Source organism: Nycticebus coucang, chromosome 1 (assembly GCF_027406575.1).
Source record: "Nycticebus coucang isolate mNycCou1 chromosome 1, mNycCou1.pri, whole genome shotgun sequence".
In the NCBI taxonomy this organism is placed as follows: Eukaryota; Metazoa; Chordata; class Mammalia; order Primates; family Lorisidae; genus Nycticebus; species Nycticebus coucang.
In genome coordinates, this window is record NC_069780.1 from 88,692,962 (window position 1) to 89,846,394 (window position 1,153,433).

A 1,153,433-nucleotide genomic window follows, 5' to 3' on the forward strand; every position below is an offset into this window, starting at 1 on the left:
TGTTGAATTGGACTCCACCTTGTCAATATACTCAATCTTGACAGACATGCTCCTTGTTTGAAGAACAAAAAATTGAGTTTACAAACTTACAATAAATTTTTAATTGGACTAGAAAAAAATAATTAGAATAAAAGCATTGTGACCAAAGTTGTGTGAAGCATATTTGATAATGCTTCAGTGTTTTTAATTGGATTGAATTAATCAATCAAGAGAAAAAACACAAATAGAATTCTGAGACATTTTGAATGATGCTATACTTTTAATTCTTAAAGAGATGGTCTACCAAAATTTGTAGAAAAGGAGCCTGGTAATATTATGTTATCATCAATTTTTATGAAAGTTTTATGTCACCTGACAACAGACACCATATCTTTATTTAACACAGACAACAAGTAAATCTAAGTTTTGAGGTGTACTATTATAGAAAACAAAAATTAAAAACAAACCAAAGTTCTTGTTTGGTTTATCAAATTTAGGGTGTTGTAAGTTGCTGGTTTCATTTCCTGGTTTTCTATTCAATTCCAAATGTCTATGTCCCTATTTTTGTGCCAGTACCATGCTGTCTTGACCACTATGGCTTTGTAGTACAGCCTACAATCTGGTATGGTGGTGCCCCTGGCTTTGTTTTTATTACTAAGAACTGCCTTAGCTATCTGGGGTTTTTTCTGGTTCCATACAAAACACAGAATCATTTTTTCCAAGTCTTGACAGTACAATGTTGGTATTTTAATTCAATGATGGCATTGAATCAGTAGATTGCTTTGGGAAGGATAGACATTTTAACAATGTTGATTCTTCCCAGCCACACAGCAGGTTATGTTCTTCCATTTGTTAAAGAACTTTGCTATTTCCTTTCTTAGGGTTTCATTGTTTTCTTTATAGAGGTCCTTCGCCTCTTTTGTTAAGTATATTCCTAGGTAATTCATTTTATTTGGGGCTATTGTGAAGGGAGTTGTGTCCTTAATTAGCCTCTCATCTTCACTGTTATTGGAGTATATAAAGGCAACTGACTTGTGGAAATTGATTTTATAACCTGAGACATTACTGTATTTTTTGATGACTTCCAGGAGTCTTCTGGTTGAGTCTTTGGGGTTCTCTAAATATAAGATCATATTGTCAGCAAAGAGGGAGAGTTTGACCTCCTCCACCCCCATTTGGATTCCCTTTATTTCTTTGTCTTGCCTAGTTGTATTGGCTAGAACTTCCAGCGGTATGTTGAATAATAAAGGTGACAGAGGACAACCTTGTCTCGTTCCAGTTCTAAGTGGAAAGGCTTTCAGTTTAACTCCATTCAGTAAAGTATCAGCTGTGGGTTTGTCATAGATAGCTTGAATCAGTTTAAGAAACATGCCACCTATACCTAAACTCTTCACTGTTCTAATTAGAAAAGGATGCTGGATTTTATCCTTATCATACATTGGGGAAATCCTTCCTGTTCAAGAAATGGTGCTGGGAGAACTGGATATTCACATACAGGAGAGACCTGCACCTCTCTCCTCTCACAAAAATTGATTCAAGATGGATAAAGGACTTAAATTTAAGGCATGAAACAATAAAAATCCTCCAAGAAAGCATAGGAAAAACACTGGAAGGTATTGGCCTGGGGAAAGACTTCATGAAGAAGACTGCCATGGCAATTGCAACAACAACAAAAATAAACAAATGGGACTTCATTAAACTGAAAAGCTTCTGTACAGCTAAGGAGACAATAACCAAAGCAAATAGACAACCTACGCAATGGGAAAGGATATTTGCATATTTTGAATCAGACAAAAGCTTAATAACTAGTATTAGAGAACTTAAATTAATCCATATGAAAAAAGTCATACATCAATGGGTGAAGAGAGATGAACAGAACCTTCTCTAAAGACGACAGACAAATGGCTAGCAAACATATGAAAAAAATGCTTATTAAAATGAGAAATTAGAGAGATGCAAATTAAAACCACCCTGAGATATCATCTAAACCCAGTGAGGGGCCCACATCACAAAAAATCTCAAAACTGCAGATGCTGGCGTGGATGTGGAGAGAAGGGAACACTTTTACACTGCTGATGGGACTACAAACTAATACAACCTTTTTGGAAGGAAGTATGGAGAAATCTCAAAGCACTCAACCTAAACCTCCTGTTTGATCCTGCAATCCCATTACTGGCCATCTATACAGATGGAAAAAAAAACTTTTTATTATAAAGACACTTGTACTAGACTGTTTATTGCAGCTCAATTTATAATCACCAAAATGTGGAAACAGCGTAAATGCCCCTCAACCCAGGAATGGATTGGCAAGTTGTGGTATATGTATACCATGGAATACTATTAAGCCATTTTAAAAAAGGACAGTTTGTAGCATTTATATTAACATGGATAATTGTTAATACATTTATAAGTGGAATGTAATACATAATAAGTGGAACACATTATTCTTAGTGAAGCATCACAGGAATGTAGAAGCATGAATCCTATGTATTCAACTTTGATATGAGGACAATTAATGACAATTAATGACAATTAATGACAAAGTGGGGGTGGGGGAAGGGGACAGCAGAGAGAGAGAGAAGGAAGGAGGGGGTGGGGAAATAAAAAGAAAAAAGAAAGAAAGAAAATAGTGACTGATTCTCACATAAGTTGGATATAATTTTGACTAAAGTACATTATTTGAACAATAATTTTCAATTCAACTTGTTAATATGTTGTTTAGGATATTGCATCCTTATTTATAAGTGAAATATGTCTGTAATTTCCCTTTATAATAATATATTTTTTCCAATTTAATATCAGGTATATCCAGATGTAGTAGAATGAATTGGAAGGATTTCTTCTTTTTCTATTGTCTATAAGATTTGGCATGATCTTTTTTTAATTATCTTCTATTTTTGTTTATGAATATTAGTTGTATTTTTTGAGACTTTGGGGGAAAATGAGTATTCCTGGAAATAATTCTTCTCACTAATTAGAGGCCTTTGGCAGGGGGTGGGGGCTGGGTTGTTTTTTCTCTCTCACTATCAAAGTTTCCATAATTCCAGTAGCTGGAATTTCATATGGTTTCTTTGTTTTCTTGCTAGAATTATACCTTTTCATAATTTCAAGTTCAATTTTTATCTGGGATTGAGGTAGGACTTTGCTGTAAATTATGAAATATGTATTGTTCTTTTTGATCATCTATGATGCGCTTCCCAGATTCTCACAAATCCCTCAACTCTTTTGAGACTAAAGTACTCCTTCCCTCAGTTACTGGGGCTGTTGGTAGTTGGCTGCTCTCTGGAAATTTCCCCTGGCTAAATAGAGTCATCTCAGGGCAGTGACTGTGGCTCAAAGGAGTAGGGCGCGGGCCCCATATGCTGGAGGTGGCGGGTTCAAACCCAGCCCCAGCCAAAAACTGCAAAAAAAAAAAAAAAGAGAGAGAGAGAGCGAGTCCTTTCATTCAAGGTTCATCTTTGTGGGGTGGCAGATATCCAAAGATTGGCCATTGCCTCAATTCAGATATCTTTGAGGGGCTTTCCCAACTTCAGAGGTTCCTCAAGGGACCAACTGAGACATTTGTCGGGACTTGGATAGAGTTCAGCTTCTTATTCTGTCTGTCCTGCTTCATTCTTCCACTCTCCCTGGTCCTCATCTGGACAGCACTGCCCAATAAATACACTTTCTGCATGTACATTTCTACCACAGAGTCTGCTTCCCAGGAAACATACAATGCATTGTTACCACTGTATGTTATTTAATGTATATAATATTTTGCATGGAAAATATATTTCATTATCCTTGTGCTTGGACATAAAAATTAACTCATGTAAAAAACAAAAGATTGTAGAATAAGGATACAAATTAAAAAAACCAATGTTTTCTTTTCAGAATTGTCTGTTTCGATCCTGTGACCATTTTTAATAGGATTGTTTGTTTGTTTTCTGTTGAGTTGTTTGAGTCCCTTGTATACTCTAGATATTAGTCCCTTGCTCAATGAATACTTTGCAAATTTTTCTCACATTTAATAGGTTGTCTTTTCACTGTGTTGACTGTTTCCTTTACTGTGTAGAAACTTTTCAGTTTAATATAGTCTCATTTGTCTCTCTCTCTCTCTCTCTCTATATATATATATATATATATATGTGTGTGTGTGTGTTTGGAGTCTTAGCCATAAAACCAAAATAATTCATAAAATTTGTCAACAGATGTAAGAAGAAATGCACAACATCACCAATAATCAGGGAAATGCAAATAAAAACAAAATGTTGCAGGAAGATGAGGCCCACAAAGAGAAAGAGCACCCAAACACCACATTTATAAGAGGAACAGCTTTATTCACCAGCTGGGAGCTTATGGCATAGAAGAATTCCAAATGGCCACTCTCCCTGACTGGCTTGGTCCTTACCTTTTTATGGACAGTCAAAATGTTCCACTGCACAGGCACACCCCACCCCCATTGGCCACTTTGAATCAAGCAGGAGATGCTATTCCAGCCCTTACAGAACTATAGGATTTCACAGAACTTGGAAATTTCCAAGTTCCAGGAACTTAAGTCCACAAATTCCTAAGAGCTGAGTCACCATGGAGAGGACCCTGCAGGTGTATCCTTGTGGTCTCCCTGAGAAGACCTGCTCTCCTAGACCTCACCTTTCTCAGGTATCCTCTCTCAAAATGAGATACCATCTTATTCCAGCTAAAATGGCTATCATAAGAAAAAAATTACAGATGCTAATAAGGATGTGGAGAAAAGGGAACTCCCATACACTGTTGATGGAAGTGTAAATTAGTATAACCATCATGAAAAACAATATGGAGATTCCTTAAAAACCTAAAAGTAGAACTATGGTAAAGTCAGCAATTCCACTGCTAGGTATTGATCCAAAGGAAAGGAAATAAGTGTATCAAGGAGATACATATTTATTGCAGAACTGTTCACAGTAGCAAAGACATGGAATCAATTAAATTCTCCACCAACAAATGAATGAATAAAGAATATGTGATATACTTCCACAATGGAATACTATTTGGCCATAAAAAGAATGAGATTGTGTATTTTCACAAAAAAAAAAAAAAAGGAAATGGGGGTCATTTTGTTAAGTGAAATAAGCCAAAACAAAAATATAAGTATCACCTGTTCTCACTCCTATATGGGAGCTAAAAAAAAAAAAAAACTTGATCTTATAGAAATAAAGAACAGAATGGTGATTATCAGAGACTGGACAGTGTAATGGGGAGAGGGCAAAAAGGGGTTGTTTAATGGATACAAAAATACAGTTTACATAGAAAGAATAAGTTCAAACATTTAATAATATAGCAGGGATACTGCAATATAAGGTATATTTCAAAATAGCTAGAAGTAAGGACTTGAAATGATCACAACACATAGAAATAATAAATACTCACGGTGATGGATATTCTAAATTCCATTACTTGATGATTTCACATTCAAAGTGTGTAATAAAATATCACATGTACCCTAAATATATATACATAGTATATATTAATATATATATTTTTAATTTTTAGAAAAAGCAATGCCTTGTTGACACCATACATGCCTTATGAAAATAAAGTAAAAGAACCCTAGGTTGGGGAAGTATGAGAAAGCATTCATTACCATATAATTAAAACTAAAGAATATGTGTCCACCAAATTTGGAATATAGAATTTGTTTCAAACAAGTGAGTTAATATTTTTGCTTACTTGAACCTTCTTTCTTTTCTCTCTCAAAATCAATACACTACATCTCATAGACTAATACAAGGAAAATATTAATAAAGAAATAATAAAAACATCAAAAGATAAAATAATTCCAAAACTAATTTATTTTATGTTTTAATTCATTTGTATTAAGAACATTTAAAAATTGTTATATTTCATTGTAAAATTAAAGTATCTTCACTGTAAAATAATTAGTAAGGTATCAAAAGGAAAACTTAAGGTTTTTTTCTTACAACCTATTTTCATTTTTGCGTTCTTTTTCTAAGGCTTTCTTCTAAGTACGTACACCTTATAGAGTCAAGCATACACACGTAATATAGTTCATCTTGCACACTGGTATTTTGTGTAATATTAAAAAGCATGTTTTTAAGTTATTTAACATTATTAATCTTAATAATAAGAATGTGTATGACTGTATGGTTTTACCATAACACTGTCAAAAATTATAAGAATGAATAATATTCATGCTTCCAATTTGCATATGCATGTCAAGTGCAGTGGCTCACACCTACAATGGTGGCACTCTGGGAGGCCAAGGCAGGTGGATTGCTTGTGCTCAGGAGTTAAAGACCAGCCTGAGCAACAGCAAGACCTCAAATCTAAAAATAGAAAAAATTACCCTGGCATTGCTGCAGGTGCCTGCAGTCCCAGCTATTGGGGAGGCTTGGGCAAGAAGATCACTTGCGCCAAAGTGTTTGAAGTTGCTATGAGCTGTGACACCATAGCACTCTACTGAGGTGAAAAAAGGAGACTCTTTTCCCACCCCCACAAAAATAAATAAATAAATAAATAAATAAATAAATAAAATAAAATATGGAGATAAAAACAGAAATCTTCAATAGTATAGCAATTATTTACCCAATACTATTGTCTCTGAGAGCTGCTTTTATTCTTTAATTCCAAACAAAAGAGAATAAATGACTAAATATGACAATGTAAATGAGACCTAATTCTGTTTGTATGTAAAATAGAGTGGATTTACTAACAGTGCAAAGGGTTAAAAACGATAGTACTTTCAAAATTGAAGAGACCACGCATTTTAGATGTGGTAGTTGGTAAGGAATACATGTATCGAGGAGCCTTCCAGGATGACTTCTGAAAGCTACATCACATTCTATTTTCTCTTGTATGCCACCTGCTTATCAAGGAAGTGACTTGGTTCTAAATTAAAATAAATATTTTCAAGCAAAATGTCAATATATTTAACATAAAAAAATCTCTTCCCTTAAACCTCGTTTTCACTGACTTAGTTAATTAAAAGATAGTTTGAGATATTTCAATAAACAGCACATGGTTAATATTTTCACTCACTAGGCTTATGTATCATTGCACATAAAAATTAAACTACATTGGTTTTTAGTATCTCACAGGGTTAATTATGACCTTTCTCCAAAGACTTTGTGTAGCTTGTGAAAAAAGCAGCAGCAGCTTCACCAATAGCACACACTTGCCACCAGGCCTCTATGATCAATCTCCTCTTTTCTTGCAACAGAAGAAAAGGCATGTAGGACGGTGACCTGGGGGGAGATAAACAGCACTGCAGTTCATACAGCTGACTCGTCTTCATGCCCACAGATAAATCACTGCCAAGGTGAAGTGCGACAGAAATAGGGGAGAAAAGCCAGTAGAGGCCCATTTTTCTTATCAGTTCCATTAACAAAATACAAAGATTCAGAATCCGAAGCCAGTAGACAGTAAATCACTTCCTAGCTAACTTCTTGCTCACAGAAACCCTATGAAAGATTAACATACAAGAATTACTTTTACCGAACATACACAGAGTAGAGATAAGCAGGGAGATTTCCTTCAGCTCCTTGCTGAAACATTAATGAGCATTCAGATGATAAGTCCATTTTCCACACTGCCACCAACCAAATCAGGAAGTTATTTTCTTTCACAATGGAAGTATTAGTATAAAATCAACCTGGAACCAAAAGACTTGAACTGGATGATCACTATCCTTCAGGTGATCCAGTAAGTATTTTATTTATTAATTTCAATTTTGAGGATAAAAAACAACTCTCCTCCAGATAATGCTTTGACAGAACTGTGGAATAATAAATTTCAACTCATGGGTTAACATTGTTGGTCTTTATATGAAATATAACTATTGTTACAAGAAAAGTAGTGATAGTTACCTTTGGCGAGCAAACAGGCTTACATTTCTTAGGAAACAAAATAAATGGGTTCAAGTGACATTTAAATAATTCTGAGTACATTTGAAAATAATTTTATAAGATTGTCTCCATAACAAATTGTAAGAAAGTAGAGAAATTCATTGTTTTGTAAAGGTTCTGAGGTGAAAAATATAATTCAGAATTGCAAATCTGAAACAGATCTGTGTGCCTCTTATATCTTGATTATAAATTAAACTGCATTATATTATAACCTTAATTACTCTTTCTGTAATATCATTTAATTGTTGTGTATTTCCTCCTTGAGATACTCTTCCTTTAGATGTTTTGGACACTGCATTGCTGAAGGTTATGGAGATACTTAACATTTAAGCTTTATGAAAAATAAAATGTCTTTCAAGAAATTATGGTCTAATTTGTCTAACAGAGTGAAGTGTAAGTCTAGATTCTCTGTGGGAGATAACATGCAAATGAGCTCATTCTTCCCCTTGCAACAGAGGTGGGCACATGACCCAGAGAGAACCCTCAGTCAGATGTACTTTACCCTGGGTCACACTGATTGCCTCCAGGGTAGGAATGGAATCAGGTCAAAGAACAAAATAACTTTTGTTCCTTAGATAAGTTCTTTGTAGCATGGTCTTGCTCTCTTTCTCTCTCTTTTACCAAATATGTGAACATAAAGATAAGTCTGACCTAATCCCAAGATTCTGACTACCATTTAGTCATGCTGGAAGCCAGAAGACTCCTAGACTTTTTAGCTTATATAAGTCAATGTATACTCTGTAAAAGGAACACTGCATCAGGGGTTTAACTCTTATGCAGGAAAACCATTGTCTAAGATGAGAGTAAACTTACATGTGGAATTTTAGGAATATCAGCTGAAAAGAGGGAAAATAAAGCTTTTTATTTGTTTTGATTTTAAACATGGTGTTCCTGAGGCATCTTAGGTAAATCATCTCTGAAAGGTGTAAGCAGCAGTTCCCAGAGATGAGGCTAGAGAGGATATGGTCAGGCCAGGTGTATTGAATGGGGAGGGTGACCACCTAGGTGGTGCAAAGATGGCTTCTGTACCAGGGGACACTTAGAGACCCCTTTTATATGGGGCTGTAGGAGTTGGGCAAATTCTATAGCTTGCCCAGAAAGTTAGGGTCCTTAGATACAAACTTCTCGGGGGGGGGGGCGCATGTAGGGACAAGCAGATCTTTTTCTTAGGAAGAGAGTAAAGGGGAGAGTTGTATGGGACTTTTGAGGCTCCTCAACATCCCCAACTTTTGTTAAAAGAGGTGATGAGCATGAATATCTGTCTTCTAAAACTGCTTCTGGCTAGAATGGGCCATCGTTGTCCTCATTGGAATGAGTTGGGTGTTTCTAAGACTGCGTGGGTTTGGGTACGTTGGGAGAAGGTTGGGGGAGTACTAAGAATTGGGTGACAACTGCAGCTGACACCCTTTTTATCCTGTCTTGAATAAATGAGGACAGGAATTGGATGATGCAGATTAATAAGAGGAGGATTGCAGTGAGTGGCCTAGGAGAGTAAGATCCAACATCTCCATGAGTTGTCAAATCAGGGTCTCTCATTTTGAGAGGGTAGATTAGTATCTTGTTCCCAGAGCTGGGTGATGCCCTCGCAGATGAGACCAGACTTGTTGGGGTAGAAACAGCTAGTCTCCTGTAAGAAAGTGCAAAGACCTCCATCCCTTGCCATGAGTAGATCCAAGCCTCTAAGATTTTAGAGATCTACTTCCCTACAAAAGATTCTATTTGCCCATAAAAGACCAGGTGGATAACCTGGTCTTTTGAGTTATAACTGAGCAGAGACTTCCTGGAGGATTTTGACCAGCTCAGTGGACATCAGTCCAAACTGGTGAGTAGCAATCCCTGGGCCAGTGGGAACTCTAGCCATGATGCCCAGCCCTACTAGAGAGAGATTAAGTGTATGGCACACTTAGCTCTAAGTAAGGTGTGGAGGTGGACCTTGTTTGTTGCCTGGGAGGAGGAATATATCAGGGGAAAGCAGAACAAGAGTGCAGTGCCAGTCCCATTTGTTGAGAAGCATAGATAGTAGATGGTCCATACAGGAAAAAGATGCCAATGTCAAGCCAAATGGAAAAGATGAAGGAAAGCAGTGGTATGAACTACCCTCTTCTCCTCCAAAGACAAAGAGACAAAGGGTCTGGTTACCCCACCCGGCCAAGATGTTCTTACCTAAGGACCTTAACTTTCCAGGCAAACTATAGAATTTGCTCACCTCACTGTGGCCTCATATACATGGGGTCTCTAACTGCCCCTGGGTGCAGGCACCACCTTTGCACTGCCCAGGCAGCTCATTCTCCCCTTTCAGTAAACCTGGCCTGAGCTCCTTGGCTCCAGTCTCATCTCATTTACACATTTCAATCTCCATGTCCAATAAGGACTTTTAAACTTTTGGTTACCCAATTATCTATCCTGTTAGCATCCTGTATGTATCTTAATGGAGACAGCCACTGTATCTCATGTATTTTGGTAAGAAAAGCTTGTGACTTACCGCTAAATGCAAAAAATTTGACCCAAAGAGAAAAATAAGTGTCCTTGGATATCTTCATCTTCATGTAAATGTACTTTGTTTAAAAGATATAAACATATAAAAGATAAATTACGTATCTATCTTATTCCTTTGATCACGAATCTTCCAAAGCACTTTTTTCACATGGTGATAAGGATAGATTGTTAACAAATCTATCTTAAACCTCCTGTTAATGTTAACATGCCTTTGCCAAGGCATGTAATATACAGGAGATTTATAGTGTAATAGTAAACATGTGTAAACTACTATCATACTTTTTATTTTTATGTTGGTTGGGAAATTTTGTCATAAAAATATAACAATCCTTTTCTGAATATTTAATAATCACTGAGTTCCAATATGGGCTTGGATGTACGTCATTCCCTAACTTAGAGATCTCTAGGTTGTACTAGATCTCTAGTTTCTATTTCCTTTGAAGAGAGCAAATTACCTGGATCAAACGTATGCTCAGAATAATTGTTCTTAATTTCAGCTGGCAAATACAGCATTAACATACAAGAATTACATTTACTGAACATAAACAGAGCAGAGATAAGCAAGAAGATTTTCTCAGCTCCTTGCTGAAAAATTAATGAGCATTCAGATAATAAGTCCATTTTCCCCACTTCCACCAACCAAATCAAGAAGTTATTTTTTTTTTCACCATAGAAGTATTAGTATAAAATCAATCTGGAACCAAAACATTTGAACTGGATGATCCTCTATCCTTCAGGTATTCCAGTAAGTATTTTATTTATTAATTTCCATTTTGAGGATAAAAAAACAACTCTCTTTCATATAATGCTTTGACATAATTGTGGAATAATAAATTTCAACTCAGGGGTTAACATTGTTGTTCTTTATATGAAATATAACTATTGTTACAAGAAAAGTAGTGATAGTTACCTTTGGAGAATAAACATGCTTACATTTCTTAGGAAACAAAATAAATGGGTTCAAATGACATTTAAATAATTCTGAGTACATTTGAAAATAATCTTATAAGATTATTTTGCACATGGAGATTGTTACCACATGGATTTTTTTTGTATGTATTTTTTTTTTTTTTTTGTAGAGACAGAGTCTCACTATACTGCCCTCGGGTAAAGTGCCGTGGCTCACACGGCTCACAGCAACCTTTAACTCTTGGGCTTATGCGATTCTCTTGCCTCAGCCTCCCAAGCAGCCGGGACCACAGGCGCCCGCCACAACGCCCGGCTATTTTTTGTTGCAGTTTGGCCGGGGCTGGGTTTGAACCTGCCACCCTCGGCATATGGGGCCGGCGCCCTACTCACTGAGCCACAGGCGCCATAGATACTGTAACAATAAGTATGTGACCATAATCCTTAGATGTGTCTTTAAGTGTACCTACGTGTACAATTTTCAGGGAGTGAAGCTACAAAAAAATTAAGTGCTGTTGCTGTTTTAAAGTTAGCGTTGTCAACAACAATTGGAAGTCAAAATAAATATATTTAGAAATAAAATATTTTAAAGAGAGATCAGTATGTGCCAGGTTGTATTTTATCTAGGTACTTTTCCATATAATTTGTATGTCCCATTCTATTACTCTTGGAAAGGGGGATGATATAAGAAAGGATAGTAGAGAGGGGAAAAAGAATGAAAGAAACAAATCACAAAGAAAGTGATCTGATGTTTCCAAAAAGGTCAGTTTTCTTAGAAACATTTCCTATCCGTACCTGAACATTGCATCAGAATGCATTGATTCTCTAAAAATGTTGAGAGAAAAGATGAAACAAGTTAATTGGATGTAAGCACTGCTTTTACAAGAACACTTATTAGTACAATAGAAATGTGAGATCTTTAGATTAAGGCTTGTAGCAGTTGTGAATCTAAACTGGTAAGGATAAGAGCGTACTGGCATATGGTTTGGGGAGAAAATTAGCTGTGTTTCTACAGTCAGATTTTTTTCCAGTCAGGATTTCAGTCAAGGAAGTAAATGGCCTCACAGTTAAGTTTTCCAGTTCAGCCTAGAAAAAGGGCTACATACCTCATTGCTGAATATCGTTATGGTCACCTTTAAAGCAGTCCCCTGAAAAGCTATGCACTGACACCAATGCTTAGTCCAACGTTCAAAGCAATTTTGGAACCCTTTTCTACCAAGATTGGTAGAAAACCAATGGCCATCAGAGGTTTTGTCATATTACTCTTAATTTCCTGAATGTCATCAAAACATCTTCTTTCAATATTCCTTTATCTCTGGGTAAAGAAAAAAGTGACTGGGAGCCAAATCAGGTGAGTAGGAAGGGTGTTCCAACACAGTTATTTGTTGACTGGCTAAAAATTCCCTCTTTGTTCTTCAGTGAAATCATTCAGGACCATTTCCCCCCACTATTTTCATGCCAACATTTTCAGTTAAGATTTTCCTGTTTCTCTATTGATGTTTACTTGGTCTGCTATATTTCTCATAGCCAGCTGACAACTTTGACACACAATTTGACAAATTCCTGCAATGTTCTTGTCAGTTCCGCTTGTTACTGGCTGCCCTGACCTCTCTTCATCATCGACACTTTCTCTCCCATCAGAAAAATGTTTAATACTTTTGTACATTGATGTTTTCTTCATGGCATTATCTCCATAAATTTGGACTATCATGTTCCTGATTTCACTTTCATTCTTGCCAAGGATAATAAGAAATTAATGTTGTTTGTTGCTCTAATTCAAGCTCCAACATTCTAGTGACAGCACACAAAAACACACAACAATAATGAATGCCACTCAGCAAGATACTGTCACAGTTTACACAAAACAACTGTGAGATACTGATATACCAAGGTTATGAAACCTTACCAAACTGTTTGTACAGTGCTACCAAGGAAAAACGAGGTGGCAAGTTTGCAGACTTAATTATCAGACTTTGTAGAGTCACTCTCAGTACTATGGGATGGGAGATTTACTATGCAAATTTGACCTTTCACATTCATGCAAGAACTAGAGCAGCAAAAGTTTAAAAGTGGAATTAGAGAAACAAAGAAGTTACCAACCAATCTAAAAAGACAATCAAGCCTAGGTCCAAAAATAGGTCTGAGAAGGAGAAAGTCATTGTCAGGAGATCTATGAGCAACTGCTGTCCCTGCCCTGTCATCTCTGCTGGTCTCCAGCAAAGCAGATAATTATGAGTGTGAAGTCTCTATGGGTCGGTGGGTGCACCAATTGGAAAGAAGAGCTGAGGGGAGCCAAGAGAAGTTGGAATGCATGGATCTGTGAGGATCTTCAGAGAATAATGACTCTGCTTCAACCTTGTTTCCCAAATCTGGTACACACTTTGCTTTGAGCCAACTCTAACCTTGAACCATGCAGAGAAGGTGATTCGGGTAAAACAGTTCTAGATTAATTAAATCAACAGAGCACAAACATGAGGAAGATTCTGGACCCTTGGAATATTAAATTGTCTAACATCAGCCTTCAAAGATGAAATTAACCAAAGAGCATGTACAGCCTTAATAAATAAATGCATGCAGAATAGCACAGATTCAGTAGAGGAGACATGTAACATTTAAACTTGACTAAGTATAATCAATTTTGAGCAAAATCTTGGTGTTTATATAAGTTCATTTTTTGGCTGTGACTAGGAAAGTGTTGTCTAGAAACACTGACTCCAGTAAAAGTCAATGTCACACACAAAAATAAATCATAAATGATTAGTTTTCCCAATGAGACCAAGAAAAGTGCCTTGCACTTAGTAGTAAAACGTAAAGAATAAATAAACAAATGCAAAGGGACTTAAATAGATAAAAGATACAAAGAACAGTGGTAGCCATAAAAACTAGTACAAAAAAATAGCAGCTATTATTTTTTAGATACATTAGTGCGTAGGGAATTCAAGCGGGTCTGGGACCAATACACTTTTAATATCATTACCCCAGGAGAAAATTACTAGTTTGAGAGGACAACAGAGCTTCCATGGACAAAAGAAGAAAGCAGAAAATTAGACAAGCATAGGACATTCCACCTAGTTAACTGTCTTTTGCTACAACATTTGGACAGTTCTGGATAAAAGGAAATGAGCATTCAAACAAGAAGAGAACTATTACTACAAAAATAATACATATTATTACAGATTATTTTAGAAGTTGCATTTAATTCCTCAGTACAATTTGAATTAATCTGTTTGTTGTTAAAATAGAAAAATTTTCAACTAAGTTTTAATTAACTATTTCAAAATAATTTTGATACACTTATTGGTATTTGCTAAGCAATGGTACATCGACATATAACAGACTTGAACACAACCGGTCACAACAGGATAGAGGAAACTATTCTCTGCAGATTGTCAGTTGAAAACTGGCTGCAGTTCCAGCTCTCGCAGCCCCCTCCTTTATTACAGAGGTGGGAAGATCAAAGCTACATTCCTCATTCATTCTTTCTCACGGGTAGAGTTCTATGCTTATTGATATATTATCCATAAGTAATATTCCCATGAGATTCAAAATAAAGTGATGCTAAGTCCATTTGCTTGCCCTTTTGACATCTAGCAAGTTAGATCTGGAGTATATGAATGTTTATAGCTGATGCCAAAGTTTTGTTTTTTAGCCATCAGTTTCACATATAGAAGTCAAACATAAAGGATGCAGTGGTGACAGCCATATCTAAGGATTTCTTACCATCTACTCATCCTGTCTTTCAACCAAAATTGTAACAAAAAACTTCCTGTATTAAATTCTTCCTTGTTGAAATACTAGAAGTACATTCTCACATTAAACCCTGAAAATAACTTGGTCACATATATATATCAACTGGAATCCTGATCAATAACCATGGGAGAAAACTGAATTATCATGGTTTTAGAATGATATTTGCGTCACTGGGGGAAAATATTCTGTTGGACTGTGAAATAGTGCATTTCCTTTTTTTAACAGAGTCTTACTATGTCACACTTGGTAGAGTACTGTGGCGTCACAGCTCACAGCAATCTCAAACTCTTGGGTTCAAGCAACTCTCTTGCCTCAGCCTCCCAAGTAGCTGGGGCGACAGGCGCCCACCACAACATCTGACTATTTTTTTTTTTGCGGTTGTTTAGCGGGACTGGGGGGGTTCGAACCCGTCACCTTTGGTGTATGTGGCTGGCACCATAACTACGGGAACTGAGCCAGATAGTGCATTTCAAATATCAAAGTAACCTGAGAACATGAAAAGCCTTAAACCTTAAAATCTTATGTTATTTTGCCTCAGTTTCTGTAATTTGTGTGAAATTACAAATATGAGACCTGCACACATAATGGAATGCTCCTAAGCAACAATAATGTTATCTTGACTAATTATGTTTGCATTAATATGAAAAATACTGTAAGAGTACTTCTCACCCTGCCAAAATACATAGTTTTACTCTGCCATTTTATATAAGGAAACAGATTGAGAAAATATACTAAAAATCAATTATCGGTGAATAACTGATCTATTATCTGCACCTTTCTTACCATTATAATACTTTGATATTATTCACTCCATCATTTAATGTGGTTGCTATTTCTACTCAGAATATAACATCCACACTTGCCTTACTCCCTGGCCTTTTTTTTTTTTAATTTATTTTTATTGTTAAATCATAGCTGTGTACATTAGTGCAATCAAGGGGTACAATGTGTGGGTTTCATATACAATCTGAAATATTCTCATCAAACTGTTCAATGTAGCCTTCATGGCATTTTCTTAGTTACTGTATGTAGGCATTTGTATTCTGCATTTAGTAAGTTTTGCCTGTACCCATTCTAAGATGCACCGTAGATGTGGCCCCCTCATTAACCTCCCTCCACCAAAACTTCCGCCTCTCTTCCCCTTCCTTGGCCCTTACTCCCTGGCTTTTCTCATGATAACGTTTATAAGCTAAAGCCCTCACCTGCCCCTACCATAGCAAGGCGGTCAGCACACGGGCATCTCACAGCAGCCGACAGGCTGTGAAATTAGTCCCACTGGTGCCCTGGTATTTAATGCGCAGGAAAGTCCTTGTTACAGTCAGCTCCACCGTCTTTTCCTGTCGTCTCTATCACCACCCCTTCCTCTACCATCTTGCTGCATCTGTGTGACTGGATTTCTACTAGCTTAGATTTCCCAGCTCAGCAATTATAGACTCAAATTCTGGCCCTTCACCAACCAAAAGCAAGCCGGTTGGAGGCCTAACACTCAATCTTCCTTTTGCCAACCCCTCCTCCAAAGTTGTGTTTCTTCAACCGTGGCCCTTTTCTAAGCAGGCTGATCTGCTATCACCTGGCTGATTACAAGAGTGTCTTGTTATCTGTGTTCCCTCTGTATCATAACTCACCTAACTTAATGAGCCTCTTTAGGTCTCCAAGCTGCCCAAACCAACCTAGAGTTAAGCAGGACCTCTTGGAAGCAGAGGTTGCTCTGGTGTGCTATGTATGGCTGCAAACGTGACCTGGCACTGAAGTTGCGTTCATCAGTCTTTTTGCATCTCATTCCCATCTGCTGCAGCCCCTCTCCCTCCCCTTTTGTAACACTGCAGCCTAAATGACCAGCTTTTCTCCGCTGGACACCATGAAAGCATTTCAGATTTCCTCTTCTGTCACCCTCTACAGATCTCATAAATCTTACACTCTTTGAGAGCAAGATAAGCGGCTTTGAAGCATTTAAAAACTTATTTAGGTGTTCTCCTGGATATGTAGCTTTTTATTCTGAACAATTGGAACTTTATAGGGAAGCTAAATAATTACCAACAGATAATATCAGGCTATTTCACAATCTAGGTGTAAAAGAAATATTGATTAAACGGACTTCCAAGATGTTCCACAATACACACTCTCTTTACTGCTGTCGATTTCTCAACAAATCTTCCCAACCTGTTATCTCAATGAAAACCATTATACATAGATCAGAAACACAGAACATTGAAGTGTGAGATGTCTTTGTGGATAATACCTGCTTGCTTCACACACACATTTTTGTTTTGAAAGGAAAATCCCCTTATTAGGTATTAATCGCAAATAATTATTATGCGTGTTTCTTGTATTTAAGTTAAAGCTAATATTTTCTAAACTGGGAATTTATTCTGGTGATGCATCAATAATATGCAAAAACATCAAAATACAAAATACATTGGTTTAAGGAAAATATGCGAAACAAATGAATATTTATGAGTTGCATATGAATGTTCAATGGCCACATTCATATTTTCCACAATTAAAATTTTTCTGTAATTCCATTTTCTTGGAGTTCCTTTCTTATTTTTAAATTTAATAAATTAGAAAAACCGATATATATAGTTATATATAGTCCTGAAATTCTGTAACTTTGTAAGGGCAAGGTAAGTCCAGAGCTCATAAACTTAATTCAGAAAACATATCTCATATAATAGTACCTTATGAAATGATTTGCCCTCATCATTTGCCATCATCATTTAAGTTTAAAACTATTTTATTTAAAAATTAATGTAATCATGAAAAAAATGCTCATCATCTTTGATCATCAGAGAAATGCAAATAAAAACCACTTTGAGATATCACCTAACTCCACTAAGAGTAGCCCACATCACAAAATCCCAAAACTATAGATGTTGGTGTGGATGTGGAGAGAAGGGAACACTTCTACACTGCTGGTGGGAATGCAAGCTAATGTGGCCTTTTTAGAAAGAAGTTTGGAGAATACTTAAGGAACTAAAAGTAGACCTACAATTCGATCCTGCAATTCCTCTACTGGGTATATACCAGAGGATCAAAACTCATTTTACAATGAAGACATTTGCACCAGACTGTTTATTGCAGCCAAATTCATAATTTTCAAGTCATTGAAACAGCCCAAGTGCCCACAGATCCATGAATAGATTAACAAATTGTGGTATATGTACACCATGGAATACTATGCAGCCATAAAAAATATGGAGCCTTTACATCTTTTGTCTACCTGGATGGACCTGGAACATATTCTTCTTAGTAAAGTATCTCAAGAATGGGTGAAAAAGTATCCAAGGTACTCAATACAACTATGAAATCAATATATAATCACCTAAACGTTCATACAAGTGGTAAAACATAACTATAGTCCAGGAAGTAGGAGGGAAGAGGAGGGAGAGAGGAGGGGAGGGGGATGGGGAGGGAGAAATCCAGGAGGAGGAAGGGTATTTGGTGGGACCTCACCTAATGTCATAATGTAATGGTACATTTCAAAGCTATATAAATGTCTGACCACAACATATAAGTGAGATGATGGCTATATTAACTAGTTCGATGTAAACATTTCCCATTGTATATCAAATCAGTACTTTGTACCCCATAAATACATCAATATACACAGTTATGATTTAATCAAGGAAAGAAAAATAAAAGTCAGTGTAAGAAAAAATTCTCATGAAATTTTAAAACAACTAGATAGGGCATCAAATTATCATTAATGAAAATAAATCTGTTGGACATGAAACGTCCTTCCAAAAGGTCATATGCGCATTTGAAAAACACATGGAAAATTTCTAAAAATAATTGATCTAAATATAATTGATGGCATATGATGAAAAATAGACATTCCTGAATGTGAGTCTTTAAATCTAAATTCAAACTTGACATTAAAATTCAGAAAACGTGTTTATTACTTAATCTATTATTTTTACCATTATGACTATGTCACAATAAACATCAAATAAGAAAATAAACTGTTAATATAACACAATTAACTGTAAGTTGGACTCTGAGACAATTTAACAAGGAGTTTGAGTTAGGTGTGGGTGGAGGCCAGGAGATGTGGGATAAGTAGACAAAATCTTGGTTTGGATTCTATCTCTAATTGTCAATATGAACTTGAGTATTCTTTTAAGAAGTCTGACAAATCTTCCATAATATAGGTGAGATAAACTGAAAACTTTACATAGCCCCTTGAACTCTAAAATCTTATATTTCCATATGTCCATGTATAGTTGCATTGCCCTTGCTCTCTAAACCCCAAATGAGGATTTGTGATCTCAGGATGAAATTCTGTATTCTTTCCATTTGTGAGAAGCAGTTTAAATATGGTTGAGATGCCAAAATGATGTATGTGAGAAAAGTGGTTGCACAGCGCCTGGAGCATATTAAGCACTCAGCACATACGAGCTTCTCTCCTTTCTACTCTCAGTCTCTACCTGCTGAGGCTAGAATGATTTCCCAACAGTAAATTTTGATGGAAGGAGAAGTCCCAGGGAGATTCCAGGGAGAACACATTCTGAGAGAAACATCTCCCTACAAACTCGTCTCCACATTGTAGCTGGCCTGAGCCCCCCATCTTCCTGGCTGACATCTCCGTGTCCCAGTCCTTTTGCAGTCTATGCTTGTGACTTATTTCTTAAACGTATACATGTGTCTGCTTTTAAGTACAGCCTGTGCTGAAGGCAGCCTAGGGTGGCTTTATGCCAGGTAAGGATTTAAAGCAAGTTAAGGAATATTGATACGATCTAGATGACAGGAAAGACTTTTTAAAAAATGACCTGAGCACAACATAAACTCATGAAAGTTCTTGTGGTCAAATTTTTTTTGCTCACTTCTGAAGTGTGCCCCTCAGCAAAAACCTATTTTATTTAGGTGCCCATCAAAGTTACCTGTGGGACTTTTTCAAACTACAAGTACCTTTCTTGTACTAGCTGGTGAGTGTATATGACACATTGCAAGTTCTTGTCCTTTCTCTCTTCTGAAAACTACAGCTATTATAGCTTTGAGTGATTGTGACAGTAACCTTCACGTGAAAATAAACGATAGTATAAATGGAAAATGTAGCATACTGCTATATTTCTTGGATATTCCAAGGACCCGTTGCTCTGATGTACCTCTTCCCATTTGCTCACTCTATCACCTTTTCAAACATATATCATAAAGGTAGATGCTATATAATTTCTGACTTTGATGCATTTACCACAGAGGTGGCACTGAAAGTTGAATGTAGTGATTGTTTCTTAAGTCCTACTTTTTCTAACTGGGTAAACTTTGGAAGATAGAATTCAAGGTGCCCGAGGTAAATGTGCAGAACACAATTATTATTCATACCTAAAATTTGGGCCCATATCAGGAGAAATAGTTATTTAGAATTACTTGATTTACTTAAATGCTTTTTTAATTTCCTCGAAGTCAGATTTATTCTAATGTTCAAGAAAGCCTGGCTGAGATAATAAGACAAAAAGCTACGATTTGGGGGAGACATAGATTTATTTTAAAGGGAAGATTTTAATAATATAGATGACAATGAAAGATATTCTAGAAAACAGTGAGTAGAAAAGACATATCAAGATTATACAAGGAAAAGGCAGCAAGCTTTTATAATAAGTCTGATGCAGACTTCAAGGGTCACCCAAACAGCTAGCATCAATGAGTCTCGTTTACTGTGAAAATTAATCACATAAATCATTTACCAAACACTATCAATTTTTACTCACTTCATGTTTGTGAAATGGATGAACAAAATATATTCATAATAGAAGTGTTATGATTAATATTTCTAGCCTCTAAAGTTTAAAGGCCACAAATATAAGGAATGTAAATGCTTCAAAAGGAGGAACTATCGACAACAAATTATCCAACGTTGTTCGGCGTATATTCTAAAAATGATTTAAGGGACAAAATATATTTATTATATGTCTGTCATTGTAAGTCATGGCTGATTAGTAATTTACCATCAGAAAAGAAATTATAAATTATAATTCTGAAAATTACTAACCTCAATGAATTTCCTATGATTTTTGTTCTTGTTGTTCAGATGCTAGGTAACTGGATATTAACAGTGAATCCTAAAACAAATAACGTTCTCATTTCTAGCCTGTCTAATACTTGGACACAGTTGATTATTGGACTATTTATATATATACATACTTTTTTGGAAAATATATTTTAATCACATGATCATTTAAAAGTAGGGATTCCACTATATGAAACGACCAAATAATTCCTGAAATAAATTTTAAATTGTGGACTCTCATATTTAGAATCCATTATGATTGCCTTGTTTGTTTTTTCTTTTCCAACTTTGGGAGACTTAGACAACATGAGGAAAAAAAAACTTTTTAAATTTAATTTTGCCAAATTCTTTACCGTTGAATTAGTTACCTGTAGTATAGACCATTACTCATTCCCTGGCATAATCTGAAGTCAGAAGGCTCTCAACTTTGTATTCTATGCAGAAAGCTGCAAATGCTTAAATCTTGCTCTTAAATCTTCTCTGGGTCAATAGGCTCATGTAAAGTGAGGTGTATATGGATTTTAAATTCTAGCAGTCACATGAACATTTTTTAAAGGGACATTTTAAAAAATATTATTTGCTTTTTAGAAGATATTTAGACTCACAGAAAAATTAAGACTATAATGCAGATACAATGAAATCAGCTGAGACTCTGTTAGCGATGTCATTGAATCTGTAGATCAATTTAGGGCCACCATCTTCAGCATATTAAGTCGATAAAAATGCAAGGATCCATGAATATGCAATGTTGTTCCATTTATTTAAAACTTCTTTTTTTCTTTCAAGAAAGTTTTTTAGTTTTCAGAGACTAAGTTTTGTACATACTTCATTAAATTCAAACCTAAATAGTTTATTTTTGATGCTATTGTAAATTAACTGTTCCTTAATTTCTGTTTTCATGTTCACTGGGAGTGCATAGAAATACAACTGGTTTTTATATACTGATTTGTATTCTACAGCCTTGATGAATCTATTTATTGATTCTATTTTTTTTTTACTGAATTCCTTAGAATTTTCTATGTATAGCACTATATTATCTACAAACAGAGCTAGTTTTACATTTCATTCAAATGTGGAAGCCTTTCGTTTTATTTTATTTTATTTCATTGCCTAATTGCCCTGGCTAGAAAGTACTGATTGTGTCAGTTAGGGCTATCTTGTCATTCAGAAATGAAGAACAAGTCAAAAACAAAATGTATGTATGCATGTGTGTATGTTTGTGTGAAAGAAATTTATTATAAGGAATCGTTTTATGTGATTGTGAAAGTTGACATGTCTGAAATGTGCATGGAGGCCAGGAGGCTGGAAACTTTCTAGCAGTGTTGTGATGCAGTTTTGATACAGAAGTTTTTTTTTTTTTTTTTCCTTGAAAATCCCCAGTTTTGCTCTTAAGTCCTTTCAACTGATTGGATGAGGCCCACCTATGGTAAAGAGAGTGATGTTTACTAAAATTCAGCTGAATATAGATGTTAACTACATCTACAAAATACCTTTACAGCAACACAGAAATTAGTATGGTGATTTGACAAAATCACTGGGTGCTGTGGCCTAGCCAAACTGCCGTATTAAACCAAAGATCATATTCCACAGCTGGTCTACTTGGCACTAAAATACATATCCTATCTCAATTTCCTAATATTTAAAATGGACACAATAATATCTACTAAGATGAATTTTGTAAAAAATTGATTTAATAAGGTATGTAAAGATTAGCAAAACACTAGCATATAGTAGCTACTCAGTAAATACCACTTCCCTCTTTATGTTTATATGTATCTGTATGCATTCATAGAAATTATTCTCTCACTTACATCCCAAGAAACTTTTGCCCAAATCAATGCTTTATTATGTATCTTCAGATCTGTATAACCACATCCATACCTTTTGTTCAGATATATCATCACAAAATCTACTTTTGTTAAAAATTATTCAATATTTATCCAACCCTAGCCAAAATACAAACATTAATTGAATTGAGAAAAAATAATTATAATATTTGGAAATACAGTTCCTATCCAAAGTCTTGTCATTCTTCCATTTATACTAGTTCCAGATTTTAAAAAATAAATATAAAAATAAGAAAAGTTGGCTCGGCACCTGGAGCACAGTGGTTACGGGCCAGCCATGTACACCAAGGCTTGTGGGTTTGAACCCAGCCCAGGCCAGCTAAGCAACAACGACAACTGCAACAAAAAATAGCTGGGCATTGTGGTGAGCACCTATATCCCAGCTACTTGGGAAGCTGAGGCAAGAGAATTGCTTAAGCCCAAGAGTGAGACTCTGTCTCAAAAAAAAATTTTAAAAATGCTGAGGTGGGAGGATCACTTTAGCTCAAGAGCTTGAGGTTGCTGTGAGCTATGATGACACTACAGCACTCTATCTAGGGTAACAGAGCAAGACTCTGTCTCAAAAAAAATCTGTATAGTTTCCAGAGAGATATTGTCTTCCTGCACCAGATCAGCAGGGTGTCTTCTCAAGTGCTAGAAGAAATGAAATACCCTTTCCTTAAAATGAAATACCCTTTCTATTTCAATCTAACTGCTTACTCTCATTCCTAAGGAAGGCTTGTTATGTTTAGATTTGCTCATTATTCCTATTTGTTATACTATGAGTAAAAGTGACGCTCTGGCAAATAATATTCAACTCATTCCCTACTATAAGGATGATAATTTCTCCTGAAATAAACATGACCATTTTCTTCTTGTCAGGCAGAAGATCATCTTTGATTTTCTTCCCCTGTAGAGAACTTGATTGGGTATAGATTATTTCCTTGCATAGTTGGACTAACAGGTTGTATTTACTTGAGCTGGGAATTCTTGGATCAAAGAAATGTATGACTGCGTGAAACTCCCAGAGATATGTAAATTATAAATTTTATATTATAGGACATTAGCAGTATTAAAATAGCACATTAGCACAGACATTAGGTCATGAGCATTAACGGAACAAACCGAGGCTCAATGTGATTTGCACTTTGACTGAATCGGCTGCTATAAAATGCATCTTTATTACATCTTTATTTTAAATGTACAAGTAGTTAAGGAGGCTACAGACAGGAGAGTTTGAAATGTGAATAACACAATGAGGTTGGATACAGCATTTAAGTTTAGTGTATACATAATATTTCTAGTATTGCAGTTTTGCAATTTCAAAAGCTAAAAATTATGACAAAAATTCATTCAAAATGAATTTAAATGACTATCAAGTCTAGATTCCAATACTATAATTAATACATATAATTTACATGTTTCTATATTTTTAATTCTAATGGTTTCAAACAACAATATTAAAAATATTTTGGCTCCGCGCCTGTAGCTCAAGTGGCTAAGGCACCAGCCACATATGCCAGAGCTGGCGGGTTCTTATCTAGCCCGGGCCTACCAAACAACAATAACAACTACAACCAAAAAATAGCCTGCTGCTGTGGCAGGCACCTATAGTCCCAGCTACTTGGGAGGCAGAGGCAAGAGAATTACTTAAGCCCAGGAGTTGGAGGTTGCTGTGAGCCATGATGCCACATCACTCTACCTAGGGCGACAGCTTGAGACTCTGTCTCAAAAAAAAAAAAAAAAAAAATTAAAAAAATTATTCTTGGGTGGTGCCCATAGCTCAGTGCATAGGGCACTGATCACATACACCAAGGCTGGTGGGTTCGAACCCAGGCTGGCCCAGCTAAACAATAGTGACAACGGCAACAAAAAATTAGCCAGGTGTTGTGGCAGGCACCTATAGTCCCAGCTACATGTGAGGCTGAGGCAAGAGAATCACTTAAGTCCAAGGGCAACATAGTGAGACTCTATATCAAAAAAAGAAAATATTCTTGAACTAGAAATTAGCAATTTCACTTCTTCGAGTTTATAAATCATGGCATTGTTTCTCAATTCAATAAAAATCACATACTTTGTATTTCCCTAAATTGACCTACACATGTATACTAACAAATATATGTGCATGCATATTAATAACTTTTATTACATTTACTTTATATATTCTTATTTCATTTATGGCTGAAAGTTTTCTTGATTCAAACTTCCTGAGAACAACTTAGTGTAACAGAAATCTAAAGAATTAAGTAGTAAGCAAGAAATTTAAATGTGTAAGCAGATACACATACTGTTATTGATTCTATAAATGGGGATTTTTATATTCTGAAAACTTGTACTAGAAACAAAACCCTTTTGTCCCCCTCACTCAGAGTCATACCTGTCATTGACCTCAATGGTCCAAATGACAGGTATGACTCTGAGTGAGGGGGACAAAAGGGTTTTGTTTCAAGTACAAGTTTTGCACCTATTAAAGACAGAGTATCAGAGTGAATCAAAAACAAGAGTCAATTACATAGCTATACAAGAAACCCACTTTCAATATAAAGAAATATATAGAAAGACTAAAAGTAAATGGATGGATGAAAACATACAGTGCTAACATGAACAAAGAGAAAGAAGAATAAGCGATATTAATTATAGAAGGGCATACTTCAAATCGAGGAAAGCCATACAGATAAAGAAGGGCATTACATAGTGATAAAGGAGTCAATTCAAAGATATATAGTCCTTAACAGGAAAAGAAAGAAATAAAACTGTTTGCTGATGAAATGATTATGTTGAAAACCCGAAAGAATCAATAAAACCTGCAACAAAGAAGTACTTATAGTAACATGGAAACATACAAGCTTAATACACAGAAGTGAATCACTTTCATTTATACCAGCAACGAGCAAGTAAAATTTTAAATTAAAAACACAATACCATTTACATTAACAGTCCTCAAAATGAAATACTTAGGTATAAATCCAACAAAGTACTCACAATATCTACATGGAAAAAAAAACTTTAAAACTTTGATAAACAAAATCAACTAAATAAAGAGAGATGGTTCATGATCTAGACAGAATAGGAAGACTCCATATTGTCAGTCTGTCACAATTGCTATCCCAAATTGCTCTGTAGATTTAATATAATCCTAATCACCCCTGAAAGTTATTTTGTGGATATTGAGAACTTATTTTAAAATAAATACAGAAAGGCAAAACACCCAGAATAGCCAACACAATATTAAAGAGGATGAACAAATTTGGAAGACTGACACTAACCAACTTCTAAATTTACTATAAAGCTATTGTTATCAAGACAGTATGGTAGCGGTGGAAAAAAAAAAAAAAAACACCCCACAGCAATAGATGAATGAAACAGAATAGAGAACCCAGAAATAAAGATTTATAAATTGAGCCAACAGATCTTTGGCAATGGATTAAAAGGCAATTAAATGGAGAAAGGAGAGTTTGTTCAACAAATGATGCTGAAACAAAAAATATCCAAATGTCAAAAACGAACAAACAAAAAAACAGCTAGAAGAAGCAGACCTGAAACTTTCAAAAAATTAACTTCAAAAGGATCATAGATCTAAATGTAAAACACAAACTATTAATCTCCTAGAATATATTGTATAACATGGGAGAAAATGTAGGCAATTTTCCTTGGATTTGAGATATAACAACAAAACCATAGTTCACAAAAGAAAAAAAAACGGTAAATTGTATTTCATGAAAGTTTAAAATGTCTCCCAAGTGAAAGGTACTGTTGGAAGATTGAAGAGATGAAACCCAGAATGGGAGAAAATATTTGCAGAGGACATATAATAAAGGTCTGTCCAAAATGTATAAGAAACTCTTGATGGTTCACAATAAGAAACAACACCATTAAAAAATGGGGCAAGGACCTAAACAGGCAGACCACCAAAGATATCCAGACAGCAAATAAACATGTAAAAAGATGGTCCACATCATATGGTCATCAGGAAAAATGCAAATTAAAACAATGAGATTCCTTGACACACCCATTAGAAAGGCCAAGTTCTGGAACACTAATAACAGTAAGGCTAGCAAAGATGTGGAGTGACAGAAACTCCTATTCATTGCTGGTGGGAGTGAAAACTGCCATAGCCACTTCAGAGAAACATCTCGTTAGTTTCTCACAGAACTAAACATACTCTAACTGTATAATCTAGCAATCACACTCCTTACTTTTTACCCAAGGGAACTGAAAACTTACATCCATATAAAAAACCCCACATACACATTTATAGCATGTTTATTCAGAATGGCCAAAGCCTGGAAAGAACCAAGATTCCTTCAGTATGTGAATGAATAAAGAAGCTGTGGTTCATCTGCCAGTAGACTAATTTAGTGCTAAAATTAGGTAAAATGTCATGTCACGAAAAGACGTGGAGGAACCTTTCTCACATTACTATGAGAAAGAAGCCAATCTGAAAAGACGTCATACTGTGTGATTTCCACTATATGAAATTCTGGAAAAAGCAAAACTACAATGAAAATAAAAAAATCAGTCATTGCAAGAGTTTAGGGAGGAAAGACGGACAAACAGGAGAGCTTAGCAATACGGTAGTGAGCATGCTCTGTGTGCTACTACGAATAAGGTTGGACATACATCATTACATATTTGTCCAAATTTGTAAAATATACAGCACCTAGAGTAATTCCTAACATAAACTATGGCTTTGGATGATTATGATGTGTCAATATAAGCTCCTCAGTTTTGACAATGTACTGCTTTGGAGGGAGGGTTGAAAATGGGAACAATATGTGTACTATGTATGTTGAAGTAAGGGGCATGTGGGAAATCTCTGTAACTTCCTCTTTTGTTCTGAACCTAAGAGTTCTCTATGAAAAAAAAGTCTTTAAAAACTTAGTGTACAGATCGTAAAAGTAATTACTGATAAATTTGACTGTATTTAAATCAAGAACATCTTTACATCATTTAAAAAATAGTACATACAAAGGGTTGATAATTAGAATCTACAGAAAACTCAAATTAGTCAACAAAAGGGGGCAAGAGACTCAAACAGAAACTTCTCTGAAGATGACAAATGGCCAAAAAAAGATGAAAACATGTTCATCGTCCCTAATTATCAGAGAAATGCAAATCAAAATCTCTCTGAGATATCACCTCACTCCAGTGAGATTAGCCCACATCACAAAGTCCCAAATATGCAGATGCTGACTTGGATATGGAGAGAAGGAAATGCTTTTGCACTACTGGTAGGACTGCAAACTAATACAGTCTCATGGAAAGAAGTATGGAGAATTCTCAAAGAACTAAAAGTCAACCTTCCACTTGATTCCACAATCCCATTACGAAGTATCTACACAGAAGAAGAAAAGTCATTTTACTACAAGGACTTTTCACCAGAATATTTATTGCAGCTCAGTTAACAATTGGTAAGAGATGAAAGCAACCCAAGTACCCATCAACCCATGAATAGATTATCAAACTATGGTGCATGTATACCATGGAGTGTTATTCAGTCATAAGAAAAGATGGAGACTGGGTTTACCCGGATGGAGTTGAAACACATTCTTTATAATAAAGTATCTGAAGAATGGAAAAAGAAAATATCCAATGTACTCAATACTAATAGGAAACCAATAGATGAACAACTAGATGTTCACATGAAAGAAAAAACACAATTGTAGTGTAGAAGCAGGGAAGGGAGAGGAGGATGAAAGGAGCATGATTGGTGGGGTCGGGGACGGCAATTGGCAGGATCTCACCTAAGGTGCACAATGTGAGGGTGTTCAGCACCCTCTGGATGAAGGACTCAACTACAACCTGAACTTTACTGTAGAATTTAAAACAATGTAACCTAAACATTTGTACCCTCACATGAATCTGAAATTTAAAACAAATATAGGACATACACTGGCAGAAAATATTCACTTCACAAATAGCCAAAATGAGTCAGTGATCAAAATGTATCACGGATCCCCATACATTGGTATGAGAAATACATACAGTGCAAAAATACTTAGGTAAAGTCATGTTCATTTTGTATCTCAGAAGACCAAATAAAAATAGATGATAAATATGTTTTAAATTTCAATGTCATTACTAATATAAAAATACATACTAACTACACAATTTAATTCCATTTCATATAGACCAGATTGAAAAAGAAAACAATAGCATAAACAATTTGGAAAAATGCTTAGTATTAGTAAAACATAGAACACATTCTTTAGGTGGAGTATAAATTGAAATAAACACTTTTTAAAACAGGGAATACCAAGTGAAGTTAAAGATATATAATTTTATTCCTTGAAATAGCCTTACACATTTGATTTCTACAACAATGTATATAACAGCATATTTTTAATAAACAAAACAATATAAAGGACTCAAATATTTACTTTATTTGCATTTGAATGTACAAATAAGTGTTTACAGAGTCATATAATTACTATTAAACAGTGAAAATTTATGAACTGTCATCATATTCATCAACATATATTAACTTAAAAATTATTTAATGAAAAATCAAGTCACAAAAGAGTACACATGAATAATTATATCTAAATAATCAACCATATCAAATTTTAAAATTAGTAAAGATACATACACACATTGTAACCCTATGAAACATAAAGAGGTAGATAAAACTTTGGTTAATGATTTTCCTGGGCAAGAGGGAGAATAGTTTTAGAAAAGAGCCCAGGTGGAATTTTGTCATCATAGTAATATGCTATGTATTGGTTGAGATTTGTTCAGGTATTTATTTTACTAAGACTTGAAATATTCTTAAGTAGTTTCTGCATGCTTTTCATATATATGTATATATATATATTCAAAACAAAAATAGGGAGGGGATAGGGACAAACAGAAGAAAAACAAGAATGAGCAGAACTATTGGACCTAGGCAGGCTGGATTCAAGTTCTCTCTTTGGTAACTCTTGGAGAGTTACTGTGTGCCCTTTTTCTTATGTGTAAACGGGCAATGATAATAGCTACCCTGTTTCCCCGAAAATAAGACAGTGCTCCCAAAGATGCGCTAGGTCTTATTTTCAGGGGACGTCTTATCTTTCCTGTAAGTAGGTCTTATTTTCGGATGATGTCTTATTTTCGGGGAAACAGGATATCATGATTTTCTTTTTCATTAGCCATTTTATTTTTTTTTTCTTCTTTTCTTTCTTTCACTTTTTTTGGGGGAGGGCATAGAGTCTTATGTTGCCCTTGGTAGAGTGCCACAGCATGACAGCTCACAGCAACCTCAAACTCTTGAGCTTAAGTTAGTCTCTTGCCTCAGCCTCCCAAGTAGCTGGAACTACAGGCACCTACCACAGTGTCTGGCTATTTTGTTGTTGGTGTTGTTGCAGTTGTCATTTTTGTTTAGCTGGACCAGTCAGGTTTGAACCCGCCAGCTTCGGTGCATGTGGCTGGCACCATAACCACTGTGCTACAGGTGCTGAGCCTCATTACCCATTTTCATGAAGAATAAATAATTAAAATGTGAACAATTTAGAAATGTATCTATGAGCTAGCGTGTACCATTTTAATTATTATTCCTGGGGTAATAAAATGTTATTTCTATATTTGTATTATTTATGTAGAGAAATAGTGATTTGAACATAATAAAAGCACTAAAGTTATAAATATTAGTTGAACTTTGTTGATGACTCACAGGAAGCCACACCAACATAATCTGATTCATCCAAGTAACAAAAAAATGCCAGTACCCCCTAAGTTTTCTAAATAAGTCACATGACATCTTATTGTTTTCAGGCACATCTTCTCCACCTTTTGATGACTTATATCATCTACCTAGAATTCTCTTTACTTACCTCTGTCCATATTTGATTCTCCTTCCTAGGTTAATTCAATGCACAAATGTCCCTTCCTGCGGTAGGACTGAACAATCCCTATTCAAAATACCAATCTCTATTACTTTCCTTATACTCCCTTCCTAGTACTTTTCACTGAAATCTATGAAGAGATGTACTGACTCTTTCTCCCAACACAGAGTCAGGAGCTATTCAGTCTTGTTCACTGTTGTATCCCCACCACGCAGAAGTGTACCTAGTATAGTGCAGGTGTGGGATATGTTAATTCAATAAATAAATGCATAAATTTATACACCCCATTCTTGTATAGTATTAGGTGCATGGTTATTGCTTTACAATTTACTTACATAAATTATTTTTCATTTGGTTACCGAAATTCAAGCCTTGCTTTTTTTTAATGAGCAGAGAATTATTAGTTCACAAAGTATGTTTCAGACATAGTGATGATTGTGTTAGCAAAAGGTTTCTATAAAAGAGATCTCAAAGGCCATGTTAGGTTGCCTTATAAGTCATTGAAGTATGGTATTTCAAGAGGAAATGTGTGGTTGTTTTTCTCCTGTGTTTTTGAAGAATCATTCAGACTGGAATAATTGCAACAGTATATCCTGAGGAGCTGTGCCCTCTCCCAGTTATAAAATTGTTTACAAGAAAGGGTTGCATGATATAAGCAGTACTACAGTTTTTAAAAGTCATGTGGAATACATTTAGGGATAAAAAAAACAACTGGCATTAATAATCTTTTTAAGACACACTTATTTGATACTAAATTTATATCTTTAAACTACTTTTAGGTGATAAGCTATCTTTGGCACTATCAGTGATTTTGAAACAGAATTGATACATTTAAAAGAAAATTATGAACAGTTGTGCTTATTTTAAAATTGGAGTTTTGGGGCTAAAGATGTCAGATTTGCTTGGTGATATGAACCAAAGGAAGAAAGCAGAAAGTATTTACAAGTGGATGCAAATCATATATTACTCACAGGTCACGTTTCCCTGTTTCCACCCCACCACTCCCGTCTCCCTTCCCCTGATGCTCAGCCAAGCTATAACTGCATTTTCCTCCATCAGTTCTGTCCATAAACAATTCCCATGGCAAGAACTACATGTAAATATCTCACGCAAAATTCAGATGATTTAATAAAGTAGTTAAATGTAGTTGGGTGAGTTTTACAAATGAAAACTAACTTTAGCACATCAAAAAGTAAGTAAATAAATAAATAAATAAGGCAACCATTTTCAAATTAAAGATTGCAATACAAAGTTTCTCACTGATCAGTCTGGTTTGTTGTCTGCTTTTTGTTTAAGTTAGGTCTCATGGATTCTAAACAAAAACCTATAGCAAACAAGTGTTTCAAGAGCAAAACTAGGTGATGAAACAAATTCCTCAAAGTTTCAACGATCAATGCAAGAAATCTTTTACAGCAGTGTTGCTGTAGTTTAGTCGGCTGTTTTGAATGGTCTTCAAGAGACTGGCAGCAGGACCCTCAGTGGGAATGTGCATCACGCTCAGACAAATCATTGCAGTTTGCACAGTGGGAGAGACAGTAGGATGAATCCTAGAGTCTAAACTGGTAAACAGTGCAACACAAATTTGGAAGACTGCAGTTTTTAACAGAAATGTTTCAATTAGAAATGTCTCGAAGGGTCTAAAAATCGTGAGATAACTGATTTATAAATTTTACAGTTTGCTGTCACAGCCCTTCTGGCCCTGGTCTCGATCACCGCAGGAAAGAAGCAGGCGCCATGGGGATTAGAAGTATAAGCTTGCAGGAGGACTAAACTTGATTGCAGGGTAGCACCCAGCAACCTCCGCAGTAGCCTTTTATTGAGACAGCACAAGACAGGTGAGGGGAGTATTAGACAATGACTCTGTGCCCAAGGATCGCCATGGGCTCAGGCTCTTTCTCCTCAAGGAGCATCTGCGGATGCATTGCCCGAGGGTCTGCCCCCAGCTGCAAATCATCCTGCTCAGAGGTCATCTGGCTCTGGGTGTCCTCCACATTTCACCCCTCTAGTGTATTAAAGACATTTCTGGATAGGCAAGGGAGAAAATCTATCATTGGTTATTTCAGCTGTTCTCCTCTCTGAGGAGCTTTCCTTCCTGCTAAGTAAAAGAAACAAAAGGCATATAAGTATAACACAGAATTACACCAACGTAACTAATCCTGACATAAGGGAAACTTACGTTAGACTTCGATTTAGCCAAACTAGGAGAGGGGAAAACATGTCCCCTTTGTGCTAATCACCACTCAACTACGTGCTATGGGCTGACCCATAGGGCTCATGACACTTCCATGGGAAGTATTAACCACCACCCGAGGTTATGTTAGGTGGGGAAAGGGCTATGCAGAACTTAGACCCTTTCCAAAGAGGAGTATAACTTTCAGTAAAGATCAGGTGCCTAATTGAAACAGATATAAATCCAATAAGTGAAATTCTCTTACCTTAGGTGATACCAGTATTTACCATTACTTTCAAGACTGCTGTTCGAAGTCTTTGTTGTCTTACCCGTCAAAGGTTTAGAAGATGCATATTAAGCTTACCTGGGGCTTGTTATTCAGCCCAAAATAATGAAATCCTGTATCAATCTTCCCAATCTGCATAGAAGCTCCAACTGCCTCTCAGGGAAATGGGACGCTGACCGCTCTTAACTGCTTCCTGCTGAAGATGGACGGTGATATGGGAGAGTCCACTAGAGTTCCCACAGAGGAGATTGCTCCAGGGTTTCTCTATTATGAAATTACATAGCCTCCAAAAATCCTGTGAATAAAAGAAAAATTAGTGAAAACAAATTTGTTAAGGTGCTGGCAAGGTGTCCTGCTCATGTCGAGGCTTAATCCAGCGGGCCGGTAACCACTGCTTCTCTTGATGTTCTGTATAATATGTTCTGTATAATATGGGCAAAACCTCGACCCCAATGCAGTACATAACCAGGCTTCCACTCTGACACGTCAGGTTTTCTATAAAAAATAGATTGTTGTATTGGAGAGGATGGTGGATGAATGAGAGATGTCCAGTGGCGTTCTGCAGCTGTCTTTCCGTCATTGCTGAGATTCAGAAAGTTGATAGTGAAAAGAGCTCTAATGAGCATATACTTAGGACTATTATTCAAGGGGAGGATATCCTCTCCCCCTGTTTATCTAACATATCTTTCGATGTTTTATGATGTCGCTCAATAATGGCTTGTCCTTGAGAATTGTAAGGAATGCCATGAGATAAGTGAATATTCCAAAAAGATAGGAAGGTATTTAATTTGGGAGTAGAATAAGAAGGTTCATTATCAGTTTTAATAGATTTAGGGAGACCCATAATCATTGTTTTTGCTATAGATCTTCCCTTTCCAACACTCTTTTCTCCCATGTCCCAATTTTCCACAGTTATGACATCTAGGATGGTATGAACTGACCCCTTCTTAAAAAGTGTCAACAAGCAAATTAGCCTTGTGGAATTCCATTCCTATATCAGCACATGCCTGTATATATTCCTCTAAAGGAGTATTTTGTGGTCTCAAAGGTCACAAGGCCTTTTGACACTCAGAGTTAGCATTCTCAAATGCTGAAGTTTGGAATAGCGTGTCTCTGAGCTCCAGCTGGGCAATGGCCTTATCAACTGCAGTTTTTAGTCGGGCTAGAAAGTCAGTATAGGGTTCATTCCCCGACTGCATTATCTTAATAAAAGATTTAGAGATATCTCCAGGAGCCTGAACATTTTCCCAGGCCCTAAGACAACACAGCCTTGTCTGGACTATGGCCATGTCATCGTACTGAAGTTGATTGGAAATCCCCAGCCACTGGCAGAACCTGTGAGCTGTTCTGATGTTACAGGGACTCCTCTCCGCTGGTTTTGGTGACTCAGCAGGTCAGCCTCCTCCTTCCACCATGTTTTGAACTGTAAATACTGTCCAGACTCAAGAACAGTTCTGGCTATCATGTCCCAGTCATAAGGAATGAGCCGCTGCTCTTGTGCAAGCCCCTGTAACAGAACTCTAGAAAACGGGGATTGCATACCATACTGTGCTACGACCTGTTTCAAATCTCTCATAACCACAAAGGTGATCATATGGTGATCAAAACGTTGGCCCCCTTGAGGGTGTTGTGGATCGGGGTGAATATCAGTGATCGTAACCAGAAACAGCCACAAAGTGTCTTCCCACTTAAAGTCACTGGTTTTATGCCTTTCTAACACAGCCTTCATCTACATAGGGAGGTGCTGAGGGCATTATTGGGTGCTCTAAGTCAGCATTTCTGACCGTGAGACTATTTACCGGGTCTTCCAATTGTTTGATCTGAGCAGCCATAATGGCCATAAAGGTAATTCCTTTCTTATTTGTGTCTGTATCATATGCTCTTGATTTCCAGTTCTCCTTAGGTCCAGCTTCCCACCGAACCTCACTATTCTCCTCACTTTTAAATTCTGTTTGAACATCGCCTTCTTCCTCAGTTTCTAATTCTCAAGACTCCCCAAAAAGGAAGTTACCCATTGTTTTCTCTAAATGTCTTTACTTATTTATGAAAGACCTCACTTATTCCGAGTGAGGTTCTCTAGATTCTAGATTGGCCCTGAGAGGAGTTTCCCTTTGGCCTTCCTCCCACTGTCTGCCAAAGGCCTCACTTACTTCCGAGTGTCACTTTCCCCTTTGGTCCATGTCCCTGGTGTCCTGTTGTGTTCTGCTGGATCCTGCCAGATACGCCAGTTTGCATCACATGACTTTTAACATAAACCATGTCTTTACTTATGGGATGCTTATCTTTGTTTACTTTTTTGTTTTAAGTAACAATTTTATGCTTATTTACTTTTACTTTTTTTATTTTACATGGTGTGATATTTTTATATTCACAAACATACTCTGTGGAATGATTAAATTATGCTAATAAGCATCTGCCACCTCATATATTTACCACATTTGTCATGCTTGTTTCTAGAATCTACTCTTAGCTATTTTCAAGTACACAGTACATTTTTATTAGCCATTTGAATAATATGTTGTCTCAGAATGTTCCCTTTGTAAGCCTGAATAGTATTCCATTGTGTATACATACCACATTTTCTTTGTCTACTGATATGCCCTTAGGTTGCTTACCTGTCTTGGCTATTGTGAACAGTGCTGCAATAAACATGGAAATACCAGATATTCCTTCTACGTGTTGATTTCATTTTCTTTGGATCTATGTGGAAGAGAAATTGCTGGATAATATGGTAGTTCTATTTTCAAATTTTTGAGAAATTGCCACACTATTTTTTGTATAACTAGTAATTTATTTTCTGGCCAACTGTGTGGGAAGTTCCTTTTTCTCCACATGCTCACCAACACTTGTTATATTATGTTTTTTTAAATAAAGGCTGTGGTTACAGTTGTGAGGTGATATTGTGATTTTAATTTGCATTTCCCAGTTGATTAGGGTTGGAGAGTGTTTTTTTTTCATCCATTGGCCATTGTAGGTCTTCTTTTGGGAACTGTCTTTTCAAGTCATTTACCCATCTTTTTAAGTTTAATATATTTAGAAAATACAAGTATAATTTTGTCACATAGTTATATTATATAGTGGTAGGGTCTGGGATTTTAGGGTACCCATCACCCAAATAGTATACATTGTACCCAGTGGGTAATTTTTCATCCCTAATCCCCACCCACCCCCACCTACACCCTTTCACCTGTTGTATCTTCAACATCTATTGTTATTCTACTCTCTATTACCATGTGTGCCCAGAGCTTAGCTCTCATTTATATGTGAAAACATGTGGTATTTGACTTTCTATTGCTAAGTTACTTAGGAGAATAACCTCAAGTTATTAAGACATTACTTCATTCTTTTTATGGCTAAACTAATAAGGCATTAAACTATAAGTACTCTATCTTTGTGTTTTGTTTTTTTTTATCTTTTATATTTACTTTTTGAGGTGTTGGTCATAAATTCTTTACCTAAACCAATGTCCAGAAGAGTTTTTCATAGATTTTTCTGCTAGCAGTTTTTACAATTACAGGTCTTACATGTATGTAAATCTTCAATCTAGTGTGAATTAATTTTTATATATGGTGAAAGATAGGGATTCAATTTCATTACTTTTCATACAGTAATTCAATTTTCCCAGTTCCATTTACTGAATAGGGTGGTCTTTCTCCAGTGTAAGTTTTTGACACTTTGTTGAAGATCAGCTAGTTGCAGGCATATTGCTTAATACAACTTATTTCTGGGTTCTCTGTTCTATTGATCTGGATGTATATTTTTAAACCAGTACCATGCTGTTTTGACTATAGCCTTCTAGTATAATTTGAAATCAGAAAATGTGATGCCTCCAAAATCAACATACAAAAATCACTAACATTTCTTTATACCCATAGTGACTACATTGAGAACCAAATCAAGAACTCAATCACATTTATTATAGCTGAAAAGTAAAATAAAAAATAAAATAGAATAAACTTAACTAAGGTGTTAAAAGATCTCTAAAAGGAAAAACAATAAAGCACTGATGAAAGAAATTCTAAATGACACCAAAAAAATGGGAAAGCATCCCATCCTGCCTAAAGCTATATAGATTTAGTGATATTCCTATCAAAACACAAGATTATTTGCTCATTTGTTAATTAGGTTGTTTTTAGCTATAAGATTATTTGATATTTTCTATTGTTCCAAAGGTTGTCTCTTTATACCGTGCTGATCATTTCCATTGCTATTCAGATGCTTTTTAATTTGTTGCAATCACAATTGTTTAGCATTGCTTTGTTTCCTGTACTCTCGAGGTCACGTCCAAAAGAATCTTCGCAATCAGTCTAAAGAAGCTTTTTTTGCTACGTTCTATTCTATTAGTTTTACAGTTTCAGGTCTGATCTTTTCATTCATATTAGATTATTTCTATTAAATAATTTTCCATTTAAAATTCAAAGATAGGCATGTCATGGCATTATTCTTTAATTTAGTGTTAACCTGTCACACAAAATAAATTATGCACATTAAAACTTATAAAATATTTCCAGAAAAATGTCAGTGATTTAAGAATATAAAGGATTTTTTAAAAAACAAATGTAAATTTATTATTTATAGAACAATAAAACTTACTACCTTAACAACTTTGCTAATAGTAATGAAATCAAATTTCAAAATCATATTTGGCTAATGGATCAATCTTATTTACAGAACCTGCTACCTTGGGGTAAAAAATGGTCAATGTTCCTTAAACATGTGTTCTAACATGCGAAAGCTGTCATGAAGTCTTTAGTTTGAAAAAAGCTATTGAAACCAACTGGTTGTCCTTTGGTGTCCTCAGAACATTTCAAGTAATATTGACAAAACATTAGACATGAACGACAATTATTTGCAATTTCACTTTTGTGTTATCTTTTGATTAGAGACAACATTGTGTGGTGTACAAATATTAAAATTTGAAGAACACGGATAGCTTCACCTGAAGATCGGATTCAATATTGATAATCTTTTACCCTGGGGACTCTTATTGAACTTCTTCATGCCATCATTTTTCTCTGCTTAAAAACAATAAAGAAAAGATAACAACATATGATGGGGTCTACCTCAGTGTGTAATTTATATAACCCCACACAACATGCAGAGAATTGAGTGTGTATACATATATTTCCAGATTATTTTAAACTTTCACAATTGTATTTTTAGGACAACTTAATTTCACGAATAAACTAAATATTATAAACTACATAGAAGGTCCATAATTATTTATACTAGATTTTATACAATTTTCTCCACTTAAAGTATCACTTTCTACTGCTCCCACCATTGTCACCATTACCTTCACACACATAAGATTTGTAAGCCTTGTTTTTGTTTTTGTTTGTTGAGACCAAGTCCTGCTTTGCTGTCCAGGCTAGGATACGGTGGAGTCAGCCTAGCTCACAGCAACCTTCAACTCTGAGATTCAAGCAATCCTCCTGCCTCTGGCTCCCAAGTATTTGGGACTTCATGTGCCCACCACCACAATACCTGGTTATGTTTTTCTATTTTTGCTAGAGACAGGGCCTTGCTCTTGCTCAGGCTGGTGTCAAACTCCAGAGCTTAAGCGATACTCCCATCTTGGCCTCCCAGAATGCAAGGATTACAGACATGAGCCATCACCTCCAGCCAAGATTTGCAAGTCTTGATTATTGTGAATATCAGTGCTATTTTGGAATGAACATTATAATTCAGTTAGGAAAACTAAAGTTTGGACAAAATCAATTTGACTATACTCTAGCACTACGTACCCTCTCCACTGCAATTTGTAAAGAATAACATTTGTTCTCATAATATATATAGAGAGAGGGGCAAACAGCTACTCCACTGAGCATTTAAGGATGTCTATCCTAAATCCCACAAGAGTTTACTATGAATAGGGACGCCAACTCTCTCAGAGAATTTTTAGAATAAACAATCAGCAGAGCTTTCAAACGGTCACGTTGAGTGTTTTCCTAAGGGGCCTGTATTTTTGCTCATGACCTAAATGTGTGAAACACCTTTTTTCCGTACATATAATGTCAAATTTAATATCGCTACTCCTGTAAAAAAACCTAGAGGGTGAATTAAAATAAAAAATAGATGGCATGATGCTTAATTTGCAATTTAAGGTAACAAAAAGAACACTCAGATGCTTTCCTGAGTCTTCTAAGCCTGCATGCTTATTAAAACATCACATATAATATAAATAAATGTTAAGTCATCTATTGAGAATATTTACTGAACAGATATCTTATTATCATATCATGGATGGTAAAAATAAATCGTTGAAAAGAACCAAATACAAAATGAAGTAAATGTACAAATCTCAGTAGATAAGGAAATTCAATTTTTATCAGCTCACAACTTTTATTTAGGGGTGAGAGGAGACATGAGCCTGAAGGATTTCTTCTGGCCCAGTGGAGTCATGTAAGAAAAAGATCAATTGCTTCTACCTTATTCCTTTGAGAATTCTAACAATAAAACACTTTAGAGCCTTTATACTCCTTTGAGACTTGCATATCAACAATGTTGGGATTTTTTTTTTTAAGTGTTTATTGTAAAACTCTTTCTTTTGTAAGTTAAACAAAATTTTTTTTTAACTCATTGAACCATACAGAAAAACAAAAAGTCAAAATGATTAATGTGGAAATAGAGTTGACAGGATGGAATATATTATACATTTAATAATTGTTTTCTATCTTTCACTGTCATCTCTGTACCATGTATTATATATATCTGCTTTTTTTTGTTGTTGTTGTTTGTTTTGGTTTTTTTTTGGTCATTTTGGCCTCATAGTAGCTTTCAGTAGAGCTGGAAGAACATATTATGTATCACCACCCATTGACCACATAACTTGCTTGGACAATAAAATGTTAATAGGTGTGGTACACCTATAAACAGAGGCTTTAAAATGTGTTTGTGTTGTTTGGCTCAGTCACCTGAGCTTCTACCACTTTCTCTGGAAAGAACGTACCCTAGATAATTGCTAGCTGCCAGAATGAAGAACTATAAACATGACTCAAACCTGATTCGAAACCTTGAGCCTAAGATCAAATAAGTCTAGTAGAGATGAGCCAATTACAGCCAACCTACAGATTAAATAAGAAGAAAGGTAATGAACATTTGTGGTTGGTTGCCCCTGAGCCTCTGAGTGAGTTGGTTGCACAGCATCATCACCTAATGGCTTGATATATAGTCTGCCTGGCTTTGGAGTCAGTTAGGCTCTGACTCTGACTGCATGGATTTTAATTTTAACTACATGACTTTTTGGTTGCATGACATGGGTTACGTAGTTGACAATGTAGTGCAGGATCTTCTTTAAAGAAACAGAGGTATAAATAAACATAGAACATTGTTGTGAGAACTACATAAATTGAGGTGTGTAATGTAAACAAACAATACCTGAGTGTAAGTGCTTATAAAATATAAGGAGATTTTACATCTTAATAAAGTCTAAGCCTTTGTATAACTTCACCTAGAATTATGACATTATTCTTAGTAAAGCATCACAAGAATGGAGAAGCATGAATCCTATGTACTCAATTTTGATATGAGGACAATTAATGACAATTAAGGTTATGGGGGGGGAAGCAGAAAGAGGGACGGAGGGAGGGGGATGGGGCCTTGGTGTGTGTCACACTTTATGGGGCAAGACACAATTGAAAGAGGGACTTTGCCTAACAATTGCAATCAGTGTAACCTGGCTTATTGTACCCTCAATGAATCCCTAACAATAATAATAATAATAATAATAAATTAGAAATTCAAAAATTAAAAAAAAAAAAGAATTATTCACCCTGAGTGTCTAAAATATAAATAAAAAGGCTAACTAAAAGTTCATGGATAATAAAAGTGCACTGTATGTACATGTTTGTAAATGTCAGATGTAGCTAATAAGTAATTGATTCATTTGCAATGGCTTTAAACTGTTAATGCATTTTATTATTTTTCTGACTTAATATACAGAGAGAAAATCAAATAGGATGGCTTTAAATATTTTGATAGAGTAGGCCTTGGAAATTGCTGAATGAAAATATGGTATCTAAATCTGTATTAGTTTCTTATTTCCCCTGTAATAAATTACCCCAAGCTTAGTAGCTTAATCAAGACAGTTTATGATTTTAAAATGTACAGATCATAAGTCTGAAATGAGTCTCACCAGAATAAAATCAAGGTGTCTTCAGTGCTGAGTTCCTTCTAGACGTTCTAGAATAGCGTCTGATACTTTGCCTAATTCATCACTTACAGATGGCCCATATTCCTTGTTGTGGGCTTATTCTTCCATTTTCAAAGGTAGCAAAAATACCATATCTTGTTTTTTCTTCCAATTTCCAGTAGGGTCTTTGTAATTACTCGAGATGAGTTGAAGGGTGCATGTGGGAAGACCTAAGGAAGGAGTTATATCTTGATGTGCTTGCATTGCTAGTAATAGTGATTGTATAAGTTTGAAACGAATACTCAATTATTGTTAGTAGATTAGAAATATTTTTAGGAATATGGAACAAAGTCTAGACAAAGGGAGACAGTTATAAGGGTTTCAATTCGGACTGATTTTCCAAGCTCTGAGCACAAGTGCGAGATCCTGTAACTTTAATATTTTCACAGCCTGGCATGTTGTATATCCCCTCCCCAAACCCCCTCGCAGCTGCAGCACAGGAGCTGGCTGGAGGCTTTGAAACTGCTTTCTGCCAGGGCAATGCTCTGTGCTCTGAGGGAGTGGTTTTGAGGAGTGAAGAATGTGAATTCTTTAAACTTTGTCCAACTCAGGAAGATTTGCACTGGACCAGATAAGGAGAAGCAAGATCTCTTTTCTTCTGTCACCTTGACTGGGCCAGGTGTCTACCTATTTGGACACAAGGCTGTCAGAGTATTAAAACATCACATTTGTGGTGTGTGACTGTGGGTCAGCTAGGATTTGGTCCTTGAGTTGGCCTCTGATTGGCTTCCTTATCAAGACTTTGTTTAAGGCCATTACACTTTGAAGCAGTAAAAAGTAACAAGTAAATCCTTGCAATTAACGTAATCAGCTGTAGAGTTAGTCTAGTTAGTCTGGTAGGAATGCAAGTTCAGCAAGAACCTTCGCAGGATTGTTTGCCTGGCTTTCATGATGTCTATGACTGTAACACTGGTGTATGAAATAAGTACAGAGCCAGCCTGACACTTGGGCAGCATATTAGAAGCCTCACTAAGAAGTGTGTGCCGCCTCTCCAGCCCAGCTGCTCTTAAAACTACCTCTTTGTCTGTCTATTATTTGTCTATATTAATATTCCATAACTCCTACTAATAATTTCTCGGTCTCTTTGCACCACCAGGCCACCAGGAAGTAAACCTACTGCATGTCATGGCTGGTCCACAAGAATGAGTCAAATAATCCATAATAATCTCTCTTTTTTAAGATCAGCTGATGAGCAAACTTAATTATATCTGCAATTGCAATTTCCCTTTGCCATGTAATCTAACAGGCTTAGGTTTGGAAAAATAGATGTGGACATCTTGGGGAGCTATTATTCTACCACAAATATTCCATTTCTGAGAATGAAATAATAATATCTTCAATACTACTACATTAAAAAAAAAAAAAGGGTGGCAGGTTCAAACCCGGCCCTGGCCACACTGCAACAAGAAATAGCCGGGTGTTGTGGCACGCGCCTGTAGTCCCAGCTACTTGGGAGGCTGAAGCAGGAGACTCGCCTAAGCCCAAGAGCAGCAGGAGGTTGCTGTGAGCTGTGTGATGTCACGGCACTCTACCGAGGGCAGCAAAGTGAAACTCTGTCTCTAAAAAAATAAATAAATAAATAAATAAAACAAAGCTTTTGACACACTAAAGTGTTCATCATGTTACAACATATGCTTTTTGTGTTTTATTCCATATGTAAAGAAATCTTCATTTGGTAACTTTAGGTAACGTAACTTCTTTTTGCATTTTATTTTCCACTTGCGTGCATGTGCACATGTGTCTGAGACTATGTCGGTGTGCAAATATACCAATAAAACATATTTTATATGTTATATTACATTGTATTGTATATTTGTCTATAACCTTTCTCATGGGAGGAGTATTATAAAATTTGCTAACTTGGAATACAAAACCCAGTACATATCTATTCTTTATTATGGCTTTTATTATACATGTTTTATTTTCAATTAACAATTTTTTACCATTATACTTTAAGACTAGCTATGCTACAGTACAAGGATAAAGTACCCTTTTAAGTAAAACTAGATTAAATTCCATAGGGTAAGTTTTGTCCAATTGTGGTATTTAGAGTTATACATATGAACTTCAAATGAAATGTGCATCAATAAACTACATATTTATTCTTTTATTTTCTTAAAATTGGTTTTTTATTCCAATGTTGCTTTGGTTTTTCCTGCTGAATTCCAGAGAACACTCTTATTTTATACAGGTAAAATACTTTATTATTTGTATTTAGAACAGAGTTTAATATGAAAGTATGATAGAATTATCTTTATATAGATGTGATCTACATTCTTTCAATATACAAAGAATCAAGGGAAAATTAAATTTAATGCAAGACATAAATCTTATTATTTTCAATTCCCTAGTCTTCTTGATAGGGATATATTATAGAGGAGAAGTAGCTGGGCAATGTTGGAGAGATCTGGACGTCATTTGATAGTGATCAAGATTGTACAGTTCAAAGGCCTCTTTTTCCACCTTCATTTAGATATTTTCCTATATGGCATACCCTTAGATTTAATATGACATCAACCATGTCATTTCATTTGTAAATTCTGAGAGTACAGCTGACTAAAAATTATCGACAGGACTATTCCAAACAATCAAGGATAAATCCTGCTGACTGAGGGCCTTTGCTAAAGAAAATTAACATCAGCCACGCCACCTTCCAATGTGAGAGACCAAGCCCCAGTGATGTAGATTCTGAAGAAGCCACACAACACCAGTTTTACCCAGCTTCTCAAAGCCTGGGGGCCTGCAAATAGCAAATAGTACATGATTTACAAAGAACAGTAAAATCACTAAGGGGTGGCAGAGAGTAGATTTGAGGTCAATCGTCTTTTAAAGCCTAGGCTGGCAAAAGAGGCACCATCATTGCAAATTTCTAACCTTAAGGTAGTTTCATCTATTTCTGTTTTGTAAAAGATAAAGGCAAAATTTTAGGGATGATGGCTACTGTGTAATATCCATCTCTAAGATGTTTGTCTTCAGGTTGCAAAATGACAGACCCTTTAAAAAAACATCATAGTTTCTCAAATTGTTCTAATATAACAAAATGTTATAATCTTTTATGTGGCCTGGAACACATTATCTTTATCTTGTTTACACATTTGTTTCCTTTCAATTTTAAGACCCTCTGAGGGTGAGTTTCCTTCTACTGTTCTCAGCTAGCTCTGATCTATCGTGTTATTTTCAAGTGTTCTCAACTCTATAGGGCTTTCATTTATGGCTTTAATTTTCAGTGTCATGTTCTTTCCAAATGCCAATAAAAACTAGCTTTAAAAACACAAAAGCAGGAAGCAGTTGGCCATGCTGCTTTATTTGGCCAATCCAAAATAGAAATAAACAAGTTACCAATAGTTACTCATTTTTTAGCATGAAAATAGTAATAGTAGGGCGGCGCCTGTGGCTCAGCGGGTAGGGCGCCGGTCCCATATGCCGGAGGTGGTGGGTTCAAACCCAGCCCCGGCCAAATTAAAAAAAAGAAAATAGTAATAGTAACTGTGCAAATGGCAAGGTGTTTATTCAGTCTCCTAACTAAATTGTTTTAGTTCCAAATGTATCTAAAGGAAATTTAAACTTTAAAAATAATAGTTGCATACTAACTGTATTTATTCTAATGAGAAGTGCCTGGATGAAACAGAATTTAAAATATAGCACATCTGAAAAGGAATTTCACAATATAAACTAATTATCTCTTGCTGTCTTGGGCAACCTGAAGTTAATTATGATTAAAACTATTCTCCTTTATACATTATTTTGAGAACAAGAAAACACAATCACTTGCCATTGCTTTTTTGTTTAATTTAAGAAGTTTTGTTAGATGATATGATTTGAAAATTATAATGATTAATACTAACAGTAAATGAGAAGCTCTGAAGCATAAAAATATTTATGTAAATTGTGAATGTGCACAGACATGACATTATCTAGACATAAAGTTGGAAAATGGATGCATTTCAGGACAAAAAAAAAAAGATGTAATTAAGTATCTTTGTCTGAAAATATCCTTCTTCAATAATTCTTTCCGTGCTATGATCACCTTCAGTTTTTGCGAAGTATATAATAAATAGAAGTTTAAAGTTTTTGCATGATTTATGTCACAGGACTCAACACAGTTAGTTCAGTTCAAGTCCAGAACTACTTATTCCATGTTGGACTTAGCAAATCACATTCATGCTTAATACAGTAGTGGTTTTAAGTAAAATTGAGTTCACTTCATCTAAAAATATGCCTTTGTTTCCCCTGTTTATGCTTTACATTTTTAAATAAAATAACACAAGTCAATGAACATTTTCTAATGTAAAACCCTATTAGAGAACTGTTGATTCTCGTGGAAGCCTTTCTTACCAAGTAATATAATTTATATGTCCATTATCATTTGCCCAAATATATCTAGTTGCCAGTGTTCTCATCAGGGGGCAGCTGTGTAAAATAGTATCCATTCAATATGGCTTTCTAAACTTTCTGGATTTTGTCCCCAGACAAAATGTATTGTTAGGAAGGCAGAAATCTCTCTCTCTACAAAATATTGAAATGTTAAATAAGAGATCGCTGTGAAAATGAACACAAAACCGTATATTCTTCTCTCTGCCTCTACCACCATATTACCCTGATATTAGGTAAATCTTGCACTGTGATAGAGCAAGAGAATGTGAATGGAAATGTTGAGCAAGACTTCTAGGTTTGATCCATGAAACCTCCTCACACAATTCTCCAGGCTTTTTTTCTATTTCTTTGAACATGACTCAGAGTGCATGAAAGCCTAATTACTGAAAAATGCAGAGCCTCAAGACAAAAGAAGCCCAGATTAGTGTACCCCACCTGGAAATACTACACAAACCACTTGAGAATACTTGCTTTGGAATTTACCTGAGTGGTAAACGAACTTTTCTCCTGTTTACTCTTTGCATATTTAGTTATTATAACTGCTAACACTGCTTCTACCAAAATTGGTAACTGGAAATGGCTTGCTGCCTTTGCAAGCACCCACAGTATGTGACGTTGCTTAGTAGTTGAATGACAGGTGGTAAGACAATAGATATTGCAAATTGTAAAGCTAGAGACCTGTGTTATGTAATAGCAAAAACATTCAGTAAAACTCTTATCCCTAAAACTCCTGAAAAATTTGGAAATAGACCATTTGCTTACAGACCTTGACTTTGGGAAAAGGGGATCTAAAGTGAATATACTGTGTACTGGCTATTACATGGTATTAATAACTTTTAGCAAAGAAATGAGTGGTTTTAAAACATAGATAGGGGCTCGGTGCCTGTGGCTCAGTGGCTAAGGCGCCAGCTACATACACCTGAGTTGGCGGGTTCAAATCCAGCCTGGGCCCGCTAAACAATGACGGCTGCAACCAAAAATTAGCCAGGCATTGTGGCAGGCACCTGTAGTCCCAGATACTTGGGAGGTGGAGGCAGGAGAATTGCTTGAGCCCAGGAGTTAGAGGTTGCTGTGAGCTGTGATTTCACAGCACTCTACACATGGCAACAGCTTGAGGCTCTGTCTCAAAAAACAAACAAAACAACAAAAAATATAGATAGGAATGGAAATAAAGTTTGAGTGTTGGAGAAGCCACTAGCTGCTTTTATATTCAAGTAAAAAGTTAGGAGACAGGAAAAGACTTACTGATAAAGACACATTAAGGCTCCTCAGTTGACCAAGTGCCTCAATCTTCAGACGAAGTTCACTGAAGCTGACACTGACCCACCTGAATGTTCTTCAGTCTTCTTCAAGTTAGCCAAAATTAAGTGGTAAGAAAATATTCATGAATCAAATCAACAAAGTAGATCCTGAGGATTGTGTACAGAGAAAACTTTGTGTGATTTTACTGAAACATTGAAATGCCTGCAAGTGAACCCACCAGAAACCTGCCAGATGTTTTGAGGAAATTTTTCTGTCAAAGGAACAACACATCCAGAGTATAAAACCTTCTGACTTTTTTATTTAGAATCAATCCTTGGTGTGAGACTTGCACACGTAGAAAGAACACTATTAAAAAGTCTATACCACCAAATAGGTAATTTTTCTTCAAAATCACACTCACTTCAGTTATACTTATGGAGGGGAACAGCAAAGAATATCTCAGAAAACAAACTATAAAAGGCAAAGAACAATGAAAAAGAAAATTAGGGAGGGTCCCATTAAGTTTTTTTCTTCAGGAGTCAAAGGAGGAATTCCTATAATTCTGGGAGTAGTGCATTTTACTATTGCTTTAGAAAAGTGATTTTGGTGTGTTTCTCATTCTCCACTTCACCAATGGGAATTTTTATTCAGGTTATCCAGCCACTTCCCCTCAGTTATATAGACAGTGATATAGAAAGACAAACAAAATGTCTTTTGGTTTATAAACTATCAAGCAATGAGACATTCACCAAGACCAAATAGATTACCTAAAGATCTTGAATGCTGAGTTGAATACAGTAAATGGCCATGAATTTGGTTTATTGTCTTTGAAAATACTAGATTGATTGGCTGTTGCAAAGACAGGACTAGTGTTTACTAAACCCACTTTCTTTTCTTTGAGATGCAGCTAAAGTATATTTGCCAATCCACTTTGCATTTGGATATAATCATATAATAGTTAATGTTAATTAACTATTTAATAGTTAATTTATATCAATATTCTGTTAATATAAACAGAATTGATGTGAACCATTTCCAGGACTGACACCTAGAATGCCCCATGGGCGTTTTCCATGATTTTTCTCCCCAGTTAGATGAATTCACATAAAGCATAATGACCAAAAAAACCACATGGTGAAGAAGGTGGGTCTAATTTATGGAATCTCCTTGTTTTTGCATCACCACTTAGAGGCACACTTATTTTAGACTCTTCATGAGTTAGAAAAAAAAATAATAAATATAATTTATATTTTTACAAATTCTTACATATGTTCTAATTTATTTACAGTCTTCCAGCTCTAACTTACATAGTACACTAGGTTACTCTCAGACATACAAAACAGAAAAGTATGATAAAACTTGTACAGATTCAAAATTTCCCCTATAATTTGGTTTAATTAATTTGTTATTCCATGAATCATCTCAAATTAATTCACTCAATTAAAAATAGTTTGGAGTAACTACCTATGGGTGACACTGAGGTAGTGTTGGAGACAGAGCAGTGAATAACATAGTGATCTTGCCTTGAAGAAGCACACGGTCTAATAAAATTTGTGTAAATGCAATCATATACCACAATACAATGTTTTGGTGAATAACATATTGCATATACACTGGTGGTTCCACAAGATTATGATACATGTGGAGCTGAAAAATCCCTATCATCCAGTGACACCGTAGTTGTCTTAACATTGTATACAACACAATATTCACATTTGGTGATACAGGTGTAAACATATCTACTGTGCTGTATAAAAAGTATAGCACATATTATTATATACAGTACATAATATTTGGTAATGGTAAATTAAAGATTATGTTATTTTTATATTTAATCTACTATACTTATATTTATATATTTTTGGAGACAAGAGTTTCACTATGTCACCCTCGGAAGTGCGGGGGTGTCACAGCTCACAGCAACCTCAAACTCTTGGGCTTAAGCAATTCTCTTGCCTCAGCCTCCCCAGTACCTGGGACTACAGGCACCTGCCACAACACCTACCTATAAACTACTATACTTTTTATCTTTTTTTTTTACTTACAAAAAAGTTAACTGTAAAACAGCCTCAGGCAGGTTCTTCAGGAGTATCCAGAAGAAGACACTGTGGTCATAGGATATGACAGCTCTACGTACTGAAGACCTTCCAGGGGGACAAGATGTGGAAGACCTTCCAGGGGGACAAGATGTGGAAGTAGAAAAGAGTGATATTGGTGATCCTAACCCAGTGTAGGCCTAGATTGTGTGATTGTCTTTTTTCTAACAAAAGTTTTTAAAAATTAAAAAAAAAAAAAACTGGAAAAAATATTATAAGGATGTAAGGATAAGAAAATATGAGATATAAAGAAAGAAACTATGTCTGTACAATATGTTTGTGTTTAAAGCTAAGTATTATTTAAAAAGAGTCAAACATTGGCAGTTTTAAGACCTTTCATCATTGATGCCCAAATCCCATCAATAAGCATTAACCAAAAGAAAAAAAAAATCATCTTGTAATAAGGACATTCATGTTAAATTGTTTATCACAGCTCAGTTTACAATCACCAAGATGTGGAAACAACCCAAGTGCTCATTAACTTATTAATGGGTTAATGAATTGTAGTATATACACACCATGGAATACTATTCAGTCACCAAAAAAGATAGAGACTTTACATCTTTTGTATTAACCTGGATAGAGTTGGAGAACATTCTTTTTAGTAAAGTAGCACAAGAATGAAAGTCAAGTATCCAATGTGCTCAATACTAATAGAAAGCCAATAGATGGTCTAATACATGCCCACACAAGAGAAAAACCCAATTTAATTCAAGTCGGGAGGAGGGGGCAGGAAGGAGGGCGCAGGAAGGAGGGCGAGATGGGAGTCGGGAAGGGGACTGTTGTGCTCTCACCTACTGGGCACAATGTAAGGGCACATGGCATGCTTCCCGGGTGATAAGCGGAACTGCTACAGGGACATTGCCTAACAAATTCAAACATTGTAACCTAATCATTTGTACCATTATATTACTCTGTAAAAAAAATAATAATAAAATAAACTGACAGTTTCCATATTGTAGTGGTTATCACATTTACCTTACAAAAGCACTAAAAATTTAAAAAAAGAATTTAAATTTATAAAGTAAAAATATTACTGTCAGCTGAGGTTAGTATATTATTGACAAAGAAAAAATTGTTTTAAAAATTTACTTTAACCTATGCGTATAGTGTTTATAAAGTCTGAGGTAGTGCCTGTTAATGTCCTAGGCCTTCACATTCAATCAGCACTCACTCACTGACTAACCCAGAACAACTTCCAGCTCTGCAAGCTCTATTCATGGCAAATACCCTATCTAGGTGTATTTTTTTATATTTTTATTTTTTTGCTGTCATTGTTTTTGTTTAGATATGAAATAACTCCCCATAAAATGTTACAGTTGGCTATAGTATTTAGCACAGTAACATGCTATATAGGTGGGTAGCCTAGGAGCAGCAAGCTGGACTACAGAGCCAGGTGTGCAGTAGATTGTCCCCCCTACGTGTGTGTAAATCACACTGTGATGTTTACACAACGATGACATTGCCTAAGAATGTATTTCTTTAAACATAACTCCATTATTAAGGGATACTTGACTATAAAGAGTAATAACAGAATGTGGCAAATGCTGCTCTGAAGTGAGTCCAAGTTCTAGAGGAGCACAAAGGTGGGACATCGGAACAAGTATCAGAAGGTAGAGAGAGAAATAACAAACCTTTGCATTGAGAATGAGTAGAAGTTATCCAGGCAAGATCAATTCAGAGCATGAAGAAAATAACGATGTAAGAAAACCATAAATATAACAGAAAATTAGATTATGCCATATTTGTGTGTTATATTAAGGAGTTGTAACATTTTCTTAGGACAACAAGACATCATTTATGGGTTCAAATCCCAAGAGTAATGATATTGAATTATTGTAGCACTTGTAGGATAGTTCTGGGGGAGAGAGGTCATTGCCTCCAGATTACAGAAGAGAGAACCTGTAAAGGGTACTATGGTGGGAGGTACAACAAATCAGTCTCAGTACATGACCCTAAAGGGAAAAGAAAAAAGAAAGGTTGCAAACATTGACATTGGGAGTTCACAGACATAGCCCAATGAGGCAGCTGCCTAGAACTCTACCTCCACCAAGCTCAGTGTTTCTCAGCATATGTGGAATTGCTGTGTTTTCTCTTGCATTGGAGTACATATCGCTTTAGTCAGAGAATAGGCATTGCCCTATCAGTGTACTGTCTTGATGTTCTGTCTGCAATTGCTGTGGGAGTCAGATGTTCAACATTCAAAGGCCCTCTGGGGTGGCACCTGTGGGTCAGTGGGTAGAGGGCCAGCCCCATATACTGAGGATGGAGGGTTTGAACATGGCTCTGGCCAAACTGCAACAAAAACGTAGCTGGGTGTTGTGGCAGGTGCCTGTAGTCCCAGCTACTCAGGAAGGTGAGGCAAGAGAATGGCCTAAGCCCAGGAGTTGAAGGTTGCTGTAAGTTGTGACACCATGGCACTCTGCCGAAGGTGATAAAGTGAGATTCTGTCTCTATAAAAAAACAAAAAACAAACAAACAAACAAAAAAAAACAAAAAAACTGGCCTTCTGGCTAGCAGATGACAGGAGTGTCAAAAGTCTATTGTTTTCCCTTAGGGTGCACCCATGATTGTGATGTTTGAGCAGTGTTCCTTGGTCAGAGTGAAGTCACATGTGGTATACAAAAAAAGCCTTAGGGCCATCTACAGTAGTCTTAGCATCCATAGGCGTGGTATATGTTGGTTCCTCTCAGGTAACAAGCTGTTGCCATAATTCTTGTTCCAACACCAGGGATCTTTTAACAGTCCAGCCATTCACTCGTCATTCCTGACCAAATGAATAAGCTATTGGCAAAGGCCCATGAGTTGTGAAAATGTAGCCAAATTTGGTGGTGGGATGGCCATGCAGAATATCTGGCTATTGTATGTAGTTTGGTCCATTGGGCAGAACATCTATGTGCAGTCTCAGCCAAAGATGACCATCCTTATGCCAGATGGTGGCCACAGGCCAATGGGCCCCATGTGCTTGCTGTTTTCCAGAGCCATTTAGCCAACCATACTGTCAGTAGGGACATCTCTGAGTCTTGGATACCAGGTAGCCACAGCAAGAGGCACAGCACCCCCTATGGGTTTCTTGGTCTCTTCTGAGAAGCTAGTCAACCCTTGGGTTGTCTAGCTAGTCAGACTCTGATTGAGCCTGATCATGAATGCTCTACTTCCCTCTGAAACTGAGCTATTTTGAACCAGTCTAATTTTATTGGTAGGGTTTTAAAGTACCAAATAAGAATGTATACTTTATGTCACAGTGTCATATGTGACACCCCACCTACAAAGTATTCAGTTCCCATTAGTGCCAAATATCAGCCAAGGAGTTATCATTCAAAAGGCACATATCTCACAGCCCCTTTGGTTAGTGGGTCCAAAATTGGAAAGGCTGTGCATCCCAGTTGCAGTTTTCTGTTACTACAGACTCCAATCAGCAGATGTGGGGGTTGAAGACACTTGTAATTTTACTAAGCAAGCAGTCTTTTAAGATTCGAAAGGCAATACCTGGACCCTGGCTTGTTGGATGTCTTTCACAGCTTACTACAGCAAAGGGCCCCATTCAAAGCCAGTGGCATTGATGGTCATTTTGCTTAAGGGGGTCAAAAGAACTCCAAAGTGGGGTATGTGCTGTGCCCAATACCCAAAGGGTCCAATGCCCTATTGGACTGTTAACCAGAGATAAACATTTTCATTTAATTGTATCTGAAATATTTTTTGGCTTTTTATCCAAATGGCCTTGGCCTTGAGCCTGCAACTATCCCAATGTTAGTCTCCATGGCCTGCAGGCCTTTTTTAACAGCTAAATTGGGCTCTTACATTTTAACAGGGGAGTTTGTAGCAAGTCCTGAATTAGTAACATCATATCCTTTGCTCCCCTTGGTATGCAGTACTACTTAGGCTTGGGTGACTTAGGTGGCAGACAGGAGTGTGTATGCCCCTACTCTTATGACTCAGATTCACAGTTGTTAGAGGCACAACCCTCATGAGGCAGCAATATCATGGGCCACAAGCAGCCCATGTGCCAATCCCAATGATGCACTCCATGGTAGGAACCATGGTAAATAACACCCACAATGGTCCAAAGGATCCCACCCATTACCAGATGAGCACCACAAGCAGATGAACAGAATGGGTCCCACATTTGTCCCAAAATTTCAGATGTCGTTGGTTCAATTTTTTCTCTAAGAAGACCTGAAAATATTGTCATGTGGTATCCATTATTTAAGAACCACAGACAAAGCTGAATTCCCCTCCTTTTCCCTTTTATCTGGGCAGAAGTATAGAGCCATCAGCCTCTGATGGGAACCCAGAAACCTTGGCCCCATTTCTAACTCTATCATTCAGCCCAAAACGTTGGATCTGTAATTTCTCTTTATCCAACAAATTCACCAGCCAGGTCCATGAGGCTTTCCTGGCCTTTTCTGTGTCTGCTCTTTAAACAGTGAGTCTCCTCCTCTGTAAGGATAGCACTGTGCCTATTGGTTCACCCTTAGATGCCTCAGGGACCATCAGAGGGACCCTTTTCCATTCCCTCTTAGCTGTCTGAGGATCCCTTGGACTACCTACTTCCCCAGCTCTCTGGTCCGCAAAATGAGTGATCACATAGTGCCCAACAACTGGCAGATCTTGAAACAAATTCTTCTGTTTCTGCATTGATTTCTCTCGTCCTCACTCCCTGCAGCCAGCTTACTCAGGTCAGGCTAGGAGAGTCTGGGAGGATGACCTACTTTCTATGTATCAGCCATCCCTCTCTATAAAAAAAATCCAGCTGAATCTCCAGCCCCTGTGGCTCCAGGCTGACGTCTCTACCCTGGGCCATGCCTTGGAGGGTGGACTGCAGGACAGTTTTGTGTATGGCTTTGAATTGAGCCAATTCCACCCCCTTGCTAGTGCTTGCAGTTCTCAAGAATAAATGTAGATTATGCAAATCATACACAGCAAGTTATGTGAAGTAGACTTTTTCTTACAGATAAGAAACAAGGGGGAAAGAAAAAAAAAGCCTAGGATCCACTATGAGCTGCTTCCCCCAGGTTTAAGAAAGTTGGTCTAGATAAACGAAGTTCTGTTGGATGTGCTCCTTTGCACCACAGCTGAGAGATGCTAAAAGGTAGCCTTCCAGGGATTATATAGATTCAGGGAAAAGCTGTGAGGGACATGCTACTACCAGGAAGGAGAGGAACAAACCAGTCTGCCTCAGATGATGCTTCTTTATCTCAACATATTGCATCCTAGCATACACTGCAGTTCATCATGAGAACCACCAGCAAGAAATGAGAGACAATTGGGACAGTCCAAGGCCACCCTGAGAACTCTCCGACAGATACAGTATGAATTCAATATTGTTACTCTTATCATTTTAAAACTATTTAAGCTACTTATTAGATATGCTCATTCCTATTGTTTGAATGTTTAGGTCCCTCTAAAATGAACATTCTATAACTTAAACTTCAAGATGCTGCTGGCATAAAGAGGTAGGCCTCTTAGCAAGCGATTAAGTCATGTATTATGTGGACTTACGTATTAAAACTGTGGAAGTGCTAAAGGGAATTGATCTTGCCTGAAAATAACTGTTTATGAGTAATGGGTATATCAAGGGCTCTACCCTAATTGATGGGATTAATGTCTATATAGGGAAGTTTCAGATTTTCCAGAGATTCCATCTCTTTTGCCATGTAATGACACAGGAAGGAGGTACCATCGTGGAAGTAAAGAGTAGCCTTTAGTACATTCAAATGCTGAATCACTGGCAGCTTGATCTTGGACTTCCAAGCCTCCAGAGCTCTCAGAAGTAAATTTCTATTACTTATAAATTACCTAGTCTGCGACATTTTTTCATAGCATCAGATACAGGTTACTACATAACATGTAGTAAATGTAAGAATGATATGATGGGTATGTTTAGAAAATTCTCATATCAAATGATATTGGGAGAACAGAAAACAGTGAAATTTCAATCGCAGCTAATGCAAATAAATCTATTTTTATTTGAAATCTAGTAATTAAGGGGAAGTAAAAATAGTTCAATATATAGTTAAATTATATATCATGAAAGAAACTATCCATGCACAGCATAGATATTAATTAAAAGAAACTTAATGCATTAATCAATTTTAACATATCATATACAAGTCTAATGACACTGTGAAACATTTAAGATTTTAAATAGGGCAGTGCCTGTGGCTCAGTCGGTAAGGCTCTGGCCCCATATACTGAGGGTGGTGGGTTCAAACCCGGCCCCAGCTGAACTGCAACCAAAAAACAGCCGGGCATTGTGGCGGGCACCTGTAGTCCCAGCTACTTGTTAGGCTGAGGCAAGAGAATCGCTTAAGCCCAGGAGTTGGAGTTGCTGTGAGCTGTGTGAGGCCACGGCCCTCTACCAAGGGCCATAAAGTGAGACTCTGTCTCTACAAAAAAAAAAAAAAAAAAAAAAAAAGATTTTAAATAAAATGCATTCTCTACAATGTAACACAGCTATATTAATATTTTCAGATATTTCAGGCAGAATTGTACTGACTTTCTAATGCCTGATAGCCCTCTTTTCAAATACAGAAGAAAGGCTTACTGTTAAGATTTATTTATTTTATTTATCCCAACACTATTTCCCCATGCATTTATTGCTTTGGAGTGATCATTATATATTTATTATTATTAAAATGTGCTCTGTATTTCTGGGCTTGGGGATACTCCCCATATAATATGTACTTTAACAATGAAATTCCTCAGTACTATGATTCATGGAAATTTCTATGACCTATTCCTTCTGAATAAGAGATCTCTATATAAAAGGTAGAAAATTATTTATTTATAATTCATTAGTAGAGGTGTCTATAAACTAATTTTTTTTACTGACAGTTTCAATTTTTCAAAATAATAATATGTAAATTCACACTATGATTACATATGATTATAGGATTATATAAAATTGAAGAAATAACTATTATACTTGAAATATGAATATTATGAATGCTTACCATATCTTATAGTGAAAAACAAAACTTGAAAAGCTATATGTACACTTTTTTACTTTGTTCATATCTAACTTCAAGGCACAGCAATTTAAACTTATTACTTTGAGAGCTACAATCATCAATATAGTTTTATTATTTTTTACCCCAAAATTTCTTTAAAATTCTGCCTTCAAATGATGCATTCTGGATTTAAATATTTCTATATTATACTTGCAATAATAGTCCATCAATTTTTGTGTGATAAGTTTTTCATTTGTAAGGTATACTGAAGTTGAAATGATGTCTAAATAGTCCGATTTGAAATTATTACATATTCATGCAAAATTTCCTCTACAAAGGTAAATATTCATTATTCTTTTGAGTATCAACTATTATTTGCTACTCAAACTATAGAGTGATAGTTCTTATATGTCTCCTCTCGATCTTGATTCTGAATACCAGAAAGAAAAATCAGTGTGGAATCAAAACACATGTATTGGTTTAGTGTTCTGAAGCTGGGAACTCCAAAATAAAGGGACTGGCCCCTGGAAAGGGTCTTCTTGACGTATCAACCCATGGCAGAAGGCAGCAGGGCAAGAGGGTATAAGAGAAAAAGAGAGGAAAAATGGGGCCAAACTTGTCCTTTTATAAGGAACAAACACTTTCAATAACAGCATTAATTCATTCATTCTGCTCTCACAGCCTAACTATTTAACACCACCCCCCAACACTGTTGCATTTGGAATTAAGTTTTCAACACACACTTTTGGAGGGACAGGTTCAAACCATCGCTGGCAATAACAATATTCAACCTTTATTTGATCTTCCAGCTCCAATATACAGTGACAAACCTCATAAAAACAAAGTTTCTCAGGACTCTGGAATTTTTTACATACATATAGCTCTGATAAGTTTGGAGAATATTTATGAGCTCTGACAAACTACAGCTAAGTACATGAAAGTTGTCAGACAATTTTCAGTGTGGGTGATTGAAATAAATGTGCCTGGGAATGACTAATTCAGAAATGGAACCACAAGTTGTTACAATTATTTAAAAAAAGAGAGAGAGAGAGAGAAATCACCTAATGTAAAACTCTATTCTCTAGAAAAGACTTCTCTACAATATCTCTTATGAGTCATCCTGACACTCTTCCCGTATTTCTGATACAGTGATATAGTTTTCATTTCCTTTTTTTTATTAAACATATATGTATAATGACCAATGGCTATGCAAAGTTGGGCATATAAACAAGAGTAAGATATTGCTTGTGCCATATGCAAACAGAGATGTTAAACAAGTTATTAAAATATCATTTGATATAGGAAAAATAATAAAAATCTTTTTTTTTCTTTTTGTGTTTTTCTGTGTCTAGCCCATGTAAAGTTTGTCACTGAATTTAGCATAGGTATTATAGTTACTGCTGCCTTCTCCTGTAGGGAACAGTCTGTATTTTGGTATTTATTTCTCCAAGATGTAGCACAATGTCTATCACACAGTTGGCAACCCGTAAATATTAGTTGCATGGACAAATCAACCTGTGAGAAAATAAGGTTTTATGAGGATATGATTGGATCTGAATCTTAAAGATGATGAACACACAGCTTGAAGGGAAGGAGCAAAATATAGGATCTGTTCAATCTGTGCTGAAGGAAAGTTTTATCTGAAATAACAGTATCTATAAGGAATATTAACAACTTAAACCCGAAGAGGTACAATCTGTCAAAAACTTAATAGTAATTGTACAGATGGCTAGTATTCAAACTTGGCTAGAATAAATTCAGCCTAACAGAAAATTTCAAAGTAATTTTCCATCTCCATTCTCACAGTGTTTAACACCATTTTCTTAACGTATTCTAGCACATCCAATGGTTCTGTTATGATTCAATTCCTTTTGTTAGTGGCTTAGAAAAATATACTGAAAATAGCACACAAATATCTTTGTTAACGCCAAAAAAACATTGCATTAATGTACACAGCTATGATTTAATAAAAAAAAAGTGTTGAGGGGAGCCAAACTATAGAACCAAGCCATTTAAGGATAGGAAAATCTAGGTTACTAAGTTTTGGTGTAAAGCATGAAGAATGGGTTGTTGGTTTTATAAAACATGAAAAGGCAAAGAAAGAAAAATCTCTTGAACTAAGCCCAAGAAACCTCCCCTACTTTTTGTAAAGGTTTGGCATGATGGGCAACGAGAGCAATTAGGAGGCAACTATAGAAGGTAGCAGCAATTTCTGTGACAAATTTGGTCTACTGGGTGACATTTATGGGCATAGTGTTTACTCTACAGCTAATTAATTTTCCTTATTTTAGTGAGAGCACCTCTACCTCCATGTTACTTTTATATTCAAAGGAGTTGGGTTTTTTGAGAGATGGGATCAGCATGAAATTTTCAGGAAACTGAAGGGTGACCTCAAACCAATTGCTTTTGCTAAAACTTAAAATACACACGGTGAGAAGAGGGACTATATAAGCCTAAAATGTCCAGGGCTGAACCAGTGTGCTATGGATTGGTGTGCTATGTCAAGGAATTTTTGTTTAACTTGATACTTTAACATGGAGTATGAGCTTTCTGGGGACCAAGTGGTATAGAGAAGTGTTCAGGAAGAGAACTAGAGATAAGAGAAATTTGGATTTTTTTTTCCAGGAATTATATGAGTACTTATATAGGCAACAGGTAAAACGTCCAAAGAAGATAAACGTGAGATAATATACCATTACATCTCTGGAGATCCAAATATGATTCAACTAGAAGATAATTTACACTACTTTCACTTTTGAAATTTTATTAATTGGTAATGCAATTAATATTTTGCAGAAAGACCAAGAGCCTCCAATATGTAAGTTCATGTATTGATAGTTTTCTCTTTTGTTGATTTCTATAGAAATACTAAAAATTCAAAAGAAGCTGCAGAATATTTTGTTATGGCTGCAAGCTTTTATATAAAACTGTAAGTCACTGAGAGCACAGACTCAGACTGTGCATAGCAGTTTGCTCTTGGCCTGGCGTATAATAGTACCTACTATTTGCACACAGATTTGTTTAGTAGATAAAATATGGTTCTTACAGGACATTTTACCATGTGGCCTTGGACCATCCCAGTTATTTCTCCTTTCTCACAGTTCTTCAGAACACCTGTAGAGGGTGTTGGAAATGCAACATCCTGAGATAGCAAAGATTTGGCTAGAACAGCCCAGGCTGCTTCATTTCCTCCCAGGATAGAATGTCCTTCATTGCTTTGGCCCAATGGACCCTACTGCTGCCAAGGGAAGACCACTTTCAGAGGTCTCCCCTGAGGTGCAGTGGGGGGGTTCTATATAAGACTTAATCTGACCTGGGAAGATTTCATGAATCTTGCCGACTTTCTCACCCTGAAGCCTAGGCTTTTGTTGTCCTTTGGTGCCAAACTGTGTCAACAACAAGTTGCAACATAACTTGTTGTATGTTTAAGTGTCCTTCCTCACCAGCTTGGGCAAGAAGTAATGGTTACTCAATGGTGAACTACAGAAACCACCCCCCTGCCCCCAAAAAAAGAAGGTTCAGTATGATGACTCCATACTGAACCACAGAGTCAAAGCATTCTATGGTGGACATACTTTTATCTGACAATATGAATGTTACTTTTTTTTGCATTATTTTTATTATTGCTCAGTATTTAATTGCAGCAATCATCTGATTTCTTTTCCAAATGTATTTATCTTCATTTGTTATTTACGAGGTTTTTGTTTCTAGTTCTTATCTTAAACATTGTTATTAAATTTTAAGCCTCTTTAATTTTGTGAAGGCATAAAGTGGAAACCAAATAAACACATGTACATGTATAGAGAAAATTTAAAACAACACAGCAAAGGTAAGTGGTGTCCACATTAGCTTAACTGCAGTACAGAGTTCCACGTATTTAAATTCTCAGACCTAACCACTTGTATTTAGCCCTAACTTGGCTTTTACAATTACTTATTTTAATAGCTTGTTTATTCATTTATTTTCCATGTTAGACTCTGCACTACTTGAAAAAAAAATATTAGTGGTCATTATTGTAGTTTCTAAAGAAGAAAAATGACATTTAGTTTTGAGGTAAATGAATACATTATAGGAAAGCAATGATAGCTGAAACCAAAATTAAGAGACAAAATGAAAATAGTGAAAAGAAAATAGTTTATAAAATACTTTTAAGCTAAACAGACATTTTCATTTTGAAAAGATTGTGCCTCAAAGCCACCCAAAGGAGCCAACACAACCAACACCTTGATTTTAAAATTCTGAGGTCCTGAACCATGAGAGAATAAATTTCTGTTGTTTGAAGCCACCAAATTTATGGTAATTTGTGTCATATATGAACACCCATTGGAGAACACCCTCTATGGAGAAGAATCTTTTGTCTGTAATTGGAGACAAGATGACCCATCATATATGGTACGGATGGAGTCTTTCTCTGAAATCAGTAACAAACTTAGACTATCTTTTGTTTGTTTGTTTGTTTGTTAATAACTACACAATCTTCTAGGAACATATTCTAACACTGAGATCCCAACAGGGACACAGAAGAGAGGACTACCTGTATCAAGGTCGTCACAGTGAACCCCTCTTATCATGGAAGAATGTGCTGTGCTCCCACAGAGATGGAAAAAATTAGAGATAAAAATATGCCTCCCCTTTCCACAGAGGACCCATTGGCATTACGATCATTTACCGTCCGCTGTGTTCTGGAGCAAGAATCCTTTGTGTTCAGGAAGTGTGTTGTGTGGCAGAAGAATATAGCTGTTGCCCTGTGCTCAGGGATTCCACGATTGTAGGTTCCTCACTCAGAAGCAGCAGTCTCATTTTTGTCAATTAAGGTTCCAATTTAATTTTGTGTTACCTAAGAGGCCTTGATGTCTGTAATTTTTGCTTCAATAACATCATGGTAAGTTACCAGATATCTAAGAGTGAGCCCAAAGTGAAGTTTTCAATTGTGTGTCAAGTCTTCATTTTTCTGCAAACTGCAGACTGACATTTTCTATACTTACTAGACATTTTACATTTATTCCTTGTGTCTTGCCAGCAGCCCATATTCAATTTATTCTCATCTGAAACCATGTGACATAGGTAGAGCCACCAAACCTAGACAGCACAAGCATAAACCCTCCTTGCTTTCCGGCTTACCTTTTTCCCATCCCAGCTACCTCACCTCCTCCTCTGCTAGTGCCCCCAATTCAAAATTACACAAACTGAATAGACACATTCTATCTTGAATTACTGGATATTTAGGTTCAAAGGGTCTCTTCCATATGAAGATGTTTTCCAATTCTTTTTTTGAGACAGAGTCTCACTATGTCTCACTGGATAGAGTGCTGTGGCTTCACAGCTCACAGCAACCTCAAACTCTAGGGCTTAAGTGATTCTCTTGCCTCAATCTTCCAAGTAGCTGGGACTACAGGCACTTGTCACAATTCTTGGCTGTTTTTTGGTTGTAGTTGTCATTGTTTGGCGGCCCCGGCTGGATTTGAACCCACCAGCTCTGGTGTATGGGCTGGTGCCCTAGCCGCTGAGATACAGGTGCCAAGCTGATTTCCAATTTTATTAAAACCATTAAACATGTATACTTTGGGGAGACAATGCTGCATGAATATTCTGTGTTTCTACATGGCTTGGTGAAGACAGAAAAGTGGCCTACAAGTTAGAGTCTGAGAAGCTGAGCTGAAGCAATATAGCTGACCTAGTTCACTCAGCTCACATTCTTTCTCACACACCTGCCAAGACTGTGAGGATGTTTATCTCAGGAAAGTTTTGGGGAGGTAGTAACACTTAGTCAGCAGTTCTCAACCTGTGTGTTGTGACCCACAGGGACTGTTTTAAAGGGTCACAGTATCAGGAAGATGGAGAACCACTGACTTAGATGATATGTTGTTACATTATTAGAGTAAAGGTTACTTTTATGTTGTTTTCTTTGACGATTCTTTTAGATCAGGGGTCCTCAAACTACAGCCGCCTGCCAAGGACATTTATCTGGCCCACCAGGTGTTTTTGCCACAGCTGCCTGTCCTGCTTAGCAGCCAACTTGTCCCAGGCCGCAGTGTGCATGTGTGGAATGTGCGCCAACTCTCTGACTCTGCTCCTTCTCTCTGTCTCTCCCTGCTGGGTGTTTTTGCTGTCCTGCTTAGTAGCCCACTCGTCGCACCCACAGTACGCATGTGTGGAATGTGTCCCCCACTCTCCAATTCCCCTCCTACTCTCCAACTCCCCTCCTTCTCTCCATCTCTCAACTCCTCCTCTCAGTGTCTGGTGGAATGAGAGGAGTCACCGGGTTGCCTGTGCAGAGCCTGCTTGCTGCCTAAGGACCAAGGTAAGAACAAGTTAGGATTTTTTTTTTTTTTTTTTGAAGTTAGGAGGTCTATTTTTTTATTTTTTATTTTGCAGTTGCTAGGGCCTTTTTTTTGTGGTTAAGGGAGGCCTTGTTTTTCTGAAGTTAGGAGGTCTTTTTTTTATTTGCAGGTAGGGGGTACCTTTTTTTTGAAGTTAGAAGAGCCTTTTTTTTTTTTTTTTTTGAAGTTAGGAGCGCCTTTTTTTTAAGTTGGTTGGGGGTGGTTTCTGAGGGTGTTGCATCACGGTGATAATGCAAATAGTCAGCACTCAGTGCTAATGCAAATAGTCAGTGCTCAGAGGTAATGCAAATAGTGCTCAGTGGTGATGATAATTGTAAGTGCTCAGTGTTAATGCAAATTGTTAGCAGTCAGTGTTATTGCAAATGGTCAGCAGTCAGTGTTAATGTTCTTTCTGGTCAGTGCTCAGTGTTATCATATGGGGGCCCCAAACTGGTAATCTGCCTAGGGCCCCATGGGAACTTAATCCGGCTTTGCAGACAGCCGAGGAGTAGGAAACCCAATTTAATTGACAGTAAGTGCATTTATATTCTGATTGCTATTCAGTCATGTATGATGTTGTATGTTGTGTGCTGTGTAAACCCCGGTTCATACTGTTGCGATCTCTGAGGAATACGAGTTCAGCCATATGCTTGTATGGCTGAACTCACATTAGATTCGGAAGAAAAAAGGCATACGTGCCTTCTTTTTTCCTGCAGTGAAATCTGGTCACATGGGTCTTCTCACCCATGCAATCAGATTCCTGTGCGAGTTCACAGATAGCAGTGCGGTTCACACAGGTTAGTATGAACTGGAAAGGTGGTGGAGGAACCGGTTCTGTAATCATGCCTGTTCCCACACCACACCAGTGTGAGCCTGAGGTAAAAGTGGAGTTCCACCACTGGAACTGGTGAGCTGAAATGATGTGGACTGGCAAGGCTGCATTGATGGACACTGATCACACTGCATTGATGGACAGTGAAGTCTATATGTCTCTGTGTGGGCAAAGTTATTGCTGGTATATTGTTTTTGGAGCGTTGTATATATATATTGGTATTTTACTAATAGCAATTTGGAATCCCTAGGAAACAATGATATCAAGAAAGAGAAAAATTGACTCAGAGTGTAGGATATTCAAAGAACAGTGGACTTATGATTACTTTTTCATACAGTACAAGAAAAGAGCTGTGTTTGATATGCCAGAATATAGTGTCTGTGTTCAAAGAATACAATTTGTGTCAACACTATAAAGCTCAACATAAAGATAAATATGATTGTTTGGTCGGAGAAGTGAGAAAAGATAAAATATTGAAACTGAAATATACATTGATAACTCATCAAAATACTTTTGTGAAGCAGAAACAGCTAAATATTTCATCACTGTGAGCAAGTTTTCAATTTGCCAGCTGATAGCGTGCACTGGCAGACCATTCATGGAGGGAGAATTTGTAAAAGAATGCCTTCTTTCTGTTGCCAAAGAGATGTGTCCAGAGAAGGCTGGACTCACTGTATTTAGTACAGTGAGTCTTTCAGGACCCTCAATTACATGAAGGATTTAAGAAATGGTAGGCAGTTTGCATCAGCATTTGCAAAACTCAACTTTCCTATTTTTCCTTGGTACTCGACAAAAGTAATGATGTTCGTGATTCTGCACAACTTCTAATTTTTATTTGTGGGATGAATGACTATTTCAAAGTCACAGAAGAACTTGCTGCACTGCAAATCATCAAAGGAACAACTACAGGAGAGAATATTTATGAAAAGTTTTGCCAAACTGAATAGGTTGGACCTGGACTGGGCAAAACCAGCCAGTGTGACAACTGATGGTGCACCTAGCATGGTGGGGTCTAAGAAAGGAGTAATTGCTAGAATTAACAAAGAGATGGACAAACATAACTATTTTCATCCAATAGTCATACACTGCCTCATCCACCAACAAGCGCTGTGTAGTAAATCACTGAAGTGGGACTGCTATGAAAACTGTGGTATCTTGTGTTAATTTCATTAGAGGTAATGTGTGTTAATTTCATTAGAGGTAATGCACTAAACCACAGACAATTTCAGAAATTTCTGTCTGAGCTAAATGTTGCCTGTGAAGATGTCCCTTACCACAAAGAAGTCCGTTGGCTGAGTCAAGGGAGAGTTTTGAAACATTTCTAATAGTTACTTCCACAGATTACAGCTTTTCTGCTTCCAAAAAACAAAGAAGTACCAGAGCTCAATGATGCAGAATGGAAATGGCACCTTGCCTTTCTGACAGATGTAACAGAGCTACTCAGCAGTTTCAATGTGCAACTTCAAGGAAGTTGAAGCTCATCTGTGATATGCAATCACACGTGAAAGCATTTGAAGTAAAATTAGGCCTCCTCATCAAACAAGTGAATGAGGAAAATTTCTGCCATCTCCCCACAACTCAAAATGTATTAGCAGAAAATCCACTGGTTGCATTCCCAAATCAAACATGTGTGGATTCACTGGAAAAGTAGCAAAAAAGAGTTCCAATTTAGATTTAAAGAGCTTCATCTCCATGAACAGGACATACAGCTTTTCTGTAACCCATTTTCTGTTGACATTGAAAATGTGGATACGATTTACTAAATGGAACTGGCTGAACTGAAGAATTGTGACTCTCTGAAAGACACATTCAAGTCAAACAGCCTTCCTAATTTCTGTGCATCTCTCCCCTCTGAGACATACCCTAATCTCAGGAACCATGCGCTCAAAATGGCAAACATCTTTGGCAGCACTTATGTCTGTGAACAGATGTTTTCCAGAATGAAAAATCTGAAATCTCCAACCAGATCTAGACTAACTGATGCACACTTCCATCACTTGTTACGACTAGCAGTGACAAATATGGAACCGGACATTGACCATCTTATTAGCCAAAAGCAGGCCCATAGTTCCCATTGAAATACTGGTAAGTTTGTTGATTTAACTTCACTTGATCTTCATTTTAAAGATTGTATTTGTTCCCGTTTTGTTTTATTACTTAAAAATAAGATATGTGCAGTGAACTAGGAATTTGTTCATAGTTGTTTTTTTTTTTTTTTTTTATTGTTGGGGATTCATTGAGGGTACAATAAGCCAGGTTACACTGATTGCAATTGTTAGGTAAAGTCCCTCTTGCAATCATGTCTTGCCCCCATAAAGTGTGACACACACCGAGGCCCCACCCACCTCCCTCCTTCCCTCTTTCTGTTTTCCCCCCATAACCATAATTGTCATTAATTGTCCTCATATCAAAATTGAGTACATAGGATTCATGCTTCTCCATTCTTGTGATGCTTTACTAAGAATAATGTCTTCCACGTCCATCCAGGTTAATACAAAGGATGTAAAGTCTCCATTTTTTTTAATGGCTGAATAGTATTCCATGGTATACATATACCACAGCTTGTTAATCCATTCTTGGGTTGGTGGGCATTTAGGCTGTTTCCACATTTTGGCGATTGTAAATTGAGCTGCAATAAACAGTCTAGTACAAGTGTCCTTATGATAAAAGGATTTCTTTCCTTCTGGTTAGATGCCCCGTAATGGGATTGCAGGATCAAATGGGAGGTCTAGCTTGAGTGCTTTGAGGTTTCTCCATACTTCCTTCCAGAAAGGTTGTACTAGTTTGCAGTCCCACCAGCAGTGTAAAAGTGTTCCCTTCTCTCCACATCCACGCCAGCATCTGCAGTTTTGAGATTTTGTGATGTGGGCCATTCTCACTGGGGTTAGATGATATCTCAGGGTTGTTTTGACTTGCATTTCTCTAATATATAGAGATGATGAACATTTTTTCATGTGTTTGTTAGCCATTCGTCTGTCGTCTTTAGAGAAAGTTCTATTCATGTCTCTTGCCCATTGATATAAAGGATTGTTGGCTTTTTTCATGTGGATTAATTTGAGTTCTCTATAGATCCTAGTTATCAAGCTTTTGTCTGATTGAAAATATGCAAATATCCTTTCCCATTGTGTAGGTTGTCTCTTTGCTTTGGTTATTGTCTCCTTAGCTGTACAGAAGCTTTTCAGTTTAATGAAGTCCTATTTGTTTATTTTTGTTGTTGTTGCAATTGCCATGGCAGTCTTCTTCATGAAGTCTTTCCCAGGCCAATATCTTCCAGTGTTTTTCCTATGTTTTCTTGGAGGATTTTTATTGTTTCATGCCTTAAATTTAAGTCCTTTATCCATCTTGAATCAATTTTTGTGAGTGGGGAAAGGTGTGGGTCCAGTTTCAGTCTTTTACATGTAGACATCCAGTTCTCCCAACACCATTTATTGAATAGGGAGTCTTTCCCCCAAGGTTAGTCCAGCCTTCCAACAGTCTGAAGGGCAGTGAACTGGCCCCCTGTTTAAAAAGTTTGAGGACCCCTGTTTTAGATAAAGTTAAAATTTTCTAGGTTTGTTTTCTTATTTCCCATTATAAAATCTAGTAGAATTGTAACTGAGTCAGAACACTGTGGCAGTTGCCACTCTCGCTGTTCTCCAGAACTGTCAGCCTTCTGACAATCAAGTTTGGTGGACCTAATCCCTGTCTCTGCATATTGTCTGGACAGCGACCAGTGGCTGGACACTTTTGCACCATAACATTGGGCCCTGTGAACAAAGGTAGTGAAAATCTTTTTTTGGAAGCTAGAATTAGTGTCTCCCTCTACATTAGAGGACTTTTCTTGATCAACAAACACAAAGATAGAGATGTTCTATCCAATGTTATCCATCTCTATCCAAGACAGAGATGTTCTAACCAATTTGGATACTAGTCTTCCTAGAGAAGGGGGGGAAGACTCATCTATCTTTCAGAGTAACAATGAAAAGCCTCTTTCTCACTGAAGGGAAAAAGGAGTAGGTTACTAGCATTTCCTAACTTCTGAAATCCTATCTCACAGTTCATCCTGCTGCACATGTGGGCATCATTCCTTTCTCTCTGTGTGTCACTGTGTGGGAACTGGGGCTAAGGGAACCAGTGTAAAATATTGCCCTGGGTGCTGCTTTTATCTTAAATTATTACTTGTCTTTACCTTTGATCCAGAATTCTTAGGTTTTCTCAGCATATGTATCTCAAACTTTGACAAGCTCACTTGAGAACTTGCAAATGGAGTAAAATCTCAGATCCTTCCTGGTTTTCAACGTAATATCTACCTTCAAAAGGCCTTCCAGATCATTTAAGATGTGATCCTTGGCTTCGAAAGCTCTCTGGGAATTTGTCTCTCTTAATCTTTTAACTGCTCTTTGGTTATTGTCATCAGAGTACTCTTATGGAATGTCTTTCCCAATAGCAAGCTACTTGAACACAGTATCAAACTGATGGTAAGAAATTTTTCCTTTGATTTGCCCGATGTATATTCTCTCAGTATGCAGTTTTTTTGAGGGCCCTCAGATAAATTAGAGTTCCAGTCCCAGGGTATCTAACAACCCTGCCCTAACAGAAATAAAGGGGAGCTGTGCCTGGGTATTCACAGTTTACCTTTCACAGGATACTTCTTCTAACTTGAAGGCAGTCTACTTAATGCCTAGTGATCAGGGACCAAGATGTCCCTCACCAGGAAAGTCATTCATACTGGCAGACTCCTGTGGCAGACCTGCGTCCAGTTTGTGCCTGTCTGGCCAAGCTCTGGCATAGTAAGCCTGACCTTGTGACCTCCCCACTCCCATGTCCAGGGAAGCCCATGGTTCTTTAGATGGAAGGTCCAAATTCAATACAAAACAATAAGAAACAAGTTCAAACATTTTTACTTATAGATCCTGAGCAGGGGGAGCTCCAAGAACGAGGAGGCAGTCCTCTGTTCCTGAGTGAGAGAGGCAGAAATGAGTCAGCCAGAGAGAGAGAGCCTTCTTGTGGGCATGGAAGCTAGCAGTATATGTAAGGGAGTAGAGCAAGGGTTATGGTAAGTTTCTGGGCAAATGTCTAAAAGGTCCATTTAAAAGACATGAGGGGAAGCGGGAAGCAAGAGGCTCAGTTTGTTAGGCAGGAGAGCTGCCTCACTTCTTATGTCTGTCTACTCACTTGTCCTCAGAAAAGAAGCCACACTATATAACATAATTTAAAGAGGTTTTATTCTGAACCCAATTTGTGGACCATGACCCGGAACTGTACCCAAGAAAACCTGAGCGAGTGAACTTGCAGTAGCAGGGTTACAACTCCATTTTCTGCATTTCAGGGAGACAGGAATTACAGGAAAATTCAAAGTCTACACATGGAAGGTATACATTGATTTGGCCCCAAAAGGTGGAACACCTCAAAGCAGGGGCCCACAGGTTATGGGTTCTTTAGCTGAAAGAGTTAGGCTCTGTCTAATAGGCCAGAGGTCAGCATAATGAAAGCCTGAGTTAAAGACAGCGTCTGTTATTCAGAGATACACTGCGGGACATCTGGGACATCTGCCCAGACTCCAGTTCTTTGTCATGTGTATTGAGGACCTGCTTGGTAGGTCTTCCATAGCCTGTTAAAGAGTCACAGAAGACATCTCTAAGAAGGATAATGGGGCACAATGAGGCACTTCTAATCTCCTTTCTCATGGATAGCAACCCAGTTTAACGGATCCCCTTATTCAAAAGAGAGTCCAGTCAGTCAGCCGCTGAGGGGAAGCCTTAAGGTACCATAGACAAGAGACATATCTTTGGTCCTATAGTATGATTGGTAAATGTAAATAACTTTAACAAAGACAAATCATCCTGTTAATGGTTTCTACTTAACTTTGTTAACATATAATAAGTAAAAAGGGAAAGATCACAAGGATTTCTGCATAGTTCCTAAAAATTAACTAAACAAAGAAAGAACTATGTGACTTCTGGCAGAGGGTGCATGAAGAAAGGAATATGGTGGTTGTGGAAAAGGAGGAGAAGCAGTTGGGGGTTCATTCCCTGAATGTTCCCCAGGCTATGGGGGTCCCTGCCACCTCACAGCCCACTCTCCACAACCAGCTATGTATGAAAGTTCCAATGTCTCCATATTCTCACTGATACTTTTTCTTTTCCATTTTTGTTGTTTTAATTATAGCCATACTAGTGGTATAATACAGTATCTCACTCTGTTTTAAATTTCCATTTGCCTAATGACTAATGATGTTGAGCATCTTTTCATGTGCTTATTGGCCATTTGTTTGTTTTCTTTGGAGAAACATCTGTTCAAATCCTATATACCTTTTTATGTTCTACTTTTGGAACTTTCCTTTGAATGTATTGCCTAATTTAAAAGTCAATAAAAATTTTAAAATAAAAGGAAAAGTCATTTAACTATTAAAAAAAAAGATTTTATATCAGTTCACAGGTGTAAGGCCATGCAAATGAGCATTCTATTGCTTCTAAAGCCTAGGTAGGATCCTTCCTGGGACCATTTCCATCACATTAATAAATACTGAGTTTCTTAAAAAATTAAACCAAACTAGATTTAGAAAACTTTTTTTTTAATTTCTGAAATTCTTTTCTACTTTGATATTTACCTTATTTTGACTTTTCTTTTAGTTTGAGCATTCATTTTATTTCTTTAGAACCAGTACTTCCCCCTCACACATTAAAAATTGTCAAAGCAAGGGGATTTGTATTTAGTAACAGTTGTTTCAGTAACAACATGTCGGCCACATCTATTCTGGGTCTAAATCAGAGTAAATATTTTTTCATCCTAATTAATATTTTCTCCTGTAGCTGTAATGTGGAGCTGACTACTTTATCATATTTTTATTATCTAAAACAGGTCATATGTTTTTTCTAATTTTTGTACATTATGCATTGTTTATACAGCTTTTTAAGACATGCTACAAATAAAAATACTCTTATAAACAACTTTCCTTCTATGAAATGAAGAGCCTAAAAGGATTACCACAATATTTATTGATTTTAAATGTTGTAGTAGTAATATTTGACCATAAGCATTTGCTTTATATAAAAGATTATAGTGTTGAACCTGTAATTATTGTCCTTACTTAGAAGTACATTAGGCTGCAAAGCCTCTGAAAAATATCTGTACTTAAAAGGATTACATATAATTCAGTTATTTTTCTTCTCTTTTATTGTAAAAAGAAGTATTCTTTGGATGACATTCTGCTGTTTAGAATAGGCAGGCTGCTTAATGAAAAATTCAGAACATTATGTCAAAAAAAATTCTGTAAGAAATCTCTTTTGAGCTTCATTTCATCCATCTTGTGGCTTTTTCATTCAAAAAGAATGCTAACATTCTTTAAGTATTTTTTAAGAATAATTCAAATTTCTATAAAAAATACTCCATCGTGGCTTATTCAAAGTAGTTCACTGCAAGATGCTCAATGAAAAGAAACAGGCATTTGAGCATATGTGTATTTGACAAGGAAACATGTGTTTGTGAGTATATTATGTTTTGGTAAGTGTGAGTTGTGTGTATGAATATGGTAGAGTGTGTATGTTAATGTGTGTGGGGGATATATCCATGGGTGTGTTTTATCTCTTCAATTAGCAAGAACTAAATTTTGTCTAACTTTGGGATTATTTTGTTGGTTAGCAGGTTGGTTTATATCTGCTTTATTTCTGGCTTATATCTGGTTTATTTCAGTCCAGGAATAAGTCACCAAAATTTTTCATATAATTAAAAAATACTTATTTTTGGTGGTCCAAGAAAAAATGTCACTTTACACTAATAGTATTTTGATAATAATATTCACTGTGTATTTTTTGTTTGTACCCCACTGATACAGGAATTTCTCCTTAAGTAGATCCTTGGTCTTGGGGATTCCAAGAAACCATAGACCACAGATCATTGGTAAAACAGGATTTATTTTACAGAAAACAATATAGAGAAAGCACCAGAGCTTCTGTCAGATGGAAAAACTCAAGTGGGAAGTCATCTCTTCTCTGCCCGGGTTCTTCATCTAGGAGTATAAATAGTGGTGTGGGTCCCTTGTAGTTAACATTGGGTCAGGACTTGGTAACAAATGAATGAGTACAGTCCCTTCCGCTAGGGGCAAGGAGAATGAATGCATTAACGAATGGATACAGTCCATTCATGAAATTGTTCAGGCCCAGAAACTTACATGGAATTGACCAGGCCTGGGAAATGGGGAGTTCCCTGTTCAGCCACAAGTGCAAGGGAAGGGAGACAGAAGTGGGGGTGGGGGTGGGGTGGAGCCACCACTGCAGCTCCCTGAACTGGCAGCCTGGAGGTGTCTCCCCAGCACTTGTACAGCCCCTCCAGCCACTGGAGCCTCCTGCAGCATGCCTTGCCTACCCTCCACACCGCTGGTTCCTCTGTTGGCTGCCACACACCAATACCCTTAGAGTGGAGACGGCAGGTCCTTCCCTCAGCTCTGGCTGCACTGGCTGGAGTGTCACTCACTCTATATCACCCTGACCAAAATAAAAGCACATCTTCTTAATCAGCTCCTTAGCTTCCTTCTGGGTTGCATGAATAAGTGTGCCTGTATCTTCTAGGGTGAGCACATCTTTTACTGATTAAGTTCACTCAAATGCGAATGTCCACTACTTCATTCTAAGAAAGTGAAATATTTTGCTTTTAAAGTACACACTAAAAGCTTGTCATTGCACTAGAGGAGTTTTTATTGATTTAAACCCCAATAAGGTGTGAATTATTAAATTAGAGTAAAATCATAATTATTATACACAATTAATGTGTTTTAACTTATACTTAGCATAATGATTTGCTAAAATGCTTTTGACATGAAAAGATTTTGCCTTACGTTTTCTGCCTTATTCTCCATTCAAGCCCTGTCTGGCCTCTGCATAATGCCTACAGTATCTGGAGACCCAGCATTGATTACAGGCAGCACAAAACTATCCTCCTGCCCTTGGCAATGGCAGTTTATTGCGACTATCATGGGGGGCAATTCCCCACTCTGAGAGAATTTGATATGTAGCAAATGATATCATAAATGCCCTTTCTGGAAGCTATCTGCACTTGAATGATGAGGATCAATTTGCCTCTATGCTTTGCATGGGCTGGGTTTCTATACACCTTTAGATCCATACCTGTTAGATCCACGAAAGGATGGCCCATGTGAATTCTAACAATGTCCTAGACTAGGCCTCAAGCACAGACAGGTACAGTCATCAAAAAATGGTGAACTAGCATGAAAACCTATCCCATATGGAAGCCTCTAGCTAAGGCTATACCTGCAGTGTGGGGACAGATGCCTTAAGCCATGCGCCCAGGGCATTCTTGACAGATACATCATGTTGGGCCTGGAGTACTACCCAGAGGATTTTGCTGTATCCTAATTGAAGTTGACACATGTTCTAGAATTGACGTAGTCATCCCTCTACATCCCCATTGTCCAGGTCCTATAAGACCACATTCCTTTCCTATTCAGGAAATGTCAACTAGCTAAATTCCTAAATGTCATTCCTCTCTAAGTGTCAACTAGCTCCTCTCAAAGACTGAGCATGTCCTCATCTCACAATGGCCCCAGATTTGCATCTTAAGCTACACATCTGTGGGCCCAATCATGGGCCATACCATGAACTATCCATTCTCCATATTACTTCTAAGCCATAGGGATGATTGAGCATTTTAATGGAGAGCTAAAGGACAGGATTTCAGCTGCAGATGACAGGAGACAAGATAACTAGAGCCTGGACTACATATCACAAGCAGCATCTTTGGACCTCAATATAGCAATTCCCTAAAAGATAATTCTTATTTGTGTTGCATGTTTAATCAGTCTGTCTTCCCTTTCTGCCACTAATAAATTATTTCTTTACAATTAGTGACATCTCATTCTCCACTGGGGAACTTACAAGAATTTTTCCATCCCTTTTGACCTCTTCCTAAAAACTCAAATCAATGGGAGATCTGGATGGTCGTTAACAAGCAATTGGTGGGAGATGATAGCCTCCTTCTCTAGTTATCCCCCAGGTGCCATGCATTTTCATCTATGGAGGCCACAAAAGTAATGACCATCCACTCGAGGTTCCTAGTTAAGCATTTTTCTTAAGGAGGTCTGCCACTTTATCCAAGATAGTCCCATGGGATGAACATAAATGTATAAAATGAAAATTTTTATTATAGCATATATAAAAGGATCTAATCCAGATTATCTGGATTTATGGACCTGGAGTTTGGATCAAGATTTCTATCATTGTAAATGGTACAAGATGGACTATCCGTTTCAAAGTCAGTAGGAAGGATTCCCCCAAATAAGCAAGCATGAGTACACCCATGTCCAAGAGCCCACATGTGGGGTGAAGATCAGAATCAAATATTTCCTCTCCCTCTTGCACAGGGTAGGGAGCCTGTGCAGCTCCTGGCTTGTCAATTTGTTGGTGTGCCTATCCTAGGAAGTTATCACTCATCTGAATTTAATGAACTATTGGATGTTACCATGGCCTAATTTTACAAGTAAGCATTTGATTACTGTGCCACTATATATCAGAAATGAACATTTCTCTAACTATGGAACTTTTGATTATCACAGGAGTCCCAACTTTATTATTTTGGATCTCATGAATTGCTGAAAAATGGACACCAGCACCAAACGTCCAAAACATCCCCCTAAATGTCAACTAGCTCCTGTCAAAGATGGGTGACTCACCTGTAGTCCCAGCTACTCAAGAGGCTGAGTCAAGAAAATCTCTTAAGCCCAGGAGTTTGAGGTTGAGGTTGCTGTGAGCTCTAATCTACCCAGGGTGACAAAATGAGATTCTATCTCAAAAATAATAATGAATAAACAAATAAAAATAAAGATGAGGAGGGCTACTGGAACATCTGGAGGACAAAAATAATAATGAATAAACAAATAAAAATAAAGATGAGGAGGGCTACTGGAACATCTGGAGGAGAGGGCATGGGGTCCATCATCAGTGCTATTTTGACCATGAAAATGGCAAACTTGTTTCCTGCCACACTCACCTCCACCCCACATAGACCGTTCAATTCACCCCAACGGCTCTGCCCATGAGAGGGACTTCTATTCTACTGAGCCCCAGGGAGTCAATGATTGGATGTGCTACTTTGGAGTGGTATTTCCTTTGTGGAAATCAGGCCTTCATCTGCCTCTTTTTTTTTTTTTTTTTTGTAGAGACAGAGTCTCACTGTACCGCCCTCGGGTAGAGTGCCGTGGCGTCACACGGCTCACAGCAACCTCTTAACTCTTGGGCTTCCCGATTCTCTTGCCTCAGCCTCCCGAGCAGCTGGGACTACAGGCGCCCGCCACAACGCCCGGCTATTTTTTGGTTGCAGTTTGGCCGGGGCTGGGTTTGAACCCGCCACCCTCGGCATATGGGGCTGGCGCCCTACTCACTGAGCCACAGGCGCCGCCCTGCCTCTTTCTTTCTAATGGACCATTCATATACACGTATAAGGCAATGGTAAGAAACCTCCAAGTATACAAAATGCTGTCTCCATTGAGCAAATAAAACTGTACTGAATTAATTCAGGTCTATGAAGTTAAGCAGCCCTGGATACTTAAGACTAGACAGGTGACATTACTGACTCCACTAATGTGTACACTCCAGGAAGTTAATTCCACTCTGCCATCCTATTAGCAAAGTTTCTGTGTGACCTATTTGTGACCCTTATGAGTTTTGAAGGCACAACAAACCAGTCTCAATTCTTCATCTTGAGTACGAATGGATAACTACATAGTTCTTGGCTTCCTGCTGTCCAAACAAGGAATGGTTTATGAAATTAGCAAGACTTTGTCTTGCACCTGGCCAATAAAACTGGTAAAGTATAACAATACATTCAAAGTTTAGACCAAAAGCCTCTGGGCTTTCTAGAATAGAGACCGGTGAGCCATGGAACATATCTTCCCAGTTTGGTGTTGGGTGGAGCTCATGTTTGTGTACAGTTCTTCAGACAGCCTTGATCATTCTGCTGGGGCGACTTTTATTATGGCCCTGGACCGCTATTGCTTCTAACAGATTGACAGCCTCTCAATGTGTGGCTCATTGGATTCCATATTTGGAATTTATGCTTCTCCCTTGGGTGGAACTGAGGAAACAGAGGCAAAAGTCCTATCTGTGATCTTTTAGATATACTGTAGTCAATTAGAGGGCTCTGTCCAGAAGATTTCATGAAGAGAAGTTGGTACACAGTCAATGAGTTACAGGTTTTCCAGAGAGACTGTAGAAAAGGATAAATCCTTCCTCCCTGTTACCCATTCTCGTATACATATGTGCATTTGGAAACCTCCCTATCAGGTATCTGAGCTCAGGCACTTCCCAGGTGCCACAACTGAACTTCCTTATTGGGGGCCTTGACTGAGACACTTCTCCACTCTTACTTAGTGGTGGTCTACCCTTAAATCCCAATCTTTCATCTGCCCTGATCCACCTGACGCCCATCCAGTAGTATTCCTTAGGGAAAATGGAAAATGGTGGAGCTAGTGCCACTTTATGTGTTTTATTTGAATTGCTGCAGTATGTATATAAAGGTTGGTTGTTATTTTCAGTATGGTTCTTTGTCTTGACTCCTGACTGCTCAACATGAAAAGCCCTATGTATGCACATGAACTTCCAGAGCTTCCAAAATATGTCAAAGTTGTTACAGCCTCTTATAAACATCTCATTCCCTATTTATTTCCTTTAACTGTTGTTGTCAGCTTGTTGTTTCCCTGTTGTTATTCACCACCTTGGGAAGCTACAATAGTCAACAATTGCCCCTGATTGTTTTCAGGGAAAAAAGCGCTAGGAAAAAGCCTGTTACGAAAAGTTTCAGACAGGTTAAATAAAGCCAGTAAGCATTGTGAATTAAGTCTCCAGAGAATACTAGACAGGCCAAATAAATAAAATTCTCTGAAAGTGCTGCTTTGAAGGGACTCCAAACCCTTTTATGACCTCTAGTAGATGCCAGTGTTATTGTGGGCCATTGATTTTCTAAGTAACCGCAGAGAGCTGAGGAGGGGAAGTTGGGAAGAGGACAAAGTTAAAACATCACAAAGCTAGTTATTCTTTTTATGAGTAAATGCTCCCCAGATTGTTGAAAGTCTTTGGCTAATTTCAGAGATCTGAAGAAGTAGATTTTGAATATTTTTTTTGCCAGTGTTTTTCTTGCATTTATGAAGAATATTTGGGAGATCATTACATTGGTATTTTTGCTGATATTACATCCAGGTCTTATGTTTTAGAAGGGTAGTCTCTACCCCTTCTAGTGATCTGTGCTTGTGTAACTAAGTGAATAATTATGCCTAATCTGAGGTTTGGTATTAGGAAGTCCATTATTTTATCTCTATTTTCATAGTTAAAATGATATTGTTATCTTCCTGCGCATGTCTTAGTCTCTAACTCTCAGTTGGTCCAGAATATATTAATAGCTGAGGAACATGGATGTTATCTGCTAACCTCCACATGCTTCAGACATATTAAGGAAAAACACTGCAAAAATGTGCCAGACTAAAGGCAAGGATCCCTGATCATACCTTGGAACATTTGGTTGCAAACAAATCAGCAAGAACTCATTGAGAGCTTCTCCTTTAGCATGTATCAAATGCAATCAACACTTTAAATTGAATTCAATTTTTTTCATAAGCAGAATTATATACTAAGAGATTTTGGTAAACACTAACCTGCAGAGTATCTGATAACACACTATTTTATATTAACAATTAAACAGTTTTATTAAATATTTTCTGATTTTTATGTTAGATGGCATATCTTCCAGGAAGGAAAAAATATCTTCCAGATAAAGAGTGAAGACTAACTTAAAAATGTTTTTCAGCATGTTAATTCATAGAAAATTAATAAATATTCAAGAAACATTTACAGATTGTGGATAGATAAAATACACTAAAGTATGATCTAACATAAATTAACATGGTAAAGTAGAAGATAGCCAACTTTGGGTATAAATATTTTTGTCACTTAAAGAGAATTACATTAACAAGTTTTCTTAAATTATTTTCTCATCTATAAAATGGAATAACACTTGTTTTGTAAAGTTGTGCTTAGTAAACTCAAATATTAATATGAAGTATAAGGTGTAATGAATGTCAGTTGTTTTCCTATTTATTCTAGGGACACTAAAAGAATAGTTTAAAATAAATAATGCCTTAATGTTTGTTTGTTTATTTATTTATAGACAGAGTCTCACTTTGTCACCCTGGGTAGAATACTGTGGTGCCATAGCTCACAGCAACCTCAAACTCTTGAGCTCAAGCAATTCTTGCCTCAGCTTCTGGAGTATGCTACAACACCCTGCTATTTTTAGATACAGGGTCTCACTCTTAGGATGGTCTCATACTCCTAAGCTCAAGCAATCCACTCACCTGAGCCTCCCAGAGTGGTACCTGGCATGCTAGGATTACAGGAGTGAGCCACTGCACCCAGCCCCTTAATATGTTTAATAAAACCACTTGACTAGTTTGCCCATAAATTGTGGCTTATTGATACAGGGTTTCTGCATTCAAGATGGGCAAGGGCCCCCATTTTCCAGGCCTAAGCAAACAGACTTTTTCTCTCCAAACTGCACTCTCTAAATACAAGCAAAACAGGAGAAAAACAGTATTTCCCATATTTTATGTAAGCTGGGCCTCTTTTGAAGAAGATTCCCTGACACTATTGCCCAGAGCTGGAAAGATTGCATTTATGAGTTAATACACTCATTCATTTGCTGATCAACATTGAAGTCTGCCAAGTCCTGGACAAATGTAATTCTCAAGCTCTCCCTATTTACAAAATAGTATATAACCCCTGGGCAAAGGACCCATCCAGAGACTTCCCACTTGGATCTCCCCACTCTGCCAGAGGCTCTGGTGCCTTTTATTTCTTCTGTATATTCCTTTCCTATAAATTCTATCTCATCACTGATCTGTGTGGACCGTGGGTTCATTCTTGGAATCTCCTAGAATCTCCAAGACCAAAGACCTACTGCAGAAAGGAATTCTGTCAACATTAAATTTATAAATCACGTCTTCTGTTTGGTTCTGCTTTTCTATGTGATTCTACACTAGACCATCAATGAAAAATAATGGGAAACATTCTAACAAGAACTTAACAGTATTTGAAAACAATGCTGAGATTAAGTATAAGATTCTTATTCATGATACCTTATTTTTTAAACATAAAGCCCCCTCGACATGCAAACTTTAAGAAACAGGAATATTCAGAGGCACAATTGGTAAGTTATTTCTCAAATGGGAATGTAATATAAGTATTCTTCCTAGAGTTGAACAGAAACTTCAGGAATGAGTAATACCTTGGAAATGTCTGCTCAACAGATCACATACATTTGATTTGTCTACTGGCTTGCCTTTCTACTCACACGCAAGAGGGTGGCTGATTACCACAATATAGGCATTGTCAGGTGAAAGTTACCTTGTGAATTCACTTAGAATTTTAATATCGATCCATTCCTTCTCAACAGTGTTAAAGAAGAAAGAAGAGGGAAAAAAAAGCAGTTTCTGTTTCTTACTTAACTCTCTCGTACCTTAATGTATTTTAGAGAACTCAATGAATAACAATTAATAGGTAACATTTATTGAGCCCTTACTAGATATCATTATTATTTTTTAAGGAATAAAAATGTTTATTAAATATTTATAACACCATTTGAAAGTGGGTACCAGTATAGTGCAAAGTTTGTACATGAGGAAAATGAGTCATAATGAGGTTAGTATCTCCTAGCCTATTTTCCTGGTTTATTAAACTAGTGTCTTGTCTTATTACAAGTCTACCTTGCTAATAATCCCTGTGATTCTGAGTTTTAAATTCTGCAAGTGACATTTCCATTGTTAACTGTCTTCTTGTTATATTCTGACAACAGAAGCAACATAAGAATGTAAAGCAAACAAAGGGAAGAAGACTTGTTCCTTTCTGTTTGTTTGATATTTCCGGAGCAGCATTTCACCCCAGCAGCAGCAGGTGGCTGAAGCTTCCCGGTGGCTCTTGCTCTCCAAGCACAGCATCACAGAGGACGCTCCTGGTCCTAGCAGCAAGAGGCTCACAACACCCTCCCGAGAGGTCTGACATCCAGCTCTGCAGTGACACCCTTTGGACAGTGATACCCTTTGTGTATATGATAATCACAACCTTTTCCCCTTTACTGCCCCAGATTTAAGAGGGATAGACTCTTGCAGTTATTATTTCTGGCTTTCCTTAGTTTTTCCTCCCTTATCTCATTTAGCTCATTTGGCACCTGTATAACCAATTCTCTGTTAAATTTCCTCATTTCAAAAAGCTAGTAGGGTTCTGTTTTTGCCTGCCAGGTCCCTGATTGATAAACTCTTTTGGTTGGTTTCTTTCCAATGTTAGAACTCCTCATTTAAATCTCTTGTGTGATAAAAATGGCATTGCACATTTCGTAACATTTTGAATAATTCTTGGTATAAACAAATAAATGCAAGTGCTTTTCACCTACTGGCTGAGAATAATGATTGACTGAGTAAAGCTATTGGTTAGTGATTGCCCTGAGAGCTTCCAGTGCCAAACCCCATGCCAACTAGCAATTGTACGTAGCACACCCATACGCTCCCATCTGTGTGGTCCTTCATTTCCTGGGTTATGAATCAACATACCTTGTGCTCAGTACCCGCCAGTGTTTTGCAAAAGTACAACTCTCCATCAATAAAAATTATGCAAAAATCTATGTACCCTTCACCAATGCCCTATTTTTCTACGCCATCTCATTTTTTGAATCTGAACAAATATCCACCATTCAAAAGAAAATAAACATTTTCAAGCATATTAAATTTTACAAATATATAGAGAGAGGGATTTTGTGTGTGCTCGTGTGCTTGCGTCTGTGCATCAGGGAGATGAATGCCTGACGGACGAACCTTCAGTTTTAACCCTCGCCCAGCTGAGCCATCTAACTTAACCACATTGACTAGGATTGGCTTTGTTATTTACTAGTTCTGCACTTTTGAATAAATTATTCTAATTCTAAGAGCCTCAGTTTCTTTGCTTCTAAAATGGGGACTCTGAAGGTATCTATCACAAAGATTGTAGCAGGAAAACCAACGCAGACAGAAGACTCCAGGCACCAGTTGATAGAGGAAGCAGCCAGTTTATTCCGGCCGGGGGTCTGGGTAGATTTGTGTCTCAGAAACCGAGCCCGCTGACTTGATCTCTTGCCTTTCTGTTATACATTTTTTAGGGCTAGGGTGCACGTGAGAGTCATAAAAGATGCGAGGAACGTGACAAACGCGAAAGTCTCGGGACTCAAGGGAAGGTCAGATTGGCCCGCGCCCTTGACACCGGGCGGGCTACCTGTCTTCAGAGGCGAGGGAAGGTTAAGGAAGTTACAAGGTTACTATCCAGGCCCAGCACATACCAAGGGAAAGATATACAGGTAAGGACACAGCTGCTACAGTAAGAGCGTTACAGATCAGCTAATGCTTATACAGAGTGGCCAGGACAGATCTTTAGCTCTGCTTTTTTACTCTCTTGCCTCAGATTATTGCAAAGTTAAGTGAGTTAATAAAAAATGCTTCGAGTGGAATTCTCATATGACAATGGTTAATGAATGTCAACTAATTTTATTATCCTTCTTACTCTACCCTAGTCTTAATAGCCTGAGAAAATAAGGATGAGGAAAATAACATTATGTCTCCAAAAGCACATGTGTAGAACTTTTCTACAACTTAGAAATAGATTACTCCAAAGTAGAGAAAGTACAAATTTGTCAGACAACTTTTCCCTTATATGTGGTGTACTCGTGTGGAAATTGCCCATGCATTACTTTTTTTGCACATCTGGGGAAGACACCCCGCTTAGGTAAAAGGAAGTGTGAAAATATTTCCTTCACCTTCCTACTCTTCATTTCCCCACTTCCCATACGCTTTTTGAAAATATAAAGACAGATGCTAACAGACTGTATACACTTGGTTTTAGAAAATAGTTGCAGATTGAGCAAAGATGCTGTATTGCTTGTTTTAGTAAACAAAGTTTTCTTCATCTTGTAAGATTGAATTCAAGTAATTCAGGTTAAAGAAAGCATTCCCTTTTTCTCCCATCTTCCGTGTCGGTCCTGCCTAGCTGAGACTTCTCTGAGGACGAAAGCATTGAATATTTAGTTCAGAGTAAACGTTGTTATAATCTTTGACCGCAATGTTAAGAAGGAGATTGGAGAAAATACATCAAAAACCTCAACTTTGCCAGTCTGACTCTAATGATAGGGTATTGCAGGGTTGTTTTGGTTTGTTTATTTTAATTAAAATATTTTGAACGTGGGGGCAAGATGCAATTATAAGAGGGACTTTACCTAACAAATGCCATCAGTGTAACCTAGTTTCTTGTACCCTCAATGAATCCCCAGCAATAAAATTATATATTTTTTTCAACTAAAATATGGGAAATAGTTATCTGAGTGCGCTACATGTCCCTTGTAGTAACACATGTTACAAAGAAATATAAAACATGTAGTATTAGGTCCATCAATATCTCGTCCTGGCATTCCTTCCTATTTCAGAAGAAAGGTGCTCCCAGGACAGGAGCAGGTAACCAGGATGCATATGGTTTATATAGGCAGTATAGAAAGGGAAAACATCCCACATCGAGTCATCTGAGTCCTACTGTTCATTCTAACAAACAAAAACAAACAAACAAGCAAAACCCAGAATACAAAAAAGTATGGGCAGAGAAATGTGGAACATACTTAGTTAAATAGTATCACAATGTGTTTTGTTCATAACTGCAGTCCCCGCCTTTCTCGCCCTGTGTGAAATGCAATAATCACTGGAGTTGAAATATCTTTCCTTTCTTATATTGAAAGTCAGTTACTGTGGTCTTGAAAGCCTCTTTGCCCTTTTCCTCTTTCTCCAGCCTTCATTTCCTCACTTTCTCTTCTTACCTCTTCTCCATTTTTATATCTCAAGTTTTCTGTATATTTTAAAGTGCTTTGTTTCATAAAATTAGTAATATTTTAATTGACAAAACAACGCTTTTTCCCAAGACATAAAACTCCTTTGTGCTTATTTATTCCATAAGAATAACAACTGACACCTTCGAAAGAAAAACAAATAAATAAAAAACGAATCCAGTGGGCAGAGGAAGTTTCAAGGAAGTTACATTTCCTAAATGATATTTCAATTCTTGCTTGTTACTAAATTTCTCATTTGCCTTAATCCTTCCCAGTTGAATTTCCATTTCTAGTAACGTAATAACAAAAACTTCTGTGCCTATAAAATCTTGTATACATTAAAACTAAGAAGAACCTAAGTGTTAGGTGTATTTGAACAACAAAAAAACAAAACAAACAAATAAGCAACAACAACAACAACTCAGAGAAATTGTCCGGCTTCATTCTGTTGCATTTTCTTGTATTTTTTAAACAAAACTCAATTTATCAATTCAAGAACGGGTAGAACATAAAAGTAAAGGATGTTGCCATAAAAGTTGGAAATATATCCTCTATAATAGCTTCTGGGACTGATCTGCATAGCAAGCTCTTAGTTGTTTATTCAGTGTGAAAGCTAATAAATCTATTGTGAGAACTCCTAAAAGGCAATCATTTTCAGAAAGAGCAAATTGTGGCAAAAGCCATTGTTTCAGCAAATCCAAATGACAAGTGCTTTAATATGACAACATTTGCAGTTCCGAGGGCACAGTACATTTTGGAATCATCAAAGTAGCAGCACATTCTGTGTGGCAAAACACACTGTTGTTTAAATCTGTCTTACTGCAGTGTGCTGCAAAGGGATATGTACAATGTATCAAGAAGGGGAAGAATGACAAATTATAAATGTACACAGACCCAGTCATTTTGCAAAAAAATCTTTATTTCCTTTCTTTATTTGTTAGCTTTTCCTCCATCTGTTTTGGTTACACAGACTCTCCAAATTCAGTTAGAAAATCTCTCTCTGGAGATCTTTCTCACGCTGTGTTTCTACTTTCTTTATAGAGTACACATTAGATTTTCCAATAGTAATAGCTTTGTACTTTGTTGATAGCAACAAATAAAATACAATTAATTTTAAATTAATGAATTAAAATAAACTTAAAAAAATTTTTACCATGAATAAAAAGTAATGATTTGGGATGTCTTGGAAGCTGAAATTCAGTTTTCATTCAGTTTACTTCTTTGGTTTCTATTGACTTTTTGCTACTGGAATACAGTGCACTGAATGTTGTAGAAAATGAAAAGTTGATAGTCTTCGCCCTGAAGCTTACAGTCTAAGAATGAAAACTTGATAGAATAAAAACAGGTAGAGTCAAAATAGCAAAGCTGTAGCGAAGTGAAGTAAACATTGTTAGAGGGAAAGCAATAAGCAGGGAAAACTGTAAACTTGGAAGTAGGAACAAGACATTGCCTTTATATAAGAATTGTCAGTCTCTCAAACTATATGCCGTGAGATGACCACGAACAATCATAATGGGCTTAGATTTTTTTTTCTTATGGACTTATAAGGGTAGATTTATCTGGACTCTGATTCTTGCCTCAATTCATATTGAATTGCATTGCCAGAAAAAACACACCAGGTTTCTGAAGGCATTTCCTCACATGCTAATCTGACCCACTGTGTTCTGTCACATTTAATCCAAGCCTGTCAACTAGGCTTTTAGAATTTTTTGTTATGAGACCCAGCCTCCCTATTGGGTCCACCTTCCCTGGTCAGTATTCAGACGAGATTCCCTGCGACCCACTTCCTTGATTAAAGCGCTCAGCTTTTTGTGCCCTACCATTCAAATCATAAATGCCATTAAAGTTCAGATTAACACCCACCTTTTTCACTATCCCCATGCTTTGCCCTTTTAAAGATCCCAATTAATAAACTACAAAGTGTTTTGCTGTGGAGATTGTCAGCTACTGTTGCTGTTTCTCCCTTAAATGAGAGAATGTGCCGCTTAAGGAAATCTATGATGTGTTACATGCTCACATCTCTTGACATGCTTGACTAGAATGTTTCTGTACTATACACCCAAAAGAAAAAGTCCTGTGCGATTAAATTAGAATTGAATATAACTATGCTTCTTAGACAAATTTTTCATGTGTATTATTGATATACATATTACATTAAGTATATTATATACAAGGGGTAAGTTAATTAAAGTGTGACCTTTACCTACTATAAACCCTCACTTTCTATTCTTAGAAAAAATATTTGGTGGCTGGGCGCAATAGCTCACACCTGTAGTCCTAGTACTTTGGGATGCTGAGGCAGGTGAACTGCTTGAACTCTCGACTTTGAGATAAGCCTGAGCAAGAGCAAGACCCTGTTTCTACTAAAAACAGAAAAACTATCCAGGTGGTGTGACACATCCCTGAAGACTCAGCTACTGGAGAGACTGAAGCAAAAGGATTGCTTGAGTCTAGTGTTAGAAGTTTCTCTGAGCTAGACTGACACCATGGCACTGTAGCCTGGTCAGCAGAGTGAGTGAGACTCTGTCTTTAACAGAAGGAAGGAAGGAAGGGAGGGAGGAAGGGAGGAAAGGAAGGAAGGAAGGAAGGAAGGAAGGAAGGAAGGAAGGAAGGAAGGAAGGAAGGAAGGAAGGAAGGAAGGAAGGAAGGAAGGAAAGAAGGAAGGGAAGGAAGGGAAGGAGAGAGAGAGAAAGAAGGAAAAGAAAGAAAAAAGAACAGGAAGGAAGGAAGGAAGAAAGGAAGGAAGGAAGGAAGGAAGGAAGGAAGGAAGGAAGGAAGGAAGGAAGGAAGGAAGGAAGGAAGGAAAGGCATTTAGGTTGTTTCTACATCTTAGTGATTCTAAATTGAGCTGTAATAAACAATCTAGTGGAAATGTCCTTATGATACAATGATTTTTTTTTCCTTCTGAGTAGATGCCTAGTAATGGGATTGCAGGATCAAATCGGTGGTCTAACTTGAGTTCTTTGATGATTCTCCATACTTCTTTCCAAAGAGGCAGTATAAGTTCACAGTCTCACCTAGTGTAAAAGTGTTCCTATTCCGGCTTGACACCTGTAGCTCAGCGACTAGGGTGCCAACTAATACACTGGAGCTGGTAGTTTCAAACTTAGCCCAGGCCTGCCAAACAATGACAATTACAAAAAAAAAAAAAATAGCTGGGTGCTGTGGCAGGCACCTGTAGTCCCAGCTACTCAGGAGGCTGAGGCAAGAGAATCTCTTAAGCCCAAGAGTTAGAGGTTGCTGTGAGCTGTGACAGCACAGCACTCTACCAAGTGCAACATAGTGAGACTGTCTCACAAAAAAAAAAAAAAAAAAAGAAGTGTTCCCCTCTCTCCATATTCACGCCAGCATCTGCAACTTTGGGACTTTGTGATATGGGTTATTCTCACTGGGGTTAGGTGATATCTCAGGGTGGTTTTGATTGCATTTCTCTAATAGTTAGGGACAATGAGCATTTTTTTATGTGTTTGTTAGCCATTTATCTGTTTTCCTCAGAGAAGATTCCTTTCATAGATCTTGCCCAGTGACAGAAGGGGTTCTTTGCTCTTTTTTATTGATTAATTTGAGTTCTCTGTAGATTCTAGTTGATAAGTACAATCTTTGCCAGATTCATAACATGAAAATCTCTTTCCCCATTCTGAAGGTTGCCTACATGCTTTGATTTTTGTCTCCTTACTAGATGGAGCTTTTTTAGTTTAATTAAGTCTTGTTTGTTTATTTTTGTTGTTGTCGAGATCGTCACTGGTCTTCTACATAAAATCTTTCCCCTGGCTAACATCTTCAAGACTTTCCTCACATTTTCTTCTAGGATTTTAATAGTTTCATGTCTTAGGTTTAAATCTTTTATCCCTCTGGAGTCAATTTTTGCAAGTGGTGAAAGATGCAGGTCCGGTGTCAGTCTTTTCATGTGGTTATCCAGTTTTCCCAGGACCATTTATTGAATAGGGATTCTTTCCCACAGTGTATACTTCTGTTTAGTTTATTAAAGATGAGATGATAATATGAGACTGTTTTCATCTCTTGGTTTTTTATGCTGTTCCATATGTCTATGCCTCCAGTTTTGTGCCAATATCATGACGTTTTGATCACTATGAACTTGTAATATAACTTAAATTCCATCAGAGTGATGCCCCTGACTTTGTTTTTCTTATTAAGAATTGCCTTGGCTATCCAGGGTTTTTCTTGGGTTCCATAGGAAATTAAATACTATTATTTCTAATTGTTCAATGAATGATGTTGGCATTTTAAAGGGGATTGTATTGAAGCTGTAGATTGCTTTGGGTAAGATAGACATTTTAATGATGTTGATTCCTCCTGGCCAAGAGCATGGTATGTTCTTTCATTTGTTAATGTCTTCTGCTATTTCTTTTCTTAGGTTCTCATAATTGTTTTTGTAGAAATCCTTCACCTCTTTTGTTAGGTATATTCCTAGGTATTTTATTTTCTTTGAAGCAACTATGAAGACAATTCTGTCTTTGATTTATTTCTCAACTTCACTGCTATTGGAATGTACAAAGGCTACTGATTTGTGGACATTGATTTTATACCCTGAGATGTTACTGTATTTCTTGATCACTTCCAGGAGTCTTGCAGTTGAGTCTCCAGAGTTTTCTAAGTATAAGATACTATCAGGAGTTTGACCTCCTCTCCCCACTTGGACGTTCTTTATATCTTTCTCTTGCCTGATTGTATTGACTATAGAATTTCTAGCACTGTGTTGAATAGTACTAGCAGTAGAGGACATCCTTGTCTGGTTCCAGTTCTAAGTGGAAAAGCTTTCAGTTCTACTCTTGGTCTGTGGTTATCCTTTTTCGTTGGGTCCTTTCTTGGTTTCAGTATCAGGGTGATGTTGGCTTCATAGAATGTATTGGGGAAGGTTCTTTTTTCTTTCTTTTTTTTTTTTTTTAGGAATAATTACTGCAGTGTACGTGTAAGGTCTTCTTTGAAGGTTTAGTAGAATTCTGGTGTGAAGCCATCTGGTGCAGGGCTTTTTTGTGTTTGAAGCTATTTTATTCTCTCTTCAATTTCAGTGTTTGATATTCTATTCTATTCTCTTCAAGAGATATATTTCTTCCTGATTCTCTAAGGAGATAGTTTGGTGGTGTGGTTCCAGATATTGGTCAATCTCTTCTGGATTGTCAGATTTGGAGGCATAGAGATTTTCAGAGATATTCAGAGATAATCTTTGTGGTATCTGTTGTTATTTCCACTTTTTTGTTTCTGATTGAGGTTATTAGAGATTTTACTTTTCTGTTTCTACATAATCTGGCCAATGGTTTATTGATTTATTTATCTTTTTGAAGAATCAACTTTGTTCATTAATTTTCTGAATGATCTTTTATTTTCAATTTATTTCTGATTTAATTTTGGTTATTTCTTTTCTTCTGCTACATTTGCAATTAGATTTCTCCTTCTTTCCCATTCTCGTATTATGATTCAATAGGTTGTTGAAGTGCTCCTTTTCTGTTTTTTTTTGTTTTGTTTTGTTTTATTTTATTTTTTATGTAAGCATCTAATGTGACAAATTTCCCTCTTAGAATTGCTTCTGCAGTATCCCACAGATTTTGGTAACCTGTAGCTTCAGTGGTGTCATGTTCAAGGAATTCAGCAAATTTTTCCTTTATCTCTTTCTTGACCTAAATGCATAAGGTTGGTTAATATCTGTGCCCTTTTGTTAGAATAAAAATTTTTGTTGGAGTTGAGTTCCACCTTTATTGCCTGAAATTCCAGATCTTTTAATTCTGTTGAGATTTGCTTTGTGTCCTAAGATACAATCTATTTTGGAGTATGTTCCATGGGCTCACAAGAAAAATATATATTCCTTAGCTTTGGAATGGTATGTCCTGTATAAGTCTATTAAGCCCAATTGTTCTAGAGTTGCATTTAGGTTCCTTGTATCTTTGTTTAGTTTCTGTTTAGAGAATAGTTCTGTCAGGGAGGTATTAAAGTCACCTGCTATTCTGGTGTTGGGATATCAGAGTCCTCAGATCAATGAAGGTCTGTTTCATAAATCTGGGAGCATTTTAAGTTGGGCGCATAAATATTTAGAATTGATATGTCTTGTTTTATTGTTCCCTTGACCAATATGAAGTGACCATCTTTGTAGTTCTTCACATTATTTGCCTCAAATACCCTTATATATGAAAGTAGAATTGCAACCCCTCCTTTCTACTGATTTCTATTTGCCTGAAATATTGTTTTACAACCCTTCATCCTGAGTCCTGTTTTGTTCTTTGAAGTTTATGTGTGTTTACTGGAGATAATATAAGAGCATAATTGCTTATGCTTTTTTGTCCACTTGGCCAACCGGTGCCTCTTCAGTGGGAAATTTAATCCATTTACATTTATTGAAAGAATTGAAAAGGATGGTGGAGTTCTATTCATTGTATTTTGTGAAAGTCCACTGATTACTTTTATTTTTGCATTATGTGGAACCTAGGTTTTGTCCTTTTGTTTCTGGGTGTTTACTTTGCTGGTGGCCCATTGTGATGGTCAGTGTGGAGAATAGGTCTAAGTATTTCCTATAGTGCTGGTCTTATTGTGGCAAATTTCCTCAATACTTGCATATCAGAAAAATTTTTGATTTCTCCATCAATTTTGAAGCTTAGTTTAGCAGGATACAGAATTCTGGGCTAAAAATTGTTTTGCTTAAGAAGGTTAAAGGTAGATGATCATTCTCTTCTGATTTGACTTTTCCAGTTGCAAAGTCTGCTGTTAAGTCAAAATACACATAACTTCAAAGGACAAAATTCTGATGGATCTACTCCTGTAGGTCAGTTGGTGCTTATTCCCAGTTGCTTGCAAAATTTTCTCTTTTGTCTTGACTTCAGCCAGGTTCATTATAATCTGTCTTGGTGACACTTTGTTTGTGTTGAGATGATATAGGATTCAATATCCTTCTAAAAGGAGTGTGTTGGAATCCTTGGTGATACTTGGGAAGTTCTCATTTATGATATCCTCCAATAGGGCTTCATTCCTATGGTATATTTTTCTTCCCCTTCAGGGATTGGTATAATTTGTATTTTTGAATGCTTCATGAAGTCCCATAATTCTCTCAGTGAACGTTCTGCTTTCTCGCTCTTCCTTTCTGGCTCTTCAACTGCCTAAGTTAGCTCAGAGCTTTTTACTCTATCTCTGAGATTTTTTTTTTTCTTCATAGTCTGATCTGTTTTTGATACATTCTACTGCATCTTTACATTCCCTGATGACTCCTTCAATACCTGAAGCTCCACTATATCCTTTCTATGTTTTTCTTATCTTTCAACCTTATTTGATTCTCTTTTTGGATTTCCTTTTGATTATTTTCCAGTTTCTCATCAATTACCTTTATTGTTTTTGCCATCCATATTTTAAAATCCCTTTCTGCCATTTCCATTATTTCTTTATAGGTAGAATCCTCTGCACAAGCTATTTCATGATCCCCTTAGGGGATGTTCTGTTCTGTTCTTTCTTTCTTTCTTTCTTTCTTTCTTTCTTTCTTTCTTTCTTTCTTTCTTTCTTTCTTTCTTTCTTTCTTTCTTTCTTTTTTTTTCATGTTTCCAGAATTTTTCTGTTGGTTCTTCCTCATGTGCATTTTCTTCTTGTTCACTTTATTTCCCTACTTCTTATTCTCACTACCTCCTTTACTTTAAATTAGCCTTGTCTCTATGCTTAGATGTTGAAATGGCCTTTTGGTATATGGCCAAAAGGAAAAGAAATATAAAGAGTAAGAAGGGAGGAAAGGCTAAAGAAAAGAACAGATGAAAATTTGAATAATTGGAGAGAAGTAGGACAGCAAGAGAGCAAGAGACAGGAAAAATGGTGGTATTCAGCAAAATGTTTTGACCCACACTTGCAAATTCAGGACTCTGTGCGGCTAGGCTGGGTAGGTCCCTTGAAATGAGGAGTTCCTTGCCAGCCTTGGAAAAAGCAAGATCCCACCTCCACCAAATATAGAAGAAAATCATCAGTATGTTATAGTGGGGAGCTACCAGTACTGTCTTTCAAAGGCGAAACTAGAAGGATATCCTAGATCATGAGCTCAAAGCCCCCTTGAAGCAGATCATTGCTCTGAGCCCACCAGTCCAGGCTTCTCAGTGAGGCTGTGTCCCATAAATAGAATACAAAATGAAATAGAACAAAGCAGCTCAAAGAGAAAAAAAAAGAGTAATAAAAATATACAAGTAAAATTAAAAATTAAATTATATAAGATAAAAAAGGATATGTTAGTTTTTGTTTTATGTGGGAAAGATGAGAAAAGTACAAAAAAACCTCTACCAAAAGAGAGAAAAAAGGAGATAAATAAAAAGGAAGGAAAGACTAAAAGGGAGGTGAAAAACTGTATCAGAAATAGAGGAGCACTTACTATTGAAGAAAGTAAAAATGAAAAATAAAAATGCAACCAAACAAAACAAAACAATACTCAACAACCACAACAAGAATAAAACAAAAGAAAAAAATCTGGGAAAAAATGATTTAAAAAGAACAATATATATATATAGATAGATGCATATACTTATATTGCAGTATAGTGCCTGGACACCAGGAGGCCCTGTGTTGTTAGGAGATGGAGAATACACACAGACTGTCTGGTTTTGCTGTATATGATGGGGGCCAGAAGCCACTATCTACTTTCTGAGGAGACCCAGTCCTATCTTCCTGATTTATTTGCCATTAGTCAGGGCTTTGTTCTTTGCAACCATTCATTTCCTATGGGATTATGATCCTATATGTCTCACCAGATTTTCTAGGAGGCACACCTTGATCTTTCAAACAGTGCCCCCTGATCACTATGTCCTTTCCCTGGGGTGTGGGAACTGTTCAACTTACCCCCAAGCAAGGCTGCTCAAGCTCAGCAGTTGCCAGAGTCAGGGGCACTAGGACCCTCTGGACCCTGCTAATAGCTAAGCTGTTTTGTAATTCAATCCTGGCCTCCAAACACTGTTGTAGTTTGTTTGCTTTCTTAAGCCCTTCCAAGGCAGCTCCAGCTATCAGCTCAGTCCAAGAACAAAACATTGCGTTACAGCCATTTCCTGCCCCCCATCCTTGGCTGGAGGGCTGGCTAGCCAGCTTCTGCCTGTACACAGGCACTTGCCTTCTGTGCTGATCTTCCTCAACTCCAGACCTCCTCATTGGCACCTTCACTGTATCCCTGGAGTAGTGTTTCTGAGTAGGATCCCCCAGCCAGAGATGGCTGAAGTCCTCTCTCCCCTGTCCTACTATAAGTGGCTGGTAAGAAGAAGATGGCTCTAGTCCACCATTTTGTTCCTACCTCAGGAAAATAAATTTTTTTCATAATTTTCAGTTGAAATATTACAAGTTAGAATAGTGTATATTGCCTTGAATACACACAGATATACCTCCGTATATACAATTCGACTCAAATATTTAAATTAATAGGCTCTACTGTATTACAAGTAGTACCTCATGAAACCTTTCTTCTTTATATACACTCTGCTTACTTTAACAGAGAGGGAAAATTTAACTCAATACAACAGACTTCCATAATATTAATGGTAGATAGAAGGAGATAAATGGAACAAGATTTATTAATATTTCCTTTTCTATTTACTCTCTTGTGTCTACACTCACATTACTCTAAACAGTGGATTCTGTTTAATGACCTAAGTAATAACTCTCATATGCAAGCAAAAATAATATTTGTTTTCTCATAAACTTAAAATATATTAGGAAATATTTAACTTGTTTTTGGTCTAAATTCAGTACTATTACTTGGTAAATAATATAGTATATATTCATGGAAGATTTACTAAAGTAATTATACTACTATAGCCAGTGTTGCTCCAGATATTAATACTATTTTCATGATATAAAGGGAAATAATCTTAAGTTTTCTATGTATGTATGTATGTATGTTTTGAATAAAAGATATGAAATAAAGTAAGATTCAAGTCCAAATCTCTCTGCCTCTGATGTCCATAATTTTTCCATTTTCCAATCTACCCTTTGTGTATTTTTGCTCAATGTGGTAGAACAGATATGAGGAAATTCATATGTGCAAATTTACTCATGAAAATTTGTTAGGTAGTTTTTTTCTTGTTTTATTTTGTTATTGCAATTAAGCAATGTTCGATAATATGTAATGTTATTTATCTGTCCCTGTATTATAGACAGTATGTATGTATGCATATCTGCATGCAGACAGACAGATTGATATAGATATATAATTACCACTTGAAATATATTTCTATAATAATCCTCACATTTTCCACAGAATACAATTCAAAATATTAGCTGTCTTTTATCCACACTTTCTGCTGCCATCCTCATAGACCCAGCTCAAGTGTCCTGTGGTTTTAAAAATATAAGGTGATCTTTCTTGTCAATCTGTACTCCTCTTTCTGTCTGAGTTTTTCTCCATTTTCTTCTTAATTGCCATCTTGAAAGGATCATGTGAAAGTAGCCTTAGTCACTCCTGTGAGTCAAATATCAAAGGTAGCGTTTGACAAACAACAGGAGCTCAGCACAATGTTGCAGCTACAGTTCAACATTAAGTCATGTTGAACATTTGAGAAAGCATAGAGTTAAAAAGAAGCAGCTTCAAATTTCAAAACCAAAGAGTATAGGAAACGTCCCTTGGAATAATTATAATGGAGATTTGTGGGAATATGGACGCTTGTATCTTCCCTGGGCTGACACCCACAAAGGCTGCTTCAGATGTCAGAGAGAAAGCCCAGGAGGGTTTGTTATATTTGTGCTGTTCTTCCTCTGCATTTATTTCGAAAAGCACAAAGTCCTATATGTGTACATAGGCCACTGCACTTTTTAAAGAATACTTTTATTACTGTAGTTATAATATTAATGATTAATGATGAAACGTATAAGTGAATATCATTATGATGTTTAAAGATTGAGCACTCAGCACTTGAGAAAGGATTTCTCTAATCTACTTACTTTAACAAAGAGGGAAAATTTAACTCAGTACAACAGACATCCATAATCTTATTGCTGGATAGAAGGAGATAAATGGAACAAGATTTATTAATATTCCCTTTTCTATTTACTATCTTGTATCTCCACTCATATTACACTAAATGGTATAATCTGTTTAAGGATCTAAATACACAAATAATAAATAGCTGTCTAATAAATTGTTGTCTCTACCCAGATTCAACTCCAAATCTCAACTAATTTGCTAAAAACAAAATACTGTGTGTGGCCTATGTGTTTAAAAAACTAATGACTCCTATTTAGAAGGTGAAGTTAGTCTTGAGTCTATATATGTATTTACTACAATGGTCCATACTATTTTTTGAACATTTATTTCATGTTTAAATGAGCAACTTTACCCTCTAGGTTTCATTTCTTTTTTTTTTTTTTTCAGTGTATTTATGCCTTTTATATGGAGGACTTATATTATGGATAATTTTATTTTATATTTATACAAATATCATTGACATGTTAATTATAATTACCTTTTCTTTTTTATTTCAAAATATTGCAGGGTGCATACATTTTGGCTCCATAATTTGCCTTTATATATTTTAAGTCAGAGATATAAATGTGCCCTTCACCCAGAAAATGTGCGATGTAACCTTTAGGTGTGAATTTATGTATCCCCTTCTCCCCCCTCGCACCTACTTGATTTCCATTGACTTTTACTTCAACATGTGCACTTAAGTATTGATCAACTAGTTTCAATTTAGTATTAACTAGATGTGGTGTTTGATTTTCCATTCTTGTGATACTTCATTTAGGAGAACAGTCTCCAATTCTATCTAGGTTGTTACAAAGGATACTAAATCGCCCTTTTTTTAGTAGCAGAGTAGTACTCTATAGTATATATATACCACATTTTATTAACGCATTCAGGTATTGGTGGACACTTGGATTATTTCCACATCTTTGCAATTGTGAATTATGCTGCTATAAATGTTCAAATGCAATTGCCTTTTTTAATAAAATGTCCTTTTTTTCCTTTTGGTAAATATCTAGTAGTGTGATTGTTGGATTAAATGGTAGGTCTACTTTTAGTTCATTGAAGAATCTCTATGCCTCTTTCCATAGAGGTTGTATTCATTTGGGGTCCCACCAACAAGGTAAGAGTGCCCTTTTCTCTGTTTCCATGCCAATATCTATTGCTTTGGGACTTTATATATGGGTCTTTCTCACTGGAATTTGGTGATATTTCACTGTGGTTTTAATTTGCATTTCCCTGATGATTATATGAGACATGGAGCATTTTACATGCATTTGTTTACCATTAGCCTTTCTTCATTTGAAAAGTTTCCTTCATGTTTTTGTTGACTTTTTAATGGGGTTGTTTAATCTTTTCTGGCTGACTTACCTGAGTTCTTCGTAGATTCTGGTTATTAGCCCTATATCAGAGGTAGAACATGAAAATATTTTCTCTCATTCTGTAGGTTGACTCTTTATTCTACAGATTGTGTCCCTGGCTGTGAAGAAACTTTTTAATTTGATCAGGTTCCATTTGTTTATTTTTGTTGTTAATGTGGTTGCTTTTGGAGTCTTCTTCATATATTGTTTGCCTAAGCAGACTGATTACATCTATAGGTGATACCACCAACAGACTATTTCTTATCCTCACATTTTGTTGATTATTTTATTTGCTGCTTTTGCAAAAAAAAAAAAAAAAGTTGAAACATTAGGAAGAGAAATTTAAGACTTTCACTGCACTTTGAGCATTTGCACACTTATTCCATCATTTTCCTAACATTTGGCTCTTTTAGGTGTGTTCTGCAATCCTATCTATTCTCTTGTTCTCAAGAACACACCTGTGACAATTTTTCTTTATCTCTTCTAATTGCAATTTAAAAAAAAAAAAAAACACCTCTCTTAGATCATTCTAATCAATTAATATCTGTGATGCTACGTCTCCTTATTAAAAAAAAAAAAAAGAAAAGAAACTAGCCAGAACTAGCTAGTGGTATGCTACCTGACTTCAGTTGTTCTCATTCTCTCTCAAACACAATTTAATCAGGCTTTCAAATTCACCTCTGCACCAAAACTCTTCTCCTCAAGGTTACCGTACTATTCACATTGATAAACCATACTGTCAGTTCCTAATAAATATCTTACATGACATACAAGCTGTGTTTGGCATATTTAAGACCATTGCCAGCCATGCTTAAAGTGATTTTTAGAGCATGATTTTGCATTATTTTTCATCTAAGTCACTTCTCTTGCCCTAGTTCCTTATATTTTCCCCAAGATCACCTTGTGTTAATTTTTGGCCTCATATTTTCTCTATCTATATATAAACATTTTCTTGGGGATCTTATTCGTTAGTTCCAGGATTTTAAGTATAATAAAGACTGAACAATATTCACATTTTTAATCACTAGCTTCTATATCAAATAAGCATCTCAAACTCTAAAAATCCAAATTTATTCTTTTTTTCCCTTCAGTCCTGTTCCACTGATGATAACCCCAACCATCCCACTGTTTGGTTAGAGAATTCTTAGAGGCATTCCTGTCAACTCTTTCTTTTACCCATCACACCTTCAGGAAATCTCATCACCATCTAGATGACAGCCATTTCTCTCAATGTCTGAACTGCTCATTATCTTACCCCTGGTCTAAGTCATTGTTCTGTCAAGTCTGTATTACTGCAATGACCACTAGGGTTCTACTCATACTCTGCATAGTCTGTCCTTAAGATGATGCCAGAGTGAACATATAAAACGTGGGGCAGCTTTTATCTCTCCTTTAATCTACACCAAGCAATGACACCATTTCTCTCAGAGTAAAAACCTCAGACCTTACCAAGAGTACCTGCTGTGGGCTAAACTGTGTCTCCTTACAATTCAATTGTTGAAGACCTAGCCTCCAATGTGATGGCCTCTGGAGTATATGCCTTTGCTAGATGAGTACTTTTAAATGAGTTCATGGGGTGTGGCTTCTATGATGACATTGTGGGAGTTATTTGACCACACTGCAGTCATCCTAATTCAGTTTTCACAACCTGGGAGTGTAAGTGAAGTTTAAGTGTTGTTTTTTCTAGATATTGTTTTTGCTGACAGTCTGTGCAGGATGGTTATTGTCACTGTAGCTACTGCCCCACAACGTTCAGTTCCCTGAGTCCCAGACAATCTGATTCCCAGTGAACGTGAGGTGGCATAGTGTGGTCTGAGGCACCTGGCCAAGCTGGAATGAAAGGGTAAACAAGAGACCACTTTCAGTTAAACTTTGGTGGGGTAAGAGCCATCTGGAGTTAGTGAATAGAAAGGTGCATAAATATAAGAATAGATTTTTGGGTTTTTTGACCATTTTTTTATCATTAAATCATAGCCGTGTACATTAGTGCAATCAAGGGGTACAACGTGCAGGTTTCATATACAATCTGAAATATTTTCATCAAACTGTTCGACATAGCCTTCATGGCATTTTCTTAGTTACTGTATGTAGGCATTTGTATTCTGCATTTAGTAAGATTCGCCTTTACCCATTCTAAGATGCACTGTAGATGTGGCCCCACCCATTACCCTCCCTCCACCAAAACCTCTCACGTCCCTTCCCCTTCCTTGGCCCTTTCCCCATAGTCTTGTGCTATAGTTGGGTTATAGCCTTCACGTGAAAGCTATAGTTTAGCTTCATAGCAGAGCTGAGTACAAAGGATACTTTTTCTTCCATTCCTGAGATACTTTGCTAAGATTTGCTTTACATTGGCAAGTGGTTTCCACCGCTGCTCCTTGTGCCTGGAGCTTTTTCTTGTCTACCCTTAAACTCTTTGCTTTGTGTGATGTGTTGTCCTAGTCTTTGTGTGATTTTGTCAAAAACCCACTGACATTTCCCTTTCCTTAGTGCCCTTATAAGCAGAGATCTGTAAGTAGAGATATTTTTGTTTGTTTGGTTCACTCACCCAGACTCTGATATTTTGTTATGGTGGCTAGCGGTGACTAATACAGACCTCTATTAACTTTTAAAAATATCGCTCTGTTACCTCCTTCACCCAAGCTGGAGCCTCCTTTTCTTCCTAAAATTACAAGGCAAATCCCCTCCTCAAGATCCACTTCTAGCTATTCCCTCTGCCTGGAGTAATCTTTTGGAAGACATTCACTTGCCAAAAGATTCCACTTCATTCAAGTCATTGTTCAAATCACACTTTTCTCAACAAAGTCAGTCCTGCCTGCCCTGCTTGTCCTGCGTCAGTCCCTCAGGAGTCTCCTGACTCCTTGCTCTATTTTACCTTTTGTTTTATCATAGAACATCTCAATTTCTAACCATAGATTACTGCTGCTTGATCCTAACATCTAAAAATCACATTTGAAGGAATTTTATGTCATTTAGATTATTTTCTCTGAGAACTCAGAGCATTTATTTCTTTTGTTGTTAATTGTTGAGCCTATTTTGTGATCTCTTTTCCTCCTAAAATATTTATAAGTGTGTCATTCATGTTTAGTCTTCAATATTAATATTAAAATCTTTGTATGCAAATGGATTATTATTTTCTAATTTCAAAAACAGCCTCATTAGGTTATTTCCATTTGGCATATTGAATTTGCATTTTCCTAATGTGCCTTGCCTATAACAAAATATTTATTTTAAACATCCAGAGTTCTTATTGTAAAAACCTTTTGAATATATCATAATCCAAGCCATCTGGTAAATATTTATGTTCAAAACAAAAGCATTCCTACCCTCAATTTTATATTGCAGTGATCATATTTTATATATCCAATGGCTAAAAGTCCATCTGTATTGATTTCTAAACACAATTATTCTCATTTTTCCATTTTCATATTCAAAATACATTTTATATCATGAGGCTTGTATCAAAACATTGTCAAATTCACTGACTAAACCATTCACATGCTACTCATAATGTCCTTCCAAATTTGTAAGTTTTGACCTTTAATTTCATTCTCTATGATAAGATGTTTCTCTGACATACATACATATATATGTATGTCTTGTTTAAAATTTTTCCCTCCTTTCTGGCTCAGCGCCTGTAGCTCAAACGACTAAGGTGCCAGCCACATACACCAGAGCTGGCAGGTTGAAATCCAGTCCGGGTTTGCCAAACAACAGTGACAACTACAACCAAAAAACAGCCCGGTGTTGTGGCGGGTGACTATAGTCCCAGCTACTTGGGAGGCTGAGGCTAGAGAATCACTTAAACCCAGGAGTTGGAGGTAGATGTGGCTGTGACACCACAGCACTCTACCCAGGATGACAGCTTGAGGCTCTATCTCAAAAAAATTTAAAAAATAAAGTTTTACTTTCTTTTGATGGATTTTAAATGTATTTCCCTATTATAAGTTAATATCCAGAGGGTGTCAAAAGTGTATACACATTTTAAGAAAGAAAAAATATATTAAAATTATAACATTCAATATGCACTGCTAACAAAAGATGAATACAGGCACACTTGACTTCTGCAGTTACAAGAGTGCTCAAAGTGGTCACCATCAGTGTTCAGACACTTCTGATTACAGCAAACTACTGCCTGAGCAAAGCTGACCAAAGTGTCCACTTCTATTGCTGCCCATGGCCTTTCGGTTTCTTCCTGAAGTACCACGGTATAGCTGGTTTTCTACCATACTCCATACCTTTAAGGTACCTGATAGTGTTAAGACAGGAGACCATGAGGGAAACTCAACCATACCTCTTTATTTTATCCATTCTCCCTGCAAATTCTCATCAAGCTAAGTTCTCATGTCTCAGTGCATGTAATGATCTTCCAATGAAAACTTTCCATTTTACTTTTTTAAAGAATATGTCCCATGCTTGATCTGCTAACTCCTGTTTCAAGTGTGCACTGTGTGGTAAGCTGTGAACTGTTCCAACACCATAGCAGAAGCAGCGGGATTGTTGCTTTGTGAGGCCTCCTGGATCATCCCTCGTCTCACACATAAGGGAATGCGCGCAATTGGTTGGTGTGTTGGAGGTCCTGTCGTGTACTCACGCCTCCGTGGTTGTTGTACTTCCACGACATTCTCACATTTCAAAAATCACTTCAAAATGCTCTTACACTACTGGAACAACACTGTTGCTGCCATTTTTGTTGACTGTCCTGCCTGTTGCATGTTGCATGGTGACACTTGCATTCATTTGATTAATGCCATTTTTTGAGTGAATGTCACATTACACATTGCTACCATGATTCAGTTCGACTTGGAAAAATAATAAATAGGGCTTAGTGTGGTGTCTCATACCTATAATATTAGCACTCTGAGAGGCCCAGGCAAGTAAATTCCAGGGAAAAGGAATAACAAGTCTAACATCTGGTAGGATGACATTCTTTCTGGAAGTTCTAGGGGAAAATCTGGCCCTTGTCTGGTGTCATCCACCATTCTTGGATTTTTAGCTATGTCAGTTCAGTCTCTGCCTCCATCCTCATATCACCCTCTTGTTTGTGTTTCCTTGTATGAAACTTCCTCTAACTCCACTTCTGAGAGCGTTTATGGCCTATGCAGATAATGCCGAGTAGCTAGAATGAGCTAGAAAGAATCCTGGGACATTAGGCGCTCTAGTTCCCTGGCTTTAGGCGTGAGAGTGTTGAAAAGATCCACATGTTCTTATTATCGTTCTGAAGAGCCAACATTCAGTTTTTTATCTCTTTAAACTTCCACAAGGTGGTTGTCACAATGCTATATAGCTGGTGCTTCCTGACACTTCCCAGATATTTACCTTGCATCACATTTTTGATACTTATAAATATTCGCATGGAAAAAATTAATGTATTTCACTACTCACCATTTTAAATTGAAAATTAAAATAACATTAATATTCTACTGATTTAAATTTTTATATTAAAGATAAACTAAGATCGGTAACATAAAAATATAAACAAATAGTTTATGAGAAGTTGGAAGAGATTTGATATGATTTTTGCCACGGGAGCCATGCTATTTTAAATATTTAACATTTCTTCACTTATAAAGTGTTAAAAACAATATTTAAATTGACCACCGTGTTTGGGTGTCATAAGGATACATCTGCTACTTAATTGTAAGTATTCTTGTAACTGGAATCTCTTTTTCTCTGCAAAGTCCTTTGTCTCAGAGATTCCAGGAATGAACCCACGGACCATGAGAGTAAGCAAAAGGACAGACTTTACTGATAGACAGAAAGCTAAGATAGATAAGGAAGCCTCCACTGCCAAGAAGTGGGTGGCCTATTTGGGCCTTCTGTCTAGGGGCTTCGATGCTGATTTTCCTATCCTGCAAGCAGGGAAAGACTTTGGGAAGATGGAGTTGGCACTAGGAGTTTGAGAGCAGAGGTTAATTTCAAAACTGTCCTGTGTAGGAATGCAGTCTGGTTAGGGTGTATTCTCTGCTGCAAGAGAGGTAGCCCCTTCTTAGGGTGCATTCCCTGCTCCAGGAGAGGTGCTTTAGGCAGAATGGTGTACAGGTTGAGAGGCTGGTTTTTACAAGCCTGTTTGTGCCTAGAGATGAGGCTGATGATGAGTTGATTTCTGAGCTCACCCAGGTCTAGAAAATGGAAAATCCCTGTCCAGCCCTGAGAGGGCAAATCTGATATGATTATGAAGTATCTCTGCTTTGTAACCATCTCATTTCGTTGTTTCAAAATTTTCTTCAATCCTGCTTTAAATATTGCTTGAATCAGCAATTTAAAAAATTAGAGGTAGACAACATTCAATAACAGAGATTCTGATATAACTAAAATAAAAATTGTAGTATGCAATAGATTAAAAAGAAAACTATTAATAATTATAAGGCATGGTCCACTTACATAGAAGTAGATGTTTTTAACATGAAATAAAGTTCTTAGAGTTTAGCTGAAATTAAGAGGGATATCCAAATATTTAAATCAAAGTAACTTGTTTCTGATTAGTGTGTTTACATTAAAATTCTGAAAGAGGATACCACAATCAATGAGATCATTACATCAACAAATAATAAAAAGATGCTAAGAATGACTTTTGTTTTCTTTCCCATTTATAATAAAAAATGTGGTTTTCTTCACCCAACCAAAAGGTCAAAATAGAACAAAAACATAAAGTCAAGGAGTCAATTCTTAACCACATTCTTGTCTATTTCTCTTGAAAATTTGGGGTAATTCCAATTGGCTAAAAGAGTACTAATGTTGAAGAAAAGGAAATGAACATAAAGTAAAAGCTGGTTCACAAATGTAGGGATGGCTAACTTACTGTTTGACCCTTAACAATAGCTTTTATTCAATATGATCTATCAACTGTCTCTTTCAGTGGCAAATTTATGGCATTTTATAAACATTTATGTTTGCTTGTTAAAATATTTGCAAAGATTTAGTAATATGACCCATTGATAAAAATTCACAAGAAGTTTGTATGTTCTCCGGGAATGGTTTCTATATGTTCGTCAGGGAAGAAAATTCTGCTTCTGCAGCATGGGAGTGGTGGAGATGAAGTGCCATATATTGGAAAAAGCCTTGGACAGCCAAAGGAAGCACCAACACAAATGGAAGTAATAAAGAAAATAAACATTTGAAAGACTGCTATCTAAAAGCTCATGAGAGAAATAGTAACAGGTGTTATCCAGTTTACATAAGGAATGAAATGAATGTGAGAAGATTAAAGAATCAAAGACTGTTTAGTCTCTCAATGGTACTGTCCACTCTCTCACTTTATAATCTAAAGTTAGGTGACTGGCAAAGTTCACCACCATGATATAATAAAATTATATTTGTACCAGAATGTTTATTGCAGCCCAATTCATAATTGCTAAGTCATGAAAGAAGCCCAAGTGCCCATCAACCAATTAATAGATCAATAAATTGTGGTTATAGGCATACCATGGAATATTATGCAGCCTTAAAGAAAGATGGAGACTTTACCTCTTTCATGTTTACATGGATGGAGCTGGAACATATTCTTCTTAGCAAAGTAACTCAGGAATGGAAGAAAAAGTATCCGATGTACTCAGCCCTACTATGAAACTAATTTATAGCTTTCATATGAAAGCTATAACCCAATTATAGCCCAAGAATATGGGAAAAGGGGAAAGGGAGGGGAGGGAGTGGGGAAGATGGGTGGAGGGAGGGTAATTGGTGGGAACCACACCTACGGTGCATCTTACAAGGGTACATGTGAAACTTATTAAATGTAGAACATAAATGTCTTAACACAATAACTAAGAAAATGCCATGAAGGCCATGTTAACTAGCTTGATGAAAATATTTCAAATTGTATATAAAACCATCACATTGTACCGTATGACTGCATTAATGTACACAGCTATAATTTAATAAATAAAAATTAAAAAATTATCCAATGCATATTCAAAAAATAAAAATAAATAAATTTCCTAATATATAAGGCAAAATTTGTTCCACTGTTTGACTTTGATGGTTAGAAAAGCTGAGCTTGTCCTAGTGGCTTTGTAATGAGACACAGTGTATATGATGTAATGATTGGTATGAAGAGTGTGGGCATCAAAGCAGGACTCTCTTAGTTCAAACCCCATTGAGGCCATTTATCAGTGGTGTAAGTGACTTTGGGCAACTCACATACATCTTGTTTATCTTTGCATCTTCATCTGAAAAAGGATACTAACAATAGCACACACTTCCCAAGGCTTTTGTGAGTTCTTTTTTTAATCCATAAATAATGCACAGGATAATAAGGATACATTTACACATAATAAGGGTATATTTAGTTTCCTGTGACTACTGCATCAAAAAACTTCAAACTTGGTGGCTTAAAACAGATGTGTATTCTCACACAGGGTCTAGAAGTCTAAATTGTGGTAGGAACACATTCTGTCCGGAAGTTCTAGGGAAAACTTGGTCCTTGTCTGATGTTATCCACCATCCAATCTCTGCCTCCATCCTCACATCACCCCCTCTTGTCTGTGTTTCCTTGTATGAAACTTCCTCTGACTCCACTTCTGAGAGCGTTTATGGCCTATGCAGATAATCCAGAGTAATCTTCTCATGTCCAGATTCTTAACTGTGTCTGCAAAGATACTTTTTTCCAGATACATTAATATTTATACATGTTAGAGATTAGGAATTGATCACTTTTAGTCATCAGTATTCAACATATCACATAAAGGTTTTAACTACTACACTGTTTATAACTTGTAGGCATCTACACTGCCCTATTTTCTGACAAAATTCATCAGAATTGTTTATCAGAATAGCCCCTCTGAGACAGAGAATCATAAGGACCCAAACCAAGATCTCTGGTAAAACAGGAGGCAGAGAACAGCTGATCAAAACCAGCGAGGACCAAGATAACCATTAAAAAAAAAGAAGAAGAAGAAAGAAAAAAGAAAAAAAAATGACTTCAGTTACCCTACTGCTCATTATATCTTCCATATAATGTATAGCATACTAAAATAAACTCCTGAAAGTGTCAAGGCAGTTTATTAATGCCATAGCAACTCCTAGAAGTATCCTATGTGATTTTACAGAAGAAGGATCCTCAGTTCCTGGCACTCCTTACCCCTTTTCAGAAATCTTATGAACTATACTCCTGTAGTTAAACATAAAATTAAATAAAAATTATAAAATAAGACCTCAGAAACTCACAAGGTGCTACTGTCTTTTATTCTGAGTGACAGCTTCTGCTCTGCCTAAGGAAAAGTCATTCTTTTTGTTTGTTACTTCTATAAATTTACAAATTGCCCTACCCTGTTTACTTTCTCTTGCATTCTTTCCTACATGAAGCCAAGAACTCACAGTGCCTTCTGGCCTAGACTCCAGTTTGGGGGTCCATTTTCCTAGTATCCCCCATAAAGAATTAAGAATAGGTGCAGCCAGGCATGGTGGCTCACACATGTAATCCTAGCACTTGGGAAGGCTGAGGTGGGTGGATTGCCTGAGCTCGCAGGTTTGAAACCACCCTGAGCAAGAGTGAGATTCCATGTCTAAAATTAGCTGGACATTGTGGTGGGTGTTTGTAGTCCCAGCTACTTGGGAGGCTGAGGTAAGAGAATTGCTTGAGCTCAACAGTTGAGATTGCTGTGAGCTATGGAGCCATGGAACTCTACAAGGGCAAAAGTAAGACTCTGCCTCAAAACAAAAAAGAACTAGGTGCAAAGAAAGTAAAAGATCTGTAATGAAGTAGGAAGGCTGAAGGAGGTAGGCTCAGGATTACCACACATTGTTGATGATGGATGAAGAAAGGAAGGGTCATATTAAAAAAGGAAAAGAAGATATTAAAACTGTAAGAAAATTGCTGTATCGTACCATACAATATAACAAAAAGACTAAATACATTGACTAAAATTAAACTGTCAATCTGATATATCAATATTTAAGTAATATAGTTAAGATGGTAAATACCATAGGATGATTATGATTTGTTTACATGAAGCATCTGTTTTATTTGGTAACTTGCTGAGTAAAACACTTGCTGATAATAATAAAAAAAAAACTATGTTTTTAACATACTATTCAAGAGTTCTCTTTTTCTCTGTTAAGATGAGGAGAATGAACCCAGAATCTCAATTTGGCTTTGTATTCTTAGGCCATTTCTGATTCCATTTGTAATATTAGTCAAGATCTTGATAAGAAAGGGATATTCCTTTGTATAATTTGGGGTAAGTTCGCACTCTTTAAAAAAAAAAGTAGGCAGGCTTTCTAAACAGCTTGAAGGAATGAGGCAGTATGCCAAGCCTACAGACATTAGGGAGCTATCACTACAGCAGTATGTAGGGGAAAAGCAGGGTACATACACCAGAATGTGAGAGAGAGCTGAACAGAGAAGCCTCAAGTTGTCAGAGAAGCCTGACCCAAGTTGTATAGGTCAGGGAAGTGATGCCTCCATGTCACAGTGATACAGGAGCCAGGGAAAGAAATGTCCTGACTTTGCCCTCTTTTTGCCTTCTGTATCATTTTCTGGTTCTTTGCTGTGGATGCCAGAGGATTACAGAGCCCTCCAATTCACTCCATTTGGGTCATCCTCCAAAAACACAACCATCTGGGAAGATAAGGAGCAATCAGGGCCAAGAGCAGGTATCTACCCACACTTTCTTGACACTTTTAGATATTTGTTTCTCTCATTTTATCGTATTATCATGTTTATTCTTTCCATATAAACAGCTCCATTGAATACAAACTGACTTGTTTAAATGCATCTTTTACATCACCAAGTACAGTAATAGAATCTCTTTTTGTAATTTGATATTCTTAAGTAATGAGATGAGTCTCAACCAGTGGGAACCAGCAGCCTAATAATTATCTTTCCAAAAAGAAGTAAACAACTACTATAAATCATTATGTCAAAAACCTGTGGACACTGCAGAGTAACTTGAGATATCTCTGCTTGAGTCTTTGTAATTGACGCTTTAAATATCATTGAGAAAATACAAATTTTTATTAAGCTCTTCAGAAACATTCTTTTTATACTTGGCTACAAATCTTTCCCAAATTATATCCCATTTAAGGATATGATTTTACCAAAATTTACCTAATATTTACCTAAAGGTAGACTTACAAATAGTAATTTTTTTCTTTCACCTTGAACAGTCCACCTCAGTATGTCTTTGTCGTCTCAACTTGACGAATAATTTAAATCACCAGTACAACTTAGCAGAGTACAGTTGATGACTGTCATGATCTTTTATGGCAGACTATACCTCTTCATACAATATTATTATCACTTAAATAGAATTCACCTTTTACTAAAACAACATGCCGGAGGCTTTGAACTTTTTCCCATATAAATGCAAACCCTTTCTGATCGTCCTCTGCAGTAGCATGGGGAAAGCGAGCATTAGTAGAATCCCTAATGATATACATGTGCCCTTCTCTGCCAGTTTCCTGAACTTCTACTTGTTTAATGGTAAAAAGCATGGACTCTGCAGGCAGAGATCCAGATTCACATTTCAGCAACACCTCTTATCAGCTAATTGCCCTGGGCTAAGTTGTTTAATCTCTCTGTGAATATTTTCCTTAATGAGTAAAGTGAGTTTGAGTAGTGTCACCTTCATTGGGGGTGTTGTAAACATTAAAAGAGTTAAAAATACTTTTGTTCTCCACGGTAGAAACCTAGTAATGGGATTGCTAAGTCAAATGGAAGGTCAACTTTTAGTTCTTTGACCAGTCTCCACACATCTTTTCATAAAGGTTGTATTAGTTGGCAATCCCACCAGCAGTGTAGAAGTGTGCCCTTCTCTCCACATCCATACCAGCAACTGCAGTTTTGGGTTTGGACTAATCTTACTGGAGTTAGGTGAAACATTTTCACCAGAATGTTTACTGCAGCCCAATTCATAATTGCCAGGTCATGGAAGCAACTCAGATGCTCATCAATCCCTGAATGGATTAACAAATTGCAGTATGTGTATACCATGGAATACGATTCAACCATAAGAAATGATGGAGATTTTACATCTTTTATGTTTACTTGGATGGAGTTGAAACACATTCTTCTCAGTAAAGTATCTCAAGAATGTAAAAAAAATATTCAATGTACTCAATACTAATATGAAACCAATATATAAAGAATTACATGCTGAGGCTGGCTGGTTCAAAGCCAGCCCGGGCCAGTTAAACAACAATCACAACTGCAACAACAACAACAAAAAAAATAGCTGGGTGTTGTGGCAGGCACCTGTAGTCCCAGCTACTTGGGAGGCTGAGGCAAAAGAATCCCTTAAGCCCAAGAGTTTGAGGTTGCTGTGAACTGTGACGTCACAACGTGACGAAAGGTGACACAAAAGGTGTCATAGTGAGACTCTGTCTCAAAAAAAAAAAAAAAGGAATTACATGGTCATACGAACAATAAAACACAAACAATAGTTTAGCAAGGGGGAGGGGTGAAGAGGGAGAGAGGAGTGGAGTGGGAGGGCAATTGGAGGGAAGACGGAGGGTGTTTGGTGGGATCTCACTTAATGTGCACCATGTGAGGTTATTCATCACCCCCCTGGGGCAAAGGGCTCTTCTACAACTTTCATTTTAACTTGGAAGCGAGAACATTGTAACCTAAAAGTTTATAGCCTCACATTAATTTAAAATTTAAAAATAAATTTTTTTAGTACTAAAAAATACTAATACTAATTTAATACTAATACTAAAAAGTACTAATAATAATTTAATACTAATACTAAAAAAAGTTAAAATACTCAAAACATGTAATACAGTGTCTGGAAATATAAGAGGTTATATTAACATTTGCTATTATTCTTATACTCAAAATATACTGTTCCTTTAATTAGAAGTCAAGAGCCAATACTGTTTAAAATTCTCTACTGCTTTTAGCTTTAGTAAGAAAGATCAGAAATTTCTAGTAAGCCTGCCCTCTTAAACCATAGAGAAGGATAAGCACCCTTATATTAGCAAAATTTTAGCATTAATTCACACCACTTTATTATAATAATAGCCATATTACTCAGAATCGATCTTATGCTAAGCATTGTTTTCCCTTCACCTTTGATCTTTCACCGCTACAGTTCCATAGCTGTCCACAGTTACTTCAAACCTTGTCTCTCAGTTTCACTAATAGCGTGAAACAGAACCCAGATGTCTCTTCCATAGTATTTGTGCAAATTCCATTTTCTCAGTCTTCTCCAGAGCAGTTAACGGTAACCAGGGAAATACAATAATTCTTTCTTTTTAAAAAGGCTAATGTAATCTAATGAGCCAGGCCCCTAACAGGTAAGGGTGTAATCTTCATACTCCACTGGGAATTCTACTGGCCTTGATACATCTTAATATCTGAATCACAGAAAATAACCAGTCCAATCAAGCATTACATTCTTCATTCCCACCTCCATTCCCTTTATCACCCTTGGATTTTTCTACTGAGATTTGCCCTAAATGGTCTACAGTTTTCATAGCAATTCATTCAATCTACATATATATAAGTTAGTGCAGTCAAGATATGTGACAGAAAGAAGCATTATTCTTTATCAGAAATAGTAGTACAAAATTCTGAAACTTTAAAATCCTCATCTGTTTGAAGAAGTAATAGCATGTGAGTCATATGAGATTTCCAGGATGCTCAATTTACCGTCTCAGACCCAGCCTTGCATTTATATACAAAGCTAGAGTCCTTGTAGCACATAGCAAGGTCTAAAGCATGTTGTGCACCTCGTCAGTATGAGTACTGCCGCAGAGCTAAGCAAAGAACCAGAAGGCTCAGGCATGAACACATTCACCATGTGTGTCTCCCCAGGTTAATAAAGACCAGCTCGTGTGTGGTTTTGAACTCAGAGCTGTAATAAAAATGATCATATACCCAAACATCTTTGAGATCTGACAATCTTTTAGCAAACTGCATGGCCTGTGTTTAGTACTCAACAACATTTGTTAGTGAATTTGTTAAGCACAAACTTTTGAACCTGTCACATGCAATCAAATTATTTGTAGACTCAAGTATGCTGTGATTTCAAAAAAAATCCAGTGTTCTACTCGGGAGGCTGAGGCAAGAGAATCGCCTAAGCCCAAGAGTTAGAGGTTGCTGTGAGCTGTGTGATGCCACGGCACTCTACCGAGGGTGATAAAGTGAGACTCTGTCTCTACAAAAAAAAAAAAAAAAAAAAAAAATCCAGTGTCAGGTATAAAGTCATACTGATGTTGAATGATTTTATTGCACTGAGATATGACATTTGCACTTAGAAGTCACTCAATGACTCAAAGTTGAATTAAAGGCAAAGTGACAATCTTGATAAAGAGATTATTGGCAACAATTTTATCCCTCCCCAAACTATGTTTTAACTTAACATCAGTGTATTCATGTACCTATGAGTCTCTCTTCTGTCCCTTTCCCCAGGGAACCCTGTATACTGTAGCTAACAGCTGCAGTGAACATGTAGGAAGGGTGATGGCATCACCTTTAAGGGCTGAATAACAAAGCACAGAAAATAGAAATGGGAATTGGCTGAAGCACAGCTTTTGAAACCACCATGAAAAGCACTGGTGATGAGCGGGGAGTCACAGTGAAAGAGTTAAGAGAGAGGAATAACATAAATTTTATACTCTTGTCTCCCTGCTTTTCCTTTCCCTGGAAGGAAATCTCCCTTAAAGGGAATCTTTGCCCATTTTGTTTGTATAGAACAGAGACTAACTCTAGCTACCTAATCTTTGCCCATTTTGTTTGTATAGAACAGAGACTAACTCTAGCTACCTAATAAATATTTCATAAGTGTATGAATGAGAAGGCATAAGTAGCAGAAAGGAAGCAGAATATGAAAATTAAAAGATCATGTAGCTAAGGAAACAGAACTCTTGCTGAAAGAATCAGGTTACTAAGATAGCCAATGCCCATTTGTTCCTAAAGTAAATATTTATTAACTTGGAGAAAGCTATGCTACTATACAAAGCACAAGAAAATTACATTCATGTAACATCTTATCAGCAGGTATCTAAACTAGCAGTGCTGCAAAACAAGTGCAAGTAATTAAATTGATAAAGTTAAAAAGTCACTGAACAACAGTTTTAAAATATTTGTATTATTCTTTATTACTTGCTTGTTTGGTAAATTTCTACAGACAGCAAGGGTATCTCATAATATCTTTGTTCCTGGTACTACACTGTATCTGATACAGAGCAGGCACAAGCTTACTAATTTAATTGAACCGAATCCCTGGAAACATTCTCAGCAAACCAGACATCCTGCCAGATCAAATAAGGTTTGTCCTAATCTCTGAAAACAAAGGATCCCAGTGTTGCTACTTTGTTAAATCTTCTGTAAAACAGGTAACATTAGGAAATTCTTCCTCTGATTTTAAGGAAGCATGGCACAGACACTAATTTGATTTTTTAAATGTTTTCCTTTATATAATCCCGTCACTTGAAGCATGCTATGAATATCTGTCTTGTCAGACACCTGACTGCCACCCACTGCCTGTCAGCCCTTGGGAAGACAGTGGCTCCCTCAGAGAAAGAACATTTATACCTTTGATGATTCAATCAATTGGCTTAAAAGCACTGTTTCTAAGAGAGCATAGCTTCCACACAATGAGAAAACCGTGTACTCTAGTCCCTTGGGCTGTAATTTGATTTGTGTTGAAAAGTATTATCTATATGATTCAACTGAGACCAGGGGAATAGCACACCAGTAAATATAGCAGACACAGCTGCTTTTAACATAACAGTAACACTGGGAGGTACGGCTGTATGTAGAAACATGGGGCCTTAAAGTGTTCTAATTCCTCCATTTCAAAGATAAGTAGACAATTCAGGAGAGGTACAGCCTTTTCAGGTTTAAGCAGATAGGAAGTGGTAAGAATATGTAACTTAGAAGTCTTTTATCATAGGAGCTATATTTTCAAAAATGGTTTTCACTAGTTAATGGCTTCCGTGTTAGAACCTTGAGAAATCCAGGGATATTTGGTAATCTAGACATTTGCTTCATGCAGCTGAACTAAAAATTAACTAAATAAAATAAAATGTAAAATTCTGTTCCTCAGTTACATTAATCACACTGCAAATGTCCAAAAACCATATGTACGTAGTGTCCTAGACATTGGATAGTAAATATCCAGAACTTTCCCATTAGTGCATAAGTTACTTAGGGGCCTAACAGCTGTAATGAGTCTGTCTGCCAAGGACTGCTGCTCTGGATTTCATAGTCATCTTAAAGTACTAAGTTTTTCTACATTTTCATCCCATTTAGCATGTTAGACTTCCATGAGGAATTTCATATTTAAATTTTTTTTTTTTTTGTGGAAAACCAGCTCATGTTTAATTGTGAAATTTTAAAATTGTACAAGTATTTTGACGTTAGCCCCATATTTAGTCTCTCATGACAGGAATACCAACCAATCACAGGATGCCATGGGTTTAGTAAGTTTACCCCTTCAGTTCTTATTTGCAGCCCCCAATATTCTTCTGCAATACCAGACAGACCCGGCAGTGGCCAACCATAAATTTCTGTTCCCCCAGAGTTTAAAAGTTCAGGTCTCTGAGTATTGTGTTGCAGTGGCACTTGCCAAAATTGGTACCTCCCCAAACTGAGGGGCTATAATGTACCAGTAAAATAAGCTTTTTCCCCTTCATGGGGAAGAAAAAAAATCACTCTAAAACCTAGAGGGTCGGGCTGTGAGGTCTTTCCTCCTGTCCCATCTCTTCATCTCTTCAGGCTCTTTTTTTCTTTTTCTTCTCTCTCTTTTTTTTTTTTTTTTTTGCAGTAGAGCAAGAGAGACCAAATCCTAACCTGAGTTACAAGAAACAAGACAGTGATGGCTAAAACAGGAGTGACCAGGAGCAACTGAGATCCTCCTTTACCTCCCACATCCAATGTATGTGCTTCACAGAAAAACAACAAAAATAACAAATCCACAAAATACAACAGCTAGAATTACAAAACCCATTCATCCAAGGGTGGTGGAAGGCAGGAAAAGAGGAGGGTAAATAGCACAGGGACAAAACAAAATCCAGGCACAGCACAGGGGATGGCAAAGGCTAGAAAATAGCTGCAGAAAAACCTGTGGTCCTTTCAGACTCAGGTGGTGTTAAGAATCCACACATTGATGTCAGGAAGATTCTGCCTCATGTGCACCAGAGACAAACCTTTCAATTCCTCAGAGAGGAGTGAATATGCAGAAAGCCCTTGGCAGCCTCCCTCCCCTCCCACCCACCCCCTTTGGGTGGCAGGGAGCTCAGTGGCCTGCAGCAGCTTTCGGTTTGGCAGGAGATGGATGTGGCCAAGGGAACATCTCTGCAGAGGTTGAGCTGTTTGGGCAGACTGCAGGTACACTGTCTTGTGGAAGAGTCGGTTGCTTAAGAAGACCACCAAGGAGAAGAGTTGCACCTGGAAGAGGTATGCTTTTCCAGGGGTCTTTGCCTCATTGGCGCTGATAATGAATAAAGGAAAGAGGATGGAGAAAAGGCAGCCACTGATAATGTATGAGGACTGCATCGCCGTGAGAAAAGCCAATGGCAAACCAAAGCCAAAGTAGTAAGGCCAGTTCCTTTCTATGTTTGACAACCGTTGGTGCATTTCAATTCCTTTATTGAACCAACGATATTCCAAGCAATACAGTGAGTACAGAAGGGACATATGAAGGAGACTAAACAGCTGACCGACAAGATGGATAGGGAAGAGGCTCAAGAACATTCCCTGGATAAGGAAAAGAGCCTGCAACAAAAGGTTGAAAAGCACGTCAGCAATTATTTTACTGACACTGGGGAATGGATGAGGTCTCCTCCCTGATACCTCAAATGCCAGGTCAACTATATCCTGAAACCAAATGGCATTTACCACTTTGCTCAGCACAAACGGGGAGCACCCAGAGAGCGCTGAAAATTGACGTGAGGAAGAATTCCAGCTAGGACCAAAAAACTCCATGCAGGGATGGATCACCCAGAATACTCCACCATTCCAAGCACAACACTGGAGAATTCTACTAACAATAGGTGGCTCGCTCTCTTGCTTCCGCTCCGTGCTCTGGGCTCTCCTCTGTGCCTGGACACTGCTTGCCCTTCTTCGGCGCTGCTCCTCTCTCTTTCGCTGGATTCGAGCATCTAACTTTGAGATGGTGCAAATACCCCATATGGAGTCTTTGATTCCTCTGGCCAGGTCCTGGAGAAATGTTTTGACACTGTCAGCTATCTCTTCACCACCCAAACTATCCACTACACAGAGGAGAGAGAAGCACCCCCAACTCTCTCATCAGGTAGGACTGGCGGAGCTGCTCCCGCCCGGCCCCTGGCCCTCGGCGGGGCTGCTCGGCTCCTCCGCGCCCGGCCGCCCGCTCCGCCCGGGCGCTCCCACGGCCGGGGCCGCTGCGCCCGCCTAAAAAAATTTTTTAAAGGATGTAAGTATATCAGCAACTTTTTAACTTTGTGTCTTCCAGGATACTCCTGCAATCCTGTTTATACATGATCTATGCTGTATTAGTTGACTTCCTGAATTGGTTTTCTTGGCCTGCTGCAGCAAACTAAGAATCCGAATGGCTCAAAACACCCAACATGTGTAGTCCTGTAGTTCTAGAGGACTGACATCAGAAATCAAGGTGTAGCAGGGCCCTCTGAAACCAGCAGAAGAGAATCTACCCCACCATCATTAATTTTTGGCATTCCTTGGCTTGCAGCTGTGACACTCAGTCTCACCCTCTGTCACTGATGTGGCCTTCCTCCCTCTTATTCTGTGTCTCTGCATCTCTTCTTATGAGGACACCAATCGTATTGTTAGGTCTGTGTGGATGTGTGCTGGTCCCCGTTCCCAGTCTCAGGAATGAGTACTGATACTCAGTCTCACCAATGGCGGAGTGTTCACAGATACAGAGCAACCCCACACGCAGCATTTACTGCAAAGCAAAAGTGCATCTTGGAGGGAGAAATGGGCCTATTCTCTGTGAGTGCAGAAAGACCCTGAAGTTTGAGCACACACTGTCTTTCATATGCTCACTAGTTTTTCCCATCGTCCTCCTGTCAGGATTGATTTCTGTTTTCTGCCTCTGTGTGATTGACAGGTTGGGGTTATATAATAGATTATATAACAGGTTACATAACAGGTTGGTTATATTACAGTTTCCCTTTGCAAGCATGTGTCTTCCTAGACTCCTTCATGAAAGCTTCACCCATGCTATCAACTTTAGATGGTAACTAGCCCAGGCTAGTTAAAGGTCACTTGGAGCTCTATGCTGTGTGTTTTCCCATCAGGGCACCGTTCCTAGCCACAATCTGGCTCCTAGCTATAATCCAGTTCTCACTCTCTGCCCTTTGACACTTTTTTACCACCTGTTTATCCTCCGTCAGATTTAAAAATATTAGATTAAGGCCCCACCTTACTCCAGTATGACCTCATTTTAACTATTAGTGAATTTTTAATGACTGTATTTCCAAATAAAGTCACGTTCTGTGGTACTGGGGATTAGGACTCCAACACATCTTTTTTTGGGGGGGATGAAATTTCAATCCACAACATTTGCTTACAAAATTCCTTGTAGCCATTTATAATATAATAATAATATACTTCTTGTTGTAATGAACATATTTCATAATATAATACATATATGTGTGTATATGTATGTATATTTGCATACTTTACAAAGTTACCTATTCCTAGGGTTAAATCAGAAAATCAGAATTTGAACATCTGGATCAAAACCCAAAGTTTTTTAACTGTCAAATAAATTATTTATTCACCATATTCATAGAAATTGACATTAATATAAATGTAACACTCCTCAATAAAATCATAAATATAAATTTTTTTTTCTCGAGACAAAGTCTCATTTTGTCACCCTTGGTAGAGTACTGTGATATCACAGCTCACAGCAACCTCAAACTCTTGGGCTTAAGTGATTCTCTTGCCTCAGCCTCCCAAGTAGCTGGGACTACAGGCACCTTCCACAATGCCTGGCTACTTTTTTTTTTTTTGTAGTTGTCATTGTTGTTTAGCAGTCCCAGGCCAGGTTCAAACCTGCCAGCCCCAGTACATGTGGCCGGCGCCCTAATCACTGAGCCACGGGCACTGAGCCAGAATTTTAAATGTTTTATTTTGAAATTGTTATAGATTCACAGGAAGTTGTAACTATAATACAGTAAGGTATTACATACTCTTCACTCAACTTCCAGCAGAGTTAACACCTTGCGTATTAACAATATGAAACTAGGAAATTACCGTCGACTCAAAATACAGAATCTATTCAGATTTGAGCCATAATATATGAGCTCCTGTGTGACACATCTGTGTCTCTCTGTGATTTTACTGTGTAAAATCATGGAACCACCATGATTCAGGACCCTTAACTGTGCTGTCCTAGGACTTCATCATGCTACCTCATCACACCCAGCCATGTCCATTACACTCCACCCCTAACCCCAGCAACCATTATTCTGTCCCTCTCTGTAATTCTGTTATTTAGCAAATGTTATACAAATGGAATCATGCATATCCTTCTGTCATTGTTTTTTTTATTCAGCCTAATTTTCTTGAAGTGCATCTAAATTGGGTATATGAATAGGTTGTTCCTTTTCCTTGATAAGAAATATACCATGATATAAATATTCCACTGTTTGTTAACCCTTCACCTATTGAGAAACAATTTAAAAGTTTCCTGGTTTTAGAAATTGTGAAATAAATCTGCTATGAACATTCATATATAAGTTACTGCATATAAAAAGGTTTCAATTTTCTGGGTTATATGCCAAGAGTGCAATTCCTGGACAACATGTTAAGATCATTTTTAGTTTTAAAAGAAACTGTCAAACTCTTTTCTGGAGTTACTGTACCATTTTACCTTCAAAACAGCAATGCATGAGTTATCTAGTTTTGACAAATCCTTGACAGCATTTGTGACGCTATCACCATTTTTTAATTTAGTCATTCTCATAGGTATGCACTCAAAGCTTATTATACTTTTAATGTATTTTTTTAAAGGAAATTGATCTTGAAGAGCTTTTCATGTGTTTATATTTGATATTAGACCATATTTTGACTGTATTATGCATATTTTTTATCCGCACGTCCTTTTCATTGAAACGTCCCTTGATGTTATTTTCTAATTATATAATTGACTATTAATATTAAATTTTAAGAATTTTTTGCACATTCTCTATACAAATCCTCTATCATATCATGGATTTGAAAATTTTTTTTGCAGTCTATAATTTGGATTTCTGGCTTAGGGTTTTTCACATAGAAAATATATTTATTTTGATGAGGTTTAATTTATCACTTTTTCTGTTTATAGATCATGCTTTTGGCATCAGGTCTAAGAATTCCCTGCATAATGCAGGTCCCAGACATTTGTTATAATTTTTTTTGTTTCAGTTTTATAGTATGTATTATCTTTTGTGTTTAACCTATTATTCAGTCCAAGTTAATTTTGCATAAGGTGCCAGATATAGATTGAGGTTCATTTTTGCTTTTATTTGTCCAGTTGTTTCAACTTCGCTTTTTGCAAAGATTATTCTCCTAAATTGAATCTGTTTTGACTTGAATTTTGAAACTAATACTAGTTCCTTTATCCTGTTTCACTGATCTACACGTCTATTCATTCACTTAGCAGTACCATACTGTCTGCACTACTCTAGATCTGAACTATATTGTGTAGAATTGCTCACTTTATTTTTTTTTTAATTTTGGGTCTGTCCTAGTAAATTTCTATATATGTTTTAGAATGCATTTTTCTGTGTCTACAAAAATCTCTCTGAGATTTAAATAAGGCTTGCATTAAATCTACAGATCAGTTTAATAGCATGTATTTTTAATATGTTGAGTCTTCCAGGCAATAAACACAATATGCTCTTCCAAGTATTTTGGACTTTGATTCCTTTCTTAAGTACTTAGCGATTTACAGAATACAGATCTTGCATATGGTCCGTTAGATGTATAGCCAATATTTCACTTTTTTTAGACAATTATAAATAGCTTGCATCTTTAATTTTTCTTCCCCTGGTTTTTTGTCAATATACAGAAATGTACTTGATTTGTGTGTGTTGATCTTGTATTCAGTGACCACACTGAGTTTACTTATTAGTAGTAGAAATTTCTTTGTAGATTTTTTGCATTTTTTAATAACTATAAATAGAATTTTACATCTACAAATAGAATTTTAATCTTTTCCAATGTGTATTCCTCTCATTTATTTTTCTTTTCTATTTGCCCAATCTACAACTTCAGACAATACAGTCACTGAGAAGTAAGAGCAGGCATTTTTGACTTCTTCCCAGCTTTAGAGAGAAGGCATTCAGTTTACCATTTGTAGGATGTTAACTGTAGAATTTTGTAGATGCTCTTCGTGATATTTATAGAGTCTATGTGAGGAATAGATGCTGTAATTTTTCAAATTTATTTTCAGCCTATGTTGATATTACTATTTCTGTTTGTTTTTTAATTTGTTGATGAGATGATTCTTGATTGACTGTCACTTATTGAACTACCCATACCTACCGGAATAGATCCTACTGAGTCATGGTATATTATTCCTTATGTACACTCCCAGGTTCAATAAAAAAGTTGAGATGTAAGTTCATGAAAGATCCATGTCTCTGTTTTTGTACAGATACCATGCTATTTGGTTTATGATAGCCTTGTCATATGTGTGTAGCTTGGAGACTGACAAAGTGATACCTCCCACTTTGTTCTTATTATGTAAGGTTACATCAGCTATTCAGTCTTTTCTGATACCATATGAAGCATCAAACTATTTTTTTCTAGAGCTCCAAAAATGGTGTTGGTATTTTAATGGGAATTATATTGAATGTGTAAATCACTTTAGGTAGTATAGACATTTTAGAAATGTTGATTCCACTGACCCATAAGCATGGTATATTTTTTCATCTGTTTCCATCTTCTGCAATTTCTTTCCTTAGTGTTTCATGATTCTCTTTATAGAGGACTTTCACCTATAGAGGACTTTCACCAGTGTTAGGTATATTCCTAGGTATTTTATTTTCTGTGTTGCTACTGTGAAAAGTATTACATCTTTGTTGTGATTCTCAGGTTGATTATTGATGGCAATTTATGAAAGCTACCGATTTATGTTCATTGATTTTGTAACTTGAGACTTTGCTGAATTTATTTAACCATTATGGGAGTCTCTTAGCACAATCTTTGAAATTTTCTAGATAAAAGATTATATTGTCAGTAAGGAGTGATACTTTTATCTCTTCTTTCCTGATTTGGACCCCCTGGAGTTCCTTCTCTTATCTAATTGGTCTGGTGAGAACTTCCAGCACTATGTTGAATAAAAGTGGTACAAGTGGGCAACCTTCTCTGGTTCTGGTTCTAAGCAGGAAAGCTCTCAATTTTTGCCTATGCAATACGATGATGGCTGTAGGATCGCTGAATGTAGCCTTTGTAATTTTGAGGAATGTCCCATCTATACTGATCACGTTGACTATTCTTACATGAAAGGGTGCTGAATTTTGTCAAATTCATTTTTTTGCATAAATTAAAAAGGTCATATGATCTGTGGGGTTTTTTTTTGTTTGTTTTGTTTTGTTTTTTTCTTCTATGATTAAATTTATTGTCATTACAAATTTCACTTTTGGTCAGAGTTTTTAAAATTACAAAACCATTTCCAGTCTATAATTTGGCCAACTTTTAATCGCCAGGTGCTTAAAGCTTTTGAATAAAAAAAATCCAAAATTAAGTTGTGTCCTGAATAGGATGTATACTAAGCAGAGTTGTATGCTATTGTATTTTCTTTTTTTTTTTTTATTGTTAAATCATAGCTGTGTACATTAATGCGATCATGGGGCAGCATACATTGGTTTTATAGACCGTTTGACACATTTTCATCACAGTGGTTAACATAGGCTTCCTGGCATTTTCTTAGTTATTGTGTTAAGACATTTATAGTCTACATTTAACTAAGTTTCACATGTACCTTTATAAGATGCACCGCAGGTGTAGTCCCACCAATCACCCTCTCTCTGCCCATCCTCCCCCCTCCCTCCCCTCCCTCTCCCCCTTCCCCCTATTCTTAGGTTATAACTGGGTTATAGCTTTCATGTGAAAGCCATAAATTAGTTTCATAGTAGGGCTGAGTACATTGGATACTTTTTCTTCCATTCTTGAGATACTTTGCTAAGAAGAATGTGTTCCAGCTTGTTTGTGTGGTGATTTGTGTATGTTGAACCATCATAAAATGTCTGGAATAAAGCCTATTTGGTTGTGGTGAATTCTTATTTAGTATACTGCTGAATTCAATTTGATAATTTATTTTTTTTTGAGACAGAGTCTCATTTTGTCACCCTCAGTATAGTGCCATGGTGTCATAGCTCACACCAACCTCAAACTCTTGGGCTCAAGCGATTCTCTTGCCTCAGCCTCCCAAGTAGCTGGGACTACAGGTGCCTGCTAAAATGCCTGGCTATTTTTAGAGACAGGGTCTCTCTGTGACTCAGGCTGGTCTGAAACTTGTGAGCTCTGGCAATCCACCTGCCATGGCCTCACAAATGCTAGGATTACAAACGTAAGCCACCATGCCCTATTGAATTTGATAAAATTTAATTGAGTTTTTTTGCACTTTTATTCATAAGGGATATTGGTTTATAGTATCTTTTTTAGTTGTGTCATTTTCTGGCTTTGGTAGCAAGGTAATATTGGCTTCATGGAATGTATTGGACAGAAATTCCTTCTTTCTCAAGTTATAGGATAATTTCTTTAGTATAGGTACAAGTTCTTCCTTGTAGGTTTGGTAAAATTCAGGTGTAAAACTATCTGGTCTGGGACTTTTTTAGATGGAGGATATTTTATTGCTACTTCATTTTCTACATTTAATATTTGTCTGATGAGGAGTTCTATTTTTTCCTGACTGAGCCTAGGGAGGTTACATGTTTCTAAGAATTTGTCCATTTCCCCCACATTTCAACATTTATAAGCATAGAAATTTTTATAGTATTTTGAGATAATTTTTTCTATTTCCATGAATTGGTTGTGACTTCTCCTTTTTCATTTTCGTTTTTGATTGAGCTTGTAAGCATCCTTTCTTTTCTGTTTCTTGATAATCTGGCAAAAGGATTGTTAATTTTGTTTATTTTTTCAAAGAACCAACTTTTTTTTTTCATTAATCTTCAGGATGGTTCTTTTACTCTCAATTTCATTTAGTTCTGCTGTGATCTTAGTTATTTCTTTTCTTCTGCTTGGGGTGGGTTTTGTATTCCTTTCCCAAATCCTTGAGATGATTCATTATATTATAGATTTGTGATCTTTCTGTCTTTAGAAGTGGGCATATAAAGCTATGAGTTTCACTCTCTTTGCTGAGAGCCAGCAGATGAAATCATCCTCATATTCTCATCTGATTTTTGACAAAACAGATAAAACACACACTGGGGAAAAGAATCACTCTTCAATAAATGGTTTTGGGAAAACTGGATAGCCATGTATAAAAGACTGAATAAGGATCTGAACCTTTCACCACTCATAAAAGTAAACTCATAAGGTACAAAAGACTTAAACCTTCGGTGGGAAGCTATAAGAATTTTAGAAGAAACTGTTGAAAAAAACTCTTATAGATATTGAGCTAGGCAAAGAATTCATGAAGAAGCTACCAAAAGCAATCACAGTAACAACAAAAATAAACTAATCAAATTAAAAAGCTTCTGCACAGCAAGGACACAATCAAAAAGAGCAAATAGACAACCCACAGAATGTGAGAAAATATTTTCATCTGCTGAAAGACTGATAACCAGAATCTAGAAATAACTTAAGCAAATCAGGAAGAAACAAAACTAATCCTATTTAAAAAATAGGAGGAAGTCATAAACAGAATTTTTTCAAATTAAAGTATACTAATGAAAAAATTCTCAATGTTTTTAATCACTGGGAAAAAGCACATCAAACTCACAATGAGATTGGCTACTATTAAAAAGTCCCAGGCAGTGCCTGTGGCTCAGTGGGTAGCGCACCAGCCCTATATAGAAGGGTAGCGAGTTCGAACCTGGCCCCAGGCAAATTGCAACAAACAATAGCCAGGCGTTGTGGCAGGTGCCTGTAGTCCCAGCTACTTGGGAGGCTGAGGCAAGAGAATCACCTAAGCCCAGGAGTTGGAGGTTGCTGTGAGCTGTGATGCCACCGCACTCTACCGAGGGGAGGGCAATAAAGTGAGACTGTCTCTAAAAAAAAAAAGTTCCAAAACAACAGATGCTTTCAAGAACCCTGGCCAACTATTTGCAAGCTAATACAAATTCTATGTAAAACTATATGAAGATATCTCAAATAATTTAAAGTAGACCTTCCATCTGATTCATTAATCTGACTGCTGAGTAAATGCTCATAGGAAGAAAAAGGTCATTTTATAAAAAGGATACCTACAGTTGAATATTTTTAGCAGCACAATTCACAATTTTAAAGATGTGCAACAACCTAGGTGCCCACCAATTCGTGAATGGATTAATAAAAGTAGTATAAACATATTATGGAGTAATACTGTGTCATTTAAAAAAAAAAAAAATGGTGACCTAACATTTTTTGTGACAATTTAGATGGAGGTAGAAACTATTCTTCTAAGTGAAACATTGCAAGAAAGGAGAAATACCATGAAGACTGCGTTGAACAGTTTGATGGGAATGTTTCAGATTGTATATGAAACTAGCACATTGTACCCCTTGATTGCACTAATGTACACAGCTATAATTTAACAATAAAAAAGGTAAAAAAGAAAGGAGAAACAAAGACATGTACTCAATACCAAGTTGGAATGAATTGATCGATACTTAACTGCACATATGGAAGTAAATATCACTGAAAATCAAACTTAGGCAGAGGGAAGCAAGAGATGGATGAATTCACACCTGTTTAGGACACTGTATGACGTTATGTATTTAATTTAATTTAATTACTCTGAATTTACTATTTTCTTTAGTCTCAAGATAGGTTCTGAGACTTTTGACTTGAGAATTTTTCTTTTTGTCAATGTATGCATTAGTGCTATAATTTTCACTTTGTGCATAGCTTTACCTATTTGCACAAAATTTTGATATGTTTTATTTAATTTTGTTTATATTTTTTTATATAATTTTCCTGAGATCTTCACATTAATGCACAGTTCACTTAATAGTGCTATTTAATTTCCAAGTATTTGAATATTTCACTTTTGTCTTTATATTGTTGACTTCCAGTTTAATATTTTTACCATCAAAAAACTTTCTCTGTAATTTTTTAAAAATTTGTTCATGATTATTTTATCACACACAAGATGGCCTTTCAAAAGCATGCATTCTCTGTTGTTGTTAGGTTGAGTGTTCCATGTCAATGAGAATCTGTTTTATAGTTTTGTTCAGTGCTTTTCTGCTCTTGTGTGTAGTAAATATTTATAAGTTGCTGAGAATGAACTAGTGAATTTCCCATATTTAACTATGTATTTAATGATTATCATTTTATCTATTTTAATTTTTTTTTTTTTTTGTAGAGACAGAGTCTAACTGTACCGCCCTCGGGTAGAGTGCCATGGCGTTACACGGCTCACAGCAACCTCTGACTCTTGGGCTTACGCGATTCTCTTGCCTCAGCCTCCTAAGCAGCTGGGACCACAGGCGCCCGCCACAACACCCGGCTATTTTTTTGTTGCAGTTTGGCCAGGGCTGGGTTTGAACCCACCACCCTCGGCATATGGGGCCGGCGCCCTACTCACTGAGCCACAGTACAGCAGTCTTTTATCTAAGAGTAGAATAAGGAACTTTCAGTCTGTTTTTCAAAGTGACTCTAGCATTTTAAAGTCTCATCAATAGTGTGAAATATTTTCAATTTTCCCACCTCCACCTTAACACTTGTTATTTTCTCTCTTTTCTATTATATTAGTAGGTGTGAAGTGGAATCTCTATCTGATTATTCTTTTTATTTCCTTTATAGCTAATGATGTTCAGCAAGTTTTCATGGTCTTACTGGCCATTTGTTTATCTTCTTTGAAGAAATGTCTATTCAGATGCTTTGTTCTTTAGATTGGCATTTTATAACTAAATTATAAGAGATTTCTATATTAAACATTCATCAGATACATGGTTTGCAAATACTTTCTCTGATCTTGTTGATTGTTTTAGTATTTTATTTATTTTATCCTTTGAAGAATAATTAGTTTTTTGTTATTTAATTGAAGTAATTTTTTTTTTTATTTCTTCTTTTGTTGATCTTGTTTTTGGTTTCATACATAAAAAATGCTGCTTAATTCATGGTCATCAAGATTTACTGAACTATTTTCTTCTAAGAGTTCCATAGTTGCAATTTTTACATTTAGTTTTATAAGGCAGTTAGTGTTAATTTTTCATATGATATGAATAAAAAGTTTAGTCTCTGGCACTATTTGTTAAAAAAACTTTTTCCTTGTTAAATTATCTAGGAGCGTTTGCCAGAATCAATTCATCACACATTTATGGATATATTTCAAGGCTTGCAGTTACAGGTAATTCCAGGTTATGAACAAGATAGGTTCTGTAGGTTTATTCTTAAGTTAAATTTGTATGTAATTTGGAAAAAATATGTTTACCTATGACCTGCAATAGCCTGTTTGTAAGTGTGAGTCATGTATCAGTTAGATGTTTGTAACTTGCAGACTTACTGTAATAGCCTCTGTTTATTAAGTGCAACTTGGATGTAAGTTGGAAGTTTGTAATTCAGGGACTGTCTGCATATTCATCAATCTGCATATCTATTGTAATATATAACTCACACAGTGTCTTGATTAGTGTAGCTTTGAAGTAAATTTAAAATCAAAAAGTGCGAGTCTTCTGAATTTTGTCATGTTTTTTACATAATTTTGGCTATTCTGAGTCACTTAAATTCCAATTCAAAGTTTAGTACAGATTGCTAATTTCTGCAAAACGCCAACGGTCATTTTGATAGACATAGTATTGAATATGTATGTAGATTGATTCCTGAGTATTTTCATCTTCACAATGTTAAAATTTCTGATCTATGAACATAGACTTTCCATTCATGTAAGTCTTTTGTTTCATTTAACAAAGCTTTGTAGTTTTCAAAGCATAAGTTTTATACTCTTGTTAAATTAATTTCTAAGTATTTTGTTGATTTTATTGTTTAAAACTATATTTATTGAAATTGTTACTCAATGTTATTGAAATTATTTAATTAATTTCCTTTTCCATTGCTCATGGCTAGTGCAGAGAAATATAATTGACACTTATACTGGTCATATAACCTGAAAAGTAGCTGAACTTCATCATTAATTCTAATAGTTTCAGTGGATTTTTAAATATTTCTATATGTAAGATTATGTTATCTGCACATAGAGATAATTTTAGTTTTTCCTTTAAATATTAATGTGTTTAATATGGATGTATAAAATGTAATCTGTTTTCATTTCTTTGCATAGTTTTCTTGACTAGAGCATTCACTACAATATTGAATAGAAGTGGCAAGAATGGTGGGTGGCTCAGGCCCATAGTCCCAGTGCTTTGAGTGGTTGAGACAGGCAAATCCCTTGAGGACAGAATTTGAGATCAGCCTAGGCAATACAGTGATACCCTCTCTCAGAAAAAAAATAATAATAATAAATAAAAATTAACTGAGCATAGTGGCATATGCCTGTAGTCTCAGGTGACTAAGGTGAGAGAATCGTTTGTGCTCAGGAGTTTGAGATCAGAATGAGCTATGATTTGGCCACTCTACCCTCAGTCTTGGTTGATAGAGGAAAAACCTGCTGTCTCTTTTTTTCTTTTTAATTTTAAAAAAGAGGTGTCAAGAGTGGACATCTTTGTATTGCTCTAAGTCATTTACCATCATATGTGATATTAGCAATGGGTTTTTCAAGCATGTACTTCCAGATATTGAAGAATTTGAATTTTTTATTATGAAATAGTTAATATTTACCATCATAATAATGTTATCATTTCTTTATTCTAACACTATTTACATAACTTCTTTTCTACTACATTAAATATATTATACTTATTTATGTTATAGAACCAAAAATACAATTACATAAACATTAGTTATAAAATTGCTTTTTAAATCAGTTAAAAGAAGGTAGAAGGCATGTACATTTATACTGTCTTTTGTGATTACATAATCATTATACCTGTTCCTTTATTTTTCTCGCATAGATCCAACTTAGTGTAAGGACCCATATACTTTTAGATATAAAGCATCCTTTAAAAATTCTTTTAAGTCTGAAAGGAATACACCGTGTGCTACTTCTACAAGAATATCTCATTTTGCTTTACTGTTTGAAAGTTAATTTTGCTGGACGCTTTCACAAGCAGTTCTGTTGCTTGCTTTTTTTCTTTGTATGAGCCACATTTTTCTTTTTCTTTGAATTCCCATTTTTTTTACTGTTGTATTGTTTAAAAAACAGTATACAAAGGCTGACAATTAATTTCACAAATTCATCCTAGAAAAAGAGTTACATACTCCATTGCTGAAATTCACTTCAAATTCAAAGTACTTCCTTTGGGGAACTATGCACTGATACCATCACCTAGTCTACCACCAAAGCAATTTTGGAAGTCTTTCTGGAATGGCCATCAATGTTGTTGTCATGCTACCTTTGATGTCCTTTCAGTATTTCCTTTATTCTCAGGTAAGAAAAAAAATCAGTGGGAGCCAGATCTGGGAAGTGGGGTGGGGGGTTCCAATTAGAGTTATTTGTTTACTGGCTAAAAATTCCCTCCCAGACAATGTTGTGTGATCTGGTGCATTGTGGTGATGCAAGTGCCCTGAGTTGTTAGCCAATATTTTCAGTTAAGATTTTCCTGTTTTTCTATTGATGTTTACTTGGTCTTCTATGCTTCTCACAGTCAACTAAAACTTTTACACAATTCAATGAATTTTTCCAAAATTTTTTCAGGTCTGCTGGCTATTAGCCACCTTAATCTCTATTCATCAGTGAAATTTTCTCTCCCCTTAGAAAAAATGTTTAATCCATTTGTTCACTGCCTTTTTTTTTTTTTCATGGAATTATCCTCATAAGCTCAGATTAACATGTCCATGATTTCATTTTCACTCTTGCCATGGTTTAACAAGAAATTTAATGTTTGTTCAGTGTTCTCGTTCAAGGTCCAAACTTCTCATGACAGCATACAAAAACATGCAATAACAATAATAAAGGCCACTCAGCAAGACACCACCACACGTTGACACAAACATTGATATGTCAAGGTTATGAAACTTTGCCAAGTTGTTTGTACAGTGTTGTTTATGTAACTAGCTGGTAGCAAACTTGCAAACATAATTGTCAGCCCTTATATGTTTAATGATGTCTGTTACAAAATTTGAATACCCCTAAAACATGTTTCTTGTTGGTGGCTTCTTTATCAATTTAGCTAGAATATTGCCATGAAATATTACTAAGGCTTACTGCTAAGCCTTTAATATTACTGCTCAGTGGGTGTGACCTTTGGCATTTTTACAGTAAACAAGGTATGATATTGGTTTAAGCAGGGCTCCATATTTATTTGAATGAATTCTCTGTTTAGCTGTTTCTCTTTGTTGTCATGAGGACCAGCTGTTAGGCTCCATTGATTGTTGGCTAAATTTGCTATTATTTTCAACAATGCCTTAAGGATAAATTGCTCCACGATCTGCTTAAATTCAATGCAGGTTCCTTTGAAAGGACAGTTTTTGATGAATGTCTCAGTGGTTTATTCTTTTTTGTAGAGACAGAGTCTCACTGTACCACCCTCGGGTAGAGTGCCATGGCATCACGCAGCTCACAGCAACCTCCAGCTCTTGGGCTTAGGCGATTCTCTTGCCTCAGCCTCCCGAGCAGCTGGGACTACAGGCGCCCACCACAACGCCCGGCTATTTTTTTTTTTTTTTTTGGTAGAGACAGAGTCTCACTTTATGGCCCTCGGTAGAGTGCCGTGGCATCACACAGCTCACAGCAACCTCCAACTCCTGGGCCTAAGCAATTCTCTTGCCTCAGCCTCCCGAGTAGCTGGGACCATAGGCGCCCGCCACAACGCCCAGCTATTTTTTGGTTGCAATTCAGCCGGGGCTGGGTTTGAACCCACCACCCTCGGTATATGGGGCCGGCGCCTTACCGTCTGAGCCACAGGCGCCGCCCCACTCAGTGGTTTATTCTGATACTGCAAGGGCCATTGCTAGCTTTCTCTCTGGTTCTCTCTGGTATACTAGTTGTCCTGTAAAATTAACTTATTTTCATCAAGCTACTGGCCTTTACTTACTTGCTTACAACCAAAATCTTCGTTGCTTTTATGAGTGCTATTAGGTTTGAATTTCTTCACACTCTGTTCCAAAAAGTCTTTTCTTCTGAGCAGATTTTGGAGTTCTTTAATCATATGGTCTGCTTCCCCTTCTGGGTAAAATATCTGACCACTGCTCTGGAATTAGCAATGGATAAAGTGACCCACTTTTCTCTGGTGACACTGAAGCTTTAAGGAGAGTAGCCATGGGTTTTATACACTGGTATTATAGTGATTTTTTTTCTCTTTTTCTGAGTCTCCACCTCTCAAGTAAGCTAGAACAAAGTTGATCACAGTCCTAGGATTTTCAGTTTGTCCTTACTCAGGAAGATTCTTTGCTCTAATGAGCAGTTGCTAAGGACATACAATTTAATTGTTCAACATATCAGGAAATACTGATTTCATGATGTACAATTTAAGTCAAATAGTAACTTTCTTTTTTTTTTTTTTTTTTTGCAGTTTTTGGCCAGGGCCAGGTTTGAACCTGCCACCTCTGGTATATGGGGCTGGCGCCCTACTCCTTTGAGCCACAGGCACTGCCTGAAATAGTAACTTTCTTTAACGTGGTCAAGTGTTTAGTCTCTACTAACACCCAGTAACAAACAAGAATCTACTTTTTATTTGAAAAATTCTTCCTGGCAGAAGGAGACATGGATGTACTCCAAAATTGAGGAGGACTTCCTAGAGGTTTTTTCAATACCACCAGGGTTTTTGGTTTAATAAGAACCAAGTGGCAAGACTCCTAATGTTGCAACCTATACCTTTTATTAATCAAATGTACTATTTTATTCTATTATCACCAATGCTTATTTTAAATTTTTGTAATATTATAAAGGTTGAACATTAAATTACTTTACCTTAAGGTCTATAGGTGACATTTTCTTTTTACTGAGTAGATAAACTCTCTCATAATATCACTTCTCCCATAATTGCCTGTGTTATGTATATTTCTTCTAGACATAAACTAATAAACATATCTGGATTTGGTTTTTACAAATGAAAGGAATGGATAACAATAGTGCATATTACAAAGAAAAATTGTAGGAGTAATGTAAAATAGTAAATATTTTAAAGAACCAAAATTTAATTAAAAAATTTCTGATAGTATTAAAAAAATTGAAATTATGTAACATATCCATAGCATTACAACAATAATAAATACATTTATTTATTTTCCTATTATAGTTTTCCTTAAACAAATAAATTATTCCCAGTCCAAATAAGTAGAGGAAATATTTATCAGCAAAAGTAGAAAATAAGCTAATAAAGGATGGAGAGATTGATTACAATTGGACAAAACACTATACAATTTTAGATCTGATAAGTAAGAGTAATAGAATTTTTTGAAAGCTATATTATGTTACATGTTTTGGGAAGCAGAAATTTTTGAATTAAAAGGAGTTAAAATAAAATTGTAGTTACTCTTATCATTGAATGGAATATTTTTTTATTTAAGGAATTAATTTCAAGACAAAACTATAAATTATTGCCCCCAAATACACTGATATTGCTATAGGATACCAAAAATGCAACAGTCTTTATCTGTTTCATGTAAGCATCCTTCCTATGGTAAGGCTAATATGTAAAGAACAGATGCAACTATAAATAACTAAAAAAGGATGTATATTAACCTGAAGTTTAATAATGTGTGAAAGAGATTAATCTTTAACAAAACAAACATTACATTCTCATAAGAAACAGAATTTAAATAGAAATGGCAAACATTTTAGAAAAACATTACCTATTGAAATGTTCATTATGTGCCTATTACTCTAATTCATTAGGGAATTAGAGAATATTAAATTGAAAACACCTGCTGGATAGTTCCACTTTTAATTATCACAGGTTAATAACTTTCAAGGTATATATGTGTATTTTGCACTAATGATTTTAGATTCTAAAAGAAGTTAAAATACATTCTCTATACAGACAAAAGAGACAGAGAGAGAGAGAGAGCAAGAGCAGACCAAAGTAACAATTCAGTGACCTCACATACGTCCCCTGGCTCCCTGACCTGTGTCTCCACATTCCAACCTTGTTCTGGATGTGGTATAAACAAAACAGACAAAAATCTTTTCTCATTTAATTGTGTTACTTGTATTGTTGAATGAAGTGTGAGAGGTAATAACAAATAGAATGAATCATATGCCATGTTAGACGCCTGTGAAATTATGTAAATAAATAAGCAGCACAATTGGGTAGACAAAGTTTGGATTGCAGAGGTTGATCTCTAATTTTAATAAAATAAATTAAGAATTCTCACTGGTCGTTTGAAGAAGACCATGGACCATTCATGAGGCTATCTGAGGAAAGTATACGTGGATCATTATGAAAGTTTTAAAACAGACTGTGTCATGGTCCACCATTTCATTTCCAAGAAATACAGGTGGCAGTGTCCTTTCTCAATCACTGATGGAAGCGTCAACTTGCACAGTTTATTGGTGCTGGGAAGGTGTCATTTGTTTCCATCTGGATGGCTTTTCCATTTCTTGACTTTTGTGTGTCTCAAGTCGTTCGCAATGAGCTATATTAGAGGTGGTAGAAAAACAGCAAGTAGAAAGGCCAAAGTCGGGAATAGATATGGTCTTTCCCAAGAAGAGAAAGGAAACTATCTGCCCAGAAAGGAATGAATGGAGAAGGCGAAGGGTGACTGGAGAACTAATGATAGGTACATCATGCAGTTCCATGTAGACAAGAAAGTGCCAGAATCAGGGCGGCGCCTGTGGCTCAGCGGGTAGGGCGCCAGCCCCATATGCCGGAGGTGGCGGGTTCAAACCCAGCCCCGGCCAAAAAAAAAAAAAAAAAAAACTATAAAAAAAAAAAAAAAAGTGCCAGAATCAGAGAAGTGAGGCTTGGAAGAACAGAGCCCACTATCTCACTATCTCCCACCCACTGCCTGCTTACAAGTCTGTGGAATCGCTTTGAAGATAGAAGACAGATAGCTCCACTACCAGCTCCAGAGTAATAGCTCAGGTACTTTTCAGGTGATAAGAAGGTAGAGAGAATCAGGTCATAAAAACACAGAGCAACAAAGTATTCTTTTTTTTTTTTTTTTTTGTCATTTTATAGCACCTCTATTTTACTTGAAGCAGAGTGTGAAGAAATTCAAGCCTAAGTGATCTCTTAAAAACAATAGAGATTCTTGTGATAATCAGTTCAGAAGAACCTGGTAGCTTGTAGGCAAAAAGCTAAATCTTAGAACAACTAATTTACCAGAAATAACCAGATAAAGAAACAACAAAGCAAACCTTTAAGGAAGACTTCAAAACAATCCCTGCCTGAGAATCTGAATTTAACTGGGACAGACTTACCTGTGGAGCAACTTGTCTTCCAGGATATTCTTGAAAAGAATGGACAATTCAGTCAGCTGTTGGTGGATCCTAACAGCTGGAAGTAGTGCCCGCAGAGACAGGCATTAACAGGAAGACCAAGCAAACAAATGGTCAATGAAAGCCCTGCCGAAACCAGTGTCATCCCAGGATCACTGTGCACATGCTCAGTGCTGTGCTCTTTGACAAGTGACATCAAAGTCTTCACATTTGGGGGGATCTCTATTTCACCACAATAATCCAGGTAAGTCATTGAACAACTAAACAAGGAAGAAGTGACAACCAGGAGACCAGGAGGGGGTGACTATCCAGAGTTGCTACAGTATCTTACACAAAATGTCCTGTTGTTAATAAATAGTAATATGCAAAGAAACATAAAAGTATGTCTCATACAAAGGAAAAGAAAACAAAACAATAAACATCACACACCAGAAACTGCCATTAGAGAATCCAGCTGTCATGTTTAACAGGCAAAGACTTCAAAGTAGCCATTACAAATGTGATCAAGGAACTAATGGGAAATTGGTTAAAGACTAAAGGAAGGTATAACAGCAATGTCTTATAAAAAGAGAATATCACTAAAAAGATAAAACTGATGGAAACAAATCAAAATTTTTGGAGTTGAAATTACAATAAAGTAAAATAAAAATTCACTTGAGTGGTTCAACAGTAGGTTTTAATTGGGAGAAGATACAATCAGTGAACTTTGGAGATAGGTGTATAGAGAACATGGAATCCAAAGGAAAGTGAGAAGAAAATTGTTAAAAATGCACTAAGCCTCAGAGAAATATGAGACATTGCAATTATGCCAAGTTACATATAATTATTAATAGAGCAGAAGAGGAAGTGATAAAAAATAGAACAGAAAGATTATTAAAAATGATTATGGTGACCACTTCCCCAACTTGATGAAAAACAACACTCTAAACATTGACAAAGCTTCATTACCTACAAGTTGTATAAACAAGAAGAGAACAAAACCTTGATCTAACATAGTGAAAATGTTGAAAGACAAAACAAATAGACAACCTTATAAGCAGCAAAAGAATAACAGGTCACATTTATGAGAATCCTGGCTAGAATTTCAGCATATTATCATCAAATCAATAAAGGTTAGAGAGTAATAGGATGAAAAATTCAAATTGCTAAAAGAAAAAAGCAATCAATCCATAATCTAAAGTTTGGAAAAATCATCTACCAAATGAAGATGAAAATGAAGACATTGCCAAAAGAAATTGAGAGACTTTTTTTTTTAGCAAATCCACCTTATAAGAATATCAAACAAATTTTTCCAGGCTGAAAGCAAATGAGTACACACAGTAATTTGAATATACACACACATACACACACCCAAACATACGCTCCTCACACTTGCACACCCACACCACACCAATAATTATCATCATGCAACTAACTGCTTCTTTTTTCTCCTTTTTAACTGATATAAAATAATTTGTCTCAAAAGTCTATGTATTTTATTTTGGATTCTGTCCCATGCACAAAGGAGGTGAGTGGGAATAAACCCGTATTGAAATGAAGAAATGGTGTCCTTTAATCCACCAGAAACTATAAAGAACACCAGAAATGGTAAATAAGAACATTTTCGTAACCACACAAATATATACTTAGGCTAATTTTTCTTGTATTTAGAAGACATAAAATTATATAAGGTAATAATTAGTACCATGCATGTTTGGACTACATGTATAACAAAAATAGCCCAAAAGGTGGAAAGACCAGGTATATAGAAGTAATATTTCTGTATCTCATTAGAATTAAGTTAGTGTAAATCTGATGTTGACTGTAATAAATAAAGTTTTATAGAATTAGCCCTAGAGGAACAGGTACAAAAACAATTTTTAAAAGGTGAAAATTTCATTAAAAAAAATTGAAAGGTGGCTCGGCACCTGTAGCACAGTGGTTATAGCACCGGCCACCGAGGCTGGTGGGTTCAAACCCGGCCTGGGCCAGCTAAACAACAGTGACAACTGCATCAAAAATTAGCTGGGCATTGTGGTGGGTGCCCATAGTCCCAGCTACTTGGGGGCTGAGGCAAGATAATCACTTAAGCCCAAGAGTGTGAGGTTGCTGTGAGCCATGACACCTCAGCACTCTACTGAGGGCAACATAGTGAAACTCTGTCTCAAAAAAAAAAAAAAAAATTGAAATGTTACCCTAGAAAATATTCACTGAACTCAAAAGAACAGAGAAACAGGAAGTACATGAGACCCGTAAAGATAACATGGTAGATGTAATCCAGCTGCAGTGATAATACCTTTCATGTGAATTCATTAAGCAATCTAATAAGAATTCAGATATTGTCTGATGAGACTAAAAAAAGAGATATTCAAATATATGCTGTTTGAAGGGGACATATTTCAGATTGAAAGATTCAAATAGAAAAAGAAAGATGGAGCAAGACATTATATAAAAAGCATCGATAAGAAAATTGGAGAAGCTCTACTAATGTCAGGCAAATTAGACTTAATACAAAAGCTTTACCAGAGTATCTGTCTCTTTAAATACAAGTACTATACTTTTTCTCTGTACACCTTCCCTTAGAAAAGATTCCTTGTATTTTCTTAAAACACTCTTTATGTAGCAATAGATGGACCAGTGTCTTGCTGTGAGGATGGCAGTGTTTGCTGCCTCTGCTGCAGAGGCAACAGGTTTGATCTTCCTTGCCTCTTTCCAGGAGTGAAACGGGTAACTGCCCCTCCCTTAGCTCCCTAGCTCTTTTGCTTCCTTGGGCAGAAAAGTCAGGGCAAGGGACAAGGCCTGTGTCCCAGAGGTGGCTGACATTTGTGCCACCAAGGAAACTATACATATCTGGCCTCCTGTCCTATCTCTGAATTTCTTTGTGAACACATGGTGAAAGTCTGAGGACAAGGGTTTAAAGGGGTGGAGAATCTGTAGCCACAAGGCCCGTGTGGCCCTCCAGATCCCCAGTGAAGCCCTTCAACTAGATCCAAACTTCATAGAACAAAAATTCAGTGGAGGGGCCACGCTTGGAGATCTGGAGGGTCACATGTGGTCTTGAAGTCATATGTTCCCTGCCACTTCCAGCTTATTCTCCATACTAGAGTCGGGTGACTTTTTTGCAGCTTTCTACTTTCTAAACAATGTAAGAATTTCTATATTATTTTTGCCACATATTGATTTCATGTTCATTAGTAAGCAGAGGATCTGCGGATTGTGCGTTTCTCAGTTCAATTTCCTTTTTAAAGTACACTTGTGAATATTTGTTTTAATGTGTAAGCATATTTAAAATAGTCAACTATTTTAAATCACACACACAAACACAGACACACGCCTGTGTATATATATTTATCGAAGTTTAGTATTACATTATTCATATCCTGTAAATAATTATACATCCTTAATTTACTTAATCTATTAATAGAGTATCTAGGGTCAAGATCTACTATCATCGTGTTTCTTTGATTTCTCTTTACATCTTTTCTTTTGTATAGAGGGTGGCAAAAATACACATATATATTTTAAGAAGGGAAAAACTGTCTTAAATTATAATATTTAATATATACCAAGAACAAAAGATGAATACAAGTTACACTGAGTAACTCTTGTAATTGCAGAAGTCAAAGTGACATGATTATTTAATATCAATAAAAATCAATAAAATTTAATATAGTTTTTTCTTTTCTTAAGATGTTTATAAATTTTTTAGTACTCGGTATATTCATACATTTGAATGCTATAAGAGATGTGATATTCTGCAAACTTACACAGAATCTTATATTTTAATATACTTTGCTGTAAATCCATATCATGATTCTAGATTGAATAAACATTCCAAAATACTAATGGGATATGTAAAAATATTAAAACTTAATATCCAATATTTCTAGTATGTTTCCATTTTTGTATATGTCCAAATTAAAATACACAGACACAGAAAAAATCCCAATGTGGTGCTTAGTTGTTGTAAAATAGACAACTGCATGTTATATGGCAGATTTATACAAAATGGATAAAATAAAATGATGTGATACTTCTACAGCAATCTACTTTTTAAAATAATATAAAATTGGGCTGGCGCCTGTGGCTCCAGGAGTAGAGCGCCGGTCCCTATATGCCGGAGGTGGTGGGTTCAAACCTAACCCCGGCCAAAAACCACAAAAAAAAAAAAAAAGATAGTAAAATAATATAAAATTAACGCGCTATATGTTACTATCCTTAACTTGATTTATTTATTCACTTTTGCTCAACTTGTAAAAATTATTACCGTAAAGGACAACTAATGTTTCAAAATAATGTTTAGTAATCTACGGAAAGTGATGGGTAATTCTTTATTCAACATTGACTGTTTTGCTATTTCTTTTTTCCTTTGCTAATGGTTGTGGACAAAGGACAGAAACTGCATTAAGAGCAAAACTGGCTTAAGAGAAAATAGGCGAGCAGAGACGGAGCAGTAATTTAATGTTTGACCATACTTACCCCCTTTCCCCGAAAATAAGACATCCTCCAAAAATAAGATCTACTTACAGGAAAGATAAGATATCCCCTGAAAATAAGACCTAGCGCATCTTTGGGAGCACACCTTAAAATAAGACACTGGGGAAACAGGGTAACAGCTATATATTTTTGTGTATCTGCCTTGAATATCGTGAGACTTTTCACTTGGACTTTGTAACACTGAACAAGTTTATAGATACAGTTTTAAGGTAAAATTGTACTTTTTCATGGAAATGAAAAAAGATATACCCATGAATGTGAATATTTTTCCCAATTAAAATATCAATGTATCCTTTTAACACTGAGATGGTTTTGGGGGGGTTTTATTTTTTTGTTTGTTTGTTTTTTATTGTTGGGGATTCATTGAGGGCACAGAGAACCAGCTTACACTGGTTAAATTTGTTAGGTAAGGTCCCTCTTATAATTGTGTTTTGCCTCTGAGAGGTGTGTCACATACTGTGACCCCCCCACTCTCCTCTCTCTTTTCCTCCCTCCACTTCCCCATTCCCCACCCCCCACCATGTACTAGCATCGACTGTCCTCATATCAGATTTGAGTACATTGGATTCTTGCTTCTCCATTCTTGTGATGCTTTACTAAGAAGAATGTGTTTCAACTCCTTGCAGGTTAATACAAAAGATGTAAAGTCTCCATCTTTTTTAGTGACTGAATAGTATTCCATGGTGTACATATACCACAGTTTGTTAATCCATTCCTGAGTTGATGGGCATGCAGGTTGTTTTTACAGTGTGGTAATTGAAAATTGAGCTGCAATAAACAGTCTAGTACAAATGTCCTTATGATAAAATGATTTTTTTTTTCTTTTGGGTAGATGTCCAGTAATGGGATTGCAAGTTCAAATGGGAGGTCTAGTATGAGTTCTTTGAAGATTCTCCATACTTCCAAAAAGGTTGTATTAGTTTACAATCACATCAGCTGTGTAAAGTGTTCCCCTCTCTCCACATCCATGGCAGTATCTGCAGCTTTGAGATTTTGTGATGTGAGCCATTCTCACTGGGGTTAGGTGATAACTTAGGGTGCTTTTGATTTGTATTCTTCTGATAAATATGGATTATAAGCATTTTTTCATATGTTTGTTAGCCATTTGATGCAAAGTGATTTTGAGACTTTTTTGAAAAAGTAGAAAAAATGGTTAGGACAGTCTTTCAAAACATTTACCAAGATGAAAACAGAATGGGTTTGGGGTTTCGTATTTTAGTGTGTTCTTTCAGCCAAATTATACCATGTGCAAAAATTAATTATGAACTTGAATACAAGCCCAAAAATGTTGAGAATTTTATCATTGCTAAACTCTAGTATAAGAAAACAACTGTTAAAACTCCCCCCTTCACCAACTGTATTTGTAAATTCCTGGAAAATGGCTGTGCAATAACCATTAGATACCGCAGAGACAGCTTCTTTTGCTGCTGAATGTTACTGAAACACTAAGTGCTTACTCATTCACCAAGAGGACTATGCAAATTTTTTAATGGAGACAAACAAAAAACTATGCTTATAAGATTAAGACTGTTTTCTAGGCAATTGGGAGAAATTTGCCATGACTTCAGAAACCAGATAAGAATTTCTATAACGTGACTTTGAAATTTCCTATGAATTTTCTTATGAGTGGGAAATAACAGAGTATGCATAGCAGAAAAGGGAAAATAGACTTTTGGTAGGTGTTTTTTTTTTTTTTGTTTTTTTTTTTCTTGCTCATCCTTGCCCATAAAGGAACATGCTAAATTGTGGGGACTGGGCTGTGGTTGGCACCGCAGCCTGGGAAACTCTCAGGGAGCAACACCCAACCACTTCTTCTCCTTTAACAAAATTCCACCTGCCTGAAGTCACGTAGCCCGTGCATACTTTTCCTATTATTGGCAAACACACAGTTTTCCCTCTTTAAGGATGATCTCTACCCTATGCACTAAGATTTACGTGACCTTGTAAGATACAGTACAAATATAGCTGTTTCCAAGGTTCAGGCACTGGCTACAGCCATCAGCTGTCCTCCTGATGCCATTCTAAGTCTCGTCTCTTGTCTTCTGTCTTTCTTTGTCTCTCAGTCTGCCTTTCCTGGCTTTGTTTCTTCATTTCCCACTATTTCCACTCAGGTCAACTCTCCATCCTCATGCTGGGTCCTAAGACTAAATGAGTTGTTAAGGCCTTAACATTGGGTACTACATTTTCATCCTATTTTATTGGTTTCCATGAATGGAAATGTTACTCTTAAAATTTATCTCACTTTAAAATTTTATATCAATTGTCAAATATGATTAAACATGTTGTTTTATCCTGTAACATCGTAACTAGAATATATAAAATTCAATTAAATGAATTTATTTTATAAAAGAAAACACTGAAGAATTTTGAGTAGGAATCATAAAAGTGATACAGGTCTAAAATGCATTTTTTAAAAAAGAGCACTTTAATTTTACATGGGTGTAATCAAACAGAAGGTAGAATGACTCCGAAATTACACTGGATTTCTGTACATGACGCTTCTCTGGTGATGTTTCCACTGTTCTATATTTCTACTTAATTTGCCTTTTTTCTAAGTCCTCATCCTCTCACCTGAATCTGCTTCTCCATCATGGATTTCTTATTTCTGTCAAAGATGTCATATTTGATTCATATAATTTTTGTTTCTTATATGATCCACCTTTATTCAGTTACCATTTTGGTAGGATTTCTTAAACACATCTTATTTTTTAACATATACTTTCAATTTAATTCTCATGTATTAAAAACCAGAAACTGACATTTTTGCAATTAGCGACCTGATACCTTTTACTCTAATTTCATTTTCACTAAGATTGCTCCTTTGAAAGACTATTGTTCCGTCTCTGTTATCTAAATTTTTAAAATTGCTTTCAATCTTTTCCTCGTTCACTTAAAAACTGATCATAACCTACATTCTCATCTGTGTCAACGTGTCTCCTGAAATCATTTACTCGGTCTAGTTCTGCACAATAATCTCCCCACATCCTATTTTTACTCCTGCCTTTATACTTTTACTCTTTTTATGTCCTTCATGGGTATCTCTTCACTTTGTTTTTCTTCCTATAAAAAAAAAAAAATCTATGCATTGATGCTACACAAATTTCTAAATGAGTTGAATCATCATTTTATCCTGTTTTTTCTTCACTTTCACTCTTTACACATACCCACAGGATTGATGAGATGATTCCTTGGAACACATTAATGGAGATCTGTAAAGCATTGAGCTGATGCCCTGTATACTAAGTGTGTCTTTTACCCTATCTTTGGAGAAAGAAATATCTACTTTAGAAATAATTGTAACATAAATGTGCATTTTCTAAGTTCACAAATATCAGATTCTATTTTTTTTTTTGAGACACAGTCTCATTTTGTCACCCTCGGTAGAGTGTCATGGTGTCACACGTTAAACTCCTGGGCTCAAGTGATTCTCTTGCCTCAGCCTCCTTAGTAGTGGGGACTACAGGCACCCACCACAATACCCTGCTACGTTTTATTGTTGTTGTTGTTGTTTGTTTGTCTAGCAGGCCCGGACCAGAATCTAACCCACCAGGCCTCCACCAGCCCTGAAGCTTGTGACCAACACCCTAACCAAGCTATGGGTGCCCAGACCAAATGCCAGCATTCTAAGAATTAAAATGTTTTTTCTTTTTATTTATGTAGCCTAACATTTGAGTGGTTAATAGTATAAGGATGTGAGAAGAAAAGTGTATTCTTTTGAGTATATTCTTGATATTCCATTCTGATATTCTTTCCTTTAATTTACGGTAATGGATTCTAAAGAAATAGATGTCATGGAAAGGGTATATGCTTTGCTGGCAATAATGAAGGGATATGGAAATTTAGATGTGGTACAAAGGAAAATACATTTCTTTGATTGATCTCACTTTACCTCCCCTCTACCTCCACTCATCCAATGACTTACAACATAATGTGGGCACCAAACTAAGTTTGAACCATTGGGAGAAAGAGAAAGAAGGACGTGCACATAAAATCATGGACTGAAGTCTCAAGGGTTAAAATGTAAGCGGTTTATTCTCCTTTTATCAAGCAGTGTCTACAGACAGAGCATCCACATGGTGAAAACTACCAAAGTAGGAGGTATGCAACAGACTTACAGGAAATCATAGACTCACAGACTTTCTATGTGGTTCATGTTCACAAGAGAGAAAATTGCCAAAAAGTAAAGCTGATTGAGTAAGTAGAAACATAAGCTGATTTTTTGCTGTTTATTAAATCTCACATAATGTTTCCTTAAGCAAAGTAGGAAGAAATCTACTGTATCACACAGCTCAGGATGCTATATACACATAAGATATTACACACTATAAAATTTCAGGTTTCTAAGCAGTTTTACACAATTTAAACTTGAGTAAAATTTGTATTTAAAAAAGACCTTATTGGAGTCCCTTCAGTAAATGGAGGTCATTTCAACAGCATTGCTAGTAACGATAAAATCAAAAATAAGGAAAAAAGATTCTCAGAACATGTAAGCCATTACTTTAAGCCTGGATAATTATCTGCTTATTTCAATAAACCAACTCTCTAGTTTTAATCTATTTCTACTGGCCTTCTCTGTTTCCCTTAAAAAAAAAAAAAAAAAAAAGAAGCAATCATTTTTATTTCTCTGCAGTGTCTCAAATAAGAGGATTACTTAGGTTTCAAACTATAGCACACAGTGAGTGCGAAGGTGATTTTAGTATTATGTAGGAGTTGAATAAAAGAGGTCATTTAGAAAAATTCTTAGGAATGAAGTTTTTCGATGGGTTATATTTAAATACTAAAACCAATGGAGAAGTACTTCTATACTCACCACTATGGGGCTTTCCCTTTTCTCAACTTCTATTACTAATTTTTCTAAGCCATTCCTATTTCATCAGTTGTCTTGCCAACTTTTTGTTTTTCCTGGGTGTTCATTTCCCTATGTGTATTTTACCTTAAGCAGACATCGTAATGCTTTTTCCCCCTTTTCTTTCTTTTAAGAAATGAAAGTTCCTGATGATGAAACAACCAGCTATTCAAAAAGAAACAATCTATTCTGCTAATAATAAAGTAAACATTTGCAGGCGGTGAACATCCCAGAAATCTTGCATTAAAAATATAATGCACTCATGTGATTGAAAACAGTATGAATAGACAGTGCATTGCAAACATTTTTACTATACTTATTTTTCCTGCCTTCCTCTACATTTTTCTACAGCATGCTGTGGGTAATGCAGAATATGTCAAATAGAGCTTGTCACCAGGGTACAACCTAAGGCCAACTTAGGCTTTCAAATGATATTTCATTGAAGGTTAAATAAATGACTGAGGGCAGGATTTGGTGCAAGAGATGTTAAACTTTTTTTTAATGACAAGAGATTTATAGTTATGAGGGTGTTCAGCATGCAGCTTTTAGCTCTCCTTTTCCTCCTGTGACATTCCCTTCAAGGCACAAAAGATTACAAACAGTGGACAGGACAGAATATTTTGAATTAAGAATATTAAGGTTCCATGACACCTTTTATTTCCAGTTTAAGCACAGAAAAAGGACAAAGGCAGGGGAAGAAGATTATCCTTCAAATGAAAAAATGCTTGAGTCATCTGAAATTCCCTGGATTTAGTTGTTTGTTAAGAATTTAAAATCCAATTGTATTGGTTTCAACACATAGATTTGATTCTTGTGATTGACACAACTGATCATTAAATATTGTGTTAAATGTTTCTAATCACCCATTATTATTAATTGTGTATGTGTTTGTCAAAAATAATCTATTTTATTTGGGCCATCAAGAAAATGACGTGTGACTAGGATATAGCAATATAAACTTTGAAAGTTAAGCTGTAAATTTAAACAATGGATCAAGTGCAATGTACTGTAAAACTCTGCATTCAGTGATTACGTAACAGGGTTCCTAGGCATCTCCAACCCAAACGACTGTATTTCCTTTCTCCACTTCAGTGATCTCACAGTTTAACTTATTGAGCCGTCCATCCAGGATAAAGAGAGAGTCCTTGGAAGGCGTCATCAGGTATTGACCAAATAAGCCACTGTCCTGGATGTGCCTGTTCTTCTGGCTCCAAGGCCATTCTTCTGCTTTGAGTGGCTCCTTGAGGCTCTTTATCATCTTGACCTTCCCAGAGGAGAGCTCAGCAAAGAGCACGTCAGTCTGGGTGCTGGAGCTGCCGTAGATGTTGTATTGGTGCGCTTCGGTAAAGGACGGCTGAAATGCCAGGTCCGACAGGTGCAGGTTTGTGTGAATGTCAAAAGTGTCCTGTATCTCTCCTCTGACGGTGATGTACTGAACCCTCAGGAGGCCTTTCACGTCGTTGATGCTGACGAGATAGTGGCCGTCTGGAGAGACGTATGGAGTGCCGGTCACATCGCTGTTGAACCCAATGACTGAGTCTGTCACACTGTCCACCACGAGCTGTGGTGGGATGGCTCCAGTGCTGTCAGGCTGGCAGCCGAGGAAGTAGTAGCCGCCCAGGTGTGTGTAGGCCAGCGAGCGAGGCACGCACTTATAGTCCATCAGGTTGATTGTCTTGATGTACGACATGGTTTCAAGATCGATTTTGTGCAGTGCAGCTTCATCTTTGTGAAGAATAAATCCAAACCTAAAAAGATGAAAACCAAAGTTAGAGAAGAAACTGTAGAGGTTTTACTACAAAAAAATGCGTTATAGCTCACAGGTCCATTACAAGGCCAGGCGGGAGCTGTCTAGGCTTCGCAGCAACTGACAGTATGTGGGATTCAGTCGGGGGTCCTCAAACTGCAGCCCGCGGGCCACATGAGGCGCTGTGATTGTATTTGTTCCCATTTTGTTTTTTTACTTCAAAATAAGATATGTGCAGTGTGCATTGGAATTTGTTCAAAGTTTTTTTTTTACACTACAGTCTGACCCTCCAACGGTGAGGGACAGTGAACTGGCCCCCTGTATAAAAAGTTTGAGGACCCCTGAATGCGCCACTCTCCTCCTTTCTCTAGGTCACTCTTTCCTTGCATCTAAGTAATTATAACTCATGCCGAGGAAAGAAAAATAATTAAAATCCAGATGTAGATAACTGGAGCAACACATTTTTCTTTCCACGGAGAGGGAAAAAAGTAAACATTATTTTGCCTGTCTCTAAATCTCTGATATGAAATAAGCTTGGTTAACTGTTATTAATTCCATTAAGAATAAAAAGCTTGAATATATCTATCCATTTCATGCACTTTTATTTCTTATATCATTTCTTATCTTATATTAAACCTGACACTTAATGCTATTTAGATAATCATTAACATCTTCCTCATTTTAATTTACATCAATGGACCACCTTAATAGTTATATAAAACATATAAAACAATAGTTATATAAAACATAAATATTTTATGCTTTAGTATAGAACTATTAGCCTTCCATTTCTTACACTTTAGGATAACCTTGATTACCTTTATGATTTTAATATAATACATTTTAAATAGTTTACACTTGTTAATCTTGCTGTGTTTATGTTATTATTGTTTTTAATGAAGTATATACATCACAATGTCATGTATTGAACAATGATGAACTTTTGATTTTATTGTACTTTTCCATTAAAATTAATTTAAAAAATTTTGTTTTGTTTTATTGGTCTCCATGATTAGTTCAGAGTTTTTCAAAGCATTTGATCTGAATATTAGTTGAAATTCATCAGAAATATCTGTATAAATATAAATATACCTTGAAACTTTGATATATAACACAAGCAGCTTCCCAGAAAAAATAAATTAGAGATAATGAAATAGGAGCCTTTAAACAAAATTATATCCAAAGTGGATATTGCCTAACAGAATTGTTTAAGATTTTTCTATTTTGATTACATTGATAATATTGATTAAATCACTCCTAATATTTCTAAAAGCTCATAAACAAAGGATCAGAGAAATATTGGTCCATTTACTATGCTCCTAAATGAAAAAAAAATATGACGACATTATTGTATTAAGATAAAGTAAAAGAAAACAAAAAGCCACCTATGTTATTATTACCTGTGTAATGAACATTCTATATACTAATTATCACACATAGTTTTGTTTGTATAGAAAAATGATCACTTCCTCATGTACTATTTACATAAAATATGCTTTCAAGGTAATATTGCCATAAATTTCAAATACAGGGTGTCCATAAAGTTTGTGTGCAAATTAAAAATAAATTCCGTATGTCATATCATTGAATAACTAAGGTACACATTCCCCCAAAATCAGTCTTATGTTGTAATTGTGAAATGCAAGAAATGCTTAAGAACAGATATTTACCAAAATACACACAAAATTGTAACTGCTTTCATTTGTATAACATTACTTACAGTTGGAAAACCATACCATTTTAATTATAATTGAGCAATTGATATATGATTATTTATTATCCTTGAAGACAGTACAAATTCTTCTATCAGAAAGAAAAACCTCAATGCATAGCTTCTCCTTTAAAAAACTTTCTTACATATCTGTTAAACAAGTACTAAATTCTGTGAGAATATTTTGGAGATCAACACAGCTATCTGCCTTCAACGAGTCTAGAAAGTTTGAATGATAAAAGAGCTGAAAAATTGTTAGTAGTTAATGCTTAACTATAGCATTTTGCTGTACCATTACCTAATTCAGTAATGTTTCTGGTGTTACTTGTTCAACATGTTTGAAAGGGCAGGAAGTAATATATTTGGAAATAGTCTATCTAGTGCATCTCTGAATGATGTCCACTGTTTCTGGCTTATTTTCCTGGCTCTTCATCTTTTCTGGGTCCTTAAAACACGCATTTGTGTCCTTGTAATAAGCACAGCTCATGCCACGTCTATACAGGATAAAATCTGAGGCCTAATATTGATGGTGTTAGAAAACATTCATATTGTTAACAATTACTTCTAAATATTTTTGTTAAAATATTCACAATGTGGTAAATATAGTATACACAATGTAATATTATTCAGCCATAAAAATAATGGAATCCTGTCATCTTCACCAACATGGGTGGAACTGGAGAATATTATGCTAAGTGAAATAAGACAATCAGAGAAAGTCAAAGCTCTCATGTTCTCACTCATATGTCAAAGCCAAATATTAAAAGAATTGCTTTCATGGAGATAGTAGAATGATGTTAACCACAGGCTATAAAAGATAGCAGGGAGAAGGGCATAGAGTGAGGATGGTTAACAGTGTAAAAGAATAGTTCCATCAGGGCGGTGCCTGTGGCTCAGTCGGTAAGGCGCCAGCCCCATATACTGAGGGTGGCGGGTTCAAACCCGGCCCCGGCCAAACTGCAACCAAAAAATAGCCGGGCGTTGTGGCGGGCGCCTGTAGTCCCAGCTACTTGGGAGGCTGAGGCAAGAGAATCGCTTAAGCCCAGGAGTTGGAGGTTGCTGTGAGCTGTGTGAGGCCATGGCACTCTACCAAGGGCCATAAAGTGAAACTCTGTCTCTACAAAAAAAAAAAAAAATATATATATATATAAAAAGAATAGTTCCATCAAATGAACAATATGATAGCACAACGACGTGACTGTAGTCAGCAGTAAGTTATGTTAGACTTTAAAATAACTAAAAAGGTGGAGTCAGAATGTTCTTAACACAAAGAAATAATAAATGCTTGAGGTATTGTATACCCCAATTACCCTGATTTATTACACTTTGTGCACCTGTATGAAAATAACACATGTACGGTATAAATATCTGCAACTACTATTTACCCATAATAATTTATAATTAAAAAAATTAATGCCCGATACAAAAACATAGTGTAAACTTGAAATCTTACCCGAATACTAAAAAATAATATTTTAAAAACTCTCTAACAAATTCCATATTTTTGTGTCTCAGCATCAAAAATATCACAAAATCATAAATGTCATTATCCACTCACAGATTTGTCTTTAATTATCATTAAGTCCAGCTACTATAAACACAAAAAAAGTTTTTCTTTCATTAGCAGACAACCATTAAGCATATGGAATTATGTAGAAGAATTTGTATTATTATCAAATTTTGTTAGAAGATTTTTTTTTCCTGTTCTAAACTGTACATGAGTTTAGGGAAAAAACAGTAACAAGCTCACTGAGTAAAAGCAATATGCCAATCAGGTTTTAGCATTCAGCTCTCCTTTTAACTTTGAATTCTCTAGTCCCTTTGGGCTCTGTTTCTGAAGGCTAATGAGGAAGAATGAAACAAGCTCTCTTTACTCATGGACTAATCTAACTTTGATAAGATGTCATGTACTCACGTTTTCTGTGATACAATCTAGCCTCTTTTTAAAATAATTAAAATTTTTTTAGAAAATGGTCCAGTTAAAAATGCAGAAGGTCCGCGTGGAGTGATAAAATCACATCTATTTGGCATCTGCACTCTCTACTCCTTTAGGACTAAAGATTGAGCTACATAAGCAGATGCATGAGAATGCCTTCAATTTTTCACTGCTGCTTTATTGGTTAGGCAGTGGTGTCTCTAATTCAAAATTTCCCCTAGTACAGATTGATATTCAGAAGTCTCCCACTGTTCATTAGTCTTGATTAATATTTATGAGGCTCTCAACTTTCATGCCTGCTTAACAGAATAAAATCCCGCACAGTTCTGGGCCTAACACAGTTTGTCTAATATTTGTCAGAGTGTGTATAGAAAGTTGCAGACTGAGAGCTGAGAGCATTGAAACTTACTCTCAAAATCACTTCTTATTCTAGGAAATCAGTATCAGTAGAATAGCGTGGGCTCTCAGCATGTTACCATGTGGATTTCTCAAATTTAGTGAGAGTTACAATTTTTTCTCCATAATTATTTTCTTTTTCTGAATGTCTAATCCATGTAATTCATTGTAAAGTGTGTAAAAAGGTTCAAGCTTAATGACAGCTTTTATTTATAAAACAGTTCATATGCTTAGAGTTGTCACTTTGATTGGGAAAGGCTTTCATTACGGGCTGACTTACTTTCATAATTCAGTTTTCAAAATAATAAGCCTTATGTGTGTATGACTTCATGCAAAGCCCTCGATTCCCACAAGTTTCAATTCCTTCACCAGCAGGTAGAGAAGTCCTTCCTCCTTTTGAGGAGAGTAAATGCATGTCTCTTACCAGGCAAGCAATAGATCCTCAATAAATAGAAACTTTCAGTCCTTAACACTTTGGAAAGCATTATTTTCCTATTGTGAATGATGTAAAGTATTTCTTCTGGGACGACAAATTATTATAACCATGTGTGGCAAAAACAAAGTTATTATTACATTTTTCTTTATAGCCAGTATTCCCACAGTGTTAAAAATAAATATAGACAGGTATCCAAGCATGGTTATATTTTTCTAAGTATCCTAGAGGTATCACCTTGACAATAAAAAACATTTTTCTCTTGTCTTCATTTGCACCGATGGAATCTATGTCTCATCCGCAATTTAGCTTGCTCTACCTTGCTGAGAACTCAGAGCAGCAGACCTGTGGTGTACTGGGTCAATGGGACGCCTGCAAAGATGTTGGAATTTGAAATAGCTTACTAAATAGTTTACTTACTTACTTCAGCTTACTAAAGAATTTTTGACAAAAGACACAGAAAATTTTGTTCCTGACGTTAAGTCATAGATATATAAGGACCTGGTGGTTTTTAGTCAGTGTTTATGGTATGACAATACAGGAGCCTTGCAAAGGAGCTTGTTTGTTAGAAAAAAGAATAGATATTTAGAGAGAGGCAAGGTTAAAACACCATGAAGCGTGATAAAGAGTAAATGCTTGAAGATCATCACATCCCACAATGCCAGGCTGTCTTTCTTGCAAAGGATTAATGAATGCTTTCCCATGTCCATCACCCAGACAGTCCCTGAAGGAGTCTGGTCATATAAAGTCTCACAAAGTAGGTTCTGCTTTCAAATTCATCACCTAAGATGTTATCAAAGGAATCTCAAGATTTCAGTAACTCCTCATATACATTTTCCATGGTAAGTGTCAAGAGCAATGTCCTCATATGGCACCAGATATCCTAAAGCTTGAAGTGAATTTATTCCATAAGATGTAGAAAATAAAAATTATTTTATTCCATAGGTCTTGACATAGCACTGCCCGTCTCCAGAGTCCTCACAGCTTCTCCACTAAACAGTTCTCCTTACTGCTGATTTTTAATGTCAAACCACCAAGGTTCAATTTCCATAGGGGAAGCTGGGAAGAGACCATACACTTCTTCAGCATTCCTACACGATCTTTTTCTTCAAAGCCCTTCATGTACACCTCCCCAGATTTGAAAACAAGTCTCTGCATGCATATCAATGGAAGCAGATGAAAAGTGGTGAGGTGTGCCACAAACATGAACATTGCTGCAATTCGCATCGAAAACAAAAGCATTTGAAAGCCGATGTCCCAATTATTGAAACCAGAATCTTTGAAAAAAATTCCAGAATTTAAAATTTGAATTAAAAATTTGAACATCCTTACAAATTAGTCACACAATAACTTGTGAAACCGATACCCAAAACACATGATCATAAATAAGAGTGGGTAGGATTAACATTATCTTGTTTTTCTAACTGGAATATAAATATCATGTTTTTCCAATTGGAAGAGAAAAAATGCTAAGCTCATAAGATACTAAAACCATAATCCTCCCCCCACATACACACGTAATACTGTGAACCAATGTACACAATACGCTGTTACAGTGACATTTTCCATTGTGCTACAGCTGACACAGGACTTTTATGAACACAAACCATAAATCTTACATGAGCCATTATTCACTAGTTATGAATTCTTTTATATTTGGTTGTTTTCTATTATCCCACACTGACCCTTGTAAGAAAAGATTGAAAACTGTTCCTACTCAAGTACCAGAGGATTTAGTTTTTATCTGAACATCACATAAATAGCTTAGTAAAACATACCTGTTCACAAAGAATGGTCACATTCGTATTTGGGAAAGAGGAAGCAGAGAGAATTGGAATTGCTACATTTAGTAAAGATTTATAACTAGAGCAAGGACAATTTCTGAATAGTACTAATGCTGAGAAGCCAGGGACAAATGAATGTACTTGGAAGTTTCCTGTTTGCAAAACATAGGCTGAAATAGCTAAAATAAACCACAAGATGCCCTCCTACCTGACTTTCATAAGTAGATTATAGATAGATTATGATAAATACTGTGGCTGCATTACTTCTTACCCAACTTTTATTTAAACTTTTTTTTTTTTGAGACAGAGCCTCAAGCTGTTGCCCTGGGTAGAGCTCTGTGGCATCACAGCTCACAGCAACCTCGAACTCCTGGGCTCAAGCGATTCTCCTGCCTCTGCCTCCCAAGTAGCTGGGACTACAGGTGCCCACCACAACGCCTGGCTATTTTTTGGTTGCAGACGTCATTGTTGTTTGGCTGGCCCGGGCTGGATTCCAACACGCCAGCTCAGGTGTATGTGGCTGGCGCTTGAGCCATAGGCACCGAGCCTTATTTTAAATTCTTTTCTTAAAAAAGGAAAATGCATCTCTGAATACTAAAATTCTTATTTTATTTCTTCTCTGGTACCTAATTTCCTCTGATATGTAAAGACTCTGTTTGCTCTAAAAAATCAAAAAGTAAATGCATAATTTACTCATGAGATAGAGTGTGTAATTGCTTGACAGAGTTAATACTGTAGCCTACTGTCTCTCATTTCCAGTGAGTAACTAGGTCATATGGCAAAATCAGATTTTTAAAACAATTATGTATATACCATATATATAGACTATAATTATAGACTATAATTCTAATGCTAAAGAGTTTAAGGGTTTTTTGAAGAGTTTAAGGGATTAGGACACAAAACTAATGACATTAAGATGGCATTTAAAAAAATTAGTTGGTCTTCCTAACTTGGGACTGAAAAAAATGACATGAAAATCTGAAAAGAGCCCAGCCTCCATAATTGTACCCATTTTTCTGATTAGGGTGTGTTTTACCCAGGAGCTGATAAGCAGCTCAGAGTTAACATGACAGGAATAGAATAAGTGATTAAAAGAAAAAAGAAATTATTGGTGAGGACAGAGATGGAAATAGAAAAGGAAGGCAAATCAAAGGCCAGAGCAAATTAAAATATACACATTAATTGAACAAAAAGTACTAACAAAGTGTTCGTTTTATACTCGTAAGACAGAAATAACAGATGGGAAAAAAGTGTTGTGAGGAGCCAGGATTGGCATGAGTTGGGTTGTGGATACGTGTACCGTGTGACCAAATTCAATAAGAATTCAGTCTACTACGTGATTGTCCACTGTGTAAAACCTTAGGAAGGAAACAGAAAATAAAGGGTGTCTGTTCTTAAGGTAAGTTACAGGCGAGCAGCAGGGTGCTTGTCATTGCATGCCTGGATTGCCACAGTTTCAGGAACTTCTTCAAAAATGGGAGAAGTGATGGATACTAAATTACATTTCTGTTACACTAGGCTTTCATTTAAAGAGAGAGTTCATATTAGTAGTCTAGATCCCAGAAGCAAAGAGACATACTCTACAATATGTACAATACAATATGTATTGTTTTATTACAATAAATCAAGGCGGGCACAGGAAAAAGACTGTTTTCCTAGAAGGGTAAATTGACCACAAGGGACAGTGCAGTATTACAGAGCCAGGAACAACAAAGCTTTTAGCCTGGCTGGCCTGGGAAGAGAGGAGCTATGTGGAGACAGGTGTTCCGTGAGGGAGGAATGCCTGTCTGTGTCTCTGGAAGCAGCTGGCCTTCTGCAAGTCAGCAGGCGGGGAGCAGGTGGAGGGAGCTAGTCCTCCTGGCCATCTCAGGTCAGGATTCTCATTCTCCAAACCATTCCCAATGGGGGGCAAGATGGGGCGGGCAAAGACTGCACACCAGGGAGTGGAAATGCAAAAAAGCAGGAACACACTTCCCTGGCAGAGAGTCTGGAAACCTCGTTTTGTGAGCGTATAGAACTATAGAACTAAGTGAGATGAGGACTGTTGCATATATATTTAGTTTCTAACTGGGATCACTTGACAACTGATTAAAAAATAGTATTAACTTTGTAAGTAGGGAAATGGAAAAATACTTGATTTTTTTTTAACCGGGAATGAATATTAATGTAAATAGCATTTTCCTATTTCTGCTAAAGTTTCATAAAAGGCCTCCTAACTTTGAAGTCCTAGTAAAATACACATTTTTCAATAACTATGTAACCTACGTTACATGTACGATTAACTCGAGTTATTGTTTTGCTATTTTCTCCTTACCTTCTACATTTTCTTCACATACTACAGTTGCCTAAGTAATTACTACTTAATAGACTGAAACACATAATAGGCTTATAATACATGTTTAGAAATTATCTAGATTTATTATTTTTTGATATTTTTTCTTTTGTGTTTGTGTGTTTAGGAATGTAAAAATGGTGGGAAAGGAAGTCAAAGTGATGTTTTGCTTTAGCATTTTCTAAAATTATCTCTAATCATTCAGAAGTATTTTAGCCTTTGCCTCCCACGCTTTACTTGGGCTATTCAATTATGGTTAGATTTATTTTTATTACTGACTTAGAAAGAAACACCCTGTTGATAGGTATTAAGTTTTAAGGCAGAGACAAGAAGTGGACACTGAGGGGATTTAAATAGGTAACAGCACGATTGTAAAAGCAGGTATTTTGAAAACTTCAAAGTGAACAAATTATTTGGGTCAAGGCCCATTATCAAAATTATATTTCAAAACTAAAGTACTAGCCAGTATAATAATACAAGATGAAGATTTTAGCACATTGGAAGTTATAAAGAAAAGGTAACAATGATATAATAGAATATTTGTAACAGAAGACAAATCATCTGTAAACATATTAAAATACATTCAAAATGGGGCAGCACCGGTGGCTATGTGGGTAGGGCGCCAGCCCCCTATACTGAGGGTGGTGGGTTCGAACCCAGCTCCAGCCGAACTGCAACAAAAAAATAGCTGGGTGTTCTGGCAGGTGCCTCTATTCCCAGCTACTCGGGAGGCTGAGGCAAGAGAATCACCTAAGCCCAGGAGTTGGAGGTTGCTGTGAGTTGTGATGCCATGGCACTCTACCGAGGGCAATAAAGTGAGACTCTGTCTCTAAAAAAATAGAAAAATAAAAATAAAAATAAATAAACAAATGAATTCAAAATGTTAAAGGATGCATAAATAATATTGAAAAATTAATATATTTTAAATATACTAATAAAAACTAATAAGGAGATAAAGTGGAGAAAAAGACTGAACAATATTAGCAACAAAAAGACAAAATATCTATTAATAAACCTAAAATATAAAATAAATTTTTATATAAGAACTAAAAGTGACTCATACAAATAGAAATTTGTTGGTCACATACCTTTTTAAAATGTTAAAAGTCAGTTAATCTATAAATTTAATATATCCCTTAAAATATCATAATCTTATTATTAGATAGGCCGATTCTAAAATCTGAGATAAAAGTATTAATAGTGTTTTAACTTGATAAACTGATTGTAAAGTTTATGAAAAGACCATGAAAAAAGGAGAGCAAATAAATTTTGAGAAAAATGATTGTGGTAAATTGATTCTCCTAGATATTTATACATAGTTTGCAGGTGCAGTAAAGAAAACAGTGAAGAACTTCTATGTGAAGAAGAAAAAGACTAACCACATAAGTGCAGCATTCATGCACGGATAATACATATGCACTACAAATGGGATTCCAAATGAATGGAAAGCAATGGTCTAGTCAATAAAATGTGGGCTCAGACATGACTGTCTCAGGACACAAGCAGTACAATTAAGATTTTATAAGGTAGATTATTGTAATAATGTTCTTCAATGAATCCTGTCTTCCTGTAACAATGCCTTTGGGTAGTCCTCTTGCACACTGATGTAGGCTTGACCTTGTGATTTGGTTAGGACAGTGGAACATAAGCTAACAGGATGCTAGCAGAGGCTTGATCAGGTAGGGTTTTCTCTCTTAGGATACTGCAGTCACTATTTTAAAAAGTCTTGTACAGCATCCTTGAGGATAAAGACACACTTTGAGAAAGAGCATGGCCACCAATGAATCCACAAATGAGTAAGTCACATGAATGAAGCTAAATGAATCCAACATTATCAAGTCAGTGGTTAAGTAAAATACAATGGGTGCACAGTATAGATTTGGAAGGATAGTTTTAAAGCACTAGACTAAATCTACACACACACACACACACACACACACACACACACACACACACACACACACACATATATATATATTTTTTTTTTTTGCAGTTTTTGCAGTTTTTGGCCAGGGTCGGGTTTGAACTCACCACCCAGTATAAGGGGCCGACACCCTACTCCTTTGAGCCACAGGCACTGCCCTCAACACAAGTATTTTTTAACATGCACTGGCTAAAATTAATCAGTAAAGCACAGTATGAGGTCTATTGTCATGTATATGAATGAAGATGCAAACAAATAGACTAAAAAGCAATATCCATTTTATAAGATCAATACAAAGCCAAAGATTCATTAAACACATAAGAAGTGTTGACTCTAGGGTTGAAAGGGAAGTACAGTGGAGAACAGGGATAAAGGCAATTATTAAATTAATGAAAGAAAAGAAGGACTTTGTACATAGTTGTAATTACGATATTCTGTGAACTAGGGAGTATGACCAATTAACTCAACCCCATTATGTTCTTCCACTCAAAATCAAAAGAGCAGTAATTACCCCAAGGACGTGCACAGCACTCTAAGAGCAAAGGAACTGTGCAGATAGAAAAAAGATGGGACAGGCTTTTTTTTCAAAATACATACGTTTTGTTATGAATGCTTTTAACCCCATTAACAATATTCAACAAATGTTTTAGAGAATGAGATGATATTTTCCCTAATGTAAGGTAAATTTTATAATTTTATGCAATAATTATATATGTACGTGTATACATATATACACACATATAAAGCAATCTATACACATATTTATATTATACTCCACTGGTATAAATTTAAACAAGGAAAGGTATTTTAACAAAACAGAGAAGTGTTCATCATATAGAATAAAGATTCCAAAAGCAGACTTACATCATATGTGAAAAATGAACAATATACTACCGGTAGTATTTTGTATCATGAGAGAAGATACAGATTGTATTATATAATGTGCTGAGGTAATCAGTTATCTAGTATAAAAGTATGTATATCTCATTTTCACATAAAATATCTCAATAAATGAAATAACTGAAGTTAAAAATAAAGTTTTTGTAATATGTAGGTATCAGTTATAAGGAATAGTATTGCAGTGCTATTAGAAGCAACAAACATATGTATCAGAGAAGATGAAACTTTTTACAGCAAGATACAAAAATCTGTAAGTTAATAAACTGTGGTATGTGTACCCCATGTAATACTATTCACACATAAAAGAAGATGGCGACTTTACATCTTTTGTATTAACCTGGATGGAGTTGAAACACATTCTTCTTAGTAAAACATCACAAGAATGGAAATGTAAGTATCCAATGTAACTCAATACTAATATGAAGCCAATAAATAACCAACTACACGCCTACAGGAGGGAAAAACACAATTAAATTGAAGAGGGGCAAAGTGGGAGGAGGGAGACTGGCAAACTGTCACCCAATGAGCACAAACGTAAGGGCCTAAGAGTATACAGCACACGCCCTGGGTGAAGGGCTCACCTACAACTTGCACCTTACCTAACAAACACAGACGATGTAACCTAACCATTTGTACCTTCGTATTAATCTAAAATTTAAAAAAGGTTAACTTACTTTAATATAATGACTATATTAAAAGGTAAACAACGCTTAATGCTTTCTAGAAAATAAGAGAAAATATGACAGAAAACAGAATAATATTGTATGTAATGAATCACTAACAGAAAAAAGTGAAAAGAAGTGAAAACAAAAATTAGCAAATAAAAAATGGCCATTATTAATGGCCTATAATCATCAAAAGGTTTACAATCTTGTAAATAATTAGGTGAATGTAAATTAAAACCAAAAATATGATATGTATTTTCACCAATTTACAAGCAACAATAATAGTGTGCCAAGTTCTAAGACTGGTGAGGATGTGGATAAATATGTTCTCACATACTCTTTGTAGAAGCAATATTGTTTTAGATTGTTCAGAGAATAATTTGGCATTATCTCATAAAATTTAAATTGTGACTCTGCTTTAATGAAGCAATGATTTCTTTCAGTACTTCCCCTTAATAAATGTTCACAGGTGACCACAAAGTAATATGTACAAAGTATTTATCACAGCACTGGTTGCAATAAGACAATTTAGAAATATTTAAATGTCAAACCATAGAGGAATACTTAAATAAAATATGAAGCATCCACCAAATGTATTCCTACACTGCAGTTATAAAAATGATATTGTGTTAGTATTAATATGAACACAGAGCTATCTCCCAAATTGCTCATTTGTAAGTGAGTACATACCCGAGTATAGAGAGTGCTGTAGGTATACATTTCAATACACTTGTATGCAATTACTTTAGTAAATGACCTCAAAGATTACTTAAAAACCTGTTCTATTTCCTAATGAGAAAAGTGCTATAGGCCTTAAAACAGGAGGTTTTTACTTATTATTTAATACTATGGATATTTCTACACGGTGTGATTATTATTTGCATGTGGGCATCAAAATATATAAAGAAAATATTCAACTTCATTATTTTTCAGATAAACAAAATTGTATAACTGAGACACACTCCTAATTCCACAAATTGGTAATACATAATTTTAAAGAGTCTTCAGTGAAATTGGTACTTTCTAATGTTTCTAATGACAGTGCAACTTGCATGTAGAAAATAATCCATAATAGGTGTAAAAGATCTTTCACATACTTCTGCCCCTTGGGATACTGACTCACTTCTTGTTAACCATTCTGAGGAACTAATAATAAAAATGCATAAACTTTTATGCACAAATATATTATTCATTTATTTATTTATTTATTTAGAGGCAGGGTCTTGCTCTGTTACCCAGGGTAGACCGTGGTGGCGGTGCTGTTAACACAGCTCACTGCACCCTGGCTCACATGGTCCTGCTGCCTCAGCCTCTGCAGTAACATATATATTCTTAACATTATTATCTGTAACCTAAAATTGAATAATCAATTCAAGAGCCCAGATGTAAGTAAATATTTATGTAAATGATGATACAGCCTCTCAGTGCAATAGATTGTACATTTTACAAAGATGTTTATAAAATACTACTTTAGGATTAATAAAATTAGTATAAAATATCACAAAATTACATAAATGACATTATTAAACCATTAAAAATAAAATAAGCAAAGACTAGATGTGGACTAAAGAGTTAGATTATAAATGTCGACCGTGGTTATGTTGGAAGATTGCATTAGCTTGTTCTGTGAGGTTTTACAGTTGACCCTGGAATAACACAGAGGTTAGTGGCTCTGATCTCTTTCACAGTTGAAAATCTGTGTCTAACTTTTGGCTCCCCCAAAACTTAACTACTAATAGCCTACAGTTGACTAGAATCCTTACTAATAATATGAACAATTGATTAAAAGGTATTTTATAAGCTGTATATATTATATTACATACTTTATTCCTATACTAATGTAAGCTAGTGAAAAGAAGTTACTAAGGAAATCATGAGAGAAGAGACACTTGTGGTACCGTACTGTATTTACTGATACAAAGAATCTACACTGTCTGTGTATAAGATGAACCTCCTGTCCAAAGCAGTTACCGCAGCCAGTCGTATCAAGCAATTCAACTTTTCTTGCAACATTGTGACTTTTCTTTGCTTTTGGGAGCACTTTCAGTGTCACTAGCAGCGCTTTGTATGGGCTCAATAATGTGATTCAAGGTTTACATTATGGAACTTAACATAATAAAAAAAAAGTACAGTAGAACCTTGAGAGATCACTTTTTACTGTGATACAAAGTTTACTGGAGAGATGAAATGCTTAATATGGAGATGATTAGTGTCCAAGGTCACTGCAATTTTAAGCAAATCCTCAAAACACTTGAGCTCACCACTATAACAACCAAGGAGATGCGATGTTATTAGAGTAGTGTTGGAACACACTCCAGTAAATTTTATGCATTTACAGTTTAATACTGCATCTTTATGTTTGTGTACATTTCTCTCAACCACAAATTGTGCCATCTGTAGTCTGTGTTTGTATATCTCAGTTATAACAAATTGTATCTTTTTTCTATTAGAAAGATTTGTGTATATTTTATGATAGTGAATAATAGAACAGACAAGCAACTACATATCTTTTGAGAATTCCATCCATACTTTTTCTAAATTTTTTTGATATGTCTAAGCTATGAGTTCCTTTGCAATTTTTTTTAAACTGTTGTAAATTGCCAAAAGATTTTCCAGTACATATACTGAAAAAAATCTACATACAAGTGGACCTGGGCAACTCAAGCCTGGGTTGTTCAAGTGCCAACTGTACTTTTTTTGGTTTATGTTTGGAGTTCAATGAGTATAATTTACTTTTGTAATTAGAAACATAGAGATAGGTACAAAGCTAGATAAATACAAAGATATATAGATGCAATAGATAGTTATATAAAAATATATAGAATCTTTAAAATCTCAAACAGTTCTCATAATTGCTTGTAATTATTTTAATCTTGAATATACATGTCTAAGGGTCAATATATATGTTCAGATGCCTCAGTAAAAAGATTCATCCATGTAAAGACTCCAGAGAAATATAAGTCAAAGACAGACATAATGGATTTTTTTAAGTACCATCATATATTTTGGATGCCAAATTAAATGGAAAAGACTTATAAATACAAATATTTCTCTTATAAATAAATCAACCAAGAAGATAATAAAATTATAAATTAATAGCATAAGTAAATAAAGATAAAGTAACTATTCAATATAGATCAATGAGAAGTATTATGATCTGTAATATCAATTTTTGTAGTAGAGTTAAACTGAAAGTTCTAGGAGATATTGCTTGCACTGATGATTTTAGTAAACAACTCCTTTTAAATAAAGGTAAATTGTAACTGGAGTAAGATGGTATCTCATTGTGGCTTTAATTTGCATTTCTCTGATAATTAGTGATTCTGAACATTCCTTCATATTGGTGCAGATGTGGTGAAAGGGAATGTTCATATGCTTTTGGTTGGAATATGAATCAATACAATCTCTGCGGAAAACAGTATGGAGATTTCTCAAAGAACTAAAAGTAAATCTACTAGTTGATTCAGCAATCCCACTACTGAGTAGATCAACTCAAAAAAGGATAAGAAATCATATAAAAATGATACCTGCTCTTGTATGTTTATCATAGCATAATTCAAAATAGCAAAGGCATGAAATCAACAACAGTGTCCATAAATTGATGAATGGATAAAAAAATAGAATATATATGATGCGCGCACACACACATACACATACCCCATGGAATACTACACAGATACAAACAGGAATGAAACAATGTCTTTTGCAGCAACTGGATGGAAGGTGAGGCTATTAAGTGTAGTAACTCAGCAACGCACAACCCAATGCCACATACTCTCACTTGTAAGTGGGAGCTACGCTACGGGTACAAATGGTCATACAGAGTGGAATACTAGTGGTGGAGAGTGAGGGATGAAAAATTACCTAGTAGGTACAATGTAAAATATCCAGGCAATGGGTACAATAAAAGCCTAAATGTATCTATGTAATAAAACTACACTTGTGCCACCTAAATATATGGAAATTAAAAAATTTCAATGACAAAATTAGAAACAGAAATTTATGTCTGGTTTCAAGACATCATTCCCCAATGTTAATCAGAGATTGTTTTTATATTCTTTCTTAAACCTGTTTGAATTCCAGCCCAGCAGTAACTAATTATTTTTCATAATTTCTTTACTCAAAATGGCACCTTTAATAATTGTTTTTGTCACGTTTTCAATAATATTTGGAGATTTTCCATTTTTTTTAAATCATAGCTGTGTACATTAATGTGATCATGGGGCATCATACACTAGTTTCACAGACCGTTCGACACATTTTCATCACTCTGGTTAACATAGCCTACCTGGCATTTTCTTAGTTATTGTGCTAAGACATTTACATTCCACATTTACTAAGTTTCCAATATACCCTTGTAAGATGCACTGCAGGTGTAATCTCACTAATCCCCTTAATTTTATTGCAAATCTGAAAAGGTCTATTTATTTCAGATATTAAATGCAGCACAACTTCAGAAATGAGGAAAAACAGGGCTTAAGCAGTTGAATTATGTAACTATGTCCTCAATTCTGCTTGAAAACTTAATCTTACAAAATTAGTCACTTTCCCTTATGAATTCTTTTTTAATTGACACAATGATGCTTTAGAGAAACATGTTGAGAAATTTTATGAGGATTAAAGTAGACATTAAAAAACCGAAGTGTTTTTGATACATGTATTATAAGTCTACTTAAATACCATAATGTTGTTGGTTTAATTTTTGTTTGTATAATGGTGATTATGATAGCTAATTCCCAGAATACTCTGAGAATAAATTAGTTCTGAGAATCTCAGTGTGTTAAATCACAAAATTTCTACGAAGGACAAACTACATATAATTGGATTGTTCATAATAATGAACTGAAAATTGGTTGTAGTTCACTTAGATGGAAATTACAATGCTGCTAAGGTTTTAAAATACATAATTAATGCTAATTAAGTTATAAATCAATAATGATAGATTTTTCTTATTTTGCTACATTGATTTAAAATTTCTTAGAAATATTTAATTTGATCTTATTTTTAATTTAGTCAAAGGTTTTTGTAGAGTGATTTTCTTTTCTCAATACTTCCATCAGTAATTAAGAGTAGATGAAAGCAACAAAGGAACGGTTACTGGAAGGATCTGGCTGAAGGTGTCTTCCCAACATTTGTGATGAGGGTCTGCTAGAACAGGAAATGAAACACACACACACTTCAGAAAATGCAATGTTTGCAACAAAATAGATAGTTTAATAAATGAAGTACAGAATATATTTTTAGAATTATTTAAAATAAAAACTATTCGTTTACATATAAAATATCACAAATCTTTTGAATTATTAATAATATAAAATGTTTGACTTCCCTTGAGGGCTCTACATAACTGGACTTTACTGTAAAATATTAGGAACTCTCCAGTGCATTTGTAAACAACACCATGCTGTGTTTTGTTTTCATCATGTGTTCTTATCATCTATAGATGATACAATATCTTTTGCTTTGAGCAATAGTAGAATTTAGTAAGATGTGTTTCCCTGAGGCAAGCACTCACACTCTACTTGTATTTTCACTCTAGTCCTCTGTCTCACATTAGCTTTATGAACTCCACATACTCCCTGTGCTGTCCTAGATCCTTCCACTGAACCTGATTTCTGGCAGTTGCCACCTCCTTTTAGAGAGCTTTGAAGATATAGACACAAATTCTACCTCTCCTATCTACTACCCAACTTTAGTCAAAGTATTTAGCTATTCTTTGAACTCAGTATGTTTTTCTGAAATATCAAAATAGTAATTAGTACTTAAGAAGATCACTCATATTTAATGAATGTAAATCACAGTAAAAATACTTAAACAATGTGACCATAGCTTTATACGCTTAGATACTACAAAAGGTAGTATCATTTTTCTGTATTCTTCCTATGGAATTTTTCCATTTTCATACTTCCTAGACACAAGTAGAATTTCTTGCTGGAAGACAATAGAAAATTTTTTAATGTTAGCAGATGAGAAAATTTTAAAAATTAGAAAACTAATTATTCTAGTAGTTATGACTTAGGTCATTGATATTTAAATGTATCCAAAGTAAACTAATTCCTTGCACTTCCTTTCTGAAATGTTCTCCAGAATTTATTTTTTTTATTTGCTTTTATTCTATTGCTGTTCTATTTTAAGGATGGAATTCCTCTCGCCTTCTTCTCTTCTTATAAGTAATTTAGGATTTATAATAAGAAATTATGTACCTATCTTTTTTAGATATAGGGATATGGATAACTTATTTTGAACTGAAATATTTTTATGGTCTAGTTATTAGAAAATCATATGCCAAACATATTGCTATAGAAAAATCACATCACCACACATTCCATTTTTAAAAATTAATTTGCAGATTTTACTAAATGACATCAGCTAAAAACAATGCTGTAGGGAATCTAAGGTCCTATCTCTCCCCACAGATAGAATTAAGACTGCCAGAACCAACTTTGTCAAAACCTTGGAAAACCATCAAAGGTTTACAGCAACCAAGGCTATATTGAATTAAGAAAAAAAGGCTAATTGGGTGTATTTGGCAGGCTCTATTTTAATTTATTACAGCCTTGTCCCATTCTTTTTCCATGAGTGCTGGCAGTCTTGAAAATGGCAGCCACATTCTCAGTATAATGTCTGATTCGAGAGGTAGCCCAAGGGATTATGTTGGTGCATTTTGACTTGTCTTAGGGCTCACTAAAGGATGAATGCACAGGCCTTATTCTTGTTTCAACTACCAAAAAAGAACTCTCTCAATGAAGGATATTGAGAGAGAAAGGGAAAAGCTGTTGTAGCCTGTATCAAAAGATTAGAATCAGGCCAAGGTCAGACACATGGAAAGACCTGTCATAAAATTCTTATATGGGACTACTTTGAAAAACATAAGTTTTAGAAAGAGCTACTACTTAATGGGGATTCAAGAAAGCCATGCCTATTAACAGGCAGGATGTATGCGCAAAAAGATATGAAAAGGTCCTAAACTTTTATGTACCACTGACCTTTAGATGTAAACAGAAAGTGGAGGCTAAGGATACACGGCCTGGCTAACAGTTGAAGGAGTAACTCAACACAGGGTCAACACAGGCCCAATCTATGGCAAAGTCCAGAAGATTTTTTGTTTGTTTGTTTGTTTTTTGATTATCCATATTTGTTCACTTTAGGCACTTAGAAAACCTCTGCTAAACCACAAGCTCACCACAAGTTAAAGAAACCAAGATTTAAGTGGCAGTATTTAATAAAAAATAAATCATTTACAAAGGTAGTTTATAAAAGTGACTAAAAAGAATACACTATACCCCACAGAAAACAACACCTACTAACTCTGAGGAGGGGGAAGGATCTGATATCTACTGTTTCTGATACACGGTTCAGAAATCAGGCTTATCACAGACCCCATCTCAAGGCACAAACAGGCCACATTCAAGCATGATCCTGAAAAAGCAGCCTGGTCAATTCTGGTGGTTCCTCCTGTAGTAGGGAGCATGCACCCTAATTTTTTACGTGAGGCAAAAACTGCGAGGACCACATTATTGAGCTAATTTTAGGATCATTTTTTGCCTGCAGACCTCTGGCCAATTGTGACATACTTCCTCAAACCCCCCTGCCCCCAGGATAGGATTTAACCCCCTAGACTGAAGACATGGGGTCTTCCCACTTGGGGTCCCCCCTCTGTGGCCAGAGGAGTTTCTGTTCTCCCCATTTTTGCTGATCAATCTTTCCATCAGTAAACTCTGTTCTGTCACTTATCTCTGTGCTCTGTGGATTCATTCTTTAAATTTCCCAGGCCAAGGACTCAGCAGAGAGTGACATTTCCACATTATAGGTTTCAATTTTTACTATTTAAATTAAAAGTTATGGTTTTATCTTGTAAAGAAAGAAGATAGCATGGATGGGGGCAGAGAGAAATAAACAGAAACAATTCATGAATAAAAATAGAGTTTGAATTTATTAGGCAAAGACTTTAAATCAACTGTCTGAAATTTGCTCATTGTGTGAAAGGAAAACATGGTTAGAGAAAAAAGAACTAGAGGAAACTAGAGTTGAATAACATGTGAACAATAAATCACAAGAAAGACATCAAAGTTAAAAAGGAAAAAACAAAACTTCTAGATTGGAAAATTATAATAATGGAAATACAGAGGTGCCAATAACACGTATACATATTTTAAGAAAGTAAAAATCTATTAAAATTATAATACTCAAGTCACATTTGATGTGCAATTATAAGAGATATAAGATATACAATATATAAGATAACAAATGTTATCAGTATATACTGAGTATTAGAATTTTAGTATAGTCTTTTCCTTTCGTAGAGTGTCTATACATTTTTTGGCACCCACAGTCTATAATATTTTCACTGGAAAGTTCAGTGGCAGATTTGAGCAGGGTGAAGGAAGAATCAGCAAATTTATAAAGAGGCAAATAAAATTATTGTAAAGATTAGAAGAAAAGCGAATAAAAAAAAAAACAGTTGAATGACATGTAGTATACTATCAAGTGGTTTTAAAATGCCAGTTATGGGATTTTCCAAAAAGAGAAGAGAGAGATAAAGAAGAGGAAAATGTATTTGAAGAAATATTGGCCCAAACTTCCCAAATTCAGTAAAAAATATATGAATCTGCACATCCAAGAACTTCAAAGAATTCCAAGAAGAATAAATACAAAGAGATCTGCATCAAGACCTAGTCAAACTACCAAAAGGCAAAGAGGTTCAACCAGTATAAATGTACATGCACAAAACAACAGAGACCCCAAATACACGGAGTGCCCAAAGCACATATGCACATTTTAAGCAAGGAAAACAGTGTATTAAAATTGTATATACTCAGTAATACTGATAACCAAAAGATGAATACAAGTTAAGTTGAACACCCATATAATTTCAGAGGTCAAATGTGATGTGAGTACTACAATTTTAATACCGTTTTTTTCTTTGCTTAAAAGGTGCATACATTTGGTGGGCACCATCTATATATGAATTAAATATTGCCAAAATTAAAAAGAGAAATAAACAAATCTACAAGAATAGTTAGATACCTCAATACTCCATGTTCAATAATGGATCAAAAAAGCAGTCTGCTTTCAAAAAGGTAACAGGGGACTAGAAAAAGACTGTAAATTAATAAGATCTAACAGACATATTTAGCAAACTCCACCCTTGAGACAACAGAATACAAATTCTTCTCAAGAACATTAGGAAAATTCTTCAGAACGGACCATTTGTTCAGTCACAGAACAAGTCTTAGTAAATGCTAAAAGATTGTAATTACATTAAGTATCTTCTCCAACAACTGTGGCACAAAACTAGAAATCGATGCCAGAAGGAAAGCTGGAACGTTCACAAAGATGAAAATTAAAAAACACACTCTAAGAAACCAATGAATCAAGGAAAAAATAAAGCAATGGAGTTAGGAAATACTTTAAGACAAATGTAAATAAAAACACTCCATACTAAGACTTATCACATGCAATGAAATTAGTGATCAGATAGTTCATTGATGTAAATAGAACATCTCAAATTAATAACCTGGCAACAACCTAGAAAGAGAAGAACCAACTTTATAAACCCAAAGGCAATGGAAGTTAATAATGAAGATTAGAGTGGGAATAGATGAAGCAAAGTATAAAAAACAATAGAATCAACCCCCCAAAATTGGTTCAGTGAAAAGAACAACAAAATAGGCAAATAGATAACTAATCTAATTAGGACAAAAAGAGAGAAGACTCAAGTTACTAAAATCAGTAATGAAAGTGAACATTATTGCCAACCTTTAGGGAAACAAAAGGTTAAAGAGAATGCTTTTGAACAACTGTATGCTAAGAAATTAGATAACATAGCTGAAATGGATAAATTTCTGGATAAACATTGCTTCCAAAACTCACTGAAGAAAAAAAAATAGATCCTGACAGACTTATAGAAGGTGAAGAGATTGAATCAGTATTCCAAAATCTTCTAGCACAGTCAATATAAGATCAAATGGGTTTACTGGTAAATTATACTAGGTATTAAGGTAAAATTAACGTCAGAGCTCCTGAAACTCTCCACAAATTACAGTAAAGAAGATAACCCTTCCAAACTCATGTTAGAAGGATATCATTACCCAGCTACCAAAGCCAAAAAAGAAAACTACAAAGTAATATTCCTGTAAATATAGATAAAAAATCCTCAACAAAGTACTAGATAGCTGAACTGGCAAGTATAGTTAACGGATTATACATCATAGCCAAGTGGGGATTAATAAAATACAACACACGTGATCCTCATGGTTGATACAGAAAAGCCCTTCATAAAATCCCTTTCATGATTATAATCCTCAGCAAACTAAGAAAAGAAGAAAACCTCATTAATATGGGGAACGCATTTATGAAAACCCACAATTAATGTCTATTTGGTATGACTGAGTGAAAATGACAAAGACACAAAAGAATTGAGAAAAAAATTAAAGATGAGAACAAGACCAAACCAGCAATCCCAGAACCACGAAAACTGGCAATTAATTTCTTTGTACATTGGCAAAGAAATGAACAGACTTACTATTTTCCTCCTATATTGATATGAATTCTAATAGTGAAAGAGAATATACTAATCCAAATTTCTAAAGATTGCTCCTTTAGTGAAAAGGTGTGGTTTGCAGTTTGTCTGGCTTTGAGTCCCAGTTTCCTACACCGTAGTTCACAGCATCTTGAAGAAGTTACTTTCTTTGAACTTGGGTGCTTTACTTTCTTTCTTAACAAGGTTTCTTTGCTTCTTTCCTAATAATGCATAACTAGTGATCAGAAAATATGTGTCTGAAATCTGGTATATTATTAGTGCTTTGTAAATCACAGCTAGTCTCACTAAAGAGAATTGAGAAATGTCAAGAAAATACATTAAAATTATAAGGAATGCAAATATCATTCACTTGCTTATTCTTTTCATGAATTTAGATCATTTCCCTGAGAAAAGAAGGTACGTAAATAGATTGAATAGGTACAATTTTTCCCTTTGGGCCAGGTTTTTTGTCTGTTCACTTTTGAGGCTTACTTAGTTACTTTGGGTTTAAAATAATTTCCCATCTTTTACCTACTCAAAGAGAGCTGTGTTGTATTATGAGGACTATATATATGACATTTCGATACACCAGCTGCTATTTGACATTGTTCTTAAATTTATGGCTATAACTGTTAAGTGAGTGATGATGGCCCACACAGATCTCTTTATTCACAGAAATTAATACTCACATTTTTTAAATGCCATATGGAGAAGTATTTCTGTTCAGAACATTCAATATATGAGACCACGTACAAGTCTGATTCTACGTCTTTATTTGTTGAGATTTTTTTATGCCAATCCATCACCATTAATAGATGGATTAGCAACTGTTTTCCCTGAAGCACATAATCTAGTGCCATACATGATTTTATCATTATTATGCCAAAGGTAAATTAAAACACTTCAGCTGGTGGAGGAGTCATCAAATGCTGCTCATTTCTTATGATGACTATGACATGTGAAATGTACTGTCAGATTGCCATGGCTCATCAGAATGAACAATTCAGACAATTAACAGACTAAGCAGCCTTTCATTTGATTCCTTTAATTTCTTTGTGCCATTTATATTTTATTTTACTTTGCTTTAGTTTATTATTTTATTCATTTATTTATTTTGAGAGTCTCACTCTGTTGTCCTGACTAGAGTGCAGTGGCCTTATCATAGCTCATTAGAACCTCAATTTCCTGGACGCCAGTGATCCTTCAACTCATCCTCCCAGAATATGCTAGAATCACAGGCACAAGCCACTGTACCTGTATCTTTATGCCATTAACAACTTTTCAATTGTCATTTTATATTTCTCCCAAGCTTTTCCTGCTAATTTTGTTCGTTTCTTCTCAAGATTTTATTCCTCTCTTATTTGGCCATTTTATTTAAAGACGATTGAAATCATTACTTGTTTTCATATCACATGATACCTTCGGGTACGTAGAATAAGTCAGTTGGAAAAGGAATGCATGAATACAAATCATTGTCAAATGAAAATTTGTAAAGTAGATGATAATCATACAAGAGCACAGCCCTCAACAAAGCAGTATAAAGCACTTGGCCTCTGTGCGGGTAGGAGGCGCTGCTCACAAATTTGCTCTACAAACACGTATGCCCCGACTTTACCCAGCACCATTAGGATTGCCTATACTCACTGATTCACCACAACTTGAGTAAATCATTATCTTGTTTTTTCAAATCATTCTTCCATCAATGTGTGGATAGCTCACATTTATTTCAGCATCTAATATGAGAGTTGTTTTGTGTTTTTATCAGAAGCTTGCTGATATTTTTATGACCAGAAATAATGCTGCAGGAACTTAAATCTTGTCTATATCTACTAGCCTATGGTAAAATTGGTTTCATGATACATCATTTAGCTTAAAGTCACAGTTTCCAAGAACCTATCCATGAATGTAAGTGAGAACTCACTGTCTCAGAAGCATTATTTGGATGAAGAAGGAGCAAAACGCATTCCAAATGTAAGGAACAACATAGGCAACGTAGTCTAATCACAAATACAAGCTGTCTAGCATTACACAAGTGAAATACCTACAGCAGAAATTTATTTCATTCTTGTTTCTAAGCGCCTGTGAGGTAAATCTTGGGCTGGCATAAGTGCAGTGCTTATACTCTTTGACACGGAGCTTCAACATAAGGGACATTCACCATCTCATGGATTATTCCGGCCCACACTTCCCAGACATCTCTTAAGCACTCTTCTCAATCACATTTCAACCTGTTTAGGGAGAGCTCCCAAGATCACCTGTAATATACACATAATCCCTCAAAAGAAGGGTAGGCTGAAGAACTTCTGTAGCTGCTCATTACCCATGGCGCTGAAGACATATTTCTCCCTGGCACCTCTCATATTTGTTCATTCTTTATGGCCTCTTTACTATTTGCTCAGCCTTTTGTGCTGTTTTACCTAAACCATATATGTTAATATATTTGTCTACATAGATAGCACAAATATAATTTTTTAACAATGACATGTATTTCTGCATACCTTTTTTTTGTTTGTTTGCTTGTTTTTGTAGAGACAGAGCCTCACTTTACCGCCCTCCGTAGAGTGCCACGATGTCACAGGACCCACAGCAACCTCCAGCTCTTGGGCTTCCATGATTCTCCTGCCTCAGCCTTCAGAGCAGCTGGGACTACAGGCGCCCACCACAACGCCCAGCCATTTTTTGGTTGCAGTTTGGCCGGGGCTGGGTTTGAACCCGCCACCCTTGGCATATGGGGCCGGCGCCCTACTCACTGAGCCACAGGCGCCGCCCTGCATAGCCGTTTTTAAATATGGAGTTTTAAAAATTGTGCAGAAAAATCAAGAAGAGTACCAGCAAATCAAAAAGAAACTATCCAGGCGTGGTGGATCATGTCTATGATCCTGGCACTTGGGGAGGCCAAGCTCAAGGGGAAGCTCAAGACTAGGCTGAATAAGAGAGAGACTCTGTTTCTAAAAGTGTTCAGGCATTGTGGTGAGCACTACTTGGCAGGCTGACACAAGAGGATTGCTTGAGCCCAAGAATTTGAAATCGGAGGTTGCTGTGAGCCATGGCACTCTGCTAAGGGCAATAAAGTGAGACTCTGTCTGGAAAAAAAAACAAACAAAAAAACACCCCCAAACAGAAAAGACTTCTAAGAAAAAGATTACCTTTTTTTATTACTAACATATTCTGACTACCCTGTCCTTGAAAAATCACTGTCCTGAGGTCCTATCTTTGAATTCTGCATTACCTTAGTAACCATTTGCCACTCCTGTACTCTTTTTTTTTTTTTTTTTTCAAAATATTAAGGAGATACAAAATGTTTTGCTACATGGATAACATTTACAATGCTTAAGACAGGGCTATGACTGCTCTGATCACCCAAATAGTGTTCTTTGTGCCTGACAGGTATGGCTCTACCCTCCCTTCCTCCCTCTTCTTCTCAATTTCCAGTGGCTTTTAGCTTCTCTCTGTGCTCATGTGTGCCCATCAATTAGTTCCAAATTATTAAAGAATACATGTGGTGTTTCTTTTTCCATTCTTGCAATACTTCACACAGGATAATGGTCTCAAATTCCATCCAAATTGTCTCAAAAGACATTAATTCATTTCTTTTTGTGGCTGAGTGATACTCCATGGTATCTGTATGTCACATTTTGTTAATTCACTCATGGATTGATGGACACTCAGAGGTGGATTGATTCCACATCTTTGCAATCATGAATTGTGTTGTAATAAAAATTCAGGTGCAGATGTCACTACCTTTTTGATAAAGTGACTTCTTTTCCTTTGGGCAGATACCCAGTAGTGGGAAGACTGAACTGAGTGGTAGGTCTGCGTTTATTCCTTTGAAGAATTGTCCACACTGCTTCCGAGGGACACGGTGCTAATTTGCAATCCCACCATGTTAGGTGTTCCCTTCTCTTTGCATCTGTACCAGCATTGATTGCTTTTTGATTTTTTAATAATAGCCATTCTGATGGGGTAAGGTAATATCTCACTGTGACTTTAATTTGCATTTCCCTGATGATTAGTGATGTTGAATCCACACTCTCAAGGTCTAATCTAATCTCCACAACGAGTAGTGACATTTTCCTAATGAAAATCAGGACGTATTAGACCTTCGATCAGTATCTGCAATGGCTTTCACTTCACTCAGAATAAAATGCAGCCAACCCCACCTACACATCTCCTCCCCTGACTCTCGAGCTGGAATTCACAAGTCCAGGATTCAGAAGGTGAAAACAAGAGTGGTGCCACTCACTGTTAGGATCAGAGACCCACTAGCCAAATGTCCTGTCCCTGCAACTTTAAGCACTGCTGACCTAGAGGTCTTAATTCCATGGGGAGGAAAGCTTCCAGGAGGAGACACAGCAATGATTCCACTGAACAGAAAGTTAATACAGCCACTTGGTAACTTTGGGATTCTCATCCCACTGAATCAACAGGCTAAGAAGAGAGTTACAGTGCTTCTGGGGTGATTGATTTTTATTCCCAATGGGAAACCGGGATGGTACTATGCAACGTAGCATCTCCTGGAAGACAGGAGAACCTTGGTCTCTTTTTCTCTTTTTTTTTTTTTTTTGTAGAGACAGAGTCTCACTTTATGGTCCTCGATAGAGTGCCATGGCATCACACAGCTCACAGCAACCTCCAACTCCTGGGCTTAAGCGATTCTCCTGCCTCAGCCTCCCAAGCAGCTGGGACTACAGGCGCCCGCCACAATGCCCAGCTATTTTTTGGTTGCAGGTCAGCCAGGGCCGGGTTTGAACCCGCCACCCTTGGTATATGGGGCCGGCGCCTTACCAACTGAGACACAGGCGCTGTCTGGAGAGCATCTCTGAATATGATACTGTGCTATGGTTAAGGTCAGTAGAAAACTATAACGACTTACCCAGGCAGCACTACTTATAATCCAGGCTATTCAGGAATGGAGATTTGAGTCCTCCAAACCAGGTAAAAATCCATGGCCTGCTAAGGTGCTTGTGGAAGGCAAAGGGAATACAGAGTGGGTAGTGGAAGAAGGCAGGTATAAACACCAGCTACAACCAGGTGCCTAGATACAGAAACGGTCATAGTATTTCCTCCTCAGTTCTTGATGAATATGTGTGATTGAGTGTGAGGATGTGTACATATTAAGCACCTATTTTGAATATATTATTTGATTTGAAGAGGGAGTTTTCTTTCCCCTCTTATTTCCTCATCATGTAACATATGATACATAACATACAATATTCTTTAATACAAAGAAATATATAAATATTTATTTCTTTGTTTTAAAACATTCTTTTTTCACTCTTTTAGTTATTTTGAAGTATACCTTAACTTATCATTGATTATAGACACTTTGTGGTACTATCAAATATTGTTTATTCCATCTAACTCTATTTTTGCACCCATTAACCATTCCCACCTTATCTCCCCCTCCCCACGACCATTCCTGTCCTCTGGTAACTGCCTTTCTACTCTCTGTCTCCAGGACTTTATATGTTATTAGTATTTATTGTTAATTTTATGCATGGACTGGAAACACATTATAGCACACTATTTACATTATAGAATATCGAGCAAAAGAGTGAATATCATTCAAGGACATTCCCTCCTCTTTAAGGAAGGGTAGAGACTAGAAGGGTAGAAACTAGTACGTTTTCAGTGGTATACCAGATAAGTATATCACGTTAGGTGGAATTATGGCCTTGTTATTGTCTTTATTTACAGATTTGATACAGTTCAAGGAGGTGAGCACTGACGACCAATTGACAAGGAGTGGACGTGTCACAGTTAATTTTATGTGTCCACTCAACTGGGCACAAGGAGCCCAGATATCCCATTGAACGTTACTCCCGGCAATGTCTGTGAGGGTGTTTCTGAAAGAGACCATAGCATTTGGATTGGTGAGCTGAGTAAAGCTGATGGGTCTTCCTAATGTGGGTGGGCATCCTCCAATCTGTTGAGGATCTGAACGGAACAATAAGGAGGAAGAAATTTGAATTTGCTTTCCTTGGGACTGATGAGCTGAGACATGATCTTCTACTGCCCTCCCTGCTCCTGGCTCTCAAACCTCCAGAACTGGATCTGCATCTATGCCATCAACTCATAGGCCTTCAAAGTATACCACTAGCTTTTCTGGGTCTCCAGCTTGCAGACAGCAGACTGTGAGACTTTTCAGCCATCCTAGATGTGGGAACCATAATTATTATGTGTGCCTTATAATAAAGCTCTGCCTATATTTAAATACATATATATACTACTGGTTCTGTTTCTCTGGAGGACCCAGACTAAAGTAATTGGCATTACATAATTTCCATAGTCATCCTCTCTTAATGTCCATACATTTCTATTTTAAAGAATTACTGAGAATACTGTAAATGTTATACGTAAAGCACAGAGTAGATTGCCTAGCACAAAATAGTAAATAGAACCTACTCTTATTATTATTGATATCTTAATGAGGTTCATGAGATTTATGAACAGATGAATAATTTTTCCTTCTGAGCTAATGAGAATCATGTTAAGAATCCAAAACCAATTTTCTTATTTAGATTGCCTTAGAATATTTATGAGGATGTTTTGAAATTACCACAGAAAAAGTGAAGCTAGGAGCCCAAGGAGTCCAAGGTAAAACATTGGATGTACCTGACCATCTAGTTGGGGCCTTCGGGCTGCCTGTATTGCTCGCCTTTGCTTTCCTGTAGCAGACTGCATAACAGCCACAAGAAAAATAGCAAGCGATTTGAGCATTCCCTGCAGGATACCTAACTGCTACTCTTCAAAGTACCCTGGGGAGTCTGTTTTATTTTTCTGAAATAAATCAAACTACAATGCATCACATTTCTTTCTTAGAAAAACAGAGTATGAAAGAAGCCACAGTGCTACCTTGGAACGGACGCGTGGCCTGGAAACACATTATAGCACATTACAATCCCATCACAGCTTCACTTATCTATTTGGAAAGGCATTTATATTGCACTTATTACCCAGTCCCTGCTAAAGCTGTTTATGGAGACCACAAGGAAGAAATAATTTTTATGCTCCTTTTAGTTTGCTATAAATTCAGAAACAATTTTGCTTGAACAGCTGATCTGTGAATTAATAATGAGAGACTATAACTTTTTTTCACTACAGTATGTCAAGTACTTCCTTTGTGTTTAAAAATTGATGAGGCTCAAAACTCTTTCTGTACATGAAGCTGATTTCAAAGGCATATGGGGCAACCACCATTTCCCTCAGATGGAAAGTTCTTTCCAAACTCAAGTCTTGGCTAGTAAAAAATAAATAATAACGGTGTTGAGTTTAGGGCAGAATAATATAATCCTAAAATTTTTAGGATTTCCTGAAAATAGTCTCCTGAAAAATGATGTGAATTTTTAGTAAACTCTATCATTCTTTCTCTCCGAAATGTTGGCTACCTAAAGAAATAACCGTGTCTTTGAAAATTCTTCTCAGTTACTTTCCATAATTTCTGTCATTTGATTTTATATTTTCTGATTTTCTTTATGTTTTTGAAATGGGATGCTTCTCTCATGCATTCCATTCCCTCCGTGTCTTTTTGTGGCATGATATTTCATTTCTTTCTTTTATTTAAATTAACAGCTTTATTATTATTTTTTTTTTAGATCTACTATACATTCATTCAAAATTAGCTTGAATCTTTTAAGACTAAGACATAGTGAAATACGGCATTGAGCATTCTGTCACTGAGATAAGTGGACAGTTATAGGTTACGATGAAAGTAAATTCTTCTTCCAGGATGATGTGTTAGACGCACCAATTGAATCCCAGAGGCTGATCTAAAGTCATCTTGAGAGTAGCCTGAGGTAGTGCCCAGGGCTTGAACTTTTCCCATAAGATGCGGAGGGAAATAAACCCTGCTGTTGTGTTTGAAAGGTGCACAGATTACCTATGTAGAAAGAGCAATTCTAAAAGTAGTTTTAATATAATTAAATTTTGTCATTCTTAATTGAGTGCCCTTTTCACCAAAATATTTATTTACTATTTGGTAGGAACATAGGACATAGTGTTAAATAATATGGTGTCTTGAACACAACTAGTTACCCTACTTAAGGTTTTATTTTATGAGGACAAGGATGTGAATTTACTAAGTGGTTCCTATAGAAGACTTGCATATCCATTCATTTAAAGAAAGGCTTATCTCTTCTTTTTCCTTCCCTAAATTAAAAAGAAATGCATTTCTTTTTTATGATTTCCACATCCTATCTTCTTTTATATTTTTTTCTTAAATACAGGGCATAGTGCTTCTTTATTATCTTTCTCCAGGTCTCAGCACGCAGATAAGATTTTGCAAATAACCAACCAGTGTCTAAGTGTAGAGACCTGTAGCATTAAACAAAAATTATGGGAAGACATTAATTGAGCTCTTGCAATAGGTCCCAACAGACCAGTCCAAACCAAAAACAAAATGTCACATGATCTAATCAAAGCTTTAAGGAAACTGAAAGGTTTTCAATAAGCAGATCAAGTTTTCCTAAAAAGCGGGAGATTATGTTCTATCTGGGTTAACATTATAAGGAAGTCTCTCTACTTTAACCCTTGTAAAAAAAAGCAACCTGAACTATCCTAAGTTAACACACATTAACTAGCTGATGTTAACCAATCAGCCTTTCTGTTCCCACATTGCCACTTTACAAAAGCCACCATTCTTCCACCACCTTAGTGAGAGCTCTCATTCTATTTTGCAGAACAGAGGCAACTAAAAACAAGCCAATGAACTTAAAATAAATTTGTGGTAATTTTGCCTTTAGCAGAAATTAAGTCAAGAAGGGGTGTAACATTACTTTGTATGTTTGTCATAACACCCTGTGTAAAACAAGCTTCAATTTTCAGAAACTAAAAAAATAGAATAAAATAAAATGTTATGGGATGTTGGAAATTTTTAAAGGCAAACACTCAAGTAAGAGAGAAACTGGGAACTAGGAAAGAAAAACCATTGTATCAGAAAAAATCAGTAACTTAATTTAATGTCCAATTTTCCACATTTAGATATTAGCCATATCAAACTATGTTATGCACCAGTTCCAAAAAATCTGGAGGTATATATCTCTGGCAGAATGCTAATCAAACTTGTTGAGCCTAGAATTTATTTGTAAGGAAAGGGTATAATTGTCTGGGTGGTGAATTGAGTTATGTTACAGATATAGTTGATCTTTGAATGATTATGTATTGGATTTTTGTAGCTAGTCATTGTCTGGGAAGTTTGCTTTCTTTAAGAGAATAATCAACACTTGATAGTTCTTATATTTTACCACAGTGCGTTAGAGAGCAGATCAGCACAGAGAGACAGGTGCACTGGTGTGAGACAGTCCTAAGATCTTAGGGTTTGCTTTGAAGCTGGAGTAACTTTGGAGATGATCTGTTTCAATCCCTTCACTTTACAGATGAAAATCTTGAAACCCAGTGAGATTAAAGGATATACCTGAAATCACTCAGCTCACTTACTGAAGAGCTCAGATTAGATCCTATGTTCCTAAATCCCATATTCTTTCTCTCTCAGGAGTAAGGTGGTCAAGAATAGAGCCAAAGCTTCCTTGGGAATGCTTCTTTTTTAACACTGGTACACAGGAAAGAAGAAAGGTTAACTATTTAGGAGTTGCATCAAAGGCTGTAAACCTAGAAAAGGACTGGAAAAAATGTTTAAAGAAAAAATGCACCATCTTCTAGCTAATATTTTAATCCATGCTATTTGCTTAATATGATTTGTTTTATATAGCTTGGAAACATTTTTTGCTGTACGTATTCTTCATTGTATGTAGTGACTAGATTCACTATAATTAACTCCATACAGCAATTCTATTCAAATAACACGTATTAATAATAAATGTCTTTTGGTTATTGCACTGAGTGAATATTTTTACAAATTCTAATACTTTACCTCCAGAAAATTAATAGCTAGACAAGTGCAAAGATAAACAAAATCCTCTGATATAAGATATAATGTAATAAATGCTGCAATAGCTGTAATTTATAATAAGTTGCGAGAATACAGGACACACAGTAATACAGATGCAGGCAAGCCACGATATTGAAAAAAATCTGTGAAGTTTCTTTAGAACCAATAGACATGATTTGAGGTCGTCCTTAAACAAAAGACAGAACTTGTGGGCATATTTGAAGGTGAGAATTTTAAAACAGGAGTTATTCTGACTCCATTTCTACGACATTCCCTTCCTCCTCGCCAAGCTTGAGGGAGCAAATAGTCTAATGGAAGAAGGTAAACTTTTATCATAATTATGAAGAAGAGTAAAACAACCTTGCCTTGTCTGATACCTTTCTATGAGTGACCTTAAAATAATTTTATATTATATATATATTTTCCAGCTGCCTCAGAGAAATCACCAAAATACAGTTTTCCAAAAGACTTACATTTCTTACCAAAAATCATGTTAAATAAATATAAATTATATCAATATCCCAACAACAGAGTCTAATGGTCTACATTAATTTGACATAAAAGTGTAAAGAAAATGTCATCTAACATAGAAAACCAAGTGTCACCAATATCACAATCATGTGCAGTGAAGTTCAGCTGGAATTAGACAACTCCCTAATGAGATCCTAAATGTTCAACAGTAGAAGTTAACTTTCAAATTTTGCACAGATTTCTAATATATATCCTTGGAAAGTATTACCCTCCTTTTTAGAGTTACTTTTAATTTAAAATAATTAAATTAATTTCCTTAAGCTCTTGGTGAGTATTGATTCCTATAGGATCCATGTTTTCTGCTATGACAGCCATAGAGATGAGCCTAGCAGGTCTTCTGCTGTGCGAGCTTAACTGACCAAGGGTCCCAGCTCTGGTGCTCTGAAATCCATAGCTGCATTTGTGACATGGCTATGGTTTCTGCAGGCTGCTCTGAGCCCATAATTGAATGTAGTACTCAGAGTAAGAAGCTCCATTTTTGGTAAGGCGTCTTGGGATGAAGGCTTTGGCTCTGGGATTTCCAACAGCATTGCTAAATCTTTTTTAGACTTTACAGCAGTCCAAGTTTCTTCTATTCCAAATAACTTCCTTTTTGCCATCTTTACCCAACGTCGGACATGGAAGGTAATGTTTTCTTAAGTAGTCTCAAGATAACAGAAGAAAGATTATAAAGATGTGTGCAGGGGATCGCTTCTCGGCCTTTTGGCTAAGATCAAGTGAAGATGTGTGCAGGAAACTTCTACCAAGTATATTCAATCATTCCCTCATTTAACATGTGCCAGTAGTGAGTTATATTTTGGGAATAATAATACAATGTTTATGATTCTGCTATTAAGGAACTTATTCTCATGAGGATGAAAATATGTGAACAAATAATATTTGAAAACATTAGTTATCATAGAAGCTTGCACAGAATTCCATGAAGATACAAATTTGAAGGATTGAAATAGATGAACCAGAGGTAGTCGTAATAGGAAATAGAGATGTTAAAGCACAAGAGAGCTTGGCACAGCAGCGGCATTGTGAGCAGTTAGACAGAAGCAAGAGATAAATATTGGAAGAAGCAGCTAATGCGTGGTAAAAAAAAATAAATAAATAAAAAATAACTAGGGCATAAATGGGCTTAATTATATGAAAATATGTTGGGATTTATTTTAAAGACCATGGGTACTATTGTCCGTATTTGAAGCCACAACTTAATTTTAAATACAATATAGCAATAGGCTCAATCAGCAAATTAAAAATGTATTTTGATGATAGAATCCTTGGCATTTGGTGGTTTTGTGGATATGGGAAGTGAGATGGCAGATGGATTGTCCACCTGGGAGCAGAGGTCACCTGCAGGTCATGGCATGGAGAAAAAATAAGTACACGAAATTTTCAGTAGGTAGTTTTGAAAGTGGTAGCTTAAATGCTGTTAGATAGCAATAAGTAAGAAGAGTGGAGAGTGATGCAGGGCGGATGGAGGGCTACATACATCTAAAGAGGTTGCTTTTATCTTGATCGTGTTGGTGGGTTCTGGGTTGCAAATGACAGTGTAAACAAACATGAGCAAGGCAAAAAATTCCTTCCCTCATTTCCACACACATTGGGCTGTTTAGAAAGAGAGTACCAAGAGTATGTACAAAAGTACCTTCAAGAAGCAGAAGGAATTTGATTAAAGGCAAGAAGAGTGAAGAAAAATACTGGTAAAAGGCTGTGGAATTAACAAAATTTAACTTAAATAGCTGTCTATAAAAGTAAGATAATGTTTAGGCTTCTGAAGTGATTCTCTGCCTATGAGCCCATCTGGCTATTTGAGGTTTTGAAGTTTTTCCCATTTATCTATAACTGGGACAAAACTTATACTTACTGTTTTTTTTTTTTTCTTGCAACATGCATAATGTACCAGAGAGAAAACAACTGCTACTTAGAAATAAGTGAGCAGCTCATTGCAACTAGATGCATTGATAGTGAAAATGAATATCCCACTCAACGAAAGCACTTTATCTAAAATCTTTTTATATGTTCCTTTTAATTTCCCCTTTTATCTCTTGCTGATGATAAAAACATAGGCTGCCTGATTATCAGCTTCTTATATGACTACAGAATAATGTTTTCACAATCCCTATGATAAAAGTACTTATAAAAATCTAAAGAACACCCGGGATTATTTTTCAATTCCACAATTCATAAATATAAATGAACAAAATATGATTGAATTAGATTCAAGTTTATCACTACTGTACAAGGATTCAAAAGCAAAATTAAATCAATGAATCTAATGTAATGCATTAACTAGTACATACCAGATGCTTGGATTTTTTTGCAGTCTATTTAATTACCATATATGAAGTAAAATTTTGAAAGAGATAAGCAATCTACTCTTCCATAAAAATCAGAAATTAAAATATACTTCATAGTTATTCTTTACTTGGATAGTTAAAATGTAAGTATAAATTGTATCACTTCTGAAGTATATGCTGGTATTATTTAATAGTGAGTACAAATATTGGTGATTACAGTGTTTTTCATACATTGGCAACTGTTAGATGATGGTGAAAACAATGAATGAGTGTGCTTCTTTTCTCCGGGACATAATATAAGCCTTGAAAATACTAGAACGTAGCAACTACCCAATTTTTATGAAATGCACCTTATAATCAATATAATGTAATTGATTCAATGTCTTTTTATACGACATTAATAACAGATATACCTCAAAAGACTGCCAATAAAACAAGTTTCAGAAAGATACCTGACTAGGCCAGGCATGGAGGTTGAAACCTATTATCCTAGCACCCTGGGAAGTTGAGGCAGGTGGATCCTTTAAGCTTGGCAGTTCCAGACCAGCCTAAGCAAGAGTGAGACCCCGTCTCTACTAAAAACAGAACAATTCGGGCATTGAGGTAGGTGGCTGTAATCCCAGCTACGTGGGAGGCTGAGGTAAGAGGAACACTTGAGCCCAGGAGTTTGAGGTTGTTATGAGTTAGGCTAAGGCCATGGCACTCTAACCTGGGCAACAGAGTGAGACTCTTTAAAAAAAAAAAAAGAACGAGAGAGAGAGAGAGAGAGAGAGAGAAATCTGAATGAATAATAATTCAACATGCCTCCACAAAGCAAATAAACAGTTACTATGTAAACCAAGCGAAGGCCAACTTTGAATGGAGATAAGGGATTAAGTCTGATTTGTGCAGGGGAGTGAGCTGGCAGGTGGTAGTGCACAACAAACAGCAGAGCAAAGTGGTTGAGAGACTGACGTGCCCCAACCACACAGTGGAGGCTCCTTCACCAGCACCGCGGTGTACATGACCGGGTAGTGCCCGGTAAGCCATTTAATTTCTCTCTGAATCTCTTTTGCAGTTTGCGAAACAGGAGTATACAGTTATTATGATCAATCAAGGGTAAAAATATGCAAAGGATAAAACATCACCTTGTAAAGATTAAGTAAGGTTTAAGTAAGGTCAGTTAAATGTGAAGTCATATTAGAAATATCTGAAAATGGTAGGTCACACGCATGAACCCGTAAGAATCAATGACAACTTGGTGTGAACCTGCTTAATACAAGTCCTGCTTATTTGATACACACAGGCATGTACATAAGTACAAACATACGTATATACAAGGTGATTTGAAATCAGTTGACATTTTCAAATTTTTATTACTCAAAAATTAAGTTATATATGCACCTAGTTACGAAGACACACTTTTGCTGATCTAAGGGTTGCTTCAGAGATTTTCCCAAGGAATGGCCAAAGTGAACTGGCTCTGCGTTAACCATGTTCTCATGCTCTGGTCAAGTACATTTTCTATAAATGATTGAAAATAGATTATTGCTGTTTCCAGAAGCTTTGGGGTCTGAAAGAGCAGATAATGGCCAACAATATAATACCTGATCACATTATTAGACCCATAGAGAAGAAAAAGGTGACTTTGTAGGTCACTTCATAATGACAAGGCTACTATTTATTTTTCCCTTTTGATCAGAAAAGAACCTTAATATTCCACAGAAGGCAATAAAAATGAAGGCACTAAAAACGAACATGTCTCCATTGAGCATGGAAGGGTTAACTAACATACAGAGCTTTGTTTCATTTCGTTTTGTAGAGAGCACAATGAAAGTCATCACATATTTGGACTTGGAAAACTCTTTCTCTACACCTATAGAAATTCTCTGACAACCTCATTTTCCAGTAGAATGAGGTCCTATCTCACTTTCCCCGTGTTGTTCTGACTTTCCTAATGAATATCTACCACCCTGCTGACTTGGTCATTCCACTAACAATACTGACCTGCCTCTGGACCTGCCAGGAATCACATCTCAATGACTTCTTACTTTACACATTCTTGTTTTAAGCACTTTCCTTTCAGCCTTGAGGAAATGAAGGTCTCCATCATAGCTGTGATTTCAACCACTAGAGATGTTTTACCTCAAAGGGTCTGTGATAAATTACATGATAAAATTGATGTTTACAGTTTTAGACCAGTGGTACATATTGAGCACAGAAATAATTGTGAAAGCTATTTTACTAATTTGTTTTGAGTAGATGCTGATATCCCTATTACACTAATACATTTTGAGAGTGTTTAAATTAAGCATTTACCTGCCTGATACTTATCAGTTAATGAGCATACACATTTATTATTTGATTACTTTGATATTGACATTTTGAAATAATCCCCTAGTATTCCATTTGGCATGTATTTATTTAGAAATCTTCCATGTCATCTTTCTTACAGAGTATTTTTTCTCTAAATATTTCTGGTCAGTCATGAGGCAATGGAGCTAACCCCAGGAATTGTGTGAATCATTAGTGTTCATGAATGATAAACAGACAAATAAATAAATATCCTAGGTTTTGAACATCTTCCATATCCTGTTTGTTAAAGAATATAATTGTGTTCTCTTTGACACCATTATTAAACTCAAAATTAAAATGAACAAATAAGCGAGGATTCCTGAGCTTTATAACTTATTTGTTATAAGTTTATAACAAATATATTTAATGTCAACTGCAGATGATATTGCTTCTCATTGTGTTACAATGTAATAAATTTCATTTTATAAAAAATATATACTTTTTTTTAGAAATAGTAGTAAAGTGGTTGAGGTTCCCAACTTACTTAAAAACTACCAATTAATACTATTTTCCAAAAACTAGGTTGATACTAAATATAAAGTGAGAAGCTTAATGAAATATTTCCCTGCAACATACATTGCTTTGAACTGGAAAAAATTTCATTGAGTAAATGCCTCCAGGGTATCTTCCGATTTCGAAATGAAATAAAAAGTTTCCATTTGAAGAAATTCCTAGTAAGTCTTCTCTTCTCCTCATCATGGTCAAAATAAAATAAAATGGAGACTGACATGATAATCCCCTGAGTAGACATAGCCAGTTAAGACATGGTGGCAACCTTGACCTTACTAGATTTGAAAACATCAGCAAATCTTGACTTAACTTGAGTGAAACTTAACTTGAGCTATTTCTTGTGAAAATGCTATATTAAAGAAAAATGAAATGTCAGCTCACCCAGTCAGCTGTCAACTAATTTATAGTTACACAATGAGGGATGTTCCACAGGGATAGACCAAATGTGCCTTCCAATACACCAAATATGCTTTCAACTTATAAAAGCCTTCCCCTGTGTGTCTTCAACAAAGCCCCAATCCAGTTTGATGTCTCCTAATTCATTACTGTTTGTACAAATAATTTTTAAAAAACGTTTATTGTGACTCAGCTTACCTTTTAAACACTTAAAAAAATTGTGGATATGTATAAGCCATAGGGATAGCTGCCTAGATTGAATAAACCTATGGCTTTATCTATAACTGTTGCAATTTAAAAGACACTGGGAAACTTACAGATGGCACTCCTAAAGCTTTGGTGTTACTCTTGGGGGTCTAAGTCAAGTAACCCAAATATCTTCAAAATAAACTGTGATCATATGGTGCTGTTCAGGTAGCTGATAACTGGCAATTCCTTGTTTCCACAGCTTCTAGAGGCATAGAGAAGTTTTCAGTGAGCTATAGACTGGGACTTAGCTCACTGTAATTTTTTTCTTTTATGAAGAATAATCATGCTAGCCAAATATTTAGAGAATCTTTCCTAAGTGCACGAATTTTTAACAAAAATATACTGAGTTTTAATTGTTATAACCACTATAAGAGATACTATGACAAACAATCTATCATCCCAAGGAAAAGGAAAATAGCATTGTTAAACTACTATTATGTACCAGAAACTGTACAAGATGCTGCAATCAATCTCTAAAAGTGAGAACTGGGGGAATTGTGGGAAGATGGCTGGTTAGAAGCAGCTTTCACCAAGGATCATGCCCAAAGGGAGAATATTGGACTGAAGTGGGTGGAAGCCAAATGTGAAGAGCTCTGCACTGAGAGGACTGTGTGAAGTACACATCACCCAGGCTGAATCAAGCAGCAGAGATAAGAAAGTGGACAAAAAATAACCACTCAGCCCAGCCCTCAGAGGAAGTGAGACCCCTGCCCCTAAATGGAAGCTCTGCAGTGGGCTTCCAGCCTGCCAGACAACAGGGTTCAAAAGCCTTCTCACCTTCTCACCTTATCCCATAGGAAAGCAGTCATTAACTCCCACTCCTCCATCATTACTGAGGTCCCACCACTGAGGCTAGGCCCCATTCTGTCTGGCAAAAAGAACCAAATATTTTTTCTGCAATCCTGAGCACCCAGATCACCCTTCTCCTACCTTAGTTGCTGGAAGGACCACCCACTGTAGAATCAGAGTGTTTGAAGAGCTCACTGAGAAGCTTGGGAAGTCTGCCAGCTACTAACCTGCAGCATGAGAACAGTAGCACGGCAGTCCAAACTTTGACAGGGAGAGGGTGAACTATCTATCCATCTCCAGCTCCTCAGGAATTCACAGGCAGCTCTGTTTTCTGCCCTCCAGGACAACATCTGATCTCCACTGGGTGGGCGGGTCCAGTGCATAAATGACTTTGACTTTTGGCTGAATTTTGGACTTTGTCTCTCCACCAGGCACAGCTTTCTGATCCTGATTGGATGGGCAGCTAGTGTCTCAGTGACTTTGGACTGAAGCTTGGACCTCTTGCCTCTATCAGTGAAGGCTCTCTGAGCTCGACTGGGCAGGCGGGGCTGGGGTTTAAGTGACTTTGGATCTCAAGCCTCCACCAGGCAGGGCTCTCTGAGCTAAATTGAATGGAGGTTGGTGAGGTTTAAATGACTTTGCACTGAAGTGTAGATTAGTACTCTCCACCTGGTGGAAACTTTCTGAGCTCAATTGGGTGAGGGGGCCTGGAGCCTGAGTGACTTTGAGCATTGGGCCTACACTGTCTACAGAGCTGTGGCCCTCAGCACTCAATTGGCTGGATGGTGCCCCGTGCATAAGCATTTTTCCTGAACTCTGGGCCAGTGCTGTCAGCTGAGCAGCCCTGCAAGCTTGATTTGGTGGGCAGAGTCAGAGCTGGCAGAGTGATTTTGACTGAAACTCTGGGCCAGGATTGTCTACTGATTCTAGTCCCCCTGGAAACACTGTCTGGGGCTATAGATTCACAACTTGTCTGCCTTTGTTAGTGTCACAGTGGCACTGCAAAAATGAGGAGGGGACTCATCAGGGATAACATCAATTCAACTAAAAAAGTGATGAGGAGGAATCAGCAGAAGAACTCTGGTAACATGAAAAATCAGAACAAACCATTGCCTCCTGGGGATGTCAAAGAATATACATTAGAAAATTCCATCCACGGAGAAACTACTGAAATCTCAGAAATAGAATTTAGAATATGGATGGCAAATAAGATAATTGGAATGGAGGAAAAGATGGAAACAGAGAACCAAAAAATAGTTCAGAAATTGTCTCAAGAAATTAGTGAATTCAAAGACAAAGTCACCAAGGATAAGCCCTTAATGGAGAAAGATATACCAGAGCTTAAGGAATTGAAAAAGGTATTTGAGGGACTTAAAAATAAGTAGAGTCCCTGAAGAATAGAGTTGATTAGTGTGAATAAAGAATCTCAGATAAAGAAAACAAGACTATTGAACTATCTCAAGCATTCAAAGAGGCAGAAAAATGGAGAAAAATAACAGATTACTCCCTGAGACAGTAATGGGATCATTCCAAGAAATCAAACATCTGAATTATAGAGATTTCTAAAGGAGAAGAAGATGCTCCCGAAGGCATAAATTCTCTGCTCCAAGACATTATGGCAGAGAATTTCCCAAGTATTGCAAAAGCCACAGAAATTCATATAGTCGATGGTTTCAGAACCCCAGCATGACTCAATCCAAACAAAGCATCTCCTAGACATATTGTAATTAATTTTGCCATGAAGGAGAAACTTCTGCAAGCAGCTAGGCATAAGAAAAGTATTACTTACAAAGGGAAAAGTATAAGGATGACTGCAGACCTTTTAGTCAAAACTTTTCAAGCCAGAAAAAGATGGTCATCGAGCTTCAACCTTCTTTAACAAAACAATTTCCAGCCCAGGATCACATACCCTGCTAAACTGAGTTTCATTTGTGATGGGGAAATCAAATGCTAAGGAAATTTGCCATGACTAGACCAGTTCTACAGGAAATACTCAGACCCATTCTTCATAACAATCAATAGGAAGGGTAGACCGCAAAAGGAAACCTATCCAGAAATTAAAGAACAAAACCTAGCTTCCATAATCATGAAAAGCATAAAATTAAGTTCTGATCTAGTCTACTTAAAAACAAACTGACCCAAACTCTGTCACATCTATCAATTCTCTCAATTAATGTGAATGCTTGAACTCCCCTTTAAAAAGGCATATGTTGGCCGACTAGATACAAAATCTCAGGCCAGATATTTGTTGCCTGCAAGAAACTCACCTGACCGCAAAAGATAAGACTCAGGGGGAAGGGATGGGCAATGGTAATGCAGGCAAATGGAGAGCAGAATAAAGATGAGATTGCAATCTTGTATGCAGCTACAAAGGGATTCAAACCAACAAAAATAAATGAAAGACAAAGATGGACACTACATACTGGTCAAGGGAAACACATAATACAAAGAGATTTCAATAGTTAACACCTATGCACCCTATCTGAATGCTCCTCGATATACAAAACAAAGCCTAACTGTTCTGAACAATATGATACCTTCCTACATTATAATAGTTGGAGATTTTAACATCCCATTGTCAGTACTGGACAATGTACTGACCCAAGCAGAAACTAAACAAAAATGGACTTAAACAAGACCCTAGAACAAATGGACTTTACAGACATTTATAGAACACTTTATCCTAACAAAATCAAATATATGTCCTTCTCATCAGGCCATGGATCATCTTCCCAAATTGACCATATTTTAGGTCTATTCTTCTATTCAAAAGAATAGAAATTATCCTCTGCATCTTTTCAGACAATCATGAAAGCTGAACTCAACAGCAACAGAAATCTTCATACTAAAATAAAATCAAGGAAATTAAATAAACTTATCCTGAATGATAGCTAGGTCATAGATGAGATCAAGAACAGGATCATTAGATTTCTGGAACAAAACAATAATGAAGCCGCAAACTATCAAAACTTGTGGGATACTGCAAAAGCAGTCCCTAGAGGGAAATCTATAGCATTAGATATCTTCATCAAGAAAATAGAAAAAGAGCAAGTCAGCAACCTAATAGGCCATATCAAGCAACTAGAAAAGGGAGAAACATGTAATCCCAAACCAAGTAAAAGAAAAGAAATAACCAAAATTAGAGCAGAATTGAATCAAATTGAAAACAAAATAATTGTTCAGAAGATCAGCAAAACAAAAAGTTGATTCTTTGAAAAGATTAATTAAATTGATAAACGCTTGTCTAGACTAACCAGAAACAGAAAAATAAGATCTCTAATAACCACAGTCAGAAACAATAAAGAGGAAAGAACAACAGATGCAGCAGAAATACAAAAGATTCTCAACAATTATTGCCAAAAGCTCTATTCCCAGAAATACGAACTTGTAGAGGAGATGGACCAGTACCTGAAGCACAATACCTTCCAAAACTCAGCCGGAAAGATTTAGAAATCTTGAATAGACCAATATCAAGTACTAAAATACTATCAATTATACAAAATATCCCCCAAAAGAAAAACCCTGGACCAGATGTTTTCACAACATAATTCTATCAAACCTTCAAAGAGGAACTAGTTCCTATAATGCATAAAGTTTTCCAAAATATAAAGAAAGAAGGAATACTCCCCAACACATTCTATGAAGCAAATATCACCCCAATCCCCAAACCAGGAAGGATCCAGCAAAAAAAGAAAACTATATAACAATATCATTAACGAACACTGATACAAAAATATTCAAAAGGATATTAACAAACAGAATACAATAATATACTAAAAAGATTATATACCATGATCAAGTGGGTTTTATCCCAGAAACACAAGGTTGGTTGAACATATGCAAATCTATAAATATAATACACCACATAAATAAAATTAAAAACAAAGCCCATATGATTCTTTCAATTGATGCAGAAAAGACTTCTGTCAATATGTAGCATTCTTTTGTGATAAAAACTCTCAAGAAAATAGGCTTAGATGGAACATTCCATAAGCTGGCAGTCTATCTATAGCAAACCCACAGTCAATATCATGTTGAATTGAATAAAACTCAAAGTATTTCCACTTAAAGCTAGAAACATACAAGGATGCCCACTGTCTCCACTGCTATTTAACATAGTTATTGCAATCCCAGCCATAGCAATCAAGCAAGAAAAGGAGTTCAAAGGAATCCAAATGGAGACCGGGAGGTTAAACTCTCCCTCTTTGAAGATGACATGATTTTTTTTTTTTTTAGACAGTCTCACTATGTTGCTCTCAGTAGAGTGCTGTGTCATCATAGCTCACAGCAACCTCAAACTCTTGAGCTTAAGTGAGTCTCTTGCCTCAGCCTCCCAAGCAGCTGGAACTACAGGCACCCACCACAATGCCCAGCTTTTTGTTGTTGTTGTCATTGTTTACCAGGCCTTGGCTGGGTTTGAACCCACCAGCCCCAATGTATGGGGCCAGCACCCTAACCACCGAGCTATGATCACTGAGCCAAAATTACATGGTCTTATACATGGAAAACCCCAGGGACTCAACAACAAAGCTCTTAGAATTCATCAAGGAATATAGCAGCATCTCAGGATACAAAATCAATACCCACAAATCAGCAGCCTTCATATATGCTGACATTTGCCAAACTGAGGATAAAGTCAAGGACTCTATTCCTTTTACAATAGCACCAAAGTAGATGAAATACCTGGGAGTATATCTAACAAAAGACATGAAAGATCTCTATAAAGAGAATTATGAAACTTTGAAAAAGGAAATAGCAGAAGATGACAACAAATAGAAGAACATACCATGTTCATGGCTGGGAAGAATCAACATTGTTAAAATGTCCATACTATCCAAAGCGATCTATAGATTTAATGAAATTCCCATCAAAGCACTAATGTCATACTTTAAAGAACTTGAAAAAATAGTACTTCGATTCATATGGAACCAGAAAAACCCTGAAAAGCAAATGTAGTTCTTATAAATACAAACAAATCTGGAGGCACCACATTGTTACATTAAAAGGCTATAGTGATCAAAACAGCATGGTACTGGCACAAAAATAGAGACACATATCTATGGAATATGATAGGGAATCTAGAGATGAATTCAGACACATATCATCATTTGATCTTTGATAAGCCTAACACAAACATGCAATGGGGAAAAGAATCCTGATTTAACAAATGGTGCTGGGAGAACTGGGTATTCACTTTAGAAGATTGAAACTGGACTTGCACCTGTCACCATTGTCAAAAATTGATTCCCATGAAACCATAAAAATTCTAGAAGAAAGTTTGGGGAAAACACTTGAGAATATTGGCCTAGGAAAAAACTTTATGAGGAAGACCACCCCCTAGCAATCATAGCAACACCAAAAATAAATAACTAGGATTTAATCAAGCTAAATAGTACCACAAACAAAGCAAACAGACAATCTTTGGAATAGGAGAAGATTTTAGCATGTTACAAATTTGACAAAGGCTTGATAACTAGAGTCTACAGAGATTACACAGTAAGAAAAGTGCTAACAACCCTCTTAATAGGTGGGCAAGAGATTTGAACAGAAACTTCTCTGAGGATGACAGAAACATGTGAAATAATGCTCATAGTCTTTAATCATCAGAGAAATGCAAATCAAAAGCACTCTAAGATATTATCTAACTTGAGCAAGAGTAGCCCACATCACAAAGTCCCAAAACACCAGCTGCTGGAATGGATGTGAAAGGAAGGAAACACTTCTACACTGCTGGTGGGATTGCAAACTAATACAGTCTTTTTGGAGAGAAGTATGGAGAATTCTCTAAGATCTAAAAGTAGACCTTCCATTTGATTCTGCAATCCCATTACTAGGTATCTATCCAGAAGAACAAAAATCATTTTACCACAAAGACATTTGCACTACAATGTTAATTATAGCTCAATTCTTAGTTGCCAAGTCGTGGAAGCAACCTAAGTGCCCAAAAAACCATGAATGGACCAACAAACTGTGGTATATGTGTATCATGGAATGTCATTCAGCCATTAAAAAGATGGAGACTTTGCATCTTTTACATTTACCTTGATAGAGTTCAAATATATTCTTCTTAGTAAAGTATCACAAGAATGGAAAAAATAAATATCCAAAGTACTCCATACTAATATTAAATCAATATATAAACAATTACATGCTCATAAGAATAATAAAACACTAATGTAGTCCAGTTTGGGGATAGAAGGAAGCAGTAGGGGGGCGGGGGAGGACGTTTGGCAGAAGAAAGGAGAGCAGGTCCTGGATCTCACCTAATGTGCACACTGTGAAGGTGTATAACACGTCCCTGGGCTTGTCTACAAATGGAACTTTACCCTGGAAGTGAGAACAATATAACTCAAAAATTGTACTGTCGGGAGGCGGAGCAAGATGGCAGCCGAGTAACAGCTTCCTTGCATCTGGGCACCGTGAGTCTAGGAATATAGGACTCCAGGCATCTCTGGCTGGTGGGATATGCCTATCATCACCCCTGAGAGGATACAGGGAGTCAGCGAGAGACTTCTGGACCACAAGAGGAGGACTAAAACAGTGCAAAACCGGCAAGTGGTCGCGTGTGTTCAATCCGTCTAAACCCACCCGCAACTGTAAGTTCAGTAGCAGCGAGACTGCAAACCAGAAAGGCCTTACCTGTGAACTGTTTTGGTGTCTTTGGACTTGGCACTCAGCTGAACTGCCTTGGGGAGAGCCTGAGCGGGAGTGTGGAGAACTTTGGCCTTTGTCTAGGGCCCCAGTCTGAGCCGCTGAGCCAGACGGAGCTAATAGTGTTTGGCTCTGGGTCACAGGCAGACATTGTGAGTGATCTGACCCGGCAAGCTCTGCTCTCAGGGTCGCAGAGCTGGAATTGGGTGGGAGCTGGTAACCCAGCGACCAAGTAGCCTAAGGGCGGTGTCTGAGCCGCCTTGCAGCCCTAACCCTTGCAGCCCTAACCCTCAGGGGCAGAGGGAGACCAGTTTTGACACACAGGGTAAGTGGATAGCCACTTCAGCAGTGATTCCAGCGACAAGCACTTCCCTGAGAAGCTTCTGCTCAGTAAGTGAACAAGTTCAAAGTGCCTTTTAAGTGGGCTGAAGAGAGATTTAGGGTGTCTACCTGCTGGGGTTTGAGAAACTAGCAGCCTCCAGTCGTATTAGAAGTGTGATTAACATCTCATACCCCAGAAGACCACGTGTTGCCCAGACAATATTCAATAACATATACATACTGCTTTGTTTTTGGTTGTGGTTTTTGGTTTTTTTTTTTGGTTTGGTTGTTTTTTCTTGTTTATTTCGATGTTGTGGATTGTTGTTTTGTTTTTTAAGTTCAACCTTTTCCATACAGATCCTTTTTCTTTCTCAATTTTTCTAGTTTAATTATAATTTCCCATTGCTGCCTATTTCAATAATTAGAACTTCATTTTTGTTAGTGTTTCTACCGCTATTATTTGGTTGTTCCAGCCAATTTTATCCCGTAAAGTTTTCTGTTTCCTTGTTTTGGTTTGATTTATAGCATTTTTGTCTTTCCTCTCTATTGGTGGAGGTGGGGTACTGTGTCTGATCAGGTTAGCAAAGAGCTGCTGACCTCAAGGAAACCACCCTACTGGGCACCCCCAGAAGGTGTTTTGTTTTTTTTTTTAAGGTTGTATCAAAGTACCCCACTGTACACCTATATTGCTCTGTCTCCCTCTTCCTGTGCCTCTCTTCTTTTTGTCAATATTCCTTTTATCCACCCCCTCTCCTTTCTCTATTTTTCTTTTTTCTTATCACTCGGTCCTCCTTTCTTTCATCCCTCTTTTGCTCTTAAACCTTCTCACCCTTCTGGTCCTGTAACCCTTAGTCCACAGGCACAAGAACTTAAAGAGCAAGAGGAAGTGAAAGGAAAATTAGGGCAAGGAAACAGATAAAAGAAATCACCCATGAGGAAGAATCAGCAGAAAACTCCAGGCAACATGAAGAACCAGTCCAGAACAACCCAGCCAAGGGACCATGAGGTAGCTACTACAGAGGATTCCACCTATACAGAAATGTTAGGAATGACAGAAAGGGAATTTAGAATACACATGTTGAAAACAATGAAAGAAATGATGGAAACAATGAAGGAAACTGCTAATAAAGTGGAAAATAACCAAAAGGAAATCCAAAAACAGAATCAAATAAGAGATGAACGATATGAAGAATATAAAAAGGATATAGCAGAGCTGAAGGAAATGAAACAGTCAATCAGGGAACTTAAAGATGCAATGGAAAGTATCAGCAACAGGTTAGACCATGCAGAAGAAAGAATTTCAGAGGTAGAAGACAAAGTTTTTGAGATAACTCAGATAGTAAAAGAGGCAGAAAAGAAGAGAGAGAAAGCAGAACGTTCACTGTCAGAATTATGGGACTTTATGAAGCGTTCCAACATACGAGTTACAGGAATTCCAGAAGGGGAAGAAGAATGCCCCAGAGGAATGGAAGTCATACTAGAGAATATTATAAAAGAAAATTTCCCAAACATCACCAAAGATTCTGACACACTGCTTTCAGAGGGATATCGGACCCCAGGTCGCCTCAACTCTAACCAAGCTTTTCCAAGACACATTGTGATGAACCTGTCCAAAGTCAAGACAAAAGAAAAGATTCTGCAAGCTGCCAGGAGTAAGCGCCAGTTGACCTATAGGGGCAAATCCATCAGAGTGACCGCAGACTTCTCTAATGAAACTTTCCAAGCAAGAAGACAATGGTCATCTAACTTTAATCTACTTAAACAGAACAATTTTCAGCCCAGAATTCTGTACCCTGCTAAGCTAAGCTTCAAAATTGACGGAGAAATCAAATCATTTACGGATATACAAACATTAAGGAAATTCGCCACAACAAGACCAGCTCTACAGGAAATACTTCAACCTGTTCTGCACACTGACTACCACAATGGATCAGCAGCAAAGTAAGAACTCAGAAATCAAAGGACAGAACCTAACCTCCACACTGAAGCAAAAGATAAAACTAAGCAATGGACTCTCACCAAATAAGACGAATAGAATACTACCATACTTATCAATTATCTCCATAAATGTTAATGGCTTGAATTCCCCACTGAAGAGACATAGATTGGTTGACTGGATTAAAAAACACAAGCCATCCATTTGCTGTCTGCAAGAAACACACCTGGCTTCAAAAGACAAATTAAAGCTCCGAGTCAAGGGTTGGAAGACAATTTTTCAGGCAAATGGAATTCAGAAGAAAAGAGGAATTGCAATTTTATTTTCAGATACATGTGGATTTAAAGCAACTAAAGTCAAAAAAGACAAAGATGGTCACTTTATACTGGTCAAGGGAAAAATACAACAAGAAGACATTTCAATTCTACATATCTATGCACCCAATTTAAATGCTCCCAGATTCTTGAAACAGACCTTACTCAGTCTGAGCAATATGATGTCTGATAATACCATAATAACAGGGGACCTTAACACTCCTCTTACAGAGCTGGACAGATCCTCTAAACAGAAATTAAACAAGGATATAAGAGACTTAAATGAGACCCTAGAACAACTGTGCTTGATAGACGCATATAGAACACACCATCCCAAAGATAAAGAATATAAATTCTTCTCATCACCCCATGGAACATTCTCCAAAATTGATCATATCCTGGGACACAAAACAAATATCAACAGAATCAAAAGAATTGAAATTTTACCTTGTATCTTCTCAGACCATAAGGCATTAAAGGTGGAACTCAACTCTAACAAAAATGCTCGACCCCACACAAAGGCATGGAAACTAAACAATCTTCTGTTGAATAACAGATGGGTGAAGGAAGAAATAAAACAGGAAATCATTAACTTCCTTGAGCATAACAACAATGAAGACACAAGCTACCAAAACCTGTGAGATACTGCAAAAGCAGTTTTGAGAGGAAAATTCATTGCTTTAGATGCCTACATTCAAAAAACAGAAAGAGAGCACATCAACAATCTCACAAGAGATCTTATGGAATTGGAAAAAGAAGAACAATCTAAGCCTAAACTCAGTAGAAGAAAAGAAATATCCAAAATCAAATTAGAGATCAATGAAATTGAAAACAAAAGAATCATCCAGAAAATTAATGAAACAAGGAGTTGGTTTTTTGAAAAAATAAATAAAATAGATAAACCATTGGCCAGACTAATGAGGAATAGAAAAGTAAAATCTCTAGTAACCTCAATCAGAAACGATAAAGGGGAAATAACAACTGATCCCACAGAGATACAAGAGATCATCTCTGAATACTACCAGAAAATCTATGCCCAGAAATTTGACAATGTGAAAGAAATGGATCAATATTTGGTATCACACCCTCTCCCTAGACTCAGCCAGGAAGAAATAGAGCTCCTGAACAGACCAATTTCAAGCACTGAGATCAAAGAAACAATAAAAAATCTTCCAACCAAAAAATGCCCTGGTCCAGATGGCTTCACTCCAGAATTCTATCAAACCTTCAAGGAAGAGCTTATTCCGGTACTGCAGAATTTATTCCAAAAAAACGAGGAAGAAGGAATCTTCCCCAACACATACTATGAAGCAAACATCACCCTGATATCAAAACCAGGAAAAGACCCAAACAAAAAGGAGAATTTCAGGCCAATCTCACTCATGAACATAGACGCAAAAATTCTCAACATCATGATCAAATAGGCTTCATCCCAGGGATGCAAGGCTGGTTTAACATACGCAAGTCTATAAACATTATCCACCATATTAACAGAGGCAAAAATAAAGATCACATGATCCTCTCAATAGATGCAGAAAAAGCATTTGATAAAATCCAGCATCCTTTTCTAATTAGAACACTGAAGAATATAGGCATAGGTGGCACATTTCTAAAACTGATTGAAGCTATCTATGACAAACCCACAGCCAATATTTTACTGAATGGAGTAAAACTGAAAGCTTTTCCTCTTAGAACTGGAACCAGACAAGGTTGTCCTCTGTCACCTTTACTATTCAATGTAGTACTGGAAGTTCTAGCCAATACAATTAGGCAAGACAAGGAAATAAAGGGAATTCAAATGGGAGCAGAGGAGGTCAAACTCTCCCTCTTTGCTGACAACATGATCTTATACTTAGAGAACCCCAAAGACTCAACCACAAGACTCCTAGAAGTCATCAAAAAATACAGTAATGTTTCAGGATATAAAATCAATGTCCACAAGTCAGTAGCCTTTGTGTACACCAATAACAGTCAAGATGAGAAGCTAATTAAGGACACAACTCCCTTCACCATAGTCTCAAAGAAAATGAAATACCTAGGAATATACCTAACAAAGGAGGTGAAGGACCTCTATAAAGAAAACCATGAAATCCTCAGAAAGGAAATAGCAGAGGATATTAACAAATGGAAGAACATACCATGCTCATGGATGGGAAGAATCAACATTGTTAAAATGTCTATACTTCCCAAAGCAATCTACCTATCCAATGCCATTCCTATCAAAATACCAACATCGTACTTTCAAGATTTGGAAAAAATGATTCTGTGTTTTGTATGGAACCGGAAAAAAACCCGTATAGCTAAGGCAGTTCTTAGTAACAAAAATAAAGCTGGGGGCATCAGCATACCAGATTTTAGTCTGTACTACAAAGCCATAGTGGTCAAGACAGCATGGTACTGGCACAAAAACAGAGACATAGACACTTGGAATCGAATTGAAAACCAAGAAATGAAACTAACATTTTACAACCACCTAATCTTTGATAAACCAAACAAGAACATACCTTGGGGGAAAGACTCCCTATTCAATAAATGGTGTTGGGAGAACTGGATGTCTACATGTAAAAGACTGAAACTGGACCCACAACTTTCCCCACTCACAAAAATTGATTCCAGATGGATAAAGGACTTAAACTTAAGGCATGAAACAATAAAAATCCTCCAAGAAAGTGTAGGAAAAACACTGGAAGATATTGGCCTGGGGAAAGACTACATGAAGAAGACTGCCATGGCAATTGCAACAACAACAAAAATAAACAAATGGGACTTCATTAAACTGAAAAGCTTCTGTACAGCTAAGGAGACAATAACCAAAGCAAAGAGACAACCCACACAATGGGAAAGGATATTTGCATATTTTCAATCGGACAAAAGCTTGATAACCAGGATCTATAGAGAACTCAAATTAATCCACATGAAAAAAGCCAACAATCCCTTATATCAATGGGCAAGAGACATGAATAGAACTTTCTCTAAAGACGACAGACGAATGGCTAACAAACACATGAAAAAATGTTCATCATCTCTTTATATTAGAGAAATGCAAATCAAAACAACCCTGAGATATCATCTAACCCCAGTGAGAATGGCCCACATGACAAAATCTCAAAACAGCAGATGCTGGCGTGGATGTGGAGAGAAGGGAACACTTTTACACTGCTGGTGGGACTGCAAACTAGTACAAGCTTTCTGGAAGGAAATATGGAGAAACCTCAAAGCACTCAAGCTAGACCTCCCATTTGATCCTGCAATCCCATTACTGGGCATCTACCCAGAAGGAAAGAAATCCTTTTATCATAAGGACACTTGTACTAGACTGTTTATTGCAGCTCAATTGACAATCGCCAAAATGTGGAAACAGCCTAAATGCCCACCAACCCAGGAATGGATTAACAAGCTGTGGTATATGTATACCATGGAATACTATTCAGCCATTAAAAAAAATGGAGACTTTACATCCTTCGTATTAACCTGGATGGAAGTGGAAGACATTATTCTTAGTAAAGCATCACAAGAATGGAGAAGCATGAATCCTATGTACTCAATTTTGATATGAGGACCATTAATGACAATTATGGTTATGGGGGGGAAACAGAAAGAGGGAAGGAGGGAGGTGGGTGGGGCCTTGGTGTGTGTCACACTTTATGGGGGCAATACATGATTGCAGGAGGGACTTTACCTAACAATTGCAATCAGTGTAACCTGGCTTATTGTACCCTCAATGAATCCCCAACAATAAAAAAAAAAAAATTGTACTGTCATATTAATTTGAAAAATAAAAAAAAATACTCAAACAAATGTACAAGTGGATAACTTGCAAGCTTTAGATAAGAAAAACTAGTCTTAGCCTAATCTTAGATTTTCATTGTAGATAATAAGAAATCCAGTCCAAACTTTATAAAACCAAATGGAATTTGAGCCCTTGCAGGTAAAAATTCTGAACTTAGGATTAGCTCAAGCATCACTGAATTTTGGTTTACAATAATCGAGTCATTATTTTCTTTATCTGAAGAAACTATGGCTTCGCCATTTTCTTTCTTGGCTTTAAATCCAGGCTGCTGTGAAAACACCTGCTGATCTCTAGATTCACGTTCTCTGAAGGTCTAGAGCAGCAGCCACACAAAGAAAGACTCCCTCTGAAAGTCCCAGAAAAAGTCTTTTTGCCAAATGGCCTCTGAGAAGGTTCCATGCTCCTGCTGAAACTAATCACTCTGGCCAAGAGTATTTGAAGACCAGTCTCCCCATGTCTCTGTGAAGTGCTCTATGCCTTCCATTAGTAAGTGAAGAAAACTGATGCAAAAGACACAGACCTACACAGAGGAAGGGTGACTCCTTAGCAGATTAACTTTTCTTAAGGTTAATCCACAGTTTAATTTACTTGTAACCATAATAGTAGGTGGTAAACATGAATTTGGAGGTATATCCTTATTGTTCCAAAGTATGAGAGATATTTTTCAAAAAAATCTTCCATTTTTAAATTTGATTATACCATAATAATATTTATGTAGCACCATAGCAAAATAAAAAAAAATCTATTAAACTTTCTATTGAAACCTGGAATTACATCTGGCATGTGAATAGTTGATGTTTAATGAAAGCTTATTGAGTAAATAAATGAAGTGTGCTCACAACTGATGGAAGGTAGAATATGCCTTCAACAGAAAGCAAGTACTGAAGAGAGTGTGATCATAAGTGACTAGAGGAATAAGAAAAGTTGTACAAGTTACAGTACTTTTGAATTTGGTCAGATGATTGATATAAATTAAGAGGATCTAAATAGAATCAGAAAGAACACTTTAGATCTAAGTAAGTAAGCAGAAGCAGAAAGCATGGAGCTAAACAGATTCACCTTGGCTGGACTGTGGGCTGTATGCAGATTCATATTAGGAGACAGGGCTGCTAAAGGAGGGGGGTTCAATGCAGTTTGGACATAATCTATAATCAATATGAAGTTTATTAGTTTTTTTCCACCTTTTTATGGGACAGTGACATCAACTTAGAGAAATCCAGTGGTTCTCTCTTTGATGAAATTAAATATAATGAATTTGAGAAATATGAAAAAACACGAAAGGGTTAAGTACACTTATAAAGTGAGAGGTAAAGAAGCTCACCTTAGGGATCTGTCTGTAAGGCTGAAGAGAAACAGATTAATGAACAGACCTTATGAAGTTAGACATGAACACAAAGCAAAAATTACTGCAGGGTCTGCAGGGACTGCAGACACCGCACTATATTTTTTTCACTCTCCCTTCTGAAATCATTTACCTTTGGAGAAGGAAAATCAAACTGATCTAAGAGATATTAAATACCATGTTAAAGTTCTCAAAGGAGCTGAAAATCTAGTTTCCAACCTAGGTCTGCCATGGTCTCACATTCTCGCTTCCGCCTTCATCTCATACAAATGAGAAATAATGAAAATTCAAAATGCCAAGAGGATTCCAATTAGGAAAATTGTAACAAATTTCACAAAAGGTGGGCTTTCAGATAGGGCCTAAGAAGGATTTATTAGGCAAATAATGAAGAAACAAGGTTTTCTGCAAATACAGATAGGTAAGAAAATACCATGTAGGTCTCTTATGAGGAGTTGAGTTTTGTTGTGACAAAACTACTTAAAGTAAGAGAAGGGACTGTCTCAAGGGCATGCTAAGGATAATCTGTAGAGTGCAGCAGTCATTATGTTTCTTCCTGAAAATGGAGAAAGAACTTAAACACTATAATAAATTGAGTGGTAAGACTGAATTTGGGCAGAACTGTGTTTATATCTGGTACTAACACTGATTAAGTAATATACCATAAGTAGAATAGTGATAAAAATTGATGTTGGTGCTAGTATTAGATGAGGCAAAGCATAAATTAAATTGGTTAGCTCAGTGTTTGGCAGAGAGTAAGTGCTCAATGGTTTTTAATTACTATTAACATATAATGATAGCAAAAGAACAAAAGGTATGTCAGAGTATTACAATCTGAAGGCACGTATGTGGTAACCTCAGACTTGATTTATAAATACAACCTTTAAACTCTATGTTAAAATAAGAAAATTCAAGAGAAAGACTTTAAATGATTATTGTGTATAGGATAAGAAGAAGGTCAAAAATTATCAATGAAACTCTGTTAGGCAATATGAATAAATGGTAGTATATTGCCTCCATTTCCAGTAAATTTCTCATGTACTTTTTTACTTTACTTTCTCATTGCTCTCATTACTTTCTCATTACTCCAGTAAATTTCTCATATACCTCATCTACTTTTCTTAGAAATTGACATTCATTTCCTATTAAGTCTTGATTTATTTCTGTTCATGATGTCTAAAATTACTTTAAATTTAGTATAATTTCTGTAAATTATTTACAATGTAAACTTAGAATAAAAATTGAACTTTATGTTTTTTGCTTGCATAAAAACAGCCAGGAAGAATGTTTTCCTAATGAATTTGAAATTTTATTAATGAATTTTCAAATCAGAAGAATAAATAGCATTTATTTCACTTCTGCAAATATTGTGGTAGTCCAAAAACTGTTTTTGAGTATTTTAAAATAATAAAAGATGGTGAAACAGATCAATTTATTATTATATTTGTGGTACAAGTATCAGAAGGACTGTTGCAGGTCAGATTCAGGAAATTAAAAATATAATACATTAATGTAGCATCTATTTTTACAAAGTCTCTAATGATGATTATACATTTAAAGATATTTCTTTTTTTTTTTTTAATGTTGGGGATTCATTGAGGGTACAAATAAGCCAGGTTACACTGATTGCATTAGTTAGGTAACGTCCCTCTTGCAATCATGTCTTCCCCCAGAAGGTGTTGCACGCACCAAGGCCCGGCCCCCTCCCTCCTTCCCTCTTTCCGCTTTTCCTCCCCCCATAACCGTAATTGTCACTAATTGTCCTCATATCAAAATTGAGTACATAGGATTCATGCTTCTCCATTCTTGTGATGCTTTACTAAGAATAATGTCTTCCACATCCATCCAGGTTAATATGAAGGATGTAAAGTCTCCATTATTTTTTTAATAGCTGAATAGTATGAGCAATATGATATCCAATAATACCATAATAACAGGGGACTTTAACACTCCTCTTACAGAGCTGGACAGATCCTCTAAACAGAAATTAAACAAAGATATAAGAGATTTAAATGAGACCCGAGAACAACTGTGCTTGATAGACGCATATAGAACACTCCATCCCAAAGATAAAGAATATACATTCTTCTCATCACCCCATGGAACATTCTCCAAAATTGATCATATCCTGGGACACAAAACAATTATCAACAGAATCAAAAGAATTGAAATTTTACCTTGTATCTTCTCAGACCATAAGGCACTAAAGGTGGACCTCAACTCTAACAAAAACATTCGACCCCACACAAAGGCATGGAAATTAAACAATCTTCTGTTGAATAACAGATGGGTGAAGGAAGAAATGAAACAGGAAATCATTAACTTTCTTAAGCATAACAACAATGAAGACACAAGCTACCAAAACCCGTGGGATACTGCAAAAGCAGTTTTGAGAGGAAAATTCATCGCTTTAGATGCCTACATTCGAAAAACAGAAAGAGAGCACATCAACAAACTCACAAGCCATCAAATGGAGTTGGAAAAAGAAGAAGATAAGCCTAACGTCAGTAGAAGAAAAGAAATCTCCAAAATCAAATCAGACATCAATGAAATTGAAAACAAAAGAATCATTCAGAAAATTAATGAAACAAGGAGTTGGTTATTTGAAAAAATATGTAAAATAGATAAACCATTGGCCAGACTAACTAGAAATAGAAAAGAAATATCTCTAGTAACCTCAATCAGAAATGATAAAGGGGAAATAACAACTGATCCCACAGAGATACAAGAGATCATCTCTGAATACTACCAGAAACTCTATGCCCAGAAATTTGACAATGTGAAGGAAATGGATCAATATTTGGAATCACAACCTCTCCCTAGACTTAGCCAGGAAGAAATAGACCTCCTGAACAGACCAATTTCAAGCACTGAGATTAAAGAAACAATAAAAAAGCTCCCAACAAAAAAATGCCCTGAACACAGTAAGCAGAACAAACAGACAGCCCTCAGAATGGGAGAAGATATTTGCAGGGTATATCTCTGACAAAGGTTTAATAACCAGAATCCACAGAGAACTCAAATGCATCAGCAAGAAAAAAACAAGGGATCCCATCGCAGGCTGGGCAAGGGATTTGAAGAGAAACTTCTCTGAAGAAGACAGGCGCACGGCCTTCAGACATATGAAAAAATGCTCATCATCTTTAATCATCAGAGAAATGCAAATCAAAACTACTTTGAGATATCATCTAACTCCAATGAGACTAGCCTATATCACAAAATCTCAAGACCAGAGATGTTGGCGTGGATGCGGAGAAAAGGGAACACTTCTGTACTGCTGGTGGGAATGCAAATTAATACATTCCTTTTGGAAAGATATATGGAGAACACTCAGAGATCTAAAAATAGATCTGCCATTCAATCCTGTAATTCCTCTGCTGGGCGTATACCCAGAAGACCAAAAATCACAACATAACAAAGATATTTGTACCAGAATGTTTATTGCAGCCCAATTCATAATAGCTAAGTCATGGAAAAAGCCCAAGTGCCCATCGATCCACGAATGGATTAATAAATTGTGGTATATGTATACCATGGAATACTATGCAGCCTTAAAGAAAGATGGAGACTTTACCTCTTTCATGTTTACATGGATGGAGCTGGAACATATTCTTCTTAGTAAAGTATCCCAAGAATGGAAGAAAAAGTACCCAATGTACACAGCCCTACTATGAAACTAATTTGGGACTCTCACATGAAAGCTATAACCCAGCTACAACTTAACAATAGGGGGAAGTGAGAAAGGGGGGGGTGGGTAGAGGGAGGGGGATCAGTGGGATCACACCTGTGGTGCATCTTACAGGGGTATTTGCGAAACTTGGTAAATGTAGAATGTAAATGTTTTGAGTCTACAGTAAGTGAGATAACGCCGGAAAGGCTATGTTAACCACTGTTATAAAAATGTGTCAAATGGTTTATGAAGCGAGTGTATGATGCCCCATGATCATATCAATGTATACAGTTATGATTTAATAAAAAAAAAAGGAAAGATAGGGGCGGAGCAAGATGGCAGCCGAGTAACAGCTTCCTTGCATCTGGGCACCGTGAGTCTGGGGAGATAGGACTCCAGGCATCTCTGGCTGGTGGGAACTGCCTATCATCACTCCTATGAGGATACAGGGAGTCAGCGAGAGACTTCTGGACCCCAAGAGGAGGACTAAAACAGTGGAAAACCGGCAAGTGGTCGCGTGTGTTCAACCCGTCTAAACCCGCCCACAACTGTAAGTTCAGTAGCAGCGAGACTGCAAACCAGAAAGGCCTTACCTGTGAACTCTTTTGATGTCCTTGGACTTGGCACTGACTTGAACTGCCTTGGGGAAGGCCTGAGTGGGAGTGCGGAGAACTTTGGCCGTTGTCTAGGGCCCCAGTCTGAGCCGCTGAGCCAGACGGAGCTAATAGTGTTTGGCGGTGGGTCACACGGATCCATTGTCAGTGATCTGCCCCGGCAAGCTCCGCCCTCAGGGTAGCAGAGCTAGAAACGGGTGGGAGCTGGTAACCCAGCAACCAAGTAGCCTAATGGTGGGGTCTGAGCCGCCTTGCAGCCCTAACCCTCAGGGGCAGAGTGAGACCGGTTTTGGCACACTGAGTAAGTGGATAGCCACTTCAGCAGTGATTCCAGCGAGAAAGCTGGGAAAGCTTCTGCTCAGCAAGTTTACAAGTTCAAAGTGCCTTTTAAGTGGGCTGAAGAGAGATTTAGGGTGTCTACCTGCTGGGGTTTGAGAAATCAGCAGCCTCCAGTCGTATCAGAACTGTGACTAACATCTCATACCCCAAAAGACCACGTGTTGCCCAGACAATATTCAACAACATATACAAACTGCTTTGTTTTTGGTTGTGTATTTTTTTTTCTTTTTTTTTTTTGTTTGGTTGGGTTTTTTTGTTTGTTTATTTTGACGTTGTTGATGTTCTTTTGTTTCTTAATTTCAATCTTTTCCATACAGATCCCTTTTTCTTTCTCAATTTTTCTAGTTTAATTATAATTTCCCATTGCTGCCTTTTTTAATAACTACAACTTCATTTTTGCTAGTGTTTCTACCGCTATCACTTGGTTTTTCACCCAATTTTATCGCCATAAAGTTTTCTGTTTGCTTGTTTTAGTTTGATTTATAGCATTTTTGTCTTTCCTCTCTACTTGGTGGAGGTGGGGTACTGTGTCTGACCAGGTTAGCAAAGAGCTGCTGACCTCAAGGGAACCACCCAACTGGGCACCCAACCCCCAGAAGGTGGGGTTTTTTAAGGTTGTGTCAAAGTACCCTACTGTACACCTATATTGCCCTGTCTCCCTCTTTCTGTGCCTCTCTTCTTTTTGTCAATATTCCTTACCCCTACCCCCTCTCCTTTCTCTATCTTTCTTTTTTTTCTTATCACTCGGTCCTCCTTTCTTTCATCCCTTTTTTGCTCTTCAACCTTCTCACCTTTCTGGTCCTGTAACCCTTAGTCCACAGACACAAGAACTTAAAGAGCAAGAGGAAGTGAAAGGAAAATTAGGGCAAGGAAACAGATAAAAGAAATCACTCATGAGGAAGAATCAGCAGAAAACTCCAGGCAACATGAAGAACCAGTCCAGAACAACCCCGCCAAGGGACCATGAGGTAGCTACTGCAGAGGATTCCACCTATACAGAAATGTTAGGAATGACAGAAAGGGAATTTAGAATACACATGTTGAAAACAATGAAAGAAATGATGGAAACAATGAAGGAAACTGCTAATAAAGTGGAAAATAACCAAAAGGAAATCCAAAAACAGAATCAAATCAGAGATGAACGATATGAAGAATATAAAAAGGATATAGCAGAGCTGAAGGAAATGAAACAGTCAATCAGGGAACTTAAAGATGCAATGGAAAGTATCAGCAACAGGTTAGACCATGCAGAAGAAAGAATTTCAGAGGTAGAAGACAAAGTTTTTGAGATAACTCAGATAGTAAAAGAGGCAGAAAAGAAGAGAGAGAAAGCAGAACGTTCACTGTCAGAATTATGGGACTTTATGAAACGTTCCAACATACGAGTTATAGGAATTCCAGAAGGGGAAGAAGAATGCCCCAGAGGAATGGAAGTCATACTAGAGAATATTATAAAAGAAAATTTCCCAAACATCACCAAAGATTCTGACACACTGCTTTCAGAGGGCTATCGGACCCCAGGTCGCCTCAACTCTAACCGAGCTTCTCCAAGACACATTGTGATGAACCTGTCCAAAGTCAAGACAAAAGAAAAGATTCTGCAAGCTGCCAGGAGTAAGCGCCAGTTGACCTACAGGGGCAAATCCATCAGAGTGACCTCAGAACTCTCTAATGAAACTTTCCAAGCAAGAAGACAATGGTCATCTACCTTTAATCTACTTAAACAGAACAATTTTCAGCCCAGAATTCTGTACCCTGCTAAGCTAAGCTTCAAAATTGATGGAGAAATCAAATCATTTACGGATATACAAACATTGAGGAAATTCACCACAACAAGACCAGCTCTACAGGAAATACTTCAACCTGTTCTGCACACTGACCACCACAATGGATCAGCAGCAAAGTAAGAACTCAGAAATCAAAGGACAGAACCTAACCTCCACACTGATGCAAAAGATAAAACTAAGCAATGGACTCTCACCAAATAAGACGAATAGAATACTACCACACTTATCAATTATCTCCATAAATGTTAATGGCTTGAATTCCCCACTGAAGAGACATAGATTGGCTGACTGGATTAAAAAACACAAGCCATCCATTTGCTGTCTGCAAGAAACACACCTGGCTTCAAAAGACAAATTAAAGCTCCGAGTCAAGGGTTGGAAGACAATTTTTCAGGCAAATGGAATTCAGAAGAAAAGAGGAGTTGCAATCTTATTTTCAGATACATGTGGATTTAAAGCAACTAAAGTCAAAAAAGACAAAGATGGTCACTTTATATTGGTCAAGGGAAAACTACAACAAGAAGACATTTCAATTCTAAATATCTATGCACCCAATTTAAATGCTCCCAGATTCTTGAAACAGACCTTACTCAGTCTGAGCAATATGATATCTGATAATACCATCATAACAGGGGACTTTAACACACCTTTTACAGAGCTGGACAGATCCTCTAAACAGAAATTAAACAAAGATATAAGAGATTTAAATGAGACCCTAGAACAATTATGCTTGATAGACGCATATAGAACACTCCACCCCAAAGATAAAGAATATACATTCTTCTCATCACCCCATGGAACATTCTCCAAAATTGATCATATCCTGGGACACAAAACAAATATCAACAGAATCAAAAGAATTGAAATTTTACCTTGTATCTTTTCAGACCATAAGGCACTAAAGGTGGAACTCAACTCTAACAAAAATGCTCGACCCCATCCAAAGGCATGGAAATTAAACAATCTTCTGTTGAATAACAGATGGGTGCAGGAAGAAATCAAACAGGAAATCACTAACTTCCTTAAGCATAACAACAATGAAGACACAAGCTACCAAAACCTGTGGGATACTGCAAAAGCAGTTTTGAGAGGAAAATTCATCGCTTTAGATGCCTACATTCGAAAAACAGACAGAGAGCACATCAACAATCTCACAAGAGACCTTATGGAATTGGAAAAAGAAGAACAATCTAAGCCTAAACTCAGCAGAAGAAAAGAAATCTCCAAAATCAAATCAGAGATCAATGAAATTGAAAACAAAAGAATCATTCAGAAAATTAATGAAACAAGGAGTTGGTTTTTTGAAAAAATAAATAAAATAGATAAACCATTGGCCAGACTAACTAGAAATAGAAAAGTAAAATCTCTAGTAACCTCAATCAGAAATGATAAAGGGGAAATAACAACTGATCCCACAGAGATACAAGAGATCATCTCTGAATACTACCAGAAACTGTATGCCCAGAAATTTGACAATGTGAAGGAAATGGATCAATATTTGGAATCACACCCTCTCCCTAGACTTGGCCAGGAAGAAATAGACCTCCTGAACAGACCAATTTCAAGCACTGAGATCAAAGAAACAATAAAAAAGCTTCCAACTAAAAAATGCCCTGGTCCAGATGGCTTCACTCCAGAATTCTATCAAACCTTCAAGGAAGAGCTTATTCCTGTACTGCAGAAATTATTCCAAAAAATTGAGGAAGAAGGAATCTTCCCCAACACATTCTATGAAGCAAACATCACCCTGATACCAAAACCAGGAAAAGACCCAAACAAAAAGGAGAATTTCAGACCAATCTCACTCATGAATATAGATGGAAAAATTCTCAACAAAATCCTAGCCAATAGATTACAGCTTATCATCAAAAAAGTCATTCATCATGATCAAGCAGGCTTCATCCCAGGGATGCAAGGCTGGTTCAACATACGCAAGTCCATAAACGTTATCCACCATATTAACAGAGGCAAAAATAAAGATCACATGATCCTCTCAATAGATGCAGAAAAAGCATTTGATAAAATCCAGCATCCTTTTCTAATTAGAACACTTAAGAGTATAGGCATAGGTGGCACATTTCTAAAACTGATTGAAGCTATCTATGACAAACCCACAGCCAATATTTTACTGAATGGAGTAAAACTGAAAGCTTTTCCTCTTAGAACTGGAACCAGACAAGGTTGTCCTCTGTCACCTTTACTATTCAACATAGTGCTGGAAGTTCTAGCCAATACAATTAGGCAAGACAAGGAAATAAAGGGAATCCAAATGGGAGCAGAGGAGGTCAAACTCTCCCTCTTTGCTGACGACATGATCTTATACTTAGAGAACCCCAAAGACTCAACCACAAGACTCCTAGAAGTCATCAAAAAATACAGAAATGTTTCAGGATATAAAATCAATGTCCACAAGTCAGTAGCCTTTGTATACACCAATAACAGTCAAGAGGAGAAGCTAATTAAGGACACAACTCCCTTCACCATAGTTTCAAAGAAAATGAAATACCTAGGAATATACCTAACGAAGGAGGTGAAGGACCTCTATAAAGAAAACTATGAACTCCTCAGAAAGGAAATAGCAGAGGATATTAACAAATGGAAGAACATACCATGCTCATGGATGGGAAGAATCAACATTGTTAAAATGTCTATACTTCCCAAAGCAATCTACCTATTCAATGCCATTCCTATCAAAGTACCTACATCGTACTTTCAAGATTTGGAAAAAATGATTCTGCGTTTTGTATGGAACCGGAAAAAACCCCGTATAGCTAAGGCAGTTCTCTGTAACAAAAATAAAGCTGGGGGCATCAGCATACCAGATTTTAGTCTGTACTACAAAGCCATAGTGCTCAAGACAGCATGGTACTGGCACAAAAACAGAGACATAGACACTTGGAATCGAATTGAACACCAAGAAATGAAACTAACATCTTACAACCACCTAATCTTCGATAAACCAAACAAGAACTTACCTTGGGGGAAAGACTCCCTATTCAATAAATGGTGTTGGGAGAATTGGATGTCTGCATGTAAAAGACTGAAACTGGACCCACACCTTTCCCCACTCACAAAAATTGATTCAAGATGGATAAAGGACTTAAATTTAAGGCAGGAAACAATAAAAATCCTCAAAGAAAGCATAGGAAAAACACTGGAAGATATTGGCCTGGGGGAAGACTTCATGAAGAAGACTGCCATGGCAATTGCAACAACAACAAAAATAAACAAATGGGACTTCATTAAACTGAAAAGCTTCTGTACAGCTAAGGTGACGATAACCAAAGCAAAGAGACAACCCACACAATGGGAAAGGATATTTGCATATTTTCAATCAGACAAAAGCTTGATAACCAGGATCTATAGAGAACTCAAATTAATCCACATGAAAAAAGCCAACAATCCCTTATATCAATGGGCAAGAGACATGAATAGAACTTTCTCTAAAGACGACAGACGAATGGCTAACAAACACATGAAAAAATGTTCATCATCTCTATATATTAGAGAAATGCAAATCAAAACATCCCTGAGATATCATCTAACCCCAGAGAGAATGGCCCACATCACAAAATCTCAAAACTGCAGATGCTGGCGTGGATGTGGAGAGAAGGGAACACTTTTACACTGCTGGTGGGACTGCAAACTAGTACAACCTTTCTGGAAGGAAGTATGGAGAAACCTCAAAGCACTCAACCTAGACCTCCCATTCGATCCTGCAATCCCATTACTGGGCATCTACCCAGAAGGAAAAAAATCCTTTTATCATAAGGACACTTGTACTAGACTGTTTATTGCAGCTCAATTTACAATCGCCAAAATGTGGAAACAGCCTAAATGCCCACCAACCCAGGAATGGATTAACAAGCTGTGGTATATGTATACCATGGAATACTATTCAGCCATTAAAAAAAATGGAGACTTTACATCCTTCGTATTAACCTGGATGGAAGTGGAAGACATTATTCTTAGTAAAGCATCACAAGAATGGAGAAGCATGAATCCTATGTACTCAATCTTGATATGAGGACAATGAATGACAATTAAGGTTACGGGGGGGGGGAAGCAGAAAGAGAGATGGAGGGAGTGGGGTGGGGCCTTAGTGTGTGTCACACTTTATGGGGGCAAGACATGATTGCAAGAGGGACTTTACCTAACAATTGCAATCAGTGTAACTGGCTTATTGTACCCTCAATGAATCCCCAACAATAAAAAAAAAAAAAAAAAAAAGGAAAGATAAAAAAATAAATAAATAAAATAAACATGCAAATATGAAAAAAAAAAATGCCCTGGTCCAGGTGGCTTCATACTAGAATTCTATCAAACCTTCAAGGAAGACCTTATTCCTGCAGAAATTATTCCAAAATTCGAGGAAGAAGGAATCTTCCCCAACACATTCTATGAAGCAAACATCACCCTGATACCAAAACCAGGAAAAGACCCAAACAAAAAGGAGAATTTCAGACCAATCTCACTCATGAATATAGATGCAAAAATTCTCAACAAAATCCCAGCCAATAGATTACAGATTATCATCAAAAAAGTCATACATCATGATCAAGTAGGATTCATCCCAGGGATGCAAGGCTGGTTTAACATACGCAAGTCCATAAACATTTTCCACCATATTAACAGAGGCAAAAATAAAGATCACATGATCCTCTCAATAAATGCAGAAAAAGCATTTGATAAAATCCAGCATCCTTTTCTAATTAGAACACTGAAGAGTATAGGCATAGGTGGCACATTTCTAAAACTGATTGCGGTTATCTATGACAAACTCACAGCTAATATTTTACTAAATGGAGTAAAACTGAAAGCTTTTCCTCTTAGAACTGGAACCAGACAAGGTTGTCCTCTGTCACCTTTACTATTCAACATAGTGCTGGAAGTTCTAGCCAATACAATTAGGCAAGACAAGGAAATAAAGGGAATCCAAATGGGAGCAGAGGAGGTCAAACTCTCCCTCTTTGCTGATGACATAATCTTATACTTAGAGAACCCCGAAGACTCAACCATAAGACTCCTAGAAGTCATAAAATACAGTAATGTTTCAGGATATTAAATCAATGTCCACAAGTCAGTAGCCTTTGTATATGCCAATAATAGTGAAGATGAGATGCTAATTAAGGACACAACTCCCTTCACCATAGTTTCAAAGAAAATGAAATACCTAGGAATATACGTAATGAAGGAGGTGAAGGACATCTATAAAGAAAACTATGAAATCCTCAGAAAGGAAATAGCAGAGGATATTAACAAATGGAAGAACATACCATGCTCATGGCTGGGAAGAATGAACATTGTTAAAATGTCTGTACTTCCCAAAGCAATCTTACCTATTCAATGCCATTCCTATCCAAGATATTTCTTGAAAATTCACAAAGCACAAAATATTAAGTTATCAAAATAATATACATCCTAAATGACTATATTTTGCCAAATTGGTTCTATTTGTTCTTTTTCTATTTTTTAAAAAGTCATTTATGTCCAGTAAAATCTTTTAAATTATATTACACTGTTTCCTCTTATGAAAAATAATTTAAGTAGAGATAAAAGTTTTTTAATGTAAAAATTTTTCAAAAAATTAAGATTATATGCAAGAAATGAAGACATGCTTAACCAATGTGTATGTAAATATTTATGATCAACCAAAAAAGTTTCTTATCATCTTAATATATAAACTAGTAATCTATTTTCAAATTATTTTCCTATATGTGAGTGTCGAGTTTCTTAATAAAAATTATTCAAAAGTTCAACATTTATTTGATATTAATACAACTTTTAAAGCATAATTAAATAATATATGCTTTAATAAAAATATAAACAGTGTATCCCATCACTCAAAATGGAAAAATATTTGTGATTTACCTTTTTTAGGAAAAATATCTAGATTATTTTAGAGTTTCCTTGGTTTTAACTATATAAACTATCACTACTTTCCTAGCATTTCCAATTCCTGTTTTAAATTGCTATATTTAAACCAGAAAAGTAAAAGCTGTGTTTATGTATCTAAAATTGCATAAACATAAAAATAAGCTTCAAAATCATAGCATAGAAAGAGTTACAGGAATTTTTATACTGTCTTCCTTGAAAATCAGTTGTTAATACATTATGAAAATGTAAAAGTATTTTGTCATCCACTCCCCCACTAAAAAAGAAAACAAGGCTTTGGTAAGAAAAATGATAAAAACAGAGAACAGTAGAAAGACATAATAAAATAGAGAAAGGTTTCTAAACAAATACAGAGGAAACTTTAAGCATAATTAACCCAAGTAAACAGTTTTAAGGGTAACTTAAGAGCAAGGTTTGTTTTTATTTTCCCTGAAGCTATCATTCTGAGATACACCAAAGCATAATATGGCATTTGATGTTGCCTAATGTTATTAATACATGCATGTGGTTGTATTAGTACTTTTGTGACAAAGACAGTTTAGATCTAATAGGAATTGTGTCCGCATATTTAATAATTTAGTGGATTTCTCTGTTACAATTCCTTTTAAAGGCCCCCTGGCAATCTTTTCATGTACTTCATGCTTGTTTGAATCATGTCTTAAAGAACTCTAAAATCTGACATTTTACCATATAGAAAAAAAAACACTGTAAATACCAAGTAAATGTTAATAAATGAACATACTTAGATAAAATAAAATATAATTTAATTAAAATTAAAAAAGAAATGTGTCTAAATATTCTTGGATTGACTCATGATTACTAATTCTTTTTTATAGATAGGTAGCTCTGGTGAACTTACATCTACAGATTTACAACTAAATTAAAATGATACAAGATAATAACTCATTTGGATCATTACAAGATAATTCTCATCAAAGAATTGTTTTTACAGCCTTGAATCATTATGAAAACGAGTATCAGTGACGCCTCTGTTAAATATCCAAAGATAGCACACACAACTGCCCCCACTAATTTTACATTTAAATTAACCTTGCTTTTGTGGTCAAACAATATTGAAAAAAATATATGGAATAATCATCTAGTTGCATTCAGAAAAATTTGCTAAAGTGTTTTATGAATTAATTAATGGATGCATATGTTCTCAAAAAGGTAAAAATATTTGCTTAAAGTTTCTCTGTTGAGCCACAGTAGTACTCTTTAATTCAAAAGAGAATTAGTCTGATGTTATATACTTCCTATATCTAAAAATTTAACATTTAAATATAAATCACATCAAAAAAAATGTTATGAAATGATCAAGTAACCTACTACGGTAGAATATATACTGTATTCTTTACCTTCAACAGAAAAATAGTATATCCTCTTAACAATATGAAGAGTTAGAAACCTCAATATATGTTATCTTTCCATAAATTTTATGAAAACTAGTTGATGTCTTATATGCTTGGTTCAAAATATTATACTCAATTAAATATATGTATGAAATAGGCCTCATGACATTCACTTTAAATTCATACAATTGCTTAAGTTCTTACAATGAGTTCTGCCCCCTACTTGTGGAGTATTAATAACATTGTATCTTAACTTCTGATATATTTTTCTATGTTCCTTAATTATTATCTGAGAGTGTTTTTATTACTGAGCAAATACAGTCAAATAATCTCTATAACCATATAATTTTCTTGCTTAGGATTAAATAATTTTGATTTTCCATTTACAGTAAATCCAAAATTACACATGAAACAGAAATGTACAAGTACCTAGAAATTTGCTATATAGGCATACTACAATTCTTAGGTAAGGACAATACTAGGTCCTGTCAATGGACAACACACCATGTTTGAACATTTTAAGGACCTTTGAGTGAAGAAGCAAGAGCTATTTAACTCTGCATAACAAAACTCAAGAGTCGGATCTGCAATGTGGAATGTTTCTAAATTGTATGTTATTAGTGCTCCATTGATTTCCTCAGTAAAACTTATTTCAGAATAAGTCTACTTGGAGGCTTTATTAAATCTTGGAGCTTGGGATCCACTATTAAAACCTACATAAAACTCTTCCTTTTTTTTACTTCTTATTTTTAATTAATTTGTTTATGTTTAAACAAGGTTCAGATGGAACAGAGCACAGTGAATAGAGTAAGAAGGGGAACAGACAGGAATTTCTAACTCAAGAAATAATGAAGATATCAAACTAAATAGCACTCTATGTCTTTCTGTTTTAGCATTTTATACTCAATGTGTGGGCTGTATGAACAGGTGAGTATTGCTTAAAATAAAAGGAAGTGTTCTAACCATAAATAAAAAGGGAAGAATGCATTATAGATTAAAACTTGAAGGGCAGTGGGTTTGCTTCTGCAGAAATAAGATGAAGAAAGTTATCCAGTGTTTATGTAGACAAAGTTTTGCATCCACGTAAGAATTCTGGACGGTTTGCTAAGAATGGCTGGCATGCGTATGGACATGCACATACCCACAACTTTATGAGTATACTTCGTCTAATAAACAGTTTATGAATGTCTTTTTCTACCCAGTGCACTAGACTCTTGGGATGTAAGGATCCCATGTGATAACAGGTTGTGACAATCTCTAGAGTTTGTGTTTGTGTGGAGCGGAAGGGGTGGTCTGAAGAAGTAAAGAGAAGTTGGAGAAAGAAGAGGCCAGAATTTCAGATATCAGAAATGTTGCAGATATTCACTCTTTGAGACAGAATTTTTGTTACTGGGATATTTGGAATCCTTTTGTTTATTTTTCTTTGTGACAAGAGTAGCATATAAGGATAAATGGCTTCTTAAAAAAAAAAAATCTCACCAAAATGCGACTTTGGTGAGACAGTCAACAAAACATGGTTTGAAACAGTTTAATTGCTGCTTCTCATCCTGACATCTTACTTTTTAAAAAATTCCATTGAACAAACTGATCTTGGCAATTTCTGATGTACTAGGAGTTCAATGTAACCAGACAATTTTAGTACTAAATCGGATATCCATATACCTGGTCTGTCCATGAATCAAGTCACAAGATTAGAGTTGTCTTGATAGATGGTTTGCCATATATACAATTTTTGCTTTAACAGATTTGATAAAATACGGGGAGAATGATATACTTTCACTTTCACAGAATGTTTATTTTTCCCTTAGAGGAGGTTTAAGGAAACATATATCAAACCCAAAGTCTTCTTAATCATTTCCCTGCTGTAATTTATAACAGAAAAGGAATGCTACAGACCACTCTCCAGACTGCCAGAGTGGTGTCCCGACTTATTATTTCAGCTTTACTTCATCACTTGCAGTGGAGCCATAGCCACTGGCTGTGCGGAATTATGATTGATGGGAAACAAAGTAAATCCTTAGTCCCTTCCTACCCCATTTACCTATAAGCACTTTTAAAACACCTGGCAATTTTACTTGGCTTTTGAGGATTCTAAAGAAATGTGCACCAGCCCAAATTGAAGAGTAACACGAAGGTCCACTTGTGTGAAATTCCTACCCAATTTAAGATGCTTTTTTGAAACCAACATCATTTTGGGTTACGGTACTGAAAAAGGGAGGAGCTATGTGGAAACTGTTTGAACACTAGTCATTCATTTACCTTTCTGTTTATCAGGTTAAATCTAGCGGAGGAAAAATCTGTGGGAACTGGTATTTTCAGGATTTTATATAAATGCCTGTTGCTTAAGTGTTCCCTATTACTATTATTTATAGCTATATTCTACTCATTTTACAGCTTATCATGTAATCAGTGCTTAAAATAAATACACATGCATATGCACAGACATGCCTACCAAGAACAAACAGTAAGACACTGCATCACCAACCAATCAGCCTGTAAAGAAAAATGGCAATAATAAATATATTGATTTCCTAGCCACTCCATTTCTTCAATAAATAGGAACAATTGGAAGATGAGTTTTTTAAAAAAATGTAACCTCAAGAAATGGCAGAAGTGACTTGAAATTCCAAGCAATAGGATCAAATGGCGGTGGTGGAGGGGTAGTTTCAAGAGTAGCTAAGTCTTTCAAGACATCTCAAATATTAATAGCATCACCTAGGTTACTGCTTACTACTTTCAGAACTAGTCCTGGAGTAGATATATAAATTATAAATCATCTCCTTGTGCTTATTCTAAGTGCTCTCTGTGACATGTTTCTGCTAGATTGGATTAAATTTATTTCTACTTGAACTCTAACTGGGAGAGATAGGAGAAGAGATAGGAAAGAAATGATTTGCAGGTGCTACAAAGGACAGGCTATAAATACATCCTTTTCCATCAAATGGCACCTATTTTAAATTGTATCAAAGATATTATTTGAGTCAGCGTGAACTTTAAAGGATGTCTACTTATAACACCAAATAACCCAAATGTTACCTGTTCCCTTGCAATTGAGGCGAAAATATCTTGCTGTTAGCCTCCTTCCAACACTTTGTATTCCTCTCAGGTCAAAAGCTCTAAGAAAGACTCCTGGTAACTCTTTCTCTTGTGCATTCTACTTTCTGGCCTTCCTGGTATCCTGCACTCAGGTTTAACACATTCCCTTGCCCTGTGTCACACTGGCCTCCAAGTGTTTCTCAGTTTCTCACCGTTTTATGGAAAATAAACCATTCTCAGGAAGGATTATCTCAGAGCTGCTGAGGGAGGTTCCATGGGAAAGCTTCATCACTCATTATTGATAAATGCCACTTCCTTAGTTTCTCCTCATCTTTTCCCAGTTGTCTGAACTCCTCTCCAATCTTTATATACACATTAAAACAACTATAGTATGACACATGGCTGCCAAACCTGCTGGGCTTCATGTCTTGTATGCAAACTCTCTTAGCACCTGCTCAGGAAGCTTCAGTGTTCACACATAAGAAAACTGATATTCAAAGTTTGCCCTCTTCACAATGCTACCAAAAATGAAACAATCAATTAGGTAATGTCCAGGCTTTACAAGATGTACTTGCAATGAGGTTTAACACAGCACTGTTTTTGAACAATAATAAACTTATTTTTTAAGCATTTCTAATTTCTTGGCTAATTTCAAAAGGTCAATAACAAATCACTAAATTCCCATGCATTAGTCATATCATTAAAAATTAAGATTAGTAAAAAAAATTAAGATGAGTAGAATTATAATATTATTAAAATGTATCCATTAGCATATAATGATATTTCGATTTAATTTTGATAATTGGGTTTTAATAACTTACTTCTTTGGATATTCAGTTATAAGTAGAATAATGAAACATTTTGCATTCCATTTGTACAGCACTTTTTATTTACAGAGGTAATGAATTATTTCAAATTTTATTAAATCAAATATATACAATTAATTCTTGTGAGAATTACTTTCTTTCTAACAGTCTATCTTTTAATTATACCTGTCTGTATAATTGCATCGAAAGCCTTTCCATAACAAATTTACATTTCTTATGTCTTGCAAAATATACTCCTTTTATACTGCATGATCTCTTCAACTTTAGTACTATAATTCATCATTGATTAATGTCTTGCTAAAGTTTGAAGTTTAAAAAAATTATTTCATTAATTCCAAGTCTAGAAACGAGCATCTAGTATAATGCACATTGCCAGTTAACTGAAATGCGGCATGAATTACTAATATGAAAAATACCTCAGTTAAAAAATATTAAATGGAGCTGGTTTTATGTAAATTAACAATTCATAACATACTAAAAACAATTATTCTTACTTGAAACAGAAGGCAAAAACGTAAGAGTGATTTAATTCAACATATTGTCAATAAGCATCAGAAAATTATCTCTGTTTTATTAATTAAATTTCAGGTTACTTAAATTTTCCAACAACGATAGGGGCTTGGGGAAATTAAACAAGTCACACTCTGGTATATTGAAAATATGTATTACAGGGATTTATTATCCTTTTAAAAATAAACTTTTAGTCAGCATTTAGTCAGTCTTTTTCAAAAGCTCAGCAAACAGCGGAGCTATTTGGCAGAGTACAGCATAGCCCCTCTCACCTTTCAGAAGTTTCGTTTGGTTAAACTTCTTCAACAAAGAAGGCTGGGAGTGAGCTTGTTCCAGTGAAGTGACAGAATCTTGTTGCCAGTTTATGGAATATATATATATATTTTTGCAGTTTTTGGCTGGGGCTGGGTTTAAACCCCCCACCTCTGGCTTATGGGGCCGGCGTCCTACTCCTTTGAGCCACAGGTACCACCCCAGTTCAAGGAATATTTTGATGTGGATGGAATGTAATACAGCATTGGTGTATCTGCTCATTCCCAGCCTGGACTCTCATTTCTAAAGAGAAGCAAGCTATAAATAAAACCGTAATAGGAATATTTTCTCTAATAAGCACTTAGTCTAAGGATGAAAGAGGAATGGCTGCCTGTGGCTTAAGTTGTACATACATGTGTCCCTCAGGGAATGTGGCACATTTTAGGTGAGGAGCTGAATGAGTGGATGGTTCCAAGCCCTCATTTTTAGATAACTGGAACATGAAAACCAGTTGCCCAAAACTCAAACTAAGATGATTCAAAAATAAGCTAATTTACGTTTTAAAAAATGTTTAAAGTGCTGAGAGTTCCAAACGTTCTCAAAAAGTGAATTTCCAAATTTTGTGAAAATGGATTAGTTTGTTAAAGTATAAGTTTATTTTTTAAATAGATTTAAAATGTTATGTTGGTATTTTTATTGCATATATTTAAGGTGTAGGGCAAGATATTTTGTTATGCTTACCTTAATATACAAATAGGGAGTGAACTTACATACTATTGTCAAGCAAAATAGAAATTCCTCAGTCCTGATTTACCTTACAGAGTAAAGACTAAAGATTATTACATAAATGCAGAAATAGCAATAACAATAACAAAATAACTGTAGAAAAAAATGGGAAGAAATCAGGCAGGGAAAAATAGACTTTTAGTAAAACTGAGTCTCAGTGTACATTATGACTAGTCTGGACAACTAGTACTGGGGAACTGAACAACCAAACATTACTTATTCCAGTCTTCATAAAGAAATAAAGTATGTTGGCTAAGGTCGCCGTAGACAATGGAGAATGAGGTGGCTGGGACTTTCAGGCTTACATTTGTCTGACAGGAAATATAAATTTGGTTACTGCTGCTTACCAGTTCCACACAATCCTGTGTTCTAGACACAGCCCTGCTGGATCCTGGCAATGGTTTAGACACTGCTGGATCCTGGCAATGGTTTAGACACTGAGAAGTCCATAGGAAACAGAATCCTTCCCTTAACACTACACTACCCGGTTTAGGACATAGAGGAGCATTTTCTTTCTTCTACTTCAGTTTCTACGAGAAATATAAATTGCTAACTGATATTTAGACACAAAGACCATAAAATCCTGACCCTTGTCCAGGAGCTTCTCAGACACTGGTGGTATAAATTATTTGAAATGAAGATGTAGCAATCTCAGAGAACAGTAGATTCATGAGATGCAGGGGCAGAGGAAGAAAAATAATATTAAATAAACACATAGCATGCGTCAAACCCTCAGTCTGGCTTGGAAAATATCTACTCAGCACAGCAGGCGGAAAGGAACGTCAGGTTCTAAAAAAGCACAGTTCTTAAAGATTCAATGTCAACAACACATATTTAAAAATGAACTATCTTTTGTTAGAAACATATCACATGAAAATTGTAGGAGGAAGACCATATCAAAACACTCAGGTGCTCCTCATTATACTAAAAATACTTTACAAATTTAACAGCGTAGTTTTGGAAATGCATGCTAAGTTTCCCTCCTACCAACCATTCACTGTAGTAATAGCAAAAATTATTAAACTGCAATAGAAATTTGATGATCATTCATGTGCACTAAAATAGGTTTTTCTATACAGACAAAATTGCTATGATTTAATTTTTTATTCTTGCTAAATTAAATAGATATAAATAAAGTGATGGCATTTCACTACTGACCCTTAAAAGTTATAAAGATGTCCTTTATAAAGTTATAAAGTATTCTCACACATAATTTTCAGTCTTTTTTATAATATACAAAAATAGCTAAAATGAAATTATGTCTTATGTTTGAATATTTTGCTCCAACTCCAGATATTTAATAATCCTTTAGAGCCTAACGAGATGCCAAGTTCTGACTATATATCAATTACATCTGTGCACATAGAATTACACTTAACACTTACTGCATGAAGCCAGAGTCCAGGTTCTCATCTCTGGTAGCTATTTTTACATAATGATATAATTTACATGTTATGGGGGAAAATAATCCCAAAATAGACACAGTTAAGCCCCTTACTGTCATAGATACTAGAAATTTGCCCCAAGGAATTACATGATGAATAGTACATGTTTAAAAAAATAAGCAAATTTTATAATACTATATTAAAAACTGTCATAGGGAATAGGTAAATGAGATAAAGAAAAGCAAGTGTTACTTATTTAACTATTGCTAACTAACAATTTATCAATAACCGGAGAATAACAAAGGAATATTTATTAATCATAACATCCACTCCTAACTAAATGAAATTTTATTCCCATTGTATAAATATAAAAAGGTATATTCTTTTTATTTATTTATTTTTATTTTCACATATATATGTTTTCATTAGGCTTCCATTTTTTGCCTTCACAAAATTAAAAAGGCTCAAAATTTAACAACAATAACAATGTGTAAGATGTATCTTTAAGGACCATTTCAAGTGGTATCATTTCAGCTCAATGCTGATTTTTTTTTAATTTTGATCTAATATACTTAAAACTCAAAAATTATTAATTAGATATAAATATTTTTCAAATATTGTGGCGTTCCCATAACTTATTTTCCATAAATGTATAATAATTGTGACGAAATAATGTGTTTTAATGACTTTATTGCTGAGCACATAATATAATAGGCATTCTAAAATAATGGTCAGTTGCTTGACAAATACATCTGACTCTTTGAAAACGTACTTGGCTGTGCAAGGAATAATTTATTATATCTCTGGCTATGAGTCACAAGTCTGATTTATTAATTCCCCTTTTTATTATTGCAAAGTTAAATTTTGTCCTCTTTCATAATTCTTACAACTCCATTTCTTAGATGATATTAGTTTAAAGTTAACACAAAGCAAAGAAACATACACAAGAATCAGACGCAAATAATGGCTCATCTAATGTAATTGGAGCAGTTCCCACATTGGAGTTCACTTGACAAAAGAACAAATCTTTGTTTGTTTCAGATTCATTATTAACATTGCTAAACAAGTAATTTTAAGTTATTTAAATAAATTATCAAAAACATAATGCTGAAATCATGATATACCAAAATACTCCCTGTTAGCATTTAAAGCACTTCTATGAGGCTTGGAGTGATATACCTAGAAGTTAACATTACTTTTTCACCTCTTAAAAATGCATGGGAAAATAGAAAAACCCCAACATATTTTTTCAAACAAAATGAACAGCTCAAACATTTCATTTCAACTTACAAGTACAATTTTATATTAAAGTTGTAAGGTATATTTTATATTCTACTTCCTAGTGCAATTTCATATTAATTTCAATATGACTAAAATGATAAAGAGTATTGTAAACATTTATTAAATATATTTCTGTGGCTATGGCTGTTTCACTGTGCTCAGTTCAAATGAACATGCTCTCCATTTGAGAAATGATTCTGTCTTGTAAGTTATTTATTTTTCCTGGAAATGCCAGCAATTTGAAAAAGCCTAGTAAGTAGAATCCTAACGATAATTTAAGGAAAACATATTACATGTTAAACTGATTTGAAAAAAAAAAAAAAAACTACATCTTTATAAATTCCCTTCTTTGCATAGGCATAAAAAGAAGGATTTAAGGAGAAATTCATCACTAACATTGATAAATAGAGGTCCATCAAGCAGGTGGGACAAAGCTAAATCTCGTACAATTGCATGGGTGTATTTGCTTTATATCTACATTTTTTTATGGTTTCACATGGCTCTCTATTAAAATTAGAGAGGAAGCTAGTTTTTAAAAAAATTTCATAATATTTCAGGGGCACGACTGTTTTGGTCACATGAATTTCTTTTGTATAGTTTGAGTCAAAGTTAGAAGGGTGCCCCTCACCTGGATAATGCGCACTGTGCCTGTTAAGGGTCACCTCTCCTCTCCTGCACCCTCGGCTTCCACTTACCTCATGTGCGTGATGATGAGCGTCGTGGTGGGGATGAAAAAATCATCCACTCTGTCAAACTGCTTTCCCACTGGCTGGGTGTGGATTGTGTGATGTGGTACATTCCCACTGGCCAGGGTTATTACCTAAGCAGAACACAGCCTGATTAGACCTCAGTAAGGTACTTACCAAAGAGCACAAGCTTTCATTTCATTTAGAGATGAAATGAATCTTTCTTCCTGGCACTTGTTTGCGTAAACTCTTTATTGCTCCCTACAATTATTAAGCAGGTTGCAATTCTGAAATTATTTTTCTTATTTCTAATACAAAAACTTTTATTTCTCTAAAGAAACAAAATAAGGAAAAATGTAAGTCTTGAACACCATCAGCTTGAATATAAAATACACATAGAATCATCTTCTTCCTTATAAAAAACCTTCTGATGAGAAAAATAAAAGCAAGTATTCAGGACAAAATCCTTCCTATACAGCATAGCTGGCAACATATTTTGGATGAAAACTCCAAAATAAATCATCTAAAATATTTTGGATTAAAAAATACCTTAGAACATACAAAATCACATTTTAAAGTATATTATTCCTAACATTTATTAAAATAATTGATTTAATAAAGTTTTAATCAAAGAAGTTTCTTCTTTCATCATGGATTTTTAAACTTTTGTAACCCATTAAAAAAGACTACATTTGAACTTTCTTACTCTTCTTATCCTTTTGTCTACTAAATTCTATCAGTTCATTCCTCACATTTCTTAAATTTCCATGCTTTTTTTGTTTCTGCTGCACAACCATTGTCCTGTGCTGACATTTTAAAGGACTTTCTTTCCTTCCTTCAATTCTCCCCCTTCTAAATACTTTCTATATATGGCCACCAAATTAACTTCTTAAACTTTTGACTGACTTCCTAAGTAAAATACTGAGCCTTCTTTAAGACAAAATCCTTTCCTTTGTTTTTTATGGCAGAAATAAACCACATTTTTATTTTAAGGGCCTGTTTTACTGAAAGCGTGGTTTTCTTCATTCCAATGAATAGTTTCATTGAATTCCACTGGAAATTGCCATATTCATTTAAAATTAATAATCATAATAGTCAGGGCAGGTTGTTATGAAATAGTTAAAAAATGAAATAGAAAATAAACCTTAAAGTCTTAGTGGCATAGACATTAAAGACTTAGTTTCTCACACTACTTCCCCAGAGGGTTTTGGCAGGTTTTCTACTGTATTCACAGCCTTCCAAGCTCAGAGAAGGGACTCGTATTTTGAGTTTTTTGATTCATACTACATTTTGTTTGTCGGAACTAATTACATGGTTCCACCTAACCAAAAAAGTCCTAATATGTGTCATGAGGTGAGAAACACCAAGGAATTTGATAAAAACCTTTAAAAACACTATGCCACTTTTATTAATAAACAATACAACTGCGAAGGTTGTCCTTAGATTTTAGCTGTTCATAATAATGGATAGAAGAATTGATTTAAAATCAAGAAGAGTCCCAGGGAGGGAATTCTCCAAATTTTCTTCCTTTTAAAGGGTATGATAGAAATTAAGACAAAGTAAGTTTACAAGTATTTAAAACTGATAATACTAGACTAAAGGTAGCATCGACAAAACTGAGAGCTTGCTATGTGCTGATATGTGTTCTAAGTATTGCACAGGGATCACAAAATTTAATATTCAAACAACATTGTAATGTATGTGTTATAATCCCAACCCTACTGACAGAGGCAAAAATACTTCATTACATGTGACCATCTCTTTTGTGGTTTGGCATAATCCTAAATTGTAATAAATACAATGCCACTTCCCCTAGATCGCCTCATACTGGTCATTATTTCCTGTTAGTTCTAGATTCTTTATGCTGCTGGAGTCAAAGGGTCACTTGGGGCCAGATTCAGGAGTGAAATGACCAACTGCGAGAACACATGAGTAAATCTACGATGGGCCTTAACCAAGACATGCAATTCTGCAGCACCCCCGGCTCACTCCTGGCACCATCCAGCCTCTGGGCCTGAATGTGTGACGCCTTTCACAAACTCTCACAAACAGACAGCCTCCACCTCCCATTGTCAGCCCACCTCACTGGGGCCCACTTCCTGACCAACAGCAAATTGGGTGCACTTTATTAAAAGTTGTTTCCTGGGGATATTTTCTTTCAGATCATTATGCATTTGCTAAGACATTACATACCACTTATAAAACTATCTACTGTAGACTCATTTTAGAACAGCATTACTTAAATTATATAAGACATAGATGACTTCTAAAAACGAAAAACAATTGTTACAAATCTTTGAAACTCTATCTGAGGACACTAATTGGAAAATCATTGTCTTAGACAGTTTCGGAATTCTTATTAATTAGTTATACATGTCTCAGAAAATACATACTTTGCTTTCATAATTGACAAAGATGTGTAGAGTTAATTATAATCAAAATAAAACCATAAAACAGGAGGATAAGTAGAGCTTTCTGATCCTTGATGCTTTACACTTACAAGGGTCAGTAGGCACCATAATAAGATACACTATATTACGGCAGAAACGGTACTTCCTAGCCTTCACAAACTAGCATCCATCTCTCTGTCCAAGCTAATCTTTCAACATGATGGCACAAGTGTGCTCCAGATAAAGCCAAAAGCTAGCTCCTACTTTTGCAAATTCAGTTTCTCCAAAGATAGATTTGCTCCCTTTTCAAAGGTATCTTAAATCCCATTTCCTTGTGGCTGTTTCCTAATAATCTTGTTGGTAAACAAATACCCATGAATATTTTGACATTTCTGAAAATCAGGTCTTTTTGAGCAGAGAGCATAGGAAGATTTGGTTAACCAATAAAAGCATAATGCCTTAGAGACCACAGGTGATGTATGCACTTGAGAGATTTGGAGAATTATCCCTTTTAAGCCAATTACTGATCTTCCAGGAATTTGACCTACTTCTTCTCTTCCAGAAGATTTTCATACATTGCAGACAATCATGGCCTGACACACCAGAAACTGAAAAATAACTTCTGGACTTATAATTCTGTGGTTTCTCTCTTATAGCACCAGTGTGCTGCCCATGCAGGGTGACTTGAGTCCCTCACCACATGACCTAATATTAATTATGGTTGAAAAATAAACCCTTGTGTCCTCCACAAGCAGAGACCCTATGCTTCCTATAGGTCTGTCTATTAATCTATGACTAACCATATATATTTACATATACATATATACATGCACATTATCATTATGTAAATAACTTCTCATATATAATTTTAAGGGACACTTCTCAATTTCTGCAATTTATTTTCTATTATTAAGGTGTGACACTTATCTTTTTACTTCCATTCATCAAATTTTTATTCAGTTGACCCACTGAGATATCTAAAAGTTTGAAGAGCATCATCTTCTAGAATACACAGAGACGTACTGACCTGCAGTGTTGGGGACGTCTTCTCCACCGTCCCCCAGCTTAACACCCACACCTGGTCATGTGATTTGTCATAGTGTAATTTAACTGGGACAGGGTCCGTGCTCACTGCCTGAAATAAGTAAGAGTTGGAGGAAAAAGAAAATGTTTTCAGCCTACAATATTAGTTTAAAACCAGGCCAGAAATTATGGAAAATTCTAAGAATTTAGATGTCAGATCAAATGTTTATGTTGCCTTTTATCTAGTTTTTAAAGCCCTTATTTGAACAATTTAGAAATAACATTCTTTATTCAAATACATTTTTGTTCATTACCTGCAAATTTTATATAGCCTTATGTTTGTTTATTATATATGCAAATTTTGAGTCAAGGAGATGCTATTTAGAAAATCAAAATATAAAAGATTAATATGTTCATTTTAATCAAGTGTTGAATGCAGATGAGAGCTATGTTTACACTGCAGTCTCCAATTCCCAGCCATGGACCAGTTCTGGTCTTGTGGCCTATTAGGAAAAGGACCGCACAGCAAGAGGTGAGTGATGGGGGAGGGAGCCACACTTCATCTAGATTTACAGCCACCCCTCATTACTCACTGATTCTGAATTATGGTGAGTTGTATAATTATTTCATGATGTGTTATAATTTTATAATAATAGAAATAAAGTACACAATAAATTTAATGTGTTCAAATCATCCTGAAACCATCCTCCCCTCCCCCCATCCATGAAAAAATTTTCTTCCATGAAACCATGCCTTGGTGCCAAAAAAGTTGGGGACTGCTGGTTTATGCTATTAGTATTTTTTTAATCTCAATGCTGGTCATGAGATTTTACCAACTACAGTGTTAAAATGCCAACCATCCAAATCATGGTGTGACTCTAATTACTGATTAGCTAAGTCAGTTCCCTTAGTGAGAAATCCAAAATCACAGAGGAAAAAAAAAGGAGCATTTTTTCTCACCATGCTTGCTATGGTAGCTATGTTTTGTACTAATATTTATAATATTTAACGTGTACTTAAAGCCTGGTTCCCAGACAAAAAATTGCTGCCAGGAAGTTATTTCATTCACCTGAATTTCAAGCTATTTATATTAAAAGCTGAAACTATTTAAAAGTAATTTCCTGAAGTAGGTACTTATATATATGTTCTAGTTCTATGACATAAAACAAATTGTATTCAATAAAACAACCTTTATCCAATATTGAAAGCATTTCTTTCTAAAGCTCTGCTAAATATCCTTAGAGAATTTTCTAAGTGCTAATTCATAATGAAATGTTCCAAGTGTATTAATAGAAGGTAAACTAAAGTTGTGGTTGGACATATGGAAATTCACATTTTAAATTAAATGTTGGCAATGTAGCCTTACTAAGGCACCTCTTTTCTAAAACCTTCGTTTTGCCTGTTTAAAATTCTCAATCTTCTTGGATTACTGAAGTAAGTATTGGTTTTCCTAGGAGACATATTTAAACATGTTTTTAATAATGTTTTCACCCTTCTCTTCCTGGCTAACCTGGTCAGGATATGGTTTGGGGATCAGATGGGCAGCAGTGTCCTCAGGGAAGGCCGCCCATTTGGAGAACGCCAGCCATTTAAGGCAAAGAATCATCTCATTGCCCTTTGATGGGTACTAATTTTCCCAGCCTCTTCAGAGGCTAAGAGTAGTCGCATGGCTTGTTCTAGTTTTTGTATTGTTAAAATTAATATGATGACTGAATTCCGAGGATGATACTGCATTTCATCAACACAGGCGATTAGAGGAGAAGCCTTCCTTCCCTCACACTCTCCCTTTCTTCCTGTCTTTAATGCTGTCATCTGAGGATATTAAGCCTCGATTTTTCAAAGGCATTTTGAGGCCAAGAAGCTGTCAACTGAAAGGGGAAAAGCCAACACTTAGAGGATGCACTTGGAGAAGAATCAAAGTTGACTGACATGGTAATAACAACCTTCAGTTATTATTGATACAACCTAGAACAACATCTCTAGGCTTAATGTTATTTAGGTAATTAAATAGCTTTATTGCTTAAGTAACGGTTAGTGGTGGTATTTTGTTAATTATGTGCCAATACCAGATGTTTCATTTACATTTGTTCATGTCCTAATCAATAATTTCAACACATGTGTAACAAAAGAGCCATCATTAATCTCCACACTAACGACAAAGAAGTCAGATTCCTTTGATTATTCATATTTTCCCCTTTATATGCGAAACTTGATCTATGTGTGAATACTATGGACAGCCTATTTTGCATGCAGCTTAAAATAATCTCTAGGTCATTAAAAATGTTAAAGATAAAATAGCACAATACAAACAACCAAAGCAACAATAACAACGACTTCGTTGTCATTCAATTGTAAGAATACCTAAGTGAGTAAAGGTCTGTAAGTAAATTTAAATACCAGGAAGCAATGTGAATGAAATTTTCCAGTTTGCCAGTGTTCACTGGTTGCTTTTCTTTTCCCCAGGCATTTCATAAGTATTACGAACCTTTTATGGAAGGCACACTACAATTCATGGATGCTAATACCCACATTTATTGGGATGACAAAACTAAGACTCAGTCTTATCAGGGGTTCTCTGACCAGTGACGGGCACAGCTGGGATGTAACAGCCTTGCCCTTCCCACATTGGGAAACACACTCCCCCTTAGTTGAGTGATAGCTTAACTCCTAAGAATGTCTGGATGTCTTGTCCTCTTAAGTATTTATATCTTACGAATAAGAAACTATCTTTGGAGTCTTCTTTCTGTCTTGGGAGATGAAAAAAAAAAGAACCAAAAAACTAAGAAGCTCAGATATGTACAGTATCATCTCCAGATCAGTACGAGGCTGGGGGAGAATCACTGAGAGTACCTTTACATCATGTTTGATGAGTATATATTCTGAAGCCAGCTTCAAATGTAAGCTCCTTCACATACATTATAACAATACTTCTCCTATTACTACTCATAATAATACCTTACGGAAGTTATCAAACTTTTCTGTGGCTCGCTTTCCTTTCCCAAATCGGAGAATGTAATCTATCTACTTTCAAGGTTGCTGTGAGCATGAGGTGAGATAGTAAACACAAAGGGCTTAGCGTGTGCTTGCCGAGCAGTAAGCACCAGAGAATTACGACTCAGACTCCAGCTAGTCCTGTTAAAAACAAGAAGTAATTTAACAAGAAGTATTCTCATGATTACTAGTATCGTAATGTTTTAATACTAGATACTAGGGCGTGTTTAATGCAATACTCTTACTAAACGAAAAAACTGAGACCTAGGAGAGAACATAAATAAACACTGTCATTGTCCTTGGGAGATTTTACAAGGTGGATGGTGAAAGAAGCACTTAGAATGAGTTCATCTGTGTCACAAAACAAAAATAAGGACCAAGTTTTATGAACGCACAGAGGAAGAAGTGAAGTGCATGATGGGAGATGAGGAAAGGAGGGAATGCTTAACGTGGGCCCTAAATTATGGATATTTTTATGAATGGGAAGACAGACACTTGGTTTGAAAGTTAATTTATGGAAATACTTCCCACACAGTATCAGAAGGCAGTTCATGTTTAATTACCTTCAAATAAATGTAGTTGGAGGAAAAACATACCAAGCAATTTTCAAAATAAATTCACACAATGAAAAACAGTCTGCTCAACAATCTCCAGAAATTTAGAATCTTGTTTTCAGCATTTCTAGAGCTTAGTACTAAATTTAGTTATTTTAGCATTTGATTATAAAAATTCATCAGAACTGCAAAAGGCACGCAGAACAAAATGGTGAAAAATAATGTGGCATGCTTTACTTGGAAAAAAAAATTTATTCTTAGCAAAAATCTCTTTATAAGGTTTCATATGTAAAATGTCACATTTTACAGAGGGAACAGTTATAAGCTTTTCATCAACAAAATTATACAATAATGATAGAAACATTTCAAAAGACCATCTTTAGAATAATCTTTTCACAACCCAATTTCAGTCAAAAAGTAGATATGTTTGTACTGATATCATCAGCTTTTGGAAAGGATAAATTAAGTTCTGAATTTTATAAAGTAACTGCTAATATACTCTTAAAATTTACTTGGAAGAATAAATAGATTTATTTATTTTCCTTTTTGTAAAACAGAAAGATTTGGGGCAGTTTTTAAAATGCCCAAGAAAACCTGTGGGCTTCTGTGTCATAAAATTGTTTGAATGTTTCTCCACATGTTATGGAAAGAATTGCAAGAATAATTCCATTATCCTGAATTCCCTCCTTCTCCTCAGGGAAGTGCATTGGATCCACCCTCTGCTGCTGATCTCTGCAACATTTCTGCCATCAGCAGGAATAGAGTCACTGTCGTGTCTAACTCCATCACATGATGTCTGACTTTTACCCTTATGCTCCTGAATCACTAACTAGAATCATCAGAGTGCTGTTTCTTCTTCTTCGTCTTTCTTTCTTCTTTCTTCTTCTTCTTCTTCCTTCTTCCTGTTCTTCTTCTCCTTTTTTTTTAAATCCATTAAACAAATGTGACACTAACCAGCTAAAAATCCCATAGGACCTTCTCTTAAGGTAAAAGCCAAATGGCTTTAAAATGACTTCCAGGACTTCTCTGATGTGACCCACCGCTCCTTCCCAGACCCCCTCACCTACTACTTTTCTCTTGGTGTCTCTAATACAGCACAGAAGCTCTCCGCCTCATTTGCTGTTGCTTCGACCTGTCAGTCATATTTGTACCTTCTGAGAGGGACGTTGCCTGGAAAGGTCTGACCCTGTGTATCCCCATGTCTGCTTCCTTGACATCTTTGCTCAGAACTCTTCTCAGCAAAGCCAGTTTGACCACCCTTTTTAATAATATAATCACCTTCATATTGTGAATGTTCTTTTTCCCCGAGCTTTCCCAAGCCTGCTCGTCTTACTCTACTCTTATTACCTTTACCGATAACACTTACCACCATATTGAACAATGTGAGTTTTAGCATATTTATTTTGTACTGTGGATCTCCAGCCAATAGGTTCTAGGCTCAACAACAGTGGGGGTCTTCTGTTTGTTTAGGTTGATGATATAACCCACGCATGTAGACTGCTACTTTGTAAATAGCAGTGCTCAATTTATAATTATATTAATGAATATAATTCATTATATTCAATATAAATCTGTTTAACTGTGAAAAAGTAAGTGGCAAAGTTGTTCAGCATGTCAACTAAGTACCGTTATTAAGATCATCAATATTATTTTATTTAGGAAAAACAATGATACTCCTGCACTGGTCTTTGTACACACTCAGCTTTTTTCTGATTATTTTATAAATATAATTTAAAAAAATTTGAATCTTCATTACAATCTTTTCGTGAAAGTATGCACTGTTATTGTCTTCTTTTGGGAGATAAAGTAAACAAAAAACTAAGGGTGTCAATGTGGACCCCTCTCAAGGACAAAAGTTCCACTTTCCTCTCAAGATTGTCCATTCAGTATATGTTACCTGACCATGTAACATGGAGATGAATTTAGGCCTTCAGTAATGGCATATATATAATTTTAAAAATTATAAAAATTATTAATCATGCTATTACATGATTCTCTGAGATTTTATTTAAATAAAGTCCCATTATATATAAAATTATATATATATTTTAAATTATAACATATAATTTATGTTATACTTCTTTTAAAGATAAAAAAGAAATATAAATAGATTCTATAGGATTGTCTTCCCATAACTAGTTGCCTTTTATCTCTCTTGGATTGTGCATGCTCCACTTTGGAGATTACTGGTGGACATATCTTTTGTTTGTGCAATCACCATTTATTTAATTCAAGAAAAATTATATAAGTTAAATATAATATGTAATTAAGAAAAAGCATTGCTTATGTGCTCATCTTTCACCTCAAAATTAGTAAACATAGAATCCTCATTTATTGTTAAGCATAATTGACATTTGATCACCAATGCTATTTTGCTAAAAAAGAAAGAAAGAAAGAAAGAAAAACTGCTTCCAAACTCTGCCTTGAGGAGTCTATTGAAATGAGACTTCATTGTAGCTGGTTATTCAAAACCTATCAAAATGGAACAAAGAAGATCAGTATCCCTTTTGTTTTCTTTTTTTCTTTTCTTTTTTTGAGACAGAGCCTTATGTGGCATCATCATAGCTCACAGCAACCTCAAACTCATGGGTTCAAGTGATCCTCTGACTCAGCCTCCCAACTAGCTTGAACTACAGGCACCAACTGATACAGGACAGGTGGCCCAGTGGTGCCCCAGCTAGCTCAGCCAGGCTGAGATAGAGGACCTGCTGCCTCTGCCTTGGCCGCTTTGGTGCCGGCAGAGGAAACAGCAGGCTGGAGGGTAGGCAAGGGGAGGCTCCCACTCCCACCTTCACCGGAGGCTCCAATAGCCAAAGGAGCGGAACAACTGCGGGGGAGACACTGGCGCCTCGGTGTCTCCTTCCCTTTACTCTTGTGACTGAAAACAGAACCCTCATTTCCTACGCCTAGGTCAATTTCAAGTTTCCTAGGCCTCAATTCTCTGAATGGACTGTGTCCATTCATTAATACATTCATTCACCTCTCCCCAGCGGAAGACTGTGTACATGCATTTCCTGGCCAAGGAACCCGGGCACCTATATATACCGCTAGAGAGAGAGAGACAGAGAGAGCTTTTCTCCCTGACTTGGGTTTCTCTCAGAGAGCTTCAGTGTTTTCGTATTCTTTTCTGTAAATAAATTCTGTCTTACCACTGATTTGTGGTCCATGGATTTATTCTTCAAATCACTGCGACCAAGAACCTGAAATTCCGGTATCACCACTATCACACCTGGCTAGTTTTGGTATTTCTAGTAGAGATGGGGTCTTGCTATTACATGATTCTGTGAGATTTTATTTAAATAAAGTCCCTTTACTATAGGTCGTAATTTTCTCTCTTAGACAATAAACACTACTAGATGTTGTGCACACAGTAGCTGTTGCTTATCCTGGTGATATTCAGATTATTAAACCACAGTCTTTTCTTAAGTTTTATTGAATTATTAAACATTTTAAGAAATAACTTTTAAATAACAGTAATTTGTCATTTTACTAAATGATAGTAGTGATATATTGGTATATATTCAGATTTTAAAATCCACATTTCCTAATCTTATGCAAATAACTGTTTTGAGAATCTTATTTAAAGGAACCCGTTCCTTTATTAAAATGTGTGTTATATAATGGGTGTCACCTGTGGTTCAAAGGAGTAGGGTGCTGGCCCCACATACCGGAGGTGGTGGGTTCAAACCCACCCTCGGCCAAAAACTTCAAAAAAAAAAAAAAAAGTATGTTATAGAATAAAAATTTAAGTTTGTTAAAAATGTGTGTTATATAATAAAAATTTGTTTGTATTGGTTGTAGCTTTATAAAGACATTGATGAAGTATTTTATCTTTAATGTTTTCAAAACATGAAGAATGAAGTTTTCTAATCTTCCATTAATCCCTAAACCTTAACTCCTCCCTAATCACATTATATATACAATGTTAACAAATTCATAGAGTTTCCTAAGGGGTGCACCAAATACAAAAATTTAAAAGCCATGATAGCCTGTTCATGGGCCAGTTGTATCAACTTCAAAGATGAAATAACAGCAAGAAAGAGCACAGAACTCAGGGTTTGGTCTTGACATGAAGGAACAGTGAAGCATGGCTTGTTTATCAGTCTGACAAGGAGGGTACCAGCTGGCTAATTAAGTGAACTTAATTTAAACTAATGATGTGGTTCTCAAGATAATGTGCTAATGGCCTGAGGAGACTGCTGATGATACTTAAGAATACTCCCAAGGTGTTATAATAAGCCCCTCTGTATCCAAGCAGAACCAGATCTCACTTCGTGAAAGACAAAATGAGGTCAGTTGTTTACCAGTTAATCTTTTATGCTACAAAATACCACCTGTATGCTATTCTTAATGAAAGCATTAATGTTAAGAAAAGCCATAACTGAAACTATTTGACATTTAAGCCAATATCTAGTTTATAGATTCCATTAACAAAATGTGACCTTTAAGTTTTGGCTGAAGAGAAAAATGATATTGACATCTCCACTGAAAACAAGTTTACCAATGATCCCAAAATGCTAAGAATTAATAATCAGGAAGTTTGTTAAATCTTCTTAAGAAGATATTTGTTATTTAATAATAAAAATATAACATGCAGTTTACAATTTAAAAAATATTTTGTCCCAAAATACACATTTAATACCAGTATAGAAAAACACAGACAAAAGCCAGAAATGTGAGAGATTTAGTTTAAAACACTAGGGACCGACTTTAATAAGATTGAATAGGAAAGCTTCAAAGAACAAATTCAAGTAAGGCTTGAATTACTAACTTTCTTTTATATTATTATTTTCTTTTGTTCTTTCTTTTTTTTTTTTTTTTTTTGGCAGTTTTTGGCTGGGGCTGGGTTTGAACCCACTACCTCCGGAATATGGGGCCGGCACCCTATTCCTTTGAGCCACAGGCACCACCCTATTATTATTTTCAACAAGAGTTAAGACATTTTGCTTTGGGACTTCATTATTCTATTTCCATGCCCATATTACAGAATTACCTATAGTATTTTCTATAATCTTTGACAGAAATTTAACTAAATTTTGATTATAATTATTACTCTTAGTTGCCTTTGTATAATATACTTAGATTATGTAAAAAATAAGTAAACAGAAATGCAGCATACTGTATGGAAGTCAAACATTATTTCACAAAAAGGGCTAAATTCTAATCTGGGCTCTCTTGACAAAAGTGGTCAAATCAAGAAAGGGTATTTTACACTTGACAAAATTAACTTCATACTTTGCAGTTCATTGTAACTTTTAAGAGGGTGTGATGTCCTTGGATATAAATAAAACCTTAAATCACAAGTAAAGGATCTTTTGATCATTTAGTGTTTTAGAAATAGTCTTTCTGTGGGTAGTTTTCAAACTTAAATAGGATTATAAATTAATAATACAGGGAGTCCAATAAATATATCTGTAAAATCTGTCATTTTACATGTTTTTAAATTAGGAAACACTTTGAAAGAATTTAAAATTCTAACAGATGAGGTATTTCTAAGTATAAAAATAGAGTCATTAGCATATTAATAATTCACCTTTAACATGTTCTTTTGAGGATTAAAATTCATGGGCTACTAAGGTAATAACAATGCAAAGATCACAGGACTCATTATCTAGGGAGCTGCACAGGCCAGAGTTTTATATGGTTGCAGAAAGGAGAGCTTAGATAAGTTCAAAACTAGCAAAATTGAATTTTCTTTACACAGGTTGATATGTATTTTAGTGGCATATAATCTAAAATTGGAGGTTGATATTTACCATCGACAAGTCTCAAAAAGGGATTTCCCTATCAGAAAGAATAATACTACACTGAAAGAACCCTGTAAGGAAAACTTTATTTCATGTTAAGGTGATGTCTCACTTTCTGTAGACTAGTGTGTTGCAGAATGGCTCAATAGCTATCACTTTTATTTCACTCTTCTTTCTTCTAGAAAGATATTTAATAGGCCTCATACGTCAGTATCTTGTTTTTTAATTTATAGAAGGGCAGCAATCAACATCATTGTCCACCATGTCTGAGTGAGCCACCTCCACTCCACACTGCTGCCTGTCTTGTTTTGCTCCAAGGATTATGTTCCGTATTTTTCCTAGAAAAGGAACATGTTTGATATGTGGCTTTTGGTTCCTCCTATTCTCCAATGGAAGGTAGCTACAAAGAGTGAGGCAGTAAGGCACAGAAATAGTGGCAGAAGGCAGAATGTACTGAGAGAAGGTTAAGATTTGTCTTTGGTAGGAGGATGTCTGAGGATAAACAGTGACTCTGGGAAAAAAAAATCTAAATTATTGTTTTCAATACACTGGTTTTTTAGGTTGCTGTCAGCAAGCCATTCCCTCAGGATATTTGGGAAATCTTGTTCTTGCTATAGTAGGGAGAGAGAATGAGAGGAAGTCAATCCCATGATCAGTTGCAAATCACACATTTTTAGATGACTAAATCTCATCTAACTGCCTGATAAAAAGTTGCTTTTAATGTTTGGGCAGAAATTTTACACCCCCCTGCAACACCCAATCGCCTGCTTGTCTCTCTTCTTGTTTACTTGTATCTGGTGGATTGTTTGTGCGGTGATCTGTTTAGATTTCTTTCTCATTTTCTTCTGTGTATATTCTAGAGGTATCTTTGTGGTTACTGGGGATTACAATTAATATCCTAAAACCATAGCACTCTAATTTATGCCTGCTAAACTTCAAGAACATACACAAACTCTGCTGCTTTAACTGATAGGAGAGGGACAGTCCTTATTCCTTTCAGTTGTTCATGTCACAGAATTATACTTTTGTGTCTCCAAACATAAACAAATGATTCTTTTAAATGCCTTATTTCTTTAAATTATGTAGAAAACAAAATGTAGAGTTACGAATCAAACTTACAATAATACAAGCTTTTAGATTAATAATATTTTTAAATGAATAAATTTTTTAAATGTATTAATCTCAAATCAGGAAAGAAACAAATGTGGAGCTACAAATTAAAGTTACAATAATGCTAGCTTTTAAATGAATAATTTTGAAAAACATGTTTTTTTAAAAGTGTATGAGTCTCAAATCAGGTAAAAAAATGTGGAGTCATGAAAATTTATTACTATATTATGCTTTTTTTTTGCATTTGCCTTTATTGATTTTTTTTTTAAATATGGCTTTAGATTATTATCTAGTTATTATGTTTGTTTGATTCGTTTATTTTACTCCATAGGATTTTCTTCCGCATTTCTGAGCATTTCTTGGACAGTAGCTCCAACAATAACAAAATCAACTTTTGTTTACCTGGAAATTTCCTAATTTCTCCCTCACATTTTAAGGATGGTTTTGCTGGATACAGGCTTCTTAACTTCCTTTTGTTGTTGTCTTTTAGCATTTTGAACACATCAACCCATTGCTTCTCACCTCCATAATTTCTGATGAGAAATCTGTTAATGTGTCCTTCAGGATACATTGTTACATGTTGAGTCTCTTTTCTTTTCCTGCTTTCAAGTTTCTTTCCTTGTCTTTGTCTGTTGAAAGTTTTATTGTAATGTATCTTTGCATTCATCCAATTTGGACCTTGTTAATAGTCATGGGTATTTATATTCATATCTTTCATCAAGTCTGGAAAGTTTTCGGCCATTGTGTCTTCAAATATTCTCTCTGCCCTTTTTTCCTTCTCCCTCCTGTGACTGCCACATATATTTATTGCTCCACTTGACTGTATTGCACAAGCCCTTTAAGCTTGGTTCACTTTTCTTAAATCATTTTTCTTTCTGTTCCTCAGACTCAGTAAATTGCACTGTCCTATCTTCAAGTCTGCTGATATTCTAAGTTTTTTATTCTTTATCAATATGTCCATATTGTTTCTACATTCCTTTCTTGACTTCCTTCACATCTTTAAGTATCTTTAAGACAGTTGTTTTAATGTCTCTGCTGATTCATCTTGTTTTCCTTTAAATGCGCCATGCCTTCCCATCCCTTTGCGTGCCTTGTGACTTTTTGTTGAAGACTGAACACACCCATCGGACAAGAAGGTTACTCTAGAAATCAGATTCTGCCTCTTCCCTGGATTCACTGTTTTTTAATTATTCTTTTTATTTACTGTTATCACTTAAAAAAATATTATAGGCTGCCTCTATAGGAAGAGTCAATCTGAGATGTAAACTTAAGATCTTCTCAGTTCAAGTGTGAGTCTTTTCCTGGCATGCATGGTAATGGTCTAGTTTTCCCTATATATGCAGATGCCCTTGAAATGATACTGGAATTTCATCTTCAAGGGTTCTTGGTCTCAAAGAATGAATCCATGAACCACGGATCAGTGGTAAGACTGGATTTATTTACAAAAAAGGAAAAAAAATGCAAAAACACCAAAGCTCCTAGCAGAGAGACTCTAGGTGGGGGAAAGAGCTCTCTGGCTCTCTCTGTCTGTCACTCCCTGGGCTCTCTGCTCAGGGGTATATATAGTTGCATGGGGTTATTTAGTTGGAACTCAATTGTTACATTTAGGGGGCATGGCTTCTCTAAAGTGACATTCAGCCTTACATTTAATGGCAGGGGGCCTGAAATTCAGTTGTTACATTTAGCAGCATGGGGCAGGAATTTAGTTAATGAATGGCTATAATCCCTTTCATTCAGGCCTAAGAAACTTACATGAAATTGACCAGCCTTAGAAAAGGTGGGGTTCCCTATTCAGCTGGAAGGGCAAGGGGAAGGAGACACCAAGGCCTGGTGTCTCCCCAGGAGTTGTCTGGCCCCTCCCGCTACTGGAGCCTCCTAGGGCCCCCACTCTACCCTCCAGCCCACTGGTTTCTCTGCTGGCTGCCACTGCACCAACACCACCAGGGCTAAGGTGGCAGGTTCTGGTGCTACCTGTCCTATATCAGAAGGACCTCTAATATGTCATTAATATGTTGTTTCCAGAAGGGGAACAAAAGAAAAATGAAAGGCGAGTAGAAAAGGTCAACAGACTCTTAAATCCCTTAGAAGTCCCTTTGATACAGGGTGTGTGGTGCCCCAGTTTGTCCAGGAGGCCCTGCTGTGTCATCAGCATCAACTCCCCAGGGTTGGGTGTTGGTCCAGCAGGATGCGGGTGGCGAGAGCTGAAGAACCAAGTGCGGCAGAGAGGGCAAGCTGCGGAAGTCCTTGGATCCCTAGTTAGTTGCAGGAGACCACCCCACAGCCTGCACTGCTGCGGGTGCCAACCCTAGAACCACAGGAGGACCCCCTCTGGCTGCACTTCTCCCCTGTGAGCATTTCACGTGCCTGGAGGTGATAACACCATTCGCCCATTCAGGGATAAACAGGAACCCGTTTCCTAGGCCTGGGAAATTTCACAAAAGGAAGGTGCTGACATTTTGCCCCTGGAGGAAGGCACTGTATGAATTCATTTGTTAGGCTATATATTCACCCCTAGTCAAAGGACCCAGGCAGAGGGGAGATTTTTTTCAGAATCGGGTTTTTCCCTCTGCCAGAAGCTGTAGTGCTTTTTCTGTATACTTTTCTGTAAAATAAATCTTGTCTTACCACTGATCTGTGGTCAGTGAATTCATTCTTCTAATCCCCCAGACCAAGGACCTACTAAAGATGAAATTCTGGTAACACCCTGCGGGCGGGGGTGGGGAGGTAGGGGGCGAGCGTGCAACAATATCCAATCATCTCTGTTTATATTTCTGTAATCGTAAACATCAATCAGCAAAGCACAGATTTCCGAAATTTAAAAGACAGGGTCATTTTTCCTCACTCTGGTTTCTGAATACTGTGGAAGCTGCTCCAGAGTATATTCTTGTATTGTTGACAGTTAATATTTTTATGGATCATATGTTTACCAATTCCTTGTTCATTATGAGATCAAATTTACCACTCAGTTAATTTTCTTCATTCTGAAGGAAACAATTCCAGTTTCTGTTCTGTTTTAGTTCATTGGTAGTAAAATCTATGTTCTTGTCTATCTGATACAAAGTTTGCTCTGGTTTTAGAGTTATTATTTATTTATTTATTTATTTTTGCTTGACACATAATGTTGGAATATATTTTATTTTCACTTAGTCCTTTAAGAATATTTCATTTTCTTTTAGTGTCCATTATCTCTATTGAGAAATTTGCTGATAACTAGCCCAATAATAATTTTGGGGCATTTCAAGCCTCAGAAATAGGTCTCGGGACATAGACTCTCTCTCTCTGAGCTTCTCCTCCCCTCCTTTCATCTGCCTAAGGCAGGACTCTAATCTGATTGTTGGTTCATAAGACCCTCATTCCAGAAAGAGTCCTGTCCCAACCCTGTAGTAACAAATGCTGCAGAGAGAGGCCAGAAGAATTTGAAGGGATGGCTTCGTGGGTTTCCTCCATCTATTACTATAGCCCGATATCCTTTTTATTCAATTACATTTGTACAGGGATGTCAATTATGCCCATGTAATGAAACCCTCATTAAAAAAAAATCTGGGTTCAGAGAGTGTCCAGAGATAACAGACCACGTAATGGTTCCTGGAGGGTGACACATGCAGGGAGGGTGTGGCACTTTGTACCCCTTCTGTCATACCTTGCCCAGTGAATAATCTTAGCCTGGGTCCTTTGCATTACCCTATACTAAGCCCATGAGCTTAATCATTTCCCGAGTTCTGTGAGCCACTCTAGCAAATTAATTGAACTCAAGGACGATGTCATGGGATCCCCAACTCAAAGCTGGTTTTCAGTAATTCTGGAGGCCCAAAGTTGCTACTGATGTCAGAAGTGGGGGGCAGGCCTGTGAGACTGATTCCTCAACCCATGGGATCTGACTGGCCGTATCTCTAGGTATATAGTTCTGAAATTGGGTCTGTGGCAGAACTGAGGGCCTGCTTGCTTGTAGGGAGAAACTCACACATATTTTGAAATTACAGAAGTCTTCTGTGTTGATTATGGTTGTGGTGTGAAAGCAGAGAAAAACTGTTAGAGTTATTTTAAAACATATTCCCATTTAACAAATTGTGCACATCTCACAAAGCTATTGCAGTTTATTTCCTCTGAGTTGAGAGCAATAGATAAAATAATTGAAGGTCCAAAATCTTGGGGCAGATGGCCTGGCAGGGGTGGGGGGGTCCTGCACCCCTCCTTGGTTGCTGTGCAACTTAGTCCAAGTAAAGAGCAAGAGCTGAAATAGTTGGTGGCTCAAATTTGAAATAGGAAGTAAGAGCATTATGAAAAGACAACCACAGCAATGTTTCTTAGAGATTGTTATCTTTATCATTAACCCCTATTACATTACTTATTTTGCTACTATGTAGTAAATTCTACTAAGGTACATTTATCTAGAGAAGCCTACTATTGTCTTGGCTTTCACTAATCACCAAATTAAAAAAAAATTAATTCTAATTATTTTATGATGATTAGGAATACCTTAGGCCCTCTGACTAGGCCTCCCTAGCTCTAAACAGAATAAAAAACTATGACAGTGGGCGGCGCCTGTGGCTCAGCGGGTAGGGCGCCGGTCCCATATGCCGGAGGTGGCGGGTTCAAACCCAGCCCCGGCCAAATTAAAAAAAAAAAAAAAAACTATGACAGTGATTTGTGTCACGTTAATATGATGATGTTAATATGAAATTTTTTGAAAACAAAAGATATTGAAATTATGAATAACATTTTTGAAACCAAAAGATATTTATATTACTGCCTTAATTCATTTGGCTCAATAGCAGAGAGGAGTGTTTTAAAAGAAGAGAGTCATTTTCTAGTTATTCCACTAATGAAACATATTGTCAATGACAGTCAAATGCAATGTACAAATCCCCCAGTAAATACTCTTGCATTAACATAAACTTTTTAAGGATCTACTTTCAAAACTGTAATAGTTCATACCTGAATGACTTTTTGGGATTGCACATCAACAATAAGGACTCTGTCCAAGGTTGGCTGTGCAACATAAATGAACTTGTCTTTGACATTAACAGCAGATGCCCACACACACCTCTGAACTTCATCTCCCTCAGCTTTGGGACAGACTTCATCCTGTAATGTAGAAAATAATAAATGAGATTTATTTCTTAAAGAATAACCTGGCACAACAGTATCATAGGTAAAATTAATGTTTGATGCTTTACTAGTTTCAGCATCAAATGCTAAATATGTGCACATTTACAAATAAACTAGTAGATATCGATAGCAAATTCATGTTCATTAAACATGTATAGAAATCAATAATAAATGAAATCTCTTTAAAATAATTTTTTGCCCTTAATTACTTCTTTTTCTAGTGAAAGGCAGTTCTTTCATTTTTTATTACTTGTTTTTGACTCAGCAACTTCAGAAAGTCCGTTTTTCCCTAAGTTATCCTCGTCTCTTATCTTTTTAACAAATGTCACACTGAAGTATATTCAGAGCTTATCAAATACAGCTGTCCCCATAGTACATCTGTGACCTTGTCAAAAGTCACAGAATCCTCTGGAAATGATAGCAGGAATCTTCTAATTTGTGGTGAATCAGAAGCTTAGAGAAACTATAATAAGGTATTTATTCACAATGATTATTTACGTTTGTAATTTAATGTCAAAATCAAATTAAACAATATCTCTCCATCTTCCCAAGGCTTTTTATCCTGTTTTTTTACTTTAGAGTTGCCTCTAGTTGTTTAGTTTTCATATTGTTTTGTATAGTTTTTGTTAGATGGTTATAAATGAGGCCAAAATAATATCCTCTATTTCTTCCTTCCCTTCATCTTGTCAATACCATAAACAATTGTTGAATGGATACTTAAGCTTCTGTGATTCAGGCTGACAGATGCATCACAAGGAACAAAGTATAATTTAGTTCATGATTTAAGATTGTATGTTTTTCTTGTATTCAATAGAATATTACTTACTGTTAAAAACCAAAAACCAGATTTGTTAAATTGTACATAAAATGTATGTGTGATGATAAGCACACGATATAATGATAAACAATTATACAAGCGTTTCATTTGACATATTATTTTGATAAACAATTATTCAAGCGTTTCATTTGACATTATTTGGAAATTATCATTAATAACTAATGTCTAATTTCATTGATCTGTGTACTGGAGTTATTATCTTCTAAGCTAAATTAGAACAATACATAATTTCTTCTCTACCTCATATAACAACAGTCTCTCATCAGAGCTCTCTTTCAGCACATGTACTTACTACGTGAAACAAAATCAATACTGCTTTTATCATACTATTTATTTTTACTTAAAAGTAATAACTGACATGTCAGTTCTGCTTTTAGTTTTAGAACGTGACAGACATGTCACGTTCTGCTTTTAGTAACTCTACAGAACACTCTCCTCTGGCGGCACAATGATTACAGGTGGGTTTTCTGTTTACATAAAGTATGGAAAATAATGTCACTATCAGAGAGCACTTTGCAATGAGATATTCAGTGTGTGGTTTGCTGCTTGTGTTCTCCAAACTTCAGATCTAATTCGGGAAGGCTCTAGAGTGTGCACTAATTTTTAATCTCCAATCAGTATTAGGAGATTTAGGAAGAGAACAACAGTGTTACCTTCTAAATAGAAATTCAGGCTTCCAATATGGGAGAAAAAAAACAAACAAAACAAAACTTCCCTCAAAACTAAGCACTCAATGTATGGTAGCTCTGGAGTTATGAAATGAATTTCATTTCGTAGAATGTGCCATAACCACTATAGGTGACTTCCTGTGGCCTCAACCTGAGTAACATTCATGACACCCTTGACGAGATAGCACAGACCTGGAGACAGGAGTCCACCCTCAGCTCACAGTACAGTACAGGACTGTGGTTCATTCATTAATCCCTACTGAAACACTGTTTTCTATGTCAATTACCATGATTTGATTAATTCACTTTGAATGTCAAACTTTTCTTCAGAAGCCTACAAATGACCTTGGCAAGAAGCCTATTTTATGAGAAATAAACACTACATAAAATATGTACTTCAGAGGCTCGAAGAGGTGGGAAAAATGGGACCTCGGGATAGTGAAAGGCTAAGAACACAGGGAAGTTGTTCACAAATTCTGGGATGTTTGTAAAAGCTCCCCACGAATCCTGCCAAGATAATGAGACATGTGAGTGACCTGACACATAACTGTCAGCCAAACAATTGCTGAACCAGGAGCAAAATCCACCCCTTTGTTTGCTACAAAACTATTCAACAGTAAAATAAACTGCTCTGCTGGGAATTATTTTCCATTTGTATGCTCTTCCCATAAGACATCCCTGACTAGACTTCTAATCATTTTTACAAAGCCATTAAAAGTTTCCTGACAGTGACCCTGAGGTTTTTTTCTTTGTTTTATTCCCCTTATTTCTAATTGTAGTCTATTATGTCCTATTTTACAATAGCCCTCTGATTTTTTTTTAGATTCCATATATTAATATTTATTTCTATGAATGGGAATACTGGAAGATTGTTTTTCACATGAATTAAGAATTTAATGGGGATAAAAAGACAACAGAAATACCAGAGATGAAAAATAAGATTAAAACATGCTGATGAGGAAATTCGTCAGGAATTACATAAAAGTCTATCATTCAATCACTTTTTATAGAAATGTGTACTACCATTAGAACAAAATGAACTAATAAGATATTAGGACTAAAAAAATGAGAGTCAATAAGAAAAAGAAAATACTAGTTCATAACTTATTCCCTTTGATCATTTCCATATTTCATGACAACAAACTTTATGACAACATTGATTGGAATCATCTGCCTACTCTTCCAACTATCTATTATAATTCTCCTCAGATATGGAACAACCTTTCTGGAATGTTACTTTCATTTCCAGTCCTCTCACTCTAAATTGATCATATTCCAAAACTGGCTTTCACGATATTATCTCTTTCAAAGGAGATAGTTTCAAAGTCACCTGTAAGATCAGAATCCCAACGGTTTGTCTTTATTTAGTTCTTGTTGCCAAGCATTTATTGAGCACTTGCAAGGTAAACAATATTGTCCAAAGCAATGATTGAAAATAAAAACGTGAATATGACAGAATCCCTGGTCTCAAATTGCTTACAAATTCTGCAGTATTTGGCTGCTTCACACACTCATTCCTCATGAAATGTTCTTTCGTTCTTGTAAGGCAAGGGTCAGCAAACAGGTCAACCAACGGCCTATGTATGGTTCAGGAGCTAAGAATATTTTCTGCATCTTTCAATGGTGAAAAAAATTTTAAAAAATGCAATTTGGTGACTTATAAACATTAAATGAAATTCAAATTTTCATACACAAAGGTGTGTCAAAACACAACTATACCCATTTATTTAAATAATGTTTTTGGTTGTTTTTATGCTAGGAGAAAAAGACCATTTGAACTGTAAAGTCAGAGACATTTACCATATGTACATTTGCAGAAAAAATTGGTGTTAATGCTGTTCTAGTATCCCTCCCTGCCTTAGCTATCATTTTAGTCCTGTTAGCTACATTCTTTCTGACTGTGTGGCTGCTTTATCTTCTGTTTGTTAATTATTGCTTCAGGAAAGGTTCAGACTTCAGTTTTCTGCTTTGTTTACTTTACATTAAATTCCTCTGAAAACTCAACTGTTCTGGTCCCCTAATTGCTATTATGGTCCAGTGACACCCAGAGATTAATCTATGGCTTCACCATTCACCAAGCTATCTTCCTTCTATCCCCTTTCAGGAAAAAAAAAAAAAAATGATTGAAGGAGCATTTCAGATGGAGATACTATGTAGAACAAGAAAGTATAATTACGCAGAGAAATACACCAAAGAAAGGGTGAAAAACTTGCGCTCACATACACAGACAGATGAAGAGAGATCGATTATAAGGTCCACATACATTAGGGAAGTCTCAAAAAAATGAAGCAATGTCATAAAATAATATACTATTGAACAGTAAAGTAATAAAGAATAAAGTTGGCAATGAAAACCCTTTCTCTACCTATACATGGAACAAAAGTGCAGTTGAGATGTAAAATACCCTGTCTTTTGAGAACAAAAAAGTAAACATATAAACGTAATTATGTGAGGAATGACAGGCCTAGGAGGATGAGTGGATGAAACATGGAATAAGCAGGATAAGGAAGCACAAGGAGTCAGGGTTCTCTCGGATAAAAAGAAAAGCTGTTCTCTGAATCTCTGCGTAATCTGGATGACCAACGCAGAGTGTAATATAAACAGGTGTGAATGGAACCAAATGGGCATTAGTACTATGAAGAATACAGAAATTTATATGCAGAAAAGAAAATGACCTAAAATCTATACACCCGACTTAAGCACTGAATTACTGTTCTTTCACTGATTTTTTTTTGGAAAGAAGATGGAAGGAAGAAAGCCTGGTGAACGGCACAGATAGATTAATCTTTGCATGTCATCTAACCCTATTAGCAAGTAAGCAATCAGGTTGCAGAGAAATTTAATGTAAAGGAAATAGAGCAGAAAACTAAAGTCTGAACCTTGGCTTTTCTGAAGCCATAATTAGCACTGAATTAGGCTGCACCGGGGAGCCACCCGGGAGTGTTAACCTGGACCCTCCTGGAGAGGTACCCCATAGGGGTTAAGAAAAGGAGGTGAGAGATTTGGTGTTTTAACAAACAATTGAATCTGAGCCTTGAAGTCTGAAAACTTGCAGAGACACTGAAGATTTGGTTCCCTCACTGATAGGCGCTGTGCCACCTTTATGCCTCTCTCCCCAACAGGTTCCTAAGACAGCGGAAAAGCCCCCTCCCACTTGTTAGTAATTGAAAATTGGTTTGACATGTGGTTCCCTTGATGGCCAGTTTCTCAAGGTCTACTCTCCCTGTTTTTTAATGCCACAAACAATGCATAAAGATTGTGTCAGAGGAAACAGGAAAGGCAATCAACACAACCCTTTCTGCTTTCTATAGAATTTCCTTCCAATTATTCTTTCCAAGAGCTCCCCTTTTGTACAAAGTAATTGTCATTCATTTTTAAAAATTCTTACTACAAATATATATTACCTTCATTGTTTTTCAATTAATATCTTCTCTTTTAGCTAGAATTCTCTCCTTAACATGTTATATAAAATCTATGACTATCCACAGGTAATGGTAAGCACTTCCCACATTTATTAATCAAATTCTCTTTAACCTACATTGGCAGCTACATTTCTAACACTTACATAATGCGTCTCTAACTGCTGTGTGTTTTACTGATTTTCCTCTTGTCTGAACTTTCACAGAATTGAAACTTTCACAGTATTTTATGTCAAAAAACTTGGCATTGAATCATACACTATCCTTCCCAATTACAATGTTAGCTTTTGCTATCCTTATAATTCTACATGTTCTAAACACAATGACCAAATTACAGTAATTGCTCGGTAAACACATGTTCAAATCTAACTCATTTTAGTAAAAATAAGAATCAAAAAGTGATGTGAATGAAACACTATGCCGTGTCATCCAGAGTCGCTGAGAAACGGAATTGTGGAGTAGCACTAATGGAACTGTGAGCTGCAAGGTGTTACTCCCCTGTCACCAAGCTGAAGATAGCATAGAAATTGAAAATAACCATAGAGAACCTTTCATAGTAGTTCGACATCGCCACAATATCCATGTGTGTGATCAGTGGACCTTTCTGGTTAAAGTGCTGTCAAATTTGCCTGGAGGATTTCATGTAGTGAAAACTACCTACTGTTTTTAAAAAAGAAAAATAAATTGTGCAACAATCAAAGTAATCCTTTCCCACAGAGAGTTTAAGAAGCACTGATTTCACGCTCTTTTCTTTTCTAGCTTTCCTTCTCGCTCCTTTCAATTTTTCTTTCTTTTATGTTTATTTTTAACAAAAGCTTTAACTCTCTCAAACTTATTAAATCCAAAAGCAAATAATGAAATAATGGAATAAATAGTGTTCACTTTATCAAATGTAATAGAACATAAATACTCTTCAATTTGTCACAGATCTAGGAGAATAATACAAGGGTTCCTTTGGACCATAGCTGTATAATTTTTATGTTGTGTCAAAATATATATACTATTCTTAAGTGTACTAAAATAATAGTGTGTATATGCATAGGTGTGTATTATAAACACAAATACACACATATTTGCATATAAAATTAAGGCTGAGCTAATTGTGAGCATGCTAGATATATTGTTTTTTAAATCTCGTTTTGCAATCTTAAAAAATAAGTCTTACAGGGTGGCGCCTGTGGCTCAAAGGGGTAGGGTGCCAGCCCTGTATGCCGGAGGTGGAGGGTTCAAATGCAGCCCTGGCCAAAAACTAAAAAAAAAAAAAAAGAAAGAAAGAAAAAAAAGTCTTATAATAGTGGATCAACAAGTTAATGGCAATGAATATTTTCTTCATTTGTCCTTTTTAAAAGGCACTGAGATTAAAGTATTTTCATACTTTTTAATTGAGATCACTTCTTATAACCCAAGCAATACATTTTTTTCTGAAAATGAGGTATATTCAATTTTTCACATGCTATTTGCTATTTCATTTATAAATATCACAAATAGTCTTTCATATATTAGTCAAAGCATAGGTAGTCATGGCAATTTAGAGGCTGTGTGTGCCTTAACTTATGTTATCATGGAACACTGTCCTGTAGAATGATTTTGATTTTGGAATATAAAAGGTGCAAAGGATACATTAAATTTTTGTCTGTACTTTTAATAAATTGCCAATATATTTAGATCATTCCTTGACACAATAAAAACAGAGCTGATGACGCTGGGCTATTATAAACTAATGAGGATGGCTTTCTTCTTATTTAGAGATGGTGTATTAGGTTAAACAAAGTTGACTCGTAGGTCAACCAGACCTTGATGTAATGTCCGACTGTACATTTATATTAGCCATGTAAATATTCCTTTTAAGCCTTGATTACCCCATCGCAAAATGAATATAGTAATATTATCTATCTCTTAGAATTATTGTGAGGATTAAATACAACCACATTTGAAAAGGTCAAGTAGTTGATACATGCACCAGTTATTTTCATATAGAAAATTCTGTATGAACTACATTTTAAGAAAGCTATAATAACTTACTTGTTTTTGATACAAATTTTTTTTCCTAATTTACAAATAGCTTGTGCAGAAGTTGGTTGTGCATGTTTAAGAGCTTTGGAGAGTTACTTTAAATGTGACATGATTGTTTCATACAGAGTAAGGAGATTTTTTTTCCCCCTTTCTATTTGTCCTTTAGTAGTTTTGTGACTGAGCAAATCTTCTGACTTTTTATCATTTCCTCATATGGAAATGGCAGAAATTACATTAGAATTTTGTCCATTGTTTATGAGAAAACAAAGTTATCTGAATTATTTCAGCTCTGTTTAAATTTAAAATGTTATACTGGCTTATAAAAATATTGATTCGGGTAAGAACAGCTGGTTAAAAAAAAGAAAACTGTAGAGTGTTAAATTTGAAACTCCTAGTGAACATAAGAGAAGAACATTCTTACAAGTGTAAGACCAGACAGTCACTGTCCTGGTCTTCTGCTTCTTGTAAAAAAAAGTTGAAATCCGGGCGGCGCCTGTGGCTCAGTGAGTAGAGCGCCGGCCCCATATGCCGAGGGTGGCGGGTTCAAACTCAGCCCTGGCCAAACTGCAACAACAACAAAAAAAATAGCCGGGCGTTGTGGTGGGCGCCTGTAGTCCCAGCTGCTCAGGAGGCTGAGGCAAGAGAATCGCATAAGCCCAAGAGTTAGAGGTTGCTGTGAGCCGTGTGACGCCCCGGCACTCTACCTGAGGGTGGTACAGTGAGACTCTGTCTTTATTTAAAAAAAAAAAAAAAAAAGTTGAAATCCTGGCTAGGGTCTGGTCCAGGGGCCAGAATTGGAGGGGCAGGCATGTCATATGTGTTGGGAAAGGCATACATCAGAACATTGGGGAGAACAAATTAAATACAAAAACCTCAGAGCTAACAGTAGGTCAAAGAACCAGTAAATGGAGGTTGACAAAAAGGCTTTGAATTGAAACTAACATAGTACTAAAGGAAATAATACAACTATGGCATATAAGTAAACATAAATTACATGGAACTTGAAGGTTCATAATGGGTCAACCTGATTAAAACCTAATGTGGAGGAGGGGCACAGTGGCTCATGCCTGTAAACCTAGCACTCTAGGAGAGTGAGGAGAGAAGATACATTGAGCTTCAGGAGTTTGAGACCAGGCTGAGCAAGAGTGAGACCCCATCTCTACTAAAAACAGAAAAATTAGCAGGGCAATGTGATAGGTCCCTGCTATTCAGGAGGCTGAAGTAGGAGGATTGCTTGAACCCAAGATTTTAAGGTTGCTGTCAGCTAAGCTAATGCCATGGCACTCTACCCAGGGAAACGAGGGAGAATCTGTCACAAAAGAAAAAAAAATCTATTGGGGATAGATGGAATTAACAAATTAAGCGTGCTTAATATTGTTCCTTAACACAATGATGTTATTTCCATAGGAGAAATTGTACTCTTTTAAAATTGATTTACAAAGCAATATTACTAAGCTAGTTTTCCAAGAAAAGAAATAAGAGTAAGAAAGTCATTACCACATAACCTGTAGAGTTAACTGACCCCATGCATACGCACATACAGGTTGTACTTATGGGAAGCTTTCTTAAAATAAGGAGAAACTCCTTATAATCATGGCATCGCCATGAATATTATTAAGTATCACAATCAGGACATTCAATCATGCTTTGATGCCCCAAATACACATCTCCCTGTACAATTCTTCTGACAGCTGGATAGTCAGCTTTTTTCTTATTTTGAAAAGTGGGATAGTTTGTTAATGTAGCCTTTAAACCTTGGACCCAAGAACTAACACTCATGTATATATACTGATTTGTTACTTCAGTGGAAATATCCATCTTCTGGAATGTATTCCTTTGCTGGACTAATTATCAAAGGCATGGCTATTGATTATTTAAAAAACCTATATTTTCTTTAATAATATAAGAAAACACAGAAGTGAGGTCTGTGAAAAATTTTCATTTTCAAAAGACATTTTAAATGGAAGTAGTTGTATTTAGTTTACTTTGATGCTTTGTATTTATCATCTTTACAATTATAGTAAAAGAAAACAAACTTTCAAGGAAAAGATCGAACCATGAAATAAGATGGAAAAACAGATAAAAGTTCCCTACTCCTTTTACATGTTTATTTCTATGTTTAGTGATGACATATGAGTTCCAGTAACATACATTCTACTCATTTCCCTTTTGGGAAACCTTAGTTGAAGAACGAAACAGGTTTTTTATTGCTTTTATATACGGTAGGACTTCTCTGTGACTATCACGCTCTGCCTCATAACTAGGAAAAGTTGAATAGAATAATAAATTGAGTTGTGCTTATGAGTTCTGGATGATTTACGTTTAGTTCAGTACAGTATAATCACTTAAAAACTGAACTTTTTTCTGTAGCACATCATCTCCCTAAGCAGATGGTGCCATGTCATTTTGACCGAGTTCTTCCATTTCCCATATTGGCCAGCACAAAAGTGCCTTATGTTGAAGATGTAAGTTTTAGGCTTAATATATTTTGCAAGACTTTTACTGATTGAAAAAAATTAAAGTGCAATGGATTTATCTTTAAAAAATCAAAAGTCTGTTTCCAGAGTAATTATATATATTTCTATATTTAAATTTTATTGTAATTCACACATAAATTGGTTCCATACGGAGTAACTCTTTAGGCCAATGTTCTTTAAAACTAATTTCAATATAATTTATATTTTTCTTGGTTGATTATAATTACAAAGAAGCTTACATTTGAGATCTTACAATTATGTGGTGAAAGGGAACTAGCTAAATAATTTGTAGTTAGATAGTTTTTGTTGTTTTTAACTAATTAACACAAAGTGAAAAAAGATCTATTTTTAAAAGCATCTTTAAAAATTTTAGAAGAAAATTTTTTAAAGGAAAAAAAATTAGAAGTTGTATAAGTGAAACTATTATCTTTTATAGATGAAAACCAGCAGAAAATATTTAATCATTATTCAAGAAATATCACTCCTGAGAAGATTATTTAAAGTAATTAAAGTAATTAAATGTAGTAATTGATTGTATAGGTGGGAAGGTATACAGGGAGGTATAAAGAAAGAAACAAATATATTAATCATATGCTCTTTTAAATTATTTTATTTTTATCATGCAAATATATAACTTTGGGGAAAAAAGCACAGATAGGTACTATTTTGTGAATAAAAGTAAATATTTGACCAGAAGACTTGGTGTAACTTTTTTTCTTTAAGCATAATAAAGTATCAAGTCACAGCTATAATAAGATAGATTTGAGTAATTTTATAAATCTCAAGTAAAACTTTTTTGATGTTTAAAGATATCTATATCAACATTTTTTTCCATCAGGTAAACTCTTCAATTATACCCTTAAACAATTTCTATTGAAAAATCCAAATAATCTTAAGCAGATTTCTTTCTAAGGTGCATGGAATGCATTTTTGAATGTGTGTAAATGGGTCCCTATTACTCACATAAAAATGTTGGCAATGGATTGAGCAAGTTATTTACATGAATGGTCACAGTTTCTTTTTCTATTTACATGAATGGAACTGCTTCCATTATTCTTATCAATAATTTCATAAAGAAGACTTAATATTCTTCTTTGGATAAAGTTACCTGACTCAATTAATAATGTTGTACACATCTCCATTACAGCGCTGTTGCACAAATCGTAAACTTTCTCATTGTTGTCCCTCCATTGGGCTCACCTACTGAGGTTTAATGGAGACACAATATGAGAACTGTAAAACAGTGTGACATTTAAAAAAACATTGGCGATCTGTTTAAATCCAGGATATCAAAGACCAAGCTCACAGATTTCCTTCCTTTGAAATCTGTAGAGTCATCTTCTAAAGAATATTTAGAAAGAGTTTACGTTACTCTCTTTAGGAAGCTCTTTGCAGGATATCATTGTAACCACTAAGAAGCAAAAGCTGAAATTTTTATCATTCTATAACTCATTGTAAGGTAAGCCATGTTTTAATAGAGACCCACTGAGAAAAGAATGAGTGGGGAAACATTTCTATTACTTTTCTGAAATACACAACGGGGTTGAATTCAAAAGGTCTTTCGCTGGTTACATAATGAAATCAATCTCCTGTATCATGTAAAGGGGATAGGGTTTAATAACTATTTTTATGGACCATGTTTGGAGAAGTAATAATTAGATAAAAGACAGAGTGAAATGCTGAAAAGAGAGAGTGGAGGCAACTCTAAGGGAATTGATGAACATCCTGCAGTCTGCCTTGTTTGATTAAAGGAGATCACCAGCAGAGACAGGAATGGAAACCCTTGACTTTCCCCATTTCTAACCTCAGTTTCAATTTCTCAGTACTTAAATATTCTGAACGCTACAGACAGCCTGCATCTACGTGCAAGTAGCGTTTTAATAGAATACTAATAGCGGTTATTTATAAATGTAAAATTCTTTTGGTATGCAGAAACTCTAAATGCAGAAAGCATCTTTTTTATGTTCTTCTATTGATTATTTTATTGAATATTGATGATGGATTTGCTGGGAGACAATCTAAACCTAAAGATCAACATGAAAACAAGCATAAAACATTTTAAAGGAGATTGACATCAGACTTCCTGCAAAAAAGTACATAGTGTATTCAGTTATATAGTTCATTATCATTTAAGTTAATGTTAAAACCAGGATTAGAAACGTCACATTCCACACTATAAGACCTAATAAAACCCAGTCGATTTTCTTTAGAGTTCTTTAACTTGTAGCATCCAGTAAAGAATAATACCATTGTACGTGTGAAGGAAAGTAGCTAGGATCTACAAAAAATAAAGATAGTCACTGAGTTAGAAGTGTTAAAGATTTAAAAGAGTGATAGATAAGGGTACTGGAAAACCACAAGAGTAAAAAAGTTGATACGGTAATTTTAGAAAAGCTTCTCATTCTTGAGCCTGTATTTTAAACAGTTTTTTAAACTCATTTCAGTTTGAACCTCAAACCCATAAGTCTGGAATAGAATTCTATTTGCTTAAAGTTCATACTCTAGGTGAGAAGATGAAATCATGTATGCAAGTAGGATAAATGTAGCGAGAATCCCACTTAGTAGAGCTACTTGACAGGAAGAAAAAAAAGAAGGAATGAAACCTGACATATTGTTGTATAAAGTCTCCCCAACTCACTATAGAAAGCTGAAACCTAATGTAATCTGACATTGCACCAAAACTGAATTTTTATTTAGAACAAGCAAATAGCTCCTTCTGAGAGGTCTGATGGACTAGTTTGTATTCTAAATATATCAGTTTTATCTAAATATTACTGATCAATATTTTGGGAATTGTGCTACTATTTACTCTCTTGAGTATGAATCTAAAAAATGTGGTATTCATGTTTAGTTTGATTTAATGAGAAAAAATGATTGCAAAAGATTCATTTGTTCACTTGTGCTCAAGAGATCTCTCTTCTAAACTAATAAACTAGAAACCCAAACTACTGTACACAGTGTGTCTGCAAAGGACCTTTTGATCTTATGATCCTGAATTAATAGACCCATGAAGTTTTATTTACCTTGAACCCATTCAATGATAAATTATTCTATAAAACATGTTTCACAAACACCCTGAAAGAAGAATGTGGTTTAGTGGGAACTGTAAAGCAAGGAGAACAGTGGGAGAGAATTAGATGTATGTGTGTGCATTTTTAAACTTCGAGAACGCACCAATGAATCAACAGCCAAGGCTCCCAGCATTGAAATGTTTGTAAAAGTCCTAATAAATAAGAATGTTTTTGACCATCTGTCATGTGTAAGGCACTATACTGGGATTCTAGGGACTAGAAACACCAATTAAACCTAGTCCTCGGTTACAAGAAATAAGAAGATGTGATGGTTGATTTCACATGTCAGCTTGGCTAGCCTGTGGTAAACAGTTGTTTGGTTAAACATAAGTGTGGATGTTGCTGTGAAGGTGCTTGTGGAGGTGATTAACGTTTGTAATCAGGGACTTTAAGTAAAACAGATTACCATCCTTACGTGTACGGGCCTCTTCCGGTCAACTGAAAGCCATTAGAGCAAAGACAGGTTTCCTAAAAAATAAGGTATTTTGTCTTAAGGCTTCACCATGGAAATCCTGCTTGTGTGTCTACCCTGCCCTGCAAGTTTAAGACTGAAGACTACAATATCTCCTTTCTGAGTTTCCAACCCATTGGTCGGATCTGTGGATTTTGGACTCAAGACGATGGCATCAACTCTTACCCTGAATTTCCTGTTGGCAGCCCAGCTCAATAGACTTTGGACTTGACAGTCCACCCATGATTGTCTGTGCCACTCCCTTAAAACAAATCTTCCTCTAGATAGAGATAGAGACAGAGATGGACAGAAACAGAGACAGAACCAGAGGTGACAGAGAGTCCCGTGGAAACTGAGATGATGGACACACCATTCAGTCTGTTTCTCTGGAGAAATACTTTCTCCTTGCATAATACTGAAAATTTTCTCACGAAATCATTTCATAAATACTGATTTAAATCGAGTGGAATGTAGCAACAAATACCTTGTGAAATTGTCATCTTTCTCCTGTTTAAACAGAAAAGAACTTCATGCAAGAAACAATTATTTCATTTAATATTTACTCTGAAAGAATAGCATGATCAGCCTCCTTCTTATTCTATTCCTATACGCCTATGTATGCATAAAAGTATCTGTGTAAACATATTCCAATTATTCAAGCTTACCTTACATCAAGGAATGGAAAATAAAAATGCAATGTAAAATAAAAGGTTTTTACTGTGGCCTTTCTTTCATATGTCGCATATAATAATTAAATGAGAAATATGTCCCTGTTGGTATAAGTGAGTGCCTATATATTCTGTATTTAGAAATCACAAGTGGGAATTTGTGCGAACAATTCCCCTTTCTCTATATTCATTTTGGTGCTTTCTAAAATATGCTGAGCAACTGAAAATATATATTTTAATTTCAACATCTAATGAAGTGAAAATGTAAAATAAAATGGTCATCATTTGATATTTTTTCTCTTTAAAAAATGTATACTTTTTTCTTACTCATTTTCTTTATCCTTCCATAAAAATACAGAAATATTTATAAACTTTTAAGAATACAAACATTCTACCATTGCATTTATTTCATTTTTAATGATTTACTTCTAGAATAATGCCACATTAATAATTATAGCCCTGGTTATAAGACTACTATAGGTTTCCAGGGGCTGTGAGTTGTAAAATCTGATAAATCGGTTCTTTTTTTTGTTTGTTTTGTTTTTTAGAGACAGAGTCTACTTCATCACCCTTGGTAGAGTGCAGTGGCATCACAGCTCACAGCAACTTCCAACTCCTGGTCTTAGGCGATTCTCCTGCCTCAGCCTCCTGAGTAGCTGGGACTACAGGTGCCCGCCACAACGCCCGGCTATTTTTTTATTGTGGTTTGGCCTGGGCTGGGTTTGAACCCACCACCCTCGGTATGTAGGACCAGCGTGCTTCTCACTGAGCCACAGGTGCTGCCCAAGATAAATTAGTTCTTAAAAACTAGTTACGTTTACTTTATTACTGTTGTCATACCCTCGTGAATAAGGGTTCTTTGAAGAAAATGAGTTAAAATTGTCACCATTCATGTTTGGTTTTCATGTCTTTTTCAATATTTAATTTCATCTAGACAATTATATATAATTTACCTATAAAAATTCTCTCTATGTATATTTTGTATATTCATTTATTTCCCTCTCAAGATAGAGAAATTTTACACAGTTTTTACTTTAGTTGTTTTAGAAGCATGCCTAATTAAATATTCTTGAAATGATAAATAAAAAGAATATTTTAAATAAAATATTATTTAAAAATTAAATATTCTTTAATATGCTTTAAAGAGTGAAAAGTTCAGGTAAGTGAAATTCACATCTCTGTTGCCCAGGAATGTCACAAAATTTCCACATCAAATTTGTGCTTGTTCTTTTAGCGTTTGCTTGCAAGTGGTTTAGTTAATGCATCCAAAGCTATCAAAAAATGTTCTGGAAAATAACTTCTCCAAGTTTTGGGTCACATGCTGTTGAGTCCTTTATTGACACTCTGGAATAGCACACGTGCAGGAAGAACATTCTTTTTCTCCAAATTTGCAAATCAAATTCCTGAGGTGACAGTTTTGTGATGAAGAGTATGGATTTCACAGGTTATCTTACTAGCATTAGCAAATCAAGTTTCAAATTCTACGGAAAATCAAGAGATACATGGCAGTTGGCTACAAAACTGATGGCCCTGTAGAAATCAGAGAGAAACATTTTCCTGGAAAATGATTTTGGTCTGATGTAGGTGTTATTTTGCTTCATACCACACTTCCTATATGTGCTTTTAGCCTAGATTTCTCATCTAAAATGTTTTTGTAAAAATATGAATGTGGTATAAAATTAAAGGATTGGCTTTATCAGAGGCAAGAATTTGTTTTTATTCATGTGTTATTTATTATAACACATTTATATTGTACAATTATATTCATAATCATACCTTATTCAAAAATAGTGTTATTAATAATGTAAGATTAAATTAGAAAATAAAATTATATGTTAAATTTAAGGTGTCTTTGTACTTACAGTTAAATTATAACAATGAAAATGGTAGTAATAGTATCTAAAAATTTAGCCTATGGCTGAATTTTTTTTTTTTTTTTTGTTTTGAGATTGTCTCCCTATGTCACCCTTGGTAGAGTATGAGCATCACAGCTCACAGCAACCTTAGACTCTGGGCTTAAGTGATTCTCTTGCCTCAACCTCGCAGGTAGCTGAGACTTAATTGCAAACAAGTACATGAGCATTGCAACAATGCCCAGCTACTTTTTGTTGCAGTTGTCATTGTCGGTTCGTTGGCCTGTGCCAGGTTTGAACCCAGCTCCCTTCCTATATGTGGCTGGTGCCATAATCACTGTGCTATGGGCAATGAACTGGCTAAAACATTTTTAAAAATAAAATTGGTTTCATTTGTTTCAGGAACATGCTCAACTAAATCAGTTCCTCCACTTAAGAAACAAGACATTAAATTGCTTTGTCCTACAGAATGTCTAGGAGAAGTTGGCCTATCTTATCTCACGCTCATTTTCTCCTTCTTTTCACTCCCCAGCATGGCTATAAGGTGTAAATTGTTGTCTCTGTATATGGGTACATGACAGCAACATTGGCTACTGGTAGGATAGAGTGAAGAAATGAAAATAAAGGAACTGATATTTTCCCTTAAATCTAAATTGTTCATTTCATTGAGACCTCATGAAAAATTAAGAATAAAGGCAATCGACTTTTCTAAAGTATCTAATGTGTACCCCAAATTTACTCCAGATTACTTACTCAATTTTTTGCTTTATTTGTGAAAGTAACCACTGCCTACACAAATCAGAGGCATTGTAAATTAAGGAACAGGGTAAGTTATTGCATGCTTTGTTGATCCCTGGTATTTTACTTCTATCACCTTATTTTCATTGCAAACAAGTACATGAGAATATATAATACATTATTTTGTCTTTTTCCTCAAATATAAAGCCTATATAGAGTAACAGCCAATATCATAGGTTTATTTTTCTTTCTAAAATAAGTCTTATATATGTATAGTTTTCATTGCATTTCCAAAATAGAACAGATACATATAATGACAAAAGAATTTTTTGATACTCGCCTGAAATCCAAGGAGCTTTTCACTGGGCTTAATATGCCTCTGAAATTCACATTCTATAGGTTGTATCACTTTGATTCCATCTTCATAAAAAACATAGAACATGTTCCCAATTCCCAGACCTTAGGAGCAAAAACACATTTAAAAGTTCAAAAAAAATTATCATAAATTGGTACAACCCAAACTCAGTGCCCCTCACAGGGAGCAAGAGATCAATTTGCGGAGTCGTGTAATGTTAATAAAGCAAACCACATGGGACCTAAGTCACGTTGTGATATTCTGCAGAAAGTCTACTTTATCCTCCCAGAGCTGCAATTCAGTGGTTTATTTTAATATGTTTTAAATAATGTAAATGGAAAACTTATACTCTGTGAGATTACGTTGGATAATTTGCTCCTTAAAAATAGGCGTTGACTAAGGAATAAATGCTTTTTGAAGAATCAAATGTAATCTAATGTTTTTATTACTGTTCACTAGGGAAAATTAGGTGTCTATGAATATCTTAAGTGCCCTAGATTTTGAAGAATGTATATTTTCTTAAACTAATTTTTGTCCAGATAATGTTACATAGAGATTTTACATATTGTTTGTACACTAGTAGGGGCAGGGGTCAATTTTGTACTTTGAAACAAATTAAAGGTCTTAGAAAGATCGGTTGCATCATGTAAATCCTACTTTGAATTCTGCTGACACTACAGACCTGGGTAGGTGACGTCTCGGAGATTAGTCTCCTTTACTTGTATGGGAGGCTACATGTTGACGCCTGGAACGCCGGGCAGATTAGCCGAGGTCTGAGCCCGAGCAGCTCGTGCAGATTCACGTACACCTGTTCTCTGTGTAGCTTCTGCTTCTGTCCCGTGCCACTGTGAACAGCCCCAGGCCTCTGTCCTCCTTCTCTTCTTATCCTCATCTACATAGCTCCTTTGTCTGATTGTACTGATTTGCATACTCAAATTTATTCATTCTAGTCATATCTTACATAAATCAGTGATAGCGCATGGTCTTCGAAAGATAAGCAATCATATTAAACGCTTAATAGTTTAGAAGTCAAACCCTTGTTGCTAAAAGTGTTCAAATTCTAAGACATCTATAAAGAGATAACTTATTTAAATACCAAAGTATTCCTTGAGGTTTTTTTTTTTTTTTTAATTAGTTGAGAACTCCTGTAAGGTTGATTTAGTCTAGCGGGGGCTTTGCATCCACTGAAGATTACAATAAAAGTTTATTGATTTGTAAAATTATTTGTGCATTAAATTAACTCATATTTAATCTTATAAATGTGTTTCTAGTAAAAAAAAAAAAGTCCCAATTTTGCTTATTTAGCCCTGTATTCATATACTCTTTAGAGGAAAATGTATTTATGTATTCAAACTTATTTAGGACTTTACTGGTGTTTATATATAATGTGTATACATTTTTCTTTTAGTACATAGAATTATTTCTAACCATATATATTGTAAATGACTCCAGCTTGTTTGACATATCTTACTATTTCACAAATGATTCCTAGTAGTTCATATATTAATAGATGTAATATTTATCAGTTAATTTTGCATTTTAATTCCAGAGAGCGCTGTGTTAAAATTGGATATTCCTGAAGAGTAGCGGAAGTGAAAAGAACTAACTTCTTTAGGCCTTTCATAAAATAAAATTTAGTTAGCTGTTATTTATAGATACAGTCGTGTATAAATGAATACAAAATCCATGACCAAAGGATACATTTTTTTTAAAAAAGCACATTAGCACTTTGATTAATATCACAAAAGCCTCCTGTAAACATTAACATAAAGTTGATAATACAATATATCCGTAACCATCAATTTAATATTATTGTTCCTGAATATCATAGCTGCAACTTAACACAGCCAAGCAGCAATGTGGTGTCTGATCTTCCCCTGCATCAGGTATATACTATGTTTGATATTTACTACGAAGTTCTTAACATTTTTGATTGAACATGACTTCCCTCCTGTAACTCCTCCAAAATACTGCTCCACAATCATGAATTTGAATGTGTTTAAACCTCATAACTCTCGGAGTCTGGGTTGTTTGTAGTGGTTCTTGAAATCGTTTCAGCTCTTACTCCTATGAATCCTTTCATTATGTCATTTTACCATTTTCTGCAGACAAATGAATCAATGAGACTCTACTGTGATTTATTGCACGGATACAATTTCTGAGCTGTATCTTCCTCTAAAAAAACCACTTAATCCAGCCAAAGCACTCTTTCAAATCTGAGAGCTACTTTCTTGATTTTTACAATATGAATTCCATATCAACATTTTTACAAAGCCTAAATTACTTTCAAGGTTAGAAGTTATAGAAAAAATACAGACACATTTCATTATGTAAAATGTAGTTTTTTTTCTTTTTTACATTTAACTGATTTTAGTGGGCGATATACCTCTCCTCAGTGCTAATGAAATAGTAATGCCCAGAAAATGCTATCTATCACTGTATTTGAAACAGTAATTATAAAGTAAACACCTAAGTATTGATCCTTCTGCTTATGAAATAAAACTCTAAACCTTGAAAGCTTTTTGGGAGCTCCACCCCTATTTACTCACAAAGGTAATATTTTGCTATTTTTTTACAAGATATATTTTGTTCCTCAAAAGCTTTATTTAGAGTTTAGAAGCAGAATTTATGGTTTGGACATATGACTTAGATGTGCTTCTCTTAAAATTTTCTGCTATAATGTTGCACATACATAGATGTATTAAGATTATACCCAACAAAAGTCATATAGATAACCTCATGATGAAGGTGTGGGGAACTGAAGAGGCATGCACATTTTCATTGGGGCTTTCATTAGCCTTATGTGCAATAATGAATTTGGGGGTATTCATTCTAGCTATTACGTTTCTATGTCGTATATGTTAGGGGGCAGAGGATGAAGGATTATGACAGAAGGAGAGAGTAAACTTCATCCTCTGGATTCTGACATATCAGAGGCAAATCATTATAGCAAAATGCTATAGGCTATCACATTTACTCTTTACCATGGGAATTTTCATTAGTCTGTGTGATAATTTCTCCATAATAAATTAGGAGATAGTAATTATACTTACATCATGCAGCTGTTGTAAGAATTCAGTTAAGTAGAGTAGGGTAAAATAGTCAGCAGAGTGACTGGCGCACAGTAAGATTTTAAGAAAGGGTAACTTGGGTGGCGCCTGTGGCTCAAGGAGTAGGGCGCCAGTCCCATATGCTGGAGGTGGTGGGTTCAAACCCAGCCCCGGCCAAAAACCACAAAAAAAAAAAAGAAAGGGTAACTTATAATTTGTTTAGTTGACCGCTCTCCTTTGAAACACTCTGTTGAGAAAGCAAACAGTAGAATGGCCTACAACCACAACGCGGCTCCTGGCCTCATTTTTCCTCAAATTTATGCTTGAGGTACACTGCTAAGTTTAGACTTCTGTGACCTTCAATTTTAGGTCCTGTTTTTCTAGAATCTGTGATGTAATCTAAGAAGATCAACTTCATTTTCTAGTACATTATTTCTCAGACTTGATCCTTTCAGGGAATCTGCCAAGTCAAAAACTATTTTCAAAATAATATGTCATTCTTATTTCCTCTCTGAATTCTCATACAAACGTGGAGTGTAGTTTTCAACAGGCTACAAGAAGTGTGATGTTCCATGTATGATATCACAACAATTCAATATAGAGGCAGACATGGGAATCTATAAGCCAAAATTAAAAGGGTTTGCAAAATCTAAAACAATGTGACTCTCTCTTTTTTTTTTTTTTTTTTTTTGGTGGAAAAGAAGATGTAGCTTTTTAAAAATAATGTGCTATTTATGTCCATAGCTAATAGGCTAATTATGGCTATTTTCAAAATGTTAATGAATGAATATTTTAAAATTATCTGTTTTAATCTGATTATCTGAATAATAGTACACAAAACTAATTTGTGCACACACACACAAAACCTCTTTAAGTTCTTAATTGTATTTGAGAATATAAAGGGGTCCTGAGTCTCAAAAATTTTGATAATCATGGTAACTTTTAATTAAAATTCTTTCTTTATTAGTACATTTTGTTAAAGTACATTACAAACATTTTTGACATCAGTGAAAGATTCCGCCATATCACTAACAGAAAAGATTGGAAATATGTGCAGGTTATATTTTGTTTTTTATCCCCTGGTGAAGACAGACACATGAAGTCTGTCTTTCCAGGTTGTTAATCTAATGGAGCATAATGGCATTAGAAGGTGATTTATAATTTGTTTGCTTTTTGTGCACTTTCTTTTTGCTTTCCTGTTTTGTTTTGTTTTGTTTTTTCCATCCACAGGGAAGACATAAGAAAGAATTACTTGCAGTCTCCTGGGAAAGCAGTATTCCCCACAGGATTTTCTAATCAATACTGCACTTTTAACTACATAAAATTGAGTGAGGAAAAAAAATGGATGCCATGCAGATTCCTGCCTCAATATGTTGAGAATGAAAGGCTTTTCAAGAACAGGAACGTATCATGTTAACATGATTATATATACTATTATTTATATAGTATATAATTTGTATAAGCAATAAAATTTGGTAAATTTCTGATCATTGAAAGCATATTTAAGTCAGTTATAAAAGATATTTTGTGGTGATGAGTTTCCTCTTGTAACTTTAATTGACGTTCCTTTCACATTTATGTTATAGTAAATGACAAGTTATAATTCCATGATGTAATGACTAGGTAACCAATCAAATGTGCTTTGGTAAGATTTGGTGTAATATGAAATTATTTGTTGCTATTTTCCATTTCACTTTAAAGTGACACTAAATTTATATATGTATATATATATATATATATATATATATATATTTTTTTTTTTTTTGTAGAGACAGAGTCTCACTGTACTGCACTGGGTAGAGTGCCATGGCGTCACACGTCTCACAGCAACCTCTAACTCTTGGGCTTACGCGATTCTCTTGCCTCAGCCTCCCGAGTAGCTGGGACTACAGGTGCCCGCCACAATGCCCGGCTATTTTTTTGTTGTTGTTGTTGCAGTTTGGCCAGGGCTGGGTTTGAACCTGCCACCCTCGGCATATGGAGCCAGCGCCCTACTCACTGAGCCACAGGCGCCACACTATATATATATATTTTGGAAATATAAAAGAAATCTACCATTTTTAGCTACTGAATAATATACGTAAGAATAGATGACCCACATTGTAGTTCTCACCTTGTATAACTCAACAGAGATAGAATTTTAGTATGGTCATTTTAAAAGCTTAGGTTGATGTAAGTTTTTAACAGAGAAGTTAGTGGAGTGCCCAATGCAAACACTAATGGTTTAATTATAATTTAATCGGCACAATGTATTAGCCATCAGAAAGCATATCTTCACCTCCCCAGTGCTACTTCTAAATTTTATGAATTTAGAAGCCTTATTCTCTGAAAATTATTTTTAATTTTATGCATTAGCTCAATATTATTGTGAGGGAATAATCTGAGAATTTTTAATCTGAGAATAATTATAAAAGCTCACTAGATTGACATACGTTATTCTATGGTTGTCAGCCTTTCTCACGTGGTACCTTAGTCGTGGCTGTTACCACTTTAAATAATTTTAGGCTAAGGAAGTTAAGTTTTCCTGCTTCTTATATGCATTTTCCCCTACTTTAGTGACACTGGAAATCTCATATTACAGATAAAAAAGTTAATCTCATTATGATGTTATATTATAGAAACTTTGTTGTATAATTTCACTGCATTTCTACTTGTATTTTTAATTTGTTGGCGTTAATCAACCCAACTAATAGAGTGATTTATTTTAAATGTTTTGGTAACACATTTTGTATAAAAAGACACATAAATATTTACAAAGAATAATTAGGCAATTTTAATAAATACGGATTTATTGTTACTTTCAAATTATTTATATGTCATAGGAAGCCAATATTTTTCAATATGTGTTCTATTGAATATTGATAGTACAGATATTCATCAAAATAACACCATGTTCTAATAAATTTAGAAAATGTTGTGTTATGTCCTGATCCATTCCATAAGAGTAATAGACATCACTTCTTGAACTTAATGTTCATCTTCTTGAACATTAAAATTAGGATATGTGCGGTTCAGACAGAACTTCCATGACTATAATTGTTTACATTCCTGTAATTTATTGCCTAAGAAATGTAAATACTTATTATTAACTTAGACCTGAAGGCACCTGAAGTCATTTTTCACTAAATGAACATTAAGAATTACTGTATTCAATTATATTTATTAGTTCTTTCACCTTTTGAAAAAGAAAACCAATCATGCTGAACATTTTCACATGAATTTTAAAAATAATATAGTAAAATTATTCCAATGAGAAAAATTTGGACTTGAACCTAGCAGACTGAAAGTTTCTTTAGATTGAAAATTTAGGCCAGTATTAAATCTTATTCACATATGAATTTCTAATCCTTTTAAAATGTTTGATATTTACTAGGCCCTTTAAAATATTTGTCCACACATGAGTGAGGTATGTGCTCCCCAGAACATTGTCTTGTTAGAGCTCTGTAAACTAAAATAATCAGTAAAAAGAACTGAAAGTTGACCTACAGAAGTAGAGGGCACTGTCTCCTAGGTGTAGATATTAACATGCCTGGCAAAATATGTATTATTAAATTCCATTAAATTTATTTAAACTATAAACTCTGTCCAAAGCTAGATTCTAATATTCATGTTTTTCAAAATGATTTTATAAATAATAGCATAAAATAATACACTTTTAACACGTAGGAATAAGCAAAATGACAGTATGAAATGTATTATCATTTTCAACTCTATTTCTAATACTAACATGCCTAAAATTTTACCACTGATTCTCTTTTGGATAAATTCTTCTTGGCTAGAGACAAACATGCAAACATAAGACACAGCTAGAATAAAAAGAGAAGTGGTTCTCACAAACATGTAATTTATACCTGTTATTCTAATTTTTCTAATAGCATTAGAAATTTGCTTTTGCATCTTTAGTTTGGTATTATTCTAATTATTATTCATGAAATAATCATACATATGTTGGAGTTAAGTGCTTTCTTAAGCTGGTCTATTATCTCTGGTCACCATTACAATTATTTGTATATATAATCATTTTTTAATTCTAATGCCTTGCCAATATTTGCAGCATTATAAATATGAGTTTACAAATGTCTATGAATCTGAATCAAGTATGTTGTCTTCAGATATCAGTTTTTTAAATATTTTTTACTCTAAGAAGCAATAAAATACTCTGATGATAACTGCATATAGACTAAAAGATTTTAAGAATTTACCCAAATGCACTTACATATGCCTTAAAATTATCTACAAAATGTACTAAGTATATATTTTTTGTTGTTAAGCATATAGTACATGTCAAAAAAAATCATGGAGAGTAAGAACATAATTGGTAGAGAACAATTACTGAAGATTAACATTTCCAAAAACAAAGAGAAGAAATTTTTAAATAGATAAGAATATTTCATATAATAATCTCAGCCTGATTTTAATTAATCTGATTAATTAAAATTAATCCCCACTTTTGATGGTGGCCTGAAGAGTATCATGTGATTTTACTATTGTTCAGTAAAGATTCTTATAAACTGATAATGTTCGTGGTAGTGATCAAAATATAAGAAAGAGTTTCTTCCCTACTTTAAATTGATTTACATATCACAGGTTTGTGAGGAGACTTCAAACTCTATTTCAAGCATTGTACTAAAAGCATCTGACTCAGTGAAGAAAAATAACTCACCCAGTTTTTTACCAGCAATTATCTATCAGAGTCAGGTCTGTGGTACTTGATCTCTGACTTCTTTTATCATTATAATGGATCTTTCCATTATAATGGAAAATCAGGTTTTAAAATGGCCAAATACTCATTTGACCTCCAGAGCAAAGACAGTATTAAGAGATGCCATCTAACAGATCTGTCAATGCTGGCTACAATAGTAGTTGAATCGTGCACATCAAATGTGTAATAGCAAAGTAGAATAAAAAGAGAGAGTATAGTTATACCAGAATAAAAACATATGTTAAAAAAACTTGAACAAAAGATTTTAAAGTGGCAAATACAAGGCAGAAAAAACAAGCTGATGCCTCATTCTTGCACACAGAATTGAGATGGCTAAATTCCAAGATTACTTGAGAATTTCTCGCACAGGGGATCAGGGACTCACGTTTCTACAGGAAGCTAAAATTGGAAAAGAGAAGCTTTGTCTAAGAGGAGGTGTGGGGGCAATTTTGGCAATTGCTTACCAGGAGTATAATGATGGCTTACAGACATTTTTCTCCTATGAATTTAAATAGAGCACAATTGTTGGAGTATTTGAGACCTGGTCAAACACATTCTTCCCAGCCTATGTGATTAACTGAGGAAAAACTAATGGCAATTGCATAAGGAATAACAGTGAATGCCATTTTTTAAGTGCTGATTATATCTAAGGAACAGACAACAACTCTATGAGTGTTGGCTACTATATTCCTTTTTGAGATAAGAAGACTATTGCATAAAACAGCCCTGTCATTCACCCCATATTCCATAATGGTAGAGACCACATTTGAATCCAGATCCTCTAAATATGTAACTCATTTTTTAAAATAATTTATTGATTCCCTTCATAAGACAATGGCTTTTATAATTATTCTCATTACAAATTAATCAGAGTTTATTATGTAAATAATATTTGTGTTTAAAAGATTGCTTGTATTTCTTTGGCCTAATCTTATATTCTTGAAACATTTTAATATATTGCAATGAAATTTCCAGGTTATATATCAATTATGAATCAAGCTGATGAGAAGTAATAAACATTTGTAATGTTAGCAGGTTCAAACAAGAATACTGAAATATAATCAATTAACATTATTGAATCAAAATAAAGAAGAATAAGGCAATTATTGTACAAATGATAGTCAACAAATGTAACACAAATCAAACCAAGATTGTCACAATGTTAAAAATATTTGAGTTTAGTACCTTCTTCTCTCCACAATATGTTAGCTACTGAAGCATGTTGAAAAGAAAAAGAGAAAGAAAAATGAGTGAAGAAATCATTAACTGAATAGCAACATACTGGTAAATAACTATTGAAGAGGTCAAATCTCTGGGGTAGAACATGTACACAAAAGTAGTGACATTGAATTCAATAAGGCATTTTAAATTTATAAAACAATAAAATGTTGGGATCGGCTAATAATTTTGTGGGCATTTCTTGAAATAGTCAATTTCTCTATTAATGAAGAGTTTGTTAATAAACAAAACATTTTATATATCATTGAAAAGAATAGGATATTTAAGACAATTTTATCAAAAAATGTTTTTAGAATAAGTATTGATTGTCAAATTATTTATTTAGTTGACAGTTTACTTAAAAGTTACCCCCCAAATTTATGCTTTTTATAATTTGTAGTAATATTCCACCATAATATGAAATACTCCTGAACAAGAAGAGTTCTTGTAAACACAAGATATTGAACACAAAAGTAGCCTAGTTTTAACTAGTAGACATTGTCTCTGTTTCAAACCAGATAGAAAGAAAATATATCTAGAAATAATTATGTATTTCAGCACATACTGAATTGTACAGTATCAAAACTAAGTCAGTAGAGAGTTATAATATTAAAACAGAAAGAGAAAAAAAGAACAATGGAAAATATTGTTGAGGAAATGTCCCCCTCTTTATAATTAAAGGGCACACTAACTTTATATATTTTCAAAGTTAAACAACATAAGTAAAATGAAAGCAAAACATAGAAAATCCCATACACGGTTAATTACTTCCTGGTTATTTTGACCATATTAAGGAATAATCACCGTTTTCTTTAACTGAACACGTATGTACATGTAATAAGGCCAAGAATGGAGTTTAGCACTCCTTTTTTGATGCTTAAGGCCAAAGTTATACACCTTTCAGCACCTGCCGTATTTCCTTTAAATATGAATTGTTAAAGGTAGGCATTTTTGTGGGTTATTTTTAGTGTTTTTAATTCCTTAACACTATTCATTCAAATATAAATACATGATGCATACATTCCTTCAGCACATATTTTGCTGTTATTTACGTTCCTTCAGCACATATTTTGCTGTTATTCTCATGTGTACAATGCCTTCTGAATAAGGATGAAAAAGTACAAACTTTCAGTTATAAGATAAACAAGTAATGGAGATGTAATGTACGGTTTGGCTGGTGATAGATGTGTTAATTAACTTGATCATGATAACCATCTTACAATGCATAAGTACAGTATTTTCAAATCATCATCTTGTATACCTTGAACATATACAATCTTTATTTGTCAGTTAAATATTTTAAAATTATAAAATGGAAAGACAAAACTTAGTATCAAGGAGAGGCTGTAGACAGGAGGGGAAAGAAAACCATAGAAACAAAATAATTACAACAATGTGATAGGTGAGACAGGAGAGGCAAAACAAGAGTCAGCAAATATGAACAAGCCAGAATGATCATTGCTGTGGGGAAGATGTGGAGTGAAGGCTCCACTGGGTGATGCTCAGTAGGCAAAGTGAGCTCACCCAAGCTGACAGGAGAGCTGTGAGGTGTAGGAGGTCCAGAGAGGTTATTCCACATGCATTACAAAATCATGTTCAAGGCATGCCAACCAAAAATTTAACACTTCCAGAGATTATCAAGAAAATACACACACACATACACATTCAGATAATTTCAAGTAATCTGGCAAGTTGGGATAATAAAACATATAGAGAATGAAGCAGGACCATTCATGATAAGATCTTTATTTCATACTTAAGGCCAAAGTTTTTGTATACAATGCAAAAGAAATTTAATTTTCTTTTACAGGTTTAGGAAAGTTGAGTCATGTTTAGAAAGCATTATTACTCTGTCTTATAGAAAAAGATAGCTAAGTATATGTTCCCTTCTATTGCCATTAGTCCACCTAATTGTTACTGACTGAGTGCCTAGCTAGTGTTAGGCATTGTATTCAGCACTACAGAGAGACCCCAATCTTTGTTCTAACAACACAGACTATATTCTTGATGAGTAAACAAAAAGTCTCTAAATGATGACAGAAAAAAATTCAAAATTACAAGTTTAATGTGTTAGGAGAGAGTGAAATGAAGTAATATGAGTGCTTTTATTGAGTAGATTAGACATATTCACTGAACCTAAGGGAAACCTTCCTAATTATAATGATTAAAGTGAAGTCTGAAAGATGAGTAAATTAAGCGGCAATTATAGGGATTAGACTTCTAGAAATAAAAAAAAAAAGCATGCACAAAATTATAGCTGGATGTCAAAACACTCCTATTTTAAAGGACTAAGGACATTGCAAGTATGGACAGAGACATTTTAGGGTAGGCAATCATCTACAAAGAAAACCCCTCAAATACAAAAGAACCCATAATACAATACAAGGTAAAGTCCAAGGACTCACATACTGAACTTAAAATTACAAAAGTAAAGGCTAGGTCAGGGGCAGTAGCTCATGTTTGTAATCCTAGGACTCTGGGAGGCTGAGGAGGGTGGATTGCCTGAGCTCACGGGTTCAGACCACACTAAGCTAGAGCAAGACACTGTCTCTAAAAAATAGCTGTGCATTGTGGTGGGCACCTGTAGTCCCAGCTACTCAGGAGGCTGAGGCAAGAGAATTGTTTGAGCCCAGTGTTTGGAGGTTGCTGTGAGCTGTGAGGCCATGAAACTCTGCCAAGGGCAACAATGTAAGACTCTGTCTCAAAAAAAAAAAAAAAAGAAAGAAAGAAAGAAAGAAAGAAAGAAAGAAAAAGAAAAGAAGAAAGAAAAATCACAAAAGTGAAAAAACGTTATAGTCAAATTTGAGTAAAAAATAATTTTATTTTTATTTATTTATTTTTTTTTAAATAATTTTAAACACAATGAAAAAGAGAATTTATTATATGGGCCCTAAGGGCTTTAGCCAAAGCATAATGCATAGACTTAATTGATGGTTTACTGGAAAAAGCATCAAAGAAGAGAGAGAAGGAAGAATGGAGGAGAGAAGGATGGGGGAGAGGGAGGGAGAAAAATGACTATAGCTATAATGGTTTTAAGTTAATGTAATTGTAAAATCTAAATATCATAAAATATCAAGGGAATACAAATTTCTAAACAAGACTTTTAAAAACTGAGTAAATATTACTCATATTGATAGAAATATTGTAAAAAATTATTTCTTTCTGAGATCCTTTTAAAGTACTTGTCATGAATATTTATTAATTTTTAAGAATCATATAATTTCAATTGTAATCAATAGTGTTATAATATAATTCCAGATAAAAACATTACTGTTCATTTTGTAATGTCAACAAAAGTGATACACATACCTGATAAGAGTGGAAGAAAAGGAATTAAAGGATAATCTTACTAATGATCAAATGTATACAAATAACAGCATTTTTAAATCATTAAAAAAATTTTAAAATATAATAATAAGTGGAGACTTAAAATAATGGATTGTGATTATTATTTGAAATTAATTTGTGAGGAATTAATCAATTAATCAAATCAAGAAATAAATATAAATTGTATAAACAATATAAATTAAAAGATAATCAAAATTTGAAGATAAAAATGAATCACAAAAGATAAAAGTAAAAGTAGAAATAAAATTAGAAAATTCAGTTAAGTTGCAAGATATAAGGTAAATATTCACATTTCCACATTCTTCTTATGTAAAAATCATAAGATAAAACATAGGATTATGCATATTAATATATTGATAGTAGAAATTATAGAAAACCAAGTATAAAATTCCCTAAACATACACTAGATGGAAAGTTAAGTTAGTCTTAGATCAAGAGAATGAATAAATTTAGATAAAATTTGTTCTGTAATTGATGAATTTAGAAAGTGCATGTACTGATGTCTTTTTAGGACATATTTTATTTTATTGTAAAAAGTTATAATGTGCATTAAATTTAAAAAATATTTGGAATGTAATTATCTTAGTATAACAACAAATTATTATTTTTCATATATATATTTTCATTATTTTTCTGATTTTCATATAACTTCCTACATATATGGAGATGATTATAATAGAATATATGAACACATAATTCATTAATATAATTTTGCATTCTGCTTATTCATTTGTTGTAACATTTCTAATCTAATCTTTAAATCATAAGTTTAATCACCGTTCCATCACAGGGATTTCTGCTGTTTGGCTTTATCCTATGGATGCAAGGGTGGTTCAACGTATGCAAATACATAAACATTGTTCACCACATAAACAAAAGCAAAAAACAAAGACCATATGATTCTCTTAATAAATGTAGAAAAAGCACTTGACAAAATACAGCATCCTTTTCTGATAAGAACACTTACGAAAATAGGCATAGATTCTTAAACTAATAGAAGCTATCTATAACAAACTGATAAACACAATATCATAGTAAATGGAGAAAAACTGCAACATTTAAAACAGGAACCAGACAAGGATGCCCACTATTGTCATGACTGTTTAACATAGTGCTGGAAGTCCTGGCCAATGTGATCAGGCAAAAGAAGGATATCAAGGGTATGCTTGTGGGCGCCTGTGGTCCCAGCTACTTGGGAGGCTGAGGCAAGAGAATCTCTTGAGCCCAGGAGTTGGAGGTTGCTGTGAGCTGTGTGAGGCCACAGTACTCTACCGAGGGCCATAAGGTGAGACTCTGTCTCAACAAAAAAAAAAAAAAAAAAAAGGGTATGCCCATGGGAAAAGAGGAGGTCAAACTTTCGCTCTTTGCTGATGATATAATCTTATACTTAGAAAACTCCAGGGACTGAAACACAAGCTCCTGAAGTGATCAAATAACACAGTAAGTAGTGTTTGGGTATACAAAATAAATGTTCACAAATCATTAGCCTCCACATATGCCAAGACAAGTCAAGCTGAGAATCAAACAAAGACACTATACCCTTCATAGCAAACTCAGAGAAGATGAAATACCTTGGAATATACTTAACAAAGAATGTGAAGGATCTCTACAGAGAACTATGAAACTTTGAGAAAAGAACTATCACAAGCCATTAACAAATGGAACAACATAACTGTGCTTAAGGCCAGAAAGAACTGACATTGTTAAAATGTCTATCATACCCAAAGTGATCTACAGATTCAATGCAATTCCCACGAAACTATCAACACTATAGTTAAAGAACTTGAGAAAATAGTTCTTCATTTCTTAGGGAACCAGAAAAAAGACAAAACCTGAATAACCAATGCAATTCTATAAAATAAAAACAAACCTGGAGGCATCATGTTGTCAGACTTCAGATTATACTACAAGTCTAAGGTAATGAAAACAGCATGATATTGACATAAAATAGAGAAATAGATCTATGGAGTAGAATTGAGAACCTGAGGTGAAACTAGTCTCATTTAAACATCTGATCTTCAATAAGCCAAACAAAAGCATACACTGAGGAAAAGAATCCTATTCAATAAATGGTACTGGGAGAACTGGCTAGCCACATGTAAAAGACTAAAACTGGACTCAACTATCTCACCACTTAGAAAAATTATTTTATGGTGGATAAAAGATTTAAATCTAAGACACAAATGATAAAAATTCTAGAAGAAAGTGTGAGAAAATTCTTAAAGATGTTGACCTGGGGAAAGATTTTATGAAGAAGACAACATTGGCAATTGTAGCAACATCAAAAATAAATAAATGAGACCTGATCAGACTTAAACTTTTCTGCATAGTTAAAAATGCAATCAACAAATCAAATAGACAACCTCAGAATGGGAAAAGAATATTGGTGTATTGGTGTCTGACAAAGGGCTGATAACCAGTATCTACAAAGAACTCAAGCAAATCAACAAGAAAAGTGAAAACAACCCCATTTATCATTGGGCAAGAGACATAAACTGAATCTTTTCTCAAGAGGACAGATGAATGGCTAACACATGCATAGAAAATGCTCATTATCACTGATCATCAGAGAAATAGAACACTTTGAGATATCACCAAATCCCAGTGAGAATAGCCCACATTACAAGATCTCAAAGCAACAGGTGCTGGCATAGGTACACAGAGAGGGGAACACTTATGACCTGTTGGTGGGATTGCAAACTAATGCAGCCCTTTGGAAAGAAGTATGGAGAATTCTCCAAAAGCTAAAAGTAGACCTTCCATATCTGCTCAGAAGAAAAAAATCATTTCATCATAAGGACATTTGCACAGAAATATTTATAGTAGCTCAATTTACAATCACAACAATGTAGAAACAACCCAAGTGTGAATTGACACATGGATGGATGCCTAGACTGGTATATGTACATCATGGAATACAATTCAGGAATAAAAAGATGCAGACTTTACATCTTTTGTTTTTACCTGGATGATTTGGAAAACATTCTCCTAAATAAAGTATCTCAAGAATGGAAAAGCAAGCATCACACATACTCGATACTATGTTGAAGCTAGTAAATCAACAATTATACACATACACGAAAGAAAAACACAGTTAAATCCAGAAGGGGGAGAAGCAGGAAGGAAGTTTGATAAGTTCTCACCTAAAAGGTACAATACAGGGGTATATAACACACTTCCTGGGTGAAGGACTCAACTGCAACCCGGACTTGACCTTACAAGTGCAAACAATGTAACCTAATCATATGCACTTGCATATTAATCAAAAATAAAAAATACTGTTTTTAAATTATCTATTCCAATGTAGTACCTAGATCACAGGCTAGTGTAAGTACAAGGAGCTAAAAAATATTGGTGACTTTTACCACTTACATAAATGCATGTGTATTATGTATGTATGTGTATACATGTGTGTATGTTTACTATGATGTCTATTTTTCTACATAGTTATTTACATTAATATACATTCCTGTAACTGGTATGGGAATCTTTATAACTTTTAAAAAATGTTGTCAGATTGACATATAAAAGTTGTTACCAGCACCACTGGCAGTCTGTGAAATTATTCATCTCTCCACATTCAAGGATAACTATTACTGTTTATGTGCATAAGCTTACTAAATATGAACATATATGTAATATACACAAATTAGTTTCATTATTAGTGATATTTAATATGTTTATAAATATTTAGGGAAAGATTTTATTTTCTACTCCTGTGATTAATTCATAATTTCTATTTGGTCCTAGGGTGTTATAATTTTCATATTGTACCTCATAAAAAGCTACTTATATATTAGAATGGATTTATTTCATATTAATTTATACATCATACAACATAAATAGTTACCAATAATAAATGCATGCTTGATTGCACCACTCATTTGCTATATATATTTATTCTCAAAGTCCTTAGTGTAGCAGATATGGGCTTCCATAATGTGCCTTGTGTCATCTGAAATTCATTTTCCAAACTTTAATTCTTTCTGAATCTCCTTATTTTTGCTTATGTGTTAAATCTGAATGGAGTGTCCTTTCCAGAATTCTCCACCTAGTAATCATCCTAGTAATCCTTTGCAACCCAGCTTAGATTTTTAATCTGTAGGCATCCTGCCTAGAACCAAAACTTTGAATTAAATAGCTTTTTTCTTCACACACAGAAAATCTTGTGAAACACCTAACTTACTCCTCAATAAATGATAAAAATATCTATTTTGACATCTTTTATTCATAAATGAATAAAAATCATAAAGTTATAGACCCTAGAGTTCAATATTTATTCACTATCTAATGGAAATGTAAAATTCTTTCTGACAATAAAATACATTTTATAATGAAAATGTGATTCAATGAAATAGATGCTGAAAATAGTAACTGAGTCTTTTATTAATGCCATTTAATAACTTACCTTATTTTATATATTAGAAACTTAGAATTATACTCAAAGTGATGGATCTCATGTTAAATTTACTATCCCTATGAGTAAATTAATTTGGAAAGTGGAATAGTATCATATAAGCAACAGCAATAAGATAGTTAACTATATAACTCATGCACTGAGCAGATGTTTTCCTGGGCTACTGATGTATAAACTGCCTGGCTTTTCACTGAAAATCTTTTTCCTTATCCTTCCCCTTGTCTAAAAGTTTAAGGTGTTCGCCACTTAAACTCATTTGTGATAAACTTTATTTAGGTAAGGATAACATTTAGACTAGTTGTATTATTGGGCGCTTTCCTTTTGCATTTAAAGAATTGACTTCATCAGGCAAATGAAAAAAAAGCAACCTTAAAAGAAAATACAGATAAAATTTAATGTATCTGAAAGAATGCATGGCTAATGTTGTAGCAATTGAAATGGCTTTGAACGAACATATGAAAAATCAAATGAGACATTTACACCATACTATTTTTTAAGCTAGAAACTACGTAGATATGGCAAGTACGTTGCCTGCCATATGCCAAATTCAAGCCCACTTTCTAATAAACCTGTCACTCTTTTAACACGAAATAAAGGTGAATCTCTCCTGTGACTGTATCAAATCCCAACCCAGTGTGTGACATTGGCTGGATAGCCCATCGTGCTCAGCTTACATTAGGGAATATAGTACAGAAACTAGCCGGGAAACTATGGTCTTAATTCTAAGAAGTGAAAAGATGGAATAATCAAACTTTTTTAGGATAATTGGATAAGAAAACATATTAAAAAATGAATAGCAGAGAGAACAAGAATGGTAAAAATGCATAGCATGAGACGCCATGCGTTATAGTTAGGACTATGACAATTTCTGGTAACACAGAGCAAGACTCAAAAGGTAGGAAAGGAAAACACAGTTGAGGCAACCCAGGAGAGAGGCAAGAAGCAGCAGAAGCTGTCTCTGTAATGCAGGCTTCCGGATTCTGATTGGATCCATCCCTGACTGCTTTAGCTTGCCAATTTAAAGGTCACACCAGTTTTAAAATAATCTTTTATCCAAATACTATAATTCTACACATAGCCAGCAAATAAATCTGATTGAAATCTGGACAAGAAATGCTATGTCAAAAAATAAAAAATAAACAAAACTACATCCACCTTTCCACTCCAATGTCAAACCAAACCAAATATGTGGTACTTAGATCATGATGTGTCACAAATTGGTGGCTCAAACTTAGTGGCCTACAACAACAATAAACATTTCTGGACTTTGGAGGAGTCATTGGGCTGGGAAGAATCTGGCTTGGGGTACCTCAGGAGGCTACAGTCATCCAAATGTTGGCTTGGGCCGGGAGATTGACTTGGCTCACATGTATGTCTGGGTAATTTGGTGCTGGTTGTTAGCAGGAGGCCTCAGTTCTTTACTGAAGGGCCTCTCCTAAAGCTGCTTAACTGTCCTCAAGTTGCAGCAATGGGCTTCCCCTAGAAGGGGTGATCCAAAAAAGCAAGGCAGAGGCAGTAAAGCCCTTCCTGAGCCAGCTTCTGAAGTCTTTCACCTTCACCTCCAGCCTACCTTATATATGATAGACGCTTTCCTCGTTTCAAAATGGAAATTGATTACAAGGGTATATATAGCAGAAGATGATGGTCCTTAGTTAATTCTGGACACCACACAGTCTTAGTATAAGAAACTGCTGCTAAGAAAATATAACTTTAAGAAAAGTTTTCTACCTAAATCCTCCTAGACAGATTGCCAACACCTAAGCTTTTCTTTATATAGAAATTCTAAGGCCACTACTGTCAGAAAGTGACATCGTTTTGATAATGTCTCACACGAACAATTGTGATCTTTACATAAAAATAATAGACAATGCTATTAGTAGACAATTGTGGGTAATTAACGAAAGATAAATAGAGGTGAAGCATTGCTCTCTAACTTCCTCAAATACTCTATCATTCTAAGTAGGTGGCAAGCAAAGTGACTTCTTCTTTTGTTTAAGAAATATGCCTCAGAGATAATAAGAAAATTGAAAAATAAAATATATTTTACACATCTTGCACTCAATCAGTTGCTCAATAGATGTTAACTATGAGGTCAGACAGTTAAGTTCAGAAACTCGTCCTAGAAAAAGTGCTTGGAAGGGTGGACAAGGGGAGGACTTTGAAGGTGACTGTAGTGATATTCAACAATGGGATATGCAGCACTTTTTCTAGGATAAGTTTGCATAATTAATTGTCTGACCTTGTATGTAGTTATGTGCATGTTATGCAGAATTCAGGATGATCATACACATAAAATTAAGGAGAAATGTATCCAAAACAAAATGTTGCAAAAAAAATTTTCTCAGTTAAATCTATCTGAGAACTCTCATTATTATTCAAGAAAACAAAATCATTAGAGAAATAGAAAAGTACTTGAATGTTAACTGATAACATGTGCAAAAAAATAAAGATGGTAAATCTTTAAAGCTTTCTTTAAAGCTGATCCAATGTACTGGACAATTTTTATAATAGAACACTATTTCTAACAAATTTTATTACTATGCACATATTCTGATCTTTTCACTCCTTAGTATTTATTTAAATATAAATTTAATATATTTTATGTGTAATGTTAACATATAAATAAAATAATATTTAACTATAAGGTAAAAGAAAAGAATCCAGTCTTTGAAGGCCTATTTCATTAAGGTAAATCAAGAATGCCAGATATTTTGTGAGGGAAATTACAAATTATAATTTAAAACCTCAAATCATTAAATATCTTGATATTTAATCATTCTGGATAAATACGTACCTTGTAATTCAATAAAATTGGCTTATTTTTTAAAATATGAGAGGCAGGGGATTATAAAAGCATCAGGAACCTACACAGAATAATCACCGAAGTGGGATGTAAACATTGCTTCTGAAATTCTTAGTAGAAATAAGGTAAAGAGAAAAAAAGATTGGCATCTTACTATCTGAAAGCTGTTTATGTAGAGAATGACATGATCCTTCATAAAATAAGCTAATTATAAAGTAAAAGAGATGAACTTCTTCCAAGCACGATGTCTTAAGAAAATTGACTGCATGAACCATAATAGATAATGTGAGAACTTTATGAGCACTGAATGAGTTAAAAATTTTCAAGTTCTTAGAACAGTGCTAGGCATACACACTTGTATATATATATTTATATATACACACAAATGTGTACATAAAACATATGTGCACGTATATATTTTAAAAACAAAAACTTATTTTGCTAAACATACAGAGAAATATATCTTCAAATATAACTTTATATTGTGACTCATATATAAAGCAAGTTGCAATAATAACATATATTCTATTTATTATTTTGGTGTGATGAGAAATAGTATAATTTTTGTGTGTATACAATATTGAGGAAGAGGTACTTAAAATGTCCCGTCAGGCATTCTTTCTTAACTATTACCTGCGTTAGCAAGCCAGTACCAAGCTCTGCTGTAAATTCAATTTGTATTCTCTCACAACTACTTCCGGTCACACTATGTTGATGAAAAAGAGGTCTGCATCCTGTCGACTTGCTTTCAGACACAATAGCATCAGAATTGGCACTCTGATGCAAGGACGTAACACCTGACTTCCTCAATCTGTTGAATTTCATCCTTTCCTACACTTAGGACTATTTCCTACAAATAATCATAAGTAATTGGGCCTAGAACTGAAGTTTTCTTTTTCAAAGCACTTTAAACACGTCTTAGTTCTTTTTCTAGCTTGGTAGAGAACTAGGTAATCTGTGTCATGCAGTAAGAATATTAATCAGAAAATTGCAAATCGATAATCTCTTTTATAAGGACTTTCAGTTTAATCGTGGCAGATTAAATCAATCGTGGGATCTTGATTTAGATGAATTGATTTTAGAAGGCATGGCCAACTTTTTCATTGAGTCAATGCTGTTGAAACGAATGAGTCTGCTTAGCCAGTTCAGCTTTAGCCTGAGGTCTCTCCTACTCTCATTACTTGGATATGTTTTCCTTCTTTCTGATTTATTTTTTTCCCTCTTTTTCAATTGATAATTTGTCTGGATACAGAATAGTTGCACATCTTTATAGGGCACATGTGGTATTTTCATATAGGCATACTCTGTGTAATTGGGGTATCCATAACCACAAGCATTTATCATTTCTTTATGTTGGGAGTATTTGGATTCCATTCTTTTAGTTATTTTAAAATATACAATAATTTGTTAACTATGGTTGCCTTATTGTGCTACCAAGTTCTGGGGCTTATTCATCCTATCTAATGGTATTTTGTACCATTAACCATCCCCTCTGTGACTTAATTTTGAAAGTAGAACTTACTGATAAACATTAGCCTCTTTTCTTTGCTTACGTTACTGGAGAGGGAATGGCAGTTTCTGCCTAAGATGATATAATAAGCTCCAGGGCCCCTGCTCCCAACATTTCAATCTCATCTCTTCACAGTTACCATTTGACTAGCCTGAGTTCTAAAGTTCTTGATGAACTGCTCTAGTTAGAATAATTTAATTATCTGTGAAAAACTAGATGAAGTAAGGTAGACTCATGGTGTTTTGAATATTAAAAGTTAAGAATTAGTTGAAATATTAAAAGTTTGAATATTAGTTTGAATATTAAAAGTTAAGAATTAATATATTTAAAGGAATATATGATAATAAAACTAGAATGATGTCCTGTCACCATAGTCTTTTTCCTTGTAATGAAAATGCACCTTACATTCATGCATTAAAACCCTGGTCAGGGCGGCACCTATGGCTCAAAGGAGTAGGGTGCCAGCCCCATATGCTGGAGGTGGTGGGTTCAAACCCAGCCCCGGCCAAAAACTTCAAACGAACAAACAAACGAAAAAAACCTGGTCAGATGGCACCTGATCTTAAATTTCTAATTTTTTCAAGAGCCTAGAGGTTTCTGTGTTGAGAAGTTATCATTAATGCTTTTAAGTTCCTGTAAATGAGTTTGAGAAAGACCATTTTTTTCTCATTTGGTAACAAGGGAAAACTAAAGCATTGAAAGGTGATATCAATATTTAAGACTAGGTGAAGGAACAGCGATGCCCTACTTAACTACTACAAACTTGAGGTTATGAATTTGGAGTCCCTGCCCACGTTACGTTATCACTTCCCGGCTTCTTCATTTGAAACATTATTGCTCCTACCAGGAGTTAGATCATTACTTCATATTATTACAGAGGAGAATCAAAGGCCAGAATAAGACAGCATATGCTCTGGTCCCCTCTAGCCCTACCTTCCCCTCTCTCATCCTTTTCCATCCTCAGCCCCATACAATGGAGTCTCTAAATTAATAAGAGGGAGCAATGCCACTGCTCTTCTTCCCATTGTCAACACTGAAAAAAGGCAGCATAAACCACAGATAGCTGTGATCCTCCAGCAGCTGCAGTTACTGGTGCAGAAGAAAAGAGAACGGGGTCAAAGATGCTCAGCAGAGAAGTGACAAGGGACAGTAAGAAAACTAGGCCAACTAGCAGCGGTGGGTGTAGCTGACCGTGGCTGTGGGAACAGTGTCTGCACTGAAGCAGGAGCGCATTTCCTGCTGAAGCCTCCGGAGGGCGCAGTGACTCCACGCCCACTAACCTTTAAAAATAAAATGTGGTCAGTCATGCCTTTAAGAATATGATACAACAAAAACTTTCCCATATAGAATTAATAAATCATATATTTTTATTTATACACACATACAATATAGAGATATTTGCTACCATTTCCTGGAAACATGTCTTTCCTGCACTTACACCACAATGCACGGCAGTAAAAGAAAACTATCATATTTGACTAAAACTATAAATTTCATGTTCTTGAAGCATTTTTTCCAATGTAAAGATGAAATATTTGTGTGAAAATTCAATTCACAAATGGAATTTAGCTTCTTTGAAGAGTAACAGAATACCGATAATGGGAAAGAGTCAAATAGTTAATTGTTATACCTCTTAAATATATTTAAAACAATATATTTTAACATTACATATAAATATAAAACACCTAATTTTTACCCATTTGGGAATAGTCCCATTTCAAGAATATTATGCTATCATTTTTATCTATTTGAATTTTTTTTCCATTGCTTAATACATCTAAGAAAATTTTAAAGCTAATAATTGGCCAGGAGCTGTGGCTCAAGCTTATAATCCTAGCACTCTGAAAGGCCGAGGAGTGAAATTCCATTATACCCTCAAAAGATGGATAAAAGAAGATAATTCAACTTCACATTGAATGCTAGCATTGAATTCCAGCAGCATGGCGTAATGAGCTTCACAACATATATTCTTCCTTGAGATTACAAGTAGAAATGAGGTAATTAAATAAGACAACTTACTTTGCAAAATGTTAACAATTAGATTCAGCTTAATCTACCCTGGTAATAATAATAGTACTCAAATGTCCACTATATGTCAAAAATAAAATCCAGGAAAAAAATGCTTCTTGTGGTATTTCTAGTATAATCACTAGGTAATGAATACATGTACTTAGAAAATGATTTTTCCCTTTCCAAAAATACAGCTTGTATGTCTTTCCCGATTGTCTTTTTTCATTCATGCAGAAAAAGACCTTTCTTAATTTGGTTCCACCCAACAATCCACTTTCATCTAGTATTGCGAATATTTTCATGGTCCAGTATAACACAGAGTTACCAAACCTGCTGGGCACTTCATGACTCTTCCCCAGGTCTGATGTGCCCTAAGTCTCCAGCAATGCAAGCTCCACGATGGCCACCAGAGAGTAGCTCAGATTTTATCACCTGCCTAGAAACTACTTTATTCAACTCAGTTGGAATTTGTTACTGAGTCTACAGTCCTATCACACGTGGCTTATGAATCTATTACAGCCATTATTTTGCTCTTCTCTGTCTTATGGTTGCCCTTCACCTCTACCTGCACTCAGCCTATCTGAAAGTATAGAGTTGATTTGTTCCATACTGGCCACATGCTAGCAACATTTGTTTTTTTCCTGACGTAACATTTAGCAGGTGAAAGCATGAATGAACATATTTATTGCTCCCTGTAACTTTTTATTCTGCTTACAATGAAAGTTCTTTTTTACTTTCTAAATTTTGTAAAAGTCCTTGAAACCTCCCTTTACCAATCAGTGAAGGAGTGCAAGGTGAGAACTATCACAAGGACCTAAAACTCTGCCAACGCACAGGCCTAGCTAAAAGTAAAGAGAATAATCAGCCATTGTCCCTTGTTTGCTTTCCTATAATTGCTACTCAGGAGTCACATAGCTGGTGGTGATAAGGATTATTAACTTTCCTCACAGGAAACATCACCCTTGTGAAACCTAAGCCTACTTGTTGAGACATCTTCCAGGCCTTTATATTACAGTGGAAGAACTTAACCAGCCAGGCCAGTGGCTCATATGGAGGAACTAACTTAACTTGTACTGCAACACGTACCAGGGATAACAATTTTTCTAATAGACCATTAAAAAAAAATAGTCTTGATCACTATTGATTATAGTGTAGTCTGAAGTCTGGAAGCGTGATTCCTCCCAATTTGTTTTCATTCACTTATCGTCATTTGATTTTTGATAAGCTTATTAAAAATATAAATTGGGGGAAAGATTTCCTATTCAACAAATGGTGCTGGGTGAATTGGCTGGTGACCTGTAGAAGACTGAAACTGGACCCACACCTTTCTCCTCTAACAAAAATTGACTCTCACTGGTTAAAGGACTTAAACTTTAGACATGAAACAATAAAAATTATTAGAGAGTGCAGGGGAAACGCTTAAAAAAATTGGCCTTGGAGAATACTTTATGAGGAGGGCACCCCAAGCAATTGAAGCAACATCAAAAACACATTACTGGGATCTGATCAAATTAAAAAGCTTCTGCACTGCCAAGAACATACTAAGTAAAGCAAATAGCCCTCAGAATGGGAGAGGATTTTTGCAAGTTATATTTCCGACAAAGGTCTAATAACCAGAATCCACAGAGAACTCAAACTTATTACTAAAAAGAAAACAAATGATCCCATTTCCTTGTGGGCAAGAGACATAAATAGAAGCTTCTCTGAAGAAGACAGGCACATGGCCTACAGATACATGAAAAAATGCTCATCATTTTAATCATCAGAGAAATGCAAACCAAAACCACTCTGAGATACCATCTAACTCCAGTAAGTGTAGCCTACATCACAAAATCCCAAAACAACAGATGTTGGCATGGATGTGGAGAAAAGGGAACACTTCTGCACTGCCGGTGGGAATGCAAGGTAGTACGTTCCTTCTGGAAGGAAGTTTGGAGAACACTCAGGGATCTAAATGTAGACCTGCTGTTTGATCCTGCAATTCCTCTGCTAGGTGTATATCCAAAGGACCAAAAATCATCTGGCAATAAAGATATTTGCACCAGATTGTTCACTGCAGCTCAGTTCATAATTGCCAAGTCATGGAAGAAGCCCAAGTGCCCATCGACGCATGAATGGATTAACGAATTGTGGTATATGTACACCATGGAATGTTATGCAGCATTAAAAAAATGGAGATTCTACCTCTTTATGTTTACATGGATAGAGCTGGAAAATATTCTTCTTAGTAAAGTATCCCAGGAATGGAAAAAAAAAAAATCTGATGTACTCAGTACTACTGTGAAACCAATTTACAATCACTCACACTGGCATATGAAAAATGAAACACAACTATAGCTCAGGATGAAGAAGAGAAGGGGAGGGGGTGGAAGAGGGGGGAGGGTGGGGCGATAGAGGGAGGGTTAGTAGGGTGACCACACCTATGGAGCACATTGCAAGTACAAGTTGGATCTATCAGGTGTAGAACACAAATGCCTTAATGCTGTAATTGGGTAAATGAGGTGATAAGTATGATGTAAATACTTCAATTTGTACAAATAATCAACACATTGAATCACATAATAGCATAAATGTATTTATAATCTATGTACAAATGACTTAATAAAAATGAATAAATAAATAAAAGACCTAATATACTAATGAAAAAAACAAAAATAAATAAATAAATAGTCAAGTCTAGAGTATTATTGTCATAATATTCACACACTTTGTAAGGTAATGAGCTTTACACACATTTAAATCACATAAGTCCAATTATAGCCATTGTAAAGAGTGTACATTAAACCAAATCAGTTTGAGTCAATGGCAGTATGAAAGGAATTAAAAAGCAAATTAAAAAGAAGTTTTAAAATGATCACAAAATATTCAGTCCATGTAGGTGCTTTCAAAATAATTTCTTAATGTATGACAATTCAATGTTTTTCTAATACATATAATTTCTGGCACCTAGGTTATATGCAAAATCACCACTAAATAGTTAATGTTGGAATGTTTTCCAAAAGGTAGTAAAAATGACACTATTGTTACCTCCTATCCAAGTTCACCGCCCACTGAAGAGGAAGTGGAAGCCTGGAGATAGCAGGTGTTACAGAAGAGAAATGGTTTAATATTGCAACCATCATGCAAGGGATGGGAGGGATCTCTCAAATCCATCTCCCCAAAAATTTGGGAAAGTTTTTATTGTAGTATGTATGTATGTATTATTCTATTTTATTTTGGAGACAGAGTCTCACTCTGTTGTCCAGGCTAGAGTGCCAGGGCATCAGCCTAGCTCACAGCTAACCTCAAACTCTCAGGCTCAAATGATCCTCCTGCCTCAACTTCACAAGTAGCTGAGACTACAGGTGCCCATCATAACGCCTTACTAATTTTTTTCTATTTTTAGTAGAGACAGAGTCTTGCTTTTGCTCAGGCTGGTCTGTAACTCCTGAGCTCAAGAGATCCGCCTGCTGCAGTGTCCCAAGAGGGCTAGGGTTATAGGTGTGAGTTTCTGCCACAGTGACAAAGGATTTTTAAAGGCAATGTGATAGGAAAAAGTTAGGCATGTGGGTGCGTTTGGAGCAGAACCATAGGGGTATAGAAATTATCTTCTTTCCTGAGTCAGTTCTGGGGGTGTGAGGTCACAAACCAGTTGAGTCAGTACCTCAGTGTGGGCCCCTTGTTTGGATGGGTCAGCTGTTCCCCTGGAATGCCTGGCTGGAAAATAGCTGAGAAATTACCTTTAGGTTTGGAAAAGCTGATGTCACTTATGGAGAAACCTAAGAGTCTTTTTCACCATTAGCTATATAACTCTTGAGTAGCAATTATAGGAAACCAAAGCAGGGACCAGTGCCTGGTTATCGTTATTTTTATCCAGGCTGTGCCTTTGCAGAGGGGCCTTACCACAGTTCTCAACTTGCGCCCTATATTAACTTGTAACGCGTAGTCACTACCACTAGCAACTCACACTCACGACTCCTCTGTTTCCGAACCTCATCAACTATTGGTATTATGCTGCTTTCAAAATTGTGGTATTCTAGTGCATGTGAAATAGCATTGCTCAGCATTTGTCTTAATTTTTATGGATGTATAATAGCTATAAGATGTGTTTTCTACATAACTAATGAGAATTAACATCTTTGCATAAAACGTATTGGCGTTTTTCCTTGCCTTCCCTCTGAAATTTCTTTTTAAACCACAGGCCGGATTTTTTTTTTTTTTTGATTGTTTGACCTCTTATTAATTTAAGATAGTAAGTTTCCACTAGACATTTGTGTTCACTCTTTCAGGCAAATGTTTACGATTAGAACTTCTTTTTTTTTTTTTTTTTTTTTTTTTTTTTTTTTTTTTTTTTTTTTTTTTGTAGAGACAGAGTCTCACTGTACTGCCCTCGGGTAGAGTGCCGTGGCGTCACACGGCTCACAGCAACCTCTTAACTTTTGGGCTTACGCGATTCTCTTGCCTCAGCCTCCCGAGCAGCTGGGACTACAGGCGCCCGCCACAACGCCCGGCTATTTTTTGGTTGCAGTTTGGCCGGGGCTGGGTTTGAACCCGCCACCCTCGGCATATGGGGCTGGCGCCCTACTCACTGAGCCACAGGCGCCGCCCCCGATTAGAACTTCTTAATTTTCTGTAGTCCCAGCTGCTCGGGAGGCTGAGGCAAGAGAATCAATCGCGTAAGCCCAAGAGTTAGAGGTTGCTGTGAGCCGTGTGATGCCACGGCACTCTACCCGAGGGCGGTACAGTGAGACTCTGTCTCTACGAAAAAAAGTAAGAAAAAAAGAACTTCTTAATTTTAACTTAATCATAGTTTCCTCTGATTTTTATTCTTCCTTATGAAACATAACACTGAAATTACATTCTGATATTATTAGTAGTACTGTCATAAGTTGCACATTAATGGTTATATCATATATTATGCACCAGTGTCTTCACTTGTATAGCATTATAATGCTGAAAGTAGAAAATAATATATCTCTCTTTTTTTATACTCTGTAGTATAAGCTTTATATCTTCTGAATCTAAACTATATTTAGGAATGCATTTCTATTTTCTATTAGGACATATTTGAGCTAAACATAAAAATATTTGATTCATTAATAATTCATTTTCTATTAAAATTTCACTATTGTAATAACGTTTCCAAAAGGTTTATTATTCTTTTTTATTTATTTATTTATTTATTTTTTTTTTTTTTTTTTATTGTTGGGGAATCATTGAGGGTACAATAAGCCAGTTACACTGATTGCAATTGTTAGGTAAAGTCCCTCTTGCAATCATGTCTTGCCCCATATAAAGTGTGACACACACTAAGGCCCCACCCCCCTCCCTCCATCCCTCTTTCTGCTTCCCCCCCCATAACCTTGATTGTCATTAATTGTCCTCATATCAAGATTGAGTACATAGGATTCATGCTTCTCCATTCTTGTGATGCTTTACTAAGAATAATGTCTTCCACGTCCATCCAGGTTAATACGAAGGATGTAAAGTCTCCACTTTTTTTAATGGCTGAATAGTATTCCATGGTATACATATACCACAGCTTGTTAATCCATTCCTGGGTTGGTGGGCATTTAGGCTGTTTCCACATTTTGGCGACTGTCAATTGAGCTGCAATAAACAGTCTAGTACAAGTGTCCTTATGATAAAAGGATTTTTTTCCTTCTGGGTAGATGCCCAGTAATGGGATTGCAGGATCGAATGGGAGGTCTAGGTTGAGTGCTTTGAGGTTTCTCCATACTTCCTTCCAGAAAGGTTGTACTAGTTTGCAGTCCCACCAGCAGTGTAAAAGGGTTCCCTTCTCTCCGCATCCACGCCAGCATCTGCAGTTTTGAGATTTTGTCATGTGGGCCATTCTCACTGGGGTTAGATGATATCTCAGGGATGTTTTGATTTGCATTTCTCTAATATATAGAGATGATGAACATTTTTTCATGTGTTTGTTAGCCATTCGTCTGTCGTCTTTAGAGAAAGTTCTATTCATGTCTCTTGCCCATTGATATAAGGGATTGCTGGCTTTTTTCATGTGGATTAATTTGAGTTCTCTATAGATCCTGGTTATCAAGCTTTTGTCTGATTGAAAATATGCAAATATCCTTTCCCATTGTGTGGGTTGTCTTTTTGCTTTGGTTATTGTCTCCTTAGCTGTACAGAAGCTTTTCAGTTTAATGAAGTCCCATTTGTTTATTTTTGTTGTTATTGCAATTGCCATGGCAGTCTTCTTCATGAAGTCTTCCCGCAGGCCAATATCTTCCAGTGTTTTTCCTATGCTTTCTTTGAGGATTTTTATTGTTTCATGCCTTAAATTTAAGTCCTTTATCCATCTTGAATCAATTTTTGTGAGTGGGGAAAGGTGTGGGTCCAGTTTCAGTCTTTTACATGTAGACATCCAATTCTCCCAACACCATTTATTGAATAGGGAGTCTTTCCCCCAAGGTAAGTTCTTGTTTGGTTTATCGAAGATTAGGTGGTTGTAAGATGTTAGTTTCATTTCTTGGTGTTCAATTCAATTCCAAGTGTCTATGTCTCTGTTTTTGTTTGGGTCAGCCAGTACCATGCTGTCTTGACCACTATGGCTTTGTAGTACAGACTAAAATCTGGTATGCTGATGCCCCCAGCTTTATTTTTGTTACTAAGAACTGCCTTAGCTATACGGGGTTTTTTCCGGTTCCATACAAAATGCAGAATCATTTTTTCCAAATCTTGAAAGTACGATGTAGGTACTTTGATAGGAATGGCATTGAATAGGTAGATTGCTTTGGGAAGTATAGACATTTTAACAATGTTGATTCTTCCCATCCATGAGCATGGTATGTTCTTTCATTTGTTAATATCCTCTGCTATTTCCTTTCTGAGGAGTTCATAGTTTTCTTTATAGATGTCCTTCACCTCCTTCGTTAGGTATATTCCTAGGTATTTCATTTTCTTTGAAACTATGGTGAAGGGAGTTGTGTCCTTAATTAGCTTCTCATCTTGACTGTTATTGGTGTACACAAAGGCTACTGACTTGTGGACATTGATTTTATATCCTGAAACATTACTGTATTTTTTGATGACTTCTAGGAGTGTTGTGGTTGAGTCTTTGGGGTTCTCTAAGTATAAGATCATGTCGTCAGCAAAGAGGGAGAGTTTAACCTCCTGTGCTCCCATTTGGATTCCCTTTATTTCCTTGTCTTGCCTAATTATATTGGCTAGAACTTACAGCACTATGTTGAATAGTAAAGGTGACAGAGAACAACCTTGTCTGCTTCCAGTTCTAAGAGGAAAAGCTTTCAGTTTTACTCCATTCAGTAAAATATTGGCTGTGGGTTTGTCATAGATAGCTTCAATCAGTTTTAGAAATGTGCCACCTATGCCTATACTCTTCAGTGTTCTAATTAGAAAAGGATGCTGGATTTTATCAAATGCTTTTTCTGCATCTATTGAGAGGATCATGTGATCTTTATTTTTGCCTCTGTTAATATGGTGGATAACGTTTATGGACTTGCGTATGTTAAACCAGCCTTGCATCCCTGGGATGAAGCCTACTTGATCATGATGAATGACTTTTTTGATGATAAGCTGTAATCTATTGGCTAGGATTTTGTTGAGAATTTTTCCATCTATATTCATGAGTGAGATTGGTCTGAAATTCTCCTTTTTGTTTGGGTCTTTTCCTGGTTTTGGTATCAGGGTGATGTTTGCTTCATAGAATGTGTTGGGGAAGATTCCTTCTTCCTCAATTTTTTGGAATAATTTCTGCAGTACAGGAATAAGCTCTTCCTTTAAGGTTTGATAGAATTCTGGAGTGAAGCCATCTGGACCAGGGCACTTTTTAGTTGGAAGCTTTTTTATTGTTTCTTTGATCTCAGTGCTTGAAATTGGTCTGTTCAGGAGCTCTATTTCTTCCTGGCTAAGTCTAGGGAGAGGGTGTGATTCCAAATATTGATCCATTTCCTTCACATTGTCAAATTTCTGGGCATAGAGTTTCTGGTAGTATTCAGAGATGATCTCTTGTATCTCTGTGGGATCAGTTGTTATTTCCCCTTTATCATTTCTGATTGAGGTTACTAGAGATTTTACTTTTCTATTCCTCATTAGTCTGGCCAATGGTTTATCTATTTTATTTAGTTTTTCAAAAAACCAACTCCTTGTTTCATTAATTTTCTGAATGATTCTTTTGTTTTCAATTTCATTGATGTCTGATTTGATTTTGGATATTTCTTTTCTTCTACTGAGTTTAGGCTTAGATTGTTCTTCTTTTTCCAATTCCATAAGATCTCTTGTGAGATTATTGATGTGCTCTCTTTCTGTTTTTCGAATGTAGGCATCTAAAGCAATGAATTTTCCTCTCAAAACTGCTTTTGCAGTATCCCACGGGTTTTGGTAGCTTGTGTCTTCATTGTTGTTATGCTCAAGGAAGTTAATGATTTCCTGTTTTATTTCTTCCTACACCCATCTGTTATTCAACAGAAGATTGTTTAATTTCCATGCCTTTGGGTGGGGTCGAGCATTTTTGTTAGAGTTGAGTTCCACCTTTAGTGCCTTATGGTCTGAAAAGATACAAGGTAAAATTTCAATTCTTTTGATTCTGTTGATATTTGTTTTGTGTCCCAGGATATGATCAATTTTGGAGAATGTTCCATGGGGTGATGAGAAGAATGTATATTCTTTATCTTTGGGGTGGAGTGTTCTATATGCGTCTATCAAGCATAGTTGTTCTAGGGTCTCATTTAAATCTCTTATATCTTTGTTTAATTTCTGTTTAGAGGATCTGTCCAGCTCTGTAAGAGGAGTGTTAAAGTCCCCTGTTATGATGGTATTATCAGATATCATATTGCTCAGACTGAGTAAGGTCTGCTTCAAGAATCTGGGAGCATTTAAATTGGGTGCATAAATATTTAGAATTGAAATGTCTTCTTGTTATAGTTTTCCCTTGACCAATATAAAGTGACCATCTTTGTCTTTTTTTACTTTAGTTGCTTTAAATCCACATGTATCTGAAAATAAGATTGCAACTCCTCTTTTCTTCTGAATTCCATTTGCCTGAAAAATTGTCTTCCAACCCTTGACTCGGAGCTTTAATTTGTCTTTTGAAGCCAGGTGTGTTTCTTGCAGACAGCAAATGGATGGCTTGTGTTTTTTAAACCAGTCAGCCAATCTATGTCTCTTCAGTGGGGAATTCAAGCCATTAACATTTATGGAGATAATTGATAAGTGTGGTAGTATTCTATTCGTCTTATTTGGTGAGAGTCCATTGCTTAGTTTTATCTTTTGCATCAGTGTGGAGGTTAGGTTCTGTCCTTTCATTTCTGAGTTCTTACTTTGCTGCTGAACCATTGTGGTGGTCAGTGTGCAGAACAGGTTGAAGTATTTCCTGTAGAGCTGGTCTTGTTGTGGCAAATTTCCTCAATGTTTGTATATCCGTAAATGATTTGATTTCTCCGTCAATTTTGAAGCTTAGCTTAGCAGGGTACAGAATTCTGGGCTGGAAATTGTTCTGTTTAAGTAGATTAAAGGTAGATGACCATTGTCTTCTTGCTTGGAAAGTTTCATTAGAGAAGTCTGCGGTCACTCTGATGGATTTGTCCCTATAGGTCAACTGGCGCTTACTCCTGGCAGCTTGCAGAATCTTTTCTTTTGTCTTGACTTTGGACAGGTTCATCACAATGTGTCTTGGAGAAGCTCAGTTAGAGTTGAGGCGACCTGGGATCCGATAGCCCTCTGAAAGCAGTGTGTCAGAATCTTTGGTGATGTTTGGGAAATTTTCTTTTATAATATTCTCTAGTATTGCTTCCATTCCTCTGGGGCATTCTTCATCCCCTTCTGGAATTCCTATAACTCGTATGTTGGAACGCTTCATAAAGTCCCATAATTCTGACAGTGAATGTTCTGCTTTCTCTCTCTTCTTTTCTGCCTCTTTTACTATCTGAGTTATCTCAAGAACTTTGTCTTCTACCTCTGAAATTCTTTCTTCTGCATGGTCTAACCTGTTGCTGATACTTTCCATTGCATCTTTAAGTTCCCTGATTGATTGTTTCATTTTCTTCAGCTCTGCTATATCCTTTTTATATTCTTCATATCGTTCATCTCTGATTTGATTCTGTTTTTGGATTTCCTTTTGGTTATTTTCCACTTTATTAGCAGTTTCCTTCATTGTTTCCATCATTTCTTTCATTGTTTTCAACATGTGTATTCTAAATTCCCTTTCTGTCATTCCTAACATTTCTGTATAAGTGGAATCCTCTGCAGTAGCTACCTCATGGTCCCTTGGCGGGGTTGTTCTGGACTGGTTCTTCATGTTGCCTGGAGTTTTCTGCTGATTCTTCCTCATGAGTGATTTCTTTTATCTGTTTCCTTGCCCTAATTTTCCTTTCACTTCCTCTTGCTCTTTAGGTTCTTGTGCCTGTGGACTAAGGGTTACAGGACCAGAAGGGTGAGAAGGTTGAAGAGCAAAAAAGGGATGAAAGAAAGGAGGACCAAGTGATAGGAAAAAAAAGAAAGATAGAGGAAGGAGAGGGGGTGGGGATAAGGAATATTGACAAAAAGAAGAGAGGCACAGAAAGAGGGGGACAGGGCAATACAGGTGTACAGTAGGGTACTTTGACACAACCTTAAAAAACCCCACCTTCTGGGGGTGCCCAGTTGCTTGGTTCCCTTGAGGTCAGCAGCTCTTTGCTAACCTGATCAGACACAGTACCCCACCTCCACCAAGTAGAGAGGAAAGACAAAAATGCTATAAATCAAACCAAAACAAGCAAACAGAAAACTTTATGGGGATAAAATTGGGTGAAAAACCAAATGGTAGCAGTAGAAACACTAGCAAAAATGAAGTTGTAGTTATTAAAAAAGGCAGCAATGGGAAATTATAATTAAACTAGAAAAATTGAGAAAGAAAAAGGGATCTGTATGGAAAAGATTGAAATTAAAAAACAAAAGAACGTCAACAACGTCAAAATAAACAAACAAAAAAAAAGAAAAAAATACACAACCCAAAACAAAGCAGTTTGTATATGTTATTGAATATTGTCTGGGCCACACGTGGTCTTCTGGGGTATGAGATGTTAGTCACAGTTCTGATACGACTGGAGGCTGCTGATTTCTCAAACCTCAGCAGGTAGACACCCTAAATCTCTCTTCAGCCCACCTAAAAGGCACTTTGAACTTGTTCACTTGCTGAGCAGAAGCTTTCCCAGCTTTCTCGCTGGAATCACTGCTGAAGTGGCTATCCACTTACCCATGTGCCAAAACCGGTCTCACTCTGCCCCTGAGGGTTAGGGCTGCAAGGCAGCTCAGACCCCACCCTTAGGCTACTTGGTTGCTGGGTTACCAGCTCCCACCCAGTTTCTAGCTCTGCGACCCTGAGGGCGGAGCTTGCCAGGGCAGATCACTGACAATGGTTCCGTGTGACCCACCGCCAAACACTATTAGCTCTGTCTGGCTCAGCGGCTCAGACTGGGGCCCTAGACAACGGCCAAAGTTCTCCGCACTCCCGCTCAGGCCTTCCCCAAGGCAGTTCAACTCAGTGCCAAGTCCAAGGACATCCAAACAGTTCACAGGTAAGGCCTTTCTGGTTTGCAGTCTCGCTGCTACTGAACTTTCAGTTGTGGGCGGGTTTAGACGGATTGAACACACGTGACCACTTGCTGGTTTTCCACTGTTTTAGTCCTCCTCTTGGGGTCCAGAAGTCTCTCGCTGACTCCCTGTATCCTCATAGGAGTGATGATAGTCAGTTCCCACCAGCCAGAGATGCCTGGAGTCCTATCTTCCCAGACTCACGGTGTCGGTTTATTATTCTTTATACCAGAGTTGAGTGTAACCGTGTTTGGACATGTAGATCTATCTAGCAGGAAGAGAGTCAAATTGGCATGTAATGATACTGCATGAAGTAGAAAGGTGCAGTTTAAGAAATTTTATCTTTGGGTGGCACCTGTGGCTGAAAGGAATAAGGCGCCGGCCTAATATGCCGGAGGTGGCAGGTTCAAACCCAGCCCCGGCCAAAAACCACAAAAAAAAAAAAAAAAAAAATTAGCAACATTTTATAAGTAATATAAATATGAAAATGCATAGAATAGATAGCTCGCGGGGGGAGCCGAATAAGGAAGCAGAATGATAATAAAACTGTCAGACGCTTTCCGGCATATCTACCCACAATCAGCCTTTATGGAATTCAGACATCTGGGCAAGCAGAGGACAAAGGACACTCAGATACACAATCTGGGCTGTTTGCACACAGTTGATAAGTTTGTGTCACAGTTGATAAATATGTGACGCCTAAATTAGAATTCACAAAAGTCTGAGAAAACTCCTCACCCAGAGCCTGGACATGTCAAAGGCACATGGTTTTCTTAACTCTTCACACATTTATACCATCACCTGACTGAATTCCTATATGGAAGATTCTAGAAAATCATAGAGTGATGGTATTTCTGCTGTTTTGTTTTTAAACCTAAGGACGACATTATTTGACAAAGAATTCTGTAAGTTGAAAGCCTGTGGAATTATGGAATCTCAGAGTCCTAACATATTCTCCCGAATATTGCCAACACAATATTAGTATGCAGATTTTTTAAGGTTTCGTAGATTTTATACACACTGTTCATCTGCATGTCTAAATTAATAGAAATAACATTTCATAATCACTTACAAAATAAACCAGCTAAATTGTTGAAAGAGCTCAGTAAATTTTACCCCAACGTATGACTCCTTGATGTAAAGAATATTTTGAATTAAAGGCCATTCAAGACCCAAACACATCAGAGGGTGCTATTCTCTATCTGCAGAAACCTGACTGACAAATCAAAAGATCAAAGGTGCAATTGACTCCCCCACCTATCCTTGTTATCTCAATATACAGGAAAGAAGATCAAGAATATAGCCAGACCTGGCCTAAATCATTTAAATACCGTACCTGCCTCTCAGGTTAATTTAATTTTCAAAGAGAATCATTGGGATATTGAGTAATCACTCTGAGAATTTCCTTGTTCAAGTGGTAAATGGACCTTCCTCTTACTGATCTTCCTTAATTTGAGTTGATTTATCATTGAGTTCAAGGTAAAAGGGACTTTTCCCCTCACCCCTATATTGTATAATTGAGACTGTTCTACAGTCTCCTGAAGGTATATGACACCCTGCAGAGAAAATGTAGACATCAAATCAAAATAGGAAGGCTTTAAGTCTATTTTTGTTGTGGAGGCATAGAGACGCCCTGTTGTTTAGTATTTCTGTAGCCTGTCAATTCAGCGACATTTGGGTCACATAGCATCTTGTCAGATAACAAGGTTCTACAGTTGTGCAAAAATGTTTCTAACATGTAAGAAGCAGATCTACTTAATGATGTTGAAAAGAGTATTATTTTATAAATGTAGTCTTCAGATATGGAAATTACGAGGCAGATAATTTGAGTGTATTTTGGGCCAATGGAGGAAACAATTTACAGAACCAGTGACATCTTAGGATGTGACAAAGTCACTGGCCAAATTGAGAAGAATGAATATTGGCATTTATGGTAAATAATAAATGTTCATAAAGTAATAAATCTTTATCAATCATTGTTAACCTTGACATGACTCTGATTATACAAAGTGCATTTTATTTCATAATAAGCTTATTACTATGTAAATGTCTGTATCAAATATTAAACAGCTTTTGGGCTTTTCAAAAATAAATATTAATTGTTCATTCTGCTTTAAAATTTAACTAATATAGCTCCTCTATTAAATAATATTCAATAAGTGCTAAATAAACATTAACATTGTTAATTTACTGATTTACTTTATTTTTTCTAAAATATTTGGGGTTTTTTGGTTCTGTTTGATTCTGTTTCTTAGCTAATGACTGTCAGGGTTAAAATTCCACCACAGCTGTGATGGCTGAACCTTATTTTTACCTTGGATTATTTCTACTCCTAATTATTCTATTTCCCATTTGTTGAGTGTAAAATATATATATATATATACACACATATTTATATATATTAATCTGATAACTGCTATACCTATCTCACTTAGTTTAGAGTAGAAATAATTTATGACTATACTCTTTAAAGACTACACCATTCACCTATTTATATTATTTTTCTAGCCTCAGTAGACATTAATAAGAGCCTGCCTAAATAATCTCATTAAATCTATACAACTACCTTTTTGAAGTGCGTATTTTCTCCATTCTGTAAAAATAAGAAGCAAATGAAGACTAGAGAGGTTAATTAATCTGCCGATAGAACAGAATCCGAATCTGTTCTATTTCCAGAGTTTACAATGTCATAATCATACTTCTTTTATATGTAAAAAGATCATGCTTAATCTATTTTAAGACCTTTTTTCTACTTCTAAAATAGGCAAATACTTCATAAACTTTCATAAATATTTTAAAACATTTGAAAACAAATTGCTTCATTTAACCATATTTCTAAATTTCAGTACAGTGAATAAAACTTTTGTCTTTTTATAATAATAATTGACTAATACAAGCATTATATAGTTACCTAATTTATATATTCAAATAATCTTGTTTTAGTGTTTAACCCATTCACAAATCTTTCAGGAATCTGAACATTAATTTTTAGTTGATAAAAATATAAAAAGTCGAAATATTAATTTTTGTGAACAATACAGTCAACTACTATTAATGGAATGGAGTAAATTCTAAAGTAAGGATTGTCACAATAACCTAGTATTTCCAACTGTCACACTGCTTGTGACAATGATAAAAAGAACAGATGTATTCTCATTAGTACAGTGGTAAGAAAAATGGAAAAAAAAGAAAACATGTACATGGTGAGAAGGGACAAAAAGTGGGGCTACAAGAGGGGTGGGAGAAAAGCCTGATCTGAATAGGAAAGTCTCTCTCCTCACTCAGAACAGAGACCCACTTCCATCCCTCTGGAGTGCACTAAGCTTTGTTGTTACTTAAATACACTTTCTCTTTGGCAGACTAAAGCCTGTGCTAATGCACTTGGGTTTTCTATTCCTGTTGGAGGCCCTGCTGGTTTTCAGTGTCTAGTGTCACTGAAGTTTCAGTGTCACTTTCACTTTCCATCGGATCTACACCTCACCTCTGTTAAACTTCCGAGTTTCACCCGGTAATGGAACAAGGTCAGCTGGGCTGGGGGAAACCAGACCCCATAACCCATCATATACTATGGTAGCATATTTCTCAGAACATACTTTGACTATCATATGCTCTTACAATATATTTAGAAATTATATTCCAAGATGTACAAACACCTAGATGAATCCCATTCCTCACTAAAATCTTAGCATGGTGTGGTTTAATCTGTGCTCAGTGCTTAATGCATCCAGTAGCTTGAAAGGTTTCTACAGCAGGCAGGCTCAGTGGCTCTCCCCTGTAACCCCAGCACTATGGGAGGCCGAGGCAGGTGAATCACTTGAACTCAAGTTGGAGACCAGCCTGAGGAAGTGCAAAACTCTGTCTCTACTAAAAATAGAAAAATCAGCCAGGCACCGTGGTGGACGCCATAGAGTACCGGTTACTTGGGAGGCGGAGGCAAGAGGATCACCTGAACTGAGGAGTCAGAGGTTGCTGTGAGCTGGACTGACACTACAGCCCTCTAGCCTGGCCAACAGTTGAGACTTTATCTCAAAAACAACACAACAAAATAACAACAACAAACTGTCTACAGCAGCTTCCATTCATTCCACTTTTCATTTACCTCATCTTAAATATGAATTATGATGATCTAGGAATTTACTTCCACTGGGAATGCAAATGAGTCAAGTACTTATGCTGTGTACAGGACGCTTTCCAATAAATAACGTATTACCTCCACCTAAACTCCTCACATACCTCACCTCATCTCCCACAAGTCCCGCTGGCCCATTTCGACTGGTCTTTGCATTTAAATCCTCCCTGTTTATTACTCCATTAAATCTTAGTTATCAAATCCTACTCTTAATGTAACTGTGGAGTATATTATTTTGAAGCACTTTCTTGTAGTTCAATTTGTCACATGAGAAAACTTACAGTGAGGTTTGTTGATAAAGTAGGGCCCTGTAAATCGAAGTTTTCCAACTCAGAGATTAGGATAGAAGTGAAACAAACTCAGCCGCGTGATGCTTCGCATGAATCCTTCTCTCCAAAGTATCATATTGCTGAGAAATGTAGTGTAAAAAAAAATTGACTGATACAACTATGAGTTCTATATTATGTAGACAATAGCTGGATGATTACTCAGAAGCTCTAGCTAAACAAAGTCAGGCTATGTTATGTATCCCCAAAGTTGTAAATCATCTCTCATTGTTATTGCTGTCTACATGAGATTCAATACTTTTTGTATCTTTCATAAATAAAGCAGAAGAAAAGTGCATTGCAGAAGAATTTTCAGATATAATAGGAATATAAATTGACTCAATGTAAAGGGGAACTAAAGGGTAGGCTTTACTCTGTGACAAAAGTGGACTCTGGAAAAAGATTTTGACATTTATTCAATCTATCTTAATAATTACACTAAAGAAAACATGTATATACCAACCATCTGAGTGAATTATTTTTTAAATACAAGAAATATTTCATATTTGAATGCACAGTAATGATGCCTGTCCACCCTCATATCCAGCCGTATTTGTACCTACACCTGTATTATCTATAGCTACATGCATCATTCAAACTGTAAACTCTCTGACAGCTAGCAATTATAGAGTTTCGAGATTTTTTTTTTTTTAAAGAGATGTTTGTCAAAGTTTCTAGCAAGGAATAAGAAATTATTTTCAGAAAACAAATTCTAATCGGAGGAAAAGTTACATTATGCCTAGCAGCATGACAAGTGCTATTTATATAACATCACAATGGAAATACCTTCGTGTGTATTTATTTCATATTACAAATAAAGAAATTAAAGCTCAGAGAGGTCATGTAATAGCCCTAAATCATGAAGCTGTTACATGATTATAACTAACATTGTTTTGCAAAATGTATACTCTTACCAGTCTGCTTTTTAATTATATATTATATCCTATCACTATTAAAAAAAAAAAAACAACTCTCTGTTAGTGAATTGGAACAAATCAATGTATTTTAAAATCTGGGCAAATAGGAGAGCAAAGGCATAAGGGATTGGTTTGTGACTGATTCCTTTGGCTTCTTAGAAAACATCTATCTGTCAAAATACAAACGTGCCAGGTATGATTAATAGTGGCCTCTGTCCAGGGAATTACTAGAAAGGAATGCAGGGCACTTCTTATGATGTGGGTTACAGAAGGTATTCGTTTTTACTGATATGATCTCCACCTTATCGGGGTTTTATATTGTTTGGTGAATTTTGACAACTTACTTAGTACTAGGAATTGTCCCAAAGATAACTATTTTGTACCAAATAGGCATTATTAGATTTTAATCATATACTCTTCAGAAATTACTAATATTTTACTGTTAGTTTCCTGTCTTTTATTGTCTTGATTTTAATTATGTGCATTATTTTCTAAAACTGAGCACTTTCACATCAACAACATGTATATATGATATGTTCTTAATTACCAGTGGAATAAATACGTAGAACATAAAGTTCTCAAAAATTAAGGGCATTTATTTAATCACATGTAAAGTTTATTATTCCAAAAAAAATCCCCAAACCTTGTATTTTCACACCTATAAAAGAGTAGAATATAAATGTAGAGTAGTGTTAACTGAAACTTTTAAGTTACCACTGAAGTCTATTAGTTTTTATTTGTGATCTTTGAACAGGGTGCATAAGTTAAATATACAAGTTAACCTACAAATATACTACCTATAGATTTAGGGAAAAATCTCCAAATAGTTCACTTCTATTGTGTCTTTCTCTTAAGATGATTTTGAAAGTTCCATAAATATAAAAATAGTACAGTTTACATTAGGTATTGAATAACCAGGGAAATATATTTAAAAATACATGACATATTAAAAGAAAATAAGAATGCAGAGTTGTTATCAAAGTGTTTTAAAAATATCATCATGCAAGGAGAAAAAAACTTAAGTTTCCAATTACTTGTTACCTAAAATTAATTTTCAACAGAAAATGAATTGCAAATTGTTATTTGGCAGAAATACCTAAAGGGAATAAAATGAGGAAATGAAGGTTAACCTCATACATGTCATTAAATCTAGATAATTTTTTTCTTTTTCTACTTTGAGGCTTTTATTTTTACGTATTTGCTTTTCCTGATGGTTATCTGAGCCAGACAGAATAGAGATAAAGACGTGTTGGTGGCTGGGACTCAGGTAAGGTCTCAAATCTATCTGTCCTCATTGGTGTAATAGGAAATGGGGATGGCTCTTGGGTTGATGCTTTAACTTTTTCAAAAACTAGGTTCAGAAAAATGAACCTGCTGAATAAGAGGATCCCAAAATATCACATCTTTACAAAACTTATATTAATAGGAGCATAACCAATCAGAATGAAGAACAGAGAACAAAGGGGATAGACATTCCAAGTACCACAGGACCCCAAACAACCGTATCGTGGTAGGCGTAGGCCTGGGGAAGAAAACACCTGTTTGCCTACAGAGTTCCTTTGATCAATGCTATAACATTATTTTGAGTTTCAAACAATTAAGCTGTCCTGAAAAATAATACATCTTTAGCATCCCACTCTATTCATATCACTTTGTCCAGTAATTAAAAAAATTACTTTGTAAAAAATTAAAAGGGCATTTTTCTTCTGCTTTCAGGAGATGATCTGATCTGGACTGAGATGAGAAAAGATTTCTAGTATTAATCCAGGAATAGCCAGCAAGCAGCACTGGTCCTAGGAGCAGCGGGTGCCCTGCGGGGACAATAACCACTGGGCATATGGCCCAGAAGGGCTGCCCCACAGCCATCGTACCAGTGAGCACAATGTAACTGGCAAAAAAAGAAAGATAATTTATTCAACCTGTCTGATACACCTCAGATATATCTGGAGGCCTTGAATTCCCCAACACTGAAGAGAGGAATTTTGCAAGGGATTTAAATTCCTGCACGAATAACAGGAAAATAGAACCTGAAACATAGCACATGCACTTACAAATGAGAAAAACAAAAAAATCATTCTAGGGCTGTAATAACAATTTCACAATTTTTTTTTTAAATATTTCAGTCTACTTTTAGGAATTCAAGAGTCCCATATATGAAAGCTGATTTAGTTGCACATTTCACAGATTTATGGTACCTTTGTTTTTTGAAAAGAGCTATAAAAATGTATACTCCAAACAGCTGTAAAGTGTGGTGTGTACGTGTGTGTGTTCCTGTGTGTGTATATGTTCAATACATACGGGTCTTTCTAGCAGAATCTTCCACAAAAAGAGAAGAGATGTCTTCATCCACTCCTGCTTCATTCCTTGCGATACAAGTGTACGCTCCTGTATCTTCATAGCGCACATTGCTTATGTGAACCTCACTGCCATTTGCTGAAAACAGAAGGCAAATGCAACTTGTAAACTACAATTTTAGTTTTGGTACAGTGCTTTCTGATTACACAGTCAAACAGTTCTCTTAGCTTGTCCTAATTAAACTGTTTTCCTTCCTACTTCCATGTTTTGGAGGCATGCCAAATTATTTCGGAAGCATCCAAGCATTTCCTAAACTTACTGTCATTCTATTATTGAGAGCCCAATACTCTATAGCAAATGCACACCCACTTATATTTCATATCAGTTCCTATTTCCTGCACTGCAAATGAAGTATTTCATACTGATAACTATAATTTTATTTATATATTTACTTATAAAATTCATAACTCTTTTCCTAAGCTTTTACAAAAATGTCAATTATAGCAATATGATTCATTTGTAGGAAAATACACATGAAAGACATTTTCATACAGACATTAGTTGAACGTCATACAAATATATTATTGCCATTTTTCAAGATTATTATTAAGTTTTAATTACATATCTGGAATTATTTTGTAAGGAGGACAGAAAAATAATAACGTATGATTTTTCTAAAAGAGTTTTAATCTTTTGTCAGAACTATACCTAAAATAAATTATACTATAACATGGAAATTGATAATACTCAGTGTATGTCCAAATGGTTAAAGGAGTGAATATCTCCTTATTATCTTACTTTTAAACATTTGTGAGATAATATTTTAAGCTAAACCCTGAATAATGAATTGCATTTCCCACTGTGGAAAGCAGAGTATAATTAATCATTTACTATATATTGGCAATATGCTAGGTATTTCTTAGATATATTATACATTGCCCCTCATAATACTTAATTATCAGATTAGGAATCTGAGATTCATAAAATAAACCTATGCAAGTCACTCAGCTGTAAGGGTGAAGGCTGGATTCTGGTTCTGTCTGACGCTGAAGCTCAGTGTATGTTGTGGTCATTTGTTTAGTTTTCTTTCCTTTTCTTTCTTTTCTTCCTATATGCATGCACGTGTGAGCATTTCCAACTATCCAACTATACAACACCATGTGAAGTGGAAGGAAACAGGACTATTTGTGAAATAATTGGTATGGCTGAATTTGGAGACAGAGGGTAGAAAACCGGGGTTTGGGGGAGCTTGAATGCCACCCCTAGGAGCCAGGAGCTCTCAGAGGATGCAAAGGAGATATAAAGTGGCAGTGGCTGTTTAGAGAGTAGTAACTATTTGAGTCACTTGACCCTCCTCTTCAATTAACAAACACCCTTGTTGTACACCCTTGTATACCCTTGTTGCTCCTCATCCAAAACAAGGGGACTGAGGGTTTTATTTAGCTGCAAAAGGCCAAATATTAAATATTTTAGACTTTGTCATAAAGTCTCTGTGACAAATACTCACCTTTACCATAGCAGCATTAAAACAGCCATACATAATATTTAAAAAGAATGAGTGTGGCTTTATTCTAAAAATAAAAGCAAAAGCAAAACTAAAATTCTTCATTTGCAGAAACAGGCAGCTGTCTAAGTGTGGTCTGTGGGCCTGAGTTTATAGATCCTGCTTTAAAAGACAAGGAGTGAACAATGTATTTAAAACTAATTCAACCTCTTGTTTTACATGAAATATTTCTCCCTACCATTTCATACTTTTTTGTTCCAAAACTCATACTCATAAACAACCTAAATGCTCTAGATTTTTATGAAATATCAAATCAAATTTATTCCTCCTTTACATTCTCTCTTTGGATATACGCACATATTCTCCTAACCCTCATTTTCCCACAACTTTTCCTCCTTTTCTCCTTATTCTAACGTTCCTCTATGTTCTCCACTTTATGGCTAGACCTTTCATCATCCTGATGATATAGGACAGAGGGCTCCAGGAGCTGCTGTCTTAACCTGGCGGCGTTGGTACAGAGGCAGCCAGCAGCGGAGCCAGTGGGCTGAAGGGGGAGGGGAATGGGGCTTAGGAGGCTCCAGTAACCAGAGGGGCCAGACAACTGCTGGGGAGACAGCAGCATCTTAGGTCTCCCTCTCCCTTGCATTTCTGGCTGAACAGGGAACCCTATCTATTCTAGGGCTGGTCAATTTCATGGCCTGGTCAATTTCATGTAAGTTTCCTAGGCCTGAATCAAAGGGATTATAGTGATTCATTAGCTCCAGACCATGCTGCTAAATTTAACAACCGAGTTCCAGGCCCCTGCTAGTAAATGTAACACTGAATGTCACTTTAGAGGACCCATGCCCGCTAAATGTAACAACTGAGTTCCAGCTAAATAACCTCCTGCAACTGTATGTAACCCGGAGCAGAGAGCCCGGGGAGAGACAGACAGAGACAGCTAGAGGTCTTTCCCCCACCTGGGTTCTCTCTGCCAGGACCTTTAGCGTTTTTGTATTTTTTATTTTTTTCCTTTTCTGTAAATAAATCCTGTCTTACTACGGATCTGTGATCTATGGATTCATTCTTTGAATCACGAAGACCAAGAACCCTTGAAGAGGGAATTCCAGCATCACTGACATATCCGCCTTGCTGAGATCCACGAGAGCACGCTGACTCATCCCTGCACCTGGTGTCACCTCTGCACCTCGTTCTCTGAGTAAAGAGTGAGGCTGTTGTACAAGTGTATAATTTTTGAATTCACAGCTTTCAATTCATAGCATATTCACTACAATTTGCTATTCATTTCACTTGACCTTTACAGACTGATGTGTTTCATAGCCTCCACTTTTTCTTCGAATCTTTTATTCTTCATTTCATGCTTCTCATCAGAACGTCCTCACTCTAAGCAAGTGCTCTTGCTCTTTAAACCATGAAGTAAATACAAGTGATCACAATGTAACTCCAAAGCTCTTGCTCCCAGCTTCACCTTGTATTTATTTCTCAAGGGGAATTTTCTCTTATTTCTTAACAAGGCAAACCTCTCCCTATTTCTTGTTGAATTCTATGACTCATTCTACATGAGCTCCTTCTTTTTTTCTCTCAGTACTTACTCAGACAGATATATTGTTGAAGAAGAAAGAAATATCTCCATTAGTCCTAGCCTACCCTCTGGTAGTTACCACCTTCTTTATTTTTTTCCTTTCAAACTCTGGAAAGCACTTTTATAAGTCTTGCCTTCCTTTCATTATTTCCAAACTTACCAAAGACTGGTCGCTACTTATGTTGTTTTTAAATTTCACAAGGACAAGCTGATTGCCTAATTTATAAACACACGTTAATGACCTTTCTCAATCTTTCTGTCCACCGGCCATTATGAACTCTTTCCCCATATGTAACTTTCTTTTCTTTTCTGCAGTAGTATCACCTTGGTAAGTTCTCCTGTCTTTTTATTGACTTTTATCCTTCTTATATTTATTTGCCTGCTAATAAAATATTTGTGTTTTTTCAGGATTTTACTTCCTCTTACTTATGTATTATCCCATCCTTGGCCAGTTACTCAATTAGGGCCAATATGTGGACCTCACACACAAATGCCAAAGAAGCATCTGAGGTTAGCCAGGTGTTGTGGTGGGCACCTGTAGTCCCAGCTACCTGGGAGGCTGAGTCAAGAGAATTGCTTAAGCCCAAGAGTTTGAGGTTCCTGTGAGCTGTGACGCCACAGCACTCTACCGAGGGCAACATAGTAAGACACTGTCTCAAAAAAAAAAAAGCATCTGAAGAGTGAGTGGGTGACCAGGTAACTGCAGTGTTTGGCATTACACATGTATTAGGCCACATGGAATTTTGAACTCTTAGGCTGTTCACTCTACTCTCCATTTATTTTTTTGTCACATTCCCTCAAAACTTTGCCTATTTCCTCCTGTCTTTAAAATTGACAATAACTGATTTTCAAGTGCCCCCACTCTTTCAATGTAGAGTTTGAAGTGTAACTGTTTCTCAAATTTGTTTTCCTGTACAATACTTCTGGAAGCAAAAAATATGATATGCTCGTATAATATCGTTTGCTCCAATTAAATTGGCAAGAGTAGTAAAATAAGTAGCTACTTAGATTTCTTCATTCAATTTCTTTCGAACAGATAAATATTCTTATCTCAGATTATATACACCAAAATGTAATTAGTAGATATAATTATATAAATTTGTCAGTCCTACTCATAGTAATTTACTGATTTCTAGGAGTCAAGTTTCTACAGTTGAAGAATACTTTTACAGACTTGTCACTGTTGACTTGCAAAAATAAGAAAAGGCTTTAAAAAGCTTTATTTACGGAGGGAGGGGGGTAGGGCCTTAGTCTGTGTCAACTTTATGGGGGTAAGACATGATTGCAAGAGGTACTTTACCTAACAATTGCAATCAGTGTAACCTGGCTTATTGTACCCTCAATGAATCCCCAACAATAAAAAAAGAAGTATAATGATTAAACATATTCACTATAATGATTAAATAATGTTCGCATATTATTACTAAATGGAGTAATAATAAAATTCTATGCTCTGCTAAGTAATAAAAAATTAAATATATTACTTTATAGAATTATAGATAAAGAAATTTATAGGTATGGGATGAGAAATATAATGCCTATATAAGAGATACCCCAGTAAAATGACTTTTATGTAACCCCTAAGAATGGAAAAAAAAACTTGTGTATTATTTTACTGCTGGTATAACCAACATATTACATGTATGTAACTGCTTTTTCACTGTTCAAGTTATTTGACTGTACAAAAATTGTTTTTGTTTTCCACTTATGATTGTTATAATATAACAACTCATTAATCATCTCTACACATTAGAATGTTAGAATATGTGGAATATTTCACATGTTAGAACACTAACTTTAATATAATGTAAGAGAAATATTTAGTAACTTTTTTATAGCATTCATTTTATTTAAAAATACGCTGAAAATATGCACTAAAATTTTCTGTATTATTGAAACTCTCTATAATTCATTTTAATGAATTCTTTAAACATTCAAAATTAACCAGAAATGTATTTCTTTGAAGAAAGCCAATTATTCTGTTCAGTGTATCAGCTGCAATTCATAGGACAAATATTTAAAAGATACAAATTTAATATTTCTTTTTTTTTTTTTTTTTGTAGAGACAGAGTTTCACTTTGTGGCCCTTGATAGAGTGCCATGGCATCATACAGCTCACAGCAACCTCTAACTCCTGGGCTTAAGCGATTCTCTTGCCTCAGCCTCCCGAGCAGCTGGGACTACAGGCACCCGCCACAACACCCGGCTATTTTTTGGTTGCAGTTCAGCCGGGGCCGGGTTTGAACCTGCCACCCTCGGTATATGGGGCCAGCGCCTTACGGACTGAGCCACAGGTGCCACCCACAAATTTAATATTTCACTTATCACCAAAATAATGACACATTAAGCATTATGACAAGAATATTTTTAAAACATTAAAAACGTTAAAGGAATCTTTCAAATGCAATCTCTTAGATATGACCACATATTTTCATATTGATGACATTTAGTTGCCACCAAGACTCCTTTTCTCTTTATTTCCCAAATATCATAAGGTGTGTTATAAATTTTAGTATAAATTTTCTACCTGGTCATTTACAAGAAAACAAACATGCAAGTAAGAGGCACCTTGCAGCGTAAGTTGTTTGGACAGCTTTGGTGTAATATCGATTCCATTCTTCAGCCAGCCAAGCTGAGGGTCTGGTATGCCCTCTGCGTGGCACCTGAGGCTTGCAGTTACCCCAGGCTCTCTCGCCTGACTCTCTGGATAGACTCGGATGACTGGAGGAACTTAAAAAGAAAATAAAAGAAATTACATTAGTGATACATTATACCATTTGAATTTTCAAAGGAAAAAAATTACAATAAGGGAAATCATAAATTATACAATTTGACAATGCTATATTTATTTTATAGATCTTAGTTTCCAAATACTATTTTCCATTAAAATATACCTACGTTACTTGATTAAATGCTATTCTGGGACTGTGCCAGGAAATTACAAGGTTTGAACATGGGACATCTTATTTCAGAAGTTAAAGTCCTCAAGGAATGCTGATACATGCCAAAAGGACAGAGAAACCAATTTAAAATGCTACTGTTTGCCAAATATGGGGCAATTTGAGCATTAAACAATTACCAATTATAAAGTAGTATAAAGAATTAAATAAAACTCTATGCATTCATTTATATAAATGAATAAAATAATTTATAATGAGATATACAAGAAAGCTTTTCTTTACTATGCTACATTGAGAAACTAAGATAATCATTATAGTAGTATCCAAAAATAAAATATATAGGAATATATTTAACAAAAGTGGTGAAAGATTTTCATACTGAACAATATAAAACATTGTTGAAAGGATTTTGAAAAACCTAAATAAATAAAAATACATCTTGTATTTTTGTACATGGATTGAAAGAATTGAATTGTAAAATGGTAAGAATTATTGGTAAGATGTCAATATTCCCATATAGACCTACAGGTACAATGTGCTTCTTATCAAAATCCTAACTGCATTTTTTGGTAGAAATGATATATCTGTTCCTCAGGCTGATATGAAATTACAAAAGGCTCCAAATAGTGAAAAAGTTCCTGAAAAAGAAGGAAGTTGAAGGATTCATATCTGTTGGTTTCCAAACATGCAACGAAGCCACAGTAGTGACAGCAGTTCAACAGAGGCAGAAGGATGGACTAGAGCTGAGAACGCAGAAATAAGCGTGTGTGTCTGTAATCGGTTGTTTCTTCACAAGGGTGCCAAGAGGTACATTTTTCAAGAAAGTCTGGGACAATTAGATAGCCATATGCAAGAAAATAGATCTGAACACCTAACTTACACTAAATACGAAGTTGAATTTTAAATTAAAGATATAAATAAAGAGCTAAAACAGTAAAACTTTTAGAAGAAAACATAGCATTGCATTTCTGACCTCAGATTTAAAAATAAAACAGATCCCAAAACAAAATAAATTAAAATTTATCAAAATTAAATTTTTTTGTATATCAAAAGACACTATTGTGAAAATATAAACGCATCTCACAGAGTAGGGAAATGATTTGCTAGTTATCTCTGATAGAAGACTAGTATCTAAGTGTAATATATAAAGAACTGTTACAAATTGGCAACCAAAAAGCTAACAATGCAATACAAATATGGGACAAAAGATTTAAGTAGTCATTTCTTCAAAGAAGACATGCAAATGGTCAATACGCACATGAAAAGATGTCCAAAAAAGTAAAAAAAAAAAAAAGGGGGGGGGATTCAAATCAAAACTACTGTGGGATGTAATTTCATATCCACTAAGGAAATATTGAAACAAACAAACAAGAGCCAGAAAATAACATGTGTTGGTGCGGATGTGAGCAAATTGGAACTCCTGCACATTTCCAGTGGGAATATAAAATCTTACCACCACACAATAAAAGGTAATAAAGTACTATACATGCTGCAGCATGAATAATGAAGGTGTTATGCTAAGGGCGAGAATTCTGACTCAAGAGGCCACATATTATATGAGTCCATTTACATGACATGTCCCGAATGGGCAAATCCATTGATGGGAAGCTAATTCATGGTTGCTGGGGACTGAAGGAAAGGAGAAATAGGAAATGACTGGTTATTAGATGCAAAGTTTATTTTGTGGGCGATATAAATATTCTAAGATTAGACAGTGGTGATGATTGCAACACATTGTAAATGCATTTTGAGCCACAAAAGTGTGCATTATACACTGGTGAAATTCATTTTTAAAAAAGCTAAAGAAAGAGTCTATACAAAATTAAAAGAGACTAAAGAGTCATAATAATAAAATATAATCTGTAAGTCAAAATTGGGTCCTGGACTAAGAAATGATAGCTATAAAGGAATTACTGGGAAAGTAGATAAAGTATGAATATGGACTGTGTACGAGATAATGGAATTCTGTAATGTTACATTTTCTCTTAATAATTGCAGCCTGATTACTTTTCTCTAAAATACTTTTAAAAAACACTGTCTGAATCAGTGATCAAAGGAAAAATTATCTCAAAGTTATTTTCACTTATATATAAAATCATTGACATTAAAAAGGATATGGGTTACACACAATATTTGATATAATGAAAAAAACTAACAGTGAAATCTGATTCAATTGAAAATTTTCTGCTCTTAGTACTGTTGGAAAAGTTATTCTGATTGATTCTGATCAACTATCTTTCTTAAGATAATTAAAATTGAAAAAGTTGACAAAAAGCATATTTAAAATGAGTAAGTAACCTGGGAAGATAAGGAAAAATGGCAAAATGAGTAGAACAGAATAAACCTACAGGCTCATGGCAGTGTGCTAATGCTGTTTCTGCAGCAAGAACATTTCTCAAAGCAGGTAAAGAGTCTGAAAGTTATGTATTTATTTTTGTTGCTACCGTCATTGCTTTTGGGGGGGTCTTCATGAATTCTTTGCCTAGGCCAATACAGGCTCGTCGCCTGTAGCTCAAGCAGGTAGGGTGCCAGCCACATACACCAGAGATGGCGGGTTCAAATCCAGTCCAGGCCCGCCAAACAACAATGACAACTACAACCAAAAAATAGCCGGGCGTTGGGCATTGCCTATAGTCCCAAGTACTTGGGAGGCTGAGGCAAGAGAATCGCGTAAACCCAGGATTCGGAGGCTGCTATGAGCTGTGATGCCACCGCACTCTACCCAGGGTGACAGCTTGAGGTTCTGTCTCAAAAAAAAAAAAAAAAAAAAAGAATTTTCCAACATTTTCTTCTAGGATTCTTATAGGTTCCTGCCTTAAGTTTAGGGCTTTTATCCTTTGTGAGTTAATTAATTTTTGTGAGTGGTGAGAGGTGTGGACCCTATTGTAGTCTTTTGCATATGGCTATTCTGTCTTCCCAACACTGTTTACTGAATAGGGATTCTTTTCTCCAGTGTATGTTTTTACCTGCTTTTTCAAAAATAAGATGAATAATGCAGATGATTTCATTCTCTGTTCTCTGTTCTGATCTATGTCTCAGCTTTTGCTTTTTAAAAAGCCCTGCACCAGCCAAGGACATAACCAAAAGAGCAAACAGGCAACTCATAGAATGAGAAAAAATATGCACATGCCATACATCTGGCAAGGAACTGATAACAAAAATATACAAAAAACTCAAAGCAAATCAGCAAGAAGCAACCAAACAGCCACATTATAAAGTGGGCAAAGACGGGTACAGAAACTTTTCACATGAAGATATGCTAATGACCAAAAAACTCATGAAAAATGCTAATCATTAGGGAAATGCAAATCAAAATCACAATGAGATATCACCTAACTCCATGTTCACTGTCCCAAAACAGTGAATTCGGGCATAGATGCAGAGACAAAGGAGCTTTTATACACTGATGGTGGGACTGCAAACTAGTAAAACATCTGTGGAAAGTCATATGGAGATACCTTAAAGAACTTAAGTAGACCCACCTTTTCACCTAGCAGTCCCACTTCTGGATGTATACCCAAAGGGAAAAAAGGACACCCTCTTGTTTATAACAAGGACCTCTTCACTTAAATGTTTTTAAGAGTGCAAGTCACAATTGCCAAGATATGGAAACAACCTAAGTACCCACCAATACGTGAATGGTTTAATAAAATGTGGTGTATGCATGAGTACTACTCAGCCATAAAGAAAAATGGTTATCTAGTACTTTTTGCGAATGAATTCATATGTGAAAAATGGTGATCTAGTACTTTTTGTGAATGAATTCATATGTGAATGAATCTAGAGATCATTCCTATAAGTGAAATTTCATAGAAATGGAGAAACAAATACATGTACTCAATACCGGGTTGGAACTAACCAATTAACACTCAAGTACACATATGGAAGTAAATCTCAATGAAAATCAAGCTGGGAGAGAGAGGTGGAGAGAGTGGGTAAGTTCACACCTACTGGGTATAGTTCACACTGTCTGGGTGTGGGGCATGATTATAACTTTGATTTAATTTGTGCAAAAAATGATATGTATAAAGAAAATGCATGTACCCCTCATAAACTGAAATAAAAAAGAGAGAAAGAAAGAAAAATAAAGATTCTGAAAGTCAGAATTGATTAGCAAAGATTGAGTGTGGTGCATGTATGCATGAAATTTAAAAATTAATTCAAAGTTTTTTTAACCACTAATTAATTCAGTGTGCATTTATTTAAGGTCTAGTCCTGTTGCTACATTGAATCAGATCACTTATTCATTTCTTCTACCTGCCCAACTGCAAAACTTCTGGGAATTTTGAATTATTTACTTATTAATTTATGGTTTACAAACATAAGTCAACATCAACTGATTCTGGTAGGCTACCTGAATCGAAGGTGATGGACTTAGTATTGTGTTCTCACAGTAATTTAGGCCGGAGACCCCAGCATAGTAACTTTCTCTAGACTGAGTCATGTGGGGCACTACATCAAAATGACCACAAAGTGTGCACAGACTCCGTGCCAGACATCTGGTAGTCTCCAGGGCCTTGCAAAACCAGATGAAATTTCTTTCTTGAGGAACCTGTATATTTCAAAAATAATTTTAAAAGTACATTATAAAATAAAATTTCTCAAGGCTCCCCTCAAGAAAACTCAAATTGAACTAAGGAAAACAACACTCAAGTGTAAGAAAATCATAAAATTTTAGATATTGAAATTATCAGACACTCATCTATGCCTCCTATGTTACAGGAGGGAATAGCTGAATATAAAAAAAAAAATCAGTAATTTGGGAAGCAAAAGCCTGAGTGGCAGAGTAGGACACAGCCTCAAATAAACAAACAAACAAACAAAAAAAAAAAACCCAATTTTGGTGAATTGCAAAATATTTAGATAATTTCTACAAAACCTGAGAAGGAATGGGGATATGAATGAACAAAGAACTTCTGATGGCTAAAATGAATATAATTTTATATTATAAAATTACAGGAAATAATAAGTAAAGGTGCCATAAAAGTGGTTTATGGCACACCCAGAAAAAAATCGTTTGGAAGTGCTAATAATTAGGAAAAAAGCCAATAATAAAAATTATGAACTCAACCTTTGTATTTGCCATCAGATTAGATACAACTGAAAGAAAAAATAACTAGTAATAGAAGATTAAGGCAGATAAAATATTATTCATAATAAAGCACAGAGCAACTAGAAAAAGAAGAAAAGTCAGACGAGACAGTAAGTGAACACAGTATATATTAGATATCTTGTTTTGTATTTAACTCAAGCCAAAGAAGGTAACAATACAGTCTCTGAAGTAATAGCTGCTGTGATGTTCTTAAATCTGTGTAAGGCATAAAACCAGTGTTTCCAAAAGCCCAAAGAAAAACTTTCTTAATTGGCTTGTCAAAGATTAAATAACGGTAAGTAGCTGGATTCATCTCTTGGTTCTCTATTCTGTTCCAGACATCTACTTCTCTGTTTTTGTGCCAGTACCATGCTGTTTTGATCACTATCGATTCGTAGTATAGTCTGAGGTCTGGTAGCGTGATTCCTCCTGCTTTGTTTTTATACCTCTTTCATGTTTACATGGATGGAGCTGGAACATATTCTTCTTAGTAAAGTGTCTCAAGAATGGAAGAAAAAGTACCCGATGTACTCATCCTATTATGAAACTAATGTAGGACCTTCACATGAAAGCTATAACCCAGTTACAACCTAAGAATAGGGAGAAAGGGGAAAGGGAGGGGAGGGAGGGGAGAGGGAGGGGGGAGGGAGGGGGAAGGAGGGGGATTAATGGGATTACACCTGCGGTGCATCTTACAAGGGTATATGTGAATCCTAGTAAACGTGGAATGTTAAGGTCTTAGCAAAATAACTAAGAAAATGCTACAAAAGCTATGTTAACTAATGTGATGAAAATGTGTCAATATGAACCAAGTGTATGGTGCCCCATGATCATACTAATGTACACAGCTATGGTTTAATAAAAATAAATAAATAAATAAATAAATAAATAAAGAAAGAAAGAAAGAAAAACTTTCTTAAAAAAAGTTACATATGCACATGATAGTTAAACTGTATACCAAGAAAAAGAGAAAAGAATAAAAAAGCAACTCCAGAAGAAAAACATGGCACTAAAAGAATGCTGAACTGAAAGCTAAATTCTCACAGAATGGTAAAAAGTCAAGAAGAAAGGTTGTAAACAACTTCATGTCAATACAAAACTTTAAATACAATAAACACATTTCTAGAATCATAAGCATATAGCAGAATCTACACAAGAAGTAATACAAAATCTAAAAGTGTTACAACGTTTAAGTTCTTGGATCTGCTAGTGAAAAATTTTAACCAATGAAGACTTCAGCATTTTCCAAAAATAAGGAATAAATGACACCAATCTTAAACAAACTCTTCTAGAGAATAGAAGATAGGGGAAATATTTCTTTGGCAGTGTCATTTCTCTACAAATTTGTTGACACTCATTTCTGCTGGTGGAGTGAAATTTTTAAAAAAGACCTAAATCAATAGAGTAATAAACCATGTTTATGGCACCTTCACTTGTTATTTCCTATAATTTTATAATGTGAAATTATATTAATTTTAGCCATCAGAAGTTCTCTGTTCATTTGCATCCCCAAGCCTTCTCAGGTTGAGTTAAATCAATTTTGTAGAAACCATCTAAATATTTTGCAATTCACTAAAATGCTTACTTTTGTTTGACTTAATTGCTACATGTTGATTACCCAACATCTATGATGATCTCTAAAATGCTGGGTTGGTGGACAGCATGGACAAGATATGCCTTGTAGTCTCAAAGTGTGTACTGTTCAATCAGAGAAACAAAGGAAAAACAAATGCAGTATCACCTCCGTAGTTGACCACCTCCCTACCCTGACCACCTCCTTAAGCTGACCTAATTTTCATAGACCGAACACTCACCACATGTACCTATCAGTACAGCAGGTCTGCTTTCCTACGTTGACCACCTCCACATGTTGACCAGTATGTTACAGTCCCTTGGGCATCAACTTACAGAGGTTCCACTGTAATCGTAACATAACACATTGTCTCCCACATGAAGCTGATAAAGATGTAATGGTTACAGAAAATAGGAGTTAATCAATACAGATTGCTTTAAGGAAAACTGCGAAAGGAATAGTGCAATGTATTGGGGAGTATAACAGGCACACTAGTGAATGTGCTTGTGGGGGAGGCTTTTATAACAGATGCAAACTGCTTACTATCTTCTATTATTTCAATGAGTTATGCTTCTTGAACTTGAGTTGTGTCATAGGGAGATATATATCATACACAAATGTACAAAGAGTAAATATCTCAATTTGCCACCGAGAACACTATCAGAGAAATCCTACATTTTTTCAATAAATAAATATATATATATATAGATTATTGTTAGTGCCAGACATTTCAAGAACACTATAAATGCCATTATAATGTACTATGCATTTTGGAAAATGGTTCAGGAATTATACAATGACAGGCTATTAATTATAAAATTTTCAAACAATCACGCAACTTGGATTTTTTACTTTAGCTAAGAATTTGAGTATATTAAGGCAAGTGGTTTAGACATTTTAATTCCAATATCCAAAAACATACTGTTCTTTTCAAGGAAAACTAATATGTTATTTCTAATATACATATTAAATCCTTTCACACTGAAAGTAAGTCATTCTAGATAGCTCAGTTTTCTAAATTCCAGAATATGGTTGTTTTATACACTTAGTATTTAAGATTTTTTTTTTTTTTTATGGAAGTCTTTCTCTGGTGAATTCTAGACCTCAGATTTTCAAACTTCTGTAATAATGAAAACACTTTTATTTGTTCTCCTTCAATGATATTTAGATTGAGAAATGATGAGTTGAAATTTTTACTGTGCTACTCAATAGTTATGAGATTTTGAGCCCATTTTCAAACTTTTGTGAACTTTCATTTTTATATGTAAAATAGAGACTGTATCATATTTAAAATTTTTCAAAATCAAATGAAATTATAAAAGTTAAAAAGCTTTGCATATTGTAGAACAATACATTATATATGTATGTATATATAGTATATAATAGGGCAGGCTTCTTGCTAACAGGTGTTTGGCCGTATTTGGTTATTGTGTCCCTGTACACAGCTGAGTGACGGGAGCACTGCAGAGCACAGAGAAGGGCTCCAAGCCATGTGCTGCAGACTCAACACATCTATACATTTTTCACTCCAACGTTAGCACTTGCTGTTTAGAATGATCATGAGAATGTACATACACTGTCTTTGCCTTTGTTCGAATGACTTGGTAAAGAAAGAAAGGGACTCCAATTCTGAAATAAGTTTCTATAGTAGATGTCTCATCAAAAGACAATGAACAGAAAAGATTTGAACACCTAAAAACGTTTTGAACACCATAAAACAAAGGGCCATCCAGTTCTTTGTTCAATGTACATACATACTTTAAATAACCTGAGAACTTGTTCTCAGCCTTCAGAAAGCCAGACAAAGATATAAAGCCAGTAACCCATCTGAGAGGGGTTTTGGGAATTCAAATCCAGCCCAGAGTATCTGAGCGATACAGTCAAACCAGGTTCAGGTTTTTTACTTTGATGACTATTTAAATAGTTTTTTTTTTTTCTTTTTTTTGAGACAAAGCCTCAGGCTGTCGCCCTGGGTAGAATCATAGCTCACAGCAACCTCTAACTCCTAGGCTCAAGCAATTCTCCTGCCTTCGCCTCCCAAGTACTGAGACTACAGGTGCCCGCCACAATGCCAGGCTATTTTTTGTTGCAGCCCTCATTGTTGTTTGGCTGGCCCAGGCTGGATTCGAACGTACCAGCTTAGGTATATGTGGCTGGAGCCTTAGCCACTTGAGCCACAGGCGCAGAGCCATACTTAAATAGTTTTTTAATATTGAATATGCTTTCAAAAATAATTCTGACATTAAATCTGTGCCTGCTTTCTGATGACATAAAGCACATGTTTAGGCTCTCTTGTTAAATATAGAGCTGAGTAGTTTTCATAGCACTTCATTTTATCTGAAATTAAAACAAATACTTTTTAAAGAGATATGTTAATGTCCTTGTAGAAAACACACATGACCATAAAATGTGGAGTACAAAAGACTTTTTAAAATATTTAAACCTAATCTTTAATTTTTTAACAACTAGGAAGTTAGAAGATGAGCTTTTTAAAAAGAAGACCCAGACAACCAGGGTAGATAACAATTCTCAATAAATATTTAATAAGAGAAAGTTTATCTTGCTAAGAGATTTGTGGTCAAAGTAAGGATCAATGGTTTTTGCAACATTTTTGGAGTAGCAAAAATTGAGACAATCTAAATTTAATGAGAATTAGTCACCTCACTGAGAATAATAGATTTCATATAATTAATGTTAAAAAATGTATATGTTATATGAGTAACCTATTCCATTCCTGATACCCCGCAAAGGTAAATTTTTTAAATAACATGTTCTATTTCCCCATTTCCTAGATGTCTCCACATTATTGATATATTTGTGAACAGACAGAAAGAGAATCAGTGAATAATTTTTGCTGTGAAATTGTAAAACTCAAATAGATAATATGTATTTTGGAAAAAAAAATACCCTTACACAATATGTTTCTCATTGAGTTTGTTATTGTTGAGAGATGGTTTGAAAAGTGTCTCTCAACTCACAGAATTGAAGGATAAGTGATTGGCATAACAACTATTTAACCTCGGTGACAAGCTACACATTCAAAAGGAGGTTATTTTCCCAGGATACATATAATGAAATATAAATGAGGATTGATGGCAGCCTGAATTAAAAGTCAATAATCCTTTAGAGAACATTTCAAATCATTTGTTACAATCATTTTTAGTTAGGAAGTGCACTCTATGAACTTGTCTTTCCTTTCTATTGGCAATGCATGAAAAAAGAAACTGATGAAGACCACCAAAGGGTTTTCACAGTGGATTTAGAATCCACTTTGCATGGACTACTATGAAAAGCTTCAAATAGGCACTTGATATTTTATGCAAAAGTTGATACTTAAAGGTAAGTTTGTATGCACTGAATATTTCCTAATGATATTTTATTTGTCACTAAAATAATTCAGGATTTGCCTTCAACTTAAATAGTTTAAATTGGTTGGTTTATTGGATATATCATCAAATAAAATCAAATAATATCAATTAAAAATGACATAATATTGTATCTATGTATACACCACCATGCTGAATAGTTGAGATTGCATATTATTATATTATATGATTATAATTTATTCTATAAAAATGTAAAGCAATATGTTTTTATTACTTAAAATGGAAAGGGATACAAAAATATGTAAATATATACATTTTAATCATGAATAAAATTTCAATATAAAATGTTGTTTATTTTTGAGTGGATTTTTTATATTTTGTTTTTTTCTTTTTGGGAGACAGAATCTCACTCTGTTTAGGGGCATCTAGGTAAAGTCTAGGGGTAAAGTCTAGGGGCATCTTCATAGCTCACTGTACCCTCAAACTCCTGGGCTCGAGTAATCCTCCTCCCTCAGTTTCCAAAGTTCTGAGACTATACCCACATACCACCACATCCGACTATTTTTTCTTCTTCTTTTTTTTTAGATTTTGTAGGACAGGGTCTCTCAATGTTGCATAGCCTAGTATTCAACTCTGGTCCTCAAACAATCCTCCAGCCTGGGCCTCACAAAGTGCTGGGATTAAAGGCATGAGCCACCATACCTGGCCTTTGAGTTTTAAAATAACAATATACAGGTATTTACTGAACAACTTCTGATTGCAGTACATTGTGCTAGTGACTTTCTCTTTCTGTCTGTTACTTAATGTGTCTAGAAAGTGCTTAAAGTTCAAATGAGCCTAATGGAGTACTGAAAAAAATTCATTCCTTGCTTCAATTGTCTCACAAGTCCGATTGTGAACAAATGTCTACATAAATGTATGTACTAGAATCTGACCAAGTGGTATCACATTTAAACTATGGCTTAGACCTTTAGCAGTGGTATATAAGGCATATTAGCACAAAAATATATATATTTAAAAATGTAAAGATCAAATAAATAAGTGCATTTATAATATTTTGGAGCAGTATTAATAATTTATCTCATATATGTATAACTTCTCAAGGATATTAAACTATTTCTTTCAATTGGTCAATTAAAATAAATATTACAGCTCAATTCATTATTGCCAAGATGTGGAATCAACCCAAGTGTCTATCAACAGATGGATGAATTAATAAACTGTGATTTATGTATCACATAGAATAAACTGTGATATATGTATAACAAAGAATACTATTCAGCCACAAAAAGATGGAGACTTTACATCTTTTGTAGTTACATGAATGGAGTTGAAGCACATTCTTCTTAGCAAAGTATCACAAGAATAGAAAAGTAAGTATTCAATGTACTCAATACTAATATGAAACCAACAGGAAAAAACAAAAAAAAAAAAACTACATGGACTACATGCCCACAGAAGAGAACAACACACTATATTCAAGTGGAGGGAGGAGGAAGAAAATGGGAAAGCGTGAAAGCCGGGGAGGAAGTGTGACTGGTGAACCCTCACCTAATGTGCACAGTGTAAGTGCATACAGCACACCCCTGGATGGAGGCCTCAACTACAAGTTGAACTTTACCCAGAAACACAGATAATGTAACTTAATCATTTGTACCCTCATATCAATATGAAAAAATAAATAAATCACCATGTAAATAAACTGAACAAATATAATTTTATTTAGTTTACCTTATAATTCTTAGAGCATAAAGTGTGAATAATCAGATACTCTATATGAATGACCAGTTGTTCTAAAAATACTTAAGATAGTACATTTTAACATGTTATAAAAATTTAAAAGCGGAGTTGGGGTTCTTCTACTTTAAACAAACATAGAAATGAAAAGTAGATTAGCTAAAACGATAATTGGTATAATTACATTTACTTAGGTCTTTCCGTAAATTTTAGTGTCTATGTGAAATCCTTGTAAATGTTTATCAACCCTAAAGCATATTGTATCATATTTTATAATATTCATATATATAAAACAATAGTGGTAGAGAGCTAAATTTCTCACAGGTCCATAGTAACTAAGTTGTATTAAAATATGTCAGTGCTTCTCTCTATATTAGGAAAGATCTAATATAATTCATTTAATGTAATAACTCTTCTAATCTAATATTGGGTAGAATCACGCTACAGTGAAAAAGATCTTTACACGAATACCCCTGATTTTTATCTACTCTTTGTATTTTTTATCCTGTGAGCTTTTCTGAGAATTTCTGAAATTATTGTCAGAAAGTACAAATATCGCACAACCTGCCTGCTTTGGAAAAGCCTAATTCTAGTCAGGAGGCAGAGATCACTGACCCAATAACAGTGATCATTTTCTACCTGAAAATGAAAATGAATTTAAGGTGAGTAGTCAGGTCATTGGTAAGTAAACAACTAAGCTCTGTCTCCTTTTTCCTTTTGCCATTATCTTGTTTTCTTTTGAAGAATTCTATCATGGCTTTTCTACAAATTATTCACACAGCTGCAACTGCTAGAAAAGTTCTAAGAAAGCTTGAGGGTAGGAATATAAATGCCTCTGAAGTAGTGCTGACTCACAGTGGCAGCTGGATTGTTCTGTCTGCATTATGACTTCCTTTGTCATTAAAGCAACTTTCCTATGAAAAATTACACACTGGGTTTAATAAATATTTTAAATGCTACTGAGCTTGTCCAATGCCTTTTGTCTTTGACATTATTAAAGCCATCAATTTCTCTTTAACTTTGTCCCAAAGCAGTCTTTTTATATTCATGACTTTCACATTGCCTCTTGTCAATATTACAAAACTCTCTGATCACATTATTGCTGTCTTCTTGAAAGTGTAACAGATGCAACAAATGTTGGAGGCAAAATATAAATTAAGAACAACACTCTCATGCTCATAAACTTTTGTGAGTTTTTTATTTAGTCTTCCTATTTACCCTATGGTGTTGTAAGGAATCTCAACTTCTTAACCTTCTTTGAAAGAATAGTTCTTCAGTTTAGGAAATTAGATCAATTTTACTAATCCTTACAGTTAGTGGCTTTTTTTTTTTTTTCCTTCAGTTCTGGCCAGGCCGGATTTGAACCTGCCACCCCAGGTATATGAAGCCAGCACCCTACTCCTTCAGCCACAGGTGCCACCCCAGTCAGTGGCCTTTCATGTTCAATTTTAAAACCTCAGAAGCCACCATTTTTAGAAAGGCTATCTGAAACACAATGGAAAACACAACAAACGCAAATAATATTATAATACATAAGATGTTCTCTAAACCTATAAGAGAAAACAAAAGTAAACGAGAAAAAAATGTTACAGCCTGGAGCATGGTGGATGCTGTTTTTGACAGTCTTTATTTAATTTAAATTAACCCACAATTTAAATAATTTGTCAAGTGACCTCAAATTAATTATTCAAGGCAGGGACTACGTAATGGATATGTTATACTACACCCTTCCCAATTAAAAAATCTGAATGCATCTCTAACGCTGACCGTCCACTCCAAGGAATAACATACTCTGAGATTTGATTTCCCCATTTGTAAAACTGAAACCCTTCCTAGGATTAAATAGATGAAGGAAACAATCTATGGTGAATTCTCAGCCCATTGCTAGGCACAAATCAGCGAGAAAATGATAGGTGTTTTACACATTTTGTTTTCCAGAAATTATGTTTTTTTGTTTTTATTTTGCCAGTTATATGCATTATGTTTGAGGCCTAATAAAAGGAATTGAAGATGTATTTGATTTCATTTGTATTTGATTTCATTAGTAGAAATGAACATTTTAGAGATCTGAATTGAAACTGCCTAAGTCCATGAAGGGGTTCGATAGGAAAGAAAACTGTAATTGATCAGCAATATCTATCAAGACCAGAGAGAAGGAAATTGAAGAATGACATTTTCCAAACTAGTTTAATGTTGAAGATGTAAACATAAAACTTACCTCAATACATTAATAGATTATTCAGAGTCTGTAAAAATATTTGAAACAGATCAAATATACCTCCTCAGTTCTTTTTCACTCACATTTCACCTCACTAGTAATGTACATATACTCTGTAATAGGCAATTTTTGTGACTAGAAAGTAATGAAACAATTGCATTAGTTAGGGCTTAAAAGGATAAAGAAAACATTTGTCTTTCAAAAATAAATTGTATTAAAATGTGTAGGAAAATATATATGATTCTTGGAGGTTTTCTTCATAACTTTCTTAGAATTAGTTCTCTAACTAGCCTTATCTTGTACTTCCATTTGTGTAAGAAATGGGAAATCTTTTAACAACATTTTAAGACTACGAAGTATAAAATGCCTTGCATTAATAGGATTACTCAAGGTGCAGAATTTTTATTACAACCTGTAACTGACAGGCTATGTGATTTGGGGAGACTCCCTACAACTTGATCAATGACTATTTAGTCATTTGTAAAATGAACGTTATTATAAAATAATGTTTGATAGTATTTTAAAAGTCCACCCTGAGTAGTTCAAAGACAAACTACGCACATCTCCAGAACCCTAAAATGTTTCTTATGGTGGGTGAGGCACAGTGGCTCACACCTGTAATCCCAGCACTCTGGGAGGCTGAGTGGGTAGGAAACTTTGTGCTCAGGAGTCGGAGACCAGCCAAGCAAGACCCATCTCTACTAAAAATAGGAAAACTAGCCAGGCATTGTGGCGGGCACCTGTAGTCCCAGGTACTCCAGAAGCTGAGGCAGGAGGATGACTTGCACCCAGGAGTTTGAAGTTGCTGTGAGCTATGATGACGCCACTGCACTCTGCACGAGCCATTGCACTGGGCCTCATTACTACTTTTGAATAGTTAATACCTCCACATGATTGAAAAGTCAAAAGATAAACAAAAATATATACTGTGAAAAGTCTTTCTCCCATTTATGTCTTTCAGTTTTCCAGTTATCCTCTATCTTCTTGGGAACAACTAATAAAAAATAGCAGTTTATCACATATTCTTCCAGAGATAAAATACATAAAAATACATAATTATCCTTTATATGGGTGTGTATATATAATACATGTATACAGGGGATTCCAAAAATATATATACACATTTTAAGAGATCTTGTTGGAAGTAAAATCAGTCACTCCCCAAGTGTATGAATTGCAGGAAAAATGGATGTGTGTAGCATATCTTGGTATGCTTGACCAGTAACAGGACCTTCAATTCAACTCTGAAAAGTAATATATAGATAACATTTCTTAAAATGTCTATACTTTTTTACATTATCTTAACCAGATAATGTTACGATTAAACTTAAACATTAAACTTAAAAGCAAACTTATACAAACCTAAATGGTACAGACTACTCCACACCCAGCTAGATGGTTTACCCTATTGTTCCCAGACTACAAACCTGCATAATGTATTACTCTACTGAACAGTGTAAGGAAATAGTAAAACAATGGTAAGTATTTGTGTATCAAAACATATCTAAATATAGCAAAAAAGTAGTAAAATATGCATAAAAGTTGAAAAATGGAGTAGTTCGAGAAAGTGGTATTTACCTAAATGATTATAAGCAGTAATAGATTTTTTTGTTCATACTCCACTCCCACTGCTTCACTAGATTAGCCCTTAAAAGAAAATGGTACAAGATGTTTCCACTTGTACAGGGTACTTTCCATGAATGGAGCCTGAGGAACTAGAAGTAGCTCTGGGTGAGTCAGTGAGTGAGTGGTTGGTGAATGTGAGGGTCAAGGGCATCATCGTACCCTACTGTGGACTTTATACACACTGTACTGTAGGCTATACTAATTTTTCTTTCTCTAATAACAAATTAATCTTAGCTGACTGAAACATTTTTACTTTAAAATCTTTTAATTTTTTTAACTTTTGACTCTTTTGCAATAACACTTAGCTTAAAATACACACCTTGTACAGATAGTTAAAAAAAAATTTCTTTCTTTATATCCTTATTCTATAAGCTTTTTCTGTTTAAATGTTACTTTTTTTGGTAGAAACTAAGACACAGACACACACGTTAGCCCTAGGCCTACATACTATCAACAATATCATTTTCTTCCAACTCTACGTCTGCAGCCCACTAGAAGGTCTTCGGGGGCAATACACACGTGGGCTTCTATCTCCTATAATAACAGCGCCTTCTTCTGGATACCTCCTTAAAGACGTGCCTGAGGCTGTTTGACACTTGATCTTGTTATAATTAGGAGTACATTCTAACATAATGATAACGTGTATATTACAGTATAATAAATACATAATCCAGTAACATAGTCTCTTATCATTATCAAATATTATGCATGTATATAATTATATGTGCTATATTATTATGCAGCTGGTGGCACTAGGTTTGTTTACACCAACCTCACCATAAACAAGTGAGTAATATGGTGTTCTATGACTTTACAAAAGCTACGACATCACTAGGTGATAGGAATTTTTCAGGTTCATTATATTCTTATGAGATCACCATCATGTATGAGGTCCACCACTGACGGAAATGTTTGTTGAACCTAACTTTTTTTTATACACACACACATAAGTAGCGACATAATAACAGGATTTGTTACAAAAAGCTGACCTTAATTCAATTGCAGGGATTGGATAAACGGCCTCTATAAGACTGTTGTTTCCTGTCTGATTCTGGAGCTTGAAGCTCACAGGGTGGACAGTCAAAAAAGGGAAGGTTAGATGGGAAGTGAGGAAACAGGTCCATTCACAGAAACAGAGAGTAGATTAGTGAGTGCCAGGGGCTGGATGGCAGAAGATGAAAACTCAACGAATGCTCATTAGTTCAGGGTTACTTTCTGAAGTGGTGAAAATACTATACTATGAAATTATAGAGTTGAATGGTTGTACAAATCTTGGAATTTTCTCAAAATCACTAAATTGTGCACTTTAAAAGGGATGAATTTTATGAGGTAGAAATTAAAGCTTAAAAAAAAACAAGCCAATAAAGACCAAGTCAACAGAAAGGAAGGGAAGAACCATGTATATAATATGTTATCATTTGTGAAGAAAAAGTTAAAAATAATAACAATGGCTTGTAATATCTCAACGTGGCTAGGTTGAACTCTCTTTGCCAGAAATCCCTTTCTTCTGTGTTTCTAGTTGGTGGGTCATATTTAACGGTGTCCAAGCATTGAAGGGCAGAAGTAAAGCAGAAGCCACTTTTGAAGGTTGAGGCTGAGTCACTCTCTGGCCTCACATAGGTGGCTGCTAATCTGGGGCTCATGTTATTGGTGGGGGGCAGCAGCCAGCCTGACACTACTCCACTTCCCTGAACTTGGCCAATTCTTGGGCATGGTGTATATTTAGTTCTGTAAAAAAGGAGCCAGAACCTTCTCATACCTAGTTATCAGAGTGGGAGGCAGTGGGATTGAATACGCATACAAAGCCCATCTCATGGCTCCTAGTTTGCGCTCACAGATTTATAATTTTCCTTGCTCTCCTCCATGTAACATTCATTTTCTTCTTCTCCAATTTCCTCAGCTGTGTTCTCTTGATCCACATGTCCATTTTCCATCAGTCATTGCTGTGACTACCATAGCTCTGTAGTCAGTTTCGAAATTGACAAGAGTGAGGTATCCGTGTTTGCTCTCTATTTTCAGGGTGGTTTTGGCTGTTGAGAATACCTTGAATTTCCACAAACATTTTTGGATTAGCTTGTCAATTTCCATAAAAAGAGGTCTGAGATTTTCATAGGAATTATGTTTAATGTCTTCATCCTTTGGGGGGATTATTGCCATCTTAATGATATTAAGTATGCTAATTAATGAACATGGGATGTTTTTCTATTTATGTAGTTAATTTTTAATTTTTTTCAATGATGTTTTATAGTTTTCAGTATAAAAGTCTTCTGTTTATTTAATTAAGTCTTAATTACTTTATTTATACATTTTTATAAGGTAATTCTTTTTTTTATTGTTGGGGATTCATTAAGGGTACAGAGAACCAGGTTACTTTATATTTTGGTACTAATATAAATGGGCATTTTCTTTTTTTTTTATTAAATCATAGCTGTGTACATTGATATGATCATGGGGCATCATACACTAGCTTCACAAACCGTTTGACACATTTTCATCACACTGGTTGACATATCTTTCCTGGAGTTTTTTTAGTTATTGTGCTAAGACATTTACATTCTACATTTACTAAGTTTCACATATATCCTTGTAAGATGCACCGCACGTGTGATCCCGCCTGTCCCCCTCCCTCTACCGACCTCCCCCCTCCCTCCCCTCCCTTGCCCCCTATTCTTAGGTTGTAACTGGGTTATAGTTTTCATGTGAAAGCCCTTAATTAGTTTCATAGTAGGGGTGAGTACATTGGGTACTTTCTTTTTTCCATTCTTGAGATACTTTACTAAGAAGAATATTTTCCAGTTCCATCCATGTAAACATATAAGAGGTAAAGTCTCCATCTTTCTTTAAGGCTGCATAATATTCCATGGTGTACATATACCACAATTTATTAATCCATTCGTGGATCAATGGGCACTTGGGCTTTTTCCATGACTTAGCAATTATGAATAGGGCTGCAATAAACATTCTGGTGCAAATATCTTTGTTATGATGTAATTTTTGGTCTTCTGGGTATATGCCCAGTAGAGGAATTACAGGATTGAATGGCAGTTCTATTTTTAGATCTCTAAGTGTTCTCCATATATCTTTCCAAAATGAATGTAATAATTTGCATGGGCATTTTCTTAATTTGTTTCTGTATTATTCATTGCAAGTGTATAAAAATCTAACTGATTTTTTTCAATCTTGTTTATTGTGGTAAGACACACATAGCATAAAATTTACCGTCTTTTCCATTCTTAAGTGTACAGTGTAGTGATATAATGTTCAGCCTCCACCACTATCCATCTTTGTAATTGTTGTAAAATTGGCATTTCATAACCATCAAATAATAACTTCCTATTTCTGTGCCCTGCAACTCCTGACAACCACTGTTTTACTTTTTGTCTCTATGATCTTGACTCCTCTGAGTAAATCATATGAAAATAACACAATATTTATCCTTTTACAACTGCTTATTTCCCTTAGTATAAAGTCCTTCATAATGTTGTAGCATATTGCAGAAAGTACTTCCTCTTTAAGTCTGAGTGATATTCTATTGTATGGTCATGCCAAATTTTACTTACCCATTATCTGTCAACAGACATTTAATTTGTTCCTATCTTTTAATTATTGCGAACAATGGTACTTCAGATGTGGTTGTACACACATTTCTTTGAGATCTTTCAGATGTATGCCCAGATGTGTAATTGCTGGATCATATGCTAGTGTTTTTAATTTTTTGGAGAAACCATTATACTTTTTCCACTGCAGCTCTGAATTTTTATGTTCCCACTGTCAGTGAACAAAGGTTCCCATTTCTGCATGTCTTTGACAGACAAAATTATAAATATTTTGTTAAGAAGCACACTCTGAAATCATGATCATAGTTGCCAGGGTACAGGGAACTCTATTTATCCATTGGCAAAGCTTACTTAAAATAATTTGCATTATCTGGAAATGTGAAGCAAGAAGCAAAGATTCCATAAAAACCTCTCAAGTCTTCTTACTAACAGCAAAATAATCAAAGCTTTCCAATCTACACAGATTTCTTTGGTTCACTTGGTGTAACTTGCCTATCATCATCATTGTCGTCATCATACCCATCATATTCATCATAATTATCCATAAAAAAAACATCTATTTTCACTTGATCAATATAGAGTATTTGGACTTCCAACTCTTAGAAGCATATTTGCATAATAATCTCAAGTACACTAAAAACCACTTATATGTATGTACTACAACCTCAGTAAGTATACTAAAATAAATAAATATGTAGGACACCATACTTTTCTCCCTCACTCTCATCTGTAATTACTTATCTGTATGTGTGACAATCTTGCTTACTAAGAGACAATTTAAGCAAGCAAAGGATGTGGTACCTTCTTAGACAGTTGTCCTTTTGCACTGAAACATAGCTTTATGGACTTGTCTGGTACCTCAAATTTCAGGAAAACTGCGTGGTAGGAACTATATCCTTGCTTGTGCCACTTGAACATTTAATTGATAGCCTTCCTTGTCGTAAGATTAGCCTGAGTGTTGTTTTCCTCCTTGCGAGGATAATATAACTTGAGACATAAATAAATTGCTAACTTCCTTCTATCCAAAAGACATTTAGTTTAGTGTATTTTTAAAAAAAAACACTTCTCATTCAATAAACAAAGTAGAACCTTCAAAACTGATTTACTATCCTCTATTAGGAGAATACAAAATTAAATATATGAGAAAAGAAAGAACTTATTAGATATGGCCATTAGATAGCAAATTACAAGCTTACTTATCCACTAAAATCTTAAAGAAAAAGAAGTACAAATATGGAATTAAATATTATTAATGGAAAATCATCTAGTGATGCAGGACATCTGAAGGGGAAGAGGTTACTGTGAGCTGCAGGGTTCATGGGCATATTCATGTGAAACGTGGAACATGAGTTAGGCCTCAACCATCTGACGTAGGTCACAGACAATGGAACCCTGCACTAGAGCCCTGATAACTTTAAAAATTTATGTGCTACAAGACAAACAACACTGAAAAAACCCTAGATGTGTAATCTTATGTAAGGAGTGGGTAGTAAAACACATGCAAATGAATTGTATTAACTACTCGTAAGTATAAGAAAAGCATGAAGAAGTATCAATCTGGAAAACTCATAAAAACCTATATATAGCATGTGAAAAGGTATTCTACAACATATTTTCCCGGAGCACCAGAAGACAGCATACTACTGACTGAAATAATTAAAAATGATGTCCTGTTTCATTGTTAAATTAATTTTTTAAATATTCCTTTCAACTGATCAAGTTTAAAAACAGGACTTGTATCAATGAATAAAATCAAATTTACTAATATATAAAATGTATAATGAAGTACATTAAATGACATAGACTAATCAGATAATTCTAGTCATAACTCATCATAACCATCAGTTTATATGAAACTTTTTCTTGAACTTTAGAAAGGTCTTTCTACTATTTTAAAGTGAACTATAATTCAAACATAATGTGGAAGAAATGATCACAAATTATACACATTAAATGTAACATTTGAGAATATGGCATCACCAGTAAAGCAACATAGGGCGAGACAGGTAAATTTACATCAGGTAAATTTGTTAATCTAAATGAAGAAGAACTTATTTTTAAAACATATGGATTAACAAGTACACATGCAAATTGCAAAAGTTGTTTAAAATGTAATTAAGCTATCTTAAGAGTGCCCTCATGCTAAATCTTTAAGATCCAATAAACCTCATTATCACATTAACCTTCTTTCAACTCTCTTGTTATACAAGTGTCATTACATTAATTACAAGTGTAATTGCATTACATTAACAGTCATTAGACTGTTTTTAAGTACTGGCCACCTCATGAGTGAGTTGTAACATTACCCAGTACTTTTACACACAGAAGTGACCTACAAAGTATCATTCTTACCAACCAGTATAAACCAGTCTGGTAAGTCATGGCAGGCCAGTTTAAAAATATGTGTGTAGGTGTAGTCATATTATTTTATGAGAGAATAATTTTGTAATATTAGAAACAGGATTTAGTACATTCACTAACCTATTTTTAGCAATCTGGCTATGGTGTGCTGTCACCCAGTGGGCACAATGTCAGGGTATATGACACCCCTCCTATGGGCAGGACACCACTACAACAGGAATCTTAACAAAGAAAAGCACATATTGTAATCTAATCATTCACACCCTCATAATAATCTGAAATAAAAGAATCTGCCTGAATTATTTAAGTCAAATCAATTATAGATGAATACAGAATTATTGTTCCTAAGGATGAGTCATCCACCCGGTATTTGTTACTATTAAAAAAGGACCCCACACACCACTTTGGTTCCTATGGAGGACTATTTATTTCTCTCTTCACTCCTTACTAAGTCTTCAAAGTGGGAGGAGGGAACAGTCATCTGCTTGGTGTGTTTGAGAAAGGCTGAGCTTCTTCAGCTCATCTGTGGAGTCTACAGCAGAGGGTACACTCCACTCTGCTCTGCTGACAACACAAGACCAGCAGCCTGTCTCTGCACCTGTGCTGTCTTTGCTAGTCCAGCAATGCCCACGACTTGCTAAATTTTACATTTGATATTAATCTTGACTATGTTCTCAAAGCAGATTTATTTGTAATGCAAGTGATATTCTGTCTTTATATGACTCACTACTACATATTTTTCTTAGTTGTTTTTAAGTTTCTTAGTTGTTTCATTGGGCGGGCAAGAGAGTGGTGCTTTTTACTGATTTCCTGTGTCCCCAACATCTGACGCTTTGGGAAACCTTGAGAATTTGGTAAAGTGTCATTGACACCATAATGCCAGGGGGAATCAAAGCTTTTGAAATGGCTCCAGTGGATAACTGGAGCAATTATCAATATACCTCATGCCTTGCAGATCATCTTTTTTACAGTAGGGGAGTTAGCTCTTATGTGTTGCTGCTTTAGCAAGTGGTTTTAGACCCTGTGTTTTGATAAAATATGTACTAATTAGTTTTTATCTCATTGGGTGATTTTTTTCCCATAAGTGAGCAGCCATATTTATGTAGGCAAAGCCGTATCCAACAAATATGAACCTCAAGAAGGAGGTCAGCCAGCGTATAGGCTGTCATAGTTCAGGTTTGAGTTCCACAGCTGCAATCTGGTCTGGTATTTTAATAAAAGCAAAAGAAAGGGATAGGGCCTTTTATGTATCAGCAAGTGACTTTTGCTGTTTCTCTACTAGGTCCGTAGGCAGGTTTTTTTTTTTTTTTTAATCTTTCTTTCTTTTTTACCTTTTCCTTTTTTAAAGCATAGGCAGGTAATTTCTACTAGTATTACAAAGCACGAAGTATAGATTATTACTGTAAAATACTAGTAGCATCCCTCAGTAGACAGTCATACTAAACTAACTACCTAAATTCTCCTAACTGTCCATGTTGGTATTTGCAGGGCTAACTGCCTGTAAAGAGACTCTTGTTCAAAGGCTCTTAAGCACCAGCTAACTGCCATATAGTGACAAGTAACCTGATTCCATTATTTATGTAAGTTCTGAGCCTGACTTCAGATTGCATAGGTCTACGGTGTCTCTTCAACCAATCAAAGAACATCTATATTACTAATGAACAAACATAAATAAAAAGCCATGGCTACCATAAACATGTCTTGGTTTCCAAGATTCGGGTCCATGAACAGCCTTTTCTAAATACCAAAATTACATCATGGAAGTTGTGAACGCCATTTTTGAGGATGTGTACCTTCAGCCAAGGAATGTCTGAAACCGATTGCAGTGCAAAAAAAGTATCTTGTTTTAGAGAAATACATTTCAAGGGTTGGATAGAGAAACAAGTCAGTGAATGTGTTGCTGACTTAAAGCCTAAGACAGCGATTAAAGTTCCATTCTGCCACTGTCTCTAAGAATTAGGAAAGTTCAGGAAATCAATAAGAACCGAAGTGGTTTGAACATAGTAGCTTAGTTTTCCACTACAACATGAATAGTAGTAAACAAAACAGAAAATGATTGATCAAGTTCAACCCATACACATGCACACACCTTTAAGGGACTCCAAGGATTAAATTCTCTTAAGGAAGATACCGTCACAAAATGAGGAAATATTTTAGTTGACTATTTAATAAAACTGTAGCCCAGAAATCTGATAGTGGATGAGAGAAAAAATCCCAGGGATAAAATGAATTAATTTACAAAGGTATCTAGAACCTGGAACTGACAAAAAATACATCTTTTTATCCACTCACGTACATTCATTCAGTAAATATGTATTGAGTCAATTATGTGCAATACACTGTACCTAAAAGCAATGAGAAAGAGAGAGAGAGAATCTACAATGAGGGTAAATAATTAAATCTGTGAATTTTTTAATAAATCTGAGATGTTATTATTTGTATACCATTAACAAAAAAAAGTTGCTAGTTTAATAGACATCTTATCTTTTTTTAACAATGCAATGGAATATATACTTATTTCAAAGATGTTAAAAAATGAAGAAAAATAGTTTATGAAGAGTACATTAGAATACGTACAGCTTTTTAGAAAGTAACAGTGTTCACACCTGTAATCCTAGCACTTGGGAGGCCGAGGTGGGTGGACTGCCTGAGCTCACAGGTTTGAGACCCAGCCTGAGCCAGAGCAAGACCTCAATCTAAAAATAGCCGGGTGTTGTGGTGGGCGCCTATAGTCCCAGCTACTCGGGAGGTTGAGGCAAGAGATTCACTTAAGCCCAAGAGTCTGAGGTTGCTGTGAGCTATGATGCCATAGTTCTCTACTGAGGGCAACAAAGTGAGACTCTATCTCAAAAAATTTAAAAAAGAAAGAAAAGAAAGTAACAGTGTTGCAGATATAGAGAGCAGATTGAGTGGGACCACAAATGCAGGAGAAGGGGTGGGGATGGTTATAATTTTACTTTTAATTGTAGAGTCTGGGTAGGCTTTGTTGAGAAAGTGATATGCACAAAAATAGGAATTACTGGGGGGAGGCTCTACTCTATAAAGTATTTAGAAATATTTGATCAACTTAGGGAAGAAAGCCAGTGAAAGGCAGGGTAAAATTCTCAGGGCATCTCTGAATGTATTTTCAAAGTGACATTTATTACAGGTGGGCTTGAAACTCTCCTCTGGGCCTAAGGACACATGACCAGAAAATTTATAGAAGTTACACTCCAAGGGATGACACAGCCAAGATGAAACGTAATAGGAGGAATCTAGGGAAGAAAATAATGGATCGTGTCTGGGCATAGGTTAGATGTTCTAATGGAAGAACAGCCCCTGGGTGAGATTAGCTAAATCACTAAGGAGAAGGCTGAAAATATTTGTTTGAACTGTGAATGTTTTTGGCAGACAGACGTAATATTTTCGTATCTCTCACTGTGACAGATCCCATGAGACAATCCAGAGAAAAATACATGAGAACAAAAAATGTTTAAGCCAAAAAGCAGAGAGAACGTTAAAAAAAAAGAAGAAAGTATGATGTTGGTATTTTGATAGGAATGGCATTGAATAGGTAGATTGCTTTGGGAAGTATGGACATTTTAACAATGTTGATTCTTCCCATCCATGAGCATGGTAAGTTCTTCCATTTGTTAACCTTTCCCCACTCACAAAAATTGATTCAAGATGGATAAAGGACTTAAACTTAAGGCATGAAACAATAAAAACCCTCCAAGAAAGCATAGGAAAAACACTGGAAGATATTGGCCTGGGGAAAGACTTCATGAAGAAGACTGCCATGGCAATTGCAACAACAACAAAAATAAACAAATGGGACTTCATTAAACTGAAAGGCTTCTGTACTGCTAAGGAGACAATAACCAAAGCAAAGAGACAACCTACACAATGGGAAAGGATATTTGCATATTTTCAATCAGACAAAAGCTTGATAACTAGGATCTATAGAGAACTCAAAGTAATCCACATGAAAAAAGCCAACAATCCCTTATATCAATGGGCAAGAGACATGAATAGAACTTTCTCTAAAGACGACAGACGAATGGCTAACAAACACATGAAAAAATGTTCATCATCTCTATATATTAGAGAAATGCAAATCAAAACAACCCTGAGATATCATCTAACCCCAGTGAGAATGGCCCACATCACAAAATCTCAAAACTGCAGATGCTGGCGTGGATGTGGAGAGAAGGGAACACTTTTACACTGCTGGTGGGACTGCAAACTAGTACAACCTTTCTGGAAGGAAGTATGGAGAATCCTCAAAGCACTCAAGCTAGACCTCCCATTTGATCCTGCAATCCCATTACTGGGCATCTACCCAGAAGGAAAAAAATCCTTTTATCATAAGGACACTTGTACTAGACTGTTTATTGCAGCTCAATTTACAGTCGCCAAAATGTGGAAACAGCCTAAATGCCCACCAACCCAGGAATGGATTAACAAGCTGTGGTATATGTATACCATGGAATACTATTCAGCCATTAAAAAAAATGGAGACTTTACATCCTTCGTATTAACCTGGATGGACGTGGAAGATATTATTCTTAGTAAAGCATCACAAGAATGGAGAAGCATGAATCCTATGTACTCAATTTTGATATGAGGACAATTAATGACAATTATGGTTATGGGGGGGGAACAGAAAGAGGGAAGGAGGGAGGTGGGTGGGGCCTTGGTGTGTGTCACACTTTATGGGGGCAAGACATGATTGCAAGAGGGACTTTACCTAACAATTGCAATCAGTGTAACCTGGCTTATTGTACCCTCAATGAATCCCCAACAATAAAAAAAAAAAAAATAAAAAATAAAATAAAATAAAAAAAAAAAAAAAAAAAAAAAGAAGAAAGAAAAAAAAGCCACATTTCTTTCAGACTGCCTTACCAAAGCATAAAAAAGAAGAGTCCAAATAGAGAAAATGGTTAAACTGTTAGAAAGTGACTGAACTCTCCTGAAAGATTGGGACATTTAAGAGAAATCAAGCATTAAAAGAGAGGGAAAAATATATGCTACATATGAAAATAAACACCGTGCAAGGTCTAGAAGCTTTATCAAGCTCTTGGTGAGGTGTAGCCCTGTCGGAGTTCCCTAACTGTACAGTCTTTAGAAACATTAATTTTTGATTGCAGATTCAAAAATTGATGTGCGCTGAAACAATATGCAGCCTTGGTAAGATCTTTGGGGTCGTAGTTTCCAAAAACGCAGGTTCATTCTATTCTGGTTTGTCCCCAGGATTGCTTGTCCCCAAGAGACAATAAAACATGAGTGTCTTCAATGATTTTCTGAGAGAAGTGACCCTGTACATGGTTTGATTCTACTCTCAGAAAACTTATGAGCATTGTGTTCTGGTGGCAAAATTAGCCTCTTCTTTTCTGAATACATAGCTAGCTTGCCCTTCTCAGCCTAATTGCAGTAGGTGGTGCTAGTTATGACCTGCAAATAGGCCAAAGTGCTGTTGGCTGCCCCAGGGCTTGCCCTGTGCAGCCTCCCACACAATCCTGCACACTTGATTTCTTCTGTTGTCTCCCAAAGAGATTCAGAGAATTCAGTGGGAGCTCCAAGGCCATAGAAAGGTGACATCAAAATGGTGACATCTGTGGTAAAATTATTTTCCACTCCATTTCTACAGTTATAGAAAATAAGACCCCTTATGGAGATAACATAGCAATTTGAACTATGAAAACTTTTAAAGTTTACTCAGAATTTCTATATGTTGTGTCATGGCATGTAACAAATAGTTCACAGGCTGGAACTAGGATATGGAGGAGTGTTGTCTTATGTGATATGGTGACCTCTGGAGAGTTCATGGAATTAAACCCCTCCACCAACCCCCAGCTAGACTTTTGAATAAATGAGAAATATACCTGACAAATAAAAGCAGGTGCATTAAACTGATACAATAAAGATAAGAATGATACAGTGAGTAAAAAAAGAAATACATCTTGATCTTTAGTTATCAAGGAGTAGGAGTGGTTTGAGAATGTGGGTATGGGGTAAACAAAGTGACCCCTTGCCCAACCAAGATATAGGCAAGCCCTTCTAAACAGTCAAACAATGATTTAGTAACACGATCTTGTCGCTTAACTTAATACATTGATTTCCTAATGCTGCTATAAAGAATGATCACAAAGTTAGTGGCTTAAAGTAATGAAAACATTCTTTTACATTCTGGAGCCTGGACGTCTACAACCAGCTTCACTGAACTAAGGTCAAGACGTTGGCAGGGTTGATTTGTTTTAGAGGCTCTGGGAGAAAATCTATGTCCTCACAATTTCTGCCTTCTTAAAAAAAATTCTGCCTTTGTTTATTAGCGGATAACTCACTCATCAAATCACTCCAACTCTTACTTCTGCCATCACACATCCTATCTCTTATTTTCTTGCCTCAATATTACAAGGACCCTTCTAATTACACCGGAAGCCCACCCAGATAATCGCCCCATTGCAAGATCGTTCATTTAATCACAGATGTAAGTCCCCTTTGCTGTAGAAGGTAATATTCAGATGTTCCAGGAATTGGGATATGGATATCTTTTGGGCAAATGTTCAGCCTACTACATCCAGGCACCTTCCATCTTTTCCTTCTAACTTCAAAATGTGACTTTCCAGCCTCTTTGCCTCTTCGCCTACTTGCCTTGGCAGGGGGACCTCTTTGCTGTCTATGATGAGTGTGTCTCGTTCTGTAAGCCTCTATCTTACTCTTAATCTATAAACCTGCCTTTCTTTTTCTCAATAAACTTCGTTTCATGCCTGCCTTAAACAAAACAAAACAAAACAAAAAAATATGACTTTTCCTTTTCCAAATTGAATATAGTTCCTCCTGCTACAACCATCACACTCATACTTCAACAAACAAAAAAAAAGAAAAAAATCAGGAAGAGAAGGAACACACCTTTTTTTTAATAGTTCCAAATTCCTGGAACATCTGAATATTACCTTCTATGCCAGAGGTGACTTACATCTGTGATTAAATTCACAATCTTGCAATGGGGCAATTATCTGGGTGGGCCTCCTCTGTAATCCGGATGTTAAATACGGTAGGTACCTTCACAATCCTTTGGCCAAAAATTTGTCACAGAACAAAGCTTCAAGGAAGTCTGGGAAAAGTTGCCTTTCGGTAGCTGACCATAGGCTGGAGAATATTGAGCTTCTATTAATAAAGAAACCTGTAGAGAATTATTCTGTAGACAACACATAGACTTTTTTCCAGAGATAGTAACAAAATGTATCTATTTATATGAAATTATAATCACTTAGTATATGTCCCTAATTCTGTGTAATTGACATAGAAAACATATGCCTTGGCACAGGAAAAAATAACTTTTTTTTGGAGGTGGGAGTGTGTTCATCGCCTCCCTTCAATCGTATGCTGTAGTTTTATCGTATGCAGAATTAAGATTCTAAGCCCAAAATACCTATTACTTAAAATTTCTAAATTTATTGGATAGAAAGCCAATGCCATCAATATTAGCCTTCTCTGTTAACTTTCAGAAGGTTTTGGAAAAGAAGGTCCCAAGAAATTTACCTTTAACTAATGCAACTTACGAGGCCCTTATAATACACAGGGTTATGATAGAGAACTTGTAACAGACAAGCCCTCTGTGATGGATAAATAGAGCTACGATGAAGCAACTGTAATGAAAAATTGGAAAACCCACAGCAGAGGACTGTGATCCCTGAAAGAAAAGGTAAAAAAAAAAAAAAAAAAAAAATGGAAAAAATACACGAGCTATATAACTGCTTCAGCATTTGACTGGCATTGATACACAGGGAGAGCTAAGGGTTTCAGTGAATGAATTAAAAGCAAAAGAGATTGGAATTCAGTAAAATTTGCCAGATAGAATTTGTAGGGAAGAATACCAGAAAGGAAAGAACGATGCAGAGAAAGAGCTTCAGGAATCTTAAAAAAGGGTCTGCTGCTTTTCGCTGGATTCATAGAATGAAACCCCACAAGCCCAGCAAGTTCGGATGACTAGGGAAAGAACTGCAGCCAGGCTCAAGAGCTCCTGAGTTCCAGGAGCTTGCACAGAGATCGGCGTCATAGGAGTTAAATTAACTGGAGTGATCTAACTGAAAAACAGGCTGGGGAGATCTCAGAAATACTCCAATACTACGCATTGGAAAGACATTGAAACTGTAGTGTAAAGGCTCCTGTAAACATATTCAACTGCAGTTGTTTTTTTTCCTTTTTTAAGGTCACAAAAACATCAAACTGATATGAAAGTAAATGAATGCCCAAAGAAAATGCAACCCTTCCAAAGTAATCAAGTAAATCTATACCAAATCTATACCCTCAACAATGTGAGCATTCACCCACACATGCAAAATTAACAGATACACAAAGGAGCAGGAAAATGTTGCTTTTATGCAAGAAAAGCACCAGTAAATAGAAAGAGAGAACAAGTTTCAATGACATTAATAACAGATGAGAATTTAAAATAGCTACTATAGATGGTTTCAAACCTTTCAAGGAAAACAAAAACATAATAAAGGGGAAATTATTTTTGAAAAATATAATTTCTATACTGAAAAAAAAAATATCTGAATTTTTTTTTTTTTTTCAGTATTTTTTGGCCAGGGCTGGGTTTGAACCCGCCACCTCCGGCATATGGGACCAGCGCCCTACTCCTTGAGCTACAGGTGCCACCCCATGACAATAGATTACACACACAAGGAAAACAATTTGTTTAAATTGAAGTCAGAGCAATAGAAACTCAAGTACAATTAAGGACAAAGGTTGGAGAGAGAGGAGAGAAAAGGAATAGAACTCAGTAACCTGTTGAAAAATATTAAGCAGTTACACATATGTATAATTTGAGTTCAAATGGAAGATAAAAGCAGAATTCTATTTATAAAAAAAGACCAATTTTTTCTCAAAATTCTTGAAAAATATGTCTCCCAAAGTCACAAAGGTGAGTAATTCCCCACAGAAAAAAATCCAAATAAAGAAAACCAAACCAAAATATGTCATAGTTAAATTGCTAATACCCAAAGATAAGGTTATAATCAAGATAATCTTAAAAGCATTCCGATGAATGTGGGCGGGGAAAGACTGGAAATCTTTAGCTGCCTTCCCATTAGGAGCCAACCATGCCACAGACAACAGAACTTCTGTAAACCTTTAGGAAAAACAAAACCAATGCCATCTACTTCAAATTCACCACCCAGCTTTCAATGAAAGTAAAATAAAAATACCTTTAGAAGAACAAAGACTGAGCAAATGTGTCAGGAACAGACCTAAACTTCAAATTGTAAGAAGATGCTATTAGGATAAAGGAAAATTCAGAAATTCAGATTTAATGAAACCATGAGGCCGATCAGCAATGTTCAATACTAAAGTTCCCTTTTCTTGTTTTGTGTTAAAAATCTCTTCAAAAGACAGCTAACTGTTGAAATAAAAAATAAAACAGATCGTGTGATTTATAACCTATGTAGGAATAAAATGTTTAACAATATTATCAGAAAGGGGAGAGTCAAAGTATACTGTTTTAAGGTTTTTGCTTTATACAAGTAGTGCTAAGTGATTATTTAAAGATAAAGAACAGTAATTTTCAGATTGTAAATGTAGCTTAAAGTTATACCTCACAAAATTAAACAGAAAAATATAGGGCTAAGAAGTCAATTGAAGTAATGAAACAGAATTCTAAAAGTTCTGTGATCCATCAGAGGGAAGGTAGCACAAAAAGAAATGACCAACAAAAAGACAGAGTGACAGGTGGCACCTGTGGCTCAAATGAGTAGGGCACTAGCCCTTATACTGGAGGTGGTGGGTTCAAACCCAGCCCCCACCAAAAACTGCAAAAAAAAAAAAAAAAAAAAAAAAGACAGAAGTGACTAATGAAAACTTGTAGCAAATGGGATGTCAAAACCAAGTGAAAATAAGCCCAGGATACAGATGTTTACCTTATCCTAAAGTCATACATTTTTTGATCAAGGACACTGTTCACTGAATATTAACAAAATAAGGAATTGGGGAAGGACTTGTTTTTTTAAACTTTACTTACACTTTAAAGTTTGGGGCAAAGACTCTTTAGACTTTAAACTATAAGGGCAGAAGAATCTAATTCTGGATATTAACTACTTTGGACTAATTTCTTTGGAACTTTAATATTTTAAGGGTTTTTTTTCCCTCTGAGACTTTAATAACTAGAACATTTATATATTAAATTTTAAGCATGTCTGTATTTTTTTCTACCTAATAATTGGAGGATCTTGACGTCATGGTTTAATTTAATCACAGAGCCTCTGAGGACCTCTGTTGAATAGGACATAAGTTAGCAAGGGGAAAAATGGACACAAAGAATTTTCCAGGTTTGGAATTAAAGAATTAAAGTACTGTTCAGTCACATTTCAAAGGTTCTAGAAATAAACATATAGTGCTCACCAGTAGTTCCCAGGGAGTAGCTACAATTGAGCAGCACTTATGGTAACGATTTCCTCAGCGTGACTGTCTCCAGATCAGCTCTGAAGAGAGAGCTGAGGTTCAAACGCTCGATTTGGGAAGTGATCCCAGGAGGTATATGTGTGAGGACTGAGGAAAATAAAAAAGGTGGCACCTGTGGCTCAGTCGGTAAGGTGCCGGCCCCATATACCGAGGGTGTCGGGTTCAAACCCGGCCCCGGCCAAACTGCAACCAAAAAATAGCCGGGCGTTGTGGCGGGCGCCTTAGTCCCAGCTGCTCGGGAGGCTGAGGCAAGAGAATCGCTTAAGCCCAGGAGTTGGAGGTTGCTGTGAGCTGTGTGAGGCCACTGCACTCTACCGAGGGCCATAAAGTGAGACTCTGTCTCTACAAAAAAAAAAAAAAAAAAAAAAAAAGGCGAACGGAAGGCAGCAAGTAAGAGAAAAGGGGCGAGGGCATTCACGAGACTCCAGGGCATGTTATCACCAGAGGTACAAAGCACTCAATTCTAATGCTCTACTGCCTGAAAAGTGCAGCTGCTCCTCACGAATCTTCCCTTGAGGGAGAGGCTGAGTTTCTTTCTTTTCTTTTTTTGGAATATTAGCATGTTTACCTCTAGATTCATTATGCCTAAAGGCACAGTTTCATGAAAGAGTGTGGATCTACAGCATACACGCTTTTTGCTACTAATATTAAAAAAATATATTTAATTTAAGGGCAGTGCCTGTGGCTCAAAGGAATAGGGCACCAGCCCCATATGCCGGAGGTGGCAGGTTCAAACCCAGCCCTGGCCAAAAAAGCTGCAAAAAAAAGAAAAGAAAAATTTACTTTAATAGAATTTGGGGGTACAAGTGGCTTTTTGTTATATGAGTACATTGTATAGTGGTGAAATCAGGATTGTCAGTGTACCCTTCACCTCAATAGTGCACACTGTACCAAATAGGTCTTTTTCATCCCTCAGCCCTACTCAACTTCCCACCATGCACATCAATTGCCTGCATCCCACTTGTGAGAACATGCAGCATATTTTGTTCCAATCCTGAGAAATGTCACTCAAGATAATGGCCTCCAATGCCATCCAAGTTGCTGTGAAAGACATTTCATTCTTTTTCATGGCTAAGTAGTATTACACAGAGGGGGTAGGTGTGACATTTTCTTAACACTCATCGGTTCATGAGCACTTAGGCTGATTCTGACCTTTGCAATTGTGAATCATGCTGCAATAAACTTACAAGTGCAGGCATCTTTCTGAAATAATGACTTCTTTTTCTTTGGATAGATACCCAGCAAGGGGATTGCTGGATAGACAGGTAGGTCTCGTTTAGTTCTTTGAGAGATCTCTATATTGTTTTCCATAGAGATTTTACAGGTTTACATTCCTACCAACAGTTTAGGAGAATTTCCTCTTAATACGTCCAGCCCAACACTGATTTTTATCTTCTTCAATGAAAAACATTTTTTTTCTTTTTCTATTTTTAATTTCAGAACATTACTGACTTACAGGTTTAGGTTACATAACTTGCTTTTAAGTCAAAGTACATTTTAAGTCCAAGTTATAACTGTGCTCGTCACCTAGAATGTGTGCCTCATACCAGTCAGATGTGAAATCCCCAAACCCTCCTTCCTCTCACCTACTTTACTCCCCTTGAGTGTTGCTTCTATACATGCATATAAATTTTGGAATGAACCATCTGTTGTTTTTTTGACTTATTCATAATGGCCATTCTGATAGGGGTAGGGTGGTGCCCTGCCGTGGTTGCCCAATGATTAACAATGTTGAATATTTTTCATATGTTTGTTGGTCATTTGTATATCTTCTTTAAAGTTATGTCTGTTCACATCTTTTCTCCACTTTTTTTTTTAATTAAATCATAGCTGTGTACATTAATGCAATCGTGGGCTATAATGTGCTGGTTTTATATAAAATTTGAAATGTTTTCATCAAACTGGTTCATGCAATTTCTTTTTTTTTTATTTTTTCTTGCTAATTTGTTTGAATTCCTTATAGATACTCTATATTAGTCCTTTAGTCACATGTATAGATTGCAAATGTTTTTTTCCCATTCTTCAGCTGCGTAAGTCCCCTGCTGTTCGTTTCTTTGGCTGTGCAGAAGTTTATTAGTTTAATTAAGTCTGATTTGTCTATTTTTGTTTTTCTTACATGTGCTTTTGGGGTCTTAATCGTAAATTCTTTGCCTCGGCCATTGTTCAGAGAAGTTTTTCCCAAGTTTTCTTTCTAGAATTTTTATGTTTCAGATCTTATATTTAAGACTTCAGTTTACCTAGAATGGATATTTAGAGACCAGAAGCTGTGCATCTTACACACTCCCTTTTACCCTTCTTTGGCTGAAAACTGTCCCTCAAGACATTACCACTTACCACATCTGGACTGCCACGAATGCAGCTAATAATGCTTCTCATGCAAAATCTTTAGGAATAGTGGCAAACAGGCGGCCTCTCATGGTAGGAGGCTGTCCCTGGACATTCACAATAGCTGAGGAAGCCTGGGTGGGCTATGGAGCAAGACGTGAGTCTCATCTGCTGCAGGGGCTCATGGGGGAAAAGACTGAGCTGATACAGGGTGGATCCCACTTCCCAAGGGAAAGCCTCTCTCCTAAAGGACTGTATGCTGAAAGTTTCAATTCAAAATTAAATGAATAAAAAGATGGAAATAGGAGAAAAGAACATGTATTTCCACTTGTCATTTTTTTTTAGGAGGTAAACTGGTGGAACAGAGGTTCTCAAACTGTATCATCAGAATCACCAGGAAAGTTTGTTAAAATATAGGTTACCCTACCCCATGCTCAGAGTTTGTATTCAGTAGGTGTGGGCAATCCCTGAGAATTTGCCTTTAAAATAAATTGCTGTTGCTGGCTGTGCTTGAACCGCAGTCTGAGAATCACTGAGGCAGAGTAACCCTCAAAGCTCCTCACTCTCCTTCATTAACTTACAGTGGGGATGACATTGTGAGTTAATCAGGATGAAAGACAAGGAGGAAGGAGACCTCTTTCTTCCTATTTATTGGATTGACTCCTTGCAGAAAGGTTTTATTATCTTCTGCTCTTTAGCCATGCACAAAGGTTAGCAGGGAAGGTTTCAGACAAGCAGTGTAGATATTACGTGGCTGCCTGTAACTGGATAAGAAAGTTTCATTCTATGATGCAAGAAAAAAGCCCATTGTTCCCCAGACTTAAAGTCACTTTCACTAAATAGCTTTATCAGCAATGAAGGTGATGCTTTGGATGTCTGTCTGCTTCTTCTGTCTTTTTTGATAGATATTTCTGACGTAGGAAGGAGAAAAATAGGGGTATTGTATGTGGAGATCCTATAAAACCAGCAACAAACAGCCCACTTTATGCAGAAGTTTTTGACATGAGTAGGAAAACAAATTCCACTCCATATTATGTATGAGGGCTCAGATAATTTGAATGAAAGAGAAGTAACAGCATGCATTTGGGTTTGTTGTGAGTATGGACAAGACTTCTGCCCAGAGGGTAGTGTAAACTTACTGATGACTTTTAAAATTTTCAAACATTCTGTATGATAGGCTTAAGATCTAAAGACAATTTGCTTTATGTAAAATGAAAAAGGAAAGCATGAAATGAAATTCACTGGTAGACTCAAGCTCTTTTGATTTATACATAATGTTTCTTCAGACAAGGACACAGAAGCACTCTCATATTTCAATAATCTAATTTTGCGTTGTTTGAAAAGAAACAGGGCTATTGATAGACTTCTATTTGGCTTGTGCCCTGAGATATTTAAACAGGCTTTGCACTTCAAAGAGGCTCTTTCACAAATTCCAATATCTTGTGGTATTTTCAGGGCTTGTTTTTGTAATCAATGCAATATTTTATTTTTATTACTAATTGACAAATTGATAAGATAAATATTTTAAGTTCCACTTAGCAATCTGATTTTCTAAAGGTCATTTTAACCTTTTCTGAAAGTGGATGGAAAATGGAAAATGAGTTAAACTAGTTTTAAAGATTTATTGGAACCATAAATGTGCTATGGGGCTAGATAATTTGCATTTTCTTTCATTTTCATTGTATTTTTTCCAATGTCTTTTTTTATTCCCAGCCTATTCTTTTGTTCTTGCCCTATGATATTTGGATAATCCCAAATTTGCAAACTTAATAATATACAAATGTATGTTTAAAGTTACTAAGCCAATCATACATATCATAAACATCATAAACATCATAAATCAAAAGAAAGGCATAGCACAGCAAGTCAATTTTAGAACTGTTGGTTTTATTTAAAAAAAAAAACCTACCATTTTAGATATTTTATTATTATAAATGCCATTATTCTATTACTGTTTTTTAAAAAGTATTTTGAACATACCAGAAACTTTGATACAAACATAGCTAGTTACCACCCCAAAATTTATTTCCCAGTTCTTTCTAATTAATTGAATTTTTATACTGCTCTTGTTGGTCAAAGAAATATACTTTGCAATATCTTTGCATTTAGGGAGGGTCAATAGAAGTTACTGTTGGTGCTTTCATTAAACTCTTTTAAAAGTGATTTCTCCTGTGCTGGGTGCCATTTTTCCCTTCCCACCTCTTTGCTTTTCCCTGTTGAATGTGTACATAATTTCCACAGTCATTTTGAAAACACAGGATGACAATGAATGTGGAAATTACGTGCTCATCATAATAGGGGAGCTTATGGTATTGATGACATTATGCAGTTGTTATCCCCAAACCATCCCATCTGGGATTCTTTCATGTGTATGAAAAACACATCTCTGTGTTCTTTGAGCCCCTTTTATTTTGGGTTCTTTGTTACAGCAGCTGAAGATCCCTTGCTGAACATGAATATTTTCTACCCTTCTTTTTGGCTTCTTCAAATGGGTTTACATTAAAAATGATCCTTGAATCATACTTATTATCTACAATGGTTGATAAAAATGCGGTAGAACTGAAACTGCTCTACAAATTAATAAAGGGGTGCAATGCAGGAACTATAGTAACAGCCCCAAAACTCTGTGAAGAAATGGGGCTAGCTAAAATAATGATAATACTCAGCCATTGTCCCTCCATTTGCTCGATAACAGTCACTGCCCCCTTGTTTGCTTCTCTAAAATTGCTACTTTAGAGGGCACAGTTGGTAATTATGAGGATTCTTAAATTTCCTCCATAGAAAAATCATCTATGTTTTCTATAGGGTAGTTTTTGAGGTATCTTCCAGGTCTTACATTCCAGTGGATCGGCCAACCCACACAGACAGTGGTTCTGCCCCAACTCAGCCAATTAGCAGACTCTGATTGCCCATCCCCCTGCCCAACTGTTTTTATAAGCCCTGTGCCCTTAATGCTCAGAGAGATGGAGTTGAGAGATTTCTCCCACCTCTTCGCTTAGTGCTATGTAGAATAGTCCCTTTCTCTGGCTCTGTTGGCTTCTCTTGGGCAACAGGCAGATGAACCTGGGTGGGCAGCAATAGAACACATTTTTTGACAAATGATGGTTGAATTTGATGCATCTGTTACCTCATACCTCGTATCTCTTTTTGGCTAAGGCCAGAACTGGCAAATGAGACTTTGAACACTTGTCTGCTTAAACACCTTGTAATCCTTGGTCCATGCTTACCTTTATATAGACTTGACTTACTTAAAGGCATTTTTCATAAACAGAAATTACCAGATGCTTTAAGAAAATGATTCGAGTGAAGGTGTTAGAGACCAGGTGATGGGGCTGAGACTGGACCCAGGGGCTTGAGGATTGGGTACAGGTGTTAGACAACTGTTAAACAGAATCTAACTAAGGGGTCTGATAACCACAGGCAAGAAATGGCTTCGACTGGCTTGTCAGTGATCTCTACCACTTATATGAACTTCAGCTGATTATAATTTCATTTACCCTTTGGTTGTAAAATGTCTCCACCCTTGAAATTACCATGACAGTTCTCAAGCAATCATATAAAGTATGAAAAGGAGAAGAAACCCCATTCTAGGAATTGCTACCAAATTCTTAGTAAAAGCCAGCTCTTTGGCCTTGAACATTCCTCCCCTCAATTGGTAAGACTAAAGGATATAAAACCACTTCCTCTCAGTAGAGTTTTTCCTTTTCAATAAAATCCATGACTTGCTGGGCTTACCTGGTATATCCTGAAATTCTTTTTTTCAAGGAACACCAAGCAAGCACCAAGAACTCGCCAAACCTCCACTCGGAGGTTGGTGAGAAAGGTTCTGCATATCTGTCATTCCAGTACGTCGCTGTATTAATGTCTGAGCAACTTACAGACTTCAGTAAATTTTTCACTTCATACAACATTTCTTGGTCTCACTTGGGTCCTTTCTCATACTTACTCTCTATGGTCTATCATTGTAATAAGTCTGTTATAAACTTGCCTAACTGTCTCACTCCTGTCTCTCTTTCACTTGCTTACTGACACAAAAACACTAGTTAAAACACAAATCTCATTTTCTCTGTCACTTCACAGTCAACCACAATGGATGGAAAATAGACTAATGTATCACCTCAAAAACACTCTACCCCCTCTCCAACCTACCAGCTACATACTGTCATTTCTATAACCTCCTGCCTTGCAAGATGATTACTTTAAATTTTTTCTTCTCTTGAAACCACTAAAGCTCTCATAAACTCTTTGCTTTTAACCATTGTTATTGTTCAGTTCACTGAAAAAAAAAATCTAAGCAATGCAAAAATTATTTCCTTGGTTCTCCCTCACAGAATCTTTCCCAAACAGCCCCACTCTGAGTGTCAACAGCAATTAAAACATTCTCGCCAGTATTTTGAAGAATTTTGTTACGTTTTATTTTATTTTATTATTTTATTTTATTTTTTTACCATCTGGCCTTTGTCATACCTTGTCTGTGTTACATTTTATTGATTGACTTCTTTCTCTCTGTTTCAGCAGATTCACTGTTCATCTTCCAGGGACCAGTCCCCCCATCTGAGTATTAGATCTTACTGACTTTTTAATTTAACTACAATTATCATTTTTTCCTCATAAATTATCTTTTTAATTTTTACTGAATTATTCACATGAGAATAAGAGATTAACTCATTTATAATTTCATGAAATTCCCTCCATTGACCCCACAGCACTCTCCAGCTACTAAGTTCTCTGTTTACTTTTAGCCAATGATCTTCTTGGAAGTGTTAATAATACTCGTGTCCTTCATTTTTCCACTTTACATTATTTCTTAAATTGACTATAATTACAGTTTTTATCCTTGACAAAAAAACTAGTTTTGTAAAGGTTAATAATAACACCCAAGTGTTCAAATCTAACGCTTAAATTATATTTGTGAATTTATATGCCTTCTCAGTGATGATAGTATCATTGTTCTTCCCAAACCCACCCCTTCATGAAAACCTTTATACCAAGAAATCTGATCAATTTAATTAAAGTAGGATGTAAAAGAAAAAAGTGTGTTTTATTCCCTTTGCAATATTGGTACAGGGATCACTCTTCCTAGAAAAATGTTCAGTATTAGTCGTCACTGTTAACCTTGACTTCTTCTAAATTAATTCATGGTGCTCAGGCTGATGGGGGAGCTCTATTTCTGAGACTTCATTATTTCTTTATTGCCATATTTCTTGTTCAGAAAAACCTGAGATCAGAGAGTAAACAGCCCATTCACAAGAGCGGATAGGGAGAGGGAAGGTGCATTTCCCCAGTGCTGTTCAGTGCTCATCTTACAACATGAAAGCCTACAGTTTGGCTCAAAGTCTCCTTCCTGGGTTTCCCAGCTGGAGCATGGAAAAATGAGTGAATTATTCATCAGACATGAATGAGGTCCAGCAACTCCTGAAGAGCAGCCATTTAGAATAATTGTCACACTTTACAATGCATCACAATTCTCTTAGAAGCCTGTCAAAATGCAAGACAGGTCTGGTGAAGTCCAGGCTTCTACATCTGAGCTATTGTGTTTTCAAGTGATTCTGATGCAGGTAGAACATAAACAATACACTGTTCTAAAAACTAACAAGAATGCTCACATGTTGGTACTTAGATGGGAAAAACAAGGACTAGGAGTGAGAAGAAGAGGTAAAAGAACTGTTAGCCAAAAACAAAACTGGGAAATCTCTTTCTAAACTTCAAAACAAAAAGCAAATGAAAATAAGGCGTGTCTTGTCAATTAGGCTAGCAGTCAGTAAACATTTACCAGAAAAAGGGAGGTGATGGCCAGTTTTGCAGTCACATTTCCCCAGGGAAGCAACATGAAGATAAGGAACATCCCAGCACAGGACTCGTCCTGTCCTCTCAAGATGCTGTTATTAGTAGGTTCCAATGCCAGATGCGAGAGTGCCTAATTCCAAGCGTCTAAGGCCACTGGGACCAGCATGCACCAACTGCTTTGCTTCTTGTCAGCTTTCTTCACTAGTTTCCAATTAGTTGCCAGCAACTTCATTGGAAGTTGGAATCAAAAACTTGACTATGTCTACTTGTCAACTGGCTTTGCACCAGAAACCAAAGCCTAAATCTGCTTCTGTTGAGTGTCAGCCATAATCAAAACAGACTCCTTAATACTTTCAAGTATTTTGTTACATCATATTAATATTTTTAAGATGCATACTTTGTTTTACAGAGTACTCGTTTTCAGCCTTCTACTTGTTAATCTCAGAGCCAAGTCCACTGACTCCACATCTGCCTACACTCATTCCTAAGGTGGCTTTAAATGCAATCTGTACACACTGATACTCTCTAAATATACAAATTTGGGCTGTACACTCTTCAATTGAATACTTGACTTATCTACCAAAAATTTAACCTATTAAAATTCATTTCATCAATCTCCAAATGTGCTACTTATTCTATAGCCACAGACGGTGTAACCATATACCTAACTGCTTCTTCAAATGTCTTAGCCTCATTTATTCTTAACTCTGTTTTTCTCACACTAACTTGATATTCCTCAGTGACAACACCAAGGACTACTTTCAAAACCTATTCCAAATATGATCACTTCTTTTCAACCCAACCACTAACACTACATTTTGAGCCACCATTATCTCTTATCTATACTGTTAAAAAAGTTTTCAGTATGCATTTATTTTAAAACAATACAGAATATGTCACTGTATACACTAAGCGCTTGGATACCTCCCATTATACTTAGAAGGGAAATGCAAACATTTCTCTAGGTCCATGGGGCTCCATGTGATCTGCCCTGGGCTACCACTCCAAGCTCATAACCTGCTACTCTCCTCTTAATTCATGCCAAGCACACCAGCCATCTTGCTGATCTTTGAGAAAGCCGAGTAAGTTTTTGCCTCCTTTTTTATAAAGCATAGAGAAGATTAACATATATATCATAACAAATTATAGAAATAAATTTGTGTTTATTAATGAAGCATAGATGCATGCTTATATTATTTCAAGTAAATAACTGAAGTATAAGTTATATTAGAAGTAAAGCCAAGTTCTCATTACAGGAATAATATTAGCCTACTTGGTCAACATTTATATTAACCATTAGGAATATAATATTTGCTATAGATAGATAACAATGTTTATATCATTAACAAGACCAATTAAATAGATGATATGATCAAATTTTTTTTTTTTTTTTTTTTGCAGTTTTTGGCCAGGGCTAGGTTTGAACCTACCAACTCCAGTATATGGGGCAGGCATCCTACCTCTTTGAGCCACAGGCACTGCTCATGATCAAAATTTTTAATAGTTAATTTCTTCAGTTTCCAATATGTACATGTTCATTTAATTGTTGATATTCTAACTGAAAAAGTAATTTAATTTTCTTGTTTTAATTCTTTGATTGCAATGAGTTACTCAGTAATACCTTATGATGACAAAAATAGTAGTAATTTATAATGCTCAAGAACTGTTTATTCCCTTGAGAACTTTATCTTTAACTTAAACTTTCACATTAAGTCCCAAAATTCAAAAATATAGAGCCATGGGCTGGGCATGCTGACTCACGCCTATAATCCCAGCACTCTGGAATACCCAGAAGAGTGGATTGCTTGAGCTCAGGAATTTGAGACCAGCCTAATCCAGAGCAAGATCCCACCTCTAAAAATAGCCAGGAGTCATGGCAGGCACCTGTAGTCCCAACTAATAGGGAGGCTGAGGCAAGAAAGTCACTTGAACCCAAGAGATTGAGGATGCTGTGAGCTATGATGCCATAACACTCTACTGATGGTGACAAAGTAAGATTTTGTCTCAAAAAAAAAAAGAAAAAGAAAGAGAGAGAGCCTTACCAAAACTCCAATAGTCAAAGCCTCCCTTATTTCCAGTTGATTGTGAAGTTCTATGAATATCTATTGAAGCAAAATACAATATTCGCAACACCACACTCCTTACCATTCACTTGGAAGATGTGAGTCTGGTAGACATGTTCATAGCCATCTGCATAGCAGGTGTAATTGCCCATGTGAGTTGTAGTAACCTTAGTAATATACAAGGACCCATCGTCTCCAAAGTCCTACAAACAAAAGTAAAATAAAATAAAATAATTTGTATTTTAAAATAATTTTAACATTTTCACTTTTTAAATAAGGTATATCCAGGTGCAAAATAAATAGACTCAAATATTGTTTTAAACTATCAAATGATCATTGTTAGGACAGTAAATGTAGAGGACTGGTAATTACCATTTTTTTAATTAAATCATAAAGAGGTAGATCATGTATACATAAATGCATTTATGGGGTACAATATGTTGATTTCATATACAATTTGGAATGCTTACATCGTACTGGTTAATATATCCCTCACCTCATTTACTTAATTATTGTGATAAGACATTTATATTTTATACTTAATAGATCCGACCCTTGTATCCTTGCAATAGGTACCATAGTTGTGATCCCACCATTCACCCTCCCTCCATCTGACCTCCCTTCTCCCCTCCCATCCCCCCTCCCTCCTTCATCCTGGGCCATACTTGTGATCTATTCTTCATAGGAAAGTGTGAGTGATTGTAAATTGGTTTCATAATAGTACTGAGTACATTAGATACTTTTTCCTCCATTCTTGAGATACTTTACTAAGTAGGATATGTTCCAGCTCTATTCATATAAACAAAAAAGAGGTAAAGTCTCCATCTTTTTTAAGGCTGCATAATATTCCATGGTATACATATACCACAATTTATTAATCCATTCATGTGTAAATGGGCACTTGGGCTTCTTCCATGACTTGGCTATTATGAATTGAGCTGTAATGAACAATCTGGTACAAATATCTTTGTTATAAAGTGATTTTTGGTCTTTTGGATATACACCTAGTAGAGGAATTGTAGGATTGAACAGGTCTACTTTTAGATCCCTGAGTATTCTCCATACTTCTTTCCAAAAGGGACGTATTAGCTTGCATTACCACAAGCAGTGAAAAAGTGTTCCCTTTTCTCTACATCCATGCCAACATCTGTAGTTTTGAGATTTTGTTGAGTGAGCCACTCTTACTGGAGTTAGATGGTATCTCAAAATGGTTTTGATTTGCATTTCTCTGATGATTAAAGATGATGAGCATTTTCTCATGTGCCGGTAGGCCATACACCTATATTCTTCAGAGAAGCTTCTGTTCAAGTCCCTTGCCCACAATGAAATGGGACTACTTGTTCTTCTCTTATTAATAAGTTTGAGTTCTCTGTGTATTCTGGTTATCAAACCTTTGTTAGAAACAACCTGCAAATATCCTCTCCCATTCTGAGGGCTGTCTATTTGCTTTACTTACTATATTCTTGGTTGTACAGAAGCTTTTTAGTTTGATCAGATCCCAGTAATGTATTTTTGATGTTGCTTCAGTTGCCCAGGGGGTCCTCCTCAGAAAGTATCATCCGAGGCCAATTTCTTCAAGTGTTTCCACTGCACTCTCTCCACAAATCTTTATAGTTTAATGTCTTAAGTTTAAATCTTTTATCCAGTGAGAGTGAATTTTTGTTAATGGTGAAAGGTGTGGGTCCAGTTTCAGTCTTCTACATGTCGCCATCCAGTTCTCCCAGCACCATTTGTTAAATAGGGAATCTTTCCCCAAATTTATATTTTTGATAGGCTTATCTAAGATCAAATGATGATAAGTGTCTGGGTTCATCTCTTGGTTCTCAATTGTGTTCCATACAACTACCTCTCTGTTTTTGTGCCAATTGGATGTTGTTTTGATCACTATAGATTTAAGATTGAAGTCTGGTAGCATGATTCCTCCTTATTTGTTTGTATTTCTGAGTAATGTATTGGGTATTCAAGGTTTTTCTCTGGTTTCATAAAAAATGAAGTACTATTTTTTCCTGATCTTTAAAGTATGACAGTGGTGCCTTGATAGCAATTGCATTAAAATGTATTTTGCTTTGGGTAATATTAAAAAAGTATGATATCACTCATAAACATAGCTTTTTAATATTTTGAAATATATGAGTTTATGTATAAACAATCTGTACAGATTTGTTCTAATTTAGTTTGTATTTCTTAGGTTAATAAAGCTGTAACTTCTTTTCTTACTTATAGCTTAAGCAATAAAACACCTGTTAATTGCAATCTTCACACTTTTAATTATCCACTAAATTTCATGTTATTTAATTATATATGGAGTCATCGAGAAAAATAATTATATAAAGCAATGTGATCCCAGTGATAAAATTTATAGCCATATCACACAACAGAATTTGTTTTTCTAAAATTCATAAATAATCAGTACATTCAAATAAAATTACCATTTCAAATCAGGGGGGAGAAATGAATAAGCAATTTGGAAAAACAAAGAAAGAAAATCTCATGTTTGTCAAAATCAAGTCCAAGGACCATCTCTGGCAGAGCAGAATAAACACCAGAACATCTTCTCTTACATAAGGGTAATACATATACTGACCATAGTTGCCAATACCAAAATTGTCCAGAAGTTTAGAAACAGACAAAGGCTCACAACAGTCCACAGGAGATTTATTCAAAAAAGTGACTAAATTTCAGTTAGCTTGGCATATTTGCAGCATTTTAACTTGACTTCTTCATCACTTCTCTGCAGCTGCACAGGGCCCTTGAATCCAAAGCCTTGTAACTATATTAGCTGTGAAAACCACCCTCCCAGCAAAAACTAGAGGGGAGAAGCAGGTTTGGAGCTCCCCCCACAGCCTCATTGTCAGAGAACTGTCCCTATTGGGACGGGTCTGGCATGTCCCTGAACACTTGCATTTTTATTACTTCTCTTCATTTGAGCAACAATTGGAGCTCACTCTGTGTAAATAGTCCTGTCCTCTATTGAAAAGAAGCAACAGCAGGTGTTGAACATTACAACTTCCTGAAACAGAGATACTAGTTGGAGATTGCAGAATGAGTTGTTGATAGAGATATTGGAAAAGGTCCACATATTTCAGGGAACCTAGCGGAGCACTCAGATGTGTGTATGCCCAGAGAAGATGTGAGAATCCTTACACTTTCATCACTACCTGGCTAAAGACTCTGCTCAGCAGAAATTGAAGGCTACAGTGGAGTTGTAAAGTCCTTGCAGGAGCACTCAATGTGTGGCACAAAACAGGAATGGAGCATCTCAGAAAATCCTGGGACTCTTATTGATTCAAGGCATTTAATTAAACCTCTGTCCAATTATTAGCTCACCACTAACATGCTGAGTAAAGATGTTAGTGGTCACATAAAACAAACTGAAGAAAAATAGATAAGGTTGACTTCATCAAATTTAAAAAGCTTTTACTCACCAAAGGATACTATCGATAAGGTAAAAAGATACCACATGTTGGTGTGAATACCAATGCTGCAGCAGGACAGCCCTGCAGCCTTCAGGGGTAAGCTCACTCCTGTAATTTTAAGAAATAAGGGCAAGAAGGAGGCTACATAGCATGGGATGGCGTGTAGCAAAGTTCTTTATTCAGGGATTTGATTTTATACACTTCTAGTCCCGTACACACTTAATGTATCATCTGTTAGTTTCACCATTACCTCATTTTACCTATCTGAAATTAACTTGTAAGGAAATATCCTGTTACCACATCAACACAATCACTTCTGCAGTAAACATCCTCTTCCAGACACTGACTAATCTCTTGGGCAGGTATCTAAATAAAGATCACAAAGAAGAAAGCAGCCACAGGGCAACAGAGTTAATGGAAGAGTACCTTCAAGCGTTCACTCAGTTTATTCAGCATGAAGTAATGACTGTGTCTCTCCTCAGGGCACAGCACCTATAGACCTCTGACAATATGTTTTTAACATATGTCAACCCTCTGGCCCATATTTCTGAGGAAGGGTGGCATGCCCTTTGGCCTCAGGCTTAACAGGGTGCACAACTTCAGAGAATTGGCTTGTGGAATTTTAACTCCAGGCAAGCTAACTCTGCGCATGTCCCAGGGAGGCCCGGTCCCTGAAGCCTCTGCAAGAATAGCAAGCAGTTTTAAACTCACACTGAGTTCACTTTGTGTGCTTGATGTAAGATATGTTTATTTCTAAATATTATCCTTCAACCCACAAGATAAGAAAAAAAATGCAAATAATTTATCTGATGAGAATCTTCTGTTCTGAATATATAGAGGAGTTACAATTCATCAATGAAAAGGACAAATAGTTCAACTAAAACAACGAGTAAAAGACTTCAAAAAACATTTATCAAAATATTTATAAGTGGACAATAGGCACAAAAATATGTTTGGTATATTAATCATTAAGGAAATGCAAATAAAAACAACAATGAGATATCACTTTATACCAAGTAGGATGGCTAAAATTAAAGACAAACATTAACAAATGTTGAAGAGGATGTGGAAAATTTGGGACTCTTAAACACCGCTGGTGGGAATACTGAATGGTATATCTGCTTTGGGTACCATTTTGGCAGTTTTGAAAAAATTAATCAAAGTGTTACCTGTGACTAACAATTGTATTCTTAGGTATAGACTCAAAAGAATTGAATGTTTATATACACGCTAATGCAAATTTTCATCACTACATTACTCTTAATAGCCACAAAGTGAAAGCAACCTAAGTATCTGTCAACTGATGAATGAATAAACACAATGTGGTGTACCTATAAAGTGGAATAGTTGGTAATAAAAAGTAATAATATACTGATACATACCACAACATGGGTAAAGTTTGAAAATAATAGGCTAAATGAAAGAAGCCAGACGAAAAAAAAAAATAGAAGAAGAAGAAAAAAAAGAAAAATCCACAAATTGTATAAGTCTAGTTATATAAGATGTCCAGAATAACCACATTCATAGTAAGGCGCTGGCCCCACATACCAAGGGTGGCAGGTTCAAACCCGACCCCGGCTGAACTGCAACCAAAAAAAAAAAATAGCCGGGCGTTTTGGTGGGCGCCTGTAGTCCCAGCTACTCATGAGGCTGAGGCAAGAGAATCGCTTAAGCCCAGAAGTTGGAGGTTGCTGTGAGCTGTGTGATGCCATGACACTCTACCGAGGGCCATAAAGTGAGACTCTGTCTCTACAAAAAAAAAAAAAAAAAAAATAGGTTACTGATGACTAGGAACTGACTGGATAGGGAATTGGAAGTAACTGCTAATAGGTATGAGGTGCTTTGGGGAAATAAAACATTATAAACATCGATAGCTCCAATGGCTGAACAATTTTGCTAATATACTGGAAAGCTCTGAAGGCACACTTCAAAGAGATTTTTTAAAAAATATTTTATAGACACCCAAACTGCTGTGCAGTGGTTGAATTATAGCTCACTATAGCCTACAATATTCCAATGGTGATTTCTTTTAAATCTTTATATCTTTACAAAGTGACATAGTACTTAATACTTCCCAATATTCACATAATAGTGTCCCACGTATACATTATATATTTCTGACTTTACCTATATTCTTGTCATGCACATTTCCCTTAAAAAATAGCATCCTCCAAACTGATACTCACTGAAGATTGATCGCCATGGAGAAAATTATTATGGGGGGTTGAACCTGGCCCTTAAAAAGATGAAAATGTTTTGAGAGAGGTGAAAAGGTCAGAGGAGAGAAAGTGACGGAGGATGAGGACAAAAGAGAGGAGGAAAAAGACAGGAGGGAAAAGGGGGGGACAAAGTGATGAGTGGGAAGGAAGGGGAACAAAACCATACACAGTAAACGTGTGCTGTGGCCATCAAACCACTAGCTGAAGAATGATATTTGCTCAATAGCTATTAGGTAGATACACATTCCTCAGAATCATATTATATGCGACTGGTCATATCTTATTTCTACAACTCCCCAGGGAAACATTTATGGTGCTACTCTTAGGGCTTTCATCAGAAGACACCTTGTGACTTGCATGCTAGGAGAGAATTAGGAGCTTGAACCCCAACAAGGAACTAGCCGTGTGACACAAACAGCATAATACCACTCTCTGCTTCATCACAAACTACCATTACAAACACAGGGCTCACAGAGGCAGAGCACTTTTATTAATTTATTTTTTAATTAAATCATAGCTGTATTCATTAATGCATTTATGGGGTACAATGTGCTGGTTACTGAAATGCCAAACTAAAAGACAAAGGCCATGCCTCATGTGAACATTAAGCAGATAATTGACATGTTGCAACATAAAATGAAGGAGAGACCAACTTTTCAAAAAATCAATTGAACAAAATTAAAGCTAAAATTATTTTGAGAAAGATTATGAGCAAAAAATAGTTATTGATGACATGAAATACAACCACAAGATATCCAGTGAGTGTGCAGGCAGGGCAAGCACATGTAAGATTCATACAACCAGAAACTCATGGAGACCAGATCACAGCAAGGATGAATTCTTTCACCAGAAAAAAATCATTTATAATAATAACGAAATCTTAAGTATATAAGGCATTCATAATTATGTTTATATTGACATATTTTAATGCAATCCTTAAATTTCAAACCTGAAATAAACAAGGTTTCCACATGTTCTATGTGGCTACCTGGAGAGCCCAGTCTTTCTCCATCTAATATACTCAAGATTCCTTCACACAGTGATGTTAAAATTATCTAAAACTACAACTTGAAAATGTTTATTCCATGTATGTTCTTTCAATTTCCCAGGACATAAAATCTCTTTCATTTGAAGTACTCTCCTTTATAAATTACCATATATGTGACTCCTTCTACGTTATAAATCTTTGTTTATGATTTTTTTCCTGTTTCTTCTAAATGGTATCAAAGTTTTCCAGCCTCAATTTCCTTCAACATATGACTTTATGAACACATTTTTCAGGCAGCTTTTAAATAGGAAATATAAGGTAAATATAAAGTAAGCAAGACTTTACCTTTTATTTCCTCACCAATTTGAATAAAAGAAGGATCTGTCTAGTATACTAAAAATGGAAACCAATAAATATTTCCTGAGCACTTAAAAGTGTTTTGCTAAATAATTTAAATGAAGTGATGTTAGGTTTCATCTTTTAAACAAACTTCTAAAAAGGCACCATCATTAGCCCCATTTGTAGATAAGAATACTATGATACTATAATGTTGAAAAACTTGGTTCAAGTCATCACACAAAGAGGGGGCTCAGATTCTCATCCAAGCAGACTACTGAAGCACTCAGCCACTTTTGTTGTTAAATAATTCTTAACACACCTTCCCTTTTTTCAGATTTGCCATTAATTTTAGCCAAGCTTCAGAATTTTATCTATTGAGGGTTTTTTTTTATTTTTTAATACAGACATATCAAACCTCTTCTTTACCTTCATCCTGATTCAGCAGTTCTAATCTTTTCTTCTTTTTTCCTCATCATTTTTCTAATCTTAAACAGATCAAATCCAGTGTGTGATTTGTGTGCTCAGCCATGGTTGAGAGTTATAGCTGTAGAACAGACACTCTTTGACTCCAGGGACAAAATCTTGCACTTACTCTGTATCCCTGTTACACCTTTATAATCATGCTACCAAAGGGCACTCTATAAATATTTCTTCAGCGATTAAATCTGTATAAGTCTCTATATGATTAGAGTTGCCTCAAGGTACTGATGCCTGGAAAGAGTTGATAGGAAAAAAACTCCAAAATTTATTTTGGTGAGTTGATTGCATATATTCTTTTCAAGGCAGTGCAAATGAGAACTTTGGAGGAAAAGAACATCTGTAGCACATTTCTAAGATTTTGAATATTTTAATAACAGCTAGTAATTGATCATAATAAATGCTGCAAGGGTAAAAATCAAAACATTTAACAACTTATAGGTGATGAGTGCTGATCAGTCAAAATGCAAAGGCAGTAAAGAGCAGGTAGATTATCCCAGAATGTAACAGCTGGATAGGGCTGGTATTAAAGCACACACATTGATTAGGTTGTTCTAATGTAACAGGTAAGGCTTACCTCTTTTATAAAAGAAAATCTTTATTTTGAGTTCACATTCCTTTTCATGATATGTTCTACCTCAAAGTTCTAATTTGTGTAATACTAGTAGTACCACATTTCAAGTGCGGTTTTTTATGTATAATGCCTTGCTTTTAGATATACTGACATTAATTTCTTTTCTAAATATGATTATTATAGTATGCTTTTACTTTGAAAACCTGTAAAATCTATTTTCCTAGATTGCTATCTATAAACATATATTTTCATAAAATAACAATAAAAGAAATTTAAGCACACATCTCCACATTGAAATTGATTAAATGTTATTATCTTATGGACCATGTGATTTGCTGGACCCTATCCCTATTTCTCATTAGCTTATTTTCTTACATAATTTATTACTAATAAGTAGCACTATAAAATAATAAATTAAAGTAAGTTCAGCACGGTAAATTATTTGAAAAACTTCTTTTTCCTAAAACAAACTGTTTCATAAATCAATTTAAAGAGACACATTAGGAAAAAAAGTCAACTAACATGGATTGAAACTATCATATAGAAAGTTAATAAGCTGCATTATTTGGAAGGAAAACAAAATCCAAAATCATGAGAACTTTATGTAATAATATTATTTAATATTAAGATGATAATCATATTCATCTCACTGAAAATAATTTGCAAAATAGTTTTAATTGATGTGCTCTCTTCTTGACTCCATTTCTCAGAATTCTCTGTTATTAGCATAAAAATGAAGAACTACTTTAGAACAGTCAGGGAAAAGTAAGAACATTGATGATCTTCCCTACAAGTTCTTCTTTTTTTTTTTTTTCAGAGTATCAGAATTGAATTAGAGAAAATCCATTTAAGTTCTGAAGGATTCTTGAGTTTCGTGAGATTTCCCAATGGTGGTAATGTGGTTTATGAAAAATAAAAGAGTCTTAGAAGTATCTCAAGAATGGAAGAAAAAGTATCCAATGTACTCAGCCCTACATGAAACTAATTTACGGCTTTCACATGAAAGCTATAACCCAATTATAACCCAAGAATAGGGGGAAGGAGGAAAGGGAGGGGAGGGAGGGGGGAGGGGGGCAGAGGGAGGGTGATTGGTGGGATTACACCTGCAGTGCATCTTACAAGGGTATATGTGAAACTTAGTAAATGTAGAATGTAAATGTCTTAACACAATAACTAAGAAAATGCCAGGAAGGCTATGTTAACCAGTGTGATGAAAATGTGTCAAACAGTGTATGGTGCCCCATGATCACATTAATGTACACAGCTATGATTTAATTATAAAAAAAATAAAAAAATAAAATAAAAAAAAGAAATATGCAATTTCCTACAGTCAGACCTGAAAAGGTCTTGAGAGGAGCAATCAGCCTCTGGAGTAGCTGGGACTACAGGCACCCACCATAATGCACATATTTTTTTTTTTTTTTTATTGTTGGGGATTCATTGAGGGTACAATAAGCCAGGTTACACTGATTGTATTTGTTAGGTAAATTCCCTCTTGCAATCATGTCTTGCCCCCAGAAGGTGTGGCATGCACCAAGGCCCCGCCCCCTCCCTCCTTCCCTCTCTCTGCTTTTCCTTCCCCCCTATAACCTTAATTGTCATTAATTTTCCTCATATCAAAATTGAGTACATAGGATTCATGCTTCTCCATTCTTGTGATGCTTTACTAAGAATAATGCCTTCCACTTCCATCCAGGTTAATACGAAGGATGTAAAGTCTCCATTTTTTTTCAATAGCTGAATAGTATTCTATGGTATACATATACCACAGCTTGTTAATCCATTCCTGGGTTGGTGGGCATTTAGGCTGTTTCCACATTTTGGCAATTGTAAATTGAGCTGTAATAAACAGTCTAGTACAAATGTCCTTATGATAAAAGGATTTTTTTCCTTCTGGGTAGATGCCCAGTAATGGGATTGCAGGATCAAATGGGAGGTCTAGCTTGAGTGCTTTGAGGTTTCTCCATACTTCCGTCCAGGAAGGTTGTACTAGCTTGCAGTCACAGATTTTTTATGTTGCAGTTTGGCCAGGTCTAGGTTCGAACCCACCACTCTTGGTATATGGGGCCGGCACCCTACTCACTGAGCCACAGGCGCCACCCACAGAGGAGTAATAGTTTTTGCACATGTTAGAAATAGTTTTGCACATAAAGAAAACCAAGCCAGCAGAAGTCTGTGGTAGTTGTCACGAGTAGATTGTTATTTAACATGCAGCACAGAGTGTCTATAGGTTATGGAGACCTATGAAGGGGGCAAGTTTTATTACTCAAATTCCAATGAAGGAATAATAAAGGAAACAATGTATGAACTTTAAAAAATAAAGGCTGCCATGCTGAAATGTTCTTTTCCTATTAACCGATGCTTCTATATAGCATCCTACTGAATTCATAAACTTAGCCCTTTTAACATACTTATTTCTCTAAGTCATAATAACCCAATAGTAATGATTGAACCATAAAATAATTATGTGGCTAAGCCCTAAATATATATAGATCCTAAATAAGTGTTTATTAGAAAAAAAAATGAGATTATTGCAGAAGTTAAGACTTGTCCGTCATTCAAAACGTCTTTTCCCCATAATTTCTTGGAACTTCTAAGTCTGCCTCTAAGTGAACACACTTGCCATACTAAACGTCATGAAGAAGCTGCCTCCAAGATTATTAATTGTATTTTGGTAAAAAACAAATTCCCCCTATTTCATTATAAAATTCTTATCCTTGCATGAAACCTGTTTCTTTCCCAATGAATAAAAATTGAAATCTTTTCACCCTATAATGGAAAATCATTTCCTGTCTTGGAAACAGGTCTTTTCAGCAGTATTGTTAACAAATGTATCACTTTTTGTGATAGACTGATTTCATTCATGTTCTTATTTAATTTTCTAAAACTTACTATTTGCTCTATGCATAACTTTATAATTTATTTAGTTTTCTTTTTTCTTTCTTTTTTTTTTTTTTTTGACAATGTGCCATGTTGTATTACTTGCACATGTAACATAAACAGAAATTTGAAAAATAAAGGTATTCATTTCTTCTGGCCCTATGACATGGCTCTTTTAGATCCTTGCCATCAGCATGAGAATCAGCCCAGGGTAGCCTACTGGAATGTGATAGACTGTCTGGGACCATCCAAGACTAGTTGGTCCATAGTTTACCATCAACTTATTACTTAGGAATGAGTAAACCCCACGAATATTGGTCAAGTCCAGTGCAAAATCTTGTAAGAAATAATCAATATTTGTGATTTTAACTCACCAAATCTTAGAGTAATATGTCATGTAGCAACATCCAGTATACCTTTTAACACTGAGCTGAAGTTTTCAATGTTACATGCTAACTTTTTAAACATTTAATTTCATGTTGTTTCATTTTTTTTTTTTGGTTTTTGGCCAGGGCTGGGTTTGAACCCGCCACCTCCAGCATATGGGACCGGTGCCCTACTCCTTGAGCCACAGGTGCCGCCCATGTTGTTTCATTTTTTAAAGAAATTCTACTAGCATAGCACTTCATTAGAGCCATCGCATAGGCAAATTGATTTGAGAACCAAAAAGCCACAATGAGATTCTGATATGAGATGGTCACATGGATTCCTCAATAGTTAGAGATCACTTTCCTTCTTACCATCAATGAGAGACTGTGAACCTAAATTGCACTACAATCAAAATACAGATACTATGTACCATAAACATTTAATGTTATGTGGGAAGAGTTAAAAGCTTACATTTAAAATCCATAAATGTTGTTTTGGAAGAAAGAAAAGGAATTCCACCTGAAGAATGTGAGACTTTTCTAATTACTAGGCCCAGAGAGGAGTTAAACAGAGATATCAGTCACACCCTACTCCCCCCTTTGAGCTATGTATACATCGCAAGAAACTGTTTGCTTTTTTCACAACAAGCTGTAAATTAACCTAACAATGCCCCTGTATTCTCTATAACCCACACATTATAACTTACCAATGTATTTCCTATCACTAGTCAATGTTATTTATGTAAACCAATGAGAATTCTGGATGTGTAGTTTATATCAGGGTACTCCCTGTCCCCCTTTTTTGTCTTTGGAAATTCACCTGTAACTGCTACTAATCAAAGCATACTTAGTGAATGAGCCGTATATTCAGGACAACTCGCATCTGTGCTCTGGTGCTGCAATGCTCTTGGCCCAAATAAATTCTCTCCTTCACGCTGCTTCACCTTATTCCTTTAAGCTGACAAATTCACCAATTAATAAAGTTGGTTAAAAAATAAAAATCAAACGTATAATACCGGTGATCTTATTTCCTCATTAAGAAAGGTTACAAGGGTTAAATAAAATAATTTTAAAATTATTTGGAAATGCTTTACAAGAAAAATGCAATAATTTAATAAATACAGACATACTGACAGTTGGCTTCACAAAGGGTACACTAACTCTCAGATTGCTATTATGTAATTAATGAGTTTGATGACTATAAATTGGGTAATAATGATGAACAGATGCACAAACCTGTACAGTTCATGTTCTATATAATTCTGAAAATGTAAGGAAAGAACCTTATGACTTCGTGAGTCAAGAAATATGTCATGTATAATCAATTTCTTAGTAAAATTTATGAATATTTTTCTAGATGCATCTGCATGATACTGCTGCTGTTGGCTTAGCTGTATTTTGTAAGTCAGGAGAGAACTGGAGTTTTGTTGTGTGGATTGCAACACACAGTGGCTGAATATACATATATATAACATCATACCTTGAAATAAAAGCTCTTTTTTTATATATATTTATGCTACCTGTCTGAATCTAGGATAGAGATACATAAATATTTTTTAAAAATTATGGCTCAGTTGGTAAGGCGCCGGCCCCATATACCGAGGGTGGTGGGTTCAAACCCGGCCCCGGCTGAACTGCAAACCAAAAAATAGCTGGGCGTTGTGGCAGGCGCCTGTAGTCCCAGCTCCTCGGGAGGCTGAGGCAAGAGAATCGCTTCAGCCCAGGAGTTGGAGGTTGCTGTGAGCTGTGTGATGCCATGGCACTCTACCGAGGGCGATAAAGTGAGACTCTGTCTCTACAAAAAAAAAAAAAAAATTATAGAGCATCGACAAAGGGCTGGTAACTTGAGTCTACAGAGAAAGTAATCAATAGGAAAAGAGCAAATAATCCCATTTATAAGTGGTCAAGAGACTTGAACAGAACCATCACCTTCTGAAGAAGTTTGACTAACAGCCAACACACACATGAAAAAATGCTCATCATCTCTTGTCGTCAGAGAAATGCAAATCAAAACCTCCCTGAGATATCAGCTAACCCCCTTAAGAATACCCTGCATCAAAAAGTCCCTAAGCTGAAAATGCTGGCGTGGATGTGGAAAGAAGGGAACACTTTCACACCGCTGGTGGGATTGCAAACTAATACACACACACACCCCTGCCATGGGAAGAAGTACAGAGAATTATCAAAGAGCTCAAAGTAGACCTTCCATTTGATCCTGCAATCCCAATAGTAGGTATCCACTCAAAGAAAAGAATTATCATAAATAAAGTTGCACTAGAAAGTTTACTGCAGCTCGATTTCCCAATTGCTAAGATGTGGAATCAACCCAAGTGCCTGTCAACATGTGAATGGATTAATAAACTGTGCTTCATGTGTACCACCATGGAATGCTATTTCAGTCATGAAAAAAGATGGAGCCTTTACATCTTTTGTTTTAACCTGGATGGAGTTGAAGAATATTCTTCTTAGTAAAGTATTACAAAAATGTAAAAGCAGGGCGGCGCCTGTGGCTCAGTCGGTAAGGCGCCGGCCCCATATACCGAGGGTGGCGGGTTCAAGCCCGGCCCCTGCCAAACTGCAACCAAAAAAATAGCCGGGCGTTGTGGCGGGCGCCTGTAGTTCCAGCCACTCGGGAGGCTGAGGCAAGAGAATCGCTTAAGCCCAGGAGTTGGAGGTTGCTGTGAGCTGTGTGAGGCTACGGCACTCTACCGAGGGCCATAAAGTGAGACTCTGTCTCTACAAAAAAAAAAAAAAAAAAAAATGTAAAAGCAAGTGTCCAGTGTACTAATATGAAACCAATAGATAAATAAACATACTCCCACATGAGAAAAAAAATGGAAAAGGTATACAGTACCCCCCCGCAAGGTGAAGGGCTCAACTACAACTTGAACTTGGCCTAAATGCAAACAATGTAACCCAATCATTTGAACCCTCATATTAATCTGAAATTTAAAAAAAATTAAAGAGCATTAAAATCTTTCTCTTAGACAGTTTATATTTTTGGGGAAATGTTTATTGGGCACCTCTTATTTACCAGCTGCTGTGAATCTTAGGCAAAGACTGCACAGATGTATTTTCAGATGTTCTATTGGAAGGGATAATTTATTTTTAACTAATTAAAAAGAAAAAAAATAAAATTGGTATTGATTACCTGAATAAAGCAAACTGGTGTTTATTCTGCTTCTGTTTTTAAATCATTGTCAACACACCAACTCAGTGTGTCTTGTACTGAATAAAAGTTGTAGACAATATTCACAGGATGCTGATCACGGACCGTACTTACATGTCTCTATTTATTGTTTCTGTTTCCTTCCGCTGTGTTGGATGATGTTATGTATCTACATGTGCATAATATGTTTCCCATAAAATCTATGAGTCTCAAAGAAGCCTTGCTGTTGTTTTTTCTAACTTTAGGAAATTTCTGATTGAAGTGTGGATTTAGGTTACAAAATTTTTGAAAATTAAGATCTGGATATGATTCATTTCGCCATTGTTTCAAGAAACTGAAAACAGTTGTTTCCTCTCTCTGAGCTTCATTTTCCAAGTACACAAAATGTAAATTAAAACATCTGTTCACATGTAGATATAAGGAGCAACTGAAATGATATTTTGAAAAGTTGCAATAACATGTGAGGCATAACTTCATTAAGCATAAGGAATCAATAGCTTGTATATTGTCCAATTTTGCATGCATTGGGCATTTCTAAAGAAGAATAAACTTGCTGAAGTAACATAGGCTAGAATTTTATCATTGCTCTAAATGTTCATCCCTACATCAATGATCAGTATTTGTTCATGCGACAGGTAAAAATAAGATGCACTAGAGTTCTTTGATACATGGAGATGAATGTCCTTACTTCCTTGTGGAAAGGCTACTTATCTAATGATCTCTCCTCTCTGGGATAAAGTGATTCAGGAAACTTTTTTAAAATAATAGTTTCACATTTAAGAAAAATAAGAAAGAAAAGAGTAATTGGAAATAGGCTGTACTTCATACTTTGGAAATTTTCTACACATTTCTAAAATAATGAAAAAAAGATAAAAATTACAGCTGTGAACCTTTAAAATATAATTTGTAGTTTCTAGAGTGAATACCTTATAATCTACAAAAATAAATAATTAGTAAATATATTTTAAAGATACTTTACATCTGGGTGATAACGCTTTGACTCAAATTGTTCAAAAGTTATTTATGTAACCAAACTGTTTATAACCCTACAATATTCTGAAATATAAAAAATAAAATTGAAGAATATTCTACAACTTACAGAGACATCTGTAGGAGAAAAGAAGACATATGGCACAGTAAGAAATGTCATGTGAGAGTTTTACATTTTACGTCAAAAAACAAAATCTTCCCCAGCCTCTTCTCCTGCCAGCAGGCTGTAGACAGATTCTACAGTAAGCCAATTTTCTTATACCTGTTGCTTAGTAAACACTTTGCAGAATATTTCCTATGTCCTGGAAATACTGCATTAAGCCTTCCATTAGATAACAAAAATTAGGTTCTTTTTATATACTTTGTCCTATTACTCTATGCTTTCTTCCTTAGTTTTTAATGCACTTATTATTAGCTGTATATTTCTTGTGATTGTTAATTATCTACATAAACTTATTCATTAAGGCCATCACATTTTAGTTCATCATGTAGCACAATGCCTGGCATATAGGAAGTGTTGAATGAATTTCAAAAGTATGAATTAATATATTAATTATAATCAATATTTTCAGCTTGCAAATTTATTCAGAACATTTATTTATTATAAATGACATTTTAAAAATGCATGCTGCAGTTGGGCAGAGCAACATGGCTGTATAGAACAGCCAGTCATCTCTCTGTGGGAACACCAACTACCAGCTACACAAGAAACCATATTCAGGAAAACCAAGAATCAGGCAATACAACTGGGTGACTCTTCTTCCACTTGGGGAAGGGAAACAGAAGTGTACAAAAGACTTTATCTTGCAACTTGGGCACCAATTCAACCATAACAAAATAGAGTACCAAACTGCATCTTGAAGCCCCTAATTATAGGCCTTAGTTCCTGGTGGGTGTTGCTAGACCTTCTCCTGGACAGAAGGGAACTCACTGCCCTTTTAGAAGGACTCAGTTCTTTTTTTTTAGGACTCAGTTCTTGTAAGATTCATTATCTACTGACTAAAGAACCCATTAATTTTGAATAAACATGAGTGGTAACAAGGTAGTGGTTGCCATATGCTTTGGGCAAGACTGGAGGGGCTTCAGGTGTGACCTAGTGCAATCCCAGCTTTTATGGCCGTGAGGAAGTACTCACATTACTCCTTCTCCAACTGCAGCAGCCCAGCACACAAAGACTGAAGAAAGAGAGTGAGAAACTTTTCCTGGTAATCCAGGTAATTATTCTGTATCTTACCCAAGTCCACAAAGGTTGTACCACAAAGAATCTGCAAGAATCACAGAATTGCTGGGCTTTCAGGTGTCCCCAATGCTTATATGGCTACAGTGACCAAAGATTTAAATCACAACACTCAATTCCATTACATACCAGAAAAATCTTCCCAATAAGGATAGATTCAAACAAGCCCAGATGATGAAGATTAGAATAAATATCTAACTGTTCAATGCCAAGACATCACAAGCATCAAGAACATCCAGGAGATGACCTCACAAAATAAACTTGCTAAGTCACCAGGGACCAACCCAGAGTGATGGAAGTAGGTGGACTTTCAGACAAAGAACTCAAAATAGCTGTTCTGAATATCAATGGACTTCAAGAGAACACTTGAAGGGAATTTAGAACACTTCAAGGGAATTTAGAAGGCTATCAAAGAATTTTATTTATTTATTTATTTTTTGTGGCTTTTGGCCCGGGCTGGTTTTGAACCCGCCACCTCTGGCATATGGGGCCGGTGTCCTACTCCTTTGACCAACAGGTGCCGCCCACTATCAGAGAAATTTAACAAAAATATTTAAATAATCATTTTTTAAATATCATGAAGAAATTCTGGAGCTGAATAATTCAATTGACAAACTGAAAAGCTGATTCAGCAGAAGAAAGAATTAGTAAGCTTAAAGACAAACTTGAAAATATGTAGGCAAAAGAGAAAATGAATAAAAAAGAAGGAAGCTGGGCAGTGCCTGTGCCTGAGAGGGGTAGGGCACCTGCCCCATATACTGGAGGTGGCTTTCTCATACAAACAAAAACAGGGGTTTCATCAACACCAGACCTGTCGTATAAGAAATATAAAAAGGTAATCTTCGATCTCCTAGCTAGGGGTTGTGGCAGGTGCCCATAAGTCTCAGGTAACAACAACATTGTTATTGTTGTTAAATTTTAAGCCTTTTTAATTTTGTGAAGGCAAAAAGTGGAAGCCTAATGAACACATGTATATGTAAAAATAAAAAGGGGGTGGCACCTGTGGCTCAAGGAGTAGGGTGCTGGCCCATATACAGGATGTGGTGGGTTCAAACCCAGCCCCAGCCAAAAGCTGCAAAAAAATTTTAGAAAAAGAAGTATAATTTAAAAAAGGAGTTATTTGATCTGAAAGAAAAGGAAATTAATGAATAATAAGATATTATCTGAAGGTATACAATTTAGTAAATTGTATACACAAATTTGTAAATACACAAATACAGTATACTCTATTACTATATTTGTGGTGTATACACCACTAATATCTTGAATGGGAAGACTTAAAGGCACATCTTCCTAAAATACTACTACAATAGCCTTTAAAGAGATAGATGCAGTAAAACCTCTGTAAGCTGACCACCTAAGGGACTTTAAAAAAAAATAGTCAACACAGGAAAGTGGTCAACATAAGGAACTATGTCTACTGTACTGGTACGTAAATGTATACATATCTGGTCTATGGAAATAATGTCAACTTAAGGAGGTAATCAGTGCACGGAGGTGGTCATCTATGGAGGTTCCACTGTAGTATAAAAAATCCAAACCCAAAAGGTTAGATTTCTCTTTGCTTGTTTTGGTTTTTTGTTTATTATAAGCAGAGTTAATTTGTCATCTGTTTAAAATAATTGGTTATAAATTATTTTTGCTAGCCTTAAAGCTTAAATTTTTTAAGTTATAATAGATTCACCAAAAAAAAAAAAAGAAAGAAAGAAAAGCAAGACATTTTTATATACTACCATAGAAAATCAATTTTACACAAAGGCAGACAGGAAAGAAGAAAGGAAAACAAAAAGAAGACAACAAAACAACCAGAAAACAAATAACCACATTGCGATAGTTAAGTCCTTACCTATCTATAATAATATTGAATGTAAATGGTCTAAACTCTCGAATAAAAAAATATAGAGTAACTGAATGAATTTAAAAAAATACTCATTAGTATGTTGTCTACAAGAAACCAACTTCACCTATAAAGACACCCATAGACTGAAAATAAAAGGATGGAAAATATATTTCATGCAAATGGAAACCAAGAAATAACAGCAATAACTATGTGTCTGACAAATGAAAAAGATTTTGAGAAAAAAATATCAAAAGAAACAAAAAGGTCACATATAATGATAATGGGGCCCATTATGCAATAGGTTATAAAATACCAAATATATATGCACCCAACACAGAAGCACATAAATAAATAAAGCAAATATAATTAGAGCCAACGAGAAAAATAGACCATAATAAAATAACTATTGGAGATATCAGCATCCCATTTTCATCACTGGACTGATCATTCAGGTGATAAATCAACAAAGAACTATTGTACTTAATCAACACTATAGACCAAAGATCTAATGATATTTATAAAATGTTTCGTCCAACAGCTGAAGAATATGCATTCTCCCATTCTTCTCTTCAACTCATGGATCATTCTCAAAAATAGACTGTATGTTAGGCCACAAAACAAGTCTTAATTCAAAAAAGTATGAAATCATACAAAGTATTTTCTCTGACCACAATAGAGTAAAACTAGAAGTCAATAACAAGTGAAACATTGGAAATTATACAAACACGTGGAAGTTAAACAATATGCTTTTGTATGGCCAGTGGGTCACTGAAGAGATTAAGAAGTTTAAATATTTCTTAAAACAAATAAAAATGAAAACACAATGTATCTGAACCTGTGAAATATAGAAACATAGTATTAATAGAAAATTTTATACCAAGAAAAGCCTAAATTAAAAAAAAATATGTAGAAAATCTTCCAACAAACAACCTAATGATGCAGTGTAAATAACTAAAATAAGAAGAGAAAACCAAACCCCAAATAAGTAGAAGAAAATAAGTAATAAAGATAAGAGCAGAAATAAATGAAATTAAAACCTGCCACAATACTAATGATCAATAAATGAAAAACTTAAAGATTAAAAAAAATTCAGTAAAGTTGTAGGACACAAAATCAATGTGCACAAATCAGTAACAAATAAACAAGAAATGAAAAATGAAGACATTATAAAATTTAAGGAATCACCATCAGCGAGTACAATGAGCAACCATTTCTAAATGGCAGCAGTAAATGATCTGAAAAGAAATCAAGAAATTAATCCCATTAACAATAGCTACAAATAAAACAAAATACCTAGGAATAAATTTAACCAAAGACGTGAAAGATTGCTAAATGGAAACTATAAAACATTTGTCAAAGAAATTATAGAGTGTACAAAAAAAGGAAAGATATTCAATTCTCATGGATTAGAAGAATCAACCTTGTTAAAATATTCTATGCAAAGCAATCTACAAATTCAATGCAATCCCCATGAAAATATAAATTGATATTCTTCACCGAAAGACAAAAATAATACCAAAATTTATATGGAACAACAAAAGACCCAGAATAGGCAAAGCCACCCTGAGCAAAAAGAATAAAATTGGAGGACTCACATTACTTGCATAAAACAAACATACAGATCAATGGAACAGAATAGAGAACCCACAAATAAATCCGCATAGAAGGCAGAATAATGGTTCCCAGAGGAAGGATAGTGAAGAGTGGGGACAGAGTGAGGACAGTTAATGTGTCCAAAAATACAGACAAAAAGAAAGAACAATATTTGATAGCACAACAAAGTGACTTATAGTCAAAAATAAGACTTGATAATACTTTAAAATAACTAAAAGAGTAGACTTGGAATGTTCCTAACACGAAGAAATGATAAATGTTTGAAGGGATAGACACCCCAATTACTCTGATTTGATTAATACACACTGTACATGTGTATCAAAACATCACATATGCTCCATAAATGTATGCAACTATTATGTACCCATCATATTAAAAATAGAAAGTTAAAGTGAAAAAAATCCATAATGCTGAAAACAGGTTTATTTTTATCTTTGATTACATTTATTGCTAAGTGACACTAAGTTTTGCCATTTCCATTTGTCAGACCTAGATAACACCTCTATGGATATTATGTGGTTATTTGTATTATTATGTAATACGTTTTGGTTTCAAAACCAACAAACATATACAAACATTTATTTTATTAGATGTAGTGAAAATGTTACTTAGAGACGGTTATCAAATTTCATTTTGTTATGTTATGGGGTTAGGTTGCTGGGTTAAATCAGTTCATGCTGTCAAGAATTGTGCATGGTCTGATATTTTTTCATACTTCCTAGTGAATAAGTCATCCTGCTACAGTTTCATGAAAACTGGCAGAAGACATCAGATTCGTGGGTCAGAGACGATGGTACAGAAAGCAGTGTAAACGTCCCACTTGTATCATTCTCCTTGTCCCCCAAGCCCCACTGGGGCAATGCAAAGCAGCCCAGCTGAGTGCTGCAGACAGTAACCAAATGCTTCCACAGGGACACAGGATTTTTATTTTCAAAGACTTTGCTACACAGAGACCCTTATAAATATAATCGATGTTTCTGCTCACGGGACGTACAAAAACATGAGAGACCCATGGAAAATTGTCTCCTAATGCACTTTTCGACATTAATGTCAATTTTGCAAGGTATACTTTGGAATAATTACTTTTTTGTTATCAAAGCGGTAAATGCATGAATCCTTTAATAATCTTAATTTCAATAGGGTAAATTTTAGCCTGCTAAATACTGACCCAGAGAAGTAGTATACTGGCTTATACAGACTCTTCTAGGTGGGCAAAAGATGGATTTAACCACGAGATTTCAAAAATATTAAACATTGGCTTCAGTTCTTTCAGATTGCATGTCTAGAGTCAATCACGTGGCATACTTGTAAAATGCCCAGCTGGATGTGTAAAAGTTGAATATGCTCTCATCCCAAGACTGTAGTCGTTATTATCAAATGCTTCAACCAACAGCCCTGATTAACACTAAGTCAATTATATCCCTTTTCCATTCCCAGAATGTGTAGATGCCCTAAGAAGAAAATGGATTCTAACCCTGTTACAGCTCAACTTTGCTTTAAAGTTGAGAAACCTGATGTGATTACATGACTGAGGTCAATAAATAAAACCCAGGTTTCTGAAATCTACTGCGGGATTGCTCTATGCAGGAATGTGGGGCGGACCATTTCAGTGGGAGCAACATTTTCCTTCTCCTGTGGAAACTTAAATTAGAAATCAAATGAAGAGAAGTTGAAATTGAAAACCAGAACTGTGCTGCAAATTTCCTTCTGGAAATGATAAGGCAGCTTGCTGACACATTGATTTGAAACTGTTAACATACTTAAATCGATTTCCTCTGTAATTTATTTTATTTATATTTTGGTTGAGGATGAAGGTTTTCTGTGGAGATTTTATGTACCGGAGTTTATATCTGGTAATTTCAGGTGCAGATATAATGAAAAATTGACTAAGCTAGATCTGAATTCCCAAAGCTATTAGATCTACTTTTTACAGCCTCCTTTCTCAGTCATATGACAAAATGGGTGACACAATTAAACCTTAAGCTTGTAAAAGGTAGTTATATAATTAATTGTAACAGAATTCAGCATCCTTACTCCACTGAAGAATAAACAGAGACGTAGAAGATAGGATTCATTTGCCCATGGGCTCAACAGATAAAGAAAAGGAATGAAAAAGTTATAATTTTCTAAATCAGTAGATAGTTATTCATTATAGGAAGGCCGTTTCTGCCTGGACTAAACATTAATTTTTCAAGAAAATTGAGGTGCTTTTATGTTATTTAAATTTCTGCGTCCATCTATTATGCATTTACCTGTAAAGCAGATATTTATACAAGGTAGGACAATTAAGTTGGTGAACTCTTCTTAGTTCTACATACCATGCTACAGACTCATTGCTGAACATCACTATGGTCACCTTGGAGGCCCTCACTCCCCGTGGGAAGCTGTGCACCAACACAGAGCTTGCATAGTTCACACAGTGCATAGTCAGCCCTTCAAAGAAATTCTGGAGCTCTTTTTCTGGAATGGCCAACAGAGCTGTCCTCCCATCCTGGGTTTGACATTTAAGTTCCCAAACTCATCCTAGAAAAACTGCTACATACTTCACTGCTGAAGATCACTGTGGTCACCAGATGGCCAAGATAAGTACCGTGAAGGTGACCTTAGTCATATTCAGTGATGAGGTATGTAGCACTTTTTCCAGGATGAGTTCACTAATCTAATCTTTGTCCGACCTTATATGCACTGTTATGGTAAAGCTTTTATCACTAATTAGCTAAATGTTAACCATGTGTTCAAAGTCCAGGCACGGTGGCTCACGCCTGTAATCCTAGCACGTTGGGAGGCTGAAACGGGTGGATTGTTTGAGCTTAGGAGTTCAAAACTATCCTGAGCAAGAGTAAGACCCCATCTCTAAAAAACAGTGGGCATTGTGGGGAGTGCCTGTTGTCCCAGCTACTTGGTGGGCTGAAGCAAGAGGATCACGTGAGCCCAAGAGATTGAGGTTGCTGTGAGCTACCAAGGGTGACAAAGGGAGACTCTGTCTCAAAACAACAACGACAACAACAACAAACAATGTTTGCAATGTTTTCATTTATTTGTGAAATTTTAACATTCATTTATAAACATTTATAGAACACCTACTAGGAAATAAACTGGGGTTGTTTGTTTTTGTTAAAAGTAATGTGTATATAGAAGTCAAATAACTAACAAGAAATATGCCTTCATCAGGGAGTATAATTAGAGTAAGGATCATCCAGTAAACATACAAAAAAGCTGGTATGGTTTAAATGTTTGAACCCTCCAAGTCCCATGTTGAAATTCAATACCCCAGTATTGGAAGTGGGGCTTGGTGGGAGGGGTTTGGGTCAGGGGCAGATCCCTCATAAAAGGCTTGGTGCCCTCCTGGCAACCATGAGTGAGTGCTCACTTTATTAGTTTATGTTGGAGCTGGTTGTTGAGAAGTGCCTGGAAGCACCTCCTTCCTCTCCTACTCCCTGTCTCAGCATAGAACACACTTGCTTTCCCTCTGCCTCCTGCAGGGATTGGAAACTCCCTAACCAGAAGCGGATGCCGGTACCATGCTTGTACAGTCTGCAAAACCCTAACCCACATAAACCTCTTTTCTTCTTATGTTATCCAGCCTTAAGTATTTCCTTTACAGCAATGCAAAATAGACTAACAGAGAAACTAATCACATAGCGTAAAAGTTATAGTAGGAAAAAGTCAGGCTAGGAAAGTTACATTAGATGGAGTAATGATGAAACATCTCTCCAGTAGGGCATTTTCTGGCAGATACATGAATGTTGAAAAAAGAACCAGCCATGATAGGAGTGAGAAAGACCAGACTCAAAGCCCCAAGGGAGCAGATGAAAAGATCAGAGTTGGTGGAATGAAAATGGTGGATGCAATCAGTCCCTGATTGAGGGCTGGATGAGTTCATCTGAGGAAAAGAGAAGAGGATTAAGGCTAAAACCTCCAAAGACTACAGGTTGTTAGTGAAGGATGAGTTGGCAAAGAGAAGGCAAAGGAGCAGCCAGAGAAGAAAAATAAAACCAGCAGCATGTGGGAAGCTGAGAGAGAAAAGATTTTGTTCACATTGTCTTCTTATAATCATTAACAATGTATATTGCAGAACTTCAACTAATTGCAAAACATGAGAAGAAAATAAATAGTAATTCAAAGAACAAAGTTCAATTTTAATGTTAGGTTAGAACGAAGAGCAGGAAATACAATAAAATATACAGGAAAAGAATTTTGAGTTAATGAAAGAAAATATGGTATTCATACTAATAAATGAAAATTTATTTCTACTAACTTTTGGGATAATAGAATGTAGTTCAATAACAAAGCAATAAAAGAGTGAAGATTTATTTCAACAAAAGTATCAGTTTCTTGTTCAGTCAGGGAAAATAAAATAAGTGGCATTTCAGAGGGCTGGAAAAGTCAGATTTTTCTATTTTGCATTTCAACAAAACCATTATATGATCAGGATAAATTAATTAGGTGCATGGAATCCATACTTTTGCATTCAATCATTGTGCTATAATAGTCATTGACCCCCATTAACACATTGACATAGATTTGTGATATGATTTCCTAGATTATTTTAACAAAGAAAAAATGTGGTGCAATTTACTTGGAGATTTAAAAATGTGAAGAGCCAAAGACCTTCTTTAAAGCATGACTTCAATGAGGGTATGTGAGCCCATAGAACTTCAGAGGGGATCCTGCTTGTGCTCTGAGAAGCTGTTTACCAGGGTTTATAGGGACTGGGAGTTGTGGGGAAAGGTACTGAAGTAAGATATGCAATAGAAATAGCAGGTAACTCACACAACTTCTTCTTGTTTTAGAATTGTTTATAAAATATGGACTTTAGTGGTATCTATCATGTAAGAGTGAATCAATTTAACAACTTGCAAAAATCTCTATAACACGTAAGTATACAGTATATACACATGTGTATATATCACATATTTTTTGTTTGTTTGTTTTTTAGAGACAGAGTCTCAGTTTGTCACCCTCAGTAGAGTGCCGTGGCATCATAGCTCATAGCAACCTGCAGCTCTTGGGCTTAGGTGATTCTCTTGCCTCAGCCTCCCAAGTCGCTGGGACTACAAGTGCACACCACAAAGCCTGGCTACTTTTTTGTTGCAGTTTGGCTGGGGCTGGGTTCAAACCTACCACCCTGGGTATATGGGGCTGGCACCCTACCCACTGAGCCACAGGCACCGCCCAGTATATCACATATTTTTGATTGTTAAATTATTATGCCTTTCTGTTGTATTGACCATATACATGTGTGTGTGTATATAGACACTGATTTAAATTGTATGCATATATATGTATATGTGTATATATATATATGTAAATTGTATATGTGTGTGTGTGTACATATGTATCACCATTGGCCAGAGAAGAAATCAATCACAACTGAAGCTATAAATTATTTCAGACTAAATATACATGGAAGTACAAGATTTGAGAATCAAGGGCTGTCTGTATAAGGGTAACATAGTACATTGGGTTTAACTGGTTTAGAGGCATGTTCTAAGCACATATTCTATTAGTCACCTTAGAAAGTTGTTTCTCCATCACACACTTCCATTCACTGAAAGGTAACAGTTGATGATGCATCTCAAAGAAACATACTTACATTGGCCTTTCACTGCCGATTGCTTTACTTGGCCTGATAGGGCCCAAAGGAGAAAGAAACATGTTCTTAAAACATAATCTCAATGTTTCTTACTAAAACGCTTCTCTGTCAAATTTTTCCTTCCACTGGAAGAAAGTAGTTTATAATACATCTGAAAGAAGGCTTTGCTTACACTTGCCTTTAATTGCTGGATTACTCAATTTGACCTAAGAGTGTTCAATGGAGAAAAAGATACATTCTAATATAATAACATATTCGAGAGGTTATCTTAGAAGGATCACTTCTGAAGAATTTTTAAGAGAGCATACTTATAGCTACATATCTAAATCTTCATAATATGAACCAGTGAAGAAAAAGTCATGTTCTAATAAAATATTCTCAATGGTTGCTTAATCAAGTATATAGTTTAGGGTGGTGCCTATAGCTCAGTGGATAGGGCATCGGCCACATACACCGAGGGTAGTGGGTTTGAGCCTGGCCCAGGCCAGCTAAACAATGACAACTGCACCAAAAATATAGCTGGGTGTTGTGGCCGGAGCCTGTAGTCCCAACTACTTGTGAGGCTGAGGCAAGATAATCGCTTAAGCCCAAGAGTTTATGGTTGCTGTGAGCAGTGATGACACAGCACTCTACCCACGGAAACTTAGTGAGACTCTATCTCAAAAAAATTAAAAAAAAAAGAGAAAAAAACAAATATATAGTTTAGAGGAAAGCAAAGCAAGTCAGCAAGTTAACTTAAATTAGCTAAGATATCCTCTTAGAAACGTTGTAGAAAATATAAGTAAATTAAATCCATTGTAAATAAAAGAAAAAATGATAAAGACAATAGCAAACCTATAAAATAAATAAAAACAAAAAATAACAAGCAAGATTTGGTTACTTGAAAAGATTTTTAAAATTGATAAACTTCCCTAAGATCCATTAAGAAAAAATAAAGAGAATCTAAAGAATCCAATAACCAATGTCAGAATTGAGATAAGTGCTATTACTATAGATCTTAAACGCAGTAGAAGCTACAAAAAAAAAAAAAAATCATGTTATAAACACCTTTATGTCAATGATGTTATGAACAGGAATTTAGAAAGATAAAAAATATTTGAAAAACTCAAGTTAATTCAATAAGCATGAGATTAAAAAAAAGATCTTCATAGGCCTTTATCTCTCTGGGAAATTATAGTTATTATCAAGATTTTGTCCCTTCTGGTTTAGCAGAATGGTATAACTACTTAATAGATGAAGGCAAAATATTTGATAATGGTATTTCATTAATATTATATATAATCTATAATTGGATGAAGTATAGTGAAAAAATAACAAAGATAACAAAAAGTTCCAAAAATGTCTACTTAAATATCAATTCCAGGTATAACTATGTTTTTATATCTAGGTGTGTGTATATTTAAATAGTGTGATTTGTACTCCCCACCCCAGCTTTGTATTGGTTAAAATTTCTGTGAAGAATATCAGGAGACTCTAGAAATAAGGCGAGGAATACACCTGTGGCTCTCTGGTTTAAGCCAATAAACCAAATTTATATTATAAAAATCACCTAAGCACAATAAAAGTTTAGAAGAGAAATTTGTAAAATTACCTCAATAACTTTAAAAATGATACATTTGGTTGAAAGAATTATTGATAATAACAATTTTAGCACACTCAGAATAACATTTTTTAAACATCTAGAATGTACATCATATAGTCAAACCCTGAAAGTTTACTTTTGAGATCTGGAAGGATAAAATTTCCCATTATCATCATTTTCATTCCACACTATACTAGATTTTCTAGGAGGTTCAATAAGTCAAGGAAAATAAATAAAATCACAGCAGTAGGAAAGAAACAACCATGTCAGTATTAGCAGATATTAAGACAAAGTAACAAGACGTTTCAACAAAATGTCAAGTAAGAATACATCCAGTCAAAATTATTCTGTTCTAGACATAAGAATTATTATTTAGATCAACCAATTAAGGATTTTTAATTTTAATTTATGAATGCATTTTGAAACAAAAAGGCTCAATTCCAATTCAAGTTTTATGTCTTGAGCTTTCTTGTATCCCTCATAGAAATGTCAACCATCACAAAACAGGATGAGAGAGGAGTACGGAGTTATCTTTTGAATTATACCTAGAACTAATTCTTAAACAGGAATTTTCTGAATTTTGGGGCAGCTTTTTAATTTTATAAAACACTGCATCCAACTGGAGATTGTGATATTAATGAAACACCAGTGTACTATGATTTTCAACTGTGCTAACAAAAATATCCAAAATATAACCATAAAATGAAAATCAGTTTGCCTTTTTAATTACAAGTATTTAGGTGTTCATTCCAACTTTTATTTCAACATTGATATGGTATTAGATTAAATAAATTATTATTATTTTTTTGTGTGTGTGGTTTTCGGCCAGGGCTGGGCTTGAACCCACCACCTCTGGCATATGGGACTGGCACCCTACCCCTTTGAGCCACAGGCGCCACCCTAAATAAATTATTATATGTTAAAAATTTTAATCTGAAATATTGTTTAGACTCTCTTTATAAAATATGATTATTTTGGTCAAGATGATTTACAATTTTGATATTTGATAAATTGATTTCTTATTTGTCAGAATTTTACTTGAAGTGCTATTAGTGGAATTATTTCCTATGGAATTTCTGATAACATATTACTCTAAGTTAGTTTGAGATCGAGCTTTTATCAAAACATGCCCTCCTTGTGTGACATATAAATTTTAAGAAAAAAAAAATCAAAAAAACGATAGCATTATATTTTTTTTACCTAAAATGACTGATTTCTGGCATGATATACTTCCAGTCAATAATAAATATCTGTTTAGGTATATTTAAAAAGCTCAGCATTTTTAAATTAACTGAGAATTAATTAATTCTCATTAACTGGCACCTATACTTAAGAGCCGAGTTATGTACAACTTCTTGCATTTTTTTTGGTCAGAGTGCTTTAATTAAATGTATTTAAAATATTTGACTTGGCAAAACTCCCAAGACTTGTGTATACATTTGAGAGTCTATTATTTCTCTTTAATTAAATTTATACAGTTCTTAAGCAATTACGTTTGCAACTAAATTTCTAAGAGATGAGAAAGATTCAATGTTATATACATAAAAGTGAAATTTTCTTATACTATGTATGTATTATTTTACATAAGTCAAAGACAGTGAGGGAAAATGCTTCCACACAGGAAATAAGATAGCTATTACCAGTTAAGGAATTGCACTTGAGGCAATCACTAAAGAATAACAGCTTTATTCCTTGCCTGAATACTCATTTTATTCCTCGCCTGAATTTTGTTTGCCAGCCAAATCGAAGTGGACCTCCACCCTACAATGAATTGCTCTAAATTTACTTCTCCTTTTTCCATATCAATAGAAATATATGCCAATTATTGAAAACCAAAAGGACTTCTAATTCTAAAATCTAGAGAGATAAGCACTTTTCTCTTGTTATTTTCATTTTTTTCTGAATGTATATATTCACAGCAATATAATTTGAGATTTAAAATTCAAGGTATCTTCTAAATAACAAACTAGAGAATAATTTGGCCATACAAAATTATGAGCACTTATAATTAATAGCGTTTTTTAAAACTTATGCTTCTATTTACTTGTTAAAAGTTGCTTTATGTTACAAATAGAGCTACAGATTTATAGCCATAGATATCTATTTTTTACCGTAACACATTAAATCCTTTTATACGTCTTTCAATCAATTATTTTTTGTATCTCATTACATTAAAATGCTATACTTTTACATTTCAAAATAGAAAACCTTGGACAGTTTGAGAAAACAAAACGTTATCTACTACTGTGTAATAAGTTAAGAAAGAATGATGCTATTGCGAGATTAAAAGAGGGATTATCTCTTCTCATCTGCTTTTGCATTTAGTGCATATTTTTTATTTTAATAAATCAGTTTTATTCTGTAGATAATGTTGAATTTGGACATAAGTACTGTATACAAACTTTAGATTCAAATCTATGCTGAAATCTTATTAGAGGCAGCACAGAGCAGGTTTAGCAGCAAAGACCACGCAACATGTCTTGTGAGGACCACTTAGGCCTCTGTCAAGAGCAGTTGCTGCTGGAGCAGTGTTAGGAAACACCAGTTTGCCATACTAGCTTTCTTTGATGGTCAGTAGCACGCAGTATTTTTTTATTAGTGGAATAACAGAACAGACTATCCATAACATTGACCTGGCCTCAAAACATTCCCTTTAATCACATGCAAATCGAAAGTCAATAGGTTGACAATTTTTCTGTAAGTACCCATTTTTAATACCAGTGTTTCATAATGAAAGCAAGCCACATTTTATCATGCTTCACTATATTTCATTTTGAAGATACTGCATTTTTTTACAAATAGAAGTTTTGTGGTAATTATAGATCGAGCCAACCTATCAGCACCATTTTCCAACAGCATATACTCACTTCATATCTCTGTGTTACATGGTGACGATTCTCACAATCTTTCCAGCTTTTCCATTATTATTATTATGTCTGCTGTAGTGATCTGTGATTATTGATTGATCTTTAAGGTTACTCTTGTGATTTTTTGGGTTGCCATGAACTGCTCCCATGTAAGACCACTCCACCCAAAGGCTCTTTCCTCATCTCTCTCCTCTCCTCCAGCCTCCCTTTCCCTGAGACATAACAATATTGAAATTAGGCCAATTAATAACCTCACAGTGGTGTCTTTGTGTTTATTTGAAAGACTCAGACATCTCTCAGTACAAATCAAAAGCTAGAAATAATAAGGAAAGCAGGCCGAAGCCAAAATAGCGTGAAAGTGAGGCCTCTTGTGCCAAACAGACAAGTTGACTGTAAAGGAAGATGGTTTGAAGGAAATTAAATTCAGTCAATGCACAAATGATTAAAAAAAAAAAAGAAAACAGCCTTATTGCTATTTTAGAGAAAATCTGAGGGTTCTGGAGAAATGGAAGCAGCCATGATATTCCCTTCAGCTAAAGCCTCATTGGGAGCAAGGCCCTCTCTTCAAGTTTGTAAAGTGTGAGAGAGGAGGAAGCTGCAGCAGAAAAGTTTGAAGCTAACAGAGGTGGGTTCATGAGGTTGAAAGAAAGAAGTAGCTCCACCATCTTAAAGTGCTAGGTGAGGCAGCAAGTGCTGATGTAAAAGTTGCAACAAGTTATGCAGATGTAGCTAAGATCATTGACCAAGTTAACCATGCAACAGGCTTCTCACGTAGACAAGAGAATCTCATATTGGAAAATGGTGCCATGTAGGGTTTCCATAGCTAAAAAGGACAAATCAATGCCTGGCTTCAAAGCTTCAAAGGACAGATCGACTCTCTCCTTAGGGGTTAATGCAGCTCGTGAATTTCAGTTGAAGCCAATGCTCATTTACCATTCCCCAAATCCTAAGGTCCTTAAAAATTCTGCCAAATCTACTCAACGTGTGCTCTATAAATAGAACAACATAGCCCAAGTGACAGAACATCTGTTTATAGCATGGTTTACTGAATAATTTAACTCCACAATTGAGACATCATGCTCAGAAAAACAAATTTCTTTCGAAATATTCTTTCTCATTAACAAAGGGTTCTGATGGACATACAAGGAGATTAAGGTTAGTCTCATAACTCTATAACTCTTATGACAATATCCATTCTGCAGCCTATGGAATAGATGTTTCAATTTTCAACTGTTATCTAAATAATATGTTTTATAAAGCCCTAGCTTAATAGCTACCTAGCTCCCATACTTAGTATAGATAGTGAATCTTCTGATGGATCTGGGGATGGTAAATAAAAAATACTTTAGAAAGGATTCACCACTCTACATGCCATTAAGGACAGACATGAAAGACCCTCAAGGATAGCTTTGAGGGTCTCCAGACTCAGTGAAGGAAGTCACTGCAGATGTGATAGAAATAGCAAGAGAATTACAGGAGAATGATAAGTGGGGGCTGAAGATGAGACTAAATTGCTATAATTTCGAGATCAAACTTGAATGGATGAATTATTTCTTGAGGATGACCAATGTAAGTGGCTTCTTGAGATGAAATCTACTTCTGGAGAAGATGCTGTGAGCACTGTTGAAATGAAGACAAATGATTTAGAATATCACATAAACTTAGTTGATAAAGCAGTGGCAAGGTTGGAGAGGATTGCTTATCAGGTCCTTCACTGAGAAAAATGCTATCGAATAGTATATATGATGCAGAGAAACCCTTCATGAAAGTAAGAATCGATGAACCAGGCAAATTTCACTGTTGCCTTATTTTTAGCAATTGCCACAGCCCCTCCAGCCTTCAGCAACTACCACCCTGGGCATCATCAAGGTAAGACCCTCCGCCAGCAAAAAGATTCTGACTTTCTGAATGCTCAGATCATCATTAACATTTTGGGGGAATAACACTTTATGGGGGCAAGACATGATTGCAAGAGGGACTTTACCTAACAATTGCAATCAGTGTAACCTGGCTTATTGTACCCTCAATGAATCCCCAACAATAAAATAAAAAAAAAGAATTTTTAATTAAGGTTGTACATTAATTTTTTAGGCATAATTCCATTACAAACATAATAAGCTAAGTTTTGGGCAAACATGACTTTTATACGCACTGGAAACCAAAAGCATTGTATGATTCATTTTATTGCAGCGGTGTGGACAAAATCTGCAAGATCTTTGAGGCACGTCTGTAACTTGAGGAAACGTGCTTTTATGAAATACCTTTGTGGTAACCCTTCTAATAGTTACTTCCTCACATATTTATATTCATTACTATGTTGTTGAATGGAGTAGTGTATACCTGAGTGGTGTATAAGCAGAGAGTTTACCGCGTGGTCACTTTGAATATTATGAAATATTTTTATGGAGTAATAAAACAAAAATTTACTAAAATAAACACATTATTAGTATAATGTGAAAGAATCCTATAATTTCACATCTGAAATATTAATTATTAAGAAGAATTTTAATTCATATTGGTACTATCATACAGACAGAGACTTTGAAGTAGTTTTATGATGGCAAAATATACCAATATTAACTCATTTTTAATTCAAGTCTAACATACATGAAAGGATTGGACACAAACACACATTCCCATCCAGAAAAAAATAGTATAATATTGGAACCATAAAATCTTAAAAGCTAAAAAGCTTTTAATTCTTGCTTTACCTCTAGGTAAAGGTAACAGAAACACACATTCCCATCCAGAAAAAAATAGTATAATATTGGAACCATAAAAATCTTAAAATCTTAAAAGCTTTTAATTCTTGCTTTACCTCTAGGTCTCCTTGTGGTTAAGTAAGTCCCTCAGCCTCATCGTTTTCATACATGACCATGGAAAGTAGCACCATTCTACACATTTTCAGAGAGTGAATGAGATACTAGACATAGCACATCACCACTGTGTCTGGCAATGTGATAGCACTTAACAAATGTTATTTCCTGCCTACATAATTTTATTTGTTTTCTGCATAGTTTTTTCTTTTATAGATTTGATTAGAAGATCTATAATGTCCACATGTCAAATTATGGATACTATTCCAGTTGTGGCAAATTGTAACGAAACAACAGTATCATTGAGCTCAGAATATCAATGTGGTCCCGATGAGTCTGAGGGTCTTCATAGATGGAAATGACACAATCCAGAAATAATAACATCAATGAGAAAAACTGCTTAACGGAAAAAACCAGTAACAGCTCCATTTAAAAAAAAATTACGTTTAAAGAAAAGTTAATTTATACAATACAATATCAGGGCATAATTATTTTACTTTCTCAGGTTAACCAATGATAAATGACAGTCATATTACTTTTAATGTGCAGAGTGATGCCAAAAAGGACATTTGAAATCATTTTGGCCCATTATGTGTAACATTAAATCCCAATGAAATTTAAGTGTGAATTTTATAATACATCTCAATCTGAAATCTCCATTACTAATTAGTAATTTATTCCTTTTAACTTCCTATCAGGTTGGCCTTGCCAATCCTATTCCCTGGATCGTAATTTGTCACTCATTCTAGTGTCAAGATTCAGAGTACTAATAGACAGCCATGAGATTCTGCTGCCTGGATGTACCATAAAAATCATTTATCTCCAGGAACAGGGAAGTTCTATGCTCTATTAATCGTCTAGCATATTCACCTCAATAATATTTATCAAAAACTTTTCAAGCAGATATAGCATGATTTTGGTACTTATAACAGGGTTAAAAAATCTCAAAGATCTTGGAACTTAGTGGCAAATATAAAACAACACATTTATACAAATATGTTAGATAATATATAAGAAAATTTTATAAATTAATTATTTCTTAAATCTAAGTTTGTTTTGCTGCTGGATATAAGTGATTTTATGGCACATCCAGGCAGCAGAATCTTGTGGCTGTCCCACACAAGTCTCAGCACAAGTAGTTTTGCTACCTTCATGTTTTAAGTGGCCTATGAGACTACCACACATAGCTATCTTCAGCTGTGTTTTTAGTTCCAAGTTATAACAGATATTTCCAAACATATATTTTACTAGTAAGAAATAGTAAAAATATCAGAGATAATACAAAAAACCAATGAAGTTATAGTAACTTATTTAAAAACTGTTATCATTTTGTGCTCTAAATTTAAATCTTTTATCCCTGAGAGTCAATTTTTATCAATGGTGAGAGGGGCTGGTCCAGTTTCAGACTTCTATGCGGCTATCCAGTTCTCCCAATATCATTTATTGAATAGGGGTTCTTTTTCCCCAGTGTATGCTTTTGTTTGCTTTATCAAAGATCAGATGACAATATGTGACTGAGACCATTTCTAAGTTTTCTATTCTATTCCACAGATTCATATCTCTATTTTTGTGCCAGTACCATACTGTTTTGATATCTGTAGACTTGTAGTATAACCTGAAGTCTGGTAACATGATGCCTCCAGATTTGTTTTTATTTCTTAGAACTGCACTGCCTATTTGGGGTTTTTGCTGGTTCCATAGGTAATAAAGTACTATTTTTCAGGTACTTCAAGGTATTACACTGGTACTTTAATGGGAATTGCAGTAAATCTGTAGATTGCTTTGGGTAGTGTGGACATTTTACTAATTTTAATTCTTCACAGCCATGAGCATGGTATAGTCTCCCATTTATTAACTTCTGCTACTTTTGTCAGGGTTTCATAGTTCTCTCTGTAGGGATCCTTCATTTGTTAGGTGTATTCCCAGGCATTTCATGTTATTTGAAGCTACTCTAAGGAGCATTATGTCTTTGATTTGATTCTCAGCTCGACTGTTATTGGAGTATATGAAGGCTACTGGTTTGTGGATATTGATGTTTGTATCCCAAGACATTACTGTATTACTTAATTACTTTCAGGAGCCTTGTGGTTGAGTCCTGGGATTTTCTAAATATAAGATCATGCCATCAGCAAAGTTCAACCTCCTCTGTCCCCATTTGAATATCCTTGATAGTCTTCTCTTGCCTAATTGCATTGGCTAAAACTTCTACCACTATGTTGAATATCAGTGGTGATAGTGAATTATAAAAATTCTCAAGAAAGTGAGGGAAAAACTCTAAATAATATTGGATTTGGGTGTAATTTAATGAAGAAGGCCCCCTTGGAAATTACAGCAACACCAAAATTAAATGAATGGGGACATGATCAAACTAAAAATATTCTGTACAGCTAAGGGTACAACTAAAGCATACAGACAACCTTCAGAACGGGAGAAGATATTTCCATGCTACAAAACTGACAAAAGGCTGATAACCAGAATTTACAGAGAACTCAAACTAATCAACAAGTAAAAAGCAAACAATCCCATTTGTAAGTGGGTGAGAGACTTGAACAGAAGAAGACACTCAGACATATGAAAAAGTACTCATCAAGACGAGCAGTGGAGGCAAAGATTTAGCAAGCAGGTCACCTGGTCCAGCCACGCAGCAACAGAATGCAGAAGCAACCTAGAGCAGGGAAGGTGACCAGAGAGGAGAGGAAATTTATGAGTGGATCTGGTCAAGTGAGTGAGCAGATATTGGACCTTCTTGGGGACAGAGTGAAGCTGGAGAGGCCTGTGATCTACATTGACCAGACGGGAGAAAATATCCTTGCAAAGACCCTAAACCATGAAATGTATGAGGCTAAATATGTGATTTGCACTGTTCTTCCTACTCTGGGAATGAATATGCACTCCAATCCCCCTCTACCAATGATGAGGAACCAGCTGATCACTCAAGTGCCTCTGGGTTCTGTTATCAAGTGTAGAGTTTACTACAATGAGCCTGTCTGACGGATGGATGGATGACTGTGGAACCATGATTATTGAAGGGGAGGAAGCTCCAATTTCCTACACATTGGATGATACCAAACCTGATGGAAGCTATGCTGCAATAATGAGATTTATCCTGCCCACAAAGCCAGAAAGCTGGCATGTCTTACCAAAGAGGAAAGGATAAAAAACTTTGTGAACTCTATGCAAAAGTTCTAGGATCCCAAGAAGCTCTGAAGCCATCACATTATGAAGAGAAGAACTGGTGTGAGGAGCGGCACTCTGGGGGCTGCTATACCACCTACTTTCCCCCTGGGATCATTACTCAATATGGAAGGTACTATGCCAACTATTGGGCAGGATTTATTTTGTGGGTGCTGAGACTGCCACACACTGGCGTAGCTATGTGGAGGGAGCTGTGGAGGCTGGGGAGAGAGCAGCCTGAGAGATCCTGCATGCTGTGGGGAAGATTCCAGAGGATGAAATCTGGCAGCCAGAACCAGAATCAGTAGATGTCCCTGCACGACCCATCACTACACCTTCTTGGATAGACATCCGTCCTCTGTGCCAGGCCTGCTGACGCTGACTGGACAGACCAGCATCTTTTCAGCAGCGGCTCTGGGCTTCCTGGTGCACAAAAAGGGGCTACTTGTGGGAGCCTAAAGAGAAAGTGTCTTAACCACACCCTCTTCTTACCATATTTGGGGTAAGGGTTTGGAGAAGGGGTTGCAATAAAGTTCCCTGACAACATAAAGAATGGAGTGAGGTGGGGAGCATGAAGAGAAGTCCGACTCTGACTGCTTTATCTCTTTCTCCATAGTGGCCCCAGGTCAGGTTCCCTTACCTGGCTGTGTTTCACCAATTTCTAAGGTTATCGTCCTCAGAACCTTTAGAATAGTGAAATGGGCTTGTGTGCTGCCCCTCATTACACCTTGTCCATGCACAAACAACTAGTTTTCTCCTCCCTCTGTGGCTTTGTGCTTGTATCTTCTCTTTCCTGTAATATCCTCACCTTCCCTGTTTTTTTTGCATTTGCTTTTAGAATCGTGTTTTGTTATAATTGGAAGACCTTCGAGTCTCCTCACCTAATCCTCACCTTCTGTTTTAGAGCTGAGCAAACTGAAGTTTATAGAGGTGGAGCTCAATTGCTCAAGGGCCATAAGAAGCCACTGGTATCTGGGGATGAGAACACATGTCCGATGCTTTTCCACCTTCCAGGGTGTATCCCCCAATTGCTCTCCTTAACTCCCTGTCATAGTCGCTGATGGTGTCCCCTGGTGTGGGTTTTCTCTGTTCTGTGTTGTCTTGCACTACTCAAATGCTACCCAGTAAATATCTTTAAGTCTTACTATCTTGTGCAGTATGTATCAAGTTGGTTTTAATTTTTTTAGGGTAAGGATCTTGCCTCTTTTTCCTTTGGTATCTTCCATTCTGTCCCAGTAAAGGCCAGTACACACTTGGCTCATTAAAAATAAAATGTGGTTAAAAAAAAAAAAAAAGAAAGAAAGAAAAAGTGCACATCATCACTAAGCATCAGAGAAATGCAAATTAAAACCACCCTGAAATATCACCTAACCCAGTGAGAATACCCCCGCATCACAAAGTCCCAAAGCTGCAGATGCTCGTGTGGACGTTTAGAGAAGAGAACACTTTTAACACTGCCGGTGGAATTGTAGACTAATACGTGCCCTACAGAAAGAAGTATGGAGAATCTTCTATGGAGAGAAGAATGGAGAATCCCAAAGAGCTAAAAGTAAAACTTCCATTTGATCTTACAATCTCATTACTAGATATCTACCCAGAAGAAAAATCATCATTTTCCCATAAGGGACATTTGCACTAGGATGTTGTTTAGAACTAAATTTACAATATCCAAGACATGAAATCAACCCCAGTGCCCATCAACTCACATATGGATTAATGAACTGTGGTGTATGTATACCAGGTAATGCTAAACAAAGGTGGGGAATTTACATCTTTATATTAAGATGGGTGGAGCTGAAGCACATCCTTCTTACTAAAGTAGCACAAGAACGAAAAAGCAAGTATCCAATGTACACAATCCTATTATGAAACCGATAGATAAATAACGACACCGTCACATGAGAGAAAAGCACAATTAAATTCAAGTGGGGAAGAGGGGAGGAGGAAGAGAGGAGAGAAGCAAAGGGCGGGGGATTGGCAACCTCTCACCTAATGTGCACAGTGCACACAGCACAACCCCTGGGTGAAAGGCTTGAGAACAATTCGAACTTTTCTCAACAAATGCAAACAATGTACCTAGTCATATGCACCCTCGCATTAATCTGAACTAAAAAGAAAAAAATTTAATGAGGGAATCATCTTGAATAGAAGAAAATGAGATGTTTGTCAAATATATATATATATATAATATTTATTTATATTTTAGTTTGAGTTGGTTCATTTCAAAATTATTGAGGAATTTGGGTCCTGGCCAAAAACCTATATGTGAACTTTCAGGCATGACCACAAGCAATTACAAAGGCTTTCCCTGGTATTTCTCACGAGGGACGCTTCACGGGCACAATAGACCTGGTGCATGGCCACCACATTGACACGATGGACAGGTCCGGCAGTCAAGGACTCAGATCCCTGGCCAGCCAGCCATCTCTGTGCACACTGCATCTCTAGTCCAGGGCAGGGGGGCATTCTTTCCTCGGGCACTTCTGCTGAGACCTTTTCATGGGAAGGGAGCAGCTGAAAGCACAGTTTTCCACTAGGACTCATTACTTTCCTTCCCACTCCTGTTCCTTCCTCTTCCTTTCTTCTCTCATAGGGACATAAAACCACAGAGCCTTTTTGTTCAGCTTCTCTGGGCAGTGAGGCAGTTCACCACATCTGTGCTGATCCAGCTAACCTTTGGCTGGTGCTGTTTCAAGGGATAAAGGGGAACAGTGGGATGAGTTAGCAGTTTCTCTCCGTTAGCCTCTGTCATATATTTTCACCGTTAAGTGATTAGAGTCTTGACTATTGCTTCCACCTTGGCTGGTTGCCTCACTCAGCTCCCGGGGCACTTTGGCATCCCAGCACTCTGCAGCTCAGCTCAGCCCTTGGGATTAGGTACCTTTTTGAACCTTTCTTGTCTGCAAAACAGGGGCAACAATATCTTTCTAATTATTACTAAGCATACATGTGGATGTCCTAGGACAAAACCGGCACTCACGAATAGTAATTTCAAAATCATAATTATAAGTGGAAACTTGGAGGATCAGCAGAATAATGGTAGTGACTGGATATGTGAGTAGCTGCAAACATTGGCTAAGCGTGTCTCTGCACAGACGGCTAATCAACCTGACAACTTCAAACTACCCTATTTCCCCGAAAATAAGACAGTGTCTTATTTTAAGGTATGCTCCCAAAGATGCACTAGGTCTTATTTTCAGGGGACATCTTATCTTTCCTGTAAGTACATCTTATTTTCGGAGGATGTCTTATTTTCGGGGAAACAGGGTATGTGTTTTCTATAGGATATCACTTAATTACTTAATATTAACATGTTTATATGAAACCAAATTCTAATTCCAATAAGAAATCAATTAACAAGTTTCTCTGTTTCTACCCAGGGTACCATCATTCTTTGAGTTTCAGGTTTTCAGTCAAATTTTGTTACTGCTTTTTCCCTTATCTATTGACAGAACTTTGCTTTACATGAACTTGTCCTACCATGTGGATACTTGCTCTCTTCACAGAAATCTTCACAAAGTGTTGTCCCGCTTTTTTTCATTATTCCTGTGACACATTTGCTCAATAACAAACAAACAACACTTAAGCAAGTCAATTCCTGGTAACCAACTTAATAATTGAATAAATGTACCTTCATTCTTCACTGGTGTCTTATACCAAGAGCCACTGCAGTAAGAGGGTGATTAATTCTGTGCCTCCCAAATAACATCTGTCCATTTCTGGCTTCACAATAACATCCTTCTGATTAAGGTTTCCTAATATTTATTTTTTTAATAACATAATTTTTTTCTCTCTTTTTTATTAAATCATAGCTGTGTACATTAATGCAATCGTGGGGTACAATGTGCTGGTTTTACATACAATTTGAAATATTTTCATCAAACAGGTTAACATAGCCTTCCCAGCATTTTCTATATTTTAAATCCTCTTATCTTTCAAGGCCAAAATTTTTACTTTTACATTATGTTTTTCTTAATCTACCAATACATAATCTTATTTTCCCTGAATAATTCATGTGACACACAACACTAATTTGGCACTTGATGCTATGTTATTGCATTTATTTAGGAATAAATAAAATAAACTAGTATTCACTGCGCCATAGAGCTTACTTTGACATATAAATTACTACAACATTTTGATTAGACAACACTTAAAATAATGGAAGAAAAAGTATCCAATGTACTCAGCCCTACTATGAAGCTAAATTTTAGCTTTCACATGAAGACTATAACCCAACTATAGCACAAGACTATGGGGAAAGGGCCAAGGAAGGGGAAGGGAGGGGGGAGGTTTTGGTGGAGAGAGGGTAATGGGTGGGGCCACATCTATGGTGCATCTTAGAATGGGTTCAGGCGATTGCACTAATGTACACAGCTATGATTTAACAATAAAAAATAAATAAATAAATAAATAAATAAATAAATAAATAAAGATCTGTGCCAGAAGCCACAACACACACACACAAAAGAATGAAATTATTTAAAAAAATAATAAAAAAATTAAAAAAATAAAGTACATCTTTACTACTCATATAAGAAGAATAGTTTCAAATGTGCACTAGTACCTAAATACATTCTATAAGAAATAAGAAATTTCAGCATATTATTAGGTGAGAACTCATGTAAGGCATTATTCCACTGTTCGTAATTTAATTTTACCTTACATTTAGAAATATAATGAAGTTATGATTGGTTCATATCAACTCCAACCTACCATTTTAAGCTGAGTGATACTGTATTGCACAGGGGTAATATTTTAATCATTTGTTGTTAATAATAAATACATATTAATTTATTTGTTGTTGTTAACAAGAAACTAAATTCAAGTAACGTGGTGGATAATATATTTAGGCAGTGGTGTGTACCTTTTCTGATGAGCAGAAAATGTATCTTATTTAAAGACCTGTTACAATGTTTCCTAAGTAAATAACCTGACCACATATAACTTTTTATTACTGTAATCATATTCTTCTGACTGTTCTTCTACAATTGTAGTTTGTACATTTTACTCTGTGAATTTATGTCAAGAAATGTATTTTGAACAAAATTAAAAGTCTGAGATGTAAAGAAAAATGTGCTATTTTGTGTTTTTTAATTGGAAGGTGAATATTGCTTATTTCTCTGTAATATACAATAAACTTATGCATGCTTTTTTTTGAATTTTTCTCAAAGTTGATTTTTCAGTCTTTGGTTAACAAAATATTTAAAAACAATACAATAAATTCTTTTTTGTTTGTTTTTGAGAAAGAGTCTCACTCTGTTGCCTCAGGCTAGAGTGCTGTGGCATCGCCCTAGCTCACAACAACCTCAAACTCCTAGGTTCAAACGATCCTCCTGCCAAGTACCTAGGACTATAGGACTACAGGCACCCACCAGCCACAAGGGGCCAACAAAATCAGCCACAATGCCTGGCTAGTATTTTTTTCCTTCCTTCCTTCCTTCCTCCCTACCCGCTGCCCTCCCTCCTTCCTTCCTCCCTCCCTCCTCCCTCCCTTCCTTCCTTCCTTTTCCTAGCAGAGACAGAGTCTTGCTCTTGCTCAGCCTGCTCTCAAAGTGATCTTCTTGCCCTGGCCTCCCAGAGTGCTGAGATCACAGGCCTGAGCCACTGCACCTGACACAGTAGGATAAATTCTTATTAGAAAATGAACAAAGGTCTAATAACCAGAATCCACAGAGAACTCAAATTTATTAGCAAGAAAAGAACACGTGACCCCATTTCAGGGTGGGCAAGGGACTTAAAGAGAAACTTCTCTAAAGAAGACCGACGCAAAATCTACAAACACATGAAAAAAAGCTCATCATCCTTAATCATCAGAGAAATGCAAATCAAAACTACTCTGAGATATCACCTAACCCCAGTAAGAGTAGCCCACATAATGAAATCCCAAAACCAGAAATGTTGGTGTGGATGTGGAGGAAAGGGTACACTTCTACACTGCTGGTGGGAATGCCCACTAATACGTTCCTTCTGGAAGGATGTTTGGAGAATACTTAGAGACCTAAAAATAGACCTGCCATTCGATCCTATAATTCCTTTACTAGGTTTATACCCAGAAGACCAAAAGTCACAATATAACAAAGACATCTGTACCAGAATGTTTATTGCAGCCCAATTCATAATTGCTAAGTCATGGAAGAAGCCCAAGTGCCCATCGACCCACGAATGGACTAGCAAATTGTGGTACATGTATACCATGGAATACTATGCAGCCTTAAAGAAAGATGGAGACTTTACCTCTTTCATGTTTACATGGATGGAGCTGGAACATATTCTTCTTAGCAAAGTATCTCAGGAATGGAAGAAAAAGTATCCAATGTACTCAGCCTTACTATGAAGCTAAATTATAGCTTTCACATGAAGGCTATAACCCAACTATAGCACAAGACTATGGGGAAAGGGCCAAGGAAGGGGAAGGGAGGGGGGAGGTTTTAGTGGAGGGAGGGGAATGGGTGGGGCCACATCTATGGTGCATCTTAGAATGGGTACAGGCGATTGCACTAATGTACACAGCTATGATTTAACAATAAAAAAAAAAAGAAAAAATGAACAAAGGAATTTAAGTGAGGACAAGGAGAATAAAGTAAATGTTCTTGTGAGGGAAGGAGAATTAATCTTTGTACTAGATTTTTACTGTTTACCCAGTCGTAGTCAAAACACTTATGTTTAAATTTAATACAATTCTTTTTAAAAATCTTCAAGACAAATCTCTACAATTTCTTTTATTTTCCTTATATATAAGAAGGCTGTAGAGACTGCTAGCTTCCTGGTTCCTAGGAATGGTAGCACAAGGCTTCTGACACACGTGTGCATGCCTGCCCATCTGTGTTAGGTTAGGAATCATGTTACAGTCACTAAATACAGACACTTTTTACCCCGCCTCCCCCAAAATGGTTGCCTTAATTGTATTACTGAATTATCTAAATAATAACTTCCTCTTTTATTCAGTAGTATTATAGGTATTAAAAAGTATATCTTTATTTTTAGGAACTGTAGCTATGCAGAGCTCAAAATATTGTTAAAGTGTAGTTTTAAAATAAGTAAAAAACAATTGTTAGGCAAATATGAAATGGTCATGAGACAGGATATATTTAACTCATTAAGTAGAAAATTAGGCAACAAACCTAGTTCAAAGTCCTTTTGAGAAACACATACAAACACACATATACACAGAAAGTGCCAAAAATGTATGCACATTTTAATAAATAAAAAAAATATTAAATTTGTAACACTCAAGTCATCTTTGTCTTTTGCAATTATAAGAGATTCTGAATGTGACTTGTATTCATCTTTTGTTATCGGTATATATTGATTATTAAAATTTTAATACAGTTTTTCCATTTCTTAAAATATGTATACATTTTTGGCACTCTCTGTGGATGTGTGTGTATATATATATATACATATATAATAAAATTTTGGAAAAGTATGCTAAAATAATTTTGTTAGGTTGAACACAAAATTGGTTGATATCCTATAGCAATGAATCAATTATTTTAGAGTTATCTTTTCTATAGAATTGAAATAATTTGATTGTTCGTTGGGCAACCAATATACAAATTAATACTCATTCATAGAATCTGTGATTAAGAATCAAATCTATATCCCTCAATAATTAAATAATTCCTAGATGGGGATATTACATCGTGTTCCATTGTGACCTTGAAAGCTTTGCCATTCTTTTGCTTATTTCCTAATGATGGATCTTTTTTTCTTTACTAATATTCCAGCTGGACAGAAGAGATAGTAACACAAAACTTTAAATGTCAGTACCTCTGTCCTAATGAGAGAGACATTGTCTCAAGCCATTAACTCTAAGGCGTTTGCCAAAAGAGGGCCTCCTAATTTTCCAACCCAAGGCGTGAGTCAATGACCTAATAATCATTTACTGAGTATATAACCAAAGAAAATGAAATTTGTATTTTTATAAGATATCTGTACATGTACTCATTATACTGTTGTTCACAATAACCAACACACAGAACCAACTTAAGTGTCCATCAACAGATAAATTGATAAAGAAGATATGGTATGACTATGCAATGGAATATTATTTATCCTTTGTAAAGAGAGAAATTCTGCCATGTGTAATAGTAGGTATGAATTTGGAGGACACTGTGCTAAATGAAACTAGCTGGATACAGAAAGACAAATATCCCATGATCTCACTTACATGTGGAATTTTAAAATTTCATATATGTATAAAATCATAATCACAGAGAATACAATGGTTGTCATGGGTTGGGGCTGAGGGAAAAGTGATACTTTTCAAAGGGTATACATTTTTCATTATCCAGAATAAATGCATTCTGGAGATCCAATGTGCAGAGCTAAGACTTTAGTTACTGATAGTCTGTTGTAGATTTAAAATTGCTAAGAGACCCTAACTACTGACACTGTGAACCTGCAGACACAATGGTAAGTGTGTGAGGAGATGGGTATGTTAATTAGCTTGACTGTTGTAGTCATTTTACAATGTACATATGTATCAAAATATCATACTGTATACGATAAATGCATATAGTTTTTATTTGTCAACTATACTTCAAAACAGCGGGAAAAAAAGCCATAATATTTCATTGCAACCATGTTTATCCCAGTCTGTTTTTACCTAAAAAATATTGCTCACCTATTGTACATAATGCCAGTCCATTAAAAATCGCCTTCATTTTTGATGTTGGAATTGTTCTTGCCACAAACTGAAAGAAATCTCATATCTATCCAATCTAAAATCATATATTACAGCATATTTTCCATGCTATAAGCTCACTCACCCCTGTTGACCCTTTACTCATCACTAATGTTAGTGTAGAAGTACATTTAAACTAACTCATGAGCGTCTACCCTGCCATAGTAGAATAGAAATGAATAAAATGGGAGAAATTGATATGCTTCTTATGAATAATAGCTGATTCATTATGTTTAGAAAAAAACTGAAATAAAATCATTGTATTTTCTTCACTGAAAATGATGTGATGTATCATGTTAATGTCAATATACATAAGCTTGAGCATTGATTATAAATTCAAAAATGTTTGCTAGAAATATCCACTCTAAATACAATTTTTTACTGTTATTAAGACTGTAATTTATAAACAGTTGTGAATTAACATGTTTTACTAATGTAACTTTTGTTTCACATACATCCGTATCCAAAGAACCTTGAGTGGGTTAAAGTTATTCTTTATTAATTATGGTTTTATTCCTTAGTGTAGTTTCTATAACATATGTTGTTAGGAAGAAAAATATCCAAACCTCTACTAAAACCCTACTGATTGACAAGAAAAGAAAAGAAAACAAACAAACAAACATATCCTGAAGAAAAAGTAAAATTAGATGATATTGTATACCTTCTTTTCTCTTATACTTCTTGACCTACAACATTGAACATTCAGAAGCATAGTGCTGATGGCGTATAAGGACACTGCTGCAGGGAACAGATACCAAGGAAATCATTTCTTTGAGTTGTTCTGTGACTATTGATTCTTGTACAAAAGTAACCAGATAAAGATGATAAAAGAATAACTGTTGAAGCAAAGGCTGTCGTTTTATATTAAATTTTTCAATCACGTATGAAAACTTTCATCATAAACTTTGTGATTTCTGGTGGTTGTCAAGTAATAGACCACTGTAATTTTCCCCTTAGTTTTGTAAAGATTAATTTTGGAGCATATACATCTCTCACAATCTGGACATTACTAAAAAGGTCAGAAAAAATAAACTGTAATTAAATAATGATGAAAAATCCACTGTGACGTACATAGGCTGTGTCTGTGGTCATTTATGGGATTGGCAGGGTCACTTTGCACGGGCCACAGGGCCTCCCCGTGACATGAAACTTAAAAGTTGATTAACTTCACAGATGCATTATTTGTTTAAATTATATTTTATCCACATATATGTCCAAGTTGGATAGAGAAGGAAAAGATACCAAAAAAATAAGATATTGTTGAAATCATGTGCTTAAAAATAAATTCAGGCGGATTCTGAGATGGCAGTGGAATAGAAATTACCAAGAATCTCTCTTCCCACCTTGTCAACAATTGCACTGGCAGCCTCTGTCTGAAGTAACTATTTTGAAATGCTGGAGTCTATAGGAATCTTGGAAGGTAAATGGAGGTTAACCGCAGTCTAGTTTAGCTCTTAGCACAGTAGAGCTGTGCATGTGCACACACAGCGCAGGCATCAGGGTCAGCAGCAAGGACTCTGCCTTACAAACACTGGAGATCTGTGCTTTGATTGCTGATGGCTGCTAAATCCCAGAGGTGCAGAGAGACAGGTGGGTAGCCACATACTGGGAAAATTAGAAAGTAGCCGCACGTCCTTAAGAAAATGTGCAGACTCAGAAAAATCCTGAGAAGACCTTAAATACACTTCAGGCAGATTGTTGGCACAGATTCAGCCTACAGCGATAAACAAAAATAACAAAAAGCAGAAAATACCGGAGAAGAGAGAGAAATCACAAAAGAAATTATGAAGCTCAAACTACAATGACTAAAATGAAAAAATTCACTGAAAGAATTCAAATATAGATTTTAGCAGGCAGAGGAAGGAATGGAGGAACTTGAACAATGGTAATTCAAGAAGCAGAGATTCTGTTTCTTATTTTATGAAAGAGCAGCTTTCATAAAAACTTTTCAAATTGATGAAAGTCCGTGAGTGTAAACATGCATGAATCTCTTAAGAGTTAACAAACTCTTAAGTCAGATGACCTCAAAAGGGTCACATACCTGTATGATATCACATACCTATATATTATATCACATACCTATATACCACATACCTATATTATAATCAAAACTTTCCAAATCCAAATCAGAGAGAATCTTGAAGCAGCAAGAGAGCAACTAGTCATTATATTTTGGACTCCTCAGTAAGACTGTCAGCAAATTTCCCAACAGACATTTTGGAGATCAGAAGACTATGAGATAATATTAAACATGCTAAAACAAATAGAATGTTAACCAAGAGTCCTACATCTAACAAAATTGTCCTTCAAAAGCAGAGGAAAAATAAAGATGTTTCCAAGTAAACCAAATCCGAGGGAACTTGATACCAGTTCATCTGCCCTATGAGAGAGATGCTGAAAAGATTCCTGGAAGGTGAAGTGAAAGGATACAAGACAGAATGAAGAATTAAAGATCTCAATAAGGATAAAGATTAGGGCAATTATAAAAGCTACTATTGTAACAATGATTTGTGACTTTACTTTTTGATATCTGCCTTATTAAAGAGACTAATACATTAAAAATACATTAAAGCCGGTTTGTAATTCCGCACTGTTTTTTCCACATAATATAAAAGATGATGGCGGGCAGCGCCTATGGCTCAATGAGTAGGGCACTGGCCCCATATGCCTAGGGTGGCGGGTTCAAACCCAGCCCCCGCCAAACTGCAACAAAAAAAATAGCCGGGCGTTGTGGCGGGCGCCTGTAGTCCCAGCTGCTCAGCTGCTCGGGAGGCTGAGGCAAGAGAATCGCGTAAGCCCAAGAGTTAGAGGTTGCTGTGAGCTGTGTGATGCCACGGCACTCTACCCAAGGGCAGTAAAGTGAGACTCTGTCTCTACAAAAAAAAAAAAAAAAAGATGATGGCATTTAAATTAATTATGACTTTATGTTTGGGGAACACATTGTCTAAAGACGTGATTCTTTTGATGATATTAACACCCACAAGACATTAGATGAAGCTGTTACAGGGGCAGAGTTTTGTGTTTTATTGAAGTTCCATCGGTGAACATTCAAATGAGAATGTTATGATTTAAGGATGTTAAATTTAGTCCCTGTGGTAACCATGAAGAAAATACTATAAAAATATATACAAGGAAATGAGAAAGGAATTTAAACATTTCACTATAAAAATTCAACCAAACACATAAAAAGGGCAGATGGTAAAAAACATCTAAGGTATATAGAAAGCAAACAGCAAAATAACAGAAATTAGTTTCTCTTTATTAGTAATTATTACCGTATGGTTTTCTTCTGCTTTTTGAGATATAGTTGACAACTGAAATTGTACATATTTAAGGTGAGCAACTTGATGATTTCATATGTGTATATACTATGAAATATTGCCACAATCGGGCTAATCAACATAATCAACACATCACCGTTATTTTTACTGTGGTGAGATCACTTAGGATCTTTTAACAAACTTTGCTAAGATCCTCTTAGAAAATTTCGAGTATATCTTTAACTATAGTTACATTGTTTTACTTATGTACAAAAGACAATCTCCAAAACTTAGTTCTTTTGTGTACCTGAAATTGTGTACCCCTTACCATACAGGTAGTTTAAATGTAAATTGAATGGAAATTTCCAATCAAACGACAGAGGTTGAAGAAGGTATGAAATCAGAACTATATGCCTCCTGCAAGAGACTCATGTTAGAAAGACACAAATATATTGAAAGTAAAAGGATGGAACGAGGATGGCTATACTAATATCAGATAAAATAGACAAACTTAAAAAAGGTTACAGGGGAGAAAGAAGGGAATCATATTTTAGTAAAAGCTTCAGATGCAATTAAATTATTACTGTGAGATGTCAAAAGGTAGAAACATGCCGCAAAGAACCAGGATGAGTAGAGTTAACTCAGGGTGAATAGAGTTAACAGAAGAGGTTTATTAATATTGTCTGCAAGAAGATGGATGGCCACAGAAAATGGAAAATGGTGACAACCCCAGCTAGGGTGAGGGGCCTCTTTTAAAGCAATTCAGGGTGCGGAGCACATGTAACTCAGGAAGTGATGGGCATGTCAGTCAGAGCTCAGTAACTTGGGATGTGGTGCAAGGGCTCAATGGGTCAAAAGGTGGGTGGTTATCTGGAGAACATCTTCTATAACTTGGGAGGATTGTTTTAACAGAACAAGAAAAGCAAAGAGAGTTTTATTCTTTGCTTAATGAATGTCCAGACCCACCAGAGCCAGAGGAAGACTAAACATTTACAAAAACAGAGATGAACCTTCAGGACAGTAAGTAATTAACAAAAGACAAACGCTGAATGATTTCCCTGATATGAGCTACATAGAGTTGGCAAAATCATAGAGACAGAATATAGCATGGTGGTTGCCAGGGGCTGAAAGGAAGGAAAAATAAGGAGTTAGTGTCTAATGGGTATAAATTTCATTTTTGCAAGGCAGAAAGAGTTATGGAAATGAACAGTGGTGATGGTCGCACATCATGGGTATATTCATTACCACTGACCTTGACATTTAAAATGGTACATCATGCATTATAATATTTACCATAGGAAAAAAAAGAAAAATATAAATTTAAACATCATCTTTTGTATATTAATCCCTGGGTGGATTTACATAAGTCTTGTTTTAAAAAATAAATGAGCTAATACTGTTTTAATGACAGGTTACAATATATGAAAAGTAAGTATTCATTAAATGCTACATGATAAGTGTTGTAAGTATGAGAGTGCAACTCAGTATCATTGTGGTATGTTATAAGCATAAATATGCAGCTCAATAAATAAAAATAGTTTTTTTTCTCATATTCATGCCTTTTCTTAATCTGCAGTCTTTGCATACTGTTACCATTGGTTCTCAACCTTCCTAATACCTCCTGATGCTGCGACCCTTTAATACAGTTCCTCATGTTGTGGTGACCCCCAACCATAAAATTATTTTCATTGCTACTTCATAATTGTAATTTTGCTACTGTTTTGAATCGTAATGTAAATATCTGATATGCAGGATGTATTTTCATTGTTACAAAGGGGTCGCGAACCACAGGTTGAAAACCACTGTGTGAGACTTAAGGAGAGACGTGCCGTGCACTCCCAAATCTGCTCTTCTCTTTCCCAAGGATACCTATCAGCCACTGTTTCACTTGGTTATCATCTAACTTCAAGATTTGTGCATTCTTTAAAAGTATTTTTTCTTCTTTATACATCTCCTTTAACACTTAACACATTGACGGTCACACATACAAAAAGAAAATTATTCCTTGAGGCCATAGTGTTTTATGTGGGTTAGTATGAAAGTTTTGTGATACATGAAAACAGAGAAACATAAAATTCTTGTGGATGGAAATTGTTGCCCTCCCAGCAACATCAATAAGCTGAACAAGTTGAAACTTGATAAGTGAATCAGAAAAGACACTGTCGACTGTGTTTTTTGGCAGTGAAGTAATGGACCATAACACAGTCTGTCTCAAAATTTTTGTAGTAACCCACATTTATGAAAAGAGGATAAAAACTTCATATAAAACAATCCTAAAGCATACATCAGTAAAAACATAATATAAAAACTTGAAGATGAGTAATGTAAAAAGTTACGTGAAAACTTAAAGATAGTTCATAACTCATGGGGCAGTGAGGGTGTCAACTTTGATTTCCATTTTCTGGTGTATATATTTCTGCAACCATTTCATAGTGCATTATTAAACTTAATGCAGTTGTTTTCTTTCTTTCTTTTTTTTTTTTACTCCTTCAAATCAGTGATATTTGCCAGACTGAAATGACATCTCTTACATTTATAGCTTCAGCATTTAGCTGAGTGCCTGAAAACATGTAGCAGTTAAATCAATATTTCTTAAATGCTTGCAGATTAAACACTGATCACATGTGTTTCTCGTCATCATTTTTCTTGCCTACCTTGTTGCATATGATAGGATATTAAATGAAAGAGTAGTAAAAAATCAATATGCTTAATGAAAATTGTTATTAAATAAATTGACTCAAGAAATTATTGAGCTGTGCTAGGCTTTAATGATTGATTGCCAATAAATATTGGTTGATGTATAGTAAGAAAAGAAAATCTTTATCAAGGGGCTACAATAAGAAAAGAAAATCTTTATCAAGGGGCTACAATAAGAAAATAAATCTTTATCAAGCCCTTTAAATGTAAAAAAAACACAAAAATACTCAATAATGCATAATTGCAAATATAAGAGTCATCACTTTATCAGTCGTTATTTGTGCATTTAAAAATTAAAAATGCCTACTATGTGCCAGTACAGTGGTATCACCATAACATGAAGTTTAATTCGTGACGGTCTTAGTGCTCAAATTTTGTAGGCCAGAGAAGGACAGGAATACAAATAGAATACAGATAGCTTTATTATCATGCAGCAAGTACTATAGTTAGTGCATGGAGAAGTTAAGGGAAAGAAAGAGCATGATCAGAATAAGTGTTTGTCTATTTTCAAAGGACTCACTGGATTTATGCAGATGAAAGGGAGGAGAAAAAGATGATCTTCAGTAGAGAGAAGAATCTGTTTGAAAATGGTAGTACTCCTCCCAGTTGATCCTGCATTCCCATTACTATACTAGGCATCTACTCAGAAGAAGAAAAGTAATTTTATCATAAGGACATTTGTACTAGAGTGTTTATCGCAGCTCAATTTACAATCACCAAAATGTGGAAACAACCTAAAGGCCCACCAACCCAGGAATGGATTAACAAGTTGTGGTATATGTATACCATGGAATACTATACAGCCATTAAAAGGATGGACACTTTACAACTTTTGTATCAATCTGAGTGAAGGTGGAACACATTCTTCTTAGTAAAGCATCACAAGAATAGAGAAGCAAGAATCCAGTGTACTCAATTCTAATATGAAGCCAGTGGATGATCTATTATATAACCTTATAAAAGAAAAATTCAAATCAATTCAAGGTGGGGGGTGGAGGAACAAGTGGGGAAGGAGAGGGAGGAGGCAAGGGAATGAGGGTCACAGTGTATGGCACACCCCTTGGGGGTGTGACACAACTATAAAAGGGAATTTACCTAACAAATGTAATCAGTTAGCCTCATTCTTTGTATCCTCAATGAACATGAAACAATAAAAATAAATAAATTACAGCCCCCCCCCAGAAAAAAAAAATAGTAGTACTCAAACAACATAGGGAACAGCTAGTGCTATGGAGAGTTTATGGTAAAGAAAGAACATGGGAGAAGAGCAGGAAGCATTAATAAAGAAATAATCTTTTTAGCACAAGTTAAAAACTTTCTCCCCAGGAATCTACAAGAAGCCATTAAAGGATTTAAAAAGGAAAGCGAATGGCCACATGTAAATTTTATGAAGATCTGTCTGGCTATAATATGAAGGATGGCTTCGAAGCAAGGAAGCAGTCTCAATAGGCAAGGATAAAGTTTGAAGATGAGAAATGGCAGCCCTTAAACTGAGGCCACTGCGGTGAAGCCGAGATGACAGAATGAGTTTAAAGTAATGAAAAAGTGAAATTCACAAGGTTTTGAGACAGACGAGATTGGAAGGGGGAAAAAAAAGAGGAGCAAACCTGGCCAGATTGTTTTCCGGCTGTGTGTCCCTTGACTAGGAAATACCACAAATGTTGTAGCTTTGGGGGATAATGAAATTTTCTTAAATTTTGCACATTCAAATGAAAACCCTAGGACCCAGAGAGAAATTTCAAGTACAGGGGCAACTTTAGAATTTTCTAGCAGAAACACAGTAGTTGCAGCAGTGGGTTCAGAAAGATAATAAAGGAAAATTAAAAATGCATGCTTCATCAATAAAATAATATAAATAAAAAGTTATTTAGCCAAGATTCCTATTGAAAGAAAAAAATGTCATAGTGAAGGCATGTTTCAATATTAATATTCTCATAAAAATTTAAAGAATATATTTTGTTATAATTTTGGAACCTGAACTTAAAATTACCATATAGTCAACAAACTCCTATATGCATATCTCGGCTACTCACTCCCACATGAACCTTGCATTTTATATGTAACAGTCTTCAAAAATAAGTTCCAAAGCTATGAATAAGGACATTTAAAAATATATTATACATTACTGATTTTAAGACATTTTTGAGAATTGAATCAAAATATTCAAGGTTTTACATCAGCTGGAAAAAGCAATTTAGGAAGACTATTAATTTTAAAACACTGTACTTGCAGGTGATTTATGATCAAATATAGTTTCTCCAGTTTAGTAATTATTATTGAACATGCATAACATGTATTTAAGTGGAAAATTAATGCACATCTCATGCTTTATACTGGGGAAAGAATTCGAGCTTCTTCAGCTTTGCCAGCACTCTCTGTTTATACGGCATGGAAAATTTTGAATCATAAATATTCTCTGATGCCACTCGGAATTTTAGAGCTACAATGTCCTCAGGCCTATATTAAAAATGAATCAGTGACAAAAATTATATGGTGAGCAGTGTATTCTATTACTTTAAATGTCTACATTTTAAGTTGAAAGGGAAAAAGAAATGGATTATTTATAGTCTACTGAAAACAAAAGTCAACAGTTCTTTTCTTTAAGTAACTAATCTTGATGGTATCCTCAATATATTTCATATTAAGAGAACACTAGGTTTCTGAAGTGGCAAGACATGATTTGGCTAAATTATTGTTATTCTGTTACAAATTTTCAGCTCTGTTAACAATGAGGAAAGGGTAAAAATACCTCTCTCTCTATCTCTCTCCTCCCCCCCCAACACATGTAAACACAAGCACAAACAAAAGAATTCATACTTTTAAGTGGAAAAGTGATGTTTTCTCACTGATTCAGGTGTTAAAATTAAGTAGCACAGTTAGAATGTTCTACTACTAAAATTATTTCTTTCAATTTTGGGAAACAAAAATGACTTAGAGATTTTCCTTATAAATTTAAAGTACAGTACATACATACTGAAACATTTCTTTTTCTAAGATGTAATTTTCTATATTAAGCCTTTAATGCCTTTCAAATATAGACATACAATGCAAGTTTTATTCATTATGTTTTGATATGCTATCTTCCAGTACTAATTTTTCTAGCTATGTACTGGAAAGAAGAAAAACAACTAGATTTTGTTTATGTGTGTGTTTGCCTTTAGCCTCGATTTAAAAAAAAGAAAAGAGAGGAAAAAAAGAAGAGAAAAGAAAAGAGAGGAGGGGAGAGGAAGGGAGAGGGAGAGGAGTGGAGGAAAAGGAGGGGAGGAGGGGAGAAAAGAGGGGAGGAGAGCAGGAGAGACAAAACCCTAGCAATACACCAAGGAGTTACACCTGCAATCGGATACTGGTTTGAATTAAAATGATGATTTTAATTGTTTAATATTAGTCTCTGTATTTTATTTTAATAAAATATTTTGCCTTAAATGAAGATTAACTGTATGTAGTATGAACCTCTTTAAGTCCTAGACAGGACAGTATCTTAATAATAATCACTTTTTACTCAGGATATTATTGTTATTATTTTACTTGTTTTTGATATTGACTTGTGATATCAAAACGAAGTAAAATTTTGGCTATTGACCATTTATCAGATTTATGGTTTGCAAATATAAAGCTTTTGTCTAAGAGCAAAAACAGGCCACTCTTCCCACTTCTATTTAACATGATGCCTAAAGAGCAGAGCAAATAGGCAAGAAAAATAATTTAAAAATATTCAAATCAGAAAGGAAGAAGTAAAATTACCTTTGCAACATACATGATATTATATGTAGAAAAACCTAAAATATGCACACACACACACACTTGGATACACGTAATACTATTAAAAGTAAGAAATGAATTCATTATAGTTGCAGGCTACAATATCGTTCTATAACTTGTCTTTCACTCTATCGTTTCCTTTGCAGAAGCTGTTAGGTTTGACTTGGCCCCACTTGCCTGTGCTTTTGTTGCCTGTGCTTTGGTGTCATATCTAAGACATCACTGCCAAGAATAATGTCGTGAATTTTTACCCCATGTTTTCTTTTAGGAGTTTAGAACAGTGTTGTGCCTTTCTACAAGTATTTAATCCATTTTGAGTCCATTTGTGCATGTGGTATAAGAGTCAAACTGCATATGCAGATATACAGTTCTCCCAATATGATTTGTTGAAGAGATTATTTCCTACCCATTGTGTGGCTTTGGTACCCATATCAAAGATCAATTGACCATCTTTGTATGAGTTTATTTCTGGGCTTTCTGTCTTTATGCCAGTACCATGCTGTGTTAGTTACTGTAGCTTTGTAGTAAGTTTTGAAATAAGGAAATAAGAGTTTTCCAGCTTTGTTTCTTTTTTCTCAAAATTACTTTGGATGTTTGTGATTCTATGTAGGTCCATATAAATTTTAGAATTTATTTTTCTACTTCAGTAAATATGCCCTGAAATTTTGATAAATATTAAATTGGATCTATACATCACTTTAGGTAATACAGACATTTTACCAAAATAAAATCATCAGTTCTGTGATCATTGGATATCTTTTAATTGATTTGTGTTCTCTTAAATTTTTTCATACATGGTAGTTTTTAGAGTACAAGTCTTTCACCTCCTTGCATTACATTATTCCTATGTATTTAATTCTTTTTGGTGATATTGTAGATGAGATTATTTTCTGAATTTATTTTTCAATAATGCATTCCTCGTATATAGAATTACATACATATACAATGTATGTTGATTTTGTAGCCTATGAGTGTAATGAATTCATTTATTACTTTTAACAGCATTGTGTGTATTTGAGTGTATGTATGTATTTTAGGTTTTTCTACATATAATATCATGTCTATTGCAAAGATGAATTTTTACTTATTCATTTCTGATTTGAATATTTTTAAATTACTTTTCTTGCCTAATTGTTCTGCTCTTTCAGCATCATGTTAAAGAGAAGTGAGAAGAGTGGCCTGTTTTTGCTCTTAGACACAAAACTTTACGTTTCTCACCAGTTAGTATAATGTTAGCTGTGGGGTTTTCATATATGGCTTTTTTTTTTTTTTTTTTTTTTTTAAGGCAGAGTCTCATTTCGTCGCCCTTGGTAGAGTGCCATGGTGTCACAGCTCAAACTCTTGGGCTTAAGCAATTCTCTTGAGTCAGCCCCTCAGATAGCTGGGACTACAGGTGCCGGCCACATTGGTCTGGCTATTTTTTTTGTTGCAATTGTCATTGTTTTTTGACTGGCCTGGGCTGGCCAGCCTCAGTGTACGTGGCCAACGCCGTAACCATTGTGCTGCAGGCTCCAAGCCCATATATGACCTTTATTATGTGATTCCTTCTATACCTAGTTCGTTGAGAGATTTTTTATGTATATAATAGATGTGCGTTGAATTCTGTCAACACATTTTTTACCTCTCTACAACAAAGACAAGAAAAATAAATCTCCACATTTTTATTTAAAATGGCAAAGGAGGCTTGGCGCCTATAGTTCTGTGGTTAGGGTGCCAGCCACATGTACTGGGCAGTGGTGGGTTCAAAACCGGACAGGGCCTGCTAAACAACAATGACAACAATAACAAACAAACAAACAAAAAAAACAGCTGAGTGTTGTAGCAGGCACCTGTAGTCCCAGCTACTGGGAGGCTGAAGCAAGAGAGTCACACTTAAGCCGAAGAGTTTGAGGTTGCTGTGAGCTGTGATGCTATGGCACCCTATGGAGGGCAATATAGTGAGACTCTGTCTCAAACAAAAGGCAAAGGAATTGAGTAGACATTTCTCCAATAAAATAAATGCGAATGGTCAAGGAATATATGAAATAACATTAAATATTATAATCAACAGGGAAATACAAATCAAAACCACAGTGAGGCTGGGCATGGTGAGGTAGCTCATGCCTGTGATCTTAGCACTCTGGGAGACTGAGGCAGTGGGTTGCTTGAGCTCGGGAGTCCAAGACCAGCCTGAGAAAGATGGAGACCCCATCTCTACTGAAAAATAGAAAAAACAAGCAGTGCATGGTGGCAGGCTCCTGCAATCTCAGCTACTCAGAACAGCTGCAGTCCCTTCTGAGGTAAGAGGATCACTTGAACCTAAGAGTTTAATGTTGCTGTGAGCTGTGGTGCCACATCACTCCAACTAGAGTGACAGAGTAAGACTCTGTCTAAAAAAAACTATAATGAGGTATCACCTCACGCATGTTAAGATGGCTGATAGAATCAAGTACTTGCCCAAATAAACTTGCCTGGTCCAGGCAGGGTCAGGTTCACGGTCGGCCGGGTCCAGGAAGGGTCGCACTCATGTCCCTCCCAGGAAATAGGAATACCACCAATCCTGGAAGCCCTAACCCTTTAAATCCCTGTCCACCATAGCCCATGTGTAGCTTTTTCCCTAGTCAGGAATCTCACCCCACCTGCACTCCACGTGGAATAAAAGCCACTTTAATCGCATGAATTGGGTCTCTGTTTTCCTTTCGTTTTGTGTCTGAGAATGATTTTATCCTTGGGTCCAGAACCTTTCAATGGCTGTTAGAAAAACAAACAAACAAAATAAAAAAAAAAATCACAAAAGAAAACAAGAGATCAATGACGTGGAGATACGGGAACCCCTTACACGGTTAGTAGGAAAGTAAAATGGTACATACACTAAGGAAAACAGTAGGAGAGTTCCTCAAAAAAGTTAAAAATGTAATTAGCATATGATCTCACTTCTGAAATATATCCAAATGAATTTAAATCATTATCTTAAAGAGATATCTGTATATAATTGTTTGTACATGTTGTGTTGTCTGGTGTATGAAAATTAGCTCGCATTATGAAAGTGGTCAATGTATGGAGGTGGTCAACTATGGAGGTTCTACTGAATATGTAAATTAAGTCATTTGGCCTGATTCAAAGTCTTAAAACCTATCCAATGAGGGAGATAAATTAGGACCTTAAAAGTTACATTTTGATTTAGCATTTCAAGCTACATAGGATGCCTACAAATTTTGCTTCTCCCAAACTGTTTACAAAACTGATGTTTATACTTCCTTTTGACACAGTCTAAGTTTCATCAAACTTGTCATGTTTTTCTTCTAGGCTAGCAGAAATAAACTCAGTTCCTACAAAAAAAAATGATGATAAAAAAACTGTCGGACTGAATGTAAAAAATAAAATAAAAGCAACATATTTAAGGAAATGCCTATAAAAGCAAAACAAACAACCAAATTGAAGACTCATTCAATTTAGCATGGAAGAAAAATGGTGTGCAGAGCTGAAAGGATTTAAAATCAAATGAATACTTTTACTTAATTCAGAAGAACAAAAAAATAGTAAGTTAGAGTATTTCATATTCTCTTATATGGCCTTGTATAGAGTGTTAAACATTGCTTATTGCCACCAAATATCCACTTTCCCGTTCCTCCTTTGTAGCAGAGTGCTAAACAGTGTGCTTAAATTAATGATCATATTAACCAGCCTCCTCACTATGGTTATGAGTTATTGAATAGCAAGAAACTATAAAGAGTTGCAGGATTTCCAGGAAGACTCTTTATAAGGGCAAGGATAAGTGCTCTTTATCTTTCACCTGCTTTGCACTGCTGGGGATCTGGAATGTAGATTGATGTCTGGAGCTCCTGCAGCCATCCTGGAATCCTGAAATGACTTTAAAGATGGAAGTCATGATCTGAGAATGCTAGAGAAACTGATCGGTGATTGAGACTCAGATGCACTATGGAGCAGGCTAATATGTTTCATGAAAGAACAAACTCCTACAAGTTGAAGCCACTTTCCTCCCCAGCGTCTTCTACTCTATGCTAAACACAGTTGCTAATATAGATTGTATTGATGTAGCTAAATCACTTTAAGGGGAAGAATGAGGAAATAATAAAAGTCTACAAAGAGACTGGATAAAGTCGCATGATATTTTAGCAGTCCAAACATTTAATCTCTGTAACATAAGCCACATTATCATTTGTAGAAAAGTGGTTAAATATAGTATTTAAACCTATTTGAATTTTATGTAGACTGCCAGACTTAGCAAATAAAGAATAAGAAAAATCCACTTTACATTGAATTTCCGATAAATGAGAATACATTTTGAAAAACATGTAACATTTTTATAATATTTATTATCAATAATAAAACACATTTATAACATATCTGAGATTTAAATTTACCTGGGAGCTATTTATTTTATTTAACAGTGCTATTGTTGAAAGTCAATATAAGTCACATCATTTTTTTTCAAAGAAATACTTTCATAAGTTTTGGTATAAACCCTATTAACAATGCCATTTTGAAAGCTACTATTAATGATTAAAGAAGTAACAGACATTTTATTGAACATTGGGTATTGCATTGATTTATGATGAATTCTCTATTAAATAGATGCAGAAAATGAAGGTTAAATATCTTTAATCTAACCATTATAACCACATAGCCAAGAAGTAGCAAAACCAATATTGGTATATTTGATACGAAGTAATTTTATTTCAGTGCTCAAGTTAGAATAGATTATAACTTAATGAATAGGGAGCTATTATAGATATTATAAATAAAATATAGACAATAGTGTTAAGGATCTTTAGACCTAATTCTTCTCAAGTTAAACAAACAAAACAAAGTCTCTGCTCTTCAGCTGCCTGCACACAACTTTCTTGGTAAAGTCAACACACAAAAAACAGGGCCTCATTTCGACTTTTCTTTTTTTTTTTTCCTTCTGACTACCAGATCTGTCAACCTATTTTATATATGTTCCTTCCCTACCTTTCTCTTGAAACTGTGTCTTTATCTTTATGCTTGCCTCGCCTTTCTTAATTCAGCTTCCCTGACAAAAAGAACTTGCAAACCAGGAACCAGATCAAAACAAGCCAGTTAGCATCTTCAGGAATTTAGGCAGAAAGAAGACTAAGGAGACATGAAAGACAAATTCATTCGGTTGAGTGAATATAATGGCATAATTTTACAGAAGAGAGTAATAAAAGATTGTCACTCAGAGATAAGATAGTATAATTCCTAAAGTTGCCTTGAATTAAAAAAAAAAAATCTTCCATTTATAACAGCTATTATAACTGGTTAAAATTTGTTTTCAGCCTTTCTTGTAATTCCTAATCTCCTTCAGTATTAGAGCATTCTATCAGTAAATTCTTGTTGTTTTAGGCAGATTGAGGGCTTCTGTGCTCCTTGAAACACATACAAAGAGAAAAATAAGAAAGAAGAGAAAGGAAGAAGGAGAACAGAAAGAAGAGAAAAAACAGATGTGCTTTCAGGGGTGCATCTTACAAGGGGCCATGTGAAACTTAGTAAATGTAGAATATAATTGTCAATACAATAACTGAGAAAATTCAGGAAGGCTATGTTAACCAGTGTGATGAAAATGTGTCAAACTGTTTATAAAACCAGTGTAATGCCCCATGATTGCATTAATGTACCCAGCTATGATTTAATAATAATAATATCACTACATGCCTCGTGTAATGTTAATAGCTTTAAAATGTTTATCTCATTAATTCTTACAAAAAATGTGTTAATCCTATTGCTATCTTCATTTTACAGATAGAGGAGCTGGGGCTCAGAGAGTTAAAATAACTTGTTGGAGGTCCCATTGTTCCTAAGTGACTGAAGATGAATTGGAATCCAGACAGTCCAGATCCAGCGCTCATGTTGCAAACCTCTGTCATTCTGGCTCTGTAGTTCACTACTGTGCTTTTATTCATTTGATGGAAACAGAAGACAGGCAAAATGAAAAGTTTCAAACATCAGTTGAATATCGGTCAGTCCAACATGTAATGGCAGAGTGTAACAAATCTATTTGTAATAGATCCGGCCAGAATTATTTGGGATAGGTTTTCTTAAAGTTAGTAGAAATCTGCGGAATGTCTCACTTCCACACAGTGGTTAAACCCCTAATCTAGAGTCAGTCAGGTCACGTAAAGGGCCCAGAACTTACTACCACGACTTAGTTCAGTAATCTGAGGTAAATGGTAACCAGCTCAGTAACTCTTTTATTGTAATTTTCCGCCAAGGTCAATGGGCATAAGAGTCCCTGTCTTGTGGAACTGTTTGTAGAGCTCATGATGGAACGAGATAATGAGATAATGAGGAGTGACATGAACCTACCCTATTAAAGAAATGAATTATACATGCAATGCATGAACAGGGATGAACAGTGCAGTCACAGGATTTCTTCTGCACTGAGAATACAATAAACATTTTTTACGAAATATAGTAGATATAAAAATGAAAGCATATAAAAACAAGGAACACTTAACGCTTTTTAAAATCGTCTGTAGCATTTTAATTTTTAGCAATGATAATGTATCTACACACTATCTAAATATACATTCAATCCTGTCTAATATACACTTTGAAAACAAAGAATTTTGCAAATTGTCATTGCTTCCTTTTGACATTAGGCAATTATAATTCTAACTTTATATAATTTAATGCGAATTGAAACCATTTTGTGCAAATAGATAATATACTGATAAGCTATAAAAGATGACTCATATGATAATATACTGATAAGCTATAAAAACTTTCTGAACATCTTTTGTACTTGTATAAACAAAGTGAAACTGTTTTTTACTGTGGGAAGATCACCTTGGTCCTTGAATACATCAGAAATCCACATATAACAGTAAAAAATCATTGCATGCAAGTTAATTACATATGTTACTTAAGATAATTAAACCTCAAAATTAATTAGACAACATTCTTAGTGGCAAATAACAGAACTAATTCTAGTTAGTTTAAACAGTAAAAAAATTAGCAAAGAATATTAGTAGGTCACAGAATATTCAGAAGAGCAAATATCTCAGGGTCTAAAAAAAAACAGGAGAGATGGCTCAGCCACATACTAAGACTGGCCTATTGAAGACCCCCTTGCAGCTGCCCACTGAACAGACCCAGAGTTCTTACACTGCTGTCTGTGAGAGTAGGATTCTCTACATAGCAGAGGAAGTCACCCAGTCCCCAGGAAGACAGGACCAAGAAAATCAGTTCTGTAAAGCACCTGTATTTTCTTGTGCTTGTTGATGAAATGGAGTCTTATGAGGACGGGTGATTAAGACAGCTTCCTAATTTCCAACTTAAGGAAGCCAAAATTACAGAGTAACAATTACCAAAATATTGAAATATTTAAGGGGTGTTCAAAAGGTAAGGGGTAAACAGAAAACACATTGGATATCCATTACAAACAGTGCTGACTATATATATATAGTTTATTTACATAGTGAAGTACCTATAGTAACAGTTTGAGTAGAAAGAAGTATAAAATGAAAGACAATAAGAGACATTTTATAACTTTTTTCACATCATAGTTATATTGGTAAATGCATGTAAAATGTATTGTGATAATTTGCTGGTATCATAGTATTTAAAAATACCAGGAGCATATTGGAAAATTAAATATCCTTCATTCAAAGATACCTTTGAATGTTCTCTACTGTGTAAATTTTGAAAGGCTAATAGTTCTGTGTACAGTATAGATTATGAATGTTTGTTCAGCTTAACTAAATATGGCACAAAATGAAATGAAACTTGATAAATATTGGTAGTGTTTTTATTTATCTGCTCAGTGAAGTCTATCCAAAATAAATTCATCCAATAAAAATCAATTTATTTATGCCAGAACTTATCTAATGTTTATGCATATTTTAGAGACCTAATTTACCCAATATTATTTTTCTAGAAATAAATATAGAGAGAATCTCTATATTTTAGAGATTCTCTACTTTTAGAGACAGACTCTCACCCTGTCACTCTTGGGAGAGGGCCGTGGTGTCATTGTAGCTACAGCAACCTCAAACTCTTGGGCTCAAGAGATCTTCCTGCCTTAACCCCTCCCATGTACCTGGGACTACATATCCTCACTACGATGCCCAGAGAGTTTGTTTAATTTTTTTTAGTAGAGACAGAGTCTTGCTCTTACTTAGGCTGGTCCTAGACTCCTGAGCTCTTGTGTCCACCCACCTCAGCCTCTCAGAGTGCTAGGATTACAGGCATGAGCCACCATGCCTGGCCTATTTTTCTAGAAATATTTAGTTCCTGGAACGGATAAGAATTAGAAAGCAAGTAAAATAATTGGCAGGATCTGTAAACAAGGATGTATCTTCTTATGCAAGTTATCCACAGAAGATCACTCATAGCTTCTTCCATATGCTTGAAACAACCTAAGTGAGCTTATTTTGAGGTTTTCAGACTATAGCATCCTAAAATGCATGGTTTTATTAAAAAATAATAGTTGAGAAGCTTAAGAGTAAGAATGGTGACTAAAATAAAATACGAAATGTAGATGTAGCAAACCATAAAGCAAATCAATGATGAGTTTGTCTTAGGCCTTGTCTCTCAAAGCATCCTGGATGCTCCTGAGATTATAGCTGCTCAGTGTTCTTGATATGTTAGAGATTTAAACACCATTCTCCATAAAAACTTCGAGAAAAATTTCCAAGTGTAAGCAAATTTTGGAAAATTCCATCAAAATTACAAATAATAAAAATAAGCTTCCTTTTTTCTATATATATATATATATATATTTTTTTTTTTTTTTTAATTTCAGGTTAATGTTGTTACTGCAATTTCTTTCTTCAGTAGGTCCTTGGTCTGGTGGGTTCAAAGAATGAACCCATGGGCCACAGATCAGAGGTAAGATAGATTTTATTAGCCAGAAAATAATATAGAAAAAGCACCAGAGCTCCTGGCGGAGGCAAAGACCCAAGTCAGAAAATCAAGGCCTGGGTTTTTTGTCTGAGGGTATATGGAGTCACATGGGTCCTCTGTAGTTACATTTAGCTAGGACTTGGTAACAAATAAATGGATACAATCCCTTTGGAAAGAATGGATACAGTCCTACTCAGGCCAAGGTGAATGCCCATTCTCTTCAGGAAATTGCCCAAGCCTAAGAAATTTACATGAAATTATCTAGGCCTAGGAAATGGGGGATCCCGTTCATCCCTGGATGGGGGAACCCTGAATCACCTTTTGGCCTGTCAGATGCTCACAGGGGAATAGGCAGACAGAGAGGGTCTCTCTCGGTCCAAGTTCTAGGGTTGGTACAGGCAGCAGCATGGGCTGTGCCCTGGTCCTCTTCAACTAAATAGGGACCCGTGGGCTTCCTCCCAGCTTGTACCTGTCTGCTGCACTTGGTTCTCCAGCCCTCACCTACCCTACATCTGCTGCACCAATACCCCCGGAAAGCTCAGAAGGTCCTCCCTGGCAATGGCACCTCCCTGCTGAGGCCAAGCTGGGGTGCCTCCTGCCCTGTATCAATGTGACGGTACAACCAACTATGTCACAATATTTGCATATGTTAGATAGAGTCCCTCTTATAGTTACGTGCTAGAACATCAAACAAAACTATTGGGAAGACGTAAAAAGTAGGAATTTGGGCTTCAACCTTGGACCTGCATTTTAGGGGTTCATTATGAAGCAGCAAAGTATAAGTGAAAAGGTGATCATTTTCTTGAGCAATGACAAAAACTATTCAAAGAGAACATAAAACTCCAAAGTCACTAAGGCAAAGGATGGCCCCACTTCATTTCCACAAAGACTGTGTAAGCACCAGATTTTTTTCTTTGCATCTTCTAGAATAATGTTCACCTATATATTTTTTTTTTTTAGAAGGAAAGAGAAGTTTATTAATTTGCTAGTGAATGAGTAGGCTGCTATATTCCCATCTCAAAAGTACCAGCGAAGGAACAGAAGCAATAGCTACAGCTGTGAGAATGGACAAGGTGAAAAGGACTTTTGCTTTGTGCATGTCTGATATGAGGCTAGACGGAAAAGAAACTTGAGAGCTCCAAGCACTTGGAGGTAACCTTAGGAACTATTTGCTACAAAATTAGAAATACTTAGGATAACACACCCAGGAGCAAAACAGCAACAGAAGAGGTGACAGCCTGGGGAAATCCTCACTAAGAGTTTTCAATCTATCTTATACAGAGACCAAATAACAAAAAGAAGTGAGCAAAACTATTCACATTTTTTTCTCAAACAGATGCATTAGTTCACCTAAGGCTGGCCCCTCCACTGGGAACCACATCTCTTTACTGTGGTATGATGGAAGCGAGCTTTCAATGCTAACAAATTTAATGAGATGTGAGTTGTTAAGTATGGTAACACAACCACAAGCAAAAGACAATGAAGAGAAACAATGTGTCTGATGAAAGGGTCAGGTCCTGACCACTATACGTGAACTTGCCTCTTTCAGATCCCTGCCCCAGTTCTGCTAAGTAGCTACCTAGATATGAGCAAGGTGGATGGTGGATACCATTAGGCCATTTTGTGTTGTGTGGGGTCAGGCTCATTTGGGTTATTATGGGAATAAGGCTGATTAACATCTTGTAGGGGGGTTGTTTTTAAGACCTTGCAAGTGGGTTGTTTTGAGAACAGAGTTAATTAAGACCCTGCAAGACTTCCAAGAATCAGACGATATTCCTCCAAGTTGTGTATAAAATCCAAAACTTTGGTTTCCATGGGCCCTGCAGTAACTAGGATGGAGCTGGCTTGCTATGCAAGTCATTAATAAACTTTTTGTTGCTAAACTTTACTTGTTTTTTTCAATTACTTTGGAGACTACCTCAAGCCGCTACCACTCTAACAGAAGCAGAGAAGAAAGGACACTATGGATTTCCACTTTTTGCTGCTCATTTTAAACAGATACCATGGAAGGAACAGATGAATGCCCTGGAGTTTGTTGCTGTTGTCTTTTTGTTAGGTAGATGGGCTCTCCAGCTCTTCTGAACAGGGTACTCTGCTTTGGTGCTGTCTGCAGCAATTCCTCTCCCTGGGAAGAAGACTAAGGTGGGCATGCCATGTAGGTGATGCCCCACCCTTAATCCTCTCCAAAGCAACTAATGCCACTGAGAAAGGAGGGAACACTTTATCAATGTGGGAGTTCCCTTCACCTCCTTCAGGTGGGCATTGGGAGTGGGAGCTCTAGGCAGGTTGAGGATACATGTTTCAATATCTTACACATTTTATCAGTCCTCCCCCAGACTGGGGAAATAAAAAAAAAAAAAAAAAAAAACAGAGAAAGGGAGTGAGGGAATGAGTCAATCAGTCTCTTGTCTCCCTGCTTGCAGAGACAGATGCATCCCATTTTATGATACAGAAATGTTTATGGGAAATTGTTCCTGTGCTCACTCCATTGAATTAGCACTGTTGGTGATTCTTTCTTCCTAAGGAGCCGGAACCAGGAAGTTGGACTTGACATGTTGCCCAAGTAGCGCACCAAGAACCAAGGGCAGACTGCCCCCTACCCCAATATGTTCACCATTAAAGGTGCACCCAGTTGCATTGAGTCTAAATTCTGAATCCCCAGGAACAAGCCTGAGTAGAAACACATGTTCCTTCATTCTAGAAAAATAAAACATTTTTTCATTTAGATTAACATTTCTTGATCTTAATACATTATGAAGTATTTGTTGTACAAATTTCCTCTACTGTTTTTTAACTTTTCACAAGCTGTAGGCTGTTTTTCAGCCATAGCAACCCTGCATAGAGATTGTTCGTAATTATAGAAATTCTGACACTCAGACCTTTGACACACAAACATGATTTTTAGAGATGATGCACCAAGAGTTATAGAATACAAAGGATGTTTAATCTTTTTTTCCTGCTCTACACATTTACTGAGAAGCTGCACAGCTCTTGCTTAATAGTAATATAGATCAGCCCATGTGAGTGGGTCCCTCTTGACCCAGGGAACACACAACCCCAGACTGGCCAATCAGAGTGTTACATTCTTTTTCCAAGTAACTCTTTAGGTGAAATCCAGGCACTGCCAGACACACAGATTCCTAGAACGTATCCCATAGGGATCAGAACACAGTAAGTAACTACATTGTGTATTATTTCACGAAACCTTTTCTTACACAAAATTATTATATGCATCTTTTAGAAGTGCAAAAGGACAAAAGGATATCTCCTGGAGTTAAATATACCTTCCATTCTGAAGGCTATTTCTGTTCTTATAACACACACTGTGAATCATTTCATATATGGTTCTAGAAATTTTTTATATGTAAATATATATATATTTTATATTTTACATTGATGAAAGCATTGTGTAAGACAGTGCATGGAGTATACATATTAATAGAAACACAAAATAAATATGGTATTTTCATATCAGCTTATGTAAATCCCTGCCACTGATTTGTAATAGCTATATGGAATCCCATTTCACACACACACACACACACACACACACACACACACACACACTCATGTATATAATCACACGTTACTTAGTGATGACAGTCTAACATTATGTACTTGAATTCGCTTAGTATATTTATAGAAATAATTCCTAGATACAGATTTATAGGATGAGTACTTGTATTGTAAAAGTTAACAGGCAGTCTCTGTGCACCCATTTATTTGTTACCAACACATTACCACATAACATGTTTACCATACAGATGATCTGAATAATTCCAAATGGTCCACAGGGTCCTCCCCGCCAGAAGAACAGATATAGCAATGTTTCATTAATCATCTCTTACTATACTTCTGATATTCCTTGGCTTCCCAGACTTTACAAGGTCTAGAGTACAGCACGTGAAAGGCACACATTATAAAAGCAACTCTGTGTACTCACATTGATGTCTTCCAAGTCTAAATTATTTAGAATAATATTGTTCCTCTTCCAGACGATGGGAGGTCTCAGAGCTCCCTGAATGGCACAGCTCAGAACAGCACTTTGTCCCACAGTGGCTGCAGTGACGCTAAGCTTCTGGTCATCAGGCAGACTCAAGTGGATCACCTCTGTAAGGATAAAGTGTCAGGAACAGTGATGAACATGTAGTTTTGTAAGGTTAATCAGTACAAAGTTTCTGAATACCAGTAATTAAGGATTTCAATTTGAATAAAGGGAAAACAGCTTGTGATGGAATGAAGAAAGAGTAAATTGTTTCCAATAAAAAGGTCAGAATGACATTTCAATTTAATTGATTGACAAGCATCCTCATGAGGCAAAGTACTATTAAACATGAAATGAATATCAAAAGTGGAGTTATAATAAGCCTGGCAGATTGCATCCAAAAGGGAGATAAATTATTTAACTGCCAAATCGACATGTAGAGTGTCATTGGCATTGAAATAAAAATGGTGTTGTTTATTCACTGATAGATTTAGACGGTAGGTGAGGTGAGATCATTGCTGGCCAGCTGAAGAACACTGGCAGAGCTGAATGGGTAAAATGCATCATTATGCAGGGAAACGTAAATTGACTCCAAAGGAATCAGATTTGAGAAGTTCAAGGAGAAAAAAAAACCTGAACTTCACCAACCAAACAGCAATTAAGTGAAATTTTATCAGTCACTTCCTGATCCTTGCATTTTAAAGTATCATTTTTTGACTCACTAATGTACAAATTTCTGCCAATAATTTCTGCAATGTACACATTTCTACATATTTCTGAAAATGAATACACTATTTGAAATCTAAATCTGGGTTTCCTTTTCTGTTTTCAGCCAATCTTTACCAATTATGAGAATTGAGAACTCTGTCTTTGCCGCTTATCATGAGAGATGAGTGGGATAATGTCCACTAGCTCTGCGTCCATCGAAAACCCGGCCTCCTGTTTCCAGCTGCTGCTCATAGACACTGACTATTCTACCCTGTGACTCAGTCTTGCATTTTGACTTTGCTCTGTCTTAGTCAGGTTAGAAATATCACAAATTACTACTGTCATTTAAATGTCAATATGAAGGAGAGAAATACTTGTTCTTTGTTCCTTTGTGGTGGTTGATAATATTTTTCAAGGGGATTGAGAGAAAAAATAGTACCTTAAATTTGTAAAACACATTACCATGTGCATCTCTGCAGTCTGCCTTAGTAACCCCTCTCCACCTGTCAGGATTCTACCTTCTTTCTTTCTCTTTCTTAATCCTGTCTTCCCTTTGAGAAGGAAGAGAGGCACTAATCAAGCAAGTTTCATAGAAGATAACTATTCAATGAAGCTATTTGATCTTGGATACCATCACAAATTAGAATTTCAAAAATGGAACATGTTTTTTCATCAGAGGACCTGGACTGAACATGTAATACCCATGATCCCCCCTCCCCAATACACTAGGCTTTAATGTTAAGTGATAAGCACTATTTTCACTATTGGCTGGCAGCTCATTATCTGATGAAAATAAACAGAAATATCCTGACACTCATTCTATTATACAGGATATGATCTCTAAGTCTAAAAGCCACAATTATTTGGGTTTTAGTTATTATTGTTTTGTTTTGTCAAGGAAGGGTATAGGAACAGTCTCCAAATTGAAAACTTCTACTAGATTTTGTTATGTGAGCCACTCTTACTGGAGTTAGATGATATCTCAGAGTGGTTACAAAGAAAAAGAAAAGAAAACCTCTAGTGAGCGGCTCACCCTAAACTCATTCTTTTCGTTGGTACGTCACTGAAAATAAATAGGTAGCTAAATGGAAATACTTAACAAACATCTCATTCAGTCCTTTGTATGGAGAGTTTCATTTTCCCTGGATGAAACATCCCCATTTTATTTTAATGCTTCCTGGGTAATAAAGACAGACTATTTTTTGTCTGCATATATATATATTTGTATATACATATGTACATATGTATTACACATACAACCACACAGACACACATACACACACACAAAACACTCAAATACATAAAACTCAAAGAAACTATATTTGATCAATTTGGAATTGGAAAAGTTGAAATGTGCAGACTAGGTGCTTCTTCATGTCTTTGTTTCATATTACAAACTTTCCGAGAGAGAGAGAGAACTTTATAAAGGTAATAGCATCATGTAGAATATCATGTAAGAGTTATTAATGATTTTTTCATTTGCATTCCTGGATTCCATCTTCTGGTTCCTCATTAAATCATTGAAGAAATAATGGGACATCTGGTTCTTAAAATAGCACGTTAATCTTGGCTGTTCTGACATTTAGGAATACAAGTCCTATTAAGTCACCTGGAATTGCTTCACTGACCTCTTCCCAGGCCATTTGAATTAGCTGTGCTTTTCATAGTTATATAATACAATACTAATTATATAATATAATAATTTTAATAAATGCTGAGATTTAGCATAACATTATGTGGGACAGCTTTCTAAAATTTTTTTGGGAAGATGCATAATTAAAATAAGGAATTACTGTTCACTTAGAATATTAACATGCACAAAAAAACTTTTTCAAATACATTTTAAGGCTACAATTTAAATTATTTTAAATTCATCTTGGTAATAGGATTTATTAAACAATTATATGTATTTTGAAAACTCTTTAGAAGTTTTTCTGCATATTTCATGTGGAATGTTTTACATTTTCCTTGTTATATCACAGAGAGCTACATACAGCAAATGAATCAGGTTCATTGGTTACTTCTCAAAATCAAGTAGCCTTTCCTTTAAATAAACTTAGCAGCAGGATTTCTTTAACCACATACATGTGTAATTGCCATTCTCATCTTTACTTGTCTTTCTGATAGTTATTAATAAGCAAATACTTAATCTCACAAAGTTAAACATTTTTATTCTTAAATTTCATCAAGAACGCTTTAGTGGGCTCAGTGCCCGTAGCTCAGCAGTTACGGCACCGGCCACATACACTGGGACTGGTGGGTTCAAACCCAGCCCAGGCCTGCCAAACAACAATGACAACTGCAACCAAAAAATAGCCAGGCATTGTGATGGGCACCTGTAGTCCCAGCTACTTGGGAGACTGAGGCAAGAGAATCGCTTAAGCCCGAGAGTTTTAGGTTGCTGTGAGCTGTGACGCTACAGCACTCTACCAAAAGTGACAAAGTGAGACTCTGTATCAAAAAAAAAAAGAATGCTTTAGTGGTGAGTGAGATGCTTATGTAAAAAGTAGTATTTACAAGTTTTGTAGACACGTCATCATTATGTCTAGAAATGTGTATACAACCTGAAACAGTAACTATGAATCAAGTTGTAATTTAATTTAAAACTGTGTTAAAGTATATCATTACAGGTTGACCTTGTTTGTATTTTAATGGATATAGTTTTTAGTTTAGAAACAAGAGTTTCAAAAGAAATATTGAAAACTTAATCCTTTATGCATGATGGTTAACCTGTGTTTTCTTCGATACACTTCAGTGATGAGATATTTCATTTTGTAGCATTTTATCCACAACCATCTTTGCTAGTTATGTATAGGTAACTGCTTTGCAGCAATGGCACTAATTTTTGGAATGCCTTTTTTTCTACATCCCCGCTGCTCTAATGATAATGCATTTTAATGATAGTCACTTAATATCCTTTTTAAGTAAAATCATGTATCACACTTGGCATACACAGAAGAGTGGTCTCGAGCCCGACACAAGGTAAACTCACCTAGGCTAGATGTAACAAATGGACCTCATTATACTGGAACCCTTCAGTTCTCTCTGCTGCAAACTTTGCTTCCTACTAGAGGCCTTCTTAGATATTCAAAGAATGAAGTCGGAGTTTGACTGGAGAGTTCTCTGATCTCATATTAGGAAGCCTATTAATACCATGTCTAGTCCAGCTTTTGCTTTTACTTACTTAGGAAAGCTAACAGTAAAGTGAAATTCTTTCTCACTGTAAACCCTTTTTCATGCTTTCTCTTTTTAAAATTTGGCTTAGAAAGACATTAAAAGGTTGTTTAAAAAAAAAAAATGAAAAAGTGGAAATTTATCCTAGAAGAATTTAAAGCCAAAGATGCAAATATGTTTTAGTACAACTTAAACAATGCCTGGTAGATATTTATTAAGTGTTTATTCCAAAGGCAACTAGGTATTAGAAATAATAACATATTAATAAATTGAGTAAAAATATTATGGCACTTCAAACGCATACAGAAAAAGAATAAAATATCATAAATATTTGTGAGCACTCACTGAAAAGAGTGTTACTTTAGTAACTCTGATCAATAATTTCTTTTAAAATACTAAGAACTGAGCTGATCACAACTAAGATCATGCTCTCTCTGATATCTACATAGTTTCAAGTACTTAATTACATACTTATGCTAAAGATATCATTTAATTTATTTAAACACTAATTTGATAATCTAGTCTAACACTAGTGTAATTTATTTGAACATGGAATTCCAGGGTGGGGGTGTGTGTCTGGCTCAGGGGAGGGGAGCTTGTTCTTAGTAAACAGCAGCTGCAGAGGTGGCTTGGGGCCTTTTCCCCAGTACTGCATGGGGAGGCCCACCTCCTGCAAGCTTCGAGCTTACAATCCAGTGTCTGGCCTGCTTCTTGGTGATGGCACCTACAGGAGGAGATTCTTGTCACCAAACAAACAAACAAAAATTTAAAAAACTAAAATAAAACTCTAACGAAGACCTCATATCTACAATATAAATCAATAAAGATAGAAAACTCAATAGAATAATCAACAAAAGACTTGAACAAATACTTTATGAATTAGTCAATCCTTATGGCTAACAAAAACGTGAAAACCATCTATGCAATTTGGAGGAAGAAAAGCTAAACCAGACAGCCATAAAATAAAAGGTCTAATGAGAACAAGTGTTGGGAAGAATATGAAGCTGCATAAATTCTTACATATCCAAAAGTGCAAATCCGCATACAAACTTTCTCCATTAGTAAATTAATTTTAGTTTAGGCAAACTTTCCTGGCTAGCCAGTGTTGCTGAGAATCAACTCAGCCATATCCCTTACAGGGGCCTATGGTTACAAAATAGAAAATGCAATGTGTGTAGAGTTCTAAAGGGACAAGAAGTAGCAATGAGTATATTTTCAAAATACTTTTAATATACTAGGCAAAAAGAAAAGGAGAAGCCTAAATGGGTAAAGAAAGGTGTGGTAAGGAATAGGATAAAAGAATTCTATTAGAATCAAACGTATTAGAACCTTTAGAATCAAAAGGTTATTATAAAGAGAAGGAGCCACTAGAGAGGAAAATTCTGAAGACACAACTGAAAGAATTATTTCTGCCAAAAGTTTTGAAGGTAATAAGTAGAACCTAAAATCACAAGTACAAATAGAAGTAGTTAGCAGCTCCATCAAAAAGGTTGTTTCTTCATATGCATTAAGGTTGAAAGTTATAAAATCATATGAATAAAAGACTTTTTAATAAAAGCTTATCTACAAAACAATGAAGAAAAGATGCTTGCGCAAAATTAGAATTTTGCTTTTCATTCTTCTAATAGCCCCCTTATTCTTCAGTGAGGACAATGAGATGATTGTATTTTGATATTACTTCAAGTAGTTTTCATATTAAAAATAGCGAGTCTCATTTTCTTTTTTAATTTATAATTTTAATATTCTCTTAGTGGTCTTACCAATATGGTACAAGTACCATTCAATTTCTCTGTACAGTTTTATTTAATTTCTCTCTTTCATGTGAATTTATATACAGTTGAATTTGAAGCTGAAATAAGTAAAAGATCAGCCTATATATTCAATGCTATACATGACAATAATAACTTCCATGTGGAACCTGTTCAAATGAAAATTGTTATCTAACAGAGAGAATTAGGAGCCACTCAAAGTAGTAAAAGTATTTTTAACTTTATTATTTGGAAAAGTTCAAGGATGTAGACAAATGGATGATTTTAATATTATAATTACATACCATGGAATAATAAGATACTAACATTGTAGGTATAGGTTATCAAGTTTATAATTTCTTTATAAATGAGTTGCTTCTTGAAGGACATAGGTAAAAGAAAAGAATCGTATCTCTGAGCTCATACTAAGATCAGTATTGTTCAAATTATTTGATCATTTGTTTTCCATAACTAGGCTATGAGGTAGGTGCTGATATTTATTTTTCTTATATCTGTGATGCTACCATGTGAGGAAGAGATAGCTGTCTTGGGATCACGATAATAACTTTCTCCAACATATTAAAGAGGGCAAATGCAATGAGGGAAGAATTTCATGTCCCATCACCATGGGTGAGAGGAAAGATAATCATCTTACAAAGATAAGTTCATTAGATACATATTTTAGATAATATGAAAGATATAAAATCAATAACATAAACTTTCATTTTAGGAAAATAACAAAAGAAGAGCAAATTAAATCCAAATCAAGCAAAAGAAAAGATACAGCAAAAATCAGAACACAAATAAATGAAATTTAAAGCAAGAAATCGGTACAGAAAATCAATATAAAAAATTAGTTATTTGAAAAGGTAAAATAAATAAGCTTCAAACTGGGCTAACTAAGAACAAATAAAGAGGGCACAAGTTACTGACATTAGAAGTGAAAGACAGGATCACTACAGATCCCACAATACATGAACAAAATTATGCCTGCCAATTTATAACCTCGGTGAAATGGACAACTTCTCTGAAGGACACAATCTTTTAAAACTCATACAAGTAGAAATAGACAATGTGAATAGGCCTATATTTGTTAAATAAATTTAATTACTTATAAATCTCCTTTGCAAACAGAAAGCACCAGGCCCAGTGAGTTCCCTGGTGAATTCTACCAAACATTTAAGGAATAATTTAAACCAATCCCTGCAATCTCTTTCAGAAGATAGAAGCAGAAGTCAGCACTAGCCTAATACCAAAACTATGCAGTGGTTATAAGAAAAGAAAACTGTGGGCTACTATCTCTCATAAACATGGATGCAAAAATCCTCAATGATTTATTAGAAAATCCAATCTAATCACATATAAATGGAATTATACACTGGTGAAGTGGAATTTGTTCCAAGTACTCAAGACCAACTTTCAAAAATTTATTAATGTAATTAATCACATCCATAAGCTAAAGAAGAACCATCACATGATGTAATTAATAAATACAGGAAAAACATTTGGAAAAAATCTAACATTCATTAATAATAAGTCTCAGTAAACTAGCACCAGAGAGGAACTTTCATAAGAATATCTAAAAAAAAAAAAAAAAAGCCTAAATAACATCATAGTTAATGGTGAGAAACTTGAAGCTTTCTCACTAAGATGAGGAATAAGGAAAGATGTCCCTGTCAACACTGCTTTTCAGTATCACACAGGGTCCTAGGGAATGCAGTGAGATAAGAAAAGGAAATAAAGAGGCATGCAAATTAAGAATAAAAAATAAATTTGTCATTGTTCACAGATGACAGTTAGCTAGACATGATTATCTATTTAGAAATACAAAAGAATCAATAAAAACGTCCTGGAACTAGTAAAAAATTACAGAGTTGCAGGATATGATGTTAATATACAAAATTAACCTATATAATAGACATGAACAAGAAGACCTTGAAATAGAAAAACACAACATCCTTTACATTTGCACCCCTGAAAATGAAATACTGAAATACAAATGCAACAAATCATATATGAGATATATACAAGAAAAATTACCAAAAAGATGAATTCAATGGAATACATGAAGAGATAAATACATGGAGAGATGTTCCATGTCCATAAAGGAAGACTATCGATATTATCAAGATATCAATTATCTCAACTATTTCTATAGAATCAAAACAATCCCAATAAAAACCTCAACAATTGTAAAAACAAAACCTCAATTGTAAAATTGTTAATATTTACAATATAACTTGTTTGTTATATTGTAAATATTAACAAACTGATTTTGAGGTTTATCAAGAAAGGCAAAAGAGCAAGATCAACCAAACAGTATTGATGTAGGGGAACAAAGCTTGAGGACTAATACTAGCTGACTTGGAGACTCACTCTAAAAGCCTAGGAATCAAGACAGTGTGGTATTGGAAAGAAGAGATGATCGGATCAAGGTGACAGAATAGAGAGCCCTGAGATGGACCCACATAAATACAGTGAACCAATCTTTGACAAAGAGCAAAGATAAGGTAATGTAGAAAAGAATCTTTTCAACAAATTGTGCTGAGACCATTGGACATCCACATAAATAAATGAATACAGACCAAAATCCTCCCAAAAGAAATTGACTCAAAATGGACAACAGATCTAAATTTAAAACAAACAATATTATAAAATTAGATGATAAGGTTAAAGACACTTTGAGGACCTATTTGGGGATGACTGTTGAGTGAGGTCACTAAAGGCCTGATACAAGAGAGAAATAACGAGCTGGATTACATTAAAATTAAATACATATATATTTTCTGCAAAAGACATTGTCAAGAGAATGAAAAGGCACATTAGAATGTAGGAAAAAATATTTTCGAAAGATGTATCTCATAAAGGACTGTTATTCAAAATATAAAATAACTCTTTTTTTTTTGGCCAAAGCTGGGTTTGAACCCTCCACCTCTGGTATATGGGGCCGGCACCCTACCACTTTGAGCCACAGGTGCTGCCCTAAAAGAACTCTTAAAACTAAACAATAAGAAAACAAATAATTTAATTTAAAAATGTTCCAAAGATATTAATAGACACTTTGCTGAAAAAGATATACATATGGCATATTTGTATAGGAAAAGGTGTTCCACAGTGTATGTCATCAGGCGAATACAAATTAAAACAGCAATGAGCTAGACTACACACCTATCAGAAAAGTCAACATCCAAAGGATGTGGCGGAACAGAGCTCTCCAACGCCAGTAGAAACGCCAAAGGGTATAGTCATTCCAAAAGGAAGTTTGGTGATTTCTTTCACGCTAAGCATACTCTTAACTGATGATCCTGCATTTATGTCTCTTGGAATTTACCCAATAGAGTTAAAAACATATGTTCACACAAAAATCTGCACATGGATATTTATATCAAGTGTATTCATAATTACTGAAACTTGGAAGCAACCAAGGTATCTTTCAGTAGGTGAATGCATAAACAGACCAGCACACCCGACAGTGGTAGAAATTAATGTTAAAAATAAATGAATTATTAACCATAAAAACATATGATGTTAACTGTAAATGCATAGCACTAAATGAAAGAAGCCAGTCTGAAAGGCTGTATGTTGTATGACTTCAATCATATGACGTCTGGAAGAGGCAAAACTAGGGAGACAGAACAAAGATGAGTTGTTGCTAGAGGTTACAGAAAAGGAGGGATGACAGCTGGATTGCAGAAGACTTTTAGAGCAGCGAAACCACCCACTATGCGACTATGATGGCAGATGTGTTTTATGGGCTCCGGGTGATGTAATTGTACCAACGTGCCACTTTGGTGGGCGCTGTTGATAACAGAGAAGCTATGCAAATATGCAGTTTGATGGCATGTGGAATCTCTGTGCTTTTCTAAATTTTGAGATAAACCAAAAACTACTTTAAAAAGGTAGTTTGGGCTGGGCACCTGTAATTCTAGCATTTTGGGAAGCTGAGGCAGGTGGACTGTTTGAGCTCAGGAGATGGAGACCAGCCTGAGCAAGAGTGAAACAGTCTCTAAATATAATAGCTGGGTGGTGTGGCGCACACCTGAAGTCCCTGATACTTGGGAGGCTGAGGCAAGATGATCTCTTGAGCCCAAGATTTCGAGGTTGCTGTGAGCTATGATGCCATGGCACTCTACCAAGGGCAACAAAGTAAGATTTTGTATGGAGAAAAAAAGTCACATTAAAAATGGTACATCCTTCAAATAATGAAGACTGAATAGCATGAAGGATAACAATAGGCCCTGAGTTATCAAAACTTGGATTTGAAATAAAACTTTGCTGCCTCATTCTGCTTGATTTCCCATGTATACTTTAGGGGAACTATTAACAAGGTTTTCAAAGTATATTAGTGTCAATTTCCCTATCTTTAAAATTAGTGTCAATTTCCCTATCTTTAAAATAAAAATGGTACCTAACTTAACATTAGTGTAAGATTAGATATAATAATTTTAAATGTTTATTAAAATATTTTCCTGGCCTTTAAAATATGATATGTATGTTGAGGTTGTCATTGCTAATGAAGAACTATTGAAGTAACTGTAGGTTAAGATAAACACTATTCTACCAGGTTAAGAATAAACTATTATTATTTTAATTTATTGATTTATGTTTATAAATTTATGTATGGAAAATAATATTAGTTTTATTTTCATAGACAAAAATTAATCACAAGAGGAGAATTTAGGTCACATACACAAAAATTAATCACAAGAGGAGAATTTAGGTCTTGATGGTAAGGTGTTTACACTTTTATTTGTTTATACTCTTATATAAAAACTAAATGTCCTTACATAACACTTAAATATATATACATTTAAAACAAAAAACCACTGAACATAATGATAATTACTCTTGTACTTACAAAACAGTTCACAAAAATCTCAAAGAAGTGTTGAATAATCAAGTATCTACCTCCTGTGGATTTGTTGGTGTAAATACCATGTTTGATTTTTAAAAAAATCATCTAAATTTGTGACATATTGAACACAGGGCATAATAAATTAATTTACTGTCTTTAATGTATTTTTATTTAGGTTGGGAAGAGAAATTGCATATACATATGAAGGACAGAGTCAAACAAGAAGAGTTTGCTGTGAATACCCATTTGTTAGGGCAAAGCAAATAGTCAACCAGTCCCCATGTCCTGTATGCTCATCGTGTGTGCAGTGCCAGGTGAAAAAGCTATTACAGATAAGCAGAGTGAATGTTAATCTGTGCTCATTTCTTCAGCTTCTCTTGTGGAAACCCCAGGGGTTAACATTAGAGTCACTCGAATGATACACTATTTGCTCTGTCTGTCATAAATTGAAAAATTTTCACTATATTCTAGATTATAGTTCCTCTATGTGGTATAATAGCATTTGAGACTTTCAGACTGAAAAGGCCTTTAATATTGTTTGCATAATTAAAACAATTCAGCTAAGAGAGATTGCTACTTGCCTAATCCCTACTGCTATTTCTGATAAACCTGAACCTGAGATCCAGACCATTTGCCTTCACTACGGAGTCTCATGGTTAATTTCTCTGGTATGCTGCAGCAAATAGATGTGAAACATGGGGAACTGAGCGCTGGCTGTTCATTTTGGCAGTTCTTCACAGGGCCCGAAGACTGGGCTTCAGCTATGCAAATCCAGAAGTAAATTTAACAATTCACCCAGAATTAATTAGGCTATTGGGGATTGAGAGAGCTAATCAAAATCACAAGGTACCTTTGTTTATACTGGAATACCAATTTATTCACTTACAATGGGGAAAGCATCAGGTTTAGTTGTAAGTGTCAGCTGTGAGCCTGGGAATCTCCCTTCTAATACACAGGTCAAAAGCTTCACAAGATTGATGAACAGAAAACTACAAAAAAAAGGAGTTGGCTATTCTCAAGGCAGTCAAGCTCTAATCAGCTAATGAATTGCCCTTTGCAACTCCAAAGACATTTGTGTCCAGAGAGCCTTTCTTTTTCTTGTCACTTTCAAGTTTATTGACAAATTCTTGGCCTCCCCCTTTCTCTATTAATGCTATGCACCTTATGTGTACAACTAGATCCTTAGCTCAAGTAGACTGCAGAAGAATTGTGTACATTACAGCCTTCTTCACATCAGCAAATGTTCCCATGGTCTTAGGTTGCAAAAGTATACCCATAGACCAAATCCGCCCTAACAACTATTTTTGTGGATAAATTGTATTGGCACTCAGTCGTACCCATTCATAGTGGTTTTGTCTATGTTGTTTTCTCTGGCTGTTCTCAGTCAGATTGGCAGAGTTCAGTAGCTTCTACTGAGACCTTACATTATAAAAAAAATCTAAGGTATTAGGTATTTACTTCCTGGCCCTTTTCAGAAAGTTGCCTATTTATTAAATCACTACTTTGCCACTTTTATAATCCTTCTACATGCTAAAATTGTTTAAATATAATCTGTTGGATTCCGCTCATTCTCTTGATTCAGAACACTAAACCTAAGATAATTACAGAGTCTGCATGAAAATTGCTCCCATTTTTATCTGGGCGAGTTTGTAAACTACTCCTGTTTGCCCATCACACACACTTCTTTGAGCCTCTGTAAATAATGGCACAGGAGGAATTCATACAATAACTACAACCTGTTGCTACACTCACAATCAAAAGCAACATGAAAAAGCGACAGATTTGTCCTCTATAAATGCCGTTTCTAGTCCCTGGGTAACTGCATCCTGCCAGTCTATCCTACCCAAGTCTACCATGCAGAACAATCATCGTTTCTTCTCTCTTCTTAACATCCAATCAAAACACAAATTCCCAGCGCATGTTCTCAGCCAGAAGGAAAGCAATCTGATTACCCCATGTAAATTGTTCACAGTACTAATCTGTGAACAAGTTAGATTTTCCAAGAGAGTATTTACATTTTAATAGGGAACATTTTAATTCAAATATGTCTTTAACCACTACAGTGCTTAACAGAAAGGCTTTTGAGAAAGCAACCTTCCAAGTAATCCTTGTCAATTCTTTGCTAACACTTTCTAAGAAATCACAGGGCTCTAGATGTGACCGAGATCCTGTAATAGTTCCGTCAGATTACACCGAGGCATTACACCAAGGCCAGGTTTATTCCTCTGACCACCTATTTACTTTAGAAAACTTGCAATTAGAAGTACTTTCTGTGTCCATTTTAGACATAAATCTTCACTCAGCGTCTTGCCACTTTTACAACCCAAGAATATTTTTTTCCTCAAGAAACTGGGAGCTGTCCCTTTGAAATGTAATCATTAAAAAAAATAGCGCCCTGATCTCAGCCTCAGTAAGAGCCTCAGAGCCTAATTTCCATAAATGCAAATTAGCTAACATAGTAAGGTAAGCATATGGACCAACCTCACTGCACTCCCAAGGTCCTCCAGCACTATTTTCACTTGGTAACCCCAGGTCTTAACTTTCTTGCTTTTGTCTTAGAGCGTATTGACCCCTATTGCAATAATGTAGAAAAGAGCCTTCTATGCAAGTTTAACTTGTATGGTGCAATTTTTCTTTGAAAATCAGAACTCAGATTTCTTTCTCTGAAAGCCACCAATTTTGGCTTAACTCCTCTATGCATTCTCACTTATGCTTATGAGAGAGGGAATTTACAAAGTATTAACTAGACTGGTAACATTTAATTATGGTCTATTATTCCAGACAGAATTGGAGAAAAACAGATTGTCCTCGCTTATTTTCACTTCTCCCACAATAAAAAGCCATAAATTCAAAATTTTTTACAATTTTACAATTGGTGCCATACCCTGATAGTTTTATATCACTTATAACACTAGGAATGCATCTTCTCTGCATATGAATGCAGTTTTAATTACTTTAAGTATGTACTTCTCTTAGTATTTTTCTAGGCATAACTTTAAGCAATATTACTACAGGTCTATAAAAATCATATGTAATACAGAACAACCGCAAGCTTTCCAGCAAACTAAATGCTGCCTGAATGCCTAGGAACTCAGACGTGGGGTAATTCATCTTTATCACTAAAACAACGAAGAGATGTGAACAATTATAGTTACCTATGTGTGAATAGATGCTCTGCATGTTTATTGCCAAAAATAATGTAGCACATGTAAAATTAAACAGATTGAAAATGTATTTAGGTGAAATATAATGTGTATGATCCCATTTGTATAGATGTCAGATTTACTATGGACATTAGACTATTTGTGAAGGAGGGTTTAGTAAAATAAACGTACAAATCAAATCAGAATTTTGTGGTCTTTTTTAATGTGCAAAAGTTCTCAGTCATTTATGTCAATTCAATGTTTATAGTTTGTTTTTAACACTTGTGGAGATTTTCCCAAGGTACTATATCTTTATACTACTCATCTGAATAAGTTTTGTGAACAGTATTCACTAGGAAAATAAATTTCTTTTTTAAAAGAAGCTACTGAAGCAATCTCAAATTCTTAAGTAACAAAAGCTCAAACTAGTTATAGATTTCTATGAAAAACAAATAAAACAGTTATTTGGAGTTCAGTAGATACAAGAATGGCTGAAACTGACATACAGGTCTATTCCAGGTTCTGACACACTATTCCTTTTTTTGTCATAAATAAAAGTTAACAGAATATGGTCGAAGTCTCAAATGTCACTATTTTATATTTAAGTCTGAGTTTTATAAATTTATAATATAAAGTCCATAATTTATGGGTGGCGCCTGTGGCTCAGGGAGTAGGGCACCAGTCACATATACTGAGGGTAGCAGGTTTGAACCCAGCCTCGGCCAAAACTGCAAAAAAAAAAAAAAAAGTAAAATAAAGTGCATAATTTACTTTACCAGAAGGCATTTGTCTGCATTTATAAATGACTACTTTAAGGATATTTTAATATTTATATTAAATTCATAAAAATTATATTTGTTAAAAAATTATAATGTATATAGAATTTGTAGGCTATTTCAATGTATATTTATAAAATGTCAAGGGAAAAAGTCAAAGTATTCTAAACTGTATATATGCTTCATTTGGAACTAAAGCAATTTTAAGATATCAGGCACTGTATTGCATATCAAATTGTTAACAAGAGGGTTTAATTTTGACTGGGTACTATTTAGTATAATATTAAAGGAAACTGAAGAATTAGTACAAAAGAAAAAAAACACTCACCGCTTACATAAATATTTTTTCAAAAGAATACAAATACAGAAGAACCTCTGTACGTTGACCACCCAAGGGACTGAAACAAGATGGTCAACGTACAGAGGTGGTGAACAAAAGGGGCTAGGCTTACTGTACTGATACGTACATGTGGTGCATGTCCAAGCTATGAAAATTAGGTCAACAGAAGGAGATGCTGAGGGTAGGGAGGTGGTTAACTATGAAGGTTTTATTGTATATATATATATAGGTAAGATACTAAAATTTCATGTTTTACAGCATTGACATTGTAAAAGAAGCCATTTCTTTGGGAAGAAAGGAAAGCATAAGTGAAAAGGAACAGAAATGAGGAAAGAAAGAAATGATGGGCTTTGGTACAGGAGACTAAATGCAAAGAATGAGCAGAATTAAAGACAGGCAATAGGGCAAACAGCCTATGGACAGTCATATCACCCACTGGTTTCTTTTCACCCATTGCTACCTGGCCTTTGATGTAAATAAGACTAAAAATAAGAAATCACCTATATCATTTTTAAAATTTACATCTTTTTTTTTTTAAGAAAAAATGCTCTAAGACTTAACAGTCAGGGCTACACAGTCTGTATGTAATATATTTTGGACTTTCTCAAGCTCTGCTGATGCATTACACTGGTGTCATGGGTGTTACCCTCCAAAGGTCTCTCTAATGGGCTTGTTTGATTGAGATATTATATATTTAAGAGGTAGATAGTAATCATGCTAGGAGGGAATTTAATAATTTATCAGGAAAAATGCAACAAACTCAGGCACAAGAGAAAGTATTAACTTTGACAAAAACTTTTCAGTCCTGACATATCCTGTTGTGGTTAACACAGGGATGGGGATATTTCTGTCCCTGGGAAATCTCAGTGCCTTTGCTGAACTTCTGGGCTCCAAAGGAGAAAGAGCTTTTCTCTCCCAAAGAGAATTATCATGGCTCAGTTTCTGAGATTAACTTTATAATATAGGTTAACTCAGTTGCAATATGTGTTTCTTTTTTCTTTTTTTTTCAGGTTTTGGCCAGGGCTCGGTTTGAACTCACTACCTCTGGTATATGGGGCTGGAGCCCTACCCACTGAGCCACAGGTGCCACCCTGCAATATGTGTTTCAAGATTAACATCATACAAATAGATTTAAAGGCAAAAGCAGTAGCTAGACACTGTGGTGGGCGCCTGTAGTCCAAGCTACTTAGGAGACTGAGGCAAGAGAATTGCTTGAGTCCAAGAGTTGTTTGAGGTTACTGTGAGCAGTGACACCATGGCACCCTACCTAGGGCGATATTGTGAGACTCTGTCTCATAAAAAAAAAAAAAAAAAGGCAAAAATGGGACAGCAGATAAAGCAGAATACTTCATAAATATTTCAATTCACCAAACAGATGTGACTCTAAATGAGAATGCTCTAAATCACTTCACAAAAAAATGTAAAACGTGTAACACTTGATCAATTGCTCATTTTCTTAAAAAATAGCCTACTGTTAAAAATTATGTGGGAACATGTTTCATTAGAATTATTTTGTCTGTGGAAACTTGATAAACCCAGATATTTGTTATTTTATTTTTGAATTTAGGCTATAAAATGTGTCACATCATATTTTCAAAATATATATTAACTAATATTTCATTTAGTTTGAAAATAGTAACACTAATGAACACAAAGAATGTAATATTTCTCTAATATTTCTTAATTGTCAGCTTAATACTATATGTGTATAATTGAGACATCGAGCTGGCCACTTCATTAAAATAGCAACCCATGGAGCTACTGAGGTCCTTAACTCACACCTTTCATCCTCATTATTGCAAATCTCTGTAATTAGCAAGGTTAAATACAAAGTATCTTTATATAATCCCTTTTTTAGTCTATTAAAATTCTCATTCAGTAGTTTAAGAAACAGAGATTTACATAACTTAAAATATATTAAACATAAACTCCAATATAATAATTTCCCTAGGCATACAAATATTAAAATTCTGCTTATAGAGGTAGAAGAACAGAAGCAAAAAAAAAAATAGAAAAGAATTCTAATTAGACAAGAAACTATATTTTTCCCCAGAAGGTATGTTGTATAATACAATTTTAATATATTTGTAAGGAACATTTCTATAAATTTGCTTTAAAAGAAAATATTTTTAAAAACCATGTAACTTGTAATCATGACTTCATTTATGCTTATGAGATGCCAAGAGATGGGAAATCTTTAAAAATTAATATATATTTTGAATGAATGATATGATTTATATTTTCTGGGAAAGGAACTCTTGCAAAGGAAGTGCTGTATTTCAACTGAATGAGTGTATTATCATATAAACTACATTATTTTCCTATGTAACATTATTATCAAATATAAACTAATTTGTATAGCATAATTGCAGGTAGCAATAGATATTGGATAAGTGCAAGGTGGATTCTGGTATGATTCTGAATTTGTAATCTGTCTGTCACATGCTACCCTGTTTCCCTGAAAATAAGATATCCTCCAAAAATAAGACCTACCTACAGGAAAGATAAGATGTCCCCTGAAAATAAGACCTAGCGCATCTTTGGGAGCACACCTTAAAATAAGACACTGTCTTATTTTGGGGAAAACAGGGTAGTTATAGAATCTTAGGGTCCTCATCTGGAAAACTGTGATAATGGTAATAGCTATATCATTGACATCAGGATTCATTAATAAAAAATACTTAGTAAGTATGGTATAGAAGTATTCATTAATTAAAAATACTTAGTAAGTATGGTATCGAATACTTAGTAAGTATGGAAATTATTATTATTATTTTTTTGTAGAGACAGAGTCTCACTGTACCGCCCTCGGGTAGAGTGCCGTGGCGTCACATGGCTCACAGCAACCTCTAACTCTTGGGCTTACGCTATTCTCTCGCCTCAGCCTCCTGAGCAGCTGGGACTACAGGCGCCCGCCACAACGCCCGGCTATTTTTCTGTTGCAGTTTGGCCGGGGCTGGGCTTGAACCTGCCACCCTGGGCATATGGGGCCGGCGCCCTACTCACTGAGCCACAGGCGCCGCCCAGAAATTATTAATATAATTAGACTACCAAGCATTACCACTTCAAGTAATTCCAACCTTATGGTATAACACTTCACTTGTTTACAACAAACTTACAATTATTTACAGTAATATTTGGAAAATATATAATTGTATATATAAGTAAAAACATCACAAACACACACACACGTAAGTAGTATACAAGGACAATATTGCTTTTGTTGAGATGGGTGTAGTTTTAGGGTTATTTTTGAGTTTTCCAAGAAAACCAATAAACATACATTTATTAACTCACCATTTATCCCACACATTAATATCAGCATTAAATAATTTAAAATATTTTAATATGGAAATATAAAGATAGCAAGATTTTAAACTAGTTAAATATAGTGATTAAGATAGCAATGTATTTCTTACTGAATTGATCTATATGTATAATTCTTTTTCCACATACAATGCAATTTTATAAATATTAAAAACTGTGATCAAACTAAAACTTGAAAATGACCCCAATTTAGGGGATTTACATGTATAAGTTCAGATTATTAAGTTAATGAACTCATTCTAGAAAAAGTGCTACTTCATTGCTAAATATCACTACTGTCACCTTCAGAGTATTTCCCTTGGGAAGCTGTTTTCTAACATCAATGCCTAGTCCACCCTTCGAAGCAATTTTGGAACTCTTTTTCTAGAATGGCCATAAGAAATGTCCTAGTATTACCCTTGATATCCTGAATGTCATCAATATTTCCTTTATCTTTCGGTAAACTGAAGTCATTGGCAGCCAGATCAGGTGAGTAGGGAGAGTGTTCAATATACTTATTTAAGATTTTCCTAACTGTTTCTCTATTGATGTTTATATTTGCTCTGCTATGCTTTCCATAGTCAGCCAATAATTTTGATGCACAATTCCATGAATCTTTGCAATGTCTTTTAGTTTAATGAGTTCTGCTCATTCCTGGCCACCATCACCTCTCTTCATCAGTGATGGTCTCTCTCCCATCAGAAAAACATTTAATCCATTTGACAATCGCCATTCTCTTCACGACATTATCCCCATAAACTGGGCTAACATGTCCCTGATTTCACTTCTACTCCTGCCAAGCTTAAAAAGAAATTTGCAAAGGTTGCTTCATTGCTCTAATTCGAGCTCTGACGGTCTCACAATGCCACACAAAAAACATGCAACGACAACGAACACCACTCAGTGGAACGCTGCCACACATTGACATAAACACAGCTGTGAAACGACGATCTCATCGAGCTATTTGTACCATGCTGCCAACATAGAATGCACAGTGGCATTCATGAACTTAAATTTCAGACATTGTAAATGTCACCCAGCTTAAATCATAAAAGTATAAAATCTGTTTTATACGACAGAATATATTTCTTTGAGAAATGTTCAGTCATTTACACCAATTAATTTACATAGTAAACCTTCCATAGTTGACCACCTCTCCACATCGACTGCCTCCTTAAATTAACCTAATTGTCATAGACTGGACATGTACCACATGTTCGTGTAAGTTCAGTAGGCCTAGCCCCTTATGTTGACCCCCTCTGTATGTAGACCATCTTGTTACAGTCCCTTTCGTGGTCAACTTATAGAAGGTCTACTGTATTTTGAAGAAAATAAAGGATGAGATGACAGAGAGAGAGCATACAATAGAGATACAGAGAAATAGAGAGGCAGGGAGAAGCAAGCAGATGGAGACAGAAAAGGGAGCCGAAGGAGACAAGCAAAACAATAATAAACACAACATAGTATTGTATCTCAGAAAAAATCAGTATCATTTAAATTGAAATCAACAGCTACCACTTCATACTATGTTGCTTTTCTTTATATTAAAATGGCCATTCATTAATTATCAAGTATTCAATGTGAGCCTACTAAATATCATACCTTTTGAAATCTTATTATTTCTCTTCATGGTGCTGTTAGTCCTATTGGAGAGTCACAGGACAGAAATACTTAGTTATAATATGAAGTTTTGAGCATTTCAATCTTGGACTCTGGTCCTTGTTGTTTCCATGTGAAAACTGAAGGGTGGTAACTTACAGAGCCAACGTTATACTTTGTAAGCTAGTTTTCTCCAAGACTAGAAAGACTCTAATTAAAATTCTCCAAGACTAGAAAGACTGTAATTAAAATACGTCGTAACTAGCTATAATCAACATCTGTACAATAAATAGCTCTCTTGAACTTCCTTCTTTTGTCTAATTGAAATTTTGTATGCTTTGACCAACATTTCCACAATCTTACCACAAAGGTGAGTTAACACTTAAGTTAATTAGCTCTATTTAATCATTACACAATGTGTAAATATTTCAAAACATCGTGTTGTACACCACACATATATACAACTTTTATTTGCCAATTTAAAAAAACAATAAATTAAAAAATTTTAACTGCCAAAATGAGACTCAATTGAATGACTAATAAATAATACAGCAACATTTGCATTTTCTTTTTTTTCTTTTTTCTTTTTATTTATTTTTTTTGTAGAGACAGAGTCTCACTGTACCGCCCTCGGTAGAGTGCCGTGGCGTCACACGGCTCACAGCAACCTCCAACTCTTGGGCTTACGCGATTCTCCTGCCTCAGCCTCCCGAGCAGCTTGGACTACAGGCGCCCGCCACAATGCCCGGCTATTTTTTTGTTGCAGTTTGGCCGGGGCTGGGTTTGAACCCGCCACCCTCGGCATATGGGGCCGGCGCCCTACTCACTGAGCCACAGGCACTGCCTGCAACATTTGCATTTTCATAGCAGGTTGGTCAATATAAATATCTGTGATGAATGTAATGGTTTGATAGCCTATATATAAGAATATGTATAATGCATGATGTATTTATTTATATAGTATTTAGTATTCAGTATTTAGCATGATGTATTTATTTATATAGTATTTAGTATTTATTTATATAGTATTTAGTATTTAGTATTTATTTACCATATTTATTTAGTATATGGTATTTTATACTATATATACACATATATACATATGACGTACATATATATATATATTCCTTGTGTGAATTACCTTACATTTATATAAATTTATAATATTTATATGTATTTTTATATTATAAATTGGGATAATATGTAAATATTATGAATTTAGATATATATGTATGCCACATATTTAGCAATAAATTCCAGTGCCCAAACTCACAAACTCACATAATCCATCCTCACAGAAATTAATTGAATTAACTAAACATGTGAATATTGGAGAGGAGACAAATGGAGTAAAGAGAATAATTGCAAATCTATTCTCTTGGCTTTCCCGTATCCTCATGTCCTCATTTTCCAGACATTTGGGTTCAGAAAGAAGCAACGAGAGAACAGGAAGCCTATCTCTTAGTTTCTAAGGCCCACATGCCCTCAAGCTTTTTTCCATCATTATTACTACTGCTGCTGATAATAGAAACTACACAAATAAATCATTGAAAATTTAGAAAGAGAACATTACAAACTAGAGTTGAGTCTGGATTTCAGAGAAAGCTTTATCATCGTATTTGATCAACAGAAAGGAAAGTATTCATTTATCAGAGGTGCAGATATATTTTCAAAATAAACTGAAAACTCGGGGAAGGTGGAGAAAGTTTCAGAAAGATGAGAAGTGACAAATGGGAAAATAGCAATGCAGACGAGATTTAATTTAGATAAATGTAAGGTAATACACAGAAAGAATACCAAGAGAAAGAAACAAGTTGAAGACTTCTAGTTCAGAAGCACCATTTGGAGAGTTACTGAGGGTTCTTGTGGGAGGATATTTTGCTAAGCGAGAGTCAAGTAAAAGCTAAATAATGTATTAGTTGCAGTATGTAAAGGGTATTATTAGCTTTTATCTGTATACCTAAGGCTCATTTTTAGCAAAAAATAAAATGATTAAAAATAATAATTATTATTATTATAGCTAAAATTTAGTAGACACTAAGTATGTGCTAGATGTATTATATTCTTTATCTTAGTATTGGAAACTTAAGTGAATATTAAAGCAAATATTTTATGACCCCTATTTAATTAATGAAAAATTAGGTCTTAGCTTAAATAATTGTTCAAGATTGCAGAGCTATAAATGGTAGATAAAAGTGAGACAACATTTTAAAATGTATAGGATAAAGCTAAAAGAAGAAAAATTAAAAACGTCATACAAAAATATTAGAGATTATTATCTAGAAATAAAAAGATGCATTAAAGCATAATTTTTGCAAATGACCGTGATAGCTAACATACATTGATTACTCACAATATGCGATATACCATACTGCCTTAATCAAAATATATAGTTTTGATTTATTTAATTTTCAAAAATGAAATGAATTAGAATAATTATACATTTTAATATTAGGGACACTGAAGCAGTAAACAAACATGTTACTTGCCTATGGTCACATTGCTATTAAGTGATAGAGTGACGTGAAATTTCGTCCTATGAATACGTGGTAGTTGTTATGTGCTAAACTGTCATATTGGGAAACGGGCAAAAGTATACCAGAATGTAAGTATAGAAAAAATAAAATAAAATAGAGGGATTATTGAAAAAGTATGATGCCTGATGTAAACTGTAAGTATTAATAAATATTTATTGAATACATAGAAAATAACCTAAGGGAGTTAGGAAAAGTTTGAAATAAACATGATCTCACTGAGAAAATAAAAATAATAAACCAGTATAATCTCTTCCTTTATGCTATTGATGATATTTATTGAGCACTATGTGCTAGACATTCTTCTGCTATAAGAAATGTGTTTTTGAAAAGGAAAAGATCATATCATTATGGGGTTTACATTCTAGAAATTATGAAAGAATGTTATGCCAGCATTCAAACATTTACCCTTTTATTCTGAATTATCTCCTTCTAGTTAGTTTCGAATCATATAATATCATGATATAAAGAAAATCCATTAATATACCACAAACATTAAAAATTACAATTTTAGCTTTAAAAACTTTTCTTTACATAAATATTTATGGAAGAAATATATTAAAAATTAATATAACCCAACATTCAGTTTAAGTACCTAGTACTTTGGAATTCAAATTGATTAGACTTGGACCTAATGCTAGTTAGGTGCAATGTTACATTCAGTAGAATGTAAGTTGACCACCTAAGGGATTCTTAAAATACTGGTCAAAATAAGAAGGTGGTCAAAATAGGAACTAGGCCACTGTACTGATACAAACATGTGCTCCCGTCTGGTCTATGAAAATTAGGTTGGGTTAAGGTGGTGGTGAATGTAAGGAGGTGGCCAGCTATAGAGGTTCGCCTATATTCCACTCACTGCATCACATTCTGAGCTCTGAATCTACTTTATCAGTTCTGGGACCACCTAACCATCTTTTAAGCATATTGTCTCAAAGGAGCTATTCCTTGTACTTTTCAAAATGTATTTACTCCTTCAACCTTGACTTCCCTATTCAGCTGTTAGTTCTAAGTATTAGACTATAACTCATTCCTTAATCTATTCGATAAGGAGCACCCCAATAACAGTTGAGGTGAAGTGCCAAAAGCTTTAACGTTTTCTGGTTTGTGTTTCGGTGTTTAGTTCGTATCCTTATTCATCCACCATCTGCATTGAGAAGTACGAAGATGTGGTACAGACCTTCATTTTATAAGTGATATGAAGTATGCCACTTTTGTTAGAGATTAGAATTTGTTCTTATTTTAAATGTTTCATTCATCTATTTTACTAAATTTTCCCTGGGTAAAAGGAAAACATTTTGTCGAGTAACAAATTTATAAAAGTTAAGTAAAAAATTGTAGAATACACAATGACAATAGCATGATCAATGGTTGAACATATATGATGCACAGACAGACTGAAAATGGCAAGATTCAAAGGAATTCCACATTTTCCACTTGCTATTGTTTCTAAGTTCCTCTCCAGCTTTAAAGAAAAACACATTAAATAATTCAGTTCGGTGAAGCATAACACTGCAAATGGTAATGATATGAAGATGCAGTCCAGAAATCAGACAGAATTATAGAGTCCAAGCAAAAGTTCCATTACACGAGAAACTACGGAAATCAATTAATGCAGCAGATAAATTCAGTCCTAGGCCACACAAATCAAGAAAAATCGCTTCTGTGTGTGTGTGTGTGCAATCTGAAAATAATCTCTGTGAAAAAGAACTTGGACCACTAAATGTGTTTAAATCCTGGGGTTGAAAACAAACACCATTCTTTCTTTTTGTTTTCTCAGTTATAGAAGGAAAATCGGCATCAAAAAATACGCCACAGGAAATTTGAGAAATATAAAATCTAATTAGAAAATAAACTAGAAGACATCACTGGCATTTTGTCAAATTTCTTTCTATATTTTTATGAATGGATGGATGTTTGTGAGACTTTAATATGTTTACACTTATTTGCCATTATTGTAACCAGGGATGTGCTAAACAAAACTCACAAGCAATGTGATATTAGCAACAACCAATTAAAACAGCTGATATAGGAAACACTGTTAAACCTGTCCCAGCTGATATAGGAAACATTGTTAAACCTGTCCAGCCCATTGCATATTGGCCGGAGAAGAATAAGAATTTGCATAATCACTGAACTCTTATTAATAATCATCATTAGAAATGACTGGATTATACTACATGAAATAGATATAATTTATTTAAGATTTCTTTTTCAATAACAGAAATACAATATAATATGGTACATAGCCATAACTACATTTTTCACTCATATTATTTCACTTTCATTTCAAAGTAGGAACTGAAAGGTAAAAATTTATAATATTTTAAGACTATCAGTACATATTAAGTTTCTTTATAAAAGAAAAATTCTCATATAAAGATTCTCTATATAGTCATGTCACTTAAACAGGGTTCTCTTTTTGAGAAATGTGTCATTAGGCAATTTCATGATTATGTGAACATACTTAGATTAAAAGACAAATACATCATAGATCAGTACAGCTATATTTTCTTCCATAAGTTTATTTTATTTTTAGAAGTTTTAATTTTTATTTTGTTTTATTTTTAAACATTTTTTTGTTAAAACTAAGGCACAAACATTGACATTAGCTAAGGCCTACAGAAGTCCAGGATCATCAATACCACTGTCTTCCACCTCTAGATCTTACCTCACTGGAAAATATTCAAAAGGAAAAGCAGGCATGGAGCTGTCATCTCCATGACCTCAAGGCCTTCTTCTAAAATCCCATCTCAAGGGCCTGCCGAGGGCTGTTCTACAGGTAACTCTTTTTTTTTTTTTTTTTTTTCAGTTAACAATTTTTTAATGAGTATGAATGTGCTCTGAATTAACAATACATTGGATAATATAGTAAATACATAAATCAGAAACATTTTTTATGATCATTATCAAGTGTTATGTAGGGTACGTAATTATACGTGTTGTGCTTTTACATGACTGGCACTGGCGGACAGTAGGTGCATTTATACCAGCATCATCTGAAAACAAGAGTAATGTGTTGTGCTACGGTGACACTATGTGATAGGAATTTTTCAGGTCCACTGTAATTTATGAGATCACCCTCATATATGAAGTCCATCATTGGCTGCAATGTCATTATGTGGCATATGACTATTTATTAATATATACTTGATATATATAAAACTATATGTAATTTTGGCATTGCTTTGATATATATAATACTATATGTAATTTCGGCATTGAATTTCTCCTTAGAAAATGCAGTTTTAATCTAACTTGTTACTTTTTTTTTTTTCCGGCTGGGGCTGGGTTTGAACCCTCCACCTCCAGCATATGGGGCCAGTGCTTTACTCCTTTGAGCCACAGGCGCCGCCCCTAACTTGTTATTTTTTTCATGTTATTCTTTAAAGGAGTTTTATAAATTAAGCATACTTTGTATATAATTTTTATAGCACCTGGGGAAAAAGAGAATACTAATACTACATATAAAAAAGATTATCCATAATCCTCCACTGAAATATTTTGGTATATATATCAAATAATTGTATAAAGAGATCCAAATTTTGCTGTGTAGATATGAGTATATTTGTCTTTTACCTTATATATTACATATACAATATAGTAACATAAAATTTACATGGAAGACATTGCATCTCCAGGTTTGTAATCTTTCTTACAATAATATATTAGCCATATGTTTAAATAATTGCCTACAGAATTTTGTCTTCTTTTTAGTAATTGCACAGTATTACATTCTGTAGGTGCAAAATATTTATAATGTACTTAATCAAATGTATATTTTTGGTGTCTTGCACATTTCTATGTATATGTCTATATTACAATTTATTCTAAATAAATAATAACTTCAATATACATTTCTTACAATAAAATTTTGATTTTACTTTTAGGTTACTTTCCTAGTAGTATAATATGGGAAGCAATTTTGTAAACAATTTAATAATTAAAATTATATTTTAAATTTGACATGGCAAATGAATATCAATTTTTAATGTAATCTAATACACTAGAAAAAGAACAAGTGTTTCTCTGGCTCCTACCAACGTTATGTGTGATCGTGACACACACGTGTGATCACGCACACACACACAAATGTTGACAATTAAAGCAGTGAAAATTTGTACCTCATTGCTCTAACTTGCATTTTCATTGTTTAAATAATGAAAGATTTGAAATAATTTCAATATTTAATGCAATGATAATGCTTAAAATCATTTATATTATATTTACAATGACTTAGTATACTAATGACACTTATTTATCTGTCATACATTTTAAGTGATTTTGATGGTCATTTATGCTATAGAGTCATACGTAATTTGTAGTAGTTCACTTTACACATATGCTTCAGCATTTATTCCGTCTATGCTCTTCTTATACAAAGTCTTTTCAACCTGTGATTAAAGCGCATTTATTATTTCCTGGTAGTTCATCATTTTTTATTTTAATCTTTCAAACCATTTCATATTGAGTATGAAGATTGAGTATTGAGATTAAAATAAAAATCCCACAATTTGAAATAATAATATAAGAATGTAATAAAATGTGTCAGATAGTTAACCAATAAACTTTTCATAGTACCTCGATTAAGTTCAGCCATAACAGCACAACCAGGAAAGGTCTTATTCTCTCTCAGGCACTGGGGAGAAGTAGTCCAGGGTTTGTCGTGTGATATCATCACCTGAGACCGTGGATCCTTCTCTATAGTTGGTTTTACTTCCTCTGTCTTCCATCTTCAAAGCCACATTTTGATCTAAGGTATCTGCTAACCCAGTCTTAGCATTCCACATAGAGAGGAGAATCTGGCGTGAGAGAAGTGAAGCTTTCTGGAAAATCCATATGCTATTTTAAACGTATGTGTACATCTATGTGATTCTGTGTGTGTGTTTTTATATATGTAATCATATTTGGACTGTATTGACATTCATGCAATTAGTTAATTAAACCCTTCCTTATAATATTTGTTTTAATTATTTTTTCTTTAAAATTGACGGTCCTGGGCAGCGCCTGTGGCTCAAAGGAGTAAGGCACTGGCCCCATATACCAGAGATGGCAGGTTCAAACCCAGACCTGGCCAAAAACCGCCAAAAAAAGAAAAGAAATGTATGATGCTTATGCATATATTTTTGGTATTTTTAATTGACAAAATATTGTACATATTTTAATTTGTTTTTTAACTGGAGTTTTTTTTACATAACGAACTACCTTAAAACTTGATGAATTTATTTATTTTTATTTTTTTATTTTTATTAAACCATAGCTGTGTACATTAGTATGATCGTGGGGCACCATACACTTGGTTCATAGATCGTTTGACACATTTTCATCACATTAGTTAACATAGCTTTTGTAGCATTTTCTCAGTTATTTTGCTAAGACCTTTACATTCCACATTTACTAGGATTCACATATACCCTTGTAAGATGCACCGCAGGTGTAATCCCATTAGTCCCCCTCCTTCCCCCTCCCTCCCCTCCCTTTCCCCTTTCTCCCTATTCTTAGGTTATAACTGGGATATAGCTTTCATGAATTTAAAGAGGCAGACATTGTTTCCAGTTATAATTCCGTAGGCCTGTATTTCAGCCTCAGTTCGGCTGTGCAATTATTCTGCTCCATGACTTTCACTTTGCTGCATTCTGTTGGTAAATGCAGTAGAAATGAGGTACAGGAGGCCTTCACTCCATGTCAATGACACACATGTGTCACCTTGGTGCACTGCTTCTGGGCTATTCTCTCTTTACTTTGGGCTTCTTAATAGCATAGTGATCTCTCAGTATTTTTTATTTTGTTTTATATTGAGACAGAGTCCCACTCCATCACCCTGGGTAAACTGGTGCACCATTGTGGCTCATGACAACTTCAAATTCTTGGGTTTTAGCAACCCTGTTGCCTCAGACTCCCAAGTAGCTGGGATTATAGACACTGGACACAATACCAGGATAGTTTTTCTCTTTTTAGTAGAGATGGGATCTTCCTCTTGTTCAGGCTGTTCTTGAACTCCTGAGCTCAAGGGATCCTCCCTCCTCGGCCTCCTTGAGTACTTGAATCACAGGTGCAAGCCACCGTGTCTGGCTGATCTCTTAGTATTTGGATTTCTTACACCTTGCTTACCTTCTAAGAATAATTTTGCGAGAGGAAAAATGGTGTGGTCTGAATGTATCCCCTGAAACTCTGATTTTGGAAACCTAATCTCGAATGCAACAGTTTCGGGAAGTGGGCCTAATGGGAGGAAGTTTGGTCATAAGGCCTCTGCTGTCAAGACTGGATTATTGCCCCTATAGAAGGGCCTACACTAGGGGTTTTTTCCCTTCTGCTCTCTGCCCTGTGAGATTGTAGCAGTAAGAAGTCCTGCACCAGATACTGGCATCTTGATCTTTGACTTCCTAGCCTCCAACACTGTCAGAAAAAAATTTCCATTCTTTGTTAAATGACCCAGTCTGTGATATTCTTTCTGGGATATTCCGTTTTAACAGTACAAAATGGACTAAGAAAGCAAAGATGTGGTCTTCTAAAGCCTTAGACTCAAATACTATACAGATTTATTTCTCATATGTTTTGCTGGTTAGAGACAGTCACAAAGTCAGTTGTTATTTGATGAGGAAAAAAATAGGCCACATCTTTCCAAGGCAGGATTGGTAAAATGATTGAAGCCATTTGTATTTTATCACATCTTTAGAAAGAATGCTATGCTTTCTCATTTAGAGAAATATTTTTACGTGTCTGATTTCCAATCAAAAGCTTAGTTGTTGTATCACAAATAAGAAGCAGTGAAATTAATCAATGATGCACAGTTTTGCCATCTTAATGGTGGTTTGTATGTGACAGCAGCAAAGAAGCCTGGAGAGTGAGTGGCTATGAAACTGCAAAAGGCATTTTCCACAACCTGTTGAGAATTAAAAATATTTCCTGCAAGAAGTGACCCAAATCCTGGAAGAATGGTAGTCAGTTGGTGCAAGGTTTGGTGAATACGGTGGATGACAGTGAGTTTCTATAGTTTGAGTAGTGTCGCTTGTGACACATGGGGTTGAGTGTTACCTTGCAAGAGGATTGACTTGTCTCTATTGACCAATATCTGCTGCTTAATCACAAGCATCCTCATCATTTCATCCAATTGCTTGCACTAAATATTTGCTATAATCAATTGACCAGGTTTCATGAAGCTGTAGTGCAGTGATTTTTCAACCAGTGTGCCATGAGAGGATCTTAGGTGTGTCACAAAAATTTAAATTAAATTATTTTCCAAAGACATTCAGAACACAGTATTTTTTTTTACTCTTTTTTTGATAAACATAATTTAAGTGTGCTGCAGAAGTTTAAATAAAGGTTAAACTGGAGATTTTAAAAAAAAGTTTAAAAAATGCTATTGTGGACAATACCAGTGCTGGACTACCAAACAGAAATCATTAGCCTTTTTTTCCATGAATGTTTGCTTTTGCACTGTGTTTTGGCACTTCATCTTTATCCAACCATTGTGATAGAAGCTTGAGATTGTACAAAGCAACCACACAAAAAAATACAGTTTAGAAATAATTCACCTTTATGTTGTGGCAGAAAAGAAAGGCAAGCTTCATTGAGACAATTTCTCTTCTGATCCTTGTTTAAATCATGTGGTATCCACCCATCCAGCTTCATCTTTTTCCATTGATGATTTGTTTCAAATGGTCCAGTATTATTGGAATAGTAACTCCAAATCTTGCTGCTAATTCATATGTTGGTTGGGATGGATTCCCTTCCACGACAGCTTTCAGCTCATCGTTATTCCTACTTGGTCTCAGGTTGCCACCGTGGCTTATATTAAATAGTAAAATCACAAGGACAGAACTTCTCAAACCACCGACATGTTCTGGGTTCATTATCCATATCCTTCCCAAACACTTTGTTGATATTTTGATCAGTCTGTGCTGCGTTGGCTCCACAATGGAACTTATGTTTTAAAATCAGACAACTTTTTGACTTATCCATGATTTCATGAAAATTGCTCTTAAAAAAAAAAAGTTGAAAAATAATCACAAGCCCAAATACGTGTACAAAAGAATGAGAAATAAAAATAAAATAAATAAAATTAAGTTAAAATAAAACAAGAAGTGTAAAAGCGAAATGGCGGAAATATCAACTGTCACAGTACTTAAGAAATTTGGACATTTCATATTTGATAACCTAATATATACTTATAATGCTACAGTCTTTTAAATTTTCTATGATAGTTGACACATTTTTATAGATAAGTTAACAGAAAATATTTAATTATACTGTTGGTACAATGAATGACATCTTTCATTATGTGTTCTAATGTTATTGCTGGAATCAAGGCTGCTACTGCTTGTTTATTCCTCTAGAAACCAATAGCATTCTCAGTTACAGTGCATTTTAATTGAGATATTTAGGTTTTCTGATATGCAATTATATAATTTGCAAATAACAATTGACTTTTTCTGTCCCTCTTTCTTACTGATTTTATCACCCCTAATATGGTTAGTTAATTTCAAAACAAACAAATTACTTGGAGTCATGAATTCCTTCATTTCATGCAGCACTAAGTTTTGTTGAGAAGCATTTATGAAACCATAACCAGCTATATACACTCTGTTTGTACTTCATTCCTTTTATTGTTTTCTCTTTTATTGATACATAATATTTCACATATTTATGGGGTACATGTCGGTGTTTGACACATGCACAGAATGTGTAATGGTCAAGTCAGGGTACTTGGGATATCCGTCACCTTGAGTACTTATCATTTCTATTTGTTGTTATCATTTCAATTCCTCTTTTCTAGTTATAGGGAAATATAAGATATGTTATTGCCAAATGGAGTCACTCTGTTCTGCTATCACATAATTGAACTTATTTCCTCTATATAGTTGTTTGTTTGTCACCATTAACCAACTTCTCTTTATTCCTCTGCCCACCCAGTACCCTTCCCGTCACTCTGGTATCTATTATTCTATTCTCTGTGTCCATGAGATCAAGAGTTTTAACTCCCACATATGAATAAGAACATGCAGTATTCGCCTTTCCGTGCCTACGTTATTTCACTTAATGACCTCCAGTTTTATCCCTCTTACTCTAAATTCATCCTATTTAATATTTCATACATTGAGACTATGAAAAGATGGAGCATCTATTTTGAGTAGAAAAGAATTGTATGCTTAAGATAATCTTCTTTAGTTTCCTGGAATAGATGGAGGATTTTTCATTGTCCACATCTAATCAACTCTACACAGAATAAATAACTGATAATTTTAATAAATAATAGTTTTTTTCTTTATTAGAAGATGACTTTTGCTTAGTTCCATAGAAAGGCATCTAGTTTCTAATCCTGCACAATCCCAGACTGTAAGCACCAGCCACATGGGATCTTGAGCACTTGAAATATGATTGGTTTGTATTGTGATGTTCTATGAATATAAAGTAAGTATTTACCATTATAAAGATACATATATTAACACATATGGCATTATTTTATTTCCTTTGTGGATTGTTCATCGCTGATGTATTGTAGCATAACTAATTTCTATGTGTTGATCTTTTATCTTGGATCTATGCTGAATTTTCTGAAAATTTTTAATCACTTTATTAGTTTTGTGTGCATGTGTATGTAGATTCTCTGAACTTCTTAAAATATAGCATCTAATTATTTGCACCTCAAGAAAGGTTTACTTTTTTATTTCATATTTATATGCATTTCATTTATCTTTCTTACCTAACTGTTCTTGTAAGACTTCTGTTACAATGTTGAATAGCAGTGGAAAAAATTGGGCATTTTTGTCTTATTTCTGATACTGGCAGAGAAGCTTTCACTCTTTTACCATTGAGTGTGATGTTAACATGTGGGATTTTTAATGCATGCCCTTTGTCATGTTGAGGAAGCATTTATTCTTAGTTTGTTGAATATTTTTACCATAAAAGTCTGGAGTATTTTTCAAACGTTTTATTCTATATCCATTGAGACATGAAGATGTACGTGTAGTTTTTTTCCCCTTAATTCAGTTAGAATGAGATTGTCAGTATCTGCTCTACTCCAATCTGACTGGTATCCTTATAAAAAGACACACAGAGAGACAACTACACTGGGTGCACACAGATGGATGACCATGCAAAGAGTAATGAAAAAGGCAGTCATCTACACATGAAGTAGAGATGTCTCAGAGGGGTCAACCATGCTCATGTCTGTACCTTGGCCTTCTAGCCTCCAGAACTGTGAAAAAATAAATTTTTGTTTTCTGTCTCCTGTCTATAGTATTTTGTCATTGTACTCCTACCAAATAAATGTTGTCTACCCTTGGATCCCAAAACAAGTCTTACTTTTTCATGGTATAAAATCACCTCAGCATGCTGTCGGACTTGATTTGTTATTATTTTCTTAAAGATTGTCATGCCTATATTCACAAGGGCTGGTCATCTGTAGTCTCTTTGAGGTCACAGGTATCTTGCAGATAACTCTGGAAATCAGACTGTCCTCCATCCCAGGGATTGCTGGTGTTACTTTAAAGAGTTTTAATTGTTCCTTTGCTTAGTAATTTTTCTAAACTGTTTTCTATAAAGCCTGCTTTCTTTGCCACATATAATTACTGAGATCTTCATACTATTATTTCAATTTAATAGGAATTACAGGTGTTTGCTTTTTTATTTTTTAGATGCTTCACTTTGATAATGGTGTACACTTCCACCCAAATTGTTGCAAACAGACTAAATACAAGAAACCTGTGACCTTAAAGAGACTCCCTTAAATTAGGGGGTCCAATGATAAAAGGGGGCTCATTGTGGTGGCCTCATGCATGTAATGCCGGTACTTTGGAAGGCCAAGGTGGTAGTATTTCTTGAGGCCAAGATGTCAAGACCAGCTTATGCATTATAGAAAGACCCAGTCTCTCATATTGCAAGGGTGCATGTCAGATCTATTAAGTATAGAGTATAAATGTCTTAACACAATAAAGTTAATGAGGTGAGGGATATATTAACCAGTACAGTGTAAGCATTCCAAATTGTATATGAAATCAGCATTGTACCCTATAAATGCATTAATGTATACACGATCTACCTCTTTATGATTTAATAAAAAAAAAGCACAAAAAAGCACTTTTTCTAGGATGAATTTGAAAACTTAATTGTCAGACCTTAGACGACAATAGCTCTGGTGACCATTCAAAAAAAGAATAAAGAAAAGGTTCCAAAATTGCTTTGAAGGGTGGACTAGGCATTGGTATCAGTGCATAGAATCACAAGGGTAGTAGTTTGAAGGTGACCGTAGCAATAAGGTATGTGACATTTTTTGTAGGATGTTTTCAAAAATTTAACTACTGTACATTGTGAGATGGTAAGTCAAAGACATACATGTGGTCCCATGTTTATTGTAGCACTAAATTACAGTGACCAAATTGTGGAATCAACCTAAGTATCCATGAATGAATGAATGAATAAAGAAAATGAATACTATTCATCCATAAAAAAGAATGAAATCTTATCATTTGCAACAGTATAGATTCAGGATGTTATGTTAGAGGATATTATGTTAAATAAGCCATTCACAAAAGATAGATAGTGCATTGTTCACTCATATATGGGAGCTAAAAAAGTTAGTCTCCTAGAAATAGAGAGTGGAATAGTAGTTATGAGAGTCTAGGGCAGTTGCAGGACAGATCAGGGAGTTGTTGGTCAAAGGATATGAGACCACAGTTAGATAAAAGGAATAAGTTATACAGAAGTATTGTATAGCATTGTGAGTATAGATAATAACAATATAATGCTGAAATGAATTGATTTTCTTTTATCTCAGAATATTATGGAGGTACAAACGTTTTTAGTTATATATATCAACTTATGCTTGAGGCAGAGTTCTAAGTGTGTCCATCACTCAGATAGTGTTCATTATACCCACTAAGTAGATTTTCATCCATTCACTCCTCCTCCCATCCTCCTGCTTTATTTCTACTGAGTTTTACTTCCCTTTGTGCACATATGTGCTCAGAGCTTAGTTCCAATTTAATAGGAATTACAGGTGTTTGCTTTTTTATTTTTTAGATGCTTCACTTGGATAATGGTCTACACTTCCACCCAAATTGTTGCAAATGGACTAAATACATCCTTTCAAATCACAGGGTAGTATTTCCTAGTATACATACAATACGTTTCATTAATACACTCACGAAATGATGAGCACTTGGATTGATTCCACGTCTTTACAATCATGAATTGTGTTGTAATGAACATTCAAGCGAAGGTATCTTTTTGATAAAAAGACTTACCTCCTTTTGGGTAGATACCTAATGGTGGGCTTGCTGTACCAAATGCTAGGTCTACTTTCACTTATTTTAGTAGTCTTCATACTGTTTTCCATAGCAGTTGTATTAATTTGCAGACCCACCAACAGTATATAAGTCTTCCTTTTTCTCTGCATCTACCATTTTGGGACATTCTAACTAGATAAAATGATGACTTATTGTGGTTTAATTTACATTGCCCTGGTAGTGATATTGAACATTTTTAATATGTTTATAGGCTATTTGCCTATTTTCTTTTGAAAAACTTCTCTTCATATCTTTTGCCCACTGTTTTATTGGGGTTGTTTGATGAAAATCAACAAATCCTTCCTGATTTGCTTGAATTCTCTGTAGTTTCTGATTATTAGCCTTTTATTGTAGATATAGCTTTGGAATGTTTTTTCCTGTCTGTAGGTTTTCTATTTGTTCTCTAGATTATTTCCTTAGCTATGCAGTCAATTCCTGTTTATTTATTTTTAGTGTTGCTGTGATTGGCATTGGGGTCTCCTTCGTAAAATCCTTGCCTAGGTTGATAACTAGAAGAGTTTTTCCAAAACTTTATTCTAGAATTTGTATGGTTTCATGCCTTATGTTTAAGATTTTTATCCATTTTGAATTAATTTTCATGAGTGATGAGAGATATGGATCCTGTTTCATTCCTCCGAATGTGGCTATCCATTATCCCAGCACTATTTATTGAACATGGCTTCTTTGCCCCAGTGTATATGGTTGTTGGCTTTATCAAAGATCAATTAGCTGTATGTGGATGGTTTTATATCAGGGTTCTCTGTTCTGTTCCATTGATTTATGTTTCTGTTTTGTGTCAATATCATGTTGTTTGGGCTGCCATAGCCTTTTAGTAATTTTTGAAGTCAAGTAACATGATGCCTCCAAATTTGTTCTTTTATTTAAGATTTCTTTAGCTATACAGTCTCATTCAGGGTTCAAAATGAAGCATAGAAATACATTTTCTAGATCTTTGAAAAATGAAATTGGTTTTATAATGGAGTTCACATTGAATTATAAATCACTTTGCATTGTATAAACATTTAACAAGGTTGATTATACCAAGCCATGAGCATGATATGTTTTTCCATTTGTTTGTGTAATCTATGACATATTACTTTTGTTTGTTTCATAGTTAGTTCTATTTGTAGAAATTGTTCACCTCTTTGCGTATGTATATTTTAACATATATTATTTTCTTTGTTTTATTATGAATAGTATTGAATTTTTTATTTGACTCACAGGTTGACTGTTACTGTAGTAAATGAAAGCTACTGATGTGTGTACGTTGATTTTCTAAACTGAAACTTTGATGAATTTATTCATCAATTCTGAGAGTCTCTTGGAGGAGTCTTTGAGGTTTTATAAAAATAATAAGCATATCTTTGAAACTACTGTGAAGGGGACTGTATCCTTAATTAGCTTCTCATCCTGGCTGTTATTGGTGTATACAAAGGCTACTAATTTGTGGACATTAATTTTATATCCTGAGACATTACGGTATTTTTTGATCACTTTCAGGAGTTTGTGGTTGAGTCTATGAGATTCTCTAAGTATAAGATCATATCATTAGCAAAGAAGGAGAGTTTGACCTCGTCTGCTCCCATTTCCATGCCCATTATTTCCTTCTATTGCCTGATTATATTGACTAGAACTTCCAGCACTAGGTTGAATAGTAGTGGTGACAGAGGACAACCTGTGTGGTTCCAGTGCTAAGTGGAAAAGCTTTAAGTATTACTCCATTTAGTAAAATATTAGCTATGGTTTGTTTGTAGATGGCTTCAATTAGTTTAAAAATTGTGCCATCAATGCCTATATTCTTCAGGGTTTTAATAGAAAAAGAATGTTGAATTTTATCAAATGCTTTTTCTGCATCTATTGAGAGGATTATATGGTCTTTGTTTTTGCTTCTGTTGATAAATAGTAAATTATATTTATAGATTTGTGTATGTTAAACCAGCCTTACATCCCTGGGAAGAAAGCTTGATCATGATATAATACCTAGGGATATACCAAACAAAAGAGGTGAAAGACCTCTCTAAAGAAAATTGCAAAACCCTAAGAAAAGAAATATCAGAAAACATTAACAAATGGGAAAACATACCATGCTCATGGTTGGGAAGAATCAATGTTGTTAAAATGTCTATACTTCCCAAAGCAATCTGCAGATTCAATATCAGCCCCATTACAAACATCATATTTTTAGGACTTGGAAAAAATAATTCTTCATTTTTGATGGAATCAGAAAAAAATTCACTATAGCTATGGCAATTCTTAGCATTAAAAACTAAGCCAGGGGAATCTGCCTACCAGACTTTAGGCTGTACTACAAGGCCATAGTGGTCAAAACAGCATGGTATTGACACAAAAATAAAGACATAGACATCTGTAACTCAATAGAAAATCATGAGATGAAAATAACATCTTATAGCCACCTAATCTTTAATAAACCAAACAAGAACATACACTGGGGGGGAAAGAATATTCAATAAATGGTGCTGAGAGAATTGGATATCCACATGTAAAAGACTAAAAGTGGACCAACACTTTCTCCACTCACAAAAATTGATTTAAGATGGATAAAAGATATAAATCTAAGGCATGAGACATTAAAAATACTTTAAGAAAGTGTGGGGAAAATACTTGAAGATATTGGCCTGGGGAAAGACTTTATGATGAAGACTTCTATGGCAATTGCAATAACAACAAAAACAAATGAATTGGACTTAATTAAACCAAATAGCTTCTGTCCAGCTAAGGAGACAACAACCAAAGCAAATAGAAAACCTGCACAACGGGAAAGGATATTTGCATATTTTGAATCAGACAAAAGCTTGATAACTAAGATCTATAGAGAACTCAAATTAATCAATATAAAAAGAGCCAACAATCTCTCATATCACCAGGCAAGAGAAATGTATAGAACCTTCTCTAAAGAAGACAGATGGAATGGCTAACAAACATATGAAAAAATGATCATCCCTAATTACCAGAGAAATGTAAGTCAAAACCACCCAGAGATATCACCTAACCCCAGTGAGAATGGCCCACATCACAAACTCTCAAAACTGCAGATGCTGGTGTGGATGTGGAGAGAAGGGAACACTTCTACATCGCTGGAAATTAATACAACCTTTTTGGAAGGAAGTATAGAGAATCCTCAAAGAACTCAAACTAGACTTCCCATTTGATCCTGTAATCCCATTACTGAGCATCTACCCAGAAGAAAAAAATCCTTTTCTCATAAAGACATTTGCATTACACTGTTTATTACAGCCCAATTTACAGTCGCCAAAAATGTGGAAACAACCTAAATGTCCACCAACACAGGAATGTATTAAGAAACCGTGGTGTATGTATACTATTCAGTTATTAAAAAAAGATGGAGATGTTATATATTTTGTATTAAAGTGGATGGAAGTGTAACACTTTATTCTTAATAAAGGCTTACAAGAATAGAGAAGCAAGAATCCAATGTGCTCAATTCTTCTTCTTTTTTTTTTTTTTGGTTTTTTGGTTTTTTTGCCGGGGCTAAGTTTGAAACCGCCACCTCCGGCATATGGGACCGGCGCCCTACTTCTTGAGCCACAGGCGCTGCCCGTGCTCAATTCTGATATGAGGATAATTGATGACCTAGCACACACTGGGACATAGGGGAAGGGGGGTACAGGGAGAGGGAAGGAGGGAGGGGAATGGGGGTTCATGATGTGTAACACATCTCTTGAGGATGGGTCACAATTATAAGAGGGACTTTACCTAACAAATGCAATCAGTGTAACTGGTTCTTTGTATCCTCAATGAATCCCCAATAATTTAAAAACACACACACACACACACACACACACACACACACACGCGTGCACATCATATCATCAACAAAAAGCAATAGATTGACCTCATTTTCCCAATTCAGATGCACTTTATTTCTCTCACTTGGCTGACTGCTTTGGCTAGTGTTTCCAGCACTATATTGAATAGAGGTAGTAATAGTAGGCAGGCTTGTCTTATTCCAATTCTTGGTGGGAATGCTTCCAATTTTTCCCATTCAGTATGGTGTTAGCTGTGAGTTTGTCATATGAGCCTTTTAAAATCTTGAAAGATGTTCCTTCTATGCCTAGTTTCTTGGGAACTTTTTTTTTGTTGTTGCAGTTTGGCCGGGGCTGGGTTTGAACCCGCCACCTTCGGCATATGGGGCCAGCACCCTACTCACTGAGCCACGGGCGCCACCCATTTCTTGGGAATTTTTACCATGAAAAGATGTTGGATTTTGTCAAATGCTTTTTCTTCCTCTATTGATATGATCATGGTCATTTTTGTTTCTATTTATGTGGTGAATAACATTTATTGATTTGTATATGTTGAATCACCCTTGCATTTCTGGAATGAAGTCCAGTCATGGTAAATTATGTTGTTGAATTCACTTTGCTAGTATTTTATAGAGAATTTTTGCATCTTTGTTCATAAAGAATATTTGTCCGTAATGTTATTTTTTTTGTTGTGTCCTTTTCTGCCTTTGGTATCAAAGTGATACCAAAGTGATACTGACTTCATAGAATGAGTTAGGGAAGATTCCCTCCCTCTTATTATTATAGCATAACTTTAGTAGTATGGGTACCAGCTCTTCTTTTTAGGGCTGATAAATTCGCTGTGAATATACCTGGGTTTGGGCCTTTTCTGCAGGAAGATTTTTTATTATAGATTCAGTCTTTTTGCTCACTGTTGATTTGTTTAGGATTTCTATTACTTCCTGACTGAATCTTAGGAGATTGTGCATTTCTAGCGATCTATTCATTTCCTCTACTTTCCCAAGCAAATATGTGTAGAGATTTTCATAATATTCACAGGTAATATTTTGTGTTTATGTGGCATCATTTGTCATATCTCTCTTTTCTGTAAAAATTGAAATTCTCAAGAGTTTGAACCAGAAAGTTTGAACCAGAGTGAAAGTTTGAACCAGAGTGAAAAGTTAAGAGAAGGTAAATCCAAAGATTAGGAGAAATAATGGGGATTGCATTGAAATTATATATTGCTTTGGGTATGGACATTTTAACAATGTTGATTCTTCCCAACCATGAGCATGGTATATTTTTCCATTTGTTAACATTCTCAGCTATCTCTTTTCTTAGAGTTCCATAGTTCTCTTTATATAGATAGTTCACGTCCTTTGTTAGATAAACTCCCAAGTATTTCATCTTCTTTGGCACTACTGTGAATGGGATAGAGTCCTTAATTATTTTTTCAACTTGACTATTGTTGGTATATATAAAGGCTACTGATTTATGAATGTTGATTTTGTAACCTGAGATGCTGCTGTATTCCTTGATCACTTTTTTTTTATTAAATCATAGCTGTGTACATTGATATATTCATGGGGCATCATTCACTAGCTTCTGATCACTTCTAAGAGTTTTGTAGTAGAGTCCCTAGTGTTTTCCAGATATACAATCATATCATCTGTGAAGAGTGAAAGTTTGATTTCTTCTGACCCTATGTGGATATCATCTAACTCCAGTGAGACTAGCCTACATCACAAAATCCCAAGACCAGAGATGTTGGTGCAGATGTGGAGAAAAGGGAACACTTTTGCACTGGGAATGAAAATTAATATATTCCTTTTGGAAAGAGATATGGAGAACACTTAGAGAACTAAAAATAGGTCTGCCATTCAATCCTGCAATCCCTCTACTGGGCATATACCCAGAAGACCAAAAATCACATCATAACAAAGATATTGTATCAGAATATTTATTGCAGCCCTATTCATAATTGCCAAGTCATGGAAAAAGCCCAAGTGCCCATCAATCTATGAATGGATTAATAAATTGTGGTATATGTACACATGGAATATTATGCAGCCTTAAAGAAAGATGGAGACTTTACCTCTTTCATGTTTACATGGATGGAGCTGGAACATATTCTTCTTAGTAAAGTGTCTCAAGAATGGAAGAAAAAGTACCCAATGTACTCACCCTTATTATGAGACTAATGTAGGACCTTCACATGAAAGCTATAACCCAGTTACAACCTAAGAATAGGAAGAAGGGGGAAAGGGAAGGGAGGGAGGGGGAGGTAGATGGAGGAGGGGGATTAATGGGATTACACCTGCAGTGCATCTTACAAGGGTATATGTGACTCTTAGTAAATGTAGAATGTAAAGGTCCTAGCAAAATAAGAAAATGCCAGGAAGGCTATGTTAACGAGTGTGATGAAAATGTGTCAAACGGTCTATGAACCAAGTGTATAGTGCCCCATGATTATACTAATGTACACAGCTATGATTTATTTAAAAAAGAAAAAAGTTAGAAACACCTAAAAAACAAAAAAAGAAAGAAAAGGAGAAATGAATTGATGAAGAATTTTGAGCTCTCAACAGCAATAAAAATGAAAAACATAAAAAAAAAATGAAAAACATGAGGCATAGCAAAATGCATGGGAAACCTAACCTTAATTTTGATTCCTAGCCTTATCTTTATCTGATTAACTTTGACTTACTTAATATTTGAAAGCCTTGTGTGTTTCTAGAATAAATGAATTACTTCTATCATTATTTATACCTGTAAAATTTTGAAATTTAAATACACAAGACCCAAAGGTATTAATTTCTTTAAAAGTTTTCATTTTGAATTATACTTTTCTGTAAACCTACAATGTGTACATGAAAGAAGATATATACAAATGGCTATAGAAGTACTTCTGTTATTAATCATACAATATTCAATATTTGTTTAATATTGAATATGTACTATTTAGCACTAGTCATATGAAATCATAATTTTGTTCAGCCTAAAGACAATACAAAATCAGTGTATGTTCAGATTCTTTGTGTTGTCCAAGTAGCAACCTTTATTGTAGTGCCTTGTATTCTGTTGGATGAGTTTCAGGATAACTTTAAGCACACATTTGCATTTTTTAACAGAAAGATAGACTACAAGAACCATAATAATACACTTTCTTTCAAGATAAGAATAGGAATAGAATTTTTGCAATTTCTTTCATGGGTATGTAAAAAATATTTTTAGAATGTTGGGATAAAAAAAATTGCATTATCCATCACAGACTACATGCCCTGAGAGTATTGCAATTATTTTACCCATTGTTGTTTTTGTGGGAATCAAAATATGTATTTGATGCCAGAGTTGATCAGGACAAAGAAAGATTCAGAATCTGGAGCAGAAAATGGGGGAGCAGCAAAGATTGTGTGCCGCTCTTTTCATGTCTGATGTTGGTTTCTTTTTAAATTATCAGAATTTACCAAAATTCAGAACACCCAGTATGGTTAATTGCCAGAAAGTGTTTAAGTGCCCTACTTCTTAAATCATTTTTCTAGTTTCTAATAGAAGAATCATTATCTTTATGGAACTTTATGGAATTATAAATAAACATTGACAACAAACTTCTTGCTGTGTAAACAATCAGTATTAATAATACCAAGTGAAGAGTACATACTGTTTACAATATGTTAGTTACTATTCTAATATTTATAAAAATTGATATTTTTGTTTATTAAAACAATGCAGATAAAGTGGCATCATCCTACTGATAAAGGAACTATGGCACAAAGAGGCAAAGTATCTCACTCAGAGTCAGACACATCTAGCCATAATTTAAATCCAGTTTCAACTCTTGATTCTGTGCTCTTACCACTACACTATAATAAGTGTAGTAATAAAAGTGTAAGTAATAAAAGCAATATAAAATGGGATGTTAAAATAAGAATTATATGCCTACATGTAAAATATTTTTTAGAGGATTGAGAGTAAAGTTTTCTTATCTGCAACAAATCAAGATAATCCAGCAAGAATTTGGAGAAGAGACTTAAAAATTATACTGAATTTATGTAGAGTATAATTATATAAATGTAAATTTATACATTTATATGTTTATCTTTTTATAATGCATGTAGCATATTTCAAATTATAAAATCATTGACAGTAAGATTTCTACTTAAAATGTATATTGAAAGTACATATTTTATGAACTGATACTTTGTATTTTGTAGTATTTTTTAAGTTCTAGTTCTTAGTTTCCTCAAAAGTGATGCTAAAATTATAAAACAGTAAACCTCTTGGAGCCATATCCTTTATACTTCAAATTAAGATTAATTAAGCTTCTATTCATTTAGTTTGTCTCTTTAGAATATAAATTTAAAGCAATAACCTTTTAAACACACACAAAAGATCCATTAGTCTACAGCCCATGTTTCAAGTTTAATGAGTGTTTCATCCTATGAATATGTATAATTTGAGGCATTTCAATGCATCTAAGTATCAAGAAATGAAAAAAATAATATGTACTTTAAAGGAATAATTCTCAAGAATTTCAATTTCTATTCACGTGGGTGACAAAGATATAGAGTACCCAATGACATAAATATTTTATATTTTCTTAAAAGCTATATTAAACATTTTCCCACAAATAAATATTAAATATATGCTAAAACTTTTTCTCAAATAACTTTCACAACTAAAACTAAAGACACGATTTTTTTCTAATGGGAAAACAGACCATTTTAATTTCTGGTTATAAGAATTGAGAAGAAACCAGTAAATTATAATTTTATCATATAGTAGAAAATCAGAACAAGTTTTACAAAAAGCCAAGTGTGACTTTAATGACAAATTTTAATGCCTGCGTTTGAGTAATGACAATTCATCTTTAAAAAGTGATAAAATTCTAAGCAAACTTAAAAAATAAGTTAAGACCTACTGTGAGGATGCTTCATTATTCAAATATAATATTCAAACTATGTTTGAGTACACTGTGTTTGGGAAAACACTCATAAAATAGGTAAAAATTATTTTATTTATGTTTTGATACATATCTAGGAAATAGTAAAAAAATAGTAAGTTCCAGAAACTAAAGGGCAAAACCAAGCTTTTACAATGTTGCAAAGGATAAAACTAAGAAAAATAAGATGAATAGAACTCAGATATACTTATCAATTCTCTCAATAAATGTAAATGAATTCCTCACTGCAGAGGCATAGGCTGACTGATTGGATAAAAAGCATAAGCCATCCATATGGTATCTCCAGGAAACACACCTAAACTCAAAGAGCAAAACAAGACTCAGGGTGAACGGTTGGAAAACATTTCAGGCAAATAGAAATGAGAAGAAAGTAGGGGTAATGATACTATTGTTAGATAGAAATGGATTTAAAACAACTAAAGTTAAGAAAGACAAAGATGGTCACGTTATACCGGTTAAGGAAACAATACAAGAGGATACTTTAGTTCTAAATATTTATTCATCCAACTTAAATGCTCCCAGATTTATGAAATGATTTTTAATTGATCTGAACAATATGATATCCTACACCACCATAATACTGGGGACTTTACTACCCCTCTGGCATAAGTGGACAGATCCTCTAAACAGAAATTAAACAAAAAACACAGAACTTATGAGACCCTACTACAATTGGGCTTAATAGACATATACAGAACACACTATCTCAAAGCCAATGAATATACTTTCTTCTCATCATACTCCAAAATATATCATACTCCAAAATAGGTCATATCTTAGGTCACAAATCAAATCTCAACAGAATTGAAACACAACTCCAACATAAATTTTCATTGCCACAAAAAGGCATAGAAACTAAAAAACCTTATTCTGAATGGCAGCTGGGTCAAGAAGGAGATAAAGAAGGAAATTATTAAATTCCTCAAACATAACAACAATAAATTCACAAGCTACCAAAACCTGTGGGATACTGAAAAAGCAGTTCCAAGAGGGATATTTATCCCATTAGATGCTTACATCCAAAACACAGAAAGAGAACACATCAATAACCCAATGAAGCATGTTAAGGAAATGAAAAAGGAAGATAAATCTAACCCAAACCTAGAAATAGAAACCAAAATTAAATCAGAAATAAATGAAATTGGCTCAGCATTCATAGCACAGTTGTTAGGCAGACCTAACATACACCGAGGCAGGTGGGTTTGAACCCGGCCTAGGCCTGCTAAACAACGACAACTGCAAAAAAAAAAAAAAATAGCTGGGATTGTGGTGAGTGTGTGTAGTCCCAGATACGTGGCAGGCTAAAGCAGGAGAATCGCTTAAGCCCAAGAGTGAGAGATAGCTGTGAGCTGTGACACTACTGCACTCTATCAAGGGTGACATAATGAGACTCTGTTTCAAAAAAAAAAAAAAAAGAAAAAAATGAAATTAAAAACAAAAGAATCATTCAGAAAATTAACAAAACAAAAAGTTGGTTCTTTACAAAGTTAAATAAAATTGATAAATCTTCATCCAGATTAACTAGAAACTGAAAAATAAGATCCAAATCACCTCAATCAGAAATGAAAAAGGGGAAATAATAACAGATACTACACAGATACAAGAGATTATCTCTGAATACTACAAAAAACTCTATGCCCAGAATTTTGACAATTTGGAGGAAACGGACAAATACCTCGAATCACAACACCTTCCAAGATGTAACCAGGAAGGGGAACAGACCAATATCAAGCACTGAAATTGAAAAAAATAAATAAATAAATAAATAAAAAAGCTTCCAACAAAAAATGCCCTAGACCACATGGCTTCAAACTAGAATTCTATCAATTCTTCAAAGAAGAGCTCATACCTATACTTCGGAATCTATTCCAAAACATTGAGAAGGAAACAACCTTCCCGCAACACATTCTATGAAGCAAACATCATGCTGATACCAAAAACAGGAAAGCATCCAACTAAAGAGGAGAACTACAGACCAATTTCACCGATGAATATTGAGGCAAAAATACTCAATAAAATCATTGCAAATAGATTACAGCTACACATTAAAAATATATATACATCATTATCAAGTAGGCTTTATCCCAGGGATTCATGGTTGGTTTAACATACACAAATCAATAAATATAATTCACCATATCAATAGAAGCAAAACAAAGGCTATATGATCCTCTTAATAGATGCATAAAAAGCATTTGATAAAATTTGACATCATTTTCTAACAAGAACACTTAAGAATATAGGCATAGATGGCATATTTTATAAACTGTCTGAAGACACCTTTTACAAACCCATAGCTAACATCATACTGAATGGAGTCAAACTGAAAGCTTTTCCACTTAGAACTGGAACCAGACAAGGATGTCCTCTATCATCACCACTATTCAACATTGTTCTGGAAGTTCTAGCCCATGCAATCTAACAAGAGAAGGCTAGTAAGAGCATCCAAATGAGGGTAGAGGACTTCAAACTCCCACTGTTTGTCAATGCCATGGTCTTATACTTAGAAACCCTCAGAGACTCAACCACAAGACTTCTGGAAATGACCAAGAAATACAGTAACATCTTGGGGTATAAAATCAATGTCCACAAATCAGTAGGCTTTGTATATACCAGTAACAGCCAAGTTGAGAAGCAAATTAAAGACACAATACCCTTCACAGTACTTCAAAGAAAATGAAATACCTAGGAATATATCTAACAAAAGAGGTGAAAGAACTCTCCCAAGGAATTATGAAACTTTCTGAAAAGAAATAGCAAAATACATTAACAAATACAAGACTATACTGTGTTCTAGGTTGGGAAGACCCAACATTGTTAAAATGTCTATACTACCCAGTGCTCGCTTCGGCAGCACATATACTAAAATTGGAACGATACAGAGAAGATTAGCATGGCCCCTGCGCAAGGATGACACGCAAATTCGTGAAGCGTTCCATATTTAAAAAAAAAAAAAAAAATGTCTATACTACCCAAAGAAATCTACATATTTAATGCAATTCCCATTAAAATACCAATAGCACTTTAAAGAACTGGAAAAAAGAATTCTTCACTTTGTATGGAGAAAAAAACCCATATGGTCAAGGCAATCCTTAGTAATAAAAACAAATGCAGAGGCATCATTCTACCAGACTTCATATTATATTACAAGTTGACAGTGATCAAAACAGTGTGGTACTGGTATAAAAAGAGACACAGACATATGGAACAGAGATAAAACCAGAGAGCAAGAGATGAAATCAGTTTCTAGTTTCCATCTGATCTTTAATAAACCAAACAAAAGCATACCCTGAGGAAAAATAATCCCTATTCAATAAATAGTGCTGGGAGAACTGGACAGCCACATTTAAAAGACTAAAGACTAAAACTGGACCGACACCTTTCACCACGTACAAAGATACAATCAAGATGGATGAAAGATTTAAATCTAAGTTATGATACAATAAAAATCCCAGAAGTAAATCTGGCATAGATGCTTAAGGATGTCAGCCTGGGGAAAGATTATATGAAGACTTCAGTGGCAACCTCAGCAACAATGAAAATAAATGAATGAGACATAATTAAGCTGAAAAGGTTACACACAGCTAAGGAAACAACTAAAGCTAATAGATAATCTTCAGAATGAGAAAAGATATTTTCATGTAATACATCTGACAAAATATTGATAACTAGAATCTACACAGAACTTAAATTGAGCAACAAAAAAAGAGCAAATAATCCCATCTATCAATGAGCAAGAGACATGAACAGAACCTTCTCCGAGGAAGACAGAGAAATGCAAATCAAGACTTAATCTTCAAAGAAATGCAAATAAAACCCCCCCAGAGATCACCTACCCCTAGTGAGAAAGTCCCACATCACAAAGTCCCAAATTTGAAGATGCTGGGGCAAATGTGGAGAGAAGGCATACACTTTTACACTGTTGGTGGGACTACAAACTAATATAGCTCCTTTGGAAGGAAGTATGGAGAATCCTCAAAGAACTCAAAGTAGACCTTCCATTTGATCCTACAATCCCATTACTAAGCATCTACCCAGAAGAAAAATAATCATTTTATTATGAGGACCTGAACACTGGATTGGTTATTACAGCTCAATTTACAACTGTGAAAATGAGGAAACAACCGAAAATCCCATAAACCCAAGAATGGATTAATAAACCGAGGTATACTTATGCCATGAATACTATTCCGCCATAAAAAAAAGATGAAGATTTTACATCTTTTGTACTAACCTAAATGGAGCTGAAATAAATTCCTCTCAGTAAAGTATCACAGGAATGGAAAAGCAAGTATCCAATGTATTCAACCTAAACCGAAGCCACTTGATAACTGGATTGCCAGTTGACGCCCACATAAGAGAGAAAAGTCAATCATTTGAAATGATGGTGGGGTGAGTATGCTCCTGCTTAGTGAGCAGAATGTAAGGGTACGTGGCCACCTTCTCGGTGCAGCACAAAACTACAACAGGGACTCTACCTAACAAGTACAAACATTGTAACCTAATTGTACTCTCACATTATTCTGAAATAAAAAAATAATAATTAGTACAGTGTAATAATATGAATAGATTTTTTTGTACTATTCATTACCTATGCAAATACATTAATATACTTAGTTACAATGATATACCTTTTGTAAGATATTGTGTGTGTTATTCGTATCATAGCATGTTATATATTTTGACTACACATTTAAACACATTTTCAAGGGACCACAAAAACATTCTGACATTGGTGGTATTAGTATGGTCTTTAAAAATTGACTATGCCATTCTCCTACTTAAAATTATTAAAAGTTTCTCCTGATTTACAAAGTAAAATAAAAACTACTTTATTTCATTGAAATTCATTGTTTTATGACACACAAGAGGCAAATAAAACTACATTAAAGTTTAAAAATTTTTTGAATCAAATCAAAGCTTAAGACTGTATATAATTATAAATGTTCTTATAATCATGGAAATAACCATTTTTTTTTTTTAATGATCAGGTCAACTTAGTTCCTTTGAAATCTATCTGAAGATGTCTCTCCTAACTCTTAATTCTTGTGACTCATTTGGTCATGGAGTCTTTTGGGAGCTTCCCCTACACATAGTGATGTATTAATGATCATTTACCTATGAGCAGCTATACAGCCAATCCCCCCAAAAAAGAGTGTCACACCAGGGTGTAACTTTAGAAAAAACTCAGCATTTTACCCTCTGTGCTTCATTTCCTGTGACATCCTAGAAGGAGGGAATGAAATGAATGCTGGTGATAATCAGACTGTGGTAATTGTGACACCAACAGAGCCAGGCTGCCACAGCTGTAAAACGCTGTAAAAAGTCACCTCTATGGGGCGAATTTTCACACTACTCATGTCCCCAGTATCACTTTGCTGTCCTGGTTTCCATTAGAAGATTATTGATTTCACTGATTGCTGAGCCCCCCTTGCTTTATGCCAGTAACCAGCACAAAGCTGACCTCCACTTTCACTAATCCTGACTCAGAAAAACAAATCACAGATAGTGCTATGGACTGAATTGTGTCTCTTTTAAAAATATATATGTTGAAGCCCTATTCTCGACTATCCCAGAATGAGACTGTCTTTGGAGAAAAGACTTTTAAAAGGCAATTACATTGAAATGAGCCATGAGGTTTTCTGAAATCAAATCTGACTGGTGTTCTTACAAGAAGAGGAGATTAGGACATACAAAGAGACAGGGCAGTGATGTGCTTCCATAGAGGAAGGACCTTGCGAAGAAACAATAAGACATTCCCAACTGCGAGCAGAAGAGAGAAGCCTCAGGAGAAATCAAACGCAAATTTTTGACCTTTATCCTCCAGAACTGTGAGAAATTCAATTTCTGTTGTTTAAACCACCTTGTCTATGGTGTTTTGTTACACAAGCCTTGGAAAACTAGTTGACCCTTGCTTCTCCCAACCTATTTTCATAACCTTTCAGCTCTAGTCCAAACTCCACAGACTCTCTCCTTTTTATTTAGATGCTACATAGTCTAGTATACTCTCCTTTGCTGCAAGCTAATAAACCTGTATTTGATTAATCCAAGGTTTTTTCCTGGTGGTATTTATCTTATGGGCTTTATTATTCAATTCCTGAGATTCAAGGCCATCCTTGAGGTCAGGTGAATTCCCTTCTAACAAATATTCTAACTCCCTTTCCATTGATGTAGTTTTATTCCTTCCAAACGTGTAGACCTTTATTAAAATAGCCTTTTTTATGGGTTGCTTTATGGAACAATGACTTACACTTGTCAATTACTCTATTTTCCAGCCATGAAATTGATTTTGAAAATCCCAGACCCAATGTTACTTAAGACTTATATAGGCAAGGTGATATGCACCTTTTAATATATCACTGATTAGACTGCAGAACCGAGGACCATAAAATTTGTTAATTTCTCAGTTACCTGCTATAATAGTGAGATTTATAATGTATACCATGATCTAGCTCTACATTCATTCCATTTATATCTCATCTTTGTCTTTAAACTTGGACACATAGTACCATCTTTGAACATTAAAAGTACAAACAAGTTTTCCTAGAAATAAACCCCTTTATTTATATCCAGCCTATAATCTTTAAGCATATTCAACCATAAAGACCTCCTTTATGCTTATTACTTAGTAACAACCTAATGAAAACCCAATTGGGAAAGTTAAATTTTTATGAAAGGTGATTACTACGTCCTGTCAAAGTTTTATTGCAAACTTGTGATGAGGTACTACCTTCTAAGAAAAAAAAATTCAAGATTTCTTTTCTGAAAAAAAATTTTTCATAGAAAGAAAGGATAATTTAAAAACACTGGCAAACTAGCACAACATACAGAAAAACAAAAAATATCCAGCTGAGAGTATTAGGCTCATTGCAGACTGCTAGTTACCTAAGCAGTTTAAAGATTAAGTCTCCCAGTCAATTGCTTAAATCTACTTTCAGTAATGCTATCAACTTCCTAGGAAGTATTAGGAAGGTCTTATTAACCACATGAGACAATGGTACACCCCATTATTGTTCTGTCTTTCTTCAGGTTTAGGACCATCTTCTTTCTCACCGTCTACCACTAGAAGTTCATCCCTTTGTGGTTTGCTCATACAGGGGTCATTATGAAAGTTTTGAGATAAACAAAAATCAAGAAATGCAAAGTTCACATGGAAAGGAACTAATGAAGCCCTCCCAGGAACACAGATAAGCCAGCAAGTTGAAACTTGCACGAGTAAATCAGAAAGGACACTGTCAATTGTGTTTGTATTTCTTAACTCTGTCGTTACCTATTACTTGAAAAAACCTCCCTTGACCTCCAGATTGGGTTTATATATCTACGTGCTCTAATAGCATCCTAAGAATAGTTACAACTTTATGTCATACATATAAATTTATATTTATTTCTTTATATTTGTAAATCTACCTCAAAGGAGACATTAAGTGAATGTTGAATGAAACCTGTTATAAAACTGATCGGAAGAAAATAAATATATTTATAAGGATATACGAGAAATTTTTTTTCCCCTCCAAAAGAGATTCTTAGTTTAAGCAGTGATTTAGATGTGAGCAGGGTGGATGTTAGATATTGTTTTGGACTGGCTTGTGTCAGGCTGGCCTGAGTTGTTTACAGGGAAAGGGATAATTGAGACCTCATAGGTGCAAGACCTTGCAGGTGGGTTGTTTTGTGGAGCTGTTGTTTGGGGGGACTAACTAATGTCCCAGGGACTTTCTGACATAGACAGACAGATTGTAGTCATATTGACTTATGTTGTTTGGAGAACAGCCTGATCAGGACTTCAGGGAGGGGACTCCCAAGAAAGAACAGATGATGTGTTAAGGAGGTTTCCAAGGATGGACCAATCAGAAAGAGGTAGAGAAACCAAAAAGTAGAGATATTTTCAATGCCTCAATAGAAGTTCTTTGAAGCATGGACACAGCTGAGCTGTGTCCCTAAATTAATCGCCCTCATCAACACAGTAAAAATCACACACACAAACATGATGACAGTTTACAAATACTTTGGCGATACCCCAAATTGCCTTACAAGGAAAGAAAAAGGGGAGACTTCCTAATTCCAGGAATTCTACACCCGTTTACAAGAAAAACTATGAATATTCTGCACCCTACTTATCAAAATTAGGGACTCAGCTTAGAAGGAGAAATCTTGTCAAATTCACTGTCTCTCCTACTCATGGGGGCTGACCCGTTCCTTCTCTGAAATGTGCTTTGCTTTAATCTTTAATAAAACTTTGGTGCTTTGCCTGCCTGCACCTGCTTGCTCTGCTCAACCACGTTCAGTTCTGGGAACCAAGAACCTGGGAACATAGGGAACTGAAACCTGCTTCCTCAGCACCACACAAAATCAAAGTGAAAGCTAACAGTAGCACTGATTTCAAATTTCAAAGAAATAAAAGTTTCATGGGAAATCACAGGAAACATATATCGTTAGTGGTTTAGAAGAAATACCTGTGTCATTTGGTCTCTCTCAAATTGGAAAGGATAATCAGCAAAGCATGAGAGAAACATTCATTATGATTTTTCTTTTTAAAATTTCTAAAACTGCTGTCTGACTTTCAGGTCTGCTGCCTTGTCTATTCCTTGCCTTGGTCTAATCCTGCTTTTTGAATTTTAGTTTGCTGACCTTCAAAATACAAAGATAAAACTTCCTTTCCACCTTCTCTACAGGGCAAGCATGAAGACCAAAAGTTAAACGACGAGTCAAGGGCTTCATAATTATAAAATACTGTAACATAGTTATTATGATGATAATTTCAAGATAATTCAATTGTATTAATAGGTAAAGAGACTATACATTTTTTCTTGGTAGTAGATTTATGCTGCTGTCCAGCATGAATCACAGACTGCAAGCTAGTGACTTTAGTTTAATTTGAATTCAAACAGGGATGGACAAATAAAAAATATAAATCTTATGCCACTACCGCCTGTTGAGACTTAATTGCCAAAATCTGTAAAAATATTAGGTAAACACATCAGTTTAAAATCTAACATCTATCAGCGTATAGTAAGTATATAGAAGCCATTGTCTGATGCTTTAGATAGAAAAGCAGGTGATAATTATTTCATTTTATAAGTAGAAAAGATGTAATTTTTATAATTATTATTTATTATGTAATATAATTATTTAACTTTGGGGATAGAATTAATTATCACCAAATGTCATTTATTTATTCTTTCATAAAGATGAGGTATCACTACATCACATGTTACATAGGCTAGTCTAGAACTCCTGGCCTCTATCCTCCTTCCTGTGCCTCCCAAAGTGCTCCAATTACAGGTGAGAGCTACTGCACCCTGCCCAATTTTAAAGTTCTTACTGAGAATAAAATTGACATCTAAAAATGTTACTGATTTATCCAAGATTGCAATTTAATAAGTACTAGAAAAAAAAGACTGGCATATATGTCCAATTGTCAATCGAAAGCCATTTCCATAAGAGTATCTCTGATTATAATCAAGAAAACATTAGTGGAAGTAATTACAGGATATATGTGTTAATATTGAGGTGTTTCTACTTCTTTTATTCTTTCTCAATTCTTTTATTATTTCTTGAATGTATGTTATTTAAAATATTTTTATAGGGTAACTATGGTTTATAAAATTTATGCTTTTTTATAAAGGAGTTTTTTTTTTTCCTTTTTTTTTTATTGTTGGGGATTCATTGAGCCAGGATACACTGATTGCAATTGTTAGGTAAAGTCCCTCTTGCAATCATGTCTTGCCCCCATAAAGTGTGACACACACCAAGGCCCCACCCCCCTCCCTCCATCCCTCTTTCTGCTTTTCCTCCCCTCTGCCATAACTTAAATGTCATTAATTGTCCTCATATCAAAATTGAGTACATAGGATTCATGCTTCTTCATTCTTGTGATGCTTTACTAAAAATAATGTCTTCCACTTCCATCCAGGTTAATACGAAGGATGTAAAGTCTCCATTTTTTTTAATGGCTGAATAGTATTCCATGGTATACATATACCACAGCTTGTTAATCCATTCCAGGGTTGGTGGGCATTTAGGCTGTTTCCACATTTTGGCGATTGTAAATTGAGCTGCAATAAACAGTCTAGTACAAGTGTCCTTATGATAAAAGGATTTTTTTCCTTCTGGGTAGATGCCCAGAAATGGGATTGCAGGATCAAATGGGAGGTCTAGCTTGAGTGCTTTGAGGTTTCTCCATACTTCCTTCCAGAAAGGTTGTACTAGTTTGCAGTCCCACCAGCAGTGTAAAAGCGTTCCCTTCTCTCCACATCCACGCCAGCATCTGCTGTTTTGAGATTTTGTCATGTGGGCCATTCTCACTGGAGTTAGATGATATCTCAGGGTTGTTTTGATTTGCATTTCTCTAATATATAGAGATGATGAACATTTTTTCATGTGTTTGTTAGCCATTCGTCTGTCATCTTTAGAGAAGGTTCTATTCATGTCTCTTGCACATTGATATACGGGATTGTTGGCTTTTTTCATGTGGATTAATTTGAGTTCTCTATAGATCCTAGTTATCAAGCTTTTGTCTGATTGAAAATATGCAAATATCCTTTCCCATTATGTAGGTTGTCTCTTTGCTTTGTAGGTTATTGTCTCCTTAGCTGTACAGAAGCTTTTCAGTTTAATGAAGTCCCATTTGTTTATTTTTGTTGTTGTTGCAATTGCCATGGCAGTCTTCTTCATGAAGTCTTTCCCCAGGCCAATATCTTCCAGTGTTTCTCCTATGCTTTCTTTGAGGATTTTTATTGTTTCATGCCTTAAATTTAAGTCCTTTCTCCATCTTGAATCAATTTTTGTGAGTGGGGAAAGGTGTGGGTCCAAGTTTCAGTCTTTTATGTGTAGACATCCAGTTCTCCCAACACCATTTATTGAATACGGAGTCTTTCCCCCAAAGTATGTTCTTGTTTGGTTTATCGAAGATTAGGTGGTTGTAAGATGTTTCATTTATTGGTTTTCAATTTGATTCCAAGTGTCTACGTCTCTATTTTTGTGCCAGTACCATATGATCCTCTCAATAGATGCAGAAAAAGCTTTTGATAAAATCCAGCATCCTTTTCTAATTAGAACCCTGAAGAGTACAGGCATAGGTGGCACATTTCTAAAACTGATTGAAGCTATCTATGACAAACCCACAACTAATATTTTACTGAATGGAGTAAAACTGAAAGCTTTTCCTCTTAGAACTGGAACCAGACAAGGTTGTCCTCTGTCACCTTTACTATTCAACATAGTGCTGGAAGTTCTAGCCAATACAATTAGGCAAGACAAGGAAATAAAGGAACCAAATGGGAGCAGAGGAGGTCAAACTCTCCCTCTTTGCTGACGACATGATCTTATACTTAGAGAACCCCAAAGACTCAACCACAAGACTCCTAGAAGTCATCAAAAAATACAGTAATGTCTCAGGATATAAAATCAATGTCCACAAGTCAGTAGCCTTTGTGTACACCAATAACAGTGAAGATGAGAAGCTAATTAAGAACACAACTCCCTTCACCATAGTTTCAAAGAAAATGAAATACCTAGTAATATACCTAACGAAGAAGGTGAAGGACCTCTATAAAGAAAATTATGAAATCCTCAGAAAGGAAATAGCAGAGGATATTAACAAATGGAAGAACATACCATGGTCATGGATAGGAAGAATCAACATTGTTAAAATGTCTATACTTCCCAAAGCAATCTACCTATTCAATGCAATTCCTATCAAAGTACCAACATCGTACTTTCAAGATTTGGAAAAAATGATTCTGCATTTTGTATGGAACCGGAAAAAAACCCGTATAGCTAAGGCAGTTCTTAGTAATAAAAATAAAGCTGGGGGCATCAGCATACCAGATTTTAGTCTGTACTACAAACCTATAAAGGAGTTTTTAAAATTAAGACAAGAAATGTACTTTTTGTAACTTGGGAGAGATCACAATTATCACTACCTAAAAGAGAGAAATGGAGGGCGGCGCCTGTGGCTCAGTGAGCAGGGTGCCGGCCCCATATACCGAGGGTGGCGGGTTCAAACCCGGCCTCCGCCAAACTGCAACAAAAAAATAGCCAGGCATTGTGGCAGGCACCTGTAGTCCCAGCTACTCGGGAGGCTGAGGCAGGAGAATCGCCTAGGCCCAGGAGTTGGAGGTTGCTGTGAGCTGTGTGACGCCACAGCACTCTACTGAGGGCAATAAAGTGAAACTCTGTCTCTACAAAAAAAATAAAAATAAATAAAAATAAAAAAATAAAAGAGAGAAATGGAAATGAACTAATCTGTTTAAATTAACAAGGTAATATCCTCCAGAGTAATCCAATTCTAGATTCTAAACTATGTTCTCAAATTCAGCCTTTGCTGAAATCAGCTCATTAACAACATTACTGAACTATTAGGACAATATTTATTGAAAAGAGATGTGAAATAACAGTAGAATATTTACACATGCACAGCTATTCACCATTTCTTCTTAGACTAGCGTATTAGGCAGTCCCTGAGTTACAATTATCCAATTAATATATAACTTGCACTTACAAACAGGATATTACAAGTAACAGTTAAATGTACCTGTTCCAAGTTATGTACAAATTCAACTTAAGAACAAACGTAGAGATCTGTCTTGCTCGTAACTTGAGGACTGCCTCTACTTTACACACAAACTGTAGTTAATGCTCCATTATAATTTATTTGAATACCTGTTTTAATGCATTTATTTAACTAAAAGTTCAACTCAGCAAAAAATTAATTTACTTTATGCTTTTCTTAGAGAGAAATATCTTTCTGGAAAAGCAAACTATTTATAATTACTAACAACTCCTTGACACTTTTCACTTATTTAACAAGAAATTTAATTGTCACACATCAGAAGAACATTGTTTAAAATAAATTTTTAAATCTAGTTCCTTAGCCAAATGTCTATTATATAAATAAAACATGTATTATTGAGAGATGATGTTTATGCAATTAATGATTAGGTTACTCTTTCATTGAATAACTTAAAAATTATACTGATGTGTTTATTGGAAGATAAGTGAGTTGAAAAGAAGAAAACAGGATAAAACTTTGAAATCATGCATTATGCTACAAATGTCTCTATGACAAAAACTTTTCAAGCAAAAAGACTGAAAATGTACCAGTTATAACAGTTCTATATAAATTAACAAGTCTTACTATTGAAAATGAAGCCATTTAACAGGTCGGTGCTAAAATTTTACCTCAAAGTTTTCTCACAAAACCTTGCTATTACAGCCTCATTCTGCCAACTATATTGATATATGCAAATATTTAATTTGCTAACACATTTTCTTCTTCTGATTTTGTAAAATTAAATTCTATTTCATAATGATAAACAGCCATTTTTAATGGTGATATAAAATAAGAGGATATACTATGAAAAGAAAAGGTAAAAAATCTAGACAGTGTCTTCATTTCATTGACATTTGGCTCTTAAATGTGTTTAAAACAAAGAAACTAACAAAAGAACAAAATATTTGAAATTAAGAGGTACTTCCTCCACAAAAACTCCTGAAATTTACAAGGGGGTATTTTATCAGTTATAGAAATAAAATGCCAACAAAATCACAGACTGCAGAATGTGCAAATGAGTGAACATCTTATAATATAATTTAACATACAATATGGAAAGTTAAAAGTTACCTTCCTCCTTCATTAAAGGCTCAGAAGGAACCCAGCATCTGTCCCAAATTCAGAATCAAAGAAACAACAGTAAATCTTGTCTTCCTGGTAGCAGGTCTAAGATCTCTTCTCTATTATATTTTTTCACCTTTGTCCATTTCAAAACTTCACCTTTTTCAACTTTCAAGCTTGTACAAAGTAAATGCTCTGCATTATCTCACTTCTTTGATTACAGTTTACCTATAATGAGAGGCACTTGTAGTTTATATTTTGAGTCAATATTTTCTAAAATAGCAACTTGTCCTGGGTAGCATTTAAAAAATAGGAAAATAGTGACTTATCTTTATCAGAATATTTTTGTAAGTAATGCCTACTTCAATACAGCATATACACTAATAAATACATTAACAAGAGTAAGACACCCACAAAAGCTTACAGGAGAGTGAGCCCCAGGCTGTGAGGCCAGGGAAGCAGCTCCCTTCCTGAGTGTCTCCCTCAAAGTTGCTTCATCCCATGGGCATCATGAGGTGCATGCACTCTACAGTCTGTACTTACACCAAATGAAAGTCATTTCTATAAATGGTTTTTAAGTTTCCCAGCTAACGCTGTCATTCTATCTTTGCTTCCTTTCTGTGACTGTGAATTTGTTGTATAACTTTTCCCCCATTTCCAATGAGTATGTATTGTTTTAGTAATTGGAGATAAATAAATTATATAATAGAAAGAAAAACAGTTTATCTTATTGTATGCCTGCCATGCATAAATATGAGGCTAGTTTTAGACTTACGAAATATAAAGGGCATTTTTTCTATTAAAAAAAATCAATTTATCAAACAGGGTACAATAATATGAAATAGGGCGGTGCCTAAGGCTCAAAGGAGTAGGGCGCTGGCCCCATATGCAAGAGGTAGTGGGTTCAAACTCAGTCCTGGCCAAAAACTGCAAATAAAATAAAATAAAATAATAATATGAAATATATTTTTGAAATTTTAAGTACATAATGCTAATGATTTCTTAATTTACTTTTTTGAGTGTAGTGTATCATAACATAATATCATTTAAATATATGAAAAATCTAATACGTATTTATTGTTTAAAATCTAAAGTAACATGAAAAATAGCCTGTCTTGCCACTGATATAGCTTAAAATATTTTAGCTATTTTAGTATTTTTTAATAACATAGCTTGAGCAATCTTAATAGCTATAACCAAGATATATTTTATACATAAAAATTATTTTACTTTTTTTTACAGGTAATCATTCAATATTAAACAAATATTTTAGAAATTTAAACAATTGATCTTGGTATACAATTTCAAATTCAAAGATAAATATAAATTTAGAGAATTATATTGGATATATTTTACTTTAATATAATTTTGTTGCATCATCAAATGAACTATTTAAACTATATCGGCTTTCATTAGTTAAAGGGTGTTTGTTTTCATGGAATACATGTTCAGAAAAGGTAAGAAACCAAACAAAAGGTAACATAATTTCCTCAAACTATGTCATTTAAATGACAATCTTGTTGTTTTTTTTTTTTTTTGCTCAGTAAATTTGAATTTTAATCAGTAATCTTATGTTTTCATGGCATAAGTCCAGAATAAATTATCTAGAGAAAACATAATTCTGTATTTAAAATTGGGTTATTGGGTTTGTCTTTATCTTAATCTCTTAACTCTCTATATTGCTGAGAAATCTATAATTGTTTTAGAGAAATGTCCTAGGCAGTACATATCTAGAATATTTGAAAAATACAGTGATTACATGTGTTTCCTTGAGGAATTTGTTTTTCCCAACATTGAAAGCAGGACCATATAAAACTTCCTCATTTGTGTTTAAGCATTTTTATGCCCCGCATTACCTTTATATAGAAAATAAACATGAAGCCAAGATAGGATGTCATTTTTCAAAACTCACTTTAACAGTGACTCATTTAAAAATTAAACTAATGAATTCACAGAAACTATTGTTTCTTGCTGAATTGTAACCTCCCTGCCAATTAAGGACAAATGATTCAAATAAATATCTTGCGACTATGGAAGCACAATATTCATAAGAATACAGAGATAAACAGAAATATCTTTTCAAAAGAGAAGGAATTTTCTTCAAGCAGTAGATGTGCAGTAATAAATATTTTATGCTACCAGTATTAACACACCTTTTTGACACATGCAAAGGAATGGAGAACATTGAATGTGATAGCAAGTAAAGATTAGCTTTTAGCACAGCATTTTTCTTTGTAATTTTATTTTAACAATGACATGCTAGTGTTATAATACCTGATGTTCAATGTAACTATACTTCAGGTACCTTTTAAAGCACAATTTCAAGAAAATCAAGTAGCTTCGTTTTGCTTTACAGCATTGATCAGGCTTATAATGAAATAATTATTCGGTGACAATTTTTAAATGCCCCCTTCCTTTGCTAAATAAAAGACTCCATAAGTAAAAGTCTATGTCTCTCAATTTGTTCATCCCACAGCCTCTAGTAACTGGGATATTACAAGTCTTCAATAGGAAATTTGTTGACTGAATGAATGAGTTACTGTACATTGTCTTCAATACAATTTTGACAATGATCGTAATTTATTGTCTTTTCTTTACTCAACTATTTATATGCACAAATACATTAAATTATACCTCAGTACGTATAAGAACTTGGATTTCTGGTCTATATTAAAAATCTAACAAGCATAGAAAAGGTTAATCTATGACAAAGCAAAATAAGTGTTTATCTGAAAAAAAAAATCCTTGGACTTCAAACATCTCCTTTTCTGATGCTTTATATTTCTATCATTTAAGATGTCTTTCTGTTTTGCTCTTTTCCTTTTCCCAGTGGTCTTATTTTAGGATGTAGATTCTCTGGGGAGGTGATATTTAGAGTCTAGCATATATTAGTGTGAATAAGTTTTGCCATTTCATTTTTCTAATTGGCTTTTTCTGCCTAAATGATGATAATCTTGAATTAGAAATATTTAAGAGTTGGTGATACTTTTTGAACTTCTAGAGTGGAACAGGAAATAGGAAATAATATTAATATTTAAATGGGAGTATTAAATAGTAGTAGTAGAATTGGCAGTAGTAGTAAACTTTATTTTAGTATTCTATATTTGAAAAACAGAATTTTAATAGTTTAAATGCTATCCCTTTTAGAACATTATGAATAAAAGATAATTAGTTGTTTTAAGAGCAAATATATCAGTTTTAATTCAATATCAAAATTAACTAAATATAGATTAGAAAAAAAGGAAGAATTGCTTTATATAAAACCTTTTACCGCTAGATCTGGTCTGGTTTTAGATGTTGCATGGCAAAGATCACCAACCATGCTATCTAATTTGTTCTGTTCTATTTGATGGCTTTCCCTTTTGTTGTATTACCTGGATTATTAGGCCTGGCTAGGCAGGGTCAGCAGTTACAGATTAATGTTATTCTTATTGTTAAAAGACATCACAGAAAAAGAGCACCTTTCTTTCTCCCAACACCCCGAAAGAAAAAAAGATCCCAGTGTTACACTGGCTTTTATAGAATCATGTTCCCATCACTGTGCAGGAAAAAAGTAATGCTTCTTGCTAAAATTAAGTTATCTGAAGTATATTCTGATATGTTTATATATATGTTATATATTTATGTATTTGTGTTTATATATGTGTATATACATATCAGATAACATACATACACATATGAGATAAGCCCTAGAACAACAATAAAGAAAATACCTCAGAAAATATAGTGAAAAAATTGAGGTAATTAAAATATAACACTGTAAAATATTTACTCAATGCAAAAAAAATCCATAAAAGAAGGATTGAGGGAAGGCAGGAGAAACACAGAAAAACAATTTAAGTGGGACACATAAATCCAACTGTATCAAACATAACACTAAAGGCAAAGGATTAAAAATAAATAAAAAAATCCAAAATAGTCAAACTGAATTTAAAAAACAGTATTCAAATATTTGCTGTCTACACCTTTAAATTCAAAGACACAAATAGAATGAATGTAAAGGGAAGGAAAATAAAATATTACTCCAAAGCAACCATAAAAGAGCTAGAGCAATTGTACTAGTATTAAACAAAAGAAAAAAATCCCAAACAAACAAACAAAAGAAAACTTTAATGGAACCAGCACATTGTGCCTCATGATTGCATTATTGTACACAGCTATGATTTAATAATAAAAAAAGATAAAAAAAATAAAAATAGGGGTGGCTCCTGTGGCTCAAGGAGTAGGGTGCTGACCCCATATGCCAGAGGTGGCGAGTTCAAACCCAGCCCTGGGCAAAACTGCAAAAATAAATAAATAAAAAATAAAAATAAAAAATAAAAAAAATGTTGAAGACTTCCATACTCCCTTTTAAATAATGGATAGAACAATTAGGCAGAAGGTAAATTAGAAATCTGAGAATTGAACAATATGATAAACTGTGTCTACAGTTAAGTTAAAGGAACACCCTGCCTAGCAATCAGGATATATATTCTTAACTCCACAGGAAATTTTCTTTATGATAGTCCATTTGCTTGTCATAAAGTAATCTTCAATAAAAGTAAGAGATATTGAAAGAAAAATATAGTCTGAACACAACAGATTTAAATTCAATCTCTAGAATTGTGAGAAATTTGGGGAAATTCACAAATGTGAGTAAATTAACATAGTCCTAAATAGTAAATGAATTGAAGAAATCAGAAGACATTCCTAAAAAAAAAAAAAAATTCAGAAAAATTAAAACAAAAACATATATATTAAAACTTACAGAATTCAACTAAAGCAGTGCTGACAGAGAAATCTAAAGTTTAAATGATTATGTATTATATGCATATTTGCAATATCTCTGATCAGTATCCTAACTTTCTGCCCATGAGGACTCAATGAAGAAGCAGACATGAGGAAATTAAAATATAGAGTAAGTAAATGGCATAGCTATATAAAAAATAGGGAAATTATAGCTTTCATATGAAAGCTATAGCCCAATTATAGCCCAAGAATATGGGGAAAAGGGTTAGGGGAAAGGGAGTAGAGAGGAGGGAGGAGGATGGGCGGAGGGAGGTTGATTGGTGGGATCACACCTACTGTGCATCTTACAAGGGTACATGTGAAACTTACTAAATGTAGAATATAAATGTCTTAACACAATAACTAAGAAAATGCCATGAAGGCTATGTTAACCAGTTTGATAAAAATATTTCAAATCGTATATAAAACTAGCACTTTGTACCCTATGATTGTATTAATGTACACAGCTGTGATTTAATAAAAAAAATTGGGAAATAAATGAAACTGAAATTAGTTTGTTTTCTTGACAAGATTAAACAGAATTTATAAACCTTTAGGTAGACTAACCAAGAAAAAGGAAAAAGAAGGCTCAACTGACTAAAGGAAATAATAATGATACTGGGAGCAACCGTATGTCAACAAGTTAGATAAACAGGCTGCATGCCTAAAAGGACTCAAACTACAGAAACTGACTAACAGTATAGAAAACTCAATGGAGCCATCAAAACTAATGGGATTGAATTAGTCATATAAGACAAAACAAAACAAAACAAAACAAAAACACTTCACACAAAGAAAAGCTCAGGCCTGGATGATTTTACCAACCAATTTTGCCAAATGTTGAAAAAAATAATAATAACAATTCCTCAGAAATTCTTTCTAACTCATTCTAATCTGTTGTTATGTAGAAAAAAAATAAATGCTGGTAAACATTCAGAAACCTATCTAGGTCTAATCCTTTTATTATTAGGTAAATCCTTCTGGTATGGACTGTGTGAGAACCATTACCACTTCCACAGAAGCAGTGAAGGTCTTACCCAAAGGAGTACACAGACTGAGATCAAGGGGGTTCCAGAGCAAAAATCAAAGAAGCGATATCAAGTGGTTGCCTACACTGATATTTAATAATCTGAAAATGATGTTTTCAACTCATACAGTTTCCATGTAAAAATAAAATGTTTAGTAGTATAATGCAGAGTCAATTCATCCCAGCAACAAGTCTGAGCTTCTCCTAAGTCTTGTGATTTATTTATTTATTTATTTTTATTGAATCATAACTGTATACATTGATATGATCATGGGGCATCATACTCTCGCTTCATAGACCATTTGACACATTTTTATCACAATGGTTAACATAGCCTTTCCGGCGTTATCTCAGTTACTGTGCCAAAACATTTACATTCTATATTTACCAAGTTTCGCAAATACCCCTGTAAGATGCACCACAGGTATGATCCCACCAATCCCCCTCCCTCTACCGACCACCCCCCCTCCCCTCCCTTTCCCACTTGCCCCTATTGTTAGGTTGTAACTGGGTTATAGCTTTCATGTGGGAGCCCCAAATTAGTTTCATAGTAAGGCTGAGTACATTGGGTACTTTTTCTTCCATTCTTGTGATTTAAAGGAGTGCCTCTTTTCTGGCACATTTTCTACTAAAAAAAAAAATATATATATATATATATATAAAATGTATATATATGTGTGTATATATATATATATAAAATGTATATATATGTGTGTATATATATGTATATATATATATGACAAATTAAGAATAATTAGTAATGTAAGAGAAAACAATATACCAAAATGTGTTTTACATATATATCTAGTATATACTGTTAATAGTTTTGCCTAGAAATGGATGGTTGGGCAATTTATTTAATATGTTAAAAAATTTAATTCTTAAGGGGTATGTGTGAAATTTTGACACAAGTATACGGTGTGTCATGATCAAATTCGGGTAATTTGAATTGAAGAGTATTTGTTTTGTGCTCTTACCATACCCTCTCTATCCCCCACTCCCCCACTCCACACTTCCTTCCCCTCCCTGGTAACCATCATTCTACTTTTTATTTCCATGTTTACAACACTCTAATTATTATTTTAAGTTTTCATTCTCTGTATATCAGTGAGCTGAGGAGCTTTTCTTACATATTGGTCACTAGTATTCCTACTTTTTTTGAATTTCCTTTTTATCCCAAAGTGTTCTTTGGGAAAAGCTGTTTTGGGGGTTTTCTCCATCTGGCTGGATGACTCAGAGGGCAGGAAGAAACTTATTAATGTGTGTGAAATGGCCTTAGGTCACTTCATGACATACTTTCTCACACAAGGACAAAGGAAATCAAAACCTGAAATTCTTATTCGATTTACTTAGTACCAATGTGCACCCACAAATATTGTATTATGAGTCCTGTTTTCTGTGAAAAGTCGACTCCAGCTTAATTCCATATCTACTTTCTGTATAATATTCAGACATAAAACATTTCAGAAAAATATATACAAAGAGAACTACTGTGAATAATTAAAAAAGACAGGGAAAAATGGAAGTCAAATATCCTAATCCTATAGCAAATCTTCTAATCCATTATCCTACCTCTTATAATGAATGTTCGCTCTGAATGCAGGATGTTCTGTGCTGCTGACTTGTTCCTTGGTCCCTACTTTCAAACTGTCTGTCATCTGCTTAGCCTTGTTATGCCAACGTCACCCATACATACTAACCACTCTCTTCCAGAGACAAGGAAGCACAGAAAAATACCAGCTCTAATTAAAAATATTTGTTTTAGATAAAAGATATAGTTTTGGCAGAGAAATAAATAAATTCTCCTTTGTACCAGGTTGATTATGGAGGGAAACAGGTGCAGCTTGCTCTTGATAGATAAATTGGAACATTTCTTCTTTACAAAAAAAAAAGAAAGGCTGAGGTTATGTTTTCTATCAAATATTGTCTTTATACTGAGTATAAAGACTTGTGATTTTAATACCAACCTTAGTAGACTTTTTTCTTTCAAAGTTTAAATCTCATTTAATAAAGAGTAATTCAAAAGTTTTACTAATTGTAAAGCATCACCATTTTGTAGCAAAACAGATCATATAGAATTTTGGAACAGCAAATCATTTTTTATTATTTAAGATAATAATAGCGGCTACATTATGAATATACACAATTTCTATAATGGAAACAAATGTTTTAAAGAGATGGGTAGTGCAGGGAAAGAAAAAAATGCACCAAAACCCTACTACTTGTAAGGCATTTTACATATTTGTAGGTTTTCTCCTCCATGTGAACATAAAAAATAAGAGGAGCAGAAAGGTTATTAGGATAAACCAGGCAACACTGATGATACACGCCCATGATTTCATTTACCAAAGGGCAATTTCACACAGTTCTGAAATCAAAGCAGTTTTTTCTAATGCTCAAATACTTGGTAACAGTTGATCATTCTCTCCTTAATGAAATATGAATTTTAATTGGATTGTTAATGACACACCCTGTCTTTTTTCATTTGCTTCCAATTACACTGATTATTTTTTTGCTGGATGTGTTTCCTCTTCTTGACTCTTAAACAGTAGAATGGAGTGAAGCAGTGCTCACAGCTGAGAATATTCATGGAAGCTCTTCACTCTCTCACTCCTGTTCCATGGTTCACCAGCTGCGAGCTCATAGTTTCCAATTTATCCTTCCAATGCCAATCTCTGCTCTAAACTTCCAGCATCTCCAGCCAAGTTCCAAATCGATGACTCCACTGGATATCTATAGACACCTAAACAAACAGATACAAACCCTGTTCCTCCCTCAGTCTTCCCCCATCAAGGGAAGCAACAACTCCATTCATCCAAGTGTTCAGGAAAAAATTCTAAGATTCATCCTTCATTTCCCTTTCTTACTCATTCTATATCCCATCAAAAGATTTGTCCTACCTTTCAATTATACGTCTAAACAAATCTCTAGGTTACACCAGTGCCTAAAACACCTTTCTGGTCTATTCTCTGCTTGCTCTCCCTGATCCCATATACTATTCATTACACCGCAGCCAAAGAAATCCACAAAGAAAGTAAATAATTCACTCATCACACTCAGCATCAAATCCAAAACCCTAACCACACTCCTGTCCTACATTGTATTATGCTCTGGCCACTTTTCTTGCGTGCTTTCCTGCCATTCCCCTTCATGGAGCGCTGGTCTCCATACAGATCTCTGAACACAGGGCATGCACTCCTGCCTTGGACATTCTACACTTGTTTTCCCTTTAACAGATAAAGCCATCTCTTCCTCCGCACACTACTGACATGCATATGGCTTTTTTTTTTTATAGTTCAAATTAATACGAGGGTACAAATGATTAAGTTATATTATTTGCATTTGTTCGGTAAAGTCCAAATTGTCATTGAGCCCTTCACCCAAGAGGTGTGCCATATACCCTACATTGCACCCATCAGATGAGAACACACCAATCCCCCATCCTCCTCCCCACTCCTCTCTTCTTCCTTTTCCTCTCTCACGGCTTGAATTTAACTGTGTTTTTCTCTTATGTGGGCATGTAGTTGTTCATCTAGTTTCATATTAATATTGAGCTCCCTCTTTCACTGCATTTAGGTCTCCCTTGATGGTCTTCACCTCCAACAGGCCTTCCCCACGTCTCCTCTATAACATGACACTTTCCGTACTCTCTAGTCCCTTACTTTACTTTTCGTTTACTTTACTTTATTTTTATTTTTCTCTTACTCTCTCCACCCTCAAGAAGAATGAAGTTCTATGAGGGTTAATGTATGTACTTTTTTATCTTCAGTGCCAAGAATAAGCCTGGAGACGAATTGATGAATAATATTCGTTAACTAAACAAATGAAGGATTGCTGAAGTCTAGAAAAGAGATGATTTTTATTTTAGACAGGTGAGAGCATTGGGCTATAGAGATGTAGTTAGAGAAAAGTATCTATGTAGTATATTCAATGCAGCCTTTGAAATGTTTTTTAAAAATTATTATTATTAGAATGGAAAGAAATGACTAGGTCAAATCTGAAAATATTTTTTTGTTTTGTTTTGTTTTTTAATCAGACCCAGGTGAGGCTCAAAGCTGCAGCCCCTGATATATAGCCACTAAACTGCACCAGTCAGCTTTTATCTGGGATTTTTAAATCACTTTTTTAAACAGATATATGCTTTGTTTTGGAAAATTTCTTTTAGTAGACCTTTTGATACTTACATAAATGTAGTGACATGACCCAAATGCTCATAAATCAAACTAAGAAGTCAAATATTTTGTTTATTAATGGAAATGTCAGATTATAGTATTTTCCTTAGAGATTTTTGTTGCCAAAAATGAAAAGTTAGCCTGTATTGAGTACCCAGACTGTGGTGTTCACACAGCTGAGTATGTCAGTAGGAAAGATGATCTTATTCCCTTTGTTTTATGAAACTAGTTTCAGTGGCTATACCATGTCTTGTTAATGGAGAGTTGCCAGTGGCAGCCGGCCTTAGCTACTCTGGTGTGTGTCACAGTAGAAAGAGTCTGAAATTCTATGGTCACAAATCAAAAAATCATGCCCCTTGTGTAAATGGAAACATTCTTGTCATCCCCACATCCAAACTCCAATAAGATCAAGTGAACAGGAATGACCTAGTGAGAAGACTGAATTTCCAAGCTCTTGGAATTATGCAAAGGGCTGCACTTATAGGAAAAATGCATTTCTTGTGATCTGCTAGATAGCAGTTGTTAAAAAATTTTTTATGTAAAAACATAGAATATTGATTACTTTGTTTTTAAATTAATATGAAATTAAAAATGTGTTTTATTAAAAACTGTTTTATCATCTAAAATATTGGCATGAAATAATTTTTGAAATTATTTTATTTTTGATAAAGATGTAATTAGAAGAAAAATTAGTCTTCTTATCTGTATATAGCTAAGAGTTTTTTATTTAATCAATAATACACTTACCTTTGTAAAGATACTTTCATTCATTCTATGGAATACATTATATATTTACTTATTTTTAAACATGTTTGTTTGAATAGTGAAATACAAATTATGCATTATATCAATTAGAAGTGTGAAATAGTCATTCTAAAATATATTTAAGCTTTTACTATATGTTATGACATAAAAAAGAAAAATAATTTATGTCTATCATCTGGTATTTGAAATTATTGTATCCTGTGCCTACAAAAATAAATCAGCATATTTTAAAAATAATTGTTTTGTCTTATTTATAAATAATACCCAAAAACTTTTACAATTCTCTCTGCCATTTGAAAGTACTTTTTATTTAAACAGTTGATTCAACTGATTTACAATTCAACAACAAAAAAGAGAAATTAGAAATAATGTACACCATGTCTCAGTTTATTATCAATGTTTGAAGTCTTAGAGATACATTTAAATATTATGTAAAACATCAAAAAATTAATTCAAGTGAATGATTTTTACTAATCTATAAATAGCATCTTATGATAATTTGGCAGAATCATTAGTATTTTATGTTATTCATTAAATTGTTTTATGTCAAAACTTATTTTTCTTATATTCCCCATCTCTCATTAAAAGTTATATAATTATGTACCTGAAAATTAAAAAAATGATGAAGAATTAACATATAACAGCTATACTCTACCAGCTAAAAATTTGAAGGGGAATCTGAATCACAGATTCAGTTTGTGCTTCTTTGATTTTCACTAAGATTTTTCTTGGTACACAAAGTGCTCAATTTTCACTTTGAATAGGAGGAAGACAAAATTATTTGAAATTCTGAAATTCTTTGGAAGTCATTAGAAAACTATTGTTTGCTGTTGGGATATAGTGATATAAACAATTTGTGTACAAACTTTCATCTTTAATTCCATCAAATAAAACCCTGAAACTTTAAATTATTAAGAATAGTCTATATGGGTGTACAGTATAAGACAATGGTTCAATTTCATTCTTTTGCATGTGCAAATCCAGTCGTCCTAGCAACACTGCTGAAGAAACTATCCTTTCATCATTATGTATTCTTGCCACCCTTGTTAAAGGTCAGTTGACTATAAATTTGTAGGTTTATTTCTGAGATCTCAATTTAATTTGATTGGCCTATGTCTTTATTCATATTGTTTTGATTATGTGGCTTTGTAACATTTTTGAAATTAGGAAGTAGAATACCTCTAGTTTTGTTCTTGCTTTAAAAAATTACTTTGGCTATTTCAGTTACTTTTGTGGTTTCATATAAATTTTAGAAAGTTTTTCTGTTTCTGCAAAAAAAAAAAAACAAGTTTGGGATTTTGATAGGGATTTCATTGAATCTCTAGATTGCTTTAGGTAGAATGGACATTTTAACAATACTAAGTCTTTCAATCCATGAACACAAGTTGCCTTTCCATTCTTCAATCAATATTTCATGGTCTTGAATGGTTGAAGTTAATTCCAAGTATTTCTTTTTTGGATGTCATTGTAAATGGGATTGTTTTCTTAATTTTCTTTTCAAATAGCTTGTGGTCAATATATGGAATTACAATTAATTTTTGAATAATGATTTTGTCTTCTGTAACTATATGGAATTCATTTTTAGTTATAACAATGTTTTTGTGGTGTCTTTAGGGACTTATCTTACAACATAGACAAAAATCAAATCAATATGAATTGAAAACTTAAACATAAGACTTGAAACCATAAAAATCTTAGAAGAAGCATAGGGAAAACTCTTCTTCACACTTATTTGATATTGCACCAAAGTATAAGAAACAAAAGCAACAATAAACAAGTAGGGTCACATAAAACTCAAGAGTTCTACATGGTAAAGAAAGCATCGGGCAGCGCTTGTGGCTCAGTGAGTAGGGCGCCGGCCCCATATGCCAAGGGTGGCGGGTTCAAACCCAGCCCCGGCCAAACTGCAACAAAAAAATAGCTGGGCGTTGTGGCGGGCGCCTGTAGTCCCAGCTACTCGGGAGGCTGAGGCAAGAGAATCGCGTAAGCCCAAGAGTTAGAGGTTGCTGTGAGCCGTGTGACACCACGGCACCCTATCCGAGGGCAGTACAGTGAGACTCTGTCTCTACAAAAAAAAAAAAAAAAAAAAAGAAAGAAAGCATCAACAACAGGAAAAGGCAGCCTAAAGAATGGATGAAAATATTTGCAAATCATTTAGCTGATATGATAAAGGCTTAATAGCCAAAATACATAAGAAAATGCTATAACTCAGTACAAAAAGAAAAAAAAAATCCAATTAAAAACATGCCAAAGACCTGAATAAATATTTCTTTAAAGAAATCATACAAATAGCTGCTTATAAAGCAGTGCTTAATATCAGAGATCATTGTGGAAATGCACATCAAAACTACAATAAGCTATCCCCCTTATGCCTGTTAGGAAGGCTATGTTAAAAATAAAATCAAAGGCAAATATTGGCAAAGATATAGAGCCATGATTTTCAGTCAGTGTGTCGCAAAAACTTTTAAAGATCATCAATTATTTTCAAAATAAGTTCAAAGCACAGTAAGTATATTCTTTTTACTCTTTTTTATTCATCAACGTAATTTAAGTGTGCTACGGAAGTTTAACTATAGGTTCAAGTGTTCCGTCTGATGAAAAAGGTTGAAAGACATTGATATAGAGAAATAGAAAGCCTTGTATACCTTTGTTGGGAATATAAAGTGGCATAGATACCATGGATAAAAATATGGAGATTTCTCGAAAAACTGGAAATAGAGCTATTCTATAATCCAGGAATCTTCATTCTCAGTACACATTTAAGGAAACCAATCAGGAAGTGGTATGCACACTCCCTGCTCACTGCAGCACTATGCATAATCACTAAGACATGGATGCAACAGAGAAGTGCTTCAAGGGATGGATAAAGAAAATGCAGTCTACACGTTCAGTGGAATATTATTCAGTGCTTAAAAAATAGCGGTATCCTGCCATTTGGCATTGTACCTTTTGGTCATAAATTATTCTGGAGGATATTATGGTAAGTGAAATAAACCAGGCACTACATGATCTCACTTATAAGAGGAATCAAAAATTGTCAGACTCACAGAAACAGAGGGTAGAATGGTGTGAGGGGTGATGGGGAGCAGCACATGCAAAGGTATTGACCAAAGAGTACAAAATTTGAATATGCCAAGTGAGTAAGTCCCTGAACCCCACTGTATAGCATAGTACCTGTGGTTAATGACACTGTATTGTAAACTTAAATTTTTCTGAGAGGGTAGATGTTATTTTAAGGATTCTTTTTTTTTTTTTAATTAAATTATAGCTATGTACATTAATGCAATTATGGGGTACAATGTGCTGGTTTTATATACAATTTGAAATACTTTCATCAAACTGGTTAACATAGCCTTCACCACATTTTCTTAGTTATTGTTTTAAGACATTTATATTAAATCTACACTTAGTAGATTTAAGGGTTCTCATAACAAAAATGTCTGATGTACATAATAAAGAAAAATTTAAAAATGGCCTAAGAGGTAATTTTTGGAGGTGATGGATATATTTATGAAATTTACTGTCATGAAGGTTTCATGTGTGTCCACCTATCTCCACTTGATCAAATTGCTTATATTAAAAATGTGTAGCTTTTGGATTGCCAATCATACCTCAATAAAGTGGTATCAAAAAAATAAAAAGTTGAACTTTTTAGGTTGAGGTGAGAAATTGAGGTCTAAGCCCCACAAGCTTTCCCCCACTTCCCATGACAACCTCTATGATTTATTTATTTATTTACTTAATATAATGCAAGTTATCCAGAAAAATCACCTTTTGAAAACATTGACCTCATAGAACACAAGGCATATTATGTGAGAAAAATACAGTCAGAAGAAAATGTACCATCCCATGTAGGGAGATGTTCTTTGAAATAAACCTACTAAACCTAATAGAAATTCTTCAGACTCTTCCTTTGCTAAAGATTATACAAGAAATAGTGAGTGAATTTTAAAATAGTTTGCAAAGGGATATTTAAAGGAGCATACCCAGGTATCACTGTAGTGGTGAACCAGGGGTCAAAGTGATTGAATTTGTAAAATGACACAAAGAATATCTGGTGAATTAAATTATAATTATAGCGTGATAATATCTTCTTATACATAATATGAATGCAAATATAAATGAAAAAAGACTCCTAAGGTGTCTTTTTCTTCCATTTATCTCTGGAATGACATGCCTAGCTTCTATTCCCTTGCCTTAAGGATTATGTATATGCCTGGGATTAGTTCCCAGAAATGTTAATATTACTTTATTTTCATCCTCTCAATGATGTGAAAACACTGCTGGGGTATTAAATGCAAATGCAAACATTTTCCTTAGTAAAATTCTTTCTGCTCTTATTTTTTAAAAATAAAAAAAAAAAAGCAAAACAAAACTCTTGCATCTATTTGTTTTATTGATGAATTCTATCCAACATTTGCCATTAAGTTTTAATTAATTCACAACATGGATGTGACTTGAAATGAATAGGTCATCTAAGTCCTTTTATGATGTTGATTTCCAAGCTTTATATGGCTACAAAAATAGTAATTTCGTATAGCTTTTTCTCCTACTCTATAGATGAATCTCATTTGATGTTCACCTTACATTTCCTGTATCTCCTTTTAGCTTGCTTACTTTAAGCTATTTTCCCTACCTGTATGTTTCCAGCGGCTTTGAATATTCTGATGTATGTAAATTGCAATGATGTATTTCCTTATAATGGCACTGCTGATCTATCTATATGCAGAACTAACCCCAGGGCACTTAACTAGCTATTTTCTTCATCTAGACAATTTCCATTTTAATCATCTTCATGGCTTTTATTCCCTTAAATATATTGAATTATATTCTCAGCCAGACTATTTTTAAATGGCATATCTCAGAAGGCATGATTGATTAGCTTTTGAAACTAAATATGCTAAATGTCGTTAGAAGGAATCATGGAGGCACGCTAATCCTTTGGGCCACTAGGATGCCATTGAGGTTTCTGGGCCTTCAATAACTATTGTTAAACACGTCTTTATTAAAAGTACTCAGTAAGAACTGTATTAAGGTTTTTATAATGTCACCCTTGCATTTATAGGGGACCAGCTACATTGCCTTCTGGAAAATAAATAATTCTACAGCAACAGAAATCTATAAGGCCAACGCATCTAAGGGGCCAGCCAGAAAGTACATTGTTGAAATAAGAATAATTAATGTGAACATTTAAGGCATATTTTTTCTTGCTAAATGCTACTTGCAAAAAAACAAAGGAAAGCATGTGTGTGTATACAACCTGTATGTATGTATGCAAATAGTTTTAGCTAAAAGTGAGGCTTTATAAGTTCATTTGATTAGGAACTTTCACCATCTACTAAAATATGCAGAAAAACTATTTAAATAAAAACTTATAGTAGCTTATTAACAGAGCATAGAGGACTTTTCCATTAATTATAAAATTTATTGAACTTCCCTGAAAAAGTCAGTGGACATCTTTTGTCCCTCTCCCACCCTTCTGTTTCCTAAGTAGGAGACTAAACATCTGTACCAAACAGGATACTAGGCAAGGAACAAAATCTTTGGGGCATCCTGTATATTGAGACTTCATTTTTCTTTGTTTCCCATTCATATTTCTATCTCCATTTATGAAATGTACATGAAAAATGTAGCAACTATGAATTTTGAGAGTGGTGTATTCAATGTATATGGAATCAAGGCAGATGGAAGGGCTTTGAGACTAGAATAATGTCTGGCAAACTGAGGAATGGGCCTAAAGATATGAATCTATCTTGTTCCAGTCAAAATAAATGGGAAAGTCAATGAGGATATGTATATTTATTTATCATATTCACATTATATGCATGTGTGTTTACATGACATATGTATATGAATATGAAGGAATATATAATATGAAGATATAAAATCATGACTTATTTTAAAGACTTGCTCTAGAATACAAAATTTCAAAAGACTTTTCAGGATGTGCAAACTCTGCTTGTGATGCTCAATTTTATAACTGTAAATGTTTGTCATAGTTTTTATGTCTAAAAGCGATATGTATGTACATATGTACGTATTCAGAAAAGATACCCATCAAATGTCTATCTGTAAAACTTTCTTAGACTTATAATTAAGTCTAAGAAAATGACATGGGTAAATGACATGAATCCAAATTAAATTGATTCAGGGTTCCCCCATTCAGGGCTGGACAGGGACCTCTGTCTTCTAGGCCTGGGCAAAGAGACCCATTTTTTTCTCCAAACTGAAATCTCTGAACACAGGCAAGACAGGAAAAGGTGGTTTTTCCTCTATTTCATGTAAGCTGGGCCTCTTCTGGAGTGCACTCCCTGTCACTTTTGTCCAGAGTTGGGAGGATGACATTCATTTGTAGTCCACTCATTCATTCGCTAACCAATGTCGAAAAGGTGTGTTCCTGTCTGCCAAGTCCTAGCTAGACATAATTCTCAAGATGTCCCTATTTATAAAACAGTATATAACCTGCTAGAGCAAAGACCTGTGTGGGACTTCCTATTTGAGTCTCCCCCTTCTGCCAGAGGCTCTGGTGCCTTTCAGTCCTTCTGTATTCCTTTCTATGTAACAATCCCGTCTCATCACTCATCTGTGTGGTCTGCAGGTTCTTCAAATCTACAAGAGCAAGACCAAGGACCTTCTGCAGAAAGAAATTCCCTCAACAAAATGTTTAGTCATTTGAGTAAAGGAGCATTAAGGACTTTTTTAAAATGAGGCAGCAACAGAAGATTTAATATGAAAAGTCTCAACAATATAGTTAATTGAAAAGAACAAGATATAAACCCCTACATATCATATGCTCACAATTCATAACTATTTGTGAATGAATAAAATATCTCTAAAAAAATTGCGTAAGTGGCTTGGATATGGTAAATTGTGCTTAGGAAAAGGGGATAAGGGGAAATGCCTTTTATATCATTGATTGAGTTTACGAATTCTTCAGTATTATTGATTTTGTACCATGTGCATATAGTTAATTACTTTTTTTGAAAAATCAGTGAAAAAAGGAAATTCAAGTGCAAAAATATCAAAACATGTATTTGAGCAATGTAAAATTTTAAAAGGGCCTAAATATAATTAAAAATTATTATATAAAAGTTATTTGAAAGGGAAAATAGAATATATAAATAAAATATCTGATACATGGCAAACAGTTAATATATAGATATATTTTTGGAAAAATATTTTCTTATACTATTCAGTGACAGCAACCATTTTTGGAATTGTAATTCAGTACATTTGTGAAATGACAAATTTCATCATTTGAATTAAAATCTTAATATAATCAATACTTCAATCTTGGGAGCCATCTATATATTCAAAGAGAAAGATTACCTGAATCATAGGAATGATGACAAAGATTGCAGAGGGTACTGGACAATGTTTTACTGGACTTTATTAATTTAATTGATCCTATTACAACTTTATGAGGTAGGCAATATTATAATCCACATTTCACATCTAAGGAAAGTGGAACATGAATTGGTTAAGTGTGGGAGGCAGACAGGCTGAATTCCTCACAGACCTTCTAACTCAGGGTAAGCTGCGCAAGTCAGGGAAATGTCTACTTGACTATTCCTGTATGAGAAAATCAGCCGTGCAGGCAGCTGAGATCATCAACCAGTAGCGTAGGCTAGAGAATCTGAGATGTCTGCCCGAGGAGATGAGACCTGCTCTCCCCACGCCCCTGCTTGCACTGTTACCTGGCCTTTTCAGATATTCCATAACCCTTATGTCCTTGCCTACCTTTTACTTAACCTTCCTGGGGGCTGTAATTTCTCATTCTTAACCTTGACTGCTGACTACTTTCTGCCGTGCATCCTTGCACATATACTCTGCTATGTACCCAATAAAAAGATTCTGGGAAACACGACAGGGTTCTGATTTTATGCACTAAGTTTGGAGTAAGTTTCTGTTTACTTCCTCTTCCCTATGGCCCTTGCCGGCCACTGTCCCACACTGTGGTCCACTAGACACCCAGCAGTTAAGTATTAATAATTTATGCGTGGTAAAAAGGCTGGGTGGAGCAGAGTCAGAATGTAATCATAGACTATCTGGCACCACAGTGCTTTAAACCAGAGTGGATTCAAACTGAAAAGACTATTTAATGACATGGAAGATGTTGATGTATGATAATTAAAAATAAAAAATAGGATGCGCTTCTAACTAAATACTCTCAACTTAATCCTGAAAAGTAAACACTACCATGCACGCAAAATTAAATGGAAAAATATTAATAGAATTTTTACCCATATTGCCATCCAATTATGATTATTCACCATTTTTATAAGGACTAAAGTGTATAGTAATACCTTCCATTATTAGAAATGTTAAAAGTATAATATTTTGATATTAATAATTTTTAAAATTTGCATATATATATATGTGTATATATACGAACACAGTTTCTCTGGAGGCTGATAGCCACATAGTGTTATAGGCTAAGAGAGACATTACCAATCAAGTGATTTTAACACATCAAAGTAAATCAATGCTCATGTAAGATATCAATACACAGACAAAAAGCTCTTTTGTATAGATTTTATTGTCCATATATGAAGAATAATATTAAAGTACAATGAAAGTATGAATTTTAAAATGTTATGTACAAGCTTTAGTTTAAAACTTCTAGAGAAATGAAGTGTTTTAAAGAATTATTTTGATGGTCTGATATCAGGTCCCTTCATGGTTGCCACCTGTCCATCCCATCTAGGGCACCATTTGTTGGGCAGGACTGGCCAGGCTGCTGAGCTACCTTTCTCAGGAACAATTACCTATAGGTGCCTGAGGGCTATTTACTTTAGCAGAAGGGAGAGAGTGAGAAAGGCTGTATTTGAGGGAGAGAAGCTGTCATATTAGAAGAATACATCTTAGCGGTCTTTTTTTTTTTTTTTTTTGTAGAGACAGAGTCTCACCCCATGGCCCTCGGTAGAGTGCCGTGGCCTCACACAGCTCACAGCAACCTCCAAATCCTGGGCCCAGGCGATTCTCCTGCCTCAGCCTCCCGAGCAGCTGGGACCACAGGCGCCCGCCACAACGCCCGCCCGGCTATTTTTTGGTTGCAGTTTGGCCGGGGCCGGGTTTGAACCCGCCACCCTCGGTATATGGGACCGGCGCCCTACTCACTGAGCCACAGGTGCCGCCCCTTAGCGGTCTTTTGTAAAGAAAGGCCATGTGTAGGTGTTCTGCGGGCAGGAGAAGTAACAGGTCAGAGTGAGTGTATTACCAAGATGTTACTGGTGTTTCTTACTATTACTAAATATTTCCAAGAGTAGCTCTCACCTCTCCTTTCCTTAAAGCTATGTGGTCTGCTACAGTCTGAGACATCACCTGCCATTAGGATGCTGCATCAAATGTGAAACTCACAGGGCTATGAATTTACCCAGGTGGGAATCTTGCTGTTTCTTGACTTTATGAACATTTTGATAAGTCACTTCTTTATTTATGTCACAAGGCTGTGTTTTGAGATAATAGTTGCCTTTAGTTATTCTTTGTCTAAATATATATTCGATATATTTCTGCATCCCCAGGCAAGCGCATGTGATTCTACTTCCATAGTTTGGAAAGAGAGGTAAATTAGAGAGAGAGTGAGCAAAGCTGGCCAATTTGCAAATACTAATTCACCTCAGGGATTTTATTGAATTTCCAACCTGCCAAATTATCAAAAGGTTCTTCCAAGTTTTCTCTTATTTCCTGACTAGCTTTGGTCCCTGACCTTAAACCCATATTTTAAAAATAGAAATGGATGCAGTTTTTTGAGTATAATATATATTCTCTATTACGTGTTGAAAACATATGCCTTTACCACTTAGGCCCCCAGTGTTAAATTCTTCTATTTGTCCTTAAAATAGCAGTAGAGAAGGAGCAACAGCTAAAAATTGTAAATATAAGAGAAGGCTTTCTGGAAAAGTGACTTCTAAGTTTTATAAAACTAGACCTATAAAAAAGAGGAAAAGGTTTTTAAGAAAAGGTTTTCCTTAAAAGCATGGACTGAAAAAAAACATGGAAAATTAAAAATGTCATGATCCAAAATTGTAAAGATAGAAAGTGCTACAAATAAGATAGAGAAAGAAAAGATGGTGGTCCTCGTGTAAGCAGAGTCCACATTATGAGAAGCCTAATCTTGATTCCCAAAGTCATGGGGATCTTTTGAGAGATTGTAGTGAGATAGTAATTTAACAGTTTTGAAATTTAGAAATATTGTTGGCAGCTGAGAGGTCAAAAATTAAGTTGAGAATTTTTGAATTGGAAATTATTAATTAGAAGCCTTTCTGATACAAAAGTATTCAAAGCCTAACCAATTAGTAAAAATGCGGATGGCAAGGGGAGTATTTCGGAGGGATATTTAATTTAAGAGAATTTTACTGTTGGTAGCAGGGGGAGGGCAGGGGAAAAAGATATTAACGGCAATGCTGAGATTTGGGTCTGGAAAACTGGTGTTTACCTCAAACAGGAATAAGTAAGTAACGAGAGTATTGACAGATCATGATAATGTTAATTTATTTTGAGTTAAAATGGTTATAGGACCATTTGAGGAAGCATGTATAACATTCTATCTAATTATATATAGCGATATATATGTATATATTTCTGATCTCAGTTTCAGGTAACAAAGAAGACATCCAACTTTAACCATCTTATACCGTATACATGATTCAGTAATGTATACCAGGTAAGCTCTTTCCGATGAAGATTACACAATAAAATGAAAATTTTAGGTGTGTTTAAGTGAGATAAATAATAAAGACTTGGAGAACTTTTTGTGATAAATAATAAAGACTTGGAGAACTTTATGATACGTGTGTAATGATACATGATGTCCGTTCAGATTTCCTAAGAACATTTTAAAACTAATAGATACTATTTTATGTCTCCTCTCACTTAGTGAGATTAAATATGCTGCTCCCCCTCATTGACGGTGCCACTGCCGCAACGCATTCACAGCTGCGTTAGGCAATTATCCGTTTGAGAATGGCCTCAAAAGTCAAAGATGCTCATGCAGAACTATGATCACTTTTTGAAGATACTTTTGTGCAAGTCAACACGCTAGGAGGTCAACAGAGTCTTTTCTGTCTTGACTTTCAATTCAAAGATCTGCATATCATTTATGCTTATGCTTTCCTGATTTACTGTATTTTTTTTTTACAATTCAAATCACTTAAAATTTATTTTTAGATGTTGCAACAAACAAGTGGTGTATGCATACCTTTTATAATACACTGGCAGGATTTTGTTTATTTTTTTAACCCTTTGACCTATAGCATCCCTTTTTGTTTTCACTTTTTTTAAATTTCAGGTTAATATGAGGTTACCAACAAAGATTCTATTCTTTACATTTCTTAGGTAAAGTCCAAGTTGTAGTCGAGCCCTTTGCCTAGGGGTGTGGTGTATACTCTTACATTTTGCCCATCAGGCGAGAGCTTACCAATATTCCTCTTTCTTTCCCTCTTTTCTCTCCATCCTCCTCCCTCCCCTTACTCGAATTTCATTGTGCTTTCTTCTCCTGTGGGCCTATAGCTGTTTATCTATTGGTTTCCTATTAGTATTGAATACCGTGGATACTTGCTTTTCCACACCTGTGATACTTTACTAAGGAGAATGTCCTTCATCTCCATTCAGGTTAATACAAAAGTTGTAAGGTCTCCATCTTTTTATGGCTGAATAGTATTCCATGGTATAAACACACCATAGTTTATTAATCCATTCATGTGTTGATGGGCACTTGGGTTGATTCCACTCCATGTCTTAGCAATTGTGAATTGAGCTCTGATAAACATTCTAGTGCAAATGCCCTTGTGGTAAAATGATTTTTTTTCTGCTGGACAGATACCTAGTAACAGGACTGCAGGATCAAATGGGAAGTTTACTTTTAATTCTTTGAGGATACTCCGAACTTCTTTCTAAAAAAGCTGTATTAGTTGCGGCCCCGACTAACAGTGTAAAAATGTTACCTTCTCTCCACATGCACACCAACATCTGCAGCTTTGGGACTTTGTTAGACGGGCTATTCTCACTACGTTTAGGTATTATCTCAGGGTGGTTTTGATTTCTGTTTCTCTGATGATTAGGGATAATGAGCACTTTTCATGTGTTTTTTGACCATTCATCTGTCTTCAGAAAAAGACACTTGGAAATGGGCTCCTTTTTTTCTTTCTATTTTATTGATCAGTTTGAGTTCTCTGTATATTCTAGTCATTACCCTTTGGCAGATTTATAGCATGCAAATATCTTCTACCATTCTGAAGGTTGTTTATTTGCTTTAGTTATTATACCCTTTACCTGTACAGAAGTTTGATCATGTCCCATTTATTTATTTTGGGTGTCGGTGCAATTGCCAACTGTTTCTTCTTCATAAAATCTTTTCCCAGGGTAACACCATCAAGAGTTTTACCCACACTTTCTTCTAGAAGTTTTATCATTTTATGTCTTAAATTTAAATCTTTTATCCAGCATGAGTCAATTTTTTTCAATGGTGAGAGGTGCAGGTCCAGTTTCAGTCTTCCACATGTGGCTATCCAGTTGTCTCAGCACTATTTATGAAATAGGGAATCTTTTCCCCAGTAAACTTTATTGAAGATTAGATGGCCATACAATGGTTATTGAAGATTAGATGGCCATATGTGGCTGTATTTATCTCTAAGTTCTCTATTATATTTCCTAGATCTATATCTCTATTTTTGTGCCAGTACCATGCTCTTTTGATCACTGTAAACTTCTAGTATAATCCCAAGTCAAAATATCCTGTCAAGGACGTGGTCAGAATATCAAAATATGTTTGCCAAATTTAGATTTAAGAAGGTTTTAGTGCATTGTCTGGCCCATCCCTCCATTTTTAGACCTTCTCAGTAAATTTCATAGTATAAGCATCTTACTGTCCTCGTCCCATCAGTTTTTCTGTATGTCAAAGTTTGGAAGTGTGCAGGGCCATGAGGCATAGGCTGTTGAGAATATTTTAGGATACTAAGCATGTCTGCTTTTAAGCTTCATGGGTTTTTAAACACACTTTTGAATAATTCTGCCCTCAACCTGATCTTTCTAGCCCAGTAGTCTTTAAAAAGATGGCAATTACCACTTCATCATGTTCAGTGATATATGATTTCTGTCTCCTTTTTATTCTTTTCAGTGACTTAAAGATTTGGGAAGAAGAACAAAAGTATACATTCTGAGCAAAGCAATTTTGAATCATGAAAATTTATTTAAAAAATATAAAAGACACTAACTCTGTCAACTATGAAATAAAAGTGAACAAAATCTTACCCTTCTTTGTGCCACTATTCCTTTATTCCCATTGGCATTTATGATAGACTAGTTGCGTATGATTAAAATTGAGTTCCAAGGAATTTCAGGTACAGGAAGATGGCAGAGATGGCGAAGCAATGTGAGTTCTGCACTACACAAAGGAGGTGGAGAGAGAAACTGGAGACAGACTCCATAAGAGCACTACATGCCAGGCAATGCTGATCATTAACTCCACATATGTGTGGAGGTAAGGCTGCAGTAATTTTCTTTTCTGGATATGTTTATTTTTCATGAAAACTTGGGTATAATTTCAGCCTAGAGTGTTCTAAATAGTATGTTTTGGAAGCGCATAGAGGTGTGTGTTTTATTCATTTTTAAATTGAATGATTTTATTATTTTATGAAAACCATCTTCCTGTATAAGTTTCTGTTCTGCAGCTCCAGTTTCCTTCGTGTGTGTGTGTTTGCATACACAGAATCATATGAAATAGGAGCTCTGTGTGAAGTTAACATCCCTTTGAGAATTAGTAGATTTACGATACTGAAAATTCTGTTTGTAGAATATAGTCAGTGGGATTACATTCTGAAGTGTTTTGAGACATTTATCAGATATACAGTACTCTTCTGAAGCCATTTACATCAAATGTGAAATAAAGTGTACTATTAAGTACCTTTTCCAAAATAATTTCTTATACAGGGAAGAATTTTCTGTTTTATGTATTTTATTTTACATATTGAGCATAGACTTATTTGCTTAAAATTATTTTTAATTATACTTATTTGAAATAAACTTAATAAAGAATGTATTGAACACATTAAGGCTTTCTCGCCATGGTATGCTTAATAAACGCCCTGTGTGTTTCACATGAAACGCCAGTACATAAAGTTTGGCACTTCAGAATTTATCTTCGATTGTTGACCTTTTGCTTCATCCTTTTGCCAGATTCTCACAAATCTAGCCCTTTCTCTGAAATGATGCATTTCCTCATTAGCCAGAATGCAGGCTCCACTGTTCATAAATTTTGATTCAACACTAATTTACATTTTCTTGCTTGAATTTAAATATAGAAATCCACAGAGATGTGGGAAATTTTCAGATTTATAGTTGATCCTGGATTAGTAGAATTTCTATGCTAGTTAAATGAAAATTATTAATAAAAATGCCAATATTCTTATATCACAGTAACATAGGTGATATCTTTCCAGAAAACATGTTGTTAGTGTCCATAAATATATATATAAATTAATTTTTAAGGTTTCTTTATAGTTAAGATTAAACATGTTTATTATTGTTATTATTATTTGATTTATTTTATTTTTTAGAAATGGGGTCTCACTCTGTTGCCTAGGATGAAGTGCAGTGGCGTGATGATAGCTCACGCAGCCTCAAAATCTTGGGCTTAAATAACCCTTCTCACTCAACCTCTCTAGGAGCTGGTCTTCCAGATGACTATGTCTGACTGTTTATTATTTTTTTAATTAACATATCTAATTTTACAACTCATTAGGGACAAATTGATATAGATTGAACTTCCTGTATTTAAGTGCATAAGTGATGAGTTTTGACATGTATACCCATCATCACACTCAAGATGATGAACATGTCTGTCACCCCAAAAGTTTTTGTGATCATTGACAATCCTTTGCTTACATTCCTCACACCATATCCAGGCAATCACTGACTCTGTCTCTGTTATTGTAGATTACTTTTCATTTTCTAGAAATTTTTTAAATGCAATCTAATATGTGCTATTTATAGAGGGGGAGGCCTGTCCTCTTTTACTCAGCATAATCATTTCGATAAATCTATTTTGTTGTGCACAACAATCATCCATCCCTTTTTATTGCTAAGTGGCATTTTGCTGTATAGAGATACCACAGTTTATCCATTTACTAGTTGATGGGCATTTGGGTTATTTCCAGTTTTTGAACAACAAAAAAAACTGCTATAAACACTTATGTACATGTTATTGTGTAATATATATACTTTCATTTTTAATTTTCAGTTTTCTTCTTTCATTTTCCTAGAAGTGCAATGGCTGTGTCATGTGTCAGGTGTACACTTAACTGTTGAGAAACTAGCTGTTTTCTGAAGTGTTTGTTCCATTTTACATTGCCCTCAGCCGTGTAAAGTCATTTCAGTTGCTCCACATCTTTGCCAACACTTGACAATCTGTAATTTTATCAGTTCTACTAGAAGTGCATGATAGCTCATCGTGATGTTAATTTCCACTTTTTAAAATTCTTATGGATGTTGAGCATTTTAATACTTACATTGTCCAGAACATCCTCTTTGGTAAAATTTCTGCTAACTTTTTTTATCCATTTTTTAAAAGTGAGTTTTTTTGACTTTCAATTATTAGGGAGAAGAATTTTTTATACTTTCTAGATTAAATTCTTCGTTAGATATATGGTTTGAAAAAATGTATTCCTGTTCTATGGGTTGCCTTTTTATTTTCATAATGGTATATTTGAGTAATAGAGTTTTAATCTTGATGAAGACTAATTTGATGATATCTTTCTTTAGTATTTGATGGTTTTTATGTATAATTAAGAAAGTTTTATCAACCCAAGATAAGAAAAACCTTATTCTAAGTTTTCTTTTAAAAGTGTTACAGTGTTAGCTCTTAAATTCAGGTTTATTATATCCCTTGAGTCATTTTTAGAAGTGAGGGTCAAACATCTATTTATTTCTGTTTATTCCACTAATCTTTTGTTGAAAACATTATTCTTCTCTCACTAAATAGCCTTAACACTTTCATCACATCAGTTGATTTTAGAAGTTTTGATGGCTTTATTACTATAGTTTTATAATAACTTTTAAAATTACCCATAAATCCCCCAGCTATACTTTCCTCTTTTAAATATAGCCTTTGATATTATACATACACATTGTTTGCTCTAATTTTATAGTCAAGCCATTAAAATATTTACTAAAAAGCCTCCTAGGATTTTGTTTTCGATTGTATTTATGCATAGAATAATTTTGGAAGAATCAGTTTCTCAATAGTATTGGGTCTTCTGTTCCATGGATGTGATTACTTCTCTAATTTATCTAGGCCTTCTTTAATTGCTGTCATAAAAATTGTCATTCACATACACAGATTTTACACATTAGTCATGTTTACCCAAGAGATTTCATATATTTGTCACTATTGTGAATATTTTTTTTGCTATTGTTGATAATTTAAAAAAATTTAATTTTCATTTGTTCATCGCTACTTTAGAGAAAGCAGTTGATCTTTGTATGGACATTATATACTGTGCTTTGGGAAACTTGCTAGTTCTAGCAGCTTTGGAGGAGGCAGTAGATTCAGTAGAAAAATGATGTTATTTTCTTTTTTTTTTTTGTGGTTTTTGGCCGGGGCTGGGTTTGAACCTGCCACCTCCGGCATATGGGACCAGCGCCCTACTCCTTTGAGCCACAGACGCCGCCCAAAATGATGTTATTTTCAAATAAAGACAGTTTTACTTAATTTCTCATCTGTCTGCTTTTCATAAACTTTCCTTTATAGCACTTGATAGAAGTTTGGTACAATGTTGAATACAAGAGGAAGAGCGAAGACTTGATGGTTTCCTTCTCTGCTTGAGAAAGTGAAGGAATCTCTCAACTTTAAGTCTAATGATTGCGAAAAGGATTTCGTGGATTTTTTTTTTTTATCATGTGAAGTAGTTTCACTCTATCACAAATTTGCTTACATTTTATCAGTAATGAATGCTGAAACATCTTAATTATTTTTATATTCATTACTTCAGGGAAATTGTGATTTGTTTAATGTATTTTCTTAATTTTATAATTAAAAGTTATTAAAAATTTTATTATATTTTCTCATATATATAAAGTTAGTACTTCTTTTATAAATGTAGGGAGCTATTAAGATTAGGATTCTTATTTCCATTTTGTTTAAATACTGTCTAAAGTTTATTTAGAAATACAAAGTAAATATCCTTCTATCTTTATTTTCTTCCTTCTTTAAAATACACAACTAATACTTTTGAATTACATTTTAAATCTATTTACTAAGCCATATTTTATATTCAATGGGGAAATACAAACTTCTTGGAGAATAAATACTGCTAATATAAAAGACCTTTAATAGGTGAGAAATATTTTTTTTCTTTTAAACATTATACTGTACATGAGCACTTTTCTAAATGTTTAAGTATTTAAGTATTTATCAGATTTTGGGGCAAGAAGTAAAATTTAAATGCCAAAAATATTTAAGCTCCTTTGACAAGGAAAATAAACCATTTTCAAAATAGTTTCAGTTTTCATTATTTACAGTAGTGGCAGGTAAAAAAAAAATATGCCATCATGAAGCGATATTTTATTATCAAAGTAAAGAATAAGTTTAGCATCCAGACAGCTGTAACCAAATTTCAGTGGGTGATACAGAGCATTTCTGAAGCCTTGGATAATATACCACATTTCTCCTATCCAAGAGCCTCAACATTTTTATTAAATAGAGCTATAGCATAATTTTTTAGTTAAAAATTTTTGTTTTCTTTGGTTAGTTTGACAGCTTAAAAATGTACATTCATCAACTTGTTGAAATGTATTTTATTGAAGATAAAAATAGTTCAGCCATGTGTACCTCAAATCAACATGGTTGCTTCATTCTCTATTTGCTCTAAAAGCACAAACTGTTTTCCTCTTCTCTCTTACCACAACAAACAATACAGCCAACTTCTGTGACCAAATTTGCATGTTTTCCCCACATACCAAGCAAGGATCTGCAGGGACACCAGTGGGTTCTCCCCAAATCCAATTCAGACACTAAATACCTGGAAATAGCTCCAGATCCCACAGGTTGAGAGTTCTATCCCAGAAGACCCAACGTCAATCACTCTCCCGGTAGTTCTACCTGTCTTTCTCATGGACTGGCCATAAATTGGGTTTCTCACAATCCCTTCTAGAATGCAATTAATTTGCTGGAACAGCCCACAGAACTCAGGAAGCACATTTATTAGTGATTTTAAAAGACATTACAAATGAAGAGTTGCATAGGGCAAGGAGCATGGAAATTCCACGCCTCCACAGAGGCACACTAACTCCAGGATCCTCATCACGTTGGACTATCCAGAAGCTCTCTGCTCTTTTGGGCTTTTATGGATTTACTGCATAGACATGCTTGATTAAACCATTGCCATTAGTCATCAGCTTAAGTTCCAGCCTGTTTTCCCTTTCCAGAGGTTTTTCCTTGAACAGTAGTCAATCACTCTTTCAAATTCAATCTAAATAAATGAAATTAAATATATAATTAAAAAATTAAATGGTCATTCTATCTTCTATTGCCATCTGCCTTTTGTCAGATCAGTTAGCTGGGGTTTAATTGGATCAGATAATCCCATTTTTTTTAATTAAGAAATTTTATTCAGAATTGATCATTTTCATAGTATAAATAATACTTTATTTGCTGTTAATATATAGATAATTTTAGCAAAATATATCAGTATTATATTATTAAATTGCTGGTCTGCAATTTTATTAGTAAGATCTTAAGATTGTAGTTTGTGTATGCATTTAACTAAATGTACATACTCCCTTGTATATTTTGTAATGAATTGTATATTGATTCCTATTAAAGGAATAGGTCAGAAATATTTACATTTCTTTAAATTCTTCTATAATCTAATAGAATAGCTTAATCCATACTTAACTTTATCAAAGAAAGAAAGATAGAGAGGAGGAAAGAAAGAGAAAGGAAAAGAAATGAAAGGAAAGGAAAGCAAAAGAAGAGAAGAGAAGGAAAAGAGGAAAGAAAAGAAAGGAAAAGATAATAAAACACAAGATAAGAAAGAAGAGAAAATCAGCACAACCTGAGAGGAGGGACAGTCTGTAACTGCACTCCCGGGCCCCCAATGTCAACCTGCACTGGCCTATGGCCTGTTAGGACCTGGCCAGGCAGCAGGAGCTGAGCAGCAAGCAAGTGAGCGGAGCTTCGTCTGTATTTACAGTGACTCCCTATTACTCGCTGATTCTGCGTTATAATGATTGTATAATTATTTCATTATATATTATAATACTAATAGAAATAAAGTGCACAATAAATGCAATGTGCTTTAATCATCCTGAAACCATATCCTCCTACCCCCATCCATGGACATTTGTCTTCCATGAAAATGATCCCTGATGCCAGAAAGGTTGGGAGCCACTGGTCTATACATATTGCTCCACTTTCATGATCAGGAATCATAGAGGCCAATCTTCAACAATTATGAAAATAGGGTTCTCTCAGTGAGCTTATTAGTTGAGTGTATGCGACGTTCTTTATGAAATTTAATGTATTTGAATGTTTAAGAATGAATCCTATCACTTTTGTAATTCTATATTTGATTACAGATAGTTATATACTCACAATTACCAAAATAAATGTTTAATGATATAAGACTCTTTAGAAAATAGTTTACTGTGGCATGTAGCTCATTTTTTTACTGTCATTTTATAAGAACACACATTGTTAAGTTTTCTTGCTTAAAAAAAAAGCAGTATTATTAGATAATTTTACTATGTAGATAAAACAAAGCTCCCCAAACAACTATCTATTTAATGGTGTGAATCTACCACTTAACAAGCAGTTTTGGCTTTATTAATGCCATCTAATATATTTTGTAGTACATAAAATACTTATGGTTTATTCCCTTCCTAAACCTTGTAGATGATATTTTAGTATTGGATAATCAAATGTAACTGAAAAAGTGACCTCACCTTGCCCTCCAGAAGATTAGTAAGGGAAGTAAGTATAATCATGCAAACTACTCTTCAATTTCCCTGGTGTTTAGCAAAGGAACAGTCATTATAAGAGTTTTTCACTATTTCTAGAGAGCCAGACAAGGGGGGTGCATAAGCAAAAAAGGGATTATAAGATAATTTGTCCTATGAAATAGAGCCAATTATGAACAGTTATCTTTGAATGGGTTTATATTGCACTTGGCAAGAAGTGTTGGTGAATATGGGAGGCTGCTCATGTATCTGGGGTGTGTGTGTGTGTGTGTGTGTGCGTGTGTGTGTAGGGGTGTAATGGTGTGGAATTAAACTGCTATTCTTGAGAACTCTAAAGTTTAAAATGTCATATCTGTACCTCAAGTTAATGAACAGTTTTCTAAGGAATTTAGACTTGAAGTTTCCATATTCACCCTTGATGTTCTTGTGAAATTTAGATTTCCAAAGAGTAAATAAAGAATAACAAAATGGATCTTAGAAAAATAAGGACATTTTCTAGAGAGACATCAATTAGAAACAGGAAGAATAGGCAAGGTTAATGACCAGGAAATCTGCAAAGGGACCTAGTGTTGATTCTGCGAGTACCTGTGCTTTGGTTTATGGGAAATGTCAGATTTCAAGATCAAGCTTTTGCTTTTTCTATTCCAAGTTACAGTTCCCTAAATAAAACCTAACCTTTTATAAATATCTGGTATTTCCATGCAGTAGGGTGTTTTAGCTGTACAGAAAATAAAGGAAATAAGGAGAAAAGAAAAATAAAGCTTGGCCTGCAGTCCATCTGTGTGGTGTGATACTGAGAGAGATATGCGCTCATGTGATCATAGTGGTGACTTGAAAGGGAATTTTACCCTACAATGGAGCAGGACTACTAGGAAGGATCACGTAATGTGCAGGGACTGTTTTCTCTAGAACATCTGCTATATTTTACAACTTAATCCTGCAACAATGGCACACCATCTTTAAAAAATGTATTTCACTCACTACCTTTACATGTCCATTTTTTTTGAGTTAGGCACAAGTATAAAGTAGCTCTCGAAAGTTATTTTTGGCATAATTTAAGGTTAAATTAAACCAGTGAAAGAAAGATTATCTCCAAATTGAGAAACACCATTAACTTTTAATTTTTTCGTCAATGTTCTGGAGAAGACTCAGTTTTCTTCTGAGTGTCAATTCTACTTGTAAAAATAAAACAGAAATAATATATTCAAGTTCTTGAGCTCAGAAATAGCCATTAATCTATCAATAATCTCAACCTTACATCATTTTAGGGTGCTGCCTTTTGGAGGCCTAGAAAGTCCTTGCATTACAGATGATTTGGATTAATAATTGTAAAATAATATCTCATCATATATTTAATTAGTAATAATATTTTTCAATGACAAAACAAGAAGGGTTAAGAAGGAGTTTGGGAAAGGATGCTCATTCATTCTTCCAGATATAACGCAGAACAAACAATTGGAAAAAGCGCATTATATAAGTAATAAAAAATCAGAAAATCTTGACATTGAAAACGATTCAGGGGCAAGGACAATTAATATAATAAATTGTGTTCAAAGTGTAGCTTGAATAATGCCAAAGTGAAAGGTAACCAAATTAACCAGTATTGATCAAACTCAAACAATAACTTTACTTATTTGGAAAAAGGTATGCTAATCAAAAGTGTTTGGCTTAACAAAATATTAAACTACAAATAAACCTTAGATCATTTGCATGTTTTTCATAATACTTAAAACACTTCAATTTTTTTTACTTTCCTTAATTTACATATTTTGATTAACTAACTTGCACAATTCATTAATGCTGTAAATATCAATCTAGTTCTTTTATAAGTATTTTATTATTTCTACAATTACAAAGGAAAAACATTCTTGACCAAATTTAACAAAAGGCAGTATTTGTAAAGGGAAATTTCAACAATCATGGTTCATCTTATTTATGTATTTGTAATTTTTATGATTCAGTAATTAAATATGTATTTTATGAAGCTGCTTGAGACACAGGTTTAACTATATTCTACCAAAAGATCATATGTTGAAATTCTAACCCCTAGTGCTTCACAATGTTACCTTATTTGGAACAGTGTTGGTAAGGATGGAATTAGGTAAGATGAGGTCACTAGGGTGGGCCTTAATCGGTTATAACTGGTGTCCTTATAAAGACAGGAAATTTGTAAGCAAGCAGAATATTTTCACCTTTTTCCAGATTTGGAAGCTCTTTATTTCTTTCTCTTGCCTGATTGCACTGTGGATATCCCACACTATGTTGAGTAGAAATGGCGACAGCAGGCAGGCACCCTTGAATTGTTCCAGTTCTCAGAGAAGCACTTTCAACTTTTCCCAATTCACAATAATGTTGGCTGTGGGTTTGTCATGTTTGGCATTTATAACTTTGAGATATGGTTTTTCTATACCTAGTTTTTCAAGGTTTCTTCTTCTTCTTCTCCTTCTTCTTGTTCAATATGAATGAGTTCTGGGTTTTATTGAATGCTTTATCTGCCTTTATTGAGATGATAATATAGTTTTTGTACATCTGTTTATGTGGTGAGCCATGTTTATTGATTTATAAAAGTTGAACCATCTTTGCATCCCTGGAATGAAACCCTCTTGATTATCGTCAATTACCTTTTTGATGTGCTGCTGAATTCAGTTTGCTAGTATTTTGTTGAGGATTTTTGCATATATATTCATAAGGGACAATGTGTAGTTTTCTTTTTTGTTGTTGTTGTTTACTTTCCTGGCTTTGGTATTGAGGAGATACCAGCTTTATAAAATGAATTATGGAGGATTGATTTCTTCTCAGTGTTTTGGAATAATTTTTGTGTCTAGAAAACTCTAAAGACTACAGTAAATGATTCCTAAACTTGATAAATAAATTCAGCTAAGTCTCAAGCTACAAAATCATGCACACAAAATGGTAGCATTTTTGGATATTAATAACAGTCAAATGAGAGTCAAATCAAGAATTCAAAACCATTAACAATATATTAAAAAAAATAAAATTCCTAGGAATAGACTTAACCAAGGCGGTGGAAGATTTCTACAAGAACTATAAAACACTAAGATAGAAAATAGCACATGGAATAAACAAATGGAAACTGTCCCTTGCTTATGGATTGCCAGAATCAACATTGTTAGAATGTCTATACTGCCAAACATGATTTACAGATTCAATGAAATTCCCATTAAAATATCAAGATCTTATTTACAGACCTAGAAAAAATAATCCTAAGCTTCATTTGGAACCAAAAACACCCCAAATAGCCAGAGCAATCCTAAGAAAAAGAAGAAATGTGGAGGCATCACATTACCTGACTTAAATTATACTTAGGATATAATAACCATACCATGATGGTCCTGATATGAAAATAGAGACACAAACCAGTGGAATAGTATAGAAAACCAAGAAATAAAACCACATAGCTATAACCAAAAGATCTTCAACAAATGAGGCAACAACATACCCTGGGAAAAGGAAGCCCCCTTCTATAAATGGGGCTGGGACAATTGTATTGCCACCTGCAAAAGAATGGAACAGGACCCATACTTCTTATCACATACAAAAATTAATTCAAGTTGGATCAAGACTTAAACATGAGGTCTGAAAACATAAAAATTATAGAAGAAAATGTTGGAAGAACTCATCTAGACATTAGACTAGGCAAATAATTTATGACTAAGATCCCAAAGGCAAGTACAACAATAACAAAAGTAAATAAATGGCACTTAACTACACGAAAAAGTTTCTGCATGGCAAAGAAAATAACCAACAGAGTAAACAGATGATCTATAGAGAAAATATTTGTGAACTGCATTTCCAAGGAAGGGCTGAGATGTAGAACCTACAAGAACTCAAACAAACTAGCAAAGAAAACACAAACAATCCCATCAAAAAGTGCGCAAGAGACAGAAACAGAAGTTTTTCAAAAGAAGACGGAGAAATGGCCTGTATACAAAAAAAAGAAAAAAATGCTCAATATCACTAATCATCAAGGAAATGCATATTAAAATCACAATGAGATTCCACCTTACCCCATCAGAATGATCATTATTAAAAAGTCAAAACACAACAGATATGGTACGTATGCAGAGAGAAAGAATGCTTATTTATTGTTAATGTGACTGAAAATGAGTACAACCTGTATGGAAAACAATATGAAGTGCCCTCAAAGAAATGAATGTAGATGTACCATTCAATTGAGCAATCCTGCTATTGGATATCTATCCAAAGGATAATTAGTTATTTTTATCAAAAATACACTTGCACATCCAGGTGCAGTGGCTCATGCCTGTAGTCCTAACATTCTGGGAGGCTGATGCAGGTGGATTGCCTGAGCTCAGGAGCTCAAGACCAGCCTGAAAAAGAATGAGGCCATGAATCTAAAAATTGCCAGGCATTGTGGCAGGCTCTTATAGTTCCAGCTACCTAGGAGGCTAAGGCATATCTTGAACCCAAGGTATGAGGTTGCAGTGAGCTATGACACCATGCCACTCTATGGAGGGGAAAAAAGTGAAATTCTGTCTCAAAAAAAAAAAAATAACAACCTGCACCAGAAAGTTTATTTATCAGAGCACAATTCACAATCTAATGGTGTATGGAGGCTTAAAGAAGAATTTTTAATATATTACCTAATTTGAACTTCATGTTTTTATGGGCTAAGCATATCTATCCTCACTTCAACCACCATGTTACAGAAGAAAAACAAATCAAATCAAAGAAAAAAACGTGATTCCTAGAAAGAGACAATTAGTTTTTTAAAATCAAAAATAGTGTGAAGCAGAGCTGAGGCAAAGGTGACAGTCTCTTGTTTTGAATTGCCACATTATTTATACCTCTTACTATACCATGTTGTACTGATACACAGTAAGGCTATTTCTGTGCAATAATTTTTGTAAGTATTACACAAACATTAAGTTTTAAGTGTGTGAATTTACTCTCTTTTTGAATTTATTGATTGTTGTTTCATTCATAAAATATAAATTCAGATCATGTTATGTACTCAGTATACATGTTAGTTTGTTGAGACTGAGTTAACGAATTCCTATAAACTGGGCAACTTTAAAACAACAGAAATATTATTTCCCAAAGCTCTGGAGCAGTGATTTCTCAAGTACACCATGAACATTTTTAAAGATTATTAATGAAATTATTTTCAAAAGAAGTTCAAAGGACAGGAAGTTTATTCTTTTTTTTATTACTCTTTTCTTGGATCAACATAAATTAAGTGTGCTGTGGAATTTTAACTATAGGTTCAAGTGTGCTGTGAGATAAAAAAAAAGGTCAAAAAACATTGTTCTAAAGACTGAGAAGTCCAAGATCAAGTTCAGGGCCTATTTCCTGGTTCATAAGGCCCTAATCTCTTCATGAGGATTCTGCTATCATGATTTCACCACCTTCTGAAGCCCTTCCCCAAATTGGATCACACTGATGGTTAATCTTCAACATATGAATTATGGGAAGATAAAAACATATCCAGGAGTTTCTAAACTTTTTTTCTTTTCGGCCACAGATCAGAAGAATAAGAGTTGTCTTGAGCCACATATTAAATACACAAACACTAACAAAAACTGATGAGCAAAAGAAAAGGTCTGTGCATACTTTTTGTGATATCTGATATCACAGATAGGGAAAACTGTCTTGAAATAATCTCCAGGCAGCCTGTGGGCCACAAGTAAAACAACCCTGCTAGACTATTAGCTGTGTGGTAGGGACAATACTATCCCCTTCCAAAAAATGCCCACATCCTAATTCCCCAGAATCTGTGAATGTATTAGGTTACATGGCAAAGAGGAATTAGACTTAAAATGGAATTAAGATTGTTAATCAGAGGACCTTGAGATAGGAAGATGATTCCATAGTGCTGGTGAGCCCAATCTTATAAATGCAAAGAGAGGCAGAAAAAAAGAGAAGCAGAAAACAGGTTATAGAGGAAGATAGAGGAAGCCAAATAATTCTGGGGTGGCGTCTAGAAGCTGAAAATGCAAGGAATCAAATTCTTCTCTAGGATTCTATAAGGAATGCAGCCCTGGCACTGGCGCCTTGATTTTTGCCCTGAAGATGTGCGTTCAATGTGTGACCTACAGTACTGGAAGATGAGAACTTTGTATTGTTTTAAGCCATTACACGGTGGTAATTTGTTACAGTGGCAGTAAAAGGGGAATACAGATAGTAGCCGAGACCCAAGTAATTCTTTAATCTAAAGAAGGATGCAGAGAAATATATGAGGAATTACATGAGGCAATGGTAAGTGGTACGGTGGAGATGGATGAGCTTGTATAGGAAAACCCAGGCAAGTCCAGTAACACCAGCCTAGGGGTTTGGAAAGAAAAGGACTGGGAGAAAGAATGAATGTGGCAGGAAGTGCAGGTGAGTGTCAAGACTTAAAGTGAGTGAATAATAGTTACCAAGACCAAAAAGCAAGAAGGAAGGCGATGTTTTCAGATAAGAATTTGGTATGACAAATTTGTAATTTAGAGTAAAGAACAAAAGAAAGCAAAATAAATAAGTAAATAAATATTGTTAGGCTAGAATACTAGTTGTTTGAGAGAGAAACTTGTTAAGAGGGGGGAATTCAATATCTTGAGGGGGACTGAGGGACCATTAAAATGATTTCAGGATGAGCTTTACACTTTAGGAAGAATATTCTTGCTACCTAGTACAGAGACTGGAGTAAGAGGCAGGGAGCAGGGTGAGGTCACATAGAAAATTGCTGTGTGATCTAGAAATAATGCTGGCCTGAACTAGAAGACTCTTCATGAGGATGAACAACATGGACCATTTAGGGGAATGCTTCAAGGTGAATTTTGATTCCTCCAGGAATAAAAGCAAGGAGGATAATTTTTTTTTAGGAGGGGCGGATTTTATTGTTGCTGTAGCAACTGGGTACTTGGTGATTTCATGATGTAAGAAATATAGAATAGGAGTGGCCCTTGACACATGAAAATTTAAGTTTGAATAAATGGTATTGAAGTGTCGGAAAAGAACCCCAGTGAGGGTGTCCAGCAGGCCAAGGATGGGTTGTTGCGTGATTGAGAAGTCTGGTCTGGAGGTGTCAGCTAGATTATTTCACTATATAAACTGCAATGTCCAAAGGAACGTGGGTAGGATGGGAAGATAAAAGTGGTAAGTCAGAACTTCAATCTTAATGTGTTGACTAAGGAACTCAATAAAGAAAATTAAGGAGTGACCAGATAAATAGATCTCCAGGAAATGTGACTATAAAACCAAAGGAAACAAGCACTTAAGTTGGAGAAATAGTGAGCAACTTTTCATAGTGAGGAGACATTAATTTAAATAGACTAAAAGCACTTTGTTTGGTTTATTGGTAACACACAAGCTAATACCAACATTGGCAAGAGCAGCTTCTCCTGTGTGGGAAGGCGGGAATCCAGTTGTGAGGTAAGTAGGGGAATAGTGAGCATAACCCAGAAATGTCTGGATGAGAAGTTAATACAGATAGCATAGCAATTGGAAGAATGCAAGCTGTTTAAGTGGGTGGTGGGGAGACTTGAAGTCCTTCACATTATCAGCGCAAGCTAATTATGATAACATGAGAGACCAAAAGTAGGCTATAGTGAAGGCATCATTTTTATACTCAGGTCTTAGAACATTTAGGGAAAGAATAGCATGGCAAGGAACAGGGTGAAAATTTTCTCTTTAACTACTGGTAATGAATAAATGATGAGCGTGGATCCAAACAAATAAGCAGATTTGTCTGGAATGTATGAACAATCCCTAGCCATTAGTGGGGAGTTCCTGGAGTGCACTAATTGATTTTAATCCATTAAAAAGAATAAAATTAATTCATAATGAATAACCTATTGCTTCCTGGGCATCTAGAACAATAGTATAAATCTCTCCATTCTACTTAGTAAATAAAATTATTGGTAATATAAATAAGTGAATCTTATATTCCATATATTTTGCACAGTATTTGCATATATATTTTTTAATCTTGTAATATTGTGAATAAACATGCATAATGTATTTACATAATGTAAAATTTACAATTTCAATGATTTTTTTTTTTTTTTTTTTTTTTTTGAGACAGAGTCTGACTTTGTTTCCCAGGCTGGAATCATCATAGTTCCCTCCACCCTCAAATTCCTGAGCTCAAGCAATTCTCCTGCGTTGGCCTCCTAAAGGGCTGGGATTATAAGCATGAGCCACCATGTCTGACCCCAATGTCAATAATTTTTAAGTGTATGCCTAAGTAGCACATTCTTATGTAGCTGTCTCCAGCCCCTGTCTCAAGAACTTTTTCATCTTCCCCAATTGAAACTCTGAACCCATTAAATGCAAATTCCCTGTTACCCCTTCCCCTAGCCCTTGACAACCACCATTTTTCTTTCTGTATCTACAAATTTGACTGTTACAAATAATTCGTATAAGTGGAATCATACAATACTTTCCCTGTTATGACTGACTTATATCACATAAAGTCTTTTAGGTTCACCTGTTCTGTTTCATGTGTCAGAGTTTTCATTCTTTTTCAACTATATTCCATTGCATATATATTCACTATAAATATATGGATTTCATTTATACATTCATCAATGGATAGACACTTGGATTGCTTCCATCTTTTGGATATTGTGAATAATGCTTCTATGAACATGAGTATACAATACCTTTTCCAGTCCTTGCATTTTATTATTTTGGGTATATGTCTGGGGATATAATTTTGGGATCTTATGGTAATTCTATGCTTAATTCTTTGAGGAAACATCATATCATTCTCCACAGTAGCTGTACTGTTTTACATTGTGTACTGTAAAGTGTACAGTAAAATGTACAGTACACAATGGTTCAGATTCCACCACAGTCACCAACACTATTTCTATTTTTCATTTATTTTTTATTGTCATTCTAATGAGTATGAAGCGGTGTCTCATTGTGGGTTTGATTTGCATTTTCCTCGCAATTTGTGATGTTACATTCTTTGTATTTATTGGCCATTTGTGTATCTTCTTTGGAGAAATGTCTATTCAAGTTCTTTGTTCTATTTTTAATTGATTTGTTTTGTTTTTGTTGGTGAATGATAGTTCTTTACATATTATAATTATTAATCTGTTATTATATAGTTGACTTGCAATTATTTCCCAACACTTCTTGTGTTGTCTGTTTACCCTGTTGAAAATGTTCTTTGATACATAAAAATATTAAATTTTAATAAAGTCAAATTTACCTACTTTTTTCTTTTGTCACCTGTGCTTTTGTTGTCACGGACAAAAAAAAAATCATTATCAAATTCAATGTCATAAAGATTTATTCCTAAATTTTCTTCTGAATTTTATAGTTTTAGCTCTTACTTTTAAGTCATTAATATGTTTTGAATTGATTTTTGTACATATATGATGTAAGGTAAGGGTCCCAGATCATTTTTTTTTTTTTGTATGTGGCTGTCCAGTTTTCCCAAAAAACTTCATCAGTTTTTGAAGACTATTCTTTCCCCATAGAATGGCTTTGCCGCTCACGTTGAAAATTAAACCCTGTATGTGAGCATTTATTTCTGGTATTTCTATTCTATCCTATTTTCTATTCTATTCTATTCTATTCATTTCACTAGTACCTATACATGCCTTTATTCCAGTATCATGCTCCACTGATTACCGTGGCTTTATAGTAAGTTTTGAAACAAGGAAAAATAAAGCCTCTATCATAGTTCTTTGTTCAAAACTGGTTTGGATATTTAAAATTCTTGGAGATTCCATAAGAATTTTAGAATAGATTTTTTTCTATTGCTACAAAAGTACTAGATATTGATAAGTGATGCATTTCGTCTGCAGATAGCTTTGAATTGTACTGAAATCTTTTCAATATTATGTCTTACAGATATATTTTAAAGCTACCCAATTTATAACATCTTTATCCATAACCTCAGAAATGCTTATAAATAATTAAACTACAAATATAATTTGCTCGTAACATTGTATATTCACAGATCATTTTAAGCTGATCAATAGGTATAATAAGGTGTAATATTTCATTATGAAGAATTATTCAATTGCATTTCAGATGGTGTTTTATCTGGAACTTGTTTCAAACATTAAGTACCAGAACTTTTAGAGTCAACATGTTTACACTCTTTCTTCTAATAGATTTAATATGTGAGTTTACTTGCTAGATGGCTGACAGATTCAGAACGATTTAATCTGTTATGCTCAGCAGGTTGTACCACTATTATAAGAACATAACAACTGCAAGGTTTTGGTATTTATTCTTTTTAAAAAATCATTCTTTTATCATTGATAGATGCTTTGTGTATATTAAAAAGTACTAAAATTATATGGCCAGGGATGCATAAGGAATAAGCTCTTCAAAATGAAGATATTTTTGGACAGTAGCACTCTGTGAGACTCCAGTCTGATCAACTTAAAAATATATTCGCGTCACAAATCTCTGAGTATGCTTTAATTGTGGATTCAACTCCTACAGGTAGATTTCAAGGTCCAATGAACTGGCAAAGTCAGAGCCGAGGTGATCTGTACCTTCCTCCAGTCATTATAATTTTGTGTCGTATTTTCTATAGAATGGCTTAGCACAATAGTGGCGAAATCATTAGGTCTGTCCCTAATTTTACATCTATACATTTATAAACACATGATAAATGATAAAAGCATGTCTTATACCAAATTCCACCCATACATACCAATATTTATATAATGGCACCTGCCAGCAAAAGTAGTTTTTGTTTGGTAGGTAACATAAGGAATCCACCCATCTGTAACTATCTGGGGTCTCTGATAGTCATTGAAAGAAACATAATGGTTCTTAATGACAAAATTGCAGCATCCTGAAAACATGTCTCACTCAGCTCAAGCAGAATTTAAAACACTGATAAAATTGTTCATAAAAACCTATTGGTTCAAATCCACTAACACTTTTAGAATGTTATTTTCTTCAAAGTGTGAGGATATTTTGTTTCTCTGGTGACAGATGCATAATGTAGAATCAAATCTTAATGCTTTCAGATATTTGTATTTTTTGAGTAGCCATCCATGCATTAAAAAATGGTAACGGGCCATGTAACACAAATTATGAGATAAATTCAGGCCTAGGGGATTTCAGATTCAATTTCAGGAAGCAAGAGTGAGAGTTTTTGGAGGAAAAAAACATGGAGTACTTTGCTAAAAAGGTGACCAAGTAGGCTGGCTTTGGGAGAATAATCCAGATTGAAATTGATAAATATAATTTACCAAAATGTCTCAAAAAATCTTGTATTTCCATAAATAATGACTTCCTGAGCTAAGTTTGAAATCAAAATAAAAACCAATTGATATTTCCCCAAACCCTGGGAAACACAGACTGAAGCGGCAGTATATATCATATGAAAATCTTTTACTGGCACTGTTTATTTTGTACATACGTAGTATCTGTGGAATTGTGCTACGTTTTAAATTATAAGCACCAGGACACAGTGCTAATGCAAAATAGTTTTCTAACAGACTATTAAGATAAAACAGTGGGGTGTATAAGCACTTTAACCTGTTGTTCAAATGTAGGGAAACAATATTCAAAATACTTAATTATACATTTTTAGTTGAGTGTCAAAGGTCTACAACGGTTAGGAAAAAAAATCTGCACTTTTAATGAGACGTCACAAAAATAATATCCTTTTGGTTTGAAATGTGTCAACCCTCTAAGTAAAAAACTCATCCATTAAATCAATATGATAAACTCTTGATCTCAGAAGAAAGTGTTACCACTTCATATATTCTAGCCAAGATATAAAAAGAGAAATGCTGAGCGGTCCCCTAGTCAGTGCTTGGTTTTCCCAATGTAGATACTTCTTATAAAGGCGATTATGATTAAAAGGAATTGTGACAATGGAAATGTGAAAGGTATATATGCCATTAAACACACGTTTTCAGATCTTTGTTCAGCTTAGTTTGATATTCTTAAAGTCTACATTTTTCAACAGTAAGAAAAAACTTAAAATGTAATTTTAAAAGCTTTAAATGGCTAATTTTGTTTTACTTGAGTAGCTCAAAAATTTTGCAACAAATTTGTCAGAAATGTTTATTAAAAAAAAGAAATTCTTTTTGTTTTGTTGTATCGTGTATGTAAATAATTTCTACTATAATAAAATGTTACATAAACCCTCTGAAGATGTAGTTGGGCGTTGTGGCGGGTGGATGTAGTCCCAGCTACTCGGAAGGCTGAGGCAAGAAAATCATCTAAGCCCAAGAACTGGAGGTTGCTGTGAGCTGTGACGCTATAGCACTCTACCCAGGGCGACAAAGTGAGACTCAGTCTCTAAAAAACAAACAAACAACAACAACAAAAAAAATCTCTGAAGACGGAAGAGAGTTTTCTCTTAAATATCTGAAGTTTGACAAAGTTAAAATCATCACCATTTTATTTACTTAGATGTTTCCTTCATAAATCACAAAAAATTTTTGATAAGATTATTACTAATGCTAATTTTGGATTTGTTTTAGATTGAAAAATGGGTATATTCTAAGAATCTGTTTTAGAAAATGGTAAGCCTTATCCTCCAAAAAGTGTGTTGAGTCTTTCTTCTAAGAGTTTAAATCAATACATTCTTATTTACCCAAATGCCCTTGTTCAGTCCCTCAAAAAATTCATTACTTAGAAGATGTCAGCCTGTAGTTAGTAGCATTTTGGTGAATAATTAAAAACCAGCTCTCTGAGATATGGTGACAGTGTGTTATGTGTATGAGTTTGTGTGTTTGTGTATCTGTGTATGTGGTGGCGGGGGGTACAGTGTAATTTGTAGCTTTGTAATATCTGATTTCTACCATGATCCAATTTCAAGTTACCAATGTGACATCAATTTGATAATGAAATTCTTGAGATTTTAATCACTGATCCCAAAATACCACTGATTGCACTGATTTGCTTCTCATCCTACTTCTTAACATCATGCACTCAGCTGCATAAACAATCTTTCCAATTCAAAGCTGGCGATCCCCGTACCACTGCCAGTGTCTCGTGTTCATAAAGTGTCAAGATCTAGCCCCTATTTCATTTATTTCCAGTTTGCCTTTCCATCTCTATCCATCCCCCAAATGCATGCAATATCTCACACTTTGAGTCTTTGCTGGTCTATTCTCTCCTTAGCAGAAGAGTCTGGCCTCAAGAACTCCTGTACCCGGGAGTAATTCCAAAGTGCTTTCTGCTCAGTATCTATTCCTGAGGCTGGCCCTATTTCACTACCTCATATTGTTTTGCAAGTGGGTGTTCCTGTTGAATTTCAGAGTTGAGAAAATAAACTGTTTCTTGTTCATCTTATATATTTGTAGTAACTAGCCTTCAGAATGTTGTATAATAAAAGTATGACTCATGTTGGTTATTGACCAGGACATTAATAATGGTAACTTTACATATTACTTTCAATGTATAAAATGATGCAATTGGATCATTGCATAGATGATCATTTTTAAACTACAAAATGTTTTTCTGTAAGATATGCCGCATTTATTTTTCTTTGGTTTTCTCTCTTGTGTCTTTAATCTCTCTGTTTTTGTTTCCCTTCTCCCTTTTCTCCATCTTTCCCTCTCCCTCTGTCTTTTCTGGTACTACAGGCGCCTGTCACAACATCGAGTTAATTTTTCTATTTTTAGTAGGGATGGGGTCTCACTCTTGCTCAGGCTGGTCTTGAACTCCTCAGCTCAAGTGATCCACCTGCTTATGTGCCAAAGTGCTATGATTACAGGTGTGAGCCACTGTGCCTGGCTAGATAGATTGTTGTTGTTATTGTTGTTTGACACACTAATACTACCTTGTCCAGGGTGGTAGCCAGTAATTAATAAAATGTGGCTATTCAGCATTAGAATATTCATATATGCTATACTGTGACGAGGTAAAATATACACCAGATTTCAAAGACTTGGTAAGTAAAAAAGAGTAGAAAATATTCGCTACATTTTTATATTGATATTGTCATAATATTTTGGATATAACTGATACTGGATTTTTGTCTTCCAGGGTTCTTGGTCTTGGTGATTCAAAGAATGAATCCGTGGACCACAGATCAAGGGTAAGACAGGATGTATTTATAGAAAGGAATACAAAAACACCAAAGCTCCTGGAAGAGAGAACCAGGTCCGGGAAAAAGCTCTCTGGCTCCTTCTCTCTGTCTCTCCCAGTCCTCTTTGTCCAGGGGTATATATTATAGTCGCATGGGGTCATTTATACAGAACTCGGGTGTTAACATTCAGCGGCATGGGGCTGGAACTCAGTTGTTACATTTAGCTGGCATGTGTCCTCTACACGACATTATGCGTGAGCTCAGTTAATGAATGGCTACTATCCCTTTTATTCCCAGGCCTAGGAAACATATGAAATTAACCAGGCCTAGGAAACTTATATAAAATTGACCAGGTCTAGGAAAAGTAGAGTTCCCTGCGCAGCCAGAAGTGCAAGGGGAGGGAGACCTATGGTGCTGGTGTCTTCCCGGCTGTTGTCTGGATCCTCCAGCTACTGGAGCCTCCTACGCCCCCTCCTTCTCCCAGCCTGCTGGTTCCTCTGCCAACTGCAGCTGCAGGCTGAGCTGGCTGGGGTGCCACCTGTCCTGTATCATATCCAGATAAGTAAAATGTTGTTAAAAGCAGTTTTGTTTTGTTTTTTTGTATTTATTTATTTATTTTTGCAGTTTTTGGCCGGGGCTGGGTTTGAACCCGCCACCTCTGACATATGGGGCCGGCGCCATACTCCTTTGAGCCACAGGCACCGCCCAATAATCTTTTTTCTTTGCAGGTTTTTTTTTTTTTTTTTGACTGGAGCTGGGTTTGAAACCCCCACCTCCAGTATATGGGGCTGGCACCCTACTCCTTGAGCTTGTTTTGTTTTTTGAGAAAGAGTCTCACTATTTCTGTCACCCTTGGTAGAGTGCTGTGGCCGTTACAGCTCACAGCAACCTCAAACTCTTGGGCTTAAGTGATTCTCTTGCCTCCGTCTCCCAAATAGCTGGGACGACTGACACCCACCACAATGGCTGGCTATTTTTTTGTTGTAGTTGTCATTGTTGTCTGGCAGGCACCAGCTGGGTTCGAACCCCCAAGTCGTGTATGTGGCTGGTGTCCTAGCTGCTGAGCTACAGGCGCTGAGCCTTACCTGTGTTTTTTTTTAAATGTGATTGCTAGAAAATTAAAAATGACCAGGATGGCTAGCGTTTTTCCTTGCATTATGTTTCAAATGGGCAGTGTTTCTCTAAGGAGAAAAATAATAGCTTGGGAATGATAGTAGAATATTATTATAATTTTTAAAATTATGCTACCTTCAAACAATGGCAGCCATTGAAAGATGATGATAATTTGCACTTAAGACAAACACTACATAATCTCACTTACATAAGGAATCTGAAGAAGTAAACAACCTACAAAGATAAATTGCCAGTTGCTGGGGCAGAGGAAAGAGGAGAAGTTGATCAAAAAGAACAAAGCTGCAGTTACACTGGAGAAATAAGTTGTAGTGATCTATTGTACTGCATGGTGACCATAGTGAATAATAATAATGTATATTTCAAAATTACTAAAATTACTATTTTTTAAACACATGGTAATTCCGTAGGGGCTCAGCACCAAGCTGCAGCAACTCTGTTCTACACCACGGGATTATGTCTGGGCACCAGTGCAGCTGGAAGTTGCTTGGGAAATCTGAATACAATCACACAGGGCAACTGGCCCAAGTGGCCTACAAATTCTGGCCATTATTAGAAAACATCATCCAGATGGGGTTTCAAAACGGCACAAAGGCACAATGCAGACATAATTCAAGGAATTCCTGAGAATTTGGTATAAAGAGCAGAGAGTTAAAGCCAAGTTAACAATGATTTACAGAAAAGATTGGAAAGTCTGAAAACATAAGCCTCAGGCAAACCCTACCCCAGAATATTATGCTGCAATCAATGGGAAGTAATTTTAGGTTAGAGACGCTAAGTTATGACTGCCAAAATATATTGGAAAATACGAGTGATTGGTCAATTCCCATTTTATTGTTTTGTTGTTGTTGTTTTCAGTTTGACTTGGAGTAAGGAAAGGCCTTACTCCATAAATATTGGTATGAAAAATCCAATACTTCAAAAAATAAATACTATTAATCTTTCACTTGAAATAAAAGAGACACTTAAATATCTAATTTGAGTTTGCTTTTAGGAGTACACATGATCAGGTGGGCCAGCAAAATTTACCAATGAGACATCAGAGTGAGAAAAATGCCTGAGGTTACGTAAAAAAGGAAACTTAAAGGCACAACAGCTAAAACAGATTAAGGAATCTTAACAATGGGGTATGAAAGAAAGGAGAAAATGGAGGAGAGAGTCATTTTAAAAGAGGAAAAATCTAATGCTTTTACTTTTTTAATTACATTTTAAATTGATATTGCCTCTCTTCTCATTCTCTTAGTAGTTGGTGTATAAAAATGATTTCTTTTGCTTAGAAGCATAAAAGTGTCCTTTTATGGAACACATGCCTGTAGGCTAGGTCTCTGCAATCCTTTGGCGAGCCTATCCCGTGAATTCTGTGGAACCCAGATAGAAATAGCAACACAAAATGGAAACTACCTGCAAGCTCACGGTGCTGAACAGTACTTACTGGGGATATCTTTAAACTCTAACATAAAATGTTACAACCAGGCAAAGAAAAAGTCTATCATAAACTTATAATCCATACATGTATTAGAATTATTCCCAAATGTGTCTGTTGATGACTTGAGCAAGGTTTCATATTATAATGATCTGTACATATGGTTGTTTTATATTAGCTCTATCAATATCCAACACTGATACAAGGCCGGCGGTGCTCAGCCAGCACACCCAGAGCTGGGGGGAAGACCTACTGTCTCTGCCCTGTGGATGTTGGTGCGTGTCAGCCAGCAGAAGAAAGGGCAGACCACAGAAGGCACCAATGGCCTGAGGGCTTCACAACTGCTGGGGGGACACCTCCAGGTGGCCAGCTCCTGGAGCACAGTGGTCTCTCCTCCCCTTGCACTTGAGGCTGAGCAAGGAAGCCCTCATTCCCAGGGCTTGGTCAATTTCATGTAAGTTTCCCAGGCCTGGACAATTTCAAGAAGGGACTGCATCCATTCATTTGTTATCAAGTCCTGGCCAAAAGTAACTACAAAGGACCCATGTGACTATCTATACCCCTAGACAAAGAACCAAGCAGAGTGGAGATTTTCTGAGTTAAATTTTTCCCTCTGCCAAGATTTCTGGTGCTTTTTCTGTATTCTTTTTTGTAAAATAAATCCTGTCTTACCAGTGATCTGTGGTCTGTGGATTCATTCTTAAAATCTCCAAGACCAAGGACTTACTGAAGAAGAAATTCCAGTAAGCAGGGTGAGCTCAGAATAAACCATGGCTTTGAATCTGTATGTATGTTTTGATCTTTCAGAGATAATTCATGAAATTTCACTCTGTTTCCTTTTAAGCAGAGACACACAAAAGTAACAAATCACAATATACAAGATCTGACAAATTCACGAACTCATCCCAAAAAACGTGCTACACAGCTGAATACTACTGTGGTCACCTATGAAGTACTGCTCTTGGCCATCTGGTGACCACAGTGCTATTCAGCAATAAGGTATGAAGCACGTTTTCTAGGACCAGTTCATAAACGTAATTGTCAGGTCTAGTATAATGCCAGGACTGATAGCAATTCCTAAAAAGGAGTTCCAAAATTTCCTTGAAGGGTGGACTCCAAAAACTTTAGCTGTTCCGGGTTTTATCTGAACACATTCACACAACTTATGTGCTTTGCTACTTTGCTCAATATCATTTTTCAATTTTCTTACCTCCAACCTCCTAATTTCTAGTAGTTTTGTTTCTACCTTATATCTGTCCTATAAATATCATGGCTGGGCTTGCCAGAGACTTCCTTGTTGACAACTCTAGTGGTCATGAACAGCTTGCTTTCTTGTTTTGGATTTAGCCTTGGAAATGTCGATCACCTCTTCCTTATTAAAACGTCATGGTGGGGCTGGGCTTTGGTTTTCCCCCTACTTGTCTAGGTGCTTTACAGATTTAATTTCCTCTGTGGATGGAATTGTGTCTCCCCAGTCCCCCACCCCCAATCCCCTGGCAAACTTCATGTGCTGACATCCTAAGCCTCAATGTGACTGTATTTGGAGACAGGGCTATGAGAAAGTACGGTTAAATTAGGTAATGAATATGAGCCCCAATCCAATAGGATACCCGTCCTTAAAAACAGATGTCTAGAGTTCTCTCTCTGTCTCTCTCTCTCTCTGTCTCTCTCTCTCTCCCACAAGTGAAAATGTAGTGGAAAGACAATGATTTGTTTATTAAGTCAGAACAGCCCTCATCAGACATTGAATCAAGTGCTACCTTGATCTTGGACTTCTCAGCCTTAAGAACTGTGTGAAATAAATTTCCATGGTTTAAGCCACCTGTCTTACGGTATTTTGCTATAGCAGCTTGCAAATACAGTTCCTAACTACTCCTCTTATGCTTTTTTGTCTTTACACGCTCACTTTGGATAACCCCACCTCCTGCTTGAGAGCTTCAATTGCTCGCTGTATACTCCACATCTGATGCAGGTTTCCTGCTTGAGCGCCTGGCCACAATATTCTCCATTCAGATGTTTCTTTTTGAATATACCAACATGTTAACTATTTAACTCAATGTGTCTCCCCAAGGTTGTTTCCCGTGTTTCCCACTTTAATGGACAGTATCACCATTCTCAGTAGGCAAGCTAGAGATTCAGGCTTTATCTTTTACTCATGCTTCTCTCCCCCATAGATATCTAATCACCTACCAATTGGAGACATTTCTACTTATAAATTATTTTGCAAATACAGGCATATATCTGCATTTTTACTATTATTTCTCTGGCTCTGGCCCCATCACATACCACTTATATCACTTCAATATTTTTAAGTTTATTCATTAAATTCTGCAATTTTTCTCTAACATTTCCGCATACTAATGCTCTAACACCTATGAAGGTTGATGTCATAGTCACTTTGTAGCTCTTGATTCTTAGAAAGTTCCAGTAAGTAATATTTTAGTGTAACAATTGTGATTTCTTAGTAAAATGAATTTTCTTTTCCATATAATGTCAGTGTCAAATCTATATTCCATTAAGAACTGTTTTATATAGAGAGATGGTATTTTGAATACAATCAGGAATAGTTAAGTGATTTTGAGACTATTCCTTTAAAAACATTTTAGAATCCCAGTTTCTTTCTCTTTTAAAGTAGAACAAATAGAGCTATTATGCAATTAGTATCCATATAATGTTCACAAATGATGCACTATGCTTACAGAAAACTATTTTATGCCTAATAGCAACATAATCTTCTTTTGGATCCTTCCCCACATAAAGATCATTTTCAGTTAATAGAAATTTATTTAAGCACAGAATTAGAATCTGAGCACACTAAAATATATATGCATATTATAATATACATACAATGGTTTGGGGAACTGCAACTTATAACAGTTTAATAAGACTTCAAGAATCTAGCAGAATTGCGCACACTTCTCATTTCATGTAATTTTAAGTTTTAGTACTATAGTCAAAGCAATATATGACTTAACTCAGGAAATAACATACATAGAATGTATTTTCAAAACAAAATTCCTTTCTCTGTAAAATCAATTATATTATTCTTAGTTATCGAGAAAATCCAAATGAAACAATTTATTCTTAAAATCAGTAAGCATATAAATATAGTCACTCCTTCATCTCAATTGAGTTTAATTGTAACAATAAGTACACACATTTATTTGAGCGCCACTTCTAGAATTAAATGCTTTGATTCAGGGTGTGGCCATCTTGTCTGATGGCAAAGTCACTTACAGTCCCCTGCTGATTTAAATCAAGAAATACAGTGTTTCATGGAAATCATATTTTAATTTAATGTTTTAGTCTAATTTGAGTTAGAAGAAAATAAAATATTTAGTACTTTGTGTAAAATAATGACACTATTAACTCATTTTAATGCTATAAGAAAATTTTACACTGAAAGATGAATACAATTTACTAAAATTTACACAACAAAATGGCAGGTAGCAGGTGTTCGTTACCTTACTAGAAGATTTAGTATTTCCTCTTAATGTCCAAAGCTATCTCATTGAACTCAGTGATTTATTGGATCTGAGTAAATGGGTTTCTGTTAGTCAACTAAGTCATGTTATAGAATACTCGATGCTCACATTAAGTATTTATTTTAAATAGCTTAATAAAAATAAAAGGATTTTTTAAATAATGCCAAACATTCCTGAGAAAAATTAAGAATAATTAACTACTTAATGCCTATGAGAAAATGTTGAAATACTTTCTTTATTTAGAAAGGAAAATATCTATTTAAAAGAAAACCTTATAACTACTGTAATAACATTATAATACTGTAATAAAATCTGATCATCTGTTGCTTTTTACCATTAACTTTTTCCTGTTTGCACACTTTTTTTGTATTTTATATTATAACAGAAAGAACAATAAACTGAAACTCAAGAGATCTGCCTACAGTTGTAACTACCCAATTACACTTAATGGATGATAGTAGGTTTCTTAACTTCTCTGGCTATGTTTTCTTTTTTCCAGATATTCCCTTAAGATTTTTCTACTTTTCTAGGCTTCTTTTATATTTATATGGGGGAAGGCATCACAGATGTGAAAATGTATATATATGTACATAATATGCTTACTTTTTTAGTCTTATTACATTATAATGTCATTTTTATCCCTGTGTCTGAGATTGTATATCCTTAGGAGAAAGAAAACATATCTTTTTAAGTTGCTTCAACAATCACAACACTTTATACACAAAGGTACTTAGTACATGGTTTCTGAATAGATTGCTTTACCCAGTATTTTACATGTTTTTTATTCATGATACCTTAGTATTTTATAACTTTCTGAAATGATGTCATTACGCAAAGCTTGTCACTAAACTTCACAAATCCCAGGTGCGTTTAGCTATAAGGAATTAATACAGATGTAGAGAAAGAAATAGTGTTCATAATTCACATTTAACTTTAAATATCTTCTCACCAATGCAAATATTATCTGTACAAGTCAGTTTTGTTGTCTCTGAGGGGTTACTATACAGTTTGTCACCTCCTTTAAGAAAGAGTATAACAATGAAAAATGTAACACCACACAGAGCTCGGCTGGGTTAGACCACAAAGAATATTAAAATATCCCTTATAATTGCAGCATTATTTAGAAAAACATTATATCCTCCAAAAGATGCTGGGAATATCATTTTATCATTATTGTAGGATAGTTTGTGATTATCCAAAAGAGAAAAAAAAAAACCTCATGATTGTTGATTGCCAAATGATTTCATAATCTAACATCTCTTTATGACTGAATACGGAAAATGTAAATCTTCTGTGCTATTCATAACTTTGATCTAATGGTAGAATCATTATCATATTCAGTAAATTCACTGTATTTACTACAAATAAGTTCTATAAAATTGTTAACATTTACTTTCTAATAGTTAATGAAATCACTTATATTTTCTTCTATACAAATTCAATAGTTGCTAGTACAATCTAGTTCCTCTATCGGTAACATGTTTTATTATATTTTTATTGAAACTTTTTATTGATGATTTAAATTTCTGACTTGAAAAATGTTATTTATCAGAACTGATCTGCCTTGCCTTGTTTAGCACATTAAATTATAGCCCAAACACAGAATTTATCTTTCCTTATGATGGGCACAAACATCAGTATTCTGGGCAAATTCTTATTTACTAAAAGGGGCAGGGATCATAATTCAGAGTCTTTTCTGACTGTCATAAAAATAATACATTACTCATTCACACATATTTTTATTATTTTTCCACCACTGAACCACCAGAAATAACCTATTTTGAATAAAAATTCTACTCAAACATATCCATTTTATGCTACCATTGATGCTTAATAAATGTCTCACCACTGAAATTATTTCCAGCTATTCCTTCAGATTTCAGCTACTTCAACTACTTGTATTTAGTCAAATCCATATATGTGCCTGGTGTCAGGTAGGGATAGGAGTTGGGAAAATAGAAACCTTATTTAATAAAATAAGTATAGTAAAATAAAAATAATTGATGTAATTTCACAGAATTTGGGACTTGGAACAGATAATGCAGTTGGCCTAGTTTGTTCTAAATACCCTGATATGTCAAACATTTCTCTTTTTAGTTATACTATTCTTTCTGTCTACCACCCTTTGTTTATTTAATTTTCAAAACTAGAGACATAGTCTCAACTCACTTAATATTTTACATAGACCTTCCTATAGCATCTATCTTGCATAATAGTATTATACAGTACATAATATATATGCACATAAAACATGTACTATATATACCTACATTTTTCTTGATAAACCATAACATCTTCTCTCTGTCCCCCTGACTCCTTAAGCAGTACAGATTCAGTCCCATCCCTATTAAAATACCAACATCGTGCTTTCCAGACTTGGAAAAAACAATGCCTCATTTTGTATGGAACCAGGAAAAAACCCAGATAGCTAAGGCAGTTCTTAGTAATAAAAACAGAGCCAGAAGCATCAGCCTACCAGATATTAGGCTGTACTACAAGGACATAGGGGTCAAGACAGCATGGTACTGGCACAAAAATAGAGACATAGACATTTGAATTGAATTGAATTGAATAGAAAACCAGGAAATGAAGCTAACATCTTACAGCCACCTGACCTTTGATTAACCAAACAAGATCATACCTTGGGGAAAAGACTCCCTATTCAACTGGATATCCACATGTAAAAGACTGAAACTGGACCCGCATCTTTCTCCATTCACAAATACTGATTCAAGATGGATAAAAGTCTTAAATTTAAGGCATGAAACGACAACAATCCTCAGAGAAAGCATAGGAAAAACACTGGAAGATATCAGCCTGGGAAAGGACTTCATGAAGAAGACTGCTGTAGCAATTGCAACAACAATAAAAATAAACAAATGGGACTTAATTAAACTAAAAAGCTTCTGTACAGCTAAGAAGACAACAACCAAAGCAAATAGACAACCTACACAATGGAAAAGGATATTTGTATATTTTGAATCAGACAAAAGCTTGATAATTAGCATCTATAGAGAACTCAAATTAATCTACATAAAAAAAACCAACAATCCCATATATCAATGGGCAAGAGAGATGAATAGAACCTCCTCTAAAGAAGACAGACAATGGCTAACAAGCATATGGAAAAATGCTCATCACCCCTAATTATTAGAGAAATGCAAATCAAAAACATTCTGAGATATCATCTAACCCCAGTGAGAATGGCCCACATCACAAAATCTCAAAACCGCAGATGCTGGCGTGGATGTGGAGAGAAAGGAACACTTTTACAATGCTGGTGGGACTGCAAACTAATACAACCTTTTTATAAGGAAGTATGAAGAATCCTCAAAGAACTCAAGATAGACCTCCCATTTGATCCTGCAATCCCATTACTGGGCATCTACCCAGAAGGAAAAAAATCCTTTTACCATAAGGACACTTGCTCTAGACTGTTCATTGCAGCTCAATTTACAATCACCAAAATGTGGAAACAACCTAAATGCCCACCAACCCAGAAATGGAATAACAAGCTATGGTATATATATATACCATGGAATACTAGTCAGCCATTAAAAAAATGGAGACTTTACATCCTTTGTATTAACCTGGATGGAAGTGGAAGACATTATTCTTAGTAAAGCATCACAAGAATGGAGAAGAATGAATCCTATGTACTCAATTTTGATATGAGGACAATTAATGAGATTCATGACATGGCTGGGGTGGGGGAAGGGGAAAGCAGAGAGAGAAAGAAGGAGGGAGGGGTGGGGAAAGGAAGGGCAGAGAGAGGGAAGGAGGGAGAGGATGGGATCTCTGTGTATGACACATCTTCTGGGGGCAAGACACAATTCTAAGAGGAACTTTACCTGACGAATGCAATCAGTGTAATCTGATTTCTTGTACCCTCAATGAATCCCCAACAATTAAAAAAAAAAAAACTGAAGCTACCTATACATACAAAAAATAAATGAATAGATAAATAAATGCTACTGAACAACCAAAAAAGAAAAAATAAAGAATGCCCACTACAGAGTAAAACTTAGTAAAAAATATGTAGACGTAATAATTAGCTTGACATAAATCTGATTACAAACTCAGTCACTTATTTCTTAACTTCTCTGTGGTTCAGTTTCTCCATATATACATAGAGTAATAATATACCTTCTTTTTGGTTAGTTCCAAAAAAATATTCTAGCTTTACAACCCCCATTTAAAGGGTTAACAGTTTACTATGTCATCCTGTAATTTAAAATGAAATTGCAATTTAATTAAATCCACAGAACATATTGATATATTGCTCTTAACATGCATAATACATATGTTTTTCTCATGTATTATTTTGCTCATATAAAATATTACATAAATATACTGCAATTTTTCAATAAATATTATAATGTGGTAAGAAAACTATATTTATTTACATGAATTTTTAAGAAGAATAATAGATTAAAATAAAATCTACCATATCAGGGAGCAGATAAATTATATAAAGGCCAGGGCATAATTAAAAAAACTTTTTACTGCAAGTATACAGCCTACCTCATGTCTTAAATATATATATATGCATTATATTATGCATCTCATATTTTAGTTCAGATGCTTAAGTGAATCAAATATTGGTTAATTTTACTCCTTTGTTGATTTTCGAATACTAACTAGTTAATTTATTTTGCTTCCCTCTTTCTCTTTCACATACCTCTAAATAGTTGTTTTCTTATTTCTCTTGTTTCTTTTTTCTTTTCTTTCTTTTTTTTCCTTTTTTTTTGTATATTAGTCTTTTCTCTTTGAATTATTTTTAAAGAATAACCTGCTAGGGGACTGTAGTTAACTAAGTTATATTTATAACTATGCTCTATAAAACACATTCAGTCAACTTAAGACACATTTATCAAATTGAACATATATAAATTATCCAAACATACCTTAACATAGACATAATTTTCATTCTAATACCAATTCTTGCTCCTCAAACATATGAAAATTCCTTTGGTTAATCTACTTTGGTTTCCCAACAAAGCTAAACAATGTGATTGTGTAAATTGCTTTTGACAGATATATGGCGACAACTGGTCAAGTTTGCTCCCACTCTCATAAAACCTTAGAAGAACCACTGTGAAACAAATGTCTTAAACTACAATCAACAAGAAGGGATTATATCAAATATCTTCATATTTGATAATATAAGAAAGACTATTAAATATTTCCAAGCGTTAATTTTACAGCTACTAAACCTCTTAGCTTTTATATGTTTCAGTGTAGCCCCAAACTTACAATGTCTCAATTATATCACTTCTTTTGTAAACAACTCATTCTCTGAGATCAAGTAAACATACTACATTTGCAAAGCAAGGAAAAAGTAGAAAGAGAAATTAGAGAATGTATCATGTACTCACGGAATGTTCTATAAAATTCTTCAAGAGCCAGATGCTTGTCAGCATTAAAATCATCATATTTCAGTAGATCATAAAGAGTACAATCAGAAAGAGCCTTGTCAAGTTCTTCCTGCTTTATCACCTGACAGGAAAATTATAGCCATACTTTTATATCTGTGTCTTAAATTTCTATAGTATAATGTATTATACTAATCACATAATAAATAATGAAATAATCACATAATAAATCATTTTAAATCTGGAGCAGGGCAAAGCATGTACTTTGTGACAAATCCTGATTTTCAGGTAGGTACCAAACGATTATTGCTAACCATTTCAAAGACAGAAAGTAACACGGGTACTTAAGATTTAGTCCGGTGTTCTCATACAAAAGTGTCACAGTAGGACCTGACAAATCTAAACATCAAAAGAACATTTTGTGTGCACTCATTTGCTTTGCTATGTTTATACTGACTCAAGAAAATACCTCCACAGGAAAATTGCCTCCTGTGTCTTGGTGACCTATGTCAAAATAAAACAGTGCTATTTTCCAACAAAAATAGGAGGCAGTTTGTTCCAACTTTCTTCCTCTTATTATTTATATAATATGAAGTTAGATTTTTATCCCCTTCTTCCGAAACTCCTCCCCAGCTGGAACTTAAGTCATTTGGGATTGTGCAGGAACTCTCTCAGTCATAAAAGACTTATTAAGCAAATGACTGTTTCCAAGAGCCAAATAGAATTAATGCCCCGATTGATGATGAAAATCTATCCAAGTGTGGGGGAAGATAACATCAAACTGCTGTTCTCCTCTGTACTCAGTCCTATGGGCTGAAGCTGCAGGGTTTTTTATACTTTATTGATTTTCACTATTAGCTGTCATATAACTGAGCTCTCCAAGATTTATCAGATATTCCTATTCATTGCGGGTAGCTGCATAGCTGCGCCCATGGTCTTTCACACTCTTTCACATGCAAAGACTAATTCATCTTGCTGGGAGCTGTGCATCACAGTATTTTGTTTGTCTGTTTTAAATTCAGTGAAATAATAATTAAAAACACACACACTGATGCACAAGCTATGAAGTCAGTCGGCTCTGGGTTCAGCTCCTGCCAGTGACACATAATAATAACTCTAAAATTTCAGGCAAATCACTTGTCCTTTTCTCAATTAGAAAAAGAATGTAAAGATTTACACACAAACACACAATTGGATGCACGACTTAACCTACAGTATATACTCAAAAGCTATTGCTGAATGTTAAAAATAGTGATTTTTATATCATACGCTTATTCGTCAAATAGTTCCCTGGAGACTTCCAGACATCAGCCTGTGCACGTTATAGTTTCATAATGGATCATTGCTGCTTTTGGTAGAGTAGAGCTTTTCAGACTTTCTCTATTACATCAATAGCAGATTGGTGATGCTACTTTCTAAAGACCCTCAGATGCTCCTGAACTATATTTTGAACCTTTTTGGAACACTTCTATTCTGAAAGTTTTTGTATGAGTGTGGATGGGCTGCAGAGATAGTTGTGAAGATGGGGTTAAGCATGTGGGTCAGAGGAGCCTCCGGTCCTCTCTCTAGCCACCCAAGCAGTGAGGTTCAATGTTAACGCGTGCACTGCCAAATAGAAGTGCTGCAGTAAAGTGGGTTCTCTCTCTTTGTTAACATATCTGTATTAGAAATTGTATGGTTAAGCTGACATTTGTCACCTTAGAGGAGAATAAAGGCAAAAAGCTTGTCTGGTTTAGTTATAAATAGATCATAGAAGATAAGTATTAAACCCTACACTTCTACAGAATCTAGCTGGAAGGATGACCCAAACCACCTAATGCTGAAGCCATCTCTCCTACTGGAGCCATCTCTCCAACTGGCCTTTCCATTTAGAAAGCAGTAAAACTCTCGTTTTCCATCAGTTATCTCTTAGATCATGAGAAATGACTTGACTCTGGGAGCTGGAAGTAGGGGTACAGTGTGTTTGATCTTGCCTCACTTTGTTATTCTCAAACACATACAATGTTAGCATCATGGTAATATTTAGGATGCAGGGACACCAGGCCAGGCATTTTAATAATGTTTTAGTAACTTTTTATTCTCATACTTGTTTGTAAATTGACAGAGAACAGACGCTTGACGGAAATTTTTTCCTCATTTTCTGTCTCACATTTATTTTCATTCTAATGTCTCACTCAAATTAAATTGATTTATTAGATCAAGAGCATGGACTCCTACCTTTTTTGAGCATCTTTTTTTCTTTTTTTTTTTTTTTACAGTTTTTTTGGCCAGGGCTGGGGTCGAACCCGCCACCTCTGCCATATGGGGCCGGCGCCCAACTCCTTTGAGCCACAGGTGCTGCCCTTTTTTGAGCATCTTATTTAATGAGTGGACCTAGAGAAACTCATTGCCCTGGCTAGTAAAATTAAATAAGGGCGGTGCCTGTGGCTCAGTCGGTAAGGCCGCCGGCCCCATATACCGAGGGTGGCGGGTTCAAACCCGGCCCCGGCTGAACTGCAACCAAAAAATAGCCAGGCGTTGTGGCGGGCGCCTGTAGTCCCAGCTACTCGGGAGGCTGAGGCACGAGAATCACTTGGGCCCAGGAGTTGGAGGTTGCTGTGAGCTGTATGATGCCATGGCACTCTACCAAGGGCCATAAAGTGAAACTCTGTCTCTAAAAAATAAATAAATAAATAAAATAAAATAAAGCCCTGCTCATCTATATTGGAGCATATCCACGGTCAGGACAGGGGTGATTCAACTTCTCATTTGTCAATTTTTCAGATACATATTTTGTTCATTTTTGGTTCATGAAAAGCCACTTAAAACATTATGTTTAGAAACCATTTCTTTTTTTTTTTTTTTTTTGTTTTTTTTTTTATTGTTCGGGATTCATTGAGGGTACAATAAGCCAGGTTACACTGATTGCAATTGTTAGGTAAAGTCCCTCTTGCAATCATGTCTTGCCCCCATAAAGTGTGACACACACCAAGGCCCCACCCACCTCCCTCCTTCCCTCTTTCTGTTTCCCCCCCCATAACCATAATTGTCATTAATTGTCCTCATATCAAAATTGAGTACATAGGATTCATGCTTCTCCATTCTTGTGATGCTTTACTAAGAATAATATCTTCCACGTCCATCCAGGTTAATACGAAGGATGTAAAGTCTCCATTTTTTTTAATGGCTGAATAGTATTCCATGGTATACATATACCACAGCTTGTTAATCCATTCCTGGGTTGGTGGGCATTTAGGCTGTTTCTCATTTTGGCGACTGTAAATTGAGCTGCAATAAACAGTCTAGTACAAGTGTCCTTATGATAAAAGGATTTCTTTCCTTCTGGGTAGATGCCCAGTAATGGGATTGCAGGATCAAATGGGAGGTCTAGCTTGAGTGCTTTGAGGATTCTCCATACTTCCTTCCAGAAAGGTTGTACTAGTTTGCAGTCCCACCAGCAGTGTAAAAGTGTTCCCTTCTCTCCACATCCACGCCAGCATCTGCAGTTTTGAGATTTTGTGATGTGGGCCATTCTCACTGGGGTTAGATGATATCTCAGGGTTGTTTTGATTTGCATTTCTCTAATATATAGAGATGATGAACATTTTTTCATGTGTTTGTTAGCCATTCGTCTGTCGTCTTTAGAGAAAGTTCTATTCATGTCTCTTGCCCATTGATATAAGGGATTGTTGGCTTTTTTCATGTGGATTAATTTGAGTTCTCTATAGATCCTAGTTATCAAGCTTTTGTCTGATTGAAAATATGCAAATATCCTTTCCCATTGTGTAGGTTGTCTCTTTGCTTTGGTTATTGTCTCCTTAGCTGTACAGAAGCTTTTCAGTTTAATGAAGTCCCATTTGTTTATTTTTGTTGTTGTTGCAATTGCCATGGCAGTCTTCTTCATGAAGTCTTTCCCCAGGCCAATATCTTCCAGTGTTTTTCCTATGCTTTCTTGGAGGGTTTTTATTGTTTCATGCCTTAAGTTTAAGTCCTTTATCCATCTTGAATCAATTTTTGTGAGTGGGGAAAGGTGTGGGTCCAGTTTCAGTCTTTTACATGTAGACATCCAGTTCTCCCAACACCATTTATTGAATAGGGAGTCTTTCCCCCAAGGTATGTTCTTGTTTGGTTTATCAAAGATTAGGTGGTTTTAAGATGTTAGTTTCATTTCTTGGTTTTCCATTCGATTCCAAGTGTCTATGTCTCTGTTTTTGTGCCAGTACCATGCTGTCTTGAGCACTATGGCTTTAAATACAGTAATGTTTCAGGATATAAAATCAATGTCCACAAGTCAGTAGTCTTTGTATACACCAATAACAGTCAAGATGAGAAGCTAATTAAGGACACAACTCCCTTCACCATAGTCTCAAAGAAAATCAAATACCTAGGAATATACCTAACGAAGGAGGTGAAGGACCTGTATAAAGAAAACTATGAAATCCTCAGAAAGGAAATAGCAGAGGATATTAACAAATGGAAGAACATACCATGCTCATGGATGGGAAGAATCAACATTGTTAAAATGTCCATACTTCCCAAAGCAATCTACCTATTCAATGCCATTCCTATCAAAATACCAACATCATACTTTCAAGATTTGGAAAAAATGATTCTGCGTTTTGTATGGAACTGGAAAAAACCCCGTATAGCTAAGGCAGTTCTCTGTAATAGAAACCATTTCTTTCCTTTATGTCTCCAGATGGGAAACTTCGGCACACTCTTTGTAGGCTCCTAACAAGAGGAGTACTTTTCTTTTTTTCCTTCTTTTTAAGGGATTTATGGAGTTATAATTTACATATAAGAAATGAAGCACATTTAACATATACAGTTTGGTGAGTTTGCAGGACCTTTCAGTCAACCAGGAAAAATTGCTTTAGATAGGCAGAGACTTGACATCCTTAGAGTGCTGAGTGTCTGACTGTCAAGAAGAAAGTGTGATGGTCATGGAAGTAGATGTCCTGCCCCACTCCACACTGACCGCTCTTTAGCACGGGGGATCCCAACGTGGGGGACTTTGATAGCTCCTTCAACTTCTTTCATTTAGTATCTGGTATTGGTTCCAAAAACTTCTCACTTTCACTCTAGGCTTCTCAAAATGCACATATTACTTCTGGACTAGCAAGTCATGATACATTGCAATTTAAATACCCTGTGATGATGTCTCAGTCAAGGAGGCCAACCATAATTCCATTTGTTAACTCTTGTCAAAAAGTGAGGATGTTTCCCAAACTTACCAATGTTTTGGTGAACACCTTAAGGCTACAATAATAATAATAATAATAACTTTTATATACTTGTTTTTCTTGGGTCCACGTTCACGTTCTTAGGTATCTTAGGCTCCACAGAGGTTAGAACCCATGTCACAGGTGGAAGCATTAGCAGAGTGCACAGCATCCGGGGAGCCAGAGTGCAGCATCTCAGTGGGGGATCATATGCATATTCAGTGTAATGGCATTTTCAAAGTGTGTAAGGACTATAATAATTCAAGGGTGATTCAGTGTTTTAGGGACTGGATTTTCCTACAACTGCTCTGTGAGAATATACTAATCTTTTTACTATTCTTTTCCTCTCACTTACTCAATTGTCCATTCAATGAATCAGTTTTGACTGCCAAGGCATTGTGCTAGGCTCTGAACACACAGCAGACAATTATATGTACAAAAATCCCTCTCTGTGTAGAATTTATATTCTAGTGGAGGGAGAGAAAAGAAATGTATATGTAAAATGCATATTATGTCATATGATTATAGTGATGAAAAGATAAAACTTGGAAAAGAAATAGAATGTGTTGGGAGTGGGTGTAGAGGTATTGACTTCCTGTTACAGAGAGGTAAATGTATTAGACTTGGAGGATATAGCATGATTTGGAAATGTAAGAACTATCATGCTGACTTTCATAAAATGGGTAAAACATACAGGATTGATTTTTTTCTGTCTTTTTAATTCAAAATACTATGTATTGTGGGAATATAAATGTCTTTGTTACACAGATATATTTTTAATAATGCTTAAGTAGAGGCTTTTATTGTACCCATCACCTAAGCAGCATTCATTGTATATGACAGATAGGTTTAACCCCTCTTTTCTTCCTTTTTTCCCCCTTTTTGATTTCCAATGATATCTTTGTGCTCATGCCGGCCCATCAGTTATTCCCAATTATTAAAGAGTACATGTAGTGATTGTTTTTCCATTCCTGAGATACTTCATTTAGGATAATGGTCTCTAGTTCCAAGTTGCTGCAAATGACATTATTTCATTGCTTTTTATGGCTGACTAGTACTCCCTGGTATATATGTATACCACGTTTTATTAAGCAACTCATGAATTGATGGGCACTTGTTTTGATTCTACATTATTAACACTATGAATTGTGCTACAACAAACATTTGAGTGCAGCGTCTTTTTGATAAAATGACTTCTTTTCCTTTGAGAAGATATCTAGTGGTGGGATTTCTGGGTATATTGGTACATTTATTTCCTAGAGGACCCTCCATATTGTTTTCCATTGAGTTTGTACTAATCTACAGTGTTTAAGCATTCCGTTTTCACTGTATTCACTTAAGCATTTGTTGTTTTTTGCCATTTTAGTGATGGCCAGTCTAAGGGGGTATGATGATTAACGGTATTGAGCATTTCTTCATATGACTTATTGCCCATTTATCTTCTTTCAAACAAACAAAACACTTTTTGATCAGGTTATTTGTTTTCTTTTTGCTGAGTTGTTTGAGTTCTTTGTAGATTCTAAATATCAGGCCTTTGTTGCATGTGTAATTTGCAAATATCTTCTCCCATTCTGTAGGTTGTTTATTTGTTTCATTGATCATTCCCTCTGCTGTGCAGAAGCTTTTTAACACAATCAAATCCTTTTTATTTATGTTTGTTGTTGCTGTATTTTCCTTTGGGGCCTTCATCATAAATTTTTTATGTAGAGCTTATCCTACGTTTTCTTCTGGAATTTTTATGGTTTTATGCCTTACAGTCAAGTGTAAGTGTTTCATCCAACTTGAAGTCATTTTCATAAGATACATGGTGAGAGACAGGGCCCTGTTTCTTTCATCTGCGTGGGGTTGATTTTGACTGTGCTTGTAGTGTAGGGGAGAGACGGGAGGATGAGTGGAATCTTTTTTTTTTTCTTTCTTTCTTTTTTTCCTTGGTGGAGTCAGGAGAGAAACAGCAACTGTGAGCTCATGTTCATGTCATGTGAGCTCTTCCCTATTCCTTTACAAAATATTTTTCCCCAAACTAATCATAATCATGTCACTGTCACCATGGTCTTGATGGTACTAGTGCTCAGTGCTCCTCATCTTCTTTGGCACTACTGTGAATGGGATAGAGTCCTTAACTGTTCTTTCAACTTGACTATTGTTGGTATACATAAAGGCCACCGATTTATGAATGTTGATTTTGTAACCTGAGACGCTGCTGTATTCCTTGATCACTTCTAAGAGTTTTATAGTAGAGTCCCTAGTGTTTTCCAGATATACAATCATATCATGTGGGAAGAGTGAAAGTTTGATCTCTTCTGACCCTATGTGGATACCCTTGATCGCCTTTTCTTCCCTAATTGCAGTGGCTAAAACTTCCATTACAATGTTAAAAAGTAATGGAGACAATGGGCAGCCTTGTCTGGTTCCTGATCTGAGTGGAAATGATTCCAATTTAACTCCATTCAATATGATATTGGCTGTGGGTTTGCTGTAGATGGCCTCTATCAGTTTAAGAAATGTCCCTTCTATACCAATTTTCTTAAGTGTTCTGATCATGAATTCTTTGCAACTAATATGTACCAAGAAGTTTGCCAGGTACTGGAGGTAAATTAATCAATAAGAATGACACAGTTCCGCCGGGTGTGGTGGCTCACGCCTGTAATCCCAGCACTGTGGGAGGCTGAGGAGGGAGAATTGCTTGAGCTCAGGAGTTCAAGACTCGCCTGAGCAGCAGTGCGACCCCAACTCATGAAAAAAATGGAAAAACCCAGCGGGGCACTGCAGCTAGCGCCTGTAATCCCAGAGGCTTCCGGAGGCTGAGGCAACAGGGTGCCCATAGCCTTAGTCTGAGGTTGCAGTGAGCTCCCACGCCCACTGCACTCTGCTCAGGGGCCCAGGGTGGGACTCTGTCTCAACAACAACAACAACAAGAACAACAACAACAAAAAGTAAAGAAGAATGATACAGTCCCTACCCTCATGGAGTTTTCATTTATCCTGGACAGGATGAATGGAAATACAAAATTAAATTATTATACATCTTTTTTTGACACAAAGTCTAACTTTGTATCCCTCTGTAGAGTGCTGTGGCATCATAGCTCAGAGCAACATCATACTCTTGGGCTCAAGTGATTCTCTTGCCTCAGCCTCCCAAATAGCTGGGACTATAGTCACCAGCTGAGTCTTTCTATGTTTAGTGGAGATGGGGTTCTCACTGTTGTTCAGGCTGGTATCCAACTCCTGAGCTCAAAGGATTCTCCTGCCTCAGGCTCAGTGTGCTGGAATTACAGACATGAGTCATTGTGCCCAACCTGATATTAAATTATTAAGTAAGGGGCGGTGCCTGTGGCTCAGCGGGTAGGGCACCGGTCCCATATGCCGGAGGTGGCGGGTTCAAACCCAGCCCTGGCACAAAAAAAAAAACAAAAAAAAATAAAAATAAAAATAAATTATTAAGTAAGATAATTATACATTATCAATAGTGCTTCTAAAAAATAAGAAAGTAGAGTAAAAAATTAATATTATATATTTCAAATTACTTAATTATATATCTAAGATGCTATCCTGCAGTAGATGTATTAAAAGAAAAGGAGTAAATGAAAATAATCAAGTTTCAGATTTCTTTCAGGTTTTCTAAAATGCCTAATATAATATTTATTTCTAAATCTCTAAAATGCCTAATATAATATTTATAATATTTATTATTATATAATATTTATATAATATAATAAAAAATTATAGAGCCAGCTATATTTCTTTTGAAATAACAGCCAAAGAGATTCTTTTTATTAAACAATGGGTAGGAAGGAAAGTATTTTACTCTTAAGATATTGTATATAGCCTGTAAGGATTCTCAGAACACAAATACCACATTTTAAAATGTATCTTGTCATTGTTTAGAAAAGATGCTACAAATGCATTTTTTTAAGAAACCTAAAGATTGATTTTGCAGTTGTTTTGTGCATGTTATAGACAATACTTAAGAAAAAGAAAAGTATCTGAAACGATTACTAACATTTCCAGATGCGATTGAAAATACTGATTTTTAATTATAGCACGTAAACCAACAGTTACAGGCCTTCTCTTTTTTGCTTAAGTGCAAATTGCTGCTGTTATTATTTTTCTGAAATCCCAGCACTGTTGAGGAAAGGAGTAGTACTCTCAGGATCTGCTGGCGTTGACAATGCCATTCTCAAATACCTGGTTTCCACTGCTTTCTTTTGTATACTAGATAAGACTATGGGCTTTTAAACACAAGAAATAGTTGTTCATTCTCCTTTAAGGCACAATTTGGACAAATTCCTTTGTGCTTTCTACCCTCCTATGTTAAATAGGATTAATTACCATGGCATTCCCTAAAAATCCTCACTTAAATCTTACTTCTCTATCCATACAAATGCTTATTTATTTGGATTTGGTTTGCTCTCATTTAAACAGCTTTTTATCTGTGAAAAAAACAAAAACAAAAAACCACTACTTCTAATGTTATAGGAAATAAATATATTGACTAGATCAGAACGTTTTAAAAAATCTTTAAATTTGGGATAGGATTTGACAACCTGAAGACTAACTATCCATTCCCAATGTAACATTTCCACTAAATTTTAAAGAAACATACTTGATACATAAAAATGTTGAAAAAGGAAAAAACCTCATAGCCTTGTCCATCTTGTAAGCTTGAAAATGCCTACTTTCATTTATGCTTGCTTTTTATTTAATTTTGTAAATGTATTTACACATGGAAGTCATCGAGAAAATAGTATTTTAAGTCAAATGGGTATAACATAATTATCTAAATTCTGTAGTTCTTTTCATTATTTCAATAAAGGGTTGGTATGTGTGTCTATTAGGGAAATATTTCATCCTAATATCCATTTCTAAAGTAAATCAGCTTATAAAAATGACAAAATCTAAATGGAGAAAAACTTAAATATACTCATTACGGCTGCTTGTCTAAACTCTGAATCACAAGGGAATTACTTGGCTTACTTAAATTCTACTGGTGTTATTTTACCAAATGGACAGAGGCCTGAAGATCTGACTTTCTAAGTTGTTAGTGCCATTATATTTCAAGTTCCCCTTTGCTGATAACAAACTAAAGGCTACGATTCAAACAAGTGAAGCTTACTATGCTGCCCTTATCTGACCCAGAGACCAAAGAAGTAACTGTCCATTCTCCTTAGACCCCTTTTTGTGTGCTTCCTACACTGGTTCACCTTTGTGAAATCCAAGTCTCCCCATATTGCTTAGTATATTCCCCAATGGGACTCAACTTCCTTTCCTTTCCCTTCCAACCCAAACCCTCCATTGTGCCCTCTGCAAATTCAGAAAACTATACTTTGCCTTCCATTTCTTATAAAAATATGTTCTTCACTACAATGACTTTAGAAAAATCTGACTGCGTCTTAATGAAACTATTAATTTTAATTAACTTAAATAGAAGCTAATTTCTCTTATATGCCTATTCTACCCAGTATAAGGAAGGTGATAGATAACTGAATGGTTCCCTACCGGCGTTTCTGGAATATTTCCTTTTCCAAAATCATTCTCCTTCTGATAGATAAATAAACAGATAGATAGACGAGAGAGAGAGAAAGAGAAGAAATACATAAATCCACTCCTAATTTCAGTTACGGGATTCTTTCCTATTCTCTCACCATAATTCACTGATGGAATTAGCTCCTGGTTCATAGTATTTTTATCTAGCCTTACTTTTTCACTATTCTCAGTAACTTCAATATCCATGGGAATAAACCATCCAGAAGAGCTTCTTTTCATAGCAAATTATCTTTGAGCTTCTTTCTGCCAGTGTTTTTTTTTTTTTTTTTTTTTTTTTTTCTGCTACATGCTACTCTATCAAGAGGACCAGCTCATTCCACAGGCCATCTGATCCTGAAATCTTGGTTTCGAGCATTACACATGCAGGTCGGTTTTAGGAATAACATATGTTATCAAAGCTACAAATGTGGTGCCATGTGGCTGACTGACTAACCACACTAGACAAATACACTATGCTTGTGAGATCTCCCAGGATGCCTTGACAACATGATTTTAAAAAAGAAAAATTTTCATGTGTTTGTTGAGGCTTTGCCAGAGCTGTTGGTCTCTGAGACATATACATTGGAAAATTAAGCCAATTATTGAACATAGTTTTTCAAGGATAATTTTCATGTAAGCAAGCATTTTTGAAGCTCAGATTACACATCAACCCCAAAGAATATAGCACAGATTTAAGAAAACATATAGGTCCACCCAGAACTAAATAAACATCTATTCATTTTTAATAAAGAGAATATAGGCAATTAGAAACAAAGGCACCCAAACAAAAAATTTTAACTGTGATTGAGATCTTTCTTTTGTTATACAGTAATTAACACACATAGGTGAGAGGGAACAGTTCTATTCTATTCCTGTAAAATACAAATATGATGGATACCTCACTCTACCTTACCATCTCACTATGTATTTTTTTAAGAATCAGAAATTATTAAGAAATGGCATAAACTTGGTCTGATACTTGAGTAAATTGAAAAGTATGTGGATTTTACCTGGCTCTGAGGGGTTGAAAAATATGGCAGAAAGCAGAGGCCAGGAATTTTCTCTCACCTCTAGGACTACAGATAACTATGCCTCCTGAGAGACAAGAGGATGACTGACATCATTTCTTTTTAATGCTGGAGTTGTTATAGCCTATAACTTGCCATTATTTTTTAAGTAAGGCTGATGTTTGGCAACTGGGAAACGTGATTTATTTGGTTATACAAATTTAAAAGGAAGATTTAAAATAGAACCATAGTGTTTTACATGATAAGGAACTTGAAGGAAAAATCCAAAAATCAGATGTTAGAGAAAGAGTCAAGCACAGCATGTAGGGTGTGGAAAATGCAAAGAACTACCCAAACAGAATAAGAAAAGAAAAAGTGTGTGTGGTACTCAATCTAAACTGGATTTCAATTCTCTACAACCTCTTTCAGAAGATAGAAATAGAAGGAATACTTCCTAACTCATTCTATGAGGCCAACATTGTACTAATCCCCAAACAAAAGAAAGATATTCTAAGAAATAAAACTACTGACCAATATCTCTCATGACTATAGATGCAAAAGTCCTCGAAAAAAAACTAACAAATCAAACTCAACAACATATGAGAATTATTTTATATAATAAGCAAGTGGGAATCTATTTCAAGTTACAAGCCTGGTTCAGCATTCAAAATCCACTTAGTGTAATCCATCAAACCAACAACCTAAAGAAGAAAAATAATATGATCATAACAATAGATGGGGAAAAGCATTTGAAAAAATTTAACACATATTCATGGTAAAAATTCTCATTATAATAACAGTAGAGGGAAATTTCTTCCACTTGATAAAGAATGTATCTACCATAATTCTGTGGCTAGCATCGTAATTAATAGGGGCTTGAAGCTTTCTCCCCCAAATCAGGAACATGACAAAGATGCCCCCCTCACCATTCCTTTCTAATATTGTACTGAAGGCTTAGGTGATTTGATAAGACTAGAAAACACTAAAAGAATATAAAGGCATATTAGGAAACTAGGTTTGTTCACAGATACATGATTATCTACACAAACCATATTAAAAAATCTACAAAAATACTCCTTAAACTAATGAGCTATCACTGCAAGTTCTCAGGATGTAGGGTTATGATACAAAAGTCAGTGGCTTTCCTATTCTCCAGAAATGAGTATATTTAATTTAAAATTAAGATTACAATACTATTTACACTAGCACCTTCCAAAATGAATATACCGTCTTTCCCCGAAAATAAGACAGTGTCTTATTTTAAGGTGTGTTCCCAAAGATGCGCTAGGTCTTATTTTCAGGGAACGTCTTATCTTTCCTGTAAGTAGGTCTTCTTTTCGGAGGATGTCTTGTTTTCGGGGAAACAGGGTATAATAGATCTAAATCTAATCAAAATTGTTTAAAATCTATATGAACTACAAAACTCTAATGAATGCAATTAAAGAAGAATTAAAGAATTAGAAAAATACTCCATGTTCGTGTATAGGTATGCTCAATATTTTCAATATATCAATTCTTTCAAACTTGATATAGATTCAATGCAATCACAATCAAAATCTCAGCAAGTTACTTTGTGTATATCAGTAAATTTATTATAAGTTTACATGAAGGGGAAGAATTCCTAGACTAGCCAAAACAATATTGAAGAAAAACAATTTTGGGGAACTAACAATACCTGTCTTCAGGACTTACTCTAAGTCTAGCATAATCAAGACAGTGTGCTATTGATGAAAGAATAGATAAATTGATCTACGAAACAGAATAGAGCCTAGAAAGAGACCCACATACATAGAGTCAACAAAGGCAATACAAAAGTGCAACTATAGCTCTTTCAACAAATAAGACTTCAAAATGGATATATATATGTAACAAATGAACTGAGACAAAGACTTCCACAAAAATAACTTCCCAAAAATGAACTTAAAATGGATCATAGATCTAAATATGAAATGAAAAACTGTAAAATTCCTATAATGTAACATAGCAAAAGCCCTAGATAATTATGGAAATTGAGATGATTTTAGATACAGCACCATGGGTATGATCTATGAAATTAATAACTGATAAACTCAATTTCAAGGAAATAAAACAAACAAACAAACAAATAAACAAAACAAAAACCTTCTGAACCACAAAAGAAAACATCAAGGAAAAGCCACAACTGGGAGAAAATATTTGTGAAATATTGAAAGGAAAAGCCACACCGGGAGAAAATATTTGTGAATGACATTAACGAAATGATTTTTAAAATGGAGAAAAAGAGCAAACAATCCCATTTACACATGGGCCAAAGCTGTGAACAGAAACTTCTCTGAAAGACAACAAGAAAGGCCAAGAAAAACGTGAAAAAAAGCACATTGTCCCTAATAATTAGAGAAATGTAAATCAAAACCACACTGAGATATCACCTCATCCCAGTGAGAATAGCCCACAAAACAAAACCCCAACGTTGCAGGAGATGGTGTGGATGTGGAGAGAGGGGAGCATTGTTACACTGCTGGTAGAATTGGAAACAAATACAGTCTTTTTGGAAAGAAGTATGGAGAATCCTGAAAGAATTAAAAGTAGACCTTCCATTTGATCCTGCAATACCATTACTAAGTATTTACTCAGAAGAAAAGTAATCATTTTACCACCAGGACATTTGCACTAGAATGTTTATTGCAGCTCAATTCACAATTGCTGAGACATGGTAACAAGCCCAAGTACCCACCAACACACAAATTGATTAATAAACTGTGGCATATGTATACAATGGAATACTGTTCAGGCATAAAAAAGGATGGAGACTTTACATCTTTTGTATTAACCTGGATGGAGTTGAAGAACATTTCTTTTTAGTAAAGTATCACAAGAATGGAAAAGCAAGGATCCAACATACTCAAACCACTAGAAAAACAAGTACATGCCCACATGACAGAAAAACACAAGTGTATTCAAGTGGGAGACAAAGGGGAAAAGGAAAAAGGGAAAGGGGTGGCGGGGATGGATTGATGAGCTCTCACCTAATGTACCTAAAACAAGGGTGTACAGCACAACTCTAGATGAAGGGCTCAACTACAACTTGAACTCTACCTGAGAAATGCAAACAACATAACCTAATCATTTGTACACTCATATAATCTGAAAAAGATAAATAATAATAAATGGGTGAATTATCTGGGAAGAAACATCACCAAAGAAAATATACAGATGGCAAATAATTATATGAAAAAGTGCTTCACATAATATTTCATCAGGGAAAGGCACATTGAAACGATAACAAGATACCATTACACACTGGATATAATGGCCAGAACCTAGAACACTGACATGATCAAAAGCTGGTGAGGAAGTGGAGCAACAGGAAGTCTTTCATTTGCTATTGCTAGGAATGCAAAATGACACATTCACTTCACAGGACAGGTTGGTAGTTTCTTACCAAACTAAGTTTCCTCTGTTATCATATGATAAGAAATTGTACTCCTTGGTTTTTATCCCAAATCATTAAAAATTTTTTCCCACACAAAACCTGCCTATGTGTATTTATAACATCCTTATTCATAAAGCTAAAACTTGGAAGTAACCATGATTTCCTTCCAAAGGTGAATGGGATATATGCAGGACAAAGTCAGTAAACAATCTTTTTAGAATATTAACTTTGTGTGGCACTTGACTGGGTAATATATAACTGAGATTCTGAAGATGTCTTCTACTCTCACAACATCAGAACTTTCATAGATTTGAAAGAATGCTCTTTAGACATAACATGTAAATTGAAAGGAGTTGAGAAAACAATACCAAACTTTGTCGCAGATAAACTTTATTATGGGTTGAATTGTGTCTCCCAAAAGATTTTGTAAGTCTTAGCCTCTGGTACCTCAGACGATGACCTTATTTGGCAAAAGAATCATTGCAGATAAAAATAGATAAATTACCATAAGATTATACAGGAGTGGGGTACATCCTTAATCCTATATGATTGGTGTCCTTATAAGAAGAAGCAAGAACATGCGACAAAAAACACAGGAGAAACAAGCCATGACTATGGAAGCAAAGATTGGGGTGACGCCTGTAAGAGGTGAAGAATGTCAGAGAGTGCCTGGGGCTACATCAAGCTAGAGGAAGCAAGGGGCTTCCTTGCTTAAAGAGTTCTGTGATGTCACAGATCATAGCAACCTCAAACTCCTGGGCTCAAGTGATTCTTTTGCCTCAGCCTCCCAAATAGCTGGAACTACAGGCACCAGCCACAATGCCTGGCATTTTTTTTTTTTTTTATTATAGTTGTCATTGTTGTTTAGCAGGCCCAGGCCAGGCTCAAACCTGCCTCCTGCAGTGTATGTGGCTGGTACCCTACTCACTAAGCCATGGGCGCTGAGCCTATAATAAACTTCTAATTTTACTCTAATTCCAGAGTTCAATTTCTTATACCCTAATGTCTGAAATTTAGTAACTACAAAACAATAAATGCAGACTGAAATTAAAGAAGATAATAAAAATGATATCAAGTTTAATTCATTTTGATGATGATGGTAACTATAACCAAATTTGCTAACAAATTTCGGGGCTCAGAAACTTTTCCTTTATAAGACCAGTATTCGACCATGTCAGTTTTTTGAAAAAAGCCATAAAATTAACCATAAAAGAATGAATAACATGATATTATGGAAATAGCCTATCCAATATTTTTTTCCAAACCTGTATTCACTGTTAAGGGCAGGAGCAAAATCTGAATCAAGAATATTTTATAGGATGGGCGGCGCCTGTGGCTCAAGGAGTAGGGCGCCGGTCCCATATGCCAGAGGTGGCGGGTTCAAACCCAGCCCCGGCCAAACACACACACACACACACACACACACACACACACACACACACACACACACACACACAAGAATATTTTATAGGGATCATCAAAAAATCAGCAAAATCTATCGTTGCCATTACCATTTTTCTATCACCCTAGTTTGGCTGTTTCTCTCTTCATTACTTCCTAAAATCAGTACATGCTTTTGAAGAAAGCTTGTCTTTCATTTTATACTTCCACTACTGGCCACAACTACTTCAGGTTCTTAAATAAGCGTCTAAGGGTCTCCTTCAAACTAACCTGTATGTCTCAGTAGCACACCCACCAAAAATATTTATTTTGCCAAAATCGGTTCACAAGAAAGACTTTTTTTTTAAAGTATTCTCTTTAATAATAATTTTTACCCATATAATGTATGACAACTTTCAAATAAATTAAATTTAATAATAGTATTAAAGCCAAATTGAATATGTTAAAATTGATCCTTATGTAGTACAAAATTACTGAAATATGCCAGGGAGTCAATACTATCTTAATTTTTTTTTTTTTTACATTTTGTTATAGACATACTTAACTAACTGTTGTTTAGTACTTTCTTCACATACTGGATAAATCACCTTTGATTGACTGATAGAAAATTAAACATTACATAGTTTCCAGAATGTATCAGGAAAGATCTTAAATTCTATAAGATAGACAACTTGTAATTCCTTCAGGCATTTAAAGTACAGAAATCTATCAAAAATTTTTCACACCATAATACACCATAATGTAATCAAATTTGCTCTTTAAAAATATTGTGTTCTCACGTTTTATTAATATGGATTAAATGTATATTATACTACTCTAGAGTAAATTCACACAAATGCAAACCTACTGGGGATGCCACATTACAATAGGTGTGTTAATTTAGTAAATAATCATACCTGAGTTAGTTCATTAATATCTATAAGTCCATTACTGTCCGCATCAAAATATTTAAACATTTGATCCACCAACAGCTTCTTCCGAGATAGGTCATCACCGTTAGGATTTTCATTTTCTTGCATAATATACTTTTGGTTTTGTAAGTTTAAAAGCATTTTTTTCATCTTGCTGTATTCAGTGGTCTTGCAGTTATCTCCTGTAATAAGAGAACGAAGTTATTTTCAAAGTAATATTATTTAAAAGAAAGAATATATTTAATTAAAGTTTATAAGCTAATATTTTATGGATAACATATTATGTACATTATTTTTTCATTTATAGTTTTGCTTGATTTATAACTTGTAGAAGGATGAGGAATGAACTTTCTCCACTGTAGGATAGAAATTATTTCTATCCAACCTAATAACAACATATTTGCTATACTATTTCAGTGATATTATGAGGGAAAAGATTGGATGAAGAAAAGCATGATAGTTCCAATTTGCTCTTGCGTTTAAATTTATTTTTTTAGTTTTAATCCTGACTCTGCATTAGTGTATTGGTAGTTTTATGGGTGCAGGAAATGAGGTTCAGGGAGGTGAAATGAATTGTCCAAAGCAAAAAGTTCAATTGTGCTAAATTTTGCACTTAAATGCACATACATCTGGCTCCAAAAGATGGTGGAAGATTTTTTGTAGACATTTGCATTTGCTTTGATGAAATTCATATATATGTGTGAGCATGTGTGTGCATATATGATACACACACATTATAGACTTCTTGTTAATTTTGACTATTCCTAATGACGCTAAACTCACATTAGTGTTCTTCCAAAGGTATTTTCTTATTGCTCTGATATTCATTTATCTATCTTTTTAAACAACTCAATGTATAACATGATATAAAATTTGGTATCTTAAAGTTTTAAATTTGCAAATTTCATCTCTACAGCTAAATTATAAGCTTATTGAAGTAAAACAACTGTACAGTATTTCAGTATCCCTAATATAATGATCACCACAGTATTGGGAACATCATAGTTAATGAAAATAATTGCAAGGCTCAATGTCTCTCAAAAATATTTACAGTTCCTCTAATATCTTCACAAAATTATTTTATAAAGAGTTTTCTTTACAATGGTCCTATGATGATATATTTATAAATAGTGCATTGAAATGAAATATACTGATGAATGCAAATGTGATATAAAATATATTATACATGAATGCAGGGTGCAATGTAATTTGCAAATTAAACAGTAAGCATTTTATTAGTTGAACATTTTCATGATTTTTTAAAAAATCCCTACTTTTATAATTATGGACAATTTTGAAGAATAGGCTTTGACAACATCTACAACTTTAAAGGAAGATTTCTAAAGACATTTAAATGTATGTCTGGGAAGCATGAGGTTGAAAGACATTATTTTAAGTCTCATTCTTTTTCAAGACAAAATGAAAAACAATCTCTTCTAGAGAGATGATAGACTATCCTTATTTTTCAAAGGCAGTGAAATAACTACTGTTGTTCAGCAATTTCAGTTTTCAGCAATCCTGTCAACAAGTTCCTTTTTATAATAAAACATAAACCTGCTGTACATTAAGTCAATTTTGCATTATTCTGCTCTTCCAAAAGAATAATAAGTGTATTTTTCATAATAGCAAGGAACTCACTACCCCCCAAAAGAAGTAATCAGATCTGGAGCCATTGCTAGCAATTTTGGTATCTTGGGAAAGCGGAACAAAAGGCACCTTCGAATGTGTGCACTTGTGCACATGTGTATGCACATGCGAACATCAAGAATGTGTGATAAAAAAAAAAAATGGAGAAAGGAACGTGGGTCATTTAATAGCCCCATCTTGGGTTTCTATATACTACCCCGGATCTGTATCTCCTTCATTTCTATGGAGGTCAAAGGCAGGGGGAATAGGGTGGTGGTGGGAGGACATACTGACCTTCGGCCATAAACAATGAGGAGATCAGAGGATGGTGAGAGGCAGACGGGAAATAGGATTTAAATGCTGAAAACATTGTAACTAATATTTAAAATTGGGGGAGGAGTAAGAGTTTAGATTGGCAAACTTTAATTCTGATCTAATCAAATCAGGAGTGTTCATCAAAATACTCTGAATAATGCTTTCATTCCCCAAATTCTTGTGAACTTCTTTTCAAGTCCAGGCAGTGGGAAGGTTGCTGGCAATTCAAAAATAATAACAATAAAAGCATTGCAGTTAAATCATTCACATTCTATGTAAATGTACAATAAATATTTATAAAATGATTTAATATTTGTAAAATTTGTTAGTTTAATGAAAATATTGATCAAAATTCTTTAGTAATAAATAGGTATGTCTGTTATTTATAATAGATTGCATGTAACTCAAGCTTCCTATGTGCCAGGAAATTTAAAGATATTAAATCACTTTATATGTATATTAAATGCTATAACTCAAGTAACCTGAAAAGAAAAGCAGTACGATTACCACTATTTTACATATGAGAAACTAAGGCATCAAGATATTAAATAACTTGCTCAAGTTTACTAAACTAAGAAGGAAAAAATCATATTCACATATAGGCAATATCTCTCCTTTATCCTCTAATTTTGCTTTTCTTATCTTCAGAGTTTCTCATGGCCATTTAATAGTTAAAGCTAAGTTTTATACAGATTTAGTAAATTCGAAGATTATTTTAGGATGAGGGATTAAATATAACAATTAACCCCAAGGCTATATCATTGCTTATACTACAGGTGGAGAAAGAAAACATGTATCTGAGAGGTAACAGTTAAATCCTGAGAAAGTACTAAAAGTGAAACCAAAGGGAAAATAACTTTTCTTTTTTTTTTTTTTTTCTTTTGGCCGGGGCTGGGTTTGAACCCACCACCTCCGGCATATGGGACCGGCGCCCTACTCCTTGAGCCACAGGTGCCACCCGGGAAAATAACTTTTCAAGAGAGTATGATTAAATGTCAAATGTTTCACAGTAAAAATAAGATAAATAATAAAACATGTCCATTGAATTCCTTAAATTGGAAGTAAATTTGAGCAAAATATTAGTGAATAAATTGAACAAATGTCATATTACAATTGGTAAATAAATACACTCAAAAATGATTATTTGGAAATATCACACATTTAAAAATTATTAATAGGAGGGTGGTGCCTGTGGCTCAAAGGAGTAGGACGCCAGCCCCATATACCAGAGGTGGTGGGTTCAAACTTGACCCTGGCCAAAAACTGTAAAAATTATCAATAGGAAAGAAAAGAAGCACAATTAATAAAGAATAGGTATTTAAAATCATCTCTTCCCCACCCCACCCCCAATCCATGACTAGCACTGGTATGGAAGGTAAGAAGTTCCATTTGTTTGTTTATTTGTTTTTGTTTTTATTTTTTAGGGAGATCCTTGTTTTAAAATTCAATTGAAAAGTGGTGAAGAGTTGGCATAAAGAAAAATTTTCCTGGATTCACTTCCTACTCTGCAAAAGCAATACAAAATCTCCTCTCTGGTCCTGCTCTAGACATGGAGAATAAATTGGTGAACAAGATGCTATTTCTTGGCTTCCATACTTCACTTTCCTTTCCCTGGATACAATTACAAGGAGGTTGTGCTGATTCTTGACTTACAGGAACTCTAAGTGCAGTTGAACTCCATCTGCCCTTCTGAGGCCTAGGAGGATGCAGACTTATTGATACTGAGATGGCTGCACCTGTGCAGGTGACAGCACCTCTTCAGGTCCCTACAGAACTAAGGACAATTATATCTGATTGTGTGATTGCAACTATATTACAACTGACAGTGTGACCATCCATTTTCTGTACCTGATAAGCGCTTACATTTATGGATTATATCACTATGCCAAGTTAATACATTTTTGCTAAGGCTTCAATTTGTTCTTTTCTGTTTTGAAATTACATTTTTATTCCACCCTCAAATCCACCAGTAAAAAGTATCAATTCCTTTCAATATAATATATCTAATCAAAAGTATAGAGAAATATATTTGTTCTTTTTAATATTTATTGTTAGAATTTGGTTAATTCCATTCCAATATGAGTTAAAATGTGAAAAATCAAAAAAATCTATTTTAAGATCAAATAAATATATATATTATTCATATATTATAATGCATATAGGAACTTTTATTCTCAAAATATTTAATAAGTATAGATGGGACATTTCTTAAACTGATAGAAGCCATTTATGAAAAATGAACAGCTAATGTCATAATGAATGGAATAAAACTGAAAGCATTTCTATTCGGAACTGGAATCAGACAAGAATGTCTTCTATTACTACTACTATTCGACATAGTGCTAGATGTTCTAGCCAATGCAATCAGGCTAGAAAGGTAATTAAGAGCATTCAAATGGGAGCAGAGCAGGTCAAACTTTTGCTTTTTACTGATGATATGAACTTATATTTAGAAAACTCCAGGAGAAGGTAGAAAGGAAGGTGGGGAAGAGGAGAAGAAAAAGGGCGATTGGTAAAGTATCACCTAACTGATACAACATAAGGGTATATGGCACACCTCCTGGGGTTGGGCACAACTACAACGTGGACTTTACCTAACAAATGCAAGCAATGTAACCTAACTGTACCTCATATTAATCTTAAATAAAAAAGAATGCTTTATAATGTATTTTAGATACATACTTTGTATTTTTAGCATAAGAACCATATCAAAACTTCAGCTGGGTGATTGAATGCATCTATGAATCAAATTCAGGATGGAAAGCTAACATATCCATATTAATTGTTAAGGTGTAAAGTTGTGCATACCAAAGAACTAAAAGGATTATCTTGGTTAAAAATAGCCTGAACAAAATTAACAGAATTTTAAAACAAAATTCGATTTTTAATTGCAAATCTACTTAGATTGCAGTATCTACTTAGATTTCAAATAAAATGTAAATTATATTATGTCACATGAATTTTATTTAAACGTACTGTAGTCATATACAAAACTAATGTAGGCTTACCCTGTTTAAGGTTACAGTTCTAGGGATTCACTAGGACAAACACACATACACAAACCACTTCACAACACAGTACATTTAAAGAACCATGGTTTTACAGTACCTCCAGCAAAATTTTAATAACTACATATTTTTTAAAAATAATGTTTTAGGCTTACAGAAAAAGTTGAGCAGACATGACAGAGTTTCCACATACCCTGTTCCCTCATACCCACAGAGCCTCCTCCACTATTAACATCCCACATCACAGTGCTGCTTTGAACCATTTGACATACCATTGTCACCCAATTCCATAGTTTACATTACAGTTCATTAGGGACATTAGGGATATTAAGTCTCCTAGTGTTGTACATGCTATGGGCTTTGACAGTTGCATAATGCCATGTATCTACCATTATAATACCATAAGAATAGTTTCTCTGTCCTCAAAACTCTCTTTGCTCCATCTTTTCATCCCTTCTTCCCTGTAGCCCCTGGCAACCAATGAACTTTTTACTGTCTCTAGGTCTGCCTTTTCCAGAATGTCATATAGTTGGAATCATCCAGTCTGCATGAAGCTTTTTAAGATTTTTTTCTCACCCAACAATATATATTTAAGTTCCCAAGATGGCTTTTCCTTGCTCTTTACACTGCTAAAAAGACAGCTATTTTCTTTTTAGCAGTGAATAATATTCCACTGCATGGAAGTACCAAAGCCAGTCCATTCGCTTTTTAAAGGGTGTCTTGGTTACTTCCAAGTTTTGTTGATTATGGATAAAGCTGCTGTAAACATCTGTGTGCAGGCTTGTGCATGTGGACATAAGTCTGTGTAAATACCAAAAAGCATGATCATTGCACTGTAAGGTAAGACTATGTTTAGTTTTGTTAAGAAACCACCAATCTGCCTTCCACAGTGGCTGTACCATTTCACATTGCCACCAGCAATGAATGAGAGTTTCTTCTGCTCCACATCTTTGCCAGGATTAGGTTTTCAACATTATGATGAGTATATAATGGTATCTTGTTTTATTTTATTCTGTTTTGTTTTGTTTTGTTTTATTTTATTTTCAGACAGAGTCTCAAGTTGTCACCTTCGGTAGAATGTCATGGTATCACAGCTAACAGCAACCTCAAACTCTCAGGCTCAAGCGATTCTCTTGCCTCAGCCTCCTAAGTAGCTGGGACTACAGGCACATGCCACAAATGCCCAGCTAGGTATCTTATTTTAGAGGAATGTGCTAGTTTTATACACCATTTGAAATATTTTCATCAAACTGGTTAACATAGCCTTGGCTGCATTTTCCAAGTTATTGTGTTAAGACATTTATACTCTATACTTAGTAAATTTAACATGTACCCTTGTAAAATGCACCGTAGGTGTGTTCCCACCAATTATTCTCCCTCCATCCATCCTCCTCCCTCCTCTCCCGTCCCTGTCCACTTTCTCCTTCTTCTTGGGCTATAGTTGGGTTATAGCTTTCATATAAAAACTATAAATTGGTTTCATAGTAGGGCTGAGTATATCAGATACTTTTTCTTCCATTCTTGAGACATTTTGTTAAGAAGAATATGTTCCAGCTCCATCCATGTAAACATGAAAGAGGTAAAGTCTCCACCTTTTTAAGGCTGCATAATATTCCATGGTATACATATACCACAATTTATTAATCCATTCATGGGTTGATGGGCACTTGGGTGCTTCCATGAGCAATTATGAATTGGACTGCAATAAACATTCTGGTGCAAATATCTTTGTTATAAAGTGATTTTTGGTCTTCTGGATATATACTTAGTAGAGAAATTGAAGGATTGAATGGCTGGGAAGAATCAACATTGTTAAAATTTCCACATTACCCAAAGCAATATACAATTTTAATGCAATCCCTATTAAAGCTCCACTGTCATACTTTAAAGATCTCAAAAAAAAGTACTACTTTGATTTATATGGAATCAGAAAAACCTTGAATAGCTAAGACATTACTTAGAAATAAAAACAAATCAGGAGGAACCATGCTACCAGACTTCAGATTATACTATAAATCGATTGTGATAAAAAATGCATGGTACTGGCACAAAAACAGAGATGTAAGTGTATGGAACAGAATAGAGAACCAAGAGATTAACCCAGCTACTTACCATTATTTGATCTTTGATAAGCCAATTAAAAACATTCAGTGGGGAGAAGATTCCCTATTGAACAAATGGTGCTGGGTGAACTGGCTGGGGACCTGTAGAAGACTGAAACTGGGCCCACACCTTTCACCTTTAACTAAGATAGACTCTCACTAGATTAAAGATTTAAACTTAAGACATAAACAATAAAACTACTAGAAGAAAGTGCAGAGAAAACCCTTGAAGAAATTGGCCTGGGTGAATATTTTATGAGGAAGACCCCCCACCCCCACCCCCAGGCAATTGAAGCAACTCCAAAAATACATTGCTGGGATCTGATGAAACTAAAAAGCTTCTGTATAGCCAAAAACACAGTAAGTAAAGCAAACATACAGCCCTCAGAATGGGAGAAGATATTTGCAGGTTATGTCTCCGACAAAGGTTTAATAACCAGAATCCACAAAGAACTCAAATGTTTAGCAAGAAAAGAGCAAGTGATCCCATCTCAGTCTGGGCAAGGGACTTGAAGAGAAATTTCTCTGAAGAAGACAGGTGCACAGCCTACAGACATATGAAAAAATGCTCATCATCCTTAATCATCAGAGAAATGCAAATCAAAACTGCTTTGAGATACCATCTAACTCCAGTAAGATTAGCCCACATCACAAAATACCAAAACCATAGATGTTGGCGTGGATGTGGAAAAAAGGGAACACTTCTGCACTGCTGGTGGGAATGCAAACTAAATGTTCCTTTTGGAAAGATGTTTGGAGATCAGTTAGGGATCTAAAAATAGACCTGCCATTTGATCCTTCAATTCCTCTACTATGTTGATAGAATTTTAAATTTACTCAACAATTATTACAACAACTACAAAATAATGAAAGGAATAACTCACCAAGACTAACTACATGTCATGATGCTATACTCAAATAAACAATATAACTTCAAATGTTGTAAATCAAATCGTGACAAAATTAATAAACAAATGATGAACCACAGTTATAAGGAAAATGCAACACATGGACCACAGAAATGTATATGAAGCAGTCATTAGGCATAAAGCGCTGTGGACTGGACCAGATCCCAAAATGTTCCTCCAGAGGAATGTAGTACTCTTACTTAAACATGAAGTTCAATGCTGAATTTTCACATATAAGATTAGGTTCAAATTAATTTCTTCCTGAAGTTTACCCATGAGTGTATCCCCTGGGTCTTGTGGCCAGTTTGTTTGTAAATGTTCCTCTCTATAAGAATAATAATTCACCTTTTTGTGTTACTTGAACATCTTATTCAGTCAAAAGTTCTTATATGTCTTTCCTTCTATTATCTCAGCCACTCACTTTCTTGTCACAGGAAAAATGAAAAAGTGGTAAGGAAAAACAGGATTTTTTTCAGTGTTTTTACCTATGTACTTTTTGGCTGATTCATCCTTTTTTACCAGCAAACAAAAGAAATAATACAGCGATGAATGTGCATTGACCCCTGGCCATGTCTTTATCCTATCAGATTTAACGTCAAGAAAGGTTAAATCCAATTCATTCTATATAACTGAAAATATTAAAATATTAGTGTATCATAAAATATATAACTATGCAGGCAATCCCTAAGTTACAAACCTCCTACTTATGTACAACTTTCATTTACGAATGGAGGCTTTTACAGGCAATTGGTAATTGCACCTGTTCCAATTTACAGACAAATTCAAATTAAGAACAAACCTACAAAACCTATCTTGTTTGTAACCCAGGGAATGCCTATAGTAAATTCATAGCATTATTGTTATTTTATGTTAGATGGTTTTATGCAGGCCCACTGATTTTGAAAAAATTATTTAAAATTACTAAGGGCATATAATAATTTTATAATATGTATTTATGGGGTGCATGTAATGTTTTGATATATATACACAGTATAATAAATGAGGATAATTAAGGAACATATCACCTCAACACTCAGTTTCAAAGTAGATTAATATGCATAATAATTTATAGCTTCTTGAACTTATAAAGGAATCTCTTGTATGTGGGTTAGTAAAAATGCCTTTTTAGATCTTCTTATCACAATTCAATGATTATTTCTTTTCAACTACATGTGAGAGGTGAATAGTTGGAAATGGACTAAATGATCTTGATAAAAGAGAGCACTGGTAAAGTGTAAAGTGAAGGTAGTTATGGTCAAATTATGACCATGCACATTTATAAGGCTATATCCCACAGACTTCTAAAAAATAGGCTATTAAATCATTGATTAGTTTGGTGCAAGAAGAAATGAAGGTAGTTTAAACACACAACTTTATGTATTAAAGTCTATATATATATATATATATATATTTTTTTTTTTTTTTGTAGAGACAGAGTTTCACTTTACCGCCCTCCGTAGAGTGCCATGACGTCACATGGCTCACAGCAACCTCCAGCTCTTGGGCTTCCACGATTCTCCTGCCTCAGCCTCCCGAGCATCTGGGACTACAGGGGCCCACCACAATGCCCGGCTATTTTTTTGCTGCAGTTCGGCGAGGGCCGGGTTTGAACCTGCCACCCTCGATATATGGGGCCAGCGCCCTACCCACTGAGCCACAGGTGCCACCCTAAAGTCTATTTCTTGATAAGAGAAAAACAGCATATAACTACTGAAGATTAGAAGTAAAAATATAAAGAAACAAGAGCACACGCACACTCATACATAGTATACAGTCTGTGGTTAGTAATAGGTTATGTAAAGATATATTCCTTGGACATAAAATTGACTTATGCTCAGAAAAAGTTCATGGGTTGAATTATGAAAGATAAATTCCAGATAACTCTTACCATGGAAAGTTGCCTTTTCACTAATTTTACTCTACTCAAGTCGATTTTTCTATAACTTAAAAGCCTATGAATTATAAATATATTTACTTAAGAAAAAAAATCATTCAAAATGTTTGAAATTTCTACAGTCAATAAAGAGATGTATAATTTCTAATTTTCGCCCATGCATAAAGATCATAAGAGTGTTACTTAAGTAGTTGTCCTTTTCATGTATGCTATCAGATGAAAATTAATTGCCTTTATTTTGTTTTAAAGCTGGTTTTGTTTTTAATTGACACATCATAATTGTACATGTTTATGGGGTACAGTGTGATGTTTCCACACCTATAACATCGGGTAATGATCAAACCATGATCATTAGCAAATCCGTCCACTCAAACATTTGTCATTTCTTTGTTGTGGGGATAGTCAATGTCCTCTCTTCTAGCTACTTTTCAATTCACAGTACATTGTTGCTGACTATGGACACTCTACTGTGCTCTGGAATGCCATAAAACTTCTCCCTTCTGTCTAACAGTAACTTTGCACTTGTTGACCAACCACCCCATCCACATCCCTCCCTTCTTCCTAGGATCTGGTAACTATTTCTACCCTCTACTTCTATGAGATTAACTTTTTTAGATTTCACAAGAGTGAGAACATGAGGTATTTGTTCTTCTGTGACAAAGCCTTTGTTTTTAGACATTTCTCTTCACAAGGGCATTGCAGAATTATTTAATAAATATACTTTAAAACAATGCCTGGGTTTCAAGTTTCTGAAGAAAGAGTAAAATCAAGAATCTGCCTTTAGGGCAGTGCGTGGCTCAGTGAGTAGGGCGCCGGCCCCGGCCCCATATACCAAGGGTGGCGGGTTCAAACCCAGCCCCGGCCAAACTGCACCAAAAAAATAGCCGGGCGTTGTGGCGGGTGCCTGCCGTCCCAGCTGCTCGGGAGGCTGAGGCAGGAGAATCACCTAAGCCCAAGAGCTGGAAATTGCTGTGAGTCCCGTGACGTCATGGCACTCTACCGAGGGTGGTAAAGTGAGACTCTGTCTCCACAAAAAAGGAAAAAAAAAGAATCTGCCTTTACATATACACCAAAATCCTTTTCTTCATTTCTTTTTTTTCCCTTCTTTTCATTTCTGATTCAGTTACCTGTTTATGGCCCAAGGAAATAAAAAGCACCACTAGAAGATGACAATCCTGAATATTCACATGCCTATTTTTATGTAATCATTTAATAATATTTTATTGTATTAAATTATATTAATTTCTTCTTAGACTCCATACTTAAAACAAAAGACAGTAGCTTGTATAGTTTCTGTGTAAGGATTGTCACTTTGTGTGTCTTGGGTGGTGTTTAGTCCATATACCGATTCCTAGTTTAGTTTGATAATTTTGGAATAACCAAAAGATTACTTACTAGGTGTTGCTAATGGAAAATTATTCATTATTTATAGCGTGACTTTCCAGGTTATCTGATTTTGGACTAAGGTACTTTATTCCCCACACATTGCAGACAACTGATAGCAAAGAGCAATAATTCTTGCCTATCAATGTGCAAATGAGTCTGAGATTCAGTTGACTTCCTTCCCCAACTCTGTGGAAAAAGTCAGGTTGAAATCCGTTTGTAAGTTCATTTCCACCATCCTTACTCCATATAAATCTGTGGTTCTTTGCCTTCTTTGAACTGATTATAACATTTGCCTAGTTTCCTCATAAACAATGAGCTAATTTAATATTTAAAAGATGTTTATTTTATATCTGTGTGGTACTCATAATTCTATTTTTAAAAATATCCTTTAACACTCCAAATATACTATTATTTTTCCTTACAAGAGAACAAAGGCCCAGTATAGGTTCAAAGTGTTTATGATTATTTTAGACATAAGTGTAATGTATATAAGGGAATTTACAAAGGTCAATCTGAATACACCTTCAGCAAGTTTAGCCAAGAATGTAACAAGAATAGAGATTCAAATAGAAAGGTATATAACACATTTTATTTCTGATTTTTTCATTCTATATTACTATGCACAATAAACTTTAAATGATGGAGGTCACTAACTGAGTTAACTCTTAACCTTTCTAAGAAAATATACTACCAGTTTACTTTAAAGAGACTATTATTGTATTTAATTGCTGCTACATCCTTTTAAGGAGAAAATACCATCACTTCTGTCTTATGGTAGAGAAATAAAAAAAAAAATAGAAATTTGAAAAGGCCGTAGAATAAGCAAAAATATCAGGGTCTGTTTTATATTAATTCCTGACTATTCATTATTTTGATTGGTTGAACTCAAAAGGAATTTCCAAATTACCAGGAACTTTTAACAGGGAAGTCTATAGATGTATACCTTTATCAGATGTGTACCTTCCTGTGAGTTAAGAAAAGTGTGCACCTGAGTAGACACAACTTTGGGCACAAAGCTTACAAAGCAAATGTGGCTTTGGGGGAAAGAAAGAAATAATTCATACATCACCATGAATACAACCCTACCTACCCTAGGCAGCCTGGCTTGACAGCTGAGGGGAAGGTTGCATTTTGGGTCATTATATTTATTGCTTTGGTTGGGTAGCTTTGCGCAGTATACAGTGTTACAGTAAACCTGCCTTTATCATTTTTGCACTAGGCCGAAAATTTTCTATTATGAAATCTAATAAAGGCCTTTTTCATGAAAATGCCATTAAGTTTTTGCATTCTCATATGTATTATGTTATGATAGTTCTTTACACATAATTTAAAGAGATAAGCAAATAATATTTAAAATAATGACAAAGGTATTATGTAGATATTGCTTTAAAATAGTTATTAAAGAAAGAACATCTGTTAAAAAAAAAAAAGTACCTGCAACACAATTTAAAAGGAAATGGTGTTGCCATTTAGTCAATATCATGCCCCTTTAAGAGGGTGCTCTTTTTACATTTCACATTTTTCTCATTCATAGAATGCACTTTATACTAACAATCTGGAGAAAGGAGCACCCGAACCCATCGACTACTTCCTACGATCATCACAGCACCCTACAATATTGGCTGGCTCAGTATCTTTGCAAGTTTGTCAGCTCTAGAAACAAAGTAGCAAGATGTGAAGGCATGATCTGTATTTCTACCTTATTGTAATGACCCTTCAAATGATGTTTGAATGACCTTTCCAAGCCTTTTTCCAGAGAAACAAAGAAAAATTAGCATTTGATTTGTGGAAAGATGGCACACATTTGAAAAGTCTAAATAATTAGGAAGATAGGAAAGTTGTACCTATAGAAGGCAAAAAAAAAAAAAAAGAAAGAAAGAAAGGAACGAAGGAGGGAGGGAGGTAGGAAGGGGGGGACGGAGGAAGGAAGGAAGAAAGGAAGAAAGAAAGAGAAAAAAGAAAAAGAAATGCTTCTCATGAAACTCCAGAAGGGAATATGATGGAGAGAAAAGAAAGAGAATAATAGAGAGATCATTTACATGCAAAGGAATAATTTATTTTTCTTCCTTTATTAGGTATATTGCCAGAAAATATTTTGAAATTATAAATAATTTCAAGTTACCTTAAATTACGGATTTGCAAATCTATAGTAAATCTTTGCAAAATCTTTATGTAAAGGGCCAGCGGGTAAACATTTTAGACTTTCTCACCTAGTCCATCTCTGACACTACTACTTATTCTTCCATTGTAAGGCAAAAACAGATGGACGTGGCTGTGTTCCAACAAAATTTTATGTACAAACACAAGCTGTGGGGCATCTTTTGATGACTCTGATCTATAGAATAACAGTGTAACGTGGATAGATTAGGTATAAAATTTATTTTTGAGCTATTTATTGGAGATGTGTTTTCCTAGAATTTAATTACAGCATTTTCGAGAATGAGAAAACCAACATGAAATATATATTTAATGCCAAATTTAAAAGTAACATTACTTTCATTATTATATTGATTTAAAAGACTGTTTATCATTGGTTACATTTCAAATAGGTGTGAGGAATTAGTACTTTATGTGTTTATTTATTCAGGAGTGATTAATGTCAGAAAAAAAAAAAGAAGCTGATGTATCACAGATACACTGAAAGTAACTGATTTACTTTTGTAGTTACAGTTTGGACTATACATTTTGTCTTTTATTAAAGTAACTTCTTGGTCAAATGAGGTTGTTTTTGGTGGAAACATTTTTTTAAAGTATGATTAGGGAAAAATGGGTACATGAGTCACTATGAAAGTTTTGAGGCAGACTGTGTTATGGTCCATTATTTCACTTCCAAGAAACACAGTTAAGAGTGTGCAAGTGTCTGCACACTCCACTTATGGTGTTGCTGAGAGGGCTTTGTTTGTTCCCGTGTGTGGATTTTGTTTCTTTATTTTTGTGTATCTCAAAACTTTTGTATTGCATTACTGGGTTTATATAAAAAAGGCCAAACCTTTACCCACTAATAATAGTAAAGCAAGACAAACAGGTTAATTTAGACCACAAAGAGTGTTAGTGAAGTAGCTTGAAATTGTGAGGTGCATGGAATGAGAAACCAGGACTGTTAGAGCCATGGTTCTTAATGTGCATTTCACATTAGAGTCACCTAAGGGTCTTTAAAACTGATGGCTGGGCCAGATGCTCAGCAATTCTGATTTAAGTGCTCTGTGGTGGGGCCTGGGCATTACTATTTTTTTCAAGCACTCCAGGATATTTACCTGTGCAACCCCCTGCTTCGGAGGTTAAATAAGTTGACTCAGATCACATCCCTACAAGTGGAAAAGCTGAGACTTGACATCGGTTCAAGTATTAAATCTAGACCATGAATGATGTCCTGGTTGCATTTTGAACTCACGCTGGCCTAGTATATTGTGAAGCAAAAAGAAATGCTTTGAGCCCTCAGAACTTGTCATGATTTTGATACAGGACCGGTGGCCCCCAGCCAACTGAGCTGAGCTGAGCTGGAGGACCTGCCTCTGCAGCCCTGGCGGTGTTGGTACGGGGAAAGCCTGCAGATGAACCACTTGGCTGGAGGGTAGGCAGTGGGGGGCCCATAGGAGGCTCCAGTAACAGGAGGGGTCAGACAACTGCTGGGGAGACACCAGCACCTTAGATATCCCTCCCTTTGCACTTTCAGCTGAACAGGGAACCTTCCATTTCCTAGGCCTGATCAATTTCATGTAAGTTCCCCCGACCTGAATGAAAGGGATTGTAGCCATTCACTTGCTACTGAGTTGAGGCTAAAAGTAACTAGAGAGGACCCATGCCTGCTAAATGTAACAACTGAGTACCAGCTAAACTACAGAGGACCCCAGTCGACTATATCTACCCCTGAGTTCTAGATAAACTACAGAGGACCCCCGTCGACTATATCTACCGCTGGACAAAGAGAGTGCAGAGAGACTGAGAGAGGGAGGGAGAGAGCTTTTTTCCCACCTGGGTTCTCTCTGCCAGGAGCTTTGGTGTTTTTGTATTCGTTTCCTTTCTGTAAATAAATCCTGTCTTACCACTGATCTGTGGTCCGTGGATTCATTCTTCGGCTCACTGAGACCAAGAACCTACTGAAGAGGAAACTTCGGTATCAATTAGTGAGCAACATGGGAATTTTAAGTCTGAGTTAAATTAGAGGAGCTGAAGAAAAATACGCTTTTATCAGCAAATTGTCTACTAGCCGGGCGCGGTGGTGCACGCCTGTAATCCCAGAGGCTTCGGAGGCTGAGGCAGCAGGATGCCCACAGCCTGAGTCTGAGGTTGCAGTGAGCTACGATGCCATTGCACTCTGCTCAGGGCATAGAGTAGAACTCTGTCTCGACAAATAAATAAATAAATAGTCTACTGAATCTCATACACTTTTGATGCTCCACATACATTTAGGGCAAGGGAGGTTGTGCCCCCTACCTCACGTGGATTCAGAGGGAGACAGTTCATTTTGCCTTTTAACATTCCTTATACAATTCAAACTTATTCTCTCCTTTTCTTTCCTTCTCTTTCATCATTTGAATATGTCTCTACCCTCCCCCCACCTTTGGACTATAATAAGCTAATGGTGAAAGCTATTTATCATCCATGTAGGTATTATCTGCAGGTGTTTGGACTGGGTTTTGTACTGAATAAAGGTTTGGTAAGTTGTCACAAAATAAATAAAATACCAACATAAAAACATCGCACTTTACAAGATCTCCCACCATACACGTCACCTGTTTTTTTATTATCATAATCAAGTGAATTTAGTGACCAGCTTGTTGAAGAAATTGTATCTGTCTGTCTATCTCTCTTGCTATTTATCTCTCTCTCACACACATCTCTATCTATCTAAATAACCATGCAAATATAGATGTGTGTGTATTGAATATGTTTATATTTTTAGTGCTTAGCTGAGTGCCCAATACTTATTTGTTGACTAAATATTTCTTGAACAGCTTAATATCTAATTTTAAAAGGGAAAAATTGAAATTACTAAAAGAGTAATAAAAAGAACATGTTATCACTGGGGCTACTATATTTAGAAAAGAAAATGCAAGGAATTTTAGAATTTCAGATACACAATGGATACTTGTTAAGTGTAAGTTTTCCCAAATATTGCATTGTATTTTGTCTGACAAGCTTAGTTATTCTGTCCCCCCTAAATACTAAATTTCCTATATGCCCAAGGGCTAAGGAATTTGAAGTCCAGAGAGACTATCAAGAGAACAGAGAGGAACTGCCAGGCTGAGTACTTTCTGAGGGAATGGCCGGGAGAAACCTTCCTGTCTCCCTAAGGATGGGTTGGTTAAGATGTAAGGGAATTCTTCCTGGTAGTGGACCAGTTTCTTCCTTTACCAAAAAACATTGTATATATTTAACGTGTACAACATGAGGTTTTGATATAAAAAGTGAAATAGCTACTATAGTCAAATTAACATGCCATCCCATAGAGTTATTCACTTTTTTGTGTGCATGACATGAACATTTAAAATCTACTCTTTTAGCAAAAATTCAGAATACAATGCACTATAGGCAACATTATTGCCTATGGTTCCCATATTGTACATCAAATGGCAGACTTGTTTCTCCTACATATCTGCTTCAGCCCCTCCTTCCTCTACCCCTGATAACCCCTGTTTTATTCTCCATCTCTGTATTTTAGTTTGTTTTTATGTGTTTGATTGTTTGTCTGATGTTTTCACATATAAGTGAGATCATTCAGTATTTTTATTTCCATGTCTGTCTTACGTCACGTAACACAGTTTCCTCCAGATTCATCTATGTGTGGCAAGTGGAAGAATTTCTGCTTTCTTTTTTTTAAAGGCTGAATAATATTTCATTGTGTGTATATACCACATTTCCATTTTTCTGCCAACAGACCCTTCTGTTGTTTCTACTTCTTGGCTACTGTAAACAATGGTGCTACAAAGAACATGGGGATACAGGTACCTCTGAGGCAGTGATTTTGTTTCCTCTGGGCATATACCCAGAAGAGAGATTGCTCAAATACCCAGTAGCACTATTTTTTATTTCAGGAATCTCAATACTGTTTCCCATCATGGGTGCACCAATCTGTATTTGCACCAACAGTGTATGAGGGTTGTGGTATTCTTTTTCTTCTTTACCCTTGTCAACAATGGGTTTTTGTCTTTTTGACAAATAGCCATCCTTCTAGACCAGTGATTCTCAACCTTCCTAATGCCGTGGCTCTTTAATACAGTTCCTGTGGGTTGCGACCCACAGGTTAAAAACCACTGTTCTAGACAAACTGTAAGATGATACGCGGGTTTTGATTTGTATTTACCTAATGATTAGTGATGTTGAGGCTTTTTTCATGCACCTGATAACCATTTTTATGTCTTTTTTTGAGAAATGTTTATTCAAGTCCTTTGCTCATGTTTAAATTATTTATTTTTCTGCCATTGAGTTGTTTGAGTTTGAAAATGCAGATTTTTCAGCTCTAATAAACACTTACTGGGTCAGAAACTTTTGATTGTGCAGCCCAACAAGCTTTGCCTTAACAAGCTCTTCCAGTGAATATTTAAGTTTGACAACCACTGTAGTTGTTTTATTCACAACAAGACGGTTTAAGTACCTTAGAGACTGAGCCAAGCCTAATTTTTGGCATTGCATGCTAGGTGCAAAAGTATTTTGTTTTAATACTTTGGTTAACTAGAATAAAAACAAGTGAAATGTGTAAATTTTTAAACAGGGTAAAATGGAAAACAAAGTAGAAGGTGAAAAGATTAGAGATATTTGATACCAGAGAGAAATTATAAGAGGCTGTGAAGTCCTTATAGCAAAACCCTAATGAAAGGTCAAAAGGTGAATTCCAGATTTGGTTTGATGTTGAAACTACATATTTGTTAAATGACTGATCTCAGTTACCAAAGGCAAGGCACCTAGATTTAGAAACCAGCTCTAACGTGTACGAGATGTGAAAATGTGGGTGAGCCACTTCATCTTTCTGTGCCTTAGGGGTCTTAATTAATGTAGTGATAGCAAATCCTGCTTCATGTATTGTTGAAATTATTCAATGATAAGTGAAGAGCTCACTACAGTTTATGGCACATAGCCAACCTGCCCTCTCCTTGCCCCCAAATGTTAGATTCTCCTTTTCATTATAAACATAATACATTACCATAATGATGACAGAATCACGAGAGATCAAGTGAAATATTATTAAATTATTAATTAATGTCCAATTTCTTTAAGTACTAAGTTTGACAGCTGATAATCTCTGACATCTCACTTTGTCATGTCCCATTTGTGTGTGTGTGTGGTGGAGAGAATGCATCTTATTCCTTCAAATGCATATTTTGGGTTATCATTATCTTTCAAATTTATTTTTAGAACAATTTTTTGTGAAACCATAGATAAGTCCAAAATTCATGTTATTTTTTAATATGAGTTGCCTCATGAAATCATTGCAGCACAGAAAGCTCAAAATATCAACAAAGTGTTTGGAAAGGCTATGGCTAACGAATGTACAGCACCTCAACGGTTTGAGAAACTCCATTTTGGTGATTTCAGTCTTGAAAATGAGTCACATAGGTGACCTGAAACCAAGGTGGATAACAATGAGCTGAAAGCTACAGTGGAAGCAAAACCATCCCAACCTCCGTATGAATTAGCAGCAGGGTTTGACGTTACTATTCCAACAACATTGGGCCATTTGAAACAAAGCAGTAGGTAAAGAGGTTGGATGAATGGGTTCCAGACAAATTAAATAAGCATCAGAAGAGAAGTTGTCTAGCACTTTGCCTTTCTTTGGTGTTATGGCAAAAGACGAACTAACGTGATGAAAAATGGATTATTTTTGACAATTACAAGCATTTGGAACAATGGTTTGCAGTCCAAACATAAACGTAATACATCACCATAATGATGAAAGAATTATGAGAGATCAAGTGAAATATTATTCATCGATAACTGAAAACTGAAACTGAATATTCATCAAAAAGAGCTAATGGTGTCCATGGTCTGGAGCTGGTAATAGCCACTACAGCTTCATGGCACCTGGTCAGTTGATTACAGCAGATGTCTACTGCAACCCATTGGACAAAATGCAGAGGAAGCTTGTGACTAAGCAGCTGAGATTGGTCAGAGATAGGCCAATCTTCTTGCAGGACAATGCTAGACCACAAAACGCTACTCAAACGACAGAGGCTAGATTTGGAAATTCCCTGGACTTGGAACACTCTGTCGTCCACTGTATTTACCAAACTTTGCACTAACTTATTACCGTTTCTTCCAGGCTTTGGACCTCTCTGTGCAAGAAAAACTATTTAATTTTCAACCAGCTGTGGAAAACACCTCTTGCAATTACCTTGCCACTCACTCTCCAGGCTCTTTGCTGCTGGCATAAACAAGTTACCGATAAGACAGTAAAACTGAGTTAATAGTTTAGGCACATGCTTTGATTAATTGTACTTCCCCTTATTTGAGATAAAATTAACTAAGCTTTTAATTTGAATTAGACATTTTATATTTAGTGACCTAAATAATATTCTACTTAAAAATATTTTAAAATAAATATTAGTGATGTCAATTTTGAAGATATTCCTTTATGATGTTCGGATGTTTGCAAACGGAAAATACATAGTAAAAAAAAATGCAAGTTTTGTGCCTGAATTACTTCGTTGACTCAAATTATTCTACTTGTTATTTCTTTTCTCCACTTGACCTCTTGTTCACCTGTCCTCGTCAGTATTCCCATGCAATGAATGGCTTCTTTGACTCCAAAGAAAGCAAAACCTAATGTACACATGAGTGACCAAAGCCAATTAAAATTGAATATTCACAGGGGCCAACGCCGAACTGTTAGTCTTTCTCTACCTCAAGAAGGTCTAAACACTCCTCAAGTCTCTACCTCCAGTGAGTTTAAATACTCACTAAGTAAAGAATAGGACTTGTTAGTCTTTCTCTGCCTCCAATGGGCCTAGAGATTCATTAGGCAAAGAATAGGACTCCAGTGTTTCTTATGGTTCTGTGAAGCCTTCCTTCCAGATTGTAGAAGATACCCTCTGACTTCTTAGGAGGCTTCCAGCAGGTGAGCTTTGGTCTTTTAATGGGTGGCCTGCCCACTACCTCCTGAGCTGCACATATATCACTTCCTGAATGAAGCCAGAATGTTCATCAAGCAGGACTTATCTGCACGTAACGGAACTCCCTTACCGTACTTGCGGCTGTCATCTGTGTGCAAGTGTTTTAATAAATCCCTGCTATTAACTCCACTCAGCCTGGTTCCTAGCTGTGTTTTCCATCTGACATGAACATCCATACATTTAACCCTGGTTACTTTTTAATAAAATAATGATTACCTATTTTTCATATATGAGTAAACTATAGCAATAGGGTGTTGGGTAAGTTTCCAAAAGAGAGATAGTTGGAGAATTCTGGGTTGTGTTATGAAATCAGGCAGTTAAACTCCAAAGTCTGTGTGTTTAACCGCTGGGCCGTGATTCAAGCCACTTGAAGGAAGATTGTTTACAAAGTAATATTGATTCATCGCCATAACAGCAATTCAAATATTGACATAACATGCAGGACATCTGTTCAAATTTAGATTACTGAATCACACAGATATAGTACAGACCGCCACAGATGGTAAGATTAGACCCGGCTAGCTGATTATTCAAATGGTGGTGTCTTCTCTCAAAGCACTAATGTAAGTTCTCTTCTTGTTATGAAGATAAAAATCTCTTTTCTGTCTTCATCCTGACTGTTCAGCTCTATATTTAATTTCCACATGTAATTTCTGAGGATCTGAAAAATGTTAACCTCTTATTTTTAACTAAGCGGCTGGAAAAAACTGATGTTACACATCTTTTCTCTGATCATTAATTTCACTTAATGGAATAAATATAGTAACGCAAAACCTGTTCAATTCAAAGACAAGCAATTTATAAGGAAAAGGTTGAGAGGAACATTTTGATAGGACAGTTACTTCTTTCATTAGGATCTGAGAACTAGAACACTCACACTGTCAGCACTTTTTCCCACATGGCCTGGCCAATTTCCACCTTTCAATATTTATGTCCATGGACATTTCAGAGCCTTCTTATACACTAAATTTAAATTTTAAAATAATCTTTAAAAGGAGAAAGACTCCCTTAGGCTGACAGATGGAAATGAATATACAAAGACCTCCTTTTGTTCTCAACTGAGACAGAATTGCCCTGATTTCTCTACCTCTTAAGTAACACTAACTTTTAATGTAAGTTTTGTTAGGATGCCTGTTTTCATAAATTAGCCCTTCTAAGTGACAGTAACAGTAATTGGAAATTTAGCAAGTTCCTTTTTACTAAGGTTCAGTGGTGTTTTAATTAAGAAAGTACCATGAAAAATTGTTAGTTTAAAAATTGTCAACCATAAGCTGTGTAAGCCCAACATAATAGGTTGCTCTCCACACAGTATAAATATCGTTCATATAAACAAATATTTAATTCTCCTAAGAGTGCACAAAATTGCTAATAATATAACAGAATTGGTGAATAATGTGAGGTCTATTTTGGTCATATTTTTAGGTAGTTGACAAGTTTATCATAGTCTGTGTGAATATATTAATTTCAGTTTCTTTCAAGAAGAGTTTGGAAATACTAAGAACTATTAGAAAATAATGATAAATGGCAGTGGTTGTGTTCCATTAAACAGCTGCAGAGATTGGAATTAGGTGATGAAAAATGCTTATCTTGTCAAATTTATGAAAATTTAAAAAAGAAAATAAAACACTACTTTTAAAATTCCAACCTTAAAAAAAAAAAAAACCCTGTTGTAAATATCTTCACATTTGCATTGTTGTTGTTCATGCATTTATTGTTGGGTGGGTGGTTCTGGGAGGACAAGAATAAAGCAAAAGTACATATTTCCTATGTGAACTCTATTATTTCTCTTTTTGAATATTTTTATGGCCAGTCTCCAGCATAACTGGCAACCAGCAGGGGGTTCCATTTGAGTTTATTTATCCTCTCAATGCATATTTATTTCGTGGAGAGATGAACAGGGCCTGACAAATTCTTACTTAGCTTTATGCTTTCCTGGGGTCTGGGATTTTCTGTAAAGGGAACAATCCTCAGAGAAATATGAGAAAGAATCATATCTGCAGTGTCCAGGGGTTCTTCTATTTTATAACTCTATGTTCCTGATGGGAAAATAAAACTGTCTTCTTTCAGACATTCTAGGTTCTAGATTTAAAATCTTCTACCCTACACAATGTTCAGCCTTTGACAAACTATAATCAGAATTTTCAATATGACTGATGCATTTTTGTGAGATTGTAGCTCAATATTTCATTTTATTCTGTGTTATGTGTCAATATTTACAAGTATCTTACCTAGTTAGTACAGTATGTATAATAATAATAAAGCTTTTTGAAAAAATGTCTACACGTAGCCAGCATTACATCAAGTTTTTTGAACGCTTGATGAGCTGAGGTTGAAATAGATGAGGGACAGATTAAAAACAGATCCCTGTTGTGTCTCTGGTACTAATATGCTTCCTTTTCTTTGGGAAATAGCTAAGCTATGGCATTCTTTGCAGATGTCTTCTCTTTGTTTGCACAGCATTTAGAGATAGAAACTAACTTTGGAGCGATACTCAAGCCGCAACAGTGGGTAAAATCACGACGTTACATGTGACATCTGTGTATTCTTCTGAAAACATTTAGATGATGTGCTATTCTTTACAGGGAAAGAAGATTGTTCTAGTTGACCTTTAGTATTTTCTTCATTGGAAAAATAATGAATACTTTTAATTCTTCCTTCACAAGTACTTGAAGATGCAACTGCATCATACCTTTGTTGCCTTGGTTATGTCTAAACCAGGGGCAGCCTTTGGTCAGGAAATGAAAGTTAACTGCTTCCCATGACAGGTGCTTCTGGGACTGTGATTATGGTCACTCTCACCTGAACATTTCTCTAACCTGTCAATAGAAAGGACTTCTCTGTATTAGTATGCATGTGTGTGTGTAGATATTTTTCCTACCTTAATGCAGTAGGCACACTTACAATCATCCAAAACAGAGGACACGGGCAAACAGTGAGATCAGCAATGCACTCAGGAAAAGCGATAAAGGAAACTGTCAGTCTGCTCTGCTCCTATTTCCAGCTATTATTTAGTTGGGAAAAGTAAGATAATAAATTTACCATGCAAGGTCTGCCAATTAAGTTTGTGAACTTGCCATGGAACATTTTTTTCAGAGCACTGTCCCAAACAGCTCAAGAAAGTTTTGTACCTTTCATCTATCAATGTCTTACACCTATCTCTGTGTCAACCTGTAGTCTGTCTTGCTGACTGGTGTTCATTGTCATTGTGTGTTTTTGTGTGTTGTTGCAAGAATGGCAGAGTTTGAACTAGAGCAATGAACAAACATTACATTTTTTGTTAAACTTCATAAGAGTGGAAGTGAAATCAGGGACATTTTATGGTGATATCACATTAATGGTGTGGTGATAATGCCATGAAGAATATACCGGTATACAAATGATGATGATATCACCTTGATGGTGATGGTGATAATGCCATGAAGAATATACCGGTATACAAATGGATTAAATGTTTTTCCAAGAGGAGAAAGAGTGTGAAAGGTCAGAGTGGCCAGTAATGAGCACAAGTAATGAAAACATTAAAAAATTTATCAAATTGTGCATCAGAATTGTCAGCTGATGTGAGAAGCATAGTAGAACAGGTAAACATTGGTAAAGACACAGAAAAATCATAACTGAAATTCTTGGCTTGAGAAAGGGTATGCAAAATGGTCTCGAAGGAGTTCATCAATGAACAAAAACAAAGGAGAGTTGGAGTTTGCTAAGATCTTTTGGAGAGGCAAAATGATGTTTTGGGCAATATTATCCCTGGAAATATAAGTGTACCAATACGACCCTGAAACAAAGCATCAAAGGCAAAATGGAAGTCAGCCAATTCTCTAGACCAAATATTTCCATCAGTCCAAATCAAGAGTCAAAACGATGTTGCTAACCGTCTTTGATATCAGAGAGATTGTCCATTATGAATTTGTACCAACTTCACAGTTAACAAAGTTTAGTATTTGGAAATTCTGAAAAAGACAGACAAAAACAACCTAAACTTCTCTCCAATGACTTATGGCTTTTGCATCACGACAATGCACCAGCTCACACAACACTCTCTGTGAGGGAGTTCTGAGCCAGTAAACAAATAACTCAGTTAGAAAAACCTGCCCTGCTCAACATGATTGTGTCCCCATTGACTTTTTTCTTTATCCAAAGATAAAGGAAATATTGAGAAGAAAAAGGAAGCCATTTGATGACAACATAAAGGGTAATTAATAAGATGACAGCACTGAAGGACATACCAGACGGAATTTCAAAATTGCTTTGAGGGTGGATGAGGTGTTTGTGTCAGTACTTCCCAAGGGGAGTACTTTGGAGGTGACTATGGTGATATACTGCAGTTAGGTTTGTGGCACTTTTTCAAGGATTTTTGCAAACTTAATCATTAGACCTTATTTGAGCAGCGTTTTTAAGCCTGTGTGTTCTATCTTTCCTAATCCAATGGTATTAATTATATTTATTATTAGGTCAATACCTAGGCAGTCCTTCTGTATTTTAATAAATTGGTATGTGCTATGTCTCAAAGAGCATCTTCAATTCATGTATTAAGGCTACTAAAATATAGGAAACAAAGACTATAAATTCCTCTATTGCTTAGAAGAATTGTATTTATATATGTAAGGGAGATTGAAAAACTTACTCTGTTCTAGCAATAATGACATTCACCATGTTAGTATATTTTCACAAAAGAAGGAAGAGGCAGAGGAAAAGAATGCCTCTTGTGCCTCTTGAAATTTTGCACTCAAAGATAGCTGAATTGAATATATTTTGTGATTATAATTTGAAAATGTTGAGACTTAATAATGCATTGTCTTTGAAAAATTATTTTTCTTCTATTATTATGGTAAGAATCTATAAGGAAAATTAAGATATAAAAATATTGAGTTTTGAGCTTTTTTGGCATCTTAGCTTTTAGTATATTTTCTGCTTCTTGGTTTACAAATTTAAAGATGAGTTAATTTGATGCTGTGTTCAAAGGAATACTACATTATTTCTGCCAAAGTCAAAAATTACTTAAAATTTTATTCTATTTCAGTGATGGTTGTGCTAACTATCCCTGGCTTAGTGATTTATTAATTGGGTAAAATTCATCTTCTAGTGTTATAAGGTTCAGATTCATGCTAGAAATATATATATATATATATATTTTTTTTTTTTTTTTGTAGAGACAGAGTCTCACTGTACCGCCCTCAGGTAGAGTGCCATGGCATCACACAGCTCACAGCAACCTCTAACTCTTGGGCTTATGCGACTCTCCTGCCTCAGCCTCCCGAGCAGCTGGGACTACAGGCACCCACCACAACACCCGGCTATTTTTTTGTTGCAGTTTGGCCGGGGCTGGGTTTGAACCTGCCACTCTCGGCATATGGGGCCGGCGCCCTACTCACTGAGCCACAGGCGCCGCCCTTATTTTAAAGGTTCTATATGAATAAATCATTGGTGTTTAATTGGTTGCAAATAATAAATAATTTCTATTGTATTTAATATCTACAAGTCTATATAACACTGAAGATAAAATATTCTGTATTGACTCATCATAATAGTGAAATTTGATAGTTTCAAATTCTGAAATATTAAAATATACTTATAGTGATATCATTTTTATGACAGAAGTAAATTTTCATGAACAGATTTTTTTTATTTGTAAGATACTGACCAATAATTTATATAAAAAGTACTTAGTAGTTTCCAGTTTCTGCCCTGTAAAATGACTAATAACTTGGTTTAAAACAACTCAACTGTATTACCCCAAAAGTGTGGGTACACTGTGGCTCATGTGAGCCCTCTGCTTTGATTTCCACGAGGCTGGAATAAAGCTATCTGCTAGGCAATGTTATTTTCTAGAGACTTTAGTGTTAAATCTCCTTCTAAGCTCCTTCAGGTTGTTAGTCATATTCAGTCTTTGCAATTATAAAACTGAAGTCCCTTTTTCTTTCTAGACATCAACTGGGGACCACTTTTATCTTTTAGAGGTCTCTTCTGTGGTTCTTGCATGTGGCACATCAAAGCCTTACTATGTTCATAGTAATATTCACAATAGCCAATAAAAAAATAACCCAATATCCATTAATAGACAAATAGATGATTGTATAACAAAAAGTTAGAACTTACACTATATACAAAAATTAACTAAAAATGGATCAAACTTATACTATATGCAAAAATTAACTCAAAATGGATCAAAGACCAAAATGTAAGAAACATAGCTACAAAGCTCTTAGAAAAAATATACGCAGAAAGCTCCTAACAGTGAATGTGGCAACGATATCTTGGCTATGACACCAAAAACATAGACAAGAGTGAAAATAGGTAAATTGGACTACCTCAAAATTAAAAACAAAACATTTGTTCATTAAAGAGCTCAGTCTACTGAGCAAAAAGTTAACCTATGGAACAAAACAAAATATTTGCAAATCATTCCTCTGAAGACAGGTTACTATCCAGAATACATATTGAACTTTTATAACTCAATAACAATCACAGCAAAAAGTAAATAAATTGATTAAAAGTGGTCAAAATGCTTTAAGAGACATTTCCCCCCAAAAGACATACAATTGGCCAGAGGCATATACAAAAATGTTCAACATACTAATCATTAGCAAAATGCAAATCAAAACTACAATGAGACTTCAGTTTATTCCCTTTAGTATGAACATAATTTTAAAAGAGGGCCCAGGGAGACTGGGTGTTGTTTAGGATATATAGAAAGTAGAATCCTTGAAATTCTTGTGCACTCTCGGTGTGAATGGTAAATGATAGAGATGTTATCATAAACCGTATAGTGGTTCTTCAGAAAATTACAAAAAGAATTAAAGTATTTCTGTAAGAATTGAAAATAGGATCTCAAAGAGATAGTTGTATGCTGCACTGATAGTAGCTTTATTTCACAACAGCCAAGCAGGGAAAATAATCCATGGAAATAGATTTGTGGGTAAACAAAATGTGGCATATATATAAAATGGAATATTATTCAACCTAGAAGGAATAAAATTCTGAACTACAAGATACTGTGAATGAACCCTGAATATTTTATACTAGGTGCAAAGCCAATCACAGAAGGATAAATGCCATGTGATTCTAATTAAACAAGCTACTTGAATAATTCATTGAAACAAAAATTAGAATGAAGGCTGCTAGGATCTGTGAGGAGAAGGACAAGGGAAATTAATGGTATGAAGTTTAAGCTGACTAAAATGAAAAAGTTCTGAAGATGGATGATAATGAGGCTCACAAAACAATGTAAATGAGCTTAAAAATGGTAAAGTTGCTAAATTTTATTTTATGTATATTTACACACAATTTTAAAAGAATTATACAGAGTCAAATATTTCAATCATTAATTCATAGACACTGGAGTAGTCAGGACACATTAGTTTCAGTAAAAGTTTCACTGCTTACTCATTGATGAGGCTTGAAAATCAGTCTCCTTAAGACTCACTTACTGGGCAGCGCCTGTGGCTCAAGGAGTAGGGTGCTGGTCCCATATGCCGGAGGTGGCGGGTTCAAACCCAGCCCCGGCCAAAAAAAAAAAAAAAAAGACTCACTTACTACATCCTTAAATGATAGTAATTTAAAATCATGAGAGTTTTGTGAGATGGAATGTGATGTGTGTGAAGTATTCAGTCCAATGAGTGGCTGATAGAAAATAGTCAACAAAATTATTACTGTAATAATATTATTTCTGGTTTGGGGGGTCTATGATGAGTAAGGTTATTATAAAGTTATTACCCTAATTAGAGAATGCAAGAGAAAAAAAAGTTACATAAAAAGACAGCCACAATGATAGATATATTCACATTAAGTAGCTGAGAAGAAAACTCAGAAAACTGAAGTTTGGAGACTACCTTAGGAGAGAAGGTACTTGATCAGAGAAATTAATTTGTGGTTGGTACAGTGAAATGTCTCTATTTCCTAGAAAACTAGGCTCTGTACAACAAGCTATGGCTAGACAGAAATAGTCTATGACATGTGGCTATATGATCAAAGTGACCCTGTATATGCTACTTGGTGTCAGTGAGATAATACTGATTTGTTCTAATATTAAATATGTTAGATTTAATATTAGATTTTGTTCTAATATTAAATTATGTTAGAATTAATTATAACAATATTAATTTGTATAATTTATATAATAATTATTTATATTAACTCCTTAAGATACAGAAGCTGCTAAGGCATTTTAGCTATAACAAAAATAGTCATGGTTATTGAGATCAAATGGCATAAATATTATGCCTAAGCACTCAATATTAATATATCAACCACAGAAACCACCTAAAAAGCAACAGCACCCTTAGTGCCTAGGATGTGTCAGTCCTGCCCTAAGAATTTCACATGAATTTTCTCCTCTACAAAACCTCCCTCTATTGCCACCACTGTATAGGGAGTGCAAGGCGATTAACTAAAGAACAAGGAATGTGGGTGGTATCTGCAGAACACTTTTTTGCTGACAGGAAATGTGAGAAGAGCAAGAGAATTCAAGGAAGGAACAACCACAGCGCTCAAAGGAGGATTAAAGAAATACAATTTCACTAAGTCAAACAGAGAGAGAGTTAAATATATACAACCTATGATTTTGTTTTTGCTAGATAATCAAACTATAACAATATTTTATAATAAAAAAATTTTTTTTAAGTTTTCCTTACATGTTGTTGCCAAGCATTCGAATTACTGAAAGACTGGTACCTGGTGACAGGATTTTAATGGACTTTCTATATACACTACAATTGAATCCAAATTTCCCTCACTCAGTTTTTCCTGAAACAAATTGCAAAGTTAATCTTAATATGGCTCTACTGAGAAGGGAGTGAGTTTTGCATGGTTTATAGTATCTCTAAGAGCATAGAAATGAAATCATAAGCAAATCATTTATCCAAAATCCTATTTACTATTTATATCATGACACAGCTTGAAAAAACAAAAATGTGTCATTCATCATGGTTAAATCTATTGAACTCTTGAGAACACTATATTGAGAGGTCATGCTTCTATGGCAAATCAGAAAATGTCATGCATAATAAGTCATGTACACATTCTAATAGGTACACATTCTATTAGTTAATGTGCCTAGACATCATATTTATCTTAGAATTAAGTCTATTATAAAATAGAATATATATAAAGAAACAAATATTTCCAATTGGTTCTTAGTGTATTTTGCTGAATACAAGTTAAAGGTGAGGATCACAGTTCCCAAAACTGCTATTGGTACTACTTAGAGAATGTTTCCAGCAAATGGATAAAGTGTTGAAGTAATATTTGACAATAATGCCTGGAAAATACATGAATTTATTATAAATAAAAATTGGAAACATTTTTCTCTCAGAATTATAGATCCTTCGTTTTATGTTAAAGTACCATGAAATGGCAATATAACTGAAACTTTGAGAAAGGTTATTTATTTGCAAACTGTGTTTTAGACAACATTGGTTCTATAAAATATCAATAATGGATGTTTCATTAAAAAAAAAAATGTGGGACGAGTATAATTAGAAACACTAACATTGGTCTTCAGGAGACCTGGAGAAGAATGAAAGTGACCAGATACTAAGAAGGGTAGCCAGTAGGAATGGATAAAGTGGAGATGATCACATGGTTGAAGCTTTCCTTGACTTATTTATAGGACCAGTGAGCCAACTCATAGAGGAAGTTACCAGGGAGAGGTAGCTAAGACCATGAACTTTGGAACTACATTTCCTGAGGAAAAAATACAGCTTTCCTATTGTTAAAATTTGTGTCTTTGTCCAAATACTTCCAATTCTGTCTCAATCTCCCCACCCATAATTAGTAAAAAAACACTCTTACATAAAAATGAAATAAACTACCACATGAGATTTTTTTTTTTTTTTTTTTTTTTTTTGTAGAGACAGAGTCTCACTTTATGGCCCTCGGTAGAGTGCCGTGGCCTCACACAGCTCACAGCAACCTCCAACTCCTGGGCTTAAGCGATTCTCTTGCCTCAGCCTCCCGAGTAGCTGGGACTACAGGCGCCCGCCACAGCGCCCGGCTGTTTTTTGGTTGCAGTTTGGCCGGGGCTGGGTTTGAACCCACCACCCTCGGTATATGGGGCCGGCGCCCTACCGACTGAGCCACAGGCGCCGCCCGACCACATGAGATTTTAATGAAGACTTAAAACCAGTATTTTGCAGCTTGAAAGGAGTATCTGGCACATAAAAATGCCCTTTAATAGTGATCTGTTGTCACCATGATTTCTCAGAGCACCTCTCAGGAGCAGCCTTCCATAGGAAAATGCAATTTTAGCAGATTTCCTTACTATCCTCTTCAGTATTTTCAGTAATACTCACTCCAGAATTTGTTTTTCCTCATGTAACTTCTGCCGGGTACTTGATTAAATATTTTATTGACTGAGAAGTATATATAACTGTTTAGGTAAGAGAAAATTGTATCCAAACAAGATTCAAAATCTCACCAAAATAAGATTGTGTTTTAGGAGTAGCAAGAGCCAGCAAAAAATTAGTTCTCAGATAGGTAAAACCATGTACACTTGTCATGAACTCTTACTGAGATTTTGGCAGGGTCAAGGGTGGGGGGGAGATATGAGACTACAGAGGGTTCTTTAGAATCACATAAATCCAACTCTCCAATACCCTATTCTCTAAACATACTAAACTGAATAATAAAGACTTACATTTAACAAATTGTTGTTGGAGGCAGCATGTTGTAGTGGAAACAGAATGAAGAAATCACAACTATGTGCTTAATTGTGGAAGGGTCATGAGAAACTTCTTTCTTTGCATCCTAACTTCCACTGTGGGGTTGTTGGGAGAATGCTAGTGGGTGTTTGTCCTTCGGGCACACAGTGTTGTGTGGCCTATATACTGGCGTATTATACAGCAACATGCTTGATTTGCAAGAATACAGCATCTCTAGAAACCGACAGCTATGCTTTCATTGTTTTATCTGAACGACCTTCTTGACAATCACTGCTAGCCGACTGCAGAGAATATAGTTCTTCCTAACTGTGCTTACTACTCTATATCATGGATTAAGAATTAAAGAGCAAATTCATGGCAAAAATCCTCTGACCTCCCCACTCAAGAATACCTGGAAATAGATTATTATTTCTGCCTTTCTTTTAAAGTTTTAGTTCAATAAGAGAGGCCAATGTCATCTCATTAACCTAATCAGTAAAGGAAGTTATTTTGGCGTAGTGAAGACCCAGTGAAGGAATGATTGGCAAGTGAATGAATTAGGATGAGAAGAGAAAAAGAGCAAAAAAAGAATGCCACTGAGGAAAGGAGAGTGAGAGAGAAAAAGAAAGTAAAAATTGGCGGGAAGAAAGACACGGTTGAATATAGAAATTCTCACAAAGATGAGTTGAAAGCAAAGAAAGAGGAGAGAGGAAAGGATAAGACAGATGAAAGTAGACAGAAATTAGTGTGCAAATAAATCATCAGTATATTAGCTGCACTACGGAAGTCGGATTAAACAATCAACCCTGAAGTTGAAGCCTTGGGTTTCAGGTCAAGTTACTGTATATGAAGTTCTTCAATAAGGTTACAACCAAGATTATACTGCTACAACCATGAATCAAATACAGGAGAAGGATCAACCTTGCCTGAAAAGGAGGCTCCTTAGCTCACATCCTGATGCATAAATCCATTTATTGACTTTTGTATATTTGGACTGATTATTTGACATAATTATAATATTTTAAATGTGTTTAAGGTGCTAGTTGATCTTAGCTTTGAAATCTATTTCCACAAGACACCTTGAAAAAATAAGAGAATGTTTCTCACCATTCATGTTAGGCTATGATGGACTATTGGAAGTGTGGTTGAAACATTAGTGTTATATAAAATAATTTTCTGGTGTATACAGCCTTGGCTTTCTAAAGTTAAAAATATTGACATGTTTCCCACATCAAAAGCTTTAGTCCACCTCTACTTGGTGGAATCTTGCATAGTCTGATGACCAAAAAAGTTGAGTTTGAGCCAATTATATGCTTCATATTTAATTATTTTATATGATAGACCTACTAATTCTCTACATGGTGAACTTATAGTTCTTATACTATGCAACGTTTCAATGTAAAAAGAAGACATAGCCTGGACTTCTCAGTTTCATTATATATATAAAACTAGCATCCAAGTCAGCATAATTGCCAACTATAAACTTATTCAGTAATGATTGAATTTTATTTTGTAAATTTAAAGACTGTTTTTGTAGATAATCATGTCTATAGTGGGATAAATTAGAATAATATCCTTCCAATTGTTTGTCTGAAACCTTTGTAAATTTTGTCTGATAGCCTACCTATTTAAAATCTTCACATTCATATTCAAAGTTAACAATCTATATCATTTCTATGGTCTTAAATAATATTGATAAATTTAATTTTAAAATGTATCATTACATAAAGTTTATTAAATAAACATTATGAAATTTATAAATATAAGATCCTGCAAATCAAATAGTATAAACAGTATCTTTTTCACAATGTTATGTGATAAATAAGAATAATTTCAACTTTTATTTATTTACAAATGTTGGGAATGTTGTGCATTGCCTTTTTTATCAATAGTATGTCAACTTGGAGATGGAAATAATATTTAATTATGTAAATATTTATATCCTAAAAATAACAATGACTATTTCACTATGTCTCATTCTTTATACAACTAAATATTTGTTTAGAATTTTAACCTTGTAAATAGAGAAAGCCCCAATTTTTTCCCATGTTTTAAATTTTGCAACTCTAGTAATTTGCATGAAAGCAAAATTGGTCACTTATTTTCATCCTAATCCAAATTACTATTTGTTAAGCTACTCAAGTAATTTATATAAGAATAGATATCTAGTAATAGTAAAAATAATTCCCTAACTAGAACTCATTTTATATTACATTACTGATGGAAATCTGAGTGATGTCAACAAGATTAAAAAGTAGATGCTCTATGTGCGGTAAATAATTTGGCACAATCCTTAGTATTTTATTTTCTATTTTATAATTTTCTAGTTACTGTACTCACAGCAGATCGCTACATTTCATTATGCTACTGGTCCTACTACAATTACCTCATATGTATTGAATGTTCATTAGTTAAAATCAGTAATTTAAATAATGGAAAATAAGTCAGATGAAAATCTGCTCTCCAACCCCACAAAGAACTTAGAGGTAAGGGAAAATGCAAGGCCTCGAATGATGCTTTACCTGAAACAGCAGCTTATATTGAGCAAACAGTTAATCACACAGAGCTTCAGCATGCTGGCACCCATCCTGTGAGCTAGATTAATCATTTTCTTATGAATGAATCTACTGGGGTGAATGCTAAATCAGGCAGAGCTTTCCGGGTAGGTTCAGACTCTAAACCCTGCAAATAAAGTGAGATGATGACATAGTGTGAGGCTGTCACTCATTTCTACACAAGTGCAAATACTGGTTAGTATGAGAAGGGTGCATATGTGAAATGTCTCATATTTGGCCTTTCTAGAATATTTAGTTTTAACAAGTACTGTGTATATATTTATGTCTTTACTAGGTGAAATCCAAGTTTAAATACATTACTGATACTAACATTGAAAACTTAACTTCTGGCTCAGAGCCTGTAGCTCAGGTGGCTAGGGTGCCAGCCACATACACCAGAGCTGGCAGGTTCGAATCCAGCCTGTGCCCGCCAAACAACAATGACAACTACAACCAAAAGATAGCCAAGTATTGTGGTGAGAGCCTGTAGTCCCAATGACTTGGGAGGTGAGGCAAGAGTTGGAGTTGTTGTGAGCTGTGATGCCATGGCAGTCTACCCAGGGTGACAGCTGGAGATTCTGTCTCAAAAAAAAAAAAAAAAAAATTAACTTCCATACTTTTCTACAAGTATCACAAAAACTCATGTGGTTGTTAAAGTATTCATCTGTTATTTCCTACCATATCTTAAGAGCTATTCATGAATCTTCTTTGAAATTTACTTTTTAGTTTATAAATTTGTTAGTGCAAAATAAAGATACTCGGTTACATTTTACAAAGGGCAAAGGCTCTAAGAACTTTATCTGAGCAATTAAATGGGAAAGAAGCATGAAAACGTTATCACAGACTAAAAAGCAATCTTAGAAATTAAACAATCCAAGTACAAATGAATCATTCTATCTGTCAAAGGGTGATAACTGGGCTTTAGATGTCAATGGGCCTTAAACTATTTTTTGAAATACTGGTATGCAGAGCTTGTGGGAAGAGAGAGTTGTTAGATGCAGCAATCTTGACTAACATCATTTGTATTTCTTATGTTTTGTGTAATTAATTTGTGTCCATCCACTCCCATGTTCCACCTCCAAGCACCTTTTACAGTGATGAGCACAGTAAATGCATTTTTACTGATCGAATTTCCATAGAAATGAACAATATTGAAATAAATAATATTATGATATAGTTACCAAGTATATCATAATATCAAGTAAGTTATTTAACATACCATATGTACTAGCCATGATTAATTGTAAAGGTTCTAAACATTCAAGACGATACTGTAGCTCTGTTAATATCCAAATCTGTGTATTTGTGTAAAAAGACAGGCCAAAATTATAAATATTTTGTTATTAAAGCTGAAACAAAGGTGTGTCATTGTTATCATCAAGAGTTTGAAAGTCAAAGACATTAAAAGAAATTGAAGAATTAAATCAAAGGCCTAGGTCATAATGAGAAAGGCAAGATACATGCAATGTTGCAGCTGGGAAAAATGTGGAACATGAAGTTCAAATCAAGAACAAATTTGAAATACATATGCTAATTAGAGAAGTCATTTCTTGAGCTCCCTTTTCAAAGGCTCTTGATAGATATACTAGTGGAGAGGCCACTCAAAAGTTAAAATGTGTTGTAAATTGCAGAAAAGGGAATTTAATAGCTCATCAGGGTCAGTGAGAAGGTCTGCTTAATATTTAGACTTGAGATAAAAATAATTAGGGATGAGAAACAAAAGTGATTAAAATACTTTTCAGGAAGGAGATATCAGGGGAGAAAACTTAGCATAACATTCCACTTGTCGGGAAGGGGAAGCCAGCAAACAGCAAGAGACAGGGGTAGCAGCCAGAATGATGGACAAAAATTGAGCCCTATCCTGATTATAATGAAATGAAGAAATTGCTTGAGATTCTAAATGGGATGATTATTGGTATTCTCATTTTGCCAAACTTCTCTCAACACTTATCGATTTTATTTTTTCCTTTAGTGGTTCACACTATTTTTACACAAGAAGTTTTTACATGTTACAGATATTTCAATTTTGACGGCCATATGGTGTAACTGAGTGCCGATTGTGAAGTCGTGTGTGTGTGTGTGTGTGTGTGTGTGCGTGCGCGCGCGCGCGCGCGCGCGCATGCGCACACACCCGCATCCATCCATGTGTATGTTTATTTTCAATTGGAAGTATCTGGAATCATAAATGTTTTAAAGTTATTTCAACTCTCTCAAAAAATTTAATCTTAATTATTAATCTTTGAATAACAATTACTGTTCAAGGAATAATCCCCCTTTTTAAGGATCTTCTAAAATTTCAATGTATTTTGAGCAAATGGGAAATACTCTGTTACTAAAAAATCTCTGCTCAGTAATTACACCAACTTTTACTGTATGATTTATGTATCTACTGGTAGGGGTTTTCTCAATGTGTTATGTGTTATTTTTTCTGGTATACTAGAAAAATTATGACTTCCTGAAATGTTGGGATTCGATTTTCCTTGTAACATTCTTAAGTAATTATTTTGATCTTAACTCTCTTGAGGCTTAAGAAATGCTTAATTTAGAGATGCAAAGTAAAAAGAAAAAATGCTAAGCTGAAACAAGGAAATAATTTAAAGTAATATTGTTTAGGCATTATAAACATTAATACCTATGATATGCATGCATTCTCTTGCCTAACATACAATATACTACTAACACTACTTTTCTGTCCTAAGACATGATGTTATATGTTTATGTAATAATAATTATTAAATTGATAGTGTTTTGGCAAAATATTTTTTTTTAATTAGAGCTGAAAGACTAGAATTTTTTAGCATTCAGGGAAACCTAAACGTGTATATTGAAAACAAGCAACAGTTTTCTTTATCAAATAACTTAGCAAACAGCTGGCAACTTGTTCACTGAGTTAGTTCTGTTTTATGAATTAATAGTCAAAATACTTCCCTGAGATTTTGTTTTGTATAACATTTTTTTTTTTTTGAGACAGAGTCTCACTTTGTCACCCTTGATAGAGTGCTGTAGCATCACAGCTCACAGCAACCTCCAACTCCTGGGCTTAGACAATTCTCTTGCCTTAGCCTCCCAAGTAGCTGGGACTACAGGTGCCTGCCACAAAGCCCAGCTATTTTTTGTTCCAGTTTGGCCAGGGCCAGGTTTGAACCCACCACCCTGGTATATGGGGCTGGCGCCCTACCCACTGAGCCATGGTGCCACCCTTATTTGTATAACTTACATAAATAGAGGAATTACCCTTTGTAAAAATTAATTTTCAGTTTCCATTTTTCATTCTCTACCTGTCTTCTCTCTGTAGATTTAAAATAGCTCCCAAAATGCAGTATTAGCATTTTGATATGGACATAATACAGTGTGACCCTTTAAACAAAAGTGCATCAATCAGATGTACTATACTAGTCTATTTTCAAGCCATTGCATCCGATGGTTCTTTTAGTTTGGTGAAGAAGATTTTGGACTTCAAAAGAAAATCCAATTCTAAATTCTTTATTGGAACCTAAAATCAACTTGATCATTTAAAAATTATCTTCTTTGTAATCTCTTTCAAAAATGTACATATAAACAGCATATTCTGATAAAAATATGATTAACTCATCTTCCTCAGTAAAGATAATTCCAGGCAAAATTTAGTTCATATCTTCTGAATCAACCACTTTTTCAAGTTATTTTTCCATTTAAAAAAATTAATACTTTTTGTGTTGGTTGTCATAGTATAATAGAAATAGTAATAAATCATTCATTCACCGTTTAAACCTATTCAAAAATTTTCTCTAAAAGACATTGATGACATTTAGTTCCATTAAATTTCTGCTATCTAAATCTTTATTTTGTTACGGGATATTTTTAACTGGAAAATATTTGTATTATGATGCCATTTTTTTGTCAACAATACAAAATTCCAAAGTCTTTACAAAAATTTACCAGAATTTTCTTTTTTACATTGACTACTATTTTCGAGTAATATAAATTAATAGAAATATTTTCTACTCTAAAAGTAGGTCTACAGGTATTATTGGAAGTAAAGATTACAGTACATGCTTCATTACATATTTTCTTCTTATTTTCACAGTAGAATACAAGTGGAAACAATGAGGGGAGAAAAAAATAAGAATTCAAAATTACCAGTAAGAACTTCTGAAAGTTCTCTGGATTCAAGTAAATGTGTTTTAAGGGTAACTTGTGTATTTATATATATGTGTGTGTATATATACTACATATGTGATCTAATGCTACATACACACGAACATACTCACACATTAATTTTTTCCAAAAATAAATTGAAACATATAATGAATAGCTGCCCTCCAAATTCATTTATTTTCCCACCTATATTCACAGGTGTGTACATTTTTCTGTGTTTTCCTGTAGTGTATGGGGTGCAGTTGAGTGACAGAGATGTGGCCAATAAAAAATGAGAAGTGATGCGTGATAATTCTGGGCCTGGCCAGGAGAACCTTCTTGGTTGCTTCCTGGTGCCCATTTCCTTCATGAAGCTGATGTAAGTGAGCAGGGAAGACATTAAAATCATGGGCTTAAGATGATGGTGCTTTTAGAGGAAAGAAATCAGAGTGTCTCAGAGTGTCTGTGTTATTACTTCAGAAATATATTTCGGATCTTATGTGAACAATAAAAAAGTCTATCATATTTGAACCATTATAATATTTTTGTTTATTTGTTATAGCACTTAGCATTTTTGATTTGTACAATAATATTTCAAATATTCTTTGGTATTATTTCATACTATTAGGGAGTACCCATATTTTGGTTACACGGATTGTTTGTATACTGCTTTAGACAAAGTTTCAAGTGTGCCCATCACCTCCATAGTGTACATTGTGTGCATTAGGTATGATTTCACGTATCCCCTCCTCCTCCCTCTCACCTCCTTGATTTCCACTGAGTTTTACTTATGTAAGTGAGTGCTGTTAGTATAGTTCCCATATAATAGTGAGCATATGCGGTGTTCGTTTTTCCTTTCTTGCTATACTTCACTAATGACAATGGTCTCCAGTTCCATCCAGATTGTTATAAAAACAATTAATTTTTTAAGGCCTGGGTAGAACTCCATGGTGTACATATACTACATCTTATTAATCCACTCATGAATAGGTGGGCACATGGGTTGATCCCATGTCTTTGCAATTGTGATGATGCTACAACAAACATTTGACTGCAAGTGTCTTTTTGATAAAATGAAATTTCTTCCTTTGGGTAAATACCCAGTAGTGGAATTGCCGGATTAAATGGTAGATCTACTTTCAGATATTTGAGGAATCTCCATAGTATTTTCTATAAGGTTGTATTAGTGCATAATCTCATCAAGAGTATATAAGTGTTTCTTTCTCACCATGTCCACGCCAGTATCTATTATTTAGGGCCTTTTTTTTTTTTTTTTTTTTTAAGACAGAGTCTCACTTTATTGCCCTGGGTAGAATGCCATGGTGTCACAGCTCACACAGAAACTCCAACTCCTGGGCTTAGGTGATTCTCTTGCCTCAGCCTCCCGAGTAGCTGGGACTACTACAGGGGCCCACCACAATGTCCGGCTATTTTTTGTTGCAGTTTGGTTGGGGCCAGGTTGGAGCAAACCCACCATCTTTGATATATGGGGCTGGTGCCCCACCCACTGAGCCATAGGCACCGCCTCATTGTTTGGGGCCTTTTCGATAAAGCCATCCTCACCGGGGTTAGACACTAGAAGTGGTTATCTTATAGTTTTGATTTGCAATTCCCTGATGATTAGAGATATTGCCCATTTTTACCTGTTCACTGGCCATTTGTCTATCTTCTTTTAAAAAGCTTCTTATTATGCCTTTGCCCTCCTTTTAATGCATCTATTTGGTATGTTTTCTTACTGATTTGCTTGAGCTTTTTCGAGTTCTGTTTTCTAGCCCTATGGCATGTATATGATGCAAATGTTTTCACACATTCTCTAGATTGCCTGGGGTCCTCTTCAGAAATTATTGCCTGGGCTTATATCTGGTAGAGCTGATCAACCTGTTCTTCTAGAGTTCCAATGCTTTCATGTCTTAACGGTTTAAGTCTGTTATCCATTTTGAATTAATTTTAGTGAGTGGTGAGAGGTATGGTCCTGTTTGAATCTTCTACATTTGGATATCCAGTTTTATCACCATTTATGAAATGGGGATTCTTTTTCCCAGTGTACTTTTTTGTTTCCTTTGTCAAAGAACAGATGTCAGTATGAGAATGGTTTTACATCTAGCTCCTCTCTTCTGTCACACTGGTATTTTTGTGTCAGTACTATGCTGTTTTGGTTACATATAGCCTTTTAGTACAGGCAAAAGTCTCATATATTGATGCCTTCCAATTTGTTCTTTTTGCTTAAGGTTGTTTGGTTATACAAGGTTTCTCTAGTTCCATACAAAACATGGAGTTATTTTTTCTAGATCTCCAAAAGGTGACGTTGGTATTTTAATGAGAATTTCATTGAATCTGTGAACATGATGTGTTTTTCCTTTTTTTATTACATTATCTGCAATTTCCTTTCTCAGTGTTTTGTAATTCTCTTCAGTTAGAATTTTCACTTCCTTGGTTAAATATATTCCTAGGTATTTCATTTTCTTTGTAGCTATGGTGAAAAGAATTGTGTCTTTTATTTCATTGTCAGCTTGACTGTTACTGCTGTATAGGAATGCTACTGATTTGTGTACATTAATTTTATTTACTTGAGACTTTGCTGTTTTTATTTATCAATTCCAGGAATCTCTTGGCAGTCTTTGGGTTTCTGCCTTAATTAAAGTTCAAAGGGTGAATTTCAAAAACCATAAAGCTTTACAAATGGAAAACATATTTACAATAGAATCTCCATAGTCAACCACCTCCTTTTCTTAACCATCCCTTTAAGTCGATGTAATTTTTATAGCCCAGACATGTACCACATATCAGTACAGTAGTGCTAGTTACTATGTTCCATATGTTGATCACCTCCATGTGTTGACTGGTTGTTACAGTCTTTTGAGAAGTCAACTTACAGAGTTTCTACTGTATTTTTAAAATTTTATGAAAAAATAGAAATCGAATGAAAACAGATTTAATTGAAGGACAATGAAGAGTTAGAGGGAGATTTGATAGTTTCTTTTGTACCACAGTAACATTCATATTTCTAAAGTGTTTAATTTTGGAGGGAGTATTATTTAATTATACAACAAAGGCATTGATTTTTTAGTAATGTTATCTGAAAAATTTAGAATATTTGATTTTTTTCACTAGATTATATTTTCTCATTTAGAATTGGATTATATTTAACAATGGTCATCATCCTTTAAATGAATAGTGACTAAGTGCATGTATATTGTGTCTAATTTCAGACACAAAATAAAATAGACATAAAACAAAGTAAATATTTTATTTACATTGTTATTGCAACATGTTTATTGGTTTTTATAATGTTTTACTAATGCAGTATGCATGCCAAAAGAGAGCTCAAGAGAAGGATAGAAACAAATATTCTGCTTTGGTCTAGTTTACCAGTAAACGCAGGTATTTGTCAAAGGTAGTATAGCAAGATATGAAGTCTTGTCTTTGACCAAGGTTCAGGTTAAGAATCAAGTTATTAGAAGAATGAAATTTTAATACTCAGTGCTTTGTAGGTGTCAATGATAGTGAATTTAGGATACTTGAGAAATAGATTCCTTTCAAAGAGAAGAAAGTGGACAAAGAGTCAACACAGCTTTGGTTACTCTAGACATAATAGGAAGTGGATGCAGATGGAACTAACTGATACTTTGTGGATGGTAGATTAATTATTTTCTGATGATATAACTTCTGGTCAGTATATTAATAATACATGTCTCATATCTTCATTTTAGATATAAATATGTACCATATGTTACATATATTACATGTAATACATATTATACAACTGCATGCGTATCAATGCATATTTATATATGATCTGATAATTAAGAGCAAAAGCTTTTGACAATATTAATTTTAATTAGCAAAAATTAAAAAATTACATTTTTTTTTTCATTTTGTGGGTAAAAGCTAAAAGAATCGAGTAATATTTTTTAAGGATTGTGAGCCAGTAGAAGGAATTCTGCCTCAACAATAGCAAATCAAAAACTAAGCCAGGGGAGAACTAGATTTTCAAGCTAAAAATCAACACAAATTACATTATGATGAATGTATATAATTACCTATGATAGTATGCGATTCAAATTCATAATGATTTCACTTTAAAATTATCTTGTTTCAAGTACTTATGAATGAGAAATAATTTCCAGTTTTGTTTGGAGCCATCAAAATAGAAAACACCTTGTAAATGAGAAGGAAACAAGAATCTGTTTGGCTACTGTGCCTGGAGGGACCCTAACAGCAGGTGATTACAATAAAAGCCACCTTGTGATATAGTTAACATCTGTGCTTTCTGAATGGCAAAGTAAATGAACATAATGGATATAGTTCTAGATTCACATTTTGCCACCTGCCTTTACACAGGCATATACAAAATGTCCTCAAACCATACAGCCAAAATCTCAGGTATGTCCTGCCAATTTCCCTTAAATGATGGTATGCATCAATGACAGGGAATGCATGCGTTTTGCAATTTTGTTTGCAAAAAAAAAAAGAGCAATACTTAGGTTGATAACAGTAAAAGGCTAGTCTGAGAAGCATTTTTAGAGATATAAAGACTTGAATGCAAAGGTCTGGTAAATTTTCAGAATGATTTTATTGTTTTTAAAGATTTTATAAAACTATATGATATAAATAACTGATGAAAGAAAAAGAAATATCTCTGACTGATGTAATAGTATTCATAGGAATTTCAGTTTGGTAAAAATATTTGATATTGTGCAAAACAAAATGCTCTTTATTGTTACTTAAGGTCTTCGGTTATTATAAAAAAACAATGGGCTAATCCCGTTCAGACACTTTTTTTTGTACTTCTGAGACACCTAATATATTTCAAATAGGATGTACTTTAACAGTAAATGAGCATACTGCTGACTAATTCCGGACATTTTGTTATCTGTTATGATGTAATTTCCAGATTCCTTAGTGGATAGTAAGGATTAACAGTAAACATATTTATAATTGGATTTATTAGGAAATTAGTGTTTATTGTTTTTAAACATTTACCTTAAGCAAACATATTGTTTTGCTTAAATAAAAGATTTTGATTAAAAACAAAATTGCATTTGGAGGAATTTTCTCTCTCTCTCTTCCCCTCCACTCCCCTTCCCCTTCGCTCCTTCCTTCCTTCCTTCCTCCCTCCCTTCCTCCCTCCCTCCCTCCCTCCCTCCCTTCCTCCTTTCTTTCTTTCTTTTTCTTATTAAGTTTTGTTCTGTTGCCCAGGCTAGAGTGCTGTGGGATCAACCTAGCTCTCAGACTTCTGGGCTCAAGTGATCCTCCTGTCTCAGCCTCTTGATTAGCTGGGACTACAGGCATGTGCCACTACCTAATAGGAGTGAAGAGCATCCTGCTTTCTCCCTTCATTTGTTTGTGGTCTAGAAAAGGCACTTAACGTCTCTGGACTGCAGATTCTGTACAAAATGAAGGTAGTCAGCAGTATTGAAAACTGAATATATTTCTGTTTCACAAAACATAACATCACATAAAATGTATCTCTTGAAGAAATGTTTGTGAGATCGCTGCTCTATAGCTTCACAAAAAAAGGCACCATGAATCCTAGACTATTAAGGACTTCACTAATGTTGGGGGGAAAAACTAAACACACAAAAATAAATAAATACACTGACATTTACTCAAATTATGTGACCAGAGTACTTAAAAAATATTGGAGTGGAAGGTGATAGGGTCAACTTTCTAACTCCTAGGAGTTTGTGTTGATGTTTTAAGGGTGGTATTATATGAAATATGTAGGGATTCCTATCAGCAATGAATTCCAATGATGCTTAGAACATTTGAAAATCACAACCTTATGTATTTTCCTACCTGAAATGAACTTTTCACATGCTAGCATTAAGAAATACTTTTGTATATACGATTTTTGCTGAGTAGATTATAGTAGCTCTAGCCATGGAGATTGGGAGATGTTTAACAATATGAGATGCTGGATATATTATTCCACTATATTTTACACATTTTACTATATGTACATATTTTATGACATCATTTGTAAGCCTTAATATAAAAAAATGTATTTTATTTTTTAAAAAGAAATATTTGACTATTTTTTAGCAATTCTAAAAATCCAATCAAAACATATTGTAAATTTTTATTTAGATATATAAATTATATTTTTTCTCTCTTTGGAAATGTATTTTATATTATGTATCTGATAAGACAAACAAGCACCATTTCACTGATTATTAAATTGGCATTTTCATCACCTGAATACATTTTTTGTGGTATTTGGAGAAGACAATCCAACATTTGTAAATAAAATTGAATAGTTTAACTCTGCACATTTATTCTCTGTTCTATTATAGATAAATCATTTAAAACATGAAACAGTATCATTTTATGTTGATTTTAATTACCAGTTTCTAAAAGTTACATTATATTAATAGTATATTTGAGATTAAAGCGTAATTAAGTAAAATTTAATTACTTTCTTACTATTCAAATTTAAGAGAGTATTTTATGCTAATAAGTATTTATATAAGATTTTAGTTTAAAAACAAAGCAATTTTGGAATAGCTCAAAGTAACATCACTCGTTAAATAACTTCCGTTTTATTTGTAATATGTCATACTTCTGAATAGCATAACAATACATATAGCACATATATCTATATATGATATGTCATTTTGAAAAATTTGAAAAAAAAACTCATTCTTTTGCGTTTAGAGATAATTTGCTGAAAACTGTATTTTAAAATAACGAGGAAAGCAGTGACCTGTGATTTTATTAAACTTATTAAATGATTCGAATAGTAGTAAGGGACAATAACCAATTAAGATTACTAATTCACAAAGTGAATGGATTGTTTGACCTTGGTAGTTTGAGAACAGCCTGAGCAAGAGCGAAACCCATCTCTATGAAAAATAGAAAAATTAGCTGGTCATAATGCTGTGCACCTGTAGTCCCAGCTACCTGAGAAACGAGGCAAAGAGGATCACTTGAGCCCAAGAGCTATGATTCTGCCTAGCACTCTACCCAGGGTGATAGAGTGAGACTCAGTCTCAAATTAAAAAAAAAAAAAAAAAATTTACGAAGGACAGTAGTGTGGAGATGAAAGATGCTTGATAGAAATCTGTGAACATTTCTATATATAAATAAAACACTGTCATACAATATGCCTCACGTTATTACACTGTTGTGTTTGGTGCACATTTGCAAGAGCTTCAGATGAGAGATAACCAACCAAGCAAAAGCAGAAGAATTCATAGAGAATGGGGATGTAAAAAAAGGAGATAAGTAAAGAGATATTTAAGAAGGCAAAAAGATCATTTCTTTAAGGATTCTGGAAATCTTCTCATTTCACGATTCAAATAATTGAGAGGATATTTATTCCACTCTTCAAAATAGTGGTAAAAGAAGAAGAACAGTGTTGAGACGAGGTAATGAATTAGGTCTGGAGCTACTGAGCTTGAGACATCTCACAGAAAACATTAAATAAGAAGTTGTACCTATGAATCCAGATGTTCAAGACAGAGTGTCAATTTAACAGCTAATTAAAAGATAGTACTTGAAGCCACAAAAGAATATTTTTTAAATTGAACATAGGACCTAAAATGAGTAGAAAATTCTTCAGACCATCAACAGAAGAGATGTTTAGGTCATCTAAAAAGAAGAGTAAAAAATATGGGATCTGAGAGAGACTCTTCCAGAGGTCCTCAAACTTTTTAAACAGGGGTCAGTTCACTGTCCCTCAGACTGTTGGAGGGCCGGACTATAGTTAAAAAAAAAAAACAAAAAAACAAATTCCTGTGCACACTGCACATATCTTATTTTCAAGTAAAATAACAAAATGGGAACAAATACAATCATACCACCTCATGTGGAGTTTGAGGACCACTGCTAACAAAGGAGAAATGGGAGGCCATGAAAGAGACCAAGAACATGTTAAAGAAGCGTCCAGATGAATTTGAAAATAAGAACATCAAGAGTCTCAAGATACAGGAAGAGTACAAAAGTTTCCCATACTGTAAAATTTATATCAAATCAATCCTCAAAAATGACTATTATATGATGTAAATAAATAGAGTGCCACTGGTGTTAGAGAAAAAAAAAATTAGTGGATATTGGGGAAGAGTTGGCATTCCATTAGTATGAGGTTAAGAGACACCAAGAAATTTGAAATAATGAAATTAAACAGCGCACTTAGAAACTAGATAAAGCACTTTAATATCATTAATAAAATAAAAGAATGGCATTACTGCATCTGTGAGGTTGCTTAATATCTGTCTGATTCATGCAGGAAGGAGTCCAGTTACACACAAACCCTAATAGTTGAAGGATATAAAGCAAAACAAAACACTTTATAAAAGTTAACTTTCACTGAGGCTTCGAATAAGGTCAGAAATCCATTTTATGGCCTATGATGTATCTTCTCCATTCTGCATTTAAAACCCTTTTATCTATTCATAGAAGCAATGCTGACTCACTTGAAATTACAAGTACCTTTTCATTTATAAAATACTACATTTGACTTTCAGGATTGATAATAAAAATGCTAATACATCATTATGGAATTCATACAAATGTTAACCATTGACTTGATGGTTTTCTATGCTTAAAAGAGATATTTCTATTAGACTATTTAAATGTTATATGCATTTTTAAATTTTGACCAGTAGAGAGAGTCAACAAAATATATACAAAACTTATACAAGAAAAAATAAGTAATAATTGTAGGGAATTATACAGGAAAAAGTTCAAAATAAAACCAGGGCAAAATAAGACAGCGATGAAACAAAAAGTATGAAATAATCCCTCCCTGATATTACTAAATAATGACAAAGATGGGGGATTGTGCATATTTGTGTGATTTGACCTCTATACCCTTATATCTGAAAAGTAAATATTTTAATGCATGTTGAAATTTAATTTCCATCCATGTTAGAAAAGAATATAAATAGAAGACAAGGGTGAACATTATGATCTTTCTTGGGAACTAGAGTTGCCTGTCAGATTTTTGTCATTTATAATGCACACCCATGTTTTTTGGCCCACACTTTCAGGAAAAAAGAAATCTTTCATTTTATTGTTTTAATTCACATTTTTAATCTGTTTATATTTAGCTACTTGTTTTTTGTATTGCAAAGGAATTTTGTAAAAATAACAACTATATTTCTAGCTCCAGCCTAGTGTACAAACAGAAATATGCCCCTTTCCATTGGCCAAAAATGCTTACCTTGCAAGTTCAATGTAAGTTCAACAAAACTGATTGCCATATTCCAAGGTATTATTTTGCATACAGGTATGGAATGGCTTTCTAGAGGTATACTTTTCATGCATAAACATCAATGAAAGAATTAAAAACATTTATATATGTAGTACATAAAGAATTGGTACTGCCTTCCATAATGTGTATCTTTATTTTCACTCAAAAATTGGGCAAAAAGTGTGCATTACACATGACAGTGTATGGTATATTAACAAAGACACAAATATGAGTATGAAATATAAAGCTAGCACTTTCTCTAAAATACCTTATAGACTAGTTACAAAATTAAACATACACACAGGAAAGTTTTGTTAGAAATACCAGGTACATTTAAATTGTCAGAAAAGTGGAATAGATTTTTAGTGATATAAAGGTGCTAAAGAAATGCTAATATAAAAATTGGAAAGAATTACAGATTTAATGATTAAAGAACTAGAACACTAAATAATGTATTTATATTTCTCAATATCTTGATGACTCCTGTGTTAAAATTCTTGCATACTTTTTATTTTTACTATTAATTTTTTTGAATTAAAAATAAGTGTTTAAAACATTATGAGTTTTAAATAAACATAAAATACACAGCTGCCAGATAAGACAAGGATAGTGATTTAAATTTGAATTTTAGATAATCAATGCATAACATTTTGTTGTGTCTCTTATGCATTTTGATATATATTTGTTCTATTTTAATTTGCTAAACTGGAAAGTCTAATAATAATAATGATAATCTACATGTGAAGAGCAAAATATTACTGTTGTACAATTTTATATTTATGCATAGTAGTACCTTATTTTTATGTATGGTGTAATAAGTTAAAAATGTGAAATGAAATTTCTAAGGCAAGCAGAAAATAAAATAAAGCTGTAGTGAAACATCCAATATAGGAAATAAAATGAAATACTACAAAGAAGGCATAAAAAGATAGTAGAAGAAAAAAATAAATGAGAAACTATAAAACACAAAGCAAAACAATAGAATTAAACACAAACTTAAAAATCACTATACTAAATATAAGTGGATTAAACACACCAATTAGAAGACAAACAAAATAAGGTTGTCAGATTACTAAAAATGCAAAATGACAAACATGCTACCTATAAGAGAAAAAAACTTCAAATGTTAATAAAAGGTTAATGTGAGAGTAAGTAATATAGGAAATAATAAAACATGTAAGGTGTAGGCATAAGAGAAATAGTGAATTTATATTTAGTTCAAAAAAGTAGATTTCAGGGCAAGGAATACTATAACATTAAAAAGAAATAGGCATAGCACTAATTAATATGTATTTTATTAAAAACAATTAAGAATTTATAAAGCAAAACTGACGGAAATCAAGTAAAGAGAAAAACGATGACAGTTGGCCTTTTTAACATTTCTTAAAAACTGATAAATCATGTAGTCAAAATAACAATACTAATAATTGGGTAACAATAAAGACACGAAAAATATATTTGAAATATATATACATTATGGAATGACTACAGTTAGCTAATTTTAGTTATATAATTATTTTTAAAACAAGAAAGCAAAAATAATGGTAAAATATCTGAAGTAAAAAAGAAAAATATGTGAAAGATACAATCCCTTAGCAATTATGAATTGAGCTGCAATAAACATTCTGGTACAAATATCTTTGTTATGATGTGATTTTTGGTCTTCTGGGTATATGCCCAGTAGAGGGATTACAGGATTGAACTGCAGATCTATTTTTAGATATCTAAGTGTTCTCCATATCTCTTTCGAAAAGGAATGTATTAATTTGCATTCCCACCAGCAGTGCAAAAGTGTTCCCTTTTCTCCACATCTGCGCCAAAAATCACATCATAACAAAGATATTTGTACCAGAATTTTTGTTGCAGGCCTATTCATAATTGCTAAGTCATGGAAGAAGCCCAAGTGCCCATCAATCCACGAATGGATTAATAAATTATGTATATGTACACCATGGAATATTATGCAGCCTTAAAGAAAGATGGAAACCTTACCTCTTTCATGTTTACAGGGATGGAATTGGAACATATTCTTCTTAGTAAAGTATCTCAAGAATGGAAGAAAAAGTACCCAATGTACTCAGCCCTACTATGAAACTAACTTAGGGTTTTCACATGAAAGCTATAACCCAGTTACAACCTAAGAATAGGGGGAAGGGGGAAAGGGAAGGGAGGGCGGGGGGAGGGCGTGTAGAGGGAAGGGGATCGTTGGGAATTACACCAGTGGTGCATCTTACAAGGGTATATGTGAAACTTGGTAAACGGTCTGTGAAGCTAGTGAATGATGCCCCATGATTATATCAATGTACACAGCTATGATTTAATAAAAAAATAAATAAATAAATAAAAAAGAAAGATACAATCCCCTAATTTGTCCTACAAGGCATTTTTAGAATGTTTTATATAAATAAAATTATATGCAATAGCACATGGATTATTCATTAAGATAAAACATATTTGACTAAGTATCAGTCAATTTTAAAGGCCTGAATTTATAACAGGTATTTACTCTGATTACAATGGAGTTAAAATGAAAAGCACTACAGATAAAATACTGAGGAAGACCCTCAAATAATTGGAAATTAAACACACTTTTATGACTAAGATGGGTCAGAAAATAAAACCAGAAAAATTAGAAAAACTACAAATTATACAGTAACAAAGATAAAACAAAATTTTCAGAATGCAGCTGAAGTAGGGATTATGGGAGAAACTGGATATTTAAATTTTTATACAAGAAAAAAAGAGATGTTTCAATTAAATGATATAATCCTATCTTAAGAAGCTAGAAATAAAGAGAAAAATAGAACCTGAAGTACATACATCAAAAGGAAATGATAAGGTTGAAAGCAAATATTCAAAAAAAAAAATGAAACCATGCAAGAGAATGTGAAAACCAGAATTATTTCTTCAAAAACATTAATAAAACCGTCATTTTTCAAATAAGGTTAATGAAACAGAAAGACACAAATAGAAAATGAATGCAATGTTAGATATATATGTTAGGAGTGAAAGAGGACATTCTACAGTTTATATACATTTTTATGGTAATAAGACTTTGTTATGGATCACTTTTTGTAATTGTTCGAAATGGGAAACAGCCCAATATGAAAAGGTGAATGCATAAACAAATTGTGGTGTGATAACACAACATGCTTTTGTTCAACAATAAATGGGGAGAACCTACTGAGCAACATAGATAAATGTCACACACAGTACTTAAAATAATACTGACAGGTGCTACAGTCCTGATTGAATCTGTGTGACTGTGGCTTCTATTCAGGTGAAATTCAAGTACAGGAAGAAGTAACCTATCATAAATGGTCAAAATCGGAAACGCGGTGGCATCTTTGGCTGAGAAAGGAGTTTTAACCTAGAAGGGAAATGGAGTGATGGGCATAATCTATATCTTAATTGGAATGTGAATACGTATATATAGTATATGTACTTATCAAATCTCAAGAAACTGAACACTGAAAGTTAGAGTATGTCATTGTATTTGTTTACACAAATTACAAGACAAATTTTAAAAGAAAAATAAAACTGAAATGAGCTTGCTTCAGGAGAATATGTAGGGAAAAAAAAAGCATTGAGCGAAAGTTGAAACTTTGAGGAAGCAGCAGACTTAAGAGAGTTCTGAGTATTTGCGGTGCCTGTGGTTCAAAGGAGTGGGGCGCCGGCCCCATTTGCTGGAGGTGGCCGGTTCAAACCGAGCCCCATAAAAGACTGCAAAAAAAAAAAAAAAAAATACAGTGTTAAAAAAGCCAAGAGATTAGGGAGTTTCAATGTTGGTGGTTTTGATTGTTTCACAGTATTATTTGTAGAAACTTCTTTAGGTAATGAGTGAAGACTTTCCACCATTTGGCAGACATTGCTGAGGTCAGAGAAAGTGACTCCCATGAACTCTTGGGAGCACAAATTAAATGACAGAGTATTGGGGTGTGACTGGAAAATTAGGGATGAGGATAATAATTTAAAATTTTTATTTTCAAGATACTTGATTAGAATCCCGGTGGCTCAGTGAGTAGGGCGCCGGCCCCATATGTCAAGGATGGCAGGTTCAAACCCAGCTCCAGCCAAACTGCAAAAAAAAATAGCCGGGCGTTGTGGCGGGCGCCTGTAGTCGCAGCTGCTCGGGAGGCTGAGGCAAGAGAATCGCGTAAGCCCAAGAGTTAGAGGTTGCTGTGAGCTGTGTGACGTCATGGCACTCTACTGAGGGCAGTAAAGTGAGACTCTGTCTTTAAATAAATAAATAAATAAATAGGATGGCAAAGAGAAAAAAATTAAGAAGTAACTCAGAATTTAGGAAAATCTTGAAGAAACTGGATTGGATCCTATATCTACACATGCAAAGTCATTGTTACCTTCAGTGTAGAGCTTACAAGTATATGATAGTGCTTATTTCTTAAAATGCAATAAGGTTTTCTTTGGATTTTTGTTTAAGTGGAAAAGCACAAACAGCAGTACGTTCTCAGGACAACGCATCAGTTAGTCGTCCCAAATCCTGTTGTTAACAACAGAAGCAAATGGCAGTGAAAGTGAGCACCGTTTCCGTAACCCTTACGTTTAATTTTAACCACTCGAGGTCCTCTTGGATATTTGTTTTCAAATAATCTCAGTCCAATATAACCTGCATTATCTTGAAAACCAATATTTACAGATTACCTCCAATATACTGCTGAAATTGTTGTGCAGCATAACCTGGCCAACAAATGCATTTATGCCCCGACTTGGGTTCCCGTTCACCAGATCTTGTCTTAATTTGCATGGATGAATTCAAGAAATTGTCTAGCTTTTGACTCTCCAGTTGAGTTCAGCATATGGAGAACAATAGCAAGAAATCAAAGGATGAGGGAGACTGGGGATAGATAGGTAGGTAGATAGGTAGAGAGAGGTAACTTAGAGATAAAGAGATAAATTCCTTCCATCCCAGCACTCGCAGGTTACTGAGTGTCAGTTGTGTTCCTTGAACTAACATCACATTTGCTGTCAAGGGTCTCTATGCCTGTCTGTCTTTCTCAGTATCCTTGTAACAACTGTTTTGTTTTCCTTTTTAAAGCCTCCAATTAGGAATGGGACCTTACTGCTAGTAGGCCCTGTCCACTCTTTTACAGACAGTTCCTTAATTAAATTCTTAACAAATTCTTGACTACATGCAACATATTTTTTTCCTGCCAGACTCTGACTGAGTCCCCTCTTTCATTGACAGAAATATTCTACGTGAAAAGGGAAAGAAAAATGGTACACTAATCTCTTACCCACGTGTCAAAAAAGGCATGGTGCAAAATGTATTGACAATATACAGATATTGTAAGGGTCACAGGAAATTTAATAGAATTCATGCATCTTCACCAGATGATATCAAAATAACTCTCAGTTCCATTGGTTATGTACAAAATATGCTCTAAAACATTCTTATATAATATTGGGTCCAAAATCCCATAGATGAGCATGTGGGATGCTTTTTATTTACTCAACAAATATTTATTGGGCAACTTTCTAGAAGATGGAAATTTATTGTTAAAAAAAAAAAAAGACAAGGCCACTGCTTTCACAGAGCTTATATTTAGGTGAGGAGAGACAGGCAACAAGTGAATAAATAAACATATACTAATATTAGGTAGTGTTAATCTCTGATCCTAATTATTTAGGGAAGTTATTTTAGGAGCATGAAGGTGGTTGGTGCATTACATGGGCACGGAATAAGAGCATAATCAATATTTCACTGTCTATTCTGCCTCTTGGCTCTTCAATAACTGTTTTTGATGCTAACGAGGCTTTGGCATCCACTCTGTGGGCCTCAAGATGTGCTCACAGCTGGGCTGCCTGTCTATCCAGATCTGAGTCTGTTTTGACTGAAGGATACAGGGTGTCTTTACAGTGATCTCCAGAGAAATCACCACGGGGCTTCTGCAGGGTGTCAGCTGAAGGACTCCAGCAGAGCCAGGATGCCTTGTGACATCAACATAAATAGCTGCAAATTGCCAGCTGGTACCATGTAATCAAAAACAGGTGGCTAAATTTGTGCTGAAATGCGATGATGATTATTGTATTTTGAAGGTACAGTCTGTGAACATTCCTGTGTGTAATCAGGAAGCCTGTTCACATTACCAATGCTATAGTCTTATTCCAACCCATATCTATGACTTTACCAAGTTGGCTTCTCTATTTGCTTATGTCATTTCAAACATCTGTTCTTCTATACAGTTCATTTATACAGTAGTCGGGAACCAACTATGAACCTAAAGTGGTCTTCTAAACATGAGTGCCATGGTGTGTGGCACACCTTTTGGGCATGGGACACAATTATAAGAGAATCCTTATTTAACAAATGCAATCAAGGTAACCTGGTTCTTTGTACCCTCAATGAATCCCCAACAATTAAAAAAAATGAATAAATAAATAAATAAATAAATAAAAATGTATGCCAGTGTAAATATTCTTTCAGCTTATTTCTCAAGGTACAAATGATATAAAACATAAATATCTCCGCCTCACATAAAATTTGTATCCTTTTGTATATGACGAGCATGCTACTTAATAATTAGCACCTACTTTATTTCAAGTCTATCATGTTTTAAGTCTAACTATAAAGTTACTATAATTATATGTTATTTTAACAATTTTTTATGTCCCCCAAATCTTTAAAAGATAACTTATTTCTATTTTCTACCAAATTGTTATCTTATCAAACAAACTAATCAGTGTGCAATCTGCTTTTACTGATTTTGGGCACGTATGAAGTGGATTCTTAACAATATTTCTTCTTTCACTAAGAAATTACATGTAGTCATTTCATTAATTCTTTTAATAAGCTGCCTTGCTCTGAAGTTTCTTAATATAAAATACAGACATACATCATAAGACATGATAATCCTTTAAGACCTTAATCATAAGTTGAATTCTCTATTTCTTTCAATAATTATTTTTTACTTTAAGGAAATCAGAATAATTTGAATACATATTTGCTAATTTGACGATGTGTACTCCACTATATGTTTTAACATTTATTATTTCAACATGATTTAATATTTTTAAAAAATTAAGTTGCTGTGATATAAATCCTATTCTTGTTTGCTGAAGAGTGCCATTTTTTCAGAAACATTCTTTGCACATTTTATGAATATTCAGTTAGAGGACTTAATATCTATCATATTACTTAAGCAAACTCTGTTATACTACTTATTCTCTTTGGCACAAGTCTTTAAAAATTAGATGAAAATAATGTACCTGCTTGATTTTGTATTGAAGAATATAATTGAAATGAAAAAAAAATCCAAAAAGACAACAACAACAAAAATACACAAGCTGGGAGTGGTGGCTCTCAACCGTAATCCTAACACTCTGGGCTAGAGGGTAGATTGCCTGAGCTCAGGAGTCAGAGATGAGCCTGAACAAAGCAAGACCCCATCTCTACTAAAAATAGAAAAACTAGGCAGACGTTGTAGAGGATGCCTGTAGTTCCAGGTACTTGGGAGGCTGAGATGGAAGTTCACTTGAGCCCAAGAGTTTGAGGTTGATGTGAGCTATGGCACCACAGCATTCTAGGGTAACAGAGTGAAACTTTGTCTTAAGAAACAAAGATAAACAAACAAAAAAAAACATAATATAAAACAAAAAAACAGTTCTTAACGAGTTCAACCATGCTATATTTATTTCTTTCCTGAGTTTGTATCCAGATCTTCAAACTGCGTGTCTAACAGATCTATTTAACTCACTTTAGCAGTACTATTAGACTAAAATAATTGATTGCTAAATATCTTTAAAATTAAGTAAAAATGTTGTTTTTTTATTTTAGAGTTTTATTTTAACTAAAAGCTATAGCTTACTTGTGCTGCCTCTCCTGCCGTAGGAACGTGATGTGCTCTTACAACAAGCATGAATATTGTTCATTCAGGCTTCCGAGGACTTAGGAGATGGCTTCGGAATAAATTTACAAGTCACACTGGAAAATCCTTCTCATTCTTAAACAGACAATTGAATTCGTCACTCTGAGTGATATTACTGAGTTTGATTACTCATGGGATTGACTAGGTATGAAAGAGTTCTGTCTTTAAAGACAGCATATTTACCACCACTAAATATATTGGAAATTTTTTCCTTAGGACCCAAATGAAATTGCATGGAAGAAACTCAAGACGTGTTCAGAAATTCCAGTTGTCTATAAATTGTCCTTTGATAGTTGAGGTGTATTCATTTCTCATATAGCTCATTACTAAATGACTCCACAGGTTTATAATGTAATTTTTAGCCTGTAACTTTTAAGTGTCTTACCTGAAGTCAAGAACAGTGAGACTTGTGGTAGGTTTGTGTTTGTGCATACATGTGTACTAAACTGAAAGAAAATTTGTGATTCACAATGTTATTTTTGGAGTAATCTTTAAAATATTTTCAGTAATGAAATAAAATATAAAATATATACTTTAAGATGTCTATATTCCCAAAGTGTCTTGTTCAAAATTAGTAAATTTTTTCATATATTTGTCATATGTTAATATTTTATAATCAAATAATCAACTATATGATTAACTATATCAATACTATATATTAACATATGACAAATATATGGAAACATTTACTAATTTATTATTTTAATAATATAGTACATTATTTTAGATTACTAGTTAGCATAACTTTATAAGGAATTTGTAAGTTTTTATTAGTATCTGAATGCTAGTAATAATTATTTCAAACACTATGCACTTGCATTAGAAAACATCACAGAAGTTACGACATGGACTTCTATAAAGGGAATGTGTGTCACAGTCCACGGCTGCCACTGCTTGTCAGGGCCAGCGACTGGCCAGGTCTTGGCCTGGCTTAACTAGGTTCTAGACGCGGACCACTAAGCTACTTTGCTCAGGAACAATTTCTCTTAGATGCCTGAGGGCTATCTACTTCAGCAGGAGAGAGAGAGTGTGTTACAGAGAGTAAAGCAGTCTTAGAATAGATAGATCTTAGTCTTTAGCAGAGCTCGGTAATCTTCAGCAGAGAGACGCCATGCTGCACGCCGTTCTGCAGGCAGGAGAGGAGACAGAGTCAGAGTAAGCGGGTCCATGACAGAATGTGCATGCTCCCTATTGCCTGCTTCTCCAGCCTCATATAAGGTTAATCTCGTGCCGCTCAACAGCGCAGGTGTAGAGACTGCCAATTCACCACTCTCATCTCCCGAGCTCTCATGCTTGTTAGGAGAGCTAAATCCCTCTCCGTGCCCTTTTCACCAAGGTGTTCCATTGTTGAGCTACACAGGTGTTTCTTATAACACTCAGTCCTCCTAGCCATAGGCTATACCGGCCGCTACAAATGTGCAATGGTTAACCAATCACAATCCACTCTGACAATGATTTTATTTTCATTATTTCATTTTTTCTTAAAATCACAATATAAAGTAGAGTTTATGTTATGAAATTTTACAGATAAGGAAATTAAGTCACTGAGACTTTGAGTATTTACCTAGGTTAACAGGTTAGTGAACATTAAACACAGGATTAGAACCTAAGTGTTCCATATTCCATTACCAACACCCCTTCATGCAACAAGCACTCAGGTAGTACTGACGTAAGAACCTCCTGGAAGATTATTTGTACCTGGTTAGGAAAAAATAAAATATTTTTTTATAAATGTAAGTAAATATGTACATTTTCTTATTTGAATATACCTAGAAATGTATATTTAATCCTAAGGCCTAGATTAAGTACAACACTTGAGTTTCCTAATAACCTATATTTGATTTCACTGTTATTTCCAATGTCCGCTATGTGAGAGTATTATAGAATTGTCTCCTTCCAATGGTACAGTCTTTAAATCTGGGAAAAATGTCATAATAGAAATACTACATTTTTTATGTTCAGGTCACATAATGTATGTATTGAATATAATTGATTAGAAAATGTCAGTATCAGGGCGGTGCCTGTGGCTCAGTCAGTAAGGCGCCAGCCCCATATACCGAGGGTGGCGGGTTCAAACCCGGCCCCGCTGAACTGCAACCAGAAACTAGCCAGGCGTTGTGGCGGGCGCCTGTAGTCCCAGCGACTTGGGAGGCTGAGGCAAGAGAATTGCTTAAGCCCAGGAGTTGGAGGTTGCTGTGAGCCGTGTGACGCCATGGCACTCTACCGAGGGCCATAAAGTGAGATTTTGTCTCTAAAAAAAATAATAATAAAATAAAAAAAAGAAAAAAAAAGAAAATGTCAATATCAGATCAAAAAAGTCAAAATGTCCTGTACAAAGTGTAATTCAAAGTTTTATTAAAAAATCATTATTGAGATAATGATGAATTGGTAATTATATGACACTAATAAATAACTTGTTGAGTGTTTTTAATGTACAAGCATGTTCTAAACCTTTTTCATGGGTTAGCTCAATTGATACAATTTTATGAGAAAGCAACCATTATTATGCCCATGAGGAAACAGACATAGCTTGTGTAAGTAACTTGTTCAAGGTCACATGCAATTAAAATAGCCGTGCGGAGATTTAATGCCAGTCAATATCGCTCCAGAGCTGCCTCTCCCAAACATATACAAAGGAACAAAGGCATTTTAAGGATCACTTATATTTGCTTTTTTCAGAAAGCAGGTTTGAAGATCTTTTCTTTTTCTTTTTTAAAGTTTTTCTTCCTCTCTTTCTCTGCTTCATGTAATTCTATTATATAATAAAGTAACTTCTGGTATTCAATATTTGTAGGTATAACCTTAACATTTTAATTTCAATGTAATATAAAATCATTTTCTACTTTTAAAAATCCAAGAAACGTCTAACAGCACATAAAATTGTTTTTCTAGATGTTTTGTTTTAAGAAAGGGTAAGAGTTTTCTGTGTTGTACAATTGCAGTAATTTCAGGCAACCAAAATGACATACTATTTATCAGAAATGTATAATACCATTTTCCAAGAATAATCCATAAAAATAATTTCGGACATAATTAGGCTTTTCATAAATATAATAGCTACAATGAAAGGATCATCAGCCTTGTAATTTTCATTATCCTGATTTCTTGATTATTTTAGCTTTGATTTAGGAGACAGAGAGTTACTACTTTTGAAATTGTACTTTCACTATTTAAGTTTTTTATCATTCTTCTAAACTAATACTATCCCAAATTCATTTTCTGTAATGCAAACTACAAAATAAGAACAAAGCCCCATCATCCTTTTTTAAAAAATACTGGAATATGCAGCCTTTAACACTGAATTCTCAATGATTAATATGTTGGCATGCCTTGTAAAATTTCAAGAAATTAATATAATGTGCTACATATTTGCATATTATATCCAACATTATTTCTTCATACAATTGTTCAGAAAAGACATGTTTTTCTTCAGTGTAATAAGGAGAAAAGTCCTAGCTATATGTTTACAATGTGTTGGTTAAAACTCTGCTCTTTATTTTCATCATTTTAGGAGTAACCTGTGGGTGCTGCCTCTACCTGGAAATTTTCTGATCTTCATGGAAAAGGGAAAACATGGTTGAAAACAAATCATGAGCCAATTCTTAACCTACCTACCAGCAACACATATCTCATTTTTGCTTGCAGTCCATTGACCAAAGTAAGTCAAATAGCCATTCTGACTTCATTAGGGTGCGGAAGTGTACCATCTAGAGTTCATGAGTCATGGGATAAAATCTGCTGTCAGGGGGGCAGGTGGGAATACTGCTCTCTTGGGAAAGAATGAAACAAAGGGGGAAAGAATTACAATCTACCGTGGCCTCCGTTCAGGGATTAATGGCAAACATGTACCCTGCTGAACATAGTAGTTGCTAAGTAGGTATTTTTGAGTAAATGTTAAATAAAATTATAAAGTAATTTAAGTAATTATAAAATTACTTATAAATTAAGTGGGACCACACCTATGGTGCATTTTACAAGGGTACATGTTAAATCTACTAAGTGTAGAATATAAATGTCTTAACACAATAACTGAGAAAAATGTGGTGACCATTTTTGTTAACCAGTTTGATGAAAGTATTTCAAATTGTATGTAAAACCAGCACATTGTACCCTATAATTGCATTAATGTACACAGCTATGATTTAATTAAAAAGGGGGGAAAAAGATTATTCTGCACCCATATTTTGTTATAAACAAAAAAAATAAGTAATTATAAAATTACTTATACATTAAAGAAATTTTCTGGGGAAAAATCTTTTAAAAAGTGCCCATTCATCTTTTAATCTGAAGAAATGAGGAATAAACCTGAATATTTCATTAGAAAGGAGTAATATGATTGTGTTTTCCCATTTTCTGCCTCTTATCTCTTCCAGTGAGATAGGGAATCAGCTTACACATGGTCTTAGCTTTTTGACTGGTTAGCTATTCATGGATTGTTATTCCTTAGCTATCCACAATAATAGCACTGAAGCTATCACACTTGTTTAAAATGGTCAGAAAACAAATACTCTCTAAAGCTTTGTGAAGAAAACAAATACTCTCTAAAGCTTTGTGATGTCTTCTTAATTAGCAGTATTTTTACTTGAGGGACACTACAGCAAGAGTGTCTAAAACCCAGAAGTCTTGCAACAGTTTCCTCTCTTGCCTCAATTGCATAACACACCCCCACCCACACACACACATCCCAATTCCATTGGATATTTTCCGTTAATATGTATCAAAAAATTACAACCACAATTATCAGTATCTTTCAGAATGTAAACTCTTAGTTCCTACAATGTCCCATACATTTTATCCCTGGTTTCAAACACAGAGTTAAAGAGTAACTTCTAACTTAGGGAAAGAGATGGTAGAGTTTCAGGGGATTTTAGCCAGAAAATGGTAGAAGTTAGTTAGTGTGTACACAGACTCATAGTGTGAGGACTGTTGAGGACTGTTGAATAAAAATTGCAATGTCCGAAGTGAAGGGAGACTAAAGTGCATTGATTGTGTTACTGTATAATGTAATGGATTTTAAAAACATTCACCCATTTAATTATTGGAGTGACCATCCAGTGTGATAAAACGAAGTAGAGAAAACCGTTTTTCCACAGTTGAGTAGTCTCAGGCAAATGATAAATGTGAGTGCCTGTGAACATATGCTCAGTGAGGACAGAGAGGAGGACTTAGCATACTCTTTCCAGTGGAGGAAAATCATGTGTCTGGCCCAAAGACATTTAGAAGACCGTGGAGCATATAAGGTCAAAAATTTGTATAAACTTGGAGAGGAGCAAGGATATGAATTTAGAGGGCTGACTTATGCTTACCCATATCTCCAAGGGAAACAATGATTCAAGTAAAATCTATTCTTCCATTGAAATTGTCATTCCCACATGACAAAGTTAAAACTCAAAAACTTTAAATCCTCTGCTCATGGTACTTAGTTAATAATAAATTTGAGCCAGGAATTGGATGCTGTCCTCCTAATACTATCCTTTGCTTTTCATAGAAATATACTAAAATACAGAAACTGTCTTTTGGAAAATTTTACAGCATCAATCTAAATATAGTTTTCTCCCAGATTCTGTGCTGTTAATGGTGTTAAACTTATGTGTTTAAAGTACAGAATTTTCAGTTGTGTCTGGTTAACTCTCTGGCTACACAAATTCCAGCCATGTTTACATGCATGTGTATACATAAATACATCCATATGCATAGCTACATACATGCATATATCATGTGCATATATAATTTATAAGATTTCATTTTTGTAATAGGTTCCTATGATAGAGCTTTTAATTCTAAATGTTATTATAAACACTATTTGAACATTTAAATTTTAGCAAATATTTTATAGTAAAATGAATGTTAGAGTCATAGGTATTACTTCTATATTTGAGAAGTATATTTTGTTTTGCTCATTGTATTACTTTGGCTTGTCTTGAGGTTGTGTAAGTTAAGAATACTTTAACTTTAAGTTACAACTATCTCAATTATTAAAGGAAATACTATTTTTAAAATTCCAGTTTATCTGATAATCACACACACAGATACGCCCAAGAAATGTGATGTTTCAACAGTTTATTTAACTGAACTGCATTTTGATTTCACTAGTATTCTTCATGAGAGTTTGGTCACTTCAGTAAGCTATAATCTTATTATAAAATTCATTGTAAATTGATTAATTTATGTCATGTTGCAGACTAGTATTGGTTCAAGACTCCCATAGTATCTCATCTTGTTAAATGAGATTAGCAACACTGACACTCATACTTTCAAAGCCTACGCTCTATAAATTCTTTCAACATAGGAATGTAGGAGGCACCTGAAGAGAAACACCTTGGTGATGGAGGATTGGGGAAGGGAGTTCACATCATTTAACATCATTTAAGATCATTGGTCTCTTGTTAAAGAGCACAAGGGCACATAAGGGCATGTGACGAGAACACTGACATTATTACATAGCAGTCTCCACACCTGGGTTTCTTCTATAAATAAGCTCAGGAGAAGTTACTGTGAAAACTAAGAGCGACAGACTGCTGCTGAGATTGCAGCCGAGATGCTGGCTCCTACTAATATTAAATAAATAATATTCTGTCACTTCTAAGGTTCCTTGGGCACCCAAGACCAGGCTGAGACTGACCCTGAGTAAGCAGGTGCAGCGGCCCGCATCCAGTTGAGTAGGCCAGCCGGAGACCTAGCATCCCGGCTCCAACGAGGCCCTGGTTGGAGCCGGAGATGCGGTATCTGGGTCCAACAAGTGGCAATGAGGAGGGGATGGTAGATGCCAACCAAAAAAGGAAATACTCGGGAGAAGCCTTTGGCAGATGTTATAGCACAAAGTTTACAAGATAGGAAAAGAATCTTTAACTGCTTTCCCCTAAATCTTCGCCCATTGTCAGCAAGAAGTAGTTTTGGAGAGATCAACACCCCTAGTCCCTTACTGGCAGTTAAGAGTCCTGTTTGAAAGGGAAGGATTGAGGTAGATTCAGGGGGCTGGTGAAGAAAAAACAGGGGAAGTGAAGTCTTGTAAGAATGGCGATTAAAATGAAAAACAGAAAGCTGAGACTCGCCAATAAAAGACACCACTAAAGAAAGAGAGCGAGAGTCAGTGAAGCTGTTAGCAATTAGATGCCCTAGTGGAAGAGAGGCCTTGAGTGTTGGGAACTGGGGTAGGAGTGTTGGAATTTGGGGGAATAAAAGAGAGAATGTAGGAGGTTTGCTGTGAATAAGAAGTTTAGTATGGGAAGTTTGAGATAAAATATGTAAGAAGTGTAAGAAATTTGGGAAGTTTGAGATAAAAAGTATAGGGAGTTTTGAGATGAGAAGTGTGAGGAGTTTGAAGTAAAGAAGATAGGAAGTTTGTGAGAAGTTTGTAGGCAGTAGACAATATGTGGTTGTGCTCAGGGTTAGTGCCCTCAACTGGGTGTGCATGAGTCCCCAACAGGACACCAGGGGTTAGAGTCCCTATCTGGTTGTGCACAAGTCACCAATGGAATGCCAGGGGTTAGTGACCTCAACTGGTTGTGCACGAATGCCCCGTGAGATGCCAGAGGATAGAGTCCCTATCTGTCAGTGCACGAGTCCCCAAAGGGATGTCAGGGGTTAGAGTCTCCATTCATTTTAGTTGGGGGAGAGTCCCTGTTCATCTTAATTTTTAACTAGCAAGGGCCACAAGAGAGCGAGACCTTCATTTGTCCATTACAATTTATATAGCAAAGGGAACACTCCGCACGGAAATGGGGACCTTTTGTTCCCCAGTTAACACAATTTGCAATAGAAGAGATGCAGAGCTGTGTGTTTGAAATTAAAATGCATCTCTTGGGAGGGATAGTAGGGGATAGTAGCGGGACCATAACTATGGAGCACATTGCAAGTACAAGTTGGATCTATCATGTGTAGAACACAAATGTCTTAATGCTATAATTGGGTAAATGAGGTGACAGCTATATTGATTAGTATGATGTAAGCGCTCCAATTTGTACAAATAATCAAAACACTGAAATTGCCATAAATGTATATATGATCTATGTACAAAAGACTTAATAAAAAATAATAAATAAATTTAAATAAAAGCTTTCTGAATACTTATTTTGAAAAAAAAATAAAATGCATCTCTTGTAGGGAGCATATAGTTGGAAAGTATGTGGTTGTGGGCAGGGGTTAGAGTTCCTATTGGTGTGTATGTTGGAAATTGTAAAGAGTATGGGAGAATGCAGATGAAAGGCAGAAGTAGCAAAGGCTGTGAAAGCAGTAAAATCTTTAGGGAAAAAAAGAGATGGAAATGAGAATTGTGACAATTTCATTTAGAAGAACAGTTGAATGGTCCCCCAGTTAAAACTGTTTTAAGATGTACAGAAGGGGGGATGTGTAGGAGACATGTGAAAAGAAACACCTTGGTGATAAGGGATTGGGGAAGGGAATTTAACATCTCTCCTTAAAGAGCATGTGACAAGAACAGCTTTTGCATAGCCATCTCCACACCTGGGGTGTATTACTTCTGTAAATAAGTTCAGGAGAAGCTACTGCAAAAACTAAGACTGACAGACTGCTGCTGAGGTTGCTGCCGAGATGCTCACTCCTACTAATATTGACTGTGACTTCTAAGGTTCCTCTGCACCCAAGACCAGAATGAGACTGGCCCCGAGTAAGCTGGCAGAGTGGCCCGTGTCCAGACAGTTGAGTGGGCCGGGCCGGAGACCTAGCGTCCCGGCTCACATGAGGCCCTGGGTTGGGGATGGAGACCTGCATTCTGTGGACCCGACAAGTGGCACCCAGATGGGATCCAATATAGGAACATATAGAATATAGACATACATTTAAAATGATACATACAAATTGCCAATAATTAAGGATCTAAAATAATACATTTGAAGAAAATGAATTTTCTTGAAAGAACAAGCAAAAAAATCTCAAAAGCATGCATCTTACAATTTAGAATAGACAAAGGTGAACTTTAGAATTACTTGTCTTACTTTTCTCACATTTTGTATCACTTACACATTATTCTGTCATTTAATTTAGGATAAAAAAAATAGTTCCCTAATAGCTATCCTGAAAAATAACATAAAAATACTGGGTCTTGGCTCGGCACACGTAGCTCAAGCAGCTAAGGCGCCAGCCACATACACCAGAGCTGGTGGGTTCAAATCCATCCTGGGCCTGCCAAACGACGACAACTACAACCACAAAATAGCCAGGCATTGTGGCGGGCGCTTGTAGTCCCAGCTACTTGGGAGGCGGAGGCAGGAGAATCGCTTAAGCCCAGGAGTTGGAGGTTGCTGTGAGCTGTGATGCCACAGGACTCTACCCAGGGGGATAGCTTGAGGCTCTGTCTCACAAAAATAATAATAAAAAAAAATACTCGGGTCTTATTTTGTCTATTCTATCCATTTTCTCCCTAACTACAATATCAGTTTATAATGTAATTCTCCAACATAATGAGTGGTAAATGACTTATTCTTTGTTTCTTAATTGTACATTTTACTTTGAAAAAGGAAAGTCTTTAGCTTTACTGAAAGTTAATTACTTATTTATTTCTTTTTGTTTGGGTATATCTTCACTTTGGCTAGAATTTTCAAACTTTGATACTATTAACACGGACAAATGAACCAAGTTATTTTTGATTTAGGAGGTATTTACTCCTCTTCATTTTGTTCATAAAAATACAGAAAAACTGATCGAATGCTTCCAAACATTTAATATGGCTTATCCAGGTTAGGACAGAAAACAGATGGGAACACTGGATTCTTGAGTTTGTTAATACCAGCTAGGTACTAACATTCACTTGCTACGTAAAATTAGGTAAGTTATGACTCTGAGGCTTACTTTACTTACTAATATCATTTAATAGCCTTTATTTTAGAGGCTCAAGCTTTAAATGGTTGAATAAAATAATCCATAATGAGAGAACATATAATACTATTTATCATAACAAGATATGTTTATACATGTAAATCATACCCTATGCATATTTCTTTGTAGTAATAACTTAGGAGTTAAATGCAAGTTAACCCTCAAAGTCAGGGCTGAGTAAAGTGTTGCTGGCCAGGAGGAAAAGGGAAAGCCTTCCACTAGAATCTTAGGAAGAACTGGTGGAGAGAGGGGTAAATCAGGAAGAAGTGGGCAGTAGTACTTTACATTAGGGTAAGTAATTCACATCCACTCCCAACTGAGAAGAACCACTGCACAATAAAGTAATTTCAGTCCTTAGAAAGGGCTCCTGCTGTGGAATGAGTCTTCCAGGAGACAATCTGAGCACTTGCCACAGAGGCTGTTTGCACAGGCAACAGCAATATCAGTTCTCTGGATGAGTACTTAAGATTACTGGGAAGTCCCTAAGAGATAATTCCTCTTAACAGGGGTTTGGATGGTAAGAATTCATTTTCACTGGGAATGATTACATGCCTTTCAGCAGCCTGAGAGAACAAAAGACACATTGTTCTATAGCCAAAGATAGGATTTTAATTCCCCATGAGGATTATTGCTGTTATCCCAACAGAAACACCATGTTTCTAGATAAGGATGCATTTCCTCAGTGAGAGTGTGGATCAAATGAGAAATAAGAGAGAGAAATATTTGGAATAAATGCTATGCAAAATAGTAACTGGTCTTCATAAGAGAAGAGTCATGAGAAATGTTTTACAAAATACCTGTGTAAAAGAAATAGTTCGCTATATAAACTATAATGTACAAAATGTAGTATGTGCTATAAACTGTGTGTTTATTCTAAAGAATAGCCGTATGTTTGATATATAGGTATTCATATAAAACCCCAAACTCAGAGGGTGTTTTAATAATATTAGAATTCTGTTTTAAAAAGGTAAAACTAAAACAAACAACAACAACAATAAAAAAAAAAAAAAACAAGATAAACCTGATAATAATGAACATGTAAATAACAATATTAGTTAAGCCAATCTTCACATTTCTTCTCAGGAATACAGTTTAGAGTTTTGTTTTGTTTTTCCTTTCTAACCTCGTTGCCACTAAGTTCTACAGTTTGGAAACAAAGGTTGAGAATGTTCTCAAAAACGTGCCTCAAGGGTGATAATATTAAAGAGAAGGGAGTCTGATTAGGCTCTAATTGTGCTATTTGGGGTAAATTAATTCTATTGCAATAAATATAAAAATTAAGTTTAACAAAGTTTTTTTTCTTTTGGCTATGTACATGGAGAAACATTGCCATAAGGGATCATTGGAGAGCTTTCTAACTGGCACATTCAGAGCTACTGTGCGTTCCCTGGAAATTTTGCAATAAAAGAAAATTATATATTCAGGTCCATAAGGCACACGCGCAACAAAACAACCTCCTGCTTGAGCATAAAACAGACACATTTATTTTGATACCGTGTTAGTCTGCTTGTTTGCAATCAGAGTGCTGAATCACAATTGTTACACAATTTAGAGTTAAATTGGAAATTCATATAAATCTGCCCCTAATTATTTATTATATCAATGCTAAAAAGTATAGAAATACTAAAAAAAAAAATAAAATAAAATAGGTGCCATATTTGGTCCTAGGATTATACTTAAAACTTATGGAACAGGGTAATATATCTTACTTCTCTGAATATTATTTTACTGTAAGCTTTTTTTCCCTGTTCATATAGTAACTCAGTCATTTTATGGGGAATTTAATATGGTGTGATTAGAGGCACAACTCATATTGCACTGAAGTTAATAACATTTAAGTTTCTCACTTAGATTAGTAAGTTACACACTTCAAAATTAAATGGAATCCCAGTTAAGGGTTTTTTTTCCAACTTGTACTGTAAATGTGTATATAAATTTGGCTGAGCTCAAAAAGGTGGTTCAATAGAAGGGAATAAAAAGTACTAAAGAAACAGCATCTATATTTGAAAAAGCAGTAAATGGAGAAACAAACACCATGATATTTAAAACTTTGATATTTAGTATTTATTCATTTTGTTGCATACCATCCAGGAGCTCAAAGTCTTATAGAGACAAAATATGAACTATGAGGTGCAACATATCTCTAATAGCAATAGTAATTAGCAAAGAAACTATGGGCAAAATACCTTGAAGCTAAGGAAACAATGAGCTTAGTTCAATTTGGAAAAAAAGAACAATTCTTTTGTACCATAAAAAATATGCATTTTCCTTACAAGAGAACTTAGGACTAATTTATTAATACTGAAAATTGAAAAAAATAACACAAGAAAAAACAGAGAGTTGGGCAAATGTATTTGCATAAAAGGATGCAAAATATCACAAGCAAGTAGTTTATATATAGTTTAAAAATATACTTCAAGGCCGGGCATGATGGCTCATGCCTGTAATCCTAGCACTCTGGGAGGCTGAAATGGGGCGATTGCTTGAGCTCATGAGTTTGAGCCTGGTCTGAGCCAGAGTGAGATCCCATCTCTACTAAAAATAGAAAAACTGAGGCAAGAGGATTGCTGGAGCCCAAGAGTTGGAGATTGCTATGAGCTATGGCACCACGGCACTACCCAGGGCAACAGCTTGAGACTTTGCCTCAAAAAAAAAAAATTTTTTTTTTCCCAAGGGAAATATTGATGACACATTTAACTGTAAAATCAATTAAATAATAATTTTTAGGAAGGCCTACATAGCATCAATATGTAGTTACATTTAAAATGCCACTTGGTTACTTTTATGAATCTTCACTTATTTATTGGGCATGTACTAGATTAGATACTCTTCTCAACCTGGACATACAAGAGTGAGCAAAACCAAATTCCAATCTTTCTTTATAGAATTTATAGTCTGAGGAAGAGTGTTTTGATTTACATCTGTGGAAATGTTATATATTTACATACTTGTATATGTATTCACCAAACCAAGTAAGCAAGTAAACAAATAATGTAATACAATGAGTACTAAGTATGGTAAGGAAGTCAGACCAAGAAGGGGGAGAATGGATTTTCATAGAGTAAGAGGGAAGCCACGAATGAGCTCAGAAACATGAATGATTTAAAGAAGAGAGCTTGGTAAATGTGGAATGTAAGTGTCTTGGCACAGTAACTGAGAGAAGGCCAGGAAGGCTATGTTAACCAGTGTGATGAAAGTGTGTCAAACGGTCTGTGAAGCTAGTGAATGATGCCCCATGATCATATGATTTAATAAAAAAAAAAAAAAAAGAAAAGAGCACTGCAAAGGCATGGGTCAAGAGGTTTAAGTAGAGTACTCAAGCCTCTGAGCCCAGATAGCAGTTAGCATGCTAAATGAAAGGAAAAATAGGCCAGTTGGATTAAACTTAGAATGATAAGATGAGGATCGAGGATCAAGATAGATACAAAAACTTGTTCAGGTCCGAATTATTTATTTTTATTATTGCTGCGATTACCAATGGTGTCTTCTACATAAAATCATTGCCAAGCCCAATATCATTGTTTTTCTCACTTTTTCTTAGAGTATTTATAGTTTCATGTCTTAAATTTAAATCTTCTATTCAGCATGAGTTATTTATTTTATTATTTTTTTTTTCCAGTTTTTGGCCAGGGCTGGGTTTGAACCTGCCACCTACAGCATATGGAGCCAGAACCCCACTCTGTTGAGCCACAGGCACCGCCCAGCAGGAGTTAATTTTTTAAATGGTAGAGGTGTGAGCCCAGTTTTATCCTTTTACATGTGGCTAACGATTTCTCCCACCATCTTTTAAAATAGGAATTCTTTTCCCCAGTGTATGCCTGTGTTTAGTTCATTAAAGATCAGATGGCAATATGAGGCTGATTTCATCTCTAAGAATTCTATTCTGTTCCATAGATCTGTGTCTCTATTTTTATGCCAGTACCATTCTGTATTGATAACTATAGACCATATATATAACCTGTAGTCTGGGGATGTGATGCCTCCAGATTTGTTTTTATTTCTTAGAATTGAACAGCTAAGGAAGCAAATAGGTAACCTTCAGAAAGGGAGAAGATATTTGCATGTTATGAATCTGACAAAAGGCTAATAACCAGAGTCTACAAGAATCCAAGTAAAAAGAAAAAAATAGAATAAATAAGTAATTAAAAAAAAGAATTCAAGTAAATAAACAAGAAAAGAGCAAACAACCCATTTAATAACTGGGCAAGAGACATGGACAGAAACTTCTCTCAAGAAGACAGATAAATGGCTGACAAACACATGAAAAAATGCTCATCATCCCTATTCATTAGAGAAATGAAAATCAAAACCACCCAGAGATATCACCTAACCCCAGTGAGAATGGCCCACATCATAAAGTCCCAAAGCTGCAAATGGTGATGTAAGTGCAGAAAGCGGGGAACAATGATGCACTTTTGGTGGGATTGCAAACGATACAGCCTTTCTGGAAAGAATAGAGAATCTTCAAAGAACTAAACACAGACCTCCAATTTGATCCTGCAGTCCCATTGCTAGGTATCTACCCAGAAGAAAAAAAAAAAAAATCATCACAAGGACATTTGCACATGAATGTTTATAGAAGCTCAATTCACAGTTGCAGACACAGGGAGACAACCCAGTGCCATCAACTCATGGATGGATTAATAAACGGTGGTACGTGTATGCCATGAAATACTATTAAGCAATAAAAAGATGGAGACTTTACAACTTTTGTATTTACCTGGATGGAGTTAAAAAATATTCTCCTTAGTAAAGTATCTCAATAATGGAAAAGCAAGCATCCCATGGACTCAATACAATGTTGAAACTAGTAAGTCAAAAACTACAGGCCCATATGAGAGAAAAACACAATTAAATTCAAGTAGCGGGGAGAGGCAGAGGAGGCAGGGACTCGGTAAGCTCCCACCCAATAAGTATTACGTGTACATGGTGTATTGTACATCTCCTGGGCAGAGGACTCAACTACAACTTGCATGCTACCTAACAAATGCAAACAATGTGACCCAATCATATGTGCTTTTAAATTAATCCAAAATGAAAGAAAAATAGCTATAATGCACAGATATAATGTATAGATTATGCTGTGGAATATGGAATTTACTCTAAGGGCAACTGGAAACCCATTGTCTGGGATGTTCAAAAGTAGCAGTGGAATGATCTGACTTGGCTTTTTTATTCTGATTGCAAATTTGCAAACACATAATTGATATTGTAAGACACTCCTACAGTATAGATAGGAAATGAAAGTGGCTCAGACTAATTGGTAGTAGTGAAATTGATGAGAATAGACCATATTCTCAAATCAGGTCTGTATCTTAAAAGGATTGGTTACAGTATGTAATGACAAATTGAATGCGAGATGAGATGGGAGGGAGTGAAGAAAATAATATTTGGGGAATTTGGTCAGAGTACCTCAGTGACAATGTCTTTCAACGTCCTTAAAATTTTTTGGCTAATGTCACCAAAAGACAATTCTTAGGAAGCAATTATTTATAACATTTTTTTCTTGCTACATTTTACTTCCCTACCCTGCATGCCAGCCCCTCCAAGGCCATCCTCCTATGTTCCATTGAGTTTATGGCTACTTATTCTTCATTACCCAAAATAAATACAGCTTTCTATTGAAAGCGAGCCTACATGAGTATATTTTTAACAGTTTTATCAAAATTTAATTAATTACTTTTTGACTTATTAAGTTAATTCTTGCATTCCCCCTTATGAAAGCTCCAGAAGGGCAGATCTGTTATAATTACAGATAGATTATTCTCAATACTAAGACCTTGCAGATTGTGGAAAGTCAATAAATACTTATTGAGGGAATAAGTAATTCTCTCTTTCCTATCTGTCCTCTTTTATTCCCAAGCTTTATATGAAGGCTTCTGTCATCTCCTTCTATCACCTTATGCCTTCTCCTATTTCTATCAATTACCTATTAGTTAAGTGTCACAGGGAGGAAGCTGTTAGCCTAACGTTTGGCAAACTGCTGAACTCAAAGTTCTTCTGAGTAGCAATTAAAGTACCCTACTGCTAAGATCAGAATGGCTTTCTCAGAATTCATCTGTTGAAACCCTAACCCCACTGGCGATAGTATTAGAAAGTGGGGGACCCTGGGAAATAACTAGGTAATCAGGTATCTGCCCTCAGAAATGGGATTACTGCCCTTACAAAAGAGGTCTGGGAGAGACATTGAGCTCCTTCTACCACATGAGAATACAACCACAAGTTGGTAACCTGCAATCCAGAAGAGAACCCTCACCAGAGCCAGACCATGCTGATACCTTGATTTGGGACTTCTCAGCTTTTAGAACTGTGAAAAACAAATTCCACCTAGTCTATGTTATTTTTCTTACAGTAGCCTGAACAAACTAAGACTGTTGCCTGAAAGTCCTTGACTTCTTTGCATAATGAACTTCACAAAAGCTCTTCCTATTTCCAGGCACCAGGACCTGCACTAATCACAACACAGTGAGCAAAAGCATTTGCCATCCCTGCCATTAGGCAAATCAAGCTCTAATGAAGGGCACATATGTTAATGAAACAAACTCCTAAAATACTCTGACCTACAGTCCACTGTACCTACCCTTTTCTATAGACGCTGCTTTGAATTTCTCCACATTTGAAGTGGGATGTCCAATTCCTATTTTCTGACCACAAATCTGACCCTGGCACCATTTTCCTTCTGTTAGTTCTGCACAGTGACTGTTGAAGCACCTGGTCCCCCGTGTCTTCCCTGACGTCCATGGACCCTCTCTCACCTACAGCTTTAACCTCCTTTAACTCTCCGCTCAGTCATAAATTCGTTTTTTTATTAGAAATCATAACTGTGTACATTACTGCATTTATGGGGTACAATGTGCTGATTTTATATACAATTTGTAATGTTTACATCAAAGTAGTTAACATAGCATTCACCTTGCTTGTATAATTGTTGTGTTTAGACATTTATACTCTACGGTTAGCTCATGGGAAAAGTTGAATGTTGCTGGGGGGAAATTTTCATGAAGATCTTAATTAATGGCTTTGCAAAATTTTAGTGTCCCATCTTCTTTCAGATCAATCTTCAGTAGACTTTTTATGTAATCCAGGTCAGATCCCTTTCCCATTTTCATTCTCCCCATATGGCTTTCTTAACACTGTTTCCTAGTTACTGAGCCTGCTACAGACAGTGCTTGCACTTTTTGGAACACTTGGTCTATTGAAAATGAGACTCTAACCTATGTCACAAGCTTGCAACTGCTTTTATTTTATCTTAGAGGAGTAGATGGAAGCGCCTCCTCTCTTGCACTGTCTACCGCTTAACCCCACGTTAATTTACAAGCCCTGTAAATGCTCTCTCAGTTCTTCGCCTTGTCTCTTTGATTCATCATACATTCCTCTGCCAGATTAGCCTTAGTAAAACACATTTGACTGGATTACATCCACGTCCAAAAACTTCTAAAAATTTTTTTTAAGTCTTTAGTATATTTTCCAATTTCTTTACTTGTTTACCCCAAAATCTCTATAGCATAACTCCATGGTAGCAACTCTCTTACATAAGAACTCACACTTCACATTTTTGCAACATTTTATATCTTTCATTCTTTTAAAAATTATACTTGTTCAGTTTCAAAATTTTGGAGATGATTTCCAATCAAGATGCCAGCTATGTAAGCAGTATAGCATAAATTGCTAGGAAAGAGGGCAAAGAGGGCCTGGCTCTGCTATCACTGGGCTCACAGCCCATGTGGAAACACAGACGCTTACAGCTGCGCATCAAATGCTATCGATCATATTCAGGTGCAGAAGGCTATGGAAACACGCTGGAAGAAAGCAGAATCCAGAGAGAAGGGTTAAAGTGGGGTGTCCGGGAATGCTCTGGAGTTCAGCAGGAGGAGAATGTACCAAGTGGGGAAAGACACACAGGGAGGAGACAACAACACGTGCAGTCCTTTCTGAGAAGTAAAGAGCAGGGAGCTTCACACACACCTCGTTTTGCTGAAATGAAGAGCTAAAAGTGAAGCTGAGTAAGAGATAAATCTGTAACATTATACAGATATAATGTTACTGTATGCCATCTGGAAGAGCTTGCCTGTTACAACAAAAGCATGAGGAGGGTTGAGAAATCCAGAAGTCATAAGGTCAAGATTTAAACTTTTTTACATCAGTCAATCTGGCTCCAGGCTAGAGAAAGTTTCCTGAGGCTTAAATTGGAGGCAAACAGCTAAATTAGAAGGAATCTACGCCAAGGCAGATCTAGGTACAGGCACTGGAGGCTAGAATACTTTATCTTGTAGATAGATGCAAAGAAATTTCACCATTCTCCTGGCTTTTTTTTTTTTGAATTAATATTCTGTCTAGGGAATCTTTAAAAGGGGGAATAAAGAATGTCACCTTTCTTAACCATGTTCGCCTTTATTTGTTTTACTTAGGGCATCTCATAACACTCTACTTGTGTGGCTCACATTACAAGAAATGCTGAACAAAAGCCTAGGTATACACACTGCAAACAAGTACCAACTACATAGCCCAAAAGATCTTGAACGTATGTTCTATATTTATTACTCCTCACATTCACACATAAAAAGCACATATGGTATTTCGCAAAAATATAATACCTAAGTCAGTATCATAAGAACATGTGTTAAAATCATTTGTATATTTTTGTTTGGTATATTGTTATAGTTTCTAAATATTTGTGTGATTATTATCCTTTTTTTTACTGTTTAGTCCCCACTAGAGTGTACTCCCATCCTCTTTTCTTGTCAGAAATCTCAAATGCTAGTTGGATGACATCACCCGAAGCATTATACTGACTTTGATCCTCCTTCAAACATGGTAGAAAAACCCAGCAGAGCAATTATTGGTTAAAAAAAAAAAAAAAAAAAAAGAAAGAAAAGAAAGGAAAATCCAGGTAGCATTATGTTTTTTGGTAAGCAGAGGTTGACTTCCTCTGGACTCTCTCTAGAGAAGCTGCTGAAAAATTTAATTAGCAAACTTCAAGTCATTTCAAGCAGTCTTTAGAAGTTGCTTTCTCACTTTAATTCTGATGATAAATGTGGTACAATAATAGTTGACAGCAAGATGGAAAGAAAATATATAAATACATGGAATAAACTACTCTCAGACAATCTGATCAATGCATATGTCTGTGCCTAAGAAATCATTCTTCCCTTGATGCAAATTTAGTTCATTCCATCTCACTGAAAAGTAATGTACCATCATTAGTCTTTTCTCACCTGGTAAAATTGACACAGCAAACTCAAGAAAATTCAATTTTCTTCTTGGTAAAAACTGTAACATTGAGATCAAATTAACTCTAAATAGGAATGAATTCTTTATGCAAATATTTCCAATTTAATAAGTGATAGAAAACATATTTTAAATAACTCATTTAATTATATATAAAGTTAAATTTCTTTGATGAAATTATGAGATATATTTTTAAAGTAGTGATAGTTCATTGTTGCTTTTAGCCATTAAAAATGAAATACAATAAACAGAACAAGAGATAATTTTTCATATATGAATGAATATGAAAGATAAAATATGAACCTATAGTTATTGACAAATAATAGTTTTTGTATAGTAACAGCAGTTCAGTATTTTATATCACAGTTTTAAATCAGTGTAACAGCACTACCAAAATCAGGCATGCAAAGTATTGATATTGGAGAAGATGTAATATTCCATATATGCAGGAATGAATGATTGACCAGATGTCTCTATAAGAGAAAAATAAATTTTAAATGTCCTGGAAATCGGGAGTGGAGATTTCTGAAGGAAGGTGGAGAATTTACAAATTCACTTTTGTATAATTCAAAATATCTGAAGAATATAAGCAATACATGAATTAAGATAGTATATATCATTAACTCTATGTTGAATCCAAAATAATCCCCTTAGCAATGTCAGTGATAACAATAAAATCCACTTTGATTAAATTGGCTGTCATATGTAATAATACTTAAATACATGTAAAGTCCATTTTTATAGAAATTTCTATTCATTTGTATCAAAATAATCCTTCATTTTTCTATTAGTTACAGCCCTTAAACATTTAAGTTCAATGGAAATATAAATTCTGTTGTAGCTACCTTTGTTAGAGGTATAAAAGTAGAACAAGGAAATGGATGGCTGTGTTAGAAATAGGCAGATGATCTTGTTAGATGTAAACAGTAGATAATAATGATGGGAGATAGACAGAAGATAGAAGACAGAAGCCCTGTGTTGCCGACTGCTTCTTACTATATGCAGTAACAGGTAAGTTTTGTTTAGTTTCAGCCTGGGGGAGTTTATCATCAATGCTGTGCGGGAAGATGAACGTTTGTATTCAGGTCATGGGGGATGTCAACACAAAACAAAAATAAAGAAGCAAGGGAATCAATTTGTGGCAATAGTTACAGCAACAGAAATAGAGAACTTTGAGAGACTGAATGAGATGTGAGAGGTAGGATTGGATATGTTGCAGGCAAAGAAAAGAGGGTAGCTGTGTGAATTCCACCTGGACTGGATAAGTGGGATAAGGGCATTTTAATCTTCCAGGTCTGTTTTCCATGAGAAGCAGTTGCCCTCACCCTCTCTCACCTATATTGGGTCCATACTTGAGAAATAGAGTTGTTTAACTAGTTTAAAAATTTACAAAGCATAATCTAAATTGGCTACCTTGTCATAGCTTCACCCACCTTTCCCTTGAGGATCCAGGGCTGCTAGCAGTGAGCTTTCTTAGCCTTTCTTCCTGAGCTTGCTTCTACTGGAGAAGAATTTCAGAGCTTTTGGGATAGGTCTGGCCAATTCTGGAGTCAGAGATTTTAAGACCATTAGGCTAACCACTCCAAAGCCACGTCCTTTAATCTGGATTTTATCAATGAGGGAAAATAGTCTGTTTGTTTTTTGTTGTGTATTGAAATTTGTTTAAAATCCAAGGGGGTCGGGTGGTGCCTGTGGCTCAAAGGAGTAGGGTGCGGGCCCCATGTACCGGAGGTGGCGGGTTCAAGCCCAGTCCCGGCCAAAAACTGCAAAAAAAAAAAAAAAAAAAATCCAAGGTGTTCTATTTAATTAGACCTTTCTGAAAACTCCAAGATTAATGTCATTTTTATCTTTTCCTGTGGGCTAGCTTGATATTGAACAAATTAATTTATACTTTTATTCTCTAGAAAGTTATGTCAAGGTTGATCCTGAAATATTTTAAAGCCAGGAATTAAAGTAGAATCTGAAGGGATCCATGAGAGACTGTTATGAAGGGGAGTGCACGTAACACAATGCATTTCAGGTTCCTTCTCACAGCAATGCGTGATGGTGGGAAAATTTGTAAATCATTCCCTGACTTTGGAGCCAGGTGGATTAGGCCTCAAACCCAATCCACAACTCTTACTAGCTATGTGGCTACAGACCAGTGATTTTCCACAAGTGTGCCATGAAAAACATTTTAAAGATCATTAATTCAATTATTTTCAAAAGAAGTTCAAAGCACTGCAAGAATATTCTTTTTTTTTTAATTCTTTCTTTTTGATCAAAATTTAAATGTGCTGTGAGATTAAAAAGGTTGAAAACACTGCTATCGACAGTTACCTATGTCATGGGAAATTCAGCTTACACATCTGTGTGAAAGGGGAAGTATGAGTAACTTCAGAGGTTGTTCTGAGGATTAAGTGGCATAACACAAGTGTAGCACTTAGTCCCGAGCTAGACACACAATTGAGTTAAAGGCAGTTACTATTCATGCATGGAAGAAGCCAAGCAGACTATAGTGGAGAGGTGGGAAGCTATTAGAATTTTAGAGTGACATTCCTTTAAAGGTATTAATAACAGTGAATGAAATCTGTCTCTTGGCTGTATTATATTTACAATGTTATTGAACTATTCTGCATGGAATGTTACAGTAACTATAGATACACACAGCTACATCTAGAAGCACAGTGATAACAAAACCTATGGATTTACATAAATTGGCCAAGCAACACAGCATAACATGCAAAGATGCAATTATTTTTCCTGTAAACATATCTACAGGTGGCAAGTGGCAAGAGAGAAACACCAATAAAGTGCATGGAGCTTAGAAGAGAAGCTCTAGCATGACGGGAGGAAAGGAGGTCAGAGGTGTCAAGAGGAAAAGGTGGGTAAGACTGTCAAATACTTCCACAAGGGCAATCCGGGTAAGTGCTATGGAAAACGTTTGCGTATATTTTATTCAGTTTGAAATCAATTGTATGTCTGTATTAAAACATGACATGTACCCTATAAATATATACAAGTATTATGTACTCAAAAATAAAAAGTTAAATAAATGTCTTAACACAATAACTAAGTAAACGAGATGAGGTATATATTAACCAGTGTGATGTAAGCGTTCCTAATTCTATGTGAAATCAGCACATTGTACCCTATAAATGCATTAATGTATACATGATCTATGTGTTTATGATTTAATAAAAAACAATTAAAAAAATTTAAAACGTAAATTAAAAAATAAATAAAGCAAAATTAATTGTTGTTCTAAAGATTATTAGATGATGTATAATCATCTGCAAAATTATTTGAGCCAAATCATATGTTGAAGAACAGCACCGTGGATAACACATAAAAATAAACAAAGCATGTAATTAGTGAGGCACATGAAGGCGTATATTACTTTTTCTCATTTATTAATCACATTGTAACCTCAGCATAATTTCAAAAGCATATTTAATGATCCAATTAAAATATAAAATATATTTTTGGATGCGTTTTCTTCTTATGGATAGTATTAAATTATTTAATAAACATTAAATTCAATATTTTACCTTATAACTTTCTAAAATATGGCTGTTATTGTTTGTCATGCAAGAAGCAATACAAGTGAACCCATTTTGAAGTATATGTCCTTAGGGAAATAGAAGAAATAAAGGAATTCTGGGAAATGATGAATATAGCATCTATAAATTTGTGTTCTACACCTAAGCAGTACATTTTTTATTCCTAAACTTAAATTCGTCTATAAGAGAAGACCCTGAAAGAAAGCATCACATGTGACTTGTACTTGTCTAGTGAAATGACTTCTCTTCCTCACTTGCCCATGGAAATATTTAAGTGTCTTCAATTCAAGAGGAGAGACACAGAAATGGAATGAGGGGTTCTGGGCTTTAATTGAAATTCTAAACCCTTGCTTTATCTTTTGAGGGCCCTTATTAAGTTGTGTCAGGTCCATACATAGACTTTTTATATATTTACTCCCTATCTTGAAATTTTCTTTTAGTTGCAATTTGCTTTCTTAAATAAACCATATGCCCTTGTAAAATTAATGTTTATGTAATATAAGGTGTTAGTATGTTTAATTTATCAATGTATCAGATCATTAATTTAATTTAATCAGATTACATATAGCTATTCAAGTAAAGCATAAATAGGGGATGTATAAAGACATACAAATATTTCAGATGTGCATAAAAATTATGTTTAACTTTAGAGCTAATAAAATATAGTCAAAATTAAATAAAGGTAATATATATAAGTATTCTCGTATGCACAACAAAAAATAATTGTGTTACCTTTGACAGAATCCAAAGTAAATTAGCATAATTAAATAATACTTGTGTGAAAATATTTTAGTAAATTCCTTTAGGAAAGAAAATAAGAAACACATAATGAAAGCATTAAATATTCACAATTTTTGATTCTGTAAATGAACTATTGAAACCTTATTCCTAAGAAATAATTCAATATGCAAGCATTAAATATTCACAAATTTTGATTCTGTAAATAAACTATTGAAACCTTATTCCTCAGAAATAATTCAATATGCAGAGAAAAAAATCCACACTATAAGATGGGCACTTCAGAATGTCATAAAGGAAAAATTAGAGATAACAAACTATTGAACAATAGGTGTTTAATTCAATTACATCAATTTTATGGGATATCAAAGAGAGATTTAGTAATGTCTATGTAAAGAGAACAAAGGCATTCATATAGCACAATTCAAAGTGAGAGAACCACGGTGCAAATGTCTGTCTATAGTCTCCTCTCAACTATACTATATAGAAAAAAGCAGCATCAAAAAGGTGAGGTAACTTATTTGAAATTAAATCAAATATACTAATATAGTATATGTGTACAAAAGCATAATTTCAGCTAAAACAGGTGCCTGTAAAATTACGCACCCAGTTAAATAAACGTAGTTTTTGAAATGAAGCAGGAACAACCCCTTTGGATTAGCCTGCCACTCCTTCCCTCTGCTCCTCATCTGCAGCCCTGGTCTGCTGGTGGCCTTTCCTCCTCCATCTTTTTCCTGGCCTTCCACTGATCAGTGTACTGCACCAATCAAGTGGCCACGACAATAATGTGGGCGTCACCATCTCTTTCTTTTTTACTGTTTAAAATAATGAGCATCTCTTGTAGATTGCATTTTCTAAATCTCTCTGACTCTTGGCTTCCTCTTCAAAGCTATTGTTTGGGTTTAGGTCCTCGTGATCTTTCACTCTGTCTGAACCGCTTTATACTTAGGTTTCAAGTAATCTCCGTACTGTTCACCAAACTGATTTCCACAATATCGCCAGAGTGCTTTTTCTCCCCAAATTTACTCCTGTTATTAATTTTTTAGTCACAGTTTTTCAATAACTCCTTACCAAGAACCGGATAGTGTCTGAACTCATTTTCACCCTCTTACTTCCAGCCACTTTATACACAGTAATACTGAATCCATTGCAATTTCTTAACTCCACACTCTCCCGCTATTTAATTTTCTTCATTTGTAAACATTGTATGTGCCTTTCTTGGATATGCTCCAGGCTGTGCTTGCCCTCTCACCTCATGAACGACTACCTCCTTTAGCCACATTCCTTGAGTCTCCTAGCAGAGTTCTAAAGCTTCATCCTGTATTCTAAGTCATCTCATCCAACAATGGTCTCATATGAAAGATAATGAATAATGCTTACTTCAGTAGGCGGCTATCAGGGAAAATGTAACAACATGTGCACATGTTTTGAAACCAATGAAACCAAAATAAGCTACGAAGTGGGCGATGATCACTGTTCAAGAAGAAAAATATACAAAAGGTGTTAGAATGCTGGCTTCTCATTCGCACAGATCCAGATTACTGGTTGTTTGCCCACAAATAAGGTTATTAATCTCTATCACCTCGTTTATCAGCAAAATAGGAATAATACCACTGTCACTGACACAATAGCTGACTCCTCTACCCATCCCACCTCCCCAGCTCCCGATTACACTCAGCGGTTTTCAAGCAGGGTGGTCTTGCCTTCCAGAGAACAGTCAGCAGTATCTGAAGACAGTTTTTGTTTCACAACTTGGGGTGTTACTGGCATTTAGCAAGTCGAGGTCATTATAGGATGCTGATAACCATTCATACAATGTGCAGAAAAGCCCTCCATGCCAAAAAAGTATCTGGTCCAAAATATCAATTGTGTCCATGTTGAGAAACCTTGATCTGATAACAACTGTCCATGGGAGCCCCCCACACTGTCAGTCTTCAAACATCAACACATGGTGTTCTCTGTAGACAGGGATTTTCCCAGGGCGTGTGGGGCTTAAGTTAATATAATTGGACTTAAATGTAGAAATCGTATTCAAGAGTAAAGTCTTTGTTTCCCCCGCTCATACAGCTCCTCTTAAGGAGTAAAATCTTCCCCTCATACTCTTCTCTCCTCTCACCTCTGTCTCTATACTTTTCTCTTTCTCTCAATTCTCCTTCCTCATTTTCTACCCACCCACCAAAGGTAAAAAAGAAAGCTTGTAGCTCTGATTAATATCAACAGTCACCTTCAGACCGCAAAGGACATATAGTTGACACAATAGAGAAAAGTGATGGAATGAATCTTGGGTTTTGCTGACGGTGTTTCTCTCTCCCTTACTAAACTGGAAACTCCATGAGAGAAATCATGTATAATTTGTTCACAGTCCAGTGCAATGCACAGTATCTGGCACATAGGAAGTGATATATCAATGGTAATTAATTTTTCTCTTGCTTTGTTTTTATGTCTTCTTCACAGAAGAGTAAGTTGCTTAAAATTTTTCCTGTTGCATCACAAAGATTATATATTATTTGTTGAATTGTGTATGTGTATTTTATATATATATAAAGAAAGAGAGGGAGAGAGAATGAATCATGGTGTCATGGAAGTTCAAAACACCCTAATAATATTCTAAGCAATCTTGGTTTCTAATCCTGACCTTGCCTATTTTATATCACATTCCAATGTCCTCCATGCATGCAGGAATTTTTTTTTTTTTTTTTTTTTGTCTTTTTAGCAATGTTTTGGAAGTGTTTGAAATAAGGAATGTCTGGCATATACATGGCACTCAATAAATTCTTAATGAATGAATAAATATCACTTAACCTTCTGAGTCACCATTGTTGCTGTGAATAAGGGTTAATAACACTTATTTTAAGGTTTTATTAGGATTCAATTAAATTGAGTAATCTAAGTGTTGGATGCATTACAGATGTTCAATACATATTAATTCCCTTTTCATCTTTATTTTCCCAAACCTTTTCTGTTTGAGAGACATCTTAAGATGGCGGCTACTAATCAAGTGCACTAATTGGGCCCAATTCTCGACATAATAAGAACAAGCCAAAAAGGGATGACAGACACAGAAGACAATGAAACTGGTTGATACATAAAGATGCCTCAGTAAAATGTAGATACATTTTAGATTATTACTGTTAATTTAAAGTAAATTATAGTTTAATTATATTTTTAAAATTTAGCTGCTTCAAATCAACAAGAAAATAATCAAACAACCCCATTAGAAAGTGGGCAAGTGACATGAACAGGATGTTTTCTCATGAAAATAGACTAATGGGCAACAAACGTGAAAAAATGCTCAGCATCTCTAATCATTGGAGAAAGGCAAATCAAAACCACATAGAGATTTCACTCTAGCCCATTGGCTTACATCGTAAAGTCCCAAAACAACAAATGCTGGTGTGGATGGGGAAAGGAAGGAACAAGTACACACGGGTAGGACTGCAGACTGTGTAGCCTCTAGGAAAGGCTGTATGGAAGTTCCTCAAATAGCTAAAAGTAGACCTACTATCTAGTCCTACAATCCCATCACTAGATATTTACCCAAAGAAAAAAGAAGGCATTCTGTGATAGGAACTTAGAATTGAATGTTTACAGCAGCACAATTCACAATCACAAAAATCTGGAAACAACCCAAGTGCTCTTCAACACAAGAGTTGGGTTAAAAAAAACCCTATGATCTGTGTATACCTTGGAATATTATTCAGCCACAAAAATATGGAGATTATATATATTTTGCAAGAAGCTGGATGGAACTGGAGACCATTCACCTAAGTGAAGCAGTACAAGAATGTAAAAACAAATATCACACGTACCCAGTACCACATTAGAGATTGTTGATTAACACCTACATGGTCACGTGAAAGGGAAACTCAGTGAAATTCAAGCAGGGGAGGAGGCGAGAAGGGATGGGGTTGGGTAAATTCCAACCCAAACGGTACACTGCACGATCATATGGCACACTACCTAAGTAGGATGCACACACACATCGGACTTTTACCTCACAAATGCAAACTATGAAATCTGTTTGTACCCCCACATTAATCTGACGTTTTTAAAAAGAAAGGAAATCAAAAAGATCAGGTCATTTCTGAATTTCTGATAAAATAGATGAAACATACTGAGATACAATTTATTTTGTCAGTGTCTACCATTGGCGAAATACATCACTAGTCCCTTTGTGGACATGAAAATGAACAAAAGTGAGTCCTTGCCATCAAGAAACTCTGATTATTGGAGCAGATGATAAATTAGAATAGATTAGTGAGAACCCTTCTCCTTCCAGGCACTGTGCTGAAGAGGGTTTGCTGTGTTTACAGAGGGGTTTCTGTAATGATCAAGACATGTGGTTTCTGCCCCTCTGGAGCCTGTAGTCTATCAATTTACCAAATTACAATTCACAGTAATGCATCTTGACTGAGTTCCTTTGCAGGGAATACTAATGGTCACACACCAGCTGGGAGCTGGTGTCTGGCGAGCACTCTATAAACACTACTGATTTCATGACTGAGGACCAAATACAGGAGAGAGGAAAGTGGCTAAGGCAGCAGCATCTACCAGTTCATCCACTTGACCACCCAGCAACTTGATGCAAAGGAACTGCTTCAGCGTCTGTACACCTGGATTCCTTGTGTAATCACATTGTCCACACGGTAAACATTGAGGATGCTCAGAAAGTTGAGAACAAGAAGGCTGTCTCTGTGAAAGATCTTGTTAACTCTATAAAGACACTTCTATCAAAAAAAAAAATAGTATTCAAACATTTATATATGTATGTGTATATATATATATATATGGCTACTTCTTTGAAAACCAAAGGCTTAGTAAACAAAGACCATCTTCACAACATATTGTCTAAACGTATTATATAGATATTGAATCAGTAAATAATGCATGATTGCTCAATTCATAAAAAAATACTGTATGAATATATTTTTGTTTGTTGACTTTATAAAGAATTGAATTATTAGATTCATTACCACAGACTATAGAAATTAATACAGTTGTACTTTACCTAATTATTTTATAACATAAAACATGACGGATGGATGTTACCCAACAAGTCAGCATATATTTGCATTCTTAGTAATACAAATGTTCCACAGAATTATTTACATGCTAAGAATTTTCAAAATAAAAAATAGTTTTATTGATAAATTCTAAATTACTGGACATTTTATATTTTATTGTAAGAACCAAGTTAACTCCATTTTGTTAAAACTAACTTCATCTTGTTCCTCATCCTTCGTTTTGTAGCTGCATACCAAAGGCGTTAGGCAACCTTCTCCCTCCCCTGACCCCTGTCCTTACCCCATGATCCGCCTCTTATACAACATCTGCTCCGAGCGATAACAGTACTCTCCGGATAGCCAAGGACAAATACTGCTCAGTACCCCAAACCCCCTACCAGCTCGCCTCAGCAGCTCACCTCACACCACCTCCCTTTTTTTTCCTTTCTGTACCCTTAAAAACTCCCTCCTTTTCGAGATTGGGGCTTGTCTGCTCTCCTTTATTTTGAATATGTTATAGAATACATCATTCAGATAAGTGCTTGACCATATTTTCTACATTATCATCCAGAAGACATATTAATTTATACCTTACCAAAGAAGAAACATAAAGTAGAGAAGAAAATTTTAAGTGATTAGAATAACGTCATATACCAGTATAACATACTCATAAAAGCTGGGCCAGTAATTACCACGATTTGAACAGCACTCTTGCGCAACTTAATTATTCATCTTAACTCCTTACTAAAACAAAAATGGTTAGGCTACAGTGCAATGTTTGAACTTACTCATTTTTAAAGTGACTTAAAATCAAAATATTCATTTTATGGTAATTTGAGTATTTCCAAATTTAGGGTACTTATTTTATTTAAGTTTATTGTAATAAAAGTGCTATATATATTACTGTGCAAATTGCATAATATTGTTATAAATAGGGGCCACTTAGAATATTAAGCTTATATTTATATTAATAATTACAATGAAAATATAGAAAAGGATATACTTTTACCCGCTTAATGGAAAAATATTTCAAACATCCTTGAAATAAACATTTAAATATTGCATAGTTCACCACTTTGTAAAAACTTTGTTTAGTAATATTCTTGTTTTATGTAACTGACCAAAGATTTAATCTAGTGTTATATTTTTTAATTGCATATATATTTATATTAAAATTTCTCTTTCCATACATATTTATTATAGAGACTTATGAATGATTATGTATTTCCTAAAGGAAAAAAACAAACTACAGCATAAAATTTGAATTTGTAATTGTCTTTTTTTTTTTTTTTTTTTTTTTTTGAGACAGAGTCTCACTGTTGCCCTTGGTAGAGTGCCCTGGCATCACAGCTCACAGAAACCTCAAACTTTTGGGCTTAAGCGATTCTCTTGCCTCAACCTCCCAAGTAGTTGGGACTATAGGTGTCCACCACAACGCCCAGCTATTTTTTTGCTGTAGTTATCGTTGTTGTTTGGCAGACCCAGGCCAAGTTCAAACCCACCAGCCCCAGTGTATATGCCCAGCACCCTAACCCCTGAGCATGAGCACCAAGCCTGGATTTGTAATTTATTAAAGTTTATAAATTCTGTTTCTGAAAAAATATTAACAGGTACATATTCGAAATACAGAGGAACATATGGATATTACTTAGATATTATTTCAGTATTAAATATGAAAAGTAAATAGGTTATAATTTCTAAGTTTCCTTTTCAAATCATGAATTCGGAATCATACTTTATTTGTAATTCTATAATTGAGAATAACAGGAGCTATTTCCTCTCTTTCTTACTTTGGCTAAATTATGAGAGTAGTGAACATGCATATGAAACAAGCTCAAATCCAAGAACGAATCATAATTTTGCAAATACTATTGGAGGTTATTTTTATTTTTTCCATGGGATTTCCTTAATTCTTTATCTGGTGCTTTTTTTTATGTCCAGATGGCACGTAGTGTCAATTTTATTTGCAGATATAGTACTCACGTTTACAAGTTACACCTTTGCCACAGCCTTGGCTAAATCTTGAACTAATGCAGAATTCAGCTGTGCTACAGCACTGATCTTCGCACACTTAGATGTGGCATACTTGTTCTTGATAGTCATGTGCTTTGTAAGCCCTTGATTTACCATAACAATATTCTTAGCCAGGTGCTGCATAACAGGAAGAAGGGATTCTTTGGTGTATGATAAGTAATGCTGTAGAGTTGGTGTCCATTCAACATTACCCATAATCTTCAATGCTAAGCCAAAAGCTCCTGCTGCAATTTAGGAAGGAGCAAAGTGCACCACCTCATAGTCCAATATAGTCAGTTCCATGAGGTATTTGGCCTAAGTATGTTGCTCAACATCAACCTCTCCAAACTTAGATGCTCTACGGAGGAAGTGCAGGGGTAGAGACCGACCCAGACTGAAGTTTAAAGCTCTTAAAGTCTTAATTTCCATCTGTCTGAGTTGGTGCTTAGCGTAAGTGTTGTCAGTCACAAAAGTAAAGTCACCAATTTCTGGAGGGTACATTTCTTCATATTCTTAATAACACAAATCATGTGATTTATTACCTAATAATTTTGAACAACAGGTGTAACCTAATCCATATAAAGGAAACCATCCATTTGGTTTGTTGCTATTCTCCAAAAACAAACCAGAGGGCCTAACAAATAAGAAACATGAAAGCTATAACCCAGTTACAATCTAAGAATAGGGGGAAGGGGGAAAGGGAGGGGAGGGAGGGGTGAGGTGGGCAGAGGGAGGGGGATTGGTGGGATTACACCTGCGGTGCATTTTACAAGGGCATATGTGAAACTTAGTAAATGTGGAATGTAAATGTCCTAGCACAATAACTAAGAAAATGCCAGGAAGGCTATGCTAACCAGTGTGATGAAAATGTGCCAAACGGTCTATGAAACTAGTGTATGGTGCCCCATGATCGCATTAATGTACACAGCTATGATTTAATAAAAATAAATAAATAAATAAAAAACAAAACAAAATAAAATAAGGATCATGAAATTTAAGAGGAAGAAAAAAAGACAATACTAAGAGGATAGGTTCTGATTATGTCTTTTAAAATAGAATGTGCTAGTAGCCGATGGAAGTGACAATGTTAAGTTTACTGATTTCTGGAAAGATCACATTTTAATCAATGTAAATGCTCATTTCTATGGTGATCAAATTTAAATAAAATGAATGATAATAAAAGCAAATATTACAAGCTTTCTCTTTACATATAATCACAGTTAAGTCCTTCATTTATTCTTTAACATGGACATTGTCATCCCTAGTGTGTGATCCTACTAGGCTCAGAAATTTGTATTTTCTTGGGAAGTCTCATCATTTTCTGCAGTTATGCCATTTCCCCTAAACTTCAATACATATCATGTACTTTACATTTTCCACTAAAAAAATCTGCACTTCAGTATTTCCTTTTCAACCCCAAAAGTGAAGAATGGGGTTGTACGTTCTCACTGGTCCCTCTTTGCTAGGTCAGTAAATGGCCACTTTCTGAGATCTGGCACCTTGATGCTGTCACTGACATCTCTAATTTTTTTCATTCCCTGCCCCTTTGTACCAACAGCATTATCTCATTGACTGTACTTTCAGGTTAAATCCAGAATCTAAGAAAATTTCCACATGTCCACTGCTGTAGCATTGCTTTGATTTGGAGGCAGGATCATCTCTTACCTAATGTCTAGACTACTGTTACAGCTTCTTACCCAAACCCATCTTTCTCTCAACCTAAAAGTTATTTCTCATACAGGAAACCAAACAGTAGTTTTAAAACCAAAAATCTGTTCATGGTTCTTTCCCAGGAAAAACATTCCCTAGTGACTCCCTTTGGCATAGAGGGATAAAATCCACGGCTTACCAAAATGTGTGATTTCTCTTGGAGAGTGGATCTCTGTGAGCTCAAACATCAGCTCCATTTGGCCTCTCCTCTCCACTCTTCTCCAGCAATGTGGACCTGGTAGTTATTGCCCAAAGACATGCACTATGCTTGTGCCTTAGAACTGTTTTAATCTCCTTTGCTTTGCCTTGAAACTTCTTTTCCTGTATGTTACATGGCTAGCATCCCTCACCTCAATGCTCTGTTCAGATGTCATATTATATAAGGGACCATTTTAGAATTTAAAAAAAATTATATTTCTTCTCCAACCCCAGGATTCTTCCATATCAGTTCCTCTTCCTTCCACTTACCACTATGCAGTATATTTTAAATGTATCTGTTTCTCTAAGGTTATTCTCTCTGTCTAGAATGTTAGCGTCAGGGAAGCAAGAGAATTGCCACCTGATTCTCTGATTCCGAATACAGAAATTTCTTAAATATCAATTTGTATTAATCTTTAATGGTGATTTTTAACCCTGTCAATAGGCATCTATCTCAAAATCCCAGCTACTGGAGGCAAGAGGATCGCTTAAGCCCAAGAGTTTGAGGTTGCTGTGAGCTGTGACGCTAGGGCACTCTGCCAAGGGCAATATAGTGAGACTCTGTCTCAATAAATAAATGAATAAATACATAAATAAATTGAACATATGCTTCTTCTGACTTAACACACACTTATTTGACCTACCATAAACATTCCTAGGTATTTTCCTTCAAAGGATGAACACAGGCCAGTAGTGGCTTACACCTGTAATCCTAGCACTCTGGGAGGCCAAGGCAAGGTGGAGGCCAAGGTAGGGAGCTCAGGATCACCTGAGCTCAGGAGTTCTAGAACAGCCTGAGCAAGAGTGACAGCCTCTTCCCCCAATTATCTACTAAAAATAGAAAAACTAGATGGGCATTCTGGCATTTTGGTAGGTGCCAGATGGGCATTCTGGCATTGTGGTAGGTGCCGATAGTCCCAGGTACTATTGAGACTGAAACAAAAAGATAGCTTGAGCTGGGAGTTTAAGGTTGCTGTGAGCTATGATGCCATGAAACTCTACCAAGGCTGACAAAATGAAACTGTCTCAAAATAAATAAATAAATAAAAGGGGGGGTGATGGTGCCGGTGAATAGATAATAAGCAAACTTCTAGAACATCACCCAGCAATGAAAAGAATCAAACTATTGATGTATACACAATGTATACACAATGGCATTATGCTGATGACAGAAACTGTTAGGATATCAGAACTAGGCCAACCCCCCTTACTAAGATGACTCAACTATCCACAGACAGTTGGATAACTGCCCCACCTGCGCGTGGGCTAGGCTATGTCTTCCGGAACGCTGTAACCGCTGAAACTGCCCAACTGCCCCACCTGTGCGTGGGCTAGGCGGTTTTTTCCTTCCTATAAAAGGGGCCTGAAACCCCAAACCGGGGCGGACTCTTGTAAAAAAGTCCGTCCGGGTGCTGCACTCGAATAAAACCTCCTGCTTTTGCATCAAGGATCGGCTCCGCATTTGATTGGGTGTTCTCCTCAATCCCGAGGGGTCTTTGAGGCCCTTACAAAACCATTTTCAAATGGTCTCATACTTTATGTTTCCATTCATGTGACATTCTGGAAAAGAAAAACTATAGAGTCGGAGATGAGATTGGTAGTTGTCATGGGGCAGGGTTAGAGAGAGGGTGTGATCACTAAGAGTCAGTATAAAGGATAGTTTGGAATGAGGGAACTGCTCTGTGTCCTGATCATGGTGGTAGTTGGCACAGTGAAAGGATGATAAAGGTAAACGTTATCGTATATAAATGTAAAAAATATTTTCAGGTGTTCCATGATATAGTAATTTGTGATATTTTAAGAAATAAAACTTTATTCTATGAAATTTGATTTATAAAAGCAAATGATCTGGCTTTCAAATCATGTTTAAAATGTTAATATATTTAATTGTTTATTATGTCTAGTTGATAATTTTATAACTGGATTATAATTCAATATTTTGTCCTTTACTCAACACACACACATCCTTTTTTTCCTTTTTTAGAGTGGGATCAAATTAGTGACTATTGTTGTTATCAGTGACCTTCAGAACTTGGTTATTCAAGAGTATTTGGAAAATGTTCTTTTTCTTTTTTTTTTTCTTTTGAGATAAAGTCTCAGTTGGTCACCCTGGTTAGAGTGCCATAGCATCTTAGCTCACAGTACCTCAAATTCTTGGGCCCAAGTGATCCTCTTGCCTTAGCCTCTCAGGTAGCTGGGACTATAGGCACCCAACCACAATGCCCGGCTATTTTTTTTTTAGAGACAGGGTCTCACTCAGGCTTAGGCTGGTCTTGAACCTGTTAGCTCAGGCAATCCACTGGCTTCGACCTCCCAAATGCTGGGATTAGAGGCGCGAGCCACCATGCCCAGCCTTGGAAAATATTCTTTATATTTTTAATAACATACTATACCAATTACCTAGGACACCATGTGATATAATAAATAACCAATAAAAATCAAATAGGCCTGCAAACAAGTACCTCTCATTCATATTTAAATTTTAGATGTCACTGTTTAAACTAATATTCATTTTTCTTATCCTGACATTTGAACTTCTGGACATTTTTGCTAATTATTATTTTTTTTATTTTTTTTACAAATCATTGTTGCTAATCATCAGAGAAATGAAAATCAAAAACCGTTCTGAGCTATCACCTAACTCCAGTAAGTTCATCCCACATCACAAAGCCCTGAATCTGCAATGCTGGTGTGTATGTGGAGAGAAGAGAATGCTTCTGCGGCTGGTGGGATGCTGGTGGGATGGCAAACTAATCCAACTTCTGTGGAAAGAAGTATGGAGAATCCTCAAAGAACTAAAAGCTGACCTTGCATGTGATCCCCAAATCCCCTTATTAGGTATCTACCCAGAAGAAATATATTCATTTTACCCCAAGGACATTTGCACTAGAATGTATATTGCAGCACGATTCTCAGTTGACAAGATATGGAATAAACCCAAGGGCCCACGAGCCCATGAATGAATTAACAAACTGTAGCATATATATACCATGGTATACTATTCAGCCCTAAGAAGAAGATGGAGGGTGGGCTAGGTGGGTCACAGTAGACAACTAGACAGGCGCTGTGGAAGATGGAGACTTTACATCTTTTGTGCTTGCCTGGACAGAGTTGAAACACATTCGTCTTAGTAAAGTATCACAAGATATCCAACGTTCTCAATACTAATATGAAACCAGCATACAAACAAACCTCATAGAAAAAAAAAAAAACCCACACAAATAGAGTCTAGTAAGGGGGAGTGGAAGGGGGGAAGTAGGGAGTCTGCAAGGGGGGTAGTGATTTATAGGATCCAAACTAATGTGTAGGGTGAGGGTGTCCTACACAGTTCCTGGGCGAAGGGCTCAACTACAACTTGAACTTTACCTTAGAAATGAAAACAATGTAACCTAAACATTTATACCATCATATCAGTCTGAAATTTAAAAACAAAAAAAATTACAAAAACCCAAACATTGTAACCTTTTAAAAAAAAGCTCACAGGCCTTGGCATTCTATAAATTGCAAGAAAGTGCTTAGATCACTGCACTTTTGTTTTGTTTTGCTTTTATTAAATAAAACCACTTTCACTCACAGAGGCTTGTTTTGGAGCATTTGGCGCCATCACGGTCACAATGTGCAGCGTCATACTGAGTCATGTATAGCTGGGTTTTAAAAGATTGTTTATTTTCCTATTTGCGTTGTTTCTCTTGCCTTATTCCTGATTCTAAATACAGCAATTTCTTAAATGTTAATATGCACTAATCTTCAAAGATTATTTATTAACCATTTCAGTAGGCATCCAGTGGATTTTATAAAATGGCCTCAAACTGATACTTGATGTTTGTCCCTGACTAGGTCAGCCCCATTCCTTATGATCACTTCAAATTCTTCTTATTGTGATGTGGCACATTTAAGACAGAATTTACAGCAGCCTTACAAGTGATCAAGATATTGTTTTATGATTTATTATAGTTGTTTAAATAGTATTTACCCATAGTAAAGTCCTTTTTTCCATTTCCTCTTTCTTCCCATCCTCTGCTCAACCCCTTTCCAGACTCTACCGGTGCACCAGTGATATATTTTTTTCATCTTATAAGACCTAAGCCAGAGGTAATGGACTTTAAGCTGATCACCCGTCTTATCTTAAATTGTTTCTCTTTAATGCAGGATTTTCTCAAATCATTACTGACCTACTACTTGAAAACCACAAATCCTCAACTAATTCCTGACATGGCAGATTATTTGGAAACTTCATCTATTGTACCAAAGCAAACTGGTAATACTTGAAAAATTGAAAACATTCAAACTCTTTTTGGCACCTCTCTTAACTACAAGATTTTCTGTTCTTATCTGTTTGGTATTTTACACTTGATTACTCTATTTATTTTTTGAAATTCACTGTAAATACTTCAACCCAATGGATTCTCTGTAAGTCCAAAATGACCATGGAAAAATTCTTTCTTAAGAAAAAATGACCAGATCAGTTTGTCACCACCCAGGCTCCCTTGCCTTTGGACGGGGGCAACTTCCATTTTAGGTGTTGGATCTGAGGGGGAAAAAAAAGAGAGAGAGAAGAGCAAGAAAGATCCTGAAAGGAGGAAAAGGTGGCTAAAAATCAACTGGCTTGCTGGATTTGTCTTTCTCAACACATTGGTGAAGCCTTGGGTCTCTTTCTTAAAGGACTTGTTTTTAGAAGTCCACATTTGGGAATGGCTGGTTTGTGGGTGATGCTGACCTTGAGAGACAGAAATTTTCAGATTTGAAACTCAACGGACCCCAGGATCATAGTCCCCTTCTATTCATAGTCCCCAGAATGCAGGAGCCGGGGCGATTGTGGAGACCTACACAGAGAACGACCCTGAGGGAGCCAAGTCTGTAGTCTCTGTGGGACCTCAGATGATGGAACTACTCGGTGCACAGAGACCACAGTTAAGAAAGTAGTGAAGACTGTGACAACACGAACTCTACAGCCAGTCCCTGTGGGACCAGATGGGCTGCCTCTGGATGCTTCTTCGGTTTCTAACAACTATATCCAGACTTTGGGTCGTGACTTCCGCAAGAATGGCAATGGGGGAGCTGGTCCCTATGTGGGGCAAACAGGCACTGCTACCCCTCCCAGGAACTTCCACTACCTGCTTGATGGATATAGCCGTCACTATGAAGATGGTTATCCAAGTGACGGTGACAACTATGGCAGTCTGTCCCGGGTGACCCGTATTGAGGAACGGTATAGGCCTATAGCATGGAAGGCTACAGGGCACCTGGTAGACAGGATGTGTAGGGACCCCAGCCCCAGGTTCGGGTAGGTGGGAGCAGTGTGGATCTGCATCGTTTTCATACAGAACCTTACGGGCTAGAGGATGACCAGCGTAGCATTGGCTATGATGACCTGGATTATGGTATGATGTCTGATTATGGCACTGCCCATCGGACTGGGACACACTCTGACCCTTGTTGACACCTTAGGAGCTATGAAGACATGACTGGTGAGGAGGTGCCATCAAATCAGTACTACTGGGCTCCTTTGGCCCAACATGAACGGGGAAGTTTGACAAGCTTGAATCGCCTGTGCAAGGGAGGGCTCCCCTGCCCTCTCCCAACTGGAGATAGCCGGAGCTGCCGGAGGTGATGGCCATGCTAGGATTCTGCTTGGATGCCGTCAAGTCCAATGCAGCTGCATTATTTGCAACACTTATGTTACCGCAATGACAAGGTGAAGACGGATGTGCGGAAGCTCAAGGGCATACCAGTACTGGTGGGATTGTTAGATCACCTCAAAAAGAAGTACACCTTGGAGCCTGTGGAGCTCTCAAGAATATCTCTTTTGGGCATGACCAGGATAACAAGATTGCCATAAAAACTGGTGTTCCTGCCCTTGTGAGATTGTTACGAAAAGCTTGTGATATGGACCTTACTGAAGTCATTACTGGAACTCTGTGGAATCTCTCATCCCATGACTCAATCAAGATGGAAATTGTGGACTATGCACTGTGTGCCTTGACAGATGAAGTGATCATTCCACATTTTGGTTGGGAGCCGGAGCCTAATGAAGACTGTAAGCCATGTCATATTGAGTGGGAGTCAGTGCTTACCAACACAGCTGGCTGCCTCAGGAATGTAAGCTCAGAGAGGAATGAAGCTCACCAGAAAGTTCGGGAATGTGATGGTTTAGTTGATGCCCTCATTTTCATTGTTCAGGCTGAGATTGGGCAGAAGGATTCAGACAGCAAGCTTGTGGGGAACTGTGTTTGCCTCCTTCAGAAACTATCACCAGGAGATCCCACAGGCAGAACGTTACCAAGAGGCACCTCCCAATGTTGCCAACAATACTGGTCCACATGCTGCCAGTTGCTTTGGGGCCAAGAAGGGCAAAGGGAAAAAACCCTTAGAAGATCCAGCAAATGGTACAGTGGATGTCCCTAAAAGAACTAGTCCTGCTCGAGGCTATGAGCTCTTATTTCAGCCAGAGGTGATTCGGATATACATCTCTCTCCTTAAGGAGAAAGTCTCCTGACATCCTAGAAGCCTCAGCTGGAGCAATTCAGAACTTGTGTGCTGGGCGCTGGACATATGGTTAATACATTCGCTCTGTTCTGCGTCAAGAGAAGGCTCTTTTTGCCATAGCTGACCTCCTGACCAGTGAACATGAGCATGTAGTCAAAGCTGCATCTGGAGCACTAAGAAATCTGGCTGTGGACGCTCACAACAAAGAATTAATTGGTAAAGGTGCTATTCCTAACTTGGTAAAGAATCTGCCAGGATGGCAGCAGAACTCTTCTTGGAATTTCTCTGAGGACACCTGGTCTCTATTTTGAATACCATTAATGAGGTTATTTCTGAGAACCTGGAGGCTGCCAAAAAGCTTCGAGAGACACAGGGTATTGAGAAGCTGGTGTTAATCAACAAATCAGGGAACCGCTCAGAAAAAGAAGTTCGAGCAGCAGCACTTGTATTACAGACCATATGGGGAATATAAAGAATTACAGAAGCCGGGCGGCGCCTGTGGCTCAATCGGTAAGGCACCGGCCCCATATACCGAGGGTGGCGGGTTCAAACCCGGCCCAGGCCAAACTGCAACCAAAAAATAGCCAGGCGTTGTGGCAGGCGCCTGTAGTCCCAGCTACTTGGGAGGCTGAGGCAAGAGAATCGCTTAAGCCCAGGAGTTGGAGGTTGCTGTGAGCTGTGTGATGCCATGGCACTCTACCAAGGGCCATAAAGTGAAACTCTGTCTCTACAAAAAAAAAAAAAAAAAGAATTACAGAAGCCACTGGAAAAAGAGGGGTAGAAGATATCAGACTTTCAGGTGAATCTAAACAATACTTCTCAAAGCCAGAGTAGTCATTCATATGATGATAGCATTCTCCCTCTCATTGACCAGAACCAAAAATCAGATAAGAAACCTGATCGGGAAGAGATTCAGATGAGCAATATGAGATCAAACACAAAATTATTAGATAACAACTATTCCTCATTGGACGAGAGAGGGGACCACAATAGAACACTGGATCAATCTGGGGATCTAGGTGATATGGAGCCTTTGAAGGGAATGACACCTTTGATGCAGAAGATTTAGCACCACTATATCCGTTCCATGTGGGCTTGTGATACATGTACTTTTATTTTTTGGTGGTGAAATGGACTGATGATTTTCTTTCTTTGCTGGACTATTGTGCCAACTGCCTGGCTGCCACCTGCCCTTATAGCCCAAAGTGGCTGAACTCCCAACTTCTTCCAGTCAAGTTTGATTGTCCTGCTCCCCACCTACCCTAATTTCTCCCAAGAAGCCTGACTCGGTTATTTGCATATCTTGAGAAACTGCTGCAGATTAGCAATTTTTGCCAGCTCTCTCTGGAACTCTTGGCTTTGTGTGGAGGGAGGGGGAGAATGGGAATCTTCCCTGGAAGCTGTGGGAAGACTTGGAAGTTATATGCTAAATATGCAATGTCCAGCAATCTGATAAACTGATGATTCTTAAGATTTTTTTCCTGGTGGCGAAGGGACTTTTTATTTTCTTTTGGAGAAGGGGAAATGTAAGTTCTTCTGTAATTCCTAATTGCCATTTTTTGAAGCAAAGAAGGCTGGCAACATTGGCACATTCCACCTGGCAAGGGCTCTTAAGTACATGAAGGGCTCTTAAAATTGAGATTAATAAACCTTGCTCTCCTCAACTCTGAGGCAGGGACTGTCAAAGACCTACAGACTCCATCTCTTCCACAAGCCTCATGCCAACCCTGGGCTGCTGCTGCCCCTTACAGAGGCTATCCTTAACCCTCCTCTCCCACCCTGTGACATGTCTGCTGACTTGGCTTGGCCATTTGCAAAAGGCTATAGGAAGAGGAGAATGTCAAGACTTTTGGTTGAGAAGGAGCAGAAAAATGTCTTTTGAGAAGAGGAACCTCTAGGAAGAGCCTAGTAGGAATATACGTGAACCAGTTAGTCTGAAACTGACAGGAAGCTTCGAAGCTGGCTTCCCCCCAACCCTGTTTCTCCTTTTCCTACCCTTACAGGCCTATCCTCCCCTGTTTCCATCCTGGATTGGTTGGCCAACCAAGGAACTTGATGTATATAACTCCCATCCCCTCCCCTTTAAGGTGGGGATTGCCCTGGGCTTTGCCTCTTCTTTGTACCTTTGGTCTTGGGCGTACCTCCTCCCTCCCTTCCATGTGCCTTTCTTTGCCTCTGCAGTCTCATTTCTCATAATTTTGCAAATTATATTTTGTTGCTTTCTTACCCACTGGTGCCCCTCAATAGCAGAAAGAAGAGGATAAGCGACCTAGAGAACCTCAGACTCTTGGCTGGGGATTGATGTAGCCTCTGATTTTAGCCATAGCCAGCTTTTGCTCAATAGAGTATGGTTGGAATTTTGCAAAAATATTGTTTGGATGGATCTCAAAGTGAGGTAATGAATGGTGTAACTCTTACTCCTTAGGTGCCCAAGCATTTACCATCGTCTCTGAAGGGGTTAGACAGGGGAGCAGTCTTTCCCCAGTTCCTCCCTCCCCACCACCCCCGTACTGCCCACTCTCACTTACGTATATATTATTAACAGGTTGGGCTAGAGGAATCAGCTGCTATGTGGGTTGATTTTTTTTTTTTTATTGTTGGGGATTCATTAATTTGCCTTCTCCCCTTATTCTAAAAGCTCTGTTCCATGCAACTGGAATTCTTTATCCTACTCTTCCCCTTCCCTTATATATTGAGGCTATGGGGTTGGAGAAAAGTGCACAACCCACCTTTCCCATGCATTAAAATTCCTTATTTACTTTTTTTTCCCATCCCATTTTTCCCACTCCTATCCACCTTTTCTGGCTAAAAGGAGTCTTTTGCTCTGTGACTGTAAAAGCATACTGCACAGGGGACTGTCCCTATCCAGACCTGGCTCCACTGTTGGCTTCTCTTGTCCTCTTCTGCTCTTTTCCTGGTGCTCTTTTTTTTTTTTTTTTTTTCCCCTCGGCGGGGTGTGGGTAATAGAACAGCTGTGGGATTTGGGGGAACTTTAACTTTTTTCTTTCATTTATAAAAACACTAAACATTCAATTCCAGAGAACCAAAAATCCCACCTTCCCACTGAACACTACTAAGGAGCATGTCTTCCGCTCCATTCCTTTCCTCTTTTTCTTTCTCTCTTGTTAATGCTTTTAAAAATAAATGAGTTTTTTTATATAAATAAAGTTTTTAAAGTGTGAAAAAAAGAAAAAATGACAACTTTAAATAATGAATAGGAATAACACATCTAAAATATTTCCCATTGAAACACATTTACAAAAGTGATTAAAAATACAAAGGAGTTTTAGAACATGTTTTGTCTTCATTTTCTTTTTTACTGCATTTCCATTTTCATTTCTGGTGGAATAATCATTTATACAGAACTCAAGTTGTCTTTCTAGCTGAGGAAGAACCATAGACCCCTTACACAGTAGAGCAGTCAGCATTATCAGTAGAATTCTCTGGTTATACATGTATGAGGATTATTGCTAAATGATTCATTGAAATGTACTACCTCCAAAGACAGCCCTCAGACATGCTCATATATTATCTCATTTCGGTCAATAGTGAAGTACGGATTTTTATTAGGATCATTGCTGAAAAGCGTGTATTTCATCTAATTGTATGTAAAGCTCAGTTAAAGATGATGTTTCAGATGTGAGTAAAGCATATAATACTTAGGGAATATTATTTTTTTTCCTTTCCTAAGCTATCAGATTACAGTCTGAAAACAAGAGTTAAAAGATAAACTCCTAAACAGAGTAAGTGTACACACCTGTAATACTTTAATCTCTAATCCATAAACTCTTCAACTCCTGATGAGACTGTCAGTAAGTCTGAGAAGAATTAAGGATATTCAGCTGAAAAAGCCCCATTCATTTAACAGCCATCAATAATAGAACATCTTCTAAGTGCCAAATTCATCAACAATTTATTTTGTTTTTCTAAGGATGTATAAATGAGTCCTTTATCTATCACAATTCTCAACGTCACATTAACTTTGTCATTGTTTCACTCCTATAACAGTCTCATGGGTTGTTTGCTAAGTGATTTAAAATTCAAATGAAATAAAGGTCTCCCTGGATATTGACTAAAGTAAGTCAGGGAAGCAAGATCAGCCCTCTGGGACAGTGGAAATGTTTCAATAGGACTATTGTCAGATTTAATAACCATGGGCCATGTTACCATTTTATTTAAATCAAATTTTATCGGAAACTTATTTCTAACAGTTGAAATAAACACATAGAAATATTAGTCCATATGCTGATAATAGGTGCAGACAACTCGAGGAAGATATTAAGCTCTCTGAGGTTAAGAGAAAGGAGCTTCTTTTGTCTCGAGATTCTCCTTGAAATACAACAGGTAATAACGAAAGGCTGACGGTTTTCTCATCATTCAAAATGCATTATTTTTTTTTGTTCTTTAATTTTCCTCACAATGTTAGACATTTTTTGTGAGACTTTATGCTTTTTTAAAAAATATTTCACATATTAGGGCAGCGCCTGTGGCTCAGTGAGCAGGGCGCCGGCCCCATATACCGAGGGTGGCGGGTTCAAGCCCAGCCCCAGCCGAACCGCAACAAAAAAAATAGCCGGGCGTTGTGACGGGCGCCTGCAGTCCCAGCTACGTGGGAGGCTGAGGCAGGAGAATCGCCTAAGCCCAGGAGTTGGAGGTTGCTGTGAGCTGTGTGACGCCAAGGCACTCTACCAAGGGCGATAAAGTGAAACTCTGTCTCTACAAAAAAAAAATATATATATATATATTTCACATATTTGAGAGTGTACTCCACTTTTTTTCTTTGAAATTATGCTTATAGATCAGTTTATTAATACTTTAGAATTTCTGACTATTTTAATCTATTTTAGTTGCTCAGGAATAACTCTATGTTTGTTAGAAATATGTTGTTATAATCTGAAAGGAAAGATGGAAGGAAAGAATGCTGAATTGAAGGCAGAAGGATTCTAGTTTACACTTGAACCTTACTAGATGAGAAACTTAGGACAAGGTTTGACCTCATCAACCCCAACCATCCTATGTAGACTGGCAGAGACGTTCTGAGAGTCAGATGAGGTAAAAAATGTGAAAAACAGGCAAGAAATCCACACTACCTGCCCAGTATCCATTTAAGAACCGGCTATCCCTCTCTGTTCTTTTCTACTATTCCATGTATTTAGAAACAAATTTTGGTGCACAGTGGAGTGAAATGCAAAATAAAATGAAGCTCACATTCTGTTGAAGTAAAAGCACAGAAACCATTGAAACAATAAAATTTGAACATTTATTTTTGCTTAAACTTATGAAATACCACTTAATTAAACTGGGATTTTATTTATGTGTCATGTTTTTTGTATAAAATTTAGTGCTTTAAGAGAAGGAGGCAAATCTAGAAACAAAAGATATTAGCAATAAAGTAAACATTTTAAAAAGATATTTAGGTAATACTGCATTTTTTTCTAAGCCTAATTTTTCCATCTCACTTCAAAATCTCTAGAGAGTTCACTGCGTGTCTGCCTTGGGTCTTCATCAACTTTATGTCCTTCACTATACAAAAGTAAAGAATCACTAAATGTAAGACAGCAGAATTCTGAAAATATTGACATGTTAACAAAGGTTTTCTCCCTGTTTTTCCTTCAGATTACTGGTACGTTTTCTTTAAAAGACAAATAGTATGTTATGAAAACTATATACTGAAAAAATAACTCTACAAAACAAGAGTGAAAAGGTATATGATCTGTCTTCCTATATTTAGATATTTACAAAGTCTCAGGTAGAAATTGAAACTAAAGTTTGGCTTTACATTCCCTTTTGTTTTGAAATTACCTTTATGCTCACGAGAAACATGCTATTGATAAAAAGTTGTAAACTTTTATTTAATAATTAACAGATGAATTTAACATTAAGGTAGGTATTTTCCTCAAAAATAGTAATAAAGAAAGAAAGGTCATTATATCAGTTAAAAGAGATTATCTGTTTTGTTAAAAATCTAAAACTGATGTTTGTCTTGTTTTGAGATCCCAAATATAGATGAAGTTATTTTTCTGCAACTAAAAATTGCAAAATAAGAAGGAAAATTTAGATGATCTATTCTAATGGTAGTCATGGACACTCATCCATTTAGAATATTTAAAAAATTTCCCTGATTAACAGAGATCAATCAGCGCAAATTATTTTTCATAAGAGAGTTTTTATTTTTATTTATTTATTTTTTGACACATAGTCTCACTACGTTGTCCTGGGTAAAGTGCTGTGGTGTCATAGTTCACAGCAACCTCAAACCCTTGGGCTTAAGCAATTCTCTTGCTTCAGCCTCCCAAGTAGCTGGGACTACAGTCGTCCATCACAACACCCGGCTATTTTTTTTGCTTGTAGTTGTCATTGTTGTTTGGCAGGCCCAGGCTGGATTCAAACCCGCCAGCGCTGTAGTATGTGACTGGCGCCCTAGCCTCTGGCTACAGGCACCACGCCAACAGCAGAAGTTATTTAAATGACCATTATAGGGACAATTCTTAACTGACAGCCAATTCTCAAAATGTTCAAAATACAGTGATAGATATTGAACACGTTTTCATATGTTTGTTGGCCATTTGTCTACCTTCTTTTGAAAAGTTTCTATCCATGTCTTTTGCCCATTTTTTACTGGGGTTGTTTGACTTTTTTTTTTTTTTCTTGCTGATTTGCTTGAGTTTTTAGTAGATTCTGGTTATCAGCACATTATTGGATATATAGCATGCAAATATTCTCTCCCATTCTGTAGGCTGTCTATTCACTCTACTGATGGTTTCCTTGGCTGTGCAAAAGCTTTTTATTTGATCAGGTCCCACTTATTAATTTTTGTTGTTGCTATAATTGTTTTGTGGTCTTCATAAGTTCTTTGCCTAGCCCAATGTCTATAAATAGAGTTTTTCCAACATTTTCTTTTAGAATTCCTATAGGTTCATAGCTTAGGTTTAAGTCTGTTAAGTCTGTTGCCCATCATGAATTAATTTTTGTGAGTGGTGAGAGGTGTGGATCCAGTTGCAGTCTTTTGAATGTAGCTACCCAATTTTCCCAGCACCATTTATTGAAGAGGGACTTTTTCCCCCCAGGGCATGTCTGCTTTGTCAAAGATCAGATAGCAGTATGAGGATGCTTTTATATCTGGGTTCTCTGCCTTTCACTCATTAGTGTCTAGGTCTCTCTTTTTTGTCCCTGTAGCATGCTCTTGTAGTACTACTGCCTTATAGCATGGCTCGAAATCTCATGAATGGATGCCTACCTTGCTTGTACTCTTTACTTAAGGTTGTTTTGGCTATTGGGGGTGGGGGGGTCATATCTGGTTCTGATACAGGACAAGTGGTGCCAAGACCTGTGGCCTTAGCCCTGGTAATGTTGGTCCAGCGGCAGCCGGCAGTGGAAACACTGGGCTGGAGGGTGGGCAGGGGGGCCCTGGGAGGCTCCAGTAGCCAGAGGGGCCAGGCAACTGCAGGAGAGACACTGGCACCTTGGTGTCTCCTTCCCAGTGCACTTCTGGCTGAAGAGGAAACCCCACCTTTTCTAGGGCAGGTGTGTCCTTCCCGCTAAAGGGGAAAACCCACCTTTTCTAGGGCTGGTCAATTTCATGGCCAGTCAATTTCATGTGAGTTTCCAAGGCCTGAGACTTCTGGCCCCCTGCTGTTAAATGGAAGGATGGCTGTAACTTCAGAAGACCTATGCTCTAAAAGTAAACACTGAGTTCAGGCAAAACAACCCCCTGTGACTATATATACCCCTGAGCAGAGAGCTGCGACACAGACTTCGGAAAGGGAGCAAGAGATCTTCTTCCCCACCTGGGTTCTCTCTGCCAGGAGCTTTGGTTTATGTAGTTTTGATATTCTTTGCGAATAAATCCTGTCTTACTACTGATCCATGGTCCCTGGATTCATTCTTCCCATTGTGGAGACCAAGAACCTGAAACACGGGTATCAGTTCCGTACAAAGAGTAGAACTACTTTCTTTTTATATCTGCTAAAAGTAACATTGGTATTTTAATGGAGATCGTATTGATTCTGTAAATCACTTTGGGTAGTATAGACATTTTAACAATGTTGATTCTGGCAATCCATAAGCATGATTTGTTTTTCCATCTGTTTAAAGTCCTCTTCGATTTCCTTCCTCCATGTTTCATAATTCTCCTGCAGAGTTCTTTGACCTCCTTGGCTAATTAGGTTAATAAAATTCCTAGGCATTTTATTTTCTTTGTTGCTGTTGTGAAAGGTATGTCTTGGATTTGATTCTCAGCCTGATTGTTGTCAGCAGATAGGAATGCTTCTGATTTGTGTACATTGATTTTGGAACTTGAGACTTTGCAGAATTTATCAACTCCAGGAGTCTCTTAGCAAAATCTTTGAGATATTTTAGATCTAAGATCATCTTGTCAGCAAAGAACAATAGTTGAACGTCTTCCTTCCCCATCTGGATACCTTTTATTTCCTTGGGAAGTGCACATCAAAACCACAATGAGATATCACCTAACTCCAAGGGGTATGGTGGTTATAAAAAAAAGTCCCCAAACAGCAGACCCTGCAATGTATTCAGACAGGGTACGGCCTCTCTGGAAGTAGCACCTCAAAGTGCTAAAAGTAGATCTATCATTTGATTCCTCAATCCCACTACTGAGGTTTTACCCAAAGGAAGAAAAAGACATTTCATTAAAAAGACACTTGCACTTGGATGTTTATTGCAGAACGATTCACAATTACAAAGGTAGAAACAACCAAAGTGCCCAATCATATATAAGTGGATTAATAAACTGTGGTATGTGTGTATGAGGTCAGATAATTTAGTTTGCAAACTCATTATGGCTAGCAGACCTGTCATTGTATAGAGTCTAACAAATAAGTTCATGAGCTCAGCCTAAAAGACTGCTTTGAGGGTGGACTTAGGCATCAGTGTCAGTACATAGCTTTCCAAGGAGAGTACTTTGAAGGTGATCATAGTAATATTCAGCAATGAGGTATGTAGCACTTTTTGTAGGACAAGTTTGAGAACTGAATCGTCAGACCTATACCATGGAGTACTACTCCCCCATAAAAAAAAAAAAAAAACAAAGGTGAACTAATACCGTTTGTATTAACCTGAATAGACTGAAGACCTTTCTTCTAAGTAAAGCATCTCAAAAATGGAAAAACAAACACCACATTCACTCACTATTAAGTTGGAATGAATCAATAAACACTCATGTGCACATATGGAAGTAACATTCATCAGAAATCAAGGGGAGATGAGTAAAATCACACCTAATGGTATAATGCACACTCTGAGGGTGAAAGGCATATTTGTAACTTGGACTCAAACTGTAAAAAAGCAACTTATGTAATCAAAACATTTGTATCCCTGTAATATTATGAAATTTTTAAGAAGATATTATGAAAAGGTTTATTGGCTTTATAACTCCAAGTCTATAGAACAGTCTAAAAACACATTTAAATACACAAGTTTTAAATATGTTTGTCCTTTAAATAGTACTGAACTAGAAATTAGAAAAAAAGATACACAGAAAATCATATTTGATTCGTATTTATATTAACTGGAGAGGGAGTAAAAGTAATCAGAGGGAAGATCCTTAGGCATTTTTTTCTCAATATATTTTTGATGTCATACTGTGTTTTAGAAATCTAACTTTGCAATTTGAATTCTAAGAATAAATAAATCTTCCAAAAAAGTGTATACACTTTGGCAAAAGGAAATGGTTCTTTGTTTTGGGGCAGGTGTGTGTGTGTGTGTGTGTGTGTGTGTGTTCAGAGGTAGGTATTGTGTGGGGTTTGTGTGTGGTATGCATTGGATGATATTGTGTATATGTATATTTTATTTTTGACAGGAATTCTTAGGTTTATATTAGTTAGATAGGTAGGTTTATATTAGTTAGGTAACATTTTCTTCTGTTACAACTATTATAACAAAAGGAAGGGAATCAGAGGAATGAAATGAAAAATTATTTAAAGGAATTAAAAATAACATCACATTAACTAATAGAGTTAACTACTAATTTTTTTTCCTTAATCAATAATTATTTTTAAAAGAACATATTTTATACCAGTTCTTAAGTTGGACATTATTGAAGCTATGAGTAATACTATCAAATTCCTACAAGAAGGTTGCTGTTTATCTGATGTGGAGAGAGAGACAAGCAACACAGGTTATCACAATTTGACAGTGTCCAAGAGAGCAATATCCTTGTCATTACAGTCCATAGAGGGATTGGTTAACTCAAAACTGTAAGGCCTGTGAAGCTTTCATAGATGAATGGACATTTCAAGTAAAATAAATGGAGTTGCTGAGCAAAGTTGCTAGTAGACCAAGAGACCAATAGATCAAGTTGCAATATGTGTGGACTGTAAAATAAAGTTGAACATAACACAGTTCTCTAAAAGAAAAGGTGATAGGCCAGGCACAGTGTCTCACACCTGTAATCCTAGCACTCTGGGAGAACGAGGCAGGTGGATTTCCTAAGCTCACACGTTCAAGGCCTAGCATGAGCAACAGCAAGACCCGTCTCTACTAAAAACAGAAGAATTAGCCAGGCGTTGTGGCTGTACCTGTGGTCCTAGCTACTCAGCAGGCTGAGGCAAAGGGATCACTTGAGTCCAAGAGTTTGAGGTTGTGGTGAGCAACAATGCCATGGCACTCTACCCAGGGCAGAGATTGAGACTCTGTCAAAAAGAAAGAGAAAGAGAAAGAGAAAGAGAAAGAGAAAGAGAAAGAGAAAGAGAAAGAAAAGAAAAGAAAAGAGAGATAGAAAGTAGTGTCCTGTTCAGAAATTACTAAAATTCACAAAAACCAGAAGTGGAGTATTATGCACATTAATTAATATTCATGAGCACCTGAGGGAAAGTGTTCTAGCTCAGAAGAAATGTATTTTATTTGAATAAATAAGAGGTATTGAGATAAACATCTTCCATATTCTTCAATCATATTTGGATACAAAACAGCCAGTACATTAAAATATGTGAATAGACTGCAAAGTTGAGAACAACAAAAGAGTACATTTCCATATAATCATTATCTTATCTGGATCAGAAAGTAAACATTAATAATTCATTTATCAGAAAGCTTAGTATATTTTGAAAGGTCCGCCACATTTGTAATATACTCACTCTCTTGATACATTCAATACAGAAGAAAAAAGAGCTCATCCTTTGTTTTAGGAAACAAATGTGCTAAACTTGATATTGAAATACATCCTAAATATCTCTACAGCAACTCAAGGATCCCTGTGTTGTCAATACAGAAATTCTGATATCAGCTATCCTCTACAAATAATTCTCAGCCTCAATTAAAAACGGTAATGTTTAAGCGTATTTTTCAACCTTTGCCAATTTAAACTTTAACATAGCTTAATTTATGACCGTTAACATTTTATTGGTTTGGTAATTCACAAGCAGAACACTATTTGCTAGTTCTGAAGAAAGTCTGCGTAACAAATTCTCAAATCCCAAATCCCATTACAACATTAGAAAGTAAGTCTGATAGTATTTTATCTTAAATTAATGTTACTTATTTTCGAGGGTATTAGACGATTATTTAAGCCCAAGTAAGTTAAACATTGAGACTGCCGACCAAGAAAGAAAAAAGAATAACAAGAATACCGAAAGCAGAAATAGGGACAAGAAAGTTATGTTAATTTATCTACCACTGTTAAGCTCTTCTCAAAATTCAGGCAGATTTTTAAGACTGTCTCTGAAATAGATACACTTTCTTCTGTTTATGAGCTTGCCCTTGTCTCTCTCTTTCCTATTATGTCTATACTACTGGATATCAAATTTCCAAATTCTAAATGCCTCACACACATTTTCATCTTTTAATATAATATCTCTAATGGTACATTTAGTATCTTTTATTATTTTTTATGTTCATCTTTCTTCATATTTTCTAGGGTTTGTCTTACATTTTATACTCCAATTATATACATGTGTAAAATTCATAGATGAGCAATCCCTTTTGTCGATCAAACAATCCCAAATATTCAATTATCAATCTTTAAATTAAAATTAACTTTCACTTTAAGACTAGCCTTTTAAGACTAACTATGATTAATCTTAACAGGAAAACATTCAGTAGACACCACGCCTAACATAATTCAGCTATTTTACAAGGGCAGTGAAGTCTAGAAAGGATAAAACTTTGTCAAACAAGCAGGACTCATACAGGTACTGTGTAATAATATCCACTCAAGTATTTTTTCTGCATCTATTCGTTGTTATTTTTTTCCCATTAACCCATCGGTTTCATTAAAGCCCAACTGGAATTTATCAAAATACCTCTCTACAATAAAAGATAAAATCACTTCTTGGCCTTTTGGCTAAGATCAAGTGCCAAATAAAGCTATGTGACAGATACAAAAGAGTCTAATATTCACCAAACCCATTTCATTTCCTCTTATGCACAAAACTGGACTGCATTTCCCAGAATCCCTTGAAGCTAGGGATAGTCACCTCGGAGTTCTGGCCAGTGCAACATAGCAGAGAAATGTGTGCTGCTTTTAACTTAGCTCATCAAAACCTTCTAGGAGTGATCCTTATTCTATTTCCATATTCACTGGCTGAATGGAGAGGACCCATTGGACCTGATATAACAGGTTTTTGAACATATCGCAAAGCCCAGTACAAGGTTTTTGCAAAGCCCAGCACAGCCAAACCTGGAAAATGCATGCTGAACTCTAACAGGTGTAAGAAATTGCATTTTACCTTATTAAATCACAACAGATTTAGTAATGGTGTGTTGCAGCAAGTAGCATACTTGACTAATAAACCTGCATTGATATCACACATAGTTTACTTTGCATTTTGCCTATGGTGATTTTTCAGGAAACAATTTTGTTGGAAATTTTACTGAGGTATCCATTAATGCAAATGCTACTTTTGTTAAAATATAATGAACATTCTAATGTTAATGAGTGAGAGGATTGTAAAATTTATTAACTATATACTTGGATTTTAGTGAACAATTTTTATGCTTAGGGATATATACTTATGAACTAGTCATAAGTAATTCTGTCTCTGCCTCATTTTATGACATTAACAAAATAGTAAGGCTCAAAGTATCATGATAGTGATATAAAATGATTTTGGTTTGATACATTCAATCACTAGTCCAATTATTTCTTTGTTTCATGTATACTGCAAAAAATGACTCAAGAAGAGAACTAAATACCTTTTTCTCTATAGATCCCATATTTAGTTTCCTATATGTTTCAACAGTTGTATCTTTAAAGAATGGAACATAATAAATCAGAAAGAAAATTTTAAGCAATTAATATTGGAAAATAATTATCATTTATAAAAATTAAAATCTATATTATTTAAAATTCATGATACATCTTTTCCTAATAAAAGTATCAACATAGTATTTCTTTAGGACTCACTATTTATTTATGAACCATTACACCAAAAATTTCTGGAAGATCATCATTCCTGGGTCATAAGAAAAATTAATATTTTGATTTCTGAATCAGGTGTGTTAGTAATTAGGAGTTCATTTATTTATGTGTAACAAAATGTGTAAGTGATTTTATATATCCAACTGGAAAAAAGAAGTTATTTGTTAAATATATTCTCTTTTTTTCTCCAAAATTAGAATGGCAGTCTAAATACACTAAATTCAGCAAAGCTTTGAATAGCAATTTATCCATCAGATAGGGAAGGTCCAACTATTCTGCTTTAAACAATATTTGTTTTTTTTAAAGATAAAAATTCTATTTTAGTATAATATTATGGGTACCTGAATGTGATTTGATTTGAGCAAAGTCCAGGGTAATGGCAATCCATGTTTATCATTGAACGATTTGGAAAAGTATGGAATATATGTGTTCTAAGAGAATTGTGATAATTTTATTTTGGAAATTTAAGTAAATTCATTTACGTGTAAAGAAATTGCTTTTACTATTGATTCTATTCTATATGGTTGTAGTCTAGCCAGTTGAAAAATATGTTAGAAACTTGTGAGTTATATAGCATAAGAATACAGGCCATATTTAACCACTTTCTTAGAGATTTTCTCCAATAGCCATTCTATGCTCTATACTGCTTCTTTCCTATAACCACAGATTTATTTTTAAACAGAAATTCAAAAAATCAAGTTATTTACATTTTACTGAATATTATAAAAATATTCTATAATCTGATAAAATAATTTGGAAATACGTTACCGAATTAGAATATCAGTATCAATAATACAGACATTAAAGAGGAGGTTCCAGCAGTCTGTTATGGTACTGAATTATGTAAGATTAACAACAAAATTAGTACATCTCCATTTTTGCTCTTCTTTTCTATGTGTGTTAATGAATGTAAATGAATCAATCTATATGACAGATTTAAAATCATTTTCAATAAAATATAATATGTACAAAACTAAAAAGGTTCACATATCACAGTTTGCCTGGTTGGAGCCTAATGGGTACATGTGACTAAATGATAGGTTGAAGGTACATTGAATTTTAGATACAAGATAATATCAAATTATCCATGTCATATTATTGCCAGATTTAAATTTGAATGGACAATAGGATAAGTCCGTAAGCACTGTGTAACTCAAAACATCTCAAAAATAATCAATTCTCTTATCTCCAGTGTTATTTCATGTAAAATGAAAAAAAAATTGTAACTAGTAAAATTATTTGTAAAATTTAGTTATTGAAAACCACCGAGAAGACCCGAGTTAGGAAAAAAACTAATATTCACACTTCGTATCCTTCTATCACTTTCTGTCCATAAGCCTGAACTTTAGCATGAGGATGGTTTCACACTGGTGTGTATCTATTGTGCTGATCTGTGTATAAGATAGATCTGAATCCTTCCTGCAGGGCAGGTCCGGTCTATCAAATTCCCTCAGTATGTGCTTGTTTGAGAAAGTTTTATTTCTTCCTAAGTTTTGCAGAATACAAAATTCTAGTCTTCTGTAACATTATTCTGTCATAGAAGGCTGAGAAAGGAGACTTAGCCCATGCTAGCTTACAATGTCTCAGTTGATAAGTCTTCAATTAGTTTAGTGGGTTTTCCTTTGTAATTTAACATGATTTAAGTGAAAATTTTGTAGAAGCTTCTCACTGGTGGTTAACTCTAGTCATTATGATGACTATATGTTGTGGTGATTGCCTCAATGTGATGAATCTTGTAGGAGTCTGTTGCGTTTCAGGTACCTGATGTCAAGATTTCTAGCAAGACCTCAGAAATTTTCCTCAAGTATGCCCTCAAATAAGTTTTCCAGCCCTTGTGTGTTTTCTTCTTCAACCTATGGGATGTCTACAATTCTTATGTTAGGCCTCTTTACATAATCCTTTATTTCTTGGAGGCTTTGTTCATTTCTCTTATTCAACTGACTTATTTAATTCAAAAGTATTGTCTTCCAGCTCTAAGATTCTTTCTTCTGCCTGATCTATTGTAAATATTTCCACTGTGTTTTTGTATTTCCTAGAATGTTTTCTTTTCATTTCTAAAAGCACTGCTTGATTTTTTTTTTTAATAATTCAATTTCTTTATTCATTTCCAGTTACGTTTTAGTGGTTTCTTTGTATTGAGTTTCTATTTTATCTCGCAATTCATTGAGCTTCCTTACAATCCATATTCAACATTCTTTACCAGTTATTTCAAAATTCTCATTTTGGTTGGTTCCATGGTATGAAGTTATATTTTCTTTGAGTGAGTCCCTTCACTCTGATTTCTCATGAATCTGAAGATCTTTTTCTAGTTTCTCCTGAAATTAACATTTTTTTCCAAATATCTTTCCCTGCAATATATTCTGGTTATAAGTAATTCTGCTTTCGTATCAATTATGTGACCATTTGAACAATTATCAGGTTTGATCTTAATGTGACCACCAATAATTTTCTCATTGTCTAGCATTTTTTAAACTTGATCTTGCTTGCATTTCTCTCCCTGTCTAGTAAATAGTACTATACAAACAAAATGTTCACCTTTTTGTGCGGGATGAAAAATCAATTGCCACATTATTTTAGCTATTAAAATAACTCAAGATAAATTTATTTTTGTGAAATATACTGTGCTTCATTAAGCCTACTTTCAAAAAGGCAGAGGAAAAGTTTGTAAGTTAGTTTCATATTTTGTGATTCTTCTTAGTTGACATGAACTAATATAGAATCACCAGCAAAGTTCTTCATTGCAAAAATAATTTTAATCTCAGCTGCCTCTCAATATGCAAACTTGCATATGTGTATAGAGTCAATATATGTAAAATATATTTTCAACATATTCTATAGAGAATTTTCAAATTTGGAAAATTAACCCCATCCTTTAACTCATAACATTTGACATAAACTCAATTTTCACATCACACTATAACTTAATATACTTTTAGAAATGTAACATACCATTAATTATATATACTATATAGAAATAGAAATACATTCATATATTAATTATATATAAATTAAATATATATTTATTATATAATTATATTTATAATGTGTAAACATACCATTTTATTTTAAATAATAAAAAATAAATATTTCTAATGACACATAAATATATACTATTATTTTAGTAGAAAATTAAAGGACCTTTGAATATCATGATTTTTAGCTCTATAACTGAAAATTTCAATTAATAGTTAAAGCAGAATATAGCAAATAGATATTCTTTGTGTTTCTTTTGAAAAAATGTCAAGAATTGTGCATATTATACCACTATTTTATGCTCTACTTAACTTTTAATTGCAAGTATTATTCAAGTACTTAACTGCACATTTCAAAAATGTAAGCCATGATGTTGTATTCTCATGGTTCTTATGTTCATATCTGTTTCTTTCAATAAATGAAAAAAAAACCCACTAATTTTAGAGTGATACAAATGTGTGTTTTCCCATCATAGCTAAAGTTTCTGTTTTAACACTTAGTCATACAGTAAAAAAGATGAATGTATTCCCTGTACAGCCATTTACCATCTGGTTAAGCAAATACACTTAAAGATACTTCGACAATTGTGATCCAGTGACAACAGATCTAAGAGCAGACAGAGCTTGGACTCTAAAATGATGATTGTACAGCTGCAGTTGGTGTCATTAGGGACCAATAAAATCTTTATGTTCCATTTGGATGGCAAGGACCTTTATCAACGAGAAGCTCAAATGGCTAAATAACAAAGAAATGATCCATTTAGCAGTTGTTTTAAATTTAAGACAGATAATGGAACTTCTAAGTCATAATTAGCTTTTAACACTGGAAAGATTGTGTTCGAGTTCTACATTCCATTCTAATATTTTAAACTTGTCATCTCACCATAATTCTTTGATTGTGGTTTTGCTGCATTTTTTTAATGTTGTCATCAATGTAAACTAAAACCATCACATCACCCTTAATAGCTAAACCACTGGGATTATTAGAATGCTTCATGCCCTTTCCAATCAAATAGAACACTTTAAAAAAATTACTAAATGTCTTTTGCCTAGGAAAAAATAAGCAGACATGCACTTTGGTTTTCTCATCTTTCAAAACAGTTTCTGAACACTGGGTATTTATTGCAGTCTGTGAGGGCAATTCTCACATAGTTATATTAAGTCTATTAAAACAGAGCAGATGAGCACTGCATACTGTTGACTGCTCTGCAGTATCAGCAGTAATCCCTTTAAAGAAATTACCCCAAAAATTGTCAGGGCTCTAAATTAACAACAGAGGTTTTTATTAACCGTTTTCTTCCCCCCCCCGTTTTTTTCTATGGATTCAACAATCCTGCTACCTAAATATTCTAATCATATCCCAGATTGGCAGGTAAAAACAAATTTTTACTTGTCCAAATGTAATATTAGTCAGGATTTCTAAGAGAATACCTGAAGAGCTTGAATTCTGTCTGTTGCAGAAAAATGTAGGTGTGCTTTTTTATCCTCCTTCTATAGGCTTTATTATAAAATGGTTGAGGTTAAGGGCTGATATACAATTCTCAATTTAGAATTTTAAATGTAGAGGATATTACCATTCATCTAATTCAATAGTATGTCCAAGAAAATACAAATCTGAGATGGATGTCTGGATAAAGTCGCACTGTGAGAGGTGGAGCATAGGTTGAATCAGGCCTCGCTAGCCTTGGAGTTCTATTTCCTGTCCATTACATCTTAGTGCTGTTAGTCTTGGCCTCAGAATAAATAAGGACAAAAGTTCAACACTGCAAGATTACTACCAATGTCCCTTTTTGTATAGTATTTGAAAACTAAAAAACAAGTAAAAAACATATATGGGTAATTTCTGTATGTCTGTCTGTGGACAAACACACAGGTGTTTCTTTCAAAATGTACTTACATAGGCACACCTGTTTATACACAGGTTAATTTGTATAGTGAAGGTTTATAGCATATGCCTTGTTGTACTATACATGAGCTTCTATAAGACAGAAAATTATTTTGCTCAAGAATGTCCACATTATTTAGTAAAGTTCCCTCTGCTATGTCATTACTTGTCAAAAGCAAAGCAATGCTTACAGAAATCAATCATATTAACAGATGACATACACCGGGTACTTACTATGCCCCAGCATTGTGCTTTGGGAGTTACATTCTTTGAGCATTCAATCAACACAACTGTGCTGTGGGGTCTGGTATTGTTATTATCTACATTTTTCACATAAGAAAATTTGGCATTGAATATTCAGAAAATTTGTCTGAGGTCTCGCAGCTAATAAGTGGCAGGAGCACACTAAGTGCACTCACCCTCACTCCAGGGTTCATTAACCTAACCCTTCAGCTTCAGTGCTTGCCATTGTTACGTTTCAAAATTATACTAGAAATGCCCTTTCTTCTGAACAAATAAGAAAAATAAGCTAGTGTTCCAGTTCCTTCTACCTTTCAAAGAAACATTATTTAAAAAATAAAAGTATTGTGTCAATTCCATTTTTTTAATTGGAATCACTTTTTAAATTAGATTTAGGATTCAACCATAAGTGAGCTCAATTAAATTGTAAGAACACCGTTAGTAAGTGGGAAGAACAGAAATTAAGGTCAATCTTCTGATTTTAAGTCCAAAGATAATTTAACTAGAGAAAAATGAAGTTGACTTTACACACACACACACACACACACACACACACACACACACACACATAGTAATTGGGTTTGGGGTTTTGGAATTGTCTGCTATTGCTCTATCTGTATCAGTTGTAACTGCAATGCTAAGTATGATATTTCAGGGAAGAAATATCATAGCATGTGGCAGAAAACAAAATAAAAATGCCAATGTTTGTAATTTACTTTAGAGTACACTTAACTCTGTGTTAGCCACTGTGATAAAGACATTTATTTGTACATGTGATGTTTAATCCTCACAAAAGACTATTTGGATTATATTTTACATGTCACAATTTCTTTTGCATGTACTGGTGACTGACCAGAGGACCACTAGTTTCTAAGTCGCAGTGGGGAGATTCAGAACCAGTATTCTGGATTCCAGAGCTTGCTTTTCTGTTTCGACACAAAGAAAAATAAATGAAAGTTCACCGCTTTTCTTCCTGTATTATTTTCCCTTAAATACGTGATGATATTGGGCTTTATCAATGGCTCAGGAAACTAATATAATGTAATTTTGTCCTCCACCTATATGGTCATGGAAATATACATTTGATACACAAGATCAGTACATGTCCAGATAATTAATCAAATGTAATTCAGCCTTAACATTTTGAAATGTTGTCATTACGTTTGAATTCCATAATGTTTCCAAACTCTCCAAACTAATGTTTTTGATCACATAAAGATTTATTGTGTCTTGGTAGTTTTTGCATCTAAAGTATTTCATTCTTTAATTAGTGGCAAAAATGATAGACTACTTGTAAAAAGTGAAATATACAAATCTGTCATTTTATAGGTAGCGTGAACTACAAGTGAAAGCCTAACTAAATGGACCCCTCTTGGCTGAGGGATCCCAGAAAACTCCTGAAAACTGAATTCCTAGCCATTACAGGATGGGAGTGAGAAAGCACAATTACATCCATAAGATTTCACTTCATCAACATTTACAACTCTCCTCATAGCTTGTTAAATATGTATATTTGACCACCCCCTTCAGTAAAAATCTTGTTCCATTTTATTTCTCTTTTCAAGCACATTGTATCTGGATTTTTTTGGCCAGGCCTCTGCTTCCCAATTTCTTTTCTTTTCTTTCTTTCTTTTTTTTTTTTTTTGCAGTTTTGGCGCGGGCTGGGTTTGAACCAGCTACCTCCAGCATATGGGGCCAGTGCCCTACTCGTTTGAGCCACAGGAGCCACCCTGTTTCCCAACATCTTGGAACAGATCCTAGGAGACTGCTACCCTTTATAAAAATGAAAGCTCTCCCTTTCCCAAAGAATAAACTTCAATTTTTTCCTTTATTTTTTCTTTTTTAGTTAATAATATAGTTAAATTTGACCAATTTCTTGTGCTTTTATCTAACAGTATTTTCTCCAGAAATGCTCCTGCTACCCTGGGTCCTTTCCTTAACTGACTTCAACCAAGGTATTAATGCTTCAGATAAAAATTTTTTATTTAAATTCTAGAGAGATGTCATTCCTCCCAGACACACACACCTAAATTAGACAGTATTAAAGCAAGTTAATACAACTAATAAAAGTTCATGTTTTCAACTTTTTTTATATAATATTAGGAATTAGTTTCTGTTCCTCAATAAATAACCATATATAATGGAGTTTGTATCTAATATTGCTACAGTGGCAGAAGCTGATGAGAAATCTTTTAATATCATAAATCTGTAAGAACTATTAATTTTTTAATTAGAAATTTTATAATTACAAATCTGTATCACACACTCTGTAAAATATATTGACTCTTTTTTCTTTAAGTGATAAAGTATTATATTAGCATATATAATAAATCTTTTTCAAATGGTAAATATATATTAATATCAGATATCATTAAAATGAGGAAGAAACCTAATTTCAGAATTAAATTGGTTCATAATGTTTATGAAACAAAATTATTATTGAAAAATAAATTATATGTCTTGCTTAATTTGTATATTTATACTAAGAAATTAAGAGAATATGAAGCAATTTATGTGTTCCAAAAGTAATACATTGTTTACATTTATCTTCCTTTTAGGTCACTAAAATTCCTAAGTTCTTTGTGCTGTGATTTGTGTAATTGATATCCTGAAAAACTGTGTTTTGGGTTAATTTATAGACTTGAATTATTAGAACAGTGTCTGTTTACAGAAAAATTGAGCACCTAATATAGAGATTCATATACCCACAAACTACCACAAATACCCCTGTAATTAACGTCTTGACTTAGAGTGGTCATGCATTACAGTTCATGAGCTGATAATGACATATTACTAACTGAAGTCTATAGTGAATGTTAAAGTTCACTCTTTGTCTTGTTCAATTCTATGGGTTTTTATAAATGTATTAATGTATTCTCCATTACAATATTATGTAGAATAGTTATGTAGAATAGCCCTAAATGCAAGCTAATTTCAGCTACTCATCCCTCTCCAAACTCTTGACACCCACTGGTCTTCTTACTGTCTCAATAGTTCGCTTTTTCTAGAATTTCATGTAGCTGCAATTACACAGTATGTAGCCTTTTCAGACACACTTCTCTCTCTCTCTCTCTTTTTTTTTTTTTTTTTTTTGGCAGTTTTGGCCGGGCCAGGCTTGAACCCGCTACTCCAAGTATATGGGGTCAGTGCCCTACTCTTTGAGCCACAGACGCTGCCCTAGACAGACTTCTTTCACTTAGCTATATGCATTTAGTTCTTTTATAAGTTTCTGTGTTTTGATAGCTCATATTCAAATAAAAATTAAATATATTTAATGTGTCATTTATGTGCATATAAGTGTATTTAAGTATATTAATTTACTACATAGTATATTTTTATACCATATTAATATTTATATTATGTATACATGTATTTCTAATATGTATGTATCACTGTTTATTTAATCTATTCACCCATTGAAAGACATCTTGGTTGCTCCCAGCTTGAAAAAATTATGAATAAAGCTGCTATAAACAGTTGAGAGTGAAGTTTTTGGGTAGACTTTAAGTTTTCAACTCAAATGAGTAAATATCTAGGAACATGAGTTATCAAGATTATATGGAAAGATTAAGCTTAGCTTCACTGGAAAGTGTCAAAATCCGGTATCCTCACCTGTATTTAGTACTGTCTGTTTATTATCATTATTTTAGCCATTTTAAAAGATGTGCTTTGTTATCTCACTTCTGTTTATATTTGCAATTTCCTAATGAAAAATGCCAAGCATGCCATCTGTATATCCTCTGTAGTTAGATGACTTTCAATGTTTAGCCTTTATCCCCCTTCTGTAAGTAACAACACTACAGTTGTTTTTTTGGGAAGAAATTCTTCCCTCGTGATATAGTCTGGTCCTGAGAGAAGTAAATCCATCGTCAACATTTGAAGCAGGTCTGGCGACAGAATCCAGAAGGCTTTAAGTGGGGACTGTGAAAGGAGGTGGGAGAAGGGGGAGGGACTCGTTTAGTGTGATCTGTGCAGCCATTGGTCACTGGCTATTGCTGGGCGGGGCATACCAGGGGGAGGGACCCTCTAAAGCATTGGGGAAAAAATCTAGCAAATAGAGGGCAGTGCGTTAAGGTTTAAAAGAACCAATCAATGTAAGCCAGCTAGGTTTGAAGGACCCAATCGGTGATTGCCAAGAGATTTGGGTGGGCAAACAAGGCAGGAGAGCCCCAAACCAGCAGAGCTGCAGAGGCTACTGTTCCAGACCCCTTTGACTGCATTGACAGCTTTCTTGTCTTTTTTTATTTTATTATTTTTTATTGTTGGGGATTCATTGAGGGTACAAAGAACCAGGTTACATTGATTGCATTTGCTAGGTAAAGTCCATCTTATAATTGTGTCCTGTCCCCCAAATATGTGTCACACATCAAGTCCCCCATCCCTCCCTCCTTCCCTCTCTTTGCTCTCCCCTTCTCCCACCCCCCACCATGTACTAGGTCATTAATTGTCCTCATATCAGAGCTTTCCTATGTTCTAATAAACGACTGCTCTATTGTTTCTTCTTGCATGTGGGGTGTGAATTCATTCTTCGATTCCCGAGACCAAGAAAGCGGCAGGGACATGGGGGCAAGACATGATTGCCAGAGGGACTTTACCTAACAATTGCAATCAGTGTAACTTGGCTTATTGTACCCTCAATGAATCCCCAACAATAAAAAAAAAGAACGCGGCAGGGAGAAGAGAAATTGGAATCACTGGAGGGGTAATCAGCAATAGATTAGGGATGGACGTGACCCAACTATATCAACCAGAGACTAGTCAACCATGGGATCTAAACTGAACTTGTGTGGAAAATACTGTTAGTGGGGGAAAGTAACAAGAAGTTCTCTGGGGACGTGGGAATATGCCTGCTTAGGGGTAAATCTGATGTAGAGGAGACAGGCAGGGAACGGACAGAGGCTACATCACCCCAGGTATTTACACACAGGTGTCATCAAAAGGCTTAAAATTCTTCTCTCACTATTAGCAGAACTTCCTGGAAACTGTTCTATTCCTGACCATTCAGTGGCTTAAGTTAGGGCTGGTTTACTTATTACCTGCTATATGTCAGATTTTGTTCTAGGATTTTAGGTTATAGGGATGAAAAAATAACTGACATCCCTGATCTCATGGAATGCCATTTTGATGTAGAGTGTGTGTGTGTGTGTGTGTGGGGCGGGGGGAACAGAAATAAAGACAATAAATATATGTTGACAGTGAAGGAGCTCAGGAAATGACTCCTTGGTATAAAGAGTATTTGAATTAAAGGCATTTAGATATTAACAGGCCCCTGAAAGAGGCTTTGCCTCTGTCTGCATAACCAGAGAGACCCATGGAAGGAACAACTGACTTCCCCTCCCTCCCCTATTACCTTAAACTAGTGCAGGAAAGATGATGAAGAATGCAACCAGACCTGGCCCAGACCATTTTAAACCTAATACCTGTCTCTGGTTAATTTATAGCTCAGCCTGTCTCCTCCATCCCTTCATCCTCTCTAGCAACTATGTGTTTCCCCTAAACAGAATTACCTATATTCCTTATGTCCCTCGCCCCTCTACAAGGAGGGTATAAACATTTCTGGAACCTCATTGGGATACTGGGAAATCACTCTGTGATTCTCCCCATGCTCACGGTAAGTAAACCTCTTTGATTTATTAATCTGCCTTAATTGTGGATTGATTTTTCAGTGAACTCTTTGTGAACAGGGATGTTTCCCCTCAGCCCCATAACAAGTGAATAAACCAAGCACCGTGAGTGAAGAAAACACCAAAGCAACCTGCACACAGCAGACTGTATTCAGTGACCGTGTTACCAAGCCCAGGACTAGAAAATCAAGGCTGTAGAGTGAGCTTAGAACACCTTAGCTTTACACAGTATCTGAACAAGCTCGTAATGTTGAAGAAGGAAGAAACATTAGGCGCAGAAAATCCTGTGGGAAATAAAGCACCAAGAGCAGCAGGAACAAGTGGCTAATACCAGGATTCTAAGCAGAAAACAAGAAACCCTTAAAAATAGCAGTGTGCGGACATAAAGTAATTGCAGAGGTGTCTGTGTACACCTTGAAACAGAGGATTCCAACACATTGAATTAACAGAATTGTGGCACTTACATGGTTATACTTGACTAGAAAACACCAACTCTTTATTGTAAGGAGACTATAAATATATTTAAACATGTTTAAGTAAGTTCCTGTACTTTACAAACTATTTAGTAAATTCAGTTGTTTGTTTATAATTTGAGACTGTTTTTCTAAACTACTTTTACTATTGTTCCTTTAAGATGTTTCAAAAGGTTTCTTAAAAAATTACTTATTCTTTTATCACATATTTATTGAGCTGCTACCTCAATTCCAAACTCTTGAGTACAGATGGTCTATAAGAAAGAATACCCTTTCCTTGCCTGAATTTGTATTTGAATAGGAAGCACTGACAACAATCAGAAGACGTTAATTAATTATTAATAACATTTCTGGTAGTGGTCAGTATTTGGAAGGAGAATATAGGAAGATATTTTACAGAGGGAAGCCTGTGGCGAGGGGACACAGAGAACTGAATGAAGTGAAGGAATGAGTCTTCTGCAGATCTGGAGAACAAACTAACCAACAGTGCAAAACCATGGCCTTAAAGGAATGAGCTGGAGCTTGTTTTAGGACTGATGAAAAGGGGAATGAAAAATACTTTTTTTTTTCTTTTTTTGAGATAGGGTCTCCCTCACTCTGTTGCCTGGGCTAGACAGTACAGTGGGATCATCAGAGCTCACTGCAACCTCAAACTCCTGGGCTTAAGTAATTTTCCTTTCTCCATTGCCTGAGTAGCTGGGATGTATCCCCAAATATCCCCAACCCCAGTTCATTTTTATAATTTTCTTTAGAGATGGGATCTTGCTATGTTGCCAAGGTTTATCTTAAGCTTCAAGAAATCCTCCCACCTCAGCCTCCTAAATTTCTGGAATTACAGGCATGAGCCAGCACGTCAGGCTGAAGAGAGGTAATTTCTATCAGCCAATAGAGTATGCAGATAGGGACAGTCATTAGAGATGTCTAAGATATAAGTGTTAGCCAGATCACATGAAATCTACTTTGTTGGCCCTAGGAGATGTGTTTTAGGTTTTAAGATTCATTTTGGGTGTTTTGAGAAAGAGGGTAACTAATCTTATCTGTCTTTGATAAATATCACTCACATTTTGAAATGGCTATGTAGGTAAGAAAAAACAAGAGTAGGACTGCGTTTGCTTATATAAATTAAAACCAAATAAAAATGTTAGCTTTGTGGAAACTGGAAGAAGAGTGCATACATAATCTGTATTACTGTTGCAATCTCTTGTAAATTTGAAATAATTCCAAAATTTGTTATTGTGTTTATTTTTTCTTTTTGTTCCTTTGTTTTAAATGCAGAAAGGAAGTGGTGGATATAGTTTGGAGCTACAGTGTTGTTGATTTTCCTTGAAATCAATTTACCACAATCCCCTAAAGATACAATCTGATGTAAACATACTACCAGTTGCCAGCCTCGGTAAATTAACAACCTTCACTATATAGTAATGTTTCATAATAAAGGCTACAATAGTATGTTACAAAATTAGTATGTATAAATAAATAAATATTGTGTTATCATGAGAGAAAAAAATGAGTTTATATGTGGAATATTTTGGATCTCATTTTCTTTTCTTGTTCAATTTTTTACCTACATATACTTTGCTACACGTTTTTGATACTTAATTGTTCTCAATTCCTAAAAAGAGTAATTTAATATTGTAAATTATTTATAGTTATGCTTTGCCTACTTCTGAATTAGATTAGGGAAGATTTTATCCACATCCATAATGTCAGTTTGATATTTAAAATGATATGATACTTAATCTAACAAATAAGCATATATTCATTTTAGTTCAGTAAATTGAAAATGGAGAATTGCACAGACATAATTTTTAAATAGTTATAAAATTAAGCCAGGCTATCTTCTTTTTGCTACAGTGATGAAGAGAGATGTTTGATTTTTTTAAATAAGTAATGTGCTAAGGTATTAAGCAGGGCAACATACACAATTTAATAATAAAAGCAATAAAACCAAGTTCGAATATAGCAGTGTTTTATTTTTTTAAATTTTCTTTGAATTTGTGTCCTTTTAAAATAAGCATGAAGGGTTTAATGTACAACACTTCCTTTAAATAATTTTCAAAAGGGCAAGTTTTGTGAGTATTTTTAATCTTTGCCTGCTTTCATATCTGCTATTTTACATTGTGCTAACTTTCCCACCATTATTAAGATTTTGGTGATTGTTTTTAGATGTTTGACTATAAGATCTAATTAATCAGCACAGTAAGGCTGCTTTTGCTAGAGTTGAAGGTAGACTATATAAAACACTTTTAAACCTTTTTTGGATGAAATTTCTTCAATAAGTGCTATTACACAGGATGTCAAATTCCAAGCTTTAACATTTTTTATGCCATTTATTCATTCATTTTTTAAAGCCATATTATTAAGTCTTTGATAAATTACTCTCCCCATTGTATGTGCCATCACTTTTAACAAATTTTAAAATACCCCACTGATGTGACTAGACCCAGCTGTTCTATTCAAACATAATTTTCATTTCCTTCCGATATAACGAAATAATTAAAAACCCTCCTTTTCTATTCTTCATCAAAAACCATTACACCTTTCTTTCATAAAAGTAAGACAAATGAGAAACATTTTTTTCATTCAAGTATTTTTTCAAATATTGTTATATAAAATCAATCTCTTTGTTCTCCACTCCTACTCCATTTAAGTTATAGATTAACAAAATAATTTTATAGTTACATTAGAACTTTAATAACATGTATATTTTAAGAATTACAGACATACAACATGAATCTTACACCTTATACCCTAAGATATTCTTTAATTTTAATTTTTGACAAAAGCCAGATAACTCAATTGCAAAAATCATACTGGATTTTCCCCCAAACAAGATGTTAGCTTTTTATGGAGGCCCATGGAGAATTTTTGGTGTCACCAAGTCCAAGACCCTCTAACAGAAATGGCATATGGATTTCCCAAAAGTATTTAGTCTTTTTTCTCCAAAAGCATAAGACGCCCCCATCAATCACTACGTAACTGAAAGGCAGAGACTCTGCTTGTCCTTGGCCACCCTTATGGTGTTCGTCTGCACCCCCGATTAATCTTTCAGGTCTTCATCCTTGTTTTAATTATGTAAAGGCACCAAAAATTGTGAGACCTAAAGTTACAAAAGTTACAAAAATGGTGCTACTTCTAGTAACATCATTCTGGGACTTACTTTCAAATTCATGGGCCTTGGCACTTAATTATCAAGTTTAGCAATAAAATTGCAGGTGCAAAACACAAATGCGATGATATTGTATCTTGAAACACAGCTAAGGAGTCAAGCAGATCAATTCTTAAAATGCCTTAGAATTTCACTTATTCAAGTGTTTTAGAAATTGATAATTACAAAGGGAAGGTTGCATTTCCTCAAAATTTAACCCTTCTGACTAATGCTAAGAAATAACATGTAAAATATCCCATTCACTTTTTCTTAGAATAAGAAAATTTGTCATTGAATCATCATTCTAAATAATTATGAAAACAGTGCTTGGTAGTGATCAATTTATGTGAAAATCTTTTATTATTTATTTTTAAGAAGTAAGATCATGATTTATATTCAGCAGGTACTCAAATCCTAAAAGATGTTGATATTCTTAGAAAAGCAAAAAGAGTAAGAAAAACACAAAAACCTACAAAATATTCCTACACTTTTACTCAATAAAGGAAAATGTTAAAAATAGTAATGATTACTACAAATATAAATGTGTTAATACCAATATGAATTAATACCAATATAAATGTACCTGTTCACTTAATTTGTTATTTTACATTAAAATCACTGGATACTCAGGCAAGTAAGTATAAAGACATAATGGTATAACATTAATGTCAGTCTTTTCAAAAAGTCCTTGATCTTTGTCATGATATTTGAAAAAAATATTAAAATATTACTATAAATGTTTGTTTCATATAAAGGTGTGTGCATAAACATATATATACACACACATACATACACTCGTATATATACACATATATATCCCCAGAGACACATATACATATATACACATACATGTACACACACAAGATGTCCATAAAGTTTGTGTGCAATTTAACATTTAATTTTAATTTTTAATTTAATTTAATTTTAAATTTTAAATTTAATTTTAATTTTTCATTTAATTTCATTTTAAACTGCACACTAACTTTACAGACACCTGGCATATTACTTTTCCTGAATTTATGTTTATGAGTTACTTAAATACTGCCTGCTATCATGGATTTATTATTATACACCTAGTTTAGTAATAGACTATTGGGAACAGTGCTTTTACAAACCTCATTTTCTTCTAAAGTAAACTAGGAAAAATTATTTTCCTGAGTAATTTTCATTTTATAGAAGATATCCTTTCACATTATAGTTCCTTTACATTTTCTTAAATGACTTAATTTATATAGAAATGGCACAGATGATGTTAGGCAGTATCGTCTTTGGCTGAGAATAAAACGTATCTGTAAGACAATTTCAAATTCTACAGGTGGTACTTAGAGTAATCAAACGTTTTATGCATACCTAGAGATGCTACTACCAATGTCACAGATGTACCGTGTTGGAGGAAGAGTCCCTTCATTGGCGTCTTTTAGATACATGAATATAAAGCATTAGGGACAGACAGCAGGGTCAGGGTGATAGGCCAATGATTTAACACCTTCACTGCAGAATGGGAGCAAACTTGAGGAGGCCAATGAACATCCACCAACACCTATCTAGACCTTAACCCACAGCAGTAGGAGACTAGAACTTGGGTACAGGGCGTTGCAGGCTTGGAGCATGCCCGGAACCAACCCAACAGGCCCTTTTGTCTTTCTCAGCCTCTTGTGGGCCGTAAAAAATCACACCCACCAGAACCGTGACAGTTTACAATTGCCATGGCAACCCCTGGACTTGACCAGGGTAGGGTCCGGATTTCTAAGAAATCTCCACCTATTTCTAAGAAAAGTAAAGAATATTCTCCTGCTTAGCGTATCATTAGTCATAAACATAAAGTAGAGATGAGTTAAGGCCCCGGTGTCCTCTCCACTAGTGGAGACAGACCTGTTTCTCCTCCTGGCAGACATTCTCATTTTGCTTTTCTTTGTAAAGCTTCCTCTCTCACTATAAGAAGCTTCTTAGGAGAAAATGATTTGTGTTTGCCATCACTGTCACAGCGGCCCTGCTTGTGATTCTTCCAAGCAAGGAGCCAAAGAACCAGGCCATCTCTCTTTTAAAATCAAACTTGCCATAAAGCCAATGAGCTGCCTTTATTTTGGAAAACATTATGACCAACACTTAGGAACCAAATGCTGTTTCTTCTGCTGATGTGAAGACTCTGCAGATTCACAAGCAGTTAAGAATGGAGAACATAACCTCTGCCACTGACGTTCAAGGCTAAGCAATCCTGAGGGATCAGACCTGCAGAGTGCTGACTGAGATTTACACCAGTAACAACACTGAACGTTCAACATAAAACGACAGGAGGAGGAAGGTGTGAGAAGGGTTTCTTGGCTCAGTTTGTGGCTGAGCCTGGAAGATTCTTTGGGCTTCAGCTTTGGATAACAATGTAGTAATCTGTTATGCTGGCATAGAGCCCAACATTTTTCAACTTGTGATAAATACTCAGAATAGAAACTTCTACCCTCTTGTTAATACAAAAGGCATAAATGGTATGATAAATGAAAGGAAAAGACTCTTGAAGGCCCTGAAGGAAAGATGTATCTAAGTCCTCCAAGAAAATTATCAAAGTCAAATCCTATAAATTCTCTCTGATAGCACAAATAGAATCATGCTTTCCTCCTCCGTACTAGTTATCCGTGAAATGAAGTAGAGAAATCACCCCAGTCTTGGGGAGGGTCTAGGGCAGCACGGGAACCACAAGGACAATGGGATTCGGAAGTAGTTTGGTTAAAGAAAAAAAAAAAAAAAGGCAAATTTTTGAAATAGTTTTAAGCAGGCACATATTACCCCATTCACTCTAATTTGATTGGGAGTAAAGTTGGAAGAAAGACTTTTTTATGCACTTAACACATTGGTCCTCTTGAGCTTTTCCTCACAAACAAACTCAGGAAATCGCAGTGTAAACAAAGTCAGAGACCATACCTGGGCCTCTTCCGAAAGCCCCAGTGTAAGGATGTGTCTCTGTCAGCACTAACCGCCTCTGGGAGTCACAGAGCAATGGCAGGGTCCCTGTTTGTGGGGGAGGGAGCGTCAGGGTTGGGGAAGAGATCTTCCTCTGCAAACTAAGTTAAGTATCTGGAGGTAAATTTTATAAATATTGAACAACGACCTGGAGTCAAATACAGCAAATGCTGTTTGTAAGATAATGTCTAGATGTTTAGATAAGATTCGTATTTCTCTGCTTATGTTGTGTAGTATTCTGATGTGTAAATGATTAGGAAAGGGCAAAGTCATCTCTCTTTCATATATTTATAGATATATTTAAATGGAACTTGCTTCCATGCCTGCTGTTTCCAGTAGATGTAGACACCGCGGTGACAAATTTCTACAGGAGTTGGTGTGCATGTTTACTACGGAATTAATGAACAAAGCTGTTGCAGTGTCACACAGTAGCTATTTTTGAGCTATGGAGATCGTGCCAATGTGTTATGTAAATGTTTCCACTTGTTGAAATCTTTAAAGACCAAAACATGCACTTGTTAGTTAGGCGAATTTTTCCCCAGGATTTGAAAGTAGTTCTGTCATAAATTTAATTAAACCCCCAAATCCCACTCTTCTGTTTTATCGATGATCATCACAGCAAATGCCATACTTACTTTTCTGAATACTAGAAAACACACTGCATGCAAACCTCCATGTTCTTTCATACTTCATGAAAAATACAATTGATATGAGACTATGGACATTTTTCAAGAAAAAGTTAAATCGTAATCAGCTTTTTTGCCTTATGTACATAATTTACATAGATGAATTGGCTTTAAAAATAGGTAAATGTGAGTATATGCAAAAAATGTGAGTTTTATAGGGCATAATAGGTAATGCCTCAAAGCTAGAGCTCTATGGTTAATATTCTGTGTGTTTGGAAGCTGATGAATGCACCACATAGGCGCAATGCAAATAGGAACTTGCAAATGTTCATCTTCTCATGATATTCACTTTAGTCAAAATCTGCCATACTCTGTACTAAGTTCTTTAGGTTTTTTTTTTTTTTTTTTGTAGAGACAGAGACTCACTTTACTGCCCTCGATAGAGTACCATGACGTCATAGGACTCACAGCAACCTCCAGCTCTTGGGCTTCCACTATTCTCCTGCCTCAGCCTCCCGAGCAGTTGGGACTACAAGCATGAACTTCTGCACATGCAAACACTGTTGCTAATGATACTTCACTTGTTTATCTGACAGTGGAATGACAAGTATCTTCTTGTAAGTTTGAAGATAAGCCTTCTCATTAGGTCACACTGCCTACTTATTAAATGATACAAGGTGTCTTTCCAAGCTGCAGCCTGTTAACATGCATGATGAAAGGTGCAATCAATTCTTCACACATTCCCTTTGATTTCCAATTTCTATGCTGTTTTCTGAATTTAATTAAATTAGTTGTTCCTATATACGGTTCTCATGGATCGGTGTGCATCTCTTTTGATTTGGACCTTATATCCAATATTCATAAATTGTCAAGAGAATAAACTGCATGTCCAGGGATAATGATTGGATATAGCATGGCACATACATACTATGGGAAAATTTTTTACTTGCAAAAAAGGCTGTTTTGACATAGAATATCAGGGACAGATGTTAATCTAAACTAAAAGAGTGAGATTCCCTTTCCATGAGATGAAAAAAATCATTGGCCATGAATTTCTTCATTTAACCACTCATCTCCGTCAAATGAAACTCTGTTATATCTCCATCTTTGGAGAGAGTTGTAAGAATGTATGTGCCACATGTTTACATGTCACCAGATGATTATCAGTAGCTGTCAAAAAATCATACTTGCTCACAGCTACCTAACCGTGATATGCACATGTACATAAGTCATTTCTGTACATAAATTATTATGCGGAATCTTTTTGATAAGCATATAGCACTTAGTGAATTTATAAAAGTAATAAACTAATTAATGTGTAATATTGTTCCTTTCAATTAATTATACCAATGCTCAATTAAATTCATCAAATGCTCATGAATTTTTTAACTTTTTAGCAGCACTGTCTTCCTCTGTATGAAAAATTATTCAAAAAACTGAATTCAATGTCAAGAACCTGGCCCAGACCCACATTGATTAAATCAATCTATATTCCATCGTGTTTGGAAGCCAGATTAATTAAAACAAACACTAAAATGAAATATGTTTTACTGTGGAAATGTTAGTTAGCAAATGTTTTAGCTGCCTCAAACTTCAAATAATTTATACTAAAGCAGTTCCATTTGTCAAAGTGCAGTCTCAGCACTATCTCTTGTCAGCAATGTTGACTTACAGCTTGCCTACAGAATTAATAACAAAGTGATATTGTATTAGATATGTTTCAAAATAATTGGCCATTCATACCATGTTTTCAAGAGTTATTTGGTGTCAATAATCTTTTTTTGTCCTAAGTAAATGAATTTTGCATACTTTGTCACCATGCCCACATTAGTAACTACTGATTGACCAAAGTTGGAAACAGCTACTATAAATCTGCATGAACATTGCTTTCTAGATACCTAGGAAAGGTATGGCCTGGCTGACCAGTCTAACTGTATTTCATCACTAATGATTTTACCTAAGAGGCAAGGATATAAACTGAATGCTAGCATCAACAAATTATGCCAAATTATATAATGTAATTTCTCGGAGATTGCTGGGGAGTGCATTATGGTCTATGTGCAAGCTGAGGTGGAGGGTGCCTGCCAGGACCTGTCTGGGCACTAAAATATCTACAGCAAGGCAGAGAAACATCATCATACTGCCCCCGAGAGAGGTGGAAAATAAAGCTTTGGATCATTTCTCCAGTTTAGCTTTTTCCAGAAAAATAAAAATCCTGGTTCAACCCAATTCTTCAACTACTCAATGCCTTAATCTATGCAGTTAACTCCATTTAGAGAAAAATACATAGCCGTGAAAGCCCATTCTCACTTTAAATCTGTGAGCAGTGGTATTACACGGTCTCTCAGCGCTGCTGGAATTCGTATTCTATTCCCCCAGTCTTTTCTCCCTCTCTGTTAATTTATTTCACAATTTTCTTCCTTTCCACAAATTTCCAAACCTTCACATCTGTTTCTTACAACTAATGCTTCATTTCTTATTTTGTTGAGAAATACAGCCAATCTTATGAGAATAACACATTTGTATACCGTGAAATCTGCCCAGATATCTTCACCCCAAAGCATTTATTTTTCCTTTCCTTCAGGTTAGTGGATCGAGAATCCATACTCTTACCAAAACCTTAATCTGCCACTTGTGCTCCATCCTCCCTCATGCACCCAAGGGCTCTAGTCTTAAAAACACCTTTTATTTCTCTTGCCTTATAATTTTATTTTTGTTTGTTTCCTTATTTTCATCAATGTTTCCTTCCCAATAAATACTCACATATCTAATCCATTTTTAGAGTAAAACTTATCTAATGAACTTTTTATGCTTGCATCTCATTTCCTCATCTAGAATGTTCCCTTTCACCAACTTTGACCAAAGCCAACCATGGCCTTACTCTTTCCAATCAGTGTTCTGCTCCCAAATCCTCATCAGATTTGATTTCAGTAACATTTAACTCATCCCATCACTCTGTCCTCCCTACAACTTTCTTCCTCAGCTCCTTTGTATTTTCATTCCCTTGGTTTTCATCCTATATTGCTGATGACAATGTATTTGTCTTCTTGGTTTGTTTCTCCTCCTCACTGTGAGTTCTTGAATGTTGAAGTGCACCAGAGTTATGTCCTCAGCTCTCTGTTCTTTCCAGTCTTCACTCGTACTTTACTTTATGTTAACTATAAAGTCCCTTGACGTAGTCCCTTTTTCAATATTCTTACAAATGTACATCTCCTGCTCTGAGCTTTCCCTTGATTTCCAGGCTCATATCCAATTGCACAAATGCCATTTTCTTTTTCTGGTCCAAAAGTCAGATATAGCTAATCTTAAATGAGTATGTATAAGCATATTCTCCTCACAGACATGTACAAATGAGGGAGGCATTGGTGTTTTCTATTAAGTAAATGAATTCCCCAAAAGCTAGTTTCTTTAATTATCATGAACCCAACATTCAACCCATGGCAAATCATGTTAGGCAGTCTGACAATGTTTTACCACCAACACTGTCATCTTGATTGAAACCACCACCACTTCCATCTCTGCTGGTCAAGTACAAATAGGTCTTATTGACTTTTCTGATCTAAATATAGAAATACTTTATGACTACCCTTGAAAATTTTTTTCTACTTAACTGATCTACTAATGAGACCATTTTATTTATTTTTGGATGAGTCTGCCAAGAATTTTAATTTATTGTTCTGACTTGTGGTGTCCATTATGATACGGCTTCCTGTCATCTTTTAGCTTCCTCCTACACTGTCCCCCAAAGCAACCAAGTTGTTATCCTCAACCATTAAATGTTACGTGCAGATCTATTTCCACACTTATTTCCAGGAACTTAAAATCACACTATTACAATTAAAATAATGGCAATCAGCCTGGAAGCCTTATCTGAGACATAAGTTATTTGAATAGTTGGAAAGGAACCTTTGGAAACAAGAACCAGTTGTTTGAGTTGACCATAAAGCCACTTTTTATATTACTATATAAAATTGTTATGGGCATTGAAAGTAAATATGGATTCATGTTAAAAATAAATAAAAAAATTTCCATTCAGGAATTTCCACCATGACCACACAATTTTATAGTAGGCCAATATATAATTGTCTTTATAAGTTATTTTATATGTTTATAATTCTGATGACTAATTGGAGCTGAATATCTAATTCAGAGTACATATTCAAACTATAATCTAATCTAATACTCTTTCTGTATATTGTGAATTTTAGTCCAACCAAGTCTGGAGAGCAAATCTATTCAAGAAAGTGGCAATCAATTGTGTGCTCTTTAGGGATGTCCAAGAACAAAAAGTAGTGAAAAAATGTAATCACAACTCATGCCCAGACTTCAAGGTACACCATTAGAAAAGCATTATATAGGGCGGCGCCTGTGGCTCAGTCGGTAAGGCGCCGGCCCCATATACTGAAGGTGGCGGGTTCAAACCCCTGCCCCAGCTGAACTGCAACCAAAAAAATGGCTGGGCGTTGTGGTGGGCGCCTGTAGTCCCAGCTACTCAGGAAGCTGAGGCAAGAGACTAGCTTAAGCCCAGGAGTTGGAGGTTGCTGTGAGCTGTGTGACGCCACGGCACTCTACCGAGGGCCATAAAGTGAGACTCTGTCTCTACAAAAAAAAAAAAAAAAAAAAGAAAAGCATTATATAAATTATTAGAAATTCATATATTGATGAGAGGCACTTAAAGAAAGAAGTATTTAAAATTATTTTCACATAAAGGAAGATGTGAATTGTGGAGTGTCTGCCTGAACACACACAGAGTGAAGTGCCATTGTAACCACAGGACCGAAAAATAATTTATAGCTACATTAGATGGTATCTTGAACTAAAACAAACAAATTGCATATCACTGAATTAATTTAAATCTTTATAATAAATGTGAAGATATTCTTTAAATTTTGCATAATGTGCATCAAACAAGCAACATTGTTAATTACTTACACTTTTTGCATTGTGCTGGAAAGTGCCAAATTTCTTTTATTTTTTGTGATGCCATCTGAACATTTTTTTCACATAACTACATAAATAGTAACATGCAAAGTTTTTCACTTTTTCATTTTATTTTAAATTTTAATCAATAATAACTTTTCAGATGATCTCTAAAATATCTATGGCTCTGTTCACAAAGAATATTGAAAGTGAAAGATAAATCAAACTAATAGAGAACAATTTTCAGCTGTATTTTCTTGAACATTTTATTCCCAATTATATATATCTATGATACTCAATGGAAAGTTTTCCATCATCCTGACTTTGCCAAAAAAAAAAAAGAAGAAGAATTGAGAAAGAAAAATCAACACATTGAAATTAATAGTTGTAAAATAAGTTTTTCACTGTTCAATATTTTATAAGTAATAAAAATAACACATTTCACATTTGAAAACAAGATATTGAGAAAATAGACAAGATAAGAGAAGGTGTTAGTGGAAAGTAATCACTCAAACAATATTTAAACATCCTTTGGGCAGAAGAAACATCTGAACTAGTAACATGTTCTTATTTTTTCCTGTCACTTCTGAATATTTTGTTCATAACTGTTAATGAAGTATTCATGTATCCACAGAAAACACAAATGAAATTGTAAACTAAAATCCTTATTTTACAACTTGAAACAAAAATAAAATGATATAGCTTTAAAATGTCAAAATGAGATAAGACTAAGTATTTGAAAGTTAAATTTAGTTCTTATATATCATAGAGGAAAACGTGACAGAATTTAAAAGCAGTAAATACCCACTTCACAATCCCTATAGATATATGGGTGTGGGAGGCCTGGGAGGGGAGAGTGGGGCTGTGAAATGGCATTAGGTTATAGATCTAATAAATAACACTTACTCTATTTATGGTATAAGATATTATTAACCTATGCTAAGTCAATGAGAAAGCTGATGATAAGTCAAAGTTTTCAAATGTTCCTACTGCTGGTAGGATTACACACTAATATGGCATTTTTGGAAAGAAGTTTGGAGAATACTCAAGGATCTAAAAGTAGACTTACCATTTGATCGTGCAATTCCTCTAGTATCTATCCAGATGATCAAAAATCATTTTACAACAAAGACATTTTCACCAGAATGTTTATTGAAGCTCAATTTATATTTGCCAAGTTATGGAAGCAGCTCAAATGCCCACCAAACCATGAATGGATTAACAAATGTGGTATATGTATACCATGGAATACTATGCAGCCATAAAAAGGATGGAAACTTTACAGTTTTTATGTTTACCTGGATGGAACTAAACCACATTTTTAGTAAAATATCTCAAGAATGGAAAATAAAAAGCATCCATGTACTCAATACTATTATACTACCAACATATCATCACCTACACATACATATGAATAATAAAACAACCATAATCTAGAAAGGAGGGGAGAGGAAGGAGAGTGGAGGGGAGAGGGAGGGCAGGAGGAGGGAGGATATTTGGTGGGACCTCACCTATTGTTCATAATGCAATGGTACATTTCAAAACTACCAAGAGTATAGCATACATGTCTTACCACAACAAATAAGTAAGTGAGATGATGGTTATGTTAATCTGTCTGATTTAAGCATTCCACATTGTATATTAAATCAGATCATTGTACCCCACAATTATACAGTTAGGATTTAATTTTAAAAAGCTTAAAAAAAGAAAGTAAATAGAATTTGAAACCAAAGCCATCTGTTATTCTTCTATTAAAAGAAGAGAATCCAGTATCATAAATTTCTCTACATGTGTATTTAAGATGAAAATAATGCACTATAAGTGAACTCTTCATATAATTTTACTTCAGTTACTTCAAAGGGTTTCTAGTAGCCACAAAGCCTACATTTTGCACCATTTGAAAAGCTCTATGTATCTTTTTTTTTTTAATACCCTGGAAATAATATTTTATTCCATCAACTTTGAAATATATTTTTAAATATACAATTTTCCTTATAGGTAGATGAATGAAGTATTGGAACATCAAATTTCAGCCATATTTCAAGTAAGGAATAAAACAGTCAACCCTGTTTTTAAGTGTAAACCCACTTCAGACATATTCTGAGAAACTTGGAAATAGAACTGACCAAAGATTAGAAATCATATTGACCATTGACCTACTAGAATGATAGGAGAGCTACATATTTAACTAAAAAAAATCAGTCTGAGTCATGACTCTGAACAAGAAAACATTCCCCAAGTTATAAGCAAATAATAACAAATTCATATGTAAACGACTTAAAGCTGGTCACTGATTTACCACGTACTTATAGCGCATGTTAAAATAATGTATCAAATTACTGATCTCCTATAAAGTAACGATATCAAGTACATGAAATAAAATGAAATTTAAATGATTTCAAGTCCATGAAATGAAAATAAATACTGACAGTTTAAAATCTTGAACTATTGTCATCTAAGATTCACTAATTAAGTTTAGCATGAGTGTTTCATAGTTATTACAGCAGGCAATTGCCAGTTTCACATAATTTGAGTTATGTGGTGCAAACGGAAGGCATCGTTTCTAATCAGGAAGTAATGAAATGTTATCACAGCATGGCTTGGCACTCATTCTCCCTCAATTCCACTCCAGGTGCTTTTCACTGGGTGGATTTGGCCTGTAGACTGAATTGGCCACCCTGTGTCCCTAAGATAATCCCTGATTGGGAAGCCATATGGTGCAATGCTGGAAGCTATATTAAATTTTAAGTCATATTTTGGCCAGCTTTATTCTCATAACTGAATATCAGAATTGTATCCATGTAAATTTCCATTCACTATTGCTTATCAGTTTAATGAAGCTGAGTTTTTTTTTTTCTCCTATCCTTTTAAAACACTTGTTAATATAAAAGTGCGCTAGAATTTAAATAAAGACATTAGTTGAGAATAAGAAAGAAACAGAGGAGGGCGACACGTTAGGATCACCCTGCACTTACCTTTAAAGAAGCACTCTTCATTGTGAACAATGGTAATCTTCTGCCTTTTCAGGCAAGCAGCTCGGTGCACCTCGCAGTGGTTTTCATAGAACTCTCCATCAGATCCACACACGGGTTTGTAGTGCCGTTTGCAAAGTTCCATACAGGCACATTCTGCCTGCCCAGTTTCCCTGCTGATAACGCAGTGCCTCCCCAAACCACAGTACTTATTTTCACAAGATCCAAAAGGGTCATCCTGAATCAGAAACCCTGGAGATAAAAAAAAAAAAAAAAGAAAATTTTTTGGTTCCTATGTCCAAATAATATGTGCAATCAGTTGTTTTCAGTGGAGAAGATGCTTATGTCAGAATCCACAGATGAGCTTTAACAAAATATTTTGAACATTTTCTTCTCTTTCCTTTCTCTCCTGAGCCCTCTTCTCCGTCCCCAGAGTCATACAGTACTTAAGAATGAGGTATCTAAAGTGAAACTTCCCGCATTCAAATCCTGGCTCTGCTAGGAATTATGTACTGGGATAAATTCTTTCTCAGACCCAAGTTGTTCCATCTGTAACAGGGGATCATCAGCCATGACCTACAGTTGCACAAATATTACATGTAATAATCCTCAGAAAGTGTATCTCTGCCACATAATAAATGCTAACATTTACAGTAATAGAATTCTATTAAATGATAATTCTTACAGTAACAATTCTGGATAGAAGAAAGGAAATACTGTATATAAGGAAAAAAAAATGAGAGGAGGTTGGAGTGGAAAATAATTGCATCTTGAAAACTTCTTGGTAGTTTCTGATACCTGACCCTTTCTTATTTTGATCTTTGACACTTGAAATCACTGATGCATTTCATGATTAAATGAACAAGTCATGAAGAAATTGATTTTCTTGTCACTTATTCAGTCTAACAATCTCCATGGCATCAGAAAACTATAGATGGATCCAGCAGTCTTGTACTGAGGTTGAAATAGGCAAAGTCTTATGATTTTTGGACAGAAAAAGCTTTTCTCCTTTGAGACTTCCGAAAAATAAAAAATGATAGCAAAGTGAACATAAATACACGTATATATACATATAGTATATGAATAAACATATACACTTATATGCACATGAACATTACAAATACGTGTGCACCCACAGATATGTACCTAGATATACCCATACATATGACTGTGTACATAATTAACATCAATGTCACCTATATATTGCAAAAAGGAAAGGTAAAGTAACATTTTGAGAAGTTTTAAGTTTAAATTGCAGTCATTTTCCTGGGTACTTAGTACACATTTTCAGCTTGTTTCTTTCAAACTATCTTTCTACAATATGGCATCATAATAAGAACATTGATTGTGACCTTGAGTTTAAATCACAACTCTACCAGATGTAAGCTGAAGCAGAGGCAATGAACACTGAAATAGTCTGTAACTCGGTTTCCTTATTTGTAAAATAGTAAGAATAGTATTATAGTACATTCTCATAGGCTTGTCAAAATAAAAGGGATTGGGACATATGAAACTCCATTTAAGTGTTATTATTTCTTCAAAAACAAATTTTCATAAGGATAAAGATATGCATGAAAACAGTTAAATAATACATTTTGTTATTTTTAATGAAATTCATACATTAGTTTTCTTTTTATATTTATTTATTTCCAAATAGAATGTAAATAAACAAAATTAAAATTACAGAAAAAAGATCAACTCTTTTGATAGCATAATTTTTTTTTCCAAAAGCTAATTTATATGCTCTGATAGCAGCGGAAATTAGAACAAATCTACTAGAAAACAATTTAAAACTTTTGAAGTATTTGATACTATATTCCACATGTAAAGATAGCAACCAAAAATGAACAAAAATAACTATTGAATAGAGCTTTTCAATGTAGTATTCTTTTAAATATTAGTAACTAATTCAAATGGTTTAATAAATTTTCCAAAATTTATTTAATGAAATGGTTCTTGAACTTTGGCATACAGAAAAATGGCCTAGAGAAGTTTTTAAAATAAAAATTCCTCCTCCACCTCTCCTCAGAGTTTCTGATTCGGTAGATCTACAGTATAGTCCAAAGTTTATATTTCTAACAAGTTCCCAAGTGATAATGATAACTGCTGCTTCTAAGATCACACTTCAGGGCCACAGACTTAATGAAATCCTAATTTATAATTAAAATAGATATAATACTATGAAAAGGAGTAGGTAGAAAATTATGAAATGCTTTTAAATTGAAAAGATGATAAGTTAATGTTATAATCATAATCTTATAAAATATAACAAGTTTTTGGAAGACACTGGAAGAAGAAATGGAAAAATGATACAATTACCTAGGTTGATATGATATTGGGCAAGTTTGTATCATTGCTTTTTTATGTTCAATAGGTATTTCAAATAAGCAAGAGTTCGTTAGCTGGAGATTATTCCTAATAACAAACTGCAACTAATCTTAGTAGGTAAACGAACCTACTTGAGTTCCTAAATAACAAACTGCAATTTAACTTGGTAGGTAAACAAAGCAAAACTCAATTTAGGAGTATATTTTTGTAACAAACAACCAGGTTTCAGTCAATCATAAACAGCTGACTTTCAGCCAATCACAAGCAGCCACCAAATAAGGTACTCATCACACCAGGCCCAAATAAGGTAGTACCACAGCTGCCACCAATCTTGTTATTTCTTGGCTTTTGTGTTTGGCCTATGAAGAGCTCTCTAAATCTCTTCTCTTGCTGCAGGTTCATGAATTGTTCTTCGCTCACATAAACTTTGTAATTTATCTATCATGGGAGCAGTGGCTCACATCTATAATCCTGGCCCTCTTTGAAGCCAAGATAGAAGGATCCTTTGAGCTCAGAAGTTCTAGACCAGCCTTAGCATATAAGTGTATATGTTTATTCATATACTATGAAAAAATAGTCAAGATCTATTTTTAGATCGTGACTCTACTAAAAATAGAAAAAATTAGCTCAGTGTGGTATCTGGCACCTGAAGTCAGTCCCAGGTACTGGGGAAGCTGAGGCAGGAGGATCACTTCAACCCAGGAGTCTGAGGTTGCTGTGAGCTAGGTTGATGCCAGGACACTCTAGCCAGGGCAACAGAACAACACTGTCTCAAAAAAAAAAAATAATAATAAATTTGTTTAAAATTTTTCTTTTAACAAATGTGTGAAAGGAAGTCCTAAATGATGTCAATTATAAAATACTCAATTCAAAGTGGAAAAATATTTTTCCATCCTTATACCGGTACTTATGCAAATAATTGATCTAATGTTAATCAAGTTCAAATGGGGCCATCATTATAAAACAGGAATTTGATTAATGGAGTGATACTTTGTGTGATTTTACATGATATATTTTCTTACTATCAAATGATGAATTCAATTTATCAAAAGAATGAGATTTTATTATCAAAAAATGAGCTGAAGTTTAGTAAGAGAGCCTGATTATTTTAAGTTTTGGTCAAAATTTTAAGTTGCTTTCTGAATCAGTATAGTTTTTCTTCTTGGAGAGAATGTTCAACTGTAAAATGTGGTCATATGTAAGGTATCTTGGTTGGGGACTATATTCCGCAGATTCTCTCTGATTAAATCCTCTTAAATTCTTCTTCCCAAAGCCTCTATTCCTGTTCAGAGATTTGTATTAGGATACTGGTCATTTTCTAGAAGTTAATGAACTACTTTACACTAGCGAGAAGCTGTGTGGTGCATGTAGCTGCAACAATTAAAGAAAATTTAATTAATTCATATGGAATCCAAAAGAAAGCTCATATTATGTAAATGAATAGCTAGAACATACCCTTTCTGACAGTAATTATCCATGACTAATGCTGAACTTAAGTTTCAGCTGAGATTAAATCAATTTAATCTGATCAACATGTCAAAGATTTCTTCTAAGTACATTCAGTCAGAGCACACGTTAAACGCATTGTAGTCAAGAATTTATATCCTGGTATCTTGTAACTTGATGAAATATCTTTATCATTTGTTTCCAAAAGAGAGATATATATTTAACAAATATATTATTTTTCATTTCTATTCCTGCAAAGAATTATAAAACTTTCTCAAATTTATTTAATATACAGATAAAATATTAAAAGATTAAAGACACCAAGTCATAAAACAAAAATAATTCTACATTTTTCTAAAGATGGAGTTTCCAGAATCTCCATCATAAATGTAATTCTCTCCAAGAAATATGTTTATCTACGTTTATATTTATATTTATATATGCCTCTCTGACATATCAAATAGGTACTTAACACAGATCTAAATTGAAATAAACTTTAGTAATGTGTAATTATTTTTATGTGCAAGGTGTCATATTCATTGCTATAGGGTACATAAAGAGAGTAGTCAATGACACTTTTCTCCAGTGGCTTACAATGGCCATTAGACAGGACTTGCCCACCCTTAAGAGAGTGGACAGGCTAGGAGCACACTGAAGGGCACAAAGGAGACTGAGGTCAGGTAAGATCTCACAAACAATGTGCCACGTAACTGTTGAGCTTGTGTTTGAAGAATGGGTTAGGAGTTCAGATGGCTGATGTGAGGACAGGCAGAGCAGCATGGAATAACAGCAAACTCCGGATTTCAACCAATAGTAGCAGAGGGAGGGAAGAGACAGATTTTGATGAGCTGACTGCTTTTAATTTTTATTATGGGACATGAAAATATCATTGAGGTTAGGGCGCGTTATTTGAGGTACTATCTCATAGAAATGTATTTGTTAAAGCACTTATTATTTTCACTTTTATTTGTTAAAGAGAACAACAGATTTTGGGTCATGGAAGAGGAGGATACTATCTTTGCTCATCTGCTAGATGACTGTCAGACCTCAGGCAGGCTTTAGTCTCCTTGGGGCTGATATTGTAGTGGTGAAATGCTGGGTAACTAACAAAGTGTCTTAAGATTTGCTCCCCTACAAATAATCCTTTAATTTAATGATGGTTGGCCAAGCAGAGTTCTAATGAAAATTAATGTCTGGTAATTATATTTAGTAAGTTTATTCTAGAATGTCTAATATTTATAGTTTACTTGCATTAAATAATCATATATTCATAATTTGCTAATTTAAATAATATTTACATACTCTAGAAAAACCCTTAACCATAGAAGTACAAAACAACTTTAACTTAGATTTTTCAAATTGCTTTTTTTCCCCTTAGAATCTGATATTATTTGTTTTTGTCTGATGCTAATCGTTACAATGTGGTCTTTAAAAGCAGAATCTTTTATCTGCATTCCTACAATGAGTGTAAATTTAGGCAAGTTAGTTAAAATTACTGAACCTCAGAGTTTTCCCATCTAACCAGAACATTACAGGAACTCAATAAGTATTACTCCATGAATGAAGAAAATGTAGGTAACAATTTCAATAATAATTATAATACATAGGGTAATTGAAAGGATTATAAGGAACAGTGCGCTGAAAGGGCCTGGCATAGAATATCTGCTTAATGAATGTAGTTATTATTAAAAATTATCATTTATTACGGATTTCCTACATAGAATATACTGACTTAAAGTAGTTGGAATAGGTGAAAGTGCCTCTGACAATTCCAGTTTGGTTTAATTCATTTGAAATGCATGCAGAGAACTGAAGAAACATGTGTGTTCTCAAATAATACTCCTACAATGTTCAGGAGCATGTCTCTCAGCAGCAAAAGAAAGAAAAAAGAAGAAAGAAAATTAAGGCTCACATTTACATAATTATGTATTTCAATTTAGAATTAAGTATAATATTTTGGTGACATTTTCCTACATACATATGGAAAAATTGTCAAACTCTTCAGGAAATCCAAAATACAATTTCCTGTTGCACACTGTAAACTAACAAAATGCATTCAGACCTCACAAACTTCATGGCAATACAATAACATCTACCAAAGACTGAGCATTATGAGATCTCTTCAAGACCTTTGTTGATGGGGATGTGTTTCCTGCTGCTACTTTGTGAAGTCAGGCAAAACGAGACTGCTCAATGAATAGTTTGCCTGTGTCTGTGCTTTGAACAACACCAACTGGTCACAGAATCTGTAGTTCAGTGAATTTGGAACCTTCTTTCCTCTTCTTTTAGACAATCCATTCAACTTCTGCAAGCACCTTCGTGTCATTTTGCAACGGATTCCTTTCTCTTTTTAAGAATGCATAAATATGAAAAAGATACAGAAATAGCCAGGGATCCATGTAAATTTCACCCATCTAAATTACAGTTTCTTTTTAATGAACATATAAAGTTTGCCAGGGGAGATGGTTTTTGATGCATCATTGCAAGAGGTAATATGATTTGAGATCAGTGACTATGATGGCAATAATTATTTGGTATTTGATGTTCTCAATAGAATTATGATCATTTCGACAGCACAGAGTATGATACAATTTGAAAACTCTATCATAAACTTGTGACCTTGACAGCAAAGACCACACTGCTTTTTTTTTTATCGTTTATTTTACCATTTCCTAGTTCCATTTGCACACCCTCATAACATCTTTATCCCTATGAGAATTTATTTACAGTAGTACTTAGTGGTTATATACCTTCCTAAAAGTAAAAATATTTTATTTAGATTATAGAAATTGGTTAGAAGTTAAAAAAAAGAATCTTACTTTATAATAGTTGCCTTTGGTAGATAGAAATATCTTGACATTATAGACAAGTCAGAAGATGGAGAAACAGAGAGCCACGTAGAGAGACCATATGTGAATATATGGAAGTTAAGGCCGCCTTCTTTTAAATAAAACTATTCGATGCAAAATATTTGTTCTAAAGTATGAGATTAAGAAAAAAAGGTGGGGTTTTTTTGCTCAATAGTTAGCTGTTATTCTATAAACCATGTTGATCCATATAAGAAAATAAATATATATTAGCATAAATAAAAAAGCATTTTTTATATAAACATACACAATGAGATTAAAGGCAAATGCTGAATCATCTCTGAGAATTTCAGGCTTTGGAATAAACCTAACGCTTTAATGGCACCTCATTGTTTATTAAAATTCAAACTAGTAGATAGATTATCCTCAAATAAAGTACACTTATTTTTAAATAAAGTGATTAAAAATTAAACAGCATATTAAAAATCTTTAAGTGAAGATCAAACATTATAATAGAAGGGTAGATCTGGCCAGCTAAGCCTCAGATTATAATGCTGTGATAGAGTCAGTGCTACCTTAGGACTAATATGAAACTGAAAGAAAAATGAAGATGAAGTAATTTCTGCTACAATAATTGACTTTATAATTTATAATATAATAAATGACTTCTGGAATAAGACTATTACTTTATATTTTTAAGTTGCATTCAGAAAATCAACTTTAGTAAATTATTTCTTAAAAATATACCTCATTTCTTTTTTCCAGCTTTTTTTGATAATAAAATTGATCCCAAAGAACCTATTACTAAAAAAGTGAAAAAATCAAGCAACAAAGTATTGTGTTTCATAAAGCAAAATGACATTTTTTGAAAAATTAAGTGTAAAAGTAGAAACATACACTTAATTTTGATTGTTTTTCTTTTATGAGAAAGCGTTTTCAATGTGTTCAGATTTACTTTTTTAAATGAATGGATTTTTAAGAGCAATGTTAGGCACACAGATTTATTAAAAAATAAAATTTTCACGTGATCCCTCCCTCTAACACATGCACAGCCTCCACCACCATCACGATCCTGCTTCAGTCACTTTGTTTGTCATGATCCACGAATCAACACTGCCACAGGTTTACACGGCAAGTACGTAGTTTAAATCAGGGTTCACTCCATTCATCCCCTACTTATTATTCCCTCTGTTCCCCCTGAGTCCCTGGAACTACTTATCCTTTTTTACTATTTCCATGATTTTTCCTTCTCAAGCTGTTATAAAATTGAAATTACACAGCATGTAGTTAACTTTTGTAGTTAACTTCCTTCACATAGCAATATGTATTTAAGATTCCTTCATGTCTATCTGTGGTTTCATAGCTTATTTCTTTTTATGTTTTTCTCACTTTGTCACCCTTGGTGAAGTGTCATGGTTCCATAGCTCACCGCAACCTCAAACTCCTAGCCTCAAGCCATCCTCTTGCCTCAGCCTCTCAAGTAGCTGGGACTACATTAGCCTATCACAAGGCAGGCTATTTTTAGAGACGGGGTCTCATTCTTGCTCAGGCTGGTCTTGCACTCCTGAGCTCAAGCAATCCACCCACCTCAGCCTCCCAAACTGCTAGAATTATAGGTGTGAGCCTATATGTCATTTCACATCCCACCTGCTTATTTCTTTTTATTACTGAATAATATCCCATTATATGGATAACCAGTCTATTTATTCATTTACCTATTGAAGAACATCTTGGTTGCTTCCGAGTTGGGGTATTAAAATAAAGCTTATTGCAGCTTGTGTAAAAATAAGTTTTCAACTCATTTAGGTAAATATCAAAGGGTACTATTGTTAGATAGGATGGTTAAGAGCCTGTTTAGTTTTGTAAGAATGCCAAGCTATTTTTCAAAGTGGCTATACCAATTTGCATTCCCACCACCAACAAATGAGAATTCTCATTGCTGCACATCCTAACCAGCTTTTAGTGTCAGTAGCATTTTGAACTTTTACTATTCGATTAAATAGTAGCACTATTTTGGTGTTTTAATTTGCAGTTTCCTAAAATGAATGAGCGTTCTTGCCACACATCCTAACCATATTTTAGTGTCAGCAATATTTTGGACTTTCACTACTCAATTAAGTAGTAGTGCTATTTTTGTGTTGTAATTTGCCAGTTCCTGATAACGTATGCTATTGAGCATATTTTCACATGTTTCTTTGAAGTTTGCATATCATCTTTGGTGGGGTGTCAGTTCAGAACCTTTGCCCATTTATTTTTATTGTAAAATTTTAAGAGTTTGTGTCCTCAGGAATTGGTCCTTTATCAGATAGGTCTTTCGCAAATATTTCCTCTTAATAGCTTATCTTCTCAGTCTTCTGATGGTGTCTTTACAGAGATGTTTTTAATTTTAGTGAATTACAACTTATCAATTTTTTCTTTAATGTGTTGTCTTTTGGTGTTGCAATAAAATGTCAACGCCAAAACCTAAGATTGTCAGGATGTTCTCCTTTGGTACATTCTAGGGTTTTATAGTTTTGCATTTTGCATTTAGGTCTGTGATCCATTTTCAGTTAATTTTTGCGACAAATATAAGGTCTGTATTTAGATTCATTTTCTTTCTCCATTAAATTAACCTTGCTGCTGCTGCCTTTTTTTTTTTTTTTCAGAGATCAGTTAACCATAATTGCATGGGTTTGTTTCCAGGCTCTCCACTCTGATCCATTAATCTTTTTTCTCCATTTTCTTTCCAGTACCATACCTGTCTTGATTACCGTAGTTTTATAGCAAATCTTAAAGTCAAGTTTCATTCCTCCAACTTTGTTCTACAATTTCCTGTTAGCTATTCTTGGTCTTTTGCCTCTCCATACAAACCTTAGAATCAGTCTGACAATATCCACAAACAATTTTGTTGAGATTTTTGATTGGGAAGTAATTATTCTCATAAAATTTGATGTAGAATGTAGATAACTGAAAGTGACTTTATTTTTTTTAGAAATGGGGCCTCACTATGTTGGCCTGGCAGGTATCAAAAAGTTGGGACCAAGCTATCCTCTTGCCTCAGCCGCCTAACTAGCTGGGGTTAAGCACACGCCTCTGCACAGGGCTTTGAAGTGACTTTAAAAATTGCTAATATGCTTAGTTTTGAAAAACACATTCCTCAATCACAATTCTACATACTACTCTAGATGATGTAGGTAGGAGAGTGTGTTGTGTGTGTGGGTGGGGGTTTAAACATAATATAAATTGAGAAATTCTTGCTTAGAGAAAATTGTATAATCTTATTTAAAAAAAAAAAACCAACATATAAAGTAAATCAATGTGTCACCATTCATGTTGAAGCAGGGATAAGAGTACCAAATATTGCTCTTCCCAGTCCCCCATCCAGTTCCCCCCCAGTCTAGTAAGGGAAATGAGAAAGATTCAAGATTTCCACATCACTAGATTAAGTGATGTCTCATTTTCCCATTAAATTGTAACTTTTTGAAATGTGGTTAGTTATACTTACTCCCTTTTTTCTTTATACCTGATACATTAGAAACAACCCAAGGATTGGATAAGAGCCTTATCTGTGGTAGTTGTTACAGTATTAGATTACTGGAAAGGTCTTAAAAAGTCTAAGCTCTTCTGGTCCTGCAGCATAACCCATTATGTGATGATCCACGTGGAATGAAAGGCACTGCTTTTAGCATTTTTTAGTTTCTGGGGTGTAAAATATCCTGACCGCAAGTGATTTGAAGACATTAAAAAGCCTGAATTTAAGAAGTAATATTAATAATCAGCTTGTACAGCCGTACAAGTCAGCTTCAGCAAAACTCAATTCTTAGCCTCAGCAAAAAATCTAAACAAGATTCAAGGGTTAACAAGAAATCTCTGTGGTTGAATTAAACTACTCATTAGTTCATTATTTCTTAGAAAAACCATAAATATCTACTATCTGCAGAAAAAAAAAGGCAATGGGGAAGAACTTTCTCTTCTAAGAATTAACTTGTTACCATATCTGAAACACTTCCATGGTAAGTATTTAGACTTCAATCTCAGCTACTTTTGAGGACTTTTTCCCTCCTCTTTTGAAGGTTTAGGTCACCGTTAGTCAAGTTTGGTGAAGTAGCAAGGTACGAGAGGTAAATATAATACATTGTTTTCAGGTTAAGAATGCTGAGCTTATACTAATACAACTCTCGTCCTTAGTCATATGATTGCTTGAATTCCTTGGGTATTTAAAATAAAAACTTCAGATGCAAAGTCTACTCTTCTAGACTCATTTCCTTCCAACCTCAACTCCCCCCTCCAATAGCTGTGTCTTAAATCCATTCCGTAACTACTCTAAAAATTTTGTTTAACCCCTGAATTCATTCACTTCTTCCTTTAGTGTTTGGTGTAATTAAAGATGTTTTCAGTTTTCCATGTGCTTTTAATCTTTCCTAAGCTAAAGATACAGAGTTAATCTGCTGCTAGAACTGGACAAAAGCTGAGGGAGAAACAATAGAATAGCACCTCGAAAATACTAAGTCACCACCATAAATGATAGGCACATAACTCAGTCTAATAAGAAGCTCTGTATTTAAAATCACCAAGACAGTCTCTTTTTTCAGATACTACTCATCATCTTTTTATTCTTTTTACTCTTTTACAAGCTTTGATACTTATCTGCCGTTCTCATATGTCTGACAATTAAGCTCTAAAATTAGTGGATATATAATTTAAATATCAGAAAACAAATTATTTTAATAGCAATAATGATTATCATATTAGAATTTGTGTATACATGTATGTATCTTAAAATTCCATTTAGCTCATAGCCTACATCTCTAAGACTTTAGGTCATATTGATTTATCTGTATTTTGCAGACCTAGGTGTATAACTACTTTGTTTTTCCTCCTATCTGTTTATTGTGTTTTCATTCATAAAGACCGATTTTATTTTGTCAGTTGTTCCATATTTACAAATTCTGCATATTTAGAATCTTTACACACCTAAAACTTAAAGTGAGCGTTTTTAACTCATCACTTAACCAAAGCTTAAGATTTTAAAGTGATTTTAAAACATAGTTTAATTAATTTGATTGGTTAATTAAGGGTGCGTGTATGGGTACTTAAGGGAAGAGTCATATCTTGATGTGCTTGCTTGCTAGTAATCGTGATTTAATAAGCTTAAAACCAATATTTAATTATTAGTTATAAGTAGGTAAGAAATTGAATTAAGAAAATGATTGCAGATGATAGGCAAAAGGGAACAGAGACAGGAAAGAAGTGGTCAGAGAAACCCAAAGCTTGGTGCAAAATGCACTGCCAAAGGCCCAGCCCCTTTGAGACTCTAGAGGACATACTTTACCCCTTCCCTAGGCCAACTCCACTGCAGATGTCTCGGAGCAGGCAAGGCTTCCCCGGCAGGGCTGCCCTCTCAAGGAGAGGGAGTGCTCTTGGGGAGTCAGGGAATGCAGAATGTTTAAACCTCAGTAAAGACAGCAAGAGTCGCTCCAGACTAGATAAGGAGAAAAAATATCTCCTTTCTTCGGCCGCCTTGGTATGGTCAGAAGCATCAGTCTTAAGTGTGAGTTGTCACTCCTGTAATTTGTATGTGTGGCCTAATTGGGATCTTCCAAGACATCCTGCTCCTGGACTGGGTCCACTGTCCCATGTTCTGTTTGTATTAAGATCATGAATAACTTAAGGCAATAATAGTAAAAGGTAAATTAGTCTAATTAGCATAGCTACTTTAAAACATAGTGTAAACTAGTTGGCACAGTAACTGAGAGAAGGCCAGGAAGGCTATGTTAACCAGTGTGATGAAAGTGTGTCAGTCTGGGAAGCTAGTGAATGATGCCCCATGATCATATCAATGTACACAGCTATGATTTAATAAAAAGAAAGAAAGAAAGAAAGAAATTAATATGGCCAAAGATATCCCTAAAATGGTTGTGTTTTCATGCATGGAAGCTCATTTTATGGTACTGGCAGGTAGGAAGTGCTTAATATTAAACAGTAGCCATTATTAATCTTTGCTATCATCATTAATAAAACTGTTTCTTCTAGTCTTTTTTAAAATGTATTCATCATGTGTTACTCAAAAATAAAAACTCTTTAGAAATCATTAAAAAAATAAATAAAACATAGTATAATTGGGGAATGCAAGCTCAGCCAGAATTATGACGTTAAGATTTTTGCCTGCCCATATGAGATGTATGAAATAAATATCCAGCTGGCTTGGGGTCTTGGTCTTTGCTGAAGCCTCATAATAAGAAGCAAAGATCCCTCAGCCCATGCTCTTCTTAAGATTTTAAATCTGCGTCTGTCTTTTCATTTTCCTTTATTCTCCTATCTCTGCCAAGCACTGAGAAAGAAACTGTGTGAAGTTTGGAGCTGGTTCCCCATCAGTTAATTGTTTGCTTAGTTTTCTGAATATTTGGATTTTGGTGTTCTTATCACTGGCTTTTGGTTACATTCAAGCCACTGATAAGTTCTCTACAAGTTATAAAACAATTCATCAAGAAATTATATTTTTATTACTATAAAAATGCATGTGATAATCTTCTTTATACATAATTTAACGTCCTGCATACTTTGCTTAGATATGAACTTTATTATCTTATTGGCTGTTTTACATTGCTGGCAGGCACACATAGGAGGTTAGGTGTACATTTAGTATGACATGGTCTGGCCCCTCAGGCTCCCCATCCTGCCAACATATCTTGCATTGCTTCTCTTTGCCAAAGGTTTCTCTGATTATGCCTTTCAGGCTGTGGAACCCCAGGATCCCACTGGATTGCTCTTTCATGGTGTTGCTGACTTGGTAACTGTCCTAGTTTCTTTCTTCCACCCACCTTCTTCTTTTGGAGCAAGTGGGGGTTATGTGACAGTAACCTCTTCAGAACGGGACTCACCCAAGCACTGAAAAAGACCCTGAGATCTGTGCCATGTGCTTAGGCCCCAAAGAGCCTTATATTTTAGAAATGATAGAAGACAATTAAAATAGAAATATTTCATATAAAAAGTGAGAGACATAGAATGACATGAAATTTGAGAGGAGGGAGACGAGACATTAATTATGAAAGAATTTAATAAAGCTTCCTAAGAGAAGTCAAATTTGATCTGGGATTTAAAAAGTACATATTTTGACAGTTGAAAATTGGTTAAAGAAAGAGCACAGGAAGACGGAAAAGCAAAACTCATTGTCCCCTAAATCTCAACTCTTCTATTGTTTTAATTAAAACATCTGTCCTTACAAGTGTTTTCATAGTAATAATTACCTGAACTGTCCTTATAGTTATTCCAGTAAAGGAACACTCACAGAACATACTATATCTCTTCCTAGTTTAGTTTTAAATTATTAATTATTATATAAGTTTTAAATTATATAAAAAGATGCACCAATATAATTCTGTGTATTTGGCTGTTTTAATGGTACCTTTGAAAGAGAGAGAGAGTGAGAAAACAAACCTTCAAATCAGGTTCCCCTTCTAATAATGATAAATGGCATTTATTCCTTCCAACTAAAGCTTTTTCCTAAGCATTCTTCTGCCTCATTTGATTTTGTATATTCTATAAGTGTTATTTGTTTCCTGTTTTCCATGTAAAAAAGATATTGTTTCTAAATGGTTAATTAACATATCCTAGGTCACATAATTGGTAAGTGACAGGCAACAAACTTTCAGGCTTATATCTATTTGAACAACTAACATTTACATTATTCTGTTTGCCTTTGGCTCCTATCAATTTTTATGGTTCCAGTGGAATATATATGATATGTATGTTATGGGTAATTGGAAATGTAAAAGTTGAGCTTAGTCAAAAGTCTAGGAATCTTAATTTGATAGTCATGTATATTGACTTATAGGTGAAGGTACGATTGAACCTGATAGAAGAAAAGAAGGCATATATAGAAAGAAGAAAGAGAAATAAAGTACATTGGATTTTGGAAAAGTTTTTCCAGGTAAATGGAGTGACTCTACTCTTAGTTATTTAAGAACTGATAACTTTGAAAACTGGTAGTTAAGAGAATGGGAACCAGCATCTTATTTCCTGAATGAAACCTGATTCCATCAGTCACTAGCTGTATCATTTTGGAATTTGTTTTTGGATTTCTTTGTCCTTCAGCTTTCTCATCTGAAAAATGGAGATAGCAATTGAACTCGTATCATAGTTATCAATTAATACCTGCAAAAACCTTAAAATAGTGCCCGTCAGATAATAAGTGCAACATCAATGTCAGCTGTTATTAACATCAATATCATTGCTCCTATTACTATTTCACTTCATTCTTACAAAGAGAAAAAAAGTAGGCAATTGGCAAAGAAATTATAAGCCAAAGTCTGTGTGCTTTGTAATACTCATGGAAACACGACTTAAAATGATAGGTTACCAGCTTAGCCCATAAACTCTACTGAATCTCTGATGATTCAGCATTATGTTGCATATTCACAGCATTACAGAAAATAATCATTATGTGTAAAATACTTTTAAACCAAATATGACTGGCTATTTAACTTTGAATCTCATGACCATATTTCATCTATTGTAGGACAATTTCTGCCTAAATTGTAAACTTGTAAAGTAACAGAAGTGAGAATTCCTCCAGTTTCTGCTCAGTGATTCTGTTTAGCACTAAAGCTCTGGTATAGCAGGGCACTTGCAGAGGGTCAGTGAAGAGAAGGTTGGGATTCCATGGTAGCAGAGACACTGAAGCCCTGACCCCGCCACAGTACATTGTCAATGTAACAAAACTACACTTAAACTAATACAAATTTATACAAACTGTTGTACAAATAAATCTATTTCTAGAAGAAAATTGATACAAACTGTATACAAACAATCAAAAAAAGAAAAATAAAAAAATCTCTGGAGGCAGTTACTACTTTCAGTTTTGCTTCCCAGAGAATCTTGTTTCGATTTATTCTTTGTATTTGGTGCAGAAATCTTTGGCTTTTCTTAACTGTGGATGTCCAGATAAATATTCTGATGGGCAGGTAGGGCTACATACCCAAAGACGCATCTTTTGTCACCAGACAGAGGTTAGTGAAGATTGTGCAGGATGGTTCGCTGAAGTCTTCTGGAGAAGATAAAGACTGTCTCTCTGACGCTGGATACCCAATTCCTCCTCTTCTTTTACACATGTCTCCCTTACATCCAACTTAGTTTTTTGCATCCTCTTTCACTTTCCCATTATCAACTTGTATCTATTCAGGCCAGATTAACAGATTTTCTTCCTGGCCCTCCCAGCGTTTCCAGCAGTGATCAGTACAATGAAGCTACACATACCTCACAAATACTTTTATAAGAAAGGGGTAGTTTAGGGCGGCGCCTGTGGCTCAGTGAGTAGGGCGCTGGCCCCATATGCCGAGGGTGGCGGGTTCAAACCCAGCCCCAGCCAAACTGCAACCAAAAAATAGCCGGGTGTTGTGGCAGGTGCCTGTAGTCCCAGCTACTCGGGAGGCTGAGGCAGGAGAATCGCATAAGCCCAAGAGTTAGAGGTTGCTGTGAGCCGTGTGACGCCACGGCACTCTACCCAGCAGTGGTACAGTGAGACTCTGTCTCTACAAAAAAAAAAAAAAAAAAAAAAAAAAGAAAGGGGTAGTTTAAAGACGCTTTCCTGATCCTTTCGTTAGAGACTAAACCAAAAAGCAAGTAAACCAAGGCAACTACGTTTACTAAACACATAGCTTCCTTCATTGAAATCCAGATTAACTTCATAATAGTTTTGACTTTTGGGAATGGCAGAAATTAGGAAAACCATTATTTGACATATATTTACATATACCATACATAGTCTGTGTACGTGTACCTGAGCATATATATTACCAGTAATGTTTTCCTCTTAAATGAAATTCTAGTTGCTATGGTATATTGAAGACTCAAATATCATATTACTTTCTCCTTAAACTCTTCAAAACCATTAAAAATTTTAAAAACGAATACAAAGAAGTGGAGTAGAGATAATAAGAAAATATTGGAAGCATGTAAGCATAAGGGTAGGGGAAAACTTACTTAGCTTCCTGAGAAAGCTGAATCCCCACTTTTTGGTAGGTAAGATAGAAAACCTTATTAATGTATAGATCTCTCGAAAACAGGACATAAATTACCAATAGTAAGTATGTCAGGAAATGAAAATGGCAGTGGCTACTAAAATACAGAAGCCTAGTGAAAATTACTATGTTCGAGAAGTCAATAAATTACCAGATCCCCTTGCCTGAGCAACCCTGACACAGTCTGGAGACTTTTTCCACTCAGGACGCAGACCATATGGCATCTGAGAAATACTGAATGCTGAATAAATGCACGGAAGAGCAGCTCTCTCCTGCAGTGCATTCTTCCCAGCCCTCAGTATGAACCCTGAAAACCACAGTCACAGCCTTGAGGCAAATGATTCACAACTCTTCCTTTTCTAAAGGATATTGAATGTGAAATCGGGGGTTTCCTATAAATACTTTGCCCAGGTCATGCACAGTGAAGCTTACAACTGAAAATCCTTACCCAGTGCTCAGAAATTCCAACGTATATTTTTGGCACACCTCTCTTAATAAAGAATGAGGAGTCAGAATTACCTGAAAATATGAGTAAACTCTCTGACTTGAAAGATAAGACAAAAATAAACAATCAGATAAAAACAATGTGAATGAGACTATCCAGGAATAAAAATAGAAAAACAAATCCTACCCTGTAACTTATATCGTCCCATAAATAAGATTTAACAGACACCCTATGGAATAAAAACAAGAACCTTTACAGAAAAACCAAACAAGAATTACAGGGAATTGAATGACCTGATTGTTGAATAATACGTCAATAATAAGCTTGGATAATGAAGTTAAGAAATCTTCCAGGGCAGCGCCTGTGGCTCAAGGAGTAGGGCGCCAGTCCCATATGCCAGAGGTGGCGGGTTCAAACCCAGCCCCGGCCAAAAAAAAAAGAAAAAAGAAAAGAAATCTTCCAGAAAACAAATAAATAGAAAAGAATGATCACTCATGGGACAAAATATATAAAACAACATAGATATCACTTCCAGAATTCCAAAGTCCAAACAATAGAAGGTCCAGCTGGAGATGGGAGGAAAACAGATGGTAGGAAATAATTAATAAAATTATTAAAATATTTCCAAGAACTGAGGGATATGAATTGCCAAATTGAGAGATTTTACCTGGTGCCCAATAAAATGAAAGAGAATAGATATAGATACTGTGACACACTGTGAAACTTAAAAACATTGAAGACAAACACAATTTTCTACGAGATTCCAGAAAGAAAAAAGAATAAAATGTTCAGCCACTTGAACTGCCATGTAATTAAATTTACTTATGACTTCTTAACAGCATCAGGTAAACCAGGAATTCTGAAGGAAAACAACCTTGTGCTAATGATTTCCCTGACCTCACTCACCCCTGGTGCCCTTCTCCTGAGTCAGTAAAGGACTTTCTTTCTCTCCATAGAGGTATCCCTGCTTTGACATACTCCAAAATACTGGGGGTGGGCAATGGTAAAATTATAAGAAAAAATTCAGATTTTGCTTTCTTTTTCATATGTCTGCTATACATGTTGGTGTCTGGTCCACACTTCATCACTGCTAGTTGCCCTACCTATTGCAAATTTCCTGAACTTCAAAATATTCTTGTATGTTGATACCTCTGAAATTATCTCACCTGTATTTTTATATTTTTTAGGTTTCAAACTTTAGTTTTACTTTATTAAGTGTTTTTTTCTTTAACTTTTTATTTTTTACTTTAGTTTCAGGTTAATATGAGGATATTAATGATTAGGCTACCTCGTTTGCATTTGTTAGGCAAAGGTCAAGTTGTATTTGAGCCCCTCACCCAGAGGGTTGTGCTGTACACCCTTACCCCATGCCCATTTGGTGAGAACTCACCAATCCTTCTCCCTCCTCCCTCCTCTTTCTCTGTATTCCTCTCCTCCTCCCCACTTGAATTTAATTGTGTTTTTTTTTTTCTTGTGTGGGCATGTAGTTGTTTATCTATTGGTCTCATATTAGTATTGAGTACACTGGATACTCAATTCAATTCATGTAATGCTTTACTAAGAAGAATGTTCTTGAACTCCATACAGATTAATGCAAAAGATATAAAGTCTCCCCCTTTGTTTTAGCTGAACAATATTCTGTGTATACTCATATCATGGTGTATTAATCCACTTATGTGTTGATGGGCACTTGGGCTGATTCCATACCTTAGAGATTGGAATGAACATGCTCGTACAAATGTCTTTATAGTAAAATGATTTTTTTTTCCCTTCTGAATAGATACCTAGTGATGGGATTACAGGATTAAATGGGAAGTCTACTTTTAGCTCTTTAAGAATTCTCCATCCTTCTTTCCATAGCTTGCAGTCCCACCAGCAGTGTAAGCTTAAGGACTTTCCATACTTCGCAGTCCCACCGGCATCTGTAGTTTAAGGACTTTGTGATGTGGGGCTTTTCTCACTGGAGTTAGATCATATCTTAGTGCAGTTTTTAATTTGCATTTTTCTGTTGTCTCACATTTCTACCAATATGCCCAGTATATTTGTGTAACTCTGACTCATCCTAGAGATCTCACCTTGGCTGTCTTCTTGCCTAAGAGACCTTCCTTGGTCCTTTCCTTCTTTTCCCTCCCACACCTACTAAACTAGACCTCCACCACCACCAAAACCCATCAATATCAACACATTTTTGTAATAGTCTGTGTTTTTCCGACCACTTACAAATAATTTTGAAAGTAGAGCTACTAGTTTGAATATTTAATATATTTTAATATAGCATATTATGTTGAACATTTTATTGAATATATATTCAATAAAACTGTGTGAGAAACATGGGTATTTTTTGGTTAAAAACTGTACCCTTAGGGACTAGAAGTCCTGGTAGCTGAATAGTGAATGGTTGATATACCAGTTCATATTATATATGAAAATGATCAAAATAAATCACCAAATTATACCATATTATAAAATATGTTTATATATATATACAATTTTCAAAGTTTTACATAGATAGATAAATGTTAAGCAAAAATTATTCTTTGAAAATCCCATAAATTGGACAAAACATTTTATTTTCCTATGATAAATATTACATGAGAAAACACGTCATAATAAATGCTAAAGTACAACTTTATATTTTGTGTTTAATGATTGATTAAAACATTGGGAATTTGTAACAGTAAAATTTCCATTGATGAAATATAATAAATTATTAAATAATATGGCTTTCAAAAATGTGGCATTCTAAAGAAATATTGCCATATGCATTATATATAAAGGTAATTGTCTTTAATTTCCAATTTGTCTGAGTATTTTGGTCAGAAAAGCCATTTAAAATTTAACAGTTGCACTCTTATGAATTAGCATTATCTTTATTTGAAACTCTTCTCTAGAGGGAATAAGTTATCCTTAAACTTAAGTGCCTTTTTATTGGCAATGTAAGTCATGGAACAGATTTCCAGGGGCTAATTTTAATCAGCTTATTAATCAATAATTTAAAATTTCTCCATGTTGCTTCAGTTCTCAGCTAACAAAGCAATTAGTAGCTGAAAGATATATTTATCAGATGTAATCAGGAGACAAGAGAATGACAATGAGCATATTATACACTTTCTCAGTTTTAACTGATACTATTAGCTATATCCCTTAAGAAATGCAAATGCAAAAAACAATAATGACATTATTTAAATACTCTGTTGTACTAAGTGCTATCATTTTATATATTGGCCCAGATGAAATTTGGAAACATTCAAAAGTAAATACAATTCATTTACAAAATAAGCTCCTCTTACTGCTTAGAATAAATATAAAAATACTTCCATGTATCAAATTAGAATAAGAAAGAAAAATGTAATGTATATTCTTTTTTATATAATAGCATTTAAGTCTTGAAATCAAATTGGAAAATTGGTAAATATGAGAAGTTTTCTTTTTTACCACAGAAATATAAATTCTCCAGAGTACTTTTTAATTGATTGAATTCCCTAAAAAGGAAGACAAGATTCAATTCTGTTTTTAGTAAGGTTTTTGATAAATTTTCTTCTTGATAACCTTTAGCTCATTTTCCTCTACTTTGAACTTGAGCTCATTAAGCTGGATGACACTCTTCATAACTCAGGCTAAAAATGATTGTGTAATGAGGACTGTACAGAGGAGTTTATTTTTTGTTACTTATAAAGCCAAAGTGCAGCAATTCTTTTTACAAGCTCAGAGAATTTAGCTCCATTTAACAGGAAACAAGGTGTCATTCTGAATTATTGAACAAGCACTAACATGAGAAAAATAGTAAATCAGAAAGATTCATTTTAAAGCTATTTGCAAAATAATTTCAGTAATAACAGTGTGGTGGGTAGCCATATGCATTTAACCCTTTACAAGAATAAAAAAAAAATTAAGCATAACCTGTCAGAATCAGCCTTGGAATAGCTACAGAAAATAGTCAAATATTTATACAAGCCAAGAGAATGATGAATCAGGAAAAAGACAACTTAAAAATAATAGAAAAAAATTGCTCTATTTTTACTTTTCCTTTCCCTTGTCTCTTTCCCAGCTTAGTAGTGTTATTGAAAATGTGGGCTCATGTTTCCAGAAATGCTGGCCTTGAAAATTACAATAAGTTAAATTATGAAAATTAATAGGGGACCTTAAAAGCATATTTTAGCAATCAGAAGAAAGGAAATATAATAGTGTCTATTTTGTTAGATAAGGAAAAATACAAAGAAATGAGAGAAAATGAAGAAAGTTTACAAAGTATCTGTGGACACCCTCAACTATCATACATGTGTACTGGTAGTCCCAGAAGAATAAGAGAAGAAAAAAATTCTTCATTCATTTGATAAAATACATGAATGTACACATCCAATGAACTCCAAGAAGGACACAAAGATATCTGCCTGAGCCCTATTAAAATCAAGCTTTGAAAGTTGAATGAAGCATTTTGAAAGCAATTAAAGAGAAAGGACTTAATCCTGTAAAAGAATCTTTCATAAAAAGAACAGCTGATTTCCAAACAGAAACCATAGAGTCCAGAAGATAATGAGGTGATAAATTTAAAGTGCTGAAGCAAAAATGATGTCACTGAAAAATTTTATATCAGATAAAACTATCTTTTGAAGATGAAAGAGAAATTAAAGTATTCCCAGATAAAACTGTGGAAGTCTGATGCTGATAGAATTGCCCTCCAAGAAGCAGCAAAGGGACTTTCTGACAGAAATTTAAAAAGTCTAAAAAAATTAAAAACACAATAACAACAACAAAGAAATCTACAGGCCAATATCTTAAGTGTAAATAGATTTAATTTAAACAAATTTAAACAAAATAGTAGCAAACAAAATTCAACAAAATATTAAAAAGACCATCCATCATGAATAAGTAGGATTCATTGCAGGCATTCAAGGATGATTCCACATGCACAAATAAATGAATGCGATGCAGCCCATCAACATAGTGGACAAAATCCATATGATCCATTCAATTGATGCTAAAAAGAATATGAGAAAATTCAACCTCCCTTCATGATAAAACTTCTCAAAAAACTGGACACAAAACATACAAGAGTAGAATGAAAGCTGGATATTACAAAAGCACAGTATCATAATGAATAAGAAAAAACTAAAAGCCTTTCTCTAAGTGCTGAAAGAAGATAAGAATGCCCACATTCACCATTGTTAGTGACAAAGTACTGGAAATCCTAGCTACAGCATTTAGAAAAGAAAAAGAAATAAAGGGCATCCCCATTGGAGAAGAAGCTGTCAAATTATCCTTGTTTGAAGACAATGTGATTTTATATTAAGAATACCCTAAAGAATCCATTGAAAAATAACTAGAATCAATAAACAAATGTAGTAAAGTTGGTGAACGCAAAACATATAAAAATTAGTTGCAATTCAATATGCCAACAGCAAACAATGTGGACGAGTAATTGAGATGGTAATTACATTTATAATAGCTACAAATAAAATGAAATATCTTGGAGTAAACATAAATATGCAAAAGATCTCTATAATGAAAACTATAGTATACTGATGAAATAAACTGAAGAGGACACAAAACATGGAAAGATATTCCATGATCACCTTTATTGTTTAATGTGTCCATGGTACCCAAAGAAGCCTACAGATTAAATGCAATCCCTATCAAAATACCAATAACATTATTCACAGAAATAGGCAAAAAGATTTAAAAATGTATATAGAACCAAAATAAACCCAGACTAGGCAAAGCTATCCTGAGCATCAATAAAAAAGCTAGAAGAATTACATCATCTAATATCAAATTATACTACAGAGCTACAGTAAATAAAACAACATGGTGTATGTATTTATAGATAGTGGTTGTTTATTGATATTATTGATAACAATGTAGTCTGCCATATTGTAAGAAGATTAAAGCATTTAAACATAGTTATCAATATACTGGCATTTCTGAATATCAACTGCTAATAATCTTCTGTGTTGACTTTAGATTCCTGTTGAAATATTTTGACAGCATAAAGAGAAGTATCTATATTACATTCACACTTAAAACTTAGAAGATAGATTGGGAGCACTGGCCCACAGCTGAAATCCTAGAACATTGGGAGGCCTAGGTGGAAGGATTCCCAGGAGTTTGAGATCAACCCAGGCAATACAACAAGGCCCAAAAAGAAAATAATTAGCCAGGTGTGGTGGTGTGCACCTGTAGGCCAAACTCCTCAGAAGGCAGAGTGGTAGAGTCATTTGAGCCCAGGAGTTTGATGTTAAATGAGCTATGATTGTGCCACTGCATTTTAGACTGGGCAACAAAGTGAGACCTTGTCTTTAAAAAATAAAAAATATATTAAAAAAAAGAAGAAAAGAAAAGAAACTATAAGATAATTTAAAAGACTAAAAGTTCATTGTCTTATTTCATTGCTTTATTTCATAAAATAAGATGTTTGATGTCATGTAAATACTATAATGGTGAAGTATAATGTAGTAGTTTCTGTCAATTAGTTAAAAAGAGAATAGAGGCAGACATCAAGAATATAACACATATTGTAGCCAATCAAGGACAAATAATGTCACACTATGCAATAATAGTATCCGTGATAGAATAGACGAAGAAGCTGGATAGAAAAAATGCTTATAAAAAGTAGCTATGCATATTTAGCCCTCAAAACTTTTTTCACAGCAATATGTATTATATATTAATTTAAAATAATTATTGAGCTTCAGCAAAATGATACCCATTTAGTTAAATCAATGAGGAAAAATTTGATATTATTGGTTCTATAATTTGTTTAGTATTTCATTTTTAAATTTAGAGGGTTTATAAAGTTCAAAGAGTTATTCATATATGAAGTTTATTACTGTTATAGATATATATTTTATTAAGATGATTTATGTGAACACTTGTGATTTTCAAAGTCCAAAAATAACTTTAATATATAAAGTAATGTTTGTACTTTATATTCACTTTGGGAAAATACACTCAGAAAAATTTTAAATTGCATAATCTCAGACAAAATCTAAGAGTAAAAAGATTCACAGAGCATTTAAAAAATAGACAATTCATAGACAATTGCTCATACCAGCATTTTTGCATCTGTTCTACTTAAAATTAAAATTTAATATATGATGTGAGTTTTTATCATAGAATTTTTTATAACCACTTAATGATGATTACTTAAAATAAGATTACATTTCCTTCCTTCTTCCTTCCTTCCTTCCTTCCTTCCTTCTTTCTTTTTTCTTTCTTTTCTTTCTTTATATTTTTAATAATTCTTTGGAGAAAAAAGACAGAAAAATTATTAACGTGGAAATGTTCCTAATCTTTCTTGCCTTCCCCTCTACTTCCTCCCTTTCTTTATTCTTTACAAACAATGGTTTGTTTTTTTGCATGCATATGGCAGGTAAAAGTAAAAAGTAGTGAAAGAGAGGAGAGAAAAGTCACATGTTCAAAGTATGTGTGAGACATTGGCATAAAACAATTACAGGGATGCAGGTGGTTGTCAGAAAATTAGGTAATGAATAGAGGGCTTTTGAAAAGTGTCAGTATTGGTTATGAATACATCAATTATTAGTAAGACTGACTTTACTTCTAATTGTCAGAAATGATACTCATAATTGCTATGTACAAAACAGAAGAGATGGCATTTTTAATCCCTTAAAGCCAATGTTAATTCTGGTTTTAGGTATGGCTCATAGTCCTCTCACCTGGCTGCAATGATGATTTGCGGCTGCTCCGGACAAGCCGTCTCCACTCTTTATAGTAAAGCATGGGCAGGTTGCTTACAAGCCTTACAGACTGACAAGTGCAATTCCTAAAAATAAATGATATAGCACAGAAAAAAAAGAAAAAGAACCTCATATTTCCTTTCAATGGTCTTGAGGGACAGAAGGAAAGAATACCTTTTGAACACCTTTTAAATCACTAGCTCTTATATAGCTGTGATAATATACAGAGATTGAGCTATGTGTTTTTTCACTCTGAGATTGATAATTTTACATATTTAATGTAAAATAGGTGAAAAAAATTCTAAGCTGGACCAAGACAGTGGGGCTTTTCTGAGGTTTATCATTTCTTGGGTGATGTGAGATAGCACAGAGCAATGAGAAGGAAGGGATTTCATAGGAAGGCAAGAATAGATTTCTCCTCTCAGAATTATATTTTTTTCAAGGCATATGTTTGGGGATATGGTAAATATGACTATTTTGATTTATATTTTTATCTTGTTTTGAGATAAAGCTTATATTTTGGTAATTCCATAAATTTCAAGTATTCAATTTCAGTAATTAAATCCACTCAATATAAACACTACCCAAATAAAGACAATATTTTTATCACTGAATCAAGTTCTCTCCTAGTCTTTGTTGTCAATTTCCTATGCAGAGATTAGCTCACATGCTTACAGCCCATAATACTCCTAGGTCCCCTTTAAAATGACACCTATGATCTTAGCACTCTGGGAGGCCAAAGCCAGTGGATTGCTTTGAGCTTAAGAGTTTGAAACCCACCTGAGCAAGAGCAATATCCCCTTCTTAATAAAATTAGAAAAACTAATGGGCCTTATGGCAGGGGCCTGTAGTCTTAGCTACTTGGGAGGCTGAGGCAGGAGGATCATTTGAGCCCAGGAGTACAAGGTTGCTGTGAGTTATAAGGCCTCAACACTCTACTGAGGGCAACAGAGTGAGACTCTGTCTCAAAAGAATAATAATAATAATTTATTTCAAATAAGAAACATGAACTGTACAGGTCAAAAGAATGTTATATATTATTACTATCTATGTTTTTCAAAATATCCTAAAGTATAATAATAATAAATAATAATAATAATTATTATTATTATTTGTATGTGGGGGAAGGATCCCATCAAGGTAAATGTGCCTAGGGCCCACGAAGTTATCATTCTGCCCTAATTTCTGTCTTCATAGAAAACGTCTGTTTAAAACTTCCTGTAAACAAAATCAGTCATACAGTATGTACTTTCTTTTGTTCAGGATTTGTTGTTCAACATGATGTTTGAATTTTCATAATATCATCTTAACATTATTCTCAATTCATTTATACAATTAAAAGAGCTTTGCCGTTTGTAATCCTACCACTCTTGGAGCAGAGGAGAGAGACTTCCTTGAAGTCAGGAGTTCCAGACCAGCATGAGTGAGAGAGACACCCCATCTCTACTAAAAAACTGCAAAAATTAGCCAGGAATGGTGGAACACTCCTGTAGTCTCAGCTACGTGAGGATTGCTTGAGCCCAGAAATTTGAGGTTGCAGTAAACTATGATAAAACCAGTCTACTCTAGCCCAAGAGACAGACTAAGACTCTGTCAAAACAAACAAACAAACAATTTATATTTGTTTATGTTATTTGTTAATGTTATTTGCTATATGTTATAGACGAATACTTCTGTAAACAATAATAAAAAATAAATTGAGATAAACATAATAAATAAACCCAAACAAATAAACTTCGCATTTTATACAAAAGATTTTGAAGTATCTAGAATGTAATTCACAGATTCCTTACTCACTTGAAAAAACCTGCAAGGTATTTTGTGCTTATTCACTGATGGAAATAAAAATATAGGTCCCTTGATATAACATGAATTAAAAGTAATCTCAGAAAAAAACAAAGTTTAAAAAAAATATAAATCAACAAATCAATTACGGAGTTTAAGTGTTACAAGTGGTGAAAGAATGGCTCTTCCTCTGTGATGTGACACCCTCTATCGCACTAGCTTTGATCAGACTCTTAGGGGCACTCTTCTCTCTCTTTTTGATAGAAAAGACTTTTGACTCTTGTCAGACACAATCAATAGTTCTACTTTTGACCTTATTGAAAAATATGACTCTGGAGAACTAGGGATGGAAAGTGAGAGAGAAGATAAAAATCTGTATAGGGCAAACAAGGTGGACTATGACACAGTGGTTTCAAAGTGATCATTCAGACTGATTTGAGGTCGATAGGAAATAGTTTAATGCTTCACATAATAAGAAGAAAAATAATTGCCTAGTATTTTTAACTAGAGCCTCAAGACATGTCTAAAACTTATAGTTAACCATTGGTTTAAGCATCAGATGCTAGTTTAAACGTATACGAGGTCATGTTTTTTTTTTTATTTTTTTTTTTATTTACAGCATTGTTATTCAGTGAAAAGGTACCACCTGGCTTTGAAAATAAACATAGTGGATGTCTTACCTTAATTTTAAATTAAATACATTAATTAATTCATTCATTCATTTAACAAACATAATATATAAGGAATACCTAACCTTGGTATGAGGCTGAGCAATAAAATCGTATTTGAAGCATTAATTGATATTTTGAAGTTTCTCTTAGGCTAGGGAAGTAAAATCTCACTTTTAACTTCTACAAATATCATGATGTAACTCAAATTTATCCATCACAGTCATAACTTTCAGAAATATTATTTTAGTCACAAAACATAAAATTTATTTTTAAAAACATTCTGATGTTACAAAAATGCTATGGGTTTAAAGAGAACTAGGCTTACATTAAATTATGTGACCATTTACTATTAGCTCAAGGAAAAGTTGCTTATCTTCCTAAAGAAAAGACAAAATTTTTAGAAATGTTTTAGATATTTATGTGCCTGAAGGTCCTGAAAATTGATGGCTGGATCAAAGGATCATTAGAGTTTTCTTCTTTCCTTAACAGTTATCTCAGGCAAGATAAGTTGGCCTTTCAGAGCATACTTTAAGAATATGGCTGTTCTTTCTGCATAGTATAAGATTTGTACTTCAATCCCCAATATACTACATGAGTCTACAGCTTCAGGTCAAGTACACAACATCAAAAATAATACTGTAGTCGGCTTATTCAATTTACAATTAATTCTTCTAAATCTTAGCAAGGTGAAACAATTATAAAATATTACAGATATTATTAAAATTTAAAATTTATGCCTTTAAAATTTATCTCTGCTTTAGGATGTAGCAAATGAATATTTTACAGAATTGGAATCACTAATGGACAGAGCTACAAGATACATTAATTGTGAATGTGTAATCTCAGATTCTGAGCAGAGTAAAGAATTGGCATTTTTTAAATACCATTGTGATAAGTTATGCTTCAATGATTTAAAAATATTATGAATTATAGGAAATCCTACTTATGGGCAAGGCATTTGCTCTATACATGTGGAAGATATACAATAGAGACTGCTACTTTATAAGTTATATGCGTCCAATGTAAATTTTGATTCACAGATTTGAGACACAACTCTTTCTTTCCTTTTTCTCTTTTTTTGAGACAGCATCTCACTATGCTGCCCTAGGTACAGTACTGTGGTGTCACAGCTCACAGCACCCTCCAACTCCTGGGCTTAGGCAATTCTCTTGCCTCAGCCTCCCGAGTAGCTGGAACTACAGGCTCCCGCCATAATGCCTGACTATTTTTTGTTGCAGTTTGGCCAGGGCTGGGTTCGAACCCACCACCCTTGGTATATGGGTCTGGTGCCCTACTCACTGAGCCACAGGCACTGCCCCCAGATTTGAGACACATTTCATAGAATATTCATACTTCTTTAAAGTAGGTAGGCTGTCTTTGCCTTGATAAAGTTATTTAATGATCATTTTACATTATTTTAATAAAGTTGCACAATTTTACATCACCAGAGCATTAGCAAATACATATTTTTTTCCAAATGGAAAGAAATACTTTAAATTTAGAGGGAACAAAAACAACAAAATAACTTTATGTTGTGTATGTCAAACCCTGCAATTATTTCATGAAATATTTTCTTTTTAATGCCTTTCAAATGCTTTCTATATATAATCATAAGATAGATAACTTGGAAGATTCTGGTAGCAGTTTCTAAAAAGTGCATTTAAATTTGAGTTGGTTTTGCCAAAGAGTAAGCAATTTATATCCATTGTTTAAAAACACAAACACACCTGAAATAATTTTTGATTGGCTATATGACATTGAGATATATTCTAGATGGTCCAATGTATATTAGTTTCATTATTCAACAAAGTGCTGTATGTTGGAGAAATATAGTGTCAAATAAATGTTACAAAATTTCTCTCTATAATTATAGAAGAAAGGAAGAGTGAGAGATAAACTGTGTCCCATACACAGAATGCAAGTTCTTTTTTGTCTAAGAAACAGTGAGAAAACTGACCGGGTATCTAAACACAAATGGAATCCTAACTTGTCCAGAAAGCAGAACTACTCTATACCACACTTTTTGGCTTCAAGGCAATCAAGTGACAAATCAATAACAACAAAAGAATAATCCCCAAAGTAAATAATGAAAAGAAACAAACATTTTTTCTAAAGAAATCATATTCGAAATAAAAAATTTTAAACTAAAATAAGAACTTTCAAAAGAATAATCCCAAGTAAACAATAGACAGAATAAAAAATCTTTTTCTAAATAAATCTTATGTTAAATTTTAAAAATTAAAGTAAGAATTTTTTTGAGAAATCAATAGGAAGCAATAGCATTGTATCCCAATACTCACAGGATGCAGAACTCCCCAAAAGGAAAATTTCTGTCCTTATACAATTCAATGACAAGAAGAAAACTTGAAATAAATTAACTTTAGCATTTACTATAACACATTGAAAACTAACAAACACATCAGAAGATAACAGCAGCGATAAACATGATTAGCAGCCTAATTAAGAGTGATTGACCTTGACCTCTTCTTCACAAACACTTTCGTTGGAGTGTGCAAGTGAGTCTAGCCTGGTATATTGAGCATTTGTAATCCTTAGAGGTACTTCTGACATGGTCTTGATTAACAAATAAGGGAAATATTATATGTGCATAAGAGAATTACAAGTTTAAACAGAGAAAAAAAGGAAGAGGTTTTTGAATGTTGAGTTAATGGATATGTCGATTTATAATTTTCATCAAATATGAGAGACAATGTTTTCTGCTCACCACCTCCCTCATTTCCAGGGCTCCAGTTATGTGTATATTAGCTGCTTGAAGTTGTTCCCATACCTCAATAATATTCTTATACATTTTTCACTCTTATTTCCATTTTTGTTTCATTCTCGCTAGTTTCTATCAGCAGTTCTTCAGTATTAACAATCTTTTCTTCTGTAGCATCTGGTCTGCTGTTAAGACTTGTCTTGTATTTGTCACGTCAGATACTGTAGTTTTCAATTTTAGATGTTCAATTTTATTTTTAGCTATATCTTCTACATTTCCATTAATATATTAAATATTTCCGCTAGTTTCTTGAACATATAGAATAACTTACAGTATCTCTTTAATGTCCACATGTACTAATTGTACCATCTCTGTAGTGTTTGGGTTTATTATAATTCATTTGTATATTTTATTGTGTGATATGCTTTTCTAATTTTATGCATATCTGGTGAATTATGATTGGATAGGTGCATTTTAAATGTTACTTTCTGGAGTGCTTCATATTTTTATATTTCCATAAATGGTATTAAGATCTTTTTCTTGGATGAAATTAAGTTACTTAGACACAATTTCATCCCTCTGTATACTGCTTTTAAACTTCATTAATGGAGACCAGAATGGTATTTATGTTAGTGCTAAATTTGACCTTACTGATGCAAAAGTCTTTTGTGTATTCTATCTAATGTTTTAGTTCTGGAATTGTAAAGTATTCTCCTCTACATTGAGGAAAAAGTATTCCTAGACCAATCTGAGCTCCAAGAATTGTTCTCACAAAACTTTTAGGCTTTTCTTTCTCCCACCACTGATCATTTTCTCACATTAGTGCTGTGAGATACAATGGTAGAATTCAGAGGGGATCAGATTCTGCAGAACAAAAGATTGCTGATACTGGAGAACTGAAGACTCATTGAAGACTTGAAAAAGAACTTCTACGGAGTCCAGATTTTTCCCTGTGTGGTACTCTCCTTTCCAGTATTTTGTCCTTTAAACTCTAGCTGTTTTAGCCTCCCTAGAATTTAAGCTCTATGTCTTTAGTTCAGGGGGACTACTGAGCTCTTATTAATATCACTCTTCCTGTGTGATAGTGTGGAGATTTCTCAGCTAATGACCTGAGGTAAACACACTTCTCACATTGATGATTAGCTATCTCTCAGCAATCACTGTTCTTTGTTTTTAATACCCAGGAACACAAAACATTGTCTCATATACTTTATCCAGATATTTTAGCTGTTGAAAGTTCTTTCATCTTGGCTGGAAACAGAAGTCTTGCAACAGAATTTGAAATTTAATTTTTATAAATTTAATTTTTATATTATTTTATGAAAAGTGACAATAACATTTACTGTGCTATGGGAGGCAAACTTTATAACTCTAAAAAATACTCAGAATAATGTAATTTTTCAGAATTTTATTTAGGAGTTTTATTTTTTAATTTTATAGTACCAAAATAAAGTCTTATGAGTAATGTCATTCTAAATTCAGTGTAAATCGTTACCTCAAGGAGTTATAATATTTAAATAAATAGTTTATGTTGATAATACAAAATGACTACATTTTTGTTGTGTCAAAAATGTAGACCTCACACATAAGAGAAATTCTAATTAAAGTTAATTGAGATAATGATAACAATTGCAACAATTTCAGTCATGCTTTAAAAGTATTATATTTTAATAATATCAGTAAATTTTAGCTACACTAATGAATAGTAATACATGTGTGTAGAAAGGATCGTATCTTCAGACTAGAGATGTTTCTAGTTATTTTGATTTTAGACACTATTTATAATAATGTTTCTGCCCTCTAGAGTTCTGTTTTGTGCTTTACAATTTATTGGGTGAGGATTGCCTGTTTGAGAAAACTAATTCAGAGGTTTGCTATTGAATTACCCTTTAACACAAAGAGTAATTCACTAAGTAGTGTCTCAGTTGACTAGAAGAATGAACTATTCTTTAAATTTATATCCAGGGAGCAGTTTACTGAGGAGACTGATTCTGGTCTGCTCATGACACAGCTATCATTGCAAAGTATTCCCATACCTCAAACTAAAACCTTGTTAAAACATGCATTCAAGCAAAATAAGGTAGGCATCTACTTATTGAATATCTATAATGTCATTAAATAACTCTATTTCAAATCTCAAAAGTTTACTTGGTTCATTTTGTTCAATACTTATTTCCATGCTAGAAAAGAAACAGATTGAGAAATACGTATTTTAGTATAATTCCAGCAATGAAATTATTTACATATATCTGCACACAAATGTATTTTAAATCTTCTAAACTAATGAGTACCAAGATATGTCTAAATGATATGTGATATGTTGGCTAATCATATGTCATTTGTTAGATATGTAATATAAATGTTTCTATAATATTTAACTAGTTTATTTATATCCAAAATGGTTTATTATGACTTGTTAAATTTCATATACTCATACTTTTTAAAAAATATTGTCTTTCACATTATGTTTTGCACTTATTTATGTTGATACTTGCTATTAATTTCATGAAAGAAGCCACATTCCTACCAAACGCAATTCTGATAGCATTAAAATAGTAATGAGATACTCAGAGAAAACATTTTAAAGCAAAATAATTTCTGACAAATCAGATAAGGGTGGGAAAACAAAATTAATGATTTAAATTTGAGAAAAGTCACTATATAAATAAATCAGGGAATATAGTGACTTTATTTGTAAATGAATATAAAAGCACTTAAATTTAAACTATTGTTCTGAATATATTTGTCATGAAATATAACCACTTGGTGAAGAATTTTAATTCATTATTTTTATGATAAATGCTTTTAATTTGTTCTATTTTGCTTTTTAGTATCAAAAGGACAGAATACGTGAATAGATAACTTTGGTTATACGGTGAAATCCTCAATAATGTCATTACATAGTACCTAATTTAATGGATATTCTTGATCCCAGGGAGGTAATCAGTAATCAAATAATAGTATGTACTTCCTTACTCTAGAAAGGAAACGTGTGTGTGTGTGTGTGTGTGTGAGAGAGAGAGTGTGTGTGTGTGTGTGTGTGTGTGTGTGTGTGGTGGGGGTAGGTGGAGGTGTATGTGTATGTGTCTGTATAAAACTGAGTTCTGAAGAGCATTCTCTCTTTATATAACATGTCACATCATATTAAATTAAAATCTCTTCAATTTAGACACTCTCCTCTCATTGCAAAATTTAACTTTTAGCAATAGATTTCTCCATAGAAGAACAGAACAATATCAAATTCTCCAAAGTTAACAATTTTTGTTAACTAGCCTTTTTGAATTGCAAAATCCAGTTAATACCTGAAAAATCATTACAAATTCCTCATTTTTGCCAACTTGCATTAATAATCACATCATTGTCATTTTCTTTATTATACAACCCGAATCTGTGATTATAAAAATATCATAAAGCAGATACCAAAATTATGAAATGTATTTGATTACTTCAAACTTTTAGATCTACATAATTTTAAATAGATTAACTAGTTCTCTACTAATTTGACTTTTATTTTACTTATGCTAAATATCCAACTTTGACTATATTATATTAATGTCACATAACAGAATCTTTTTTCTGTATTTCATGAAAATTGAATCCCAAAGACCCATAGGTATATTTAGATAGAAGTTAAATCCCATAGGAGTAAAATCCCAAAAATAAGTATTTCTGTTCTCATAGTTAATAGCTTGTTACAATATTACTAAAATTGTTAATATTGCAAAGGTGAAGGATAAAATTTGACTATTTATATAAACATTACTAATTAGATTGTAAGCTCCATGAGTGTACAGTACTAGAATTAAGTGTATAGTATTGATACTATTTTAAATATTTTTGTCTCAGAATCCAGCACAGTTCTCAATGTTTAATTATTTTTATCTACATTAGAAAATATTCCATGTTTGTTACTTTATCTAAGACTGTTCTCTTTTTGACATCTCATAAATTCATTTTATTGTGTTTTAACCCTCTAGAACACTCTAATTTATACTTTCCTATAAACTCAGAGGAATAATTGCCCATACTGCTTATTTGAGAATGGAGTTACAAGCATTGCAGCATCTTCTATTATTTCCTTTAGTGTTTATCTGTCATTTAATTTTCATCAGTTGAGGCCCTGCCTTTTAAGTTCCTCTAGGGCAGTCACCATGAATTAAATTTAATATTGTCACTGAAACAGCTTATTAACTTAGCTCTTAATGCTCCTTAAAACACTATTTAGATAATAAGTAATTTAAGCTTCAGGCATGTTCATAAAAATAAAGAACTTTTATTTCTAAAGGCACATTAGAGTTTAAGCACATTCATTTTCTAGATGAGAACAATTTTGTAAAAATTTAATATGCTAGTTTTGTGATTTTGATATTATAATTCATTCTACATTTGAATGAGCATCAGTAAGATTAATTTTTTTAATTTTTGAAAACTACACAATCTAGTTACCATTTTGTGAAATTCATTTTCCCATTTAACTATTATGAAATAAGTGCCCATTTCACTAAAAGCTGAATCTTATCAATAAAAATATATATTTTTATGAGCTGAATATATATATATGATCAATAAATATTGGCTGATTGTTATAGAAAAGTAATTACTTGAAAAGCTGCTATATGTGTAGATTTTGCTATCAAAAACTATCAGAAATGTTTAGAACTCAGAGAGGAAAGATTTTCATTTAAATGAATATTTCATGGAAAGCAACAACAATTGCGTGTAGGAATGTGGATGTGTTTGTATGTGTTCATGGTTTGGTGGTATATTTTGAGGTATGTTCTATTATGAAAGAGGTAGCACAGCCTTTAAATTACAGCTATGCCACTTTCTAGCTACATTTTGTTTATGTCCAACTTAGTATTAATTATAGAGGGAATAAAATATCACATAAATTTGCTGTGCATTGAAATAAAATTGTTTCAATAAAAGAAATACGCAAAACGCCTGACAAAATAAGATTACAGTGCATAAGAATTATTGGATTTTTCTTTTACTTTCTTGTAATTTAATTGAAAAATCTATGAAATAGTTTCCCTTTTTTCCAGTGAGTTTATGTAGACTCACCTTTAAGACAAATAATTCTTCATTAAAAGTTTACATTTTTATGTTCCTTATATGTTACATATACTTATAAGAAAAGTATTTTTTAAAAGATGATTTTGAACTTTTAAAAATATGCCAAAGCAATTAAAAAATTCCCTGCTAGTTTTCTCTTTTGCAAGGTTATTCATTGAGCATTATGTTTGCTGCAAGTGAAATAGCACAGTAACCTTGATTTCTCCTTGGATAACTTAATTTCCCACCAACGAATTTCTAATTTAAGGAGACTCAAATGCTATATGAAGGACAGCTAAATCAAGATATGTGCTCAAACAATCATATAAGGACCAAAGGTCATAACGTAAAATATGTGGTTTCTTGAAACTCTGTGCTTCTACAAACTCTCCATTTTTAATGTCTGACCTTTTATGAGAAATTGATGCAATTCAGAAGCAAGAGTTCTTAAATTTTACCTTTTCACAAAAATTTTGCCCAACTAATCTTGCTTTCAACTTCTTATGCATACTTATTATTACCAATTAACAATGATAAAAATGATACAATGCTTTCCTGAATAAATTCAAAAGGCTTTTTTTTATGCTCGTGCTTAATACATGTATAATTATAAAACACACTGAGCAATGATTTAAGTAATTCCTGAACCAATTAAAACACTTTGGAAATTGGCTGTAAAAGTGATCTCATGAAGAGTATTTGCATTTATTAACACATGCCTATGAATTCTGGATTATATATAGATTTGAATCACTGGGAAAAAGGATTTCAAAAAAGATAATAAAGAATAATTTTAAGAATAATTTTCTTATTCTCCAGTTGTATTTAGACCTTATGAATACAAAATGCTCACCACTGATGCATGTGTTGGTTTGGGTCCCTACTGAATTCTGATATAACATTGAAATATGGTGGGTAATAAATAAAGGCACCAAATTGAAAGTGACATTTGTTGTAATTTGAAGAATGATTCTGAGAGTACATTCTTGATTGGCAGTCATCAGCTTAAGGTGGAAAGTTTCAAGTTAACCTCTAGCAGAAAATGACATCACATAGCAGCTCACTGATACTGGGTTTTGATTATTAAATTAATAATCAAATTGTCATATTGTCCATTATATTCTACAGAGTGGGCCAACAGCTCCTTAAACATGATTTGCAAATTAAATACAGTTTGTTAACATTTTCCTTTCAAAATCACATAGTACAATGAAGCTACATTATGTTGAAGTATACAAAGTTTTAGCTAAAATACTAGAAATTGAATATTTATTATTTACCTCAAGAAATATCAGGATCTTGCATATAGTAAAATGGGATATTTAACATCAAAGGTTAAGTATTTTAAAGCCTCTCTGTGGCTTTTCTTTTCTTGTTACTTTAGAAAATATTCTACAAGTTTTTGTTCGGTTTCCTGTGCTCTTCTGTGAGAACACGTAATATTTAATTTATAAGGTTTTCTTCATTCTTAGGCTGTAAATATTAATAGCTTCCTGTGTTTGCCTTCTGTGACACAGCATGATAGTAAAAGAAATTTATGAAACATAATTTTTGGCTTCTATTTGTAACAGTTATATTTTGGAATAAAACACTTTCTAATTTTACAATGCACATGGTCACCATTTCTTAGAATATTTTTCCTGAACTTCCAGAAATGTATAATAATATCTTTGTAATACATGAGACCTTCAATGATTGTTGGTTCATCATTCCATTATTTTATTTTATTCTAGAGTAAGATAATGCTTACTTAACAAGAAAGATTCAGAGTTTATATAAAACTATTACGATTTTCCCTACAGCATCATTACATCTAAAAGAGAACTAATTATTAGTAAGCATATATTAGTTGTTTTTAATATTTTTCCTAAAGTTCATATTTACTTATGTGAATGTTGAATGTTCATTATAACCTCATATCTCTATATATCCTTTAGACATCTAATGGATCCTCTCCCCTTGTTAATTGATTTAACTTCCATTCAGAACTAGTGATCTCTTTTAAAATTATTTTCAGAATCATATGCACATGATAACCCTCTGGACACTTTTCTAAGTGCCCCAAATTCATAGAAGTAGAAAATGTTTAGACCCCTTATAAATCTTAGATATTAGATCACCTTGCAGCTCCGTTTTGAAATAAGCATAAGAAATGCTCAAGATTTTTGTATCTTCACCTTAGAATAGTAAATGTAATTTTTTTCTGAGCTGGAGAAAGAATGACTGTTGCTTTATGTCCACTACCACTGGAAATTCAAGTTATGGTAAATTTCTTCAACATGTGTAAGTTGGTAAAATATTTTATTTCTCCATCACAAATGAAACTCACTTTAGCTGGATACAGTATCCTGGGTTGAAGGTTGTTTTGTTTTTGGGAGATTGAAGGCTGATCAGTATCCTCTTCTGGCTTGAAAAGTTTCAGCTGAGAAATCTGCAGTCATTCTAATATTCTTCCCCTTGTAGGTAATGCTTGTCTTACATTTGGCTGCTTGCAGAATATTCTCCTTCATGTTAACTTTGGCAAAGTTAATTACAATGTGTCTAGGTGATGCTTAATTTGGATTGAATCATGCTGGGGTACTGAAACAGTCTGCTATCTGAATTTCTGTATCTCTTGCCATGCTTGGAAAATTCTCTTCCATTAATTATATCTTGGAGTAGAGCATCTGTGCCTTTAGGATGATCGTCCTCTCCTTCAGGAATTCCTATAGGGCGAATGTTTGCTCTTTTGGAGTGGTTCCACAACTCCCTCAGAGAGTGATCTATTTTTGCTCTCCATTTCTCTGCCTCTTTGACCATTTGGGAGCATTCAAAAGCATTGGCTTCATCTTCAGAGAGACTTTCTTCTGCCTGATCCACTCTATTACTGAAGGATTCTACTGTATTATGAAGTTCCTCAAATAATTTTCTCATTTCTTTGAGGTCTGCAATTTCTTTTCTCATTATTCCTAAATCCGTGGAGATTTTGTCTTTGAGTTCATTGGTTTCTTGAGACAACTTTTGAACTACTCCTTGAATTTATTATTCCAACTTTACTTCCATTCTATTAATCTTGTTTGCCATCCATACTCTGAATTCTACTTTTCACTTTTCAGCCATTTGTTTATGAATGGCATCTTCTGTTGTATCTCCTTTGTTGTTCCTTGGGGGGAGCTGATCTACTCTGATTATTCATGTTGTCAGAGTTTTTCTGCTGGTTCCACCTCATGATTAGTTTTCACCGTTTAGCTGGAGAAGCCGGTAAAGTGAGATTGGGGATGGCACCTGTGGCTCAAAGGAGTAAGGCGCTGGCCCCATATGCTGGAGGTGGCGGGTTCAAACCCAGCCCCGGCCATAAAAAAAAAAAAAAAAAAAAAAAGTGAGATTGGATTGAGGACTTCAGGAGTTGTAGTTTTTTGTTTTGTTTTGTTTTTTCAATAGAATGTAGTTACTAAAGAAAAGGGTTTGGGGGAGAGACAAGATGGCGGACTGAAGCCAGCTTTCAACAGAGGCACCCGTCCAGAAGGAGAGTTAAGGGACAGGAATTTAGTAAGTATCCTGGTTGATTTGAGCCGCACCAAGAGAAAAGGTTGAAGAACGCACATCAACACCGCTGAGGCAAGCTGTGATCACAAGGACGCAAACAAAAGCAAAACGGCTCACTTCTGGATATTCTGAAGCCACACCCACTGTCTCCTTGGGCAACCAGAGGAGGCCACCAGTGAGCAAAGGATTTGCCTGACACTGCTCACACACCCGGGAAGCTTCCAGGGCAGGGCCGACACAGAGAGGTAATCAGACACAAACCTCCTGCAGCAAAGACGTTTAAACTCAGAATAGCCCGTCTTCTGTAGGCGATTTTAGCAGAAACAGAGACAGAACCCCACAAAGTTGTCTGTTCTGTTTTGTTCTGTTAGCAACATCAATCAGGCATGGGGCTAAGCCTGAGTGAACACCTCCCTCCTACCACCTGCATCACACACTCAAAGATGTCAGGCCCCATCTCCTCCTGCTAGATAGCGGCAGACTGCAGGGGCCTGGCAGACTTCCTTACAATTCAGGCAGGTGCAAACCACTGGAGAATCTGTTCACTACAGGTAACTGGGTTAGCCATCTGCAGAGATACCAGTGACTGGGTCCGATGGAGGGGCAAAGGGGGGAAGGAGACATCAACATTCCCAGACTGATCTATTTGCTAGGTGGCTCCTCCTGACTCCACGCAGCACTGGAGTAAGCCATATCAGAGGAGTCACCAGACCCCTGTGATCCAGTTCCCAGAGACCTCTTGAACTCTCCCACCTGAGACAGGTGCCGATAGAGACAATCAATTTGGACCTTTTGAACTGAACTAATAGACTGAGGACTTTTCAGGCGGTGCCCTGGGTATGTGGTTGTAGGAAGGTTTGAATTTCCTTTTCCAACTGGTGCCAGAGGTGGGCGGACGGGGTGACTTAATTGCTGGTTTTTCCACATAGCTGAGACTTCAAGCCAGAGTAAACGTTACAATAGGATCGAACAGAAACCAGCTGAAAACAAGACAGAGCCACTTAGCCCCACCACACAAGACAAGGCCCCAGTTTCTCAGGCCACAACACTGTACAGCCCCTCGATAAAGCCCCAGGGGAAAAATCAAAGGGAGTAAAATAACCATGGGGTGGAATCAGCCGAAAAACTCTGGTAACATGAATAACCAGAATAGATCAACCCCCCCAAGAAAAGATACGGCAGATGTGATTGAAGATCCCATTCATAAACAACTGGCTGAGATGTCAGAAATCGAATTCAGAATTTGGATTGCAGACAAGATTAATAAACTGGAATTAGGAATTCGAGTAGAAATTCAAAAGTTGTCTCAAGAATTTAACGAATTTAAAGACAAAACCACCAAAGACTTAGACACACTGAAGCAAGAATTTGCAGCCCTCAAAGATATGAAAAATACAGTAGAATCCCTCAGCAACAGAATGGAGCAAGCAGAAGAAAGGATTTCTGACATTAAAGATAAAGTCTTCAAATGCTCCCAATCTCTCAAAGAGGAAGAGAAATGGAGAGAAAAAACGGACCACTCACTCGGAGAACTCTCAGATATTTCGAAGAAAAGCAATATACGAATAATTGGGATTTCTGAGAATGATGAAGTGGCCTCGAAGGGCACAGAGGCCCTTCTGCATGAAATTATGAAAGAAAATTTTCTAGACATGCCTAGAGAATCTGAAATTAAGATAGCAGACAGCTTCAGAACCCCAGCACGATTCAACCCCAATAAGTCATCCCCCAGGCATATCATAATTAGCTTCACTAAAGTTAACATGAAAGAGAAGATTCGCAAAGCAGCCCGGCAAAAGAAAACTATTATGTACAAAGGAAAGAATATTAGAATAACTGCAGATCTCTCTGCTGAAACTTTTCAAGCGAGAAGAGGGTGGTCATCAACTTTTAATCTCCTAAAGCAAAATAACTTTCAACCCAGGATCTTGTATCCAGCTAAACTGAGTTTCATTTATGATGGAGAAATTAAATACTTCAATGACATTCATATGTTGAAAAAAATTGCCATAAGTAAAGCACCTCTTCAGGATATTCTCAGACCTATCCTCCACAATGACCAACCCAATCCTATACCACAAAAGTAAACTCACTCAGAAACTTCGGATCAAACTCCAACTTCCACACTGGCAAAAGGATTAAAAATGTCCACTGGACCTTTGAAAAACTTGATACCCAAAATTCCACCAGACTTATCGATACTCTCCATTAATGTGAATGGCTTAAACTGTCCTCTAAAGGGGCATAGGTTAGCTGACTGGATAAAAAACTCAAGCCAGATATTTGTTGCATACAAGAGTCACATCTTAACATAAAGACAAATACAGACTCAGGGTGAAAGGATGGTCATCCATATTTCAGGCAAATGGTAATCAAAAAAACAGGTGTTGCAATTTTATTTGCAGATACAGTAGGCTTTAAACCATCAAAAGTAAGGAAGGACAAGAATGGTCACTTCATATTTGTTAAGGGTAATACTCAATATGACGAGATCTCAATTATTAATATCTATGCACCCAACCAGAATGCACCTCAATTTATAAGAGAAACTCTAACAGACATGAGTAACTTGATTTCCTCCAGCTCCATAATCGTCGGAGATTTCAACACTCCTTTGGCAGTGTTGGATCGATCCTCCAACAAGAAGCTGAGCAAAGAAATCTTAGATTAAACCTAACCATCCAACATTTAGATTTAGCAGACATCTACAGAACATTTCATCCCAACAAAACTGAATACACATACTTCTCATCAGCCCATGGAACTTACTCCAAAATTGACCACATTTTAGGTCACAAGTCTAACCTCAGTAAATTTAAAGGAATAGAAATTATTCCTTGCATCTTCTCAGACCATCATGGAATAAAACTTGAATTGAGTAACAACAGGAATCCGCATACTCATACAAAAACATGGAAGTTAAATAACCTTAGGCTGAATGATAGCTGGGTCAAAGATGAGATTAAGAAAGAAATCGCCAATTTTTTGGAACAAAACAACAATGAAGACACAAACCTCTGGGACACCGCAAAGGCAGTTCTAAGAGGGAAATTTATAGCACTGCAAGCCTTCCTCAAGAGAACGGAAAGAGGAAGTTAACAACTTAATGGGACATCTCAAGCAACTGGAAAAGGAAGAACATTCCAACCCCAAACCCAGTAGAAGAAAATAAATAACCAAAATTAGAGCAGAATTAAATGAAATTGAAAACAAAAGAATAATACAACAGATCACTAAATCAAGAAGCTGGTTTTTTGAAAAGGTCAACAAAATAGATAAACCTCTGGCCAACCTAATCATAAAAAAAAGAGTAAAATCTCTAATCTCACCAATCAGAAACAACAAAGACAAAATAACAACAGACTTGTCAGAAATCCAAAAAATCCTTAATGAATATTACAAGAAACTTTATTCTCAGAAATATGAAAATATGAAAGAAATTGACCGATACTTGGAAGCATGCCACCTTCCAAGACTTAGCCAGAATCAAGTGGAAATGTTGAACAGACCCATATCAAGTTCAGAAATAGCATCAACTATACAAAACCTCCCTAAAAATAAAAGCCCAGGACGAGATGGTTTTATGTCAGAATTCTACCAAACCTTTGAAGAGGAATTAGTACCTATATTACTCAACCTGTTCCAAAAGGTAGAAAAAGACGGAAGACTACCCAACACGTTCTATGAAGCAAACATCACCCTGATCCCCAAACCAGGGAAAGACCCAACAAGAAAAGAAAATTATAGACCAATATCACTAATGAATATAGATGCAAAAATATTCAACAAGATCCTAACAAACAGAATCCAGCAACACATCAAACAAATTATACATCATGACCAAGTTGGTTTTATCCCAGGGTCTCAAGGCTGGTTCAATATACGTAAATCTATAAATGTAATTCAGCACATAAACAAATTAAAAAACAAAGACCATATGATTCTCTCAATTGATGCAGAAAAAGCTTTTGATAATATCCAGCATCCCTTCATGATCAGAACACTCAAGAAAATTGGTCTAGAAGGGACTTTTCTTAAACTGATAGAGGCCATCTACAGCAAACCCACAGCCAATATCATATTGAATGGAGTTAAATTGGAATCATTTCCACTCAGATCAGGAACCAGACAAGACTGCTCATTGTCTCCATTGCTTTTCAACATTGTAATGGAAGTTTTAGCCACCACAATTAGGGAAGAAAAGGTGATCAAGGGTATCCATATAAGGTCAGAAGAGATCAAACTTTCGCTCTTTGCAGATGATATGATTGTGTATCTGGAAAACACTAGGGACTCTACTACAAAACTCCTAGAAGTGATCAAGAAATATAGCAGTGTCTCAGGTTACAAAATCAACATCCATAAATCGGTAGCCTTTATATACACCAACAACAGTCAAGTTGAAAAAGCAGTCAAGGACTCTATCCCATTCACAGTAGTGCCAAAGAAGAAGAAATATTTGGGAATTTACCTAACAAAAGACGTGAAAGATCTCTATAAAGAGAACTATGAAACTCTAAGAAAAGAAATAGCTGAAAATGTTAACAAATGGAAAAACATACCATGCTCATGGCTAGGAGGAATCAACATTATGAAAATGTCCATACTACCCATAGCAATATATAATTTCAACGCACTCCCTATTAAAGCTCCACCGTCATATTTTAAAGATCTTGAAAAAACAATACTTCATTTTATATGGAATCAGGAAAAACCTCGAATAGCCAAGACATTACTCAGAAATAAAAACAAAACAGGAGGAATCACACTACCAGACCTCAGACTATACTACAAATCGATAGTGATCAAAACAGCATGGTACGGGCACAGAAACAGAGAAGTATGCGTCTGGAACAGAATAGAGAACCAAGAGATGAATCCAGCTACTTACCACTATTTGATCTTTGACAAGCCAATTAAAAACATTCAGTGGGGAAAAGATTCCCTATTTAACAAATGGTGCTGGGTGAACTGGCTGGCAACCTGCAGAAGACTGAAACTGGACCCACACCTTTCACCATTAACTAAGATAGACTCTCACTGGATCAAAGATTTAAACTTAAGACATGAAACTATAAAGATACTAGAGGAGAATGCAGGGAAAACCCTTGAAGAAATCTGTCTGGGCAAGTATTTTATGAGGAGGACCCCCCGGGCAATTGAAGCAGCTTCAAAAATACACTACTGGGACTTGATCAAACTAAAACGCTTCTGCACAGCCAAGAACACAGTAAGTAAAGCAAACAAACAGCCCTCAGAATGGGAGAAGATACTTGCAGGGTATATCTCTGACAAAGGTTTAATAACAAGAATCCACAGAGAACTCAAACGCATCAGCAAGAAAAAAACAAGGGATCCCATTGCTGGCTGGGCAAGGGATTTGAAGAGAAACTTCTCTGAAGAAGACAGGCACATGGCCTTCAGACATATGAAAAAATGCTCATCATCTTTAATCATCAGAGAAATGCAAATCAAAACTACTTTGAGATACCATCTAACTCCAGTGAGACTAGCCTATATCACAAAATCTCAAGACAGAGATGTTGGCATGAATGTGGAGAAAAGGGAACACTTCTGCACTGCTGGTGGGAATGCAAATTAATACATTCCTTTTGGAAAGAGATATGGAGAACACTCAGAGATCTAAAAATAGATCTCCCATTCAATACTGTAATTCCTCTGCTGGGCATATACCCAGAAGACCAAAAATCACAACTTAACAAAGGTATTTGTACCAGAATGTTAATTGCAGCCCAATTCATAATTGCTAAGTCATGGAAAAAGCCCAAGTGCCCATCGATCCACGAATGGATTAATAAATCGTGGTATATGTACACCATGGAATATTATGCAGCCTTAAAGAAAGATGGAGACTTTACCTCTTTCATGTTTACATGGATGGAGCTGGAACATATTCTTCTTAGTAAAGTATCTCGAGAATGGAAGAAAAAGTACCCAATGTACTCAGCCCTACTATGAAACTAATTTGGGGCTCTCACATGAAAGCTATAACCCAATTATAACCTAACAATAGGGGGAAGTGGGAAAGGGAGGGGAGGGAAGGGGGTGGTGGGTTGAGGGAGGGGGATCGGTGGGATCATACCTGTGGTGCATCTTACAGGGTTATTTGCGAAAGTTGGTAAATGTAGAATGTAAATGTTTTGGCACAGTAACTGAGATAATGCCAGGAAGGCTATGTTAACCATTGTGATGAAAATGTGTCAAATGGTCTATGAAGCGAATGTATGATGCCCCATGATCATATCAATGTATACAGTTATGATTTAATAAAAAATATAATAAATTAAAAAAAGAAAAAAAAGAAAAGGGTTTGGTGTATTTCTAATTTTCTCAAATATCTTCTTTCTCCTATTAGGTATGCAAGGATAGGTAGTTAGTTTATCATGTTGCACATCACTTTCCTCATCTGTAGAATGTACTGTTCTGAAAGTTAAATGATATGTTACCATGTTTCTTCGAAAATAAGACAGTGTCTTATTTTAAGGTGTGCTCCCAAAGATGCGCTAGGTCTTATTTTCAGAGGACGTCTTATCTTTCCTGTAAGTAGGTCTTATTTTCGGAGGATGTCTTATTTTCGGGAAAACAGGGTATAAGCAAAGTTTAATGTCTGGCAAAAAAGTTAGAAAGGATTGGTTAAAGGAAAAGTATGCTTTTATTATTAGTTAAGTGGGTAAAATAAACACCTGTACAATGTAAATACAATCCATTTGGGAAAAAGTACCATTCTTATTTTTAAGGATAAGTCTGTAAAATAGAGAAAATACATGGAATTTAAAAACAGTCTACTTATAAATCAAATAAGTAAATTATATATGTGGTATCTCACATTCTTATACAGATTAATATGAAATGTTATTTTTCTCATAACAGAAATTTAGGACAGAAATCTTCCGCTTGGTATTTAGGCTTTACATTAGGGAAGAAGGTATTTTTAAAAATTAGGTGACTTGAACTTTAAAAGGGACACCAGAGACATTCTAAAACGACCATTCATTTGATATGTTAATTGCCTCAGCAATGTTCTAGCCAAGCAATCACTCTGTCTATGTTTGAACGCCTGTTATGACAAGCAACACAACATATTGCTTGCCAAGACTATCTCAAGCATCTTCATCATGCAAAGCCAATGTTTGGTTTATACAGAGCCACATATATTCACTTTAGCCTCTACTTGTTAATTTTTCTGGACAAAAAAAGTGAAGAAAATCCCTCTTGTCATAAAATATTTTAAATAAGCAAAGATGATTATTATGTCTACTACTCACAGCACACAAGGCATACACACACGTCTGTCCCTTTCAGAGAAGTTTCTAAGGACCATGAACCTATTACCTCACATAAAACTTTCGATTTTTCTGTACATGTTGAGGAACTTTATTTTTTTTAATTATAGGCCCCACCTATATGTAAGAACAAATTCCATATTTAGTTTTGGTAGACAGTGAAATTATCAGCTCATCTCTCTATTCTGTCATAGGACCTACCAAGCGTGGACAATTAATTTTAACTTTTACTATTAACTTACTATTTAACTTCAACTATTGCTTTCTATTACTATCTCATTTTCTTGCATCTCTCAATTTTTTTATCCACCCAAGTGTCAGACATAAAACATATTTTACCTGGTTTTACTAAAACCACACTACCTAGATACTGAAATTCTTAGTTACAGAACATTCATCTAGTTTATTATCTATTGCTATAGTTTCAATAGTTGTGCCCCCCAAATGTATATGATGAAATCTAATAAGCAGTAATATAATATTAGATAATAAAGTCATGAGCGCAGAACTTTTGTGAATGGAGTTAGTGTCCTTATAAAAAAGGCTTACGAGAGCTGGTCCATTCACCTCACACCATGTGAGGGCACAGGGAGAAGGCTCTGTCTACAAACCAGGAATTGGGTCCTCACCAGATACCAAATCTTCTAGCATCATAATGTTCAGGTCTAAGATGCCAGAATTTAAGAAATACATTTCTGTTGTTTCTAAACTACCTAGTTCATGGAATTTCATTTCATTAACCCAAATAAATTAAGCTATCTATTAGAGTTTCAGGATCTATACAAATTTGACAAGCATTTCCTCTATAATCTATTATTATAACAAAATAGACAAAACAAAACAAAGTCAAAAATTTCCAATAACCCTCATTTTGCTTTTATTGAAAGACATAGATTTGTATAACAAAATACCATAATGCATTTGGGCCATATTTATCATTGAGAGACATAGTCTGAACACTAGTGGATGTAAAATTAAATGTTAGAGTCATATCAATAAATTCAGCCTATAATAGGCAAAAGAACAACATATATACAGAAGACATTTTAAAACAACTGCAGCAGCAAAGAAAAAATGGTCAACAATCTATAAAAGGAACAACTTGACATGGGGCACTATCGACAAAGATGGTGAAATGAAACCAACACTGAAAATTTGAGAAAACGATAAATACGTTCTATGAATATTTTCTGTCTTCTAAAAAAGCTTGTCAGAGAAGCAATAGTGAGTCAACCAACTGGAATATAGAGTGAAATGATAATTAAGGATATGTTTATAATTTATAGGGCAGAATATTCCAAAAAGTAGAGCATAGAGCCAAAATGGTAGCTCTCCATACTAATAGCAACAAACAGACAAATACTGAAAAAGCAAACAATACTACTTGCTTAAGATCTTGAGTATGGGGGAAATAAAATGTGATAATTAAGACAATATGGGGAGGAGGCAATCTTTCAATAGAGAAACACAAAACAATTAGATGTATAAAAGTAGAAAAATTTATCAGGGAAGATATAGAGACCAAAATGTCAATTCATATGTTTTATTTTGTAAGAAATCCAGTTACTATACAGAACTTGGGAACACTGGGAAATTAACAAGGAAAATACAGTGACATAAAATACTTCTCAAAATGCTGAAACAAGCTCATGTTGTGTTTTACTTACTATGAAATACTACTGATTGTATGATACGCTTTCATTTCCTTTGCATCTAGGAAGAATAACAATTCCAAAAACAGGTGTACAGAAATAAAAGAGCTGGAACCAGTTCTCAAGATGAGCAAGACCATTTTGTGGGGTAAACTGATTCATAAGCCTGATCTTAAAAGAATGAATACATAAATGAGAAATAAGAGATGATAATAATATAGGCAGAATAATATAGGCAGAGGGGATGAGAGAGGATTAGAGGAGATAAAGAGAATGGTGTTTTAAATGAGATGAGAGGGGATTAGAGGAGATAAAGAGAATGGTGTTTAAAAAATGCAGTTAGTTGAGTATTACTGTAGTGTAGGATTCAATGCAAAGAGTGAGCATGTGAGCGGCAAAGACTGATGGGAGCCAAACTCTTGTGTTCTGAACTAAAATATTTGAATTGAATATGAGGGGAAGTCACTATGTTTTTCATGAAGGGAAATAATATAAAATTTTGGTTTGTTTTGTAAACAATAATTGTAGTAATGCAGAAGATGTTTTTCAGGGAGAAAGTGTAAAATCAAAGACTAATTACCACTATTAAAATAGTTTAGATGAAGATAATGAAAACATGAAGCTAGATCATTGTAATAGGAATTAAAAGGTCAAGATATATTTAAAAAAAAACAAGATTCAAAAATCACAAAAGTTATTCTATAATTAGAAAGTTATCTTGGATCTAACATTAATAATATTTTCCAGGATTGTAAGAGACTCATTGCAGTATGGAAAAAAAATTGATTTGTGATTATCCCTGAGAGTTTGGGTCTAGAAGGAAAGACATTGGGAAAGAGTACTCATCTGTGAACTGTATTTAATGTTTTCAAATGCAACAGTGAGGTGTTATTAGGACAGATTATATCTCATTGAAAACATAAAATTAAAACAAGTCTTGTTTCACTTAAAATTATATTATACATTTTCAGAAATCTGGTGTTCAGATTGAACTAAGAGAAAAAAGCAAAACATTGCCTTATGGAGAAGACATCTGTTCAGTGGGAAACAGAGACTTTTTCCATCCTTCACAAAGACGTTCTGAGGTTAGAATATTAAATAGAAAGTTTCCTAAAAGGTACGAAAATTTAATCCCGGTTTAAGGAAAAGGCTATTAAAAACAGAAGATTAGAAATAAAATCCCCACGGTGAAGTATGTAAATATTCAGATTATAATCTCTGATGTGCAAGAATAATATTTCAATGGGCATTAATAACTGGAAATTAATTTGTATTCTAAGCAATTGTGACTGTATTAGTTATATTTGAACAATGAAATTCAAAGGAGTCATGCAGAAATGAGACTTAATAACTGGTATGAATTCTATTTCACTTGTGTACTCTATGTATGTGATGTAATTACCTAAAAAGGAGAGTGGGTTCATCATTAAGACATGACTTTTCCATTTAGGTCTATGAATTGTTTTATTAGGAAACAAAAATGATTTCCTGCTAACACACCTGCCAAGTTACTAGCATAGTTATGATAAATATATAACACATGTATTGTTTAATATTTCATCCATATAAAATGACTACAACTGGAGATTTTGTAAGATTTCTACAAAATAGTCCTTCAATTAGACATCTCACAGCAGATTGTCGGTCCTGCCTGATAATGCTGAATCACCATGAGCCAGAGGAAACTGAGCTTTTTAATAGGTCACAAACTGTAAGTCATCAGAAATTTTATATGGTTCTACTCTAAAATATTAGTAATTAGTTTTATGAATCTCATACTAAAATCAGCCTGAAACATTCTTAAAAGATTAAAACAAATGTTCTATAATCCTAAAATAATAAAAGATGTGCCTGTCAGGTATTTTCACAAACCCTCTCTCCAACAAACCCACCCTCATACACGATCCTTCCCTTTGAATGGGGATGTTCTAGAAGGCATTACCACTGTGAGGTAGCCAGGAACACGGAATAAGACATGTGATTACCTCCACATTACTGTGGAAAAGTATTTAAATAAAGAATACGGGCTAATTTTTTGAGATCTATAAATGACCTCTGTTTAAATGTCAGAACTGAATAGCATCAGTCATGTTCTAACAACTGATACAATGGAAAAGACCATAGTGATAGGCTAGGCTCACCTATTTACAGGATTTCCCCAAATCCAAACAATAATGTATAAACAAATACCAATTTTATAACAGTAAATAACAGTATCTTTTGTCCAAAGGATGGTTGGATATTCCTGAAATCATTCTCTTCCTGCCCTTTGCTATCTGACCCTTTACCAGATTTGCGATACTTTCTGGTTATCTCTAAAATCCAGGTATGTCTTCCCGTCACTGATAGCTCTACCAGCCTTCACTGTGGCGTACGGATCGGAAGACGGTCTTCAGTGATCCCTGACACACTTGCATAGTTTCTCCTTTCTGCTTTCCACTGCTCTGATCAATTTGGGGAATAAACTGTGACCTTTTTTTTTAACAATAGAATATAATATAAAAATATAATGGTATAGCCTCATATTCTGACATCTGTCTTGCTAGGAGACCTTTTCTCTTGCTGGCTTTGCTGACACTACCTCCCATGCAATGAGCTTCCCTGTATAAAGAGGCTCATGTGACAAGCTGCTGAGATGACTTTCAGTGAGCAGCCAGCAAGGAACCAAGGCTCTCAGTGAAATGGGCATCCGAGCTGTCAGGAAACCGAATCTCGCCAACAACCAAGTATGCATGAAGGTGGATTCTTCCTTTGTATCAGCTTCAGATAAGACAGCGGCCATGGTTGACACCTTGTGTGTAAGAAACCGATAGCAGAGAGCCCAGTTAACTTTTTCCCTTCTCTTGACTCACAGAAATTGTTGCATATAAATGAGTAAGTGTCTAAGTTTGTGGTAATTTATTACTAGAAATAGAAAATACAGTTCCTGTCACTGTCACATGAACTACCTACTACTTTAATAGCATCTCCTTTGGATCCATCAGAAACATTTTTCACAGTGTAGCCACAATTCATACAAAATGCAAACTTAATCATGACACTTTCTCTCTTTCACCTATGTATACTGCTTAAAAATCCCCACTTCAATGACTTGTCATTTATTCTAAGAAACTAGCATTTTCTTATTAGGACCTAAACACTGTGTATTGCATGCATGAGCCTTACCTATTTCTCCCGTCCCCCATTATTCTCCTTATGCACTATATTTTTTTCAGAACCTCTTATTATTCATGCAGTTAAAGTCAGTGTAAAGTTGGTAAAGTATTTCCTGTCTTTTCTATCAGTGAAAGTTATATTTCATAATAGTTTTAATTCCACAGATATAACCCAACAAAGAAAGATAATTCTGGTGTATTTAAATACAGTAGAACCTCCATAGTTGACTATGTCCCTATATCTTCTTACGTTGTAAGGATATAGTCAAACATCTCCTTACGTTGACCTAATGTTCACAGATTGGTAATGCTCCACATGTACTCAGTGGAGGTTCCTTATGTTGACCACGTCCGTACATTGACCAGTTTGTTATAGTCCCTGGGGTGGTCAACTCACAGAGGTTCTATTGTAGTGTCAAATAAAGTCATGATATCTGTAAAGATATAACTGGGTTCAATCATTCTCTTAAATACTTTGACCTTGGGTATAAGAGAAACTAAAAACAATACTCATTCAATTTGCAGATAGCATAACATTAAGAAGGATAGTTAACACAGGGAAGAATAAGGTATTTCAAAATATTGGACACTTGGAATCAGCAAAACTGTACTTGAGTTTATTCATTAGCAGTGAACAATTCTTCATTACCAAGAGAAATAATACTTTATATTTTATTTACATATAACCCCATAAGGTCATAAGAAAGATTAACTAAGTTTATACACAGCAGCTTACAACATGGGAGCTAGCTTCATGCATGGAAAACAGTTTTATGCCAGTTACAGGATAAGTGTAAAAAAAAACAACAACAACATGTATTTCAAAATGTAATTCAGCCTGAAGAGTATTATTCTAATGTGGTCATGTTAGGGAAGTTAGATCACTGAGGAGCGTCAATTTTGATAGCAAGAGTATGGAAAATCTCAGCTGCATGTGCTATAATGATTCCCAACTTCTACCACTGTACAATCACATAAAGGCAAGAGCTGAATTACAGTCACTTAATGATTACTTCTAAGCATCACATCTCCACCCACATTCACCTAACTCAGAAAACCTCAGACTACAAGCATGTTCTTCTTTGGGACAGATACAGGAGATTACAGAGAAGGGCAATTAGTGTTGACACTTCTTACTTTGTTCACCGTATCAAGTCAGGAAGACCTCTCCTGAATGATCCTTGTATTAAAGAGAGTAATTAAAAATATGCAAAGGGCTGATAAAGGAACAATGGGATAAACTTTCTCCCAATTAGTAAGCATCAAAATTTTTCAGTGTAGGAACCAGGCATGAATAGATTTTGTTCATCAGGTGACTTGAAGGTGCAGTCAGATTTTAAAACCAGAAATAGAAGAGGAAATTTTTCTAGATGTATGAGGTTTACAAATTTATCTGAGACTAAATTTCCATCATTAACACTTTATTACTATCAAGACAGCCAATTTTCTCTGGAACTGAACATTATCTTATCTATTTTCTGTCATGACTATCATGGCTAGCTTCATTTTATTCATTCAGAGAAAGGTGAGTTAGAAAAAGTAATCAGAAGACAATTCATTGATATAACACAAGCATTTCATGACGTATTATTAAAAACTGAGAGGAAATAATATTTCAGTAAACATAGGATCTACTAGATGGAAATTATAAAATTATTAGAAAAGTTTGTAGTTGGAAATGCCATGTATCATCATGCTTATGAATTTTAGAAAGAAAAAATGATAAATGTACTATGGAACTTTAAATATGGTTTAAGTACTGAACTTTATATTACATCTATTTCACCCAAATTTTAAAATAATAAATTACTTTAATAAAATTTTTACTAAAAGTGATTAGTTTTTATCAAGGTATTTTGAGAACATCTTTGGATTGATAGTAGGAAATGGAATTCTAATAAGTGAGCCCATCATTTCTTTTCTTTCTTTTGTTTTTGCAGTTTTTGGCTGGGGCCAGGTTTGAACCCGCCACCTCCGGTATGTGGGGCTGGCGCCCTACTCCTTTGAGCCACAGGTGCCATCCCCATCATTTCTTTATAATCAGCCACAATTCATCAAAGCAGAATTGGATTGACCACAAGATTCCATAGATACAGTATTCTATGTCAATCTGTATGTCAATCCAGGGACTGGGAATGCATAATGCTTATGCAGCTGTTTATAGACCACAAGGTATTACCATACAAAATTTGCAATTTATCTTAATGCTGTCATAACAATGTAGAATCCATTTATTCCTCTTGTCATTGTACTGACAGTGTCAAAATGATACTAATAGTATTGGCCTTTCCACCTTCATTTAAATTGTAAACATCCAGAGGCAACCTATTGTGTCTGTTTAATGCAGTTTGTAGATAGCAGCCATTGAAAATTATGGCTAATAAGAATTCCTATTAATTATACACAAATCATGATTCATTTTCTAGTTATTACATATTATTTATGCTTAATTTAAGTACAGTAAAGATATTCAAATGCACATTTATATGCATATACTTTATAACTTTTTTGTGAACTTATTGATTATAAAATGTTAATGCTTTCTAAAATGTTAAGATAACCTTCAAGGAAAAAAACCTTTTACTGAGTACTTACGGCTATTTAGAGATACTTTTTGTCTCGTATAAATATTCACATAAAGCTGATTGATATACTTTATTCCATGCAAAAATATTATTCATACTGTTTTACTTATTATTCACAATCTAAGAATAGTTTTAAATTTTATAATTTCCTATAATCTATCCATCAAGCCACCCACTTCAAAGTAAGCTGCAAATGTCATGATCTTCACCTTTAAATATTTTAGCACACACCTCCTAAGAAAATGATGGTCTTCCACATATAGTGTTATTATAGCACTATATAAAATTCATATTGATTTCATAATGTTTGATATATAGTGTGTACTTAAGTTTTCCAAATTATCAATGATTTTTAAAATCTAGAATCCAACCAGGCATCACATATTGCACTTCACTCTTACTTCCCCTTAGTTTCCATAGAATAATCCTTCTGTCTCAGTGTGTGTTTTGAAGCCATATAAAGCTACTTCTTCCAGGATATTCTACATTCCAGCTTAGCTTATTTTGTTCTCAGAATTAAATTTAAAGTAGTTTTCCAGGAAAGATTATTATCTCAGTGATATTATTACATCAGATTAGGAGATACCTAGTTTCAGGCTATTTTATTGCTGCTTATTCTAACTTTTATCATTTAATATAAGCAGTAACTGCAAGATCGCTCTCTGAACCAAATATATGACCTTTAGGGTAATATTTGGACGTGAATGTTCCACTGACACCATTTTATCTAGTTAACCTGTGATAGATTTAAGTCATGGGGAAATTATTCATTCTTGCTTTGTGGATCTGGACTTGGCCATGTGGCTTACTTTGTCCAATGGCTTATCAGTATCAGGAAAACAGAGGCTCGAAATGCCCTGGCCCAGTAACCCTTACCCTGGCACTCTTGCATTTCACCATGAGAAGAATGTGATGTGGATACGACTGCTCCACAGAGAAGGGGAAAACACTTGAGAAAGGTCTGAACCCGCTTTAATTCCTGGAGCGAAATCACAATCTCAGCCAACCCAGATGGGTCAGGTATGTGAAGAAAAAAAATCAATGTTTTTTTGTATATTCTTCATTAGCTATAACATAAAATCATATCAAACTGAAAGGTAATGTATACTGATATTTACTTGATTTTGTTAGTATTTGGAGCTTACAGAATAATAATCTTCTAATCTCTTTATCCCTTTGCACATGTGAGCTTGCCTTTCTCTGTCCCTAACACACAGACACATATCTTCAGTCTTTGTGAGTCTTTATGGATTCGTGTTTATCATTTTTCTTTTTGAAACAGAAATAATATCACATTGTATATGAAAGCTTTCCATGATACCTGTAATACTGGGTATTGTGTTCTCTTGACATGCTATTTTCTCTGAGCACTTATTTGCTCTCTGTGACAATAGTACATTCACTACTTGTTCACACCTAGAATCACACAATTTCCCAAAGATCTCTGAGTCACTTTGATTGGAAATGGTATTTAAAACCAAGATATTGGTTCTCTGCAGGTTCAGTCCCTGATGTTTGTTTCTAGGTCCTAATGAAGGGCATACCTAAAGAAAATATAGATAGATAGAGTACGTTTAATTATTTAGTCCAGATGCCACTAATGCAAATCCAACATTATGCATAATTTTTATGTAAATACCAAAACATTTTCTAGAGAAATACACTTGAATCATTTCCCACCAAAAAAAAAATAAATAAAAGAAAGAAAGAAGATAAAAAGACAGTTCAAGGAACTGAATAAATTACCAAGAGACAGATGGATTTGAAAAGAACATGGGGGGAAAAAAGAAGCAGCTGCTTAGGACCAAAGAACAGAAGACAAGATACAACCATAGCACCTGTTCTTTTGTTTCCCTTATTTCTAAACGCTGCCGTTTGCATGTTTTTCTCCCAGTTGTCTCTGCCTTTGCTAGTTGCAATTCCTTCTCGATATTGTCATCTTTTCTGTCTCCCTTGTTTTTTTTTATTTTTTTGCATAATCCTCAATTTAGTCTTTTGTCTGTCATTTGTCTTCTATATCAGGTTGGAATTACAGGGAAGTGAGTGGTTCTTTTAATTCCACACTTGATCTCTAAATTTATCTATTAACAACTCCTTCTTTAAAAATACTGAAACCTAAAAGGAATTTAATAATGAGTGTCACTTAGTCGTACTTTAAGTTTTGCAAAACTTGGCATATGTAAACTTTCACTCTTTTGTCCTGCCAAAAGCAAAAGAATACTTTATAGTTCTAAGATATATTTTCTTGAAAAGTCAGTAATGGAAAAGTTTTTTTTTTGTTATTTTTTATTTTTATTTTTTTTATTAGTATTAGATCATAGTTGTGTACATTAATGCGATCATGGGACACCATACACTGGTTTTATAAATAGTTTGACACATTTTCATCACACTGGTTAACATAGCATTCCTGGCATTTTCTTAGTTATTGTGTTAAGACAATCATATTCTGCATTCACTAAGTTTCACATGTACTCTTGTAAGATGCACCGCAGGTGTAATCCCACCAATCACTCTCCCTCTGCCCAACCTCCCCCCTCCCTCCCCTCCCTCTGCCCCTTCCCATATTCTTGAAAAGTTTTTATGAAATAACCAACTAAACCACACAGGTGCCCTCCTTGCTAAAACACAGAAACACAATCTTGCTTCTACAACTGAAATTCAACATCACGCACAACATACATTTTCTGCAGAAGTTAGAGCCCTTAGATGATAATGAAAATGCCGTACAGTAGTAACTGTGGCTAATGTCGAGGAGTACAGTATGATGAGGATCATTCACTTTTTACTAACTTTCCAGTAAGAAAGCGCAGGAGTGAGCAGACTCCCAGGGATTATCTAGCAAAGCTCTCTGCTTTTTGAGATGCTGCAGCTAAACGGGTAAAACTTTCTCAGTCTCGTGATACTGGTTAATACAGCAGTATTTACTTAATTCGGAGACATAAGTAACTGGTATAAAATACCACTTGCACTTTTGAATTTTTACATTGTACATTGGCAATATTTTCCCCACATTTCCTCTTTGTACCATGACAAAACCCTTATACTTTCTTTTTTTCCCCCTAATAATTTATGATCACATTTTCATCTCATAGCACATGGTTAGCTCATCCTTAAGGATACTTTGCAGCAAATATAGGTTTGAATTTTGCCTCTCTGGTTCTTGGACTTGGTCTTAACTTGATATTTTAGTGTTTAGGCACACTCTTTCCTTTTTAATCCTTATTTCAGCATATATATTATAAATGTTGAAAATATTGAAATATTGAAAAATATTGAATAAATATTGAAAAATAAACTCCTAAAATTCATATTTCCTGTACATGTTTAAATTGTGGATTTATATAATAATTACAAACATAATAGGTATATATAAAAATCAATAGTTAAAGTTCTTTACAGTTTTCATCAGTTAGAGATAGAAATATTTTAGAATGAGTTATATTTACTGTTACAAAATCAATAAACCTAGGTCATTAATTAGAATTTAGTTTTCCTTGATTCACAAAATTTCAGAGCCCAATTTTTGTTCCTTATAGTTTTAGTGACTCCTAAAAAACGAATTGGAGTTATAGCAATTTAGTTTCAATATTTTTCAAATAGGATTTTCAAATATTACCCACACTTTTATAAAGAAGAGAAATAGCAACAGCTTGTTGAGAATTGGTTTATATAAAGATGGGAGGGGGGTGAGGAGGCCGTCTGGTGAGAATGAGCTGCACAGAAGAGGTCTGTCCCACTTGATTGTTTATTTGGGATTAAGACTTGTTTTTGAGAGCTGCTGTGGGGTCTCCTCTTGTTGACAATATTAACAAAATGTTGAAACCAAAATTGTAAAAAGTTCCGTAGTAGAGATAAAGAGGCACTTGGCGATTAGAAAACAGACTGGTTCTCACTGTATGACTGCCACTTTCCTACTACACACGGTTACTGACAAGGGGGACAAATTGTGCTTAGAAAAATGAACGCTCTCCGACACCTGTGTTTCCATTAATTTTTTTACCAATCTTCCTGTGTATTCCTAACCATATTTGTATTAAATATTTCTTTGTTTAGGAAAAAATAACCTATTCATATACCTGTAAAAGACTCCCTCTTTCATGGAGATTTTGATTATGTAAATAATATTTGAACAATATGTCACTTGACTTTTGTGACATGGAAATACCATTCATTTATATGCACAGGATTATGTCTTTTGTATTCTACTGTGGTCCATTTTCATAATAAATTTAGAAAAGTTGCAGGAAAAAAGCTACCGATTTCTTCACTCATTGATTTATTAATAATGTTTATGGACTACTTGCTAGATCTAACTAGTATTCTTGTAAACTTCTTCGGATTTTGATAACACTTAAAATATATTAACTACATTATAACAATGGATAAGATATTAAAATTAGTTTAATTACCATCAATCTATACAATGTATTCTCTATGTTTTGGAAGAGTCTACAATACTATGTTATTCAAACCCAACTAAAATAGTATACTTTGGTATTTCAATCTTCAATAAAAATAAAACCAAGGTTGGGCGGCACCTGTGGCTCAAGGAGTAGTGCGCAGGTCCCATATGCCGGAGGTGGCGGGTTCAAAACCAGCCCCGGCCAAAAAAAAAAAAAAAAAACCAAGGTATTATCAGATCAAGTGATAATCACAGAAATTCAGAAATACTCTAGTTTCTTTTTGTGTGCATTGCACTGACAAATTAGGACATACTAGGAAGAAAAACACATTGCAAAACATTTTTATAACATGGAGAAAAATGAACTCTCAGGGAGTCCATATATCATCCATATCAACTATACATGGTACATTAGAAAGTGAAATAATAATTTTCTGCCAAGTCAGGGATGTGTGTGTGAAACGTGTCCTTTCCATTTTTATGACTTTCATTCAAGCAGGTAGTTAGGTTGAGCCTTCTTGCCCCAATGGATTTGTGAGGCAGACAAGATAAGAAAGTCTGTCCGCAAAATCCTTCCTTTCCTGGCTTTTGGTTTCAAGGGTGAGACCATTGAAAGTAGTTAGTCAGAGTATGTGGCTCTCAGCACAAGAGAGGAAATAAGGACCCATGAGAAAAATCAAGAATGATTTGCGGTCTTTCCTGCTAACCCAGAGTATTAATAATAATGACTTTGAACTATAAATTACAAGAACAAGTTTTTGAAAGTGGCGTCTGTGCTTTGTGATTTATACTTGCTATTTTAGCATTAATGTGAAATGTGTGTCTTCTCTTCGAGAGTTTTAAATATCTATGCATTTCATGAAAATGACAAATGAGGATTAAAATAAAACCCAAGATATCCATTTATATGTCAAAAATATGAGACATATCTTATTCATATGTTTGTTTTCTAGTATTAGATCTTTCACCAAGCTAGCCCTGGGTCATGCAAATCAGACTTTTTTTCTTTTAAATCACATAGCACAAAATAATATGATTGCTATCAAATTAAACTATCATTTCTAGTGTCCTATAAAAATGATCGTTATAGATATTTGTTTTCAATCAGGCCTATGCAGAATATATATATATATTTTTTCTTTTTGCAGTTTTTGGCTGGGGCTGGGTTTGAACCCACCACCTCTGGCATATGGGGCCAGCGCCCTACTCCTTTGAGCCACAGCACCACCCTGCAGAATTTTTACGTACAGAAAAATTTCATGTCTGCTCAAAGCCCTTCATACAATTGAAAAATATTTATAGAAAACTTCTACAAAAGGATTTCATAAAAAATTATCTCTTCTGTTATACTTTTTATTCAAGAAAATATCTAAGCCCTGAATCTTTTAAATATTTGAATGGACAGACATATTTCTTCTAATCTTTTTATAATTAAAATAATATTAATAAATACAACTTTCTAACCCTGGCAAAGGAGATTTATCTTGTATTTTCTATTCCATATTATGCTATTTGAAAATTTGGGTTTCTCTCTATATATATTTTTAAATTTTTTAGAATCAAAACTACCAAAAACAAATTTTCTAACTGAGTAATATGTAAAGCGATTAATTAGAATTATATGCTTTCAAGCTCATCTGTTATAGCTCTTTGCTTTTTTTCCCTTTTGCTATAAATTTTTCTGCACTAGGTTTAAATTCATGTTTGTGGACATCTTACATACATAGTACATTATAATTATGTTACAGATACTTTACCAGTACCTATTTCATAACTGTTATGTGTTTGTTTTATTTTTCCAAATTGTCAGATAAAAATAGATTAGAAAGAACCAAAAAATACACTTAAAAGTAACCCAAAATCACTTTAGAATCAAGTTTCTACTACAAAGTTTTTCCATTATTTTTAGTCCTTTTAGCTCCCAAGTCCTCAGTCATTTCCAGAGAATTACAATAATAACAAAAATAATCAATGTGCACTTCTTTTAGCATCTAAGAATAAGGCAAAAAATATTTGTAGTGTATTTTGTATTCCAGCAGTCCTTCTGCAAATTTGGCTATATATTAGAATATCCATGAGAGCTCTAAAAATACAGATTCCTTGGCTCCCCTAAGAACCAAGAAATCAAAATTTCTAATATGGGGCTAAACAATCTTTATTTTTTTTTAAATGTCTTTTGAACATGTTCTCTGAATGTTTCTAATATTTATCCGAGATTACTTGCAAGTCAAAAATGCAATCCGAATTGGTTTTGTTGTTTTCGTTACAAAAATAAAGAGTATTTTGAGATTCTTTAATTTCATTGTTAAGGTCATTAACATTCTGAAAACTAGTTTAGTAAACTTTAACATTCTTTAAACTTTACTAAAATAATGTTAGTTTTAAGTCTTTCAAAAAAGTAGGATGAATTATTTAAATGTTTTAAATACTAAGACAAATTTGCAGTTTACCCAATTGCTCCCTTTACATGTATTAATATTACAAAGTTTCACCACAAATTTCAATTCTTAAAATAAATGAATTTGATTTTGAATAAGACAACTTCTGAAAGATATTGGCCAAAGTTTCACTGAAATAAGGACAAACTCAATGTACACAGGTGAACTTAGCTTTGAATAGGCCTATACTTTAAAGTATCAGTATTATAATAAAATGTAAGCACTAAATACTATCTAAAGTTTTATTGCACATTATATATTCCTTTCTACACTTTAAAAAACCTATTAAAATTATCCAGGAATAGCAATTTTATGAAGGCTTACATACATAGATATTTATAATTTCCTTATATACATCTCATGTCTATCTATTAATTTGAATAATATGAGCTTGGTTCACATTAAAGCAGGCATTGTTTTAATATGCATTCTTGAAATGTGCAGTCTTCCATGAAACTACTTTTTTTACCTATCGCATTCATGTGTGACTGTCAAAGTTTATCTAAGTTATACATCTTTATAAAGATTTTCATGTTTTCCCCCTGGTAAATGTGACTCTCTTCTCCTGTGCTCCCACGCACTGTAATAGCTGAAGTATTAATAATTCTCTCAGATAGTTGTTTCTGTACCTTAGTCTCCTGGAATGTAGTATCTTTGAGGGTTAGGGAAAGGACTTTTGACCCTTGTAATCTCAATATTTACTGAAGAACATGGTATATAAAAAACAGTCAATGTTTGTTTTAAAAAATGAACAATTTTAAAAAGCAAAGAAGTAAATGTACAGATTCAATACACTTTGAAAATGCATATTTGAGAGAGTTCACAGTCAACTCAAATATAGAAACATCACTGTTTGTACGCTAGCTTACAGAATGAGATAGCTGAATGACAGTGAAGTCCTTTTTTTTTTTTCTTTTCATGAATTAAAAGCTCGGAAGTAGAGGCTGTGAGGGGCTGGAGATAGAGAAGGTAAGGAGGGTGACTGACCGTGACTGACCGCAGGTCACTGCGTTTGTTATTTACCTATTTGCGGCTCTAGTCTTTGCCTTTGAGTGACTCCTGTTCAGAAAACTGCTGAGACTTAACTCTTGAGGTTTGGGAAAAACTGCTACAGGTGGATCATAAACGTTGAAAAATAAATCCTAAAAAATTGGTATTTGAAAACAAGAAGTTGTGAAGTTGACTTTGATACATTATAGGAGGAAGAACCGACTACTGGCATGCAGAGTTTTCACATTGTATTCTGAAACAGAAACAAAATAATGTTCTCTGAATCTGCAGTAGTTCTCAGACAGGAGCACATACCCTGAATTTCCCTCTTCTGTTCCAATTTAAGCCCTAATCTCTCCCTAGTTTGACTTATCAAAACTTTGTACTGATTTTCACACAGAAATCTAATTTTAAAAATAATCATTTCTTCTTCATTACCCAGGGTATGTTATTCCCGGGTCACTTACAGAGGATTTTTTTTTTGTACTGTTGTTTATTTTTATTTGTTCACTTTCAGCAAAAGCATTTTTATAATCCAAGCAAATATATCTGATTTATGGCTTTTCAGAAACAGATAATGAGGCAGTCAAGAAGGTATTTTAGAATGGTGAAAAAAGGAGAAGAAATTTTTTTACAAAGGTAGGCTCATAAGTCTTTTAAGTTAATAACCTACTGCATAAAAAGAGCCTAGTGAGCTTACCACACCTAAGAGAGAAAATCAGAGTCTTGAGAAATGTTCCTAACTCAGTAACTCTAATAAATTCTGACTTTTAAGCTGAAGGTTCTCACCATACCTTTGATTAAATGTCCTTTGAGTTAGAGATTTGCCACATTTAGCTTGACTTTGAAAGATCACGAAGGCACATACAACCACGTTGTAATAAAATAGGTTTTACCTAGCCCAACTTCTTCATTTTACAGGCTTAGAAAGTGGGTCGTAGAGAAGTGAAGAACCTTACTCTATTTTAGTTTGAAATTTCAAATTGAAAATATAAAGAGAACAATGCAAATTTTATTGTGAGAGAATAAATGATCAGACTCAAACAACTAAAAAAGCAAAAAAACAACAGATCACATTAAGGAGAAATGCAAAATAAGCTGTAGCATTTTTTTCCCTTTTTTTTTTTTTTTTTGCAAAATAGGTAAAGAGGATCTTAGAAGGGGAGGAGTTTTGTCTTCTATTGTATGTAGCAAGATCTATTTTTTCTTACCTAGAAACCACAAAACAGAATGTTTAAAATGGAAAATTCACAGACAAGCTGACAAAGGCACTTCATTGCACTTAGGTTAACAAAATAATTAAAAACAGTAGATGGATTATTTTAAAAAGTTGATATGGGAAAAACAAAAACAACAAAATAGACTATGTTAAAAGAATTACAATGAAAGTCAATACTTCTCAAAGAAATTCTAAATGATTTTTAGTATTATAATTTTCACATTATAATTTAATATTATAATTTTCAAGGGGAGCTAGTCAATCTGATTAAAATATCAGAAACCCCCAAGGAAGATGAACTCCTTTAATGCATACACTTCAGAGATTAAATAAATCAGGAACATGAAAAAAACTTACAAAATTTATTTACACTCATAATCCAACATTTTGTGGGCAAGGAATTTAATTCTTACATATTTTAAGTTTTTCCTAGATCTGGTGATTTATTTTAAATTAAGAAATATAAAATGCTAAGTCAGTTTAATTTGAAGTTTCAGTAGAACTAATTCCAATAATGAAATAACCCCTTCCAGCAAGTCTTTGAATCATTAGAGGATTTTCAGATAATTTCTTGCAAATGCAAACAAGATAATCATAGAAGTGCATAAATCAAGTAGCCCTTTCTTCAAACACTAGTGGTCATGCATATTCAACAGAATGCAAATATTGACTTTTCTGATAGCAAGTGGATCAGATTGAAAAAGCGTCTGATGGGAAACTATAATCGTTTTGTGGAATGTGGCAATGACCTTCATACCCTCTACGCCAAGGGTGTATTCTACTTAAATTGTTAATTCTGCTAACCTTTAAACAGTTTCCACAACCTCAGGAATAAAATAGACAGCTGGAAAAGGGCAGTCTCAGCCAGTAAAATAAAGGCTTGGAAAAAATAAAATAAACAAGCCCCGTGTCTCACAATGTTTCTCAGGAGGTCCAAGGCAAGAAAGCTTCAGGTTGAGATTAACTTCTCAGAAAGAAAGACAAACTAGAACATGAAAAACTTCCTCCCTCTGAGTAAGCGGAGAGAACAATAAAGGTCAGCCAACTGTGTACCAGGTACTCAATACGCTCTGGGAATAGAACACTCAATTAAGATTTAATTATGTAATATTTTCAAGGGGAAAAATCTTAGTACCTTCCAATCAAGATATCACTGAAAATATTACGGCATGTTTTACATTTCCTGAATGTAGGTAGATCCAAATGCTGCAAATACCAGCCAAAGCACACCTTTGATATCAAAGCTAAATAAAAAAGTGACTGACCATAAATTAACTTTGTACGTGTCAGCTAATGAATTAAAAACAAATGATGCTTTATTGAACTATCAGATGCATTAGGTAGAATGATAGGAGCCAGTTCTATCTCAGAAGTTCACATATTACACCATTCTACTCATATGACACACTACAAAAGTATAATGAAAGAATAAATCGTGTCTGGCAGAGGTTGCGTGGGGGGGATTGACTATGAGGAACAGGAATTAGGGAGTTTTGGGGGGTGAGGTATCTGTTTAGTACTCTGATCTTAGTGGTGATTACAGGATGCTAAACAGGTCTTAAAACTCATAGAACTACAATATAAAATTTAATATGTAAGTGTTTGCATGTGTGGTAGATATCTGTTTATACATCTCTTATGTCGATGGTGGTGGCCTTATGAATACGTTGCCGAAACTATGTAACACTTACTATTTAACTGTACCTCAATAAAGTTATTTTTTAATTATGTTACATAAATTTATATAAAATAACTTTGGGGAAGCTATGCCCAGAAATTTAAATTTAATTCAAATATTACCCTTAAAACAAAATGAAATTCAGGTACCACACAGTTGAGTGGATTCCATTCAAACCAGCCATGCAAGATTCTTGTTCAGTCAACTCTATTTTAGGAAACTATACTACATAACCAATCTTAAAGTACTTTCTATGTGATTTTTCTCATAACAGAAAAAGTCAATGAAGTACCCTGGAAAAATATATTAGAGTCTCACAAATACCTTCTCATAAATACTTTTAAACACTTCTTAATTCAGGTTGATTTAAGTATCTTGCTGTGTCTTCAACTAAAATAGTAAATATCATAATCTGATGGAAAGATAAATTAAATTTTAAGGACTTATAAATGAGCTATTAAACAATGCTACCTTTAAAGAATCTGCACAATTATAAAAGTATGGCAACAGCATAACTGAAAGTGTAACAAAATGTATCAATTATTTGTCTCTGACAAACTTAACATTAACATATGTCACTGTATAATTCTTTTCTTTATAACCTATGAACAAGGTAAAATGTGACATACAATTAGATATAAAAATTCATAGGTTGATAAGAGCAGATTTGCTACACTGAAAGGCTATTTGCTATTTATTTTAAGGTACAATCTTGTTCTTTTTTGTGTAAACATTTTCAGCTTAATTGCCTATGAAACAACAAAACTTTGGAAATAAACGGATTGAAACAATTCACTCCCAATTTTTTCCTGTAAATGTGTAAGTGAGATGCCTCTGTCACAGTTTTAAATTGAAGAATGGCTGCCTAGCGTTCCTCTACTTAGGTGTTAGGGGTGCATGTCCCAACTTGCTGTCTCCACTCACCTGGAGAGGAAAACACAGCAGCTACCAGCAGGATGCTGACAATGGCACCCCACAGTAAGGGAATGGAACTAGACTTTGATTAAAAAAGAAAGAAAAAAAAATCTAGGATATGGACCGAAACCCATTAACACTCATTTCCTAACAAAATACACACATTCCTACTGATTCAGAATTATCAGTAAGATATTTCTGAAAGGGCTATTAAGATATTCAAACTGGAAATATCATGTTTCAATTTCTTATAATTTTGCATTCCATTTTAATATAAATGTGTTCCCTTAACTCATTTGGTTTATCTAATATCTACTGAACAATAGTTGTCATTTCATAATCTCAATCCAATATTATACCTGGGGTGGTTAAACTTTGGAAAACACCAAAAATAAAACAAATTAAGCTCTTGGAGAATTAGTAAATGAAGTCATTAAAGTCGTGAAACCGTTTTGGTCTCGGCAGGAACCCCAACAATCTTCAACTCTGTTTCTCCTTTTTCTCTCTTGGTTAGCCCAGTATTTCTGCTGAAAAAGTAGCGATCTGGAGGAATTTCCTTGCGTGTTCTATCTAACATTTTAAGATATAAATACAAATCAAACCTCCATATTTTAAGTCATTTAAAAATATTCATTGAAGGGCAGCGCCTGTGACTCAAAGGAGTAGGGCGCCGGCCCCATATGTTGGAGGTGGTGGGTTCAAACCCAGCCCTGGCCAAAAAACTGCAGAGAAAAAAAACTATTCATTGAAGATTTACTATGTGCCAAAATATATTCTAGGGACAGAGTTTAAGCCTCGTGGTCATGGATTGGAACTACACAGGCCCCTAATACACAATTTCTTCTCAGTCACACACAGATCAGGAGCGCGGGAACTGCGCCTTCACCAGGTGTGGACTTGTGTCTAGGCCAGGGACCCTGGAACCAGCCTTCTGTGTATTGTGAGGGACAACTGTATACATTAATAGTTTGATAGACAGTTTGTTAGAAGGTGACCGACTGTGAAGCAGGAGAAAGCAGGGGTGGAGGACGGGGGGGTCTCAGGAGAATTGAGGCTCCCGCTGTCAACAGCAGACCTCGCGGAGGAGACGGTCTGCACGGCCCCACCCCAAGGATGTGCGGAAATAAGGCAGGTGACAACCGGGAAAGGATGCCATCAGGCTCGGCGGCATCCAGGACAAGTCAGCAGCAGAGGGAGACGCCTCCGAGGCCTCTCCGTTCAGGCCGCAGCGAGCAGGTGGCGGCAGGAACCCGCAAATAAAGAGAAAGCGACGTTGGGTGGTGGCAGAGACGGGAGGGCAGGGGCACGCGGGACAGCTCCCGGCTGGTGCCTTTAAGGTCGTTAGCCGTCACACCTGGGTGAGGTAGGAACCCCGAAAGAGGGTGGTTTGAGCAGAGGAGCGACTTCATGCCAATGGCGCTGGCTCCTGAGTGGGGACAGGCCGGAGCCAGGGGACTATTAGGATAAGGTTCCAGGCAGAGAGAAGGGAAGCCGGGACACCAGCGTAGAAGCAGAAACTGCAGGACAACCTGCGGCTTTGACTATTTAGTGCTTGAAAGTGGAGACTAAGATCGCCTGGGGGGTGATGAGTGTAAGAGGGGACCCAGCAAGAATTGGCTGAGTACGGGAAAGGTGACCGAGAAGGGAAGACTGCAGGAGGAGGAGGAGGGATTGCTTATCATGGCCCCTTTAGCCAATTAAGTTCAGAGGTCTTTAGATAGCCAAAGAGTGAGGGCCAAGGTTTGCCCAAGTGGTCAAGTGCAGTGGATGTGTGTGTTGCTTCCTTTCATTTATTTATTCTATGTTCGTGTGTGTGTATTTTTTGCATTTTTATTTATTTATTTATTTATTTTTGAAACAGAGTCTCCCTCTGTTGCTCAGGCTGGAGCATGGAGTACAGTGGTGTGAACCCAGCTCAGACTCTTAGCTCAACCAATCTTCCTGCCATAGCCCCCTAGACCTGGGACAACAGTGCACACTACCCCGTCTGCCTGCCTGCCTTCCTAATCTTTCTTACTTTTTAGTGACAAAGTCTCACTATGTTGCACAGGCTGGTCTTGAACATCTGGCCTCAAGTGATTGTCCTGCCTCGGTCTCCCTATTTCTAGGTTCACAGGTGTGAGCCATCTTTTGTTTTATTAAAATATGGTGCCCTACTGGATAATATGTGGTCACATCACGGCTTTCAATATCCAGTAAAAATAAGACTTTTTAAAAATTCCTTATTTGTCAGTAATTATCTACCTTTTCAAAAACTCATTGATATAGTCATGGACAAATCAAAAACATCATGATACTATCATATTACTGAACTCATTTTCAAAGGCCCTTAGTGCTTCAGTTGAAAAACCATAGGGCTTATAAATTAACTATAACTTAAAAGCAACAAGATCAACTACAAAAAAAAGACAAAATATTTGAAATACTTATGAGGCATAATGGCATGTAAACTTGGATAAATTCTTTAACTGGAAATGCATGTTCTTTTCAAAAGCATGAATTAAGTTTTTTACTTTTGTATTTTTTAGTGGGGGCAACATTTCACTATGTCACCCTCAGTAGACACAGTGTCGCAGCTCACAGCAACCTCAAACTCCTGGACTTAAGCAATTCTCTTGCCTCAGCCTCCCAAGTAGGTGGTAGGACAGGTGCCTGCCACAACACCTGGCTATTTTTTTTTTGTTGTTGTCGTTGTTGTTGTCATTGTTGATTTTAGCTGGCCCAGGCCAAGTTCAAACCTGCCAGCCTCAGTGTATGTGGCCAGCACTCTACACACTGAGCTACGAGCACCACCATAATTTTATATTATTTTTAACCATAGTGTAAATCACTCCAATGTAAATTAAGAAAAAATGAGATATTGTTTTAATAGATACATAATTCCACATATTTATTGATTATTTTGATATATCCATATAATACACTTGTGTGCTTTGAGTGTACATTGAACCCAAAGATTTAAAAACTGTGAATATATGACTTATCATACCTTTTTTAAAAGGTTTTGGCTTTTGAATTAAAGATACCTGACTGGCATGCTTGCTGTGTCGATTAAGGGAGAGAGAATCAAAGGAGATTGACACTAATAGAAATATTACTTTTACCTGATTTCTAGTTTATGTCAATTATTTGTGCCTATTTATATAGATATAAATTATATCTGTATAATTTGGAATATGATATTGATCCAAAATTTCAATAATTTTCACTGTAAAATTTCAAGTTATTAGAAAAGATCTATTCTGGCAGAATGCAAGTATAGGGAGGGTAATCAAAACTCATTCTATAGTTTAAAACAATAATGGTGATAAAATAATAATAGTATTTAATATGCCATTTATCAGGCAAACGTCATAAGGTTATACCTACTTCCACATGCATAGGATTAGTTATTTATAAAAACTCTCTTGGATAATATGAATTATGCCCTTAGACAAAATAGGCACAGTAAGGAGTGCAGTGACTTTTCCAACTTCTTATAGTGAAGCAATGGAATCGGGATTCCAAACCAGTCTAACAATAGAGCCTGCACTTCACCAGGTATTAATATGCCAAATTTATGTGGATCCCCTATATCCTTTGGATGACTGATGCTCTGAAAACAAATGACTTCTTAGTACGTAAATGGAAGATTGATTGTTCTTAAAAGCCCTGAACAGACAGGCCAGGGTTATTCATTTGTCAGCATCTAAGAACACAGTAATTAGCGTACCTTCCTAGGAAGATACTATATCACGTCAGAAGTATAAATTAGGATACAGCCCACTAAGTTGTTAATTAATAAATAATTTCTCTTCTCTTAATTTGTCCCCAAATAAATTGATAATTTCCCAAATGTCTATTAACATGTAATGAGTTTTTTTGTGAATGATTGCATTTATATTCCCTTTAAAGTCCAATAAAAACACACTGCTTCTCCGAATTAAACAAAAGAACTTGGAAGGCCCACACCCTCTCAGATCACCCACACTAGCTCAAGGCCTATTACTTTCCTCAAAGTACCCTTGCTCTCCTGGAGGACCTTCCTTTTAAACAGCAGTCACTTTGCACGCCTATCTGTAAGCTACTTTATTAGCGAGATGGAGGCACACACTGGAGTTGACTCAGTAACAGAACTATTTACTGATTAAAAGCCAGAAAAGCCAGACAGGTAAAACCCAGTGCCTGTCTGGGAAAGGAAAAGATAGCTTTGTTAATGAATCCAGTCTGGAAAATAATTGCGTGAATCAGCTATTACTGCCTCCATTCTCCAGTGAAATCACTGAGATTGAAGGACATTAAGTAAATCGCCCAGAGTGATGCATCCTGCACACGGCAAAGCCACATTCTCACCATCAAATTCCTTCAGGGGCTGACTGCAGTGGCTGTCAACACAGGTGGCACACACCGAAGCACTTTACTCTTCAGAATGGCTTTTTCCACCCAGGATTCATATTCTCAATATGTGCCAAATACCCAGGCCCTTGTAAGTCATCTACAGCATCTCTTCCTGACGTCACTGCCCATCCCAACTCTTTCATTATATCCTAAAGTCCTTCTCTGCTGCTCAAACTTCATTGCTATTGCCATAATTTAGATATTATATTTCTCAGAAGCACCCTGATGCCTGTCTTCTCTGTCTCCCACTTAATCCATGCTCCATGCTGCGGTCAATATATTCTTTCTAAGATATAAAACTTGTCATATTTAAAGTCATTCAATAGGCTTTGACTACAGCATAATACTTTTCCTGCCTTCACATGTGTCTATTTTGCATCACCTGGTGTTCATCATCCCCACTTTGGAACCAGATGACTGTTTGATAAATCTGCCAACTTTCTTTGCTTCCCACAGTTATTGCACTATATGGCCATATTTTTTGCATGTCCTGAGTGTTTGGTTATAAATAAGGAATCCAACTGTACTTTAAGAATAATATCTACTGCTAATTGGAAAATATATTTAAAACTGCAAAATCAGTCTCTTGGGATAGATGTTCTGACAGGGGAATCTTATTTTTATAATTAAAAATACATCCTGCAATCGAGTGGGCAATTATACTTAAAGTGTAAAATCATCACTTCCATGAAATTTATGTGAATGCAGTCAAAACACATGCTAATTAGATCTTTCATGGCATGAGTTAGACAGATGTATCCTGTGTTTTTATTGCATAATTTTACAATGTTTTATGTAAGTTTTTATTATAACCTTGGTAAGGAGCAAATGAAGTATCTAAATTAAATTTTTAGAAATGTCATAAACTAATGAGGTCATTAGAGATTACAATAATAAATATATCTAAAACCACCATTTTCATTGCAGAATTGATATAATTAAACACAATTTAATTTTTTTTTTTGTAAAAGACTTAAGTTTAGTAAGTTTTTCCTTTTATCTTCAGAATACATCTTGAGGTACGTTAACTTAAAGAGACATAATTGACACAATAACGCACAAGAAGCAATAAGGAAGAAATACAGGATGCAGCATTACTAACACAACCCCGGAGAACCTCGGCGGCTGATGCATCAATCTTGAATAGCTTCTGCCTACCTGGTAGTGCTGTATATAATAGATTTATCGTGTAGCTGCTTCTTACAATGGGTATCCCCTTCAACTGTAGACCTTACTACAAATGACAGCATTTTTTATGTCTCTTTGTGTAACACACATATCTCTGTGCGTGTGTGTGAATACATGGATGAGGGATGAATGTGAGTGTAGATTACCCTGTCTGCACCTTTCCTCCCATGGTAGAAACTAAACCAACAATGGCTTCAAATGCCTCCAGTTAGGATTTACTTCCTCTAAAGCCACCCAAAGGAAGAGACTCTGCTCTTTGATTTAGAATTTTCACAGGGTTTTATGCATTTTAGTAACCCAGAAAGCCTAAGGTTTCCTTCAATTGCCGACACTTTAGACCAGCATTTTCCTAACTATATATATAGGCTCCTTTTTTTTTTTTAATTTTTATTTTTTATTTTTTTATTTATTTATTTTTTTTTTGTAGAGACAGAGTCTCACTTTATGGCCCTCGGTAGAATGCCATGGCATCACACAGCTCACAGCAACCTCCAACTCCTGGGCTTAAGCGATTCTCTTGCCTCAGCCTCCCGAGTAGCTGGGACTTCCTGTTGTTACATTATTAACCATGGGAAAGGTTTTATTGTAAATTCTGTCTCTTTTTGGAGATGTGAATTTTTCCCAAGGGAGGGATGTCGTTCCTAAGGACCCGAGAACTATCCCTTCTAAATGTGACCCTCAAAAAAGATAATCCCTGTTTCCAGAGCTCTGTGGTAAGGTAGCAGCCTAACTCCAGTAAGTAGCAAATCGGCAAACACTGCTGGCCGGTCATACAGAACAGCCTCCTCCTTAAGAAAGATCCTCTATAACTTTTCCTTTAATTAACCTCAGCATTTAAATTCTTTTCACTTCTTGTTTTAGCCTAAATTAAGTTCTAACTTTCCTGTGATTCAATATTCCTCCATACTATCCTAAATAATCTTGAATAAAGTTTTTCTTGCTGTTTTTAATAGTTATCTAGTGGGATTTCAGGTGTTCAACATATGTAGCTGAAAGAAAAGGATTGAATTGCTTTTGGTTCAATAATCTGTCAATTCAGTTAAGATACTCATTCATGCAAATAGAGCTTAAACAAGGCGTTGACTTCTGCACAAAAGGAATTGGATAGGAAGAACTAATAATGTATTCACCTTTGAATGGTGATACATATTATTTTTTTGTCCTGGTAAAATAAGCACATATTATTATATTTATATATACAGATATAATTTTAAAGGAATATAATGCTTTTTTTTCAACTTTTCAAATGTTTAGGTGATAAAACCTCAACAAAACTGCTATAGATCAGTTTGATTCCATTGTTTTCAAAGCTTATTTTTTTCAAAATTAGCAAATTGGTTTTCAGTAAGAAGATAAATGTAGATGAATAAATCTGCAATACAAAAAGCAGTGTCATACTAGAAATAATTTTTAATTCACATTTACCAATAGAAGAAAAATAAGTACTAAGTGTATTATATTAGATAAAATAAAATTTATTATCATTTAGCAATAACTTAATAAATTATATTAAATAAATAACAATCTAATTGTTAATCTAATCTAATTCTATAATAAAGAATCAGACAATTTGTATTTACATTGTTCCTGTTTAAAAATGTACTTTAAAATACTTTTTATATTGATTGCATTATTTTATTGAAAATTTACTATGGGGCATAGACTTTAAAATATTTCCAACTTCAAGTACATTATCTAAAATAATTATCTAGATAAGATAATGCATGATCCATGGTTTTTTGAATCCTTATGCTCACTCTACTTATAGTTTGTGTTTTTTTCCTAGGTAGAATTCATAATTTTCCAATTCATAATTTTCTGAGAGTTACATTGTTTTTAAGTATTCCATAGATGATAGGATTTCGTGACCTCTAATCTGGTGTATAAATTTGCTAGATTAAACTTCTGGCTGGTTATATAAGCCAGGATAGGCATTAAAAATCATCTAAATGGAAAATACATTTAAAAATATTCTGTTTCTTTTGGCCATTCTCATTTTATGTAGAATGAATGAACATTAAAAACATAGGGATAAGAATAAAATAGCATCCAAGGAGCTCAAAGGAGAAACATATGAGGAAAACTGTTAGAGAGCAACATAAGAAAATGAATGAGGATACAGTTAGAAATGTTGGCATACACTCATGACCGAAACTTTTCTGCTTAATCTCTGAAACAATCCAAGTTACCTGTGCTATTGCCTTGTCAAGAGCCAGTAACCATGTAGGATAACAGAACCGGTAGTGGGTGACCTTACACAACACCTTTACTGGAGAAATCAGGCTTCCTGCTGAATAAACTGTTCTAGATGTTGGGGTTATATTAAAACCAGTGATGTTTCCAGATATGTCTGGGAGAATATCAAGGAAGGCAAAAAAGTCAGATGAATGAATGAATTCATCATTTTGCTAAGAAAAAAAATGAATTAATATAAAATGTGTTAAAAGTGAGTTTGTGACCATGCGTGGTGGCTCAATACCTGTAATCCCAGCATTCTGAGAAGCCGAGGTGGGTAGATCCCTTAAGCTCAGAAGTTCCAGAGAAACCTATACAAGAGCAAGACCCTGTCTCTACTAAAAATAGAAAAACTAGCCTTGGTGTTGTGGTGGGAGCTTGTAGTCCCAGCTACTCAGGAGGCTAAGGCAAAAGGATATCTTGAGCCTATGTTTGAGGTTGCTGTGAGCTATGATGCCCTAGCACTCTACGCGGTGCAATAGAATGAGACTTTGTCACACAAAAATTCACAAAAAATGTGAATTTGTATGTGTTTATATTATATTACTTACAAAATAATAGATAATACATTTGATCAAATGAATTATAAAAGTTCTATTAAAATCATGCCCAATACTTAAGTAATCAGTAACAAATTTTTGTTACATTTCAAGTCCTTGGATCTGTTCAGGTTTTAATACAGATTTTCTTATTAAGACTTTATTTACTTACATAGTGAAAGAAATGTGAAATTATCCATTTAAAAAATTTTATGTACTGCTATAAAGAACATAGTTTATGATTATATGGATAAATGCTATGCCATGTAAACCAAAAGTTATGAAAAACCTGGTCTACATAAAATACTGACCAAAAATAACAATGTCCTGAAAGTAGAGGAGATTTAGTCTTGAAAATGTAATATTAACTATAATCCAGTTATAGAAATTTTTATTGCACAGAAAACAAATTCATATTGAAATTATCTCCTTTTGTGTAAAGAAAATATTTTTCTAATTACCTCTATATAATAAACAACTCATATTTGTATTCATCAGTAAACAGATTTTTTTATTATTAAATCATAGCTGTGTACGTTAATGCAATCATGGGGCACCATACACTGGTTTTATAGACCGTTTGACACATTTTCTTAAATACCTTCCTGGCATTTTCTTAAACAGATTTTTTTTAAAAACATCTAATAAGAGAATCACCCTTTTCTGGAAAAACTACAATGCCTTATATATATACATTTGGATAAAGCACTTTGATATGACTAATTTACTAAGATGATGGCCAATAAATTTCATTTGTGCCTCAATTATATCTTATTTTCATAAATAAAAAATTCAACTTCAATTCATAAGTTTAATTGAATAGTCTACATGACATTATGATTTATAATGCATCCTCACTACTATGCTTTCTTGGACAATTCACATGAAAACCATCAACGTAATCTCTAGTCAAAAGTGAGAAAAGATTTTAGAAGTCAAATTTGACTCTGGTTTTCCAAGCAAATAAAAGTAGATTTTTAAACATAAATAACAGTTTTTGTTGAATTCTATAAGCATCATAAGGTTGGCCTGTACTAAATGAATGAAGATTAAATTGATATTTAAATTAAATCATAGCTGTGTACATTAGTGCAATCATAGTACCATGCACTGGTTTTATATACAATTTGAAATATTTTCATCACACTGGTTAACATAGCCTTCCTGGCATTTTCTTAGTTATTGTGTTAAGATATTTCCCCTCCCCTCCCATCCCTTCCCCCTTTCCCCATATTGTAGGCTATAATTGGGTCATCACTTACATATGAAAGCTATAAATTAGTTTCATAGTAGGGCTGAGTACATTGGATACTTTTTCTTCCATTCTTTTTTTATTAGTGTTAAATCATAGCTGTGTACATTAATGTAGTCATGGGGTACAATGTGCTGGCTTTATATACAATTTGAAATATTTTCATCAAACTGGTCAACATACCCTTCATGGCATTTTCAAGAACACCGTAAGTAAAGCAAGCAGACAGCCTTCAGAATGGGAGAAGATATTTGCAGGTTATGTCTCTGACAAAGGTTTAATAACCAGAATGCACAAAGAACTCAAACATATTAGCAAGAAAAGAACAAGTGATCCCATCTCAGGCTGGGCAAGGGACTTGAAGAGAAACTTCTCTGAAGAAGACAGGCACATGGCCTACAGACATATGAAAAAATGCTCATCATCCTTAATCATCAGAGAAATGCAAATCAAAACTACTTTGGGATGTCATCTAACTCCAGTAAGATTAGCCCACATCACAAAATCTCAAGACCAGAGATGTTGGTGTGGATGTGGAGAAAAGAGAACACTTCTACACTGCTGATGGGAATGCAAATTAATACATTCCTTTTGGAAAGATGTTTGGAGAACACTTAGAGATCTAAAAATAGACCTGCCATTCGACCCTACAATTCCTCTACTGGGTATATATCCAGAAGACCAAAAATCACATTATAACAAAGATATTTGTACCAGATTGTTTATTGCAGCCCAATTCATAATTGCTAAATCATGGAAGAAGCCCAAGGGCCCATCAATCCACGAATGGATTAATAAATTGTGGTACATGTACACCATGGAATATTATGCAGCCTTAAAGAAAGATGGAGACTTTACCTCTTTCATGTTTACATGGATGGAGCTGGAACATATTCTTTTTTTTTTTTTTTGCAGTTTTTGGCAGGGGCTGGGTTTGAACCCACCACCTACGGCATATGGGGCTGGTGCCCTACACCTTTGAGCCACAGGCACCACCCAAGGAGCATATTCTTAGCAAAGTATCTCAAGGATGGAAGAAAAAGTATCCAATGTACTCAGACTTACTATGAAACCAATGTATAGCTTCCATATGAAAACTATAACCCAATTATAGCCCAAGAAGAAGGGGAAAGGGGAGAAGGAGGGGACGGGAAGGGGGAGGATAGGCGGAGGGAGGGTAATTGGTGGGACCACATCTGCGGTGCATCTTACAAGGGTACATGTGAAACTTACTAAATGTAGAATATAAATGAAATTGATTTTAATAACCAGATCTGATATATTGGATTTGAAGTTCTTGTGCTCAAGTCCTATCAGGAGAAGAGATTTCAATATGGTTGGCTTCTAGCAGCCTCAGCCAAACTCTCAATGCTTACACTCATGCCTTCCAGGTACAAAGATGCAGGTACCCGTACGGTTGATTAGTGCATGCTTTAAAACTGAAGATTGAATATTTTTCATTGAACTATTTACAGCCTTAACTTTAAATTCTATGCTTCCTACATATGCAAGTATTTAAACTTCTGTGAAATAAAATAAAGCTAGCATAGTATTCTTTGATAATTGTGCAAAGTCATTTTTGTACAATGACCTCTCTAACCTAATGAGAGGATTGAGTAGTTATGTTATTAAAAGAAATGCTATCATCCTATACAAGAAAGCCATAGTTGTAAACTATCATACATGGGTTGAAGAAGTAACATGAAAATTACAGTCATTGACATAAAATAAGTAAACAACAAGTGCGAGAGAGAAAGGAGGGATGCAGGGAAGGAGGATGAAAGGGAATACCTGTCATTATTTGTACAGATATTAGAACTGTAAGAGTTTGAAATGGATTACTAAAAGTAACATATAATCATTTATAAATAATTACATTTTATATCTCACTGATTCGCATCTATCAAAAACTGTTCATCATAAACTAAATGGACCAACAAAAGCAGTTTTTGGCCAGGGCTGGGTTTGAACCCAGCACCTCCGGCATATGGGGCCAGCGCCCTAATCGTTGAGCCACAGGCACTGCCCCAGAAGCAGTTTTAATATATTTTCCAAAAACAAAATAAAATAAAATAAATGAAATGACAAGAAGCCCTGAGATTTTTATCATTTTGATACCACTTAATTTAGTTTCATAATAACAAACATGAATTAGCAACTACCTTCTATATTCCAGTAAATTGAATACTATGTTTTATAACTTTTTCACATCTCATTTTCATAATATTCTTATAATATAATTGGTATTACTTCCTGTTGTATAGATGAAGAAATGTCAAATACAAATGCAGTAAAACTGGGGAGATACTTAGCAATTAGTAAAGGCTGTGAAAGGGGACATTGTTGAATAGTAGTTAAGAGTCAAACAGTCATGAATTGGAATCACGACTCAATCTTTTGCTGGCCATTAAATCTTAGACAAATCATATTAATCCTATGAGTTACAGTTTTCCGAGGTGTACGCGAAGGGTCTGATAGTAAGCATCGCTATAATTTTGTGTCTGTAGACCTTGTGTTATTAGATGCTTTTAGTAGGGACCATTCATTATTTTATTAATCTCAATGTAATCATTTCAATCACAGGTTCTGTCGAGGAATAATAACGTGTTACATCTGTCTTTGCATTCGTCGTGTGCCAGGCTCTGTTCTACCTGCTGTACTCATTCTATTACCCAGCGATTCCGTGAAGTTGGTATAATCCAGCCCAGGGACGAGATGAGTAACCGAGATAAAGTAACCACAGCCACTGATAATTTATTCTGAGCTTTGAAATCTGGACTCTCAATCATAATGCTTTGGTGTTTCAGCAGAGGTGGCACTAAATAAATAAATGTTTAAATGAGTAATGCAGTACGGAACAAAGAAAGGTAGAGAGGATGAAAACAGAAAAAATGGTGTAATTATCACCCATAGAAATGACTGATTTGATACTACTTTGTGTGTAAATATATAAGCTTTTCTAAGAGGTGGCATACATATATTATAAAGCATGTGAATAATATAATATTGACTGAAATGATACATAGTGTGTTGCAAAAGTTGCCCATAAGTCACCATACAGAGAGAAAAGTGAAATTGTAGCTAAAAGTACCTTTATTTACAAAATATCCATTAGAAAATTATTTACTTATTAATTATTCAATTTATTTATTTATTTTTTTTAATTTTAATTTTTTTTTTTTTTATTGTTGGGGATTCATTGAGGGTACAATAAGCCAGGTTACACTGATTGCAATTGTTAGGTACCACCTCTTTGTAAAATGTTAGCTACAATTTCCCATTTTCCATATATATAAAAATGGGGACTTTACTGGTGACTTTGGAGATGCCCTGCATATGCACTTCATATATTTTATTCATTTAACACATTATGTAAATAAAGAGCTTTTGCACTATTGTTTATTTTTAATGTATCTTCTGACTAATTTTTTAGATACAGGTAGTTCATTAAAATTAATTCATTAGTTATTAAAATACTCTTGAATAGATGAAGTGAGACTTCCAAAAACAGCTTGGTAGCAGAATCAAGAAGAATAGCATTACCCCTCAGTCAAAAGTTAAGAAAATATTATTTTTATCGTTTTCTGCCACTTCATCGCCATGTTATTTGGCAAGTTAAGTACTCTCTCCATTTTCTGCTTTCTTCATCTTAATCAGAATGAATATCACTATTGTTTCTAAACTCTGGGCCCAGGTATCAAACTTACCTTTTGTACATATTTATTCATCTGGATAACATAGATCACAACTTTAAATATTGCATATTGTATTTGTGTTCTTAAGCACTTTCCTCTTTTTGAAAGCCCACCCTAGAAATGTCCTCTTAGATTGTCTAACCAAAAGTGTAGAGTGATTCTTGACTTGGTCTTTCACTACAACTAATCATTATTAAATCCCATTATCTCTGTTCCCCAAATTCTCTGGAATTTGCTCATGGTCATAACTACCACCACACCTCAAGCAAAATCACTTCTGCCTACTTCTTGGACCTCATACCAATCTCTAGTTTACTCACAACAATTCAACCGCATTTGTCTCATTTCCATTATTTTTAAATTTAAGTTAATCCCTGCCTTAGAATTTTTGCTGTTGCTGTTTCATCTAGCAGAACCATCTAGGTTTTATCTTTTAGATCTACTTAAATATTGAATATCAGATAAGCATGACCAGACCACAATTCTTAAAATTTCTCCATAAACATTATTTTCATTATCTTTATAGGATATACCACTATTTAAAGTAAACTTGTTTGTTTGAGTATTTAATTATAGATTTCAGTTTCATTACACTACAAGTTAAACTTTATAATAGTGACAGTGATCACTATGAAACTTCCGTGGCTGGCACATAGTAGGCATCCGGTAAACATTCACTGATTTCTACATGAATTTCCACACTTTGCCACGGCCTGGTCCCCATGATTCCCTTCCTGGACCACTCAAACCACACACCAAGGGTGGTTTATCAAACCACATTCTACTCTTCATTTTAACATTGTTAAAGCACTTTCTGTTATCCTTACACTATTTTGCCATTCCCTAAAATCAGCCTTCAGGACATATCTGTACTAGTAATTACTCTTCCATTGGCTTGGCCTGTTTCTGTCCTTCCAATGTGTCCCATTTTTCCCACCTCTAAGTTTTGGCATGATGTTGTTCCCTCTGCCTAGAAAATTATTTCCAACTCCAGCTCTGATTGCTTGAAGCAATCCTTTGCTCCTCTTTTGGGACATGATTTTAAAAACAAATTTCACATGGCAGCACTCCATTCTCTGACTAGATTAGACTCCTGTGAGTAATGTTTCCTCAGTGCTCTGTTAGCATGTGAATTTTCTGTCTTTATTGCTAGACCATGACTTCACTGAGTTATATCCTTTCTCCTACTAAGTCCTTAGTCATCCCATCACCCTGTATTATTGCATTTTTCATGAGTAATTAATAGATGAGTGGCGGATAAACCACATAGTGGAATAAGAGTGCCAGAGAGTGAGTTAAATGACAAGACTAGTGAGATGCGGTTGGATTCCAAGAGACTCAGAATGAAAAGAGATGAGGGAGAAGTGGAGAAAAAAAAGTATGGGAAGGGCAGCACCTGTGGCTCAAAGGAGTAGGGCACCGGCCCCATATGCCCAAGGTGGAGGGTTCAAACCCAGCCCCAGCCCAAATCTGAAAAAAAAAAAAAAGAAAAGAAAAGAAAAGTACAGGAGGACTTCACCATAGTTTCAAAGAAAATAAAATACCTAAGAATATACCTAACAAAGGAGGTGAAGGACCTCTACAAAGAAAATTATGAAATCCTTGGAAAGGAAATAGCAGAGGATATTAACAAATGGAAGAACATACCATGCTCATGGCTGGGAAGAATCAACATTATTAAAATGTCTATGCTTCCCAAAGCAATCTACCTATTCAATGCCATTCCTATTAAAATACGAACATCGTACTTTCAAGATTTGGAAAAAATGATTGTGTGTTTTGTATGGAACCAGAAAAAAAAACCATATAGCCAAGGCAGTTCTTGGTAATAAAAATAAAGCTGGGGACAACACCATACCAGATTTTAGGCTGTACTACAAAGCCATAGTGGTCAAGAAAGCACTGTACTGGCATAAAAATAGAGACATAGACATTTGGAATTGAATAGAAAACCAGGAAATGAAACTAACATCTTACAACCACCTAATCTTTGATAAACCTAATAAGAACATACCTTGGGGGAAAGACTCCCTATTCAATAAATGGTGTTGGGAGAACTGGATATCCACATGTAAAAGACGGAACCTGGACCCACACCTTTCTCCACTCACAAAAACGGATTCAAGATAGATAAAGGACTTAAATTTAAGGCATGAAACAATAAAAATCCTAAAAGAAAGCATAGGAAAAACACTGGAAGATATTGGCCTGGGGAAAGACTTCATGAAGAAGACTGCCATGGCAATTGCAACAACAACAAAAATAAACAAATTGGACTTAATTAAACTGAAAACTTCTGTACAGCTAGGGAGACAACAACCAAAGCAAATAGACAACCTACACAATGGGAAAGGATATTTGCATATTTTGGATCAGACAAAAGTTTGATAACTAGGATCTATAGAGAACTCAAATTAATCCACATGAAAAAAGTCAACAATCTCATATATCAATGGGAAAGAGACATGAATAGAACCTTCTCTAAAGAAGACAGACAATGGCTAACAAACATATGAAAAAAATGATCATTATCCCTATTTATTAGAGAAATGCAAATCAAAACAACCCTGAGATACCATCTATCCCCAGCAAGAATTGTCCACATCTCAAAATCTCAAAACTGCAGATGCTGGAGTGCATGTGGAGAAAAGGGAACACTTTTACACTGCTGGTGGGACTGCAAACTAGTACAACCATTTTGGAAGGAAATATGGAGAAACCTCAAAGCACTCAAGCTTTGATCTTGCAATCCCATTACTGGGCATATACCCAGAAGGAAAACAATCCTTTTACCATAAGGCCACTTGTACTAGACTGTTTATTGCAGCTCAATTTAGAATCCTCAAAATGTGGAAACAGCCTCAATGCCCACCAACCCAGGAATGGATTAACAAGCTGTGGTATATGTATACCATAGAAAACTATGCAGTCATTAAAAAAAAAAAATGGAGACTTTACATCCTTTGTATTAAGCTGGATGGAAGTGGAACACATTATTCTTAGTAAAGCATCACAAGAATGGAGAAGCATGAATCCTATGTACTCAATTTTAATATGAGGACAATTAATGACAATTAAGGGCACGGTGGGGGTGGAGGAAAGGAAGAGAAGAGAGAAGGAAGGAGGGAGGGGATGGGGCCTTGGTGTGTGCCATCCCTTTTGGGGGCGGGACGCAATTGCAGGAGGGACTTTGCCTGACAAGTGCAATCAGTGTAACCTGATTTATTGTACCCTCAATGAAACCCCAACATTAAAAAAAAAAAAGTACTGGAGGAGAATATTACAAGCCCCATACTCCGTCTTCTTTAGTTTCCTTCATTTCATCTGTTTTGTAAGCTAAGGTCCACTAACACTGGCAGTAAACGTCAGGCACCATTCTCACCCTTTCTATATAGCATCACACTGCACCTTCACTATGGCCCTGTGGGATAAGCACTATGTGTACTTCCACCAAAAACAGAGAGGGTCAGTAACTTTCCCAAGGAAACACTTCTAGTAAGTGCCGGATACAGGATTTAAACCCAGAAACCAACTCTCTGATTCCTCTTCTGCTGCTATGTATTTACAACATTTTAGTTCTACAAATTATACTCTTTTCAGACGATGAGTATGCTCACATTTACATCACTCCTCCACACACCAGTTAACTGATGGCTGCCGGGTACACATGTTAAGTGTGTGTCAACTTTCATTGCATAAACTGAATGTTTACATAGAGGGTTTTTTTGGAATGGTGTAAATAAGAAATGTAAAAGACAGTGAGATACGTGAATATCCTAATATGTAGGCTAAAATTATATTTCCATATACCTTATATTTGGCAGATTGCTGAACTTTTATTATAAATTTGATTTTAGGAAAGAATAATTAATGATTTAGATCACTTGTATATTCATAAGAAAATGGAAGAAAGTGATACAGTAGTAGAGCTTTTTTTTTTTTTGAAACACAGTCTCAATCTGTCACCCTCCTTAGAGTGCAGTGGTGTCACAGCTCACAGCAAGCTCCAACTCTTGGGTTTAAGCGATTCTCTTGCCTCAGCCTCCTGAGTAGCTGGGACTACAGGTGCCCGCCATAATGCCTGGCTATCTTTTGTGCAGTTGCCACTGCTCTTTTACCTGGGTGGGGACAAGTTCAAACCTGCCAACCCTGGTATAGGTGGCCAGCGTCCTACCCACTGAGCCACAGGCACCGCTTCCAGTAATAGAGCTTTTAAAAATACTTTTCTGCCCTCCATTCTGAAAATTGAACTGGCAGATAGGCAAGTATTGTAGTGCTTAGGAGATTCGGAACAAAATAAAGAAATATATTGAAATTATAGCCAATATTTGTTTTCTGTGTTCCATATAAAATTGCATATATTATTATACGAGAAAAACAAATTTGTCAATAGTAACAACTTTCCTACATTTTCTACGTTGGAGTGAGTATTCAAAAATTAGAACATGCATTCATTTGGTAACAGGAAAGAAGCATATTTCCTAAATTCCTAGTGTTATTCATTGCCCTGAGTAGCTTAAAAATAAGCTAGCACAATTTCTTGTATTTTGTCATGCTTATGTTGTTCTCCAAGTAGTATTACAATAGACCCTATTCAAAATCACAAAATAAACAAAAACTTTTTCTGAATCTTCTATTTTTATGATAGGTATATTTCAATTAATGCACATTTGCAAAAAAAACAATGAAATAATCTCCTGGCTCTGGGCAGTAACTGCTCATGTGTTTAAATTATTGGATCAATAAATATTATTTTAAGTTAAAAAAGAGATACATACGTCATCTGCTAACATCCCATGTTAGTCCTTGAGATATACTTTCCATTTAATTTTTTTTTTTCATATTAAGATGAGAGTGTAAACAATGCATTTGTCTGGCAAAGCCCAAGTAGTGGTTGAGCCCTTCACAGAAGGAATGTGCTATATACCCTGGAGTTGTAGAGATATTCTAACTTTCTGATAGACAAAATCTTCTCAGACAGATCAACACAAAGGGATTTAAGGAGGCATCCCTATTTATCCTTTACCTATTGCCAGGACTACGTCAGTGGTTGGTAACATATTAATTAGGCTGTTATAGAAAACAAAAAAAGAAGTAACATGACTCTCCCACACAGCATGCAGACATTATTGACTGGGGGTGTTATAAAGAATATAGGCGTTGTATACATCAATGTATTTTAAAATTTAGAAATTCTAGTTTTCAAATAAAATACAGTGTTGGGAAAAGTACAATAAAAATGTATACTAAAACCAGATTTTTGAAAACTTGGATGTCCAGGAAAGATATTAGGCCTAAAGTATTTTATATGATTAGATAAATTTTGCATTATGCTTACCTATGTCTCTTTTTGTTAACTTTACAGTGCCCAGAACTGTGCTAGAACAATATATAACCTACTTAAAAATAGTAAGGTGTGGTAGAAATAGTACAGGCACAAAAAGTGGAAAATTGTATAGACATCCCTGCTCTGTAGTCGGCACATGGCAGCACAGTGCGATGGGGAAATGCAGTGTGCTGGCGTATTCCTGTAATACGCTGCATAGCAAGAAAAATAACCAGCTATAACGCTGAGAAACCTGCACATAAACAGCATGAAACAATAGGCATGAAAGCAGCCACATTAAATTATTCTACTGATCAGTAAAAACTGATCAGTGAACTAGTTGTCAGAAGTCATGAAAGTGGTCAACTCTGGAAGGGGCTAGTGACTGGGCAATGAGTAACTCTGGTGGGTATAAGAGGAGCTTCGGGCAGCAGTAATATTATGTTTATTCATTTGGAGTATATCAAATTGTACACTTACTTTTTTTTATTTGATTATATAAATTATGCTCTTATAAAGCCTTTTTAAAAGATATAATGAAAATGGCACATAAATGAAAATTTGGTGTACCTATGTTTTTAAACATTCTGTAATTCAAACTGATTGCCCAGATCCATAATATAAAGGTCATGAAGGAAAGTACAGCTCCTTCCAACCTGTCTTTAAAACAAAAACATGTGGTATAAAATGAAGAAAATACAGGTGTTCTACAGAGTGATAGTAATAATTAAATGCATATCAAAGAAGCACAGTGCCATAGTAAGGTTTAGAAATAGTTGAAAAAAATCAGGACCATTACCTCATAAATTTTTCCAGCATTATCTGTTAATGCTTTAGAATACTCAGGACCACCAAACTTGGGGAAGAAAAAGAGCTATTTAATAAAGGATGTTTATTTAATTAAGATGATCTGATGAAAAAATTATCTTATTTGCATGTTTAATCTAAAGATTGTCTATAACTCATGCACCATTCTCCTGAGACAGATTATAAAAAAAAAATCTGATTTTATGCTCTTTTTCCTGTATAAACAATAACATAATTGTTGTGTTGTTTGCTCACACTATTCAGGAATAAACAGTAAACTATTAAGTATTATTTTCATCTGTGTTGAAGGAGATAGATACCATTACCTAAAACACAGGCAAGTAGATAGAAAAATGCTGATCTCCTTTGGCATAAATGACTTTAAGTCATTCTTTTAAAAAAAATTAATATAAAGGAGGAATTGCCTAAATTTGAGTTTGATTTATACAGTCCTTTTCTAGGAGAAGATTTGTTTTATGCTTATTTTAAATTAAACCAGCTTAGATTCTCATGAAGTTTTTGAAATGTAAGACTATTCTTCTTCTATCTACAGTATTTAGCTTACATAAAGATGTTCCATTTTGCAGACAAATTGAATTGAAAGAAAAAAACGAATATGAGATAGGAAATTAAAAACATGACCTTTGATTGACAGAAGTTGGTAATATCTTACAAAAAGCATCCAGTAATGCCATACATTTAAACTAGTAGTTAGCAATAGATGTGTTCTTTTTTAACAAAGCCTCCTTAAAAATATTACTCCTTTAACAATATTTAGAACTGACAGCCTTGTCCCCCTTATATGATGAAGTGACATGCAGCCTTGTTAATCTGACCTATTGAAATAAATGAAAACTGTACTAGTGGCCTGGTATAACTATTGGCGGACACATTTTAACAGGTTTTAATTTGTACTTCATTGCAATATCACTTTTCAACTCAGATTTAAATGTGAACCAGAGCTGGCACTATTAACAGCACGCTAGGATGCGGGGCAGGGGCAAAAGAGTACACCAGGAGTGATCCAGAACGTGACCTTAATTGTTAAAGAAATGCTGCACAGTTCAGGTGGCACCTGTGGCTCAAAGGAGTAGGGTGCTGGCCCCATATACCGGAGGTGGCAGGTTCAAACCTGGCCCTGGTCAAAAAAAAAGAAAAAAAGAAAGGAAAGAAAGAGAGAGAGAGAGAGAGAGAGAGAGAGAGAGAGAGAGAGAGAGAGAGAGAGAGAGAGAGAGAAAGAAAGAAAGAAAGAAGTGCTGCAGTTTAGAGGAAGGAAGGAAGGAAGGAAGGAAGGAAGGAAGGAAGGAAGGAAGGAAGGAAGGAGGGAAGGAGGGAAGGAGGGAGGGAGGGAAGGAGGGAGGGAGGGAGGGAGGGAGGGAGGGAGGGAGGGAAGGAAGGAAGGAAGGAAGGAAGAAGTGCTGCAGTTCTACGGAAAGGCAAAAGCACAAAATAAAGACAATAATTGTTTCAGTAAAAACCTGCATAATGCGAAAGACCCCAATTATAAACTATACCACCCAAAAAGCACTCTTTGGATTCATATTTCAAGCTTATATGAGCTCTGATTGCCCTTTAAATTGCTGGTAGACAATATAAGAGAAAATAATACATCTTAATATATAATTAATAACATTTATAAAAGCATTAACTCAAGACTTGATGCTAATAGGTGGCATAAAATAAGAATAATAAAACTGCTATACACAGAAAATAAAGATTATTGGTTTTTTATTCCTACATTATTCTGTGCCTAAATAAAGTTTCCAATATCATTTAGTATTTTTGTTTCTTCCTGTGTATATTATATAAGTAATCTTTCTATTCAATAAAGTTCTGATCAATTTCCTACAAATGAGGAGTAATAGAGGCAGGCTATAAAGATGAAATGTAGCATGCAATTCTTAGAGTTTAGTTTTGATGGGTAATTTTAGTCAGTTTCTTGGGACTTTTTTTCCTTTTGCTTTTGTTTTATTTTGTTTTAAGACCTAGAATCTATTATATTTTTCCACAGCTCCCTTATCCCTTTGCTAGTACAGAATAGAAACATAAGCAGAGATTCTAAATAATTTCTTGGTGCTTTATTCCTACTTGTAGGTTAATTTGCTTTTTATAGTGTTATTGTGTTTATGAACTTAGGGGTTTCTTACTATTTCAAAATAACAAAGTTGCATCAGGCAATCTATCACAAATTCCTTTTTTGCCATTTTCTAAAGAACTGGTATACCTGCAAAATTATAAATTTGTCAAAGCACTCGGAGGTGCTGAGATATAAAAAAATACAGAGAAATGCATGCTCATTTATGAGACTATAAAAATACATCTTAATATATAACTAATAACATCAATAATTCCTAAAGATCATAGAGAAGTGAAATAATAGGTATAGTCCTGTATAATAATATAACTATTATGTCACAAAGGACAAAATGATGAAGGAACATATGAGAAAAAATTCATGTATCACACAGTGCACAGTTCAGTGACTTCCATTATAGTCACAGGATTGTGCAACCATCACCACAATCTAATTTTAGAACATTTTCATCATCCCCCAAAGAAATACTACACCCATTATCGGTCACTCTCCACTGCACCCCATGCTCCCAGGCTCAGTAAACCACTAATATATTTTCCGTATTTATAGATTTACCTATTCTGGACATTTCATTTAATACAACCACACAATATGTGGCCTTTGTGCCTGGCATATTTCACTCTGTTGAATGTTCTCAAGTCTATCTATGTTGTAGTATGTGTCAGTAATTCATTTTTTTAATTACTGAAAATATTCCATGGTGTAAATATACCCAATCTCCTTAGTCGTTCACCAGTTGATGGACATTTGGATTGTTTTCAAATTTTTCTTATTATGAATAATGCTGTTGGGAACATTAAGGTGTATAAGTTTTTTTTTTGTAGATGTAAATTTTATTTACCTTGGATATATATGTAGTACCAAGGAGTGAATTGTTGGGCTATAGCATTCCTCAAAATATAATTAGCTTAGGTACCATCCATGATACCGAATAGGGTATTGATGCCCCCAGGAAAGCAGAACACATCTGATTTACTGATGTTTTACACGGCTCTAATGTTATGAGAAGGCTGCATGGCAGTGCCACTAGCATACAATTCCTGGAAGGTTAGGGGTTTGGATGTAGAGGAATTCTCATGCCAGAAATCCAAAGCTATTCTTAAGCTGAGCCGTTGTTCTTTTTATCATCAAATCAATAGGATTTCCAGCCCCAGGTTCAGATTGGATTATATTATAGAAGATATTACTTGAAAATTTGGAATAAAAGCTTGCCACAAAATGGCCCATAGGCCAGAGATCAGATTTCAAAGCAAAAAACAGAGCATATGGTTTAGACATACGGGCTAACAGTGGGACAGAATATTTTAAATCACTGGAGACTTACTCTTCTTTTGTTTCCAGTCTAGTTTTTAGTGCAGACTTCTCTGTGAACCTTATCAATCTGACTCTAACTCCTAGATTTAGTTTAGTTGTGCTATTTGCTTGGAACAGGGGTCCCTTTATTAATACTTTTCACACTTGGTCCATTTTTCAAGTGCTGGATCAAATCTCATTCTTTCAAAATCTTTCCCAAAACCTTCTATTTATTTTTCTTCTTAAGAACCTTGTTTATTCTGTTCTTATATTTCTCTCTGTGCATATTCTGACACATCAGGCAGATCATAAGCTTGCAGAGGACAGGTAATACATTTTATAACTTTATATTCTAACTATGCCTAGGCAAGTACTTTGCACTTACTTTGATCTTCAATAATTGTGTAGAACTCTGAATTTTGATGTGACACGCTGTGTTCTGAGGGTAATAGCCAAAAATAGAACATATAGTTTATATCTAAAATTTAAAAACAACTTTCACAAACCTCTGTGGGTATATTTCTACAGCACAACAGACTGAGGTAAGACATAAAAGTTAAAATCACTCTTCAGATGATACCAAGGAAAAAACATGATTTATTCTGAAGAGAATGCTACCACAGAAATCTTGATAGTTTTCCAGAAGTAAAAATACTGAATTTTAATAACCCTTATACCAACTGTTTAGGTTATCAGAATTTAATTATTTTGCTTAAACGTTATTTATCCTAGCTTTCTGGGGGAAAATATATTAATTCTTCAAGTATACAAAGATTAGTAATAAAGTCATAAAATTATAGTTAAAAATGAAATAATGCAATTGAACTTATAATTCAGTCATTGTTCAAAACATTCCAATTATTTATCTAATCAAGAACATCTATGGCATAATTTTAAGTTAAAGTACATTACTACTATTCTGCCCTGCTAATGAACTTTAGTAGAAAAATTCTCTTTTGTCAAACACACATGAAAATCTCATAGAAATGTTGATTTTATTTTATAGATTTTACTTGAATTATATAGGAAGAAAGTTAGCTATATGAAGTGAACATTAATAAGTGAAAATCTAATATTTGACTGCTTAATTAAATTGGAGGAGGCATGTAGTTTTTTTTTTTCCGAATCATCTTTTTCATATTTTCCATTAAATATTACATTTCATAAGAATTTTTGAACCTTATGGAATTCCTTTAGGGAACTGTATTCCCTAAAATACAATCTCGCACATAACTTTAGTGTCTTTGTATAATAACATATTTCCCAAATTCACTTCAACAGTCCATTGCCCCCGAGCTTTGGGGAAGGACTGCATGGAAGACCAACAAGTGAAGCTGAGACGGAAGACTCTTCCTCCTCTCCTGGTGTTTCCTCCATGTCCAGCAGCTCCATCAGTATGATATTAAAATACACAGCACTCTAGTTATTACATTCTTTCTTTGCGAAAAGGGCAAGAAATATTTAAGAGCAGAATTTGGGAAGAAAAAGAACCGGACTTGTTTCACTTTGTTGTTTTCTTCTTCGTTTTTCTTTTTTTAAGATCATTCTCTATGGCCTCAACAACTTAGGATTTACAGGTCAGGATCATGGCACAGGCTTTGACTTCAGACAGTAGTAAAGAGGTTTTCTGCTTGTTTTAGCTGATGCTTAGATTAAGTGATGTAAGTGCATTTTAGGTTGCTGATAGCCTAAAGTCAAACATGTGTGATTTTCTTCTTATTTTTTATTTTGGCTAGTCATTGAAGCTTTTGAAGGACTTGACCACCGGCATTTTTAAAGAGATATAAAGACGTGCTTGCCAACCCCAGACCTTAAGCAAAGATGCACTGACTCTGGCCGAGGTACTGGGCATCATGGATTTAAGCAAAATAGAGGAGTTCCATGGATCTTGGAAACAAAAATGCACTGAATGTGGACAGCAATTGTCATAGCATACTAACAAAGCCTCCTAACAGACCTGGGAAAGGGACAGGACTGGAGGCCTGGGGAAAGCTGGCTTTCAGAGTGTAGTGTGGTGGCAGCCAAGAGCATCAGTAGGCTAGTGAGCTGCAGAGGCTGCAATCACCAGGTTTACCTGAAGGCAGAGTTTATCTATTTGGAAAAGAGAATCTTCCTATATATCTGCCATTTAGACTGTAAAGAGCAGAACATTTATTTACTATTTGCCTTCTGCTATTCAGTACTGACTATAAGGAATTGCTTATATTATAATACAAGGTAGCTGGAGTCCAGGCTTGCAACATAATACTAATGAGGTTCTGCTTTGAAATGATCATTGTCAGGCTTATAGTTGATGCTTCAAATTTCATATTGCATTCAGGCCTATGCAGGAAATGGTGGTAGAATTTAGTTTGAACTCATGGAGTTAATCCAGATATCTATGATTTGAAAATAAGGAAGTAATTTTAGACAAAGTTACATTCAGTTGGCTGTTCAGAAGTTTTTTGTGCCTTGAGAAAACATGACAGATAAAATTGTGGACTATTATCAAAGAAGAAAGAATATCAAAAAATCAGCATATGGCAGGAGGGAAGAGTGGAGATGGACTAAGTCCATTCTGTGGTCAGCTCCTGGCTGGGATTGTCCACGTCAGGAAAGTTAAAGTGCACAAGATTTGCTTGCACAAGATTTTTTTTACAGAAAACAGAAGGATTGAGACCAACTTTATAGATAGGTTATCAATAGCTTGTCTCAAATAGATGAGGAAGAATAGGAAAATAAAACAATAGACATCCTCTTCCATCATTGCGTGAAAATCATTAGCTAGAATTTCTGCTCAAAGGCTAGAAAGACAGTTGAAATCTGAGGAGTGGTGGTGACTTGAAGAACTCACAGCATACCTTTTCACCTCACTATATTCTTAACACAAACTCTATAAGTACTATTGACTCATTTAACTCAGGGATCTTTTGATCTTTTGATCTTTTACAATCAAAGCTTTGGAGCAAAGCTTTTACCAGGAGGTAGAATTCATAGATATGAAGAAGTTGGTAACACAACATCAGTGTAATAAAACACTGTGATAAGGGGATACATTACTCCACAGTGAGAAATGGAAATGTGGCAAAAACATAGAGCACAAGGAAAATGGGAAAGGTACTGGATTCAGTTTTATTCCTCATTCCAGATCTGCCTCCTTTTTTGCTTCCTGACTAAATGACTCCTGTAAGGAGGTGGAATGGGGGAGCGGGAGCAGGGAGGAGAGAGAAGGAATGGTGTGCTCTCACCTAATGGGCGCAGGGTAAGGGTCTATGGCACTCCTTCTGGTTGCGGAGTGCAACTACAACTTGGACTTTACCTAACAAAGCAAACAATGCAACCTAATCATTTGTACCATCATATTAATCTGAAATTTTAAGAAATATATGGCCATGGGGCCAGGAGTGGTGGCTCACGCCTATAATCCTAGCACTCTGGGAGGTGGAGGCAGGCCGATTGCCTGAGCTCACAGGTTTGACACCAGCCTGAGCCAGAGCAAGACCTCATCTTTAAAATTAGCCAGGCATTGGGGTGGGAGCCTTAGTCTCAGCTACTCCGCAGACTGAGGCAAGAGAATTGCTTGAGCCCAAGAGTTTGAGGTATGTACATACATACATATGTGTGTGTGTGTGTGTGTGTACGGTCATGGAACAATGAAAGCATGGAAAAGTACTTTACTAAACCTTATTAGAACTAAAAAATAAAAATAAATAAATAAATAAATAAACTGAGTCCATGGCTCACATGTTCCCCCAATCATGAGGTAAAATCAAAGTTGCTCTCAAAATGGTTGCCCAGGAACACCTTCACTCCCTGCCATTCCGGCTCTCGTCCCACTGTGTGGTCCACATCACACTGCCCACAGAGGCACAGGCACAATTTCACACACACACACACACACACACACACACACACACACACACAACCAAGGAGTGCGAGAACATGAGTACCTGTGTGGCAACCTATGACTAATAGGGAGATGGAGTTCAGGTAACTTATTTTTTCTTCCTTCCCATGGACAAACTATTTGTCCAAGAAGTAGCTTCCTAGGATTTCATCAAAGATGCTCTGTGAGACCAAAGGACTAGCTAGTCACAATGCAGGACGGCTGAGTGGGCAAAACACAGCCTCTGTGTCTCACTGACATTCTCTTCTTCTTTCCTTCAGTCTTTGCCCTTCAGTTCCTGGATTTATGCTCACCATAGAATGTTAGAACATAAACTTTTCCAAAGGCTTTGCTTTTAAGAGAAATTCAGTTGTGACAGGAAATTAAAATGTGTTTCATGTGCTGGAGGAAAAAGAGAACTCCATACTACTCTTCTCCCGGAGACAGTAAATGCTATGCCACAGTGAGCCTCTTGGTGAGAGTCTTTTGGTTGAAATCCCAGCCCAAACTCATGCACATGGGCAATCGGTACCCATTAACTGGCCTCCTGCAGCGGCTGAAACAAAGCAAATTTTCACTGTCCAACCTTGTGGTCCCAGATAGCACTGAGTTTCTGTTCTGATCTCTGCCAAAGCTAAATCTGAAAACATAATTTTAAGTCAGATAACTTTATCTAGGTTCTGAAAATGAGCTTCTTTTCAAAATTCATTTGAGAAGAAAACAGACTGTGGATAATCTGTGGACTCTCTGAAAAAGAGGCACATGAGACTTGGTATTGATATAATTCAAATTCTGACGTAGTGAAAGGATCGGATCAACCCTGATGAAAACAGCTGGACAGGATACAGCTGCTGAAGGAAGAACATCACCCTCCCCATTCCCCACGCACCCAACCCCCGCACTCTGACACTCTCTATTGCTGATGCTGAGCATGATAATGGGGAAATTTTGACTATCTTTAAACTTAAAGGGGCCAAATCATTGAATTTTTGAATTTTAATTCCTTTGGAGTTTAGTGTCTTTGGATTTTAACTTACATGGGGATTTAGTTTTCAGATTAAAGTTCTCTAATGGCTTTCCTAGGCTTCAAATGAGAATGAGTTTTATAATTATATTTGGAGTACCACTATGTTCTTGGCTTTTTTTTTTTGGTATGTTTACAATGCTATACATATAATCTCAGTATAGAACTTTGGATGAGATATTGTTCACAACATGGCTGGGCATAATTATGGGAAGTAAGAATTGGAATGAATTTTCAAGTTTGGAGGATGTAATCTTAGAGTTAAAGCCATTTTTTTCTAACCCATTTCAGCACTTTTCAGAGACAAATACCTGCGCTAACCATCAATACTTCAGTAGCTCAGCTTGATACTAGATTTGTGAACATATGATGTCCTTTAATAGTTCTGGTAAATTCCAAGGAAAATAACCATACTACAGATTGGAAATAGGCTTATAATTTAGTTAAATGGTTTTAAAGTAAGGTTTGAAAAACTCTAGATGGAAAAGGTGAAGATGCTTCTATTTTTTGTAATTATCCCTGTGGTCAGTCTTTGTAAGCACCGTCAGGTTTGCCCTGCAGTTATTATAATCATACATGTGGGGCCTCTGGTGTGCAGACCATCTAACAGATGGGCTGAATGCTGTCATCGTGCAGATCTCTGCCAGCATATTTGCAGAATGGCCAGACAATAGCCAACCCCCTTGCAACCTCTCTGACTATGTTTTTATTTTTTCAGATAATTTTTCTAACCCTGTGACTCCCTACAGGGATCTATTGCCATTTTGAGGAGAAGGTTGAAGCAAGTTCATCTTAGAACAATCAGATCAGTCAACTGGAAGATATATGATATTTTCAGCTTTTATTGTTATTTATTTGTATATTTCCAGCAGGCCACGTACTAAGTCAGCTTAATAAAATCTACAGAAGATGGAGGAGTCAGAACTACAAAATATGTTCAAGAATGAGACAACAAAATGGGTAGCATTTTTTCTTAATACAGTAGAACAGAACCTCTGTAAGTTGGCCACCCAAGGGACTGTAACAAACTGGTCAGCATATGGAGGTGGGCAACTTAAGTAACAAGACCTCCTGTACCAATACGTACTCATGGTTCATGCCTAGTCTGTGAAAATTAGGTCAACTTGAGGTGGTCAATGTAGGGAGGTGGTCAGCTATGGAGATACTGCTGTATATAAAGATGTACTAACAAGTTTGTTAAACTCTAAAGTTTTTCAAAATACAGTTTGATCTTGTACAAGCCATTGTTCTTTCAAACCCTATCCCTTTTCTTTTTTTCTTTTTTTTTTTTTGTAGACACAGAGTCTCACTTTATACCCCTTGGTAGAGTGCCGTGGCATCACACAGCTCACAGCAACCTCCAGCTCCTGGGCTTACATGATTCTTTTGCCTCAGCCTCCTGAGTAGCTGGGACTACAGGCGCCTGCCACAGCACCCGGCTATTTTTTGTTGTTGTTGTTGCAGTTTGGCCGGGGCTGGGTTTGAACCCACCACCCTCAGCATATGGGGCCGGCGCCCTACTCACTGAGCCACAGGCGCTGCCCCCCTTTTCTTTTTTTTCATTGTTGAGGATTCACTGAGGGTACAAGAAACTAGGTTACACTGATGGCATTTGTTATGTAAAGTCCTTCTTACAATTGTGCCTTGCCCCCAAAAGATGTGTCACACACCGAGACCCCACCCTCTCCCTCCTTTCTTCTCTCTGCTCTTCCTTTCCCCACCCCCCATAATTGTCATTAATTGTCCTCATATCAAAATTGAATACATAGGATTCATGGTTCTCCATTCTTGTGATGCTTTACTAAGAATAATGTGTTCCACGTCCATCCAGGTTAATACAAAGGATGTAAAGTCTCCATTTTTTTTTTTTTTTTTTGTAGAGACAGAGTCTCACTTTATGGCCCTCGGTAGAGTGCCGTGGCCTCACCCAGATCACAGCAACCTCCAACTCCTGGGCTTAAGCGATTAATGACTGTACAGTTTTCCACGGTATACATATACCACAACTTGTTAATCCATTCCTGGGGTGGGGGCCATTTAAGCTGTTTCCACATTTTGGCAATTGTAAATTGAGCTGCGATAAACAGGCTAGTGCAAGTGTCCTTATGATAAAAGGATTTTTGTCCTTTTATAAGCTTCCCCTAATGCAAATTTCCCTATCATTGTACCTTTCTTAAATTATACTGTATGACCCATTACACCTTCTTAAGCAAGGTGCACTGCAATTAAGCTTCTGGGTTTCTGCTCTGAGATTCTGGATTTGGTTCTTTCCCACCTCCCAAAACAAGTGGTTCTTAGGGTCCAATTCTGTGTCTGGCCCTCTTCTGAGTCAAACCTCAGAATTCCCTAACAGTGGCCCTAAGTCTGCTTCCAGGACCTGCAGAAATCCCTTCTTGAGGCACATAGTTTGTTGTCTTATTTGTTTTTCATTTTCCAAAGGAGTAAAGGGTTGAAAGGGCACATGATTATGTGCAAGAGAAGAAAAGGAGGGCAAATACAGGCATGCAGGCAGGCCGAGTGCATTATTGATGCTCTTGGTCCAAACTTCACAAATTTTGGAGTTGGGCCTGGTAAAAATGCCTGTCAGTCAAGATGATGCAGGTTAGTGTAGGCTGGGCCCAGCATCAGAGGGTTCACCTCATGGTAATCTCAGTTTCCATTTAATTTACAAAAAATCCATTGATATTTAACACTGTAGTTAATTGGTGATACTGATTTGAATTTGTGGATATTATTTTCTTATTTTGAAGTATATTGGACAAGAGTATTTAATAACTATAAAATGCTTACTGATAATTTTTATGTGTATCATGGAAGCCGTAACTGCAATTTAGTTTATTTCTCCAATGATCATTGTTGACACTAAATCCTACTTGCCATAAACTCTTTTGTCTGTTTACATAATGTTTGGGTTTTGTGTCCAGTAGTTTCACATTTATTTGATAAAAAAAAAAAGTCAGCGCCACCTGCTAACTCAGTATTTGCTCTCAAGTTCCAGAAAACTTGAGAAAAATATACTCTTCCCTAAGTAAGACCAGACCCAGTTTCTGTTCTTCTGGGACTCCCTAGTTAAACTTACTTATGAAGGAGCTACATATTTTTCTTTCTTTCATTTCAGTCTTGAGAGATCTTCCTTCATCACTGACTGTCCCCATCAGATCATACTAAGTGAAATTTTTAAGTATATAACTTGGAAATAGTCATTCGTAAGTCTAAATTGTCCACATATGATTTATTATATGACTGCAGTAATTAATTCACTTATATCCAAATACCTATATCCTAATAAAAAATTTCATAAACTTCCTATTACTGGTTCAATAGCCCTTTGAAATATTAGTCAAGTTATTTGGGCCTATGAATTTTACTTTGTCATCAGCCATGAAATTTCTCTGCATCTGAAATTTATTAGTTTTTGTGAAATAGCACACATTTTTCCTCAATTAAGGGGAATGAAATTTTGGTAACACGCATGTAGTCCCTAAAGCTAATTTTAAAATAAAAGCAGTTTGCACTGCACTGTTCTTAACAGCCAGGTGCAGTAATTATTAGTGCTCACACTTGTAATCCCAGCACTGTGGAAGGATTGTTTGAGACCAGGAATTCAAAAGAGCCAACATAGCTAGACCCCAAACTTAAAAAAAAAAAAAAAAAAGTCTGTTTAGTTAAAATTAAATCCAATATCCAATATTTAGAAAATTAGATGATTAAGTTCAGGGTCATAAATGATAGCCCTGTTCAAAAGCATCCATCTTCTTATGATATATATGTGTCTATTCTCACCCTTGGGAACTTATAAAATTGAATGATTCCCTAAAGTTCACATAACAAGTAATTCAGTAAATTTTAATAGTTAAGCTAACAGTTATTAACTATAAAACTGAAACTGCTCTAAACACTTTTATATATAATCATAATTAATCTTCAGAACAGCACAAATACACAGGGAAAAAAGAAAATTGAGTCGAAAAATTAATTGGGTAACTTGCCTACAGTCACATGGCTAATGAATGTCTAAGCCAGATTGTGACCCAGGCCATTTGTCTATACATCATACAGCATTATTGTTTGACTCTGTTTAACCAGGCAAAGAGAAGTTATTTCTTATTCAATTAAAAAAATAGAGAACAATAAAACAGGCAAATAAAAAACACTTCAAATAATAATTATGCTTTTCGGCAAATATCATGTGCCCTGTGCTGATGGAACCAAATAATTATTGCCTTATCAGGCAGTTCAGGAAAAGTTCTTTCATATTTTAATTTTAATTTTAATTTTTTAAATCTTTCATAATTGCTCTGATAGTAAATAAAATTAATCTTTTATTTGCTTAAATTACAGAACAATTACCTTCCTTGTATTATGAGAAAAGTTTATTTATATCTCATTTTACATTATCCTGTTTACATTTTTATTGGGTACGAAGCATAAATTTTTCAGTTGAATTCTGACATCTAAAGTACTAACTCATTTACTCAAATTTTAAGAGTACAGGACTTCACCAATTTGTAATGGACACAATGTACTTTATATTTGTTGCTATGCAGTTGCAAATGATGAACATCTTCTCATATATAGAGCTATCCAAAATGATAAAGATTTAAATGTATTTTACTGCCCATGCAGTAGGAAGCATAATTTTAAGAATGACAATTTCGGGCGGTGCCTGTGGCTCAGTGAGTAGGGCGCCGGCCCCATATGCCGAGGGTGGCAGGTTCAAACCCAGCCCCAGCCAAACTGCAACAAAAAATAGCCGGGCGTTGTGGCGGGCGCCTGTAGTCCCAGCTGCTCGGGAGGCTGAGGCAAGAGAATCGCGTAAGCCCAAGAGCTGGAGGTTGCTGTGAGCCGTGTGACGCCACGGCACTCTACCGAGGGTGGTACAGTGAGACTCTGTCTCTACAAAAAAACAAACAAACAAAAAAAAAAAAGAATGACAATTTCAAGTAAAATCAGTGAAATTAAAAAATTTAGCTTCGAGCATTTATTAGCTGTCCCATCTCAGGCAAGTTACTTAATCTGCAAGATTCATTTTCCTTACATATAAAACTGTACCTACTTCTCAGAGCTTTTCCTCAATATTTAATAAGCTGAAGAAATGAGGTAAATTTTAGGTTTGTGGTACATGCTAAGTGATTTATAAATATTAGCTTTACTTTTAAACTTTTATAATACCCCCCAACAATAGCAAAATAAATACATAAATAGAAAATACATGTTATCCACGATTATTTCAAATTGCAATTATATTTAGATATATTTACATAATATATTATGTATTGTATGATATATATTTATAATGTTACATATTATATATTAACATTTTATGTTGACACTACATAATTTACATATATCCTTCCTACCAATATTTTTAAGAAGGAAATTTAAAATAGAATTGATTAAAAGTAATAAATTTTCACCCAGTCTGTCAAAATATAGCAATTTGTATAGTAAAGCAGACGGTAAAACCAAGAAAAGTTATGGTCTTTTTCAAGATGAACCATAAACTAGACTGGTATGTTCTAAGTCATCATATTAAAAGCCATTGCTGCTTCACATCCCTCAGATAATAAAACGTTGAAGAAGACCAAATAGGACAATGAGATGACATAGAATACTTTTTATAAACTCACAAAAAATACCATTTAACTCCCAGGAGTCTGAACCACTGGAAAGAGGTTTAGGGGTAAGATTAAGAGACTGTTAGACCAGGCATGGTGGCTCACGCCTGTAATCCTAGCCCTCTGGGAGGCTGAGGTGGGAGGATTGCTTCAGCTCAGGAGTTGGAGATCACCCTGAGCAAAATCAGGACTCCAACTATACCAAAAATAGAAAAACTAGCTGGATGTGATGGCAGGCACTTGTAGTCCCACCTACTCGGGAGGCTGAGGCAGGAAGATCGCTTGAGCCCAAGAGTTTTAGGTTAGCTGTGAGTTGCAACGTCATAGCACTCTAGCCTGGGTAACAAAGTGAGACTATGTCTCAAAAAAAAAAAAAAGACTGTTCATGGTCTCACATTTCACAAAAGTAGACAGCTGATTTAAGGGATTTTAGCTGCTTGTTAGGAAACAACAATCTTGTGGCATAAACACATCTCCTAGGACATGCCATCTAAACCCAGAAAGGCAGAAACCTTTTCCTATTTTATTCACTAGTGTATCTCCAGAGCCTAAAACTATGGTTGGAACTTAGTTGGTGCTCAACATATCAAGGTGGGTAAGTGACTGTGGTAACCGTAATTATGACTCAAGAAATTCTTAGTAACCTTGCAAGCTTGATTGGACCATCTGGTTTAAATATGTGCCTGAACCATTCATGTGTTTTCTATATTCTTCGGGCTTAACAGTTTGTTCCAGGTTGTCACTGCTTGCCTCAGCCTTACAGATAAGTTCACTACATAGAGTCCTTTCCAAAGAACAGGCAAATCAATATCTGATAATACCTTGCCTGTTTATTTTTTAACACCAGGTGTCTACTTTCTGCAGTCCTAGAATGAACCGATGCATTGATCAGAAATCTTTGTTACAGAATAGAATCAGTACTACTTAAAGTAGAAGATACTGATTGAGGGAAGTAGAAAATAGCTGGTAGGATTCATGGAAAGGGCTACAGAGCAAGCCCATTACAAACAGCTTTCAAAACTTCACTATAGAACTGAAAGACCAAAGGATCTTCTGCTCTGTCATTAGGACTAACTATATAAGAAAGCTTCTACCTACCTGCTGGCTTCAGAACCATACTGTCTTTGGCACTATCCATGAAAGGAGAATAGCTGTCCCACAAAAGTGGGCTTGATTTTAGTAAGTCACTCCATAAAAGACCAAGCTTGCGTGAATCTGAGATGCGAAACATAAGCACATGAAGAAAGCTAACTGTAAAGGAATCTGGGAAAGGTAGCTCTTAATTTATTAGACACTATGAAAAAGTCTATAAAAATGAAACTATACTAATTAGTCTTTGAAATGATTCCTGAGCGAACCAATTCACATAATCCACTACAAAGTGGGTAAAAAACTTTTGAGAAACAAAGTTATTCACTAACACTTCCAAAACAACACCGAAAGTTTTTTTTGCAAATATATATCTACATGTAAAATATTCTAAATTCATACATACAAAAATTGTAACTGTGGTAAGTTAAATTTACTTTTTTTTTTCCGTACAAAAAATTTATCTGAGGGTTATATGAAATAATATAGGAAGTACTTAGCAGAGGACTGGGCAGAGCCGTTGTCTTTAACCTTTATTTTCCTGGCACCAAACTCTTTTTCTAATATTTAAATTAAGAAATGTTAATTTGTTTAAGCTTTATTAACTGATGCAGCTAAACTAACCATTATTATTTCCTTCTCTGAATTTTTCAAGCATGCAAACATTATCACAGAATTTCTGTATTGTTTCTTAAGGTAGCAATAGTTAACTTAGAATCAATGGGTTAAATTAAGTTAGGTTTTTCTTTCTTTTTTTTTTTTTTTTTTTTGCAGTTTTTGGCTGGGGCTGGGCTTAAACCCACCACCTCCGGTGTATGGGGCCGAGGCCCTACTCTTTTAGCCACAGGTGCAACTTCTGGCTGAGTGTGGTGGCTCATGCCTGTAATCCCAGCACTTGGGAGGACGAGGCCAGTGGATTGCCTGAGCTCACAGATTTGAGACCAGCCTGAGCCAGAAGGAGTACTCGTCTCTAAAAGTAGCCGGCGTTGTGGTGGGCGCCTGTAGCCCCAACTACTTGGGAGGCTGACGCAAGAGAACCACCTAAGCTCAGAAGTTTGAGCTTGCTATAAGCTATGACACCACAGCACTCTACCAAAGGTGACAAAATGAGACTGTTTCAAAAAAATAAAATAGATTAAAATAAAAAATTTCTCATAAATTTCATTAAATTTATTATGAGCCATTACAACATTAAATAAGTTCTCTTAGAGAATAATGCTTTACTTTCTAAGAAATAAGGAAAACATCTTCTATGTTCACAGTATCATTTTTTTCCATCATGGTGCTTCATGCATCATGGTAGGAACATGGTAAGATTTTTCTAGTCTAATAATATACAGACCCAGAGGATATTAGATGTCAGTAGTTCACATATCTTCAAGTTTGGGAAATATGTGAATTATAATTTACAATTATGTAAAATAATGACACAATGTAAAAGTCAACATGCTTTGATCTTTAATTTTAAAATCTTACGAAATTGAGGCCTTTTCATAAATATATTTCTATCATGGATACATTAAAAAAATTACAAATATTTCAATATAAACCAACAGCTATTCATTTTATTCAAAAAGGAGGTATACTTTACCTCATTTAATACTTAAAACAGAGAAGTAGGATCAAGATGGCCCAAAACACACCCGTAGTACATTACTTCTCTAAAGAAAGAAATCGGAGTTTTAAGTAGATCCTTACATTTCGAACAGATCTTCTAGGAAAGAATGCTAGGATTCACTACGGAAGCCTCAGGAGGCACCAGAAGTAGGTAAAGAGAGGGCTCAGAGCCCAGGACTAAAGTTGGGAGAAACTTCTAGTTGCACAAAGGTATCCAAGGCTCCTCCTGGATAAGTTTTTAGGATCTTGGCTACAAGAGAACATCTCAACCCATGTACCCATGCACATTTCAGATCTACAAACAGGGAGCTGCTTGGAAAGCGCACAGTCATTTTCTAGAAAGGGAACCCATGTAAAATGACACAGGCATTTGCACTTAGAGCAGCTTGAGCTGGGGCATCACTCAGAGAACTCTCATGACTCCAAGAGGGGCAGAGGAGCCCATATGTTCCCATGCATGCCAGGGGAGGTCCCTGCAACTCCGCTGCAGGCTGCTGTAGAGCCTGAGATGTGAGCAGACAGTATTCTCTATAGTTTCTCACCCACGCTGATTGCCTGGGTAGGGCCCTACCCTCTCTAGTCATAAGCCCAAAGTGCCACTTTCAAAGCTTAACATTGAGTGGCGACTCACCCTCGAGCTGACTTTGGGCTGAGGTGGCTGCAGCCCCTACCTGGCTGGGAAGGAGAAGGAATCCAGGCTTTTCAGCACAGATCTGGGATGGTACCCACCATCCTGCAGCCATTCATTATCCTAAGTGTAGTAACTCATTAGCAGATAAATAAAGGCTGCATGTTCTCACTGATAAGGGAGCTAACCTATGGCTACACACCAGCACACTCAATGGTATAGTGGACATTGGAGACGCAACAGGGGGAGGGTAAAAGGAGACAGATGAAAAATTATTTGTGCAGTATTGCGAACACTACTTGGGTGATGGGTACACCAAAAGCCCAGAGGCCGTACGGTACACACATTTAAAGAAATTCAACTTGTACTCCCTAAATCTATTAAAGTAAAAAAAGAAAAAAAAATGAAAATAAAATTGGTTTATGCAAAAGAAAAATAAGTAAACAAAAATATCTCGTGTTTATGAAAGAATACTTAAAAGAGCACTTCATGTTACATTATATTCATATTATAGATAAGAGAAGATTAAGAGATGATAAGTGGAGCGTAAATACTTGAGTGTTAAGTGCTCTGAGTCTAAACCCTATAACACAGCTAGAAAAGTGTTGTGCAAGGCAGCGATTCTCAGAATGTGGTCCTTGTAAATTTATGGCTTTGAATTAGCTATTTCCAGAAATGTAAGGGAGAAAACAAATCATTGGCCAAATACATTGGAAATACAAATACAAATACATTAGTAAAGCAAAGGTAATGTAACCCTAGATGAGTGTGTGACATTTTGAAGGAACACAGTGCGTGTTTGACTCTAACTCACTTTGCCGTGTCTGTGGATAAGGATCCCATGCACCAATGACATCAATTTTAATAGAGTGACATTATTATTTAATTATCTATGTAACCAGACCAATTATTACTCATAAAAACTGTGAAATATATCTTATACTTATTTATAAATTATTAATTATGTTACTTGTTTTTTGTTACAGTTTTCTAAAACTCTCAATTGATTAATCCATCATAGTTAGGCAAAAAGAATGCATATATCTAGTTAGCATCTACAAGTCCTGGGGTAAAATATTATTCATAGAGTTTGAAACCTTTTTTATGTAGAATTTATATTCTTTCTAACCCCAAAGTTATTTCAGATAACTTACAGTACACTTAATATTTATTACATTAAATGCTGTTCTGAGGGAAGAAGGAAGAAATAAGTAATACAAAATCCCAAGTAAATATTCTTTCTTTACTAAAGTAAAATTTCATTTTTAATGTGCCTGAAGAGATAAAGCAAAAAGGGAAAAATGATGGACTGTATAATTTTTTCATTGATAAGTTAAAATAGCCATAGTTTCATTGATAGTTAAAATAGCCACTTTTGCAAAAGAAATTGTAATATTCATATGACCATTTCAAGAACTACTCTTTCAAGGAGGTTAAGCATTGTAGGTAAGTGAAGTTATTCTTTCAAGCTAAATAAATAAAGCCATTAAACACATTTTGATTAATATTACTTTATATTCCTTGAAACATGACATTAAACTATTTCAGGGGACAGAGTTTATAAAACTTCTGTCAGAAACCATTTAGCTCCTTGTTAAAATTCAAGAATAAAGAGATTTTTGGTTGATGACTGAAGGAAATAATTATATCACAATTTAGGTATGTAGACTAGGTAATATGTTGAACTGAGTAAGGAAAAGTCCACCTAAGTGTCTGAATACCATCCATTTGATATCACGTGGGGCATTAATTCATTATTTCTTTTTAAAAATTACATCCAGTTACTCTGGATTGTTTTCCCCAACATCACTAACCTCAGTTGTGTGTGGACATCTTTAAAGTAGCCTCCTGCCTCCTGGGGAGCAGATAGAGCTGTAAAATTACCCGGAAATTCAAACAAATGACCCATAGGATGAAATTATTTATTGGTAACTTTATGAATACTAGAGATTGTATGCAAAATATAAATATAAATTCAAACCCTTCATACCATAAGTAAGAAAAATGACCAGTTACTTTTTGAAATCTCTTTGGTTAATAGTAAGATCATGATATGGAAAAGGATGTTTGTCTTCCTGTTGCTGTAGCATGTGGACATGCAAGAAGATCATTAAAATGGTTTAATCAACAAATCCCCAAATTATTTAAGTGGATTTTTTAAGGATAGAGTACGAATATTATCTTCGTTTATTATATTCCGGGAAGAAAGTGATTACTTATGTTGAAATATATACTACTTGAAAGTAATTTAAAGCATTTGGGGGCAATTTTTTCTAAATGAATGTTTTATAGATTTGTACATTAGAACTGATATTATGTTTTTGAAAGTTTGTCAAAGTAGCAATCATTATCTTAAGTATGTAAAGGCTTAATGAATTTTAATTCCATTTGCTATTGTTGCTATTTCAAAAACTCATATTGTCATAGAAATAAAACTCACATAAAAAGATAAGACTTTTTATATTAAAGATTATAAATGAAACAGATGTCAACTAATTAAATCAGAAAAGTGTGGCAATATGTTCATAGTAATTGAGAATTACATTTTTAATTGATTTATTACTCAAAAATCAATTTTTATTCATATTGTGAGTTCAGGTATAAAGTGATTGAAATACTTGATATTCTACTACTGGTAATTAAAGAGTTGCCAGTTAATAATTATGAAGTTGTTTATATGGGACACTAATATTTTGCTACAAGGTAATCAATACTATCTGATGAGAATGCATTCTGTCCTCATTTATTTTAAAAAATAAATGTTTAATAAAACAAAGGGAGGAAAATAGAATTGATCTGATATAGTGTAATTGCTATTCCATAAAAATTATAGTAGAAACCAATTATATCATTCCCTCATATTCTTTTACAACACAATTATTTTTTAAGAATTGTTATCACAAGTCTTCCATAATATACATGTCCGAGGTTTATCTAGCATTACAGTTTTCTAAAAACTAATAAGCAAATAAACTATCAATTTCTTGTCTCATCTTTCTAGGAGTAAGTTTTCTTGTCTTTTAGGTATTTTAAATTCCCCAAATTATAGTTATTGAATGTGATAGAAAAACCACAGTTTTAGTAAATCTTACAAGTGACTATCACTCTCAAAAATAGCCATCTAGACTGAAAGCCAAAACATAACAATCATAATAATGTATGATATTACAACCCATTAAAAGTATATTGAACCTGCATTTCACGTAATTGTTACCGTCCCCATTTCAGGTGTTACTGGTACTGGCTATATTATATGTTTTAACTATAAAGACATATAACAATTAGACAGTCTCAATAATAGCTTGGATACTGAATGACCTTCTTTTAGTTTTACATATTTTCATTAGATGGTGTAATATAGCTAACGGCTTTCAATAGTAAGAATCTGAGGGTCCATTCCTGTCTAATCACTGTTTCTGCTTAGCTACTTGACCTTGAGGAAGTGAGGCAACCTCAGAAACTCTGTGAAATTACTCTAGTGGAAAGAGCTCAGAAAAGTCAGGCATTTTTACTTTGGAGTTAAGCATTCTGGTCTTCATAGCAACAGCCCCTCCACCTTGATTGGCATATAGACATCCCTGGAAGATGAGATTGTTTTGTTATTGCTCAGGTACAATATGTAATATAGGAAATAAAGAAGAGTTGGAACACATGGTTGTATAAAAATAAATAGAAAACAGATCTTGATGTACGTTTCTGTGCATAAATGTGTGCGTGTATGCTTGTGTTAAAGATTATAGGCTCCATATTTTTCATAACATTTACATTCTCAAATAAATATTTTTAATTTAATTAGCTATGATCTTAACATTATATTTTCCTTTATTGTTTGATATGTTTAGGAACAAATGCTCCGAACGAAGAATAACTTACCTTTTCCAGAACATCAATGTACACAATTTAATATTTATCATGTGACATTTATTAAAAATTATAAAGTTTTGAAGGATAAATGTCTGCAACAATAGCCTTGTCTAATGTCCCTGTAGAATTATAAGCCTTAGAATTTCAGATATGTGAAGTGTTTTTTAAACTATGGGTGTTTTATGCTCATATTTACCATAAAACACAGTGAGTGGTTAAGGCACTCTCATCGAAGATCAAAATATTTAGTAAATAAGCTAGTGCAAGTTCTAGATATGTCCTTAGCACACTACTATGTCACTTATATCATTATCTAATTTTTATTGAAGTCATAAAATTCTAAGCAGTATTGATATAAATTGGCAATAAAAATAATATTTGTAAATGTCATTGAAGAAAAAAATTAATATGTTCATATTTGTAAAATCATTGCTAATAACAGCATGGTTAATTTACCTACTGGCCAATTGGTAAATGATTAAATAAAATATGACCCACTTTAGGCCTGGCATGGTGGTGTGCACCTTTAGTCCCAGTTATTTGGGAAACTGAAGTGGGAGGATTGCTTGACCCCAGGAGTTTAGCACACACACAAAAAACATTATATATCTACAAGCACAAAAATCATAAAATTTACCTAATTTACTTTGGAGGAGATCTTTCAAAAATCCTGGCATGTAAAAATGCTAACTCTTATCTAATAATATGTGTTTAAGGATTAAAATAAGATGATACATGTAAAAACTCAACTCAGTGTCTGAAATTAATAAATATCTGTTAAATAACAAAATTTAGGTATAAGAAATATAACGTGGGAAATATAATGAGGGAAATAACTTTAGTTCTTGATGTCTCTTAATTGTGTTATTTTTCTGTTATTTTTTTTTAATTTCAGATAATTAGGAGTGCACTTGTTTTTGTTTTTGTACAGTTTGATTCAAAGTTATATGTGCTCCAGTGTACACTGTACCCATCAGGTGTCAGTTTACCCATTTCTTCTCCCACCTCTCCCCAGCTTGATTTTCACTGAGATTTACTTCTAGATGTGTACTTATATATTGATCGATTAGTTCTAATTTTTAATTGTAGAGTATTAAAATAACCAAAATATAACTAGCAATACTTTATTTATTTTTATTTATTTATTTTTTTGTGTGTGTGTGGTTTTTGGCCGGGGCTGGGTTTGAACCCGCCACCTCCAGCATATGGGACCGGAGCCCTACTCCTTGAGCCACAGGCACCGCCCAGCAATACTTTATTTTTATCACTTCTGAATAAGAAGAACCCAGAGTATCCATTAGAAAGAGAACAGGGGAAAACTGTGATAAAAGCAACCGGATCCTCTCGGTGGATGCACAGACACTCTTTTCTTTGCAGAGCAAGAGAGAATCTAACTCTGAGGTGCCCAGGAGCACGCGCTCATCTGCATGTGGCCCACACGTGATATTATCCTTCCGATTATATTGATCTTGTAAGTTATTTGGAAAATTAAAAACTTTACTAAGTTGACAGAATTTGTAAGCTCTTTGTAAACCAAGAATTATTGAAATCTTCCTTAACCGTAGTTACTGTTTCGTCACTGAGAACTCCAGAAAGATGCTTTTATATATAAATAAATGAAGCAACCATAAATTTAAATGCTTCCCTCAGGAATGCTGGCAGAAGTGAACTACCTTATTGCACTCCTTATTTTAGAAATATTTTTCAAAGGAAAATATTTCCTAACAAAATGTATAAAATTCTCAATGGATTTTAAATATTCAGCCTACACTATTTTAAAATGTTGAATCATTGGTATTACTGAAGAACAGTGTTAAATATCACTGCCTGGTTGTTGACCCTCTTTTTCAAAGCTGTAGGACTGTGTTCATTTCCCAGCTGTAATCACGAAGTACAATTTTGAGGAAGATTATTTTAAACAAATACTTTGTGCGTTAGTGCAAGTTCAGGGCACAGGTATTATTAACTTGGGAATGTTGTCATAAACACAAATAAGCACAGAATGCAGGAAATTAGAAGATCATGACTTCCTCTGGACATTCCTGACAATGTAATAAACATGTTCTGGTAAATGAGTCAAGCATTTGTCAGCAAGACCAGAGAGTTACTAGCTGACAATGGATTATGACTATCAAGTGCGGACACAGTTCATATGTCAATTATTAGTTACTAAGAAAAGTAAAATATTTGATTTTCAGATTTTTGTCTCTACCAATGGATAAGGTATTGCTTTCCCAGCTAAAAATGTCTATTTTTTTCTTCTAATTTTGACATCCATAAACATTTTTAAATGGTCATTGCTAATTTCTAGTAAGATCACATTTCAGGATGATTCCCGTGAACAATCGAGAAGAGTGCACAGCCCTTCTAAGTAGAGAAAAGCAACAAGGGTGATGCAATCACGCATCTCCACTTTCCTTCCAGGGCAGAAGTCAGAAAGCCACGGTGCACACTCCCAGTTCTGAAGCATGGGGCAGCCAACAACAGGGAAAGAAGGGACAAGTATCATCTTGAAATGTTTATTACATTATGAAAGAAAACATGTTACTAGACAGTAGTTGGAAAAACATAATTTCTACTACTTCGGATGATATGATTTATGTACCCCAAGGCAATAAAGCATCAAGAAGAAGGCTACACTAAACTTATTTCTGCTATAACAGAATTACAAATATGATTTAAGATTAGTCTGAAACTCTGGGAGCCTCCAAGAGGAGGAAGATGTGTACTCAGGATGCTTCAAATGCATATTATCATTTAAATGCATATCACATAGCACATCTTGAAGTAAAAATTCCCTTTTGCAACACAAAAGTATAAAACTTTGAGTTAATATGATTGGTTTGAGGATAAATAAGTATAATAATTTTACATATAAAATAACAAGCCATACTTCAGTTTGCTGAAAATGAGCACAAATAGTTTGGGAATTCCTGGAAGGGAAATCTTACATAATTCATTTGAACAAAATATATCTAGCAAAATAAAAAAAAAAATGCGTATCTTTTCAATTCTTCAGTAACACAGATGCATGGAGATGGCCAAACATGGAAAAAAATATTGCAGAAGTCAGTCAGTTGTGGGAAAATGTACAGAGAATATTTTATTTGGACTTGCTATAAATAAGCAATATTATATCACAATCTAGAGACCCTCAGAAGTGTGGCTGCCCTTTCCCCATTTCAGGAGCACATATAAGCTTGGTAACTTCTCCACAATTTTAAAAAATACATTTTTTTAGGATTCTGGAAAAAAAAAAAAACCAATAAGCCTATGTTTCTATTCAAAAAAAGGAGAGAAGGAACTAGGGCAATTGTGTTTCACTCTGCAGACAGGCTCAGGGCCGGGACACCTTTGAGAAAGGTGAGCAAGGAAGCCTAAAATGTAGATGATGAAGACCCAACATGTGGAGAAGCCAGAGGGATTAAGCCAAGTAAAATCTGTGATGTTCTTCCCTTATGATGAGCAGGAGCTCAAATGAATGGAAACCTTTTATTGAAAGATGAAAATCTACCTAGAGTAACTTATTATTTCAATGAATACATTTCAAAACTTGGGACTCTCTCCATAGGGGAAAGTCTTCCAATGTTTGACTAGTATTGACTACGCCATACCAAGAACTGTTACTAACTTTTAAAAAAGGAATAAACATTTTCTTGTTCTTTCACAAAAAAATACAGTGAAGTGGCAGTGACTAAATAGTTGGTTTACTATGAGATGTATTTTGATAAGGTCCATCTGACAATTAATTGACTTGATAGAACACCAACTTGTAGGGGCAGTGCTTGGCAAAGGAATTCTACAGAACCATAAAGGAAATGTTCCAAAAATTGTATTGAAATTTTTAAGAGCATGATATAAAGAATGAAAATATAGAGAATGCCAATGGCCTTGAAGAATCCCCAAAGGGGTCAAAATGGTTTTAAAATCACATGGGAGATTTTTAATAATCATTTTTTCATTTTCAACTTTATTTGCAAAATAGTATCACATCTTTTTTCTTTCTTCTACAAGTTTATTATCTAAAAACATTCATTTCTTACCTTTGATTCTTGAACTTTCTTGATTTTTTTCCTGCTGGAATTAAAACAGAAACAGATCAAAATATGTAAGAAAATATGTGATCCATAAACTGATAAAAAGTATCATTATAAATACTTGTAAGAATGTTTTTTATAAATATATCCAGAAACACAATTCTCGTCTTAATAAATACTTATATAAAATATTTATTAGAGTACTAGTAACTCTTGGTAGACATGTATTTCTCTATGAAACAATAAATTATATTAATATGGATTTATAAATAAATAAACAAATGGTTAATGAATAATAAATAATCATGCTTCTCAAATGCCTTAAGCCATTCCATTTATTTCCAACAGATATTGAGTGATGTCTTCAGAATTCACTTTCAACAGCTTGCCATTAATCATAATTTCCTGGCAAAGGAACACATTTAGGGGCATAGAGTGTCAAATTCCACTAAAAAGACACAAAAGGCTTTTCAACTGTCTTTCCTTCAATTTAACTTAGAATTGGACCCCTTCTCACTTCGTTAAGTCTGAAGTTGACAACAGTTCAATTCTTTATTCAAAGGCTACTCCAGGCAAACTCATCACCCAATTTGACATACTCCTTATTAGTTACCAGGCAACCTTTAAAAGAATTAGCTTGTTTTCAAGTTTTTAAGTAGATATTGTGCACTTCTCGGTTACTACTCAAGCATAGTTTACTGTCTAAAAGTTTCCGGGTCTCACATTGAAATGATTTTGAAATATGTTTCTCATAAGAAAAAATGACAATAACATATATACAGATTGCATAGTGGTACAAATGTCCATAAATTTTGTAAAGAGAGTAAAAAAATTAAAAACTTACTTTGCTGTAAACCTTAATCCCAGGTTCAGATTTTGAGTATAAAATTCACAACATATTCATGTATGTATATATTGAATCAGCTGACCTAATGACATGATTCTTTTAGACTTTAAGACTTTGTGTTTTCATTCTCTCCTACTAACTCAACCAACTTCTGTGTTTAAATTTTGTTCTGCTCTTCACGTATTGATTTTTTCCCCATTCTGATTTATTTATAATTTAGAGTATCTGTTAATCACTTAAACTAAAATTTAAATGAAAATCACAAGTTCACTTGTTTTAATAATGCATTATTCTTTCATAAATATGAGACTAGCAGGCTCAAGTTTTCCAAAGGAGTATTCGTTAAGAAATCTCAATCTCTCTCTTTCCTTCAGCATTCACTTATTCATTCAGCCATTCATTCAGTCACCAAATACTATGTATGAATCACTTTTCTTATTATGGGTTAATATGAGGGTACACATGATTAGGTCACATTATTTGTATTTGTAGGGTAAAATCCAAAGTCTGAGTTGCAGATGAGTCCTTCACCAGGAAGCACACCATCTACTTCCACACTATACCTGCTAGGTGAGAACTTACCAAGACCTCCCTCCTCTTTCTTGAATTGAATTGAATTGAACTGTGTGGAAGGATTAGTCTCTCTCTAATAGACCAGAAGTAAATTAAAAGGAATATCTGAGTTAGTATAAGAGTCTATTAATCAGAGACAAGGTACTAAACATATGTTTAGACCCAAGTGGTCTGTTACATATACTGAGGGCCTGCAAGTTATGCCTTTCCCTGTAGTAGGGACATCTATTGGGTGACTAAAGAAATAGCCTCAGTGAGGAAGGAAATGTCATAGGACTTAGAGTGCCACTGTGCCATTGCTATGCTGAGATGCAGCAGGTCAGGGTCTGAAAGGCTAACAGACGCCACTGCTAATTGTGGGCCTGTAGCTGTTGTTCTACTATGTATCACCTTCTATGTAACAGCAACTATTCTGGGTAATTGAGTGGGCTACAGGAGTAAACAAAATAAGAAGAAAAAGTCACATCCTCATGGAGCATACAGCATAGTTGGTAATAAGTTCTATTCAGAAAAAAATATATATGCTATAGGAGGTGTCAGTATTAGAGTGGAATTACTACAATTATAGGTAGAGCCACAGTGATAATTGATTTTTGAATAAAATTCTGAATGGGGTGATTTATATAATTTCATATATTTGTGGAAAACATGACCTAGGAGAGAAAAACAATTGCACATGTCCTGAGGTATGTACAAGAACTCCTATCATTGTCAAAAATGTCAAGTGTGACTGGACTGGATTGAGTGAAGACAGCTTGGTGGGAAATGTGATTAGGAAGGACACAGGGGCCAGACAGACTAACACTGGGCATTTATTTGACAGAACTTTGGTTTTTACTCTGAGATAGCTGAGAAAATATTGAACTTTTCTCCTCAAGGGAGTAAAAATATCTGAATTCACATTTCAACAACGTAATTCTGCCTATCTATTAAGCATAGTTTGAAAAGGACAAGGACAAAGTTGAGGGAGGAAGTAAGGGGTTATTGCAGTCATCCAGGTGAACAGTGACAATGGTGCAGAACAGTGTAGTAACAATGGATTTGAATGTCTGGGGAGAACAAGGTTTGTTGATAGATTAAATGTTGGGTGTGAGAGACAGGTAGGACAGGAATGACTCCAAGGTTCAGAGCCACCCAAGGGACGGGGTTATCTCCAATGAAGTGGAGAAAAATGGTCAAAGAAGAAACACTATCGCCTCTTCTCTATTTATCTTCGAGCACTGCCGTATTGAGTTATCCTCTAGATCTCTGTCCAGACCTGTGCAGTTTCTTTTGCTGTTTCTTTTCTATCTGCTGAGTTCTTAAATGCTAGTTTTCCAGGCACTGAGGCCTTATCTTTCTTCCCATAGTTTACTTCTTTGGTGATCTTATCTATTCTTCAGGCTGAAATCCTATCCTACTGTTAAGGACTCTCATATTTACATATCTAGACAAACCTCACCATTAAACCATCAGACTCACATATCCGACTATCTTTTTTCACATCTTCACTTCACATCTAATAACATCACATACTTGGATTGTTCAATTTGAATTTCTGAACCTCCTTCTTCTTTAATCAGCTTCCTGATTTCAGGTAGAGGAATGTCCAGTCTTCCAAATGTGCAGATCCTAGTGTCCCCCTTGTTCCTCTGTCTCTCAAAAGATATAGACCTACATTTTTCCATGGGTTTTATTTTTGAACATGTTGATCTTGAAATTATTTTAATTATGACTCTGAGGATTCAAAGTAGGCAGATAATTATAACGTGTGGAACTTAAGGGAGATACTTCAACATGATATGTGAATTTTGAAATTATCAGAGCATGCGTAAGTCATTCTGAATCAGGAGAACAGAATAGAGTGGAATTATCTACAACTAATTACTAGAAAAATATAAAGTTGAATTATCCAACAAAAAAGGATGTAAGGATAAACATTATAGGAGAAATATTATATTATAGGAGAAAATATTATAGGAGAAAAATCAGGAAAGCAAGTAATCATGGGACCCCATGATATATATTATTTAAAAGGAAAATTTTTAGTAGTAGAGCATTCTTCTGTGAGGTCAAGTACAATTACTTCTAAGATAATGTTCATTGTATTGACTGGCATAGATAGAATCATGGACTTCAGATAAAATGCTTTTGGTGCTCTTATGGACTTAGAAGTTAAGTTGAAGATATTCAAGAAGGAGAGGGAGACTGACAAAAGTATGAAGTGGTAAGAATGGAATGAGAAAAAGGTGACTAGAAAAGGAAAGCCCGCAGTGGTGTGCAGCTGGAGAGTAGAAGTTCAGAGAGGTATTGTGTTTTGGCCTTCTTTTTTATTTTGTTTTATAAAGTAATTTCATTATGTATGTCCGTGAGGTTGAGAATGTCTACATGATGAAAGATAGCAGAAGTTGAGAGGATTAAGATAAAAGGGAGAGATGATATGATTGACTATAAAAGGTTATTGACTGGCTGAACATGACACAGAGCACGAAGGGGACAGAATTTAGATGGAAGAAAGACCAGCTCCCATGGTAAACAGATGAGCACGGAGAGGCTTAGTTGTAAATGCAGCGGGGTGTGTAGGTTTGCTACCATGTATTAAACACGTTCAGTCTGTGATGATTCATTTTCTTGAAGTAATAGAAGGAAATGTTGCTGGCTGAGTGAGGGAGGTAGAGTAGTTTGTCAGAAAATTTAAAAGAAGATGAGATTGGGCAGCGCCTGTGGCTCAGTCGGTAAGGCACCGGCCCCATATACCGAGGGTGGTGGGTTCAAACCCGGCCCCGGCCAAACTGCAACCGAAAAACAGCCGGGCGTTGTGGCGGGTGCCTGTAGTCCTAGCTACTCGGGAGGCTGAGGCAAGAGAATCGCTTAAGCCCAGGAGTTGGAGGTTGCTGTGAGCTGTGTGAGGCCACGGCACTCTACTGAGGGCCATAAAGTGAGACTCTGTCTCTACAAAAAAAAAAAAGAAGAAGAGATTTTTAAATGCACTACTTTTTGCAAGAGTAGATGGCAAGAATCATACACAAGACAGCTTGGTATCATTCAGTTCCTCCTGCGTGAATTTTCTCATCATAAATTTGTGATACCAATCTTAGCCTTATTCATAGTTGAATGGGTTTAACATTAATTGATATTACATTTGATCATATTTGTTTTTTAATATCCTACTCTCTATAACATTTAAATAATTATAAATTAGTAATAAAAACTGGATTAAATATTCTACAAGCAGGAAATGTTTAAGATGTGTGAATTTAGAAAAAAACTAATTAGTAATTAATTTAGTGTAATGGGAAGAATGAGGACTTGCAAACTGAGAAAGAAACTTAAGAGTATATTGCTCCATTTACTGTCAAACTTATATAAACCTCTTTCAGTAGAGACTTATTTAAGATTTTCAAAGTAATAACTGTTCCAATTTGCTTCTATGTCTAAAATGTTGCATTATTCAACACAATATAAATTTTCTAGGATTTTATTTTAACTGTTACTTCATGTTTAAAATATAAACTTTAGAATGAGAGAAGGCTATGAAAAAAATGTGATTATTTAATTATGTAAGAACTCATAAATTGTCATATTCTGTTCATAAGATACATTTGAAAAACATTCTTACATTAGAACACCTTCGTTCTTGTTCCTAATAGCAGAATTCCATTATCTCTAGGTATAACTCAATTTTAACATTCTTTCCAAAGTTTTTCTGATAAAATGGTCTTGTCTTAAAATGAGAAAAAATATTTGGCCTTATATCAAAGTACTTTGTACTACACCATTCCTTGGAAAAGTCCCAAAATGCTGTATATTAATTACATAGGAGGACTTCATAAAATCCAGCCCAGTGGTAGGAAAGGGCTAATAGCTCCTGCAGACAGTATGAGAAAAGTTAGCAAAGGCAATCTGGGAAGAAGAATGGATTCAGAAAAAACAACTAGTCGATGGTATGATCTCTTAAACATTTCTAAACAGCAATATATTCATAGTAAATGCAGCTTAGCTAAACTAATATAAAATTAAGTCAATGTGGGATACACATTAGTTGTGTAAATGAGTTGTAATGGTCCTAAAGTATCTAGGCAAACTGGAGTTTAGCAAATAGCACTGATGTGACAGATTGCTACACCTGTACCTCCACTGAATGTTGCCACACTAGGAAATATGTGTTATTAAGAATATTTCTTCTCCAGTATTTGGATTTATGGGATGATAATTATTAGCATTAGATTATGGAACATGAAACAGATGTATTATGATCAAGCTAAAACTCAATGCCTGGCCACAATATATTTTCAAATATTATTTACTGAGTTTCGCCCTTCTCATTGAGAAACACATGCTCTCTGGGAAGTGAAGAAATCATCTGAAATGCTAAGTACTTTATCTCCACCATGACATCACTGAGATAATCAACATCAGTCTGTCAGTAGATTCCCTCCCTTTCCATACTAATTTTAAGATAAAATTACTTTAAAAGAAAGCCATGAATCCATAGGGGCAATACCCATAGATACATTTTTTTTATTAAACGTTTGTATGTAAGATGTTACATTAACGAGACTAATCATGCGCTCTGTTGTCAAAGCCAAAAATACCACAGACTTCCCTTTGCACAGAGGAACAATTGAAGAAGCAAATGCAGGAAAAACAATTCAATTGTTCCTCTAAAGATTAAACCAATTCTTTCTGACCCTGAGAAAATATAAATTCTTTCTTTTACTATCCGTACAGAAAAATAATCTGGCTATACTAAAGTCTAATGAAGGAAATAAGGGATGTGGCTTAATATGAGAGTGGTGAGGAAAATATTCATGGGTAGCAATTGTTCCTTAGTCCCGTGTGACTAGAGTTGCATTTGATCCTTAAGGAAAAGCGTGTGGTAAGGCGGTGTTACCTAGATAATTCACGTGATTAACGTAAGTATTACTGGAAACAAGACAAGATAAAAAGGAAAATATAAATGTAGTTTTCTTCCATCTCCTTGCAGCAATATTGGAAAGATATTTCCTTCTTAAGAACTCCCCTCTGCTCAAACACAGTATTGGTTTTAGTTGAATGGGTGGCATAAACTGAGAGATTATAAAATCAGGACTAAAAGGTAGAGAAATGACTATTTTTTGGGGGTTTTTTTTTGCCCAAAGTGTATGTAATAAAGCATATTCAAACTGTACTTAGCTATATCCTATGCTGAAAATAAATTATTTCTCTCCTGGAATTTGAGAAAAGTCAATATACAGAAGAGTTTTACTGGTATACTGAATAAACCCCATACAGATTCAACAAAACTTAAAATTAAAAATTAACAAAAGATAAAAATAGGCTGGGTGTGGTGGCTCACGCCTATAATCCCAGCATTTGGGAGCCCAAGGCCATGGATTGCCTGAGCTCACAGGTTCGAGACAAGCCTCAACCAGAATGAGACCCTGTCTCTAATAAAGATAGCTGGGTGTTGTGGCAGGCACCTGTAGTCCCAGCTACTACTCGGAAGGCAGAGGCAAGAGAATCACTTGAGCCCAAGAGTTTGAGGTTGCTGTGAGCTATGACACCTTGGCCCACTACCAAGGGTGACAAAGACTCTGTCTCAAAAAAAAGATAAAAATAAATCTTTAGTTATTCCTGAAGTAAACTGATAACTTAATTCACCAAAGGTAGGCTATACATGTAAACTCTGGTGCTCAGGCAAGAGGGTAATTTTAAACTCATGAATAATGACCCGTAGATTGTAACACTGAAAAATAAATTTACGGAAAGAAAATACATAAAAATATAAGTTTAATGGCAAAAATACATAAAGATAAACCTTATTAAATTTATCTTGCTGCCTACTTTCCATTTCTTCTCTGAACTCTTTCCTTCCCTATAATGTATTATTTCCCAGAGAAATTCCACCAACTAAAAGTGGTAAAGTGCTAATGTGTAGTGGAACACTACCATTTATCATGTATTTATTCTTAGTGCTAGATGGTAAAATGAAATACTAAAAGGTTATTTTAAATATTTATCAGAATTATTAAGCAACATAAATTATAAATCATAAACTCATGAAAGCTGGAAATAAGAAACTGTTCAGAAAAGACACCCTGTGATAATCCCATAACAAATTCCTTCTATGCCATCCTGATACATGAATATCCATGAATACATGAGCATCTCTGTCCCAAGTCACACACACACATTTTCTCAGAAACATATATTTTATGGGTGGAAATTTAATTATGAAAATGCCTGGAAAATAAGAGCTATATCAACCATAGGGCACTAGACTTTAGCCTACTCAAACGTGGAGTCGTACATATATTATCAATAAACTATAATGGCAAATTTTCAGTTTAACTTAGTTTATTCACAATCGTCTCATCTTTTACTTAAAATACTATTTTTTTGGAATTCAAATCATTTTCTTAATCCAGTATTGACTTCTCAGTGAGGCCTTCTCTGACCTTTCTATCTAAAACAGTATTGCATCATAGAACAATACATATTTGTTCCCCTAGCTAGAATGTCTGCTCTGTGATCACAGGGACCCGTGCAGTTTCAATGGTAAATACGTCTTATAACAGAGCAGACATTCTAGCGAGGGAGTGGGAGCTCTGCCTAATGGTCTCTGAACTCTGGAATTCAGTAGTCAAGTGGAGGGACGAGCACATACACACACACACAAACTCTATAAAGAAACATGGCATTTAAAGCAGAATTATTTGTCAAATCTAGAGAATACAGTCAAGAGAGAAATGCACACTTTCTTAACTTTGGCAGGTGAAAAGGATCTGTGAGAAAAGTGGGAAGCTAAGAAATCTACAGAGGAAAATGACATTCTTAGGAAAAGTAGTTTATGTGGAAATGACATTCTTTTTCTAAGGACACGGCATGGACAAAGTAACAGATCCAAAGAGTGCAGGCAGAACAAGCAGCAGCGTGTTGTGGGAATTCAGGGTTGGAATGGTAAAGTTACTAAGTACTGCTGGGCAAAAGGCTTATTTCTGTGATTCAAGGAGAAAAGAAAGCAATTTTCTTACGATTGTAAGAAATGTTATTAGGTTCATTAACAATGTAATATACATCAGATGTAAAATTTGATGAAAATATTTATACCTACATATATATTGTTTCAAAATAGAATCTGAAAAAAATAAACAAATGGCAATCTGCATTCTCTTCTCTCTTTTAGTTTAATATTTTTGTGTGAAGTCATTCAGTCAGATGCTAAAAAAGATAATTGCTTCTTTTTTTAGATTCACATTATATTTGCTAACTTTATGTAATTATGAGGAAGAAATACTGGAGAGAACTTGTGATTAGATTGATGGATATTCTCAGTATTGCTTTACATTATGAAGACCATAAGTCAGATATCAAGAGACGTGCCTTGACTTTAAAACTTCAAACTAAAACTGAATTTATCCACCAAATCCTTTCGCGTTCAAAAATAGTTGCATTAAAATTTTATGCCACACTTATTCTGACATTAAATATTAAATTTAGAAGTTTTCTGAAATAAGTGTATGTAGCTCTAAATTGAAAAACTTAAAATCTATTATGAGAAATAAGTAATAATATTTATGTTTTAAAAATATTTGTAAATATCAGAAACTTTTTTTTAACCAAGGCAATGTGTGTTCAGGTTGAATGGATAAGACATTTGTGCTAATCATCACAACATTTTATGCCAAATAATACAAAATCAGTAAGAATTTGGTCAGTGTTGCAATGAAGATCATAAAATCCCACGTCTTAAAGGGTAAGCAATATGCGGCTAGGTGAAGGAATGATGGACATTCAGGTCAGAAAAAATTGCAAGGTGAAGTGATGAACTAGGAAATGAGATGTGTTAGGCAGGAAATAACACAAAGGCTCATATTATCGATAGCAGATAACCAAAATATCAGAAAGGCAATTATGGACTAAAAAGGCTACAAAGGGTGCACATACATACGAGCACTCCTCTCTATAATTAAGTATAAAATTATATATTCATTCCCCAGTGCATATGAATTTGAGGATTCAAAACTATGTTATGGAAAATGAAATGATTTTTATCTGATTTATAATGTAAGCTAAAAGAGATAGTTATGTACAAACTTCTAACACTATCATTGGTTTGTACTATTAGACTTTGAGATGAAATATGATGAAAAATTAAAATTAATGCATAGGCCTACTTTGAAGATATTATAGGTTTGCTTTCAGATCACTACAATAAAGCTAAATTGCAATAGAGTCACAAGAATTTGTTGGCTTACCAGTGCATATAAAAATTATATTTATGCTAAACTATACTATATTATGTATGCAGTAGCGCTATGTCTATAAAATAATGTACGTGCCTTAATTAAAAAAAAACACTTTATTGTTAAAGAATTCTAACTATCATCTGAGTCTTCAGTGATTTGTAATCTTTGTACTGGTGGAAGATCTTGCATCTATATTGATGGCTACTGACTGACGAGGGTGGTGGCTGCTGCAGGTTGGGGTGGTTGTGACAATTTCTCAGCCACATTGTTTGACTCATGAAAGATTTCTCTGTATAATGTAATGCTATTTATAGCTCTTTACCCAATATAGAAGTTTCAAATTGGAGTCAATCCTCTCAAACCCTCTCTCTACTTTATCAACTAAGTTTATGGAGTATTCCAAACTATTTGTTGTCATTTCAACATTGTTCACAGCATCTCCCCTACCAGTAGATTCTGTCTCAAGAAGCCACTTTCTTTGCTTATACATAAGAAGCAATTCTTTATCTGTTCAAGTTTTATCGTGAGATTGTGGCAATTTAGGCTGCCCTTCTGATTCTAGATCTCTTGCTATTTCTACCATATCCACAGTTACTTCCTCCACTGAAGTCTTGAGCAACTCACGATTATCCAGAAGGGTTAAAATCAGCTTCTTCCAGGCTCTGTCAATGCTGATATGTTGACCTTCTCTCATAAATTATGAATGTTCTTAATGAGATGTATTATGACGAATTATTTCTAGAAGGTTTTTTGATTTGCATTGCCCAGATCCAGATCTATCAGATCTGGCAGATACAACCTTATGAAATGTATTTTCTAAATAATAAGACTTGAAATTTAAAATTACTTCTCTGTCCATGGGCTGAAGAATGCATATTGTGTTAGCAGACATGAAAATACCCTGTTTCCCCCAAAATAAGACAGTGTCTTATTTTAAGGTGTGCTCCCAAAGATGCACTATGTCTTATTTTCAGGGGACGTCTTATCTTTCCTGTAAGTAGGTCTTATTTTTGAAGGATGTCTTATTTTTGGGGAAACAGGGTAGTAATCTACTTGTAAATCTCTATCAGCACTCTTGCGTGAACAGATGCATTATTAGCAGTAGTACTTTGAAAGTAATCTTTTGGGGGCAGTAGGTCTCAACAATGGGCTAAAATATTCAGTTAACTATGAGTAAACGGATGTACACAGAAAGAGTGGATTCCTCAGGACCTTAGGATTTTCAGAATGGTTAAAGAAAAATTTACTTTAACTTAAAATCAGAAACTGAACTATACCCTAACAAGAGAGTCAGCATCTCCCATGAGGCTCTAAATTCAGGAATGGACTTCTCCTCTCTAGGAAAGTCCTAGATGGCATCTTCTTCCACACAAAGGTTATTTCATTTACATTGACAATCTCTTGTTTATTGTTGCCATCTTTATCAGTGATCCTAACTTGGTCATCTGGATAATTTATCACAGTTTCTACATCCTCACTTGGTGATTCAGTTTGTACTTTCATGTTATGGAAATGGCTCCTTTCCTTAAACCTCATGAACCAATCTCTGCTAAATTCCAGCTATTCTGCAGCTTCCTCATTGCTCTCAGCTTTCACAGAATTGAGAAGTAGGGCCTTCCTCTCCATTAGGCTTTGGCTTAAGGGAAGGTTGTATCTGATTCGGTTTTACGTTCAGACAACTAAAAATTTCTTCATATCAAAAATAATTTGTTTCACTTTTTTATCATTTTTATATTCACTGGAGTAGCACTTTTGTTTCCTTCAAGAATATTTTCTTTGCATTCACAACTCAGCTGTTTGGTGCAAGAGACCTAGCTTTTGGCCTGTGTCTGTTTTTGACATACTTTCCTCACTAAGCAAAATCATTTTTTGGCCTTTGATTTAAAGTGAGAGACATGAGACTCTCCCCATCACTTGAACATTTACAGGCCATTGCAAGGTTATTCGTTGGTCTCTTTTCAATATTGTTCTGTCTCAGGGAATAGAAAAGCCTGAGGAGAGGAAGAGAGATGGGGACCGGTCAATCTGTGGAGCAATGACAACGCACACAATATTTATTAAGTCATAGTGTTATATGGGATCAGTTTATGGCACTCCAAAACTATTACAATAGTAAAATCAAAGATCACTAATTACAGATCACCATAACACAGTAATATTGAGGAAGTCTGAAATATTGCAAGAGTTACTAAAATGTGACACAGTTATAGGAAGTTAAGATAGGCTGCTGGAAATGTGACACTGACAGACTTGTCACAAAACTTCAATTAATAAAAAATCTCCTATCTGCAGAGCACCATAAAATGAAGCACAATAAAACAAGGCCCCTTTAATTGGGTAGGATGATGAAATGGCAAGAAAGATAAAATCAATAATTTATTAAAAGACTCAGTGATTTTTGTTACAGTTCTTAGACAATATCATGTTGTCAATTATGCCTAATATTAATTTGGAAACATTTAAAAGACAAACCAATTTAATTTTGAAATTTTAATCATTTTGAAGAAGACAATGAAGGAAATCACATTTTTCATATTCATAGCATGCCTTTTAGGTATTTAATTCATTTGTCTCATTTTTGTCTAAAAAATTTGAAATATGATTGAAAGGCATTAAATTTCTTATGACCATATTGCCACTTCAATAAACTATTACCCCAGTAAGTAACCAATCACTATTGGAGCACAGGTTCATCTGGAATATACATATTTAGCACTGTGTTACGAGACAGGAAATAATATAGATTACTGATCTCAGATCTAGCTTGAGAGATAAATGGCTATTAATTACAAAACTATTATTAGAAAGTTTATAGGATAATGTGGAAACAAGAATGAGAGGAGCCATTACATTTGCTGAGTTATAGGGCAAAGGGAAAGTTCACTTAAAGAGTGACTTGAGCTAAGAATTAGTGAATAGCAAAATAATTTGCTGGGGGAAAAGAGCATTAAACTGAGCAAAGGCAAGGAATTATAAACTATTTAATCCTTTGGGAGGAACTGTGCACAGTTAAGCTTCACCAACTGCATACTTCTTTAGACATGAGGATTATATAAAAATATACTCAAGAAAGTTTTCACCTATTTCCAGAAGAAAATTTATGCCTGGTTAAGTATTACAGCTGAAGGTATTTGGTGAAGTGCCATGTAAGTTAAATAAATATGCTGATTATTTATTTATTTGTTTGTTTGTTTGTTTTTCCTCCCTGATACTGTCAAAAACATGCTAATTATTATGGAATTTTTACAGTGTATTTTTGAAGTGTGAAAAATAATGAAAAAACTTTTAATACAAATTACTAATTAAGGGATTTGTAATGAATGGAAATAAAAATCACTAATTTTGTTAGGAAAATTAGTGCATTTTCACTGTTCCAAATGCAGAAATTTACGTTAAAATGCATTCCATATCATGTTTACTCCTTAGTGGATTTAAATTTGTACTTTATTAAATCTATAAATAGCCCATAATTAATAATTATTAATCTACTGGTTTGGTTTTTGAACTTTGGTGACTAGGATTAGATTATACCTTATCCAGTAATATAAATTTTATAGAAGCTACCAATAAATAACATACATTATTGATAATGGGCTTTATGCAAAACTAAAATTACACACTTTGAAGTACAACATATAGAGACATTGTGGGATACTCTGGGCAAGCCCAAATTCATACAAGACATGTTGAAAAGGTAAGCATGATGGAGATTTTAGCATGGAGCCTGAGCACGGACACACCCAGGGTTCACTTGGGAAACAAAAAGATTGATTTCTGTGAAAAGAAGGTTGAGGCTTGGAAGGTACATGTATGACAAACTGTGTTGAATTTATACGCCAATTATGTTTTTCTACAGCTTTCATGGTTTTCAAGTAGCCGTCTAAAGCCATTAAGGAAATGGATTCAAGGATGTATATAAGAAAATAAGTAATGGAATGTGTTGCAGCTACTGTTTTATTATAATATTAAAACTAGATATTCTGAAAAATACATCATCTCAGAAGTATGAGGTCCAAAATTCAAAGTTCTGAAAATTCAGCTCATGCTGAAAATGTTTCTTCCATTGAGTACCACATTGGGGGAGGGCAGACATAAGACCTGGGACAGTGGAAATTGAAATTTTGGAACTGAGGTGTTGGCATAATGCTAAAACCCTTGAAATGGTCTGAGACAAATGTTATTGTTATTTGTTATTTTTTTAAAGTGAGAAGCTACCATAAATACAGTGATAAACTCATGAAACAATCAAAGATTTTGCATGGTGTAAGTGGCCAAGGGGAAGTGGTTGGACAACAGATTGGAAGAAAGCTTTGATGATTTGCTTTTAGCTTCATGTCTATTCAACCTCCAAAAGCTTTATAAATGCCCTCATTTTTAGCCATGTAACACATATGCTTCCAATGCCAACCAGTATACTTAAAAAAAAAAAAAAAAAGCTTAAAAGTGCTAGGAAAACCTAACTGTAAATACTTAAAAATTTCCTCCAATAAGTCACTATTTTTAAATGATAAACCTGACGGAAAATAAAGACGTTCTCAGAAATGAAAAACTAAACATATGAGGTCTGACAATTAAGTTTGTGAACTTGCCACCTCAGGCTTATGTTGGCAGCACCGTAAAAACCTTGGTGTATCCATGTCTCACCGCTGTGTTCATATCATGTCATCATGTGGCAGTGTCTTGCTGAATGGCATTCATTATTGTTGTATGCTTTTGTGTGCTGTCCCAAGAATTTCAGAACTTCAGTTAGAGCAACAAACAAACATTCATACATTTCTTGTCAAGGTTGGCAAGAGTGGAAATGAAATTAGGGACATTATTAGTCCAAGTTTATGGGGATAATGCCTTAAGAAAAGAGCAATGTACAAATGGACTAAACATTTTTCTGAGGGGAGGAAAAGCATCACTGATTAAGAGAGGTTGAGGCTGCCAGTAATGATCAGAATTGGCAAAAAAAGTACAAAAATTCATCAAATTGTGTGTAAAAGTCATTGGCTAACTCTGAGTGGCACAGCAAACCAAATGAACATGGATAGAGAAAATGGAAAATCATAACTTAAAATCTTGACCAACACCTTATGGTTCTTACATCACTACGATGCACCAGCTCACACAGCTGCCTGTGAGGGAGTTTTTAGCTAAGAAACAAATAACTGTATTAGAATACTCTCCCTAATCACCAGATCTGGTCCCCAATGATTTGTTTTTTTTTTTGTTTGTTTGTTTTTGTTTTTGTTATCTGAAGAAAAAGGAAATACTGAATATAAGACATTATGATGATGTTCAGGATATCAAGAGTAATATGACCTCAGCTGTGATGAACACTCCAGAAAAAGAGTTCTAAAACTGGTTTGAAGGGTACATTAGTTGCCAGCATCAGTGCATAGGTTCCCTAGGGGAGTACTTAAAGGGTGACCATAGTGATATTCAGCAATGAGGTAAACAGCACTTTTTCTAGGATGATTTCATGAACTTAATAATCCAACCTCAAATATATGGTAAATGTTAAACAGAAAAATTCCAAAGAAGAACATAAGAAAAACAAAAATGATCTCAGAAGGAAAGCCTTAGCAAAAAAAAAAGATAAGTTAAGCAAATATAAAACATACATACAATTTGAAAAACAAACCAAAATTCCAATATGCATGAAGAAAACAGATTAAGATGTTGTAGCATAGTCCAAACTCACATGATACCACTTGAACACTAAACACTAATGACATTAAAAAGAAGATATTTGTAGACTTTTAAATATTGTGAGTTCCTTTTTCTGTTTGAGAAGAAGATAAAGATGGTAATAAAATCAGAATGTATAAAGTATATTAGTAAACATTTTTACTCAATTGCCATAAAATTAAAAATATAGTGGTTAGTTTCAAATTTTAGAAATTAAAACCAAGATTTTTTCAAACATTTAAACAAAATTATATGGAATGGGCAGAAACATTAATGCAGAAAGAGAAAACATTTAGTACTATCTAGTCTATTTTTACTTATGTACAAGGCTGTGAACTAAGTTTGCTCATTTAACAATCAGAAGTTTTCATAATGAATTTTGAAAAGTTAAACTGCTTACAAGATTAAATAAATAATTTAATTAAACAATGCCAAAACACAAAAAAATTAGTAGTAAAAATAGAAGTGTTGCCAGATAAATCCCAATACAAAGCAGCTAAAATACATTTTGAGGGGAAAGAAATGTTTTCAGGGAGATGACTGTCAACAGAATCATTAAAAGTTTAATTCACAAAAAGTTTAAAAATGTATGAAATAAATAACATAGCTTCCAGATATATAAATCAAAAATTAATTAGACAGAAATTTAAATGTGCAGAGATATAAATCTACCATTTTGAGGGAAATTTCAACACAAATTTATAGAAATTTAAGTGAAACTTATAGAAATCTCACTTTCTATAATTGATATACAAAACATAAAAGTTTGGTAATCAACACCAAATAAAATTATAATCAAATAACATGAAATCATACATTCAACAAACTGAAAATTAATGAACAACTTAGCATTTATATAGGAAATAGAGATGTCTGGACAATTTGAAAAATGTTATGATAGACACATACAAGTATTTTATGCAGCAATTAAATTAGTATTCTTAGATACACTAGAAATATTTATAAAAGTTCTTAATGTTATAGTCAAAACCCATTTTCAGTTGACACATGTATCAAAAAGCAAGTGTCATATAGAATATAGTGTATAAACACAATGCAGTTAATTTGTAAATCAATGATAACTGTAAAAAAATCAAATATTTTCTACTTCTAACTTACAGCTGAGAAACAATTTTTTTTCCTGATCAAAATTGGAGGAAAACATAGAACTAAATAACAGTATTAATAATACAGTATAATAAATATTATTTTATTTTAATATTAGTTATTGCTATTAAACTCTCACTCTTGCTAATTTACAAGTTAAACTTCACAATAGATACGTATGTATAGAAACAAAAACTTATACATAGTTTGGCAACCACTAGAGAATGTATTTCCTGAGTTAATAATAGGGGACTACTGTATCACACATCAAAATCCGTGGGGTAAAGTAAAATAGAAGTTAGTGTTAAATTAAAAAACTTGAGTATGTATTTAAAATAAGAAGAAAGTCTTATAATTACTAATCTAAAAATATAATAAATTAGATAAGGAAAAGTAGCATAATTTTCCCCTAAAAAATAGAAGTAGATAGAAAAATGATTAAATCAGAAATAAAAAAAAAATAAAGCAAAAGTATAATAGAAATTCATATATTTAAGAGACTACTTGGAGAAGAATAGTTAATATAGACAAATATCCAATACGATTTATTAAGAAATAAAGGTAGAAAAAAAGAAGGAAGATGGATGATAAGAGGCAACTTTAGCCAGAGGCTCCTGACCAGAAGGAGATAATCTGGACAGATTTGGCCTCTGAAACTGAAGGAAGGGAGCTGAGATAGGAAAGAAGATAGATAAGTACATATTATCTCAGCTGTGATAACCTGTGACTCCAAGAAGGAGGATCCTAGTGAACAAATTCCAGGTACAAAGCTCAGCTCCATGAGGATGAAAAAAGACCCTTCCACCAAGTAGGAGGCTTGCTGCAAGCTCTCTGCAAGTGAGCAGGAGACAAAAGACCTCTCATTTTACCCCTCAGGTAAGAGCTGCAGAATACTGGGCATCCTCCTCCTGAGAGGTCCCACCAGTGAGCCTAGGTATCATCCTGCCCAGTATAAAAATGATCACATTCTCTCCCTGCAATACTGAACTTTCAGTACACCCTTCCCCACTTGTCCGGAGGTCTGAAGGTCTACCCCCTGCAGAACCTAGAGTGTTTGGCCATCCCTAGGGGGTCTGGGCATTGGGAGACAGTGACTTGAGTGGAGACAGAGGAGGGCAGCAAGAGAAGGACTTTGAGAAAGACATGCCCTATGAGCCCCCACTTCAGACTTTCAAGAGCAGAGCCTCTGACACCAGGGTAGGTCTGCCCCAGGCAGGTGGGCTCAACCCTGTTGAGACTTTCAGAATTGGAACCACTGACAACCAGTTGGGACTTTAACAGGTGCAGGTAGGGGATGACCTCCATTCGAATTTTCAAGGGTGAAGCCATGGACTCTCAGTTTTGGAAGTTAAAGGGCAGAGTGGCTGACATCCGGTTGAGACTTCCAAGGGCAGAGGCACCTAGCTTGGAATTTCAAGTGCGGGGGAGGGTGCCAGGTTTGGATTTTCAAAGGCAGAACCAGGGCAACAACTTTGGACTTCCAAGGACACAACTGCTCCCTACTGGTTTGGACTTCCAAGTGAGCAGCCGCTGGTGCCAGTTTGGACTTTCAAGGGTGGAGCTGCTGATATCCAATTTAGACTTTCAACAGTGGGTGCTGGTGCCCCATTTAGACTTTAAAGGGCTGGCACTGATGCCAGGTTTGGACTTTCAAGGGTGGTAAAAGGAGGCCCAGTTCGAACTTACAAAGGTGGAGGTACTGATGCCTTTGTCCTGAATGTGGCTAGTGATCTTTCCTGAATTGGTGCTCCACTGGAGGGTACCAGGTTCCATCCCCTTGTGTAGACTGGTTAGAACTGTCTGTGGATTTCTACTATCAGGATATTGGAGTCCCTTTGAGATCTCCCTATTGAGCAGTGATTGTACAATCCAGGTCAATCTGTATAGAACTCTAGACTTGGGCTGTCCACCCGGGTCCCTCTGAGGTTGATTGCTGGTTGTTGTAAAGTGGGAAAGGACTGAAACTCCTTCACCAGCTGTCACTGGTGGGAGGGCAGGGCACCACAGATGCCTGTATCTCTCCACAGATGAGATTCCAGCCTAATACCTTGACTCCTTAAGATTGAGTAGAGGTGGCTGATTTCAGATCAGAGCTATCTTACGCTCTCTACTAAGCAGGTCTTCAGAGTCTTAGGCTACAGCTCTGAAAGGGACCTTTGTAAGGCTGTAGGGGGAAACCTACAGTCACAAGCTCTAGCTCATTGGTTAAAGGTGGATTAACCCTACTTCCTGGGGCCCCCAATACAATCTTACCCTACCACTTTAAACAGCCAAACTGCAGAAAATATTCATGGGGTAGAACCAGAGAAAGAACTCTGGCAACATGAATAATCAGAGCAGATCAACTCCCCCAAGGAATGACAAAGGACATAAAACAGTAAATGGCGTGCATAGACACAAAACTGAAACATCAGAATTCAGAATATGGATGGCAAATAAGATCAATGGAATGGAAGAAAAGTTAGAAATTGAAATTCAAAGAGTAGTTCAAAAGTTGTCTCAAAAAAATCAATGAATTCAAAGACAAAAATCTCCAAGGATGTGGCCATAATGAGAAAAGAAATAGCAGAGCTTAAAGAAATGAGAAAGTTATTTGAGGACCTTGATAATATAGCACAATCCCTCATTAATAGAGTGGAGTAGGCAGAAGAAAAGATCTCTGAAGATGAAGACAAAGCTTTTGAATGTTCCCAAATACTCAAAAGAGGCAGAGAAGTGGAGAGCAAAAAAGGACCACTCCCTGAGAGAGTTGTGGGACCACTCTAAAAAAAACAAGCATTCATCTTATAGAAATTCCTGAAGGAGAAGATGGTCCTAAAGGCACAGAAGCTCTACTCCAAGATATAATGGAGGAGAATTTCCCAACCATGGCAAGAGATACAGAAATTCAAATAGTAGACAGTTTCCCCAGCAAGACTCAATACAAATACAAACAAAGCATTTCTTAGCCACTTTGTAACTAACTTTGCCAAAGGAGAAAATTCTGTAAGCACCCAGATGTACGAAAAGCATTACCTACAAAGGGAAAAATATTAAAATGACTGAAGATCTCTCAACCAAAAACTTTCAAGCCAGAAGAGATGGTCATCAAGCTTCAATCTTGTAAAACAAAACAATTTTCAACCCAAGATTCTGTATCCAGCTAAACTGAGTTTTATTTGTGATGGAGAAATCAAATACTTCACTGACATACATATGTTGATAATTTGATATACAATATGGAAAGCTTACATCCAACTTGTTAACATAACCAACACCACACTTACTTATTTGCATTATGCACAATAGAGGTCTCCATCTTTTCTATGGCTGCATAGTATTCCATGGTATACATATACCACAATTTGTTAATCCATTAATGGCTCGATGGGCACTTAGGCTGCTTCCATGACTTGGCAATTATGAATTGGACTGCAATAAACATTTTGGTGCAAATGTCTTCATTGTGAAATGATTTTTGTTCATGTAGGTATATACTTAGCAGAGGAATTGCAGGATTGAATGGCAGGTCAACTTTTAGTTCCTTGAGTATTCTGAGACCAAACTTCTTTCCAAAAAATATGCATTAGTTTGCATTCCCATCAGCAGTGTACAAGTGTTCCCTTCTCTCCACATCCACACCAACATCTGAAGTTTTAGGATAGTGTGAGGTGGGCTAATCTTACTGGAGTTAGATGATATCTCAAAGTAGTTTTGATTTACATCTCTCTGATGATTAAAGATGATGAGCATTTATTCATGTGTTTGTAGGCCATTCATCTGTCTTCTTCATAGAAACTTCTGTTGAATAGCCGGGCGTTGTGGTGCACGCCTGTAGTCCCAGCTACTTGGGAGGCTGAGGCAAGAGAATCGCTTAAGCCCAGGAGTTGGAGGTTGCTGTGAGCTGTGTGAGGCCACGGCACTCTACCGAGGGCCATAAAGTGAGACTCTGTCTCTACAAAAAAAAAAAAAAAAAAAAAGAAACTTCTGTTGAAGTCTCTTGCCCACAAGAGTCTCTTGCCTCAGCCTCCCGAGTAGCTGGGACTACAGGCACCTGCCAAAATGCCTGACTATGAGCATTTTCTTTACAAAACTTGCGATTATGAGTTCTTTTTCAGTCTCTTTGAAATGTATATAAATCTTTTTTTTTTTTTTGTAGAGACAGAGTCTCACTTTACTGCCCTTTGTAGAGTGTCGTGGCGTCACACGGCTCACAGCAACATCCAGCTCTTGGGCTTATGTGATTCTCTTGCCTCAGCCTCCCGAGCAGCTGGGACTACAGGTGCCCGCCACAACGCCCGGCTATTTTTTTGTTGCAGTTCCGCGGCGGCTGGGTTTGAACCACCACCCTCGGTATATGGGGACAGCGCCCTACTCACTGAGCCACAGGCGCCGCCCTTAATGTATATAAATCTTTTTAAAAGGTAAATAAACCTTTTGCCAGCTCTAAGACCTCAGAATATATCTCTCACGGACCTGGGCAACGTCTCTTTGAACTGTAATTTTCAGTTCAAGAGAGTTAATTTTCAGTTAGAGTGCCCCTATATTCCTACTCCGTGAAGGTAGGAACCAATCTTCAGCTACAAGTTGGAAAACCATCTCCAAGTAGCAAAATGGCCTTTTATCGTAAAGATGTGAGAAGTTAATTTTCCTTTTAGATAAAGTAAACTAGCAACACCGATAGTCACCCTATTACCAAGTGAATTATGGATGAATTATGTGACAAATGGTACTTTCAAGTCCTTTTACTAGAGAACCAGTTATTGCTTTTTTGGAAAACATGTATTAGATGGGCTTTATCTTCTTGGTTATACAAAAAAGATGAAATTTCTTTTTGCCTTTGCAATCTTTGAATGGATTGCCTGTGATGTGCACCAAATTGTAGGTAAAGGCACCAAATTAATATTCATTAATAAAAATACAGTTTTCTTTTAATTCTGCTATTGTCTAGAGGTTTTATGGACTTTGAGTTTAAATATATATATATTTTTTTCTAATAATTCTCATAATTAGTAAGACAATTCTAAAAGCAATTTGATCAATATATGAAAATAAGGCTAGGCCTGGTGGCTCATGACCACCCTAGCACTCTTGGAGGACAAGGTGGAAGGATCCCTTGAGCTTAGGAGTTCAGGACCAGCCTAAATAAGAGACCCTTTCTCTACTACAAATAGAAAAATTAGCCAGGCATCATGGACTGTAGAGTCCCAGCTATTCAGGAGGCTGAGGCAGGAGGATCATTTGAACCCAGAACTTTGAAGTTGGTATGTGTTAAACTGAAGCCATGGAGCTATAACATGGGCAACAGAGAGAGTCTCACCCTGAGAAAATTATATGCTTATATCTAAGCAATATAACTGGAAACAATATCATTTAATATCAACAGAGTATATATGGTAATAAATTTAGCAAATTAAATATAATATCATGTGGAAATATTCTTTTTTTTTTTTTTGTAGAGATAGAGTCTCACTTTATGGCCCTCGGTAGAGTGCCATGGCCTCACACAGCTCACAGCAACCTCCAACTCCTGGGCTTAAGCGATTCTCTTGCCTCAGCCTCCCCAGTAGCTGGAACTACAGGCGCCTGCCACAACGCCCGGCTATTTTTTTGGTTGCAGTTTGGCCGGGGCCAGGTTTGAACTCGCCACCCTCGGTATATGGGGCCGGCGCCCTACCGACTGAGCCACAGGCGCCGCCCATGTGGAAATATTCTTATGGAAAGCATTATCAACTGTATTGAAAGACATTTTAGAATGGATAAAAATAAAATATATATGCTTGATCAACTAATATGAAATCAACATAGTAAGCATCTTAATTCTTAAATCTAACTCTATTTTAATCAAATGGTAATTTTTATTCCTAAAACAGTTGGAAGTGTAACAACTAAAAATTGACAAAATTTTGGAAAAAAATAGGGAGAGATTTAATTAACTATGTATCCAAATTTACATTTGATACTATGCATCAAAATTTATCATAGTGTTTGTGACTAGGGATAGACATAGATAGACGATTACCCTAAAAAGAAAATAGTGACATGAGAAATAGACTGAGGCACATGCATGTTAAAACTGTGGTACTGCAGGTCAGTGGAAAAAAGACAGATTGCATAATAAATGGTTATTGCACTTTTGTATAACCACACATAGCCAAAAATAAAATAGAATTCTGCTTCACACAATATAGGGTAATTACATTTAGTTTAAAAACCGAAGTACAGGGCAATGCCTGTGGCTCAAAGGAGTAAGGTGCTAGCCCCATATGCAACAAAACAAAAAACAAAAAACCCCAAGTACAAAAGGCAAAACTTTTATACATTTTAAGGATAATATAAGTTTATCTACGAGTGAGAAACAATTTAGTAAATAAATACTAAGAATGGAACCATGTAGACATATTGATACAGTTACCATACTTTAAAATACATACACCAAAATGCTTATAAATAATGTGATCAGATAAGCACTCATTGGAATAAGATGTCGCTAATAAGACATTAATAGTCAGAATATATAAAACACTAAAAATCAACTTGAATAGAGACAAAGAAGCCAATGGTAACAAAAAATATTTACACATATGAATAGGAGCAACAAAGAAACTGGAATCAATGCTTATGATTTTCACCAGATGGTGAGTAATATTTTTGTTGGAGAAAATCAGTCACCTGCTTCTAGAGTCATTTGTGAATATCAACTATATTTAGAGAGGCAGATATCCTATGAGATCGCAAATCCACTTTTGAGTATGTATCAAAGAGTAATTTCTGCATATGCATGCTTGGAAAAAGATGTATAAGAATGTTGCTAACCGTACTGTTTGTGGTAACAAAACATCTGAAGCAAACTCTCCTTCATCTGATGAGTGTCATCTTTATAAGTGGGGTGTTAATTATAGAAGAAATAAATAAATTAAGCTACTTGAAATCAATGGTGATAAATAAGATACGTTCTAATCATACAACATTTTGTAATATACAGAAGCATTAGCAATTGTTTATCAACATAGTCCTATGTATCAAATGTACAAAGAATATAATGGGAATGTTCAACAAAATCACAAAGAATGTTTTCTTTTGAAGAGATGTTAAGTAAGGACTATCACCAGGGATTAGTAAAAAGGGACTTAAGATTGTCAATATTTTATTTCTTACTTTTGTGTCGGATTCACGGGGCTTTGTCAAATTATTTCTGTATATGTTTGTAAAGATGAAATATTTTCTAGTAAATTGAAGAAAAAGGGAATTTACCTAAATGCCAAATTTCAACTCTCAAATGAATAAAAAAGAATACTATTTAAGTTAAAACATCCATTGTTAATTCTACTGCCACGGAGAAAAGTACCTTGATGCGTGAAGACATCTGATTTTGTGCGTCTGCACAGGAGCATGATTTAAACTGCTGTTTCACATGAAGAGACCTGTGTGCAGCAGGTTGCAAATATGTCCTGAGGGGACAGAACTTCCCAGCTGGAGTGTGTGGCCCATCTGCCCAATTATCACCGTGGCTGAAAGAAGCTGACAAGCAGCTTCTATTTTTATCTAATCTTTAAATTCCAGGAACCTCATTTCACTAAATCATAGCTTTCTAGTAGGATTGTAAAAGCTTTCCCTCTGCTTATTACATTTTAATCTAGGTTTCCCTCAAGAACTTTACTCAGAGAAGGCTTCTACCCTGATGAACCCTCCATAGCCCCTACCGTTACATCATTGAAAAGAAAATATCCTCAACTACAATTAAAACAAAAAAATCTGAAGATAATTTAGCAATTATTCATACTGTTACAAGCTATTCTAACAGATTCGAGAATTAGTATTTTTCTTAATCTATAATTTTTTTCATTCTTCATAATGCAGAACAGGATGCAAAGTTAAATATGTTTACAACTACTTAGACTACTTCACTTAAAAAGACAATAAAAATGCACCCATAAATTTATTAAGCATTCCTACAATTGCTCTCTAAAATTTTAGACTCTACAATTTGTGTGTGTGCATACTTATTTGATTCTATTTTGATTCCAGCTAAGGGCTAAATAGGTCTACATGCATTGTACATGTACATGGTTATGAAATTGAGTGGGATGAGTTGCATGGAGATGAGTATGTCAGTGTCAGAGGATGTCTCACATCAGCAAGGAGGAATCAAACTCGTTTTCAAGAACTAGGGACAAGGGTGGCGCCTGTGGTTCAGTGAGTAGGGCGTCAGCCCCATATACTGAGGGTGGCAGGTTCGAACCCAGCCCTGGCCAAACTGCAACAAAAAACAGCCGGGGGTTGTAACAGATGCCTGTATTCCCAGCTACTCAGGAGTCTGAGACAAGAGAATGGCCTAAGCCTAGGAGTTGGAGGTTGCTGTGAGCTGTGACGCCACAGACTCTACAGAGGGTGATAAAGTGAGACTCTGTCTCTTAAAAAAAAAAAAAAAACTATGGACAAGGCTACACTGGGAATAGGGAACTTTCATTTGAATCCTGAACCTTATAAGAAATCAGGGATATCAAATGACAGAGAAATAGATTGGACCATGATTCTAGTTTTCTAAAAGGGAGAATATGTATGATCAACTTTATATTTTTAAATTGTTATCAACTCAGTTGAGAAATTTTTTATGTTGTGACATACAACTTAGAAGAAATTTGATTTCAAAGCTAATGTAAGCCTAAGGTATTCCTTGCATTGACTTAAAGAAGATGAGGTATTTTTACATTATATTCACACAATTAAGAGGGAAAAAACAATGTGCTAAAGGCTTTCAGTGATATAATTCATTCTTACACTCCCAATAATGGCATAATTGTATTAGAAATGCAAATTCACTAATTCTCTGCCTTTTGAAAGGTACAATTTAATCAATTTCAAATTTAAGAAATAGTTTATCAAAATACCGGAAGAACTTTTTTAAAAAGTTAGAAATCTCACAGTATTTGCAATGATCAATAGTTAGAATTATAGGCACAACCTTTAAAAAATAGTCTACATTTTTAGAAGTCTGAGAATATACCAGAGGTCTGAGATGATCTAAAATTATGTAGCATTTGAATCGTAATAGGCATTAAAGTGGCTAATATTTTTGATACAAAGCAAGTGAAAGAGTAAAAAAGAAAAACATAGGAGCATGCACTAAGTTCTTATACTTACTGATAGTCAACAATTTTTTTTCATTTATTTATTTGTTTTTGAGAGACAGTTTTACTTTTGCTGCCCTGGATGGAGTGCTGTAGCATCACACAGCTCACAGCAACCTCCAATTCCTGGGCCCGGGCAATTCTCTTGTCTAAGCCTCCCGAGTAGCTGGGACTACAGGCGCCGGCCCCAACGCCCAGCTATTTTTTGTTACAGTTTGGCTGGGGCTGGGTTTGAACCCACCACCCTCAGAATATGGGGCCAGTGCCCTCCTCACTGAGCCACAGGCACCGCCTGAATTCTTAGAACTAAAATATTAGCCATAGAACATCATGTACAGTAGAAAGTATACATTCTGACATATTAGTACTGTGGTTACGTTAAAATATTCAAATTTTAAACTTACTTCAGTTTAAATAAAAATCAAGCCACAATAGAATAATCTAGTTGGATTTAAAGCTCTAAATTATACCATCCTAGTGGGAATGGGGAAGAAAGTTGAAATAAAAATAATATCAATTATTGTTATTTATCGGGCCTCTGTAGTATCATCAGAATTTTCAGTCCCAATACATATATGAAGACCACATTCTGTTTCAGAACAACATAGTTACATTAATCCTTCATGCCAATGCACAATCTCAAAGTTCAGAAATAATCGAGCGTCACAGTGGAAAGAAATGCTAATAAGAGTTTATAAACAGCATACTCTATAACTCAGCTAAATGAGACACGATTATGGTTATAAATGTGAGGAAGATACGGCACTGTCATGTGCAAAATTTAAGTGGCCTCTGTGGATAAAGATGCACTACGAAGATCAAGGTTAAGAGATCAGAAACTGACACACAGATGTCTAACTTTTGGATAAAGGTCACAGGTCTGGAAAAAGTCAGGATTTCGCAGATGTGAGTGTGTGTAAGAATCATTGAGGAACTTGCTAAGCTGCAGACTTCATCAAATTCCACTTAAAGAGAAGTAAATTGATTCAATATAGTGTGTCGAAAATATTTCAAATAAATTCATTATGTGAGCCATTTCTTATAATTTCTCTTAAAATTTTGTTAGAAATAAGGAATAAGAAAACACAAAACAATTAAGGTTAGAATCATTTGGATTGTGTTCATTTGAGATGAAATTAATTCCACATTTCCAGTTCTGATGCCTTTTCTTATCCTCACACATAACTTGTATAATAAATTTCTTAAACATTTTAGCTGAGGTTTTTAGTGGCAAAATTATAGAAATAATAGTGGCTTCATATTAGGTATACACTCAAATCAAGGTGAAAAGATAAGAATATCTTTGAATTGTGGAATGGTGAGTGGATTTCCCTAATGTAATTTTTGAGCCTTATGCTTATTTACACTAAGAACGAAGTTGGTTTAATATGTACAAGTCTATACAAGCTTCTAAAAGCATTGTTAAATTTGTTATTTTTTAATACTCCAATTTACTTCAGTGTCCATATTTTGATATTGATTTTGCACAATATCAATATGTGTATTATACTCTGATTTTGGCTACTTTGTACAATACAACATACAATCCCATTTTCTTCAGTGTCTATATTTTGATATTGATTCTACACAATATCAATATATGTATTATACTCTGACATTGGCTACTTTGCACTTTGTAGGTGAGCTATCCTCCTATTACATTGTTGAGTTTCTCTGAGTTTCTATTATTATTTTTCCTTCTTTAACTTATTATTGTGTGTTTTTGAAATTTATGAGATATGTTTCCATTTAAAACTTTTGACATAATTTTTGGAAAAGATTTATGTAAAAACCTTTCCCAGCATATTATATTATACTTTGACTTCACAAAAAATAAGATGTGATCTTTCATTGATAACTATCTTAATATCATGAACTTACTAGAAGAGATATTCTTGTCCCCAAATAGCCATATCCAATTTCTCAAAATCAAAATTATACATCAGTTATGAGAAAAACAAAGTATTTTACTTCAGATTTGTAAACCTCTACTTTGTTTAGTCATTTATTTAAAAAGGAGGTCAACATCTCAGGGTGGGCAAGGGACTTGAAGAGAAACTTCTCTGAAGAAGACAGGCGTGCGGCCTACAGACATATGAAAAAATGCTCATCATCTTTAATCATCAGAGAAATGCAAATCAAAACTACTTTGAGATATCATCTAACTCCAGTAAGATTAGCCTATATCACAAAATCCCAAGACCAGAGATGTTGGCGTGGATGTGGAGAAAAGGGAACACTTCTATACTGCTGGTGGGAATGCAAATTAATACATTCCTTTTGGAAAGATGTTTGGAGAACACTTAGAGATCTAAAAATAGATCTGCCATTCAATCCTATAATTCCTCTACTAGGCATATAACCCAGAAGACCAAAAATTACATCATAACAAAGATATTTGTACCAGAATGTTTATTGCAGGCCTATTCATAATTGCTAAGTCATGGAAAAAGCCCAAGTGCCCATCGATCCACGAATGGATTAATAAATTCTGGTATATGTACACCATGGAATATTATGCAGCCTTACAGAAAGATGGAGACTTTACCTCTTTCATGTTTACATGGATGGAGCTGGAACATATTCTTCTTAGTAAAGTATCTCAAGAATGGAAGAAAAAGTATCCAATGTACTCAGCCCTACTATGAAACTCATTTATGGCTTTCACATTAAAGCTATAACCCAGTTACAACCTAAGAATAGGCGGAAGGGGGCAAAGAGGGAGGGGGGATTGGTGGGATTACACCTGCGGTGCATCTTACAAGGGTATATGTGAAACTTAGTAAATGTGGAATGTAAATGTCCTAGCACAATAACTAAGAAAATGCCAGGAAGGCTATGTTAACCAGTGTGATAAAAATGTGTCAAACGGTCTACAAAACCAGTGTATGGTGCCCCATGATCATATCAATGTACACAGCTATGATTTAATAAAAAATAAATAAATAAAATAAAAAAATAAAATATATTATTAAAAGAATAAAAAGGAGGTCAAGTCCACAGCATAATAACATATTAAAACATATTTTCTACCACATTTTACTTCGAGGCTCCTTCCCTCTTTTTTATTTATGTTGACCTGTGTTACTCATTAAATTGTGTATCCCTGCGTTGTGGCAGGCACCTGTAGTCCCAGCTACTTGGGAGGCTGAGGCAGGAGAATCGCCTAAGCCCTGGAGTTGGAGGTTGCTGTGAGCTGTGGGACGCCATGGCACTCTACCGAGGGCAATAAAGTGAAACTCTGTCTCTACAAAAAAAAAAAAAAATATATATATATATATATATATATATATATATAAACTGTGTATCCCTGAAAGAGATAAGCTTGAGTGCTAATTCAGTCCCTCAGCGTGTGACCTTAAAAGGAAAGCAGGTCTTTGCAGAGTGATCAAGTTAGAATGAGATCATTAGTGTGGGTCCTAAAAATGAACAGTTTGGGCATGACACGTATGGAGGGAGTTGGATATGAAGACACAAGTGAATATCATCTACGAGGAATGCTGAAGATTGCTGGCAAGATACCTGAAGCCAGAAAGTCCAAGAACAGATTCTTCTCCCTAGTGCTCAGCAGGAACCACCCTTGCTGACATCTGATCTCAGGGCTAGCGTCAAATTTATTGAGTCACAATAAATTTCTGTGGTTCTGAGTTTGTGGTACACTCTTACAGCAGCCATAGCAAACTAAGATAGCATGTGGCCATCTTTAGTAAGTAAAACATGAGTTCATTTGAATGACAGTGATTGCTTGGTACCAATGTATTAATTAGCATGTAAAAAGTAACACTTTCTGGCATAAATATTATGAGAGCTGACACATTCCCTTTTTTTAAATACTGCACCTATAAGGTAACTGCTGTAATTTTATATTTTTATCTCATCAGTCATGTAAAATTCCTTTTCTGGCTCTGTAACAAAGTAATTTTTCTTTGCCTAAATTGAGTCTCGAGCATTTTTGAAGGTTGATGATAAGCAATATTGACTGCACATAAGTTTGCATGCTAAGGTGGATTTTACTTATTTGTTTGTTTGCTGGAAATAAAGTGAAGGGTTTTGCTTAGAGACAAAAGGAAAGAAGATGCTCGGATAAATTATTCATGTAAGAAAATTGCACTTGTATGGTGCCCCAAGATCGCATTAATGTACACAGCTATAATTTAAAAAGAAAATAAAATTAAAAAAAAATAAAAGATAAATAAAAAGAAAATTGCACTTGTATCCCATGCATTTATATAAATAAAAAGTAAAAATAATAAAAATAAAAAGGAGGAAATAAAGAAACACACGAAGATGGCAAAGAAGGGATAAGGCAGAGGACTATGAGATTAATAAATGACAATCACTGATGTTAGGGTGGTGCGGTGATGGCTCACAGTAGTTGCCAATATAATTAGAGAGAGAAAAAGCAAGTAAAGTTTTAGCAAGAAAGGAAAAGGTTTACTTTAAAGGTTTGGACAGCAAATCAGGCCCTGTCCTACCAACCAAAGGCTCTGAAGATCGTGCAAGGTACGGATTTTAACTTTGAGGAGTGTCAGCTATTTCTTGGAAACTCCCAGGGTCTTGATCAACTCTGTTCCCATAAGATGTTCCCATAACAATCTGTACCTATCTGTCCACATCAGAAGGCCCTTAATGTCAGAAGGACATTAATTCATGCCCTCCCCCCAAAAAATCGGCTCCCCCAAACAATCCACCTGCAAAGTCTCCATTAGCCCCATTATCACAAGAGCCCAGGTCAGCCTGGCCCAGGCCAGTCCAAAATGGCTTAATGGCATCCTCTTCCACCCTGCTCGTGTCTGACCTAACACAGATAACTGAGTAGGTGTGAAGATCACTTCCCTGCCCAACCTGCCCAGTGGAGACAAAGGGAATGATGATTCCAAAGATGTGGCTTTGATGAGAGATTTCTCAACACTTTGCTGCTCTTTAGAATACAGGTGACATGTGCAATGAGTCATTCTCTCCATTTCTTAGAAGCAGATAAGATGCTCCAGGCATGCAGAGTATTGGTATTGGTGTTAGGAGTAGCAGAACAAAAGCCTTTAGTACTCTGATTTCTGCTTTGGGGGAAAGTTGAAAACAGTGGATGCAGCGCACAGGAGGCACTGTCTTCCTGAAGACTGAAGAGCTTATCTGTGGCTTGGAGACAGGACCAGTTATAAAATTTGCAGGGTTAGAGCAACATGAAAATATAACATCTTTTGTTCAAAAATTAAGAACTTTAAGATGATGATAGCAGAGCATTAAACCCAAGTATGTGACCCTTCTAGACACAGGGTCCCATGCAAATGGGTTGCTTGCCCATGAAGCCAGCCCTGTGTGGAGATGATTCATACATAAGCACCTGGGAGCTAGAAACCTATAGGATGTAGTATTACTAAATAATGAGGTTATAATGTAAAAGTGATCAATTTCCCATAATTCCTCTATTTAGTGAGTATTTATGTAATAATTATTTAAAAGTTTAATTTTTAGTTTTCTGGTTTTTAGCTGACCTTTATTTAAAAAATTCAAATGGAGGATGTACTAAAAAAATACTTCTTAATGAATATATTGTAAAATATTAAACAAATAAATTACTAAAAATTTCAAAATTTTTTTTCTAGTTTTCTTCCTTAAAAAGCCTCCTGAATCAAGAAAAGTTTTTAAAACTCTACCTGAATTATATTTGTGATATCAAAACTGTTTTAATTTTATATGGTAAATATTATTTCTGTTAGCACCATTAATACAATGGTGGTGATACTTTCATTATATACAGGGTTTCTTAAAGTCTGTGTGCAATTTTAAATTGCACGATTGCACATGAACTTTATGGCCACCTCACATTAGAAAGTAAATATACACAATACAAAAGAAATACACCCCCCAAAAGAAAGTACTAAATTTAGTATTTTTCATGACATGAATTTTTAAATAGAAGTTGAGTTAGTATCATTTCAGTATGAATACATACTAGCCAGGCAGTCTGTATACACAGAAAAAAATCATGCTACATATTTGTTGGGAGATTTAGGATATTCATATAATTTTTATTTAATTCAATTTCTATTAGAACTTTCAAAAAAGACATTAAAAACTTCTAGCCATTTCTACCCAACATAATGTCTGCCTTACCTGCCTTAGTAAATGCAAAAAATTCTTATTTTCCTTCTTGCATTTCTTCTTGGAACAATTAATGTTCATAAACCTGATATCCATTTCATATCCATTATAGAAAATATTCTAAATATGAACAAGAATTTTATATTGCTTATTATTATAAATAATTGTTGCAAAATATTTTCATTATCTTTCTCCTATTTCCATTTGAAATTAAATGGAAAGGTAAAATAAAATTCATTTAAAGAATGTAAAAAATATGTATTTTGGCTAATAGACTACAGTTGAATAACTAAGCTTTTCTGCCTACTCAGGTTTTATTAATAATATTCTTAGTCTCAGACCTTAGGTTCAAATAATTCATCTCTTTATTATTTGTATTATGTGCACTATTTTGTGCTGTTCCTCTTTATCCTTCAAGATATATTCTGAATATCCTATCTCATAACCCTGTAGAGTCCTTCAATACTATTTTTACATCTTAACATTATTTAATCACTTACATGTCCTAAAATTAACTCTTCAGGTACTTTAACTATTGTTTTGATCATTATTATTATTATTAATGTTATTATTATCCTTTGTTGTTGTCTCACTTCATTAGTTTTTAACTATTCTTCTCCTTCCCCTTTACTCATCTTTGAAATTCTAAACTATTTTTGAAGTACTCATTTTTCCACTTATTTTATCCATACATATACACAGTTCTCAATAACAAAGCCCCCTTACACTGCAGTTTTTACAGATTTCTCCTACATAAAAGAAACTTTCATGTTCATTTTCCATGTGGAAAACAGTGATTGCATTTTAATTTCAAAAACTTTATTTCAATGACTTCCTATATTTTATTGATAGCCTGCAGGGATCAATGTGCTTTATCAACTAAAATTCATTGTACTGAAATGACAGATCATTCATTCCACTCATACTTCATAGTCAAAAATTTAAATGTATACACTAATTTCTAAAAGAAAAACATCGGGCAACTTTAGACACAAGAATTAGCTATCTTAAATTTGACCTATGAAGTTAAATCATTAATTTTTTTATAAAATCTTATTTGATTAAATCAAATTAGGCTCATTTAAAAATTCAATATTTCTGTTATATATTTATATATATATTTCTCAAGAATTTTGACTAATGCAGTATATGAAAGTGCCCAATGGCCTGGAGATGGGGAGATGTAAGACTTTTGAAAAAAAGTAAAATCAATCACTTTCTATCTCAAATCTGTCCACTTTCTGGGAATATCTAGTTTTCCACAACTATTTTTTGAAGAGACTATCCTTTGTTCACTGAGTCTCCTTTTCACATTTTCAAAAATGTATCAAGAAAAGAATAGGATGATATATTCAAAGTGCTATGGAAAAAAACATTGTCTGCCAAGAATACAATATGCATAGAGATAACCATTTGAAATGCAGAAATAAAGTCTTTCACGGATAAGCAAAAATTGAGAAAATTTATCATCACCTGACACATCTTTAAAGAAAAAAAAAAAAGATGTTTAAATGAGTCCTACCACTGGAAGCAAAATAATAATATCTACCATTATGAAAATACGCAAAAGTCAAGAGGGACTTCACCTAACAATTGCAATCAGTGTAACCTGGCTTATTGTACCCTCAATGAATTCCCAACAATAAAAAAAAAAAAAAAGAAAATACGCAAAAGTATGAAGTATAAAACTCCCTAGTACGGCAGACACATAAATTAGAAAGAGAAAGGAACAAATGTTATAACTACAGAAAACCACCAAGCCACATAGATAAACACAGAGAAACAATGAAGCAAAATATATACAAAATCATCAGAAAAACAATTAACAAAATGACAGGAGAAAATCCTATTTATCAATTCAACTTTGAATGTATATAGCTTAAATTCTCTAATTAAAACGTATAGACTGGCTAAGGAATAAAAAATAAATAAGATTCAACTATATTCTGCCAACAAGAAACTCATTTCACCTGTAATAAATTCAAACTAAAAATGAAGAGCTGGGAAGTGATATTTCACAAAAACAGTAATGAAAAGCAAACAGGAGTAGCTAACATTATATCAGATAAAATAGACTTTAAGTCGTAAACATAAAAAGAGACAAAGAAGGCATTGTAACAATAAAGGGATCAATTCAGCAAGAACATATAACAATTATATACATATGTGCACTGAACATGGAGTATCCAGATACATAAAGCAAATGTATTATTAGAGCTACAAGGAAAGATGGACCCCAATTTAATGATAGCTCTGGGGTTCAAAAACCCACCCTTATCATTGGACAGATCATATAGACAGGATATTAACAAAGAAACCTTGTAATCAAACTGCACTGTACAAATTATTTCATTCAATAGCAGCTGAATGCACATTCTTTTCATCAGTACATGGAACATTACATAGTCGATAGGTTAGCTCACAAAAACCTTTTGACAAATTTTAAAATAAATAAAATCATAGCAAGTATCTTCTCTAACCATAATGGAATAAAACAGCCTTTCAACTGAGATATTGACTATTTTCTGTCTCTGGACTTGAATTGAAGTTCAATTCAACTGAACTTGAAGGCCTCTTCCTGGCCCTTCCTGGCTTTTCCTGCCAGTCCTCACACTGTAACTACAGCATCAGCAGTCTTGAGTCTCCAGGTGGTTGACATAACGTGTTAAAGTTAAGAATGGTCCACCTCCATATTTGCATGAGCCAATTCCTAATAATAAATCCCCCTATATTTCTCTATATACAACTATTTATGTGTATATTATTATTCTATTATTTCTGTTTTCTGGATGTCTTTGTCTAGGACAGAATATATAAATACTACATATATGTTTCTAATAAATTGTCATTTATCTTTACATTGTGCATATTTTTATGACTAGGAACTCTATATAATGATATTTTGATTAAAAAATTTATTTTATATTACTGGTTTAGGAAATTCATATTTTTCTTATCAATATGTTTCTTACAATAAATCATACAAGGGATAAATTATAAACATCGCAGTTCAGTTTATATGAAGCCAAACTAATATATTTTTGTGATATACATTTTCTGATGCACATTGTTGAATGTTCACATCAAGCTAACTAACACATACATTACCTCACATTCAGATGCTACGCAACTTACTATGGGGTTATGTTCTGATAAAACCATCATAAGTTGAAAATACTATAAATTAAAATGCATTTAATACTGTACACCTATTCTGCTGAACATCATAGCTTAACCTAGCCCACCTTAGTAGTGCTTGTGCTTGGGTGCCTATTTTATAATAAAGTGTTGAATATCTCATGTAATTTATTGAATTCTACACTAACAGTAAAATCAGAATGGTTGCGTGGGTACTCAAAGTGTAGTTTTTACCGAATGCATATTGCTTTTGCACTGTCATAGATTCTGAAGATCCTAAATTGAACCACTATAAATTGGGACCACCTATACTTAATAATTTGGGGGTTTGATTATGTAAGAACATTTAAAATCTATCTTAGCAATTTTTAAGTATGCAATATAGTGTCATTGACCATAGTCACCAGGATATGCAACTGACCTCTTGAACTTACTTTTTGTATAACTGAAATTTTGTGTCCTCTGACCATCTCTCCACCCTCACCCATCCCTCATCAGCTCTTGGTCACCCCCTTTCTCTGCTTCTATGAGTTATACTTTTTCAGATTCCACTTATAAGTGAGATCATGCAGTATTTATCTTTCTGTGCCTGGCTTATTTTATTTAACATAATGTCCTCTGGCTTAATCTGTGTTATTGCAAAGAATAACATTTCCTATTATTTTATTCAATTCTAAACAATCAGTTTCAGAGGTAAACAAAAATAATACTTCAATAAAAAAGAGGTTATTATTTTCATCTTGAATTATATGGAAAATTATCTTAGAAGAACATTTTCAGTAAATTTGTCTTCTGACTATGATTGCTCAGAGTGTCATGAAATTCTTTGAATTTGCCCTGTTTTCATGTTAAAATGTTCCAAAGCTGGTCAAAGTGTTGCTTGTTACTGGAGACCAACATAACATAATCTAGCAATAAAATTAAGAAAACGTTTTTAACAAGAAAACTAGGTTGAGAACTACCTAGTTTCAAATAAAACTGATTGCCTATAATTAAAAAAAAAAAAAAGATGAAGGAATTATAGCAGACGGTGTTAAGTGAAGGAGTGGTGTGACTGAAGTAAAGATAATTTGGATCCCAGCTTCAGAAATCTGTTGGACACACACACAATTCCTCCAAAAACACCTTAAAAGCTCCAGAAAAAAAATAGCAAATCTTGGTTTAAATGCATATTTGAGCTCTTAAGAAACAGAAATTACTAGAAACAAATAGTAAAATGAGAGCTGAGCTGCAAAAGTTAAAACTTTCCACATTCCATAAACAGCTAGTATAGCAAATTTAAGGCTTCAGATATATACATATTGCTCACATTAAATTGAAGAGGAAGACTTGGGAATCCAGAAATTGACTTGTATCTGTAATGACTGCTCCATGAGTAGACTGTACCCTCAGTGAAAGTCTGAACTACGGAAAATATAAAGGCATGTATTCATTGGAGCAGGAAGAAAAAGCAACCCAAAGTCCACAAGGATGGTTTGAAATATGCCATATCTGTGCCACAGGAAAATCCAGCAGATGTTATTTGGAGTAAGCTGGCTGCATTGCTGAGGCCCTAGGTAGAATCAAAAGTGAAACCTCTCCAGAGAGCTGCAGCCTAGGATGTATCTCAGAGATGGCATTTCTCAACCTACTGTCTTCTTAGTCTATCCAGGTGATTGGTTTGGTAAACTGGAAAGGTGAACTTCGTGTTTTCAAAACTTCTTTTTCCATAAGAGTTTAAATGTGAGTTGGATTTTCTCAATTAGACAAATCTGAATGAAATTTGAGGTTTGTGCTGAGGTCAAGGCTATCTTCTTGATGCTGTTGTTGCCGCGGCCATGAAAGCAATGTATTAACAGTGAGTGTTAGAGACAGTGAGGTGGTCAGATTTAGCATGCCAGTGTTCAGACGGTCAGCTCTATGAGGATCTGAGGCAGGGATAGAAGAGAGATGTCATGGTCCAGTGGCTGATCATCAAGCTCATGGGTATGAGAGTCAGCCATGATGAAGCAACAATAGCTTCCTGATGTCAAGGACTATGAAGGATCTGAGAATTTATACTATTGCACACATTCAATTTAGTCTGCCACAATATCACAAACATTGGTAGAGGACACCAGTCTCCTGGATCATAAGAAAATGACTTAATTATTAAAGGCAGAGCAGAAAGCTTAAAACCATGCTTTTATTACACTGTGATCATATCTGACCATTGCACCAGGGCAATAAAAAGACACCTGCTCAAATTTAGTGATCTAGAAAGGCCGACCCAGCTCCAGAGCTCCTTGTGAGATTGGGTGGGATCTCTGTTGCAAGCACATGGTGTTTTGGCTTCTTCGTCTACACAATCTTGCTCTTCTCTTTATCTAAAGTTTCCCCTAAAGTGTTCCCCAAAAGGACAGCTACATCAAAATCTCTTTGCCAGCTTCTCATTCTAGGGAACCAACTTAAGACATATAGTGTAGCAGGAAGCAGGAACTATTCTTGGTAATTCAAGCACAAATACTTGAATACAGAATCAGTTGTTTATAGAAAAATTGGAATAGCTAAAGCAGTAAAAGTTGCAGACACGTTCAAGAGCAGTCCATATAGCAAAAACTATAGCTAAAATTTCATGTCATGCAACCATTCCTCATGAGTTTCTGGTATTTTGCACATTTGTGTGAGCAAGAAACTACTTATCTCTTTTTTTCAATGACCTTGTCAAGGATGTTTGAATAGTGCACAGCTTTGGAAGATAAACTATGTGTTTCTAGAGTAGTGGTCAATTTTAAGATGATAAAGATAAAGATAATATTAATTATGATAATATTAATTATATTCATCTAGGTAAAGGTTTGACATGTTTTTTGACGCTAATGACAAAAGATTTGGGCTCTGTCAGCTCTGAGTTCTACAGCTGTGAGACAAACCCACAAGTATTCCTTGTCAGATACTCATACAAATTATCACCTCAGATAACATGGAATAACATGGCAGTGAAGACTAGCCATCAGTGGATAAAGTGGATGCTGGAATCCAACCCTGTGAGGAGAAAGAAGAACACAAATGCAGGTGGGACACTGCCTATGGTGTCCAGGGAGTGGCTACAATGGAATGAATAGAAGAGAGAGGACCAAAAAGTTTTATGACTTCCCTAAATCAATACATCATGTTTTTTGGAGAGAGATCTGATGTAGGCAGAAATCAGCCATAGAATCTGAACTTGTAGGTTGCAAGATTATGAGATAAACTAGATCTACAACTTATGCATGTGTCTCACGGGTGTATAAGACTTGTGTACCAATTAGGAAGTGAGTTTCCAATAATTAGAATGGACCCAGTTAGACACCTTGAGACATAGCAGGAGGCATGCTCTCAATCACCCACAGAATAGATTTCTCTATATGCATATTACTCCATTTATTTTTCTATAACAGTACGCCTGAGACTGAGTAAGTTATAAAACACAGAAATTTGCTCATCATTCTAAAGTCTAAGAATTTCAGTACAGAGGAGCTGGCACCTTATAGGGACCTCTTTGGTGTAGCACTAAATGGTGCAATGGCAAGAAAGGGTGAGAAGAGGCCAAACTGGTCCTATTATAAGGAACCTACTCTTTCAATATAAGCATTAATTTTAATGTGACAGTGCCACCACTCCACCCAAACACCTCCTAACACTGTGTATCATCAAGTTTCCAAGCCACATTTCCAAATGTGTGGGGAACACATTCAAATAATAATAATACACCTGGTTATACTATTTCTATCTTACTTAAAGTCATTGTCATAATTTCACTTGATGTAGCCCCCTTGTAATGACACACCAGTATTTTTTCTTGCTCCATTCTCACACCACAGTGTCAGATCTAGCATGGCCTGGGGGGAAAAGCAAGATCTGGCTAAGGAGGAGATAGTTAACACACCAAAATACTTGGAAATTTTTGGTAATTTATAGCAGCAAAACGTGAAAAAAATAGGTAGGGATGAATTTTAAGAGTAGTGAACTAAAGGTGAAGGAAAATAACTTTAGATTAGACCATATTTATCAATGCAGATATAATAATGAGTATTCAAGATTCAGTAGGGCAGTTTCAAAAAATAACCATTGATTTCTAGATATAGTGACCAAAATAAAACTCAACAGTGCCCTAAATTAAATACTGTTGAATGTCCTAAACTCTCTTGATATAGTGCAAAAGATTAAATAAAACACTCAGGATGACAGTAAAGTAGGAATAGACTAATCTTTAGCTATGTGTTCTTGCTCTTTAATTATGTCCCTGGAAATACCAGACTATAAAATCTTTATGAAGGCATTCGTGAGTTCATCACCAGCATTCTTGAAAACTACTATAGTTATGCCAACAAAAGAAATCAACACTAAATCCTTGATCTAACACTAGTACATAAGAGGCCAGTTAATTACCTAAATTGGTTGATTATATTGGGCACATTCCATCATAAAGTTGGTAGGTGCTTCCATACTAGAACAGATAATAATCTGAATGTGAGTTTACCTTTCCTGTCCACAACATGTCTGAAGCTGTGCTGAAGTTTTTTGGACACACTGAGTGCCTCATTTACTGCTAAAATATACCATATAATATTTCTTCTTGATCAGATAACTCAGTATCACATAAGAAAACCAATTAATACATGCATGGCTATTAAATTCACTGGTCTTACCATGAATCCCATTATCTAGAAGCAGCCAGCTTCATAAATAAGCATAATACTTTATTTTGCTGAGTGCTCAGTGTTGTTTCCAGCTAGGAAGCAACATTGTTTGTGAGTTTCTGGTGCAAGATGAGACAGATATTATAAATCAATAACCAATATACAATGTTATTCATGTCCCAGAATACCGGGGAACAGAGGGGTAGAAGTGAAAGAAGCATTTCTCATTGTTGTCAAATAACTTACTCTCAAATTTTGTTCACTCTTTCTCCCATTTTGAGTTATGCTATTTTAATATTCAAGGGAGGAATAATCTCAGTAGGGCAAAGAAACCTTCCATGTTTTAATTGGCACTTGACCATTTTACACTTTCACACAAATGAAACCAAAAAGTAAACAGGGAGACTGATTACGACTATCAAGGGAGCAGAGCTGCAGGCATAAGGTGTCTGTCTGGAACTCAAGAGATTCTCTGGACTAACTCACAATATTTTCACATGTATTGGTACATATCGATAGGGTGTTTAAAAAAAAAAAAAAAAAAACCTAAGAAGAAAAATCGCTAAATACTCAGGAATTTCAGGAAAGTGTTTTGGGTACACCCTACCATGGAAAACATCAATAATAACAATAAGAAAGAAAACTCTAACAGTAAAGGTATTTAGTAGGGTTGCAGAAAGCACGAAATGATTAGTGAAAGAAGGATGTTCTAAACAACTATGATATCTACAGACTATGTAAATTATGTGTTTTTTTTGCTTTCCTCTCTATTCTATATCTGTTGCAAATATCAATCACATTGTTTATATTAGTCTATTTTTCTCCTATGGTTTTACATAAGTTATGTAGCTTTCAGGTTAGAGCACATCGAGTTGAGATTATATGAACATGTTAGTAGAATGATGTCCTCCCAAGACATTATCCATGACTAATGGAACTCAGTAAGTCTACTTCTGGGCATATCACTATAGGAAAAATGACTCCTGGCAACAGGGGAGAGAAGAGGGGAGAAAAGAAGAGAAGGTCTTAGCTAAATATTCTTTCCGTTTTATATATGTATACATTTTTCTTTTTGTTTAAGACAGTCTCACTTTATCGCTCTATGCAGGGTGCTGTGGCATCATAGCTCACAGCAACCTCAACTCTTGGGCTCAAGTGATCCTCCTGCCTCCGCTTCCCAAGTAACTGGGACTACAGGAGCCTGCCACAAATCCCAGCTAGTTTTTCTATTTTTAGTAGAGACAAGATCTCACTTTTGGTAGGATTGTCTCAAATCCTGAGCTCAGGCTATCCACCCATCTCCACCTCCCAGAGTGCTAGGATTATAGGCGTGAACCACCATGCCTGGCCGAAAAAGTATAAAATTAATCTGGAAAATGTTGATGCCTCTTTAAAATGGTTATAAACACATAGATTTCTACTATATATTTTTTGATACTGTTTTATGTGTCAAAATTTTTTACATTTTAGTAAAAATATGAATATAAGTATGTGTTTATGTTATTTGTCCTTAAAGTTGCATGTATAAATATTTGGGTATGGTGACAGTTTAATTTAAAGAATTATTACACATTCTTCAGGGTAGGAGAAGGGCTACTTAAAGGCACTTTTATTTCTATAACAAAAGAATTTAGGAAGGTTTGTTCAATCAAGTAAAATGGATAAAATAGAAAGGAAAAAATTATAAAAAAATCAGAACATTTGATTGGATCAAATTGGAAAGAGCTTTTACAATAATAAAGTAGACTTTGGATTCAAGGAAATGCTAGTATATAGTATGAGGAGGAAGAAACTATTGCATTAGATTGCTCAAGGAAATAAGAGTATAGTATGTGCCTAAGGAAAACAATAATTAAAGGACTTTAGCAAGCTAAAACTGATAATAGTTGATGCAAAACAACGTGTTTATGCCTGAAGGTATTATAATTTTTCCCCAAAATAAAATAATATATATGGCAATCAGGAAAACTATACTACTCTCTTTAGAGTTGTATTTTTTTGTGCTGCTGCACAGGAACCTTTAAATATTCTTCCTTGTTCATTCCCTGTGCAACATCTCTTGAAACAGTGTCAGACTGAGATTATTTTCTTTTGACGGATTCCAGGTGCCTCTTCAGATATGATGTATTTCAATCACCTTTGGGAGTAATTTTACTTACATTTATTATAGCATTTATTTTTCCATGGAAAATTGTGGTAAGATTTATTCTGACTTAATATATTTAATGTGTGTCCTAACACTGATATGAATAATTAAATCTCATGCTGCAAGGCATCTGCTGATTGCTAGGGAGTTTTAAGGAAGTATGTTCTCTCTGAGCACAAAACTGGGTAATGACAAATTAGAGGGGTGGAGAAAGAATTTGTTGCTCACTTTGTTATAGGTACTTAACTAGGAAATGCTCTGCAAAATTCTATGTGAGAGATTAATTCTAGACATTGTGTAAAGTCTTATAAACTACTCTAAATAATGTATATAATAAATGGGTATTTTTCTTAAAATTATTATATCAATAGATTTCTCATTGTTTTACTATTGTCTTGTATGACATAGTTTTCTTGTCTTTAAAACGTTAGTTTCAGTTTCACTACCATTAAACTGAAGCTGGATGAACCCCCCACTTGCTCTCAAATGTTTTTAAGTGTTCTCTTTCTTATTGAAGTTGTTAACTTGACTTTGACAAACAAGCTTTGTTCAGTTGATTAAATATATGGTATAGGGGCTTCTAAAACACAATTTCTTTTACCAACAAGTCCTAAACAAATTGCCTAAAGGCCCACAGTGTACTTAAATTGCCAAATTTTAAAAACATTGCTGTGAACTAAGCCTTAATTAGCCTTATTGCCTCAAACAATATTATTCTGTACAAATCATTCTCTAGGCATTTATTTTTTACCAAAAAAAGAACTGAAATCTCCAAGACCGAAATATACCATTTGACAGATTAAGCTAGAAAGTTCATCTTAGGGCACATTTTTATCTCTGCCCTCTAAATAAATTTCACATTAGGAAGCATTCCAATTATTTAATAATGAATATTTAATCACTCCTCATCTTATGCCAGCTTCTCAAGGACTAGCAATGTTGGGGTTTATAGAAAATCAGAGTGTTCCTGGGTCAGTGGCACCAAAATGCTCTTAACAGGCACAGTCTCCATTAGAGTAAATCAGAACTGACACTATATAATGGATCACAGCGAAACTCGAAGGTCAAAGGGCCACTGTGGGAGGGCCCTCTGCTATTGAAGCAGATCAAAGGCAAAAATTCAGTCAGAATGATTTAATTCTCATTTATTTCTGGCTTGGCATTTGGTCAGTTAAAGGCTAATTGGCTAAGTGATTCTGTCTTGCAAAGTGGTTCTGTTCACTAACAGGTAATTCAAATAATATATAGAAAAGGAAACACAGGTATGTTTTCTCCTTCCAAAGGCAAAATACACCTAGGTGGGAAGAGTTCATGTTTACCCCATTGGAGTCAAGCCTTAGAAATAAATCCCTTTACTTCTGAGGAAAGCAATTCAAAAAGTACTCCGCTTATCATTTACCAAGGCCACGGACTTAACAGCAGAATTTGACAAACAAGAGCTCATCTGTAGTATGGAGCCTTGGTTATAGACACTGTCAACAAAAGAATGTGAATAATATGAGAATAGACTCAGGAAAAAAATTCTTTTTTTCTCTTTCTTTCCCCCCAAACACCTCCCCCACCCCAGACACCTCCACCACCCCCCACACACACACCCCTCCCCACACCCATACACACATACATATTCTTAAGCAGACAAATTTATAAGAATATATTCTTCAAACATTTCTAAACAGAGTTCGGTAGCCAATACTCAGTTCTTAATCCTAATAATAAAACTTTTTAAACAAGTGGCCAATATAGTCCACAAAATTATTTTGTACGCCTAGTAACTATAAAAATACAAATTAATTCTAACATTTAAAAAATTAAGGTATTTTACACCAATATGAAAATTTTGGTTTCTCTTTAAAAACTGGAATTATTAGGCAGTGCCCGTGGCTCAAAGGAGTAGGGCGCTGGCCCCATATGCCAGAGGTGGCGAGTTCAAACCCAGCCCCACCAAAACTTCAAAAAAAAAAACAAAAAACTGGAATTATTTTAATACCATTGACATTATCTGGTTTTCAAAAGCTAAATAATGTTCAGCTAGCTGTGGAGCCATCTGATCCAGCTGCCTTTGACACTGGTGATCTCTAATTTTCTTTCCAATATCTTCTGTGATAATTGAAGAATAAGATTCCCACTTGCCCTTGGGGTGATTTTGAAAATTTATATTTCTCTAGGAAATCATCCATTTTGTCTAAATTTTCAAAATGCTGCAAATGAATTGCTGAAAAAATTGCTCGTGATTCTTTTTATCTCTCCCAGTATTTCTTACTACCGTTCCCATGTTTTATTAGTTAGGCTTCAAAGAAGATTATAGTATATAATAGTATATGTTACTGGTTATTTAACAAAATAGCTCTTGAATTTATTCATTTGTTTAACTAATTTTCATTTTCTGGTTTTACTTTGTTAATTTTTTATTCCTGATTTTATTTGATATATTCATTATCCATTTGGAGATTAAACAATTACATTCTTTATTCCTTTCAAATTTATTAATAATGATGAGAATATTTACATTTTTTCTGTAATTATTCCACTATATTACAATATTAACCAGACCCAATCTATTTACTTAATGTTGCTTATGTGGTCCCAAATTTATTTAAATTTGCAATCTTTAATTATAATACATAAACTTGTTTAAACATCAAATGCTAAACTCATAAAAACCAATGAACAGTCAATACTACATGGTATGTTCTAATAATGAATGATGTGTGTATGACTTTAATCAAAAATGATGAATATTGAGACAATTTAACTTTCAGACTTAAAACTGTACATTTCTTTAAGGATGCAAAGTTTGGTGTCAGATAAATAGAGGTTCACATTCAAATATACTGTGCAAGATTACAGAACCTAATTGAAAGAAAATAATTTAAAAAACTAGCATCCTGGGCGGCGCCTGTGGCTCAGTCCATAGGGCGCTAGCCCCATGTACCGAGGGTGGCGGGTTCAGGCCCGGCCCCGGCCAAACTGCAACCAAAAAAAAAATAGCCGGGCGTTGTGGCGGGCGCCTGTAGTCCCAGCTACTCTGGAGGCTGAGGCAAGAGAATCGCTTAAGCCCAGGAGTTGGAGGTTGCTGTGAGCTGTGTGAGGCCACGGCACTCTACCGAGGGCCATAAAGTGAGACTCTGTCTCTACAAAAAAAAAAAAAAAAAAAAACTAAAAAAACTAGCATCCTTTGGATAAGATTTTCTCCCTAGAAAACACAAGATTATTAACTAATAATGATTCTCCCATAGGAGAATCTTAAAGTTGTCTAGTTACAGTACTGATTATAAAATATGGAATATTTTTATGCAAGGTATAATTTCAAATGTTATCAAAACAGACATTTATAATAGGAAAAGATACAAATAATGCTTTTAGAAATCAACTTAAAATATTCACCATTCATATTAGGAGAACTATGAAACATTATTGAGAACTATAAAAAGAAAGTTAATTGAGAGCATTTTGTTTCTTCATCAGAAAGGCTGAATTTATTATTATAAGATTATTCACCTCAAAGTAAAATTAGCCAACACGAGTGACAACAAATATTTTCTGTCCAAACAAGTTAATTAATAATTTTAGTACCAGGTAACCATAAATCATTCTGTAATTTAGCCACATTATTTCAATGTATTAGTGGAAGAAAAAGTGTCAAAAAAGCAGAGCAAAATCTGAGAAATGAATTATAATAGGAGTGATGTGGGCCAGTTAAGATGGTGACGTATATCATGAAGCTACATTAAATAACATCATAGTACTGTGCTAGTATTAACAGATGCATCAGCGGTATAAATAAATAGACACATAATTTTGCTAACTTATATAGACATACAATAGTCCTTCCAGTTGGTCAATGCCCATCCCATACTTATTGTTAAATATTTAGAGTAACTCTTTCTGGATTTATATTGATATTGCAATTTAATTTGAATCTAATAATTCTGAGTTGCTTGCAGTTGCTTTATCCAGTATTTTATAAAGAGATTATGAATAAATATGTAAACAGCATCCAGTATATATCCAGTATATATGTATTTACTCATTAGCCAGGCATTAAAGCACTGGATTTATTAACAGGAAGTGTTATTCAAGGCACCTGGAATTCCTGCCTTGCCATGCTGGTCCTGCCATGGAAGACTTCTGTCAGTGGATGATGGTTCACTACATCTCCAAAGATTCAATGTCCTAGCTAGTAAAATACTTCAGATTTGATACTTTTGAGTATTAAACTACCCTAGTTACATTAAAGTAGGGACACCTGAGCATGATAAAAATAATTATATATTTAATCCATGTTTCAAAAAACTTAGACTATGTTAAGCATGTTTCTCTGAAGCTGAATCTGTTACTGGCTATGGGACATTGCTAATGGAGGTGCTAGGTACAATATTTACTGTTCTTTTCCTTCTCTCCCTTAATATTTCATACACTTAATGTGTTTTTCACTCAATTTTTATCAGAGTTCATTCTCTAAGTTTCTAATTTCTCAAGGAACCAGGCTAACTTCAAAACAGCTATAATTTAGATTAGGAAAAATAACCACGCTACATTTGTCTTCTCTTTAAATAATTTCCACCCCCCGTATTATAACCATTATTTTTGTATTCTCTCCTTTCTTCACCTCCCCTATTCTCTCACTCCCCCTTTTTTGCTGTCACTCACTTTTTCTCTCCTTCCTTTTTATTTTTGCTATTTTTTTCTTCAAACTACAATGTTGATAATGTATGTTATTTACTCAATTACGTTTTGACCTGGTATTCCATGGCAACATGAACAATATGTAGAATATTTATAAAGCCTTCAATTCTGCCATACTAAATATGTGGTATGCTACTATTATTTTTAAGCATTAAGACATATCTCTGGCTTTTGAAAATCAACACTATGTATAATGGAATGCTTTTTTTGTTTTTTTCCTTTTTAATGCTGAATTTGTGTTGTTCTTTATGGTTTTCTCCAAATGTACTTTTCCTGGGGGTTTTATTTTTCTTCTGCTGGTCTCCCTGTATTTTTCAAACTGTTTATTGATCAGAGAACTATAGATTTTTATATTTATTCAAAGAGCTCAAAATTTGATTCCTATATACTGAAAACACTTCCATTTAGGAAAAAATAACATAACTTTAGCTTTAGAAAGGGGACGTTAGTGTTTTAGTGATGTTCAGCAGTTAAGAAGGATAAAATAAAATGTATCTGATAGTTTCGTTAAATCCAAGAGTGTGAGTAATATTTAGCATTTTGTATGATCCTGTGAATATCTGAAAATGATAGCTTCTGATGAAAAATGTATTTTATTTATATCCATAGTAATTTAATTAATTGATACACCAGATCTGAGTAGCAAAAAGATGAAAAAAATGAAAGATGAAATAAATCTTTTACCTAAAAGATGAAATAATACTAATGTATACAACAAAATACACTTATTCAGCATTTCTAGAACTCTTCTGCAGATTTACTATATTTTTCTTACTATGAGTAACCTTATTTTTTTCCAAAGGAAATAAACCCAATTTTATTTTCCCAGAATAAGAGAATGAAAAAGAATAATTTAAGTTCTGTCCAAGTAAAACATAATTTTAATTTCTTTGAGTGGAGCTTATATGAGATTATTCCAATTAATGAAAATTAAGTTAAGCAAAAACATGTTTAGCTATAAATTGGTTTATAGTTTTCTGTATCAACCTATAAAAGTACAGGAGCCTTAATGATGTTTATTTAGCATGATAAAAATCCTGATTTTTATAGTGACAGAGAAAATGAGGAGGAAAGAAGATGAAATGCATAGGAATGGATATATCTTATACTTTTGAACTGAACAAAATATAGCATATTTGATTTTTAAAAAAGAAAAGCATATGAATAAAGCCTCCAACACTCTAATAAAGGTTAATTAATACCCCAACCTCTGTCCGTTGAACATTGTAGAAGACCTACATGAGACCTACTGGAATTCTAGGGCATTTGTGTACAGGCACAAATAAATATTATATTATTATTTTGCTTTATAGATCATCATTAACTCATTATATAAACTGAGCTGCTCAGAGTTGCTATGATATTTTCCACTAGAGCACTGCATTTTAGGTGACAAAATATCAGTGCTTAGTTCAAGCCTGGAGTTCTGTAGCTTATGTTACGTAGGAATTAAAAGTGTGTACTTTGCAAAGTCACTACTGAAATCTCGGAATCTATGAAATGCAGTCAGTTGAGGTTAGAGTCACTTAAACAACAGAGGAATCATTGCTTTTCACTACTGTTACTATTGATATTGTTCTTCAATTATGATACATTTCTCACTGTAATGATTAAAGTTTCTTCCATAAACTATATGAAAAAGTTTAGGGAAATACTCACAAGATAATGCTTATGTTTGTTTGTGTTTCTTAGTGTTTCCAAGAGCTGAATAACACTTTTGGTTAACTTCTAGCTTCCTCTTTGCCAGGATATTAAAATACATTCTGTATCATTCCAAGAAAATTCAAAGTGTAGAAATTGATTCTAATCATAATATAAATCAAACCTGACAAATTGTGAATGAATACATACTTTTTAAAATCTAGGGTTTTGAGCCTCAGCGCCTATAGCACAGTGATTATGGCATCAGCCACATACACCAAAGTGGATGGGTTCAAACCCAGTCCAGTCCAGCTAAACAGCAATGACAAATGCAACAAAATTAGCTGGGCATTGTGGCGGGCACCTGTAGTCCCAGCTATGTGCAAGGCTGAGGCAAGAGACTCACTTAAGTCCAAGAGTTTAAGATTACTTTGAGCTGTGATGCCATAGCACTCGACCAAGAGCAACACAGTGGAACTCTGTCGCAAAAAAAAGAAAGAAAGAAAGAAAGAAAGAAAAAAGGGCAGTGCCTGTGGCTCAGTGAGTAGGGTGCCGGCCCCATATGCCGAGGGTAGCGGGTTCGGACCCAGCCCCGGCCAAACTGCAACAGAAAAATAGCCGGGCATTATGGCGCGCGCCTGTAGTCCCAGCTGCTCGGAGGCTGAGGCAAGAGAATTGCATAAGCCCAAGAGTTAGAGGTTGCTGTAAGCCGTGTGACGCCACCGCACTCTACCCGAGGGCGGTACAGTGAGACTCTGTCTCTACAAAAAAAAAGAAAGAAAGAAAAAAAAAATCTAGGGTTTTAAGGTGCGTAACAGAACATTACTTAGCTTGTGTGAACTTACTCATCCCTTTTATTGGGGATTCTTTAAACAGAAATAGAACCCAATCATTCAATTTTCAGGATTTTTAAATACTTAAAAATTAAGAAATATTTTTAATGACATTCTGTATCAATAAACATCTAAATATTTTTCAAAAAAGTATTGGCCTATTATCATAAAAATAATATATAAATGCAACATAACTTTATTGTCCAATAAGTTACTCAAATTATCTTACCATAAGGTGAATGACTATTTTCCAGACATATCTGTGAATACTCATATAAAAAATAAAAAAAGTTAGCACCTGGTAAACTAGATGATTTTTAACATACATAACTACTTAACATATTTAATATAAGATAGATAAATATAAGCCACTTAGAATTACTTATCTTATGTTAAACAAGCAGGAACAATTAGGACTTTAATACTTAGAAGTATACAAATTATTATTAGAAATATATTATTAGAAACTTTGGGTTAATTTGAGGGTAAAAAAGAAACTATTTATTATGTTAAAATCCTCAAGTATAGCAGAGGCAAATCCATCAGTGTGACTATAGACTTCTCTAATGAAACTTTCCAAGCAAGAAAACAATGGTCATCTACCTTTAATCTACTTAAACAGAACAATTTCCAGCCCAGAATTCTATATCCTGCTAAGTTAAGCTTTAAAATTGATGGAGAAATCAAATCATTTACTGATATACAAACATTGAGGAAATTTGCTACAATAAGAGCTGCTCTACGGGAAATACTTCAACCTGTTCTATACACTGACCATCACAATGGATCAAAAGCAAAGTAAGAACTCAGCAATTAAAGGACAGAACCTAACTTCCGCACTGAGGCAAAAGATAAAACTAAGCAATGGACTCTCACAAAATAAGATCAAAAGAACACTACCATACTTATCAATTATCTCAATAAATGCTGATGGCTTGAATTCCCCACAAAAGAGTCACAGATTGGTTGACTACATTAAAAAACACAAGCCTTCCATTTGTTGTCTGCAGGAAACACACATAGCTTCAAAAGGCAAATTAAAACTCTGAGTTAAGGGTTGGAAGACAATTTTTCAAGCAAATGGAATTCAGAAGAAAAGAGGAGTTACAATCTTATTTTCGGATACATGTGGATTTAAAGCAACTAAAGTTGAAAAAGACAAAGATGATCACTTTATATAGGTTAAGGGAAAAATACAAGAAAGACATTTCAATTCTAAATATTTATGCACTCAATTTAAATGCTCCCAGATTTTTAAAACAGACCTTATTCAGTCTGAGCAATATGATATCCTATAACACCTTGATAACAGGAAACTTTAATACTCCTCTTACAGAGCTGCACAGATCCTCTAAACAGAAATTAAACAAAGATATAAGAGATTTAAATGAGACCCTAGAACAACTGTGCTTGATAGACGTATATAGAACACTTCATCTCAAAGATAAAGAATATACATCTTCTCATTACCCCATGGAACATTCTCCAAAATTGATTACAACCTAGGACACAAAACAAACCTCAACAGAATCAAAAGAACTGAAATTTTACCTTGTATCTTCTGAGACCACAAGGCACTAAAGGTAGAACTCAACTTCAACAAAAATGTTCAACCCCATACAAAGGCATAGAAATTAAACAACCTTCTGTTGAGTGATAAATGGGTGCAAGAAGAAATAAAAGAAAGAAATCATTAACTTCCTTGAATACAACAATAATGAAGACATAAGCTACCAAACCCTGTGGAATACTGCAAAAGCAGTTTTGAGAGGAAAATTTATCGCTTTAGATTCCTACATTCGAAAAATGGAAAGAGAACGCATCAACAAACTCAGAATCCATCTTCTGGAATTAGAAAAAGAAGAACAATCTAAGCCCCAACCCAGTAGAAGAAAAGAAATTTCCAAAATTAAATCAGAGATCAATGAAATTGAAAACAAAGGAATCATTCAGAAAATTAATGAAACAAGGAGTTGGTTTTTATGAAAAAATAAATAAAATACATAAATCTTTGGCCAGACTAACTAGAAATAGAAAAGTAAAATCTCTGGTAACTTCAATCAGAAATGATAAAGGGGAAATAACAACTGATGCCACAGAGATACAAAAGATCATCTCTGAATACTACCAGAAACTCTATGCCCAGAAATTTGACAATGTGAAGGAAATGGATCAATATTTGGAATCACACCCTCTCCTTAGACTTAGCCAGGAAGAAATAAAGCTTCCAAACAGACCAATTTCAAGCACTGAGATTAAAGAAACAATAAAAAAGCTTCCAACAAAAAATGCCCTGGTCCAGGTGGCTTCATACTAGAATTCTATCAAAACTTCAAGGAAGAGCTCATTCCTGTACTACAGAAATTATTCCAAAAAATTGAGAAGGAAGGGATCTTCCCCAACACATTCTACAAAGCAAACATCACCCTGATACCAAAACCAGGAAAAGACCCAACCAAAAAGGAGAATTTCGGACCAATTTCGTTAATGAATATACGTGCAAAAATTTTCAACAAAATCCTAGCCAATAGATTACGGCTTATCAACAAAGTTATACATCATGATCAAGTAGGTTTCATCCTAGGGATGCAAGGCTGGTTTAACATACGCAAGTCCATAAACGTTATCCACCATATTAACAGAGGCAAAAATAAAGACCATATGATCCTCTCAATAGATGCAGAAAAAGCATTTGATAAAATCCGCGCATCCTTTTCTAATTAGAACACTGAAGAGTATAGGCATAGGTGGCACATTTCTGAAACTGATTGAAGCTATCTATGACAAACCCACAGTTAATATTTTAAAGAATGGAGTAAAACTGAAAGCTTTTCCTCTTAGAACTAGAACCAGACAAGGTTGTCCTCTGTCATCTTTACTATTCAACATAGTGCTGGAAGTTCTAGCCAATACAATTGGGCAAGACAAGGAAATAAAGGGAATCCAAATGGGAGCAGAGGAGGTCAAACTCTCCTTCTCTGCTGATGACACAATCTTATACTTAGAACCCCAAAGACTCAACCACAAGACTCCTAGAAGTCATTAAAAAATACAGTAATGTCTCAGGATATAAAATCAATGTCCACAATTCAGTAGCCTTTGTATACACCAATAACAGTCAAGATGAGATGCTAATTAAGGACACAACTCCCTTCACCATAGCTTCAATGAAAATGAAATACCTAGGAATATATCTAACGAAAGAGGTGAAGGACCTCTATAAAGAAAATTACGAAATCCTAAGAAAGGAAATAGCAGAGGATATTAACAAATGGAAGAACATACCATGCTCATGGCTGGGAAGAATCAACATTGTTAAAATGTCTGTACCTCCCAAAACATTCTACCTATTCAATACCACTCCTATCAAAATACCAACATCGTACTTTCAAGATTTGGAAAAAATGATTCTGCATTTTGTATGGAAACAGAAAAAAACCCGTATAGCTAAGGCAGTTCTTGGTAATAAAAATAAAGCTGGGGACAACACCATACCAGATTTTAGGCTGTACTACAAAGCCATAGTGCTCAAGAAAGCACTGTACTGGCACAAAAATAGAGACATAGACATTTGGAATTAAATAGAAAACCAGGAAATGAAATTAACATCTTGCAACTACCTAAACTTTGATAAACCTAACAAGATCACACCTTGGGGGAAAGACTCCCTATTCAATAAATGGTGCTGGGAAAACTGGATATCCACATGTAAAAAACTGAAAGTGGACCCACACCTTTCTCCATTCACAAAAATTGATTCAAGATGGATAAAGGACTTAAATTTAAGGCATGAAACAATAAAAATTCTCAAAGAAAGCTTAGGAAAATCACTAAAAGATATTGGCCTGGGAAAAGACTTCATGAAGAAGACTGCTGTGGCAGTTGCAACAACAACAAAAATAAACAAATGGGACTTAATTAAACTGAATAGCTTCTGTACAGCTAAGGAGACAACAACCAAAGCAAATAGACAACCTACACAATGGGAAAGGATATTTGCATATTTTGAATCAGACAAAAGCTTGATAACTAGGATCTATAGAGAATTCAAATAATCTACATGAAAAAAGCCAACAATCCCATATATCAATGGACAAGAGACATGAATAGAACCTTCTCTAAAGAAGACAGGCGAATGGCTAACAAACATATGAAAAAATGTTCATCATCCCTATATATTAGAGAAATGCAAATCAAAACCACCCTGAGATAGCATCTAACCCCAGTGAGAAAGGCCCACACCACAAAATCTCAAAATTGCAGATGCTGTCGTGATGTGGAGAGAAGGGAACACTTGTACACTGCTGGTGGGACTGCAAACTAGTACAACCTTTCTGGAAGGAAGTATGGAGATACCTCAAAGCACTCCTACTAGACCTCCCATTTGATCCTGCAGTCCTATTACTGGGCAAGGAAAAAAATCCTTTTATCATAAGCACACTTGCACTAGACTGTTTATTGCAGCTCAATTTACAATTGCCAAAATGTGGAAACAGCCTAAATGCCCAGCAACCCAGGAATGGATTAACAAGCTGTGGTATATGTACACCATGGAATACTATTCAGCCATTTTAAAAAATGGATATTTTACATCCTTTGTATTAACGTGGATGGAAGTGGAAGACATTATTCTTAGTAAAGCATCACAAGAATGGAGAAGCATGAATCCTATGTACTCAATTTTGATATGAGGACAATTAAGAACATGGTGGGGGTGGGGGTAGGAAGAGCAGAGAGAGGGAAGGCGGGAGGGGGATGGGGCCTTGGTGTGTGCCACTCCTTTTGGGAGCAAGACACGATTGCAAGAGGGACTTTATGTAACAAACGCAATCAGTATAACTTGGTTTCTTATACCCTCAGTGAATCCCCAACAATAAAAAAAAATAATAAAAATAAATAAAAAATAAAAATCTTCGTTATGATGTGATTTTTGGTCTTCTGGGTATATGCCCAGTAGAGGGATTACAGGATTGAATGGCAGATCTATTTTTAGATCTCTAAGCGTTCTCCATATCTCTTTCCAAAAGGAATGTATTAATTTGCATTCCCACCAGCAGTGCAAAAGTGTTCCCTTTTCTCCACATCCGCGCCAACATCTCTGATTTTGGGATTTTGTGATATAGGCTAGTCTCACTGGAGTTAGATGATATCTCAAAGTAGTTTTGATTTGCATTTCTCTGATGATTAAAGATGATGAGCATTTTTTTAAATGTCAAAAGGCCGCGCGCCTGTCTTCTTCAGATAAGTTTCTCTTCAAATCCCTTGCCCAGCCTGCAATGGGATCCCTTGTTCTTTTCCTGCTAATGCGTTTGAGTTCTCTGTGGATTCTAGTTATTAAACCTTTGTCGGAGACATAACCTGCAAATATCTTCTCCCATTCTGAGGGCTGTTTGCTTGCTTTACTTACTGTGTTCTTGGCTGTGCAGAAGCTTTTTAGTTTGATCAGGTCCCAGTAGTGTATTTTTGAAGCTGCTTCAATTGCCCTGGGGGTCCTCCTCATAAAATACTCGCCCAGACGGATTTCTTCAAGGGTTTTCCTTGCACTCTCCTCTAGTATTTTTATAGTTTCATGTCTTAAGTTTAAATCTTTAATCCAGTGAGAGTCTATCTTAGTTAATGGTGAAAGGTGTGGGTCCAGTTTCAGTCTTCTGCAGGTTGCCAGCCTGTTCACCCAGCACCATTTGTTAAACAGGGAATCTTTTCCCCACTGAATGTTTTTAATTGGCTTGTCAAAGATTAAATAATGGTAAGTAGCTGGATTCATCTCTTGGTTCTCTATTCTGTTCCAGACATCTACTTCTCTGTTTTTGTGCCAATACCATGCTGTTTTGATCACTATCGATTTGTAGTATAGTCTGAGGTCTGGTAGCATAATTCCTCCTGCTTTGTTTTTATTTCTAAGTAATGTATTGGCTATTCAAGGTTTTTCCTGATTCCATATAAAACGAAGTATTGTTTTTTCAAGATCTTTAAAGTATAACGGTGGAGCTTTAATAGGGATTGCATTGAAATTATATATTGCTTTGGGTAGTATGGACATTTTTTTTTTTTTTTTTGTAGAGACAGAGTCTCACTGTACTGCCCTCGGGTAGAGTGCCGTGGCGTCACACCGCTCACAGCAACCTCTAACTCTTGGGCTTACGCGATTCTCTTGCCTCAGCCTCCCGAGCAGCTGGGACTACAGGCGCCCGCCACAACGCCCGGCTATTTTTTTGTTGCAGTTTGGCCGGGGCTGGGTTTGAACCCACCACCCTCGGCATATGGGGCCGGCGCCCTACTCACTGAGCCACAGGCGCCGCCCAAGTAGTATGGACATTTTAACAATGTTGATTCTTCCCAGCCATGAGCATGGTATGTTTTTCCATTTGTTAATATTTTCAGCTATTTCTTTTCTTGGAGTTTCATAGTTCTCTTTATAGAGATCTTTCACGTCCTTTGTTAGATAAATTCCCAAATATTTCATCTTCTTTGGCACTATTGTGAATGGGATCATAACAAAGATATTTGTACCAGAATGTTTATTGCAGCCCAATTCATAATTGCTAAGTCATGAAAAAAGCCCAAGTGCCCATCGATCCCTGAATGGATTAATAAATTGTGGTACACGTACACCATGGAATATTATGCAGCCTTAAAGAAAGATGGAGACTTTACCTCTTTCATGTTTACATGGATGGAGCTGGAACATATTCTTCATATTCTAACATATTCTTAGTAAAGTATCTCAAGAATGGAAGAAAAACTACCCAATGTTCTCAGCCCTACTATGAAACTAATTTAGGGTTTTCACATGAAAGCTATAACCCAGTTACGACCTAAGAATAAGGGGAAGGGAGAAAGGGAAGGGAGGGAGGGAAGAGATGAGTAGAGGGAAGGGGATTGGTGCGATTACACCAGCGGTGCATCTTACAAGGGTATATGTGGAACTTGGTTGTAAGTGTCTTGACACAGTAACTGAGAGAATGCCAGGAAGGCTATGTTAACCAGTGTGATGAAAGTGTGTCAAAGGGTCTGTGAAGCTAGTGAATGATGCTCCATGATATCAATGTACACAGCTATGATTCAATAAAAATAATAAATAAATAAAAATCTTCAAGTAAAGAAAAATGAAACATTTTGTCATAATCTTTTCCCTTAAGGTGGTGGCTCACAAATATTGATCATAAGTCAGAAATACTAGGGATGCTGGTTTAGTAGATCTGGGTAGGGTCTCAGAAATTTTCATTTCTACACCTTCTCAAGTGCTGTGGTTTTAAATGTGTCCCCCCAAAGAAATATATGTTGAGAATTAGGTCCCCAGGGAACAGTGTTGGGAGGTGAAGCCTAAAGAGAGGTGATTAGGGCTCTGCTTTTATGAATGGATTAACGTTCCTTATAAAAGGACTTGTTTGGCCTCCTCTCTCCTCTGGCTTTCCCTGGCCCTCTTGCCTTCCTTCATAAGATAATGTAGTGTCTTGCCAGATGCTGGCATCATCATACTGGACTTCCCAGTCTCCAGAACTATAAAAAAATAATTTTCATTTTAAATAATCCAGTCTCTGGTCCTCTGTTACAGCCATGCAAAACAGACTGAGTAACCGAGGGCTGCTGATGGGGCAGGTTTGTGAACCAGGCTTGCTTGATCATTGCCTTAAGGAACTACCTTTGTGGAGCCCTTGATCTAATTTCCAGCAAATTAAGCTCCTACCTAAAGAAGAATGAAATTTGAGCTCCAGATTACTGTGCAAAATGCCTAGCCTTTCCAAAGATTATTAACTCAAGCATGATAAAAAATATACTTCTTTACAAAATTAAGTTTCATTAAAAATCAGAATATGTTATTAACATTTAAAGTATATAAAATTACTAACTTTTTAACACTCCTTCTTCTTAAACCTTTTCCTTTGGCTCCTTGTCAATCTTACAATAAGATCTAAAATTTTTCCTGTGCTTTAAAATGCCCTCTATTGCTTTTCTGCTTTTTATGTCCTTAAATCTAGTCACTGTCTGTCTTTTCCTCCGATAGGATGAATACTTTTAATCTTTCTAGATACTGAAGTGATTCTTAAGGATTTGGAGCTGTAAGTCTTGCCTTCTACTTGAAACACTTGTACTCCTTTTTGCTTAGTAACTCCAACATCTTTTCTTTCAAGTTTCAACTAATATGTTCCTTCACCTACAGTGCCCCTGAGACCAGGTTAAATGATTCTCCACTGCCCTCCATGCACTCTGCAATCGCATCAAGCCCTGGGCTTCATAAATTATCTATCTCCCTGACTGTCTAATTGCTCCATATGGTGAAATGTCCACACCACAACACAGTTAAATTAAAAAAGGATATTAGTACTGGAGGATTTTAAATATCTAAACCTCAGATAGGCCTCTTGCTTCGTATTTTTTAACTGCTGTCAGTTATAACTTACACCAATATTATTTTCTCTTAGTTGTGAGCAGATTTACCTTAGCCGGAAGCACGGTACTGGACTCCTTTTGGAATTTCTTTCACTGTAAATTTTCATTTAAAGTTTCCAGCCCTCTTTCTCTAGTTAACCTACCAAACAGTTAGCTAATGAAAAGAGTGATCCCAAACATTTCCTCTGGAATTTCTGTTCTTATTACTTGTTTGGGGTTTATTCACCTAGGTTTTATGTATGTCCTGACAGATAATAGGTTTGATTATCTCTTTGCTAATACCAAGTACATATTATAGTCACACCCTATTCCATGTACCACATATCAACATTCTACACACACATAATATGCCTTTACTACACTTTACAACATAGATACAGTGTTCACCAAAAACAAACAAGCAAATCATTACTGTAGGATTCTATTTATGGGAAGTTGAAAGGAAAAACTAAAAAAGAATTGGTGGTAGTAAAAAGTTCAGAATAGTGGTTACCATGAGAACATTGAATTTAATAGAAAGGTCAAGTGTCAAGAGGAACCCTCTGGATTATAGGAGATATTTTGTGTCATAATCTAAGCATTATTCTGAGGACCAGTATTTCAAATACAACCAGCATTATTTAAATCCTATATTATAATTCTTAAAAATATAGCAGCAATATTCTGCTTGTAGAAAAAAAAATGCAATAAGGGTTGATAAAGAGAGATAAAATGGACTTATTATACTTCATTATTTGTACCTGTAAAATGATATTATGCCAGATTGTTAACATTGGGTATATCAAAAAGAGCCAAGTCTGCTGAGGTGCACACAGCAACATTACTCAAAAGGCACTGGAGCAGGTTTTACCAAATTGTGTTTCCAGAATATCAGGAGGTGTTCAAAAATTTCTATAGTCCATTTAGTTGGGAAAATCTAGGTTAAGCAAACTTTAATGTGTTTCTCTGACTTTAATATGCTCTTGGGCATTGTGGATTTCCACAGAAGCATAATATGCAGTTTTCTACAAATGACTTAGCCATTAGAATCCTTTTTCAGCAGAACATTTCACAGAAATAATGTTCTCTGGGGCAATGAATGTAGACTTGTGGGAGGTGAATAAGGAACTTTATTGTATCAATCACAGGGAAAAATCATAAAATCTTGAGAAATAGTTTTTCAAAGAGAGAGACATTAGGCACAGAGAAAAGTTTTTAACTCTAGTACATAAAACAATTTTATTTGTGTTCTTAAAGAGGCTGTTTTTTATTATAACAGTGGACTTAAACAATGGTAGAACTTTCACAGGGAGTATTAATAGGGATTATACTTTTGGGGAAAACACACAGTTATTTGAAACAAAGTTTTAAAGAAAAAAATTTATATGAGCTGAAATTCTAGTAGAATTGATAGAAATGTGCTTGATAAGGATAGGACACATATTTCATGTGTGAAAGTACTAAAACAGAACATTATAAACAAATATATCAGAAAGGATGTCCCTTAAGTGTGGAATTTCTATCAACCTGTGTTAGAAAATCAGAGTTTTGTTCCTAAATCTACCACTACTTGATTTTGCCAACTGGGACAAAAGCATATTAGTACACCAGTTTTTCATAAGTAAAATGCAGAGATTAGATATGGAGACAGATAAGCTACATTTCAACTTTAACTGTCAGGTATGCTTTTGTAGTTGTTTTATAAATAAATGAAACAATGCTTCTAAATATTTAATTTGCTACCGTATAAAAATCTTCAGAATCGATCTCGATTTTTAAAAATATTATTTAGCTGTGGCAAGTCTTCATCCTTTAGAGATAAATTTAATTTTTGAAACTAGCTAAAATCATGATTTCATTTTGAAATCAAAATTCACAAAATCACTAAGTTATTAAAATCTTAAGATTAACCCCCCCATTGCTTTAATTTTGCTTAAGCAATAGAAATATTTTCTTCACTCAAAAATATTGATCAGTCATAATGTATAAATATAAATATTATATTTGCTATTAACATAATATAAATCAAATCAGAAATGCTTTAGGTAAAGTGGGAGTAGGCAATCAAGGGAGTTTGCTTCTCAACCTTCTATTTGCTTACATTTTCATGGACTGTGACCTGTTTCTATCCAAGTAATCTTAAAGCTAAACATAAAACAGAATTAGAAACTAGTAATCTTATGCAGTGACTCACAGACATATACATACCCTTTCCTTTAGTATCTCTATAACATTATTAATATGTCTCCATTTAAAAGAAAAACATAGTCCCTATGGGCAAGTAACACAGTCTTAAAGTTTTTTATCAATTTGGTATTGCTTAAATATGAACAAGTTTTGTGAAAGTGGTCAGCCTTATTTGGTTCCAGGTTTAAGCAAGAATGCTTTCAATTTTTACACCTTCAAAATGATAGTGGCTGTAAATCTGTCATACACGGCCTTAATAATTTTGAAGAATATCCCACCTATACCAATTTCCTTGAGTGTTGTTACCATAAAAGAGTGTCGAATTTTGACAAATACTTTTTCTGCATCAATTGAAAGGATCATATGGTCTTGGTTTTTGCATCTATTTATGGGGGGAATTATATTTATAGGTTTGTGTATGTTGAACCATCCTTGCATTTCTGGGATAAAGTGTACTTGGTTGTGAATTTTTTGTTGTTGTTGTTTTACTGCTGAATTCAGTTTACTAAAATTTTATTGAGAATTTTTGCATCTGCATTCATAAAGGATACTGGTCAGTAGTTTTCTTTCTTGGTTGGAACTGATACAAGCTTCCCCGATTCAGTGGTGGACAAGGACCCCATTTTATAAGCCTGAGCAAATAGACTTTTTTTTTCTCTGAACTAAACTCTGACTATAAGCAAGACAGAAAAAAAAGCTGTTTTCCCAGTATTTCCTGTCAGCTGGGCCTCTTCAGGAGTGGACTCCCTACTCCCTGCTGCTTTTTCCCAGGGCTAGAAAGACTGCATTCATTTGTTAATACCCTCATTCCCTAATCAACACTGAAAAGGTGTCTTCCATATGCCAAGTTCTAGCCAAGTATGATTGTCAAGATTCTCTATTTACAAACAGTATACAACCCCCTAGAGGAAGACCAATGTGGGGCTTCCCATTTGGGTCTCTCCACCTCTGCCAGAGGCTCTGTTGCCTTTCATTCCTTCTATATCCCTTTCTATTTAATAAATCCTATTTTATCACTGATTCTTGTGGTCCCTGTGTTTGTTCTGAAAGATTGAAAATCTCTGAGACTAAGGACATACTGCAGAAAGAAATCACGTCAACAGAACCTTTCCTGGCTTTGACGTCAGGGAATATTGGCTTCACAGAGCAGGTTGTGGAGGATTCCTTCCTTCCTTCTCAATGTTATGGAACAATTTCTGCAGTATAGACACAAGTTCCTCTTTGTAGGTTTGATAAAACTTGGGTGTGAAACTGTCTGATTCAAAACATTCTTCCACTGGAAGAATTTTTATTGCTGCTTCAGTTCCAGCATTTGATAATGGTCCATTTAAGAGACTATTTCCTCCTGGTTGAGCCTGGGGAGGTTGTGTGTTTCCAAGAATTTGTCCAGTTCCTCCACATTTTCATGGACATAGAGATTTTTATCGTATTTTGAGATAATGTTTTGTCTTTCTATGATATGGGTTGTCACTTCTCCTTTTTCTATTTTAATTGAGTTTATTAGAGTCCTTACTTTTCTAGTTAATCTAGTAAGTAAGTAGCCTGTTTCTAGTTAATCTAGTATGACGCTTATCAATTTTGTTCACATAGTGCTAGAGATTCTCACCAGAGCAATCAGGCAAGAGAAGGAAATCAAGGGGCTCCAAACAGAAGAGACTAAACTATCACTCTTGCTGACAATATCATCTTATATTTAGAAAACCCCAAAGTTGTAATGAAGAGACTCCTGGGATTGATACATAAATTTAACAAAGACTTAGATTACAAAATCAATGTACATAAATCAGCAGCTTTCATATACATCGAAAGTAGTCAATCTGGGAACCAAATCAAAGGTGCAATACCTTTGGCAGTAGCAACAAAGAAAATGAAATACCTAGAAATACCCTTAACAAAGGAAGTGAAAGACATCTATAGGGTGATTATGACACACTGAGGAAAGATGTTGCAGAGGATAGACATAAGGAAAAAATATATCATGCTCATGAATTGACAGAATCAACATTGTCAAAATAGCTATCCTTCCCTGAGGGATTTACGGATTCAATGTAATTCCCACTAAAATACTAATGCCAGTTTTTGCATATCTAGAAAAAACAGTTCTATGCTTCATCTGAAACCAGAAAAGACCACAAATAACCAATGCAACCTTATGTAATAAGAACAAAGTTGACTTCAGACTTCAGACTATATTACAAGGTTATTGTAATCAAAATAGCATGGTACTGACACAAAAACAGAGACATAGATGCACGGATCAGAAGAGAGAATCCAGACATGAAAATATCCTCATATTCCCATCTGATTTTTGACCAAAAGGATAAAGCACACTGGAGAAAAGAATCCCTGTTCAATAAATAGTTCTGAGAAAACTGGATAGCCACACGTAAAAGACCAAAACAAGATCCACACCCCTCCCCACTCACAAAAATTAACTTACTATGGATAAAAGATTTAAACCTAAGGCAGGAAACTATAAGAATGCAAGAAGATAATGTTGGAAAGACACTTAGATATATCAGTCTAGGAAAAGAATTCACGAAAAAGATTCCAAAAGCAATCACAGCAACAACAAAAATAAACAGGACCTGATCAAATTAAAAAGTGCTGGGAGAATGGGGACAGAAGACCCCATTCTTGACAAGGGAAAAACACCCCCAAAGAAAGGGAAAAACAAAGACATAAACTTAGCAAATCAGAATAAAAACAGGTTAGTAAACCCAGCTGCTAAATTTCTTACCTGAGCAGTTTCCTGCTTTTCCTACAAGCCTGGCCTATAGGGGATAAAGCTTGTAAACATCCCTGTGTGAACACTCTGAAGAAATAATGGCCTCAAAGAAAGCTGATGTGCAAGGCCTGAGTAGAAAGATTAACCGTCTCCTGCCAGTCAACAAAGCAAATTACCCATCATGGGGATTTGTATTTGTCCAGGGGAGAGGTCAAAGGAACAGCTCAAGCCCTGAAATACGAGCAGGAGGGTTGATGTACCCTTATCACAGAGGAAGATGCCTCTGGGTGGAGATCAGAAGAAAATTCTTCTGTCTCACCAATTGTTCAGGGGAGGCTGATGCCACTGGTGGCGTTTTACTGCACAGTGAACTAGTAGGGTTTAACTCTCCCCACAAGGAATCTGTGTGTGTGACCACGGACAGGAGGCTGCCCCCACACAAGGCTCAGGTTTCAGATTTCTCAAGGAGGCTCAGACCCTTAAAGTTAATGATTTTAGACAGAATAAGAACAAACATGCTTAGAGAAACTGCTGATATTTTAGTTCCCTTCCTCAGCTTACTCTCTGGGGAAATAAGCAAATAGGCTTCAATAAAAGTTGTGTGGAACAAACACTTGGGGCCGTCTGCTGTAAACCCCTCAAGCTAGTGGTGGTCCCCTGTGTTCCCACCTTTGGAAACTCTATTTCATGTGTCCTGTCTCTTTATCTCTCGCTGCTTCTAACTTTACTTTTCTTCAATCAATCTCCACCAGTTCCACAGGTCTTAAGGACCCTGCCCCAAGGTGGGACCCTAGCAAAAGAGCTTCTGCACAGCCAAGGATACAATCAAAAGAACAAATAGACAACCCACAGAATGAGAGAAAATATTTGAGTGCCATGCATCAGATAAAGTGTTGATAACCAGAATCAGCAAAGAACAGAAGCAAAGCAGCAAGAAACAACCAAACAACCCCATAAAAACTGGGCAAAAGACATGAACAGAAACTTTTCAAAGGAAGATCTATTAATGGCCACAAACTCATGAAGTTATGTTCAGTGTTTCTAATCATAAAGAAATGCAAATCAAAACCACATTAAGATATCCCCTAACTCCAGTGAGAATGACTCATATTAAAAAGTCCCCAAACAACAGACACTGTCACAAATGCAGAAAGAAAGGGACTCTTATGAACTGTTGTTGGGACTGCAAACTAGTACAGAGGAAGATGAAAAATTATATAGCTCAAAGGACTGAAAATAGACCTACTATTTGACCCAGCAATCCCACTGCCAGGTATACACTCAAGGTAAAAAGGTCATTTTATGTAAAGAACACCTACACTTGAACACTTATGGTAGCAAAATCCACAATCACAAAGACATGGAAACAACCTAACTGCCCACCAATACGTGAATGGACTAATAAAATATGGTATCTACTTACTAGGGAGTACTACTCAGCCATGAAAAAAATGTTGATCTAATATCTTTGGGGGCAACCTAGATGAAACTGAAAATTATTTTTCTAAGTGAAATATCATAAGAAAGGTTAAATAAACACAGGTACTCATTACCAAATTGGTACTAATCAATTAACAAGTGCTTATATGGATGTAAATCTCAATGAAAATGAAGCTAGGGGAGGAGGAGGGGGGCATGTGAAATTCACACCTATCGGGGACAGTGCACACTATCTGGGTGAAGGGCACACTTACAACATTGACTCTGTACAAAAGCAAAGCATGTAAACAAAACATGTATACTCTAACATTTTGAAATTAAAAAATTAAAAAATAAATAGTAGCATGAGCAAGCTTAATAGAAGTTATAAGCTTTATTCACATATATCTCATATCCAACTACAAATCCAAATAATTCATAGAATAAATGCAAAAATTATCAAGAGTCAACAATGTTCAATTGATGAAATGGAATTTAAACAATGAGTGGCATTGTGATAAATTCACACTTGCCACATGCCTGTGTCCCTGACAGTAATGTAGAATGCAGCAGGACTGAACACCTTGTATGGTGTCAGACTTCAAACTGAAATAATTCACTTTAAAAACATGGTGACACTCTAAAATGCACGGTGATGAAGCAAGAGATACACTCTCATTAAAACAGTTACATTTTCCTTTACTATTTCTTTTCCTACTTAGAGATTCAATTTCTTCTTTTCAATGTAATGTTCACCATTTCTGAATTGTGTATGGTTAATATTCTCAGAGAAATGAGGTATAGAGACGATAAACTAGGGAAATACTGTTTTAAATCTTAAATTAGGTGTAACCGATTATCTTTAGTGTCTGGTAAATTGACTGCAATAAAGAGAGGAATTTCTCCTTTTTTTTTTTTAACCAATGAAACATCAGTGAAACAAATACACACACACACACACATTCACATATATACAATATATACACAAACACATATGTGATTTTCAGGTGCATTTTGATATTGTATACCATTATTTTGGTCATGTCTGATTTTTGGTATTATAGATTTCAATTATTGTTATTAAATGTTTAAAACTTCTGTCCGCATTGAGCTATTGTTGCCTGAATGAACATTGTTTCCTATGAAATCATATCAAACTGGCTAACAGTAGCTTTATCTAATTTAAAATTTTACATTTATATAAAATAAATATATCTATAAAATAATTCTGTATGATTAGAAGTATTGATAAAACCTAGCATTCTTTAACAAATGAACAATGAAAGAAGAAACAATTTACGAACCAGTAAAAAATTTAAACAGACGTTTCACAAAAGGAAACTTATGAAAGGCCAATATGAAAGGATGCTCCAAGTCACTCGTCAGCAAGAGAATTTCAATTAAAACCATCATTGATGCCACAATACATTCTACAGAATGACTAAAATGAAGAAGACTGCAAATAGCAAATACTGACAAAAATGTGGAGCAACCGGTAATTTCATCTATCACTGTGGGCAATGTAGAACTGTACATCTATTTTAGAAAAAGTAGTTTGGTAGTTTCTTACTTTAAAAAAATATCCACAATATGAACTAGAAATCTACTTCTAGTAATTACCCAGGGGTAATGAAAATATATAGCCACAAAAAAATTTGTTTAAGAATTTTTATAGCATTCATATGAGTCCCAGCCAGCTTTCTATCAATGGGAAAATGAACTTAAAACAGAAGGAAAAATACACAGCATATCAAGTTAGACGAATAATACACAGCAATAAAAAGGAGTGTACTCTACTGATAACCAAAGTAACACAGACCAGTCCAAATAGCATTGTTCTTAGTTAAAGAAGTGTTCCTCAAATCTGCTTATGTGTTAGGATAGCATTTATGTGAAATTGTAAAACAGTAAAAAAAAAAACAAAAAAACACTATACTATGTATGACACAAAAGATTAAGAACATGGGTGGCCTCGGTGGTAATGGAAGCAGGGATCAACAGGAAAGAGGGCTGAGGAAGCTTTTTCAGAAGATGATGGCATTCTATGTCATGATACATCTGTATTTTGACACATTTGCACAAATGGCTACATTTGGCAAGAGTTAGGGAATATTAACATAAGAATTTGGCTGTCCATTATATAAAACATGATTGGGGTGCACTGATTCAATACAAAGTGATTCAAGGTAATTTCAATCAAAATTCCAGAAAGTTATTTTTTGAATATCAGTACACGGATTCTAAGTTTATGTAGAGAGGCAAAAGCCCCAGAAAAGTCAATTCAATATTGAAGGAGAAGAACAAGGCAATACTCAACTTCAAGATTTACTGCCAAGTTACAGAAATCCAGACTGTCTGGTATTGCTGAAAGAGTAGACAAATGGATCAATGGAACCTCCCAGCGCATCCAGACACAGATCCCCACAAATAAAAACATCTGAATGTTGACAAAGATGCTGAGGTAAAGACAGAGGAGCAAAGAGCAGGTTTTTAACAAGTCTCTGGAACAGCAGGATATTCACACGCAAGGAAATGAATCTGTGCAAGGACCTTAAACCAGGCACCAAAATCTACACAAAGCGGATCACAGACCAAATAAAAAAATTAACTATAACACTCTCTTTTTCCTTTTTTATTGAGACATAATCATCATACAAATCTTGAAGATACATGTGATATTTTGATAGTGCGTATGATGTATAATAATCAATTAGGCATCACAGGGATTTTCATCACCTCAAACATTTATTATTTCTTTGTCAGAATCATTCTAAATATCTTCTTCTAGATATTGTGAAATCTACAATAAATTATTGCTACCTAGTCATCCCACTGTGCTGTCAAACATTAGAACTTATTCCTTCTATCTAACTGTATTTTTGTCCCTGTTAAATGAATTTTCACCCTCCCGACTCCCTATTGTCCTCAGGAATCCAAGGTATTTAAGTAAAGGAGAAAGTAATCAAACTTAGGGATACATGAGCCGTACCTATGGAAAATGAGAAATTGTGGCTAAATGTGTCTTTATTCATAAAATATTCACTACAAAATTTTACAAATTATTTCCAAAATATTATCTATGTGCTGATTATCTCTTTGTAAGATTTTATAATGAATGTGTTGTAAATAAAGGTACAGTTGGCCATAATTTCCCATTTTTCCTTTGTATGGCAACTCTGTCGATGACTTTTCAGACCCGCTGGAGTATAATGCTTAAGCAAAACTAAATTTGAAATTCTCAGCATTATTTTAAATAATGTGTTGTTAGAATGTGAAAATTGTTCAGTAAGAGAGCTACATCTATCATGTCAAGAATGTGTATACCATAAATTTATGATCTACAAAAAGGTAACATAGGAGAAAAATATAGATAACATTTGAAATGGTGAGACCATTTAAAATACAACACTACAGGCACAACTATGATGGAAATAATTGAAAGCTGGAGTCCATTAAGATTAAAAAAAAAAAAAAAAGACTGTGTTTTGCAAAAGACACGGTCAAAAGAACAAGAAGAAAGCTGAGCCTGAGAGAAGATATATCTGACAAAGGACTTACGTAAAATATATGATGAACTTTAGAAACTCAATGAAAAGAAAACTAACAACCCAAGGGTAAAATGAACAAAAGAGAAGAACAGACACAATCACAAAAGAAGGAATACAGTTGTTGGGATACATATGAAAGTATATGGAACATCCTATGTCATTAGGGAATTATTAATTAAAACTGCAACACGGCACACCTCTTGGGATGGCCAAAATCCAACACACTGAACACCAAACGTTCTTAAGGATAAGGGAGCAACAGGAACTGGCATTCGAGGCTGGGAGGAATGGAACATTGTACGGCCACCTTAGAAGACGGTCTGGCAGCTCCTTACAAAACTAAACATATTCTTGCATAAAACCCAGCAATCACATTACTCAAAGAGTTAGAAACATGTGCCCACAGAGAAGCCTGCACAGGGATGTTTATAGCAGCTTTATTCATAATTGACAAGATTTGTAACACCCAAAATGTTCTTAAGTCATGAAAATATAAATAAACTGAGGCACATGCAGACAACGGACTATTATTCAGAACTAAAAAGAAATGAGCTAATAAGCCACCAAAGTACATGGAGGAACCTTCAATGCACATTACTAAGTGAGAGAAAACAATCTAAGAGGGCACATACTGCACGATTCCAACTCTGTGATGTTTGGGGGAAGGAGAAACAAACAGACAGGGCACAGATTTGCATGGCAGTCACGGTAGACGCCTGTTGTTACACACGGGTCAGAGCCCACAGGAGGCAGAACACCCAGAGGGACCCCTGTTTGCAGAACAGCACAGTGATGGCTGGAGGTAGTTGCTGATATAATTGAAGAGAACACAAGAAGTAAACGTTTTAGAAAGAAAGGAAATATTTATTTTAACAACCTGGACACCAAGCTGGTCCTCATCCCAGCAACCATTGGCATCATGAAGAACACAGTGCTAGATTTTACACACAACTTTGAGGGACATCAGCTCCTTTTTGGAAATTTCCTGGGGTGTGGATCAACTCTGTCTGTTCCCATAGCACATTCCCATGACAAACTAGTACCTGTCTATTCATGTCAGGAAGTCCCAGGGGCATTAATCTGCTCCCCCAAACAACCCACCTGCAAGGTCTTGAACCTACAAGATCTTGATTATCCCCATTTCCACAGCAGCTTATGCCAGCCTGACTCACGCCAGTCCAAACCAGCCTAACCACCTCCACCACCCATACTCAGGCCTAACTCTATGGCAAAGTATAGACTCTGGGTGGTAACATGTCAAAGTAGGCTCACTGGTTGCAATTAATTTACCACTCTGATGTAGCTATAGGTAGTGTGGAGGCTACGCGTGTGTGAGGGAGGGGTGTATGTATGGGAAAGCTTTGTACTTCTCAATTTAGTTGTGAACCTAAAACTTTAAGAAACAAACTGTTAAAAAAAAAAAAAGTATTGAGAAGAGAGAAAAAAGCACGTAACTCAAGAGAGAACAAACCACAATACCAGAATATCTGATAACAAATGTGAACAAACTTCTGACAGCTTGTTGAAACTAGATACTTCCCATTGGGTGTTTCTATCAGTTGACTGTATAATGATTGACCACTCATCTTTGAAGGGGGGCTGAGTTTAACCCACATAGCTGATAAATTCACAATTGCCTTCAGACAGCTGGGTATGGGGTGAGAAGTCTAGGGCCTTGGGGCACATACGGCCTTCTGGATCTTTGACAGAGGGCTTTAGACTGAATCCAAATTTTACAGAATAAATCCTTTTATTAAAAGGAGTGCAGCAGAGGAAGATGAAGGTTTTCTTGTGCTTAGAAGAGACCAGTTTTGAAATCAGAAGGCCCTGGTGGCTAGTGACATGTCTTACACATATTTTTCTTGTACTTAGCCCAGCAAATACACTTAGTCCCCTGAATTTATTTATTTGTAGACTGCTTCTTATAAAGTATATTTTGTACTTGTTCTCCTTACAGGACAGGCCCTTGTTGCACATTTAAACGACATTTTGAATTATGTTTTCAATCAATTCATTTGTGATATTTGCTTCATTAGTAGTCATAAGGCAACTCAAGATATTTGTTGAAAAACAGTGTGAATGAAATATTTTGTTAGATACTTCATAAGTTGTAGACAATTCATAACTTTCTGAAATAATGACTGTATGCACTTATTTACAGGTAAAAGCAGTACATGAAATTTTGTAAAAAAAAGAAAGAAAGAAAGAAAGAAACTCTGTGTTCTAATCATAGCAGAATAGTACTTGGTTATGTCACTTTTAATTTAAAAAGTTACCCCAGGCCTTCAGTTTTTCCAGTTGTCTTTTATTTTTGAAAGTGGATTGAATATTTTCTACTATCATATAACTCTAAAAGCACTATATGTCACCTCACAGGGATACTAATACAAAACATAAAACAGTAAGTAATGTTAGTTAAACATAATATCCTTTCAATTATTATTGATACATCAAGGGTTCTTATTCCATAAACACACTGAATGTGACAGGCTCACAAATCAGGATATTTCCTGATGTTTAGAATATAGAACATCTCTAATTGAAGTCACAATAAAAGTTTTAATAATAAAATAGTTGCAATAAACTTACGATTTACACATTGAAGTTTGACTGCAAATGTAGGCTCCCCCAATATATCAATATCAATGATTATATAAATGTATCCTTCTGTCAGGCAGCACCTGTGGCTCAAAGGAGTAGGGCGCCAGTCCCATATGTCAGAGGTGGCAGGTTCAAACCCAGTCCCGGCTAAAAAAAAAAAAAACCCCAAAAAGTATCCTTCTGTCATCCACCTTTTCTTAGCTCATAGCCCTTTTTCTTACACTTATAGGTTTAGAGTATCCACATTAAAGCCTTTATTAAAAAAGCCACACCTATATTTTACCTTTCACATAAGTGGTAGCTCAAAGTACTTAATTAACGTAGATTTGGATATGTGAATAGTTTTTCTTCAGTAAACCAATATACTTTAGAACTATCCTTCCTACAAAAGTCATGAAAGTAAACAACGTCTAACGGAGGAACGCTTTGGAAGTATACCCTAAACCAACGAGAAATTATGACAATCTACTTCACATGTCACATCATCCTAATATTCTTACCCTTTTTAATCAATAAAAGAATCAATGACTCTTCTTAGAAAAAAGAGTAAAGCCATGTCAATTTTCAGCTACCAAGACAATTAAATGCATATATGTATTTGGATGAGAGAAAGCATCCTAATTCAGGACACTTGAAAATCCATGTTTGAGTGATAGAAAACATCGTATGTGCCCAAGGCGGGTGCATAGGTGAAGTGCTCTGGGAACCAGAGAAGCTGGCTCTAAGGTAACACATCAACTTGACTTTATCTGACTACTTTGTTGAGTTTGTGTTGAATGGATATAAATAGAATGCCAATACATTGCATTTCTAGCATTTCAAAACCTCAAATTTCCAAAGGAAAATAGCTCTATTTTTTCAAGTTATAGGTAATTTTAAAGCTTTAAGCAAAATATTTTCATGTAGGGTCATAGAGGTGCAAAGGAGAATCTTTTCTGCATAACACTTACAGATCTATCATAATAGTACTGCTTTGAGAATTCCCTCCCCAAAGGATCAAAAGACAATTTCCTTTGTGTTGGGCCTTTCTCATGAAAATTTGAGAAATCAGATATATCCTTTTATTTACTTTCTTTAGTTAAGCAAAGCAATTCAGTCCACTAAATGCTAATTTTCTCCAGACTGGCAAATAAACTTTGTTTTGAAGAAATAAAATGCAAATAATATATCCAAAGGTTGACAAAAGTTTTTATTTTCTCGAAGTTCTTGGAAAGGACAAAGTCATCCAGGTAAAAGGTAGACCATGTACCTGGTTTTAAGATTAATGATGAAATGCTTTACCCATATAGCATTTAGTTTTGACCTTAGGAAATTTTATTTAGTGGCAATTCTGATCTCTGTGTTATAGGGGGTACTATCAACGTGTACTGGAAGACAAGTTTTTTTTGTTTTTTTTTTTTTTTTGTAGAGACAGAGTCTCACTTTATGGCCCTCGGCAGATTGCCATGGCCTCACACAGCTCACAGCAACCTCCAACTCCTGGGCTTAAGTGATTCTCTTTCCTCAGCCTCCCGAGCAGCTGGGACTACAGGCGCCCACCACAATGCCCGGCTATTTTTTGGTTGCAGTTTGGCCGGGGCCGGGTTTGAACCCGCCACCCTCAGTATATGGGGCCAGCACCTTACCGACTGAGCCACAGGCGCCGCCAAGGAAAACAATTCTTGAAGGGTTTCTGTACATCTTGTACGGAGAGTGACTGCTATTTGCTCTGAAGTATCTGTTCAAGGATGTTAGCATAGCAAATAGTCTTGAAACGTAGAGATAATGTGTTACTCTGTAGCAAAGGGAACTGTGTTTAAAGCCCTGTAAGAAAGCAACTGTATCTAAATTCAGAACAAAGAGTAGGAATACTTACTGCTCAGTACAATGGAGACAATGTCTCCCTTTGATTCAAAGAACAGATATGCCACGACCCATGCAATAGATCTGGTGTCCTTTAAATCACAGGTCTTCCTGTGTAACATTCTGGGTTGTGTGCTAGCGTAGCCTGACCATTTTGCATTGTCCTCTGGAAACTAGGCTCAGAGAAGTAGCTCAAATGATGATATTCTGGCTATTCCTCTTGCTATGAGCAATAAACCATCCTTTGTCTCTGACCCAGAAGTCTTGTGTTTATTTTCACTCTTCCTGAAACTCTGTTAAGCAATATAACAGTATTACTAGGTTGGGAAGAGGATAAAAAATCCCAGGCCTTTCATAATTCTTCATAATATGCAGTCGCTCACTGAAACAAAGCTTGCTCCATTTTTTTCCTGTGCCACTAGTGTTTGAAAGATGAAAAGAGGACAGAGGAACTCAGAAAATAATAAATCTTGTCAACAGAAACATCATTGTAATACAGAGAGTTTTGAGTATTTAGCATGAGGATTATAACATACATATATGTATCTGGATGTACATACATGGAAAGCACCTATTCTATCAGTAATCCAAGTGGACGGTATTGCTAATGCAAGTTTCTTTTCATATTTTTATCTTTTTCAGATTTATTGAGATACAGTTGACAAAAAATAATTTTATATGTTTAAGGTGGATTGTATCAATATCCTTATACATTATGAAATGATCATCACCATCAATTAACATATCCAGGTGGAATTCCTTTCCCGATTTCACCCGCACCTGCATCCAGGTGGAAATAAAGACCATATTATTCTTACAGAATGGGGATTCCGTTTTCCTTTCATTTCACGCCTTGGAATAATCTTTCATCGTTGGGTCCAGAAGTTTTCATATGGTGCCATGACTCAGATAGGGAGAAGCCCCTTTGGGGGGTCGAAAATATACCCCCAACAGAACAAAGCAAATGGACCCTTATTCCCGCAAGATGAAGAGAAACCGGTTGCTCTCTGACCCTGCCTAAAATTCATCCAATTCTAAAAACTTTTTTTGAACTTCTCTCTTCTTCTCTTTCCTTCTCTAACTTCTTCTCTCCCCACCCTCTGTTTCTGGGCTTTAAAGCATATGTACGGAGTCTCTCGGCACCTTTTACCCTCCCAGCCGGCAGTTGCAGGCCGAGGCCAGGTCCTCTCTGACCACAGACTTACTCATCTGGTGCCCTACTGTAGGCCTCGACCCCTCCAGTTGGTTAAGATCACGTATTAGAGGCCAGGCCTTCTTTTGGCCAAAGTCATACATGGAGAGTCCAGGTAATCTCCTCATTGCACCCTCAACAAGCCAGGCTCCTGGGTCCATTGCCCTTCTGTGGGCTAGACCATTTTCAGCAGTTCCATGAGCCAGGCTCACCCATCTAGTACCCTCCCAGGGGTCTGGATCAAGTTTTGGCTGACAGACACTCGCAGAGGCCAGTCCTCTCTGGCTGCAGTATCGGTTGTTTGTCCCTCCTTTTCTTTTTTGAAAGTTCCCTTTATTTTCGGCTAATAGCTGTATGCAGGGGTCAAGTCCTCTCCGGCGGAAGTCTCGGTCATTTCATTCCTCCTTCTCCCCTTGAAAGTTCTCTTTATGTCTTAGCTTTAATCTCATTTATTTTCTACCTCCAGTTTAAGATGTGGATACTACTGAGTCACAGATTTCTGCTTCTTTATTTCTAAGCTATCCTCTAACTCACCTCAAGCCTCTCAAGCTCTATCCTGACCTCAAACCAAAACGTCTTATTTTTTTCTGTAATACTGCTTGGCCTACGTACAACTTGACAGTGGCTTGCATTGGCCTGAATATGGCACGTTTGAGCTCTCAATTCTCACTGATCCCAATAATTACTGTCAAAAATTGAGGAAATGGTCAGAGATTCCCTACATCCAGGCATTTCTCCTCCTCTGAAACATCCCTTCCCTGTGTTCATCTTGAGAACCCTCAGAATTTCCTGGCACATCTAACACTGGCTTCCCCTGACCCATCAGAATTTCCATTGTCTATTCCTAACCTGGCATTCAGCTCTTCCCTCTGCCCTTCCACAGCCCCTCCTCCTCCTCTCCAACCCCCTCCTCCAATCCCTCCATTCTCTCAGTGAGAACACCCAGGAAATTCCTCTGTGTGGGATACCTCTCTTCTGCCTATGACCTCAACCCCCACATCCATATCCTTCCTTTAAGCAATACCCCAAAAGAAAAAACAATTAACATATCCATTTATCTATCACCTCACACATACATCATTTTATTTCTTTTTATGTGCTTGTGTGGTGGGAACACTGACAATCTATTCCCTTATCAATTTCTCGTAGGCAATGGAGTGTTGTCACCAACTTTTCTTGACTATACATGAGGGCCTTAAAGTTATTCTTCTTGTATAACTGAAATTTTTGTGTTTTGATTTTTTTGCTTCGGCCTCTTAAGTGACTAAGAAAACATTTCTGTTACAACTCATGAGATTTTTTTGATTCATTCTTCCCTTTTATGAAGAATATGGAAATATTATATGCACTTTAATCTTATTAACCTAGGACTCCAATTTTTAAATTATTCTTCAATAGTTCTTGCATAATCACAAAAATGGGAATAGGACGGTGTCAGTTAATACTGGGTTTTCATCAGTCAAAAAAAATTAAACACATTCTAATTTTCAAACCCAATTTCTTTGATTAGAAAAAAAATATCAAGAATATACAGACCTTATGAGAGATATATGCATGTAGTAAGTATCCATGTTAATTGATATATTCCTTACCATTTAATTAATTTTTTAAAACCATACCCTTTGAACTCCCCTCACTCCTGACATTTTTGCTCTCAGAGAGTGTCCCAAATTGCTTCCTGACCTCTGAAAAATACATTAACATTTTAAAGGGCTTTCTCCTGAAATTTGCTGCAAGCAATCAGATATTTCAGTAGGAATAGCACTGCTTTTTCTTAGTCAGGAAATAATGCTCCTGGGTTTGCCTGAAGGTTCACAGCCTGCAAGCAGTCACCATTTTTCTGTTTTCTTTAATGTCTGTTTCTTTCCCTAGAGTTCTCCCCTGCTACTCTTCACCTATCCACATCTATCACCCTTTCAATACAAAAGTTAAAAATAAAAATCCCCACAAATAACTTTTTTTAATCATACTATACTACAGTGAATGTTAACACTCTTAGTAATTATTAAATTATTCCTGCTCTTTGCCCCATTAGCACAGAAACTATCCTCAGAGATGAACCTTTGATTTAGGAAGTAAAGAAACCATAAGTCAATTTAGATTTTACAGGGTTAGCTCTTCACTATGGTGCAGGGCATAGATTCTCTGGTCAGGTAGGGATAAAAGCTTCTTAAGGGTTTTAAGTGGTCCCCATAGGTATACTCAAAGAACACTCCTTCTGTCCTCGTAAGATCTTCCCTCAAGCTGGACTTTGATTTTCTTCTTTGGCAAACAGTGTAAGTATGATCAGTGCTGCAGATAAGAAAAAGAGCTGTAAGACATGTACGGACTCTAAGAGGCTTTATAGGCGACCAATTAGGGCGCATGTGAATACGCTGACCTATTAGTACATGAATAAATGGGAGATGAAATTGTGATGGGAAATTGCAACCAAGCAAGAAGCAATGTGAAGAAAGAAATACTGGAAAAATGTTATCAGGAAAAGGTCAAGAATAGATATGAAACAGGTGGGCAAGAAGTTACAGAAAAAGAATAAGCTTTTAGTTAGTGGTTAGGTGATGTGGCTTTAGGTTCTAGTTCTGTCTTAACAGGTGACGATAGTCTAGGGCAGTCAATTTCAACCAGTGTGCCGGGAGAGGATCTTAGGTGTGCCACAAAAAATTTTAAAGATCATTATTTAAATTATTTTTGAAAGAACTTCAAAGCACGGTAAGTATGTTCTCTGCCCCCCCCACCTTTTTTTTTTTTAATCAATGTAATTTAAGTGTGCCACGTAAGTTTAACTATAGGTTCAAGTGTGAGATAAAAAAGGCTGAATAATACTGCTCTGGGGAATTGAGCTAATCAGGTATTTACCTTCTGACTATAACTATGTATAACTAATACAAAAGGAGAGAAGTTAGCCTTAGACAGCTGAGAATAATTAACAGGCTTCTTAGGGTGATAATAAGATAATAAACAACTCCCAGACCTCAATGATTTAGAAGAACAAAGTTTTTACTTCCTTTCTTGTTCTATCACGAGCTCTAATCTCTAGGGCTTTTTATACATCATAGACATTTAGACACTTTGGATGATTAAGCAGCCACCACCTTGAACAGATGTTGTCTTCCATGATGGAGGAAAAAGAGAGTTCTAGAAGATTTTATGATTGTGATTTAACATTGAGCCCAAACACATTCCACAGTATTTTGCTTCTAACTCGCCGGCCACAACCAGACACATGAAGTCATCCAACCACAAAGGGACGGAGACATGGAGCCCTATCTTTCTCCATGTGACCAGAATGTGGGGAGAACAGGAAATCCATGGCACCCAGGACACATTACTATATAAAGTACCCTTTCTGTAACCTACATGAAGTTATTTAGACTGTATTTCTCAATCCTACTAGCTAATTTTCTAGCTATGTGACTTTAAAAATGATTAAACATTTGTGAATTCCAGATTCTTCATCTATAAAATAGCAAGAACTTCATTGGAGTATTCGTATAATTACATGACCTAATGTATAGAATAAAGCTGACAGCACTGTCTACTAGTGTAAATGACAGGGGACATTGTTAAGTCTGGCTCTGGATGGGTGCTCTGATTACAGTGTTATAAAGATGCCTCAAAATTTGGGGTGCTTCAGGGAACTGTCTCGCAAATGCTCATAGCTAACAACAGTTATGTGTGCTATGGTGTGTTCAACACGCAGATTCCTTGAAATAGGGCTGCAGGTAGGGTGCTAAGTGTCACTTTCTGCTGAGGGTGCTAAATGTCACTTCCTACTGAGTCTACATTGGGAGGCTGGCATAAGTCAGAGCTATAAAAACCATTACGAGAAAATCATTTTAGAAATGGATATGGGGGTACTGTGGTAGTGTTTAGGATGAGCAAAGAGGAGCAATCTGGAAAAGCATTAGCTACTTCTCCTTGAGGTCACACGGTATTGCTTTACTATCATCATCTTTGTTTGTTTGTTTGTTTGTGTGGTTTCCGCCATCCCTGCTCTACCTTTGTGTTTACCTGCCTCTCCCTGACCTCATTGATTCTGTCTGTTGTCCTTTTTTGTCCTTGGGTAAAGTTGCTTTACCTTTTTGAGTTTTAATAATTTATTTCAATAAAAAAAGAATAATATTCCCTGTCTTCCAGGATTATTATGTGAGTAAATTATACCAATTACCGTATATGAAAGCCTCTAGCATGATGTAAGCATGCAATGTTTAAATTAAAATCATAATAAAAATAAATACTTCTGAAATTTAGATTTGGTAATTTCATTTTCCAATTCTAGAGTGCTAAAGAATTCCTATATAGGGTGTTCTAGAAATGTTTGTTGGATGAATACATTGAGTAAAACGCGTGATCATCTCCCCCAGACACATCTCTGTGGACTATAATTAAGATTTCTTTAATTAGGATGATAAATGTATGTGTTATTCATTTTTGCCTCAGGATACATGCAAAATTTTCTATCACATGTATGTATACCTATAGTTGGAAATGATATAAATACGTATGCATATTTTTTATATCCACAATATGTCAATGTAATCTGCCAAATGGGTGTCAATTTCACCTTTTCATCCCAATAATGGACTAAGCGTACAGTTGGCACAGAAATATTTTGTAAAAATGAGTTCTATACAAACATTTGTTCAGAATCAACGTACCTCAAACTTTCTGGAGAAAATGCACAAAATGACTAATCATACCTGAGTTACCGACTGTGTCTTAGATTTATTTCATACTTTTCTCGTGAATAAACTTAATCCAAAAGGAAAAATCTTCTCATGCATTTTATTTCCATCTTACATAAATAAAAATATTTGTATTTTTTAATTTAAAGTATATATTAGTATTAAAATAAATAAAGGGAAATTAATTTATATAATGCTGATAAAATAATTTATTTTCACAATTTGAAGTATGACTCTGTTGATTTTATTTTGATGAATAACAGGAAAGGAAATATTATTTTATTTGTAATTATATAAATGCAAACATACATGTAGTATAAGATGCATATATGTACATCATCTTATTTTCAGCCTATTCTATCATCTGATGGAATCCTTCATCCCACATATTCTTTATTGTTTACCATATGCCAAACACTGTTCTAAGGCGCTGATGCAGGGTAGAAAGTAGTTCACATCCTAATGAAAGGAAAAACCCACAAAGTAACAAACAAGTGAAATATATGTCTTGACAAACAGTGATGAGTTCTGTGGATGAAAAGAAATTGAAGGAAGAAATAGGAAATATTCCTGACTATTCCATTTTTGGTTGTGGTTTCAGAGGGCCTCACTAGAATCAGTGGGAAAGGGTGACCAGAAATATCTGGGATCCTAATAGTAACTGATACAAACAAAATGAATGTTACAATAATATTTTCATGAGAAAGGGAGAAGGGAAGCTAGTTCCCAAGGTCTGGGAGAGGGTTGGATTATGAGTGGAAAGCATCTGGTGGAGTTTATGCAGGGACTCACACAACATAGGGTCTTGCTTTAGTCCTGTCAAATATCCACTTTCTCTCTTTCTCTCTCTCTCTCTCACACACATACACACACACACACGTGCGCACACACATTCACCAAAGTACCTTTTATCGCTTAATCTCACCTCTGTCCAATGCTGTATGAAAATTAGGTATTGCCATGGCAATTCTGTTCCTATATGCTTTTAAATACCATCAAATATGTATTATTTTTTAATTATTTAGAGGTAAAGACACACAGAAATGGAACAGTTTGGGAAGTGACGTAGATGGTCTTTAGTGAGTACTAGTAGTTTTCAATCAGGTTTAATTAATTGTGTTCTTTATTTTCTTTAAAGCTTTATTAATCTCACAGTAATAAATATTTTTCTTTAGCATCCAAATGTAATTCAAAATAAATTTGTTTATAAGTGTGCATACTCCAGCATAAAAACCCTCGTATGATATTTAGCAAAAGAACAATCAGAAAAGCATAATCTTATATTCTACCTGTCATTCCTGTCATTATTTTTGTCATTGATGCAACTAAATAGTGTCTCTTATGTTCTTAAAACCAGGAATCAAACAATGCTCAAGGCACCATTCCTCACTTCAGGACACAGAACTTAGGCAGAAAAACTGCACAGAATAAATAAATATTCACTGGGTATGTAACAGCGTGAGCCGAATGATTGAATTAGTAATGTGTTCTGAGAGCATTCATAAAGGAGTTACTCTCTCTAAACAATGAATGGAGATAAAGCTGATTATTAGTCCGTGAGGTAAGGGACAGAATTGACAGTCAAAAGACAGCAGAAAAAAGCCAGTTCTCCACCTGCATATCCCCCAGCCAGACAGTTTAAAAACTTACTTACATGTGTGACTGAATTTTTACACTGATTTTTGACACTAACATGTATCTTCACATGTTACTTTCTTTTCTTGTTGGCTATTAAACCTATCCTACATGTTACCCCAGGCCAATTAATATATTTAATAAATGTGTGCATTTAGAAAATCCCTTAACCCTTCTAAGGCTTACATTTTTGTCTATAAAATAAAAATAGACACATTTTCATAAATTTTTTTCATAGATTAAATAATACACTAAAGAGCTCAGCTTACCATTGGACACATAAAATCTCAGTAAACATTAGCTAGCATTTTGTCAAAGTATTTGATATTTATGAAAGAATTTCAGCAAAAATATACAGTGTAAACACATGTATTGACTAAAAGGGAAAAAAATCAATATTTGTTTATTTCAAAAGTCTTTTCTAAAGGCAAGTAGATACAAAATTTTATATAGAGAGAGTTTTCTCCTCTAATTTACATATCATTTTTTCTAATTTATATGCAAACCAAAAATGTTTTGTAAACTTTTATTTAATTTGTTAAGAAGTTGACTTGAGTATAGTATTCTCAGTATCATGGACTCTTAGTAAAATAAAACCATTAGCTTAATATATTTAATAAATATATTAAGTATTAATATATTATTTACTTAATATATTTAGTAAATATTTAATTGTATGATTTATAGGACACCTACCTATTTATTTTATACTTGAAAATATTTAACACAGTAAGTAAAGTATTTACCCAACACTGTACAATCCAAAATTATGATTTTTGATGAAATTAAAATTTCTAATAATTTCTATGAAAATGAATCCTTTGCTAATGTATATATCTGAAGATAGTTTTAACCATCCTTTTGTATACCTTTATGGTAAATTCCAGACCATAACTCTTTGCTTTTTAGTTTAAAATATTCAATCTTAAAATTAATATAGAAATTTCAGAAGTTACCTTGTTGATTTAGTCTTAATATATTTACTTATTTTTATATTACTATTATTGAATAGAAACTTTAGTAATATATTTTAAATGCTCCATATCTATTCATTACTGAGAAGTAGTTTCCCAAATACTAATTTCCAAATTTATTGCTAGTTCATGTTTCAAAATGAATTTTAAAATGAAAATTCCTTTTTATAATATGTAAACTACTAGTGTATTCTGAAATATGTGCTCCTAAATGAATAATTTACCCAAAAACTAATAGCTTAGTATGAGAAAATTCAGAATGTTGACTGTACCTTATGTCTCAATCTTATTAGGGGCTGATAGGATTTAAGGCCATATCCTGCTTCTTTAGTTGGCCTTCCTTCTGACTTCAGAAACATGAATCCAAGAACCAAAACAGTTGGCCAACACTTAAGCATCCTTATTGCTTTTCACCTGTCAAAATTAAAATTGAAAATAATCAAAGAAAATGCATTGGATATTGCAGAAATGTATCAAGACATATTCAATATTACATGTAAATCTCATTGATATAATCAAAATCTGCAGCCAGTTGCCAACTGACATAAAAAGTAAACTTCTCCAACTACAGATTATCCCTTTGGTTATAACAAATACCGATTTTTCAAGTTTAGGCTTCCTTATAAACCATGAAATAAGAAAACATACAAGGGCTAATAAATGTATTAAGTTCAAGAAAAGAAAAAAAAGAAAACTATGGCTAATTTTCTAACTATTTCTACAGAATACCATTACCAAAATATTGTTGAATCTTGAACTTTTCTTGAATAAATCTCAGCAAACCTATAGTTATAACCCACTGGAAAAGGTTGCAGGAAGTTAATAAGATAATCTTCTATTTATTATTTAATAAATATGTTGATTATAAGTTATAAATATAAATTACATTGAGTTATTAGTACTTTTACCCAGTATTTAAAAGGACATTTTCTAGAAAATTGCTTTACAAGTGCTTTAAACTAAAAATTTTATGTGTGCTGCTGTTTGTTTTGAGAGATATCATAGAATCCAACTATCTTCTCCTTTTCCACTGTCACCAACACACCCCCTTCCCTGCTGTGACAACAGTCCTGTATAAGTCAATCTATATATCTGAGTTCTTGAGCAATTTAACCAATTGATTAAGTCCCACTCTTTACTATATTTTAAACTCCTCTCTCAATTATTTTCTTCCATCTATAGACATTATGAAACAGCCTATATTTTAAGATAATTTCTCTTTGGTACTTTCCCAGTTTTCTGAAAGAATCAGGTATCATTCTAGGCATTTTTTTTTTCTTTCCCTTGTATACTTTTGCTTCTAATTTCATTATGCCATCAAAGCAGTTTTTAACTCTGGTAAATAACCAGGAGCATTCCTGTCACCAAAATAATGAACTCTTAGTAAAATAAAACCACTGGTCTATTACCACTAAACATGCCTAAAGCTGTTCTCACAATACGTCTGCTGCTGGCCATTCTTCCACTCCCGCACCAATGAAATGGTCCCTCTACCTGGGATTTATGAAACTTCTCTCTTTTCTTTCCGCAGTGTTTGTGGAAACTCCTTCTCAGTCCTTTTGTAGGGTCATCCTACCCCTTTGTTTTGCATTAAAAATTGCTGTTTGTCAAATCTCATTGCTAGTTACTCAGCTCCCTAGTTCACTCACTCAGCCTGGGCTATCCTAACCTTGTTAAGATGGTTTTAATTATAAGTACTGCTTCTCATCCAATCACCACATGCATGTAGTTGGCCTATTTAACAGCTCTACCTTCAAGTTTCCAAAACAACTCTTTGTAGCATATATACACCTACATAATGTCATGCTTTTTTATATTTTCCTTAATCCATTTTCCAAGCCAGTAACAAAGGATCATCTTTGACATCTTCTTCTCCCTTAGCCTTCATACGAAACCCATAAGTACACTGTTAGACCTACATTCTAAAGATGTCTCTAAAACTTGACTTATTCTTCACATGTACCGTTATCTCTCTAGGTTAAGCACCACTTCCCAATGAAATTGTCCTAATCGCATCCTTTCTAGCCTTCCACATTTATGCACATGCATCTAAATTGCATCCTCTACACAGAAGTCTGAGTGATCACGTTCCTGTGCTTATGAGCAACTTTAGCTGATTCTCACCTACCCTTAAGATCAGAAACAAAATAAATGGCCTATCATACAAGTTCCCACAGAGTTGGGGCTCCGTGTGTGTGTATCTGTGTGTGTGTGTCTACATATCTTCTTTAGTCACATTAACCTTCGTTCATGTATACATGCACACACAACAGAGCTATACACCACATTCCTATACATCTTTCATCCATTATAAAATATTGAGTAGATTGACAATTAATTAGATTATCAAAAATATTGTAAGTTTTCTATGAGTAAACTTCCACAAATTAATAATTCAATCAACATTCTCCTGAAATATTTTCTTCACCAGAAGACAGCAAGCTAGAAATATCTGCCTTAGATTTCAATAAAGTCAATAAAAACAAGCCAGTGTGCAAATCTTCAGGGCAGTATAAGCAACGTACTTGTGCCATTTTTATCTACATCTCTTATGCTATTAAGAGTAATTAATCGTTCTTTGTATTGACAGTCCTATGATTTTTGAGTTGAAAATCTCTTAAGGATATAAAGTAATAAAAAGTAAAAATACATGCTTTACCTCAAAAAGTTATCATACAAATGGAGGGATTTACTTGGTATCACAGATCAAGTTAACCAGAACTTTTTTTTTTTTTTTGAGACAGTCTCACTTGGTCACCCTAGGTAGAGTGCTGTGAAGTCATACCTCACAGGAACCTCAGACTCTAGGGTTCAAGTGATGTTTTTGCTTCAGCCTCCCAAGTAGCTGAGACTACAGGCAACCACCACAATCCCCAGCTATTTTTTTTAGGCACAGTGGTCTCTCTCTTACTCAGACCGGTCTGGAACTTGTCAGCTTAGGCAATCCACCCACCATGGCCTCCCAAGTACTGGGATCACAGGCATGAGCCACAGTGTCTGGCTGGAACTAACATTAAAAGCCAGATAACTTTTTCTTTCCTCAGAAGAACTCTGATTTCCATTACAGATAGACATGGAACTCAGCTGTGCAGAGTTAACAGCTAAAAGGACAAAGAACAAAGACTAACTACCTTCTGTGTTTATTTGGATGTGTGTGTGAAAGAATAGCTAAGTTCTGATTTTTTCTTCATTGAAATATTACTAAGAAAAATAACTGAATCCAATTATATAGTTGCCCATCAGCAAGCTAAACAAAAATATGGCTCTTCTTGATGTGTACTCAGAAAGTAATTATCATCTTTTCCTTTCTTTTAAGTTACAGAATCCAAAGATGTCATTATTACATGTTTAAAAGTTTGCTCATCCACAGAAGATGTGCTGGAAATTGTTTGCAAAGCAGCACAAATTGATCCCATCATGTACCCGATCTCACTCTCTCAGTGTGGTAACCTCTGACAACCTGTTAGGTTTTCATTATTAATTGGCAGTTTGTTGACAGCTCACTAAGAACACTGAAAAGCACGTGCCCAAAACAAACCAGCTGGAACAGATGGTGCAATAATGATCCTGTGACTTTACCTTGTAACCTCGCATCTATATGGAATTATCAGAAACAGCCTCATTATTAAGTTAAAGAATATAAAACGCATATTTATCTAAAAAGTATTTGCCTAACATTAGATTTTAAAATGTCAAATTTTAAAAATGGAAAAAGGGGTGAATAGGGATTGTTCTTCTTGATAAAATAATATTTTTTTGTCTGAATTAAGCCAGTTTTCTCATCCCCATGTGGCCTAACATGATCTGCTGCCTATGGGGTAGAATGTACAGTGGTTACATTGTTTAGTAGATTTAAATGTAAAGGATTTTAAATTGTCAACATATTCTCCAGAATCTCATTTCTAATCCCTTGGATAAACAAAAACTGTTAAATGTTTTCTTTTAAGAACAAAATTCAGTATTTGAGAAGAAAAAGGAAATAGTTCCATCATGCTTATTAATGAAAAGAGTGTCAAGATGAAGCAAAATGTTCAACCATGAAATGTTGCAGAGAAGTCAATTATCCTCAGGGCTTTACCTGGAGTTCCCTCAACTGCCTCTAACTTCATTCTGGAAAACATCTCATTCCATCCTGGAAAATTACTTTCAGCCTTTTCAGAGTTAGTAGCTTTAATCCGTTCTTCATGAGACCTTCTTTGACAATGAAACACAGGTTTTGCTGCTTTCTACTGTAAATTTTGCATGTCTGCCTGATGTGATTTCACCTTGCAGTGTGGGTATGGATTTTAGAAAGGTTACCACCCTTACATGGATTAAAAAAAAGTCCTCTAAACTGGTGATGACTCAACTTGGCAAGACATCTCCTTGCTCTGTTCCGTTGCCAAAAAAGAGGCCTAAATGATCGCTGGTGCGTTTTTCCTTTCTGGTATACCAGAAATCTACGAAACAGAGACAAGCAATTTCTAAACTCTCTTGCGTCTCATCATGTGACCTAAGCAAAACCAATTACTCCGCTTGGACCCCGTCTGTAACAGTAGTTTATGAACCTACATAGTCTAGCACCTATTCCAGACTTTTCTCTCTGAGGAGGAATTTATCAAGTTTGAGGAGATAGGGGGAATAACAAGTATGAGATAGCAAATTACGATTTATTTTTTTATACGCCTTTTAATAGTCTAAATACTGATATTAAACAGGAATTGTAACATACAGATTAGCAAAGAGATATGGGCTAGAGATATATGTTTGGGGTCCTTAATGTTTATAAATCATTTAATCTAGTTATCAGATAGCACAATATGGTTAGAGAAAGGACATCCAAAGACTAAGCCCCAGTTAGGGATATTTTAAATAGAAGGTTACAGGCTTCTAAGAGATAGAAGAAAATAAGAATTTTGGGGCAAAATACCTGAAACACTTCATTGGAATGAACCGACTGGAAGCCACAACACTTATTATTACCTGGCAGGCTATATAGGATGTTTCTTGGCTAATATGTGTGTTCTCTGCACTCAACTGCAAAGGTTACTCCATAAAAACAGAAATTTTTTAACTATCTGTTGTGACTGAAAGCAGTACTAGGCAAATAGTAAAATCACATAAAATATTTTTGGATAAATAAAAAAATGAATCAATTAATGTTGATAACTAATTAATTTGAAATTCTAGGTATATATTAAATAATTCTTTTTTTTTTTTTGTAGAGACAGAGTCTCACTGTACCACCCTCGGGTAGAGTGCCGTGGCGTCACACGGCTCACAGCAACCTCTACTCTTGGGCTTACGCGATTCTCTTGCCTCAGCCTCCCAAGCATCTGGGACGACAGGCGCCCACCACAACGCCCGGCTATTTTTTTTTGTTGCAGTTTGACCGGGGCTGGGTTTGAACCTGCCACCCTCGGCATATGGGGCCGGCGCCCTACTCACTAAGCCACAGGCACTGCCCAATATATTAAATAATTCTTAATAATCTTCCTATAACCAAAAATGTTCATTTAACTTCACTGTGAAATCAGTCTAGAAATTAAATTGCAGTTATTATAAAGAGTTTTTTTGTTTTGTTTTGTTTTTTGTAGAGACAGAGTCTCACTGTACCGCCCTCGGTAGAGTGCCGTGGCGTCACACGGCTCACAGCAACCTCTAACTCTTGGGCTTATGCGATTCTCTTGCCTCAGCCTCCCGAGCAGCTGGGACTACAGGCGCCCGCCACAACGCCCGGCTATTTTTTTGTTGCAGTTTGGCTGGAGCTGGGTTTGAACCCACCACCCTCGGCATATAGGGCCGGAGCCCTACTCACTGAGCCACAGGCGCAGCCATAAAGAGCTTTTCTTAACACTTGAATCAAAATAAAGCTTTCAGTGGAAAAGCCCCCCTTGGGGAAAGCTCCTCTCCCACCACAGTCAAAAACAGACAAGCTTTTCATTTCTTAGCATAAGTGAAATTGGAAAGAGCAGAGAGACTTCTCTGACACCCATCAGCCAAGTCTATGGTAGTAGCTGTTCTTATCTTTTGACCCACGTTAACTTCACACCTACTACTTTGAACTCTGCGGTGGAGTTCTCATTTAATATTTCTCTTAAGAAAAAGCATTCTCCAAAATCCTTAGTCTTACTAAGGGCAATGATTTCTCTCCTTTAGGGAAGTGAGTTCTCTTCCATCAAGCAGTGGGTTCCTCTCTTCACTATAAGGATGTTTCCCTGTGCTGTACTAGCTGCATATACCAGCAGCATTTAAAAAACACAAAGTATTCACTAATGTCCATGTTATATAGCCATAAGAGAGATCCAGAAGGGAAAAACATATCATATACATCTTCCTAGATAAACTGGGATGGTATCATATGGTATTTAATGCTCCAAAAATATTTTTGAGATATTTTTGCTTATAAAGAGCTAAGATACAAAAAAGAGAGAAGCTTATAGAAATGAAGTGTCTAAGTTTTAGAAAACCAATTGTGACAATAACTGATACCATTGGTACTAGTCTGATTCCAATCAAAGTTGGCCCATCTTTGTGACATAATTCTATGTAAAGACACCCACAATGATGATGCAAACATACAAAGATTTCCTGTACAAGAGGTAAGTACAGAGGAAGAAAAACTAACTATCCATACTGAATACTGCTGGAAGGAACAATCTTTCACTTACACTTGCTTTAGATCAAGGTAAGTGAAGATACAAGATAAACAAATGCCGTGAGGATGAGAGCACAAGAGCTATGTGACTTCTATGCCCACGTTGTATGGGTAAGGGACTTTCACATCAATCTGGAAACGCTAGAAAACATGATAGTTTCTTTAGTTCTTTTTTTAATAAGATGATTGTTTTAAAGTTGCTGCATAATAATCATGCTTATTTATGTTACAATACATGCACTATATAGTGATCGGATGGGGGTAATTAGCATGTCCATAATCTCAAACATCTATCATTTCTTCACATTGGGAACATCCAATAACCTCCTTCTAGGTACTTGAAACTGTATATTACGGTTAACTATAGTCATCCTGTAGTCTATAGAATATTACAACTTATTCCTCTTTTCCAACTATAATTGTGTATCCTTTAACAAATCTTCCCCGGTAGCCCTTTCTACCCTTTCCAGCCTCTAATCTTCTGTCTGTAGTTCTTAATTCATTGTCTTTTTGTTTCGTATTTGAAAATAGCCAACATTTTTCAACGTCATACTCTATGTTAAGAGACTACAACATGTTCAGTATACATTTTTCTTAGCATGTGGGATAAGAATAGAATTTTAAGCATTAAATAAAGAGAATTATAACCAATAATTTACTTTCACTTTTTCAAGCAAGGAGGAACTTTTATTTCAATGATACCTCAAGTCATTTATTTGGATGAACAAAACTGTCCAGATTCTAATCAATTATATCTTTCAAAAACCAGCTTAATTTGAGGCTGAAAGAAACGGCCAAATATAGATGAAATGTATTCATTGCCATTTTAGAGGTACTAAGATATAAAATGCATAAGAATTTGAGCTTGCACTGATAGAAGTATTCACACTGAATTCCATTTAATTTGTTAAAAAGAAAAAAATGTATATGCTCTGCTTTAAACAAATGGTACTTACAAGAATTTCACATTACCAAAGCATGTTATGTGGTAAGTATTTGTTTTCCAAAACCATCTATGCTTTACAAAACCATATTGCAGTTACGTTAACTTTCTGATACATTAAAAACATATTGTAAAGGAAAATATTTAAGAACAACATAGCATCACGCAGAGCACAAGATAACAAAACGGATAACATGTATGCGCAACCCCTTCTTTTTAAATACAAAGAAAATGAGAACCAGTGAGGTTACACGTGTGCCCACGATAAAAAGCAAGTCTAGAATATGGCTGTCCTAGTCCCTGGTATGATATTTTCATAGGATACTACAGCTCACCTACTACAACCTATACAAGATGGAAAAACTAAAACACACACATACAAATGCCTTAGGGTCTAAGGCATTGATTGTTTAGAAGATACATCTCTGTGAACCATGACAGCTTTGCACTTACCATTCACAGAGTTTCTAAAAGTTACCCAAAGAACGAACTTCAGAGTCACCATGTTTTCGAACCATTTGTTTAAGCAGAATTTTTAGGAATTTTTTTGTTTAGACATTTGGTTCATCATCATAATCTTCACTGAGAAGATGGTTACATATAATTATGGTTATAGTTATATAGAGATGGTTACAGTTATATATATGCATAAATATATATAAATTTGTACATATTCATATATAACTATAGATACATAAATAAATATAGCTATATAACCATTAAGATGTTTATAGTAATATATATCTATATATATTATAGGATATATTCTTTAAAGCATTTTTAACAACTATGAAACAGAATGAAATTAGGTTTAGCTGACTTAACCAAGGACATTTCTTTAAGTTGTGCAATCTATGGGAGGCTGGGACTTCATATTATATACACCAGTGTAACACATTTAGGCAGAAAAAAAAAATAATACAACATATAATAACACATTTCCAATTTCTCAATAAATGTTCTCGAATGCTTAAAACATATTCATGATTCAATAGTCAAAAGCGGCATGATGGAATTCAGTTCTGCATATCTGTTTTTTGATCTTCCATAGATAATATTAAAACTAAATTTTACTCAGTTACCCATATACCTTATTACATCATTTACTTTTCATTTATTTTTAAGAATAAATAATCTCATTTTATTTTAAAATATTATAAATTTGGTCACTATTCTGTATTGTATGTATTATATGTCGGTACACAGGACAGATCATCAAACTCCCAGTTTGCTGAAAGCTGAGGTCTGGTTAAAATCATGCCCTGATATGACTAAGAAATTTCATATGTCTTAGCATTCTGGGCTTAACTTTTCCTTCCTGTTTATCAGCCTGTCTTATGTGTGACAATGTCAAAAAAGAAAGTGACCAACAATGTTCCATAATTTGTAATACCATTTTTCTCACCTGTTGAATTTCTGAATTTTAGTTTATTTTTTCATAGAATTGTGATATCAAACAGACACTTTCTTCATGTGGTTGATAAATTGAAAATACAAAAGATGATGTTCAAACAACACAGGCCTGAACTATCCTTAGGTCTTCTTCTACACTCAAAACAGCAAAACCAGCACCTCCTTGAAGAGGAGGATGACAACCTTTATGATGACTCACCTCCATTTAGTGAACAGGCAATATATTGCTCTTGTTAGTGGTTTTCTAAGTAACAATGTCTTTTTCTCTAGCTTACTTTATTGCAAGGACAAAATATATAATACATAGAACATATATGTTGATGAACTATTCATGTTATTTTTAACAATAGGCTGTCAGTAGTTAACTTGTGGGGGAAATAAAAGTTATATGAGAATTTCTGACTACCTGCAGGGTTGGCACTCCTACCCCCTTGTTATCCAAGAGCCAACTCTATTTCTCCAACCTCTACAGATTCAGGAAAAGTACTGTTAATGCTCAACCGCAATGTGCTATCCTAGAAAGAATAGCTTAAAAGTCAAAAGACATACTTGTGACTGGGCTTAGAAACTGATTTTCTTAACACTTGCATGAACACTGTCAACCCACAATGACACTTCCACTGCCAACTAAGTGCTGAGAAGTCACTGCTGCCCTTGACCTTTCCTCCCTTTAACTTCAAACACACAACGTTCTCATGATTTCATTTCACTTTTCTAGACTTGCTTTTATAGTCTCTTTTTCTACTTTCCTTCATTCAGGTGATGGCTTAAATCTAATGTGCCACGTTAATGTTTACCACGTTAAATTCATGAAAATAAATTCCTCAGAATAAGGCGTTTATTTTTTATTTGGATTTTTAATTTTATTTTTAATACTATTTTAAATAAAAATTGAAAGAACAATAGCTAGATGCCATGGTTATTAATACCAGCTAAAAGTTAAGACAAATATCTTATTTCTTCTCAATGAAAGCACCAGCTGGACGTTATCGTGAAAATTAAAACTAACCTATCACCAATCCTAGTTTTATTTCTTTTTCTCCTAACCACTACAATTATACCTTATTGTATATTTCATATGTGTACAGCAAGAAGACCCATTACAGTACTTTGTATCTAAGCTCCATATAAGTTTTTCTAATATAAGGTGAAAACCTGATGTTTTAAAAGTTCAAGAATAGTAATTAATATATTATATGACCTTGAAGATCTTGCTCTAGTTCGAGAGAAGAGAAAGTTATTACAGTCGCTGTCTTCCAAATTCATTGCCTTCTAACGTGATGAGCACTTAAAATGTAAATTAAGGAAGAACACAGCTCATGGGGCGGACTTTGCCTAAAATCCCAAAGGTACTATGTTACAGATTTTATTTGCTATTAAAAAAAAAAAATCATTGCAGTATTGTCAATGTCAGAGAGATTTTAAATTTCAACCTATTCCATACCAAGGTCCTCAGCAGTCTGTGTTCTTTAAACTCTGGAACTACGGTTATTGTACAAGTAAAAGAAATTCCACCATGTTTTAACAAGGGCTGCACAGGGAACAACTCAGTTTCCTCTGTTTTTTTTTTTTTTTTTTTTCAGTTTTGGCCAGGGCCGGGTTCAAACCCACCTCCCCAGGTATATGGGGCGGGTGCCCTACTCCTTGAGCCACAGGCACCACCCCAGTTTCCTCTGTATTTAAAACTGAAATGCCTTGGGGGAAAACTTGCCCATCTATTGGAGTCAGCCTAGTCTTAAAACTATTTTAGTTCATTCTCAGAAAACTACAGAGAATGGAGGATGGAGTCTACGGTTAGTAGAAGTCATTGGGGCTCAAGATATGTTCCAGAAAGATCCTATGAGGAGCAATTTGGGCTACTCTCGTGTACAAGACAAAGAGGGAAGATAGGTTAACATTTCCTAGTTTCACCGTGAAGATAATCACAGTTTCTCTGAATGAAAACTTCCATGTTATCAGAAAATATGAGAAGTGGAGAGTAAGCCTTTTAGGTCAACTTCAGCTAGGCCAGTTGAAGACTTGAGCACGCTCCTAGTGGTGTAAACTAAAGCAAACAAGAGTAGATGAATCTTGCCAAGAAAACCCTAAAGCCGCTGGAACTGTTTAATCTAGACCTATGACCACTGGTAGCTAGTGGTCAAAACACAAGTCATGGATAACTGACATCAAAAGTTAGTGTTGAATGAGTTTATTTGAAAAATAAACCAAAGGTAGAAAGTTGTCTTATAACTAAAGTTTATCATATTTTGAAAGGAAACTTTTTTTTTTTTTTTTTTTTTGAGATAGATTCTCACTTTGCCACCCTCGGTAGAGTGCTGTGTCATCTTAGCTCACAGCAACCTCTAACTTTACTCTTGGGCTCAAGTGATTCTCTTGTCTCAGCCTCCCGAATAGCTGGGACTACTGATGCTCACTACTGTACCCGGCTATTTAATAGAGATGGGGTCTCGCTCTTGCTCAGGCTGGTCTCCAACCTGTGAGCTCAGGCAATCCACCACCCTTGGCCTCCAAGAGTGCTAGGATTACAGGTGTGAGCCATCACACCTGCCAGATTTTGAAAGAAAACTGATAAAGATAAAAAATAAAAAGCAGTAATGTAATGTTTTATAACACAACAAAAAAAGTACATACATATACACTGTGTTCCAGTATTAACTTTCACATTTGCAATAACCTATCAAGACTAAATCCACTAAACTATAAAGGTAAGTCCTCGTAACTTTCTAAGATACGTGTTTTTTGAAACAAATGTTTTTAAAGGATGATAAAGATAAGACACTGGTACTACTGTGATAATATGAGAATCTCACATATGAGTACTGTTGAAATGAATTAAATTTAGAGATAGATACTACCCTGGAATTAACTAAATGGAACTAGGATTTACATACAAGTCCATCAAGGTGCTCTTTCTAGACTGAATGAAGGTATCAAAAATTCAGTTGCATCAACCAACCCACAGACAGACTGCTTCAGAACCCTTGCATTTTGTAATTATGTAAAACCCACAGAAACCCTGACAATCAGGCATTTTTAGCAACTTTGGTTCTCCATTTCCTCTTTTTCTCTGGGTAATGAAAAAAAAATTCCCAGCATAACTGGGCTCCAATTGCTAGTAAAATCTGTCTCCTTTCCACAATCTTAACTGAACTAGAACTGGGAAAAAATCATAATAACTTCCTACAGCTGGAGGCTGAGAAAAATGTCTCCTTAATAAGGAACTCTAATGCAAAATGGGCCCTTGAACAACCAGTGAACAACCAAAAAAAAAAAAACAAAAAAACTTGGGTGCTGGCTGAAAAAAATATCAAAGCTTCTCTCATGTATTCTACTCAAATTCTTTTCTTTTCTTTTTTGTATTTCCCTACTTTTCTTGAAAAAGCAAGCTATAAGTTTGACTCCAACCACTGATTGTCCTACAAAAATACCTAAGACCCATACGGAGGGGATAGAATTGCTGATAAAGCACATAAGGGCACCACTTCAGGGGACACAACATCCTACCAACTTTGGCTTATGAATTATTTATTATATCAAAATAATATTTTAATTATGTCTTCATTTTATTTAAATTAGTATGTGTGCAATTTTAATTATAATCTATCAATTCATTGGTAGATAATGGTGTGTGATAAAGCTGTCTTGTTTAAGAAAAACTATTTCTACAGTTCACAAAAGTATCCTCAAATATTTTCATCTAAAGATTTTTTTATTTAATTTTTAATTGTTCTGAAATTACTTCGAGGGCATAGTATTGTGACGAGATTTTATTTTACTTTATTTTGTCTTATTGAGAGCAAAGTCTGGTTTTGAAAATTTAATCTGATGTATAATTCTACTTTGGTTAAATATTGGGTTTTCTAGTATCTGTGGTTGTTTTTAATTCTCTATTTATTTTCACTAATTAATTTCTATGCAGATATCAAAGATTTTAATTACTAGGGTTTGATAATAAATCTTGATACTCAGCAAGGAAAATTTTTAGTTCTTTTATTGTCCATATCTATTTTAGAATAAGCACATACAGTTGTTCATCAGACCTTGCTGCAATCTATATTTGATTTGCATATATTTTTAATTCTTCAGTATACTTTAGGCATTTATTATCTAAGCAGTTTTTTTATAAAATAGATAAATTTAAACATTTCACATAATTAAGATTGATTTGAACACATTTCTACAACTTGTTTTCTGCTTGTACGTGTTTGTTTATCCTTTAAATTTTTTTTATTGTTGGGGATTCATTGAGGGCACAAGAAACCAGGTTACACTGATTCATTTAATATTTTGGATTCTTCTATTTTTTTTCACACTTCAGATTGAATTGATACACATTCTCAGTCTAAAACTTGAAGATGGGCCAAACACGGTGGCTCAGGCCTGTAATCCTAGCATTCTGAGAGGCCAAGGCTGGGGTGGGGGTTGGAGGGAAGGAATTGATTGAGTTCAGAGTTGAGACCAGCCTAAGGAAGAGTGTGACCCAGTCTCTACTAAAATAGAAAGAACTAGCTGGGTGTTGTAGTGTATACTTACAGATGTTTTGAAAACACAGTATGTTACATGAAATTAATTAGAATAGTTCTACCTTTACAAAACAAGCAGTTATTACTATACTTAAAGTTGATCGTCATTTAACTTACGTGCTTGCCATTTTTCCTTGTATCCTACACATTTCTAAAGGTTTCCTTTTATGCTGAAGCAAACTTTGTATAGTTTTTCAGCGTGAACCAGTAAGAGGCAAAGTCTCCAGTTCTTGTGTTTAAAATGTCTTTGACTAGCCCTTAATATTAGAATTATTATTGAGATAATATTTATTATTTAGCTCGGTAAATAATTCTAGTTTGGCAGTGTTTTCTCACCCAACACTTAAATATTTTAGGGCATTTAAAATTCGATGAGATGTCTCTTCTTCATCTAATTATCATGCTTTTGTAGGCAATGGGTCTTTTTTCCTTGGTAGTTTTTAGTTCCTTTCTTATTAAATTTCTTTTTCTGTTGTTGTTGTCCAGCACTTTGGTCTTCATGAATTTCTCAGTAGTAGTTAACCAATCGATTTTTTTTTCTTTTTGTCCATAATCTAATATGTAACCTCTCCATTTAAATTTCATTTAAATAGATACGGATATTTTGGTAAGATTTTAATTGTTTATCTTGTAAAAGTTAAACTATTTTTATTTAATTTATTCTGATTTTACTATGCAAATTCTTTCTATTTTTGGCCTGTGTGCCCCTTTTTACCTACTTGACAATCCTATTTATTCTTTTTTTCAATTTCAATTTTACCAATTGCTCCTCTCCTGCATCCCTACATAGTCATGCCTTTTTGACTTCCTCTTTTATGTTTTGTTCATTACTGTTCTATCTTTTATACGTTGAAATAGCCTCAAAGGATGGGTAAGGTAATAAGTATGTTGTTGTTTTTTTTAATTTTAAAATGCTTAGTTTACTTGAGGAATGCTCACACTGTAATTAATCTGTATTTATAAGACTTGCAAAGATGAACCAATTATTAAGTACTTATTGGGTAGATCCAAAAAGTAAATTTGGGTCGTCAAAAAACAAACGTATCACAGTAGTGCCATTTTCAAGTCACTGAATGAGTACAAATATCTTGCAACTATTTGTTTCTTTGAGTTTACATAGATAACAGCAATGATGTAAAGTTTTCTTATAAGAAAAGTGAAGTAGACAAATTTTCTCTGTAAGCATGAACTTTTTATAAATACAATTTGAATTCAGAATACCAACACATGCATTTATATAGATGTTAGTCTAAGGATACAACTAGGCCTTCACTGTGAAAAATCTGACAGAAAGAAAAAAAAAAGTCAGTCTAAACAGGTTTTTAGATAAATATCAAGATAAAATTTGACATATTTTTCTATTTATACACTAATAAAAATGCTTGAGTAGAGTAAATTGATAATAACTTTTACAAATCATTAACTCAATAGATCTCCATCTTATAAAGAATTCAAATTATGCACTAAGGAAAATTATTATAAAATATTTTTCTTTTCAAAATATATCATTCTCATGTACTTATTTCAAAAACTATAATGCTAAATTCAACTTGGTGTCAACAAAAATACAATTCATAAAACATAAGAAACTAGGATTTTATACATATTTGAAAGACTCCTTAGAAATTATATAGTACAAAGACATTTCTCAGATATGAGAAAGAAGGGTCAGAAAGATGAACCAAGTTCTGACAATACATAACCAATTACTTCTAATAATATACCTAGAATATTTTTAGATATTTGTAGAATATTTCTAGACATAACATTTCCTAAAACCCAGAGGTTTGTTTTTCTTTCTTTCTTTCTTTCTTTTTTTTTTTAAGTTTTTACTTGAAGATTCTCCTATGGTCTCAATGAATGTTTATATGCTCCCTTCCAATTCATATGTTGAAATCCTAACCACCAGGATGATGGTATTAGAAGGTGGGACATTTGGAAGATGATTGGGTTGTGAGGGCAGAGTTCTTAGGATAGGTTTAGTGTCTTTATAAAAAAGGTTCAAGAGAGATCCCATTCCCTTTTCACCATAAGAAGACACAAAGTGAGCAGTACCTGTGGCTCAAAGGAGTAGGGCACCAGCCTCATATACTGGAGGTGGCAGGTTCAAACTCGGCCCAGGTCAAAAACTGCAAAAAAAAAAAAAAAAAAAGACACAAGGAGAAGGCCCCATCTGTGTACCAGAAGGTGGGCCCTTACTGGACTAAGTCTGCCTTGATCTTGGACTTCCCAGCCTTTAGAGACAAATTCTTGTCATTCTTCATCTTCCCAGTTTAAAACATTTTGTTATGGCAGTGAAAATGGAGTAAGACATTCCAAATGAGTAACTACACATGATTATCTTAATAAAGAGATGTAGAAGAAATATATGCACATTGAAAAACCAGGAGAAAATTACTAGTATTTTCTTAGATCTTTCTAAGAATGTATTTTATTACTTAGTATGCATATTTCTGGAGTGGTGTTTATAAATTATATCTTTTCCTTAAAGTGATTCTCACTGTAAAAGGGATTTCATATAAAAATAGTTAACATTTTGGCAGCATGATACCCACAAGTTAAATTTAGCTGTAATGCCTCATTATTCAAGAATTTGTTTATTTTTATAATTGTTTTTTTCAAATCCTTATCTTGCATAAAATATAATCCTTTGAATAGTATAACAGTAACTTATTGGATACTGTTTGCATTTTCAGCTTTGAGGCAATGTCTCACACTTAACTCACCTGGCAATTAATATTTCCAAATAAATCTCTACAAATTTGCCACATTTTTTACAAAAATCACAAGTGGGGAAAAAAATATTTTCATGGTATATTTGATGTCACAGAAAAAAATGTTAATTAGAGCACAGAAATCAACAAACACAAATCAAAAATACCAAGCAATATTGTTTATAGCCTTCTCTAGAGAAGAGAAACAAATTTTGCTGTATAATTGTGAAAACGTTCAAAATTGTCATAAAAAATGTATGATGGCAGTGTTAATCAGAGAAAGTATCTTATAGGTCCATATTAAAAACAAACTGAAATTGAAAAGATAAGAAAATATCTTCTTAAATTTTTCTTACATAGTAATTTAAGGTAAATTAAATAATGCATTTTGTTGTATAATTATCTTGTGTAAATGCTAAATTTAAGAGTAATCAAAATAATTTTTCAAATTTTTATTGCTTTATATATAGTAATCAGAAATATGTATGATATGAAGGGAGGTAAGGAAGGGTTTAATCAAACAAAACCATCATTTCCTTTTAGGTTTACTCATTACAAGATTTTAAATGTGCTCTATTTGAAGAGGCGATGTGCTAGCACCATAAATATATTTTAGGAAGACAACACAGTGAGATTAAAAATACAAAGCAATAGAATTCTAAAGGCCTAAAGGGATAAAGTACACACAGGTTTCGAGAGTTTTTCATTTTCTGAAATCACCCTGCCATTTTAAGGGACAGACTGAAGGTCCTGTAAATTGATTGTATTCTGCTATCCCTGAGCACTCGACAAAGGGGTTAGGGAAAAAATCATCTGTGTTTGGTCATTGAAAAATTTTCCCTTTGTTTTTTGTTCTCACTGTCTGTATGAGTTTATTCCTAAGAAGGAGGAGTATTTCTCAACCAATAGGCTTAGTATCATGTGTGTGATGTGTTTTATTGTAACTATAATTTCACTCCTCGTCAAATGCATATAAACAGGTTCACGAGTTTGAAAATTACGGGTAACCTTTCAAAACAAGCTCAGTCAAACTGGAATGTGGTAAGCACTTTCTGTGCACCTGATTAGGAAAGTCCATGATACCCATGGCCTATGGAAACAGAAGTTTATTATTCTTAGAAGCATATTTTTTTAATGACTAGTAGTCTCCATTAAACATGAAAAAACTCCAAGTAAGTGTGATTGTTTCTTATGCTTAGCATTTGTGTTAATGCAAACTGCATTAGCTCAAAGAGAACTACAGAAAAACCCCTCCCATACATGTCAAGCCTTACAGAGTTAAAACAATACAACCATGACCATCATTTGCTAAATGATTACCAGGTTTAAGTCTCCGTAATACATCGCTTATATGAATAATTCAATTTAATCGTACAGCAAAAAAGTAAAAACCTAAGACTGAGACATGTGCAATGATTTGGCCAAGATGAGCACAAAAGTCAGATGATCCTTGCTATTAGATTCTTTTTATTCATGATGACCAAAGTCAAGAAGATTCTGATTAGTACAATTCACAATGGGATAGACAATGGCTACATAGTTTTTAAATGTTCACCTTATCAATATTTCCATAATATGGATATGGTATGAAATATTAAATACAGCCAATAAGTAATGTACTGAACATATTTTCCGTTTTCATTTACATGATTTATTTCCTTAGAGAAACACAATACACTTTGTTAATATGTACATGTCAATCTTAATGGTGGTACCTTGAAATCACATTGCTTGTTAGACACGTGAATAATATTAAATTTACAGAAAAATTACTTTGAAAATATATTATTTTAAAGAACCATATTTTCTAGCCCAAATACTTATAACCTGTATAAACATATCACTTGAATTATGTTCATTGCAAAGATGATGGGCCCAGTGGGTTCATATTCCTTTGCTGCCTTAACTCAAATACAATCCCATTAGATGACTTAAAGAATGTAAAGAAGCAGGAATATATGATTAAACGGACATCTTTAACTTGAATAAGATTGGCATCTCAGATATCATCCGAGTAATTTGTGTGATCATAGGACAGGACCCTGTTATTTGTGGGCTACTAATAAAGCTGTCTATATATTTTATATCGAATGAATTCATTTTTTATATTCTCACTGTGAAAAAAAATAAATAGAGGTTATAAGAATGTCGAAATTGTTTGATATAAAAACAAGTAAATTTTAAAATGTGTGTGTGGACCCTTTGTCCGCTTAAGAAACAAGTTCTATGATCATCTCTAAAATTGGCCATCTGGTGGCATTGTTTAAAATTGCAGTCACGTTCCCAAAGATATACTTTGGTTCTCTGGAGGATGTGGCTAAGTGATTCAACTCTATTTACAGAGATTATAGTAATCAAATGTCACAAAGACATAAAATTACTCCATGGAATTGGCGAGTATGCACTACAGCAAAGGCTTCTCACTGAGAGGAGATCCCGAGGGCTCAAAGGACAGGGGCAGCACCAGAATGAAAGTCAAAAGCTTTAGGCACTAAGCCGGGGCCCTCAGGGTCTGTAATGACACAACTCTAAGCCAGTTTCTGCCTCACTGACTTTCCTAGCCTTCACCTTCCCTTTTTCTGCCCTCTTAGACTGGCAGAATTTACATCCTTCCTACAGTTATCAGATTTGGGGGGGCAGGAGTGTCATGAATGCAGAGTTAATTCAACCAAAGATATTCTGATTCCAGTGGTCTTAGATGAGATCCAAGCATCTACATTTCAAACATGGTTCACAGGTGATTCCAACACAGTGCAGCTAGCCTTACATTTGCCAAACATTGCTCTTTCCAGGGGTCCTCAAACTACGGCCCGCAGGCCACATGAGGCACTGTGATTGTATTTGTTCCTGTTTTATTTTTTTACTTCAAAATAATATATGCGCAGTGCGCACTGGAATTTGTTCATAGTTTTTTTTTTTTTTAAACTATAGTCCAGCCCTCCAACAGTCTGAGGGACAGTGAACTGGCCCCCTTTTTAAAAGTTTAAGGACCTCTGTTCTAGTTGTGTAAGAAACAGATTACCCTCTAAGCACTTGAATTAAAACTGGCAAACCAAGGTCTAGAAAAACATCGATGTAGCTGCCATAGAACATAATCTAAGAAAACAGAAATTGGAATTTCGGTAGCTGACTATTGGTTTTGTTCTATACCTAAACAGGGACAGGGAGAATACCCTATATCTAAGTATCTCATTTAAAAGATTAGGGTACTTCACCAAAAATTGTATGTGCTACAGTGCTCCATCAAAGGCAAAATACTGCACATTAATAAAAAGAAAATCCAATCTTTCCAGTATAAAATGAAATTGTTAGTGGCATGTAAAATACCTGTATCGTGCATTGTTCGTAGTTTGGCGAATAGGACATCATTACTATAGGTGAGATTGCAATAAACTTCAGAGGCATGGGGAAAAACAAAAAACAAAAAAAACTGTACTCAAGAAAATTATAGGTGTTGGCCTCATGGTGGCTTTTATGCCTATATTCCCAGCACTCTGGAATGCCAAGGTAGGAAGACTGCTTGAACTCAGGAGTTCAAGACCAGCCCGAGCAAGAGCGAGACCCCCCCTCCACTAATAATAGAAAATTTAGTGGGATGTTTTGTGGGGATGGGGAGATCTGTATTCTCAGCTTCTTGGCTAGGTGGATCACTTGAGCCCAGGAGTTTGAGGTTGCTGTGAGCTAGGCTGACACCACATCACTCTGCCCAGGGCAACAGAGTGAGGTTCTGTCAGAAAGAGAAAAGGAAAAAGGAACAGAAGGGAAGGGAAACGGCAGGTATTTAAATTTCTCTTTGGAGTTTTGCTGTCTGCTCTCTGAGAGTAGCTAACTCTGTCTTCTAGAGGAGGAGGTTATAGGCTGTCAACGTGCAAATTCTCACATGCCAGTAAGTGATTATAACTATTTTTTAAATAGTTTGACCTTTGTTTATTATTATAAATAGATCAAAATCACCACAACCTATAGCAGAAACAGTTGTTTGGAAGCTTGTAGGGCTGTACTTTTTCATATTCATTTCAGCTTTTAACAATATTTGTAATTCTAAATAACACTGAAAGTGAGAGAGGAACAAAAGTCTGGTCTACAGTAGACAATGGGGCCAGTGAGACTGAAGCAGGGAGGTGCCTTCTTCAGGTCACACAGTAAGTCACAAGGTCACCCTAAATCTCAGCTCGTGTGGCCCCGCTTATATTTGTATAGCACACCCAGCAGAAGCAGCCATTGTTTACTCAGGTTTTTTTTTTTTTCTTTTTCCAACTCTTAAAGCTTCCTCCCTGTCCTCTTCTCATGCCAATCTTGGTTTTAGGATTTTGTTGTTGTTATCGTGGTATTCTCCGTAAGGTTCTATTTTAACATAAATGCTGATGACATTTACACTGTAAACTGTAGCCCTTATCATAGATGAGGTATGTCAGCCGGTGCCACTCATAGGCAGAATCTTGACAAACATTTAATAGATGAATGAAAAAAGTTCTATCACATGCAGTTCCCTTAAAAAAACAAAACCTTATATATTTGTTATAACTAATGCATTAAGGAACATTAAGTAAGCACCTTTAAAATGATCAAGAACAGAGATTGTACTGATATGCTCATCTTTTTTCCGTCAGGATTAACTCTTACCAAGGTGGCCGCTGCTAACCAGTGGTCCTCTGAGATTCTCTGACTTGCCTGTCTAGTCAAGAACTAAAGTCATGATGCTCCCAGCAGAGGGGCAGCTCATCCTAAGAGCTGGGGAACGAGTCCTCTTACCTGAACCTTGCGGGTGAATCAATGCAATAGTTTGGTGTTTTTCTGGTTTCATTGTTGCTTAAAGCTCAAAATTCTGATTTCTAAACCATACCTTCCATTATTGGCCCTTTATCTTATATCCAGTTTTTCTTTTGCCTTCATCTCTGGGCTACTGCATTGTAAAACGTTGTGAAATAAGAATCATTCTGGAAGTTTTAAGCATAGTGGAAAGCTAACTAACTAGTCTGTCCCACCTTTCTCCCCAAAAGGATTGGCTGTGGCCTCCCTCCCGTGCTTGGGATAACTGACAGTTTGGGGTTCCATAAAAAAAAACTACTTTTTTTTTTTGAGACAGAGTCTCACATTTTTACCTTCAGTAGTGTGCTGTAGTGTCCTAGCTCACAGCAACCTCAAACTCTTGGGCACAAGTGATTCTCTTGTCTCAGTTTTTCATTTTTAATAGAGACAGGGTGTCGCCCTTCTCCTGAACCTTCCCTGAGAACACAGTGTGGGGCGGGTGAGGCTGGTGGTGAAATTAGCAAGTTTAATTACATGACAATGGACCCACTAAGCCCAGGTCAGTTTAGGGGCTGCTCACTATCTATTCCAACTGGGGAAGGGCCCCAGGTGTAACTTGTTCCCTATTCTCCGCCCTTCTCCACACCCTTCAGTCCTCCTTCCGATGGAGGAGAAAAGCCGAGAGGGCCTAAAAGGCACATCTCCCGCCTCTAGCCTGGCTTCTCCAGAGGGTGTTGGCAACAGCAGCCGTGTTGCTGGAGCAGAGCCCCAAGTAGCACCGCCCAACAGTATATCAAGCCGTGGAGCTTCAGTGGAATGTACTAGGGAGAATAACTTCAGTGCGTAGGACCTAGAAGTATACTGAGTAACTCAAAGAAATCAATCTTAAAATACGTGATCTTGCTGCCCCTTAAGTCTTCTTAGAAGGTGTATATTAATCTGTAATTGGTTGATAGGCTTCAGGCCAGCAATTACACACTATTTTCTTTTAAATGACGTGGGAGACCACCTGAGAATATATCAAACATGTCTTAATTTGCTTATAAACTATAGGGGAAAGAAAAAACAACTGAGTAGCTCATAAGTTGCCAAGGTATATTTTTTAACAATGCAGTAACACTGACAGAAATTAACAATTTAACCCTTTCTCCTTTAGCTCCTGGAGATTGTCATTTTATAGTCCCACTCAAGGGAAGGGAGAACAACAAAGGTATTACCCTGCACAGTCCTCAGAGGAGTTGTTTTAATAGACTGGAATCGTGCCTGCTGATCTCATTTTCCCATAAATGTTCACAGCTCAATCTCATGGAATGGCTATGTTTACCACCACTGATGTTTATAATCAGTGTTAACATAGGAAACTTATACAGTCAGCCAGGCAGTTCTTTTCTTCTCTTGTTAACTAGACTTGTTATTACTGTTGCCTCAATTTCCTAGAGGATTCATGTACATAATCATGTCAGCTGCTAAACTGGTGGGAATTGAAGCTATTCTATATTTTCAAAGCATTAGCATGTGCCAGCTTAGAAACTACATAAATCAATGCTTTGCTTGCTACTTCAAAAAAACTTCCACAATCTCTGAGCTTGGTAGATGTGTACTGTCAGCATAGTACAAGTGGAGTTTTTGCAATTATCCACTTAATGCGATCATTATGGATCAAATCACACTCATGAAGTCCTCCAACTGGATTTGCTCAGGTTTTCTTATTATTATTTACTTGAATAAGTTGGTTAAATTCATTGTGGTTATCAAACTTTCAATCAATAATGTCATTTATATTTAAAACACAATTAATAATAGGTTATTTGAAGAAAGTCTTTTTTAATATAATAAATTGTCAACGGGGAAGATTTCATACTCTGTAAAATAATTTTAAGAAGTTTATTCTAAGCTAAATTTGAGGACCATGACCAGGAGCTACACTCAAGAAACCTTGAACAAGTAGATTCACAGTGGCGGGGTTATGGTTGGGTTATACATTTCGGGGAGTTGTAAATTACAGATAAAGTCATTAATCAATATGTGGTAGGCATAAATTAGTTTGGCCCCAAAAGGTGGAACATCTCAAAGTGGGGGTCGGTGGGGTAGAGGGGACCACCGGTTATATGTGGCTTTAAAGATATTTTAGCTGACAATTAGCTGAAAGGGTTAGGCTCTGTCTAATAGACTAGGACTCAGTGAAAAGGAATACTGAGTTAATATAAGGGTCTGTTAATCAGAGACACACTACAGGACTTCTGTCCAGATTGCAGTGGTTTGGTGTGTCTATTGAGGACCTGCACGTGTGTCTTGCATAGCCTTAGATCTGTTAAAGAGCCACAGAGGACATCCCTAAGAAGGGGTGGGGACATGATGAGGCACGTCCAGTTTCCTTTCCCCTGGCTAGCAGCTCGGCTTTAGGGATCACCCTCAGTATATAATTAGTCTGTCTCTTTTAGTTTTTAAGATTTTCTTTTAGTTTACAAATTTTAGTTTTTTCTCATTATGAAAAAGGATGTCTCTTCATCGTAGGCATTTATAAATAACACATAAAAAAATACAGATGAGAAAAAATGCACTAAAAATAACTTGTAATCCCACAGCCTAGAGGTAATGATGCTTAATATTTTGGTATATTTCAGTTTTTTGTGCAATATAAGCTAAAATAAATGTCTTACATTTCAATCCATTTCAGTGTGGCTGCTTTCTCCTCTGCTTCACCAGTGTTTTCTCCTTGAGTCCCTTATAGCCTTACTGTTATTACATTTTTTTTTAATTTAATTTATTTATTTATTTTGAGACAGAGTCTCACTCTGTTGCCCAGGCTATAAATACCCTGTCATCAGCCTAGCTCATGGTAACTCATATTCCTGGGTTCAAGTGATTCTCCTGCCTCAGCCTCCAGAGTAGCTGAGACTTTAGCTGAGCTGGTGGGTGCCAGCCACAACACCTGGATATTTTTTTTTTTCTATTTTTAGTACAGACAAGGTCTTATTCCTGCTCAGGCAGGTTGCAAAGTCCTAAGCTCAGGAGACCCTCCCATCTCTGTCTCCCAGAGCGCTAGGATGACAGGATTGAGCCACTGCACCCAGCCATTGTTGTGAAATTTGATGAATACCTTTTTATCATCCTTGACTTTTTTCAAATATTTGAGTCTTAGAATGTATTTTAAGCTCCATAAGAACAGGGATTACTCCTGAGCAGTTTTTCCTAGACCAATATAGTACCTGCGGAAGACATGGCTGGCTTCCTAAGTATTTTTTTGAATAAATTGTTAAGTCCTTGATCTTAACAAAATATCTGAATTTTACTCTCTGACGACAAACCTTTTGGATTTTCACTGCCTATCAAAATGGTGTTCAAAATCTCTTTCGTTTTCTTGTTTTTCTCTATATGCCTTTAATTCTAGTGACTTTCTGTTCCTGATCTTCATCCTGCCCACTGTCTTTCCCTTCACCCTCATGCCTTCAATTGCCATAGAGATGGTATATTTCCTACATCAAAATCCTTCACAGATCTTTTTTCTTAGATTCATAAATGTGACTGCCCACTGTATTTTCCCACTTTGACACACAGACCACATCTTAGAAACAATAGGTCTTAAGCTACAAAATTCACTCTTTTACCCCCAAGTTCTAACACTATCTCCGGAAGAGGTCTTTAGGAATAGTCATGTGGAAATGGATTTGGCGTTAAGGAATGATGAAATCCTGGTTATCATGGAAATAGGAGAGGAATTGAAAATTAGTCTGGAGAACTAACAAGGCCATGATGATTACTTAAAGTAAATGCTCCCCAAAATCAAATCACTTACTGAAAGTTTGTCAAATTTGGGTTTTACATCTTTAGACTTTGGGGAGTTATAGATACAAGGATTCCTACAAGATGGATTGGGGTGGGGGGCGGATTTGTTTCACCTATTAACCAAGAAACCTAGACAGAACTCCACAGCAATGGACAGGGATCGCTGAGCCAAACAAGTGAGAAAGAGTCTGTAACTGTGCCAGAAAAGGCAGCCTGTGAATGAACCAGAGGAAAGTGGTTCAATTTACAGTATTATTGCAAAATTAAACATTTCTTACCTCAAGCTATATTTACCACAAGGTATTCTGCAGAGGGCAAGTCGTAGCTATATTAGTTGGATTTGAATACAAAGAAAGCAGACATAGATGGACAAATAAAATTTAGGGCAGCTGAAATAAAGAACAAAACTTCCCAAAAGATTTCTCAGAGATTTAAGTATGCCACTATATATTGGAAACACAAAGTTGTAGTATACGGGATTTCTTAAATGTATTGAAAGCAATTTCCATTTTTAAAAAGAAGAGTATTTTTAAAGGATAAACAAGCCTGTGATTCAACATTGAAATGGACTGCTGTAAACAGACATAGGCATCCAGGTGACATATAGTGGTTACTAAGTAAAACAAGACTGAAGAAAATAAAGTATATTAAACATGGGGAAAAAAACGCACTTAAAAAAGATTTTAACTTTTTCTCAACTATTTTTTCCCTTGGCTATAAATCAATATTTATATTCTCTACATAATGAATATTTTTAATAAGTGCCAAAACATCTCAACGTACATATTTACTTGTTCATGAAGACTGAATCCCTATCACCTATCAACTGGGTCACAGTTTACCAAAGTCCACTAAAAAAATCTGAAGACTATTTAATCCAATATGTTGAATTTTGGGAATTGTTCACAGAAATCATAGAATATAATTTCTACATTAGAATACAATTTCTGTAAATATGGACTAATAAACTAGCTAGTAACCACATACCAGAGACACACATATGTACCTAAATCCTTCTTAATATTTAGAGCCACTTGTGAAATTTAACTCTTCTCTATGTCAGGAATTCTTTGTCAGGCACTGTGTTCTTTGCTGTGACCTTTCTTTGCCCTGATGACTACTCTATAATTTGTCAGGCAATAAATACTTGTTAACTGGTGAGTTGAATGACTTTTCTTTTTTTTTGGCAATAGGCATGTGCATTTTTTTTTTTTTAAAAAAGCTTGAATAAATAACATTCCACTAATGTTAAGCCTGTCTACTAATACGTTCACCACTTAGAAAGAAGATTTACTTTTGTTTGCTAGTGGTGTTGCTAACTATAATTAGAAAATACTATTGTATCGTATACAAATAATATAATAGCTAAAAATGTTATAAATTAATGTATTTGTTAACCAATAAAGTCAATTAATCTAAACTTTCAAGAAGGATGAAAAAGTCCCTTTAGGAATAATAGAAGTTTGAAGCTCGTGTTAGCAACTGTAGTAGCCTGGCAAACTGGGTGACTCTGTGACCTACTGAGCACCCAGAGGGCAGGTAGGAAGGTGGGTACGAGAAAGGGAAGCAAAAGAACTGCAGTAAATTTCTAAAATTTTACTTAAGTCAATTACAGCCAAAAAGCAATATCATGAAAGCAGAATAATATATACATACACAGTATATAATTTAAACATAACATCCGGCCTTCTCACTCTTCAGTGTATAATCCAACTCTAATCTAGGCTTGGGGTTAATTTTGTGAAAGAACAGAATGATGGAAAGAACCCTTCAGAGTTACAGACCTCCATTAGGTAATCAACAAAATTCATTAATTGGATTAGTATTTAGGATTAGAAATAAGAACAGCAACAAGGGAAAAAGAATGTTTACTATCACCCATTCTATTTAGGATCATACTGGGATTCTAATCAGTGAAGTTGGAAAAAGTAGAAATATAATAAAATCTATCATTTAAAAAGTTGAGACAAAATTCTTTTTATTATTTATTTATTTATTTACTTATTTTAGAGACACAGTCTCACTTTGTTGCCCTTGTAGAGTGCAGTGGCATCACAGCTCACAGCAACCTCCAGCTCTTGAGCTTAGGTAATTCTCTTGCCTCAGCCTCCCGAGTAGCTGGGACTGCAGGTGCCCACCACAACACCCGGCTATTTTTTGTTGCAGTTTGGCTGTGTCTGGGTTTGAACCTGCCACCTGGATATGTGGTGCTGGCGCCCTACTCACTGAGCCACAGGTGCTGCCCTCTTTTTATTTTTAATGAAGTGCTTGTTCTCATAGAAAGCCCAAAATGGATTTTTGTTATTAGAAGAAATAAAGATGGGTGAACCAAAAGAAAAAGAGGAATTTGACATGCAACAAGCAATTTAAAATTATTAATCTATCATATTTAGTCAGAAAATGTATTTTTAAATTGACAATGTTAAAAATACATACAAGCCCTCTATTTAAAAATTATGTATTTTATTGAAAGTAGTAAAGAATATTTTTAAAAATGTAGACGTTGGCTACCTTTCTGAAGACAGCTCCTTATGATAAATGTATCCGTATTCTTTGAACAGAGCTAGAGAATCAGTACAATTCCAATTAAATTCTCAGTGAGATTCTTTATAGATCTTGATAAGTTGATTTTAAAGTATATATGAATAAAAAAGGTCAAGAACATCTGAGAGCTTTCTGAAGAAGGGGTCCGTAAGGAAGATCTTTTAAACCACATTTCAAGACATATTATGGGTGGCGCCTATGGCTCAAAGGAGTAGGGTGCCGGCCCCATATACCGGAAGTGGGGGGTTCAAACCCAGCCCCGGCCAAACCTGCAAAAAAAAAAAAAGAAAAAAAAAGACATATTTTTTGATGAGCGTGTGTGTGTGTGTATAATTATATATATATATATATACACATACACATATACACATATATTTATATACACAGACATATGTGGAGTAAAGGTGGATTCAGCATACATTAAACTTTCATGTCTCTGAAGAAATTTTACATACAAGTGGCAAAAGATGAATGACTTAACCAATTGTGTTAGGAAAATTGAATATCCATAGAAAAAAATTAATTTCTGCCCCACGCTATATAAAATCTTTATCTATTAACACAGACATCCATACTATGAAACTTCTGAATGATGTCACAGAAGAACTTCCTTGTAAATTTGTATAAGGAGGGAATTCCTAAACAAGATACAAAATGAACGTATACATCATAAAGGAAGATGGATTACAAATTATATTGTGATAGAAACAAGAATTTTACTAAATTCAAGAATGCCACTAAGAGAGAAAAAGACAAGTTATCACTAAAAGATTCTTTGTGTTGTATGTCACCAGCAAAGGAACTGTAACAAGAGCATGAGATCAAAAAGGTCCATGGAGAAACGGACAACAGACATAAATAGGACTTTTATAGAAAAGAAAAAATGAAAGAAAACCTATTGGTATTTAAAAATATGTTCACCTTCACTACTTTTAGGAAAATGCAAATAAACATTAGGAATAGATCTTTATACTTCAAGCTGTTGGTAGTTTTTTTGTTTGTTTGTTTGTTTTAAGTGTGATAGTATCAAATACTACTGAGCTATGAAGGCCCTGAAAACTAAACACTGTTGTTGGGAATGTAATGAGGCACAACCACTATAAATGACGATTAGCCTCGTCAGTAAAGGTGCGCATCCATGTACTTGGCAATTCCACCCCTGTGGCAACAGCCTAGAAATCCTCACAGGTGTGCCTGAGGGTGTATGGACATAAATGTTTGCTATCTCGTTATTTTTAATAGTAAAATTCCAGAAACGACACAGAGTCTATCATTAATGTAATTAATAAGGAAACTGCGATGTAATATTTTACTGCAGAATGTTCACAATTGTAAAAACTAAAGGATAAAAGCTATGAGGATCATTATAAGAAAAAAATGCCAGTGAGGTCAAGGAGTTAACAGGAGTGAGTAGCACTTTGAGTCAGCCATTGGAGGCCACTTTAACAATATTGGCTTTTACTCAAAAATGAAATAGGAAACCACTAGAGAATCTGGCACAGGAGTGAGTGACTTTGACTGATTTAGGTTGTTATCAGATCACCCAGACTGTTATGCTGATTTAGGAAGAAATAAAAGCAAGGAGATAGATACTAACATAACCCATGCAGAAACAGTAGTGACTGGTTCAAAGGTAACAGCAGGGTGGTGATGCAACAGTTTTCTGGTTTTACATATATTTTGAGGGTAACCTAACAAAATTGCTGACGAATCCAGTAAGAGTAGAAGAAAGACAAGAGGTTAACATGACCTCAAGATGTTGATGTGGTATTTAGAGAAATCGAGAGGTCTGCAGGACAAGCAAGCTTTTGGTGTTGGTGGAGGCAAGGGGGCAGGATAAGCGGTTCAGTGTGGGACCATGAGGTTTCAAAAGGCTTCAAGAATATTCTAATGCAGATGTTGAGAAAGAGTTGGAGATGTGAGTCTGGAGGTGAAGACAGAAGTCTCGTCCCAAGTACGTAGCAAGTATTAAAAGCTATGCATTTGGACGAGAGTACCAAGGGAATGAACACAAGTAGACGGAAAAGAGCTTGATAATGTACCACCTTTGAGAGAGTGATTCTGCACCCGAAGTGATTTTTGTCCTCTTGGGGACATCTGACAATATCCTGAGCCATTTTTGGCTGTTAACAACTATAGATGAAGATGCTATGAGAGGCCAGAAATTCTGCTTAAGCATCTTACAATGAATGCAAAGAGCAACCCCCACCAGAAAGGATTACCAATTCAGAAACTCAATTGTGCCTAACTTAGGAAACCCTATTAAGAAATCCTGTTTTTGAGTGTGGGGTTAAAGATCTTGCAGAGGAAATTGAGAAACTGTGGCCTGAAAATCAGGAGGAAAAATGAGATGATAGAGTACTAAAGAGCAAGTGAAGAAAATATTTGAAGGGTGAGTCAGTGACCTCATCTAAGTTCAAGGAAATTAAGAACTAAAAACAGACTTAGTTGGTAATGCCTAGATTCCTGACCTTGATAGGAATAGATTTCAGGGATTGGTAGGGCAGATCCAAAAAAAACACATTTCCATTGAGATTTGTGACAATGGATAGAGACAGCTTTTTGAGGAATTTTGGCATGAAATAAAAGATAGAAAAAAGTGATTGCTGGAGGAGAATTGCAGTCATGAGAATTTTGTTTGTTTGCTGAGTTTAAAGTTGGGGAAAATAACACCATTCAGCAGAGCAGAACAAATTGGTGAGGTGCAAAAGATTCCAGAGAACAATTGGAGAAATTCCCTTGAGTAAGAAGACCTTGGATATAGTAATCAATACCTTCTAAAATTTTAGGAAAAAGTGAAGGACCAGCATTGTCAGTCATATGCATGAATACCTGCATGAGTATTATCTTGATTCTATCAGTTATTAGCTATGTGACTTTAGATAAACTATTCAAACTCTCTCTACTTCTACATTCACCTGTAATAATCGTACCTTCAACTGAAGCTGTTTTGAGAATTAAATAAGATTATGGATTTCTATGGATGCATAATCCTAGCACATTGCATTGACACATACTCGGCTCTCAAATAATGACACTATTATAATTTTTTAAAGATAAAATTAATTACTTCCTCTTTGAAATATTACCATGATTATTTTCATAATTTAAATCTTCAACTATAATATTTATCATTGCTTAGCACTTTCTTCAAATAAGATACTTTCTATAAAAAATATAATGCTAATATCTGGTGATAGATGGCATTAGAAAAATTAACTCAAATAATTATCTCTCCTTTTTTGTTCATAATTAACCATATGCAATTTATATTTGATTGGGTTGTTTTATTTCTTATGTAAGTTATTAAATTAAAATAATCGCAAAGAATCACTTTTGGAAGTTATTAACTTTATTTTGATTTGTATTCAAAGTGTTTAATATGCTTTCTAAATTTAATTTTTTTCAGTTGATTTAGATTTTATTTTGTCTTAATAGTGTAATTATGAATTTATGTTATTACTTGCCAATGTTCCTTTTATAATTTTGATCTGAGAGCAGATGATTGATTTCCAAGATCATGATTTGTACCAAAGGCAGTCTTTTATATGTTTACTGGCCCACACTGTTGTTGATGCTTCATAATAATTGCATTTGGCATTACTACTACTTTATTTATTTATTCATGTATTTTATTCCTTGATGAGATTTATTTAGTATTAAAAAAAAAGGACAGTAGCCAATGAAAAGAAAAGATTTATTTTCTCCTTTCTTATTTCAAAAATTAAGGGGGTACAAGTGTTTGTTGTTATATTAAAGAATTGTGTCATGCTGAAGTCAGGGCTTTCAGTGTACTCAACACAAGAATATTCTACATTGTACCCAGTAGGTAGGTTTTTATTCCTCACCTCCCTCCCACTCTTCCCCTTTCTTAGTTTCCAATGTCCATTACACCTCTTTATGATCAGATATTCCTTCCATTGACTAACAATTATAAGTGAGAATATGTGGGATTTGTTTATTCCATTCCTGAGATACTTCACTTGGGATAATGATCTCCTTTTCCTTCCAGGTTGCTGTAAAAGAAATTATTTCAATCTTTCTTATAGCTGAATAAGAAAGATCAGGTGAGTACAGAGGGTGTTCCAATACAGTTATTTAGTCACTGGCTAAAAACTCCATGGTAAGTATGAGGACTGTCTAGAAAGTATCCACCCACATACATCCCTATTTTTCACATTGTATGGCTGGATAATTTCTGGACATCCCTTTTGTATATCTGTATCTATAACTGTACCTATACCTATATTTATCTGTATTATATCTAAATTTATGCATGTATCTACAAAAGTCTGATAATTAAGTTCTGAACTCAAACTGGAAAAAGTGCTACATACCTCATTGCTGAATATCACTAAAGTCACTTTCAAAGTACCCTGTTGGGAAGCTCTGCACCAATGCCAGTGCCTAGTCCACCCTTCAAAGCAATTTTGGAACTCTTTCTGGAATGGCCATCAAGCTTTCAGATTACTCTTGATGTCCTGAATGTCATAAAAATGTTTTTCTTTCAATAGTTCCTTTATCTTCAGGTAAAGAATAAAGTCACTGGGGGCCAGGTCAGGTGAGGAGGGAGAGTGTTCCAATACAGTTATTTGGTTATAGGCTAAAAAATCCCTCACAGACCGTGCTGTTTGAGCTAGTGCATTGTCTAGATGTAAAACCCATGACTTGTTGATGAAATGTTCAATTCATTTTCATCTAACTTTTGCATTCAGCCTTTTCAGCACTTCCAAATACTAAACCTGGTTAACTGTTTGTCCAGTTGGCACAAGTTCATAATGAACAATCCTATTGATATCAAAAAAGGTTAGCAACATCATTTGGACTCTTGATTAGAACTGACAGAATTTTGCTGGTCATGGAGAATTGGCTGACTTCCATTGTGCACTTTGACGCTTTGTTTCAGGGTCATATTGGTACTCCCATGTTTCATGACAGTGACAACGTGGCATAAAACATTGTCTTGCCTCTCCGGAAGGTCTTGGCAAACTTCAACTCTCCTTTGCTTTTGTTCATTGGTGAGCTCGTTTGGGACCACTTCTGCATACAGCTTTCTCCTGCCAAGATTTTCAGTTATGATTGTCCTCTTTGGCTGGTGATGTTTACTTGGTCTGCTGTGCTTCTCACAGTCAGTCAATGATGTGACACACAATTTGACTCATTTTTGCCATGTTTATCAGTTCTGTTGGTTATCAGCAACCCTGATCTCTCTCCATCAGTGATGCTTTCCCTCCCCTCAGAAAAACATTTAGTCATTTGTACACTTGCCATTTTCTTCAGGACATTATTCCCATAAACTTACACTAGTATGTCCCTGATTTCACTTCAACTCTTGCCAAGTTTAACAAGAAATTCAATGTTTTCTCATTTTGTAATTCAAGCTCTGACATTCTTGTGATGGCAGGCAAAAACACACGACAATTATGAACGCCACTCGGCAAGACTCTATCACACGTCGACATGAACACAACTGTGAAACAGTGAGATACCAAGTTACTAAACTTTACAGAATTGTGTACACAGTAAATGCAAGGTAGCAAGTTCGCAAATTTAATTTTGTGTATGTATATACATATATACACACATGCACATATAATATATATATAATGTAGTGTCTATGCATATATTTAAAATTTAGTGATTATATGTGTGTATGTGTATATATATATACACCATGTACCCTATGTTTTATTTTTTTCTTTATTCACTTATTAGTTGATGAGCATATAGGTTGGTTTAGGATTATTTTTTCCTAGATAATGAACAGTGACATTAGAATTTTGGTGAGATTTGCATTGAATCTGTGAATCACTTTGAACAGTACGGATGTTTTAATAATGCTGATTCTTCCAATCCATGGGCATGGAACATCTTTCCATTTGTTTGTGTCATCTGTGATTTCTTTCATCCGTGGTTTGATGTTTTCCTCATGAAGACCTTTCATCTCTTTTGTTAAGTACATTCCTAGATATTTTACGTTTAAGGGTTAAATATATGTAAATCAATAAATATGATTAACCTCAGAAGCAGGAGTACAAACAAAGACCATATGACAATCTCAGTAGATGTAAAAAAAGCATTAGATACAATGCAGTGCTCCATGGTAATGAAATCCTTTGGAGGACACCCTCAACACACCAGACATAGAAGGAACATAACTCAAAACAACAGCAGCCACACATGACAAACCCAAAGCCAACATCATACTACACTGGAAAGTTGAAAACATTCCCTCTAAGAACTGGAACAAGGCAAGCATGCTCACTGTCACCACTTCTATTCAACATAGTTCTGGAAATCCCGGCCACAGCAATGAGGTAAGAGAAAGAAAGAAAAGGCATCCAGTTGGGGAAAGAAGTGGTCAAATCGTCCCTGTTTACTGACCACATAATCTTTTATCTAGAAAACCCTAAAAATTCTACCAGAAGATTCCTATCATTGATAAGTAAGTCCCAGGTTATAATATTATTGTACACAAATCAATAGCATTATTACATATCAATAATAATCAAGCTGAGAATCAAATCAAGAATTCAATAACATTTACAGTAGCTACCATTACCAATTTAAATGCCCCATGCATTTTATTTTCTTTCTATTTTCATCATCTTACTGCAATAGTTACTTGGCCTCCATAATAATAATAAGTATAAGCTGTATATTTTTTAGGATTCCTAGACCTTTAAAGCCTTACACACAGATTAAAACACTGAAGCTTGGAATCTCAAATATCACCACCTAAGGTGGCATTTTATCTGACCTCAAATACACACACGTGCACACACTCAGAAACACACACATCAGGAAAAGCATGCTTTTGCAGAGTTCCCAAACAGAACTATACCTGAGGCTTTTGTTTCTTCTCATTCTGTCCAATTACACAATTGGAAAAAATAAAAAAAGTGAAAAGAGAGAGAAATTACATGATTGGACTATTAACATTAGTGTTTCATTATAATGCATATTTTAGAGTCAAAATTATTTACTGGGTAAACTCAAGATACTGAACCTCCCAGAGTGATACTCTAATTTCTTACCTTCCATAATTATGTCTAAAATAAAACCTGCGGGCAGAGCATAAAGATTCAGGTATAGTACAGTGAGTGAAGTGAAGAGTAGGAAAGGGTCCTCTTTGGGCTCAGCGGAGAAAAGGACTTGCCTAGTAACTGGTCGACAGGAGATAAACAAAACATATTCTAATGTGATCTAAAGTTAATGAACTTTCAAGCATGCACTAAGGGAACAAAATTCAAATGCACACATCAGTGATTTATATAGCTATAACTTAATTATTTGGGAGGAATTTCCATTTGTGTTATATGTTCTATTATCGATGTAACTCAATTGGATTGCCTTCTTATATTTGCATTTTAATGCACTAAGAGGATTTAATTTGAACTTTTCTCCTACAAGGCTATTCCAAATGGAAATTTATTTCTAAGTTAGTATTTGAAGCTATATTCCATTCATTGCAATCAAACATGTCAGAGTTTGCTGTGTTACTTACAATAACTCAGAGTATGTGATTAGTATGGAATCAAAATTGACTTAATTTTTTAAACAAACTTGTCAGCTGTGAATGATGACAGCAAATACAATAACAGTGCCTTTTGGTGATGTGGTTGTAAACAGAAAGAACATTACTCTTCTTTTGAAAAATTGATTAGACAAATATAATTATCAATTTAAAAAGTGAATACATTTTACAGTAAGGATCCAATACCGAAAAGCATGAAGAATTAAGTAATATATACTTATGATTTAGTTCACTAAATTTCCTTTTAATTTGTTTTATGTTCTGAAATTTTCTTATAAAAATTCTTGTAAAATGAGTGTAATGTAGAATAAATGTAGAACTAGAATGTAAAACTAGTTCTAAATGGGAAAAATGCATAGAAAATCATTTCTCTATCAGTAAATGAAGAAGTGAGAATTCACAACACATTTTTAAAATTTTTCCATATTATACAATAACACACTAAATAAACTCATACTTAGTACTTGTACACACTTACATATGTGTTTATATTCACATACACAAATGGAAATCTCCAAAATGTCTATAGACATGCATATTTATACACATATATAAAGATAGTTAGTAAGCATAAAATATGAGCATTTTAAACAAATAATGAAAGGAAAATATTTGAAGTATCTTAACTTCATAATAGGTTTAAGAAACAGAAATCAAAATGCATATTGAAAAACAGTAAAATGCCCGTGGGATATCGATAGACATGCTAAAAATATAATTCTACTTCCAAAATATCTATAAAAGTGCCAGTTTATAGAAGGTTCTGTAGTATATTTATAGTCAGAATTATCAAAGTCACACAATAAACAAGTCCAAAATCTCAGGAATCTATTTTTTAAAAATCGAATTTCTTGGCCCTGCATTTTGCTCTAGGGCTGACAGGGCGAGAGGCTTTTCACGAAGTTATTAAAAACTAAGCGATGAACAGTAGTCCATATTGGGCCACTCTGCCCTTAGCATGGGCAGCAGAATATGCCATAGTTGGGAAGAAAACAGAGACCCATTCATCAGCTCTTACATACTTTCAAATGGAGGCAATCCTGTCTTGATTATTCTGTCACTGGTCAAACGAGTCACATGATCACGCTTCAAGAGAATTAGACAGAGGATTCTATCTGCATGCTCATGTAGTTAAGAGAATTAAAACACTGGTGAGCATTAATCATTTCTATCTTACTTTATGACCTTTAATGTTGTAAAGCTTACAATATCCTAATGTGTATGATGGTTCTCCAAGGCCAGTTCACCTTTTGAACAAGTGATTTGTTTAAGTGGAATTTTTGCACTTAATCTCTGTGAACAGACAGTAAAATGGTAGTTTATGCAGTATATTTACATAGGAGCAGATAGATGTACCAAACATATTTCACAGTTTTTGCTACAATAGTTAAGATTTCGTTATTCTTTTATAAGTAAAAGATTCCTGACTTGATTTTTGTTATTTGTATAGCACGACAGTGAAGAAAGTTATGTTTTGGGGGAATGCAAAGCTTAACCCATTTAGCAACCAATGTTATTTTCTTTCTAACAAGTAGGGATATCTATATAAATATATTAGCTATTTCTATGCATCCATATATATATATATATATATGTATGTACGAATCTATCTAAAGAATATTTCCCTGTTAATTGAAATAATTTGAAGCTTAGGGATGAACCTATTCTAAGTATTAAATATAGTATTTCTCTTCTAGAATCAATTCCTTAATATGACCTCCTGTCATAATTTATATTCTCCTTATAAGAGGAGAAGTTTAAAAAATGTCCAAATCTACAATTTTCTATACATAAAATAAATCATTGGATCCATAGCCAAAGTAATATTTTTATTTTTTTTACGTCTTACTCTTTTCTTTCTTTCTTTCTTTTTTTTTTTTTTTCCCTGAGACGGAGTTTCACCATGTTGCCCTTGGTAGAATGCCGTGGTGTCACAGCTCACAGCAACCTCAAACTCTTGGGCTTAAGTGATTCTCTTGCCTCAGCCTCCCAAGTAGCTGGAACTGTAGGCGCTCTCCACAACTCCTGGCTATTTTTTGTTGTAGTTGTCATTGTTGTTTAGCAGGCCTTGGGCCAGGTTCGAATCCAACAGCCCGGTGTATGTGGCCAGTGCCCCAAGCTAGAGGTGCCGAGCCTTATGTCTCATTCTTAAAATATTTTACAATTTTATAATAGTCAGAAATTTACAGAAAAGTCCAAAGAGAGTACATATACCATATCTTAATGACTATATACCCAACACTGAGTATCCTATATTGTTAGCTTCTTACGTTAGTATGGTATGTTATCGTTTTTGTTTGTTTGTTTTTAGACAGAGTCTATGTCGCCCTCACTAGAGTGTGGTGGTGTCACAGCTCACAGCAACCTCAAACTCTTGGGCTCAAGTGATTTTCTTGCCTCAGCCTCCCAAGTATTTGAGACAACAGGTGCCCGCCACAACACCTGACTATTTTTAGAAGGAGGGTCTGACTCTGGCTCCTCAACCTCCCAGAATGCCAGCATTACAGGCATGAGCCACTGAGCCCAGCTTGAATCTTCAATCTTTGTCAATAGAAAGCTCTACTGAAAATGTACTTAACTACATATTCGTAATCATGAAGATTCCAATTGATTTAAAAATTTTACATATATTACATATATATATATACACTTAAAATACGCATTACAAAAATAGAATATTACATATTTAAGGCCAAACATAATTAAAGCTACAATATCCACTGTTGTTAATAATTATCATCTATATAATTCATACCTCAATATATAATTATATTCATATTAAACATGTAAAGTATTTTATAATGTAGCTTAAAATGAGATATAAAACATCTTGAACTGCATGTGATTTATTACCATACTATTTTCTTTTTCTAAATCTGGCATTAGTAGCCTGCATTTTACAAATGAATGCAGTTTATATAATTTGGAATGTACTTTAAGGGCTATTATGATTTCGATGGGTAAATTCGTTAGCCGTATGACATTTAATGGGCAGCCTGAAAATAATACACATAAAAAAAAATAAGCAAAGAAACAAAACGATGTTTGAGGTTCCTCTATCCATGCATGCTTGCGAAAATTATTGCGAAGTCAGAACCAAAACCTTTTACACGTGTTGTTCCCAGGTGATCATAGCTCTGTGGTTCATGAATAGACCTCTAGTTTCAAAATTCATTATGAAAACACTCGAAAAATGAAGTAACTGAATGTCTCTTTTTAGGACTAACAACAAATCTTGAAGTGTGGAGTAAGTACAATGAGATTCATATGAGGTTGGCTTTAATCCCAACTAAAATAAAATGGCTTATTCTCAGTTATCTCATTGTTGAATTATATGATAATAATTATTCCCACTTACAATTCAAATCAATTTAAAAGGTTATATCAGTTTGCCTATGTGCGTACATTTACATAAATCTATACACATAAACTACATGCTTTTAAAAATATTTTTGTTCCCAAAAAAATGCTACATTACAACTTCACTTAATTTGTAAATCAGTTTCAATATTATGTTCAGTATGACAGCTGTTACTATGGCGAAATATTTGGAGCATGCCAGAAATAGAAGTCAAATATTCTATCATTTAGTAATAAAAAATGATGGGCGGCACCTGTGGCTCAAAGGAGTAGGGTGCTGGCCCCATATGCCGGAGGTGGCGGGTTCAAGCCCAGCCCCGGCCAAAAACTGCAGGAAAAAAAAAAAAAAATGAAAAAGATATATAAATGTTAATAAAATGAGTTTTAGTATCCCTCTAGATTAGAGAAATTTTTAAATAATTGTTCTTTTGGTTTTGATAACAATTTAGAACTTCTTAAAGAATACTGAGTAATTGAGATTACACCAGAATAATACTTTCTGTTTAGAATCTTAAGCATTCAAAGATAATTTTGAAGAAATATTTATATACTTAAGAAGTCCAAGTGCTTTCCAGAAAAACATGCGAGCCCTAATGTAGTTTTAATGAAGACTTTAGACATTGAAGACAAAATCAACTTGCTTGGAAAATATGACACTATGACTACTAACATAGAGCCAGGGAGTGTCGGGTCCTCTTGAGACGGAGAAGCCCACATATGGGTCCTGTCTGTGACAGCGTGGCCTTTTCCCTCCCAGAAACTTCATTCTCAGCCTTGATTTGACCTTAAAAACCCTTCTAAAGTTATAGCAAAACAATTTATTTAGTGTGCCTGAGACACAATAATTGTTCAATAAACAATTATTGTTTTATAGAGTCTATTTTCATTGATCGTATAAAATCAAGTTAAGATTCTCTTGGATTAATGGTCAAAAAACACACAAGGACATTTTATAACAAACAACTGTTTAAATAAAAATATCAAAACATATTCACTAATAAGTAAGTGTAAATAAAAACCCAGAAGGTGCATATTTTGCTGTTAAAGGAGTATAGTTGCAACACATAATCCTTGATCAAAACTATTTCAATTCTTATCTGTCTGAATTTACTAACATAAGTAATCACTATAGAAAATAATATGACAATAGCTATTTCTTTTTTTTTCTTTTTTTTTTTTTTTTTGCAGTTTTTGGCCGGGGCTGGGCTTGAACCCACCACCTCCAGCATATGGGGCCAGGACCCCACTCCTTTGAGCCACAGGTGCCACCCGACAATAGCTATTTCTATCACTTAAAAGTGATTATGTGACTTTACCAAGTAATTTAACATCTAGGTCAATGTTATAATAAAAATAAAACTGTAGGGTGCCGGCCCCATATGCCAGAGGTGGCAGGTTCAAACCCAGCCCCGGCCAAAAACTGCAAAAAAAAAAAAAAAAAGTCATCAGAAATAAAATTTTCCTTCTTTTAAAGAATGTTGCTAGTTATTAGATCATTCTTATAGCACTGTAGGTATTCAACTGAATAATTAGAGTATATTTAATACTCTCTGATAAATAGAAAACAATAAAGTTTTAATCAGGAAAGTGTTTTAAATTAGCAAGTTTTGTATTTTCATCAGAACTTTGAAAACTCAAGCGCCACATCTGAATCAAAAATACCTGGAGATAATTGTTACTTTCAAATTTACAAGATATATAAACATGGGACGTGTCTGTTGCAATGAAATTGCTAACTGAAACCGTACTCCCTGCTTTACAGTTTTGAGGATTGATGTGTTTTGGATTTGTGCAAGTTTTAAGTTTGGAAGGTGCTGGTGCATAACAAATGGCTGTGTTTAAGTCCAATTTAGTGAAACCAAACAGCGGCATTTTAAACATATATCCTGCCACGTTCTTATGACTATCACAGATTCAGTTGAAGCTTGGCAGTGATGTATAGACATCTCTGGTGTACCCAGGACTTTGACATCACCATCTATTTTCTGGATCAAGAACCCGGTGCTAAGATCTAAAATCTGAGGCAATAAGATCCTGGATATCACACAGTGGCGTTTCCATAGTGTTCCAAACATTCGTAAGTGCAGTTCATTACAGCTGATAACAAATAGGGCGCAGACATTTAGAGAGGTATGTTCTTCAACTATTCAAATAATTCTGAATTTCACAACATCCAAAAGATTACTTTGTATTTAAAAATACCTCTCCCCCCTCCACCTGAAGGCTATTTTAGAGGAGAAACCTACTGGCATTAGTAAGCCAGCATCAAAATATGCTTACCATCTTCTTGAGCTCCCTCTACTGATTTTTGGGAGTTTTTAACTTAACCAAGATATTCAACAAAACATATATAATTAACTAGATGTCCAGTAAAGTTACCACTGAGAGCAGTTTTTGCAGTTGAGCACACAGTTCTACAACAGACAGCATCAATTTAGGTGTATTATTTGTGCATAGACAAATTCAAAGGAAACCTTCCACCTTTGTCAGGACTCAAGAAATACAGGGAAATAGGACACTTGCCCAAAGCAAATAAACAGAGATCATTTTTTTGGAAACTATTGTTGTTATGAATTGTACATATATAGATTTAAGTTGAAAAGCATTTTCCAGAATTTTTTCTCTTCGGTTTTCTATTTGTTCAATTAATTATAGCTTTATAAGAAATCTCATCAAGGAAGTAATTCAGAAAAATCGTTGGCACCATTTGTGCAAGTTCTTTCAAGTCTTACATTCTTTTTGTAAAAATACTATTGGTACTCTGCCAAAAGATTCACAGGTTCTACATTTAAGTGTTGTGTTTATTTTCTAAAACTGTAGATATGATTTTATTACCATCACTTTATTTTTCTTTTTTCTTACATAGTCCAATGATGTCACACTTTCTGGAAAAAGCACATGATTCTATAATAACCAATAAATACTGTATTTTCTCAGGCATGGGTACAACCTCCAAAAACATTCTAAGAAGTTCTCTTTCCTTAATAAAGCCACAGTGTTTGGGATAATAAATCATTAGATATAAATACAAGCTCACTCAACTATTGTCTTAAAGGAAAATAAAATTTAGAATACTAAATTTTTTTTGAAAGATCATGTAATGCAAACAAATGAACTGCACAATGTGGAAAGATTACAAACTTATTCCGAGAAATTATGTTTAAGTCCAAGAATGAGTTGCAACATATTCTACGTAGTGTATTTAAAAAACAACGTAATAGGGCAGCGCCTGTGGCTTAGTCGGTAAGGTGCCGGCCCCATATACCGAGGGTGGCGGGTTCAAACCCGGCCTCGGCTGAACTGCAACCAAAAAATAGCTGGGCGTTGTGGCGGGCGCCTGTAGTCCCAGCTACTCGGGAGGCTGAGGCAAGAGAATCGCTTAAGCCCAGGAGTTGGAGGTTGCTGTGAGCTGTGTGATGCCACAGCACTCTACCGAGGGCCATAAAGTGAGACTCTGTCTCCACAAAAAAAATAAAAATAATAAAAACAATGTAATAATGAGGTATTTATTAACCAGTGGGATGTAAGCATTCCTAATTCTATATGAAATCAGCACATTGTACGCCATACATATATTAATGTATACATGATCTGTGTTTATGATTTAATAAAAAAATAAATAAAAACAACATAATGTATTTTAAATATAGAGAAAAACTAATTTTCATTAACAAGAAAATAACAAAAAAAGACTCATTTTTCATGATGTAAGCCTTTTTATTTTTGCCAACAATTTGACATTTAAGAATGAATAGGATTTTACAAATTAAAGTTCATTTTAGAGTAATGAATCATCTCATACTGTAAGATATGAGATATCTTATGATTAAGATATCATATCGAATTGAGATATGATAAACATAATATTCCTTTCTGTTTGTAGATGTTGGTATCTAACATTCTTCCACCTAAATGTACTAATTTCCTACTGGATGATAAGCTCTTTCTTACAGACACTGGCATTTACTAGTATCATCTGTTCTTGGTTATAATTATGAATAAAATTGTTAACACTTTTTAGAATAACGTATTTTAAAACAAAATCAGTAATGTTAACATTAATCAGAAATTACCTAATAAGTACCTCAGAAAGACACAAAGTTGGCACTTAAGATGAACTCATTTCTTAGGAATAGTTTACCTGTCTTACTTTTTACCTTAACACTTATCAATGCCAGAAATTATACTTTGTCTTTATTGGTTACTTATTGTCTATTTTTCCATAAAAAGGGGAGAGCAGGTACCTAGTCTTTCTTATTCCTGCTCAAACCCTATACCCAAATGGAGATCTGAAAACTTAGTAGGTACTTAATATGTATATTGGATTATTTATTTCATCATACACTAAATGTACTCTTGATTACTTTATAAAAATTATATAAAAATTAAAAATTAAATTTCTACAGTAATTATTTTATTTAGATTTTGTGTAGAAGAAATTGCCTTAACTGTCTATAAAATATGGAAGATATAAGTGTAACGGCAATTTTCCATATAATTAATCTTAGTAAAAGTAATATCCAATTATTTAACAATCTTTAAACTAGAAACAAATAAAAATAAAAAACAATCCTTACACTAAATAAGTGAGAAAAAGTATTCAGAGCATATGTGCGACATTCTTTTGAAGATGACATTCTTTTAAAATGTGAAGTTTTTCTTTCAAAGTAAATATAAAAAAAGATTTCTTGCACTTTTAAAATGTCATTTATATAAAAATTCCTACATTATTTATAAACCATAATTCTAATTACAAATTGCTTATTTGTATGGAAGGATTCCATATTCACAAAGTGAGGTACTAACATACTTTGTGTTGTTTTCCATTCGTCAAAGACCAGAGACAAGAATTAGAAAACACAGCAGATGGATGGCACCTGTGGCTAGGTGGGTAGGGCACCTGCCCCATATACTGAGGGTGGCAAGTTCAACCTGACCCCAGCCAAACTACCATAAAAAATAGCCGGGCGTTGTGGTGGGTGCCTAAACTCCCAGCTACTTGGGAGTACGAGGCAAGAGAATTACCTAAGCCCAATAGCTGGAGGTTGCTGTGACCTGTGACATAACAGCACTCTACTGAGGATGACAAGGTGAGACTCTGTCTCTAAAAAAAAGAAATAAAAGGATAACAGCAGATTATCAAAATCTATTATCTAAAAACACTAACTAAATCTATCAGCATAAATCTATTACAGTCTTATATGTACAAAACACTATACAAATCTAGTATTTCATCTAACATGTACAAAATACCACATAATAAAAACAAATATAATGAAGAATAAACTCCAAGGAGGATTAAATACTAATATATATGAAGTGATTTTCAAATGTGATGGGGTTTTTAAATTTTTCCTTTTTAAATACAGAAGGAATTTCTAGGCTTCTTCTTATAAAAGGATTAATTAAGAAGAATAACCTAAAAACACATTTGAAAAAAACATCCAAAAGCAACTCCAGACTTTCCACCACACAATTCAGATCATACATTCTGGGCTGAGGAAGAAGAGCTCAATGGCATTAGAGTAATTAAGAAAGACTAAGGTACAAGTGAAACTTGAAATGGAGATGGTGGGCAGAATTCTGCGTGAGCCCTAATGACACACCCTCTTTGTATAATTATTATATGGTTATCTGTGTGTATGGAGGACCTTTAGCTTGCTTTTGACAATAGAACACAGCAAAAGTAATATCTTGTGTTTACAACATATCATATAGCAAAGAGGAAGAGATTTTAAAGATATAATTAGAGTTGCAATCAGCTGACTTTGTATACATCAAAGAGATTTATTCTAGCTGGGACTGAAAGGATGAGTTAGCCCTTAAATATGGCTCTGGATGTTAGAAACTGAAGCAATCAGAGAAATTTTCCTGCTGGCTTTCAAGAAACAAGTTACCATGAGTTTTCAACTTCAAAGAAGTAAAATCATATCAAATTGATATCATATACCAACAACCAGGTGATCTTGAAGGAGAGCCTTGATCCTCAAATAAGTACCCAGCCCTGGCTGAAACCTTGACTGTGAGATTCTGAGCAGAGGATCCTGCTAACCAGGACCCAGACTCATGGCTTATGGAAACTATGAGATAATAAATGTTGAAGCTGCTAATTTTGTATGATTTTTATGTAACAATAGAAAACAAATACCTAGGTATTAAAAAATGAATATTTTTGTGACATCTAGACAGACTCTGACATGAAGTTTACTGCAACAAAAACTATAGTGACTCTGAAAATCATCTCATACTGTAAGAAAATGCAACTGGATACAGAAAAGGGGGATGTAAGCTTGAATTCTTGAAAGTATGATAGCCCATTACATAGAGGTAAAGAAACATGCTTCATATTTTGACTTGGTTTTACATACGTGCATTGCACAGATATGAGACAACTGAAAATCAGGTTGACTACTTGCAGGGTATAGATTATTAATATATGGATCTTAAAAGCAAAAAGAGAAGGTCCGATTATTGCAGTAAAAATAAGAGATGCATTTATGATGTCTAAATATATGACATTTGAAAGTTTAATCAAGAGAAATTTGGAGGAAGTATGAAATCTTATCTCATCAGATTATGATTTTTTGGCTTCAGAGAAACCTTGTTCCGAGTTCCACACTGTGGGCAACGTGTTAAGCCTGGGCTGCTCTTTATCTATGTTAAAAGTTATTGTGCATATAAAAAGAAACAAAGAGAGGGGAGGAAGGAGAAGGATGGGTAAGCTCTCACCTGATGGGCACAATGTAAGGGTATAAAGCACACCCTCTGGTAAAAGGCTCAACTACAACGTGAACCTTACCTAACAGCCGCAACCAATGCAACCTAATTATCTATACCCTCATATTAATCTGAAATTTTTAAAAATACAGATTACCAAATTTTCCCTCAATCTTCCAGGACATATAGTAAGAGTCTACCTGGTAGGAGTCTGGGGACCTGCCCAAGTTGAGTCTTGTTTTCAAGAAAACACTGCCCTAGTTTGCCTCCTTGTCACTGAGCATTATCTTCCAGCCTGTACTCCAATTCTCCAAAATACTGCCAGATTGTACTGCTTACAATGCAAAGCTAATGAAAAAATAAAATGAAATGAAACAAAATTTATAAGTACCTAGCACCAAGCATAGAATATTATGAATCATAAAAATTTTAGCAATTAACAGCTATTATTATCGCTAATTATTATTATAACAGGAAGAAACAAGAATAAGGGAGGCCAATGTAAAGAAGGTTGAAATATTTCTCACTGAGACTGGAAAGCCTGGATCAAGGTAAAATGTTAGGAAAAAAAGTAGAGAATAGAGACTTTGATAAAGCTACATTATAAATTGCGGAATATAGAAACTTGTGAACTCTGCATATTAGTAAAGAAAGAACAATGTAAGTTTAAAATATCTATGAATTTTTAGGCCAAGGTGAATGGAAAAAGAATGTGTCATTAACAGACAGGAAGCTTAAATAGAATGGGAGACTAAATTAGGGGTGAGGCCATGAATTCATGGAGTTTGTACTGTCCTCATGAAACCCAAGTTAAAATGCCCTGCAGACCTTTGTAAAGACATTAAGAGACTTCGAATCTCGGTCAGAGCTATAGATTTGCAACATACCTATATGAAGACTTGGTAATTGTACCTATTGTAGTATATTGACGTCCTGCAGAACTCCCCAAAGATTGAGTATCAGTAAATCAAGTTTAAGGCACACAATGTTGTGAAAATTTCAAGATTAAAAACTTTAAAATGTCAGGCTTTACTTCAAAAGTGAAACACTCAGTGTTACTAACCAGTCTGTAAAACATTAAATAAAGGCCCTGTAATCTTTCCACTTTAAAGTTAAACACATCACAAATCATGCTTTTCTGAGTATTGTCTTTTATTTATTTGCATAAATTTGTAGGGAGCAAGTGTAATTTTGTTACATGCATAAATTGGGTAGTGGTGAAGTCAGGGCCTTTAGGGCGTTCGTAATCTGAATAATGTATATTGTACCCATTATGTAAAGTTCTCAAATCTAACTTTTCTATCTCCTTTGGGATCCATTTAATAAGCACAACCAAAAACTTGTATAATGGGGATTCAGTAGGGAATCTGATGCAACTCTCGGGTTCACCTGGAGCTGTGTTGTAATTACCACAAACAAGAGTCATCTCTTCTTAGTCACCCTAAATGCCATGTGAAACATAGGAAAGCTAGGAGTCAGTATTTTCTTTAACCTCGAATAGAATTAGAAACAATACAGTATTTATGTTTTCTACACATTTGAGAGCCCACCTATTTTGTTTGGTCTTGTGCTTCAAACTTAGTAATTTTATTTTGCTTATTTTATTTTATCTCACTGACTATTCAAAGTATTAGTAGCAAACTCATCTGAAGGTTTAAATCTGATTAGCAGTTGGTAACACAAATGCTGATTGCTTACAGTGGGTTGAAACTCACTATGTATTTGTATTTCAATGTGGTGTCCAGTAGGACTTTTTAGGAAATCAAAAAAAAAAAAAAAATGAAGTTGGAACTCTTAGAAAACATGAACAAGTCTGTTCTATTACTTCTTATTCTGTTTTGTTTTAGATAACAAGGGAAACATAGTTTGAACGGCTTATGAAACTAAGGTAGCTTATTTATAACATTACAGGAAGAGGGAAAACTTAAAGACCTGTGGAATGATGCTTTCCAAAGTATATATATATTAAAAATGATCTGCTATAAAGTAATTTGATTATAAGTTAATCATTCAGAAAAGGGTCTTAGGGAAAAACTAACAGGCATTTACACTTAGTAAAGGAAGTTATCAGGGAAAACGAGGGGGAAAAGCCTAGTTTTGAAAGAGACACACTCAGTTGAATACTTCACCTAAATAGAGGTACTAAATGTGTACAGGGTAGTTGATGAGCTTAGTTTGATTCCCTAATTCATTTCCTACTAATATATGACCAGAAGATAAAGGAGTGGAGAGGTTTAAGGTGAGTTTCTGCTTTCTCATATTGAAAATGACTATTACAGCGGCGCCTGTGGCTCAGTGAGCAGGGCGCCGGCCCCATATACTGATGGTGGTGGGTTCAAACCCAGCCCCGGCCAAAGCTGCAACAAAAAAAATAGCTGGGCGTTGTGGCAGGCGCCTGTAATCCCAGCTATTGGGGAGGCTGAAGCAAGAGAATCGCCTAAACCCAGGAGTTGGAGGTTGCTCTGAGCTGTGATGTCATAGCACTCTATCAAGGGTGATAAAGTGAGACTCTACTCTGTCTTTCAAAAAATAAATAAATAAAAAGAAAATGACTATTACAATGAACAATACCAACCTGTACACAGACATATGAATGATAGATGACCTAATATGGATAAAATGGCCTAATATGTTTTATGTATTTGTGTATACAAATATATATATTCTTCCTATTAGTCCTTTGAATGGTGTCTGTTTCTATCTTCTTCTTCCCAAATGATCAAACAAATGAGGCTCAAAGACCAAATGACCAACTATCAATAGGCACTCCATTCTGGAACAGAAAATGTTTTTACTATTTATAGTAGCAACTCAATGGCCCTTTTTCTTTAGAAAGAGGAAGAAAGGATCAAGATTTCCTTGATCCTAAATGAGGCAGCTCAGAGTATGTTGATATTAGGATCACAGAAATTTCTGGGGTTTTGAGAAAAAGGGACACACAACCACAGAGGGGTTGCAGGTATTTCTCTTCATACAGGTAGGGCCTTTACTCTTAGAGTTTCAGGAATCAGAAAAAATACGGTCTCCATGGCCGGGATAATAGTATCTTTACTATTATCTTTACTACTTTACTAAAACACTAATAGTGTTTTATGGAAGTGGTTCAACTAAGAAAGGTGAATTCTTTCCATTTCGTCATCATCTTTGGGGAACATCGTTCAGGTGTGTGTACGTTTTAATTGCTACCGGATGAATATTTTAATTGCTACCTTGGTGTTAATGTCATAGAAAAATAAAACACTGAAGTAAGCTTCTCTATTACAATGAATACATTGAAATAAGACTCCGTGAAAAAGTATTTTCAAATCTTTTGCATTGAGCTAGAAGTGCTATAAACTAGTAATAAGTTAAAGTAATATTCTTTGTATTGACATGCAAATGAACTCACTAAGCATCCACTCAGCTTTAGAGATTTACATAATTTGATATCAAAAGCCATATTAAATTAATAGTAATTACTTGATTTTAAAGCAAGAAAGTTCAGAGTTAAGCTGCTCCTCTGCTCTCATTTCACATCTATGCTTAGAGACATTGGCACATGAGGAATAAAATTTTTTCATATGTTGGGGATATTCAGGCTCTGTTCCTTAGAAGTTCATAGGCCTATTTGCCAAAGATATGCAGGAAGTTAACTTGATGTGTCTTATAAGCAGTAGTTTTCAAATCCTTTGTCAGAATTAATATTTTCTCAGAATTAATGTAGTGCTGTAAACTCGTCATTATGCCCATATCCTTTTTGTTGCTCATTTCTGGTTAATTTTAATTTCCAATTGTGTCTTTCCTTGCCAATCGGCATGGGAACTTAGGAATGGCATTTTCATGCCTCACCCCATCCCCTGAAAAAAAAAAAAAATCTGGTATGTGTGCAAGAATCTTAGCCTAACTAAAAACTGACAATAATTAAAAGACATATTTGCCACTAACAATTATAGATTGCATTACAGCTTGTCATGTAAATGTTTTTGCGTTAAGTAGTATGTCTTGAACTTGCATTTTCTGGACCACCTCCATTGCATATTTATTGCAGAATAGAATCTACTATATGTTTACTCACACACACATGCAAACTCTCTCTCATTGTGTCAAGCACTTACACTATTATTTAATTCTTTCTCTTTTGGGAAACTTATTGGAACCCTGAAATGCAATCTCACCCATTATAATAATATTAATTCATCAATACCAAGATGATTTAAAACACAAAGGGACCAATTGCTTTGTTGGGCGGTTACCAAATTAATTGGAAAATTTGAATATTTCCACACGGGATCCTACAGCTCACCTAAAGTAAAGTATACCCAGAGGATATTGGAGGTGTTGAAGCAGAAGGTGATTAAGTCTGTTTGGTAAAGTATAATTGGTCACCTGGCTGTTACAATGATCCTAACAATAGGAAGTATTATTTTAGCCTATTAGTTCTACAATATACCAAGCAACAAAAAATATTCGAGTTAGTTTGGCAATTTGGAGCAAATATAAAGGATGAATAAGAATATGTGTCTTTCCAGGCCCTCGAGATTCATTAATAAATGAGCTTTAAACATCACCAAAAAAATGGCCACTAGTCAGAGAAAATTCTCTTATATGTAACTTTAAAAAGTATTTTTTAATTTTTTCTAAACTTTGTAGAATATTTCAGGTTGATTGTTACCTGTTATATTTTTCTATTGCATTTTGGGTTTATTATTACATTATATTTTTCTATTGCCCCTGTTAGTAAATAGAAAAGAAAAACAAAAAAAAATAATATATAGCCTTGATAACAGAAAACCCAAACTGATTCACTCATCCTTATCTTAAAACTGACAAAACATATATGAGAATCTATCTTACTTGTAAGGAAAAAACTGTCCCAAATTTCATTTTTACCTGTTTTTTTTTTTTTTTTTTTTTTGGTTTGACCAATGTACCTAAAATTGAGAGAAACAATGTGAGTATGCAATGTTAACATCATTAAATTATTTTAATAATTTTCTACAGACTTCGTCAAAGTTCATCATGTTGTAGCCAATAGTCCTACCTGTATTTGCAGCGTCTCTTTAATTAAGAGAGTTAACATCTTAACAAGTTATCCAGTGTGATGTTATTGAATATTGCTTTGCACATCATATGAATAAGTTATAACTCCAATATATGGTAAATTCTTTGTGTCCTAAAGAATAAAAGGCCATCATCTTTGATGATTATCTTTCATTAAGTGTCTTCTTCAAAGTTGGCAATTTTATTAATTTACAGTGGAAATCTTATTCTGTATGCAAAGAGTTTCTTATGTGCTGAAATTGGGCTTATGATGGGAACCTCATTTTATCTTACTTGGAATTAAGACACAGAAGCTAAATGTATAGAAAATTCAGAAAAAACTTTATTTTAAATTTGCATTCTCTTTGACTTGGCCTTTGGTATTATCATTGCCAGTAGTATAGTTTGATTTTAATGTTTAATTCTCTCATTGTGATAACACTGAATTTCATTGGAAAGAATTCCAGACAGTGATACTTCAAAGTAATTGTTCATACTTGAACAAGGACACACATATTGCTAAACTTTGTGCAAACAGAAGTCAATGAGATACTCAAATACATTTTGGGTGAAAATAATATTTATGTATGTTACCCCATTCAAGTAATTCATAAATTAAGAATACATTAGTATTTCAAAATAAACATAAAATTAAATTAAATTAAAAGAAACCATAATTCTGTCAGAAGTTCCAAAGTCTGGTTGTTTATAACAACGTAATTAGTTTTAAAAAGAAAATTGTGATACCTATACTGGCAAAGAATGATTTTGTATACATTTAAAAGAGAGTGTTTAGTATAAATCTCCTGGATCAGGGTTTTATAAATTCTTTCTGCCTCTCTGCCTGCCTAGTCTTTAAAAATTTGTGTGACTATTTAACATAAGACCACATGACTAGCATGAATCCTACAAAGAACATCTGTTTAGGGTAAAACATGTGAACAAGTTAAGGCGATTTACATTTGACCTCTAGTGTGTGCAAAAATATCCAGTTCTTGTGACAATCCCTCTCACACCGGGCTGGGAAGCAAATAAAATAAAGAATCTCTACCCAGAGGAATTATGTTAAAGCATAAACTCAAAGCTAAACTTCATCTTCATAACGCTATTGCAACTAGTGTAGAAATTTACAATATTTTAAAATACACAAACATTTAAACTCAACTTAATGTACTCTTTACTTGCTGTAAAACAACCGTAGTTGGTTCTACAATACTTACTAAGTATAAAACAGCTTTATATTTTACCCATTCCTATTAACAGAGGACATCAGTTGCAACCTATAGTCTCTCTCTGGAATGTAAAAGGAACACCTCCCTCTCCACTCCCCAATCCCCCCGTTTTTCCAACCATCATTTATACTTAATCTAATGTCACTGAATGACAAAAATGAAAGATCACAATTCTGTTTATCAGTCAAACCATCACATCTGTCAAATAAAGTCATGAATAGTAATAAGTACAGGGAGTACCAGATAACTTCTATCATTTAATAATTGCTCACTATGAGAAGTAGCATTCCCTAGTTTTCCACATTGAATTCTTTCTTCACACACACTCAAAGCACACTGCCAATTGACAAAAGGAACATAGCTTCAAAAGAAAATCTTCTAAGTAGAGAAAAGCTCTCTGTTAAGCATGCAAGAGGTTAAACATTGCTGAAATAGCAAGACATTTTCTCAGCCCACGCTTCCCAGTTCCATTCAATTACCAACAGCAGTAGCGACTATAATACAAGCTAATACTGTAATATTAAATCAGAGCTTCCCATTTTCATCCACCTCTAACCTGAAGGGGTGGTGAGGGGATGACATTTACTAGTCAATAACAGAACAAACAGCCCCCAACTTGGAAACACACATGACCTTGGGGTGTGGAATTCTCAGAGATTGAGTTTCACAAGTTTTATTTGGATCTACTGCCTAACAACACATCTAAATGAACCCAGCATGGTATAAAGAAATGTTTCTACCTCTGTCTTATCCCCTCCAGAAAATGTTGGGAGAGCTCTGCACTTCGCAGACCATGCCTTAGATCTGGTAACTAGTACACATACTATTAACCAGATATTGGTATTTCAAATACGTGTTAACATTGTATTTGTTTAAAACAACTTGTTGGTTGATTTATTTAATTTGATTTGCTAACATATTTGGGGATTTGCGTCGAAAGGTTCCTTTCCCTTGAGCCATGCTGGAGGTATTCCTCTAAAACATTTATATTTATAAAGCAAGATGTAGCTGTAACTTCACAAAAACAAAGCTTTCAACTTCCCCTCTAGAATTCCGTGCATAAGCACCAACAGATGTTCTTGCAATAATAATAATGGTGATAATAATTATTAAAATATCATTGCCAAAAGTCTAGTTTCAAATTATACAGATAAGCATAACTTGTTTTGAAATTTTTGTATAAAAGTCTGCATTTCTTTTGTATAAAAGTCTGCACTTGTAAGCATTTATAACAACATTATTTTTCTCTTACCTTATTTTAACAGTGAAAAAAGTCCCCCAGAAAGATCCGCAAATGATGTGGGTATATAAATCACAATCAACAACAACAAAAAACACTCAAAAGAACGTCTTAGATGGGAAAAAAAAAATCATCAAAATAGTTTAGTCCAAAACTACACAAATCTCCAAAGTCACGCCTGAATGGGAGCCCGGGTGGCAAACAGAGGACTCTCTCCCACGTCCGATATCACACTCCTTTGTCAAGTTGATGTGGGTCCTGCTGGTGAAGCGGGTCCCACAGGGCACAGAGGGTGCAAGAGGGCGTCGCCTCCAGGTAGTAGAGCAAACGGTCCACTGCTTCCCGGGTTCAGCACCGACAGCTCCGTGGACAGCAGCAGCTCCTCTCCCCTCCAGTTTGTCTCAGTCACTGAACCAGGCTGATTCTCGCGCCTCCTCCCGAGGCGAGAGCGGCTGCCACTCAACCCGGGGGAGCCCCGCCCCCACCATCTGACGCAACTATTTTGCATATCAAGTCGCTGAGAGGTGAAGGGCCGCCCCCTCGACTGGGTTTCCGCTAGGGTCAGCCACGGCAATCAAGGCGACAAAATCCAAGTTTAAGATCACCACAGGCATCGCTGGACTTCAAGATCCATTCGCAAGCGGTGCGGGGGAACTAAATGCTTTGGCGGAGCGGGAGCCTCTGCTTCGCCGGGACTAGCCGCGGCCGTGCGCTCCGGAGATCTCGGCTGGCGCAGCTCGGGCAGGAAGACTGGGCGGAGTGAGGGGGCAGCGGAGCGCGGAGAGGGGAGGGCGGGGAGGCGGGCGAGGAAAGAGAGAACAAATCCATTCAGCCAGCCTTAAATATATCCCTAATCCTTCTGATCATCCTGGCCAAACTTTGCGCTTTCTCCTTGCGGTTTGGTGTTGGAAAGCCTACGTGTTTGGTGTTGCTGCTTCCTTTCCTGGCTTCTCGGAGCTGCTGGAGGGAGTGGTGGCTGCTGAAACTTGCCTGGAGAAAAGGGGAAAGTGAGCCAGGCTGATCATCGTTCGTCCACAAACACCGTCCAAAACATGTTAACAGGAGCGCGCAAAGTATAGATCAGACTTCACATACGTTCCCATATGACCTACAGAATCTTCCTTATTCATGCTCCGGATTTAAATATCTCGCCAAACCATGTGGAATTGGAGACATCAGGGTTAAAAAAAAAAAATCGTTCCATAACGTAAAGTGAAAGTTCTCAGCTTCAACTACCCCTGCGAAAATTCTGAAGGTTATGCAATATTTATTATGTCTAATCTATCAATTGTTCTGTGAAAGATGGAAGGGCTGGAAGCGTTTCATAGCCGTTAGCAACTGTCTCAGTGTACGTGATGTTTCTTGTCTTAGTGAAGCTCAGAGGGCTTTCAAAGCAGAAGAAATCCCGCAGACTGCTTCGACTTGTACACAAACACTTTTAGTGAACTGAGACAATCAGTCACCTGGAAGGGTCATTATTTACATACTATCCACGGGTCCCACCTACAGCCATCATGATTTACTCAAAGAAATGGGCACATAAAATTAAGCCTAAATGTTCTTAAATTGGGTAACAGACGTTTCATAGAAAGTTGTTTGATTTCCGTCAGAATGCATACATCCGGCTATGCCATCACATTCTAGGAGTCTAACATAACTTGGCACTGGCTCACTCAGTAGCATTTTTCAGGGACTCTAATCAAATGAATAGATTTGAGTTTATTTCCCTGTTAGAAAAAATAGCTAATAAATTTGACTTTCTGAAGTATTTAAGAAATTATTTAAAGAAGAGTATGTATTTTATGGGTACATAAATTCAAATTCCTTCCTTGCAGTTACTTAAACTAGAGAAAACTGAGGAAGAATATGTATTTTTGACTTTGAAGAACATCCATTTTTTCCTGCTTTGCACCTACATTGAATCTTCCTTTGCAGCTTTATGTTGGTATTTCTGTTTCTTTCCCCAATATGCAATTTCTTGGGATTATCTGTCCAACACATAGAAACCATAATTCTTGCATACTGGGTAATCCGCAACGTTTTATTTTTCTCTGAGTACTTCTGCTTTTATGGTAACATGTAAATCACAAGACTTTTTTTGCACTGTTCATTATGTATCATTAAGAGTTCTTTAATTCCAGGGCGGTGCCTGTGGCTCAAGGTGTAGGGCGCCGGTCCCATATGCGGATGCCGGAGGTGGTGGGTTCAAACCCAGCCCCGGCCAAAAAAAAAAAAGAGTTCTTTTATTCCAAAGTGATTCTAATAATTGTTTTAGACACCAGGGTAGGACGTGAAAGATGATATGTCAGGGTAGGTGGGCATTGTCCAATTGTAATTACAGTGGAGTCAACTGAACAACCTGTACTTAGTCTGGCTATGGCACATATCACATGCTTTTTTTAGAAATATTACATGGCACACTTTGGTCTGCTTCATGCCAACATACCAAAATGTCAGAGAAGGCTAAATAGTGCACTGTAGATCTGTATAGAGTACATTCTGTGTTCTTATAACTTCACCAAAACCTGTGTTGCTGTTTAATGGGCACTGTATTTCAGTTCACTGAAGCGACCGCACTGTTTGAGGGCTCTGAATCCAATCAAAGCAGTCATAATATTATTCAATAGGTGTCAGGGGCTAAAACTGAAAGACAAAACTACCCTTTAAATCTGGAAAGGGAAACCAGATCATTTTCTTATTGTCTCTGAGACAGAGTGAGGAAGGCAGAGAAAAGAAAGAAAAGAAAATAGAGCTATCCATTTTAGCAAGTATGAACACACATGAATACATGCAGGAAAGCACTGAGAAAATTCTCTGAGGGGGATTCTGGATTTTGTTCTGTTATAAATGGCAATGAACTGAGGGTAAATTATTTAAACTCTTTCATCACAGTCATCATTTGTAAAATAAGTGGATTGTTTTTGAAGCCTCTTACATATCTGTCATTCTGTGACTCTGTACAAGATTTCAAAAACTTGAAAATTCTATATTAGAATGAAAACTTTAAGAATTTACCTTGTAAGTGGATTAAATTGGCATGTGGTTACTAAGATTATGAAAAAGGTATCTTAGGGTAATTAGGTTGGAAGGTGTGGAGAGAAGAGGCATGACTAGGATCAATTACGAGGCTAAAGGAAGTCAAAAAATAAATTTCCCCCATCCAGGCTGAAACTATGAAAAAGCGTAATGGGCTTGCTGAAGCAGCCACTCATTATATAAACAATATTACAATAATCTCACATGTTGTCACACATAATTACTCTTTAGGATATTGTAAAACAACGATAAAATTTTAGGCACAGGAAAAACAGAGGGAATTTTAGTTGCAAATTATCATTGGAAAGATGACCAAAACATTAAATATACTCCAGGAAAGTATCTTTAAAGGTGGATGACAACATCTACTCGTGGACTTTAATTTATGGAATTTACATGAACATATTAGGATGTAATACGCAGCAGTTCTGAAGCACGTGGTATTGTCCTGCGATTCTGCATATATTTATGGGCTTCTGTAGTGTCATCACATTTTACAAGCTCCTTTTCAAATTGTCATTTTAATCTAATTGCAGTGTATTAAAATTATAGATATTCTAAAGATAATAACAGCCTAAGATTTGTTAATGTTTCTTTTTAAATCAATTCTGAGAAAGTTTGTTGTGAATGAAGAAGATCATTATTATGAAAAGCAATGATATGCTACTTTTAGCAAGGAGATTTTCACTTTTACTATTGGGTGATCAAAATAAAGCGGGGCTAGGAAAAAACTCATAGCCAGAAATAAGCAAGTTTTCTTTGATTAAAGAGAGCAAAACGATTGCAGCATAACATAAATGTTGTCATATTAGAGATTCTTACTCTCGTGCAATGAGAACCCCATGAGATTGTATTTTCTCCTGATAACATATATGTTTATAATGTGTTTAAAGACTAAGGTCGCACGTAATGATTGGTTCTTATGAAGAAAGAATTGTTGACAGTTATTTATGCTCTTGCTTTTTAACCTTTTTATAGTGATTCCAAATGCTGAGTATACAATGTGTACAACATAGTTTATGTACTTGACATTTGAAAATATATTACACTTTCCACGCTTTCTCATTTGTTTTCCTTACTTCTGTTTTTTCCTATTTCTTTCCTTTCTTCCTCTCTCTTCTCTCCTTAGGCCTTGCTATTTTAATGGTCTGTGTAAACTGTTTATTAGTTGCATGTTTGTTTTGTTTGTAGGATATTTCGGTACAGTATCAGATTAATAAATGAGTGCTGATACAACACATTTATATTTGTATTTATTAATTAACCCAGAATTGTGACCTTAAATATGTATATGTGTGTATATGAATGTGAGATCTGTTTAAAAGGGCCTTTAATATGTTTTCTTTAAAATATAGATATAAAATTCAGATAATAAGAATGAAGAACTTAGTCCTAAAATATACAACTACAAATTGAAGAACACTATTTCATTATGCACACACGTCTTTGATCTAAGTGGTATTTAAAATGAACTACATACATTTCATGAAATTATATTTGTTTAATTTCTAATACTCTCAATCAACGTTAAAACGTACTTGAGGTGACTTTTAAAATGGTCTCTAGTATCTATAATAGTCCAGGCACTCATTGGGTAGTTTGGGGTAAGAGATTGTTCAATTTAATCAATAGCACTATGAAAGTTTTTTTTTTTTTTTTTTTAATTGAGACAGAGTCTTACTTTGTAGACTAGTTAGAGTGCTATAGCATCACAGCTCACAGCAACCTCAAACTCTTGGGCTTAAGCGATTCCCTTGCCTCAGCCTCCCGAGTACCTGGGACTATAGGCACCCCCCCACAATAACTTGGCTATTTTTTTCAGACGGGGTCTCGCTGTTGCTCAGGCTGATCTCGAACTTGTGAGCTCAGGCAATCCACCTCTCTCACCCTCCCCAGTGCTGGGATTGCAAGTATGAGCCACCATGCCTGGCATGAAAGGTCTTTTTGTACTAGTATTTAACACAGAAAAAGATACACTAAGAAAGACTTTTTATTATTTGTAATAATGATTCCACCGTCAAATAGCACGTTTATGGATAGAGGTCTTTCTCAGAAATGCTAAAACTTAGATAAATAACTTTTTATTCTACTCATAGTCTAAGATCTATGCATATATGAACTTTAATTCCCAGTGAGATAATATTATTCAGAGAAGAGAGAGAACATGTTTCAAGAAATTCTGCTGAACTGAAAAGCTAAAACTTACAACATTTAATAGAGAAATCTAGGTTGAGAGTCAGGAGTATATTTGTCCCTTACCATCAATAATTTGGGGTCAAAGTGAATTGAGAATTAAACATGGTGACTGGGCCATTCAATAGACAACTGTAGACTACAGTGAAAGGTTCTGCCATGGGTATTGAATGTGCGAAGACATATAAATCTAATATTTTATCTATGGTAAACAAAGATTCTTAACTTTATAAGTTTTATTTTCTAAACTGAGGGAAAAAATAAAACCTACCTTGTGTATAACCATATCATGGGAAGTGAACATTAACAGACAGATTCAGCAAATTCAGATTTGTGTTATCTACTCTGGTTTTCATGCACTTCCATCTTTCTCATTTAATCAACTTCTTCATAGACATACTCTTCCTGGCTTTCAGGTGATTACTATGAGTTTCCCCCTAGAGCTAGATTTTTGGCTTCCTGTTTTGGCTTGGTAAAGAACATTTTCTTTTCCCACATTAGTCCGTAAATAATGCAAATAATCTTTTAAGAAGAGCTGGCGTCTATCAATAGGTCTGTGTGCAGAATTCTCAGGCTCATCTGGATAGTTGTGAAATATGTTGCTCTATAAAAAGGAGTATAAATTGAAATGATGGATTAATGAAATATTTTATGGTAAGTGTAATTAAATAAGAATTAAAAATTGTTTTTATAGGGCCATGTATCTTCGCAATTTGAGATAGCCTCATTAGAAGGATGTTAGATATGGACATAAACTTAGCAGTAAATCATTTTGTCCTTGGCTTAGGAGAGAAAACCATCTGAGAGTAATTTTTTATAAACTAAAGGTGGTAGGATAAGAAAGCAGTTCTATTTTTCTAGATTTAAATAGCAAACATATTTGAGTAATCCTTATTATAAATGAAATTCAATGTTAAAAAATAAAAGTAAATACATAGCTATAATTAAAATAACAATAACCCTATTAGCAGGGTGCAAATAGTCCCTGCTAGTAGGTATATTAGAAAGATTGAAATTTTAGTAAACTCAGAAAAACTAATGTATCAGCTATTTCAAGACATACTTTACAACTCAACCTGATCTGTATCTATGATTGCATTAACCCTTAAGTTACATTTATGTATCACAGTAACAATTAATAGTGTTAACTGCGTTTACGAAATTAGGAATAATCAATTTACACAGGGTAAATATATTGCTACCATGATTTTAACTCATTTTTAAAATGAGTTCTGTAAATGTTTCCTTTTCTTTTTCCAGTCATTTTAACCGACTAGAAATCAGTGTTTGTGTAAATAAGTTGGATTTTGGTAATCACGAGAGCCTTTGGAATCTAAAAATATGGTGATATTCCATAAATGAACTATGAAAATACAGCCTAAGAACTTTGTAACGTTCAAACAATTTTCATTCCTTCAGTTCTTGCGTTTAAGAGAGCTCTTGGGACATCTATTGGCCAATGTTGGTATTGCATATGAAAATTTGCATTCACATAATTGTAGTTATGGATTTTCTCACAATGATGAAAATAAATGCTGATGAAAAGAATTATGATGGAAATTTGTAAAACTTATAATTGGATTTAAAGAATTAAGCAAATATGTAAAATATATTGTAGTGGAATTAGTCTTATAAAATGTATTAATAATACAATATTGGACATTTCAACATTTTAAAAATTTATGGTTTTTTAGACTCTAACATGTCACTGTTCAGATTAGTTGTTTTCACTAAACAACTAAAATAAATAATTTATTTTTCAGTTCTCCATAAAAGCACACACAGTAATACTTTACATTCTAATTTTTGAGAGAAGGATGTAAAAGGGCATTAAGAATATGAAAAATGTAGTCTTGAATTCAGAAGTGTGATAATGTATAAGGAAATATAATGTTGAAAGTGGAAATAGAGAAATAATTTTTCCCAAAGTACCATAGCTATTTTCTAGGAGGAAAATAAAAACCATAACAATGAAAAAAGGTGGGAAAGGATCTGGGATTCAAGGTCTTGAGTCTGTGTGAGCATAACATAAAATATAAATATTGCATTATTAAATAATATGTCAATCAATAACCACATACAAATTCTAATTTGAGATAATTGAAATATAAATGAAAACAATTGGAAGCGCAGAGAAAAATATCACAAGTAAAAATTAGTACACTGTCAGTTAAAAATTGATAAATTCTCAAGTAGAAGTAAAAAAAAAAGCGTCTGGAGAAATGAGATATTACTGCTGATTTTTCCTTGTTCATTTTAACCTTCTCTATATAGAAGTTCCTTCCAAGGCATATGGCTCAAAGCTTCTGTTCCAGTTTTTGAACCCAACAAAGGCATTGCCACTGCTGGGGAGGGAATATGAGGGACACAACAGTGAGGTTTGTGTTACTTGTCTGGAAGTCTCACTGTTTCAATGACTATTTCTGTTGTTTGAAATTATTTGAACTTAAAAAGGCAAACACTGTGAACAGAGCCTGGAATACAGTCCTATGTAATAGATCAGGGTTTCAGAAGACACTTCTTTTGTATTTACCTATATTACTGCTGCTCCTTTCATCACCCCCTCTCTTGCTGTGTACAAGTGTGACTCACACTCTACAGTCTTCAGTAGTGGAGTGGAACTATGTGTCCACTTCTGCACAAATAATTATGAGAAGTGACATAAGTCTCTTTTGGAGAGAGAATATAGTTGTTTGTGTAAGATCCCCTGTGTTCTTTATCTTCTGTCAAGGAAACTGGCCACATTTGAGATAGTGGCTTCTCCATCCGCCTGGGTCCCTGAGAAGCAACTGTAAACTCAGAAGACTTGGCTGTCCCTTTCTGGATATGTAGCATGAGCAAGAAATAAACTTGGATTGTTTTAGGACACTGAGATTGGTTTTAGGTCACTGAGATTTGAAATTTGTTTTAGTGCACTGAGATGTGAGACTCTCAGTTGGTTGCTCTGTTATCACAGCATAAATTAAGCAAATTGGTACAAGGTGGCAACTGAATTGATTTTGAAGTAGGTGTACAGGCACCAGCCTCTCACAAACACCTTACTTGCACATTTGCTGACATCTTCAGCTTCCTACAGGACAGATATCAGTGATCGCCTGTGATAAATGTTCAGCCATTTTATAGAGATATTAATCTGGAATTACATAACATGAATTTCATCTTCTCCCTACCAATCCTGAAATAAGCTGAAATTGGGCAGACCTGTATTGTTCTGGCCAAATTAGCTTTTCTGTCTTTCTGACCTAGGACTTTCTAGACGTAATTGTCTGGGTTTCATTCTATACGTTTAATAATTGCCCACTATTTTTCATTTACAACTGCCCATGTTTACCCAGAATAAGAACCTCTGTAGTGATTCTTTCCAAGTACTCCTTCAATCATCTCTCCAACCTATAGAAATCAGACTGGGCACAGTGGCTCTCACCTGTAATCCCAGCACTCTGGGAGGTAAGGTGGTGGATTGCTCAAGCCCAAGAGTTCAAGGCCAGCCCAGCAACAGCGAGATCCTGTCTTTATCAAAAATATAAAAAAATAACTGGTCATGGTGGAACATGCCTGTAGTTCCAGCAACTGGGGAGGCTGAGGCAAGAAGATCACTTGAACCCATGATGGGGTTACTGTGACTATGATGATGACATTATAGCACTCTACCCAGGGCAACAGAGGGAGATTCTCTCAGAAAAAGAAAAACCACTGAACTAACCAACCAAACAAACAAACATATAGAAATCAGGTGCTTACTCCAAGACAGAGATAGATGCTGGGTATTAGGGAGTCAAACATAAATAATACATAACACCTATCCAACCATTATGATGAAATGTAATAAGAGCTAAAATAGTGTAATATATCCAGAGTCATTCAAGTCTAGTGAGCCTTAGGGCTGTTTGTACTAAGGACAAAAGTTCTGCCTTTGAAACTCAGCCTGAAGCATTAGCAAATACTTTGAATGGATTTCAGAGTAGTGTCTGCCGGTGGTCTCTATTCCCATATCCCACCCACTTGGTTGAGCAACACGGAGTTAAATATGAACTATGCGATACTCTCTAACTAAAATGACTATGAATTACCCACTGTTTTAAAAATTGGAGAGTTGTCTAGTTTAGTCAAATCCTTCTGCTCCTTTCCCAGACTTACTAGTCTTAAAAAGTTATGCTGTACTATTTAATATATACTTAGACAATTTCACTGAGAGTATGAAGAAAAGATGTGGAGAGGGAATTAGCTTTAAATTAGAAAATCTTTTGTGGTAAACGCTGCTAGGTCCTTTAAATCTGTTATTTCCTTTGTATCTCACTACACTGCTTTGAGTTTGTTATTACTATTATTGATTTACACTTAAAGGGATTATGAAAAGTTAACTTAGCCAATATCAAGTCAGTGAAAGATACTAGAATTTATTGAAGCCTGTCTGACTTAAAGCATCTTTCCACTTACCACGTAACATGTTTTCACAACACTTGGGATTTCAAAATTGTTTTGTTGTGATATAATGAAAGGAGAAATATGGAAGTATGGAACTCAATATTAGGAAAGGTCTTCTAATTCTAAGAGTTGTCCCAAAATAGAAAAATGAAAGGATGTAGGAAATATTATATTGATGAACATATTCAAAATAAGTAGGTCTATCAGGTTGTAGATTTTTTTTTTTTTTTTACCTAAAATCTATGTAATTGCCAGAATAATGCATCTAGAGGATATCCATGGCCAGGATTAGGAGAAGGAAAAGAAGAGGGAAAGGGGTAGAGAGAGAGGCAGAAATGGAGGTGGGGAGACAAAAAGTGAGGAGGAAGGAAAAAAAAAATTCAAAGAGTTTACTACTAAGTTAAGCGAAAACTCCTAGCTTTGTCCTAATTCCTTGCTAGCTTCTCACAAAATTAAAATTGGGCAGCATAAATTTTGCTGAACTTCGTAAGTTTCTTTTCTCACTTCTACACACCTTAGTTCAACTTGACTGATCTCTTTACTTTCTCTCTTACTTCCACTTTCCACAGATCAGCTAGTTATTTTTAAATATGTCTTACTATGCTCCTTCTTTGCTTAAATTTGGAATTGCACTTGCTATTTTTAAAAATCTAAGTTATTTGCCATTGTTTAGAGCTCCTACTACAGTCGGGCTCTCACGTCTGTTATATCAGATTCCACACCTTCCCTTCCCGCCATTGTGTTTCAGTCACTGCAGCCTTCTTGTTGAACGTATGAAGCTCATAACCATCTCAGAGCCTTCATAACTGATGTTTCTTCTTCCCAAATTCTGTTCCCAGATTTCCTCATGGATAATACATTAATATGTAGTCATCTAAAGTGTTTTTTCTTGCCTACCAATGCACCAGAACACCGATTATTCACCATCATACTTACTTCCTCTTTTTCTTCAGACATTAGTACATGTATGTCTGAAATTCTATTATCTATTTATTTGTTCATTTATCAATCTTATGTCTTCTCTCACACAAATATTAACTCACTGAATGTAAGACTCAACATGTTCAGTCAAGCAATTTGTGAATGCTTAGAAAATTGCCTATAAGGGGTTCTATATCTATTTACTGAATGAAAATATTAATGAATTTGGCAATGCATTCATTTTCTCCACCTTTTAGCCTTTTTAAATTCTGCCCATTTTCCAAGAGTATATTGAATGCTATTTCTCTAACGGAACTTTATCTAATTTGCAAACTGTAGCACCTTGTCCTTTGACCCATTGTAGAATTCTATCATGAGGCTCATGCTGACTTTATTTAAAGTTTTGAATTATTTTTTTCAATTCCTTAGTCTAATCACTAGGCTGCCTTAGAGAAAGCAACTAAGATTTATAAGTCGGATATCCATAATGTAATGTGAATTTCTGGTTCACAGTAAGCACACAATCTGGAATCATGTATATTTACTTACAAGTGTTTACTGTCTACTTACTTAAGGGTTTGTGGTCTATTCTAGAATAAGTTTGGACTATTTTTTCATCTCAATTTTGTATCCTCATTCCCTACTCAAGATCTGGCAAGGATGAAAAGTCCCATAAATAACTGCTGAATGAATGAATGTCTGAATATTTGTCCCATCAAATTCAACACTTTCCTAAAATAATCTTTTGCTCTATCAATGGGGCTATTAGTATCATCATTTGCTAAATTTATTTCAAGCATGTTGTATTTTGACTGATCACTTACAATGCTTATTTTATCAAGCAATGTCCTAAGATTATTAGAACTTTAATTATGCCTAATTACCTGCAAATAATTAATGCAATATTTTATGAAGTCTGGGGAAAATAATATGTCACGTTTTAGAAATAGTGTGTATAGAAAATTTATTTTCTGAGAGTAAGTAATTTACCCTTTGAATTAAAAGTTCAACCATTATGACAGTGGCTTAGGTGTCTCAGTTTACTCTGGGCAGCATTTTGTGAGTTTTTAGTCTATACTTATCCTTGGTAAATGTAGCAAAGCCCTGGATGATTTAGCTATTTATAGCTAAAACTGAAGTGTAGAACTATTAAACTAAATTTAGGGCGAAAACACTGAGAAAAATAATTGTTAGCTTTACATGGATAAAAATGCAGTTTTCTTTATTTTCTTAGCAACACACACTTTTATTAGATTATAAAATAAAAAATTGAGAAAATATTTACACTAGTTTTCAGACTGATATAAATATGGCTGTTATGCAGAGGCCTTTTATATACTCATGCAAAAGAACTAAGTAGTAATATTTAGATTGAGTAAAAAGGTAATCACCAGCAATTATTAATTGAATTTCATATGTTTTTTGAATAAGATTGCTTAAAAGCAGTGGAGAAATTGACAAAATTTAATTGCTTCCAATGTGATAATCCCTCCTGTCAGTTAAAAAATGACAAATAACTTTTTCTTGATACTCACATATAGTGTTTGATATATTTATGGACTCTATTACCTATCTATAGGAGGAAACCTGTGGAAAATAGGATAAATATTTCTACGCCATATCATTTAAATATAATGCATAAATTCTACTTATTTTTACCTTATAAATAGAGATTAAATTAATGTCATTGTTACAGAAAGAGAAATTTGAAACAAATACAATTATAGATGTAATACACTAAAAACAATTACGTTAATATTATCCTCAATGGTGCATAGTAATTCTAAAAAACAATACAATATTACTAAATTGTTTCATAAAACCTTAACCCAAAGAGTTGCATAGCATCGCTTATTTTGTGGAATGCTGCTTAAATAACTGAAACAGTTGAATGAGGACATTTTATACTGAATAAATAAAAGTGTTCCATTAGCCAGTGAAATAAAAGAAAGAAATTAAAAGTTATAAATAAAGAGAAATAACACATTTTAAAATGAGTCTTGAAGATTAATATGTTCTACTAGCTATGTTTACTGTTTGAGTATAAAATATCGAGACAAACTAGTAAAGAAAATTTATAAAAAAACATTAAACTAATCAGATGCCTTAGACTTGTGTAACAATTCAGCGCACACGAAATGCCAAGGTTTGTTTGGTTATTTGTATATTTTTACAGGCCCTGTCATCCACACTACCCCATTGCTTTATACACTAACTCTGAAAAAATGACGAGGTTCACTGAGCTCCACAGTATTTATCCCAGAGTGGTTGTAGGTGACTTCATAAAGCTGTTTCCTTGCGTTTTGCTTCACGGATAACCTGCCTTATTACCTTTCTTTGTGTTCAATGAACGGTTTCAGTTCCCTTGTTCCATTATCATTTTAACATTTAATCAATCCTAATTGATTAAACCAGGGCAGAAGATTTTCAACAGTCCCCACCTCATCTATTACAGAAGTTCATATTTCTTCCCACAAATGTTCTTTGCATTTGCTCCAACTTAACACTCATAAAGTGCTTTGACAAAGATGGATTACTGCACTGCAATTCTACTTTAACCATGTCTCGAGTTCATTTTTCAAATTTAAAAAAGACTATCTTGCTGATAGTAGGATTTGCTCATTATATATATAAATATAGCTGCCTGAAATATACATGTAAATTAAACGAATATTGTCATAGAAGGGACATTAAAATACACACATTGTAGATTTAGAGGAAGAATTTGATATGAAATGTAAAAGAGAAATTTTATTATTTTATTTGTTTATCACTTTACTGCAGAAATACCTACTGAGCACACTCTTTTGTCTATGTGCTATCATAGACAATGGGGATACAATATACAAAGAGAAAAAGAACAAATATTGACTAGGGTGTGGAGAAATAGGATATGGAGAAATTGGAGCCCTGTGCAATGTTGGTGGGAATGTAAAGAGGTACAGCTTCTGTGAAAAACAGCAGAGAATTACTCATACTATTAAAAATAGAATTACCAAGCCAGGTGCAGTGTCTGACCTCTGTAATTCTAGCCTTCTGGGAAGTCGAAGTGAGTAAATTGCCTGAGCTCAGAAGTTTAAGACCAGCCTGAGCAAGAGTGAGACCTGTTTCTACTAAAAATAGAAAAACTAATCACGTGTTGTGGTGGGTGCCTATAGTCCCAGCTACTTGGGAGACTAAGGCAAGATGATCATTAGAGTCCAAGAGTTTGACACCACTTTACCCAGGATGACAGAGTGAGCCTCTGTCCCAAAAATAAATAAATAAATAAAATAAAATAGAATTGCCATATTATCCACTTTAACACATTTTTTGCATTCCACTTTAATGTATATGCTCAAAAATATTTAAGTAGGATCTCAAAGAAATATCTGCACACCAATGTTTATTGAAGTGCTTTCCAAAATAGCCAAGAGGTGGAAGCAACCCAAATGCTCTTCAATGTATGAATGGATAAAGAAAAAATGATCTTAGACCAGCTTCAAAGTGAATATTATTCAGCCTTAAAGAAGAAGGAAATGCTGTCAAATGCTACAACATGGATGAATCTTGAGGGCGTTATATTAGTGAAATAAATCAGTCACGGAAGTCTTGGAATATTGATTCTACTTATTTGAAGTATCTAAAGTACTTAAACTCACAGAAACATAAAGTAGAATTGTTGTTGCCAGGAACTAAGGAAGAGAAAATAGGGAGTTCTATTCAATGTGCACAGAGTTTTGATTTTTCAAAATGAAAAGGTTTCAGAGATGTGTTGCACAGTGATATAAATATAGTTAGCTTTAGTGCCCTATACCTTAAAAATGGTTAAAATGGCCAGCGTTGTGGCAGGCACCTGTAGTCCCAGCTACTTGGGAGGCTGAGGCAAGAGAATCACTTGATCCCAAGAGTTGGAGGTTGCTGTGAGCTGTGATGCCATGGCACTCTACCAAGAAAACAAAAAAAAAAAAATGGTTAAAAAAAATGGTTAAAATGCTAAGAGTTTGTCAATTTTTTTAACCCACAATTTTTTTTTTTTAAAGTTCACCTTCAAATTGTAGAGAACCAAACTGGTATTCAAAGTATAATATCCAGGAAGGGGCAAAATCAAAGATTCACATCTCATTTTGCCCAGATTTCACAGCCATGAGTTTTCCACCTTCCATATTGATAGTAATTAGCAGTCTTATTGAACTAAAAGTTGAAGATTTTATAGACTAGACCAATGCATTTTTTTTTTTACATAAGTGAAAGAGGCTGATAACATTTGTCTACTCTTATAAGGACTGAATCCTAAACCTTAGGTAGACATAAGATACCAATTGTCCAGGTTTGAGGATGTCAGGACAATAGAAGCAACAAAGGAATGGCCATGAGTGGTCATAGATGGGGTCCACTAAGGTCTAGATTTATTATTTACTTTATGATCATGTATTATTGCCTAAGTAAGTACATGTCTTCCTCAAGTTAGGCTCCCCTTCTATGACATGGAATCCAGTCAGTCTGTCTATAGATCAGGGAAATGATGATTTAACTTACTGGACATTGAGAAGGCATGCTTCCCAAATTCAACATCGTTTAAGGCTCAGTTCATTCCCTTTATTTAAATTTATTCTTTCCATTGAATTTTTCTGAACGTAACATACAATTTTCCTTATTCTCCCACTTTACAATCTTCATTTCTTTTCTCTTCATTTTATTCCATAATTTTAAAGTTCTGTTTTTCTTTTTCTGCAAGGCTGAGGTTTCCCCTGTCTCTCCTAATTTGACCGTGATTTTGATGATCTTCTGACCCTTTTCAATGTCCCTCTGTTGCATATGCAACCTTGTTATCTATAGATTTTACCCTCTGCATTCACATTTTCTCCTTTCCTTCTTCCCTGAGCATGTCTTTGAAACAAACATTCAGAGGAAATGGCATCTCTAAGAGTCAGGACATTCTTATTGGAAATATTTAGGCTGTAGATACTCTTTCTCTTTTATGATTCCAGACACATAAATGCAGTATTAAGATGTCTGGCAAAGAACACATAAAACGAACCCCTGTTTGTTCTTTTTATTTCTCCAAAATATACAATTATAAAGCATTTTAGCATTTATAACATTTTAAGATATAGCATTTCTTGGAGGAATAATATTATATAATACATATTATTATTATCATAAATATAACCCTCAAGAAACCTTATTACTAAAAAATGGAAAAGGATATCTATACATTTGGGGGGCAAGTTTGTTTAAGGTTTTTTTTTTTTTCATTATAGTGGTTTTCATTTCAACTTCTACTCTACAAGCCTTCCATCTGTAGTCACCACTTCCATTCTTTTTTTTTTTTTCTTTTTTTTTTATTGTTGGGGATTCATTGAGGGTACAATAAGCCAGTTACACTGATTGCAATTGTTAGGTAAAGTCCCTCTTGCAATCATGTCTTGCCCCCATAAAGTGTGACACACACTAAGGCCCCACCCCACTCCCTCCCTCTCTCTTTCTGCTTCCCCCCCCATAACCTTAATTGTCATTAATTGTCCTCATATCAAGATTGAGTACATAGGATTCATGCTTCTCCATTCTTGTGATGCTTTACTAAGAATAATGTCTTCCACTTCCATCCAGGTTAATACGAAGGATGTAAAGTATCCATTTTTTTTAATGGCTGAATAGTATTCCATGGTATACATATACCACAGCTTGTTAATCCATTCCTGGGTTGGTGGGCATTTAGGCTGTTTCCACATTTTGGCGATTGTAAATTGAGCTGCAATAAACAGTCTAGTACAAGTGTCCTTATGATAAAAGGATTTTTTTCCTTCTGGGTAGATGCCCAGTAATGGGATTGCAGGATCAAATGGGAGGTCTAGGTTGAGTGCTTTGAGGTTTCTCCATACTTCCTTCCAGAAAGGTTGTACTAGTTTGCAGTCCCACCAGCAGTGTAAAAGTGTTCCCTTCTCTCCACATCCACGCCAGCATCTGCAGTTTTGAGACTTTGTGATGTGGGCCATTCTCTCTGAGGTTAGATGATATCTCAGGGATGTTTTGATTTGCATTTCTCTAATATATAGAGATGATGAACATTTTTTCATGTGTTTGTTAGCCATTCGTCTGTCGTCTTTAGAGAAAGTTCTATTCATGTCTCTTGCCCATTGATATACGGGATTGTTGGCTTTTTTCATGTGGATTAATTTGAGTTCTCTATAGATCCTGGTTATCAAGCTTTTGTCTGATTGAAAATATGCAAATATCCTTTCCCATTGTGTGGGTTGTCTCTTTGCTTTGGTTATCGTCACCTTAGCTGTACAGAAGCTTTTCAGTTTAATGAAGTCCCATTTGTTTATTTTTGTTGTTGTTGCAATTGCCATGGCAGTCTTCTTCATGAAGTCTTCCCCCAGGCCAATATCTTCCAGTGTTTTTCCTATGCTTTCTTTGAGGATTTTTATTCTTTCGTGCCTTAAATTTAAGTCCTTTATCCATCTTGAATCAATTTTTGTGAGTGGGGAAAGGTGTGGGTTCAGTTTCAGTCTTTTACACGCAGACATCCAATTCTCCCAACACCATTTATTGAATAGGGAGTCTTTCCCCCAAGGTAAGTTCTTGTTTGGTTTATCGAAGATTAGGTGGTTGTAAGATGTTAGTTTCATTTCTTGGTGTTCAATTCGATTCCAAGTGTCTATGTCTCTGTTTTTGTGCCAGTACCATGCTGTCTTGAGCACTATGGCTTTGTAGTACAGACTAAAATCTGGTATGCTGATGCCCCCAGCTTTATTTTTGTTACTAAGAACTGCCTTAGCTATACGGGGTTTTTTCCGGTTCCATACAAAACACAGAATCATTTTTTCCAAATCTTGAAAGTACGATGTAGGTACTTTGATACGAATGGCGTTGAATAGGTAGATTGCTTTGGGAAGTATAGACATTTTAACAATGTTGATTCTTCCCATCCATGAGCATGGTATGTTCTTCCATTTGTTAATATCCTCTGCTATTTCCTTTCTGAGGAGTTCATAGTTTTCTTTATAGAGGTCCTTCACCTCCTTCGTTAGGTATATTCCTAGGTATTTCATTTTCTTTGAAACTATGGTGAAGGGAGTTGTGTCCTTAATTAGCTTCTCCTCTTGACTGTTATTGGTGTATACAAAGGCTACTGACTTGTGGACATTGATTTTATATCCTGAAACATTACTGTATTTTTTGATGACTTCTAGTAGTCTTGTGGTTGAGTCTTTGGGGTTCTCTAAGTATAAGATCATGTCGTCAGCAAAGAGGGAGAGTTTGACCTCCTCTGCTCCCATTTGGATTCCCTTTATTTCCTTGTCTTGCCTAATTGTATTGGCTAGAACTTCCAGCACTATGTTGAACAGTAAAGGTGACAGAGGACAACCTTGTCTGGTTCCAGTTCTAAGAGGAAAAGCTTTCAGTTTTACTCCATTCAGTAAAATATTGGCTGTGGGTTTGTCATAGATAGCTTCAATCAGTTTTAGAAATGTGCCACCTATGCCTATACTCTTCAGTGTTCTAATTAGAAAAGGATGCTGGATTTTATCAAATGCTTTTTCTGCATCTATTGAGAGGATCATGTGATCTTTATTTTTGCCTCTGTTAATATGGTGGATAACGTTTATGGACTTGCGTATGTTGAACCAGCCTTGCATCCCTGGGATGAAGCCTGCTTGATCATGATGAATGACTTTTTTGATGATAAGCTGTAATCTATTGGCTAGGATTTTGTTGAGAATTTTTCCATCTATATTCATGAGTGAGATTGGTCTGAAATTCTCCTTTTTGTTTGGGTCTTTTCCTGGTTTTGGTATCAGGGTGATGTTTGCTTCATAGAATGTGTTGGGGAAGATTCCTTCTTCCTCAATTTTTTGGAATAATTTCTGCAGTACAGGAATAAGCTCTTCCTTGAAGGTTTGATAGAATTCTGGAGTGAAGCCATCTGGACCAGGGCATTTTTTAGTTGGAAGCTTTTTTATTGTTTCTTTGATCTCAGTGCTTGAAATTGGTCTGTTCAGGAGGTCTATTTCTTCCTGGCCAAGTCTAGGGAGAGGGTGTGATTCCAAATATTGATCCATTTCCTTCACATTGTCAAATTTCTGGGCATACAGTTTCTGGTAGTATTCAGAGATGATCTCTTGTATCTCTGTGGGATCAGTTGTTATTTCCCCTTTATCATTTCTGATTGAGGTTACTAGAGATTTTACTTTTCTATTTCTAGTTAGTCTGGCCAATGGTTTATCTATTTTATTTATTTTTTCAAAAACCAACTCCTTGTTTCATTAATTTTCTGAATGATTCTTTTGTTTTCAATTTCATTGATCTCTGATTTGATTTTGGAGATTTCTTTTCTTCTACTGAGTTTAGGCTTAGATTGTTCTTCTTTTTCCAATTCCATAAGGTCTCTTGTGAGATTGTTGATGTGCTCTCTGTCTGTTTTTCGAATGTAGGCATCTAAAGCGATGAATTTTCCTCTCAAAACTGTTTCTGCAGTATCCCACAGGTTTTGGTAGCTTGTGTCTTCATTGTTGTTATGCTTAAGGAAGTTAGTGATTTCCTGTTTGATTTCTTCCTGCACCCATCTGTTATTCAACAGAAGATTGTTTAATTTCCATGCCTTTGGATGGGGTCGAGCATTTTTGTTAGAGTTGAGTTCCACCTTTAGTGCCTTATGGTCTGAAAAGATACAAGGTAAAATTTCAATTCTTTTGATTCTGTTGATATTTGTTTTGTGTCCCAGGATATGATCAATTTTGGAGAATGTTCCATGGGGTGATGAGAAGAATGTATATTCTTTATCTTTGGGGTGGAGTGTTCTATATGCGTCTATCAAGCATAATTGTTCTAGGGTCTCATTTAAATCTCTTATATCTTTGTTTAATTTCTGTTTAGAGGATCTGTCCAGCTCTGTAAGAGGTGTGTTAAAGTCCCCTGTTATGATGGTATTATCAGATATCATATTGCTCAGACTGAGTAAGGTCTGTTTCAAGAATCTGGGAGCATTTAAATTTGGTGCATAGATATTTAGAATTGAAATGTCTTCTTGTTGTAGTTTTCCCTTGACCAATATAAAGTGACCATCTTTGTCTTTTTTGACTTTACTTGCTTTAAATCCACATGTATCTGAAAATAAGATTGCAACTCCTCTTTTCTTCTGAATTCCATTTGCCTGAAAAATTGTCTTCCAACCCTTGACTCGGAGCTTTAATTTGTCTTTTGAAGCCAGGTGTGTTTCTTGCAGACAGCAAATGGATGGCTTGTGTTTTTTAATCCAGTCAGCCAATCTATGTCTCTTCAGTGGGGAATTCAAGCCATTAACATTTATGGAGATAATTGATAAGTGTGGTAGTATTCTATTCATCTTATTTGGTGAGAGTCCATTGCTTAGTTTTATCTTTTGCATCAGTGTGGAGGTTAGGTTCTGTCCTTTGATTTTTGAGTTCTTACTTTGCTGCTGATCCATTGTGGTGGTCAGTGTGCAGAACAGGTTGAAGTATTCCCTGTAGAGCTGGTCTTGTTGTGGTGAATTTCCTCAATGTTTGTATATCCGTAAATGATTTGATTTCTCCATCAATTTTGAAGCTTAGCTTAGCAGGGTACAGAATTCTGGGCTGAAAATTGTTCTGTTTAAGTAGATTAAAGGTAGATGACCATTGTCTTCTTGCTTGGAAAGTTTCATTAGAGAAGTCTGAGGTCACTCTGATGGATTTGCCCCTGTAGGTCAACTGGCGCTTACTCCTGGCAGCTTGCAGAATCTTTTCTTTTGTCTTGACTTTGGACAGGTTCATCACAATGTGTCTTGGAGAAGCTCGGTTAGAGTTGAGGCGACCTGGGGTCCGATAGCCCTCTGAAAGCAGTGTGTCAGAATCTTTGGTGATGTTTGGGAAATTTTCTTTTATAATATTCTCTAGTATGGCTTCCATTCCTCTGGGGCATTCTTCTTCCCCTTCTGGAATTCCTATAACTCGTATGTTGGAACGTTTCATAAAGTCCCATAATTCTGACAGTGAACGTTCTGCTTTCTCTCTCTTCTTTTCTGCCTCTTTTACTATCTGAGTTATCTCAAAAACTTTGTCTTCTACCTCTGAAATTCTTTCTTCTGCATGGTCTAACCTGTTGCTGATACTTTCCATTGCATCTTTAAGTTCCCTGATTGACTGTTTCATTTCCTTCAGCTCTGCTATATCCTTTTTATATTCTTCATATCGTTCATCTCTGATTTGATTCTGTTTTTGGATTTCCTTTTGGTTATTTTCCACTTTATTAGCAGTTTCCTTCATTGTTTCCATCATTTCTTTCATTGTTTTCAACATGTGTATTCTAAATTCCCTTTCTGTCATTCCTAACATTTCTGTATAGGTGGAATCCTCTGCAGTAGCTACCTCATGGTCCCTTGGCGGGGTTGTTCTGGACTGGTTCTTCATGTTGCCTGGAGTTTTCTGCTGATTCTTCCTCATGAGTGATTTCTTTTATCTGTTTCCTTGCCCTAATTTTCCTTTCACTTCCTCTTGCTCTTTAAGTTCTTGTGCCTGTGGACTAAGGATTACAGGACCAGAAAGGTGAGAAGGTTGAAGAGCAAAAAAGGGATGAAAGAAAGGAGGACCGAGTGATAAGAAAAAAAAGAAAGATAGAGAAAGGAGAGGGGGTAGGGATAAGGAATATTGACAAAAAGAAGAGAGGCACAGAAAGAGGGAGACAGGGCAATATAGGTGTACAGTAGGGTACTTTGACACAACCCTAAAAAACCCCACCTTCTGGGGGTTGGGTGCCCAGTTGGGTGGTTCCCTTGAGGTCAGCAGCTCTTTGCTAACCTGGTCAGACACAGTACCCCACCTCCACCAAGTAGAGAGGAAAGACAAAAATGCTATAAATCAAACTAAAACAAGCAAACAGAAAACTTTATGGCGATAAAATTGGGTGAAAAACCAAGTGATAGCGGTAGAAACACTAGCAAAAATGAAGTTGTAGTTATTAAAAAAGGCAGCAATGGGAAATTATAATTAAACTAGAAAAATTGAGAAAGAAAAAGGGATCTGTATGGAAAAGATTGAAATTAAGAAACAAAAGAACATCAACAACGTCAAAATAAACAAACAAAAAAACCCAACCAAACAAAAAAAAAAGAAAAAAAAATACACAACCAAAAACAAAGCAGTTTGTATATGTTGTTGAATATTGTCTGGGCAACACGTGGTCTTTTGGGGTATGAGATGTTAGTCACAGTTCTGATACAACTGGAGGCTGCTGATTTCTCAAACCCCAGCAGGTAGACACCCTAAATCTCTCTTCAGCCCACTTAAAAGGCACTTTGAACTTGTAAACTTGCTGAGCAGAAGCTTTCCCAGCTTTCTCGCTGGAATCACTGCTGAAGTGGCTATCCACTTACTCAGTGTGCCAAAACCGGTCTCACTCTGCCCCTGAGGGTTAGGGCTGCAAGGCGGCTCAGACCCCACCCTTAGGCTACTTGGTTGCTGGGTTACCAGCTCCCACCCGTTTCTAGCTCTGCTACCCTGAGGGTGGAGCTTGCCGGGGCAGATCACTGACAATGGATCCGTGTGACCCACCGCCAAACACTATTAGCTCCGTCTGGCTCAGCGGCTCAGACTGGGGCCCTAGACAATGGCCAAAGTTCTCCGCACTCCCACTCAGGCCTTCCCCAAGGCAGTTCAACTCAGTGCCAAGTCCAAGGACATCAAAAGAGTTCACAGGTAAGGCCTTTCTGGTTTGCAGTCTCGCTGCTACTGAACTTACAGTTGTGGGCGGGTTTAGACGGGTTGAACACACGCGACCACTTGCCGGTTTTCCACTGTTTTAGTCCTCCTCTTGGGGTCCAGAAGTCTCTCGCTGACTCCCTGTATCCTCATAGGAGTGATGATAGGCAGTTCCCACCAGCCAGAGATGCCTGGAGTCCTATCTCCCCAGACTCACGGTGCCCAGATGCAAGGAAGCTGTTACTCGGCTGCCATCTTGCTCCGCCCCCACCACTTCCATTCTTTAATAAAGTTTTTCTGTTTTTAATTCAGCCAGTAAACTTTCTTATCATTTGAGAAGTTTTATACTTCATCCAAACTCTTGGCGTTGCCCCTTTCCCATATTTGTTTGAAGACTATGGTGCTAATACCATTCTATACAATAGTCAGCACTTGTTTTATGTTTGCTAATTGAGGTATTTTCTGTTTAGTCAATTTTGCAATGAATGTTTCAATAATGAGAAAGGTGATAAGAATTATAACACTCATATTACCTGGGGGCTTCTTTTCAGTGCATGACTATATGGTTATGCCAATAAACCCAAAGAATGGAATTTATTTAATATCAATATCTTTAGGACATGAAATTTTTATAAGTGTGTTTAAAACACTTGTTTGTCTTGCTTCAAAATTCCATACACTATCTTATGTATATTCATGAAATTTGCAAACAAATTTTGATATTGAACCAAAGGGATTTAATATCAATTTTTTAATACTTGCCTTTCTGTCCACAAAATATTATGACCCATGTTCAAAATCCACTTTTGCACATGGAAAACAAATGATAGGGTCTTCTGAATCCTGGTCAGGCGTAGTGTCTCAGGCCTGCAATCCCAGCACTCTAAGAGGCTGAGGCGGGTGGATTACTTGTTCTAAGGAGTTTGAGACCAGCCTGAGTAAGAGTGAGACCCTGTCTCTACTAAAAGTAGAAAAAACTAGCCAGGTGTTTTGGGGGCACCTGTAGTCACAGCTACTTGGGAGGCTGAGGCAGAAGAACCACATCGATCTGGGCACCGTGAGTCTGGGGAGATAGGACTCCAGGCATCTCTGGCTGGTAGGATCTGCCTATCATCACCCCTGCGAGGATACAGGGAGTCAGTGAGAGACTTCTGGACCCCAAGAGGAGGACTAAAACAGTGGAAAACCGGCAAGTGGTCACGTGTGTTCAATCCGTCTAAACCCGCCCGCAACTGTAAGTTCAGTAGCAGCGAGACTGCAAACCAGAAAGGCCTTACCTGTGAACTGTTTTGGTGTCTTTGGACTTGGCACTCAGTTGAACTGCCTTGGGGAGGGCCTGAGTGGGAGTGCAGAGAACTTTGGCCGTTGTCTAGGGCCCCAGTCTGAGCCGCTGAGCCAGACGGAGCTAATAGTGTCTGGCTGTGGGTCACAGGGAGCCATTGTGACCGACCTGCCCTGGCAAGCTCCGACCTCAGGGTCACAGAGCTAGAATTGGGTGGGAGCTTGTAACCCAGCGACCAAGTAGCCTAAGGGTGGGGTCTGAGCCACCTTGCAGGCCTAACCCTCAGGGGCAGAGTGAGACCAGTTTTGGCACACTGGGTAAGTGGATAACCACTTCAGCAGTGATTCCAGCAACAAGCACTTTCCTGGAAAAGCTTCTGCTCAGCAAGTGAACAAGTTCAAAGTGCATTTTAAGTGGGCTGAAGAGAGATTTAGGGTGTCTACCTGCTGGGGTTTGAGAAATCAGCAGCCTCCAGTCATATCAGAACTGTGATTAACATCACATACCCCAGAAGACCACGTGTTGCCCAGACAATATTCAATAACATATACATACTGCTTTGTTTTCGGTTGTGTGTTTTTTTTTTTTTTTTGGTTTGGTTGCTTTTTTTGTTTATTTTGATGTTGTTGATGTTGTTTTGTTTTTTTTCAACCTCTTCCATACAGATCGTTTTTCTTTCTCAATTTTTCTAGTTCAATTATAATTTCCCATTGCTGCCTTTTTCAATAATTAGAACTTCATTTTTACTAGTGTTTCTACCGCTATTATTTGGGTTTCCACTCAATTTTATCCCGTAAAGTTTTCTCTTTGCTTGTTTTCGTTTGATTTATAGCATTTTTGTCTTTCCTCTCTACTTGGTGGAGGTGGGGTACTGTGTCTGATCAGGTTATCAAAGAGCTGCTGACCTCAAGGGAACCACCCAACTGGGCACCCCCAGAAGGTGGGGTTTTTTTAAGATTGTGTCAAAGTACCCTACTGTACACCTATATTGCTCTGTCTCCCTCTTTCTGTGCCTTTCTTCTTTTTGTCAATATTCCTTTTACCCACCCCCTCTCCTTTCTCTATTTTTCTTTGTTTTTCTTATCACTCGGGCCTCCTTTCTTTCATCCCTTTTTTTGCTCTTCAACCTTCTCACCCTTCTGGTCCTATAACCCTTAGTCCACAGGCACGAGAACTTAAAGAGCAAGAGTAAGTGAAAGGAAAATTAGGGCAAGGAAACAGATAAAAGAAATCACTCATGAGGAAGAATCAGCAGAAAACTCCAGGCAACATGAAGAACCAGTCCAGAACAACCCCGCCAAGGGACCATGAGGTAGCTACTGCAGAGGATTCCACCTATACAGAAATGTTAGGAATGACAGAAAGGGAATTTAGAACACACATGATGAAAACAATGAAAGAAATGATGGAAACAATGAAGGAAACTGCTAATAAAGTGGAAAATAACCAAAAGGAAATCCAAAAACAGAATCAAATCAGAGATGAATGATATGAAGAATATTAAAAGGATATAGCAGAGCTGAAGGAACTGAAACAGTCAATTAGGGAACTTAAAGATGCAATGGAAAGTATCAGCAACAGGTTAGACCACGCAGAAGAAAGAATTTCAGAGGTAGAAGACAAAGTTCTTGAGATAACTCAGATAGTAAAAGAGGCAGAAAAGAAGGGAGAGAAAGCAGAACGTTCACTGTCAGAATTATGGGACTTTATGAAGCGTTCCAACATACAAGTTATAGGAATTCCAGAAGGGGAAGAAGAATGCCCCAGAGGAATGGAAGCCATACTAGAGAATATTATAAAAGAAAATTTCCCAAACATCACCAAAGATTCTGACACACTGCTTTCAGAGGGCTATCGGACCCCAGGTCGCCTCAACTCTAACCGAGCTTCTCCAAGACACATTGTGATGAACCTGTCCAAAGTCAAGACAAAAGAAAAGATTCTGCAAGCTGCCAGGAGTAAGTGCCAGTTGACCTACAGGGGCAAATCCATCAGAGTGACCTCAGACTTCTCTAATGAAACTTTCCAAGCAAGAAGACAATGGTCATCCACCTTTAATCTACTTAAACAGAACACTTTCCAGCCCAGAATTCTGTATCCTGCTAAGCTAAGCTTCAAAACTGATGGAGAAATCAAATCATTTACGGATATACAAACATTGAGGAAATTCGCCACAACAAGACCAGCTCTACAGGAAATACTTCAACCTGTTCTGCACACTGACCACCACAATGGATCAGCAGCAAAGTAAGAACTCAGAAATCAAAGGACAGAACCTAACCTCCACACTGATGCAAAAGATAAAACTAAGCAATGGACTCTCACCAAATAAGATGAATAGAATACTACCACACTTATCAATTATCTCAATAAAGGTTAATGGCTTGAATTCCCCACTGAAGAGACATAGATTGGTTGACTGGATTAAAAAACACAAACTATCAATTTGCTGTCTGCAAGAAACACACCTGGCTTCAAAAGACAAATTAAAGCTCCGAGTCAAGGGTTGGAAGACAATTTTTCAGGCAAATGGAATTCAGAAGAAAAGAAGAGTTGCAATCTTATTTTCAGATACATGTGGATTTAAAGCAACTAAAGTCAAAAAAGACAAAGATGGTCACTTTATATTGGTCAAGGGAAAAATACAACAAGAAGACATTTCAATTCTAAATATTTATGCACCCAATATAAATGCTCCCAGATTCTTGAAGCAGACCTTACTCAGTCTGAGCAATATGATATCTGATAATACCATCATAACAGGGGACTTTAACACTCCTCTTACAGAGCTGGACAGGTCCTCTAAACAGAAATTGAACAAAGATATAAGAGATTTAAATGAGACCCTAAAACAACTGTGCTTGATAGACGCATTTAGAACACTCCACCCCAAAGATAAAGAATATATATTCTTCTCATCACCCCATGGAACATTCTCCAAAATTGATCATATCCTAGGACACAAAACAAATATCAACAGAATCAAAATAATTGAAATTTTACCTTGTATCTTCTCAGACCATAAGGCACTAAAGATGGAACTCAACTCTAACAAAAATGCTCAACCCCACCCAAAGGCATGGAAATTAAACAAACTTCTGTTGAATAACAGATGGGTGCAGGAAGAAATAAAACAGGAAATCATTAACTTCCTTGAGCATAACAACAATGAAGACACGAGCTACCAAAACCTGTCGCTTTAGATGCCTACATTCGAAAAACAGAAAGAGAGCGCATCGACAATCTGACAAGAGATCTTATGGAATTGGAAAAAGAAGAACAATCTAAGCCTAAACTCAGTAGAAGAAAAGAAATATCCAAAATCAAATCAGAGATCAATGAAATTGAAAACAAAAGAATCATCCAGGAAATTAATGAAACAAGGAGTTGGTTTTTTGAAAAAATAAATAAAATAGATAAACCATTGGCCAGACTAACGAGGAATAGAAAAGTAAAATCTCTAGTAACCTCAATCAGAAATGATAAAGGGGAAATAACAACTGATCACACAGAGATACAAGAGATCATCTCTGAATACTACCAGAAACTCTATGCCCAGAAATTTGACAATGTGAAAGAAATGGATCAATATTTGAAATCACACCCTCTCCCTAGACTTGGCCAGGAAGAAGTAGACCTCCTGAACAGACCAATTTCCAGCACTGAGATCAAAGAAACAATAAAAAAGCTTCCAACTAAAAAATGCCCTGGTCCAGATGGCTTCACTCCAGAATTCTATCAAACCTTCAAGGAAGAGCTTATTCCTGTACTGCAGAAATTATTCCAAAAAATTGAGGAAGAAGGAATCTTCCCCCAACACATTCTATGAAGCAAACATCACCCTGATACCAAAACCAGGAAAAGACCCAAACAAAAAGGAGAATTTCAGATCAATCTCACTCATGAATATAGATGCAAAATTCTCAACAAAATCCTAGCCAATAGATTACAGCTTATCATCAAAAAAGTCATTCATCATGATCAAGTAGGCTTCATCCCAGGGATGCAAGGCTGGTTTAACATACACAAGTCTATAAACGTTATCCACCATATTAACAGAGGCAAAAATAAAGATCACATGATCCTCTCAATAGATGCAGAAAAAGCATTTGATAAAATCCAGCATCCTTTTCTAATTAGAACACTGAAGAGTATAGGCATAGGTGGCACATTTCTAAAACTGATTGAAGCTATCTATGACAAACCCACAGCCAATATTTTACTGAATGGAGTAAAAATGAAAGCTTGTCCTCTTAGAACTGGAACCAGACAAGGTTGTCCTCTGTCACCTTTACTATTTAACGTAGTGCTGGAAGTTCTAGCCATTACAATTAGGCAAGACAAGGAAATAAAGGTAATCCAAATGGGAGCAGAGGAGGTCAAACTCTCCCTCTTTGCTGACGACATGATCTTATACTTAGAGAACCCCAAAGACTCAACCACAAGACTCCTAGAAGTCATAAAAAAAATACAGTAATGTTTTAGGATATAAAATCAATGTCCAGAAGTCAGTAGCCTTTGTATACACCAATAACAGTCAAGATGAGAAGCTAATTAAAGACACAACTCCCTTTACCATAGTTTCAAAGAAAATGAAATACCTAGGAATATACCTAACGAAGGAGGTGAAGGACCTCTATAAAGAAAACTATGAAATCCTCAGAAAGGAAATAGCAGAGGATATTAACAAATGGAAGAACATACCATGCTCATGGATGGGAAGAATCAACATTGTTAAAATGTCTGTACTTCCCAAAGCAATCTACCTATTCAATGCCATTCCTATCAAAATACCAACATCGTACTTTCGAGATTTGGAAAAAATGATTCTGCGTTTTGTATGGAACCAGAAAAAAACCCGTATAGCTAAGGCAGTTCTTTGTAACAAAAATAAAGCTGGGGGCATCAGCATACCAGATTTTAGTCTGTACTACAAAGCCATAGTGCTCAAGACAGCGTGGTACTGGCACAAAAACAGAGACATAGATACTTGGAATCGAATTGAAAACCAAGAAATGAAACTAACATCTTACAACCATCTAATCTTCGATAAACCAAACAAGAACACACCTTGTGGGAAAGACTCCCTATTCAATAAATGGTGTTGGGAGAACTGGATGTCTACATGTAAAAGACTGAAACTGGACCCACACCTTTCCCCACTCACAAAAATTGATTCAAGATGGATAAAGGACTTAAACTTAAGGCATGAAACAATAAAAATCCTCAAAGAAAGCAGGAAAAACACTGGAAGATATTGGCCTGGGGGAAGACTTCATGAAGAAGACTGCCATGGCAATTGCAACAACAACAAAAATAAACAAATGGGACTTCATTAAACTGAAAAGCTTCTGTACAGCTAAGGAGACAATAACCAAAGCAAAGATACAACCTACACAATGGGAAAGGATATTTGCATATTTTCAGTCAGACAAAAGCTTGATAACTAGGATCTATAGAGAACTCAAATTAATCCACATGAAAAAAGCCAACAATCCCATATATCAATGGGCAAGAGACATGAATAGAACTTTCTCTAAAGACGACAGATGAATGGCTAACAAACACACGAAAAAATGTTCATCATCTCTATATATTAGAGAAATGCAAATCAAAACAATCCTGAGATATCATCTAACCCCAGTGAGAATGGCCCACATCACAAAATCTCAAAACTGCAGATGCTGGCGTGGATGTGGAGAGAAGGGAACACTTTTATACTGCTGGTGGGACTGCAAACTAGTACAACCTTTCTGGAAGGGAGTATGGAGAAACCTCAAAGCACTCAAGCTAGACCTCCCATTTGATCCTGCAATCCCATTACTGGGCATCTACCCAGAAGGGAAAAAATCCTTTTATCATAAGAACACTTGTACTAGACTGTTTATTGCAGCTCAATTTACAATCGCCAAAATGTGGAAACAGCCTAAATGCCCACCAACCCAGGAATGGATTAACAAACTGTGGTATATGTATACCATGGAATACTATTCAGCCATTAAAAAAAATGGAGACTTTACATCCTTCGTATTAAACTGGATGGAAGTGGAAGACATTATTCTTAGTAAAGCATCACAAGAATGGAGAACCATGAATCATATGTACTCAATTTTGATATGAGGACAATTAATGACAATTAAGATTATGGGGGGGAGCAGAAAGAAGGATGGAGGGAGGGGGTGGGGCCTTGGTGTGTGTCACATTCTATGGGGGCAGACATGATTGCAAGAGGGACTTTACCTAACAATTGCAATCAGTGTAACCTGGCTTATTGTACCCTCAATGAATCCCCAACAATAAAAAAAAAAAAAGAAGAATCGCATCAACCTAGGAGTTTGAGGTTTCTGTGAGCCATGACATCACAGCACTCCATCCCAGGTGACAGAGTGGGATTCTGTCTCAGAAATCAATCAATCAATCAATAATAAAATAAAAACATAAACTTCCTGTATTCTAAGATAGCTACTTCTTATATTTAAGAATGTTTGAACAAGGACAATGCTATGAGAACATGAAGGCAGCATGGGGTGAGGTGCCTAACAAATGCCAACGGTTGCCAGCAAAGCACTGCAGGATGGAAAGGATTCTCCTTCACGGCCTTAGAAGGGACCTCCTTGCTGACACCCTGATCTCAGGAGTCCTGTCTTCAGAACTGTGAGACAACACATTTTTCTTTTTTTTTTTTTGTATTTTTTTATTAAATCATAACTGTGTACATTAATGCATTTATGGGGTACAATGTGCTGATTTTATATACAATTTGGAATGCCTACATCAAACCAGTTAGCATAGCCTTCACCTCTCTTACTTAATTGAGGCATTAAAACACTTATGCCCTACTCTTAGTGGATTTTACAGGTACCCTTGCATTATGCTCAATAGGTGAGGTTCCACCAATTACCCTCCCTCCACCCGGCCTCCCCACTTCCCTCCCCTCACCCTTCTATTCCCTCCTTCATTGTGTTTTATCATTTGTATGAAAGTGCGGGTGATTGTATATTGGTTTCATAATAGTACTGAGTACATTAGATAGTTTTTCTTCCAATCTTGAGATACTTTACTAAGAAGAATATGTTCCAGCTCCATCCATGTAAACATAAAAGAGGTAAAGTCTCCATCTTTTTATGGCTGCATAATATTCCATGGTATACATATACCACAATTTGTTAATCCATTCATGGGTTGATGGGTACTTGGGCTACTTCCCTGACTTGGCAATTGTGAATTTTGTCCAATAAACATTCTGGTGCAAGTATCTTTGTTGTAAAATTATTTTTGGTCACCTGGGTAAATACATAGTAGAGGAATTGTGGGATTGAAAGGTAGGCCTACTTTCAGTTCCCTAAGTATTCCCCAAAATTCTTTCCAAAAGGAACAGATTAGCTTACATTCCCACCAGCAGCAGTGTTGTTCCCTTCTCTCCACATCCACACCAACATCTGTCATTTTGGAATTTTGTGATGTGGGCTATTCTTACTGGAGTTAGAGCATATCTCAAAGTGGTTTTGATTTGCATTTCTCTGATGACTAAAGATGAGGAGCATTTTTTCCTATGCCTGTAGGCCATGCGCCTGTCTTCAGAGAAGCTTCTGTTCAAGTCTCCTGCTCACATGGAAATGAGATCACTTGTTCTTTCCTTATTAATTAGTTTGAGTTCTCTGTGGATTCTTGTTATTAAACCTTTGTCAGAAACATAACCTGCAAAGATCTTCTCCCATTCTGAAGACTGTCTGCTTGCTGTACTGCATTCTTGGCTGTGCAGAAGCTTTTTAGTTTGATCAGATCCCAGTAATATATTTTGGAGTTGCTTCAGTTGCCAGAGGGGTCCTCCTCATAAGACATGAAACTATAAAGATACTTGGAGAGAGTGCAGGGAAAACATTTTTGTTGTTTAAACCACCCAGTCTATAGTGCTTTGTTATAGCAGCCTTAACACATGAACACAAATGGTGTAGAAAAAGCCCAGAAAGTAATGGTTACCTGTGTCTCCAGCCACCCATTAACACTCCCCCATGTGAAGGTGGGGATGGGAAAGGTGATTGGAGCCTACAAGAAAGACAGACTGAAGGAACTTTACTCAGAAGGATACATCCAGTAAAAGCAACCCCTCCAGCTAGATGGGGGAGACATACCTTAACATAGCTTTGCCAGTTCCCTTTCTGGTCACCCACTCGCTGAATTCAATCAGAAAGCCCAGTGACATACTCTACCGGTGCCTCAGACACATCTCAGAGACAATAGGAAGATATTCATCAATGCTCAGTAACTTTTGAAGTATGTAAGAAATATCTTAACTGATTCAGTCAGCATGCGTTATAAAGGAAATGATGGTAACAAACTGATGCCCCTTTAATTTACTTTTACTTTTCAAATAAAACTAATATTTTCCATGTGTGAAAAATCCCTAAATGGTAGACATATTTCTTTGTAATTTCTTGACAACGAATGTCATCCACCAACAATTTTTTCCTACCTTTGTGCTTTCTATGCCTTCAAATAAAATGGGGGTTGATTTACTGTTAAAATTACTTTATTCTGTGGTGCATCTTAGAGGGGTATTTGCGAAACTTGGTAAAGGTAGAATGTAAATGTTTTGGCACAGTAACTGAGATAACGCCAGAAAGGCTATGTTAACCACTGTGATAAAAATGTGTCAAATGGTTTATGAAGCGAGTGTATGATGCCCCATGATCATATCAATGTATACAGTTATGATTTAATAAAAAAAAAAGAGAAGTATCATTGTTTAAACGTTTGGGTCTTCAAATATCATTTCTCTAGTAAAGATTTCCACAGAAAAATTTTATCTGAGAGCATAGTAAGCACAAAAGGTAGGCAAAAAAATTTTGGCAAGAGACAGCGATTGTTAAGAAATCACAAAGAAAGGTGTCTACTCTTTAAGTATTTTCACACAATTTTGGTGATAAAATATTTGTTTGATTCAAAAGGTAAAATTAAGAAAAAAGAAGCATCAGTTTGTTACTATCACTTTCTTTTTATTTATTTATTTATTATTAAATCATAGTTGTGTACATTAATGCAATCATGGGGCACCATACACTGGTTTTATAGACCGCTTGACACATTTTCATCACACTGGTTAACGTAGCCTTCCTGGCATTTTCTTAGTTATTGTGTTAAGACATTTATATTCTACATTTAGTAAGTTTCACATGTTCCCTTGTAAGACGCACCGTAGGTGTGGTCTCACCAATTACTATCACTTTCTTTATAATTCATACATTTTTACACATTGAAGCTTTAGTAGAAGGTTGGGAAACATTAATTTTAATTACTCAGAGATAATACGGAGATAAAGGTTTTTCAATGCTGACTTTTCCAAGCAAAGCCAAGCTATGTGTGATAAGATACCTATTTCTGAAATAGTCAACTGTTGTGATTTTAGATTTCCCTAGAATTGGAGATTCAATCTATTGCACTGGTTGAGAGTGTGTGGGTTCAGAGTTTAGCACACAGTGAAGATCGGCTTCATTGTCTGAAGCCGCAGAATAGAGCCTCCAAAGCTCTATGAGGACAGATGACTTCAGCAAAGTATGCCATCTTTTCAATCTTCAGTCTCCTCATCTATAAAGTTGGATAGTTAATGCTGTCTCTTAATGTCACTGACATGCAGTTGGTGTAAATTGCTTCTGCGTTACCTACTGTGTATAGTAGTAGTAACAGTAGCTGCAATTATGGGGATAGTGTAAACATGTTTCCCCTCTGCAAGGGCTCCCCCTATCTACCCTAGCCTATCAACAGTGAATTCACATGTATCTTTGGTTACTACCTTCTGCTCATTTCATCTGCCCACAGGCCATTCTGTTTATAGCCAACTTGTCCTAAAATAGTAATAACACCTGGTATCTTGCATGAGCTATTTCTTCCCTACAATTTGTCTTTTTTCCTTGTACATGGAGTTTCATTATAGCTATACATAGAATTTTTCTTGCTCACTCCTCACTGGAGTTCACTGTAGATATTTTCTTTCTCAGAGATAAAATTATTCTTTTCAAAACCTTTCATTTCCCTTCACCTCCTGCTCAAAAAGCTCCAAGAAATATCTAGTATTTTTTTTTTATTTCCATCAGTTTTTGTCTCATGTATAAGTTAAAACTAACAGCTTTGATCACAACTAATGAGTAGAGTAGAGCTAGTTATAGACTTATACAAACCTAAATGTAACATATATATTGAAATACTCCAAATAAAAAAACAGCCAATCCTTTGATTCGCTAACAAGGCTCATTCCACTTCCTAATCCTGTCTCCATTTTCACTGAGCACATAATTACCCAGATTTTCTTCAGGTATCAGCTTTCCTGATAAAATTTTAAAACATTATTTTTAATTTAGAAGAATACAATGCTTTATCCTTAAAATTACCTTAAAATGATTTGCTGACAAATATAACTTGTCAGTAATATTCACCTGTTAGTATTATTTTCTGAATTTTTACTAAAATGGAAAGTATATCTGCACAGTTTAGATTGAATGGACGTACTTGATCATAGTAATCTAAGAATTATAACTTCCATTGCATATAGTGTTGATTCTGTGGAATAACATAATAGGTACCATAAATCGATTATTTTATCTGTAAAATATTTCTTATGCTGAGGTGAGGGGATGTGCTTCAGGATAATATATGCAAAGAGTAAAGAATAATCAACTGTGAAAATTTTAGAATTTAGGGGTTAACACAACTTTAAAAATCAACTGTATTACATGAAAGACCTACACAGCTAGAAATTCTGCAGACAAACGTAAATTGGCATCTTAGTCCTTGAAGTGGAATAATTTATGAGAAAGTGTTAAGTCACAAAATCCATATTAATTGAAGCAGCTTTCTCAAAAGATGTAAAAACCAAAACAAAACTTACAAAAAGTTGCAGGCCAAGAGCACAAATACAGTGCCTTCCACAGGATAGGGATATCATGATATTCTCAATCACTCAAGATCCAAACCTTGCAAGCGCCATTACTTCTTCAATCTTAAATAACAAACTATTTAACACCCCAATACTATTTGTTCCACATCTGCAGCATTGCTCCAGCCAGCTTGTCTTACATAGCTTCCTTTCCTTTCATTGTCCCTGTCCTAGTGCAGATTTTCACTACATTTTCTGGAATGATTGAAGTCGCCACTTAATTGGATTCTCTGCTTCGGGTCTTTCTTATCTTCATTCCTTTCTACACATTTCTTCCGGATTAATCTTTCTAAAGCATTGCCCATACCATGTCATTATCCACTAAAAAGCCTGTCATGGTTCCCCATTGCTTCACTAACCATATAATTTGTCATCTAAGGTGGAAGACATTTGAGAGTGAAAGAGGCATGATTAATAATCACCCTCAGGTAACAGGTGTAAACCGGGATTGTCCTGGCTGCTACCCATTGCTACAAGCTTCCATGATTTCTTCCAAAATTTCCGTTCTTCCTTTTAAGATAAACAGAATTACTTTATATGCTGACTATTCACATCAGTTTTCCTGTCAATAAATTGTGAATTGTTAGATCTCAGTCTTTGTGAGGAGCATAAAATTATTCAGTATATAAATATATGGAATACATGGGGTACTCGAAGCATGTTTCTTCCTGTCCGTCTTATCTAATCAATGTCTTTAAAATGTATGTAGAATATTTACTGTTAATAAACAGCACTAGAAATCAATGTAAGGTTGGTAGAGTTACTTCTAGGGACATTGTTAAAAAATAATCAATCAGAATGATGTGTATAATTGTTTGGATGAGCCTCTGTGGAAATTTTTTATTATTTATTTTTCCCTTTTAACATTGATAAATTTAAATTTACATCAATTAAAAAAGCAATTTTTGGATGAATTTTTGGAAATACACATAAATCCTGTTACAATCCATTGAGATTTTATTGCTACAATTTTGGAACACACACATACACATACACACAAAACATTAACAGTGTTATATGCATAAGGTAAGACTGTGATTTTTCATTTCAATAGTTATATCATGCTTTCCTTAACAATTTAGAATTTTGTATTTTTGAAGTTTTACCATATTATTTAGGGTGGCATCTGATGTTGCCTTTTTTGAACAATTACAGACATGTTAAATGTATATCTTGATTAGAAAGTAAAAATTGAATGCTGCCTTTGTAAATATCTCGAACATATGGCAGAAAAGTATTAATTTCCCTAAACTAAATCAAATCTTTATTTCATAAATAAATTTATGTAAAATAGTCTCCAAAGAGATAAATTTGATCTACTTTAAATTGTAATTAATGTACTATGAATCTGGCCTATATCCAGACATCATTCTTCACAGGTTAAAATCAGATTAGCAAGAGTCTGTTTCTTGATTTTAATTTTTTTTTTTTTTATTGTTGGGGATTCATTGAAGGTACAAGAAACCAGGTCCTTGATTTTAATTTATCAAATTAAATTTTGTGGTAGTAATGGCGATTTTATTCTTGTTTGCTTGTTTCCTTAGACATTTTATCTAGCAGAATAGCTTTATTCATAACAGCCTGATTTTCCTTTTTACTGTTTTTCTGCTTGTAATTTTACCTTCACATATTGGTGAAGCATTAATCCCCAATGCTTTTATATTCTTTACCTTTACAGCAGAGAGTTTTTTACACATTTTGTTATAGTTGTTTAATTATTTCAATTATCTTTTGTTTTTATGGTGTAATTTTAATGCTTTGATATTTTTAATTTAGCAGGATTTATCATTATTCATCCTATGATGGATATTGTCCCTAAATATTATTCCAAATTTTAAATAAGGTATGTTTTATATGTGTTATTTAGATGATGCCAATCTTTATAATGAACTCAAAAGTAGACTTTGCTTCTCAAAGAAAAGTATAATGTGCAATAATTCCTAGTAAAATTTCTGCTGTATATGTATAAACTCATATATATGTGTGTGTGTGTGTGTGTAACATACATCTTACTGTTTCTATGTCTGAGATCTTAAAAAATAGAATGCTCTTAATAGGGGTGTAGCTGAGCCATTTGAAAACTGTAAGCAATGATTATAGTCATTTTTTAAGTACTACTGATTCATTTAGAACCTTCTTTTAGTGGCAACACAAATTTAACCTACTCCTTTCTGGATTATTACAAGTACTGTATTAATGATGCTTTAAATACTGATCTGATCCTTGTAATCTTATTTTTTAAGTTTAAAATCCCTTGGGTAGAACTACATTTTTGAAACCCCAATTCCTCTAAAGTAGTGGTCTCCTTTAGCACAAAAAATCTAAATTAGTATAATGCAAATATTCATGGCTTGTAAATCTATTAGTCGGAATTTTTTATGAGAATTATCTGTCTTTATTGGCTAAGAATTATTTTAGATCAATGCTTTCTGAATTGAAGTTTGTAATTATTATATTGCCGGCTGCCGTAGGTCAGTGGTTAGCATGTCGGCCCTGCACACCAGGGGTGGTGGGTTCGAGCCTTAACTAGGCCTGATAAACAAACAAATTTTAAAAAAGTTTATAATTATTATAATAAATATGTACATAATTATGTATTTTCTGGCAAAAAAAATGTGAGTATGAGGTTTCATTCTAATACTTTTAATTTCATGGACCTATAGAAATTCCAGTTTTGAATTGCATCTTAAAGATCCTGTGTGGAAGAAATTTTCCTGTGACAGTGTTTGAGTTGGGGTCGCACAAGATAACTTCATGCTGGACAATTCTCAATGTCATTCTCGAAGTAGCCAGAAAAATACCAGAAATGAGTAGGAGCTCAAAGTAATATGTGGCATACATTTTTAGTGAGGAAGTATGTGATAGGAACACTGGCCTGTGGTCACTTAATTAGGTCAAACCCTAACCCCTAACAAACATTCCACAGGAATTTATAGTAACAGCTAAAAGATGTCATAGTTGGTCTATTAACTGTGCAGGTTTCCATTTGGATCACTCCTCTTGACTTCCATTTAGACCCTCACTCTGTTTTGGTCCCTGGCTCCTTATTACCATATCTCTAGCCTTGCTCTCTTGACACTCCGGATAAACCACAAAGCTCAGCCCTCACAATTTCATTGTAAGTAATTTTGTCATTGGATTCGTTTCTCCACGGACCTCAAAATCTGGGAAGAAACAGTCCCATACTGTGAAGTTAACTTGGCTAGCCACGGCCACCTCATCTGGCCTTCTCTGGTAAAGAGCATCAATAATTGCATAATGCAATATTTGATTTGTTAGTAATTCTCTAAAGTTTGTAGAAAAGTAATTCCTAGAAATTATTTATTTAGAAAAAGGTGCAATATTATTAATTTTTAATATTTTATATTCAGAAAATAAAGGTGGGAAATGACATGAAAATGAGAACCAATGCCATACTCTATGCACACACGCATAGGTCTGTAGTGAGTATTGCCTGTTACTTTATGTACTAAATGGACATGAATGTTTCTAATTATAAAATCAAGCTATTTTTGCCAGTAGTAGGTAAAGAGGTAGATATATATGAAGAATATTTTTACTGATACATTTCCTTGTATTGTCTTACCCATTTAATAATTAGTAATAGCTCAATAGGTTTCATTTTTAAAAAGGACATAAACAATATAAAATCTATTATTGGAGTCATTAATAAATTCGTAATTAACATGTACACTTATCAAATATTCACTTATAAAATAATATAAAGGTCACATTTAAGTTTTAATTTATTCCTAATATTTTCAATTTTTATACATGAAACAACATTCATCACACAAAGCATACATAGGTTACTAAATTATAATTCAAGATAGTAAAGATTCTATGACACATAAGTTGATTTCATGATGAGAAATTAAGATATTTACATGGGGCAATAAAATTATGGCAATGTTAGAAATCTTTTGCCATCAGTATGTCCATTCTGTTAACGATTTTATTAATATAGGTCACTTTTTATATAAAATGTCAAGAATTATTGATATTTCAACTCATTCTTATGTCTATTATGTGATATTTTATTCATTTTGGAGGATCTCTTGGTGGATTGTTGAAATATGTACAAATCCTTGTGATTTATCTAGCAAGGTGAATATTTAAACTTTTGAATTTTGAAGACAAATGACCTTTGTCTGCACTTTGCTGATGTTAAGATATTTTAATTTAATGTTTACTTAGAGCAGAGATGTGTCAGGATAGGTGTGTGCGTGGAATCATACTCTTGAGCTCGGCACTTGGGAATGGTACTAGGTAAGAAGGTCATATCTTGTGTTTAAACATTAGCTTTATATTAATTTAAAATTTCCTGATGGCTTCTGTGTGATCGTCCTTGGTATGTAATATTCAGAGCCCAAATTATAACATTTTCATGAGTGGTTAGAACAAATGTACCCAGAAACATTGATAAATCATTTACTAGATAAACATTTAACAAAGGAACTCCATTTTCTAAGCATTGTGCTAAGAAGACATAATTTTTTCCTCCATAAGATGAAAGAAAAAAGAACAATAATAATGCAATATATTCATAAGATAATACAGGTGTACACTTAAAAATTACTAACACTTACTTAGTGCTTTTTTGGTGACATTGGTATATTCCAGTTGTACAAAGAAGACACTTAGGTCAAATAATGAGTTTATTTAGTCCAAGGTCACTCTGAGGATGAGATTGGAGCCCACAGCTCTTGCATTATACTGCTTATACCCAATGGCAAAGATACCTTATGACTGCTAGATAGAAGTCCAAGAAGAAAGTATCTCATTTATCTATTGAGGTAAATTTAACCTAAATGAATTTAATATGTATAACTTCAAACTCCAAGATATCTTTTGACTTACACAGCAGAAAAAGGTAATTTTTACCTCTCCAAACCTGAGTGTATCTGAATATACATGCGCACACACACACACACACATTATATACATATGTACACACACATGCACACATATTTATAAGAAGAACTTTAGGCAAATCAAACTAAGTAGAATTTACTTGAGCAAAGAAAAATTTGTGCATCAAGTAACATTAAAGCGAGAAGAGGTTCAGGGAGCTTCACCCAGCAAGGTGAGAAGTTAACTTTGATATGCGGAACATGGAAGCAAGGTCATGAGTCGTTGCGATAGTTAGGCATTTGCTTTTTTTGGATCAGTTGGCTGCCGGTGATTGGTTTCAATTAAGCTGTTTGTCATTGGCTGGAACCTGGATTTTTGTTATCAAAAAAATATACATTCATATCTGTATATATAGAGATATATATACACTCACATATATCCCCAAACCAATGTTTTGGTTTGTTCACATGCTAAGTTAGGTTGTAGTTTGCAATCATGGAAAAGAGAAAGCCTTAAGCTAACGGTCTCCTGCCTATTTAACTGTATATAGTTAATTTGGTGAGGGTTCTCTCTCTCTCTTTCTCTTTCTCCCTCTCTCTATATATGTGTGTGTGTGTATGCATAAATGTATACACACATATATATATATTTCCTTTACACAGCTTGAAAATTAGAAGGATCTCTAGAGAACATCCTTCCAGAAATTGTTGCAATTAAAATCTGAATTTTTATAATATTTCCCTGACATGTGTGGTTGTTTTAAATTTAACCACTCACCACTCAGTGCTTAACGGTCACAGTTGTTTTCTATTCTCTTTTTTTTTCTAATTAGGTTCAATGTACTGGTAAAAAATTATCACAGTGTATGTGTTTCAAATAATAAGCTATTCTTTTCTGCTGTATTTATATATATCAGATAACATTTTGTTCAATTTTTCTACTAGCGATGTCGCAACATTCTAAGAATGTGGGGTACATAGTGTTAATATTGTGTAATAATTAAGAATATATTAATTGCTATATAATTATAAATATTATACAAATTTATATTAATACAAATATTAATGTATTGTGTTACATTTCTGTCCTTTTGAAAACCAATAATTAAAATTATAAGATATATAGGCTCATTCAAGGCAATACTTTTTATGTGAGTATAAAATCATAATATCAGAAGTCTTAGCTTGTTAGATGTTTACTATTAAATTCATAACTATTTTCCTTTATATAAGTTACCAATTAGTAGCTTACTGTAATCAAAACAATCAGTTTCTGTGATAATTATCAGTATGTCTACCCCTACTTGTTCTTGTTTGTGAATTGAAGGAAAAAATTATTTTTTCCTTTTTAATGTGGGGCATCAAATATACTTTTCTTCAGGCCTCCATGTGATAGATTTCAATTATACTTAATTTTCACGTTAGGTAATGTTTTTGTTTTGTTTTGTTTTTGCTGAACTAAGATACGTATCTGCAGGCAAGAAGGTGCCACTTTTGGTTTAAAAAAAATAAAACATAAAGTAATTGGTGTCATTTTCATTTGATTACTTGTGGTTTCTCAATAGACATGAGAGCCCACAAGGTTACAAATGCTGACGACTTTACAAATGAACTACTATAAAAGGCAAACATGTTTTCTCTTATCTTTTGACACGAATCACAACTGAGCTTATTCATTTGCTTAGTCATTCAAATAAATATTGAGAACTCACTGTGAGATGGGCAGAAAATAAATGAGAAAGAATGATGAGAATTATTCTTTTAAACAGTGTGATGAAGGAAGGGTTCTTAAAAATTGAACATTTTAGCCAACACCTGAAAGTTGTAAATGAGAAAAACCAAATGATTACTTGAAAGCAAGTATCCCATCCAGAGAGAGTTTGAGGTAGAGTCTGCTTAGCTATTTCCAGAAACAGAACAGGCCAGTCTGGAGCGGAAAGTGAGGTACAGAAGAAAAAGGGGAGGAAACTTTTGTTTTTATGACTTCTTTTTCCTCTTCAATATTTATAAGACTAACCAATGTTGATTAATGTAACATTATTTGTTATTGATGAGTAGTATTGCATTGTAAGATTTTTTTTTTATTAAATCATAGCTGAGTACATTAATGCAATCATGGGGTACAATGTGCTGGTTTTATATACAATTTGAAATATTGTCATCAAACTAGTTAACATAGCCTTCATGCCATTTTCTTAGTTATTATGTTAAGATATTTATATTCTACATTTAGTAAATTTCACATGTACCCTTGTAAGATGCACCATTTCTCATTCTATGGTTATTACTTGTGTTTATTCTCTGTAGGCTATAATGAATAGAGCTGTTACATGTTTTTCTTCAAGTCTGTTTGTTGACATTTTATTTATTTATAAGTAACTTTTTCATTTAGTTACTTAATTAGTTTGTTAAACATTTCATTAACTTTCTAGGCTTACGTAGCTAAATACCACACGTGGGGTGGCTTAAAACAACAGGAATTTATTGTTTCATAGTTCTAGAGCCTAAAAGTCTAAAATCCAGGTTCAGTCAGTAGGGCCTTGGTCTTTGAAACCTGTATAAGAATCCCTGTTCGACTCTGCCCAGTTTCTTGTAGTTTGCTGGCAATTGTTGGCACTCTTTGGCTCGTAGCTTTATAGCTCCAATCTCCGCCTTCATCATCCCAAGGTATTTCTCTTGTGTTTCTTTATCTCACAAGGACACCAGTCATATTGTGTTAGGGGTCCACCCTCCTTCAGTTTGACCTCATCTTGGCTTAACTAATTGCATCTGCAATGCCATCTTTCCAAGTTAAGTAACCTTCTCAGATTTGGGTGAGGACCTTAACATATATGTATATTTTTTGAGGGATACAATTCAACCCTTAACAAACACTTTGGAGTGGGATTGCTGGATTATACTGTAGGGGCGCACGCACGTGTGTGTATGTGTGTGTGTGTGTGTGTATGGCATTATACAAATAGCCCAGTTGTATCACTTTACATTCCCATTCTCATGTCAAATGAATGGGTGTTCCCATTTCATACAGCTGTTCAAGAAAATGTGAGGTGATAATCTACTTTTCATTATCTCTCCATTTACTGATGTAGTCTTTAATTTCATAAAACAATGTTTCGTAGTTTGCAGTATAAAAATCATGCTTACAGTGTATTAAATTTTAGCGAGAAATAAATTTTAGCTATGTAGTATACATGGCATTTTTATGATTTCATTTTCAAATGTTTGTGGCTAATATGAAAAATGCAATTTATTTTTTTGTATATTGTACTTCTATCCTAATAACTTGGTAAATTGATGTATTTGTTGTAAAATTTCTATCTATGTGAGAATTTTCTATATAAACACCCATGTCATCTACAATTTCTTCACACTCTAGGCATCTTACATATTTTTTCTTGAGTTATTTCTGGTAAATCATTAGAACGTGGAAAGATAAGCACCCTAGCATTTTTTTTTTTTTTTTTGGATTTTATACGGAAAGTGTTCAACACTGTGTTAGCACTCTGTTAGCTGTGGCTCTTTTGTAAATGTTCTTTGGGAAATTAAATGTGTATTCTTCTATTCCTACTTTATTGGAAGCTTTTCAAAAATAATACATGAATGTGAGATTTTGTCACAAGATTTCTGTGCACCAGATAAGAAGATTAAGTTTTTTTTCTTTATTCTCTCAGTTAGATGAAATGTATTAAGTTAAAACTGTTAATATGGAACTTAATTTGGGGGCAAACCCAATTTTGTCAATGCACAACATACTCTTAAGTATGATGAAGTTGATTTGTTACTATGTGGTGAAAATTTCTGTATTTGTGTTCATGAAAAGTACCTACCTGCTCTCTTGTCAGGTTTGAAAAGAGGGTGACTCTAAGATTCTCAATATGAGTTTGACAGTAGGTTTTTTTTTTTCTGTTTTATAAGATCATCCATGGATAAAGTTTTTTCATCCTGAAATATTGGAAAAATGTCAACATTGGAATTAACTTGATGTGAAGTTTTCACAGAGGTAAATATTTGAATACAAATTGAATTATGAATACATATAGTTCTGATAATCTTCTAAAGGCTCACTCCTGATTATGTTTCTCTCCTCTGCATGCTCTTTTCAGTATTTATACAAAGTTTTCCCCTCATAATAAAATATTTGTGTATGTCCTTCTGGCTGCTGCATGTAAGATGATCAAATATGGCGACGCGGTCACAATGAAGCAATACTGTTTGTGAGCTGTGCTGATGATCTGACTTATTTAACACCCTTAGCACTGCAGGCACATTTTCTAGGCCTACTGAAGGACACTGGGGTTTTATCAGCATTTCTTTTCTGACTGGCTGTAGTTTTGTTGATTTCCTCATTTGGATCATTTATTGCTGGTGGTTAAGTAGTGTCTGTTCAAAATAAGCAGGCAGTTTCTAACAACATAAACTTTCTTCCTTGATGAGAGTCATGTACAAATCATAAATTGGTTCAATCAGTCTCTCATTGCTCTGAATTTCTTTTCATTTATTCAACGAAGTTGGACATTTCTCTTGCTATAGTTGTACCACAAGGCTTGTAAGAGATAATGTTTTTTTTTTTTGTAGAGACAGAGTCTCACTGTACCACCCTTGGGTAGAGTGCCGTGGTGTCACACAGCTCACAGCAACCTCCAACTCCTGGGCTTCAGCGATTCTCTTGCCTCAGCCTCCCAAGCAGCTGGAACTACAAGTGCCTGCCACAACGCCCGGCTATTTTTTGTTGCAGTTTGGCCGGGGCTGGGTTTGAACCCGCCGCCCTCGGCATATGGGGCCGGTGCCCTACTCACTGAGCCACAGGCGTTTTTTTTTCCTCATATACAAATGAAAAAATATAACACAATGTTTGACATTTCTGTGTTACATCTTTTCTCAGGCCCCACAGAACATTGTTTTTGTTTTTTTTTTCCTGAGGTAAACATGAAATTGTAGATGTTTCTTAAACAACAAATACATTTTTTACTATATTGAATGTTGTACTGTTTCCAAGCATCTTTGTGTATGAAATAACTTTTGGTTTTTTTATTAAGTCATTTGTACATAGATCATAAATACATTTATGCCATTATGGGATTTGATGTGTTGATTATTTGTACAAATTGGAGTGCTTACATCCTACTAATCAACATAGCCTTCACCTCATTTACCCAATTACAGCATTAAGACATTTGTGTTCTACACCTATAGATCCAACTTGTACTTGCAATGTGCTCCATAGGTGTGGTCCCCCTACTAACCCTCCCTCTATCAACCCACCCCCCTCCCCTCCCCTTCCCTTCCCTCCTTCATCCTAGGCTATAGTTGTATTTCATCTTTCATATGCAAGTGTGAGTGATTATAAATTGGATTCACAGTAACTGAGTACATTGGATATTTTTTTTTCCATTCCTGAGATACTTTACTAAAAAGAATATGTATACCATGGAATATTATGCAGCATTAAAAAATGGAGACTTTACCTCTTCTATGTTTACATGGATGGAGCTGGAAAGTAACTTTCATGTTAATGTCAAATCATTTCATATTATTTTTATTTAAGATGTATAAGTAATGATTAAACACAATTGGAATGGTTCCCAAAATAGATATCATTCATACAAAATAGAGAGAGAACAGCAGCTCTTGCTAAGAGACATGTGGATACACAAGCAAATGTAATTGTATTGGGATTGCTGTTTTGTTGACTGTCAGTCCGTTATTGTAATAGGTAATCTGATTTTTATCTTCTTTTTCATAGTCTACCTATTTTTAAATTTTCACATCTTACAATATTACCTAAGTCCTCCAAAATAATGCTGAAAGTAGAGTAGGACCCCTGTAAGTTGACCACCCACAGGGCTGTAATAAAGGGGTCAACATATGAAGGTGGTCAATATAAGGAATTTCCACTGAGTACATGTGGTCTATGAAAATTAGGTCAACTTAAGGAGTTAATGTAAGGAGGTGGTCGGATATGGAAACTCTACTGTATTAGTGAAAGGTGTCATATTTTGATCTTAGTGATGTAATGGAAATAAATTCAGGGTTATAATATTTACTATCAGGTTGCCTATTGTTTGAAGTAATTATATTTTATTGCATAACATTAATGTCCTGAATTGATAGTTTATTTTTTTACACAAATTGTAACATGAATTTTCTTTAAACTGTTAAATAATTCAGTAAGAATTGCATTTACGTATTTTTAAATATGTCCACTGCTTCCTTTCCCTTTATATTTTTTAAAAAGCATTTCATTTCTACTCTTTTATCTGATGCCTTTTTATTAATTTCTAGATACGTTTATATTGCTATTGTTGAGTTCATCTCTGTTTTATGTTTCATTTTTGTTTTGTACTTTGGAAGTTAAAGATGTAGCTATTACACCACGTGCAACTCATGCACATACACATTCATACACAGACACACACATGTTTTCTAGCCTCTCAATATATTTTAGGTATAAAATTGAGTAGATTGAACTTTGGTGAGCAAGTCCTCTGCAGGTCAGTCAGGATTTCAGAGAAGAAAGCCCTTGGATCAGGGATTTAGACATCTGAGGAGGGAACATCAACCACTGAGACTGGTACTTCTCACAGTTTCTCTAGGAAGCCTAGAGCTTGCCATTCTAAATGAAGCTGGTTGCTGGGGAATTGATAGTGCTGGAGTGACATGAACAAGGACAGAAAACTTCTAGTCTTCTTTGTGCCTCCATTTATAAAAACAGCTGGAGCCACCCTGCCCAACCCACCTTCCACCAGAGTGAGTTCATCCTGCAGGATGGGGCAAGGCCTCCCTCTCACAGCCCCTGGAGGCTATGCATTCCTCCAGACAAGAAATGTGCTAGGAAGCTGCAATTCCCAGAAAAGAAGTCCAAAGGGAGGCATCTGTAGTCTAGGAAAATCCTGCTGAATAATTTTTCTCTTCTCTAAAAAGGTAGAACAATAGGTTAAATTCCAGCAAATCCACTGAGTGTCAAAGGGCAGATCCAAACCACCGCACATCTTTCTGTGCAAACTAGTACAACCTTTTTGGAAGGAAGTCTGGAGAAACCTCAAAGCACTCAAGCTAGACCTCCCATTTGATCCTGCAATCCCATTACTGGGCATCTACCCAGAAGGAAAAAAATCCTTTTATTATAAGGACACTTGTACTAGACTTTTTATTGCAGCTCAATTTACAATTGCCAAAATGTGGAAACAGCCTAAATGCCCACCAACCCAGGAATGGATTAACAAGCTGTAGTATATGTATACCATGGAATACTATTCAGCTATTAAAAAAAATGGAGACTTTACATCCTTTGTATTAACCTGGATGGACGTGGAAGACATTATTCTTAGTAAAGCATCACAAGAATGGAGAAGCATGAATCCTATGTACTCAATTTTGATATGAGGACAATTAATGACAATTAAGGTTATTGGGGGGAAACAGAAAGAGGGACAGAGGGAGGGGGTGGGGCCTTGGTGTGTGTCACACTTTATGGGGGCAAGACATGATTGCAAGAGGGACTTTACCTAACAATTGCAATCAGAGTAACCTGGCTTATTGTACCCTCAATGAATCCCCAACAATGAAAAAAAAAAAAAAAAAAAGAAGTCAAAATTGTGTGCCTTCTTTTAGTGACCTTCGGCTTTCTTATTTTTTTCTAAGAAATATTATCTAGTATATTAGATAATATCATTTTGAATTTAACCCAAACCCCACGTGGCGCTAACACACATGATTCCACTGTACTTAAATACATATTCTATTTTCACTGAAATTTCTGCTATTGTTTTATAATTGACATATAAAAAGACTTTTTAATATTGAAGATATATCTTATATGAAGAGTTATCAATTGTTATGCCAGTGCTCTTTACGGTTAAGTAGATTCTTGAGAGAAGAAAACAAAAAACAAATTTAATCAGGAACATACTCCAGCTGTTCTACACTTAAAAGAAAACTTACATGGTCAATGTCTTAAACTGAATTTCTGAGTATGAGTGATGTGACTTATTTAGTAGTGCATGTCAGATTGAATGATGAGCTAATATTATAGGTCCTATGGTCTCTCACTAACAGAACTAGTAAAAAAGAAAGCTGTCAATAGCATCAACTTTTTCTCATTGATTTATTAGTAGCAAGCAGTTATGGTTTAGTCTCACTGTCTCATAATGTATATATTTAGGAGGTATAATGTGATGTTTTCAATATATGTGTACATTGTAGAATGACCAAATCAGACTAATCAACATATCCAGCACATTAAATAGTTACCATCTCCTTGTAATGAGACCATTTGAAAACTCCATGTTTTTTTTTTGTTTGTTTGTTTATTTGTTTGTTTTTGAGACAGAGTCTCAAGCTATCGCCCTGGGTAGAGTGTTGAGGCATCACAGCTCACGGCAACCTCAAAGTCTTGGGCTTAAAAGATTCTCTTGCCTCAGCCTCCCAAGTAGCTGGGACTACAGGTGCCCACCACAATGCCCGGTTATTTATTTATCTTTTTGGTTGTCATTGTTGTTTGGCAGGCCAGGGCTGGATTCGAAGCTGCCAGCTCCCGTGTATGCGGCTGGTGCCCTAGCCGCTGAGCTACAGGCGCTGAGCCTAAAATCCATTGTTTTGAAGTGCACATTGCTATTAACTATAGTCACTGTGCTGTGCAATGGATCATCAGACTCTCATCCTGCCGTCTCATCGAAACTTGGTAACCTTTGACTGGCATCTCCTCTTTCCTCTCCAATCCAGACCTCTTTTCACCCCAAACTTGGACAGCCACCATTCTACTCTCTGCGCCTCTGAGCTCGGAATTTTCAAGATTCTGCATGTAAGACAGACCATGCAGTAGTTGTCTCTCTGTGCCAGTTTTTCATTTTTTCTTTTCCGCTTAGCATAATGTCCTCTAGGTTTACCCACATTGTCACAAATGACAAACTTTTATGCTTTTTCAAGGCAGAGGAGTATCATATTATGTACATTTGCCACATTTTTCAACTTCGCTCCTTTGGTGGTAGATTATTGGTTATTTCCATATCTTGGCTGTTATGAATAATATCGTAATGAATGTGGAAGTGCAGATGTGTGTGTGCCATAGTGACTTAAATTCTGTTAGATATATCACTGGAAGTGGAGTTACTGGATCATATGGTAATTATATTTCTAATTTTTTAAAGAAGTCTCACAATGATTTCCTAAATGGCTGCACTAATTTAGAATGTCACCCTTTTTTCCATACCCTCATCAACACTTACTTACCTTTCAACTTTTTTGATCATAAACAATCTAACAGTTGTGGGCTCAGGGGTGAAATCCCGTTATAGTCTTAAATTGCCTTTTTCGACAATTTGAGATGTTGAGCATTTTTTCATTTGTCTGTCATTGTATGTATTCTTTCAGGATATATCTATAGAAGCATTTTCCCCATTTTTAATAGTGTTTTCTTTTTTTGTTATCGAGTAGTTTGGGTTCTTTGCATACTTTAGATATTAGCTCTGCATGCACTGTATTTACCTCACCTTGAGGTTTTCTCTCCACAGTGTTGTTTGTTTTGATGTCTATGTTTTCTTGGGTTGTCTGGGATTGGGGGAGTCATATCCAAGAAATCATGGCCCACAGCAATGTCATGTTCCACCCACGTTTGTCTTGTAGTTTTACACTTTTATGTCTTATGTTTAAATCTTTAACCCACTTTGAGTTGATTGTTGTATAAAGGGTAAGATGGGCTCTTTTTTTATCTTCTTCTGCCTGTGAACATCCACTTTTTCTAAGGCTGTTTTTTCCCCAGAAAGTTTCCATTTCCCACTGTGCACCCTCAGAACTCTTGATGAAAATCAATTTACTGTAAGTGTGTAAGATTATTTCTGTGCTCTTTAACGTATTCTATTGGCCCTTGTGTCTGTTTTTATGACAGGAACATTCTGCTTTTATCATGATGGCTTTGTAATATATTTTAAAATTCAGTAATGTAATGCCTCCAGCTTTATCATCTTTGGTCAAGATTGCTTTGGCTCTTAAGGTTATTTGTGGTTACATATGAATTTTAGGATCATTTTTCTATTTCTGTGAAGAATAACAGACTTTTTTCTTGTAGAGAGTGCATTAAATCTGTATGCTACTTTGGGTACTATGGACACTTTAAATATTAATTCTTCTACTCCATGAAAATCATCCCATTTATTTTTGTCATCTTTAATTCTTTCATCAATGTTTATAGTTTCAGTATACAGATCTTCCACCTCCTTGGTTAAATGTGCTTGTATGCGTTTTATTTTTTTTAATGCTATTACAAATGGAATGGTTTTCTTAATTTCTTTTTTGGAAAGTTTGTTGCTATTGTATAGGATTGCTGCTGACTTTTTGTAAGTTGATTTTGTGTCCTGCCACTTTACTGAATCCACATTTCTGTTCAAAGAGTTTTTTGATGGAGCGGTCAGAGTTTTCTCTGTATCTGTGTAAGATCAAGTCATCAGCAGTTTCACTTCTTCCTTTCTTACTTGGATGTCCTTTACTTTTTCTTTACTCATTGCTCTTTCTAGGACTTGCTATATTGAATAGAAGTGATGAGAGTGGGCATCCCTCCTTGTTCCTGATCTTAGATGGAAAGCCTTCAACTTTTAACTGTTGAGTATAAAGGTACTTATAGGCTTGTCATTTGTGACCTTTACTGTGTTGATGGTCATTCCTTGTACATGTGCGTACCTAATTTGCTGAATTTTTGTCATGAACATATGTTGTGTTTTTCAAATGATTTTTCAGTCTTTTGATATGATCATATAGTTTTTGTACTTCATGATGTTTATATGATAAATTATATTAATTGATTCCCACATGGTGAACCATCCTTGAATCTCAGGAATAAATCTCAGTTGTGCTGAATGAAAAATTTAATCTGCCCTTGGATACAGTTTTCTAGCATTTTGCTGAGAATTTTTTGCATTCATCACTGATACCAATCTGTAGTATTGTGTTGTTTGTTTGTTTGGGTTTCTTTTTTGTTTCGTCTGGCCTTGGTATCAGGGTGATTCTGGCCTCATTAAATGTGCTTGGAATTATTCCCTCCTCTTCAATTTGCTGTTCGGACTTTGAGAAATATTTGTATTACTTCTACTTTAGATGTTTGACAGAATTCAGTCATGGAGCCTTCTAATGCTGGACTTTTCTTTATTTGGAGACTTTTAATTACTGATTCAAACTCGAGATTCATTCATTTGTCTGTTTGCCTTTTTCATTTCTTCATGATTGGTGGGTTAAATGATTGTAGAAATTATCTATTTCTTTTAGATCGCTTAATTATTTGACATATAATTCTTCATAGAATTCTCTGAAGAACGTTTTTTGTCTGTTATAATATCTTCTCATTCATGTCTAATTTTGTTTGCGTCTTCTCTTTTTCTTAGTGTAGGTAAAGGTTTGTCGATTTTGTTTAGCTTTTCCAAAAAACAAAATCCTTGTATTTTATTAATATTTTTTATTTTTATTTAGTCTCTTATTTTATTTTTGCTCTGATCTTCATTTCCCTCCCTCTACTAACTTTGGGCTTAGTTTATACATTTTTTTAAAATTCCTTGAGATATAAAGTTAGGTCATCTGTTTAAGCCCTTTCTTCTCCTTTGATATAGACATTTAATGTTATAAAACTTGCTTTTTCTGCTTCCCCTATATGTTGGCGAACTGTGTTCCCATTTTTGCCTGTCTCAATTTTTTTTTAATTTTCTTTATTTTTTTTTTTGACCCAATAGCTGTTCAAAGTACACGTAGCTGAAATTCCATAATACCTCCTGTTACTGAGTTATAGTTTCATAATGTTGCAGTCAAATACATACTTGACATGATTTCAATCATTTTAATCTGTTAAGACTTGTTTTGTGGCTTAAGAAATAATTTATCTTATAGAATGTTTCACATGAGCTTGATAAAAATGTGTATTCTGTTGCTATTAGATAGAATATTAAGAAATACAAATTATGAAAATATAACATAACCATAACATTTGGGAGAAAGAGAAGTAAACATGCAAAGTTTGTGTATGTGATTAAAATTAATTTGTTATGAACTGATAATCACCTGTTGTAAGATGTTTTATATAAGCCTCAGGGTAACCACAAAACAAAAATCTATAATAGATACTGAAAAGATAAAAAAATAAAATAAAATAAACGTCCAAAGTTTACCAGAATAGAAAGCCATCAAACTACAGAAGACTAAAGTAAAAAAGGAAGAAAGAAACAGGAATCTGCAGAACAACCAGGAAATAAGTGACAAAATAGTACTAGTAAGCCCTTACTTGTCACTAATTAAATTTAATGGATTAAGTTATCCAATCAAAAGGTTTTCAGGGGCAAAATGTGTGAACAAAAATGACCCAACTATATGCTGCTTATAATAGACTCACTTCACCTTAAAGGGAAATCAGATTGAAAGTCAAGGGATGGAATAAGATGTTCTATGCAAATGGAAATCAAAGAGAGCAGAGGCAGATATATTTATGTCAGACAAATGGACTTTTGGTCAAAAACTGTAAAAAGAAACAAAAGTGATTATATAGTGATGAAGTGGTCAATTCGTCAAGAGAGTGTAAAAATTGTAAATATACATAAGCTCAACCTCAGAGCACATGAACATATAAATCAAACATCAAGATGTTTGAAAGGAGATGTAGACTGCCCAACACAATAATCATCATGGATTTCATGGATTTCAATATCCCATTTTCAATAATAGATAGATCATCCAGAGGAAAATCAATAAGAAAATATTGGACTTGAAGTGTACCTAGGGGAATTCAACCATTTTTTTTTCTTCTGCCAAACATTTAGTTGTCTTTGGATGCATATTAAATATTCAATACACAAACACTAACAAAAGCTGATCAGCAAACAAACACACAGGTCTGTACTTAATTTTTCTGATGTCCAACACTGCAGATAAGCAAAAAGTCTTCGCGAAATTAGCTATGGTCTACAGATTGCAGGTGGGACACCCCTGCTATGGACCTAACAGATAAATGCAAAATATTTCATCTAAGAAACAACAAAATATATATTCTTCTAATGTTGACTTATTAAAAAAAGAGTGTTTTAATTTTTATGGTTCAAGCGTGCTATTTTCATAATAGTTGACTAATGGCATTCATGGTAATCTTATTACATCAAATGTCAAGTAATCAAAGGACATTACTTATATTTAACTTTTGAAATCACTATTCTGACCTGTATAGGAATATAACAGAACATATTTTATAGGTATCTCACCATAATGTTATAGATACCTTGTTTATTAGTCTCTATTGAAAAACGTTTATCAAAAATAACATTTTTATTGTATCTCACATGCTTTTATGTCATCAAAATTACAGGCAACATTTACTTTAAGTGATTCTAATAGGCATGAATATTAGCTACCATTATATAGTTAAGTAGCACCAGTCCCCAATGACACCAATTCAATTTTCAGTTACCCTGGTATACTATCTGTGAGAAACTGTACAAAATTCAATGCTAGCTCTTCAATACACAATCTCTAATTGCAAATAATAGATGTGCATAACGATCTGTGATGAATTTTGTTACCTTTATCTTAAAATACAACTTGGATTGGTCTTTATGTTTCTGTTACTCAGTTCATACACAGACAGCAAAGCATGTAGTTATATTGATCTTCTACTTACCCCATGATAAACCCATGTGATATTGTCCTAAAATGGATAGCAGTAAAGGGAATTCACCAGCAAAGATGAAAGTTCAGAAAAACAATAAAAACAGATGCTACCGGTAGTGAAATTTGAATCAAACATTAATTGAGAAATAGAAGAAAGAGCTGGTTGTAGGGATGTCAGCAGTGCCAGTCTTCTATTCAGAACACTCCAGATATGCAGCTGGTAGAACTCAGTCAAGGTCATCATGTTGATATAAAGAAGAAAGTGATCATGATGGAAAGAATGAGTATGTCCCAGAGGAAGTGACACAGGAAGAAACTTTGCATTTACAGAAGTAGTCTAGAAGATATTTCATAACAATGAAAACACAAAGAATAAAGTGATAGAAGCTGGGACAAACTTATCCATATTAAAGACATTGCTTTATGGTGCATTATATAATGAAAAAAGTAGCCAAACACTGTTGATGCTACTCTTGAGACGTTTTTTATAAAGAAATATAGTATTTAATTCTCAATGATCACAGCATTTTAAAGTATCCTAAGTAAATAATTTACTGTTTTTTTCATCTTCTGCACTGACAGTAAGAGAATTTTTATGATTCTGAAAAAAATTCAAAGATATGAAAAGAGTCATAATTTTTCCATTGATTACTAAGATTATTGTATGTGGCTTTAACACTCATGATCATTTCAAGGTCTCTTATTCTTGTGAAAAATGGGGGGTTATTTATGGTAAGTATACTGTACACACAAATTATGTTTTGAAAATTTTATTTAAAGAAAAATTAGATTTTATAAATAAATTTAAAAAGTGAGCTAGCCTTTGACAGCCTTTCTCTGTCCTTTCAAACAGTGTGTAGCACCTCTATGATACTCATAAAAATAAAATTATGATCTCTCATCTGAGGAAGATTATCAGTGGTATGAGTTTCAAGAATGTTTGGGACACAAATGCTCATTTCAAATATTATTTAGTAATATAAAAGAAAGCACAGATTTTAGTGATTTTAGAATCATCAAAATACATCTGTATATATATCATTGTCAAAGAAGTGCATAAGAATGGCTTTGTCATGGCTAAAATATTTCTTATTAAATTTCAAAACTGACTTTATTTACAAGAAAAGTTAAGGCAGTGATTTTTAACTGGTGTGCCACACAGCACAGGTATGCCATGAAAGGATCTTAGGTGTGCAACAATAATTTTTAAAAATCATTAATTAAATTATTTTTTAAATAAATTCAAAGCACTGTAAGTATATATATTTTTTATCCTTTTTTTGATCAACATAATGTAAGTGTGCCATAGAAGTTTAACTATATGTTCAAGTGTACCATGAGATAAAAATTGTTGAAAAACACTGGAGTAAGGGTTTTTCTTATTTTTTGAATGAAACACCTGCATCCAAGTACGTGGAATCTGGGAAACAGCATCTTGATCAGAGCTGAACATTGGGAAGATGAATAAGGAATGCACGTCAAAATACACTGGAGAGTTAGTATTTTGTTAAAGTCAGATGTTATTGTATTTTGCTACTTATTTGTTCTATTTTCAATCTTTGTCATTTAATTTTCTTAGTTCTCTGAGGATGGAGACTTTACCTTATCCATATTTGAAAATTTTACTTAAAGAAAAATTAGATGTTATAAATAAATAAAACATTGTTCTTTATGGTTACAAGATATTTTAAGGGTTTTGACATGTCCTACTAATTTGCTTTCTAAAAAGGAGTTGCCAATGCACACTCCCATCAACAGCATTTAAGAGCATCATTGAGAGTTTCTCCGCATTCTAAACAAAACGACAATTTTTTACATGTCTGCCAATTGTCTAGGTAAAAAAAAAAAGTGTCTTTTGTTATAATTTGCATTCCATTGGTTGCTAATGAGACTAAACCTTCTTTTAAAATCTATGGCTATTTATAGTTTACTTTCAAGAATTGCTTGTTTGTGCCTTGTAAATTTGTAATTTGGGATATATATAGATTTTCACTGAATTTTGAATAAATATCCTGGGAATTTAAAAAAGGGTAAATTCGAGATACTTTTACCAAAGTGATAAAAAATGTTTGAAATATAAAAAGGACTACATTAGGTAAAATGTCTTCCAACCACAGAAAGTATATGTTTAAGTAATTGACATGAATTCACTGTGAAATATGTGAGAGTAGGATTAAAAAATTATTTTAGATTTCGAATGGCCATAGGGGGGATCTATATATTAATGCCCTGACAAAGTATAATTATTTAGTTTTATTTCTTCAATAGAAAGAAGGAGTTTTGTTTTTCTGAAGCTAATAACAATTTTTCTTTGCTTTTAATGTGAAATTAAATTATATTAAAATATGCTTGACATTTTAAAACTTTCAGAACATGATAAGAACAAACATGAAATACAGACTTTATTTCCATATATAAACTTACTTAGGATTGGGTCAAATAGTCAGAGGGAAAATATTATGTAGTGAAAGGGTATAGTTTTATGAGTTCTTAAGATTTTTAAAATTCTAGTTTTACCACTTTCTACTTGGATGTGATCCTGAGAAAGAATGTAAGGTTTGTAAACCAGATTTTTGTCAAAGGTACCTTCTAGCGATTACACCACAAAGGCAATTGATGTGTAACTTATACTTAATAAATTCTTGTTGATAGATTGAGGAAAACTGAATTTTACATTTACCTTTGATTTAAAATAGGACCATTTTTATCATTTAGATGAAGAATTAAAGTTGTCAAATTTATCTTTAAAGCCTCGTCCCAAAATGTGCCATCAAGAGCACTTGTACAGCTGAAATCTGTTAGTGCTATTCATTTATGCATATGTATTTTAATAACTGAATTGTTTAAACTTCCCCTTGCCGGAATGTATGATTTTCATATTTCTTGCAATATCAACAAAATTATGTATGCCTCCTAGAAATGCTGCAAAGATTGAATTAAATAGCATAGTATCTGCATTTTAATAAGGCAATCATGTCGAATTAGGTTAACTACAATCCTAAAAGTCTGGTTGTTAAAACATGCTCTAATATGATGTAATGTAAAATATTTTTAGCCTCAAAAAATCTTCAACACTTTTCTACTTTCAATAATATAAACAATCTGAAGAAAATGCTGCAAAACCTTTTAAAATACCATCAAGTACTAATGCATCTTTTTCAAAATGGCTTCCTGTCTTCTTTTTATCAGTCCCATCTTTGTGGTCACTACCCTGTTAGCCCTCTTGACCTTGCATTTGCATTAAATACAGACCACAGAAATAGGACTTTTGCTGCTTTTGCCCTCTAATCCAACCACATACCATAATTACACTGGAGTTTCTTGAGCATTGTTTTTCACACATCCTGTGTCGATTTTGGTGGTATTGCCTAAAGTATTTATTTTTTAATATGCATCAGCACAACACTTGTATTTCTATGTTATTTCTTACAGTTCAGTCTCTTTTCCTCGTAGTCTAAGCTGCTGGGTTTCTAAATTTAAGTATTTATTTTAATTTGTATAATATTAAAATTTAATTTAGTTCTATTTTGTTATTTTTCAAAATTACTTTGTCATTTTTGAGATACGCTTCATCCTTCAGAATGCTTTCCACAATAGCTTTCATGTCTTTAAACATACAAAATACTTGTTGATATACTTATCGATACTATTAGGATATATTCTATGTGTTTATCTATGTGTTTGACTTTTATTCAAGGAAGTTCATTTGCAATTTTTGTTTTGTTTTGGTGTGGTCTTGTATATTTATCTGTGATATTTATACTAGGCCCCCTTTCTAAAGTATCGGTTTGAGCTGGAAGCTTTGTATATATTAACCTGAAACTATTTTAAATTTCTTCCTTGGCATTTTTCTTTTAGTATGACAATGGCTATAGGGCCATAAAGAAAGAGTTTTTTTTTTTTTTTTTCATTTTTTCTGTGTTGCTTATCTGTTTTGTTTTCCACTCACCCTGAAACAAACCAGAGATTGGCAAGTATCACTTCTATTGTCTTATACACTATGCACAATTATGTAGTATTCCTTTTTCAATGACATAATAAACGGTCCATTTTCTGTTTTGGAGGTTTACCCAGGGTATTTTGCATCTTTTAAGTAAGAACTCACTAAAGTAATGTCTCTAGGCAACTTGAAGACAGCAAATAGCACTGTGGTAAACAGCACTTTCTTCCCTAGAATTGTGTATGCTTCTTTCTGGTTGCCATATATTTCTAATATTTTACCAATTTTTTAGTCATGTACTCATTTTATTTTTTTACTTTACATTTTGAATTAACTTTAGACTTACAGAAGATTTGGAAGATAATACAAAGAGTTTTCATCGACCCTTGAAGTGCCTTCTCCTACCATTAACATCTAACATAACTTTAGTTCAGTGATCAGAATAAGTTATTTAAAATAATATTAATTACTAATCTAAGGTGGTATTTCAATTTCACCAGTTTTTGTCATGGTATTTTTCCTGTATTAGGATCCTATCAAGTTCCTACACTTCCTTGTTTCATGCATTCTATAACATTTCCCCCGTCTTCACTTGTGTTTCATACTTAAAATCTTTACAATACTATTGGTCAGTGATTCTAATGAGCATTCCTTGATTTTGGTTTGTCTGATATTTTTTCATTATTTGATGGAAGTTAGACTCTTTATTTTTTATTTTATTTTATTTCGGATTAATATAAGGGTACATCCAATAAAGTTACATTGTTTGCATTTGTTAAGTAAAGTACAAGTTGCAGTTGAGTCCTTCCCACAGGAGTTTATGCACTTTTCATTTTTTTATTTTATTTTTTTTAATTTCAGACTAATATGAAGGTACATAGGATTAGTTTACATTGCATTTGTTATTTAAATTCAAGTTGAAGTTAAGCTCTTCACCCAGGAGGTGTGACACAACTCCTACTTTGTACCCTATAGGTAGAGCTTACCACACATTTCCCCCATAGCCCACTTCTTGAATTTAAATGTTTTATTTTCTCTTGTGTGGAGGTGCAATTGCTGACATATTGCTTTCATATTTGTATTGAATACATAGGATTTTTGATTTTTCATTTTTTGTGTTACTTTATTTATGAGGATGTTGTCCAAATCCTTCCCGGTAGATACAAAAGATGTGAAGTCTCCATCTTTCTTTATGGCTGAATAGTCTCCCAGGGTATACATATAACACAGTTTATTTATCTGTTCCTGGGTTGATGGGCACTTGGGTTGTTTCCACATCATGGTGATTGTGAATTGGGCTGCAATAAACATTCTAGTGAAAATGTTCTTATGGTAAAATGATTATTTTTTCTTCTGTGTAGATACCTAGTAAAGGGATTGCAGAATCAAATGGAAGGTCCACTTTTAGTTCTCTGAGGATTTTCCATACTTCTTTCCAAAAAGGCTGTATCAGTTTGCAGTGCCATCAAGTGTGTACATGTTCCCTTTTCTCTGCACCCATGCCAGAATCTGCAGCTTTGAGATGTTCTGATGTGGACTGTTCTCATTGGGGTTAGGTGATATATCAGGGTGGTTTTGATTTGCACTTCTCTGATGATTAAGGACAATTAGCGCTTTTTTCATATGCTTGTTGGCCATTTGTCTGTCCTCTTGGGACAAAGTCATGTTCATATATCTTGCCCAGTGATAAATGAGATTTTTGCTCTTCTCTAATTTATTAGTTTGAATTCTGTATAGATTCTGGTTAGTAGCTCTGTGTCAGATTCATAACGTGATATGTTCACCCCATTCTAAAAGTTTTCTGTTTGCATTAGTTGTGTCCTTAACTGCACAGAAGCTTTTTAGCTTGATGGTATCCCATTTCTTTATTTTTGATGTTGCTGCAATTGCCCAGGGGTCTTCACCATAAAATCTTTTCCCAGGCCAATATCATCATGAGTTTTCCCCATCCTTTCTTCTAGTGTTATTATCATTTTATGTCTTTGGTTTGAATCTTCTATACAGTATGAGTTAATTTTTGTAAGTGGTGAGAAGTGTGAGACCAGATCAATCTCTTCCATATGACTAAATAGACTTGAACCAGACATGGATGTCCACTATCACTAATACTATTCAAAATAGTACTGGAAGTCCTAACCAATGCAATCAGGCAAGAGAAGGATATCAAGGTATCCAAATGGGGACAGAAGAGGTCAAACTCCTCTCTTTCTGATGATATTATATTATAATTAGAAAGCCCCATGGACTCACTCATGAGACTCCTGGAGGTGATCAAGAATTACATGTCTCAGAATATAAAATCAATATCCATATATCAGTAACCTCCATATATACCAGCAGTCAAGGTGAGAATCAAATCAAAGACAGAATTCTCTTTAAAGTAGCTTCAAATAAAATGAAATACCTTGGGGAATATACCTAATACAGGATGTTAAATCTCTACTGAGAAAATTATGAATCTCTGAAAAGAAATAACAGAAGACATTAACAAATGAATAGCATACCATGCTCGTGTCTGGGAAGAGAAAACATTGTTAAAATGTCCATACTACCCAAAGTTATCTACACATTTAATGCAATATCCATCAAACACCAATGTCATACTTTGAAGAACTTTCAAAAATAGTACTTAATTTCATATGAAACCAGAAAAAAAAATCCTAAATAGCCAACACATTTCCAAGAAATAAAAACAAATCTGGAGGCATCATGTTACCAGAGTTCAGGTCATACTAAAAATCTATATGATCAAAGGAGAGCATAGTGGTATTCAGCAATAAGGTTGTAGCACTTTTTATAGATGAGCTCACTAACTTAATTGTCAGGACTTGTATATACTAATTGCCATATATACAAACATAGATCTATGAAACAGAATAGAGAACCTAGAGATGAAACCAATCTCATATTGCCATCTATCTTTGATAAACCAAACAAAACTACACATTGAAGAAAAGTACACAGCTTTGATTTAATATTAATAAAACAAAATGAATCCCTATTTAATAAATGGTGCTGGGACAAGTAGTCATGCAATTTTCGTAAGAATGTCACAGAAGGTATGTTGGCCCATCTCTGTGCAGCATATCATGAGGTTTAAGATTCTGGTATATGTATTATTGGTGATGTTGAACTTAATCACACTGTTAAGGTGGTTTTGTTGTGCTTATTCACTGTAAATTTATACTCCTTTGCTCTTTTTTAATAAATAATATTTTGAGATTACGAATTTGCTGATTTCTCTAAAGTATTGTTTATTAATATTATTATCCATAACTGGATTTATAAGTATAATTGCAAGGTTATTATTGCAATGTATGTCTATTGGTAACTTTCCATTTTTCTTTTCTTTACATTTGTTAGTTGGAATTCTATTATAAGTCTTTCTTCTTTTTATTTAATTTAGTATTCATTTATGTCAATATGAGCTCATAGACTTCTATTTTATTCTATAAATTGTAATCCCAAACCATCAGAATTCATTAACTCTGGAGGGTCAAACATTTCACCTTTGGTTTTTAATGGCTCTTTCAGGTTAGTTTCTCTGTAGTTTTATTGATCCCCCTTTCTCTTCCCTCTATCACTTATATTCTTCCAAGCTCCCTCCATCACTTCTTCCTTCCTTCCTTCCTTCTTTTGTTCCTTCCTTCCTTCCCTTCCCTTCTAGTACTACCTTGTATTGTGGCATCATAGCATGTTCCGTATTCATTTTGTGTTTTTTTTTCTGCCCGGTCTTGTAATCAACAACATCTGCAAGATGTTCAGGTTTCTTTTTTGATGAATAGTATTTTTAAACCAAAAATGGGTCTTAAATATGATTTTTGTAATGAAAAATTGGTACTTCCAAGTCCTCTCAGTTCAGGATAACAGGATGTATACGAGGTCTGATAATTGAGTTTGTGGATTTGGTTGAGCTTATGTTGGCAGCTGAACTTTGAGCTTATGTTGGTAGCACTATACCTTGGTAAGGTTTCATAACCTTTGTATATAGGTTTCTCACAGCTGTGTTCATGTCAATGTGTAGTATGGTATATGTCTTGCTGAGTGGTGTTCATTATTGCTGGTACATGTTTTTGTGCGCTGCCACATGTTTTGTGGGGGGCTTGAATTAGACCAAGGAATAAATGTTCATAAATTTTTTGTTAAAATTGACAAGAGTGAAAATGATATCAGGGACATATTAGTTCAAGTTTATGGGGATAAAGACATGAAGAAATTTACAAATGAAATAAACATTTTTCTGAGGGGAGAGAAAGTGTCACTGATGAAGAGAGGTCAGGGTGACCAGTAACTAGCAGAACTGATGAAAACATTGCAAAAATTCATCAAATTGTGCATCAAAATTATCAGCTGACTGTGAGAATGAAGTATAGCAGACCAAGGAAACATCAATAGAGAAACAGTTAGAAAAATATTAACTGAAAATCTTGGCCAGCAACTCATGGCTCTTGCAACATGACAATGCACCCACTCACACAGCACTGTCCATGAGGAAGTTTTAGCCAGTAAACAAGTAACTTTATAGGACCACCCTCCCTACTCACCTAATCTGGCCGATAATGATTGTTTCTTTTCTCAAAGGTAAAGGAAATATTGAAAGGAAGACAATACGTTGACATTCAGGACATTAAGGGTAATACAATGAAAGCTCTGAAAGCCATTCCAGAAAGTGTTCTAAAATTGCTTTGAAAGGTAGACCAGGCACTGGCATCAGTGCATAGCTTCTCAAGGGGAGTACTTAAAAGGAGAGCATAGTGGTATTCAGCAATGAGGTTGTAACACTTTTTATAGATGAGCTCACAGACTTAATTGTCAGGATTTGTATATACTAATTGCCATATATACACATATCTATGTTTTTCTGCTTGTAGGAATCCATTGCCATATATATTATGTCTTTTTATCTATTGAAAACAATGCCCATACCTAATGGGTAAAATGCACACTATCTGGGTAAGGAGCACATGTATAACATTGACTTAAGCTGTAAACTATAAAGGCAAAGAGTTTTGTGAACTGATATCCTGTGATTTCTAGGACATTTCACAGTGTACAAAATATAGAAACATCTGAAATAACCACTAACAGATGAATAGATAAAGAAAATCTAGTATGCATATATATGATAACATGCATGAATCTAAAGGACCATTATGCTAAGTCAAATTAGCTAGTCACAGAAGTATGATAAAATTTTCATTTCTTAACATAAAATCCTTTCTGTCAAATCATCAACTGTGATACAGCTATCATTAGAGATGCGTCAGATATCACAAAATAGGTTTGTTCCTTTGATTGTGTACCAACCACTTTCTACTCTGAAATAAAATGATGTAACAAAGAATGTGTTTATTATAAATATAAGTGTGAATTTCATATGAATAAAGTTTAAGGAACAAGATTTTCATTATTCTCACTAGGGTTTCTACTCTTCAACCTCAATTCTGAGAGTATATTCTCAATTAAAAATAACAATATAAAGATTCAAAAGTAGAGAATTAAAAGAAATTAATAACAAATGAATTCAACAGTTTTAAAGAAATTATAAGACATAATCAATTTTTCTAAATTAGATTTGAATTTCTAGTCTTTCAAAATCAGTCTGTCTTTTTCTATGGCTGAATAGTGTTCTATGATATCCACACACATGCAGTTTGTTAACCCATTCTTGAGTTGGTGGACACTTGAATTCATTCCATGTCTTGGCTATTGTGAATTAAGCGGCAATGAATATTCTAGTGCAAATGTCCTTATGGTAGAATGAGTTGTTTTTTTATTCTTCTAGGTAGATACCTAGTAATGGAATTGCATGATAAAGTAGAAGGTTTACTTTTAGCTCTTTGAGGTTTCTCCATACTTTTTCCCATAGAGGCAGTATTAGTTTGCAATCCCACTAGCAGTGGAAAAGTTTTCCCTTCTCTCCATATCAACACTAGCATCTGCAGTTTTGGGGCTTTGTGATGTGGGCCATTCTCACTGGGTTAGGTAATATCTCAGGGTGGTTTTCATTTGCATTTCTCTGGTGGTTAGGGATAATGAGCATTTTTTCATGTATTTCTTGGCCATTCATTTATCTTCTGAAAACATTCTGTTCATGTCTCTTGCCCACTTATAAAAGGCACTATTTGCTTTTTTTATTATTATTAGTTTGAGTTCTCTGTAAATTCTGTTTATTAGCTCTTTATCAGAATCACATCATGAAAATATCTTCTCCCATTCTGAAGTTTGTCTGTACACCTTCGATGTTGTGCCCTTAGCTGTGGAGAAGCTTTTTAGCATTATCATGTCCCATTGATTTATTTTTGGTGTTGCTACAATTGCCAAGGGGTCTTCTTCATAAAATCTTTTCCAAGGACAATGTTGTTAACAGATTCTTTTTTCACATTGTTTCAAGAATTTTTATCATTTCCCATCTTAAATTTATTTTTTTAATTTATTTTTTATTTAGTGAGAGTCAATTTTTGTAACTGGTAAGAGGTGTGGGTCCAGTTTCAGTCTTCTACACATGGCTACCCAGTTCTTCCAGTACCATTTATTAAATAGGGATTCTTTTCTTCACTGAATGCTTTTGTTTGGTTTATCAAAGATCTGATAGCAATATGTAGCTGGTTTCATCTCTGGGTTCTCTATTCTATTCAATAGACATGTCCGTATTTTTGTGGCACTATCACGCTGATTTGATCTTACAGACTTGTAGTATAATATGAAGTCTGGTAACGTGATGCCTCCATAAAAAAAAGTGTAATTTATCACTTAACATGTGGTCATTATTTTGAGGCAGTGTGAAGCAGAAGCAGAAAAATTATGGCAGGTAAATTAATACCAGTTCTTAGAAAGGACATAAGAACAAAAGGTAATATAATACATGTAAGGATTTCAAAATCGTGTTAAATGTTCAGCATTATGACTATGAGAATTGAGAAATTCTGTTGCATTAAAATAATTTACTTTTCCAGGATTTTGAGGGATAACTAAAATCTAACAAATATTAGAACTATGTATTTTAATTTATGTCTTTCTGTTTTTTATTGAGTAGTTCGTTTGCTTTTATAATAGCCTAAATGAAATAAATAGATATGCAATTTATGTAAACTTGAGGTTTATACCACAACAGTTGTAGATTTAGATGTTTAGGTATAAAACTGATGAAAATAGGGTCAAAATGGCAAACCATAATATCTATATATTATACAAAGGATTACTTTTTAAAATACAACTTGAAACTATTTTGAAAAGAATTATCTCATCCTTCAAAAGAAATATCATAATATCTTGATGTCAATAATTGCTTTGTTGGCTCAGCACCCGTAGCACAGTGGTGACAGTGCTGGCCACATACGCCAAGGGTGGTGGGTTTTAACCCAGCCTGGGCCAGCTAAACAAATGAAACATAAAAATAGCTGGGCATTTATAGCAGGTGCCTGCAGTCCCAGTTACTTGGGAGGCAATTATTGACGTCAAGATATTACGATACTTCTTTTGAAGGATGAGATAATTCTTTTCAAAAGAGTTTCAACTTTTATTTTAAAAAGTAATCCCTTGTATAAGAGAATTGCTTAAGACCAAGAGTTTGAGGTTGCTGTGAGCTGTGATGCAACGGCATTCTACCAAGGGTGATATAGTGAGAATCTTTCTCAAAAAAAAAAAAAAAAATAATAATAATAATTGCTTCGTTTTCTGATTTATCACAGGACATTACTTCACTTGACCTAAGAACTTAAGTGCAGGGAGGAATACCATATTCAGTAACAAGAGTTCAATACTTAAATACCTCATGTCCTAGTCTTTTCTGCATTGCTACCATTTAACAGAATACCTGAGATCGTTTGTGTTGGTTTATTGACCTTGGCAAGTCTCATGTTCATCCCCAATGTTGGAGAACATTTAGGTCATGGTGATGGGTCCCTTGTGAATGGCTTGGTACCATTCCTGTGATCGTGAATTCTTTTTCTACTAGTTCCTATAATAACTGTTTATTGAAAGAGATTGGCACCTCCCTTCCCTCTCTCTCTTTTGTTTCTCTCTCTCAGTATTTAATCTGCCCCAGCTGCCTGCCCTTTACTTTCTACCAAGAATGGAAACAGCCTGAGACTCTCATTAGAAGCAGGTACTGGCACCATGCATCTTGTATGGCATGCAGAACCAGGAGCAAAATAACCCTGTATGTGTATATATATAAATAGAAGTATATTCATATATATTTATATAGAGAAAGAGAGTACCCAGCCTTGTGTAGCTCTTTATAGCAGCACAAATGAACAAAAACCTTGGTATTGTATAAAGAAAAAAGTTCATTTAACTCACAGTACGGCAAGATGAGAAGTTCAAAGGCATCTTCCTGGCTTATGGGGAGGGCTTTTGTGCTATGTCAAAATGATACAGGGTTTCCCCATTCAAGGCTTGACAAGGGACCCCCATTTGCTAGGCCTGGGCAATTTCATGAAGGGAACTGACATTCACCTCGTCCAAGTGGAAAAGACTGTATTCATTCATTAATGCTCATTTACTTTGAAAAAGTGTTTTTCTACCTGCCAAGTTCTGGCCAAATGTAACTCTCAAGGCTACATATACTCCTGGACAAAGGACGCAGGCAGAGACTTCCTTCCAACTTGTGTCTTTCCCTCTGTCAGAAGCTCTGGCATTTTTTTTTACTCCTTCAGTATTCTTTTCTGTCTAATAAATCTTATTTTACCATGATCTGTGGTCAATAGGTTTATTCTTTGAATCCACGAGACCAAGAACCTACTGAAGAAAGAAATTCCAGGAACAACAACATGGTGGAGAAGAAAAGAGAGGAAGCATAAAGATGAGATGAGCAAACCTGTGGTACGTCCTCGCTTCATAAGAGCCTTCTCTCATGGGAAGTAATACATACCTATAGGAACTAATCTAGTCTCACTAGAGCAAGGACTTACACACACCATGAGAAGGCACCAAATCATCCACCCCCATGACCCAAACATCTCCCACCAGGTCCCACTTCCCAACTCTACCACATCAGGATTCAATTTCAACATGAGTTTTGGGGAGGGCAAACTCAAGCCATGCCAGCTTACTTAAAATAATGGGTGGAATGACTGGCCAAAAAAAACCCAGAAGGAAATCAAAATAAATTGAGCAATGCAATAAAACAACTAAACTTAACAAAAATCTATGGAACAAAAAACCTTGAAACAGAAAACAAATTCTTCTCAAATACACATGAACATTATCAGAAATACGCAAGATCTTTGGGCATTTAAAAAGCCGCATTTAATTGACAGTGTTTATTTTTTCAGGTTCTTTTTTTAATACCTTCCCTCTCTTTTTTTTTTTTTTTTTTTTTTTTGGCCAGGGCTGGGTTTGAACCCACCACCTCTGGCATATGGGACCAGCGCCCTACTCCTTGAGCCACAGGCGCTGCCCCCTTCCCTCTCTTTTGATAATTTTTAAAAATATCTGAATATAAGGTGAACACATTTTGTTTACATGCTTTGTTTTCATACAGAGTCCAAGTTGTAAGTGTGCCCTTCACTCAGATAATGTGCACTGTACATAATAGGTATGAATTTACCATTCCCATCTTCTCTTCCCAGCTTGATATTTATTGGGATTTACTTTCACATTGTGCACTTAACTATTGATCAATTAGCACCAATTTGGTATTGAGTACATGTATTTGTTTCTTCATTCTTGTGATGTTTCACTTACAAGCATAGTTTCCAGCTCCATCGAGATTATCCTGAAAGATACTAGATTGGCATTTTTTATGGGTGAGTAGTATCTATAATATGTGTATACCACATATTAATCCATTAAAAAGTATTGGTGAGCACTTTGGTTGTTTCCATGTCTTTGTGATTATGTATTGTGCTTCTATAAACATTTGACTGCAGGTGTCCTTTTTATAAAATAACCTTTTTTTCCTTTGGTATATAGCCAGCAGTGGTATTGCTGAATCAAATGGTAGGTCTACTTTAAATTCTCCATTTTGTAGGTAGCTCAATATAATTTCCCACAGAAGTTCTACTAATTTGCAGTCCCACCAACAAGACATAGTGTTCTTTTCTCTCCACATCCATGTTAACATCTGTTGTTTTGAGACTTGTTGATATGAGCCATTCTCACTGAAGTTAGGCGATATCTCAATATAGCTTTGATTTGAATTTCCATAATAAGCATTTTTTGATCATTGATCATTTTTTCATGAGTTTGTTTGCCATTAAAATATCTTCATTTGAAAAGTTTCTGTTCATGTCTTTTGCCTACTTTTTAATGGTATTATTTGGTTGTTTTGCTGATTTACTTGAGTTCTTTGTCCTTTATTAAATACTTAGCATGGCTCTACTTCCCAAGTTAACTTACAGATTCAATGGAATTCTCCTTGCAATACCAACACAATTTTTTTGCAGATCGGGAAGAAATAGAAATGCTTTGGATGAAACTAGAAAATACCTCAGATAACCAATGCAATCTTATATTATAAAAACAAAGAAGAAGGCATCACTTTACCAGACTTCAAGCTACACTGCAAGGATATTATAATCAAAACATCATGGAACTGACACCAAAACAGTGTCAAAGATTTATGGATTAGAACAGGAAACCCAGGCATGAAATCATCCTCACACTCTCATCATGTTTTTTTTTTATATTGTTGGGGATTCATTGAGGGTACAATAAGCCAGTTACACTGATTGCAATTGTTAGGTAAAGTCCCTCTTGCAATCATGTCTTGCCCCCATAAAGTGTGACACACACTAAGGCCCTCCCTCCTCCCTCCATCCCTCTTTCTGCTCCCCTCCCCATAAACTTAATTGTCATTAATTGTCCTCATATCAAGATTGAGTACATAGGATTCATGCTTCTCCATTTTTGTGATGCTTTACTAAAAATAATGTCTTCCACTTCCATCCAGGTTAATACGAAGGATGTAAAGTCTCCATTTTTTTTTAATAGCTGAATAGTATTCCATGGTATACATATACCACAGCTTGTTAATCCATTCCTGGGTTGGTGGGCATTTAGGCTGTTTCCACATTTTGGCAATGGTAAATTGAGTTGCCATAAACAGTCTAGTACAAGTGTCCTTATGATAAAAGGATTTTTTTCCTTCTGGGTAGATGCCCAGTAATGGGATTGCAGGATCGAATGGGAGGTCTAGCTTGAGTGCTTTGAGGTTTCTCCATACTTCCTTCCAGAAAGGTTGTACTAGTTTGCAGTCCCACCAGCAGTGTAAAAGTGTTCCCTTCTCTCCACATCCACGCCAGCATCTGCAGTTTTGAGATTTTGTGATGTGGGCCATTCTCACTGGGGTTAGATGATATCTCAGGGTTGTTTTGATTTGCATTTCTCTAATATATAGAGATGATGAACATTTTTTCATATGTTTGTTAGCCATTCGTCTGTCATCTTTAGAGAAAGTTCTATTCATGTCTCTTGCCCATTGATATAAGGGATTGTTGGCTTTTTTCATGTGGATTAATTTGAGTTCTCTATAGATCCTAGTTATCAAGCTTTTGTCTGATTGAAAATATGCAAATATCCTTTCCCATTGTGTAGGTTGTCTCTTTGCTTTAGTTATTGTGTCCTTAGCTGTACAGAAGCTTTTCAGTTTCATGAAGTCCCATTTGTTTATTTTTGATGTTGTTGCAATTGCCATGGCAGTCTTCTTCATGAAGTCTTCCCCCAGGCCAATATCTTCCAGTGTTTTTCCTATGCTTTCTTGGAGGATTTTTATTGTTTCATGCCTTAAATTTAAGTCCTTTATCCATCTTGAATCAATTTTTGTGAGTGGGGAAAGGTGTGGGTCCAGTTTCAGTCTTTTACATGTAGACATCCAGTTCTCCCAACACCATTTATTGAATAGGGAGTCTTTCCCCCAAGGTAAGTTCTTGTTTGGTTTATCAAATATTAGGTGGTTGTAAGATGTTAGTTTCATTTCTTGGTGTTCAATTCGATTCCAAGTGTCTATGTCTCTGTTTTTGTGCCAGTACCATGCTGTCTTGACCACTATGGCTTTGTAGTACAGACTAAAATCTGGTATGCTGATGCCCCCAGCTTTATTTTTGTTACTAAGAACTGCCTTAGCTATACGGGGTTTTTTCCGGTTCCATACAAAACGCAGAATCATTTTTTCCAAATCTTGAAAGTACGATGTAGGTACTTTGATAGGAATGGCATTGAATAGGTAGATAGCTTTGGGAAGTATAGACATTTTAACAATGTTGATTCTTCCCATCCATGAGCATGGTATGTTCTTCCATTTGTTAATATCCTCTGATATTTCCTTTCTGAGGATTTCATAGTTTTCTTTATAGAGGTCCTTCACCTCATTCGTTAGGTATATTCCTAGGTATTTCATTTTCTTTGAAACTATGGTGAAGGGAGTTGTGTCCTTAATTAGCTTCTCATCTTGACTGTTATTGGTGTATACAAAGGCTACTGACTTGTGGACATTGATTTTATATCCTGAAACATTACTGTATTTTTTGATGACTTCTAGGAGTCTTGTGGTTGAGTCTTTGGGGTTCTCTAAGTATAAGATCATGTCGTCAGCAAAGAGGGAGAGTTTGACCTCCTCTGCTCCCATTTGGATTCCCTTTATTTCCTTGTCTTGCCTAATTGTATTGGCTAGAACTTCCAGCACTACGTTGAATAGTAAAGGTGAGAGAGGACAACCTTGTCTGGTTCCAGTTCTAAGAGGAAAAGCTTTCAGTTTTACTCCATTCAGTAAAATATTGGCTGTGGGTTTGTCATAGATAGCTTCAATCAGTTTTAGAAATGTGCCACCTATGCCTATACTCTTCAGAGTTCTAATTAGAAAAGGATGCTGGATTTTATCAAATGCTTTTTCTGCATCTATTGAGAGGATCATGTGATCTTTATTTTTGCCTCTGTTTATATGGTGGATAACGTTTATAGACTTGTGTATGTTAAACCAGCCTTGCATCCGTGGGATGAAGCCTACTTGATCATGATGAATGACTTTTTTGATGATAAGCTGTAATCTATTGGCTAGGATTTTGTTGAGAATTTTTGCGTCTATGTTCATGAGTGAGATTGGTCTGAAATTCTCCTTTTTGTTTGGGTCTTTTCCTGGTTTTGGTATCAGGGTGATGTTTGCTTCAGAGAATGTGTTGGGGAAGATTCCTTCTTCTTCAGTTTTTTGGAATAATTTCTGCAGTACAGGAATAAGCTCTTCCTTGAAGGTTTGATAGAATTCTGGAGTGAAGCCATCTGGACCAGGGCATTTTTTAGTTGGAAGCTTTTTTATTGTTTCTTTGATCTCAGTGCTTGAAATTGGTCTGTTCAGGAGGTCTATTTCTTCCTGGCTAAGTCTAGGGAGAGGGTGTGATTCCAAATATTGATCCATTTCCTTCACATTGACAAATTTCTGGGCATAGAGTTTCTGGTAGTATTCAGAGATGATCTCTTGTATCTCTGTGGGATCCGTTGTTATTTCCCCTTTATCGTTTCTGATTGAGGTTATTAGAGATTTTACTTTTCTATTTCTAGTTAGTCTGGCTAATGGTTTATCTATTTTATTTATTTTTTCAAAAAACCAATTCCTTGTTTCATTAATTTTCTGAATGATTCTTTTGTTTTCGATTTCACTGATCTCTGATTTGATTTTGGATATTTCTTTTCTTCTACTGAGTTTAGGCTTAGATTGTTCTTCTTTTTCCAATTCCATAAGATCTCTTGTGAGATTGTTGATGTGCTCTCTTTCTGTTTTTCGAATGTAGGCATCTAAAGCGATGAATTTTCCTCTCAAAACTGCTTTTGCAGTATCCCACAGGTTTTGGTAGCTTGTGTCTTCATTGTTGTTATGCTCAAGGAAGTTAATGATTTCCTGTTTTATTTCTTCCTTCATCCATCTGTTATTCAACAGAAGATTGTTTAATTTCCATGCCTTTGGGTGGGCTTGAGCATTTTTGTTAGAGTTGAGTTCCACCTTTAGTGCCTTATGGTCTGAAAAGATACAAGGTAAAATTTCAATTCTTTTGATTCTGTTGATATTTGTTTTGTGTCCCAGGATATGATCAATTTTGGAGAATGTTCCATGAGGTGATGAGAAGAATGTATATTCTTTATCTTTGGGGTGGAGTGTTCTATATGCATCTATCAAGCATAGTTGTTCTAGGGTCTCATTTAAATCTCTTACATCTTTGTTTAATTTCTGTTTAGAGGATCTGTCCAGCTCTGTAAGAGGTGTGTTAAAGTCCCCTGTTATGATGGTATTATCAGATATCATATTGCTCAGACTGAGTAAGGTCTGCTTCAAGAAGCTGGGAGCATTTAAATTGGGTGCATAAATATTTAGAATGGAAATGTCTTCTTGTTGTAGTTTTCCCTTGACCAATATAAAGTGACCATCTTTGTCTTTTTTGACTTTAGTTGCTTTAAATCCACATGTATCTGAAAATAAGATTGCAACTCCTCTTTTCTTCTGAATTCCGTTTGCCTGAAAAATTGTCTTCCAACCCTTGACTCGGAGCTTTAATTTGTCTTTTGAAGCCAGGTGTGTTTCTTGCAGACAGCAAATGGATGGCTTGTGTTTTTTAATCCAGTCAGCCAATCTACGTCTCTTCAGTGGGGAATTCAAGCCATTAACATTTATTGAGATAATTGATAAGTGTGGTAGTATTCTATTCGTCTTATTTGGTGAGAGTCCATTGCTTAGTTTTATCTTTTGCATCAGTGTGGAGGTTAGGTTTTGTCCTTTGATTTCTGAGTTCTTACTTTGCTGCTGATCCATTGTGGTGGTCAGTGTGCAGAACAGGTTGAAGTATTTCCTGTAGAGCTGGTCTTGTTGTGGCGAATTTCCTCAATGTTTGTATATCCGTAAATGATTTGATTTCTCCGTCAATTCTGAAGCTTAGCTTAGCAGGGTACAGAATTCTGGGCTGAAAATTGTTCTGTTTAAGTAGGTTAAAGGTAGATGACCATTGTCTTCTTGCTTGGAAAGTTTCATTAGAGAAGTCTGCGGTCACTCTGATGGATTTGCCCCTGTAGGTCAACTGGCGCTTACTCCTGGCAGCTTGCAGAATCTTTTCTTTTGTTTTGACTTTGGACAGGTTCGTCACAATGTGTCTTGGAGAAGCTCGGTTAGAGTTGAGGCGACCTGGGGTCCGATATCCCTCTGAAAACAGTGTGTCAGACTCTTTGGTGATGTTTGGGAAATTTTCTTTTATAATATTCTCTAGTATGGCTTCCATTCCTCTGGGGCATTCTTCTTCCCCTTCTGGAATTCCTATACCTCGTATGTTGGAACGCTTCATAAAGTCCCATAATTCTGACAGTGAACGTTCTGCTTTCTCTCTTTTCTTTTCTGCCTCTTTTACTGTCTGAGTTATCTCAAGAACTTTGTCTTCTACCTCTGAAATTCTTTCTTCTGCATGGTCTAACCTGTTGCTGATACTTTCCATTGTATCTTTAAGTTCCCTAATTGACTGTTTCAGTTCCTTCAGGTCTGCTATATCCTTTTTATATTCTTCATATCGTTCATCTCTTATTTGATTCTGTTTTTGGATTTCCTTTTGGTTATTTTCCACTTTATTAGCAATTTCCTTCATTGTTTCCATCATTTCTTTCATTGTTTTCAACATGTGTATTCTAAATTCCCTTTCTGTCATTCCTAACATTTCTATACTGGTGGAATCATCTGCAGTAGCTACCTCATGGTCCCTTGGTGGAGTTGTTCTAGACTGGTTCTTCATGTTGCCTGGAGTTTTCTGCTGATTCTTCCTCATGGGTGATTTCTTTTATCTGTTTCCTTGCCCTAATTTTCCTTTCACTTCCTCTTGCTCTTTAAGTTCTTGTGCCTGTGGACTAAGGGTTACAGGACCAGAAGGGTGAGAAGGTTGAAGAGCAAAAAAAAGGGGATGAAAGAAAGGAGGACCGAGTGATAAGAAAAAAAGAAAGATAGAGAAAGGAGAGGGGGTGAGTATAAGGAATATTGACAAAAAGAAGAGAGGCTCAGAAAGAGGGAGACAGGGCAATATAGGTGTACAGTAGGGTACTTTGACACAACCTTAAAAAAACCCCACCTTCTGGGGGTGCCCAGTTGCGTGGTTCCCTTGAGGTCAGCAGCTCTTTGCTAACCTGATCAGACACAGTACCCCACCTCCACCAAGTAGAGAAGAAAGACAAAAATGCTATAAATCAAACCAAAAGAAGCAAACAGAAAACTTTACGGGGATAAAATTGGGTGAAAAACCAAATTATATCGGTAGAAACACTAGCAAAAATGAAGTTGAAGTTATTAAAAAAGGCAGCAATGGGAAATTATAATTAAACTAGGAAAATTGAGAAAGAAAAAGGGATCTGTGTGGAAAAGATTGAAATTAAAAAAACAAAAGAGCATCAGCAATGTCAAAATAAACAAACAAAAAAAACAACCAAACCAAAAAAAAAAAGAAGAAAACAATACACAACCAAAAACAAAGCAGTTTGTATATGTTATTGAATATTGTCTGGGCAACACGTGGTGTTCTGGGGTATGAGATGTTAGTCACAGTTCTGATACGACTGGAGGCTGCTGATTTCTCACACCCCAGCAGGTAGACATCCTAAATCTCTCTTCGGCCTACTTAAAAGGCACTTTGAACTTGTAAACTTGCTGAGCAGAAGCTTTCCCAGCTTTCTCGCTCGAATCGCTGCTGAAGTGGCTATCCACTTACTCAGTGTGCCAAAACCGGTCTCACTCTGCCCCTGAGGGTTAGGGCTGCAAGGCGCTCAAACCCCACCCTTAGGCTACTTGGTTGCTGGGTTACCAGCTCCCACCTGTTTCTAGCTCTGCGACCCTGAGGGCGGAGCTTGCCGGGGCAGATCACTGGCAATGGATCCGTGTGACCCACCGCCAAACACTATTAGCTCCGTCTGGCTCAGCGGCTCAGACTGGGGCCCTAGACAACGGCCAAAGTTCTCCGCACTCCCGCTCAGGCCTTCCCCAAGGCAGTTCAACTCAGTGCCAAGTCCAAGGACATCAAAACAGTTCACAGGTAAGGCCTTTCTGGTTTGCAGTCTCGCTGCTACTGAACTTACAGTTGTGGGCGGGTTTAGACGGATTGAACACACGCGACCACTTGCCGGTTTTCCACTGTTTTAGTCCTCCTCTTGGGGTCCAGAAGTCTCTCGCTGACTCCCTGTATCTTCATAGGAGTGATGATAGGCAGTTCCCACCAGCCAGAGATGCCTGGAGTCCTATCTCCCCAGACTCACGGTGCCCAGATGCAAGGAAGCTGTTACTCGGCTGCCATCTTGCTCCGCCTCCCTCTCTCATCATGTTTTTTTCAAAACAAATAAAATATACACCAAGAAAAAAATTCATGTTCAATAAATGGTGCTGGTAAATTGGACAGCCACATGTAAAAGACTGAAACAAGATCCACACCTCTCACCACTCACAAAAATTAAGTCATAGTGGATAAACGGCTTAAACTGAAGGGGTGAAATTGTAAGAATTCTATAAGAAACTGTTGGAAAAACTCAAATAGATATTGGTTTAGATAAAGAATTCATGAAGAAAACCTAAAAGTAATCACAGAAAAAATAAGAATAAATAAAGAGAACATGATAAAATTAAAAAGCTTTTGACATCCAAAGATACAATCACAAGAGCAAATAGATGTCTCACAGAATGGGAGAAAATATTCACATGAAAGTGTTTAATCATAGAAAGTGTGTACTTTCTAGTCATAATGAAATTGAACTAAAAATCAACAACAGAATTACATTTTGGAAGCTCATGATATATAAAATTTATATCAAACTTTTTTTTTTTGCAGTTTTTTTTGGGTGGGGCTGGTTTGAACCCGCCACCTCTGGCATATGGGGCCAGTGCCCTACCCCTTTGAGCCGTAGGCGCCGCCCAATATATAAAATTTAAACAACACATTCCTACATAATCAATGGATAAAAAATAAATAAATAATTAGAATATGTTTTTAAATGAGTAAAAAGTACAACAGGAGATGTGATACACATAGGATGTAGCTAACACAGGGGTTGGAGGGGAATTTATACCTATAAACACCTATATTTAAAAACAATACAGATTTAAATAAATAACCTAATATTTCACCTTAAGAAATTAAAGAAACTAAGGTGGAAACTAAACTAGCAGCAAGCAGAATGAAGGGATTAATAAATATTATTTTAAAAATAAACAAAATAAAAAGGAGAAAAACAACAAATAGAATTAATGAATCTCAAAGTTTATTTTTTGAAAAGAAAATAGACAACCTTTTAGCTGAATTAATCAAGAAGAAAATAAAAAGTATCAACATTACTAAAACCAAGAATGAAAGAGAGTTAATTACTATTGACCTTGAGCAAAGTAAAAGAATTACAGAAGACTATGAACATGGTAAAACAAGGTATAGTTTTATTTATTTATATATTTATTTTATTTTTGTAATTGTTTTGGGATTCATTGAGGGTACAAAAAATTATGTTACACTGATTGAATTTGTTAGGTAAAACCCCTCTCATAATTGTGTCCTGCCCCCAAGAGATGTGCCGTACACCATGATTCCCCCTTCCCCTCCCACCATCCCTCTCCCTGCTTCCTCATTCCCCTAACCCCCCGCTTTGCATTAGATCATCTGCCTTCATATTAGAATAGAGTACATTGGATTCTTGCTTCTCCATTCCCTGTGATGCTTTACTAAGAAGAATGTGCTCCACTTCCATCCAGGTTAATATGAAAGATGTAAAGTCTCCAACTTCTTAAAAGGCTGGATAGTGTTCTATGGTACACACATTACCTATACTACAGCTTGTTAATCCATTCCTGACTTTGTGGGCATTTAGGCTATTTGCACATTTTGGCGATTATAAATTGAGCTGAGATAAATAGTCTAGTGCAAATGTCCTTATGCTAAAAGAATTATTTTTTTCTTCTGGGTAGATGCCTATTAATGAGACTTCAGGATCAAATAGAAGGTATAATTTGAGTTCTTTGAGGATTCTCCATACTTCCTTCCAAAAAGGTTGCACTAGTTTGCAGTCCCACCAGCCCTGTAATAGTGTTCCCTTCTCTCCACATCCATGCCAGCATCTGCAGTTTTGAGACTTTGTGATTTTGACCATTCTCACAAGGCTTAGGTGATATCTCAAGGTAGTTTTGATTTGCATTTCTCTGAAGATTAGTGATGATGAGCATTTTTTCATGTTTGTTAGCCATTCATCTGTCTTCTTTAGTGAAGTTTCTATTCATCTCTCTTGCTCTGTGATATATGGGATTGTTGAATCTTTTTCTGTTTTTCGTTAATTTGAGTTCTCTGGAGATCCTAGTTATCGATATTTTGTCTGATTCATAATATGCAAATATCTTTTCCCATTCTGAAGGTGGTTGTTGTTTGCTTTGGTGGTTGTTTCCTTAGCTGTACAGAATTTTTTCGGTTTAATTAAGTCATATTTGTTTGTTTTTGTTATTGTTGCAATTGTCACAGAAGTCTTCTTCATAAAATCTTTCCCTGGGCCGATATCTTCAAGTGTCTTCCCCACACTTTCTTTGAGTATTTTTATTTCATGACTTATATTTAAATCTTTTAAATCTTTTATCCACCTTGAATCAATTTTTATAAGTGTTGACAGATGCGAGTCCATTTTCAGTCATTTACACATGGTTATTCAGTTCCCTCAACACCATTTATTGAATAGGGATTCTTTTCCACAGTATATGTCCTTGTTTGTCAAGGGTCTGGTGGCTGTAAGATGCAAGTTTCATCTCATGGTTTCCCTTCAGTTCCAAATGTCAATGTCTCTATTTTTGTGCCAATATCATGCTGTTTTGAGCACTATGGCCTTGAGTATAGCCTAAAGTCTAATAGGTAGATACCCTGGCTTTATTTTTATGACTTAAAAATTGCCATGGCTATATGGGTTTTTTTCTGGTTCCATACAAAACGAAGAACTATTTTTTTCCAAATCTTGTATTCATTTATTTTTTCAGGCCAAGTCTCACTCTGTCACCCTGGGTAGAGTGCTATGGCATCATGGTAGCCACAGAAACCTCAAACTCCTGGGCTCAAGTGACTCTCCTGCCTCAGCCTTCAGAGTAGCTGGGACTATAGTTGCCTGCCACAATGTACAACTAGTTTTTTCTATTTTAAGTAGAGATGGGGGTTCATTCTGGGTCAGGCAGGTCTTGAACCTGTGAGCTCAAGCAATCCACCCATCTTGGCCTCCCAGAGTGCTAGGATTATAGGCGTGAGTCACCGTGCTGTGCCAATAAAATAATAGCATCATACTTAATGTGAAAGGTTGAATGTATTACTTCTAAAACAAGAAAGTATATAAAAGTGTATCTATCCTGTTCATTTTTGTTCAATATTTTATTGAAGGTTTAAGATAGTTATAAAAGAAGGCAGGAAAAAAGAAATAAAAAGCATCTAGATTGAAAAGGAAGCAGTGAAACTCCATGTGCAGAGGGTGTCATGCTGCACGTATAGTTCATCTGCACCCTGAGCCTTCCAAAACACTCTCCACCCTAAAAACTGCAAGTCAGCATTGGAATAATTCAAACCTGACCCAGATAAATGGAAATACATTCAACATTCATGGATAAGAATACTTAATATTGTCAAAATAATAGTACTTTTCCCATTCACGTACAGGTTCAACATAATTCCTATTAAAATCACAACTATTTTGCAGATATCAAAAGAAAAACACACATACTCACCTGATCCTAAAATTTATATGGAAATGGAAGAGAAGAAAAAAGAGCCAACACAATCTTTAAAATGAACAAAATGAGTGGACTCACAGTTCCTGCTATCAAAATCTTCTGGAAAACTCTGGCAATCAAGGCTATAGGTTCTAAATTAGGAATAGAGATATAGATCATAAATCAGTATTGCATAATGCAATGATATATTTCAAAACTGCTAAGAATAAAGTATAAATGTCTTACCACAATAAATAGGTAAGTGAGGAGACGGTTATATTAATCAGTTAGATGTAAGCATTCCACATAGTATACCAAATCAGCACATTACCCCATAAATGCATTAATGTACATAGTTATGATTTAATAAAGAATAAAAAAAGAGTCAAGAACTAAATTCTTACAATTTCTATCAATTGACTGCCCTTATGTACAGAGTTTCCTTTCAGAGTGAAAAAAAAAATGTCTAATATTAGGCAGTGATGATGCTGGCACATTGCTATGTCTATACAAACCCAAAGCCACTGAAACATTTACTTTGGGCGGTGAGTTTTATCATATGTAAATCGTATTTCAATAAAGCCGTTGGGGAAAAAAGAAACTATAATGAAAGAACTGCTGATTCTCAGAAATAGGCTTGGAAAATGAAGCACGTTTCAACTGCTTTTCAAAGACAGGAAAAAGTAAAGTTAAGACAGATTTATTCACTTTGATCAAGAGGAAATTTCAATCACAGTGATCTAAGTTAGACAATGACTGAAATTTTCTTTTCTTGTTTTCTGATGCCCTTTTCTGTTTTATTTAAAGCTGTTTACACTAGGATTTTGTTCCTGCTAATGAGTGTTTTGCTCACATTGATCTTTTTGAGGTGGTATTTTATTTGACACATTAAAGACCTTATTTAAGCTTCTCATGTTCCCAGGGTTGTTGTAATGCAAGCTTGGAAGTCCAGGCATCTATTATGAATCTCTTTTTCTCTCCTTTTCTTTGTCTGATACAATGTTAATTATGCTTATTAGTGAATTGCATGTATACATGATTAGACTACAAATTTTGACATGTTAGAATTTATTAAAGATTTAAAAATGAAACTGTTCAGTTTAAAAAGGACAGGCAGTTGTTTAATAACTCTGGAGGAATAAAATTACCAGCACAAATTTCTACGAACAATCATTAAAGTTTTATAATTAATTTTTCTTATTTTTAGATATTAAAAAATTAATACATTGTAATGGATGATGAAATGCTTGAATGGAGATATTTTCTTTGATTCAAAGCAGAAAACTTAATAAATACACTTTAGCCAATAAATAGCCATAAAATATAGTATCCTACTGAAAATAAAATAATTCTATATACAGCAATGATTACCATGTTTTAATCTTCTTTATACACTACATGTAATTAACACTTGTATTTACCTTTAGCAAATAGATGTGACCCTCCAGATATTTGTCCTACAGGAAACTCAAATATTTATATCCACAAGTAATGATCATCTCTGCCTGTTTCTCATCCCTCCGATTCCGAAAGATATATTCATTTACTTGTATCCTCACGTAATAATACTCTCATTTCACTGCTGTTTTGATCCTCTCTAAATTATATCCTAACTTTTTATCATTTTGATTTATTATAACCTCCTCACAAATTTTCTTGCCTCCTATCTCATTGTCTTCCCATCATTTTCCATATCACTACCAACTTTTAATATTTTATTTTATTTTAGAGAGGGTCTTATTCTGTCACATAAGCAAAAGTACAGTGTCATCATCATAGCTCAACGCAGACTCAAGCTTCTGGGCTCAAGTGGTTCTCCTGCCTCAGTTTCCCTAGTAACCACACTATAGGTGTGTATCACCACATCCAGATAATTTTTATATATTTCGTAGAGATGAGAGTCTCATTCCTGCTTAGGCTGAACTCAAACTCCTGGCCTCAAGCAATCCTCCTGCCTTGGCCTCCCAAGTCAGATTTATAGGTGTGAGCCACCACACCTGGCCCCAATTTATTTTTCAAATATGCATAACACAAAATCACGGCACTTAAAACCTGCAACAACTATTGATTGTTATGTCTACCAGATAAAGGCCAAAAACACAATTGGGATTTCTTTTTCAGTTTGTTAGTGCACTTTAATCTCCTAATGTTTCCTTCCACAAAGTTCATAAACTCTTTATGTCATTTTGCATATATTATTTTTCCGAATCACATATCTTCCCCTAATTTCAGTTTTCAATTTTTTTTAACCATTTTTCAAAAACGAATTCAAATATTACTTCTCTTTAAAAATATCACTTTTTGCAGCCGGACTCTTTTTCCATCACTCTCTTCTCTTTGTAGAAGAAACAAGTAATTTTTCCTTTTGAAAGAAAGAACTTGAAGTATTTGCACCTGCCATTTCAATCATTTATTCACATTTATTTTTTCATCACTGGACAATGAGCTCTTCAAGAGCAAAGATGATGTCTATTTTTATCTTTGTATCATCCTCTCATATCTGTGATAATTCCTGATGCAAGGCAGTTATTAAATATTAAATCGCACAAAGAATAAATATATACAATACCATTCTGACCCTAACCTACCTGGAGTTAAAGCAGACTTCACAAGTTAAGGGCTCAATTCTTAGAAAGACTGTCCTGACATAGGATACTAGCTGTAAGTTCCAGACATTCTGAAAATACCAGCTCTTCTGACCAATGGGCTACAAATCCAGGGTTCTTCCCACCGTTCAGGTACAGAAATTCACTAGAATAATTCATAGACTTCATAAAACAGCTATACTTTTAATTAAAGTTTTACTGTAAAGGCTGCAAATCTGAAGCACTGAAAAGAAGAGCCCTGTGGGTTGAGGTCTAAGGAAGACCCAACCACAGAGTTTTGTGTTGTCTCCTCATGGAATCAAGATTCATCCAACCAGAATGGTCAACCAAACTTCAGTCAGGATTGCTATGGGATAAATTTGCCTGAACATCCTGACACAGATGCTATATGATTTCCCCTTGTAGAAATGTCTCCCAAATAATTTTGCAAAACTATAAAAAACACAAAATTATGGCATTATTGAAAACAACCTATTAATAATTTCAGTTTATCTCCTTTGGAATTTTTGTTTGACCTTATATCTGGAAAAAAGTCCATCATTGAAATTATCATAGACATTGTCATTAAAGTAGAAAAAAACATTTTTAACTACAAAAATTTACAATTTTGATTTAGACTCAAAGAAAACCCCGCGTACCTCCCAGTTTTCTTACAGTGTACCTCGAGGGAATACCTGCTTGGTGCTTGGCACTGTTCTAGACATAAGTTCATCAATAAAAAGCACCAAAGTGTTAACACCTGCCTTAATGTAATTTAAATTATAATACAAGTAAGGAGGAAATAAACAAAAGAACTATGTGAATACATGGCTAGCCAGAGCGATAATGTGTTATTGAGGAAAAAAAAGTGCTAAAAATGGGGATAGCGTATATGTTCAGGTTAAGATTTGCAATGTTAATCTCACCATGAACGAAACCCTAGATTGTGACACTTGAGTGAGGGTCTGAAAAATTAAAGGAAGTGGGCTAGCTACGTGTGTTGAATAGACTCATTCCAGGCAGAAGAATATCAAGTGTAAAGATCTCATATATATTTAGTTTTTGCAGAAAAAGAAAAGATATAAGTGTGTATGAAAAAGAATGAGTAAAGTTGTAGGAATAAAGTCAGAGAGGTGTGATGAAATTTAATGAGGTCTTTTACTTTACTCTGATATTATTGAGTTTTTTTTGGTAAAATGATTGTTACTTTACTACATTATCAACACAGTTTGCAAAAGAACACAGTAAAAAGTACATTACAGCAAAAAAATAATTACTAGTTTTTTCTTATATGTGATTGCCACTTTTAACAGCTTCACATTATTCTTGCCATCTGAATAATGATACCAGAATATTCAGTTAACTAAACTGTGCTGCTTACTAATAAGATCCAAACAGAATTTTTCTTTCCCAATTTTTCCCTAGCATCTTTTAAAGATGTCCTCACTGCTAAGTTCTGTCTTGCTGACACTCCGCGGGATTTCTCTGATGTGCACTTTCTCTTGCTGCAGCAAGCTAGATAAATCAAACATTCACAACAACTGTCTTACTGGAGGATTAGATAGTTTTAAGCTAAGAAGTGATAATATTACAATTTGGATTTTACAAGATCATCAAAGTTATTGTGTTGAAAGTAGACTGCAGTCACACAGGCAGAAGCAGCCAACCCAGTTAGACAGCTAATGCACTAATTCAGAATAATATGGCTTTGACCATGGTGTTATGTAAATGGTTTGGATAGTGGTTGGGTAGGAGATACACCCAAAGACAGGGCTGTGGGCATTTCTCGATTGATTGCATATGAACATAGAGAAAGAAGAATCAAAGGTGACTTTGAAGAGTGGGCTAGAGGGACGCTATTGCTACTTACTCGAATAGATTGATCGATAAACAGGTTTAAAGGCAGTTCTTCTTTAGACATGTTAAATTTAATAGAGTATCTGGGTGAAGATCGTAGGTAAGCAATTAAATATATGAGTATAAAGGAGTGACCGTGTTTTTCTTGCATTAATATTTTCCAAGTTGATTTGTTGCATTTTTGTAGTTTGGGTTACATTTGACTTTGTATGCTGCAGATGTTACAGTGTCTCTAAGAAACCTGGCATCTGGTGCTTAGTGACATTGTGATATTATTTTGCATATCCATAGTATTAGTTTAGAATTTTTTTTCTTTTTTTGCAGTTTTTGGCCAGGGCTTGGTTTGAACCTGCCACCTCTGGCATATGGGGCCAGTGCTTTACCCCTTGAGCCACAGGCATCACCCCTTAAATAACACAAATCTAAATTTCAGAATATTTGTCACTTATTTTTATCTGAATATTTAACTGTATACGTTATTCTGAACACTAACTTCAACCAAGTAGTATTAGGGATATCATTGAAGAAGTCTAAGATGAGAGATGAATTAATTTAATTTTAAAATCTGGTATTTGGATCTAATTTTTTCGTAAACTTCTTTCAACTGGCTATATAAGATATAATTATTTGACATTATTACGTTACTTCTAACTATAGTTAATCTGTCATAATATGTCAATACTATTATGAAAATAATCTTTTTTGTTAGTCATTGTTTTTTAATAGAATGAGATTCCATGTGGATCCACATCTGGCATGCAATATAATAAATTGATAAATATGAATTAGAACATAGTTGGAAGTTGAATCCCAATCATTTAGTTTGGGTACCGGTAGTAATTATCCTTATTGTCTTCTAGAAAATATTAAATATGCCCATCACACCTGTTGATTTTGTTTAGTCATTTATTTGAATAGTTCTCTGTGAATCTAAGATTGAAAGAAGTTTCTTTAGAATATTTTCCTAACCTACAAATATACTGATGTTTATATTTTAAGATATTAAAAATAAATTGATGCCTAAGGATCTGTTTGCATGATGATTATAGGCCTTATTTACAAATCTAAAATTTCTAAATATTTACTTAAATTTACTTAAATCTTTTAGAAATTAATTTAAGTTTCAGATTGGTCATTTTAAGAACAGAATTAGCATTTACTGTGTGTATTGCGTATGGTGGGGAGTTATTATTTCTTATTTCACTCATACTTCTTAATACTATTAATATATAGTTATTTTCATTCAATTATTTAGAATAAACAAATTAAGTTTCATAAAATATAAACAATTTGTTCAAGGTTAATCTACTACTAAGAAACATAAGCAATATTTAGATGGAAGTCACTTCGGTCAGAAATAATTCCCCTTGCTTTCCTTTTCATGAACGGGCCTGTTTTAACTTTTAAAAGTTAGATTTATTACAAATTAGTTCATCTATAAACCTAATAAGCCCAGGTTGGATGCATACAGACACACACACACACCCACACACCCACCCGTATAACACATTCTTCAGGAAGCTGGCTTTTCACTCTTTCAGGCAGGAAGCTCTTACTGAGTTACTACTCCATTTGGTTAGATGCTGATAATATTAAATACAACAAAACATTGACCCTGGTCTTAAAGAAAGTACAATCCAAAGGGAAGAAACCTAGTAATTCAATAATACACAATTCATTGCATAGAGGTATTTGCATAAAATTCTACTCTGGAATCGGAAAAGAAAAAGCTGTTAAACTGCACAGCAGTAGAGAGATTCAGAGGATGTGTCTCCATTAAATGTTCAGAAACTAATCAGAGAAATAGCAAAGAAAGCATTACATTCAGAAAAAAATAGCATGTACGAAGGCATCCTGGAAGCCTTTGATAGAAGGTCACATGTGGGCAGCTAGGAGCAGTGTCCACGGGCTGTGGTCTCCAGGACTATGAGGAAGTGTAGTACAAGGCTCAAGTTAGATGTGAACCATTTGAGTAAGAGCTTAAGCGTAAAACAAAGGGGTTTAAAATGTGGTTATATTTTCTATGTAATTAACTGTTAAAAAACAAAAATACTCAATATTTAAAACTACAGTTTGTGAAAATCTAATTCTAAAATACATCTTACGTGTCAGAAGCGGTGTCTTTAATAATTTATCGAGATGCCACTCACTAAATTGTTCTGAAACTTTTTCCTGTTATTTCCAAATACATTTATGGATTAAATATTTGTATTAGGGAAAGAAAAGTCATTCCAGTAACACATATTTGAGTTACTGGGTGGCCTCGCTATGGAGAGAATTTCATAATAATTAATGATCTGATCCACATATCAAAATTACAATTATTATTTTATAGTGTCAACTACTGCCTTTATAGATTTTAATAATATTTTAGGAAAAATCATTTTTAAATAAAAGAAATTTTAAAGTAATTTTTTCCATCTGCTTTCTATATTATGTCATTCTGAGAAGCCATGTTACATGTTATATATACTCATAGATGGAATAAGAGGTATAAGGAATGTCATAGATGACTTTTGGTAGAAAATCATATGATACTAAAATTAGAGATTTATTAAAGTACTCCCAAATCAATAAACTTTTATGTGGAGAAAGGGAGAGGCAAAGAGATTAAGGGGAGGGTTCAAGGTCATGAGCAATCTACTGAAAAATATAGGTTGGGGATATGTACATTTTTATCCCTCCAGTTTCGGTTTGATTCCTTGGTGTTTTACCCTAGGTGGTGTTTTTCAGAGAGTGAGTAAGGTTTGACAGGGTACTATGTCAAAGATGACCTCTTGGGAGGAGAAATGCTATGCTATTGAAAGCAATAAATCTCACAGCATGCTCAAATGCTTAGTTTCTTATTATACACATGCAAAGTGTTTGTGTTGAAAGGTATGTGAAAGGTATACAATCATCGAGTATTTAACTTTTGTTTCTTCTTATTTTAAGACTATGTTAACAGCTCAGTAGGACAAATCTTCCTACACATAGGATGATTTTTAAATTAATTTTGCTAATGCAATCTCAGAAGATTCAGGATTTGTTTAGTGTATCCCAAGTGTTGACTGGTAATCGAAACATATGTAAAATTTGCCTGAAGATATCACAAATTGGTTTGCTTCTCTCAGAATAGTTGGTATCAGCTGGGTGCAGTGGCTCAGACCTGTAATCCTAACATTTTGGAAGACAAGGCAGGTGGATTGCTTAAGTTCAGGCGTTCCAGACCAACTTGAGCAAGAACAAGACCCTGTCTCTACTAAAAATAGAAAAACTAGCCAGGGGTCGTGTAATTGCAGCTCCTTGAGTGGCTAAGGCAAGAGAACTGGTTTAGCCCAAGAGTCTGAGGTTGCTGTGAGATCTGATCATGCCATGGCACGCAACCCAGGGCAAAAGAGTGAGACTCTGTCTCAAAAAGAAAAAAAAAAAAGATAGTTGTTGGTATTTCATTTTAAGTTGTAAAAAACTTTGGAAACGTTGTGTAGAAGTTAACATCACAACTAAGTACCTACTGCTTTCTTATAATTGTTGAAAAATGATGTGGATAAGTCCTACCTAAGTAGAGCAATTACCAAATTAGTATTTTCCCCGCCAAAGATAATTTCAACATAATGAACATACTATAGGTACAGCTATTAAGTATCTTTTGCCTTTGAAAAGGGTATCATCTTATAATGAGTTATTCTAACTTGTTCATGATTAATAAATACCTTTTTGTTTCTTTTTGTATAAAAATATAAAACCTTTGAATATATATTTAAAGCTTAAGGTAGTTTTCGTTAAAATACTAATCGCTATGCATATATTAAAAAAATGACCTCGCCAATAGGAGTACGGGGAAAAGGTACCACGTGAGTAATTTTGAAGTTTATAAGACTCAAGTCTAAGGAGACTGTATGCAAGGACTGTACTCTGAATCAACAGCTCTTCTCCGAGATGTGTGTTATCAATTCTGAAATCACCATGCATGTGTATTGCAAATGAACAAGTCTGTAAATGGACGGTGGGTGTGGGGGCCATGTCTCTCATGCCATTGTTATTGCCTCATAGTAAGAATACCTATGTAAAAAAAAAAAAAAAAGGAATACCTATGTAGTACTATCAAACAATTTTCACAGTTGTCATTGACTTGGATCAACTGGTTACACATTATTTCCAAAGGTTCTCTGCTATAAAGTTACTTCATTTTTCCCTATAAAAATTTTAAAAGAAAGTCACCACACACAATCTACACTTAAAGAATGCAGTTACAATTTCCCTTCGTGAGAGGAGAGCATATATGTATACACACACATACACATATATGTATATGGAATTTGTATAGAACATTGTTAAGTAGGAAAATGTTCATCCAAAATTTTCGTTTTTCACAATGCTTGGATTTGTGCCATATATTGCATACAGACCCAGTTTCACCTTGCAAAGAAATATTCAAGTCATTTTGTTGTGACATAGCACATAGAAATGCTGCATTCCTATAGAAATCTGCTTCCAAGGATTCACATTACTGGTTCTGTTCTTCATAAAATGTTAACCATCTATTCTCACAAAGAAAAAAATTTTGCTAACACATATCCCTGTAATAGCTAACACACTTTAGAAGAATACCCTAAATCCACACTGGTTTGAATAAAAAATACTGTTGACTATTCACAAATTCCACTTCAAGCAAAAACACAGCACACTGTTGTCAAAAGCTTATAAAAGACTGATCTACTCAACCCCCATAAGCTGTCACCAACCAGGTTTGTACAGTGTAGCGCCAGTGTGGCAAGGAAGTTAGAACAAAATCATGAGTGCAACAGCCATCGATTTAGCCCTTTCTGCTTAGTAATGTTCTACACAGGTCAATTTGGGAGGATCATTTTGTTGAAATTTACTTTATTCTTTGATATTTTAAACACATTCATTTAAAAAATGAAATTAAAATATAGAAAATGAACAGAAATATATTAATAAAAATAAAAAGACTTGTTCTGTAAAATCGGATTCAGTCAAAAGGCGCAGAAGACCACGTGTGGTCTTAAGACCTCGGGTGCCTCACCCTTGTGTCAGCCCTAAAATGTTAATACAAATTTCTTTGTCTTCCTACCATACCATGTGCTTTACAAATCTTTGTTTCTAGTTTCCTGCCAGAATGTCACTGTTTTTTTTTTTCTCTATGTTATAATGCAACTATTAACACTAGATGATTTTCCTGGCTCTTAGATGGAATTACGTGCTCATATATTTGGTAACGTGTAATCATTTATTAAAACAATTCTAAAGTATTTAGTTTTTCACACACTTCACTATTAAACGGTCATCTTCTCAAGGAAACACTTCATTCCTAGCACTTAGCTAAGTACCTAGAACAAAATAACCATCTGATATATTTTATTACATGACTGAATTGAGGAAATTTCCCAATTTTTCATGTGTTTTCATTATATAAACTGACTTTACATATAGAAACTTAATATTTTGAGTAAATCTCATGGTATAATTTTTGAAACGTCAATGTTACTATATGTTCAAAAAGATTATATGCTAATTATATAAAATAGAAAAATGTTCTATAATTTAATATGAAGAAGTACATAAACATCTTCATTTTAATATTTAGAGTATTAGCTATATCCATCTTATTAAAATGGGTGGACCTTGTAAAGAGTCTTGCATATTTTTCTCAGTTTAATACAGGAAATGACATACGTTTGCAAGAATAATATTGAACTTATCAGAATTGTCAAGGGAAATAAAAAGCTTTCCAATCTAAATAAGATGCATTAAAATGCAACTGTAAACAGATGTTAGGAGAGGCCATACAAAGATAATTGCACTTTGTTACCAACTTAACAATCTTCCTTTTCCAATTAAAGGAGGAAATAAATGACCCTGTGGGAAGGGGAGAATTACCCAAAATATTCATAGTTAGTGTAAATGCCTGAGTGAGATTATTTAGAGGCATATTTTATTCCATGTCACATTAAACAATTCTCATAAATTTAAACAGAATATAAATGTATTTAAGAAAATCACACACAAGAGGGAAAATATTGTTTACTGTAGCTATTAAAGGGAAAAATCAAGAAAGGAGTAAATCCTATTAAAAAATTAAGTTATCTCCTGTTCCTCATGTAAATAATGAGACAAAGATTGAAACAAATAGAGCAGAGACACAATTTGTCAAATGTTTCATCAACAAAAATAGAAAGTGGTACAAGGACATTCTTGAGATCATCAGCTGAATGTCAGATATAGGAGGAGCATTGCTGCTCTCATTGCTGTGATGTGCAATTGATTGTGAAGACTCTGCAGGGATTGCTCAGCACAAGAGGAATACAAATTAGGTCTCCTCAGAGCTTAGACATGCAAAAGTCCCTCTCTCATACAAGGAAAGCAGCCCAGAATTTGAAAATATCTTTAGGTTTGTTATTTTGTTCTATGCCCAGTAAAACAAAAAGGGGGAAATCCCCAGCACCTGGAGTTGGGCTGTTAAATGATGACAGTGGGTGACGGTTAGAGAATAAATTAGAATGATGAGAAAGATGCTAGTAAAATGTGCATAATAGGGATATGAATCACCAGAATTTTAAGGAAATAAACAGTAATGGGAAGAAAATGCAGAACTCTGATGCGAATTTGGTGCTTACAGATCCAGTTGTTTTCCCTCTAGTCTGAAAGTTGTATGTATGAGGAAAAGACCAATAAAAAATAATTGGCACTCTCCTGCGTGTCTGTTCTTTTCATTTGAGTAAACTACACATAGAAGACCATATCAGGGAAAGTATGCCAGGAGGTGATTCTATTGGTGCAGTAAAGGCCATGCTGGGACAGAACTTGTAATGAAAAGCCAGGAACCAAGAAGCCAGAGTTTGTGAACGTAACCAGTGGCTTTGCACTCACACTTGTAGAAAGTCCTGTTTCCCTCAGAAACAATAATGTTAGAGAAATAGACAGAATGCCTTTTTAAAAATCAGTGAACAGTTTTAACAATTTTTTTTTTTTTTTTGTGGTTTTTTTTTGGCCGGGGCTGGGTTTGAACCAGCCACCTCTGGCATATGGGACCGGCGCCCTACTCCTTGAGCCACAGGGGCCGCCCGAGTGAACACTTTTGACTTCTATATAAGCATCCCTTCCATACATGATACAAGATATTAGCATAAAAATGGATTTGAACAGTGATTCTGTTATTATCTGGATGTGGTCCTAGTCAATTCTCCTAACTTTGTGAAGCTCAATGTCTTCATTTATCAAACAAGGCTAATACTACCCTGCCTGATTCTTCTATTGCCTTAAGTGAAGAGTATTTGTAAAGGACAACATCATGCATTACTTATTGCTTGCCCTCAAAAAAATACGAAATGTCTTTGTGGCCCCCACTAAAACCTTATCTGGGCACACATGGTCATCTTGTGAGCAATAAAATTTTTTTTTAGTATTCAGAAGCTGTTTAACATTTATTTGCTATAAAGATGCCAAAAGGCCAGATCAGAATCACTAAGGCTGATTTTAAGGTCACCAGGTCTGCCAGAAACAAATGTCACTAAGTATGGTGCTGCTTGGATACTACAAAATTGTGATTTTCAACCTGTCATGGCTTCATAGATACACAGTTCATCTTATAACTGTACCCGTAACCCTCAAACTCTCTAGAAGTGATTTGGATAAAGAGTTTGCCTAAGTACATTGAAAAGATATCTACACACCCATGTTTATTTCAGTGTTACTCAAAGAAGCCAAGATTTGGAATCCATCAGTGGATAAATGGATAACGAAATTGTGCTATATACACACAATGGAATAACAAGAAAGAGTGAAATCCTGTCATTTGCAACCATGGGGATGGGACTGGAGAACATTATATTAAGTGACATAAGCCAAGCATGGAAAGACAACTCTTTCATGTTCCCACCCACATGCGGAAGCTAAACATTAGAAATAACTGACTTACAGACAGAGTAGAATGATGCTTACCAGAGGGTGGATAGGGTGGCAGGCAGGAGAGACTGAAGTGGGGATTGTTAATGGCTGCAAAAATATAGGTAGACTGGAAGAGTGAACAACGATAGCACAACAAAGTGACTGTAAGTAACAATAAATTGGGGTACCCTTTAAAATAACTAAAAAAGCAGAATTGGAATGTCCCCCTCCACACACACACACAAATGCCTGAAGGAATACTTCAATTACCCTGATTGGATTAATCACGTTGTATGCCTGTATCAAAACATCACACATATCCTATCCAGATTTACAAATATAATCATATGTATCCATAATATTCAACAATAAAAGTATTTATAAAATGTAAAATAAAACATTATGTTTTATTTTTTTTCTTTTTTTATTTTTATTAAACCATAGCTGTGTACATTAGTATGATCGTGGGGCACCATACACTTGGTTCATGTCTCAGGTTACAAAATCAACATTCATAAATCGGTAGCCTTTATATATACCAACAATAGTCAAGTTGAAAAAACAGTTAAGGACTCTATCCCATTCACAGTAGTGCCAAAGAAGATGAAATACTTGGGAGTTTATCTAACAAAGGACGTGAAAGATCTATATAAAGAGAACTATGAAACTCTAAGAAAAGAGATAGCTGAGAATGTTAACAAATGGAAAAATATACCATGCTCATGGTTGGGAAGAATCAACATTGTTAAAATGTCCATACTACCCAAAGCAATATATAATTTCAACGCAATCCCCATTAAAGCTCCACTGTCATACTTTAAAGATCTTGAAAAAATAATTCTTCGTTTTATATGGAATCAGAAAAAACCTCGAATAGCCAAGACATTACTCAAAAATAAAAACATTATGTTTTTTTTTTTTGTTCTTTTTTTATTGTTGGGGATTCATTGAGGGTACAATAAGCCAGGTTACACTGATCGCAATTGTTAGGTAAAGTCCCTCTTGCAATCATGTCTTGCCCCCATAAAGTGTGCAAAGAACTATCGCTATTTAGAAATAAGTTATCATGCAATATAGTCTCACATACTTTCCATGAAAAGGTAAGCAATTAAAAGTAGATAGCAAGCTGAAATGCTGCTGGTTTTGGAGCCAGATAAATCTGGGTTTGGTTACTATTTCTGGCACTAAAGAGCATGATGCAGAATAACCTTGGGTGTGTTATATTAACTGATCTTCCTGTGACACCATTTTCTCCTTTGTGAAATGAGGATATTAAGAATACTAATCTCAAACTCAGTGTATGAATTAAAGGTGAAAAAGCTTAAATAGTAACAATGTTAATAATATTATTACAACTACCTCACATAGTTGTATTAGGATCTTGCTTGGCACGTTATATGCCCCATAATTATGATTAATGTTATGATTATCATGGAAATATCTATTGTAGTTCAAAGAAAGAACTCATATGTATTAATGACTTAAAAGATACCTGCCATTATCTGAAAGAAAAGCTAAAAAACTATTCATTTTATATATTTTAAGAAGCAGCTATACATGAGCGATAACGTGCAGGTATACATTGTTTCTAATGAGGCAGACATATATAGAACTCATTTATTTTTACATACCATTAATTTGCAAAAATAGTTTTTTTCCCTATAAAATTTTTCCCTATAAAATTATACAAATGTCTACCTTGTTGCATACTTTTAATAGTTATCATTTGTAATGGTTGAATAATTGCTATGGGAGTGCTATTTTAAAAAATTGAGGGTGTTGTCGATCATAATGATAAAGCCAAATTATATTTTATACAGAAAAAAACTATATTTTCTTGGTGTTAGCAATGGTATCAGGTATAGATTACTCAGTGTTCATCTTTATACGACTTTTGACAATTAAGTTTGCAAACTCATCCTGGAAAAGACACTACCTACCTCACAGCTGAATATCACCACAGTGGGAAGCTGGGCACTGAGGCCAGCTTCTTGTCCACCCTGCAAAGCACTTTTGGAACTTTTCTTCTTATTATTATTATCATTATTAAATCATAGCTGTGTACATTAATGCAATCATGGGGCACCATACACTGGCTTTATAGACCATTTGACACATTTTCTTTTTTTTTTTTTTTGTAGAGACAGAGTCTCACTTTATGGCCCTCGGTAGAGTGCCGTGGCCTCACACAGCTCACAGCAACCTCCAACTCCTGGGCTTAGGTGATTCTCTTGCCTCAGCCTCCCGAGTAGCTGGGACTACAGGCGCCCGCTACAACGCCCGGCTATTTTCTGGTTGCAGTTTGGCCGGGGCCGGGTTTGAACCCGCCACCCTCAGTATATGGGGCCGGCGCCTTACCGACTGAGCCACAGGCGCCGCCCCATTTGACACATTTTCATCACACTGGTTAACATAGCCTTCCTGGCATTTCTTAGTTATTGTGTTAAGACATTTATATTCTACATTTACTAAGTTTCACATGTACCCTTGTAAGATGCACCACAGGTGTAATCCCACCAATCACCCTTCCTCCACCCATCCTCATGAAATGACCATCAAAACTGTCATCATATTACCCTTGATGTTGTCAATGTCATTAAGATGTCTTCTTTTCAACATTTCTTTTATCTCTGAGTGAAGATAAAAGCCACTGTGGGCAGATCAAGTGAGTAGGAAGGATGTTCCACTACAGCTTGGTTTATTGGCTGAAAAACACCTTCACAATTAGAGCTGTGGGAACAGATGCATTGTCCTGATGCAAGAGCCCGGAGTTCTTGGCTGAGATTTTCAGGTAAGATTTCCCTAACTGTTTCTCTATTGATATTTACAGGTGCCTCTCACAGTCAGCTGACAATTTTGATGAACAATCGGATGCATTGTTTTCATCAGCTCTGCGTCTTACTGGCTGCCCTGACCTCTCTTCACCAGTGATGTTTTCTCTCCCCTCAGAAAAATAATTAGTTCATTTGTGCATCATTTTCTTCATGGTATTATCCTTACAAACTTAGACTAACATATCCCCTATTTCCCTTCCACTCTTGCCAAGTTTAACAAGAAATTTATGAATGTTTGTCTGTTGTCTAATTCAAGCTTTGAGATGCTTGCCACAGCATACAAAAACTAGCAACAATAACTAACTGCCACATGAACACAGCTGTGAGATACTGATATACCAAGGTTATGGAACCCCACTGAGCTTTTTGTACAATGTTGCCAATGAAAGGGCAGGATGGCAAGTTCACAAACTTAATTGTCAAGACTTGTCGAGACTTTATTTTATTAAAATATTGCTGTTTTACTTTGTCCCTATTCTCTAGATTAAGCTCACAAAGCCTTTATAAATTCTGATGCATTTCTATGAGAACAAGAATTTAGATGTATTATAATGTTCCCTACCTTAAATGTGTATGTTACTAGTTTTATCTTTGCTGCAGTCATATTTCCCTTTGGGCTTTTTCTATTCCATTTGCATTGTTACAGTTGCCCACTAAACTTAAGCAATGTTTCACTTTAAAGATCGTGGGCCACTGAATTTGCTCATGAATTTCACTTATCCAATTCCTATACATTGCTGCATCATTTTTTAATTTACATTATTTTCTGTTTTATTTTCAATTTCTTATTTGATTCAAGTGTTATGTAAAATAACATTTTGCTTTATATACATGTGCCGTATATGTAGTAATTTCCATTTTCTTTTTTTGAGATGATGTGTTGTTGCATTATACAGACTGGACTTGAACTCTGCCTTAGCCCCCACCCCATCTCAACCTTCCAAGTAGTGGGGACTATAGGTTAATGCTGCCACATTTTTGATAGTGGTATTAACTAGTGTACCTTGAAAAAAACAAAAACCTTTTATTTCTTAACCTTTTCTGGACATTTTATAATATATTTTTGTAGATAAATCATAAATTTAAATTATAATTTTATTCAGTTTTAACGATAAAATCAGGTTTTTAGATTAAAACCTTAAAAGCCCTTTTTAGATAACTTGAATATGAAAGAGTTTTATATATTTTATGCTGAAATCATTCACAATATTATTAATCCCTCATATTTACAAGCTCTTTGCTGTTGGGGAATATATTAACTTCTTATTTTTGCTTAGCACTAAATTAGACATGCAAATTGAAACTAAGTGTACTGAATAACTAATGTGCATTTAAAATGTTTAACAATATGATTACATTTTTGGAATCTATAAACTTATAGAAAATTAGAAAAGAATGACAATGGAAACACCATATGACGGCTTATAAGATCACACAAATCAATATTAATTCAAAATAGCCTAGATACACTGTAAGCTATTTTTGTGTTAAGAAGAAGCATTCGATAAATAAGGCTGTCAGCAAAATCATGAAAAGGTAATAGAAATTTGAAAAAAATAAAAATAAATATATAGCATTGGTTTTTGTCTTTCCATTTTATAATATAATAAATTTGATAAATACAAAGTTTGTCTACTCCAAATCTCATCATAGTTCTATATGTACACACAGAGTCTATGAGATCCTTTAGACAAAAATATTTGTTGAGAACTTTTAAGTGAGCCTCCCCTCATATGAGCCCAGTGCTGGAATACTTGCCTCCCCAATAAAGCATAGGAAAACATAACAAGCTTAGATCAAAGCCTAGACTAGCTTGCTCCCCTTTTAGCCCTACAACTTTTGTATGTGAATTCAGATTTTCTTCACCTTAAACCAAGTGTTAGGGTAGGAGAGATTGGGACTGGAAGCACTTTTACTGAGCTTCCTTTATCTGAAGTAATGTTATGATGCCAAGTTGCATTCACCATTATGTCATTGGAATTTTTAATAAAACTTTCTTTGTAAGAAATTACATATTACATGCATGCGTGTATATGCTCCGAATCTTTATTAATCATTTTGACAGCTTTAACTGTTTTTTAAGTTGTTTTTCTAGGAATGTGTTCATTGCATTTATATTGCTCATGTTTATTCCATGCTGTTATTTATAGAACTCTTTTATTAATGTTGTAATAAATGTGGTTTCTATAGTAGTGCTAAATTTTTAAATACTAATATATTGTTTATATGTTTATTTATGTATGCTTAAAAAATTTTGTTGTTGTTGGGGATTCACTGAGGGTACAAAGAAGGTTACATTGATTGCATTTGTTAGATAAAAACCCTCTTATAATTGTATCCTGTCCCCCCAAAGGTGTGCCATACACTGTAATCCCTCATCCTCCTCCCTCCTCTCTCATGATCCCTCATTCCCCTACCCACCCCCAAGTTAGATCATCTACTGCCTTCATATTAGAATGGAGTACATTGGATCCTTGCTTCTCCATTCTTGTGATGCTTTACTAAAAAGAATGTGTACCTCCTCCATCAGGATAATACAAAAGATGGAAAGTCTCCATCTTTTTTAGTGGCTGAATAGTATTCCATGGTGTACATATACCACAGCTTGTTAATCCATTCCTGGGTTGGTGGGCATTTAGGCTGTTTCCACATTTTGGTGATTGTAAATTGAGCTGCAATAAATAGTCTAGTACAAGTGTCCTTATGATAAAAGGATTTTTTTTGGTCTGGGTAGATGCCTAATAATGGGACTACAGGATCAAATGGGAAGTCTAATTTGAGTTCTTTGAATATTCTCCATACTTCCTTCCAGAAAAGTTTTATTACTTTGCAGTCCCTCCAGCTGTGTAAAAGTATTCCCTTCTTTCCACATCCATGCCAGCATCTGCAGCTTTGAGACTTTGTGATATGGGCTATTCTCACTGAGGTTAGGTGATGTATTAGGGTGGTTTTGATTTGCATTTCTCTGATGGTCAGGGATGATGAGCAGAAACTAATAAAATAGGGTGTATATCATGCAGTTATTAAATCCAAAATTATTTTTAAACTAATAAAATTGATAAACCCATAGAAACAAATAAGAAAAATGTGTGGGCAAAACTCCTAATGATATTGGACTAGGGAAAGATTGTTCAAGTGTTTTTTAGCCATTTGTCTGTCTTTGTCAGAGAATGTTCTGTTCATATCTCTTGCCCAGGGGTAGATGGGATTGTTTACTCTTTGTTGATTAATTTGAGTTTTCTGTAGATCCTGCTTATCAAGCTTTTGTCTGATGCATAATATGCAAATATCTTTTCCCATTCTTGTCTTTCAGCTTCACTTATAGTGTCCTTAGCTGTGCAGAAGCTTTTCAGCTTAATTAAGTCCCATTTGTTAATTTTTATTGTTGTTTTGATGGCAGATGAAGTCTTTGTCATAAAAATCTTTCCCTACTCTGACATCATCAAGAGTTTCCCCCACACATTCTTTTGACTTGTTTCTATGAATTTATCAATTTTATTAATCTAAAAATAATTTTTGATTTAATAACTATGTGATATACACCTCTATTTTTTAATTTCTGATATTTACTTAATTTTTTTATACTTTTACTTTAATTTCATATTTTGACATTGAATTATTAAGATAAAAGCTTAGTTCATTGATTTTCTGGCTGTCTTCTATTATATGCATTTAGGAGACTATGTTTCCCGTAGGCATTATTTGGCTGTACTAGCCAAGTTTTGACATGAAACACTTTTATTACATGTAACATTCACTTCAAAGTATTATTAATATCCATTGTCATCTGTTCACTGGCCCATATGAATGTATTTCTTAATATACATGCATTGAATATTTTTTAGCTATCTTTTTGTCACTACCTTTCTCCTTAATTCTATTGCATTCAAAGAGGTATCCTTACGCTTTATATCTACTGAAATATGTTGAATAAATAAACTGGGAAAAATAAAATTTATTGAAAACAATCACCTGGAATTTGATTTCTCAATAGGAAAAAAAAGTATAACGTTTTCAAAACGCTTAACGTAAGATATCACCTCAGAAGTCTTGTTTCATGAAAAGATCCTTCAGACAAATGAAAACTGAAGAAATCCATCAGCTTTATACGCACACTCAGTTCTGAAGAGAGGACTTCAGCTGGATGGAAATCCTCAGGGCTTCTTACACTGTTTCATCCATTGTAATCTGCATAATTCTGGAGAGAGGACTTCAGGTAGACAAAAATCCTCAGGGCCTATATTTTCCCACCATTTTCTGTGCCAGTGGCTACCCTGTGGAAAGACAGGACTTGGGTTCTACTTGACTTTTAGGGAGCACCTCCTTCTGGCTCTGGAAAAAGATTGTGTGCAGAAAGCCTTTATGTCACTTGCTAGACAAAGTATGTATTTGATAGTTATTAAGAGCGTATATGGCTTATCATATTCTTATAAACTATTGAGCAGAAATTGAGATGGCAAATGGTCAATGAGCTTGTACCTGAATAACTTGTCTGAGTAGAGTTTTATCTGATGTTTTAAGGATAGATTTTTGGTTTTACTTGACACATAATGATCGTAGGTATTCATGTGATGCAACATGATGTTTCCATGTACACGCACTTTCATTATCTAATGATCCAATCAGGGCAATAACTTTGACAGTCCAGTTTTTTGCTTGAAATGTGCTGATTTTCTCTTAAGTTAATCAAAACTTTGAAGTAAGGAATATAATCATCAATTTCATGTATTGTGTTTTATTTTTTTTTTTTTTTTTTTTTTTTTTTTTTTTGTAGAGACAGAGTCTCACGGTACCGCCCTCCGGTAGAGCGCCGTGGCGTCGCACGGCTCACAGCAACCTCTAAGTTTTTAGTGTTTCATACATATACTCTTTTCTCTGAAATTATACTTGGCCTAGTTTATTTTTTTTATTAGTATTATTATTATTATTTTGCTGAACTTTAAAGAATGCATCTCTTCAACATCTTGAAGGCATGTTCCAATGGTTCACCTAATAATTTAGCAAAGAAAATACAGATTTAATGTGTACGTGGTGGAGTCATCAACCTCAGGCTGTCACCTTGTACAGTGATGAGACCAGGGCATTGAAGAAAGGCTGTTTTCTTTGTTTTACACATCTGATCCTTTGCCTGCTCCACTTAGGTGATGCTAGCTTCATCTGCAGAATACTGTTGATTGTTTTGAACATAAGAAGCAAACTTACCTGGATTCCTCATCTCCTACTTTTGGTGTTTATATCAGACTTGGTTTCAAAAATCAAAACCATTTTATGTTAAACAGAAAGTCATTTAATACAGTAATTTTACAGGGAAGAATAGATATGTGAGAGTGTCTTGGCTATTTCCTGAGACGTTGATCTAAGGGTAAGAAAACCAGGCACAGGAAGCTGCAATTGAATCCACAATTGCCTAACACATCCATGTAGCTGTAGACTGAAAGGAGAGATTCCTATCTCCTCACAGGCTTGGACTTCCTCGCTGAGTAAAAAAGCAAAACACCAGTAAGATGGAAGAGTTGGTAAATATATATAATTGGTTAAATTTAATTTGCATCTAGAACATTTTATAAGAGATTCTGGGAAAACTCTTTTTAGCCACCATTATTGCTGTAGAGATGGAACAAGCCACATGGGAGGTATAAATACACCTTAAGAACCTAAGTAAGCATATCTAATATGACCAAAATGACTTATTTAATTTTAATGGAAAATACTTTTCATAGATTCTGTTAGGGCAAAGTTAAAAACAATGTGTTATTAATTATTATTTTTTTTCCATTTTGGAAAAAAAGAAGATTATGCATGATAAAGTTGGGATGTTTGTCCCCTCCAAACCTCATTATGAAAACTCCAGAATTGAAGATGGGGCCTGGTGGGAGAGGTTTGGGTCATGGGGGTCGATCCTTTGTGAATGGCTTGGTGTGACCTTTGCCATAATAAGTGAGTCCTCACTCTGTGCTACCATGAGATGTGAGTATTAAAAGAATGTGGGTACCCCGTCCTTTCTTTCTTGTTCTTTCTCTCAGTGTATGACGCTCTAGCTCTCCTTCATCTTCCCCAAAATTGAAGCTCAATGCGGCATTCACCAGAAACAGTTGCTGCAGCCATGCTTGTTATACAGGAAAAGTGTGAGCCAAATAAACCTCATTTCTTTAGGAATTACCCAGACTTGGATATTCCTTTATAGCAACAAAAATGAGACAAAAGACACTGAGGATGATTTATTTTGTTTATCACTAGTAAGGACAATGGTAAAAGTGCTGCCTTGGGTCCACACTGGACATTTGTCTAATTGCCAGGGCCATTCTTATTATATCCTAGTTGCAATACCATTGACTATGTGATGCTCTCAAGGGTTTGTGATTAACTTTGTTTTGTTCTGCCACAATATCCATTCAAACAACTAATGACTGAATCTACATATAGTTGAAACAATTTAATTTTAGTCTTGATTTTTCACTATGCCACTCTTATTTATGGTGTAAGTTTTTCTGATAATCTAATGACTATTTTTATGAACACCAAGCAGAGTATCTACAAAGTATGACAATTAAATTTGTGAACTACTCTAGAAAAAGTGCTTCAAGCCTCACTGCTGAATATCACTACAATCACCTTCAAAGTATTCCTCTTGGGAAGCTATACCCTAATGCCAGCACCTAGTCCACATTTCAGAGCAATTTTGGAACTTTTTCTAGAATGGCCATCAAAGCTGTCATCATATTACCCTTGATGTTGTTAATGTCATCAAAATGTCTTCCTTTCCGTATTTCCTTTCCTTTATCCTGAGTAAAGAAAAACACCACTGGGGGCCAGATCAGGTGAGAAAGAAAGGTGTTCCAATACTGTTATTTGTGTACTAACTAAAAACTCCTTTATAGACAGTGCCATGTGAGTTGATGTATTGTCATGACAAAAGAGCCATGAGTTGTTGGCCAGAATTTTCAGTTAAGATTTTCCTGTTGTTTTTTTTTTATAAATGTTTGTTTGGGCTGCTGTACTTCTCACAGTGAGCCAATGATTTTGACATATAATTTGACAAATTTTTACAATATTTTCATCACTTCTGCTCATTACTGGCCATCCTGACCTCTCATCATCTGTGATATTTTCTCTTAGAAAAGCATTTAATCCATGCGTACACTGCCATTTTCTTTATGGCATTATCCCCATAAAATTGTACTAACATGCCCTGATTTCACTTCCACTCTTGCTAAGTTTAACAAGAACTTAATGTTTGTTTGTTGCTCTAATTCAAGCTTAGACATTCTCATGACAGCACACAGAAACATACAACCAAAACAATGAACATCACTGGGCAAGACACTGCCACACCTGGACACAAACACAGCTGTGAGTCCCTGGTTTGCCAAGGTTATGGAACTTAACCAAGTTATTTGTGAAGTGCTGCCAACACAGAGGGCGTGGTGGCAAGTTCATGAACATAATTGTCAGACCTTATATGTGATTCATTGTCTTACTTTACTCTTTTCCTTAAAATCCATCTTTCTAGTTTTGTTGCAATTATTAGCTTGAGTTCATGAATGGATAGCTAAAGATATAAAAAGGAGAATACTTCATTTGGAGGACAGATTGGTCCAACACCCATGATGACCTAGTCCTCTCCCAAGACTTTATAGTGTTAATGGACTCTCTCCATATATTCAGAAAATATTTCTGAACCCCAAAATTTTAAGTGTTACTTTTGATTTTTGAAGTATTTTAAACTGGGTTTCACCAGTGGACAGTGACACAGGCTCAAATTCCCCACAATACAACCTCACCAAAGCCTACAATCACAGATCTGTGATTTTAGCCAGGTTCATGAATTATGTGGAAAAAAAGAAACTGAGGAGCTAATGTTTAATTATTAATTTATAAATTGCTGTATAATCACACATGGTTTGATTATATAGGGTCAGCATATTTCCCATATGGATTATATTACAATAATATTGGAAAGGGAACAAATGCCACAATAATATTCCTCCTCTAACTTTTGATGTACAAGAATATGCAAAGAATATTATTTGAAACACTTCACTTTATTCGCTATATTTCTCTTATATATTCCTTATCATGTTAAATTTCTTCTTGAATTTTTATCCTACACTAATGATAAATAACAGGGGAAGGTAGGAATGGGATTCTGGCAAAGACTGTGAATGCACACATCAACCTGAGCACAAAGTAATGTGCAGCGACTGACTCGGGATTGTAATGAAGATTGTCTACAGTGGTTCTCAACCCTCCTAATGCTGTGGCTCTTTAATACAGTTCCTGGGGATTGTGACCCACAGGTTGAGAACTGCTGGTCTAGTGTAATACTATTTTCTAGTCTTGTTAAAAAAGATGGAATTTGCATCATACTTAGGTTATTATAATTTTTGGCATAAAAATAATTCAATAAATATTTGTGCCTAAAAACATGCTTTTAAAAGGAATTATAATCGTATTGCATACTGTCCAACCTACAAGTTTAAAATAATCTCTCTTGTTCTGCAGATAATTCTGAATCATTCAGATAATTGAGGATAAATTTCCTAGACATAACATTTCAACATAACTATTTGGCTTAAGAAATTTTTATGCTTTTTAAATATTAAATTTGATTGAGGTGACTTGAAGTATAGTTTTTCATCAAATTTTCCAAATTTATTTTAAAATATGTATTAACTAGGTTCTTAGTGGTTGCATATATATTGTGATTATATTTTCATATTTTGCCATTTTTATGTTTGATATTAAATGTGTGAAAAAATAACACATTTTATTCATTTACAAACTTAAGATATAACAGTGAAGGATTGCTAAGTACAAGTCTTTGAGGCAGGGCTATGAGATGACTGCGGCATGCACTGTCCTAAAGGCGTTTACAGTTCAGGAAATAACTTATAGCTAACTAGTACAGTCAAAACTAGCTTACTATATATGAACTGAAACTTTGACAACAACACTTTTGCAAGTGATATAGATGACCATCCCTTTATATACAAAAAACTTTCTACAGATTATGTAATTTTAAATATTTATATTCTTAGGTACATTTCAAAATTATTGTGAACTTAATTTAGATGAGTCACAAATATAAAACTGAAATTACAAAAATATAAGCTAATGAAAGAATCATATTTTCTCCCTTGGTATGTCATATTTTTTCTTTAGCAGGTCAATTTACTTAGGACTCATTTTCTTATTTGGCTTTCAAACAAATGAATTTTATTTTATTATCAAAATGTTTTTCATCCAAACTGATAACAGACTGATAAAACTTCCTTTACCAAGTGTAAGGAAGTATAAAGAGTATCATGTTTTTCTGAAATATAAATTACATCTTTCTCAAATCTTGTCTTCCTATATTCTTTAATCTACAGATGTTGTGTTCTGCCATCCTCATAACCTTTCTGTACCCAGGCCTTCCTCTGCCAGCTGTTGAGACCATTGTCTTTTGATGATTCACATCCTAGTCCTTCTCAGGGAATTTAACTCCATGAAAGGAAGCTTCCTTACCAAAGAGTATACCTCTCTCTGAAAGAAGTCATGTGAATGACTGATATAGAGGTTAAAAGGTTTTGCCTGGTTATGAAAATCTCTAGAGAGCCAAGACATATTTTTGCTCTGTCTTCGCTCTTATATGAATCTTATTCCTAATAGAACTCTTCTTCACACAAATTACCAATTCATAATGTGTCTTCTTGGAAACACAATTTTAACCATTAAGTATCTAAAAGCACACTAAAATAAGGTCTGCAGCCATACCATCCACTGGTCACACAGCAGGGAAGGTCCCCTTACAGGTACAGGGTCGGGTGCTGCCGCACGCTGCTCTACTGACACATTCTACCAAATACTTGTTGAAATTTTCACTGGTGGTATATGGAGTGTTACAGAGTTGAAAAGAAATGCCCTAAGAGGTATAATATCTCAAATGTTTTAAAGGATTAAGGGAAGTAGTGATTGCAGTAACTATGAAATCATGGAATCAAATGGCTCTTACTGGGTGTTACTGATACACTGGAGAAAGACAATGCAAGGTTTAGGATGATTAAATATCAATTTAATGAGAAGGCGTCTTAAGCTATAAATAAGGAGTGTCTTACTTTTTGCCTTGGAGAGTAAAACAAAACAATATAAAATAAACAAACAAAGACTCAAAAAAACTAACTGTGGATCAAGCCTGAAATTTAATTATCGGGATAGCATCTTACTATAGAAGTTTTAATTTTCAATCCAAACATTCTATTTGATAAGGCTGGGCTTCTAAACTTGGATATATATACTTCAAACTCTTAAATCTTTAGATTTCTCTGAACATTCTCGATCTAATAAGTGGACTATTCATCCCTATTAGAGAGAAGCGAATCCCCTTATGTGAAAAGATGGCTGATAAAAAAAAATGTGACCTCTCCCTCAGTAACTTTCCTTACTTCCCTGCCTGGTCATCACATCAGTCACTAGAGGAAGTCACACTATATCCTGGTCAGGAAATGTTGAATCTGTTAAGGGAGGAAATGGTTTGCATAAAGAAGAAGCTGTAAGACTTGGTCAATGTATGAATAGGAGCCAGGGGAACATATTGTTTATGAACTGAATACTGAGGATGTTGGGTTGAAGGAGTTTGATATAAATTGGTAAAGATAGGCAGCATCCATATATAAGTGTTCTCCAATAATCTGTAATTCAATATCATCACAATACTCCAGGATAAATGGCCAACATGCTTCTAGGATGGTTCTTAACATCTTGACGAAAGAATAGCCATGCCAAGGGAAGTGAAAGATGGCAGAAGTGCAATGATAGAAGGTAGAGGAAGGAATCATAACACTCATGTAAATGGATAAAAAATGTATATTCATGCGTATACTAATATTTAAATATATAAGGCTAGAAAATCTACTAACTTTATGTGCCCCATGACATACCCAGGGAAACATGTCATTCACAAAGCCATGGGGAAATGTGTCAGTGAGAAAATTAAAGGCATGACTAAGAAACCCAATGATGGGGTGGTGCCTGTGGCTCAGAGGGGTAGGGCACCAGCCCCATAAGCCAGAGGTGGTGGGTTCAAACCCAGCCCCGGCCAAAAACTGCAATGATGATTAGCTGTCCGGTGTCCATAATAAGAAAGTTGTGATAAAGTTCGGTTTTGTGATAACAATGAAGATGATAGTAACCTGAGATAACAGAAGCCAGGGGACACTGTGCAGGTACCAAAAGTGAGGTGGGCCATGTATGAACCCAATACATTTGCTCATACTCAGCAAGGCTGCTCCAGGTACTGCTACTGTTGGATGCCCAACCTACTAGCAAGACTAGTTACTGGAACACCACAGCTTGTGGAGCTCCACCATCCTCTTTGTAATAAGTAGCCAACATTGAACCTTTTACAGCCAAAACCAGTATCTCATCTTGACTGGAAGCAAAAGATGCAACAGCTGTAAGTTTGTTTTTCTTGGCCAAATGTCCTTTAACACTGTTCTTTGTGCATTTACCACAAGTCTAAACAATATAAAGGTTAAATACTTGTCCAAGACCTAGACCAAATTACTCACTCTATGCCAGAGGAAGGGGCAAAGTGAATAGATGACAACGGAATTTGCTGTTTGCATTGCACTCTGCAGCACTGCATCATAACCAGCCGCCTGATGGAACAAGGCTGCAGGTGATACAATCCTGTAATGGTGGGGTTCCATCCTTTAAGATGTGGCATACATCATAAATAAATAATGATTATCTAGTGTTTTGTTTTCAATAAATTAAATACATGGATCTGAAAGTAGAAGTCTCCTACCATTGCACTGGCAACCCATCTGGAGAACTTGTGCTCCCTCCCCCTGCAAACTTATGGTTTCTGTATCTAAAATTCATGGTTCTGTATCTAAAACTCATGTTTTCTCCAGGTGATATTGGAGAAAAAAAAAAATCTTACTGTACCTTTTTTTTATATTTAAAAAGATTTCAGATTAATATAAGGGTACAGATGATTAAATCATGCGATTTGCATTTGTGAGGCTAAAGTTCAAGTTGTAATTGTATCCTTCACCCAGGAAATGTGCCATATACCAGTGCATTGTACCTGATGTGTTGGAACTCACCAAACTCCTTCCCATTTCCCCATTCCACCCTTGTTGAATTTAATTGAGTTTTTCTCTCATATGAGCCTATGATTAATCTGCTGGTTTCAATAGTACTGAGTACGTGAGATGCTTGTTTTTCCATTCCTGTGATGCTTCATTTAGGAGAATGTTTTATAAATTCATTCAGGTTGTTATACAAGATACAAAACATCCATATTTTTATAGTTGAATAGTATTCCATGGGGTACATATACCACCGTTTACTAGTCCATCCATGTGTTGATGGGCACTTACATTGTTTCCACATCTTTGTGACTGTGAACTGAGCTACTTTGAACATTCAAGCACAAATGTCTCTATGGTAAAATGTCTTTTTTCATTTATAAAAATACCCAGTAGTGGGATTGCAGGATCGAAGGGAAGGTATGCTTTTAGATCTTTGAGGAATCTCCATACTTATTTCCTCAGAGGCTATCCTAGTTTGCAGTTCCTGAACAATGCATGAGTGTTCACTTCTCTGTACACTCACGCCAGCATCTCTTGCTTTGAGACCTTGTGATGTGGGTCATTCTCACTGAAGTAGGGTAATACCTCAAAGTGGTTTTGACTGCATTGCTCTGATAATTAGGGATGATGAGCATTTTTTTCTTGTGTTTGTTGGACATTCATCTAACCTCATGAGAAAACTCTCTGTTTGTGTCTCTTGCTCAGTTTTTAAATGGTGTTGTTTGCTCTTTTCTTGTTTAGTTCTTCATAAATTCTGGTTATCAGCCCTTTGCCAGATTTGTAACATGCAAATATCTTCTTACATTCTGGGGGTTGTGTCTTTGCTTTGTTGATGATGGCTTTAGCTGTGTAGAAACTTTTTAACTTGATCAGGTCCAATTTATTTATTTTTGTTGTTGCTACAATTGCTAGTAGGGTCTTCTTCATAAAAATCTTTCCCTAAGCTGATAAGACCAAGAGTTTTTCCCACACTATCTTCTAGGGTTTTTATAGTTTCATGTCTTAGATTTAAATCTTTTATCATTGTGAGTTAATTTTTGTAAATGCTGAGAGGCCTGTTTCAGTCCTTTGCATGTGGCCAACCAGTTCTCCCAGCACCTTGTATTAAATAGGGCTTCTTTTTCCCAGAGTATACTTTTGTTTGCTTTGTCAGAGATTAGATAGAAATATGAGGCTTGTTTTATCTCTAGATTCTCTATTCTGCTCCATAGATCTATGTCTCCATTTTTATGCCATGGTCAATACCATGCTGTTTTGAACACTATAGACTTGCAGTATAACCTGAAGTCTGGAAAAGTGATGCTTCAAGATATATTCTGATTTTATAGAAGTGCACTGGCTATTCACCTTTTTCCTTGTTTGATACAAAATGTAGAACTATTTTCGAAGATCTTCAAAGTAAACATTTATCTTCATACAAAGTCATGGAAACTAATCAAACTATAGCTAAACAATAGCTGGTTCAAAGGGGAGATAAAGAAGGAAATCATCAGATTCTTTAAACAAAATGTCAGTGAAGTCACAGCTATTAAAACCTAGAGGATACTGAAAAATCAGTCCTGAAAGGAAATTTATATTAAATGCCCACATCCAGAAATGTGAAAGAGTGAAGGTCAGCAATCTAATGATTCTTCTCAAGGAAGTAGAAAAAGAAGAACAATTAAATCCTCTCAGAGGATAAAAGAAATTACCAAAATCTGCTCAAAACTAAATGAAATTGTAAAAAAGCATTTGACAAAGTTCAGCATCCCTTTCCGACAAGAACATGTAGGAAAATAGGCATAGATGGGACATTTCTTAAACTGATAGAGGTCACCTACAGCAAACACACAGCCATTATAACACCTAAAGGAGTAAAACTGAAAGCATTTCCATTTAGAACTGTAACTGGATAAGGATATCCACTAATGCTACTACTATTCAGCAGAGTGGTAGATGTCCTAGCCTCTACAGTCTGGCAAGAGAAGATCAGGGGAATTCAAATAGGGACACAAGAGGTCAAACTCTCATTGTTTGCTGATGGTATGATTTTGTGCTCAGAAAACCCCAAGGGCTCAACCACAAAGCTCCTGAAAGTTATCAAGGAAAGGAATAAATTCTTAGAAACACTCAGCCTCTCAAAATTGAACCAGGAAATAAAAATCCTTGACAGACCAATAATGAACAGTGAGATTGAATCAGTGATAACCCCCACCCCTAAAAAAAAAAAAAAAAAAAAAGCTGAGACCAGATAGATTCTTAGACAAATTTTAATATAGACAAAGGACCACTGGTATCAATCTTACTAAAACTGTTGCAAAAGTTTGTGAAGAAGTTAATCCTCCCTAATTCATTCTGTGAAGCTAGTATCACCCTGATACCAAAGCGAGGCAAAGACTCAACAACAACATCAAAATACTACTAACCAACATCTCTGGTAACCATGGATGTAAAAATATCTGCAAAACACTGTCAAACTATCTCCAACATCACATCAAAAAGATAATATACCACGATCAAGTGGGTTTTGTTCCAGAGACACAAAGATGATTCAGCATACACAAATCAGTAAATATGATTCACTACAGAAACAAAATTAAAAACAAAAACTGTATGATCACCTCAATAAATATAGGAAAAAGCATCTAATAACATTCAATATCCCTTCATTAGAAAAACCTTCAACAAACCAGGCATAGAAGGAACACACCTCAAAATAACAAAATATGTAACAAGCCCAAAGCTAACACCACACCAAATGAAATAGAATTGAAAACATTTCCCCTGAGAACTGGAATAAGACTAGGATTTCCACTTTCACCACTCCTATTCAACATAGTACTGAAAGTTCTAGAGAGCAATCAAGAAAAAGGAAGAAATAAAGGATATTCACATTGAAAAATAGAAAGTCAAATTGTGTTCCTTGATGATATAATATTTTTTTCTTAAATCATAGCTGCAATTAGTGTACGTTTAGTTTTAATGTACATAGTGTACATTAGTGCAATCAAGGGGTACAATGTGCTGGTTTCATATACAATCTGAAATATTTTCATCAAACTGTTTAATATAGCCTTCATGGCATTTTCTTGTATGTTATTATATGTTAGACATTTGTATTCTGCATTTAGTTAAGTTTTGCCTGTACAAACTGGGTACAATGTGCTGGTTTCATATACAATCTGAAATATTTTCATCAAACTGTTTAATATAGCCTTCATGGCATTTTCTTGTATGTTATTGTATGTAGATATTTGTATTCTGCATTTAGTAAGTTTTGCCTGTACCCATTCTAAGATGCGCCATGGTGTTGCCCCACCAATTACCCTCCTCCATCCCAACATCCCCCCCCTCCCCTCCCTGGACTCTTTCCCCATATTCTTGTGCTATAGTTGGGTTATAGCCTCATATGAAAGCTATAAATTAGCTTCATAGTACATTGGATACTTTTTCTTCCATTCTTGATATAATCTTATAAAGCCCTAAAGATTCCTCCAAATGAATTCACTAATGTATTAGGATACAAAAATTGTACAAAAATCAGTAGCATTTCTATTTATCTGTAATGATCAAGCTGAGAATCATATCAACAGTCCAATCCCATGGACAATAGTGTCAAAAAAAGTAAAATACTTAGGAATATATTTACCTAAAAATGTGAAAGAGCTCTACAAAAAAAACTAAAAAAAAACTATAAAACACTGATGAAAGAATTCCTAGATAAAACAAAGAAAAAAAGTCTCAAGCTCATGCATTAGAAGAATCAATATTGTTAAAATCAGCTACGGCCAAGAGTAATCTACAGATACAATGCAATTCCTACCATAATGTCACTGTCATTTTTCACAAAATTACAAAAAAAAAATCATAAATTCATGTGGAACAAAAAAAGACGGACCTGAATAGCCAAAGCAAAAAGAACAAAAGCTGAAGGCATAACATTATTGAACTTCAAACTTGTATACTACAGGCTAGAGTAACCAAAACTAGAATAACAGTAAACACATAGATCAATGGAACAGAAATCTCAGAAAAAAAGTCACATACCTACAGCCAGCTAATCATTGACATGTAGACAAAAATATATCCAGGGATGAAGACACTGTTTCCAATAATGGTGCTAGGGAAATTGGATAGCCACATGTAGAAAAATGAAACTGCACCCACATTTCTCATTATATGAAAAAAATTATCTCAAGGTGGATTAAAGACTTAAATGTAAGACCTGAGACTGTAAAAATTCTAGAATAAAATAAAGGAAAAAGTCTTTTGGACATTAGCCTAGGCAAAAATTTTATGCCCAAGATCTCTAAAGCAAATATAATAAAACTAAAAATAGGCAAAAGGACTTAATTAAGCAGCTGAAAAGCTTCTTCACAGCAAAAGAAATACTAAAGTAAACAACCTAAAGAATGGAAGAAATTATCCATAAACTATGTATCTGACAAAGGACTAATATTCAGATTCTACAAATATCTTAAGTAACACACACTCAAAAACCTAAAAATTATCCTATTAAAACCTGGGGGCCAAAAATTTCAATAAACATTGTTCAAAGGAATACACAAAATATTCTACAAATATATGAAAAATATTCATCAAATTAATCATCATAGTAATCCAAATTAAATCACATGGAGATACCACTGTACACAAGTCACAGTGGCCATTATGAATGTTGAAACACAGTAGATGTTGGCATGGATGCTGAGAAAAGGGAGTGATTATACACTTTTGGTAGAAATGTAAATTAGTACTATCTCTACGGAAAGCAGTATGCAGATTTCTCAAACAACTAAAAACAGACCTACCATTTGATACAGCAATAATTCTACTGGGTATATACCCAGAGGAAAAGAAATCATTATATCAAAAAGTCTCAAAACAAAACAAAAGATGGTGGCATGAATAAAGAGAAAAAGGAATACATATGCTGTTGGTGGAACTGAAAACTAATACAAACACTATAGAATGCAATATGGCGATACGTCAAAGAACTAAAAGTAGACCTAGTATTTGATCTAGTATTAAATACTAGATATTTACCCAAAGGGGAAAAAAATATACAAAAGGCACTTGAACGTCAATGTTTATAACAGCTCAATCACAAAGATGTGAAATAACCCAAGTGCCCATCAATACATGAATGGATTAATTAATATGATATATGTATACCCTGGGGAACTACTGAGCTGGAATACAAAAACAAAAGGGTGATCTAATATATTTTCTAACAAGCTGGTTGGAACTGGAAACCATTGTTCTAGGTGAAGTATCTTAAAATGGAAAAGCAAGTACCACATGTATTCGGCACTAAATTGGAACTAGTTGACCAACACTTACATGCTCGTATGGAAGTGAAACTCAATGGAATCAAGTAGGAAAGAAGGAGGAGGAAGGATCGGGTAAGTTCACACCTGACAGTTACAATGCACACTTTCTGGATGAAGGGAACACTTAAAATCTTGACTTAAAATGTACAAAAGCAAATTATGTAATGAGAATGTGTGTACCCCCATCACATTGTGAAATAAAAAAAGATTTATAAAGAATGTACTTGGCAGGCAGATGAGCTCTTGGATAGCCTCTTTTAATCTTCTTGTCCCATTTTAATTGAAAATGGATGAGTGTAGCTATCACCACTTGAGAAGTCACCATTTCCAGTATTTCAGATGCCTCAGCGATGAAGGTCTTTGGTGCATCTGCCATGCTTGTGCCTTTTGGTCACTGAATCACCACAAGTGCTAGCCAAGGGTGAGGGAAACCTACGTTGTTTCACTGTTACAGGAAGGACACCTTGTATATATTATTTGTGGCTTTAAGACCCCCCTGAATTGCATGGACTATATTTTGTCACACTAAACTATCTTTACTAAGTTGCTCCTCAGACAGAAACATATGAAAATCCTGAAAGATCTTTTCTCAGGTAGTGTGAACTCACTTTTTGAAGTAAATGAATCCAAGCAAAGCAAGAGGTAGAATGTCCTGACGGTGGTGATAGGCTACACAAACAAGCAACTCTGGTTTTGTTTTTTTATTTTTGTTTTTGTACTGCTGATAATTTTGGTTGCTAATGACTCAGAGCTAAGGTGATTTCTACAGATTTTGCCTGACAAAAGTAGCTGTGTTTGGGCAGCCGGCAACCAAAGACTGGTTAATATAAAGGTAGAAGTCTGGTCCCTTTGCCCACTTTCAGGACACCTCAGAAAGGCCACTGTTGCCCCAAGATTGCACTGCAACATCTGGGACTAGGTCAGCTTCCGTGCAGGTCAGCTCCCCCCTCGGCCAATTATCTTCTTCCATTCCTCGGTAGATATTTTCCCCACAGCACTCTCCCAAAAGCTGCCTTTAAGCAAATCTCTGCCTCAGAGTATTTGTCGTGGAATAATTGACCTAAGAAATGAAATGAATAAAACTTTTTAATTGTTTTATGATATTGGACATATTGTATCATTTTATAATTAGTGAATGAAAACATCCTAAAAGATCTTCACTATGATATATTGTAATATCTATACAGATATTTCTGGGAGAACACACACACACGCGACATTTTAGTTACCGAAAATGCAAGTAGCACTTTTCAAATACAACTATGTTGTCTTTTATAATATTTCCACAACACGTTTATATCGTATGTAAAGTAAATTGGTGAAGCTTTACCTTCTGTAAGATACTCTGATATCTACTTAATATATTATATTTTTTCTATAATCATTTATTGAAAGTTATATGCTTGGTAACTATTGTCAGGTTTGGAGATGAAAATATTAAGAGTTTGATAATGAAGAATTTTTTTAATTTTATTTTATGTATGATAATATATCTGTTTGATATACAAAACCTAAAAGAACTATTCTTGCTAAAATGCTCTTAAACACTACAGTAAGTCATGCATAATAAACGCTACTGTACTTCATGCCTATATACTCAAGCAATACCTACCTACTCATATGCCATATGTATACCTTGGTGTTTCATATAGGCTTTTAAAAATCTCTCATGAGAATATCTTCTTTACTGCTATTCCCATCCTCTCTTCCTCTTCAACAGACTACCTTCTTCATGTGATGATACTTACTCAAGGTGATGACATCTCTAGGAAGCCTCCCTCTATGACTCATTTTCTTCAAATTGGGTCAATTGCCCTGTTCTCTGTTTATCTTTTTGGTTAGCAGGTGCTTGTTATACTGAAATGATCTGTTAATATTTATATCTTCCTCACAACACAAGGAATTAAAATTTGTTCACTTATGGGCCGGTGCAGTGCCTCACAATTATTATCCTAGCACTAGGAGAGGCTGAGATGGACAGCTTGCTTGAGCTCAGGAGTTTGAGACCAGCCTGAACAAGACTGAGACCCCTTCTCTAAAAATTGCTGCGTGTTGTGGTGAATGCCTGTAGTTCCAGCTACTTGGGAGGCTGAGGCAAGATCACTTGAGCCCAGGAGTTTGAGGTTGCTGTGAACTATGACGTCATGCACTCTACCAAGGCCAAAATAATAAGACTCTGCACCACCACCGCAAAAATTCACTATGCCCCCTCTTCCCTTCTTAAGTTTAACACTACCCTAGGCATACAAAAGATGTTATTGTAGCTTAGACAGAAATGACATGGCCCAATTCTGACTCAAATGGCATCAGACTACTTTGTACTGAAGTCACACAAGGTTACATAATAAGTACTTCTTCCTCATTGTTTTCCTAAACTATGTAATATTATGCTTGTTAGTCAATTTGGATTCTTTATGAATAAACAGACCCATTCAGTGAAAACCTGCACCCTTATTAATTTTGAATATTCTTCTCTTTTCCCTATATAATAATTTTTAAAGGTGAAAATTTCTCTGACCTATTGATCTTGAACCCATCAGAATAAAACAAGTGCTAAGATGTTGACCAGAAATTATGAGATGCTCATGAACAGAAAAAAATAAAATAAAATAAAATGGAAGAGAATACTTTCTGGAACAAATATCTCCACCAATAAGCCAAAATTTTATAGATGGTTGACCTTCTCCCTGATTAGACTCCTGGTTCTTATGGTGATGAATATGTGCTGAATTCTTTAGTTTTATAAATTATTAATAGCATAATAGAATAGGTTATTCTTTAATTATATCAAAATTATGAAAATGATATATGTTTAGGTGAAGCTAGTGACAGTAAAGAACTACTAGCTACTGAGGAAGAGGTCCTAATATAAAAAAACCGATATTATACAATATCAATTATTGCATAATAATAGTAAGATGTTATTGAGATGTGGTATTAATAGCATATTGCGAACTATTCCAGGACAGGATACCTAAATCTAAGTTGGTCCAACCACCTCTTCATGCCATAATGTCATCAAATGAATGGGAAAATAAAAACAAGGAAAAAAGAGAAAAAAGGGTTCTTTGTTAGCTGAGGACCCAGCACCAGACCAAATACTGAAATTTTAAAAAAGATAAATTATGTATTGTATAGAAAGAACTCATAAATTTCTTTCTTCTTGCATCCATAATCTACCACAACCATCACTACATAAATTCATACAATAGAAACTAACATGTTAGTGATATGTAAAGGTACATCGCTTACTAGTTGGCAAAAATCAAGCAACAAAAATAACAAAAATTGTCCTTGATGACTGCCACAGAATAGGCTGAAGCTACACACTGAGACCTTCTCAGATCATAAAAGAGATGTTGTATCCATGTCTCGCTGCTAATGAGAATAAATAGTTACTGAGAAATCACTCTGGTCTACCAAGTGAATGATGCTAGTATTTAGCCTTTTCCTCAGAAGGAAATAAGAGAATGAAAGGGTCCAAAATTATGAGCACTAATAGTTTAAGTGTGCTGAAAGTTTTAATACTCAGTTATTCAGCCCTGTAGCAGGTCCTTTGAACTCATCAGTCCATCCATGGTGATCCTTCTGTGTGGATGGGGGAACACTATGGCAAGAGACATAGATAGAGAACATGCAGTGCTTGGATGCTTTCATTTAGTCCTTAGTACTTTTTAGCTATCTGGAACAAATATACTAGGTCCTCTAAATCCATTGAGAAAAACAGACACATACGTAATTATACGAGAAGGCTCAGTGCAGTGAGTGAGTAGAAAAATGGCATAAAAACAGTGCTGGGTTTCCATTCTGGTTACGTATTGTTGTGGTACTTGTGATGGGAGTGCTTACTAATACTTAAGAATTGGGTCTACTGAAGGTCATAAGAATGACCCTAGACCAGAATTAGATTTTCAGTTGATGCTGCTCTTCCACAGAATTTATTTGGATGGTGGTCGCTTGTCAGATTCTGAGGTACTTTTGTTTGCCCACTGTCAAAATCTGATTGTCCATCAGAGCACTCGTCTCCAAAGATCATTTATTTAGTGACCTGGACCAATTTTAAGCTTGTTGAGTACATCACATATTGGCATTGGAGGTGGAAATCAAAAGATGAATAGTAGGCACTCGCTCACGGAAGCTGATAAGAATCATTTATCTTAACACTGTGATAGAATAATCACATCTTGATGGGGCATATGAAATTCTAGAAGATGACTTTAAGGACGAAGTCTGGGAAGATTTACAATTGCCAAACTCAGGGGCGCTGTCAAACTTGTATGTGTTTTCTCCAAATAGTTGTTTCCTCTTGGGAAATATATAAACACTGCTTTGTACCCAGTATGTTAGGGTATAGAGTATTGCACAAACGTTAACTAATTATGATATGAAGTATTTGAGAATGTCGAGTACGTGATAGGATCTTTTTATAATCCATGTTTCAGTAGTATTTTTGGTTAAAAGTCTGTACTATGTTTTTCTTCTTTAAAAATTTTACTACTTTTTGGCTTGGCGCTTGTAGCACAGTGGTTAGGGCACCAGCCACATACACCGAGGGTGGTGGGTTTGAACCTGGCCCGGGCCAACTAAATACTGCAACAACAACAAAAAAAACAGCTGGGCATTGTGGTGGGCGCCTGTAATCCTAGCTACTTGGAAGGCTGAGGCAGGAGAGTTTCTTAAGCCCAAGAGTTTGAGGTTGCTGTGAACTGTGACGCCTCAGCACTCTACTGAGGGCCACAAAGTGAGACTCTGTCTCAAAAAAAAGAAAAAAAATTACTATTTTTGTCCATAGAGCACAATTCACATTACAAAAGACGCACTGTGAGATGAACAGCTGTTAGCACAATTTTATATAAGTTAGCATGCTATTTCTCATAAAAAATTTATTTTGTAACAGTCAAATTATTTGGTCTCATACATTTAAAGGTACAGTGTGCATGGCCATTCCATTTAAAATGCCACATTTTGTTTTTATGAACCAAAGTACACCTGATTATTTTGAGACATAGCATGATTATTTAGATAAAGCGTTCATAAATGCAGCATTTTATCCCTTCTTTTAATTTCTCTTGAGATGGCTTTATTTTACATTCTTTATTGATATCAGCTATTTTGTGCCATTACAAATTACATACTATGGCATCATGGACTCGCCTTCTAAAATGCCTTTATTTAAATTCATGTTTTTGAACAAAAAAATATAATCAGAACACACCTTTCTTTCTTTCTTTCATTTTTTTTTTTTTTTATTTGTCTCCTACCCTAACTTTCAAATGAATAAAGTAGAGGAACTTCTTCCTGTTTGCTCCTGTTCCCTCGGATGAAGACTCAGCCTTCTCTGGTCTGTCTTCCTAATTCATAGAACTGCTAAATGATTGAAATACTGTTAAGAGAAAAGGGGATAACTGTGGGTGATTTTTACTGTCAGGTTGCTTCATATTATTGTTTTTATAATTTATTTGTTTAATCATGTCTGATAAAAATCGTAAGTAGTGTCATGAAACAGCGTCATTGATATAGAAGCCACTCTAGACCTGGGGAATAGACGAGGGCAAATCATCAAATTATCACGCTGCTCTCAGAGAATGGAGAGGTCAGTAAAAAAACTATGAAACTGTGAAATTTAAACGGGCTTTTTTCTCCTCACAAAAATCTTGAGGTATATTTTCCCAATGAAGTTTTAGGGTACATGCGTTTTGTATATATTAGAAAAAATACTAGAGTGAATTCTTTTGCTATAAAACATGCAGTATACTCATTTTGGTATGAACAATGAAAGTAAAGACATGAGAAGAAAGAGAATGAATTTTTTTCCTAATAGCTTCCAAAATATGTTTACCCTTTGGGGAAAGTACTCATAATATACACAACATTTTTGAGAAGCAGGAAAAGAAACTAATCTATTGAATTAGGTGCTTGTGCTACCTGTATCTTTGTGCTTCTTTAACAAAGAAATTATCAGGATAACCGCCAAATCCACCTTCTTCATTATCTGTATACACGTACTGACTAAACTTGAAGTTTGGGTATTATATTTGCTATTTTTTTAACGATGTGCTTCTTCTTACTTTTGGGGAACAAAAGGCAGCCCTTCTCATTTGTAAACTATCTATTTGTTCTTTCCCACAGCAAATGCAATTCAGATTTGCAAAGTAAAGCATCACAGAAAAAAAATCTCTAAAATATATAAAATGAAATTTACTTACCTAAGTCAATTTAACTTATTTAAGTCTTTAAAAACCAATGCTCAGCACCTGAGTCTCACAGGTATTGATTCATGTAAAATAAAGAGAATATAGCTGATAGGTAAGTAGACAGTAAATACTTATTTATGCTAAATCTGAATATACTCATCAGGTCTCAAAAGGTTGGGAATGATTGATGCTACTTTTTTTCTCAAATCACTGGCAATTATACTCAATAATTTCACGGATATACTTTGGCTGCACTCATATCTTGTTTAATTTCTATTTTTTAAGAAAGACTTCAATTTCATAACTTAAAACAGAAATACACATTTACACTACCTATGTTTCTACAGATACCAAAGCATTTATAAATATTTAGCTGTTTTTCAAATTTAGAAATAAAATGTATCAGTGATTTACTGAACTATTTTATTCTGTAATTCATGAGGCACTGGAAACATTTTTTGGAGTAAAGAGAAACATAGGGAAGAAAAAAGGATACCGGTGAAATATTCCTATATGCATTAGTCAAGCTTTCCAATAGAAAACTTCATAAAAAATTTTAAAGTTGCTATTTCACTCTGGGTGACTTCACAGCAGTAGGTTTCACTCAATTTTATAATGCTTCTCGGCAAATGTCTTTACTTAGATGGAGTGTTGTGGATTTCTTTTGCAGATATGCATTTAATGTTCCATTTAAGACATAAACAGAATGAAGTATGCTCTGGGATAGAGTACTTGGGATTTGTGAGCATTTTTTTTTATATTATTTTTCGAAGTGCAATAACTCTACTTGTATTATACCAAGTTGTCATTTTAGGAGAGTTGTTTTGTGGGATATTTTGATATTACACAACTGTAAGACTGTTGTTAAAGAACAGAGGATATAAAACTCTTGCTTTTATGATGCTACATTTTCCACTTATTAATAGCTCATTTTAAAATGTAATGACACAGTCTTATGTCAGAATTATGAAAAAAATCCCTAAGTAATAATTTCTTAAAATATATTTGGTAACCATTCTAGTGGAAGTCTACTCTGAGAGTATGCAGGATATACTTGTTTTGTTCTTGGATAAGAAAGAAATCAAATTGAAAACAGATGTGAAAAAAACATTATATGCGATTAAGATGATTCATTGATTTTTCTTTAATAATGCAGTTCTTTGTTGAGCTATAATCTGACGCTTTACTATTTTATGCATAGAAATATACTCCCTTTATATTATTTGATAAGAATTTATATGACAGGGGAATATAGCTCTTATCCATTTCATTGTGTTTTATGATATACATGAAGACATTGGAGTATATTAGGCATTGAAATAATAAGTAGATACTTTATTGTGTAGAATTTTAGTTTTAATGGATAAATGACATTTACTTGTGTTATTTATCTATTCTTTCATTTAAGAAAAGTGTGCCTGTGATAGTCTTCAAGGGCTAATGCTATATCCCTTTATCAGGGCTCCTGAAACTGTGGCCCGCAGGCCACATGAGGTGGTGTGATTGTATTTGTTCCTGTTTTGTATTTTTTACTTCAAAATAAGTTATGTGCAGTGTGCATAGGACTTTGTTCATTGTTTGTTTGTTTTTTAACTGTAGTCCGGCCCTCCAATGGTCTGAGGGACAGTGAATTGGCCCCCTGTTTAAAAAGTTTGAGGATGCCTGATAGATACAGTGAAGGCATTGGCAGGGTGGCAGGGCAAATCAGAACTGGTACACCAGCCTCTTTCTCACTCCTGAGGGTGTAGCAGGTTAAAGATGCTGCTGCTATATTTGCAACAAATTGAAGAAAGATGCCTCCCACACATACATTTCCACTCTAGAGCTAAAACATTTTGGCTCAAATTCTGACTCTTTTTTAATTTTTATTTTTTGAAACATGGTCATCCAGTAACATTTCCTCCTATTCTGTAAAGAGAAACTCAACTAGACAACTTGAAGTGATGCAAAGGAACAGATCAAATAATAGAATTTTACTCATGCTTGGATTTGACTTTTAATATTTTTAAATATTATTATATAGCCAAGTTCAATACTCCTATTTATTTTATAGAAAAGCAACTGGGGCTTCTAGAAGTTAAGTAACTTACCCAAGTTAGCCACTAAACTCTTCCAATGATATAATTCCTGCTCAATGTAGAAATTAAGAGAGAAATTGTCCAAATTTTACATACAGACAACTCAAAACGATATGTAAACTAATGTAAACATTTCCATTTATATATAGAATATTAAACTTTTTATTATTAAAAAATTCTGTAAAAATGTTTGTAAAGACCACAACCATTCTCTGATTTGCACGTGAATTGTTCTTGGTGCCTAACTGGAAATCCTCCATGTTGAATATGGATATCTCTTGAACGAAGTATGAATTGATTGAAATCATCTTGGCAGCTTGGGCATGAAGTCCCTAAGAAATGCTTGGGATGAGAAAGAGAATGGAAGGCTAAGAAGCTGGAGAGACTAGAAAGCAAGCAGCAGAGCTTTTAGCAGAGGCTATGTTGTTGTTTCCTTTCTAAATTTCTTAGGATTCTTAATAAAATTTCATAAAGTCTTTATTTCAAAATAAGGAAAAAGAAATACTTTCTTCTAAAACATCTTAAACAAAATTTTAACTTTCAAAGAAAGTAAAACAGGCTTAATAGGTTGGGACTCTAACTGAAATTTGACTAACTCTCAAATTCTTACTGGAGAAGAGCAAAATTTAGCTCTCTCTCAAAATTCTTACAAGGGACATCTGCTTTCTTTAAGTTTCTGATTACTTCATTGATGGTGGTTTATAACATCATAAAAAAAATGAAGAAAGAATCTACAGAGGAGTGCCCCCTTCCTAGGGGCTATTTGGTAGAGTAACAAAGATCTCTGCTGGAGATCTGAAGTTCTTAGATGAATTTGTCTCTTGAGGCCCCTGTCAGCAGAAGTGCCATCATGAGGGTCTGATGAGGAAGGAGAGTTCTTAAGACACTGTCATAAAAATGCTGACATAACAGTATAGGGGATAGGTAGGGTGATTGCTGGGAAGCACTGTGGTGTTTGCATTGCAAATAAATAAGAAGCTGATGGAACCAAGATATACCATGACACTTGCTCAAGTGATTCTTTACCACAAGCTCCCTCACCCCTGATTTGCTGACCTGATTGCCTGGTTTTCCTATACCTCACAATACATCTGTCTTTTCCCTTGGTCTTGGTGTAATATAAGCAAAATCAATGAAATGTGAAAGGTAGAAAATACAATTTCACAGAGAAGTCAAGGGTATTATAAAATCTCATTAGTACAGATTCTGACTGACTTTTAATAGCTAAGAGTTCTTAGGAACATTACTGTCTATTTTCTTTTCTCGGTTTCCACATCTGAAAAAGTGAATAATAAAAGTAATTATAGGATTATTACAAAATTGAAGAGCTAATATTTATATGAAGTACTTAGAGAGCACCTGGTATATGGTGTATGTCGTATGGAGGACTGTCATTGTCACCATTGTTGTCATTATTATCAACATTTGACAGGATAACACATGGGATACTGGTTGTAGGAAGCTCCAGACTTCTTACACCCAGATTCTGGGTACACTCGATTCTTACACAGTTTACTCTATTGGAAATGTTTGTATAGGCTTTGGTAAAACTGTGAGGCAGATTATGGAAATTGCAACATTCAACTGGCCTTGTCAGAGCAGTTTTCTCCTGGTTTCCTCTTTGATTCCATTGACCCACTGCCATGCTATCCTTTGTTGTTCTGTCCATCTTGATATGGCAAAGATAATTCTCTGGAGAAGCAATAAAGATAAGTGATCCAAAGGAGAAAGCACATTTAACTAAGTTTTTGCACAATTAAAATGAGAGAGTAGCTTAACATGAAAATAGCATATGGCCTAATGGTAAGCAAAAAGAAACATAAGACCTAATTTACATTGAAAGGTGACAAGTATGAATTAGAGGTGGCTGGGGCTAAATAGGAGTTAAGAGAAAAGAAAGTCCACTTTTTGTAGGAAAGGACATGGAAAGAAAAATAATATTGCAGAAAGGAAAAAAAAAAAGAAAGTAGAAGTGGGAGGGTACTTTATGTAAGAAGAATGGCTTTTGTGAGGAGGCCAGCAAATGAAAAGGGTAATATGTAGATTGGTGTATATGGAGTAAAGTTATTGGAAATTGTGGGCTTGTTTACTTTCCCCCGTATAGGCCACTGATTATAATTATTATGTAACGATAAACACAGAAAGTTGATGTGATTTTATTAATATCAGAAAAAATATACTTCAAGATAAGAAATATTGACATAAAAAGGAAATTTTTATAACATTAAAATGTAAAGTCATTGGGAAGAAATAATCCTGAATATGAAAGTCAGTAATAAGAAAAAATCTAAATAAATGAAGATAATAAAGGAATCAAACATTGAAAGAAATTCACAATTGCAATTTGATATATTTAACACCTTTATCTCATTAATTTATAAAACAAGTAGAAAATTTTCAGTGGGAATATGAACAATTTGAACAACATTAGCTACTACATTCATCTAATTGATATTTATAGAACACAACAGGCAATAACTGTAGAATATACATGTTTTCAAGTGCACATGGATCATTCTCTGAGACAAGCCACATGGTGGGCTATTAACTAAACCTCCATAAATTTTACAAGATTGAAATTTTTACAAAGCATATTCTCCAAGCATAGCAGAATCACTTTAGAAATCAATTACAATGAGTTATCTAAAAAAAAATCCTGGAGTATTTGGAAATTAACTATGAGTGTTTATATAAATCAAAGGTTGAAGAAGAAAATCACATGGAAAGGGCAGCACCTGTGGCTAAAGGAATAGGGTGTCAGCCCCATATGCCAAGGGTGGTGGCTTCAAGCCTGGCCCCAGCCAAAACTGCAAAAAAAAAAAACAAAAGAAAAGAAAAGAAAATCATATGGAAAAATTAAAATTATTTTAAACTTGTCCAAAATATAAACGGAAAAGGAAAAAAAAACCCACAAAAGTTATAGAATGCAATAAAGCAGTGCTCATGCTTTTCTCCTTCAGAGATACCTGTAATTTGGATGTTTGCATGCTTTGTGTAGCCCCATAACTCTCTAAGGCAGTGGTTCTCAACCTGTGGGTCGCGACCCCATTAGCGGGGTCTAAAGACCCTTTCACAGGAGTCGGCTAAATACATCCTGCATATCAGATATTTACATTACGATTCATAACAGTAGCAATATTACAGTTATGAAATAGCAACAAAAACAATTTTATGATTGGGGTTCACCACAATATGAGGAACTGTATTAAAGGGTCACGGCATTAGGAAGGTTGAGAACCACTGCAAGAGTTTGCTCTGCTTTTACTCTCTTTTGCCTCTTTAAATGACCGGATTACCTTGAGAATCCGCCTTCAAGCCCTGAGATTATTTCTTCTCCATGTTTTAAACATTGTTGATATTTCTACTATATTATGAATCTCTGTGAGTGCCTCCTTCAATTCTTTAAGCTCTACTATACCTTCCCTAATTTTGTCCAGCTCCTTGGACACTTTGTCTTTAATTTTATTAATTTCTTGGGAATTTTTTAGGACTTCCTTTTTCTGGTTTTCCACTTTCCCTTTGGTTCCCTTTGTTGGGTTTGCCATTCAGAATCTGAATTCCATTTTCGTCATTTTCACAATTTCTTTATGGTTGGAATCATCTGTAGTAGCTCCACTGTCATCCCTTGGGGGAGTTGATCTGATCTGGTTCTTCATGTTGCCAGGGATTTTTTACTGGTTCTCTACATGTGTGGTTTCTTTTTCTTTATCTCCTTCCCCTGCTTTCTTCTCTTTTTTCTTTCTTCCCATGGTTCTTTTGTAAGACTTTGGAGTTAAAACGACCCTATCCTACTGGGAAGAAAGGGAGAGAAAATTTTAAAAAAGAAACAAAAAAAAAAAAAAAAGGAAAGGAAAAATAAAATAATGAAATAAAAATCACAGAAAATTAGAAAAAGAAAGAAAAAAGAGTATATATATATAATATAAAAGAGTATATTTATATTTATATATTTATATATATATAAAACTGTGGTTAATAGAATCCTCATTGGTGCCTTAGAAGAATTAAGAAGAACAAAAAATTTTAAGATTAAAAAAAAGGAAAAAAACTTTCTTGGAGGCCCTGAAATCAGTCCCTGACGAGAAGAATACCGGTCCTCAGTTGCCTACGCATTGCTCTGCCAGGTTTAATGAGCCTCTAGGGGTACCTCTGACCTGCTATGAGAGTGAAGTCCCCAGCTTAATCTTGTGACAGAGGGTGGTACTTGTAAGTGTGAATCTGCCGCACCCTGTTTGCCTGAGTTGGAAGATGCTTTGAGGGGCTGTATCTTGTTCTCCCAGTGATTGGTTGATGACTGTGAGTGAACCAGCTGACAAGATGTTCATTTGTCACTGTGATAGACTCTGGTCCCCCAGGGGGTGCATTAGAGTGCCCCAAGTTTGGGAGGGACCCCGTAGCTCTGAGGGGGTTCAGTGATCTCCACCATCACCAAAATGGAGAGAGGAGCAATGCAGTTTGTGGCTGAGTTAGTGAGCCTCCCTGTCAGTAGGTGGGACCTGCCAGAGGAATAGCTTCAGAGCTGTTTCTGGGTCCTGGACCAGCTCCTGGCCCTCAGGGGAAGCACTTAAATGCTACAGGTAGTGGTAGTGGGGCCCAGGAGCTTCCAGACCAGTCCTTAATCCTAGCTGCAGCCCAGCTATAGGTGGGGCAGTGCAGCTCGGAGGGACTGGGCTGGGCAAGCTGGCCCTCAGGTTCCACAGAAGCTGTCCAGCTGGGCTGTTGTGGTGGGGGTTAAAGGTCTGCTCCCAGCTTCTGAATGGAGCCCGAGCAGGGAGCCTGAGGTGGCCCCACTCAGCCAGAGAGCCTGTTTATGGAGGCAGGTCTGTCTGATGTTCATAGACTATAAGGCCAAAGGGGGCCTCACTCATCTCCCTGCCCTCAGTGTGGCCCCTGTATCCACTGGCAGGCTGGATCCCGGCCAGCTGAGCTCCCCTGTGACTGTGCTGTGGGCAGGAGGTGCCCCACTAAAGATCCCAGACTGGGTCAAGACAGCAGCCCTCCTGGCGTGAAGAGGTACCCCTTGAGCATGTCACAGCCAGGATCCACACTATACTCATCCCCCTGATGTGCCCACGCGGGACCCCTCACCTCCCCAGAGTGAGTAGGTCTGAGAAGGATGATCCCAGACCACGCCAGTGACGGGCTCGCTCATCTCCATCCCGAGCCCCACACTCCATGGAAAGCTCAGTATTTTCCTTAACATAATTATTATATTAGAAAAGAAACAAAAGACAAAAAGACAAATCAAGCAATAAATATGATTCTCTTCAAAAAGAAAATAAAATCTATATACTCCAAAAACTGCTCAAGAAAATAGAGAAAAATTATATCCAATATCAGGAATAAAGGAAGAAATCTTTCTAGAGATACTATATTTAATACAAGGATAAGAAGAGACACTTAAGAAAATTTCAGGCCCAGGTGGGTCCGTGCTAGTCTTTTAAATATTTATGAAAAAGCAGAAAATAATTTTACACCAAATCTTTAAATAAGAAAGAAAAAGGGAACAAACCCAAGCTTATTTTAAGAGGCCAAAGCAATACCAGTGTGAACCTGATCAAGACACCAAAGGAAAAAACCTAAGTAAGTACCTCTCATTAACAAAGAAGCAAAAATACATATTAATATGTTAGCAAAACAAAATTCAGTAATATATAAAAATCATTATACAATGTATGGCATGACCAAGTATTGCTGTCTCAGGAATAAAAGTTTATTTTAAAATCAAAAAACAATGTAATTTATCATATTGACAAATAAGAGCAATCCTCTCAATAGTTGCAGAAAATGAAAGTTATTTATAACATATAATTACACTGAGATACAAACATCTAACAATCGTAAAGGCAGAACAAACCTGGACTTACTATCTATAAGATAAGACAATATATTACTGGATTAAACAGACATGCACATAAAGTAGATAGATAGATATTCCATGGAGCAAGATAGAATTACCAAACCAGTGTTACATATTCGAAGCCAAGGAATTTTGTCAAAAGTTGCCATTCAAGAGCAAAAACAACAATGAAATACAAATTAAACAAAAAATGGTTGATAAATTGAATGAAAGCATGTAAAATATGTACTTTAACTTCTACCTCATGCTATAATGCTACATGCAAAATTTATTCGAGAAGAATCATCAGACTAAGACAAAACTGAAACTATAAAAATTCTAAGACAAAACCTAAGAAAATGTTTTTCCAACATTGGGGTAGACCAAGATTTCTTATGGTGGATATAAAAAGCACTAACCACAAAATAAAAACATTACAAAATTTACTTTCTAATAATTAAAAACTTCTCGTCATCCAAAGTTACTCAGTAAAACAAGAAAGGTGCTGATGAGGAGAAATTATTTAAGGCACATGTATTAGACAAGTGGCTTGGACTTGTCTATAAAAAAGACTATAATAATTTATAATATCATTAATCATCAGGCAAAATTAAAAAGACTGACAATGTCAAATGTTGGTAAGCATCTGAAGAACTTGAATTCTGATGAAATGTCGGTGGAGATTTCTAATGGTTTAACCACTATTGAAAACTATTTGGTCTTCTGGGTATATGCCTAGTACAGGAATTATAGGATTGAATGGCAGATCTATTTTTAGATCTCTAAGTGTTCTCCAAACATCTTTCCAAAAGGAATGTATTAATTTGCATTCCCACCAGCAGTGTAGAAGTGTTCCCTTTTCTCCACATCCACGCCAACATCTCACATCATAACAAAGATCTTTGTACCAGAATGTTTATTGCAACCCTATTCATAATTGCTAAGTCATGGAAAAAGCCCAAGTGCCCATCGATCCACGAATGGATTAATAAATTGTGGTATATGTACACCATGGAATATTATGCAGCCTTAAAGAAAGATGGAGACTTTACCTCTTTCGTGTTTACATGGATGGAGCTGGAACATATTCTTCTTAGTAAAGTATCTCAAGAATGGAAGAAAAAGTACCCAATGTACTCAGCCCTACTATGAAACTAATTTATGGCTTTCACATGAAAGCTATAACCCAATTACAACCTAAGAATAGGGGGAAGGGGGAAAGGGAGGGGAGGGAGGGGAGAGGTGAGTAGAGTGAAGGGGATTGGTGGGATTACACCAGCGGTGCATCTTACAAGGGTATATGTGAAACTTAGTATATGTGGAATATGAAACCAGGGTATGGTGCCCCATGATCACATTAATGTATACAGCTATGATTTAATAAAAATAAATAAATATATAAATAATAAAAAATTTAACAAAAGATAAAAAGAAAAAGAAAACTATTTGGTAGTTTCTTATACAGCTGTGGCTTCTGACCCCAGGGCCGCAGACTTGTACTGGTCCAGACCTATTAGGATCTCACTGCAGAGCTCTGCCTCAGTCTCTCCACTGCTAAAAAGGTTGGGGACCATTGTTCTACAGTAAAACACAGACCCACCCTACACTCCAGCAATTTTACTCCTAAGTTTTTACTCACAAAAAATGAAAATATATGTCTACAAAGATGCAACTAAAAATGTTTATAGAAGCTTTATTTCGGGTGGTGCCTGTGGCTCAGTCGGTAAGGTGCCGGCCCCATATACCGAGGGTGGTGGGTTCAAACCCTGCCCCAGCCAAACTGCAACCAAAAAATAGCCGGGTGTTGTGGCGGGCGCCTGTAGTCCCAGCTACTCGGGAGGCTGAGGCAAGAGAACAGCTTAAGCCCAGGAGTTGGAGGTTGCTGTGAGCTGTGTGAGGCCACGGCACTCTACCAAGGGCCATAAAGTGAGACTCTGTCTCTAAAAAAAAAAAAAAAAAAAAAAAGAAGAAGCTTTATTTCTAAGGGCTCCAATCTGCAAATAATCCACGTGTTTTTAAACGAGAGAATGAATAAACAAATTTAAATATATCCCTACAATAAAATGCTACACAACAGCCAAAAGAAATGAGCCAATAATAAATAAAAACATGTGAACAAATCTCAAAATACTATGGTAAATGAAAAAAACTAGGCCTAAAGAATAAATATTGCATGATTTTGTATGAAGAATATATACTTCTGTGGTGACAGAAATCAGAATAGGGATTTTCTGTGGGAGATAGAAGTTAAATAGCAGGGAGTAAGAACAGAACTTTCCAAGCTGATATATATACTATCACTCTTGGAATGTTGTTTATGTATGAGTTCAAATTCATTAAATTTTTAACTTAATTATCCATACTTTTCATTATATATAAATTATACCTCAACAACAAAAGGCCAGAAGGGGGAGCTGGTTGTAGAAAATGCTTGCTGACAGAGGATTCCAGTCCAAATAGATCCCCCTGGCTGACACAAACTTTACAGTGTGCAGATTTAATGGGTGTGGCCTACTCCATGGATAAATAGCAATGAGCACCCTCCTCAAGTTGTTAAACAAAATTATCTGTTTGCAGAGACCAATTGGAAAAGATCATTCTTCTTTTTGGAGACAGAGTCTCACTCTGTCCCCCTGGGTAGAGTGACATGGCATCATCTTAGCTCACAGCAACCTCAAACTCCAGGGCTCAATCCTCTTGCCTTAGCGTCCGGAGTGAATGGGACTGCAGGTGACCACCACAATGCCTGGCTTGTTTTTCTAGTTTTAGTAGAGATGGGGTTTTACTTTTGTTCGGGCTGGTCTTGAACTCCTGAGCTCAAGTGATCCTCCCCCTAAGCCTCCCAGAGTGCTAGGATTAAAGTCGTGAGCCATAGGACCTAGACAACACCAAACATTATTAAGCAGAATGCAGCTCACCAACATTGTGGAGAATTAGAAGCTAAAACAGACTGGAATAAAAGGGAGACAAATCAGGGACTAAATGAGGGTGTTTGCAGTGGGAATGAGCCATGAGATACATGCATAGTAGGAATTACCCAACTTGTTGACTAATGTTGAGGGATGGAAGAAGCCTGGAGTCACTATTAGCATGTGGGCAAGATGAGGCTTCCTGTAAGGCTGTCATGATGGTCACACTTGTGTGGCTTTATTCCGTGCTCAGACATCACAGAAAATCCACTGCTTCTCATCAGGATAAGCATCTCTTCTCTACTCGATGTAATCTGAGAGTAGGGAAATAGAGATGGATTCGGCAAGTTCCTGTCTTGATATATTAATAGGCTAATGAGGTTAACCTCAGATTATTCTTCAAATAAATGCTATTATACCTATAATAAAGCTTTATCAAAAATTACTTAGGAACACAGATAAAGAGCTGGTTATCACAGCTACCAAGAGACAATGATTAACTTCCATTTTAACACATTAGAGGAGAAGGGAATTCTTCAGTGATGAATACATCACAGACAGAGTGATCAACATGTACAAATGTGATCTATATACAAACAAGTAGGAGAACTGGGAATGATTTGCTGGCAGTGTCAATATAAATGCTAGATAGTTGTAAAAGAGATTCTGGAAAAGAAGATTGAGGTAAAGTGGAAGGAATACTGCATTAGGTGGTATGTTGAATTATCAAAAAATTTTTTTCTGTATGTTAGACTTTTGACAACTATCCTTGAGCCTTTCACACTACCAAACATGTTTAACAATTTTTGAGTTAGTTGCAAATCCTTAAACATTGGATTGCATGCAGATCAGAATTTCAGTCTTCATCTTGAATTACTGGAAGATTAAGCAACATTGCTTTCCTAAAATACTATAGCAGGAGTTGAATACCGTTTACTCTGAAGGTAAACTGAACATTCCTCACTCTCTATGACATGGATCTGATCCCTTGTTTATGTAAAAAGGTTGGCATTTATTGGCATTTCTGTTAATGTCCTTGCTGTATGTAATAGAGTGTTGAGTAGATTACAAGACATTGGTCAGTAGAAAGATGCGTTAGAAGCAAAGTGGATTGGTGGCAATAATGTAAGTACCATGTTCTAGTTGAGATTACTGGTGACATAGTTATAATAAAGTGAACAGAATGGAGCAAATGGGACCCAGAGACATACACAATATAAGTGTGTAAAATAATTATTGCATCTATTAGTTACAGAGAGATTTCCTAGTGAAGGCTATTTCGCAGGTATTTAGAGTATTAAAGACGACTGTGGTCAAGTTAAAGCTACATTGAGAGATAGATAGCTTTGTAAGCAAATTAGTCATTCTGCCATTAAATATAAACTATGTCTTAACCCAGGAAAAAGGAATAGATAACATGAGGATGTACTTTTCAAAACAGAGAAAATAAATGTGGGTGAATAGTGAAGAAAAAACAAAGGTATTACAGAATGAAAGTATCGGTTTCTTTACCATCAACAACCTATGTCTTGGTCCCCCCTCTGTGGCCCAAAGCTTGGAAATCATGATTTTAGAAATAGAGAAAAACATATTGAGATGGCATTTCTGCTTCCCAACTCATAGAGAGAAGGGGTAGCAAAGCCTCGGGCTGCTGTAAAAAATTCCATATGTCAGTTGAGCATGAGCATAAAATTGATTAATGTTTTGTATGATATGCGGGGATCTGGAAGTTCCAGACTGCCTTTCTCTGAGGACGTGAAGATGCTGTGAATGCCTGTGGGATGTTGTAAATGGCTGGGCCTGGAGGAACATGTTTCAGTGAATGGATTCACTGTGACTAAGAAAGAAGCCATGGTTTTCTGCCATGAGTGGAACCAAAAGCCAGATGTAACCAGTTGTACCTCAGCAGCTCACAGTTCAGAGAAAATCACAGAGAAGACATTTGTCAAAAGAGGGTAGAACAAAATCCCGCACAGTGAGACTGGATGTCTCTTTCTCTCCCTTGCCAACATGATAAACCTCTCAAAAACTCACTTGTCAATTTAGAAAGAGGGGAAGGAGGAGGGAGAAATAATCCATGGAAATGAGAACAAACTCTGACATTTAAAAGATAGTGAGCTCCACAGTCAGAAAAGAATAAGAATGTATTGATTAATATCTAATGTTAAAAAAAAACACATTAATATATATATTTTTGTTTTTCCTACAATTACCTAGATGGAAGATTGAAAATAAACAAGCTATAATTTCTTTGCAGGCAGAATGTACATGACTAGGGCAATGGATTGATGATAATACTGTGTATTTACTGAATGCTATGTCCTGGAAACTGCCTAAGTGCAGTATGTTAATTAACTTCTCATGGTTGGGGTGGGGACAAAAGCTTTGAAGTAGGTTTTGTTATTACCACTATTTGTGGATAAGAAAATGGAAACAAAAAGAAAACAAACGGTCCATACACAGTTAGCTAAGTGGCGAAGCTAAGATTTGACTACTAACGGTCTGAGTGCCTACCTTGTTTACATTGGGAGTTCTCTCTTGGGACAGTGAACCTCAAGGGAGTGTCATATCATAAGGAACAAGAAGTGAGTCTGATTTTTACTTACTGTGTCTGAATTAACTCCCTTATATGCAATTAGGAATACAAGATGTTGATTTCCCAAATATTTTATTCATTACCTCCTATATGTGACTAAAGCAATGGAGACTTAAATATAGTCACAGTAAAGAGTTCCCCTTCCATACCCCTATGTGAGAAGGCACTCCCTATGAAAAGTAGCAGATTGCATAGAAAAGGTGCTTGTGCATAGTAAACAACACAATTTATGTTAAGCAGTAATATTTTTGTTAAGAATTCAGATAAAGGGATGTCATGCCCTCAAAAAATATTAATGCGCCTTATAATTTCACAAGAAGACATTGATAACCATTAGGAAAATATGGTATCATTAGTAGTCATATATATTGTTTTTTTCTCAATAAAATAAACTAATATTAAAAATTAGAATTATAGGGCAGTGCCTGTGGCTCAGTGAGCAGAGTGCCAGCCCCATATGCCAGAGGTGGCAGGTTCAACCTGGCCCCTGGCCAAAAAAAAAAAAAAATTAGAATTATAAAATTTTTTCACTAGGACTGACCTATAGACCACCTACCTTAGTTATTCATTTAAGACAAGTTTGGACCTTCAAATGCCAAAAGTAAAACTATGTGGGAATAGTCAGAAGGAATTTAGTCAAATAATTAAAAATCAAACAAGTAACTACAAAGCCATTCAAATAAAATAAGGAAAAATCCATCCTTACTCAGAGATATACGGCATATACAGGAAGAGAGTAATTTGTTTTTCAAGGGTGCAGGATGAAAACACATCTATTGCTTTATCTTTTAAAGCCAAATAATGGTCTGGAAAACTTTCCAAATAGGCAGCATTCATTCTCAATTCCAGCAACCCAGAAGAACCTCAGAAATCTAAGAGGGCCACTAGGGAATGCTTAATTTCAAAATTGTGTTCCTGATTTCATGTGTGTACATGTTTGTGTGTTTGTGGTTCTGAAAAATCAAACGGATGTAAATAGCCCCTCATGACCTACAAAAAGTGACTGGAGAACCTCTTAAAGATTGTAATACAAAGATTTAGAAGGGAACTTTGGGATAAGGTAGCTAAGAATTATACTCTTCTTTACTTTTTACTCTGACTCTCCCAATAGCTCAGAATCATTCTACTTTTTAAACTTTCCTTTAAGTTTCAGGTTCTGTTTATAGGTCTGTGCGGCTGGAGAAAGAGTAGACAAGAAGGATGATAAGGCGACAGAAAGGCCTCAGCTTATCCTCACCACATTCCTCCTCACCTTACATCATTGTCATCTAAAATTGATCTAATACTTGATTTCACAAAGGTTTCCTGGACTTAAAAAAATAAGAAAGAAATCAGAGAGTAAAATGTCAAGCAATTGTGAATTTACATGGCTGTTCATCTATTTCACCTAATGCTTTACAGCTGTCTCCCTTGATTTTTGTTTTGTTTTGTTTTGTTTTTAAGAACCAAATCTGTCTTATATTTCAAGTAGCAATGTATTGAAAGACACGCTTACATAAACACACACACAATAGTTTTGCCGCTCAGGGACATCTGAAGGTTTCTGATTTCTACTTTTGGGGAGCATAAAGTATTTTTCCTTTTATTTATTCTACTTTGTTCTTTAATTAACATTAGATTTTAGTTTGGAAAGTCCTTTAAAGAATGAAGTGAGTGACATTTTTGATGTTTTTTTCTAGCAATATAAAGTTGGGTAAATATTTCTTAGATCAGTATCTATAAACTATAGATACTGGGAAATTAAGTTTAAATGCAGGGTGATCCATTATCAAATGTGAAATATTAAAAAAAAATCCATTTATTTTCTTAAATTAGATTTAACATAATCAGATCTATAGCTGATTTAATATTATAACATAACATATAATACTTAACAAATAATAATGATATGTAATATGTAATATTACTACAAATATGTAATATGTAATATAAAACTATTTTATGTAACATAATATATTATGCAATACAAATTATTATAATATGAATTTTTTATATATATGATATAGTATTAAAATAAATTTTATATATGTGCAATATATAAGGGAAGATATAAAATAGTGTAATGATAATAGTAACATAGCAATGAACACATTTTATCTGATAGTTTCAGGCCAGGAATTGTGCTTCAGAGTTTTAAATCTGTTATTTCATTTAGTACTTGTAATATCTCCATAAAGTGGATTTTAGTTATTTCTCTTGTATCTAAGACTTAGAAAATTTAAGTAATTTGCACAGCTGCTTGCTATGTCTCCTACTCACCTACAAAATCAGGTAAGAGAATGATGATCTCTTTTACTTTAGGACCACTGCTACAAAGTACATTTTTTTCCATCCAAGAATTTTATGCCTGTTGGTCACTTCACAGTCACCTCAACACATTTTAAAGAACTCTGCTTTTTCAGAGTAAGACTGGTAACTAAGATTCTCATTTTAATTAGAAAATAGCTAATGCCCATTACAATACCATAATGTTTATGTATTAACATTACATTATATTAAAGTAGTCTCATTTTATGAAAGTCATTGCATTCTAGGTAAAGAAATGAAGAATACTGTGATACCCTTTGTATGAGAAAAGTTTGGAAAAGGAAAGGCTTATCAAAATGATAAAAAATTGTGTGTAGACTCAATTTAGTTTTCTATTTATATGTGAAATGTTTTGCTAAAGAAGCTAATTAATTGAGCAACAAGGTAAAATGAAAGTTGGGTTTTGTGTGTGTGTGTGTGTGTTTAACAAATCTTAAAACCAGTAGCAAAAAAGCTAACAATTAGATTCTTGAGAAACCAAGCTGGAGTTTACATCACCTTATTTTATATCAAGTGTGGGGACCAAGTGTCAAATTCATGTTCCCAGGTTCTTGGCCCCCAGTGAGGGAGAATGGCTACAAGGTGGAGTCAATGGAGTAAATGACTAGAGCAAGCTGACGCGAGCGGGCCAAGTGCCACGTTTACTGAGGCACAGAATATTCCTGAGAGGACATAGGTCAACCCCTGCGAGTGGAGGAAACCCTGAGTTAAAAGAGTATAGGATAAATAAATAAACTGTTGGTGAACTATTCATAGATTTTCTTGGGAAAAGGTGGAGAATTCCCAGAATGGCGAATCCTCCCCTTTTCTATCACCATAAGGCAATTTCTGGGGGTTGGCATGATATTTGCAAACTGTCATGGCACCGGTAGGTGTTATTTTCACTATGTTAAAGGGGGTATTTACTTTAGGAACACTGTTGCCTCAACTGCGTGCACGCTCCAAAGACCATCTTCCTGTCTTTGATTATATCTCCACTTTGTGGTTTCTCTACCTCTTTCTGGTTGGTCAGTCCTTGGAGACCCCCTATCCTGGCCCAACCATCTATTCAGTTCTTGGACGCTCCTTTGCCACGTCATGCATTCCTTCTTGGAAATACCCTCCTGATCAATTTGTTCCTCTGGTTGTAAACAAAGCAGGGAGTAATTAGATTCTTGAGAAATAAAGATATAATTTACATAACTCTATTTTTATGCCACCTGGAGTAGTCAATTTAATGCATGATAATATAAAAATATATAACATTAATTAATTACATTTCCTATGTAACCAACATGTAATTCATAGAAATATATTTTAGACAAGAGTACCTGTCACAGAAAGTTGCATATATCCTCCAGGCTTTATGGAATTTAAAATGTTATGTTATAGGGCGGACCCGTAGCTCAGTCAGCAGGGCGCCAGCCACATACACCAAGGGTGGTGGGTTCGAACCTAGCCCAGACTAGCTAAAACAACAATTACAACTGCAACAACAACAAAAAAATAGCCAGAAGTTGTGGTAATCCCCTGTAGTCCCAGCTACTTGGGAGACTGAGGCAAGAGAATCACTTGACCCAGGAGTTTAAGGTTGCTGTGAGCTGTAATGCTACAGCCCTCTACCCAGGACGATGGCTTGAGACTCTGTCTCCAAAAAAAAAAAAAATTATATGTGACAGCCTCTCAATTTTCTTTTCTTTTTTTTTTATACTTGTATATTTTTTTATTATTATTATTATTTTTTAATTATTGTTGGGGATTCATTGAGGGTACAATAAGCCAGGTTACACTGATGACAGCCTCTCAATTTTCTGAAAGAAAACTTTCAGTTATTACTGAAAAACCTGTGAAATCAAGCAGGCCTTCAAGGCATGAAGGAAACTCAAATTGCAATCATTATTGCCTAACATGAAAAATCTTGCAATTATTGGACTACAAAAATAATGTTGAACAAATTCTCTCTATAGTTCAGAGTTTTTCTAAAATATGAAATGTATTAAAGTAATATCAACAAAAATCTCTTGTCTTTCCCTAACATCTCAGTCTACGGTTAATGTATTATTCTGACGGTTGACAAATATGGTGCAATAAATGGGGGTTAGAGGGGGTTAATATTTCTTGTCCTGCTTCTATCCACCTGCTCAAACCTTTTCTTTTTAAATTAATAGAATGATCACTTATTACAGAACCTTCCATTGACACAATTAAAATCATAAATGTAAACAAATAGCATTCATTCATATTAGTCTACATCTTTAGGCAATAAACATGAAAAACAGCTTATATTCAGGAAATTCCCAGAAAAAAACTTGATAGAAAAATGACGATGAGAATGACATATAGATAGATTTATTGATGGATAGCTAGTGTACAGCTATAAATAAATGACAGGCATGATCAACACCCCACCTTCATCTCCTAAAACACACTCCCTGTGTTGGAAGGAGACCGGAGGGACTGCAGCCAACAGGCCCATTGAGAAGGGAAACGTCAAACTGGAAGCAGCGTGCGGTGCATTATCTTGTCTTCTATGGCATTTTCTTTCATATTTCATAGACGTACTTTCCAGGAATTCTTCTCTTCCTCACTTTTCTTCATGACCAGATGTGAGATGATAACAGAAAAATGACTCTCACAATTGCTATTCATTTTGCAGTCTCCTTCTATATCTGTGGTTAGGGATGCTTGGGTGTGTTTTAGGACTTTCAAAACTATGGAGTATTGTTGACAAGGCTTGAGTCTTTCTTTTAACAAAAATTTACACACATGCGTGGGATCTTAATGAAAGGCTCAATATATTATATCTTGATTTTATCGTCCAAGTTTGCTATGGCTATCACCTTAGGAGACACACAGATTGATTTCTTCAGGAGAAATAACACCTGAGATAGGAATTTAGGCGCAAGTAGTTGGTTTTGCAGGTAATTGCAGAAAGTATTGGTAGCCTAGAGGGGAATTATAACTATGAAGAAAAGGGAGCCCATAGAGGGCGAGGAAATGAAGAAATTGACCCAGTATTACCAGTAGGGGATGCTGTAAGCCTCAGAAACGTCCTACAAAAAGGTGGAGCACGTTAGCGTCTTATTGCTACCACAGCATAGTACCACAAATGTAGTGGTTCAAGATGACACAGTTCTGTGGGTCAGATATCCTTACGAGGTCTCACTGACCTCTCAGTATTGGCAGGGCTACACTTCCTAATTTTGGAGGCTTGGGGGATAATGTCATTCCTTACCTTTCGAGGCTGCCCCATTCCTTTGTCTCACTTCCACCCTTGAAAGCAGCATTAGATGATGTTTACATCGAATCAACCTAACACTCATTCCCCTACCTCCCTTTTATTAAATTTTTATTAGCATTATTATTTTTATTAGCCTTTTGTGATTATACTGCGCCTGCTTACGTAATCCAGGATCATTTCTTTATTTTAGGCTCAGTTCTTTAGCAATTTTAATTCCTTGCACTACCTGAATTTCCCTGTGCCATGTACCTACTTAACACATTCACAGATTCCAAGGATTAGAATATTGAGGTGATGATGGTTGATTAGGTAGGAGCTTTGACAATTTTATGTTAGCCCCGCTGTGCATGAGCACAGGCTCACAGCAAGGTGAACACTTCTTGCGAAGTCCCAGGTGACTGCACTGAGCAGAGGCCTTGAAGGGACTGTTTAGCTCCAATATTGTCTGTTACCTATGATTCTTTGCCTGCCTCAGATCCACTTATGCCCATAATACATTTAGGCAATTTTATCACTGATCTGTCAAGGTAGTGGCCAGTTGTAATTACTTAAATAAATTTTTAAAAAGATTCAGTAAAGAATTAGAAATAAAATGCACAACTATGGACACCACTGGTCTAGTTGGTTTCAAAATTGGAATTTATTATAAACATCCCCTCCCTCCTCTCAGGGTCACTACATTTTAGGTTTCCACTCAGAACCATTGCATTTTCTAGCATAGGCTGTTTTCCTCATGCAGCAACCCAGAATTTTATCCCCGGGGAATGTGGCTTCTGGCTATTGTGCCCTTGTCAAGATGAGGTTGCTGCATTTGCCTGTTAGTGATTAACCTTGGACACAAAACACCAGGAGACATCTACTGAGTGAGTGCCCTGAATTTGAGAGATAACCTTACCTGTTTCCCTTATGGAGAATAACTTCTATCTCCTTATAAAACGTAACATTTAATTATTCCTTCCTTGACAGCAACAGGTTTCAATACTTTCTGGGAGAGAGGCATGAAGATTACAAAACGATCAGGTGGCAGCGCAGCCTTAGCTTTAGATTTGGTGGAAACTGTACTGTTGACTAACAGTGTGCCCAGGTGGAGGATGATAGGAGAGGTTTTTTTCCTAGATTCAGGCCATGAGACAGTGCATTGTGCAGAATTTTAAAACAATACTAAACTATGTACATGTGGGTCTACTTTGTATTATCAATGTGAAGTTTTAGCAATATCAGGAATAAAATACTCATCCTTTTCAGGAATAAAAATTTCCAGCACTCCCCTGTTCACCTGTACCCCACCCCTTGTCATACTGCTGTGTGGTCTAGTCGCAGCATCTTCTTACCCCCACACCACTGCCAAGAACCAGAACCAGTAATTCAGTAGACTTGATTCCAGAGCAAAGTTTTCAAGTGGGTTGTTAAGCGTAATAGTTATAGGGGCCACAAATAATTCTACCCTTTAAGTTTTTTTTCTGGACTAGTATATTTGAGTAGTTGGAACCATAGCACCACACAGAAGATGTCAGCTATATGTACAGAGCATGCCAAAAATTGTATACACATTTTAAGATAGGAAAAATTGTATTAAAATTGTAATACTCAAGTCACTTCAAGTTTGACTTCTGCAACTACAAGAGATACATGATACAATGTACAAGATAACAAATGTCAATTTTAATACAGTTTTTCCATTTTTAAAAAATGCATATAGATTTCTAGCACCCTCTCTGTGTATAGTGTGTGTGTGTGTATTACCCTCTCAGTCATGTAAATTGTCACTCCCAAGCTTGTGCCTTAGCTGCCTGCCCCTTTAAAAGTCTGTTAGAATGTCCTTTCCTGTTCCCATCTTTTCTGTCCTTTCCTTTTTCCCAGATAAAAAATACTGCAATACTCTTAAATAGAAAAATGAACCGTGACGATATAGGCCAATTACCCTATACCGTTTATCATAAAGTTAGTCCCTTTATCCAGGCTGTTCTTACATAACATTCTATGTGATTAAATCAGGTACTCGTGGAGTTTCATAGAGTGCTTCTGCCAAGCCAGATAAAGAGAAAAGGCTAAATCTAAATATATTCCAATCTTAGTAAGGATGAATCATTGTTTCTTTCCAGAAGGGAAGAGGCATGATAAAATCAACTTGATACCAAGAGCTGATCTGTCTCCCAGGAAATGGCACCATACCAAGGGCTCAGCATCAGATGTTGCTCCTGACGGAGAGGGTGGGTCTACGTGGTTCTCTGGCATAAAAGCTGGTTTAGCTATTGCCACAGCTGAAAAGCTTATGCCTCAGAGGCACTGACAAGAGACACAAAGATCTTCTCCAAGACCTCTTTGCTTTGGGACTGCTTACATTCTAAAAAGGAGATTTCCTCCTATTCATAGCCAACGTATACACTTGTCTTAGACTATGTCTCCCCCCATGTAAAGGTAACAGCCAAATGTGCTGCTGAACAAGTGGAGAGTTTTCCTCTCATACTGTGTTTTGGGGCAACTACTGAATGGAGGTGAAAGTGAAGTCCATATTCAGTTCACTTAATAGAGGCATTAGTGCAACAGGGACAGTATCCTGGACATCTGAGCTTCTTACTTATGAAGCAAAACTATGCACCTGAACTTGCTTGAGTATCCTGAGTACACCATTTCCATTCACAAGAGATTGATGTGATTTGTACTCAACCTTCTGAAATGGTGGGTTTTGCAATATATCCATGATGTAGTCAAATGATGTGTGAAGGCCAGAGTCTCTCCTATGATCAAATAGCATACCAGGGGCTGCTTTTCAAATGATGGATAATTCTTTGTTACAGTACCATAATTTTGAATCACATCAGGGGCATATCCATCTTCCTAAGACTCATTTGTTTAGGTCTGCCAGAATGGACACATACTGTTCTCATCTTCCTCTTATAGTTATCTTAACGAGGTTGACATATTGTTTCTAATTTACTATTTTGTCTAAGTTGAAGTCAAGAAAAGAGAATAGATTTAGGAATTTTGACTTAGTCTTTTCTTTTTTAAAAATTGTATGGGTCTTGCCTCACAGGTCAGAGATTTCTTTTTTTTTTTTTTCATGTAAGGATTTTGTTATTAAGTGCAGCTATTTTTATTAGAAACTCGGGGTCCAGAGACATAATAATGGGGGTGCTTCAGTAGACCTGTTAGACCTATGATGAGATGAATTTGCGTATTGACTCTCTCTGGCTTTTATAGAGAAAGGGCATTGTGTTATTTTGGTCCCTTAGATATCAGTGTCAACTCATGTCTTGCCTCCACCAGTCCATGAAAGTCTGAATATTTTCCTTTCTCAATGGATGGCTACTGTCATAAACATGCTTAAGAATAGTGATTATATATATTTTCTGTGCCATTTTGTTACTTCCTTTTGAGAATACATGGGCTCTAGTTCAATCAATGGACTCTAGACTGGAAAATGGTTCAAGTCTAGAAAACTTTGGATGAATTGTGATTGCTTATTATGACATTAATTATCTCTCTTCATTCACTTCCATTGTGTTCATTTACTGGTGGTCTTTTCAGGTTGTTTATTTCAAGCAACAATTTAATTGACTAGCCATCTATTTTGTTCCTAGAAAAAAAATAATATAATCTCTTAGCTTTTGTCAGTGATGCCTATAGTTAAAGTCCAAATGATTGTCTTTCTGATCTTGCTGCCTGTACCTAATGGTTATATACTGAGCCATGAGTTCTGCTTTCTCAGAATCCTAATATCCCTTTGGAAATTATTAGTAGACAAATTCTAAAGCTGCATATCAATTCTTGTCCACAGGAGATAGCCAGAACAGGTGGAGTTTCTTGGATATACCAATGCCTTCCTCTCAAGGCCATTTCTTGTCTTCTTATGAACAAACACTTTTTGGGTTATCCCAGGAAGCATTCTCAGCCACCAGCTTCTCCAATCTTAGACAGCACATTCATTTCAACATGCCCACATCTCAAAGCCATCCAAACCTTCTTTCTTATTTTACAAAATTTCAGATAATAGTGGGGGTACAAATTTTTCGATTACCTGAGTTGCTTTGGTACAGTTTGAGTCAAATTTATAAGTATGCCCCTCACCCAGATAATGTGCATTTTAACTGTTAGGCATGTTTACCCCTCCCCTCCTTCCAGAGTTCCTCTGGAAGCTCCATTTCATTTATTGTAAGCCATCATTTGTCTCAAGCTTCAAAGAGTTATAAAATAAAACAAACAAACAAACAAACAAAACAAAGAGTTATTCCAGATACATATGATAACTTCAAGCCCTCTTGCGAATATGTTAAATTTTGAGTCATGGGAAAGTGCCCCGTATGGATGAACTTTCCTTTTCTAGTCTTATATTGTTCTTTCTCTGGTCCAGCCCTGTCAAGATCTTCTCCCAGGCATGATCTTTCAGTTCCTGCTAGTACATATGTGTCACATTCATTTGCTCTTTGGTGAATAGTTTTTTCTTCTCAAAACAGAGATGGCAGTTTATGGCCCAGTGATGCTGAGGCTTCAGTCTTCATTGATGGAGAATCAGTGAAGGGAGACAGTGGAAGATCTTGAAGAGGATAAGCAGAATCACCCAAGGGCATCTTTCTCGGGAGATACTTCTGCATTGTTTTTAGACAACAACAGGCCTTCTTCTAACCAGGGGGAAAGCCATTTCTGCTAGCCAGGAACTATCAGAGAGTTTGTCAATTCAAGGTCCTCAAGCATGTCCAACAAACTACCAAGATTAGGTCTCTGAATTCCCCTCTTTTCTACTAAATGTAAGCGTAGGAATTTTGCCAAGGAGTTGAATTTGGCTTCCTTTATTGCAGGCAGAAAAGTGGATACTTAAGGGAGAAGTCATAGCTTGATGTGCTAGCATTGCTAGAAATAATGATTTGATAAACTTAAAACTAACTTTTCATTGTTTATTACCAGCAGCTTTGGAATTGAGTTAATAAAATAACTGCAGAGGATGGGCAGAAGAGACCAGAGACTGGAGAGATGTGGATCAACAGGATCATGGACCCATTCAGATTATGACTGCAATATGGAGGTTTCTCCAGCTAGTTGTAAGAGCCACAGCCATAGTCTGGCCCATTAAGTTAATAAATAGGGCATTGTTAAAGATCCATCTCTCCCCCAGCATGACCTGGGATGCAGCACAGCTGCTCTGTACTGGGGAGCTGATGCTGGGAGTTGGAGATGGTTACAGATAAGGGGACAGACAGGGTGAAGATTAGCAGGAACACCTTTCCTCACTGAAAGAGAGCCTCTTGCCAAGGTGAGAGGGAGTGTCCTCTTTCTCCTATTTCCTCAGTACGGCATGGCTGGGCTCACCCCCACAAATTTCCAGGTGTCTAACTGCTCCTCGAGGAATTTGTGTGCGTGATCTGAACAGGGCCTGCTTCTGGTGTCCTGCCTTATGACTGGGTCACTCTGTTCCATGCTTTGTTTCTGTTAGAATTATAAATAACTTAGAACGCGATAAGTAAGAAATGAATCAGTTTGATTAAAGTAGCTAGTTTAAGACATAGTTTAATTGGGAAATGCAAGCCCAGCAACAACTATGATGAAAAGGTCTGGCCTTCCCCTACTGGATGTATAAAATAAATATACAGCAGGCCCGGAGTCAGGGTCTTGCTGGATCCTCACAATAACGAGGAAAGATCCCTCTCCCCATGCTGTTCTTAAAACTTTAAATCTGTGTCTGTCTTTTCATTTTCCTTCATTCTTTGGTCTCCACCAAGCATTGGGAAAGAACCACTGTGAAGTTTGGGGCTGGTTCCCCAACACTTCATACTTCTGTAGCTCTTACTGTCAAATTCTCGGCCAGATTTCCATCATGGTCTACCACTTGCCTTCAGGAGATGTCTGAAGAAATGGTAGCATTTTAGCTTTCACAGTTTCACTGGTTGACACTTGCTGAGCTCAGACTACTACTTTCTTCCTTTAAAGTCTAAAACCTGGAGATTAACAACTGTCGTACAACTATTTTTTTCATAAACATTTATTTTATTGCTTCAAGTCTATCGATCATGTATTAAAGCTAACATATCTCTGTACTTTCAAGGATTAAGTGAATAAATGATCTTCATTTTGAAATATTGAGCAAACATTGAAATTTAAACCTCACTGAGGATTGTTTAATATTTGCTTTTTAATCCAATAAAGATTTAATTTATTCTTTTTTCTTAAATTTCAGATTGATGGGAGCATACAAATGTTTAGCTTACATTGTTTTCATGTTTAAGGTAAAGTTCAAGTTGTAGGTGAGCCCTTCACCCAGGGGTCATGCTGAACACCCTCACGTTGTACATGTTAGGTGAGATCCCACCAATCATCCTTTTTCTTCCCCTCTCTACTCCTGGCCCTGACCTCCCGCCTTTCTAGACTATACTTGTGTTTATTCTTTTGTGTGGACATGTAGTTGCTTATATATTAGTTTCATGTTAGTATTGAGAACACTGGGTACTTTTCTTCCCCCAGTGTTGAGACACTTTATCAAGAAGAATGTGTTTCAGCTACATCCAGGTAAACACAAAAGATGTAAAGTCTCCATCTTTTCTTATATGTATCCATTGTATACATATACCAAAGTTTGTTAATCTATTTATGGGTTGATGGGTGCTTGGGTTGCTCCCATGACTTGGCAATTTTCAGTTGAGCTGTAATAAATATTCAGCTTAATCCTTTTAATTACCATCCCTCCATAACTGTCATGTCTTCAACCTACTGCATAAAACAATGCTGCTGCTTCTGCTTTCAGCCCTTCCCCAAGCAAAAATCTTAATCACTGCTGATGTATTTATACATTAAAGATTATCATCACCAATGAGTTCCTTTTTTCACCTGACCAGTAAGTTCCCTAGTTCAAGAATTCTTTTGCAAGAGTCCAATTCCTAAGGCCAATTCTATTCCTAATGTTTTAGGAATATCCTTCAATTCTAATAAATGAAAAATTAAATATTTAAAATATTTATTTGAAAAGACTGAGCAACCTGGGCTCAGTCTTATTAGGACCCTGTGGCTCCCACAAAGACTTCCAGGTACTAAGCCATGAAATTGTGAATAGTTTATGTTGCATGGAAAATGGAAATTAATGTTGCAATGAAGTTAAAGTTGCTATTTATCTGGTGTTAAGAGGTTATCCTGGATTATCCAGATACGTAGTATGTCCAATGTAATCACCCGGGTCTTTAAAAATAGTAGAGAATGTATATTCTTTATCTTTGGGATGGAGTGTTCTATATGCGTCTATCAAGCATAGTTGTTCTAGGGTCTCATTTAAATCTCTTATATCTTTGTTTAATTTCTGTTTAGAGGATCTGTCCAACTCTGTAAGAGGTGTGTTAAAGTCCCCTGTTATGATGGTATTATCAGATATCATATTGCTCAGACTGAGTAAGGTCTGCTTCAAGAATCTGGGAGCATTTAAATTGGGTGCATAAATATTTAGAATTGAAATGTCTTCTTGTTGTAGTTTTCCCTTGACCAATATAAAATGACCATCTTTGTCTTTTTTGACTTTAGTTGCTTTAAATCCACATGTATCTGAAAATAAGATTGCAACTCCTCTTTTGCTGGTGGGACTGCAAACTAGTACAACCTTTCTGGAAGGAAGTATGGAGAAACCTCAAAGCACTCAACCTAGACCTCCCATTCGATCCTGCAATCCCATTACTGGGCATCTACCCAGAAGGAAAGAAATCCTTTTATCATAAGGACACTTGTACTAGACTGTTTATTGCAGCTCAATTTACAATCGCCAAAATGTGGAAACAGCCTAAATGCCCACCAACCCAGGAATGGATTAACAAGCTGTGGTATATGTATACCATGGAATACTATTCAGCCATTAAAAAAAATGGAGACTTTACATCCTTTGTATTAACCTGGATGGACGTGGAAGATATTATTCTTAGTAAAGCATCACAAAAATGGAGAAGCATGAATCCTGTGTACTCAATCTTGATATGAGGACAATTAATGACAATTAAGGTCATGGGGGGGAAGCAGAAAGAGGGATGGAGGGAGGGGGGTGGGGCCTTAGTGTGTGTCACACTTTATGGGGGCAAGACATGATTGCAAGAGGGACTTTACCTAACAATTGTAATCAGTGTAACTGGCTTATTGTACCCTCAATGAATCCCCAACAATAAAAAAAAAATAAATAAAAATAAAAATAGTAGAGATAGGCAGAAGGAGAGAGTCATATCAGAGTTATGTGATGTGAAAAGGAAAAAACAATCTACCATTTCTAGAGTTGAAGATGGAACATGGAAGGCCTGAGCTGAGGTGGCCTCTAGAAGCTAGACGGGCAGAAGGTTATCCCTGTGTTATTCACACGGAACACAATAGTGCCAACACATTGATGTTAGCCTGGTAAGACTGCGTCAGACTTCTGACCTACACAATTTTTTTTTTATTAAGTCATATATACATAGATCATGAATACATTTATGCTTTTGTGGGATTCAATGTGTTGATTATTTGTACAAATTGGAGTGCTTACATCCTACTGATTAACATAGCTTTCACCTCATTTACTTAATTACAATGTTAAGACATTTGTGTTCTATACTTGATAGATTTGACTTGTACCCTTACAATATGCTCCATAGGTGTGATCCCTCCATTAACCCTCCCTCTATGGAACCACCCCCTTCCTTCCCATCTACCTCCCCTTCCCTCCTTCATCCTGGTGAAAAATAACCATGGGGTGGAATCAGCTGACCTACACAAGTGTAGACTAATTCATCAGTATTATATAAGCCACTGTGTTTGAGGTACTTTAGTATAGCAGTAATAGGAAAGTAATTGAGAGTTACTTTTAGAGCAGTATCTGAGAGTTTCAGGTACTTCCAGGAAAATGCCTGTCATAACCAGGATGACAACAGTGTCTAAAAGTAAGAATGTCTGTAGTTATTTCTATGAGTTAACATTATTTGGTAATAACAGTCAAAACATAGAACAGCAGGAAAAAAAGTAGAAATGATAAACTTATTCTTTTTTAAAACACTTTTATTTATATATAATAATTACACATATATATGGGGTATAGGTGATATTTTGATATTTGCATTCAATGTATAATGATCAAATCAGGGTATTTAGAATATCCATCAACTTGAGCATTTATTATTTCTTTGTGTTGGGAATATTTCAAATCTTCCTTTCTAGCTGTTTTGAATTACATAATACATTGTTGTTAACTATAATCACCTACCGTGCTTCTGAACACTAGAACTTATTCCTTCTTACTATATGTTTGCACCCATTAACCAGCCTCTCCTCACCCACCACCCCCACCATGCCCTGGACCCTTCCTTGCCTCTACCATCATTCTATTCTCTACCCTCATGACATCAACTTTTTTAGGTCCTACATATGTGTGAGGACACGCAATATTTGTCTTTCTATGTGGCAAAGTACTTCTTATCTGCAGAAGGTGTGCTTGTTTAGTAAAAAAAACTAAAGAAAAAACATCTGATTTTTTTGGCTCATTATTTAGTGAAATCATTAAGCACAAAAATGGGGGATGAAGATGAGTATCAAATAACAGCCTGTTAGAAGATAAAATGGATGGGCATTCTTATATTAAGATGATATTGCTGCATGACAAGTTAACAACAACCTTATGGCAAATAATGACACACTTTTATCAGCTCACATTTCTGTTTGCTAGTCTAGCACAGCATGGCTGGGTTCTCTGCTCAAGCTCAAATCAAGAGGTCAGCTGGCCGAATTCTCACCGAAGCTCAGCGTCCTTCTCTAAGCTTTTTCCTATTCCTGGCAGAGTTCATATCCTTGGGGTTTTCTCATTTCAGTTCCTGTTTCTTTCTGGCTTATGGTCAAAAAACACCATCAACTCCTAAAGGTGATGAGCCCTTTCATCTTCAGGCCAGCAGTAGTGTCATGGCCTTCTGATGCTTCCACTGTCCAACTTCCCCTTCTGTGACCAGGTGGAGAAAACTCTCGTCTTTCAAAGTGTTCATGTAATCGGGCCTTCTCAGGGTAATCTCTCTTTTGCTATATGATTTAATATAGTCCAGTAGGATTAGTGCATCATATTCATAGGTTCCACACAAATGGAGAAGGGATTCTATGAGGTAGAAGGTAATTGTGGATCATCTTAGAATGCTGCCTATCATAATGCTTACTCACAAGGATAAATGGTAAAATATTTAAGAATAAACTTAAGACATTGCTAATAGAAGTATACAGAAACTTTAAAATGTGACAGTGTGGCACACATTTTTAAAAGAAAGAAAAGTCTGGCTTACTGTTGGAAAAAAATACAGTCACATATAATAAATGTATCAAATACATATATCTTGAAATTAGTGTATACATTAAGAGATCCCCCAAATAACCCCACATACACTTTGTTCTTCTCAGAAGGGAATAGATTAATTGATTCTAAAGTTTATAAGTAAAATAAAAAAATAAAAAATAATGAAAATTGTAACAAAGAGTAACAATAGTACATGATACAGAATGATTACTGCTACCATGACAAATATATTAGTTAAGATATTTAAAATGGCATGCGGCTTTCATGACATGAAACAAATTAAATAATGAATGGATTAGAAAATGTGGGCTGTATCAAAAGTTCCATTTCATACCTATGAGGTCCAAGTGGAAAATATTTAAATAGTGTTAATTATAGATTAACTGTCTGGGAAAATAACTTGATCCATACCTCATATCTTCAGTCAAAATAATTGTTGAGTTAATCAAAGATATAAATATCAAAAAAGGAAGTGAGAGATAATTGTTAGTAATCTTAGAAAGATAAAGTCTTCCAAATATGGTGTAACTACAAAATTGTTATACAAAGTAAAGAAATAAACTTTTGAAAATTTACAGCAGACTCTGTCCTTAAATCAAAGGGCTGATTTCTCTGATGATTATAAGAAATAAGAAAGAAGAATAAAGATTAAGAATCCAGTAAAATTTATGGGCAGTGCCTGTGGCTCAAGGAGTAGGGTGCCAGCCCCATGTACTGGAGGTGGTAGGTTCAAACCTGGCCCAAGCCAAAAAATGAAAAAAAAAAAAAAAAAATCCAGTAAAATTTAGAAAATGATTGATTTAAAACCCAATAAATTCAAGTTACTTAAAGATATGAAATTTAAATTTAATTTTATTCACATTAAGAAAAAATGAAAATTAATGTTTCAGTCTCACAGATGGCAAAAGTTTCAAAAAGTTGATAACACACTGTCTTTGGGAAGTGGAGGGAAAAATTAGTATTTTCATACCTGCTTCGAAAAGAATAAGTTAATACAGTCAGAATAGAGGACAATGTGTGTGTATACATTTACACACACATACCTATGCATAAATATATTTGCATATGTACAAAACAATAATGCATATGATTATTAATTACGTCATTATATGTAGTAGTAAAAGATCATCTCAATTAACCAGATCATTTTAAAGGACTAGTTAAATAAATCATTAAGTCATTACAATGAATGAGACAATCATTTTATATAATGTGGAAGAATTTCCAAGTTACACTTTTTTGTGAAAGAACTCAGTAAAAACGAGTGTGGAATATTTAATATATTTTTAACTAAGAAAGAAAACTAAAATTTGCTTGTATTTACATTGCATATTTCTGAAATCATATGCTATCTCAACAAATTTTGTCTCTATAGTGGAGAACTGAGTAGTGGAGGAAAAAAACATAACAACATTTACTTTGTACTCTACCATTTTAACCCTTAAATTTTTATCCCTGTGTATATATTACTTGTAAGTATTAATAAAATCCAGAAAAAAGTCTAAATTAAGACAAAAAGAGATTCAGCACCTACATGAAAGTCAGCAGTCGCCTTCCCCGTGTTTCTGCTAGATTAGCACAGAAAACTGTCACAAGAACTCATGGTATCTCTGTCCAACATTTTGATGGTATTCTTCTTAGGTGATATACGATAATTTTAACATGCTATGACAATATTTCCAAAAGACATATCTCTGAAATTTTCTTTAAAAGGGAGAACATATGTCCATCTAACAGGCTCATCAAATATCTCACAGTTTCTCATGGGCTGCTCCCAAACCTCCTTTCTTAGCTTAGGGAATGTGATGTGTTTATTGGTTAAAACCAATTACTACTCTCCAGAAAAGTAGCCGGTGGGAAGACATCACCAAATCACATGAATGGTTTTCCTAGAAGAACTTAGAGGAAAATTTAAGCTAAAATAGGTCAGAAAAATTAACAGTGGGCTAGATCTGAAATTCTCGAGAAATTGTGATTTTTAGGAAAAATGCTTTAAGAATATTAAGTAGAGATCTGCATTAGAATTTAAACAGGCTGCTCCAGATTTCGTTATATCTGGTTTCCGTTTGGAAATGTTTTAGTGAATACAATATGAGATCTATAACTGTATTGAGAGATGTTAGATGAAAAATAATGTTTTTTATAATCCTGCTGTTAAAAGCATTGCTAATTATAAGAGCATCTTTTTTTATAGGTAACTTTGAGAAAAAAATAATTGTATCACCTTAAGATCAGCAGATGGTCTGTTTATATTTTATGGTTTCAATGTGCTCCTCTTCTCCTTTCAATGTGATTCCTAAAATTTAGAGGCAAGTCTGTGTTTCTTTCTTTCTTTATACTGGATATCTATTCTAAATTTTCTTGTTTTCCTACTGGATGCTCCATTTTAAACATATACTCTCCTTTGTGTGATTACCTTATATTACCTACAATTTCAGATATTTTATGATTAACCTTAAAAAGATGTAAATATCAAAAAAGGAAGCAAGAGATAATTGTTAGTAATCTTGGAAAGATAAAGTCTTTTTATCTATAGGGGAGTAAAAGATTTTAGAACATAGGTAAAGTACAGACTCTGAAATCTCGGCGATTCTGTAGAATGTGGGCTCAGCTCAGGGCATATTTTAATACATATATCACCTGTCTCACATGCTCCTCATCTTCCCATGTAACTCAGAAGGCTGGATTATTGCTTAAAATTTCTGTGATCAACCCAAGCTTACAGAACTTTCACTTAGTAATATTTTTTTCTCACTGATATACACCTTCTAAAAGCTTGACAATGTGTTATACAAATTTCCCAAACAACGAAGGCTAGCTAACACAATGAAAAAAACCCAGGGCCTCCAAATTTATTTCCAAACTAATATTATTTGCTTATCACAGATTTGGCATTACATGAGTCACATAAAAATATGCTTTCAAAGGAGGAATAAATACATATAAATAATAAATGCACTTAGTGGCAATTTCAATTATAATATCAATATGCATCATGAAATTGGTTTTTTAAGTGGTAAAGTTTAAGTTAATACAAATTACATAAGTCTTGCCTTGTTTTTCACAAATAATAGTAATAAGACGGCACATAATTGCACATATCCACATTTAATTAGCTGCCCAAACTCCTATGGCTGTATTTTTCCAATTAGCAAGTATAAGGAGAAAGCATACGATAGAGCCTTGCATACCACCCAGTAGAATCCGTGCTTTTTCCATCTAACATTCAGGTTCTTAACAAGTAATTAAAATGTATGATGTGTATTACTATTTATTTCCAAACATAAACAGCATGCATTGTTGTAGCTGTTAGGGATTAGGAAAAGGAGAATAATGATCAAGATAGAGCAATAACAAACTCATTGTTGCTTTTATTTTAAAAACCTTAGCTTATGTATTCCATTTTAAGGTATAACAAAAGTGAGAAAAAAATTAAGAACATAAAGTGCAGAGATCATAGAATATAGAACACAGTGAATTATGGCCAGAGCCTTATACAGAACTAAGTTAATCTTTAGAATTTACTTCAGTCTTGAATTATTGCTTCTTAATCCTTTTCTAAATTGCAGTTTCCAAAAGTTGAAATAAATGCAAAGGCACATCTGTGGTAAACTAAGTGAGAAAAGTGTGTTTTCATACGGCACAAGGTAAGCATTGTAAGCTGAAGTATTTCTTATTACATATAATCATCTTGAATGAATGACTTCATCTTATATAAATGAAAGTTACTTTTTAGAATCCAGGTAAGTTATTATTCTGTATAAACTGCAATTTGTGATTATTTAACTTTTTAAACAACTTTTTTGGGTTCTTTTTCTCCTGGTCTGTTTCTAATGAAACGTCCTATTTAAATTATTTCATTATGTTTTTATTTTTTTGTTTGTTTCATTTTTGTGGAGAAACTGTTCAGATAGGGTGGGTATACTTTTGACCATGTTTGAGGAAGGTGCTATAATTTAAAGGAAACTAGATGTAATAGTAAACTAGAATTATTGCATTAAAAAGAAACGTTCTCAAACCTAGTTTATAATCATTATTTTCTTATTTTTCATGTATAATGTATATTTGTGTGGAATCATAAAGCATGCTCAATTAAAATACATGAAGTTAAAGACTTTTTGAGCCAGAAGAGACCTTTGAAGGCATGTAATCATTTTCCAAATAATTATTACATCCTTTTATGGAAGGACTCTCTAAGTCATATTGTGTTGTAAAACAATATGTTTTAATAGATTATGACGAAGTTCACAAATTTAGAAACATAATGTCTGTTCTTTTTCTCTCTCATATGTGTACACACACAGTGCTAATTCATAAAATTCTTTGCTGCACTTTGATTAACTGGTCATTTTCCTCCTTCCCCTCCAGATAATAAAAGGAATGTAACTCCTGGACCTCCCAGCAAAGTGGCACAGCTGCTGTCTCCACATCAAATTAGCAATTTCTAGGGTATAATCACATTTCCAGCTGTCTTGAATAACTTTCCTTCCTGTATGGATATTAATGTCCTTTCAGTTTTTTCAACACTAGGTAAAAATATTATCTAAAATTTCTACTATATTAACAAAAAATAATTTTATAGATGGCCTTCCTTCGTTTTTGACAACTGTTGCATCTAAGGTGCTGTTATGTGCAGAACGGCCCTCACTGCTGTCTCAAAATGCACTAAACTGCATTGAAAGAGATCATTTACGGGCGGCGCCTATGGCTCAGTGAGCAGGGTGCCGGCCCCATATACCGAGGGTGGCGGGTTCAAACCCAGCCCCGGCCAAACTGCAACAAAAAAATAGCCGGGCGTTGTGGCGGGTGCCTGTAGTCCCAGCTACTCGGGAGGCTGAGTCAAGAGAATCGCCTAAGCCCAGGAGTTGGAGGTTGCTGTGAGCTGTGTGATGCCACAGCACTCTACCGAGGGCAATAAAGTGAAACTCTGTCTCTACAAAAAAACAAAAAAAAAAAGAAAGAGATCATTTACATTTTAAAAATTGACGAAAATTCTACAAACATGACATCTAGCAACATATACCCTATAAATTTTGCTCAAATATTACATACAACAAAATGTAAGTTACAAAAAATTTTTTGTTAAATATCTCCTTGTTAATGTGATGAAAATTACATAGTATCTGGTATATATTATGAAGAATGATAAATATTTCCTATGAAATCTTCTTGGTAAGAATAAATTCTACATTATGACCCCGCTTTCTCTCATTTTCTGCCTCTAACATGGTATCTCGGCTACTCCATGCTCTACCTACAGTAGGTAGTGAGAGAACTAGAGAGGAAATGAAGGGGGAAAGCCCTGGCATCAGTGGGGATTATCTCAAAGCTAGAATGCTCAGCTGAAAAGTTTGTGTACGTGTGACTGTACTAAAACAGTCTCTCCATCTATTTGAATTCTATTTTTTTTTTTTTTGCACATTCTTATTTAGGCTTTAGGAGCATCGGAGAAGCATCAAGTGGAGAAAAAAACATAGAAATGCAAAGTCCTTCCATTAACTTTTATTATGGTAAAACATACATAACATACAATGTACCGTTTTATCCATTTTTAGCATATAGTTCAGTGACATTCGGTATATTCATAGTGGTGCGCAGCTGTTACTGCTATCCATCTCCAGAAATGTTTCATCGTCCTAAAGTGAAACTGTGGCTCAGTCAACAATAGCTTTTCATTCTCTCTTCCTCCCTCCAGTCCCTGGAAACCACTGTTTTACTTTCTGTCTCTGTGAGTTTGACTAGTGTGGGTACCTCATGTAAGAGAAATCCTGTCATATGTGTCTTCTCATCTCTGTCTTATTTCACTCAGCATAAAGTTCCCAAGGTTTGTCTGTGTATAGCAAGTATTAGAATCTCATTGATTTTTTTTTTTGTAGAGACAGAGTCTCACTTTATGGCCCTCGGTAGAGTGCCATGGCATCACACAACTCACAGCAACCTCCAGCTCCTGGGCTTGGGCAATTCTCTTGCCTCAGCCTCCTGAGTAGCTGGGACCACAGGCGCCTGCCACAACGCCTGGCTATTTTTTTCATTGCAATTTGGCCAGGGCCGGGTTTGAACCCACCACCCTCGGTATATGGGGCCGGCGCCCTACCCACTGAGCCACAGGCGCCACCCAGAATCTCATTGCTTTTTTATGACTGGATAATAATTGGTTGTATATGCATATTATATTTTGTATAACTTTATGTATTATTATTAAATCATAGCTGTGTACATTAATGCGATTATGAGGCACCATACACTGGTTTTACAGACCATTAGACACATTTTCATCACACTGGTTAACATAGCCTTCCTGGCATTTTCTTAGTTATTGTGTTAAGACATTTATATTCTACATTTAGTAAGTTTCACATGTACCCCTGTAAGATGCACTGTAGGTGTGATCCCACCAGTCACCCTCCTTCCTCCCATCCTCTCTCCTTCCTCCATCCCCCTTTCCCATATTCTTAGGTTATAACTGGGTTATAGCTTTGTAAACAGACATTTAGGTGGTTTTCATATTATGACTATTGTGAATAATGCTTTGTATATTTACAAATATCTGTTTTTTCCTACACTTACAAATTGTTATGTATATGTCTAGAAGTGGAATTGCTGGATAATATGGTGACTCTTCATTTACTTTTTTTTTTTTTTTTTTTCAGTTTTGGCCAGGGCCGGAACCCGCCACCCCCGGTATATGGAGCTGGCGTCCTACTCACTGAGCCACAGGTGCCACCCTTCATTTACATTTTTAAAGAACCACTTTTTGAACAGTATAAGTTTATTTTATTTAATACTACAAGTTCTAATTGACATTTGACCTACCTAGAATAATTATATACAGTGTCAGTATATTTATATTATGTGGTCAATATATAGCTTTATAAAACTGAATAAAGTTTTTGCTGAATATACCTAATATAAGCATGTGTATTATGTATCTATATGTAAAATATGGAGTTAAAGAAGGGTACACCTTGATAGGGTACAGTTTGTGTCTGAGTTCAATGTGTAGATTGCATCAGAAGAGGATGTAAAATCTAAGACAGAATCAATTTGCTATTTCAAAAACCAAGAAGGTATCATACAAATAAGCTAGAAAAGCAAAGGGTATTAAAGTTTCATGCAAATCATGATTTATGTTTATTATTGATACCTGAGGGAAACCTCCTTTTATCTAGCTGACTTGATATGCCATTGCTATTATGTATGACTCAGTCCAGTTTCCTCATCTATAGAGGAAATAATAGATTTTATTACACTCCAGATGTTCCAGCAAATGGGCACATAAATTGAAGGACTTGGTTCAAAATAATAAAAAGGTCTGAACTATTGTCTTGATTTCTCTTTGTATTTAATGTTATGTAACTCATTTGACAATTTTTATACAAATATTGAAATATTGTTTTAAGTACTGCCTTTTATTTGCATATATTAGGTAAATCCTAAATTAACCAAATAAAAGCTATTCTGTGGTAACTGAAAATCATTTCTAGAAGAAAATACAGACCACATAATTTTTAGCTTGCCTTCTGCAAGTTTTCATCCTAAAACTTAAGTGTAATAAATCTTGCTTAGATTGTTCATTTTGCCAATTAATCAGGGCCTTTACTTGTATTTATGCATTAAAAAACATACATTAAATTTATGTTTCAGTTATGTTTATGAGTTACAAAATATTAATAAAAATTTCCATAATCTTGATGGTACAGTACCCTGCTAATACTATATTTATTGTTCAGCAACTCTCTTTCCCTACTGTACATATTCTACACATGACATATTTAACAATGTTGTTGTGAATATATGTGTCAGCAATTCAGTGATATTCCTAAGTGAATAGTACTATGAATATGCACAGTCTATACAGATAGAGATTATTCTTTCTATGTTTACTACCTGATGCTCTGAAGAATACACAAGATTGAAAAAGTAAATAAAATCAATAAGCCTTTGGCCAGATTAACTCAAAATACAAAAGTAAAATATCTAATAACCTCAATCAGAAATGATACAGGTGAAATAACAACAGATGCCACAGAGATACAAAAGATCATCTCTGAGTACTACAAGAAACTCTATGCTCAGAAATTTGATAATGTGGAAAAAAATGGAACAATACCTAAAATAACATCTCCCTGGACTTAATCAAAAAGAAATAGATCTCTTGAATAGACTGATTTCAAGAACTGAGAATTAAGAAACAATAAAAAATCTCCCCCACCCTCCCAAAAAGGCCTGGTCCAGATGGCTTCACACCTGAATTCCATCAAACCTTCACAAAAGGGTTTATACCCATATTTTAGAAATTATTCCAAAACTTGACAAGGAAGAAATCTTCTCCAACACGTTCTATGAAGCAAACATCACCTTGATACCAAAACCAGAAAAGGACCCAACTAAAAAGGAGAATTTTAGACCAATTTCACTAATGAATATAGATGCAAAATATCTCAATAAAATCCTAGCCAATAGATTACAGCAACATATTAAAAGAATCATTCATCACAATCAAGTAGGTTTCATCCCAGGGATACAAGCCTTGTTTAACATACACAAGTCCATAAACAAAATTCACCATATCAACAGAAGCAAGAACAAAGACCATATTATCCTCTCAATAGAAGCAGAATAAACATCAATAAAATTCGGCATTCTTTTCTAATTAGAACAATTAAGATTTTAGGTATAAGTCTTTTTTTTTATTTTTTTATTAAATCATAACTGTATACAATGATATGATTATGGGGCATCATACACTCACTTCATAAACCATTTGACACATTTTTATCACAGTGGTTAACATAGCCTTTCCGGCGTTATCTCAGTTACTGTGCCAAAACATTTACATTCTACATTTACCAAGTTTCGCAAATACCCCTGTAATATGCACCACAGGTTAAGTCTTAATCTGATCAAAACCATCTACGACAAAACCACAGCTAATATTATAATGAATGGCCTAAAACTGAAAGCTTTTCCATTTAGAACTGGAACCATACAAGATTGCCCTCTATTGCCACTACTAGTCAACATAGTGCTAGAATTTCTAGCCCATATAATCAGGCAAGAGAAAGAATTAAAGGGCATCCAAATGTAGTCAGAGGAGGTAAAACTCTCTCTTTGCCAACAGTATGATCTTATACTTAGACAACTCCAAAGACTCAAGCACAAGACTCCTAAAAGTGATCAAAAAATACAGCAATGTCTCAGGATATCAAATCAATGTCCACAAACCACTAGCCTTTGCACATGCCAACAACAGCCAAGATGAGAAGATAATCAAGGACATAATTCCCTTCACAGTAGCTATAAAAAAAATGAAATACCTAGGAATAGACCTAGCAAAAGAGGTAAAGGACCTCTACAAAAAAAATTACAAAGCCCTAAGAAAAGAAATAGCAGAAGATACTAACAAATGGAAGAACATGCTCATGGCTGGGAAGACTCAACACTGTGAAAATGTCTATACTACCCAAAACAATGTACAGATTCAATGCAATCCTCATTAAAATACCATCATCATACTTTCAAGATTTGGAACAATGTCTTCATTTTGTATGGGACCAGAAAGAAAAAAACAAACAAACATATAGCAAAGGCAATTCTTAGTCATAAAAACAAAGCCCGGGTATTACCCTACTAGACTTTTGACTACACTACAAGGCTGTAGTGATCAAAACAGCACAGTATTGGCACAAAAATAGAGACATTGGCATTCAGAACTGAATAGAATACCATGAGATGAAACTAACCTCTTACAGCTATCTGAGTGTTAATAAACCAAACATGAACATATACTGGAGAAAAGAACCCCTATGCAATAAATGGTGCTGGGAGAACTGGATAACCACATGTGAAAGACTGACTCGGGATACACACCTCTTCCTACGTACAAAGATTGATTCAACATGGATAAAAGATTTATTTCTAAGGCATGAAACAATAAAAATCCTCAAAGGTAGTGTGGGGAAACAATTGAACATATCTGCCTGAGGAAAGATTTTATGAAGAAGACTTCTGTAGCAATTGCAACAACTAAAATAAACAAATGGGACTTAATTAAAGTGAAAAGCTACTGTACAGCTAAGAAAACAACAATCAAAACAGACAATCTTCAGAATGGGAAAAGATATTTGCATAACATGAATTGGACAAAAACTTAATAACCAGGATCTACGGAGAACTCAAATTAATCAATAAAAAAAAAGACCCAACAATCCCATAGGTCACTGGGCAAGAGAGATGAATAGAACCTTCACTAAAGAAGACAGATGAATGGCTTACAAACATATGAAGAAAGGTCATTGTCCATAATAACCAGGGAAATGTAAATCAAAGCTACCCTGAGATATCACCTAACCCCAGCAATGTAAATCAAAACTACCCTGAGATAGCACCTAATCCAAGTGAGAATGGCCCACATCACAAAGTGTCAAAATTGCAGATGCTGGCACGGATGTGGAAAGAAAGGAACATTTTTACACTGCTGGGGGGACTGCAAACTAATACAACCTTTTTGGAAGGAAGTACGGAGAATCCTCAAAGAACTCAAATTAGACCTCCCATTTGATCTTGCAATCCCATTACTGGACATCTACCCAGAAGAAAAAAAAATCCTTTATCATGAGGACATTTGCACTAGGCTGTTTATCACATCTCAATTTATAATCGCCAAATGTGGAAACAGCCTAAATGCCCACCAACCCAGGAATGGATTAACAAGCTGTGGTACATGTATATCAGGCAATACTATTCAACCACTAAAAAAGAGGTAGACTTTACATTTTTTGTATTAACCTGGATGGAGGTGGAACACATTCTTCTTAGTAAAGCATCACAAGAATACAGAAGTAAGAATCCAATGTACTCAACTGTAATATGAAGGCAGTAGATGACCTGATACAAGGTGTGGGGGTAGGGGAATGAGGGACAGGGGAGAAGTGGGGGGATATGGGTCATGGTGTATGGCACACCTTTTAAGGGTGGCACACAACTACAAGAAGGACCTTTATCTAACAAATGCAATCAGTGTAACCTAATTCTTTGTACCCTCAATGAAATCCAAACAATAAATTAAAAAAAAAACCACACATATTCTTCACTTCAAAGATCTTTTTTCTGCCCTTTGCAGACAGCACTTCTCACTGCCAAAAACAGAAAACCAATAATTTACTTCCTACCCTATTGACAGACCTTTCAAATAAATGGATCATTGATACACGTGATCTTTCTATCAGCATAATATTTTGAAATTCATTTATATTTCCTTATATATAAGCAGTGTGTTCCTTTTTATGTCTTTATAGTGTCTCCACTGTATTAGTTTTCTATGGCTACCATAACAAAGTACCACAGGGTTGGTGGCTTAACAAAATATATTCTTTCACGATTCTGGAGACTAAACATCCAACCTCAAAGCATCATCAAAGCCTTGCACTCTCTAAATGTCTAAGGGGAGGAATCCTTCCTTGCCTCTTCCTAGCTTTTTACAGTTTCCCTAAATCCTTGTTGTCTTAGTTTTCAAAGACATGACTCCGTCTCTGTCTCCATCATCACCTGGCATTCTTCCATTTATCTCTGCACCACCACAAGTCATTAAATATGGCCTACTTTACTCCAGTTTGACTTCATTTTAACTAATTATATCTGCAAAGATCCAACTTCCAAATAAAGACCCATTCTAAGGTTCCAAAGGAACATGGATTTTTTTTTGGGGGGGTGGACAATATTCAACCCAGTACACATGTTTTGTTTATCCACTCACCAGTCGATGGACATATGGGTTATTTCTAGCTTTGGCTATTATGAAAAATGCAGTTACACGCATTTGCATGCATGTTCTTGGGCAGATACATGTTTTAATTTCTCTTCAGTAGATACCTGGAAGTGGAATCACTGTATAGTATGATAAATATATGTTTTACTTTTTATAAATCTACCAAGCACTTTCCAAAGGGGGAAAATGCAGCATTTTACATTTCAAATGACAGGATTGATTCCAGATTCTCCCCATCCTCATCAGTCCTTTTTATTATAGCCATTTCAGTGGAATGAAATAGTATCTGGTTTTGGTTATAATTTGCATTTCCCTAATGAATAATAATGTTGAACATCTTTTTAAGTGCTTATTAGCCATACATATATTATCTGTGGTTAAGTGGCTGCTCCAATATTTTGCTCATTTTAATTGTATTATTAAGTTTTTACTATTCATATTCTAGAAATAAGTATTTTCTCAAATTTATGATTTTCAAATATTTTTCCACTCTGTGGATTGCCTTTTTGTTTCCTTAAAGGTGATGTTTCAAGCACCAAAGTTCTTAAATATGTAATAGTTAAACATATTCCTTTTGAAATAGGTAATGTCTGGGAGTTTGATTAATAATTTTTAATATTTACAATAATATATAAAAATAAATACTGTTTTTACCACATTATACAAATAATGGAGAACTTTATTCATGTTTTTAAAGAAAAACCATTATATAAGATCTATGATGAAAAAGTTAATGCTTAATTTCTGTTCAGATTGATAATGTTGCATATTGTCATTTATTTATTTATTTATTTTATAGAGACAAAGTCTCACTTTATCACCCTTGGTAGAGTGCCGTGGCCTCACACAGCTCACAGCAACCTCTAGTTCCTGGGCTTAGGTGATTCTGTTGCCTTAGCCTCCCGAATAGCTGGGACTACAGGCGCCCACCACAAGGCTCAGCTGTTTTTTTGTTGCAGTTCAGCCGGGGCCAGGTTTGAACCCGCCACCCTCGGCATATGGGGCTGGCGCCCTATGCGCTGAGCCACAGACACCACCCATATATTGTGATTTTTAAATCTTTCCTCTAGATTCTGTGCTTTTAGGACAGTTTTCAGACTCCCATATCTGTATATAATGTTGTGTGTGCATGTGTGTTGTACATTCACCTGGATTACAAAAAGTGCCTCATCTAATTCAATATTATAGTTATATTTAAATGTATGTATATATCACCCATTCTGCAAATGTTCAAACATCATTGAGCACCTATTATGAGACAGGTGCTATTCCTCATACTGAAGAGTCGCCAGTGAAGAGGGATGATAATTTTATTCATGGAACACAAATTTTAATTTGGAGAATGTGGACTCAGTACAGATTAAAGTATAAAGAAGAAAATAGTCTAGTGTAATACCATGGGGAGAAGTGGGAAATGGAAGAATATTGGACACAGACTGAGAAAAGTTTGCTATTGCAGATGAAGTAATTTATAAAAAACTTCCCTAATGATTCACATTTGTGAAGAGATTTGAATAATGTTATAGCAATCCATGTAAAGAAAGATCTGAAGAAAGAGTATTACAAACAAAGAGAATAGCAAGTTAAGGCTCTGAGGTGATAAAAAAATCAACTTAAAGAGAAATAAGAAAGGCAGTGTGCCTAAAAGATGCAATGAAAGAGAGAGTGACAAATGATCAGATTCAAAAAATGGACAGGGATTAGTCAATATAAAACTCACATATATATAATGCTTACACAGAAATTATTGAAAAATGTGGAGCATTTTAGTGAAGTGATCTATTTCAAAAATGAGTATTTGGTCATAATGGTAAATTCAGATCCATGTAACTTTGCATGTGCGCTGAATCTAATGTTGTAGCCTCAAAACACATGTGGCTATGGAGTACGTGAAATGATGATAGTCAAAGATGAGAAATTCTTCATATCTTAAATACACACTGAATCTTGACAGCTTAGTACAAACAAAAATAAGTAAAACATGTCATTAATATTTCTCAAAGTGATTACATGTTGAAATAATTACATTTTGGATATATTACATTTGGTTAAGTTAAATATATCACCAGGCTGGGTGCTGTGGCTCACACCTGTAGTCCCAGCTACTTGGGAGGCTGAGGCATAAGGATTGTTTGAGCCGAAGACTATGAGGTTGTAGTGAGCTATGATGATGAAGTTGCATACATACTTACATACATAAATAAAATATATCCTCGAATTTATTTTAGCTACTTCTTTATATACTTTTAATGTTGTTAACAAAAATTAAAATTATATATGTGGCACATGTTATATTTCTTGTGGACAGAGCTGCCACTTGTGTAAAACTCCATGGTATTGGAAAGACATATGATTATAATAGATATCTTGGTACTGAACAATTTGCTAAGCCCCTAAGCACTTTACCTTATTTAATTCCCACAGAAACCCCATGTGATAGACTGATTAACCTGGATAGAAGTGGAACACATTATTCTTAGTAAAGCATCACAAGAATGGAGAAGCATGAATCCTATGTATTCAGTCTTGATTTGAGGATAATTAATGACAATTAATGACACAGTGGGGGTGGGGAAAGGGGAAAGCAGAGACAGAGAGAGAAGGAGGGGGGGCTGGGGAAAGGAAGTGCAGAAAGAGGGAAGGAGGGAGGGGGTGAGGTCTCAGTGTGTGACATATCTTGTATCCCCAATGAATCCCCAACAATTAAAAAACAAAATAATAGGCATCAGCCAAGTTAGATCAGGCTATGTCATAGAATCAAAGATGGAGAACTAGTCAACTGAGAAAGACTTGAGTCCTAGGATTACACCAGGATAACTGAAAGGACAGCCTTAGTAAATTTGATGCACTGTAACAGAGTCAAATATCAAATTGAAAACCTGCAGTCCGCAGATGGCAATCAAAGATACTGAAGTTTAGGGTGGAAAAATGGGCCAGCTGCTGGAAAAAAGAATGAGGCTTCTCCACAGGGAGGAAGCTAGGGCAGGAAAGGTCAGATAACTTTCATAGGTGTGAGCAAGCTGGATAGAGATATATAATGCATAGTATGAAGAAGGTAGCAACATTGGCTGTAATTATAAAAAAAGTGAACATTTTGTTTTTATTCTTTTTAAAAAGTCCCAGAGCTCAGAAGTTTATGCTCACTTCATTTTCAAAAGTGCTCCTATGAATAGTTTATCATTTCTGTCTAAGCTTCCTGGAGACCAGGAAAGTAGCAAATCAATGAGAGAAAAGGCTGGCATTAGTGTGTAGAGGCTGGGGGCACAAGATACTTCCCAGACACCAGATTCATAATATCCTTTGTCCTAATGCCTATGTCTGACTTCTTACTCGGTAAAAATAGTCAGATTGTACAATGGCCTCTTACAATAACGTACTGAGATTTCCATGTGCTTGCAAAACCTACTTACCACTTCAGCATACTGATTTCTCATGTACATATATATTCTTTGCAGATAAAAAACAAAAGCAAATAAGAAATTAACTAAGAAATATTACTTTTCCATTTAAGTCAAGAATTCAGGATGGTAAGTAGACAGATTAAAATTACAATTTGCATGTTAAGATGTAGATTTTCCTCATTTTATTTATGGAGTTGCAATAATCAGCAAAATGTCCTCTTAAAAAAGTTTAAATTATAATAATGTCAAATAATACCTCTTTATTTTATTTATTTTTTATTTATTTATTTATTACTATTTTTTTTATTGTTGGGGATTCATTGAGGATAAAATAAGCCAGGTTACACTGATTGAATTTGTTAGGTAAAGTCCCTCTTGCAATCATGTCTTGCCCCCAGAAGGTGTGTCACACACCAAGGCCCCACCCCTCTCCCTCCTTCTTTGTAAGTAGTCAAAGCTTTCCTAGAAAGAGTTTTCAGGAGAGGCAGAGCAAGATGGCGGCCGAGTAACAGCTTCCTTGCATCTGGGCACCGTGAGTCTGGGGAGATAGGACTCCAGGCATCTCTGGCTGGTGGGATCTGCCTATCATCACCCCTGCAAGGATACAGGGAGTCAGCGAGAGACTTCTGGACCCCAAGAGGAGGACTAAAACAGTGGAAAAATGGCAAGTGGTCGCGTGTGTTCAATCTGTCTAAACCCGCCTGCAATTGTAAGGTCAGTAGCAGCGAGACTGCAAACCAGAAAGGCCTTACCTGTGAACTGTTTTGGTGTCTTTGGACTTGGCACTCAGTTGAACTGCCTTGGGGAGAGCCTGAGCAGGAGTGCGGAGAACTTTGGCCATTGTCTAGGACCCCAGTCTGAGCCACTGAGCTAGACGGAGCTAATAGTGTTTGGCTACGGGTCACAGGGAGCCATTGTGAGCAATCTGCCCCTGCAAGCTCCGCCCTCAGGGTCGCAGAGCTAGAATTGGGTGGGAGCTGGTAACCTAGCGACCAAGTAGCCTAAGTTTGGGGTCTGAGCCGCCTTGCAGCCCTAACCCTCAGGGGCAGAGTGAGACCAGTTTTGGCACACTGGGTAAATGGATAGCCACTTCAGCAGTGATTCCAGCGACAAGCACTTTCCCGGGAAAGCTTCTGCTCAGCAAGTGAACAAGTTCAAAGTGCCTTTTAGGTGGGCTGAAGAGAGATTTAGGGTGTCTACCTGCTGGGGTTTGAGAAACTAGCAGCCTCCAGTCGTATCAGAACTGTGATTAACATCTCATACCCCAGAAGACCACGTGTTGCCCAGATAATATTCAATAACATATACATATTGCTTTGTTTTTGGTTGTGCTTTGTTTTTTGTTTTTTGTTTTGTTTATTTTGATGTTGTTGATGTTGTTTTGTTTTTTAAGTTGAACCTTTTCCATACAGATCCTTTTTCTTTCTCAATTTTTCTAGTTTAATTATAATTTCCTATTGCTGTCTTTTTCAATAATTAAAACTTCATTTTTGCTAGTGTTTCTACCGCTATTATTTGGTTTTCCACCCAATTTTATCCAGTAAAGTTTTCTGTTTGCTTGTTTTGGTTTGATTTATAGCATTTTTGTCTTTTCTCTCTATTTGGTGGAGGTGGGGTACTGTGTCTGATCAGGTTAGCAAAGAGCTGCTGACCTCAAGGGAACCACCCAACTGGGCACCCCCAGAAGGTGGGGTTTTTTTAAGGTTGTGTCAAAGTACCCTACTGTACACCTATATTGCTCTGTCTCCCTCTTTCTGTGCCTCTCTTCCTTTTGTCAATATTCCTTTTACCCACCCCCTCTCCTTTCTCAATTTTTCTTTGTTTTTCTTATCACTGGGTCCTCCTTTCTTTCATCCCTTTTTTGCTCTTCAAACTTCTCACCCTTCTGGTCCTGTAACCCTTAGTCCACAGGCACAAGAACTTAAAGAGCAAGAGGAAGTGAAAGGAAAATTAGGGCAAAGAAACAGATAAAAGAAATCACTCATGAGGAAGAATCAGCAGAAAACTCCAGGCAACATGAAGAACCAGTCCAGAACAACCCCGCCAAGGGACCATGAGGTAGCTACTGCAGAGGATTCCACCTATAAAGAAATGTTAGGAATGACAGAAAGGGAATTTAGAATACACATGTTGAAAACAATGAAAGAAATGATGGAAACAATGAAGGAAACTGCTAATAAAGTGGAAAATAACCAAAAGGAAATCCAAAAACAGAATCAAATAAGAGATGAACGATATGAAGAATATAAAAAGGATATAGCAGACCTGAAGGAACTGAAACAGTCAATTAGGGAACTTAAAGATGCAAAGGAAAGTATCAGCAACAGGTTAGACCATGCAGAAGAAAGAATTTCAGAGGTAGAAGACAAAGTTCTTGAGATAACTCAGATAGTAAAAGAGGCAGAAAAGAAGAGAGAGAAAGCAGAACGTTCACTGTCAGAAAAATGGGACTTTATGAAGCGTTCCAACATACGAGTTATAGGAATTCCAGAAGGGGAAGAAGAATGCCCCAGAGGAATGGAAGCCATACTAGAGAATATCATAAAAGAAAATTTCCCAAATATCACCAAAGATTCTGACACACTGCTTTCAGAGGGCTATCGGACCCCAGGTCGCCTCAACTCTAACCGAGCTTCTCCAAGACACATTGTGTAACTGTCCAAAGTCAAGACAAAAGAAAAGATTCTGCAAGCTGCCAGGAGTAAGCGCCAGTTGACCTACAGGGGCAAATCCATCAGAGTGACTGCAGACTTCCCTAATGAAATTTTCCAAGCAAGAAGACAATGGTCATCTACCTTTAATCTACTTAAACAGAACAATTTCCAGCCCAGAATTCTGTACCCTGATAAGCTAAGCTTCAAAATTGACAGAGAAATCAAATCATTTATGGATATACAAACATTGAGGAAATTCGCCACAACAAGACCAGCTCTACAGGAAACGCTTCAACCTGTTCTGCACACTGACCACCACAATGGATCAGCAGCAAAGTAAGAACTCAGAAATTAAAGGACAGAACCTAACCTCCACACTGATGCAAAAGATAAAACTAAGCAATGGACTCTCACCAAATAAGATGAATAGAATACTACCACACTTATCAATTATCTCAATAAATGTTAATGGCGTGAATTCCCCACTGAAGAGACATAGATTGGTTGGCTGGATTAAAAAACACAAGCCATCCATTTGCTGTCTGCAAGAAACACACCTGGCTTCAAAAGACAAATGAAAGCTCCGAGTCAAGGGTTGGAAGACAATTTTTCAGGCAAATGGAATTCAGAAGAAAAGAGGAGTTGCAATCTTATTTTCAGATACATGTGGATTTAAAGCAACTAAAGTCAAAAAAGACAAAGATGGTCACTTTATATTGGTCAAGGGAAAAATACAACAAGAAGACATTTCAATTCTAAATATTTATGCACCCAATTTAAATGCTCCCAGATTCTTGAAACAGACCTTACTCAGTCTGAGCAATATGATATCTGATAATACCATCATAACAGGGGACTTTAACACTCCTCTTACAGAGCTGGACAGATCCTCTAAACAGAAATTAAACAAAGATATAAGAGATTTAAATGAGACCCTAGAATAACTGTGCTTGATAGACGCATATAGAACACTCCACCCCAAAGATAAAGAATATACATTCTTCTCATCACCCCATGGAACATTCTCCAAAATTGATCATATCCTGGGATACAAAACAAATATCAACAGAACCAAAAGAATTGAAATTTTACCTTGTATCTTCTCAGACCATAAGGCACTAAAGGTGGAACTCAACTCTAACAAAAATGCTCGACCCCACCCAAAGGCATGGAAATTAAACAGTCTTCTGATGAATAACATATGGGTGCAGGAAGAAATAAAACAGGAAATCATTAACTTCCTTGAGCATAACAACAATGAAGACACAAGCTACCAAACCTGTGGGATACTGCAAAAGCAGTTTTGAGAGGAAAATTCATCACTTTAGATGGCTACATTCGAAAAACAGAAAGAGAGGCATCGACAATCTCACAAGAGATCTTATGGAATTGGAAAAAGAAGAACAATCTAAGCCTAAACTCAGCAGAAGAAAAGAAATATCCAAAATCAAATGAGAGATCAATGAAATTGAAAACAAAAGAATCATTCAGAAAATTAATGAAACAAGGTGTTGGTTTTTTGAAAAAATAAATAAAATAGATAAACCATTGTCCAGACTAACAAGGAATAGAAAAGTAAAATCTCTAGTAACCTCAATCAGAAATGATAAAGGGGAAATAACAACTGATCCCACAGAGATACAAGACATCATCTCTGAATACTACCAGAAACTCTATGCCCAGAAATTTGACAATGTGAAGGAAATGGATCAATATTTGGAACCACACCCTCTCCCTAGACTCAGCCAGGAAGAAATAGAGCTCCTGAACAGACCAATTTCAAGCACTGAGATCAAAGAAACAATAAAAAATCTTCCAACCAAAAAATGCCCTGGTCCAGATGGCTTCACTCCAGAATTCTATCAAACCTTCAAGGAAGAGTTTATTCCTGCACTGCAGAAATTATTCCAAAAAATTGAGGAAGAAGGAGTCTTCCCCAACACATTCTATGAAGCAAACATCACCCTGATACCAAAACCAGGAAAAGACCCAAACAAAAAGGAGAATTTCAGACCAATCTCACTCATGAATATAGATGCAAAAATTCTCAACAAAATCCTAGCCAATAGATTACAGCTTATCATCAAAAAAGTCATTCATCATGATCCAGTAGGCTTCATCCCAGGGATGCAAGGCTGGTTTAACATACGCAAGTCCATAAACGTTATCCACCATATTAACAGAGGCAAAAATAAAGATCGCATGATCCTCTCAATAGATGCAGAAAAAGCATTTGATAAAATCCAACATCCTTTTCTAATTAGAAAACTGAAGAGTATAGGCATAGGTGGCACATTTCTAAAACTGATTGAAGCTATCTATGACAAACCCACAGCCAATATTTTACTGAATGGAGTAAAACTGAAAGCTTTTCCTCTTAGAACTGGAACCAGACAAGGTTGTCCTCTGTCACCTTTACTATTCAACATAGTGCTGGAAGTTCTAGCCAATACAATTCGGCAAGACAAGGAAATAAAGGGAATCCAAATGGGAGCAGAGGAGGTCAAACTCTCCCTATTTGCTGACGACATGATCTTATACTTAGAGAACCCCAAAGACTCAACCACAAGACTCCTAGAAGTCATAAAAAAATACAGTAATGTTTCAGGATATAAAATCAATGTCCACAAGTCAGTAGCCTTTGTATACATCAATAACAGTCAAGATGAGAAGCTAATTAAGGACACAACTCCCTTCACCATAGTTTCAAAGAAAATGAAATACCTAGGAATATACCTAACGAAGGAGCTGAAGAACCTCTATAAAGAAAACTATGAAATCCTCAGAAAGGAAATAGCAGAGGATATTAACAAATGGAAGAACATACCATGCTCATGGCTGGGAAGAATCAACATTGTTAAAATGTCTATACTTCCCAAAGCAATCTACCTATTCAATGCCATTCCTATCAAAATACCAACATTGTACTTTCAAGATTTGGAAAAAATGATTCTGCGTTTTGTATGGAACCGGATATAACACCATATAGCTAAAGCAGTTCTTAGTAATAAAAATAAAGCTGGGGGCATCAGCATACCAGATTTTAGTCTGTACTACAAAGCCATAGTGGTCAAGACAGCATGGTACTGGCACAAATACAGAGACATAGGCACTTGGAATCGAATTGAAAACCAAGAAATGAAACTAACATCTTACAACCACCTAATCTTCGATAAACCAAACAAGAACACACCTTGTGGGAAAGACTCCCTATTCAATAAATGGTGTTGGGAGAACTGGATGTCTACATGTAAAAGACTGAAACTGGACCCACACCTTTCCCCACTCACAAAAATTGATTCAAGATGTATAAAGGACTTAAATTTAAGGCACGAAACAATAAAAATCCTCCAAGAAAGCATAGGAAAAACACTGGAAAATATTGGCCTGGGAAAAGACTTCATGAAGAAGACTGCCACGGCAATTGCAACAACAACAAAAATAACCAAATGGGACTTCATTAAAGTGAAAAGCTTCTGTACAGCTAAGGAGACAATAACCAAAGCAAAGAGACAACCTACACAATGGGAAAGGATATTTGCATATTTTCAATCAGACAAAAGCTTGATAACTAGGATCTATAGAGAACTCAAATTAATCCACATGAAAAAAGCCAACAATCCCATATATCAATGGGTAAGAGACATGAATAGAAATTTCTCTAAAGATGACAGACGAATGGCTAACAAACACATGAAAAAATGTTCATCATCTCTATATATTAGAGAAATGCAAATCAAAACAACCCTGAGATATCATCTAACCCCAGTGAGAATGGCCCACATCACAAAATCTCAAAACTGCAGATGCTGGCGTGGATGTGGAGAGAAGGGAACACCTTTACACTGCTGGTGGGACTGCAAATTAGTATAACCTTTCTGGAAGGAAGTATAGAGAAACCTCAAAGCACTCAAGCTAGACCTCCCATTTGATCCTGCAATCCCATTACTGGGCATCTACCCAGAAGGAAAAAAATCCTTTTATCATAAGGACACTTGTACTAGACTGTTTATTGCAGCTCAATTTACAATCGCCAAAATGTGGAAACAGCCTAAAGGCCCACCAACCCAGGAATGGATTAACAAGCTATGGTATATGTATACCATGGAATACTATTCAGCCATTAAAAAAAATGAAGACTTTACATCCTTCGTATTAACCTGGATGGAAGTGGAAGACATTATTCCTAGTAAAGCATCACAAGAATGGAGAAGCATGAATCCTATGTACTCAATTTTGATATGAGGACAATGAATGACAATTAAGGTTATGTAGGGGGAAGGAGAAAGAGGGACGGAGGGAGGGGGTGGGGCCTTGGTGTGTGTCACACTTTATGGGGGCAAGACATGATTGCAAGAGGGACTTTGCCTAACAATTGCAATCAGTGTAACCTGGCTTATTGTACCCTCCATGAATCCCCAACAATAAAAAAAAAAAAAGGAAGAGTTTTCAAGGGTTACTCCGATTAACCTGATGGAAAAAGTGAATCAATATTTTACTTTAAACTACTAATTTCAAGTTAACTAGTGATAAAATAACAACGATAAACAAACAAAGCTCCATGTCTGGCTAAGCATCTTCACTTTAGTACCTAAACTATTATATATCTTCTTTTTCCCAGGCTAACTTCCTGGCCAGAAAAATAGTCTGTGTGACTCTGTGACCCAGCTCTCATATCCTTGCCTTTAACTCTGCTTTCTTTCCCAAAGAGAAGTATGTCCAAGATGCCAGTATTTTAGGCTCAGAGCTTGTAATTGATTCAGCTTTATTTTTACTCCCAAATCCTGAGTTGGTTTTATAGTGTACAATGCCTTTTTTATACTCAACATTTCTGGATGGCTTTTACATGAACATCCTTTAAATCATCACACAGAATTCTCCCAGCCCTCACACATACTCCTTAATCCAATATGCTGCCTATTGACCGCTAGTAAAGTAATGTCAAAACGGACCTAACATAAGGCAGGTTCCTACAGGTCAGAGTCAATTAATGTGCAATCAGGGGCATGTCTACAGGCTCATATATGATCTTATCTTCTGGAAAATTGTGTATAAAAGAACTCCACAAATCAAAATAATCAATTTTTTCAGTGGTTGTAAAAATAAATAGAATAATAATGGTATGTTCTATCAGGCAGAAAACATACTGAATGAAGTCAATGACATTCGGTTCCACTTCAACACATTCTGGAAAATTACATTATAGAGCTGTCAAATACAAATTCCAACCAAAATGTCATTTTTGTATGAAAGCAACAACCTGTAGGACAAAGTGAATCTTGCCTTACCTTGAACCTCCAAGGCAGAGAGTCATGTTAATTAATTATAATTCTTTAGGTATCAATCAGCTTTCTCAGTAATTTTAGCCTTCTCTGCTGTTAAGGCAGAAATACACGCTAGCACTCTGTCATTTATAAATTAATAAAGAAAATAAATTTAACATTTTTTACTATTTTTTATGATATTGATTTTTTTTAAATCAAATTAAAAGTTTCTTCTCTTAAAAAGAAGTATGCTATTTAGAATAATTTATTTTTTAAAGGTGGCTTAAAAAACAAATTACATGCTTTGTTTTATTCCACTTTTAAGCATACCTAGTTGATTTTGTCCTATAGTTAAATAGCTGCTTTACTCATCTAGAAAGCTTAATGATAAACCAAGCTTCACTCTGAATTTTCGTTTACCTGGGGAGAATAAGTCTAAGGACAGGCCATCCACCAGTTCAATGTTCCTTGTTTAAATAGGCTTCGTTTTCTTTTTATCCTGAGGCATTATTTTCAGATTTATAATGCTGATCTTATCATGTTTATTTGGCCTGGATATGATTCTGTCCCATCTCACATAAACCCTTATTCCATAAGATTGGTTTAAATTTCCTAAAACTCACTTATTTCTTTTATCCCCAATCGTCTGATTTCTATTACCATATAAACCCGAATCCATAAAACAATGAAAGTAAAATATCTTTGCAGCAATGCACAGGCAGGAATTTCTGTGTATTTCATTCTCTATTTCATCTCCAGCATCTGGAAAAATGCCTGATGTGTGGACACATGCCTATAAAGTTTGTTTAATTAATCCCCACACTTAAATTCATATGTGCTAAACATGATATGTGCAAGATTTGCCCAATCGTATTCTATTCTTGCCTCAGTAGCACTTGCCCTGACCCACCTAGTAGCCCCATTTCACTGGTTATGGACACAGTAAGTATTAGTTTAAAAAGCATGAAAGACATTAAAATTTCTAACCTTGGCCTCAAAACTTATAACTGAGGGGAAAAAAAATCACCCAAGACTTATTTCTGACTTAAGACTCGGGGTATATGATGCTAGCCAGTTGCATCAATGTATTTTTCCATTTATTAACATATATCAGAGCATTTACATCGGATGATTAATTTGAAAATATAAGTAGTTTAATATAGTATCATAGGAAGTTAAATAAATTAGAAAATACTTTCATCGAAAAACACAACAATGACTTGTTTGTGGATTTTTAATTTTTCTTTTACATATCACTTAAGACATTGATGATCCTGTGTTTTGAAAGAGGAGGGGGAAAAGAGTATTTAAAAAAAAGTCCCTGGAATCAGCAAAGGGTTCACTAGAGTAATGATCTGGATAGGTTGTTTGTGACAGATTAGTAACAAGGTCCAAGTGCATTGTGTGTTCAGTGTGTATTTAAAGTCCTAAATCTCATGATCAAAAAAAAATGTCTTCTCTCATTTGCCCCTCACCCCAATTTCTTTTCCCCTCTTAAAGAGCAATAGGTACCACCTGAACACCAAGAAACTGCACTTTTGTGTCCTTAATGTATTTACAATTAATCACCACACACCATTGGTTTTTTAAGTTCTCTGCTTCTGGTTTTTGTTGGTTTCTTGAAGGCCCAGGCCCTGAGAAAAAAAGAAGTGGCTTTCAGAACTGATGTTTCTCAGAGAAAAATGGTAGGGGCTTCGGCACAGGATTAACAGAAGCAGATTAGCCTGAAAAATCCTATCTGGCTGGCAAATTTCCAGTTTAAAAATTGGGGGACAGGCAGTGCCTTTCTTTCTAATTGTCTTTAAGGAAAATTACATTTTTTAAAAAATATATACTTCTGGCTAAAGATTTTATGAAAGGTTCTCACTTTGTTGTCTTCCACTTTACACTGGTTAAAACTCACAGATGCCAGAGGTGAAGCAGGAGGAAAAAGTGCCTCCCCCACCCCACCTTTATTGTCTAAGAATGGGCTACTTAGGGGTCACCTCCTGTGGGTGAGTGGATGTGTCTTTTCTGCTCTCGGATCATCTAATGATAGCAAAGATAACTATGCAAGGGATCCAGTGGGTTCTAAACGTGAAAGCACAATACCCAGCAGACTCCTGGCACCCTTCTGTCCCTGGTGCCACAAGCCTGTGTGAGTCACCAAATCAGACATAGATTTAAAGGTTTAGAATCCCACTCAGGGGAGTCCTTGAGTTCTTTTAAGAAATGCGTTATGAGGCAGAGTGCAGTGGTTTGGGAAACAGAAGAAGGAGGATGCTTGAAGTCTGGGATTTGAGCTTGCCGTGAGGTGGGCTGATGGCACAACACTTCACCCTGGGCAACAAAGAGGGATTCCGCTGTAAAAAAAAAAAAAAAGCGGGGGGGGGAGAGGGGAGGGGAAGGAGAGTAGAAGAGAGGAGAGGAGGGAAGAGGGGGAAAGAGAGGAGAAGGACAGGGAAAGGAGAGAACAGAAGAGAGGAGGTAAAGAGGAGGGAAGGGTGGCGAGAGAGACAGAGGGAAGAAAGAGAGAGAGAGAGACAGAGAAAGAAAGAGAGAGAAAGAAAAGAAAAGAAAGAAAAATGTCTTAAGAGAATATACATACACAGAAAAGGGAATGGGATGCCTCCTTGAAGAATATAGGCCAAATCCTTTGATTTTAAGGAGATGTCCGTGAGAAGATTTTGCTGTCAGAGCACACTCCATCTGTCCATGAGGAATGCCCCCCCAATCCCTGTCCCCCACCAATCCCCCCCTCCTGTGCACTACATTTCTGTAATTATTTTGGTATCTCCCTTCCCCTTTGAACTGTGTTTATTTTATTTTGTTTTTTTTTTTTTAGAGACAGAGTCTCACTATGTTGTCCTGGTGAATGCTGGGGGGTCACAGCTCATAGCAACCTCCAGCTCTTGGGCTTAGGCGATTCTCTTGCCTCAGCCTCCCGAGTAGCTGGGACTACAGGTACCCACCACAATACCCAGCTATTTTTTTTTGTTGCAGTTTGGCTGTGGCTGGGTTTGAACCCATCATCTTCGGTATATGGGGCTGGCGCCCTACCCACTGAGCCACAGGAGACGCCCTGTGTTGTTTTTAATGGCTGTTTCTGCCCCCCACCCCCCAAAAATAAATAAATAAATAAATACAAAAGAAAAAAGAAGCAAAAAAACTTGAGAAGTAAAACATATTTTTAATGGTTTCTTTAGTTTACTGTGAAATGAACTGTATGGCTTATATACAGTATTTTTAATTCTTAATAGATATTTGAGTTTTGTTTAAAAAAAAAAAAAGAGGTCCATGGTATTTAACTCTATGTATTTAAGGTCCTAAATGTTTACAGTGATTTAAAATGTTTGATATGCACTGCTTAAACTTAAGCAACATTGTCTTTGCTTAATCTAATAAGGCCCTCACTATATATACCCAGGAAACATTTTTTACACCTTTTATCAATGCCGATGAATTTATCTTAATCATAATCATTCCATATCGGAGAAAATACACAAAATAAAACAAACTAACAAAATACTTACCAGAGCAATTCGATCTGACTGCTATAGTGCCTTCAGAAATGTCAAGAACACATTCCAAAGGGCCCTTTATTTTTCCACTTCCTCTTATTTGCTCAGTCTTCCAGTCCTGTCTATGTCTGAAGTTGCCCTTATTTAGCACTCATTTATCAATTCCATCTGATCCTTTAAAAAAAATCTCCTCTGTATGTTAATCAAAATAGATATTGTTAGGAATTATTTAAATTAATATTTTTTGAGTGGTGTGCCCCAATACTAACCTGTTAAGTTTTCATCAGATTTAAGAATACTTCCTGTTTTTTGAGAATAAAATAATGAAAATAAAAACAGGAAAGTCATTTTCCCAGGTCATTCATCCAGTAACTGAAACTGGACTTGAACCTACCCAAGGTTTTATATATCCCAATGCTTAGTGCATATTTGCAGAGTTTCATTAAATGTCTAAGTAGACAATTTAGTTAGTGGTCTGGTGGAATTGGGAAAGTCAATAGGAACTCTTAAAAACAATTTCAACTCAAAAGACATTGCCAGCTTATCACTATTCATCTATTTACTATTTTAACTGATATTTGCTGCTAACACCCTTTTTAGGTCATATGAAGTTACTCCCTAGTGTGTCCATGAACAAGCATTCTGTCTACTTCATGAAATGTATGTTTTCCATGATTTTGTTTCAGTTGATCTTATTTATGCTACCTGTGCTTATAACTGACCATGGAATTTAAAGAAAATTTACATACTGAGTGTAGAACTATTCATTTGAAATTCTATAGGTTTTATAAATTATTAATATTTTGGCTCTTTATTTTCTGCATAAATGCAAGTTACTAAAATATAACTAAATTTAAAGTAGAACAAAAATACTAGAGAAAACTTTAGAAAATAGAATTATTTTGAGTTTAAATTACTTTGCCATTACCTTAGATATCACTCTCAATTCAGAGGACTCAACTGGATGTTATAAATGACATTTCACAAGTGTACTTCCTAAGGGAAGGATGACACAGGTTAGCCATTATTGTGACCAGACCTTAGGGAAAATTGGTTCAACATAAAAGATTATCAAGTGAATATATTTTTAATGCTCTGAATTGAAAAACAATATTTAAGATATATGGCATAATTGTGTTAATGACCCTCTGCAATAATCAATGCTTTATCTTAACCTGGCAAACATTAATCCCGATATACATGAAGGGAAAATTTCTAATAGCATAAGTAAATTGGAATATGAAAGGCTAGGTTTAAGATAAAAGAGAGTAATGGACATAGAAAAACCATTTAGGAGACTTGCCTATTACAGAATAAGACTAGAATTGTGCTTGAAAATGTCATAGAATGAGCCATTTGATATAAAGATGTAAGATTACATTAGATGATCTTTTTTTTTTTTTACATTTTAATCTATCTTTAATAATTCTTTTTTTTTAATTTTTTTTTTTTTTATTGTTGGGGATTCATTGAGGGTACAATAAGCCAGTTACACTGATTGCAATTGTTAGGTAAAGTCCCTCTTGCAATCATGTCTTGCCCCCAACATTAGATGATCTCTTGAGGACAGTTATGATTCTTTCACTACAGGATACAAACAAATCCTCTACTTTAGTGTATAAAATAATGTGTAGCAGAATAATATGTCTTTTTTTTTGTCTAAGGAAAGTAATATAAAAAACCAGAACTATAAGGCTGTGTCTGTAAGAATGGAATCAGCTATAAGTAAGGGAAAGTATAAAGCAAGGCATTTGTGCATACATTTGTAAGTCAGATATTACATGGTTCAATGTCTGTTTCATTTATGGCAATATAATAAAGAAAGAACTAAGACTATCTGTTAATCAAATAAGACAGAGTTTCCCTGTAAATAAATGATAAAACTGTGCTTCGTTTATTTCCAATTGGCATATTACTCTTTTGTCTTTTTCTTGCCGTCAAGGTAAGGAGATTGTTCTCATGAGATTTTCGTTCTGTTATTGCCAATCTCTCTAACTGCTATTGCTGTATTCCTTAGAGTTTCTTTATCTTTATAGTCAATCATGTTACTAGGTAATAATCATTCAGTTCTCTATTAAAAGCTAAGTACTCCTTATAATTAAATATTCCTGTTTCAAATTAGAGCCCCCCACCATATTTGTAAGTTCTGCATCAGCGAATGTAACCAAGCATGTATTGAAAATATTTCGGAAAACAAATGGAGGGTGTGTCCTTATGGAACATGTTCACACTGTATTTTTTTTTTGTCATTAGTCCCTAAAAAATATAGTATGTGTATAACAACTATTTAATTTACATTGTGTTAGTAGTTGAAATTAATCTAGAGATGATTTTTAAAAATATGACAGCATGTGCATTGGTTATGTGCAAATACTACATCATTTTATATAAGACACTTGAGCATCCATGGATTTTGATATTCACAGAAGGTCTTCAAACCAATCCTCCACAGATATAAAGGAAAAATTGTGCTGTACAATTTCCGTTTCCTGAATAGACACAGATAGTTACAAAAATGGACCTTCTTTATTATAAATGATATCATTACGGAAGTCCGTCATCACAATTTTAGCATGACAGTTTTTTTTTCCCATTTATTTTATTCTTGAGGATTGCTACTCCTCAAGAGTTCTTTCAAATGCTACGTTAGGTATAACTACAAAAATAAATTTATATTGCATCAAGTTACATTATGGACATCTCCCTAACATATAATTACATGTGAATAACATATTTATTATATAAATGTCATCCATGTAAAATTTTTAAAAATGTGACAAGTTTTTAATTTTGTTTAATAAGGTAAAGCAACCACTACACTTGAGATATAAAACAATTTTATTACCCCTAAAAGTTCCTTTGTGTATCTTTACAAATCACCCTTCTCTCTCTCTCTCTCTCTCTTACGTTGTGTAAGAAACCCCCAATTTTCTTTTTTGTCACTAACCATAGATTAGATGTCATTTTCTACAATTTTATATGTGTGGTTTCTTTCATTCAACGTAGTGATTTTGGTGTTCCTCCCTGTTTGGCTTGTTTCAGAGGTGTGTTACTTGTTATACCATAACAAGTTGACATACGCTAGTTGGTTTATCATTTCAACTGTTGATAGATGGTTTGTTTTTTATGTTTGACTATTATAAATAAATCTGTGAATATTCATTTATAAGTCTTTATGTGGGCATATCTTTCTATTTCTATTGGTTAAATAACTAGGTGTAGAATTGTCGGTTCATGTGACAGGATTTGTTTAACATTTTAAAATGTCCCAAACTAGTTTTTCAGAGAAACATATAATTGAAATTCTTGCCATCAATATATAAAAGTTTCAGTTGCTCCAAATCTGCATCAAATATTTGTATTTTTTAATTGTCACTAAAATAATATGTTTGAACAAACAGTTGAGAAAAGTCCTTGAAGACAAATGATGGTCAACATCATTACTTAGGAAATGCTAATATAACTACATGGAGGCATTATCACTAACTATTTACCAATGAATTGCTTTAGTATCTTTGCTGAAGATCATTAACTATATACAAGTAAACCCATTCTGAATTCTCTATTTTTTTCTTCCATTCATCTATATATCTATCCTTTTGTCAATTCCATAGTCTTGATCAGGATCAGCAAAGTATGGCCCACAAACAACTTTGGCTACTAAATTTTGTAAAAGAATTTGTATCCAAACACAAACTTATTCATTTATGTACGGATCACATTGCTTTCATGCGATAATGGAGTTGAGTAATTATGAAGAGACCACACATACGGCCTGCGAAAGACAAGGTATTTACTACCCTGTTTCCCCGAAAATAAGACAGTGTCTTATTTTAAGGTGTGCTTCCAAAGATGCGCTAGGTCTTATTTTCAGGGGATGTCTTATCTTTTCTGTAAGTAGGTCTTATTTTCGGAGGATATCTTATTTTCGGGAAAACAGGGTATTTGTTTCCTTTCAGAAAGAGTCTGTGAACCTAGAGTTTCGTTTACTATAACTTTATGGCTTAAAGTTATAGGTAGTATTTTCTTTTTTTGTCTATTCTAAACTTACTTTGTTGGTTCTTCATTATAAGTTTATACATTCCCATGACAGATAATTTTAGAATTGACAAGTGACCTAAAATGTAAGCTTTTATACTGAATGGATTGTTAACAAAAGACCGTTAGATCTATGGAAGAGAATGGGTGGGCTTTATTTTCTTTCATTTTGGATTAATACAAGGGTAAATATGATTAGGTTACATTGTTTGCGTTTTTTTGGGAGAAATCTGAGTTGTATTTGAATCTTTTACATTGTACTCATTAGGTGGGAGCTTACTGAATTGCTTCCCCTCCTTCCTCCCTCCTTCCATCTTAAATTTAATTGTGTTACTTTGTTTTTCCTCTCCTGTGGTTCTGTAGTTGTTCATCCATTAGTTTCAAATTAGTATTGAGTATATGGGATGCTTGTTTTTTCATTTGTGAGATAATTTACTATGGAGAATGTTCTTCAACCCCATCCAGGTAAATACAAAAGATGAAAAGTCTCCAACTTTTTATGACTGAGTAATATTCCATGGTATACATATACCACCATTTATTAATCCATCATGGGTTGATAGGCATTTGGATTATTTCCACATTTTTGCAATCAAGAATTGAGCTACTATCAACATTTGTATGCAAATGTCCTTATGGTAATATGATTTTCTTCTTCTGGGTAGATACCCCATAATGGAATTATGGGATCAAATGGAAGGCTTCCTTTTAGCTCTTTGAGGATTCTCCATACATCTCTTGAAAAAGGCTGTATCAGTTAGCAACCTTACCAACAATATTAAAGTGTTCCCTTCTCTTTGCGCCACACCAGCATTGGCTCATGCTGGATAAAATATTTAAATCTAAGACACAAAATGATAAAAAAAAACTGTAGAAGAAAGTTAACCATATAAGCCTTGGGAAAGATTTTTATGAAGAAGAAACCATTGGCAATTGCAGCAACACCAAAAAGAAATAAGCCTGGGGAAAGATTTTATGAAGAAGAACCCATTGGCAATTGCAGCAACACCAAAAAGAAATAAGCCTGGGGAAAGATTTTGTGAAGAAGATCCCACTGGCAGTTGCAGCAACACCAAAAAGAAATGAATGGGACCTGATGAAGTTTAAAAGCTTCTCCACAGCTAAGGACACAATAAATAAAATAAATGAAGCAAATAGACAACCTTCAAAATGGGAGAAGATTTTGTATGTTATAAATCTGACAAAGGACTTAGTTTCTCTAAAGAGAACTCAAGCAAATCAACAAGAAAAGAGCAAACAACCCAATTAATCACTGGGAAAGAGAAATGAACAGAGCCAAGAAGACAGAAGAATGGTCAAGAAACACATACAAACACACTCATCATCCCTAAGCATTAGAGAAATGCAAATCAAAACCACCTTGAGATATCACATAACCCCAGGGAGAATAGCCCACATCACAAAGTCCTAAAGCTTCAGACGCTGGGGAGAGCTTTATTTTTGATAATCACTAATCTGCATATAGGAAAGCACAGTCTTTACTATAATTGAAAGTGTAATTTCAAAAGAACAAAGAAAGAGTCTTGTTTAACTTGAGAAAGTTCCAGTCCCAGTTCTCAATCAGGTCCATTTATGCAAATAAGAGAATTCAAGTTTGTCCATTTCTAATTGTTTGAGGGAGTCAAACCGGAATGGAGCTTAACTAGAAATCCCTGTTGAACATTTCTTCCAAATCTTGGCTTTCTGGCTTCAGTTTATCTCGACTTTGGTTACAGGAACAGTATTGACTGAGAAGCATAAAGTAAGAAGCTAGTCAATAGCTTCCTTTCTGGCTGGGCATCATGGCTCCTGCCTGTGATCCCAGCACTCTGGGAGGCCGAGGCAGGTTGATTGCTTGAGTTCAGGTGTTTGAGACCAGCCTGTGCATGAGTGAGACTCCAGATCTACTAAAAAAAAAAAAAAAAAAAAAAAAAAAAGCCTTTTCTTGTGAACACGAAGAGCATATGATCCCTCTTCGCTCACTCATGGCTTTTGGTTCTCTTTTATAACTGTGGGCATCTCTATCAGTCTCAGAGTCCATCTCTTCTGGAGAGTTTAAGGTCTTATTTATAGTTTTATCACACACACACACATACATTTCCAGAGAGTTACAAGTTATCATGCTCATTATTCATTCTTGCTTATAATTTCCCTTCTGGATAATTAATTTTCATTGTATTTTTTAGCTCTTCAAATGATTTTTGCTTAGTTTTGGCCCTCATGGTTTTTTCAGAGAAGTCAGAGTTCACTAGAATCATTGTTCTTCTATAATTAATATGTCTACTTCTTTGTAATTTATCGCAAGAGTCTCTCTCTCCCTCTTTTTCCTCTTTTTTTTTTTTAAAGAAACAGGGTTTCACTTTCTAACCCTGGCTGGAATGCAGTGACCTGATTATATCTCACTGCAGCCTCAAACTCCTGGTCTCAAGTGATGCTCTTCACTCTTGTCTATGCCTCTGGAGTAGCTGGGACTATAGGCATGTGCCACCATGCATGGCAAAATATATATATATATATTTTTTTTTTTTTTTTAATTTTTAGAAGCAGAGTCTCACTATGTTGTTCAGGCTGGTATCAAACTCATGAACTCAAACAATCCTTCTTTCTTAGCCTCTCAAGTTGCTGGGATTACAAACATGAGCTCCTGTAGGTAGCCCAAGAATTTCCTAGGATGTTGATTTTCAGTAGTCTAAACTTATGTGATATGTGTGTGTGTGTGTGTGTGTGTGTGTGTGTGTGTGTGTGCGCGCGCATGCGTACACGTGCCTTTAATTTATCCTACCTGGAGTTTATCGAGCTTCTTGACTCTATAAATATGTTTTTCTCCAGATCTAGGAATATTCAACAATTATTTGAATTGTTGAATTCAAATAAATTCAAATTAAGTTAAATTAAATTGTTTTAATTCAAATTGTTGAATTCAAATAAACATTTTATTTTATTTTATTTTATTTGCTCAATTATATTGTTTTTTTTTCTTTTGACCCTTCAATTACCCGTATGTATGAACATGAATGAACACAATGTTCAAACTTGAATTGGGAGTTCAGGAAAGTAAGGAGAATATTAAATCAACTTTTGTCCCAGACAAGAGATTGCCTGGGCTTGCAGCGGTATTGCTCTGGGAAGGAGTCCGGCCCTCAGTGATTCTCTCCCCTGTGGTGAAACAAAAGGTCCTCTGTTCACTACTCACCTCAAGATGCCCTCATGAAGCAGGAGGGGAAAGATTCCTATCCTCTTTGGGATGGATTTTGTACCTGAAATTTGTTTCCTTGGAGTCCCAGCTTGCCTCAGCAGGGGTGATGTGAACCTATCAATCCTCCCTCTCAGCTTAGCTCCAGATCTTCCACTTTATTGGGTTGGTTCTGGCCATTACTTCTCCCTCTGACCAGGAGCCTCTGCTGAAAGCTGGCTTTAGTCAGCCATCTTGCCTCTTCCCTCTCACAAAATTTATTTATTAAAGACCCTTATAGTTTATTATAGTACACAGTAGATTGTGCAAATACATTTTATCAAAATAGTTCATTTATAAATAAAATGTGCATCAACTTTTGAGACTCCTAACGTCATATTAAAATAATGGCTTAGTATAATATATAATACACATATGTAATCAAATGATATAAAGTATATACACTTTTACTTCAAGACTTCTATCGAAAGCCTGTAATAACATGAAACTGCCTCATTTGCTGTATTTTTTTTTTCAGAGAGGCCTTTAACACTTGTTCTTGATAATGCTTCTGAGTAATGTACTCATTTCCATAACCTTACATATTTTATTAGAGCTCTCAAATATATAACCTTTGTCAAATACCAAGCTCAGTTCAACAACTCTCAGGGGTAATACTAAACTTTCTTTCTAATTTCTTAAACTGTAACCTAATATCCTTATTGTCTTGCTTCCTTGCACCTGTTGGTAATTTCCAAGCATTCAAATGTCAGGTGGCTGGGTATGCTAGCTGGAAGGATTTTTTTTTTTCCTTACTGTCGGTAGTTTTTCGCCCATTACTAGGTATGCTTCTTTTTATGGGCAGGATAATGATATTCATTGGAAACTGTCTTCTAGAGAACTAGGCTGAACAGGGCAGAAAATCTGCATCACAATGCACTGGCCTTCTTTTACTACTGTGAGATGGAAGTAGAGTTTTAAGGACATTTTCTATGACCTTCTCTGTGTAGTTCATGTAGAAAATTGGTTTGGGATCTGATTATTGAGGAGGATATCTCACAAGAATATTAATCAAGTAACAGCATGAAAAAATTGTTCCTTGCATTTTTTAAATTTCTTCTTAACTCCTCATCTTCTTTTCTTCTTCTTTGTTAAAATATTTCCCTTTTGGAAATTAAATCAAAGGAATAAATAAGATGCAGAATAGTAACTTTACAGGTACATATAACTCTCTGCTGACATCAAAAGGATAAAGCAGATGTTAGGAAGAAGTAATGTGAGAAAAGAGAAAATCACTTTATTGTATTTTGACATGGTACAATCATGGGTGAGTAATCTAACAATCATCATTCTCTAGGTCATTTGGGAGTCTACACACCTCATTTTAGAAACATACTCATTAATTTCATACATACTATGGTATCCTTAGTTCACAGGCAGCTGTGAATATGTATCAAACCAGTAAGAGTTCAAAATTTTTTTTTTGAGTAAAATATTTATCGGTAAACATATAGTTGATTTCCAGGAAGTTAATTGGGGCCAAAAATTCAATAGTGGGTAAAATATATATGATCTCAGGTCACGTGTAACCTGAAGCCACATGTAGTAAAGAAAGTAATTAAATAATTCAAGTGGAAAACTGAGAACCGTAATAATATCAGGTCCCCCAGAGAAGGATGTTCCCTGGTTCTTGACTCCCAGCTCCAAGACTGTGCACTGGTGCCTACCCCATGATGGTGTGATCCCAGGTACAAAGCAATCATCCTCAACAAACATTTATCATAGAATAAAGCACACAGAACATGTCTCTAAGAGCCAGATAGGTCTCTCTCTGTGAGTGAAGAACAGACCCAGAAGTCTGAGCACACCATTTCGTAAGCTAACTGAACCAACTGGTTTGCCAGGTCTTTCCACTACCAGTATTGGCTATTGCATCCCGCCTTTGGGTTAACTGACAAGTTGCAGTTACATAATAAATTTTTCAATATGCACAGAGGGGTGTGGAAATTTACAATTTGAAGTATAAGAAAATGGGCCCAGGTCACTTGAGGTCACTAGGGGCTCTTCACAGTCCCTGCATAACTTGGCTCCTACCGTCTACCCTTAGCCACGCTCCTTAGTCTTCTGTCCTACCAAGATGACAAGCCAGGGCCTGGAGGTCTGTCTGCTCACAGGCCCTGAAGCCTGGAGCTCACAGGACACATCTCCTCCCACCAGGCAGGAGAGCAACTAATGGAGAAGACTGCATGTCTCCCCACTCAGGCAAGCAGCCAAGAGAACAGGACAGGCAGCGCGTGTTCCCACAAGTGCCGCTGGAGCCAAGCTGGGCAGGGACGGCTGTTTGGCTTGAGCCTGGCGACTCGTGGTGCAGGGCACCATCCGACAGTAAGAACTAGGAAGGAGAGAAAGCACAGGAAACAGGGCGGCTGTAACTAGAGAATCCTCTTTAATCCTAGGATGAATGAAGGCCCTTTGAGAAACTAATGCTTGAACTGTAAACTGAAGGCCAAGTAGAAATTAACGAAAAGAAAAGTGCAACACGCCATGGCCCTCCATGTAAGGAATATAGCAGTTTCACAAGGATTTGAGGGGGCGCTGTTTGCAGCATTTTTGTGAAACTGCTAAGAGGTTATCATAACTGAAAAAAGGACGGCCTATAGAAAATAAACCCGAGATGGCCAAATGATAGAGGATTCTGAAACCACATAAACGTTGGGATCTATAGTCTGTGAGCCACGAGAAAGCTTGGGCAGTTAAAAGAATACCTACGTGCTCAGATTGACATTTTAAAAGCATCTGTGTAGCACGAGTGAGGTTACCACACTGGATAAAACAGATACGGGTATGCAGAAGCTATTTTTTAGCATGAGGAGGGAATCTGATGCCTTGATGAAACTTTGGACCAGTGTAGAGAAGTGCCCTTAGTGAAGAGAAGTTGATTTATTTCACAGAGACTTAGTAAGTGTGCTGGAGTGGACTTGATGATGGACAGACAGCTCATTCTATAAGCAGACGGGTGTCAAGATTATAAGGCTCTGTCTTGAACAACAGGAATAAGTCATTCATGTATAGCTAGTGAATGAAGTCATGCCTAAGCATAAAATCTGCTTCAACATCCTGTCTCAGTTTTTTAAAATAAACCAAGGAAATTGAAGGTAGGAACCAGCAAAAAGCAATGATTCCTGTAATGCATAACAAATACCCTTACTTTTCTCTAACTATGTGAAGGGCCCTGAGAAGTTGATGCTAGAAATACACACTCAGTGACAAATATTTCCTCCAAAGCATTAAAGTCTGGTATATTTTGTATTTTATATAATATATATGTTTATATATGTATATATGGTGTGTGTGTGTGTGTATTTTTTCTATAAAACTTTTTGTTCTATTAAAGATTATTTGCTTTCAAAATATTGACCACATTTAAAAATGTTTAATTTTTAAACACATTTAGTTAGGAGGTTTTTGTCAAAGAACAAATGTATACAACAAAAACAAAAACTCCAGGTATTATTTGAGCTATTGGTGACAGGTTTAATGAGACACTTATAAATATCTTTAAAGGACATTTAGGCGGGCAGCGCCTGTGGCTCAACGTGTAGGGCGCCGGTCCCATATGCCGGAGGTGGCGGGTTCAAGCCCAGCCCCGGCCAAAAAAAAAAAAAAAAAAGGACATTTAGGCAAAACTAATGTACAATCAAATTTTGCAAGCAGCCATAGATGTCCAAAGGGAATATGGCCACAGTATGTTAAAACAACAACACAGAAGCAACCTAAACAAGAAACAGCTAGTAGTGTAGCAGTGACATTTCTGTACAGACTAAGTTTCACAGGTAGAAATGTTGGGACTGAACTGACATGAACACCTCACACCACACACTGCATTTGACTTTTTTTCTTTTCTTTTTTTGAGACATCTTTACTCTGTCACCCTTGGTAGAATGCTGTGGAGTCACAGGTCACAGCAACCTCAAACTCTTAGGCTTAAGCAATTCTCTTGCCTCAGCCTCCCAAGTAGTAGGGACTGCAGGCACCCACCACAATGCCCGGCTATTTTTTGTTGCAGTTGAGTTTATTTAGCTGGCCCAGGCCATGTTTGAACCCACTAGCCTGGGTGTGTGTGGCCAGTGCCCTATCCACTGAGGTAGGGGTGCCGCCTGCATTTGACATTTTACCCATGCCACCACTCTTATGGAAATTACATGTGGGCTTCCGTGATTTCAGAAATATAGATCACTAGGTAGATTCATAAACCATAAAAATCAGAAATTGGTGCTTTAAGTAAATGCAATTATAGTCAGCTTCAAACAAACTAGATACGGATTTCTTCCTGTCCCAGAAATGGTCAAACTGAGTATCACTTTATCAGATTCAATGTAAACCTAAAATTATTCTAACTTTGAAGGAAATAGATCAAATGTATGAAATTATGTGGACTAAGTCTTAGCAAATTTTTATCACTTATTTAAATTCTGTTTCCTTCAGTGTAACAGGGTATACAATCCCCTGGAATTTGGATTTAAGGTATTAATTAACAATGAGAAAATAATTGAGATCCTACCTTCGCTGCTGTTACCAACCTCAGAAGTAATGAGATATCATTAGCTGACCAATTTTAAGTTATTAATACAATAGAAACAAACTGGAAATTAAACTAAAGTATATAAATTATGAGGGGAAATGTCCCTTATAAAAATAATTTCAATTGTCAAATATTTCTTTGGGTATACGAACACCATAAGAAGACCAAACAAGAAATGACACTCTGTAAGAGTACAAGGCAAGATTTTGATGATCCAAGTTGATTGCTCAAGGAGGAGTATAAAGTAGAACTCAATCTATCTCAAACTAAAACCACCTAGAAAGTAAGAACCATGTCTTCTCATAGGCACAAGTAAGTAAGTGAATGAATACACAAATGAAATGCTGATGGTACCAGCCCCTCAAGAATAGTCTTACTAAATATTTGAGTATAAGGGCTGAATTCCTGTTATGACTACACATGCATTAAAGTAGGTTGTAACAACTGGTAGATTAAAATGTTGTCCTGGTAACTAATAAAAACATTTTTTCTATATTTCTCAAAGTGTTGTTACCAGAATTTCTTTCTTCAGTAGGTCCTTGGTCTCAGAAACTGTTTTTTGTTCCCAAATGAAGTGAAGAATTATTTTTTCTAGACTTTGAAATATTACATTGGTAATTTGATGGGGATTGTGTTGAATCTATAAATCACACCAGGCACATATGAACATTTTAACAATATTGGATTCTACCAATCCACGAACATATTTTTCCATTAGTTTCTGTCATCTGCGATTTATCAGTGTTTTGTAGTTCTTGTAGAGATCTTTACCTCATTGGTTAAGTATATTCATAAGTATTTTATTTTCTTTATAGCTATTGGGAATGGTGTTGAGTCTTTAATTTGACTAGTATATAGAAATGCTACTGATTCATGTACATTGATTTTGTAACCTGACTTTGCTGAGTTTATTTAACAATTCTAGTAGACTTTTGATGGAGTCTTTTAATGCTTTAAATAGTTCTGTGCCATGCCATAAAGGAAAAAGTACCATTTGATTATTTTTTTAAGTATTTGATTAAGTATAGAAATAATATTACAGAAGTACTTCTATATTACAAACTTTTATGTAGAGCGTGAGACTCTTAATCTCAGCATCGTGGGTTCGAGCCCCATGTTGGGTGCCAAATATTGGGGTCCCGCTCCAGGGGCAGGGTCCGCTAAGACCTGTGAAAACTGGCGGTGACCAATTGAAGAAATATAGAGTTAGGAATGACAGTAAAGAAAGAGACATGAGCTATAGAGTAGAATTAAAAGTGAGAGCTCAGGGGTCCATTGCCCCTTTGTGGGATTCTGGCAATGGCATGGAGTGTTTGCATCACTCTGCTTTTACTGAAGCCTATTTACCCAGAGCGTAAGATGCAAGAGGGAACAAAGATGCCAGCAGTTTCTGAGTGAGCATATCAGCTCCTATTGTTATTATTACTCACCTTAAGGGTAGCCTTGAGAAATCTAAAATCTGAGCCTTGTATTGTGAGAGATTTCCACTTGAAATCACACACACAGATTTCTAGGAAGATGTTAAACTCAGCTAGTTCCCTGTGGAGTACAATGCCACCAGCATTAATCTCCTCTGAAGACTCAGTGGGAGGAAGGAATTTCCCTCCCATCACCACTACAGAGGATCTTCCTCTGTGATTAGAAATATAAGCTCCTCTGCCCCTATCTCAAGGCTCAAGCTACTCCCTTGATCTCTGCCCCAGGCAAATGCAAGTCTCCACAATGGGTATCTGCTTTGCCTGTTTACTAGGCAGGAGATGTCCCAGTTAATGTATCTTTCTAGCTCTTTGCCATAGCCTCATCTATGACCATTTTTCATCAGAGTGCTTACAGACCCAGAAGGGTGTTTATAAGCTGTATCCCCAACAGGCAAGAATTTCAGAAAAGGCAGGAAGCTTGATAACAATGGCAGCTTAAATGTAAACTAGCTGACTTTTCCTTGTTCTGACTCACTCAGCTTACTTTTTAATTTTCCTCTTTTTCTGGGGGTGCTTTCCTTTGGCAAGAATGGGGTCATTGGTCCCCATTCTCCCTGCATCAAAAAATATAAAAGTACTTTTAAATGTTAAGATACATTTGCTACGAATATTTGACTTGATTACATGAAAAGAGACATTTTACACTTGATACATTTCCAAATGATTTTTATGAAAAATCATGATTTTCTTCTTCGATATTACACAAAAAGTCAGGATCAAGGGCAATTTTTATAAATCTAGATGTTGTGTCATTTTGGAATTTTTCCAAATACAGGTAAATATCTTAATGTCAATAATCTGCTTCTGAAAACAGATATAATGCAAAAATAAGTAACTGTGTGCTATTTGTCTTTTTTTTTTCAGTAGGAAGATTATAATATGTTGCCTGTTAACACCAAACTCTAAAATAATTTACATAAACTTGAGTAAAGCACAGAACATTTCTAAATCAGTGGTTCTCAACTTTCCTAATGCCTCCTAATGCTGTGACCCTTTAATATAGTTGCTCATGTTGTGGTGACCCCCAACCATAAAATTATTTTCATTGCTACTTCCAAACTATAATTTTGCTACTGTCATGAATTGTAATGTAACTATCTGATATGCAGGATGTATTTTCATTGTTACAAAGGGGTTGTGACCCACAGGTTGAGAACTGCTGATCTAAATATAATATTTATTATGCTAAGATGAAAAACACTTTTAAAAACAAGAATTTTCTGTTCATTAACTATTTGGTACAATTGCTTTTTATGATGTTTAAACTGATGTTTATCTGAAAGCCAGTAATATCAGAATATAAACAAGTCAATTTTGCAAACTCAATAGTTATGAGAAGTAGTATGTCTTATAAGATAATAGAATTGGTCAAGTTAATGAATAAAAAGTAAGACACAGCTAAAGTATTAGGAAAGAAATAGGCCTTTAATAAGAACCATTCTCAAGGGTTTATAGTAAAACTTTCCATATATTCTTTTTTTAGGTCTTATAATATTAATATTTGGGGGAAGAATATTTCTTTTCCAATTAGGAAATTGAGGCAAGGAAAGATCATAAATCTTTTGTGTGCAGAAATTTCTCTGATCTTGAAAGTGAGGTTTGTTATGAGTAAGATAATGAAAGAACTGTAGGAACGCAGAAGGTGTGTAGAGTTTAACATCCCAGAGGGGGAAACTGCAGGAAAAAATTAAGCTTCAATGTGAAACTTTCGGAGTATGTAGGTTAAGTGGATTAGAAGTAAATATCGGTGATTTTGAAAAAAATCACTGGAACTATTCCAGTGTTTTTCAGTGAGTTCATCTGTATATTTTGAAATTCATGTAATTATGGAAGAAATTGGTTTATGAGAAAATTTATGAAGCAGAAAAATAAATATGAAACTAAGTTCAGCTCAAGAAACATAGAATATGGAGGAGTAAAACATATAGAATGCTCGTTATTACTTTGGGCTCTGAAAACAGATTCCCTAGATCAAATCTAAATTCATCAGTTACTCACTTAACCATGTTATATGTCTAGCTCCAATTCTTCATTATTGAAATGGGCATAAAAATAGTAATTATTTTCTAGTTCAAATGAATCAGCATGTATAAAGTACTTAGAATATTACCTAACTTCAAATTAGTCCCCTAATGTATTTATTATTAATACTATGGTGTCAAGGATAAATGTGTTCCAATCAAGGTGTATGATTAATAGTTGGAAAGAAGGTTAAAAATAAAAAATGAATGAAAATTATTCTTCTGGACCTATGTCAAGATACGTTATAATTAGTAAAACTTCCTACTGAAGTGAGCATGAAGGGAAGCAAATTCTTTAGGAGAAATCCAGATATCAACTAAGGATATACGCTAATCTGTTAAGAAACTAATAAAAACATATGAAAAATTTGTTTTAAATTATAGAATATCTAAAAAAGTGAAAATTCCTGGAGGCCAAATATCAAGAGGGTTCTAAAATTATAGAGCTTAACTCAACAATGTTTTAGCTTTTCTCTGGGATTTTGCTTATGTCAATTAATTACTAATTTTTCCAGTATGGAAGACAATGCTTTGGAAGTAATTGAGCCCAAGAAATGATCCTCAACAACAACAGGGTAAAGGAAAGGAGAAACAAATTAAATCTGCTGACAAAAAAAGGGAAGGGAAATTGAAATAGGTTTTATCTTGACCTCAGATCTTACTGATGAAGAAACAGACATAAGAACTCAAAATCGGGTGGCTCATGTGGCTCATTGGGTAGGGTGCCAGCCCCAAATACCCAGAGTGGCAGGATCAAACCTGGCTCCAGCTGAACTGCAACAAAAAAATAGCGGGGCTTGTGGTGGGCACCTGTAGTCCCAGCTACTCGGGAGGCTGAGGCAAGAGAATCACCTAAGCCCAGGAGTTGGAGGTTGCTGTGAGCTGTGTGATGCCATGGCACTCTACCGAGGGTGATAAAGTGAGATTCTGTCTTTACCAAAAAAAAAAAATAAAAAAATAAATAAATAAATAAAAATAATTCAAAATCACAGAGTATATCATCAAATGAATAGTTGAGATTGCAAATTGTATCAGCTGTGATTTATCACATAAAAAGCTATAAAATTAATATCAAAATGTATTTGGGGACAAGTTAATTTCTAGATAACCCAGTAGAAGTAGGAAAACATCTAAACTGAATCTCGCAAGATTTCTATGAGTTAAAGCAATAAAATATAAAGCTACAATTCTAAACTACAAAATGAACAATGAAACAAAACATCGTGAAGGAGGATTGAACACCAAATAACTGAATGAGAAACTTGTCAAAATTTAGGAAAGGATTTTAGATAAAAAAAAATTTAATTTGAATGAATATTAGGAGATGGAAAATATAAGTGGATAAATTTTAAAGTATTAGTGAAACAGAAAATATGACAAAGCAGTATATTATGTAAAGTAATAGATATCAAAAATATATATAATCTCTGTGGAGAAAACACATAAAAATTGAAATTTAAAAACAACTAAAAGTTTAATCAACTGTTTAGCTATAACTGATGAGATAATTAAGAAAATTGTCTTTAATTATTCTTATATGTTAGTAAATAAATTTTTATCTATTTTGTGAAACAGATAGCAATGGAATAAAGAGTTGTAAAAAATGTAAGAGAGCTTAACTTAAAAGTAATATGAAATGGGAAACAGAAAATTTTAAAGACTACCTAAAAACTAAGCAGGAGAAGAAATATTGAAAAAAAGAAAAATGGTACATATCACAGGTTCAGGAAACTTTACGAATTCCAAGTATGATAAAGAAAAAGAGACTCACACTTAAATGCATGGAAATGAAACTGCAAAACATTCAAAAGAGAGAAAAGATTTAAAACAAAATTAGAGGGAAGAGCACTTAAATAATTAAAATTATACCACATAGAAGAGTTTTAAAGAGGAAAAATTGAAGCTAAGGGTGGAGAAATGTTCCTCAAAGATATGAGAAAATTTTACAAATTAGAACTTAAATTTGGTAAGATACTGTTCCAGAATAAGAAATTGCCTATAGAAGACATAGATTGACAAATAATATAGAAAATTTATCATCAATATATTTTAACTCAAATAACTTTTGAAGAATATTCTTCCAGGAGAAGTAAATTGAGTATGAAATATACTAACAATGAGCAAATCAGAAAAAATTAAATGTGGAATTAAATATTTGAAAATAGTAACATTTAAGTGGCAACAAATTACCTCACTTAAATTATTCTAAGGTCCATATGTTACTCTGGTGGAATAAAAAAATTATGATTAACTTTTGATTAATTATGATTAACTTTCTTTAACTATATAGTTAAAGAAATCTTATATACATTTTAATGGTACGATTTAAGAGAGAGAGAATTAGAAATATGCATTTTGCTAGGAATTTACTCAAGACAAAAAAAAATACTTAGAAGGAAAAGGCAAAACCATAAAAGAGCACAAATTCAACTATTAGGCAAAAATAAACATGAAATGAAAGAAAATACTGTTGGGAATACTAAGCTTTGCAAGATAGTCAACTATATTGTTAACTAATATTTTTTTTCCAAATACATAAAGTGACCAGGGAAAGGATATCAGAAAAAAACCACCCAACAACTTCCCTTTCAGAATGACAAATATTAGACACATTTCTCTATAATTATGGATCAAATAAACAAAATGTAAATTGAATAAACAATTTTGATTTTAAAACCCAAAATTAAATAAACTTGATGTCTCCAAGATCAAATATAGAAAATTAAACACCTAAATGTGAAAATATGCACACTTTTCAAATACATGTAACTGTAATAAAGATAGACCATGCACTAGCCTCAAAACAACTTAAAGAAGTGATGATTTTTCAGACCAGGATATTTTACAATTGTACAGTTAAATTAGAATTTGATTACAAAATGATGAAAAGTAATGAAAAAAATAAAATTCCGTAATTGAGACATTTAAAAACATCTAAATATTTTATTTATCAAAATATAGGTTATAAAATAAACAGAAGCAAATGACATTTAAATATGAAATACCAAAACATTTGGGGTATTAGCAAAGTGATTGGTAAATAAAGCAAACTAGGTACCAATGCAAGGAAAGTTAAAAAAAAAAATTAAACTAAGCTCAGCATATAATTTAGTTTGTAAAAAGGTAATGTGAAAAACCCAAACCAATAAAATGAAGGAAATAATATTTTTTAAGACTAGTAAATCTTAAAATGTAGCTAGAATAGATAGTATCAACAAAGTTAAAAGATATTTCTTACAGACTAATGAAAAATAAGCTTCTTAAGGCTTTGATCAAGAAATAAGAGAATGCCTTGGGAGGTGGGACACAATTATAAGGGACCTTACCTAACTATTGCAATCAGGGTAAACTGGTTCTTTGTACCCTCAATGAATCCCCAACAATAAAAAAAAATAATAAAATTTTAAAAAGAGAAAAAAGAGAAAAACATAAAAGGCATAAAAGCCAGTGCAGAAAGAAAAATAATGCCCTTGCTATAAAACTAAAATGATTAGGAGTATAATTAGAACACAAGATAAGGTCATTGTTCAAAGTTATAAAAAAATAGCTTAATAAATTTTGTTAAAAAAATTCTTGTGAAAATAAACATTCTTTATAAAATTGACATAAGAAATAGAATACAAAATGGCCATTTGCTTGTTGGTCTCGCCAATTTGGGGATTTTTTGCCCCATGATCCCCCCTTTCAGATCGATCTAGAAGCTGTGTTGATTTTTCAGTTTGTTCAGCTTTTTATTTACTATTAGGACAGAGCAATGACTTCCAGTGTCTCACATATTGGACTAGAACAGAAATATGTATTGCAATAATTTTTTTGTAATACAGAAAATTTGGAAATGGGCTATATGTTCATGAAAACAAGAATGCATAATGGAAAGTATATTTATTTGTGTACAATGAACGAACAATTAAATTGTTTGAATTCTCCTTAAAAACATATAGGTGAGAAAACTCAAAAATATAACTGGAATGGGACATAGTTCGTTTAAATTTCAAGAATATTCAAAAGAATACTCAATATTGGTTATTTCATATGCCTACCTATGATAAAAACTAAATTAATGCTTATAATATCCTTTGAGAAGGAAGAAGAAAAAATTAGGAAAATTCAACTTATAATTGTAATATTTTATTCTTAAATTTGTTGATTGATATTCAATTATATTATTCCATATACTTTTTAAATAATCTTACAATACAAACAAAAATGGTTGCATAAATTATTTAAAAATTTCTGTTTGATGTAATTACTGATAAAGTAGATATTTAGTAGATATTTATTGTTTTCATAGTAAATACAAAGGAAAATAGATTTGTATTAGAAGATATATACTGGTGAGAGATATCAGCAAACAGGCAATATACATATCAGAACTGGAAAAGGGGAGAAAACCAATGTCTTTACCTTTAACGAGTGACAAAAGATTATAGAGTGAGAACACTGGGTAAAACTCAGCAGCCTAGGTTCAGAGCATCTGCTAGCAGAGATGACTACTGGATCTGGACAATGTCAGTTTTATTGGCTGCTGATTTTCTAGCTTACAGTGTTGATAGGAGACAACAGGTTATCGTCCTATTGATGATTGAAGGAAATTTTCTAGGTTTTCAGAAGTTAGGATTTTGTTTTTCTTCTAAGTGTATGACTATGCACTAAAAATGTGATAAATTTTATATATTCCTCTAGTATATAACCACATTCAAAATCAATTTTATATTTTATTGACCACTATTTAGCATATAAATAGTCTCTTGTTATATTAAAACTACACTTTTACCATCTCTGATTTTTATGCACATATAAAAAGAAAACATACGAGATAAACTATTAAATAAAATTTACCTACTACTTGGACAAACACAGACTATCTAATATTGAAAGTACTTTTATGGAAAACTAGATTCATAGCAGAAAAATATATATCTTAGAAATAAAATAGGTATGTAATAATCAGAGTTTCAAATAAAAGCCCTTTTTTATGGCAAAGAATATTATGACCTAGCACTTACAGATCATTCCATCATACATCATTTCCTAAAAAGAAAAATAAAACATCACTCCTGGGCACATACAAAACATCCAATTTAAAAATTCCTGTGATATATTGCAAACCAAATATATAGAACAGCAAGTACATTGGCTGTACATGTTCAGAGAGATCATAAGCTGTATCTAAGGACTAAACTTAAAGGTTAGCCCTTGAGAAACAATTTGTTTTATACTTTGAGGATAGAATCTAGCTTAAATACATGATTTCTGACATATGGCAGTGATGAATTAGAAATAAAATATTTTAATCTTCCCACCTTCAAGTATAAGTTAATACATGCAAATAAAAGCAAAATAATTTATCAAATTACTTCATTTTGATAATTGAAAACTTCGTTTTAATTGCCTAATTTACAATTATTTCCATAAATCTTGGCTTGTTGGAAGTGGAAGGTTGAACTTTTACTGGGAAATCCCACATAATTGTTTTGTATACTAATTTTACAAGTTTAAAATATAAATAAGAACTTTAGGAGTTGATAAAAACCATTTATTGTTTACATTAGTATTTCTCCAAACAACTGCTAATTTAAAAATATATTTAAAAATTACTAAGTAATTTGAGATTGGGAGCTGCAGTCCCATTTAAAGAAATATATTTATTTATTTTTATTTTATTTTTTTTGTAGAGACAGAGTCTCACTTTACCGCCCTCAGTAGAGTGCCATGATGTCACACGGCTCACAGCAACCTCCAAGCTTTTGGGCTTACACGATCCTCCTGCCTCAGCCTCCCGAGGAGCTGGGACTACAGGCGCCCGCCACAATGCCCAGCTATTTTTTGGTTGCAGTTTGGCAGAGGCCGGGTTTGTTGAAACCGCTACCCTCGGTATATGGAGCCGGCTCCCTACTCACTGAGCCACAGTAATAATGAACAAATATTTATACTTTAAAACTAGAGCCGGGCATGATTTGATAATGCATAGCTGTTATAACACTTTGGGAAGCCAATGTAGGAGGATCATTTAAGAACAGGAGTTTGAGACCAGCCTGCGCAACTACAAGACCTAACAAAATAGAAAAATTAGATGCACCTGGTGGCAGGCAGTTGTAGTCTCAGTTCCTTGTAAGGTGGATGCAGGAGCATCGCTTGGGCTTAGGACTCTAAGTTTACAGTGAACTATGATGAGGCCCCTGCACTCTACTTGGGTGACAGAGCAAGACCCCTGTTTCAAAAATTAATAATAATAATCATGATAAAATTAGCACTATACCTAGACAGTTTTAAAGACAGATAAATAGCAAGAGTGAATCTTTCCGAAATTATGTGGTTATTAGTTATACAGCAGCATTAGCATACTTGTTAAGGAATCAGGATGCTACTTATTCTGACAATTTGCTTATCTATACCCTTATCTGTGAATTATATCTACTTGATTGGGTTTTTAGGTATTAAAAGAGTTAATGTGTGAAAAACACAAAATGGTTTCTAGCAAATTAATAAATGCTTAGTTTATTGTGTCAGAGATAACGCATGCGATTTAGCTATGTTTATGTAAATTAAGTCATGTCTTAATACCTCTTTCTTTAAACCCATACCATGAGGGACATCCTTTGTGACGTTTTAACAGTTATGTATTTTTATTATGGTGGTGGTCACATGAATCTTGAGTGATAAAATTACTTAGAATTTTATGCACGCACACATGAGTTCATGTAAAAACTGGAGAAATTTGGATGTCTATGGATCCCAGGGATGTCTGTAGATGGTATCCACGTCAGTTCCTTGAATTTGCTATTGCACGATTATTGTGTGAGATGTTACCACTGGGGGGAGCTAGTTGAAAAGTACACACAATTTACGTGAAATAATTTTGTAATCTGTGTCTGTAACTGTTTTAGATTGTTTTCTGTTGCTATAACAGAGTTTCTTAATAATTTAATAGATCATTTAATAATCTATTTAAAAAATATAGAGGTTTATTTAGAACATGATTCTGAAGGCTAACAACTTCAAGACCCACTAGCTACATCCTGGAAGTGCCTCTTTGCTGCATTATCTCCTGGAAGAAAGGCAGAAGGACCATGAACATGTGTAAAAGAGAACGAGATCAGGAGCCAGACTAGCTTTATAACAATCGCCTTTCAGTAACTAGCCTAATCCCAGTAATGGACATTAGTCTGTTCATGAAAACTCTGCGCTCCTGACCCAATCACCCCTTACCAAGTCTCACCTTCCAACACCCAATCACCCCTTACCAAGTCTCACCTTCCAACCTTGCATTAGTGATTGTTTCCAACTCATGAAATTTTTGATACATGTAAAATAAAAGGTTAAAAACACACAGAGTCTAGAAAAGTTGCCTGGAAGTGCTATTTTATAACGAACCCTACAAACCAGTTTTAGTTTCTGCATCATTATGGGTAGCATCTATAAGTAGAAAGCCAAACTGACAACGAAATTTGGTGGGCCCTGTGAAAAATGAAAATTCAGGGCTTCTTGTATAAAACTGTTAAACATTTTAGGATGGTAGAATTAAATCAGGGAGCCAGGGTTTGGGCCCTTTCAAAGTTAGAGCCGTGGGAGAGCGTAGGTCACGTGGCAGTGAAGCCGCCCCCGGGAGCTGAAGGCTCTTTGGTTCTCCAGTTATTTTGTTAAATAAGGAAACTGAAATGCAAGTTCATCTGAATACTTGGATGAAATGAAAATATCTGATTTCCCTAAAACGTTCTTGGTATCTAACTAAAATTTAGAACAACTGTTTATCAGTGAGAAACCTAAAGTGCAGAAAACCTCCTTTGTTCTGTAAAACTTACCTGATGTTTTGTAAACATTCACAAAAGTGGCTTTCACAGCAGGGCACTGGAATTTTGGGGCATTAAGGATTATAATGACAGATAAAAACTATGGTAGTTGCAGTACATTTGGAAATTTTAAATATCATAAATTAGAACAGATTTAGAAAATATTTGATAATAATAATAAAACCACCAATGCCTGTAGCTTTCTCAGGGTTTTTTCCTCATCTTGTTTCTTTATGTATTTTGAAAAAAATCAACCTAGAGTGGCTCTGCTCATATATCGATCTCTTTTACAGTTGTCAAATTCTCTTATAAAGCTTGCACGCACACACACAAAAAAATGTTTGATCTGTAATTTGATAGGGCTGCTGAGGTTAGTTGCTGAAAATTGATAAATATTTAAATTATTTTACTGATAACTTACTTGATATGTCAGGCCATATCAGGTTCCATCTACTTCCAGGATATACAAGCAAACCAATACTGTACATATGTGTTTAAAAGTCAGTATTAGTAAAATAAATACTGTGAAACGATTTGAGAAGAAATAACTTCAATTGAAACCATTTTTTTTTTCATTTTCTGAGCAGTAATGATTTTCAAATTCACTACAGAAATACACTTTTTAAATATATAAACTTTACATTACCATACAGGATCTAATGAAATGTCAGAAGGCATAACCATAAAGATGGTTATGCCGTCACTCACCTGATTTACACTGTGCAATTCATTGTGAAATTCACTGTAAAGTGAACTCACATTGAACAGCACCTGAAAGATACTTAGTTCAAGAAACTTCAGGAAAAGCTTGTGTTAATGGAAGTTCAAGGACCGCTTATTAACAGTCTGAATTATATATATATAAAGAAAACTTTATCTATTAAATATATAAGGTATAAAAGAAATAATTGATCAACAATTTCATGTCTTTCGCTCACTTTTTATTGGGGCTATTTTGCCAGAGGTAGATATATATTTTGCTATATATATATTTTGCCAGAGGTAGATATTATGAGATATATTGCTCCTAGAGAAAATAGTCTGATACTCAACCTCTGATAAAAATCTAATATCATGAGTCTACAAAGAACTCAAATCAAGAAGAAAAAAACCTAAACAGTTCCAATAGAAAGTGTGCAAAAGACATGAAATTGTCAAAAGAAGATAGACAAATGGCCAACAAAAATATGAAAAAGGGCTATCACTAATCATCTGGGAAATGTAAATTAAAACCTTAGTTCTACCAGAATTGCAATTATTAAAATGTCAAAAAACAACAGATGCAGATGTGGAAGCAGGTAGAAAGGATTATTTATACTCTGTGGGTGGGACTGCAAATTCATACAGCCTCTATGGAAAACAGTATGGATATTCCTCAAGGAAATAAATATAGATTAACATTTCACCCAGCAATCCTACTCCTGGGAAAAAGAAGCCTTAAAAAAAAAAAAAAACTTTCACTTGAATGTTTATCTCAGAACAATTCACAATTGCCAAGAACCAGCCTAGCAAAGTTATTAGAAAACCTGGGCGTAGACCAGCACGGGATGGAAAAGAGAGACAGAAAATAGCGGGACCAGGAGGACCTTTCCTCAATAGGAAAAGGCAACCTCAGTTTTATTGCACAGCTTTTATATACAGTAGCTTGAAGGCATGATTTTGTCATAATTGCATAACTTGATTAAAAACAGCCTAAGAGCAGAACAACATTCTCAGCAGTCTGTGCTGACCAAAAGGGCATGTCTCCATTCTAATCTGGTTCAGGAACCAGCCATAACAGGAAACAGCTGGGGCCAGGTCGCATTTGGTTCTTGACTCAAATGCAGTTCCTCAAAACTGGGGGTCTGAGCCTCCCAGGAGGTAAGCTCCCAACACACAATTGCAAAGATGTGGAATCAACCTAAGGATTGCCCATCAATTCTCAATTGGACAAAGCAAATGCTCTATGACTTAAAGTAGGGCATTCATGATATGTGGAATATTGTTCATCGCTGGATGATACCCTATTGTTTTGTTCTCATTCTTGGGCTATCATTTTATAAGAGCTGTGAATGTTAATTTTGGGGTGCTTTTACCCTAGTAGGTATCTATTTAACCGTTCCATGTATAATGCACTTTTGAGCATTTCCTGTAAGGTAGGTCTGGTAATGAAAAATTGACTTAGCATTTGCTTGTCTAGAAGGCTTTATTTTTCAATGAAGATACAGGATACAAAATTTTTGGCTGACAGTTGTTCTGTTTAAGAAGACTAAAAATGGGGTCTAAAACCCCTCTGGTTTGTAAGGTCTCTGCTGAGAAGTTAGCCTGATGGGTTTTTCTTTGGAACAGTTGTTTTCATCCTGCAGCTTGTAGAATGTGCTCCCTTTTTTGTACTTTGGCTAAGTTGATGACTGTGGGTATTGGAAATATCCTGGGCTATTCTTCTTTCCAGTGTTCAATGACCATCTCATACATAGATATCTAAATCTCTGATGATACCAGGGAAATTCTCCTCAATAATTCCCTTGAATAGGTTTTCCATGCTTTCTTTTTTCCTTCCTCTTCTTCTGGGATACCTATAATTTATATATTGGCTTGTTTCACATAGTCCCCTATTTGTCTGAGTAGCTGTTCATTTTTCTTAATTGTTTTTCCTGCATCTTTGACTGAGTTCATTCAAGAGACTTGCCTTCAAATTTTGAGATTCTTTCTTCTACTTGGTCGAGGTTATTGTGGAAACTTTCTTCTGAATTTTGTAATTCCCTAAATGACTCTTTCATTTATTTAAGTTTTTAAATATTCTTTCCCTATTTCTTTAGTGAGTTTTTCATATTTTTTACTCTTGTTCTTAAATTTTATTTGGCTTTTTTGTGTTGGTTTTAAACTTTCTCTTCAGTCCTATTCACTGTATTTCTAGTCATATTCTGAATTCTGTATATGACATTTTAACAATTTCCTTTACTTTAGAGTTTATTGCTGTGGACATATTGTGATCCTTGAGGATTATTAAAACAAGTTTTTTTTTCATGTCGTCAGAATTCTTTTGCTGGTTTCTTCTCATCTGAAACATCTTCTCTCAGCTCAGGATTGAGAAATTTATGGCTTGGCTGTTTTCCTTTGCTGTGAACTCTCCTACTGAGTGAGAAGAAGTGCTTTTATGTTCTACCCTAAGTATTGACCAAGGGGAAGATGGGCAGATACACTTAAAACCTATCAAACAGCTGTTCTTCCGTATCATCTCCTTTCCCTGTGGTTGTCACAGTCCAAGCAGGTCCTGGCAGATTTTTACTTGGAGTGGTGGATTGGTCCCCAGTACACTGTGATAAGCTTTTGCAAAGGGCAGGGTGAATCTCTGCCCATAGTATAGAGTAGCATGACTTTGATCAGCTCCTGTGTGGGAGTCTGGGGACCTGTCATGGGACTGCATCCAGCTGTGAGTGGGTTCCCAGATCTTGGACAGGACCTGGGCAGGTCTCGAGACTATGGCAGTGATTGGGCAGGTCATAGGATTTTGTTGGGTGCTGGACATGTCATGGAACTATAGCCAATGGCTAAGTGGGTCTCAGGATTTTCACCAGTGCCTGAGTGTATCAAGGGAGCATCATGAGACGTTGGCTGGTGCCTGGGAGTATCACAGAACTGCATGTGGTCGCCAGGCTTGTCACAGGATCTTAGCAGATGTCTGCACAGGTTGTGGGAAGATAGAGGGTATCTTCACAGGGCATAGAAACTTGGCAGGTGCCTGGAAAGGCTGGGGGCTGTGGTTAGTCCCTGGACAAGTCAAGGGACCAAAGTCAGTGGCAGGGTGCATGTCAGGCTGCAGCAATTGAGCCATCACAACAATCAGTGCCAGGTAGATAGGCGACACGCCACCAGGGAGTTATGGTGGCTGGGGTCTTATTCCATCCAGGTCCAATTAGCAGCTACTATGGTGCTACTTAGGAGACAGTGATGGCATTATCAAGATGGTGAGATGGTGGTGGAAGATGCTAAGGACTTATGGGTTCTTGCTCTGCCTGGATCTCTGGGAAGACAGCCAATGTAGGAGGCGAGGGGTGCACTTCACCAAGTCACAATACATATGAAAGTACTTACCCTGCCTACTCCCTCCATGAACTGGCAGGGATAATAGGGAGGCTGGTGGAGTGATGCTAAATCCTCTGCAGGTCGAGTGCTCTGGGGATGTGTATGCAGAATAGTATCTGTTGCAGCAACCCGACCCCAAAGCTGGAGGTACTCCACTGTGCCTACTCTCCAGGGCAATGCTGCTACACAGCCTCCAGGCAGCATCCTGATCCCTTCAGAGGCCTGCTGTGTTGGGGCAGTTGCTGTGGGGACTGGGGGAATGTGGAGCAGAGGGGTATATCCCCTGACCCTTCGCCACATGTGGACACTTTTTCTAAGCATCTTTTGATCTTGCAAGTGGAACATCCCACCTCCCTCTCCCTACTTTGGGTATCTCTAGTTGCTTCTCTGATGGTTCACAATGCTTTCTCTGAGAGCCCATCAGCCATCAGCAGCTGAAACTCTGCCCACAATCTTTGATCCTCCCCTGAGAACAGCAGCTGCAGGCTGCTTATAGTCCACCATCTTGGCCCCCACTCTCAAAATTATTAATTTTTAAGTGTCTTATAATCATCTCAACTCAAAATTTGTATTTAGTTATATAAATGACCTGATCAGTTTTAACATATTTTATGTTGTATTTTTTTACGTTATTAACTTACAACATGTATTACTTCATTTTAAACTGAAGTAATATGTAGGTATACTTAAGTATACCTATACCCATAAATTGATCATAATAATTTAAAAAATATTTATAGAAAAATTCTAACCGCAACATATTTTTAAAAAGTGACAGGATTTGTTTATATTTTTATGCAAATATGTTTATAAATATATACATGTTTATATTAATTGAGCTTTTCTGAAAGTGGCATTTATAGAGAAAAACAGGAGGAACTAGAACTGGGCTCTTTAAAAATAATGACAATAAATTAAAAAAATAAATAAATAGAAACATTGCAAATGTATATTGTACATATCTTAACCTGTTTATGAATATACAAATTTATTGTAATCATTTTGACCAATATAACTTTACTTTTGGAAATGCATCGTGATTAATTTAACCAGTTTCCTATTAAAAGGCATTTAAGTTGATTCCAATTTTTTAATAATATAGATTGTTGCAATACATGCTTATAACCACATCTTGACACATTTGCTCCTTTTAACTTCACATAAAGGGGGCCTTGGTTAGTCCCTGGACAAGTCATGAGACCACAACTAGTGGCAGGGTGGCATGAAACTAGATTACTAGAGCAAAGATCATGAAATTTGAACTCTTTAGATGATAAATGGCTTAAAGAAAGTTTATGTAATCTGTGATAGTGTTCCACATAACTTCTAATAGAAATTTTTCAGATAAAATTATATCTCATATTTTTTATTTATTAATAATTTGCTTGGAAGAAAGCAACTGTATCACAGCCAGTATTGTATGTGAACAATCAGTTTAGTAACTTTAACAACTAAGGAAATTTTATAAACAAATGTAAAAAGTTGATATGTGATAAGGGAGAAATGACATAGAAATTAAGTAATTAGAAAATACACAAAAGACAAAGAAACGCATGAAATTATCTGACTAAAATATATTACATGTGTTTATTTGTCCTTTTTCTTCTCTCATATTTTTTTATTTCTTGCATTTTGATTATAATGACTTTTGACATGAAATCCATTTTTTCTTTTTGTATTTTTATTATTTGATGGTTTGCTAGGAAAATAATTTGATACCTTAGTAATAGTAATTAAAAATACCTTAAATGGAAGAGGAGGAAGATGGCCAACTAGTAGGAAAGGACTGATTCTCTTCCTCTACCTGTCACTCGTGGGATGTGGGGAACTACAGTTGCTTGTATCTTTCCCCAGCTGAGACTTCAGCTTAATACCATGACTCATTAGAATTGGGTAAAGGCTAGCTGCCTTCAAGACAGTGCCAAATTGCACATTCTGACCAAACAACTTCTCAGTCTCTGGCTGCAGCTCTGTAAGGACCTATGTAAGGCTGTAAGGGAAAAGCTACAATCACAAGCCCCAGATCATTGGTAAAGGGCTGGTTAACTCCACTTTCTGGGACCCCCAGTCCAATCTCACCCTTTTAATTTTTAATTGACAAATTGTGGAAAATACTCTTGGGCAGAAGCAGCAGAACTACTCTAGTAACATGAAAAATCAGAGTAGATCAACTCCTACAAAAAATGACAAAGGAGATAGAACAGAAGATGCCATTCATAGACAAATGGCTGGATTGTCAGAAATATATTCAGAATATGGATGGAAAATAAGATGAATAGAATGGAGGAAAAGACAGAAATAGAAATCCAAAGAGTAGTTCAAAAGTTATCTCAAGAAATTAATGAATTCAAAGACAAAAATCACCAAAGATAAGGACACAATTAAAAAATATATTGCAGAGCTCAAGGAAGTGAAAAAATTATTCAAGGAGCTTCAAAATACAGTAGAATATTTTAGTATTCTACTATTTCAGTAATAGAGCTGAGCAGTTGGAAGAAAGAATCTCAGAAATTGAAGGCAAGGCTTTTGAATGATCCCAAGCTTGCAAAGAGGGAGAAAAATGGAAAACAAGAAGAGAGTATTCCTTGAGAGCAATGCTGGATTAGTCCAAAAGATCAAACATCTGACTTGTAGAAATTCCTGAAGGAGAAAAGATAGTCCTAAAGGCACAGATTAAAGATATTATGAAGGAGAATTTCCCAAGCATCGCAAGAGATACAGAAATTCAGATAGTAGACAGTTTCAGAACCCCAGCAATACTCAATCCAAATAAAGCATCTCCTAGACACATTGTAATTAACTTTGTCAAAGGTGATATGAAGGAGAAAATCCTACAAGCAGCCAATTGTAAGAAAAGCATTTCTTACAAAGGGAGAAATATTGGAATGACTGCAGATCTTTTAGCTGAAACTTTTCAAGCCAGAAGAGATGGTCATCAAACTTCAATCTTCTAAATCAAAACAACTTTCAACCCAAGGTCGAACATCCAGCTAAATTGAGTTCCATTTGTGATGGAGACATCAAATACTTTACTGATGTACACGTTGAGGAAATTGGCCGTAACTAAATCAGCTCTCCAGGAAATGCTCAGAACCATTTTCCATAATGACCAGCACAATAGTCTACCATCAAAGTAAACTCACCCAGAATTTATCAAATAAATCCTAACTTCCATAATAGTGAAAGGATTAAAAATATGCACAGGACCTTTGAAAAACAACAGCCAAAACACTATCATACCTATCAATTCTCTCAATTAACATGCATGGCTTAAGTTGCCCTCTAAGGAGGCACAGATTGGCTGACTGGATACAAAAATTCAGGCCAGGTATATGATGCCTACAAGAGACTCGTCTTACCTCAAAGGATAAAAAAAGACTCAGGATGAGGGGATGGACATCTATAATACAGGCAAATGGAAATCAGAAGAAATCAGGGGTTCCAATTTTATTTGCAGGTACAATAGGATTTTAAAAATCAAAGATAAGGAAAGATAAGGATGGACAGTACATATTTGTCAAGGGAAACACTCAATATGAAGAGATTTCAGTAATTTATATTTATGTACCCTATGTGAATGCTCCTCAATTTATGAAGAAAACCCTAATAGATATGAACAATCTGGTATCTTCCAGCACTATAACAGAGATTTGAACACCCCTTTGTCAGTTCTGGATAAATCCTCCAACAAGAAACTAAACAAAGAAATAATGGGATTTAACATGACCCTAGAACAAATGGACTTAACAGACATCTATAGACCATTTCATTCTAATAAAACTGAATATACATTCTTCTCATCAGCCCACAGATCATCCTCCAAAATTGATCTTATCTTAGGGCATAAGTCTAACCTCAACAAATTTAAAAGAATGAATTATTCCTTCGACCATCATAGAATAAAAGTTTAATTCCACAGCAACAAAAATCTTGATACTCAAACAAACTCATGGAAACTAAATGACCTTAGGCTGAATGATAGCTGGGTCAAAGACAAAGTTAAAAAGAAAATCATCCAATTTTTGGAACAAAATTATAATTAAGACACAAATTATCAAAACCTGTGGGATATTGCAAAGGCAGTCATAACAGGGAAATTTATACCATTAGAAGCCTTCATCAAGAAAACAGAAAGAGAGAAAGTCAACAACTAAATGGATCATTACAAGTAACTGGAAAAGGAAGAACACTCCAACCTCAAACCCAGCAGAAGAAAAGAAATAACCAAATTAGGGTAGAATTAAATAAAATTAAAAACAAAAGAATAATTCAGAAGATCAATGAAGAAAAAAATTGGTTCTTTGAAAAAATTAATAAAATTGATAAACCTTTGGCTAGCCTTACCAGAAAAATTGAAAAGTGAAATCTCTAATAATGTCAATCAGAAAAGATAAAGGAGAAATAAGAACAGATAACACAGAAATTCAAAACATTCTCAATGATTGCTACAAAAAATAAAAACAAACTCTATTCTGAGAAATATGAAAATCTGGAGGAATTGGACCAATACCCGGAAGCATGCCACCTTCCTAGACTCAACCGCAAATAATTAAAAATTTTGAATAGACCTATATCAAGCACTGAAATAGCATCAACTATACAAAATCTCCAAAAAGGAGAAGTCTGGGACCACATGGCTTCACATCAGAACTCTTCCAAACCTTTAAAGAGGAACTAATACCTACATTACATAACCTTTTCCAAAACATAGGAAAAGAAGGAATCCTCCCCAACACATTCCATGAAGCAAAAGTCACCTTGATCCCCAAAATAGGACAGAACCCAAGAAAGAAAGAAAACTATCGACCAAGATCATTAATGAATATTGATGCAAAAATATTCAATAAAATCCTAGCAAACAGAATTCAACAATACATCAAAAAAATTATGCACAAGGCTCAAATTGGTTTTACAAGAGTTACAAGGTTGGTTCAACATACATAAATCTATAAACATAATACACCACATAAATAAAATAAAAAACAACGGCCATATGATTTTATCAATTGATGCAGAAAAAGCTTTTGATAATATCCAGCATCTTTCCTGATTACAACAGTTAAGAAAATAGGCTTAGATGGGACATTTCTTAAACTAATAGAGGACTATACAGTAAACTCACAGCCAATATTATATTGAATGGAAGAAAACTGAAAACATTTCTAGTCAGATCTGTAACTAGATAAGGATGCTCACTGTCACCACTGCTATTCGACATAGTGATAGAAGTCCCATTGCAATGGGACCATTGCAATTAGGCAAGAGAAGGGGATTGGGGTATTCAAGTGTGATCAGGGGAGGTCAAATTCTCATTCTTTGTGGATGACATGATCTTACACCTCAAGACCCCCAGGGAGTCAACTACAAAGCTCTTATAAGTGATCAAGGAATGTAGTAGTGCCTCAGGATACAAAATTAATACGTACAAATCAGTAGCTTTTATATATATCAATAATATATTAAAGTAAAGCCAAAAATACAGTCAAGGACTCTATTTCTCTTGCAGTAGTGCCAAAGAAGATGAAATACCTGCGAATTTATCTAACAAAGGATGCGAAAGATCTCTATAATGAGAATTACAAAACCCTGAAAAAAGAAATAGCTGAAAATGTTAACAAATGGAGAAACATACCATGCTCATGGTTGGAAAATATCAACATTGTTAAAATGTCCATATTACCTAAAGCAAGCTATAGATTTAATGCAATCCCCATCAAAGCATCAATGTCATACTTAAAAGAACTTAAAAAAAAGTACTTCATGGGTGGTGCCTGTGGCTCAGTGGGTGGGGCATTGGCCCCATATACCAAGGGTGGTGGGTTCAAACCTGGCCTCGGCCAAACTGTAACAAAAAAATAGCTGGGCATTGTGGCAGGTGCCTATAGTCCCAGCTACTCTGGAAGCTGAGGCAAGAGAATCGCCTAAGCCCAGAAGTTGGAGGTTGTCGTGAACTGTGTGATGCCATAGCACTCCAGCAAGGGTGATAAAGTGAAACTCTGTCTCTACAAAAAAAAAAAAAAAAGTACTTAATTTTATATGAAATCAGAAAAAAACCTTGAATAAACAAAATATTACTTAGAAATAAAAACAAATCAGGAGGCAACATGGTACCAGACTTCAGGTTATACTACAAATCTATAGTGATGAAAACAGCATCGTACTGGCACAAAAATAGAGATGTAGATATATGGAACAGAATAGAGAACCAGGGCAGCACCTGTGGCTCAAACCAGTAGGGTGCTGGCCCCATATACTGAAGGTGGTGGGTTCAAACCTGGCTCTGGCCAAAAACTGCAAAAAAAAAAAAAAAAAGAATAAAGAACCCAGAGATGAATCCAGACACACATCATCATTTGATCTTTGATAAGCCTAATAAAAACATGCATTGGGAAAAAGATTCCCTATTTAACAATTGGTGCTGGGTGAACTGGCTAGTGACATGTAGAAGAATGAAACTGGACCCTCACCTTTCACCACCAACAAAAATTGATTCTCACTGGATAATAGATTTGAACTTAAGATATGAAAATATAAAAATACTAGAGGAGAGGGAAAATGCTTGAAGAAATTGGCCTGGGAAAATATTTTAGGAAGAGGACCCCCATGACAATTGAAGCAACACAGACTGGGACCTGATCAAATTAAAAACCTTCTGCACAGCCAAGAGCACAGTAAGTAAAGCAAACAGACAGCCCTCAGAATGGGAGAAGATTTTTTCAGGTTATGTTTCCAACAAAGGTATGATAACTAGAAAAGACAGAGAACTCAAGTTAATCAATAAGAAAAGAACAAACAACCCCATTTCTTGGTGGGCAAGTGACTTGAACAGAAACTTACCTGAAAATGACGGTGAATGGACAATAAACACACGAAAAAATGCTCATCATCTTTAACTATCAAAGAAATGCAAATCAAAACCACTTTGAGATATCACCTAACTCCAATAAGATTAGCCCACATCACAAAATCCCCAAACTGTAGATGTTGGCATGGATATGGAGAGAAGGAAACACTTTCACACTGGTGATGGGATTGCAAACTAATGCAGCCTTTTTGGAAGAAAGTATGGAGAATTCTCAAGAAACTGAAAGTTGACTGACCATTTGATCCTACAATTCCATTATTAGATATCTACCCAGATGAACAAAAATAATTTTAATTGCCAAATTGTGGAAGCCACCCAAATGCCCATCAATGGGCATGAATATATTAACAAACTGTGGTATATGTATACCATGGAATACTATGCAGCCATAAAGAACATGGAGACTTCACATCTTTTACATTTACCTGGATGGAGCTAGAACATATTCTTGTTAGAAAAGTAGCTCAAGAATGGGGGCAGAAGTATCCAATGTGCTCAATACTATTATGAAATAAATATATAATTATTTTCACATTCATATGAATGATAAAACACAAATGTGGTTCAGAAAAAAGGAGGGGACGGGAGAAGGGAGGGCAAGTAAAGGGAAGGTATTTTGGGGAATCTCACCTAATGTACCCAATGCAAAGGCACAATTCAAAACAACTAAGAGTATATTATAAATGTCTTACCACAAAATAAGTGAGGTGATGGTTATGTTAATCAGTTTGATTTAAATATTCTATATTTTATATCAAATCATCACATTATACCCCATATTTCTGTATGCAGTTATGGTTTAATGAAAATTAAGTTAAAAAATACCTTAAAATTAATTATGATGTTTCATTATAAATTGCATAAATATTCTTATTTTATGTTTGATTCCCCTCAAATTTATTTGTCAAGACGTGGGGGGAAAGCATATAATTTTGTTTCAGACTCAAGCACCTCCTTGAGGGCCTCAAACTCAATTTTTAGGATTTCATTATTTTTTCCTATGAACATTAGACTTGTTTTGGTTAAAGGATTCTGATTTCTGTTTCTTTGATTTCCAGGGCCAATATGAAACATGTTTAATATATTTTAATATCTGTTTGGGTAAGTTCCCTTTTATTTCTCTACTCTACATAGTAAGTTGAGCTAGTTCTATACATTTATTTTTACAAGCCCACTGGCAAAAAGAGTCCTGCCCGCTTAGCATATCTAGTAAGAGATGAAAATATCAGATTCTAAGAGATGTTTTTGGCCTAATTAATTTTAAAATTCCACCCATTCATATGGGTCTCATACTCAGTACTATAAAAAACATAAATTCTTTCCAAACTAATTTCCAATTTAAACATACTTCTTATCAACATATTTGTAATGTTATAGGAAAAATAAATTAACATGAGCATTTATTGTATATTTTACAAAAAATATACTGAGCTGAATATAAGATGAAAAAGTTAATGGTAGATAAACAATTTTTAGAAAAATGTTATGAACTCTAACCACGTATGTGAATAAATCATCTCAAGTAACCCATACTCTAACTATAAAAACCCACAGGGGCATACTTAGCCAAGTATACAGAATTAATTTGTATAATTTTTATCTGACTTTAGATATATCACTTCAAAATAAGATTGTATCTATTATGGAATTTATTTCCTCTAAGGATAAATTAAAATTTTTTTCCAGTTAAAATTACTATTTGAAATAAATTATCAGAGAAGGAGTAAAAAGTCTAGAAAATTTAAGTGACTTTCCCAAGGGTACAGAAATATTTAAATGCTCAGCAGGGAATAGAAACCTTTCCCCTAAATCCAGGTGCTATTTCTATTGCACTTCCCACACCCTTCCTACCCCATCTTTTATATGACTTTTTTTCCACTAGTTTTACTGCAACCATGCTGAGAATAACGATTTTTTTCTCACCAAGATAATTCAGATACAGTTGGGCAAAGAGGGGAGAATCATATATGATTAAATGCCTCAGGTACTATGATAGTGCAATTGTAATTGGTAGCTAGATATTAAAACATTTTCAAGTGAAAAATAGAACCTTGGGGACATAGATGGCTAATCTTAAAGAAGGCAGATGAATTCTCTTGAGAAATATATTAGGAAGGCATCCCACTGCATTCAAATACCAACACCTTGAATTCTTTTAAAATATATTCTCACTATGTTTAAGATGATCAAGTTTCTTCAGTTATAACTTCAACACTTGGAAAATAATCAAATGAAAAATTGCATATGGTTTCAAGAATATATTGTAGTTTTTATAAATTATGTTTTGAAAAAGTATTTAATGGTGCAGGGGAATATTTTTGCTAAAAACCTTGAATAAAATAATATTATGTAGTATGATCTTTAAAAATGTATATGTATTTATTTATACATATATATACATATGCATATGTATATCAATGTAACCATAAACTTATTAGAGATGGTTAACCTTAGTAATTTCTAGATATTTTCTTTTTGAGTACACTTTTTATATTTTCTGAAGACTGTGATTAATACATAGCTTTCAATCACAAGAAAAACAACATTGAAAAAATATTTCCCCACTTACATCTTAGCAATTCTAGAATGACACCTTGATAGTGTTTTACATTTGAATGTTTTATAGTTTGTAAACATTTTCTTATATACCATGTATTAAGATAATTGTAGAAAGATTAATAATTTCAAAAAGGCACTAGCATTGCTCGCTTAGTCAATGAATTAAAAATAATAGAAAAACAATAATAGGAAAATAAGTTTTACTATTATTTCTATATAGGGAAAATTAGATCAAAACTAAAATAACTAGATTAACAATACACAGTTCAAACACTAGAAAAGTAAAATTTCTCATTGTACAAACACTTTATATAATTGTTTTAGTTTTCACTTCCTAGGAAATAGTGGAAAACATATTTTGGTTGTATGAGATTTGGCAAATACAAAAACTAACAGATAATAAAGTAGTCTTTCATTCAATTAAGGCCTTGATAATAATAAGTGGATATAAAATAAGTCAAAAGCCCAATGCTCACACAAACTTTTGAAAAATTGGATACATATCCATGTATAATATATTAACATAATCCAAAAAGTAATTCTCATAAGGAAAATATTTCTTGTTGAATCGATTTCATGTGATTTTGTAGATAATTAAATGAGGCAATGCATATAAATTGCCTCTCAAAGTATTTAGTATGTAAGTATTCAGCTCAATACATTAGACTATCTCTAGTATTATCATCATCTTCCCTTGGTATGAGTAGTCTGTACAATTTTTGCTCCAACTATGCTAACCTTGGGTATTTCACTGTTCATAGAAAAAGAATGGGAGAAGTATAAAATAAATTGTATCAAAATGAACTAACAGATTCATTCATTCAATCTGTGTCCTTTACTCTTTTATTCAGTGATGCATTTGAGTTTAAGAGAAATTAAAGACAGAAACAGAGAAAATGTGTGTTGCCCTTCATCATGAACTGAACATTTCCTAAGAAAGCAAGTTAAAATAACTTGAAGGATTTGAGTTACAAGAAATAATACTTTTTAATTTCATGCTCATTTTAATTGTCTACCCCAAACTCTCCTATCTTATTTCCAAGGTCCTATATATCAATAGGGTATCCTCCCCCCACCCAAATAACTTAACTCTCATCTATATGGTCATGGCCTCTACCCCATTATACCCCTGAGGTTCCCACCATGTCATTCGGTCTGTGCCATGTATGTGAAAAATATAAGACATTCCTCCTTCTGCTTTGTGGTTGTTTTAAAATATGTTCAAAATTCTCTGATCCTGTTCCCATCAAGAAGTGAAGTTTTACTCCTCTGCCCTCAGTATGGACTGGACTCATTTCCTTATTTAATGAATAAAATATGGTGAAAGTAAAAATATATCTCTTGCAATACTAAGTCATGGAAGGTGTCGTGGCTTCCTCCTTTCTCTCTCTCAGATCACTCACTCTGTAGCAAGCCAATTAGACCTATGGAGTGGCCTACATGGCCAGAAAAAAAACTGAGGCTTCCTGCCAAGTTCCCTTGGGAACTATCTTGGAAGAAGATCCTCCTGTTTCAATCAGATGACTGCAGCCCTGGCCAACAGCTGAGCTGTGACCAGACATGAGACTCTGAGTCAGCATCACTTAGTGAAGCCTGTTCTGCATTTTTGACCTACAGAAATCTTAGAGAATCAATGCTTTCTATTTTAAGTCCCTATGTTTTAAGGCAGTTGTTTACATAGCTATAGATAATTATTACCTATTTGGTTCTGAGAGGGGCTGTTATGGCAGCAAAATGCAAACCTAAAATATTAGAGTGGGGTTTGAAGATAGTGTTCCTGAAAGCATCAAGATCCTTGAAAAAAATAAAATTTTGTAAGAGTTGAGAAGATGACAGATGAGGGCTTAAAAGAAAGTATGAAAACTCTCATGGGCAACTGAAGGAAGAAAAATATTTTTTTATGTGGCAAATGAATGTTTAACAAAAATGTCCCCTGCAGTAAGGTGTAAAGCAAAAAATATAATTACTGAACCGAGTAAGCTAGCAAAGACTTCTAGGCAAGGTGTGAAAATGTCACCTAGTTTTGTCTTGATGTTTATAATAAAATGTGAAAAAAGAAAGATCAAGAAGGACAGGAACTAAAGAGATTCACTTCAGCTATAGACCCACACATAAGTTGACCACTGATTTTTGATAAAAGTACCAAGGTAATTCAGTGGATTGCGGAATGACTTTTCTGAAAAGGATGCTGAATCAGGTAGGTGTTGATATGAAAAATAATGTAATTCTACCTATACCTTATATGATCTCCAAAAATTAGCATTAAGTCATAGGCCTAAGATCTACAAGTATTAAAAAAGTACATCACTTAATGATGGATATTTAAAAATAATAATAAAACTAAAATAAAAATAAAACATACCTTTACAACTATTGGTTATAGGAAAAGGTCTTAGGATACAAAATATCTGAAACATACAAGATAAATTTGATACATTGGACTTTATCAAATTTAATTTTTGTCACAAAACTTGAGAGCATTGTGGAAATGTATACCTCAAACAAATGAATTTTACTGTATATAATTATACCACGATAAACCTAAGCTAACAAAAACTAATCAAATTCCAGATGAAAGGTCTTTTCAATTTTGTTATTGATTTCTGTTTTATTGAATTCTGATTGGAGAGTATTGTGTTTAAAATTCCACTTTGCTGAACTTATTTAGCTTCTGTCTGTGCCTTAATATATGGCACATTTTATATGTGTTCTATTTACTCTGCCGAAGGAATATTCTCTGTCATCAGAGTGTAGTATTTGATACTTTGCCACATTACGGACCTTTTGATGGTGAGTAGGTCTTATATATGCTTGCTTACTTATTTGCCTCCTTCAGCTATTTTTAACACAAAAGTGAAAGGAGTGTTAAACTTTCCTGGTGTTTTCTTCTATTTCTCCTTGTACATCCTTTAGTTTCTACAATAAAATAATTATGTTGCTTGGTGCAGAGCTACACATAACTTTCTAAATTTTGGTTGTTAATTATGTCATTTTGTATGTCATTTTGTATCAGAAATAAGCCTTATTTGTCTGCTTTGATGTACTGAGACCTCAGGCTTTCCTTGCTGAAGAAAGATTTCAAAGCTGCTTGCTTAGTACAGGTGTTTTCATTTGCCTGACAGGCCCTCAGCCCTCTTTCTCCACTCTGCTTTCTTTTGTCCCTCCCTTTCTTTCGTTTCTGAATCATTTTTTATATAGGTGTCTGTTTCCCATGAGTCTTAGCTCTGGCTGCTATAACAAATTACCCAAAGACTGGGTGGTTTCAACAAAAAACATGCATTTCTTGCATATCTTAAACATGGAGGAAAGAGGGCCAGAGAGCCCTCTGAGGTTCTTTTAGTGAGGGCCCTCATTTTGAAAAGGACAGAAACATGCATCTCATAGCACCATAGTGTACCACGTAGAGTTGCAGTTTGCCCTTGCAACTAATATGATTCTTTTTACTAGTCTTTATATTTATATTTATTAATATGGCTGATAAGACCACACTGAATACTGTCATATTGTTTTATTTTATAATTACTATGCATATTATTTTATATTTATCCTGCGTGTGTGTGTCTGTGTGTATGATAGAGAATGAGATACAGGTGCATTGTTCTCTACATTTTTTATTGCTATTTTTGCATGTATTTTAGAAGCAATGAAAAGGCTTATTCTTATTCTAGCAGTTACTTCCCTATTAACCATCCCTTATAATATCCTTATTTTATTTTTTTTCCTTTAGTTAACCTTCAATTAGTTTTTTTTCAGTGTTAAAATTTATGATGTAGGCTTGGTGCCTATAGATCAGTGGCTAGGGTGCCAGCCACATACACCAGGGCTGGCGGGTTCGAACCCGGCCTGGGCATCCCAAACAACAATGATAACTGCAACAACAACAACAAAAATAGCCGGGCGTTGTGGTGGGCGCCTGTAGTCCCAGTTACTTGGGAGGCTGAGGCAAGAGATTCTCTTAAGCCCAAGAGTTTGAGGTTGCTGTGAGCTGTGAAAGCACAGTACTCTACAGAGGGTGACATCATGAGACTCTGTCTCAAAAACTAAATAAATAAATAATGAATTAAAATAAAATAAAATTTATGATTTAATTTACACCTTTTCACTAATTTGCCCTTTTTCTTCTCCTTATCCAAGTTTCAATGAACTGATTTGGTCCACCTATTCAACAATCAATGTTTTTCTACTTTCCCATTTTATGTTTTTCTTTGGCTTCCACCTTCTGGCATAATATACAACACTTTTCTTGTTTTTTTCATTCTTGTCATAACTTTTTGTCTTAAAATATAATTATGTTTATTTCTGGCAATCCTTTAGCTAAGGTTTACCTAACCACTTTTCGTTTAGATGAAATCCATCCTTTAGCACATTGCTCAAGGAAGTTTCACACTTACATCATTGCAGGTATTTTTGAATGTATAAAACTTTTTGTATTGCTTTATATGCTTTATAGTCTAGCTATAAACTTGTTGATTCCAACTTATTTTCCTTTGAGTTTCTCACGTGATGTTCCACTATGGATTTAATTTTTCCATCACTTTCCTGATGCCTGATTCCAACAAGTGTTATTTTTTCCCTACTAGGTAATTTGATTTTTGTGTATGCAGGGCTTTCTTTGGTATTTTTCTTAATTTCTTTAAGGTCTAAAAGTTTAGTAGGACATGTAACAGAGTCGATTGTCTTTGTCGGTTTCTCTAGTTATACATTCATTCTGTTCAACTGGTAGTTTCAGGACATTTTTTTCCAGAATATTTTTTTTATCATGATTTAAAACATTAATTCTCTTTCATGCATTGTTTTTCTTTTTCTGAGATCCAGTTAGTGCACATCAGGATTTGCCTATGTTATATTTCTATATCTTTGCATCTTTTTTAACTTATGTCTTAGTTTTGTTTCCATGGCTGTTTCTACTTATTTTCTTAATGTCTCTTACTATATATTTGATAATTATTTTTTCCTTTTGGGCATTTTGAATTAATCACCATTCATAAATAATATTGTCTTTCACTTCTCATTCTCATTATAAAGTTATGCCAATTGTTTTTATTTCATGCTTTTTTTTTACCATTAATTTTATTTTATTTATTTATTTATTTATAGTTTTTTTGGCCAGGGTTGGGTTTGAACTCACCACCTCTGGTATATGGGGCCAGCGCCCTACTCCTTTGAGCCACAGGTGCCATCCTAACCATTAATTTTATACTCACTTTTTGAGTAGAAAGTTGTTTTATTTCTACAAATGAAGTTCAATAATAATGAGGTTGAGAAGAGTAAGTTACAGTTTTTCTCTGCTTCGCACTTGATTTATTGTATTTTAATAAGATATAACATTTTGATTGTTTGTTTTATTATGATAGCTATTTTGAGAGTTCCCTGATGTCTCTGTTCTTTTATGATGACTTGATTTTTCCTGAATTGACAGTAACAGGTATGACTTCATCAGAAGAAGTCAGAAGGTCAGAATGGTTTTCTGGGATTCTACATTCAGGATGATCCTTTTTTTGCTGGGATAGTGAAATGGAGTTTTATTTAGAGAAGGGATCTTTTTGATTTTTTTTTTTTTTAAAAAGGTTATTTCCAATGTTTGACTTTCTCTTGTTTTTGCAGATTCAGAATTTTTCTTGCTTACTTTCTTATTTTTTAACTGTCTTTTCCAGAGGAACTCATTGTTTTCTGCCCCAGATATGCCCTGATCCTCTAATTCTTTTTAGATAGTAACTGCCCAACTCTCCCACTAATGTAGACTCCAGACTAGTTCTGCTTGTCCTGGAGGCTTATTTCCTTACTCGCATATAAGCTAGCTTTTAAATTATTCAGTGTGTCCTAGTTATCTCTCAGGCAAGAGTTTTTGTGGTTTAATTGTCCCTCAATTTGTTTGTCTATATGATTTAATAGGCTTCATTTTTAATTTTTGTAATATTTCTAATTATTTTAATGCTGATTAATTGCAGTATTTTATATAATAAAGATATTGGTTATGTATAAAAGTTTTTTTCTGAACAAGTTTCTTTTCAAACAATATAGGATGAGATATGATATGCTTTTTTGTTATTTCTGAGTAACTATTACTTTTCACATTATAATCGGATGATTTAAAAATATTTGACCACTTTTCTTACTTTTCCCTGTTGAAGAGGTGGGGTGAGTTATGCAAGTCAATTAGCAATGGCAACAGAAATTCTAAGCTAAAGTTTTATAATGCTTTCTTGTCATAGAAATTTTAGTTGCCAGCACAACAGTGTTATAATTGTCCTTTGTATTGTTTGTCACTTCCATTCTTTCTTTTTATTTCCTTCAAAAAGCACCGATTTTGGTAAAACAGTTTAATAAGAGATCCCTCACATAAGTGAACCATATATATTTTTGTTCAAAATTTCAAGTCCTTATTAACTGACAAATAAAAGGAAAATATTAATGCTGAATTTCTTAGTACAAAATGCATAAAAATTATGAACATTTAACTATGCATTTGTAATGTCTATCTTATTGTGAATCAAATCTTTTGGGTGTGTTCCAGGATTTTACATTTTGACATCTAACTATCATTTTCATTGACTGGCATGTTGATTGACAATTAATGGGCACTGTGCACCATCTGAACAATAGAAATAAGAACACATTAGGCCAGGTGTGGTGGCTCATGCCTGTAAGCCTCCTTAGCATTCTGTGAAGCCAAGGTGGGTGGATCACCTGAGCTCACAGGTTCGGGACCAGCCTGAACAAGAGTAAGACCCCATCTCTTAAAAACAATAGCTGGGCATTGTAGCGGGTACCTGTAGTGCCAGCTACTCAGGAGGCTGAGGCAAGAAGATCACTTGAGACAAAGAGTTTGTGGTGGCTGTGAGCTATGACACCATGGCACTCTATCTTAATGGCAACAAAGTAAGAATCTGCCTCAAAAAAAAAAAAATCACATCAATACCACAGAGAGTAAAAAGTGCAGTAACTAGATTAATATCCTTATCTTTGATTCTATGCATCCGAAATATCTGTCTCAATTATCTATATTCCTTCTCTAGGGCAAATATATTCAGACATGCTCCAGAAAACTTCCCCATCTCCATTTCCTTACCTATATATCAGCAATCCAATATGCTTGGAATGCATCAGATTAATCTTTGTGTGCTGGAAGGATTAGGCCTCAGCTACAATCTGATGCAACTCATCAGGTACACAGTTCACTTTTCTCTGGTCATTTCTCCACTAGGAATCACAGTACGAGACTTGTAATTAAGGTCAACTTTTGAGAGCAGTAAGACATCCAACAATTTAAAACCTGATGGCAATCTTTGTCTTGATGGTAGAATTGATAGCATTCACATCTTTGGGAACCACTTGCAATAATGCAATGGTGGGTAGGTTACATTATTTGCCTGAGCAAAAATTAAATATTACCATCTAGCTCGATGACTCAAAGGAAGTATTTGTAGCCTCAAATCAAGAGTTATAATTCTTAATTGTAGTTACAGTCAAGGGTTTATTGCAGTCTTCTTTGGCAGAATAACTAGGGCTTATGTCGGTGAGGTATATGCAGGGGGATAAGGGATAATGCATCAAGTAGTTTTAAAATTAACATTCAGGAAGCCACCATGTTTGAATGAATCATAATCTCACTAATGTCACAGTTAAAATAAGTGTAACTTGTTTATGTAATACTGGGAAGATATCTGTATTTTCCACCATCAAGGTAAATTGAGATTTATTTAGAAAGCGTAACTGATGAGGACTGAGTTTTAGATTTAAAAATGTGGAGAGATGAATAATAAAAATCTTCAGTGTGGGTTCCTTGCCATTACTAACAGAACAGTGTTTTAATAAACAGGGAGACCAGTCTGCAACCATCACCCTCCCAAAGCTATGGAAAACCAAAAAAACCCTGAAAAAATGACTGATAATGTTGTCAGACTTTGTTGCTGCAGTAGGTCATTGGACTCAGAGATTTGATGAACCCATGGAAGGATCAATGGTAAGACAAGATGTATTAGACAGAAAGGAATATAGAGGAATAAAAAGCACCAGAGCTTCTGGCAGAGGAAAAGACCCAAGTGGGAAGTCTCTTGTCTAGGGCTATAAGGTCTTAAGAATTACACTTGGCCAAGCCAACAATCCCGTAGATCAATGAGGAAGAGAAATGAATAGAACTTTCTCTCAAGAAGACAGATGAATGGCTAACAAACATGAAAAAATGCTCATCATCCTTAATTATTAGAGAAATTCAAATCAAAACCATTCTGAGGTATCATCTAAACCAAGCAAGAATGGCCCACATCACAAAATCTCAGAATTGCACATACTGGTGCAGATGTGGAGAGAAAGGAACACTTTTACACTGCTGATGGGACTGTAAACTAATACAATCTTTTTAGAAGGAAGTACGCAGAAACCTTCAAGACCTCAAGCTAAACCTCCCTTTTGATCCTGCAATTCCATTACTGGGCATCTTACCAGAAGGAAAAAAACCCTTTTACCATAAGGACACTTGCATTAGACTGTTTATCACAACTCAGTTTACAATCTCTAAAATGTGGAAACAGCCTAAACACCCACCAACCCAGGAATGGATTATTAAGCTGTGGTACATGTATACCAAGGAATACTATATGGCCATTAAAAATGGAGACTTTACAGCATTTGTATTAACTTGGATGGAAGTGGAACACATTATTCTTAGTAAAGCATCATAAGAATGGAGAAGCACGAATCCTAAGTATTCAATTTTCATATGAGGACAATTAATGACACAGTGGGTGGGGAGGGAAGAGGAGAGCAGAGAGAGAGAGAAAAGGGAGGAGGTGGGGGAAAAGAAAAGCAGAGAAAGGGAAGGAGGGAGGGGTGGGGTCTCAGTGTGTGACACATCTTGTACCTTCAATGAATCCCCAACAACAAAAAAAAGTATTATTGACTCCAGAAATTTATATATACATATATATGTATGTATATATTACAAATGTACAAATGATAAATCTAAAAAAAAAATAATAATAAGGTCAATAAACAATTGATAAATCTGAAAAAAAAAGGGAATTACACTTGGCCAGGCCTTGGTAGATGGAAGACACCTTTTCAGTATTGATGAGTATATTAACAAATGAATACAGTTCCTCCAGTTCTGGGCAAAACAGCAGAGCATCGCAACAGAAAAGTCCCGGCTTATACCTAATGGCCCAAGCCTAGGAAACAAGGGTCCCTGTCCAGCCCTGAATGGGGAACCCTGTATCAACAAGATTGTGAATTCTTTCCAAGAATAGGTCAATACTTTCATTTCAGTGTTACAGTGCTCATGGGCATAGCATTGGCAGTATTTTCCTTGCTGCTTGTAAAGCTAGGATGGCAAGTCCAGCAGTAACTCCCAGTGTGAGCTTTTTTAATATTTGTAAGTTTTATACTATACACTAGATAAGTCATTTCAACCTTTTTTTATCTCACAGCACACTTGAATCTATAGTTAAACTTCCATGGCACACTTAATTTATGTTGATAAAACAAAGAGTAAACAAATATTTGTGCTTTGAACTTCTTTTGAAAGTAATTTAGTTAATTATCTTTAAAATTTCCATGGCACACCTAAGATCCCTTCAGGGCACACCAGAATGCTATGGCACACTGATTGAAAATTACTGCCCTGGAGAAATGCTTCTCAGCAGCAGCCTCACTACAAACTGTATTAAAGATTTTGTCTTGTTTCCCAGGGATTTTTCCATTTAGTATCTGGCCATGGAAATGGAAGCCCTGATTCAGTTTGGAAAACTGAACAGCCCTCTCCCAGGTAATACCAATGTGGACACATGGTTTACAGTGTGTATGGAAAAGTACTGCCCCTGGGAAAGATTTGAGGAATTTGTAGGTCTAGGATAGATCAAAGGGTGGCAATAATAATTATCTCACACTGATAGCCTATTTAGTTGTTGAGGGGAAAAAATTATTCCAATTTTGCATTTTTCAAAATTTCCCAGGTAATTTTTGTGCATTCCCAACTCTCTAGACCAAGGTATTATAACATCTGATGTCTAAATACAGGTTTTTCTTTTTCATGTATGACTTACTTTTTTCTGTCTTTTTTTGTTTGTTTGTTTTATTAAATAATAACTGTGTACATTAATGCATTTATGGAGTACAATGTGCTGATATTATATACAATTTGGAATACTTACATCAAGCTGGCTAACATAACCTTCACTTACTTATTTGTTATGTTAAGACATTTATACTCTACTCTTTTTTTTTTTTTTTTTATACTCTACTCTTAATAGAGGGTATTTGGTAGGACCTCACCTAATGTGCACAACACAAGGGTACAGGTCATGTGTAAGTTTCATAAGGGCTTTGTGAAATATGTTTTGCAAATTCAGGATTTTTCCTATCTAAGGTCTTCACTGTTGTTGATCTGACACTTCACGTATTCTCCAATGTGCATCAAGTACTTGTTGGAAAGCTGTCATATACTGTCTTTGTAGATTCAAACTGTGTCCTCCTAAAAGGTATGGATTTTGTGAGGAGACAGATCAGTCTTTGAATGCACAATCCAACTCACTGTATCACCTGAACAAGTTATGTATTCTCTGTGATCAGTATTCTTCTCTTTAAAATTGAGTTAAAATAGCCATAGTTTTGTTTTTAAATAGATACACACACACACACACACAATATTTTTATAATATTTGTTGGAAACAGGGTAAGTGTATATAGGATCCTGTTGTATGTATTTTAACTTTTTACAACTGTGTGCAAATCTACACTTACCTCAGTAATTTCAACTAAAATACATGCAATATTAGCTTAATATATCAAAAAGATTCAATGAAATGGTAAATTATTTTTCCAAACTCTGACACCTATTAATTAGAGCCCAGAAATGATGAATTTCATTACAGAGTTACCCTGGGAAAGCGTTCTTTAATAAGGTAAAACAAAAGTAAGAGTACATGTTATCTTAATTAAAACACAAAAAAGTGTGTGTATGTGTGTGTGTGTACTCTGTGAGTACCTAACTTAGGGAAATTTTACAACTACACAAATCTTGATAATTATTAGCTATAGCAAGGTAAATGCACAAGTGGCCCGTGCATTCACCTATTGTAGTAATAATACAAATTCCTAATAGGCAACTGTCTCATTAAACTAACTTTCTTGCATAGGCAGTTATTTAGAAAAATGCCTTTAAAAGAATTGACTTATTTTGAATTCAGATGTAAAAAAGGAGAATTCTAGTTTTTGATTGAAACTGTGTTATGTGATCATGTTGGTTTTCTCATGTACTTTTGGACACTGCTCAATCCTCCTCTTGTTACTGTGAGTTACCTGCTGGCCGTTAGTAAACTCTGACTGGATCTTGCTCAGGGCCTGAGTAGTGGGCTGCTTGCTCTTACTGCATTTGAGAACATAGAGAAAATGAAAACCTTGACACGTAAATGGTCACAAGGAGAGAACCTTAAACTTCTCTAATTGTTTTTCATTTACTTTCTTTTACAGGTATCAGAGCCAATATAGCTGATATAGTTCATTTTGAATAGTTCTAGTCCTGCAGTTTGCTGAATTAAAAATCTCTGTCCCAAGAGTAATGGCATAAAGATCACTTTATCATACGTTTTTCTTTTGTAGTGGTAATACTTTCACAGAGTAAGAGTTCCTCTTGCTTCTCAAAGAAAGGCATCACAAGTGACAGTACTGATCGAGTTTCTGGCTAATGATGAGAGCCAGTGTCTGGAATCTTACTTGGCTTTCACTTAGTCTTGCACAGTTATAAAAGAAACTGTTTGCACCATTTAACTTATTCATTCTTTCAATTCACAAGAGTTCTAGAATTCAAGAAAAGTAGAAACATGGTATTTGTTTGATACTTCTTGATATGCCCCAAACATAAAAAAAAGAAAAGAAAAGAAAAGAAAAAAAAAAAACCCAAGTATTTTATAACTTACACAAAAAAATATGTGTAAGCAATGGTAATTGAGGACATATTCTGAAAGTTTTTGTTCAGGCCATATTTGTGGATGAAGAAGCCAATAAAAGAAACTTTGAATTTTTAAGTGGTTATGGATTCATTTACTTGGTTGAATAGAACTTTGACTTCATGGTGGCCTAATCCTATCACAAATTATGTGATAAGATTAAGCAGAAGAAGTAGAAATGTTAGTGGAGCTATGTCATAAGAATCTTCATAAATGATGGCCTGCCTTGTCCCCTGAGAATCATCCTAGACTTCTGAGTATGCTGTTGGTGAGGGAAATAGGACAGGTAGGACAAAAGATACTTTTGTTGTTTATGCATAGTTTGAGGATGAAGGTGGAAGAGGATGATACTGAAAAACATTTCCTGAGTGCAGTAAAAATGAAAATAATTCTAGGTAGCAGAAGGCAAATAATGATAGTTATCTGCCAGAGGCAATGCAGAACAGAAAAATGCCAATGAAGTGGCCTAATCATAAGCAACTTCTAAGACAGGGTTCCTGGTATCCACAGGACAGTTACTGATAGATTTATAAACTGAGACAATTATAGGGCTGGGGATGTGAGTAAGGTCATTATGATAAATATTTAGAACCCCTGCCTTTGCCAGTAGTGAACTGCAAGTACTGAGTGCTCTTTGATGGAAGTGAAGTATGAATACTCTTCAGAAAGGATCTGCGGTCACATTTCATATGTAGCTGTCGGTGAGTTAATAGATGACTTTGAGCCTGAATCTGCCTCTTGGTCAATACAGAGGAATTCAAAAGTCAGACAATGCTGAACTTTCAATTGAGCATGGAGGTATTTGCAGAGTATGAAGGAGGGAAAAAACAGTGGACTCAGAATTACCCAGTGGGGACTTTCCCAACCACCAGGTCCAGAGGCAAAGGGAGAAACAGTAGCACTGAGAAATCAACACCGAGAGTTTCTGTGAAAAAATCTGCTGAGACTCAGAGAGACAGACATCAAATCAGCCTGTGGCAAAGCAGATAGGCACTGCCCTGATTTTAATTCTCAGGAGGTTTTTATACTTAGGATTTTAGGTTGTGTTCAAAGAATAAAGAAATAAAGAGTTAATAGTTTCAGGACTCAGTCATGTGGGTGGTGGGTTTTTTTGAAAAAGGTCATCAGGGTGGAAGCACTAAATCATAGAACAATTCTCAAGGCAGAAGTAAATAGGAAACCAAAAATGTTGCCTTAGGGGATATGAGAGGAAGAGTTATGGTAACAGCCTTCAGGCTACATCGTTTCTACTCAAGAGTAAGTTGTCATCCCTTTCTCTCTTTTTTCTTTTTCTTAAATTTCAAATTAATATGAGGGTATAAATTTTTTGGTTACATTGTTCTCACTTCCAAAGTAAAGTTCAAGTTGTAGAAGAGTCTCTCCCCCAGGGGGCATGCTGGGCACCCTAGCATTGTGTATATTAGGGGAATGGCTTGAAGTCTCCTCTAAAGGGGCACAGGTGGTTGACTGGCTATAAACACTCAGGCCAGATATCTTTTGCCTCCATAAAACACACAGTATAAAACAAGACTCAGGGGGAAGGGATGACAAACAGTAATCCAGGCAAATGGAAATAAGAAAAAAGCAGGAATTGCAATCTTATTTGCAGATATAATTTGATTTAAACCAACAAAAATAAGGAAAGATAAGGATGGAAACTTCATACTTGTCAAGGGAAGCACATGACATGAAGAGATTTCAATAATTAACCTCTGCTCACCCTAGCTGAATGCTCCTTGATATATAAAACAAACCCTAACCAATCTGAACAATATGATATGATATCTTCTCATACTGGAATAGGTGGAGTTTTTTTTTTGTTTTTTTGAGACAGAAACTCACTATGTCTCTCTTGGTAGAGTGCCTTGGCGTCACAGCTCACAGCAACCTCAGACTCATGGGCTCAAGCAATTCTCTTGCCTCAGCCTCCCAAATAGCTGGGACTACAGGTGCCCAGCACAACGCTCAGCCTTTTTGTTTTTTGTTTTTTGTTTCTGTTTTTGTTTGCGGTTGTCTTGTTATTTAGCTGGCCCAGGCCAGGTTTGAATACACCAGTCTCAGTGTATGTGCCTGGTGCCATAACCGTGCTATGAGTGCTTAGTGATAGTTGGAGATTTTTTAATCCCTTTCTAACTCTGCTGATATCCTGTCTCTAAGCTGCTAAAGTTTACTCACATGTCCCCAAACTAGTTTTTGTCTATTCTGGTGAACATTCCAACTCCACTTGCCACCACAGGTGTGGTGAGTGTACTGAGAGGTTGGAGGCTAAGGCCCAGGCCATTCTCACCGAGTCCTCTGGAATGTCTGCCTGCAATATATTTCCACCCACATAGGCAGAATAGAAATTTGCAGAACGTGTAGAAATAACATTGATTGCTTCCATGATCCTTAGCATAAAGAATCATTTGTAAATAAAAGACCAAAAAATATGTGCTTAGAAATTCTCTTCCACTCTTCCAAATGAGTAAGAAGGCATAGTGCCCTACCCTACAGCAATCACAGATCACACTATTTAGCCTATGTGAACTTTGAAAAAGATTGGTGGATCTTAAAAAATAAAAGTGGATTAAAACTTAATAAGGTGGTATTTCAAACTGCAAATTCTTCAGGCGTCAATTTTCTGTATGTGTACCACAATTCAGTCTAAACAGACCCTCACTGTCATCATTCCACAGGACGTCACACTGGTGCACTATGGAGAGGTGATACCAAAGTATAGCAGGAATGTGTAGAACCATGATTATAAATGAAAAGTGGTAGAGACAAAAGCTATCTTCACATAGGTCCTGAGGGAATAGATAAGTTGCGTACATTCCCAGTGTACCTATTCCTACCTTACCACTCTGCTTCTCTTATTTCACTCAGAGGGTCTTTTGAAGAAGTTATTTATGACTTTTTGACTGAAGATGAGTAAAACTGTTGATGGTTTATAGACAACTCTACGTGGTATGCCGTTAACAACCAGAAAGGATTGCAAGGTCAACCCAGCCCACTCGGCAATGGCTTGAAGGGAAGTAGAGAAAGATAAATTCTTACAGGAAATTTAGTTGCCTTTCATGTTCCACTTTGCTTGGAAATTGTGAACACTGAAAGTATTTTAGATATGAACTCACCCTCCCTTTGAAAGTTCTCAAAAAAAGTCAATGTGACTATCTCATTATCCAAATTACGTATAAGTAGAAATAATACTAAATATGGTCAATTTCTATATTAGAGGCAATTGTTGATGGAATTTCCTTCTGCAGTAGGTCCTTGGTCTCAGAGATTTGAAGAATGAACCCATAGTCCACAAAGATTAGAGGTAAGGTTGGATTTATTAGAAAGAAAGGAATAAAGAAGGAATAATAAGCACCAGAGCTTCTGGCAGAGAGAAAGACCCAAGTAGGAAGTCTCACATGGGTCTTTCTCCTAGAGGGATATAAGTTCTAGAGGGATATAAGGTCTTGAGAATTACACTTAGCCAGGACTTGGTAGATAGAAGACACCTTTACAGTGTTGATGAGTATATTAACAAATAAATGCAGTCCCTCCAGCTCTGGGCAAAATGGCAGGGTGTTTACTTCGGAAGAGAGCCAGCTTACATGGAATTGCCTTGGTCTAAGAAACTTACATGAAAATACCCAGGTCTAGGAAATGGGTGTCCCTATCCAGACCTAAATAGGGAGGACCCTGTATCACAATTAGAGACTTGGCTTTTGTTGCATGACCCGAGACGCAAACGAATAGCAGCTTTGCTGTGGATATAAACTCGCTCCTATAATTATTAAGTCAAGAAACAGACTACACGATATGGGATGGCATGTAGCAAAATTCTTTATTCAGGGTTTTGATTTTATACCTTTCTAGACACATACACACTTAATCTATTATCTGTTAGTTTCACCATTACCTCATTTTACCTATCTGAATTTAACTTTAAAGGATATCCTGTTACCATATCAACACAATCACTTTTGCAGTAAACATCTTCTTCTGGACACTGACTAATCTCTGGGCAGGTATCTAAATAAAGATCACAAAGAAGAAAGTAGCCACAGGGGAATAGAGTTAATGGAAGAGTATCTCACTCAGTATCTCACAAGCGTTCACTCAGTTTACTCAGTATGAAGTAACGACTGTGTCTTTTCCTCAGGGCAGAGCACCTATAGACCTCTGACAATATGTTGTTAACATACAGACAACCCTCTGGCCCCTATCTCTGAGGAAGGGCATCATGCCCTTTGATCTCAGGCTTCACGGGGCACACAGCTTCAGAGAATGGGCTTGTGGAATTTTTAACTCCAGACAAGCCAACTCTGTGTGTGTCCCAGGGGGGCCCAGTTCCCTTAAGCCTCTGGAAAAAAAGCAAGCCATTTTAAACTCACACTGAGTTCACTTTGTGTGCTTGATGTAGGATATGTTTATTTCTAAATATTATCCTACAACTTTACTTGCACTTTATTATTTCAGCAGCTATTTTAATCTTAGTATTTATTAACAAAATCAAATTATGTTTAATTTTAACAATTTTAATGTAAGTATGTGTTAACAGAATGCCACATTAGAGCTTTCACTTTTATCTGCATCATTAAAAAAATGTAGAAAAAATTAAATATTCTATCTCTACTATTTTTTCAAGTATGTCATTTTATAGCAGAAAGTAGAAGTATAAAATAAACAAAAGCTAGATTATCAGGGTTGACAAAGGTAAAATTTTACCTGATAAAAATACCACAATTTTAAAAGAATACTGTAGAACAATTGTTTTTTTAAAAGATCTAACCTAGGAAAAGAAATACATGAATTCATTTACTCAGCTTTAATATCATTCACTCTTGTTCAATACAGAAAACAACATTCAAGATGTTACACCAAAGAACAATTTTTTCAATTCTCAATATAAGAAAGGAATTACTTGTTCTCATTAAATTTGAGTTAAGACAGAATTATTCATAGTACATTATTATAAGGCAGCTCAGGGGCAAATCTGATACACAAGAAATAGAATAAAATTATTTTGTTTACTTCTAGCTTCTCTGTTATGCTCCTACAGAAGAAAATAAAAAGCTTTCAAGTCACTTGCTTTTTAGAACTCATTTAGCTTATTTTTATAAATCACATATAAGAGGCCAGATACTTTTAAACTCATGAAAAAAAATTGCTTAGCTAGTTTACATAGGGGCCCAAAGGAAGGTAATCTATTTGTGTTCTAAGTGAACAATTGTTTTATTCATTTAATATAATTCTACTTTTTATACTCATGATATGCAGTACACTGCAGAGCTAAACACAGGTCTCAATCACTGACACACTAACTCATAAACTCACATTCCGGCTTTACATGTGGTCAAGGCATAACCTCAATTTAAGCCAAGGAAATTTCTAAGAGAAGGCAGTGTTGTGTAGTTGTTAAGTGAACCAGCTTTGGAGCTAGAATGCCTCAAGTTCATTTATGTTCCCACAGCAAGCTAGCTTCTGCTCAAGCAAGTCATTTATTCTCTCAGACTTAATCTCCTGTCCTGTAAAGTAGGAAAAATAATTGTCCTTACCTCAAAAGGTTTGGGTGGGGATTCAGTGAGATAATGTGCATTAGGAGCTTGAGGCACAGGTCAATGAGTATTAAAAGACTGTTTTTCTGTTACATTCTGTAGAAATAGATTAGATAGATGAAACCACATTATCATTGTAAAAATTAGTATATGTGTCAGCTCGCTACCTGAGGCTCCTGGTGATGCAAATTCAGTATCATAAATTCTTACTCTCTTTACAACTGGATTTTCTGTAATTTTAAGATCCCAAATCTGTGTAGTATTTGTGAGCATGCTTGGTTCAACAATATGTTGAATTATTCATGAGAGTAAAAACTGTTTATGTTTTATTAAAATTAGAATACATCCTACTTTTATAGTAATCAGTATAGTGTTTGTTATTTAATAATCAACACTTGTAAAATGACCAAGTTTTGGCCTGATTAAGCAAATGAACCAAAACAAGAACAATTAAGTAATAGGCTTAACATATGTTTTGTCATTCTCAAGATTATGCCACAATTGACAAAATATTGATGAGAAGGATTTCACACAAGTCTACCTTCATTTTATTGAGATTTTTGAGATTTTTATTGTTTTGTAGATATACAATTCTATTCATTATTTACACATATTTTTATTTTTAACTATTATGGTTATATAATTGTATATATTTATGGGGTACATGTGATATTTTTATATTCTTATGCAATGGACAATAATCAAATCAGGGTAATTGGGATTTCTATTACCTTGGTCCCTTATCATTTATTTATGTTGGAAACATTCTAACGCCATTCTTTTCATTATTTTAAAATATATCATAAACTAATGTCAGCTATAGTCACCATATTGTGTGATCAAAAAATACTAGATCATATTCCTGCTAACTATATTTTTGCACCTTTTAGTAAGCCACACTCAATGATGAGGATATGTTCTGAGAAATGCACTGTTAGGCAATTTTATTATTGTACAAATTTATAGAGTATACATACAGAATCCTAGATAATATTGCCTATAGCACACGTAGCCTAACACCTAGGCTATAAACTTGTACAGCATGCTACTGTACTGAATGCCATGGACAACTTTAAAACAATGGTATGTATTTGTGTATCTGAACATATTAAACATAGAAAAGGTGCAGCAGAAAAATAGTTTTCTAATCTTATGAGACCACTCACCATCAATTGCATATGCAGTGCAAGGAGGGTCAGGACTGGACAGGGACCCTCGTTTCCTAGGGCTGGGAAATTTCATTTAAGTTTCTTACTTTCTTTCATTTAAGTTCTTAAAGTTTCTTTAAGGCAATTTCCTGTAAGCCTAGGCTTCTTCTGAAGTGGATTTCCTGCAGTGTTTGCCCAGAGCTGGAGAGACTGCATTCATTTGTTAATATACTCATCAACATTGAAAAGGTGTTTTCCATCTGCCCATCTGCCAAGTCCTGGCCAAGTATAATTCCAAGACCTTATATCTCACTAGACAAAAGACCCATGTGTGACTTCCACTTGAGTCTCCCCTCCTCTGCCAGAGGCTCTGGTGCTTTTTATTCCTCTGTATTCCTTTCCATCTAATAAATCCTATCTTACACTGATCTGTGTGGTCCATGGATTCATTCTTGGAATCCCTGAGACCAAGGACCTACTGCAAAGAGAAATTCTTTCAACACTATTACTGTATACACATAAGTGATATTTGTCCTATAGACATCAATTATACATGTTCATTTGTTTTTGTGGATAGGGAAAGGGCAGTGTAGTTTCAGTAGGAGGCAAAGATGTTATAGGGAACACAGGTTCACCAGTGATCATTGACAAACATTACCCTAGAATAGATAACCTTAAGGATATTATTAAATTCTCAGCTATCATCTGCAGGATAGCCATGCAGAGCTAATAGAGTCTACTCTGCTACTCTTTGGGACACATTGGAATGTTTGCATTCTGTAATGAACTTCTATGAACCATGATGAAAGTAGGCTGTGTGATGAGAGATACTGGCTTGTAGGGAGCAATTGTGTTCTTGATTCTGGCTTATTCAATAAGTGGGGAAATAATTGGGAGATGGATTTGAGCACTAATAGGGCTCACTTAAATTTTGACTGGGCTACAATTCCTTATGAAAAGGTAGCTTTTATTAGTCCCTTGATATTGGAATTAGTTTAGAAGCAAAGTTTAATTTTAATTTTCTATTTTTTATTTCATTGTCCAAGAGCAAGTTTCCATATGTAAAACATAGTATTTAATGGACATTGTTATCTTGTTTTTGCCTTTAGTGAGAAAAATTCCAGTATTTTTTCAGTAAGTATGATGTTTGTTAAAGGTGCCTGGTAGATATCGTTTGCAATAATAAATGTTTCTGTCTGATATAAAAGTGCCATACTCCCAGGTAATTTTGCAAACGTTGTTTCACTTACCTTCCACAGAAATCTATATCATTAGCCCTAATTTCCAGATATATAAAATAAGACTCAGAAAGATTTTATGAGCATCATGAAACAAGTAAGTGGGGTTAGATTGCCCATGAACTTATATTATAAAACTTTTCCTACTCTATTTTTCTGTTTCTACTTTACCCCTTTACAACACATCCTACAACTTATGTTAATCTTTCTGAAATACCATTTTCATTCTTTTATTACGTATTTTCAGGAATCACATATGACTCATATTACCTTTTATACTGAAACATTTTATCATTATTTTAACAAATTAAGTTACTATCATATTCTGTAGGCATCAAGATCTATTTTATTCCCCAGGAAAATTCTTAGGCCATTAGAGCCACAGAGCATGCACACATGAGTTCTGTATTGGCACACATTTGCAATGCCACCTTCTATATCTTCTCTATTATATGAAATGAAAGTCTAAATATTTGATTTTCCTGGTCCCCATGCTCCTAGTGGTGGATATATGACCTAACTTTGGTTAAAATAATGTAATGAAAAGATTGTGAATGGATCAAATGGAAAAATTTAGAAAGAGACAGACAACTTGTTTGGCTCCCAAGTCTTACCTGTCTTCCCAGAAGAAAAGAAACTGCTAGACCTGGAGTTAAATGAATATAAGTTGTAGGCATGATGTCCACAGTTACATGCACATCATGGAAAGAATTTGATGGGTTACTAATACTGGTAGCTACTGGACAGACTTAGCCCTACCTAGGCGACTTACTTTACATTAGAATAAAAAAGGAATATTATGAGTTGAAGCTACCTGTGGGATTTTGTTTGTTTATTTTGAGACCAAGTCTTACCTTGTCACCCTTGGTAGAGTGCTGTGACATCATAGCTCACAGCAACCTCAAACTCTTGGGCTCAAGTGATCCTCCTGGTCAGCCTCCCAAGTAAGCTGGGACTACAGGAGCCTGCCACAACACCTGGCTGTTTTTAGAGACTGGGTATCACTCTTGCTCAGGCTTGTCTTGAACTCCTGACCTCAAGCAATCCAACTGTCTCGGCCTCCCAGAGTGCTAGGATTACAGGCGTAAACTGTTGCAGCCCCTAGTGGCCCCTATGACCCTGGACTTGATGGCCACAGGAATGAACCAGATGTGAGGCCATAGATGTACAAGCTTGCAGGAGCGGGCTAACCTTGCTTGCAGGATAGCCTCGAGCAACCTCTGCAGTAGCCTTTTGTTGACACAGCACAAGACAGGTGAGGGGAGTGTTGGACAATGAATGCCTGCCTAAGGATCACCATGTGCTCGGGCTCTTTCTCTGCAAGGAGCACCTGCAGACGCATCATCCGAGGGTCTGCTCTGCAGCTGCAAATCATCTTGCTCAGAGGTCATCTGGCTCTTGGCATCCTCTATAGTGAACCACTGCACCTAGCTTAATGGATTTTCTAATATAAGACAGATAAGTTCCTATCTTATTTTCCTCTCTCTTCATACCCATTTGCCCCTCTTTTCTGTAAATATCAATCTAATGTGTTCAATCTATGTTTTTAACTCTCATAAATTATTATAAACTATGGGTTATTGTTTTGTGAATGTATTAATTTACGAAAGTGGTATAAACCTTTAAATCTGCTTACTAGTGTTCTCATTCATCCCTACAATTTCAGATCTGTCCTTGGCGCGGCATATCTTTAGTCCCTTCCTCCTCACTGCTCTTAGCCATTGCTAGGACTTACCTATCTGCTATCAGCATATCTAGAGACAGACGTCCAAATACATCAAACAAAGTTTCCACAAATAAACCATTCATGTCTTTTCAGGTCCTTTAAGACATTTTCTTGCTTTTGAAAGCACAACACTCAGATATAGAATACCAGAATCATGTTCAGGTTCTCTAAATGCTGACAAGGATTCCTTTTCTTCATGGTGTTATCACCAGTAGGTTATATCCATATTTTTTGTCACTCCGGTAGTTTAACTTGCACTTTATTCCTGATTACTTAGGAATTTGCAAAGCTATTTTGTCTACAACTTTGATAAACTTTCTGCTTATCTCTTTGCCAAATGTAATATTTTTACTATCAAAATAGTTGTGCTCTTTTGGTCCATTAATTAGAAATTTTTTAAATTTATACTCTTAATCTTTACTTAGTTTTAGATACTAATAATTAGAAGATATTTAGAAATATTTCTTGCTGGTAACTTAGGTTATAAAAACTGCCACTGAAGACAATTTTTCTTTAAATTTTCATTTGTGTGAGAAAATTTGTCTTTTCATTATTTTGTTTGTGCTTTCTAGATCTCACTTAAGAAGTTTTTCCCATCCCTTAGTGATAAAACATTTTTCCCAGTTGTTTTCTATCATTTTTATTGTTATTTTTCTTGCATCTTAATTGCATTAATACATGTCAAATGGAACATAACTTGGAATAATGTGGTGGCACAGCTACAAATATTCTCTGTAAAGGGATTTGGTCTTTTTCTACTACTGGTCTAAATAGCCCAGTCATTCCCTGTTTGTGATAAACCATTTTTCATCCCCTCTTTCTCTCTCACACACTCACATTTCTTTCCATTCTGTTTTATCTTAGTCAAATTCCTTGTTCTTGTACCAGTTTAGTACTATCAATATTTGACAGTGTGATTACCCTTATCTTCTTTGTCAAAGTTGACAAACATCTCTGCATCTGAATATTTCCAAATCCAAGTTACAGTGAAATGTTTCAGATGTCTCGAGATACTCAGCAGGAATTCTTACTTTGGTTCTCATAATAATATGTATAATTTTCAATAAAACTGGTTAGATCTAGAACATATTAAATAGCTATCCATCCTGTACAAGGTACATGTTTCTATTTGTTTAAATGTATTTTTGTTACTTTATAATAATTTTAATTTTCACTATAAAACTCCAGTTCTTTATTTTTGTTTCTAAATATTTTTAGTTTTTGATTATTGTTAGGACTAGTATCAGTTTTATGTCATGTTTATCAGTTAAATGCAATTAGTGGTTTTACCCTGATCTTTTATCCAGCCATGTAGATAAACCTTCTCATTTTATGAATCTCTTGAGTTCTCTGTTCAGATAAAAAAATCACATTTAAAAAAATTCTCTTCTAATTTTCGTGCTTTTTGCGCATTTTGGTTACATCTTTATTCATTTCTGACAATGATCTTTTAAGCATTAGAAGTAATATTACAATATTACTGATAATGTATTAAATTAAATAGATAATTAATGATATGCCTAGAGTCCATGCAATATGCATATTTGTTGTATCTATCAGTAACATACATTTTACAAAATGTTATATAATATATAATGTCTCATCTTCATAAATAAAGTGGTATTTTTCCTTTTATCAGACATAGCTAGTTAATAAAATCAGTTGCATAGTTCTTCCACTTTTACCCATAATTATTTAAACTCTTTTTAAATATAATCATTATATTTAGATAATGTATCAGTTTATCTATAAATGTGATAGTTTGTCTCTAACATCATGTACAATAAATACAATATCCCCAAAATATTAAAGCAAAAATAGAATATTAAATTATGCTTATTAATTCATTTAAAAATTGTGCAATGGACAAAATAAATAAGTTAAAGTATATGCTATTTCAAAAACTTAGTTATAACTGTTTAACCAATAGCTACGTATAGAACTGCATACATCTAAACAGAAAATGAACATTACATTTTAATAAAAAAATTTAATACCTTTAAAATAATATAATGTACAAAATACTTTATTTTCCTCAATGGAAACAAAAATCAACAGCACATCAAATATGTATTCTATTCACAATGTAATAAAAATAGAAGCTCAGTTTTTAAAATATAGCAAAAGATATAACAAATCTCTGTAAATTAGATAAAAACAACTTAGAATTTACTATCTGGTTAAAGAGCAAATTATATGCAAAAATCATATGACAAAATTTGAATACCAAAAAGCATATAGAGTTTTGCAGCTCAGACACAAAGAAAACAAAGCTAGTAACCATTTTATGATATTAGAAAAAAGAACAATAGAAAAAATCAAAGAAAAATATAAAATATTGAAAAGGAGTGTAAAAAGTAATAATTTAGAAAACAATACATATAAGGCTTACAGAACCATCAGCAGGTTTTGGAAAAGATCAATGACCAGGGCAAACTTCTAGAGATGCTGACAAGAAAGAAGAAAAATACATGAATGAAAATAAATAAATATTTACTAAAATGATAAACATTTAAAATAATAATTACAGGGCGGTGCCTGTGGCTCAGTCGGTAAGGCGCCAGCCCCATATACCGAGGGTGGTGGGTTCAAACCCTGCCCCGGCCAAACTGCAACCAAAAAATAGCCGGGTGTTGTGGCGGGCGCCTGTAGTCCCAGCTGCTCGGGAGGCTGAGGCAAAAGAATTGCTTAAGCCCAGGAGTTGGAGGTTGCTGTGAGCTGTGTGAGACCACGGCACTCTACCGAGGGCCATAAAGTGAGACTGTCTCTACAAAAAAATAATAATAATAATGATAATTACAAAATAGCATGAATGTCTACATGCTGGTTAAATAAAGTGGAGGCATTTTTAGAAAACATATAATATGCTAAAACAGTTCAGAGAAAATTAGGAATAAATAGATGAACACTAAAGGATCTGAAATGAAATACAAGACCCTCCTCTTTGTTTTTTTTCAACCTAATTTGATACATGTAAACCATAGTAGGCAGACTAATGCTCTCCCCCCAGAGATGCCCCAAATCTGGTTACTGGGATCTGTCATTATGTTACTTTAAAAGATAGGCTGAACTTATCAGTAGATAAGGAGAGTGTCCTAAAGTGGGTTATTCTGAAAGTTTTAAGATACACAAAAATCAATAAATGATTGCCAGTGAGGTCTTTTTCATAACTAAGTGTCTAACCAAAAGAGAAAAAAAAAAGACATTTTACCCTAAGGACCTTTCCATTTGAATGTTTATAGCAGCACAATTCACAATTGCAAAGATGTGGAAACTACCCAAGGGCCCTCCAATACATAAAAGGATTAATGAATTGTGGTATATGGAATACTTTTCAGTCATAAATAATAAACAAAAAACCGAGACTTTGTATTTTTTGTAGCAATGTGGACATATTTGGAGCACATTCTTTGAAGCAAAGAATTACAAGAATAAAAAAAGCATCACATGTACTCAGTACTATTTTGATACTATCAGGTTAGCAATCACATGCTCATGTGAAAGAAAAACTCAGTTTAAACTCAAGTGGCTGGGGGGCGATGGGGAGTGGAGCTAGATCCCACCCACAGAGTGTACGGCACACTTGGGTGAAGGACACAAATATAACTCCGACTGTAACCTTACAAAAGTAAACTATGTGACCCAATTGTATGCACCCTATTAACCTGAAATTTAAAAAAAGGTAAATCAAGGAACATAAAATCCCTGTGGAATGAAATAAATGAAGCCCTCCCATCAACACCAGTAAGCCCAGCAAGCTGAAACTTGCATGGTGAATTAGGACGCTGTCTGCTGTGGTTCTTAGAAGTGACATAGTGGACCATAATGCAGTCTGTCTCAAAACTTTTGTAGCAACTTATGCATTATCAAGTGAAACCAATGAAATGGGATGGCTTTTTCAAAGTGGGAAGAGGAGGCATAGGTCTCACTCAGAGAGATGCAACAGTGAAAGAAAAAATAGGAGAGATTTTATCTTGACAGGGGCCTGGTTCACCAATGGTGGTTTGAAACTGAAGAAGGTGATTGTAAGCCAAGGAGAGTCATCAGCCTAGTCTAGAGCTGACAGATGGTCGGGACACAGGGTCTGCAGCCCTACATCTGCAAGACACTGATACACGCCAACAATCCAAATGGGCACGGCTCCCCTTGCGCCTCCACAAGAAATAAATTAATTAATTAATTAATAAAAGCAGCCCTGTTAAAACCTTGATTAGCCTTTGAAAACTGTCACATTTCTAAAATACAGAATTATTAAGATAATAAATTCGTATTGTTCCCTTAAGTTCGTGATAATATTTTATACAGCAGCAGTAACAAACTAGTATGTGAGCTGAACTTATTTCAGTTTTTCTTTCTTGCCTTTTCTCAAAACTCCCGTGCACCAGCTATTTTAGTGTGCAGTACCACCAGTCTCATGGTACCTCACAGATCATGAGTTTTTAAGCCTGGACACATTTTAAAGTCTATTTTCCTAGAATCATCTTCTCTTTTTCTTTCTAATGAGCTGAACTTACATAATTATAACGACAGGACAAAAAGGACTGCCTTCTGAAAAGACTTCTCTGACTCCCTTTTCTGCAACTCTACTGTCTACTCTTTGGTAAAAATAATTAGACTTAGTTTCAGAGCCCAAGGACTGCATTTTAGCTAACTTTAAATTTCTGGCCCAGAATCTCACAAATAAAAGCAGCAAGAATTTGTTTTATTTACAAATGGTACTTTGATAGGAAAAATCCCCTGACTTCATAAATTTAAGACGTCAATCAGCATACAAAACGGGAAATAATTTTCAGGGTACATAGAGACCGAGTGAAGCAGAATTAAAGTTTTAAAAACACTTTGTAACTGTACAACACTGGAAAAAATAAGAATAGAAACAGTTAGAATGGATAATGCTTGGATGTGCATTTTCCCCCCTGGAAAGTGTCTTTCTGTTGATTCCTGCCTCAGTCAATTCACTTTGACTAATAACCTACTACATCAATATTGACATATCACTAAACCCTCGTGCACATTTTGGGCCAGAGGAAACATCTTAGAAATTATTCCTAGGATTGCCTGACTGCCTATATGTCCTCATCTTTTAAATATTTTATTTTTGGTGTCTGCACAAATATTATCTATCATATAAAGGAAAATTCTCAAGGGTGTTTGACTCACCAGGTCTCTATTTGATTTACCTCTCAATACTTCTTTCTTTGTAGCATGTTGCAGAGTATTCTGCACCTTATATACATTCAAACAATCTAGAGCTTTAAAAAATTAGAAAATGAAATAAACATGATTTCACTCCTCACTAGATTTTTCCACTATTAGCCAAGTGGGTCCATCTGCTCCTGTCCGTGCATCTGTGTACATGGACCAATAGTCATTGTTCAATACTCAGAGCACTCCTGATGGTTTTCCAATTGCAAAACCTGCCATTGGAAGACTGAGGTTGAGCTTATCTCCCAGTTACACTTGACACTGGGCTGCTGAGATATTCAAATGACTGAGTATCACACAAGTGCACCTTGATAGATATCATGGACTTTATTTTTAATGATTCCATATTATTTGAAGGAAATAATGTCTTGGTTAGAACACAGACAAATTAATGTTAAGTGGAAAATTATCTTAATTTTTTTAAAATTAATTTTTTACTGATCACTCATGAAGATTTTAAGACATGGCTGTCCTATTTTATTTTTCAAATGAGTGTGATACATCACTAAAAAATGAACCAATAAAAAATCTATTTTCAGTATGTAAAGTACGCAAAAATAAATTGAAAACAAAGTACTATCGATTTCAAATGCAACTTTTTATCTTAATCTATCACATTAAAAAATTATATTTTAGAACCTTCCATATATGACCACATAGAAACTCAGAATGCAGTACTTTACAACACAGATTTTTACAACATTGATTTTTTTTTTCAAATTGTCTCAAAACATAGAACCTGAACAGGACCTTCATTTGCATAATATTTAAATATTTCTAATCATTATGATATAATGAAAGGGCACTGTTATAAAACTCACTCAGGGGCGGCACCTGTGGCTCAGTCAGTAGGGCACCGGCCCCATATACCGAGGGTGGCGGGTTCAAACCCGGCCCCGGCTGAACTGCAAACCAAAAAATAGCTGGGCGTTGTGGCGGGCGCCTGTAGTCCCAGCTACTCGGGAGGCTGAGGCAGGAGAATCACTTAAGCCCAGGAGTTGGAGGTTGCTGTGAGCTGTGTGATGCCATGGCACTCTACCGAGGGTGATAAAGTGAGACTCTGTCTCTACAAAAAAAAAAAAAACTCACTCAGCATTTAACTGCTGCTTTTCTTATTCATCTTTTGAAAGTGAGAAGACTGAGATGTGCAGAGGTTAGTTTCTCTCATTAGTTATATTATTACTGTTGTTTATATTTCTGTTTTAGAGATATTCAAACATTGGATTCAAAGAGCTAGTCATTTCCCCCAAGATCATACAAATGGGAAGTGGTTAAGTAAGAATTTGAAAATAAATTTCTTTCTTGCTCTGTGTAGTGGTATCTACCTAACCAAATCTTCCAGCTACAAATGTCCATGTCCAAAATAATAGCATCCTGAAATATTCTTGTCTCCCAGATAGCCAGAGTCCTGACTGCAACATATACTAGTCACCATAAAAGGATTTTTGACCCTTAATGAAATCTTGACATGATTTAAAACAAATTTCTCCCTCTGAATAGATTGTGCAAGTAATCCACTAACCCCACCTACTTAGCACCTGAACATATTATTTTCCTTTGTGTATTTGTCCTGTCACCAGGAATACGTAAGATCGAAGTTGTAATATTAACTTTCATTTTTTCAAAACTCTATGTGGCTTTCAAAATCTGTTAACATTTCCATCTAAATTTTCTTTGAACCCACATAGCAAGCATGCGGAAGACCCCGTAAAGGGAGGCAAAAAAAAAATTTACTGCATTTATTAATTGAATAAAATAAAATTGAGAGAAGATGGGCAATATGCAGAATTATGTTTTCAGGAAATGAAAGCATAGCAACTAATCTGAATCTTCAGTGAGCCATTCTCCTGGTTGTTTTGTTCCACCATATTCTATGACCTCCCCACTCATCTTACTTCACTCCTTAGTTTATATCCATCAGTTCAAAAAAATCCAGGAATAATGCTTAGAAACAGATTTTTGAGCTCTAATAGATATTTCCCACTATCCTCAAATTTTTTTCTTTTAACTTTTCTTTTTCCCAGGAAATATCTACTATATGCAAAAAGCAGTATGAAATTTTCAAAGATCTGTTTTTATTGTTAATCATTTCATGTTCATTCCAAAATATTTGGTAAATTGTTTTTAAATTTTTATGAGAAAAATCTCCTTATGAATTAATACTGTGGATATTGCTGGCATAAATTACTTTTAACGTAAACCCCTTTATGCCTATAATGTTAAATATGGAAACACAGTTTTATTCATTTCATAACAGTATTAAAAGTGAAATTGCTGGCTCGGCACCTGTAGCTCAGTGGCTAGGGCACCAGCCACATATACTGGAGCTGCCAAACAACAATGACAACTACAACTAAAAAAAAAAAATATTTGGGCGTTGTGGCAGGTGCCTGTAGTCCCAGCTACTTGGGAGGCTGAGGAAAGAGAATTGCTTAAACCCAATTTGAGGTTGCTGTGAGCTGTGATGCCACGGCATTCTACCAAGGGTGATATCGTCAGACTCTGTCTCAAACAAACAAAACAAAAAAAAAAACAACCAAAAAAGTGAAATTGCTAAGAAAAAAATGGCATGAAATTATCATATTCTAACTTGTGGTCTGGTAGACCTCTCATCTCCCTATCATTTAATCTATTAATCTCACTTTCAAGATTATTACATTTCTATTCTTGTGTTTAAGTAGATTGAAAGTCTTATCTTCAAATGAAAAGCACATGATTTCAACTTAGTGCAACAGCATTCGACTTTTATATTGATACTCATATTAAACCACATTTGTAAGGAGAGGGAAAGAAATATCGTTTGTGTCAATTAGCTACTGTTTCATTAATTTTCACTCATTTAAAATGTCAAAAGCAAAGGAAGCAGTTAATCTAAAGCACAAGGTAAATTCAAGCACCTAATGAGATGTGAT

The 1,153,433-nt window shown here is 35.2% G+C and overlaps 1 protein-coding gene, 1 long non-coding RNA gene, 1 other non-coding gene and 2 pseudogenes across 6 annotated transcripts; 3 read left to right on the plus strand and 2 right to left on the minus strand.

The window, feature by feature from the left end:
* Window positions 1–111,457: 111,457 nt before the first annotated feature.
* LOC128581265 (etoposide-induced protein 2.4 homolog) lies at window positions 111,458–112,400 on the minus strand (annotated as a pseudogene).
* A 25,831-nt stretch (window positions 112,401–138,231) lies between these two features.
* On the minus strand, window positions 138,232–916,326 carry FSTL5 (follistatin like 5). 4 transcript variants are annotated; one of them, XM_053583826.1, is made up of 16 exons: window positions 915,083–916,326; window positions 862,929–863,070; window positions 782,773–782,803; window positions 673,407–673,655; window positions 540,714–540,910; window positions 523,278–523,398; window positions 410,333–410,499; window positions 343,074–343,194; window positions 300,552–300,713; window positions 294,901–295,035; window positions 261,578–261,604; window positions 252,626–252,744; window positions 235,916–236,065; window positions 220,583–220,690; window positions 217,175–217,299; window positions 138,232–140,812 (listed from the first exon to the last, which is right to left on the minus strand). In XM_053583826.1, exons 2-16 carry the CDS (start codon window positions 863,052–863,054, stop codon window positions 140,110–140,112), a joined length of 2,541 nt encoding a protein of 846 aa, XP_053439801.1. In that variant the 5' UTR covers window positions 863,055–863,070; window positions 915,083–916,326; the 3' UTR covers window positions 138,232–140,109. The 4 variants fall into 4 exon arrangements, with proteins under 4 accessions (XP_053439801.1, XP_053439794.1, XP_053439816.1 ...); XM_053583819.1 differs by having other exon boundaries at window positions 782,773–782,806; XM_053583841.1 differs by lacking the exon at window positions 261,578–261,604.
* Window positions 456,407–456,513, plus strand: LOC128592038 (U6 spliceosomal RNA). The gene has a single exon (XR_008381749.1). It is a non-coding gene; the product is annotated as a U6 spliceosomal RNA (small nuclear RNA).
* Window positions 561,550–609,130, plus strand: LOC128581276 (uncharacterized). Its single transcript, XR_008378787.1, has 3 exons — window positions 561,550–561,637; window positions 598,976–599,122; window positions 608,918–609,130. It is a non-coding gene; the product is annotated as an uncharacterized LOC128581276 (long non-coding RNA).
* Window positions 617,349–635,400, plus strand: LOC128587762 (catenin delta-1-like; annotated as a pseudogene).
* Window positions 916,327–1,153,433: the final 237,107 nt, after the last annotated feature.

Bases quoted from the DNA above. Each gene is read 5' to 3' on its own strand.
- FSTL5 (XM_053583819.1), bottom strand. From the start codon at position 863,054: ATGCTTAAGTGTTGGCCAACTGTTTTGGTTCTTGGATTCATGTTTCTG. The intron at 540,911-673,406 runs GTAAGTGCAGGG...CTCTTATTACAG, and splicing joins TGAAGAGTGCTTCTTTAAAG to GAGATAACTGCAAGACCACT. The intron at 343,195-410,332 runs GTGAGTACACAG...TTTTGTTTGTAG, and splicing joins TAGACTTGGAAGACATCAAT to GACTTTGGAGACGATGGGTC.